This window comes from Podarcis liolepis (assembly GCF_965112155.1).
Source record: "Podarcis liolepis genome assembly, chromosome: W".
Taxonomy (NCBI): Eukaryota; Metazoa; Chordata; class Lepidosauria; order Squamata; family Lacertidae; genus Podarcis; species Podarcis liolepis.
The window spans coordinates 11,179,921-12,333,353 of NC_139568.1; the positions used below are offsets into that span (position 1 = coordinate 11,179,921).

General features: G+C 45.3%; 3 protein-coding genes, 2 long non-coding RNA genes and 1 pseudogene across 9 annotated transcripts in view; 4 read left to right on the forward strand and 2 right to left on the reverse strand.

Moving 5' to 3' along the window:
- The first annotated feature begins 48,072 nt into the window (after positions 1 to 48,072).
- Positions 48,073 to 75,629, forward strand: LOC310697690 (cullin-4B). The gene is made up of 8 exons (XM_083484386.1): positions 48,073 to 48,242; positions 63,154 to 63,239; positions 63,782 to 63,889; positions 66,126 to 66,239; positions 67,073 to 67,178; positions 67,252 to 67,424; positions 72,985 to 73,137; positions 74,984 to 75,629. Exons 1-8 carry the CDS (start codon positions 48,221 to 48,223, stop codon positions 75,077 to 75,079), a joined length of 858 nt encoding a protein of 285 aa, XP_083340512.1. The 5' UTR covers positions 48,073 to 48,220; the 3' UTR covers positions 75,080 to 75,629.
- A 281,700-nt stretch (positions 75,630 to 357,329) lies between these two features.
- LOC310697730 lies at positions 357,330 to 792,156 on the forward strand. The gene is made up of 3 exons (XR_014521171.1): positions 357,330 to 357,704; positions 655,096 to 655,207; positions 791,372 to 792,156. It is a non-coding gene; the product is annotated as an uncharacterized lncRNA (long non-coding RNA).
- LOC310697669 (fragile X messenger ribonucleoprotein 1-like) lies at positions 683,053 to 895,326 on the reverse strand. 3 transcript variants are annotated; one of them, XM_083484348.1, is made up of 16 exons: positions 895,075 to 895,326; positions 894,949 to 895,029; positions 833,878 to 833,930; positions 806,040 to 806,133; positions 804,607 to 804,678; positions 789,326 to 789,474; positions 768,629 to 768,722; positions 768,418 to 768,534; positions 767,349 to 767,519; positions 762,101 to 762,179; positions 760,819 to 760,928; positions 740,284 to 740,370; positions 732,305 to 732,500; positions 687,572 to 687,751; positions 686,869 to 686,948; positions 683,378 to 685,465 (listed from the first exon to the last, which is right to left on the reverse strand). In XM_083484348.1, exons 2-16 carry the CDS (start codon positions 894,997 to 894,999, stop codon positions 685,304 to 685,306), a joined length of 1,695 nt encoding a protein of 564 aa, XP_083340474.1. In that variant the 5' UTR covers positions 895,000 to 895,029; positions 895,075 to 895,326; the 3' UTR covers positions 683,378 to 685,303. The 3 variants fall into 3 exon arrangements, with proteins under 3 accessions (XP_083340473.1, XP_083340474.1, XP_083340475.1); XM_083484347.1 differs by having other exon boundaries at positions 683,053 to 685,465; positions 894,949 to 895,326; XM_083484349.1 differs by having other exon boundaries at positions 687,572 to 687,715; positions 894,949 to 895,326.
- LOC310697709 (rab-3A-interacting protein-like) lies at positions 778,678 to 788,733 on the reverse strand (annotated as a pseudogene). The gene is made up of 2 exons: positions 787,861 to 788,733; positions 778,678 to 779,458 (listed from the first exon to the last, which is right to left on the reverse strand). The product of its transcript is annotated as a rab-3A-interacting protein-like (transcript).
- Positions 895,327 to 931,849: 36,523 nt separating the features above from the next.
- LOC310697761 lies at positions 931,850 to 1,067,185 on the forward strand. The gene is made up of 2 exons (XR_014521203.1): positions 931,850 to 932,164; positions 1,066,852 to 1,067,185. It is a non-coding gene; the product is annotated as an uncharacterized lncRNA (long non-coding RNA).
- A 68,236-nt stretch (positions 1,067,186 to 1,135,421) lies between these two features.
- Positions 1,135,422 to 1,153,433, forward strand: part of LOC310697700 (high mobility group protein B3) — a 21,697-nt gene continuing 3,685 nt past the window's right edge. Inside the window, exons 1-5 of one of the 2 annotated variants that reach the window (XM_083484403.1) lie at positions 1,135,422 to 1,135,534; positions 1,139,697 to 1,139,855; positions 1,145,521 to 1,145,660; positions 1,147,111 to 1,147,285; positions 1,151,321 to 1,152,460. In XM_083484403.1, coding sequence (XP_083340529.1) covers positions 1,139,706 to 1,139,855; positions 1,145,521 to 1,145,660; positions 1,147,111 to 1,147,285; positions 1,151,321 to 1,151,467 — 612 coding nt within the window. In that variant the 5' untranslated portion in view covers positions 1,135,422 to 1,135,534; positions 1,139,697 to 1,139,705 and the 3' untranslated portion in view covers positions 1,151,468 to 1,152,460. Of the gene's footprint in view, positions 1,135,535 to 1,139,696; positions 1,139,856 to 1,145,520; positions 1,145,661 to 1,147,110; positions 1,147,286 to 1,151,320; positions 1,152,461 to 1,153,433 lie in introns of those variants that run through there. The other variant, XM_083484404.1, reaches the window with a different exon arrangement.

The window sequence follows — 1,153,433 nt, forward strand, 5'->3', positions numbered from 1 at the left end:
CGCACATTGATTCTTTTGGGGGAGTATGTTACGGAAAAGGAGCAATGCAGCAGCGAGCTGCAGCTGGCTGGAAAGCAAAACAGGATGTGAATGTTTGGGACTGTACCATGAGAACAAAGGGGCAGTCTATTCACTGTGCTGAGCACCGAATGTTAGCTCAGAGTGTCATTTGACCTGTACAGGAAGTACAGGAGGTGGGGTTTGTCTTTCTACTGTTGGTGTTTGGAGAGAGCAGACGCGTTTCTCTGTAATGCTGCAAAGACAGAAATAAAGGCATGTAAATACATTTCTGTCTATCTCTTTCCTCTCCCTGGGGGAGGCAGGGAACAGGGAAGAGTGGTGTTTTCTCCTCACGCTTGAGGAGGATCGCCGATAGTGACCTAGCCTTTATCCTGCCGGGAATGCAGACAGGGAGGTCAACAAGGAGATCAAGCCGGGTGCCTGGAGAGTGGCCAGTTCCTCTGATAAGGCTTGAGATCCGACAATTAACACCTTTACATTTTAGTCGCACCGCAACCTGTGTGCAACGCGCCTTTCGCAAAGTCCCTGTCTCAGGACAACCACTTAGCTCCTTTGTTAATATTAAGCAACAACATTCAGAGCCCTACCATCAATTTATAGATAGATTGAAAGAATCAGTCACTAGGCAGATTGATGACACTACAGCTCAAAATGAATTGATGAAAAAATTGGCTTTCGAAAATGCAAGTACTGACTGCAAAAAGGCTTTGCAGTCGATCATACATCGCCCTAAATATGACCTGGCCGATATGATTCAAGCCCGTGTACATGTTGGAAGCCAGAGTCATGCGATGCCCTTGTTTGCCGGTGCCATCCAGGCTGGCAACAAGCCCACTGGGAACTGCTTCAACTGCAAGTGCCCAGGTCATTTTGCTAAACAATGCAGAGCCCCTGGTGGGGGTGCAAACAGGAATGGTGATGCCAATAAGGCTAAGCCTTCCAAGAAATGCCCGAAGTGTGATAAAGGCTATCATTGGGCAAATCAGTGCAGGAGTTCGGGAAACTCCTTAGGGGCCCCACTCCCAGGCCAGGACAAATAGGGAGCCCTCCGCCGTTAGTCTCCACTATTAAAACCATCTCAAAGGATACACGCTCTGATTTTACCATCGACTTAATCAATCAAGAAACCAAAGACACTGTTTTACCTGGTGAAATTGTGCTTATGCCCACCCAATTGGCGGTCCCACTACCTCCTAAAGTCGCAGATTTAATTTTACCCCAATTTTCTACTGCAGAAGAAGGAATCCAGGTTATTCCAGGAGTTCTGGATCCTGACTATGTGGACACAATAATGGTTCAACTTTGGAGCCACATGCCCATGCAGTTAAAGAAGGGTGAGTCCTGGGCGCATTTGGTGGTGCTCCCTTCTCACCCTACTGTTTCTATTATTGATAGTAATTTGCACGAGCTCTCTCCTTTTTCTCCACAGCTGTTAGCTGTAATCCAGCGGATTGGTCATCAGAAACTTCTCCGTAAGTACAAGATAAATGGCAAGGTTCTGGAAGGCTTGATTGACACAGGCGCGGACAATTCTGTAATTTCCAGTAGTTGCTGGGACCCCACGTGGCCCCTTGAGTCTGCCTCTGCAGTTTGGGGTGTAGGTGGACCTCAAACTTCTTCCAAAAGCGTACAGTGGCTGCCTGTTTCTCTGCCTGATAGCTCTGAAACCGTTGCATATATCCAGCCCTGTGTGTTAAAAATCCATCTCAATCTGTGGGGCAGAGACTTACTACAACAATTACAAGCTACCATTCAATTAAATGAGTAAGCTTGCACTCCCCCTCAACTGGAAGTCAACCACTCCGGTATGGGTAGAACAATGGCCCATAACGGGGGGAAAGCTACTTGCTTTAGTGCTCATTTTCAGCGTTTTGTTTTTGCCTCTTTCTGCTTCTGCTCTTAATAGCGGTAACTCCACACCAACAAATGTGTGGGAATCTTTTGCAAAGACCCTCAATCTTTCTTCCTTTTGCCTAACCCAGCAGGTATCAGTAGGTGAAATCCTTGGCTCCTGCCTTATCCCTGTTTGCCATGACCCTTTTGACATACAAAATGATACCTGGTTTTTCTCATCCCTACCCCAAAATGATTCTCTCCGCACCCTTGGTTATTCCGGTTACCACAACTGGGGTAACCAAATGCGCCAACGCCCACCTTTGGCCATTGATTTGTTGACCCCATACGTGGCTTCTTTTAATGTCACCTGTGCCCGTATGGTCAATTGCACAAAATCCAACTGTGTGAAAATGGGCAAGGATAATTTCCACTGCTCTAATTATGTAAATATTTCTTATGTATATAAATAGAAAGAACTACCTGCTGGCTGGTTCTGGACGTGTCCTGGCTATACATTTAATTACATTCCAGCAAACATCAGCCATGGCACACCCTGCTGCTTAAGCCGTTTGTCCATCGTATTACCCAAAAAGCATCATTTGACCCGCTCTCAATATCGCCGCTCTTTTGCATTGACTAACGATTGTGATGATTCAATTTCTCTTCCCAGTAGGTCTGAATATATCTCTTTAGCTGTTTCTCTCCTAGGAGTCCCTGGATTGGCTGTACGCAATAGTAGGAACATTAACTCTTTAGCTTGTTCTGCAGCAAAAGCCCTGAATTTTACTTCTCAAGCGCTTCATCTTCTAAATAAAGAGCAGAGTGAACTCCAGCATGGTCTTCTGCAGAACCACGCTGCTATCGATTATCTATTGATGCTTCATCATTACAGCCGTGAACAAGTGGACGACATGTGTTGTTTTAATATTTCTGATAATTCCAAAGCCATCCAAAAGCAAATCTCTCATTTGCAAAATCTTACACACCACATTAAACAGGACGTTGGACTTTCTGGCCTGTGGGACTCATTCACCCAGTGGCTCACTGGCTGGTTGCCAAACCTGAATTGGCTTCGTAATCTCTTTCAATATGCCATTATTATAATATGTATATTGATTTTGCTATGTTGCTTCCTCCAATGCATTCCTGGACTCATAAGTCTTTTGTCTCGGCTTCTCTCTCCCCCTCAGCCACCCAATAAAATCATTGCTGCCTACTTTGCGAAATTGCAGCACCAGCAGTAAACATTAGGGGAGATGTGGCGAACTTATTTCGGGCATGCGCTGGCATACCACGTATCCCGAAGTATTTTTGTCTTATTCACCCACCTCGCAAATAAGAACACCTCGCAAATAAGAAAAGAAAGGGGGAGATGAAGGAAAGCATTGCTTTTGCACATGACCATGGCATGATGGGAAGCATTGCTTCTGCACATAACTGTGGTATGATGGGAAGTCTTGCTTCTAAGCTTTGTTCTGCTCATGCTGCTCAAACCGTGCTGATGCTAAGACATTCCCTCATCACCCTGGTACGTTCTGTTCACCTTGAGTTCACACCATATCAATCTGTACTTACCCCTCCTTGTACATTCCTTTTCGTACCACTCTGGTACGGGCAGTCCGAAACCATGCCTGTGTAAACTCCGCGTTCCTTTTCCCAGCCTTTAACCTGTCTATGATTAATGTCTTATATGCAATAATTAATGTCTTATATGCAACCCTTGCTTTGTACTTATGTTAACCAATCAGCAACAAGCACACACGTGGCAAACGCTGTATAATATCCAATAAAAGGGAGTCTCCGAGGCTTGCACGAGAGACGCCTCCCGTATGACACCTACCTACTCGTCTGTCGTTCATTTCAACCCAACAGGGTGCCATGACCTTCTAGATCTAAAATATCCCATTTTTTTAATAAATACCAATCTTTCAACCAGAGAAGACATGAGGCTTCGTAATATAGCTTCAAATCCGGTAACCCGTAGCTACCTCTTTCTACAGTATCTATTAATATCTTATGCTTTACTCTTGGTCTTTTACCCTTCCACAAAAATTTAGAAATTTCTTTTTGCCACTTGTTGATACTGCTGGTCTTTCCTGTAATTGGAATCGTTTGGAATAGAAAGAGTAGCTTCGGTAAAACTATCATTTTAATTACCGAAATACGGCCCAGGTATGATAAATTTAACCTTGTCCATGTCTCCAACTGTCTTTTGATATCTTTCAAAAAATTGGTATACTGTATTTTTCGCTCTATAACACGCACCCGACCATAACACGCACGTAGTTTTTAGAGGAGGAAAATCCGTAGGCATGCCACCCATAGGCATTCCCTCCATAACACGCACAGACATTTCCCTTTACTTTTTAGGAGGAAAAAAGTGAGTGTTATGGTGCAAAAAATACGGTAATTATCTTCATATAAGTTAATATTCTTTGGTGTTATCCATAATCCTAAATACTTGATTTTGGTTGTGTTTTTTTTTATAGAATTTTTATTGGTTTTTCACAGTTTTTATAAACACAAACATTACACAATAGAAACAAACAAACACATAAACAAACATGTATAATTTCAAATCCTTTTTTCTTAAACCTTACTTCACCGACTTCCCCATACCTCCCCTTTCTGCATCCCAATTTCCAAATTTGTTTCAGCAAATCCTGCCCCTTGATTTTATCAAATTTTCCCTTATTCTTTTCCTTTACTTAATCTTTTACAGCTGTAATCCCCTTTTTTCAAAAACCTCAACATTTTAACATTCATTAATTTTACAATGTTTCTTGAGATAAATTTTAAATTTCTCCCAGTCTTCATCCACCATCTCTTTCCCCTGGTCACGGATTCTGCCGGTCATTTCAGCCAGTCCCATGTAGTCTATCACCTTCATCTGCCATTCTTCCAGAGTGGGTAGATCTTGTGTCTTCCAATACTTTGCGATGAGTATTCTTGCTGCTGTTGTGGCATACATAAAAAAAGTTCTATCTTTCTTTGGCACCACTTGGCCGACAATGCCCAAGAGAAAGGCTTCTGGTTTCTTAGGGAAAGTACATTTAAGTACCTTTTTCATTTCATTATATATCATTTCCCAGAAAGCCTTAATCTTCGGGCACGTCCACCAAAGGTGGAAGAAAGTACCTTCAGATTCTTTACATTTCCAACATTTATTATTGGGCAAATGATAGATCTTTACAAGCTTGACTGGGGTCATGTACCACCTGTAAATCATTTTCATAATATTTTCTCTTAAGGCATTACATGCCGTAAACTTTATACCGGTGGTCCACAACTTTTCCCAGTCAGCAAACATGATGTTATGACCAATGTCTTGTGCCCACTTAATCATAGCTGATTTCACTGTTTCATCTTGCGTATTCCATTTCAGCAACAAGTTATACATTCTTGACAGATTCTTAGTATTGGGTTCTAACAGTTCTGTTTCTAATTTTGTTTTCTCCACCTGAAAGCCAATTTTCCTGTCCTGTTTGTAAACCTCCATTATTTGGTAATAATGGAGCCAGTCTCGTACTTTAAACTTCAACTTCTCATAACTCTGTAATTTCAGTTTATCCCCCTCTTGTTCCAAAATTTCCCAATATTTTGGCCATTTGGCCTCCATATTGATCTTTTTCACTGCCTTTGCCTCCATCGGCGACAGCCACCTTGGGGTTTTGTTTTCCAACAGGTCTTTATATCTAATCCAGACATTATATAATGCTTTCTGAACAATATGATTTTTAAAAGCTTTATGCGCTTTGACCTTGTCATACCATAAATATGCATGCCATCCGAATACATTGTTAAAACCTTCCAAATCCAAAATATCTGTATTCTCGAGGAGCAACCAATCTTTCATCCAGCAAAAAGCTGCTGATTCATAGTAAAGTTTAAAGTCCGGCAGGGCAAATCCCCCTCTTTCCTTTGCATCCGTTAAAATTTTAAATTTTATTCTGGTTTTTTTGCCCTGCCAGACAAATTTCGAAATGTCTTTCTGCCACCTCTTGAAACAGTCCATCTTGTCAACAATTTGCAATGCTTGAAATAAAAATAACATTCTAGGCAATACATTCATCTTAATAACAGCAATTCCGCCTAACAAGGAAAGCTTCAAGTTTGACCATATTTCTAGATCTTTTTTAACTTCTGTCCAGCATTTCTCATAATTATCTTTAAATAAATTCACATTCTTGGATGTCATATTAATCCCCAAGTATTTCACCTTCTTAACCACGGTCAACCCTGTTTCATTTTGGAACCTCTCCCTTTCGATAGCTGTTAAGTTTTTCTCCAATACCTTAGTTTTTTGTTTATTCAACTTGAATCCTGCAACTTGACCAAATTCTTGAATTAATTCTAAAACCCTTTTCGTACTAGTGTCTGGCTCTTGTAACGTAAGTACCAAATCATCTGCAAAAGCCCTCAGTTTGTACTGTTTAGCTCCGACCTGTACCCCTTTAACCAGCTGGTCCCTTCTAATCATATTTAGCAAAACCTCCAGGACTGATATGAAAAGTAATGGGGAAATTGGGCACCCCTGTCGTGTCCCTTTTTCTATTTTAAATTCTTCCGTTATCACATTATTTACAATTAATTTAGCCTTTTGTTCTGAATATATTGCACCCATACCGTTCCCAAATCCTTGTCCTACCCCCATCCCATGTAGATTCTTCTTCATAAAACTCCAAAAAATATTGTCAAAGGCTTTCTCCGCATCCACGAATATCAGTACTGCTTCTAGTAGTTCCAAAATGTCTATTATATTCCTCACATTATCTGACAAATGCCTTCCTGGGAGAAAGCCTGCTTGGTCCTTATGAATCTCTGCCATCAGTACTTTTTTCAATCTTTTTGCCAAAAGATCTGCAAAAATTTTATAATCCACATTAAGTAATGACATAGGGCGGTAGTTCTTAAGCTGAGTCTTTTCAGTCTCTGTTTTCGGTATAAGCTTCTTTCTACGATTCTGGTGCCTTTTTCCCCTCCAAAATTTCATTACAGACTTCCTTCAGAGGTTGTAACAGCCACTCCTTTAAAGCTTTATAATATCTGGCAAGAATTCTTATCGCAAAATACTGGAAGACACAAGATTTACCCACACTGGAAGAGTGGCAGACGCAATTGATGGACTATATGGAACTGGCTGAAATGACTGGCAGAATCCGAGATTTGGGAGAAGAAACAATGGAGGAGGATTGGAAAAAATTTAAGGATTATTTACAAAAATTTTATAAGTTATATGAATGTTAAGAATTTGCATGATTTGGAAAATCTAGCTTCAGCAATAAGATTTGATGGTACGGGAAATTAACTTATATTAATGAAAGGACTAATGTTTAAAACAACACTACATTTGTTTTTAGAGTAAAAGTAAATTGATAATGAGTATTTTAAACCTAAAATATAATTATCTGAAAGAACAAAAGAATGCACGAAACAAGGTTATAATTTGCTGATATTTTTTATTGTAAAGAACGCATGGTGAGGGAGACGTGGGGAAGTCCGGTTGGTTATGGGAAAATGCTTTGGAAGGATGATTCTCTTTTTCTTTCTTCTTTTTCTTTTCTGTTATTTCTTTATATATCTGACTTAGTATCTGTATCTGGAAAAAAATGCAATAAAAACATTATAAAAAAAAATAAAGCTTTATAATATCTGGAAGTCAACCCATCTGGTCCTGGAGATTTGCCCAGTTGCATGTTTTGAATGGCATCTTCTATCTCTTGTTCAGTTATTTTCTGATTTAGATCTATTTTCCTTTGATGAGAGATTTTTTGTAATCCATATTTCTTGAGAAACTCATCTATATCCCCTTCATTCTGCGGCCCTTGTGAGTATAATTTTTTGAAATAACTCTGGAAGCAGTTTCTAATCTCATTTGGCTTATAAATGTTCTTTCCTTCAACCTCTAGGCTTGTAACCGTGTTTAATTTTTTGTCTTTTCTTCAATTGCCAAGCCAGAAGTTTACCACATTTGTCTGCAGATTCAAATGTCCTTTGTCTCATTTGTTTAATCTTCCATTCTATTTCTTGATTCATCAATTCCATATATTGTGTCTGGTATAACTTAATTTCTCTCAAAATCTCTTGGGACTTTGGTTTAGATCTTAATTTCTTTTCTCCTTCTTTTATCTTTTCCAAAATCTTGTCCTTTTTTTCATTTTGACTTCTCTTCTTTACTGTATTTTGTTGTATCAAAAATCCTCGCATAACAGCCTTACTTGCGTCCCAGATTACTCTTTTTTCAACCTCTGTTTTTAAATTTATTTCAAAATAGTCTCTCAAGGTTTTTGGGGCCTTTTTGTAAACTTCTTCATCTCTAAATAAGGTGTCATTCATCCTCCATCTGAAGGAGCCAGCTGTTGTTAACTTCATCTCCATCTTTACAGCATTATGGTCGGAGCAGGTTTTTGGGCAGATTTCCACTTTCTTTATCTTTGGGGCCATCCCACTAGTAACCCATATTTGGTCGATTCTGGTCCACGTCTCATAGCTCTCTCGAGAGGGTTCTTTGTTCTCCAAATGTCAATCAAGTCCATATTTTCAGTCATTTCAAAGAAAGTCTTTGGTAGTCTCCCATCTTTAGAGATTACCTGTCTTTGTGCTTTATCCATATTTGTAGATACTACTCCGTTCATGTCCCCCATCAGAATTAAATTGTAATCCAAATGTTCCAGTAGGATCTCATGCAGCTTCTTAAAAAATTCAGATTTCCCCTCATTTGGTGCATAAATTCCCACGATCAGAAATTTTTCTCCTTGAGCTTGAATTTCGATTGCCAGAAATCTTCCTTGTTCATCCTTAAACATCAGTTTTGGTAGCAATTTTTCCTTTGCATAAATCACAACTCCTCTTGTTAATAAGTAATTTTCTATTTAACCTTGTCACATGCGTTTCTTGTAAACAAATCAAGTCCAAATGTTCTTTTTTCAATATATGAAACACATTTCTCCTCTTTCAGGGAAGGTTGAGACCATTGCAGTTCCAGCTTAGAAGTTGCAGAGCCATCTTACAGTTATTTACTTGTCCCTCCTGCCGCTCCGAGTAGTTGTTCGTCAGTAATCGGTAGTTTCAGTCCGAATCATAGAGGACTTCCGGTCAGCGCCAGCGATTAATGGCGGATTCCCCTCCGAGGTCCGGAGGGAGTCTGCTCCGCGAGTTCGGGTCTGACCGCTACGGCGAAGCGGAGACCCTTAAAAGTCACAGGCGCGGAAGCCTGTGAACAAGGAGACTCGGCGGGCACCTTTGCCCCCCCTTGAAATCGCGAAGGAGCCTTTTTAAAGGCTCCGAAATGGCAGCGAGGTGAGGAGCGGTGCTGAGAGTCGTCATTCAAGCCCGTGGAGCGAAGCCGCGTCGCCATTGCAGAGAGATCAAAGCAAAGAGAGTGCAAAGCGTAACCTAAGAGGATTACTTTGAAAATTAGCAAACCTGACATTGAATTTGAAATCCCCCCCTCATGCATGCAGGAGCAGAGGGGGAGGAAGATTTATTTGATATACCTGCATGAAAAAGGAACTTTTTTGGAAATACAATTTGCTGTCTTAAAACCCTGGGAACGGACTGCCTTGACAGGGAAGCCAATCAGAGGACTGTCACTTTGTTTAAACTGAAACTTAACTCAACTTAACTTAACTTTGTGAAAGTTACAGAGTTACTGGATTATAAGACTTGGGGGGAATTGTTACAACAGGAAAGTTGGAATTACTTTAAAGAGACATTTTGTTGCAAGAACTCTGGAGATTTCCCCCTCTAGAGGATTTGGTTGAAATAGCTGCAAATGAGACTGTAGAAATTAAGCCATTGGAAATTTCCACTGGAAAACAACTTACAAGTGTGGGAACGACCTTGGCTGGTGTGAGAGTGTTATGGCATATGGAACTAGATCGGGTAAACAACAGAGGACTGACGCCTCACACCGAAGAAGGGCCTCGGTTTCTGGTACAGTAACAGCTGTAGCTGAACAGACAAAACCAAAAGCTATGTCTACTGATCCTGTAACGCAAGCTCTTTGTAAGATAAATGAATCTTTGGAACATTTGACAAAACAATTGGCGGAATCTAGGAAACAATTGACTGAAGTTGCAGCAAAGCTTGATTTGAATACGAAAAGTATAAATGACCTAGTTGAGAAGGTGAATTCTAACACACAGTCTATTGGGAAGTTGTTAGAAGAATCGGCTACAACTCGAAAGATTGCTGAAGAAGCTAAAGAGATTGCTGTTACAACTCAGGAAAATATACCACCAGTTCATAAGAAATTGGAAGAACATGAGCTTGCTTTTGCTCGAAATGCAAAGGAAAGAGAGGAATTTGAGAATAAGAGCAGTGCCTGAAAGTGAGAAAGATAGCTTGGCGGACTTTCTTACAAAAGAATTTTTGGACTTTTGGCAACAGGAGCTGGGGAAAGAAGAATTTAAAATAGAGGCTGCTTTCAGATTGGGTAGAAGACAGAACAAGAAGAAACCAAGGGATTGTCTGATAACTTTAAGATCAAAAGAAGAAAGAGATAAAATATTGAACCTGCATTATCAAAGGACGCTGGAAATTGAAAATTCTTTTGTGGAAATTTTCAAGGACATACCCAAGTACATCTTAGACGTCAGAGCCCACTACAGAGATCTGGTTGACCTACTGAAAAAGAACAGAATACTTTTCAGGTGGGAATTTCCTCAAGGCCTATCTTTCAAGTATAAGGAAAGGAAAATAAAAATCAAATCTGTGAATGACAAGGAGCTATTTCTATGAGATAACGAAGAAGACCTTCTTAAAGAAGTGGTTGGAGTGGAACCTAGACCATCAGCAGAAGTGATACCGGACATTGCCAACCTAAATACTTGATTTTGGGGTAGATTTTAATGTGTATTATTTGTTCTAATTCTGCTTTTTCATCTGGCGACATATTTTTAACTAATAGTTTTGTCTTGTTTAAATTCATTTTGAACCCCGCAACTTTACCGTAGCCATATATTATTTCCAACGCCTTTCTTAAACTCTGTTTTGGTTGCTCCGTAGTTAGAATTAAATCGTCAGCAAATGCCCTCATTTTGTAAAGACTCTCCTCCCTGAAAGAGAGGGGAGTGGTTGTGGGCGGGAGCCCGAACACCGCTCCAACACCGCGTTGCCTCCTGCCTCCAGCTCACCTGGCTGGCGCTCACGCCCCCCCCCCGGTGGCTGCCCAACCAGGTGCCATGGGGGGCGTGTCCAGCAGCCTTTATGCTGCAGTGCCTGCCTTTCCCCGGCCTCATTTCTCTTTGTCGTCCTGTGCGAGTCAGGAGGATCCTCACCTCCGTGTTCCTGCAGCGAGAAGCGGCCACGTGGAGCTAACTTTGAAGAAGACTTCTGAGAAAGGGAAGTCTTGCCCTCAAATCCTCCTTCATTACTTCTGTGATTACTTCTTCCTTTCTCCTTGTCTTTAATTCCTCTTTCCTCCCCACCATTATTTCCCCCCTTACTTTTCACAGAATACCCCCCCTAGTTTCATCGTTGATCCCAAAGCCTTTTCGCTGTTTAGGGGGTCTTCCAGTGTGTGTTCCCAGCACAGCTGCGTTTTGAGAGTGCTTATTTTAATTTTATTTTACGCTGCTAATTCTACCCTACTTACTGCGTATTGGTTTGATTTATTTAATTGGAGTGTCTGAGCGGTTGGTGTCAGAACGATTGCTGAACGTTTGACCTTAAATCTGCTGGAGGGTGCTATGTATTTGTGTGCGGGTATATTTGCCCACGTGGTTTGTGCCTCCGGAAATTTTCCCTTCACGTTTGTCTCGTTAAACTACTCCTTAAACGGCTGATTGAAAATCGGCTTTCACATTGTTCGGGGGGTGCCGGCAATGGGATTGTGTTTAATTCATGGGGGGAGTGAATTTATACCCATATTACAGCCCTGTTCAATACTCTTTTGACTGAGGGTTGGTCACGGTGAGGGAGAGTGCCCTGATTGTTTCATTTATTTGGCTACGCGTGTTGCTGCATCCTTTTATTTTGGTGTCTTGGCTTTTGCCGGGGGTGGACTGGCTAAACGTTACTTTGTGGGACACAATTTTCTTTTGCCTCGCGATTTATTGTTGCACACGTGCGTTAGCACCACGTGTTTCTGCTGCCACTGCCGTCTCTGAATAAAAGAGTATTGGGAGCGCTGTTGATAAGCTGCTTGCTGCTACTGCTTATCCGCAAGCAGCCACAGAGGCATTTGCGTGGCTATTCCCTCCCCCCCACAGGTGGAATAAATAAAGACAACGGACACAGAATCTTTAGGTTAATGGGCGTAAATGGCCACAACTTTATTGATTACAGGTAAGAAGGGTATTGGCATTAGGCATTGGCCCCTAACCGACTATCCGGTCTAACCGGGAAGGGTTAAACACCAACAGGGCGAGCCACCCGAGATGCGTATCCCTAGGCGCTCCCCGAGGGGTTACCGCTCGGGGGCGCGCTTTAGGCCCTAGCCTCCGTAGGTTTCGGACGAGGCGTCGCCCCTCGGAGTCCTTTAACGAACTACCCTTCAAGCATTGGGGGAGGTGATGGTGTTCCTCCCCCCCAACCTCATCTGCATAACAATACCCCGGCCAATGCCTACCGCCAAAACCAAGGGAGTTGTGACGATTTGCTACGAGGTAGGCGAAAAAACCAAGTGGCTCCGAAAACCAGCCAATTCGCCAAATGGAAAAACTCCTACCAGGCCCCTTGCGGCGACCAGCCGAAGCCCATAGCAATGTCAGTGGCAAAAAACTAAAGGGCGGGTGGGTGGGAAACCGCGTCAGCTGCAAGTGAGAAAAGGGGCGAGCCGAGGGCTGCCCTGACCTTAAGTGGCCTCTGGGAGGCCCGCCCCTGCCACCAGCCGATTGGCTGGCGCTGCGATGGATGCAAATTAGGGAATCCCCTGTTGTTCCCGCGAGGCTGGCGCCAGCCTCGCGGGAGTGAGAGTGGGCGGGGTCGTGAGCCCACAACCCCCCCTCCTCCTGACGTTCGGAATGGGCATTGTGAACGGCGGTTGTGATCAGTTCTATTCGGAACATCTGGAGGCTAGGGGACATTTATTGGGGGCTTTCCTCGTGCTTATTTGCTGGAAATGCCATCGCTGTTACCCCATATAAAGTAAAACTGTTCTCGCCTGGTGCTTCTTTATTTCTTGGGTTTTAATCCTTCCCTGTGCTTGGAAATCCCTCCCCCCTCCCCCCCCTGCTTGGTTTAAATGTGGGCATTTATCTCTGTGTCTGCCTGATGATTCATTCTGTTATTGCCATAGAAATGACCATCACTGCTGCCCCTTAAAAAGAAAAGCCTTTGTAGCCCGGTGACTCATCGTGTTCCCATAGTAACGCCATTGTTGTTGCTGGCCGGTAATGAACTTTACTTCATTATTTAGCTGCTGATCATTTTATTTATGTATTGTGCCGCTGGGGCACCATAGCTCTTGGGTCTTAGGCTTGGTACATTGCTACTGATACAGGGATATCTTCATTAAAGATTGTTTAGCATGTGCTGATCTTATATTTGATTTAACTGCACAGTGATAATACAATTGTCTTAAATATTTAGATGTGTCTATCCACCTGACCCATTTGTTTGGTGTCAAATAAATAAATTTATAGACATATACAAACGGAACAGTCAAGTGATGAATAATTATTTCATATCATCGTCAGTTAGCAATGTCAGTGGCAAAAAACTAAAGGGCGGGTGGGTGGGAAACCGCGTCAGCTGCAAGTGAGAAAAGGGGCGAGCTGAGGGCTGCCCTGACCTTAAGTGGCCTCTGGGAGGCCCGCCCCTGCCACCAGCCGATTGGCTGGCGCTGCGATGGATGCAAATTAGGGAATCCCCTGTTGTTCCCGCGAGGCTGGCGCCAGCCTCGCGGGAGTGAGAGTGGGCGGGGTCGTGAGCCCGCAACCCCCCCTCCTCCTGACGTTCGGAATGGGCGCGCTTTAGGCCCTAGCCTCCGTAGGTTTCGGACGAGGCGTCGCCCCTCGGAGTCCTTTAACGAACTACCCTTCAAGCATTGGGGGAGGTGATGGCGTTCCTCCCCCCCAACCTCATCTGCATAACAATACCCCGGCCAATGCCTACCGCCACCGAGCCGCAAGCCGGCTCGCCGCCAATACCCTCAGACCTGCAACCAATCCCTAACGCCTTGAAAGATATCTGCCAACCAAATATCATTACCCGCATCAGATAGATGCACGCCATCCCAGCGATAAAGCATTTCCTTGTCAAACCGTATGCATGGGTGCTGAATGACCCGACCGCCCAATGCGGCCACTCTACGTGCCACCGTGCGTTCCACAATCCTTCTCGCTTTATTCACCGCCACAGGTTTCTCTGCATCCCGCCAACATCGCCTTTCCAGTAAAGATGACCAAATGATTGTAATGTTTTCATGGGATGCCCTCAACAATTCCAAGTCGTTAATAATGTTCCACATCAAGTTTACCCCTTTCCTATAAGCCAGGTCGTTCTCGCCCAGCTGAATGACCAAGGCATTGGGTGGGCCCTCGGCAGCGATTTTTCTGGATACCACTGGGAAAAATTCTTCCCAGCGCATACCCCTCCTAGTGATCCATGATAATTTGACCCTGCTGGGTAGCTGTAGCTCTTTAACCCAGCCCCTTTGTCTGGCGCGCCGCTCTGCCCAATACACGATGCTGTGGCCGAGGATCCACAGCCGAACCACACCAGTACCTGAAAAGAGAGAATCGGAGAACTGGATCAGGAAGAGTGCCCCAGGGGAAAGCTGAGGGGAATTTAAAAGGGCTATCGTATATAACCCTGGAATGCGTTGGATTTCCAGCGCCCCATGTCCATAATTCTTTCAGCCGGTAAGCCCATGTGGGCGGCGGTGGTCGCCGCCCCGATGCGAAAGGAGTGTGCGGCGTACTCCTCTTGGGGAAGCCCGATGGCGGCAATAGCCTTGCGCATAACCCTCGTGAACTGCTGCTTTGAGAAGGAGGAACCATCAGAATGCAAGAAAAAGGGGCCACTGGATTCTGGTCTCACACACAGGTATTTTCTAGCATCCTTTACAGGGCAAGGGCCCGCCTTTTGAGTCGCCTGGAGGCGAACCAAGGCTCCCCTGCCAAGCTGATCAGTCTTCGAACTACGGATTTTTAGCATTACATGCGCACTGCCCACAGTCACGTCCTCAAGCAATAGCCCCCTAGAGGCTGCGCGGTCCTCACAGACCACTTCGCCTATGCGTAGAGCGCCAAAAAATGCGAAAGAAAATGCCGCTGAAAATAATCTCGCTTCATATCTTGACCAACACAGGTCCCTCAACTTCCTACGGATTTGGGTGAGTATATCTAACGTTATTGGCCTTCTCCTGTCCCGGCCGTGAGGCCTGGACCTGCGCCAGCCCTCAAGCATCTTACGCACCACGAAATGCGAACAGGGATCCACAGAAAAAAGAGTTTTGGAAAAGAAGGATATAGCCGCTGAATGAATATTGAGGGTTTTGGGGGCCCGGCCAAGATCTCTAAGGTGGACCAAATACTCTATGACTTCAGACTTGGATGGTGGCCTGCCTGGCTTGGACCGTCCCTTTTTGATGCGGAAGGATGTGAAGTCTAGCCATGCCTTGTTATACGATCTCAGGGTAGAAGGCGCTAGCGCGGACAATACTCCCTTTATTGCTTCTCGTTGCCAATATTCCAGAGGTGCTCCGGGAATGGTTGCGGCTGCTGCTGCGCATCCGGCGCCAATGAGCGAAAGCGTTCCATCTGGAAGCGAGATAGAGCATCCGCGATGTTATTATCAATACCAGGGACAAACTTGGCTGAAGCGTGAAGGTTCAACCGCAGGCAGGAAAGGACAAAGTACCTTAAAAGGGACGCTACTCTGGGTGAGCGTGACGATTGTTTATTCAAAACTGACACAACCGCTAGATTGTCCATCCAGAAACAGACCCTATGGTTTTTGAACTGGTCTTCCCATAAGTGAATTGCAACTACGATGGGAAAGAATTCTAAGAATGTCAAGTCGCGTAGTATAGGTTTACCTTGCCAGGAGGGGGGCCAGTGCTGGGCACACCACTGGCCCCTGAAGTAGACCCCAAAACCAAGGGACCCGGCCGCATCCGAATGTACTTGGAAATCGGACTGCAGCGCCAAGCTATCCTGCCACAGCGATATGCCGTTGAACCCATCCAGGAATTGCAACCAAATGAGGAGGTCCGCCTTTACTGCCTTAGAAAGGCGTACCCTATGATGGGGTGACCGTAAGCCCATGGACAGCTTTGCCAGGCGGCCGCAGAAAGGACGCCCGGGGGAAATCACGTGGCAGGCGAAGTTGAGGTGCCCCAGGAGGGATTGAATTTGTCTCAAGGTGACCTTCTTTAGGGGCAGCATTTGGCCGATAAGCTCTCTTAAGGCAACCAATTTTTCAGCCGGTAAGCGCGAGGTTTGGGCTACGGTGTCGAGTTCAATGCCCAGGTAGGTCATAGTAGTGACCGGACCCTCGGTCTTCTCGCTTGCCAGAGGGACCCCCAGTTCCCCAGCTAAGGATTCAAAGGCCAGGAGGAGGGACCTACATTCCCCTGTGTCACTTGCCACCAAAATAAAATCATCCAGATAATGACCCACCCCTAGAGAGCCAGTTCTAAACTTTAGGTCCCATTCCAAGAACGTGCTGAAGGTCTCGAACGCAGCACAAGCAATAGAACAACCCATGGGCATAGCTTTGTCAATGAAGTATGCTCCCTGGAATTTGAAACCCAACCAGCGATGGTCTTCCGGATGAACCGGGAGTAAGCGAAATGCTGACTCGATGTCGCATTTTGCCAAAAAGGCGCCCCTGCCAAAGCTCCGCACCAACCGCACAGCTTGGTCGAATGAAGAGTACTTTACCGTGCACATCTCTTGGGGAATGGCGTCATTAACCGAAGTTCCTTTGGGATAGGACAGGTTGTGTATCATTCTAAATTCACCGGGGGCCTTCTTTGGGACAATACCCAGCGGGGAGATATGAAGCCCCTCAATAGGCGGAGTTGCGAATGGACCGGCTACCCTGCCAGCTGTAATTTCCTTCTGTATCTTTTTAAGTGCGATGTCGGGCCTTTCTAACACCGATTTCTGATTGGGGGGCAACTGGAATTGGGTGTAAAAGCAATCGGAATTCTAAAACCTTCAGAAAACCCTTCTTCAAGCAGGTGAGCTGCGCGTCTATTTGGATAGAACTTCAAGAGTGCTCTCAAGGGCTCCAATTTTATCGGAGAGCACGCGAGGCCTAGGGAGATGTTAGTACCGAGCCCCAGCTGGCCCTTGGGCGGGGGCTGCAGGTCCGGCGGAGCCACCCCTGTTTCCCCGGGAGAGGTGACCCCTGCCCCCCCGAAAGGGCTGCTGCCTCCCTTTGAAGCAGTTGACTGCAGAGTGGCTGCCTAGGCACCTCTCGCATTCGTGCAGGTACTTACAGGTAACGCGCTGACAGGTACCCTTGTTGAAGTCCCAGCACTGTCTACGGCGTTGGGTCTCAACCTTACCAGCTTTTGGCTGCTGAGCGGTTTTCTTCTCGATATTGGGCCCCACATGTTCAAACCAGCAGTTGTTGTCCTTTTGGTCCCAGCGCGTTGAAGACAGCAGCGAGGCATTCCTCCGAAAGTCTTCATCATACGCCAAAGCGGCCTCATCACCTGCCTGCTCCCGCGCCCTCCTGACGTGAGCCAGGTAGGACACGAGGTGCGCGCCCCTCTTAGGATAACAACTTGACACCACAGCCATAAACACCTGATAGCCATTAAGCCAATTCTCAAAAGATTGCTCTACCCGGGGTACCCTGTACCTCCTTTTCCCATAGTACTTAATTTTCTCCCCTTTTCCCTTTACCTGGGCTGGTGGCAGCAAGGAAAACATATCAACGTAATTGCCATTCAATATCTTGTTCCTCTTCCTCTTAGAGAGGTGGTTCCCCAGAATAAAGTCAGTGGCAGCGTTGGTTGAGACTTTAACGTCTGGGACCAGAGCCCCATCCTTCCAATCAAGTGTGCCATTAAATGCCTTCCTGTGAGAGTTGGCCCTTCGTTCATGCACCCACTGGGGAGCTCCAACTTCCTCCCCCTCCCCCCAATATGTCTCCATTGGGGCGTCACTATCCCCATCTGATGAAGAGGTACCTGTTTCCTCCTCGGAGTCCGAAGTGTCCCTCTTCTTGCTTTTCTTCGACCGATGCTTCTTCTTCGCCTTCCGCTTTCCGCCCCGTGGTGCGTCGTCACAGGGGGCCGGGTCGCAGGCAGCGGCCACCTGCTGAGGGGGCAGCTCCTCCTCGGAAGATGACTCCTCCGAGGTGCTTGGTTGTCTAGGGTTATCCTGGAAAACACTGGGAACGTCAATGACCTCCTGGCGCGGGGCCGATGTAGAGGCCACCGCTGGCCTGGCCTTTTGTGCGCTCGACCTAGGTTTTTTAGCTGGTGCCTTGCCTTTTAGTGGACCTGACTTAGATTTTTGAGTTTTGGCAGCTTGTAAGCGCGTACGTGGCCTGCTGGGGGCCTGCTCAACCACGTTAGCTGCACTAGTGGAAGGACCATCCTGACCCTGCTGGCTGGGGGGGGTGTCTGGTATGCAATCTTGTGTCAACTCGACGATGTTAGGGGAGGGTGTGATAGGTGCTCTGCACTGCGCGTAGAATGCTTGCAGCGCGGAAAAGAGCTGAGCCACGACCTGCGGGTTACCTGGGCCTGTTGGCATTAAGGCATTGCCAAGCTGAGGTTGTTGGGGGTTGCTGTTGTTCTCCATGTCCAAGCCGAAAGCAGCGCCTCGGGGAGGGGCGAAGCCAATCAAGTGTCTGTTTATTTATATTTTATCTATATATATATTTATTTTATGTGATATTTTTTTGGATTTATTTATTTACCTATTTATTTATTTATTTCCTATTTATTTATATTTATTTATTTATTTATTTATTTCTATATGTGTGATTAGTTATTATATATATTTAAGTGAGTGGGACTATATCACTATCAATCTAGCCTGCTATAGCTGGCTGGAGACCTGCGAAAACACGGCCAGGTTAAGCTGCCAGGAAACAATAGCTCTAATTACCGGTCGTTAGCCTAAATCTTCCTGCTGGCTGGCAAGATAATAGGGTTTCTATGGTAACCAACGAGCTAACCAGCAGCAATAGGAAACCTACAGAGCTACAACACACGCGTTCCTATGGCAACGCTAGATGAGCCTCCAGGCAGAGCAGGCCTGGAAAAGCAAGGAAAACAGCGGTGTTTGCGGTCAATGGGGCCAGCTGGTTCCTGCCGCCCCAGTAGGATAAACTATATTTATCTATTAGCACCAAATATCATTGACTAACAAGTCGAGAATAGCCTTGTAAACCACCAATAGCCCAATGGATCAATTAAGATATAAACTCAATTCAGTTCTATAATCAGCAACGTTCTATAACCAGCAACCGGCCCCAGCTGTCCAAACAGTATCCCTTATAGCACCAGCTGTTTAATCCGCAAAGGCTCAATCAGCAACGGTGAAACGGGAAAGGCAGCGACAAGCAAAGCACCAAGGTATAGGTAATAAGGGCAGCGTTAAGTATTTGCCCCACTTAAAATGGCCGCTGCACTAACAAGCCCACACTTAAAATGGCCGCCACCACGTGGTCCCACAAAATGGCGGCCGGCCGGGTCGTTGCCAAGGCAACGTAATGCGATTGCAATGTCGGCACAGCAGCCGAGAGCTCAAGCGGTGGGGGGTTCTATGAAGCACAGCCGTGAGGAGGCGACGTATACACAGCAGCGGGAAGTTAAAGCCAGCACAGCAGAAAGGCAGTAAGGTAAGCAGCACTTAAACATAAACGCAAAGCAAACACCACAGCCGCGAGAGGAAATCGGGGCAAAGGATCGCTCCGGCGCCTAACGCTCCTGCGCGCGCCACCCCCCCAGTGCTTTCTCTGCCGCCCCCCCTTCCCGCGGAGGTAACCTTGCGTGAGCGCTGTAGCAGCTCACGATCGCAGCTTCTCCCCTGAACGGCTTCCTGCGGCGCGCGATCGACTCCGCTTCTCCCCGTCGCCTTCAGCAGCGCGCGGCTGGTACCGGTCAAACTGCAGGCTCTGCCGGACACAGGATCCCCGCGCGGTGAATGCTCTCGTCCCCCGAAGGGGGATGGGCCGCTCAGCGAGGTGAAGAAGGACAGCCGGCTTCAGGGAGGGTGGACGGCTAGGGTAGATAGATGTGCGCTCCCTCGTCTTCTTGCAGCGGAAACCAGAAGCCAGCGGAAACCAGAAACCAGGCGGTAGAAGGCTGACGCTCGAAAAAGTAGCAGCCGAAACAGCAGAAAATTAAAGGCAGCAGCAAAGAAAGCAACGGCGACGAGGGGGAGATCCCAAACCGCGTCAGCTGCAAGTGAGAAAAGGGGCGAGCCGAGGGCTGCCCTGACCTTAAGTGGCCTCTGGGAGGCCCGCCCCTGCCACCAGCCGATTGGCTGGCGCTGCGATGGATGCAAATTAGGGAATCCCCTGTTGTTCCCGCGAGGCTGGCGCCAGCCTCGCGGGAGTGAGAGTGGGCGGGGTCGTGAGCCCGCAACCCCCCCTCCTCCTGACGTTCGGAATGGGCATTGTGAACGGCGGTTGTGATCAGTTCTATTCGGAACATCTGGAGGCTAGGGGACATTTATTGGGGGCTTTCCTCGTGCTTATTTGCTGGAAATGCCATCGCTGTTACCCCATATAAGTAAAACTGTTCTCGCCTGGTGCTTCTTTATTTCTTGGGTTTTAATCCTTCCCTGTGCTTGGAAATCCCTCCCCCTCCCCCCCCCGCTTGGTTTAAATGTGGGCATTTATCTCTGTGTCTGCCTGATGATTCATTCTGTTATTGCCATAGAAATGACCATCACTGCTGCCCCTTAAAAAGAAAAGCCTTTGTAGCCCGGTGACTCATCGTGTTCCCATAGTAACGCCATTGTTGTTGCTGGCTGGTAATGAACTTTACTTCATTATTTAGCTGCTGATCATTTTATTTATGTATTGTGCCGCTGGGGCACCATAGCTCTTGGGTCTTAGGCTTGGTACATTGCTACTGATACAGGGATATCTTCATTAAAGATTGTTTAGCATGTGCTGATCTTATATTTGATTTAACTGCACAGTGATAATACAATTGTCTTAAATATTTAGATGTGTCTATCCACCTGACCCATTTGTTTGGTGTCAAATAAATAAATTTATAGACATATACAAACGGAACAGTCAAGTGATGAATAATTATTTCATATCATCGTCAGTTACGGTAGACAATTGATAGTATCAGTACTTAATTCTACTGACAGTGGTAATTGAACAAATAATACTGGATTATATTTTAATAAATAACAATAATAATAAATAATAATAACAATAAATAGATAAATAAATAATAGATAAATAATAATAGAATAACAATAATAATAGTACTAATAATAATAATAAATAAAACATTAATATAAAATATAATATATATATATGTGAGAATAAAAAATAAAAAAAATTATATATATATATAATAAAATAAAAAATAAATAAATAAAGAGAATAAGTGGAATGGCATCTCATACCAAGATTAAATTGATTAAATAAATAAATAAATAAATAAATCTAAAGATAAATATATAAACAGACAAATAAAATTAATAAAAATAAAAATAAAATTTATAATAAAGAATTGACATATATTGCGGAACCCTCAGTTGCTTAGATCATGGTGACAATAATGCCAAGGTTGCAGGTTTGATCCCTGTATGGAACAACTGCATACTCCTGCATTGCAAGGGGTTGGACTAAATGACCCTTGGGGTCCCACACAATTCTAGAGAGCCTGGATAGCTCAACTGGTCAAGCATAGTGCTGATAATGCCTAGGTTCCTGGTTTGATCCCTGTATGGGACCCCTGCATATTGAATGAGATATTATAATATGAAGTAGGAAGCAATATATATATATATATATATATATATATATATATATATATATATATATATATGCAGGTTTTGGTGTCTTCGGGTGTCTTCCCGTGTAAGAGTTGGGGTGTCTAGGCGACGTTTCGACGAGGTCTCACTCGTCATCTTCAGGCTGGTGCTTTCGGCTTCTTGTTACTGGAACAGAGCAGGATCTCAGTGTTTGAGTTCCTATAAATACTGTTGAGGGGGTGTGGTGTATAGCCTCCAACGTTCTGGGCAGAGAGGAAGTTCCCAGGTTAGTGTGCCTTTTCTTCTTTTGTTCCTTAATTACTTGAGGGATATCTTGAGTGATTTCTTGAGTGATATTCTGAGTACCACTTAGGAGGGTCATTAAGTGTGGATTAGTTGCTAAAGCTTTCGTGTCTTGACCTCTTGAGCTTGTGAAGAGTTTTTCTGAGAAGATGGCTGTACTGCACTTAGTTGTGCTCTGGCTTGGCTTCGTGTATAGGGGCGAGCTGTGGTTTTGTGCCCTGTGCCAGCCAGATCTGTGTAGGGATTGCAGGGGGGTGCAGCATCCGGAGGTGCCACTATGGTTTGGCTACTGGATGGTGTCTGTAATTTATCAATTGATAAATTACAGACACCATCCAGTAGCCAAACCATAGTGGCACCTCCGGATGCTGCACCCCCCTGCAATCCCTACACAGATCTGGCTGGCACAGGGCACAAAACCACAGCTCGCCCCTATACACGAAGCCAAGCCAGAGCACAACTAAGTGCAGTACAGCCATCTTCTCAGAAAAACTCTTCACAAGCTCAAGAGGTCAAGACACGAAAGCTTTAGCAACTAATCCACACTTAATGACCCTCCTAAGTGGTACTCAGAATATCACTCAAGAAATCACTCAAGATATCCCTCAAGTAATTAAGGAACAAAAGAAGAAAAGGCACACTAACCTGGGAACTTCCTCTCTGCCCAGAACGTTGGAGGCTATACACCACACCCCCTCAACAGTATTTATAGGAACTCAAACACTGAGATCCTGCTCTGTTCCAGTAACAAGAAGCCGAAAGCACCAGCCTGAAGATGACGAGTGAGACCTCGTCGAAACGTCGCCTAGACACCCCAACTCTTACACGGGAAGACACCCGAAGACACCAAAACCTGCATTCCTGTACCCGTGAAAATCTACGAAAGCATATATATATATATATATATATATATATATAAATAACACACACACACCACACATACTAATTGGATAAACTATTGAACATTTAACCAAATACTTGGAGAAATCGTTATTTATTATAAGTAAATCAATCGTTAATTAGTACATTCGTTTCAGAATCTATAACATGTGCTTGTACAACCGCTTGTAAACAGTAGCACGTGTTTTGCGGCAGTAACTTTAGTGTGTTATCCATGGCTCCTAAGAGGAAGTGCTCTGTTGCGGAAGCAGCTCACACCTCAGGCTGCATGGGTGCCACATGGACGGGATAATAACACCAAACCTATTTCACACTACCTAAATGCCTTTAGATCGTTCATTGATGATTATGAGCAGCATTTTTTCGAGCAATCCCTAACCCCATGCCCTCCGCTGCTACCCCTGATATGATACTAGATTCCCAGGTGGTTCCGGAGAGCCTGCCTTTCACCCAGGTTGATGACCTCCCAGGCACCTCTGCCGCCCTCTTCAACGTTTCTCTGTTTTCAGGCGCAGGCCCAAGCTCTCTGGCAGTAACTGCGGCAGTGAAAACTAGGCCTCTGGCCCTCAGAATCTGCATTGGGTCGCCTGTGCGGAGGCCGCCAGCCTGTGTCAATAACCCTGTTGCGTCCAGTTCTTCCGGTTCTTTGCAGAACATGCAGCCCAGCAGCTGGTGGGGGAGCTTCAGACAGCTGAGGGGGGACAAACCGTCAGGTAAAAGACGCACCAAGAAGAAGCACGTGTGTAAGAAGAGCAAGTAAAAAACGGGCGACATGGATGAAGAGTCAGAACAGCCGGTGCGCTTTCTGGGTGGCCGCCACCAGTAGCTATGATAAAGTCCGAAGGAAGGCTTCCAGGATCCCTCTAGCATGCTGGGATCAAATTGAAAATGGCACCTGGTCTGTGGCGGTCGTCCCGTATGTTGAGATGAAGCCATTAGATTCTTATCGCACGGGTAAGCCGGACCTGAGAAGGGAGCCAAAGCGCAAGGTCAAGGTATGTTGGGAATTCAATAAGGGGTCATGCCAAAGGCAGTCTTGTAGGTATCTGCACGAGTGCGAGAGGTGTGCAGGGGTACTCCCAGCCGTAGCATGTTGCAGAAGGAAGCAGCCCTTTCGGGAAGGCGGGGTTCCAGTGCCAGAGAAGCCCCCGCAGCAGGGAACAGACGACAGGGACCCTCCGGGTCTAGCATTTTCCCTGATCCAGCTCCCCCCTCTCTGCATTCTTTGATTTAATTCTTCGAACGGGCACTAAGACTTATCTGGAATTTTGGTTACAAGGCACTCTTGGCAAAATGTGACATAGAGTCAGCCTTCTGTCTATTGCCAGTTCATCCCAATGACTCTCATTTGCTGGGATTCAAATTTCAAGGGGAATATTACATTGTCAAGGCTATGCCAATGGTTGTTCTGCAGCCGGCTCAGCCTTTGAGACATTTAGCACTTGTTGGTACTGGGCCTTGCGCTACAGACAGTGGCGTAGCATGGGGGGTGCAGGGGGGGCTGGCCGCACCGGGCACAACATCTGGGGGTTAGGGTTAGGGGGCGCAAATCCACGGGTTAGGGGGTGCAAATCCACGGGTTAGGGGGTGCAAATTACTTGCCTTGCCCCGGGTGCTGACAACCCACGCTACGCCACTGGCTACAGAACCAACTCACCTGGGGTGACACATTACCTCGGTGAGTTTCTACTCGTTGGGAAGCCCAATACTGGCGAATGTGCCTCCCTTCTGGAGGCCTTTTCAGCTTTGGCCCAGGAGCTGGGAGTTCCCCTCACAGCACTTAAGGCGGACCCTCAACGCATCTTACTTGCCCAGAGCTTGACACAGCAGCTCAATCCGCCCTCCTGCCAGTGGGGAAAATAGTTGCCCTTAAGGAAACAATTCGTCAAACCCTTCCCGAAATAATAATAATAATAATAATAATAATAATAATAATAATAATAATAATAATAATAATAATATAATAAAGTCGCTCTTAGACAGGTCCAGTCCTTGCTAGATCATTTCAACTTCGCATGTAGAGTGTTTCACCAGGCCGCCCATGTCGCTCCCGCTTAGCCAGGTTGTCAGCGGGCCTCAAGCATCCACACCATAGAGTAAGACTTCTCAAGTCGGTCAAGGCGGATTTTGAGATGGGGATCAGATGTCTGGAACACTACAACGGAGTCTCCCTATGGCTGGAAATCCTTAATTTGGCCTCTGATTTCCGGGCCCACTCCAATGCGCCTTCTGTGCCTGTCTAGCCAGGCTATCAGTTGGTCTTAGACACCCGCACCACAGGGTCTGCCTCCCCAGGTCGGTCAAGGCAGATCTGGAGGTGTGGACGACTTTTCTGGAGATCTACAATGGGGTATCTCTATGGCAGGATGTCTTGAATCTGTCATCAGACTCCCAGGTTCCAGGTCCAATCGGACGCGGCTGGGTCCTTAGGCTTTGGCTTGTACTTCAAGGGGCGCTGGTGTGCACTACGATGGCCGACGGCATGGCAAGGTCTGGCCATCACGTGGGATCTCACCTTTCTTGAGTTCTTTCCAATAGTGGTGGCCATTCACATCTGGACGGAAGATTTTCGGGATCACCGTGTGTGCTTCAGGACCGACAACCTGGCGGTTGTGAACATTCTAGCCAGGCAGTCATCTCGGTCTGAGAGGATCTCCCCCTTCTGCGGGCATACCTCGCTTCCGGTTGCTTGCACCTGGAGCGCGACTGTTGCCCGAACCCTTTCCGGAGCACCTGTGGAACGTGGGAGATGCAAAGTGATACAGGGAGTATTGGCATCCGTGGCACCCTCCACCCTCAGGTCCTACAAGAAGGCCTGGTGCGATTTCCTTGGTTTCAGGTCTGGGTTATCTGGGCTCTCACTTGACGTACCTCCTACCACTGACGATGTCTTGCAGTACCTTTCCCATCTCGATGATCTGGGACGTGCTCCTAAAACCTTAAAGATTCACGTAGCCGCCATCAGCTTCTTTTCAAAAGCTACATTTGCTCATGACCCGGGTAGCGACTTCTTGATCCGTAGAGCCATTGAGGGTTGGGGCAGGTTACAACCTCACAGGGCCGAGGGCCGTAAGCCGATTTCTTACGGGTTGTTATCACAGATACGCATAAAACTCAGGTCAATTTGCTGGTCCAGATTCGAAGCACGTCTCTTTTCCGCATCATACGCTATCGCCTTTTTCGCGCTCTTAGAGTTGGTGAGGTGGTGTTTGAAGTTAGTGCACGAGGTTCAACACGGGGCCTCCTGTGCAAGGACGTGCAGTTGTCCGATTCTAACGTGACAGTGCATATACGTCAGTCCAAGACTGATCAGGCTGGTAAGGGTGTCCTAGTTAAGCTCACGGCGTCGGCACAGCAGGGCCCATGCCCGGTAGAGGACACTAGGCGGTACCTCTACCTCAGACCGCCCGGCCCGGGTCCGTTTCTGGTCCATGAAGATGGGTCACCCTTGTTGAGGCACCAATCCACCAGAGTACTTCGCAAGGCTATTGAGGCTTGTGGTCTATCCTCCCAGGAGTACGCTGCGCACTCATTTAGGATTGGCGCCGCAACCACGGCCACGCACCTGGGGCTACCGGCGGACAGGATCAAAGAAATGGGCCGGTGGAAATCCAATGCTTATAAGTCTAATATGCGACCTGCAGCTTTACCCTACTTATCTGCCTTTTCTTTTCTGTCTTTTACCCCCAGCTATGCTCAGGAGAAGCGTGTGGATTTGCGGCCACAGTATAGTTCATTGGGCCCGCGTACGAGCGGTGAGCTGCGGCCTTGCACACAATCTTGGCCTTCCACATGGTGTTCGAGTTTCCCGGTTTTCGAGAAGAGGCATGCGTTGGGAGGAGCTTATGCCATTGCTGTGGGAGAAAGTAGCCAAGTTCGGCCCTCCCGACATCCTTGTAATTCATTTGGGGGAGAATGACCTCGCTAACAGAAGGAGTGTGGACTTGTTGTGGAGCATAAAAAGAGACTTGTATGCATTTGCAGCCTTGTGTCCCAGAACAGCGGTGTTCTGGTCCTCCCTCTTGAAACGAACTGTTTGGCGCGGTGCGCAAAGCTGTATGGCCATTGAAAGAACCAGGAAACTCGTAAATCGGGCGGTAGCCCGTTGGGTGCGCTTTATGTATGGCCGAGTCATTTATCATGACCGTATCCGGATCGGCGACCAAGCTTTATACCGGAATGACGGCGTCCACTTATCGGATCTGGGGAACGACATTTGGTTAGCTAGTGTCAGCAAAAGCATCTGGGATTGGTTGCAGCTTTGAAGGTATTGGCGGCGAGCCTTTAGCTCGGGTGGCGGTTAGGCATTGGAATAATGTGTTGTGGTGTGTCGAAGTGCTAGGTGTGGCCATCGCCTATGCCTTCAATTTCTAGGGGTATTCCGTTAAAGGAATCTGGCGGTCGTGTATTCCGTCCGAAGCCTGCTTGGCGGGAGGCCATGGCACGACCTGCAGTGACATCAGGGGTGAGCCTATAGTTGGATTAGCATCAACAGGTGATGAACCCCTGGTGAATAAACCCACTTGTTTCGCGATCCAATGCCTAAGCCAATACCTTTCCATTGCTGTAATCAATAAAGTTGTGGCCTTTTCTAGCCCATTAACCTTATATCACGTGTCCCTGTGTCTTCATTTTACTTCGCGGGGGTCGGGTCCTCGAACCACAAAGACTCTCCTCCCTGAAAGAGAGGGGAGTGGTTGTGGGCGGGAGCCCAAACACCGCTCCTAGCAGGGGGCGTTGCCCCCTGCCTCCAGCTCACCTGGCTGGCGCTCATGCCCCCCCCCCGGTGGCCGCCCAACCAGGAGCCATGGGTGGGGCCTGTCCAGCAGCCTTTATGCTGCAGTGCCTGCGTTTCCCCGGCCTCATTTCTCTTTGTCGTCCTGTGCGAGTCACCCACCCTCCACTCCCTTTGAGTTAGGGCTTAGGTCATTGGCCTTGCTATGGACCTTAGGTTGGTCGCCCCGGTTGCCCGGGGGGCCTGGTAGGAGTTTTTCCATTTGGCATTAGGCTTTTTGGTTTTTTCGTCTACCTCGTAGCAATCGTCACAACTTTCTGGTGGTATTGGTGGGTAGGTTAGGCATTGGAATAATGTGTTGTGGTGTGTCGAAGTGCTAGGTGTGGCCATCGCCTATGCCTTCAATTTATAGGGGTATTCCGTTAAAGGAATCTGGCAGTCGTGTATTCCGTCCGAAGCCTGCTTGGCGGGAGGCCATGGCACTGTTAGTATCTCAGCTTCAGTCAGAGGTACCTGGCCTCCCCCGAGGCAATTAAGCTGGATACTTGATGACCTCTCCGCTGCGTCTCCCGGCAGGCTAGGTCATAACTCCGGTGATTCTCCTCATCAATCAGACGTGGAGAACACACCCTCCGCTACTCTGCTTCTCTCTCCCTCCCTGCATTCCCCCAGGGAGGAGAAATGAGGCAGACAGGAGTCCTTTTTACACGTTTATTCCTGTCACTCAACAGTACATAGAAATGTGACTGCACCCTTGAGACTCCATCAGAAGAGTCACAACTCCTCCCCTGTACTTCCAGCACAGGTCAGATGACACACTGAGCTAACATCCGGTGCTCAGTACAGAGAATAGGCTCCACCTTTTCTCCAACAATACATCTGCAAACCACAACATCCTGTTTTGCATTCCAGCTATCTGGAGCTGGCTTTTGCCTTGGTGCTTTTTCCCAACATCCTCCCCCAAAAGCAACAATTGGCAAAACATGATCCAGAGAAGAGAACAAACAGTTGTTATACATATAACAGTCCCCTGTTGTTTCAGTTCCACCCTTGGAACTCCCCACCACTGGTTTCACCAGTGTACCTCTCTGGTTGTCTGGCTTCCAAGTAATGAGTGCTTCTGCATTACCTTGGTTAGCTACTCTCTGTTGTGTCTTTGTCTCTGACTTAGACACTGCTTTAACCTGCTTTGAGATGTTAACAATAGCAACACATGCAACAGCTATGTTAGCAAACTCTTTTGAGTACCTCTTTGGTGGTACACCCTTTGTAACTCTCTCAGACCTGCGTATGAGGTGCTGATCCTCTGTGCTCACTGGTTCAACCTCTGGACTTTGTTGAGAACCAGTAGCATTCAGTGGTTCTTCCTTCACCTGTGAAGGTCTATCCATTGTGTGAGATTTCCTCTCAATGACTGTTACAACTGAACTCTCTGAGCTATCAGTGTCATCGTCATCACCACTGTAATCTGTGACATCAGAAAAATCATCATCATCATCATCATTGTCACCTGTGGGAAATGTCTATACTACCCGCTCTTGTTCAGGAGCACTCTCTAGAAACTTTGTGAGAATCACCTGACCAGATTCAGACAAAATTATTCTGTACAGACCCTTTTCATATCCCACAAAAATGCCTCTGGCATTCTTTACACCACCTGGAGCTTCTGTTCTCACATGAGACCCGAAAACCTTAAAGTAGGCAACAGAAGGTTTTCTATTGAACAGCTTCTCAAAAGGAGAACATCCTAACTCTGTTGAGACTTTTCTCAACCACACATGAAGATAGGACGCTAGCGATTCGGCCCAATATTCATGTGACAAATGTGAACTCAGCAATTGCGCATTCATCCCCTTTTGCAATTCTTTGTTCACCCTGACACAGACCCCCCTGTTCCACGCTTCTGTCGAAACAGCAATTTTGTGGTCTATCCCTTTTCCATCCAGGAACTTCTGAAACTTCTGTAACAGAAAAACTTGCTTCTCATCTGTGAAAAGACAATCAATGTTAGCATCATGCATATTATTAACCTTGTCACAAAACTCCTGAAACTTTTCTAAAGTTTCTTGCGGTTTCTCCATCAAATAAACCCAAGAATAATTAGTGAAACAATCCACACACAAAAGGTAATACTTTGCACCGCCCCTAGATGGTTCTAGAGGACCAATCACATCAGCATACACCCGCTGAAATGCTCTGTCGACCTTCGGCACCTTCCGGGCGCTCTTGGTCACACCTGCAAGAGAGATTTCGTTAGAATCAGAAGAATTACATTTCATGTAATCACTTTGATCAAAAGTCAACAAATACAGTCCATCTTTCTCTTTGGCAGTAAGAAACAGTTCTCCATCTTTGTATATCTTGCAGCTTTTAGCATCATAGGTCAGTTTCAGTCCTTTCTTTGCAATCTGCGACACACTCAGCAGATTAAATTTCAGTTCTGGAACCAGGTAAACATCACTTATAGTCAAGTTCAGACTCTCAAGATACACAGTTCCAATTCCAGTCGCTTCCAACTCTTGACCGTTGGCCTGTTTCACAGCGAAGCTTTGCTTCTTCAACGTCGAAAACAGTCCTCGGTGCGGGCATAAATGTTTTGTACATCCCGTGTCGATTATAAAGGCGTTCCCAACATCTGGCGTGGTTCCTTTCGCCATCATAGCCTTTGCAGGTTTCACCTGGTACTTGGTACGGCTTTTGCCTGACGCCTCAGGCTTCGTAGAGCTGCTCTTTGCTCCTTTTGACTGGCGTGGCTTCTTACAGTTTCGCTGTAGATGCCCAGTCTGTCCACAATTGTGGCATCGGACAGCACTCAATGCTACTCCATGCTCTCCAGTAGCATCACCAGTGGGAAGATGTGAACTCTGTTCTTCCCTCCCCCTGTCCTTTACTTCCAGTGCAGCAAGTCTGTCGTGTTCGTTCAGGACGACGGCACACACTCTTTCCGCGATTAACTGCGCGGCAGGTAGGGAACCAAGCTGACTGGCAACAACCTTGTAGGTGCGATTAAGGCTGTTTATCATCATGAAGCAAAACACTTCCTCCTGAAGACGGAAATTGCGTTCCACCATCTGTTGACGCAGAAACTTCATCTCTGTCAGGTGCGCTTGAACATCTCCATTAGGCGCAAGTCTCAGATTGGTCAACTTCTCAAAATACAGCAATGCTGAAGAACCAGCATCTCTCTGATGCGTTGTACGCAGCGTGTCCCAAACCTCTTTCGCGTGTTCTAAATTCTGGATATGCACCAACTGCTCATCTGAGACACACAGAATTATAGCAGTCCTGGCCCTCACGTTCCGTGATTCCCAACCTCTGGTTGGTGCTGCAGGGATGGGGTTTTCAATTACATCAATAAGCCTCTGATTCTGCAGCAGGGCCTTCATCTTTACAGACCAAGATGAATAATTGTCATTATTTAAGGGAGGTGGGTAAGGCAAACCTCCTGCTTTCTTGGCATCCATCTTGAAGCCAAGCCTCCAGCTCACTCTGTCAAACAAGCTGTAAAATCCAACAGTTGTTTTTTCCTTCTCACTCAGGCAGGCAAACTGCAGGTTGTTTATGCTTTTAGCACCTGGCAGCTTGACGCTGGCTGTTATGGAAAGTCCCTTCCAAGAGCTCTTAAACGTGTAGCCAAAACAATCTATGGCTTTGTTTCGCTTTCCCAGGCTCACACTCACAGTCCAGCCCCTTTTGCCAGTAACTTTCCAACTTTCCGTTACTTAGCAACAGTGCATTCAGGACTTCTTATCTTAACCACAGGAATTTGTGGAATGCAGGCTTCAGCCTTTGAGCTGCAGGCCTCTCCTCCCGGAGCTTTTGTTTTCGTTGAAACGCAGCTCCGTGAACCAGTGAATTAATCAAACTGCGTTCACACTTTTAGCCCGAAATGCAGCATACCTTGAACTTTGTTGCTCTGGAAAACACCTCTTCTTTCCACCAGCTGTCTGTTGAGCCTCTGGCTTCTTTCAGACGCCTCTCTTCCTCCTTGGAGCAGAGGAGGACAATCCATCAGCCTCTCATGCAGATGTCGATGGATCGCAACCATCCGAAGGCTGCCATATGTTAGTATCTCAGCTTCAGTCAGAGGTACCTGGCCTCCCCCGAGGCAATTAAGCTGGATACTTGATGACCTCTCCGCTGCGTCTCCCGGCAGGCTAGGTCATAACTCCGGCGATTCTCCTCATCAATCAGACGTGGAGAACACACCCTCCGCTACTCTGCTTCTCTCTCCCTCCCTGCATTCCCCCAGGGAGGAGAAATGAGGCAGACAGGAGTCCTTTTTACACGTTTATTCCTGTCACTCAACAGTACATAGAAATGTGACTGCACCCTTGAGACTCCATCAGAAGAGTCACAACTCCTCCCCTGTACTTCCAGCACAGGTCAGATGACACACTGAGCTAACATCCGGTGCTCAGTACAGAGAATAGGCTCCACCTTTTCTCCAACAATACATCTGCAAACCACAACATCCTGTTTTGCATTCCAGCTATCTGGAGCTGGCTTTTGCCTTGGTGCTTTTTCCCAACAGGCACGACCCGCGGTGACATCAGGGGTGAGCCTATAGTTGGATTAGCATCAACAGGTGATGAACCCCTGGTGAATAAACCCACTTGTTTCGCGATCCAATGCCTATGCCAATACCTTTCCATTGCTGTAATCAATAAAGTTGTGGCCTTTTCTAGCCCATTAACCTTATATCACGTGTCCCTGTGTCTTCATTTTACTTCGCGGAGGTTGGGTCCTCGAACCACAACTTCTATTTCCCAGCATAATCCCTTTTATTTCTTTTTCTTCCCTAATTTGTTTACATAAAACTTCCAATGTTAATATGAAAATTAAGGGGGATAGGGGGCGACCTTGTCTGACCCCTTTACTGATTTCACACTCCTGTGATAAATTTCCATTGATTATGATTTTAGCTTTTTGTTTTGATTATATTGCTTCAATCCCTTTTATATACTGTATACCAAAATCCATATGGCGTAATAGACCTTTCATAAATTTCCAGGATACCCTGTCGAAAGCTTTTTCTGCATCTATAGCCATTAAGACTGCCTTCTTTTCTATTCTTAAGTCTAAATACGCTAATAAGTTGATAATGTTTCTAGTGTTGCTATAAATGTGCCTCCCGGGCAAAAAGCCAGCTTGGTCATTGTGTATCATCATCTGGAAGCCTTTTTTTGATCTTTCGGCAAAAATATTTGTATATAATTTATAATCGTTATTTAGAAGTGCGATAGGCCTATAGTTGTTAATAAGTAGATTGTCCGTTCCCTGTTTTGGAATTAATGCAATAAGGCTGTCTTTCCAAGAATCCGGCATGCTTCCATCTTTTAAGATGTTGTTCATGATACTTCTTAATGGGTCAGACAGTAAGTCCTCCATTTTTCTATAATATATTGCTGGTAGGCCGTCTGGCCCTGGTGGCTTGCCTATCTTTGCTTCCTTAATTGCTCTTTGCATTTCGTACGATGTAATAGGGGCATTCAACGGTTCTTTTTGTTCTTTAGTAAGTTTCGGAAGACAGTTCTGTTCTAAATGTTCTTTAACTTCTTCCGTTGTTTCATTTCCTTCCTTATAGATTTCTCTAAAGAATTCAAGAAATCGTTTCTCTATTTCTTTAGGGTTGTTTATTATTTTGCCTTTGCATTTAACTCTATTTATAAGCCTTTCTGCCTCTCTCTTGTTTAATTGCCATGCTAATAACCAGGCTCAGGTTCTGTTTCAGGCTGTGTCTCTGTTTCAGGCTCTGGCGCTGTATCAAACACTGTTGCAGACTCAGGCTGTGGCACTATGGCTGTAGCTGTGGCTCTGGTTCTGTTTCAGGCTCTGGCACTGTATCAAGCACTGTTTCAGGCTCAGGCTCAGGCTCAGGCTTCTGCTCTTTATTAGGCTTTGTGTCAGTCTTTGGCTCTAGCACTTATTCTAGCTCTATTTCAGGCTTGGCCTGTGTCTCAGCCTTTGTCTCTGTTTCACGCTGTTTCTCTATTTCAGGCTCCGACGCTGTTTCAAGCCCTGTACAGTGGTGCCCCGCAAGACGAATGCCTCGCAAGACGGAAAACCCGCTAGAGGAAAGGGTTTTCCGTTTTGGAGGTGCTTCGCAAAACAAATTTCCTATGGGCTTGCTTCGCAAGACGAAAATGTCTTGCGAGTTCCTGCGGGGTTTTTTCCCTCCCCCCTTTTCCCCAAGCCGCTAAGCGGCTTATCAGCTAATCCGCTAAGCCGCTTATCAGCTGATCCGCTAAGCTGTTTATCAGCTGATCCGCTAAGCCCGCTAAGCCGCTAATAGCGCTAATCTGCTAAGCCGCTAATGGGCTTGCTTCGCAAGACGAAAAAACCGCAAGACAAAGAGACTCGCGGAACGGATTCTTTTCGTCTTGCGAGGCACCACTGTATCTGCCTCTGCCTCTGTTTCAGGCTCTGGCACTCTATCAAGCACTGTTTCTGGCTCTGGCTCTCTTTCAGGCTCTGGTTCTGAATTAGGGTTTTGTTCTGGCTCTAGCTGTGCCTCTGGATCTGGCTGTGTCTCTGCTTCAGGTTCCTATGCTGTATCAAGCACTGTATCAGGCTCTGCCTCTCCCTCTGCCCCTGGCTACCTTTAAGCGTCAGGCTCAGTTTCAGACAGTGTCTCTGTTTCAGGATCCAGCACTCTATCAAGCACTATTTCAGACTCAGGCTGTGGATCTCGGCTGTGGCTGTGGATCTCGGCTGTAGTTGTGGATCTCGGCTGTGGCTCTAGGCTCCGTCTGTGGCTCTGTCTCTCTTTGAGGGTCTGGTTCTGAATGAAGATCTGGTTCTGACTCTGATTCAGGGTCTCATGATGGCTCTTCCTCTGCCTCTGACCCAGCTATGTTTCAGGGTCTGGCTCTCTTTCAGGCTCTGGTTCTGAATTAGGGTTTTGTTCTGGCTCTGGCTGTGTCTCTGGCTCTGGCTCCAGCTCCAGCTCCGGCACTGTATCAAGTACTGCTGCAGACTCAGGCTGTGGCTCTAGGCTGTGGCTGCAGCTATGTTTTGCGCTCCGGCCCTGTATCAAGCCCCATTTCTGGCTCTAGCTCTGGCTCTGGCTGTGTCTCTGGCTCTGGCTTTCTTTCAGCTCTGGCTCTGAATGAGGCTCTGGCTCTGGCTCTGATTCATGGTCTCACTCAGACTCTGATTCAGGGTCTCGCTCTGGCTCTGGCACTCGATCAAGGACTGCTTCAGACTCAGACTCAGGCTGTGGCTGTGGCTCTGCCTCTGTTTCAGGCTCAGGCTCTGTTTGAGGCTGTGTCTCTGTTTCAGGCTCCGGCACTGTATCAAGTACTATTGCAGACTCAGGCTGTGGCTCGTGGCTGTGGCTGTTGCTCTGGTTCGGGCTGTGGCTCTTTTTCAGGCTCTGGTTCTGAATGAGGGCTTGGTTATGGCACTGATTCAGGGTCTCGCTCTGGCTCTGGCTGTGTCTCTGTTGCACCTCAAACGGTGGTTTGTTGTTGTTGTTGTTGTTGTTGTTATTTTCTTTCTGGGGTGGGACAAATGTTTAGTTGGGGCGGGGATTATTTTAAGTTTAGCATAATTGTTTCTTGCTTTGTTTTTCTTTTACTATTTTTTTAGGTTATTGTATAGTTTGTATTTTGCTTTTTAAGGGGAAAGGGTCAGGGCTGCCTGGGAGGGGGCCTCAGCCAACAGAATGGCTGGGGCAGGTTCCCTACGGGGGGATGTATTGGAACACCCAATCTCTGTTATCGCGGGTGGGAGGAGCAGCTGCGCTAAGACCAGACCACGTCTTTACCGAAGATCTGGTTCTGACTCTGATTCTGATTCTCTGATTCTGGCTTGTTGTGTGTAGTGAAGGGTTAACCTTCTGTGCCTCAAGCCTTAGAGGATGCGCTTACAAGGGAAGTAAGCCAGGACGTGATGAAAGCAGCTTGGAATGCTGTGAGCTGAGTGGGAACTGAAAGCAGTTCAGCCGAAATTTTTATTTAAAGATGAGCAAGGAAGAATTTTGGCAATTGAAATACAAACACAGGGAGAAAAATTCTTGATATTAGGAATTTATGCACCAAATGAGGGGAAATCGGAATTTTACAAGAAGCTGCATGAGATAATGCTGGACTATCTGGACTATACTAACATCATAATGATGGGAGACATGAATGGGGTGGTCTCTACCTACATGGATAAGTCACAAAATCAAAATTTAACTAAAGACGGCAGACTACCTAAAACTTTTTTTGAACTAACTGACAGTATGGATCTGATCGACATCTGGAGGACAAAGAACCCCCTGGGTAAAGAAGGAACATTCTTTTCTGAGGCCCACCTGTCATGGATAAGAATCGACCAAATATGGACAACTAGAGGGCTGGCACCCAAGACTAGAAAAGTGGCAATCTGCCCAAAAACTTGCTCCGACCATAACGCCTTGAAAATGGAATTGAGACTTACTCCAATCGGTTCCTTCAGATGGAAAATGAATGACACCCTACTGAGAGACCAGGAGATTGTGAGGAAGGCCCAAAAAGCTTTAAAAGATTACTTTGAAATTAACTGGAACACCTCGGTGGAAAAGAGAACAATCTGGGACGCAAGTAAAGCAGTAATGAGAGGGTTTCTGATACAACAGAATACGACCAAGAAAAAACTCTGGAATGGAAAAAAGGACAAGATATTGGAGAAGATAAAAGATGGAGAGAAAAAATTGAGACTAAAACCAAAATCCAAAGAGGTTTTAAGAGAAATTAAATTCCATCAAACACAATATGCGAAATTGATAAATCAAGAAGTGGAATGGAAAATTAAACAAATGAAACAAAGATCATTTGAATCGGCGAACAAATGTGGAAAACTGCTAGCATGGCAGTTGAAAAAGAGACAAAAATTGAACTTTGTTACCAATCTGGAGGTCGAAGGGAGAAATATTCAGAAACCAGAAGAAATTAGAAAGTGTTTCCAGAGATACTTCAAAAAACTTTATACGCAAGGGCCTCAGGAACCGACTGAGATAGACCAATTTATAAAAGTCAACGGATTGCCAAAACTATCTCAGGAGAAGAGAACAATCTTGAATTGTAGAATAACACAACAGGAAATTGAGGGTGCCATTCAGAACATGCAACTAGGTAAATCTCCAGGCCCAGATGGACTTACCTCCAAGTACTATAAGACATTAAAAGACTATTTGATACAACCACTAATGGAGGTTTGTAACCAGATTTTGGAGGGGAGGAGGGCACCGGAAACGTGGAAAGAAGCTTTCATCACATTGATACCCAAACTGGAAACTGAAAAGACCCAACTTAAGAACTACCGTCCCATCTCACTCCTAAACGTGGATTACAAAATTTTTGCAGATATTTTGGCAAGTAGACTGAAAAAAGTTTTAAATGAAGTAATTCATAAGGACTAGGCAGGCTTTCTCCCAGGTAGACATTTGTCTGATAACACCAGGAACATTATTGATATTTTGGAGCTCTTGCAAACTAACATTAATACTAAAGCAGTGTTAATCTTTATTGATGCGGAGAAGGCCTTTGACAACATTTCTTGGAAGTTCATGAAGAAAAATTTGGAAGGGATGGGAGTGGGACGGGGGTTTGAAAATGGCATAGAAGCAATATACTCAGAGCAAAAAGCTAAATTGATAGTGAATAATGTGGTGACAGAAGAGTTTAAAATTGAAAAAGGAACACGACAGGGGTGCCCTCTTTCCCCTCTTTTATTTATCTCAGTCCTGGAGGTGCTTTTGAATATGATTAGGGAGGACCAGTTGGTGCAAGGAATACAGGTCGGAGTGAAACAATATAAACTGAAAGCTTTTGCAGATGACTTGGTTTTAACATTACAGGAGCCAGAACCCAGTACAAAAAGGGTTTTAGAACTGATTCATGACTTTGGTCGGGTGGCGGGATTCAAGTTGAATAAACAAAAAACTAAAGTTTTGGGTAAAAACTTGACACCTTTAGAAACAGACGGGTTTCGGAAGGAAACAGAATTAAACGTGGTTAAAAAAGTGAAATACCTAGGGGTTAATTTGTCCTCCAAAAACTTGAACTTATTTAAAGATAATTATGAAAAATGTTGGTCAGAAGTTAAAAAGGATTTAGAAATTTGGTCAAGATTAAAACTTTCCTTGTTGGGCCAAATTGCAGCTATAAAGATGAATGTATTGCCAAAGATGTTGTTTTTGTTTCAAACCCTACAGATTGTGGACAGAGTGGAATGTTTTGGTAAATGGCAGAAGGATATTTCTAAGTTTGTATGGCAGGGCAAAAAGCCCCGAATAAAATTTAAAATACTAACTGATGCAAAAGAAAGAGGGGGGTTTGCCCTGCCAGACTTAAGGCTATACTATGAAGCTGCAGCCTTCTGCTGGATGAAGGATTGGTTACTTTTAGAGAACACTGATGTCCTAGATCTGGAAGGGTTTAATAATTCTTTAGGATGGCATGCATATTTGTGGTACGACAAGGTAAAAACTCATAAAATGTTCAAAAACCATATTGTCAGAAAAGCAATATTTATGGTCTGGACAAAATACAAAGACTTATTAGAAGGTAAGACCCCGAGGTGGTTATCACCAGCGGAGGCCAAGGCTCGAAAAAAACCCAATATGGAGGCTGGCTGGCCGAAATATGGGGAAATAATAGAAAAAAATGGAGACAATTGGAGGTTGCAGAGCTATGAAAAACTAAAGAACAAGGTGCAGGATTGGTTTCATTATGCTCAAATTCAAGAGGTTTTTAAGTTGGACAAGAAAACAGGTTTCCAGGTGGAAAAATCGAAATTAGAGACAGAACTGTTAGAACCAAAGACTAAGGTACTTTCGAGAATGTATAACTTGCTGCTTAAATGGAACACTCAGGATGAGACAGTCAAATCAGCCATGATAAAATGGGCTCAGGACATTGGGTACAACATTATGTTTGAAGACTGGGAAAGGTTATTGTGATGGGATGATGAGCTGCTTGTGCGTAAAAGCGTAGTCCCTCAGAGTCTGTGCAAGTTCACAAACCTCTGTCTGTGACGGAGCCCCTCAGACATGGCTCCTCTAGTCACTTGCAGATTCCGACAGTGGTTGTTTTCGGAATCGTTTCCAGCATAAAAGTTCCTTAACGGAAACACGTCTTCTGGACTCACGGCGTGACAGTTTCCGGCGAGGCGTGGGTCTCCCTATGGGAACTTCAGATACCTCCCCACTGTTCTCGCTGGAAGTGTCTCTGAGCCCTCCTGCCTGCTCGCATTCCCTCAGAGATCCACTCCTCCCCCTGCTGGTTCCTGCTTCAGCTGTTGAGTCTCTCCCAGCCTCCCTGAGCCCCTCCACCACCTGTTCCTCCGATGGCAGTTCCCTGACATCCACCTCCCCTCCAGGGCCCCCCTCACCCCCTCCCGTTCCCTCTCCTCTGGGAGGTGAGGAGGTAAAACCCCGAAAAGAATCTTCTTCATCTTCAGACGTCTCGAACAATTCCCTCCATTGATCGCCGTCCCGGCTCGCTGAATCCTCCTCCTCCTCGGCATCTGTGAACCCCTCCAACTCCTCTTCTTCGTCGGTGGTGGCAAAGTATTCCCTCCGGAACCTCGCTACCGGTTGAGGCTTGCGTGGGAACCTCTGATGAAAAGCTTCTATTAAAACCTCGTCATTGACATCCTCTGCCCTGACCCAGGTGTTTTCCGACTCCGGTTCCCCTTCCCACATTACCAAATACTCTACTTGATCTCCCTTCCACCTGGAATCGAGGATCTCCGCTACATGGTAGCTTTGTTCCCTTTCCTCCATTGCTGGTCCCCGAGTGACCCTCCCTTCTCTGTCCCCTTTATACAGTGACAGCAATGACCTGTGGAAAACTGGGTGCAGCTTCATGTGGTTCGGTAACCGGAGTCTGAAAGCCACTGGATTGACCTGTTGTGTGATTTCAAATGGGCCCAATCTTTTGGGTCTTAACTTCTTACAACCCCCTTTGAAGGGTAACCCTTGGGTTGACAGCCACACTTGGTCCCCCACCCTAATGGTTTCACCTTCTCTCCTGTGTTTGTCTGCCTGCCTCTTATATTCCTCCTTGGCCCTGTCTAAGTTAAGTTGGAGCTGGCGATGGATCGCTTCCATTTCTTCTACGAACTGTTCGGCAGCTGGAACGCTCCATCTCTCCCCTTCCCCCCCTGGGAAAGCCCTGGGATGGCACCCGTAATTAGCCAAAAAGGGGCTCATCCCCGTGGACACGTTCTCCGCATTGTTGTAGGCAAATTCCGCCAATGCCAACTTCTCCACCCAATCATTCTCTCTGTCATTGACATAACACCTCAAATATTGCTGGAGGATGCCATTGGCTCTTTCCGCCTGCCCATTGGTTTCAGGATGCCGGGCAGTCGAGAAATTAACCTCTACATGCAGTAAGCTCATGAGCTTCCTCCAGAACCTGGAAGTAAATTGTTTCCCTCGGTCAGAAACCACCCTCAAGGGGGCGCCATGCAACCTAAACACATTTTCTACAAACAATTTAGCTGTTTCTTCTGCCGTAACAGCATGTGAGCAGGCTATAAAGTGTGCCATTTTGGTTAACAGGTCTACCACAACCATGATGGCTGTTTTCCCTCTGGACCTTGGCAGATCAGTCATGAAATCTATGGCCACTGCTTCCCTTGGTCTTTCTGGTGTGGGTAGCGGTTCTAATAACCCTGCCGGCGCCCGCCTTTCCCCTTTGGCTCGCTGGCATTGGTCACAACTCCTCACATACTCCCGCACGTCTTCCCTGACCTTGGGCCACCAAAATTCCCTGGTAACCAGCCACATGGTTCTGTGTTGCCCAAAATGCCCCGCTGTGGGGCTATCGTGCAGCTGCTTGAGTACCTTCCCCCTCAACTCTCCTTCAGGTATATATAACGCTCCCTTGTAGTACAACGCCCCGTTTCTCTCCTCAAAACCTCCTGGTTTATCTCCCTCCCTCCTGAGTCCCCTGAGTTTGTCCTGGGCGTATTCATCATTCTCCGTTCCCTCTACCAGTTCTCTTTGCCCCACCAATGCCGCCCCACACACCCAGCGGTCCTCTGGAATGACATGTCTCTCTTCGGGTGCTCCCTCCCCCTCCAAATATTCAGGTTTGCGTGAGAGAGCGTCCGCCCTAACGTTCTCTGGGCCTGGCACGTAACAAATCTCAAAGTTAAATCTGGAGAACTCCTGGGCCCATCTCAACTGCCGTTGGTTGAGCACTCGTGCCGTTCTCCAATACTCTAGGTTCTTGTGGTCAGTGCACACTTGCACCTTATGTTGTGCGCCAATTAGCAGGTGCCTCCATCTCCGAAAAGCCTCATGAATAGCAAGAAGTTCTCGGTCGTACACCGTGTAGTTCCTCTCGGATTTGTTCAGCTTTCGCGAAAAAAAGGCACACGGTCTCCACTCTGACTCCTCCTTCCCTGGCTGCAGAAGAAGCACCGCCCCTATGGCTCTGTCTGATGCGTCTGTTTCGACTCTCATCTTTTTTTGTAAATCCACATGCAGAAGTTGTTCTTCAGAGGCGAAGGCCCTTTTTAGCTCCTCAAAAGCTCGCTCCGCCTCCTCAGTCCAAACAAATTTCTTCTTACTGCTGAGACAGTCCGTTATGGGCGCCGTCAGGTGGGCAAAGTTTCGGATGAACTTACGGTAAAAGTTCCCAAACCCTAGGAACCTCTGCACATCCTTCTTTGTTTTGGGTGTTTTCCATTCCAGCACGGCCTGGACCTTGCCGGGATCCATGGCCAATCCCTTGTCTGACAGGCGGTACCCCAGGAACTCCACCTCCTTGGTATGAAACTGACACTTCTCCAGTTTCACCCACAGCCGGTTGGCTAGCAGCCTGCGCAACACTTCTCTGACATCTCTCACATGCTGCTCCTCATTCTCAGAATACACCAACACGTCATCCAGGAAGGCCACACAATTCTTGTAAAGCAAAGGCCCTAGTACGTGGTTCATCAGCGATTGAAAGCACGCCGAGCCTACTTGTAATCCAAATGGCATAACGAGATATTCAAATGCCCCCAAAGGGGTGAACATGGTGGTTTTCCATTCATCCCCTTTCCTTATACGTATCAGATTGTACGCCCCCCTCAGGTCCAGCTTGGTAAAAATCTTTCCCTTCCGCACCCTGTTCAAAATGTCATCTATTCTAGGCATGGGAAAGGCCAATGGTTCTGACACTGCGTTTAAGGCCCGAAAGTCACACACAAGTCTCGGCTTGTCCGTGTTTTTTTTATCCACAAAAAACACTGGACTACCTCCCACCGCTCTTGACTCTCTGATGAAACCCCTCTTCAGGTTCTTGTCAATGAACTCTCTTAGCTCCTGCATTTCTCTGTCTGACATGGCATACAATTTGCCTGCGGGGAGCTGCGCCCCAGGCAGTAAATTGATTTGACAATCAAAGGGTCTATGCGGGGGTAGTTGGTCAGCTTCCCTTTCGCTGAACACGTCGCTGAGATCTGCGTATTGTCGTGGTACCTTCACCTTCTCCGTTACTTCTGTCCCTGCTAGGGTAGCTTGGGCTCCTGCTGAACCCTTTCCCTCCTTGCAGTGTTCTAAGCAATGTGCGGAACCAAAGGAAACCACTCTCTGATGCCAGCCCACCAGTGGATCACGTAACGCCAGCCAGCTCATCCCCAAAATAATGGGAGCCCCTCCCAAGGTGGCCACATTAAACGCTATCAGTTCTGTGTGCCTTGCCACCTTCATTATCATTGGGACGGTCTGCAAGCTGACTTCCCCTCCCAACAGCTCCCTGCCATCGATCGTGGTCACCTGCAGGGGGTTGCTTAAAGGGATCGTCTGTATCTGGTGTTCAGCTGCAAACTCTTTGCTCATGAAATTGCAGGAGCTGCCTGAGTCCAACAGCGCCTTAATCTTCAGAGGGTATCCGTTTTGCAACTCTAGTGACACTTCTATCACTAGGGCAGGTTTGGGAGGTTCTGGCGTGGGCACTTTCACTGCTCTTTGGCCTGGCTGCTGTGCCCCGACGGTGGCAGCCAGGCGTTGGCTTTTACTTGCTCCGATATCTCCTCCACTCCTCCCTCAACAGCTCCCACCATCCCTTGCCATTCCTTCCTCTGGGGGCAGACTCTGGCAAAGTGACCTGGCTGTTGGCAGAGATAGCATTTCCGGGCGCCTTTTCCCTCCTTCCTACCCCCTTCACTGGGCTTTGAAACTGCGCACGCGCGCGCTGTTCCGATTTCCATTGGCTCTGCCGGCGGGAAAGCTGGCTCAGGAATGTCTGGAATGAGGAACTCCTTCCAACGTTCCCCCTTACCTTCCCGCCTCTCCAAGGCTCTCGCCTTTTGGCACGCTCCTATGGTCAGCGCAGATTTGGTCAGCTGATCCATAGAAACCGCCCTGGGACTCCGGGAAAGTTCGTCTTTCACAGCCGAAGAAAGACCTTCTTCAAAAAGCATTTGAATGGGTTCCGCCGATAAATCCCACCCCAATCTGTGAACCAGCATGGTAAACTCAGTCCAGTACTCACGGACAGATCGGCTCCCCTGCTTGCAAGCCATTAACTGTCTGCGCACCACTCCCTGCTCAATATCGCTGGAAAACATGAGATCCATTGCACGAAAGAACTTCATTGTGTCCTTTAGGACGTCATTATGCGTTGCCATCAGGGGTCGCACCCAGTCCCTCGCCCCCTTTTCAAGGTGCCCAATCACGTAAGCCACTCGCGATTCCTCGTCAGGGAATTCATCAAACTGCACATTGAGGGCATATTGCATCTCTGTTCTAAAGGCATGGTAGTCCTTGGGGTCCCCCCCGAACTTCTGCACCAATCCTGGTACCTTTCTGGTGAACTGGGTGGCTTTCCCCTTCTTGTCTGCATCCTGAGCCCTTCTCTCCTCAAGCCTCGCCGTCTGCAGCACCAGTTGGATCTCCAACGCCCGGTACCTTTCTTCCAGGCTTGGCCCTGCTCCAACTCCTGCTTCTCCGGTTCCGGCTGGGTCACTCATGATGCTTTCTCCTGCACAAACAGCTTACAGAGACTGTCGGAATGCTGTGATGGGATGATGAGCTGCTTGTGCGTAAAAGCGTAGTCCCTCAGAGTCTGTGCAAGTTCACAAACCTCTGTCTGTGACGGAGCCCCTCAGACATGGCTCCTCTAGTCACTTGCAGATTCCGACAGTGGTTGTTTTCGGAATCGTTTCCAGCATAAAAGTTCCTTAACGGAAACATGTCTTCTGGACTCACGGCGTGACAGTTTCCGGCGAGGCGTGGGTCTCCCTATGGGAACTTCAGATACCTCCCCACTGTTCTCGCTGGAAGTGTCTCTGAGCCCTCCCGCCTGCTCGCATTCCCTCAGAGATCCACTCCTCCCCCTGCTGGTTCCTGCTTCATCTGTTGAGTCTCTCCCAGCCTCCCTGAGCCCCTCCACCACCTGTTCCTCCGATGGCAGTTCCCTGACAGTTATGGACCACTGGTATGAAATTCACGGCATGTAATGCCTTGAAAGAGAATGTTATGAAAATGATATACAGGTGGTACATGACTCCAGTCAAGCTTGCTAAGATATACCATTTGTCTGATAATAAATGTTGGAAATGTAAGGAGGCTGAAGGGACATTCTTTCACCTCTGGTGGACCTGTCCAAAAGTGAAGGCCTTCTGGGAAATGATTTATAATGAGCTAAAAAAGGTGTTTAAGTACACCTTTCCCAAGAAACCAGAGGCCTTCCTCCTGGGCATAGTCGGCCAGAAGGTGTTAAAGAAGGACAGAACTTTCTTTATGTATGCAACGACAGCAGCAAGAATACTCATCGCAAAATACTGGAAGACACAAGATTTACCCACACTGGAAGAGTGGCAGACACAATTGATGGACTATATGGAATTGGCTGAAATGACTGGCAGAATCCGAGATTTGGGAGAAGAAACAATGGAGGAGGACTGGAAAAAATTTAAGGCCTATTTACAAAAATATTATAAGTTATATGAATGTTAAGAATTTGCATGATTTGGAAAATCTAGCTTCAGCAATAAGATTTGATGCTATGGGAATTTAGGTTATACTAATGAAAGGACTAATGTTTAAAATAACACTACATTTGTTTTTAGAGTAAACTGATAATAAGTATTTTAAACTTAAAATATAATTATTTGAGAGAACAAAAGAACGCATGAAACAAGGTTATAATTTGCTGATATTTTTATTGTAAAGAACGCATGGTGAGGGAGACGTGGGGAAGTCCGGTTGGTTATGGAAAAACGTTTTGGAAAGATGAGTCTTTTTTTCTTTCTTTTTTTCTTTTCTGTTATTCCTTTGTATATCTGACCTGTATCTGGAAAAATGCAATAATAAAAAAAATATTATATAAAAAAAATGAAAGCAGTTCAGCCGCTGCACTGAGAGAGAAGGACACAGGGAAAATGCAGCTTGAATCTGATGGTCTTTATGAATTGTAAACACACTATATTTGAGCAAATAAAGGGATAGTAGGACAGAAGAAACGTGTGGGACTTGTTTACTGCTCTCTCGACACACCCCACTGTGTACTTCTGCTAATTGCTTTACGATCTACAGAGGCTCCCAGGGGAAGCGTGGCTGGGCGCCGAACAATAAAGCAATAAATCTACCGAACATGGCTCTCTATCAAGGGCTGTTTCAGACTCAGGCTGTGGCTGTGGCTGTTGCTCTGGTTCTGGTTCTGGCTCTTTCTCAGGCTCTGGTTCTGAATGAGGGTTTGGTTCTGGCACTGATTCAGGGTCTCGCTCTGGCTCTGGCACTCTATCAAGGACTGTTTCAGACTCAGGTTGTGGCTGTGGCTCTGGCCCTGTTTCCATTCTTAAAATGGAATGTACACAAAACAATAATCCTTTCTATATACATTTTCCAATACACTCTGAAAGTATAATAAATCCTTAATTGTTGTCCACCTCCTTTTAGTTCCTTTATCACTCGAATGCTAGCACGGAGTCAAAACTATTATTGTATTTTTGAACATATCCTGTATAACCATCCCAATTTTCTGCAAATTTTTGTTTTGAGATTCCTCTGAGTTTGCTGGTCAATTGAGCCGTCTCCACCAATTCCTGTAATTTGATTTGCCAATCTGTTATTTTTGGAGCCTCGTGATCTTTCCATCCCTTGGCCACAAGTATACGAGCTGCTGCAGTTGCATACAAGAATACCTCTCTTAGATTTTTTGGGATCTCTTTATCTAAAATACTTCATAGAAATGCCTCCGTTTTTTTCGTAAAAGTTATCCCCATCATCTTTTTTAATTCATCGTATACCCCCCCAAAAAAAATCTTAATCTTTTCACACGTCCACCACATGTGGCTCATGTCACCGTTATTTCCTCCACATCTCCAACAAGCATTCGCCAAATTTTTATACATTCTTGATCATCTGGAAGGAATGAGGTACCACCTATGAGCCATTTTCATCATGTTCTCATAATATAGCTGGCTGTAAATTTCTAATTTACATTCCATCAGTTTTCCCCATCTTTTAGCATAATTGGACGGCCCACATCTTGGGCCCACTTTATCATTGAAGCCTTAACCTCCTCATCCATTACTTCGCAGTCTAAAAGAAGTCTATACATTTTTGCGATTATTTTGGTTTTACTATTCAGTAGTTCTCTTTCAGATCTTGAAGGCTCCTTTTCAAAACCTATCTGCTTATCCTGTCTGAACACTTCATTCACCTGGAAGTAATCTAGCCAACTAGAAAAGTGATCTTTTATTTTATCATAACTTATCAATATTAGTTGACCCTCCTCCTCCCCCCTTAATATTGTGTTATACGTTATCCAGTTCTCTTTGATGTTGTTGCTTTTTTTAACAGCGATTGCTTCTAGTGGAGAGTTCCATCTTGGGGTTTTCTGTTCCAAATATCTTTTGTATTTTCCCCATACCTTATATATAGCATTTCTTATTATATGATTTGAAAAACTCCTATGCGTCTTTATTTTCCCATAATTAAGATAGCCATGCCACCCAAAACGGGTGTCATGACCTTCTAGATCTAAAATATCCCATTTTTTTAATAAATACCAATCTTTCAACCAGAGAAGACATGAGGCTTCGTAATATAGCTTCAAATCCGTTAACCCGTAGCCACTTCTTTCTACAGTATCTATTAATATCTTATGCTTTACTCTTGGTGTTTTACCCTTCCACAAAAATTTAGAAATTTCTTTTTGCCACTTGTTGATACTGCTGGTCTTTCCTGTAATTGGAATCGTTTGGAATAGAAAGAGTAGCTTCGGTAAAACTATCATTTTAATTACCGAAATACGGCCCAGGAATGATAAATTTAACGTTGTCCATGTCTCCAACTGTCTTTTGATATCTTTCCAACAATTGGTATAATTATCTTCATATAAGTTAATATTCTTTGGTGTTATCCATAATCCTAAATACTTGATTTTGGGGTAGATTTTAATGTGTATTATTTGTTCTAATTCCGCTTTTTCATCTAGGAGTCTTGGTTGACCACAAACTTGACATGAGCCAACAGTGTGACGCGGCAGCTAAAAAAGCCAATGCAATTCTGGGCTGCATCAATAGGAGTATAGCATCTAGATCAAGGGAAGTAATAGTGCCACTGTATTCTGCTCTGGTCAGACCTCACCTGGAGTACTGTGTCCAGTTCTGGGCACCACAATTCAAGAAGGACACTGACAAACTGGAACGTGTCCAGAGGAGGGCAACCAAAATGGTCAAAGGCCTGGAAACGATGCCTTATGAGGAACGGCTAAGGGAGGTGGGCATGTTTAGCCTGGAGAAGAGGAGGTTAAGGGGTGATATGATAGCCATGTTCAAATATATAAAAAGATGTCACATAGAGGAGGGAGAAAGGTTGTTTTCTGCTGCTCCAGAGAAGCGGACACGGAGCAATGGATTCAAACTACAAGAAAGAAGATTCCACCTAAACATTAGGAAGAACTTCCTGACAGTAAGAGCTGTTCGACAGTGGAATTTGCTGCCAAGGAGTGTGGTGGAGTCTCCTACTTTGGAGGTGTTTAAGCAGAGGCTTGACAACCATATGTCAGGAGTGCTCTGATGGTGTTTCCTGCTTGGCAGGGGGTTGGACTCGATGGCCCTTGTGGTCTCTTCCAACTCTATGATTCTATGATTCTATTCTATGAAATGGTTACTGGGCTGGTTTTACATTTGGTTGAACATGCATAACCTTGGGGCAGAGTAAGAAAGACTTTGCAAGAGGTCAGAAGGAAGACTTTAGAATTTGCTGTCTTATTAAAGATTGACGTGAACTTCTGCTTCAATATTGCCCTTGACCAGCAGAAAATAAAAACTAGATTTCTCGCTTAGCAGCAGGTAATACTAAATAATCCACAAGCTGTCCACTGGTTGTTTGGTATCTTGACATCTGAAAACCTTCTCACCTGTTGCCACAGGCTATTCTCCTCCAAAAATAATGTATTCCCTTAACTTCTGTTCAAGGCATAGATTTAAAGAGAGACAGTTGTAATGTAGACTTCAAACTGAGCTTTAAATAAACTTGTCTTCTACAGGAAAGGATGTTTTTGAGCCATTTTACAAAAAAGATCTAGCAAAGCGGTTATTGGTAGGCAAAAGTGCATCAGTAGATGCTGAAAAATCTATGCTTTCCAAGGTCAAACATGGTAAGTTGCTTGGTTTAGTCCTCTGTAATTTTTTTTATGTTCACTGTCATAGCAGCTCCCCAACCTGTGTTTGTAAAGGATAAGACACTTGAATATTATTTACATATTATGATGTGCATACTTTATGCTATTTACATTAAAAGTTATTTGCAGCATGGGCGGAGCTACCGTCGCTGTGGCCCCAGGTGCACTTTTTTAGAGGCACATTTTTGGAGGGACACCTGCTGCATCCTCACGCCAGCCTTGTGCTGCGCTGCAAGGGCAGTTGCTTCTTGTTTGGCTGCTGGTGAGCCCACCCAGTGCAGGGCTGGGGTCTTGAAGGAAATGAGAGGGGGACAATGGAGGAGGATGGAGGGGCTGCCTGGGCCAGAGGAAGGCCACTGCATGGTGGTGTGTGGGTAGCAAATGGATGACGAAGAAGAGGCACGGAGGGAAGAGAAGGAAGAGTGGCTGCTGCTGCAGAGGCTGCCACAGCTTCCCTGTGCTTGCAAAGGAGCTGTTGGAGCAGAGGGGAGGCAGGCAGCCTGGGTTGGCAGCAGCATAGAGGAAGCAGGGAAAAGGAGCTTCTGCAATCTGTGCAGCCCACACTTTGTCCGTTCCCATAGTCTTTCCTGACCCCGTCTCAGTCTGCTGGTTGCTTTGGCAATGCAGTGTGTGTGTAGGGAGAGAGAATCGTTGAAGGGCTCTTGGTTCCTTCCAATTCTACAAATCTACAAAACTCCAGGTCCTTCTCTTCTTCCTCTCACCTGCCACTGCCACCATCACCCATTTATTATCAAGGAAAAGGAATAGCCAGCTCTCCCACAAAACGGGCTCGCAAGTTCCTCAGTAGTTTCTCCATTATCTAGAAATCCTCACCCACCCTCCACATACTTATCTCCATTTCTAATGTAAAATAAAGAGTTAAAAGATCACAGTGTTGAGGTGGGGAGGGAGCTTCCTGGCTTTTTATTTCAAGGCTTTGAGGCTTTTCAGTCAGTTCAGTCCTTTACTGACGGATCCAAAGCATTAAGGCAGTTTCCTATATACACTAAGGGAGGCGGGTGGTGCTGTGGGTTAAACCACAGAGCCTAGGACTTGCCGATCAGAAGGTTGGCAGTTCGAATCCCCGCAGCGGGGTGAGCTCCTGTTGCTCGGTCCCTGCTCCTGCCAACCTAGCAGTTCAAAAGCACGTCCAAGTGCAAGTAGATAAATAGGTACTGCTCTGGCGGGAAGGTAAACGGCGTTTCATGTGCTGCTCCGGTTCGCCAGAAGCGGCTTAGTCATGCTGGCCACATGACCCGGAAGCTGTACGCCGCTCCCTCGGCCAATAAAGCAAGATGAGCGCCGCAACCCCAGAGTCGGCCATGACTGGACCTAATGGTCAGGGGTCCCCTTTACCTTTTTACTATATACACTATATACATAAAGTACAGGCTTCAAATGCAAAGAAGTACAACTCACAGCATACATACAGCACAGAGTTCAGTATCAATCTGGCAGAGCTTCCTTGCACCAAAGCAAACAGGCAGTGTACAGCCCCCTCTCAATATACTCAAGAATGACCACACCCTTGGCCTGTTGTCAGGTCACAGTGACTTTCAAACACTAATCATAAGACTTGCAGGTGCAAGATAAGGGAAGCACATGCACCAGAGTTTACTTAACAGCAATTAAAGGAACCTCAACAGTATGGAAGGGTTGCAGGGTTTTTTTTGGGTGTTTTCTTAAAATGCTTTTTACTAAATTTTCCTTTGTTAATTATTTACATATTCCAATCCATAATTTAACATATACTGTATACATAAGTAAACCAAACAATATCCATACAGTGGTGCCTCGCAAGACGAAATTAATCCGTTCCGTGAGTCTCTTCGTCTTGCAGTTTTTTCGTCTTGCGAAGCACGGCTATTAGCAGCTTAGCGGCTATTAGTGGCTATTAACGGCCTAGCGGCTATTAACGGCTTAGGGGCTTAGGGGCTTTAAGAAAAAGGAAACAAACTCGCAAGACGTTTCGTCTTGCGAAGCAAGCCCATAGGGAAATTCGTCTTGCGGAACGACTCAAAAAACGAAAAACTCTTTCGTCTAGCCAGTTTTTCGTCTTGCGAGGCATTCGTCTTGCGGGGCACCACTGTATTTATTCACCCGTGACTACCCACCACCTCACTGCAGCTTTTTCTATCTTATTTTTCCTTTCAATTGTGTTGTTTACCTTTATTGTCTTTTTAATACATAATAAATAACTTGTTTATCTGCATTTTGACTTTGTGAAATTTATTTGAAACACATCAAGGGTTTGATTTGAGAACAATGTTATGCCAAATATTTTTTTACACTTTCCCACTCTTTTTTAAGTTTTTGGTTTGGTTGTTGTCTAATTTCCACAGCCAATTTCAGATACACAGCTTGTTTTGCCAATCTCCCTTTGTTGGTAACGTTTTTTGTGTTTTTTCTAATGTATTGCTTGCTGTCTATTTTATGTTCTCTCCAACATCAACACCACTCCTCTAGCCTAATATATCAAAATGTGCAGAAACTCAAGATGTTTCTTTCTTTAGAAATCAGAGTGGGTTTCCAATACATCCATATTGTAGAAAGTGTTTTAAAAATGATAGCTTTGCATATGAAGGATTGTTACTGTATTTCCTAAGAAGAAGATAGAATTATAGAATTGTAGTTTTGGAAGGCATCCAAAGGTCCTGTAGTCCAACCCCCTGCAAGAAAGAATCCATTGCCTAGGCATGGCACCTTAAAAATGTACTACCAGAAAAAAGTGTCTGTGTTGCAGAGTTTTGTGTCCCCTTCCGTCATGTGGACTCTTCCACCTGTGTTGACTTTGCAATTCTGGCCTATCAGAAAGAACTGAAGGGATGATGATGATGATAAATAATAATAATAATAATAATAATAATAATAATAATAATAATAATAATAATAATAATAATAATAATAATAATAATAATAAAATTAATAATAAATTAATAATAAATTAATAATAAGTTTATTATTTATACCCCAACCATCTGGCTGGGTTTCCCCTGCCACTGTGGGCAGCTCCCAACCGAATATTAAAAACACATTACAGCATTAAACATTAAAAACTTCCCTAAACAGGGTTGCCTTCAGATGTATTTTAAAAGTAAAATAGTTGCTTATTTCCTTGACATTTGATGAGAGGGTGTTCCACAGGGCAGGCGCCACTATCAAGAAGGCCCTCTGCCTGGTTCCCTGAAGCTTTGCTTCTTGCAGTGAGGGAACCGCCAGAAGGCCCTCGGCGCTGGACCTCAGTGTCCGGGCAGAACGATGGGGGTGGAGATGCTCCTTCAGGTATACAGGACGGAGGCCGTTTAGGGCTTTAAAGGTCAGCATCAACACTTTGAATTGTGCTCAGAAACATACTGGGAGCCAATGCAGGTCTCTCAGGAATGGTGTTATATGGTCCCGGCGGCCACACCCAGTCACCAGTCTAGCTGCTGCATTCTGGATTAATTGCACTTTCTGGGTCACCTTCAAAGGTAGCCCCACGTAGAGCGCATTGCAGTGTCAGGTTTGATGTCTCTCTCACACATGACGCAACCTCTGACAGTTAATTATTTCAGATTTATTGGTCAATTAAAATAACTCCCGGTCGGAGCTCCATTAATCATTCCTTGCCTGTTGAGTCAGTTGCTGGATTTGGCTTCCTTTTCTGGCCAACACAGGAAAGCCTCCACTTCCTCCTTTTCCCTGACATGCGCCTTTCTACTAAATGACTCAATCTACGGGTTCTTGCAGTCTCTACCCCCTCGATCTCTTCCTCCCCCTCTGTTGTGTCCTGTTCTTTCTGCTCTGTTCTATTAATAGAGCTGCCAGGCTGCATTCCTGGGAGAGATAAGCTTCCCTTACTCTCTGTGTGTGAAGAAAGCAGATTCCTACTGCTCTCTGATTCTTCTCCCTCTGACTCTTCTCTGCCTGTCAGAATAGCCGCTTCTCTGATATCACCCCCTCCTCTAAGCCCCCCTTCCTCCTCCTCTGCTTCATTGCCTGCCATGGAGGGCTCTCTTGATGCAGGTTCCCACCATTCTTCACTCTCCTCAGCTTCTTCCTCACTGGGTTCGGCCTCCTCCCTGCACCCTCTGTGTTTGGGTTTGTGGGGGTACCTACGGTGGAACTGCCTCTGCAAGTCAGGGGCATGCAAATCCTGGCTTCGTACCCAGGAATTTTCAGCAGCATAACCTTTCCATGACTGGAGGTGGAGGTGCCTGCTTAAGTTTCTGGTACTGGTGTGCAGGAACAAATGGTGACAGGAGAGTCCTATGGAATACAGGGTGTATCTTCATTGAGGCAGGCAATTTAAGTTTGAACGATACAGGATTTACCTGCTCTACCACTTGAAATGGCCGCAGCCTTCTTGGCTCTAGCTTCCTCCACCTCCCCTTAGTTGGCAAGTCTTTAGCTAACATCCACACCTTATCCCCCACTTCGATCTCCTCCCCCTGCTGCCTATGTTCATCAGCATTATTCTTGTACACGGCCTTAGCCGCGTCTAGTTTCTCCCTCAGCAGTTCCTGTAGAGCCTGCATTTCCTCCATGAACTGTTCCGCTGCTGGCACCGACAAGTTGCTTCATGGCTCTGGAAATGCTCTTGGGTGTCTTCCATGGTTTGCCATAAATAGAGTCTGCTGGGTAGACGTATTTACTGTGTTACTGTACTTGAACTCTGCCAGTCTCAACTTGTCTACCCAGTCTTCTTGCTGATATTTCACAAAGCAACGAAGGTATTGTTGCAACGTAGCGCTGGTTCTCTCTGACTCGCCATTGGTTTGTGGGTGCCTAGCCGAGGTCAAGCACACCTCTACGTCCAAAAGCTGCATTAACTTCCTCCAAAACTGCGAGGTAAATTGTGCCCCCTTTTCCAAAATCACTCTCAACGGCAACCCGTGCAGCTTAAACACATGTTTTGCAAACATCTGCGCTGTTTCTTGGGCCGATAGCAGCTTCTGGCACAGCATGAAGTGCGCCATTTTAGTAAACAAGTCTACCACCACCCATATTACTGTCTGTTTCCTTGAGGCTGGTAAGTCTGTAATGAAGTCCATCCCATGGTGAGGCCTGAATCCCGATTGGAAGGGATCCAAATGGTCTGAATCCTCCAGGCATGCTTGGAGTTGTTCAGCAACCACCCACTTAGTCACCTTGCCCAAGAATGGAAGATTTGAGACTGAGCGATCGTTGGCCATATTGGCCGGCCCTAAAGATGCTTTTTTAAGAAGCGGTTTAATGACCACCTCTTTGAGTGGGTCTCGCAGAGGGAAGCATTCACCACCCCGCAGAGCCCATCGCACAGCCCTTCCCGGCTTACTTTTATGAGCCAGGATGGGCAAGGATCAAGAAGACAGGTGGTTGGTTTCAGTCTTCCAAGCAGCCTGTCCACATCCTCGGAGGTAACAGATTGGAACTGATCCCATATAATATGACTAGACAGGATTCCAGCACTCTCCCACCTCGGCCCTGCTTCCACGGTGGAGTCTACCTCCTTCCGAATCTGAGCGACTTTATCTGCAAAAAACTTTGCAAAAGCATTGCAGGAGATCCTGGGTTCCCTACCTGGCCCGATGACGAAGGTGGTTCCATTAGACTGTGAACCACCTGAAAGAGTCCCCTGCTGCTGTTTTCTGCAGATTCAATAGAGGCGATGAAGAAAGTCTTCTTCGTCGTCGCCATTGCCACTTGGTAGGCTCAACATTGAGCTCTAACCTGTGTCCGGTCCGATTCAGAATGAGTTTTCCGCCACCGGTGCTCTAGCCCTCTCAATGATTGTTTCATTGCCCTCAGCTCCGGGGGAAATAACAGGGCTCTCTGGGCTCCATGCAATTGGAGAGGGCGCTTCGGAGCCAGACAGTCAAAAGCCCTGGTTAACTCTGCATTCCAGCGGGTCACCAGGGAATCAGCTGAAAGGCCATCAACACGGGATAAAACATCCCCTCCTAGTTAGCTTACACTCTTACAGAGACTAAATGCACTGAATGAGTGCATTCAAGTCCTACCTGTGTAGACATTCCCAATTAGAGACTTAATATAGGTGTGAGGGACCCCTGAAACTAACGCCTCCCTGCTTACTTCCCCCTCTTTTGCGAGGGGCTTCAGCTGCCTCATTGTCCAGGCAGCAGCTCCATTCAATGGCCACAAGGTGCCTCTGGGGTGGGGTGGGACAAGGTGGGAAGGAAGGAGGGAAGTAGCAGGGCAGCCGCCAATGCCAATGTGGCCTCCACCCCAGCTGCCCAGTCCACCAGGACACTTTACCTGCCCTGGGTGCCAGCAACCCATGGTATGCCCCTGTTTGAATCCCAGGCTTAGGCTGGTAAACTATCCACTGTTTTGAGTTTTACCTCCTCAAACTTCGCCTTTCAGAATACCATGGTTCTGTAATGGCACTTTTAGATTTCCTAGGTTGTACTGACATAAAGACAATAAATTTGTGTGGCAGTTAGCAAACTTATTGTCACATGAGCTTTCATAGGCTACAACTTACTTCACTGGATGCATGAAGTGGCTTAGAAATATATCTGTATTTACTTCATCTAAAGCAGTGTTTCCCAAAGTGGTCAATACCTCCCCTGGGGGGCACTGGAACGATTCAGGATGGGCGGTAGTAGCCTCAGGTGCAATTGGGGTGTGTGGAATAAAAATAAGGGGGCAGTGGAAGCATAAGGAAAGAAGAGAAGAAAAAAAATGGAAAAACCATTTGTACATGTTTCCTTTGTTGTGTAATGACGCTTACCGCCAGGTCAGGCGCTGTTGTGGGACAGTGTCAACTCCTCCCCTGTACAATACTATAGCATTTCCTGTTGGGAAACTGTGTACATGCAGCTACTCACACAGAGTCAATTAAGGTTTGGCAGACAGCCAGAAGGCAATCTGAAGGAGTAAGTCTGCCTGGTAATAACAGAGACATGGAGACCGCTCCCTGATTGGTCAAGCTCTCTCAAGGGAGTGATAATTAATGGCCTACTAACTGTTAGTTCAGAGTTTGGAGTTGAGTGGTTCAGTGTGTCAGTGAGTGTAGGAGTTGTCAGTCGTGTCAGAGAGAGCTAGCATAAGATCCGTGTTCTGTTCCTGTAAATAGTCCACTGTATATAATAAACACCTAAATACAAATTCCTGGTTCCTGCTTCGTCTATCCTGTCTGCAGCCAAGTTGCCAATTGCTTCTGTGGATTCTGCGTGTACTCTGCTAGGTCTGGCTAAGGTCCTGCAACTAGTCAGAAAGTTGTGAAACACCAAATAGGTTTTGCCAATATTTCCTTCATCATATTTAGTGGAATGTGGGTTCAGTGCGGTCACAAATCTGTTAACTGAAAACAGAACCTGCCCCCAAATAGCTAATTGTGGTGATTTAAGAATCCTGCTGACAAAAATAGAGCCAAACGTTAATACAGTGGTGCCCCGCAAGACGAATGCCTCGCAAGACGGAAAACCCGCTAGACGAAAGGGTTTTCCGTTTTTGAGCTGCTTCGCAAGACGATTTTCCCTATGGGCTTGCTTTGCAAGACGAAAACGTCTTGCGAGTGTTCCGATTTTTTTCCGCTTCCCCCCCCTTTTTCTAAGCCGCTAAGCCGCTAATAGCCTTTTAGCCGCTAATCCGCTAAGCCTTTAATAGCCGCTAAGCCTTTAATAGCCGCTAAACCGCTAAATCCCCTTCATGGATCACTGCCTTGCCGTGGCGAAGGGGCTTGAAGAACTCAGAGAAGCTATGAACTACGCCGAGCAGGGCACCCAAGATGAACAGGTCATAGTGGAGAGTTTTGACCAAACGTGATCCACCTGGAGTAGGAACTGGCAAGCCACTCCAGTATCCCTGCCAAGAAAACTCCATGGACAAAGACAACAGGCATATAAAAGTTATGACGCTGGAAGATGAGCCCCTCAGGTCGGAAGGTGTCCAACATGCTACTGGGGAAGAGCGGAGGACAAGTACAAGTAGATCCAGAGCTGATGAAGCGGCTGGGCCAAAGCCGAAAGGACGCTCAGTTGTGGATATGCATGGAAGCGAAAGGAAAGTCCAATGCTGTAAAGAAAAATATTGCATAGGAACCTGGAATGTAAGAACCATGAACCTGGGTAAGTTGGATGTGGTCAAAAATGAGATGGCAAGAATAAATATTGACATCCTGGGCATCAGTGAGCTAAAATGGACGGGAATGGGCGAATTCAGTTCGGATGACTATCATATCTACTACTGTGGGCAAGAAACCCGTAAGAGAAATGGAGTGGCCCTCATAGTCAACAAAAGAGTGGCGAAAGCTGTACTGGGATGCAGTCTCAAAATGATAGAATGATAATGATAATAATAATAATAATAATAATAATAATAATAATAATAATAATAATAATTAATAATTTATTATTTATACCCCGCCCATCTGGCTGGGCCTCCCCAGCCACTCTGGGCGGCTTCCATAAAAACCAAAAATACAATAAAATATCACACGTTAAAAACTTCCCTGAACAGGGCTGCCTTAAGATGTCTCCTGAATGTCAGGTAGTTGTTTATCGCTTTGACATCTGCTGGAAGGGCGTTCCACAGGGCGGGCGCCACTACCGAGAAGGCCCTCTGCCTGGTTCCCTGTAGCTTTGCTTCTCGCAATGAGGGAACCGCCAGAAGGCCCTCGGCACTGGACCTCAGTGTCCGGGCAGAATGATGGGGGTGGAGACGCTCCTTCAGGTATACTGGACCGAGGCCGTTTAGGGCTTTAAAGGTCAGCACCAACACTTTGAATTGTGCTCGGAAACGTACTGGGAGCCAATGCAGGTCTTTCAAGACCGGTGTTATATGGTCTCGGCGGCCGCTCCCAGTCACCAGTCTAGCTGCCGCATTCTGGATTAGTTGTAGTTTCCGAGTCACCTTCAAAGGTAGCCCCACGTAGAGTGCATTGCAGTACTCCAAGCGGGAGATAACCAGAGCATGCACCACTCTGGCGAGACAGTCCGCAGGCAGATAGGGTCTCAGCCTACGTACCAGATGGAGCTGGTAAACAGCTGCCCTGGACACAGATTTGACCTGTGCCTCCATGGACAGCTGTGAGTCCAAAATGACTCCCAGGCTGCGCACCTGGTCCTTCAGGGGCACAGTTACCCCATTCAGGACCAGGGAATCCTCCACACCTGCCCGCCTCCTGTCCCCCAAAAACAGTACTTCTGTCTTGTCAGGATTCAACCTCAATCTGTTAACCGCCATCCATCCTCCAACCGCCTCCAGACACTCACACAGGACCTTCACCGCCTTCACTGGTTCTGATTTAAAAGAGAGGTAGAGCTGGGTATCATCCGCATACTGATGAACACCCAGCCCAAACCTCCTGATGATCTCTCCCAGCGGCCGCATGTAAATGTTGAAAAGCATGGGGGAGAGGACAGAACCCTGAGGCACCCCACAAGTGAGAGCCCAGGGGTCTGAACACTCATCCCCCCCCACCACTTTCTGGACACGGCCCAGGAGGAAGGAGCGGAACCACTGTATAACAGTGCCCCCAGCTCCCAGCCCCTCAAGACGGTCCAGAAGGATGCTATGGTCGATGGTATCAAACGCCGCTGAGAGATCCAGCAGAACTAGGAAACAGCTCTCACCTTTGTCCCTAGCCCGCCGGAGATCATCAACCAGTGCGACCAAGGCAGTTTCAGTCCCATGATGAGGCCTGAATCCCGACTGGAAGGGATCCAAATGGTCTGCTTCTTCCAGGCGTGCCTGGAGTTGTTCGGCAACCGCTCGCTCAATCACCTTGCCCAGGAATGGAAGATTTGAGACTGGGCGATAGTTGGCCATCGTGGCCGCATCCAAAGATGTTTTTTTAAGAAGCGGTTTAATAACCGCCTCTTTCAGCGGGTCTGGGAAGGCTCCCTCACGGAGGGAAGCATTCACCACCCCACGAAGCCCATTGCCCAGTCCTTCCCGGCTAGCTTTTATAAGCCAGGATGGTCAAGGATCCAGGAGACAGGTGGTTGGTTTCACTCGTCCAAGCAGCCTGTCCACATCCTCGGAGGTAACAGATTGGAATTGATCCCACTCAACTTGACTAGACAGAACTCTAGCACTCTCCCGCCCCGGCCCTGCTCCCACGGTGGAGTCTACTGCTTCCCGAATCTGAGCGATTTTATCTGCAAAAAACTTTGCAAAATCATTGCAGGAGAACATGTGGCCCCGATGTTGCAGGTGGTTCCGCTAAATTGTGAACCACCTGAAAAAGTCTCCTGCTGCTGTTTTCTGCAGATGCAATAGAGGCGGTGAAGAAATTCTTCTTCGCCGTCGCTATCGCCACTTGGTAGGCTCGACGTTGAGCTCTAACCTGTGATCTCGATACGAATCCAAGGCAGACCTTTTAACATCACAGTAATCCAAGTTTATGCACCAACTACTGGTGCTGAAGAAACTGAAATTGACCAATTCTATGAAGACTTACAAGACCTTATAGAAGTGACACCAAAGAAGGATGTTCTGCTCATTATAGGGGATTGGAATGCTAAAGTAGGGAATCAAGAGATAAAAGGAACAACTGGCAAGTTTGGCCTTGGAGATCAAAACGAAGCAGGGCAAAGGCTAATAGAGTTCTGTCAAGAGAACAAGCTGGTCATCACAAACACGCTTTTCCAACAACACAAGAGACGACTCTACACATGGACATCCCCAGATGGGCAACATCGAAATCAGATTGATTATATTCTCTGCAGCCAAAGATGGAGAAGCTCTATACAGTCAGCAAAAAGAAGACCTGGAGCTGACTGTGGCTCAGATCATCAGCTCCTTATTCAAGCTTAAACTGAAGAAAGTAGGAAAAACCACTGGACAGGTAAGATACAATCTAAACCAAATCCCTTATGAATACACAGTGGAAGTGAGGAACAGGTTTAAGGATTTAGATTTGCTGGACAGAGTGCCTGAAGAACTATGGATGGAGGCTCGCAACATTATACAGGAGGCAGCAACTAAAACCATCCCAATGAAAAAGAAATGCAAGAAAGCAAAGTGGCTGTCCAACGAGGCCTTACAAATAGCAGGGGAGAGAAGGCAAGCAAAATGCGAGGGAGATAGAGAAAGATACAGGAAATTGAATGCAGATTTCCAAAGAATAGCAAGGAGAGACAAGAAGGCCTTCTTAAATGAGCAATGCAAAGAAATAGAGGAAAGCAACAGAATGGGAAGAACCAGAGATCTGTTCAAGAAAATCGGAAATATGAAAGGAACATTTCGTACAAAGATTACCATAATAAAGGACAAAAGTGGTAAAGATCTAACTGAAGCAGAAGACATCAAGAAGAGGTGGCAAGAATACACAGAGGAATTATACCAGAAAGATATGGATGTCTCGTACACCCCAGGTAGTGTGGTTGCTGACCTTGAGCCATACATCCTGGAGAGTGAAGTCAAATGGGCCTTAGAAAGCACTGCAAATAACAAGGCCAGTGGAAGTGATGGTATTCCAGCTGAACTATTTAAAATTTTAAAAGATGATGCTGTTAAGGTGCTACACTCAATATGCCAGCAAGTTTGGAAAACTCAGCAGTGGCCAGAGGATTGGAGAAGATCAGTATTCATCCCAATCCCAAAGAAAGCCAGTGCCAAAGAATGCTCCAACTACCGCACAATTTCACTCATTTCACATGCTAGCAAGGTTATGCTTAAAATTCTACAAGGAAGGCTCAAGCAGTATGTGGACCGAGAATTCCCAGATGTGCAAGCTGGATTTAGAAGAGGCAGAGGAACCAGAGACCAAATTGCAAACATGTGCTGGATTATGGAGAAAGCTAGAGAGTTCCAGAAAGACATCTACTTCTGCTTCATTGACTATGCAAAAGCCTTTGACTGTGTTGACCACAGCAAACTATGGCAAGTTCTTAAAGAAATGGGAGTGCCTGATCACCTCATCTGTCTCCTGCGAAATCTCTATGTGGGACAAGAAGCTACAGTTAGAACTGGATATGGAACAACTGATTGGTTCCAAATTGGGAAAGGAGTACGGCAAGGCTGTATATTGTCTCCCTGCTTATTTAACTTATATGCAGAATTCATCATGCGAAAGGCTGGGCTGGAGGAATCCCAAGCCGGAATTAAGATTGCCGGAAGAAATATCAACAACCTCAGATATGCAGATGACACAACCTTGATGGCAGAAAGTGAAGAGGAATTAAAGAACCTTTTAATGAGGGTAAAAGAGGAGAGTGCAAAATATGGTCTGAAGCTCAACATCAAAAAAACAAAGATCATGGCCACTGGTCCCATCACCTCCTGGCAAATAGATGGGGAAGAAATGGAGGCAGTGAGAGATTTTACTTTCTTGGCCTCCATGATCAGTGCAGATGGTGACAGCAGTCACGAAATTAAAAGACGCCTGCTCCTTGGGAGAAAGGCGATGGCAAACCTAGACAGCATCTTAAAAAGCAGAGACATCACCTTGCCAACAAAGGTCCGTATAGTAAAAGCCATGGTTTTCTCAGTAGTGATGTATGGAAGTGAGAGCTGGACCATAAAGAAGGCTGATCGCCGAAGAATTGATGCTTTTGAATTATGGTGCTGGAGGAGACTCTTGAGAGTCCCAAGAAGATCAAACCTCTCCATTCTGAAGGAAATCAGCCCTGAGCGCTCACTGGAAGGACAGATCGTAAAGCTGAGGCTCCAATACTTTGGCCACCTCATGAAAAGAGAAGACTCCCTGGAAAAGACCCTGATGTTGGGAAAGATGGAGGGCACAAGGAGAAGGGGACGACAGAGAATGAGATGGTTGGATGGTGTTCTCGAAGCTACAAACGTGAGTCTGACCAAACTGCGGGAGGCAGTGGAGGACAGAAGTGCCTGGCGTGCTCTGGTCCATGGGGTCACGAAGAGTCGGACACGACTAAACGACTAAACAACAACAACAACAAAACCGCTAATAGCGCTAATCTGCTAAGCCGCTAATAGGGTTGCTTCGCAAGACGAAAAAACCGCTAGACGAAGAGACTCGCGGAACGGATTAATTTTGTCTTGCAAGGCACCACTGTAAATTGATAGCAGCACACCAGGTTCATATGGCAGCCGAGAGGCCCAAAGTGCCATGAGTGCCAAGAAAAACAAACATGGAGTCCAGCACGCTTCCCCCTGCGCAGCTTGCAGACTGTTCGTGCCAATCCAAAAGTCCTCTGCCTCCCTGGCTGTTAGCAGAGCAATCGCAGCAGATAGAAACAATTGCAGCATGTGGGTAATAAATTCAGAACAGACACAAGGCATTCCTTATCTTCTTAGCCTTTTAATCAAGTAGAATAACATCATAAATCAGCCTGGCGAAAGCTCGCCCATTTTCTCCCTCTCGCATAGCGTCCCAGAGGCAAACTGAAACACTCGGAGTCAAACCCCTCCCGTAAGTGTTTGTCCACGCCTCAGGAAAGAGACGTCACACAGAACTCTTTAACCCTGTGAGTTCTGAAACCAATAACAGTTCATTCTTCTCATTAGAATTTTTTTTGATATTATTTATAATTTTTATTTTAAAATTATCCTTCTTTACTAGGTTGTAGGATGTAGGTAGAAATATAGATACATAAAAGAATGCAAATTTGTCACTGCATCTTTCTTTTTGTTCGCTTAAAGAAGGCAGATTTTCAGGTGGGCGCTGAATAATTTTTTTCTTGAAAATGGGGCAGTAGGCCAAATAAGTTTGGGAACCTCTGATCTAAAGTAAGCAATAAACTGCAAGTGCCTTAACACAATAAACTGCAAGTGCCATAGCAAAATCAGTGTGTGAATATTTTAATGCAGTGCAGGCCACTTTTTAAACATGCATAGCTTGCATGTAGCTACTTTTTTAGGTGTTGAACTGGATAGATAGCAATTTAAGAATTTGGCCCACATTCTTTTTAAAAGAGTCTTCAGTATAAATGAAGAGCAACTGGTTTGCCAAGGTGCTGCCACCAGTTGCATAGGAAGGGGGGGTGGGCCACCCCGGGTGTCATCACTGAGGGGGTGACAAAAATGGCAAAAGTATGTGTTTTTAAAATAAAAAAATTGGGGGGGCCTCACAACACTTTTTTGAAAAAAATTATTTAAAATAAGTTTAATAACTTCGTCTGACAATTAATTAACCTCAACAAGTCAACATAATACGTATTGAAACTTTTTAGTTTAGTCAACAAATGCAATGAAACGCGGCTGAACTTGATGTTGTATAGTGGAGAGCATATGGATGAGGAAGGGGAGTGGGTGTTTCTTTCTACCGATTCACCGCAGTCTGTCTCTACAGTTTATACTTGAGCGAGACGTAAACAACCAGTAACTCATCATCACCCAACCCGCAACCAATCCTATCCACTGCCATGCTGGTCAGTCACCCCATGTCATTCTGTTGAGTTAGTTGTGCATCATTACTGAAGCTTATAAGTGCCGTGCTGAATTTATTTTTGTTACATTTTTTAGTTCCTTGATTCATTGTGATCATCATACGTTAAGCCAAATCTGCAAAATTAAGTAAACAATTTCATTCATAAGAAATTCCCATTGCGAAAAAAAGTTTTTAAGTGCTTATGTTCACAGTGTTAAGTAAATAAACCAGAAAATAACACTTGCGACTGTATCTTATTTTTCCTTCTTTTAATAATTTTAATGGGGGGGGGGGATGACAAGAAATTTTTCACACCGGGTACCATCTGACCTTGCTACGCCACTGGCTACCACAGAGTTTGCCTTCCAGCAGCAGCATCACTGCTGCTTTACCAGGACAGGGCAGCAAGGGCACACCAACAGAACCAATTTGCAACAGCTGCCCACCAAGCCAGCCACTCCTGAGCAGAATTGCAATACTGTTGTAATCTTTACCTTTATCTGAAACAGGAAATACCTCTCTGCTATCTGGTTATTGATGCACTTTAAATCTTTTGTTGACAATGACAAAATATCTAACTGCAATTTCAATACAACTATCATTTTATAGAATGTGGAGCTGCTTTCACAAGCAAACTTGAAGGAATGTTTAAAGACATGGAGCTTTCTAAAGACATCATGATACAGTTTAAGCAGGTATGGGTACAAAACCTGGCATCAATATTTCTTTCTGGGTGTATTTTGGCTTCTGGGTTATCCTTTAATTGGATTAAGTTTTGGGTATTTTGGCAAAATAAATTAAGCATGTGCAGTTACATCTGAAAAAGACATTGCAAATATTCCATTTTCCTTCTTCCTCACAACAGGGCTAGCTACCCCTCATGTTAGTTCCAAAAATGTGCTTAGCTTTCTGTATGCCAAATTGGTAATGCTCTTATAGCTCTTTGTTATTGGGTGGAATGGTGGAGCACTAGATAAGGAAATCTGGCTGGAGAAACCTGGGTTTGAATTTCCCCAAACTCAGAAACTCACAGGGTGACCTTGGCCCAGTTTCCATCTCTCAGCTAATCTAAGGGTGGTTGTAAGGATTAAAGGTGGGGATTTGATTTATGCTACCCTAAGCTCCTTGGAGGGAGGACAGAATCCAAATACTGATTTAATGTGAGGTGTGCAGTTAACAGTGCCTTTAACTTGTTGTAGTTTCATATGGTTATTCTGTCACTTTGATTCTGCTGTAGTATATGCAAAATCAGAATGTACCTGGTAACATTGAACTCACAGTGAATATATTGACTATGGGCTATTGGCCAACCTACGTGCCTATGGAGGTCCACCTGTCATCAGAGGTAAGATAGCTGGACAACACATCCAAAATGGAATAACTTTTTATTACTCTTGTTTGATACTGATGACCAGAGGTTTTCAACCTTTTTGAGTCCATGGCTCCCTTAACCATTAGAGGTTACCATCCACACACTTTTAGGTAAAACCTCTTTAAACTGTTTAGCAGAGCAATCTTAATCTTCCCAGAAGCAGTGGACAATAACAGAAGTTGTTTTAAAGATGACTCACAAACTCTGTGGAAACATTACGGTAGCAAATATATTTTCGACTGTTAAAATAAACTGCAATTAACAGCACACTTTCAAACAAATGCTCTCTTATCTCCCACACGCCGTAAATTACAGGAACAGTCCTTCAGCAGATTTTACAGGCAGGTGCTGTGGTCTAAAGCACTGAGCCTAGGGCTTGCCGATCAGAAGGTCGGTGGTTCGAATCCCCACGATGGGGTGAGCTCCTGTTGCTCGGTCCCTGCTCCTGCCAACCTAGCAGTTCGAAAGCACGTCCAAGTGCAAGTAGATAAATAGGTACCGCTCCGGCGGGAAGGTAAACGGCGTTTCTGTGCGCTGCTCCGGTTCACCAGAAGCGGCTTAGTCATGCTGGCCACATGACCCGGAAGCTGTACGCCGGCTCCCTCGGCCAATAAAGCAAGATGAGCGCTGCAATCCCAGAGTCATCCGCGATGGGACCTAACAGTCAGGGGTCCCTTTACCTTTACCTTTACTCTTCTGTCAGACATCTGCCATCAGGCATCTGCAAAAACGAAGCGGTGTGGTTTTCTTCATATTGGCACTTCCAGCTGATGCTAATTAAGCTCAGAGTGCCACTCCCATATATAAAGGAAACCTGGAACATTTTAGAAACTGTCTACTTGTTTCTGCCAGAATGATTCCCTAACACTGCATACTTCCTGCGGCACCCCTGTGGGGCTCAAGAGCCGAGTTATGTCGCCCCTTGCCTGCAGAGCAAACAACCTCTCACTCTTTTCCCAACACCCTCCCTTGTGGAGTGTTCACTCAGCCTCCTCTCCTCTCCCTTCTTCTTGGGAGTCGTCTGGGCAACCACTGCTTCTGCCCCTGGTCTTTGAGCCCCCCCCCCCAAAGAGAGGTGCTTCCTCACACTGCCACAGGGGCTTGGGAAGAGGATGCTCCCAGCCTTAGTAGCCCAACAGAGACTGGCCAAAGATGAACTTGAGGACAGCACCTTACCTTGGGTGGCAGCAGTGGATGCTGCTGGGCCTGCATGGTGGAAAGGCTCCCCTTCAGCACTGGGCACTCCGCTCCCTGGTAGGCCTTGCACACAGCAAGTACAAGAAAGGCTAGCACGGTGCCTGCCTACCTGCCCGGCCTCACACTTGTCTGTCCATTCCCAACAGCAGGGCCTGGTGGACTGGCTGGCTGGGCTCCCTCACCCACTTGCTTGTTTATTCCAAGGTTGCCTCAGCTTCTGGCAACCAACATCCCCTGGTCAGCCCCAGAGGCACCAGTTGCTTGTAGCCAGGGCTACTGCAACAAACAACTGTGCAAGCATTTCGGAGGCAAAGACACGAGAGGTCATCAGAGGAGACAGGGGAAGAAAGAGGGAGAGAGGCCAGTGTTGCCCGTTACACGAACCCTTGACCATCATTTAAGGCACCCCAGGGTGCCACGGCACGCTGGTTGAAAACCACTGCTATATACTACTGATTAAAATTAAAACTTCTTTATCTAATAATTGGAAAACTTAGGCAAATTGCCAAGAAACCTCTGGCATCAGCCTTTGGGTTTGATATTTGGGGAGAATTACTTAAGTTAAATAGTTTAAGTAAGTAATTTGTGGGCCTCTCCCTTTGTAGTTGCAACACTATAGAAAAAGATTAAAACGTATTGTACTTTTTAAAAAAATGGTTAAAAAACAATTTGGGATAAAGGTGACTTTTTAAAATAAAGTCAGGTTGCTCACTGTGACAAGACGGTTTGATCATCTCACACCAATCCTGGCCTGACTGCACTGGCTTCCAAATAGCTTCCGGACCCAATTCAAAGTGCTGATTTTGACCTATAAAGCCTTTAATGGCTCAGCATAGATAAGACTGTACTAGTTGATTATTTTTACTTGCCATACGTCAGGAAACTTCCTGACATGTCCTGGTTTTCAGGTGTAAAAATGGCACATGGGGAAATTTTGCCGAACAAAATTCAGCAAACCTTTTTTGAAATATGGCAACCCTGTACTTGAAGCTCATATCTCTCTTCTCTTTAGATGATAAAACTGCAGGAGATATACAAGACATTTTATCTAGGAAAGCACAGTGGCAGGAAACTACAGTGGCAATCAGCATTAGGACACTGCGTACTCAAAGCAGAATTTAAAGAGGTACTGTTTGCTTTCTGGTATACTGTTAATCACTTGTTGAAGCCATTTAGTAGATGTGGAATGTAGCAGGGATTTTTAAGTGGTCATTCCCATTTTAAAATATTGGTCTCTAGGTTTTGTTCAGCTTTTGTGAATTGTTCTTACTTTATTTCATTTCATTTGATTTTGTTTCTTCATCAGTTCTGCCACCAACATCCTGTGCTATCATTTGCATGAAACATCCATCCTTTCATGAAACTTCCATCCTTTCATGAACCATCCACCCCAAGAACAATACTTTCCATGTTCCATCAAAATTATCCAATTTCAGGTGTAAATAGGGGCCCATTTGTATTGGCTTACATAAATATATTTGCAAAAAATATTCCTTTTTGCTGGGTGACCATGGACTTGTATTTACATCCAAGTTGTATAAGGCTTTAAAAACAGCACTTTGAATTGGTCTTGGAAATAGGGAAACACCAGAAAGATCTGTTTATCACTTTGCAAACAGATTGGCTAGAGAATCAGGGAAACTGTCCTAACAAGGGTTTGCTCAATGTAGATTTAACATTGGTTAAATTCATGGCCAATGCTAAACTGTGGTTGAAGTGTTTCAGATATAGTTCTTAACTGTAGTTTAAAAAGGCAAACATGATTAAACATAGCACTCTGCTATAAAGATAACACAGCTATCATATGGATATTATTTCCTTTTATATGGAATGAATGTTAAATAACTGCAAAGTGTAGGACCTCCCTGTGCATGGATCTAGAACTATTGTTAAACAAATTATTTACATTTTATAAGTAAATGCAGAAGTGTTTTTATCACCTTTTTTTGTTCCTGACAGGGCAAAAAAGAGCTACAGGTCTCATTGTTCCAGACTTTAGTGCTGCTTATGTTTAACGAAGGTGAAGAATTCAGTTTAGAGGAGATAAAACAAGCTACTGGAATAGGTCCGTATTGGATGTTCCTTGTGGCTTCTGAGTGCTAGTGGCTAAAAAACTAAACTATCTCTTTCTGTTTTAGAGGATGGAGACCTTCGACGAACCCTCCAGTCATTAGCCTGCGGCAAGGCCAGAGTGCTAACAAAAAGCCCCAGAGGCAAAGATGTGGAAGATGGTGACAAATTTATTTGCAATGATGACTTCAGACATAAGCTATTCAGGATAAAAATCAATCAGATCCAGATGAAAGAAACGGTCTCTGGTTCTTTTTCCCCTTCAGATTACTGTCGTATATTTTCTGAGTGCCTGGGCAGTGCTCTGAATCACCCAGAAGCAATTCAGTGGCAATTATTTTGGCTCCAGTTTTCAATTTATACTGCTTGAGTCATCCTGAGCCATTTTATATGCCAGGGGCATGGGTTACAAAAACCTCTCTTCCTGAGATTGGGACATCAAGACACTTGTACTTGTCTCATTATAAGAAACGTGAGCTGTTTTATACATTAAATTAGATTTTTATTTCCCTAGCTTTTGGTTAAGTATCTATTTACATTGCATGCTTAGTGGTTCAGGTTTTTATGGCTAGGAGTTGCATGCTGGGTGACTTGTTAGCTGTAGCTTATTGTTGTCAATCAATCAATCAATCTTTATTACAGTCCAGAGACCCAACAAATCATTACAAAGCAATACACAATTCAGACAGCCTACCTCCAGGTTAAACAAGCATTTTGTTCAGACTTAAAGTTAGGGATCATTGGTTCTTGCAACCACCGATAAAAACTTTGCCACTGCTAATGTTCTAGCGTATGTCCGGTCTTCCAATAGGAACCTGACATAGTGAGCCTCTGATTTTCCCGGGAAAGGTACCAGCAAGGGTAATATCAATTCAGCCCTGGATTGCTTGTATTTCGCACAGTGCAGCAAAATATGTTTTATAGAACTGATGTCTTGGGCACACGAGCAAAGTCTGTCCTGGTAGGGAACTCCTCTCAACCTGCCATCCAACACTGCAGAAGGAAAAACGTATACTGGGCTGAGACCGTTTAGGGCTTTAAAGGTCAGCATCAGCACTTTGAATTGTGCTCGGAAATGTACTGGGATCCAATGCAGGTCTCTCAGGAACGGTGTTATATGGTCCCGGCGACCACACCCAGTCACCAGTCTAGCTGCCGCATTCTGGATTAATTGCAGTTTTCGAGTCACCTTCAAAGGTAGCCCCACGTAGAGTGCATTGTAGTAGTCCAAGTGGGAGATAACCAGAGCATGCACCACTCTGGCGAGACAGTCTGTGGGCAGGTAGGGTCTCAGCCTGCATACCAGATGGAGCTGGTAGACAATTGCCCTGGACACAGAATTGACCTGCACCTCCATGGACAGCTGTGAGTCCAAAATGACTCCCAGGCTGTGTACCTGGTATTTCAGGGGCACAGTCACCCCATTCAGGACCAGGGAGTCCCCCACACCCACCCGCCCCCTGTCCCCCCAAAACAGTACTTCTTTCTTTTCAGGATTCATCCTCAATCTGTTAGCCGCTATCCATCCTCCAACCGCCTCCAGGCACTCACACAGAACCTTCACCGCCTTCACTGGTTCTGATTTGAAAGAGAGGTAGAGCTGGGTATCATCTGTGTACTGATGAACACCCAGCCCAAACCCCCTGATGATCTCTCCCCGCAGCTTCATATAGATATTAAAAAGCATGGGGGAGAGGATGGAACCCTGAGGCACCCCACAAGTGAGAGCCCAGGGGTCTGATCACTCATCCCGCAACACCACTTTCTGGACACGGCCCAGGAGAAAGGAGCAGAACCACTGCTCCCAGCCCCTCTAGATGGTCCAGAAGGATGTTATGGTCGATGGTATCAAAGGCTGTTGAGAGATCCAGCAGAACTAGGAAACAGCTTTCAACTTTGTCCCTAGCCCACAGGAGATCCTCAACCAGAGTGACCCAGGCAGCTTCAGTCCCATGATGAGGCCTGAATCTCGACTGGAAGGGATCCAAATGGTCCGCTTCTTCCAGGCGTGCCTGGAGTTGTTTAGCGACCACCCGCTCAATCACCTTGCCCAAGAATGGAAGATTTGAGACTAGGCAATAGTTGGCCATATTGGCCGGGCCTAAAGATATTTTTTTAAGAAGTGGTTTAATGGCCACCTCTTTCAGCGGGTCTGGGAAGGCTCCCTCGCAGAGGGAAGCATTCACCACCCCGCAGAGCCCATCGCCCAGCCCTTCCTGGCTTGCTTTTATGAGCCAGGATGGGCAAGGATCAAGAAGACAGGTGGTTGGTTTCAGTCGTCCAAGCAGCCTGTCCACATCCTTGGAGGTAACAGATTGGAATTGTTCCCATATAATATGACTAGACAGGACTCCAGCACTCTCCCACCTCGGCCCTGCTTCCATGGTGGAGTCTGCCTCCTTCCGAATCTGAGCGACTTTATCTGCAAAAAACTTTGCAAAAGCATTGCAGGAGATCCTGGGTTCCCTACCTGGCCCGATGACGAAGGTGGTTTCATTAGACTGTGAACCACCTGAAAGAGTCTCCTGCTGCTGTTTTCTGCAGATTCAATAGAGGAGGTGAAGAAGGTCCTATTCGCCGTCACCATCACCACTTGGTAGGCTCAGTGTTGAGCTCTAACCTGTGTCCGGTCTGATTCAGAATGAGTTTTCCGCCACCGGTACTCTAGCCGTCTGAATGATTGTTTTATCACCCTCAGCTCTGTGGGAAACAACAGGGCTGTCCGGGCTCCATGCAATCGGAGAGGGCGCTTCGGAACCAGACAGTCAATAGCCCTGGTTAACTCTGCATTCCAGCAGGTCACTAGGAAATCAGCTGAAAGGCCATCAACATGGGATAAAACATCCCCTACCACTGTCTGGAAGCTATTTGGATCCATTAAGTGGCGGGGGCGGAACATCCGAATAGGTTCCACCTCCCTGCAGAGGGGAAGAGTCTCTGAGATGTCCAGTTGCACCAGGAAGTGATCTGACCTTACACATTGTAAAATGTGTAGCCTTTCCATTGACCCCAAAATGACTTTCTTTTATGGAAATCTTTTTTAATCTTGCTTTTAAATGAAATTTCTTTTCAAGACAGCTTACAATTAAACAGTACAGCATTAAAAAGGTATAATGGTCATAAAACTGTAAAACGCTCAATGTAATGGTAAGTCACCAAGTTGGATGGCTTTAAAAGGGGATTAGAAAATTTATGGAGGCTAAGGTTGCCAGTGGCTACTGTCAATGGCATGAGAACTATGTACTACTTCCAGTAGCATAGGCAGTATGCCTCTGAATACCAGTAGAGGGCTCTGAATGGTAGAGGGCTGTTGTGCTCATGTCCTGCTTTGGGCTTCCCGTCTGACAATGAACTGGAAGAACCACTGTTCACCATTGGTCACTTTTCTCCTAAGAAAGAGGAGATGAGTCCAGAAGACTTGCGTCTAGTACGCAGATCTGAGAGAGCCACAAAGGGCAGACCTCCAAAGAGATTTGCTGATGAGTTTGCTAAGACAGCAACTGCTGTTCTTAGTAGCTCAGAGAAGGTGTGGGAACCTTCAAGCTTCAAAGAGGTTCAGGAGTTAGCCTCGAAAGATGCTGGACCTTGGCTTAATGCCATGAAAGCTGAAGTTGATTCCTTGAACAGGAACCAAACTTGGGAACTGGTACCGGTAGTCCCAGGGATGAGACTGGTTGGCAGCAAATGGGTCTTCAAGGCCAAGACAGACCAGAATGGCAAGGTTGTCAGACACAAAGCCAGATTGGTTGCCAGAGGTTTTTCACAGGTACCAGGACAGGATTACCACGAGACCCACCGTCAAATATGAGAGCATTCGGCTGATGCTCAAGATCGCTGCGAAGGAGAAACTGCATGTTTCCCACCATGACATTAATACAGCTTTTTTGTACGGGGTTTTGGGGGAGGAGCTGTACATGCTTCCACCTGACGGGATGCAGATACAGAAAGGAATGGTCTGTAAACTGCGGAAATCCTTATATGGTCTCAAGCAGAGTGCCAGGTGTTGGAACATGAAACTCACTGAGACGTTGCTTTCTCTAGGTTTTCACCAGGGCAAGGCTGATCCGTGTGTGTTTGTCAAGGAGGAGGGGCAAAACAAACTGTATTGTTTATGTTTTGTTGATGATCTTCTGATGTTTTGGAAGAATCAGGCTTTCTACCAAAGCACCCTAGCTCAGCTGAAGGAGCACTTTGACATGAAGGATCTTGGTGAGGTATCCAACTATCTTTCTCTGCAGGTGGAGAAGGACCAAGCAGGTAATTTTCTGGTACACCAAACACAGAAAATTGCTGATGTGTTAACCAGGTTGAATTTGGTTGATGCAAACCCAACAGACACACCGATGGTGACAGGTTACCAGGTTGACAGTACTGCTGAAGTGTTTTCTGACACTTCGCTGTACAGATGCATTCTAGGCAAGTTGAATTTCATTGCTAGATGCTCAAGACCTGACATAGCTGTAAGTTGTAACCTGCTTAGCAGACATGCCAACAATCCTACTGTTCAGGATTGGAAAGCTCTGAAGCGCATAGCCCGCTATTTGAAAGGGACTATGCACTACAGGCTGAGGTTCATCAGTCAGAAGACTGGAGGTCTTGAAATCTTTGCAGATGCAAGTTTTGGAAGTGACACCACGGATGGTACAAGCACTTCTGGAGTATGCTACATGTACAACCACTGCCTGTTTGACTGGTTGTGCAAGAAGCAAACGACAGTGAGCCTAAGTTCCTGTGAGGCAGAACTCAATGCTCTGTCATTTTCACTCATGGATTGTGAATGGTTGGTGCAACTGTTTAAGGACATCAGAGTGTCTGTGAAATGTCCTGTACAAGTGTATCAAGACAATAGATCGTGTTTGGCTTTGCTGAACTCGGAGAGTTGCAAGCAAAGGACCAAGTACTTGCAGATTAAGCTACATCGTGCAAGAGAGTGTATTCAGAAAGGACTCATTCAGGTGTCCTACATGCCAGCAAATGAAATTCCTGCTGATCTGTTGTCTAAGGTTGTTAACAGAGAACAACTTAAGGTTTACGTACAGAGGTTGCAATTGGGTTGAACCAAAGGTACTACAGGTTACACGGAAAGGGGGAGGATGTTAGGATATTTCCGTTCCACCTTAAAAGGGAGCAGGATGTTTGTGTCACAGCCTGCGTATTTCCTGTTCACAGGATGTTTATGTTTGCTATTGCTTTCGTTTCTCTCTCTGTCTGAGACACTGACGCAGGCAGTCATGTCTTTCTTTGTTCTGATCAACGCTGAATAAAGCTTGTAAATAATGCTCTCCTGCGTTCAACTTTTGGCTGTGCATTATCTGCTGACAGAGTGTGCATGAGCCCTAGATGTTGGGCTATTTTCTAGAAACTCATGTCGCTAATCGATGATACTGCGTGCCTACGGGAGATCGATGGATCGTCCGGCAGACGGCTTGGGGCCATGATGGACTTTATCTCCCTGGCAGTATCCCAACAGTTTTAAGGGGAGGGCCTTACTTATCAGAAGTAGTACCCCAAGAACACCAATATCATTTCATCCACTCAACCCAAATTAACTACACTACATGGACATAGCCACAGGGGGGGCATCTCCCCCCAGATCAAGTAAAACAATATAAATACTTAGCTAACTGACCAATCACGTCAGTTCAGCCCCCCCAACAGAAGTCCTGCCCACCCCCAACAAAAATCCTGTCCATGCCCACACTACACTACTGATTGAAATTAATCCATTCACTTGAGGGATGGCAAAGACAGGCTTTTTCAATTTCTGATATACTTTCTTTTCCAAATTCCTGCTCCTGCAGGTAGAAGAACAAGCAAGCACTACAGAGAGGGTATTTCAGGATCGGCAATACCAAATTGATACCGCAGTTGTGAGAATCATGAAAATGCGCAAGACTTTGAGCCACAATCCTCTTGTGTCTGAAGTATACAACCTACTGAAATTCCCAGTAAAGGTGTGGTATGGATGTTCTTCCTTTACTTGTTGGCAGTAATTTATTCCTACGATACTTTTATTGTGACAGTACTTTCAAGTGAAAAAATGTTTTGTTTTTGAGAATGTCCGATGAGGCAACTTCAAAAGATTTAGTCAGCCAATGATAAAGAATTCCAGTACAGAATAAATTAGGATGGCTGTCATTTTAAGCACTCAAAACATGTACCTGTATGCTGTGTGTTGTCAGAATTTGCCCTCCAGGATAGGAATACTTTGTGGACATAGTGGAGTGCATATCCAAAGAAGCTACTTGTGATGTAAATAGAATGGAGTTGTGAATCTTAGGAATCATAGAATTGGGAGGTACCCTGAGGATCATCTAGTCCAACCCTCTGCAATGCAGAAATATGCAACTGCCTCATAGGGGAATTGAACCTGCAACTGTAGCACCCTGCTTGTGGTTAACGCTTAGCTGGAATGAAATATTCAACGCAGCAATAGAGAATTTAAAATAATTATTTATTTGTCAGACAAATAAATGAGAGGCACAGTGGTATATGGTTACCAAGCTCTGGCCTGGCTCCTGCCATTATGGCCAGCCCTTATATTCCCTTAATCCAGCCCCCTTTGCTCCTCCTTGGGCTGCCTCTGTCCAATCAGCCTGGTTGGATTTCCTATTGGCTGATTGCTATAACCAATCACAATAGATACACCCATTTCCTTCTATCCTTATATGGAAGACAAACAGCTATATATTGTTACATCTATAAATGACAAATAAGTAGTAATATATCTTACATGTGTCTCAACAAGGAATCTTAATTACCAGCTCACCTCTTGCCCTCCCTGCCCTATTGCCTTCTAAAACAAATGGTTAATCTTAAATTTTTATCTTAAACATATGTCAAGGATCTTGAGTTTCACATCAACATTGAAAGATATCCTTCATTTGAAGGTTTCTAAACAAATGTCTGACAGCTAATATATCAGGACAGCATTTGATGGCGTCTTCTTGTCTGGCAAGAGGCTGGACTGGTGGCTGACTTAATTCCAGGATAAATACAACTCTTCTAGCATTTGTTAAATCCTTTGCATAATTACATTTAAGCCAACATATTTAATACACAACACAGATAGCCTCTTAAAAGGAATAAGGCCTTTTTAAAGTAGAGAGAGAAAGAAAGAAAAGGACTCAGTTTAAAACAGTTTCAGAAGAAGCCTCCTCCCCTTCAGCAAGCTGCTTTTCCCATTATCTGTTTAAGGAAGAAACAGCTTTAAAAAGACTTCCCAGCTAGATGCTTTAAAAAGACTTCCCAGCTAGATGCTTTTTTCTCCCATTTGCCTCTGGCCTTAGAAAATACAGCTCAAGGTTTAAGAGAGGCCCATGGTATCATTTTACTATTTGCCCATTCCTAATTATATTTATCTCTGCCTTTGTTATCTTCTGTAACATGTAGGGTCAATGTCCTGCTTTTAGTCTGTAATTTCAGCTTTTACGACTTTGAGAATTGCTTTCTGCTATCAATCAAAAAGGGGCCCCTTGTCTTAGGAGAATGGCCAAGGTTTTCTCTGCCTGGCATTGAAACATTTGAAAATCTTTTAGGCTCTCTCTAATATACAAGTCCTGATCAAACATTAATAAAATGCAGGCTTATGCCTGATGCCTCACAACTTTGGTGTTATCAGCACCACACTCTAAACAACTGAATGATCCCCTTAACCCCTTTCTGTTTACAAACCGTGACACCCACTTGAAGGAATTGGGTTGAGCCTGATATCAAGTAAAAGCTGAATGATCATTATATACATATTTTAATGCAAAAATATTCAAAAATCATTACTGACTTCCTGAATTGCTTTCACAGCCCACTGACCTTAAGAAGAGAATAGAGTCGCTAATTGACAGGGACTACATGGAAAGAGACAAGGAGAATCCAAACCAGTACAACTATATTGCATAAATACACAATGTGTCTTTTTCTTTCTTTTCTGCACACTTGATGTTCTACTTGGTCTGTTGATCCCATTAAACCTTTTCTATTACCAGTAATGGAAATGAAAGCAACGTAACCGGGGAAGGAGGGTACATAGTAGAGTGGACTTTCTCAGTGGATTTAACATGCCCATTTTTAGAATAGAAATTACATTTTAAGAATAATGCTGCTGAACTCTTTGCATGATGTTTGGTATGATATGCAGAAAACTGTAAGGAAGTATCTGGTCTTTGTGATACCATTGGGCACTTGGTTTAAAGCAGCCCTTCTTAAGTATATGATGATTGTCCCTTTTCCATCTTGAAACAATGTAAGGGTAAAATATAAACTTTTTCCTTTTCTTAAAGTGGTCTTTAAAAATGCATAAACTGCATGCACATTTAACTGCTGTATAAAAATGTTGGATGTGTTTTCACACATTAGTTTGAATAATAAACATCAGCTTCATGCTCATCTGAGAGATATATAATTTTCAGTTTTTACAAATCCAATATTATAATAAACATATTTTGACTTCCCCCCTTTTGCGGTTTCTTCCCCCCCCCCCTAGTTTATAACACTGCATTTTCTTCATTAATCCGAAAAATGGCACCGAGGTAAGGCACGCCTACCGGGGCTCCTCGGATTTCTTTTAATCTTCTTTTAATCCTTTCTATATTTTATCTTAACTGACCCAGTCAGCCTTTGAAGCATTTTATAATTGCTGCAACTATATGCCATGGCAACCTTCTGAGAGATTTGGCCCTGCTCCAGATTGCTGCAGACTGCTCCTTGTTTCTCTCTTATCAGCGGGCCGGCCTCGGCCACTAAAAGAGAAGAGAATGCCATTATCTTAATTGGAGAGAGGGCTTAAGAGGAAGACGCCGTGTGGTGTTTAAATCCTGAATAAGTTATCGTTTGTGCCCAGGCTGCTGTCATAGAGGGCTGAGAGAGGCCAGTGGAGCCAGGACACTTGGCACCCTACCCCCTAGACATTTTGAGGCTGTCACATTTCAATACTTCCTCTTGTGAGAAGCTGCAAACTGGGTCCAAGATGCCCACGGAAGACTGAGGTTGTAAGTGGATTTTACCGCAGTGGAGAGGAAAACTTCACTATTAGTATCCATCCAAGGAGCTTACATCCACGGTGCCATCTTCCAGTGGTCTTAACTATCTTATTTGTGTGTTAAATGTTATGTTAACTTAAGAATCGTATAATCCTCGGCCTGAGGAAGTATGGGTCAGAACAAATGCTTGAGAGACTTTGACGAGCCCCTATCATCCCCTAAACCAAAACTATCAAGGTTGGTGCCACACCGGAATAGAAGAGGGAGTGACAATGCCGAGCATTGCCTTGCGGTGGAAACTCAAAATCGCTTCCTACCTCTAATTGATTTAGAAGACACTTCAACTCTGACGACTCAAAATTTTTCAAAAGTAAAGCTGGTAAAGGAGAATATGAAAGAAAAACTCTCATCACAGGATGATGGTTTAACATCTAATAGGGGGGGAGTTCCCCAGTTGTGAGCAGTTACACTTAGTAATTAAGACCCTTCACTGTATCTTTAAAAGGCTGGATGAGGTATCTTCACAATTATCCAATATCCTGCTGAAAGTCGAAAAACTTGAATCAACAACACAATCTTCAGTTTGTGAGGTCAAAAACTTATTGCCTCACCCCAATTCAGATAAAAGAAAGGAGACTAAAATTAAATATATCTTAAATTCCCAATTGAATAATCAGATATTAACTCTGCAACCCAAGAAAAGTTGCCTTTCTGTCAGGTCGGAAATAGGAAGATGGTCATCACTAGAAGGGGCTAAAGACTGTTTAAGCAAACTTTTAAAAATTAAGAAACACCAGATTGACCTATATGCGGTGATGCCCCTGTTCCGACAGACCACCTTCTTGAAGGTGATACTTGCGTTTCACTCTGAAAAGATACCATCTATTATTGCCAGGCGGAAAACGCTTTTGTCCATGGCTGATATTGTAGCAACAAGGGTTTTTGCAGATAGCAAGATCAAACCCCTTCTAAATAGGTGCCCGGGCGGTGAGGACATTAGGACAAGTGACTCTGCTTTACTTCAAAATACTGCCAGACCCTCCTGCGATGATTCTGCAGTGTATCATTTCTGACCAGTTTCGATACCCTCTCAAACAGCCATACATGAGGACGGAAACCTGCAGACTGCCCTTGATGAAAGGGAACTTATTGATTCGTTCAGAGCCCTCCCTCCGAAAGAACAGTCGGTGATGATGCAAAGATTTGACACGCTTAAATCTCAGCTTTTGCAAGTCCAACACAGAGAGGAAGATACTAACGATGCTTCAAACAATCCCACTTGGGCTCACCGGACAGAAGTGGTAGACCCTCTTCAGCTCAGCCCCACTTTGAAAACAAAAACCATCTTGCAAGACTCAAATCTTCAAGTTGTTAATGCCCCCAGTGCTATTCCACGAGACGACCAGCCTATGCCATCCTCTCTTAACCTTCATCCATATCCATCGACCAACACACCTAAGGATGAAACTCTGATTTCCCTGCCTGACTCAAATCCCTCTTTAACTTACTCATCTATGCCAGAGCTAGAATCTTCTCCAGTTTTGACCAGTTATAGAAGTGGTTCACAAGTGATGCCCCCGAGAGAGTCTTCCGTAATTACCGCCCCCGATGTCCCCTCAACTGTGAATGTTACACTTCAGGACCCGTCATCGGAAACGATTGAAGACCCGATGGGACGCATCAAAAAAATCATCCTAATGCCTGATGATAAATTTGCTAGAGGGTTTCCTCTGACGGACTCAACTTCTCCCTCTCTGGGTATTTCTCTGTCAAGTTGTACAAAGAATTTCGAAATGAAGAGACTTCCTGTTCAGGGATCTACTTCTAGTAGATCAACCTCGGTGTTCCAACAGTCGAACCAAATTGTTAAAAATTTTAATTCGGAGGGCTCCTCTCAGTTACCATCTTCCCAATGTAAAATAACTGATTTTTTTGTTACATCTTCTGTCTCTTCCAGAGAATCTGTCCCTCCTTCGCTTTGACTGCTAAAAGAACAACACAGAAGTACCCAGTTAGCAGTCCTAAGTTGGAATATTGCTGGCTGGAAAAGCAAAAGATTAGATCCTGAATTTTTGTCCTATATAAACTCTTTTCAGATAATTCTTTTGCAAGAAACATGGGAAGAAGATAAAATAGATATAAATGGCTTCGAACTGATATCACTTCCAGCTAGTCCCTCCCAAAAAGGTGGCCGGTCCAGAGGTGGTCTTGCAATCGCCATATCGCTTAAAATGAGCGCTAAACTCTCGCTAGTTCAGACTTTCCCTCCTTTTGCCTTTACAGGTCTGATTTCAAGCGAAAAATTCTCCCTATTAATCACCAATGTTTATCTTCCTCCAGGTGGTCTTGTATCGGACCTCCACTATAGATGGGATTCGCTGGAAGATCATTTATTGGCATGTTATGCTATGTACCCTAATATACCATCGATAATGGGTGGTGACTTTAATGCACGTACAGCCGCCAATTGGGATGGGATAATTATGGCCAAGTGGTGGGTACCTCCCCCGTATCCAAAATCTGATTTAATCTCCTTTATATCAAGAAGATCTAAGGACACCAGAGTGAATGAGGCGGGAGTCCTTCTCTATCAATTGGCCATTCGTATGAATTTGAACATTTTGAATGGCAATTGCCCTCCGGACGTGCCAGGAGAATTCACTCATTTGGGCATAACATCAAATAGTGTCCTAGACTACCTTCTAGTTTCAGAAGACCTATTCTCAAACTTCCCTTTTTTTAAAGTAGACAATGTGCAATCCAGTGACCACCTACCTCTAGCGGCCAAGCTAATGCTTGACTGGCACCCAGTTAGCGGGGCTCAACATAGTCCTTTCGGAGTTTGGGAGCTAAGATGGCGCCGAGCGGGCCGGCCTCAGCTGCTAAAAGAGAAGTGAACGCCATTATCCTAATTGGAGAAAGGACTTAAGAGGAAGACGCCGTGTGGTGTTTAAATGTTATGTTTTTAAGAATCGTTTTTAAGAATCGTATAATCCTTGGCCTGAGAAAAGTATGGGTCAGAACAAACGCTTGAGAGACTTTGACGAGCCCCTATCATCCCCTAAACCAAAACTATCAAGGTTGGTGCCACACCGGATTAGAAGAGGGAGTGACAATGCCGAGTATTGCGTTGGGGTGGAAACCCAAAATCGCTTCCTTACTCTAAGTGATTTAGAAGCCACTCCAACTCTGACGACTCAAAATTTTTCAAAAGTAAAGCCTGTAAAGGAGAATATGGAAAAACTCTCATCACAGGATGATGGTTTAACATCTGATATGGGGGAGTTCCCCAGTTGTGTGCAGTTACACTTAGTTATTAAGACCCTTCACTGTATCTTTAAAAGGCTGGATGAGGTATCTTCACAATTATCTAATATCCTGCTGAAAGTCGAAAAACTTGAATCAACAACACAATCTTCAGTTTGTGAGGTCAAAAACTTATTGCCTAATTCAGATAAAAGAAAGGAGACTAAAATTAAATATATCTTAAATTCCCAACTGAATAATCAGATATTAACTCTGCAACCCAAGAAAAGTTGCCTTTCGGTCAGGTCGTGAATAGGAAGATGGTCATCGCTAGATGGGGCTAAAGACTGTTTAAGCAAACCCTTAAAAATTAAGAAACACCAGATTGACTTATATGCGGTGATGCCCCTTTTCCGACAGACCAACTTCTTGAAGGTGATACTCGCGTTCCACTCTGAAAAGATACCATCTATTATTGCTAGGTGGAAAACGCTTTTGTCCATGGCCGATATCGTAGCAACGAGGGTTTTTTCAGATAGCAAGATCATACCCCTTCTAAATAGGTGCCCTGGCGATGAGGACATTAGGACAAGAGACTCCGCCTTACTTCAAAATACTGTCAGGCCCCACTGTGATGATTCTGCAGCATACTATTCTCGACCAATCTCAATATCCTCTCAAACAGCCATATATGAGGACGGAAACCTACAGACTGCCCTTGATGAAAGGGAACTTATTGATTCGTTCAGAGCCCTCCCTCTGAAAGAACAGTCGGCGATGATGCTGAGATTTGATACGCTTAAATCTCAGCTTTTGAAAGTCCAACACAGAGGGGAAGATACTAACGATGCTTCAAATAACCCCACTGGGGCTCATCGGACAGAAGTGGTCATAGAATCATAGAATCATAGAATCATAGAATCATAGAATCATAGAATCATAGAATCATAGAATCATAGAGTTGGAAGAGACCACAAGGGCCATCAAGTCCAACCCCCTGCCAAGCAGGAAACACCATCAGAGCACTCCTGACATATGGTTGTCAAGCCTCTGCTTAAAGACCTCCAAAGTAGGAGACTCCACCACACTCCTTGGCAGCAAATTCCACTGTCGAACAGCTCTTACTGTCAGGAAGTTCTTCCTAATGTTTAGGTGGAATCTTCTTTCTTGTAGTTTGGATCCATTGCTCCGTGTCCGCTTCTCTGGAGCAGCAGAAAACAACCTTTCTCCCTCCTCTATGTGACATCCTTTTATATATTTGAACATGGCTATCATATCACCCCTTAACCTCCTCTTCTCCAGGCTAAACATGCCCAGCTCCCTTAGCCGTTCCTCATAAGGCATCGTTTCCAGGCCTTTGACCATTTTGGTTGCCCTCCTCTGGACACGTTCCAGTTTGTCAGTGTCCTTCTTGAATTGTGGTGCCCAGAACTGGACACAGTACTCCAGGTGAGGTCTGACCAGAGCAGAATACAGTGGCATTATTACTTCCCTTGATCTAGATGCTATACTCCTATTGATGAGGCCCAGAATTGCATTGACTTTTTTAGCTGCCGCATCACACTGTTGGCTCATGTCAAGTTTGTGGTCAACCAAGACTCCTAGATCCTTTTCACATGTACTGCTCTCAAGCTAGGTGTCACCCATCTTGTATTTGTGCCTCTCATTTTTTTTGCCCAAGTGCAATACTTTACATTTCTCCCTGTTAAAATTCATCTTGTTTGTTTTGGCCCAGTTTTCTAATCTGTCAAGGTCGTTTTGAAGTGTGATCCTGTCCTCTGGGGTGTTAGCCACCCCTCCCAGTTTGGTGTCATCTGCAAATTTGATCAGGATGCCCTTGAGTCCATCATCCAAGTCGTTGATAAAGATGTTGAATAAGACTGGGCCCAAGACAGAACCCTGTGGCACCCCACTAGTCACTCTTCTCCAGGATGAAGAGGAACCATTGATGAGCACCCTTTGGGTTCGGTCAGTCAGCCAGTTACAAATCCACTGAGTGGTAGCATAGTCAAGACCGCATTTTACCAGCTTCTTTACAAGAATATCATGGGGCACCTTGGCAAATGCCTTACTGAAATCAAGGTAGGCTATATCCACTGAGTTCCCTTCATCTACCAGGCTTGTAATTCTGTCAAAAAACGAGATCAGGTTAGTCTGACATGACTTATTTTTCAGAAATCCATGCTGACTATTGGTGATCACAGCATTCCTTTCTAGGTGCTCACAGACTGTTTTCTTAATGATCTGCTCCAGAATCTTCCCTGGTATTGATGTCAGACTGACTGGGCGGTAATTATTTGGGTCCTCTCTTTTCCCCTTTTTGAAAATAGGGACAACATTTGCCCTCCTCCAGTCTGCCGGGACTTCGCCTGTTCTCCAGGAATTCTCAAAGATGACTGCCAGTGGTTCTGAGATCACATCTGCCAGTTCTTTTAATACTCTTGGATGCAGTTCATCTGGCCCTGGAGACTTGAATACATCTAAACTAGCCAAGTATTCTTGTACTATCTCCTTAGTTATTCTGGGCTGTGTTTCCTTTGCTGAATCATTTGCTCCAAATTCTTCAGGTTGGGCATTGTTTTCTTTATCGGAGAAGACTGAGGCAAAGAAGGCATTGAGGAGTTCAGCCCTTTCTGTGTCCCCTGTTTGCATTTCACCATCTTCTCCTCTGAGTGACCCCACTGTTTCTTTGTTCTTCCTTTTGCTACGAACATACCCATAAAAGCCTTTTTTGTTGCTTTTAACCTCTCTAGCAAGCCTGAGTTCATTCTGTGCTTTAGCTTTTCTGACTTTGTGTCTACACGTGCTGGCTATTTGTTTGAATTCCTCTTTGGTGGTTTCCCCCCTTTTCCATTTTTTGTACACATCCTTTTTAAATCTTAACTCAGTTAAAAGTTCTTTAGATAGCCACCCTGGCTTCTTTAGGCACCTTCCATGTTTCCGTCTCATTGGTATTGCCTGACGTTGTGCTTTTACTATCTCCCGCTTAACAAACTCCCAGCCATCATGAACTCCCTTTCCTTTTAGTATTACTGTCCATGGGATCTCACCCAGCACTTCCCTAAGTTTTATGAAGTCGGCTTTCTTAAAGTCAAGAAATTGAGTCCTAGTATGCTTGGCTGCTCCTTTCCGCTGTATAGTAAACTTCAGAAGAGCATGATCACTCGCGCCTAATGATCCTTCCACTTCTACCCCACTAACCAGGTCATCAACATTGGTTAGGACCAGATCTAAAATGGCTGTTCCTCTTGTTGCTTCTCCCACTTTCTGGACAATGAAGTTGTCTGCAAGGCCAGTGAGGAATCTGTTTGACCTTATGCTCTTGGCTGAGTTTGACATCCAACAAATATCCGGGTAATTGAAGTCCCCCATTACTACTATCTCCCTTCCTTTTGCATGCTTGGCCATCTGGTCGATCTTCTTCAGCTCAGCCCCACTTTGAAAACAAAAACCATCCTGCAAGACTCAAATCTTCAAGTTGTTTCTGCCCCCAGTGCTACTCCACGGGACAACCAGGCCCTGCCTTCCTCACTTAACCTTCATCTACATCCTTCGACTAACACACCTAAGGACGAAACTCTGATTTCCTTGCTTGACTCAAATCCCTCTTTAACTCACTCATCTATGCCAGAGCTAGAATCTTCTCCAGTTTCGACCAGATATAGAAGTAGTCCACAAGTGATGCCCCCGAGAGAGTCTTCTGCAATTACCGCCCCCGTGATGTCCCCTCATCTACCTTCTCTAAAGGAAAATGTGAATGTTATACCTCGGGACCCGTCGTCGGAAACGATTGAAGACCCTATGGGACGCATCAATAAAATCATCCTAATGCCTGATGATAAATCTGCTAGTGGGTTTCCCCCGACGGACTTAATTTCTCCCTCTCTGGGTATTTCTCTGTCAAGTTGTACAAAGAATTTCGAAATGAAGAGATTTCCTGTTCAGGGATCTACTTCTAGTAGATCAACCTCGGTGTTCCAACAGTCAAACCAAATTGTTAAAAATTTTAATTTGGAGGGTTCGCCACAGTTACCATCTTCCCAATGTAAAATAACTGACTTTTTTGTTACATCTACTGTCTCTTCCAGAGAGTCTGCCCCTCCTTCGCTTTGACTGTTAAAAGAACAACACAGAAGTACCCAGTTAGCAGTCCTAAGTTGGAATATTGCGGGCTGGAAAAGGAAAAGATTAGATCCCGAATTTCTGTCCTATATAAACTCTTTTCAGATAATCCTTTTGCAAGAAACATGGGAAGAAGATAAAATAGATATAAATGGCTTTGAACTGATATCACTTCCAGCTAGTCCCTCCCAAAAAGGTGGCTGGTCCAGAGGTGGTCTTGCAATCGCCATATCGCTTAAAATGAGCGCTAAACTCTCGCTAGTTCAGACTTTCCCTCCTTTTGCCTTTACAGGTCTGATTTCAAGCGAAAAATTCTCCCTATTAATCACCAATGTTTATCTTCCTCCAGGTGGTCTTATATCGGACCTCCATTATAGATGGGATTCTCTGGAAGATCATTTATTGGCATGCTATGTTATATACCCTAATATCCCATCGATAATGGGTGGTGACTTTAATGCACGTACAGCCGCCAATTGGGAGGGGATAATCAAGGCCAAGTGGTGGGTGCCTCCCCCCTATCCAAAATCTGATTTAATCTCTTTTACATCAAGAAGATCTAAGGACATCAGAGTGAATGAGGCGGGAGTCCTTCTTTATCAATTGGCCATTCGTATGAATTTGAATATTTTGAATGGCAATTGTCCACCGGACGTGCCAGGAGAATTCACTCATTTGGGCACAACATCAAATAGTGTCCTAGACTACCTTCTAGTTTCAGAAGACCTATTCTCAAACTGCTTTTATTTCAAAGTAAACAATGTGCAATCCAGTGACCACCTACCTCTAGCGGCCAAGCTAACGCTTGACTGGCACCCAGTTAGCGGCTCACACCCAATCCATGTAGGTTTAAATGCCGCAGCACAAGTAAGAAGCATTAAATGGTCTATGAAACAGGCCCAAAAATACGCAGAATTCTTCCAGAGGAATATCTCCGATCCCCTTAGTGTTTCAGTGGAGGAGTTGTCTGAACCAAATAGGATATTGGAGTGGTTCTCCCACCTCTCTGTAGATTTAACTAGCTTCTTTACGATACTGACTCACCTGGTTAACCGAGATCAACCCGGGTTCGGTGCTCCTTGGTATGACTCCAAATGTAAGCAAGCTAGACTCTCTCTCTGTTGTATCTACAACAGATATAAATCTTCTGGAGCTGTAACTCTTCCCCCAGAGTACTTGCAGGCCAAAATTGCTTACAAACAGGCACAGAAGTCAGCCAAGCACGAGTGGCAGCTAAGACGTTGGCAAGCGCTGATTGCTGCCTCTAAGCTTCGCAGCTCTCACGGTTTTTGGAATTTAATCAACAAAAGATCAAGGAAATACCCATTGACGGTTATACCAGCCCCGACATGGGAACAATTTTTAAGAAAATATTTCTCCCAGACAGCTATCCCTAACATTCATTCTGATACTCTTTCATGTCACTTGCCCATATGGCCAGATACGGACCCGGAGGAAATAGTAGATTTAATTGCCAAACTGAAAACTGATAAAGCACCAGGGCCCGATCTGATCCCAGCGGAAGCTATTAAACAACACCCAGCATGGTGGGCCAAAATTCTTGCAAAAGTTTTTGATGCAATTAATGCCACGGGCCAGATACCAAGATCATGGAAGGAGTCCATCATAATTCCTATATATAAAAAAGGACCACCAGAGGACCCAGGAAACTATCGTAATATCAGTTTATTATCAATCATTGGAAAAATCTATACTCGCTTCCTGCTAACCAGACTAACCCAATGGGCCGAAGATTCCAATCTGATAGGCCATGAACAGGTCGGGTTTAGACCAAATCGTGCTTCTATTGACCATGCACTAATTTTATATCATTTGGCGCGAAAGTATTCTTTCCCCACTCATGGTCTTCTATGTGCCGCTTTTATAGATCTGAAGGCGGCTTTTGACAGTATCTCTAGAGAGCTGCTATGGGAAAAATTGGCAAAGTGGGGCATAGAGAAAACGCTGTTGTGGCTTATGATCAAATTACATGAAGGGACGGCCGCTAGGGTGAGGTTAACACCCGAGGGCGATCTCACAAACTCTGTACCAATAAATAAGGGGGTACGACAAGGGTGTATCCTTGCTCCCTATCTCTTTAATCTTTATATTAGTGACATGAGAACTCCCCTAGTTGAGGCCCAAACCACCATTCATGCACCCAGACTTGCAGACTATCGCTGCCCCTTATTATTGTACGCTGACGATGCGGTGATCCTCTCATATTCAAGAATCGGTTTGAGGAGGGCTTTTAAGATCTTCGCGTTATATTGCCAATCAAAATTACTTACCATTAACCATTCCAAATCTAAAGTTCTAATTTTTCCAGGAGTCGTAAAATGTATAGATGGGAACTCGAGGGGAAGCCAATTGAACAAGTCTACAAATTTCAATATCTAGAAATTTACTTCCAGCATAATATGGGATGGCAAGCGCATATCACATACTTACAAAATAAGGACAAAGCCCTTATCTACGTTCTATTACGCTTTTTCTTTACAGAGGGGGCTATGCATGTCCCATCTGCCTTAAATGTTTATAGTGCAAAAGTGGTTGCAACTATGGCCTATGCTGTCCCTCTATGGGGCGCTTTTGTAAACCTCATGCCTCTGGTGACATTGCAAAAAAAAATTCTCAGACGCCTTTTGAAACTACCCTCCTGTGTAAGCAACTCTGCTAGTCGTTTAGAACTTAAGACCCCCTCCTTAGAGATCCTGATGTGGAGACATGCCTTTAATTACTGGCTGTCTCTCTGGCATAAATTGCCCAATTACCATCTTATTCAGTGCCTTTGGAGAGATGAATTCACCAGCCCATGGGCAACAAAAATCCATTCCAAACTGTTGACTTATGGAATCTCTCCTTCCGATATACTAAACTTAGATCTAATTACAGCAAAAAAAGTAATCAAACAAAGATTGGAGGAGGTTGACTTGCAACAAAATCTTACTACAGGTGGTGGTACATGTTCCCCGATAAACCAGGGCATTACATTTATGTCCCAGATACCTCGATATCTGTCTACCTTATCGGTTGCGTCGCATAGATTCGCTTTTGTTAGAGCCAGATTTAATGTGTTCCGTTCAAATGTGCTGAACAATAGATTTTCTAACGGTAAAACCTCTGTTTTATGCGCATGTGACAACAAATCAATAGAATCCCTTCATCATATCTTGTTTAATTGTCCTTTATATATTGTTCCCCGATCAAGGATTCTGAGTTCAATCATTTTGGAAACTGTTGCTAAACCACCTGATTTACATCTAGCCTATCTACTCCAGGATATTGACTCTTATATAACATTACAGGTTGCAAGATTCCTGAATTCTGTTCTTTCATATAAAAGACTTCATGGAATGCTGCATGACTATTAAAATCTAGTAAATTCTATCCACCATCTTTATATTCAAGGCCTCAATATGGTACATCTAGAGACTGTATGTAATGTGAAGGAGATTATGCATTGAAATATTTTAGTTGATATTTTAAAATGTAAAATGCTATTTTATTTACTGTTTGGTTTTACCTGGTGGGCTTATAGCCGAATAAAGTATTATCTATCTTCATTAATCCAATTATTAATTACTCCTTGGTTTCCTTTTAAGTTTCAGTTTAACTGTTTGGTTTAAGTTAATCCTGCTAATGAACTTTTTTTAATTTAATTTTCAAAAGTATAAACATACCACAAAAAAACATTTCAAAATCTAAATATCGAGATTACTCTGAATCTCCTGACTTCCCCCCATCCCTTCCCTGGGTCCTAATGTTAATATTTACAACTGCATATCAATACTTATCCAAGTTTTTATCCTTGTAAATTATCCATAGTTTCCATTACTTCAAAAGTGTGGTTATATAATAATAATAATAATAATAATTTATTATTTATACCCCACACATAGAATCCTGCTAATGTTTTTAGCTGCTTGAAGTGGTCTGATGCATAACTTATAAATTTTTCCCATTCTTTTTTAAAGTTCTTGTCGTCTTGACTTCTGAGTTTCCCAGTTAATTTTGCCATTGTTGCATAGTCCATCAACTTGGTTTGCCATTCTTCTCTGGTCGGGGTTGTCTCTTTCTTCCATCTCTGGACTAGTAGCATCTGTGCGGCTGTTGTCACGTACACAAACCTTTGGAATCTCGGTACCTATAATTCTTAATAAGAAAGCGTCTGGTTTTTTTTAACAAAAGTTATTTTAAACATGTTTTAATTTGATTATATAGTGGACGCTCGGGGTGCGAACGTGATCCGTGCAGGGGGCACGTTTGTAACCCGCAGTGTTCGCAACCCGCAGAGCCGCGTCTGTGCACGCATGGGTCGTGATTTGGTGTTTCTGCGCGAGCGCCAAAACATGGAAGTAACCAGTTCCAGTACTTCTGGGTTCGGTGAGGTGCGCAACCCGAAAACAAACAACCTGAAGCGTCTGTAACCCAATGTATGACTGTATATCTTCTCCCAGAAAATTTTAATTACTTTACACATCCACCACATATGATAAAAAGTACTAGGAGTCAAAATACCACCGGTACATCATTTTCATATAATTTTCTTTCAGCGTACAACTTGCCATAAATTTCAAATCTGTTTTCCATAACCTTTCCCAATCTGCAATCTGAATGTTATGCCCCAAATCCTTTGCCCAGTGTATCATTACAGATTTAACCTGTTTGTCTTTTGTATGCCATTCCAGGAGCAAATTATACATTTTCGACAATAATTTTATATTATTTTCTAAAACATCTTTTTGTAATCTTGATAACTCATAACTAAAAACTTTCTTTTTATCTGTCTTAAAAATATCATTTAATTGATGATACTGTAACGGGTCTGTTACCAGTTCCCTTATCTCTTTAAAGTCTTTTAATTTTACCTGATTTTCTACTTTGATTAACAGCTCTCTATATGTCGGCCAATTAGCACTGATGTTCAATTTTTTCAAAGATATTGCTTCTAACAGGGAGAGTCACCATGGTGTTTTTTGTTCTAATAAGTCTTTATACTTCTCCCATACCCTAAAATTTGATTTTCTTCTTTATGATTCTGAAATCCTTTGTGTACTTGTGTACTTTTGCTTTTTCATACCGTAAATATGCATGCCATCCAAATCTATTATCATGTCCTTCTAGATCTAAAATATCTCCATTTTTCAATATTATCCATTCCCGGATCCAGCAAATGCAGAATGCCTCATAATATAATTTCAAATCTGGCAAGGTGAAATCCCCACTCTCGTTAGCATCTGATAATAGTTTATATTTTATCCTTTCATTCTTCCCCTGCCAGATGAATCTAGAAATATCTTTTTGCCATTCTTTAAAACATTCAGTACCGACTATCACCAGGATTGACATTCTTGGCAATAACATTCTTGGCAAAACAGGGTTTCTAATACCAAAATAAATAATAATGGTGACAGGGGGCAACCCTGCCTTTTCCCCTTTGTTATTTTACATTTTCCCGTAATCCCATTACAGTGGTACCTCGGGTTACGTACGCTTCAGGTTACATACGCTTCAGGTTACAGACTCCACTAACCCAGAAATAGTGCTTCAGGTTAAGAGCTTTGCTTCAGGATAAGAACAGAAATCATGCTCTGGCGGCGCGGCAGCAGCAGGAGGCCCCATTAGCTAAAGTGGTGCTTCAGGTTAAGAACAGTTTCAGGTTAAGAACGGACCTCCGGAACGAATTAAGTACTTAACCCGAGATACCACTGTATTCACAATCAGCATGGCCTACCTGAATAAATTGCCTCAATGCCTCTACCAGAATATCAGAAACATTCCATTACTGACAAGCGGAGAAGAGTCAGACACAGCAGAAGAAGAGAGAGAATTTCTAAGGGAGGGGGGAGAAGCAGTTAGCAGCAGTATTTGACCCCTGTACACAGAGAGCAAAACAGGGAGGCACAGCTTGCAGGAATGCAGCTTGCAAGCTCTGATAATGACACAACAGACATAGAGGAAGAGATAGTGTAGCACCCTGCTTGTGGTTAACGCTTAGCTGGAATGAAATATTCAACGCAGCAATAGAGAAATTAAAATAATTATTTATTTGTCAGACAAATAAATGAGAGGCACAGTGGTATATGGTTACCAAGCTCTGGCCTGGCCTCCTGCCATTATGGCCAGCCCTTATATTCCCTTAATCCAGCCCCCTTTGCTCCTCCTGTGGCTGCCTCTGTCCAATCAGCCTGGTTGGATTTCCTATTGGCTGATTGCTATAACCAATCCTAAAAGATACACCCATATCCTCCTGTCCTTATATGGAACACAAAGAGCTATATATTGTTACATCTATAAATGACAAATAAGTAGTAATATATCTTACATGTGTCTCAACAAGGAATCTTAATTACCAGCTCACCTCTTGCCCTCCTTGCCCTATTGCCTTCTAAAACAAATGGTTAATCTTAAATTTTTATCTTAAACATATGTCAAGGATCTTGAGTTTCACATCAACATTGAAAGATCTCCTTCATTTGAAGGTTTCTAAACAAATGTCTGACAACTTATATATCAGGACAGCTTAGATGGCGTCTTCCTGTCTGGCAGGGGGCTGGTGGCTGACTTAATTACAACTCTTACAACTATATGAAATAAGAATCCAGCATTTGTTAAATCCTTTGCATAATTACATTTAAGCCAGCATATTTCATACATTATCATAGATAGCTTTTTAGAAGGATAAACTTCCTAAAAGTAACAAGGAAGGAACAGTTTACAGCCTCAAAATAAAATAGGAAAAAAGCCTCTTCCCCTGTTTACACTCCCCCCCCTTCTCCAGCCAGTTGCTTTTCCCATTAGATCTTCCCAACATTTATTGCCCTTAAACTCTCTCAGTTTAAGAAAGAAACAGCTTTAAAAAGACTTCCCAAAAATGCTTTCTTTCTGGCAGCTAGATGCTTCTCCATTTGGTCTTTAACCTTAGAAAGAAGATCTAGCTCATTTTACTGGTATTATTTTACTATTTACTCATTCCTAATTATATTTATCTCTGCCTTTGTTATCTTCTGTAACATGTAGGGTCAGTGTCCGTTCTCAGCCTGTAATTTCAGCTTTTACGACTTTGAGGATTGTTTTCTGCTATCAATCAAGGGGCCCCCTTGTCTAGGAGGAAAACATTGCCAGTGTTTTCTTAAGCAGCTGGTCTGCCTGGCATGAAACTTTTGAAAATCTAAGCCCTCTTTAATATACAAGCCCTGATCAAACATTAATAAAATGCAGGCTTATGCCTGATGCCTCAATAGGGGGAGTAGAATTGCCTGGGACTTCAAATCAAAAATCAAAAATGTTTATTCGGCTTTACGCCCATCATAAAGCACAACACACAAAACAAATCAAATAAAACAGCGGTCTGGTACAAGCCACAAGTATTATAACACAATTCACAGCTCACAAGGACAAATATTGGTAATTCAAAAGAAAAATTTAAGATTAAGATTAAAAATTTAGACACTACACTAAAATCAATATCTGATGTCATTATCGAAAATTCTTATAACTATCAATAATCAGCTAACATTCCATTCCGTCTCTTGTATGAGAGGACGGCTGTTAGGAATTTAGCAACCTGTAGGGTAATATATGGCTCCACATCTTGAAGAACCCAGGCAAGCTGTAGGTCTACTGGTTTGTCAGCCATAGGCTGGATTATGGAGTTTAGTATACTAGCACGAGCTGAACTGTACATAGGGCAGATAAACATAACATGATGTAGAGATTCACATGTTTTCATTTTACAAGCACACATTGAAGGGACTTGGCCCTTAGTGAATCTATGTCTCAGCACGTTTGTTGGAAAAACATTGAACCTAGCTCTAATGAAGGAATATCGGTGAGATGCGGCCATAAGCGATGTTAAGTAGGACGGAGCACGGTAGATAGGGGTTATGCCAAGATTTAAGAAGAAGAAGAAGAAGAAGAGTTTGGATTTGATATCCCGCCTTTCACTCCCCTTCAGGAGTCTCAAAGCGGCTAACATTCTCCTTTCCCTTCCTCCCCCACAACAAACACTCTGTGAGGTGAGTGGGGCTGAGAGACTTCAGAGAAGTGTGACTGGCCCAAGGTCACCCAGCAGCTGCATGTGGAGGAGTGGAGACTCGAACCCGGTTCCCCAGATTACAAGACTACCGCTCTTAACCACTACACCACACTGGCTCCACCACAGCAGGCTCCACCACCAGCTAAGAAATTTTGGTATAGCTCCGCATCATCCAGCCTTTGATTTATACACCTTTTTGCCACGTTTAGATCCAGTTTGAGCAATTCAGTGGGCGAGATCTCATAGGACAGCAATTTGGCATGGATTTTTCCTGACCACAAATTTGTGAAGTCATCTCGCCACATGCATTGAATGAGATAGTGGTTCGGGAGTTTATGCCATAGGGATATCCAATAAATCAAAACTCTCCTCCATAAAACTAACTCCACTGAGGGGATCTTCATTTCTAAGCGAATAGCCGCATTACTTACGCATGTTGGTAGTTTTAAAAGTCGGCGTAAGAATTGGCTTTGAAGCGACTCTAAAGGTGAGAGGTTTGCAAAGGCAGCCCATAAAGGTGCAGCATAGGCCATTGTGGCCATCACTTTGATGCTATACACTTTCAAGGCCGCAGGGATGAATAAGGCCCCCTCAGAGTAGAAAAAACGGAGGAGGGAGTGTGATAGGGCTTTTGTCTTGTTTTGAAGATATTCAACGTGCGCTTTCCACCCTAAATTATATCGAAAATAAATTCCTGAATATTTAAATTTATGTACTTGTTCGATTTTCGTGCCCTCCAATTTCCATGAATATAATTTTCGACTCCTTGAAAATATCAGTACTTTGGACTTGGTGTGGTTGATAGACAGATGATTAGAATGGCAATATGACGCAAAAATCTTTAGTGCCCTCCTTAAACCCACTCTGGAGTAAGAGAGTAGTACCGCATCATCTGTGTAGAGAAGTAAAGGACAACGATAATCTGCTATACGGGGGGTGTGGATAAATTTTTGTGAGTCGATTAATGGGTTCCTCATATCACTGATAAATAAGTTGAAAAGAAGTGGCGCTAAAATACAACCCTGGCGTACACCCTTATTTACTGGCACTGGGTTAGTTAGGTCTCCAGCAGGGGATATTCTTACCCTGGGCACGGACCCGGCATGAAGTTGGGAGATAAGCCACAGGAGCCTTCTATCTATTCCCCAGCAGGCAAGTTTATCCCATAGTAATTGCCTCGGAATACTATCAAACGCAGCTTTCAAATCTATGAAAGCTGCGCAAAGTTGGCCCCATCGAGGTGTCGAGTATTTCCGGGCTAAGTGATAAAGAATAATTGCCTGGTCTGTTGTGGATCGGTTTAATCTAAATCCAGCTTGCTCATGCCCAATCAGGTCAGCCTCAACTGACCACTTCATCAACCTTGCCAGCAAAAAATGGGCATATATTTGTGGTGAAATACGATATTGGGGCCCCGCTAATTGATTTATTGGTCCTCAATTAGCTATTTATGGCAGCCCGGTCCGGCGCGCTTCCCTCAGCTGCGCCACTCAGCTCCGTCGTCCGGTAGCTCCAGTCACACCTTAGCAGAGATAAACACAGCGGTGATAAACTGTCACGTCCTTTTCCTAGCTTCCAGACAAACACACACAGAGTCCAGGTTTGTCCTTTTCAGCTCTTTATTCCGACATTCCCCCAGGGATTTCCTGGGCTCCTCTCCGCCATTACAGGCTACGTCTTTCTCCCTCAACGACCAGAGGGGAACAGACAGAAACTCTTCCCAAACTCCTCCCAGCTTGCTAGGCTGACGTCAGAATGCTGAGGCACCATGGGAACAACTTAACCAGTTAAGTTCCAACTCCAACACCCCCTCTTGCATCACATTCTGACAAGACCCTCTGAGTTCAACACCTTCCCCTTTGCCTTGTGCCCCTTCCCGGCATCTTTCCCAGGCACCTGTTGAACCCCTTCAACACTCCCAGAATCACACTGTGCGACACTTTTCCACGCACCCGTGACCTGAAACCCCTCTGACCCACTTGGGCCAGCAGTTGTGTCTTCTCCGTCAGACGTTTCCCCCTCTGACTTGACAACTCGTCCGTGAGCTTTCTCCATTACGCTTACCGGAGATGAAGCCTCACACCTGGACATTCCTTTCACGACCCTTGGAGATGCCCAAACCTGCCCTGACCCCTGACCCTGGACCTGGTCCCTATCACCGGGTTCTGAACCCTGATTCTGGACTCGGTCCCCGTCACCGGGATCAGCCTCTGCTTCCCTTTCCTCCTCTTGAGGAGACTTTGCACCCGTCACCTGGTGACGTATTTCCTTTTCCTTGAAAACCTTCTCCAGAGCAGACCCAGTAAACTGTGACCCTTGGTCGCTCTTGAACCCTAGCACCCTGGTGGAGAACCTTAGTTCCACCTCCGCAACCCAATCTTGGATCAGTTGCGCCACCTCCCCCTGTGATTTGAGAGAGAAACTCCAGCCAACCTGGCTGTGGTCACCTGTCAGCGACAGCACATACCTGGCCCCACCCAGACTCTCAGACCTCTTTGGTCCTGACAGATCTGTGTGAACAAGCTCAAAGCTTCCTTGGCTACCCTCCCAAACCCGGGAGAACCAAGTACCTTTGCACCTTTGCATGCCCTGCACCCTTGGGACCTCCCACATTTCCGGAGCTTATACCCTTTTGTGCACCTGTGCAACTTTTGCACATCTTTGGGAACCTTAGCACACTGCGCCTGTGCTTTTTCAGCATTCCCACCACCCTCCAGAGGTGGCTCCAGAACAAAGACGTTGTTCTCCCTCTGCATGTTGACCAGTTGTCTCCCTCCTCTGAAAATGGAACAGGTGTCATTTTCAAAACGAGCATTGTATCCCTGCTTCATTAGAGCTGATACAGATAAAAGACAACACTTCAGTCCCGGCACAACGTAGACCTCTAGCTCCTCCTGTGAAGGAGAGAAAAACACGTTAGCCACAGCCCTGCAGTTCTGCATTTCGCCAGCAGATGTCTCTGGAATCAAATTGCAATTAGCAGCAGAGTCGATAACGAAACTCAGCTCCTCTGTCCTTGTCCCACGGCTGTTTTCAGCCAACGCCAGACTAGCCGTGATCTGATAAGTCTCCTGGCACCTGGCACGTCCACCAGCCTCAGTCCCATGCCTGGTTGTTTTTCCAGGCTGGTTGCCATGGTAACCCGACTGGTTCCCATGAAAGTTCAGCAGTTTGACTTTGGCAACATCCTGTCTTGCCTCTCTGCTCCGGTGGGGGCAATCTCGCCGCAGATGTCCCGGTGCTTTACACACGTAGCAAAGACGAACTCCAGTGGAAAAACACTGCTCCGGGGCTCCTCCCAGCTGGCCTCCTTCTCCTTCTTCCGGAAAAACACTCCTTGCCAGCTCCGCCCCCTCTGAACCTCCACTTCATTCCAGCACGTACAGTGGAAAACTTTAAACGTGCCTTTGGAAACCTTCCGCCCCCCCCCGACCTGCTCAGCAGCACTCCTTGTGGCTAAAGCATCAGGGACAGGGGCTCCAGCCATCTTTAGGCTTTTGTATTCCTTCTCCAGGGCTCTGGCCTCCTGCTGAAGCTTCACAGCAAATGCAGCACATTTCCAAGTGCCAATAGTCCCTTTGCCCCCCCTCTGGGGCCCACAGCCTTTCCCAGCTGTGCACCGGCTCTCACGTAGGTGATCAGCGCCATCTTGCCTTTCTGTTCTGAAGCAGCCATCTCCCGGCCCTTGCTTTCCGCCTCCAGCCTCACAAACACCCTGGAGCGCTGAACGGCCTCTGGCTTCCTGGCACCCAGAACAGTAGACTTCAGATCAGCAGCCAGGTTGCCCAACTTCTTAAAGTGAGCCTCCCACAGTCCTCCAAGACCTGGCAGCCTGCCATCCTCTTCCGTTCTCCCAAGGGGCCCCAAGCTGTACTCACAAGATCACCAGCTCATCCAGCACCCGTCCGGAGAAACGATTCCCTGCTGCTCTCAGCTCCTTGGCTCCACAGCAGTCCTCTGCGTTTTTTCAGCCAGCCGCTTTTTTAGCTCCGCAGCTCTCCTTGCCTCTTAACACCAGGCAAAAACCAACCACCATCTTCTGCCGAACTTCAAACGCATTCCGGCAGCCTCTTGTGACAGTTTTACAAGCGATGATGATCCATAACCTGTGGAATTGATTTACATGCCTCTGTCCCCGCTAATTGATTTGCGACTCCAATTAGCGATTTATGGCAGCCCGGTCCGGCGCGCTTCCCTCAGCTGCGCCACTCAGCTCCGTCGTCCGGTAGCTCCAGTCACACCTTAGCAGAGATAAACACAGCGGTGATAAACTGTCACGTCCTTTTCCTAGCTTCCAGACAAACACACACAGAGTCCAGGTTTGTCCTTTTCAGCTCTTTATTCCGACATTCCCCCAGGGATTTCCTGGGCTCCTCTCCGCCATTACAGGCTACGTCTTTCTCCCTCAACGACCAGAGGGGAACAGACAGAAACTCTTCCCAAACTCCTCCCAGCTTGCTAGGCTGACGTCAGAATGCTGAGGCACCATGGGAACAACTTAACCAGTTAAGTTCCAACTCCAACAATATTTTCCCAATGAACGATAGCAGACTGATATTCCGGTAATTCCCTGGGTCACCAGGAGGGCCTTTTTTGTAGATTGGAATTATAATGGTCTCCTTCCACGTTCCTGGTATTAAGCCCGTGGCATTTATTGCGTCGAACGTTTTAGCTAAAATCCCTGCCCACCATGCAGAATGTAGCTTTATAGCCTCAACAGGGACCAAATCTGGCCCAGGGGCCTTACCAGTTTTCAGCTCAGCTATCAATTCTAGGATTTCAGCAGGGTTGGTATTGGGCCAGACGGGAAGGGGATTAGAAGGTCTCCAGTGAGTGGCCGGAGCTTCTGCCACTGAGAAATATTTTCTCAGGAACTGCTCCCATGTAGGGGCCGGGATCACCGATAAGGGGTATTTCGTGTTTCTTCCCTTTATTAAGGACCAAAATTTCCGGGAGTTATGAGATTTTGAGGCAGAAATTATAGTCTGCCAGCGATTTAAATGCCATTCCCGTTTGGCCGATTTCTGGGCCTGTTTGTATGCTTTTTTAGCCAGGGAATAAGATGGAGGTAAGTCCAGAGCGCCGGAAAGTTTATAGTCATTATATATTGTATGTAGATGGAGTCTGGCTAGTTTACAAGCAGAGTTGAACCAAGGGGCGCCAAATTTAAAATAATCGTTTTTAACTCCATAGGTTGGAGAAGTAAAAAAGCGAGTTAAAACTTCTATCAGGCAAGAAAAAAAATTCATACAGGTAATAGGATCACGCGGGACTATTCCTACGTCCGGCTGATCACCAGGAAACTTTTCTCGGATAAAATCCGTATATCTATGGGCGAGGGCAGGGGACCATCTAATCCCCTTTGTTTTAGTGGACGGCTCCACAATCACTGGGATTGGGTGGGAGCGCTCCAGCAGCTGCCAGTCAATACATAACTTGGTTGTCAGGGGAAGATGGTCACTGAATTGGGCATTATCAATTTTAAAAGAGGTGACATTCAAAAATAGATCCCGGGAAACCAATACATAGTCAAGAACACTGTTTGATTTTAACCCCAGGTGGGTGAACTCTCTGTTGGTTTCTGCTTTCTTCACTGTGCAGCGAAGTGCTTGTCACGGGACAATGTTTTTCATTCCACAGTCAGAGTACTGTTGGGTTTTCCCACGGGAATGAGAGAATGGGAATGGGAAAACAGGTTGAAGCAGTGTCTAAGTCAGAGACAAAGACACAACAGAGAGCTGCTAGCCAAGGTAATGCAGATGCACTCATTCCTTGGAAGCCAGACAACCAGAGAGGTACACTGGGGAAACCAGTGGTGGGGAGTTCCAAGGGTGGAACTGAAACAACAGGGGACTGTTATATGTATAACAACTGTTTGTTCTCTTCTCTGGATCATGTTTTGCACATTGATGCTTTTGGGGGAGGTTGTCAGGAAAAAGCAGCAATGCAAAAGCCAGCTGCAGGTGGCTGGAATGCAAAACAGGATGTTGATGTCTGCAACTGTACTAGTGGAGAAAGGGGGCAGTCCATTCTCTGTACTGAGCACCGGATGTTAGCTCAGAGTGTCATCTGACCTGTACTGGAAGTACAAGGGCGGAGTAGTGACTCTACTGCTGGAGTCTGGAGGGTACAGACACGTTTTCTCTGTACTGCTGAATGACAGGAATAAAAGACATGTAAATAGGACTCCTGTCTGTCTCATTTCCCCTCCCTGGGGGAATGCAGGGAGGGAGAGAAGCAGAGAAGCAGAGGGTGTGTTCTTCTCACGTCTGACGAGGAGAATCGCCAATTTATGACCTTGCCTGCCGGGGGACGCAGACGGAAAGGTCAACAAGTATCTCACTCGGTTTGCCCGGGGGAGGCCAGTTACCTCTGACTGCGAGCTGAGATACTGACACCAGGAATGAAACTGCTTGGAAGCAAATGGGTTTTCAAAGCGAAGACAGATCACAATGGCAAGAGAGTCAGACACAAAGCCAGATTAGTAGCCAGAGGTTTTGCACAGGTACCAGGTGAAGACTATCACGAGACCTACTCACCCACCATGAGGTATGAGAGCATTAGGCTTATGCTCAAGCTAGCTGCAGAGGAGAATCTACACGTTAGTCACCACGATGTGAATACAGCATTTTTGTACGGATCTCTAGGTGAATCACTTTATATGCTTCCACCTGATGGCGTACAGGTAAAACAGGGATTTGTTTGTGCTCTAAAGAAGTCCCTTTATGGTCTCAAACAAAGTGCACGGTGTTGGCACACAAAACTCACTGAGACATTGTTTTCTCTAGGTTTTAAGCAAGGGAAAGCTGATCCATGTGTCTTTGTCAAAGAGGAGGGGCAAAAGAAGCTGTATTGTTTGTTTTATGTTGATGATATTTTATTCTTTTGAAAAGATGTCACAATGTACAATAACGCCCTAGCTCAACTGAAAGAGCACTTTGACATGAAATATCTTGGTGAGGTAAACAACTACCTATCTCTGGAAATAGAGAGAGATCAAAATGGTAACATTCTAGTACACCAGTCACGGAAAATTGCTGATGTGTTAAGCAAACTGAACCTGATGGATGCTAACCCTGTAGACACACCGATGACAACAGGTTATCAGGTAGATGACACTGAAGAAGCATTTTCTGACACTACACTGTACAGAAGTGTGCTAGGCAAGCTAAACTTCATTGCCAGATGTTTAAGACCTGACATTGCTGTTAGCTGTAATTTGCTAAGCAGACAAGTTAACAATCCCACTGTTAAGGATTGGAAAGCTCTAAAATGCATAGCACGCTATTTGAAAGGCACTATGCATTACAGACTGAGATTTAACAATCAGAAGTCTGGTGGTCTTGAGATTTTTGCAGATGCAAGTTTTGGAAGTGACACTACAGACAGGAAAAGTACGTCTGGAGTTTGCTACATGTACAATCAGGGTCTATTTGATTGGTCATGCAAGAAGCAAACAACAATTAGCTTAAGTACTTGTGAAGCTGAACTGAATGCACTGTCTTATTCACTTAAGGATTGTGAATGGTTGTTACAATTGTGCAAAGACATGAAAATTCCTGTCAAATGTCCAATCCAGGTTTACCAGGACAACAAAGCATGTTTGGCTTTGCTGAATTCGGAAGGTTGTAAGCAAAGCACGAAGCACTTGCAATTGAAGGTGCAACATACTAGGGAACATATTCAGAAGGGACTCGTAACGGTGTCCTATATGCCAGGTAATGAAATTCCTGCTGATGTATTGTCCAAGATTGTATCAAGAGATCAACACTGTACCTATGTACAGAAATTGGGTTTGTACTGATATTGTACGAACACGCTGCCCAGTGATGTTCACAGAAAGGGGGAGGATGTTGGTTTCTGCTTTCTTCACTGTGCAGCAAAGTGCTTGTCACGGGACAATGTTTTTCATTCCACAGTCAGAGTACTGTTGGGTTTTCCCACGGGAATGGGAGACTGGATGTGACGTACACTGGTTTCCTGTTTTTCACTCTTCTCTTGGTGTTCTTTGTTCCGAGGAGAAGGAGGTTGCTTCTCTGCTCCCGCAGAGGCAAGATGCATGTTTGTAATCTCTCAACATTGAAATGAAAATAAAGCAAAGTTAAGCATGTGGCACGTACTGCTCATCCTTCCGCTGTGTACAGGACTCTGCAACAACAACACTCTCCTGGTATATCTGGAGGACACCTGCCATTTAATATAATTAAATTAAGGCGTAAAGTCATCTGATAAAGCATCACTCCCGCCTTATTGACTTTTACATCCTTTGATATTCTAGTGGGGATATATACTAGATCGTAGGTTTGAGCGCCGGGGTCGACCCACCATTTAGACTATATAAGAGCCTCCCAATTTGAGGCTATCCGAGCATTAAAATCGCCTCCGGTAATGGAGGGGACATTAGGATATTTAAGATAGCAAGAAAGTAAAAAATCCTCTAGGGATTCCCATCTAGAAGTAAGATCAGCTGCTAACCCTCCCGGGGGGAAATAGACATTTGTAACCAACAAAGAGAAGTTTCCACCAGAGATCAGTCCGGTAATAGCATAAGGCGGAAATGCATGCACTAGTGAAAGTTTAGCCCGAAGTTTAAGGGAGATACCAATTGTTAAGGCCACCTTTAGGGCGGCCACCATTCCTTGACGGGCTAGCAGGCAGACATATAAACTCAAAGCCATTTAACTCAATTTCCTCCTCCACCCAAGTTTCTTGTAATAGTATGATAAGAAAGGAATTAATATATTATTGGAATTCTGGATCTGATTTTTTACTTTTCCATCCTGCAATGTTCCAACTTAATATTGAAGGCTGGGGTTTCCTCGTTCCTCCAATTGACTGTCATTCGGAAGGTTGGCTCAACTTTAATACGGGAAGAGGGGAGCCAATAAAGAAATCAGTTATCTTCCTCTGATGAAAAACCTCTCGTAAAAGCTGAGTGGGAGGATTTACAAGGTTGTCTGACTGTTGAACTTGGCCACTCGATCTACTAGGAGTAGGACCTTGAGCAGGGGCGGCCCCCTTTTCCAAAAGAGTTTGGTGGGCCACCCGGTATGGTCCATCTATCTCGTCAGAAGTTTGGTCTCTCTGTAGCCTGCTACTGGTCTTTTGGGCTACTTGATTTATGTGGCCTGTTGGATCTTCAATCAGTTCCGTCACTGGTCTTGCTGTTGAATCCATAATACTCCGCAAAGAGGGATAAGGCTGAGTGAGTGGGCTATTTGGGAAGGATGGCAAAGGCACCTCTTCTCTTGATTGGTCAGTGCTATAAGGTGGTTCCAGGTCTGGCATCGATGAATGTGTAGAAGGGGATTTTTCCTGTTGTGTGCTGTTTTCTTCTGGTATGTTTATCAAGGGACGGTCGTGTAAATCTATTAAGAGCACGGAGGGTTGTTCTGGTTGGAGGGAAGGACTGGTAGTTGCTTCTTGGGGTTGTATCATATCCTCCATTACCGACATACATTTAGCATTAGATATTGCGAGATCCATATGAACTGGTTCTTCTAGGATGTCATGATCGCTGTACATGGGTATTCTGGTGCTGAGCTTCCTGATAAGTTGGGTTTTAAGCGATTCGAGCCTATTAATAATTTCTTTTTGTTCCACCGCTGGTAAGTCTGCAAAGGAGGCAATGAGTTCGATCTCTTCTGGTGGGGTCAGGCCACTTTCCGGATGGTCATTGTTCTTTGCTAGGGGAGTGGAGGCCACATAACTCATCTCCTGGGGTAGAACACCCACTCCGGTGTCCACTGGTGGATCGGGTTTAGCAGATTTTAAGCCCTCTTTGGTTATTGCCTCCAACAGTAGGGGTTTAGGCGTAGGGTCTATAAAGGCTCTCGTTGGTGCTATCCCACAGCGAAACAAAAATGCTTTCCTTCGTAATATGATAGTGGGAATTTTTGCGGATTGGAACGCAAGCAGGACTCTCTGGGATTTATGATGATAGACAAGGGGGAGGACTGCACAGAGGTCAATTTGTGTTGCCTCCGTATTTAAAAGCCCCATTAGGAGTTCCTTGGCACCGCCCAGAGTTCTCCATCTTGGGTCCCCATTTTGTATAGTTAGGCACACTTTCCTTGGTGTTAAAATCAAGGATTGATGACCTAATCGAAGGTTAAGGTTGTATTTAAATTTGTCAGTACGTTTGTTATTTAAGGACAAACTCCTTGTCCCCTTCCTCTCTTCAAGAGACTTAACACCGGCTGACGCTGGAGAAGTAGTAACTAGCTTTTGTTGGAGGCTGTGCAGTTGGGACGAAAGATCATCTAGTCTTTTGAATATACAGTGCAAGGTTTTGATTATTAAATGGGACTGTTCAAATGTCATATGATTGGCCGTGCCAAGGACCAGTTCCTCCTTCTGAGGAGAGACTACACTCTTACTGTTGCCCACATCGCTTGTTATTTGAGGTATTATTCGCTCTTCGTCTTTAAGTGCTGACACGCAATCAATCAGAGGGTTAAAACGGTTCTGAGTTTCTACTGTGTAGGAACAATCCAGGCAGAATTAACAACATGCCACCAAGACCAGGCGCCCATTTCCAAACATACTCAAACTGAACTGAGTGATGGCCATTTTCAGGCCCATTTCCAAGATATAAATACAGACCTTTCCAACATAAAAAATTACTTGACAATAACAAATGGGTTATTGCTGACCCTTGTGGAAAATTTTATTCCCCAACCAAAAGAGACAACAGCAACTGATGCACCCCAAGTGCGTAAACCAGATGAACTTGTGCATAACCCTGATGAACTAGTGAAGATGAGACAAGCAGTAACAACCAAGAAATTGCAAAAAAATAGATCAAAAGCACGGGGAAAGAAAACTAAGAACATTAAAACAACAAGGAAAATAAAGATAAGCCGACATAAACAATGGCAGAAATTATTTAATCTACTCCCATTGGACTCAAATAAATCTTCTGCACGAGATAAAAAAGAGAAAGGCAGGAAGGGGAAAAAGAAGCCATCGCCAAAGCTAATGGCTAAGGTGGCATCTCTGAACCAGAGTTTAGAACTAAATGGGAGGACGGAAGCAACGTCCCAGAGCTCTGGTACCAGTTCACTCAGTGAGCCAGATTCTGGGGGAGAAGTGGTCCCTAACAATGATGGCAGCAAACCGCTTAGCAAATCGGGAAATGGGGACGATGCAATGCCCCATCGCGATGACAGCACTATACAAGATGGGCACACCTTTACTCAGGCAAGATGTTGGAACCTGATTTTAAATCCCCAAAAATTGGTATTTACAAACTTCCCAAAATCAAAGGGCTTCCTTACAGGGAAAGATCGAAAAATGAGCTCCTTGAACATTCTGAATGATATATTGCCAGGAGCAGTAAAGCCATATGACATTATTTCTGTAGATTACTTGCATCATGGTGGTTGTTCAATGAGAGCAATGATCACATTCAGAGACCAGAACCTGGCCAAGTTTATCTACAGATCAAGATATATATTCTTAAAGGCCCAGATAAAAATTCTCAGATTTTTTGAAAACAAGGCACCACTGAATCCCCTTCTGGAAGCCAAGCACGCAAACCCTAGTAAGGAGAAACAACCTCCCAAAACCCGGCCTGGTCTCCAGAATTGAGAGCTTCAAAAACTAAAAAGGAAAGATGCCCACCTGCAAGACCTGCAACTCCAAGAGAATGAAGATGAGGATCTTTTCTCCGTGGAAGAAAATACCTTAATTAGGCAATTTTGCCATTTTCCATCTCCAATACAAACTGAAATATTAGAAAGATTGGATGCGCTGAGAGTTAAGCTGGCTGGGAGAGATATAAATAAGGAAATCAATGTGGACGCCCACAAAAAGGACCAGACTTCCTATAATTTGAACTCTATACAAGAACAAAACCCAGCGGCCTGTCGGCCATGCTACCTTCAGACGATGGCTGAGATCAACCTACCCCCAATTAAGGAAGCCCAGCACACTGAAGAGAACACTACACCACCTCCAATAAGGAGAACCATCCCGAAGGTGAACTCACCAGGCTCTTGGGACAAGCTGAGGTACCTAGACGAGGCAGAACTAGGCCACAATCAGGTACCGGAAAAATACCTACGGAAAGAGATAACACACTTCAAAGGCCCGGTGACTACTAATGTCAGTATTCAACAGTTAACAGCCGAAACTATAGAACACTTGGCTAGTTTGCCATGTATGAAGAAGAAGAAGAAGAGTTTGGATTTGATATCCCGCCTTTCACTCCCTTTAAGGAGTCTCAAAGCGGCTAACATTCTCCTTTCCCTTCCTCCCCCACAACAAACACTCTGTGAGGTGAGTGGGGCTGAGAGACTTCAAAGAAGTGTGACTGGCCCAAGGTCACCCAGCAGCTGCATGTGGAGGAGCAGAGACGCGAACCCGGTTCCCCAGATTACGAGACTACTGCTCTTAACCACTACACCACACTGGCTCTCTGGAGAGTAATGGGCCGGCTCATAAAAAAGTAATCCCTAAAAGCACCTTGGGAAATAACTGACAAAGATCAGACCAGAGACAAACACCAGCCGGCTCCCTATCTCCCTATCTCCGCGGAAATCCGACATCATTAGATATGAACAGACTCAATCCTCACTCACAAATCAAGCAAAATCAGCTCTTTCCTTGAAAGACGCACCCAACCCATCCCAGAACCTTAAAATTGTCTCCTGGAATGTTAACGGCTGGGCAACAAAGCAAATGGATCCTGAAGCAATGAATTTCATCTCTTCTTTCGACATTGTGTGCCTCCAAGAGACCTGGTCCCAACAAAGTATCGCTCTCCTTTAGCTCCTGTGCTCGTAAACTAACCAACAGGGGTCGCCCCCAAGTTGGCCTCGCCTGTCTTATTTCAACCAGCCTATCTCTCACTACTTGCGAGGAAATTAAATCTTCCCCTTACTTTCTCACTATAAAGATCCATCTCCCAAAGACCAAAAGCCCATGGTTGATAACTACAGTATATCTGCCCCCAGTAACTAACGATTTCGACCGCAATGAAAGGTGGTCTGAACTTTCGTCTTGGCTCCATGATCTTCAAACAACTAACCCAGGACTTCCTCAAATCCTCTTAGGCGACTTTAATGCAAGAATAGGTCCCAATGACGATGATATAGTATCCCCCGCAGCACTCCTGGACAACCCCCTGCAGCCCCCTTGGGGAAACAGATGCTCTCTTGATCCTATAACAAACGCGTCGGGGAGACTGATGGCCCAATTGGCCATGGAAAACGATCTCTGCATAGCGAATGGTAACATTACTCCCCTGTCCTCGCAGCAATTAATGTGTATCACTTCCCGGGGAACTAGTGTTGTCGACTACATTTTATTGACGCCGGAGCTATTTTCAATTTCTACAAAAATGGAAGTGGCTGAATATTTTGGTGGTGACCACCTTCCATTGACTCTATTGTTAAACCTAATAGAGCCACTTTCAGTCCCCTCAAACTATAGAACCATGGCACAAAGCCACCCTGTATACAAAACAAAGAAATGGACAAGCCTCAGCTCCTCTCTTGCCCTGGACATACAAAAATCAATTGATATGTCTGCAGCTCTCTCTGATCCAATCCTGCCTGCTGATCAATACCGGAAATTACTTGATGCTTTCTCAGCAACTTACATAACCACCACCTCACCTACTCACCAACGCCTTTTCTCTGAATCGCCTTGGTTTGACAAGGAATGTAAAGCCCTAAGAAGGCAAATTAGGAAAATGGTCAGAATCATCAAATTTTCCAACGACCCCCAAACCCGTGCAAAGCTCATAGAGATTAAAAGGACATACAGAAACATGATTCATTGCAAGAAGCAGCAGCACATCTTTAAAGCTTGGTCCACTCTTCTTTCGGCTGTAGAGAGGCATGACTCCCGCTCCTTCTGGCGCTTAGTTAGACCTTCGGCACCATTCAATCCAGCTACCCAGATTTCCCCTGATGAATGGATTGCCTATTATTTAACCAGTTTCGCTTCTCCAAATCATCTTACAGATCTCCTTCAGTCCCCGTCGGACCTCGGTTTCTGTTCTCTTAGTCCCACTTCCTCAATAAACTTTACCTCAACTCGCATTTTCAACATCATAATGTCAATGCGAAGAAATAAGGCCCCCAGCCCAGACATGGTCCCGTTGGACCTTTTCCTTTCTTTTTTTTTCAATATATATTTATTAAGGTTTTTCAATATAAAAAAAACATATTCAGTGAAATAACATTAATTATTTAACATCTTTTCATCATCACTTTGGACTCCCTCACACCTCCCTCACACACTTGCATCGTTATAAGATTATTTCCAAGCAAATTATCATTTTGTTCATAGTCTTTAGATTCAAATCATTAAAATATGGTTAAACTTAAGTCTAGTTTAGTGATAGACAGTTATTTCTGTTCTGGCATCCCTATCAACATTCAGCCAAATTACAATATTTTTGTAAATAAATCTTAAATTTCTTCCAGTCTTCTTCAACTCTCTCTTCTCCCAGATCTCGGATTCTGCCGGTCATCTCAGCTAGTTGCATATAGTCCATCAGCTGCATCTGCCATTCTTCCAGGGTGGGTAGCTCTTGAGTCTTCCAATTCTTAGTGATCAATATCCTTGCTGCCGTTGTTGCATACATAAAAAATGTTCTGTCCTTCTTTAACACATTCTGGCCAACAATGCCCAAGAGGAAGGCCTCTGGTTTTTTGGTAAAGGTATACTTAAACACCTTTTTTAATTCGTTATATATCATCTCCCAGAAGGCCTTCACTCTAGGGCAAGTCCACCAGAGGTGAAAGAATGTTCCTTCATTTTCCTTACATTTCCAACATTTATTATCAGACGAATGGTATATCTTAGCCAATTTAACTGGGGTCATGTACCACCTGTATATCATTTTCATTACATTTTCCTTCAGAGCATTACATGCAGTGAAGTTCAGCCCAGTGGTCCACAACCTTTCCCAATCTTCAAACATAATATTATGCCCAACATCCTGTGCCCACTTTATCATTGCCGATTTGACCATTTCATCTTGTGTGTTCCATTTCAGCAGCAAATTATACATTTTTGAAAGTACTTTAGTCTTAGGTTCTAACAGTTCTGTTTCCAACTTCGACTTCTCCACCTGGAATCCTAACCTTTTATCATTCTTAAATACTTCTTTAATCTGAGCATAGTGTAGCCAGTCTCGCACTTTGTCTTTTATTTTCTCTAAACTCTGCAATTTCCAATTTTCTCCATCTCTTTCTAATATCTCCCAATACTTTGGCCAATTGGCCTCCATATTGGCTCTTTTTGGGGCCTTGGCCTCCAAGGGTGACAGCCACCTCGGAGTTTTGTTCTCCAATAAGTCTTTGTATCTTGTCCAGACATTAAATAATGCTTTCCTGACAATATGGTTCTTAAAGGCCTTATTGATCTTAACCTTATCATACCATAAATATGCATGCCATCCAAAAGCATTGTTAAAACCTTCCAGATCCAATACATCCGTGTCCTCAAGAAGTAGCCAGTCTTTTAGCCAGCAGAAAGCTGCGGCTTCATAGTACAATTTTAGGTCTGGCAGGGCAAAGCCCCCTCTTTCTTTCGCATCCGTTAGTATCTTGAACTTAATTCTGGGCTTTTTGCCCTGCCAGACAAATTTAGAAATATCTTTCTGCCACTTCCGGAAGCACTCCGTCTTGTCTACAATCTGCAAAGTCTGAAACAAAAATAACATTTTTGGCAATACATTCATCTTGATGGCAGCTATTCGGCCTAACAATGAAAGTTTTAATTTTGACCAACTGTCCAAATCTCTCTTAATTTCCAACCAGCATTTCTCATAATTATCTTTGAATAGACTCAAGTTTTTTGCTGTTATGTTTACCCCTAGGTATTTCACTTTCTTAACCACAGTTAATTCTGTCTCTCTCTGAAACCGTCCCGACTCAGTATCTGTCAGGTTTTTTCCCAAGACCTTAGTTTTTTGTTTATTTAGTTTGAATCCCGCCACTCGACCAAAAACCTGAATCAGTTGTAGTACTCTTTTCGTACTAGATTCTGGCTCCTGTAGTGTCAAAACTAGGTCATCTGCAAACGCTTTGAGTTTGTATTGTTTCCCTCCAACCTGGATCCCTTCCACCAGCCCGTCCCCTCTAATCATATTCAAGAGCACTTCCAGAACCGAAATAAATAGTAGCGGGGAAATCGGGCAGCCTTGTCGTGTACCTTTTTCAATTTTAAACTCTTCTGTAACCACATTGTTAACTATCAATTTGGCCTTTTGTTCTGAGTATATTGCGTCAATCCCATTCTCGAACCCCGAACCCACTCCCATTTCCTTTAAATTCCCCTTCATAAATTTCCAGGATATGTTGTCAAAGGCCTTCTCCGCATCTATGAAAATTAAAACTGCTTTAGTATTTATGTCTGTTTGCAAAAGTTCCAATATGTCTATAATGTTCCTTGTATTAGCAGACATATGTCTGCCTGGGAGAAAGCCTGCCTGGTCTTTGTGAATTACTTCACTTAAAACTTTCTTGAATCTACTTGCCAAAACATCTGCAAATATTTTGTAATCCACATTTAAAAGGGAGATGGGACGGTAGTTCTTAAGTTGTGTCTTTTCAATTTCCGACTTTGGTATCAACGTAATAAAGGCTTCCTTCCACGATTCCGGCGCCTTCTTCCCCTCCATAATTTCGTTGCTGACCTCCATCAGTGGTTGTATCAGGTAGTCTTTCAGTGTCTTGTAATACTTGGAGGTCAGCCCATCTGGCCCTGGCGATTTGCCCTGTTTCATGTTCTGGATGGCCTGCTCAATCTCTTGTTGTGTTATTTTGCCATTCAGAATTGTTCTGTTTTCTTCTGACAGCTTTGTTAGTCCATTTTTCTCCAAAAATCGTTTCATCTCTATTTCGTCTTGTGGCCCTTGAGTATATAATTTTTTGAAATATTTCTGAAAACTCTTTCTAATCTCTCCGGGGTTCTGGATACTTCTTCCTTCAATCTCTAAACTTGTTATTGTATTTAATTTTTGTCTCCTCTTCAACTGCCAAGCTAGCAGTTTTCCACATTTATTAGCCGATTCAAAAGTTTTTTGTTTCATCATTTTAATCTTCCATTCTATTTCCTGATTTATCAGTTTAGAATATTGCGCTTGATGAAGTTTAATTTCTCGCAGAATCGGCTGGGACTTCGGATTAGATCTTAGCTTCTTCTCTAACTCTTTAATTCTTTCCAGAATTTTGTCCTTCCTTTCATTTTGTTTCCTTTTCTTTATAGTATTCTGTTGTATCAAGAACCCCCTCATCACGGCCTTACTTGCGTCCCAGATAATTCTTTTTTCCACCGTAGTGTTCATGTTAGTCTCAAAATAGTCCTTTAAGGTTTTTTGGGCCTTCTTAGCAATCTCTTGATCTCTAAACAGGCCATCATTCATCTTCCATCTGAAGGAACCGGTTGGGATCAATGTCATGTCCATTCTCAGTGCGTTATGGTCGGAGCATGTCTTTGGGCAGATTTCCACCTTTCTGATCTTGGGTGCCAGACCTCTAGTTATCCATATTTGGTCGATTCTTGTCCAGGTCAGTTGGGCTTCAGAGAAGAATGTTGGACCTTTTCCTGACTGATCCTCTTTGGTGGAGCGAACACCTGACTCCTGTATTCACCGCTATCTCCTCTGCCCTAGACATCCCCGACTCCTGGAGAGAAGCTATAATAGTTCCGATCTTCAAAGGCGGCCAGCCAAACATCCCAAGGAACTATCGCCCCATCAGTTTATTATCCATCCCGGGGAAAATATTTGCCGCTGTGTTACTGGAGGAACTTCTCTCATGGGTCCAGGAGAGGAACATTCTACCGCTAGAACAGATCGGTTTCCGAAAGTCAGCGTCAACCATGGACCACTGTCTAACTCTCTATCACCTTGCCAGTAAATACACTGCTCCAAGGCAAGGCCACCTATTTGCCGCTTTCATGGATCTGGAGGCCGCCTTTGATTCCATTCCTAGGCAGAGATTATGGTCCAAACTTGCCCACCTGGGAATTGATCCGCACCTACTCTCCCTAATTATTTCCCTTTATTCAAACACCACAGCTCGCGTCCGAAGTGGTCCCAACGGCTCCCTCACTACTCCATTTCCAACGGCCAAGGGCGTCCGACAAGGTTGTCTCTTGGCCCCTTTACTATTTAATCTTTATCTTCATGAGGCAATTTTCACTCTGAAGCTAGCATCTAAGTATCCTCCTCATTTAGCAGGCCACCCCGTTGCCTCCCTTTTCTATGCTGATGATGCCGTCATCTTATCCAGAACAGCTGCGGACCTAGCAAATGCGGTTAATGCATTTATCGCCTATTGTAAGGCGGAAGCTCTCAATATTAATTATAAAAAATCGAAAGTCCTCCACTTCACTCGTTCCCGCAAACTCAAGTTGGAGCCGCTTAAGATCACAGGTGGCTATTTAGAAAAGGTAAAAGCCTTTAAATATCTAGGCCTAATATTCACTTATAATCTCTCCTGGTCCACCCATCTACAATCTGCCTTTCTCGTTGCAACCACGACCTCTAACGCCATTGTCCGATTTTACCACCAGAAGGGCGGCAAACACCTTCCAGCAGCAATTCAAATATTTAATGCCAAAGTTGTCCCTAAATTATTATATGGATGCAAAGTATGGACTACAGCAATATCAGGTAACTTGGATCGCCCACTTCATATGTTTCTGAGATCTCTTTCCGGCATCCCGAGATGTGTCTCAGGTGCAGCCTTACGACTCGAGTTCGCCCAGCCCTCAATTGTTAAACGAGCATGGAGTCGAGCCATTTCCTACAGCCTCCACCTATTAGCATCGGATGCCCGAATTAGAGGTGGTTTTTCCAATCTGATCCTAAGAAATATTCATAACTCCCCTTGGAAAACTAAAATTAACCTCAAATTCCGCTCTCTTCTCAATCTGAATTGTAAAACTGTTCTTAACTTAGAGTGTATCAGCCCGGCGGCCCTACCTCTAATTAAAAAGAAACTACAGCAACTTGACTTCTCTAACACAGCTTCCTATGCAAGAGGACCGTGTTCAGGCCTAGCCCTAGCTATTCCACCCCCTGAAGGGATCCCTCTATACTGCTTCACAATTTCTTCGGAGGCTAAGCGAAGGGCCTTTACCTGTGCCCGTCTCAACTGTTTTCCTACAGCAGTTCTCTCGGGTCGTTATTCCAGAGTTCCCATCGCAAATAGAACATGCACCTGTAATGACACGTCCCTGGAGACTATGGAACATGTAATGCTCTTCTGTCCCAACTGGACAGATGAAAGATCTCGGTTTTTAACTCCCCTTGTGAATAAGTTCCATCTCCCAATCCAGCCTTGGATAGTGTCCCTCTTTTTGCAGGATTCTGATTGTTGGATTACCGAGATGACAGCTAACTTCCTGCTTAGTGTGATGAAGAGGAAAGCGGCACTAACTTCTTCCTTAACACCACAGCTGTAGTCGACACGCCGCACAATCGAACGAAATTCCAAGTAGCCTTATTGTACAAGGACAATCGAGTTAGGACAAATCTGAGGAGCTGAAGGACCCTTTAATGGTCCTCCTCCAGCCTCAGCAGTTTTTTCTTTTCTTTCTCTAAGTAATCACCCAGGACGATATTTACCTTTACCTCCCCACCCCCATTTTATGCTGTTATTTTAATGTATATCATGCTATGGCCACATGGCTAATGCAATAAATATAGTTATTATTATAGAACAATCCAGTAGATTACTCCCTTCCTTAAAGTGACATGGTTCCACCTTTGTTTGCTTTGATCTCGGAAAGGGAACGGGGACTGTCTCCTCAGAATCTCTAAGACGTTTCCCATATCCCATAATTCAGATATCGAGTAGAGGGGGGATAGTATTTTAACGTCAACTCAGGAGATAAATATTTCCTTCAAGCCTGCCAGCACTTGCAGTGGGGGTATATTTCACTGTCTGTTCATATGAAAGTCGGCATCTTCACCTTCACCCTCACAGTCCGGCAATTTAGTTCTACAAGGAGACTACCGGTAAGCAACACAGACCATTCCTTTGAAGTCCTACTCCCACCAGGACTAAGACTAATATAAAAATTCTCCTTCGGAGCTTATCGCAGGGCCCACCGTGGGTCGGTCTCAGATAAAAGGGAAACTCCCAAAGGCCTCACCAGTAGTGTGGGTTTGACTTTCTTCCCCTGTACGGCCAGCGCTCTGTTCGGAGGTAGATAGTGGCTTCCCTCAACCCACTGCTCTGCTCCGCCATACTCCAGTAAAACAATAAAACAATAAAAACAATAAAACAATAAACTAAAAGCAAAGGGAAGCGAGGAGGTGATAAAACAGCTGATAAGACGTTAAAACTGAGAGTTACAAAACCAGGAAGTGGCTAAAAACTACTTTAAAAACTACTTAAAAGCTTAACTAAAAGCAGAGGAGTCTGACTAGGCTGCTGTGTCCGTCGCCATCTTGGAGGACACACTGCCTGGGACTTGTAGATTAACTAGGCTAGCAGAAAAGCGAGGGCCTGGGAGAAAGAGAAGGTGGGGACTTTCCTGTTGGGGACGGAAGAGGAGGAGCTCAGTTTCAGAAACTGGATCATCAAGCAAGGAAAGTTTTATCTGAGCTCCGACCAGGGCATTTGTAATTGACCAATAAATCTGAAATAATTATCTGCCGTGTGTGGGAGAGACACCAAACCTGACACAAAAGCCTCCCCAGAATCCATCATTTCTATCATCTTCTTCATGAAGGCCCATGAACTATTATCAAAGGCCTTTTCTTCATTTATAAACATTAAAACCGCTTGCTTCTCATTCATGACCTCCAGGTATTCTATGATATCAATTATAATTCTTATATTATCCTTCATCTAGCGTCCTAGTGGGAAACCAGCATGATTGTGATTAAATATTTCTACCAAAACGCTTTTCAATCGATTGGCCAATATATTAGCAAATAATTTGCAATGATTATTAAATAAAGAAATTGGCCTACAATTTTTTACTAAAAGTAGATCTGCATCTTGCTTTGGGATCCGTGTGATAAAGGCCTCTTTCCCATTCTCTGGTATTTTACTTACATTTAAAATCTCATTCATTACGTCTTTCAATGGTTGTACCAGTAATTTCTGCAATTTTTTATAATATTTTGCTGACAAACTGTCGGGCCCTGGCGTTTTACCTGTCTTAGCTTGCTTAATTGCATTTAGCACCTCAGATCTCGTTATTGCATTTAGTAAAACCAATTTTTATTTTGTAATTTGTGGTAATTTTGTTCTAAATATTCTTCAATTTCCTCTTTCTTTTCAGGACCGGCTTGGTATAGAGCCGTGTAATATCTTACAAGTTGTTTTATATCTTATCTTTCAGACTGTCAGTTACCTTCCCCTCTATATTTAATTTGTTTATTAAATTTATGCCCTGTTTTTTCCTAAATTGCCATGCCAGTAATTTACCTGGCTTATTAGCATATTAAAAAAAAATCTGTTTCATCCTTTTTATTTTCCACTCTACTTCCTGGTTAATTATCATTGAATATTGTGTTTGTAACATTTTTATTGCCTGTTTTGTTGATTCTTTTCCAGTTTTTTTAATTAATTCTTTCTCATTTTTAATCCTCCAATACCTCTATTTTCTTCTCTAACTTTTTTCTGATAAGCATTTTGTTGAATAAAGAAACCTCTCATTACCGCCTGTCAGGGAACTGACATCAGAGCAGAGGGGAGAGGCGAGGCTCCCAGATTCTGCAGGAGAGGGAACGAGTAAGGGAAGAGAGAGAACGTCATCTGGGGAAGGAAGTCCAGGTGACACCAGGAAGAAGGGAGAGGCAGAGAGCATCTCGGAGGTGAGGCTCCGAGACTCTTCCAGTGAAGTCAGTGAGGAGGGTGGAGGACCACCACTCGGCACGCCCACTCTGCGCAGTAGGCTTCCGCGCAGAGAGGCGAGGCGAAGGTTGTCTGTTAAGGAATTCTTATGCTGGAGGAAATTTAGGAGACGCCCATTCACGGATGCTGCTAGCGACTGAGCAGCAGCGCCAAGGGCTGCACAGTCAGGGAAAGACACAAGCACCCCTAAGCAGTTTGGAACAGCTGGAGGTTTACACACAAGCAACCCCAATTCCCTTGACAGCAATCCGTGAGTCCTTTACGTTGCTTGTGTGCAAGAGGACCGGGGTACAGTCATGAGTCAAACCGGAGGAGCCGGCGCAGGAGAGGGGGCCAAAGGCGGACAGAGTCTGGAGGAGAGAAACCGAGACTTGGAGCAGCAACTGGCTCTACTAGCGGCGCGGCTGGATGAAAGGAGGACACATGATGCCCAGGGGAAGATTACCCCCATCGCAAGAAAGGTACCGGGACTTGTGCAGAAGTTTGGGGGCAACCCCAGAGATTATAACGCTTTTAAGACAGAAGTGCAGTATGTGCTGGATCTGCAGTACGATGACTTTGCCGACGATGGGGGAAGAGTCGCTTTCGTGGTGGGGCACCTGGAGGGGCGGGCCAGAGATTGGGTTCGACCCTTAATGGCAGCGGAGAATGCGGCTTTGAAGGACCTGAGAAAGTTTTTTAGCGCGATGGATCACATGTTCTCGAGCGATGTTGAACAGAGTGTGACTCGCAAAGAACTGATGGGGTACAAACAAGGAAACCAGTCAGTAAGAGAGTACTGGTCGAGATTTGCTATGCTGATCCATAAACTTGGGTGGGATCTGAGTTCTGAACCAGTACAAATGTTATTTGAGGAGGGCTTATCCTCTTGGGTGAGAAACAAACTTTCCCGCTCACCCCGCCTGGAATCGATGGACCAGCTGACCAAGTTGGCGCTCGCTGTAGGAGTCCGACAAGAGACGCGCGCTCTGGAAAGGCGGGAAGAGAGAGCAGAGCGTTGGCATGACAACCGCATTCCAGACATGCCAGCATCTACTGTGCCACCCGAGGAGCCAATGGAGATTGGAGGAGCGCGCGCGGGTTTTCAAACTCCAGCGAGGTGCGTAAGAAGGAGGGGGAAACCAGTAAGAGGTGTTTCCTATGCCAGCAGCCGGGACATTTTGCCAGAGCATGCCCTCAGAAGAAGGCGTGGCAAGGAATGGTGGGGGCAGTGGGGAGTGAGGAGGAAAAGAAAGAGGCGCCGGGAAACAGCAGTGCTTGGCTGCAGGAAGGCGGGCACAGCAGCCAGGCGAGCAACCAGTAGAAGTGCCCAAACCAGACCCTCCCCGAGCAGCCATCGCCATAGAGGTGGTGCTAGAACTCCCAAACGGACACCCCATCAAATTGAAGGCGCTGCTGGATTCAGGCAGCTCTTGCAACTTCTTTAGCAAGGATTTTGCACTAGAACACCCGCTACAGGTGGTGCCTCTAGAACATCCCCTGCAAGTAACCACTATTGATGGGAGAGAACTCTTGGGAGGGGAAGTGACCCACCAGACCCCGCCCATGAAAATGACAGTTTTCAGACACACTGAGACAATTGCCTTTCACGTAGCCACCTTAGCAGGACCACCTATCATACTGGGAATGAGTTGGCTGGCGCTGCACAACCCAGTAGTAGGGTGGCACCAGCGGACAGTCACCTTTGGGTCAGCTCACTGCGTAGAGCACTGCCACGAAGGGGAAACCCCGAGGATGGCAGTAGCCAGGGTGGCAGGGATGGCGGTGGGAGAAAAGGTGAGAGTACCACCTCAGTATGCAGACCTGGAAGAAGTCTTCAGCGAGAGAGAGGTGGATAGACTACCCCCTCACCAGCCCTTTGACTGTCAGATCAACCTACTCCCAGGGGCTCAGTTACCAGTGGGTAAGCTGTACGCCATGTCAGACAGGGAGATGCAGGAGTTGCGGAAGTTCATTGACAAGAATCTGAAGAGGGGCTTTATACGTGAATCAAAGGCGGTGGGGGGCAGTCCAGTGTTCTTTGTGGACAAAAGAGACTCCTAAGAATGTGAATTTGTACAAGGATAACTACGAAAAATGTTGGTCAGAAATTAAAAAAGATCTAGAAATATGGTCAAAGTTGAAATTGTCAATGTTAGGCCGAATTGCAGTGATTAAAATGAATGTATTGCCTAGAATGTTATTTCTGTTTCAGACCTTGCAGATTCTTGACAAGATGGAATGTTTTAAGAGGTGGCACAAAGATATCTCGAAATTTGTCTGGCAGGGCAAAAAGCCCAGAATTAAATTTAAGATACTGACAGATGCTAAACAAAGAGGGGGTTTTGCCCTGCCGGACTTAAAACTGTACTATGAGGCAGCAGCTTTTTGCTGGCTGAAAGAATGGATGCTCCTCGAGAACACGGACATCTTGGATCTGGAAGGTTTCAATAATGCTTTTGGTTGGCATGCATATCTTTGGTATGATAAAGTCAACAGTGCCTTTAAAAATCACATTGTCAGAAAAGCATTGATTAATGTTTGGATAAGATACAGAGATCTATTGGAAAATAAAACCCCTAGATGGGTGTCACCAGTGGAGGCCAAAGCAGTGAAGAAACTCAATATGGAGGTCGGATGGCCGAAGTATTGGGAAATTTTAGAACAGGATGGAGATAGGTTCAAACTACAAAGTCAGGAGAAATTGAAACACAAAGTAGAAAATTGGTTCCAATATCGCCAAATAATGGAATTTTTTAAACAGGACAGGAAAATCGGTTTCCAAGTGGAAAAATCAAAATTAGAAACCGAACTGCTAGAACCCAATACTAAGAATTTATCTAGAATGTATAACTTGTTGTTGAAGTGGAATACACAGGATGAAACAGTCAAATCGGTTATGATTAAGTGGGCACAGGATGTTGGACATAACATTATGTCAGCTGACTGGGAATGGTTATGGAACCATTAAATTTACGGCATGTAATGCCTTAAAGGAAAACATCATGAAAATGGCTTATAGGTGGTACATGACCCCAGTCAAGCTGGCAAAAATTTATCATTTGCCCGACAACAAATGTTGGAAGTGTAAGGAGACTGAAGGTACCTTCTACCACCTTTGGTGGACATGCCCGAAGATTAAGGCCTTCTGGGAAATGATCTATAATGAAATGAAAAAGGTACTTAAATGTACCTTCTCTAAAAAGCCAGAGGCCTTTCTTTTGGGCATTGTCGGCCAATTGGTGACAAAGAAGGATAGAGCTTTTTTCATGTACGCTACAACAGCAGCAAGAATACTCATCGCAAAGTATTGGAAGACACAAGACTTACCCACTCTGGAAGAATGGCAGATGAAAGTGATGGACTATATGACATTGGCCGAGATGACAGGCAGAATCCGTGACCAACGAAAAGAGACGGTGGAAGAAGAATGGAGAAAATTCAAAAGTTACCTTAAGGACTACTACAAACTTAATGAATGCTAAAATGTTGTGGTTTCCAGAAACAAAGGGGTACAGGGATATAAGGTTAGAATATAAAAGAGGACTAAGATGACAGAGATTTGAAAGCAACAATTGGGAGTTGCTAGTTGAAGTATGGACATTGGGATGCAGAGAGGGGGGGTATGGGGAAGTCCAAGAAAAGAGGTTTATATGAAAATATGTTTGAAACTATACGTGTATGTTTGTCATTTTTAGTGTTTGTTTGTCTTCTTAAAATTTTGTAAAACCAATAAAAATTTTATAAAAAAAAAAACAAAAAACAAAAGAGACTCCAAAGAACCCCGCTTAGTCGTAGATTACAGGTCCGTCAACCGGGTGTCGGAACCAGTGACCTTCCCAATGCCCAGGATTGATGACATTTTGGCCAGGGTAAGGAAAGGGAAGGTTTTTACCAAGTTGGACCTTCGAGGGGCGTACAATTTGATAAGGATGAGGGAGGGGGATGAATGGAAAACCACGATGTTCACCCCTCTGGGGGCCTTTGAGTATCTCGTTATGCCCTTCGGATTACAATCGGGATCCAGCACATTTCAAGCATTCATGCACCGCGTGCTGGGGTCCCTGCTGTACAAGAATTGTGTGGCCTTCCTGGACGACGTGCTTATCTACTCAGAGAACGAGGAGCAGCATGTGAAAGATGTCAGGGAAGTGCTGAAAAGGCTGCAGGAGCATCAGCTGTGGGTCAAACTGGAGAAATGCCAATTCCATGCCCGAGAGGTGGAGTTCCTGGGCTACAGGTTGTCAGACAAAGGTCTGGCAATGGACCCAGGCAAGGTGCAGGCCGTGCAGAGGTTCTTGGGGTTTGCAAATTTCTACAGGAAGTTCATCAAGAACTTCGCCCATCTAACGGCACCCATAACGGATTGTCTCAGCAGTAAGATGAAGTTCGAATGGACGGAAGAGGCCCAGCGTTCCTTTGAAAAGCTTAAGAGGGCTTTCGCGTCGGAAGAGCAGCTCCTACATGTGGATCTGCGGAAGCCGATGAGGCTAGAGACGGACGCGTCAGACAGAGCTGTAGGAGGCATATTGCTCCAGCAGGGAAATGGGGAACAGTGGAAGCCGTGTGCCTTCTTTTCCAGGAAGCTGAACAAGTCAGAGCAAAACTATACAGTGTGCGATCGGGAACTGCTGGCAATTCACAAGGCCTTTCGACGATGGAGACATTTTCTCATAGGCGCACAGCACAAAGTCCAGGTGTGTACTGACCACAAGAACCTGGAATATTGGAGAACGGCGAGAGTACTGAACCAACGACAGGTGCGGTGGGCTCAGGAGTTTTCCAAGTTTAATTTTGAGATTAGGTACGTGCCTGGGAAGGAAAATGTCAGAGCAGACGCCCTCTCCCGCAAGCCCGAATACGAGGAAGGGGAGGGAGGGCCAGAAGCGCGTTATGTCATACCCGAGGACAAATGGGTGTGGGGGGGAGTGTTCGTAGGGAGGCAAGAGCTGGCCGATTTGACGAGGGATGATCAGTATGCACAAACCAAGATCAGGGAAATTGGTATTACTGGGGAAACTCGGGGGGGGGTTGAAGTAAAGGACGGGGCATTGTACTATAAGGGTGCATTGTACATACCTGAGGGGGACTTGAGGAGCAGAATACTCAAACAACTGCATGACAACCCCACGGCAGGACATTTTGGCCAACATAAGACAATGCTACTGGTCACCAGGCAGTTTTGGTGGCCACGGGTGAGGGAAGATGTTAAGGAGTATGTACGCGGGTGCCAGTGCTGCCAGAGAGCGAAGGGGGAGAGGACAGCACCTGAGGGGTTACTGGAGCCCTTACCGACACCAGAGAGGCCATGGGAGGTGGTATCAATTGATTTTATGACGGATTTACCCAAAGCCAGGGGGAAAACGGCAGTAATGGTGGTAGTTGACTTGATGACCAAAATGTGCCATTTTATTGCGTGCTCGCATGCGGTGACTGCAGAAGAAACAGCAAAGCTGTTTGTAGAGCATGTTTTCAGGTTGCATGGCGCCCCCTTGAGGATTTTATCCGACAGAGGCCGGCAATTCACGTCCAGATTCTGGAGGAAGCTTATGAGTCTGCTGGACGTCGAGGTTAGTTTCTCAACGGCCAGACATCCAGAAACCAACGGACAAGCAGAGAGAGCTAACAGCATACTTCAACAATATCTACGCTGCTACGTCAACGAGAGGGAGAATGATTGGGTGGACAAATTAGCGCTGGCTGAGTTTGCATACAATAACGCAGAACATGTGTCCACAAGGATGAGTCCGTTTATGGCGAATTACGGGTGTCACCCCAGGGCTTTCCCCGGGGAAGGGGAGGGAAGTTGGAGTGTTCCCGCAGCTGAAAAATTTATGGAAGAGATGGAGGCTTTACACCAACAGCTTAAGTTAAACCTGGAAAGGGCCAAGGAAGAGTACAAGAGGCAGGCAGACAAGCACCGCAGAGAGGGAGAAACCATAAGAGTGGGGGACCAGGTGTGGTTGTCTACCAAAGGAGGGTGCAAGAAGCTACGGCCAAAGAGACTGGGACCGTTCAAAGTAGCCCAGCAAGTTAATACGGTGGCCTTTAGGCTCAAATTGCCATCTCACATGAAACTGCACCCCGTGATCCACAGGTCCTTACTCTCACCATTCAGGGAGGGGAGGGAATTTCTGGGTCAGCAAAGTGAAACACCCTTGCATCCACAGATGGAGGAAAGGGAACTCAGTGGCCATGCAGCTGAAATTCTCGATTCCAGGTGGAGAGGGGGGCGAGTGGAATATTTGGTGGCATGGGAGGGGGAGCCAGAAGAGGAAAACGCATGGGTCCCAGCAGAAGAGATTAGGGATGAGTATCTGCAGGAGGAGTTTCATAGCAGGTATCCGAGAAAGCCCAAACCACCAGAGAGGTTCTGGGGGGAGCAATTTGGCACCACCGATGAAGAGGAAGAGTTTGCGGGTTTTCCCGCCTCCGAAGAGGAGGAAGGGGAATTGTCCGAAGAAGAATCCGACTGGGGAGATTGGGGAGAGAGAAGAGACAGCAGCAAATGGAGAGGGGTGTTTGAATCATCAGATGGAGGGGAGAGTTCCTTGCGGGGGTTTCCTGCATCACCGTCCGAGGAAAGGACGGGGGGGTGGAGGGCCCTGGGAGGGAGGTGGATGTCAGGGAACTGACATCAGAGCAGAGGGGAGAGGCGAGACTCCCAGATTCTGCAGGAGAGGGAACGAGTAAGGGAAGAGAGAGAACGTCATCTGGGGAAGGAAGTCCAGGTGACACCAGGAAGAAGGGAGAGGCAGAGAGCATCTCGGAGGTGAGGCTCCGAGACTCTTCCAGTGAAGTCAGTGAGGAGGGTGGAGGACCACCACTCGGCACGCCCACTCTGCGCAGAAGGCTTCCGCGAAGAGAGGCGAGGCGAATGTTGTCCGTTAAGGAATTCTTATGCTGGAGGAAATTTAGGAGACGCCCACTCACGGATGCTGCTAGCGACTGAGCAGCAGCGCCAAGGGCTGCACAGTCAGGGAAAGACACAACCACCCCTAAGCAGTTTGGAACAGCTGGAGGTTTACACACAAGCAACCCCAATTCCCTTGACACCGCCTTACTGGCATCCCAAATTGTCCTCTTATCATTTTCTTGATTTAAATTTAATTCAAAATAATCTTTCAGGGCTTTTTCGGCTTTTTGTGTAATATTCTGGTTATCTAATAATTATTCATTTGATCTCCATTTAAATGGGGTATTTTTCTCTCCTTTTACTTCAAGGATTATTGAATTGTGGCCCAAAAGCGTTCTTGTTTGTATCTCTACTTTTTTTAGCCAATATTGATAATTCTTTAGAGATCAAAACCAAGTCGATTCTTCCACTAGATCGGTGTACTTCTGAGGGAAAAAAAGGTGTATTTCCTGTCTAGTGGGTGTTTAAATCTCCATATATCTACTAAATTTAAATTCTCCACCATTTTGAAAAATGTTACAAGTAGTCTCCCTTCCTTTGAATCAGTTTTCCTTATTGTTCTATCCATCTCTAGAGAGACTACCCCGTTTGTATCTCCCATTAGTATAATCTTCTGATCCATATATTCCAACAGATTGTTTTCTAACATTTTATAAAATTCCATTTTTTTCTTATTCGGTGCATATATTTCAACTAAAACTATTTTCTCACCTTGTGTCCTTATTTGTACTGCAATCATTCTTCCCTTGTCATACTTAAATAATTGTTTCGGGTCTAGTGTGGGTTTACTATATAGTACAACTCCTCTTTTCTTTGTAGTATCTGATGTTATAAATTCCAATCCATTTGTTTATCAAGACTTCTATGTCTTTTAGCAACATGTGTCTCTTGTAAACAAATTATATCTAAATTTTGTTTCTGTAATACGTGTTATATTTTATTTCTTTTTGCTTTGCTATTTAAACCATTTACATTCCAAGTTAATATTTTTAGGTCCGCCATTCTGTCTATTTTAAAATTTTATATACCTACTTAATTATGAGTCTTGGTTCTCTTTCACTTCTTCCTGTTTATCAGTAATATCCTCAGGAGTTTCTTCTCCCTCTCCCTCTCCTTCTGTCACAGGCTTCCCATCTCCTAGTTCTTTTTTATAGTTTCTCCAAAACTTTTGTGCCTCATTTGTATCTCTGCATCTTTGTGTCAGAAAAGAATGTGGCTGCTTGCGGAGATAACAGCCCGGGACTCCAGCCTGTCTTTTACAGGATTTATTGAGTGCAAAACTATGTACAGTGCAGAGGTTTCAAAAGCATGTCTGCCTCAATCGCTAGCAGAATCCGGAAGTGGTCCACGCTGGTTTCTCCCCCCCCCAGCAGAAAAACCCCGGAAGCCCCCCTTCTTTTCTTTCCTTACGTGGAAAACTAAGCGACGGAAACTGCTCCTTTCTCTCTTTGGTAGCAGCCTTTGGGTTCCTCCCTCTCTCATCTTCCATGTCTCCTGAAAGCTTCTCCTCCCCTGATTCTGACGAGGTACAGCTGCTCAGCAGAGGGGGAGGCTCTCTGTACATTCCTGTCTCTCCCCCCTCCCCTGCAAACCAATCCCTGACATCTTTGTTTCTTACTTTTATAGGTAAATGAGATTCCTTCTGGGAATTCCCATCTGTATGGTATTTGGTTCTCAGAGCGTCTGTCTGGAATTTTTAATTAGCTCGTTTTTTAAGAAGGCGTGTTGGAATCTCCTTTAGAGTAATGTTTTTTCCTCCTGTCTGTAGCCTGCTTTGATAATTCATTTGTATTATTCTGTCTTTAACTGGACGTGAATTAAAAATTACCAGTCAGTCTTCTGGTAACTTTTTTGTCTTTGCAAAACTTGAAAATTCTATCAATCAAATTTTTGATCAATTCTTGCGGTACTTCTAACCAGTCATACAACTCCTTAATAATCTTCCTCTGGTTTCTCTGGGATTCCTTGAAAACGGAGAATCATTTCTTTCTGTCTCATTTCTAAAACCACTATCATGTCGCAGGTTGCTTCCTGGGAGTCTTTAGCCACCACCACCATCTCCTCTCTTAATTTTTCCTGGTCCCTTTTCAAGTCCCTCCCCATAGTCTGTACCTTCTTTGTTTTTTTCTTCTTGTCCCTGTGTTTTAGTTTTGAGATCCTGTACTGATAGTCCCAGTTCTGTGGTTCTTTAATTTGTCCTGTCAAGTCTAAAACCAATTTTGCATTCTGATCCATTTGGGATGCCAGTGTTTTGGCATTCTCCCTTATTTCCTTAGTTAAATCCTTCCTTAATTCTGAAATCAGTTCTGCAATCTCAGACTTAGGATCTAATTCCTGAGTTGAGGCCCTTCTCCCCTGCACTGTAGCTGGAGTCGAGGTTGCCCCCCCCCGCCATCTCACATCAAATATTTTATCACCCACTACGAGAAATAAAGGGAGAGAGTCAGAGAAAAAACAAAATATCAAATTTTCTATTGCCACTAAATATCTCTCTCTTCCCCCTCTCTTTCTCAAAACCAAAAGGAAAGAACACAGTCAAATACTGCATAAAAATCAATGTAGTCTTGCCAGCCAGTGTTATCAATTCCTCCAGAGACACAGACAGGAGGATCACGCCCATGGTCTTTGAATCAGCAGCAGACCATTCTGCCGTCACTGGAGCAGGTGCATCATCTGTGACCGTGTGCCACACTGCAGCCCTCCTCAGCAAAGCCTGGCAATAGACAGCCCAGGTCTGATAATTCCCCTTATTTAACTGGGGACATTGGGTGCTCCCCAATGCATCCTGCAAAGGATCCATTTTCCTGCTCTTTCTTTCAGCCAGGAAAATAGTCAATTACAGTCTGTTATCTGGCAGCTCGTAAATCAGGAGTGCCTGACTTTCTCGGTGTGGACTTCCGGTGGAGCGCGATCTCGTCGCAAGAGGGGATTTTTCCGTGAGGGAAATCCCGAGCTACTTCAGGGGGAAAAGGGGGTGCTAAAGGGCGTGGAGGCCCCCCAAAATACCTCTGGTGGGTGTCCAGAAGGTCAGGATCCCGGCAGGATCAGAAGCAGCTCGCCCGGCCGTCAGGTAGCTTCCGAAAGAAGCGAAGAGAACGGCGGAGCAGAGCAGCAGGTCGAGGGAAGCCATTATCTACTCCCGAGTAGCGAAGCCCCGGTCTTGCAGAGAAAGCGCCTCGCTCTCAAAATAAAAGAAACCCGGGAATAAACTGAAATTGGCGATTAACTAAAGAATAAAAGAAACCCGGAGGAAAAACAAGAATACTGCGGAGTTCAGCTATTATCCGGAATCAGCATGGACGCAAAGTGATTTGCAGAGCGGAGAAAGGGAAAGTGAGTTGCCCTAGCGCTATTGTTTGTTTCCCTGAAGGACTCTTATTTTGAAAGTATCTGCGAAAAGAGGATACTCAATATTAAGAACAGGTTAGAACTAAAACAGGGAACAGAAAGTATCGCTTTGAAAACTCGAAGCACTCAATGAACTGAGGGGGGGAAAGAGAAGAAGGAACTGTTCTCAACTTTTACCTCGAAAGAGCAAAGGATAGTGAAACGGAAGAGAAGGTTCCGACGCCATTAAAGAATCTGAAGCGTAGTAATTAACAACGCATTTCGGTGGCTTGGGTTGAATTAACTTATTTTTATTTTTTGTTTGCCAGCCCTGCTTATGTCATTATTGGAATTGGAATATAGCAATATTTAAAAAGACACTAAAATACTGACTCATTTTTTCAAGTCCCTTTTCTTTACTTCCGAATTACACCTTAACAATGGAGGACACCTAGTGGACAGAGTATAACATTGCAATTTGTTTTTTTCCCTTCTTCTTCCAATTACACGGATTTCTTCCAATTTCACGGACTTTTATCAAAGGGTGCCCTTAGACTTTAAGACAGACAGACGTTGGTCGTTATAATATAGTCCCTCTCCCCCTTTTTGAGCTGGATAATATATATTCCCTTTCTTTTCTGATTACTTTCTTCCTTTTTGATTGGGACTAAAGTGCTAATATTTGAAGTTAGGAACTTGAAGGGACTACAAAATTGAAATTCAACTGAAAATTGATAATTAAAGCCAAAAAGAAGAATAAGATTGGGTAACTAAGTGGATTAGCCTGAGTGGAGGCAAGAAGAGGAACAGGACCAGACTCTGCTTGGTTGCTGGAATATTCTTGGGGTTACATTGGTATTATTTGGGGATTGTGTAAAATTTGGTAAACTTACTTGGCATTTGGGCTGAGGGATCACAAATTAGAATTTAGAAATTGAGACATAAAAATATTTTGAAACGTAATAGAGGGTTTTGGGTAAATAAGATATAATGTCGAATCCAACAAAGAGGATGGAGGGCGGGGGGGGGGACACCAACAGAAAGAAAAGGATCCAAGCAAGAAATAGACTTTAAAGCAGATATATTAAGAATGTTTGCGGAAATTAAACAAAGTGAAAAAAATTTAGAAGTAAAATTAGAACAAGTAGATAATAAGATTGGAAAAATGGATTAAAAAATGGACGAAACAGTCAATGAACTGAAAGGGCAAATAAAGGAAGTATTTAGAAGAACACAATCCGTGGAAGAGGGATTGAAAAAGACAAGATTAGAAATGAAAGATGTGAAACGTGAAGAAGATAGGATAAAAGTGGAGATGATGGAATTGAGTAAAGCGCAAGAAGAAATGAAGGACGTAATAGCTATGAATGAACTAAGACAGAGGGAAGTTAATTTGAGACTTAGAGCGGTCCCAGAATCACAAGGTGAAAACATTAAAGAGAAATTGATAACAGAATTAGCTCAATGGATGGAATTACCAGTAGAAGAAATGGCAAGATCGGTACAATCTGCATTCAGATTACGTGTAAGAACAACTAGAGTTAAAAAATGTGTAGGAGACTGCTTGGTCACATTTAAGGAAAGGGAAATGAGAAATATGATTCTGCAAAAAAATAGAGAAAAAAGATTGAGCATTAATGGGAACTACATAATAATCTTTAAAGACGTACCAATTAGATTACTGAAACGTAGAGAGCCATATAAAGCACTGGTGCAGACGCTGAAGAAAAACAACATAGAATTTAAATGGGAATTCCCGGAAGGTATTTCATTTACTTACAGAAGCAAGAGGCATAGACTGATAAGCCTAGAAGAAACTGGAAAATTCCTGAGAAAATATAAAGAACTGAGATCAGAAAAAGAAGAAGATAAAGGAGAACAGGCAGTAGGAGGCGCAGACTCAGAGGAAGAAACAGAAAATACATCAGGACAAGAAGAGGAACAGGAGGAAGAAGAAACAGCTAAATTATAGAAGGGGATACAAATTTATTTAAATTTAAAACATCATGGCGTTAAAAATTTGGAACTGGAACATTAATGGGATGAATGAGGGGAAAAAAGGAATAAAATTCAACAAATCTTAAAATAAGAAAGCCTGGACATTATTTGCCTACAAGAGACACACGTAGCAAGAAGACACAAAAGAATATTGATTAATAAAAGATTAGGAAACGAGTTTATATCCTCAGATAAAGATAAAAAAGAGGAGTGGTCATCTATGTTAAAAAACAAATTGAAGCTCAACAAATTTTTAAAGATGAAGAAGGAAGGATAATAGCGGTTCAAATCAAATGGCAGGGAGAAAATCTAATTATAGTCGGGATCTATGCACCAAACGGTAATAAGTCTGAGTTTTACAAAACTTTGGAAGAAAAATTATCTGAATATGTAGATCAGAAAATTATAATACTGAGAGACATGAACGGGGTGGTGTCATTGGAAATGGACAGACTCAGAGATGGAAGAAGCAAGGAAGGGAAGTTACCTAGAACTTTTTTTTCATTGGTTAAAAATTGCAATTTGATAGATATATGGAGACTGAGACATCCACTGGAAAAACAGTTCACTTACCACTCTGAGCCTAACCAGTCAATGTCCAGAATAGATCAGATTTGGATTTCGAATGAATTAACACCAAGAACTCTTCGGGTAGAAATCCAAGCCAAAATGATCTCTGATCACAATCCAATAAAAATGGAACTAAAAGGTTTGGAAGATAGAATTTTCAGGTGGAGAATGAAAGACTACCTTTTAGAAGACCAAGAAATTCTTGAAAAAGCTCAAAAAAGGTTGACGGAATATTTTATGGATAATTTGAATAAAGGTACAAAAATAAAAGTGGTGTGGGATGCAAGCAAGGCAGTGATGAGAGGCTTCTTCATCCAGCAGAATGCCATTAAAAATAAGGGTAGAGAAAAAGGGGGAAAAGATATCTTGAAGCAGATAATGGATAATGAGCAAAAATTAGTTTAAAAACCTAATAATAGGAGAATAAAAGAAAACATTAAAGTTTTGCAATCCCAGTTTGCTATGCTAATAAACAGAGAAGTGGAATGGAACATTAAAAAATTAAGACAAAGAAGTTTCGAATTTGCAAACAGATTAGGAAAATTGCTGGCATGGCAGATCAAAAAAAGAAAGGAACAAAACACAATAAATAAAATTGTGGTGGATGGAGAAGAGATAACTAACCCCAAGGAAATAAGGAAAGGTTTCTTGGATTATTACAGAGGATTATATAAAAACAGAGAGAAAAACAACTTGAGGAAAATAGAAAGATTTCTGAAAGAAAAAAAGGTGCAGACGATTCCGACAGATAAAAAAGAGCAACTGAATACCCCAATAGAGATAGAAGAAATAACAGAAGTAATAAAAGAATTAAAAAGGGGGAAAGCCCCAGGTCCAGATGGATTCACCGCTAACTACTACAAAGAAATGAAATTCGCATTGATGACACCATTGAAAGAAGTAATGAATAACATTTTAAAAGAAAGAGAAATACCAGAAACATGGAAAGATGCATTTATTACATTAATTCCGAAACAGGACTCAGATTTATTGCAAGTTAAAAATTACAGACCAATCTCACTGTTAAATATAGATTATAAAATTTTTGCAGGAATTTTGGCGAAAAGAATGAAAAACATACTGTTAGAAAGCATTCACGGGGATCAAGCGGGCTTCTTACCTGGCAGGCAAATGAAAGATAATATAAGAAACATAATAAATATAGTAGAATATTTGTCTGCCAGGAGTGAGAAGCAAGCTATATTGATGTTCGTGGATGCAGAGAAGGCATTCGACAATATAATTTGGGATTTTATGTTAAAGTATCTGGAATATATGGAGGTCGGTACAGAATTCTTTAACGGAGTAAAGGCAATTTACACAGAACAGAAGGCAAAATTGATTATAAACAATGTGGTATCAGAAGAAATAAAGATAGCAAAAGGAACAAGACAGGGATGCCCACTTTCTCCATTGTTGTTTATAACGGTGTTGGAAGTCCTCCTGAACTCAATAAGACAAAATAAGAAGATAAAAGGGATAACAATTGGCCAAAATGAATACAAAGTTAAAGCGTTCGCAGACGATTTGGTAATAACAATAGAAAACCCGAAGAACTCAATAAAAGAGGTATTGGAAGAATTCGAACAATTTGGTAAAGTGGCAGGCTTTAAATTAAATAAGAAAAAGACTAAAATAATGGTGAAGAATATAGACTTAAGTGTAATTGAAGAAGTGCAACAACAAATAGAGATAGAGGCGGTCAAAAAGGTGAAATATCTAGGAATATGGATAACCCCCAAAAATATAGATTTATTCAAGAATAACTATGAGCCGGTATGGAAAGGAATAAGAAAGGACCTCGAGGTGTGGGGAAAGTTGAAACTGTCATTTTGGGGTAGGATATCTACAATTAAGATGAATGTGCTCCCAAAAATGTTGTTTTTGTTTCAGACTATCCCTGTAATTAAAGGAATTAAGATATTCAAAGAACGGCAAAGAGAAATCTCAAAATATATCTGGCAGGGCAAAAGGCCGAGAATCCAGTTCAAGCTCTTAACAGATGCAAAAGAAAGAGGAGGTTTTGCCCTGCCAGATTTGAAACTATATTATGAGGCTTCGTGCCTATGCTGGTTGAAAGCATGGATAAAATTGGAAAAGAAGGAACTGTTAGACTTGGAGGGATTCGACAACAGGTTTGGGTGGCATGCGTATTTATGGCATGAGAAGAAGAAAATTCATAAGGGTTTCGAAAGCCACATCTTTAGAGGTCCCCTGATTGAGGTGTGGGAAAGGAACAGATATCTATTAGAACCTAAAGTTCCACACTGGCTATCCCCACTAGAAGTTATGAGCGTTAAGAAGATCAATATGAGAGGCAACTGGATTACTTACGATCAATTGTTATTCAAAGAAGGGGGGAAATGGAAAATGAAACCGTACGATCAGGTTAAAGAAAATGTGTTTGATTGGCTACATTACTTTCAAATAAATGAAATGTTCAGGAAAGATATCAAAGACAGAGGATATGCTGATAAGGACTCCAAATTCCAGATTGAAATAATAAATAACGACTATAAAACTTTATCCAAAATGTACAATTTGCTGCTAGAGTGGAACTTAATAGAGGAGGAAGTAAAGTCGGTCATGATACATTGGGCCAGGGACATTGGGCATAATATATATTTGGAAGAGTGGGAAAAACTTTGGAAAAAAACCCTAAAATTTACAGCTTGTATGACGCTGAAGGAGAATATAATGAAGATGTTTTACCGATGGTATATAACCCCTGCAAAATTGGCAAAAATGTATAAAACTTGTAATAAATGCTGGAAATGCAGGGAAAAAGAGGGGTCCTTCTACCACATGTGGTGGGAATGCAAAAAGGTAAAAGGCTTTTGGGAAAGTGTATATAATGAAATGAAGAAAATTTTAAGGTATACATTTGAAAAAAAACCCGAGGCTTTCCTGTTAGGAATATTAGGAAGGGAGATAAAGAGTAACGATTGTAAATTGTTTCAATATGCAACGACTGCAGCAAGAGTCCTCCTGGCCCAAAACTGGAAACAACAGAAAATACCGACAGTTGAGGAATGGAGAATGAAATTGCTAGATTACGCGGAGTTGGATAGATTGACGGGGAAAATTAGATACTTAAGAGACCAAAGGTTCATTGAGGACTGGGGGAAATTTGTGGAACATCTGGAAAACATAAGTGAAGGACAGATAACGCTAGTGGGATTTAAAAGAGCACTGTGAAAAATGTAGGAATATTGTCTAAAGAGAAATGGAAGTAAGGAGTCAAATAATGCCAATATAAAGTATGAAATGCGTAATTTAAAAAATGACTACGGATGATTTGTGGAGAAGCTGAAGGAAGTCCTAAAGAAAGTAATTTGTGATAATAAGATGTAGAATTTTATTTTTATTTTGTTTTGGTGTAAACTAATAAAAATTATGTTTGAAAAAAAAAAGGAGTGCCTGCCTTTCTCGGCTTTAATTGCCTGGCATGGACTTCAAAGCCTCCCTGCCGTCACGGACAAAGTACGATCCACATTACCTCTTTCCTTCCTGGAATGCTGCAGCAGCCAACAGCAGTCTTACTCTGGTGTAAAGCCTTGTTGTCGGCCTCCGGGGGTCAAAAGGCCAGCGGGCTAGCCCCCAGTTGGATCGTCTCCTTCTCAGCCGTGCCGCTGCGAAGATCCATCAACCTCTGGCTCCAACAAATCAGTGACTCAAGCCTCCCAGACTTGAGCACACTATACTCAGAAATGTGAACTGCGCAACAGAAGAGGCTGAGGCTTGTGGATACCTACTAAAAACTACGGACTTATTAATCATAAATCAAGACAAAGAAACATGTTGTCTCTCCTTCCCGTCTTCTCGGAGAGTCAAAACAAAAGCAATACAGTGGAAGCTCCCCTTATGCCAGCAAACTGTGTTGGAATGTAAACAGACATATGACACGTAACAATCCCATGTCTGCAACTAAAGGTGGAATGGAATCTCCCAACAGGGTGGCCTCTCCTATAGGGAGGCAATGAGCAAAATGGAGGTATATAGCAACAGCTCCACTGTACTTACCAGCTCCAACTCCCCTTTCCAGATGCCCCACTTCCCGCTTCCTCTTGTGCCACTTCCTCCTCCTGTGGCATCTCCTTGGCTCCTTCTGCCACTGCTGGCTACCTCACACAGCAAGTTGCCCTCCTTGTTGCCACCCCCTTTCTCCCTGCTGTGTTGCTTCCCCATTACCTGTCCCCTGGGAGAGACCTGCACCCCTGACAACTGCAGTGTGCCTGTCTGCCCCCGGGCTGGTCCTGCCGTTCTTGTGGATTCTTGGGTTTCAGCCTTGTGTTTTCCTGCTCCAAGAAACTTTCTCTGTGGCATCTCTCAGAAGGCTATCATCCATGGCTGCCTTCTCTTCCATCTCTTTGGCCAGGTCAGGCTGGCCTCTCCTTGGCACTGCACTATGTGCTTCCATCCACCCTGCAGTCTGCTTTCCCTTGGGCTGTGGATGGCTGGTGGAGGAGCCAAGCAGGGCCTGTTCTTGTGTCCTTGGCTCCTATTCCAGTGTATCTGCCTCTCTGCTGCAGTTCCCGCACTGGCTGGATGAGGCTCAGACCCAACTCCAGGATATGCTCCTTTCCTTTAACACTCAAGTGTTTCTTTCAGAGGAGGACCTCCCACCCTCATAGTGTGTCCTTCAGGCATTGCAAATGCTCCTCCAAGCCAGCTCCTTGCAGCTTGATCACCTACTGCCTCTGTTCTCTGCAGGTAGGTGCTCCATCTTCAGCCACTGAAGGCCACGATCCAATCTCTCTGCAGAATAATAAACCTGCACTCTCTTGGGGGATGAACTCTCTGGCTTCTGAACTTCTCACCCCTCCTTCGTCTTCTCTCTGCCTCCTCCATACTGTCCTCCATGGCTTCTTTGGTGTCCTCCTGCTCCTCTTCACTGCTGCTGCTCAGGCTCAGGACCTGTGCAGGTTTGGCAGCTGTTCAGTCATTCCTCCGTGTCTTTCCCCTCTGATCTTGCTCTCCCCTCCTCACAGCTGACAGCTGCATTGCTTCAACTTCGCCTCCTCCACATTCAGACTCATGGCTCTGCATTTCCATCCTTCACTTCTGGGAAAGCACAAACTAAGGAGAAGCAGCTCTGCTGTGCCCAGGCCTTTTCCCTCTTCCACAAGCTCTGGAATGCTGGGCGAAAACACGAAGCTGACTTCTCTTCCACCACACACAGCTCCAGCCTCAGCCTGGTCACACCCCACCTTCTTCTGGTCAGCAGCATTGTCTGTCAGTGCCCAGGGCATGCACACGTGAGTACATGTGTGCCAGGTAGGGCAGGGTGCAGAGGGTGAACAAAACCTGCTGCACCAGTCCAGCCCTTACTGCTGATGCCGCTGGGCAGGCGTGGGTCATGGAGTGTTCACAGGGCTGTGCTGTGCCACTTGTCCATCCAGACAGCGGGGAGCCCGGCCTCCCGACACTGCCCTTGGTGGGTGCATCCTCCCAACACTGGCCCGATGGCCATTCAGTGAGGGGCAAGACCAGGTCAGGTGCTGGGGCCCAGAAACCCCCAGTGGCAGGCAGGACAGGATGGGGATCCCTGTGGAGAGGGGGTCTATTTTGCACCCCCTGAAAATTATGTGCCCTGGGCTACAGCCCCGCCCCACACTTTTCTGCTGCTCCAGAGGGGTAGGGCCCAAATCAATGGATTCAAATTACAAGGAAGGAGATTCCTCCTAAACTTTAGGAAGAACTTCCTGGTGTTTAAAGCTGTTGGATAGTGGAACAGACTGCCTTAGAAAGTGGTGGACTCCTTCGTTGGAGATTTTTAAACAGCCATTGGATGGCCATCTGCTAGGGATTCTTTAGCTGTGATTCCTGCATTGCAGCAGGTTGGACTAGATGACCCTTGGCGTCCTTTCTTCTGCTATAGTTCTGTTGCTCTAAGTTCTGAAAGGTAACAAAATTATGTTTTCAAAACATTGCAACCTCTCACTGACTGGGGAGTTACTTTCCCCCCACCCCCTTTACACCTGTAAACTGAACAACATTAATTTTGCTGTTGTTTTTCTTAAATCCTCAACACTGCATTGTGTGTTACACTGTGTTGCAAGATCGCTTTTTCTTTTTCTTCTTTTAAAAAAAGATGTTATTAAGACTTTTCATAATATATTACAATAAAAGAACAACCTAATCTAAACAAAAACAAAGAATCAAGAAAGAAAAGGGGGAAAGAATATAAAGTCATTCTTCACAGGTAGATCTTAGCTTCAATCAATCAATCAATCAATCAATCATAACAGAGAAAGGTGAACCCTCCCAGCCCTCACCTGGGAGCTTTTCTTTCTTCTCCTATTCTCCCGCCTTCCTTTCCCTGCCTCTCATGCAGGGTCCTTCACCAGCTAATCCTCACCTTCATCTGCATGTTAACCACCCCTTAACCCTGAGTCGGGCACCACACACAATACAAAAAAATTGAGGGGGGGGGGGAGCAAAAGAGAAAGTGAAAGAAATAATAGAGATGAGAGAGAAGAGAAAAAAAGAATCAAATAAAGCAAAAATGGAGATGTACTAACAAAAATTCCAAAAGAGGGACTCTGATTTTTCATCTGCCGGTCATGTACTAGAGGAATATATACTTACAGTAGCTACTCAAACCTTCAGCTCCCTCCACAGATTTTCGATTGGATTAAGGTCTGGAGACTGGCTAGGCCACTCCAGGACCTTAATGTGCTTCTTCTTGAGCCACTCCTTTGTTGCCTTGGCCGTGTGTTTTGGGTCATTGTCATGATGGAATACCCATCCTCGACCCATTTTCAATGCCCTGGCTGAGGGAAGGAGGTGCTCATCCAAGATTTGATGATACATGGTCCTGTCCATCGTCCCTTTGATGCGGTGAACGTGTCCTGTCCCCTTAGCAGAAAAACACCCCAAAGCATAATATGCCCCCCCTCCATGTTTGACGGTGGGGATGGTGTTCTTGGGGTCGTAGGCAGCATTCCTCCTCCTCCAAACACGGCAATTTGAGTTGATGCCAAAGAGCTCAATTTTGGTCTCATCTGACCACAACACTTTCACCCAGTTTCCCTCTGGGTCATTTAGATGTGCATTGGCAAACTGCAGACGGGCCTGTACATGTGCTGTCTTGAGCAAGGGGACCTTGCGGGCTCTGCAAGATCTCAGTCCTTCACGGCATAGTGTGTTACCAACTGTTTTCATGGTGTCTATGGTCCCAGCTGCCTTAAGATCATTGACAAGTTCCCCCCGTGTAGTTCTGGGCTGCTTCATCACCGTTCTCATGATCATTGCAACTCCACGGGATGAGATCTTTCATGGAGCCCCAGACTGAGGGAGGTTGGCAGTTATTTTGTGTTTCTTCCATTTGCAAATTATTGCACCAACTGTTGTCACCTTCTCACCAAGCTGCTTGGCAATAGTCTTGTAGCCCAGTCCAGCCTTGTGCAGGTCTACAATCTTGTCCTCGACATCCTTGGACAGCTCTTTGGTCTTGATCATGGTGTCTCACAGTCATTCATTTCCTTCTCTCACAGAAAGTCCAAGATAGATTCCCTTGTTATTTTTATTATTAATGTTAACCATTTTTTTCTTTTTATTTTACTTATATTGATTCCCACCATCACTCCATATTGAATAGTATTTTTTTCTGTCTGTGTCCATATTAAACTCTCTCCACTATGATCACATATTTAGACCAATATTCCATTTTTGTTTCTCATTATCTATCCACTTGTTCAGATCCAGTCCCATCTATTTAGTTCTATTTCTTATTGTATTATTCCATTTTAATTTCTCATTACATATCTCCTAATTAATTTCCAGTTCTGTATACCCAATTCCATATCCTGTTGCTTTTACAATGTTATCCCAATCTCCTCTTTAGGCCCTTCCACTTTCATTTTTTTCAATATTTTTCCAGAGGCAATACCATAGCTTTAATATAAACATACTTTAGATTCACTCCAGATTGTAAGCAGAGTCTTTTCTCTCTGCTAAGGCTAAAAAAAGGTCAGGACTGAAATCCCGAAGCTTTTTAGAACAACCACCACCACCACCACCACCAACAACAACAACATTTGTACCACGCCCATCTGACTGGGTTGTCCCAGCCACTCTAGGGGGCTTCCAACATATATAAAAACATAATAAAATATTACACATTAAAAGGCTTCCCTAAACAGGGCTGCCTTCAGATGTCTTCTAAAGGATATATAGTTACTAATTTCCTTGACATCTGATGGGGGGGCATTTCACAGGGTGGGTCCCACTACCGATAATGTCCTCTACCTGATTCTCTGTAGCGTCAATTCTCTCAGTGAGGGAACTGCCAGAAGGCCCTCAGAGCTGGATCTCAGTGTGTGGGCTGAATGATGCGGGTAGAGACGCTCCTTCAGGTATACAAGGCTGAGGCCGTTTAGGGCTTTAAAAGTCAGCATCGATACTTAGAATTGTGCCTGGAAGCATACTATGTTAGGATATTTCCGTTCCACCTTAAAAGGGAGCAGGCTTTGTAAGTTACAGAGTCTGCGCATGTTCTATTCACAGGATGTTTATGCTTGCTGTTCCTTTCGATTTCAGCCAGTCGGTCAGAGACACTGACTCAGAACGGTCATGTTTTCCTTTGTTCTGTTCAATGCTAAATAAAGTCTGTAGAATATGCTCTTCTGCGGTGCAAGCTTTCTGGCTGTGTTTTTCTGCTGATAAAGAATGTGCACGAGCCCCGGAATGCAGCCTGTCTATTTCTGAGGCTTCGTGTCGCTAACTGCTGGATCTGCCTGTCTACGGGAGGCCGATGGATCGTCCGGCAGCCGGCTTGGGGGCTCAGATGGACGTTATCTCCCTGGCAGTATCCCAACATACTAGGAGCCAATGTAAGTCTTTCAGGACCGGTGTTATATGGTCCCAGTGGCTGCTCTCCGTCACCAGTCTAGCTGCTGCATTCTGAATAAGTTGTAGTTTCTGAGTCACCTTCAAAGGTAGCTCCATGTAGAGCGCATTGCAGTAGTCCAAGTGGGAGATAACCAGAGCATGTACCACTCTGGTGAACCAGTGTGCAAGCAGATGGAGCTGGTAGACAACTGCCCTGGACACAGAATTGACCTGTGCCTCCATGGATAGCTGTGAGTCCAAAATTACTCCCAGGCTGCACACCTGGTCCTTCAGGGGCACAGTTACCCTATTCAGGACCAGGGAGTCCCCCACACCTGCCTGTCCCCTCTAAACAGTACAGTGGTACCTTGGGTTAAGTACTTAATTTGTTCCAGAGGTCCGTACTTAACCTGAAACTGTTCTTAACCTGACGCATCACTTTAGCTAATGGGGCCTCCTGCTACTGCCGCGCCGCTGGAGCCTGATTTCTGTTCTTATCCTGAAGCAAAGTTCTTAACCTGAAGCACTATTTCTGGCTTAGTGGAGTGTGTAACCTGAAGCGTATGTAACCCGAGGTACCACTGTACTTCTGTCTTTTCAAATGGTTTTCAGCTCCCAATATCAGTATGTTCAAATCCATACAGGACCAGAGAGTCCCCCACACCTGCCCACCAGTGGCGTGCAGTCATTGGACTAGGGGGACTAGGCTAGTCCCCTAAATCAGTGCTTTTCAACTATGGGGTGCCTTGAATGATAGTCAGGGGTGCCGCAGGCAACACTGTCCTCTGTCCCTCTTTTTTTCCCTTCCTCCTCTGATGCCCTCTCGTGTCTCTGCCTCTGAAATATACTCAGAGTCGAGAGTGGATTTCATGCTCTTTATTCAGCTCATAGTGGTGAGGAGGAATGAAAGTCCCCTCAAAGTATCTGCTTTATATACATCATTTACACAATGGGCTGCATGTGATTGGCTAATTCCGGAATTCTCCTGTAGGCCAATCAGGTTGTGGATTCACTTCCATCTGGAGCTGGATTGGGTGGCTTCTGCAGACCAATCATACTGCTGCATTGTTCTAAGACCAATCAGACTGCTGCATTCTGAATCCTATTGTTCTGGGACCAATCAGACTGCTGCATTTTGGATCCTATTCAACTCAGTACATAACACCCCTCCCCTCTAAGTTCCAGTCCTGCCCGGGAGGTCGCATTCATAGTCATCAAGGTATGCCGGCGGCCTACGTGTGCGTTGCGGCCTGGGGTGTTCCCTGGTCCGGGGTTCAGGTTCTGGCTTGTGTTCCAAGGATGCTGGCTGTGATGGGGCCATTTGGTCTGGCGCAACTGGCTCGCTCAGTCGTGGTTCTGGTTCTGGTGTCCTTTCGGCCTCGCGGGTCCTCTCTGTATTTACTGATTCTACCTCTCCTGCTGGCCCCTCCTGTTCTACGGGCCTCACTGCCCCACTGTTCCCTTGGGACTCCTCTGACCTGTCCTCCTCCTGGTTTTCTCCCAGGAATCGTCGCCGTATCTGGTCGCAGTGGCGGCGCCAGCATTGCCCCCCATCCGTTAGCACCTCATACGACACGGGGCCAGTGACCCTGGTGACTGTGGTGGGTACCCATGCTGGGCCTGCCCCAAAATTCTTTGCGTACACTGGGTCCTGTGCCACGAACGTCCGGGGGTTCCTGCCTTCCCCCACCACTACCTCATCCTGAGCTCTATCGGGGTGAAGGCGGTCCAATCTGATTGCAAGGCACCGGCCCATTAGTAGTTCAGTGGGGCTCCGGCCAGTCGTTGAGCTGGGGGTGCTGTGCTGTGCTGTGCTTGGCCATTGGTGGCAGGGTGGAATGGCACCGAGCGGATGTGGCGGATGGCGTTCTGCGCTGTAAAGGGTTTGGGAATTCTCCTGATGTAAATGCGGTTCCGTTGTCTGAGACGAGAGTGTCAGGGAGCCCGTGGGTTGCAAACAGCCTGCGTAGTACCCGGATGGCTGCAGACGTGGAAGTGGACAGTACCAGTGTGACTTCCAGCCATTTGGTGTAGGAGTCCACCACTATGAAGAATGTTTTCCCCTGAAAGGGACCAGCGAAGTCCACATGCAGGCGTGACCATGGTGCTCGGGCGGACTCCCAGGACTGGACTGGGGCCCTTGGGGGATCTGGGCGGTGTTTGACCCAGGCCTCTATCTCTCCGTCGATCCCCGGCCACCACACATAACTCCTGGCAAGGGCCTTCATTCTCACTACCCCTGGGTGTTTCTCGTGTAGGGCTGTGAGGACCCTTTTGCGGAGGGGCTGGGGAACAACGACCCTGCTTCCCCATAACAGGCACCCCTTGTGGGCCGACAGTTCATGTTTGCGGGTTGTGTAGCCGGCGAATTCTGGCCCGGGGCTGCTGCTGGGCCATCCCCTCCACACCCAGTCCAGGACCCGGGAGATGACCCTATCTTTCTTGGAATGGTGTGCAACTTCTTGTGCCTGAATGGGGCGGTCAGGAAGCAGCTCTAGGCTCATAACCTCTTGCATGGGTGCTGAGTCGGGGCCTGTTTCCGGTAGTGGTAGCCTGCTGAGGGTGTCCGCGTGGCCCATCGCCTTCCCAGGGCGGTGAATCAGTGCATACTGGTAGCTGGCAAGGAAAATTGACCACCTGAGGACGCGAGGAGACAGCACTTGGGGGGTCTGCTTTTCGGGGGCAAACAACCCAAGCAACGGCTTGTGGTCAGTCACCACAGTAAAGGGCCGTCCGTACAAGAAATCATGGATTATTTTTACTCCCTTCACGATTGCCAGACCCTCCTTGTCGATTTGCGAGTAGTTCCGCTCGGTTGCGTCAAGTGTCTGGGAAAAGTATGCCATCGGTACCTCTCTTCCATCCGGGAGTTGGTGTCCCAGGACATCACCAATGCCATAGAGCGAGGCATCGCATGCTAGCACCACCGGCAGCCTCTCGTCGAAGTGTGCCAAGACCTTGAGACAAGCAAGTCCTTGACTGCCTAGAATGCGGCCTCCTGGCGCTGGCCCCACACCCAAGGGGCCCGCTTGTCCAGGAGTCTGTGTAGGGGCTCCGCTACTGCCGCCTTGTGGGGAAGGAATGGTAAAAGTTCAATAGTCCCAAGAAGGCCTGAAGTTCAGTCTTGCTCTTGGGTGCTGGGGCATTACAAATGGCCCGTACCGTGTCCCCAGTCAGGTGGACCCCTTCTGCGTCCACCATAAATCCCAGAAAGTCCACCTGAGGCACTCCTAATAAACATTTTTCCCGCTTCACCTTGAGACCCGCCATTTGGAAACAGTGCAGAACGGTGCGGAGGCGGTCCTCAAACTCCTCTGGTGTGGGCCCAGCAATCAGCACATCATCGAAGAAGGGGGTGACGCCAGGAATCCCTTTAAGGAGAGAGTCCATTAGATTCTGAACTATGCCTGGTGCCACGCTGACACTGAATTGCAGCTGCTTTACCCTGAATGCTCCACTGTGCGTCACAATCGTCTGTGCCTCTGCTGTGGCCTCATCTACCGGCAGCTGTTGATATGCTTGGGCCAAGTCCAGCTTGCCAAAAAAAATTGACCCAGCCAGGGTGGGGAGGACATGACTGACCACTGGCAATGGGTATGCGTGGGCCGTGAGGGTCTTGTTTATGGTACATTTGTAGTCTGCGCAGATGCGGACCGAACCATTAGGCTTGACGGGTGTGACGATCGGGGTTTCCCAGGGGGCATTAGGCACAGGTTCCAGCACTCCTTGCTCCACAAGCTGGTCCAATTCCTCATCTATACGGGGTTTCAGGGTGAATGGGACCCGGCGGGCTTTGACCCTGACAGGTCATACTGCGGGGTCAAGCTGTAGAGCAATGGGGGCCCCGTATATTTTCCCAATTTCCCATCGAAAACCCCCGGGAATTCCTTGCATATGGCGTCCACGTCCACTTGTAAGCTAGTGCGGTTCACCCCGGTGACGGCTCGCCCCAGTGGTCCAAACCATGCCAATCCCAGTAAGCTAATGTAGGGGCCCTTGACCACAAGCAAGTCCAGTTGCCGCGTCCGCCCTCAATATTGCACCCTGAAGGTCCCCACCCCCATTGTGGGGACCTTACGTTTCTGGAAGTCCCGGAGGGTGAATGGGGCCGGCCTGAGTTTGGGACCCCCACTAGGGCACAGTTTCCTTAAGGTCCTTGCCGAGATTATGGCTAGAGTTGAACCCGTGTCAAGCTCCATGCGGCACAGGGCCCCCTCTATCTGTACCTCTACATAAATTTTCTCTGCGTTGGGGTGGGGCAACTGGTATACCTGACAGTCCATGAGCTCCGTCGAGTTGCCTTGGTGCGTTGGGCCCCGGGACCTGGGGCTCTTGGATCGGTCCTCTGATGCCTGGTGTCGGGTGGGCCGAGCCCGACACACCCGGGCGATGTGTCCCAATTTTCTGCACTGCCTGCACTCTGCGTTGCGAAAACGGCAGGTCCTCCTCTCGTGACTCTCCCCGCAGCTTGTGCAGTTTCCTCCTTCTTGTCGAGGCAGCTGTGGTCTGTGCGCTGCTTGAGTGTGCTGCTGTACTCTGTGCACCTCCTCCCTGTCAGATCCTGAGTCGTCGGTGAGGTCTTCGTGGTGGACCCTCAGTTGGGACGGCAGGCTCGGCCGTGCCTCTTGCGTCGACCTCTCAGCAGCTTCTGTTGCCAGGGCCTCCTCCAGAGCGACCTGGAACGTTAGGTCCTTCTTAGCGTAAAGGCGTCGTTGCAGCTTCTCATCCTTCAGGCCACCGACGAGGCGGTCACGAAGCATGTTCTCCAACTCTGAGAAGTTGCAGAACTGGGCGGCTTGGCGGAGAGAGGTCACAAACCCAGTTATGGTTTCCCCAGGGACTTGCTGCTTTGCGTAGAAGGCATTTTGACGAGCCACCGCTGAGGGCTGCAGCGAAAAGTGCCCCTTCAGTTGTTCCATTATTGTTTTGTATGGAACAGTAGTGACATCTTCAGGCGCAAGGAGAGCCTGGGCGATTTCAAATGTCTCCTGTCCACAGAAGCTGAAGAATATCGCCCTCTTCTTGGCGTCTTCTTCGTCGGTGACCCCTTTGGCTTCTAGGAGGAAGGTGAAACGGGAGGCGTACGCTTCCTAGTCTCCAGATGCTGGGTTGAACGGTGAGAAGCTGCTGTCAGTTGCCATTCTGAGTTCCTTGGGTCCCGGAGCTGAAGCCTGGATACACGGTGCGAGGCAGTCAGCTCAGCGGGATCCCACCTTCGTCGCCAGTGAAATATACTCAGAGTCAAGAGTGGATTTCATGCTCTTTATTCAGCTCATAGCGGTGAGGAGGAATGAAAGTTCCCCCACAATATCTGCTTTATATTCATTATTTACACAATGGGCTGCACGTGATTGGCTAATTCCGGAATTCTCCTGTAGGCCAATCAGGTTGTGGATTCACTTCCATCTGGAGCTGGATTGGGTGGCTCCTGCAGACTGCTGCATTGTTCTAAGACCAATCAGACTGCTGCATTCTGAATCCTATTGTTCTGGGACCAATCAGACTGCTGCATTTTGGATCCTATTGTTCTAGGACCAATCAGACTGCTGCATTTTGGATCCTATTGTTCTAGGACCAATCAGACTGCTGCATTTTGGATCCTATTCAACTCAGTACATAACAGCCTCCAAAAGGCTTCTACAGCTGTTTGTTGCTGCAGCCCTGGCTACAAGCTCCCAAGGTGAATGGTGCTTCTGGGGCTCACCAGGGGGTGCTGGTTGCCAGGCGCTGAGGTGGCCTTTGAGTAAGCAAGCAAGCAGGCTAGGGAGCCCAGCCAGCCAGTTCACCAGCCCTTACTGTTGGGAGTGGACAAACAAGTGGGAGGCCAGGCAGGCATGCTGGCCTTTCTTGTGTCAGCTGTGTTGCAGCTGAGTGCCTGGTGAAGAAGGGGAGCCTTTCTGCCATGCAGGCCTGGTAGTGCCAGCTGCTGCCACTGCTGCCTCCCAAGATAAGGTGCTGGCCTCATGTTCACCTTTGGCTAGTCTCCATCAGGCCGCTAAGTCTGAAGGCATCCTTTTCCCAGGCCCCTTGGAGTGTGGCATGAGGAAGCACCTCTCTTTGGGGCAGGGGGGGCAGCTCAGAGACCAGGGGTGATAGCAGCAGCTTTCCAGAGGACTTACAAGGAGAGGGGGGAAAGCCACAAGGGAGGATGTTCAAAAAAGGGTGAGAGGCTGCCAGCTGTGCAGGTAAGGTGTGACATAACTGGGCTCCTGAGCCCCACAAGAGTGCCACGGAAAGAATGCAGTTGGTCAAGGCAGCCGTGGACTCAAAAAGGTTGAAAACCTTGGCCCTAAATGTTCCCTTGGCACCTCCTTCCCAAAGCCCAGGAAACTTCTATCTGGCTTAGGGAAGAAGATGTGATGCTCTGATGTGTCCAAGAGCCCTCCCACCACTTTCCCAAAGCCCACTTAGCTTTAGGAAGGAGGCAGCAGGGCTCTAGCATCCTGTCAGAGGCTTGGTGCAGCCTTCCCAAAGCTTGGGAAGATTTTGCTTGACTTAGGGAAGGAGGTGCCGATGCTCACGGGCATGACATCAGCCCCCCGCCCCCATTGCCCTTGCAAGTTGGTGTCTCTCGCCCTAACTGTTCCCCTACGAAAAATTTCACTGCATGCCACTGCTCTCCACCCCCTGTCCCCCAGAAACAATACTTCTGTTGTTTTTTTATAATAATATTTATTACTTTTCCAACAATTTAAACACTACAAAACAAAAAAGAACAATACAATACAATACAAAAACACTACATAAACTAACAAAACAAAACAAAAAACCACATCAAACAACATCAAATCAATATCAAACAGTTTCAATATCTTATCTTTCATTCACTTATTTCAACGACCTCCTCACACCTCCCTTCTTGTATTCCACTTCTATTAATTGTTTCAGCAATTCCTTTCCATCTTCCTCTGTTTTCTATCCTATAATTATCTTAACACATTCTATCCTTATTTTCCCCTTTAATACTCTATTAATCTATTTATACTTAATTCCTTATAACATTTCTACTAAAGCCATATAACTTCATTCCAACATTTTTCTAACATTCATTAATTTTACAGTATTTCTGTAAATAGTCTCTAAACTTTTTCCAGTCTTCTTCCACTGACTCTTCTCCCTGGTCTCGGATTCTGCCAGTCATTTCCGCCAGTTCCATATAGTCCATCAACTTCATCTGCCATTCTTCCCGGGTGGGTAAATCTTGTGTCTTCCAATACTTCTGTATGCTGCTGTTGTTGCATACATAAAAAAAATTCTGTCCTTCTTTGGCACCATTTGGCCCACCATGCCCAGGAGAAAGGCCTCTGGTTTCTTCAGGAAAGTATATTTAAATATCTTTTTCATTTTGTTATAAATCATCTCCCAGAATGTCTTAATCCTTGGGCATGTCCACCAAAGGTGAAAGAATGTGCCTTCAGTCTCGTTACATTTCCAACATTTATTGTCGGGCAAATGATAAATTTTTGCTAGCTTGACTGGTGTCATGTACCACCTATAAATCATTTTCATTAAATTTTCTCTTGGGGCATTACATGCCGTAAATTTCATACCTGTGGTCCATAACTGTTCCCAGTCAGCCATCATTATGTTATGTCCAACATCTTGTGCCCATTTAATCATAGCTGATTTCACCATTTCATCCTGAGTGTTCCATTTCAACAGCAGGTTATACATTCTTGACAAATTCTTGATTTTTGGATCTAGCAATTCTGTTTCCAATTTTGATTTTTCCACCTGGAAACCAACTTTTTTGTCCAATTTGTATGCCTCCATTATTTGGTAATAATGGAGCCAATCTCGCACTTTGTTTTTCAATTTTTCAAAGCTCTGCAATTTTATTCTGTCTCCATCTTGCTCCAGAATTTCCCAATATTTCGGCCATTTGGCCTCCATATTGAGTTTTTTCTGTGCCTTCGCTTCCATTGGTGACAACCATCTTGGGGTTTTCTTTTCTAACAAATCCTTATATCTTATCCAAACATTAAACAATGCTTTTCTAACAATATGATTTTTAAACGCTTTATGTGCTTTTACCTTATCGTACCACAAATATGCATGCCAGCCAAATGCATTGTTGAAACCTTCTAAATCCAACACGTCAGTGTTTTCAAGAAGAAACCATTCTTTCAGCCAGCAAAAAGCAGCTGATTCATAATAAAGTTTAAGGTCTGGCAGGGCAAATCTACCTCTTTCTTTAGCATCAGTTAATATCTTAAATTTTATTTGAGGCTTCTTGCCCTGCCAAACAAATCTGGAAATATCTTTCTGCCACTTCTTGAAACAATCCATCTTATCCAAAATTTGCAATGTTTGAAACAAAAACAACATCCTTGGCAACACATTCATTTTTATCACAGCAATTCGGCCTAGCAATGATAACTTCAAATTTGTCCATATTTCTAAGTCCTTTTTCACTTCAGTCCAACATTTTTCATAATTATCCTTAAATAAATTCACATTTTTGGCGGTCATATTAACCCCTAAATATTTCACTTTCTTAACCAATGTTAGTTCTGTCTCCTCCTGAAACTTTTCTCTCTCATTCACAGTTAAGTTTTTCTCTAAAACCTTAGTTTTAATCTTGTTCAACTTAAAACCTGCTACCTGTCCGAATTCTTGAATCAGTTCCAATACCCAGAAACAATACTTCTGTCTTGTCAGGATTCAACCTCAATCCATCCTCCAACTGCCTCCAGACACTCACACAGGACATTCACCACCTTCACTGGTTGTGATTTAGACAAGAGGTAGAGCTGGGTATAATCCAAATACTGGTGCCCAGCCCAAGCCCCCGATGATCTCTACCAGCGGCTTCATATAGATGCTGAAAAGCATGGGGGAGAGGACAGAGCCCTGAGGTACCCCACAAGTGAGCACTTTCTTTCAGTTCCATCAACACCATATCCAGATATGTCTCAAAATCACTGTTTGTAATATTATCTTCTACTTCCATTTCCACGTGGTCATCTGATTCCTTCAGTTTGGTTATTTCTTGATCCAGTCCTGCCAACTTTTCATTAATTTGTTCTGACGCCTCTGCATATTCACCATTTCCATTTTTTTTTTATACCTCATAATATTCTTTCTCCTCTGGCTCACTTTTCTCATCAGATGGGCAGGGTACAAATAAACAAATTATTATTATTATTATTATTATTATTATTATTATTATTATTATTATCTTCATCCTCATCAAACATTGACCTGAACATTTTTAGCTGTTCAGCAAACATCTGTTGTACAATTCCAATTATCACTAGTAGATCCATACTGGATAGTTTCAATGTGCCGAATATTATTGGCTACCCAGTTCACCTTAATGTTCCTCCTTAAAAGAAAGACAGTCAGCTGCAGCTGGTATCTCAGGCCAAATTCATTCTCATAGTTAATAATAGTTACTCCACTTTCAATTATCTGTTTAGTGGCAGGAAACAAACATAAAAACGGTACCAGGATTTTTATTGTAGGTTTTTAATATTTCATGCTCACCATAATTCAAGTTTTCTGTTATACTTTAGACACTGTAACACTTAAATTTCCTTTCTGGCTTTTTGGTGAAAGATGTTGGTATGCCCAGGTTTCTAATGAGAGAGGAATTTCTCTCATTAGAATCTCATCATCCCAGAGATATTTTAATAGGTTTAAAAATAGAGAGGGTGCAACCCTTTTACCAGGCTATTACATGGCAGTCAGGCATAATGGTATTTTCCTCTGCCTGCCACCTTGTTGTAAACTCACGTCCAGCTGCAAGGTTCAGACAGCAGAACAATAGCTTTTATCAAGCTTCATGAGCATAATCCCAGATCGCTCTTATCTCCAGAGCAAGTAATATAGCCAGGCTATATTATTAATCACGATATCAACCGGAACTAGCAGAAAGATCTTCAGGTCACCATTCCTCTCAGGTTTCTTCCCCTTTCAAGATATCTGCTCCACTTCCCAGTGGGGGAGGAATTGCGATGGATCTTTTGGCCACCCACTCCGATCCGGGGGCGGCATCCTGCGTCACCCTGAGGTCCCAGCAGCATCATAGTTCCGGCCAGCCAATCCGCTGGCTGGGACCAATTTAAACTTAGCTGCGATCCAGGGAACTTCCTTCTGGCTCAGTTTCACAATCTGCTCACATCTCATCCCTTCTCTCCATTGTTGGACTCCTTAAAGCGACTTGAGGCACCACGTGTTCCAGAGACCTTTGGGCTTTAGTTCCTCCGCTTTCAATTACATCTGCTCAGGGTTCACATTCGTATTGCCTTCCTGCGGGGGTCTCCTCAGCTGGGGTGTGGGGGGGGGGCAGGGGTGTTTGTCGCTCACCCTCCTGTGGTTTCGCTGGGTTCCGATAAATCGGGGAGTGTGTTTTTGAGCGTGCTGTGATTGGCGCTCGCATTGCTTGCCTTGTGCAGGGGTCTGTTTTATTGTGGGAGTGTACTGTAGTGTTGTGTCACTTCTGCTTCTGGGAAACTACATTTATTGTTCTGATTTTATCGATCCTTCCCGCTCCCCTGACCCCCACCTTTCCCTCTCCCCGTGGCTGTATTTCGCTGACTTTACTTTGCCGCTTTAATTTGTTGCTACCCAGGGGAATGCTCAGCATGCGAGACGCAGCTGCTCCAACCCAGTGTTACAGCTGGCTCGCGTGCTGGTGAGAAAAGCAATTGGCCGCTCTGCAGCTGTTTGACTGCTCAGAGGAGGCGGAGCTCAAAGGGGATTTCCCGTTTAAATATCAGGTTGTTTGTGTGGAATCACGTATGCGTGTGCCCTGTGCCCTGTGCCTAGTTCAGCGGGTGGGTGGGTGGGTGCGTGCCGAACAGAGCAACACGTTTCCTTTGCAGGCGTTCAGCGCCAGCTTTGCAGGGGGAGGCTTACTAAAAAATAAAAAATAAAAAATGTTCAGCTCCTTCCTGCTTGCTTATTGAGCGCTCCCAGCTCCCTTTGTTTAAGGATGCCCAAAGGCAGGGCACTCTTAGTGAGGGGTTACCCTTCATGGATCACTGCCTTGCCGTGGCGAAGGGGCTTGAATAACTCAGAGAAGCTATGAGCTATGCCGTGCAGGGCCACCCAAGATGGACAGGTCATAGTGGAGAGTTTTGACCAAATGTGATCCACCTGGAGCAGGAACCGGAAAGCCACTCCAGTATCCCTGCCAAGAAAACTCCATGGACGAAGACAACAGGCATATAAAAGTTATGGCGCTGGAAGATGAGCCCCTCAGGTCGGAAGGCGTCCAACATGCTACTGAGGAAGAGCGGAGGACAAGTACAAGTAGATTCAGAGCTGATGAAGCGGCTGGGCCAAAGCCGAAAGGACGCTCAGTTGCGGATATGCCTGGAATGCTCTAAAGAAAAATATTGCATAGGAACCTGGAATGTAAGAACCATGAACCTTGGGAAGTTGGAAGTGGTCAAAAATGAGATGGCAAGAATAAATATTGACATCCTGGGCATCAGTGAACTAAAATGGACAGGAATGGGCGGATTCATTTCGGATGACCATCACATCTACTACTGTGGGCAAGAATCCCGTAAAAGAAATGGAGTGGCCCTCATCGTCAACAAAAGAGTGGCAAAAGCTGTACTGGGATGCAATCTCAAAAATGATAGAATGATCTCGATACGAATCCAAGGCAGACCTTTTAACATCACAGTAATCCAAGTTTATGCACCAACCACTGGTGCTGAAATTGACCAATTCTATGAAGACTTACAACACCTTATAGAAGTGACACCAAAGAAGGATGTTCTTCTCATTATAGGGGATTGGAATGCTAAAGTAGGGAGTCAAGAGATAAAAGGAAGAACTGGCAAGTTTGGCCTTGGAGATCAAAACGAAGCAGGGCAAAGGCTAATAGAGTTCTGCCAAGAGAACAAGCTGGTCATCACAAACACTCTTTTCCAACAACACAAGAGACGACTCTACACATGGACATCACCAGATGGGCAGCATCGAAATGAGATTGATTATATTCTCTGCAGCCAAAGATGGAGAAGCTCTATACAGTCAGCAAAAACAAGACCTGGAGCTGACTGTGGCTCAGATCATCAGCTTCTTATAGCAAAATTCAAGCTTAAACTGAAGAAAGTAGGAAAAAGCACTGGGCCGGTAAGATACAATCTAAGTCAAATCCCTTATGAATACACAGTGGAAGTGAGGAACAGGTTTAAGGATTTAGATTTGGTGGACAGAGTGCCTGAAGAACTATGGATGGAGGCAGCAACTAAAACCATCCCAATGAAAAGGAAATGCAAGAAAGCAAAGTGGCTGTCCAACGAGGCCTTACAAATAGCAGGTGAGAGAAGGCAAGCAAAATGCGAGCGAGATAGTGAAATTGAATGCAGATTTCCAAAAAATAGCAAGGAGAGACAAGAAGGCCTTCTTAAACGAGCAATGCAAAGAAATAGAGGGAAACAATAGAATGGGACAGAGTGCCTGAAGAACTATGGTTGGAGACTCGTAACACTGTACAGGAGGCAGCAACGAAAATCATCCCAATGAAAAGGAAATGCAAGAAAGCAAAGTGGCTGTCCAATGAGGCCTTACAAATAGCGGGGGAGAGAAGGCAAGCAAAATGCGAGGGAGATAGTGAAAGATACAGGAAATTGAATGCAGATTTCCAAAGAATAGCAAGGAGAGACAAGAAGGCCTTCTTAAACGAGCAATGCAAACAAATAGAGGAAAACAACAGAATGGGAAGAACCAGAGATCTGTTCAAGAAAATTGGAGATATGAAAGGAACATTTCGTACAAAGATTACCATAATAAAGGACAAAAGTGGCAAGGACCTAACAGAAGCAGAAGACATCAAGAAGAGGTGGCAAGAATACACAGAGGAATTATACCAGAAAGATATGGATGTCTCGTACACCCCAGGTAGTGTGGCTGCTGACCTTGAGCCAGACATCCTGGAGAGTGAAGTCAAATGGGCCTTAGAAAGCACTGCAAATAACAAGGCCAGTGGAAGTGATGGTATTCCAGCTGAACTATTTAAAATTTTAAAAGATGATGCTGTTAAGGTGCTACACTCAATATGCCAGCAAATTTGGAAAACTCAGCAGTGGCCAGAAGATTGGAGAAGATCAGTCTACATCCCAATCCCAAAGAAGGGCAGTGCCAAAGAATGCTCCAACTACCGCACAATTGCACTCATTTCACACGCTAGCAAGGTTATGCTTAAAATTCTACAAGGAAGGCTCAAGCAGTATGTGGATCGAGAACTCCCAGAAGTGCAAGCTGGATTTAGAAGAGGCAGAGGAACCAGAGACCAAATTTCAAACATGCGCTGGATTATGGAGAAAGCTAGAGAGTTCCAGAAAGACATCTACTTCTGCTTCATTGACTATGCAAAAGCCTTTGACTGTGTCGACCACAGCAAACTATGGCAAGTTCTTAAAGAAATGGGAGTGCCTGATCACCTCATCTGTCTCCTGAGAAATCTCTATGTGGGACAAGAAGCTACAGTTAGAACTGGATATGGAACAACTGATTGGTTCAAAATTGGGAAAGGAGTACGACAAGGCTGTATTTTGTCTCCCAGCTTATTTAATTTATATGCAGAATACATCATGCGAAAGGCTGGGCTGGATGAATCCCAAGCTGGAATTAAGATTGCCGGAAGAAATATCAACAACCTCAGATATGCAGATGACACAACATTGATGGCAGAAAGTGAGGAGGAATTAAAGAACCTTTTAATGAGGGTGAAAGAGGAGAGCGCAAAATATGGTCTGAAGCTCAACATCAAAAAAACGAAGATCATGGCCACTGGGCCCATCACCTCCTGGCAAGTAGAAGGGGAAGAAATGGAGGCAGTGAGAGATTTTACTTTCTTGGGCTCCTTGATCACTGCAGATGGTGACAGCAGCCACGAAATTAAAAGACGCCTGCTTCTTGGGAGAAGGGCAATGACAGGCCTAGACAGCATCTTGAGAAGTAGAGACGTCACCTTGCCAACAAAGGTCCGTATAGTTAAAGCCATGGTTTTCCCAGTAGTGATGCATGGAAGTGAGAGCTGGACCATAAAGAAGGCTGATCGCCGAAGAATTGATGCTTTTGAATTATGGTGCTGGAGAAGACTCTTGAGAGTCCCATGGACTGCAAGAAGATCAAACGCATCCATTCTCAAGGAAATCAGCCCTGAGTGCTCACTGGAAGGACAGATCGTGAAGCTGAGGCTCCAGTACTTTGGCCACCTCATGAGAAGAGAAGACTCCCTGGAGAAGACACTGATGCTGGGAAAGATGGAGGGCACAAGGAGAAGGGGGCGACAGAGGACGAGATGGTTGGATAGTGTTTTCGAGGTTACCAGCATGAGTTTGAGCAAACTGCGGGAGGTAGTGGAGGACAGAGGTGCCTGGCGTGCTCTGGTCCATGGGGTCACGAAGAGTCGGACACGACTAAACGACTAAACAACAACAACAACAAGTGTGGTTGCTGACCTTGAGCCACACATCCTGGAGAGTGAAGTCAAATGGGCCTTAGAAAGCACTGCAAATAACAAGGCCAGTGGAAGTGATGATATTCCAGCTGAACTATTTAAAATTTTAAAAGATGATGCTGTTAAGGTGCTACACTCAATATGCCAGCAAATTTGGAAAACTCAGCAGTGGCCAGAGGACTGGAGAAGATCAGTCTACATCCCAATCCCAAAGAAGGGAAGTGCCAAAGAATGCTCCAACTACCGCACAATTGCACTCATTTCACACACTAGCAAGGTTATGCTTAAAATTCTACAAGGCAGGCTTAAGCAGTATGTGGACCGAGAACTCCCAGAAGTGCAAGCTGGATTTAGAAGAGGCAGAGGAACCAGAGACCAAATTGCAAACATGCGCTGGATTATGGAGAAAGCTAGAGAGTTCCAGAAAGACATCTACTTCTGCTTCATTGACTATGCAAAAGCCTTTGACTGTGTCGACCACAGCAAACTATGGCAAGTTCTTAAAGAAATGGGAGTGCCTGATCACCTCATTTGTCTCCTGAGAAATCTCTATGTGGGACAAGAAGCTACAGTTAGAACTGGATATGGAACAACTGATTGGTTCAAAATTGGGAAAGGAGTACGACAAGGCTGTATATTGTCCCCCTGCTTATTTAACTTATATGCAAAATTCATCATGCGAAAGGCTGGGCTGGATGAATCCCAAACCAGAATTAAGATTGCCGGAAGAAATATCAACAACCTCAGGTATGCAGATGACACAACCTTGATGGCAGAAAGTTGAGGAGGAATTAAAGAACCTTTTAATGAGGGTGAAAGAGGAGAGTGCAAAATATGGTCTGAAGCTCAACATAAAAAAACCCCCGAAGATCATGGCCACTGGTCCCATCACCTCCTGGCAAATAGAAGGGGAAGAAATGGAGGCAGTGAGAGATTTTACTCTCTTGGGCTCCATGATCACTGCAGATGGTGACAGCAGTCACGAAATTAAAAGACGCCTGCTCCTTGGGAGAAAGGCGATGGCAAACCTAGACAGCATCTTAAAAAGCAGAGACATCACCTTACCAACAAAGGTCCGTATAATTAAAGCCATGGTTTTCCCAGTAGTGATGTATGGAAGTGAGAGCTGGACCATAAAGAAGGCTGATCGCCAAAGAATTGATGCTTTTGAATTATGGTGCTGGAGGAGACTCTAGAGACTGGACTGCAAGAAGATCAAACGTATCCATTCTTAAGGAAATCAGCCCTGAGTGCTCACTGGAAGGACAGATCCTGAAGCTGAGGCTCCAATACTTTGGCCACCTCATGAGAAGAGAAGACTCCCTGGAAAAGACCCTGATGCTGGGAAAGATGGAGGGCACAAGGAGAAGGGGACGACAGAGGACGAGATGGTGGGACAGTGTTCTCGAAGCTACAAACATGAGTCTGACCAAACTGTGGGAGGCAGTGGAAGACAGGAGTACCTGGCGTGCTCTGGTCCATGGGGTCACGAAGAGTCGGACACGACTAAACGACTAAACAACAACAACAACACCCTTTATCACTCCCACTCAACCAAGCAGCAGGGCTTCGTGGGGTGCGGTTTGGATGCCATTTGCTTGCTTTTACAATTGCACACTCACTAGCTCGGGTCCGCTGCTTTAGTTTGTTGTTGTTAGGTGCTGGGTCCGAGGGGGCCGCCATCTTAGCTGCGACCACTCGATCACCAGTCGCCATCTTAATTTGGTCACACTATTCACCATGGCCACCATAGTGGGACCACATGGGCAGAAACATCCATTGTTATTGCTCTAGTGCCCTGCTCTGTTTATTAACAACGCAAGAACTAGGCAAACAAATAATACGTTATATCTTTACTTGGAGTTTATTTATTGACCCAGCTCCCATCTGTGGTTTAATTCATTGCACAGACTCTGCTGTCTCAGTTTATTGCAGTATTAATACCACTTTGATTTTATACTTTCACTGCTTTTTAGTTTATAACAGCTGCTATTGCTTTGTGTTTATAGCCTAGGTCTTGCCGTGTGCTCTTCCTGGCTAGTTTAATTTAATTTGCTGCCTTTTAACAGCATTTGGAGCAATTAATTTCTGCTAATCACTAACAGCCTGGGAGTTGCTATTTGCCCTGCCTGGCTTATTTATTCATCTGCTGTTAACTAGTTTCCTTATTTTGCTCTTTCACTGGAAGGTTTATCTGCTGGTTGGTTGCTCCTGAGAATTTATTAAGTTTATTAAGAGTTCATTTCTTTAATGCAACATTTAATTCTATTTACTCAGTAATTTTATTGGTTAATTTGGTTAAGTTTGCAGTTGCTTTTGAAATTCATTCGGGGTATTTGGCAGCTTAATAATATTGGGATATAGTGCCTTTCAATTGATATTGCTTATTTAAAGTTTAAACTCCTTGTCAATCATAGAATCATAGAATCATAGAGTTGGAAGAGACCACAAGGGCCATCGAGTCCAACCCCCTGCCAAGCAGGAAACACCATCAGAGCACTCCTGACATATGGTTGTCAAGCCTCTGCTTAAAGACCTCCAAAGAAGGAGACTCCACCACACTCCTTGGCAGCAAATTCCACTGTCGAACAGCTCTTACAATACATATTAGCTCAGAGTTGCTCACTAATCTGTGGGGGCAGACGTGGTTGCCTTTATATTTCAATTGCTGGCAGTGTATACAATACTGAACTAGGCTTGCCAGTGCAGGTGGTGCTGAGCTAATCAAAGCGAAAAGGTTTTCTTTGGCTACTCTTGAACTGTGGTTTTTAGTTGTTGTCTCATGGTGCCCAGAAGGAAGCAGGCAACAGCAACCCCCGGCACTGGGTCAAAACGTGTACCTGCGACCAGGTCCCAGTCACAGTCTGCCCATTTGGGTAGAGGTTCTTCTTCACTTGCAGGACAGGCGGTAGGGCAATTAGGGTTTGCATTGGTGGGTATGGCCAAAGACCTGCAGGCAGTGCCTCAGTTTTTTGCAGAATTTGATACTTTGATGTATCAGTTTAGGCCTCAGGCTACGAGCCAAGCTGTCGACTTACAGCCTACCCCTGATTTTATACCGGGCACCATAACCAGTGCCTCCAGTTTGTCTCAGACCTGCGATGAATCTGAGGACCTGCCTAGTACATCCCCAGCTTTATTTAGTGACTCACAGCTTTCTGGTTGGTTATCCCAGCCTAGGTCAGTGGCAACAAAAACCCAGGGTAATCCGCCCTCTACCGCGTTGCAGCAGCGTTGCACTATAGATACTTCCAATGCCCAGCTGGTGGTGGCAGCGCAGACACGGCATCCGCGTGCCGGGATCACCTGATCCACTCGTAAGGTTGCTTCTCCCCCTCCTTCCCAGTCGTCCTCTAGTTGGCAACTCCCTTTAACTTCCTCTAGTCTAGCACAGGCTGATGCTGTGTCACAGGTCCTGGGCTCATACACATCGGGGGGGGGAATGAGCTCCCACTTCCAGACGCCGCCAAGGCCCCCAGAAAATGACCACATAAGAAGCATTCCAGCAAGAAGAGCAAGAGGTCCAGGGATGACGACTCGGATACGGATACGGATTCAGGTACTTCTTTCAGCTCCGACTCTGATAGTGATGAATCACAAGATTTTCCACTGGGGTCAAGGGGAGGGAGTTCCTGGTTTACCATTATGGGTCTGGAATATGAGACCTAATTCGCAACGCAAAAAGTTTGGGGGGATTTTGGAATACAAGGATGGGGCCCTGGTGGAGGATGTTAAGATGTCCACTAACACACCCAGGGACATTATCCTTGGTAACCACCTTTTATCAAAAACCATGGCAAAAATATTGACTGGCCAATACGTTGACATTTTAAAATTAGTCCCACCTGACCAGTTTCAGGGTAAAGCTGAAAAGAAGCGCGGTTATGGGAAGCGTAAATCTAAGACATCCAGAGTTGACAGGACTTTTGGAAAGTGGATAGATGGCTTTCAAAGTGTTTTTGTGCATAGTGGAGGCGGCCTATCCAAAGCGAGCCTTGCACCTAATTGTCTACCCGTCACATGTGCGGATGGCCTATGCTATGGCGGGTGAGGCAGCTGCAATAACATATGATGAGACTTTCTGCAGGAATGCTGCATTGTTACCTAGTGCACGCTGGGATTGAGTGGACCAGCATATTTGGCTCATGGTTGTGGCGCCTCATATTGAAAAGAAACCACTGGAAACTAGTAAATTAGGCAAATCAGATGCCAGAAGGGACCCCGCCACATAGTATGTTGGGAGTTCAATAAAGGCCTCTGCCAGAGGCAGAATTGTAGGTACTCTCATGAGTGTGACAGATGCCTAGGTAGCCACCCGGCAGTGTTCTTCAAAGGTAAGCAGTCCTTTCAGGGGGGCAGGGGGTATCACCAGCAGAATGCATGGGGTGCGCCCCTTGCACCCACAGGTGCCTGTAGGCAGTAATCCCTTACCCTCGCATTTTCACCCATCAGGCAGCCGGCACTTAAGACCCCTTTTGGACATTTACCCAAATAAGGAAGCAGCTTATAACCTTTGTGATGGGTTTCTCCCTGGGATTTCGGATCCTGGTGCCCTTAAGGCATCAATTTCTCAATTTCCCCCACTTAAAAAGTTACTCTCAGGCAAATTCAATCCTTGCTGGGACATTTTGAACTTTGCTTCTTGTGTAGTGGCCCCCGGACGCCCTTTCTGCTCACGTCTGGCTAGGCTATCTGCGGGGCTTCAATCACAGGGTGTGCCTCCCCAAGTCAGTAAGATGGGACCTTCAGGTTTGGCTACTGTTTTTGGGAAAATACAATGGGATATCCCTTTGGCAGGACGCTTTAAGGCTATCCACAGATTTTCAGGTTCATTCGGACACAGCAGGATCCCTGGGCTTTGGTGTATTCTTCAAAGGCCGCTGGTGCGCCTAGGTGTGATGGCCTGGGAATCTGATTCAGAAGCTGAATCTGAGGAGTCCCAGCCTGCACAGGAGTCCCCGCCTCCAGGGCCGGCTGAGCTGGGGCAGGGGCTTGAATCTGAAGGGCCTGCACCTGTGCCGGATCCTCAGGAGCAGACACCAGATGCATCCACTCTGGCACCGGAGGTGATTGAGGACCCATTGCCTGCAGGTGCGCCTCTCCCAGCCCTGTCAGGGGAAGGTGAAGCTGCTCCTGGGTCCAGTAACCCTCCAGCCTCTCCTGAGCTGCAGAGGCTCAGGGCAGAGAGGCGGAGGGAACTGGGTTCTCTCAGGAGGAGTGCTCACCTTAAGGCCAGGAGAGGCGGGTCACCTGTGGGCCGGGACCACCCCTGGCCTCAGAGGAGATAAAGGCCAGTCAGCCCAGTCCCAGGTTGCGGGAGCAACATCATTGGAAACCTGTTTCTGCCAGCACCCAGACCTGTTCTTCCGGAGTTCCCGACCATGCCTGGCTTCTTGCTTTGGACCCCGCTTTGCCCTTGGTGGACAGTCTCCAGACCCTCAACCCAGGACCGGACTCTGACCACGCCTCTCAGTAACCCCCCCCCCCCGGGTCCAGCACACTAGCAATGGCTCGCCAGCTGGCGTGGTAAGTCCATTACCTGTGATTTAATGTTCTTGGAATTTTTCCCATATTAGTAGTAGTTCACCTATGGACTGAGGAATTCAGAGGTCACCGTGCCTACTTTTAGACCGATATCCAGTCCGTAGTCAATGCCCTGGCTAGGCAGTCGTCACGTTCTGAAAGGGTTTCGTGTTTGCTTTGCTTATTCGTCTTGTGGTGCCTGCAGTTTAACATCCCAGAGCATCTATGGAGCCTTGGAAATGAGACGTGATGCAGGGAGTATTGGCTTCAGTTGCAGCCTCTTCGCTCAGGTCCTACAAGAACATATTGAGTGCCTGGAGGCGGTTGGAGGATGGATGGCGGCTAATGGATTGAAGTTGAATCCTGACAAGACAGAAGTACTGTTTTTGGGGGACAAGGGGCGGGCTGGTGTGGAGGACTCCCTGGTCCTGAATAGGGTAACTGTGCCCCTGAAGGACCAGGTGCGCAGCCTGGGAGTCATTTTGGACTCACAGCTGTCCATGGAGGCGCAGGTCAATTCTGTATCCAGGACAGCTGTCTACCAACTCCACCTGGTACGCAGGGTGAGACCCTACCTGCCCGTGGACTGTCTCGCCAGAGTGGTGCATGCTCTGGTTATCTCCCGCTTGGACTACTGCAATGCGCTCTACGTGGGGCTACCTTTGAAGGTGACTCAGAAACTACAACTAATCCAGAATGCGGCAGCTAGACTGGTGACTGGGGGCGGCCGCCGAGACCACATAACACCGGTCTTGAAAGACCTACATTGGCTCCCAGTACGTTTCCGAGCACAATTCAAAGTGCTGGTGTTGACCTTTAAAGCCCTAAACGGCCTCGGCCCAGTATACCTGAAGGAGTGTCTCCACCCCCATCGTTCTGCCCGGACGCTGAGGTCCAGCGCCGAGGGCCTTCTGGCGGTTCCCTCATTGCGAGAAGCAAAGCTACAGGGAACCAGGCAGAGGGCCTTCTCGGTAGTGGCGCCCGCCCTGTGGAACGCCCTCCCATCAGATGTCAAAGCGATAAATAACTACCTGACATTTAGAAGACATCTTAAGGCAGCCCTATTCAGGGAAGTTTTTAATCTGTGATATTTTACTGTATTTTGGTTTCTATGGAAGCCGCCCAGAGTGGCTGGGGAGACCCAGCCGGATGGGCGGGGTACAAATAATAAATTATTATTATTATTATTATTGTGCGCAATCATTCTTTTAGGATTGGAGCCGCCATAATGGCAGCCCACTGGGGTTTGCCAGCAGACAGGATAAAGGACATGGGGCAGTGGCGGTCTGATGCTTTCAAGGGCTATATCCGTGACAGCTTGTAATCTGAGGCATGCCAATTCTAATCCGTCACTGTCATTTCTTACTTTCCAGAGGCAAAGAGCATTAAGATTTGGATTGTGGGATACATCATTGGGCTTGTGTGATTGCAGCTGGCAGTGGCCTGGGGTGCCAGCTGGGTTTGCCTGAGCACATCAGAGTTCCCTGGATAACGAGGCATGGAATGCGTTGGGATGAGATGCTGCCGATTGTGAAGGCCAGGGCTGCTGCACAGGACCCTCCTAACTCCTTGGTTTTGCAGCTGGGAGAAAACGATTTACCTTGTTGGAAAGGCGTGGACTTGCTTTTGAACACCAGAAGGGACTTAGACGAATTTGCATTGGAGTTCCCAAAAGTGACTGTTATTTGGTCTCTACTCTTGGAGAGATGCGTTTGATGTGACAGTTCTTGCCTATTGGTTGGTGACCCTTGCAGGACTCCCTGCAGGGGGGGGGGCAGGAGTCAGATATAGTCGGATCAATTCCAATGCCTAAGCCAATACTGCTAACATCCAGCTACATGCTGACCTGCTCACCTAGAACCGGGGTGATGGTGGTAGTGTAATATTTGCAGCAAAACAGATCCATTTTAAGCACAGGAGCCTGCAATTTACAGGACAGTGAGTAATAATTGCTAGGTCAAGTGAGATTTGGGATCTTTTGAGGAGAATTAATCACAGGAGTGTTTTTTAAAAGGTATTTGTGTACCAGTTGTTGATTATCTTTCCCCCCTGCCGCTCCTATATATCATGGTTCTAAAACATGATTCCCTGAATTAACATTGTTTAATGAAAACAGTATTGTGTATGAAGAAGTTTGGAGGAAAAGTTCAAAATGGGGACAGGATGGAAATGAAAATGAAATGTTATTGGTGTGTCTGGTACATACAATGAAATGAGGCTTATGATTTAAATGCTTTTTGGAGGGAGGGGGAGAGAGAATTGTTCACTTTTTAAAGGTGAATTTCAACTAAAGCAAACCAAATATTTGGGGTAAGATGTTTTTTGAAACTACATTAAAATCCATGGACATCTCATATTTTGAAATAGGTCAACAATTGGGATTGTTCCATTCAGCTGTCACATGTTTACAAAAAACATTTTCTAAAAGCAGTCTATAATATGAACCAAGAACAACATTAGCAGAGCCTGCTTATGCTAGCATGGCAGGAAACAAGCTATACCCATCATTTCTAATATTTCCCCAATGAGCATTATGAAATCACTTTCCCTTTTTGCTTGTGACTGATGTTGAGCTATGACAAAAACTACTTTCCAGACATATCATCCAGCAACTTTGTTTTGCTGGGATCATGTGCCTGCTTTTTGAGCCATAAATGTATTTATGATAGATATATGAATACATTTTCTTGTAGTGGGCTCAGACTGTGACCACACAGCTTGTTTTGCAATAAACTTTTAAAACTTTCCTCTGTTGCATGCAATTTATTACAACCTTGTTTATTTTTTTAAAAAATATTATTATTATTTCATTTCTATACTGCTTTAAATTTTTTAGAAAAACCTCAAAGCGGTTTACAGCATATTAAACATCAATAAAACAATGCAGAATCAAACATTTCTGAAGAAAGTCAAATATAAAGTACACAGTCAAAGCAACGCAATTAAGATGACACCAAAATGCCATCTCAAAGATTTCAAAATAAAACATTACAAAGGAGGTCAACCACAGAATACATATTTAACACAAAATTAGCAAAAAACAAAAACTAAATCTTAAACATTTCAAAAGAAAACATTGATAAGTGAAGTCAAATATAAAATGCACATTTAAAACAGCATAATTAACAAGAAAATAAAATATTATAAGCATGACACAACTGTTTGGCAGGCAAAAAAAGATGGGGCAAAAGAATCCAATAATTAGGATTTGTTGTCAGGCATAGGGATGTCCCTCTGGTCTCCCCAGGGGCCTCTTTAGTAGAGCTGGTGAGTCTGGGCCCCGCACCCTAGGCCAGGTGGAAACGGCCTTGCAGGGAGCTGCCTTCATGACTCACAGCTGTGCGATGTGATATATGCTGAAAAATATTTTAGTTTTGGGGATTTTTTTAAAAAAACCTTTATACCCAACAGGATGAATTTATTTTTTCTTGCCTGGTTTAAATAAATTTAAGGAAAACACTGACCATTTTGTTTCAAAGCTAATGGCAAATGTATTCCAAAGATTGTTCTGTTCTCTAGCTTACATGATGGTGCCAACGTACATATAGTTAACTTTTTAAAAATAGCAAATTATAAGTTTACTTTAGCTGTAGTTTTACTTTCTTGTTCTCTTTTAGATGCTCATTTTTCTGTGTTTGCATGTATATATGTGTGTCCTGGTCTCTTAACTTCTCTAAGGCTTTCTCTTTAAAACAAAATGTTATTAATGGGAGATCTTAATGGTGTGGTCATCCCAGATTTGGATAGATCTATAAGAAAAAGAGATACAAATGAGGGTAAACTACCCAGGTCATTTTTTGACCTGGTGGATACCACGGGACTAATAGAGATATGGAGACTTAAAAACCCCACAATGAAACAACCCACCTTTTTCTCGAGTCCAAATCAAAGCTGGGGAAGATTAGACTACATCTGGAAATCAAAAGAATTAGTCCCGAGGTCATTTAAACCAGAAATCCCGCCACGGACTTTATCTGACCATAATCCGGTGTATTTGGAGGTGAGAGGAAAAGACCCTTCATCATTTAGATGGAGAATGAATGAAAGCCTCTTTAATCATCAGAAGATAATAGATAAAGCGAAAGAAACAATTACAGAATATTTTAACTGGAACCTAAATAAAGAAACACCCATAGAAATACAGTGGTGCCCCGCAAGACGAATGCCTCGCAAGACGGAAAACTCACTAGACGAAAGAGTTTTCCGTTTTGGAGTTGCTTCGCAAAACGAATTTCCTATGGGCTTGCTTCGCAAGACGACAATGTCTTGCGAGTTCCTGCTGGTTTTTTTCCCTTCCCCCCTTTTTCTAAGCTGCTAAGCCGCTTATCAGCTGATCCGATCAGCAGATAAGCCGCTAAAAGCCGCTAAAAGCTGCTAAAAGCTGCTAAAAGCCGCTAATAGCGCTAATAGGGCTAATCCGCTAATCCGTCAATGGGCTAGCTTCGCAAGATAAAAAACCGCTAGATGAAGAGAATCACAGAACGGATTCTTTTCGTCTTGCGAGGCACCACTGTAGTATGGGATGCAAGCAAAGCCGTTATGAGAGGCTTTTTGATTCAAAAAAACAGTCATCAAAGAAGGGGGAGAGAAAATAAAAAAGAGGAAATCTTAGCGCACCTCGTGGAGAATGAGAGATTGATAACAATTAAACCAAAAGATGAAAAAATAAAACAAAATATAAAGATGTTGCAAACTCAGTTTTCCACGGTGGTGAATCAGGAAGTAGAGTGGAGAATTAAAATGATGAGACAAAATAATAATAATAATAACAACAACAACAACAACAACAACAACAACAACAACAACAACAACAACAACAAATGTTATTTATATCCCGCCCTCCCCAGCCGAAGCCGGGCTCAGGGCGGCTAACAACAATAAAACAGTACAAAAGTACAACACAAACAACACTCTAAAATCATTCATTATAAAATTAAAAGAAGTTCGAGTCTGCTAACAAAATAGGAAAATATCTGGCATGGCAATTAAATAAGAGAGGGAGAAATGATAATAGAAGATCCCAAAGAGATAAGAAGGGCTTTCCAGAATTACTATAAAGAGTTATACAAGAAAGAGAAAGAAGACGATCATAGAATAGAGGACTATTTACAAAAACATCAATTACAACAAATTACAAAAGAAGAAAGAGAACAACTGAACCAGTTAATCACAGAAGAAGAAGTCGGAAAGGCAATAAAGAAGATGAAGATTGGGAAATCTCCAGGTACAGAGGGAATATCGGCTAAATATTATAAAATATTATGTGATCAAATAACACCAGTATTATGTGTGGTTATGAATAATATCTTGAAAAAGGGCGAAATCCCAAATACGTGGAAAGAAGCCTATATAACCCTAATCCCAAAAAAAGATACTGATGGCCTAGAGGTTAGAAATTACAGGCCCATTTCATTACTGAATAATGACTATAAATTATTTGCAGATATTTTGGCAGAAAGACTGAAAAGGCTTCTAAACAAAGTAATCCATAAAGATCAAGCTGGTTTTTTACCGGGGAGACAGCTGAAAGATAATGTGAGAATGGTAGTAGATATTATCGAATATTTAGAAAACAGAATTGATAAACAAGCAGTGTTGAATTTCATTGACGTGGAGAAAGCATTTGATAATGTCTCCTGGCGATTTATGAAAAAGAACTTAAAAATAATGGGGATAGGAGAGGAATTTATGAAGGGTGTAGAAGCCATATATCACAATCAAACAGCCAAACTCATTATAAATAATAATGTTTTGGAGACTTTTGATATCTCAAAAGGGACGAGACAGGGGTTTCCTCTATCCCCCCTGTTGTTTATAACTGTACTAGAGGTACTCAACAAGACCATGAGAGAAAATCCAGAAATTAAAGGGATTAAGTTTGGACATAAAGAATTTAAAATAAAAGCGTTTGCGGATGATATAGTATTAACTTTGGAAGATCCAAAGAAAAGCTTAAAAGAGGCACTACAAAAAAAGAGAAGAATTTGGCAAAGTAGCGGGGTTTAAACTTAATAAGAACAAGACTAAAATGTTAGTGAAGAACATAAGCAAAGAAGAAACAGAAGAACTGCAACAAGAGACAGGAATCACAGTGGCTAAGAAAGTCAAATATATGGGAATATGGTTGACAGCAAAAAATATAAATCTATATAAAGATAACTATGAGACCCCATGGAGAGAAATTAAGAAAGACTTAGATATTTGGAATAGACTGAGACTCTCTTTTTTAGGGAGAATATCAGTGATTAAAATGAATGTTTTACCTAGAATGATATTGTCAGGGAACTGACATCGGAGCTAGAGGCGGAAGAAGGCTCTCAAATGATGCTGGAGAAGGGCCCAGCAGGGAGAGAGGCAGCTCCGCAGATGGGGAAGCAAATCAGCGCAACACCAGGGATATAGAGGGGCTGATGGGGGAATCGGTGAGAGGGCTCCAGGACTCTTCACCGGACACCAGTGGGGAGAGCACGGGTCCTCCGCTACCCACGCCCACCCTGCGCAGAAGACTTCCGCGCAGAGAGAGTAGGAGGAGACTGGGTGTCAAACAACTTTTATGTTGGAAAAGATTTAAGAAACTCCCACTGACGGATTCTGCTAGCGACTGAGGCAGCCACGAAGTGAAGGGCTGCCCAGACTGAAAGGTTTAGCAAGGCAACAAAGCCTGGAGAGGCGGCAACTTATGCACGAGCAACCCATACACATTACAGCAATCCGTCAGTCCCTGACGTCGCTCGTGCACAGCGACAGGCAGGCAGCATCATGAGCAAAACCGGAGAAGCTGGCGCCACGGAGGGAGCAGCTGGAGGGCAAAATCTGGTGGAGAGGAACCGAGATTTGGAACAGCATGTGGCTCTGCTGACGGCGCGACTGGACAAAAGGCGGTCTCAGGATGCTCAGGTCAGACCCACCCGCGTAGCAAGGAAGGTACCGGGACTGGTACACAAGTTTGGAGGGAAAAACCCCAGGACTACAGTGCGTTCCGAACAGAAATAGAGTACGCTTTGGAACTGCAACAGAATGATTTTGCGGACGATGGGGAGAGGGTTGCCTATATTGTTGGACATCTGCAGGATGGGGCCAGAGATTGGATCAGGCCCCTAATGGCAACGCAGAATGCCGCCTTGAAAGACCTGAGGAAATTCTTCCAGGCGATGGATGCGATGTATTCCAGTGATGTACAGCAAAGTGTGACTCGGCGGGAACTGATGGGTTGCAAACAGGGGAACCAGTCAGTTAGAGACTACTGGTCACGCTTTGCCATGTTAGTCCACCGGCTCGGGTGGGATTTGGACTCGGAACCTATCCAAATGCTGTTCGAGGAGGGGTTGTCCCCAACACTGAAGGACGAGCTTTCCCGCGCACCCTGCCCGCAGTCGATGGATCAGCTGACCAAGACTGTGCTTGCGATTGGTGTAAGGCAGGAAGCGCGGGCTCCGGAGAAGCGGGAAGGGAGAGAGCAACGTTACCATGACTACCGCATTCCTGAAATACCAAGGCAGCCTTCCCCGCCGGTGGAGCCCATGGAAATAGATGGGGCGCGCGCGGGGGAGATTTCAAACTCCAGTGAAGGTTGCAAGAGAGAGGGAAAGGATGGGAAAACCACCAAGAAGTGTTTTCTCTGCCAGCGGCCAGGACATTTTGCCAGGGTCTGCCTGCAAAGAAAGGCCTGGCAAGGGATGGTGGGAGCTGCAGGGGGTGAGGAGGAGATGGTAAAGGAGCAGGGAAACGCCAAAGCTTGGCTGCCACTCAGTGGGCACAGCAGCCAGGCCAGCAACCAGTAGAAGTGCCCAAACCAGACCCCCCCCCAGGGCGGCTATAGCCATAGAAGTGGTGCTAGAACTCCCAAATGGGCACCCAGTCAAGGTGAAAGGGCTGTTGGATTCAGGCAGTTCCTGCAATTTCTTCAGCAAGGACTTTGCACTAGAGCACCAGCTCCACCTGCTGCCCCTGGATTTCCCCTTGCAAGTAACCACCATTGATGGCAGGGAGCTTCTGGGAGGGGAAGTAACGCACCAGACCCCACCAATGAGAATGAGGGTTTCCAGGCACACGGAGACTATCACCTTTCACATAGCCTCACTGGCAGGGCCCCCAATAATATTAGGGATGAGCTGGCTAGTACATGATCCAGTGGTGGCATGGCATCAGAGAACGGTCACCTTTGGGTCCGCTTACTGCTTGGAACACTGTCTAGGGGGAGAAACCCCAAGGATGACCGTGGCCAGGGTGGCTGGGATAGCTGTGGAGCCGAAAGGGGAGGTGCCACCACAATATGCTGATCTGCAGGAGGTCTTCAGCGAGAAGGAGGCAGATAGACTACCCCCACATAGGCCCTTTGACTGCCAAATCAACTTGCTCCCTGGGGCGCAGCTACCGGTGGGTAAACTGTATGCCATGTCGGACAGGGAGATGAAGGAGTTACGGGAGTTTATTGACAAGAACCTGAAGAGGGGGTTCATAAGAGAATCAAAGGCGGTGGGGGGCAGTCCGGTGTTCTTTGTGGACAAAAAAAGGGACTAACCAGCCCAGATTGGTCGTAGATTTTAGGGCGTTAAATTTGGTATCAGAACCCGTGACCTTCCCAATGCCCAGGATTGACGACATTTTAACACGGGTGAGGCAGGGGAAGATTTTTACCAAGCTGGACCTCAGGGGAGCCTACAATTTGATTAGGATGAGGGAGGGGGACGAATGGAAGACCACAATGTTCACCCCCCTGGGGGCCTTTGAGTACTTAGTTATGCCATTTGGATTACAGTCAGGCTCCGCCTGTTTTCAAGCTTTCATGCACCACGTGTTGGGGTCCCTGCTATACAAGAACTGCGTAGCCTTCTTGGACAACATCTTAATCTATTCGGACAATGAGAAGCAACATGTCAGAGACGTCAGGGAAGTGCTGAAGAGACTGCAGAAGCACCAGTTGTGGGTCAAGCTGGAGAAATGTCAGTTTCACGCCAGAGAAGTCAAGTTTTTGGGGTACAAGTTGTCAGACAAAGGCTTAGCGATGGACCCAAGCAAGGTGCAGGCAGTGCTGGAGTGGAAGGCTCCCAAAACCCGGAAGGACGTGCAGAGGTTCCTAGGGTTCAGCAACTTCTACAGGAAGTTCATCAAGAACTTCGCCCACTTGACAGCACCCATCACAGACTGTCTCAATAGCAAAAGGAAGTTCGCCTGGACAGAGGAGGCCCAACAATCCTTTGAAAAACTGAAGAAGGCGTTCGCATCAGAAGAGCAGCTCCTGCACGTGGATCTGGAGAAACCCATGAGGCTAGAGACCGACGCGTCCGACAGAGCCATTGGGGCGGTTATTTTGCAGCCAGGGAGGAGCAAGCAAGAATGGAGACCGTGTGCCTTCTTCTCAAGAAAGCTGAACAAGTCGGAGCAAAACTATACGGTGTATGACCGCGAACTGCTTGCGATCTATGCGGCGTTTCGGCGATGGCGACATCTACTAATGGGGCGCAGCACAAGATCCAGGTTTGTACAGATCACAAGAACTTGGAATACTGGAGGACCGCACGAGTGCTCAACCAGAGACAGATTCGATGGGCACAGGAGTTCTCCAAGTTTTCCTTCGAAATCCGATACGTGCCAGGAGAGGAAAACGTGAGAGCAGATGCTCTCTCCCGGAAACCGGAGTACTTGGAAGGAGAGGAGCCACCGGAGATACGACACGTGATCCCCGAGGACCGATGGGTGTGTGGGGGAACCTTGGTGGGGCAACGAGAACTGGCTGGACTTACTAGAAATGACGTGTTCGCACAAACTAAAATCCGGGAACTCCGAGACGGAAGAGAAACCCAAGGAGGGTTTGAGGAGAAGGAAGGGGTGCTGTACTATAAGGGGGCGCTGTATGTACCGGGGGAGACCCTACGGGGGAAGGTACTCAAACAACTCCACGACAACCCCACCGCGGGAGACTTTGGACAGCACAAAACCATGATGCTCGTCACCAGGCAGTTCTGGTGGCCCAGGGTGAGGGAGGATGTACGGGAATATGTACGGGGTTGCGACCGCTGCCACAGGGCAAAGGGGGAGCGGACCGCCCCAGCAGGATTACTGGAACCCTTACCCACGCCGGGGAAACCTTGGGAGGTGGTATCCATTGATTTTATGACCGATTTGCCCAAGTCCCGGGGGAAGACAGCGGTCATGGTAGTGGTCGATCTACTAACAAAAATGTGCCATTTTATAGCTTGCTCACATGCGGTCACGGCAGAGGAAACAGCCAGGTTGTTTGTAGATCACATCTTCCGGTTGCATGGGGCTCCCTCGAGGGTCATCTCCGACCGCGGGAAACAATTTACTTCCCATTTCTGGAGGAAGCTCATGAGCTTGCTGCAGGTCGAAGTGGGCTTCTCAACGGCGAAACACCCGGAAACCAACGGGCAAGCAGAAAGAGCGAACAGTATTCTCCAGCAATACCTACGCTGCTACGTCAGCGAGAGGCAGAACGATTGGGTAGAAAGACTAGCGCTGGCTGAATTTGTGTACAATAACGCTGAACATGTGTCAACGGGAATGAGCCCGTTCATGGCCAATTATGGGTGTCACCCCAGGCCCTTCCCGGGGAGTGGGGAGGAAGGTTGGAGTGTACCGGCAGCAGAGCAGTTTGTGGAAGAAATGGAAGCCCTGCACCAGCAACTTAAGATGAACTTGGAGCGGGCCAAGGAAATTTACAAGAGGCAGGCAGACAAGCGCCGTAGGGAAGGGGAGACCATACGGGTGGGAGATCGGGTGTGGTTGTCAACCCAAGGGTTACCTTTTAAGGGGGGTGCAAGAAGTTGCAACCCAGGAGGCTGGGACCGTTTGAGGTAACACAGCAGGTGAACCCCGTGGCATTCAAGCTCAAATTGCCAGACAGCATGAAGATACACCATAGGTCCCTACTCTCGCTGTACAGGGAAGGAAGGGGATTCCCGGGGCGAGAGGGAGAAGTCACCACACACCCGCAGGTAGAAGAGAGGGAGCACCACAACTTGGCCACGGAAATACTTGATTCAAGGTGGCGAGGGCGCCAGGTGGAGTACTTGGTGGCTTGGGAGGGAGAACCCGGGTCGGAAAACACGTGGGTTCCCGCGGAGGCAATCACTGACAGGCATCTGGTGGAGGAATTCCACCGCCTGTTCCCAGACAAACCCAAACCACTAGCGAGTTTCTGGGAGGAGCAATTTGGAACCACAGACGATGAAGAGGATTTTGTGGGGTTTTCTGTCTCCGAAGGGGAGGGAAACTGATACTATACCTACAATCATGGAATGGCAGACTAAAATGATGAATTACGCAGAATTGGCTAGATTGTCGGGAAAAATACGGGACCAAGATGAAAAGAAGTTTGCTGAAAATTGGAGTAAATATTTGGTATGTGTAAGAGAAAATTGTAAAACTTTAAAGACACTGGCAGGGTTGGAGTAACTCTAACAGCATAAGACAAAATAGTATTAGATAGAATATGCGATGTTATAACTATATGATACTTACCGAAGAGACGGAGGGAAGTCCGAAGCTCGGCAGAGCTTAAGGCTTAGGTGGATGGATAAATGTATAATGAGTGCATGTATTCTATGTGTATGTGTAATAATAAAAATCAATAAAAACTGAATTTAAAATCATCATCATCATCATCATCATCATCATCATCATCTACTTTTTGGAGGGGAAAACCACAGTTTGATTTTGGTTTGGAGGGAATGGGTCAACCATAGTTTACCATTTTGGAAGTATAGTAGGCTTGCAACTTGCACACATTTAACTTGCACAATTACAGCTTTACAAGCTTCGTGGCCGGCCAGCACATAATCACACAAATGCACACACAAGGTGGAGAAGCTTTTGCTGTGCTGGGTTTTCCTGGTACAGAAAGAGCTTTTAAGCTCTCTGCCTTGTTTACTGGGCTTTGGGAAGGCCTTAAGAGATCTTGCAGGGCTGCCTGAAATCCTGCAAAGGCCCGCAGAGCCCATGTGAGACCTTCCCAGAACCTGGTAAACAAGGCAGAGTCAAGGCCCACTTGGTGTTCCAGAAAGGTAGGGGTGGTCACATAGGGGCTATTCTGGGGTAGTTTTTTTTAATATAAATGATTTTTATTGGTTTTACATATAATCACATTACATAACATCGTACCCTCTTATTTTATCTCTTTGGCTCAACTGAGCCTAACGACTTCCCTCCCCATCTGATAGTTTACAAAATTAAACTTTACATCTTTACATTTCACTTCATTTCCTATCCTTGTTATAGCATTGCCTAAAATATTATATTACTCAACCTGAATAGGTAGCAATTTCATCTTACAAATCTTCAGATAACCCTGCTAATGATGTTAATTGCTTACAGTTGTCTTTCAAATATAATATAAATTTGTTCCAGTCCTTTGGGAATGCTTGGTCTCACTGGTTCCAGATTCTTTCCATCAGTTTCGCCAGTTCTGCAAAGTCCATCATTTTCATCTGCCACTCTTCTTTTGTTGGTAACTCCTGTTGTTTCCATCTTTGGGCTAACAACATTATTGCCGCAGTTGTTGCATATGAGAACAATTTTTTTATCTTGTCTCGGTATCTCTCTACCCACTATACCCAATAAGAAAGCTTCTGTTTTTTTTAACAAAAGTGTTTTTAAACATTTTCTTTAACTCATTATATATCATTTTCCAGAAAGCTTTTACCTGTTTGCATGTCCACCACATATGGTAAAAGGTATCTTCCTTTTCCTTACATTTCCAACATTCATTTTTTGTTCTATACATTTTGGCCAGTTTAACTGGTGTTAAATACCACCTGTACATCATTTTCATAACATTTTCTTTAAGCGTACTGCATGCTATAAAATTAATACCTTCATTCCATAACCTCTCCCAATCTTCTACCTGTATATTATGTGCAATATCTTTAGCCCAATGTATCATTACCGATTTTACCTCCTTATCTTTAGTATGCCATTTCTGTTCTGGGGTAGTTCTGGCTATACTCAATTTCAGCTTTACGTGCAGTCCTTGGAACCTAACTCCCACGCACGTTACGAATCACCTGTAATTTCAAACTGTGCTTTGTTGCAAAAGGAACTGGAAGCACCACTCAAGTTCCAGACTTGCTCATGCCATGCCAAACTATGACTTGTTACATGTAACTCAAGCCTTTGTCTCTTTCCTAAAGCTTGTATAGCCTTGTAAAGTTGTCCTCTATTCTTGGTTGCTGGATGCAAGGAGGCCCGTGCCATAAAGTGTTGTAATGCTACTGTGATTGTGTGACTGGGAGAAGCAGTGTGCTCAGCTGTGCTGATCACTTTGATGCTGTCTTCAGGCTGTAAAATGAGACTGTAGGTAAACAAAGTTGCTTCTTTTTTTTAAAAAAAAAAGATACAGATGATTTCTGCCCAGGGTCAAAGGGCCAATCAAATACATAGCCTTTTCAGCTAACATTTCCAGCCATTATAATCTGTAATTCTAAAATAGCAAAAGAGACATAGTGTCAATTCCCTATGTCCGTTGGAACACCACTGGGGCTGGCTTCCATATCTCTTTGGAAACATCAACTGCAGACAGAAATCAATGAATGTGGGTAAAGCAAATCACCTGGATACTTGTCCCAGAATTGTTGGCACCTATTATTTATTTTGGCATAACATACAGATAAGACTGTACTGTGATGTTCCCAAAGTTGCACAGCTGCCTGTGCCAAGTTTATTTCCTAGAAGAAACCTGACACTGTTGTCTCCCACCTGCCTGAAATCAACCCACCCAACAGCTACTGGCCCAGCAAGAATATTTGTTAAGTTACAGTAGGGGTGGGGGTGTAACCTCAGATCTGGGGGCCAAACGTGACCCTCCAGGCCCCTCTTTGGCCCTTGGCACTATCCCCTGCTCACACACCTTACTTCAGCCTTACTTCACATTCTCCTTGACTGATTTTTGCCTGGCTGGAATAAGTCTTTAAACTCTGGCTTGCTGAACTGAGGATAAAGAGGTGTGTGTCTGTGTGTAGGAAGTATTCTTACATCCAGAGGTATTTTTTATATTAACTGCTCTGCCCCTTATTGCTTCTGGCACCACCTACCACTGGCATGTGGCCCCCAGAAGGCAATGCATCCCTCAGACTGAAAAACGTTCTGCACCCGACGACTAGGTGCTTGCTTTGTTCTGTTTAAAACTCTATTGTGTGAGAGAACAGAGGATGATTGCAGCCACCCCAACTTTCAGTACATACATGGAGGGGAAATGAGCAGAACCCCCAGCAACAGTCCTTTGTGACACAGATTGACTTTGAGTACTGGGGACACAGAGCTGAGCAAAGGCCAGCAGTCTGGTAATTACCCTGAAATTCTGGTCTTCCCTCCTAAGAGGATGAAGTGTCAGGCTTCAGGGAATCGGCTTCCTCCCCCTGTAGCAGTAAATAAGATCAAACGAAAGGAACATCTTACCAGTTAGGCTCTTTAATAATCACAGTGAGAGACAAGAGAACACGTCTCCCTAGGAATGGCGGTGCTCCCAATTAAGGCTCACTCCCCCCTCTGTCCCTATTAATCTACGTCACTCCTACGTCTTGTAAGCTGAGCTTATACGCTCTGCGCTTTCTGTTCTGACACTTTCTGAGCTATTCCTGACGTTGGGGAGAGCGGTGGAAGAATGCTGTCCAATGACTGTGAATCTGTTAACCCTCTCTCTTCCAGTGTTTCTTCTCCTAGCTGTTCCTCATCCAGTATTTCCCAGCTTCTGCCTTCTGAACTATGCGCCTCTGCAAAACACTGTTCCAAATCTGTACTGTCCTCCTGCTCCTGGGAAGATTCAGGATCAGGGGGAGGGGTGGCTTCCACCATTCCTCCTCAGTGCAGCCCTCCTCAGCACGGTCCCTTGACATGAAGTCAACTTGAACGCTGCAGTTCTGAATGACACTTTCATTAACACCTGATTAATTGCAGCATAGTCATGCATCATGCATTCTAGAAGGAATACAGTTATGGCAAGCAGACAGCTAGCTAGCCATTGCTTGCTTGCAAGTTATCTGGTCCAGTTACAGATCTAGCACCATCTTGCATGAAATGAACACAAATTCGAGGAAGGGGAATTTCCAACACAGAATTATACTACATCGTCAACCAGGTGTGCCACATAATCCCATATATTCTAGAAGACGAGACAAAACAACGGATACACTTGGAGATAGACACAATTGAAAACATGCCCAGCACAGCATGCCCATTCCTCCAAAACAAACAAAGGAAAATCTAAACAGGTTCACACAGTCCATGCTCAAAGCATGGAAGGAAAAAGTAGGAAAACTGTCTCCAACCCCATCCTAACTAACTCCCCTAGCTTATCACCCACTATTCCACCACGCAGCACAAAGCTTCCACATAAAAACTTGGCAAGCCAAAGGCCTATACCACCTAACTAACAAACACATATTGACACAAGAAATACAAGACAAACTAGGGGACACCAAAATATCCTGGCTAACTACAAACCTTCTTAAACAATCCAGCAGTAAAATCAGCAGCCACTAGGCCCTTGATCTTTTTTAAAATAATGCTTTATTAGTTTTCAATTACAATCCAATAATAGCCTCATTATAACAATACCAAATTATACAAAAATTACGAATGCCAATCACTGAAATGCCAAATTATATGTGGCTTCCGGTTTTTCTGCCTTCCGTTGCGGGTGTGCTCTGCGGGTTCTCCGCGCTCAGCAGCTGTTAGAGGAAATTTTAGGGGGCTCTGCAGAGGCTCTGTGACCCCCAAAAAGGCTCTGGGGGTGACCCAGAACCGACACTGTCCGGCAGTGTCAGAAAAGGGAACCCTCTGAAGCTTGCGTCCCATCTAGGAGGCGAGTCAATGGAGAGTACCCAGACGCGAGGAGACGAGCAATCCTCAACAGCAAGCCTCAAAACCCCAAACGGTAAGAACGGCGGCACAATTTCCAATCTCCTCAATCCCCTTAACTAAGGACAAAGCTAATAAGGAGAGATTAAGGAGAAGCGGGTCTGTGAGGTCTACATATATAAAGCGATCTGCCTAGTATTTTAAACAGACCCTGGAGGATCAGCGCATAAAGAGTAAAGATTGGGAGACTTTATTTTAAATACATCGGAAATCCTTCTTATTATACTTAAATGACAGTGCAGAAATCTCCAGCAAGTACCAGTAAGAAAAGGAGAATAGTTTTCATGCTTCACTCTGCAGCGGTGTTAGGCCAGTGAAAGAAGCTGAATTAAATTTTAAACCGTCAGTGCTGCTAGCGGAGGGAAAGGGAAAGGTACAGGAAAACAAAGGAAGAAAGAGAAGGCAACACTTTTAATTTTGAACTTTGGTTAAACATTAACCTATAAGGACGGCAAATATGATGTAGCGTGGTTTAGGAGAAAGGGCTGGACTAATTGAAGACTCAGGAAGAGAAGAAAAGCAGTGCAAGGAGGGACGGAACCAGACTAAAAAGGAGAAGGACTATAAAGTTAAAGACAGACAGCTCTCCACATAGACTTCAGAAAACAGAGACAGCGACACCAAGTGGTGAACAGCAGAAAATCATCTAATTTCATTGAACTTTAACTTTGCCTGAACAATTGTGTATTGCAAGAGACTGTGAGTGTAAAAAGGATGGTTCTCTTTGGTACATATTGATAAGGAATTGGTGGATATTAATAAGGGGGAAATTGTGCCATGCTTTAATTGAATTTAGAATAAAATATAGAGGTGAAGAAAAGGGAAGGATTTTTTTTTCAGATTAATAAAAATTAGAAGGGTATAACAAATACAACAAAAATCTTATAAAAAGAAATCTGAAACATAACAAATAGAATTTTTTTTCCTTAGGGAGAGGTAATTGAAATTGAAAAGAACTGGTACATACAAAATTTGGAAATACTCTTCAGATTAATAGATTTATCCAGCAATCCAGGGGAATGTTGTTGTTGTTTAGTTGTTTAGTCATGTCCGACTCTTCGTGACCCCATGGACCAGAGCACGCCAGGCACTCCTGTCTTCTACTGCCTCCCGCAGTTTGGTCAGGCTCATGTTTGTAGCTTCGAGAACACTGTCCAACCATCTCGTCCTCTGTCGTCCCCTTCTCCTTGTGCCCTCCATCTTTCCCAACATCAGGGTCTTTTCCAGGGAGTCTTCTCTTTTCATGAGGTGGCCAAAATATTGGAGCCTCAACTTCACGATCTGTCCTTCCAGTGAGCACTCAGGGCTGATTTCCTTAAGAATGGAGAGGTTTGATCTTCTTGCAGTCCATGGGACTCTCAAGAGTCTCCTCCAGCACCATAATTCAAAAGTATCAATTCTTTGGCGATCAGCCTTCTTGATGGTCCAGCTCTCACTTCCATACATCACTACTGGGAAAACCATGGCTTTAACTATTCCAGGGGAATAGTTGATGGGAAAGAGGGAGTTGATTTGGTAGCTCTGCAATTTCATGTGCTAATTGATGTTTTGTGCAAATAAATTGGTGGGAAAGAGGAAGCTGGTTCTGTAATCTTGTAATTTCATGTGTCAATTGACATCTGGTGTAAAAAATCTCATTTAAAGAAAAAATAGATAACTAAAGAATTAAATTTAACAGGGGACTTCCGGGGAGGCGCCTCAGGCAATGGCGGAATTCCTCTGATCGGGAGGAATTTGCCCCATGGGAACTGGGTCTGGCCGCCACGGCAAAGGCGGAGACCTGCAAAAATCACAGGCGGGAGAAGCCTGTGAGCGTGGGATTCGGCGGGCACCTTTTGCGCCTCCCCTACTCGCAGGAAAACCCAGTTTCGGGGTTCCGGAGCGACGTGGGGTGAGCGGCGCGGTGCTTTGAATCGTCTGCTTCTTCCACGGAGCGAAGCCGCATAGCTGTTGTCGGAGAGCGCTGACTTTCTCCTGTGGACAATTTGGCTTCAAAGTAATTACCCGTGAGTAGAGCTGAAGCGGGAGAATTGGATTTTGAAACATTTAATTTGGTATCGAAACGGGGAAGTTCAACACAGGAAGTCCTCCTTTCCCTTTTGTAAATAGATTGAAGCAATAAGGCTGCAAGCTGAAGTCTTGGAAAGCCTTTTGTAAAAGACTAAATTTCCATCGGTAAAGAACATTAAACCCCCCCTTGGAGGCAGGAGAAGAGGGGGGGGAGTTGTGGACTGAGTGTGCCTGCAGGAGAGAGCGAAGAGAGTTAAAACACCGCCGCTCTGACCCTGGGAACAGGCTGCTAGCAGGACTGATGTCTTGTGGAATGTTCATTGACAGTGTTTAGAACGTTCATTGACAGCTAGCATAAGAGTAATACATTGTTTCTACTGTCTCCGGCTGCCTTTAAGAAAAAGAAGTAAAAGTAACTGAGAACTGAAACTAACTTTGGATTGTTTGAACTGTGTTTAAAAGAGGATATCACTGACTAATATAAATAGAAACTGTTTCCCCCTAGTGGAAGCCTTTGAAACTGGTGGCTTTATAAGAGCTGGGCTAGGGGAATTTCCAGCTGCAAGATAAAAAACTGTGAGACTCTGGGACTGACCTTGAATCTTTTAAGAGTTATGGCAAATGGAAAGGAAAAAACAGACCAGTCAACTGCTGAAAAAACATTAAGGTCTGGGAGGACTTGGCAGCAACCCAGGAGAGGCTCAACATCAGGCCAAGAGGAATGTTGACAGAAGAGGTCTTAGCGGTTGCATTAAATAAGATAAATGATTCACTGGAACAGCTTAACAAGAAAACAGACGCGATAAATGCGAAAGTGGATGCTGCAACTATTAAAATCGACTTAAATACAGAAAGTATAAATAATATGGGACAAAAGGTGAATACCAATACAGAAACCATCCAGAAATTGATACAGGAATCTACTTTGATACAGCAAACTGCGGAGGAAGCCAGGGAGAAAGCCGTTGCTGCTGAATTTAAAGTAACATAACTGGAGAGAGAGAGAGTCCCAGCCCTACAGAGGCAACTTGATGAACATAAGTTGACGCTTGCTATGATTGAACTTAGAGAAAAACAGACGAATCTGAGGATCAGAGCCCTACCTGAATTGGAGAAGGAAAGCTTGACAGACTTTCTCACACAGGAATTTGCTGACTTCTGGGACTTGAAAAAGAAGTAAAAGTAACTGAGAACTGAAACTAACTTTGGATTGTTTGAACTGTGTTTAAAAGAGGATATCACTGACTAATATAAATAGAAACTGTTTCCCCCTAGTGGAAGCCTTTGAAACTGGTGGCTTTATAAGAGCTGGGCTAGGGGAATTTCCAGCTGCAAGATAAAAAACTGTGAGACTCTGGGACTGACCTTGAATCTTTTAAGTGTTATGGCAAATGGAAAGGAAAAAACAGACCAGTCAACTGCTGAAAAAACATTAAGATCTGGGAAGACATGGCAGCAAACTAGGAGAGGCTCAACACAAGGCCTTCCTGCTTCTTCTGCTGCTGCTTCTGTACCAGTACACTCAAAATCAAGAGGAATGTTGACAGAAGAGGCCTTAGCGGTTGCATTAAGTAAGATAAATGATTCATTGGAACAGCTTAATAAGAAAGCAGATGCGACAAATGTGAAAGTGGATGCGACGAATGCGAAAGTGGATGCTGCAACTATTAAAATCGACTTAAATACAGAAAGTATAAATAATCTGGGACAAAAGGTGAACACTAATATAGAAACTATCCAGAAACTGATACAGGAATCTACTTTGATACGACAGACTGCGGAGGAAGCCAGGGAGAAAGCTACTGCTGCTGAATATAAAGTAACACAACTGGAGCGAGAGAGAGTCCCAGCCTTACAGAGGCAACTTGATGAACATAAGTTGACGCTTGCTATGATTGAACTTAAAGAAAAACAGACGAATCTGAGGATTAGAGCCCTACCCGAATTGGAGAAGGAAAGCTTGACAGATTTCTTACACAGGAATTTGCTGCCTTTTGGGATTTGGACTTGGGTCAAGAAGAGTTTAGAATTGTGAGGGCCTTCAGACTTGGAAGAGGAGGGGGAAAAGAGAAGACTAGAATAAGAGATTGCTTGATCACCCTTCGAACTAAAGAAGAGAGAGATAGAATCTTGGGCTGGCACTACCAGAAGAGCTTAGAAGTACATCAATCAAGAGTGGAAATTTTTAAAGACGTCCCGAAACATCTTTTGGATCTTAGGCCAAATTATGGAGATATTGTTGCCCTGCTGAGAAGGAACAAAATCATCTTTAGGTGGGAGTTTCCCCAAGGTCTATCCTTCAGTTTCAAAGGAAGGAAATAAAAATAAGATCAGTAGAAGATAAAGTAAAGTTTTTGTATAAATACGAAGAAGATCTGCAGAAGGAACTTGGAAAAGAACCAAGAGCATTGGATAGAAGATCACCAGATAGAGGACCAGAGCAAAGAGCTTCGGATAGAAGATCACCAAATAGGGGAATATTGGATATATCAGCACTATCTTTTGGACTGGATCTGTTGGTATTAAAGGGTTAAGAAGCTCTAATCAAGACGCTCTAGTCACTGAGCAGCTGGAGGTCGTTAAGCTTCCAGGAATGTGAGTTTGTATAAATAGTCAACTCACTCATGTGTTTGCCCCTCCTTCCCCCCCTTCCCTTTTCTTTTGGGGCGTGTTTGCTGATATGTGTGATTCTTCACCAGGGTTTTTTGTTTTGTGTAAATAAACCTTTTATTTGAGTTCCAAACCGCTTGCTCCAAGATTCCTTTATTGAAAAGATGCTGACTCTCCAGCCCTTCTTGAGCCGCTGTGCGAAATGCTCTGCTGTAATGGGACATTGTGGCATCGGAAGCGCACTAGACATATGATTAGCATTAAACTAATTAAAGTTTAATGGGACAGGTTATGGTTGTTTGTACGTCAAGAAGGAGATAAGGAGTGCAGTTAAGAGTGATTTATGCAAGGACTGGAGCGAAGACAGAAGCGGTTGCCGACAACGAAAGCCTTCAAAGCAGCTTGAGTCCTGCAACGTGCCTAGGAAAAGTTTTAAAGAGGCACTGCGCAGTTTGTACTCGCTGGAAGACGTCTTATTCCTCGAGGAGCCACCTCAGCAGCTGGGAGACGGTCTACAGGTCTGTGAGTATCATTCCTAAGCCCCAGGGAGGATGGCAGAGTCCCAGGAAAGTTTTACTGTCCCCTTTACGCGACTCAATGGGAAAAATTGGCAAGATTGGAAGGCTAGAGTAAGGGTTTGGTTGCAAGCAAAAGAGTTGTGGAGTTGTACTGAAGCACCGCCTTTACAGGCAGCTGCAGACACGTCTGCAGAAGACAAAGCAGCAGCAGCAGCTTCACAGAAACGCGACAGGAAAGCCCAAGGTCTACTAGTTTTGGCAGTGGGACCAGAGCAAATGCCTTATGTTTCTGAGTTAAAGAACACGCATGAGGTCTGGACGGTTCTGCAGCGGTTAAATTCCAGAAACACTGCGGGGGCCAAGATCCATGCTACAAGATGTTTGTTTGATTTACGTCTCCAACTGGGAGCGTGTGTGAAAGAACATATTGCCAAAATGGTGTCTGCCTTTAATCAACTAAGACAGCTGGGCATTCCTTTCTCTATGGAGCAGCAGTCATACATTTTGTTGTCTTCTCTTGATAAAAGCTATGAGACTCTAGCTTTAACTTTGGAAGCTATGCCTTCATCTGAATTAACCCTTGAATACATTTCTTCTCGACTTGCTGATGAACAGGATAAAAGGCAAAGAGAAAGAGGTTTGTCTTCAAAGGGGAGTTATGCTGTGCCTAAGAGTGGGGATGCTGAGTTTGAGAACACAGTAAATGCTTTTGCAGCTAGACACTGTTTTCGCTGTGGTTCCTCTTCCCATTTAATCAGGAATTGTACACGTGAACCTGGTCAAGACAGCACCAAGGCCGTTACCCCTAGTTACCAGACAAGGAGTTCCAGGGGACGTCGAAGAAGAGGAGGAGGTCGTGGCTACTCCCACAGCACACAGCACATGGCTTCAGCAATGGCGTTGATGCAAGGGCGTGGCCAAGGCAGCAATCTACGCTGGTTGATCGACAGTGGTGCATCTCATCACCTGGTGGCGCCATCTAGTGTCCGTTTGCAGAATTGCAGACATTTGCAAACCCTTAAAGTTGTGACAATGGCAGATTCAACTAAACGTTCCTTAGAGACCGTAGGCACAGTGTTTTTGAAGTGTTTGCAAACAGAAATTGATGCCTACGTGCTAAAGGGAATGAAGGGGTGTATTTTGTCTGTGTCAGAACTTGATAGAAATGGATTTAAAACTGTGTTTGAAAATGGGGTTTGCACTATTTCAAAGAATAACGTATCTCTTTTGCAGGTGGAATGCAGAGATGGGTTATACTATTTTGAGACAAGTCCAGATGAAGTTGAACAGGTTCATGCTGGTTGTGTGAACTCGCCTACCCATAATTCTTGTGTTCATTTATGGCATCGCCGTTTGGGACATATTAATTTTCAGTATGTTAAAAGACAACCTGAATTATCAGAAGGGTGCAAATTGAAAAAGTGTACTAAGTATTTGGATTGTACTGCATGCAAAAGGGTGAAGGTTCATAGATGCAGCTATCCCAGTTGAAACAGGAAATCTGACAAAGTATTCCAACTTGTGCATATGGACCTATGTGGCCCAATGCCTGTTGCTAGCATGGGAGGTTCGAGGTATGCACTGTGTCTCTCAGATGACAAAACAAAGGTTACATGGTTTTTTCCTCTCAAAACAAAAGCAGATACTGCAGAAACAGTTAAAAATTGGGTTCATGCAGTAGAACTTGAATTCGGTACTAGAGTTCTTGCTTTTCAGACAGACAGAGGGTCAGAATTTACTGGGTCTGTGTTGCAGAATTTCTTTAAGAAAAAGGGAATTAAGCATCGTCTGTCTACACCTTATTCCCCCCAAGAAGGAGGCGTGGCCGAACGCAAAAACAGGGTTCTGCAAGAGTTGGCAAACTCTATGTTGTTTGATGCTAAACTTCCTCAAAGTTACTGGGCGGAAGCCTGGCAGACGGCTACTCATGTTCTGAACCGAGTATATAATTCGGTAATTGATACTACGCCATATTTTGCATTATATGGGAAGAAGCCCAAAGTTAATTACTTTCAGGTGTTTGGATCTCAAGCCTATGTACTTATCCCAAAAGCGTTAAGGAAAAAGGGAAGTCCAAGGGCTAGGAAACTCATCTTTTGTGGGTACGAACCACATGCCAAATCTTGGAGGTTCATGAACCCAGATGGGGATACTACAAGAGTGGTCCTCAGTAGGAGCGCTGAATTTTGTGAGCAATCCGGATGGACTCACTTACATGCTAACCCTGACATTTTGAGAGATGATTTAGGCATTTATGCTGAGAAAGAAAGTCCAGAGGGTGATGAGCCAGAAGGGGACGGTGCACATGGTTCAGATGCAGATTCTGACCAGGCACAAGGTTCTTCTCCTAAGGTAGAAAAGCCAGAATCTAGGAGTGTTCCAACATCGCCAGTCAGTAGGCCTAGCAGACAGCAAAAGCGAAGCAGGTCGCCTGCAACACCAAGCCCAAGGGAGGTATTTAAACAGAGGTCTTTATCCCTAGAGGCACGTCCAGACATAAAGTCTGCGACAGATTCTGACAGCCAACGGTCCGAGGGGGCAGAAGAGGAGCAATTGCGCAGGTCAAAACGTGCCACAAAGGGCAAGCCGCCAGAGCGGTTTAAGGTGACAAGTGTATACGTAAATATGGCACAGTGTGAGCCAGATAGCTATATGGAAGTACAACAGCTTCCAAGCTCAGAAGCCGCAAAGTGGCAGGAAGCAATGGAAAAAGAGATGGCTTCAATGAAGTCTCTCGGTGTGTTTACAAGTACAGAGCTTCCAAAAGGGCAACAAGCTGTAGGTTGTCGATGGGTATATCGTTTAAAGCCCACAACTACTGAGGAGTTGCAATATAAAGCCCGACTAGTTGCAAAAGGGTTTTCGCAGCGCAAAGGAGTTCACTATTCTCAAATCTATGCCCCTACTTCAAGATCGGAGTCATTAAGAATGCTTTTAGCCTCTTCAGCTAAGAAGGGAAATAAGCTGTTTCATTTTGATGTCAATGTGGCTTATTTAAATGCAGACTTACAGGAGGAAGTCTATATGACGCCACCACCAGGTTTTGAAGGAGACAAGCCAAACCAGGTCTGGCGCCTACACAAATCCATTTATGGGTTGAAACAGTCCGCCCGTAATTGGAATTCCTGCTTAAACGATGCTCTAGAGAGCATGGGGTTCAGAAAGAGCACAGCAGATGCGTGTCTTTATCTAAAAGGCTCGGGATGTGAACAAGAAGCAGTCTTGATATTTGTTGACGATTTATTATACAGTGGAAAGGATGATAAACTTGCACAACAATTTGCCACAAAGCTTGGAGAAAGGTTTCAGATAAAATCACTAGGCAATGTATCTGTTTATCTAGGAGTTAAAATTCAGCAAGATGAAGATGGGAACTATTGGCTCAGCCAAGAAGCTAAGATCCAGCAGTTGCTGGAAAGGTTTAAAATGGACAACTGTGCTGGTTTTAAAACCCCAATGGAGTTAAGTTACACAAAGGATGCTCAAACTGAGCAACAGGCAGAGTTCTGTAATCCCGGGATTTACCAGTCAGCGATAGGCAGTCTACTCCACATTGCACAGTGGACTCGGCCCGATATAACATATGCTGTCAACATGCTGTGTAGACAAGCTGAAAAACCATCAATGCATGCTTGGCAAGGAGTAAAAAGAGTTTTAAGGTATCTCCAAACTACCAAAAGGTTTCGCTTAAAACTATCAGCAGAGGGCAGCACACAACTTGAATGTTGGGCCGACAGCAGTTGGGCAGATGCTGGACCAGATAGAAAATCAGTGTCAGGAATGGCAATAAAATTTGGAAATGCACTAATTGGTTGGAGATCAAGAAGACAATCACTTATAGCTTTAAGTTCAACTGAATCTGAGTTCAATGCATTATCAGATGTATGTAGAGAACTGGAATTTTATAAGCAACTGGTACAAGAATTGTTTGGAGAATGTTCCCTACCTATCAGAGTGTGGGAAGACAATCAACCTTGTATTAAACTAGCTAAATCAGGTCAATTCAAGGCACACACAAAACATTTGGATATCCGTTATCAAAATGTATGCCAAAGTGTAAAACAAGGTTTAATTGAACTAAAGTATTGTCCAAGCCAAGAAAATCTCGCAGACGGTTTTACAAAAGCTTTGAGTCCGCAATCTCATAAATGTTTCTGTTCAGGTTTAAATTTGAATTAAGGTTGGTACAGCTCAGTGTTATGAGCGAGAGGGGGTGTTGGTATTAAAGGGTTAAGAAGCTCTAATCAAGACGCTCTAGTCACTGAGCAGCTGGAGGTCGTTAAGCTTCCAGGAATGTGAGTTTGTATAAATAGTCAACTCACTCATGTGTTTGCCCCTCCTTCCCCCCCTTCCCTTTTCTTTTTTTTTTATAATAATTTTTATTACATTTTTCCAATTACAAATAGAACAGAAAAAAGAAAGAACATAAAAAATAGAAAAGAAGAGAAAACAGAAAATCTAGACCATTTCAACAACTTCTTTCAAATTTCTATCGGACTTCCCCACATCTCCCGCCCAATGCATTCTTAACAATAAAAGTTATCAGCAAGTTATACCCTTGTTTCATGTGTTTCTTTGTACTTTCAATTGCAATTTAAGTTTAAATCCCTTATTATCCAATTACTCTAGAAATATAGCATATTATTGTTTTTACACATTTAAACTTTGGTTCTTTCATGAATATTATCCAATTTCTTATATATTCCACTCTCATTGCTGGGGCTAACCTTCCAAATCATACGGCATCTCAAAGTTCATATAACTTATAATACTTTTGCAAATAGTCCTTAAATTTTTTCCAGTCCTCTTCCATTGCTTCTTCTCCCAGATCTCGGATCCTGGCAGTCATCTCAGCTAGTTCCATGTAGTTCATCAGTTGCGTCTGCCAATCCTCCAGTGTGGGCAAATCTTGAGTCTTCCAATACTTAGCGATGAGAATCCTTGCTGCTGTGGTGGCATACATGAAAAAAGTTCTATCCTTCTTTAACACCTTCTGGCCGACAATGCCCAGGAGGAATGCCTCCGGTTTCTTAGGAAAGGTGTATTTAAACACCTTTTTTAACTCATTATAAATCATTTCCCAGAAGGCCTTCACTCTTGGGCAGGTCCACCAGAGATGAAAGAATGTCCCTTCAGCCTCCTTACATTTCCAACATTTATTATCGGACAAATGGTAAATCTTAGCAAGCTTGACTGGGGTCATGTACCACCTGTATACCATTTTCATAATGTTTTCTTTCAAGGCATTACATGCCGTAAACTTCATACCGGTGGTCCATAACCTTTCCCAGTCCTCGGACATGATGTTATAACCAATGTCCTGAGCCCATTTTATCATGGCTGATTTAACTGTCTCATCCTGAGTGTTCCATTTAAGCAGCAAGTTATACATTCTCGATAATAGCTTGGTCTTTGGTTCTAACAATTCTGTCTCAAGTTTCGATTTTTCCACCTGGAATCCTGTTTTTTTATCTAGCTTAAAAACCTCATTAATTTGGGCATAATGAATCCAATCTTGCACTTTACCCTTTAATTTTTCAAAGCTCTGCAACCTCCAGTTGTCTCCAATGTTTTCTATTATTTCCCAATATTTCGGCCAACCGGCCTCCATATTAGGTTTTTTCCGAGCCTTGGCCTCTATTGGTGATATCCACCTCGGGGTTTTACTTTCTAATAAGTCTTTGTATTTTTTCCAGACCATAAATATTGCTTTTCTGACAATATGGTTTTTAAACATTCCGTGTGTTTTTGCCTTGTCATACCACAAATACGCATGCCAACCTAGCGAATTGTTGAAGCCTTCCAGATCCAGGACATCAGTGTTTTCTAACAAAATCCAATCTTTCATCCAGCAGAAGGCCGCAGCTTCATAGTATAACCTTAAGTCTGGCAGGGCAAACCCCCCTCTCTCCTTTGCATCAGTTAGTATTTTAAACTTTATTCGGGGCTTTTTGCCCTGCCAGACAAATTTAGAAATGTCCTTCTGCCACTTTCCAAAACATTCCACTCTGTCCACAATCTGCAAGGCTTGGAACAAAAACAACATTTTTGGCAAAACGTTCATTTTTATAGCCGCAATTCGGCCTAACAAGGATAATTTCAGTCTTGACCAAATTTCTAAATCTTTTTTAACTTCTAACCAACATTTCTCATAATTATCTTTAAATAAATTCAAATTCTTGGAAGAGAGATTGACCCCCAGGTATTTCACTTTTTTAACGATGTTTAGTTCTGTTTCCTTCTGAAACCCCTCTGTTTCAGTGGTTGTCAAATTTTTCCCTAACACCTTAGTTTTTTGTTTGTTCAACTTGAAACCCGCCACCCGACCAAATTTCTGGATCAATTCCAAAACTCTTTTTGTACTAGATTCTGGCTCCTGTAATGTTAAAACCAAGTCATCTGCAAATGCTTTCAGTTTATATTGTTTCACTCCGACCCGTATTCCTTGTACCTGCCGATCCTTTCTTATCATGTTCAGCAAAACCTCCAGGACTGAAATAAACAATAAAGGGGACAGGGGGCACCCCTGACGTGTTCCTTTTTCAATCTGAAGTTCCTCTGTCACCACATTGTTCACTATCAACTTAGCTTTTTGTTCGGAATAGATTGCTTCTATTCCGTTCTCAAACCCCCTTCCCACTCCCATCCCTTCCAAGTTTTTCTTCATAAATTTCCAAGAAATATTGTCAAAGGCCTTCTCCGCATCAATAAAAATTAACACTGCTTTAGTGTTAATATTTGTTTGTAAAAGTTCCAGAATATCGATAATATTCCTAGTGTTATCAAACAAATGTCTACCTGGGAGAAAGCCTGCTTGGTCCTTATGAATTACTTCATTTAATATTTTTTTAAATCTGTTTGCCAAAATATCTGCAAAGATTTTGTAATCCACGTTTAGGAGTGAGATGGGACGGTAGTTCTTAAGTTGAGTCTTTTCAGTTTCCACTTTAGGTATCAGTGTGATGAATGCTTCTTTCCACGTTTCTGGTGCCCTCCCTCCCCCCATAATCTGGTTACAAACCTCCATTAATGGTTGTGTCAAATAGTCCTTTAACATCCTGTAGTACTTGGAGGTAAGTCCATCAGGCCCTGGAGATTTGCCTAGCTGCATGTTCTGGATGGCAACCTCGATTTCCTGTTGTGTTATTTTGCAATTCAAGATTGATCTCTTCTCTTGAGATAGTTCTGGTAGGCCGTTGTCTTTCAAGAATTGTTCTATCTCAGTCACTTCCTCAGGCCCTTGGGTGTACAATTTTTTAAAGTATTTCTGGAAACACTTTCTAATTTCTCCCGGTTTCTGAATATTTTTTCCTTCAACTTCTAAATTGGTAACATAGTTTAATTTTTGTCTCTTTTTCAACTGCCAAGCTAGGAGTTTCCCACATTTATTCGCAGATTCAAAAGATCTTTGTTTCATTTGTTTGATTTTCCATTCCACTTCTTGGTTGATCAGTTTCATATATTGTGACTGGTGAAATTTAATTTCTCTTAAAGTCTCTTTTGATTTTGGATTCAATCTTAATTTTTTCTCTCCATCTCTTATCTTCTCTAATATCTTGTCCTTTTTCCCATTCCAAAATTTTTTCTTGATCGTGTTTTGTTGTATCAGAAACCCTCTCATAACAGCTTTACTTGCGTCCCAGATTATTCTTTTTTCCACCGAGGTGTTGAGGTTAATTTCAAAGTAGTCCTTTAAAGTTTTTTGGGCCTTCTTTACAATCTCTTGATCCCTTAGCAGGTTGTCATTCATTTTCCATCTGAAGGAATCGGCAGTAGTAAATCTCATTTCCATTTTCAGAGCGTTATGGTCGGAGCATGTCTTTGGGCAGATTTCTACTCTTGTAGTCTTAGGTGCCAGCCCTCTAGTTGTCCAAATTTGGTCGATTCTTGTCCATGACAGGTGGGCCTCAGAAAAGAAAGTTCCTTCTTTACCTAAGGGGTTTCTCGTCCTCCATAGATCAATCAAGTCCATATTGTCAGTTAGTTCGAAAAAAGTTTTTGGTAGTCTTCCATCTTTAGTCAGGTTCTGGTTCTGTGACTTATCCATATAAGTAGAGACCACCCCATTCATGTCTCCCATCATGATGATGTTAGAATAGTCCAGATAGTCCAGTAATGTCTCATGAAGCTTCTTGTAAAATTCTGATTTCCCTCATTTGGTGCGTAAATTCCTAATATCAAAACTTTTTCTCCTTGGATTTGTATTTCAATTCTTCCTTGTTCATCTTTAAACAAAAATTTTGGTGATAGATTCTCTTTTGCATAGATCACCACTCCTCTCTTTTTAACTCTGTCTGATGAGATAAATTCTTGGCCTAATCTTTTGTTTATTAACACTTTCCTGTGGAGCCTGGTCACGTGAGTTTCTTGCAGCGTATTTTTCGCTCTATAAGACGCACCAGACCACAAGACGCACCTAGTTTTTAAAGGAGGAAAACAAGAAAAAAAATATTCTGAATCTCAGAAGCCAGAACCGCAAGAGGGATCGCTGCGCAGTGAAAGCAGCAATCCCTCTTGCTGTTCTGGCTTCTGGGATAGCTGCGCAGCCTGAATTCGCTCCATAAGACGCACACACATTTCCCCTTACTTTTTATGAAGGAAAAAGTGAGTCTTATAGAGCAAAAAATACGGTATATCCAAATGTTCCTTCTTCAAAATGTGAAAAATCCTTTTGCGTTTTTCCGGGGAATTTGCGCCATTAATATTCCAGCTATACAGCTGTAGAGACATCCTGTATCAATCTGTTGTTACTCTTTATGGGGCGTCTTCTTTCTTGTCTAAATCCGAGGGTGCTGGCTCTTTCCCAGACTCAGGTGGAGGCCAAGGAACTGCTGCTCCCTTCTGCAGGTCTTCTCCGTGGTCGTGTAAAAACTTCTGGCTGTCCTCTTTCGTTTTGATTTTAATCTTCTTTCCTGTGTAGTTAAATGATAGGCCTTGTGGAAACTCCCACCTGTAAGGTATTCCGTTGCTTCTCAGAAGTCCAGCTAGATCAGTATAGTTAGATCTGAGATCCAGTAGTTGTTTAGGAATATCCTTGTAGATTTGTGCTCTTCTGTCCTGGATCTCAAGTGCTTTATTGAAATGTAGGTCAAGTAGTTTGTCTCTCTCCTGCTTGGTCCTTAAGATGATCAAACAATCTCTGGGCCTGTCCTTCCTGGCAACTCTTCCCAATCTGAATGCAGTTGTTATTTTAAAATCTGTATCTTCTTTTATACCCCAGAATTTAGAGAATTCTGCTGTCAAAAAGCCGGTCAGATCCTCTTTCTCAATCTCTGGGATAGAGCGTAATCTTAAATTATTTTCCCTGTTTCTCAGTTCCACCATAGACAAGTAGGCTTGCTGGTCAGTGATGTGTTTGTGTAGCGGCCTTACCTCTCCTTTCAATTCATCCACTTTCTGAATAGCTTGACTTGCTTTTTCATTTGCAGCCTCGGCCAATTTTCGATTTTCAGATGTAACGTCTTTTAAATTCCCAATTTCTTGTGAATGCTTAGCCACCTGTTCAGATAGTTTAGTAATTGAAGATGTGGCTAAGTCAATTTTTGCTGTTTGGTCATCAACCTTCTTATTCAAGATTGCAAATTGTTGTAGCATTTCATCTAGAAGGGTGCCAGATCCCCCTGCTGCCATATCCTCAGTCGTTGGCTGGTCAACTTCCTTAGATGGAGCTGCTGTTAAAGATGCAGCTCCCTGTAGAACAGCAGGGACCGAAGATCTGCGAGACTGGGAGATCAAAGTTGTTTGTACAAGCTGGCCTTTCCCTGCTTTCGACGCAGCTCTTGTTTTTGGAGGGCCACTCATTCCCCACCTGTCTTTGGATTCAAGGTCAAACTGTCAAATGTTCCATGGGAAAGACAGGCCTCAAAGTAGATAACCAAGCCACAGAGAGTCAAAACAAAGTTAGTTCTCAGGAGTTTGTAAGTCCCAAAGTCCACTAGAGGGAGTATTGTTGCAGTTCAGGAAAGAAGGAATAAAGTTTTAGCCGCCATTAAAGTTCCTGCAGCTGAATAGGTTAACAATAGTCTTTAAAAAACTTTTTCCCACTGGCAGAGCTCTTTCAATGTTACCGCAATAATGTATCTGAGAGTGCAAGATAAAGTTGCTTAGTTGTATCTTTCCAATAATGCCTTTATGTATCCATTTCAACTTTACAAAAGTATCTGCAAAGCAACCCTTTTCCCCCTGCCAGCCAAACTTTTTTAAAAGTTTTTAGAGTCCACAAAAGGAGAGGATCTCCAAATTAAATCAACACCATGTCCAGAATAACAAAGAAAACTTGCCTTTCTCTTCAGTTGCTAGCTCCACCAGACGCATGAAACATCCCGTTTTAAAGTCTCTTTCTGTTGCTTCCAGCTTGTCTAATCCCTTGCCTTTGATCACTAAGCACTACCGGGAGACGGACTTCCTTTTTCTCGTCTCCCGCTTTCAGCCAAATTTCCAATTTACAGTTCCAGATTAATACTCTTCTTACTCACGAGTAGATGATTTAGGGTCCAATGCTTAAGGAAGAAAGGTCGGCGCTCATCAGCAACAGCCGCGCGGCTTCGCTCCCGCAGAAAGAGCGATGTACTCTCAGCACCGCTTCCCCTCCGCGCTTCCGGAGCCCCTTACGGGGTCCCTTCTTCGTTTTGGGGGTCGCTCCAGGTGCCCGCCGAGTCCCACGGCCACGAGCTCGCTCTGCTCGTGGTTTATCTTAGTGGATCGTCGCTGTGCCGTAGCGAACGATCCTTTCCTGCGGAGCCCCTCTTCAGAGACTGAAGAGGACCGCCATTACTCGTTTCGCGCCGCCTCCGGAAGTCTGCCCCCCTTCCCTTTTCTTTTGGGGCGTGTTTGCTGATATGTGTGATTCTTCACCAGGGTTTTTTGTTTTGTGTAAATAAACCTTTTATTTGAGTTCCAAACCGCTTGCTCCAAGATTCCTTTATTGAAAAGATGCTGACTCTCCAGCCCTTCTTGAGCCGCTGTGCGAAATGCTCTGCTGTAATGGGACATTGTGGCATCGGAAGCGCACTGGACATATGATTAGCATTAAACTAATTAAAGTTTAATGGGACAGGATCTTCCAGTGAACGTGTCACCACCACCACCAACAGAAGAAGAGCAAGCATTGGGTGCAGTTGGAGGAATATCAACATAATTACATGATGGCGTTGCAGATTTCAAGCTGGAATGTGAATGGACTGAACTCTCCTGAAAAAAGGCAGAGAGTCTTTCATTTATTGAAAAAAGAACATTTGGACTTGATTTGTTTACAAGAAACACATGTGATAAGGCTACACAGGAAAATATTGAGTAATAAAAGACTGGGCCAAGAATTTATCTCATCAGACAAAGTTAAAAAAAAGAGGAGTGGTCCTTTGTGCAAAGGAGAGCCTATCACCAAAATTCATATTCAAAGATGACCAAGGAAGATTTGTTGCAATTGAAATTCAATCAGAAGGAGAGAAATTTCTGATCGTAGGTATTTATGCACCAAATGAAGGAAAATCGGAGTTTTTTAAGAAGCTGCATGAGACTCTCATGGACTATATGGACTACAATATGATCTTGATGGGAGACATGAATGGAGTGGTGTCTACAAACATGGACAAAGCACAGAGACAGGTAGTCACTAAAGATGGCAGACTACCAAAAACCTTTTTTGACATGACTGAAAATATGGATTTAGTTGACATTTGGAGAATGAAGAACCCTCTGGGAAGAGAGGGAACGTTCTTCTCTGAGGCTAAAATGACATGGACAAGAATTGACCAAATCTGGGTAACCAGGGGATTGGTTCCGAAGATCAGCAAAGTGGAGATTTGCCCTAAAACTTGTTCTGATCATAATGCTGTGAAGATGGAAATGAAATTGACGCCAATTGGTTCCTTTAGATGGAGGATGAACGATACTTTGTTTAGGAATGAAGAGGTGACCAAGGCCCAAAAAACTCTAAGAGACTATTTTGAGATAAACATGAATATTACAGTGGAAAAAAGATAGGTAGCCGTGTTGGTCTGCCATAGTCAAAATAAAAAAATTCCTTCCAGTAGCACCTTAAAGACCAACTAAGTTAGTTGGTCTTTAAGGTGCTACTGGAAGGAATTTTTTTATTTTGACAGTGGAAAAAAGAGTAATTTGGGACGCAAGTAAGGCAGTTATGAGAGGATTCCTAATACAACAGAATGCAATTAAGAAGAGAACTCAGAATGAAAAAAAGAATAAAATCCTGGGGAAAATAAAGGAAGCTGAGAAGAAACTGAGAGCAAAACCAAAGTCACAGGAGATCCTGAAAGAGATAATGTTATACCAAGTACAATATATGAAGCTGATGAATCAGGAAATAGAATGGAAGATTAAACAGATGAGGCAAAAGACATTTGAATCGGCAAATAAGTGTGGAAAATTGTTGGCCTGGCAAATGAAAAAAAGACAAAAACTCAATACTATTACGAATCTGGAAGTGGAAGGAAAGAATATACAGAACCCAGTGGAGATCAGGAAGTGTTTTCAGAGGTATTTTAAACAACTTTATACACAGGAGAAGCAGAAAGAAATAGACATTGATCGATTTTTGAAAATAAATGGACTACATAAAATCTCTCAGGAAAAACAGCTAATGTTGAACCACAAAATAACGGATCAGGAGGTGGAAGGGGCCATTCAGAACATGCAATTAGGTAAATCTCCAGGACCAGATGGTTTGACCTCAAGATATTACAGATCTTTGAAAGAATGGTTAATACAACCATTGAAGGAAGTCTGTAATGAAATATTGGAAGGGAGAAAGGCACCAGAGTCGTGGAAGGAAGCTTACATTACACTTATACCGAAAACAGAGACTGAAAAGACACAGCTCAAGAACTACCGCCCCATATCGTTGCTTGATGTGGATTACAAAATTTTTGTAGATATTTTGACTAAAAGATTAAAAAAGGTGTTAGTAGAAGAAATTCATAAAGACCAAGCGGGCTTTCTCCCGGGCAGACATTTGTCTGACAATATGAGGAATATAATTAATATTCTAGAAAAACTACAAGTGAATATCAATACTAAGGCAGTTTTGATATCTGTGGATGCAGAGAAAGCCTTTGACAACATCTCTTGGAGTTTTATGAAGAAGAATCTACAGGGGATGGGGTAGGTCAAGGTTTCGAAAATGGTATAGGTGCAATTTATTCAGAACAAAAGGCAAAATTAATTGTGAACAATGTAGTGACAGAAGAGTTTAAGATTGAGAAAGGGACACGACAAGGTTGCCCAATCTCTCCATTGCTCTTTATATCGGTCCTTGAGGTGTTGTTAAATATGATTAGAAAGGACAAAGAGGTTAAAGGTATACAGGTGGGAGCTAAACAGTACAAACTGAAAGCATTTGCTGATGACTTAGTATTGACTTCACAGGAGCCAGAATCTAGTACTAAAAGGGTATTGGAACTGATCCAAGAATTTGGACAGGTAGCAGGTTTTAAGTTGAACAAGATGAAAACTAAGGTCTTAGAGAAAAACTTAACTGTGAATGAGAGAGAGAAGTTTCAGGAGGAGACAGGACTAACATTGATTAAGAAAGTGAAATACTTAGGGGTTAACATGACTGCCAAAAATGTGAATTTATTTAAGGATAATTATGAAAAATGTTGGATGGAAGTGAAAAAGGATTTAGAAATATGGACAAATTTGAAGTTATCATTGTTAGGTCGAATTACTGTGATAAAAATGAATGTATTGCCAAGGATGTTGTTTTTATTCCAAACATTGCAAATTTTGGATAAGATGGATTGTTTCAAGAAGTGGCAGAAAGATATTTCTAGATTTGTTTGGCAGGGCAAGAAGCCTAGAATAAAATTTAAGATATTAACTGATGCTAAAGAAAGAGGTGGATTTGCCCTGCCAGACCTTAAACTTTATTATGAATCAGCTGCTTTTTGCTGGCTGAGAGAATGGCTGCTTCTTGAAAACACTGACGTGTTGGATTTAGAAGGTTTCAACAATGCATTTGGCTGGCATGCATATTTGTGGTACGATAAGGTAAAAGCACATAAAGCGTTTAAAAATCATATTGTTAGAAAAGCATTGTTTAATGTGTGGATAAGATATAAGGATTTGTTAGAAAAGAAAACCCCAAGATGGTTGTCACCAATGGAAGCGAAGGCACAGAAAAAACTCAATATGGAGGCCAAATGGCCGAAATATTGGGAAATTTTGGAACAAGATGGAGACAGAATAAAATTGCAGAGCTTTGAAAAATTGAAAAACAGAGTGCGAGATTGGCTCCATTATTACCAAATAATGGAGGCATACAATTTGGACAAAAAAGTTGGTTTCCAGGTGGAAAAATCAAAATTGGAAACAGAATTATTAGATCCAAAAATCAAGAATTTGTCAAGAATGTATAACTTGCTGTTGAAATGGAATACTCAGGATGAAATGGTGAAATCAGCTATGATTAAATGGGCACAAGATGTTGGACATAACATAATGATGGCTGACTGGGAACAGTTATGGACCACAAGTATGAAATTCACAGCATGTAATGCCCTAAGAGAAAATTTAATGAAAATGATTTATAGGTGGTACATGACACCAGTCAAGCTTGCAAAAATCTACCATTTGCCCGATAATAAATGTTGGAAATGTAATGAGACTGAAGGTACATTCTTTCACCTTTGGTGGACATGCCCAAGGATTAAGACATTCTGTGAGATGATTTATAACGAAATGAAAAAGGTATTCAAATATACCTTCCTGAAGAAACCAGAGGCCTTTCTCCTGGGCATGGTCGGCCAATTGGTGCCAAAGAAGGATAGAACTTTTTTTATGTATGCAACAACAGCAGCAAGAATACTCATCGCGAAGTATTGGAAGACACAAGATTTACCCACCCAGGAAGAATGGCAGATGAAGTTGATGGACTATATGGAACTGGCGGAAATGACTGGCAGAATCTGAGACCAGGGAGAAGAGTCGGTGGAAGAAGACTGGAAAAAGTTTAAAGACTATTTACAGAAATACTGCAAAATTAATGAATGTTAGAAGAATGTTGAAATGAAGTTATATGGCTTTAGTAGAAATGTTATAAGGAATTAAGTATAAATAGATTAATAGAGTATTAAAGGGAAAAAATAAGGCTAGAATGTTAAGATAATTTTAGGATAGGAAAACAGAGGAAGATGGAAAGGAATTGCTGAAATAATTAACAGAAGTGGAATACAAAAAGGGAGGTGTGAGGAGGTCGTTGAAATAAGTGAATGAAAGATAAGATATTGAAATTATTTGATGTGTTTTAAATTGCTTTTGTTTTGTTTTGTTAGTTTAATGTGTTAGTGTTTTTTGTTAGTGTTAGTGTTATGTAGTGTTTTTGCATTGTATTGTCTATTCTTTTTTTGTTTTTTGTAGTGTTTAAATTGTTGGAAAAGCAATAAATATTATTTTTTTTAAAAAAAGAATTAAATTTAACAATCCTATAAGATACAAAAGAAAAGGATCTAATGTCATCAAACAGAAAACACAATATAGGTCCGGGACTTCCGGTTTAGGTCGCGGACGGCGAGGAAGCGCGGAAAGCCATGCAAAGGGCTTTCTGAACAACACGGAGGCTTGGGGGTGCCGCAAGGGCACTGCGCCCCCCAAAAATCCCAGGGGGGAGACCCCTAGGGGATAGGCTTCCCGGCAGCGTGGGAGCGGCTTTCCGTCTTTTGGGTTTTTTTTTTCTTTTTTGGAAGGAAGCCCAGGATGGGGCCGCGAGCGCAAAATGGGAGAGCACCGAGTCCGTGCTGCGATGCCTCTAGCTTCTGCTGAGAAGGGTGACGAACCTCCACTGGATAAAAATGGACTTCCCAACGTATGGGGATCTAAGACAGTCCTGAAAACTGGAATTTAAGTTGGGTGAGTCCTGGATGTTTTAAGATTTGTGTGAGGAATCTACCCGGTGGTGAGCAGAAAATGGCGCAGGTCACGGTATCACAGGCAGTTTGAGAAGGAAGTAAATACACGCCGACCGGGCTGAGCGAATACGGAACGTTGTGGCAATTTTTTGCCAGGCTAGACTAACTTTCAGATATAAAGTATAGAAGATGCCTGTTTGAGGAGGACTTTTGTTTGAACCTGCTTCTTGCTCTCCTTGCTGAGTACATTGTTTCCCTGTGCGGTGGATACAGTAACAAATATCAATTGAGACCAGCGGCTGGGGAAATCTTGACTGAGAGCAGTGCTGAGAGGAAATAATATAAAGGGACAGAGGGGAGACTCCATTACAGAAGTCTGTGAATCTGAAACACGGTGAAGTCAGATATGACAGAGAACGCTATATAAAGCCACGTTAAGGGGCTTGTAACCGTCCATAGCCCCCTTTGTCCTGACCACCCCCCCCTTCTCTCTGGTAGTATTGGTTCCTCCCTTTTTTCCCCTGCTTCTCTTTTCCCTCTTTTCCCTCTGCTCTTCTCCTTTTTTTCTTTTCCTCTTTCTTCTATTTTTTCCTCCCTCTAACAACCCAATAGCTGCAATTATTACGCCCAGCCTTGTAACTTTGGAGGTTGAAATTTTTTTAATGCCGAACCACTGGTGTTGAACCTTGGATGACGAAATAGGATTTGGGAAGTAAGGCTGAAAAAGAGACTCTCTTCCTGGACGGAAGGAGAAATTGGCTCTTAATGCAACAGAATCAATTACATCTGCAAAGCAGAATTGACTTTCACTCCAACAGACTTAATTAACTTACTCACCCCTCATACTGGACTACCTCATTACAATTTTTTGCATCCTTCTTTTACGAACGTCATTTAATAAGGACTGCGTCTTTTCTTCCTATGTGGGATTAGGCCAGCAAGTGGCTGAAGTCTTGAGGGCCAAAGCGAATTGGTCAGAGTAATACACGAAACAACTTGGAAGTACATTCTGGAACCCTCCTTACGTACTTTTTAAAGACGGTTTTGGTCCAGGAAACCGCTAAATATGGATGTGGAAACTTTCTAAGGTTAAATGTGGGAGACGATATTTACACTATTCTGATATATAGCGACGGGAGTTAATTTTGACTTAGGCTCGGTGGTACTCTCCCATTGCTTATACAGTTATCCCTGCTCAGTGTGGTCTAGTATAGCCGAGTGAAGATAAGCAGATTGTAAGCCCTTAACGGGAGAGATTTAGCGGTGCATATACAGCGTGAAAGTAGAAATAAAATGTCAGGGAAAAATGGAAAAAAGGGGGGAGGGACCCCAGCTGAAAGGAAGACATCCAGACAAGAGGAAAGTAAGGATTTAGATTTTTTGTGGTTAAAAATTAAGGAGGAGTTTAAACAAAATGAAATTCATATGGAGAGCAAACTAGAAGAAATGCAGGAGATGATTGATAGATAGAAGGAGCAGTAGGGGAACTTTCTACCAAAATTCAAGAATTATCTGTCAAGTCAAAAGCATTTGAAGAGACTAATAAAAGAATTCAAAAAGAGATGAGAACAGAAAAAAGAGACAGAAAAAATAAAAGAAGAGATGAGAGAGGTGAATAAAATACAGGAGCAAATGTGGGACAATATTGCGATGATAGAAATGCGACAGAGACAACTACACCTAAAATTCAGAGGAATAGAAGAAGAAACGAAAGAAAATATAAAGGAAAAAATGATTAAGGAGTTAACAAAATGGTTAGAGCTGAAGGAGGAAGAAGTAGCATTTATGATAGAAAACGCCTTTAGAATAAGGGTGAGAGCAAATCAAAATAGGACAAAAAGACCTCTTGGGGACTGTCTGGTGGTTTTTAACTCAATTGAGATGAAGAACCTAATATTAAAAACGAGTTACCATAAAAAATTAATAATAGACGGTAGACCAATAATTGTGCTCAAAGAAATACCAGTTAGACTCTTACGTAAAAGGGAAGGATACAGACAAATTGTAGGTGTTTTGAGAAGAAATGGTATACAATATAGATGGGAATTTCCCGAAGGGATTGCTTTCTTCTTTAAAGAAAAGAGATTTAAGTTGACAGACCCGCAAGAGGTGGAAAAATTCCTGAGGAGGTATGAGAAGGAGCTTGGCAAGGTTGAGGACAGACTAAGAGATAGAGAGGGGGGTAAGGACGAGAGGAGAGGAGGTGGGGAGGGGAGAGGGACGCGGGAAGGAAGGGGGTGGAGGGTGAAGAAGCAGAGGAGGAAGAAGGGGCAGTGGGAGAGGAGGAGGCAGAGGAGGAAGAATATATAAGGAATTGAAAGTCTACAATACAAGTTTGAAGTTTAATTAGAATAAACAGAATTTAGTTTTAGAAATGTCGTTAAATTTTTTGTCATGGAATGTAAATGGTCTAAATGAAAAGTCAAAAAGGAATAAAATAGAGAAAGTTTTGAAGAATAAAAACTTGGATGTGATTTGCTGTCAAGAGACACATGTAGCCAAAAAACATAAACACATATTGATTAATAAAAAGTTGGGAGTTGAGTTTATTAACTCAGATATTAATAAAAAAAGAGGGTTGGTGATATACGTTAAAGAAAAATGGGAACCTGTGCAAATATGTAAAGATGAGGAAGGAAGAATCTTAGGTGTCCAAATTAATTACCAAGGGGAAAAGCTCAATGTAGTAACTGTTTATGCCCCCAATACAAACAAAGCAGATTTTTTTAAAAAAATTGGAACAAACACTACTAGAATTAGAAAATTACAAATTAATTCTATTAGGGGATCTGACTGGAGTCCCAGTACCGGAATTAGATAGAAGTGAAAAAATGAGGAAAGCGAACCAAGGGAAATTTCCAAAATCCTTTAATGACCTTCGAGAAAACCTAGACTTGATTGATATTTGGAGGCACAAAAACCCAATAGAGAAACAATTCACACATTTCTCAGAACCGCATCAAAGTTGGGGTAGAATTGACCAGATTTGGGTCTCAAGGGAACTTTCGTTAAGAACAAGGAAATGTGAAATGGAACCCAGAACATTTTCTGATCACAACCCAATCGTTCTGGAACTAAAAAGTGAACCATTAGGTTCATATAGGTGGAGAATGAACGAATATTTACTTGAAAACGATGAGATTATTGAGAAGGCAAAAAATACCCTGAAATAATATTTTGATTTAAACTGGAATAAAGAAACCAAAATTGATATCGTGTGGGATGCAAGTAAGGCAGTGCTTAGAGGCTTCTTGATCCAACAGAACAAATACAGAAAGAATTTAAGAGAATCAAAGAAGGAAGAAATAGTTAAACAACTAAAAGATTGTGAGAAAAAATTAATAATAAACCCTGGGGATGAAAAGACTAAACAAATTTCTAAATTGCTGCAAACACAATACTCCACATTAATAAATCAAGAAATAGAATGGTGTATAAAGTCAATGAAACAAAAGTATTTTGAATCCGCAAACAAAACGGGGCTTGGCAATTAAGAAAAAGGAAAAAACAAAATGTGATCAATAAAATTAAATCGGAAGAGCAAATAATAGAAGACCCCAATGAAATAATGAGAAAGTTTCTCCAATTTTATGAAACTTTGTATAAAAGAAAGGAGGATGAAGACATAGTAGAGATAGAGAGATATATGGAAAGAAATGGGGGTGAACAACTTACTGAAGAAGAAAAAATATACTTAAATAATTTAATAACTGTGGAAGAGGTTAAGGAAGCAATCAAGAAAATGAAGCCAGGGAAAGCACCAGGCCCAGATGGTCTGTCTCAAAAATATTATAAAGTCTTGGAGGAATATTTGGCCCCGGTTCTACGGGATGTAATCAATAATATTTTACAAGGAGGGAGGATACCAGACTCGTGGAGAGAAGCACACATCACGTTAATACCCAAATCAGACTCAGATAAACTTGATATAAGAAACTATAGGCCGATATCACTGCTTAATCATGATTACAAGATTTTCGCCGAAATAATGGCAAATAGACTAAAGAAATACTTGACAAAAGCTATCCATAAAGATCAAGCCGGATTCCTGCCTAGTAGGCAGTTAAAGGATAATGTAAGACACATAGTGGATATCATTGAATATTTGGATCTTAAAAACGACATTCCCACGGCTCTAATTTTTATAGATGCCGAAAAGGCTTTTGACAATGTATCCTGGAGCTTCATGTTAAAATGTATGGCGAGGGTAGGGATAGAGGGGCCCTTCTTGGAAGGCATAAAGGCGATTTACTCAGGCCAAAAGGCTAAATTAATTATTAATAATAACTTAACTAATCCGTTTACGATTTCAAAGGGTACAAGACAGGGGTGCCCCCTGTCCCCTCTCCTATTTATCATGGTTTTGGAAGTTATTATGAATAAAATAAGGGAAACACCAGAAATTAGAGGAATTAAAATTGGAGCAAAGGAATACAAATCAAAGGCATATGCCGATGATCTGGTAATATCACTAGAAGAACCAACAACAGGCATTGATAAAGTTTTAGAGCTACTTGAAGAGTTTGGAAAGCTGTCCAGATTTAAGCTAAACAAAGTTAAAACAAAGATATTAACAAAAAATTTGGCTGAAGATGCAAGAAATCAGTTAGAGCGGCAAACAGGGATTAAGGTAGTGAAAAAGGTGAAATATTTGGGTATTTGGATATCTACCAAAAACATAAATTTAGTAGAAGATAACTATAATAGAACCTGGAGAGAGATTAAAAAAGATTTAGACGGCTGGAGCAGATTAAAACTCTCATGGGCGGGAAGAATGGCTACTATTAAAATGAGCATTCTTCCAAGATTGATATTTCTATTTCAAAACATCCCAGTGATCAGGGGTACAACAATGTTCAAGGAATGGCAGAGGACCCTGTCTAGATTTATCTGGCAGGGGAAAAGAGCAAGAATTAAAATTAAACTGCTTACAGACCAAAGGGAAAGAGGAGGGTTCGCTGTCCCGAACCTAAAATTGTATTATGAGGCCTCGTGCCTGTGTTGGATTAAGGACTGGATAACCCTGGAAAATACGGATTTGTTGGATTTAGAGGGATTTAATGTTAGATTTGGTTGGCATGCGTATCTATGGCATGATAAAGAAAAGGTACACAAGGGATTTTCCAACCATGTTATTAGAGGAGCGCTGCTGGAAGTATGGAACAGAAATAAGAGACTTATAGAAAGGGGCACCCCCTGGTGGTTATCACCGATTAACATCTTAGCAATCAAAAAACTAAACATGGAAAGCCAAAGATGGACTTATGAAGACCTCTTGGTTAAATCAGATAAAGGATGGAAAATGAGACCATATGAAGATTTAAAGGATAAATTAATGGGGTGGCTTCAGTACCATCAAATTAATGCTCTCTGGAATGAACATAAAAAGTAGGGATGAACGGGAAAAAATCCAAATATCAGGCAGAAATATTAGAAGGAAATACTAAACTTTTATCCAAAATGTATAATCAATTATTAGAGTGGGATACCAAAGATAAAGAGGTGAAAGAGGTTATGATTAAATGGGCCATAGATTTGGGATACAACTTGGATTACAATAGGTGGGAGAAACTTTGGAATAAAGATATGAAATTTACAGCCTGTGTTGGACTTCGAGAGAATATGGAAAAGATGATGTACCGTTGGTACATCACTCCAGTGAAATTGGGAAAGATGTATAGGACCGGGGACAAAACTTGCTGGAAATGCAAAAAAAAGGAGGGTGATTTCCACCATATGTGGTGGACGTGTGAAGAAGTGAAAAGGTTCTGGGGCCTCATCTATGACGAATTAAAAAAGATCTTGAAATATACCTTCCCTAAAAAACCTGAAGCCTTCCTTCTAGGAATGGTTGGAGAGGAGATTAAGAAAGAAGATCAAACCATGTTTCAATACACAATGGTAGCAGCCAGGATATTGCTAGCGCAAAATTGGAAAACATCTAACATCCCAACTATTAGAGAATGGCAAATTAAGTTATTTGAGTATATAGAGTTAGCAAAAATGACTCAGAAGATCAGGTATCAGAAAAATACAAAATTTATTAATGATTGGAACAAATTTATTTCATACATGGAAACAAATTTAGGAAATATTAAAATCACAGTAGGTGTAATATAAAACCTGCGATATAGAGATAATGGTGGTAAAAGGATACTGCAGAAGATAACATTGGGATATAACTCAAACCGTGGTGGAGGGAAGTCAGATTAACAATACAGTATGAACAATTGTTCTTGTATGTGGTTTATTTGTGTTTATGTATTCTGCTCTTTTTCTTTTTCCTTTTTGGAATGCTTGTGGTTTGTTTTTTTTTAATGTATTTTATGCTGGAAATAAAATAAAAAGAATTAGGAGGGGGGGGAGAAAAAAAAGAAAACACAATATAGGTCCAACTTATAACCAGCAAGGTAAAAGGAATTCTGGACTTGAACAAGAAATGGGTTTGAGAGATCTTAAATTAAGCTTGAAGAATGATATAGGAGAAATGAAGAAAGAATTTAATGATCACAACGCATTGAAGGAAGCAACATAACAAAATTAAGATGCATATAATGACAAGGGCACATTGAAAGAGATTACGAAGCCAAGTAAGATTAGGTAGCCAAGCAGTGAGCCACTGGGTGAAAGAATCCCAGAGGCCAGAAAAACCAGCGTCTTGTTTAATGTGGTGTGTAAGGTTTTGCAAATGAGAGATCTGCTTTTGGATGGCTTTGGAATTATCAGTAATATTAAAACAACACATGTTGTCAACTTGTTCACATCCATAATGATGAATCATCAATAGATAATCAATAGCACAATTTTGTAAAAGTCCATTATGTAGTCCACTCTGTTCTTTATTCAAAAGGTGAAGAGCTTCCGAAGTAAAATTCAGGGCTTTTTCTGCAGAATAAGCTAAAGAATTAATGTTCATACGATTCCGTACAGCCAATCCAGGGACTCCTAAGAGAGAAACAACTAAAGAGATATATTCAGACCTACTGAGAAAAGAGACAAAAGCATCACAATCATTAGTCAATTTTTCAGAGCGGCGATATCGAGAGCAGGATAAATTATGCTTCTTGGGTAAATGATGGACAAACGGCTTAAACAGCAAGGTGTGCCATGGCTGATGTTTGCTGGAATGTAATTAAACGTATAGCCAGGGCACGACCAGAAGAGTTCCAGTTGAGGGGAAGTGCAAGCTTACTCATTAAATTGAATGGTAGCTTGTAATTGTTGCAGTAAATCTCTTCCCCACAGGTTGAGGTGGATTTTCAGCACACAGGGCTGGATGTATGCAATGGTTTCAGAACTATCAGGCAGAGAAACAGGCAGCCACTGTACGCTTTTAGAAGAATTTTGGGGGCCACCCACGCCCCAGACTGCAGAGGCAGACTCAAGGGGCCACGTGGGGTCCCAGCAATCACTGGAAATTACAGAAATGTCTGCGCCCGTGTCAATCAAGCCTTCCAGAACTTTTCCATTGATCTTGTACTTACGAAGAAGTTTCTGATGACCAATCCGCTGGATTACAGCTAATAGCTGTGGAGAAAGAGGAGAGAGCTCGTGCAAATTACTATCAATAATAGAAGCAGTAGGATTAGAAGGGAGCACCACCAAATGTGCCCAAGACTCACCCTTTTTTAACTGCATGGGCATATGGCTCCAAAATTGAACCATTATTGTGCCTACATAGTCAGGATCCAGAACACCAGGAATAACCTGGATCCCTTCTTTCGCCGCAGAAAATTTGGGTAAAATTAAACCTGCGACTTTAGGAGGTAGTGGGCCTGCCAATTGGGTGGTCATAAGCACAATTTCACCAGGTAAAACAGTGTCTTTGGTTTTTTGATTAATTAAGTCGATGGTAAAATCAGAGCGTGTATCCTTTGAGATGGTTTTAATAGTGGAGACTAACGGCGGAGGGCTCCCTATTTGTCCTGGCCCGGGAGTGGGGCCCCTAAGGAGTTTCCCGAACTCCTGCACTGATTTGCCCAATGATAGCCTTTACCGCACTTTGGGCATTTCTTGGAAGGCTTAGCCTTATTGGCATCACCATTCCTGTTTGCACCTCTGCCAGGGGCTCTGCATTGTTTAGCAAAATGACCTGGGCGATTGCAGTTGAAGCAGTTGCTATTCCCTCCAGCATTCCTGTCACATAAGTGGATTTTAAACCGGAATCCACAATGGCCCTTCTTAATTCTCGCATTACAGAATAAGAAAGGGTTTCGTATAGCACCTGTTGTTGCGCTGTGCCTGGGTTAGTGTAGGAAATAGGGAAAGCTGATGGGGTTGAGCTGGAGACAGGGAAAGCTGATGGCATTTCACCAGCCCACGCAGATTCTTCCTCTAAGGAAAGGAGACCTTTCTGCCTAGCTTGAGAAAGTGCAGCACGGACAGCTCCTGTGAAACATGCAGGAGCTGAAGCAGGCGAGGGAGGGGTGGAAGGAGGGAGGGAAGAAAGAGGGGGGGGAGTGGATGTTGGCTGAGACACAGCTCCTGGAGATGCAGACACAGGCAAAGGAGACGTAGGAGGGAGGGAAGGGGGAATGGATTGGGTGGAAGCAGGGGAAGGAGGGAGGGATTGGCAGGATTGTGCAGGAGGCAAAAGCTTGGGGTAATGAGGGGGATTGTCTGCAATAGTTAGAAGTGCAGGAGCCGTGGGAGACGCCTGAGAGGCCAGGGGCCCTAAGTTTGCCACGGCATCAGCACATTTCTGCCAAGTAAGCAGACAATGAATAGGAGCCCTGGGTTCTGCAAAAAAAGTTTTTCCAATCTTTTGCCAAGCCTCTACCCCCAAGGAGCCCGCCTCAGGGTACCAGGGACATTGAAATGCAATCTCACATAACAATCTTTCAATTTCCTTTAAAGAAACATGAGCACCTGCACCTCTTTGTCTGACTAAATGAAGCAGTTCAGTAGCATGCACTTTCTGGGACTTTGTAAGCTCCCCCCCCCCATACTCACGGTGTAGCCAGCTAAGACTTCTCCAGTCGAGTGAAGTATGAGGCTGCGTGAAGGGATCTGGCACGTCGGGGTCACCAGATGTAGGAATGAAAAATCATGGGAGACGAGAGAGGCAGGTGTAACATGAGGCGTCTGTCTGGGCGGACCCTGAGAGCCTCTTTTATTGAATATTACAAGCATTGCCACAGGTGGGCCTGTGGCTGATTGGTTGATACATACACAAAGAAACTTGTGATTGGTTAACATAAGTACTAAGGCGGGAATTACATGTGAGAGGTGGGATTTACATATGATCATTTATTACTGATACATTAAAGGCTGAGAATCGGAGCTATAACTAGACAGGCATGAAGCCTCCTAATTAAATTGTAACTAGAGATTAATATGGCACAAACAATTACTAATGATTGATCATAACATGAAACAATATAACAATCAAGTTCTGTAGATGTGGTCAGCTAGGCATGGAGAGCAGGTCATGTTGTTTTCCATGCGCTTAGGATGACTGAACAAGGAAAAGAATGTCCTGGTGTTTGGAACAGTTTTGTACAGTTTGTGCAGAAGCAGATTGTAAGCGAGACTTTCCCAGAATGCGAGAGAAAAGAGGAGCAAGGCTTCCCCATAATGGAGCAGTTTTGTGCAGAAGGAGAACTAACAGTTATATGCAGAAAGAAGACTTCCCTTTAGAAAATGAATAATAAAGTGAAAGGAATAGATGACAAATTAGATAAGATGGGGAAAATAGATGATAATACAAAATCAATTATAGAACTGAAAGGACAAGCAAAGGAATTCTCAGAGGAAAAGAAAGAGTTAACAAAAACGGTTCAGGAACTTAAAATAAAAATGCAACATTTAGAATAATTCTCTAAGAAATCCTCTAAAGATTTAAGGGAAAGCAAGAGAGAATGGGACAAGGTCAAAAAGGAAAATGATGACTCAAGTTACTCAGGAAGCAACCTGAGATGCACTATCTATTCTTCAAATGCAAATTAAAGAAAGAACTCTCAGGCTACGTGGTGTCCCAGAGAATCTGGAAGAGAATGTACAAAACACTATTATAAGAGAACTAGCCAATTGGTTAGAAATAAAAGAAAATGAAATTGCAGATAATACGGAAAATCTATTCAGAGTAAATTCCAGGAAAGCAAAGATGAATAAATGGCCATGGGACTGTCTAATTACGTTTACATCAAATAAATTAAGGAACAGGATACTATTGCACGGAAGGAAAAAAACTGTTTAAAATTGGGAGAGAGAAAATTATAATTTTGAAGGAGATCCTTCCTTGTTTGCTTAAAAAGAGAGAAAAATACCAATTCCTGACAAGAGCCCTAAAAATGAAGTCAATATTTTTTAAATGGGAATTTCCAGAAGGAATTTCCTTTAATTTAAAAGGGAAAAGAAGAAGACTGGAAATGGTGGAAGACGTGGAAAATTTTATAGAACATACAAAAATGAATTAGGGGGTGATAGATATTTAAAAGAAAGAGTCCAGCCAACAAAATCCAAAAAACACAAACTCAGAACACAGTTCAGAGAGTGAGTAAACACCTAACAAAAAGTTACATACCTAACTGCCAAGTATAAAAAATGTAAATTAATTTTGTGATACAATATATATTAACGAATAAAGATGAACTTAATTTTTTTGTCATGGAATTTTAATGGATTAAATGATAAGAAAAAAAGAAAATAGAGCATATATTGATTAAACAAAAGATTGATGTCATTTGTTTGCAGGAGACTCGTGTTACAAAAGAACACAAAATAGTATTATTATTAATAATAATAATAATAAATAATTTACTATTTGTACCCCGCCCATCTGGCTGGGTTTTCCCAGCCACTCTGGGCGGCTTCAAAACAAAGACCAAAAATACACTGAACTGTCACACATTAAAAATTTCACTGAACAGGGCTGCCTTCAGATGTCTTCTGTATGTCAGGTAGTTGTTTATCTCTTTGACATGTGATGGGAGGGCGTTCCACAGGGCAGGCACCACTACTGAGCAGGCCCTCTGCCTGGTTCCCTGTAGCTATGCTTCTCGCAATGAGGGAACCGCCAGAAGGCCCTCGGCGCTGAACCTCAGCGTCCGGGCAGAATGTTGGGGGTGGAGACACTCCTTCAGGTATAATAATAATAATAATAATAATAATAATAATAATAATAATAATAAATTTTATTTATATCCCGCCCTCCCCAGCCGAAGCCGGGCTCAGGGCGGCTAACAACACTAAAATAGTGCAACATTATAAAACATCATAAGAATTAATTAAAATCAAAATTGATGGCAACCATAAACTAAAGTATTGTAAAGATTGCCAAAGGAGGGAGTCAGGCTGTGCCCTAACCAAAGGCCTGGTGGAACAGCTCTGTCTTGCAGGCCCTGCGGAAAGATGTCAAGTCCTGCAGGGCCCTTGTCTCTTGTGACAGAGCGTTCCACCAGGTTGGAGCCGCAGCTGAAAAAGCCCTGGCTCTAGTTGAGGCCAGCCTAACCTCTCTGTGGCCTGGGACCTTCAAGATGTTTTTATTTGAGGACCGTAAGTTCCTCTGTGGGGCATACCAGGAGAGGCGGTCCCGTAGATACGAGGGTCCTAGGCCGTGTAGGGCTTTGAAGGTTAAAACCAGCACCTTAAACCTGATCCTGTACTCCACCGGGAGCCAGTGCAGCTGGTATAGCACCGGATGAATGTGATCCCGCAGCGAAGACCCCGTAAGGAGTCTTGCTGCGGCATTCTGCACCCGCTGGAGTTTCTGGGTCAGTCTCAAGGGCAGCCCCACGTAGAGCGAGTTACAATAATCCAGTCTGGAGGTGACCGTCGCGTGGATCACAGTGGCTAGGTCAGGGCGAGAGAGGTAAGGAGCCAACTGCTTAGCTTGGCGGAGATGAAAAAATGCCGCCTTTGTTATAGCTGCAATCTGCGCCTCCATGGAGAGGGAGGTATCGAAGATTACACCCAAACTCTTAACGGACGGTGCTGGCACTAATTGCACCCCCGCAAGAGATGGGAGTTGCCCCCTCAATCCCATATCGTCCCGTCCCAGCCAGAGGACCTCTGTCTTCGAAGGATTTAACTTCAACCGGCTCCCACGTAACCATCCAGCCACAGCTTCCAAACATCTGGTCAGTGTGTCTGGGGCCGAGTCAGGATGGCCATCCATCAACAGATAGAGTTGGGTGTCATCAGCATACTGATGGCAGCCCAGCCCAAAACTCCGGACAAGCTGGGCGAGGGGGCGCATAAAGATGTTAAAAAGCATCGGGGAGAGAATCGCACCCTGAGGCACTCCACACACCAAGGAGTGGCGGGATGACAGTTCCCCCCCAAGCGCCACCCTCTGTCCCCGACCAGAGAGAAACGAGCGCAGCCATTGAAGGACTGTGCCCTGGATCCCCACGTCGGCGAGGCGGTGGTCCAGAAGTTCATGATCAACCATGTCGAAAGCTGCTGACAGATCTAGAAGAATCAGCAGCCCCGACCCGCCTCGATCCAGCTGTCTACGAAGATCATCTGTTAGGGCGACCAGAGCCGTCTCGGTCCCATGACCAGCGCGGAAGCCGGACTGGAATGGATCCAGAGCCGATGTTTCATCCAGAAACCTACCAAGCTGTTCAGCAACCGCTCTCTCAATCACCTTACCCAGGAATGGAAGATTCGAAACTGGGCGGTAATTGGATAGATCTAAGGGATCTAATGATGTTTTCTTTAAGAGCGGACGCACCACTGCCTCCTTCAGTTCCCCTGGAAATGTCCCGGTGCCAAGGGACAAATTGATGATATCCCCCAGGGGGGCCCGCACCTCGTCTGGACACGCTCTAATCAGCCAAGACGGGCACGGGTCGAGAGGACAAGTGGTGGGCTTACCAGCTCGGAGGAGTCTGTCCACATCGGCTGGGGATATCCGGTCAAAGTGGTCCAATACTGGACCCGAGGACAGTCGAGGGGCCTCCAGTTCCTTTATTGTATCCAAATTGGCAGGGAGGTCATGGCGGAGCGACAGGACCTTCTCCGCAAAAAAGCTCGCAAATGCCTCACAGCTGTGTGTCGAATTGTTATTTAAATTTGGCTGTCCTTCGAGGGACGTTAAAGACCGAATTATACTAAATAATTGTGCCGGGCGAGAGCTAGCAGATGCAATGGAGGCCGAGAAGTAGGACTTCTTAGCGGCCTTCACTGCCATCTCGTAGGTTTTCATAAAAACCCTATAAGATGTTCTTGAGGCTCCGTCACGGGCACCCCGCCATACTCGCTCTAGCCGTCTGAGGTCCCGCTTCATTTTCCGGAGCTCCTCAGTAAACCAGGGAGCCCGGTTTCTGCGGGGTCGCAGAGGGCGCTTAGGTGCGATCTCATTGGTGGCTGCCAGGAGCTGGGTATTCCAGCCCTCAACAAGCTCAGTCAATGAGTCGCCAGGGGGAGAAAGGTCCCGCAAGGCTTGACGGAATCTATCAGGGTCCATCAGCCTCCGCGGGCGAGCCCAAATCGGCTCACCACCTAAGCAGGGTGGGGGTGGAACGTCAATCCTGGCTTTCAGAGCGTAGTGATCAGACCATGGCACCTTCATCGAAGGAAACATGATCACATCTATACCGACGCCAAAGATCAGATCCAGCGTGTGGCCTGCTTGATGTGTGGCGCCCGAAACAAACTGGGAGAGCCCTAGTGTCGCCATGGAAGACACCAGGTCCAGAGCCTGTGAGGAGGGAGTGGCATCGGCATGGATGTTGAAGTCCCCCAATACCAATAGGTTAGGGAACTCCAAGGCCCAGCCGGCCACCGCCTCCAGCAGGCCTGACAGGGTGGCTGCTGGTGCGCTAGGTGGCCGGTACACCAGCCAGACAGCCAAGCTCACCTCGGAGCCCCACACTAGGCCAACACATTCAATGCCGGGGATCGATGGCGGTGGTAGAGCCCTGAAAGAACAATCTTCCCGGATTAATAGTGCCACCCCTCCCCCCCGGCCCACAGTCCGTGACTGGTGGAGGACGGAAAAACCCGGGGGCGCCATCTCTCGTAAGGTAACAGTATCCCCTTCGCGCACCCAGGTCTCTGTCACACAAGCCAGGTCGACCCCCTGCGAGATGATGAAATCTCGCAGGGTGGCGGTTTTGTTGCCTATAGACCTGGCATTGCACAACACCAGTGACGGAGGTGAGTAATCCTTGCTCACCCTACCCTCGTCTCTCGGGATGGGGCGCAGATTGGAAGGGGTACGAGCATATCCGTATCTCGATGCCCTTCGCCTATGACATCTGCCCCCACCGCCATACCTCCCTCGCCCCTCCACAGTAGGAATCCCAAGCCTCATACTCGCCTCCATTTACAAAATATAAAAGCAAACAAACAAACAAAGAAACAATTACCCCAAAACAAAACCAATCCCCACCCCACTCAACAACCATCCCAACCCAAAATAAAACAAAACAAAATAAAAATACATGGATAAAAAACCACCGTTTCTGGTGATACAACAAAGTAATAAGTAAAAACACCTTTAAAACACTTAAAAAAAATACTTTAAAAAATATAAAACGTTTAAACATTTGCTGCTGCAGCAGCAGTGTCCTTAGAGTTGTGGCGGTGGTGAGTATGGGGGCCGCCCCCAGGCCCAAGGTGGAGAATGGGCTTGCAGGGGGAGCGGTCCTCCCCAAGACTCACTGGCAGAAGAACAGCAGCGATGTCCCGAGGCCTCCTTGGAGCCTTGTGTGCTGAGGTGGAGAATGGGGCCCGCCCCCAGGCCCAAGGTGGAGAATGGGCTTGCAGGGGGAGCGGTCCTCCCCAAGACTCACTGGCAGAAGAACAGCAGCGATGTCCCGAGGCCTCCTTGGAGCCTTATATGCTGAGGTGGAGAATGGGGCCCGCCCCCAGGCCCAAGGTGGAGAATGGGCTTGCAGGGGGAGCGGTCCTCCCCAAGACTCACCGGCAAAGCGGCAGCAGCGATGTCCCGAGGCCTCCTTGGAGCCTTATATGCTGAGGTGGAGTATGGGGCCCGCCCCCAGGCCCAAGGTGGAGAATGGGCTTGCAGGGGGAGCGGTCCTCCCCAAGACTCACTGGCGGAAGAACAGCAGCGATGTCCCGAGGCCTCCTTGGAGCCTTATATGCTGAGGTGGAGTATGGGGCCCGCCCCCAGGCCCAAGGTGGAGAATGGGCTTGCAGGGGGAGCGGTCCTCCCCAAGACTCACTGGCAGAAGAACAGCAGCGATGTCCCGAGGCCTCCTTGGAGCCTTATATGCTGAGGTGGAGTATGGGGGCCGCCCCCAGGCCCAAGGTGGATAATGGGCTTGCAGGGGGAGCGGTCCTCCCCAAGACTCACTGGCAGAAGAACAGCAGCGATGTCCCGAGGCCTCCTTGGAGCCTTATATGCTGAGGTGGAGAATGGGGCCCGCCCCCAGGCCCAAGGTGGAGAATGGGCTTGCAGGGGGAGCGGTCCTCCCCAAGACTCACTGGCAGAAGAACAGCAGCGATGTCCCGAGGCCTCCTTGGAGCCTTATATGCTGAGGTGGAGTATGGGGCCCGCGCCCAGGCCCAAGATGGAAAGTGGGCTTGCAGGGGGAGCAGTCCTCCCCAAGACTCACCGGCAAAGCGGCAGCAGCGATGTCCCGAGGCCTCCTTGGAGCCTTATATGCTGAGGTGGAGTATGGGGCCCGCCCCCAGGCCCAAGGTGGAGAATGGGCTTGCAGGGGGAGCAGTCCTCCCCAAGACTCACCGGCAAAGCGGCAGCAGCCCGAAACATATACTGGACTGAGGCCATTTAGGGCTTTAAAGGTCAACACCAACACTTTGAATTGTGCTCGGAAACGTACTGGGAGCCAATGTAGGTCTTTCAAGACCGGTGTTATGTGGTCTCGGCGGCCGCCCTCAGTCACCAGTCTAGCTGCCGCATTCTGGATTATTTGCAGTTTCCGGGTCACCTTCAAAGGTAGCCCCACGTAGAGCGCATTGCAGTAGTCCAAGCGGGAGATAACTAGAGCATGCACCACTCTGGCGAGACAGTCCGCGGGCAGGTAGGGTGTCAGTCAGCGTACCAGGTGGAGCTGATAAACAGCTGCCCTGGATACAGAATTGACCTGCGCCTCCATGGACAGCTGTGAGTCCAAAATGACTCCCAGGCTGCACACCTGGTCCTTCAGGGGCACAGATACCCCATTCAGGATCAGGGAGTCCTCCACACAAGCCCGCCTCCTGTCCCCCAAGAATAGTACTTCTGTCTTGTCAGGATTCAACCTCAATCCATTAGCCGCCATCCATCCTCCAACTGCCTACAGGCACTCACACAGGACGTTCACTGCCTTCACTGGTTCTGATTTGAAAGAGAGGTAGAGCTGGGTATCATTTGCATATTGATGGACACCCAGTCCAAACCCCCTGATGATCTCTCCCAGCAGCTTCATGTAGATGTTAAAAAGCATGGGGGAGAGGACGGAACCCTGAGGCACCCCACAAGTGAGGGCCCAGGGGTCTGAACACTCATTCCCCCACACACACTTTCTGAACACAGCCCAGGAGGAAGGAGCGGAACCACTGCATAACAGTGCCCCCAGCTCCCAGCCCCTCTAGACGGTCCAGAAGGATGTTATGGTCAATTGTATCAAAGGCCGCTGAGAGATTCAGCAGAACTAGGAAGCAGCTCTCACCTTTGTCCCTAGCCCGCCGGAGATCAACAACCAGCGCGACCAAGGCAGTTTCAGTCCCATGATGAGGCCTGAATCCTGACTGGAAGGGATCCAAATGGTCCGCATCCTCGAGGTGTGCCTGGAGTTGTACAGCAACCACCCGCTCAATCATCTTGCCGAAGAGTGGAAGATTTAAGACTGGGTGATGGCCATACTGGCCGGGTCTAAACATGTTTTTTTTAGAAGCAGTTTAATGACCGCCTCTTTCAGAGGATCAGGGAATGCTCCCTCACAGAGGGACGCATTCACCCCCCCTTCAGAGCTCATCACCCAGCCCATCCTGGCTTGCTTTTATTAGCCAGGATGGGCAAGGTTCAAGAAGACAGGTGGTTGGTTTCACGCGTCCAAGGAGCCTGTCCACATCCTCAGGGGTAACGGATTGAAATTGATTCCATGCAACTTGACCAGACAGGGCTCTAGCACTCTCCTGCCCCAGCCCTGCTCCCATGGTGGTGTCTACCTCCTTCCGAATCTGAGTGACTTTATCTGCAAAAAACTTTGCAAAAACATAGCAGGAGATCTTGGGGTCTTTACAAGGCCCTGGTGGTAAAGGTGGTTCCATTAAATTGCGAACCACCTGAAAGAGTCTCCTGCTACTATTTTCTGCAGATGCAATAGAGGCGGTGAAGAAAGTCTTCCCTGTCGCTATCGTCACTTGCTAGGTTCGACATTGAGCTCTAACCCATTTCCAGTCAGCTTCAGAATGAGTTTTCTGCCACCGATGCTCTAGCCGTCTCAGCGATTGTTTCCTCGCCCTCAGCTCCGAAGAAAACCACGGGGCTGTCGGAGAGGGCGCTTTGGAGCCAGACATTCGATAGCCCTGGTTAACTCTGCATTCCAGTGGGCCACCAGGGAATCAGCTGAAAGGCCACCAACATGGGATAAAGCATCCCCTACCACTCTCTGGAAACCATTTGGATCCATTAAGTGGCGGGGGCAGACCATGCAAATTGGTCTGACCTCCCTGCAGAGGGGAAGGGTCGTGGAGAAGTCCAGTTGCACCAGGAAGTGATCTGACCATGGCACTTTTGTTTCGCTTTTACTTAGTGTCAGATCACCCACGACACTTGAGGTGAACACCAGGTCTAAGGCATGTCCGTGACTATGAGTTGGGTCAAACTTATTCAGGGACAGCCCCATGGAGGCCATGCTTTCCACGAAGTCCCGAGCGGCCCCTTGTAAGGTCGTGTCGGCATGGATGTTAAAATCCCCTAGGACAACCAAACTAGGTGTCTCCAGGAAAACATCCGCCACGACCTGAAGCAGCTCGGGCAGGGAATCCTTGGCACAGCGGGGAAGTTGGTACACCAAAAGGAATCCTGTACTGCCCCTATTGCCCAACTTCCAGAACATGCACTCAAAGAACTGGGTCTTCCCAGTAGGATGCTTGATGCAAGCTAGTGACTTCCTAAAAATCACTGCATCCCCCCCTCCCCGCCCACATGGCCTGGGTTGCTGTGCACAAGAGAAACCTGGTGGGCAAGCAGCGGCAAGGACAGGCCCATCTGCTTCCTCCAACCAGGTCTCTGTCACACATGCCAGGTCAAATCCTCCATCCACAATCAGGTCGTGGATGGCAGTGGTTTTATTCATAATTGACCTGGCATTACACAGCAACACCTTCAGGTCATGTGGGTTTCCCCTGTTGATTCCAGTATCCATCCGGTCAAGGCCAGACCCAGAGACAGGGATAGTCTTCAAACAACGACTAAGCCTGCCTCCTCGGTAATGACATGGTCTGGTCTTAGAGTAACTCCTCCTCCTGCCCATGATCACAGAGATTGGATGTCCCAGTGCTCCCCCCCCCCCCGTGGAACTTGCCCCAGTCATTGTGTTGGCTGGGGCCCACTCCCAGGCAGCCCTGATCCCGCCCCTTAAAAACAAAACGCAAACTATACAGTAACCAATAAAACAACAAAAAACAAAAACAGATTATACTAAAATTATTCCCCAACCAGATATCCATCCCACCCCCAACAAAGAAAAAATAAAGAAAAGAAATTAAAATGCCACCGACTGCTTAAGGACATTTTAAAACACATTAGCCACTTGGAGCCCTGAGTGCTCATTGGAAGGACAGATCCTGAAGCTGAGACTCCAATACTTTGGCCACCTCATGAGAAGAGAAGACTCCCTGGAAAAGACCCTGATGTTGGGAAAAATGGAGGGCACAAGGAGAAGGGGACGACAGAGGACTAGATGGTTGGATAGTGTTCTTGAAGCTACAAGCATGAGTTTGACTAAACTGTGGGAGGCAGTGGAAGACAGAAGTGCCTGGCATGCTCTGGTCCAGGGGGTCACGAAGAGTCGGACAAGACTAAACGACTAAACAACAACAACAAGCCACTTGGAACAGGGAAGCAATAGCAGAGCAACCCCGCACTTCCCCAAACGTTTGTTCCAAATGAGTTCAGCCCCACTCTCTAGGCACTGCCACAGGAGTCCTATTGTAGCTGGGAGAGTGAGGGCCTGGGCCCTACCCCCTGGGCCAGCTGGAAAAGGCCTTGGAAGGGAGCAGGCCCTGCAGTCCTCACCACAGCCAATGGTCCAAGGTCTCACTGCAGCAGGAGTCCTTTTGTAGCCGGGATTGTGAGGGCCTGGGCCAGCTGGAAAAGGCCTTGGAAGGGAGCAGGCCCTGAAGTCCTCATCACAGCCGATGATCTAATTAACCCCAAATTAGGAAAAGAATTTATCGCTGCACATAACATTAAAAAAGGGGAGTAGTGATTTATGCAAGACCTGCTCTAGAACCAGAGTTGTTATTTTCAGACCCTAAAGGAAGAATAGTGATGTTAAAAATTAAAAGTCAAGGAGAAAATATAATAGTAGGGATATATGCACCAAATTGGGGAGGGGGGGGGAATCAGCATTTTACAAGAATTTAGAAAAGTTGCTGGAACATGTAAAAGATAAAATAATACTGCTTGGATACTTTAATGGAGTAACTGATGTTAGTTTCTGTTTCTCACTGTGCAGCTGCTTGCAGTCACAGGACTGTGTTTACATTCCAGGGATTCCAGGCTATTGGAGTCTCACAGGAAAGGGAGACGGGATGTGACGTTACTGGTTTCCTGTTTCCTTTGTTCCTTTGTTTTCTTTGCTCAGTTGCTCTCTGCTCTCATAGAGAGAAGATGTATATTTCTTTGCTCTCTGCATAGCTTAGTAATAAAGCATGGTGTGTAGCTCATACCTATCTCATTCTTCCGCTGTGTTGTTTTGATGCTCTGCTGGGAGGGCTTGGAGGAAGATGAGCCTTATCAGCTCAGACGAACGGAGCTGGCAATAACTGATACACAGGTAGACAGAGCTGAAGGAAATAAAGGACAAGGAAAATTACCACCTACATTTGCCCAGATGACAGAAATTTTAGATCTAAAGGATTCTTGGAGATATAAACATAGATTAGAGAGAGAGTACACATATTTTTCTGAACCAAATAAAACAGCTAGTAGGAAAGATGCCATCTGGGTCTTGTTAGACTTGCTTAGAAAGACTGAAGAATCACAAAACAATCTACCAAAAACAATTTCGGATCACAACCCAATTTTGTTAAAGTTATGACCAGACTGGAAAACAGGAATACATAGATGGAAATTAAATGAATCCTTAATGAAAGATGAAAAAATAATAGAGGGAGCTAAAAATACATTAAAAGAATACTTTGAATTGAATAACAAACAGGTTAATGATGTTAGAACACTTTGGGATGCTGGTAAAGCAGTGATTAGGGGATACTTTATAAAACAAGGTGTAAAAATAAGAAAGGAAAGTGAAAAGGAAAAAATGGAATTATTGGAAGAAATAAGGAAAAAGGAAAAAGAGCTAATTAAACAACCAAATAATGATAAAATTAAAAAAGTAATTAAACTATCACAGACAGAATATACGTCGAAAATAAAGCAAGAAACAGAATGGAATGTGGAAATGAGGAAACAGAACAATTTTGAGTTTGCCAATAAACCGTGCAGATTTCTGGCGTGGCAAATTAGAAATAGGCAAAATGAAATAGAAATAAACAGAATAAAAATAGGAGAGAAAATTAAAGATGATCCAAAAGTAATAATACAAAAATTTAAAAATATTATGAAAACCTATATAAAAAGAACATAGATTTAGAAGAAGTAGAAAACTATTTATGTCAACAGAAAATCCCAGAGATACATCTGACAAAGTTAAGAAAAGAGGAGTGGTAATCTATGCAAAGGACAAATTATCCCCGAAACTGAAGTTTAAAGATGAACAAGGAAGATATTTGGCAATTGAAATTCAAGTTCAAGGAGAAAATTTTTTGATATTAGGAATTTACGCACCAAATGAAGGGAAGTCGGAATTCTTTAAGAACTTGCATGAGATCTTACTGGATTATTTGGATTACAATTTAATTTTGATGGGAGACATGAATGGAGTAGTATCTACGAATATGGACAAGGCACAAAGACAGGTGGTCTCTAAAGATGGAAGACTACCAAAGACCTTTTTTGAAATGACTGAGAATATGGACCTGATTGACATTTGGAGAACAAAGAACCCTCTCGAGAGAGAGGGAACTTTCTTTTCTGAAGCTATGATGACATGGACTAGAATTGACCAAATATGGGTTACTAGTGGGATGGCTCCAAAGATAAAGAAAGTGGAAATCTGCCCAAAAACCTGCTCCGACCACAATGCTGTAAAGATGGAGATGAAGTTAACAACAGCTGGCTCCTTCAGATGGAGGATGAATGACACTTTATTCAAAGATGAAGAGGTTTACAAAAAGGCCCAAAAAACTCTGAGAGACTATTTTGAAATAAATTTAAAAACAGATGTTGAAAAAAGAGTAATCTGGGACGCAAGTAAGGCCGTTATGCGAGGATTTCTAATACAACAAAATACAATAAAGAAGAGAAGCCAAAATGAGAAAAAGGACAAGATTTTGGAAAAGATAAAAGAAGGAGGGAAAAAAATAAGATCTAAACCAAAGTCCCAAGAGATTTTGAGAGAAATTAAGTTATATCAGACGCAATATATGGAATTGATGAACCAAGAAATAGAATGGAAGATTAAACAAATGAGACAAAGGACATTTGAATCAGCAGATAAATGTGGTAAACTTCTGGCTTGGCAATTGAAGAAAAGACAGAAATTAAATACAGTTACAAGCCTAGAGGTTGAAGGAAAGAACATTTATAAGCCAAATGAAATTAGAAACTGCTTCCAGAGTTATTTTAAAAAATTATACTCACAAGGGCCGCAGAATGAAGGGGACATAGATGAGTTTCTTAAGAAATATGGACTACAAAAAATGTCACATCAAAGTAAAATAGATTTGAGTCAGAAAATAACTGAACAAGAGATAGAAGGTGCCATTCAAAATATACAACTGGGCAAATCTCCAGGACCAGATGGGTTGACTTCCAGATACTACAAAGTTTTGAAGGAGTGGCTGTTACAACCTTTGAAGGAAGTCTGCAATGAAATTTTAGAGGGGAAAAGGGCACCAGAATCGTGGAAAGAAGCTTATATTACACTCATCCCGAAAACAGAGACTGAAAAGACTCAGCTTAAGATCTACCGCCCTATATCATTACTCAATGTGGATTACAAAATTTTTGCAGACATTTTGGTAAAAAGATTGAAAAAAGTATTGGTGGAAGAGATTCACAAGGACCAAGCAGGCTTTCTCCCAAGAAGACATTTGTCAGATAATGTGAGGAATATAATAGACATTTTGGAATTATTAGAAGTGAACATAAACACCAAAGCAGTATTGATATTTGTGGATGCGGAGAAAGCCTTTGACAATATCTCTTGGAGTTTTATGAAGAAGAATCTACATGGGATGGGGGTAGGCCAAGAATTTGAGAATGGTATGGGTGCAATATATTCAGAACAAAAGGCTAAATTAATTGTAAATAATGTGATAACGGAAGAATTTAAAATAGAAAAAGGGACACGACAGGGGTGCCCAATTTCCCCATTACTTTTTATATCAGTCCTGGAGGTTTTGCTAAATATGATTAGGTTAAAGGGGTACAGGTCGGAGCTAAACAGTACAAATTGAGGGCATTTGCAGATGACCTGGTACTTACTTTACAAGAGCCAGACACTAGTACGAAAAGGGTTTTAGAATTAATTCAAGAATTTGGTCAAGTTGCAGGATTTAAGTTGAACAAACAAAAAACCAAGGTATTGGAGAAAAACTTAACAGTTACTGAAAGGGAGAGGTTCCAGAATGAAACAGGATTAACTGTGGTTAAGAAGGTGAAATACTTGGGGATTAATATGACATCAAAAATTGTGAATTTATTTAAAGACAATTATGAGAAATGTTGGACAGAGGTAAAAAAAGATCTAGAAATATGGTCAAATTTGAAGCTTTCCTTGTTAGGCCGAATAGCTGTTATTAAGATGAATGTATTGCCGAGAATGTTGTTCCTATTCCAAACATTGCAAATTGTGGACAAGATGGATTGCTTCAAGAGGTGGCAGAAAGATGTTTCGAAGTTTGTCTGGCAGGGCAAAAAACCCAGAATAAAATTTAAAATTTTAACTGATGCAAAGGAAAGAGGGGGGTTTGCCTTGCCGGACTTAAAACTGTACTATGAATCAGCAGCTTTCTGCTGGATGAAAGACTTCTTGAGAATACTGATATCTTGGATTTGGAAGGTTTTAATAATGTATTCGGATGGCATGCATATTGTCAGGGGTTCAGGAGCAGAGGCGAGGGCAAGGGAGGAAACAGAGAGCGAGGGGGAGGAGTCCGAAGAAAAGATGAGTGATGACGACGACCCGAGATCTCCGAGTCTTTCCAGTGAATCAGAAGATTCACAGAAAGGAGCGCCAGTGGCCAGAGCAAGGGGGGAGCCTAGGGGGACACCCCAGGAAGAAGGGTCCAGAGGGGGTTCAGAGGGCAGCAGTTGGAAATCGGGGCCAGCATCCCCAACAGAGCGCAGTGGAGAGGAAGGGCGCCAGGTATCGAGCTCCGGCAGCTCGCCGCAGGGGGGAGGGCATGAGTCAGGAGTGGCCACACCTCCATCGGGGAGCGAAGAAACGGTCAAGCGGAAAGTGGAAGGTTGGGCGCGCGCGCCAAGTTCAAATGCACAGGAAGGCGGCGCAGTAAGCAGCCCGGAAAGGGAGCCAGGTCCTAAAGCCCGACGCAAGGAGACAGAAGGGTCCGGGGGGTCAGCGTCAGAAGAGTCCAGGAAGGAAGAGACCACGGGGGGCAGAGGGACCCAGAGAAGAACGGTCAGGCGGAAAAGGTGGAGTAAGGCTATGGTATTAAGTTGGTGTACAGGGGGCGGGGACTCAGACGGAGCTTCGCCGGTCTAGCTTATAAGACGTAGAGCTGCACGCGGCAGCTTGGAAATGGAAACTGTAACTCAATAAAGACTTTTATAAAGTGAACGCTGGCTAGCGTGATCCTCTGTGAGCTAGGATCTGGGAGCAGCTCTGACAGTAAGCTCCGTCTCAAAAGTTTTTGGCACCTAAAGCCTCGCGGAGAGGAGAGAAGGCTGGTGCCTACTCGCGAGCTCACGAACGGCAGACAAGATGACGGCCGAACAGCAGATAGCGGATCTCAGAGAAGCAGTGACACAACTGAATGCCGAGATACTTGCATCCAGGAAGAGAGAGGAGGAAGCAGCTGCCGCCTACAGGGATCTCCAGATCAGGTTGGAAATGCTTACGAAGCAAGGGCAACTGACACCCAAACCGGAGGGGATTGGGTTGGGGAGACGAGCAGGCGGTCTAGTCTCTCACTTCGATGGGAATTTACAACAGTACCCCAACTTTAGAGCAGATGTAAAGTGTGCCCTGCAACTGCTGGACAAGGACTTTAGAGATGAGCAAGAGAAGGTGGGGTTTATCATGTCCCATTTGCATGGAGATGCTAAAGCATGGCTGCGCAATTTGTGGAGAGATAAGGATCCGGCGCTCCAAAATGCGGATGCCTTCATTAAAGCGATGGATGGGTGCTTTTTATCAAGCATAGACGTGGATCTTGCCCGGAAGGAGATACATGGACTGAAGCAGGGGAGGGCCAGTGTAAGGCAGTATCATGCCCGCTTTTTTGCATTGGTCAGTGCCCTGGAATGGGACAGAGATTCGGCTCCAGTCAGAGACCTGTTTTGGGAAGGCTTGAGCGGCGCGGTTAAAGACGAAATTGCGAGGGGGGAGAGACCCCGGAGCACGCAGGAGATCGTTCAGAGGGCGCTGGCGGTTGGGGTGCGTCTGGAAGAACGTCCATGGAGCAGGGACGAAGGGCGTGGAGGGCGCGAACCAGCCAGAGGCTACTCCTTCGTTCCCAGAGAAGCAGCGCGTGCGCAATCCACGCCTCCGCCAGGAGGAGGAGCGGAACCTATGGAGGTTGGAGGTGCAAGGGCTCAGTCAGTAAACAGAGCCCTAGCACCGGGAGCAGTGAAAGCGAAGCCTCCTAGAGGGAACCGGAAGTGCCACATCTGCGACAGTCCCCAGCACATGGCGAAAGAGTGTCCCCAGAGGCTCCACAAGCACACTGCAGCCTCAGCAATGGTAACTGCAGCTACTCAGCAAGGAGAACCACAGCAGGGAAACGACGGAGTCTGGCTGGAGACAGAGGCACTGGGACCCAGCCAGACGAGTCAGTGAAGCAGTCCCCAGAGATTTTGCAGCCCACAGACCCCCTCCCGCCCAAACCAGTAGTGCGGCTCACCGCATCGCTCCAGCTACCCAATGGACTCACCATGGACGTGCCAATCACCATTGACTCAGGAAGCAATGCGGACTTTATAGGGCAAGACTTTGTCGACCGGCACGCTATACAGTTGCTGCCTGCCACACTGCCCCTGCAGGTCGTCACGGTGGATGGCAGGGAGCTGCTCGGGGGGCAGGTGATGAAGCAAACGCCACCAATGGTGATGCGACTTGGAAATCACAGGGAAGTCATCAGCTTTAATGTCACTCAACTATCGGACACGCCTATTGTATTGGGCATGAGTTGGCTGGACAAGCACAGCCCGACGCTGGCTTGGTACCAGAGGCAGCTGACCTTCGGCTCTTCCTATTGTGCTGAACACTGCATCCTGCCCCGGCAGGAAGGAGAGGAAGAGGAGTCACAGCTGCAGCTGGGGACGCTGCAGGCAGTTCCCCACAAGTACGCAGAATTTTTGGAGGTTTTCTGCGAGAAGGAGGCGGACAAGCTACCCCCCCACAGACCATACGACTGCAAGATTGACCTCCTGCCAGGGGCGGCGTTGCCAAAAGGGAAGCTGTATTCCATGTCTGAGGACGAACTACAGGAACTCAAAGAGTTCATAGATCACAATTTGGAGCGCGGTTTCATCCAAGAGTCCAAGGCAGTGGGGGGCAGTCCTGTATTCTTTGTCAAGAAGAAAGACACGCCCCAAAAAAGGCTCGTAGTGGACTATCGGACCTTAAACGCTTTGACCAAGCCATCGGATTTCCCCATGCCCAGGATCGACGACCTCCTCGCGACGGTGCGCAAAGGACGCGTCTTCACCAAGTTGGACCTGCGAGGGGCGTACAACCTCATTCGCATGCGGGAAGGCGATGAGTGGAAGACAGCCATGTTCACGCCCCTGGGCACCTACGAATACAGAGTTATGCCTTTTGGATTGCAAAATGGCTCCCACTGTTTTCAAGCTTTCATGCATCACGTGTTGGCGGGGCTCCTCTACAAGAAGTGTGTCTGTTTCCTGGATGACATACTGATCTTTTCTGAATCGCAGCAGGATCACGACAGAGACGTCAAGGAAGTGCTGAGCAGACTGCAGCAGCATAGGCTCTACGCCAAGCTGGAAAAGTGCCAGTTCGACGTGTCGGAGGTGGATTTCCTGGGCTACAGGTTGTCAGACAAGGGGCTCGCCATGGACAGCGCCAAGGTTCGCGCGGTGTTGGATTGGAAAAGCCCGCGCAACCGGAAGGAGGTCCAGCGGCTTGTCGGCTTTGCGAACTTCTATCGCAAGTTTATCAAGGGGTTTGCGATGCAGACGGCGGCCATCACAGACACGCTCAGCTCCAAGAAGAAGAAGTTCATCTGGACGGAGCAGGCGGAGCAGTCCTTTCAGGCACTCAAGCGTCTCTTCGCGTCGGAGGAGCAGCTACTACACGTCAACCCCAGCAGACCGATGAGGGTGGAGACGGACGCTTCGGACAGAGCCGTGGGAGCAGTTCTGTTGCAGCAAGACCCGCAGGGGGCTTGGAGACCGGGAGCGTTCTACTCCAGGAAGCTCACCAAGTCGGAACAGAACTACACCATCTGGGACAGGGAGTTGTTGGCCATTCATGCAGCATTCAAGGCGTGGAGGCACTTCCTGATCGGAGCCAAGCACACAGTGCAGGTCTGCACGGACCACAAGAATCTGGAGCACTGGCGCACGGCGCGGTTCCTGAACCAGAGGCAGATACGTTGGGCAGAGTTCTTTGCGGACTTCGACTTCCGTATAGAGTATGTCCCGGGGGACACCAACGTCATGGCGGACGCCCTATCCCGTAAACCGCAATACCTCGAGGAGGCGACGCCAGCGGCGGCCATGCACATCTTCGCACCGACAGCGTGGGCGTGCGCTTCGGCGAATGTTGACCTGGAGGCGGTACGGCGTGCGTTGCAGGACAACTCCTTCGCGCGAGCAAAAATGGCAGAGGTGCACAAGGGCACGGCGGCGACCGGCGAGTTCCAGGTTCGCGATGGATTACTCATCCGTAAAGGGGCCATCTACGTGCCGGGAGACGATCTTCGCGCCAAGGTACTGCAGCAGTTGCACGACGCGCCCACTGCCGGGCACTTTGGCACGGAGAAGACGATGGAATTAGTCGCCAGAGACTTCTGGTGGCCCAGAATGAGAGGGGAAGTCGCGGACTACGTGGCGAGGTGCGACACCTGCCAGAGGGCCAAACCAGTACACAGACCGCCGGCGGGACTGCTGGAACCGCTGCAAACCCCGTTCGAACCATGGGAGAGAGTGGCCCTGGACTTTGTCACGGATCTGCCCAGCTCGAGGGGCAAGACAGCAGTGCTAGTGGTGGTGGACTTGTTCTCCAAGATGGCACATTTCATTCCGTGTGCGAAGGTGGCCACGGCGGAACAAACCGCCAAACTGTTCATAGATCACGTGTTCAAGGTTCACGGTCTTCTGCGGTCTATACTGTCTGACCGGGGGCGGCAGTTCATCTCGAACTTCTGGCAGAAGCTGATGGGCTTCCTGAACGTCAAGATCAACCTGGCGTCGGCTAGACACCCGCAGACCAACGGGCAAGCGGAGCGGGTCAATGCCATCATGCAGCAGTACCTGAGATGTTATGCGAATCAACAGCCTGCAACGTGGGTGGATTACCTGCCCCTCGCCGAGTTCGCCTACAACAACACGAAGCACGTGTCCACGGGGGTGACGCCGTTCTTCGCCAACAACGGAAGGCACCCCAGAACCTTCCCGGGACTGGAAAGAATGGGGGAGGGGGAGCCGCAGACAGCGGACGCGTTCGCGTCGGAGTTGCAGGAGGTCCACGATCAGCTCCGGCGGCACCTGGAGCTGGCTAAGCACGCATACAAGGTGCAAGCGGACAAACACAGGAGGGTTGGCGAAGAGATCCAAGTGGGAGACTGGGTCTGGTTGGCAGCCCACGCAGTGCCGGCCAGGTCGTTAGCGAAAAAGAAGCTAGGGCATAAACAACTAGGGCCCTACCAAGTCGAAGCGCAGGTCAACCCGGTGGCCTTCAGGCTGACGCTTCCGGAGGGATCCAGGATGCATCTGGTGTTCCACAGATCGGTGCTCACTCCCTACAAGACACCTCACAGATTTCAGGAACCAGGAACGGCACCGAGTCCGCTCCGAGAGGGAACCGAGCAAGGGGGAGTGCCACAGGAGGAGCCCATCAACGAGGTCACAGAGATTTTGGACTCTAGATGGGGGGAAGAGGGAGTAGAATACCTTCTCGCCAGGGAGGGCACCCCGGCCAGTGCCAATTGCTGGGTGCAAGGTTACGCTTTGGAAGACCCTCTGCTCAAGGACGAATTTCATGCCCTCTTCCCACACAGGCCCATGCCAGCAGACTTTTTCGACGACTGGCTTTTCACACCGACGCTTTCAGCCAGCACGTTCCACGGGTTTGACTTGGACGTGGAACATTCACTGGACACACACTCCCCGGAAGAATCACCCTCGGGATCGGCCTCAGATGCCTCGTATTGGTGGGACGATAGACCAGAGGAACAGTGGCGCAGGAAGTGGCTGGAGGTTCCAGGTCGAGCGACGGACCCGGGAGCGACTGAGGCGGAGACGGACGTGGACATGTACGGGGAGGATCTTGGGTTCGAGCACGGAGGCACAGAGATGGAAGCGGAGGTGACCGTCGTCGACGAGCGCAGGGAGGAAGAACCGGAAGTCTTCAGTTGGAGGCCCGCCACGGGAAGCGAACTGTATCCGGCATTCGCCCCCATGACACTGCAGCACCCAGCACCCGCACCTGAAGGAGGGGAGGGGGGTAGGGGGGGCTTCGAGGGGGGGATGGATGTCAGGGGTTCAGGAGCAGAGGCGAGGGCAAGGGAGGAAACAGAGAGCGAGGGGGAGGAATCCGAAGAAAAGATGAGTGATGACGACGACCCGAGATCTCCGAGTCTTTCCAGTGAATCAGAAGATTCACAGAAAGGAGCGCCAGTGGCCAGAGCAAGGGGGGAGCCTAGGGGGACACCCCAGGAAGAAGGGTCCAGAGGGGGTTCAGAGGGCAGCAGTTGGAAATCGGGGCCAGCATCCCCAACAGAGCGCAGTGGAGAGGAAGGGCGCCAGGTATCGAGCTCCGGCAGCTCGCTGCAGGGGGGGGGCATGAGTCAGGAGTGGCCACACCTCCATCGGGGAGCGAAGAAACGGTCAAGCGGAAAGTGGAAGGTTGGGCGCGCGCGCCAAGTTCAAATGCACAGGAAGGCGGCGCAGTAAGCAGCCCGGAAAGGGAGCCAGGTCCTAAAGCCCGACGCAAGGAGACAGAAGGGTCCGGGGGGTCAGCGTCAGAAGAGTCCAGGAAGGAAGAGACCACGGGGGGCAGAGGGACCCAGAGAAGAACGGTCAGGCGGAAAAGGTGGAGTAAGGCTAAGGTATTAAGTTGGTGTACAGGGGGCGGGGACTCAGACGGAGCTTCGCCGGTCTAGCTTATAATAATAATAATAATAATAATAATAAATTTTATTTATATCCCGCCCTCCCCAGCCGAAGCCGGGCTCAGGGCGGCTAACAACACTAAAATAGTGCAACATTATAAAAACATCATAAGAATTAATTAAAATCAGAATTGATGGCAACCATGAACTAAGTACTGTAAAGATTGCCAAAGGAGGGAGTCAGGCTGTGCCCTAACCAAAGGCCTGGTGGAACAGCTCTGTCTTGCAGGCCCTGCGGAAAGATGTCAAGTCCTGCAGGGCCCTTGTCTCTTGTGACAGAGCGTTCCACCAGGTTGGAGCCGCAGCCGAAAAAGCCCTGGCTCTAGTTGAGGCCAACCTAACCTCTCTGAGGCCTGGGACCTTCAAGATGTTTTTATTTGAGGACCGTAAGTTCCTCTGTGGGGCATACCAGGAGAGGCGGTCCCGTAGATACGAGGGTCCTAGGCCGTATAGGGCTTTGAAGGTTAAAACCAGCACCTTAAACCTGATCCTGTACTCCACCGGGAGCCAGTGCAGCTGGTATAGCACCGGATGAATGTGATCTCGCAGCGAGGACCCCGTAAGGAGTCTCGCTGCGGCATTCTGCACCCGCTGGAGTTTCTGGGTCAGTCTCAAGGGCAGCCCCACGTAGAGCGAGTTACAATAATCCAGTCTGGAGGTGACCGTCGCGTGGATCACAGTGGCTAGGTCAGGGCGAGAGAGGTAAGGGGCCAACTGCTTAGCTTGGCGGAGATGAAAAAATGCCGCCTTTGTTATAGCTGTAATCTGCGCCTCCATAGAAAGGGAGGTATCGAAGATTACACCCAAACTCTTGACGGATGGTGCTGGCACTAATTGCACCCCCGCAAGAGATGGGAGTTGCCCCCTCAATCCCATATCGCCCCGTCCCAGCCAGAGGACCTCTGTCTTCGAAGGATTTAACTTCAACCGGCTCCCACGTAACCATCCAGCCACAGCTTCCAAGCATCTGATCAGTGTGTCTGGGGCCGAGTCAGGATGGCCATCCATCAACAGATAGAGTTGGGTGTCATCAGCATACTGATGGCAGCCCAGCCCAAAACTCCGGACAAGCTGGGCGAGGGGGCGCATAAAGATGTTAAAAAGCATCGGGGAGAGAATCGCACCCTGAGGCACTCCACACACCAAGGAGTGGCGGGATGACAGTTCCCCCCCAAGCGCCACCCTCTGTCCCCGACCAGAGAGAAACGAGCGCAGCCATTGAAGGACTGTGCCCTGGATCCCCACGTCGGCGAGGCGGTGGTCCAGAAGTTCGTGATCGACCATGTCGAAAGCTGCTGACAGATCTAGAAGAATCAGCAGCCCCGACCCACCTCGATCCAGCTGTCTACGAAGATCATCTGTTAGGGCGACCAGAGCCGTCTCGGTCCCATGACCAGCGCGGAAGCCGGACTGGAATGGATCCAGAGCCGATGTTTCATCCAGAAACCTACCAAGCTGTTCAGCAACCGCTCTCTCAATCACCTTACCCAGGAATGGAAGATTCGAAACTGGGCGGTAATTGGATAGATCTAAGGGATCTAATGATGTTTTCTTTAAGAGCGGACGCACCACTGCCTCCTTCAATTCCCCTGGGAATGTCCCGGTGCCAAGGGACAAATTGATGATATCCCCCAGGGGGGCCCGCACCTCGTCTGGACATGCTCTAATCAGCCAAGACGGGCACGGGTCGAGAGGACAAGTGGTGGGCTTTCCAGCTCGGAGGAGTCTGTCCACATCGGCTGGGGATATCCGGTCAAAGTGGTCCAGTACTGGACCCGAGGACAGTCGAGGGGCCTCCAGTTCCTTTATTGTATCCAAATTGGCAGGGAGGTCATGGCGGAGCGACAGGACCTTCTCCGCAAAAAAGCTCGCAAATGCCTCACAGCTGTGTGTCGAATTGTTATTTAAATTTGGCTGTCCTTCGAGGGACGTTAAAGACCGAATTATACTAAATAATTGTGCCGGGCGAGAGCTAGCGGATGCAATGGAGGCCGAGAAGTAGGACTTCTTAGCGGCCTTCACTGCCATCTCGTAGGTTTTCATAAAAACCCTATAAGATGTTCTTGAGGCTCCGTCACGGGCACCCCGCCATACTCGCTCTAGCCGTCTGAGGTCCCGCTTCATTTTCCGGAGCTCCTCAGTAAACCAGGGAGCCCGGTTTCTGCGGGGTCGCAGAGGGCGCTTAGGTGCGATCTCATTGATGGCTGCCAGGAGCTGGGTATTCCAGCCCTCAACAAGCTCAGTCAATGAGTCGCCAGGGGGAGCAAGGTCCCGCAAGGCTTGGCGGAATCTATCAGGGTCCATCAGCCTCCGCGGGCGAGCCCAAATCGGCTCACCACCTAAGCAGGGTGGGGGTGGAACATCAATCCTGGCTTTCAGAGCGTAGTGATCAGACCATGGCACCTTCATCGAAGGAGACATGATCACATCTATACCAACGCCAAAGATCAGATCCAGCGTGTGGCCTGCTTGATGTGTGGGGCCCGAAACAAACTGGGAGAGCCCTAGTGTCGCCATGGAAGACACCAGGTCCAGAGCCTGTGAGGAGGGAGTGGCATCAGCATGGATGTTGAAGTCCCCCAGTACCAATAGGTTAGGGAACTCCAAGGCCCAGCCGGCCACCGCCTCCAACAGGCCTGACAGGGTGGCTGCTGGTGCGCTAGGTGGCCGGTACACCAGCCAGACAGCCAAGCTCACCTCGGAGCCCCACACTAGGCCAACACATTCAATGCCGGGGATCGATGGCGGTGGTAGAGCCCTGAAAGAACAATCTTCCCGGATTAATAATGCCACCCCTCCCCCCCGGCCCACAGTCCGTGACTGGTGGAGGACGGAGAAACCCGGGGGCGCCATCTCTCGTAAGGTAACAGTTACCCCTTCGCGCACCCAGGTCTCCGTCACACAAGCCAGGTCGACCCCCTGCGAGATGATGAAATCTCGCAGGGTGGCGGTTTTATTGCCTATAGACCTGGCATTGCACAACACCAGTGACGGAGGTGAGTAATCCTTTCTCACCCTACCCTCGTCTCTCGGGATGGGGCGCAGATTGGAAGGGGTACGAGCATATCCGTATCTCGATCCCCTTCGCCTATGCCATCTGCCCCCACCGCCATACCTCCCTCGCCCCTCCACAGTAGGAATCCCAAGCCTCATACTCGCCTCCATTTACAGAATATAAAAGCAAACAAAAAATACACCGAAACAAAACCAATCCCCACCCCACTCAACAAACCATCCCACCCCAACCCAAAATAAAACAAAAGAAAATAAAAATACATGGATAAAAAACCACCGTTTCTGGTGGTACAACAAAATAAAAAGTAAAACCCCTTTAAAACATTTTAAAATATATAACACGCTTAAACATTTGCTGCCACAGCAGCAGTGTCCTTAGAGTTGTGGCGGTGGTGAGTATGGGGGCCGCCCCCAGGCCCAAGGTGGGGGGTGGGCTTGCAGGGGGAGCGGTCCTCCCCAAGACTCACTGGCAGAACAACAGCAGCGATGTCCCGAGGCCTCCTTGGAGCCTTATATGCTGAGGTGGAGTATGGGGCCCGCTCCCAGGCCCAAGGTGGAGAATGGGCTTGCAGGGGGAGCAGTCCTCCCCAAGACTCACCGGCAAAGCGGCAGCAGCGATGTCCCGAGGCCTCCTTGGAGCCTTATATGCTGAGGTGGAGTATGGGGCCCGCCCCCAGGCCCAAGGTGGAGAATGGGCTTGCAGGTGGGGTGGTCCTCCCCAAGACTCACTGGCAAAGCGGCAGCAGCGATGTCCCGAGGCCTCCTTGGAGCCTTATATGCTGAGGTGGAGTCTGGGGCCCGCCCCCAGGCCCAAGGTGGAGAGTGGGCTTGCAGGTGGGGTGGTCCTCCCCAAGACTCACTGGCAAAGCGGCAGCAGCGATGTCCCGAGGCCTCCTTGGAGCCTTATATGCTGAGGTGGAGTCTGGGGCCCGCCCCCAGGCCCAAGGTGGAGAATGGGCTTGCAGGTGGGGTGGTCCTCCCCAAGACTCACTGGCAAAGCGGCAGCAGCGATGTCCCGAGGCCTCCTTGGAGCCTTATATGCTGAGGTGGAGTCTGGGGCCCGCCCCCAGGCCCAAGGTGGAGAGTGGGCTTGCAGGTGGGGTGGTCCTCCCCAAGACTCACTGGCAAAGCGGCAGCAGCGATGTCCCGAGGCCTCCTTGGAGCCTTATATGCTGAGGTGGAGTCTGGGGCCCGCCCCCAGGCCCAAGGTGGAGAGTGGGCTTGCAGGTGGGGTGGTCCTCCCCAAGACTCACTGGCAAAGCGGCAGCAGCGATGTCCCGAGGCCTCCTTGGAGCCTTATATGCTGAGGTGGAGTCTGGGGCCCGCCCCCAGGCCCAAGGTGGAGAGTGGGCTTGCAGGTGGGGTGGTCCTCCCCAAGACTCACTGGCAAAGCGGCGTAGAGCTGCATGCGGCAGCTTGGAAATGGAAACTGTAACTCAATAAAGACTTTTATAAAGTGAACGCTGGCTAGCGTGATCCTCTGTGAGCTAGGATCTGGGAGCAGCTCTGACACATATATATGGTATGACAAGGTTAAAGCTCATAAAGCTTTTAAAAACCATATTGTTTGGAAAGCACTATATAATGTTTGGATTAGATATAAAGACTTGTTGGAAAATAAAACCCCAAGGTGGTTGTCGCCAATGGAGGCTAAAGCTGTGAAAAAGATCAATATGGAGGCCAAATGGCCAAAATATTGGGAAATTTTGGAACAGGAGGGAGATAAACTGAAATTACAGAGTTATGAGAAATTGAAGATCAAGGTACGAGATTGGCTCCATTATTACCAAATAATGGAGGTTTATAAACAGGATAGGAAAATTGGCTTCCAGGTAGAGAAATCAAAATTAGAAACAGAACTGTTAGAACCCAATACTAAGAATTTGTCAAGAATGTATAACTTGTTGCTGAAATGGAATACGCAAGATGAAACAGTTAAATCAGCTATGATTAAGTGGGCACAAGACATTGGTCATAACATCATGTTTGCTGACTGGAAACAGTTGTGGACCACCGGCATAAAATTTACGGCATGTAATGCCTTAAGAGAGAATATTATGAAAATTATTTACAGGTGGTACATGACCCCAGTCAAGCTTGCAAAGATCTACCATTTGCCCGATAATAAATGTTGGAAATGCAAAGAAACTGAAGGTACTTTTTTTCACCTTTGGTGGACGTGCCTGAAGATTAAGGCCTTCTGGGAAATGATATATAATGAAATGAAAAATGTACTTAAATGTACTTTCCCTAAGAAACCAGGGGCCTTCCTCTTGGGCATTGTCGGCCAATTGGTGCCAAAGAAGGACAGAACATTCTTTATGTATGCTACAACAGCAGCAAGAATACTCATAGCAAAGTATTGGAAGACACAGGATCTACCCACCTTGGAAGAGTGGCAGATGAAGGTGATCGATTACATGGGACTGGCTGAAATGACTGGCAGAATCCGAGACCAGGGGAAAGAGACGGCGGAAGAAGATTGGAAGAAATTTAAAATCTATCTTAAGAAACATTGTAAAATTAATGAATGTTAAAATGTTGTGGTTATATAAAGTAAGGGATTACAGCTGGTAAAAATTAAGTAAAAGAAAAGAAAAGGAAAAATTGGATAAAATTAAGGGGAAGGATTTGCTGAAATAAATTTGGGTATTGGAATGCAGGAAGGGGAGGTATGGGGAAGTCGATGAAGTAAGTTTAAGGAAAAAAAGGAGTTGAAATTATATGTGTTTGTTTGTTTTTGTATGTATTTATGTGTAATGTGTTTTGTGTGTACTGTATGTGTTTTTATAATTTGTGAAAATTTAATAAATAATAAAAAAAGAAAATCCCAGAGATAAGTAAAGAAAAAATACAAATGTTAGACTCCCCGATATCAGCACTAGAAATTAGAAATGCAATCAAGAAAATTAAAATAGGGAAAACACCTGACCCAGACAACCTTCCAGCAGAATTTTACAAAAAAATGGAGGAAATCCTAATATTTCCACTAACTGAAGTAATGAATAATATTCTCAATGAAGGAAACATCCCAGACTCATTGAAGGAAGCTTACGTAACATTAATACCCAAGCAGGGAGGTGATCCGGAGTCAATATCTAATTATAGGCCAATATCACTTTATATTGATTATAAACTTTTTGCCAATATATTGGCAAATAGACTTAAAGAAGCCATCAAAGAAATTATACACCCAAACCAGTCCGGGTTTCTCCCTGGAAGACAAATCTCGGTGAATTCCAGAAATATTGTTGACATATTAGAATATCTAGAAGCCAAAAATGATTAAAAAGCAGCTTTATTATTACTTGATGCAGAAAAGGCATTCGAAAATGTCTCGTGGTATTATATGAAAAAACAGTTAGAGGTAATGGGTCTAGGAACAAAATTTAGAAAAGGAATAGAGGCAATATATGAACAACAGAAAGCAAGACTAGTAATAAATGGCAATCTAACAGACAATATCCTGATCACTAAAGGGACTAGACAGGGGTGCCCTTTGTCACCCCTGTTATTTATATTAGCCTAGGAACCGCTGTTACAAAACATTAGAAAAGACGAAAGTATAAAAGGAATAAGAATTGGGAAGAAATCTTACAAAATTAGAGCATTTGCTGATGATATAATCATAACACAGGACCCAAATCAAAGTGTTCCAGTCGCTATTGATCTAATTATAAAATATGGGAAATTAATGCACCTGAAGATAAACCACCAAAAAACAAAATTATTGACTAAAAATCTAACACAGGAAGAGAAAATTGAATTACAAGAAAGAAGAGGTCTGGAAATTAAAAACAAGGTTAAATACCTGGGGATTTGGATTTCAACTAAAAATATAAATCTTTATGAAGATAATTATATCAAAACATGGAAAAACATAAAAAAAGAATATGGAAAATTGGACCAGACTCCATCTCTCCCTTTTGGGAAGAATCTTGGTAGTAAAAATGAACATTGTGCCCAAAATGATTTTTTTGTTTCAAACAATACCAATTTTGGGAGGAATGAAATGTTTTAAGGAATGGAAAAAGGAACTAGCCAGATGTGTTTGGAACGGAAATAAACCTAGAATTAGACATCAGGTGCTGATAGATAAAAGGGAGAGAGGAGGATTTGGACTACCAGATTTGGAATTGTACCATGCAGCAGCGGAATTGGTATGGCTAAAAAAAATGGATCACACTAAAAAATACGGATGTGTTCGACTTTGAGGGCCATGATAACTGGTTTGGGTGGCACACCTATCTAATATATGAGAAAGTGAAGGTCCACAAGGGCTTTTTGAGTCATGTGATAAGGAAATCACTTTATAAGATATGGAGTAAATATAAAGGAATACTGGAGCCAAAGATACCCTTGTGGACATCTCCAGCAGAAGCCATAGCAGTCAAAAGGAGAAATATGAGAGGAGAGTGGCCCACATATCGAATGTTACTAGAAATAGATAAAGCTAAGCCAACCTTAAAAAAATATGATGAAATCAAATGCCATCTGTTGGATTGGATACAATATTTCCAGTTAAATAAAAAATTGGGTGCAGATAAGAAAGAAGGTCTTGCAAAAGAAACTTCCAATTTTGAAAGAGAACTAATTTATAATAAAGGAAAGTACATTTCAAGAATGTATTATTATCTTTTAGAATGGGAAGTAAAAGAAGAACAAGTTAAAACCTCAGTGGTGAGGTGGGCACAAGACTTTGGATATAATATCTATATGGAACAGTGGGAAAGATTGTGGCGGGTAGATATTAAATTTACAGCTTGTTATAACCTTAGGCAGAACACCATGAAGATGCTATATAGATGGCACCATATCCCGTTAAAACTTACTAAAATGTATAAAGGCAGGTCACTAACATGTTGGAGATGTAAGAAGGAGATAGGGTCATACTATCACATGTGGTGGACTTGTGTAATTATATGTGAATTTTGGAATAATATCTACAACGAATTTAAGAAATTATTTAAATTTACCGTCAAAAAAAGACCAGAGATTTTCTGGAAGGGTTTAATAATCTGGAAGGGTTTAATAATGCTTTTGGTTGGCATGCATATTTGTGGTACGACAAGGTAAAGGTTCACAAAATGTTTAAAAACCATATTGTCAGAAAAGCAATATTTATTGTCTGGACAAAATATAAAGACTTACTAGAAAATAAGACCCCGAGATGGTTATCACCAATGGAGGCCAAGGCCCGAAAAAAACCCAATATGGAGGCCGGTTGGCTGAAATATTGGGAAATAATAGAAAAAATTGGAGACAATTGGAGGCTGCAGAGTTTAGAAAAATTAAAGAATAAGGTGCGAGATTGGTTACATTATGCTCAAATCCAAGAGGTTTTCAAGTTGGATAAAAAAATAGGATTCCAGGTGGAAAAATCGAAATTAGAGACAGAACTGCTTGAACCAAAGACTAAGGTACTTTCAAGAATGTACAACTTGCTGCTTAAATGGAACACTCAGGATGAGACAGTCAAATCAGCCATGATAAAATGGGCTCAGGATATTGGGTATAACATCATGTTTGAGGACTGGGAAAGGTTATGGACCACCGGAATGAAATTCACGGCATGTAATGCCCTGAAGGAAAACATTATGAAAATGATGTATAGGTGGTACATGACCCCAGTCAAGCTGGCAAAAATATATCACCTGTCTGATAATAAATGTTGGAAATGTAAGGAAGCTGAAGGGACATTCTTTCACCTCTGGTGGACTTGTCCAAGAGTGAGGGCCTTCTGGGAAATGATCTATAACGAGTTAAAAAAGGTATTTAAATATACCTTTGTTAAGAAACCGGAGGCCTTCCTCTTGGGCATTGTCGGCCAGAGAGTGTTAAAGAAGGACAGAACCTTTTTTATGTATGCGACTACAGCAGCAAGAATACTCATCGCAAAATATTGGAAGACACAAGATTTGCCCACACTGGAAGAATGGCAGACGCAATTGATGGACTACATGGAACTGGCTGAAATGACTGGCAGAATCCGAGATCTGGGAGAAGAAACAACGGAAGAGGACTGGAAAAATTTAAGGACTATTTACAAAAACAATATAAGTTGTATGAATGTTAAAAATTTACACGATTCGGAAACTATAGCTTCAGCAATTAAAGTTGGGAAATAGGAAATTATATTTTAAGTAAGAAAAGGTTAAAATCTAAGGTAATACTATGTTTAACTTTGGATATAAGTAATTGATGAAAAGTATGTCGAACTTAGAGGTATAGTATTTGAAAAGTACAAAATAAGGTACGAAACAAGGTAATAATTTGCTGATAATTTTATTATAAAGAATGCAGGGTAAGGGAGATGTGAGGAAGTCCAGTTAGTTATTTAAAAAAATGTGTTGAATGGTTGGTTTTTCTTTTCTATTCTTTTCTTCTTTTTCTTGTTTCTTTACTTCTTTCTTCAGTATATGTTCCTAATTTTGTATTTGAAAACTGAATAAAATATTTATAAAAAAAAAAAGACCAGAGATTTTCTTATTAGGAATATTACCAATAGAAATATTAAAAAAGACCACTGTTTATGTATGCAATTACGGCAGCAAGAATACTTGTAGCAAGAACCTGGAAAAGTGAAACAACACCAACAATAACAGATTGGCAGACACTTATGATAGAGTATTTCCAACTAGCAAAGCTGACGGGAAAAGTCAGGGGAGCCTTAAACCAGAAAACATATGGAGAATAGAAAATATTTAAGGAATATATAAGATTATATTGTAAAAATGATACCATCTTAGCAGAACTTGTATGATACTTGTAAACAAAAATAAATGAAACAAATACTTTAGTGGAATGTATGAAAAAGGATACAAAGTAAAACTGCAATAAAACCATGACAAGAGAAAAAGTGTAATGAGAACGATTGGAAGTTTCATACAGAAAATTTTATTTGATAGACATGATGTTATATAAATTTTTGGTTCTACCCCCCTTCTTTTCTTTCTTTTTGTCTTTTTAATTTTTTTCTTGTTTTTATGTCTTGATGTTCTATTCTTTTTGTATTTAACTTTTCTATGCTTACCTTCGTTATACGTTTGTATGTTTGTATTTTAAACCAATAAAGATTTGCTTAAAAAACCCAACAAAACCAAATTATATAATTTAGAAAAGGTGGCCCCCCCGTGTGCTAGAATTGATGGTTTGATGATTTTCCTTATTTCTGCATTCCAAAATCTTATTAATTTCAATTACATTCCAGTCATAGTAATAATCCCTTATACAACAACTGCAATATTAATAACTTGTATTTGTGTTGACACATTAAATGATTTATAAAACTACAAGAGAGGCACTCAGACTATATCCTTGTTCTTTGTGTGTGTGGCAATTATTCTGTCCGTCATGTTTCTTCCTGTTCTTGTAAGATGTTATGTCTTTCTTTACCCCGGTTGTTGCTGTTATCCATCATGCCTTGGATGGAACTGATATCCCATTTTTGTTTCAGAAATTTCTCCGTTGCTCCATCCCATGCTTCGTTGTTTGGCAACTTTAACAATAGCTGCAAAAGTCACTCTGTCCCAATAAATAAGCTGTTGTCACCATTTTCCCTCTCAGCCTGGGAAGAAGAGCAGTCTGTCAAATGACTCAGTAATGAACCTTATGAGTTCCATGGCAAGTTCAGAGACTCCTTTCATCCTTCCATCCAACTGAAGATAAATGAGCAATTATACTTCCAATTAAATTAAATTCAAAGTCCCCTGTAAATAATAAAGGATGGGGGAGAGTCAGCTCTAAGTTTCCATCGTAAACCCTTTGCAAAATAGCTTTCCCTCCCCTTTTCCTCTTTTTTACACACACAGTTCTGTTTAATGTTATATTCCATATCTATAATCCAATTTCTTCTGCCCTCCCTTGTACAAATTTAATTTGAACTAACATTCAAAGGAAGGTTGCCGAGTCATAAATGTAGAGACGAAAACTTTAAATAAAGAAACCGTAGGCTCCCCTCCCCCCCACACCATCTTTTGCACTGAATTAAGTCTTATATCAAATTCAAACCTTAAAGTCCTTGCAGTTGGTTTTGTTCCACAGTTTGTGACCTCATCTCTTCTAGCACGTGCCTGTACTTTAGTCCAATTAAATGCTAATTAACAGGAGAACCTCTGCTTCTAAATAGGAGGGTTTTCGGCAGGCGAAGTACTTTTGCACTCAGCGCCTCCCTGCCTCCTGCAATTCATGCCGGAGTGAGAGCCAGGTACCAAGACGAATTGCAAGTGAAGCCTGTTCCCTCCTGTCCGGGGGGGGGGGGGGTTGCAAGGTTAATTACCCTCAATCATTCTTGTTTTTCCTTTGCCAACGATCTCCCGCTGTTGTGGGGTCTGCCTACATTAAGGCAGAGCAGAACCAGAAGCCACCACTTGGCCTTTGATCACCTTCAAAAACCACCTCCTGACAGCAAAGGGACACAGCAAGGGGATGGTATCCACAATATACAAAATATTGCTCCAAAATCCCACAAACCCCCTCAACACAATCAAAAAACAATGGGAGTACGACATAGGCTATGAAATAAACCCTACACAGATGTCAGGGACTGAGCAGATGAGGAGGAGTGGTGGAGACCAGCACCCCAAAAAGCTTCCAGTCAGACTAAAGACCCAACAGTTAGGAGGTAGAGAATAAATGGCAATTTGTTAGACAATACAGAAATATTAGAAAGAACTAAAAAACATCTAAGTACATACTTTGAATTAAACCTAAATAAAGGTACAGACATAAATGTAGTCTGGGATGCAAGCAAAGCAGTTATGCGAGGATTCTTCCTGCAACAGAATTGTATCCAAAAGAGGGAAAGGGAAAAGAATAAAGTGGAAATATTAAATAAAATAAAAGATATAGAAAAGCAGTTGGTTAGGAAACCAGAGGACCCAAAACTAAAACAAGCAAGTAAATTGCTGCAAATGAAACTATCTATGATTATAAATCAGGAGGTGGAATGGAAAATTAAACTACTAAAACAGCAAAATTATGAATCAGCAAACAAAACTGGAAAATGGTTAGCTTGGCAACTAAAGAAAAAACAAGGACAGAAGATCATAAATACAATAAAAGACAATAATGAAATAATAGATAATACGAAAGAAATAAGGAAAGTTTTCCTTAAATTTTACAAAGAACTGTATAAAGCACCCAAAGAAAACGAGGAGAAGATAAGAACTTATATAGGAAAACATAAACTAAGGGCAATTTCCCAAGAAAGAAGAGAACAACTAGAAAAACCAATATCAGAAGAAGAGATTATAGATGCAATTACGCAAGGAAAGAATGGGAAGGCCCTAGGGCTGGATGGCATACCAATTAAATATTATAAGAAATTAAGTCAACAATTAGTCTCCACACTAAAGGAAGTAATGAATAATATAATGGAAAAAGTGCAGATGGGAAGAAGCATTTATTTTCCTAATACCAAAACAAGGAACTGATTTTACAAACGTAAAAAACTTTAGACCGATATCATTGCTTAACAACGACTATAAACTGTTCACAAACATACTAGTGCAGAGATTAAAAAACATTATGACTTTACATATACACTCAGACCAGGCAGGCTTTTTACCAGGACGGCAGTTAAAAGACAATATACGAAACATAGTAAATATAATTGAATATTTAGAAACAAAAATAAATAAGCAGGCTGCACTAATCTTCATAGACACGGAAAAGGCATTTGATAACTTGTTTTGGTTTTTTATGAAACACAATTTAGAAATGATGGGTCTGGGAACAACATTTTTAAGAAGTATAGAGGCAATTTATAAAGATCAGAATGCCAAACTTATAATAAACAATGGAGTAACAGAGAACTTCCATATTACAAACGGCACAAGACAGGGCTGCCCATTGTCACCCCTATTATTTATATCAATACTGGAAGTATTACTTCAAAATGTAAGAGAAACAGGGAAAATTACAGGAATAAAATGTGGAGAAAAGGAATACAAGGTTAAAGCTTTCGCTGATGACATAGTCCTGACATTACAAGAACCTCAAACATCTATAGTAGAAGCATGAAAAGTAATAGAAGAATTTGGAGGGATGGCAGGATTTAAAATTAATAAAAGTAAAACAAAAGTGATGGTAAAAAAACATGAATGAGGAACAATTAGACCAATTACAAAGCAAAACAGAAATAACAACAGTAAAGAAAAGAAAATATCTGGGTGTTTGGCTTTCCCCGAAAAATACAAACCTATTTAAGGATAATGTCAGGGGTACAGGGACAGAGGCACAGGGAAGGCAGGAAATGGAGAGCGATGGAGAGGAATCCCAGGATAGCAAGGAAGAGGATAGCAATGACGCAGGGGATTCCATGAGTCTCTCCAGCGAATCAGAGGATTCCCAGAAGGGGGCGTCTGTGGTAAGGGCAAGGGGAGCCCCAGGGGGAAAGTGTCAGGAGCGGGGGGCCAGCGGGGGACCCCAAAGCGGCAGCCGGGAATCAGGGCCAGCCTCCCCACCAGAGCGCAGCGAAGGAGGGGGAGGTTCCAGTGTGTCAGAGGGAGCAGCTCCGGCGACAGAGAAAGGGGAGGGATCAGAGCAAGCCGTTCTCCCGGAAGGGGAGGAGGGCAGTGAGGGGAGTAGCATAACTGTCAAAAGGAAGGTCAGAGGTTGGGCGCGCGCGCCAAGTTCAAATGAGGAGGCGCGCGGAAGAACAGGGAGCCCGGAGGAGGAGCCAGGTCCCAAAGCCCACAGAAGGGGGGAGGAGCAGTCTGGAGATTCCGCTTCAGGAGAATCCAGGAGGGGAGGAACCCCGGCGGGCAGAAAGACCCTGCGGAAAAGGAAAGAGAGAAAAAGGTGGAGCAGCGTTAGCTTATTAAACTGGTGTAGAGGAGGGACCGATTCAGAGGGGACTTCTAACGTCTAAGGCTAAAAGACGTGGGGCTGCGCGCCACGGTTGTGGAACCAATAATGAACTGCAATAAACATCCTTGTATATAAGAAGAACTTGGCGTTGGTCTTTTGTGAGCTGAGACCTGAGGCAGCCCTGACAGTAAGTCCCCTCCAAAAAAAACGCAAAATTTTTTTTTGCGAAGCTCACGAAGTTTGGCGGCCATGAATATGGAGGAGCAGATAACAGCCCTGCGCAACGCAGTCTCCGAGCTTTCCACTGCGGTAGTGGTCTCCCAGAAGAAGGGGGAAGAGGCGGAAAAGCGATGCCAGGATCTGCAAGCCAGGTGGGATCATGCATGCCAAGTGGGGTTCCCGGGATCCAGATCTGCAGGAGTAGGACTGGGCCGAAGGGGGGGCAATTTGGTAGCCCACTTCGATGGGAACCTGAAGCAGTACCCCAGTTTTCGAGCAGACGTCGTATATGCGTTGCATTTGCTTCGCGAGGACTTTAAAGATGAGGAGGAAAAAGTGGGTTTCATTGTGTCCCACTTGCATGGGGAAGCGAGGGCTTGGCTGCGCAATCTGTGGCGCGAAGATTGCCCTGCTCGAAGGGACTCCGATGAATTTATCAAAGCCATGGACGCTTGCTTCCAATCTACAGTGGATGTGGATGTAGCACGCAAAGAGATGCATGGTTTACGGCAAGGCAAGGCTACAGTACGTCAGTACCATGCTTGCTTTTTCGCCTTGCTGAATGTGCTGAGGTGGGAGAAAGACTCCCTGGCAATCAGAGACTTGTTTTGGGAGGGGTTGTCTGGCTCTGTAAAGGATGACTTGGCTAGGGGGGACAGACCTCAAACCCTAGCAGAAGTGGTGCAGAGGGCGCTCACCATTGGAGTGCGCCACGAAGAACGCCCTTGGCGCAATGAGGAGGGTCGCCAGATTCACGCACCGTCTAGAGCGCCTCCTTTCCTTCCCAGGGATCTAGGACGTACGCGTCCCTCCCCTCAGCTGCAGGCAGGGGAGGAACCAATGGAACTTGGTGCTGCAAAGGCTCAGACAGCTACCGGAGCCCCAGCGTCTGGAGCAGTCAAGACGAAGCCTCCTAGAGGGAACAGGAAGTGTTACATCTGTGACAGTGCGATGCACATGGCCAAAGAGTGTCCCCAGAGGCTCCAAAAGCACACTGCAGCCTTAGCAACAGTAACTGCAGCAGCACAACATGAAGAGCAGTTTCAGGGAAACGACAATGCCTGGCTGGAAGCAGAAATGCTGGGGCACAGCCAGGCGAGTCAGTAGGGCAGTCCCCAGTGCTTTTGCAGCCTACAGACCCCCTGCCACCCAAGCCAGTGGTGCAGCTCACTGCAACTCTCCAGCTACCTAATGGACGCACCCTGGAAGTCCCCATTACAATTGACAGTGGGAGCAACGCAGACTTCGTGGGGGTGCAGTTCATCAAGCAGCATCGCATAGAGCTTCTACCAGCCACGCTGCCCTTAAACGTCGTCACAGTGGATGGCAGGAAGCTGCTGGGTGGGCAGGTGGTACAACAAACGCCACCCATGGTGATGCAGATTGGCAATCACCGAGAAGTCATCAGTTTTAACGTCACCCGCCTGTCGGACACGCCTATAGTGTTAGGCATGAGTTGGCTGGATAGGCACAACCCGGCCATGGCGTGGTACCAGCGGCAGCTCACCTTTTGCTCGTCCTACTGCGCGCAGCATTGCATCCAGACCGGTCAGGAGGAGGAGGGCCAAGGGGAGGGGCAGCAGCTGCGTCTCAGCATGGCGCAAGCAGTACCCCTCAAGTACAAGGGGTTTTTGGAAGTCTTCTGCGAAAAGGAGGCTGACCAGTTGCCACCCCACCGGCCCTACGATTGCGCAATTGACCTCTTGCCAGGGACAACGCTACCGACTGCGAAGCTGTATTCCATGTCCGAGGATGAGATGCAGGAGCTCAGGGAGTTCATAGATCACAACCTGCAGCGGGGATTCATCCGGGAATCAAAGGCTGTAGGGGGCAGTCCTGTGTTTTTCGTGAAGAAGAAGGACACGCCCCAAAAAAGGCTGATCGTAGACTTTAGGTTCATAAATTCGAAGACAAAGCCCGCGGCCTTTCCCATGCCCAAGATTGACGACCTGCTCGCGACGGTGAGGAAGGGGAAGATCTTCACCAAGTTGGATCTCCGAGGAGCATACAATCTCATACGCATGCGAGAGGGTGATGAGTGGAAGACGGCCATGTTCACGCCCCTGGGCACCTATGAATACAGAGTTATGCCGTTTGGTCTCCAAAATGGCTCCCACTATTTCCAAGCTTTTATGCACCACGTGCTAGCGGGACTCCTCTACAAGAAGTGCGTATGCTTCCTCGACGACATTCTGATCTTCTCGGAATCGCAGGAGGCTCACGAGAGTGACGTTAAGGAGGTCCTGCAGAGGCTACGGGAGCACAGGCTTTACGCCAAGCTGGAGAAGTGCCAATTCGACGTGACGGAGGTGGATTTTCTGGGCTATAGGCTGTCCGACAAGGGACCGCGCGGTGTTGGACTGGAAGAGCCCGCGAAATCGGAAGGAGGTCCAGAGGTTCGTCGGCTTCGCCAACTTTTACCGCAAGTTCATCAGGGGTTTCGCCAAGGAGACGGCAGCTATCACGGACACTCTCAGTTCCAAGAAGAAGAAGTTCACCTGGACAGACCAGGCGGAGCAGTCCTTCAGGAGACTTAAGAGTCTCTTCGCGTCCGAAGAACAGCTGCTACACGTGAATCCCGGCAGGCCCATGAGGGTTGAGACTGATGCATCTGACAGAGCGGTGGGGGCCGTCCTCTTACAGGAAGACCCGCAGGGAAACTGGAGGCCCTGCGCTTTCTACTCCCGGAAGCTAAGCAAGTCGGAACAGAACTACACCATCTGGGACAGGGAGTTGCTGGCCATCCACGCAGCTTTCAAGGCGTGGAGGCACTTCCTCATCGGAGCCAAGCACACCGTGCAGGTCCGCACGGACCACAAGAACCTAGAGTACTGGCGCACGGCGAAGCTACAGAGCCAGAGGCACATACGCTGGGCAGAGTTCTTTGCGGACTTCGATTTCAGGATAGAGTACATCCCAGGCGACAACAATGTCATAGCAGATGCGCTCTCCAGGAAACCGCAGTATCTTGAGGAAGCGGCACCTGTGGCAGCCAAGCACATTTTTGCACCGCAGGCGTGGGCGTGCGCTTCAGCCGCCGTGGACCTGGAGGTGGTGCGTCGCGCGCTGCAGACGGATCCGTTCACACAGTCCAAGATGGAAGAGGTGCGGAGAGGCACAGCGAAGGCCGACGAGTTCCAGATACGCGACGGCCTGCTAACCCGTAAAGGCGCTCTCTACGTTCCGGGAGACGATCTCCGCGCGAAGGTTCTGCAGCAGTTGCATGACGCACCCAGCGCTGGCCACTTCGGCAAGGAAAAGACGGCGGAATTAGTGGCCAGAGACTTTTGGTGGCCCCAGATGCGAGGGGAGGTCGCGGATTACGTCGCCAGGTGTGACACCTGCCAAAGGTCCAAGCCAGTGCACCAGAAGCCAGCGGGACTGCTGGAACTGTTGGAGACGCCTCTACAACCGTGGGAGAGGGTAGCGCTGGACTTTGTTACTGATCTGCCCAGTTCGCGAGGCAAGACGGCGGTGCTTGTGGTTGTAGACCTGTTCACCAAGATGGCGCATTTCATTCCTTGCGCGAAGGTGGCGACAGCGGAGCAGACCGCCAAGCTGTTCATAGACCACGTGTTCAGAGTGCACGGCTTGCCGCGATCCATCCTGTCCGACCGCGGTCGCCAGTTCGTTTCCAGTTTCTGGCAGAAGCTCCTGGGTATCCTGAACGTCAAGATCAACTTAGCGTCGGCGAGACACCCGCAGACCAACGGCCAAGTGGAGAGGGTCAACGCCATCATGCAGCAGTACCTGCGATGTTACGCCAATCAACAGCCTGCGACTTGGGTGGACTACTTGCCAATGGCCGAGTTTGCCTACAACAACACGAAGCACGCGTCCACGGGGGTGACGCCGTTCTTCGCCAACAATGGGCAGCATCCCAGAACCTTTCCGGGAGTGGAGACGACGGTGCAGGGAGAGACGCAGGGAGCTGAGCATTTGGCGGCAGAATTGCAGGAGGTCCACGAGGAGCTCCGACGGCACTTAGAGCTAGCTAAACATGCCTACAAAGTGCAGGCAGACAGGCACTGGAGGGCAGGAGAAGACATACAGGTGGGGGACTGGGTATGGTTAGCAGCCCAGGCGATGCCTGCTAAGTCATTAGCTAAGAAGAAGCTAGGCCACAAGCAGCTGGGGCCATACCAAGTTGAGGCCAAGATCAACCCCTTAGCTTATCGGTTGACCCTCCCAGAAGGTTCCCGAATGCACCCGGTCTTTCATAGGTCGGTGCTTACGCCCTACAAAGCTCCACACAGGTTTCAGGAGCCAGGGACGGCACCGGACCCACGCAGGGAGTCCCCGGGGGGGGGGGAAGTCACCGAAGGCCGAGACACTCAATGAGGTCACGGAAATTCTGGACTCGAGATGGGGGGAGGAGGGAGTAGAATACCTCCTCGCCAGAGAGGGTACCCCGGCCAGTGCCAATAGTTGGGTGCCGGACTATGCTCTGGAGGAACCCCTTCTTAAGGACGAGTTCCATGCACTCTTCCCACACAGGCCCATGCCAGCGGAATTTTTCGACGACTGGCTTTTTACGCCCACACTTTCAGGCAGCACCTTCCGGGGGTTCTCCTCAGCAGAGGAGACCACGCCAGAATCGAGTCCTCCAAGGGGATCGTGCTCGGGGGTGGACACGGATCGCTCTTACTGGTGGGACGACCAACCAGAGGAGGAGTGGCGCAGGAGATTGCTGAGAGGGCCCTGGCAAACAGCATCGTCCGAAGAAACGGGGAGGGGAGGACATGGACGTGTTGGGAGAGGACCTTGGCTTCGAGCACAAATACAATGAACTGGAAGCAGAGGAGATTGACGTCGACGAACTGTATCCAAGATCTACCCCGGCAACTGAGGAGCTTCCAGAACCTGCACCCGAGCAGCGGGAGGGGGGAAGGGGGGGCTTCGAGGGGGGGATGGATGTCAGGGGTACAGGGACAGAGGCACAGGGAAGGCAGGAAATGGAGAGCGATGGAGAGGAATCCCAGGATAGCAAGGAAGAGGATAGCAATGACGCAGGGGATTCCATGAGTCTCTCCAGCGAATCAGAGGATTCCCAGAAGGGGGCGTCTGTGGTAAGGGCAAGGGGAGCCCCAGGGGGAAAGTGTCAGGAGCGGGGGGCCAGCGGGGGACCCCAAAGCGGCAGCCGGGAATCAGGGCCAGCCTCCCCACCAGAGCGCAGCGAAGGAGGGGGAGGTTCCAGTGTGTCAGAGGGAGCAGCTCCGGCGACAGAGAAAGGGGAGGGATCAGAGCAAGCCGTTCTCCCGGAAGGGGAGGAGGGCAGTGAGGGGAGTAGCATAACTGTCAAAAGGAAGGTCAGAGGTTGGGCGCGCGCGCCAAGTTCAAATGAGGAGGCGCGCGGAAGAACAGGGAGCCCGGAGGAGGAGCCAGGTCCCAAAGCCCACAGGAGGGGGGAGGAGCAGTCTGGAGATTCCGCTTCAGGAGAATCCAGGAGGGGAGGAACCCCGGCGGGCAGAAAGACCCTGCGGAAAAGGAAAGAGAGAAAAAGGTGGAGCAGCGTTAGCTTATTAAACTGGTGTAGGGGAGGGACCGATTCAGAGGGGACTTCTAACGTCTAAGGCTAAGAGACGCGGGGCTGCGCGCCACGGTTGTGGAACCAATAATGAACTGCAATAAACATCCTTGTATATAAGAAGAACTTGGCGTTGGTCTTTTGTGAGCTGAGACCTGAGGCAGCCCTGACAGATAATTATAAAACAACATGGAAAGAAGTAAAAACAAAATTGGAAATATGGGACAGACTGAAGCTATCCTTCTGTGGAAGGATAGCAGCTATTAAGATGAGTGTCCTACCGAAGATGCTTTTTTTATTTCAAACTATTCCAATTATAACAGGACAAGGCCAATTCAATGAGTGGCAAAAAGTGATTTCTAGGTTTGTATGGCAGGGGGGAAAGCCTAGAATAAAATAAAACTTTTAACGGATAAGTTTCATTACCGGACCTCAAAATATATTATGAAGCTGCATGTATATCATGGTTAAAAGAATGGTTCAGCTTGGAAAATACGGACATATTAGATCTGGAGGGGTTCGGAAACAGATACGGGTGGCATGCATACCTTTAGTATGACAAGGTCAGAGTACATCGGGACTTTTTTAATCACATCATAAAAAGACCACTATCTGAAGTCTGGATAAGATATAAAGAGTGCTTTGAAAGGAAGACACCATGGTGGCTGTCACCCCAAGAGGCATTTTAATTGAAAGGACTAAATATGAAAGGAAAATGGTTGACCTATAGAGACATGTTATTGGAAGAGAATAATGTAATTAAGATCAAACCTTATGAGGAATTAAAAGATAAATTATCAAGTTGGATGGAATACCATCAAATGAATGACATCTTCTCAAAAGATAAGAAAGCAAGAGGGTATGAACAAACAAAATCAATACTAGAAACTGCAGTACTACAAAATAACAAAAAAACACTGTCTAAGGTCTATGAGTATTTACTAGAATGGCAGACAAAAGATGAAGAAATCAAAAGTGTCATGATTAAGTGGGCAATAGATGTATTGTCTCCCTGCTTATTTAACTTATATGCAGAATTCATCATGTGAAAGGCTGGCCTGGATGAATCCCTATTCATCCCAATTAAGATTCATCCCAATTAAGATTCATCCCAATTAAGATTGCCAGAAGAAATGTCAACAACCTCAGATATGCAGATGACACAACATTGATGGCAGAAAGTGAGGAGGAATTAAAGAACCTTTTAATGAGGGTGAAAGAGGAGAGTGCAAAATATGGTTTGAAGCTCAACATCAAAAAAACGAAGATCATGGCCACTGATCCCATCACCTCCTGGCAAATAGAAGGGGAAGAAATGGAGGCAATGAGAGATTTTACTTTCTTGGGCCCCATGATCACTGCAAATGGTGACAGCAGCCACGAAATTAAAAGACGCCTGCTTCTTGGGAGAAAAGCAATGACAAACCTAGACAGCATCTTTAAAAGTAGAGACGTCACCTTGCCAACAAAGGTCCGTATAGTAAAAGCTATGGTTTTCCCAGTAGTGATGTATGGAAGTGAGAGCTGGACCATAAAGAAGGCTGATCGCCGAAGAATTGATGCTTTTGAATTATGGTGCTGGAGGAGACTCTTGAGAGTCCCATGGACTGCAAGAAGATAAAACCTATCCATGCTTAAGGAAATCAGCCCTGAGTGCTCACTGGAAGGACAGATCCTGAAGCTGAGGCTCCAATACTTTGGCCACCTCATGAGAAGAGAAGACTCCCTAGAAAAGACCCTGATGTTGGGAAAGATGAAGGGCACAAGGAGAAGAGGACGACAGAGGACGAGATGGTTGGACAGTGTTCTCGAAGCTACCAGCATGAATTTGACCAAACTGCGGGAGGCAGTGGAAGACAGGAGTGCCTGGCGTGCTCTGGTCCATGGGGTCACGAAGAGTCAGACACGACTAAACGACTAAACAACAACAACAGATGTAGGCCACAACAATGAGTATGAAAAGTGGATAAAATTATGGAACACCGGCCTAAAATTTACAGCTTGTACATTGTTAAAAGAAAATCTGTTAAAAATGATATACAGATGGTACCTCACGCCAATTAAATTGTCAAGGATGTATGAAACAGGAAATAAGAACTGTTGGAAGTGTGGGGTGAAAGAAGGCAGTTTCTTCCGCATGTGGTGGACATGTGACATAGTGAAAACATATTGGAAAAAAATATATAACAAATTAAAGAAGATTTTTAGGTATACGTTTTTGAAAAAACCAGAGTCATTCCTGTTGGGAATGGTGGGAGAGGATATTGACAAGAATGACCAGAAACTGTCCAGAATGACCAGAAACAACAACAGCAGCGAGGTTATTGCTGACTCAGGTGTGAAAACAGCAAAAATTGCCTACAATAGAAGAGTGGCAGTACAAGGTTATGGAGTATGCAGAAATAGCCAAACTAACAGCAAAAATTCGACATCAGGGTGACGAAACATATCAAAAAGAATGGGGAAAATTTATGTTATATTTACAGACGATGATGTGAAATAGGGAAACCAGTAGAACTAAAATAAACCTTATAACGAGAAAACACAAGAAATTTATTGAATAATAATATCAAAATGAATTAAAAATGTATATTAGGACTATTGTTGTGTCTGCATCGCCCTAGAGAGCCAGTGCACCAACTGGACTCTTGCACCTCAACCCTGACTGGGCTGGGCGAGCTGGGTAGCACCGCCAGAGACCTCCTTCCCGCAGGAAACGGTCACAGTGCTGTGGACTCACAGCTTAGAGCTGAGAGCACCGGATTCACTGTCTCAACAATTCAGTCGTTGCGCAGCAGAGTTTTGCAGAGTCTTGCAGAGTATAAACCACTCGGAGAGCAGCTCTGTAAAATATCTTCCTTTTATTCTATAACTACAACTATGGTACAAAACTATATACAGAGCTAAGTATTCTGAGCATAAAGCAATGCTATACTGAGAGTCTGCAGCTGCTCTTAGCAGCAATCTAATCTCTAGGATCTCCAACACTCTCACTCTCTCCGATACACTGACTGACTGACTCTCTCTCACACACACAGATATGTTGCTGGGCAGAATAAGTTAATAGGCAGGACACGCCTCCTCTTCTCTGTGGAGTCAGCAGAAATCATGAGGAGATGGTCAGGAGATTCTTGGGTATGGGAGGGGTGAAATCTCCTCATCCTCCCCCATTTCATCCGACCATTTCAAGAATCTTTAACATAACTGCAACTTACACACACACTCCAAAAGTTGTTCTCTGCTTACAACCTTGGTTAACACATTTGCAGGTATCTCTCTTCCAGCATATAACACTTTTACAATACCATTGAATAAGCAGCTTCTAGAAAAATCTTCACACACGTTTCTTCCTTTTAGATACAAATTGACATTTCTAATTAGGCAGATTTGAACAAACCATTTTTAGAACTCAAATACACGCTTTCCTTCAAATATCAGGTAAGGAAATAAATAAAGCGTTTTGTGCTACTACTCTCAGCATACTTCATGCTTGGTTTGAAAACCCCACCAGAGTTGCTCGTGACCGCAGTCTTTGCAAACTCTTCAGAAAACCTCTTCGGTGGTACACCTTTGGTTGTTCTCTCGGATCTGCGCAAAACTCTCTGATCCTCTTGTTCTGGTGCTTCCTCCTCTTTAGGAGAATGGGGAGCTAAAGTATATGAAGCTGCTAAGTCTGAGTCAGCGTCAGACTCACCTGAGGCTTTTGGGCTCTGATAATCTGTGCCACCATCTGGAACTACATTGGCATCAGAATTATCACCACCAATAACACTTGCCTCCCTCTTAACTTTCTTTGCCCCTTTTGCACCATCATCACAAATGGGATGACACTGAAAAACACCAACTCTGTCCCATTGTGGATTGTCATCAATACTCCTGGTCAGCCTTATGGTTTTCGTGTCTGTGATCAGAACACGATAAGACCCTTTCTCATATCCTAGGAAAATGCCATGTTCTCCACGCTTGCTCAGTTTGTCACCTTGCGAGGTGTGCACCCAAACCTGCGAACCAAAAATTTTAAAATGCTTTACACATGGCTTTCTTCTGTGAAGCATCTCATATGGGGTGCAATTTATACTAGACTGGTACCTCCTGTTATACACGTGACAGAAAAACGAAAGAGCTTCAGCCCAAAAGGGATTGGGCAGCCCTGAATCATGTAACAGTGTTCTGATTCCTTGCTGCAGGGTTTGGTTTACTCTCTCACATAAACCATTCTGCCAGGGTGATCTGGGCGTGGCGGTCCTATGCTCAATGCCCTGTTCAAAAAGAAAACTCTCAAACTCTTCTGAACAAAACTCTCCACCCCTGTCTGTGAAAAAACAACGTACATTCTCACTATGTACATTTCTGAGCCATTTACAAAACTGACGAAACTTGGTAAAGGCTTCAGACTTTTTCTGCAGCACATAGACCCAAACATATTTTGAATAGGAGTCTATCAGAACCATAAAAAACCTTGAATTGCCTCTAGAGAGCGCTAGAGGCCCCACTAAGTCTGCATGAATGACTTCATATGGTTTCTTGGCCTCTCTCCCAGACTCTGTACCTTTGGGAGCTTGCCTTGCCTTACTCTCAGCACAAGAAACACATTTCATGTGGTAGGGACATTCTTTCAACCTCATACCCTGAACCATATCAGGCATTTTTGCCACAGCCTGGAAACCCAAATGACCATAAATGCGATGGTAATAATGAATACATTGGTCATGCAACTTCTCATTCTTATCAACAGACAAATTGCAACACTCTTTCTCAGTTGCTTCTGCAGTGCCTGTACCTGAAACAAAAGGCAATTGGTACAATCCATTTACACATTTTGCATACAGAATGAGCTTGCCATCTCTAAGAATTTCACAGCGAGATTTAGCAAACACCACCTTAAACCCTTGACGATCAAGCTGGGAAACACTCAACAAATTGTCCTGAATATCAGGTGCATACAGGACATTCTTAATAGTTGCATTCAGGCTCTTTAAGAACACAGTTCCCTGAGCCATACTTGTGAGAACTGTCCCATCTGCTTGATGAATTTCTTTCTCTTGCTTCTCAAGCTGAACAAAGAGATTCTTATCTTTGGCCATGTGGTTTGAACAGCCAGAGTCGACCACGAAGAAACTCCGCCCACGTTGACTGGAACAGCGAGAGATCAAGGCCTTTGAAGTAGCAGGTGCTTGGGGATTTATTCCTCCTCCCCCTCTGCCTCTGAAGTTTCCCTTCTTCTTTGAAGACTTCTTGCACTGGAAACTCAAATGGCCTTGTGCTCCACACGAAAAGCACCGCTTCAATTTCAAAGCTTTAACAGCAGCAGTTTCACTTTCACTTTCCCCTGCTGAAGACTCAGGCACATTTTCAAGCACATTTTTAACAGCACAGTTTTCCCGGCTTTCTTTAACAGCCTGTCTGCGATCCCACTCATTCAGAAGCACGCTAGAGACATAATCTTCTGTTAGCCGGTCAGAAGGCATCGTGGAAATCTGGGCAGCCACTCCATCATAAGATTCATCCAGGCTATTGATCATTAGCATTGCAAACACAGCCTCTGAAATAGCCAGGTCTCGCTGAACAAGGTCCTGTCTGAGACGCTTTAATTGAGATAGATGGCTAGGCAAATCACCACCTTTCTCCAACTGCAGCCTGCACAGCTTCTTAAAGAAAATCACACTGGAACCAGCATTTTGTCTCAGATGCATATCTCTCTTTTTTTTTTTTTTATAAATTTTTTATTGCGTTCCTTTCCATATCTTCAAACAATTCAAACGCCACAAATACATTAAATACAAGAAACAATTTTTCTTTTCTTTTACATCAAAAACAAATTAAAAACCAAACCACCAAAAAAGAAAAAATATATAAACATTTGGACTTCCCCACACCCTCCGGAACTGCATTCTTTATAGTTTAGTAATGTCAGCAATTTGTTACCTTGTTTCATACCTTATTGTACCTTTCAATTTGTTATGTATCCAAATTCAATATATTGTATCTTAATTTCAATACTTTTAAAATAAACGTAACATGTTCAATTCAAATTGTCTCCTTTTCTTTTTTATCACTTATTTTACCATTTACTTAATCATATTTGCCAAAGCATAGTATTTCCCAATCATGCACTAACTTAAGATTCATACAGCTTATGATGTTTTTGCAAATAGTCTTTAAATTTTCTCCAGTCTCCCTCGATTGTTTCTTCATCCAAATCTCGGATTCTGCCAGTCAGCTCAGCTAATTCCATGTAGTCCATCAACTGCGTCTGCCAATCCTCCAGCGTGGGTAAATCTTGTGTCTTCCAGCTCTTTGCGATGAGTATTCTTGCTGCTGTAGTTGCATACATAAACAAAGTTCTATCCTTCTTTGACATTTTCTGGTCCACCATACCCAGCAGGAAGGCCTCAGGTTTCTTAGAAAAGGTATACCTAAATACCTTTTTTAATTCATTATGTATCATTTCCCAGAAGGCCTTCACTTTTGGGCAGGTCCACCAGAGGTGGAAAAATGTCCCTTCTGCCTCCTTACATTTCCAACATTTGTTGTCAGACAGGTGATATATTTTAGCTAGCTTGACTGGGGTCATGTACCACCGGTATACCATTTTCATAATGTTTTCCTTCAAGGCCGTACATGCCGTGAATTTCATTCCGGTGTTCCATAACCTTTCCCAGTCTTCAGACATTATGTTGTGTCCAACATCCTGTGCCCATTTTATCATGGCAGATTTAACTACCTCATCCTGTGTATTCCATTTAAGCAGCAAGTTATACATTCTCGATAAAGTCTTAGTCTTTGGTTCTAACAATTCTGTCTCTAGTTTCGATTTTTCCACCTGGAAACCCACCTTTTTATCCATTTTAAAAACCTCTTGAATTTGAGCATAATGTAACCAATCTCGCACCTTATTTTTTAATTTGTCCTGGCTCTGCAGCTTCCAATTGTCTCCAATATTTTCTATTAATTCCCAATATTTCGGCCAATAGGCCTCCATATTGGGTCTTTTTCGGGCCTTGGCCTCCACCGGTGATAACCACCTCGGTGTTTTGCACTCTAATAAGTCTTTATACTTCATCCAGACTGCAAAAATTGCTTTTCTGACAATGTGGTTTTTGAACAATTTATGAACCTTAGCCTTGTCATACCATAGATATGCATGCCAACCAAAAGCATTATCAAAACCTTCCAGATCTAGGACATCAGTATTTTCCAGCAAAAACCAGTCTTTCAACCAGCAGAAGGCTGCAGCTTCATAGTACAACCTTAAGTCCGGCAGGGCAAACCCCCCTCTTTCTTTTGAGTCAGTTAGTATTTTGAACTTTATTCGGGGCTTTTTGCCCTGCCAGACAAACCTAGATATATCCTTCTGCCACTTTCCGAAACATTCCACTCTGTCCACGATCTGCAGGGTTTGAAACAAAAACAACATTTTCGGCAATACATTCATTTTTATAGCCGCAATTCTTCCCAACAAGGACAGTTTCAATCTTGACCAAATTTCTAAATCTTTTTTAACTTCCAGCCAGCATTTCTCATAATTATCTTTAAATAAATTCAAATTTCTGGAAGACAAATTAATCCCTAGATATTTCACTTTTTTAACCACATTTAATTCTGTTTCTCTCTGAAATCCCTCTGTTTCTGTAGGTGTCAAATTCTTAGTCAGAACCTTAGTTTTTTGTTTATTCAGTTTAAACCCCGCCACTCGACCAAACTCAGATATAAGTTCAAGAACTCTTTTTGTACTGGGTTCTGGCTCCTGCAGTGTCAAAACTAAGTCATCTGCAAAAACTTTCAGTTTGTATTGTTTCACTCCGACCTCTATCCCTTGTACCCTCCGGTCCTCCCTTATCATGTTCAATAGCACCTCCAGGACTGAAATGAATAAAAGAGGGGATAGAGGGCACCCCTGTCGTGTCCCTTTTTCAATTTTGAATTCCTCCGACACCACATTATTCACTATTAGTTTAGCTTTCTGCTCAGAATAAATTGCTTGTATTCCATTTTCAAACCCCCGTCCCACTCCCATCCCTTCCAAGTTTTTCTTCATAAACAACCAAGATATGTTGTCAAATGCTTTCTCCGCATCAATAAAAATTAACACCGCCCTTGTGTTCCTGTTAGTTTGCAAAAGCTCCAAGATATCAATGATGTTCCTAGTATTCTCGTATAAATGTCTACCAGGGAGAAAGCCAGCTTGGTCTTTATGAATTACTTCATTTAAGACCTTTTTAAGTCTGCTTGCCAGAATGTCAGCAAATATTTTGTAATCCACATTTAAGAGTGAGATGGGACGGTAGTTCTTAAGTTGGTTCTTTTCCGTTTCCACTTTCGGAATCAATGTGATGAAGGCTTCTTTCCACGACTCCGGTGTCCTCTTCCCCTCCATAATCTGGTTACAAACCTCTAACAGAGGTTGTATCAAATAGTCCTTCAGAGCCTTATAGTATTTGGAGGTAAGTCCATCCGGGCCTGGAGATTTGCCTAGTTGCATATTCTGAATGGCACCTTCGATTTCCTGTGAAGTTATTGTTGAGTTCAAGATTGATCTTTTATCTTGAGTTATCTTTAATAGTCCGTTTGTCTTTAAAAATTGGTCTATCTCAGGTTCTTTCTGAGGCCCTTGTGCATAGAGTTCTTTAAAGTATCTGTGGAAGCACTTCCTAATTTCTTCTGGTTTCTGCACCATTTTTCCCTCAATCTCTAGATTTGTAACTGTGTTTAGTTTCTGTCTTTTCTTTAACTGCCAAGCAAGCAGTTTTCCACACTCATTTGCTGATTCAAATGATCTTTGTTTCATCTGTTTGATTTTCCATTCAATCTCTTGATTTATCAATTTAGAATATTGTGCTTGATGGAATTTAATTTCTCTCAGCACCTCCTTTGACTTTGGTTTGGTTCTCAATTTTTTCTCTCCTTGATGTATCTTCTCCAATATTTTATCCTTCTTTCCATTCCAGAGCTTTTTCTTAATTGTATTTTGTTGAATCAGAAACCCTCTCATAACGGCTTTACTTGCGTCCCAGATCGTTCTTTTTTCTACTGTAGTATTCAAATTTATCTCAAAATAGTCCTTTAACGTTTTTTGGGCCTTTTTCACAATCTCTTGATCTCTTAGTAAGGCGTCATTCATTCTCCATCTGAAGGAACCGGGTTGATTTAGTCTAAGTTCTACTTTCAAGGCGTTGTGGTCGGAGCATGTTCTTGGGCAGATTTCCACCTTTCTGGTCTTAGGTGCCAGCCCTCTAGACATCCAGATTTGGTCGATCCGTGTCCAAGACAGGTGGACCTCAGAGAGGAAAGTTCCTTCTTTACCTAGGGGGTTCTTTGTCCTCCATATGTCGATCAGGTCCAGATTCTCAATCAGTTCAAAAAAAGTTTTAGGCAGTCTGCCGTCTGATGTTAAGTTTTGACTTTGAGACTTGTCCATATGTGTAGACACCACTCCATTCATGTCACCCATCACTATGATGTTGTTGTAGTCCATGTAGTCCAGCATAATCTCATGCAGCTTCTTGAAAAATTCTGATTTCCCATCGTTTGGCGCATATATTCCTACAATCAAAAATTTCTCTCCTTGTGTCTGGATTTCAATCGCCAAAATTCTTCCTTGTTCATCTTTGAATACAAATTTTGGTGCCAGGCTCTCCTTGGCATAAATCACCACGCCTCTTTTCTTGACCTTGTCTGATGAGATAAATTCTTGGCCTAGTCTTTTGTTGACTAGAACCTTCCTGTGGAGCCTGGTCACATGAGTTTCTTGTAAGCAAATAATGTCCAATTGTTCTTTCTTGAGTATGTGAAATATTTTCCTTCTTTTTTCCGGGGAATTTCCGCCATTTATATTCCAACTAAATAGCTGCAGAGACATCCTGTACTATTTTGTTGCACCTAGAGTGGTGTTTCTTCCTTGTCCTGTAGTTCCGAGGGTATTGGGCCTTGTCTACCTCCAGGCGGTAACTCAGGTTGTGGTAGAGGCCAATGGGCTGCTGCTTCTTTTTGAAGGTCTTCTCCGTGCTCGTGCAGGAACTTTTGTGAATCCTCTGGTGTTCTTATTTTTACCTTCTTCTGCTTGTAGGTAAAAGATATTCCTTGCGGGAACTCCCACCTATAGCGAATTGTGTTAAGCCTCAACAGTCTTGCCAGTTCTGAATAGGTGGTTCTCAGGTCCAATAACTGTTTTGGTATATCTCTGTAAATTTGCGCCCTTTTATCCTGAATCTCCAATGGATTTGCAAAATGTAGGCCTAATATTTTGTCTCTCTCTTCCCTTGATCTCAAAATTATCAAACAGTCTCTGGATCTGTCCTTCCTTACCAATCTTCCCAGTCGAAAGGCTGAAACAATTTTAAAGTCGCTTCCTTCCTTTATATTCCAGAATTTTGAGAATTCTGTTGTCAAAAATCCAATCAAATCTTGTTGCTCAATTTCTGGAATTGCTCTTAATCTGAGATTGTTCTGGCGATCTTTCAGTTCCACCATGGAAAGGTAGGCTTGTTGTTCACCAATTTGTTTTTGCAAAGGCCTGACTTCACCTTTAACTTCCTCAACCTCTTTTTTAGCTGCCGTGGCAATTTGGATAGCTTCCCCAGCTAAGTTACGATTCTCTGCTGTAGCACCTTGCAATTTTTCAATTGCTTGTGTGTGCTGGGAAACCTGATCAGTCAATTTCTGGATTGAGGATGTAGCTTGATCAATTTTTAGTGATTGATTGTCAACCTTTTGATTTAAAGCTGCCAATTGCTCCAGGATCTGTTTCAATACTCCCTCAGATCCTCCTGCTGCCATATCCTCCGCTGCCGGATTTTGGGGCCTATCGACTTCTGCCTTTGTTGCACCCAGCACAGCTGGGACCGAAGATCTACGTCCCTGAGTCAGAGTTGTTTGTACGAGCTGTGTCTGTTTTTTTTCCTTTTCCTTCTCTTTTGCTTCCTTAGCTTTAGCTGCTCTTGTTTTTCCTGAGCCACTCATCAGTCAATGTTCAAGGTCAAATTTTTATTGTCCCATGGGAAAGACAGGTCCAATTTAAAAACAATCCTATAAGAGAGACTAAACATGCAAAGCTGTTCCCAGGCCTTTATGTTCCCAAAGTCCTCTAGGGGGAGTATCACAAAAAGTTCAGAAAGAAGAAGGCAACTTTTCCGCCATTAAAGTCCCTGTTGTGTTAGAAACACACAATAGTCCCAGAAAAGATAACGAAAAAAGAGTCCTGCAGAGTACTTTTAACTTTTAACAAAGTTTCAGAGAGGTGCCTGCCAATTGTATCCACTCCAACTTGTTTAAGCTCAAAAGTATCACTTTCATAAAAATTTGTAACAGTTCCGCAGTTAAGACAATTTCCCCTCCGGCAGCCCGACAATTTAGAAATTAACTTTCAAGGTCCCTTAACCGGGGGAGATCTCTCCAAATTTCTTTTAAAAGTTTACTCACAAGTAGATCTATCTTCCCTTTTCCGCAATCACTTCTGACAGTGCATGAAAGACTCTCTTTAGAACTTCCCTTTTCAACTGCTTTCCGCTTGACAGATCCTTTGCTTTGATCTTGTAAGCAGTACCGGAAGGCTGACTTCCTTTTTATCGTCTCCCGGTTTCAGCCAATTTAAAAGCAATTTAGTCCCCAAGCTTAATGTCCTTACTCACGGGGTTGTTGTCTCAGTCAAATCCTTTAAGGAAGAAAGGTCGGCGCTCATCTGTGACAGCCGCGCGGCTTCGCTTCCGCAGAAAGAGCGATGAACTCACAGCACCGCTACCCCTCCTTCACTCCGGAGCCCCTTACGGGGTCCCTTCCGCGATTTCAGGGTCGCTCCAGGTGCCCGCCGAGCCCCACGGCCACGGGCTCACTCTACCCGTGGTTCTTCTTAATGGGTCGCCGCTGTGCCGTAGCGAAACGACCCTTTCCTGCGGAGCCCCTCTTCAGAGATCGAAGAGGACCGCCATCACTGTTTCGCGCCGCCTCCGGAAGTCTCAGATGCATATCTCTCAACTTATGCCAAACAGCTTGTGCAGTCTCTTGACCATCTAAGTTCACCAGCAAGTGGTCTGAAACACTCAAAACAATAGTCCCTCGGGCTTTCATATCTGCAGCATGCCACTCAGCCCAATCATCATCATCCTTATCTGGAGGGTCATCTTCTATCGTGTGAAATAGCTTTTCCCTCTGTAAAAGCGCTTTCATCTTTACTTGCCAAACTCCATAGTTTTCAGGCGTAAGGAGGGGAAAGGACAGAGCCATCTGGCCAGAATGTGCACAGGCCATGTCTGCTATTACTTAGAGCAAGACACTTCCCTCGTGCAACACAGATAAAGCCTTGACTCCTTCAGCCACTCTCTCTCCCACTCAGAGCGCAATTAACAGGCAAACAGGGATGCTATCTTCTTCCTTTGGCAGTCAGCAACATACCTCCATAAATCAAGCAGCAGCAACAGCAACAGCGGCAGCTTGAACACTCTGCTCCAAAACAGCTCTGCTTCTGGGCACCGCAAATCAGTCCAGCATGCAGCGTCCGTTCCACCGTCCAGCAATCAGCAACAGAAACCTCTGGCGACTGGGACGACTGGGACGCCTGGGATGACTGGAACAACGCCAGGTCAGACGACTGGAACAACGACTGGGCCCATAACCGATGTCAGCATCGCCCTAGAGAGCCAGTGCACCAACTGGACTCTTGCACCTCAACCCCGACTGGGCTGGGCGAGCTGGGTAGCACCGCCAGAGACCTCCTTCCCGCAGGAAACGGTCACAGTGCTGTGGACTCACAGCTTAGAGCTGAGAGCACCGGATTCACTGTCTCAACAATTCAGTCGTTGCGCAGCAGAGTTTTGCAGAGTCTTGCAGAGTATAAACCACTCGGAGAGCAGCTCTGTAAAATATCTTCCTTTTATTCTATAACTACAACTATGGTACAAAACTATATACAGAGCTAAGTATTCTGAGCATAAAGCAATGCTATACTGAGAGTCTGCAGCTGCTCTTAGCAGCAATCTAATCTCTAGGATCTCCAACACTCTCACTCTCTCCGATACACTGACTGACTGACTCTCTCTCACACACACAGATATGTTGCTGGGCAGAATAAGTTAATAGGCAGGACACGCCTCCTCTTCTCTGTGGAGTCAGCAGAAATCATGAGGAGATGGTCAGGAGATTCTTGGGTATGGGAGGGGTGAAATCTCCTCATGTTGAACAATATTTGTAAATGAATATAGACAGACAACAAGAATTGTATATATAGAAAGATTTATTTGTTTACAGACACTTTATGGAAAAAATTGAAGAAGAACAATTATATATAAAATGGACAAAGACAATGCAAAAAGTTAAAGATGACATAAAAAAGCCGGAAGGAGGAAGGAGGGAAGTCAGCTCGGGAGAGCAAGAACAAATGTGAAACATAATGTATGTGTATGTATAGTATGTAACTAAAAATTCAATAAAGATCATCCGGAAAAAAACAACAAAAAGCTTCCAGTCAGGGGGCAGGTGCAGAGAATATGGACCCAGGTTCATGGTGGTGGGAGACAGGACACACCCAAGAAAAAGAAAAGAGCTGGGAAATTATGGATAGTGAAGAACAGGAGCGAGCTGGTAGGTGCACTAGCCATGAACAGAGACAGAAGTCAGATGTGTTAGAAACAATACAGCAGCCAATTAACACTATGTCTCCCAAGAGTAGACAGCAGGAGGGGTCTGAGAGCTAGGAAGTTAGCTGCCGGGGGGGGGGAGCAGGCACTCTGGGTAACAGCTCAAGCTTGAGGGAGTACATTGCATGGTCTCTGTGTATTTCTGTTTGATACTAATAAAAGTGCTGAAAGGTGTTGTGGTTCTGGACTGTCAGGAGTTAACACTCCAGGAGCGTTCTTATCAACTGGGTGCACTGCCCACATGATCTGTGCTTTTTTCCTTTGATCTGTGCTCTGTGGGGGCTGAGCTCTCTCTGGAGAGCAGTCTGTCTGAGAATGTGAGCAAGGTCGTTTCGTTTTTGTTAAGAGGCAGAAAGCTGCGAACATGCAGCTAGATTCTGTTTTCTGTTTTGAATGCTACTAAATAAAGAGTTTTAGACTAGAAGCACTGGTGTCGAGCTGAGTTCTTTGTCAATCAATCCTTTATTAGGCATAGCAAACCACACATTATAAAACAAGCACCGTATACAGATTGTGGAAAATACGAATTCGGCATAGCAATTTGCATAAATAATACAGTCTAACACTACCACATCACCGACCAATCAAGAACCACTAAATCTCTCTATAATGCCCCAGTCTTTCCACATGGACAGCACTCAAAAATGTAGCCACTATCAAAGTAATTTGATCATTCCTGTCCGATGGCAGGTCCTGAACCGTTGGCGGCATAGAACCGAGCCTGTTAGGTTGTAAGGCCTCTAACAATTGTCTTCTGGCATAAATGCCAAACTCACAAGAAAAGAAAATATGCTCCAAAGTATCAGGTGTTAGGATATTTCCGTTCCACCTTAAAAGGGAGCAGGCTTTGTGAGTCACAGAGTCTGCGTATTTCCTGTTCACAGGATGCTTATGTTTTCTATTGCTTTCATTTTTCTCTCTCGGTGCCTGAACGCTGAAGCAGGCGGTCATGTTTTTTCTCTGTTCTGACTAACGCAGAATAAACTTATAAATAATGCTCTCCTGCGTGCATCTTTCGCTGTGCATTATCTGCTGATAAGAGCGTGCATCAGCCCTGGAATGTGGCAAGCTATTTCTGGAGCTCGTGTCGCTAATTGCTGATACTGCGTGTCTATGGGAGATCGATGCACGTCTGGAGGCGACGTGGGGCCATGATGGACTTTGTCTCCCTGGCAGTATCCCAACAACAGGTTTTGGGCCCAGATTCACGGCACTTACAGGAGAGTAAGACTGCGAGAGAGGTATGTGGGGGGAAAGCGAAAGTGAGGCTTTTCGTTGCCGCGGCAAGAGACTTTGATGTCCGGCTGGCTTAATTGGCCTTGGAGCTGTGCCAGAGGCTTCGTGATTAATGAGCTGCCGAGATAATAAGTCTCTGAAGTGTATAAGACTCATGGCTCAAGTGAAGAGCTGGAATGGAGTTTTTCCAAGCTTCTGAAGCTGCTGAGTGCTGTGTGGTGTGAGAGTTTACTACGACAGTTTGGAGTGTGGCATACTGTGTGTGAGGCCCCTCCAGTTCCTCTGACAGATAGATGGAAGGCCCAACATTCAAGGGCCATAGACTTAATAGTCTTATCCGTCTCTCTGGAGGAAATTAAAACGCTAGCTGGCAATGCTACAGCACGTCATAGAATCATAGAATCATAGAATCATAGAATCATAGAATCATAGAATCATAGAATCATAGAATCATAGAATCATAGAATCATAGAGTTGGAAGAGACCACAAGGGCCATCGAGTCCAACCCCCTGCCAAGCAGGAAACACCATCAGAGCACTCCTGACATATGGTTGTCAAGCCTCTGCTTAAAGACCTCCAAAGTAGGAGACTCCACCACACTCCTTGGCAGCAAATTCCACTGTCGAACAGCTCTTACTGTCAGGAAATTCTTCCTAATGTTTAGGTGGAATCTTCTTTCTTGTAGTTTGGCTCCATTGCTCCGTGTCCGCTTCTCTGGAGCAGCAGAAAACAACCTTTCTCCCTCCTCTATGTGACATCCTTTTATATATTTGAACATGGCTATCATATCACCCCTTAACCTCCTCTTCTCCAGGCTAAACATGCCCAGCTCCCTTAGCCGTTCCTCATAAGGCATCGTTTCCAGGCCTTTGACCATTTTGGTTGCCCTCCTCTGGACACGTTCCAGTTTGTCAGTGTCCTTCTTGAATTGTGGTGCCCAGAACTGGACACAGTACTCCAGGTGAGGTCTGACCAGAGCAGAATACAGTGGCACTATTACTTCCCTTGATCTAGATGCTATACTCCTATTGATGAGGCCCAGAATTGCATTGGCTTTTTTAGCTGCCGCGTCACACTGTTGGCTCATGTCAAGTTTGTGGTCAACCAAGACTCCTAGATCCTTTTCACATGTACTGCTCTCAAGCCAGGTGTCACCCATCTTGTATTTGTGCCTCTCATTTTTTTTGCCCAAGTGCAATACTTTACATTTCTCCCTGTTAAAATTCATCTTGTTTGTTTTGGCCCAGTTTTCTAATCTGTCAAGGTCGTTTTGAAGTGTGATCCTGTCCTCTGGGGTGTTAGCCACCCCTCCCAGTTTGGTGTCATCTGCAAATTTGATCAGGATGCCCTTGAGTCCATCATCTAAGTCGTTGATAAAGATGTTGAATAAGACTGGGCCCAAGACAGAACCCTGTGGCACCCCACTAGTCACTCTTCTCCAGGATGAAGAGGAACCATTGATGAGCACCCTTTGGGTTCGGTCAGTCAGCCAGTTACAAATCCACTGAGTGGTAGCATAGTCAAGACCGCATTTTACCAGCTTCTTTACAAGAATATCATGGGGCACCTTGTCAAATGCCTTACTGAAATCAAGGTAGGCTATATCCACTGAGTTCCCTTCATCTACCAGGCTTGTAATTCTGTCAAAAAACGAGATCAGGTTAGTCTGACATGACTTATTTTTCAGAAATCCATGCTGACTATTGGTGATCACAGCATTCCTTTCTAGGTGCTCACAGACTGTTTTCTTAATGATCTGCTCCAGAATCTTCCCTGGTATTGATGTCAGACTGACTGGGCGGTAATTATTTGGGTCCTCTCTTTTCCCCTTTTTGAAAATAGGGACAACATTTGCCCTCCTCCAGTCTGCCGGGACTTCGCCTGTTCTCCAGGAATTCTCAAAGATGACTGCCAGTGGTTCTGAGAGCACATCTGCCAGTTCTTTTAATACTCTTGGATGCAGTTCATCTGGCCCTGGAGACTTGAATACATCTAAACTAGCCAAGTATTCTTGTACTATCTCCTTAGTTATTCTGGGCTGTGTTTCCTTTGCTGAATCATTTGCTCCAAATTCTTCAGGTCGGGCATTGTTTTCTTTATCGGAGAAGACTGAGGCAAAGAAGGCATTGAGGAGTTCAGCCCTTTCTGTGTCCCCTGTTTGCATTTCACCATCTTCTCCTCTGAGTGACCCCACTGTTTCTTTGTTCTTCCTTTTGCTACGAACATACCCATAAAAGCCTTTTTTGTTGCTTTTAACTTCTCTAGCAAGCCTGAGTTCATTCTGTGCTTTAGCTTTTCTGACTTTGTGTCTACACGTGCTGGCTATTTGTTTGAATTCCTCTTTGGTGGTTTCCCCCCTTTTCCATTTTTTGTACACATCCTTTTTTAATCTTAACTCAGTTAAAAGTTCTTTAGATAGCCACCCTGGCTTCTTTAGGCACCTTCCATGTTTCCGTCTCATTGGTATTGCCTGACGTTGTGCTTTTACTATCTCCCTCTTAACAAACTCCCAGCCATCATGAACTCCCTTTCCTTTTAGTATTACTGTCCATGGGATCTCACCCAGCACTTCCCTAAGTTTTATGAAGTCAGCTTTCTTAAAGTCAAGAAATTGAGTCCTAGTATGCTTGGCTGCTCCTTTCCGCTGTATAGTAAACTTCAGAAGAGCATGATCACTCGCGCCTAATGATCCTTCCACTTCTACCCCACTAACCAGGTCATCAACATTGGTTAGGACCAGATCTAAAATGGCTGTTCCTCTTGTTGCTTCTCCCACTTTCTGGACAATGAAGTTGTCTGCAAGGCCAGTGAGGAATCTGTTTGACCTTATGCTCTTGGCTGAGTTTGACATCCAACAAATATCCGGGTAATTGAAGTCCCCCATTACTACTATCTCCCTTCCTTTTGCATGCTTGGCCATCTGTTCCAGGAAGGCATCATCTATGTCCTCCGTTTGGCTTGGGGATCTATAGTAAACTCCCACTATGAGGTCTCTGTTATTCTTCTCTCCCTTAATTTTGACCCAAATGCTCTCACTTTGGCTTTGAGGTTCTAAATCTTGGATCTCTTCACAGGTATACACATCCCTGACATATAACGCCACTCCTCCTCCTTTCTTGTCTGGTCTGTTTCTCCGAAATAGATTGTATCCCCCCATTATTACATTCCAATCGTGGGACTTATCCCACCAGGTTTCAGTGATGCCTATTATGTCATATTTAGTTTGCTGTACCAAGAGCTCAAGCTCATCTTGTTTATTTCCCATGCTTTGCGCATTAGTGTACAGACATTGAAGTCCATTAATCATTCCCCCATGTCTCTTATTTAAGGATTTTTTCCTCCCACCACTAGGTCTGCGTGCTGTTTGCTCCATTTGGTCTATGACATTTGGATGATCATCTTCATCAATTGATAGACTCCTACCTTCAGGAGCACTGTCTCCCTCCCCCTCATTAGTCAGTTTAAAGCCCTCCTGATGAGGTTTCTGAGATTTTTGGCAAAAACATTTCTCCCAACCGTTGTGAGGTGCAGCCCATCGCTTGCCAGAAGTCCATCTTCAAGAAACTGCAGTCCGTGATCTAAGAATCCAAACCGTTCCTGTTTACACCATTTGCGAAGCCAGCTGTTCACTTCCACTATTTTTCCCTCTCTCCCTGGGCCACGTCGTTCAACTGGGAGGACAGACGAGATGACAATTTGTGCATTTAATTGCTTCAATTTCCTGCCGAGAGCCTCGTAGTCTCTTTTGATCTTCTGGAGGCTATTGCTTGCAGTGTCATTGGTTCCCACATGAACCAAAAGGAAGGGGTATTTGTCAGTGGGTTTTATGATTCCTTGCAGTCGTTCAGTTACATCTTGGATCTTAGCCCCGGGGAGACAGCACACTTCCCGAGACATCTTGTCAGGCCCACAGATCACTGCTTCTGTTCCCCTCAGTAGGGAATCCCCTATCACCACTACACGCCTCCTCTTGGGTTTGGTCGGGGTTCTTCGGTGAGCTGTCCGTTCCAAGGTCGCCTGCACATTCCCTGAGGACTGACTTTGCTGCTCGTCTTCATATACCTGATCGACTGTAATGAGGGAGAGATCCTCAAATGGAGTCTGCTCTTCGTCTTCCATGCTAGGGGAGAGGACCTCAAAGCGATTGTGTATTTCTAAACAATCAGAGTGAACCCTGGGCCTCCTACTTCTTTGAGTCACGTTTCTCCATATATCTGGCTCCTGTGTTGGTGAACTAGCCTCCTTCTCAGGGGAGTCCCCTGTCTCCTCCTTGGTGGGGACGGTGTGCTCTGTTGCTTCCAAGAAGAGCTCCAGCTCTCTAATTCTTTGGAGCGTAGCTACACGTTCCTCCAGTTGCTGGACTTTGTCTTTTAAAAGGGCAATCAACATGCAATTGCTGCAGGTAAAGCTGCCTGCAACCTTTGGCAAGATGGCAAACATTGCGCAGGAATCGCAGGCGACTGCAGCTGTTCCCTCCCCTTCCATCTTGAGATCGTGTCGTTGGGGGTGGCTACAGAGGTCCTCCATCATAAAAAGCTTGAAGACAGGACAAATAACTTCCCCCACAAAAAAAACACCTAGGTCTCCCCCAACAAACGTTTGAGACTAGCTCCCCTAAATCTAAAAGATGGGTATAACTGCGCGCGCCGCTAGGCGTGCGCCGCTGCCCTGCAAACTCTGATAAGCTCCTCCCACAGCTAATCCCCTGCCTCAACAGAAACCCTGCCCCCTCTGACCTTTACACAGGGAAAACAGCTAATCAGCCACAAAGAAACACACACACACAAGAAAACCCTTTTTGCTCCTTCTTCAACTGCTGCCCTGCAAACTCTGGTAAGCTCCTCCCACAGCTAATCCCCTGCCTCAACAGAAACCCTGCCCCCTCTGACCTTTACACAGGGAAAACAGCTAATCAGCCACAAAGAAACACACACACACAAGAAAACCCTTTTTGCTCCTTCTTCAACTGCTGCCCTGCAAACTCTGATAAGCTCCTCCCACAGCTAATCCCCTGCCTCAACAGAAACCCTGCCCCCTCTGACCTTTACACAGGGAAAACAGCTAATCAGCCACAAAGAAACACACACACACACAAGAAAACCCTTTTTGCTCCTTCTTCAACTGCTGCCCTGCAAACGTCAGATGTGGAATACTTTGAAAGTAGCTCATCTGCCTGTCATCCCAGCCCAGAGTTTGACTGCATCGGAGGTCCTGGCTGTTTCCCAGAATGAGAGTGTGTGCAGGGATGCTGAGGGCACCGGTTGCGAGCAGCAGGGGGAGCTGACTGTGATGTCATCCCAGACAGCATTCCAGCCTCTAGGGGGAGCCAAGGAGTCGGCAGCTGAGAGCTCTGTTTCTCATGGGAGCCAAGGTCATCCTCACAGATACCGGAAGGCCAGAAGTAAACAGAGACAGATGCCAGCAGATGGCCAGAAGCAGAGGGAGGGTGAAGAGCCCACGCCAATGGAAAACATGGCTTTGTTTGCTGGCACAGCTTCACCAAAGGCTAAAGGCAAGTCTGATGGCCAGGAGCAGGGGGGCAAGCAGCAAAAGCCCACGCCGGTGAAAAACAAAGTTTTGCTTGCTGCAAAAGCTGCTCCAAAGGCCAAGGCCAGATTTATTGTGGATTCTGGATGCACCCGCCATTTGACAAAAGACCAACATCTCTTTATCTCCTTCATACCTCAAGATGGTGAGATCCACCTGGCTGATGGAAAGACGTTGCGAATTGCAGGAGAAGGGACTGTGAAACTGGCAAGTCTGCACACTATCATCAAAGATGTACTTTATGTTGCAGGTGCTGCAGACAATTTGCTCAGTGTCCCACAGCTGACTGGGCGTGGCTTTGAGATTTCCTTCAAGAGGAGCGTCTGTGTCATCAGAAAAGGCAAAGAGGACATTTTGCATGCAAAGTTTACGGATGGCTTGTTCTGTATAACTTATGATGACAATAGTGCTGTTGCTGTGTCTAATGTTGATTCTTGTTTTGTTGCACAAACTAACAAAGTTCTTCATGCAGGATGCATTCATGATGCACACAGAAGGTTTTGTCACTTGTCTTGGCAGGCACTGGCCAAGATGCCAGAGTTGGTTGAGGGTTTGAACATCAAACCCTGTAAGTTTCACATGAAATGTGTATCTTGTGCAGAGAACAAGGTGAAGGTTGCTCCAAAAGGCAAAGAGTCTAGCAGGCAGGCTTCCAAACCCCACCAGCTAGTCCACGCAGACCTGGTTGGTCCACTTGCGACCTCCTTGGGTGGAGCAAGGTACTTCATGGTTCTAATTGATTCTTTTTCCAGGTACATTCATGTGTTTATGCTCGAGCAGAAATCGCAAGCATTTCCTAGGTTCAAGGCATTCTGTGCTTGGTTGGAGAATGTTCACGGTAAACGTATCGGCTGTCTCTTTACTGATCAGGGCGGGGAGTTCACTTCTCAGCAGTTTGAAGCTTTCCTGACTGAGAAGGGAATCCAGCATGACTTGTCAACGCCTAGATCGCCATGGATGAATGGGCTTGAGGAGCGAGCTAATCAAATGTTGCTGCAAGGACTGAAACCTTGTTGCATGATGCCAATCTCCCTGATAAGTTTTGGGGGGGAGGCTCTGTCGACTTTTGTTTACACTTTTAACCGCAGACTGTCATCACCTATTGGTTGTACTCCCTATGAGAAGATGTTTGGTAAGAAACCTCACGTCAAGCACATGAGAATCTGTGGTTCTGACATGTGGGTACACACCCCACAAAGCAACAAGCTTGGGAAGCGTGGGGCACATGGTTTGTTCATGGGGTACGAAAAAGGTGCATACAGGGTATGGATGACTGACTCTAAGTCCATTAAGTTCACAAAGAGTGTTGAGTACAATCCTAAGCGGGGGGAAAATGTGGGAATTTTCCAGTTACCCAGAGGAAGAGGAAGGTGATGTGAAAGATGCTGAGGAAGCTGAGGAAGCTGAGGATGATGATGATGATGATGATCAGAGTTCGGATTCCAGCTCAGTGATGATGTCAGCAACAGTGATGACACAGCAGACTACAAGAGCACAAAGGCCTCAGTCAGATCATCTGATGTGTCTGACAATGAACTGGAAGAACCACTGTTCACCATTGGTCACTTTTCTCCTAAGAAAGAGGAGATGAGTCCAGAAGACTTGCGTCTAGTATGCAGATCTGAAAGAGCCACAAAGGGCAGACCTCCAAAGAGATTTCCTGATGAGTTTGCTAAGACGGCAACTGCTGTTCTTAGTAGCTCAGAGAAGGTGTGGGAACCTTCAAGCTTCAAAGAGGTTCAGGAGTTAACCTCTAAAGATGCTGAGCCTTGGCTTAATGCCATGAAGGCTGAAGTTGATTCCTTGAATAGGAACCAAACTTGGGAACTGGTACTGGTAGTTCCAGGGATGAGACTGGTTGGCAGCAAATGGGTCTTCAAGGCCAAGACAGACCAGAATGGCAAGGTTGTCAGACACAAAGCCAGATTGGTTGCCAGAGGTTTTTCACAAGTACCAGGACAGGATTACCACGAGACCTACTCACCCACAGTCAAATATGAGAGCATTCGGCTGATGCTCAAGATCGCTGCAGAGGAGAAACTGCATGTTTCCCATCATGACATTCTTGGTATTTGATTGATCCGACGTGACTCCCGCTAATTGATTTAAGGTCCTCAATTAGCAATTTATGGCCGCCCGGCACACTTCCGCTCGGAGCTCTCCGTCACGCCTCAGCAGAGTTTCCCGCAGCGGTGTAAACTGTCACGCAGCTCGGCTCAGCTTCCAGACAAACACACACAGCACAGGTTTGTCTATTTACAGCTGTTTATTCCAACAAATCTCAGGAAAAACCGGGACTGCTTGCAGCCATTACAAAGCTGCTCTTTTTCCCTCACAGCATAGAGTGAGACTGACTAACTCCTCCCAAGCTCCTCCCAAGCTTCCAAAACTGACGTCAGAATGGTGTGGCATCATGGGAACAACTTAACCCGTTAAGTTCCAACCCCAACAGACATTAATACAGCTTTTTTGTACGGGGTTTTGGGGAAGGAGCTGTTTATGCTTCCACCTGATGGAATGAAGATACAGAAGGGAATGGTCTGTAAACTGCGGAAATCCTTATATGGTCTCAAGCAGAGTACCAGGTGTTGGAACACAAAACTCACTGAGACATAGCTTTCTCTAGGTTTTCACCAGGGCAAGGCTGATCCGTGTGTGTTTGTCAAGGAGGAGGGGCAAAACAAACTGTATTGTTTATGTTTTGTTGATGATCTTCTGATGTTTTGGAAGAATCAGGCTTTCTACCAAAGCACCCTAGCTCAGCTGAAGGAGCACTTTGACATGAAGGATCTTGGTGAGGTATCCAACTATCTTTCTCTGCAGGTGGAGAGGGACCAAGCAGGTAATTTTCTGGTACACCAAACACAGAAAATTGCTGATGTATTAACCAGGTTGAATTTGGTTGATGCAAACCCAGCAGATACACCGATGGTGACAGGTTACCAGGTTGATAGTACTGCTGAAGCGTTTTCTGACACTATGCTGTACAGATGCATTCTAGGCAAGTTGAATTTCATTGCTAGATGTTCAAGACCTGACATAGCTGTAAGTACTAACCTGCTTAGCAGACATGCTAACAATCCTACTGTTCAGGATTGGAAAGCTCTGAAGCGCATAGCCCGCTATTTGAAAGGGACTTTGCACTACAGGCTGAGGTTCACCAGTCAGAAGACTGGAGGTCTTGAAATCTTTGCAGATGCTAGTTTTGGAAGTGACACCATGGATGGTACAAGCACTTCTGGAGTATGCTACATGTACAACCACTGCCTGTTTGACTGGTTGTGCAAGAAGCAGACGACAGTAAGCCTAAGTTCCTGTGAAGCAGAACTCAATGCCCTGTCATTTTCACTCATGGAATGTGAATGGTTGATGCAACTGTTTAAGGACATCAGTGTTTCTGTGAAATGTCCTATACAAGTGTATCAAGACAATAGATCCTGTTTGGCTTTGCTGAACTCAGAGAGCTGCAAGCAAAGAACCAAGTACTTGCAGATTAAGCTACATCGTGCAAGAGAGTGTATTCAGAAAGGACTCATTCAGGTGTCCTACATGGCAGGAAATGAAATTCCTGCTGATCTGTTGTCTAAGGTTGTTAACAGAGAACAACTTAAGGTTTACGTACAAAGGTTGCAATTGGGTTGAACCACAGGTACTACAGGTTACACGGAAAGGGGGAGGGTGTTAGGATATTTTCGTTCCACCTTAAAAGGGAGCAGGCTTTGTGAGTCAGAGTCTGCGTATTTCCTGTTCACAGGATGTTTATGTTTTCTATTGCTTTCGTTTTTCTCTCTCGGTGCCTGAACGCTGAAGCAGGCGGTCATGTTTTTTCTCTGTTCTGACTAACGCAGAATAAACTTATAAATAATGCTCTCCCGAGTGCATCTTTCGCTGTGCATTATCTGCTGATAAGAGCGTGCATCAGCTCTGGAATGTGGCAAGCTATTTCTGGAGCTCGTGTCACTAATTGCTGATACTGCGTGTCTACGGGAGATTGATGGACGTCCGGAGGCGACGTGGGGCCATGATGGACTTTGTCTCCCTGGCAGTATCCCAACATCAGGTTCCTGCCTACCACATTTGCAGAGGCGCTCTGCTTCTGGGAGAGCTAAATGTGAGGAGAAGCTGAGCTTACAGGGTTAAACAGCTCAGAGTGTGCGTCCTGCCTATTGTGGGGCGGAGAGACTCTCACTTCCGAGAGTCTCAGTTCTTTGTTCTGTCTGCTTTCGCTTTTGTCCGGGACAGACACGTTTGTGCGATGGTCCGTGCGTTGCTGGATAATGGCTAGATTCTGCTGTAAATAATTCTGCTGTGTGACTCTGCTTTGCTCAGAGCTTTGGAATGCGTGCTGCACAGCAGAAGCCTGCCGGACCTTTTCTCTTTGAGCAATAAATCTTCAGACTAAATATCTTCCTCTTAATATCATCGAGGGAAACATATTAAATCTGGCTAGCATAAACAGCCTGCACAGTTCATGATTCTTCAGATTTGTCATGTAACCCTTTTGAAAATCTCTACACAAAGGGAGATTTAAATAGATAGGAGAGCAAGTGCTGTGCTTTGCAACCTCGAGAGTGGAGAGAACACTTTTTCCTGTAAAATTCTTCCTGATAATTTCCCAAGTATCTTTGGGGTCAGAATTTTCAAAGTCAACTAGATGAAGCCCTATTGAGTTCAATTTTCTCCTACAAATCAATGATAAATTGTAAATTACATTATCACTTAAGAGATCGTAAAGGAGAGAGTTAGGAAATAGGACTCTATAATGCAGGGAGATCCAATATTTCAAGGTTCTCAACCATACTCTTACTGATAAAGGAAGTATTCCCAACTCACAACATATTGATTCATATTTAACAGAATTTGCAAGTCCTAATAATGACCTCAGAAGGGATGCATGAAATTTATCCAACCTCTTAAGGTCACCTGAAATCCACACTGGGGTGCCATATAAACGTTGGGCACAAAGTGTCATATCAATCACTTGCAATGCAGCTGGAATACTGTATATCTATTTCCTACAGGAGAAAAAAATGATTTAATATGGTGAGCTGTCACTTTGGCCTTAACTATTGCAGCACAGATATGTGTGTTCCAATTCATGTTATTTTTAAATACAATTCCCAGATAATTTAAATGCTTAACTTCTTGTATTAGATGTCCATTGATTATCCAATTTTTGGGGTTCCCTCTCTTTGAAAATTGCATAATTTTTGTCTTATCATAGTTAATTTTGAGGTTATTAAGAGAGCAAAAGTTTGAGAAGCTCTTAAATAATTTTTTTAAACCCAAAGAGGAAAGTGAGATAATTACCACATCATCTGCATAAAGTAATAAAAAACTGGGATATTATTTAAATAAGGAATATGAGTGGTTACATTTTGAAGAGATAATGAAAGGTCAGATAAAAAGAGATTAAATAGAGTAGGGGCCAAGATACAGCCTTGCCTAACTCCTCGGTTATTCAGAATTGGGCCTACAAGTCTACCATCTTTTGAAACTTTAACATATGTTTGGTTATTGGAGTGTAAACTTTGAATCAATGTAAGCAGGTATGGGTCAATACTGAGGTGTTCTAATTTGGTCCACAGTTTATGTCAGGGAAGTGGGAATGGCTAGAGAGCCGAGGGGGAGAGACAAGCAATTATAGAGAGCCGAAAGAGCTTATGCCCGGAACTAGCTACTCACAGAACTGAGGAAGTAGGAGGCGTGCATTGCGGCGATGGGCCTGCTGTGGGAGGAGGAGTAAAAGATCGTCATTCGAGGCATCTGACTGAGATAGGCATGGATGTGCCTTTTGAACTCTTGTAACCGTTTTGAACTTTTGGCAATATATCTTCAGGACAGAAATGGCTGTGTGCCTGGAGCGTTATCTCTGCTAGTTTTGGCAGCATCCATTGCTGCTGAAGGCTAGTGAAAAGAGGAAATAGCCCAAGAATGGAGAAAGAGATTTCTGAACTGAGGAAGAGAAATGCCGGACTGGAAGCCCGCACTTCGGACCTGCAGTCCCGTCTGGAGGAAGCCAGAGCTGCTCAGAAGGGAGCCACAGGTGGGCTACTGGCAGGGGGCAAAGCTGTGTGGGTGGAAAGGTTTAATGGCAAGCCTGGATTTTAAGACTGAGATGAGATATTTTTGGGAGCTGCAAGCAGCTCAGTTTGCTGACGATGCTCAGAAAGTTGCTCACATAATTAGTCACCTGTCGGGGGGGCTAAAAGTTGGGTCCGGCCGTTAATAGCCTCTAGTGATGAAGCGCTTCAAAGTCTGCCCAAGTTTTGGCAAGCGATGGACTTTATCTACGCAGATCAAAGTTTAATTGACAAGACGCAGGAGGAGCTTTTGGCTTTGAAACAAGGCAAACCCACGGTGCATAGTTACTGGTCAGAATTCGCCGTGCTTGTGCATAAACTGGGATGGGATTTAGAATCAGAGCCTGTGCAAGCTTTGTTTAAGGCTGGATTGAACGCTGAAGTCAAGGATGAGCTTGCTAGGGCCCCCCCCCCCAAGGATATGGATGGGTTAACGAAGGCTGCGCTTGCGGTGGGGCTGAGGCAGGAAGCCAGACTGTGGGAAAGGAAGCAGGGCAAGGAGCGGAGTTTCCATGGAAACCACATTCCTGAAATGCCGGCAGCTGCCTCAGAAGGTCAACAAGAGCACTATTGAGTTATTCCACGATTTAGGTACATGGCCTAAATGATTAATAGCGTTAAAGAGCGTTAAAGAGTGGGAGAAGATTAGTGGCCCACCATTCCACATTTAATCTCAGCAGATCTATTGAGATGCCATCCATACCAGGGGATTTTCCTTGCTTAAACGAAAGAATTATCTTTTTCATCTCCTCAACAGTGATTTGAAATTGTGTGTGTCAGGGAGAGGCAAACGGGGAAAGAGCTGAGGGGAGAAACCAGCACTTACAGAGAGCCGAAAGAGATAATTAGTAGTCTGTCGTCTGACAGCGAAGAGGAGGCAGCGAGGGGGGAGGATGAGCCCGGAACTAGTCATTCTGTAAACAGAGGAAATCAGAGGCGTGGTTTCCACAGACTTGCATGTTGGGCAAAAAAAAGTAAAAAGAAAACAGATGCAGTATCTTTCCCGACCGGGTCAGACATGATTTGAAGCACTGGAGATGTTCTTTTGAACTTTGTAAATAAATCAAAGAGATTGTAACTGGCAGCGAGCCTGGAGTTTTTATCTATGCCGGCTTGGCAGCACACACCTCTTACAGCATGCCGCATCTCTAATTTGCTGCTGGAAAGCTGGTGGAATAAGGAATAAGCCTCAGAATGGAGAAGGAGGTCTTGGAGCTGAGAAAGCGAAATGTCGCTCTGGAACAGAGATCGTCCGACTTGCAGGCCCGTCTGGAAGAAGCCAGGGCTGCTCAGAAAAGACCCACAGGTGGGCTATCGGCAGATGGGGGCCAGTAAGTGTGGGTGGAACGGTTCCATGGCGACCCGGAAAGTTACTTGGATTTCAAAACCGAGATGCGATATTTTTTAGAGCTTGAATCAGCCAAGTTTGAGAATGATGCCCAGAAAATTGCTCACATAATTAGACACCTGGCAGGAGGGGCCGTTAATAGCCAGAAATTAAGGATGAGCTTGCAAGGGGGGCCCGCCCTAAAAATATGGATGAATTGACGAAGGCTGCTCTTGCGGTGGGTTTGAGACAGGAAGCCAGATGGTGGGAAAGGAAGCAAGGCAGAGAGCGGAGTTTCCATGGTGACCGCATTCTTGAGATGCCTGCAGCTGCCTCAGAACGTCAACAAGAGCAGGAGCCCATGGAGATAGGCACAGCCCAGGCGCGGGCGAGTTTGAAAGCCCAACGGTCAGGCGGGAAGGAGAAAAAAGATTGGCAAGCGGCAAAAATATGTTTTGTGTGTCAGAAAACTGGGCACTTTGCCAGAGTGTGTCCAGAGCGTCGTAACTGGCAGGGAATGGTGGGGGCCACCCAACAGGCAGAGGCAGAGGAGCCCCAGCCTTCGGGAAACGAAGAAGCCTGGCTGGTGGTGGACCGGGGCAACAGCCAGGCGGGAGCAACACAGAAAGTCCTCGACTTGGGCACCCCAAAGCAAGCATAGTGTTGAAGGTGGTCCTAGAGCTCCCAAATGGCCATGCGGTGGAGGAGTTGGCGCTCGCTGATTCTGGGGCCTCAGTGTCCTTTTTTAGCAAGGAGTTTGCAGCGCAGCACCAACTGAACCTGAGGCCTTTGGATTTTCCTCTAAAAGTCACTACAATTGATGGGAGAGAACTGTTGGGAGGTGAAGTGACCCATCGAACGCCTACAATGAGGATGCGGGTGTCTACCCACTCCAAGGTCATCGCCTTTCACGTGGCCACACTGGCGGGTCCGCCTATCATACTGGGCATGAGCTGGTTGGCCTTACACGATCCGGTGGTTTCCTGGCATCAACGGTCCCTGACGTTCGGTTTGATGCACTGCATGGAGAACTGCCTGGGTCTAGAGCAACCTCGACAAATGGAGGCCAGGATGGCAGCAGCATGCAAAGCAGGGATGACCGAAATGCCTTCATATTACAGGGACCTACAGGAGGTGTGCAGCGAGAAGGAGGCTGACATGTTGCCGCCGCATCGACCATATGATTGTCAGATCAACCTGATCCTGGGGGCCACACTGCCGGTTGGAAAGATCTACTCCATGTCGGAGGGAGAGATCAAGGACCTGAGGGACTTTATTGAGAAAAATCTAAAAAGGGGATTCATCAGGGAATCCAAGGTGGCAGGGGGGAGCCCTGTGTTCTTCGTGGACAAGAAATCGACTAACGAGAAGAGACTTGTGGTGGATTTCAGAATCCTGAACAGCCTGACGGAACCCGTGGCCTTCCCATTGCCGAGGATTGACAATGTTCTGGCCAGGGTGCGGAAGGGGAAAATTTTCACCAAGTTGGACCTCCGGGGGGCGTACAACCTCATCAGAGTGCAAGAGGGCGATGAGTGGAAAACCACCATGTTCACCCCGCTGGGGGCGTTTGAGTATCTCGTCATGCCTTTCGGTTTGCAGTGCGGAAGCCCCTGTTTCCAAGCCTTCATGCATCACGTGCTAGGGCCTTTGCTGTACTGGAACTGCATTTGTTTCTTGGACGACGTGCTAGTGTACTCGGACAACGAGAAACAGCACGTAAAGGACGTACGTCAGGTCCTGAGCAAACTTAAGGAGCATCGGCTGTGGGTGAAGTTGGAGAAGTGTCAGTTCCACGCGAAAGAGGTCGAGTTCCTGGGTTACAGGCTGTTGGACCAGGGTTTGGCCATGGATCCGGAGAACGTGAAGGCGGTGGTGGAATGGGAGAGCCCTAAGACCAGGAAAGATTTTTAGGATTTCCTGGGCTTCAGCAATTTCTACAGGAAGTTCGTCAAGGGTTTTGCGAAACTGACGGCACCCATAATGGACTGTCTTAGTGCTAAGAAGAAGTTTAGTTGGACGGAGGCGGCCCAAGAAGGGTTTGAGAAACTTAAGAGGGTCTTCGCATCAGAGGAGCAACTGCTCCACGTCGACCCCGATCAACCACTGCGAGTTGAGACGGATGCTTCTGATCGGGCGATAGGGGCGGTGTTGCTGCAGCCAGATCAAAAGGGGGAGTGGCAGCCGTGTGCTTTTTTTTCGCGGAAACTGAATAAATCGGAGCAAAACTACACTATCTACGATAAGGAATTGCTTGCGATCGTCGCTGCATTCAAACAATGGTGCCATTTCCTGATTGGAGCGAGGCACCAAATTTTGGTGTGCACCGACCACAAAAATTTAGAGTACTGGCGTACGGCACGGATGTTGTGCCAGAGACAGATAAGATGGGCGGAGTTCTTTGCCAACTTTAACTTTAAGATCCAATATGTGCCAGGAGAGCAGAATGCGAGGGCGGATGCACTATCACGGAAACCGGAGTATCTGGCGGAAGAAGGGCCTCCGGTTCCTAGACTGATGTTCCCCGAGAGCAAATGGATGTGTGGGGGGACGTTGGTCAAGGACGATGAACTGATGCAACTGCTCAGAGACGATGACTTTGTGAGACAAAAGATGGGGGAGTTAAGGGAAAAGGGAGGTGCCGAGGGTGGTTTCGAAGTGAAAGGGGGGCTCCTGTGCTATCGGGGGGCCTTGTATGTTCCAGGCGAAAACCTTAGGGGCAGAGTTCTCAAGCAACTCCACGACAGCTGCACGGCAGGGCATTTTGGGCAACACAAGACTATGCTACTGGTCACCCGGGAATTTTGGTGGCCAAGGGTGAGAGAGGATGTAAGGGAATATGTGCGAGGGTGTGACACATGCCAGAGGGCCAAAGGGGACAGGGCGGCACCAGCAGGTTTGCTGGAACCTTTGCCCACACCAGGAAAGCCATGGGAGGTTGTGGCGGTTGATTATATTACTGACCTGCCTAAGTCTAAGGGTAAGACCGCTATCATGGTGGTGGTTGATCTTCTAACCAAAATGTGCCATTTCGCGGCCTGTTCGCATGCCGTGATGGCCGAAGAAACAGCCAAGTTGTTTGTAGAGCATGTGTTTAGGTTGCATGGGATACCTGCCCGGGTGGTTTCGGATAGGGGGACTCAATTCACCTCACGTTTTTGGCACAAGCTCATGGGTTTGTTGCAGGTGGAGGTGAGGCACTCTGAGACCAATGGGCAAGCGGAGAGAGCGAATGCTGTTTTGCAACAGTATTTGCGGTGTTACGTCAGTCAAAAGCAGAACGATTGGGTAGACAAACTAGCCCTGGCAGAGTTTGCTTACAATAACGTGGAGAATGTATCCACAGGGATGACTCCGTTCTTTGCCAATCACGGGCGTCACCAAGGGCATTCCTGGGGAGGGGCGAGGAGTCGTGGAGTGTGCCTGCAGCAGAACAGTTTGTGGAGGAGATGGAGGCGATCCACAGGCAGCTTCAGTTGAATTTGGAAAGGGCTAAGGAGGTCTACAAGAGGGAGGCCGACAAGCATCGGTGGCCGGGGGAGGTCATCCGGGTTGGGGACAAGGTGTGGTTGTCCACGCAAGGGTTGCCTTGGAGAGGGGCCTGCAAGAAGCTCAAGCCCAGGAGGGTGGGGCCTTTTGAGGTAATCCAACAAATCAATCCGGTGGCATTTAAGTTAAGGTTACCGGAGAGCATGAGGATCCATCCGGTGTTTCACAGGTCACTGCTGTCCCCCTACAGGGAAGGGGGAAGGAGGCAGGGTAGTGGGGAGGGGGAACGCCCACCACCCGAAATGGAGGAAAGGGAGCAGTGCAACAAGATGATGGAAATACTGGATTCTCGCTGGAATGGGGAACGGTTGGATTATCTGGTGGTGTGAGAAGGGGCCCCGAGTTCAGAGAATACCTGGGTCCCGGGAAGCTGTATCACTGACGAGGGCCTAGTGGAGGAGTTCCATAATTTCTTCCCTGACAAACCCAAACCTCGGGGTAGGTTTCTTCAACAGGTGTTCGGGACAACGGACGATGAAGAGGAGTTCGAGGGATTCCTACCATCTGACGAGAAGGAAGAAGAAGAAGGCGTCTATTGGGGAACACGAGGAACTGCGGGTTTGAGGGAGGTTTTCGAAGATACGGATGAGGAAGAGGGTAGTTTTCCAGGTTTCTCTCCCGCCACCCCGGAGAAGGGAGAAATGGGGACGGTCGAGTCTCCCGAGCGGGAGGGGGCCTTTGAGGAGGGGGTGGATGTCAGGGAAGTGGAAACGGCTAGAGAGCCGAGGGGGGAGACAATCAATTATAGAGAGCCGAAAGAGCTTATCAGCAGCCTCTCATCTGACGCAGAGGAGGAAATAGGGAGGGGGGAATCAGTGCCCAGAACTAGCTACTCACAGAACAGAGGAAGTAGGAGGCGTGCATTGCGGCGATGGGCCTGCTGGGGGAGGAGGAGTAAAAGATCGTTATTCGAGGCATCTGACTGAGATAGGCATGGACGTGCCTTTTGAACTCTTGTAACCGTTTTGAACTTTTGGCAATCAATCTTCAGGACAGAAATGGCTGTGTGTGTGGAGTGTTATCTCTGCTAGTTTTGGCAGCATTAACTCCTCACGGTTGATTACGATTGACTGAATCAAAGGCACTTTTTAAATCTACAAATGCCACAAAGAGCCTTTGTTTGTTTCACAAGCCATATTTGTCCACAAGATGACTTAACACTAGACACTGGTCAAGAGTTGAGGAACCTGCCTTGAAACCAGCTTGTTCCTTACCAGGTAGACCTTTTGTAAGCATCCATTTTTCCAGTTTAATAAGGTGGAATTTGGCATAGATTTTACTTATGCATGGTTGCTGGGAGGTTTTTGCCTCTGCACATGAGTCTGAGAATGTTCTGAACAGTTCCCATTGAGTTCATGAAACAGTGTAATTTGACCTGTTCTTAATGCATTGCTGACCACATCTACGGAACATGATTGTTGTGTTCTATCATGTTATGATCAATCATTAGTAATTGTTTTAGTCATGTTATATTAATCATTAGTTATAATTTAATTAGGAGGTTTCATGCCTGTCTAGTTCTGTGCTCCCTTTCCCAGCCTTTAAACTATTGGTGATTAATGCCTATATGTAACCCTTGCTTTGTACTTGTGTTAACCAATCAGCAACAAGTTGCTTTGTGTTTGTATCAACAAATCAGCAACGAACGCACCTGTGGCAATGTTTGTAATATTCAATAAAAGAGAGTTCTCGGGGCTTGCTCCAGAGACGCCTCTCACATGACACCTGCTACTCGTCTGTCGTGATTTCATTCCAACACATGGTAACAAACTAATAGGCCTGTAATTCTCTTGGCAATTCCTATCACCTTTTAAAAAAATCGGTACCACTATTGAGTTATTCCACGATTTAGGTACATGGCCTAAATGATTAATGGATGTCAGGGAACTGACATCAGAGACACGGGAGAAGGAGAGGGTCTCTGATTCTGCAGGAGAAGGTCCTAGCGCTAGGGGGAGACTCAGCTGGGAAAGAGGGGAAGAGAATGAGTGTAACACCAGGGATCCAGGAGAGCAACGGGACAGGGAGGTGCAGGGGCTCCGGGACTCTTCATTGGAAGTTAGTGAGGAGAGCCCAAGCACCCCGCTGCCCACGCCCACCCTGCGCAGGAGACTCCCGCGCAGTGAGAGGCGGAGACGCTTAGGCGTCAAACAACTCTTATGTTGGCAGCGCTTTAAGAAACGCCCACAGACAGATTCTACGAGTGACTAAGGGCAGCCACGCTGAGATGGGCTGTGCAGTCCGGAGGGTTTAACCAGGCAATCTGATGCTCAAACGGGGCAGGATTACGCACAAGTAACTCCCAACCACTACAGCAATCTGTCTGTCACTGAAAGTTGCTCGTGCGCAACAAGCAGAAGGGAGCATCATGAGTAAGACCGGAGAAGTCGGAGCCACGAGAGGGGCGGCTGGAGGCCAATCGCTGGAGGAGAGAAACCGCGAGTTGGAAGAGCACATAGCCATCCTGACGGCGAGGCTGGACGAACGACGGTCACTGGATGCTCAGGGGAAACCCACCCCCATAGCGAGGAAGGTACCGGGACTGGTGCACAAGTTTGGGGGAAAGCCCCAAGAGTATGGGGCGTTTAGAACAGAAATAGAATATGCCTTGAAGCTGCAGCAAAACGATTTTGAAAATGATGCAGCCAAAGTTGCTTATATTGTGGGGCACTTGCAGGACGGGGCGAGAGAGTGGATTCGACCGCTTATGGCGACGCAGAATGACGCCATGGAGAATCTATCAAAATTCTTTTAGGCGATGGACACTATGTTCAGTAGCGATGTGCAACAGAGTGTGACCAAACGGGAACTGCTGAGCTGTAAGCAGGGAGAAGGGTCAGTTAGAGACTATTGGTCACGTTTTGCCATGATCGTGCATCACCTGGGGTGGCAGCTGGACTCGGAACCCATACAAATGCTATTTGAGGAGGGGTTGTCGCCAACGGTCAAAGACGAGCTTTCGCGCGCACCCCGCCCACGGTCTATGGATCAGCTGACCAAGGCAGCCCTTGCGATTGGCGTAAGACAGGAAGCGCGGGCTCAAGAGAGGCGGGAAGGGAGAGAGCAGCGTTGTCATGACTACCGCATTCCTAGAATACCTAGGCAGCCTTCCCCGCCGGCGGTGCCAATGGAAATAGGCGGTGCGCGCGCCCAGGAAGTTTCAAACTCCAGCGAGAGTCGCAAAAAGGAGGGAAAGGATGTAAAAACGACCAAGAAATGTTTCCTTTGCCAACAGCCAGGACATTTTGCCAGAGTCTGCCCACAAAGAAAGGCCTGGCAAGGGATGGTGGGGGCCGTGGGGGGCGAGGAGGAGGAACCCAAGACTCCGGAGCAGGGAAACGGAAACGCTTGGCTGCCAATCAGCGGGCACAGCAGCCGAGCCAACAACCAATGAATGTGCCCAAACCAGATTCTCCAAGAGCAGCAATTGCCATTGAGGTGGTGCTTGAACTCCCAAATGGGCACCCAGTGAAGGTTCAGGGTATGCTGGACTCAGGAAGCTCATGCAACTTTTTTAGCAGGGACTTTGCCTTAGAGCATCAGCTTCACCTGCTACCTTTGGATGCACCTCTGCAAGTCACCACCATTGATGGGAGGGAACTGATTGGGGGGGAAGTTACCCACCAGACCCCACCAATGCGAATGAGAGTGTCTAGGCACTCAGAGACAATCGCCTTCCACGTTGCCTCATTAGCGGGTCCCCCAATAATATTAGGGATGAGCTGGCTAGCGCAACATGATCCGGTGGTGGCGTGGCATCAGAGGACCGTCAGCTTTGGGTCTGACTACTGCCTGCAGCACTGCCTAGGTGTGGAAACGCCAAGGATGAGCGTAGCCAGAGTGGCAAGCACTGCGGTGGAGGGTAAAGGGAAGGTGCCACCACAATATGCTGATCTGAAGGAGGTTTTTAGTGAAAAGGAGGCAGATAGACTGCCACCCCACAGGCCATTCGATTGCCAGATCAATTTGCTCCCTGGGGCGCAGCTGCCGGTGGGTAAGTTGTATGCCATGTCAGACAGGGAGATGAAGGAGTTACGGGACTTTATCGACAAGAACCTAAAGAGAGGGTTTATAAGAACCCCCTTCGTTTGGACCCCCTTCGTTTGGTTTAAATCCGGTTCCACCTCCAGACATAGACAACAAGGGAGACACCCCTATTGGCTGACAAATTGATTCAGGATGTCTCTGCAGCTTCTTAGTTGGAACATTCATGGCGCAAATTCCCCAGAGAAAAGAAAAAGGATCTTCCATATATTGAGGAAAGAACAATTGGACATTATTTGCCTGCAAGAAACACATGTGACTAGGCTCCATAGGAAAGTGCTAATCAACAAAAGATTAGGCCAAGAATTTATTTCATCTGACAAGGTTAAGAAAAGAGGAGTAGTGATTTATGCAAAGGAGAACCTAGCACCGAAGTTTGTGTTTAAAGATGAACAAGGGAGAATTTTGGCGATTGAAATACAACTACAAGGAGAAAAAATTTTGATAGTAGGAATATATGCACCAAATGAGGGGAAATCGGAATTTTACAAAAAGCTGCATGAGATAATGCTGGATCATATTGACTATACTAACATCATTTTGATGGGAGATATGAATGGGGTGGTCTCCACCCACATGGACAAGTCACAAAACCAAAACCTGACTAAAGATGGCAGACTACCTAAGACTTTCTTCGAACTAACAGACAATATGGACTTGATTGACATTTGGAGGACAAAAAACCCACTAGGTAAAGAAGGAACATTCTTTTCTGAGGCCCACCTATCATGGACAAGAATCGACCAAATCTGGATAACTAGAGGACTGGCACCTAAGACTAAAAAAATAGAGATCTGCCCCAAAATCTGCTCCGACCATAACGCTTTGAAAATGGATTTGAGACTTACACCGGCTGGATCCTTCAGATGGAGAATGAATGACACCTTGTTTAGAGATCAGGAGATTGTGAAGAAGGCCCAAAAAACGTTGAAGGATTATTTTGAAATAAACTTGAACACTTCGGTGGAAAAGAAAACAATCTGGGACGCAAGTAAAGCAGTTATGAGGGGGTTTCTGATACAACAGAATACGATTAAGAAAAAACTCTGGAATGGTAAAAAGGACAAGATACTAGAGAAGATAAGAGATGGAGAGAAAAAGTTGAGACTTAATCCAAAATCAAAAGAAGTTTTAAGAGAAATTAAATTCCATCAAGCACAATATGCGAAATTGATAAATCAAGAGGTTGAATGGAAAATTAAACAAATGAAACAAAGATCATTTGAATCGGCAAATAAATGTGGGAAGCTGCTGGCATGGCAGCTGAAAAAGAGACAAAAATTGAACTTTGTTACCAATCTGGAGGTTGAAGGAGAATGTATTCAGAAACCAGAAGAAATTAGAAAGTGTTTCCAGAGATACTTTAAAAAACTGTTTACTCAAGGACCTCAAGCAGAGATGGAGATAAACCAATTTATAAAGAGAAATGGACTGCAAAAATTATCTCAAGATAAACAAACAACCCTGAATTACCGAATAACACAGCAGGAAATTGAAAGTGCCATTCAGAACATGCAATTGGGCAAATCCCCAGGCCCAGATGGACTTACCTCCAAGTATTATAAGACATTAAAGGACTATTTGATTCAGCCCCTAATGGAGGTGTGCAATCAAATTATGGAGGGGAAGGGGCACCAGAATCGTGGAAAGAAGCCTTCATCACTTTGATATCAAAATTGGAATCTGAAAAGACTCATCTCAAGAACTACCGTCCCATCTCACTCCTAAACGTGGATTACAAAATTTTTGCTGATATTCTGGCAAGTAGATTTAAAAAAGTTTTAAATGAAGTAATTCATAAAGATCAAGCAGGCTTTCTCCCTGGCAGGCATTTGTCTGACAACACTAGGAATATTATTGATGTTTTGGAGTTATTGCAGACAAATATGAATACGAAAGCAGTTTTAATTTTTATAGATGCAGAGAAGGCCTTCGACAACATATCTTGGAAATTTATGAAGAAAAATTTGGAAGGGATGGGAGTGGGAAGGGCGTTTCAAAATAGTATAGAAGCAATCTATTCAGAGCAAAAGGCCAAATTGATAGTGAACAATGTGGTGACAGAGGAGTTCAAAATCGAAAAAGGGACACGACAGGGGTGCCCCCTATCACCTCTGCTATTTATCTCTGTCCTGGAGGTGTTGCTTAATTTGATTAGGAAGGATCAGCTGGTGGAAGGAATACAGGTCGGAGGAAAACAGTACAAACTGAAAGCTTTTGCAGATGACTTGGTTTTAACACTACAGGAGCCAGAACCTAGTACAAAAAGGGCTCTAGAATTGATCTATGAGTTTGGTCGGGTGGCGGGATTTAAGTTGAACAAACAAAAAACTAAGGTTTTGGCAAAAAATTTGACACTTTCAGAAATAGATGGGTTCCAGAAAGAAACGGAGTTGAATGTGGTTAAAAAAGTGAAGTACCTGGGGGTCAATCTGACTGGAAAAAACTTGAATTTATTCAAAGATAATTATGAAAAATGTTGGTCAGAAATCAAAAAGGATCTAGAAGTTTGGTCAAGACTAAAACTTTCCTTGTTGGGAAGAATCGCAGCTGTAAAGATGAATGTATTGCCAAAGATGTTGTTTTTGTTTCAAACCCTGCAGATCGTGGACAGAGTGGAATGTTTTGGAAAGTGGCAGAAGGATATTGTGAAGTTTGTCTGGCAGGGCAAAAAGCCCCGGATAAAACTTAAAATACTAACAGATGCAAAAGAAAGAGGGGGATTTGCCCTGCCGGACCTAAGGTTATACTATGAAGCTGCATCCTTCTGCTGGATGAAGGATTGGTTCTTACTAGAAAACACTGATGTCCTAGATCTGGAAGGGTTTAACAATGCTTTTGGGTGGCATGCTTATTTGTGGTACGACAAGGTAAAGGTGCACAAATTGTTCAAAAGCCATATTGTCAGAAAAGCTTTATTTAATGTCTGGATGAAATATAAAGACTTACTTGAAAATAAGACCCCGAGGTGGTTATCACCAATGGAGGCTAAGGCCCCAAAAAGACTTAATATGGAGGGTGGCTGGGCAAAATACTGTGAGATAATAGAAAGAGTTGGAGACAATTGGAGGTTGCAGAGCTTAGAAAAATTAAAACACAAGGTGCGAGACTGGCTACACTATGCCCAAATTCAAGAGATTTTTAAAAAGGACAAAAAAATTGGTTTCCAGGTGGAAAAATCGAAATTAGAGACAGAATTACTTGAACCTAAGACGAAAGTGCTTTCAAGAATGTATAACTTGCTGCTTAAATGGAACACTCAAGATGAGATAGTTAAATCAGCTATGATAAAATGGGCCCAAGACATTGGGTACAACATTATGTTTGAAGACTGGGAAAGGTTATGGACCACCGGTATGAAATTCACGGCATGTAGTGCCTTGAAAGAAAACATTATGAAAATGATATACAGGTGGTACATGACCCCAGTCAAACTTGCAAAGATATACCATCTGTCTGATAATAAATGTTGGAAATGTAAGGAGGCTGAAGGAACATTCTTTCACCTCTGGTGGACATGCCCGAAGGTGAAGGCCTTTTGGGAAATGATTTATAATGAGTTGAAAAAGGTATTCAAGTATACCTTTCACAAGAAACCAGAGGCCTTCCTCCTGGGCATTGTGGGCCAGAGAGTGTCAAAGAAGGACAGAACTTTCTTTTTGTATGCAACTACAGCAGCAAGAATTCTCATAGCCAAATACTGGAAGGCACAGGAGCTACCCACGCTGGAAGAGTGGCATACGCAACTGATGGACTACATGGAATTGGCCGAAATGACTGGCAGAATCCGAGACCTGGGAGAAGAGGCAGTGGAAGAGGACTGGAAAAAATTTAAGGACTATTTACAAAAACACTATAAGTTATATGAATGTTGAGAATTTGCTAAGTTTTGGGAAAAACAAGCTTCAGTGATCAGATTTGAAAATGGTGGAAACTAAGTTATGATCGTGAAAAGTCCAAATTTTAGAGTAATGTTCCCTTTTTGGGATTGATGATAGGAAAAAGTGAGCTAACAACATATACCCTAAATTTAAAATATAATTAGATGAAAGTACAAAAACGCATGAAACAAGGTATCAATTTGCTGTTATTTTTCTTTTATTGTAAAGAATGCAGGGTGTGGAGGATGTGGGGAAGTCCAGTGGATCATGAAAAATTGTTTGAAAATGTTAATTTTCTTTCTTCTAATTTCTTTTTTCTCTTCTGTAAAGTCGCTTTTGCTGAGTCACTGACGATGTATTTGACCTTGGAAAAAAGCAATAAAAAATATTATACAAAAAAAAATAAATATAAGAGAGTCAAAGGCAGTGGGGGGCAGTCCAGTATTTTTTGTGGACAAAAAGGACACTGATAAACCGAGGCTGGTCGTGGACTTCCTTTTTTTTATATATATAAATTTTTTATTGGTTTTACAACTTTTTTTAAACAATACAAACAAATAAAAAGACAAACAAACATGTATAATTTCATAACCTTTTTTCCATAACCCTCTTTTCTCGGACTCCCCCATACCTCCCCTTTCTGCATCCCAATTTGCAAAGTTATTTCAGCAGCTTCTAAGCAATTTTATCAAGTATGTGTCCTTTTAGTCCTTTCTTTAACTTAACCTTATGTCACTGTATCCCTTTTTCTCTCAACACCTCGGCATTTTAGCATTCATCAATTTTATAATAGTTCTTAAGATAAATTTTAAATTTCTTCCCATCCTCTTCCGTCGTCTCTTTCCCCTGGTCACGGATTCTGCCAGTCAACTCAGCCAGTGTCATATAGTCCATCACTTTCATCTGCCATTCTTCCAAAGTGGGTAGATCTTGTGTCTTCCAATACTTTGCGATGAGTATTCTTGCTGCGGTCGTAGCATACATAAAGAAAGTTCTATCTTTCTTTAACACCAATTGGCCGACAATGCCCAGGAGAAAGGCCTCTGGTTTCTTAGGAAATGTACATTTAAGTACTTTTTTCATTTCATTGTATATCATCTCCCAGAAGGCCTTAATCTTTGGGCACGTCCACCAAAGGTGATAGAAAGTACCTTCAGATTCTTTACATTTCCAACACTTATTGTCAGGCAAATGGTAAATCTTTGCTAGCTTAACTGGGGTTGTGTACCACCTATAAATCATTTTCATAATATTTTCCTTTAAGGCATTACATGCCGTAAATTTTATCCCGGTGTTCCACAACCATTCCCAGTCAGCAAACATAATGTTATGACCAATGTCCTGTGCCCACTTAATCATAGCCGATTTAACTGTTTCATCTTGTGTATTCCATTTCAGCAGCAAATTATACATTCTTGACAAATTCTTGGTATTGGGTTCTAACAGTTCAGTTTCTAATTTTGATTTCTCCACCTGAAAGCCAATTTTCCTATCTTGTTTGAACACCTCCATTATTTGATAATAATGGAGCCAATCTCGTACTTTAGGTTTCAATCTCTCATGGCTCTGTAACTTCAATTTATCTCCATCTTGTTCCAAGATTTCCCAATTGTCAGGGGTTCAGGAGCAGAGACGCAGAGAAGGGAGGAGACAGAGAGCGAGGGGGAGGAATACGAAGGAAGGATGAGCGGGGATGACGACCCGAGATCACCGAGCCTGTCTAGCGAGTCCGAGGATTCCCAGAAGGGAGCGCCAGCAGCCAGAGCAAGGGGGGAGAGCAGGGGGACACCCCAGGAAGAAGGGTCCAGAGAGGGATCAGAAAGCAGCAGTTGGAGATCGGGACCCACGTGCCCAGCCGGGAGCAGCGGGGAGAAAGGGGACCAGATATCGGGTTCCGGAGACTTTCAGAAAGAGGGAGGGCATGAGTCAGGAGTAGTCACGCCCACCTCGGGGAGCGATGAAACGATCAAGAGGAAAGTGGAGAGTTGGGCGCGCGCGCCAAGTTCAAATGTAGCGGAAGCTGGCGCAGTCAGCAGCCCAGAGAGTGAGCCGGGTCCCAAAGCCCGCCGCAAGGAGGCGGAAGGGTCAGGGGGGTCCGCGTCTGAAGAGAGTAGGAAGGGAGAGACCCAGGGGGGCAGAAGGACCCAGAGACGGAAGGAAAGGCGCAGGAGGTGGAGCAAGGCTAGGGTATTAAGCTGGTGCGCTAGAGGCGGAGACTCAGACGGGTCTTCGTCGTTCTGACCTAGAAGAAGTAGGGCTGCACATTGCAGTTTGGAAATGGAACCTGTAATCCAATAAAGACTCTTTGAAACTGAACGCTGGCTGACTTGGTCCTATGTGAGCTGGGACTGGCCGGCAGCCCTGACAGTAAGACCCGTCTCTAAAGCTTCTGACACCTGATACCTCGCAGCGGAGACAGAAGCAGCTGGAGGAGGGGATCGGTGTTTGGGAGCAAGCTCACGACGGTTGGCAGAGATGACGGAAGCAGAGAAAGTTTCAGCGCTGCAACAGGCAGTTACCCAATTGAATGCGGAGGTACTGGCATCCAAGAAAAGGGAGGAGGATGCGGCAGCCGCCTACCGAGATCTCCACGCCAGGTTTGAAGCATGGGTTAAGCACGGGCAGCCAGGACCCAGACCGGAGGGGGTTGGGTTGGCACGGAGAGCAGGAGGGCTTGTGGCTCACTTCGATGGGAATTTACAACAGTACCCCAATTTTCGAGCAGATGTAATGTGCGCACTGCAACTGCTGGCAAAAGACTTTAGAGATGAGGAAGAGAAAGTGGGGTTTATACTATCCCATTTGCATGGGGATGCTAAAGCGTGGCTACGCAATTTGTGGAGGGATAAAGATCCGGCGCTTCAGAGTGCAGATGCCTTTATCAAAGCAATGGATGCGTGTTTTTTGTCTACCATTGATGTGGATCTTGCCCGACGGGAGATTCATGGACTGAAACAAGGGAGGGCGAGCGTCCGGCAGTACCACGCCCGCTTTTTTGCGCTGGTCAGTGCATTGGAATGGGACCGGGATTCGCCCCCAGTCAGGGACCTGTTCTGGGAGGGTCTAAGCTCTGCTGTGAAGGATGAAATTGCGAGGGGGGAGAGGCCCCGAAGCACGCAGGAAGTGGTCCAAAGGGCGCTGACTGTGGGGGTGAGGCTGGAAGAACGTCCATGGTGCAGAGATGAAGGACGTGGAGGGCGCGAAGCAGCGAGAAGTTTCTCTTTCGTTCCAAGGGAAGCAGCGCGTGCGCAATCCACACCTCCGCCAGGAGGGGGGGTGGAACCGATGGAGGTGGGAGGCGCCAGGGCTCAGTCAGCTACCAGAGCCTCTGCACCGACGGCAGTCAAGACTAAAACTCCTAGAGGGACCAGGAAGTGTTACATATGCGACAGCCCTCAACACTTGGCGAAAGAGTGTCCCCAGAGGAGCTCCAAGCACACTGCAGCCTCCGCAACGGTGAAAGCGGCCACGCAATGCAGCGAAGCCCAGCAGGGAAACGACGATGTCTGGCTGGAGACAGAGGCACTGGGGCCCAGCCAGACGCATCAGTGAAGCAGTCCCCAGCGATATTGCAACCCACGGACCCCCTCCCACCCAAACCAGTAGTGCAGCTCACAGCGTCTCTCCAGCTACCCAATGGCGTCACTATCGAAGTGCCGCTTTCTGTGGATTCTGGAAGCAACGCAGACTTTATAGCACAGGATTTTGTGGAGCAGCACGCTATAAAGCTACTGCCTGCCACTCTGCCCCTGCAAGTCGTCACAGTAGATGGCAGAGAGTTGCTAGGGGGGCAGGTGGTGAAGCAGACGCCACCAATGGTGATGCAACTTGGTAACCACAGGGAAGTCATCAGTTTTAATGTCACCCGACTGTCGGACACGCCCATTGTGTTGGGCATGAGTTGGCTGGACAGGCACAGTCCAACGCTGGCTTGGTACCAGAGACAGCTGATCTTCGGCTCCTCTTACTGCGCAGAACACTGCATCCTGCCCAGACAGGAGGGGGAGGAGGAGGACTCACAACTGCAGTTGGGAACGTTGCAAGCAGTCCCCCACAAATACGCGGACTTTCTGGAGGTCTTCTGCGAGAAAGAGGCAGACAAGCTACCACCGCACAGGCAATATGACTGCAAGATTGACCTCCTGCCAGGGGCGACGCTGCCGAAGGGGAAGCTATATTCCATGTCTGAGGACGAACTACAGGAACTCAAACAGTTCATAGATCACAATTTGCAGCGCGGTTTCATCCGGGAGTCCAGCGCAGTAGGGGGCAGTCCTGTTTTCTTCGTGAAGAAGAAGGACACGCCCCAGAAAAGATTGGTCGTGGATTACCGCCTCTTAAACAGGATGACCAAGCCCTCCGATTTCCCCATGCCCAGGATTGACGACCTGCTGGCGACGGTGCGCAAGGGAAGCGTGTTCACCAAGTTGGACCTGCGAGGAGCGTACAATCTCATCCGCATGAGGGAGGGCGATGAGTGGAAGACAGCCATGTTCACGCCTCTGGGCACCTACGAATACAGAGTGATGCCGTTTGGTTTGCAAAACGGTTCTCACTGTTTTCAAGCTTTCATGCATCACGTGTTGGCGGGACTCCTCTACAAGAAGTGCGTCTGCTTTCTGGATGACATCCTGATATTCTCCGACTCGCAGCAAGCACACGACCAGGACGTTCGGGAGGTGCTGAAGAGGCTGCAGCAGCATAGACTGTACGCCAAACTGGAGAAGTGCCAGTTCGACACGACGGAGGTGGATTTCTTGGGTTACAAGCTGTCGGACAAGGGGCTAGCCATGGACAGCGCCAAGGTTCGTGCGGTGTTGGATTGGAAGAGCCCGCGCAACCGGAAAGAGGTCCAGAGGTTTGTCGGATTCTCCAATTTCTATCGCAAGTTTATCAAGGGGTTCGCGATGCAGACGGCAGCTATTACGGACACGCTAAGCTCCAAGAAAAAGAAATTCATCTGGACGGAGCAGGCGGAGCGGTCCTTTCAGACACTCAAGCGTCTCTTCGCGTCGGAAGAGCAACTGCTGCATATCGACCCCAGCAGACCGCTGCGGGTAGAGACAGACGCGTCCGATAGAGCAGTGGGAGCGGTCCTGCTGCAGAGGGACCCACAGGGGGTCTGGAGGCCGGGGGCGTTCTACTCCAGAAAGCTCAGCAAGTCGGAGCAGAACTACACCATCTGGGATAGGGAGTTGCTTGCCATTCATGCAGCTTTCAAGGCGTGGAGGCACTTCCTGATCGGCGCCAAGCACACGGTGCAGGTCTGCACGGACCACAAGAATCTGGAGCACTGGCGCACGGCTCGGTTCCTGAACCAGAGGCAGATACGTTGGGCGGAGTTCTTTGCTGACTTCGATTTCCGAATTGAGTACGTCCCGGGCGACACCAACATCATGGCGGATGCACTGTCCCGAAAACCGCAATACCTCGAAGAGGCGACGCCAGCGGCAGCCATGCACATCTTCGCGCCAACAGCGTGGGCATGCGCTTCAGCCACAGTAGACCTGGATGCGGTGCGACGGGCGTTGCAGGACGACTCATTCGCGCAGGCGAAGATGGCAGAGGTGCACAAGGGCACGGCGAAGGGCGACGAGTTCCAGATACGAGACGGCTTGCTCTTACGTAAAGGGGCCATCTACGTGCCGGGAGACGATCTTCGCGCCAAGGTACTGCAGCAGTTGCACGACGCGCCCACTGCCGGGCACTTTGGCACGGAGAAGACGATGGAATTAGTCGCCAGAGACTTCTGGTGGCCCAGAATGAGAGGGGAAGTCGCGGACTACGTGGCGAGGTGCGACACCTGCCAGAGGGCCAAACCAGTACACAGACCGCCGGCGGGACTGCTGGAACCGCTGCAAACGCCGTTTGAACCATGGGAGAGAGTGGCCCTGGACTTTGTCACGGATCTACCCAGCTCGAGAGGCAAGACAGCTGTACTAGTGGTGGTGGACTTGTTCACCAAGATGGCACATTTCATACCGTGTGCGAAGGTGGCCACGGCAGAACAAACAGCCAAACTGTTCATAGATCACGTGTTCAAAGTGCACGGGCTGCCGCGGTCTATACTGTCCGACCGCGGACGCCAGTTCATCTCGAATTTCTGGCAAAAGCTGATGGGCTTCCTGAACGTCAAGATCAACCTGACATCAGCAAGACACCCGCAGACCAACGGGCAAGCGGAGAGGGTCAATGCCATCATGCAGCAGTACCTGAGATGCTATGCCAATCAACAGCCTGCGACGTGGGTGGATTACCTGCCGCTCGCCGAATTCGCCTACAACAACACGAAACACGTATCCACAGGGGTGACGCCGTTCTTCGCCAACAATGGGAGGAATCCCAGAACCTTCCCGGGACTGGACAGAGTGGGGGAAGGGGAACCGCAGACGGCGGACGCTTTCGCATCTGAGTTGCAAGAGGTCCACGATCAACTCAGACGGCAGCTGGAGCTAGCGAAGCACGCATACAAAGTACAAGCTGACAAGCACAGGCGAGTGGGCGAGGAGATCCGAGTGGGAGACTGGGTCTGGTTGGCAGCCCACGCGGTGCCGACCCGATCGTTAGCCAAGAGGAAGCTGGGGCACAAGCAACTCGGTCCATACCGAGTCGAAGCGCAGATCAACCCGGTGGCTTTCCGGCTGGTGCTACCGGAGGGTTCCAGGATGCATCCGGTGTTCCACAGGTCGGTGCTCACTCCCTACAGGGCACCGCACAGGTTCCAGGAACCAGGAACGGCACCGAGTCAGTCTCCGGAGCGGACGGAGGCGGGAAGATTGCCACAGCAGGACCCCATCAACGAAGTCACGGAGATTTTGGACTCCAGATGGGGGGAAGACGGAGTAGAATATCTCCTTGCAAGGGAGGGCACCCGGGCCAGTGCTAATAGCTGGGTGCCGGACTACGCCTTGGAGGAACCCCTGCTCAAGGACGAGTTTCATGCCCTTTTCCCACACAGACCTATGCCAGCGGGCTTCTTCGACGACTGGTTGTTCACGCCCACGCTTTCCTCCAGCACGTTCCATGGCTTCGACTCGGAAGGGGAACCCGCACCGCGCACACGTTCCCCAGAGGGGTCACCGGAGGGTTCGGCGTCCGACAACTCGTATTGGTGGGACGATCGGCCAGAGGAGCAGTGGCGCCGGAAGTGGCAGGAGATACCAGGTCCAGCGACAGACGCAGAGACTGACATGGACGTTTGTGGGGAGGATCTTGGTTTCGAGCACGGCGGCACCGAAATGGAGGCGGAGGAGATCACCGTTGACGAAAGCGGGGAGGAAGACTCGGAGGTCTTCAGTTGGCGGCCAGCAACGGGGAGCGAACTGTATCCGACATTCACTCCCGTGATGACGGAGCACCCACCAACCACCCTTGAGAGCGGGGAGGGGGGAAGGGGGGGCTTCGAGGGGGGGATGGATGTCAGGGGTTCAGGAGCAGAGACGCAGAGAAGGGAGGAGACAGAGAGCGAGGGGGAGGAATACGAAGGAAGGATGAGCGGGGATGACGACCCGAGATCACCGAGCCTGTCTAGCGAGTCCGAGGATTCCCAGAAGGGAGCGCCAGCAGCCAGAGCAAGGGGGGAGAGCAGGGGGACACCCCAGGAAGAAGGGTCCAGAGAGGGATCAGAAAGCAGCAGTTGGAGATCGGGACCCACGTGCCCAGCCGGGAGCAGCGGGGAGAAAGGGGACCAGATATCGGGTTCCGGAGACTTTCAGAAAGAGGGAGGGCATGAGTCAGGAGTAGTCACGCCCACCTCGGGGAGCGATGAAACGATCAAGAGGAAAGTGGAGAGTTGGGCGCGCGCGCCAAGTTCAAATGTAGCGGAAGCTGGCGCAGTCAGCAGCCCAGAGAGTGAGCCGGGTCCCAAAGCCCGCCGCAAGGAGGCGGAAGGGTCAGGGGGGTCCGCGTCTGAAGAGAGTAGGAAGGGAGAGACCCAGGGGGGCAGAAGGACCCAGAGACGGAAGGAAAGGCGCAGGAGGTGGAGCAAGGCTAGGGTATTAAGCTGGTGCGCTAGAGGCGGAGACTCAGACGGGTCTTCGTCGTTCTGACCTAGAAGAAGTAGGGCTGCACATTGCAGTTTGGAAATGGAACCTGTAATCCAATAAAGACTCTTTGAAACTGAACGCTGGCTGACTTGGTCCTATGTGAGCTGGGACTGGGCGGCAGCCCTGACACCAATACTTTGGCCATTCAGCCTCCATATTGAGCTTTTTCAATGCTTTAGCCTCCAAGGGTGACAACCATCTAGGGGTTTTGTTTTCCAGCAAATCTTTATATCTTATCCAAACATTATATAATGCTTTTCTGACAATATGATTTTTGAATGCCCTATGCACTTTGATTTTATCATACCATAGATATGCATGCCAGCCAAATGTATTATTGAAACCTTCTAAATCCAAGATATCTGTATTCTCGAGGAGCATCCAGTCTTTCAGCCAGCAAAACGCTGCTGCTTCTTAGTACAATTTTAAGTCCGGCAGGGCAAATCCCCCTCTTTCTTTTGCATCTGTCAGTATTTTAAATTTTATTCTGGGCTTTTTGCCCTGCCAGACAAATTTCTAAATGTCTTTCTGCCACCTCTTGAAACAGTCCATCTTGTCAAGAATCTGCAAAGTTTGAAACAAAAATAACATTCTAGGCAATACATTCATCTTGATAACTGCAATTCGGCCTAACATTGACAATTTCAAATTTGACCATATTTCTAGATCTTTTTTGATTTCTGACCAACATTTTTCATAATTGTCTTTATACAAGTTCAAATTTTTAGATGTCAAATGAACCCCTAGGTATTTCACCTTCTTAACCACTGTCAAACCTGTCTCTTCCTGGAATTTCTCCCTCTCCGTGACTGTTAAATTTTTTTCTAAGACTTTAGTCTTTTGTTTGTTCAATTTGAATCCGGCTACCTGGCCAAATTGTTGAATTATCTCCAACACCCTTTTCGTACTAGTGTCTGGCTCTTGTAAGGTCAAAACTAAGTCATCTGCAAAGGCCCTTAACTTGTAATGTTTAGCTCCGACCTGTACACCTTTCACCTGCTGGTCATCTCTAATCATATTTAGCAACACCTCCAGAACAGAAATAAAAAGCAATGGGGAAATTGGGCACCCCTGTCGTGTCCCTTTTTCTATCTTAAATTCTTCAGTTATCACATTATTTACAATCAACTTAGCTTTTTGTTCAGAGTATATCGCACCCATACCATTCTCAAATCCTTGGCCTACCCCCATCCCATGAAGATTCTTTTTCATAAAACTCCAAGAAATATTGTCAAAGGCTTTCTCCGCATCCACAAAAAGCAACACTGCTTTGGTGTTTATGTTCACCTCTAGCAATTCCAAAATGTCTATTATATTCCTCACGTTATCTGATAAATGCCTTTTTGGGAGAAAGCCTGCTTGGTCCTTGTTAATCTTCTCCATCAATACTCTTTTCAATCTTTTTGCCAAAATGTCTGCAAAAAATTTGTAATCCACATTAAGTAGTGATATTGGGCGGTAGTTCTTAAGTTGAGTCTTTTCAGTCTCTGTCTTTGATATGAGTGTAATATAAGCTTCTTTCCACGATTCTGGCGCCCTTTTCCCCTCTAAAATCTCGTTACAGACTTCCTTTAACGGTTGAACCAACCACTCCTTCAAAGCTTTATAGTATCTGGAAGTCAGTCCATCTGGTCCTGGAGATTTGCCCAGTTGCATGTTCTGAATGGCACCCTCTATCTCTTGTTCTGTTATTCTCTGATTTAGATCCACCTTACTTTGATGAGAGATTTTTTGTAATCCATATTTTTTAAGGAATTCATCTATGTCCTCTTCATTCTGTGATCCTTGTGAATATAGCTTTTTAAAGTAACTCAGGAAGCAGTTTCTAATCTCGTTGGGTTTGGATATATTCTTTCCATCCACTTCTAGATTTGTAACTGTATTTAGTTTCTGTCTTTTCTTCAATTGCCAAGCCAGAAGTTTACCACATTTATCTGCAGATTCAAATGTCTTTTGTCTCATTTGCTTTATCTTCCACTCAATCTCTTGGTTCATCAATTCCATATATTGTGTTTGATATAACTTAATCTCTCTCAAAATCTCCTGAGACTTTGGTTTTGATCTTAATTTTTTCTCTCCTTCTTTTATCTTTTCCAAGATCTTTTCCTTCTTCTCATTTTGCTTTCTCTTTTTTATTGAATTTTGTTGAATTAGAAATCCTCGCATCACAGCTTTACTTGCGTCCCAGATCACTCTTTTTTCTACATCAGCCTTTAAGTTTATTTCAAAATAGTCCTTTAAAGTTTTTTGAGCTTTTCTGTGGATCTCCTCATCTCGAAACAAGGTGTCATTCATCCTCCATCTAAATTGACCAGTTGTTGTAAATTTCATCTCCATCTTCACGGCGTTATGGTCGGAGCAAGTCTTTGGGCAGATTTCTATTTTCTTAATCCTCGGAGCCATCCCACTAGTAATCCAGATTTGGTTGATTCTGGTCCAGGTCATCATTGCTTGCGAGAAAAAAGTTCCCTCTCTCTCAAGAGGGTTCCTTATTCTCCAAATGTCTATTAAGTCCATATTTTCAGTCATTTCAAAGAAGGTCCTCGGAAGTCTCCCTTCCTTGGAGATTGTCAGTCTTTGTGCCTTGTCCATATTTGTAGAAACCACGCCATTCATATCTCCCATAATTACTACATTATAGTCCAAATAGTCCATCAGAGTTTCATGCAGCTTTTTGAAGAATTCCGCCTTCCCTTCATTTGGTGCGTAAATTCCAACTATTAACAATTTTTCTCCTTGTACTTGTATTTCAAGTGCCAGGTATCTTCCTTGTTCATCTTTGAACATCATTTTTGGGGCCAATTTCTCTTTTGCATAAATCACCACTCCTCTTTTCTTAACCTTGTCCGATGAAATGAATTCTTGTCCTAGTCTTTTATTTATAAGTAATTTTGGTCGTGGACTTCCGGGGGGTAAATTTGGTGTCAGAACCTGTGACTTTCCCTATGCCCAGAATTGACAACATTCTGACGAGAGTGAGGAAGGGAAAGATTTTCACCAAGCTAGACCTTAGGGGGGCTTACAACTTAATCCGAATGAGAGAGGGAGATGAGTGGAAGACCACCATGTTCACACCCCTGGGGGCCTTTGAATATCTCGTTATGCCTTTCGGATTACAGTCAGGCTCCGCCTGTTTTCAAGCGTTCATGCACCACGTGTTGGGGTCTCTGCTTTACAAGAACTGTGTAGCATTCCTGGACGACGTCTTGATATATTCAGAAAATGAGGAGCAACATGTGAGAGATGTCAGGGAAGTGCTACAACGCTTGCAGAAACACCAGTTGTGGGTCAAGCTAGAGCAATGTCAGTTTCATGCCCGAGAGGTGGAGTTCCTGGGGTACAAGTTATCTGACAAAGGCTTAGCGATGGACCCAAGCAAGGTGCAAGCAGTATTGGAGTGGAAAACCCCAAAGACACGAAAGGATGTGCAGAGGTTCCTAGGTTTTGGCAATTTCTACAGGAAGTTCATCAAGAACTTTGCACACTTGACGGCCCCAATCACGGACTGTCTCAGTAGTAAAAGAAAGTTTGTGTGGACGGAGGAAGCCCAGCAATCCTTTGAAAGATTGAAGAAGGCGTTCGCGTTGGAAGAACAATTACTACATGTGGATTTGGAGAAACCATTGAGGTTGGAGACGGACGCGTCAGACAGAGCCATCGGGGCGGTTCTGTTGCAGCCAGGACTGAACAAGCAAGAATGGAAACCGTGCGCCTTTTTCTCGCGGAAGCTGAGCAAGTCGGAACAAAACTACACCGTGTACGACCGACAACTGCTAGCAATTTACGCCGCCTTTCGTCGGTGGCGCCATTTGCTGATAGGGGCGCAGCACAAGATCCAGGTCTGCACACATCACAAGAACTTGGAATATTGGCGGACAGCACGGGTGCTCAACCAGAGACAGATTCGCTGGGCGCAGGAGTTTTCCAAGTTTTCCTTCAAAATCCAGTATGTGCCAGGCGAGCAAAACGTGAGAGCAGACGCGCTCTCGCGGAAACCAGAGTACTTCGAAGGAGAGGGGCCGCCGGAGACCCAACACGTCATACCTGAGGACCGATGGGTGTGTGGGGGTACTCTAGTGGGCACGAGAGAACTGGCAGGACTCACAAGGGACGATGAATTCGCACAAACAAAAATCAGGGAACTCCAAGAGGGGAGGGGAGCACCAGAGGGGTTCGAAGAGAAGGAAGGGGTGTTGTACTACAGGGGGGCAATGTACGTACCGGGGGAGGCTCTAAGAAGAAGGGTACTCAAGCAACTACATGACACCCCCACAGCGGGGCACTTTGGGCAACACAAAACCATGATGCTGGTGACTCGACAATTTTGGTGGCCACGGGTGAGGGAAGATGTACGCTGTCAGAGCTGCTTCCAGATCCTAGCTCACAGAGGATCACGCTAGCCAGCGGTCACTTGTAAAAGTCTTTTATTGAGTTACAGTTTCCATTCTCAAGCTGCTGCGCGCAGCTCTACGTCTTAAGGGTTAGACCGGCGAAGCTCCGTCTGAGTCTCCGCCCCCTGTACACCAACTTAATACCCTAGCCTTACTCCACCTTTTCCGCCTGACTGTTCTTCTCTGGGTCCCTCTGCCCCCCGAGGTCTCTTCCTTCCGGGATTCTTCTGACGCTGACCCCCCTGACCCTCCTGTCTCCTTGCGCCGGGCTTTAGGACCTGGCTCCCTTTCCGGGCTGCTTACTGCGCCACCTTCCTGTGCATTTGAACTTGGCGCGCGTGCCCAACCTTCCACTTTCCGTCTGACCGTTTCTTCGCTCCCCGATGGAGGTGTGGCCACTCCTGACTCGTGCCCTCCCTCCTGCTGTGAGCTGCCAGCGCTTGATACCTGGCGCCCTTCCTCTCCCCTGCTCTCTGTTGGTGACGCTGGTCCCGATTTCCAACTGCTCCCCTCTGAGCCCCCTCTGGCCCTTTCTTCCTGGGGTGTCCCCCTAGGCTCCCCCCTCGCCCTGGCCACAGGTGCTCCTTTCTGTGAATCTTCTGATTCACTGGAAAGACTCGGAGATCTCGGGTCGTCGTCATCACTCATCTTTTCTTCTGCCTCCTCCCCCTCGCTCTCTGTTTCCTCCCTTGCCCTTGCCTCTGCTCCTGAACCCCTGACATACGCGAATATGTAAGAGGGTGTGACCGCTGCCAGAGGGCCAAAGGGGAACGCACTGTACCAGCAGGTTTGCTGGAACCCTTACCCACACCCAACAAACCCTGGGAGGTGGTGTCAATTGATTTCATGACGGATTTGCCCAAATCGAGGGGGAAAACAGCAGTGATGGTAGTAGTCGACTTGCTAACCAAAATGTGCCATTTCATCGCCTGCTCACATGCGGTGACGGCGGAAGAAACGGGACGGTTGTTTGTAGAACACATTTTCAGGCTGCATGGCGCCCCCTTGAGGGTTCTGTCAGACCGCGGAAAACAATTTACTTCCCGGTTCTGAAGGAAGCTCATGAGCCTACTGCAAGTCGAGGTCAGCTTATCGACCGCGAGACACCCAGAAACCAATGGGCAAGCGGAAAGGGCAAACAGCGTACTCCAGCAATACTTACGCTGCTACGTGAGCGAGAGGCAGAATGATTGGGTAGAGAAACTAGCATTAGCAGAATTTGCATACAATAACGCTGAACATGTATCCACAGGAATGAGTCCATTTTTGGCCAATTATGGGTGTCATCCCAGGGCATTCCCGGGTAATGAGGAACAGAGCTGGAGTGTGCCCGCAGCTGAGCAGTTTGTGAAAGAAATGGAAGCGTTACATCAACAGCTCAAGATGAACCTAGAAAGGGCCAAAGCCAATTACAAGAAGCAAGCGGATAAACACCGAAGGGAAGGGGAAACCATAAGGGTGGGGGATCGCGTGTGGTTGTCCACTCAAGGGTTACCCTTTAAGGGAGGGTGCAAGAAGTTGCAGCCCAGACGACTGGGGCCATTTGAAGTCATACAACAGATAAACCCCGTGGCGTTCAAGCTCAGGTTGCCCGACAACATGAAAATACATCCCGTGTTCCACAGGTCCTTACTCTCACCACACAGAGAGGGGCGGGAATTCGAGGGGCGGGAGGTAGAAGTCACGCCACCACCACAGGTAGAAGAAAGGGAACACCAAAGTTCGGCCGCAGAGATAGTTGATTCAAGGTGGCGAGGTCGGCAAGTGGAGTACTTGGTGGCGTGGGAAGGAGAGCCCTGGTCGGAAAACACGTGGGTGCCCGCAGAGGCAGTTGTCGATGAGCATATGGTGGAAGTGTTCCACCGACGGTTCCCAGATAAGCCCCAACCCTTAGAGCGATTCTGGGAGGAACAATTCGGTACCACAGAGGAGGAAGAGAGTTTCGAAGGGTTTTCAGAATCCGAAGAAGAATCGGATTGGGAGGGTCATTCCTTGGGTGGGAACCTTAGCAGGTGGGAAGAGGTTTTCGCACCCACAGATGAGGAGGACAGCTCATTCCGGGGTTTTCTTGGCTCACCGACCAGAGCAGAGGCTACAATAGAGCCCACAGGTAGGAGGGGGAGTGAAGGGGGCCCTGGGAGGGAGGTGGATGTCAGGGAACTGACATCAGAGACACGGGAGAAGGAGAGGGTCTCTAATTCTGCAGGAGAAGGTCCTAGCGCTAGGGGGAGACTCAGCTGGGAAAGAGGGGAAGAGAATGAGTGTAACACCAGGGATCCAGGAGAGCAACGGGACAGGGAGGTGCAGGGGCTCCAGGACTCTTCGTTGGAAGTTAGTGAGGAGAGCCCAAGCACCCCGCTGCCCACGCCCACCCTGCGCAGGAGACTCCCGCGCAGTGAGAGGCGGAGACGCTTAGGCGTCAAACAACTCTTATGTTGGCAGCGCTTTAAGAAACGCCCACAGACAGATTCTACGAGTGACTAAGGGCAGCCACGCTGAGATGGGCTGTGCAGTCTGGAGGGTTTAACCAGGCAATCCGATGCTCAAACGGGGCAGGATTACGCACGAGTAACTCCCAACCACTACAATAGCGTTAAAGAGCGTTAAAGAGTGGGAGAAGATTAGTGGCCCACCATTCCACATTTAATCTCAGCAGATCTATTGAGATGCCATCCATACCAGGGGATTTTCCTTGCTTAAACGAAAGAATTATCTTTTTCATCTCCTCAACAGTGATTTGAAATTGTGTGTGTCAGGGAGAGGCAAACGGGGAAAGAGCTGAGGGGAGAAACCAGCACTTACAGAGAGCCGAAAGAGATAATTAGTAGTCTGTCGTCTGACAGCGAAGAGGAGGCAGCGAGGGGGGAGGATGAGCCCGGAACTAGTCATTCTGTAAACAGAGGAAATCAGAGGCGTGGTTTCCACAGACTTGCATGTTGGGCAAAAAAAAGTAAAAAGAAAACAGACGCAGTATCTTTCCTGACCGGGTCAGACATGATTTGAAGCACTGGAGATGTTCTTTTGAACTTTGTAAATAAATCAAAGAGATTGTAACTGGCAGCGAGCCCGAAGTTTTTATCTATGCCGGCTTGGCAGCACACACCTCTTACAGCATGCCGCATCTCTAATTTGCTGCTGGAAAGCTGGTGGAATAAGGAATAAGCCTCAGAATGGAGAAGGAGGTCTTGGAGCTGAGAAAGCGAAATGTCGCTCTGGAACAGAGATCGTCCGACTTGCAGGCCCGTCTGGAAGAAGCCAGGGCTGCTCAGAAAAGACCCACAGGTGGGCTATCGGCAGATGGGGGCCAGTAAGTGTGGGTGGAACGGTTCCATGGCGACCCGGAAAGTTACTTGGATTTCAAAACCGAGATGCGATATTTTTTAGAGCTTGAATCAGCCAAGTTTGAGAATGATGCCCAGAAAATTGCTCACATAATTAGACACCTGGCAGGAGGGGCTGTTAATAGCCTCGAATAATGAAGCCCTCAGAAATGAGGCCAAGTTTTGGCAAGCTATGGACTTTATCTATGCAGATCAAAGTTTAATTGACAAGACGCAGGAGGAGCTTTTGGCGTTGAAACAAGGCAAATCCACGATACGCAGTTACTGATCAGAATTTGCTATGCTCGTGCAGAAACTGGGTTGGGATTTAGAGGCAGATCCTGTACAAGCTTTGTTTAAAAATGGACTTAATCCAGAAATTAAGGATGAGCTTGCAAGGGGGGCCCGCCCTAAAAATATGGATGAATTGACGAAGGCTGCTCTTGCGGTGGGTTTGAGACAGGAAGCCAGATGGTGGGAAAGGAAGCAAGGCAGAGAGCGGAGTTTCCATGGTGACCGCATTCTTGAGATGCCTGCAGCTGCCTCAGAACGTCAACAAGAGCAGGAGCCCATGGAGATAGGCACAGCCCAGGCGCGGGCGAGTTTGAAAGCCCAACGGTCAGGCGGGAAGGAGAAAAAAGATTGGCAAGCGGCAAAAATATGTTTTGTGTGTCAGAAAACTGGGCACTTTGCCAGAGTGTGTCCAGAGCGTCGTAACTGGCAGGGAATGGTGGGGGCCACCCAACAGGCAGAGGCAGAGGAGCCCCAGCCTTCGGGAAACGAAGAAGCCTGGCTGGTGGTGGACCGGGGCAACAGCCAGGCGGGAGCAACACAGAAAGTCCTCGACTTGGGCACCCCAAAGCAAGCATAGTGTTGAAGGTGGTCCTAGAGCTCCCAAATGGCCATGCGGTGGAGGAGTTGGCGCTCGCTGATTCTGGGGCCTCAGTGTCCTTTTTTAGCAAGGAGTTTGCAGCGCAGCACCAACTGAACCTGAGGCCTTTGGATTTTCCTCTGCAAGTGACCACAATTGATGGAAGAGAACTGCTGGGAGGTGAAGTGACGCATCGAACGCCTCCAATGTGAATGCGGGTGTCTACCCACTCTGAGGTCATCGCCTTTCACGTGGCCACACTGGCGGGTCCGCCTATCATATTGGGCATGAGCTGGTTGGCTTTGCACGATCTGGTGGTTTCCTGGCACCAATGGTCCCTGACGTTCGGTTTGATGCACTGCATGGAGAACTGCCTGGCTCAAGGGCAACCTCAACAAAGTGAGGGCAGGAGAGCAGCAGCATGCAGAGCGGGGACGAGCGAGATCCCGTCGTGTTACAGGGATCTACAGGAGGTGTTCAGCGAGAAAGAGGCCGACACTTTGCCGCCGCATCGACCCTATGATTGTCAGATCAACCTGGGGCCACGTTGCCGGTGGGGAAGACCTATTCAATGTCGGAGGGAGAGCTCAAGGACCTAAAGGAATTTATTGAGAAAAATCTAAGGAGGGGGTTCATCAGGGAGTCCAAGGCGGCAGGGGAGAACCCCATGTTCTTCATGGACAAGAAATCGACTAAAGAAAGGAGGCTTGTAGTGGACTTTAGAACCCTGAACAGCCTGATGGAACCGGTGGCTTTCCCAATGCCTAGGATCGATGATGTTCTGGCCCGGGTGCGAAAAGGGAAGATTTTCACCAAACTGGACCTTCGGGGGGCATACAACCTCATCCGAGTGCGAGAGGGTGATGAGTGGAAGACCACCATGTTCACCCCGCTGGGGGCGTTTGAGTATCTCGTCATGCCTTTCAGTTTGCAGTGCGGAAGTCCCTGTTTCCAAGCCTTCATGCAGCACGTACTAGGGCCTTTGCTACCGGAACTGCGTTTGTTTTTTGGACGACTTGCTAGTGTACTCTGAAGACGAGAAACAGCACGTGAAGGACGTATGTCAGGTCCTGAGCAAACTTAAGGAGCATCACTTGTGGGTTAAGCTGGAGAAGTGTCAGTTCCACGCGAAAGAAATCGAATTCCTGGGGTACCGGCTGTCAGACAAGGGTTTGGCCATGGATCCGGAGAAGGTGAAGGCGGTGGTGGAATGGGAGAGCCCCAAGACCAGGAAAGATGTTCAGCATTTCCTGGGTTTCAGCAATTTCTACAGGAAATTCATCAAGGGTTTCGCGAAACTGACGGCGCCCATAACGGACTGTCTCAGTGCCAAGAAAAAGTTTCGATGGACGCAGGCGGCCCAAGAAGGGTTTGAGAAGCTTAAGAGGGTCTTCGCTTCAGAGGGGCAACTGATCCACGTCAACCCCGCTCAACCACTGCGTGTGGAGACAGATGCGTCTGATCGGGCGATAGGGGCGGTGCTGCTACAGCCAGATCAAAAAGGGGAGTGGCGGCCGTGTGCTTTTTTTCGCGGAAACTGAATAAATCGGAGCAAAACTACACCATCTATGACAAAGAATTGCTTGCGATCGTCGCTGCGTTCAAACAATGGCGGCACTTCCTGATTGGGGCGAAGCACCAAATTCTGGTGTGCATGGACCACAAAAATTTGGAGTACTGGCGTACGGCACGGGTGTTGTACCAGAGACAGATAAGATGGGTGGAGTTCTTTGCCAACTTTAACTTTAAGATCCAATATGTGCCAGGAGAGCAGAATGCGAGGGCTGATGCGCTGTCACGGAAACTGGAGTATATGGCGGGAGAAGGGCCTCCGGTGGCCTGACTGATGTTCCCCGAGAGCAAATGGATGTGTGGGGGGACGTTGGTCAAGGACAACGAACTAATGCAACTGCTCAGAGACGATGACTTTGCCAGATGAAAGATGGGGGAGTTAAGAGAGAAAGGGGGTGCTAAGGGGGGTTTCGAAATGAAAGGGGGGCTCCTGTACCGTCGGGGGGCCTTGTATGTTCCAGGTGAAAACATTAGGGGCAGAATTCTCAAGCAACTCCACGACAGCTGCACGGCAGGGCATTTTGGACAACATAAGACCATGTTACTGGTCACCCGGGAATTTTGGTGGCCCAGAGTGCGAGAGGATGTAAGGGAATATGTGCGAGGGTGTGACACTTGCCAGAGGGCCAAAGGGGGAGAGGGCGACCCCAGCGGGTTTGCTGGAACCGTTGCCCACACCAGGAAAGCCATGGGAGGTGGTGGGGGTGGATTTGATCACTGATCTGCCCAGATGTAAGGGTAAGACCGCTATCATGGTGGTGGTGGATCTTCTAACCAAAATGTGCCATTTCGTGGCCTGTTCGCATGCCGTGACGGCCGAAGAAATAGCCAAGTTGTTTGTAGAGCATGTGTTTAGGTTGCATGGGATACCTGCCTGGGTGGTTTCGGACAGGGGGACTCAATTCACCTCACATTTTTGGCACAAACTCATGGGCTTGCTGCAGGTGGAGGTGAGTTTCCCTACGGCGAGGCATCCCGAGACCAATGGGCAAGCGGAGAGAGCGAATGCTGTTTTGCAACAGTATTTGCGGTGTTATGTGAGTCAAAAGCAGAATGATTGGGTAGACAAACTAGCCCTGGCAGAGTTTGCTTACAATAACACGGAGCATGTATCCACAGGGATGACTCCGTTCTTTGCCAATCACGGGCGTCACCCAAGGGCTTTCCTGGGGAGGGGGGAGGAGTCGTGGAGTGTTCCTTCAACAGAACAGTTTGTGGAGGAGATGGAGGCGATCCACAGGCAGCTGCAGTTGAATTTGGAAAGGGCTAAGGAGGTATACAAGAAGGAGGCCAACAAACATCGACGACCAGGGGAGGTCATCCGGGTTGGGGACAAGGTGTGGTTGTCCACGCAAGGGTTGCCTTGGAGAGGGGGCTGCAAGAAGCTCAAGCCCAGGAAGGTGGGGCCTTTTGAAGTTATACAGCAAATCAATCCGGTGGCGTTTAAGCTGAGGTTGCCAGAGAGCATGAGGATCCATCCGGTGTTTCACAGGTCACTGCTGTCCCCCTACAGGGAGGGGGGAAGGAGGCAGGGTAGTGGGGAGGGGAAAGACCCACCACCAGAAATGGAGGAAAGGGAGCAGTGTAACGAGGTGACGGAAATACTGGATTCTCGCTGGAATGGTGGACTTTTGGAATATTTGGTGGCGTGGGAAGGGGCCCCGAGTTCAGAGAATACCTGGGTCCTGGAAGGCAGTATCACCGACAAGGGCCTAGTGGAGGAGTTCCACGGTTTCTTCCCTGACAAACCCAAACCCCGGGGTAGGTTTTTTCAACAGGTGTTTGGGACAACGGACGATGAAGAGGAATTCGAGGGTTTCCGACCATCGGACGAGGAGGAAGAAGAAGATGAAGGCATTTATTGGGGAACACCAGGAACTGCGGGTTTCAAGGAGGTGTTCGAAGATACGGATGAGGAGGAGGGTAGTTTTCCTGGCTTCTCCCCCACCACCCCAGAGGAGAGAGAGATGGAGACAGTCGAGTCTCCCGAACGGGAGGGGGCCTTTGAGGAGGGGGTGTTAGGGAAGTGCAAACGGCTAGAGAGCCAAGGGGGGAGACTAGCATTTATAGAGAGCTGAAAGAGCTAATTAGCAGTTTCTCATCTGACTCGGAAGAAGAGACAGGGAGGGGGGATTCAAATCCCGGAACTAGCTATTCACTGAACAGAGGAAGTAAGAGGCGGGTCTTTCGACGATTGGCCTGCTGGGGGAGGAGGAGTAAGAAAAAGCCATTTGAGGCATCTGAGTGAGACAGACACGGACATGCCTTTGAAGCTCTTGGAACCGTTTGAACTTTGTAAATAAATCTTAAACACAGAAACTGGCTGCGAGCCTGGAGTTTTATCTATGCTAGCTTTGGCAGCACCAACCCCTTACATCATGTCCTTCCAATTCCAATGCTTCCTGCTTCTCCAGCTTCATCCAGTCTCTGATCCATACCAGACAAGCAGCTTCATATTATAATTTTAAGTCTGGGAGGGCAAACCCGCCTCTGTCCTTTGTATCTGTCATTATTTTGTATTTTATTCTTGGCCTTTTGCCCCCCCCCCCAATAAATATAGAAATCTCCTTCTGCCATTTTTTGAAGCATTCATCTTTCGAAATTACTTGAATTGACTGGAATAGAAATAACATTTTTGGTAGCACATTCATTTTGATCGCTGCTATTTTCCCTAACAGTGAGAGATTCATTCTGCTCCATATATCTAAATTTCTTTTAAACTCAAGCCAGATTTTTTCATAATTGTTTTTATATAAATTTATATTCCTTGATGTTAACCAAATCCCTAGATACGTAACCTTTTTGTGGACTTCTATCTCAGTGTTTTGCTCTAATTCTTTTTTCCCCCTCTTTTAAATTTTTAACTAATAATTTAGTTTTGTTCCTATTTAATTTAAATCCTGCCACTTCCCCAAATTCTTGAATCTTTTCTATTACTTTAGGGAGTGAAGTTTTTGGGTCTTCCACTGTTATCACTAAGTCATCAGCATATGCTTTTAATTTAAACTCACTTTTCCCTGTTTTAACACCTATAATCTCTTTATCTGCTCTTATATTTTTGGCAAGCACTTCCAGCACCAGGATGAACAGCAATGGTGATAATGGACATCCTTGCCTAATTCCTTTTTGGATCTTATATTCGTCTGTTATTACCTGGTTTATATTTAACTTTGCTTTTTGCTCTGAATAGATTGCCCTTTAAGAATTTAGGCCTACATTTAATTTCATCTAGTAATTTTGTCATGAATTTCCAAGAGACGTTGTCAAAAGCTTTTTCAGCATCTATGAACATCATTGCCGCTTTCTTTTAATTTTTAACCTCCAAGTATTCTATTATGTTCAAGATGTTCCTTATATTCTCCTTCATTTGTCTACCTGGAAGAAATCCTGCCTGATCTTGATGTATATACTCGTTCAGTATATTTTTAAATCTATTAGCTAATATATTTGCAAACAATTTGTAATCATTGTTTAGCAAAGAGATAGGCCTGTAATTTTTAATTTGCAGCAAATCTGTATCTTGTTTTGGAATTACTGTAATGTAGGTCTCTTTTCATGTTTCTGGAATCTCACCTGTATTCAGTAATTCATTCATGGCATCTTTCAGTGGGTTAATTAATTGTTCATTTAATTTTTTGTAGTATTTAGCCGTGAGTCCATCCGGACCTGGTGACTTGCCATTCTTAGAACTTTTTATTGCCTCTAACAGTTCTTGGCCTGTTATCCGGGTGTTAAGAGTCATCCTTTGTTCATCTCTTATATATGGCATATTACTACTTCTGATATACTCTTCTATTTTAAAGGTCCCCCCCCTTTTCTGTATAGATCTGAAAAATATTTTACAAATCCTACTCTTATTTCTTTCGACTTATCTGTGATCTTTCCATTTAAATTAATTTTGTTATTGGAGTTCCTTTGTTCATTTTGTTTAAACTGCCAAGCTAATATTTTTCCTGGTTTATTTGCATGCTCAAAATATTTTTGTTTCACTCTTTTTATTTTCCAACTGATTTCCTCATTAACTATCATTGAGTATTGAGATTGTAAAGTTTTAATTGCCTGTTTTACTGTCTCTTTGTTTGCTTTGTTTGACAGCTGTTTCTCCTTTTCTGTAATTTCTGCTAATATCTCTTTTTTCTTTTTCTCTCTCAATTTTCTTTTATATGAGTTTTGTTGTATAAAGAGTCCTCTCATAACTGCCTTACTTGCATCCCAGACCGTCTGTAATTTTGTCTGTCCTTGACTGTTTATTTCAAAATAATCAGTCAGGGCCTTTTTTATTTCCCCCCCAAATTTTTGATCATCTAGTAAGTCATCATTCAGTCTCCATCTGAAAGAAATTTGACTTTCCTTTTGTAATTCCATAATCAAGGAATTATGATCTGAAAAGGTTCTGGGATTAATTTCAAATTTTTGACTCTTGTCTCCAATTCTTTGGAAATCCATAAAGAATCTATTCTCAAGCTGCTGTCATGTACATGACTATATTAAGTGAACTCTTTTTCGAACAGATGTTTTGTTCTCCATATATCTATCATATTTAAATTTTGAGCCATGTCAAAAAAGGTCTTTGGTAACTTACCTTCTTTTTTCTCTTTTTTCCTGGCAGATCTATCTTTAGCTAACGAAGGAACTCCATTTAAGTCTCCCATTAAGATCATTTTTTGCTCTGCAAATTCGAGTAGTTCTGTTTCTAGTTTTTTAAAAAAGGTTGCTTTCTTATCATTGGGTGCATAAATGCCAACCAAAATCACTTTCTCTCCCTGAATTTTAATTTGTATTATTAAGATTCTACCTTTCTCATCCTTTTGAATCAGTTTGGGTTCAAGTGCAGGATTAATGTAGAAAACTACTTCTCTCTTTTTTGTTTTGTCTGATGAGATGAAGTCCATACCTAATTTTTTATTAATTAGGACCTTCTTATGCTTTTTTGCAATGTGTGTTTCTTGAAGACAAATTATATCTAACTTTTGTTTGGCTATTACATGTCCAATCCGATTGCGTTTAGCTTTACAGTTCAAACCATTCACGTTCCAACTCAGTTTTAAGATTGACCATTGTCAGAGTCAGTTACAATATCTGGTTTGGTTTTTTTATCTTGCACCTTCCAGTGATAGGCACTCCAAAGTGGCTCTTTGTTCTGCTACTGGGTCTCCTCTATCCTGTTTTGGGTCTAAGTCTCTTCTGTGTTTTTCGAATAACTCTCTCACTTGAAATTCTGATGTTAATCTGTATCTCTTTTTCATAAATGTCAAGGATAAACCTTCTGGGAATTCCCATTTGTATTTGATGTCTGCTCTCCTAAGTGCTGTTGTTAAGATCCTGTATCTGGTCCTTCTGAGCCTCAATTTCAGTGGAATTTCCCTAAAAATGTCCACTTTCTGTCCGGCAACCATGAGATTGTCTTCAAAACTCTTTTGAAGGATTGCATCCTTCATTTTTTTTATACTAATGTTAATAAGACATCTCCTGGCTGCCCTTTCCCTTTACCTTGGTGTGTCCGAATTCTAAAACAGCTCTCTGAAAGTCCCTCCAACCAATCTTCCCTTTCCCCCATCCACTCCGAGATTGTCCGTAAAATGTATGTTTCCAGAATGGCCTGTGTGTCAGATTCTGGCAGTCCCCTTATGCGTAGTGTCCTGTATCTTTCCCTTAGTTGCAGAAGGGGGATCTGGTCCTCCAGTTCTTCCTGTTTCCCTTGAACCCCTTCCACAATTCCCTTCATCCCTTTTTGTTCCTCTCTCAATTATCCTACCTCGTCTCTGACTTTTTGCAGTTTGTCCACCTTGGTTTCCAGTTTATTAACCCTGTCTCCCAACATCCCAAATTGCTCTTTCAAAACTCTGTTTGAGTTTTCACTATCCTTGCATACTTGTTCAATCAGTGTTTGATTGGATTGAGTAAATTCCTGCATTGACTGAACCATTTCTTTCCTGAATTCAGAAAGTTGCAGTGCCAGAAGGTCCGTCTGCTCTTTCTCCCCTTTATCTCCCATCTCTGCTTGCCCACTAGCCCTTCTACCGTCCGGCGCAGCTGCAGCTGCTCTCCTCCTTGTTGTTATTGCACCCTCCTTGCCCACCATCTCTTATCAGTTGGTTTCCAGTATTATTTGAGATGTTCAAGGTCACACTGCCAGTCCAGTTCTCTCCAACCGTGAGACATTCCCCCCTCCCAGAGTCCTTACAGTTTCACTTTCCCTCTTGTCTGCCTCCTCCCTCCAGACAACAACAAATCATACAATCATATAACAAAAGGAAGGCACAAACCAAAAGAAGAAGAAAATAGAAAGTGACAGGGGACATAAAATATACAATTAAAAGGGTTTAAAATAAAAAAGGCAGAAGAAGGTAAAAGATAATCTAAAAATCCAGAATGCAGACGAAGGGAAAAATTAAATCAGTTCAGCTTTAAATTTATGTCTTTAAGAAGCTAAAATGTTCTTTAATTTGTACTTATCTGCTTGTAATTGTAATTAATTTTTACAATACAAAATTATAAAAGAAACATCCACATTATCACCAATACAATCTTTTTGGACTTCCATCAACTCCTCTGATAACCCTCCGTCTTAATCACTTCTTATGCATTCCCTATTTGATATTGCCTTACGTTAATAACATCTACTACCGGTACCTCTTTTTCGTTTTTACAATATTTCTTACTATTAATTCTTCACAGAGCTTCCTGCAAACCTACAAACGTTGTCTGATCATCGCATATACTTTTCATATAATCTGTAAATTTACTCCAGTCCTCAGTGAACTTCTGGTCCCGCCGGTTTCGAATCCTTCCTGTTAGTTTATCAAGTTCTGCGTAGTCCATTAATTTCATTCTCCACTCTTCCATTGTCGGTAAATCTTCTTGTTTCCATTTTTGGGCCAATAATATTCTTGCTGCTTTTACTGCATATAAAAACAACCTACATTCTTTCTTGTTAATTTCATTCCCATTATTCCTAAAATAAATGCCTCTGGCTTCTTTATAAATGTATATTTCAACATTTTTTTCATCTCATTATATATCATCTCCCAGAAGCATTTTACCTTTTTACACTCCCACCACATATGGTAAAAAGTTCCCTCTTTTTCCTTACATTTCCAACACTTATTACTTACTTTATACATTTTTGCTAATTTTACTGGTGTAATATACCATCTATATACCATTTTCATCACATTTTCTTTTAACGCAGTTCAAGCAGTAAATCTTAATCCTTCATTCCACAATTTTATCCAATCATTTAATTGTATATTATACCCAAAATCTTTGGCCCAATGAATCATAACCAATTTAACCTCCTCATCTTTTGTATACCATTCAAGCAGCAATTTATACATTTTAGACAAAATTTTTAAGTCATTATTCAAAATTTCTTGTTGAAACTTCGATTCTTTTTCAGCAAAACCTTTTTCTCTAACATCTTTTTTAAACATTTCATTGACTTGAAAATAATGCAGCCAATCATTAACATGCTCTTTTACTTCATCATATGATTTCAATTTCCATTTACCCTCTTCTTTAATTATTAAGTTCCCATATGTTATCCACCTCCCACTCATATTGATTTTCTTCACACTCATCACCTCTAACGGAGACAACCAATGTGGTGTTTTTTGTTCCAATAGGTTTTTATACCTATCCCAGACTTCTATAAGAGTTCTTCGAAAGATGTGGTTTTCAAATCCTTTATGAACTTTTTTTTATCATACCATAAATATGCATGCCAACCGAATCCGTTATCAAATCCTTCCAAATCCAACAATTCTGTATTTTCTAATTTCATCCATTCTTTCAACCAACAGAGGCATAATATAATTTCAAGTCCGGCAAGGCGAAGCCTCCTCTTTCTGTAGCATCTGTTAATAACTTAAATTGTATTCTCGGCTTCTTACCCTACCAGATATACCTTGAAATTATCCTTTGCCATTCTTTAATTATCGCTGCCCCTTTGATTATCGGAATTGTCTGAAACAAAAATAACATCTTCGGTAACACACTCATCTTTATCGTTGAGATTCTTCCCCAAAATGATAACTTCAACCTCCCCCACACCTCTAGATCTCTTGATTTTATTCCATATTGGTGTATAATTATTTTGGAATAAATCAATATTTTTGGAAGTTAACCAAATTCCTAAATATTTAACTTTCTTAACCACTTCTATACCTGTTTGTTGCTGCATTCTTTCAATCAATTCCTGTTCCATATTCTTAGCAATTATCTTGGTTTTTTTCTTATTCAATTTAAAACCTGCAACTTGACCGAACTGTTCTATTTCTTCCAATACCTCTTTAACACTTGTTCGGGGTTCTTCAACTGTTATAACCAAGTCATCGACAAAAGCCTTAACCTTATATTCATTTTGACCAACTGTCACCCCCTTTATCAACTCACTATTTCTTATTGATCTTAAAAAGACTTCCAGTAGCGATATGAATAAAAGTGGTGAGAGAGGACACCCTTGTCTTGTGCCTTTAGTAATTATGATATTTTCTGTTGTTACATTATTAACTATCAATTTTGCTCTTTGTTCAGTATATATGGCTTTTATACCATTAAGAAAGTTTTGTCCCATGCCCATAAATTCTAAATTTTTCAACATAAATTCCTAAGATAAATTATCAAAGGCCTTTTCTGCATCAACAAAAATTAACATTGCTTGTTTATCATTCCTGGCTGTCAGATATTCCATTATATTAATTATATTTCTTATGTTATCTTTCATCTGCCTGCCAGGAAGAAAACCTGCTTGGTCCTTATGTACAATTTCTTTTAATAATTTCTTCATCCTATTAGCTAATATAAGGTAAAGGTACCCCTGCCCGTACGGGCCAGTCGTGTCCGACTCTGGGGTTGCGCGCCCATCTCGCTTAAGAGGCCGGGGGCCAGCACTGTCCGGAGACACTTCCGGGTCACGTGGCCAGCGTGACGAAGCTGCTCTGGCGAGCCTGCACCAGCGCAGCACACGGAAACGTCGTTTACCTTCCCGCTATACAGCGGTACCTATTTATCTACTTGCACTTAAGGGTGCTTTCGAACTGCTAGGTGGGCAGGAGCTGGGACCGAACGACGGGAGCTCACCCTGCCGCGGGGATTCGAACCGCCGACCATACGATCGGCAGGTCCTAGGCTCTGAGGTTTTACCCACAGCACCACCCGCGTCCCTCGATTAGCTAATATACTATTATTAGCTAATATACTTGCAAATAATTTATAATCATTATTTAATAACGAAATCAGCCTATAATTTTTGACTTGAGTTAAATCAGAATCTTGTTTTGGGATAAAAGTGATATAGGTTTCTTTCCAAGTTTCTGGTATTTCTCCCTTCTTTAAGATATTATTCATAACTTCCTTCAACGGCACAAGTAGGATGTGTTTCATTTCTTTATAATATCTTGCAGTAAATCCATCCGGTCCTGGTGTCTTCCCGCTTTTCAATTCTTTTATTGCATTTTTAATTTCTTCAATCTCAATTAATTCGTTCAGCCTGTTTAATTTATCCGTCGGGATTTTCTGCACCTCTTTTTTCTTTAAAAAATCCTCTATTTTCTTAATATTACTCTTCTCCTTTCTTTTATACAGATGTCTATAAAAATTCACAAACCCTTTTCAGATTCCTTTTGGATTGTCTATTTCCTTATCTTCTACTATGATTTTGTTTAATTGTGTTCTGTTCTTTCCTTTTCTTAATGTGCCAAGCCAGCCATTTCCCTGATTTATTTGCAAACTCAAAGTTTTTCTGTTTCATTCTTTTGATATTCCATTCTACTTCTTTATTTATTTGTTGGGATACTGCCAGGGAGACAAAGTCCATCATGGCCCCACGTCGCCTCCGGACGTCCATCGATCTCCCGTAGACACGCAGTATAAGCAATTAGCGACACGAGCTCTAGAAATAGCTTGCCACATTCCAGGGCTGATGCACGCTCTTATCAGCAGATAATGCACAGCGTAAGATGCACGCAGGAGAGCATTTTTCATAAGTTTATTCTGCGTTAGTCAGAACAGAGAAAAACATGACTGCCTTCTTCAGTGTTGAGGCACCGAGAGAGAAAACGAAAGCAACAGAAAACATAAACATCCTGTGAACAGGAAATACGCAGACTCTGTGACTCAGAAAGCCTGCTCCCTTTTAAGGTGGAACGGAAATATCCTAACATCATTATCATCGCAAATTGAGTTTGTAGCATTTTGATATTTTGTTTTATTTTCAAATTATTAGGTCTATTAATCAGATTCTTCTCATTTTCCATTATCTGTTTCAGAATTTCTTTTTTCCCTTTTCCCCCTAAATTTGTTTTTAATCGCATTCTGTTCAATAAAGAAACCTCTCATCACAGCTTTGCTAGCATCCCAAAGTATACTTGCTTTTGTATCTTTGTTAACATTGTTTACAAAGTAGTCTGTTTAGTTCTTTTGAGCTTTTTCAATTATTTCCTGATCATCAAAAAGTTTTTCGGTTATTCTCCATCGAAAAGATTTTTCTTCAAATCCTTTTAATATACACTTTATTGCATTATGATCCAAAAGGACCTTTGGTTGTATTTCAGTCTTTAAGATTCTTGATGTTAACTCATTGGAAATCCATATCTGATCAATTCTTGACATTGACTGATTTGCTTCTGAGTGGAAAGTAAATTGTTTTTCTAACGGGTGTCTTAATCTCCAAATATCTATCAAATTACAGTTCTCGCACATAAAGAAAAAAGTCTTTGGTAGTTTTCCTTCTTTTGTCTTCCCCGTTGTTCTTAGTCTATCCATTTCCATTGATACCACTCCATTCATATCTCCAATTATTATAATCTTCTGATCCATAAAATCAAATAATTTTTCCTCCAAATCTTTATAGAAGTCTGTTTTGTTACCGTTTGGTGCATATACCCCGACTATTATCAATTTTTCGCCTTGCCAATTGACCTGAACTGCAAGAATTCTACCGTTATCATCTTTGAAAATCTGCTGTGCTTCCAATTTATTTTTTATATACAATACCACCCCTCTCTTCTTGCTTCTGTCAGATGAGATAAATTCGTTTCCTAGTTTTTTGTTAATTAATATTTTTCTGTGTCTTCTTGCCACATGTGTTTCTTGTAAACAAATAATATCTAAATTCTTTTTCTTTAAATATTGTTCAATTTTATTACTTTTTTAAATCATTCATCCCATTAGTATTCCACGTCCACAATGCTTGTAATTGTCTCAAACTGTATTGGCTTACAATAGTTCCAAAGTTTATGTCTGCATATTATTTCCTGGTTGTAATTCCATGGCAAGTTGTCTTATTATTTAATTCAGTAAAGTGCTGTTGTTTGAATCAACAGGTCCTTCTTGGCAGGCTCTTTCAGTTGCTTGGGGTGTAGAAATTAATATGGAAGCTGTTCAAGGCTCTTTCCCACTTTCTGGGTTTTCCCCTGATGTGCTAAGAGTTCCCTGCTGGCTTCCTTTATTTCCTTTCTTTCCCCCTTCCCTTTTCAGCTCCGCCAATTTTAAAGGTCTGCTCCAATTCCTCCAGCTGTCAATAGATTTTTACTCTGTAATCCAACAGATAACTTGATGCAGTTACTGTATGTATCCTTTTGAATGTAACCATTCAGCTAGGCAGAGTAAAATGCATCCATTCTCCATTGCTGTAGTCAGTCTCTATATCCCTTTCACAAAAACGTTCCTTTGCAGAGTTCACCCAATGAAATCGGAAGCTGACTTCCTGTTTTGCTTCCGGTTCGCCAAATCAGTTTTTTTAGCCTTAATTTCAATTTTAAATGTTTTATTTGGCCTTTACCTCTAATCCACTGCTTCTGGTGATGGATCGTAACTTCAGCAGCTGGCTGCGTTGGTGCCGAGAGCGAACTCAAACCTTTTCCCTTTCTCGTGCACACAGCCGTGGCCGGGAGACATTCGGGGGGGGGGGCAATTTTTTTCTGCTCTGCTGGAGCCCTCAGGTCCCCACTCTCCTGTGGAGTTTTTTTGGGGGGTGTGCTGAGCTCTAGCGCTGCCCTCAAAGCCTTTCTGCCAGCTCTGTGTGGTGGACGACACTTAGCACACCGCCATTCTCCTCCGCAGCAGACTGGAAGTTCCCATCCGTCACATCCTGTCCACCTCCCTCTGACTCTTCCTGCTCCTCTCCGGCATTCTCTGGCAGTCCCATGACATTAACTGAAGAGTGTGAGATAAATAAAGGACCATCTTAGCGATGGAAGTGCTAAATAAGAAAATTAGAAAGGGGAAAAAAACATTAAGGGAATAACACTCGTAAATAAAACATGCAAACTATGGCCATTCGCGGATGATCTCATTATAACAATGGAAAATCCTAAAGAAAGTATCAACAAATTTTTAGAAATCATTAACAACTATGGGAGGTTGGCGGGGTTTAAACTAAATAGTAAAAAGACCAAACTTATGGCTAAGAACCTCACGGTTCAAGAGAAAGAAGAAGCTGAGAGGACAACACAATTGAGGTTCTGCCAAAAAATGAAATATCTCGGAATATGGCTAACATCGAAAACATTAATCTTTATCAAGACAATTATATTAATACATGGTCTGAAGTAAAAAGGATATGCAGTTTTGGAGTAGACTAAATTTATCTTTTTGGGGACATGTATCGGCTATAAAAATGAATATCTTGCCAAAGCTACTATTTCTGTTTCAAACCATTCCAATTATTGGGGGCACAGGCTGTATAACAAAATGGTAGAAGGAAATCTCTAAGTTTATTTGGCAGGGGTGCAGACCGAGGATAAAACATACTCTACTTATTGATATCAAGGGGGGGGGGGATTCGGCCTTCCTGATTTAAATTATATTATGAAGCCGCATGCCTCTCTTGGATAAAAGTTTGGTGTCAACTTAAGAATACAGATGTACTGGATTTCGAGGGGCATGATCTCCGTTTCGGTTGGCATGTCTATTTAAATCACGACAAGTCAAAAGTACATAAGAGCTTTACCAACCATATAATAATAAATTCGTTGTTTAAAGTATGGGCAAAATATAAAGTCCTGTTGGAACCAAAAACCCCACGTTGGATTTCTCCCTTAGAGGCTAAGGCAATTTTTTAAAAAATATGAAAGGAAGTTGGCTGACTTATAATTTGTTACTAATACAAGATGGTAATCAAATAAAATTAAAGAGATATGAAGAAATAAAAGATCAATTATCAGGATGACTAGAATACCACCAGCTCTTTGAGACATTTAAGCAGGATTAAAAAAATAGATTTAACAACGAGCCCTCAAAATTAGAAAAAGAATTGTTAAATAACAATACCAAAATTATTTCCAGAATGTACTGACTCCTCCTTGACTGGGAAGTCAAGGAGGAGGAGGTGAAAGCGGTCATGATTAAATGGGCACAAGACATCAGACGCACCATTATGATGAGTGAATGGGAAACTCTTTGGGAAACTAACATGAATTTTTCTTATCTTCTTATCTACCTGTTCATCCTGCTCCTCCGGAATTGATCTTAATCTTAACGTTTTCTCTCTTCTGTGCATCTCGATCATAGATATTGCGTCTAAGACTGCCTCATGAGTCTCTTTCATTTCTACATTTTCTTTCTTTATTTTATCTGTTTCTCCTTTCCACTCTCTATTCTCTTTCTGTACTTTTCTCACCCCCTCCTCCAAGTTAATTGTTCTGCCCTTCAGTTCTTGTATGATTTTTGACATCTCCATATTTTTTACAACTAACTCATTCATTTTTCCTGTTAACTCTGTCACCATCTTTGCATTTTTGTCAATTTTCATTCCCACCCTATCCAGTTTTTGGTCCGTAGTCCTAGCATTTTCATTCATCTCTTTCTTCATTTCTAAGATGTCTCTTTTCAATCCCAAAATTAATTGTTTCATATCCATATTTATATCTGAATCAACATGTGCTGGTCCCGGGGGGGGGGTTACCGTGCAGCGAGGTCTGAGTCCGGTCCTGGGTTGAGGGTCTGAAGGCTGTCTGTCAAGGGCGAAGTGGGGTCCAAGGCAAGATGCCGAGCGTGGTCAGGAACTCCGGAAGAGCAGGTCAGGGTGCTGGCAGGAACAGGTTTTCAGCGATGTTGCTCCCGCAACCTGGGACTGGGCTGACTGGCCTTTATCTCCTCTGGGGCCTAGGGCGGTCCCGGCCCACAGGTGACTCACCTCTCCTGGCCTTAGGCGAGCACTCCTCCTGAGAGAAACCAGTTCCCTCCACCTCTCTGCCCTGAGCCTCTGCAGCTCAGGAGAGGCTGGAGGGTTACTGGACCCAGAGGCAACCTCACCTTCCCCTGACAGGGCTGGGAGAGGAGCACCTGCAGGCAACGGGTCCTCAATCACCTCCGGAGCCAGAGTGGATTCATCTGGTGTCTGCTCCTGAGGATCTGGCACAGGTGCGGGCCCTTCAGATTCAAGCCCCTGCCCTGGCTCAGCCGGCCCTGGAGGCGGGGACTCCTGTGCAGGCTGGGAATCTTCAGGTTCAGCCTCTGAATCAGATTCCCAAGCCATCACACAACAGTTGAGTTTCTTCTGCTAGGATTGGTAACAGAACTTGATGTCACTGTATTTGCAGATTTCTTATTTATATTGGACATATCAAACCCAGTTTTTTAAGTTCAGGGATTGTTTTAGGAAGTTAAATTGATAAAGCAATTATATGGTTCAGTTTCACTTCTTACTATCCTAGTGGTAATCTGGCAATCACACCCCTAATCAAATTACCTTGTACCCTTAGATATCTAAGGCGTGTTTAAGATTTTAACCACTGAAAAGGTTTAATAGTTAAGAAAATAGTTTCAGAATTAGCAAAGTGGCTTGAAATAGAAGATCAAGAGATGGCACATAATATAGAGAGAATCTTTAGAGTCAGATCCAGCATAGCTAGAACAAATAATTGGCTGGGGGACTGCATTGTAACTTTTGTAAATATGGAAATGAGAGATAAAATTCTCTGAACTTGTAGTAAGAAAAAACTTAGAATCCAGGAGACAGATATTATTATACATAAAATCATTCCATCCAGGCTTCTAAGAAAAAGATATAAGTACAAACCATTAGTAGAGGCCCTAAGAGGAAAAGCAATTGTACACAGGTGGGAATTTCCAGAGGGGATTTCCTTTTTTTTCCCCAAAGGAAAAAGAAGATTTACTTCATGGGAAGTAGCAGATAAATTCTGGAGAAGGCATAGAGAGGAATTGGGAGGTAAAAAACAGCTGGGTGGAGGAGTGGAGGATAAAGGAAAACAATCAGAAGAGGAGGAAGGCTAGGAAGCGGGGTTAAGGAAAACATAAAGGTTCAAAACTATATCAAGAACAATTTATACTGACTGAGAGCAGTTGTATTTTTACAGTTAATTTCAATTTGTTGATCATTAAACTCATAAAGTGAATTATGGATTTAAAAATAATAACTTGGAATGTGAATGGCTTGAATGAGAAAACAAAAAGAAACAGGGTGAAACATATTCTTAAAAAACAAAAACTTGATTTGATATCTCTACAAGAAACTCACGTCGCGCAACAACATATAAGAATGCTATCCAATAAAAAGTTAGGAATGGACTTTGTATCTTCAAATAAAATAAAAAAAAGAAAAGTTGTAATTTATGCTAAATCCTATTTGGAACCAAAATTGATCTTCAAAGATTCACAAGGAAGAGTTGTAGTGATAGAAATAAATTTACAAGGAGAAAGGATAATAGTTATTGGCATTTATGCTCCTAATGAGAAGAAGAGTGAGTTTTATCAATCCTTAGAAGGGAAATTATTGGAGCATGTGGGAGAAAAGATTATATTACTAGGGGATCAGAATGGAATGGTAGCCCCAGATCTGGACAGAGCTAAAAAGACCCCAAAAAGAAAACAAATGAAATTACCAAAAACCTTCTTTCAGTTAACAGAAATGTTGCATATAGATGATGCTTGGAGAACTCAAAACCCATTTAAAAAAGAATGCACATACTTTTCATATCCTAATAACACAGCCGGAAGAATAGACGCAATTTGGATATCAAAAGATTTAATCCCGAAAATATTTAAGACTGAAATCCAACCTAAAACATTATCTGATGATAATGCAGTATTTGTCTAGCTGAAGAGGGAAAAGGAAAAAGTATTTAGATGGAGGTTAAATGAGAGGCTATTAAAAGATGAAAAAACATTAGACAAAGCCAAAAAGACTTTAAAAGAATTTTTCGATTTCAATTTAAATAAGGAGACTGACTTAAAGATCGTTTGGGATGCCAGCAAAGCTGTCCTTAGAGGATTTTTTATACAGCAAAACTCAATCCAAAGAAAACAGAAAGAAAAGAAGCGAGAAGTGGTAGAAGAGATCAGGAAAAATGAAATCGAATTATATAAGAGACCAGATAATGCGGAAATAAAGAGAAATATTAAAATACTACAATCACAATATTCTATGATAATAAATGAAGAAATGGAATGGAAATTAAGATTAATGAAACAGAGAAATTTTGGGGGACTTCCTGTTTCCGGCGGTGGAAAATGGCTGATCCCACAAGATCGGGCCTCAGCCGTTCCAATAATTCAGGGCTGATATGTGGGTAATTAGCCCTGGCAGCCTCCCCAGGGCAGGGGAGGACTGTCTCAACGACCCGCGGTCTGCCCCAGATTGCCGATGTGGCAGACGGCAGGGGCACTGGGTCACGGAGCTAGGGACGGCTGACACTCCTGCGATGCCGCCCCATAGCCGGACGTATCTGTTTGGGAAAATATAAAGATTTGGAAAACAAACAGACACGCTCTGAATTGAAGAAGCTGGAAAAAACCTGCAGTATGTACAGTCTCTGGTGCAAAAGATCGTACTTCAAAGAGATCCTCATCATGACGTTTGGAATGTGGAGGGGCTTGGTATGTAAAAAAACATTCTTTTATCCTTAACATCAACAATCCGTAATGCATGCCAAGCCTCATTAAGAACTTAAATTGCTCTTCAAAAAGTGAGTTCAGATGGACTTTCATATATAATTGGGATCTACTCGCAGCCACTTCTCCTCTAAGACCGGAAATGTCTGTTAAAGACGAAAACAAAGGACAAAGGACAAAATGGCTCCTACCCACCACGTCGTTACTGAATATCTGAGATACTTCCCTGATTAAGAGAAACAGGAGCTAACGGATGGTTGGTTATAAAGACTGGAAACAATATTACAAATTGTATATTACATATACAACTGTTTGCAAAATTTTTTTTTTTTTTATTACGAGCGAGAGAGAGAGGGCTAAATGGATGTCTGGCAGCCCCCCTCTAGGGCCCGGAGGGGGGACTGGGAGGATTCCAAAGGCCAGTTGCTAACTGTCTGATATATGGCTACATTGCAAACAGTCTGTTTAAGATAAATCAACAAGGAGGTTACAGAAGGAAATTTCTCTCTGTTTCTTGGATAATACCTGGACGGGAAAGATTAATGATCTGGGAGCTGCCAAAATAACAGCTCTCAAAGAGCTGGACAGAACTTTGAAATTGGGTGCAATTAAATGAAGCGGTGCGATGAAAAAACAGCTGAAGGAGTACAATCTACCTGAACTCCTGAACTCGCCCATTACAGCGTTTGAAATCCAAAGGGCCATTAAGAAATCTAAGTCTGGAATGACACCAGGGTCGGATGGCCTCCCAGCCATTTATTATAAAAAATTAGAGGATGTTCTCTCTGAACCTCTCAAAAATATTATGAATAACATTCTGAAAGAGGGCAAGATGCCTGAGTCATGGAAAGAAAGTTTTATTACGCTAATTCCGAAACAGGGAACAGATCAGCAAGCAATAACTAATTTTAGACCCATATCGCTCCTGAATAATGATTATAAATTATCCGCATATATTTTAGCTGAAAGAATAAAAAAAATCCTCCAGAATATTATCCATAGTGATCAAGCAGGCTTTCTCCCAGGTAGACAGATTCAGAGTAATACAAGAAATATTATAAATCTGCTGGAATACCTGGATTTAAGAATAGATAAACCAGCCGTTTTAATGGCAGTGGAAGCGGAGAAAGCCTTTGGCAACATATCCTGGAAGTTTATGAAGGGTATGTTGCAACAGATGGAATTTGGAGATCAATATTGTAAAGGTATTAAAGTGATATATACAAAACAAAAAGCTAAAATTATAATAAATGGGAATATAACTCAGGAATGCGAAATTAACAAGGGGACGAGACAGGGCTGTCCGCTCTCTCCGTTAATATTTATCTTAACAATGGAAACTCTAAATAAACAAATCAGAGAGGAAAAAAATATTAAAGGGATAAAGCTGGGGAGTAGTAGTTATAAACTGAGGGCGTTTGCGGATGATCTTATTATAACAACTGAGGATCCGAAAGAGAGTCTTACAAAAGTGCTGGAAATCATTCAAGAATATGGAAAGGTTTCTGGATTTAAATTGAATATTAATAAAACCAAATTATATATTTTTTTGAAAATAATATTTATTACTTTTCCAATTTAAACACTACAAAAAAGACAAACAATACAATACAATACAATACAAAAACACTACATAACACTAACACATTAAACTAACAAAACCAAACAAAAACAGTTTAAAACACATCAAACAATTTCAATATCTTATCTTTCATTCACATATTTCAACGACCTCCTCACACCTCCCCTTTTGTATTCCACTTCTGTTAATTGTTTCAGCAATTCCTTTCCATCTTCCTCTGTTTTCTATCCTATAATTATCTTAACACATTCTAACCTTATTTTTCCATTAATATTCTAATAATCTATTTATACATAATTCCTTATAACATTTCTACTAAAGCCACATAACTTCATTCCAACATTCTTCTAACATTCATTAATTTTACAATATTTCTGTAAATAGTCTTTAAACGTTTTCCAGTCTTCTTCCACCGACTCTTCTCCCTGGTCTCGGATTCTGCCAGTCATTTCCGCCAGTTCCATATAGTCCATCAACTTCATCTGCCATTCTGAAACTTCCGGAGGCGGCGCGAAACGGTAATGGCGGTCCTCTTTAGTGTCTGAAGAGGGGCTCCGCAGAAAAGGATCGTTCGCTACGGCACGGCGACGATCCATCAAGAAAAACCACGAGCAGAGTGAGCTCGTGGCCGTGGGACTCGGCGGGCACCTGGAGCGACCCCCGAAACGAAGAAGGGACCCCGTAAGGGGTTCCGGAAGCGCGGAGGGGAAGCGGTGCTGAGAGTTCATCGCTCTTTCTGCGGGAGCGAAGCCGCGCGGCTGCTGCCGATGAGCGCCGACCTTTCTTCCTTAACCATTGGATTCTAAACCATCTACTCGCGAGTAAGTGTTACTCTATTTTGGATTTACAAATTCAGAAATTCGGCTGAAAGCGGGAGACGAAAAAGAGGAAGTCCGTCTTCCGGCAAGGCTTACAGATCAAAGGCAAAGGAACTGACAGGCTGGAAGCAGCGGAAAAGGATTTTAAAAGTGGAAGCATTATGCGTCTGACAGAACTGGGGTTTGAAATGAAAGGCAAGTTTTCTTTTTAATCTACTCTACAGTGTTGAAGTAATTTGGGAACCTTCTCCTTTGGTGGACTTTAAAGTTTAAAACCCAGCCTCGGGATGGCGGGGGAAAAGAATGCCTTTTGCGGATACAATCTATAAAACTGAAATAGATACATAGAGGCAATTTTGGACTACATAACTAAGTAACTGTATCCTGCGCCTTGGGAGGTGACATTTGTGGCAACTTTGGAAGGGCTCTGCCAGTGGAAAAAAGTTTTAAGGACTATTGTTAAACTATTTAGCTGCAGGAACTTTAATGGCGACCAAAACTTTTTTCCTTCTCTCCTGAACTTTAACTGTACTCCCTCTAACTGTACTCCCTCTAGTGGAGACTGGGATTTACAATTTCCTGGGAACTAACTTTGTTTTGTCTCTCTGCTGTTGTTATCTACACTGAGGTCTGTCCTTCCCATGGAACATTTGACAGCTTGACCTTGACTCAGAGACAGGTGGGGAATGAGTGGCCAACCGAAAACAAGATCTGCAAAAGCGAAAGCAATGAAAGGCCAGCTTGTGCAAACAACTTTGACCTCTCAGTCACGTAGATCATCAGTTCCTGCTGTACTGAAGGGAATTGAACCTCCAACAGCAGCTGAATTGAAGGGAACTGAACCTTCAACAACAGCTGAACTAAAGGAAGCTGAACAACCAGCAACAGAGGATATGGCTGCAGGTGGATCTGATGCACTTCTGAAGGAAATGCTACAACAATTTGCAATTTTAAATAAGAAGGTTGACGACCAAACAGCAAAAATTGACTTAGCCACATCCTCCATCACAAAGCTATCTGAACAAGTTGCACAGCACTCACAAGCAATTAGGAATCTAAAAGACGTTACTTCTGAGAACCGGAAACTGGCCGAAGCTGCGAACGAAAAAGCTGACCAAGCAATTCAAAAAGTGGATGAACTGAAAGGAGAGGTAAGGCCACTACATAAGCACATTGGCGACCAGCAGGCCTACCTGTCCATGGTGGAACTGAGAAACCGGGAAAATAATTTGAGATTACGCTCTATCCCAGAGGTTGAAAAAGAAGATTTGACTGGTTTCTTGACAGCAGAATTTTCCAAATTCTGGGGTATAAAGGAAGACGAAGACTTTAAAATAACAACGGCATTTAGATTGGGAAGTGTCGCCAGGAAGGACAGACCCAGAGACTGCCTGATTATCCTAAGGACCAAACAGGAGAGAGACAAAATACTTGACCTTCATTTTAATAAAGCACTTGAGATCCAGGACAGAAGAGCGGAAATTTATAAGGATATACCAAAACAATTACTGGATCTCAGAGCCATCTATACTGACCTAGCAAGACTTTTGAGAGGTAACGGGATACCTTATAGGTGGGAGTTTCCACAAGGCCTATCATTTAAATACAAAGGAAAGAAGGTTAGAATTAAGACAAAAGAGGACAACCAGAAGTTCCTGCACGACCACGGAGAGGATCTCCAGAAGGGAACAGCAGTACCTTGGCCTCTGCCACAGCCTGGATTGGAACCAACACCATCTCCCTCGGACCTGGACAAAAAGGAGGACACCCCATAAAGAGCAACAACAGATTGATACAGGATGTCTCTGCAGCTGTACAGTTGGAACATTAATGGCGCAAACTCCCCGGAAAAACGAAAAAGGATTTTTCATATTTTGAAAAAGGAAAATTTGGATATAATTTGCTTGCAAGAAACGCACGTGACTAGGCTCCACAGGAAAGTACTAATTAACAAAAGACTAGGCCAAGAATTTATTTCATCAGACAAAGTAAAAAAGAGAGGCCTGGTGATCTACGTAAAGGAAAACCTAGCACCGAAATTTTTGTTTAAAGATGAGCAAGGGAGAATCTTGGCAATTGAAATACAATCTCAAGGAGAAAAAGTTTTGATATTAGGAATTTATGCACCAAATGAGGGGAAAGCAGAATTTTACAAGAAGCTACATGAGACACTACTGGACTATCTGGACTATTCGAACATCATTATGATGGGAGATATGAATGGGGTGGTCTCTACTTTGATGGATAAGTCACAAAGCCAAAATTTAACCAAGGACGGCAGACTACCGAAAACTTTTTTTGAACTGACAGACAATATGGATTTGATTGACATTTGGCGGACAAGGAACCCCCTAGGTAGAGAGGGAACTTTCTTTTCTGAGGCCCACTCGTCATGGACGAGAATCGACCAAATTTGGACAACTAGAGGGCTGGCACCGAAGACTATAAGAGTGGAAATCTGCCCAAAGACTTGCTCCGACCATAACGCCCTGAAAATGGAATTGAGACTTACTCCAGCCGGCTCCTTCAGATGGAAAATGAATGACACCCTCTTTAGAGATCAAGAGATTGTAAAGAAGGCCCAAAAAACTTTAAAGGACTACTTTGAAATCAACTTGAATACTTCAGTGGAAAAAAGAACAATCTGGGACGCCAGTAAAGCTGTAATGAGGGGGTTTCTGATACAACAAAACACAATTAAGAAAAAACTCTGGAATGGGAAAAAGGATAAAATATTAGAGAAGATAAGAGATGGAGAGAAAAGATTGAGATCTAAACCAAAATCCAAAGAGATCTTGCGAGAAATTAAATACCACCAGGCACAATATTTGAAATTGATAAATCAAGAAGTGGAATGGAAAATTAAACAAATGAGACAAAGATCCTTTGAGTCAGCAAATAAATGTGGGAAACTGCTGGCATGGCAGTTGAAAAAAAGACAGAAACTTAACTACGTTACCAATCTAGAGGTGGAAGGGAAAAATATTCAGAAACCAGGTGAAATCAGAAAGTGTTTCCAGAAATACTTCAAAAAGTTGTACACACAAGGGCCCGAGGAAGTGTCTGAGATGGAACGATTTTTGAAACTCAACGGCTTACCAGAACTATCTCAGGAGAAGAGATCAATCTTGAACTGTAAAATGACACAACAGGAAATTGAGGATGCCATTCAGAATATGCAGCTGGGCAAATCTCCAGGCCCAGATGGGCTTACCTCCAAGTACTATAAGACACTAAAAGACTACTTGACTCTACCACTAATGGAGGTTTGCAATCAGATTATGGGGGGAGGAAGGGCACCGGAAACGTGGAAAGAAGCTTTCATCACATTGATACCCAAAGTGGAAACTGAAAAGACTCAACTTAGGAACTACCGTCCCATCTCACTCCTGAATGTGGATTACAAAATATTTGCAGACATTTTGGCAAGTAGATTGAAAAAGGTTTTAAATGAAGTAATTCATAAGGACCAAGCAGGCTTTCTTCCTGGTAGGCATTTGTTTGACAATACTAGGAATATTATCGATATCCTGGAACTTTTACAAACAAATATTAACACTAAAGCAGTGTTAATTTTTATTGATGCTGAGAAGGCCTTTGACAACATTTCTTGGAAATTTATGAAGAAAAACTTGGAAGGGATGGGAGTGGGACGAGGGTTTGAAAATGGCATAGAAGCAATTTATTCAGAACAAAAAGCTAAGTTGATAGTGAACAATGTGGTGACAGAGGAGTTCCACATTGAAAAAGGAACACGACAGGGGTGCCCCCTATCCCCCCTATTATTTATATCAGTCCTGGAGGTTTTGCTGAACATGATTAGGAGGGACCAGCAAATACAGGGGATCACGGTCGGAGTGAAACAATATAAACTGAAAGCATTTGCAGATGACTTAGTAATAACATTACAGGAGCCAGAATCTAGTACAAAAAGAGTTCTGGAACTGATACAAGAATTTGGTCGGATGGCAGGATTTAAGTTGAACAAACAAAAAACTAAAGTTTTGGGGAAAAACTTGACGCCCTTAGAAATAGAGGGGTTTCAGAAGGAAACAGAGTTAACTGTGGTTAAGAAAGTGAAATACCTGGGGGTAAACTTGACGCCTAAAAATTTGAATTTGTTTAAGGACAATTATGAGAAATGCTGGTCAGAAGTTAAGAAAGACTTGGAAACTTGGTCGAGACTGAAGCTTTCCTTGCTGGGCCGAATTGCTGCTGTTAAGATGAATGTTTTGCCAAAAATGTTGTTTTTATTTCAAGCCTTGCAGGTCGTGGACAGAATGGAATGTTTTGGAAAGTGGCAGAGGGATATCTCAAAGTTTGTCTGGCAGGGCAAAAAGCCCCGAATAAAGTTTAAAATACTAACTGATGCAAAAGAAAGAGGGGGGTTTGCCCTGCCAGACTTAAGGTTATACTACGAGGCGGCAGCCTTCTGCTGGTTGAAAGATTGGATTTTATTAGAGAATACAGATGTCCTAGACCTGGAAGGTTTTAACAATTCGCTAGGATGGCATGCGTATTTGTGGTACGGCAAGGCAAAAACACATGGAATGTTCAAAAACCATATTGTCAGGAAAGCAATTTTTATGGTCTGGATGAAATACAAAGACTTACTTGAAAGTAAGACTCCGAGGTGGCTATCACCAGTGGAGGCTAAGGCGTGGAAAAAACCCAATATGGAGGCCGGCTGGCCGAAATATTGGGAACTAATAGAAAAAATTGGTGACAATTGGAGGTTGCGGAGCTTTGAAAATTTAAAGGATAAGGTGCAAGATTGGTTTCACTATGCCCAAATTAACGAGGTTGTTAAGTTGGACAAAAAAACAGGATTCCAGGTGGAAAAATCAAAACTTGAGACAGAGTTGTTAGAACCAAAGACCAAGGTATTATCGAGAATGTATAACTTGCTGCTTAAATGGAATACACAGGATGAGACAGTTAAATCAGCCATGATAAAGTGGGCTCAAGACATTGGTTACAATATCATGTTTGAAGACTGGGAAAGGTTATGGACCACCGGTATGAAATTTACGGCATGTAATGCCTTGAAAGAAAACATTATGAAAATGATATACAGGTGGTACATGACCCCGGTCAAGCTTGCTAAGATATACCATTTGTCTGATAACAAATGTTGGAAGTGCAAGGAGGCTGAAGGAACATTCTTTCACCTTTGGTGGACTTGCCCAAGAGTGAAGGCCTTCTGGGAAATGATCTACAACGAGTTAAAAAAGGTGTTTAAGTACACCTTTCCTAAAAAACCGGAGGCCTTCCTCTTGGGTATTGTCAGCCAAAAGGTGTTAAAGGAGGATAGAACGTTTTTTATGTATGCTACCACTGCAGCAAGAATCTTGATTGCCAAATATTGGAAGATTCAAGATTTGCCCACGCTGGAAGAGTGGCAAACGCAACTGATTGACTACATGGAGTTGGCCGAAATGACTGCCAGAATCCGAGACCTGGGAGAAGTAGCAATGGAGGAGGACTGGAAAAAATTTAAGAACTATTTGCAAAAATTTTATAAGTTATATGAACTATAAAATGACGCATAATTTGAAATGCTAGCCCCAGCAATGAGAGTGCAATATCTATGAAATTGGATAACATTATTGAAAGAATCAAAGTTTAAATGTTAAAAATGATAATATGCTTTGTTTTCAGAGTAAATGGACAATAAGGGATTTAAATTTAAACTGCAATTGAAAGTACAAAAGAATCACATGAAACAAGGTTATAATTTGCTGATAAATTTATTGTTAAGAATGCATTGTGCGGGAGATGTGGGGAAGTTCGATAGAAAGTTGAAATAAGCTGTTGAAAGGTCATGATTCTTTTTATCTTCTTTTTGTTTTTTTTCTTCTTTTTTTCTTCTTTCGTCTGTCTATGTTTGAAAAAATGCAATAAAAACTATTAAAAAAAAAAAATTCATCTGCCATTCTTCCCGGGTGGGTAAATCTTGTGTCTTCCAATACTTCTGTATGCTGCTGTTGTTGCATACATTAAAAAAAAGGCCTCTGGTTTCTTCAGGAAGGTATATTTGAATACCTTTTTCATTTCATTATAAATCATCTCACAGAATGTCTTAATCCTTGGGCATGTCCACCAAAGGTGAAAGAATGTACCTTCAGTCTCATTACATTTCCAACATTTATTGTCGGGCAAATGGTAAATTTTTTCAAGCTTGACTGGTGTCATGTACCACCTATAAATCATTTTCATTAAATTTTCTCTTAGGGCATTACATGCCATGAATTTCATACCTGTGGTCCATAACTGTTCCCAGTCAGCCATCATTATGTTATGTCCAACATCTTATGCCCATTTAATCATAGTTGATTTCACCATTTCATCCTGAGTGTTCCATTTCAACAGCAAGTTATACATTCTTGACAAATTCTTGATTTTTGGGTCTAACAATTCTGTTTCCAATTTTGATTTTTCCACCTGGAAGCCCACTTTTTTGTCCAAATTGTATGCCTCCATTATTTGGTAATAATGGAGCCAATCTCGCACTTTGTTTTTCAATTTTTCAAAACTCTGCAATTTTAATCTGTCTCCATCTTGTTCCAGAATTTCCCAATATTTCGGCCATTTGGCCACCATATTGAGTTTTTTCTGTGCCTTCGCTTCCATTGGTGACAACCATCTTGGGGTTTTCTTTTCTAACAAATCCTTATATCTTATCCAAACATTAAACAATGCTTTTCTAACAATATGATTTTTAAACGCTTTATGTGCTTTTACCTTATCGTACCACAGATATGCATGCCAGCCAAATGCATTATTGAAGCCTTCTAGATCCAACACTTCAGTGTTTTCAAGAAGCAGCCATTCTCTCAGCCAGCAAAAAGCAGCTGATTCATAATAAAGTTTAAGGTCTGGCAGGGCAAATCCACCTCTTTCTTTGGCATCAGTTAATATCTTAAATTTTATTCGAGGCTTCTTGCCCTGCCAAACAAATCTAGAAATATCTTTCTGCCACTTCTTGAAACAATCCATCTTATCCAAAATTTACAATGTTTGAAACAAAAACAACATCCTTGGCAACACATTCATTTTTATCACAGCAATTCAGCCTAACAATGATAACTTCAAATTTGTCCATACTTCTAAATCCTTTTTCACTTCAATCCAACATTTTTCATAATTATTCTTAAATAAATTCACCTTTTTGGCAGTCATGTTAACCCCTAAATATTTCACTTTCTTAACCAATGTTTGTCCTGTCTCGACATTCCAGCTCGAATCCTCCAACTGCACAAAGTGCTTACTCTTCTTCTGTTGGTGGTGGTGGTGGCACGTTCACTGGGAGAACCAATCCAAAGGATAATGCTGATATATCCAATATTCCCCTGTTTGGTGATCTTCTATCCGATGCTCTTTGATCTAGTCCTCTATCAGGTGATCTTCTATCCGATGCTCTTGGCTCTTTTCCAAGTCCCTTCTGCAGATCTTCTTCGTATTTATACAAAAACTTTACTTTATCTTCTACTGATCTTATTTTTATTTTCCTTCCTTTGAAACTGAAAGATAGACCTTGGGGAAACTCCCACCTAAAGATGATTTTATTCCTTCTCAGCAGGGCAACAATATCTCCATAGTTAGGCCTAAGATCCAAAAGATATTTCGGGACGTCTTAAAAAATTTCCACTCTTGACTGTTGTACTTCTAGGTTCTTCTGGTAGTGCCAACCCAAGATTCTATCTCTCTCTTCTTTAGTTCGAAGGGTGGTCAAGCAGTCTCTTATTCTATTCTTCTCTTTTTTCCCTCCTCTTCCAAGTCTGAAGGCCCTCACAATTCTAAACTCTTCTTGACCCAAGTCCAAGTCCCAGAAGTCAGCAAATTCCTGTGTGAGAAAGTCTGTCAAGCTTTCCTTCTCCAATTCAGGTAGGGCTCTGATCCTCAGATTCGTCTGTTTTTCTCTAAGTTCAATCATAGCAAGCGTCAACTTATGTTCATCAAGTTGCCTCTGTAGGGCTGGGACTCTCTCTCTCTCCAGTTATGTTACTTTAAATTCAGCAGCAACGGCTTTCTCCCTGGCTTCCTCCGCAGTTTGCTGTATCAAAGTAGATTCCTGTATCAATTTCTGGATGGTTTCTGTATTGGTATTCACCTTTTGTCCCATATTATTTATACTTTCTGTATTTAAGTCGATTTTAATAGTTGCAGCATCCACTTTCGCATTTATCGCGTCTGTTTTCTTGTTAAGCTGTTCCAGTGAATCATTTATCTTATTTAATGCAACCGCTAAGACCTCTTCTGTCAACATTCCTCTTGGCCTGATGTTGAGCCTCTCCTGGGTTGCTGCCAAGTCCTCCCAGACCTTAATGTTTTTTCAGCAGTTGACTGGTCTGTTTTTTCCTTTCCATTTGCCATAACTCTTAAAAGATTCAAGGTCAGTCCCAGAGTCTCACAGTTTTTTATCTTGCAGCTGGAAATTCCCCTAGCCCAGCTCTTATAAAGCCACCAGTTTCAAAGGCTTCCACTAGGGGGAAACAGTTTCTATTTATATTAGTCAGTGATATCCTCTTTTAAACACAGTTCAAACAATCCAAAGTTAGTTTCAGTTTTCAGTTACTTTTACTCCTTTTTAAAAGCAGCCGGAGACCGTAGAAACAATGTATTTCTCTTATTTAGCTAGCTGTTACTGAACGTTCTAAACACTGTCAATGAACATTCCAAAAGACAGTCCTGCTAGCAGCCCGTTTCCAGGGTCAGAGCGGCGGTATTTTAACTCTCTTCGCTCTCTCCTACAGGCATACTCAGTCCACAACTCCCCCCCCCTTCTCCTGCCTCCAAGGGGGTATTTAATGTTCCTTGCTGATGGAAATTTAGTCTTTTACAAAAGGCTTTCCAAGACTTCAGCTTGCAGCCTCATTGCTTCAGTCTATTTACAAAAGGGGAAGGCGGACTTCCTGTATTGAACCTCCCCGTTTTGATACCAAATTAAACGTTTAAAAATCCAATTCTCCCACTTCAGCTCTACTCACGGATAATTACTTTGAAGTCAAATTGTCCACAGGAAAAAGTCAGCGCTCTCCGGCAACAGCTATGCGGCTTCGCCCCGTGGAAGAAGCAGACAATTCGAAGCACCGCGCCACTCACCCCACGTCGCTCCGGACCCCTGAAACCGGGTTTCCCCGAGAGTAGGGGAGGCGCAAAAGGTGCCCGCCGAATCCCACGCTCACAGGCTTCTCCCGCCTGTGATTTTTTACGGATCTCCGCCTAATAAAACCAAATTATTAGCAAAAAATCTATCGCCAATAGAAAAGGAGGAAATTGAGAAATTAACAGAATTAAAAATACCGTATTTTTTGCTCTATAAGACTCACTTTTTCCCTCCTAAAAAGTAAGGGGAAATGTGTGTGTGTCTTATGGAGCGAATGCAGGCTGCGCAGCTATCCCAGAAGCCAGAACAGTGAGAGGGATCGCTGCTTTCGCTGCGCAGTGATCCCTCTTGCTGTTCTGGCTTCTGGGATTCAGAATATTTTTTTCTTGTTTTCCTCCTCCAAAAACTAGGTGCGTCTGATGGTCTGGTGCGTCTTATAGAGCGAAAAATACAGTATATTCAAAAATCAAATATTTGGGAATTTGGCTGACATCTAAAAATATTAATCTTTATGAAGAGAATTATGTTAAGTGCTGGGCAGGAATTAAAAGAGACATGGAGAGGTGGAGTAGGTTAAAAATATCATTTTGGGGCCATATATCGGCGGTTAAATTAAACATTTTGCCAAAGATGCTTTTCTTGTTTCAGACTATTCCGGTTATTGGGAAAACTGGTTGCATTGACTGCTGCCAGAAAGAAATATCTAAATTCATTTGGTCAGTGAGAAGACCAAGAATAAAACATAAGGTCTTAATAGATACTAATGAAAGGGGAGGGTTTGGCCTCCCCAATTTAAAATTATACTATGAGGCTACCTGCTTTTCATGGATGAGGGACTGGTTCCTTCTTAGTAATACAGATGTACTAGATATAGAAGGGCATGACATCCGTTACTGGTGGCATGCGTGCTTAAATTATGATAAGTATAGAGTACATAAGAGCTTTACAAACTACATAGTAAGAAATGCCCTGTTTAGAGTTTGGGGAAAATATAGAAGACTCTTAGAACCAAAGACCCCAAGATGGATTTAGCCAGTTGAAGCAAACGCGGTAAAAAAGAAGAACATGAAAGGAGAATGGATAACATATAATGCTTTATTGTTAGAAGAGGATGGCCAAATTAAATTTAGAAAATATGAGGAGATAAAAGACCAGCTTTCTGGTTGGTTGGAATACCATCAAATATACGAAATATTTAAACAAGATAAAAAGATTGGATTTGATAATCAGACCTCTAAACTCGAAACAGAATTAATAAATAATAAAATCAGTGTAATTACGAGAATATATTGACTCCTCCTGGAATGGGAAGTTAAGGAGGAGGAGGTTAAGGCAATAATGATTAGATGGGCACAGGACATTGGACGTCCAATAATGATGGCCGAATGGGAAGAGCTTTGGAGAACAAATATGAAATTTACGGCATGTTATAACATCAAAGAAAATATGTTAAAGATGCAGCACAGATGGTATCTCACCCCCTCAAGACTATCGAAGATGTATACAATTTTAGCAAATACTTATTGGAGGTGTGGTGGGAGTAATGGCGACATGTATCATATGTGGTGGACATGTAGGAAGATCAAAGTGTTCTGGGGCTTAATTTACGAGGAGTTGAAAATTTTTTTGGAATAACTTTTTTTACAAAGACCAGAGGCATTTCTGTTAAGCATTGTTGGCAGGGACATCCCGAAGGCCTTTAGGGAGGTATTCTTATATGCAACGGCCGCAGCTCAGACTTTGGTGGCAAAAGGGTGGAAGGAAAAAGAAGTCCTGACAATAATGGACTGGCATTACAAGCTACAAGAATTTGCTGAAATGGCGCAGTTAACAAATACCCTAAGAGGCAATTCAAAACAAAAAATTATGAAAAAGTGGGATAGATATAAAACATATGTTTAAAAATACAGTAAAGGTTTGCTATCTATGCTAGCATTTGATTGATGTTGGAGTGAGATTGAGTTGAGAAATAAGACTAAGAGCACATGTTGATATAGGAATATATTAGATAATATGTAAAGAAATATACAATAAGAAGAGTACATTCATTTGTAAAAAAGGAATATACAACAGGAAAGACAGGAAGTCTAGTGTGTTGGTATGTATATGATTTTGGGGGGAAATTGTTTTTGTTTTTTCTCTTTGTTCTTTCTTTTTTTTCTTTTTCTTTCTAGGTATATAAAATTTGTATATAATTTTTGTATTTGAAAATTTGGCAGCGTTTGAATGACCCTTGTGTAAATTAAATACTACTAAGCAAGGGAAAATGGTACAATATGTTATAAGAAAGTACTAGAAACTATAGTAAGAGTAAGGTATGAAGTATAAGTACATTCAATGTCGTAAATGTAACTTACATCGGGAAATGACAGGAAGTCTGTTTTCATATAATTTAGTTTATTGGATTTTTTACTTTGGTTTATTTTTGTTTCGTTAGAAATTATAAGAAAAGAGCATGTACAAATACAAGTTTAAAGCAATATTTAAAGGTATAATTATTTAAGGCTGTACATGTACCTAAGATTGTGTATGGATGTAAATTAATAATAATAAAAAAGAAGACGAAGTTTCCTGCTACTAATATGTTTAAAGGGCTTCTTGTTGTTGGCTGTAATGTTTTTAGCAATGTGCTCCTCAAATTCTTTTTTCGCATCCCTTACCATATGCTCACTTTTTTTTGCCAAAAAATTGTGTTCCTTATTGTTCTCTTTATTTGGAGAAAACTTCAAGTTCTGAAGGAAGCCTTATTTCCTGTAATAGCTTCTTTGACTCTGCCCCAAATCTTCCTGACACAGTGCATGTGGTAGGCGTTGAGGCATCACTTGCATAAAGCAGCGTGCTCAACATGCAAGCCTGGTAGACCATATTGATTTTGGTTAGGACTTCCGGAGGCGGCGCGAAACGGCAATGGCGGCCCCCTTTGCGCTGTGAAGGGGAAGCTCTGCAGAAACGGGTCGTCCGCTACGGCGAAGCGGATACCCACATCGGAAAACCACAGGCAGAGTGAGCCTGTGGCCGTGGGACTCGGCGGGCACCAGAAGCGCCCCCCGAAACGAAGAAGGAACCCCGTAAGGGGCTCCGGAACGTGGAAGGGCTGGCGCGGTGCTGTGAGTCGATCACTCTTTCTGCGGAAGTGAAGCCGCTTAGCTGCTGCCGATGAGCGCCGACCTTTTTTCATGGAACATTTGATCTGAAACTACTAACCCGTGAGTAAGAGGGACTGAAGATTTTGGGGACTAAATTGATTTAAAATTCGGCGAAAACGGGAGATGAAACCAGGAAGTCCGTCTCCCGGCTATGCTTAAAGACTCAAAGCAAAAGACTTTGACAAGCTGGAAACCTTTGAAGTGGCATTAGAAGTTCTTTATACGTGCAACATTTGAGCTGCTTTAAAGAGACTAAGAGAGGTAAATTTGTTTTTCTCTTCACTTTTGGGCTTGGCTTTTCCTCTCCCTTGTGGATTTACAAATGTTTGAGAAGCCCAAATACTCAGGCTGCCAGGTTAAATAGAACTGTCAAATTGCGGACTTTGTTCAGCTATTGGAATTGTTACATTGGAGCGCTACTGGACTGGATATAATTGAGATACTGTTTCTCGCACCTTTTAGAGACTTTGTTTCACTTTAAGGACTAGCTCTGTTTGCTAAAAGAGAGCTGAAGGTCTTTTTTAAAGCTGTTTGGATATTAATGGAAGAACAATCTTATTCTTTCCTTTGAGACACTTTCACACTCCCCCTAGAGGATCTTGGATTTACAGCTGTCTGGGACTTGCTTTTTGTTTCTATTCTCTCCTGCCTTGTTGTTTACTCTCTGGACTTGTGGATTCCCATGGGAACACACACGGCTTGACCTTGATATGTAGACAGGAGTGGAATGAGTGGCTTTGGGAAAACAAGATCGGCTAAAGCGAAAGCTAAACAATTAACGCAAACAACTTTGACTTCACAGATACGCAGATCATCTGTCCCTACTGTTTTAGGGTCACAAGAGGAAGAAACTGAGCAGATCTCGCTAGAAGGCATGGCTGCAGGAGGATCCGCTGCAGTATTAGAACAAATTCTGGGAAAATTGGAAAGCTTAGATAAAAAGGCTGATGAGCATTCGGCCAAAATTGATCAAGCCACAGCCAGTGTTAATAAATTGACTGAACAAGTTGCTCAGCATGCACAAGCAATTGGGAACCTTCAGGAAGCTACCGCAGAAAATCGTAAACTAGCTGTGGAAGCCAATCAAAAAGCTGAAGCACTACAGGTAGAAGTAAAGCCACTGCATAAGCAGATTGGTGAACAGCAGGCCTATTTGTCTATGATTGAACTACGAAATAGGGAAAATAATCTTAGACTGAGGGCGATTCCAGAACTTGAACAAGGGGACTTAATTGACTATTTGACAAAAGAATTTTCAAAGTTCTGGTCTATTGAGGAAGATAAGGACTTTAAAATTGTAAGTGCCTTCAGACTGGGAAAAGTGTTAAGGAAAGATAGATCCAGAGATTGCTTGATTATTTTGAGATCCAAGCAAGAAAGAGATAAAATATTAAGTCTTCATTTTGAAAAGTCACTCGTAATTCAAGGCAGCAGAGCAGAAATTTACAAAGACATCCCGAAACAACTTTTGGATCTTCGATCTACGTATACAGAACTAACAAGACTATTGAGGAGCAATTCAATTCCTTTCAGGTGGGAATTCCCTCAAGAATTATCCTTCAATTTCAAAGGGAAGACAGTTAAAATCAAAACAGCTGAGGATCAAGAAAAGTTTGTGAACGACCACGGAGAAGACCTTCAGAAAGGGATCGCAGGACCTGGGTCTTGGCCACCGCCACCGCCTATACCTACACCTTTGGGACCAGAGGACCAAAAGAAAGAGACGCCACTACCAAAGGAATAACAGATTTGTCCAGGATGTCTCTGCAGCTCCTCAGTTGGAACATCAATGGTGGAAATTCCCCGGAAAAAAGGAGAAGAATATTTCATGTATTGAAAAAAGAACAATTGGACATTATTTGCTTGCAGGAAATGCATGTGACTAGGCTCCACAGAAAAGTGTTAATCAATAAAAGATTAGGCCAAGAATTTATTTCATCGGACAGAGTTAAGAAAAGAGGAGTGGTGATTTATGCAAAGGAGAGCCTATCACCAAAATTTCTATTTAAAGATGAGCAAGGAAGAATTTTGGCAATTGAGATACAAACTCAAGGTGAAAAGTTTCTGATACTAGGAATCTATGCACCGAACGAGGGGAAATCAGAATTTTACAAGAAGCTGCATGAGACAATGCTGGACTATCTGGACTATAGCAACATCATTATGATGGGAGATATGAATGGGGTGGTCTCTACAAACATGGATAAGTCACAAAATCAAAACCTGACAAAAGACGGCAGACTACCTAAAACTTTTTTTGAGCTAACTGACAATATGGACTTGATTGATATTTGGAGGACAAAGAACCCCCTAGGAAAAGAAGGAACATTCTTTTCTGAAGCCCATCTGACATGGACAAGAATCGACCAAATATGGATAACTAGAGGACTGGCACCTAAGATTAGAAAAGTGGAAATCTGCCCAAAAACCTGCTCCGACCATAATGCCATGAAAATGGGAATGAGACTAATCCCAACCGGCTCCTTCAGATGGAAGATGAATGACACCTTGTTAAGAGATCAGGAGATTATCAAGAAGGCCCAAAAGACTTTAAGAGACTATTTTGAAATAAATTTGAACACTACAGTGGAAAAAAAGAGTAATCTGGGACGCAAGCAAAGCTGTTATGAGGGGGTTTCTGATACAACAGAATACGATAAAGAAAAGACTACAGAATGAGAAAAAGGATAAGATCTTGGAGAAAATAAGAGATGGTGAGAAAAAGTTAAGATTGAAACCAAAATCACAGGAGATCCTGAGAGAAATTAAATTCCACCAAGCACAATATGCTAAATTGATAAACCAAGAAGTTGAGTGGAAAATTAAGTTAATGAAACAAAGGACATTCGAATCAGCAAATAAATGTGGGAAACTGCTTGCATGGCAGTTGAAAAAGAGACAAAAACTGAATACGGTTACAAACTTAGAGATTGAAGGGAGAAACATTCAGAACCCCGAGGAAATTAGAAAGTGTTTCCAGAGATACTTCAAACAACTTTATACGCAAGGGCCGCAAAAAGAGATTGAGATAGACCAATTTTTAAAAATAAATGGATTACCAAAATTATCTCAGGAAAAGAGAACAACCCTGAACTATAAAATAACACAACAAGAAATTGAAGGTGCCATTCAGAATATGCAACTTGGCAAATCTCCAGGGCCAGATGGACTTACCTCCAAGTATTATAAGATATTGAAAGATTATCTGACACAACCATTAATGGAGGTTTGTAATGAGATTTTGGAGGGGAAGAAGGCACCGGAATCGTGGAAAGAAGCTTTCATCACATTGATACCTAAATTGGAAACTGAAAAGACTCAACTTAAGAACTACCGTCCCATCTCACTCCTGAATGTGGATTACAAAATATTTGCAGACATTCTGGCAAGTAGATTTTAAAAAGTGTTAAATGAAGTAATTCATAAAGACCAGGCAGGTTTTCTCCCAGGCAGACACTTGTTTGATAACACTAGGAATATCATTGACATTTTGGAACTTTTGCAAACGAACATTAATACAAAAGCAGTGTTAATTTTTATAGATGCGGAGAAGGCCTTTGACAACATCTCATGGAAGTTTATGAAGAAAAACCTTGAAGGGATGGGAGTGGGACGGGGGTTTGAAAATGGGATAGAGGCAATCTATTCAGAGCAAAAAGCTAAATTGATAGTTAACAATGTGGTGACAGAAGAGTTTAAAATTGAAAAAGGAACACGACAAGGCTGCCCTATATCCCCTCTGTTATTTATCTCGGTCCTGGAGGTGCTTTTGAATATGATCAGAGGGGACCGGTTGGTCGAATGGATTCAGTACAAACTTAAAGTTTTTGCAGATGACCTGGTTCTAACACTACAGGAGCCAGAATCTAGTACGAAAAGAGTTTTAGAATTGATTCATGAGTTTGGTCGGGTGGCGGGATTTAAATTAAACAACAAAAAACCAAGGTTTTGGGGAAAAAATTGACACCTTTGGAATCAGAAAGGTTTCAGAAAGAGACAGATTTAAATGTGGTTAAAAAGGTGAAATACCTAGGGGTCAATTTGACTGCCAAAAATTTGAATTTATTTAAAGATAATTACGAAAAATGTTGGTCAGAAATTAAAAAGGACTTAGAAACTTGGTCAAGATTGAAGCTTTCCTTGTTGGGTCAAATTGCTGCTATAAAGATGAATGTGTTGCCAAAAATGTTGTTTTTGTTTCAAACCCTACAGATTGTGGACAGAGTGGAATGTTTTGGAAAGTGGCAGAAAGATATTTCTAAGTTTGTCTGGCAGGGCAAAAAGCCCAGAATTAAATTTAAAATACTAACTGATGCAAAGGAAAGAGGGGGGTTTGCCCTGCCGGACTTAATGTTATATTATGAAGCTGCAGCTTTCTGCTGGATGAAAGATTGGTTACTTCTAGAGAACACTGATGTCCTGGATCTGGAAGGGTTCAATAATGCTTTTGGATGGCATGCTTATTTGTGGTACGACAAGGTAAAGGTTCACAAAGCGTTCAAGAATCATATTGTCAGGAAAGCAATATTTAATGTCTGGACAAAATACAAAGACTTATTAGAAAACAAGACCCCAAGGTGGTTATCACCAATGGAAGCTAAGGCTCGGAAAAGACTCAGTATGGAGGCCGTATGGCCGAAATATTGGGAAATAATAGAAAAGGTTGGAGATACCTGGAGGTTGCAGAGTTTGGAGAAATTAAAGGACAAGGTGCGAGATTGGTTACATTACGCCCAGATTAAGGAGGTCTTTAATTTGGACAAAAAGATAGGATTCCAGGTGGAAAAATCGAAATTAGAAACAGAATTGTTAGAATCAAAGATTAAGGTACTTTCAAGAATGTATAACCTGCTGTTAAAATGGAATACTTAGGATGAAACAGTTAAATCAGCCATGATAAAATGGGTTCAGGACATTGGGTACAACATTATGTTTGCCGACTGGGAACGGTTATGGACCACCGGTGTGAAGTTCACGGCATGTAATGCCTTGAAAGAAAATATTATGAAAATGATATACAGGTGGTACATGACCCCAGTCAAGCTTGCAAAAATATATCATCTGCATGATAATAAATGTTGGAAATGTAAGGAGACTGAAGGGACATTCTTTCACCTCTGGTGGACTTGTCCAAGAGTGAAGGCCTTCTGGGAAATGATTTATAATGAGTTAAAAAAGGTATTTAAGTATACCTTTCCCAAGAAACCAGAGGCCTTTCTCCTGGGCATTGTCGGCCAGAAAGTGTTAAAGAAGGATAGAACTTTTTTTATGTATGCAACAACAGCAGCAAGAATACTTATCGCAAAATATTGGAAGACACAAGATTTGCCCACACTGGAAGAATGGCAGACGCAACTGATAGACTATATGGAGTTGGCCGAAATGACTGGCAGAATCCGAGACTTGGGAGAAGAGACAATGGAAGAGGACTGGAAAAAATTTAAGGACTATTTACAAAAACAGTACAAACTGTATGAATGTTAAGAAACTGCATGATCGAAAAGAGCATGGTACCAGCAACTTAGCTGAAAGATATATGAGACTAAGTGATGTTTAAGAAAAGGATGAAATCTGAAGTAATATTATGTTTGAATTAAACTGATAAGTATTGGACAAAAATTATTTGAAGTTTGAGACATAATATTTGAGAAATATAAATTAAGAACTGAAACAAGGTAATAAATTGCTGTTTAAAACTTTATTATTGAGAATGCAGGGAAGGGAGATGTGAGGAAGCCCAGTTAGGTATGAAAAAATATGTTATGAATAGTCATGATGTTTTTTATTTTAGATTTATGTTCTTGTTTATGTATATTTTTCTGTATCTGTTATCTTTTGGTGAAGGGATTATATATGTTTGGTGATTTTTCTTTGTTTGAAATTTGCAATAAAAAATATTTATATAAAAAAAAAACATATTGATTTTGGTTATTAGCATCACATTCTCCCATACCCTTTTGGAGAGGTGAGGTGAGCCATTGCTGTAGCTGTCTTGCCAATACAGCTACGGCAATGAAGAGGTTTCTGGTTATGGTGGAACCCAAGTAGACAAAATCATTTACCACCTCAAGCATGTGGCTACCAATGCTGATGTGTTGAGTGTTGGTAACATCCTGACTCAGGATGTGGGTCTTCGCCAAGCTGATAGTAAGCCCAAACTCCATGTAGACTTTGGCAAAATGGTTGATAAGTCTCTGTAGAGCAGGCATAGGCAAACTCGGCCCTCCAGATGTTTTGTGACTACAATTCCCATCATCCCTGACCACTGGTCCTGTTAGCTAGGGATGATGGGAGTTGTAGTCACAAAACATCTGGAGGGCCGAGTTTGCCTATGCCTGCTGTAGAGCTTTCTTGGAGTGTACTGTCAAGGCTGCATCATCGGCAAACGACATCTCTCAGATAAGGACCCACCGCACTTTTGTCTTGGCATGGAGACATGCTAGGTTGAATATACCCCCATTGCTCCTTGCTTTGACGCTGTCACTGAAGCAATTCAGTGGAGCCTGTTTGACAGAATCTGGTGTATCTGAATAAGTGTGCATGCACACAAAAGCTCATACCAATAACAAATTTAGTTGGTCTCTAAGGTGCTACTGGAAGGATTTTTTATTATGTTGTGACAGAATCCAAGTTCAGGTATGGCTATTCTGGCAGTGTTGATTTGATGCTATACTATCTGCTTTGTGCCATGGGTCCTCATGGGCTGGAGAAGGATTTTGCTCACCACCAGGGAATGATCTGTATCGCAATCAGCACTGCGGTAGCTCTATGTGACATGAACACAGTTCAGTGCCGATTGCCTGGTGACAATCAAGTCCAGCTGGTGACAGTGGCCTGACCTTGACTGTCTCCAGGACACTCACTGTTTTGCCTTGGAAGAGAAGAATGTGTTCATGATGTAGAGGCTTTGATATGAACACAGCCCAAGCAGCCTTTGTCTGTTCTCCTTCATGCTGCCAATAACAAAGTGGCCTATGCAGTTGTCCCATGTATGATTATTGACCCCAACTCTGGCATTGAAATCTCCCAGCAAGAATAAGTGTTCTTAGGGTGGGACCCTCCTGATAGCCTGGTCTACTTCCTTGTAGTACTGGTCCTTGGTCTCTATGTCAGAACACATAGTGGGAGTGTAGACACACAAGATGTTAACTGGACCAGAGGTGGAGGGAAATCAAGTGTTCTGAGCCCTCGGTTGCCAGAAGGAATTTAGAAGCCTACTGCTATGCCTTGTAGAAGTCAGTAGATGTTAGTAGAAGGTGCAAGTACTGCCATATATGGACATAACTACCCCTTTGCTTCCTCTTTGCTTGAAAAGTGTATAAATACTGCTATTTGAAATAATTGTTGTGTGTCACTCCCTCACTTAGGATTGGGTCAACACCACACTGCCATGCTTTTAGTAAAGACATCCTGTTTGACTGACAAAGACTCTCCTCCCTGAAAGAGAGGGGAGGGGTTGTGGTCGGGAGCCCGAGCTCCGCCTAGCAGGGGGCGTGGCCCCCTGCCTGCAGCTCACCTGGCTGGCGCTCACGCCCCCTCGGTGGGCCACCCAACCAGGTGCCACTGAGGGGGCGTGTTCAGCAGCTTTTGCTGCAGCGACAGCCTTTCCCCGGCCTCATTCTTCGTCGTCGCCTCTTCGGAAGTCACCCACCCTCCACTCCCTTTTAGTTAGGGCTCAGGTTTTTGGCCTTGCTATGGACCTTAGGTTGGTCGCCCCGGTTGCCTGGGGGGCCTGATAGGAGTTTTTCCACTTGGCACTAGGCTATTTGGTTTTTTCGCCTACCTCGTAGCAATCGTCACAACTTTTGCGGTATTGGTGGGTAGGTTAGGCATTGGAATAATTGTGTTGTGGTGTGTCGAAGTGCTAGGTTTGGCCATTGCCTATGCCTTCAATGTTTTAGGGGTATTCCGTTAAAGGAATCTGGGGGTCGTGTATCCGTCCGATGCCTGCTTGGCGGGAGGCCTTGGCACGACCCTCGGTGACAACAGGGGTGAGCCTAGAGTCGGATTAGCATCGACAGGCTCCACCTACTGGTGAATAACCCATCGTCCAATGCCTAAGCCAATACCTTTTCCATTGCTGTAACCAATAAAGTTGTGGCCTTTTCTTGCCCATTAACCATATATCTCGTGTCCTTGTGTCTTTATTTCACCACACGGGGGTCGGGTCCTTGAACCACAATTGGCATCTGGATTCTGCTGGCCACTCAAGGCAGCTCAGGGTATTACGCTTGAACTCCAATATTTCCCCAACACATGACTGGAACACATATGTAGCCAGTCTAAGTGAGGGTAGTTGAAGTCACCCATCACTGCAATGTCTCCTCTTTTAGATGCTTATTTGATTTCATTCTTCATCTCAAAATCTCCCTGAGCATTTTGACCAGAGGGATGATAGCATGTCCCCAGTACTAAATTACTCTTGGGGCCCTGTATCATCACTCACAATAATTCTGTGAGGGAGTCTACCCTTTTGGGGATTTATACTTTGCTGGACTCAGTGCTGTATTTGATATACACCACCTCTGGCATTTTCTTCTCTGTCCTTCCTATAGTGTTTATATCCAGAGATAAGTGTCGCACTGGTTCTCTCTGTATATATAAAATCATTTTCCCATTTTCCCATTGCATCTATACAACTCTTATCTTAATCTTACATAGACTTCCCGACTTACTTTCCATTGACATCCTACTTCAAAACCTTGGTTTGCTACAACTCCTTTCGTTTTCTCTTTTCTCCCTTTATTGTTTCCCCTTTCTTTTCCTTTGTCTTGTCTACTGTTGCCCATAAGCTTACCCTACTTGCCAGTTAACCTTGATGCCACTCTTTTTAAAAGTATTCTTCAAAAAGCAGCCACTCACCTCTTGTTTTCTTTTCCTCATAATTTCTTAATTTGGTCATCAAGTTCACTAACTCAACAAACTCTATTAACTTCTGCAACCATTGTTCTTTTATCGGAACAATCCTTTCTTTCCATTTTTTTTGCATCAGTTATCCTTGCGGCCACAGTTGCATATAGAAATAGGTTCCTTGTTTCCTTAGGTATATCTTCCCCTAATATTGCCAGCAAGAAGGCTTCTGGTCTTTTAGGGAAGGTGAATTTAAACATCTTTTTGAGTTCCTTATATATCATTTCTCAACTTATTTTTGCATACTTACAGTGCCACCACATATGATATAGAAAGCCCTCTTTTTCTAAACATTTCTAGTACATTTTGGTGAGTTTACTTGGCATCAGATACCATCAATACACTATCTTAAAGATGTTAACTTGAACTGCATAGCAGGTCGGAAATTTTATCATTCCATTCCATAATTTTACCCACGCCCAAAGTTCAATGTTATATCCAGTGTATCACCAGCTATTTCACTAACTCTTTAGTTGCCCATTCAAGTAGAGTTCTATATACAGTGGTGCCTTGCAAGACGAAATTAATTCGTTCCGCGAGTTTTTTCGTCTAGCGAATTTTTCGTCTTGCGAAGCACGGTGTCGGAAAAGTTTTGGAAAAGCTTCAAAAATCACCAAAAACCTCAAAAAAGGCTACCACACCGCGTTCTATGAGTTGCTCCTCGAAGTCAAGTCGCAACTGTATTAACGGTGTTAAGAAAAAGGAAACAAACTTGCAAGACGTTTTCGTCTTGCGAAGCAAGCCCATAGGGGAATTCGTCTTGCGAAGCAGCTCAAAAACCGCAAAACCCTTTCGTCTAGCGTGTTTTTCGTCTTGCGAGGCATTCGTCTTGCGGGGCACCACTGTACTTTCAATATTATTATTTTCTTATTTCCCAATATTATTTTTTGGAATTCCGATCCACCTTCTACAAATCCCTTTTTCTTTATGTCTTCTAAAGATCTCATTATTTGGAAGTACTGGAACCAGTCTGTGATTAGTCCTATCACTTTTTAAAAGTCTTGCAGAGTTAACCTTAATTTAAAGAAGGTCTTTATATGTTCCCCAGTTTGCCTCCATATTCTTTTTTTTTTTTTACTGCAACTGCCTCCATTGGAGATATCCAACATGGGGTCTTCCTTTCTAACAATTCTCTGTGTTTTGCCCAAACATTATACACACTCCACCTGATCACTTGGTTAAGAAAAACCCTTATGTACTTTGGTTTTGTCATAATACAAGTAACTGTGCCACCCAAACCTTAGGTCAAATCCCTCCAGATCCAGAGTTCCCGCATCCTTTAATTCCACCCACTCCTTCATCCACACTAAGCATGCAACCTCATAGTACAATCTCAAATCAGGAAATGAGACCCCCCTCTATTCCTCTCATCTATTAGTATTTTGTACTTAATCCTTGGCTTTTTGCCTTGCCATATAAAGTTTGTTAAGTCCTTTTTCCATTGTTTAAAACAATTAGTTAATCACCAGCAATGATTGAAATAATAAAAAAAGATTTTTTGATATTATAGATTCAGGTAGGTAGCCATGTTGGTGTGATGCAGTTGAAACAAACAAATAAATAAATAAATGTCCAGTAGCATCTTAGAGATCAACTAAGTTTGTTCTGGGTATAATCTTTCGTGTGCATGCATGAAACAGAAGTCACCAGACCCTTATATATAGTGGGAGGGTGGGGTGAGTTTTTTCTCAGAAGGGTAGTATAGGAGATGGGTAATTGACTCAATGGGTATGGTAAACCTGTTGACTGTTAACAACTGCAATTAGCCCTACAGGAAAAAGCAAGGGATAGTGCAGATGACCAAAAATAACTTTAGCAGATGTAATGAGACAAGAATCCAATATCTCTATTCAGACCAGGTCTCTCCATGGTTTTCAGTTTAGTAATAAGTTGTAATTCAGCAACTTTTCTTTCAAGTCTATTTTTGAAATTCTTTTGTAATAAGACAGCTGCTTTGAGATCCTGTATTGAATGTCCTGGGAGACTGAAATGTTCTCCTACTGGCTTCTCTGACTTGTGATTCCTGATGTCAGATTTATGTCCATTTATCCTTTGGCGTAGGGTTTGGCCTGTTTGTCCAATATAGAGAGCTGAAGGGCACTGCTGGCATTTGATAGCATACACAATGTTAGAAGATGAGCAATTAAATAGTCCTGAGATGGTATGTTTGATGTTGCTGGGGCCAGTAATGGTGTTGTCCGAGTGTATGTGGCAGCCCTATAGTATTGTACAGGGGAGGAGTTGACACTGTCCCACAACAGCGCCTGACCTGGCGGTAAGCGTCATTACACAACAAAGGAAACATGTACAAATGGTTTTTCCATTTTTTTTCTTCTCTTCTTTCCTTATGCTTCCACTGCCCCCTTATTTTTATTCCACACACCCCAATTGCACCTGAGGCTACTACCGCCCATCCTGAATCGTTCCAGTGCCCCCCAGGGGAGGTATTGACCACTTTGGGAAACACTGCTTTAGATGAAGTAAATACAGATATATTTCTAAGCCACTTCATGCATCCAGTGAAGTAAGTTGTAGCCTATGAAAGCTCATGTGACAATAAGTTTGCTAACTGCCACACAAATTTATTGTCTTTATGTCAGTACAACCTAGGAAATCTAAAAGTGCCATTACAGAACCATGGTATTCTGAAAGGCGAAGTTTGAGGAGGTAAAACTCAAAACAGTGGATAGTTTACCAGCCTAAGCCTGGGATTCAAACAGGGGCATACCATGGGTTGCTGGCACCCAGGGCAGGTAAAGTGTCCTGGTGGACTGGGCAGCTGGGGTGGAGGCCACATTGGCATTGGCGGCTGCCCTGCTACTTCCCTCCTTCCTTCCCACCTTGTCCCACCCCACCCCAGAGGCACCTTGTGGCCATTGAATGGAGCTGCTGCCTGGACAATGAGGCAGCTGAAGCCCCTCGCAAAAGAGGGGGAAGTAAGCAGGGAGGCGTTAGTTTCAGGGGTCCCTCACACCTATATTAAGTCTCTAATTGGGAATGTCTACACAGGTAGGACTTGAATGCACTCATTCAGTGCATTCAGTCTCTGTAAGAGTGTAAGCTAACTAGGAGGGGATGTTTTATCCCGTGTTGATGGCCTTTCAGCTGATTCCCTGGTGACCCGCTGGAATGCAGAGTTAACCAGGGCTTTTGACTGTCTGGCTCCGAAGCGCCCTCTCCAATTGCATGGAGCCCAGAGAGCCCTGTTATTTCCCCCGGAGCTGAGGGCAATGAAACAATCATTGAGAGGGCTAGAGCACCGGTGGCGGAAAACTCATTCTGAATCGGACCGGACACAGGTTAGAGCTCAATGTTGAGCCTACCAAGTGGCAATGGCGACGACGAAGAAGACTTTCTTCATCGCCTCTATTGAATCTGCAGAAAACAGCAGCAGGGGACTCTTTCAGGTGGTTCACAGTCTAATGGAACCACCTTCGTCATCGGGCCAGGTAGGGAACCCAGGATCTCCTGCAATGCTTTTGCAAAGTTTTTTGCAGATAAAGTCGCTCAGATTCGGAAGGAGGTAGACTCCACCGTGGAAGCAGGGCCGAGGTGGGAGAGTGCTGGAATCCTGTCTAGTCATATTATATGGGATCAGTTCCAATCTGTTACCTCCGAGGATGTGGACAGGCTGCTTGGAAGACTGAAACCAACCACCTGTCTTCTTGATCCTTGCCCATCCTGGCTCATAAAAGTAAGCCGGGAAGGGCTGTGCGATGGGCTCTGCGGGGTGGTGAATGCTTCCCTCTGCGAGACCCACTCAAAGAGGTGGTCATTAAACCGCTTCTTAAAAAAGCATCTTTAGGGCCGGCCAATATGGCCAACGATCGCTCAGTCTCAAATCTTCCATTCTTGGGCAAGGTGACTAAGTGGGTGGTTGCTGAACAACTCCAAGCATGCCTGGAGGATTCAGACCATTTGGATCCCTTCCAATCGGGATTCAGGCCTCACCATGGGATGGACTTCATTACAGACTTACCAGCCTCAAGGAAACAGACAGTAATATGGGTGGTGGTAGACTTGTTTACTAAAATGGCGCACTTCATGCTGTGCCAGAAGCTGCTATCGGCCCAAGAAACAGCGCAGATGTTTGCAAAACATGTGTTTAAGCTGCACGGGTTGCCGTTGAGAGTGATTTTGGAAAAGGGGGCACAATTTACCTCGCAGTTTTGGAGGAAGTTAATGCAGCTTTTGGACGTAGAGGTGTGCTTGACCTCGGCTAGGCACCCACAAACCAATGGCGAGTCAGAGAGAACCAGCGCTACGTTGCAACAATACCTTCGTTGCTTTGTGAAATATCAGCAAGAAGACTGGGTAGACAAGTTGAGACTGGCAGAGTTCAAGTACAGTAACACAGTAAATACGTCTACCCAGCAGACTCTATTTATGGCAAACCATGGAAGACACCCAAGAGCATTTCCAGAGCCATGAAGCAACTTGTCGGTGCCAGCAGCGGAACAGTTCATGGAGGAAATGCAGGCTCTACAGGAACTGCTGAGGGAGAAACTAGACGCGGCTAAGGCCGTGTACAAGAATAATGCTGATGAACATAGGCAGCAGGGGGAGGAGATCGAAGTGGGGGATAAGGTGTGGATGTTAGCTAAAGACTTGCCAACTAAGGGGAGGTGGAGGAAGCTAGAGCCAAGAAGGCTGCGGCCATTTCAAGTGGTAGAGCAGGTAAATCCTGTATCGTTCAAACTTAAATTGCCTGCCTCAATGAAGATACACCCTGTATTCCATAGGACTCTCCTGTCACCATTTGTTCCTGCACACCAGTACCAGAAACTTAAGCAGGCACCTCCACCTCCAGTCATGGAAAGGTTATGCTGCTGAAAATTCCTGGGTACGAAGCCAGGATTTGCATGCCCCTGACTTGCAGAGGCAGTTCCACCGTAGGTACCCCCACAAACCCAAACACAGAGGGTGCAGGGAGGAGGCCGAACCCAGTGAGGAAGAAGCTGAGGAGAGTGAAGAATGGTGGGAACCTGCATCAAGAGAGCCCTCCATGGCAGGCAATGAAGCAGAGGAGGAGGAAGGGGGGCTTAGAGGAGGGGGTGATATCAGAGAAGCGGCTATTCTGACAGGCAGAGAAGAGTCAGAGGGAGAAGAATCAGAGAGCAGTAGGAATCTGCTTTCTTCACACACAGAGAGTAAGGGAAGCTTATCTCTCCCAGGAATGCAGCCTGGCAGCTCTATTAATAGAACAGAGCAGAAAGAACAGGACACAACAGAGGGGGAGGAAGAGATCGAGGGGGTAGAGACTGCAAGAACCCGTAGATTGAGTTGTTTAGTGGAAAGGCGCATGTCAGGGAAAAGGAGGAAGTGGAGGCTTTCCTGTGTTGGCCAGAAAAGGAAGCCAAATCCAGCAACTGACTCAACAGGCAAGGAATGATTAATGGAGCTCCGACCGGGAGTTATTTTAATTGACCAATAAATCTGAAATAATTAACTGTCAGAGGTTGCGTCATGTGTGAGAGAGACATCAAACCTGACACTGCAATGCGCTCTACGTGGGGCTACCTTTGAAGGTGACCCAGAAAGTGCAATTAATCCAGAATGCAGCAGCTAGACTGGTGACTGGGTGTGGCCGCCGGGACCATATAACACCATTCCTGAGAGACCTGCATTGGCTCCCAGTATGTTTCTGAGCACAATTCAAAGTGTTGATGCTGACCTTTAAAGCCCTAAACGGCCTCCGTCCTGTATACCTGAAGGAGCGTCTCCACCCCCATCGCTCTGCCCGGACACTGAGGTCCAGCGCCGAGGGCCTTCTGGCAGTTCCCTCACTGCAAGAAGCAAAGCTACAGGGAACCAGGCAGAGGGCCTTCTTGGTAGTGGTGCCTGCCCTGTGGAACACCCTCTCATCAAATGTCAAGGAAATAAGCTACTAGTTTACTTTTAAAATACATCTGAAGGCAACCCTGTTTAGGGAAGTTTTTAATGTTTAATGCTGTAATGTGTTTTTAATATTCGGTTGGGAGCTGCCCACAGTGGCAGGGGAAACCCAGCCAGATGGTTGGGGTATAAATAATAAACTTATTATTAATTTATTATTAATTTATTATTAATTTATTATTAATTTATTATTATTATTATTATTATTATTATTATTATTATTATTATTATTATTATTATTATTATTATTTATCATCATCATCATCCCTTCAGTTCTTTCTGATAGGCCAGAATTGCAAAGTCAACACAGGTGGAAGAGTCCACATGACGGAAGGGGACACAAAACTCTGCAACACAGACACTTTTTTCTGGTAGTACATTTTTAAGGTGCCATGCCTAGGCAATGGATTCTTTCTTGCAGGGGGTTGGACTACAGGACCTTTGGATGCCTTCCAAAACTACAATTCTATAATTCTATCTTCTTCTTAGGAAATACAGTAACAATCCTTCATATGCAAAGCTATCATTTTTAAAACACTTTCTACAATATGGATGTATTGGAAACCCACTCTGATTTCTAAAGAAAGAAACATCTTGAGTTTCTGCACATTTTGATATATTAGGCTAGAGGAGTGGTGTTGATGTTGGAGAGAACATAAAATAGACAGCAAGCAATACATTAGAAAAAACACAAAAAACGTTACCAACAAAGGGAGATTGGCAAAACAAGCTGTGTATCTGAAATTGGCTGTGGAAATTAGACAACAACCAAACCAAAAACTTAAAAAAGAGTGGGAAAGTGTAAAAAAATATTTGGCATAACATTGTTCTCAAATCAAACCCTTGATGTGTTTCAAATAAATTTCACAAAGTCAAAATGCAGATAAACAAGTTATTTATTATGTATTAAAAAGACAATATAGGTAAACAACACAATTGAAAGGAAAAATAAGATAGAAAAAGCTGCAGTGAGGTGGTGGGTAGTCACGGGTGAATAAATACAGTGGTGCCCCGCAAGACGAATGCCTCGCAAGACGAAAAACTGGCTAGACGAAAGAGTTTTTCGTTTTTTGAGTCGTTCCGCAAGACGAATTTCCCTATGGGCTTGCTTCGCAAGACGAAACGTCTTGCGAGTTTGTTTCCTTTTTCTTAAAGCCCCTAAGCCCCTAAGCCGTTAATAGCCACTAGGCCGTTAATAGCCACTAAGCCACTAATAGCCGCTAAGCCGCTAATAGCCGTGCTTCGCAAGACGAAAAAACCGCAAGACGAAGAGACTCACGGAACGGATTAATTTCGTCTTGCGAGGCACCACTGTATGGATATTGTTTGGTTTACTTATGTATACAGTATATGTTAAATTATGGATTGGAATATGTAAATAATTAACAAAGGAAAATTTAGTAAAAAGCATTTTAAGAAAACACCCAAAAAAAAAAACTGCAACCCTTCCATACTGTTGAGGTTCCTTTAATTGCTGTTAAGTAAACTCTAGTGCATGTGCTTCCCTTATCTTGCACCTGCAGGTCTTACGATTAGTGTTTGAAAGTCACTGTGACCTGACAACAGGCCAAGGGTGTGGTCATTCTTGAGTATATTGAGAGGGGGCTGTACACTGCCTGTTTGCTTTGGTGCAAGGAAGCTCTGCCAGATTGATACTGAACTCTGTGCTGTATGTATGCTGTGAGTTGTACTTCTTTGCATTTGAAGCCTGCACTTTATGTATATAGTGTATATAGTAAAAAGGTAAAGGGGACCCCTGACCATTAGGTCCAGTCATGGCCGACTCTGGGGTTGCGGCGCTCATCTTGCTTTATTGGCCGAGGGAGCGGCGTACAGCTTCCGGGTCATGTGGCCAGCATGACTAAGCCGCTTCTGGCGAACCGGAGCAGCACATGAAACGCCGTTTACCTTCCCGCCAGAGCAGTACCTATTTATCTACTTGCACTTGGACGTGCTTTTGAACTGCTAGGTTGGCAGGAGCAGGGACCGAGCAACAGGAGCTCACCCCGCTGCGGGGATTCGAACTGCCAACCTTCTGATCGGCAAGTCCTAGGCTCTGTGGTTTAACCCACAGCACCACCCGCCTCCCTTAGTGTATATAGGAAACTGCCTTAATGCTTTGGATCCGTCAGTAAAGGACTGAACTGACTGAAAAGCCTCAAAGCCTTGAAATAAAAAGCCAGGAAGCTCCCTCCCCACCTCAACACTGTGATCTTTTAACTCTTTATTTTACATTAGAAATGGAGATAAGTATGTGGAGGGTGGGTGAGGATTTCTAGATAATGGAGAAACTACTGAGGAACTTGCGAGCCCGTTTTGTGGGAGAGCTGGCTATTCCTTTTCCTTGATAATAAATGGGTGATGGTGGCAGTGGCAGGTGAGAGGAAGAAGAGAAGGACCTGGAGTTTTGTAGATTTGTAGAATTGGAAGGAACCAAGAGCCCTTCAACGATTCTCTCTCCCTACACACACACTGCATTGCCAAAGCAACCAGCAGACTGAGACGGGGTCAGGAAAGACTATGGGAACGGACAAAGTGTGGGCTGCACAGATTGCAGAAGCTCCTTTTCCCTGCTTCCTCTATGCTGCTGCCAACCCAGGCTGCCTGCCTCCCCTCTGCTCCAACAGCTCCTTTGCAAGCACAGGGAAGCTGTGGCAGCCTCTGCAGCAGCAGCCACTCTTCCTTCTCTTCCCTCCGTGCCTCTTCTTCGTCATCCATTTGCTACCCACACACCACCATGCAGTGGCCTTCCTCTGGCCCAGGCAGCCCCTCCATCCTCCTCCATTGTCCCCCTCTCATTTCCTTCAAGACCCCAGCCCTGCACTGGGTGGGCTCACCAGCAGCCAAACAAGAAGCAACTGCCCTTGCAGCGCAGCACAAGGCTGGCGTGAGGATGCAGCAGGTGTCCCTCCAAAAATGTGCCTCTAAAAAAGTGCACCTGGGGCCACAGCGACGGTAGCTCCGCCCATGCTGCAAATAACTTTTAATGTAAATAGCATAAAGTATGCACATCATAATATGTAAATAATATTCAAGTGTCTTATCCTTTACAAACACAGGTTGGGGAGCTGCTATGACAGTGAACATAAAAAAAATTACAGAGGACTAAACCAAGCAACTTACCATGTTTGACCTTGGAAAGCATAGATTTTTCAGCATCTACTGATGCACTTTTGCCTACCAATAACCGCTTTGCTAGATCTTTTTTGTAAAATGGCTCAAAAACATCCTTTCCTGTAGAAGACAAGTTTATTTAAAGCTCAGTTTGAAGTCTACATTACAACTGTCTCTCTTTAAATCTATGCCTTGAACAGAAGTTAAGGGAATACATTATTTTTGGAGGAGAATAGCCTGTGGCAACAGGTGAGAAGGTTTTCAGATGTCAAGATACCAAACAACCAGTGGACAGCTTGTGGATTATTTAGTATTACCTGCTGCTAAGTGAGAAATCTAGTTTTTATTTTCTGCTGGTCAAGGGCAATATTGAAGCAGAAGTTCACGTCGATCTTTAATAAGACAGCAAATTCTAAAGTCTTCCTTCTGACCTCTTGCAAAGTCTTTCTTACTCTGCCCCAAGGTTATGCATGTTCAACCAAATGTAAAACCAGCCCAGTAACCATTTCATAGAATAGAATCATAGAATCATAGAGTTGGAAGAGACCACAAGGGCCATCGAGTCCAACCCCCTGCCAAGCAGGAAACACCATCAGAGCACTCCTGACATATGGTTGTCAAGCCTCTGCTTAAAGACCTCCAAAGTAGGAGACTCCACCACACTCCTTGGCAGCAAATTCCACTGTCGAACAGCTCTTACTGTCAGGAAGTTCTTCCTAATGTTTAGGTGGAATCTTCTTTCTTGTAGTTTGAATCCATTGCTCCGTGTCCGCTTCTCTGGAGCAGCAGAAAACAACCTTTCTCCCTCCTCTATGTGACATCTTTTTATATATTTGAACATGGCTATCATATCACCCCTTAACCTCCTCTTCTCCAGGCTAAACATGCCCAGCTCCCTTAGCCGTTCCTCATAAGGCATCGTTTCCAGGCCTTTGACCATTTTGGTTGCCCTCCTCTGGACACGTTCCAGTTTGTCAGTGTCCTTCTTGATCTGTGGTGCCCAGAACTGGACACAGTACTTAAATTATGGATCAGCAACTTGTGATTCCTGGATTCCATTTTAGCTCCCTAAGGCAGAGGTTTGCAACCTTTTTGAGTCCATGGCTCCCTTGAACAACTGCATTCTTTCTGCAACTCCCCTGTGAGGAAATGTGCTCTGAGCCTCAGAAGCCCAGTTATGTCACCTCTTGCCTGCAGAGCCAGCAGCCCCTCATCTCTTTTCGAACATGCTCCCTTATGGAGTGTTCCCTCAGCCTCCTCTCCTCTCCCTCTCCTTGGGAGTCCTACAGCAGCCATCGCAGCCACCAAAGAGCTGTCTTCTCATGCCACCCCACAAGGGCCTGGGAAGAGGATGCCCCCAGCTTTAGCAGCCTGACAGTGACTGGCAAAAGGTGAATGTGAGGCCACCATTTTATTCAACTAGGGAAGCAGTGGGTGCCACCAGGCCTGCATGGTGGAAAGGCTCCCCTTTGGAACAGGGCACTCAGCTCCCAGGCAGGCATTGCACACAGCAAGCACAAGAAAGGCCAGCATAGCGCCTGCCTGGCTGGCCTCCCACTTGTCCGTCCGTTCCCAACAGCAAGGGCTGGTGGACTTACTGGCTGTGGTCTGAGTTCACCTCAGCTCCTAGCAACCAGCACTCCCTGGCCAGCCCCAGAGGCACCATTCGCCTGGAGAGCTTGTAGCCTGTTGGTTTCTATTTCCCTCACTGAGCAGCAACTGCAGTCACAAGACATTGTTTTGCATTCCACAGTCCAAGTTACTGTTGGATTCCCACGGGAATGGGAGACTGGATGTGACGTTCACTGGTTTCCTGTTTTTCAGTGTTCTCTCGGTTTCTTTGTTAGAGAGACGGTTGCTTCTCTGCTCTCACAGAGGCAAGATGCATGTTTGTATTCTCTCAGCATAGAGTATAAATAAAGTTAAGAATGTGGCACATACTGCTTATCCTGCTGCTGTGTGGACTACTCTGCTTGGGCTCAAGATAAGACGAGCCTGTATCAGCTTCAGATGGGCCGAAGCTGGTCAAAATCTCACATTTTTGGTTATGGGCCCAGAAAAACGGAATCGGGCTGAAGAATGGCTGCTGGCAGAGGAACAGAGGAACAGAGGATCGGAATGCCGGCAGAGGCAGAGAGACGGATCGGGTCTTATCTGCTCTGCGTGTCAAGAAGATTGATGACAGGTATGTGCTCATTGCTCCGGGCAGCCTGCCAGCTCCTAATTAATGGCTTTATGGCTGGACTTTGAACTTTTAAAGCCGTTTGCCACGGCACAGGCTCCAAGGCTTGGGAGGCTTGAAAACCGAAAGTACTTTTACAAGTGCTTTTGGTAGCAGCTGTACACAGACGCAGCTTGATTAATGACGCAGAAGGCTAATGCCAGAGTCATGGCGGCTCTTCGGGATGCTTTCGGGATTCCAAAGCTCAATAAGAAGAATTATGCGGAGTGGGTACTGTACGCAGAGGCTCTTCTGCGTAAAGAATGTCTGTTTAATGTTATTACAGACACCCCCCCCAGCTCCAATAACAGATGAATGGGCAGCTAAGGATTCCAAAGCAAGGGGAACTCTTACATTGATAGTCTCCCCAGAAGAGCTCTGTCTGTTGCGTGATAAGACCTCAGCCAGAGAGATTTGGGACACTTTGAGAGATGCTCATTTGAGAACACAGGCGGGTGCTTCTTTGTTCTACTATGCCAAGCTGCATGATATGGCACTTGCTGAAGGTGCAGATGTGCGTACGCATCTGATGGAGATGCAGAATCTGAGACATGAGCTGCAACAGAGAGTACTCACCTTTCCAGAGGCTGTGTATTCCTTCATGATACTACATTCTTTGGGTCCAAGTTGGGAGCCCGTTGCCACTCAGATTGCTGTTCAGCCAACTGCTCAGATCACAGTAGCACATGTTACTGCCGTGATTCTGAATGAAGCAGACAGGCGAGGTGCTAGCTGCATAGGTAAGGGGGAGTCTTCACAGACGTCATCCCAGAATGCAGTGGAACCACCTGATGGTGCCAAAGCTTTGAAGGCAGTGAAATGCTACTCGTGTGGACGTCTAGGCCATATGAAGAGGGAATGCAGATTTCCCAGGGCCAAGACAGAGCAACGCAGTGAAGGCTCATCGCGTGGAAAAGGCAAAGGCAAAGGCAAAGGTCCAGTGTCCAGGACAACGCAGCACAAGGCAATGGTCTCACGCTTCACTCCAAAGGTTGCAAAGGTCCAGAAGACATCGAGATCTTTCTTCGTGGTGGATTCGGCCGCAACGCACCACTTATGCAATGACAAGCGACTGTTCGTGTCTTTTACACCGCAGGAAGGTGCGATTCACCAGGCGGATGACCACACAATCCCCAGTCAAGGCTACGGAACTGTTGTTCTTCACAGTTTGGACTTATCGATACAAGATGTTCTCTACGTTCCAGATGCTTCACACAATCTACTCAGTGTTGCACAGCTGAATGAACGGAAAATTGACGTTTCATTCAAGAACAAGAAGTGCACCATCACAAAGAAAAACGATTATGTATTGCATGCTGAATATGTTGATCGTTTGTTTGTTTTGTATTTTGATGATGATGTGCAGGATGAAACTTGTTCCATTGCAGGTTCTAACAAAAGTTTGCATGCAGGATGTATTCACGATTTTCACAGGAAATTTGGTCATTTGCATTTTGAGGCAGTATCTAAAATGCCTGCCTTGGTTGAAGGTATGACTATTAAACCTTGCAGGTACCACATGAAGTGTAAGGCATGCGCAGCAAACAAGGTGAAAATGGCTGCGAAAGGTAAGGTGTCTAGTAGGCAAGCTACAGAACCATACCAGGTTGTTCATGCTGATTTGGTTGGTCCACTGTCACCCTCTTTGGGTGGAAACAGGTACTTCATGGTTCTCATTGATGCATTTTCCAGGTATATTTATGTGTACAATCTCGAGCAGAAATCAGAGGCATTTCCAAGGTTCAAGGAATTCTGTGCTTGGTTGGAAAATGTGCATGATAAGAAGATAAAGACTCTTTTCACTGATCGCGGGGGGGGGGGATTCACTTCTCAGCAGTTTGAAGCTTTTCTGACTGAGAAAGGAATTCAGCATGATTTGTCTAGTCCTCGTTCGCCATGGCAGAACGGACTTTGTGAGAGGGCAAATCAGACATTGCTTCAAGGGTTAAAAACCTTGCTGCATGATGCCAATCTTCCAGAGCTATTGGGCCGAATCTCTCTCGTGTTTTGTTTACAGTTATAATCGCAGGTTATCTTCAGCGATTGGTTGTACCCCCTATGAGAAGATGTTTGGCAAGAAGCCTTACATCAAACACATGAGAATTTTTGGTTCTGACATGTGGGTTCACACACCACAAAGCTCCAAGTTAGGCAAGCGTGGATTGCATGGTATCTTTCTAGGTTATCAGAAAGGTTCTTACAGAATAATGATGACTGACTCTAAGACAATTAGGCTCACAAGAAGTGTTGAGTACAATGCCAAGTGGGGGGAGAATGTGGGAATTTTCCAATGTTATCCTGATGACAGTGATGAGACTGAGGATAGGCCACAGCAACAGCAGCAGCAACAGCCACAGCTGCCGCAACCACCCACACCCACTGATGAAGGTCCTGATCCTGAGTCAGAGACTGAATCAGATGATTCAGAGGATTTCAAGAGTGCGAAAGCCTCTATGCGACCCTCTGAAGGCTCTGATCAAGAATTGGAGGAACCTTTGTTCACAATAGGTCACTTTTCTCCTAAGAAGGAAGAGGAGAGTGTTGAAGACTTAAGGCTAATTCGCAGGTCTCAGAAAGCCACAAAAGGCAGACCTCCAAAGAGATTTGCTGATGAATTTGCTAAGACAGCAGTAGCAGCTGTTAAAAGCTCCAAGAAGGTATTTGAACCTTCAAGTTTCCAAGAAATCCAGGATTTGGATTCAAAGGATGCTGAGCCATGGTTAACTGCCATGAAGGCTGAGCTTGATTCCTTAGAGAGGAACAAAACATGGGAGCTAGTTCCAGTAGTTCCAGGAATCAAACTACTTGGAAGCAAATGGGTCTTCAAAGCAAAGACTGACCAGAATGGCAAGATAGTCAGACACAAAGCCAGATTGGTAGCCAGAGGTTTTTCACAGGTACCAGGTGAAGACTATCACGAGACCTACTCACCCACCGTGAGGTATGAGAGCATTAGGCTTATGCTCAAGCTTGCTGCAGAAGAGAATCTTCACGTTAGTCACCACGATGTGAATACAGCGTTTTTGTACGGATCTCTAGGTGAATCTCTTTATATGCTTCCACCTGATGGCGTACAGGTAAAACAGGGATTTGTTTGTTCTCTGAAGAAGTCCCTATATGGTCTCAAGCAAAGTGCACGGTGCTGGCACTCTAAACTCACCGAAGTGTTGTTTTCTCTAGGTTTTCAGCAAGGGAAAGCTGACCCATGTGTATTTGTCAAAGAGGAAGGGCAAAAGAAGCTGTATTGCTTGTTTTATGTTGGTGATATTCTGTTCTTTTGGAAAGATGTCACAATGTACAATAACGCCCTAGCTCAACTGAAATAGCACTTTGACATGAAAGATCTTGGTGAGGTAAACAACTACCTATTTCTGGAAATAGAGAGAGATCAGGATGGTAACATTCTAGTACACCAGTCACGGAAAATTGCTGATGTGTTAAGCAAACTAAACCTGATGGATGCTAACCCTGTAGACACACCGATGACAACAGGTTATCAGGTAGATGACACTGAAGAAGCATTTTCTGACACTACACTGTACAGAAGTGTGCTAGGCAAACTAAACTTCATTGCCAGATGTTCAAGACCTGACATTGCTGTTAGCTGTAATTTGCTAAGCAGACAAGTCAACAATCCTACTGTTAAGGATTGGAAAGCTCTGAAACGCATAGCACGCTATTTGAAAGGCACTATGCATTACAGACTGAGATTTAACAATCAGAAGTCTGGTGGTCTTGAGATATTTGCAGATGCAAGTTTTGATGGTGACACTACAGACAGGAAAAGTACGTCTGGAGTTTGCTACATGTACAATCAGGGTCTATTTGATTGGTCATGCAAGAAGCAAACAACAATTAGCTTAAGTACTTGTGAAGCTGAACTGAATGCACTGTCTTATTCACTTAAAGATTGTGAATGGTTGTTACAATTGTGCAAAGACATGAAAATTCCTGTCAAATGTCCAATCCAGGTTTATCAAGACAACAAAGCATGTTTGGCTTTGCTGAATTCTGAAGGTTGTAAGCAAAGCACAAAGCACTTACAATTGAAACTGCAACATACTAGGGAATGTGTTCAGAAGGGACTCGTGACGGTGTCCTATATGCCAGGTAATGAAATTCCTGCTGATGTATTGTCCAAGATTGTATCAAGGGATCAACACTGTACCTATGTGCAGAAGTTGGGTTTGTACTGATATTATACGAACATGCTGCCCAGTGATGTTCACAGAAAGGGGGAGGATGTTGGTTTCTATTTCTCTCACTGAGCAGCAACTGCAGTCACAAGACATTGTTTTGCATTCCACAGTCCAAGTTACTGTTGGATTTCCATGGGAATGGGAGACTGGATGTGACGTTCACTGGTTTCCTGTTTTTCAGTGTTCTCTCGGTTTCTTTGTTAGAGAGACGGTTGCTTCTCTGCTCTCACAGAGGCAAGATGCATGTTTGTATTCTCTCAGCATAGAGTATAAATAAAGTTAAGAATGTGGCACATACTGCTTATCCTTCTGCTGTCTGGACTACTCTGCTTGGGCTCAAGATAAGACGAGCCTGTATCAGCTTCAGATGGGCCGAAGCTGGTCAAAATCTCACATAGCCAAAGCCACTGCATCAAACAGCCGTGCAATCCTTTGGGAGGCAGAGGCATGAGAGGGCATCAGAGGAGGGAGGGGAGGAAAGAGGGATGGAGGTCACTGTTGCCCGTGGCACACCTGATCATCATTCAAGGCACCCCAGGTTGTCACAACACACTGGTTGAAAACCACTGCCCTAAGGGGAACCATTGAGCATCAACCATTCCCAAACCAACTCAGATGTATGGGCTTCCTAGCAGCTTACTTTGAGAAATGGAAGGGTGAATGGGAGTGGAGTGTTTGACTCCAAATCCTTATTATTTCCCCAAAGTAGCTCTACAATAAAAGTAGCTGCTGTCCATGCATTCCACCTCATCCCCACCAACTCTTTAACAAGTCAAATAGCTTACAGATTCATAAAACACCTATGTGTATACAGTCATCCCTGTGAGTTAAGGGCAAGGAACCAATGTTATGTGACCTTGAGTAGTTAACTAGGGCTTAACCCTCATTTCTGCAGATCTAACCCAAAATAAAAGCCATTCTACTAGCTAAGAAACTGGGAGAATAGCAGTTAAACTTTGGATTCATTCAGCCTTATTGAGCCAATTTTTGCTGATATGTGCAGGTGTCTAGTGCAAATAGGAAGTCCAGCTCTTACCATAGATGAACCTAAATATAATCATAATTTTATCCAACATCTTTTCAAGCTCTTCATCAGTAGCCTCTTTGTTTCCTGCACGAAGCTTTGAATCCACATACTTAGCTGAAGGAAAAACAAAAACAAAAAGTGATCAGATTTGAACTTGCATGCTTAAACAAAGTCTTAGTCTTACTCTAGACAAGTCTAGTGCTCTGCAAACTCTACTGGCCCATTGCCAGGTCTAACAGACAAGTGCCATGCAGACAACAGACTTGCCGTTCCCAAATGTCACATCATTGTGAAAAACAAAACAGAACTTAATTCTCTGACCATTCGAAAGCACCATAATCTTCAGCCTCCTTCCTTGCTTGTAAGTATACCCTGTTGGGATGCAGCCAAGGAATCAGAGGCAATTGGCAAGCCCCCAGCTGGCCCCAGCCCACCGGTCGAACTCCACTCCTTGGATCAGCAAGAAACTGCAACCCGAGCTTCAGAAGCTTTCAGAAGCTGAGCATGCAAGCCAGCAGAGTAAAACACTTCACAACAGAAGGGAAGGGAGAGGCATATGTGAGCATATTTACAGTTTTATTCAGCATACACCAGGACAAAGGAAAACATGTCTTCTCCCCTTCGTGTCCAAAGCAAGGCAGGAAAACAATAGCCATATACAAACGGAAGTTCCCAGCAAACTGTGCTGGAGTGTAAACAAGCATGTGACACACAACAGTCATGCCTTTTAAGGTGGAATGGAATATTCTAACATACCCAACTATTAAATAACAGGTCTGATTGGAGGTTGAACCCTGCACTCCATCTCAAATTCAGCTAAGGGGCTGCAAAGCTCCATCAGAGGAACTGGACTGATTTGTTAAACTTTGAAATATAGCCTTGTACAAGATATCTGTTAGTTATAATAAAGTTAACTGACAGTTCGGTTCTTTAGTTTATTGTTTTACCCAGAGTCCAAGGCAAACTTGTAGCAATAGTATTTAACAAAATACAGAGCATACATCCATAATATAAGCCAACATCCATGATGTAAGAGAGATACCAGAGATACCCAAAAGCAAAAATCTAACTTAATTTCAGTTTAAACATCTGAATCACCAAAACAACTTATAGCAATTTTATCTATTTCATTTTTCCTGATTATTATTATTTTGCAGCCAGTGCATAGAGTCTGCATTACAAAGCTATTATTATCACTCAAAAGAAACTGAACCATTTCTGGGACTTCCTGAGAGGAATCAAGTAGGTTGGTCGCAGCTTTTGGAGCTCCCCCAAAGCTGTAATTAAGCGGTGACTAATTACAACAAAGGGACACGGGTGGCGCTGTGGGTAAAACCTCAGCGCCTAGAACTTGTCGATCGTCAGGTCGGCGGTTCAAATCCCCGCGGCGGGGTGCGCTCCCGTTGCTCGGTCCCAGTGCCTGCCAACCTAGCAGTTCGAAAGCACCCCCAGGTGCAAGTAGATAAATAGGGACCGCTTACTAGCGGGAAGGTAAACGCCGTTTCCGTGTGCTGCGCTGGCTCGCCAGATGCAGCTTGTCACGCTGGCCACGTGACCTGGAAGTGTCTTCGGACAGCGCTGGCCCCCGGCCTCTTAAGCGAGATGGGCGCGCAACCCCAGAGTCGGACACGACTGGCCCGTACGGGCAGGGGTACCTTTACCTTTACCTTAATTACAACAAAGTTACAGAGATAACAGGAATAAACTCCTAGGTACTCCAGATGGATTGCTCACTGAAGAGGGATAAAGAAATCCCATCAGAAGGGTGAGTGAACCAGAAGTTCAGGTCAGGTGAGTTTGCTGGCCAATCAAGCACAGTAATGCCATGGGCATTGAACCAGTTTTCGGTACTTTTGGCAGTGTGGGAAGGTGCCAAGTCCTACTGGAAAATGAAGTCAGCATCCCCATAAAGCTCGTCTGCGGAAGGAAGCATGAAGTACTCCAAAATCTCCTGGTAGACGGCTGCGTTGACCCTGGACGTAATGAAGCACAGTGGACCAACACCAGCTGATGACATGGCTCCCCAAATCTCTTTTCTGATGAGAGCAGCTTTTGCATCTCATTTGGAAACCAAGGACCCAGAGTCTGGAGGAAGAATGGGGAGGCACACAATGCCAGATGCTTGAAGTCCAGTGTGAAGTTTCCACAGTCTGTGTTGATTTGGGGACCTGAACCCCACAGAGAATCTATGGGGCATTGCCAAGAGAAGGATGAGAGACATGAGACCGAACAATGCAATACAATGCAATACAATACAAAATGAGAAGCAGAGGACTTCCAGTCAGCGCCAGCGATTAATGGCGGATTTCCCTCTGAGCTCCGGAGGGAGTCTGCTCCGCGGGTTCGTGTCCTGCCGCTACGTCGAAGCGGGGACCCCTAAAAATCACAGGTGGTGAAGCCTGTGAACGAGGAGACTCGGCGGGCACCTTTTGCACCCCCCCAAACTGTGAAGGAGCCTTTTTAAAGGCTTCAGAACAGCAGCGGGTGAGCGGCGCGGTGCTGAGAGTTGTTTACCCAGTCCGTGGAGTGAAGCCGCATCACCATTATCGGAGAGCGCTGATTTCTTCCTGAGAATTGGATTTAAAAGCAACTACCCGTGAGTAGGACTAAAGGATTAATTGGAGCTAAATTTTTGAATAATTTTGGTACCGAAACGGGAAAGGTATAAAGAGGAAGTCTGCCTTTCCGCTCTGTAGATAGATCAAAGCAAAGAGACTGCTAAGCTGTAACCTTTGGAGAAGTTTATTTGGAAAAGAGCAAATCCACCGTTTAAAAAGCAGCCCTCCTCCCGTTTGCAGGAGCGGTGGGGGAGGAAACTGTACTTTTTATACCTGCATGAAAAGGAGAGAATAAAAATACATCCACTGTCTTAAACCCTGGGGACGGACTGCCTTGATAGGGAAGCCGACTTGCGGACTGTCAGCACGTTAAGGTAAAGATTCTGGAAGTGACTTTTGAGCTAATTCTGTGAAAAGATACAGTGTCCCTGGACTGTTTTTGGATTGTTTTGTGCTTTAAAGTAACTCTGGAGGTAATTGAAACTGTGGCTTTTTAGGAGATATGGGGGATTTTTAAAGAATACATTTGTTTCAAACTTGTAAAGTGAAGCTGGAAACTTCTCCCCCTAGAGGAGACTTTGTTGCAATAATAACAATTAAGCCACTAGCAGCTGAGCCACTGGAAATTTCCTATTCAAAACAAAACCACAGGTGTGAGACTGACCTTGGCTTGGCATGAGAGTGTTATGGCAGATGGTAAAGGGAAAGTAGAACTGGTACAGGAAAAAAGTCTTAGATCCGGCAGACAATATAAGACTGATATTTCACAACAAAGAAGGGCTTCAACATCCGGAGGTTCAGAAGCAGCTGCTGCCTCGCAAACAAAATTAAAAACTATGTCATCTGAAGACGCACTGGCAAAGGCACTTGGTAAAATTAATGAATCTTTGGAATATTTAACGAAACAAGGGGCAGAGACAAGTAAACAAGTTGCAGAAACTAACAAGCAAGTAGCTGAGGTCTCAGCGAAAATTGATTTAAATACTACAAGCATAAATGAGCTCGGAAAGAAGGTGAATTCTAATACACAGACTATTGAAAAACTTTTAGAGGAATCGGCTACAACTCGAAAGATTGCAGAGGAGGCTAAGGAAATCGTAATTGCTACCCAGGAGAAGATACCACCGGTCTTTAAGAAATTGGAGGACCATGATTTGACACTGTCCATGATTGATTTGCAAAGAAAAGAGAGAAACTTAAGAATCAGAGCAGTACCTGAAAGTGAGAAGGATAATTTGGTGGACTTTCTTACAAAAGAATTTTCGGACTTTTGGCAACAGGGCCTGGAGAAGGATGAATTCAAGATAGTGAGTGCTTTTAGACTTGGCACAAGACAAAGAAGGAACAAGGCAAGAGACTGTTTGATAACTTTAAGATCAAACGAAGAAAGAGACAAAATTCTGAATTTGCACTACCAAAAAACACTGGAAATTGAAGACTCTCAGGTGGAGATCTTCAAGGATATACCGAAACACATTTTGGATGTAAGAACCTACTACAGAGATCTGGTTGTTTTACTGAAAAGAAATAACATATTCTTCAGGTGGGAATTCCCCCAAGGCCTATCCTTTAAAATTAAGGAAGGAAAATAAGAATAAGGTCAGTGAGTGATAAAGACAAGTTTTTGAGAGACCACGAAGAGGATCTTCAGAAAGAGGCAGAATCTGGAGAGGAGCCAATCTCATCAGGAAAAGGAATATTGGACATAGCAAACTTATCATTTGGACTGCAACTACCGACAGAAGAAGAACAACTACTTGGAGCAGTAGGAGGGAAGAGTAAATAACTTCATCATGGCTCTGCAACTTCTAAGCTGGAATTGTAATGGTCTTAATATACCCCGGAAGAGAAAAAGTGTTTTTCATATATTAAAGAAAGAACAATTGGACTTGATTTGTTTACAAGAGACACATGTGATGAGGTCACATAGGAAAATACTTATTAATAAAAGATTGGGACAAGAATTCATCTCATCTGACAGAGTTAAAAAAAGAGGAGTGGTGATATATGCAAAGGAAAGGCTGTTGCCGAAATTAATTTTTAAAGATGATCAAGGAAGACTCTTGGCAATTGAAATTCAAGTTCAAGGAGAGAAATTTTTGATTGTAGGAATTTATGCACCAAATGAGGGGAAATCTGAATTTTTTAAGAAGTTGCATGAGATTTTGCTGGATTATCTGGACTATAACCTAATTTTGATGGTAGATATGAATGGAGTAGTATCTACAAATATGGACAAAGCACAAAGACAGGTAGTTACTAAAGATGGAAGACTACCAAAAACTTTTTTTGAAATGACTGACAATATGGATTTGGTCGATATTTGGAGAACAAAAAACCCACTTGAGAGAGAGGGAACTTTCTTTTCTGAAGCCAAAATGACATGGACTAGAATTGACCAAATATGGGTTACTAGAGGAATGGCACCAAAGATAAAAAAAAGTTGAAATCTGCACAAAAACCTGCTCCGACCATAACGCCGTAAAGATGGAGATGAAGCAAACAACAGCTGGCTCCTTCAGATGGAGGATGAATGACACCTTATTTAGAGATGAAGAAGTGTACAAAAAGGCCCAAAAAACTTTGAGAGACTATTTTGAAATAGTCATAGACGTAATAGTCTTGTCCGTCTCTCTGGAGGAAATTGCAACACTGGCTGGCAGCACGACAGCTCATCAGATGTGGAATGCTTTGAAAGTAGCCCATCTGCCAGTCATCCCAGCCCAGAGTTTGACTGCGTCGGAGGTCCTGGCTGTTTCCCAGATCGAGAGTGATTGCAGGGATGCCGAGGGCACCAGTTGCAAGCTGCAGGGGGAGCTGACTGTGATGTCATCCCAGGCAGCATTCCAGCCTCCAGGGGGAGCCAAGGAGTCGGCAGCTGAGAGCTCTCTTTCCCATGAGAACCAAGGTCATCTTCGCAGAGGCCAGTGTGAAGGGTTTCAGAACTTACAGGGTTAAGAGTTCTGAGTGACGTCTCACATCTTGAGGCGTGGCTGCAATACACATACGGGAGAGGCTTCCTCCATGTGGTTTATTCTCGTACGCTCTGCAAGAGGAAAGATGTGCGAACTGTCGCCGGGTGAAATTTACGATGTTATGCTACACGATTAAAGGCTGGAGAAGATAAGAGAACGGCTTGTGTGTGTTCTGATTTATTACCCACACACTGCAATCGCTTCTGACCGCTGTGTTCGCTCTGCTAAACCGGCCAAAGAGGCAGGAGGACGTTTCCATGATCGGCACAGGCAGCAGAGGTGCGTAGCGAAAGTGTGCCGGGCTCCATTTTGGCCCTCTTGGCCGCCATAGGTTATGGGCAATTAGCCAAAGCTTTGAAGCTGTTGCAGGAGAGACGTCCCGTGTGTGGGGGAAGCCAGCTGTGAAGACGCTGGAGCCAGCTGGAGCTTTGCTTTCTTTGAGGCTGAAAGGAGCTCGCTGGGAGGAGAAGCTGATCTGACGGGAGCCGGAAGGAGCTACTGCTGTTGTTCGTGAGTACGCTCAGCCCCAGGGGAGGAGATGGCAGACAGTCATGAATCATATTCCGTCCCCTTCGAAAAATTAAACGGACAAAACTGGCAAGAATGGAGCCGGAAGCTGAAGGCCTGACTGGTAGCCAAGGGGCTGTGGGAGGCGACCCAGGGGCCCCCTCTACAGGCTGCAGCAGGCGCATCGGCGGCAGATGTAGCAGCTGCTCATGCTTCGCAAAAGCGCAACCAGAAAGCCCTGGGAGCTATAGTGCTCAGTTTGGAGGGTTCACAGCTGCCTTTGGTCGAGGGTCTTGACACTGCTCAGGAAGCTTATGAGGCTCTAGAGAGAGTGCACCACAGGACCACGGCTGGTGCAAAGATCCACACCACTAGACGCTTGTTTGAGATGAAGTTGCGTCCAGGTGGCAACATCAGACAGCATGTTACTGAGATGCTCTCTGTTTTCAATGAGTTGAGGCTGTTGCAAGTCAACTTTTCAGAGGAGCTGAAGGTTTATATTTTGCTCAGCTCTTTGGACAAAAGTTATGACAATTTGTGTCTAACTTTGGAGTCGATGAGTCCCGCAGATCTTACTCTGCAGTATGTGACAGGACGGTTGGCTGACGAACAGGAACGCCGTGTCAGAGAGGGCAGAGCTGGCACAGGGAGCCCGTCCGGTTGCGGGGGGGGGGGGGCAAGCCAGCTGAAAGCTCTGTTCAGGCTTTTTCCACTCGTCAGTGTTATGTCTGTGGTTCCAACAGCCATTTCAAAAGATCCTGTCCACAGAGGAGCAGAGAGGCCGGGCAGGATGTATCCAAGGTCGTTTCCCATGGGAACCAGTCCAGGAGAGGAGGCCAGCGTGGGAACGCGAAGGAAGGACGTGACTCAGAGAGGGGAGACTGTTCTTATCATCTTACTGCTTCCATGGCAACCCTAAAGAACAACTCCAGCAAGGACACAGTGGTGCGCTGGATAGTCGATTCGGGAGCCAGCCATCACCTGATTAGAGAGACACCTGCTGTCGAGATGCGGAACTGCAGGGCTGTTTCAGCTGGGAAAACTGTTGTGTTTGCTGATGGGTCACAAAGGCCATTGTCTAACGTGGCAAATGTTTATGTTTCCTTTTTACAGGCGGAGCTGGAAGTCTACGTTGTGCCAGAGATGTATTGTTGTCTGTTATCTGTACCTGCTCTTGTAAAGGAAGGGTACAAGGTTTGCTTTGAAAATGATGTCTGTTCCATTTCCAGAGGGGGGAAACAGCTTGTCAACGTGGAATGCAAGAACAATCTCTTTGTTCTGGAGACACCTCTGGAGGGTGGGGGGAATGCCGAAAGAGCACAGGCACAGTGTGCTAGTGTTCCCAGTCATGATTCTTGTGTTCACTTGTGGCACAAGAGAATGTCGCACAGCAGTTTGGAAGATGTTCAGAAGTTGCCCAGCTGCACTAAGGGTTGCAAACTCAAAGCATGTGGGAAATCCCTAGAGTGCAGGGCATGCAGAAAGGTAAAGGTACAAAGGTGCAGTTATCCCAGGGTGGAGAGGGTAACCACAAAACCTTTTGAGCTTGTACACACAGACCTGTTTGGACCCATGGAGTGTCCAAGTCTGGGTGGGGCCAGGTTTGTGCTGACGCTGACAGATGATTTTAGTCAGAACGGTTGGTCTTTCTCGCTGAAGACGCAGGGCGAGGCGGCGCAACTGATTAAAGATTGGGTTGCGGAGGTGGAACTGAGGTTCTCCACCAAGGTGCAAGGGTTCAAGAGCGACCGTGGGTCAATGTTTACTGGGTCTGATCTGAAGGAGTTTTTCAAGCAAAAGGGAATACGTCACCAGGTGACGGGTGCTAAGTCTCCTCAGGAGAGAGGCGTGGCAGAGCACAGGAGTAAAACACTGGCTGAAGCTGTCAGGGTTCTACTGTGTGACTCTGGGTTGCCTCAGAGCTTTTGGAGTGAAGCTTGGAAAACTGCCAGCTTTACTTTTAACAGGTCCTATAACCAAGTTATAGGTGACACACCGTTTTTTCTGTTGCACCGGAAAAAGCCACAGGTGCATTTTTTCCGTGTGTTTGGTTCCAAGGCTTGGGTGCCTATACCAACGGCTCAACGGAAGGAAGGTGGTCCGAGGTACCAAAAAATGATCTTTTGTGGGTATGAACCTGCGACAAATGGGTGGAAGTTTGCATACCCAGGGGGTGATCAGACCAAGCTTCTGATCAGTAAGCATGCTGAGTTCTGTGAGCGGGATGGTTGGTCAAGACTCAATGATGGTCCTGACGTTCTCTCAGAGTGTCTGTCTGATTCTGAGGGGGAAGGAGAGGCAGAGGCTGAGCCTGTTGCTGAGGACCAGGTCTCTGATCAGGGTCAGGAACAGGGTTGGGTGTCTCCACAGGCTGTTAAGAGAGAACCCAAGAGTGAGCCTTCGTCTCCTGTTAGCAAAGTCCAGAAGGCCCGAAGACGCAGCAAGTCAGAGGGGGAGTCTTCTGATGTAGGGGACACGCTTGCTGACCCCAGTGGGTCAGGAGGAGCACCTGAGTTTGTGCTCAGACGGTCAACACGCACCACAAAGGGGGTTCCACCTGAGAGGTTTGAGGTCACCAGTGCGTGGGTTGGTTTCGCACAGTGCGATTCTGGGAGTGTTGAAGGGGTTCAACAGTTGCCTGGGACGGATGCCAGAGGGAGGCAAAAGGCAATGGGAGGTGAGTTGAACTCAAAGAGGTGTAAATAGGTGTTCACAGTTTCCCTCAAGATGCAAGACGAGAGGGTGTGTGAAGGGTTTCAGAACTTACAGGGTTAAGAGTTCTGAGTGACGTCTCACATCTTGAGGCGTGGCTGCAATACACATATGGGAGAGGCTTCCTCCATGTGGTTTATTCTCGTACGCTCTGCAAGAGGAAAGATGTGCGAACTGTCGCCGGGTGAAATTTACGATGTTATGCTACACGATTAAAGGCTGGAGAAGATAAGAGAACGGCTTGTGTGTGTTCTGATTTATTACCCACACACTGCAATCGCTTCTGACTGCTGTGTTCGCTCTGCTAAACCGGCCAAAGAGGCAGAAGGACGTTTCCGTGATCGGCACAGGCAGCAGAGGTGCGTAGCGAAAGTGTGCCGGGCTCCATTTTGGCCCTCTTGGCCGCCATAGCCAGAAGGCCAGAAGTAAACAAAGACAGAAGCCTGCAGATGGCCCGAAGCAAAAGGGGGGTGGAAAGCCCACACCAGGGAAAAACAAGGCTTTGTTTGCTGGCACTGCTTCTCCAAAAGCCGAAGGCACGTTTGATGGGCAGGAGCAGAGGGGCAAGCAGCAGCCCAAGCCGGTGGAAGACAAGGTTTTGCTTGCTGGAAAAGCTGCTCCAAAGGCCAAAGCCAAATTTGTTGTAGATTCTGGAGCATCAAGGCACATTGCCAACGACCAGCATCTCTTTATCTCCTTCACACCTCAAGATGGAGAGATCCACCAGGCTGATGGAAAGATGTTGCGAATCGCAGGAGTCAGGACTGTGAGACTGGCATGTCTGCACACAACCATCAGAGACGTACTTTATGGTCCAGATTCTGCAGACAATTTGCTCAGTGTCCCACACCTGACTGGGCGTGGCTTTGAGATTTCCTTCAAGAGGAGCGTCTGTGTCATCAGGAAAGGCAAAGAGGACATTTTGCATGCAAAGTTTATAGATGGTTTGTTCTGTATAACTTATGATGACAATGGTGCTGCTGTGTCTAATGTTGATTCTTGTTGTGTTGCACAAACTAACAAAGTTCTTCATGCAGGATGTATTCACAAGGCGCACCAAAGATTTGGTCACATGTCTTGGCAGGCACTGGCCAAGATGCCTGAGTTGGTTCAGGGTTTGAACATCAAGCCCTGTAAGTTTCACATGAAATGTGTATCTTGTGCAGAGAACAAGGTGAAGGTTGCTCCAAAAGGCAAGGAGTCTAGCAGGCAGGGTTCCAAACCCTACCAGCTAGTCCACGCAGACCTGGTTGGTCCACTTGCGCCCTCTTTGGGTGGAGCAAGGTACTTCATGTTTCTAATTGATTCTTTTTCCAGGTACATTCATGTGTTTATGCTGCAGCAGAAATCAGAAGTGTTTCCTAGGTTCAAGGCATTCTGTGCTTGGTTGGAGAATGCTCACAGTAAACGTATCGGTTGTTTGTTTACTGATCGAGGCGGGGAATTCACTTCTCAGCAGTTTGAAGCTTTCCTGACTGAGAAGGGAATCCAGCATGACCTCTCAACGCCTAGATCTCCATGGCAGAATGGACTTGCTGAGCGAGCAAACCAGACTTTGCTCCAAGGCCTAAAAACCTTGTTGCATGATGCCACTCTCCCTGAGAAGTTTTGGGGGGAGGCTTTGAACATATTTATTTATTCCTTTAACAGGAGACTGTCATCACCTATTGGTTGTACTCCCTATGAGAAGATGTTTGGTAAGAAGGACTTCCGGTTGAGCGCGAACTCGTCGCAAGCGGGGATTTTTCCAAGTGGAGAATCCCGGGTTTTTCGGAGGAAATTTGGGGTGCCACAGGGCGCAGTGGCCCCCAGGAGTAGTATCTGGAGGGTGTCCAGGTACTCTGGTTCCCGCTGAAGCCGAAACGCAGACCACCCGGCCGCCAGGTAACTCCCGGTGGAGCGAAGAGTGCGTCGGGGGGGGGAGAAGCGGGCTGAAGGGAAGCCATAGCTACCTCCGGAAAACGAAGCCCCAAGCTTGCAGGGTAAGCGCTTAATTCTCAATCGCAAGAAATTCGGACCCAAAAGTGATTTAAAAAGACTGATTTTAACATTTGGAAGGATTTGGATACAAAAGGAATAAATACGGAGGTCAGCTGTCATCTGCAATCAGCTTAGACGCATTAACAAAAGCAAAGCGGAGAAAGTGAAAGGGAGTTGCCACTAGCAGCTTTTGTTTCTTTTCCCCTTCTAACTTGTAAAGAAATAACTTTTTAAGAAGAAGATATAGTAACGCAAAGCGCAACAAAGTTAAAAGGGGGGGCAGAGGGATAAATATTGGAATTTGAAGGTCCTCTTTGTAACTGTGAGAGAAAGGAAAAAGGGAAAACGTTCCCAGTTTCATTTTTTAAAAAACAACAACTGTGCAACGGAACAGGAGCTTCTGACTCCATTGTTTCTTTTTATAGACAGATGGAGGTAATTGTGGAAGAGAAAGCATATTCCTTTTCTACATTTTGGACACTTTTGCCCACTTTTTGGAGGGTTAATAAATGGAAGAATTCTTTTTATTTTCTGCTGGACATTATTATTATCTGGAATCTAAATTTACAAGTAAAATTTGAAACTTTTAGTTCTTCTGGTGTTCTTGCCTCTGGTGGTCAGAAGAGAAATTACAACTTGTTTTTTTTTCTCTGTTCCTTTTGTTTTTGGCTTGTTCCTGCAGTGGTGATAGGTGTTTTTTTCCCCTCTCTCTTCCTGGACTTCCTTTACTCAATTTCAAATTTTTAACTCCTCTAAAGTAGTCATTTGGATGTTTCTCATCAGGATGTATTGGATGTATATGGATATAAGTTTGATTCAATTTTGAAAAGGACTATTTTATTTTACGCTGGGAGATAAAGATTAGAAGATTATTTTTCAACTTCCAATTTTTTAATTTTAAATAATTATAAAACTAAATTGGATTATAAAATAAATTGGATTAAAAGTGGAATATAAAAGCCAAATTGGATTACAAATTGAATTACAGCTGGATCATAAAGATTCGGAAAGGATTAGCCTAATTGGTGGCAGAAGATTTTTATTATTGGTGCATATTGGAATACAATTGGATTATAATTGGACTATAACAGGTTTCCATAAGGAGTAGCCTAATTGGTGGCAAGAAGAATATCTATATTTGGGCCTTTGTTTTAAAACTCTGCTGTAAGCGTAAGGATCGGATTGGTCTGAAGATAATTGAACTATAAGTGGAGATCGGGAATTGGAACATACAAAGAACTGAACTAAAAATCCAACACTATACATTCTTTTTTGGCATAAATTATTGAGTTTGAATTGAAGGGTATAAGATTAATAGATATTATCAATTGGATAAGAGTTAATAGAGATTTGTGTTATGGGAAGTGGAGGTGGGATTTTGTTATCTCAGATTTAATTTGGAACTGTTTATAAGAGGTATATAAGCATATTTGAGGAAATGTCTCACCAATCGAAGAAAGGAGGTGAGGGAGGAACACCAGCAGACAGAAGGGGGTCGAAGCAAGAATCAGACTTTAAAGGAGAAATATTAAAAATGTTTGCGGAAATAAGGCAAAGTGAAAAGAACTTAGAAGAGAAATTAGATACGAGACTTGGTAAAATGGACATAAAAATTGATGAGACAGTAAAGGAACTGGAAGGGCAAATTAAAGAGGTGTCTAAAAGAACACAATCCCTGGAGGAAGGGATGAAGAAGACAAGAATTGAAATGAAGGAAGTGAAGCGTGAGGAAGAGAAAATCAAAGTGGGGCTATTGGAAATTAATAAGTCACAGGAGGAGATATGGGACGCTATTGCCATGAATGAACTAAGGCAGAGGGAAGTGAACCTTAGGCTGAGAGCCGTATCTGAAGTTCAAGGAGAGAATATTAGCGAGAAACTAATAACGGAGATAGCACAGTGGTTGGAGATACAAACTGAAGAAGTGGCAAGAACAGTACAGAATGCATTCAGGATGAGAGTAAGAACAACTAAATCAAGAAAAGTTCCAGGAGACTGTTTAATCACCTTTAAAGACAGAGAAATGAGAAATATGATACTCCAAAAAAACAGAAAAAAGATTAAACATCGGCGGGAATTATATAATTATTTTTAAAGACATCCCAATCAGATTATTGAAACGAAGAGACCCATATAAACCATTGGTACAAATTCTTAAGAAGAATAAGATTGAATTCATATGAGAATTCCCGGAGGGGATTTCCTTTTCTTACAAAAGCAAGAAACACAGACTTACAAGCCCAGAGGAAACAGGTAAATTTCAGAGAAGATACAAGGAATTAACAGCAGAGGAGGAGGAAGAAAAAGGAGCAGTAGGAGGTGCGAGCGCCACTGGGGGGACGCATATGGAAGAGAACGAGGAAGAAAAAGAGGAAGGGACGGAGGGGGAACAAGAAGAAGAAGAAGTGGACAGATTATAAAAAAATAATTTTAATTAATTTTAATTTGGAAATCAATATGGCGATGAAATTATGGAATTGGAATATTAATGGGATGAACGACAGAAAAAAACGGAATAAAAGTGAACAATATTTAAAAAGGAAAAATTTGGACATTATTTGTTTACAGGAGACACACATGGCAAGAAGACATAGAAAATTTTTGATTAACAAGAGATTAGGAAATGAATTTATATCTTCTGACAAAGGGAAAAAAAGAGGAGTTATTTTATATATAAGAAATAAAATTGAAGCCCAGCAAATTTTTAAGGATGAAGAAGGAAGAATCATTGCTGTCCAGGTCAATTGGCAAGGCGAAAAACTAATAATAGTCGGGATCTGTGCACCTAATGGAAATAAGACTGATTTCTACAAAAACCTAGAAGAAAGACTGTTTGAATATATGGATCAAAAGATTATAGTGATGGCAGACTTGAATGGGATAGTTTCAATGGAGATGGACAGATTAAGAGCTAGAGAAGCCAGTAAAGAAGGAAAACTACCTAAGACTTTTTTTTACGATGACAAAGAATTGTAACTTAATTGGTATTTGGAGACTTAGACATCCATTAGAGAAACAGTTTACATTCTACTCAGAACCAAATCAGTCAATGTCAAGAATAGATCAAATTTGGGTCTCTAACAAGCTAACTCCAAGAATCCTACAAATCAAAATTCAACCAAGAGTAATTTCGGATCATAGTCCTATAAAAATGGAGATTAAAGGCTATGAAGAAAGAACATTTAGATGGAGAATTAATGACTACCTCTAAGACGATCAAAAAATTGTACAAGAGGCACAAAAGAAGTTGACAATACTTTGTGGACAATTGTAATAAAGGTATAAAGATGAGCACAGTTTGGGATGCAAGCAAGGCGGTAATGAGAGGTTTCTTCATTCAACAGAACGCAATTAAAAATAAGCACAGAGAGAAAGGAAAGAAAGAAATTTTAAAACAGATAATGGACAATGAACAAAAACTAATTAAGAAACCAAATAATTCAAAAATAAAACAAAGTATCAAAGCTTTGCAAACACAATTTGCAATGATAATAAACAAAGAGGTGGAATGGAATATCAAAAGGTTAAGACAAAGAAATTTTGAATTCACCAACAAGTCAGGAAAATGGCTTGTGTGGCAAATTAAGAGAAGGAAGGAACAAAATACAATCAATAAAATTATTGTGGATGGAGAAGAGATAGAAAACCCGAAAGGTATCAGAAAAGGTTTCTTGGACTTTTATAGACACTTGTACAGAAATAAAGAGAAGAACAATAGATATCTAAAAGGGAAAAAGGTGCAAAAGATCCCGACAGAAAAGAAAGACAGACTGAATGCCCCAATTGAGAACGAGGAAATATTAGAGGTTATAAAAGAATTTTAAAAAGGGAAAGCCCCAGGACCAGATGGATTTACGTCAAGTTATTATAAAGAACTGAGGCACACCCTGACGGTACCGTTAAAAGAAGTGATGAATAATATTTTGAAGGAAAAAGACATACCTGAGACTTGGAAAGAAGCATTTATTACACTCATCCCGAAACAAGACTCCGATTTAACACAAGTTAAGAACTACAGGCCGATTTCATTCTGCTGAAGGGCTTTCGCCATAGGGCCATGATTCATTCAGAAGGGCCATCAAAGATGGATATGTGCAGTGAACCCAGCTGTAACACTCCCTTGGAGAGGAAAACGTCAGAACAAAAAGGCCAAACACAAAAAGAACGCCAGCCCAATCTAGATAATTCAAAGATAGGACACTCCATTATGCCTTTGGCAGATCCAGAATTTCACCACTCTTTACCCCGGCTGGAATCTGATCAGCCAATGCCAAGTGACGCTCCTCCCAAGGGAAATGTGACACACAGAAAGCCAGAGACAGATTTAATTATCTTTGACGAAGACCCCCCAATGGTCCCAGCAATTCAGATAACACCGTCGATGCCGGGAAATCGGGAAAATGCTGCAACTCAACCCAGAGAACAACAACACCGTGCATATCCTAAGAACTGTTGCATCACTACCAAACCAGTGGGAGAGCTGATAACAATTTCCCCACCACAATGAAGCCAAGCCAGTTATGGAACGAGCAGCCTTAACATTATCTCATGGAACATAGCGGGTTGGGCCAACAAACTATGGGACGAGCCATTTCGTGAATGTATAACGTGTTTTGACATAATAATGCTGCAGGGAACCTGGGCAACTGACAACATAGTTCTCAACAGTTACCATGCCTATGAAATCAAGACCTCTAAACCACTTGGAAGGGGACGACGGGGGGGGGGGGGGCTAGTAACTCTGGTTTCCACTAAATTGGCGTCACAGGTTACTGAGTGCTCAGTTTTCAAGCAGCTGGCGCTGGGGATCACTTTGCATCTGGAGTTCAAGAGTATCATTCTTGTTTCAGCTTATATCCCACCATATACAGTGCAAACACAGATTGAGAGCACATGGCGTAAATTCAATAGTTTCCTTTATTCCCTACAAATTAAGTACCCCAGACCACCATTTTACCTAATGGGAGATATGAATGCCAGAATAGGCTCAAATGATGATAGCCTGGAAATAAAATTCCCAATATTAAGAGATCTAAAGGAAAATAGTGCCGTCTTTCTAAACCCAACCCCTCGTAGACATTCGAAAGACTGCCAAATCAACTATGCTGGCTTCTGCCTGGCTTTTTTACAAATAAGTCTTGACCTTATCATTGTTAATGGGGCATTCCCCGGGGGCAGAGAAGGCGAGTACACATTCATAAATACAAATGGAGCCAGCATAATAGACTACTGTCTCACCAACAGGGAGGCCTTTGAATCAATTAAAAAATTCAACATAGATAATAGGACTGAAAGCGATCACCTACCTGTAATCGTCTCCACTACTGGCCAAAATTCAATTCAGCGCTCTTACATAGAACATGAGGATATAGATAAAGCAAATGATCCAGCATTGCATAGAAAAAAATGGACACCTGAGATAGCAATTGCAGTGGAGAATAGATTGAATTCACAAACTGCAATTAAGTTAAGATCAATTATAATAAACAATTTATCAATAGATTCCTCCCTGACGGCTTACCAAAATCTCATTGAGTCCTTGCAGGATGTGGTCTCTGTCAACATAAATTCAGCCGGCAAGCCACACACTGCTAAAGGGCGCGGTTGGTTTGACCAAGAGTGCCGCACAAAGAAGGAAGCCTTAAGGAATGCTTATTTGGCCTATAGAAACGCTAGACTAAATTACTTACCTCCATCTTTTTTCAAAATCAAAAAAGAGTATAAAGCCCTTTTGGCTTAAAAGAAAAGGCAGTCCGAACAAAATTCCTGGTCCCTGCTATAGAATGCCTCACTAAACAATGAAACTAAACTCTTTTGGCAACTGGTCTCCGACTCAATGAAAAATAGCTCTTCAGCCCCCAGCTGTGTCATTCCAGTTCAGGTTTGGGAGAACCACTTCAGAAATATATTTATGGAAAATCCAAACGTCCCTTCCAGCTTCCAGGATGATGACAGGGCAGAATTGTCACTGCTCCCTCATTGGAGGCCTGTTACTGTGGAGGAAGTCTATACATTAATTGGGAACCTGAAGAGCGGAAATGCTCCGGGGAAAGACTTTATCCCAGCAGAGTTGATTACATCAAACCAGCACTGGTGGGCTCTGCTTCTGGCAGCACTTCTTTTTTTTTAAAAAAATATTTTTTATTAACAGGCCAATCAAATCACATTAATTCCAAATCACATTAGTTCCAAATTATACAGCCAAATTTTTAAAATTTTGTTGGGGGTACCCATAATTCGAGCTCCGAAAGGGATCCAAACATCACTCTTGCTGCTGCTTTAATTACACAGTTCTGTCCAGTTCTGTCCAGATAGTCTCTTTGTTATTTTCCTCATCTTCTTGTTGTTATCATATATTCATTTCTTTGTGATCTCTGATAATCTTCACAAGCGGGTTGAAAACAAACATATCCTGTGTGGATTTTACACTCTCCAAGAGCCATATCACATAAAGAACAGACGCCATTTCCACACCTCCATAAAGAACATTCCCACAGTCTGTCCGTTGATTTCCACAGGCTTGCCAATCTGTATCTCAGGGGGCCCTGCCAGGTCAAATTCACATTCCGATGACCATGGTCCTCCTTCCCATCGTCCTCCTGTGGGCAGGCCTGTCTTAACGAATCTCCATTTGTAACTGCGTCACAATGCTTTCTTTCCATTCCTGATGATTCCCACCAGTCCTCTCTTTGATCAGTAATTCATTTCCACACAGTTATTAATCTCCTGCATGTGATTAGTAATTTGCAACGATTCTTTCTCTCTGGGGGGGAGGGTTATTGGGTACTCACATAAGACAAAAAAAGAAAAGTTTTTTCCTCCCCCCCCCTTTCCATTTTGCTCCGACATACCGATCTTTTAATGATGAGTCTTCACTTAATTTATTGTCCAGCCCGTCGCTCCGCATCACAGAGATCCCATTAATCAGCAGTCTTTACTCCCGATCTTCGCTTGAAGTATGTGCATTTTGCTTCTTTTTCCAATTACCGTACTTTTCTCTCTATAACACGCAGATTTTTTCTCTTAAAAAGTAAGGGGAAACGTCTGTGCGTGTTATTGAGCGAAAGTGTGGTCCCTGGAGCCAACCCTCCCGAGCGCAGGGGAAAAATCAGGCAAAAATCCAATTGCGCGCGTCAGGGAGAAGGGAGCTCCGTGAGAGAGGAAGCTGTTGCTTTCCTGCATTCTGCCTCAGGGTCTTACTGCCCACCCTCTTCTGTTTCGGTTGCTGTTTGCTCAAACGCAACAAAGAGCAGGCAAATCCCCTCCCCTCCAGGCAAGCAGAGGGGAAAGGAAAGGATCTCAGTGCTCCGGTGCTGCTGCGTCCAGGGAAGCATTTTAGGGACTCGCAAGCAGCCGGAAAACATGCAGGTGGGAGAGAGATAGAGAGAGAGGCCTGGCTTGGGTGGGTGTGTGGGGGAAAACTTTTGCCTTCCTTTCCTCCCTCCCGTTAAACCCCTCTCCTGCATTCTTAGCCAGCTGCTTCTCTGCACACCCCTCTCGTGCTGCTTGTCCCTTCTGTGTTTTTCCTTCCCTCCCCACTTAAAACGTGGTTACAAAGCACAGATCCACATGGATCCTCAGGATCTTTGCATTGGGTCACCCCAAATTCACCATCAGATTACATAGCATGTCCATGGCTACAGCCTGCACCAAAAAAATCACGCACCCACTGTTGCCTGGGGCCACAATGGTGCAAAAACGTGGTTACAAAGCACAGATCCACAGGGATTCTCAGGATTTTTGCATTGGGCTACCCAAAACTCACCATCAGATCACATGTCTGTGGCCACAGCATGAGGCACAAAAATGATACATCCACTGTTTCATTCAGAATTTTTTCCCCTTGTTTTCCTCCTCTAAAAACTATGTGTGTGGTATGGTCAGGTGCGTGTTATAGAGCGAAAAATACGGTATATATTTCGAGCTGATGCAAACCAGTGCGCGATTAGAGACAGCGTCCAGGAGAAGCCGACCCCACCCGAGGGCTTCGTGCCTAGTACCCTCACCCCCTTCTTTCAAATCCAGGAGTGAATTATGGGCACAGCAGGCAAGGCAGTGCCCCCCATTCCCTTGGGGGGCAAGGGAGGCTGCATACTCCCATATCAGCCTCTTAATTACCTCGTGTGGGTCGGAGAGATGTTATTGTCGGCCATCTTCCAATGCGCCCCCTGGTGGCCCCCCTTCTGGCAGCACTTTTTACGGTAGTAAATAACTTGGGTAAAGTACCATATAGCTGGAAACATGCTATAGTAGTCCCAATCTTTAAGAGAGGCCACCCAAATGTAACCTCCAATTATAGGCCAATTAGCCTGCTTTCAATAATTGGGAAGCTGTATGCCCGATTCCTTAGTAGCAAACTGACAACTTTTCTAAATGAACATAATATACTATCTGAAGCCCAGGCAGCCTTTCGTGAGAACCATTCAACATCAGACCACTGTCTAATGCTGTCCTTCTTAGCTGAGAAGTATACCAGGCCTCTACAGGGTAAACTCTTCATGGCCTTCATGGAACTGAAATCAGCGTTTGATTCCATCCCCAGATCCCAGCTATGGTCCAAATTAAATCTGATTTTGCAAGACAAACGACTCCTCTTTCTTATAAAAGCACTGTACAATGGAACCAAACTGCAAGACTGATGCGGTCGGCAGGGACAGTTATCGAACAGTATCAAGATGACTAGGGTGGTGAGACAGGGATGCATTTTGGCCCCCACACTGTTTTGCCTATTCTTAAATGACCTAAAAGGGAGCTTAATGGACCCAGATGGACACCTTCCAAAAATAGGAATGAGAAGGACCCCATTATTGTTATATGCGGATGACGCGGCCATCATCTCACATTCCAGACCGGTTTGAAATATCTACGATCTCTGCTGCAGGTACCCAACTGTGTCCCCAACTCCATAGTTCTGTTAGAAGCTGGTGAATGCCCAATTTCAACTAAAGCATGGTGGGCTGCCCTAAAACATTGGCTCAGGATTTCAGTGTTTGAGCTAGGGAAGGGTTTGTACCAACACCTGACCAATGAGGAGTTTGTCAGCAAATGGCAGAAAACCATGGCTAGAAAAGCCACCTCTATCGGTCTGTCACCCCTCCAACTGTATTACCTGGGTTATGAAGGCACCCTAAAGACGTTAAAGCAAAGATTATGGGGTAATGCACACAGTGACTTGCGATCTCGATCACACGCAGTCTGTAGTCTGCTGGCAGTAGGAGTACAATATGGGCATGTCTTTAAGTTAACATCTTACATTAAAAACCTGACAGTCCCAAATTATCGAAGGCTTTTCACCAAAGTCAGACTAAACGTCTTTCCTTCTGCAGTGTTGGATGGCAGGTTGAGAGGAGTTCCCTACCAGGACAGACTTTGCTCGTGTGCTCAAGACATCGATTCCATAAAACATATTTTGCTGCACTGTGCAAAATGTGAGCAAGCCAGGGCTGAACTGATATTACCCTTGCTGGTACCTTTCCCGGGAAAATCAGAGGCTCGCTATGTCAGGTTCCTATTGGAAGACCGGACATACGCTAGAACACTAGCAGTGGCAAAGTTTTTATCAGTGGTTGCAAGAACCAATGATCCCTATCTTTTGAACAAAATGCTTGTTTAACCTGAAGGTAGGCTATATGAATTGTGCATTGCTTTGTAACGATTTGTTGGGTCTCTGGACCGTAATAAAGATTGATTGATTGATTGATTGATTGATTGATTGATATTAAGAACAAAAAGCTAAATTAATTGTAAATCAGGTGATAACAGATGATTGTAAGATACAAAAAGGAACTAGACAAGGTTGTCCGCTATCACCGCTTTTGTTCATTCTGGTCCTGGAAGTACTTGCCAGAAATATAAGATAAAAACTGGGGGAAGTGTGTACAAACTGAAAGCATATGCTGATGATTTAGTGATTACAGTGGAAGATCCAAAAAATTCTCTCCCTAGAGTTATAGAAAAAAATCAAAAAATTGGGGAAGTGGCAGGATTTAAATTAAATAGAAATAAAACTAAGTTGTTAGTAGAAAATCTGAAGGAAGAAGAGAAAAAGGAGTTGCAGCAAAGTATTGAGATAGAAGTCCATAAAAAAGTAAAATATTTAGGGATATGGTTAACTGTAAAAAATATAAATATTTACAAAGATAATTATGAAAAAGTGTGGCTTGAGATAAAAAGAAATTTGGAAATATGGAGTAGAATGAACCTCTCCCTACTAGGAAAAATAGCAGAGGTAAAAATGAATGTTCTGCCAAAAATGCTCTTTCTCTTCCAGACAGTCCCAGTAATGGTGAAAGATGATTGCCTCAAAAGATGGCAGAAGGAAATTTCCAAGTTTATGGGGGGTGGGGGAGGCCAAGGATAAAGCATAAGATATTTACAGACACAAAAGAAAGAGGTGGTTTTGCTCTCCCAGCTGCATGTTTGGTATGGATCAGGGACTGGATTAAACTGGAAAAGGAAGAAGCATTGGATTTAGAAGGCCACGATAACAGATTTGGATGGCATGCATATTTATGGTATGGGAAACGAAAAGTACATAAAGGATTCTACAAACATATAATTAGGAAATCATTAATGAGGGTTTGAGAGAGATACAAAGATTTAATAGAATAAAAGACACCTTGGTGGCTTTCAGCAACTGAAGCTCAAACCACTTGGGAAAAATGGGAAGTGGCTTACATACAGTGATTTATTAAAAGATCAAGAAGGAAAATGGAAATTAAAAGAATACGAGGAAATAAAAGATCATTTTCAGAGTTGGTTACATTAGGGGCAACTACATGAGCTATACAAAGAAGACAACAAGAAAGAATTTAGTTATACCACTTCTAGTGAAGTTGCTGAAGGGTACATATAGTCCCGTTAGAATGGGAAACAGAGATGAGGAGGTAAAATCGATCATGATCAAATGGGCACAAGATATAGGACATAACATACAATTTGAGGATTGGGAAGACTGGAAAACAGATTTAAAATTTACAGACTGTTCTCTTTTGAAAGAAAACTATATGAAAATGATGTATAGATGGTATATAACACCAGTACAGATAGCAAAAATGTATAAAACTGGTCAAACATATGTTGGAAATGTAAAGAAAAGGAGGGGACGTTATCATATGTGGTGGGAATATAGAGAAATTTAAAATTTTTGGGAAATGATATATAATGAATTGAAGAAAATGTTTAAAATGACATTTGTAAAAAAAACCAGAAGCATTTTTGTTAGGGATTGTAGGACAAGACCTGCCAAGGAAAACAAAGAATTTATTTATGTATGCTACAACAGCGGCAAGAGTCTTGATAGCACAAGGGTGGAAGAATGAGGAAACCCCGACAAAAGAACAGTGGCAAGAGAAATTGAAGAACTACAGTATGCAGAACTGGCTAAGTTGACATACAAACTGCAAGATAAGGACAACTGTGACTTTAAAGAAGAATGGGAACTTTTTACAAATTACTTAAAAAGACAACAGAATGAATTGGACTCCTTGGCACGTTTTGAATAAACATACACAAATTTATTACTGTTAACACAGTAGACAGATAATATAAGGACTTAAACAATTTTACAGTATGCGGACAACAATATGTGGTGAGAAATCAGAGAGAGGAGCTGAGGGAAGTCTCGGGGGAGGGGGAGGGTTTGATGGGGAGGTGGAGGGAAAGGGGGGAAATAACGAATATGACATGTTTTGATATTCTGTTATGTTGAATTGTTAATTCATATTGAAATAAAATAAAACCACCATGATACTGTAGACCACGTCTTAGTCTGTAGTAGGCAGCACCACAAAAATCACGCATCCACATTTTTGTGGCGCTGCAATGGCGCAAAAACATGGTTAATAATAATAATAATAATAATAATAATAATAATAATAATAATTTATTATTTGTACCGCACCCATCTGGCTGGATTTCCCCAGCCACTCTGGGCAGCTTCCAACAAAGACTCTCCTCCTGCAAGAGAGGGGAGTGGTTGTGGTTGGGAGCCGGACTCCAACCAGGTGCCTGCGAGGGGGCGTGTTTAGCAGCCCAAATTGCTGCAGCACCAGCCTTCCGGCCTCACTTTTCGTCGTCCCGTCGCGAGTCATCAGCTAGGCGTTTATTGATTTATTACTCTTCTAGTGTGGGTTTAATTTACCCTGCCATCCCTTCCATTGGTACCACTTAAATCGGGAGCCCCCTGTAAAATTTTAAAGGCTGCCGGGGCTTGGAATAGACTGTGCGCTTAAACCTCACCCTCTTGCAGGGCTTGGGGTGGACAATTCAGGGTTTCTGATCAGGGAACCATTCCTCAGCACTGCATGTTTATACGTTTAGAACCTTTGAAGGTGTGCCTTTGCCTGGTTCTTGTCATTGGCTTCACTTGCCAGTACAGGCTCCCTAAAGAAAACCACTTTTAAACAACAACAACAAAAAAGGTTTCGGCTTATAGTACCTTACTGAAAAGTCCAGGTTAAATAAATACAAGCGGTGCAGTTAAGTGACGTATAGCTTGTTCATTTTGTCAGCAGTTACGCGGAGCAATTGATAATAGTAATTCCTACTCATAGCTATAAATCCATTGGCTATTAATTGAGATACTATCGATTAATAATTAATTCATCAACAGTGCTCCGAACTTTATTGATGCACAATAATTGTATACTAACATTTAATTACAGTCAAGTTATTAATTGATTGGTGATATTAATACTAATTAAGAAATAACAACAACAATAATAAAATAAAATAATAAAATAAAATAAATTTGAAAAATAAACAAATAATAATTAATAATAATAATAAATAATTATAATTATAAATAAAAATAAAAATAAAATAATAATAATAATTAATATTAAAAATATAAATATATAAATAAATGAAAATTAAATTTAAAATAAAATAATTAGTGACGAAATAAATAGTAGGCGCATTTTACTAGTGCACAGAGCAGCTTATGGCGCCCAAGAGGAAGCGCACGGGTGCAGTACCAGCACACACTGCAGCTGTCAACCGTCGTAATAATAAACCCAAACCCATTTCGCAGTTCCTCAATGCCTTCAGATCATTCATTGTTGACTATGAACAGCGCTTTCTCTTAGCTATTCTTTAGTTCTATTTGCCTTGCGTTTCTTACTTCCTTGTTTCGCAAACCAGTGGCCAGCCTTTAAACTACCCAGGTGCAGGCCCAAGCCCTCAGACAGGAACGGCGGCTGTGCAAACTAGGTCTCAGGCTTGCTCGCCGACTTTCAGAACCGCACCAGGGTGCCTGCGTGGAGGCTGCCGGCCCGTATCAATAACCCGGTTGCTTCCAGTTCTTCTAGTTCTTTGCAGAATAAGCAGCCCAGGGTCCAGCTTCCAGAATCAGGCACCTCATCAGCTGGTGATGATGAGTCAGAATGGCTTACGCCCTTTCTGGGGAGGCCGCCGCTATTAGCATCTGGCAGTTAGCCCGTATGTCGAGAAGAAGCCATCAGAGGTGTATCACACTGGAAAGCTGGGCCTTAGAAAGGATTTAAAACGTAAGGTGTGCTGGTAATTCAATAAAGGGCAATGCCAAAGGCAGTCTTGTAAGTACCCGCACGAGTGTGAGAGATGTGCAGGGGCTCACCCAGCCACAGCGTGTTACAAAGGGAAGCAGCACTTTTGGGGAGGTCGGGGCTTCCACCACTCTAGTTCCAGATGAGCCCCCGCAGCAGGGAACCATCGATAAAGTCCTTCTGGGTCTAGCATTTTCTCCAATTCAGCTTTCTCCTCTCCTCAACCTCTTGTCTATCCATCCGGACGGAAGTGCAGCATCCTATCTTTGGAAGGGTTTCTCAGAGGGTTTCAGAATCCCAGTAGTTGGCTCCTTAACCGCGAAGGACTCTCCTAATCAGAAGTCAGTAAGGGAAAAGACGCTCGCCTCACCCAACAGGTAGCTAGCCCCACCCCTGGGTGCACACTATGTGTGCCACTCCGGGTGCCAGAGCAGCTAGCTCCGCCTCTGGAGTCACACTATGGCATACAGCTAATTGGGATGAACCCAACAGGGCTGCCACTTAGCCCCTGCTTGGTCTCCAGGACAGAGGCACCCCTTCCCAGACCCACCCCCCTTTTGAGATTATTAGGCAACCAAATGTATCATTCCATAACACCTCATACAGGAATTATTTTTTCCTGGGGAACCTGCCTTTTTCTCCCAGATCAACTACAAGAGCAAGACCACAGCTTTAACAAAATGACAGCCCAAACAGGAAGACACATGGGAGCAATGGTACTGCTTTGAAGTGTTCCAGATCCATTTCCTGTTCTCCCAATGAGCAGGGCAGCTGTGGGCAAAATTGCAAAGAAGTACAATAATGATTTAGTCCTTAGTCCTAGAAGCTAGTAAGCCTTTAAGCCCAACAGTCAAAATCGCATAATTTCAATGCTTTAACTATATTAGGGAACATGTATAGTTAGTAAACAAATTGCTAGTTTGGTGAGAAATAACACTTCACTGAAGTGGATAACGCTTTGGCCAAGAGCTCACCTTTGCCAATCTTCTAGGACATGTTGCATATGTAGCAGTTCTTTCTAGCTAGAGTGAAACTGAAACCTGACATTTACAGTACCAGATAGAAGTGTTCTGGAATGTCCTGGCTGTGTCTGGAATGTCCTGGCTGTGTCTGTAGTACAACAGTTTTGGAAATCTGTAGGAGAGCATCCCACCAATCTCTTGTCATACTAACAATCGTGTTATCAACTAACAATCAAAAGTGCTAAAATTTTAGCTACATTGGCAACAGGATGTTGGCTAGAAGCAACTGGTTTTCTGAAGCTAAAACTTACAATTTTGTTCTAGTAGTTAATTGATCACAAAATAGAACTATTTGTTTATTCCTTATGAGTTTTACACATGATGAAAACGTATACTCAAGCAGATATTTTTTATAATCACTGTACTATACTATGATACAGTGCATAATGAACATCCACATTCAGTTAGTCTGTGTGCCAGCCCCCTTCAGATTCCCCCTTCCTCCCCTGCTGGCCCCTCCTGCTCTACGGGCCTCACTGCCCCACTGTTCCCTTGGGACTCCTCTGACCTATCCTCCTCCTGATTTTCTTCCGGGAATCGTCGCTGTAGCTAGTCGCAGTGGCGGGGCCAGCATTACCCCCCCTCCGTTAGCACCTCATACGACATGGGGCCAGTGACCCTGGTGACTGTGGCGGGTACCCATGCCGGGCCTGCCCCAAAATTCTTTGAGTACACTGGGTCCTGGGCCATGAAGGTCCGGGGGTTCCTGCCTTCCCCCACCACTACCTTATCCTGAGCTCTGTTAGGGTGAAGGCAGTCCAGTCAGATTGTGAGGCGCTGGCCCATTTGTAGTTCAGTGGGGCTCCGGGCCAGTTGTTGAGCTGGGGGTGCTGTGCTGTGCTAGAAGGAATGTGGCAAGGCGGTACTCCCAATCCCCTTGCGTCATGTGGCGGAGGGTGTCCTTGGTGGTCCGCACCATGCGCTCTGCTTGGCCATCGGTGGCAGTATGGAATGGCACCGAGCAGATGTGGCGGATGGCGTTCTGCGCTGTGAAGGTCTAGAATTCTCCTGACGTGAATGCAATTCCGTTGTCTGAAACGAGAGTGTCAGGGATCCCGTGAGTTGCAAACAGCCTGCGTAGTACCCAGATGGCTGTGGATATAGAAGTGGACGGTACCAGTGCGACTTCCAGCCATTTGGTGTAGGAGTCCACCACTATGAAGAATGTTTTCCCCTGAAAGGGGTCAGCGAAGTCCCCGTGCAGACGTAACCATGGTGCTCGGGGGGACTCCCAGAACTGGATTGGGGCCCTTGGGGGATCTGGGCGGGATTCTTGGCAGGCCTGGCAGTTTTTGACCCAGGCCTCTATCTCTCCGTCGATCCCCGGCCACCACACATAACTCCTGGCAAGGGCCTTCATTCTCACTACCCCTGGGTTTGTCTCACGTAGGGCTGTGAGGACCCTTTTGTGGAGGGGCTGGGGAACGATGACCCTGCTTCCCCATAAAAGACACCCCTTGTGTGCCAACAGTTCATGTTTACAGGTTGTGTAGCCTGCGAATTCTGGCCCGGGGCTGTTGCTGAGCCATCCCCTCCACACCCAGTCCAGGACCCGGGAGATGACCCTATCTTTCTTGGAATGGTGTGCAACTTATTGTGCCTGAATGGGGCGGTCAGGAAGCAGCTCCAGGCTCATAACCTCTTGCGTGGGCGCTGGGTCGGGGCCTGTTTCCGGTAGTGGTAGCCTGCTGAGAGCATCCGCGTAGCCCATCGCCTTCCCAGGGCGGTGAATCAGTGCATACTGGTAGCTGGCAAGGAAAACTGACCACCTGAGGACGCGAGGAGACAGCACTTGAGGGGTCTGCTTTTCGGGGGCAAACAAGCCAAGCAACGGTAAAGGGTGACAAGAAATCATGGATTTTTTTTACTCCCTTCACGATTGCCAGACCCTCCTTGTCGATTTGCGAGTAGTTCCACTCGGTTGCGTCGAGTGTCTGGGAAAAATATGCCACCAGCACCTCTCTTCCATCTAGGAGTCCCAGGACAGCGCTGATGCCATAGTGCGAGGCGTCGCATGCTGGCACCACCGGCGGCCTCTCGGCGAAGTGTGCCAAGACCGAGTTTGAGACAAGCAAGTCCTTGACTACCTGGAATGCGGCCTCCTGGCGCTGCCCCCACACCCAAGGGGCCCGCTTGTCCAGGAGTCTGTGTAGGGGCTCCGCTACCGCCACCTTGTGGGGAAGGAAGGCACGGTAAAAGTTCAATAGTCCCAAGAAGGCCTGAAGTTCAGTCTTGCTCTTGGTCGCTGGGGCATCGCAGATGGCCTGTACCTTGTCCTCAGTTGGGTGGACCCCTTCTGCATCCACCATAAATCCCAGAAAGTCCACCTGAGGCACTCCTAGTAGACACTTTTCCCACTTCACCTTGAGACCCGCCGTCTGGAAACGGTGCTGAACTGTGCGGAGGCGGTCCTCAAACTCCTCTGGCGTGGGCCCGGCAATCTACACATCATCGAAGAAGGGGGTGACACCAGAAATCCCTTTAAGGAGAGAGTCCATTAGATTCTGGAATATGCCTGGTGCCATGTTGACACTGAATTGCAGCCGCTTTACCTTGAATGCTCCTCTGTGAGTCGCAATCGTTTGTGCCTCTGCTGTGGCCTCATCCAGTGGCAGCTGTTGATATGCTTGGGCCAAGTACAGCTTGCCAAAAATTTTTTGACCCAGCCAGGGTGGCGAGGACATGGCTGACCACTGGCACTGGGTATGCGTGGGCCGTAAGGGCCCTGTTTATGGTACATTTGTAGTCTGCGCAGATGCGGACCGAACCATTAGGCTTGACGGGTGTGACGATCGGGGTTTCCCAGGGGGCATTAGGTACAGGCTGTCGGGAATCAAGCCCATATCAGGAGAAACTGGCAACTCTCCCAGGCACCCGGCTTGATCTCCTGTTGACCTCCCTGTCTGCATTCCCCAGCAAGATCCAGGCTAGGTCGCAATAGGCGATCCTTCTCAGCGTGAGAAGAACACAACCCCTCTTTCCTGCCTGTCAGTATCTCAGCTCGCAGTCAGAGGTAACTGGCCTCCCCCGGGCAAACCGAGTGAGATACTTGTTGACCTTCCGTCTGCGTCTCCCGGCAGGCAAGGTCGTAAATCGGCGATTCTCCTCGTCAGACGTGAGAAGAACACACCCTCTGCTACTCTCTGCTTCTCTCCCTCCCTGCATTCCCCCCAGGGAGGGGAAATGAGACAGACAGGAGTCTATTTACATGTCTTTTATTCCTGTCATTCAGCAGTACATAGAAACGTGACTGCACCCTCCAGACTCCAGCAGAAGAGACACAACTCCGCCCCTGTACTTCCAGCACAGGTCAGATGACACTCTGAGCTAACATCCAGTGCTCAGTGCAGAGAATAGACTCCCCCTTTTTCCCAACAGTACAGTTCCACACATCAACATCCTGTTTTGCTTTCCAGCCACCTGCAGCTGGCTTTTGCATTGCTGCTTTTATCCAACACTGCCCCCCCCGGCAGGGGAAAGAGATAGACAGAAACGTATTTTCATGCCTTTATTTCTGTCTTTGCAGCATTACAAAAAAACATGACTGCTCTCTTCAAACTCCAGCAGTCGAGAGACAAAAACTTCCTGTACTTCCTGTACAGCTCATATTACACTCTGAGCTAATTCCGGTGCTTCGCACTGTGAATTGACTGTCCCTCTGCGTAGTGGTTGGGAGTTACTCGTGCGTAATCCTGCCCCGTTTGAGCATCGGATTGCCTGGTTAAACCCTCCGGACTGCACAGCCCATCTCAGCGTGGCTGCCCTTAGTCACTCGTAGAATCTGTCTGTGGGTGTTTCTTAAAGCGCTGCCAACATAAGAGTTGTTTGACGCCTAATCGTCTCCGCCTCTCACTGCGCGGGACTCTCCTGCGCAGGGTGGGCGTGGGCAGCGGGGTGCTTGGGCTCTCCTCACTAACTTCCAACGAAGAGTCCTGGAGCCCCTGCAACTCCCTGTCCCGTTGCTCTCCTGGATCCCTGGTGTTACACTCATTCTCTTCCCCTCTTTCCCAGCTGAGTCCCCCCTAGCGCTAGGACCTTCTCCTGCAGAATCAGAGACCCTCTCCTTCTCCCGTGTCTCTGATGTCAGTTCCCTGACACTCTGTTTCCCACGGACAGTCCCAACATCATGTGATGTTTTCAAGCTAGCAGCTCGCAGCTGCATTGCTTCTATATCGTAACATACTCCCCCATATGAATCAATGTGCGCTGCGAGCAAAGCTTGTCCCAGAGAAGAAAACAAATAGTTGTTATACATATACCATTCCCCTGTTGTTTCAGTTCCACCTTTGGAACTGCCCGCCACTGGTTTCCCCAGTGTACCTCTCTGGTTGTCTGACTTCCAAGGAATGAGTGCATCTGCATTACCTTGGCTAGGGAATGTCGTGTTACGCTTAGCAACTCCCTGTTGTGTCTTTGTCTCTGACTTAGACACAGCTTCAACCTGTCTTGAGTTGTCAACAATAGTAACACATGCAACAGCTGAGTTAGTAAACTCTTTTGAATACCTCTTGGGTGGTACACCCTTTGTAACTGTCTCGGACCTGCGTATGAGGTGTTGATCCTCTCTGCTCACTGGTTCAGTCTCAGGACTCTTTGGAGAACCAGTTCCAATAGTAAACAGTGGTTCATCCTTCACCTGTGAAGGTCTAGCCATTGTGTGAGATTTCCTCTCAATGACTGTGTCAACTGAGCTCTTTGAGCTATCACTGTCACTCTCAGTACCACTGTACATAGTAAAATCATCAACATCATCTGAATTGTACTCAGTGGGAAATGTGTGAACAATTACTCTCTCCTGTTCAGGAGCACTCTCTAGAAATTTTGTGAGAATCACCTGACCAGATTCAGACAAAATTACTCTGTAGAGACCCTTTTCTTAACCCATAAAAATGCCTCTAGCATTTCACATGAGACCCAAAAACCTTAAAATGGGCAACAGAAGGTTTTCTATGAAATAGCTTTTCAAAAGGAGAACATCCCAAACCTTTTGAAACCTTTCTCATCCAAGTGTAACAAAAACACAATAACGATTCAGCCCAATACTCATGTGGCAAATGTGAACTCAGCAATTGCGCCTTCATCCCATTTTGCAATTCTTTGTTCACTTGCACACAGACACTTTTGTTCCATGCTCCTGCAGAAACAGCAGTCTTGTGCCTTATGCTTTGCTTATCCAGGAAATCATGAAAATCCTGTAAAAGAAAAACTGGCTTTTCATCTGTGAAAAGACAATCAATATTAGCATCATGAACATTTTTAACCTTGTCACAAAACTCTTTAAACCTTTCTAAGGCTTCTTGTGGTTTCTGCAATATGTATATCCACACATAATGAGAGAAATAATCCACACACACAAGATAATATCTTGCACTGCCTCTAGATGGTGCTAGAGGACCAATCACATCAGCATACACTCGCTGAAATGCACTGTTAACCTTGGTCGCCTTCTTGATGTCCTTCGTCACGCCTGCAAGAGAAATCATGTTAGACTCAGATACATTACAATTTATGCAATCACTTTGATCAAAAGTCAACAAATACAGTCCATCTTTCTCTCTGGCAGAAAGATACAGCTCTCCATCTTTGAAGATTTTGCAGCTTTCTCTATCATAGGACAAAATCAGTCCTTTCTTTGTGATCTGCGAAACACTCAGCAGATTGAACTTTAAATCAGGAACCAAATACACATTGTTAATAGTCAAGTTCAGACTCTCAAGATACACGGTTCCAAACCCGATCGCTTCAAGCTCCTGGCCATTGGCCTGTTTCACAATGAAGCTTTGCTTCTTAAACGTTGAAAACAGTCCTCGGCACGACGTCATGTGTTGCGTGCAACCTGTGTCAAGAACAAAAGCGTTCTCCGTTGAAAATTCGGCTTTTGTTGACAGCAATGCTTTTGCAGGTTTCATCTGGGACTTGGTACGACTTTTGCCTGACGCCTCAGGCTTTGCAGAGCTCCCCTTAGCTCCTTTCTGTTGACGTGGCTTCTTACAATTCCGCTGAAGATGCCCAGTCTGTCCACAATTGAAACAACGGACAACGTTCAAAGCAACAGCCTGTTCTTCACTAGCAATAGCAGTGGGGGTGTCAGAACTCCGAGCTTCTCTCCCCCTGTCTTTGACATCTATAGCAGCAAGTCTGTCTCTCTCATAGAGAACCACTGAACAAATTCTCTCCACCGTAAGATCTCGGGCAGGTAGAGAACCCAGCTGACTTGCAACGGTTTTATAAGTCCGATTAAGGCTGTTAATAATCATGAAGCAGAATATCTCTTCCTGTAAAGGAAAATTGCGTCGCGCCATCTGCTGGCGTAAGAATTTCATCTCTGTCAGATGTGCTTGCACATCTCCATCAGGCGCTAGCCTTAGATTGGTTAGCTTTTCAAAATGCAGCAATGCTGAAGAACCAGCATCTCTTTGATGTATTCTACACAGTGTTTCCCAAATCTCACGTGCATGTTCCAAATCCTGAATATGCACGAGTTGATCATCTGAGATACACAGAATTATGGCCGTCCTGGCTCTCACATTCTGTGAATTCCAACCTGGTGTTGGTGCAGCAGGGATGGGGTTATCAATCACCCCAAAAATCCTCTGATTCTGAAGCAGGGCTTTCATCTTTACAGACCATGAGGAATAATTATCATTAGTCAGTGGAGGTGGGTAAAGTAAGCCTCCCCCCTTCTTGGTATCCATTTTGAATCCAAGCCTCAGGTCTCACTCTCGAGCCTGTAAATTCCAAGAGTCTATTGGGTTGTTTACTGCCTTGCAGCTGGCAGCTAAACACAGGCGGCTCCGGGAAGTCCCTCCAAGAGCAGTGAGATAACAGACAAAACAAACGCTGAAATTTTACCAGTGTTTTTCCAGCCTCTTACAGTCCCAGCCTCTCTTCCGTTGGCTAGTAAATTTCCACTTCCTTTTCAAGCTAACTATCTCTGAAGTAGCTGAAAAGACTGACGTCTTGTTGCTTAGCAACTGGACTTGGCTGACTGGCAATAGCAAAGCTTATCAAGCCTAAGGAATCTTAAGAATGTGGCTCTCTCACAGTGCTGTTTTGGTTTTTTAAATAAATATTTATTAGGAATTTTCCATTTTAAAAAGCCAAAAGAAAAAACAAAAAGAACAATTAAAAACACAAACAATTTACAATCCTTATTTTCTATAACATCTTTCCCTGACTTCCCCACACCTCCCCTTCTTATATTCCCATTCGAATTGTAAATTCAACAAGTTCTTATCCCCAGTTTTTAACCTTTTTATATTTAATTCATTTAAAAAAAACAATTTTACCTTATAAACCTCAAAATTTATACCTCAGTACTCATTCTTAAATCCTTTTTTCTAAAGTCGACCCAAATTCCTTTCCACGAATTCCCCATTTTTCATACTGGTATCAAAAACAGAGTAAAAGAAAAAGACAGATTATATTTATACACCCTTTGGATCCCCAAACCCCACCCCGTCCCCTTTCCCGGTTTCAATCCCCAACAAATGTCCATCAGTCTTAGTCTGCTATCAGCCTGGAGATCTCACATCCGAGGCCCTTAATTGTCTCTCAGTTCCTCTCTGCCGGATTTTTTGATAGTCCTTAATAATAAACACCAAATCTCGGAGATGCTCTAATCCAATGGGAACAATGCTTCCTCCAGCCAGACCACCATACTTAAAAGTGGAGCCCAAATCTTGTTTCTTACTCCTTTCAATTCCAAATGTCCCCAAACTCCAGCTTTCACCTTGATCAAATTTATAATCCTTGGATCTTCAGATCTCCACATATAGAGATCTTTCCATTCTTCAGTCTCCAGTTTGGACCAAGTTTTCATCATCCAATTCTCAGAGGGAATCCGCCATTAGTCGATCGCGCTAACCCGGAAGTCCCTCGCAGTGCTGTTTTTTTATCCAAAAAGCAGACACTCAGTGAACCGAAGAATGCTTCAATTCGCATTCACTCTCACAGCCATAAAATCACCATACCTTGAAGGAAGTCGAGAGACAAAAACTTCCTGTACTTCCTGTACAATACAGCTCATATTACACTCTGAGCTAATTCCGGTGCTTCGCACTGTGAATTGACTGTCCCTCTGTTTCCCACGGACAGTCCCAACATCATGTGATGTTTTCAAGCTAGCAGCTCGCAGCTGCATTGCTTCTATATTGTAACACAGGCTCCAGCACTCCTTGCTCCACGAGCTGGTTCAATTCCTCGCCTATGCGGGGTTTCAATGCGAACGGGACCCGGCGGGCCTTGATCCTGACAGGTCGTACTGCGGGGTCAAGCTGTAGGGCAATGGGGGGGGGGCTTATACTGTCCCAATTTCCCATCAAAAACCCCTGGAAATTCCTTGCATATGGCATCCACTGTTCGGATACTGCCAGGGACACGGAGGCATCAGGCAGGCCTCCAAGTCTCCTCCAGACCATCACCAGTCTCCCGTGGAACAGCATCAGTCAATTAGTGACACGAGCGTCAGAGACATTCCAAGACTCGTGCACACCCTTTTCAGCAGTCTCCACAACGGAAGATTCAGATAGGAGAGCGTATTTACAGCTTTATTAAGTGTAGATCAGAACAAAGGAAAAACATGACTACTTGCCTCCGTGTCCAGGAAAACAGCCGGAACATAAGCTATATACAAAACGGAAGTTCCCAGCGAGACAGTGCTGGGAGTAAACAGGCATGTGATACACAACAATCATACCTGACCATTTAAGGTGCAACGGAAATATCCTAACATCCTCCCCCTTTCCATGTAACCTGTAGTACCTGTGGTTCAACCCAATTGCAACCTCTGTGCATAAACCTCAAGTTGTTCTCTGTTAACAACCTTAGACAACAGATCAGCAGGAATTTCATTTCCTGGCATGTAGGACACCGGTCTTAGAAGAGAAGTGGCTGCGAGTAGATCCCAATTATATATGAAAGTCCATCTGAACTCACTTTTTGAAGAGCAATTTACGTTCTTAATGAGGCTTGGCATGCATTACGGATTGTTGATGTTAAGGATAAAAGAATGTTTTTTTACATACCAAGCCCCTCCACATTCCAAACGTCATGATGAGGATCTCTTTGAAGTTTGATCTTTTGCACCAGAGACTGTACATACTGCAGGTTTTTTCCAGCTTCTTCAATTCAGAGCGTGTCTGTTTGTTTTCCAAATCTTTATATTTTCCCAAACAGATGCGTCCGGCTATGGGGTGGCGTCGCAGGAGTGTCAGCCGTCCCTAGCTCCGTGACCCAGTGCCCCTGCCATCTGCCACATCGGCAATCTGGGGCAGACCGTGGGTCGCTGAGACAGTCCTCCCTGCCCTGGGGAGGCTGCCAGGGCTAATTACCCCCATATCAGCCCTGAATTATCGGAACGGCTGAGGTCCGATTGTGTGGGATCAGCCATTTTCCACCACCGGAAACAGGAAGTCCTCTGGCCTCCAGTCTTCCGACTGGTGAACCTCAGCCTGTAGTGCAAAGTCCCCTTCAAATAGCAGGCTATGCGCTTCAGAGCTTTCCAATCCTGAACAGTAGGATTGTTAGCATGTCTGCTAAGCAGGTTAGTGCTTACAGCTATGTCAGGTCTTGAACATCTAGCAATGAAATTCAGCTTGCCTAGAATGCATCAGTACAGTGTGGCGTCAGAAAATGCTTCAGCAGTACCATCTACCTGGTAACTTGTCACCATTGGTGTGTCTGCTGGGTTTGCATCAACCAAATTCAACCTGGTTAATACATCAGCAATTTTCTGTGTTTGGTGTACCAGAAAATTACCTGCTTGGTCCGTCTCCACCTGCAGAGAAAGATAGTTGGATACCTCACCAAGATCCTTCATGTCAAAGTGCTCCTTCAGCTGAGCTAGGGTGCTTTGGTACAAAGCCTGATTCTTCCAAAACCTCAGAAGATCATCAACAAAACATAAACAATACAGTTTGTTTTGCCCCTCCTCCTTGACAAACACACATGGATCAGCTTTGCCTTGGTGAAAACCTGGAGAAAGCAATGTCTCAGTGAGTTTCGTGTTCCAACACCTGGCACTCTGCTTGAGACCATATAAGTGTCAGTATATGAGAACATAGCAGCTGCCGACAGCCAGCTTGTTTACATCACATGATGCGGCTATCTGTGGGAAGGAATTTCCCAGGAAGTTCACAGGCTGGAAAAGGCTCTGTGAAGAGTGTAATTTGAAACCTTCCGTTTGCGTTTGTACAGGAAGTTTGTCAGACTTGCTAGAAGAACTGAACTGAAAGGACGTGTTTTTCTCTAGTGCTGTAGACAGAAATAAAAGAATGTAAATAGACGCTTCTGTCTGTCTCCTTTTCCCTGCTAGGGAAGAAGCAGGAGGAGGGGGTGTGCATTTACCCACGCTTGGGAAAATGTCACCTATCAAAATCTCCCTGGTCTGTCTGGATGTCAGCAAGAGGAGGTTACCAGTATGCAAGCTCCGAGGACAGTGAGAGGGGCCAGCCTCTGTGGAGGGGGGCTTGCAAACCAACAATAAGGACTTCAGTAATTTACAGACCATTCCCTTCTGTATCTGCTCTCCATCAGGTGGAAGCATATACAGCTCCTCCCCCAAAACCCTGTACAAAAAACTGTGTTCACATCGTGATGAGAAACATGCAGTTTCTCCTTTGCAGCAATCTTGAGCATTAGCCTAAATGCTCTCATACTTGACGGTGGGTGAGTAGGTCTCGTGGTAATCCTGTCCTGGTACCTGTGAAAAACCTCTGGCGACCAATCTGGCTTTGTGCCTGACAACCTTGCCAGTCTGGTCTGTCTTGGCCTTGAAGACCCATTTGCTGCCAACCAGTCTCATTCCTGGGACTACTGGGACTAGCTCCCAAGTTTGGTTCCTATCCAAGGAATCAACTTCAGCCTTCATGGCATTAAGCCATGGCTCAGCATCTTTGGAGGTTAACTCCTGAACCTGTTTGAAGCTTGAAGGTTCCCACACCTTCTCTGAGCTACTAAGAACAGCAGTTGCTGTCTTAGCAAACTCATCAGCAAATCTCTTTGGACGTTTGCCTTTTGTGTGAGATTTTGATCAGCTCAGTCTGATTCAAATAGCGAGCTATGCATTTCAGGGCTTTCCAATCCTTAACAGTAGGATTGTTGACTTGTCTGCTTAGCAAATTACAGCTAACAGCAATGTCTGGTCTTGAACATCTGGCAATGAAGTTTAGTTTGCCTAGTACACTTCTGTACAGTGTAGTGTCAGAAAATGCTTCTTCAGTGTCATCTACCTGATAACCTGTTGTCATCGGTGTGTCTACAGGGTTAGCATCCATCAGGTTTAGTTTGCTTAACACATCAGCAATTTTCTGTGACTGGTGTACTAAAATATTACCATGTTGGTCCCTCTCTATTTCCAGAGATAGGTAGTGGGATACCTCACCAAGATCTTTCATGTCAAAGTACTCTTTCAGTTGAGCTAGGGCGTTATTGTACATTGTGACATCCTTCCAAAAGAACAAAATATTATCAACATAAAACAAACAATACAGCTTCTTTTGCCCCTCCTCTTTGACAAATACACATGGATCAGCTTTCCGTTGCTGAAAACCTAGAGAAAACTATACTTCAGTGAGTTTAGTGTGCCAACACCGTGCACTTTGTTTGACACCATATAGGGATTTCTTCAGAGAACAAACAAATCCCTGTTTTACCTGTACGCCATCAGGTGGAAGCATATAAAGAGATTCACCTAGAGATCCGTACAAAAATGCTGTATTAATATCGTGGTGAGAAACGTGCAGATTCTCCTCTGCAGCAAGCTTGAGCATAAGCCTGATGCTCTCATACCTTACTGTGGGTGAGTAGGTCTCGTGATAGTCTTCTCCTGGTACCTGTGAAAAACCTCTGGCTACCAATCTGGCTTTGTGTCTGACTATCTTGCCATTTTGATCTGTCTTCGCTTTGAAGACCCATTTGCTTCCAAGCAGTTTCACTCCTGGAACTACTGGAACTAGCTCCCATGTTTTGTTCCTCTCTAAGGAATCAAGCTCAGCTTTCATGGCATTTAACCATGGCTCAGCCTCCTTTGAACCCAAAGCCTGGATTTCTTGGAAACTTGAAGGTTAAAATATCTTCTTGGAGCTTTTAACAGCTGCTACTGCTGTTCTAGCAAATTCATCTGAAAATCTCTTTGGAGGTCTGCCTTTAGTGGCTCTTTGTGACCTGCAAATTAGCCGTAAGTCTTCAACACTCTCCTCTTCCTCCTTAGGAGAATAGTGGCCTATAGTGAACAATGGTTCCTCCAATTCTTGATCAGAGCCTTCAGAGGGTCGCATAGAGGCTTTCACACTCTTGAAATCCTCTGAATCATCTGAATCAGTCTCAGACTCAGGATCAGGACCTTCATCAGTGGGTGTGGGTTGTTGCGGCAGCTGTGGCTGTTGCTGCTGCTGTTGCCTACCCTCAGTCTCATCACTGTCATCAGGATAACATTGGAAAATTCCCACATTCTCCCCCCACTTGGCATTGTATTCAACACTTCTTGTGAGCCTAATTGTCTTAGAGTCAGTCATCATTATTCTGTAAGAACCTTTCTGATAACCTAGAAAGATACCATGCAAACCACACTTGCCTAACTTGGAGCTTTGTGGTGTGTGAACCCACATGTCAGAACCAAAAATTCTCATGTGTTTGATGTATGGCTTCTTGCCAAACATCTTTTCATAGGGGGTACAACCAATCGCTGAAGATAACCTGCGATTATAACTGTAAACAAAACAAGTCAAAGATTCGGCCCAATAACTCTCTGGAAGATTGGCATCATGCAGCAAGGTTTTTAACCCTTGAAGCAATGTCTGATTTGCTCTCTCACAAAGTCCATTCTGCCATGGCGAGCGAGTACTTGACAAATCGTGCTGAATTCCTTTCTCAGTCAGAAAAGCTTCAAACTGCTGAAAAGTGAATTCCCCCCCCCCGCGATCAGTGAAAAGAGTTTTTATCTTCTTACCATGCACATTTTCCAACCAAGCACAGAATTCCTTGAACCTCTGAAATGCCTCTGATTTCTGCTTGAGATTGTACACATAAATATACCTGGAAAATGCATCAATGAGAACCATGAAGTACCTGTTGTCACCCAAAGAGGGCGATAGTGGACCAACTAAATCAGCATGCACTACCTGGTATGGTTCTGTAGCTTGCCTACTAGACACCTTACCTTTCGCAGCCATTTTCACCTTGTTTGCTGCGCATGCCTTGCACTTCATGTGGTACCTGCAGGGTTTAATAGTCATACCTTCAACCAAGGCAGGCATTTTTGACACTGCCTCAAAATGTAAATGACCAAATTTCCTGTGAAAATCATGAATACATCCTGCATGCAAAACCTTGTTAGAACCTGCAATGCAACAAGTTTCATCCTGCACAACATCATCAAAATACAATACAAACAAAGGATCAACATATTCGGCATGCAATACATAATAGTTTTTCTTTGTGATGGTGCACTTCTTGTTCTTGAAGGAAACGACAATGTTCCGTTCATTCAGCTGCGCAACGCTGAGTAGATTGTGTGCAGCATCTGGAACGTAGAGAACATTGTGTATCGACAAGTCCAAATTGTGAAGAACAACAGTCCCGTAGCCTTGACTGGAGATCGTGTGCTCATCCGCCTGGTAAATTGCACCTTCCTGCGGTGTAAAAGACACGAACAGTCGCTTGTCGTTGCATAAATGGCGGGTCGCTCCTGAATCAACAACGAAGAACGATCTAGACGTCTTCTGAACCTTTGCAACCTTTGGAGTGAAGTGTGAGACCATTGCCTTGTGCTGCGTTGTCCTGGACACCGGACCTTTACCTTTGCCTTTGCCTTTTCCACACGTTGAGCTTTCACTGCGCTGCTCTGTTGTCTTGGCCCTGGGATGTTTGCATTCCCTCTTCATATGGCCTAGACGTCCACACGAGTAGCATTTCACTGCCTTCAAAGCTTTGGCACCATCTGGTGGTTCCACTGCATTCTGGGATGACGTCTGTTCAAACATATAAAAGGATGTCACATAGAGGAGGGAGAAAGGTTGTTTTTTGCTGCTCCAGACAAGCGTACACGGAGCAATGGATCCAAACTACAAGAAAGATGATTCCACCTAAACATTAGGAAGAACTTCCTGACAGTAAGAGCTGTTCGACAGTGGAATTTGCTGCCAAGGAGTGTGGTGGAGTCTCCTTCTTTGGAGGTCTTTAAGCAGAGGCTTGACAACCATATGTCAGGAGTGCTCTGATGGTGTTTCCTGCTTGGCAGGGGGTTGGACTCGATGGCCCTTGTGGTCTCTTCCAACTCTATGATTCTATGATTCTATGATTCTATGATTCTAAGACTCCCCCTTACTGATGCAGCTAGCACCTCGGCGGTCAGCTTCATTCTGAATCACAGCAGTAACATGTTCTACCGTGAGCTGAGCAGTTGGCAGAACAGCAATCTGAGTGGCAACGGACTCCCAACTTGAACCCAAAGAATGTAGTATCATGAAGGAATACACAGCCTCTGGAAAGGTGAGTCCTCTCTAATGCAGCTCATGTCTCAGATTCTGCATCTCCATCAGATGAGCACGCACATCTGCACCTTCAGCAAGTGCCATATCATGCAGCTTGGCATAGTAGAACAAAGAAGCACCAGCCTCTGTTCTCAAATGAGCATCTCTTAAAGTGTCCCAAATCTCTCTGGCTGAGGTCTTATCACGCAATAGGCATAACTCTTCTGGGGATACTAGCAATGTAAGAGTTCCCCTTGCTTTGGAAGCCTTAGCTGCCCATTCATCTGTCATGCGCGCTAGGGGGGGTGTCTGTAATAACATTAAACAGACCCTCTTTTGTAGCAGTGCTTCTGCATACAATACCCATTCCGCGTAATTCTTTTTATCGAGCTTTGGAATCCCAAAAGCATCCCAAAGGGCCGCCATGACTCTGGCATTAGCCTTCTGCGTCATTAATCAAGCTGCGTCTGTGTTTACTGCAGCTTCATTCCGAAAGCACTTCCGTTTCAAGCCTCTGCTGAGCCAAAAAACTGCTTTGGCTTTAAAAGTTCAAAGTCCAGCCTTAAAGCCATTAATTAGGAAATGGCAGGCTGCCCGGAACAAGAGCACATACCTCTCATCAATCTTCTTGACACGCAGAGCAGATAACGTCCGATCCGTCCCTCTGCCGGCATTCCGATTCCGTTTTTCTGGGCCCATAACCAAAAATGTGAGATTTTGATCAGCTCTGGCCCATCTGGAGCTGATATAGCAGAGTGTAGTTCGCACACGAAAGGATGAGGAGATATTGTGCTACATGCTAATGTTTATTTACAAGCTATGCTGAGAGCATACAAACATCCATCTTCCCTCTGTGAGAGAAGAGAAGCAACTCCTTTCGACACAAAGAAACCGAGAGAACACTGAAAAACAGGAAACCAGTGTACGTCACATCCAGTCTCGCATTCCCGTGGGAACCCAACAGTAACTCTGACTATGGAATGTAAACATTTGTCTTGTGACAAGCATTTTGCTGCTCAGTGAGGGAAATAGAAACCAACATTTTGTGGCCCTTTCAGATCTGCGTACTAGACACAAGTCTTCTTTACTCATCTCCTCCTTCTTAGGAGAAAAGTGGCCAATGGTGAACAGTGGTTCTTCCAGTTCAGTGTCAGACGCATCAGATGGTCTGACTGAGGCCTTTGCGCTCTTGTAGTCTGCTGTGTCATCACTGTCTCTGACAACAGCAGCAGCGCTGCCCACTGAGCTGGAATCCGAACTCTGATCATCCTCAGCTTCCTCTTCTACCTCATCATCCTCTGCTTCTTCCACATCATCTTCATCCTCCTCTGAGTGACTCTGGAAAATTCCCACATTCCCCCCCCCCCCACTTAGGATTGTACTCAACACTCTTTGTGAACCTTGCCTAGAATGCATCTGTACAGTGTGGTGTCCGAAAATGCTTCAGCAGTACTATCTACCTGGTAACCTGTCACCATTGGTGTGTCTGCTGGATTTGCATCAACCAAATTCAACCTGGTTAATACATCAGCTATTTTCTGTGTTTGGTGTACCAGAAAATTACCTGATTGGATTTAGAGTCAGTCATGAATACCCTGTATGCACCTTTTTCGTACCCCATGAACAAACCATGTGCCCCACGCTTCCCAAGCTTGCTGCTCTGTGGGGTGTGTACCCACATGTCAGAACCAAAGATTCTCATGTGCTTGACGTGAGGTTTCTTACCATTTTCTCATAGGGAGTACAACCAATAGGTGATGACAGTCTCCTGTTATAGGAATAAAGGAAGCATGATAAAGCTTCACCCTAATATTTTTCAGGGAGACTGGCATCATGCAACAAGGTTTTAAGGCCTTGAAGCAAAGTCTGGTTTGCTCGCTCACAAAGTCCATTCTCCCATGGAGATCTAGGACTTGAGAGGCCATGCTGGATTCCCTTCTCAGTCAGGAAAGCCTCAAACTGCTAAGAAGTGAATTCACCACCTCGATCAGTAAACAAACAGCCAATGTGTTTGTTGTGAGCATTCTCCAACCAAGCACAGAATGCCTTGAACCTAGGAAACGCTTCTGACTTCTGATGAAGCATAAACACATGAATGTACCTGGAAAAAGAATCAATTAGAACCATGAAGTACCTTGCTCCACCCAAAGAGGGCGCAAGTGGACCAACCAGGTCTGCGTGCACTAGCTGATAGGGTTTGGAAGCCTGTCTGCTAGACACCTTGCCTTTCGGAGCAACCTTCACCTTGTTCTCTGCACAAGATACACATTTCATGTGAAACTTACAGGGCTTGATGTTCAAACCCTAAACCAACCCAGGCATCTTGGCAAGTGCCTGCCAAGACATGTGACCAAATTTTTGGTGCGCCTCGTGAATACTGCCTGCATGAAGAACTTAGTTTGTGCAGCACAAGATTCAACATTAGACACATCAACAGCATTGTCATCATAAATTATCAAGAACAAGCCATCTATAAACTTCACATGCAAAATGTCCTTTTTGCCCTTCCTGATGACACAGACGCTCTTCTTGAAGGAAATCTCAAAGCCTCGCCCAGTCAGCTGTGGGACGCTGAGCAAATTGTCTCCAGAATCTGGAACATAAAGTACTTTGCTGATGGTTGTGTGCAGACTTGCCAGTTTCACTGTCCCGACTCCTGCAATTCTCAACGTCTTTCCATCAGCCTGTTGGATCTCTCCATCTTGAGGCATGAAGGAGATGAACAGGTGCCGATTTGCACAGATGTGCCTCGTAGCTCCAGAATCCACAATAAATCAATGAATCCCAAGATGGCGACTGAGACAGCAGCCTAGTTAGAGCTCCTGCCTATTGTTAAGCTTTTAAGTAGTTTTTAGTCACTTCCTAATTCTAATTTTATATTTTTAACGTTTTACTGGCTGCCTCATCACCTCGCCTTGTTTTTAGTTTATTGTTTTATTGTTTTACTGCTCAACCTGAGAAAAGACGCCGAGAAACAAGGAGCAGCTGAAACTGAAGGAAACCTGGGCGCAGGGGAGGAACAACAAAGCTTGCCAGGAGGATTTCTGTACAAGAAGGAAGATTAATAGCTGAAGAAAACCTGCTGTGAACTCTTACTGTAGCCAAGTGAGTATAACTCCCTAAAGGAAAAGAACGTGAATAGAGTGAAATCCTTGGGAGGAAAGAAAAACTGCTTACCTGATAAGGGCCTGGGGAGGCCTTGGAACCTCTCCCTTTTACCCAAAACTGACTTGCGGAGAGCCCTGCGACGGAGCTAATGATCCTAGTTTAGTTTAATTAAGTTTTTAACTCAAAGTTTTAAGGTACTGAGACCCTGAAAGAAGATATATTTATGTATATTTTAAAATCCTTTTTAAGCATCTTGATTATTACCGGGGGAGTACCAGAGCCTCTGCGGTAATCACTTTGCAGCAATTGAAGAAGTAAACTCACCCCTGCCTCTCCACCACGTTGTCTTTCTTCTCTTTTGCAAATACCTCCTGTCTATTATCTCAGTCAACGCACTGTAGCGTGTTTATTACAACAATAAAGGAATAATTTACAAATTTACAACTTTAAGGAAACAATGGTGACGACCAGGAGCGGCTGCAAAACCTCAGGCTTCTCTCTGAAGGCTGTAAGACCCACCTTTAAAAGAGCCACTCTAAAGAAAGCACAAACAAAAATAACTCGCTTTTACATGAACAGAGCAAAATGTGGGACAAATGAGGAAACGACTGAAATCAATGAGAATAAGAACAAGAAGGGAAGAGAAATCCTACTCTTTCCTACCAATCTCTCTTACAGCCATAATGAAGGACTGGTTATGCAAAGAAAGGAGTGTACTAAAAGCAGCAATAAAAGCCTAAATATATTGGAAGCAACACAAAATATCCTCGATACAGCCGATGAAGCATCCCCGAAATTGAAAGCCAAACCCCAAGCTCCCCCCGAACCATCGCTAGACCAAAAAATGGAGGAACTAATGTTAAAACAAATTTCGGAATTGGCCTCGGGAAATATTAAACCTTCGAAAGACTCTTATCCTCATTCCCACGAGCCAAATGATGAGGGTCTCTCAATCATCAAGTGGCTAGTGCTTCTTACTGAGGACATTGAATCCATAAAGTCCTACTTGGACATTTGCACAAAAATTCTTACCATCATGGCTGACTCCTATAAAACTCTCTGGAGAAAACCCGTCGGAATACCTGCAGAATCGGAAAATAATCATGGCCTCGCCTCCACCCTCTGCAGAAGTGGCCCATTAAGGAAGGGTAAGAAAGCCCGCAGAGCTAATGCTTGTAAAAGGAGATCCAGAGTTGTTAAAAATGTTAAAAAAGTAAAAACATAAAAAATCTTAAGACAGTGCATTATAAAAAAATGGTTTTTAAAAAGCTTTTTAACCTACTCGAGCGCATATCAGCCTCTGGGACTAGAGGGAACCTGGTGAAGTCTTTAGTTAAGAAGACAGTTAAACAGGATTTGCCCCCAAACGTCTGTGCTGATAAAGCCCTGGATTGTCTAAAACCTTTAGCGCTTGCTCCACCACCAAGCTCTAAGCAAGATTTATTACCCCAAGATCCATGGTCCTACGTTTTAACCATAGACAACTCCAAATCCAATAAGGAGAGCATTCCAACAAATAAGAACTGGAAGCTGGTGTTGCTTCAAAACAAGCCTGTTTTTTCAAGCTATCCTAAGCCTCCAGGACTTTTATCTCAAGAGGATCGCAAAGTCCATCTACTGAACTTCCTTAAAGCATACATGCCAGGTATTTTGAGTAATTCCTCGGAGTTGAACCAAGTGGAATATCTATATTTTGATGGCTTGCTTGCCAGGGCGGTGGTTACATTCCATGATCGGAGATTGGCAAAACTGATATATAAACATAGAGAACACCTAAAGACAAGTGGTGTAAAAATATCAAGGTTCTTTAAAAATGAGACCTCCCCTATCCCACTACTCCCCAGTTCTGCAACCTCGACTGCAGCACGTCATCAAAAGGCTGAATGTCACACTTTAATTGATTTAAAATCCACTGAGGACTCGCCTAATCACCTTCCAGAGTTACTCACTAATGACCTTCAAAGACCAGACTCTCCCGGGACTTTATATGAGGCGAGCCAAGGTAACGGGCTCGAAAGCTTTGAAAATAACTTAGTTCACTCCTACTGCGCTCTCCCCCAAGAAACCCAGAACAAAATACTTCATAGACTGAATAACCTTCGTTCTTGTCTGATAAATCTGACGAAGGACCAACCGGGACCACACAACCAAAACATATCTGATTATGTCCCAGATCAGGCTTCACGCTTCTATCGTCACGAGCTGGATTTATGGGTCGAGAAACCCTCCGTTACCCCAGGCCAATTGGTTGCAGCGGAGATGACTCCATTCTCTCAGAGCTTGGAGCCGAAACGCCCCTCCTATAACCCAGCTCGCATGCAATCCATCCCAGAAACAAACCTGGTCACTACATTAGCATGGGATAAAATGAGAGAATTAAATGAGACTGAATTGGGCTCCCCAAATAAAGTGCCCAGCATGGGTGCGCCAGGTTGCAACCTGAGCATTCCACACTCCACAAATGTGAGCATACTGAATACATCTTTAAACATCATTGAATTAGCATCTGAACTATCTGAACCCGCTGAAAGGGCTAATAGTAAGAACCAGAGAACTTTGGTGTGACATCCGGAATGCGCCACGCATACCTCACGAGCACCCTTAAATCAAAGATCTCTCCAAACTCTTTCTATTATGTCCTGGAATGTAGCTGGACTCTCAAGTAAATTAGCTGACTCTGATTTTATAAATTTTCTTGAGTCTTATGATATAATACTTTTGCAGGAAACCTGGTCTCTTAAACCTCTAAATATTCCTAATTTTATTACTTATAATTTACCCGCTACTAAAATGTCAACAAAAGGCCGCCCGAAAGCCGGTTTGATCTGTGGTATTAAACAGTCTTCTAATTTTAAAATTAATTATATCAGAAATATTGGACAGTATGCACAATTATTATCATTTTCCATTGGTTACAGGGAAATTCTTCTTTTAAATATATATTTTCCTCCCATAGAGGTGGAAATTGGACCAGATTATGGTTGGAACATAGTCTCTGAAGAGTTGTATTTAATACGCAGTAAATCTCCAAATATCCCCCTGATTATAATGGGAGACACCAATGCTCGAATTGGATCAGATAATACAGCTCTCTATAAACGATATATCTCAAATCTAGCTGAAGATGCCCCACTTCCATTGAGAATAGGGAGGAATTCAAAGGATATCATTATTAATAAAGCGGGAGGAAAACTTTTACAATTGGTTTTAGAATTTAATCTCTCATTTTTGAATGGCTCAATGTGGCCGGATATTCCAGGAAATTTTACCTTCAGTTCCAAAAGGGGTAGGAGCGTAATCGACTATTCTCTAGTTTCCGTTGAAATGTTAAATGAAGTTGCCTCTTTTACAGTTGTCCCTTGCTCAGAGAGTGACCACTTCCCAATAGTTTTAAAGATGCACAGGAATCCTAGAAATTATGATATTTGTCCTATGATTGGTATTGATAAGACTATTTATGCCAAAAGAATTTATATAAGTGATAAAAATAGGGAGGATCTATTAGCAGTATTTGAAATTAACCCAGCTATTCCTGAATCTGTGGCTAACCAAAATTTGATGCCCGTGGAGGACAATGATTGTTATTATAAGACTATCCAGGAATTATTTTCTTCTTTTTTAAACCCTCAGTTCAGCAACAAACCTTTAAATAAGTATAACTGGTTTGATAAAGACTGTATTAACTATAAGAAAGAACTTAGAACTTGTCTAAAAGAAGCCTATATTACCAACTCCCAAGGTCTCTGGAAGACTTATTTTGAAATGAAAAATGCTTTTAAGAACATGCTCCTGGAAAAAAAATCTGAGTTCGCACTAGCCAAATGGTCTAAAATTGTTACTGCATTAGAAATTAAAGATACCAAAACTTTTTGGTCACTTCTCTCATTAAAAGATATCACCGATCTCCCTAATATAAGCGATGAGGCTTGGATTTCACATTTTACTGCTGTTTTTTATGATTACCAAGTTTGTAAAAAGGAAAATTTTAAATTTTCTCTGGCAAAAACCACACAATTTCAAATTACTGTTGAGGAGATGAAAAAGATAATTATTTCATTTAAGCAAGGGAAATCACCTGGTATGGATGGCATCCCAATAGACCTGTTGAGATTAGACGTAGAATGGTGGGCCATAAAACTTGTGCCGCTTTTTAATTCTATCTATCAATCAGCCCTTGTACCTAAGTCGTGGAACAACTCAATAGTGGTACCGATCTTTAAAAAAGGTGATAGGAATTGCCAAGAGAATTACAGGCCTATAAGTTTGTTACCATGCATAAGTAAAATCTATGCCAAATCTCTGCTTATTAAATTGGAAGAATGGATGCTGACAAAAGGTCTACCTGGTAAAGAGCAGGCTGGTTTTAAGGCAGGCTCGTCAACTCTTGACCAGTGTCTAGTGTTAAGTCATCTTGTGGATAAATATGTCATGAGAAATAAATGAAAACTCTTTGTGGCATTTGTGGATTTAAAAAGTGCCTTTGATTCGGTTGACCGCAACAAACTATGGACTAAACTAGAACACCTTGGTATCGACCCATATCTACTTACACTGATTCAAAGTTTACATTCAAATAACCAAATATATGTTAAAGTATCAAAAGATGGTAGACTTGCAGGTCCTATTCTGAATAATCGAGGAGTTAGGCAAGGCTGTATCTTGGCCCCTACCCTATTTAATCTATTTTTGTCTGACCTACCATTATTTCTTCAAAACGCAACCACTCATACACCTTATTTAAACAATAGCCCACTCTTTTTATTACTCTATGCAGATGATGCTGTAATTATTTCACTCTCTGTTTTGGGTTTAAAAAAATTATTTAAGAGTTTCTCAAACTACTGCTCTCTCAATAATCTTAAAATTAATTATGATAAGACAAAGATTATGCAATTCGGAAAGAGAGGGAACCCAAAAGGCTATTTAATTAATGGACATTTAATACAGGAAGTTAAGCACTTCAATTATCTGGGAATCACATTCAAAAATAATATGAATTGGAATACACATAGATGTGCTGCAATAGTTAAGGCCAAATTGACAGCCCACCATATCAAATCCTGTTTTTTTTCTCCAGTAGGAAACAGATTTATTCCAGCTGTATTGCAAGTGATTGACATGAAAATTTGTGCCCAACTTCTATACTGCACACCAGTGTGGATTTTAGGTGACCTCAAGAGGTTGGATAAATTTCACGCATCCCTTCTGAGGTCATTATTAGGACTTGCAAACTCTGTAAAATATGAAACAATATGTTGTGAGCTGGGAATATTGCCTTTATCAGTAAGAGCATGGCTGAGGACCTTGAAATATTGGATCTTCCTCCATTATAGAGCCCTATCCCCTAATTCTCTACTTTAAGATCTTTTAAGTGATAGTGTAATCTACAATCTATCATTGATCTGTAGGAGAAAACTGGATTCGATAGGGCTCACTCTAACTGACTTCGAAATCTCTGATCCCAAAGAAACATGGGAAATTATCAGGAAGACTCTCACAGAAAAAAGTGTTCTCGCCATGCTTGAGGTTGCAAAGCACAGCACCTGCTCTCCTATCCACTTAAATCTCCCTTTGTGTAGAGATTTCCAAAAGGGATACATGACAAATCTGAAGAAACATGAATCGCGTAGGCTGTTTATGTTGGCCAGATTTAACATGTTTCCCTCAGTGGTAGTGAGAGGAAGATACTTAGCTATCCCAGAATCAGAGCGTCTCTGTAAATGCAGAAAACAGGAACCCGATACTCTAGAGCATATATTCTTTTCCTGTGATTTTGGCAGTCATGCCAGAAAACAATTATTTGAGGCCCTAAAATTGAATAAACAGATTTTTACACAACCAACTGTTCAGGACCTGCTGGCAGACAGCGATGACCAAATTACTTTAATAGCGGCTGTCAGGGGTTCAGGAGCAGAGGCACAGGAAAGGGAGGAAACAGAGAGCGAGGGGGAGGAATCCGAAGGTAATATGAGCGACGACAGCGGACCGAGGTCTCCGAGTCTTTCCAGTGAGTCGGAAGATTCTCAGAAAGGGGCACCAGTGGTCAGAGCAAGGGGGGCGCCTAGGGGGACACCCCAGGAAGAAGGGACCAGAGGGGACTCAGAGAGCAGCAGTTGGAAATCGGGACCAGCGTCCCCACCAGAGCGCAGTAGGGGGGAGGAGTCCCAGGTATCGGGATCTGGCGGCTCTCCGCAAGAGGGAGGACAGGAGTTAGGATTGGCCACACCTCCATCGGGGAGCGAGGAAACGGTCAAGAGGAAGGTTGAAGGCTGCGCGCGCGCGCCAAGTTCAAATGCACAGGAAGGCGGCACAGTAAGCAGCCCGGATAGAGAGCCAGGTCCTAAAGCCCGCCGCAGAGAGGGAGAAGAGTCAGGGGGGTCAGCGTCAGAAGAGTCCAGGAAGGAAGAGACCACGGGGGGTAGAGGGACCCAGAGGAGAAAGGAAAGAAGGAAGAGGTGGAGCAAGGCGAGAGTATTAAGTTGGTGTACAGGAGGCGGAGACTCAGACGGAGCTTCGCCGGTCTAGCTTCTAAGACGTAGAGCTGCGCGCTGCGGCTTTGAAATGGAAACTGTAACTCAATAAAGACTTTTGTACAGTACTGCCGGCTAGCGTGGTCCTCTGTGAGCTGGGACCTGGAAGCGGCTCTGACAGTAAGCTCCGTCTCCTTTTTGCACCAAAAGCCTCGCAGCGTGAGTGGACGCAGCGAGGGGTGAAGATTGGTGCTTCGAGAGCTCACGAAAATCGGACGAAATGACTACTGAACAGCAGATAACAGCCCTGCAAAATGCAGTGTCACATCTAAACACCGAAATACTCGCATCCAGGAAGAGGGAGGAGGAAGCGGCTGCCGCCTACAAGGATCTCCAAGTCAGGTTGGAAGTGCTTACGAAGCAGGGGCAACCGGGACCCAAATCGGAGGGAATTGGGCTGGGGAGAAGAGGTGGCAGCCTTGTATCTCATTTCGATGGTAATTTACAGCAGTACCCCAACTTCAGGGCAGATGTGCAGTTTGCGCTGCAACTGCTGGATAAAGACTTTAGAGATGAGCAAGAGAAGGTGGGGTTTATTTTATCCCATCTGCATGGAGACGCCAAAGCGTGGCTGCGCAATCTATGGAGGGATAAGGATCCGGCGCTCAGAAGTGCGGATGCCTTCATTAAAGCGATGGATTCGTGTTTTCTATCAAATATAGACGTTGATATCGCCCGGAAGGAGATACATGGGCTGAAGCAAGGGAGAGCCAGTGTGAGGCAGTATCATTCCCGCTTTTTTGCACTGGTCAGTGCCCTGGAATGGGACAAAGATTCAGCCCCGGTCAGAGACCTGTTCTGGGAAGGATTGAACAGTGCTGTAAAAGACGAAATTGCGAGGGGGGAGAGGCCCCGGAGCACTCAGGAGATCGTTCAGAGGGCGCTGACGATTGGAGTGCGGCTGGAAGAACGTCCATGGAGCAGGGACGAAGGGCGTGGAGGGCGCGAGTTGGCGAGAACGCCTTCCTTCTTTCCCAGGGAGGCAGCGCGTGCGCAATCCACGCCTCCGCCAGGAGGAGGAGGGGAACCTATGGAGGTTGGAAGTGCCACGGCTCAGTCAGCAACCAGAGCCATAGCACCAGGAGCAGTCAAGGCGAAGCCTCCTAGAGGGAATAGGAAGTGCTACCTCTGCGACAGTCCTCTACACATGGCGAAAGAGTGTCCCCAGAGGCTCCACAAGCACACTGCAGCCTCAGCGACGGTAACTGAAGCAACTCAGCAGAGAGAACCGCTGCAGGGAAACGACGGAGTCTGGCTGGAAACAGAGGCACTGGGGCCCAGCCAGACGAGTCAGTGAAGCAGTCCCCAGAGATTTTGCAGCCCACAGACCCCCTCCCGCCCAAACCGGTTGTGCAGCTCACCGCATCGCTCCAGCTACCCAATGGACTTACAATAGAAGTGCCGATTACTGTTGACTCTGGCAGCAATGCGGACTTCATAGGGCAGGATTTCGTCCAGCAGCACAAGTTAACGCTACTGCCAGCCACGCTGCCCCTGAAGGTTGTCACGGTGGATGGCAGGGAATTGCTAGGGGGGCAAGTGGTGCAGCAAACGCCACCGATGGTGATGCAGATCGGAAATCACAGGGAAGTCATCAGCTTTAATGTCACCAAACTGTCGGACACGCCTGTTGTATTGGGCATGAGTTGGCTGGACAGGCACAGTCCAACGTTGGCTTGGTACCAGCGACAACTAACTTTCGGCTCCTCTTACTGTGCAGAACACTGCATCCTGCCTAGACTGGAGGGGGAAGAAGAGGACACACAGCTGCAATTGGGCACGCTGCAAGCAGTGCCCCACAAGTACGCAGAATTTTTGGAGGTTTTCTGCGAGAAGGAGGCGGACAAGCTACCTCCACACAGGCCCTATGACTGCAAGATTGACCTTCTGCCAGGGGCGACGCTACCGACAGGGCACTTGTATTCCATGTCTGAGGATGAACTACAGGAACTCAGGGAGTTCATAGATCATAATTTGAAGCACGGGTTCATCCGGGAATCCCAGGCAGTGGGGGGCAGTCCCGTATTTTTTGTGAAGAAGCGGGACACGCCCCAAAAGAGGCTGGTGGTGGACTATCGCGTTTTGAACGCTAAAACCAAGCCCACGGCTTTCCCATACCCAGGATCGACGACCTCCTCGCGACGGTGCGCAAAGGACGCGTCTTCACCAAGCTGGACCTGCGAGGGGCGTACAATCTGATCCGCATACGGGAAGGAGACGAGTGGAAGACGGCCATGTTCACGCCCCTGGGCACCTACGAATACAGAGTTATGCCCTTTGGATTACAAAATGGTTCCCACTGTTTTCAAGCTTTCATGCATCACGTGCTGGCGGGGCTCCTCTACAAGAAGTGTGTCTGCTTCCTGGACGACATCCTGATATTTTCAGAATCGCAGGAGGTTCACGACAGAGACGTCAAGGAGGTTCTGCGAAGGCTACAGGAGCATAGACTGTATGCCAAGCTGGAGAAGTGCCAGTTCGACGTGACGGAGGTGGATTTCCTGGGCTACAAATTGTTGGACAAGGGGCTCGCCATGGACAGCGCCAAGGTTCGCGCAGTGTTGGACTGGAAGAGCCCGCGCAACCGGAAGGAGGTCCAGCGGTTTATCGGCTTTGCCAACTTCTATCGGAAGTTCATCAAGGGATTCGCGATGCAGACGGCGGCCATTACCGACACGCTCAGCTCCAAGAAGAAAAAGTTCATCTGGATGGAGGAGGCGGAGCGGTCCTTTCAGAAACTCAAACGTCTCTTCTCGTCTGAAGAGCAGCTACTGCATGTGAATCCTGGCAAACCGATGAGGGTGGAGACAGACGCCTCAGACAGGGCCGTGGGAGCCGTCCTGTTGCAACAAGACCCGCATGGGGATTGGAGACCGTGCGCCTTCTACTCCAGGAAGCTCAGCAAGTCGGAGCAGAACTACACCATCTGGGACAGGGAGTTGCTGGCCATTCATGCAGCATTCAAGGCGTGGCGGCACTTCCTGATCGGAGCCAAACAGACAGTGCAGGTCCGCACGGACCATAAGAATCTAGAGTACTGGCGCACGGCGAGGTTCCTGAACCAGAGGCATTTACGTTGGGCGGAGTTCTTCGCGGACTTCAACTTCCGGATAGAGTACGTCCCAGGTGACACCAACATCATGGCAGATGCACTGTCCAGGAAGCCGCAATACCTCAAGGAGGCAACGCCAGTGGCGGCCAAGCACATTTTCGCACCAGAAGCGTGGGCGTGCGCTTCGGCAACCGTCGACCTGGATGCTGTACGTCGCGCGCTGCAGGACGACTCTTTCGCACGAGCGAAGATGGAGGAGGTGCACAGGGGCCAAGCAAAGGGCGACGAGTTTCAGATACGCGAAGGGCTGCTCATGCGCAAAGGGGCCCTCTACGTGCCGGGAGACGAACTCCGCGCGAAGGTACTGCAGCAGTTGCACGACGCACCCACCGCTGGGCACTTTGGCACAGAGAAGACAATAGAATTAGTCACCAGGGATTTCTGGTGGCCCAAGATGCGGGGGGAAGTCGCGGATTACGTAGCGAGGTGCGACACCTGCCAGAGGGCTAAACCAGTGCACAAACCGCCGGCGGGCCTGCTGGAACCGCTGCAAACTCCGCTCGAACCGTGGGAGAGAGTAGCCCTGGACTTTGTCACGGATCTGCCCAGCTCGAGGGGCAAGACAGCAGTGCTAGTGGTGGTGGACTTGTTAACCAAAATGGCACATTTCATTCCGTGTGCGAAGGTGGCCACGGCGGAACAGACCGCCAAACTGTTCATAGATCACGTGTTCAAGGTTCACGGTCTGCCACGGTCTATACTGTCCGACAGGGGGCGACAGTTCATCTCGAACTTCTGGCAGAAGCTGATGGGCATCCTGAACGTCAAGATCAACCTAGCGTCGGCGAGACACCCGCAGACCAACGGCCAAGTAGAGCGGGTCAATGCCATCATGCAGCAGTACCTGAGATGTTACGCAAATCAGCAGCCTGCTACGTGGGTGGACTACCTGCCTCTCGCCGAGTTCGCCTACAACAACACGAAGCACGTGTCAACGGGGGTGACGCCGTTCTTCACCAACAATGGGAGGCATCCCAGAACCTTCCCGGGATTAGAGAGGGTGGGGGAAGGGGAGCCACAGGCACCGGACGCACTTGCGTCGGAGTTGCAGGAGGTCCACGAACAGCTTCGAAGGCAGTTAGAGCTAGCTAAGCACGCATGCAAACTGCAGGCAGACAGACACAGGAGGGTTGGGGAAGACATACAGGTGGGAGACTGGGTTTGGTTGGCAGCCCAGGCAGTGCCGGCCAGGTCGTTAGCGAAAAAGAAGCTCGGCCATAAGCAGCTAGGGCCCTACCAAGTCGAGGCACAGGTCAACCCAGTGGCTTTCAGGCTGACACTTCCGGAGGGGTCCAGGATGCATCCGGTTTTCCATAGGTCAGTGCTCACTCCCTACAAGGCACCGCACAGATTTCAGGAGCCCGGGACGGCACCAAGCCCGCTCAGGGAAAGGACAGAGCAGAGGGGGTCACCAGAGGGGGGGCCTCTCAACGAGGTCACAGAGATTTTAGACTCGAGGTGGGGGGAAGACGGAGTAGAATACCTTCTTGCCAGAGAAGGCACCCCAGTCAGTGCCAACAGCTGGGTGCCGGGTTACGCCTTGGACGAACCGCTGCTAAAAGACGAGTTTCATGCCCTCTTTCCACACAGGCCCATGCCAGCCGAGTTTTTTGACGACTGGCTTTTCACACCCACACTTTCAGACAGCACGTTCCAGGGGTTCGACTCGGATGAGGACCCGACACTGAACGCACGTTCCCAGGAGGGGTCACCCTCGGGTTCTGCCTCAGAACCCTCGTATTGGTGGGATGATCGACCAGAGGAGCAGTGGCGCAGGAAGTGGCTGGAGGGTCCAGGACGAGCAACGTCCCCGGAAGGAACCGAGGGAGAGACGGACATGGACGTGTTCGGGGAGGACCTTGGGTTCGAGCATGGCGGCACAGAGATGGAAGCAGAGGAGATCGACGTCGACGAGTGCAAGGAGGAAGAGCCGGAGTTCTCCAGTTGGATGTACGCCGCGGGGGATGAACTGTATCCGGCACTCACCCCCATATCACCGGAGCACCCAGCACCCAGGCCTGAAAGAGGGGAGGGGGAAGGGGGGCTTCGAGGGGGGGATGGATGTCAGGGGTTCAGGAGCAGAGGCACAGGAAAGGGAGGAAACAGAGAGCGAGGGGGAGGAATCCGAAGGTAATATGAGCGACGACAGCGGACCGAGGTCTCCGAGTCTTTCCAGTGAGTCGGAAGATTCTCAGAAAGGGGCACCAGTGGTCAGAGCAAGGGGGGCGCCTAGGGGGACACCCCAGGAAGAAGGGACCAGAGGGGACTCAGAGAGCAGCAGTTGGAAATCGGGACCAGCGTCCCCACCAGAGCGCAGTAGGGGGGAGGAGTCCCAGGTATCGGGATCTGGCGGCTCTCCGCAAGAGGGAGGACAGGAGTTAGGATTGGCCACACCTCCATCGGGGAGCGAGGAAACGGTCAAGAGGAAGGTTGAAGGCTGCGCGCGCGCGCCAAGTTCAAATGCACAGGAAGGCGGCACAGTAAGCAGCCCGGATAGAGAGCCAGGTCCTAAAGCCCGCCGCAAAGAGGGAGAAGAGTCGGGGGGGTCAGCGTCAGAAGAGTCCAGGAAGGAAGAGACCACCGGGGGTAGAGGGACCCAGAGGAGAAAGGAAAGAAGGAAGAGGTGGAGTAAGGCGAGAGTATTAAGTTGGTGTACAGGAGGCGGAGACTCAGACGGAGCTTCGCCGGTCTAGCTTCTAAGACGTAGAGCTGCGCGCTGCGGCTTTGAAATGGAAACTGTAACTCAATAAAGACTTTTGTACAGTACTGCCGGCTAGCGTGGTCCTCTGTGAGCTGGGACCTGGAAGCGGCTCTGACAGCGGCTGAATTTTTAAATGCTGTCTGTCAGAGCTGCTTCCAGATCCTAACTCACAGAGGATCACGCTAGCCAGCGGCCACTTGTATAAGTCTTTTATTGAGTTACAGTTTCCATTCTCAAGCTGCTGCGCGCAACTCTACGTCTTAAGGGTTAGACCGGCGAAGCTCCGTCTGAGTCTCCGCCCCCTGTGCACCAGCTTACTAACCTAGCCTTACTCCACCTTTTCCGCCTGACCATTCTTCTCTGGGTCCCTCTGCCCCCCGGGGTCTCTTCCTTCCGGGATTCTTCTGACGCTGACCCCCCGGACCCTCCTGTCTCCTTGCGCCGGGCTTTAGGACCTGGCTCCCTTTCCGGGCTACTTACTGCGCCACCTTCCTGTGCATTTGAACTTGGCACGCGCGCCCAACCTTCCACTTTCCACTTAACCGTTTCTTCGCTCCCCGATGGAGGTGTGGCCACTCCTGACTCGTGCCCTCCCTCCTGTTGTGAGCTGCCAGCGCTTGATACCTGGCGCCCTTCCTCTCCCCTGCTCTCTGTCGGTGACGCTGGTCCCGATTTCCAACTGCTCCCCTCTGAGTCCCCTCTGGCCCTTTCTTCCTGGGGTGTCCCCCTAGGCTCCCCCCTTGCCCTGGCCACTGGTGCTCCTTCCTGTGAATCTTCTGATTCACTGGAAAGACTCGGAGATCTTGGGTCGTCGTCATCACTCATCTTTTCTTCTGCCTCCTCCCCCTCGCTCTCTGTTTCCTCCCTTGCCCTTGCCTCTGCTCCTGAACCCCTGACACTGTCCATGAAGAGAGAATGGGCCATGATAAAGAGACTTAGTGGTTTTTAATGGTAGGTGATGTTGCTGTGTTGTATTATATTATCTATGTACATCGACTTATTTCCTGGAGTCAAGAATAGGTCTGGGATAAATTGTGTTCGCTGAGCCCGTATTTTATACAGTCTGTATATGATGTCTTTCTGTTAATGTGTGGTGTGCTATGCCTAATAAAGGATTTTGAATTGAATTGAATAAATCTGCCTTTGGCCTTTGGCCTTTGTAGAAGCAGTGCCAGCAAACAAAGCCTTGTTTTCCACTGGCTTGGGCTGCTGCTTGCCCCCCTGCTCCTGGCCATCTGCAGGCTTTTGTCTCTGTTTACCTTTCGCCTTCCGGCCTCTGCGAAGATGACCATGATTCTCACAGGAAACAGAGCTCTCAGCTGCCGACTCCTTGGCTCCCCCTGGAGGCTGGAATGCTGTCTGGGATGACGTCACAGTCAGCTCCCCCTGCAGCTTGCAAACCGGTGCCCTTGGCATCCCTGCAACCTCTCGCAATCTGGGAAACAGCCAGGACCTCCAACGCAGTCAAACTCTGTGCTGGAAACGCTGCCAGATGGGCTACTTTCAAAGCATTCCACATCTGACTTGATGTCGTGTTGCCAGCCAGTGTTACAATTTCCTCCAGAGAGACGGACAAGACGATCACGTCTATGGCCCTTGAATCATCGGCCCTCCATCTATCTGTCAGAGGAACTGGAGGGGCTTCAGACACAGTGTGCCACACTCCAAACTGTCTCAACTGGCCCTCACAGTACCTTGCCCAGGTCTGATAGTTGTGGCCATTTAGCTTTGGGCACGGAACCCCATCTGAGGCTTGTAAAAGCTCCATTTCAGCTCTTTACTTCAGCCGTGAGCCTTATTCTCTTCAAAAGCTCCTTATCTTTCGCAGGTCATAAATTATGAGGCCTGCTTGTTTCTCTCTGCCAGCCTAATTACTTAGCTCGGACATCAAAGACTCTGCCGCGGCACAGAAAAGCCTCCCTTTTCCGCACATACCTCTCGCAGTCTTCAGCAGTCTTACTCTCCTGTAAGTGCCGTGAATCTGGGCCCGAAACCTGTTGTTGGGATACTGCCAGGGAGACGGAGGCATCAGGCAGGCCTCCAAGTCGCCTCCAGATGATCACCAGTCTCCCCAGGAACAGCATCAGTCAATTAGTGACACGAGCGTCAGAGACATTCCAAGATTTGTGCACACCCTTTTCAGCAGTCTCCACAACGGAAGATTCAGACAGGAAAGCATAGTTACAGCTTTATTCAATGTAGATCAGAACAAAGGAGAAACATGACTGCTTGCCTCCGTGTCCAGGAAAACAGCCGGAACATAAGCTATATACAAAACGGAAGTTCCCAGCAAGACAGTGCTGGGAGTAAACAGGCATGTGATACACAACAATCATGCCTGACCATTTAAGGTGGAACGGAAATATCCTAACATCTATGTCCACTTGTAAGCTAGTGCGGTTCACCCCGGTGACGGCTAGCCCCAGTGGTCCAAACCATGCCAATCCCAGTAAGCTAACGTAGGGGCCCTTGACCACAAGCAAGTCCAGTTGCCGCGTCCGCCCTTGATATTGCACCCTGAAGGTTCCCACCCCCATTGTTGGGACCTTACGTTTCTGGAAGTCCCAGAGGGTGAATGGAGCCGGCCTGAGTTTGGGACCCCCACTAGGGCACAGTTTCCTTAAGGTCCTTGCCGAGATTATGGCTAGAGTTGAACCCGTGTCAAGCTCCATGCGGCACAGGGCCCCCTCTATCTGTACCTCTACATAAATTTTCTCTGCATTGGGGTGGGGCAACTGGTATACCTGACAGTCCATGAGCTCCGTCGAGTTGCCTTGGTGCATTGGGCCCCGGGACCTGGCAACGGAAGCTGCTGAGAGGTTACCAAAAGGTCCTGGTATCTAGCCCACACATTGTAGAGTGCCTTCCTAATTATATGATTCTTGAAACCACTATGGGCCTTTATTTTGTCATACCAAAGATATGCATGCCAACCAAACCTATTGTCCAATCCCTCTAAATCCAAAATATCTTCATTTTCTAGATTAATCCATTCTTTAATCCAGCAGAAGGCCGCAGCCTCAAAATATATCTTTAAATCAGGCAGGGAAAAAGCCCCTCTTTCTTTTGTATCCGTGAGTAATTTATATTTGATTCTCGGTTTTTTCCCCTGCCAGATAAATTTGGACAGGGCCTTCTGCCAGTCTTTGAAACATTTGACATTATCAATAATAGCTAAGTTTGAAACAAAAACAGCATTTTCGGGAATACATTCATCTTAACCACCGATATTCGACCCATAAGTGAAAATTTTAAATTTGACCAGATCTCTAAATCTCTTTTTATTTCATTCCATACTTTCTCATAATTATCTTTATACAAATTCAAATTCTTCGCAGTTAGATTCACACCGAGATATTTAACCTTCTTTGTAAATGCTAGGCCTGTTTTTTCTATAAGGGTTTTTCTTTCACCTTTATCTAAAATTTTATCTAATACTTTGGTTTTGCTCTTATTTAATTTAAATTAAATTTAGAATTAAATTAAATTAAATTTAGAATTATTAGTTTTTATTGTAAATTAATCAATGCCCCAGGTTCCCTACTAGCCAGGCAAGCCTTTTTAACTTGTTCTCATAGCAACAAATGGTCCAAGGCCATGGAGACTATTACAGCACGCTACTCCCTCCCAGATCTCGACACGCTGTCATCTTGGGATCAACATAAAATCTGGGCCTGGATTCTTACAAGAGACGAGGCCATGGACCGGGCACAGTCCTCCACAGCCCGCCTCTCCATGTGGCTCCCTAAAGTGAAAGTGGTAAGATCACTTGCCAACTACTTGATAGAACTGACGGAGCCCAATTTGAGAAGAGCGTTTACTATGGCCCGTTTCCATTCTATACCCACGGCCCTCATCCAGGGGATTTACTCTAAGACCCCTATTACTCAGTGTCTATGTCCATGCACAATGAATGAAGTAGAGGACTTCATACATTTCTTTTTCTACTGCCCTATTTATGAGCCAATAAGATCTAAGCTCCTCCTCTTGATCCCGCCCACCATTATGTCCAAGGAAGACTGTTTGAAATCGCTTCTTGTGGACGCAAATCCCCAAATTTCACATGGGGTGGCAATCTTCATAGTGCAGGCTCTGAAACTCAGGGCTACTCTGACAAGGTAGTGTGTCCTAGACCTGGACCTGTTTTAATTCTTTTTATTACTTTTTTTTTTTAACTCAATGTGCCGAGCTTACTTTGGGGCCATTTTATGCTTTATATATATCCGCATATTAGATTTTTGGCGCTGGCAACTAAATCTTTGCATTATTGTCTTAGGGTAATTTAAATGTCATTACGCCAGCAATATCGCCTTGAATTTTGCTTGGTTGCTTGTCTCTAGCATTTTTGTATTGTCTTATTTTGCTATGGCTGTATGCTAATGCAATAAAGGTTTGATGATGAATTTAAAACCAGCCAGCTGCCCATACTCCTGAATCATGTCCAGTGCTTTCACTGCACTGGTCTCTGGATCCTGTAAAGTTAAAACCAAATCATCAGCAAAGGCTTTTAATTTATATTGCTTAGTACCCACTACAATGCCCTTTGCTTTCTCTTCTTTCCTCAGACTATTCAGCAATACCTCCAGGACCAAAATAAATAACAGAGGGGAAAGTGGGCACCCTTGCCTGGTTCCCTTTTCAATTTTAATTTCTTCCGATACAACATTATTAACAATAATTTTAGCTTTTTGTTCAGAATAGATCGCTTTAATACTGTTTAAAAATTGTTGACCAACCTCAATACTTTCCAATTTTTTCCCCATAAAAAGCCAAGAAATATTATCAAAGGCTTTCTCTGCATCAACAAACAATGCTTTAATATTCCTTTTAGCCTCTAATCTTTCCGGAATATCCACGATGTTTCTGATATTATCTTTCATATATCTTCCAGGCAGAAAACCTGCCTGGTCTTTATGTATATATTCTGTTAGAACTTTTTTCAATCTATTAGCCAAGATATTTGCAAATATTTAATAATCCACATTAAGTAATGAGATTGGTCTATAATTTTTTACATCTGATCTATCTTGCTCAGATTTCGGTATCAGAGTTATATATGCGTCTCTCCAGGTTTCAGGTGTCCTCTCCCCTCTCAATATCTTATTACAAACCTCTGCCAAAGGTTGAATTAACCAGTCTTTGAAAGTTTTATAATATTTGGCAGATAATCCATCCGGTCCTGGGGCCTTGCCCAATTGCATCTGGTTTATTGCTGTCTCAACCTCCTGTCTTGTAATCATGTCATTGAGTAGTGATCTTTTATCTCCGGGAATTTTCTGCAGTTCATTTGTCCTAAGAAATTGCTCAATTTTATCTTTATTTTCTTTACCTTATTTATACAGCTGTTTAAAATATTTCTGAAAGCATTTTCTAATATCCCCAGGGTTTTCCACAGATTTCCCCTCTGTTACAATATTTGTGATCGTATTTTGTTTCTGTCTTTTTTAATTGCCAAGCCAACAATCCACATTTGTTTGCAGATTCAAAGTTTCTCTGTTTCATTAATTTTGTTTTCCATTCTATTTCTTGATTTATAATTTGAGAAAATTGAGTCTGCAAAGTTTTAATGTCTTTTGGTATCTGTTGGTTTTTCAGCTTTGATCTTGAATTCTTTTCTTTCTCTTTGATTTGAGATAGGATTGTTTCCTTTTTTCCTTTTGTAACTTTTTCTTTATAGCATTCTGTTGTATGAGGAATCCTCTCATAACAGCTTTACTAGCATCCCAAATGACTCTTGTTTCTACCTCTGTATTTATGTTTAATTCAAAATAATCTTTTAGAGTCTTTTGGGCCTTTCCCACCACCTGCTCATTCCTCAACAACCCATCATTCATCCTCCATCTGAAGGAACCCTGCAGATACAATTTCATTTCCAATAACACTGCATTATGATCAGAGCATGTTCTAGGACATATTTGAATTTTTGTTGCCCTTGGAGCTAAATCCCTGGTGATCCATAGGTAATCGATTCTTGAAAATGTTTGGAACGAATTAGAGAAAAAAGTATAATCTTTCTATATAGGATTTCGTAGTCTCCATATATCTGACAGATCGTATTTGTCTACAATATCAAAAAACAATTTTGGGAGTCTGCCTGCATTTTGAACTTTTTGTTCTTGTGATTTATCCATGAGTGTAGAGACTACTCCATTCAAAGCTCCCATTAATATTATTTTGTAATCCAAGTATTCATTGAGCTTTAAATCCAAGTTTCTAAAAAATTCCACTTTTCCATCATTTGGTGCATAAATTCCCAATAAAAGATATTTATCGCCTTGTGCTGTAATTTCCACAGCAATGTATATCCCTTCCTCATCCTTAAACAACTTGGGGTTCCATTTTTCTTTAACACAGAAAACCACTCCTCTTTTTTTTACCTTATCTGATGAAATAAAGCCTTGTCCAAGTTTTTTATTCTGTAAAATTTTTGTGTGCAATCTAGTAACATGTGTTTCTTGTAAGCAAATTATACCCAAATTATGTCTCACCAAGATATGAAAAACTTGGCCTCTTTTTTTTTGGAGAATTTAAACCATTAACATTCCAGGAGTAAATTTTTAAAGACATCTTAATTTTTTAGGGGCCTTCAGCCCCGGCACCCAAAGGAGGAGAACTTTCTAAGCCAAGTTCTTTTGCGTTTTTCTCTAGAAATCTCTCTTTCTCTCCCACAGTTCTGATTTTTTGTTTCCTCCCTTGAAATTTGAAGGAGAGACCCTCTGGGAATTCCCACCTGAAGAAAATATTTTTCTTCCTTAGGGCAGTTGCCAAATCTGTGTAGTTATTTCTCAAGGATAGAAAATGTCTTGGGACTTCATTAAACAAAATCACAGCTTTTCCATCCATCTTTAAACTTTTTTATAAGGGTGTCCTAATATAGTATCTGTTCTTTTGTTTTGAAAGTCACCATACAGTCATGTGTGATTTTAGAGTCCTTTTTAGGGCCAAATCTGTATGCTTTATCAATCCACAAGTTTAATTCTTCTTTTGAAATCTCCCAGTAAGTTGAAAATTCTTCAATAAGCCAACCCCTCAGGTTGTCCTGCTCCTTCTGGACTACCCCTTTCAATCTCAAATGGGTCTCCCTCTCCTTCATTTGAAGAAACGCAATTGAATTTTGCACTTCCTGCTGTACTGTTTCTAAGTCCCGGACCCTTACAGTTTCCAGTTGTGTAATTCTTGCCTCATGTGTAGTTATATCTGATTTCACTGTCTTCAGGTCCTGCTTCAGTTCAACAAAGTCATTCCTCAAATTTGAATAGTTTTTTGGTTCCCTCTTCTGTTTTATTTTATTTTTTTAAATGATATTTATTGAAGCAAAAAACATTTTAAAATTACACAGAAAAAAAACAAAATTACAAAAAAGAAAAAAAACCCAGAAGCATAAGAAGAAAAATAAAAAATAAAACCATCACTTTCAAATTCTCCAATTTCCGTTACCTTCTTTCCATGACCTCCTCCTCCTCCCATCTCTTGTATCTTGATTAATAATTGTCACAGCAAATCCTTTCCATAATTCATAATATTTTATCATTACGTTACCTTACTCTATTATCATCTTGTCTTATAAAAACGACCTTAGAGCTTAAAACTTAAATCATTTTTACCAACTTCTCATAACCATTACCTTTTTGCCAAATTCTTTAAACATTTTTACAAGAGCCAAGTAATTTCATTTCAACATTTTCCCAACATTCATAAAACATTTCTAGTAATAATAATATAAAAAATACAATAAAATAAAAGCAATCCAATCTTCTTCCAGCGTCCCCTCCCCCCGGTCCGGGGATTGTCAGTCTTTTTTTTTGTCCCATTAATCTGGCACATTAATCTTCATATTTTCCTTTCACTATTTTCTGTCATTTAATTGTCTTAATTTATTTTAACCTTATCTTACCATTAAAACCCTAAAACTTATATATACTTAACTCCTTATAATATTTCTACTAAAGCCGTATAATTTCATTCTAACAATTTTTCTAACCCTCATTAATTTAACAATATTTCTCTAAATAAATTTTTAAAACTTTTTCCCAATCTTCTTCCACCATCTCTTCTCCCTGGACTCGGATTCTGTCAGTCCTTTCTATCAATTCCATATGGTCCATCAACCTGGTGATCTTCTATCCGAGGCTCTTAACTCTTTTCCATGTCCCTTCTGCAGGTCTTCTTCATATCTATACATGTGCTTCACTTTGTCTTCTGCTGATCTTGTTCTTAGTTTCCTTCCTTTGGCAGTGAGGAGTAGATCTCGGGAAAACTCCAACCTAACAATGTCATTGTTCCTTCTCGACAGGTCAGCCCATTCTCCATAGTCAGAACTAAAGTCCAAACGATGTTTCAGAGCGTGTTTCAAAGTCCCTCCAAAGCTAAAGGCCCCCACAACTCCAATCTCCCCCTGACTCAAATCCAGGTCCCAAACCTGCATAAGGGGATCTATCCAACTTTCCTTCTCCAATCCAAGCGGGACTCCATCCCTCCAAATCTGGCTTTCTCTGGATTTAATCATAAAGGGCAACAGCTTATGTTCATCAAATTGCCTCTGTAAGGCCGAGGCTCTATCCACTTGAATTACTTGAGGTTCAACAACTTTCTCCTTCTTCTTCTCCACAGCTTGCAATGTCAAAACAGGTTCCTGAATCAAATCCTGAGTTATTTCTGTATAGGTATTCACTTTTAGTCCCAACTCAGTCATTTTTTGTCCCATATTGTCAATTTTAGTAATCATCACATCCGTCTTCTTATGAAGCTGTTCCAATAAAGCACTTGTCTTGCAAAATGCAATCACTAGAGCTTCTTCTGTCAACATTCTTGTCCAAGGTCAATCTCTGTTTCTCACGGTCTTTAATCTCTACAGCTGGAAAATTCCCCAGCTCCACTCCTGCAACAGTTTCAAAAACTCCCTCTAGAGGAAACAATTTCAATTTGTATCCGTCCTTTTAAACACAGATCCAGCAAAAAGTTAGATCAATTTTCAGTTACATTTGCTCCTTTTCAAGTGCAAAAGGAAACAATGGAAACAATATATTTCTCTTATTTAGCTATCTGTCAACATACGTTATTCACAGTCAAATGAACTTTCCCAAAAAGTCGATCTTACTGACAGCCCGTTCCCAGGTTCAAGACGGTGGTAATTTATCTTCCTTCACTCTCTCTCCTGCAGGCTTAGGCAGTCTAAAATTTCCCCCCTCTTCTCCTACTTCCAAGGGGGGGTTTAGTAGTTTTAACTGATGGAGATTTAATCCTTTACAAAAGGCTTTCCAGACTTTAGTTTGCAACGTCTTTGCTTCAGTCTATTTACAAAAGGGGAAGGCGGACTTCCTGTTTGAAACCTTCCTGTGTCAATGCCAAATTACGATGTTTAAAGATCCAATTTTCCGTTCTACTCACGGGTAGTTGTTTAAAATCCAATTGTCCACAGGAAAAAGTCAGTGCTCTCCAGAAACAGCAATGCGGCTTCACTCCGTGAAAGAAGCAATCGATTCAAAGCACCGCGCCACTCACCCCATGTCGCTCCGGAACCCCGGAACCGGGTTTCCCCGCGAGTAGGGGAGGCGCAAAAGGTGCCAGCCGAATCCCACGTCCACAGGCTTCTCCCGCCTGTGGTTTTTAATGGGTCTCCGCCTCACCGTGGCGGTCCAGACCTTGATTTCCATGGAGCGGATTCATCCCGATCAGAGGAAATCCGCCATTGCCGGAGGCGCTAACCCGGAAGTCCCGGCTGTGCAGATTTTTTAAGATGTTGCTTTGGAAGCAGCTGCCACCAACAGTATAGTTATTTGCAGTGTGTCTGAAGGTAAGATGTGGTCTCAATTTTCTTGCTGGATTCACCTCCTGCAGCAGCCCTTCTGTGGCAGCCATTTTGTGGTTGCACCCACCACACTGTGTCAGAATTCCAAAGGTGCCCACAGGTTCAGAAAGGTTGGAGACCCCTGTTCTAGATGTTCTACTCTTGGCTCACCAAGTCTTGGAAAACCGGTGTGGTGTAGTGCTTGAAGTGCTGGATTAAAATTTAAGAGACCCAGGTTTGAATCCCCATTCCTCCATGGAAGCTCACTAGCTGACCTTAGGCCAGTCGTGCACTATCAGCCTAATCTACTTTGCAGGGATGTTGTGAGCATAAAATAGAGGACAGGAGAATGATGTTAGCTCTTTGCTTACATTGGGGAGAAAGATTGTACGCAGATGAAGTGAATAAACAAAGTTAGTTGTGGGTACTGGAGAAAACTGATCCAGAAGGAGAATCCACCCACATGTCCTCCCATTTACATGTAGAATGTGGGGTGTGGCCGGGCCTTTTCTCTCGTCAAACTGGAGAACATACAATTGAGGACTGAACTATTGCTGCACTGCATGGTGATTGGATCTCCTCAGTGGCAGAGCTTCATGCTCCAGCACCAGGGGCGGAGAGCAGGCGGGGGCGTAGCTGGCATGCGTCCCGGGGTCATGGCACGCCACCCACAGGGGTGAAATGCGTATCCTGGGGGCGTGGCACCCAGTGTGGGGGGGCAACCGCGATGGAACCCCACCGGGATCGTGGTGCCGGGGGCGGTGTGCTCCCCCCACCCCTCTCTTCCTCCACCAGTGGATCTCCTCTTATGACTATGGAAAGTGAAACTAATGGAAAGTGAAACTAAGAAATAGTGAACTATCTATCTATCTATCTATCTATCTATCTATCTATCTATCTAAAAGATTTTCCACCGTGATAACACAAACCACAAAGCAAAATGATACACCAAAACAGAAAAGGAAAAAGAAAAAAGAAGAAAGAGGGAGGGAAAAAAGGGGGGAACAATAAACAAATAGACAATAATAACAAACTTAATTCTTCACAAATCCAACTTTTATATATATATATATATATATATATATATATATATATATATATATATATATACATTTTTATTAAAGTTTCACAAATTTTTAAACAAACACAAAAACACAAACAAACACAACACAAATAACAAGTATAGTTTTGGATCCTTATTTTCTTAACATCTTTCCCTGACTTCCCCACACCTCCCCTTCTTGTATTCCAATTCCAATAGTTAGCTCAGCAAGTTCTTGTCCCCAACTTTACCTTATTATTATTATACTTAATTCATCTTAATTAACCAATTTTAACTTATAGACCTCAATTTAAACAACAATACTCATTCTTTACACCCTTTTCTAAGGTCGACCCAAATTCCCTTCCACAAATTTCCCAATTTTTATATTAATTACAAAACAAAATAACAGAGAGACAACATATAATTATACACCCTTTGGATTCCAAAAACTCTCACCCCCCCTTTCCCGGTTTCGATCCCCAAAAAATGTCCATCAGTCTATCAACTATCAGCCTGGAGATCTCACGTCCGAGGCCCTCAATTCTCTCTCAGTCCCTCTCTGCCGGTTTTTTTGGTAGTCCTTTATATTAGACATCAAGTCTCGGAGAAGCTCTGTCCCAATAGGGTCTATGTTTCTTCCAACCAGACCTCCATGTTCAAAAGTGGAGCCCAAATCTTGTTTCTTGTTCCTTTTAAGCCCAAATGTCCCAAATGTCCCAAAAGCTCCAACTTTCGCCTTGATCAGAATTGTAATCCATAGGTCTTCAGATCTCCCCATAGGGAGATCCCTCCATTCTTCATTCTCCGATTCAAACCAAATTCTCATCATCCAGGTCTTGTTTTTCTTAGTATCCATCTTAGTAGGCCTCTGGCTCTCCTTTGTCGTCTGCGGCATTTCAGCTCCTCCTTCCCACTCCTCTGAAACAGCACTTATCTCTTCTTGTTCAGCTGCATAGGTTTCTTGAGTCAAGTCCTTGACAAATTCAGCAAGTTTGTTTACTTTTAAATTCAAAGTTGTAGCATTTGTAGCCAAAGCTTCACTCTGACCTTGTAACTTTCCCAAGAGAAAAAACATTCTGTCCAGCTCAGCCTGTATTTTTCCACCTGCAGCCATTGTAATGACTCAGAACCCCCTCTAGAGGGGTTCTGGTTACTTAATATTCCTTCCAACTCCAATCCAACAGTCAAGTTAATTTGTTTCTATTCTTCTTTGTTTTCAACAGTTTAAAATCAAATTGTAACAAAAATAACCAGCAAAGATAACAGAAGCCAAATTTTCTTTTTTTCTTTCTTTCCAACTTTGACAGCTAATTTGACAGCTGTCAAACTCTTTATGTCTCCTCAACAGGCTCTCTCGCGGATCGCTCCCAGGTCCCGGGGGGTTGCACTTCAGCTCTTAAAATCGACTCTTATCCTCCAGCAAAATTACTTATACTGCCAAGTCATGAAATTAGTAGCTTTTCTCCAATAAAGAGAAGAATGTTCTCTCGACCTTAGTTATCTACTTCTTGCTTTAATTTATCTACAGGACGGGGAGACGGACTTCCTTTTAGCACCACCCCCGATCGTGCCTAATTCAGAAAAAAAAATTCAGTTCCAATTTCCGTACTACTCACGGGTTGTTACTTTTAAAGTCCAAATGTTCAAAGAAAGAAGTCAGTGCTCTCCAGCCATGGCATGCGGCTTCACTCCGTAGGAGAAGCGGTCTACTCTCAGCACCACGCCTCTCCCCGTCCCCCGCTCCGCAGCCTTTAAAAAGGTTCCTTCGTGGGTCGGGGGCGCAAATGGTGCCCGCCGAGTCACCAAGTCCACAGGCTGCAGCGCCTGTGGTTTCTGAGGGTCCCCGCGTCGCCGCGGCGGCAAGACCAGTCTTCTACGGAGCCGATTCCCTCCGGAGCTCGGAGGGAATCCGCCATTAGCCGATGGCACTGACCACAAATCCAAGTCCTCACAAATCCAACCTTTTAAACATCTTGGTTGACTTCCTCAAATCCCTCCCTTCTGAGTTTCCTTGTAATTAAAAGTAACAGCTTTCCAATATCATTATTAAACTAAAACAATTTCCAATTATAATCCATTTTATTCACTTTTCTTACCATTCTGAATCCCATTTATTATATTATAACTTAATTTAATCCTAGGCCTATTTTTTTCTTTCAAGTAATTTCTAATTTTTTATAGTACAATATTTATTCAAATAGTCCTTGAATTTCCTCCAGTCCTCTTGAAACTCCTCTTCTTTCTGGTCGCGGATTCTTCCAGTCAGGTCAGCTAGCTCCGAAAAGTCCATCATCTTCATCTGCCAATCTTCCACAGTTGGTAGTTCTTGTGTTTTCCAATTTTTAGCAAGTAATATTCGAGTGGCCGTTGTGGCATACAAAAATAATTTAACATCTTTCTTGGGCAATTCCAAACCTATTATTCCAAGAAGAAAGGCCTCTGGTTTCTTAATAAATGTATATTTCAACAATTTTTTTCAGTTTGTTATAAATCTTCTCCCAGAAGTCTTTCACCTTGGGACAAGTCCACCACATATGGAAAAAAGTACCTTCTTTTTCTTTACGTTTCCAGCAAAGGTTATCACTATTGTGATAAATCTTTGCTAGTTTTACAGGGGTCAAGTACCATCTATACATCATCTTCATAATGTTTTCCTTTAACATCGTACATGCAGTGAACTTAACCCCTTTCCTCCATAGCCTCTCCCAATCCACCATCATTATGTTATGTCCCACATCCCTTGCCCAGTCAATCATAACCGATTTAACTTGTTCATCCTTTGTATGCCACTCCAACAGCAAACTGTACATTTTAGACATATTCTTATCATTAGTATCTAACAACTCCGTTTCCAGTTTGTTTTTTTCTGCTGCAAAACCATTTCTCTTATCCATCTTATATAATTCGTTAATTTGATAATATTGCAACCAATTCACTTTATCTTTAATTTGTTCAAATGGTTTTAATTTAAAACCTTCCTGATCCTCTAACAACAAATCTGAATACCTCAATTATTTGTTTTCCATATTTAACTTTTTTTGGGCCTGTGTTTCCGTTGGTGAAATCCATTTTGGTGTTTTTCTTACTAAGAGATCTTTGTATCTAGTCCAAACATTGTATAACACCTTTCTAATTACATGATTCTTAAAACCACTGTGGGCCTTTATCTTGTCATACCATAGATATGCATGCCATCCAAATCGATTATCCAGTCCCTCCAAATCTAACACATCATCGTTCTCTAATTGAATCCAATCCTTGATCCAGCAGAAGGCAGCAGCTTCAAAGTATATCTTCAAATCTGGTAGGGGAAAGCCCCCTCTTTCTTTTATATCTGTAAGTAATTTATATTTAATTCTAGGTTTTTTCCCCTGCCAGATAAATCTAGACAATGCCTTCTGCCATTCTCTAAAACATTTAACATTATCAATGATTGGTAAAACTTGAAATAAAAACAACACCTTCGGCAATACATTCATCTTAACCACCAATATTCGGCCCATCAATGAAAGTTTTAGGTTTGACCATATCTCAAGATCTCTCTTAATTTCATTCCATAATTTTTCATAGTTATCTTTATAAAGATTCAAATTCTTTACCGATAAGTTCACACCCAAATATTTAACTTTTTTCACAGAAACAAGGCCTGTCCTTTCAAAAAGGGTTTTTCTTTCCTCATTATCTAACTTTTTTTACTAAAACTTTGGTTTTGCTCTTGTTTAATTTAAATCCTGCTACCTGCCCAAACTCTTGAATCAGCTCCAGTACTTTTACTGCACTGGTTTCTGGATCTTGTAAAGTTAAAACCAAGTCATCAGCAAAGGCTTTTAATTTATATTGCTTGGATCCTACTACAATGCCTTTAACCTCCTCCTCTTTCCTCAACATGTTTAGCAAAACCTCCAGAACAGAAATAAATAGCAGAGGGGAAAGCAGGCACCCTTGCCTGGTTCCTTTCTCAATTCTGATTTCCTCTGAGACCACATTATTAACTATGATTTTTGCTTTTTGTTCAAAATAGATCGCATTGATACCATTTAAAAATTGCTGGCCAACCTCAATTCCTTCTAGGTTTTTCATCATAAATAACCAAGAAACATTATCAAAGGCCTTTTCAGCATCAATAAACATTAACATTGCTTTACAATTTCTTTTCGCTTCCAACCTTTCTATTATATCAATTCTATTTCTAATGTTATCTTTCATATGTCTCCCAGGCAGAAATCCTGCCTGGTCCTTGTGTATATAATCTGATAGAACCTTTTTTAGTCTATTGGCCAAAATGTTTGCAAAGATTTTATAATCCACATTAAGTAATGAGATTGGTCTATAATTTTTTACATCAGATCTAGCTTGATCTGTTTTTGGGATCAGAGTAATAAATGCATCTTTCCAGGTTTCGGGAGCTTTGTCCCCTCTTAGAATCTTATTACACACATCTGCCAACGGTTGAATTAGCCAATCTGAAGGAATGGGTTTCCAAAAACCAAAAACTGACTGTGCAGGCAGTTTTAAACTGCACCCTATTTTTCCTTAGCTAAAATGCATAAACTCAAGCCGTTGAGTAAATCCATAAGAAGAACAAAGCTCTCTCCCTTATCAGTCCGTGGCGGCAATGAGTGACCTTGCCAAGTTCCAGTACAGCAGGAATGATGTGTGTGTGCCTTATCTCATGTGCTGACCACAAAGACGCGTAGACCCACGTCTGGGAATAACGCCAGAGTGTGTTCTCGGAAATGGTGACCTCTGCCTCCCAGATAAGAGTAGGAAGAGGAAGATCCTTTTATGGTCAGAAGTACAGGAAGGAAGATCCTTTTATGGTTGAGAGTACCAGAGCAGGAACATATGTGATGTCAACCTGCGTACGTAGGCCGACGTGGTTGGGCTCCTAGGGGAGGAGGGAGAGGGTGCCTGGAGGATATATAAACTGCATGAAACCTGTCATTTCTTTGGACTTGCTGAGGACTAATCACGCAAGTGCCTTCTGCTATCCGGAGAGCAGAATAAACTCTTTCTTTGAACCAACCTCGGTGTCATTTTGACTTCCTTCCTCCTGTCCCGGAGCAACGCAGACCCAATCGGTGAACTCCAATAAGGCTGCAAATCTTTCAATATTTTATAATATTTTGCAGAAAGACCATCTGGTACCGGGGCTTTGCCTAACTGTCATCTCAACCTCCTGTCTTGTAATTATGCCATTTATCCTCTGGAATTTTCTGCATTTCATTTGCCTCAAGAAATTGCTCAATTTTATCCTTATCTTCTTTACCTTTTTTTATACAGCTGTTTAAAGTATTTCCGGAAACATTTTCTTACATCTGCAGGGTTTTGCATAGATTTTCCATCAGATACAATATTTGTAATAGTACTTTGCTTCTGTCTCTTTTTTAATTGCCAGGCCAACAATTTCCCACATTTATTCGCAGATTCAAAATTTCTCTGTTTCATCATTTTAATTTTCCATTCTATTTCCTGGTTAATAATTTGAGAAAATTGAATCTGCAGTGCTTTAATTTCTTTTGGAATCTGTTGACTCTTTTGGCATTAATCTTAAACTCTTCTCTTTGTGTTTTATTTGAGACAGAATTTTCTCTTTTTTCTCATTCTGTATCTTTTTCTTTATCGAGTTCTGTTGTATGAGGAAACCTCTCATTACTGCCTTACTTGCATCCCAAATGACTCTTGTTTCTACCTCTGTGTTCATATTTAGTTCAAAATAGTCTTTTAGCGTCTTTTGGGCCTTACTAATCATCTGTTCATTCCTCAACAACTCATCAATCATCCTCCATCTAAAGGAACCCTGCAGGTATAATTTCATCTCCAATACCACTGCATTATGATCTGAGCAAGTCTTAGGGCAAATTTCTGTTTTAGTAACCTTAGGAACCAAATCTCTAGATATCCATAAATAATCGGTTCTCAAGAAAGATTGATTTGAATTTGAGAAAAAAGTGAAGTCTCTCTCCATTGGATTTTGTAGCCTCCATATGTCCGACAAATCGTATTTATCAGTCATATCAAAAAAAATCTTTGGTAGTCTGCCGGAACTTGGATTTTTCTGTCCCTGTGTTTTATCCATTAATGTTGATGCTACTCCATTCAGGTCTCCCATTAAAATAAATTTGTAATCCATATAATCCATGAGTTTTAAGTCCAGATTCTTAAAGAATTCCACTTTGCCATCATTTGGTGCATAAATTCCCAGCAAAAGAAATTTATCGCCTTGTGCCGTAATTTCAACTGCAATGTACCTCCCTTCCTTATCTTTAAACAACAATTTGGGGTTCCATTTTTCTTTAACATAAAAAACCACGCCTCTTTTTTCACTTTGTCGGATGAAATAAATTCCTGCCCAAGTTTCTTATTTTGGAGAATTTTCCTGTGAAGTCTTATAACATGTGTTTCTTGTAAACATATTATATCCAAATTCTGTCTGGCCAATACATGATAAACTTGATTTCTTTTAAAACATGAATTTAGACCATTTACATTCCAGGAGTAAATTTTCAAAGACATCCTGATTTGTTAGGGGCCCACTGCCCCTGCCCCCAGGGAAGGAGAACTTTCCAGTCCAAGCTCTTTTGTGTTTTTCTCCAGAAATCTTTCTTTCTCTCTGACAGTTCTTATTCTTTGTTTCCTTCCTTGAAATTTAAAAGATAGTCCTTCCGGGAACTCCCACCTGAAGAAAATGTTCTTTCTTCTTAGGGCACTGGCCAAATCCGTATAATTATTTCTCAGGGCCAAAAAGTGTGTCGGAATGTCTTTAAACAGAATTATTCCCTTCTCATCTATCTTTAAACTTTTTTTATAATGGTGGCCTAAAATAATATCTCTCTGCTCTTTAGTTTTAAAAATCACCATACAGTCATGTGTAATCTTAGTATCTTTTTAAGGTCCAAATCTGTAGGTCTTGTCAATCAAGGAATTTAATTCTTCTTTTGAGAGGCCCCAGTACACTGCAAATTCTTCAATTAACCAATCCTTCAAATTATCCCGCTCTTTCTGGGGTATGCCCCTCAATCTCAGATTACATTCCCTCTGTTTTAGTTGCAGAGACGCAATTGAATTTTGAGATTCTCGCTGAATTGTCTCTAAATCAGCAATTCTCACAGTTTCCAAATGCGCCAGTCTTGACTCATGTGCTGATACATCTGAGTTAACTTGCGTCAAATCTTGTCTTATCTTAATTGAGCAAAGTCACTTTTTAATTCCTGTATAGACTTTTGATTTCCTCTTACTTCTGTTTTAATTTCCTGAAGCAATTGCAACACAGACTCCTCAAAAGTTGGTGAGTTAGAGTCCCTCCTTGCTTTGGTTTTTGTTTTCTCTGTCTTTTCTCCTTTCTCTCCCCCATCCATAACTTGTAATTCTTTTGTTCAAGGTCAGTCTCAAACACAAGGGGGAGATAAGGAAGCAGACAGTTTCTCTTCTCAAACCTCTCCACCGGTCTTAATATAAAAGTCAACAGTCTCTCTAACTTGTAATCTTTTTTTTTTTACTCCTTTCTTAATTCCCCAGAAGTTAATAACACAGTTACAATTTACAATTTATATCTGGGGGTAGGGGTACTGTTTAAAAGAGAAAGGGAAAAGGAAAACCTTTGAGTTTAGGCAGCTGCAGTTACTTTTTTCCCCCCAAGTAGGAAAACGAAAGTTGAAAGTGTCCTTTTCTTTACGACGTCACAATGGAGTCTAGTCTCCCTGACTGAGTAGGGAGGTCCAAATTTTTAATTTATTACTCACTCTTTTCCAATCAAAGTTGCTTGGAGAAATTGGCCGCTCACGATTGCTGGACTTGGAGCTTCATGCGATGAAGGAAGCGAGTCTATTCCCAAGTCTCCAACCCCACTCACTCTCGGAGCCCTTATCAAGAGCTTACCGGGGAGTGAGGGAGTCATTCCAGGCACCCGCAGGAACACCAAGTCCTCGGGATGCTCAATCTGAGGTTTTTAAGGGGTACCGCGTCACTCTAGTGGTTTCCCCAACCTTCAAAGCACCGGTGCTCTTTCAAGCGAAAGAGCTCACCCTTCCAGCAGAACAGGCAGCCAATCTGGAAGTCAATAGTGAACTGTTTCTTTAAGGGGGTTGAGATTTTGGTGGAGCTCAGTTCAGGTTGCCTGACTTGGAAAATCTAAACTGGAGGTGCAGAACTGGTGAGAGAGATATTCCCTGTATATTTTATGCAACAAGCTTTCACAATTCTGTAGACGGGAGGAATCTTCACAATGGTCTTATACTGTAGGATAACCACTCCTTTTACAGTGGAAGAAGCCCTTCAAATTCTAACTCATCCTGATTTCAGAAGATTGTAAATGATACGCCATGCAAGCCTCTTGGTGGTGATGCCTTCCTGTATTCATTCAAAGGGTCTCCTCAGGAAAAAAACGATTGGCGCTGTGATCAATATTATTGGATCAACTGTGGTGTCCAACTATGGCCAAAAACGATCCAGAGTTGAGAAAAGGTTACCATAAAATCAAAACTGGTTCAAGTACAGGCAACTTCACAAGGTACTGTGCTGGTCCCGGGGGGAGGTTACCGTGAGGCGTGGTCAGAGTCCGGTCCTGGGTCAAGGGTCTGGAGACTGTCCACCAAGGGCAAAGTGGGGTCCAAAGCAAGGAGCCGGGCATGGTCGGGAACTCTGGAAGAGCAGGTCTGGGTGCTGGCAGAAACAGGTTTCCAATGACGTTGCTCCCACAACCTGGGACTGTGCTGACTGGCCTTTATTTCCTCTGAGGCCAGGGGTGGTCCCGGCCCACAGGTGACCCGCCTCTCCTGGCCTTAAGACGAGCACTCCTCCTGAGAGAACCCAGTTCCCTCCACCTCTCTGCCCTGAGCCTCTGCAGCTCAGGAGAGGCTGGAGGGTTACTGGACCCAGGGGGAGACTCACCTTCCCCTGACAGGGCTGGGAGAGGCACACCTGTAGGCAATGGGTCCTCAATCACCTCCAGAGCCAGAGTGGGTTCATCTGGTGTCTGCTCCTGAGGATCCGGCGCAGGTGCAGGCGCTCCAGATTCAAGGCCCTGCCCCGGCTCAGCCGGCCCTGGAGGCGGGGACTCCTGTGCAGGCTGGGATTCTTCCAGTTCAGCCTCTGAATCAGATTCCCAGGCCATCACAGGTACAGTTATACACTGTTAGAGCCTTCTTGTGAAATGGTTCTGTTACACTGTATTGGAGATGAGAAGGAATTCCATGCACTTCCTCATGGTAACAGAAAGAGAAATTTGCTAAGACCACATGTACGGACAATGCCTTCAGTAATAGGAAAGATTTCTGATACAAGTGCTTAGCCTTCAAAAATCTATCAAGACCTTTGTAATGACCCTGTAACTGACTCAGCTCATATGCCTGTAGCTCAGCCATGAAACCTGGAGCAGGTAAGAAACATACTTAAGCTTGAAAGACAATGTACACGAATCAGCCATGATGATTTGTACGGTATTTTTGAATTTACAGAACTCCATGATATCTCTCTGTGTCCTAAAGTGATTGTTGTTATGGGCCTACAGGATAGATCATCTAAAGTAATATCACTAAAACCAGATTTACCTATGCTTTTTTAATATGACACAACTTTTCAACTTGGAGACTTCTACCTATCTACTTTATTATTTCAAAATGTGCTTTTCACTGAATCACCACTGATTCCTGTAATATTCATGATACATGACAGCAGGCGAGAGGACAATCACAGGAGATTTTTGGAAAACCTTTCAAAGCACTGTTCTTTGCTCAATTCAGATAAAGTTGTCATAGTGTCTGACAGAGAAAAAGGAATTGAAAAGGCTTTTGATCATGTTTTGCTCAAGAGCCACAGAGTGGTATGCTGGAATCACATCCGCAGAGACATCGTGTTTTGGTTGAAAAAACATGGGGCCAGTTCAGAAGATACCAAGATATACTTTGCTGACTTTTTTGATCTTCTGAGGTCAAATTCTGAGCAAGACTACACATTCAAATTAAAGAAACTCAGTAGAAGGTGGAGCAAAACGTTCTTGGACTACTTTAATGAAGACCTGCACCAAGCAATAATAACTCATGCTGGGGCCTGGATTCTAAAGAGACTGAACATATATAATGAAAAAAGTGGAATCACCACAAATGTCTCTGAGAGTTTTCATGCAGCTCTAAAAAGACTTTAACAATGGAAAGAAAAGATGATGGAAACAATGGTGTTATCCTTATATGCAATGCAAAAAATTTACTGGAGAGAAACTTTGTGTGGACTATGTAACACTGGAAACCTTCATTTGCGGCCTCAGTTTATCAGACACTCAAGATCACCAGAACATACAGTCTTTCCTCATATAGCTTGTGATCCATTACAAATCATGGATCTTGTACAAAGGGGAGAACTTCCGCGGCCTAAGAAAGATGAAAGCTATGAGAAGGCACCATGAGTTTGTCAAATGGCACTAGAGGACTTTACAGTACTGAACAATTTAATAGCTGTTTGTCCACAGCTTGGTGTATTTGTCGTAAGGGGTAGTAAGGAATAGCATTATGTTTTCCACCTTTTTCCCCAAAGAGAGCTGCTCTTGCCCATCATCCAGGAATTGTTATCATATTATAGCTGCCAAAAAATCTATCGGCGTGTCACCAGAACCAGGGAAGCCTCGCCGGCTGCAGCTCACACAGTTGAAGCGAAATAAAAGACAGAAGAGTGAATTGGGAAGAAAGTTCCCCAGACTGCAGGAAAAGAGAACTGTAGCTCCAACATCTGTTTCAGTGCAGGCTGCTGAGGAGTTGGACTCCTTAAAAACAGATCACTGACTGACTATGAGACAACTGGAAAGCACTCAACCTCAGACGACCTCCACTCCAAAAAGTGGGAAAGAGGATTTGACAGTGACCAATACTGATTCTTTTGATAGCAGCCCCATATTCTCAACACAAAGTGAGAAGTGTTTGGGCAAATCACTGATTTGTACATCAGTTCCCCCATGGCACAACTGTACCTTCCCCATACTCAGTCTACAAACCATGGGACTTGAGGATTCAATTGCCAACATCTGTGTGTATGCCTATGATATAGACCAGTGTTTCCCAACCTTTTTTGGGCAAAGGCACACTTGTTTGATGAAAAAAATCTCGAGGCACACCACCATTACAGCCCCGTGACGTCAGCGCGCAGCGTCGCGCCGGGAGGGACGCACGAAAGTGTAAGTTTCAATTATTTTCCCTCCCCTCCTGTGTAAAGGGGAATGCACTCTGCTAAGTAAAGGCATTTGCCACAGCAGCGTCAACGTCACAGCACCCACCGGCACCCAAGAGAGAAGGGGTCTCAGCAGCCCTTTTGCCAGGAAGAGGAGCAAGAACGAGAGGAGGAGGAGGAAGAGGAAGAGAGTCCCCCCAAAAAAAACATTCTCCTTTTGATCTTCCTTATTTGCAATTCCTCATTGCAAAACAGCGGTTGATATACAGCTGATTTTTTTGTTATTACAGTCCCCACCCCCTCACCTAGAAAAACACCACCTGTCAATTTTATTATTATTATTATTATTATTATTATTATTATTATTATTATTATTATCATTATTATTATTATTATTATTATTATTATTATTATTATTATTATTCCCCGCCACTCTGGGAGGCTGAAGCCCTTTAAGGCTTCCTTCTGTCCACTCTCTGTGAATTACCTGCCCGGAGCGGGTTTCGGGGGGGGGCGCTGCTGCCGGTGTCCTCCCCGTCGACACCGGCAGCATTTAACAACTTTAAAGATGTGCCCCCCCCCCTGTAATTTCCATAACAGTTGGAAGGTCAAAAATATAACCTCCTATGACAACTCCTGCAACCCATGAGCTTTCAGACAAAGATCATGCATGGACAAATGTAAAGATCTTTGGAAAGTATTGATCGAAACCACAGTAACAAACGAATCAATGTATCTTCAAGGGAAAGAATAAGTAGATCCATTTGCATATATAGCTCTGTAGGCTTAATTATATTCCATTGCTATTTTGTTATTGCTCTTTTCCTCTGCTTCTATTTATTTTTAATGCATGTAACCTTTTTATTCCCCCCCCCCCGCCAATTTAACTCCTTGTAATACTCTCAATAAAATATAAAGAAACAAGAAAGGAGATTCCCACAAAACATTAGGAAGGCCTTTCTGGTGGTGAGAGCAGTCAGACAGGGGAAGGGGCTTTTAGGGAGAGGTCGGGGGGGGGGGGCATCTGCCAGGGATGCTTTAGCTGTGAGTCCTGAATTGCTGGGGGTTGGACTGGATGACCTTTGGGTTCCTTCCACCTCTATGATTCCATGACCTTTAAGGGAAGTCACCTCCATCTTCCTCTCAGAGCAGATGCCCACAAGCCCTGGGCGGGAAGAGCCAGAGAGAGAGAGAGAGAGAGAGAGAGAGAGAGAGAGAGAGAGAGAGAGAGAGGAGGAGATTCCTAAGAACCGGCAGCTCAGCTCTCGCCTCCCTCCAGGAACCAGAAAAGCCAGTTTAGGGCTCAGATCTTTCCCACAGGCCTTTCTGAGTTCTTCTCCGGGGACACCCCAGGATGGCCAGAGCATCACAAGAACCGCACCAGACATTCACCAGACCCCAAATCTTTCCCCCTTCCTGGCCTGAGAGGCTGCAAATTCTACCTGCCTTCCCCCCTCCAATTGATCAACACACAGAGATGCAGGTGGCCAGGGACCCACCTGTGCACACCTGAGCCTGCAAGGGGCAGCCAAGCCCCCTTCACCGCCTGCCCCCCCCCCGCCAGCCCCCTCTCCCCTCCTCCCTAGGCGGCAGCTCCGCCATGACCACAAACGGCGGCGGCAGCAGCAGCCGCGCGCAGCCCGGGCTCCCCTCGCCAGCCGCGGGAGCCAAGGCGCGCGACGAGGGAGCCAAGGCGCGTGATAATTTTCTAAAATTATGTCAGCGGTGCCCGGCAGAGCAGCCCTCTCGGCCATGGCAGCCCGGCTCTCCCAGCTCCCGGGGGCCGCCCTCCTCCCTCGCGCACCCGCAGCGTTCCCGCCCGGAGAGGCGGCGGCAGCAGCAGCCGCGCGCGGCCCGGGCTCCCCTCGCCGGCCGCGGGAGCCAAGGTGCGCGACGAGGGAGAGCCGCGAGGCGGGCGCTGTGGACGGAAGCGCTGCCCGCCGAGCTCGCAGGCAGCCAGGCAGGCAGACGGCGAGAGCCCCGCGCTGGGCGGCCTCTCCTCGCCGCCGCCGCCCCGCCTCTCGCCGCCCGATTCGCCCGCCTCCCTCCCACGGAGGTAGGCTGGTGTGCCGTGGGAGGGAGGCGGGCGAGTCGGGCGGCGAGCACACGCGGGGCGGCAGGCGAGCTCCCTCCCACATCCCATCGCCGCTCGCTTCGGCCGGCCTACTGGGCTGTCGCAGGCGGAAGGCCTGCGCATGCGCGAGGTTTTCGCGCCTTCCTCCAGTAGGCCGGCCGAAGCGAGCGGCGATGGGATGTGGGAGGGAGCTCGCTCGCCGCCCCGCGTGTGCTCGCCGCCGCCGCCCCGCCTCTCACCGCCCGACTCGCCCGCCTCCACGGAACACAAGGCAAAGTTCCACGGCACACTAGTGTGCCGCGGAACACCGGTTGGGAAACACTGATATAGACACACTGAAAGGATCAAATGGGATAAATGACCACATTTCTTGCCTCCAGGGTGATCGTGGCCAAAGAGCTAGGTCAAGATGGAACAATTTTCCCACTTAGTTGCCAGTTCATGCAGATGTGTCAAAGATTGTCAGTGCAAACCATGAAGTACTGTTTGAGATTTGGAGTGCTAAAGAAAGATGTTTTGATTATTCCAGTAAATGATACGGAAGTCCACTAGATACTGATAGTAATCATTTTTAAAAGGAAGACCATTCTCTACCTAGATTCCAAACATGGATTGAACCACTCTGTGATTGATGCAATAACATCCTTCTTAGCATGTCTGCATGAGATGGATTCAAAATGTCCTTATAGTTTTGCAGGCTGGTCATTTTTTTGCACCAACTGATATACCCAGGCAAGGTAATTTCAGTGACTGAGGTCCTTTCACGTGTACCATTGCACATCTGATTGCTTCTGCTGGCGAATTACAGTTCACACAAAAGGATGTGACTGCCATTAGACCCTGGATTGCAAAATAAATAATACAGTATAGTGGGAAAACCTATCTTGAAGGACAAAACAAATATATTCCACTGCAAATTGCTGCTGTTTTGTTGTTTTTAAAATTTATTTAATCATTTTTTCAATACAAACAACCACAAAAGACACATACAACAAAAACCATAACACTAATAACACAATTTGACAATTCAGATTTGAATACACTGATATACCTATGACTACACCTTTTAAACAATATTTTCCCACCTCTCTCTCCTCCCCCTACTTCCCACCAGTATCCGCCTTATCGCTTAAATATTTCTTCCATATTTCTTCATATTTATCCATTCTTAATTTGCGTCGACATGCAATTCGTTCGTATGTAGCTAATCTGTCCATATTATCAATCCATGTGCTCAATGGAATCTTTTTGTGGCTCTTCCAATTCATCAAAACAAGTTTTTTTTGCTTCTAATATAGCACGGTACATCCATATTTTTTTTACCCCTTGTAATCTCCCACATTTCCGGAATATAATTTAGAATTAAATTCAATTCCCCTGAATAAGAATTTATTTTTATTACTCTTGCTATAAATATCCTCACCTTGCACCAAAATCATCTTATCATTGGGCAGTTAATCATCATATGTACTAAGTTTGCATTTTTACTCCCTCATCTCCAGCAGTTGTCTAAACTTGTTATTTTCTTCTGGTATAGTTTTGCTGGAGTCCAGTGGACTCTGAATATTATTTTCTGTTGAATAAGTCTTAGTCTTAGATCCATAGAGGCTATTTCTGTTGATTTTATACTTGACTCCCATATATCATTTGTTATCTGTACCCCTAACTCTTCACTCCATTTTTGTCTGTCATATTCTAAATCATATTTCTTCCTGTTAAGTAGGGTTGGATATAGCGCAAGTGTAGAGTTTTTTGTTTTTGTTGCAGAGATTAAATCTTGTAGCAGCATGGGTGTTCCCGATGCTGCTATAGCGTGAGGGCCAAACTGCCTTTCCAACATATGTTTCAATTGGATGTATTGCCATTGTGTTTCACTGGTTAATCCATACTTTACTTGCAAAGTCTTATATTCCACAGATTTGTAATTTTCATCAATTAATTGATTCAATGTCAAAATACCTTTTTCCATCCAATTTTGCCAAATTATTACTTGATTTCCAATTTTTAATTTTGGGTTGGCCCATATTGTTAATTTCTCATGTTGAAATTAGGGGTCATCCTTATCATTTTTATTTATATTCATCCAATTTTTATAGGTGCTTTAATAGTCTCCAGGATAATAGGATATTTCATAAAATTGGAGCCGAGTTTAGTCCACCCTACAAGAGGGTCAAAGAAACTATATTCGAGAGTAGCCCAATTGGGATTCCTGCTAGATCTCCAATCGTTAGTCTTACTCAACAGGTAGGCCTGGTGATATAGTTCCAGATTTGGGAGACCAAAGCCACCTTCCTTAGTTAGAAGTTGCATTTTATGTAATGATATTTTTGGTGGCTTTGTACCCCAGAGGCACACTCTCAGTCAGTTTTATTGCACATAGCCAAAGGCTGCCGTAATGCACACATAATTATTTGACAATTAAAAGAAAATATACTGAATTGATAAAAAAAGACTTAAAACATTTATATTATTAAAACATTACGTACACTAAACAAAGCTATAAAAATACCCCAATGTACAAATAAAAACATTAAACAGTAAAATTCATAAGCTAAAATCATCACATGGTCACTAATGTTAAAAACAATATCAATTAATACAGTGTGCAATTTATACTCAGAGTGTGGTGACAAAGATAGAGCATAGCCTGAGGTAGATAGATAGGATCAAATAAATTCTTCACCTTTACAGTTAATGGCTACCTTGGCTATATAATTTGCTCTAATATTCCTAGCAGCAGCTGCAAAAAGTGCTACCCGTCAGGTCACATACTTATCTGTGTCTGCAAGGAGATATAAAATCATGTCAAGGGGTTTCTGGCCAGGGGACCCTGTCATTATAGGTACCAAAAATCTTTTCCTTGCATCATTATATAACGGACAGTGCAAGATATAATGCATAAGGTCCTCATCTGGTTGCCCAAGGCACAAATGGGCTGGGCTACTCGTTAGAAGCATCTGTCCAAGGAAAGGATTGGGTGACATATTTTACAGTAATATATGGCCCCTGTCCTGACCCACCCGCACAAGTTTACTATACTCAGTTATCAGAACTGCCAGAATGGCCAGACGTCACGCCCAATCAGATTAAGAGGCTAATCGCAAGCCAACTAGCTAATAAAGCTCCAGGAGAAGACATGATCCCAATGGAGATCTATAAGATAAGACCTGATTTCTGGTCTCCCATTTTTGCAAAATTGTTTTCATACATTAACAGCTCAGGTCGCATACCTGAAGGGTGGAAGTTGAGTATAATTGGCCCAATATATAAAAAGGGTGATAAGAAAAACCCTGCCAATTATAGACCCATTAGTTTGTTAGATGTAGCCTCCAAACTATATGCCAGGCTCCTTCTTGGGAGGCTAGAAGAATGGGCAGATACAAATAAGGTGATATCTGAAGTCCAGGCAGGTTTCGAAAGAGGGAAATCCACAATGGACCAGTGCTTTGTGCTGAACTTTCTGCTATGTAAATACATCCATAATTTGAAGCAAAAATTATATGTTGCTTTTACCGATCTAAAGTCAGCTTTTGATACGGTCCCAAGACACGCACTGTGGCAAAAATTGGAAAAGACAAATATAGACCTCCGTCTATTATTTCTCATCAAAACATTATATACTGACACATCAATACAAGTAAAGGTGTATCTGGCTGGCCATCTCACCACTAGAATTAAGACCATTACTGGAGTCAAACAGGAATGCATTTTGGCACCTTTCCTGTTCAATTTTTATATTAATGACATGGTTAAAGAACTGGAGGGCCTACAGTTTGCCCCTGTCACAATCCTCGACCAAAAACTCTCAGTTTTAATGTATGCTGATGACCTAGTACTTGTATCTAGAACCCAGGTGGGCCTGAGACGGCTGCTTGCACAATTAAGTTCATATTGCACGAGGAATGCTTTACCTATAAACTATGATAAGACGCAGGTCATTGTATTTGGGAAGCGTTCTAAAAAGCATGTTTGGCACCTGGATGAACACATCATAAACCAAGTAAATACGTTTAAATATCTGGGATTTATTTATTCAGAAACGGCATCTTGGAATACACAGCTATCCAATATTAAATTGCAAGCCTTTAAATCAGCAAAAGCCATTCTGAAATTCGCTGCCTGTAAAGGTGGAAATTTTAATGAACTGACTTTTGCACAGAGGCACAATCTAAATCGTTGATTTATTTTTTGGAAGTAAGATTTGGGAATATGTATTGGTAATCCTCTAAGAATGTATTATGCGCCCCCAAAAAAGCGAAAGCCCAGGGGGGGAACCTCTGGGGGAAGGTTTCCCAGCAGCGCGGGAGCGGCGTTTCACCTCCGTGGGTCCTCCCCCCTTTGCGGAGAGGAGAGACAGGGCGGAGCCGCAGGCGCATAATTGGGAGAACGCCGTCTCCGAGCTACGATGCCTCAAGCTTCCACCGAGAAAGGCGACGAACCACCACAAGTTTAAAAACGGAATCCCCATCATGACTGGACTTGGAGTAATACCAAAGATAAGGATTATAGATGGGTGAGTCCGGGTAGCAATTGTTTTTATGTATGGTCCCCACCCGACGGAGAGCGAAAATGGTGCAGGTTCAGGAAATCGCGGCTAGTAAGAAAGCGGAATAGCCCATAACGGCCGAACTGTGTATGCTCAGAAGGAGGAGGGGGTTTTGGGGTTTTTTTGCTTTTCTTTCTACTAGACTAAACGAACTAATTGAACTTTCATTTATAGAAAGTTTAAAGACTGTTTGCCTGAGTTATGTGTACTTCTGTTAGGATTTTGGCGCGGACCTACGATCGGATTTATATTTGGACTTTCATTTTGGAGTACTGCCTAAGTTTTCGGTGATCCCTTATTGGCAATCTAACAAGCTCATATAGGAGGAAAGGTTATTGGAAAAAACTCTAAGAGGACAGGAGGAGCATAGAGAGAGGAAGAGATAAAAGTTACCATGATTGCCCCCTGAAGATATTCACTGCTGAGAGCTTGCAACGATCTTTGACTAAGGACTGTTTCTTCCCTTGCCAAGGACATATGAGACCTCTTGAACCTATGTAAGAATGCTAAGTGAACGGTGTGACCGACGGTAAAGACAGATAATTATATGTATCAGACGTACCAACGCACACTATTCTTTAGCGACTTAGATTGATTGTTATTTCTGGTTACTTGGACATTTTTGTATACTTCCCCACCCAGCTGGTCTTCATTCCCCCCCCTTCGTCCCTCCCCCCCAGCTAAATTAGCAGTAGATCTGGTTCTCTTATAGTTACAGCTGTTTACCTGCCTCCTCTATCCGTCTCCCTTACTTAATTTGTAAAGTTTATATAACCAATCTACGTGCCCCCCCTACTCCTGTCCCCCCCTGTTCACCCCCTGAATAACCTCTTGATATTTGGGTATCTTTGCAATACGACGTTCTGCTAAGTTTCCAATTGTGGTACATGAGTAGGAATAGGGATGGGATAATATGATAACGACTCTCCTGCTGGCCTGAAAAGAGGTGGAAGAGGTTACAATATAAATATAATTTGAATTTTCTTTCCAGGATAGTGGTTGGAATAGAAGCGGCCAACCGTAGTAGTTTCCTTTTTTTGACTGCACCCCTTTGGTGCAATTAAACAGACTATCGGGGAAAGCTACATAGAGTGGAATAAGGAGATTGTGAGCCCTTAAAGGGAGAGAGTTAGCCCCGAAGAGCCTAACGAACAACTAGGACTAAAATGCAGGGGAAGAACGGGAAAAGGGGAGGGGGAACCCCAGGTGAAAGGAAAGTTTCTAGGCAAGAAGAAATTAAAGACTTGGATTTTTTGTGGTTAAAAATCAAGGAGGAACTTAAGCAGAACGAAAATCATATAGAAAATAAACTAGAGGAAATGCAAGAGAGGATAGATAAAAGAATAGAGGGAGCTATGGGAGAGCTTGGGAAGAAAGTTCAAGAGTTAACGGTTAAGGCAAAGACATTTGAGGAAACTAACAAAAGAATTCAAAAAGATATGAGAGAACAGAAAAGGGAGACAGAGAAAATGAAGGAGGAGATGCGAGAGCTGAATAAATCACAGGAACAGATTTGGGACAATATAGCGATGACTGAAATGCGACAAAGACAAATGCACCTAAAATTTAGAGGCATAGAAGAAGAAACGAGAGAGAACATTAAAGAAAAAATAACTATGGAATTAGCAAATTGGTTAGAAGTAAAAGAAGAGGAGGTCGCATACACGATAGAAAACGCCTTCAGGATTAAAATGAGGACATACCAGAACAAACCTAAGAAACCCATCGGGGACTGTTTAGTAATGTTTAACTCAATAGGAATGAGGAATTTGATACTTAAAACGAGCTATCATAAAAAACTAATAATAGGCGGTAGACCAATAATTGTCCTGAAAAAGATCCCGGTCAGATTACTACGCAAGAGGGAAGGATATAGACATATAATAGGTGTCTTGAGAAGGAACAATATTCAATTTAGATGGGAATTCCCTGAGGGAATTGCTTTCTTTTTCAAAGATAAGAGATTTAAACTGACTAGTTCACTAGAGGTAGAAAAGTTCCTGAGAAGATATGAGAAGGAGCTTAGTAGAAAGGATGACGGAGTAACAGACAGAAAGGATGCTGGGGGGGGGGAGGTGAGGGAGGGGGGAGGGTGAAGCTGAGAAGAGGGGAGGGGGAGGGAGAAGGAGAGGAGGAAGAGGGGGAAGGTGTAGCGGAAGAGGAGGAAACAGAGGAAGAGGGAGAAACAAGGAATTGAAAACCAGATATAAACGCGACGTTTTATCCCAATAATGTCTTTAACTTTTTTAACATGGAATGTTAATGGTCTAAATAAGAAATCAAAAAGAAATAAAATAGAGAAAGTTTTGAGAAATAAAAAATGTGACGTGGTTTGCTGCCAAGAGACCCATGTGGCCAAAAAACACAAACATATATTGATTAATAAAAAGCTGGGAATGGAGTTTATCAATTCAGAGGTGAATAAAGAGAGGGTTGGTCATTTATGCCAAAGAGAAACTGGAACCCAAAATAATATGTAAAGATGAGGAGGGGAGAATTTTAGGGATCCAAATTACCCACCAAGGGGAAAGATTTAATGTAGTATCAGTCTATGCCCCTAATACAAACAAAACCGAGTTCTTTAAAAAACTAGAACAAATATTATTAGAATTAGAAAACTACAAATTAATCTTACTAGGTGACCTGAATGGAGTCCCTGAACCCGAAATAGATAGAAGTGAAAAAAGAAGGAAAGGGAAGCAGGGGAAACTCCCCAAAACCTTTGATGATCTTCAAGAAAATTTAGACCTAATTGACATCTGGAGACACAAAAACCCAACAGGAAAACAGTTCACACATTTCTCCGGAGTACACCAGAGCTGGGGTAGAATAGACCAGATCTGGGTCTCCAGAGATCTTTCGTTAAGAGCGGGGAGATGCATAATAGAGCCCAGAACATTATCGGACCACAGCTCAATCCTTTTGGAAATAAAATGTATGCCATCAGGCACATACAGATGGAGAATGAACGATTATTTACTGGAACAGGACGAGATTATCGGTAGGGCAAAGAACATCTTGAAAGAGTACTTTGATCACAACCTGCACAAAGGAACTAAAATTAATGTGGTTTGGGATGCCAGTAAAGCAGTCCTTAGAGGTTTCCTGATTCAACAGAACAAATACAGGAAAAATTTGAAAGAGGCAAAGAAGGAAGAACTAGTCAAACAATTAAAAGAAGTAGAGGATAAATTAACAATAAATCCTGGGGACGAGAGGCTTAAACAAATTTGTAAATTACTACAAACTCAATATTCATCACTGCTGAACCAGGAAATAGAGTGGGGAATAAAAACGATGAAACAAAGGTACTATGAATCAGCAAATAAAACCGGTAAGCTGCTAGCATGGCAACTGAGGAAGAAAAAAAAACAAAAGGCGATTAACAAAATTAAATTCGAAGACCAAATAATAGAGGACCCCAGTGAGATCAAGGGAAAGTTCCTTCAATATTACGAAAGCCTGTACAAAAAGAAAGAGGATGAGGATACAGGTGAGATAGGAAGGTATTTGGAAAGGAACGAAGGGGTACAGCTGTCAGATGAAGAAAAGATATTCCTAAATGAACCGGTAACTGTAGATGAGGTCAGGGATGCAATCAAGAAAATGAAACCTGGGAAGGCCCCTGGCCCAGATGGCCTTTCTCAAAAATATTACAAAACTCTAGAGGAACATTTGATTCCGGTACTCTGTAATGTAATCAATAACATCCTCCAAGGAGGGGAAATACCCGATTCGTGGAGAGAGGCATATATCACATTAATACCCAAAGCAGATTCAGATACACTTAATATAAAAAACTACAGACCAATATCCTTGCTTAACAATGATTATAAGATCTTTGCAGGAATAATGGCGAATAGATTAAAGAAATACCTTAATAGAGCGATCCATAAAGACCAAGCCGGATTCCTGCCCGGTAGACAAACAAAGGATAATGTAAGACATGTAGTTAATATAATCGAATATCTGGATCTTAAGATTGATATCCCTGCCGCCTTAATCTTTATAGATGCCGAAAAGGCTTTTGATAATGTATCCTGGCAATTTCTCATTAAATGTATGGAAAGGGTAGGAATAAGAGGGCCATTCCTAGAAGGTATCAGAGCGATCTACTCAAACCAAAGAGCGAAACTTATCATCAACAGTAATTTAACAGACTCATTCACGATTACAAAAGGTACAAGACAGGGATGCCCATTATCACCCCTGTTATTCATTATGGTCCTGGAAGTCATATTAAATAAGATTAGAGGAACACCAGAAATAAGAGGGATTAAGGTAGGCAAAAAAGAATATAAAGTAAAGGCTTATGCCGACGATCTAGTAATATCAATAGAAGAACCTCTAGAAAGGATAAATACAGTTATGGGCTTAATGGAGGAATTTGGGAGGCTATCGGGGTTTAGATTAAACAAAACAAAAACAAAAATGTTGGTAAAGAACTTGGACGAACAATCAAAAAATAAAATCGAGGCGGAATCCGGGATAAAGATATCAAAAAAGGTTAAGTATTTGGGTATCTGGGTCTCAACTAAAAATATAAATTTGGTGGAGGATAATTACAGCAGAATTTGGAGAGAATGTAAAAGAGATCTAGATAGTTGGAGCAGATTACACCTCTCATGGGAGGGGAGAATGGCTGCCATTAAGATGAACATTCTCCCAAAAATGATATTCTTATTTCAAAACATCCCAGTAATCAGGGGCACGACAATGTTTAAGGACTGGCAGAGGACCCTCTCCAGATTCATCTGGCAGGGCAAAAGGGCCAGAATTAAATACAAGTTGCTTACTGACAGAAGAGATAGAGGTGGGTTTGCGGTCCCGAATTTACAACTATATTATGAGGCCTCGTGTCTATGCTGGGTCAAGGAATGGATAGTTTTGGACAACACCGACCTGTTGGATTTAGAGGGTTTCAATGCTAGGTTTGGGTGGCATGCTTACCTGTGGCATGATAAGGGGAGAGTGCACAAAGGTTTTTCTAATCACATTATAAGAGGGGCGTTGTTAGAGGTGTGGAACAGATGTAAGAACTTGGTAGAAAAAGAAACCCCATTGTGGCTGTCACCCATCGATATTCTAGCAATCAAAAAATTAAATATGGAAGGTAAAAGGTGGACATACGCCGACCTTTTGAAAAGATCTGAGAGAGGATGGGAAATTAGACCCTACGATGAGTTAAAAGACAAACTATTGGGGTGGATACATTTCCACCAAATTAACTCTTTATGGAACGAACATAAAAAAGTAGGTATGAGTAAGAACAAGTCCAAATTCCAGTTAGAAATAATAGAAGGGAAGTCTAAACTCTTAACCAAAATGTATAACCAACTATTAGATTGGGATACTAAGGATGAGGAAGTCAAAGAGGTTATGATCAAGTGGGCTATAGATTTAGGACACCCCCTAGACTATGAAAAATGGAAAAAACTATGGAATAAGGATATGAAATTTTCAGCATGTGTCGGTCTCCGAGAAAATATGGAAAAGATGATGTACCGCTGGTACATCACCCCAACAAAATTAGCTAAAATGTATAAAACCGGAGATAAGACCTGCTGGAAATGCAAAAAGAAAGAGGGAGATTTCCTCCATATGTGGTGGTCCTGCGACGAAGTAAAGAAGTTCTGGGGCGCCGTTTATGATGAATTAAAAAAGATCCTAAAGTATACCTTCCCAAAAAAACCTGAGGCGTTCCTTCTGGGAATGGTGGGGAACGAGATCAATAAGGACGACCAAACCCTATTCCAGTATGCGACAGTAGCCGCTAGGATACTGTTAGCGCAGAATTGGAAAAAACCCAGCACTCCAACAATCAAGGACTGGCAAACCAAGTTAATTGAATATATTGATTTGGCAATAATGACTCAGAAGATAAGGCAACAGAAAAATACTAAATTTATTAACGACTGGAATAAATTTTTTTCATACATGGAGATGATATCAGGAAATATCAAAATCACAGTAGGTATAATATAAAAACCGTGAGGTAGAGTATGCGGATTAACAAAAGATACTGCTGTACATATTGTTGAGATAAAGGTCACGTCGTGGTGGTGGGAAGTCAAATAATACAAAAGATTGTATATTGATTTTTGTATTTTCTTATTTTTCTTTGTTTTGTTTTTGTTAACAAGGTATATGTGTTTTTAGATGTTGGATTACAATAAAAAAATTTTAACGGAAAAAAAAAAGAATGTATAAAAGCTTTGGAACAACATTCATTTTGAGGACATTAAACTTTCCCCAAAGGGAGAGGTTTAGAGGTCCCCGCCTTTCAATATCAAAAGAAATCTCATTTATAATTTGATTCAAATTTAATTTTACAATTTGGTCTATATCTGATGAAATCATTATACCCAAGTATTTAATAAAGTCTTTGCACATCTGAAATTGATGCTTTCTATACAATGTAGCCCTTGTCCCAATTGGTAAAATCTCTGGTTTTATCCAATTTATAGAATATCCCGATATTCTGCCAAAGGTTTTTATTTTCTCCATAGTTTTTGGAATTGTATCTTCTGGTTTTGTAATAAATAAAAGGATATCATCCGCAGATAATACAATTTTGCAATTATCTTTGTTGTGCTTTACACCCTTGATATGCTCATCCTGAATTATTGCTCTTGTTAATGGTTCCAGGCAGAGATTAAATAATAACGGAGAAAGAGGACATCCTTGTCTCATTCCTTGATTTAAACTAATCAAATTTGAAATTCTTCCATTTGTAACAATCCATTTTACAAAACATTTTAATCCAATTACAGTATTCTATAGGGAAACCAAATTTACGTAACACAAACCCTATGGATTCTTTATATATTCTGTCAAAAGCCTTTTCTGCATCTAATGACAATATCATAAACGCCTCTTCATCTTTGTTTAAATTTATCAAATCTATTGTTAATCTGGTGTTATCTGTAGCTTGTCTTGTTTTTATAAAACCTGTTTGATTGTGATTCGAGGACCCGATCCCCACTTGGGGAATAAAGACACGCGGACACAGAATGTAAGGTTAATGGGTAAGGTAAAGGCCACAACTTTATTGATTATAGCATGTGAGAAGGTATTGGCTTAGGCATTGGACCACGGAACATTAGACTCCACCCACTCGTAGAGGGGTGAGTCTGAGGAGGGGTTAACCACCAGTAGGGGAAGCCTGTTGATGCTAATCCAACTATAGGCTCTCTTCCTGATGTCACCAAGGGTCGTGCCATGGCCCCCCGCCACACAGGCATCGGACAGGATCCACGACCGCCGGATTCCTTTAGCGGAATACCCAAAATGGCCGGGGAAGGCGATGGCCACACCTTGCCCCCCGAAACACCAACAACACATTCCAATGCCTAACCGCCACCTGAGCCAAGAGGCTCGCCGCCAATACCCTCACAGCTGCAACCAATCCCTAAGACTATTGGATATGTTAGACAGCCATATGTCGTTTCCCCGATTTGAAAGATGAACGCCATCATCCTGGAATAGGGTCTGGTCGCCAATCTGGATATCATCATGAGATATAACTAGGCCATTCATAAAACGCACTTTGCGCGCTACCGCACGATTCAAGAGTTTCCTGGATTTCTCGATGGCCATAATGTTATGCGCACCGCGCCAAACCTTTCTCTTCAAGAGAGAGGACCAGAACAGGGTTGTTCTGGGAAATAAGGCAGCCAACTCATCCAAGACCTTACTCATGTACCACAACAAGTCCACACTGTTAGGGTGTGAAACCTAAGACGCTGGCAAGTTAGCAATGTCATGTAACTTTAAGTAGTCAAGCTCGTTAAGTTGTTAAGTTGCTCAGTATATAAAGAGTGTTTGTTTTCTCTGCGTGGTGTGTGGGGCGTGAAGCAAAAATGTCCGAAAGCTCCGGAGGTGTTTCTGTTATCTTTCTGCAATAAACCTGTCTTTGGAAAGACAGGCTTCCCTGTGTCGTTATTTCTTTGCTGCTGAGACTTTGAAGCTTGTACTGCAACAAGAATCTCTGCACTGGACTTAATTAATGCTCTGCAAAGAGAGCCGTTGCTGATGGCGCAGCGGAAGCGTTTACTGGACCAGTACACAAACTCTCTTAGGTTATGGCTCCTTCTACGTTTCTACAGCTGTATTGTGTGCAGAGAAAGTGAAAGCAGCTTTCGGATGAGAGAAGACCGGCTTGGTCGTAAATCCAGCTCTTAAAGGAGGCTGGAGGCATCTGAAAAGTGAGTAAAACAAATCCCAAGGGGAAAGAGAAGAAAGGGCACACAGAGGGAGTAGCAGCAGACCCCAAGAATGGCAGTGGAAAATTTCCAGGTTCCCTTTACAAAGTTGAACTCTGCTAATTACATGCAGTGGTCTAAGAGGGCTCAAGTCTGGTTGGAAGCCAAAGAAGTGTGGGCTGACTATGTCCAGAGGCGAAAGCCGTTTGTGGCTGTTGCAGCAGATGCCACAGCAGAGCAACAGGCTGCTGCACATGCTCAGAACAGGGAACATGATAAAATGGACACTAAAGCTAGATGCATGTTGATGGTATCGATAGACGATTCCCAGTTACCTCATGTGGAAAATTTAAGGTCTGCATGTGAAATTTGGGAAGCTCTTAGGCTAATTCACCATAGAGCCACGCCCGGAGAGAAGGTGAACATTATACGTGCTTTGTATGAGTTGAAATTGAAGCCACGGGATAGTGTGGTTGAACACACGTCACAGATGACTGAGCATTTCAACCGACTGTCATCTTTAGGTGTGAATTTTCCTGAAAATATTAAAGTTTATACTCTGCTTAGCAGCCTGCATGCAGGGTTTGAAAACTTAGTACTAACTTTACAAGTTTTGCCAGAGGACCAGCTGAATATGAATTATGTGACTGGTAGATTGTGTGAACAAGAATATCAACATCATCGAAAACGTATTGATAATTCAAATACCCCAAGGGTTGGATGTTCAGATAATTCCCAGCGTGGGGAAACTAGCAGGCAGAGCTATAAGGAAGCCTCACAAGTGTCTGCCATGGCCAGCAAGTCATGTTTTCGATGTGGCAGCAGGTTTCATTTGATAGCAAAGTGTCCAGAAAAGCAACAGGAATTTCAACAGTCCAAGGCCAGTTTCCGGAGTTACAGGGGAAGACGACGTGAGAACTACAAGAATCAACGATCCAGAGGGGGAGCAGGTGCTGATAAGGGACTATCTGCAATGGCAGCACAACAGAGTCCTAAAAGGAGCCAACAAACTTTGAAGTGGATAATTGACAGTGGAGCAAGTCACAGTTTAGTTCCAGCGACATCTAGTGGCCGCTTGATGAACTGCAAGACATTGTCAGTTGCAAAAACCGTGACTATAGCAGACAATAGTAAACGAGAAATGAACCTTAAAGGCACAATTTATGTTAACTGTTTGCAAACTAACCTTCCTGTTTTTGTTCTTCCAGGAATGAAGAATGGACTTTTGAGTGTGTCATGCCTGGTAAAAAGTGGTTTTAAGGTTGAGTTTGAAAATGATGTGTGCACCATTTCGAAACAGGGAAAGGAGCTAGTTAAAATTCCCTGTGAGGATGGGCTTTTTGTTTTGGATGAAGAGCAGTTAGCAGCAGGTAGATGTTCAACAGGTGAAGCACAAGCTAAGTGTGTAAATAAGGCTCCTCATACAGGTTGTGCACATCTACTACACAGAAGGTTAGCTCATATATGCTTTAAGTATGTAAGCAAGATGCCAGATTTAGCTGAGGAGTGTAACATTAAACCCTGTCCAAATTTTCTGGATTGTTGTGCTTGTAAACATGCTAAGGTTAAGACATGTAACTATCCTAGATCTGATAGAGTAAGCAAGAAACCCTTTGAACTTGTGCACACAGACGTGTGTGGCCCTATGCCAGTCAAATCGCTTGGAGGTGCGAGATTTATGCAAATTTTGGTGGATGACTTTTCAAGGGCTAGTTGGGTTTTCTTTCTGAAAGAAAAGTCACAAGCAGCTTCCATCCTGATGGATTGGATTGAAGAAGTCGAATGTAAATTTGACACCAGGGTACGTAAAATACAATCAGATCGTGGTGGGGAATATGTGAACCACACGCTGGAGACGTGGTTAAAAAGGAAAGGTATAGTTCATAGGCTTACCAATCCCTATTCACCACAGGAGAATAAAGTTGCCGAAAGAAAATTTCGAACATTACAGGAAGCCATTGCTGCTTTGCTGTTTGATTCTGGACTTCCACAGCGTTTTTGGGCTGAGGCTGCACTGTATGCGAATTATATTTTTAACAGAGTGTACAATAGCACAGTAGGCAACACTCCTTACTTCATGCTATTTGGAAAAAACCCAAAAATTGATCATCTAAGAGTTTTTGGATGTCGTGCTTATGTGCTGGTGCCTAAGGCACAACGTAGGAAAGGCGATCCTAGGTCTAAAGAAATGTTTTTCTGTGGTTATCAAGCAAACACAAAAGGTTGGAGATTTGTGAATGTAGAAGGCAATCAAACGAAAATCACAATCAGCAGAAGTGCGGAATTTTGTGAACAAGATGGTTGGAATAAAATTCATGGAAATCCTGACATACTATTTGATGTGGTGAACAGTGACAATGAAACTCAGGCCCCAGGGCAGGTGTTAGTTCCAGAACAGACTGAGGAATTTGAGTCTGAGGACGAGGGTGAGAAATCGTCTAGTTCACCCAAGTCTGTAAAGTCAGAATCTTCTAGCTCTAAAAGTTCACCTGTACAGCAAGAGAGACGTGTACAGTCAGAATCAACTACTAGTGACAAACTACTAGTGACAAACAGGTGACGACTAGTGATTCTGGGTCAGAGGGGGAAACTGAAGGAACATCGCAGGAACTGTTAAGGCGTTCTAAGCGTACCAACAAAGGTAAACCTCCTGAAAGGTACCAAGCTATTAGTGTTTGGGCTGGTTTGGCAAATTGCGAACCTGAAAGTTTTGAGGAGGTTGAGCAATTACCCCAGGAGGAGGCCAGTAGGTGGCGTGAGGCCATGCAAAAGGAGTTGAATTCTATGAAAGAACTGGGTGTGTTTTCCATCACCAAACTGCCAGAAGGTACCAAGGCAGTAAGTTGTAGGTGGGTGTACAGGATAAAGACAACAGCGATGGGGAAACCAGAGTACAAAGCAAGACTTGTAGCTCGAGGTTTTACGAGGTATTCCGAAGTCTATGCACCCACTTCAAGGAGTGAAACCCTACGGGCACTATTAGCAGTTGCTGCTCAGAAAGGGTTCAAAGTGAATCAATTTGATGTCTCTACAGCTTATCTTCATTCAGACTTGGCTGAAGAGCTCTATATGGAGCTACCGCCAGGATTGAAAGTTGGTAAATCAAATCAGGTATGGAAACTACATAAATCTATTTATGGACTCAAGCAATCTGCTCATAATTGGAATGAGTGTTTGAATGACGTTTTGGTAGGCATTGGTTTTAGCAGGAGCAAGGCTGACAATTGCTTATATTTCAGAAGTTCAGGAGATGCTCAAGAATCTTTGCTTGTTTATGTAGATGACCTGATTTATACTTCAAAGACACAAGAACAAGTAAAAAAACTAGCCAAAGAGTTAAATAAACACTTCAAAGTTAAGAATCTTGGTGATGTGAAGGTCTATCTTGGTGTTCAGATAGATAGGACCAAAAATGGCAGTTTTCTACTGAATCAAAAAGGCAAGATATTGCAAATATTGAAAAAGTTTAACATGACGGAGTGTGCAGGTGTTAGAACACCAATGGAAATGGGTTTTGTAAAAGACAATGAGTTCAAGGATAGTGCTGAATTCAAGCGTGCTGAAATCTTTCAGTCAGCACTGGGAAGCTTACTTCATCTTTTGCAATGGAGTAGACCAGATATTGCTTACGCTGTTAACTTACTCAGCAGAGAAGCTTCGAAACATAGTGTAAATGCATGGAAAGGAATTCAAAGAGTGTTGAGATATTTACAATACACCAAAGATTTTTGCCTTGAATTATCTTCGGAAGGACAAGCACAGATTACTTGTTGGGCAGATAGTGATTGGGCAAATTTAAAGGATAGAAAATCAGTGTCTGGCTGTGTAATAAAATTTGGTAACTCTCTGATTGTGTGGAGATCCAAGAAACAGAACCTGATTACTTTGTCATCAACAGAAGCTGAGTTCTGTGCCTTATCTGAGTTATGTAGAGATCTAGAATTTTACAAATGCTTGGCACAAGAGATGTATGGAAAGGCCATCACTCCAATCACTGTATGGGGTGATAATCAACCGTGTCTTAAGTTAGCACAAAATGGGCAGTTTAAAGGTCATACAAAACATTTGGATATCCGCTTTCAAAATGTTTGTCAAACGGTAAAAGCAGGAATTGTTAAATTAAATTACTGTCCCAGTCATGAAAATCAAGCTGATGGTTTTACAAAACCGCTTGGGTTTCAGCAGCATGAAAACTTTTGTGAAGAAATGGGTCTGAAGTAATTTTGTTTTTTGTATTGCCAGCGAGAGGGGGTGTTAGGGTGTGAAACCTAAGACGCTGGCAAGTTAGCAATGTCATGTGACTTTAAGTAGTCAAGCTCGTTAAGTTGTTAAGTTGCTCAGTATATAAAGAGTGTTTGTTTTCTCTGCGTGGTGTGTGGGGCGTGAAGCAAAAATGTCCGAAAGCTCCGGAGGTGTTTCTGTTATCTTTCTGCAATAAACCTGTCTTTGGAAAGACGGGCTTCCCTGTGTCGTTATTTCTTTGCTGCTGAGACTTTGAAGCTTGTACTGCAACAAGAATCTCTGCACTAGACTTAATTAATGCTCTGCAAAGAGAGCCGTTGCTGATGGCGCAGCGGAAGCGTTTACTGGACAAGTATACAAACTCTCTTCCTGCTAGCTGGGTTGTTCTCACCCAGCTGAATGATTAGAATGTTAGGGGGGGCCAACAGCGCAGCTTTTGCCTTCAGCACTGGCATGAGTTCTTGCCAGCGCATGCCCCTTCTTGACAACCAGGAAACTCGCACCCACGATGGTAGCCCCAGATTAGGCATGAAGCCGGAACTTGCTGCCTAAAGGCGGGCCCAATGCACAATACTGTGGCCGCAAATCCACACTGGACTACCGAAGACAGCTAAGAATAAAGAAAGAAAAGACAGGTAAGCGGAGCGTTCTCAGAATACTTTTATAGGCATTAGATTTCCAGCGGCCCATCTCCTTGATCCTGTCTGCCAGAAGGCCCATGTGTGTGGCCATTGTGGCCACACCAATCCTAAATGAATGTGCCGTGTAGTCTTTGGAAGGGAAACCACAGGCATCTATCGCTTTGCGAAGTACCCTGGTGAACTGGTGCCTCATCAATCGGGATCCATCCTCATGAATAAAGAGCGGGCCAAGGCCGGGAGGTCTGAGGTAATGGTATCGCCTGGTGTCCTTTACTGGGCATGGGCCCCTCTGGCCGGAGGCCGTGAGTTGGACTATGGTGCCCTTACCGCCCTGGTCCGTCTTAGACTGACGCACCTGCACCATCACACCTGAACTGGACACGTGCACTTCCTCCAGGAGGAGGCCGCGCATTTTCCCACTTGAGGTAGCTTATGCTACCACCTCACCGACCCTAAAGGCACCAAAGAAGGCTATAGCGTATGCTGCAGAGAACAGCTGGGCCTCAAACTTGGACCAGCAAATTGACCTAAGTTTCATATGTTAGGGGAAAGGGACGATACTTTGGACCTGAAACCCGTTAAGTCGCACCATACTTTCTTATAAGACCTGAGGGTAGAGGGTGCAACAGACGCAAATACTCCCTTGATCTCCAAAGTTCCATAGGTGATCTGGAAAGGGTTCTGGCAGCAGCTGAGCCCAAGGTGCTAACGGCACAAATGATCGAAGTAGGCGAGACCACTCTCGGAACGTGATGACTGCTAGCTAGCCAGTACGTTAACCACCACCTGGTTATCAGTTCTGAAGCACCTGGCGATTCCAGAACTCCTCGGTCCATATGTGAACAGCCACAACTATGAGAAAAAACTCCAGAAAAGTGAGATTCCGCATGATGGCTTCTCCTTGCCACTCCGCTGGCCATTGTTGCGCGCGCCAACATTCCTTAAAGAACAGACCAAAGGCCAGGGACCCTGCCGCATTGGGGTGGACCTGGAAATCAGAGGCCAAATTTAGGATTTCCTGCGATAGGGAGACTCCGTTGCAGTGTTCCAGAAATCTGATCCACAGCTCAAGGTCTGCCTTGACCAACTTGGGGAGCAAAGTGGGCAGCCCAGTGAAACTACTCTACACGCGAAGTTGAAATGATCTAGCAAGGACTGGACCTGTCTAAGAGTGACCTATCTATTTATTTATTTATTTATTTATTTATTTATTTTAGGGGAAGGGTTTGACGAATTGTTTCCTTAAGGGCAATTATTTTCTCCTCTAGCAGGCGGGCGGATTGAGCTGCTGTGTCAAGCTCTATACCCAGGTAAGTAAGGCGCGTTGTGGGTCCGTCTTATCTGCCTCGAGGGGAACTCCCAGCTCCCGGGCCAAAGCTGAAAAGGCCTCCAGAAGGGAGGCACATTCACCAGTATTGGGCTTCCCAACGAGTAGAAAGTCACCGAGGTAACGCGTCACCCCAGGTGAGTTGGTTCTGTAGCGCAAGGCCCAGTCCCAAAAGGTGCTAAATGTCTCAAAGGCCGAGCAGGCTACAGATCAACCCATCAGCATAGCCTTGCCAATGTAATATTTTCCTGGAAATTTGAGTCCCAGCACATGGAGGTCATTGGGATGAACCGGCAATAGACGGAAGGCTGACTCTATGTCACAATTTGCCAAGAGTGCCCCATGACCAAAATTCTGGATAAGTCTTATTGCTTGATCGAAGGTGGCATATTTTACTGAGCACAATTCCGGTGGAATGGCATCGTATACTGGGCCACCCTTAGGGTAAGAAAGGTTGTGGATTAATCTGAACTCACCATGGGTCTTTTTGGGTACAATACCAAGGGGCGAGATGTGCAGGTTTGGGATAGGGGGGTGTACGAATGGACCAGCCACCCTCCCTGCGGCCACTTCCTTAGCTATTTTCTTTTCTGCAACCTCAAGCCTTTCCCTTACTGACCTCTGGTTAGGGGAATCCTTTGCAATTAAAGAGTCGGTTACTGGTATTCTGAAACCCTCTGAAAAAACCCTTCCAAAGAAAGGATGCTGCACTTTCGTCTGGATAGCTAGACAAAAGGTTGCGGAGAGGAGGGAGCTGGATCAGTGAAAATGCTAGACCCGGAGGGTCCCTATTGTCTGTTCCCTGCTGCGGGGGCTCCTCTGGAACTAGAATGATGGAACCCCTGACCTCCCTGAAAGGGCTGCTTCTCTTTGTAACATGCTGCGGCTGGGTGTACCCCTGCACACCTCTCACACTCGTGCGGATACTTACAAGACTGCCCTTCGCATGACCCCTTATTGAATTCCCAACACACCTTGCGCTTTGGCTCGCCTCTTAGGTCCGGCTTACCCATGCAATAAGAATCTAATGGCTTCTTCTCAACATACGGGATGACCGCCACCTCAGCTGTCTGAAGCTCCCCCTCCAGCTGCTGTTCCTCCTCACCGGCTGACGAGGTGCCCAATTCTGGAAGCTGGACCCTGGGCTGCTTATTCTGTGAAGGACTGAAAGAACTGGACACAACAGGGTTATTGACACAGGCCGGCGGCCTCTGCGCAGGCAACCCAATGCTGTTCTGAGGACCAGATGATGCCAAGTGAGCCCGAGACCTAGTATGCACTGCCGCCGCTACTGCCTGAGAGCTTGGGCCTGTGCCTGAGAACTGAGCATCGTTGAAGAGGGCGGCAGAGGTGCCTGGGGGGTCATCAACCTGGGTGAGAGGTGGGCTCTCCGGAACCCCCTGGGTATCTGGCATCATATCAGGGGTAGCAGCGGAGGGCATGGGGTTAAAAATGCTGCTCATAATCATCAATGAACGATCTAAAGGCATTTAGGATGTGTGAAATAGGTTTGGGGTTATTATCCCGTCCATGTGGCACCCGCGATCTAAAGGCATTTAGGATGTGTGAAATAGGTTTGGGGTTATTATCCCGTCCATGTGGGACCCGTGATGAATTACGGCTATTTGCACCCATGCAGCCTGAAGTGTGAGCTGATTCCGCCGCAGAGTGCTTCCTCTTAGGTGCCATGGATAATGCGCTAAAGCAACTTCCACAAATGTGTGCTACTGTTTACAAGCGTTTGTACTGGCACGTGTTATTGATTCTGAAACGAATGTGCTAAATAATGATTGATTTACTTATAATAAATAACGATTCTTCCAAGTATTCAATTAAATGTTTAATTGTTTATCCACTTAGAATGTGTGCGCGTGTTATTCATATATATATATATATATATATATATATATATATATATATATATATATACATATATATTATTTTTATTTATTTATTTTATTTTTATTTATTTATTAATAATTATTATTTTTAAAGATGCTTCCTACTTCATATTATAATATCTCATTCAATCCCCTGCAATGCAGGACTATCAAACCAGCAACCTTGGCCTTATCAGCACCATGCTCTAACCAGTTGAGCTATCCAGGCTCTCTAGAATTGTGTGGGACCCTGAGGGTCATTTAGTCCAACTCCTTGCAAGGCAGGAATATGCAGCTGTACCATACAGGGATCGAACCTGCAACCTTGGCGTTATTGTCACCAAGCTCTAACCAACTGAGGGTTCCTAAATATATGTAAATTATTTATGATTATTTATTTTTTTAAAAAAATTATCTATTTATATGTTTATCTTAGATTTATTTAATTAAATAATTTAATCTTGGTATGTGATGCCATTCCACTTATTCTCTTTATTATTATTATTAAATATATTTATTTATTTTTATTTATTTTTATTATATTATTATTATTTCCATTTATTTTATTATTCTTATTATTTCTATTATTATGTATCTATTTATTTATTATTATTTGTTGTTATTATTATTCTTATTTATTCTTATTATTTATTAAAATCTATTCCAGTATTATTTGTTCAATCAATTACCACTGTAAGTAGAATTGTCGATACTATCAATTATCTACCGTAACTTATGATGATATGAAAAAATTATTCGTCACTTGACTGTTCCGTTTGTATTTGTCTATAAATTTATTTATTTGCCACCAAGCAAATGGATCAGGCGGATAGACACAGCTAAATATTTAAACCTGCCTCCTGAGGAACAACTCACAAGTATATAGCGATGTAACAATAGGAACAGCAGAGCAATGCAACCCCCACACTGCAATCAAATGGAATCAAAGAAAATCGTTTTCAGGGAAATGTCCTTTAACTAACACTTTGCAAAACAAAAGGTAATGCTGGAGCCCCAGTGGAAGGAGAATGCTGCCAAAGACAATGTATCCTTGATCGGCCATCCGCCAGGTACTTGAATTCACAATGCACCACGAACTGCCTGTTGTTAAGCGACAATGTATCCTGCCTGGAAGCCGGGACAATTGTGAAGGCATTTCTTAAGCCAGGCAGCAGAATGAATCAGACGAAAAGAAGGAAATAAAACTTTTTAAAGGGCGGAGGCTAGATCACAAGCGAAATGAAAATAAATAAATAAAGGGGGTACACGAAGGGGAAACTTAAAGGAGGGTCCTTATGAATTGCGCAGAGCAGAACAGGCAAGGAGAAGGGGAAACAAAATAATAGCGCAATAGGGAGCCGCAGATCTGACTAAATTAACTGATGCCTCAATCGAACCCGAGAATTATACAGAGAAGCGACCACACGCACAATCGCAGCTGACCAGTTACCATGTTGCTTAGCTAAGCAAGAATGTAAAACGAGACTAGCCAAAATCGGCTGGAGGAGGGGGGGTAGTGGGCTTTCAGCTAAATGATCAAGTATGAAGGCGGAAGGAAACTAAACAGTAGATAAGGTGACTGCTGCCCCAGGTGCCTCAGTAAATGAAACACTGCACAACTAAACCCCTAGGTGGCTGCCTGGCAAGTCCTGCTACCCGGGTAAAGCAGCTTAGGAAAAAGGTAAACGGCGGATCTACACGGATCCTCGTGAATTCATATGATTTTTTCATTCAAATTAAATAAAACCACCATGATCTTGTAGACCATGTCTTACTCTGTAGAAAGCATCAAAAAAATCACGCATCCACTGTTTCGGGGGGGGGGGGCGCAGGGGCGCAAAAACATGGTTAAAAAACACGGATCCTCATGGATCCTCATGATTTTTCCACTAGATCAGCCCAAAGTCACCATCAGATCAAACATCATGGCCATGGGCACAGCATCCACCACAAAAATCACGGATCCACGGCTTCCTGGCGAAACCGTGGCCCAAAAACGTGGTTTTCAAGAACGGATCTTCATGGATCCACACGCTTTCTGCATCGGGCCAACCCAAACTCACCGTCAAATCACATATCATAGTAAGGGGCACAGCCTACACCACAAAAAACTCGGATCCACACCTGCCTGGCCACGCCCTGGCCCAAAAACGTGGTTCCGAAGCACGGATCCTCATGAATCCTCATGATTTTTGCACTAGATCAGCCCAAAGTCACCATCAGATCAAACATCATGGCCATGGGCACAGCATCCACCACAAAAATCACAGATCCACGACTTCCTGGCGAAACCGTGGCCCAAAAACTTGGTTCCGAACCACAGATCCTCATGGATCCTCACGCTTTTTGCATCGGGCCACCCCAAACTCACCATCAAATCACACATCATGTCCAGGGGCACAGCCTGCACCACAAAAATCACGGATCCACGGCTTCCTGACCATACCGTGGCCCAAAAACGTGGTTTTGAAGCACGGATCCTCATGGATCCTCACGCTTTTTGCACTAGATCAGCCCAAACTCACCGTCAAATCACACATCATGGCCAGGGGCACAGCTTACACCACAAAAAACTCAGATCCACGGCTTCCTGGCCACTCCAAGGCCCAAAAACGTGGTTTTGAAGCACGGATCCTCATGGATCCTCACGCTTTTTGCATTGGGCCACCCCAAACTCACCGTCAAATCACACATCATGTCCAGGGGCACAGCCTGCACCACAAAAAACTCGGATCCACGGCTTCCTGGCCACTCCATGGCCCAAAAACGTGGTTTAAAGCACGGATCCTCATGGATCCTCACTCTTTTTGCATTGGGCCAACCCAAACTCACTGTCAAATCACACATCATGTCCAGGGGGCACAGCCTGCACCACAAAAAACTCGGATCCACGGGTTCCTGGCCACCCCATGGCCCCAAAACGTGGTTCTGAAGCACGGATCCTCATTGATTCTCACGCTTTTTGCACTAGATCAGCCCAAACTCACCATCAAATCACACATCATGGCCAGGGGCACAGCTTACACCACAAAAATCACGGATCCATGGCTTCCTGGCGACACCGTAGCCCAAAAATGTAGTTTTGAAGCACAGATCCTCATGGATCCTCACACTTTTTGCACTGGGCCACCCCTAAATCACTGTCAAATCACACTTCATGCCATGGGACACAGCTTGCACCACAAAAAACTCGGATCCACGGGTTCCTGGCCATACCGTGGCCCAAAAACGTGGTTTCAAAGCATGGATCCTTATGGATCCTCACGCATTTTCCATTGGCCAACCTAAACTCACCGTCAAATCACACATCATGGCCATGGGCACAGCCTGCACCACAAAAAACACGGATCCACAGCTTCCTGGCCACTCCATGGCTCAAAAACGTGGTTTTGAAGCACGGATCCTCATGGATCATCACACTTTTTGCATTGGGGAACCCCAAATTCACCCTTTAGTCAAATATCTTGTACATAACCACAGATCTGACCACAAACATCATGGATCTACTGCCAGATGCTACCCTGGATATATTGGCCAATTTTTAGGTGGGTGTGCTGGGATGGAGGAAACTGAGTCGGCTGAATCTCAATCCATTAAAGATGGGCGTCCAATGGCTGGGCCAGAATAATTTCAGTTTGGTTTGCCAGCTCCCAGCTCTTAATGGGGCGCAATAGTCACCTGTAGCCGCTATCAGGAGTCCCGGTGTGATCCTGGATGCTTCTGTCTCTATGGAGGCATTGGTCACAAATGTAGCCAAACTGGAATTTTTGAATCTATGTCAGGTTAGGAGATCGGTACCGTACCTGTCCCTTTCCAACCTAGCCATGGTGATCCATGCAGTAGTCACCTGCAGACTAGACTACTTTAACTTGCTGTACACCTGAGCCGGGGAGTGCAGGGTATAAATGTGATAGAGAGAGAGAGAGTGAGAGAGATAGATATGCAGGGCTACCCTTGAGACTGCTCCAGAAACTCCAAATGGTCTAAAATGCAGATGCATGAGTTCTTACTTGGACTTTGTGGAGAGCCCACATTCAGTTGGTTGTTCATCAGCTGGATTGGCTCCAGGTGGAGTATCGAATCAGGTTCAATGTTTTGGTGCTAATCTTTAAAGCCCTAAACAGTCTGTGACCTTTCTTATCTGTGGGAATTATCTTCCAATACACCCCCCCATGAGTGTGACGCTCATCTAACAGCAACCTACTGGTGGTCCCTGGCCCAAAACATATCCAGCTTTCCTCAACCTGAGCCAGAGCCTTTTTGGTGGAACGCTTTGTCTAATGAGAACCAGGGCTCAGTGCAATCTATCTCAGTTCTCTCACTTGTCATGGTGAGTGGGCTTGCACATTCCTATGACCCTTGTGAGTGAAGCCATTGGGAATCTCGTACTCCCAGCAGGGTCACCCAAGGTGGTAAGGTCAAAGAAAATTAAATATGCTCAGAGTCCTGTAGTGATTTCATGCTCTTTATTGCAGCTTGTAAAACAGTGATTGAATTTCCCCCCAAACCTCAGGCTTTTATATACATTATTTACACAATGAGTCCCGTCTGACTAGCTGATTCTTCTTCCCTCCTGGAGCCTGATTGGTCTTTTCCTGCAAGCCAATCAGTTCTTGCATTCTAGGATCCTACTTGCTTATTGTTCTAGGATCCAAGCTTAGTACATAACAGGGAAGGAGTTAGACAAAGAATGATCCAAGAAGTCCTCAACGGCAGAACAGGCGGGTGATAACAAGCAGTGTGTTACAACGGCTCTGAAGGCGGATGAAGGCTGCAGCAGATAGGATCCACCAGTTTGTCGTGACTACTCATGCCATCAGAACAGAGCCCTACTGCGAAGACTGTGCGTTGGTCAGCGTGCACTAATCCAGTGTTTCCCAACCTTTTTTGGGCAAAGGCACACTTGTTTGATGAAAAAAATCTCGAGGCACACCACCATTACAGCCCCGTGACGTCAGCGCGCAGCGTCATGCCGGGAGGGACGCACGAAAGTGTAAGTTTCAATTTTTTCCCTCCCCTCCTGTGTAAAGGGGAATGCACTCTGCTAAGTAAAGGCACTTGCCACAGCAGCGTCAACGTCACAGCACCCACCGGCACCCAAGAGAGAAGGGGTCTCAGCAGCCCTTTTGCCAGGAAGAGGAGCAAGAACGAGAGGAGGAGGAGGAAGAGGAAGAGGAAGAGAGTGCCCCCCAAAAAACATTCTCCTTTTGATCTTCCTTATTTGCAATTCCTCATTGCAAAACAGCGGTTGATATACAGCTGATTTTTTTGTTATTACAGTCCCCACCCCCTCACCTAGAAAAACACCACCTGTCAATTTATTATTATTATTATTATTATTATTATTATTATTATTATTATTATTATTATCATCATCATCATCATTATTATTATTCCCCGCCACTCTGGGAGGCTGAAGCCCTTTAAGGCTTCCTTCTGTCCACTCTCTGTGAATTACCTGCCTGGAGCGGGTTTTGGGGTGGGCGCTGCTGCCGGTGTCCTCCCCGTCAAGTCTCGCCTTGCCCGGCGCGTGGCGGCCGCCCTTTCCCACACTCTGCTGGCTGCGCTGCCAAGCCCCACGGCTCGGCCTGTCAGCGTTACCGGGCTCAGCGGGCGGTAATTCCCGAAGAAAGCCGGCGGCGCTTGAAGAGCTGGCAAGCCCCCATTTGCATGTCTGTTTTCCGCAGCCCTTGGAGAGGATTAAGTTCCCTCCTTCCTGCCGGGGAACCTCCAAGCTTTGGGGGTGGGGGGGGGAGGAGGCAGCAAAGCGAGGCAGGAAGGAGAGCGCGGCTTGGCTCCTCGCCGCTGCCACCCCGCCTCTCGCCGCCGGACTCGCCCGCCTCCCTCCAGGCAACATCTCGCGGCACACCAGGCAACATCTCGCGGCACACTAGTGTGCCACGGAACAGTGGTTGGGAAACACTGCACTAATCTACACACATAAAACAAATTCACGCACAGGCGTCTTCCAAAAACCAAACCCAACCTCCCCAAATCCTCCCCCCATGGCCATCACTAAATGGCTACTGTGGCAGGAATGTGAAGCCCCTAGTCATGAACCGACACATGGGCGGTCAGTCGTTCTGACTCAAGGAATGAGGCCGTTGAGCAGCTCAGCAGCTGTATCCATGACTGAGCAGCCCTTTTTAGGATCCACTATGCTCACCCCGAAAAGGGGAAGGGGCTGGAAACGGTGCCCTAGGCCTAAACATAGTATGCCTCCCTTTTTCCCTGACTGGATTACCACGCCCAGGTGGAATCTTTTTTCCCATAGTTTAAATCCATTATTCTGCATCCTAGTCTCTAGAACAGCAGAAAACAAGCTTGCTCCCTCTTCAACATGACATCCCTTCAAATATTTAAACATGGCTATCATGTCACTCCTTAATCTTCTCTTCTCTAGATTAAACAAATCCAGCTCCCTAAGTCTCTCCTCATAGGGCTTGAATTCCAGACCTTTTACATTTTGGTCACCCTCCTCTGGACATGCTCCAACTTGACAATATCCTTCTTCAACTGGACACAGTATTTCAGGTGTGGTCTGACCAACCAACCAGAATAGTGTGGTAGCATTCCTTCACTTGATCTAGACCAGTGTTTCCCAACCGGTGTTCCGCGGCACACTAGTGTGCCGCCGGACGTTGCCTAGTGTGCCGTGGGAGGGAGGCGGGCAAGTCGGGCTAATCCTCCGACGAGCTCCACCTCCAGACCCATTGCTCAAATCCTTTAACCCAGGAGGGTGGGGGGGGGGGAGAAAGAGAAAAAAGAAAGGGTGGAAAAAAAGAAGGGAAGAGAAAATATTTTTTTAAAAAAAGGAAAGAGAGGGAAAAAAGCGAGGGATGGAGGAAGGGGAATAAACAGAAGGGGAGGACAATGAAGAGGGGCGGGGCTTGGCAGGCAGCAGATAACTGGGGAGGGGGGTGCGGCTGGCGGCGGCTCAAGGCAGGAAGGGAGGAGCTGCCTCGCGGAGAGTCTTGGGCTGCAGAGATTTCCCGTTCAGGAGCGCGGGAGGCCACGCCGTGGATGGGAATCTCCTCCTCCTCCTCCAGGAGAGAGGGTGGTCCGCCCCACCGAGTCGGGCCTGCTCAAGCGTGGGAGCCTATAGTTAGAGCTCAGCTCCTTTTCTTGCCTTCCCCGCCCCCCCACGGAGCACATTTTCCTCGCCCCCCCCAACCCCCGCATGTAGAATAGAAGCCCTCCAGCCTCCACGGTGCACAAACTCTCCCCTCTGCAACGAAGCGCTTTGTTGCATATCTTTGGTGAGGTTTTTAGGCAGTCTTGGTGCACCTTAAATCAGCGCTAATTGCGCCTGGACGCAGTATTTACTTCCGAGTAGGCCCCCTTCTCTCCCCCCCCCGGTAGCACCTAACGTTGCTATTCGTATCATCAGGTTTGTTTGTTGATAATTTAATTGTTTTAAAAGCATCATGCTAAAGAGCTCTCTCCCACCCCCAGACCCTTGGGCAAAACAGAAACACACACATACACAAACACAGAGATTGAGCCCTGCAGGTTTTATGAAATGAATGGATTCTGAATGCCTGTTTCAGTGGCTTGTCCGCCTTAGGCTGCTGGGCCAGACACCTGTTACACGGTGCAGTCCGTAAGCTGTGAGCGCTGCTACCTGCCACCGAGACCACGTAACGACAGTCTTGAAAGACCTACATTGGCTCCCAGTACCTTTCCGAGCACAATTCAAAGTGTTGGTGCTGACCTTTAAAGCCCTAAGCGGTTTCGGTCCAGTATACCTGAAGTAGCGTCTCCGCCACCATCGTTCAGCCCAGACACTGAGATCCAGTGCCAAGGGCCTTCTGGCAATTCCCTCACTGTGAAAAGTGAGGTTACAGGGAACCAGGCAGAGGGCCTTCTCGGTAGTGGCGCCCGCCCTGTGGAATGCCCTCCCATCAGACATCAAAGAGATAACCATTACCTTCTATGCTGTTACTATTTTTTTATTTTTTTTTACATAAGTAAAAAGTGACCTTTCCCCATCTGGCATGGTGGTGTGCCTCGAGATTTTTTTCATGAAACAAGTGTGCCTTTGCCCAAAAAAGGTTGGGAAACACTGATCTAGACACTATACTCCTATTGATGCAGCCCAGAATTGCATTGGCATTCTTAGCTGCCACATCACACTGTTGACTCATATTCAGCTTGTGGTCGACTAAGACTCCCAGATCCCTTTCACAGGTACTGTTGTCAAACCAAGTGTCCCCCACCTGTGCATTTCATTTTTTCTATCCAGGTGCAGTACCTTACATTTCTCCCTATTGAACTCCATATTGTTGGTTTTGGCCCAGCTCTCTAGGCTATTCAGGTCATTTTGAATTCTGACCCTGTCCTCTGGTGTATTAGCAACCCCTCCCAGTTTGCAGTCATTTGCAAATTTGATTAGCACACCCTCTATTCCATCATCCAAATCATTTATAAAAATATTGAATAGCACCAGGCCCAGGACAGAACCTTGTGGAACCCCAGTAGTCATTTTTTTCCAGGATGAAGGTGAGCCACTGATGAGCACTCTTTGGGTTCAGCCCATCAACCAATTACAAATCCACCTAACAGTAGCTTTGTCTAGCCCACATTTTACTAGTTGTTTTGCAATAATATCATGGGGGACCTTTTCAAAGGCCTTACTGAAGTCAAGGTAAGCTGGTACAAGGGAAAGCAGGATTGTAATTACCGTAAAAATTACTGATTACTTTGGATCAGCAGTCTCAACCTAACCCGCTATGTGGGGAGTGCCACGTGTTCCTTTGGAAGGCAAGTGGAATACAGTGTGATATACTGACAGCTGTTTTAAAAGATGTAACTGTAACTTAAAATCCAGTATCAGGAAAAAAAAACAAAAATAGATGGTCCCTGTGTGGATAGTCATGTTTGCATGATGGGGCCACCTCCAGTGACCATGTGGCCTGATATAAGAGGGTTCTAAAATCAGTCCTGAAAGTAGACTGATTGAGAATGACACACGCATAGCTTTTGCTCTGCCATTAACAAGGTGAGCTGAAGCAAATTCTTGCCTCCCTTTGGGCTTAGCAATATTTCCTACAGCATTCTTGTTGAAGGGCATTGGAGAGTTAGGTGAGGGTCACTTTTCTGTTTTTCCATCAAGCCCCCAGACAAGAATGCTACAGCATCAGCCCCAAACACTCAGTCTCATAACAAAAAATACTCAACGGAATTAGGGCTGAGGGTAGGGGAAGTACAATTATGATCTTTCCAGTCCTCTAGAAGCTGACCCTTTTGGTCAATTTGGTCATGGAGCCAAATATCTGTTTCCAAGTTTAAAGAGTCTAAACAAGTAAAGAACAAGCTTGCCCTTTGCATGCAAAAGCCCTGAAATTCAGCCCATTGGGCAATGATAGGCTGGGAGGAGGGAGGTAAGGACTAGCACCTTCTCTGCCCTCCACCTCCAACAGCTACACCTGAAAGTTTCATGATGGGGTTCGATTTGAGAAGCTGAATGTTTATAAAGGCACTTAGCCAATTTCTGCCACGGAAATTCTGAACAGAAACACTCTGCAGGTTCAGCCCCCAAAAGAAACTGCTCTATGGTCTCTGTGTTGGGAAATGGGAACAGATCTTGCTCATCACCAACCTGCCCTCCACAAATCAGTATCACTATGAGGCTGAACTGAACAGCTTGCTCCAGAGTTTTAAGAGATACGTTTCTGTGGTGTGGTAGTTAAGAGCGGTGGACTCTAATCTGGTGAGCTGGGTTCGCTTCCCCGCTCCTCCACATGCAGCTGCTGGGTGACCTTGGGCCAGTCACACTTCTCTCTGAACTCTCTCAGCCCCACCTACCTCACAAGGTGTCTGTTGTGGGGGTGGAAGGGAAAGGAGATTTTTAGCCACTTTGAGACTCCTTCAAGTAGAGAAAAGCAGGATATAAAAACTAACTCCATAAATAAGAATTCTATGGAAAAGGACCATCCCTGCCATGATGATGAAAATTATATGTTTGGATTTTGCTGTATTATACCAACCTGTGGAATATGACAGTTCGCAGTTTCAAAATCTATTTGGCCACAGTGGATTGACAGTCTGGACACACAAAAACCTCTGGAAGATCTTTTGAATCAATGCCTATGCGAAAGCAGTGGTACCAGTCCTTGCAGTTTCCTTCACAGTAAGCCATAGTTAGGTCACCACTGGGCCTCCTGCACCCTTCCTTCAAGAAACATAGTGACCAGCAGCCTTCAAACAAGGATATCTGAGCAATAGGTTAGTGTATCCTTCCATCCCTCTGGGCATGATCGAGACACAGTAATGTAACTCTCGTTCAAGATTTGTCTCTTCTTGGGAGGAACAGCATCAATTTCCACTTGAAAATATTTGTCTTCTCCTTCAAAATAGGTTTTCCCACAGTACTGTATTATTTTTTCTGCAATCCAGGGTCTAATGGCAGCCATATCCTTTTGTATGAACTGTAATTGGGCAGCAGAAGCAATCAGATGGGCAATGGTACATGTGAAAGGACCGTAGTCACTGGAATTACGGTACCTTGCCTGGGTATATCAGTTGGTGCAAAAAATGATCAGCCGCAAAACTATAGGGATATTTTGAATCCATCTCATACAGACATGCTAGGAAGGATGTTATTGCATCAATCACAGAGTGGTTCAATCCATGTTTGGAATCTAGATAGAGCATGGTCTTCCTTTTAAAAATGATTACTATCAGTTTCCAGTGGACTTCTCTGTCATTTACTGGAATAATCAAAACATCTTTCTTTAGCACTCCAAATCTCAAACAGTTCTTCAGAGCTTGCACTGGCAATCTTTGACATATCTGCATGAAGTGGCAAGTACGGTAAGTGGGAAAATTGTTCCATTGTGACCTAGCTCTTTGGCCATGATCACCCTGGAGGCAAGAAAGGCATCTATTATGCGATCATTTATCCAGTTTGATCCTTTCAGTGTGTTTATGTCATAGTCATACACACAGATGTTGCCAACTGAACCAAAGTCCCATGGTTTGTAGACTGAGTGTGGGGAAGGTACAGTTGTGCCATGGGGGAACTGATGTACAAATCAGTGATTTGTCCAAACGCTTCTCACTTTGTGTTGAGAATATGGGGCTGATATCAAAATAATCAATATTGGTCACTGTCAAATCCTCTTTCCCACCTTTTGGAGTGGAGGTCATCTGAGGCTGAGTGCTTTCCAGGTGTCTCATAGTCAGTTGGTGATCTTAAGGAGTCAAACCCCTCAGCAGCCTGCACTGAATCAGATGCTGGAGCTACTGTTATCTTTTCCTGCAGTCTGGGGAACTTTCTTCCCGATCTACTCTTCTGTCTTTTATTTCACTTCAACTGTGTGAGCTGCAACTGGCAAGGCTTCCCTGGTTCTGGTGGCATGCCGATAGATTTTGTGGCAGCTATAATATGGTAACAAGTCCTGGATGATGTCCTGTACGGACTGTGCATGCATGGCTGCCCGTATGGTCACCAGGAGAGCGGCTGCCCATACAGCCTGTACGGCCGCCGTGAGAGGAGCTGCCTGTACGGACGCTACGCGAGCAGCAGCCTGTACAGTCGCCGCGAGAGCAGCTGCCCGTATGGCCCATACGGTCACTGCGAGAGGGGCTGCCTGTACAGTTGCCGCAAGAGTGGCAGCCAGTACAGCGACCTTACTGTCACCCTCCCCCCAGCATGGCACCCCTGGGCACCACCACGCTGCCCCTTCATATGCCCCTGTAGTCAATCAAATGTACTATGAAAAATCTGAAGTCATGCTGGGCACAATTCACCACTAATCCTGTTCTTTTTCTAAAAGCACGTGGTGGACTCCAGGAAAGCTGTCAGCAGGCAACATGATTCCCATGGCCACCACGTTGGAAACCCCCTATTTCAAAGTTTGCACTGACAAAATCTGCTCTCAAAAAAACTTGCAGTTAAACCTCCATTTATAATTACTACCCCTGCAAAGCAACCAACTTTTGTCCCAAAACCATTTGTAGCTGAATTGACGCAAGACAGGTGATTGTTTTTCATGGTTACTTTGGTGGTCTCCATCTAGTTGGTTTGATAATTTACATTCACAGGTAAGATCATCACAATCTCTGCCTTGGACATTCTTGAGGTTTAGCAGTGTCAAAAATTTCCAGGTGCAGTTCTTCACAGTGGAAGCTATGAATATGAATGTCATTTTATTTCAATGTTCTTGCTAATGCAGAACCATTTCAGATAGCGTTTGTATTTCGGTCATTCCATGGACATTGGTGTGATCTTACAATATAATTTGGTGGAGTCCATTTAACAATCATGCCGATCCATGAGGATTAAAGTATTTAATATAGTGTTTGTTCCTTGGCTGTGCTCTGTGGTTTTTGTGGTTCGTTCTGTGGTCATATACATCATGTGTGATTTGATAGTGATTTCAGGGTGACCAAACATAAAAAAACCTAAGGATCCATGGGGATCTGTGCTTCATGAGAATCTTTTTACAGCATGGCAGTGCCCCAAAGTGATCTGGCCATGAGCAGCATAGGTGGTTGGGTAATGAATATGGGGCGACCCAGAAAACTGTGGAGCCGTAAATTTTAAAAATATATATATATTCAATTTTATAAGGATAAGGAAGTACAGAAAGGGAAATGGGGGAGGGGATAGATAGATAGATAGATAGATAGATAGATAGATAGATAGATAGATTAGAATTTTAAAAGACCTATAAAGATTATCAAATCCTACAAAGTACTACTACTACTACTACTACTACTACTACAAATATATTTGTACCCTGCCCATCTGGCTGGGTTTCCCCAGCCACTCTGGGTGGCTTCCCAAAAAATGAAATAAAAATACATTAAAAAGTCACACATTAAAAACGTCCCTAAACAGGGCTGTCGTCAGATGTCTTCTAAATGTCAGGTAGTTGTTTATCTCTTTGACATCTAATGGGAGGACATTCCACAGGGCGGGCGCCACAACCAAGAAGGCCCTCTGCCTGGTTCCTTGCCACTTTGCTTCTCACAGTGAGGGAACCACCAGAAGGCCCTTGGTGCTGGACATCAGTGTCTGGGCAGAATGATGGGCGTGGAGATGCTCCTTCAGGTATACTGCATCGAGGCCGTTTAGGGCTTTAAAGGTCAGCACCAACACTTTGAATTGTGCTCAGAAATGTACTGGGAGCCAATGTAAGTCTTTCAGGACATGTGTTATATGGTCTTGGTGGCCACTCCCAGTCACCAGACTAGCTGCTGCGTTCTGGATTAGTTGTAGTTTCTGGGTCACCTTCAAAGGTAGCCCCACGTAGAGGACATTGCAGTAGTCCAAGCGGAAGATAACAAGAGCATGCACCACTCTAGTGAGGCAGTCTCCGGGCAGGTAGGGTCTCAGCCTGCGTACCAGATGGAGCTGGTAGACAGCTGCCCTGGATACAGAATTGACCTGTGCGTCCATGGACAGCTGTGAGTCCAAAATGACTCCCAGGCTGCGCACCTGGTCCTTCAGGGGCACAGTTACCCCATTCTGGACCAGGGAGTCCTTCACACCAGCCCACCCCCTGTCCCCCAATAACAGAACTTCATTATTGTCAGGATTCAACCTCGATCCACTAGCTGCCATCCATCCTCCAACCGCCTCCAAGCACTCACACAGGACCTTCACCACCTTCACTGGTTCTGAGTTGAAAGAGAGGTAGAGCTGGGTATCATCCGCATATTGATGGACACCAAGCCCAAACCCCCTGATGATCTCTCCCAGCAGCTTCCTGTAGATGTTAAAAAGCATGGAGGGGAGGACGGAACCCCTAGGCACCCCACAAGTAAGTCTGAACACTCATCCCCCACCACAACTTTCTGGACACAGCCCAGGAGGAAGGAGCAGAACCACTGTATAACAGTGCCCTCAGCTCCCAGCTCCTCTAGACGGTCCAGAAGGATGTTATGATCGATTGTCGCGACCAAGGCAGTTTCAGTCCCATGAGGAGACCTGAATCCCAATTGGAAGGGATCCAAATGGTCTGCATCCTCCAGGCGTGCCTGGAGTTGTTCAGCAACCACCCGCTCAATCACCTTGCCCAAGAATGGAAGATTTGAGGCTGGGCGATAGTTGGCCATACTGGCCGGGTCTGAAGATGTTTTTTTAAGAAGCAGTTTAATGACCGCCTCTTTCAGCTGCTCTGGGAATGCCCCCTCACAGAGGGAAGCATTCACCACCCCGCAGAGCCCATTGCCCAGCCCTTCCCGGCTTGCTTTTATTAGCCAGGATGGGCAAGGATCAAGGAGACAGGTGGTTGGTTTCACGCATCCAAGCAGCCTGTCCACATTCTCGGGGGTAACGGATTGAAATTGATTCCATGCAACTTGACCAGACAGGGCTCTAGCACTCTCTCGCCCCGACCCTGCTCCCATGGTGGTGTCTACTTCCTTCTGAATATGAGCAACTTTATCTGCATAAAAATTTGAAAAATCGTTGCAGGAGGTCTTGGGGTCTTTACAAGGCCCCGGTGGTAAAGGTGGTTCCGTTAAATTGCAAACCACCTGAAAGAGTCTCCTGCTACTATTTTCTGTAGATGCTATAGAGGCGGTGAAGAAAGTCTTCTTCGCCGTTGCTATCGCCACTTGGTAGGCTCGACATTGAGCTCTAACCTGTGTCCGGTCCAATTCAGAATGAGTTTTCTGCCACTGGCACTCTAGCCGTCTCAGCGATTGTTTCCTCACCGGCAGCTCCAAAGAAAACCTTGGGGCTGGCAGGGCTCCATGCAGTCGGAGAGGGCGCTTCGGAGCCAGACAGTCGATAGCCCTGGTCAACTCCACATTCCAGCGGGCCACCAGGGAATCAGCTGAAAGGCCATCAACATGGGATAAAGCATGCCCTACCACTCTCTGGAAACCATTTGGATTCATTAAGTGGCGGGGGCGGACCATCCGCATTGGTCCCACCTCCCTGCAGAGGAGAAGGGTCATGGAGAAGTCCAGTTGCACCAGGAAGTGATCTGACCATGGCACTTCTTTTGTTTCACTTTTACCTAGTGTCATATCACCCATGTCACTATTGGTGAACACTAGGTCTAAGGCATGTCCGTGACTATGAGTTGGGCCAAACTTATTCAGGGACAGCCCCATGGAGGCCATGCTTTCCACGAAGTCCCAAGCAGCCCCTTGTAAGGTCATGTTGGCATGGATGTTAAAATCCCCTAGGACAACCAAACTAGGTATCTCCAGGAGAACATCCGCGATGACCTGAAGCAGCTCGGGCAGGGAATCCTTGGTGCAGCGGGGAGGTCAGTACACCAAAAGGAATCCTGTACTGCCCCTATTGCCCAGCTTCCAGAACATGCACTCAGAGAACTGGGTCTTTCATATGCGCAGAAGCGCCAAATTGCACCAGTGCCTGTGCAGACGTGGCGCTTCAGGATGCGAATGCTGTGGGTTGCGGACGTGCCTCAGTCACGGGTTATGTCTGCAACCCGAGGTTCCACTGTACCAATTTTGTTTTAGGGCTTAATTTGCAGTAAATTTTATTCCTTTATTCATAATTGTTCTCACTGTTCTACTGTGAACTGCTCTTAAAATTTTTGCATCCATTTTGTCATATAAGGTGTTGCTTGTTCGGGCTTGGTGTCATATTTCAGTAATAGTTTATAAATTTTACCCAGAAGGTAGAACTCTGTTATGATGGACTCAGATTCTATCTTTTCACTGATTTAAATGTTTGCCATACAGTCTTTCTTGAATCTGGATATTAGTTGACAGTATGTAAGCAGTTTCATATTTTTTCTCCTCTTTAATACTTTGGCATGTATTTGATCTGTTCTTGAAGATGAACCATATCTTGGTACAATATATACCGTATTTTTCACTCTATAGGACGCACCGGACCATAGGACGCACCGAACCATAGGAGGGGGAGAACAAGGAGAAAAAAATTCTCCCCCTCTCCGCTCAGCGTCCCTTCAGCGAAGCGGGATGAGAAACGGAGCCCCTTCCATTTCTCCTCCAGCTTCACTGAAGGGGCGCTGCGCAGAGAGGAAACATTGTGCAGTGCCTCTCCAGCGAAGCAAAGCCTGGAGAGCAAGAGGGATCGGTGTGCACCGACCCCTCTCGTTCTCCAGGCTTCAGGCGGCCTACCAGAAGCCTTCGGAGATCAGCAGGAACTTGCGCTGTGCTCCAAAGGCTTCAGGCGGCTATCCCTGAAGCCTGGACAGCGAGAGGGGTCGGTGCGCACTGACCCCTCTCGCTCTCCAGGCTTCAGCGAAAGCAACGCGTAGCCTCTGGAGCGTGGAGGGAGCGCTCCCTCTGCGCTTCGGAGGCTTCGTGTTGCTATCGCTGAAGCCAAGGAACCTGCATTCGCTCCATAGGACGCACACACATTTCCCCTTAATTTTTGAAGGGTAAAAAGTGTGTCCTATAGAGCGAAAAATACGGTAGTCATATATTCTCCTATCGGCTCTAATAATAATATTGCAGTGGTGACATTAACAGTGCAGGTAAGGGGATTTTTGTGATTTTTGTAGTGCAACTCATGATTTGTGAGTTGTGCCCGTGGCTATGATATGTGATTTGATGGTGAGTTTGGGGAGCCCCAATGCGAAAAGAGTGAGGATCCTTGAGGATCCGTGCTTCAAAACTACCTTTTTGGGCCATGGCGTTGCCAGGAAGCCGTGGATCCATAATTTTTATGGTGCAGGCTCTGCTCCTGGCTATGACGTGTGATTTGACAGTGAGTTTGGTTTGGCCCAATTCAAAAAGCGTGAGGATCCATGAGGATCCATGCTTCAAAACCACGTTTTGGGGCCATGGAGTGGCCAGGAAGCCGTGGATCCGAGTTTTTTGTGGTGCAGGCTGTGCCCCTGGGAATGATGTGTGATTTGACGGTGAGGTTGGGGTCGCCCAATGCAAAAAGCGTGAGGATCCAAGAGGATCCGTGCTTCAAAACCACGTTTTGGGGCCATGGAGTGACCAGGAAGCCATGGATCCGAGTTTTTTTGTGGTGCAGGCTGTGCCCCTGGGAATGATGTGTGATTTGACGGTGAGTTTGGGGTCGCCCAATGCAAAAAGCGTGAGGATCCATGAGGATCCGTGCTTCAAAACAACGTTTTTGGGCCTTGGAGTGGCCAGGAAGCCGTGGATCCGAGTTTTTGTGGTGCGGGCTGTGCCTCTGGACATGATGTGTGATTTGACGGTGAGTTTGGGGTGGCCCGATGCAAAAAGCGTGAGGATCCATGAGGATCTGTGGTTCGGAACCAAGTTTTTGGGCCACGGTTTCGCCAGGAAGTTGTGGATCTGTGATTTTTGTGGTGGATGCTGTGCCCATGGCCATGATGTTTGTTTTGATGGTGACTTTGGGCTGATCTAGTGCAAAAATCATGAGGATTCATGAGGATCCGTGCTTCGGAACCACGTTTTTGGGCCAGGGCGTGGCCAGGCAGGTGTGGATCCGAGTTTTTTGTGGTGCAGGCTGTGCCCCTTACTATGATATGTGATTTGACGGTGAGTTTGGGTTGGCCCGATGCAGAAAGCGTGTGGATCCATGAAGATCCGTTCTTGAAAACCACGTTTTTGGGCCACGGTTTCGCCAGGAAGCCGTAGATCCGTGATTTTTATGGTGGATGCTGTGCCCATGGCCATGATGTTTGATCTGATGGTGACTTTGGGTTGATCTAGTGCAAAAATCATGAGGATTCATGAGGATCCATGCTTCGGAACCACGTTTTTGGGCCAGGGCGTGGCCAGGCAGGCGTGGATCTGAGTTTTTTGTGGTGTAGGCTGTGCACCTGGCTATGATGTGTGATTTGACGGTGAGTTTGGGTTGGTCCAATGCAAAAAGTGTGAGGATCCATGAGGATCTGTTCCCTGAAAACAACGTTTTTGGGCCATGGTATGGCCAGGAAGCCATGGATCCGTGATTTCTGTGATGGATGTTGTGCCCCTGGACATGATGTGTAATTTGAAAGTGAGTTTGGGCTGATCTAGTGCAAAAATCATGAGGATTCATGAGGATCCGTGTTTTTGCGCCATTGCGGCACCACGAAACAGTGGATGCATGATTTTTTTGGTTCCTCCTACAGACTAAGATGTGGTCTACAGTAGCATGGTGTTTTTATTTTGTTTCAATATAAAAATCATATTGTCAGAGCTGCTCCCAGATCCTAGCTCACAGAGGATCACGCTAGCCAGCGATCATTAAGTAAAAGTCTTTATTGAGTTACAGTTTCCATTCTCAAGCTGCTGCGTGCAACTCTACATCTTATGCGTTAGATCGGCGAAGCTCCGTCTGAGTCTCCGCCCCTTGTACACCAACTTAATATCCTAGCCCTGCTCCACCTTTTCCGCCTGACTGTTCTCCTCTGGGTCCCTCTGCCCCCCGGGGTCTCTTCCTTCCGGGATTCTTCTGACGCCGACCCCCCGGACCCTCCTGTCTCCTTGCGCCGGGCTTTAGGACCTGGCTCCCTTTCCGGGCTGCCTACTGCGTCACTTTCCTGTGTATTTGAACTTGGCGCGCGCGCCCAACCTTCCACTTTCCGTCTGACCGTTTCTTCGCTCCCCGATGGAAGTGTGGTCACTCCTGACTCGTGCCCTCCCCCCTGTTGTGAGCTGCCAGCACTTGATCCCTGGCGCCCTTCCTCTTCCCTGCTCTCTGGCGGTGACGCTGGTCCCGATTTCCAACTGCTCCCCTCTGAGTCCCCTCTGGCTCTATCTTCCTGGGGTGTCCCCCTAGGCTCCCCCCTTGCCCTGGCCACTGGTGCTCCTTTCTGTGAATCTTCTGATTCACTGGAAAGACTCGGAGATCTCGGGTCGTCGTCATCACTCATCTTTTCTTCTGCCTCCTCCCCCTCGCTCTCTGTTTCCTCCCTTGCCCTTGCCTCTGCTCCTGAACCCCTGACATCCATCCCCCCCTCGAAGCCCCCTCTTCCCCCCTCCCCTCCTTCCGGTGCGGGAGCTGGGTGCTGCCGTGTCAGGGGGACGAATGTCGGATACAGTTCGCTTCCCGTGGCGGGCCTCCATCTGAAGTCTTCCGGTTCTTCCTCCCTGCTCTCGTCGACGACGGTCACCTGCGCTTCCATCTCTGTGCCGCCGTGCTCGAAACCCGGGTCGTCCCCGAAAACGTCCATGTCCGTCTCTCCCTCGCTTCCTTCTGGAGACGTTGCTCGTCCTGGACCCTCCAGCCACTTTCTGCGGAACTGCTCCTCTGGTCGATCATCCCACCAATACGAGGGTTCTGAAGCAGATCCCGAGGGTGACCCCTCCGGGGAACGGGCGTCTCGTGTCGGTTCCTCGTCCGAGTCGAACCCCCGGAACGTGCTGGCTGAAAGCGTGGGCGTGAAAAGCCAGTCGTCGAAAAAGCCTGCTGGCATTGGCCTATGTGGGAAGAGGGCATGAAACTCTTCTTTGAGCAGAGGTTCGTCTAAAGCGTAGCCCGGCACCCAGCTGTTGGCACTGGCCGGGGTGCCCTCCTTGGCGAGAAGGTATTCTACCCCCTCTTCCCCCCATCTGGAGTCCAAAATCTCCGTGACTTCGTTGATGCGCTCCTCCTGTGCCACTCCCGCTTGCCCGGTTCTCTCTCGGAGCGGACTCGGTGCCGTTCCTGGTTCCTGAAACCTGTGAGGTGCCTTGTAGGGAGTGAGCACCGATCTGTGGAACACCGGATGCATCCTGGAACCCTCCGGAAGCGCCAGCCTGAAAGCCACCGGGTTGACCTGCTCTTCGACTTGGTAGGGCCCCAGTTGTTTATGCCCTAGTTTCTTTTTCGCCAACGACCTGGCCGGCACTGCGTGGGCTGCTAACCAGACCCAGTCTCCCACATGGATCTCTTCGCCAATCCTTCTGTGTTTGTCCGCTTGTACCTTGTATGCGTGTTTAGCCAGCTCCAGGTGCCGCCGCAGCTGATCGTGGACCTCCTGCAACTCCGACGCGAACGCATCTGCTGTCTGCGGCTCCCCCTCCCCCATTCTTTTCAGTCCCGGGAAGGTTCTGGGGTGCCTCCCGTTGTTGGCGAACAATGGCGTGACCCCCGTGGACACGTGCTTCGTGTTGTTGTAGGCGAACTCGGCGAGAGGCAGGTAATCCACCCACGTCGAAGGCTGTTGATTCGCATAACATCTCAGGTACTGCTGCATGATGGCATTGACCCGCTCCGCTTGCCCGTTGGTCTGCGGGTGTCTAGCCGACGCCAGGTTGATCTTGACGTTCAGGAAGCCCATCAGCTTCTGCCAGAAGTTCGAGATGAACTGTCGCCCTCGGTCGGACAGAATAGACCGCGGCAGACCGTGAACCTTGAACACGTGGTCTATGAACAGTTTGGCGGTTTGTTCCGCCGTGGCCACCTTCGCACACGGAATGAAATGTGCCATCTTGGAGAACAAGTCCACCACCACCAGCACAGCCGTCTTGCCCCTCGAGCTGGGCAGATCCATGACAAAGTCCAGGGCCACTCTCTCCCATGGTTCGAACGGAGTTTGCAGCGGTTCCAGCAGTCCGGCCGGCGGTCTGTGCACTGGTTTGGCCCTCTGGCAGGTGTCACACCTCGCCACGTAGTCCGCGACTTCCCCTCTCATTCCGGGCCACCAGAAGTCTCTGGCGACTAATTCCACCGTCTTCTCCTTGCCAAAGTGCCCGGCAGTGGGCGCGTCGTGCAGCTGCTGCAGTACCTTGGCGCGAAGTTCGTCTCCCGGCACGTAGATGGCCCCTTTACGGATGAGCAATCCATCTCGCAGCTGGAACTCGTCGGTCGCTGCCGTGCCCCTGTGCACCTCTGCCATCTTTGCTTGCGCGAAGGAGTCATCCTGCAACGCTCGTCGCACCGCCTCCAGGTCAACTGTTGCCGCAGCGCACGCCCACACTGTCGGTGCGAAGATGTGCATGGCGGCCGCTGGCGTTGCCTCCTCCAGATACTGTGGCTTACGGGAGAGAGCATCCGCCATGATGTTGGTGTCCCCCGGGACATACTCTATTCGGAAGTCGAAGTTCGCAAAGAACTCAGCCCAACGTATCTGCCTCTGGTTCAGGAACTGTGCCGTGCGCCAGTGCTCCAGATTCTTGTGGTCCGTGCAGACCTGCACCGTGTGCTTGGAAGTGCCTCCACGCTTTGAATGCTGCATGAATGGCCAGCAACTCCCTGTCCCAGATGGTGTAGTTCTGTTCGGACTTGCTGAGCTTCCTGGAGTAAAACGCTCCCGGCCTCCAAACCCCCTGCGGGTCTTTCTGCAGCAGGACTGCTCCCACAGCTCTGTCCGAAGCGTCTGTCTCCACCCTCATCGGCCTGCTGGGGTTGACATGAAGCAGCTGCTCTTCCGACGCAAAGAGACGCTTGAGTGCCTGAAAGGACTGCTCCGCCTGCTCTGTCCAGATGAACTTCTTTTTCTTGGAGCTGAGCGTGTCCGTGATGGCCGCTGTCTGCATAGCAAAGCCTTTGATAAACTTGCGATAGAAGTTCGCGAAGCCGACAAACCGTTGGACCTCCTTCCGGTTGCGTGGGCTTTTCCAATCCAACACTGCTCGAACCTTGGCGCTGTCCATGGCGAGCCCCTTGTCAGACAACTTGTAGCCCAGGAAATCCACCTCCGTCACGTCGAATTGGCACTTCGCCAGCTTGGCGTAAAGCCTATGCTGCTGCAGCCTGCTCAGCACTTCCTTGACATGTCTGTCATGCTCCTGCTGCGATTCCGAAAAGATCAGGATGTCATCCAAGAAACAGACGCACGTCTTGTAGAGGAGCCCCGCCAACACGTGATGCATGAAAGCTTGAAAAACGTGGGAGCCATTTTGCAATCCAAAAGGCATAACTCTATATTCGTAGGTGCCCAGGGGCGTGAACATGGCTGTCTTCCACCCATCTCCTTCCCGCATGCGAATGAGGTTGTACGCCCCTCGCAGGTCCAACTTGGTGAACACGCTGCCCTTCCGTACCTTTGCGAGGAGGTCGTCGATTCGGGGCATGGGGAAGTCCGATGGCTTGGTCACACTGTTCAAGGTGCGATAGTCCACTACAAGTCTTTTTTGGGGCGTGTCCCGCTTCTTAACAAAGAATACAGGACTGCCCCCCGCTGCCTTGGACTCTCGTATGAAACCGCGCTCCAAATTAGGATCTATGAACTCTTTGAGTTCCTGCAGTTCGTCCTCAGACATGGAATACAGCTTCCCTTTGGGCAGCGCCGCCCCCGGCAGCAGGTCAATTTTGCAGTCATATGGTCTGTGGGGGGGTAGCCTGTCTGCCTCCTTCTCGCAGAAAACCTCCAAAAATTCTGCGTACTTGTGGGGAACCGCTTGCAGCGTGCCTAGCTGCAACCGTGACTCCTCTTCCTCTCCTTCCTGCCGGGGCACGATGCAGTGTTCAGCACAAAAGGAAGAGCCGAAGGTCAGCTGCCTCTGGTACCAAGCCAGCGTCGGGCTGTGCTTGTCCAGCCAACTCATACCCAATACAATGGGCGTGTCCGATAGTTGAGTGACGTTGAAGCTGATGACTTCCCTGTGATTCCCAAGTCGCATCACCATTGGTGGCGTCTGCTTCACCACTTGCCCCCCTAGCAGCTCCCTGCCATCCACCGTGACAACCTGCAGGGGCAGCGTGGCAGGCAGCAACTGTATAGCATGCCGGTCGACAAAGTCCTGCCCTATAAAGTCCGCATTGCTTCCTGAGTCAATGGTGATTGGCACATCCATGGTGATTCCATTGGGCAGCTGGAGCGATGCGGTGAGCCTTGTTGGGTTTGGAACTTAACAGGTTAAGTTGTTCCCATGATGCCACACCATTCTGACGTCAGTTTTCGAAGCTGGGAGGAGTTTGGGAGGAGTTTGTTATTCTCACTCTATGTTGTGAGGGGAAAGGAGCAGCTTTGTAATGGCTGCAAGCAGTCCTGGTTTTTCCGGAGATTTGTTGGAATAAACAACTGTAAATAGACAAACCTGTGCTCTGTGTGTTTGTCTGGAAGCTAAGCCAAGCTACGTGACAGTTTTTCACCGCTGTGTTAAACTCTGCTGAGGCGTGACTGAGAGCTGCGGAGCGGAAGTGTGCCGGGCGGCCATAAATCGCTAATTGAGGATCGCAAATCAATTAGCGGGGGTCACGGCAGACCAACAAAGTCCAAGAAGCCTCACTACTGGTTTGGGCGGGAGGGGGTCCATGGGCTGTAAAATCTCTGGGGACTGCTTCACTGACACGTCTGGCTGGGCCCCAGTGCCTCTTTCTCCAGCCAGACTCCGTCGTTTCCCTGCTGTGGTTCTCCTTGCTGCGTTGCTGCAGTTACCATTGCTGAGGCTGCAGTGTGCTTGTGGAGCCTCTGGGGACACTCTTTCGCCATATGCTGTGGATCATCGCAGATGTAACACTTCCTGTTCCCTCTAGGAGGCTTCGCTTTCACTGCTGCCGGTGCTAGGGCTCTGGCTGCTGACTGAGCCCTTGCACCTCCAACCTCCATAGGTTCCGCTCCTCCTCCTGGCGGAGGCGTGGATTGCGCACGCGCTGCTTCTCTGGGAAGGAAGGAGTAGCCCCTGGCTGGTTCGCCCCCTCCACGCCCTTCGTCCCTGCTCCACGGACGTTCTTCCAGCCGCACCCCCACCGCCAGCGCCCTCTGAACGATCTCCTGCGTGGTCCGGGGTCTCTCCCCCCTCGCAATTTCATCTTTAACCGCGCTGTGCAATCCCTCCCAAAACAGGTCTCTTACTGGAGCCGAATCTCTGTCCCATTCCAGGGCACTGACCAAAGCGAAAAAGCGGGCATGGTACTGCCTTACGCTGGCCCTCCCTTGCTTCAGTCCATGTATCTGCTTCCGAGCAAGATCCACGTCTATGTTTGATAAAAAGCACCCATCCATCGCTTTAATAAAGGCATCCGCATTTTGGAGCGCCGGATCCTTATCTCTCCACAAATTGCGCAGCCATGCTTTAGCATCTCCATGCAAATGGGACATGATGAATCCCACCTTCTCTTGCTCATCTCTAAAGTCTTTGTTCAGCAGTTGCAGTGCACACATTACATCTGCTCTAAAGTTGGGGTACTGTTGCAAATTCCCATCGAAGTGAGAGACCAGACCGCCTGTTCGTCTCCCCAACCCAATCCCCTCCGGTTTGGGTGTCAGTTGCCCTTGCTTCGTAAGCACTTCCAACCTGACTTGGAGATCCCTGTAGGCGGCAGCTGCGTCCTCCTCTCTCTTCCTGGATGCAAGAGCCTCGGTATTCAGTCGTGTCACTGCTTCTCTGAGTTCCGCTATCTACTGTTCGGCCGTCATGTTGTCTGCCGTTCGTGAGCTCGCTAGTAGGCACCCGCTTTCTCTCCTCTCCGTGAGGCCGTAGATGCCCACAATTTATGAGACGGAGCTTACTGTCAGAGCTGCTCCCAGATCCTAGCTCACAGAGGATCACGCTAGCCAGCGTTCACTTTATAAAAGTCTTTATTGAGTTACAGTTTCCATTCTCAAGCTGCTGCGTGCAACTCTACGTCTTATGCGTTAGATCGGCGAAGCTCCGTCTGAGTCTCCGCCCCTTGTACACCAACTTAATATCCTAGCCCTGCTCCACCTTTTCCGCCTGACTGTTCTCCTCTGGGTCCCTCTGCCCCCCGGGGTCTCTTCCTTCCGGGATTCTTCTGACGCCGACCCCCCGGACCCTCCTGTCTCCTTGCGCCGGGCTTTAGGACCTGGCTCCCTTTCCGGGCTGCCTACTGCGTCACTTTCCTGTGCATTTGAACTTGGCGCGCGCGCCCAACCTTCCACTTTCCGTCTGACCGTTTCTTCGCTCCCCGATGGAGGTGTGGCCACTCCTGACTCGTGCCCTCCCCCCTGTTGTGAGCTGCCAGCACTTGATCCCTGGCGCCCTTCCTCTTCCCTGCTCTCTGGCGGTGACGCTGGTCCCGATTTCCAACTGCTCCCCTCTGAGTCCCCTCTGGCTCTATCTTCCTGGGGTGTCCCCCTAGGCTCCCCCCTTGCCCTGGCCACTGGTGCTCCTTTCTGTGAATCTTCTGATTCACTGGAAAGACTCGGAGATCTCGGGTCGTCGTCATCACTCATCTTTTCTTCTGCCTCCTCCCCCTCGCTCTCTGTTTCCTCCCTTGCCCTTGCCTCTGCTCCTGAACCCCTGACACATATGAATTCATGAGGATCCGTGCCTCGGATCCATGTTTTTATGGTGCTGCAGTGTTGGATCCACGTTTTTTATAGTCCAGTTTGTAGGCGTGCCTTCTAGGTGTGATTTGACACTGCATTTGTTGGAATTATTTTTTAAAAAGTGGAGGATCCATGAGGATCCGTGTAGATCCGCCTTTTATGCAGACCCGCAGCTTATACTTTTGTCCCGCACTAGGAGAGGAGGAGGAAGCAAAGGTGATTTTTTCTATCACATGCTCCAAACCTTTGCACGTAGCCTGCTTTTTTTTTTAATCGCTGCTGCTTATTTTAAGAATATGCAAAGTCTATGACATCACACTCACTCTGTCCCTGCAAAGATTTAGCTAGCTGCAAAACTAAAGTCTGACACTGTTCCCCTGATAAGATCAAGCTAGCAGCAATGCACTGGCCCCCTGAATAAGAGAGAAGCCAACCATTATTACAGGAGCAGTGCCCCCCCACCAAAGCAATAGGAAATAACGCTAGAATGGGGGGGGGGGGGTTTAAAGCTAAAGGAAAAGCCTCAAAGGTCCCTCTAGAAGAAGGCAGGGGTTCAGGGCTTCCAAAGCCTAGTGGCAGCCCCAGGAGGAAAAAATGGGGCTTTTGGAGGCGTTTTTTTACTGCTCCAGTGTTTTTACTGCCCTGGTGCTTCCAATTTTTTAAAAGGCAAATTGCGGGAGAAGATGCAGCAGTCAGTCACTCTCTCACTCTCTCCAAGCACCCACGATAGCTAACAAACACACAGGCAACCACACACTCACAAAGCACACACACTAGCAACACAAAGTTGCTCTGCACACACAATCAAGCGATCAGAGTGGCCAAACCTCGTGGCAAGTATTTCCCTGGCTTCTGCTGAATGCAACGAAGACGACCCTGTTGACTCGAAGAAAATGTGTGTGCAATGGTGGGGATGGCTGCCGCGGCTGCATTTGAGCAGCAAGCCACGCCCCAGCCGAGCTTCCCTATTGGGTGCCCAAACGGGGAGGGGCATGGCACACCAGCCCTGGAGTTGAAGCAGGGGGCAGAGCGCCCCCTGCATGACGCAGGAATCGTCTCCCGATCACAACCCCTTCCCTCCCTGGGAGGAGGAAAGGCTTTATTAGGTATCAGGTCTTGAATAACTTTTTGTAATTTTACGGCCAATATTGCATTCAAAATCTTTGCATCAACATTCATTAATGATATTGGTCTATAATTTGCACATTTAGTAGGGTCTTTGTTAGGTTTTGGTATAATTATTATTAAAGCTTCATTGAATGTTGTAGCAGATATACCTTTATGAGCTATTTCCTCATAGACTTCTAAAAGTCTGGGGACTAGTCAATTTTTGAATATTTTATACCATTCTATAGGAAAACCGTCTGGTCCAGGTGATTTCCCATTCCCCATTGTTTCTATTACAGTCTCAATATCTGACATATTTAGGGGTGCTGATAGCATATCTTTTTGATCTTCTTCAATAGTTGGTATTTTAATATATTGAAAGAAGTTCTCCACCTCCTCTGATTTATTTTCTGGCCCTTCATATAATTTTTGTAGAATTTTAAAAATTCATTATTGATATCTACTGATGGGGTTGCTGCGATGTTATTTTCATTTCTTATTAAGGGTATTATTTGGTTCACTTTCTTTTGTTTTAGATGATTAGCTAGAATTTTTGTCAGTCTTTTTCCCTGTTCCCAATATACAACAACAAATGTTTATTCGGCTTTACGCCCATCATGAAGCACAACACAACAAAACAAATCAAATAAAACAGCGGACTCATACAAACCACAAGTAGTATAAAACAGTTCACAACTCACAAGGACAGATATTAGCCATTCATAAAAAGTTTAAGATTAAGATTAAGATTAAAAAATTTTGGCACTACACTAAAAACAATATCTGATGTCATTATAGAAAAATCTTATGACTATCAATAATCAGCTAACATTCCGTTCCGTCTCTTGTACGAGAGGACGGCTGTTAGGAATTTAGCAACCTGTAGGGTAATATAAGGATCCACATCTTGAAGTACCCAGGCAAGCTGTAGGTCTACTGGTTTGTCAGCCATAGGCTGGATTATGGGGTTTAGTATACTAGCACGGGCTGAACTGTACAAAGGGCAGATAAACATAACATGATGTAGAGATTCAGATGTTTCCATTTCACAAGCACACATTGAAGAGACTTGGCCCTTAGTGAATCTATGTCTCAGCACGTTTGTTGGAAAAACATTGAACCTAGCTCTAATGAAGGCATAACGGTGAGACGCGGTCATAAGCGATGTTAAGTAAGACGGAGCACGGTAGATAGGGGTTATGCCGAAATTTAACGGCGAGCAGGCTCCACCACCAGCTACGAAATTTTGGTAAAGCTCCGCATCATCCAGCCTTTGATTTATGCACCTTTTTGCCACATTTAGATCCAGTTTGAGCAATTCAGTGGGTGAGATTTCATAGGACAGCAATTTGGCATGGATTTTTCCTGACCACAAATTTGTGAAGTCATCCCGCCACATGCATTGAATTAGATAGTGGTTCGGGAGTTTATGCCATAGGGATATCCAATAGATCAAAACTCTCCTCCATATGACTAACTCCACTGAGGGGATCTTCATTTCTAAGCGAATGGCCGCATTACTTACGCATGTTGGTAATTTTAAAAGTCGGCGTAAGAATTGGCTTTGAAGTGTCTCTAAAGGTGAAAGGTTTGCAAAGGCAGCCCATAAAGGAGCAGCATAGGCCATTGTGGCCATCACTTTGATGCTATACACTTTCAAGGCCGCAGGGATGAATAAGGCCCCCTCAGAGTAGAAAAAGCGGAGGAGGGAGTGTGATAGGGCTTTTGTCTTATTTTGAAGATATTCAATGTGCGCTTTCCACCCTAAATTATATTGAAAATAAATTCCTAAGTATTTAAATTTATGTACTTGTTCGATTTTCGTGCCCTCCAGCTTCCATGAATAAAGTTTTCGACTCCTTGAAAATATCAGTACTTTAGACTTGATGTGGTTGATAGACAGATGATTAGAATGGCAATATGTCGCGAAAATCTTTAATGCCCTCCTTAAACCCACTCTAGAGTAAGAGAGTAGTACCGCATCATCTGCGTAAAGAAGTAAAGGGCAACGGTAATCAGCTATGCGAGGGGTGTGGATAAATTTTTGTGCGATGGCTAATGGGTTCCTCATATCACTGATAAATAAGTTTAAAAGAAGCGGCGCTAAAATACAACCCTGGCGTACACCCTTATTTACTGGCACTGGGTTAGTCAGGTCTCCAGCAGGGGATAGTCTCACCCTGGCCACGGACCCGGCATGAAGTTGGGAGATAAGCCACAGGAGCCTTCTATCTATTCCCCAACAGGCAAGTTTATCCCATAGCAATTTCCTCGGAATACTATCAAACGCAGCTTTCAAATCTATGAAAGCTGCGCAAAGTTGGCCCCGTCGAGGTGTCGAGTATTTCCGGGCTAAGTGATAAAGTATAATTGCCTGGTCTGTTGTGGATCGGTTTGATCTAAATCCAGCTTGCTCATGTCCAATCAGGTCAGCCTCAACTGACCACTTCATCAACCTTGTCAGCAAAAAACGGGCATATATTTTCCCAATGGACGATAGCAGACTGATATTCCGATAATTCCCTGGGTCACCGGGAGGGCCTTTTTTGTAGATAGGAATTATAATGGCCTCCTTCCACGTTCCTGGTATTAAGCCCGTGGCATTTATTGCATCAAACGTTTTAGCTAAAATCCCTGCCCACCATGCAGAATGAAGCTTTATGGCCTCAACTGGGACCAAATCTGGCCTTACCAGTTTTCAGCTCAGCTATCAATTCTAGGATTTCAGCAGGGTCGGTATTGGGCCAGACGGGAAGGGGATTAGAAGGTCTCCAATGAGTGGCCGGAGCTTCTGCCACTGAGAAATATTTTCTCAGGAACTGCTCCCATGTAGGGGCCGGGATCACCGTTAAGGGATACTTCGTGTTTCTTCCCTTTATTAAGGACCAAAATTTCCGGGAGTTATGAGATTTCGAGGCAGAAATTATAGTCTGCCAACGATTTGTATGCCATTCCCGTTTGGCCGATTTCTGGGCCTGTTTGTATGCTTTTTTAGCCAGGGAATAAGATGGAGGTAAAGCCGGAGCGCCGGAAAGTTTATAATCATTGTATATTGTATGAAGATGGAGTCTGGCTAGTTTGCAAGCAGAGTTGAACCAAGGGGCGCCAAATTTAAAATAGTCTTTTTTAACTCCATAGGTAGGAGAAGTAAAGAAGCGAGTTAAAACTTCTATCAGGCAAGAAAAAGAGTTCAAACAGGTAATAGGATCATGTGGGACTATTCCTACGTCTGGCTGATCACCAGAAAACTTTTCTCCGATAAAATCCATATATCTATGAGCGAGGGCAGGGGACCATCTAGTCCCCTTTACTTTAGTGGACGACTCCACAGTCACTGGGATTGGGTGGAAGCGGTCGAGCAACTGCCAGTCAACACGTAACTTGGTTGTCAGGGGAAGATGGTCACTAAATTGGGGATTATCAATTTTAAAGGAGGTGACATTCAAAAATAGATCCCGGGAAACCAAAACATAATCGAGAACACTGTTGGATTTTAACCCCAGGTGGGTGAACTCTCCTGGTATGTCTGGAGGACACCTGCCATTTAATATTATTAAATTGAGGCGTAGAGTCATCTGATAAAGCATCACTCCCGCCTTGTTGACTTTTACATCCTTTGATATTCTAGTGGGGGTGTATGCTAGATCGTCAGTTTGAGCGCCAGGGTCAGTCCACCACTTAGACTTTTTAAGAGCCTCCCAATTTGAGGCTATCCGAGCGTTAAAATCTCCTCCAGTAATGGAGGGGACATTGGGATATTTAAGATAGCAAGAAAGTAAAAAATCCTCTAGGGATTCCCATCTAGAAATAAGATCTGCTGCTAACCCCCCCGGAGGGAAATAGACATTTGTAACCAATAAAGAGAAGTTACCACCAGAGATCAGTCCGGTAATAGCATAAGGCGGAAATGCATGCACTAGCGAAAGTTTAGCCCGAAGTTTAAGAGAGATACCAATTGTAAGGCCACCTTTAGGGCGGCCACCATTCGTTGACGGGCTAGCAGGCAGACATATAAACTCAAAGCCATTTAACTCAATTTCCTCCTCCACCCAAGTTTCTTGTAATAGTATAATAAGAAAGGAATTAATATATTTTTGGAATTCTGGATCTAATTTTTTACTTTTCCATCCAGCAATGTTCCAACTTAATATTGAAGGCTGGGGTTTCCCCGTACCTCCAATTGACTGTCATTCGGAAAATTGGCTCAACTTTAATACGGGAAGAGGGGAGCCAATAAAGAAATCAGTTATCTTCCTCTGATGAAAAACCTCTCGTAAAGGCTGAGTGGGATTTACAAGGTCACCTGACTGTTGAGCTTGGCTACTCGATCTACTAGGAGTAGGACCTTGAACAGGGGCGGACCCCTTTTCCAAAAGAGTTTGGTGGGCCACCCGGGGTGGACCAGCTATCTCGTCAGAAGTTTGGTCTCTCTGTAGCCTGCTACTGGTCTTTTGAGCTACATGATTTATGTGGCCTGTTGGGTCTTCAATCAGTTCCGTCACGGATCTTGCTGTTGAATCCATAATACTCCGCAAGGAGGGATGAGGCTGGGCGGGAGGACTATTTGGGGAGGTTGGCAAAGGCACCTCTTCTCTTGATTGGTCAGTGCTATAAGAAGGTTCCAGGTCTGGCATCGATGAATGTGTAGAAGGGGATTTTTCCTGTTGTGTGCTGCTTTCTTCAGGTATGCTTTTCGATGGACGGTCATGCAAATCTATTAAGAGCACAGAGGATTGTTCTGCTTGGAGGGGAGGACTGGTTGTTGCTTCTTGGGGTTGTATCTTATCCTCCATTGCCGACATGCATTTAGCATTAGATATTGAGAGATCCATATGATCTGGTTCTTCTAGAGAGGCATATTCGCTGTACGTGCGTATTCTGGTGCTGAGCTTCCTAGTAAGTTGGGTTTTAAGCGATTCCAGTCTTTTAATAATTTCTTTTTGTTCCACCACTGGTAAATCTGCGAAGGAGGCAATGAGTTCGATCTCTTCTGGTGGTGTCAGGCCACTTCCCGGATGGTCATTGTTCTTTGCTAGGGGAGTGGAGACCACATGGCTCTTCTCCTGGGGTAGACCACCCACTCCGGTGCCCACTGGTGGATCGGGTTTAGCAGATTTTGAGCCCTCTTTGGTTGTTGCCTCCAACAGTAGGGGTTTAGGCTTAGGGTCTATAAAGGCTCTTGTTGGTACTATCCCACAGCGAAACAAAAATGCTTTCTTTCGTAGTATGATAGTGGGAATTTTTGTGGATTGGAACGCAAGCAGGACTCTCTGGGATTTATGATGATGGACAAGGGGGAGGACTGCACAGAGGTCAATTTGTGTTGCCTCCATATTTAAAAGCATCTTTAGGAGATCCTTGGCACCACACAGAGTTCTCCATCTTGGGTCCCCATTTTGTATAGTTAGGCTCACTTTCCTTGGTGTTAAGATCAAGGATTGATGACCTAATTGAAGGTTAAGGCTGTATTTAAATTTGTTGGTACGTTTGTTATTTAAGGACAAACTCCTCATCCCCTTTCTCTCTTCAAGGGACTTAACACCGGCTGATGCTGGGGAAGTAGTAACTAGCTTTTGTTGGAGGCTGTGCAGCTGGGACGAAAGATCATCTAGTCTTTTGAATATACAGTGCAAGGTTTTGATTATTAAATGGGACTGTTCAAATGTCATATGATTGGTCGTGCCAAGGACCAGTTCCTCCTTCTGAGGAGAGACTGCACTCTTACTGTTGGCCACATCGCTTGTTGTTTGTGGAATTATTCGCTCTTCATCTTTAAGTGCAGGCGCGCAATCAATCAGTGGGTTGAAACGGTTCTGCGTTTCTACCATGTAGGAACAATCCAGTAGATTACTCCCTTCTTTAAAGTGACATGGTTCAACCCTTGTTTGCTTTGATCTCGGAAAGGGAACTGGGACTGTCTCCTCGGAGTCTCTAAGACGTTTCCCATATCCCATATTTCAGATATCGAGAAGAGGGGGGATAGTATTTCAACGTCAACCCAGGTGATAAATATTTCTTTCTAGCCTACCAGCACTTGCAGTGGGGGGATATTTCACTACCTGTTCATATGAACATCGGCGTCTTCACCTACACCCTCACAGGCCGGCAATTTAGGTCTTTTTAGGTCTACAAGGAGACTACCGGTAAGCAGCACAGACCATTCCTTTGAAGTCCTGCTCCCACAGGACTAAAACTAATATAAGATTCTCCTTCAAAACTTATCGCAGGGCCCACCGCGGGTCGGTCTCGGATGAAAGGGAAACTCCCAAAGGCCTCACCTTGAACAGGGGAGTTTCTCTTCGTGTAGCTTAAAGATTTTCCTCCAGCATCTAGGTCACCAGCTCAAGCACACATTACCACCACCACCACCGCGAGTTCGTTCTATTTTAGTCCAAGTTTTTAGCCAGGAATCAAAGCAGGCAATCAATCACAGGAGCCGCTCCTTTAGGCATTTGTTGATGGGGGAGGCCAGCCTGGTCAGTAGCACATCAAACAAGCCAGTAAAACAATAAAAACGTTAACTAGGAAAAACAGGGGCAATGGTGAAGTGCTAAGGCAGCCAATAAATAATTAAAACTGTAAAACTATAAAATTAGAGTCCAAGAAAGCTAAAAAACCGACTAAAAATCTTAATTGAAGGCAGGTGAACCTGACTATGTTGCTATCTCCGTCGCCATCTTGCCTGTTCCCAATATATTTGTCTTAGACTAAGTAGGCTGAACTCAATTTTTTGAGCTAGTATATTATTCAGTTCTAATGTTGGTTGTTGTATTCTTTCATATGTAACCGTAGATGGGTTATTTGCCATATCACCCCATAGTGTTTTTAAAGAATTTTTTAGATTATTTTCTTTTAATCTTTGCGGCTTGGCTTTGTTGGCAGAAAAGGATATTATCTTCCCTCTGATGTAAGCTTTATATCCTTCCCATTCCATCAGTCTTGACATTGAAGATTTGGAGTTATTTTTAAAATATATTTGTGTTTCTTGGGTTATATATTGAATGAAGTTTTTTTTCATTTAATAATGCTATATTAAGATACTATCTCCTCATACTTTCCTGGGTTTTAGATAAATTATATTCCAGTATTACTGCTGAGTGATCAGCTATAATGGGAATATCAATGTCACATCGGCTAGTAAAGGGATGTAATGATGCTGATGTTAGAAAAAAAGTCAATTCTAGGCTGGGTTTTATGAATTCCTGCAAAATATGTATATGATTTTTCCTTGTTGTTGTTGTTGTTGTTGTTGTTTAGTCGTGTCCGACTCTTCATGACCCCATGGACCAGAGCACTCCAGGCATTTTTCCTTAGGGTGGTGCAATTTCCATGAATCCACTAAATTCCACTGTATCATATAGTTATTAATTGTATCTCTAACCTTTGTCCTTTTTTTCCTCGGTACTCGGGTGGTATCTATCTGTGGATCTAAAATTTCATTAAAGTCTCCACCCATTATCAAGTGCTGATAGGATAGAAAGCGTAATCTCTTAAAGCAATTGTGAATAAACTAATGGTCATCAGTGTTTGAGGCATAGACATTTACTATTGCTATTTCTGTCCCTTCTGTTTTAATTACAATTATTAAGTATCGACCATCTTCCTCTCTTATTATATCTTGTATTTCATAACGCCAGCCTTTCCTAAATAAAATTATGACTCCCCTAGCATTTTTGTCTAAGTTTGTTGAAATAACTTCTTTTACCCATTGACATTTCAAAGTTTGAGCCCCTTGTTCTGTCAAATGTGTTTCCTGTAATAGACCTATATCAGCCTTTAATGACTGGAGATATTTGAGTGTTAGGATTTGTTTTTTCTTTTCCTTTAACCCCTTGACATTCATACTTATAATTCTCATTATGGCTTTAATCTGTAAGTTTTATTGTCCTCTATTTTATCTTTAGCAAAATTGTTTGGAAGGCCTAATATAAACCAAATATACTAAAAATTATTAGCGCTCCAATCTGAGTCATATATTAATCGTGCTTATATTTAACATATGGATTACAAAATATATGAATAATTAACATTCTTACATATCTAAATATATATATGGCAGACTCTACCCGTTATGTCTATATACACACTGAAATTAACTTTAAGTATTTCCAATCAAATAATTATTATTTGAAAATATTCAAAGAAGGAAGTAGAGAGAAAGGTGGAAAGTAGTTCTATCAACAGTAAACAGGATTTTGAAAGGGTAGGCTCAAATATATACCAATAGCCAACAATTAATAATATAATATCAGCACTAACAGTAAGAAATGAAAAAGAAAACTACTTAATACACTCAACAATAACACAAAAGTAAATAACAAAAAGGAACAAACAAAAAAAAAGAAGAAGGGGGGAAACCTGTTGGGATACTGCCAGGGAGACAAAGTCCATCATGGCCCCACATCGCCTCCGGACGTCCATCGATCTCCCGTAGACACGCAGTATCAGCAATTAGTGACACGAGCTCCAGAAATAGCTTGCCACATTCCAGAGCTGATGCACGCTCTTATCAGCAGATAATGCACAGCGAAAGATGCACGCAGGAGAGCATTTTTCATAAGTTTATTCTGCGTTAGTCAGAACAGAGAAAAACATGACTGCCTACTTCAGTGTTTCAGGCACCGAGAGAGAGAAACTAAAGCAATAGAAAACATAAACATCCTGTGAACAGGAAATACGCAGACTCTGACTCACAAAGCCTGCTCCCTTTTAAGGTGGAACGAAAATATCCTAACACCCTCCCCCTTTCCGTGTAACCTGTAGTACCTGTGGTTCAACCCAATTGCAACCTTTGTACGTAAACCTTAAGTTGTTCTCTGTTAACAACCTTAGACAACAGATCAGCAGGAATTTCATTTCCTGCCATGTAGGACACCTGAATGAGTCCTTTCTGAATACACTCTCTTGCACGATGTAGCTTAATCTTCAAGTACTTGGTTCTTTGCTTGCAACTCTCTGAGTTCAGCAAAGCCAAACAGGATCTATTGTCTTGATACACTTGTACAGGACATTTCACAGAAACTCCGATGTCCTTAAACAGTTGCATCAACCATTCACAGTCCATGAGTGAAAATGACAGAGCATTGAGTTCTGCTTCACAGGAACTTAGGCTAACCGTTGTCTGCTTCTTGCACAACAGACAGTTGGTTGTACATGTAACATACTCCAGAAGTGCTTGTACCATCTGTGGTGTCACTTCCAAAACTTGCATCTGCAAAGATTTCAAGACCTCCAGTCTTCTGACTGGTGAACCTCAGCCTGTAGTGCAAAGTCCCTTTCAAATAGCGGGCTATGCGCTTCAGATCTTTCCAATCCTGAACAGTAGGATTGTTAGCATGTCTGCTAAGCAGGTTAGTGCTTACAGCTATGTCAGGTCTTGAGCATCTAGCAATGAAATTCAACTTGCCTAGAATGCATCTGTACAGCGTTGTGTCAGAAAACGCTTCAGCAGTACTATCTACCTGGTAGCCTGTCACTATCGGTGTGTCTGCTGGGTTTGCATCAACCAAATTCAACCTGGTTAATACATCAGCAATTTTCTGTGTCTGGTGCACCAGAAAATTACCTGCTTGGTCCCTCTCCACCTGCAGAGAAAGATAGTTGGATACCTCACCAAGATCCTTCATGTCAAAGTGCTCCTTCAGCTGAGCTAGGGTGCTTTGGTACAAAGCCTGATTCTTCCAAAACCTCAGAAGATCATCAACAAAACATAAACAATACAGTTTGTTTTGCCCCTCCTCCTTGACAAACACACATGGATCAGCTTTGCCTTGGTGAAAACCTGGAGAAAGCAATGTCTCAGTGAGTTTCGTGTTCCAACACCTGGCACTCTGCTTGAGACCATATAAGGATTTCCGCAGTTTACAGACCATTCCCTTCTGTATCTGCATCCCGTCAGGTGGAAGCATGTACAGCTCCTCCCCCAAAATCCCGTACAAAAAAACTGTATTAATGTCATGATGGGAAACATGCAGTTTCTCCTCCGCAGCGATCTTGAGCATCAGCTGAATGCTCTCATATTTGATGGTGGGTGAGTAGGTCTCGTGGTAATCCTGTCCTGGTACCTGTGAAAAACCTCTGGCAACCAATCTGGCTTTGTGTCTGACTACCTTGCCATTCTGGTCTGTCTTGGCCTTGAAGACCCATTTGCTGCCAACCAGTCTCATCCCTGGGACTACCGGTACCAGCTCCCAAGTTTGGTTCCTATTCAAGGAATCAACTTCAGCCTTCATGGCATTAAGCCAAGGCTCAGCATCTTTAGAGGTTAACTCCTGAACCTCTTTGAAGCTTGAAGGTTCCCACACCTTCTCTGAGCTACTAAGAACAGCAGTTGCCGTCTTAGCAAACTCATCAGCAAATCTCTTTGGAGGTTTGCCCTTCGTGGCTCTCTCAGATCTGCGTACTAGACGCAAGTCTTCTGGACTCATCTCCTCCTTCTTAGGAGAAAAGTGACCAATGGTGAACAGTGGTTCTTCCAGTTCATTGTCAGACGCATCAGATGGTCTGACTGAGGCCTTTGCGCTCTTGTAGTCTGCTGTGTCATCACTGTCACTGACATCAGCAGCAGTGCCGCCCACTGAGCTGGAATGCGAACTCTGATCATCATCCTCATCATCCTCAGCTTCCTCAGCATCATCTGCTTTTTTCACATCACCTTCATCTTCCTCTGGAAAATTCCCACATTTCCCCCCCACTTAGGATTGTACTCAACACTCCTTGTGAACTTAATGGACTTAGAGTCAGTCATCCATACCCTGTATGCACCTTTTTCGTACCCCATGAACAAACCATGTGCCCCACGCTTCCCAAGCTTGTTGCTCTGTGGGGTGTGTACCCACATGTCAGAACCAAAGATTCTCATGTGCTTGACGTGAGGTTTCTTACCAAACATCTTCTCATAGGGAGTGCAACCAATAGGTGATGACAATCTGCGATTAAAAGTGTAAACAAAATTTGACAGAGCCTCCCCCCAAAACTTATCAGGGAGATTGGCATCATGCAACAAGGTTTTCATTCCTTGCAGCAACGTTTGATTTGCTCGCTCCGCAAGCCCATTCATCCATGGCGATCTAGGCGTTGACAAGTTATGCTGGATTCCCTTCCTAGTCAGGAAAGCTTCAAACTGCTGAGAAGTGAACTCCCGCCCCGATCAGTAAAGAGACAGCCAATACATTTACCGTGAACATTCTCCAACCAAGCACAGAATGCCTTGAACCTAGGAAATGCTTGTGATTTCTGCTCGAGCATAAACACATGAATGTAGCTGGAAAAAGAATCAATTAGAACCATGAAGTACCTTGCTCCACCCAAAGAGGGCGCAAGTGGACCAACCAGGTCTGCGTGGACTAGCTGGTAGGGTTTGGAAGCCTGTCTGCTAGACACCTTGCCTTTCGGAGCAACCTTCACCTTGTTCTCTGCACAAGATACACATTTCATGTGAAACTTACAGGGTTTGATGTTCAAACCCTCAACCATCTCTGGCATCTTGGCCAGCGCCTGCCAAGAGAGGTGACAAAATCTTCTGTGTGCATCATGAATGCATCCTGCATGAAGAACTTTGTTAGTTTGTGCAACACAAGAATCAACATTAGACATAGCAACAGCTTTGTCATCATAAGTTATACAGAACAAACCATCTATAAACTTTGCATGCAAAATGTCCTCTTTGCCTTTTCTGATGACACAGACGCTCCTCTTGAATGAAATCTCAAAGCCACGCCCAGTCAGCTGTGGGACACTGAGCAAATTGTCTGCAGCACCTGGAACATAAAGTATATCTTTGATGGTAGTGTGCAGACTTGCCAGTTTCACAGTCCCTTCTCCTGCAATTTGCAACGTCTTTCCATCAGCCAGGTGGATCTCTCCATCTTGAGGCTTGAAGGAGATAAAAAGATGCTTATCTTTTGCGAGATGGCGGGTGCATCCTGAATCCACAATAAATCTGGCCTTGGCCTTTGGAGCAGCTTTTGCAGCAAGCAAAACCTTGTTTTTCACCGGCGTGGGCTTTTGCTGCTTGCCCCCCTGCTCCTGGCCATCAGACTTGCCTTTAGCCTTTGGTGAAGCTGTGCCAGCAAACAAAGCCTTGTTTTTCCCTGGCTTGGGCTTTCCACCCCCCCCCTGCCTCTGGCCATCTGCTGACTTCTTCCTTTGTTTATTTCCAGTCTTTGGACAAAACTTCTGAGTGTGACCTTGGGTCCCACAGTTCCAGCACTTCACAGCTGCCAACGCTTTGGCTCCCCCTGGAGGCTGGAATGCTGTCCCACATTGCTCCCCCTGGAGCGCACAAGCCGTCTCAGCTGCATTCCTTCTATCGTATTCGTTTTGCAAGGTCGCCAAGACCTTTGTAGCAGTGAGGTCTTGTGCAGGTAGAGTCACCAGCTGACTTGCCACGGCATGGTAGCTTTCATCCAGGGAGTCCAGAATGAGAATTGCAAACAGTGACTCAGGCATATTGAAACCTCTCTGAGTCAATTCCTGTCTGAGATGCTGCAAATGTAAAACGTGGGCTCTCAGGTCTTCCCCTGGCTCCAAACGCTTCCTGTGCAGCCTCTTGTCGGAGATGACAGGCTCTAAGCCCCTCCCACATCTCACGGGCACTGGCCTTGCCAGCCAGGGTGATTAACTCTTCAGGAGCTACTGAGAGCAAAATTATCCCCATGGCTCTTGAATCCTGTGCCCTCCAATCATCTGTCACAGGGGCTGGGGGGTTCTCAGAAATAGTATTCCACACACCAAGCTTCCTCATCTGGCCCTCACAGTACCTTGCCCAGGTCTGATAATTGTGGCCATTTAGCTTTGGTGGACACGGAGCAGCTTCTGAGGATTGTAAAAGATCCATCTCAGCTATTCACTTGAGCCGTGAGCCCTTTATGCCTTCAAAGACTTCTTATCTCGGCAGCTCATTAATCACGAAGCCTCTGGCGCAGCTCCCAGACCAATTAAGCCAGCCGGACATCAAAGACTCTTGCCGCGGCAAACAGAAAAGCCTTATTTTCTTTCACTTTTCCCACATACCTCAACGCAGTCTGTCGCAGTCTTACTCTCCTGTAAGTGCCATGAATCTGGGCCCATAACCTGTTGTTGTGATACTGCCAGGAAGACAAAGTCCATCATGGCCCCACATCGCCTCCGGACGTCCATCGATCTCCCGTAGACACGCAGTATCAGCAATTAGTGACACGAGCTCCAGAAATAGCTTGCCACATTCCAGGGCTGGTGCACGCTCTTATCAACAGATAATGCACAGCGAAAGATGCACGCAGGAGAGCATTTTTCATAAGTTTATTCTGCGTTAGTCAGAACAGAGAAAAACATGACTGCCTGCTTCAGTGTTTCAGGCACCAAGAGAGAGAAACGAAAGCAATAGAAAACATAAACATCCTGTGAACAGGAAATACGCAGACTCTGACTCACAAAGCCTGCTCCCTTTTAAGGTGGAACGGAAATATCCTAACAAAACCAAATGCAGGACTTCTGCTCTGTAGGAGACGCAAACATTCACCGCTTTGGGCTCCTAGGTTCACATATATATAATAGTCAGGAGCTTCTTTTTGTTTTGTTTTTTTATTTTTATTGATACAGCAAGAAAAAAGAAAAAACACAAATACTAAATTACACACAGGAATAACCATAGACACATAATTTTATTTTTCCCCCAATTTTTTTTATTGATTTTCACAAAATTAAAAACACACTAACAAATAAACAGACAAACATAAATCATAGCTTTATTGAAACTAATCTTCTTAACATTGTTAAGTGACTTCCTTGTATCCCCTAGCTGTATCCCCCTAGTTGAATTTCAATGCGTATCATATTAACGGTTTGAAGGAATGGGTTTCTGTGCAGTAAGTTAAGTTTAAAACTGACTCAACCCCCCCTTTCTTCTTTCCCCAAGAGAGCACTCTATAATGCGTAAAACTTGAGCTGTTGAGCAAAAAGCATAACAAGGACACAGCTGCATAAACAAGCTCTCTCCTTTATCAGTCACGGCAAGGGATGACCCTGGCTCTCTAGGGGAACAGAGAAAACACGTCAGTACCTTATCTTATGTGCTGACCACAAAAGACACACAGACCGATGTCTGGGAAAAATGGCAGAAGTGTGTTCCCGGAGATGTTGACCTCTTCCTCCCAGATAAGAGTAGGAAGGAAGATCCTTTTATGGTTGAGAATACCAGAGCAGGAACATATGTGATATCAACCTGTGTACATAGCCTGACGTGGTTGGGTTCCTAGGGGAGGAGGGAGAGGGTGCCTGGAGGATATATATACTGCATGAAACTTCTCATTTCTTTGGAATTGCTGTGGACTTGATCACGCAAGTGCCTTCTGCTATCCAGAGAGCAGAATAAACTCTTTCTTTGAACCAACCTCGGTGTCATTTGACTTCCTTCCTCCTGTCCCGGAGCAACGCAGACCCAATCGGTGAACTCAAATAAGGCTACAGGTTTTCCAAATCAAGGTTCTTATAACCTTAACTTAATCATTTAACATCACTCTTTCTTCCCAATTCAGCATTAAACATAATAATTCATCACATTACTAATTTAAATCCTAAGCCTAACTAGTAATTGCAAGCTTTTTCCAATTAATTTAACTTAGCGTATTTAACTAAATAGTCATTAAATTTCGTCCATTCTTCCTGATCCTCCTCATTCTGGTTGCGGACTCTTCCGGTCAGGCCGGCTAGCTCCGAAAAGTCCATCATCTTCATCTGCCAGTCTTTCACAGTTGGTAGTTCTTGCGTTTTCCACTTCTTAGCTAGTAAGATTCGAGCAGCAGTTGTGGCATACAAAAATAATTTATAAAGAAGTTCATTCTTTCTCTTTACATTTCCAACATAGGTTCTCAGAATTATGATAAATCTTTGCTAGTTTAACAGGAGTCAAATACCATCTATACATCATTTTCATCATATTTTCCTTTAACATTGTACATGCAGTGAACTTGACCCCTCTCTTCCGCAATCTTTCCCAATCCTCAAACATTATGTTATGTCCTACATCTCTTGCCCAATCTATCATCACTGATTTAACATGTTCATCCTTTGTATGCCACTCCGAAAGTAACTTATACATTTTAGACAGATTTTTAACTTTAGTGTCCACCAACTCTGTCTCCAACTTAGATTTTTCAGAGGCAAAACCATTTTTCTTATCTAATTTGTACACTTCATTAATCTGGTGATAATGTAACCAATTTAACTTATCTTTAACTTGATCAAATGGTTTTAGCTTGTAGAGTTTGGTGGTTAAAGAGTTAACCTCCTTTGTGTTCTGCCCTGGGAGGAGGAGCGTCCAACTGACGCTACACTGTTTCGTCACAGTTCTTTGTTCTGTGAGGGTTAGTTTCACTTCTGCTCCGACTGCGAAAGGAGTCAGACAAGATGGATTTGAGTTCTGATGGAATGAAATGCTTCACACTGTAAATAAAGCTTTAGAATAGAGAATGCTGTCTGGACTTGCTTTATAACTCCTCTTTCTCACACGGAAGAAGCTGCGGATCTGCTATCTGACTTTTCCCCGGGGCCGTGCTTAGCAGAGTTCACAGAAGGAGCGTGACTGGACAGAAAAAGCAATAAACAAACAGATTATGGAAACTGACGCTAATTGTGTGAGAAGGGAGTTCAAAGCCTGCAGCTAGCTTGATCTCCTGCCAGGAGCTTCACAGGCAGTTCTGAGGCCGCTGGCGAAGCATGGAGCCAAGTCTTCGGAGCCCGGTTGGCAAGGCAAGAAAGTGAATACCTTTTAGACCGGGGGGGGGGGGAGAGATGGCTGAGACCCAAGGAAATTTTCCTTACTTTAAGAGACTAAATGGACAAAATTGGTTTGAGTGGTCTTTTCAGATGGAGTACCTGTTGCTGGGGGAACAGCTGTGGCAATTTGTGCTACCCCCACAGCCTCAAGCTGGGAAAGCTAAGGCAAAGATGACTGCGGTCCAAAATGAGATGGAGCAGCGTGTGATGAGAATTCTTGAAGCAGGCATTGAGGCTTGTCTTTTGCCAGTCCTGGAGTGTGTCAAAGAGCCAAGGGCCGCTAGGGAATCCCTCCCGAAAGCTTGTGAAGCTGGAGTGGGAGGCAAGGGTGGAGAAATGGCTGAAGTGACACCAGAAGGAGCAAAGTCGTGCTCTGAGAGGGCAGTGCATCCAGTGAGCCTTGTGAGCCAAGATGGCGCTGGCCAGAGCCTTGTGAGCTCATTGGAGGCTGAGAGGAGCCTTGTGCCCCCAGAGGGGGGTGAAGGGACTGTTGCTGCTACTGTTGCGTCTGTTCCTGTTTTTGTGCCTGAAAGCTGTTTGGATGCTGCAACACGTCTGTGTGAGGAGCCAGGAGAGAGGCTAAGAGCTGAGAGGACAGCAGTGGCAAGCTGTTCCTCATGCTGTTTTTCTGGAAGCACTGCAGCCAGCAGAAGGGGTGCAGGCAGAAGTTCTGCTCCCAGCAGTGGGGGGGGGGGCAGTCAGCAGTGAAAGCTCCAAGAAGCCGTTGTCTCCAAAAGTAACCAAGTGCTGTTTACGCCGAGAGCCGGAGTCTAGCTGTGGGAAGCTTTGTGCTGCTAGCGTTCCCAAGGTCGCACAGCTAGGAAATCTGCTGATAATGGGCGGTTATCAGGCTGAGCAGTGTGAGAACACCGGCAAAGGTCCTGTCACTATGACGACTGGGAGAGCTGCAACTACGATAGCTGTGAAGGCCGTTGGCAAGTCCCCCAGCCGGGGGGGGGAGTGTTGCTGTGGCAACTGCCGGACGTCTGCAGAGGCCCCAGCCAAGGGGACAGCCGGGGGAAAGCGTTGCCATGGCAGTTCTTCAGGAATGTCAACAACCAGCAACCCTCACTGTCGTCATCGACTCAGGAGCCACAAACACTTTGGTTCCCTCTCCTGATTTTTTGAGGAACTGCAGGAAAGTGAAAACTGCTCGATATGTTAGGTTAGCTGATGGAACTAGAAGACAGCTCACACAGTCTGGGACACTTTATTGTTCCTTTCTTAAACATGAAGTCCAAGCTTATGTTGTGCCTGAGTTAGCAAATTGTCTGCTAAGTGTGTCTGATCTAATTGCTGCCAATTTCTGTGTGTCTTTTGCAGGTACCAAATGTGTTTTTTCCAGGAATGGTGAAGAGCTTTACGCAGTGCAATCCAAAGGCAATTTGTTTGTTGTAGAGATGCCACTTGCTACAGAGGATGCCACTGAAGATGCAAGGGTGCAATGTGTGAATGTAGCGCCACATAGAGGGTGTGATCATCTCTGGCATCGCAGATTTGCTCATTTGGGTTGGGGTTATGTTAAGAAAGCCCCGGAACTGACAGAAGGCTGTCAATTTAAGGCTTGTGACAAATTCTTGGATTGTAGAGCTTGCAAGCAGTCTAAGATTGTCACATGCTCTTATCCCAAGTCAGAGAGGAAATCCACTGAACCCTTTGAGTTAGTGCATGTAGATTTGTGTGGACCAATGTCAGTTGAGTCGTTGGGAGGTTCGAAATTTGCTCTCCTCCTCATTGATGATTTTTCAAGATCTGCTTGGGTTTTTTGTTTGCGTACCAAGGGGGAGGCTGCTGGGTTGATCAAGGATTGGATCACTGCAGTTGAGGTAACCTTCTCCACCAAGGTGAGGAACTTTCAGAGTGATCGTGGGGCGGAGTTTACTGGGTCTGCTTTGCAGAATTTCTTCAGAGAGAAGGAGATTAACCACAGGTTGACCACGCCTCATAGTCCACAGCAGAATGGAATCGCAGAGAGATGGAATAGGACTATTCAAGAGGCGGTGTCATCAATTCTTTTTGATGCAGGGCTACCCCAGCGCTATTGGGCGGAAGCCTGGAAATTTGCAGTGTTCACGCAGAACAGAGTGTACAATTCAAGTGTAGGGAACACTCCCTATTTCCTGCTGCATGGTAAGAAACGCAAGGTGCATTACCTACGTGTGTTTGGTTGTGAGGCCTGGGTTCTTATTCCAAAGGCTCTACGCAGGAAGGGTGAGCCAAGATCCAAGAAAATGATCTTTGTAGGGTATGAGCCTGGCTCAAAGGCCTGGCGTTTCGCGTACCCAAGTGGGAACCAGTCTAGGCTGGTGATTAGCAATAGTGCTGAGTTCTGTGAACAAACTGGTTGGTCATGTCTTCATGGGAATCCAGACGTGCTTTCGCAGCAGTTCTATGACTCAGACGGTGAGGAGGAAGAGGAACTTGTTGCTGAGGACCAAGGTCCAAAGCAACAGGGTCCACCACAGGGACAGAGTCCAAGGCAGGGACAGCTCAGGATCCCTCAGAGGGGGGAACCTAGAACACCTCCTCCAATAGCTGTTAAGTCTGAACCAAAGAGTGAGCCTTCCTCACCTGCTGGACTGGCTGTGAGGCCCAAAAGGTGCAGCAGGTCAGAGGGGGAAGACACTGACATTGAGGATGATTTAGCTGGACCCAGTGGGTCAGAAGGAGCACCAGGGTTCACGCTGAGGAGGTCAGCAAGGTCAACCAAGGGAAAGCCACCTGATAGGTTTGAAGCTACTGGTGTGTGGGTTGACGTGGCTAGGTGTGAACCTGAATCCTTCGAGGATGTTCAGAATTTGCCTCAGGAAGAAGCCAGCAAATGGCATGAGGCAATGCAAAGAGAGATGAGATCCATGGAAGATCTTGGTGTGTTATCACTCACAGAGTTGCCACCGGGCAAACAAGTTGTGAGTTGCAGATGGGTTTACCGCCTTAAACCCACAGAAGCTGGAGAACCACAATATAAAGCATGGCTTGTTGCCAGAGGTTTCACCCAGAGGAAAGGGATTCACTTCACGGAAGTGTATTCGCCTACCTCTAGGAGTGAAACGCTACGAATGCTTCTAGTCGTTGCTGCACAAAGAGGTTGGAAAGTAAACCACTTTGACGTGGATGTTGCCTACCTGAACTCAGATCTCCAGGAGGAGCTGTACATGCTTCCTCCTCCAGGGTTTGAGATCATGAGGAAAGGCATTGTGTGGCGGTTGCACAAATCCATCTATGGGTTGCGTCAATCTGCCAGAAACTGGAATATGTGCCTGAATGAAGATTTGGAAGAGCTAGGTTTTAGAAGAAGTGTTGCTGATAGTTGCCTTTACCTGAAAGGGTCTGGTGTGACACAGGAATTTGTGCAAGTCTACGTGGATGACCTGTTATATTTCGCAGCGACAGGTAAACAGGTAGAGAAGTTTGCTAGGGAGCTTGGTAAACGGTTCAAGCTCAAGCAGCTTGGAGCTGTTAAGACTTATCTGGGCGTGGATGTATTTAGGGCACAAGATGGAAGTTTCTTGCTCAGCCAGAGAGGCAAAATTGAGCAACTGCTTAAGAAATTCAGGATGAGCGATTGTGCAGGTGTCAGAAGCCCCATGGAGACTAATTATGTAAAGGATAGTCAGCAAGTAGAATGCGCTGTGTTCGAAAATGTTGAAGTCTTTCAGTCAGTTCTAGGAAGTTTGCTGTATTTGTCCCAGTGGAGCAGACCAGATATAGCGTTTGCTATCAATCTGGTCAGCAGGGAGGCTTCAAATCCTAGTGTGTAAGCCTGGAATGGCATCAAGAGAGTTCTGCGTTATCTACAGGAAACCAAAGACTTTTGTCTTAAGTCATATGTCATCATATGTCATCATCAATCTTTACGGTCCAGAGATTTGTCTTAAGTTGTCAGCTCAGGGTGAAGTCAAGCTGACCTGTTGGGTGGACTCGGACTGGGCTAATCTTCAGGATCGCAAGTCCGTGTCCGGCCTAGTAGTGAAGTTTGGAAACTCAGTAGTTGGGTGGAGGTCCAGGAAGCAGAGCCTCATTGCGCTCTCATCCACTGAAGCGGAGTTCAGTGCTCTTTCTGAAGTGTGCAGAGACTTAGAGTTCTATGCCTGTTTGGTCCAGGAACTCTGTGGAGAGAATTGTTTGCCCATAGTTGTCCACGAAGACAATCAACTGTGGCTCAGGTTGGCCGAGATGAGGCAATTCAAGGCAAAGACCAAACACCTGGATATTCGCTTTCAGAATGTGTGTCAGAGTGTTCAGGAGAGGTTAGTTGCGCTGAAGTACTGTCCCTCTGCCAAGAACCTCTCTGATGGGTTCACGAAACCGCTTACCTTCCAGAGGCATGGGGAGTTCTGTGAAGGTCTGGGTTTGGGATGAGCTTTGATGCTTGTTTCCCTCCCAGTGCAGAACAAGAGGGGGTGTAGAGTTTGGTGGTTAAAGAGTTAACCTCCTTTGTGTTCTGCCCTGGGAGGAGGAGCATTCAACTGACGCTACACTGTTTCATCACAGTTCTTTGTTCTGTGAGGGTTAGTTTCACTTCTGCTCCGACTGCGAAAGGAGTCAGACAAGATGGATTTGAGTTCTGATGGAATGAAATGCTTCACACTGTAAATAAAGCTTTAGAATAGAGAATGCTGTCTGGACTTGCTTTATAACTCCTCTTTCTCACACGGAAGAAGCTGCGGATCTGCTATCTGACTTTTCCCCGGGGCCGTGCTTAGCAGAGTGCACAGAAGGAGCGTGACTGGACGGAAGAAGCAATAAATCAAACGAACATAGCTTATAACCTTCTTTAGTCTCCAATAACAAATCTGAATATCTCAACCATTTGGTATCCATATTTAACTTTTTCTGGATCTTCGCCTCCATCTGTGAAAGCCATCTGGACGTCTTCCTTTCTAAAAGATCTTTATATTTTTTCCAAACATTGTACAACAATTTCCTAATTACATCATTTTTAAATGCATGATGGGCCTTTACCTTATCATACCATAAATATGCATGCCATCCAAAAACATTGTCGAATCCCTCCAAATCTAATACATCAGTATCTTCTAGTTGTATCCACTTTTTAATCCAGCAAAGCTCTGCTGTTTCAAAATAGATTTTCAAATCTAGCAGGGAAAACCCCCCACTTTCTTTAGAATCCTTAAGTACCGTATTTTTCGCTCTATAGGACACACTTTCCCCCCTCCAAAAATGAAGGGGAAATGTGTGTGCGTCCTATGGAGTGAATGCAGGGGGGAGGCAGGCAGGAAAAGCCCCCAAAAGCCGGACACAAGCTCCGTGCGACTCTTGCGGGCTTTTCCTCAGGAGGGAGAAGGGACTGACGCAGCCAGTCAGTCCCTTTTCCCTCCTCGTAGAAAAGCTCACAGGAGCCACGTGCTCCTTAAAGGGTGCGCGGCTCCTGTGGGCTTTTGCGGGAGGTGGGGGTATTGCCATAGCCGCGCGCAGCCTCTCCCTGCCGGAGAGGTTGTGCAGGGCTAAAGAAGCCATAGCCCCGCTCAGCCTCTCTCGACTGGAGAGGTTGCGCGCGGCTATGGCAGAAGCCTCTTTAGCCGCGCAACCTCTCCAGCCGGGAGAGGGTGCGCGGGGCTAAAGAAGCCATAGTCAAGTAGGAGAGGGAGGGGGGAGTCCCCTTCACCTTGGCTCTTTATCCACATTTATTGCTTGTAAATAGGATATCGCATTATCATTATTTTGAAAGCGATGCAGTTCATCATTTATCTTTAGGCAGAAAGTAGCCGGGAATATTGTGAAATGCTGTATTTTTAATTCCCTTGCTAGCTTACGAGCAGGGGCAAATAGTCATCTTTTTTCTGCCACCATTGGAGCATAGTCTGGGAAAATAGAAATTTTATTTCCCCTCCATTCAAGGGGTTTAGCATTTGATTTTCACCGGAAATTTTTAAGGATATCATCTCGCACCCTTGTGCGCGAAAATTGAATTTATGTTATAAATGTTTCCCCTCTTGCTTTCTTGGTTTTCAGTGAGAAATTTTAAACATCATTTATCTCCGTCCTTAAATCCAGTTGTTGTAGCTCCAACAGTTCACAGTATATTCAATTGCCTGAATTCCTTCAGATAGATGGTTTTTAAAACCTATAAGTTTAAGGTTGTTCCTTCTAAGTTCAGATTCCAATTGGAGTAAGCGTTTGTTGGTCTGGTTCTGAGCTGCAAATGAAACTTTCTCCAAGACATTAACACACTGTTCAATTGTATCCATACGAGATGATAAGACTTGTAAATCAATTCTCACTTGTGAAGTGTCCTGTTTAATCGCTGAAATTTCTGTCTTAAGCACCCCCATGTCTTCTTTAAGAGACCTTAATAGATGAATCATCTCCTGTGTCTCCGACATTTTTATTTGGTTTTCCTGCTCCAGTTCCAATGCTCTGTTATCAAAGCTTTTCTTTCTTTCTGTGGATTTTGGGGGAGTTAGAACTGATGCATCTCGCTTCATTTGTTATTTGCCATGGTCTTCTAGCCCTCCGCAAGCCCTCAGCGTCTTTTTGAAATAAAGTTGTTCTTAAGTTCCCTCCACAACCTTCCTCCAGTCCATAAATCATTAAATATGTTTTAATCACCTTTAATTTATGCTTCTCCTTGCATTCTTGCTGCGGAGCTTCTCAGCGTGTCTGCTCACGCCTCCATCTCAAAAGCAGAAGTGTTGTGAAAAATTGCTGCTGTTCCTCCCAAGAAGGGACAAATATTGAAAGAGTCACATTACTGTGTCTAGATCATGCCCAGAGGGATGGAAGGATACACTAGCCTATCGCTCAGATATTTTACCTTCCTTGTTTGAAGGCTGCTGGTCACTATGTTTTTTGAAGGAAAGGTGCATGAGGCCCAGTGGTGACCTATCTATGGTTTACTGTGAAAGAAACTGCAAGGACTGGTACCACTGCTTTTGCATAGGCATTATTCAAAAGATCTTCCACAGGTTTTCGTGTGTCCAGATTGTCAATCCACTGTGGCCAAATAGATTTTGAAACTGCAGACTGTCATATTCCACAGGTTGGTATAATACAGCAAAATCCAAACACATAGTTCTCATCATCATGGCAAGGATGGTCCTTTTCCATAGAATTCTTATTCATGGAGTTGGTTTTTATATCCTGCTTTTCTCTACCTTTAAGGAGTCTCAAAGTGGCTAAAAATCTCCTTTCCCTTACACCCACACAACAGACACCTTGCGAGGTAGGTCGGGCTGAGAGAGTTCAGAGAGAAGTGTGACTGGCCCAAGGTCACCCAGCAGACTGTATGTGGAGGAGTGGGGAAACGAATCCGGATCACCAGATTAGAGTCCACCGCTCTTAACCACTACACCACAGAAACATATCTCTTAAAACTCTGGAGCAAGCTGTTCAGTTCAGCCTCATAGTGATACTGATTTGCAGAGGGAAGGTTGGTGATGAGCAAGATCTGTTCCCATTTCCAACACAGAGACCATAGAGCAGTTTCTTTGAGGGGCTGAACCTGTAGAGTGTCTCTGTTCAGAATTTCTGTGACAGAAATTGGCCAAGTGCCTTTATAAACATTCAGCTTCTCAAATAGAACCCCATCATGAAACTTTCAGGTGTAGCTGTTGGAGGTGGAGGGCAGACAAGGTGCTAGTCCTTACCTCCCTCCTCCCAGCCTCATTATCAGTTGCCCAATGAGTGAATTGCAGGGCTTTCGTATGTAAAGGACAAGCTTGTTCTTTACTTGTTTAGGCTCTTTAAACTTGGGAACAGATATTTGGCTCCATGACCAAAATGACCAAAAGGGTCAGCTTCTAGAGGACTGGAAAGATGATGGTCGTACTTCCCCTACCTTCAGCCCTAACTCTGTTGAGTATTTTTTGTCATGAGGCTGAGCATTTGGGTCTGGTGCTGTAGCATTCTTGTCTGGGGGCTTGGTGAAAAAACAGAAAAGTGACCCTCACCTAACTCTCCAATGCCCTTCAACAAGAATGCTGTAGGAAATATTGCTAAGCCCAAAGGGAGGCAAGCATTTGCTTCAGCTCACCCTGTTAATGGAAGAGCAAAAGCTATGTGTGTGTCATTCTCAACCAGTCTGCCTTCAGGACTGATTTTAGAACCCTCTTACACCAGGTCACATGGTCACTGGAGGTGGCCCCATCATGCAGACTTGACTATCCACACAGGGACCATCTTTTTTCTTTTATTCTGATACTGGATTTTAAGTTACAGTAACATCTTTTAAAACAGCTGTCAGTATATCACACTGTATTCCACCTGCCTTCCAAAGGAACACATGATTCTCCCCATGTAGCGGGTTAGGTTGAGACTGCTGATCCAAAGTGATCAGTAATTTTTACAGTAATTACAATCCTGCTTTCCCTTGTACCAGCTTACCTTGACTTCAGTAAGGCCTTTGAAAAGGTCCCCCATGATATTCTTGCAAAAAAGCTAGTAAAATGTGGGCTAGACGAAGCTACTGTTAGGTGGATTTGTAATTGGTTGACGGACTGAACCCAAAGAGTGCTCATCAGTGGTTCATATTCATCCTGGAAAGAAAGGACTAGTGGGGTTCCACAAGGATCTGTCCTGGGCCCGGTGCTATTCAATATTTTTATAAATGATATTGGATGAGGTGAAGCGGGAGGAGGAGTTTTACCCTTATGCTATTCATATAATCAGTTATCAATATATTCACATATGCTCACACATAACCAGAGTTTTACAGTGATTTTATAATCCATTTGAATCATAAAAGCTTTTTGCCTAGCCTAACAGCAAAACTGCTTGAAACCGCAAGTTTTCAGAGATGAACCTTGCCCCAGTCCCTTTTTGAGTCTCTAGAAAAGGGAAGCTATAAATCAGAAGATGCTGGTACATCTCTCCCCCTCTTGTCCAGACTAATTCTGTACATGAAACAGGAAGGACTGACCACAATGTCCTTACATGCACAGATGCTGCAGGGGAGTTACCGTAGGAGTTCCTCCTAGCTTAAGTTTCTATTCTCATTTCAATCAAAGTGGGGAAAAGGTCAGACTGTTTGTGCAGACAAAAGAAAGCAGAAGTTGGGAGTAGTACTCTGCACACGGTCAGGAGCCTGGCTGAATGCGCTTATTGGTTATTTTTGCTGGCGTTCGTGATTGTCTCATGATCTGTGATGCTGCACTCAGGTATTTAACCCCAGAACTTCGATGCTCTGGGTCCCAGTCTTTTGGAAAGGATTCCAACTGGGTCCATTATTGCTCAGCAATAAAACTTCACCTTCTTTTTCTCCAATTGCTGTGTCTGTCAATCCTTTGTCTCCTTTTAAGTTGGTACCATTGCCAAACATTTGCAACATAAATTGGTGCCGTGACTCGGATGTAGGCCAGTAGGGTACCTTTTACCCAAAAAGCCTTGCCCAGTCGGGTGGTGTGACCACGTCGTTGGACTGCCCGCTCATCTCCAGGCACCATCAGACAATTTCCGAGGAGAGAATCAGCCTTCCAGCGTGCTCAAGTGCCCCACCCGAAGTAGCAACGTACCGTGGGGAGAAAATTGAACGTGAGCCAGGAAAAGTGCACAGGATGAAATCACTCACGGTGAGTAGATAACGAGTGGCTGATCACCCACAGCCACTCACTAGTATACCCCAAATAGAAAGGAAAAGGTCCTTTGGGGGGGAAGCTGGGTGAGGTAGGAAAAGGAGTAAGGGTTGGTAAGGGGTTTTGGAAAAAGAAAAACCAGCTGTGGTGTTGTGATATTGGAGTGTTGTGTGTTTGAATGAGAAGCGTGTCCCGGGACGGTTATTTGAGGAAGCGTGTGTTGTGCTTTCCCCCCCTCTCTTTCTATTTTTGAAGTTTGCCTGGTTGAAAGCATTTCGCAAAGGGGTCTGATGGGGGGGGGGGAAATGTTCAAAAACCAGAAACATAGAAACTCCATTAGTGTGATGGCCTGGGAGTTTGATTCAGAGGCTGAACCCCCTGTCAGGGGAAGGTGAGCCTCCCCCTGGGTCCAGTAACCCTCCAGCCTCTCCTGAGCTGCAGAGGCTCAGGGCAGAGAGGCGGAGGGAACTGGGTTCTCTCAGGAGGAGTGCTCACCTTAAGGCCAGGAGAGGCGGGTCACCTGTGGGCTGGGACCGCCCCTGGCCTCAGAGAAGATAAAGGCCAGTCAGCCCGGTCCCAGGTTGCGGGAGCAACGTCGTTGGAAACCTGTTTCTGCCAGCACCCAGACCTGTTCTTCCGGAGTTCCTGACCACGCCCGGCTTCCTGCTTTGGACCCTGCTTCGCCCTTGTTGGACAGTCTCCAGACCCTCGACCCAGGACCGGACTCTGACCATGCCTCTCGGTAACACACACCCCCGGGTCCAGCACAGTTAGATTGCATGCTAGCAAATTTCAAAAAAGTTTTTTCAGAAGATGGGGGGGGGGGCAAACTAACTCCAGAGGCTTTGAAGATGCATTGTCAGCTAGATTGGCCGAGACAGGTCTCAAGGTGGCCTCCGGATGGCAGCTTTGATGTGGAACTATGCCGGCTGGTCTGGAATTCCGTAACGAAGGAACCAGACTCTTTTGGCCATCAATTTCCCTATATTAATAAATGGTGCAGCGTTTGCATGAAAAATCCATTTTGGCGGCATGGTGTGAGTACGAACTGTTGTTGTTGTTTAGTTGTTTAGTCGTGTCCGACTCTCCGTGACCCCATGGACCAGAGCACGCCAGGCACTCCTGTCTTCCACTGCCTCCCGCAGTTTGGTCAGACCCATTTTTTTTAGCTTCGAGAACACTGTCCAACCATCTCGTCCTCTGTCGTCCCCTTCTCCTTGTGCCCTCAATCTTTCCCAACATCAGGGTCTTTTCCAGGGAGTCCTCTCTTCTCATGAGGTGGCCAAAGTATTGGAACCTCAGCTTCACTATCTGTCCTTCCAGTGAGCACTCAGGGCTGATTTCCTTAAGAATGGATGCGTTTGATCTTCTTGCAGTCCATGGGACTCTCAAGAGTCTCCTCCAGCACCAGAATTCAAAAGCATCAATTCTTCGGGGATCAGCATTCTTTATGGTCCAGCTCTCACTTCCATACATCACTACCAGGAAAACCATGGCTTTAACTATACGGACCTTTGTTGGCAAGGTGATGTATCTGCTTTTTAAGACGCTGTCTAGGTTTGCCATCGCCTTTCTCCCAAGGAGAAGGCATCTTTTAATTTCGTGACTGCTGTCACCATCTGCAGTGATCATGGAGCCCAAGAAAGTAAAATCTCTCACTGCCTCCATTTCTTCCCCTTCTATTTGCCAGGAGGTGATGGGCCCAGTGGCCATGATCTTTGTTTTTTTGATGTTAAGCTTCAGACCATATTTTGCGCTCTCCTCTTTCACCCTCATTAAAAGGTTCTTTAATTCCTCCTCACTTTCTGCCATCAAGGTTGTGTCATCTGCATATCTGAGGTTGTTGATATTTCTTCCGGCGATCTTAATTGCGGCTTGGGATTCATCCAGCCCAGCCTTTTGCATGATGAATTCTGCATATACCATATTTTTCGCTCGATAACACGCACCTGACCATAACACGCACATAGTTTTTAGAGGAGGAAAACAAGGGGAGGAAATTCTGAATGAAACAGTGGATGTATCATTTTTGTGCTTCATGCTGTGGCCACAGACATGTGATTTGACGGTGAGTTTGGGGTAGCCCAATGCAAAAATCCTGAGAATCCATGTGGATCTGTGCTTTGTAACCACGTTTTTGTACCATTGCAGCCCCAGGCAACAGTGGGTGCGTGATTTTTTTGGTGCAGGCTGTAGCCATGGATATGCTATGTGATCTGATGTTGAATTTGGGGTGACCCTATGCAAAGATCCTGAGGATCCATGTGGATCCATGCTTTGTAACCACGTTTTTGTACCATTGCAGCCCCAGGCAACAGTGGGTGCGTGATTTTTTTGAAGCAGGCTGTAGCCATGGATATGCTATGTGATCTGATGTTGAATTTGGGGTGACCCTATGCAAAGATCCTGAGGATCCATGTGGATCCATGCTTTGTAACCACGTTTTTGTACCATTGCAGCCCCAGGCAACAGTGGGTGCGTGATTTTTTTGGTGCAGGCTGTAGCCATGGATATGCTATGTGATCTGATGGTGAATTTGGGGTGACCCTATGCAAAGATCCTGAGGATCCATGTGGATCCATGCTTTGTAACCACGTTTTAAGTGGGGAGGGAAGGAAAAACATAGAAGGGACAAGGAGCACCGAGAGGGGTGTGCGGAGAAGCAGCTGGCTAAGAATGCAGGAGAGGGGTTTTACCTGAGGGAGGAAAGGAAGGCAAAAGTTCCCCCAGCCACCCACCCAAGCCAGCCAGCCAGCCAGCTAGCTCTCCCCCCCCCCCTGCATGTTGCCTGCGAATCCCTAGACGCAGCAGCACCGGAGCACGGAGAGGAGTTACGGTAGAAGGACGCTCTGCTTTCCCCTCTGCTTGCCTGGAGGGGAGGGGTTTTCTCTGCTCTTTGTTCCGTTTGAGGAAACACAGTAACGAAACAGAAGAGGGTGGGCAGTAAGACCCTGAGGCAGAATGCAGGAAAGCAACAGCTTTCTCTCTGTGTGGCTGCCTGCAATCAGTTTACCACACCGAGAATGAAGATAAACTGGTAAAATAAGGGGGCTGGGTTAAAGCTAAAGGGAAAACCTCAAAGATCCCTCAAGAACAAGGCAGGGGTTCAGGGCTCCCAAAGCTGCAGCCTTAGAAGGGAAAAATGGGGCTTTCGGAGGTGGTTTTTACTGCCCCGCTGCTTCCAATTTTTTAAAAGGCAAATTGCAGGAGAAGATGCAGCAGTCAGTCACTCTCTCACTCCCTCCAAGCACCCACGCTAGCGAACAAACACACAGGCAACCACACACTCACAAAGCACACACACTAGCAAACACACAGTCGCGCTGCAGAGTGGCCAAACCTCCTAGCAAGCACTTCCCTGGCTTCTGCTGACCACAACTGTCAGGGGTTCAGGAGCAGAGGCGAGGGCAAGGGAGGAAACAGAGAGCGAGGGGGAGGAGTCCGAAGAAAAGATGAGTGACGACGACGACCCGAGATCTCCGAGCCTGTCCAGTGAATCAGAAGATTCACAGAAAGGAGCGCCAGTGGCCAGAGCAAGGGGGGAGCTTAGGGGGACACCCCAGGAAGAAGGGTCCAGAGAGGGTTCAGAGGGCAGCAGTTGGAAATGGGGGCCAGCGTCACCAACAGAGCGCAGTGGGGAGGAAAGGCGCCAGGTATCGAGCTCTGGCAGCTCGCAGCAGGAGGGAGGGCATGAGTCAGGAGTGGCCACACCTCCATCGGAGAGCGAAGAAACGGTCAAGCGGAAAGTGGAAGGTTGGGCGCGCGCGCCAAGTTCAAATGCACCGGAAGGCGGCGCAGTGAGCAGCCCGGAAAGGGAGCCAGGTCCTAAAGCCCGGCGCAAGGAGACAGGAGGGTCCGGGGGGTCAGCGTCAGAAGAGTCCAGGAAGGAAGAGACCATGGGGGGCAGAGGGACCCAGAGGAGAACGGTCAGGCGGAAAAGGTGGAGTAAGGCTAGGGTATTAAGTTGGTGTACAAGGGGCGGAGACTCAGACGGAGCTTGGCCGGTCTAGCTTATAAGACGTAGAGCTGCACGCAGCAGCTTGGAAATGGAAACTGTAACTCAATAAAGACTTTTATAAAGTGAACGCTGGCTAGCGTGATCCTCTGGGAGCTAGGATCTGGGAGCAGCTCTGACAACAACGGAGACGACCCTCGAAGAAAATGTGTGATGCACTCGGGCCAGTCGGCTCCAGGGACCACACATTCGCTCAATAACACGCATAGACATTTCCCCTTACTTTTTAGGAGAAAAAATCTGCGTGTTATAGAGGGAAAAATACGGTAAGTTAAATAAGCAGGGAGACAATATACAGCCTTGCCGTACTCCTTTCCCAATTTTGAACCAATCAGTTGTTCCATATCCAGTTCTAACTGTAGCTTCTTGTCCCACATAGAGATTTCTCAGGAGACAGATGAGGTGATCAGGAACTCCCATTTCTTTAAGAACTTGTCATAGTTTGCTGTGGTCGACACAGTCAAAGGCTTTTGCATAGTCAATGAAGCAGAAGTAGATGTCTTTCTGGAACTCTCTAGCTTTCTCCATAATCCAGCGCATGTTTGCAATTTGGTCTCTGGTTCCTCTGCCCCTTCGAAATCCATCTTGCACTTCTGGGTGTTCTCGGTCCACATACTGCTTAAGCCTGCCTTGTAGAATTTTAAGCATAACCTTGCTAGCGTGTGAAATGAGTGCAATTGTGCGGTAGTTGGAGCATTCTTTGGCACTGCCCTTCTTTGGGATTGGGATGTAGACTGATCTTCTCCAATCCTCTGGCCACTGCTGAGTTTTCCAAATTTGCTAGCATATTGAGTGTAGCACCTTAACAGCATCATCGTTTAAAATTTTAAATAGTTCAGCTGGAATATCATCACTACCACTGGCCTTGTTATTAGCAGTGCTTTCTAAGGCCCTTTCTAAGTACGAAGTAGAGGTCAAGAGAAGGATGTATTTCTTCTGGAGTCGCCACTGGGGAGAAAGGGGACTATAAATGAAGTGAGGGCCTCACAGACCTACACAGCAGCCAGTTTGGGCTGAGGTAAGCCCACTGAGGTGCTGGCACAATTCTACTGGAGTTTTGCTCCCTCCCTGCATGTATAGCTAAGAAAAACCTTTGTCTCACCTCCCCACACATTTTTTGATTGCCAGCACACCAACATCTTTACAGGTAGACGCGTGGGAAGGGGGGCAGATTCAATTAGCCCTCCCCCAAAGGATCATATTTTCTTTAGTGAACTCCGCTCTGATGCTACAGTGGCTGTCTCATGTCAATGTTTGTGTCCATTTTAGCCACCCAACTGTGGATGGTTTTGGGGAAACACCTGCATCATCTTGTGATCTAAGCATGATGCAGTTGTCTTTTTCCAGTCCTTGATATGATGTTTTGGGGAAGAGTGCAGTCTAAGTGAAGTATCTGTTGGTCCTGCTGTGTATCTTAGTGCAATAATAGCAGCCTGAAGAGTTTGGACTTGATACACTGCCTGTCACTCACTTTAAGGAGTCTCAAAGCAGATCACAATCTCCTTTCCCTTCCTCCCCCACAACAAACACCCTGTGAGGTGGGTGGAGCTAAGAGACTTCAGAGAGAACTGTGACTAGCCCAAGGTCACCCAGCAGCTGCATGTGGAGGAGCGGGGAAGCGAACCTGGCTCACCAGATTCCTGCTTGGCAGGGGGTTGGACTCGATGGCCCTTGTGGTCTCTTCCAAAGACTCTCCTCCCTGGAAGAGAGGGGAGTGGTTGTGGGCGGGAGACCGAGCTCCGCCCCTGGTAGGGGGCATTAGCCCCCTCCCCTCCTACCTGGCTGGCGCCCACGCCCACCGGAGGTGGCCAACCAGGTGCCTCCGGGGGGCGTGTGTAGCAGCTTAATGCTCTGGTGCCAGCTCCGCCTCCTTCTCATTCGTCGTTGTCCCTCAGCCAGTCAGCTAGGAGTCATCTCAGTTATCACAGGGAAGAGCCACAAGGTTTGGAGTTGGGGGGGGGGTCTGTGTGTGTGGAGGCTGCCTGGTTCCTGGCTTGCCTTTTAACTTTAGGAGGAGGCTTGTGTGCGCTCATTGCTTTACTGCTTTTAAAAACCCAGGCATCCAAGTTTGCCTTGCTGTGTCCTCTTTTCCGTGTAAAAACCTACATTTAACCTTCTGTTTCCCCCCACTCTTGGTGCTTGATTTGTTTGTGCAGTCTGAGTGCGAATTACCTTTCTTAAGCTGCAGCTTGTTCCCTTGCCCAGCACGTGCCCCCAGCGAGGTCCGAGTGTGAGTGTGGCTCCGTCTTTCTTTCTTCCTCGTATCCTCGCTTTCCTTCCCCTGCCTCTGCCTTGGTGGCAGTGCGTTTTTATTTAATTTTTGCCCAGGGTGATTGTACGTTTTCCCCTCTATTGCCCTTGCCTGTCCAATTGCATGGCTGGTCTGGGTGACTGAGTGGGTTTGCCTTACATTTTAATTTGTTGGCCAGGGTGCTGGTGCATTTTCCCCCTCCATTGTCCTTGAGAGCCTGGATAGCTCAGTTGGTTAGAGCAGTGTTTCCCAACCACTGTTCCGCGGCACACTAGTGTGCCGCGAGATGTTGCCTGGTGTGCCGCGGGAAAAATTAAAAAATTCGAAAGATTTTTTTTTTAAAAAGTCAAATTTTCGATTGGGGCGCCGTCACTAGATGACCCCTGGGGTTCCCTCCCTCCCTCCCGCTCTGCGCCTCCCTCCTCCTCCTCCGGGGAGGCCCTTCCTGGCTCTCGGCCAAGGCTTGGCGGCTGCCACTCACTCACTCGCTCGCCCACCCGTCCCTCCATCCCTGCACCCGGCCTCTCCCCCTCCGTCCCCGGCGCGGGGGCTGCCGGGATCCGTAGTCCCCTCGCCCTTGGGCTCTGCGCCCGCGCGGGGTGCGCAAACTACGTTTCCCAGTGTGGCCTGGCGGGCCGGGCGTTTTGTTTGAAGCGCTCTTCTCCCGGCCATGGAATGAGCGCAGCGGCGGCGGCCGGGCGGGCAGGGGCTCTTCCGCGCATACCCCGCGCAGCCTGCCTGCACCCCCGCGGAGATCGGGCGGCAGATGGAGCCCGGGGATCCCCGTGGAGGCAGAGCGGCGGAGGCGGAGGCTGCCCCCCAGGTAGGGCTGCGTCGGGGGGGGGGGTTATTTTTGCAATGCTGCATCTGCGCCGGAGGGGACGCATCGGACCGCGGGGAGACCCCTTGGCGGGCGTGCAAGGCAAGGCATGCGTGCAGGCGTTGCATGGAGTGCAGTGCAATGCAATGGCAACGCGGCGCCCTGCATGCATGCATGCAACTTCCACCGGCGCTCCGGACTTGGCAGGTGAGGGGGGTCCCCAGTGGGCGGCAGAGAGAGCCGGGAGGGCGAAGGGGAGCCGGGGGGGAGCAGCGCTGCTCCCCGAGCCGAGCCCGGGGGGAAACTTCGGTGTCGTTGCGCCGGGTGTTGGAAGCGGAGGCTGGCGGGGGCCCCTCACCTGCAAAACCTGGTCGCCTCTCATATATTTCGTGCATTGCATTCATCGCCCGCTTTCTCCTCCAAGGAGCTCCCGGGGGCGCGCGTGGTTCTCCCCGTGTTATCCTCGCAACAACAGCCCTGCGAGGTGGGTCAGGCGAGTGGCCCAAGGGAGCACCCAGGGATTGTCCTGGCCAGGTGGGGTGATTTGAACCCTGCTCTCTGCCCGGTCTTCGTCCTCATTTAGCCCCCACATGTGCATGACTGTGCATGACTGAGGTTTTCCCCCCTCGTCTTGGCTATGGTGTGAGTCTGTGCTGTTAATTAATGGGGTTCTGCCTTCGGAGAAGATGAGCCAGCCCTCAAGGAGGTGATTATGTAATTTGCTAGCAATTCATGTCCCTCCCGGCGTGACGCTGCGCGCTGACGTCACGGGGCTGTAATGGTGGTGTGCCTCGAGATTTTTTTCATGAAGCAAGTGTGCCTTTGCCCAAAAAAGGTTGGGAAACACTGGGTTAGAGCATGGCGCTGATAATGCCAAGGTTGCAAGTTTGATCCCTGTATGGGACAGCTGAATATTTCTGCATTGCTTGGGTTGGACTAGATGAACCTCAGGGTTCCTTTTCCTGTTCCTCTCTAATTTTAAGTCGTGTGTGTGTGCTTGCAGTGTGTGTTTGTGCCTGCCGTTTATTGCGCCTGTCGTTTATTGATTTATTACTCTTCCAGTGTGGGTTTAATTTACCCTGCCATCCCTTCCATTGGTACCACTTAAATCGGGAGCCCCCTGTAAAATTTTAAAGGCTGCCGGGGCTTGGAATAGACTGTGCACTTAAACCTCACCCCTCTTGGTTTCTCTAAGCCACCCTCCCCCCATCGCTTGATGTTTAGGGGAAGAAATAAGGCAGGGCTTGGGGTGGACAATTCAGGGTTTCTGATCAGGGAACCATTCCTCAGCACTCCACGTTTATACGTTTAAAACCTTTGAAGGTGTGCCTTTGCCTGGTTCTTGTCATTGGCTTCACTTGCCAGTACAGGCTCCCTAAGGAAAACCACTTTTACACAACAACAACAACAAAGATTTCGGCTTATAGTACCTTACTGAAAAGTCCAGGTTAACCCACGGTTTATATTTCCACTTCATTTTGGCTCACTGTAAAGGACAGCTATTTTCCTTTCCTTCAAAAACTTTTCCTTGCCCGACATGCTCATTTTACTCCCCCCCTCCTCCCTCCCAACTCCCCCCCCCACGCTTTCCTTCTCCTCCCCCCACCCATCCTCCCTCCCTCCCCCCACCCTTTCAGGAGATACATCTGACTTTGGAGTTCCCTTTGCTTCTTGCCTGAGTCATCACAGTTGCCAGACAGGTTTTTCAACTCTCTGAGTGGCTGGCAGTTTGTGACGCATTGTCTTTAAGCACCTGGCAGTTCAGCAGCTCTAGTTGCATTGTCAGTTTAACTAACCAGCAGTTTGACCAATTGCAGTCTTTTGTCTGTTTAAGCATCCTTATTTCAATCAACTGGTATTGAGCCGACCTTGTGGGCAGAGATTTACTTTTCTTTGTTTGGCAAAATTTCCTTTGTTTGGAAGAAATTTCCCCAGCAGTGAGATATTCCCCTTAAGAGCAACCTCACCCCTCCTTTTCTGAGGGCAGCTGGGTGGGCCTGGAATCCTATTGAATTCCTTTTCTCTTAATTTGGCTGCAGCTTCTGAGCATCTCCATGTAAGCAGTTATTTTCAGTTCTGTTTGATTACTTGGCAATGCTTTGTGCCTAGATTTGCCTATCATTTAAAAGGGGCAACTTTTATTGTAGGCAATTATCTTCTAATTCTGTCTGACTGCAGTTGGGGTTGCTCTGTGTATGGGATTGTTCCTTGGAGCCAGGTGCTAATATGTAGCTGAGCGCTGCTGATTGAACCCTTGCTGGGTTGTGATTTAATAAATATAAATAAATACAAGCGGTGCAGTTAAGTGACGTATAGCTTGTTCATTTTGTCAGCAGTTACGCAGAGCAATTGATAATAGTAATTCCTACTCATAGCTATAAATCCATTGGCTATTAATTGAGATACTATCGATTAATAATTAATCCCTCAACAGTGTTCCGAACTTTATTGATGCACAATAATTGTATACTAGCATTTAATTACAGTCAAGTTATTAATTGATTGGTGATATTAATACTAATTAAAAAATAACAACAATAATAAAATAAAATAATAAAATAAAATAAATTTGAAATATAAATAAATAATAATTAATAATAATATTAATAAATTAATAATATAATTATAAATAATAAAAATAAAAAGTAAAAAATAAAATAATAATAATAATAATTAGTATTAAAAATATAGATAAATAAATAAATAAAAAATAAATTATAATAGTAATAATTAAAAATAATAATTAGTGACAAAATAAATAGTAGGCGCATTTTGCTAGTGCACAGAGCAGCTCATGGCGCCCAAGTGGAAGCGCATGGGTGCAGTACCAGCACACACTGCAGCTGTCAACCGTCGTAATAATAAACCCAAACCCATTTCGCAGTTCCTCAATGCCTTCAGATCATTCATTGTTGACTATGAACAGCGCTTTCTCTTAGCTATTCTTTAGTTCTATTTGCCTTGCGTTTCTTACTTCCTTGTTTCGCAAACCAGTGGCCAGCCTTTAAACTACCCAGGTGCAGGCCCAAGCCCTCAGACAGGAACGGCGGCTGTGCAAACTAGGTCTCAGGCTTGCACGCCGACTTTCAGAACCGCACCAGGGCGCCTGCGTGGAGGCTGCCGGCCCGTATCAATAACCCGGTTGCTTCCAGTTCTTCTAGTTCTTTGCAGAATAAGCAGCCCAGGGTCCAGCTTCCAGAATCAGGCACCTCATCAGCCGGTGATGATGAGTCAGAATGGCTTACGCCCTTTCTGGGGAGGCCGCCGCTATTAGCATCTGGCAGTTAGCCCGTATGTCGAGAAGAAGCCATCAGAGGTGTATCGCACTGGAAAGCTGGGCCTTAGAAAGGATTTAAAACGTAAGGTGTGCTGGTAATTCAATAAAGGGCAATGCCAAAGGCAGTCTTGTAAGTACCCACACGAGTGTGAGAGATGTGCGGGGGCTCACCCAGCCCCAGCGTGTTACAAAGGGAAGCGGCCCTTTTGGGGAGGTCAGGGCTTCCACTCTAGTTCCAGACGAGCCCCCACAGCAGGGGACCATCGATAAAGTCCTTCTGGGTCTAGCATTTTCTCCAATTCAGCTTTCTCCTCTCCTCAACCTCTTGTCTATCCATCCGGACGGAAGTGCAGCATCCTATCTTTGGAAGGGTTTCTCAGAGGGTTTCAGAATCCCAGTAGTGGCTCCTTAACCGCGAAGGACTCTCCTAATCAGAAGTCAGTAAGGGAAAGGGCGCTCGCCTCACCCAACGGGTAGCTAGCCCACCCCTGGGTGCACACTATGTGTGCCACTCCGGGTGCCAGAGCAGCTAGCTCCGCCTCTGGAGTCACACTATGGCATACAGCTAATTGGGATGAACCCAACAGGGCCGCCACTTAGCCCCTGCTTGGTCTCCGGACAGAGGCACCCCGTCCCAGACCCACCCCCCTTTTGAGATTATTAGGCAACCAAATGTATCATCCATAACACCTCATACAGGAATTATTTATTTATTTATTTTTCCTGGGGAACCTGCCTTTTTCTCCCAGATCAACTACAAGAGCAAGACCACAGCTTTAACAAAATGACAGCCCAAACAGGAAGACACATGGGAGCAATGGTACTGCTTTGAAGTGTTCCAGATCCATTTCCTGTTCTCCCAATGAGCAGGGCAGCTGTGGGCAAAATTGCAAAGAAGTACAATAATGATTTAGTCCTTAGTCCTAGAAGCTAGTAAGCCTTTAAGCCCAACAGTCGAAATTGCATAATTTCAATGCTTTAACTATATTAGGGAACATGTATAGTTAGTAAACAAATTGCTAGTTTGGTGAGAAATAACACTTCACTGAAGTGGATAACGCTTTAGCCAAGAGCTCACCTTTGGCAATCTTCTAGAACATGTTGCATATGTAGCAGTTCTTTCTAGCTAGAGTGAAACTCAAACCTGACATTTACAGTACCAGATAGAAGTGTGCTGGAATGTCCTGGCTGTGTCTGGAATGTCCTGGCTGTGTCTGTAGTACAACAGTTTTGGAAATCTGTAGGAGAGCATCCCACCAATCTCTTGTCATACTAACAATCGTGTTATCAGCTAACAATCAAAAGTTCTAAAATTTTAGCTACATTGGCAACAGGATGTTGGCTAGAAGCAACTGGTTTTCTGAAGCTAAAACTTACAATTTTGTTCTAGGAGTTACTTGATCACGATATAGAACTATTTGTTTATTCCTTATGAGTTTTACACATGATGAAAACGTATACTCAAGCAGATATTTTTATAATCACTGTACTATACTATGATACAGTGCATAATGAACATCCACATTCAGCTAGTCTGTGTGCCAGCCCCCTTCAGATTCAGCACAGAGAGCACCAAGTGACTCAGAAACAAATCAGAAGTTTAAAAGTCATGATACAAAATGAGTCTTGGCTCCTATGTGCATACCTAACCTTAAAAATAAAATAAAATAACAAAAACAAACAAACAAACAAACCGCACCACAGGGTAAGACTCCCAAAATCGGTTAAGACAGACCTTGAGATCTGGATCACGTTTCTGGAACGCTACAATGGAGTCTCCTTATGGCAGGAAATCCTCAACCTGTCCTCAGATTTCCAGGTTCACTGATGCCACTGGGTCCTTGGGCTTCAGTTTATTCTTTAGGGGACGCTGGTGTGCTCAACAATGGCCAGCAGAGGAGCAAGGCGAGGCTATTACGTGGGATCTCACTTTTCTGGAGTTTTTCCCCCCTTAGTTGTGGCTGTTCACATTTGGACTGAGGAGTTCCAGAATCGCCGGGTGTGCTTCAGAACTGATAACCAGGCAGTGGTCAACATACTGGCTAAACAGTCATCGCGTTCCGAGAGGGTGTCGTGCCTACTCCAATCATTCGTCCTCCAGTGCCTCGCTTCCGAGCATTAGCTCCCAGGGCTCAGCCACTGCCAGAACCCGTTCCGGAGCACCTGTGGAACCTTGGAGACGTGAAGTGATTAAGGGAGTATTAGCATCTGTCGCACCCTCTACGCTTAGATCATATAAGAAGGTCTGGTGTGATTTCATGGGGTTCAGGTCCAAAGTATCCTCCCTTTCCACCAATGTTACACCCTCCACAGAAAACGTTCTGCAATAGTATTAGCATCTGTCGCACCCTCTACGCTTAGATCATATAAGAAGGTCTGGTGTGATTTCATGGGGTTCAGGTCCAAAGTATCCTCCCTTTCCACCAATGTTACACCCTCCACAGAAAACGTTCTGCAATACTTAACACACCTTCATGGCCTAGGTTGAGCCTCGAAAACTTTGAGGATACACATAGCCGCTATCACATTCTTTAGTAGACCCATGTTTTTCCACAGCCACCTTTGTTGAGACACCAATTCACAAGGGCACTCCGCAAAGCTATTGATGTCAGTGGTTTATCTTCCCAGGATTATGCGGCACACTCATTCAGGATTGGCGCCGCCACAACAGCTGCACGCTTGGGCCTGCCAGCGGATAAGATTAAGGAAATGGGCCGGTGGAAATCCGACGCTTATAAAGGTTACACTCGTTAGAATGCGCTCTGCTCCTTTACCTCTACTTACCCATATTTTTCTTTCCTTTATTCTCAGCCGTTCTCATAAGCGTCTGGATTTGTGGCCATGGTATAATCCATTCGGCCCACGTACGGTCAGTTAGCTGTGGCCTCACCCCTAACCTTGGATTGCCACCTGGAGTGCGAGTTTCCTGGTTTTCGAGACGAGGCATTGCTTATGCCATTGCTGAGTGCGAGTTTCCTGGTTTCGAGACGAGGCATTGCTTATGCCATTGCTGAGTGCGAGTTTCCTGGTTTTCGAGACGAGGCATTGCTTATGCCATTGATGAGAGGGAGAGTTGCCGCATTTGGCCCTCCTGACATCCTTATCCTCCAATTAGGGGGAAATGACCTGGTAGCAGAAGAAGAGACTTGGATGAGATTGCTGCCTTGTGTCCCGGAACAACGGTGTTCTGGTCCTCCTCCCTGAAGAGAATTGTGTGGCACTCTGTTCCCGGGGGCACCGTGTGGATTTGCGGCCACGGTATTGTTCATTGGGCCCGTGTTTGGGCGGTCAGCAGCGGCCTTACCCATCATCTTGGTTTGCCTCCTGGGATACGAGTTGCCTGGTTGTCACGACGCGGCATGTGGTGGGAAGAGCTTATGCCATTGCTGATTGACAGAGTTGCCATGTTTGGCCCTCCTGACATCCTTATCATTCACTTGGGAGAGAATGACCTGGCCAATAGGAGAAGCGGGGATTTGTTGTGGTGCATAAAAAGAGACTTGGAGTCGATTGCGGCCTTGTGCCCTGGAACAATGGTGTTCTGGTCCTCCTTCCTTAAAAGAATTGTCTGGCGCGGTGCGCAGAACTGTATGGCCATTGAAAAAACCAGGAAATTCCTGAACCGGGCGGTAGCCCGTTGGGTGCGCTTTATGTTTTTTTTTAATAATAATTTTTATTAATTTTCCGAACATATAATAAAACAAATAACAAAACAAAACCATACAGAACATACAAACAAATAAACATGTATAATTTCTTAAGCTTATTTTCATACACCTTCTTTCCCGGACTTCCCCATACCTCCCTTTTTCTGCATCCTTATGTTAACCCTTTCTCAGCAACCCTTCGTTCAGTTAATTCGCTCATTTTCGTTTTGCATTCTTTAAAGTTATGATTTACAGCTGCAATTCTCTATTTCTTATAACCATAACATCTCAGCCATCATCAATTTTACAACAGTCTTTAAGATATTTTTTGAATTTCTTCCAATCTTCTTCCACCGTCTCTCTCCCCTGGTCACGGATTCTGCCGGTCATCTCTGCCATTCCCATATACTCGATCACCTTCGCTTGCCATTCTTCCAGAGTAGGTAGCTGCTGCGTCTTCCAATACTTTGCCAGAAGAATTCTTGCCGCTGTGGTAGCATACATAAAAAATGTTTTGTCCTTCCTTGACACCAATTGGCCTACCATGCCCAGGAGGAAGGCCTCTGGCTTTTTCAAAAATGTCCATTTAAGGACCTTTTTAATTTCATTATAGATCATTTCCCAGTAGGCCTTTACCTTCGGGCAGGTCCACCAAAGGTGATAGAAGGTACCTTCAGTCTCATTACATTTCCAACATTTGTTACTGGGCAGATGATAAATTTTTGCAAGTTTGACTGGGGTCATGTACCACCTATAGATCATTTTCATTATATTCTCTCTTAATGCATTACAAGCTGTAAACTTAATACCTGTATTCCATAACTGTTCCCAGTCATCAAACATTATGCCATGACCTATGTCTTGTGCCCATTTGATCATGGCTGATTTTACTGTTTGATCTTGTGTATTCCACTTCAGCAGCAAATTGTACATTCTCGACAAGTTCTTAGTATTGGGTTCTAGCAGTTCTATTTCTAATTTCGACCTCTCCATCTGAAAACCTATTTTCCTGTCCTGTTTAAATACCTCGTTTATCTGATGGTAGTGCAACCAGTCTCGTACCTTAGACTTTAATTTGTCAAAACTCTGCAATTTAACTCTTTCACCATCTTGTTCTAAAATTTCACAATATTTTGGCCAATTGGACTCCATATTTAGTTTTTTTATCTCTTTAGCCTCCATTGGTGATAACCACCTAGGGGTTTTACTTTCCAGCAAATCTTTATATCTTATCCAAACATTATACAGTGCTTTCCTCACAATATGGTTTTTAAAGCCTTTATGCAATTTTACCTTGTCATACCATATATATGCATGCCAACCAAATCTATTGTCATACCCTTCCAGATCCAAAATGTCTGTATTCTCAAGAAGTAGCCATTGTTTCAGCCAGCAAAAAGCTGCCGATTCATAATAAAGTCTCAAGTCTGGCAGGGCAAAACCCCCTCTGTCTTTTGCATCAGTTAAAATCTTAAAGTTTATTCTGGGCTTTTTGCCCTGCCAGACAAATTTTGATATGTCTTTTTGCCACCTCTTGAAACAGTCCATCTTATCCAAGATCTGGAGTGTCTGGAATAAAAACAACATTCTAGGCAATACATTCATCTTGATGACAGCAATTCGGCCTAACAAGGAAAGTCTCAACCTTGACCATATTTCTAGATCTTTCTTCACCTCTGTCCAACATTTATCATAATTGTCTTTAAATAAGTTTACATTTTTAGAAGTCAAGTTCACACCCAGATATTTCACCTTTTTTGTTGTTGTTAAACCTGTTTCCCTCTGAAACTTGTCTTTTTCTGCCATTGTTAGATTTTTCTCTAACACTTTGGTTTTTTGCATGTTCAGTTTAAATCCTGCTACTTGACCAAATTTGTCAATTAGTTCTAAAACTCTTTTAGTACTGGTCTCTGGCTGTTGCAAATTCAATACCAAATCATCTGCAAATGCCCTTAATTTATAGTCTTTTGCTCCGAGCTGAACACCTTTAACCAATTGGTCCCCTCTAATCATGTTCAACAAGACCTCCAGGACTGTTATGAAAAGTAAGGGTGATATTGGGCATCCCTGTCGTGTACCTTTTTCTATAGGAATCTCTTCCGTTACCACATTGTTAACGATCAACTTTGCTTTTTGCTTTGTATATAGCACCTATACCGTTTTCAAATCTTTGGCCTACCCCCATCCCTTGAAGATTCTTCTTCATAAAGGTCCAACAAATGTTATCGAAGGCTTTCTCCGCATCCACAAAAATTATCACTGCTTTTCTATTAATCTTTACTTCCAACAACTCTAAAATGTCTATAATGTTCCTTACATTGTCTGACATATGTCTCCCTGGGAGAAAGCCTGTTTGGTCCTTATGAATCTCCTGCACCAAAACTCTCTTCAGTCTTTTTGCTAAAATGTCTGCAAAAATTTTGTAATCCACATTGAGTAATGATATAGGGCGGTAGTTTTTGACCTGATTCTTTTCAGTCTCTGTTTTCGGTATAAGTGAAATAAAAGCTTCTTTCCACGATTCGGGTGCCTTTTTCCCTTCCAAAATTTCATTACAAACTTCCTTCAGTGGTTGTATTATCCATTCCTTCAGTGCCTTGTAATATCTAGCAGTCAAACCATCTGGGCTTGGAGATTTTCCCAGTTTCATCTTCTGAATGGCGTCCTCTATTTCTTGTCCTGTTATTTTCTCATTCAAAATCCTTTTACTTTGATCTGAAATCTTTGGTAATCCGTGCTTTTTAATAAATTCTTCTATTTCGTGCTCATTAACCGGCCCTTGTGCATATAGTTTCCTAAAGAAACTTTGGAAACAGTTATTTATCTCATTTGGTTTGTGGATAATTTTTCCTTCCATTTCCAAACTTGTCACAGTATTCAGTTTTTGTCTCTTTTTCAGTTGCCATGACAGGAGTTTCCCACATTTGTCTGCCGATTCAAATGTTCTTTGTCTCATTTGCTTTATCTTCCATTCTATCTCTTGATTCATCAGTTCCATATATTGTGTCTGATAATACTTTATTTCTCTCAAAATCTCATGAGACTTTGGTTTGGACCTCAATTTCTTTTCGGCTTCTTTTATCTTTTCCAAAAGTTTTTCTTTTCTCTCATTCTGTTTTTTCCTCTTTATGGAGTTTTGTTGTATTAGGAAACCTCGCATCACGGCCTTGCTAGCGTCCCAAATTGTTCTTTTTTCCACATCAGTTCTCAAATTTATTTCAAAATAGTCTTTCAGTGCTTTTTGGGCCTTTTTGTAAATCTCTTCATCTCTAAATAGGGCGTCATTCATCCTCCATCTGAAGGTTCCAGTTGTTGTTAGTTTCATCTCTATCTTCACTGCGTTATGGTCAGAGCAAGTCTTTGGGCAGATTTCTGCTTTTTTTATCTTCGGTACCATAGAACTAGTTACCCAAATTTGGTCAATCCTTGTCCAGGTCATCTTTGCTTCAGAAAAGAAAGTTCCCTCCCTCTCCAGAGGGTTCTTTACTCTCCATATGTCCATCAAGTCCAGTGTTTCAGTCATTTCAAAGAAGGTCTTTGGAAGTCTCCCATCGTTGGAGATTATCTGTCTCTGTGCCTTATCCATGTTAGTGGAGACAACACCATTCATGTCTCCCATCATTATAATTTTAAAGTCCAAATAGTCCATTAAAGTCTCATGCAACTTCTTGAAGAATTCCGCCTTCCCCTCATTTGGTGCATATATTCCCAATATCATAATTTTTTCCCCTTGAACTTGTATTTCTATTGCCAGGTATCTTCCTTGTTCATCTTTAAAGATCATTTTAGGAGCCAATTTCTCTTTTGCATAAATCACAACACCTCTTTTTTTAACTTTATCTGATGAGATGAATTCTTGTCCAAGCCTCTTGTTTATAAGTAGTTTCCTATGTGTCCTGGTCACATGCGTTTCTTGTAGGCAAATTAAGTCCAATTGCTCTCTTTTCAAAATATGAAAGACTTGGCGCCTCTTCCTGGGGAGGTTAAGACCATTACAATTCCAACTAAGAAGTTGCAGAGACATTTTGGTACTATGTACCTACTCCTCCAACTGCTCCAAGTTTTTGTTCCTCCTCCGATGGTAGTAAAAGTCCAAATGAGAGATTTGCAATATCTGTCGGTTCTTTCTCTACTGTTGTGTGTCTACTGTTCCTTTCTGTAGATCCTCCTGGTTTCTTTCCAAAAACAATTCTTTGTCTTGAACTGTTTTTATTTTGATCTTCCTTCCTGTGTAGTTAAAAGACAATCCTTGTGGGAACTCCCACCTGAAAGGTATGCTGTTCTTCTTCAGAAGGTAAACCAAATCTTTGTAGTAGGCCCTCGCCTCCAAAATGTATTTAGGGATGTCTTTGAAGATCTGAACTTGACAGTTCTGGATTACAAGAGCCTTTTGGTAATGTAGATTTAGTATTTTGTCTCTTTCTTCTTTAGATCTCAATGTAATCAAGCAATCCCTAGGCTTCTTGCCTTGCCTTCTGCCCAACCGGAAGGCCGTTGTTATTTCAAATTCTTCCTCCTGAAATTCGTCCTGCCAAAATTCCAGAATATTTTCTGTGAGGAATTCTGCAAGACTGTCTTTCTCCTCCTCTGGAACTGATCTTAATTTAAGATTTTTCTCCTTTCTCTGAAGTTCCCACAAAGACAGGGTTGCATCATGTTCATTCACCTTTTTTGTGATTGGTGCAAGCTCCCTCTTAGTTTCTTCTGCTGTGTCTTTTGCACTTTGAGCAATCTTTCTTGTTTCTGAATTTTCTTGAATAAGCTTATTTATAGAGTCTGTATTAGAGGCTACGCTTGCCGTGTTCAAGTCCAATCTTGTTGTCAGGTCATTCAATTTTTTTGTATTCTCCGCTGACTGCTTTGTTAGTGCTTCCAAAGACTGGTTTATTTTGAGCAATGCCTGTGTCATTGACTCCATAGATGCAGTTGGTGCTTTTTCCTGTCCAGCTGGTATTGTGCCTTGCATAGAGCCCCTTTTCTTTTGAGTTTGCTGGGTTTGTTTTGCTTTGGATCTAGTTGTTATCTCATCTGGTTGGCTACTCATGTCCTCAAGGTCAATTCTCACAGGAAAGGCTTAGAAGTGGAAAGTTCCACTCTTTCCCTCTCACAGTAACAAATTTTCTTTAAGTCCTCTAGAGGGAGCATTTAATTGTATCCAGTTTAGAAAGTCAGAGACACATAAAGTAAGGAACAAAGAATCCAAAAACAGAGTCCAAAAGTCCACAGTCAAAACACTTTTTACAGTTTCAATATCCTCAAATGTTCACAAAATAACTCCATTAAAGTCTTATAACTTTGTTTCAGTCAAAACCCCAACTTTGTATCCAGTTTAAGTTGACAGTTCAGTTGCCCGGTGCTTACTCCGGCAGCCCGACTCAGGGTTTTGACAGTGGAAGATCTCTTCCCTCCGCTCCTTCAAGCAGGTTTATACGTTTCACTTTTACTCCCCCCCTTCTCCTGCTTACTGGGGGGAAGTTTAAATCCGATGTCTGGTTTTAAACAGCTTAGAAGTTAACCTTCATTTAAATGCAGCTTTGTTCTTTCGTTGCTTTATTTACATGCAGTCCGGGGAGGCAGACTTCCTTACTTTTTGCCTTTCCCGTTTTCAGCCAAATTTCAAAATTCCACTTTAAACGTCCCGTTCCGTCTGTCAATCTTACTCACGGGTTTTGCAGTCCAAATTCAATTTCAGGAAGGAATCGGCGCTCTCTGTTCAATGGCGACGCGGCTTCACTCCGCAGGCTGGGTGACGACTCTCAGCACCGCGCTCACACCCGATGCCGCTCCGTAGCCTTTAAAAAGGCTCTTTCACAGTACCGGGGGGCGCAAAAGGTGCCCGCCGAGTCTCCTTGCTTACAGGCTTCAGCGCCTGTAATTTTAGGGGTCCCCCGCTCGCCGTAGCGGGTCAGACCCGAACTTGCGGAGCAGTCCTCCCTCCGAGCTCGAGGCAAGGACCGCCATTAAACACTGGCGCCGACCGGAAGTCTGGGTGCGCTTTATGAATGGCCAAGTCATTTATCATGACCGTATTCGGATCGGCGACCAAGCCATGTACCGGAATGACGGAGTTCATCTAACGGACATTGGGAATGATATTTGGTTGGACAGTGTCATTAGCAGCATTAGGGATTGGTTGCAGCTGTGAGGGTATTGGCGGCGAGCCCCTTTGCGGCTCGGGTGCCGGTTAGGCATTGGATTCATGTGTTGTGCTGTGTCAAGGGCTAGGTGTGGCCATCGCCTATGCTATCTTCCGTGGGTTATTCCGTTAAAGGAATCTGGCGGTCGTGTATTCCGTCCGATGCCTGCTTGGCGGGAGGCCATGGCACGACCCTCGGTGACATCAGGGGGTGAGCCTATAGTTGGATGAGCATCAACAGGCTCCACCTACTGTTGAATAAACCCACCACCTATAGTCATCCAATGCCTAAGCCATTGGATGACTTTTTCACTGCTGTAATCAATAAAGTTGTGGCCTTTTCTTGCCCATTAACCTTATATCACGTGTCCTTGTGTATTTATTTCACATAGCGGGGTCAGGCCCTCGATCCACAACTCTATGATTCTATGATTCACTCATAACCACCACACCACACCTGAAGTGCCTTTTCCAGTTGTCAATAATGCCTGTTGTTATTATTTATGAAACATTAGTGTTATGATGGCAACCAAAGCCTGAAATATCTTCCAAAAAGATAAGACAAATGTTTAGGAAAAGTTGTTATGAAAGGAGGAATGAAGAATGTAAGTTCAGCATATAATTCTCTGCATGGTGCTTTCAGGTCTCCATGTGATGAGCATGTGGACAGACCGAGGAGAAGGCTGCATGAGGCTAATAGTTAATTGCAGGATGATCTCTGCAAAAGAAAGTTGTGCATATTTGATCTTTGTGACTGTTAAGTAAATGTTTAAATCATGGGTAGGTAAACTAAGGTCCGGGGGCTGGATCTGGCCCAATCACCTTCTAAATCCGGCCTGCAGATGGTCCGGGAATCAGTGTGTTTTTACATGAGTAGAATGTGTGCTTTTATTTAAAATGCATCTCTGGGTTATTTGTGGGGCATAGGAATCCGTTCTTTTCCCCCCCTCCAAAATATAGTCCGGCCCCCCACAAGGTCTGAGGGACAGGGGACCGGCCCCCTGCTGAAAAAGTTTGCTGACCCCTGGTTTAAATTATAGCTTTGTAATATCCAACCCAAGCTCTGATTGTCTCACTTCTCCCTTCACCTGTGTGTATCCTGCTAGTTCTATCCATTTCGCCTTTCTCTTGACACAAATGTATATAAAATTATACAGGAAAATGTTAAATGATCAGCTTTAATGCAGTGTCTCTGTCTCTACCTTTCTGTGCAATTGCTCAAAAATGTCACTAAGAAAGCTCTATATATTGGAGTAGTCTCTTTTATTGGAATAATTTCCCAAAGTTAATTCCCAGTGGGCCAGAATTTTTGTCCCAAAAATATTTTATTTATTTTTATCCTGTGGCCATCACTAAATATTCATGCAGTTAACTCCACAGTTTAATCTCTCATGGAGTAAAGTGGCACTTCCTTTCGCTGGGTGCCCCTGAGGCCAGTATTATGGGAGAGGGACGAAACGTTCTCTCTATCCACTTTATCTTTAATTTTTAAGCCTCTATCATGTCTGCTCCCCACTTAGTCACCTTTTATAGATTGAACATTTCCAAACTCTTCAGCCTTTTCTCAAAGGAAAAGCACTGTTACCCCTTAATCGTTTGGTTGCCCAATTCTAGATGTAAGAGCAATCTGGTTGCCACATCTATCACCCTGTTGATCACCAGGGTTGATTTGGCTGGTCAGACTGGCAAGGAATGTGTCTGCCGTCTCCATCACTGTGCCACACACTCCATGGAAGAGAATGACCATCCTATTGGTGTTTCACAACTTTCTGACCTTAGCCAGACCTAGCAGAGTATACTCAGAGTTCACGAAAGCAATTAGCAGCTGGCTGCAGACAGGATGGACGAAGCAGAAACCAGGAACTTGTAGTTAAAGGTGTTTATTATATACAGTGGACTATTTACAGGAACAGAACAGAACACAGATCTTTGAACTAGCTCTCTCTTACACGACTCACAACTCTCAACCTCCAACTCCTACACTCAACTCCTGAACTCTGAACTAACACATTCCAGTTAGTAGGCCATTCATCTTTATTCCCGTGAGAGAGCTTGACCAATCATGGAGCTGTCTCCATGCCTTTGTATCACCAGGCAGATTACACTCCTTTACATTGCTTGGTTGTCGGCCAAACCCTAATTGACTCTGTGTGAAGCTGCACGTATTCAGATTCCCAACACATCCCACACAGAGCGAGAACACTGCACTTTCCCCAGCTATGCCATATTTGTCTAGAGATATGGCACCCAAAACTGTACACAGTATTCCAAATGGGACCACACTATAGAACTGTACAGGGACATTACAATACTGACCATTTCATTTTCAGTTCCTTTTTCAATAGTCTCCAGCATGGAATTTGGTTTGCCAACATAGCCACTATACTGCTCAGCAATAATTCCAGAACATACATGAATAAATAAAATAATAGTGGTTCTGGTCCTTATGGGGCCCAACTGCTCACTTTCTTTCACTGAGAGAACTGTCCATTTGTTCCAACTTCCTGTAGCTTGACCAATTTGTAACCCCTAGTGGGTCCAATCTTTGGTCCCATGGCTGGTAAGATTACTCAGTAGTCTGGTGAGGTTTCTAATCAAAAACCCCTTTGGAAGTCCAAGCATATCGACTTCCGGGTTGGCGCCATCGGCTAATGGCTGATTTCCTCTGACTAAGAGGAATTTGCTCCGTGGAAATCGGGTCTGGCCACCACGGTGAAGGCGGAGACCCTTCAGAAATCACAGGCGGGTGAAGCCTGTGAACGTGGGATTCGGCGGGCACCCTCAGCGCCTCCCCTACTCGCAGGGAAACCCGTTCGTGGGATCCGTAGCGAAGTGGGGTGAGCAGCGCGGTGCTGTGAATCGACTGCTCTTTCCACAGAGTGAAGCCCCAGAGCCGTTGCCGGAGAGCGCTGACTTTTTCCTGTGAACAATTGGACTTAAAAAGACACTACCCATGAGTAGAACAATTGGATTTCAAAGATATCATTTAAGAGTAATTATATTGGAACTTTTTAAAGGAAGAAATTTGCAATTTGGAACTGTAGTGGGGAGGCATAAACAGGAAGTCTGCCTTCTGCTTTTGTAGACAGAACAAAGCAAAGAGGCTGCAAGCTAGAGTCTTGGAGAGCCGACTGGAAAGGATTAAAATCCCAATTTCTAAATTAGAAAACTCCCCCCCCCCTGGAAGCAGGAGAAGGGGGGGGGAGAAGTTTTGGACTTTTTATACCTGCGAGAGAGAGGGAAGGAAATTAAAACTCCACTGCTCAGACCCTGGGAACGGGCTGCAAATAGACAATAAGGCTGCCGTATTTGGAATGCGCTCTGTTAGCTGTCAAAAGAGAGATACATTCTGCTTAACTGTTTCTAACTGCCCTTCTGACTCTTAAGGGGGAGAAAAAGTAACGGAAAATTGAAACTAAATTTCTTTTTTGAGCTACGTTTCAAAAGGAGTTATTTTGGATAATTATAAGCACAGATTGCAACTGTTTCCCCCTAGAGGCAGTAGTGGAAACTGTTGTAAGAGCCAGGCCAGGGGAATTTTCCATTAGAAAGATAAAACTATCTGACTGTGGGATTGACCTTGGACTTTTTGAGTGTTATGGCAAATGGGAAAGAGAAAGTAGATGTATCAACAACGAGATCTGGGAAGCCTTGGCAGCGAAGAGCGTCAGCATCTGGTCCTTCTGTACCATCTGCAGCTGTGCCAACTCAATCTAAACAAAGAGGAATGTCATCAGAAGAGCTTTAGCGGTGGTGCTGGGTAAAATAAATGAATCTTTGGAAAAACTCAGCAGGAAAGTAGATGAGACAAACATAAAAGTTGATGCATCTAATGCGAAGGTGGATGCCGCAAATGCCAAAATTGACATTAATACAGAAAGTATAAATAGTCTGGGACAAAAGGTGAATATTAATATAGAAGCAATACAGAAATTGATACAGGAGTCTGCCTCGACCCGTCAAATTGCAGAGGAAGCAAAGGGAAAAGTGGAAGTTGTGGAAGCCAAAGTAACACAACTGGAAACAAAGAGAGTTCCAGATATTCAGAGACAGGTTGAGGATCACAGGCTGATTCTTTCTATGGTTGAGCTTAAGGAAAAACAGACGAACTTGAGGATTAGAGGTGTACCTGAATAGGAGAAAAATACTTTGATAGAATTTCTTACGCAGGAATTTGCAGAGTTTTGGAAGTTGGACTTGGAACAAGAAGGAGTGAAAATCGTGAGTGCCTTCAGGCTTGGAAGAGGAGGGAAGAAGAATAGAGTAAGAGACTGTTTGATTACCCTCCGATCCAAAGAGGAGAGAGATAAAATTTTGGGCTGGCATTTCCAGAAGCCTTTGGGAATATTGCAGTCAAGAGTGGAAATATTTAAAGATATCCCGAAATATCTTTTGGACCTTAGGGCCAATTATGGAGATTTGGTTGCTCTGCTGAGAAGGAACAGTATCATCTTTAGGTGGGAATTTCCTCAAGGCCTATCCTTCAGTTTTAAAGGAAGAAAAATAAAAATAAGATCAGTTGAAGATAAAGACAAATTTTTGAGTACCCATGAAGAGGATCTACAGAAGGGACTTGGAAAAGAACCAGGAGTACCGGACAGAAGATCACCAGACAGAGTACTAGACTTCCCAGCTCCAGCACCACCGTCAGAACAAGAAGAAGCACTGGGCGCAGTTGGAGGTGACTTAAAGTAATTACATTATGGCACTGCAAATATTAAGCTGGAATATTAATGGGATGAATTCCCCCGAGAAGAGACGAAGTCTTTCATGTATTAAAAAAGGAACAATTGGACTTGATTTGCTTACAAGAAACACATGTGATAAGGCTACATAGGAAATTACTGGTAAATAAAAGATTGGGACAAGAATTTATTTCATCAGACAAAGTTAAAAAAAGAGGAGTAGTACTTTATGCAAAGGAGAGCCTATCACCGAAATTTCTTTTTAAAGATGATCAAGGAAGATTTGTAGCAATTGAAATCCAATCGCAAGGAGAGAAGTTTTTGATATTAGGTATTTATGCACCAAACGAGGGGAAATCGGAATTCTTTAAGAAGCTACATGAGACTCTGATGGACTATATGGATTATAATATGATCTTGATGGGGGATATGAATGGTGTAGTGTCTACAAATATGGATAAAGCACAGAGACAGGTAGTTACTGTGAAGAGAATCAGAACTTACAGGGTTAACAGTTCTGAGTGACGTCTCACATCATGAGGCGTGGTTATGTTTCACATACGGGAGTGTTCTCTGTGTGTGATCTCTTTTTCGGTTTTGACCGAGAGGCGAAAGATGTGCGCTCTGTCGCCGTGATGTTGTAGGCTGAATTTATGATGTTTTTCTACACGATTAAAGACTGTTGGTGATAAGCAAGAAAGCCTGCGTGCAGTCTGATTTATTACACACACATTGCAACAGTTTTCTACCGCTGCGAAGACTCTGCTACACGAAGCTGACGGTGAGCTGCCCACGGGAGTCCTGAGAGGCGCAGGGAAGCGTGCCGGACTCCATCCAACAGCCACAGGTTATGGGAGGTCAGCCAAGCTTTTGAAACTGTTGCCAGGTCGTGCAGGTGTGTGTGGAAGCCGGCTGGAGTCCTGCCTAACGTTTGAGGCAGCGGAGCTCGCTGGGAGGATCAGATCTCCGAGGACTGGGTGCCAGGAGGAGCTGCTGTTACGTGAGTACGCTCAGCCCCGGGGGAGAGGAGGAGATGGCAGACAGCCATGAATCATACACCGTCCCGTTTGAAAAATTAAATGGAAGAAACTGGGATGAGTGGAGCAGGAAGCTGAAGGCCTGGCTGGTAGCCAAGGGGCTGTGGGAGGCGACCCAAGGGCCTCCACAGCAAGCAGCAGTCGGTGCAGCGGCAGCAGACGTCGCAGCTGCTCATGCCTCGCAAAGGCACAACCAGAAAGCCCTGGGAGCTATAGTGCTCAGTTTGGAGGGCTCACAGCTACCTTTGGTGGAAGGGCTTGAGACTGCTCATGAGGCCTACCAAGCACTAGAATGAGTGCACCACAGGACCACAGCTGGGGCAAAGATCTACACCACTAGACGCTTGTTTGAGATGAAGCTGCGTCCAGGTGACAGCATCAGACAGCATGTAACTGAGATGCTCTCTGTTTTCAACCAGCTGAGGCTGTTGCAAGTTAACTTTTCTGAGGAACTGAAAGTTTATATTTTGCTCAGCTCTTTGGACAAAAGTTATGACAATTTGTGTCTAACTTTGGAGTCGATGAATCCTGCAGACCTTACTCTGCAGTATGTGACTGGACGCTTGTGTGACGAACAGGAATGCCGTGTCAGAGAGGGCCGAGCTGGCACAGAGAGCCCTGCCGGTAGAAGAGGGGGGGCTAGAACAACAGAAGACACGGTTCAGGCTTTTTCCATTCGTCGATGTTTTGTCTGTGGGTCTGTCAATCATCTACGTCATTCCTGTCCGCAGAGGGCCAGAGAGGCCAGGCAGGATGTCTCCAAGGTCGTTTCCCATGGCAGGGAGCCAGGTGTCCATGGCAGCCAGTCCAGAAGAGGAGGCCAGCGTGGGAAAGCGAAGGGAGGACGTGACTCAGAGAGTGAAGACGGTTCTTATCACCTAGCTGCTTCCATGGCAACGCTACGGGACAACTCCAGTGAGGGCAGAGTGATGCGCTGGGTGATCGACTCTGGAGCCAGCCATCACCTGATAACAACGCCACCTGGTGTCGAGATGCGGAACTGCAGAGCTGTTTCAGCTGGGAAAACTGTTGTCTTTGCTGATGGGTCACAGAGGCCATTGTCTAACGTGGCAAATCTTTTTGTTTCTTTCTTACAGGCGGAGCTGGAAGTCTACGTTGTGCCAGAGATGCATTGTTGTCTTTTATCTGTACCTGCTCTTGTAAAGGAGGGTTATAAGGTTTGCTTTGAAAATGATGTCTGTTCCATTTCCAGGGGTGGGAGACAACTGGTCAGTGTTGCAAGTCAGAACAACCTCTTTGTTCTGGAGACACCTCTGGAGGGTAAGGGGGACGCTGAGACAGCACAAGCGGAGTGTGCTAGTGTTCCCAGTCATGATTCTTGTGTTCACTTGTGGCACAGGAGAATGTCGCACAGCAGTTTGGAAGATGTCCAGAAGTTGCCCCAATGCACGAAAGGTTGCAAACTGAAAGCATGTGGTAGATCCCTAGCTTGTAAGGCATGCAGAAGGGCAAAGGTACAAAGGTGCAGTTATCCCAGAATAGAGAGGGTAACCACAAAACCTTTTGAGCTTGTGCACACAGACCTTTGTGGGCCCATGCCAAGTCCGAGTCTGGGCGGGGCCAGGTTTGTGCTGATGCTGACAGATGATTTTAGCCGGAATGGCTGGTCTTTCTCGCTGAGGACGAAAAGCGAGGCAGCGCAACTGATTAAAAGCTGGGCTGCAGAGGTGGAACTACAGTTCTCAACCAAGGTTGAGGGGTTCAAAAGCGACCGAGGTGCAGAGTTTACTGGGTCTGCTCTGCAGAGGTTTTTCAGCCAGAAGGGAATACGTCACAAGGTGACGGGTGCTACTTCTCCTCAGGAGAAGGGCGTGGCGGAGCACAGGAGTAGAGCTCTGGCTCAAGCTACGGAGGTTCTACTGTGTGACTCCGGGTTGCCTCAGAGCTTTTGGAGTGAAGCTTGGAGGGCTGTCAACTTTACGATGAATAGGTCCTATAACTCGGTTATAGGTGACACACCGTTTTTCCTGTTGCACCGGAAAAAGCCGCAGGTGCATTTCTTCCGTGTGTTTGGTAGCGAAGCCTGGGTGCGTGTGCCAAAGGCTCAACGGAAGGAAGGTGATCCAAAGTTCCAGAAAATGATCTTCTGTGGATATGAGCCTGCGACGAAGGGGTGGAGGTTTGCATATCCAGAAGGTGATCAGACCAAGCTTCTGATCAGCAAGCATGCTGAGTTCTGTGAGCAGAATGGTTGGTCAAGACTCATTGAGGGTCCTGACGTTCTCTCAGAATGTCTGTCTGATTCTGAGGAGGAGGGAGAGCCAGAGGCTGAACCTGTTGCTGAGGACCAGGTCTCTGAACAGGGTCAAGAACAGGGTTGGGTTTCTCCACGGGTTGTTAAAAGAGAGCCCAAGAGTGAGCCTTCGTCTCCTGTTAGCAAAGTCCAGAAGGCCCGAAGACGCAGTAAGACAGAGGGGGAGTCTTCTGATGTAGAAGACACACTTGCTGGCCCCAGTGGGTCAGGAGGAGCACCTGAGACTGTGCTCAGACGATCCGCACGCACAGCAAAGGGGGTGCCACCTAAGAGGTTTCAAGTCACTAGCGCGTGGGTAGGTTTCGCGCAGTGCGAACCTGGGAGTTTTGAGGAGGTTCAACAGTTGCCTGAGACAGATGCCAGAAGGGGGCAAGAGGCAATGGGAAGGGAGTTGAACTCAAAGAGGTCTGTAGATGTGTGTTCACAGTTTCCCTCAGGATGCGAGACGAGAGGGGGTGTGAAGAGAATCAGAACTTACAGGGTTAACAGTTCTGAGTGACGTCTCACATCATGAGGCGTGGTTATGTTTCACATACGGGAGTGTTCTCTGTGTGTGATCTCTTTTTCGGTTTTGACCGAGAGGCGAAAGATGTGCGCTCTGTCGCCGGGATGTTGTAGGCTGAATTTATGATGTTTTTCTACACAATTAAAGACTGTTGGAGATAAGCAAGAAAGCCTGCGTGCAGTCTGATTTATTACACACACATTGCAACAGTTTTCTACCGCTGCGAAGACTCTGCTACACGAAGCTGACGGTGAGCTGCCCACGGGAGTCCCGAGAGGCGTAGGGAAGCATGCCGGACTCCATCCAACAGCCACAGTTACTAAGGATGGCAGATTGCCAAAGACTTCCTTTGATATGACTGACAATATGGACTTAGTTGACATTTGGAGAATTAAAAACCCTTTGGGAAGAGAGGGAACCTTCTTCTCCGAGGCCAAAATGACATGGACAAGAATTGACCAAATTTGGGTAACTAGAGGACTGGCTCCAAAAACTAGAAAGGTGGAAATATGCCCGAAAACCTGCTCCGACCATAATGCTGTAAAGATGGAATTGAAACTAACACCAGCTGGTTCCTTCAGATGGAGGATGAATGACATATTGTTTAGGAACGAAGAAGTGACTAAGAAGGCCCAAAAAACTCTGAGAGACTATTTTGAGATAAATATGAATACCACTGTAGAAAAAAGAGTAATTTGGGACGCAAGCAAAGCGGTTATGAGAGGGTTTCTGATACAACAGAATGCGATTCAAAAGAGTCCAAAATGAGAAAAAAGATAAAATATTGGAGAAAATAAAGGAAGGAGAGAAGAAACTGAGAGTGAAACCAAAGTCGCAGGAGATTTTGAAAGAGATAAAGTTATACCAAGTACAATATATGAAAATGATGAACCAGGAAATAGAATGGAAAATTAAACAGATGAGACAAAAGACATTTGAATCGGCAAACAAATGTGGAAAACTGCTGGCTTGGCAAATGAAAAAAGACAAAAACATAACACCATCACAAATTTGGAAGTAGAAGGGAAAAATATACAGAATCCAGTGGAGATTAGAAAATGTTCTCAGAGGTATTTTAAACGACTATATACACAGGAAACTCAGAAACAAATGGACATTGATTGTTTTTTGAAAACAAATGGATTACAAAAAATCTCTCAAGAAAATAAGCTAATGTTGAACTATAAAATAATGGAGCAAGAGATAGAAGGGGCCATCCAGAATATGCAATTGGGTAAATCTCCAGGTCCGGATGGACTAACTTCAAGATACTATAGATCCCTGAAAGAATGGATAATGCAGCCATTAAAAGAAGTTTGTAATGGAATATTGGAAGGAAAAAAGGCGCCAGAGTCGTGGAAGGAAGCTTACATTACACTTATACCGAAAGTAGAGTCTGAGAAGACACAGCTTAAGAACTACCGCCCCATATCTTTGCTTAATGTGGATTACAAATTTTTTGCAGATATTTTGGCTAAAAGATTAAAAAAGGTACTAGTAGAAGAAATCCATAAAGACCAAGCCGGTTTTCTCCCGGGCAGACACTTGTCTGACAACACGAGGAATATAATTAACATTATAGAAAAGTTACAAGTGAATATAAATACTAAAGCAGTTTTGATTTTTGTGGACGCGGAGAAAGCCTTTGACAATATTCCTTGGAGTTTTATGAAGAAAAATCTACAGGGGATGGGGGTTGGTCAAGGTTTTGAAAATGGTATAGGTGCAATTTATTCAGAACAAAAGGCTAAATTAATTGTGAACAATGTAGTGACGGAAGAATTTAAGATAGAGAAAGGAACACGACAAGGTTGCCCAATCTCTCCATTGCTTTTTATATCGGTCCTGGAAGTTCTTTTAAACATGATTAGGAGGGACCAAACAGTTAAAGGTATAAAAGTTGGAGCTAAACAGTACAAACTGAAAGCATTTGCTGATGATCTGGTATTGACATTACAGGAGCCAGAATCTAATACCAAAAGAGTACTGGAACTGATCCAGGAATTTGGACAAGTAGCGGGATTTAAGTTGAATAAGATGAAAACTAAAGTTTTAGAGAAAAATTTAACAGTGACGGAGAGAGAAAGGTTTCAGAAGGAGACAGGATTAACATTGGTTAAGAAAGTGAAATACCTAGGGGTTAACATGACTGCTAAGAATGTGAATCTGTTTAAGGATAACTATGAAAAATGTTGGACGGAAGTGAAAAAGGATCTAGAAATATGGTCAAATCTGAAGTTATCATTGCTAGGCTGAATTGCTGTGATAAAGATGAATGTATTGCCAAGGATGTTGGCTTTGTTTCAAACATTGCAAATATTGGATAAAATGGAGTGTTTCAAGAAGTGGCAGAGAGATATCTCTAGATTTGTCTGGCAGGGCAAGAAACCTCGAATAAAATTTAAGATATTAACTGATGCTAAGGAAAGAGGTGGATTTGCCCTGCCAAACTTAAAACTTTATTATGAATCAGCCGCTTTTTGCTGACTGAGAGAATGGATGCTTCTTGAGAACACTGATGTGTTGGACTTAGAAGGCTTTAATAATGTCTTTGGGTGGCATGCATATCTGTGGTATGATAAGGTCAAAGCACATAAAGCGTTTAAAAACCATATTGCCAGAAAAGCACTGTTTAATGTTTGGATAAGATATAAGGATTTGCTTGAGAATAAAACCCCAAGGTGGTTGTCACCAATGGAAGCGAAGGCTCAGAAAAAGCTCAATATGGAGGCTAAATGGCCGAAATATTGGGAAATTTTGGAACAAGAGGGAGACAGATTAAAACTGCAGAGTTTTGAAAAATTAAAAAATAGAGTGCGAGATTGGCTTCATTATTATCAGATAATGGAGGCATATAATTTGGATTAAAAAAATGGCTTCCAGGTGGAAAAATCAAAATTGAAAACAGAACTGTTAGATTCCAAAACTAAGAATTTGTCAAGAATGTATAATTTGCTGTTGAAATGGAGTACTCAGGATGAAATGGTAAAATCTGTTATGATTAAACGGGCACAAGATGTTGGACATAACATTATGATGGCTGACTGGGAACAGTTATGGACCACAGGTATGAAGTTCACGGCATGTAATGCCTTAAGAGAGAATATAATGAAAATGATATACAGGTGGTACATGACACCAGTCAAGCTTGCAAAAAATTATCACTTGCCCGATAATAAATGCTGGAAATGTAAAGAGATGGAAGGTACATTATTTCACCTTTGGTGGACATGCCCAAGGATTAAGGCTTTCTGGGAGATGATCTACAACAAAATGGAAAAGGTATTTAAATATACCTTTCTGAAGAAACCAGCGGCCTTTCTCCTGGGCATGGTCGGCCAATTGGTGCCAAAGAAGGACAGAACTTTCTTTATGTACGCCACAACAGCAGCAAGAATACTTATTGCAAAGTATTGGAAGACACAAGATCTACCCACTCTGGAAGAATGGCAGATGAAGGTGATAGACTATATGGAACTGGCGGAAATGACTGGCAGAATCCGAGACCAGGGAGAAGAGTCGGTGGAGGAAGATTGGAAGAAATGTAAAGACTATTTACAGAAACATTGTAAAATTAATGAATGTTAGAATGATGTTGGAATGAATCTAGGTGATTTTAGCAAAAATGTATCAAAGTTAAGAAAAATAGACTGTTAATTGGTGAAAAGAGGGAAAGTAAACTTATATCAAGATCAAGATAAATTTTCAGGATAAAAATTTTGAAGAGAGGGAAAGGATTTGCTGAAATGGATAACTGACTTAGAATACAAAAAAGGGAGGTGTGAGGAGGTCAGGGAAACAAGCAAATGAAAGATAAGCTATGGGAAGGTTCGATATTTTTTTGGTGTTTTTTTTTGTTTGTTTTTAATTGTCTCTATTTTTTATTTTTTATTGTGATGTGTTGGTTTTGTTATTGTTCAATTTGGTGTTTTTTCTTTTGTCTTTTTGTAAACTTAAAACTTTAATAAATACTTTAAAAAAAATGGAAGTCCAAGCATATCATGTCTAACAGCTCACCCTCATACAGGTGCTTGTAACGCTTCTCCAGGAACTCCAAAATGTTGGCAAGCAGGACTTCCTTTTGCAGGGAAGCCATGGAATGCACATGATATTTCAAACAGTGGCTCATTACACACTCACCCTTGCAGCAGGTGAGTGCGTGTTTTTTAAAAAATAGTTTCTTCCTCCCTTCCAATCCAGGTGTGGTCAATAGACCACTCATGAGAATGGAGGTTTCCTGGATTATTTGCTTCATCAGCCTTGGGATGGAAGTAGGTTGAAGTTTTGGCCTGTTTTTTTCTTTGGGGGAGTTGTTACAGGTTGTAAAGGTGAAATCCCCAGTTCTTTGCAACATTGTCTTGTAAGTACCATCTTTGTACTCAGAAATAAATGGGGCTATTTTATCCAACCCACAGCTTTATGGGCTTTTCAAGGGAGGTGGTTCAAAGTTGATTTAAGTAGCTTTAAAAGGGAGGGGAGGTTTAAAAGTCCACCTGACAGCTCCCAGAGTCTTTTACTGATAAAAGCTGGCAGATATTTTCATAGGTTGAGCCTTTTTATCAGGGTCATTTGATCATTAGAGCTCCTACTCACGCAGCAGAGACTCAGTTGAAACTTGACCCGGCGCCATCTTCCCCGGAAGTATATACACTAGCCAAAGAGGGACCTGAAGCAAGTTTGGAACAGGAGCTATTCCTAGAAAACCCAGAAGCCATGTTAAACGAGCCTCCCCTCCCTATCAGGAGAAAATTTAAGGTGCTCTTCCCCGACTGAGCCAACTGAGACAGATAAATGGCCAAACAGCTTAAGGTTACAGTACCCGGACAACCTTATCTTCTACTTGTCAGGGATATTCGAAGAGTTACTCAAAACTCATTTCACACAGATAAGCAAAGAACTTGAGCCAATTAAAAACTTCCTTTCGGAAAGCTTGAACCTGCTTACCACCCTAACTGAATTGATTAAGAACCATGAGGTCGCTTTCCCTCACATGACATCTGGGAATAGGACTAATGGAGGTGAAACCAAGCCGGGACTTGATTACAAAAAAACCAACAGAAACAATTCAGTGCAGGAGGGAGGGTCCCTTGCTCCCAAGAAACCGACCTTAAAGAGAAAATGCTCAACACAAAAAATGAAGAAGACCAAAAACATCAAATTGAGAGGCCTAAAGGGAACGCCGACCTGCCAGACTAAAAAAATGAATTTCCACTTCCGGAGGTGGCGCGAAACAGGCAATGGCGGTCCTCTTTAGTCTCTGAAGAGGGGCTCCGCAGGAAAGGATCGTTCGCTACGGCACAGCGACGATCCACTAAGAAAAACCACGGGCAGAGTGAGCTCGTGGCCGTGGGACTCGGCGGGCACCTGGAGCGACCCCCAAAACGAAGAAGGGACCCCGTAAGGGGTTCCGGAAGCGCGGAGGGGAAGCGGTGCTGTGAGTTCATCGCTCTTTCTGCGGGAGCGAAGCCGCGCGGCTGCTGCTGATGAGCGCCGACCTTTCTTCCTTAAACATTGGACTCTAAATCATCTACTCGTGAGTAAGAATTACTCTACTTTGGAATTACAAATTTTAAATTTGGCTGAAAGCGGGAGACGAAAAAAAGGAAGTCCGTCTTCCGGCAAGGCTTAAAGATCAAAGGCAAAGGAACTGACAAGCTGGAAGCAGTAGAAAGGGATTACAAAACTGGGAATATCATGCGTCTGGTAGAACTGGTGGTTGGAACGAAAGGCAAGTTTTCTTTTTTCTTCACGTTATTGTGTTGACGTAAACTGGGAACCTTCTCCCTTTGTGGACTTTAAAGATTTTAAAACCCAGCCTCGGGATGGCAGGGGAAAAGAGTGCTTTTTGCGGATACAATTTATAAAGCTGAAACAGATACAGTTACTTGATTGTATCTTCCAGTAGTGCCTCTATGTATCTTGCACCTTTGGATGTGACTTTTGTGGTAACTTTGAAAGGGCTCTGCAAGTGGAAAAAGTTTTAAGGATTATTGTTAAACTATCCAGCTGCAGGAATTTTAATGGCGACTAAAACTTTCTTCCTTCTTTCATGAACTGCAATAATACTCCCTCTAGTGGAGGTTGGGATTTACAAATTCCTGGGAACTAACTTTGTTTTGACTCTCTGCTGGTGTTATCTACATTGAGGACTGTTCTTCTCATGGAACATTTGACAATTTGACCTTGACTCATAGACAGGTGTGGAATGAGTGGCCCTCCGAAAACAAGATCTGCAAAAGCGAAAGCTGGGAAAGGCCAACTTGTGCAAACAACTTTGACCTCTCAGTCACGCAGATGATCAGTCCCTGCTGTATTAAAGGGAATTGAACCTCCAACAACAGCTGAATTAAAGGGAATTGAACCTCCAACAACAGCTGAACCAAAGGAAGCTGAACAGCCAACAACAGAGGATATGGCTGTAGGGGGATCTGATACACTTCTAAAGGAAATGTTACAACAATTTGCAATCTTAAATAAGAAGGTTGATGACCAAACAGCAAAAATTGACCTAGCCACATCCTCTATTACAAAACTATCTGAACAAGTGGCACAGCATTCACAAGCAATTGGGAATTTTAAAGACGCCACTTCTGAGAACCGGAAACTGGCTGAAGCTGCGAATGAAAAAGCCGATCAAGCAATTCAAAAAGTGGATGAATTGAAAGGAGAGGTAAGGCCACTATACAAGCACATTGGCGACCAGCAGGCCTACCTGTCTATGGTGGAATTGAGAAATCGAGAAAATAATTTGAGATTACGCTCTATCCCAGAGCTTGAGAAAGAAGATTTGACCGGTTATTTGACAGCAGAATTTTCCAAATTCTGGGGTATAAAGGAAGACGAAGACTTTAAAATAACAACTGCATTTAGATTGGGAAGAGTTGCTAAGAAGGACAGACCCAGAGACTGTCTGATCATCCTAAGGACTAAACAGGAGAGAGACAAAATACTTGACCTTCATTTTAACAAATCACTTGAGATCCAGGACAGAAAAGCGGAAATCTATAAGGATATACCAAAACAATTATTGGATCTCAGATCTATCTATACTGACCTAGCAAGACTTTTGAGAAGTAACGGGATACCCTACAGGTGGGAGTTTCCACAAGGTCTATCATTTAACTACAAAGGAAAGAAGGTTAGAATCAAAACAAAAGAGGACAATCAGAAGTTCCTGCACGACCACGGAGAGGATCTCCAGAAGGGAACAGCAGTCCCTTGGCCTCCGCCACAGCCTGGATTTGAACCAACACCATCTCCCTCGCACCTGGACAAAAAAGAGGACACCCCATAAAGAGTAACAACAGATTGATACAGGATGTCTCTGCAGCTGTATAGTTGGAACATTAATGGGGCAAATTCCCCGGAAAAACGAAAAAGGATTTTCCATATTTTGAAAAAGGAACATCTGGATATAATTTGTTTGCAGGAAACACATGTGAGTAAGCTCCATAGGAAAGTGTTAATCAACAAAAGACTAGGCCAAGAATTTATCTCATCAGACAGAGTTAAAAAGAGAGGTGTGGTGATCTATGCAAAGGAGAACCTATCACCGAAATTTTTGTTTAAAGATGAACAAGGAAGAATTCTGGCAATTGAAATACAAACTCAAGGAGAAAAAATCTTGATATTAGGAATCTACGCACCAAATGAGGGGAAATCAGAATTCTACAAGAAGCTACATGAGACATTACTGGACTATCTGGACTACTCTAACATCATTATGATGGGAGATATGAATGGGGTGGTCTCTACTTACATGGATAAGTCACAGAACCAGAATTTAACTAAGGTTGGCAGACTACCAAAAACTTTTTTTGAATTAACTGACAATATGGACTTGATTGATATATGGAGGACGAGAAACCCCTTAGGTAAAGAAGGAACTTTTTTCTCTGAGGCCCACCTGTCATGGACAAGAATCGACCAAATTTGGACAACTAGAGGGCTGGCACCTAAGACTACAAGAGTGGAAATCTGCCCAAAGACCTACTCCGACCACAACGCCTTGAAAATGGAAGTGAGACTCACTCCAGCCGGTTCCTTCAGATGGAAAATGAATGACAACCTGTTAAGAGATCAAGAGATTGTAAAGAAGGCCCAAAAAGCTTTAAAGGACTATTTCGAAATCAATTTGAACACTTCAGTGGAAAAAAGAATAATCTGGGACGCAAGTAAAGCTGTAATGAGAGGGTTTCTGATACAACAGAATACGATCAAGAAAAAACTCTGGAATGGAAGAAAGGATAAGATACTAGAGAAGATAAGAGATGGAGAGAAAAAGTTAAGATTGAATCCTAAATCAAAAGAGATTTTAAGAGAAATTAAATTCCACCAGTCACAATATACGAAATTGATTAACCAAGAAGTGGAATGGAAAATTAAACAAATGAAACAAAGATCTTTTGAATCTGCGAATAAATGTGGAAAACTGCTGGCTTGGCAGTTGAAAAAGAGACAAAAACTAAATTATGTTACCAATCTGGAAGTTGAGGGCAAAAACATTCAGAAACCGGGAGAAATTAGAAAGTGTTTCCAGAAATACTTTAAAAAATTGTATACCCAAGGGCCTGAGGAAGTGACTGAGATAGATCAATTTTTGAAAGACAATGGCTTACCAGAACTGTCTCAAGAGAAGAGATCAATCCTGAATCATAAAATAACACAACAGGAAATTGAGGATGCCATTCAGAACATGCAGCTAGGCAAATCTCCGGGACCTGATGGACTTACCTCCAAGTATTACAGGACACTAAAAGACTATGTGATACAACCATTAATGGAGGTTTGCAACCAGATTATGGGGGGAGGGAGGGCACCAGAAACATGGAAAGAAGCATTCATCACACTGATACCTAAAGTGGAAACTGAAAAGACTCAACTTAAGAACTACCGTCCCATCTCACTCCTAAACGTGGATTACAAAATATTTGCAGACATTTTGGCAAATAGATTTAAAAAGGTTTTAAATGATGTAATTCACAAGGACCAAGCAGGCTTTCTCCCAGGCAGACATTTGTTTGATAATACCAGGAATATTATTGACATTTTGGAACTTTTGCAAACAAATATTAATACCAAAGCAGTGTTGATATTTGTTGATGCAGAGAAGGCCTTTGATAATATTTCTTGGAAGTTTATGAAGAAAAATTTGGAAGGGATGGGAGTGGGACGGGGGTTTGAAAATGGAATAGAAGCAATCTACTCAGAACAAAAAGCTAAGCTGATAGTGAACAATGTGGTGACAGAGGAGTTGCATATTGAAAAAGGAACATGGCAGGGGTGCCCCCTATCTCCCTTATTGTTTATTTCAGTCCTGGAGGTGTTGCTGAATATGATTAGAAAGGACCGGCAGGTACAGGGAATAAGGGTCGGAGCGAAACAATATAAATTGAAAGCTTTTGCAGATGATTTGGTTCTAACATTACAGGAGCCAGAGTCTAGTACAAAAAGAGTTTTAGAATTGATTCAATAATTTGGTCGGGTGGCGGGATTTAAGTTGAATAAACAAAAAACTAAGGTACTAGGAAAGAACTTGACATCTCCTGAAATAGATGGGTTTCAGAAGGAAACAGACTTAAATGTTGTTAAAAAAGTGAAATACCTGGGGGTTAACTGAGACAGATAAATGGCCAAACAGCTTAAGGTTACAGTACCCGGACAACCTTATCTTCTACTTGTCAGGGATATTCGAAGAGTTACTCAAAACTCATTTCACACAGATAAGCAAAGAACTTGAGCCAATTAAAAACTTCCTTTCGGAAAGCTTGAACCTGCTTACCACCCTAACTGAATTGATTAAGAACCATGACGATGAATGTTTCCAGCTAAAAAGAAAACTGCGTCAAACATTTAAAAATAATCGCGCTAAACTAGAGCCCTCTTATCTTGATGAAAAAAGAAAATATCATTACATTCTGGCCGAAAAGAAACAGAAATATGCAACCCAAAAATGGCTACAACTATTTGACTCAATTCAGAGTAAAAACAACAAAGCATTCTGGAACCTAGTGTACGGAGGACTGAAAGCCGAAAATCAACTAGCCCAACCACCAATTGCAGAATCCAAATGGTCCCAATACTTTACATCTGTATTTAACAATCTACACAGTGAACTTAAAGGAAATGAGACCGCTATAAATAAAATCAATAAACTCCAGGAGTGGCCAAGGGTAGAAGAAGTGGAAATTAGAGAGATAGTTAAAAATTTCAAATCGGGGAAATCGCCTGGGCCAGACGGTCTACCAATAGAATTATTTAAGACCTATATAGATTGGTGGGCAGAACCCCTAGCTCAATTGTTTACTCTCATAGACAAAGATGGGATCATACCGGAGATATGGTTAAGATCAATAATTATCCCAATCTTTAAAAATGGCGACCCAAAAGAACCAAAGAATTACAGACCGATAAGCTTACTATCAGTGATAGGGAAAATCTACGCTAAGCACCTCCTATCTAAACTCCTTATATGGATGAAAAATTTAAATTTACCAGGGAAAGAACAAATAGGTTTCTCTAAAGGTTGCTCTACATTAGACCACTGCCTTATACTTATGCATTTGGTTGAAAAATATAGATCTCAAAGGCAATCTAAGATATATGCTGCTTTTGTAGATTTTCGTGGTGCATTCGACTCAATTGACCGCCCAAAGCTGTGGAGGAAACTCGCAGAACTAAAAATTGATCAGCGCTTATTGATTCTAATACAAAATCTATACTCTTCCAATGTCTGTCAAGTCAAACTTAACACCATAGGTCATCTTTCATCAGACATCCCAATCTCGAAAGGGGTAAAACAAGGATGTATTCTTGCCCCCTTTTTATTTAACTTATTCTTATCAGACTTGCCAGATCACCTTCAAAAAATAGAATCACATGCCCCTAAACTTAATCAGAAACCAGTTCCTCTCTTATTATACGCAGACGATGCAGTCCTACTATCATTAACGAGCTTGGGTCTGAAACGTCTTATATCTTCTCTGACCCTTTACTGCGAATGTAACAAACTCTCTATAAATTACGAGAAGACAAAAATTTTGGTCTTCTCAAATGGTTGGAAACTAGAGAAATGGAAAATAAGAGGGCAAGAAATCCAACAAGTAAAAATCTATAGGTATCTGGGAATCTTATTCCAGAGCAATCTAGGGTGGGCAAGTCATCGCACAAATGCCATAAAACAGGCAAAGTGCACCTCATCAGCAGTTGCCCGTTTTTATTATCAGAAAGGTAATCAATTTATTCCTGCGGCCAGTCAGATTTTTCAAACAAAAGTGCAAGCCCAGATATTCTATGGAATCCCGCTATGGATTCAAGCACATAACAGTGATTTAAATAAGATTCACTCCAGCTTTCTGAGACGTATTCTTGGACTCCCAGCTGCGATCAAATATGAAACAATGTGTGCAGAAATAGGCATACACACAATGGAATACTGGGCCTGGTCCACCTCAATAAAGTATTGGTTACGCTGCCATTTTCGCTGCTCTCCATCAAGCCTGCTCGCTGATCTGCTCAAAGACTCCTATAAATCAAGATGGTATCAGTACCTCGAAAAAAAGATTGAATCTTTAGGCATCGAGCTGGAGCCCCTGTATAATTCTAGTGAGCAATACATTTTCCATAATATCCTAGCTAGACTAAAGGATGTGGAGAGACAAAATATTATGGCAGCTGTAAACAAAATTTGCTCCCCCATATTCTATGATTTAAATATCTTAGATAGCAGAGTCAATTACGTCACTAAATTAATAATCCCAGCCCAACGTAGGGCTTTTATGCTGGCCCGGTTGAATGTCTTTCCCTCAGCATTTGTCAGGGGAAGATATCAAAACATCCCTAGAAACAAGAGATTCTGCAGATGCTCTATGAATGTCCCGGACACTGTAGAGCATATTCTCTTTCATTGCCCATTGTACAGTACGCTCCGTCAACGCGTGCTGTCCCCTCTTTTGGGTGGTCTGGAACCCCAGCAAGGTGAATGTGCGGGATTCTGCCTATCCGACGTTGACCAAAGGGTAACGGCGGGGGTAGCCGAGTTTTTGGCTGCAGTCCTCCAAGGAGCAGGTTAACAAGGAAAACCACTGATTTTATATGTATATATATATATATGATTGTAGCCAACTGCTGCCTTTTTATATATATTTCAAGGCTTTTACATGTTATTTTCCTTCTTACGGTTTTTATTTGCATAATGCCTAATAAAGGTTTGATTTCAAGATTAAGAACCATGAGGTCGCTTTCCCTCACATGACATCTGGGAATAGGACTAATGGAGGTGAAACCAAGCCGGGACTTGATTACAAAAAAACCAACAGAAACAATTCAGTGCAGGAGGGAGGGTCCCTTGCTCCCAAGAAACCGACCTTAAAGAGAAAATGCTCAACACAAAAAATGAAGAAGACCAAAAACATCAAATTGAGAGGCCTAAAGGGAACGCCGACCTGCCAGACTAAAAAAATGAATTTCCAGAAGCTCTTTAAGCTGCTGGAGAATATAACAACAAAGAACTCTGCTCCTACAACCCAAAAGAAAATCACAAACTCATGCACGCCAATAAAGCACTCTGAGGAAAAGCCCCACGCCCCAGCAGATCACACACCACCCTCTAGTGGGGAAATAGGAAAACCAAAGGAAATTCCAGCTCCCGTGCAATCAACCCTTCTCTTGACATCGCAAAGAAATCCCGTGTACCCTAATGTCAGGGAACTGGGGGCTGAGAAGAGGGAAACTCTGGGGAAATATAGAGAGCAGCCTCCGATAATGAGCAGCTGCACCTCGTCAGAGAGGGAGGATGACGAGGGGCTGTCAGGAAGTAATGAATCAGGGAGGGAGAAGCAACTTCCGGGGCTTTGCTCTTTGCGTAAAGGAGGAAGGAAAAGGTTAGGCTTCCGGAAGTTGTTATGCTGTAGAGGACAAAAGGAGGGGCCAGCCTCGGCAACTGTCACCGACTGAGAAGGACATGCATTTAAGAGCTCCGGATTGTAAATAGTATAATGGACTTAATAAATCTTGTAAAGCTGGCTGGAGTCCCGGGCTGCTATCTCTTCTAGCACCCACCAATCATCCTGACACCTAACATAACAAGAAACGATCAAGATAAAACAACACAGGCTTGTTGGAAGCTAATGTTAAATAATCACAAACTTGCCTTCACAATACTTCCCACAAATAGAGGACACCCATCATATGCTCAAAGAAAAGTAAATATTCCCCAAAAAAATCGGAATAGTCACCAGGGGCCTCGTGACAGCAGAAAATTTCATCAAGGTAAAATTCCTCCCTCATGATACGGCCCAAAATAGGGCTATAGTGACTTTTAAGGACGGGCTCTCAACTAAACAGACCCTTTCAAATAAAGACAGTTTCCTGAGGGCTGGCTTGCTCGTGCACCATTTCTTTGAAAACATTGAAGATCCTTTACCACTTCTAGGAGCACATAGGCCAGTCAGACCAAAAACCAAAACCAGCACTGCAGAATCCAACAGAGCCGGAAACGGTAAGCCACTCTACCCAGAGGCTGGCAATCTTAAACAATCTGGCAGGCTGTACAAAACCCCACCCTCACCAAATAAGCTAGAAAAGGATTTCTCCTCAAAGGATGAACAACTTCTAACAACCTACCTCGAGCAGATCCTACTTTCCCAGGATGCACTAATTGAAAGACTATCGACCATAAGGAAGTCCCTTCCACCTCTAGCCCCGCCTCCTCCCATGGAATTTAATTACATCAATTGCAAATCAAAGCCTTTAACCAACGAGGAATGGACAACTTGTCGATATCTGTCTCCAGAAGAAACGGGCTCTCCTACATCCCCTCCAATAGCCCAATCCAAATCGCAACAAGTCAAACTAGTGGTGCCAGCACCGGGAATCGGCTCAATCTTCATGGATTGCCTGGGAATCCTAGAAGCTATTCATGCAGAGGAATGAAATAAGATCTTAGCAGGTGACTGCCTGGATGGACAAATTAATAACCCCAAATTAGTCTTCCCCTCAAAAGGCTCCCCCATTCCTCCGCATCGTGGCTCAATCAAGCCAAACTCAAAGGACCTGAGGAATCAGCGGCAGAAAACAGCTATGAGAGCCTGGAATCTAAAAACCCAATAATCAACTGCTGCCCTAAACACCATCTCCTGGAATGTTGCCAGCTGGTCCAGATGCCTCTCCCACTCTACAGACATTCCCTTCTACCGTCAAAACTTTAATATCATTGCTCTCCAGGAGACGTGGGCGGCTGAAAACCCATCATTGGAAGGATATGCAGTGAGAGCGGTTGCAGGCAGAGGACCAGGGAGGCTCAAGGGGGGTTATGCATCCTAATCTCACTCTGCCTAAACGCCACCTGTAAAGAACTGTCCCCCCTAGACCACCTAGCAATGGCCCTACTCATATCCTGGGGGAAACTGCAGTTTACTAATTATCAATGCTTATATCCCCCCCCCCACAAGCAAAAAAACCAATATTGAGGGCATCTGGAATAGACTGGACTCTTATGTCAGGCTACTGCTAACAGACTATCTGGGAGCAAAGGTCCTGCTGGTGGGCGACCTAAACGCAAGGTTAGGTCCTGATGACCCCAGTTTAGAAACCAAATACAGGCAAAAATCGGGTACCCTGACGACTTTGGCCCGGAGGCTTTACAACTACCAAGGCAGACAAAGGATCAACATTCAAATTTTGCTGGAGCCTGCCTCCTCAAATTCTCTAGGCAGCTAAGCCTTCATATCCTAAATGGTTGCACCAGGGGTGACATTCCCGAGGAATATACATTCATGTTTGGGGTAAGATCCAGCACAATTGATTATATGTTGGCGGACAGCGAATTGCTAAGACAAGTAGTGAATTTAAAAGTGCTCCCATTCATAGAGGGGGACCATTTCCCTTTGCACCTCCAGGTGTCTCTGTTAAACGAGTCACCCTTCCTGAGAACAGTATACCCTGCAGAGATCACCGCATTAAAGACCTAATACTCCACCAAAAGAATGCCTATACCAGAAAATGTTGGCTATAATTAATTAGTGCGGCAAAAGCAAAAGATCAGATACTATTCTGGAAACTGGTAACTTCTGGCACCCATAAAGCTATTTCCCCCTTAACCTCACAAATTCCCCCTAGTCTGTGGGTCTCAGAAAAAGGGAGATGAGCCAAAGCAGGAAAGCTCATCTATTGTACACTTCCGTCAAGCTCACAGCAGATCATTATTCTTATCAATTATCTCTATCTGCATTCCAAAGGAATCCCTCATCTTGGTATCAGGGAGCATTTCTCTTGCGGTATCATTCTAAACATAGCCAGATCTTTCTTGTTGAGCCCTTGTCCCCTAAATAATTATTTAAACATTCCCATTCTTCTTTCACCAATTTTTTAGGTTTATCTCTTATTGCATCTGTCAGCTTTGCGAGCTCCAAGTACTCGCCCAATTTGACTACCCATTCCTCTTTAGTGGGTGTATTTTTATCTTTCCAGTGTTTTGCCACTATAACCCTTGCTGCTGACGTTGCATACATAAATAACCTAGTTTTGTTTTTGGGAATATTATCTGAAACCATTCCTAGTAAAAATTCTTCCGGTTTCTTGCTAAATGTAGTTTTTATCAATCTCTTTATCTCTTCATAAATCATGTTCCAAAATCTTTGTATCTCTAGACAGGATGTGATGGCCTGGGAATCCGATTCACAGGGTGAACCGGAGGAATCCCAGCCTGCACAGGAGTCTCCACCTCCAGGGCCGGCTGAACTGGGGCAGGGCCTTGATTCTGAGGCACCTGCACCTGTGCTGGATCCTCAGGAGCAGGCACCAGGTGACTCCACTCTGCTTCCGGAGGTGGTTGAGGACTCAGTGCCTACAGGTGAGTCTCCCCCTGGGCCCAGTAACCCTTCAGCCTCTCCTGAACTGCAGAGGCTCAGGGCAGAGAGGCGAAGGGAACTGGTTTCTCCCAGGAGGAGTGCTCGCCTTAAGGCCAGGAGAGGCGGGTCTCCTGGGGGCCGGGACCGCCCCTGGCCTCAGAGAAGATAAAGGCCAGTCAGCCCGGTCCCAGGTTGCGGGAGCAACATCGTTGTTGAGTACCTGTTCCTGCCCGGACCCAGACCTGACCCTCCAGTGTTCCTGTCCCCACCCAGCTTCCTGCTTCGGACCTCGCCCTGCTCCTTGTGAACTGTTTCCAGGCTAGTGACCCAGGACCGGTCTTTGACTACGCCAACGGTAACCTTCCCCCCGGGACCAGCACACAGGACCACCACATATGGTAGTATGTTCCTATCTGTTCCTTACACCGCCAGCACTTGTTATTGTTTGATTTATTTATTTTTGCAAGTTTTACAGGTGTCAGGAACCACCTATAGTACATTTTCATAAGATTTTCCCTTACAAGGAAACAAGCCGTGAATTTTATATTTTTAGTCCATAATTCATTCCAAATATAGGGTTTGATCGTATGTCCCAGGTCCCTCTCCCATTTTACTGTAATTTCTTTGATATCTTCCTCCTTTCCTTGCCAATTCAAAAGTAGTTTGTACATTTTTGAGAGTGTCTTTTGATTATTATATAAAATATCCTTCTCCAGATAGGATATTTTTTTGTCAAATCCTTTGGTTCTTTTATCCTTTTCAAGGGCGGCTTTTAGTTGATAATACTCCAGCCAGATTATTCCCTTCTGTTTCAATTTGCTTAGGTCCTTTATTTTCGGATCACTACTTGTTTCCTCTACTAAATCCTTATATGTTAGCCAATCGCTGTTCATATTTATCCTGTGAACTGACATAGATTCCATTGGTGACAGCCACCATGGTGTTTTGGTTACTACTGATTTTTTACTCCTCTCCCATACTTCATATAATGCCCTTCTCACAATATGATTTTAAAATTCTTTGTGGGATTTAACCTTGTCATGGCCTATGTAGCCATGCCACCCGTACACAATATCCCATCCCTCCAGATCTAGGACTTCCGTGTTTTTAATTAATATCCAGTCCTTAATCCATGTCCAGCACGCTGCCTCAAAGTACAGTTTAAGGTCAGGGACCGCGAAGCCTCCTTTTTCCTTCAACTCTGTTAGTAGCTTAAATTTTATGTGTGGTTTTTCCCCTTGCCAAATAAACTTGGCAAGGTCTTTCTGCCATTCCTTAAAACACTTTACGCCTCTAATTATAGGTATTGTTTGGAACATAAAAATCATCTTTGGCAATACCATCATTTTAACTGTGGCTATTCTCCCCTACAGGGACAAATTCAGTTTTCCCCAAGTCTCTAATTCTTTTTTTATTTCCTTCCACTTCTTCTCATAATTGTCCTTATATAAGTTTATATTCTTATTGGTGATCCAAACCCCCAAATAATTTACCTTATTAGCTACATTTAAACCTGTTTTATTCTCCAGTTCCTCTTGTTCCGACTTACGTAAATTTTTCTTTAATAATTTGGATTTTCCTTTATTCAGTTTGAAGCCAGAGACCTTCGCAAATTCTTCCAGTTGTGCAAGCGTTTTTTGGATACTTTCCACTGGGTTTTCAGTGGTTATGATTACATCATCTGCAAAGGCTTTAATTTTGTAGTATTGAGTTCCTAGGTTAATTCCTCTTATGTTTTTATCCTTTCTTATTGCTATTAAAAGTGGTTCCAAGGTGGCAATAAAAAGAAGTGGGGAGAGAGGGCACCCCTGTCTTGTCCCCCTTTTGATGATGAACTCTTCGGTGACCTCGTTATTTATTAGCAATTTTGCTTTTTGGTTATCATATATCGCCCTAATTCCATTATTTTCTCCCCTATGTCCAGACCTTTGAAAGTTTCCAATAGGAAATTCCATGATACTCTATCAAAAGCTTTTTCTGCATCAACCAATAACATGGCCATCTTTTTACTTGGTTTCATTTCCACATACTCCAACAGGTCAATTATTATTCTTGTATTGTCTTTTAATATGTCTATCTGGTAAGAAGCCCGCCTGGTCTCTGCTGATTATTTTGTTTAGAGTCTTTTTTAATCTATTGGCCATCACCCCAGCATAAATTTTATAGTCTGTATTCAACAGGGAGATTGGTCTATAATTTTTCATGTCTGTCAACTCCACTCCCTGTTTCGGGATTAGAGTGATCAGTGCTTCTTTCCATGATTGTGGTATATCTTTCCCTCCCAGTATATTATTCATTATTCTTTGTAATATAGGGAGGATTACTTCACCCAGGTTTTTATATTACATTAATGTGATTCCGTCAAGACCTGGCGATTTGCCACTCTTCATTTTTTTTATTACTTGTGCTATTTCATCTCTTTCTATATTGGAGTTTAGGGCCTCAACTACTTCTTTTTCAGTGCTTGGTAATTTATTTTGTCGTAAATACTCTTCCATTTTATTAACCTCTAATTGTTCTTGTTTATACAAATCTTTATAAAAGTTTAAGAATTTTACTTTTATTTTTACTGGGTCTGTTATTTCCTCCCCTTGGTCCAAAATTTTATTTATAACTTTTTTTGTTTGCTTTTCCTTTATCATCCCTGCTAACAGCTTACCGGGCTTATTGGTGGACTCAAAATACCTTTGTTTTGCCCATTTAATTTTATTTTCTACTTCCTTATTTAATATACTAGAGATAGGGGATTGCAATATCTTTATTTTTTGTAATATTTCATGACTTTTTGGATTTTTGATCAACTCTTTTTCATTAATTCGTGTCAGAGAACTGCCATCAGAGCCAAGAGTGGAGGTAAGGCTCCCCGACCATGCAGGAGAAGGGACCAGTAGAGGGAGAGAGAACACTCCCTTTGGGGAAGGTTATCAGCGTGACACCGGGGAGGAAGGGGATCAGGGAAGGACTTCGGAGAGAGGGCTCCAAGACTCTTCCACAGAGACCAGCGGGGAGAGTCCAGGACCTCCGCTGGCTACGCCTAATCTGTGCAGAAAGCTTCCGCGCAGGGAGGCTAGGTGGAGACTGGGCGTCAAGGAATTTTTATGTTGGAAGAAATTCAGGAAACGCCCACTGACGGATTCTGCCAGCGACTGACACAGCCATGGAGAAAGGGCTGTCCAGCCAGGGAAAGGTTGAGCCAGGCAACGTTGCCTAGAACTTCAGCATCCTTTACGCACGAGCAACCCCAATTCCCATTACAATTCGTATCTGTTTAGCTAGCTCTTGGATATTATTGTCTTTTATCTTCTTCAGCCTAGCCATTTGTTGTATTCCAAGACCCCTCATGAACGCTTTACTTGCGTCCCAAACTACATTTATATCTGTATTTTGTTTCCCATTTATCTCAAAATTCCGCTAACTTGATTTTTGCTTGCATTACCCATTGGTCATCTCTCCATATCTTCCAATCTTTGTACAAGGACGCTGAACCTCCACTACGGAATTATAATATAGAACAACTGACTAAATGGCCACCTGTTTCAGTAACTGAAGTGAAATCATATATAAACCAACTGAAAACGGCCAAAGCTCCAGGCTCAGAAGGCATTACGCCAGAAATGATAAAAGCACAGGCAGATTGGTGGGCACCTTTCTTAGCCACCCTCTTCACCTACATAGATGACACTGGCCGCATCCCAAGAGAATGGGGAACAGCCATAATAGTTCCAATCTATAAAAAGGGCAACAGAGGGGACCCAGCGAATTATAGGCCGATTAGCCTATTAAGTGTGATCAGTAAACTCTACGCAAAGCACCTCCTTAATAAGTTTACAGAATGGCTAGAGAATGAAGATATCCTGGTAATAGAACAAGCGGGCTTCAGACCTGGAAGGTCCACGACAGATCACTGCCTAACGCTACAACATCTCATTGACAAATACAAATCAGGAGGGCAGGCCTCACTATACGCTGCCTTCGTTGACTTAAAAGCAGCCTTTGCTACAGTCTCCAGAACCAGACTCTGGGACAGACTACAGGGTACCAATATAGATAGAAAGCTCCTGCTCTTAATTCAAGCACTGCACGCAAACACGGCTCTTAGAGTCAGGTGCAGCCGCCTAGGACATCTAACGGACCCTATTCAAACCTTCAAAGGAGTCAGGCAAGGGTGCCTATTGGCCCCTCTACTATTTAATTTCTATCTAAATAACTTAGTATCTGCACTCAATGACTCAGAACTCCACCCGCCGAAGCTTGCAAATCAGCATATTTCGGTCCTGCTATATGCCGATGATGTGGTAATTCTATCTAGAACCCCCATTGGACTCAAAAGAGCACTAAGAAAGCTCACAGCATACTGTGAATCTGAATGTCTCAAAATCAACTATCAAAAGACCAAGATACTCGCGTTTGGGAAAAAACCAAAGCTTAGAAGCTGGGAACACCAAGGCCATAAATTAGAACAAGTCACAAACTACAAGTATCTAGGAATGGTGGTACAGGCCTCAGGAACCAACAAACTACACATAAACTCGACTTCCGGGTTAGCACCATCGGTAATGGCGGAATTCCTCTGAATAAGATGAACCCGCTCCGTGGAAATCGGGTCTGGTCGCCGCGGCGAAGGCAGAGACCCTTCAAAAATCACAGGCGGGTGAAGCCTGTGAACGTGGGATTTGGCGGGCAGCATCAGCGCCTTCCCTACTCGCGGGGAAACCTGTTTTCGGGGATCCGGAGTGAAGTGGGGTGAGCGGTGTGGTGCTTTGAATTGACTTCTACTTCCACGGAGTGAAGCCGCACAGCCGTTGCCGGAGAGCGCTGACTTTTTCCTGTGGACAATTGGATCTAAAAGTAACTACCCGTGAATAAAGCGAAGAATCGGAGTTTTAAAAGTTGAATTTGGCAACGAACGGGGGGAGGCTTAAAACAGGAAGTCCGCCTTCCTCCTTTGTAAATAGTCGGAAGCAAACAGGCTTAAGCTAAAGCCTTGGAAGTCTATCTTAAACGTTCAAATTTCCAGCATTAAAAATAGCGAACCCCCCCCTTGGAAGCAGGAGAAGGGGGGGAGTTTTGGACAATATTTGCCTGCAAAAAGAGAGGGAAAGAAGCTAAATTTCCATCGCTCAGAACCTGGGAACGGGCTGCCATTAAGACTGTTGTACTTTGGAGTGTTGCATAGACTGTGAATAGACCGTTCATTGACAGCTAGTGAAACAAGAGTGATACATTGTCTCAATTATCCTCTTCTGACTACAAAAAGGACTAAAAGGAGTAAAAGCAACTGAGTAATAGTAACTGAGACTTGACACTAAATATATTGGTGCAACTGTGTTTTTAAAAAGTGACATTTTGGACTAACACAATATAATTAGTTACTATTTCCCTCTAGAGGAGGGTTTTGAAATTGCTACAAGGGTTGGAATTTTCCAATTCTAAAGATAAGACTCTGGGACTGTGGAATTGACCTTGAAGGGCTTAAGTGTTATGGCAGATGGAAAAGAAAAAATAGATCCGTCAATCCAAGACAAAACAACAAGGTCTGGCAGCGAAGAGCTTCTACATCTGGCCCTCCTGCCCCATCTGCGGCTGTATTAATGCACTCTAAATCAAAAGGAATGATATCAGAAGAGGCCTTGGCACTTGCATTAAGCAAGATAAATGAATCATTGGAACAAATGAATAAAAAATTAGATCAGAATACACAAAGTATAAATCAGAATACACAAAGTATTCTGGATAAGATACAAAGACCTGTTAGAAAATAAAACCCCGAGATGGCTGTCACCAATGGAAGCAAAGACTCAGAAAAAACTCAATATGGAGGCCAAATGGCCGAAGTATTGGGAAATTCTGGAGCAAGAGGGAGATAGACTAAAACTGCAGAGCTTTGAAAAATTAAAAAACAGAGTGCGAGACTGGCTCCATTATTATCAAATAATGGAGGCATATAATTTGGACAAAAAATTAGCTTCCAGGTGGAAAAATCAAAATTGGAAACAGAATTGTTAGACCCCAAATTTAAGAATTTGTCAAGAATGTATAACTTGCTGTTGAAATGGAATACTCAGGATGAAACGGTGAAATCTGCTATGATCAAATGGGCACAAGATGTTGGACATAACATTATGATGGCTGACTGGGAACAGTTATGGACCACAGGTATGAAGTTTACGGCATGTAATGCCTTAAGAGAGAATATTATGAAAATGATCTATAGGTGGTACATAACACCAGTCAAGCTTGCAAAAATCTACCATTTGCCTGATAACAAATGTTGGAAATGTAAGGAGACTGAAGGTACATTCTTTCACCTTTGGTGGACATGCCCAAGGATTAAGAACTTCTGGGAGATGATTTATAATGAAATGAAAAAGGTATTTAAATATACCTTTCTGAAGAAACCAGAGGCCTTTCTCCTGGGCATGGTCGGCCAATTGGTGCCAAAGAAGGATAGAACTTTTTTTATGTATGCAACAACAGCAGCAAGAATACTCATCGCAAAGCACTGGAAGTCACAAGATTTACCCACCCGGGAAGAATGGCAGATGAAGCTGATGGACTACATGGAATTGGCGGAAATGACTGGCAGAATCCAAGACCAGGGAGAAGTTGGTGGAAGAAGATTGGAAAAAATTCAAAGTATATTTACAGAAATATTGTAAAATTAATGAATGTTAGAAGGATGCTGGAATGAAGTTACATGGTTTTAGCAGAAATGTTATAAAGAACTAAGTAAAAATAGATTGTTAATGGGCCAAAGTGTAAAATTTAAGGTCAGATTGTGTTAAGATAAATTATAGAACAAAAATTGAGAAAGATGGAAAGGATTTGCTGAAATAGCTGATTGAAGAAGAATACAAAAAAGGGAGGTGTGATGAGGTTGATGATACAAGTAAATGAAAGGTAGAGATACAGAGATATTGGATGTGTTTTTTGAATGTTTTTGCTTTTCTTGTTGTTTTCTTGTATTGTTTTTTTCTTTTCTCTTTCTTTTTGATGTATTGTGAACTTTTTGCTGTTTTTTTTTCTTTTTTCTGTAACTATTAAACTTTTAATAAATATCTTTAAAAAACAAACAAACTACACATAAACTCCATCGGGAGTTCAGCGGAAAAAAACACAAATTGTATTCTTAAATTCTTCAGAGCACAAGGGGACTTGTTTGTCCCCGCAGCTCTAAAATTATACAAGGCCAAAACTTTGGCACAACTCCTGTATCGTTCCTTTTTGGGTCCGCCTTCCTCTGCTTTCTCCCCCCTTGAGAGAGTTCAATCTAGACTTCTTAGAGCTCTCCTCCAAGTCCCCAGATGTGTCTCAAACGCATGGGTGAGATTGGAAACTGGGATGATGAGAGTGGAGGCTAGCATTTGCTTAACATCAATTTACAAATGGCTGACATTGAATCTGCTCCCCCGAGGGATAGCCCCACTGATCCTCTGTGACCAATTCCAGTCAGGCTGGCAGACTGCAGTTCTGAACACCCTCCAGAAACTGGTTTTTGCCCCTCAAGCCCTTCTAAGTCTGGGCTTGGGCCAGGCAAAAGCCATGGTCAGGCAAAGAATATTAGATATCGAAAGACAACAGGGACTGTGCAAGGTGCCCCGACTATAAAATTGGAGAAATCGAGAGATATATAGCCGCACCGGCAGCATATCTCTTCTTTCTCGTATCTAGAAATGCAAGAAGGGTCTTTACACTCGCCAGAAGCGCGGCTCTTCCCTCACCGGTCCTGGATGGAGCCTTTAGAAAAGTCCCCTATGCCCAGAGACTTTGCACCTGTCCATTGGGAGAGATAGGAAGCCCAGAACACTTGTTCTTTAAATGTCCCTTTTACGAAGAGGCGCGCAGTAAGTTCATTGATCCCCTACTGGTGAGGCTCGCCGACCTCCCGCAAAAGCAAAAATTTGACCTTTTGCTGTTAGGCAAAGATCAGAAGAAGACCTGAATGGTCACCAGATTCTGTGTACAAATCTGTAGGCGCAGACCATCGCCCAACTCAAAATAGTCCAGCATGAAAATCCCCAAACTCAGTTCCATGGGTGGCTCTGAGTCAACTCCCTGGGATAGTTTATTGTTGCACATTGTTTCTAAATTTATTGTTATACATTGTTTTAATTGTCTGTTTTAACCATATTTGCACATCAGTTTCTAATGCTGTGAGTGTCATCTATTTCAGAGGCTTCTACTCTGCAGCCTCTTATAGTTGTTTATTCAAACCCTGCCAGTGAGTCCAATTCTTTATGTTGTTTCTTCATATATGTTGTAAATGGTTCCCATTCTCTTTTAAAGTCTTTGTTATCTTTTTCATGCAATTTATCTGTTAATTTTGCCAGTTCTGCATATTCCATAAGTTTCCCTTGCCATTGTTCTTTCGTTGGCATTTCTTCTGTATTCCAAGCTTGTGTTAATAAATTTTTTGCCGCTGTTGTTGCATACATAATTTCCAATTTTCTTTTTTAAAATCTTGATCTAAAATTCCTAGGAGGAATGCTTCTGGTTTCTTAATAAAAGTCTTTTAAAACATTTTTTTCCAATTCATTATATATCATTTCCCAATAATTTCTAACCCTTTTGCATTCCCACCACATATGATAAAATGTACCGTCTTTTTCTTTACATTTCCAACAGATTTTAGATCCCTTTTATACATTTTTGCCACTTTCTCTGGCATAATATACCATCTATACGTCATTTTCATATAATTCTCTTTCAATAAGATACAATCTGTAAATTTTAAATTCACCTTCCACATCTTTTCCCAATCTTCCAGTTGTGTATTACGACCTAAATCCTGAGCCCACTTTATTTGTGCTGACTTTACCATTTCATCCAGCGTTTCCCCATATAACAAGAGATTATACATTTTTTAAAGTAATTTTGTATCACTCTCAATTACCTCTTTGAAAGTTTGACACTGTGTAGCTGAAACCTTTCTTATTGTCTTCCTTAAACTGTTCATTCAATTGTCTGTGATGTAACCAACTTTGCAATGTAATCTTTAGCTCCTCATATTCTTTCAGCTTTAACCCCTTTTCAGCCTCTATTAATCTGTACATCAGGCAATTTTTTCTCTTACTAAGAGGTTTTAATGCTAATGCTTCCACCAGCAAGAGCCACCATGGAGTTTTTGTTTCTAAAAAAACTTTGTTTATTCCACACTTTTATGAGTGTTTTTCATATTATATGATTATGATTTGTGATTTTTTTCTTTCCCATACCATAAATATGAATGCCGACCAAATCTATTATCATGTTGTTCCAATTCTAATATTTCCTCTCTTTCTAATTTAATCTAGTCCTGAATCCACGTGATGCAAGCTGCTTCCTGCATCATGCAGGGGGCGCTCCGCCCCCTGCTTCAACTCCAGGGCTGGCGTGCCACGCCCCTCCCCGGTTGGGCACCCAATAGGGAAGCTCGGCGGGGGTGTGGCTTGCTGCTCGAACGCAGCCGCGCCAGCCATCCCCACCACTGCACACACATTTTCTTCGAGTCACCCACCCTCCACTCCCTTTAGATTAGCTGTTCCTGAGACTTTGTTATGGACCTCTGGTTGGTCACCCTGTTTAACCAGGGGGCCTGGTAGGAGTTTTTTTTCCAATTGGCTAAATTAGCCCGGCCTCTTGGTTTTTTTTGCCTACCTTGTAGCAACCATCACAACTTTTGTGGTATTTGGCGGTTAGGCATTGGAATGTGTTGTTGGTGTTTCGGGGGGCAAGGTGTGGCCATCGCCTTCCCCGACAATTTTGGGTATTCCGCTAAAGGAATCCGGTGGTCGTGGATCCTGTCCGATGCCCGTGTGGCGGGGGGCCATGGCACGACCCTCGGTGACATCAGGAAGAGAGCCTATAGTTGGATTAGCATCAACAGGTTCCCCTACTGGTGGTTAACCCCTCCTCAGACTCACTCCTCTACGAGTGGGTGGAGTCTAATGTTCTGTGGTCCAATGCCTAAGCCAATACCTTCTCACATGCTGTAATCAATAAAGTTGTGGCCTTTACCTTACCCATTAACCTTACATTCTGTGTCCACGTGTCTTTATTCCCCAAGCGGGGATCGGGTCCTCGAATCACAATACAATTTTAGGTCTGAAAGAGAGAAGCCTCCTCTATCTTTAGCATCTATAAGTATTTTGTATTTTATTCTAGGCTTTTTCCCATTTGAGACAAACTTAGTAATATATCTTCCCCAGTTTTTGAAGCAGACAAAGTTACTTATCGGTAGTGACTGAAATAAAAATAACATCTTTGGTAGTGCATTCATCTTTATTGCTGCTATCCTTCCCATCAGAGAAAGATTCATTCTGTTCCAAATTTCCAAATCTTTCTTAATCTCATTCCCAACTTTCTCATAATTATCCTTATATAAATTTAAATTTTTGTTGGTAAACCAAATTCCTAAATATTTGACTTTTTTGTAAATTTCTATTTTTGTGATCTCCTACAATTCTTTTTTCTCTGATTCCTTCATGTTTTTGTTAATATTTTTGTCCTGCTACTCACCCAAACTCTTGTATTTGCAAGTGCATGCAAATGCAAGGATTGTTGATGGAAGGGGATCTCTTCTGATTAAGTATATCTCGTGGCCTGTGGGAATGGGAATTATCAGATGTTTTTGAGGCATACGAATGCAAGTATGCCATCAGTTCTAAGGGCAAAACGAGACTGTGAAATACAAGATTGCCACAGGAACTTGCAGCAGGGCAGCAATTGTGACCTCCTTGTGGGAAAAGTGCCACAGGGGCCAAATTTGGATTGGTACCACAGTGAAAGGGGAGAATGGGCTTCAACCTTCTCCCTGGCCCTTATTTAAAAACAATAATTATAATAATTCTTATTATTTATTAGATTTTTAAGCTGCTCTAGTCACCAAAGCGGGCTCAGAGCAGTGTACATAAGAAATTCAATAAAACAGATAGACCAAAAGACAATTCGACTCCAATAACTGAGGCACCCTTATTACCAGCTACTAGCCCAGCAAGGGTAAGGATAAAAGGGGAAGAGGGAAAGGACCAACAGGAAGAGGGAAAGAGTGAGAAGAAAATAAAAAGGTAAAGGTAAAGGTAAAAAGGTAAAAGTAAAACCGTTGCTGCCCTCAACCATAGTGTAGCCTTTCAGACTTTTCCCATTGGTTGGGTGTGTGTTGCTCCCGGGCGGGAGGAAGGAGTCAATAGACACCGAGGGTTGGTTCAGAGAAAGAGTTTATTTCTGCTTTCCGGATAGCAGAAAGGCACTGTGTGATCAGTCACAGCGAGCACACTTAAGGAGCAGTTACATTCAGCTTATATCCTGATATATACTCAGAGTCGCAAAGTAATTTCATGCTCTTTATTCAGCTCATAGTGGTGAGGAGGAATGAATGAATGTCCCCTCAAAGTATCTGCTTTATATACATTATTTACACAATGGGCTACACATGATTGGCTAATTCTGGAATTCTACTGTAAGCCAATCAGGTTGTGGATTCACTTATATCTGGAGCATGATTGGGTGGTTCCTGCCAACCAATCATACTGCTGCATTGTTCTAGGACCAATCAGACTGCTGCATTCTGAATCCTATTGTTCTAGGACCAATCAGACTGCTTCAGTTTGGATCCTATTCAACTCAGTACATAACATATCCCCTTCAGGTCCCCTTTCCCCCCACCCCAGGAATCCAGCCTCATGAGTTTGTACACGTAAGCTTACACCCTGAACAGAAATTCCTGTTTCTGTACTCTTATCTTGGGGTAAGAAGGTCACCCAACTATAGGAGTACTCCTGGCGCCATCCCCGGGTGCGGGGGCTGACAGGCCTGTCTTGCAAGGTCTATGTGTCAGCGTGGTCAGGATATTTACAGCCTATAAGATAAGATAAGTCCAGGTTTGGGTAACTTGTCCCTGGTGAAACAACTCGGTCTTACGAGCTCTACAGAACTGAGATAGATTGTGCTGAGCCCTGGTCTCATTAGACAAAGCGTTCCAAAGGCTCTGGCTCTGGTTGGGGACAACTGGATATGTTTTGGGCCAGGGACCACCAGTGGGTTGCTGTTAGTTGAGAGTTGCGCTCTTTGGGGGGGTGTATTGGGAGATAATTCCAACAGATAATAAAGGTCACATACTGTTTAGGGCTTTAAAGGTTAGCCCCAAAACTTTGAGCCTGATTCGATACTTGTCAGCTTTTTTCCGGAGCTGACAGAGGCTAGGAATGAGGGCAGACAAAGAAAGATAATAACACTGGAATGTGGGAAGGAGGACAGAGAGCAGGCAGCAGATGGCTACAGTAACCTGATCCCTGAGCATAGTGGACAAGGAAAGGGGGGCCAGAGCAGAGATATACAGACTAGCAGTTTGAGCTCAGAAACAGAGGGAGGGAGGCCAGGAATAGCCAGCCCAAAAACTCGAAGGCGCAAAAGGGTCAGTGAGAGGGAATTCACAGACTTTTGGCAACAGGACCTGGGGAAAGATGAATTCAAAATAGTGAGTGCATTCAGACTCGGCAAAAGACAAGGAAGGAACAGAGCAAGAGACTGATCACTTTAAGAACAAAAGAAGAAAGAGATAAAATTTTGAATCTGCACTACCAAAGAACCTTGGAAATTGAAGACTCATTTGTTGAGTTCTTTAAGGACATACCTAAACACATTTTGGATATAAGGGCTTACTATAAAGATCTTGTTGGCCTACTTAGAAGAAATAAAATACTTTTCAGGTGGGAATTTCCCCAAGGTCTATCATTTAAATACAAAGGAAGGAAAATAAGAATAAGGACAGTGAATGATAAAGACAAGTTTTTGAACGACCACGAGGAGGACTTACAGAAGGAAGTGGAAGCAGGAGAGGAGCCGACTGCATCAGGAAAAGGAATTCTAGACATAGCAAATCTATCATTTGGACTCCCTGGCCCAGGGAAAGACACACTACCGACAGAAGAACAACAACAACTTGGTGCAGTTGGAGGGAAAGCTAAGTAACCTACCATGGCTCTGCAACTTTTAAGTTGGAATTGTAATGGACTGAACTCCCCTCGGAAGAGAAAATCTATTTTTCATGTATTAAGGAAAGAACAATTGGACTTGATTTGTTTACAAGAAACACATGTAATGAGGTCACACAGGAAAATGCTGATTAATAAGAGATTGGGACAAGAATTTATTTCGTTGGACAAAGTCAAAAAGAGAGGTGTGGTGATATATGCAAAGGAGAAATTGCTACCGAAATTTATCTTTAAAGATGAACAAGGAAGATATTTGGCAATTGAAATTCAACTGCAAGGAGAGAAATTTTTGATTGTAGGAGTATACGCGCCGAATGAGGGGAAATCTGATTTTTTTAAGAAGTTGCATGAGATCTTGTTGGACTATATGGACTATAATGTTATTCTGATGGGCGACATGAACGGAGTAGTATCTACAAACATGGACAAGGCACAAAAACAGGTAGTCACCAAAGATGGTAGACTACCTAAAACTTTCTTTGAACTAACTGACAATATGGACTTGATTGATATTTGGAGGACCAAGAACCCTTTGGGGAGAGAGGGAACCTTTTTCTCTGAAGCTAAGATGACTTGGACTAGAATTGACCAAATTTGGATTACTAGAGGAATGGCACCTAAAATAAAGAAAGTGGAAATCTGCCCAAAAACTTACTCGGACCACAATGCTGTAAAGATGGAGATGAACCAGATAACAACCGGCTCTTTTAGATGGAGGATGAATGACACCCTTTTTAGAGATGAAGAAATATATAAGAAGGCCCAAAAAACTTTGAAAGATTATTTTGAAATAAATATGGCTACCAACGTTGAAAAAAGAGTAATCTGGGATGCAAGTAAAGCTGTGATGAGAGGGTTCTTGATACAACAGAATGCATTAAAGAAGAGAAGTCAAAGTGAGAAAAAAGATATAATTTTGGAGAAAATAAAAGAAGGGGAGAAAAAACTGAGAGCAAAGCCAAAGTCACAGGAGATCTTGAGAGAAATAAAACTATACCAAGTACAGTATATGGAATTAATGGATCAAGAAATAGAATGGAAAATTAAACAAATGAGACAGAAGACTTTTGAATCTGCGAATAAATGGGGGAAATTACTGGCTTGGCAATTGAAAAAGAGACAAAAATTAAATACCATCACAAATCTGGACGTAGATGGGAAAGAGGTACATAACCCAAATGAAATTAGAAATTGTTTCCAGAAGGACTTTAAGCAATTGTATGCACAAGGGCCACAGAATGAAATGGACATTGACCGTTTTTTGGAAACAAATGGACTACAAAAAATTTCACAAGAAAGTAAGCTAATGTTGAACTGTAAAATATCTGATCAGGAGATAGAAGGGGCCATTCAAAACATGCAATTGGGCAAATATCCAGGGCCGGATGGTTTGACTTCCAGATACTATAGATCTTTGAAGGATTGGTTAATACAACCTTTGAAGGAAGTCTGCAACGAAATTTTGGAGGGGAAAGGGGCACCAGAAACGTGGAAAGAGGCTTATATTACACTCATACCGAAAATAGAGACTGAAAAGACTCAACTTAAGAACTACCGTCCCATAGCCTTATTAAATGTGGATTACAAAAATTTTGCTGATATTTTGGCTAAGAGGCTGAAAAAAGTATTGATTGAAGACATTCATAAGGACCAAGCGGGCTTTCTCCCGGGAAGACATTTATCTGATAATCAGAGGAATGTAATTGACATTTTGGAAAAGCTAGAAGTGAATATAAACACTAAAGCAGTTTTGATATTTGTGGATGCGGAGAAAGCCTTTGATAATATATCTTGGAGCTTTATGAAAAAGAATCTACAGGGTATGGGGGTAGGCCAAGGTTTTGAAAATGGTATAGGTGCAATATATTCTGAACAAAAGGCTAAACTAATTGTAAATAATGTGGTTACGGAACAATTTAAGATAGAAAAAGGGACACGACAGGGGTGCCCAATTTCCCCATTACTTTTTATATCGGTCCTGGAGGTTTTGCTGAATATGATTAGATGAGACCGGTTGGTTAAAGGTATACAGGTCGGAGCTAAGCAGTATAAATTGAGAGCATTTGCAGACGATTTGGTTTTGACGTTACAGGAGCCAGAATCTAGTACTAAAAGAGTATTAGAATTAATTCAAGAGTTTGGTCAGGTGGCAGGATTCAAATTGAACAAACTAAAAACTAAGGTTTTGGAGAAAAAATTAACATCGATAGAGAGAAGTTTCAGAATGAAACAGGTTTGACTTTGGTTAAGAAAGTGAAATACTTGGGGATTAACATGACAGCTAAAAATGGAAATTTGTTCAAGGATAACTATGAAAAATGTTGGACGGAAGTTAAAAAAGATTTAGAAATTTGGTCAAATTTGAAGCTTTCCTTGTTAGGCCGAATTGCTGTTATAAAGATGAATGTATTGCCAATAATGTTATTTTTGTTTCAATCATTGCAAATTTTGGACAAAATAGACTGTTTCAAGAAGTGGCAGAGAGACATTTCTAGATTTGTCTGGCAGGGCAAGAAGCCCAGAATAAAATTTAAAATATTAACTGATGCAAAGGACAGGGGTGGATTTGCCCTGCCAGACCTTAAACTCTATTATGAATCAGCGGCATTTTGCTGGCTGAAAGAATGGCTGCTTCTTGAGAACACAGATATTTTGGATTTAGAAGGTTTTAATAACGTTTTTGGGTGGCATGCATATTTGTGGTACGACAAGGTTAAAGCTCATACAGCATTCAAAAATCATATTGTTAGAAGAGCATTGTTTAATGTCTGGATAAGATATAAGGATTTATTGGAAAATAAAACCCCAAGGTGGCTGTCACCGATGGAAGCAAAAGCCCAGAAAAAGCTCAATATGGAGGTCAAATGGCCAAAATATTGGGAAATCTTGGAACAAGAAGGAGATAAATTGAAACTGCAGAGTTTTGAGAAACTGAAAAACAAAGTGAGAGATTGGCTCCATTATTACCAGATAATGGAGGCTTACAACCAGGATAAAAGAATTGGTTTCCAGGTGGAAAAATCTAAATTGGAAACAGAACTGTTAGAACCTAAAGCTAAGATTTTGTCAAAAATGTATAACTTGCTGTTGAAATGGAATACTCAGGATGAAACGGTTATATCGGTCATGATTAAATGGGCACAAGATGTTGGTCATAATATTATGTTTGCTGACTGGGAACAGTTGTGGACCACCGGAATGAAATTTACGGCATGTAATGCCTTGAGAGAAAATATTATGAAAATGATATATAGGTGGTACATGACCCCAGTCAAGCTTGCAAAAATCTATCATTTGCCCGATAATAAATGTTGGAAATGTAAAGAAACTGAAGGTACATTCTTTCACCTTTGGTGGACGTGCCCAAGGATTAAGGCTTTCTGGGAGATGATATATAATGAACTGAAAAAGGTATTTAAATATACCTTCCTCAAGAAACCAGAGGCCTTTCTCCTGGGCATAGTCGGCCAATTGGTGCCAAAGAAGGATAGAACTTTTTTCATGTACGCTACAACAGCAGCAAGAATACTCATCGCAAAGTATTGGAAGACACAAGATCTACCCACTTTGGAAGAATGGCAGATGAAGCTGATTGACTGTATGGGACTTGCAGAAATGACTGGCAGAATCCGGGACCAGGGAGAAGAGTCGGCAGAAGAAGATTGGAAAAAATTTAAGGACTATTTACAAAAATATTGTAAAATTAAGGAATGTTGAATGATGCTGGATTGAAATTAAGTGGTTTCAAGCTGTAACTATGATAAAACGACTTTCTTTTTGTAAGCAAGAATTTAAAACTACAATAATTTAAGATGTTGAGATAAGGATTTGCTGTATAAACAATTCAAACTGGGTATACAAAAAGGGGAGGTATGAGGAGGTCGGGGAAATAAGTCACAAGAAAATAAGTTGTGAAATTTAAGTGTTTTTAATATTTTTATGTTTGTTTTTTCTTTTGTTTGTATAAAATTGGAAACTTTAATAAATATCTTTAAAAAAAAAAAACCCAAAAGGGTCAGTGAGAGGAGGGGAAAAGAGCAAAAGCGAAAGGGCTTTCCCCCCCATTGGCGGAAGAGGAAGGGATGGAGTTTAGACTCGACAACTGCAAACTTGGAGTCAGACATGGAGTGATAGAGCTCCGGAGTGATTTATGTGTTTGAGCAATAAACCTGAGAGAATTACGACCGGTGTCTCGCTTCTGTGGGAAAGCCAAGCCATTACAATACTCCACCTGGAGTCAATCCAGCAGATGGACTGCCAACTGAATGTTGGCTCTCCACAAAGTCCCAGTAAGAACTCATGTGTGGAGGTAATGCTCCGCTTTGCGAAGGCAAACCTTGCACCAGACATGCAACAGTATGTCAAGGAGCATTGTGCCTGCTTTCCCTGACCTTTTGCCTTCCTGGCTAGAAAACAGGGTTTTCCACCTGACCGTTTGTCCTCTCACAAATTGTTTGCTAGACATAATGCTTGGCTGGAGCATGACCCGGGACACAGATGTAATCAAGTATCGGGGAAAACATTTTAGGGAAACACCTGCTGATACGTGTATTTGCTAATGCTGGAAATGTGCTTAGATGGAAATACGTCATGTTCAGGGTGGTTTCACTGTTGGTATTAAAGGGTTAAGAAGCTCTAATAAGGATGCTCTAATCACTGAGCAGCTGGAGGTCGTTAGGCTTCCAGGAATGTGAGTTTGTATAAATAGTCAGCTCACTCGTGTGTTCCTCCCTTTTTCCCCCCCTTCCCCTTTCTTTTGGGGCGTGTTTGCTGAAATGTGTGGTTCTTCACCAGGGTTTTTTGTTTTTGTGTAAATAAACCTTTTATTTGAGTTCCAAACCGCTTGCTCCAAGATTCCTTTATTGAAAAGATGCTGACTCTCCAACCCTTCTTGAGCCGCTGTGCGAATTGCTCTGCTGTAATGGGACACTGTCGCATCGGAAGCGCACTGGACATCTGATTAGCATTAAACTAATTAAAGTTTAATGGGACATTCACTACTGTTTCCAACTGCTGACTTCTGCTAATAAAAGGAGCCTCTACAGAGCTAGCCGGCAACTTGTTTGGAGCACGCTTGCTGGCGTGCTTCTGCACAGCTCACCGGCATCCAACCTCCTGTCATCCCCGTTATTCCTACACTCATGCACCTGCATTTTAGACCTTTTGGAGTTTTTGGAGCAGTCTGTCAGGAGTGCGTGCAGGAGCCGGGCCCTATGACTGGTAGGGCCTCTCAGGACTGGGGCCTTCCTGCGTTTGGCCTAGAAGGGCAAGGCGTGGTCGCACAGGTGAGGCCTGACAGAAGACTCGTAGCACCTGATGGCAAGGGCCGGGAGGGGTATATAAAACCAGCATTTAGCCTTGGCTTTTTGCCACAGCAACATGGTAGCCACCTAGCTGTGCTTTGGCTTCCTTACTCCTGGTATCCTGATTCTTGGACCCTAGGCTTCCTGACTCCTGGTTTCCTGACCCTCAGACTCTTGGCTTCCTGACTCTTGGTTTCCTGATTCGTGGAGTCTTGGCTCCCTGACCCCTGGACTGCTGATTCCTGACCTCTACCCCAGTCCTGACGTACCAAGCTGGGACTCCGACTGCCTGTAACCCAGACCGTGACAGTTTGCTGTGGCCAATCTATGTCCCGGCTGGGGTGCAAGATGGACGGTGCCCGGTCCACAGATCTCACCATGGTGCTGCAGAAGCTTCACACAGAGGTAGCTATACTCCAGGTGGAGGTTGAAGAGCTTTAAGCAGTCCCGGCTGTGGCCCTGGCTCGACGTGCCCCCGTCGTCCCATTGCCGGAAAGGTTCAGGGAGAGCGTGGGGCTCTTCAGGGTTTTGTAAACCAGTGCTGGCTGATGTTTGCCACCTGCACAGCACTTTCCCACTCCACAGAGCTGGGTGTGCTCGCAGGTACCAAAGCAGATACAGACTTTATCATCACCCTGGAGGGCATGTTCAGGGAGCCAAACTGCGCCCAGACTGCTGAGTTGGCCCTGCAGAACCTCCGGCAGGGCGCTTTGCTTGGTTACTGAGCATGCCGCAGAATTCCATCGGTGGGCTGCAGACACCCTGTGGAATGAAGCTTCCCATTGGTTCCACTTCCGCCAAGGACTTCATCCACACCTCAAGGACGAATTGGCACAAGTGACCCCCCCCCCAGCAGCCCTGACAGACTTTATCACACTTTGTATTAACATTGATGCGCGCCTGTCCGAGAGGGATTCCGAGCACCGCTCGAGGGGGCCCCCAGAGCCCAAGGCGGAGGTGGGGCTTGAGGAGGCGCGCATGCAAGTAGGTGTGGCCCACCGCTCTCTCTCCAGCCAAGAGGAGAGCCAGAGGCGGGCCCTTGGCCTGTGCTTGTACTGCAGAGAGGGAGGCCATTTTGCGGCAGGGTGCCCAGCAAAGAGGTTCATGCCGGGAAACAATAAGCCCTGGCTGTGCTAGAATCATAGAATCATAGAGTTGGAAGAGACCACAAGGGCCATCGAGTCCAACCCCCTGCCAAGCAGGAAAGGGGCTAGGAGGGGCTCAGCCAGGGTCCAGTCGCTGCGCACCCCATTTCCTGCTCCTTATCCGCATTCTCCTTCCCCAGGGGGGCATGCTGGTCCTGGAGGCAATGATTGACTCTGGAGCCTCTGGTGTCTTCATGGACATCAGTTTCACCAAGAAGTACCAGGTACCATCTGTGGTAAAAGCAGCACCTGTTCCAGTGGTGGGCCTGGACGGGACCCCCCCCTCACATTGGGACCCATTACCCATTAAACCTGCTCACTGGCCATGTTGGTGGCACCCCGGCACCAGGAACTGCTAACATTTGAGCTGGCCCAGACCCCACATTTTCCAGTGGGAGCCTCTAGTTGGTCTGGCACGACCCCACCATTTCCTGGGCACAATGGATGCTGTCTTTCCCATCATCTTTCTGCCACGATGTCTGTGCCCAGCCCCCCATGTTGCCTCCATTGCAGCAGGAACCTGCGCAGCGCCACCGACCGGCCCCAGTTCTTCCACTTTGTATGGGACTGCCCCAGACGGGGCAGGACCACCGAAGGCCAGCCTAATACCAGAGCACTACCGGGATTTGGCGAACGTATTTGAGAAGGGGCTGAGGTGTTGCCTGTGCTGGTTATAGGGTTAACCTAGTAGTAATTCCACAGGTTATGGGTCATGGAAGATTCCAGCCTACGTTTTGTGCTGAGTGTGAGAAGGGAACAAAGCAAAGTCCAGCTCTGAGATCTTGCCTGAAGCTGAGGCAGTCATGATTTCGCTGGTGAAAGCGGAGCTTGCTGCAGGAAGCATCTTTGAAGCACCGGCCAGCAGAAAGCGTGAGTAAGCTTATAGCCCCAGGAAGATGGCTCAGGCTCAAGAGGCTTTCACCGTGCCTTTTGAAAGGCTGACTGGCCCCAATTGGGAGGAGTGGTCCATAAGGATGAAGTACTGGCTGTTGGGACAACAGCTCTGGCAATGCATGCAAACCCCATCGCCCCAGGCTGCTGAGAGTGCTACTGAGGCAGACATGGCAGCTGCTCTGGAAAGGGATCAGAGTGTGCTGAGCATGCTAAGGCTGAGTGTGGACGCTTTGATGTTGCCTCATCTTGAGGGTATCAAGAAGGCCCTGGTCGCTTGGCAGGCACTGGAGAGGGCGTGCAAAGCCACAGGGGAGCCAAGGACTGAGAGGGGGCCAAAGGCCTGGTGGAGGCTGAAGGCCACATTCCTGGAAGCTGTTTCTACGCTTCGACACATCCATGGGATGGACAGGAAAGGAGGCATAGAGCTGAGAGGAAAGCAGACGCAGGCTGTTCCTCTGGAGGCTGTGCACCCAGGAGTGGGGGTGCAGGGAGAAGCAATGAGAGCTCTGTAAAAGCCTTTGTTTCCAAACACTGTTTTTGCTGTGGGTCCATGTCACATCTCGTGAGAGATTGTCCTGCAGAGGCTCAGGAACCCAAGGTCAGCTGGAAAGGAATGCAGATTAGAGACAGTTCCCAGGCGCAGAGGCATGGGAAGGTTGCCAAAGGCTCCATGTGAGGGGAAAACAAGGAGAAAACATCGTTGTATCATCTAGCTGCTTTGATGGCAGTAGTGAAATCATCCAAACAGGAAGCCAGCCTCTCCTTTATTGTTGACACAGGTGCGACGCACACTCTAGTGCCATCTGCTGGGCTTCTTCGGAAGTGCAAGACTGTGCAAAGTAAGAGATTTGCATTGCTGGCAGATGGAAGCAGACGCCCACTGACTCAGTCAGGGACTCTGTACTGTTCATTCCTGGACCATGAGGTTCAGGCTTTTGTGGTTCCAGAAATTATCAACTGTCTTTTATCTGTATCTGCTTTGGTAGCTGACAGTTACCGTGTCTGTTTTGAAAGTAACATGTGTTCTTTTTCCAGGGATGGGAAACACCTGTTCAGTGTTGAATGCAAGAATAGGCTGTTTGTGGTTGAGATGCCTATTGCAGTTGATGACCCCCTGAGGTAACACAGGTGCAGTGCGCAAATGTCCCGCCTCATGATGGGTGTGCCCACTTATGGCATCGCAGACTGGCGCATTCGTGTTGGAATTATGTCAAGAAGGCCCCAGAGTGTACAGAGGGGTGTAAATTAAAGGGATGTGATAAGTTTTTAGATTGCAGAGCCTGTAAGCAATCCAAGGTAAAAACATGCTCATATCCCAGATCTAGCAGAGAGACAAGCAAGCCCTTTGAGCTAGTCCATGCAGATTTGTGTGGCCCGATGTCAGTAGCCAGTCTGGGTGGGTCCAAATACGTTTTGCTTTTTGGTGGATGATTTTTCGAATAACTCTTGGTTTTTTCAATTAAACGCAAAGGGGAAGCTGCTGCATTGATTAAAGACTGGATTACAGCGGTAGAATTGAAATAGTCTACAAAATTGATTAGCTTTCAGAGCGATAGAGGGGCGGAGTTTACTGGGTCTGCGCTGCAGAATTTCTTCCGCCAGAAGGGAATCAGTCACAGGTTGACAGCACCACACAGTCCAGAACAAAATGGTGTTGCTGAACGTAAGAACAGAACACTGCAGGAGGCTGTGGCTGCCATGCTGTTTGACGCAGGACTCCCACAATGCTTTTGGAGTGAAGCTTGGAAGGCTGCTGCGTTCACGCAGAATCGCGTGTTTAATTCTGCTGTAGGGGACACGCCCTATTTTCTGCTGCACGGTAAGAAACCCAAGGCGCATTTCTTACGCGTTTTTGGCTGTGAGGCTTGGGTCCTCATCCCAAAGGCCAAACGCAGAAAGGGTGGCCCCAAGGTCCAGGAAAATGATCTTTGTAGGGTATCAACCAGGCACCAAGGGGTGGCAGTTTGCATATCCTGATGGCAACCAGTCCCGGCTGCTAGTGAGCAGCAGTGCTGAGTTTTGTGAGCAAAGTGGGTGGACACGCATACATGGTAACCCAGATGTTCTTTCAGAACAGTTTCTTGACTCAGATGAGGAGGTGGAGGTGGGAACTGATCCTGTTGCTGAGGAACAGAGTCCAGAGCAACAGAGCCCAAAGCAGGAGTGGCCCAGAACCCCTCCAAAGGCTACTGTCAAGTCTGAGCCAAAGAGTGAGCCATCCTCACCCACAGGTCCAGCTGTAAGGTTCAAAAGATGCAGCAGGTCAGAGGGTGAGTTCTCTGACACTGGGGATAGTCTGGTTGGCCCTAGTGGGTCAGAAGGGCGTACCAGAGCTCACGCTGAGGAGTTTAACCCGAACCACGAAGGGTAAACCACCTGACAGGTTTGAGGCCACAAGTGTGTGGGTTGGTGTGGCTCAGTGTGAACCTGAAACCTTTGAGGATTTTTAGAAACTGCCTCAGGAAGAAGCCAGCAAATGGCATGAGGCGATGCAGAAGGAGATGAGCTCAATCGAGTCTCTAGGTGTGTTCTCCCTCACAACATTGCCAGCTGGCAAACAGGCTGTGAGCGGCAGGTGGGTTTATCGCCTTAAACCCACAGAATCTGGAGAACCACAGTACAAGGCTAGGCTAGTTGCCAGAGGGTTCACACAGCGGAAGGGGCTGCATTACACTGAGGTGTATGCTCCTACTTCCAGAAGTGAAACTCTGCGTATGCTCTTAGCTGTTGCTGCACAAAGAGGTTGGAAGGTGAACCACTTTGATGTTGGGATACTGCCAGGGAGACAAAGGCCATCATGCCCCCACGCCGTCTCCGGACGATCCATCGATCTCCCGTAAAAACGCAGTATCAGTCAATTAGCGACACAAGCCTCAGAAACAGTATTCCACATTCCAAGGACTGGTGCATGCCCTTTGCAGAGTTCGCACAACGAAAGATGCACTCAGGAGAGCATTATTTACAACTTTATTCAACGTTGGTCAGACCAAAGGAAAAAACATGACTGACTGCCTGCGTGTCTCGGCACAGAGAGAAGACAACAGCTATATACAAAAACAGAAACTTCCTGTGAGCAGGAAATACGTAGGCTGTGACTCACAACAGCCTGTCCCCTTTTTAAGGTGGAACGGAAATATCCTAACAGATATCGCCTACTTGAACTCAGACCTCCAGGAGGAGTTGTACATGCTTCCTCCTCCAGGGTTTGAGGCCAAGGGGATAGGCATCGTTTGGAGGTTGCATAAATCGATTTATGATTTATGGTCAATCTGCCAGAAATTGGAACATGTGTCTGAATAAAGCCTTAGAGCAGTTAGGTTTCAAGAGAAGTGTTGCTGATAGCTGCCTGTACCTTAAAGGGTCAGGAGAGACACAGGAAGCGGTACTGGTTTTTGTGGATGATCTACTGTACATGGCCCAGACAGGTAAACATGTAGAGAAGTTTGCCAAAGAGAGGGGGTGCCACTAGGGGCGCATTGGAAGATGGCCAACAATAACATCTCTCCGACCCACATGAGGTAATTAAGAGGCTGTGATGGGAGTAAGCAGCCTCCCGCCCCCCCCCAAGTGAGTCGAGGGGACTGCCCTTGCCTGCTGTGCCCTATACCACCCCCGAACTCGAGGGGGTGGGGGCACTAGGCAGAAAGCCCTTGTGTGGACCTCGACTCTCCTGGACGCTGTCTCTGATTCGCGCCTCTAGCTGCAGCAACTTCAAAAGAAACAATTAGGAGGAAGCTAATGCACATATTTCAAGGAAGAATGGGGAGTAAAGACTGCTAATTGAAGAGATCTCTGAGAAAGAAGACGGGTCGGATAAACAGGAATATATCATGAGAAGACACACCAAGGCTCGGTATGTCGGCAACGGGACTGGATGGGGGGGACTTTTCTTTCTTTTCTCTATGTGATTAACCAAGAATCCCCCCCCCACAAGTCAGAAATGCCGCTTAAATGACCTAAACTGATGATTTAAGACTGTGTGGAGATAACTTTCTAACCAAAAGCATGTTTTAAGGAGATCATGGAAAGTATAAGAGCTTTGGGATGACGCAGTAAAAAACAGCGTCACCATTTTGGCAAGTTCTGTCGAAAGACTTGTGTCTGGGAGGAGGAATGGATCTGCTTTCATATTGCGGGTGAGCCTCTTCAGAGCACTAAAAGAAGGCGACAGATTTGCGAAGATTAATGATGGAAAGAATGCTTTTATTTATGGAAGTGATGATATATGGAAACTAAAGGGAAGTTCTCTCTCTGCACATAACTGTCGCATTATGGGAAAGTATTGCTTCTTTTCTCTTGCATTCTGGGAAGTCTTGCTTCTAAGCTTTGTTTTGCTCATGCTGCACAAACTGTGCTGATGCTAAGACATTCCATCATCACCCTGGTACGTTCTGTTCACCTTGAGTTCACACCATATCAATCTGTACTTACCGCTCCTTGTACATTCCTTTTTCGTACCACTCTGGTACGGGCAGTCCGAACCCATGCCTGTGTAAACTCCGCGTTCCTTTTCCCAACCTTTAACCTGTCTATGACTAATGTCTTATATGCAATAATTAATGTCTTGTATGCAACCCTTGTTTTGAACTTATGTTAACCAATCAGCAACAAGCACACGTGGCAAATGCAGTAATATTCAATAAAAGGGAGTCTCCGAGGCTTGCTCGAGAGACGCCTCCCATATGACACCTATCTGCTCGTCTGTCGTTCATTTTCAACCCAACAGGAAACCATCTCGATATGGTGATTGGATGAACGGAAAAAATCACACAGGATTATAACTGGTGTTTACTTGCTTAAGGAGATTATCAGAAGAGATCACAAAGAAAAAAAGAAAAATATATGAATAAGATGAGACGTGGGAACAGCAAGATAGGACTGGACAGAAATATTAACACTATTTGGACAGATTTGTGGATATTAATGCAGCAGTAAGAAGATGATTGGAATCCCCTTCGGAACTTGAAATATGGGTACCCCCAACAAAAAAAATTAAAATTCGGCTTTGTAATTCGGAATTTATGTGATGTGATTTGATTTGATTGATCGGTTAATAAAAATTATTTTTTTAAAAAAAGAGAGAAGTTTGCCAAAGAGCTTGGTAAATGGTTCAAGCTCAAACACCTGGGAGCAGTCAGGGACATACTTGGGCATGGAGGTAGCTCGAACTGAAGATGGAAGCTTTCTGCTCAGTCAGAAGGGTAAGACTGAGCAACTGCTTGAGAAGCTCCGAATGTCTGAGTGTGCAGGAGTTAGGACACCCATGGAGACTAGCAACGTGAAAGACAGTCAGCGAGTATAACGTGCTGCGTTCGAAAATACTGAGCTCTTTCAGTCAGCTCTGGGTAGCCTATTATATCTGTCCCAGTGGAGCAGACCTGACATAGCGTTTGCCATCAATCTGCTCAGCCGGGAAGCTTCAAGCCCAAGTGTGCAAGCCTGGAATGGTATCAAACGGGTGCTGCGTTACCTACAAGATACCAAAGACTTCTGCCTTAAGCTGTCAGCCAAGGGCGACGTCAAGCTGACGTGCTGGGTGGACAGCGATTGGGCGAATCTGGCGGATAGGAAGTCCGTGTCCAGTATGGTGGTGAAATTCGGGAACTCTTTGGTTGGGTGGAGGTCCCGGAAGCAAAGTCTCATAGCGCTCTCATCTACTGAGGCTGAGCTCAGTGCGCTTTCTGAGATTTGAAGGAAATTGGAATTCTATGTGTGCTTGGTTCAAGAGATCTGCGGAAAGAGTTGTTCGCCTGTCACTGTTTTGGAAGACAATCAACCCTGTCTGAAGCTGGCAGAATCTGGGCAGTTTAAGGCCAGGACTAAGCACCTAGACATCAGTTTCCAGAATGTGTGCCAGAGCGTTCGGGCCGGATTAGTTGAATTGAAATACTGTCCCAGTGCCCGGAACCTTGCTGATGGTTTTACAAAACCGTTAACCTTTCAGTGTCATGGGGACTTCTGTGAAGGTCTGTGTTTGGGGTAAGTGGTGGTGCTTATTTCCCCCAGATGCAGGGCAAGAGGGGGTGTGGTGGTTATAGGGTTAACCTTCTGTATGTCCTACATCTGGGGAGGAGCTTCCTATGTAAACAGAAGCTGAAGTTTCTTTGTCTTTGTGAGACACTTTCGCTTTTGACCAGGAGAGAGACACACGCCATGTGTCCGAACTCCGATGGAGTTGTTTGTTGTTTTACCTGCTGATGGTAAATAAAGGCTGTTTAGTTAGAAAGAGACAGTGTGCGGATTTTTCCTTTCCCTCACACATCAAGCACTCGATGCTCGCTCTGCTGCTGCCTGGAAGATTTATGTGCAGAGGAAACGTGCCGGACCCAGGCAGTAATTCCACATTGTCACCCCATCGGACTTACGATTGCCTTATTGACTTGCATCTGGGAGCATAGATTCCCTTCGGCCACATTTATGCCGTCGGCTCCTGAGCTAGGGGCCCTTCGAGAGTACCTAGACAACAACCTTGCCAGGGGGCTCATTCACCCCTCCACGTCCCCTGCTGGGGCCTCCATTTCTTCGTTAAAAAGGACGGCGGGCTATGTCCATGTATCGACTACCGAAAGCTGAACCAGGTTACCATCAAGAATCGCTACCCCTTGCCGTTAATTCCTGAATTGAGAGGCTGCAGGGTGTGAAGGTTTTTACCAAGTTGGATCTACGTGAGGCATGAAACCTGGTTCGGATCCAGGAGGGGGACGAATGGAAAACAGCGTTCCGAACCCAGTATGGCTATTTCAAGTACCGAGTACCCTTTGGACTGCGCAATGCGCCGGCCACGTTCCAGCACTTCGTAAATGATGTTTTTCATGACTTACTGGACCGGTTCGTGGTTACATACTTGGATGACATATTGATATTTTCAATGCCCCCAGAGGAGCATCGCCAGCATGTCCGTCTGGTCCTGCAGCGTCCTAGGCAGCACCGGCTGTATGCCAAGCTGGAAAAGTGTGCGTTCCACCAGAAGCGCATGGAGTTCCTGGGTTACATCATCTCCCCTGCAGGCCTCCAGATGGACCCCCGAAAGATGCAGGTGGTGCTGGACTGGAGCCCCCCACCAGGGATGTAAAGGGGGTGCAACGGTTCACCGAGTTTGCCAACTGCTACCGCTGCTTCATCCAGGGGTTTTCGCATGTGGTTGCCCCCATCTGCGCCCTGATCCAGAAGGATGCTGTGTTCCAGTGGACGCCAGCTGCACAAGAGGCCTTCAAGCTCCTGAAGGAGGCTTTTATCTCTGCCCCCATCCTGGCCCATCCGGACTCACAACTCTCCTTTATACTCAAGGCAGATGCCTCGGACCGAGTGATAGGGGCCGTGCTGTCTCAAAGGCAGGGGCCACAGCAGTTGCTTCACCCCTGCGCTTTCTTCTCCCATCAGCGTACTTCTGCTTAGCGGAATTATGATATTTGGGACCGTGAACTCCTTGCCATTAAAGTGGCGTTCGAGGAATGGCATCACTTGCTGGAAGGGGCCCAGCACCCAGTTCAGGTTCTCACAGTTCATCGGAACCTCGAACATTTCCAATCCATGAAATGCCTCAAGCCACGCCAAGCACGCTGGGCCCTGTTCTTCACACACTTTAACTTCCAGGTCACCTAGCATCCCGGTGCCCAGAACGGGAAGGCTGACGCTCTCTCCCAGAGGGATTCGGGCTCAGAAGGTGACGGTTCAGAGCCAGCGCCCATGTTGACCCCGACCAATTTCCTTCAGGGAACCTGGGAGCAGGACTTTCAGGTGCAGGTTTGCCTAGCCATGCGCCAGGATCCGTTTTCCAAGGACTGGTTAGATACCGTCTCTGGACCGGAGGGTGCACCGCTTGATGTCTGGGATGGGTGTGTGTACCATTGCGGCCGGCTCTATATTCCAGAGGGGCCGCTCCGGACCCAGGTCCTTGAGAAGTGCCACGACGTGCAAACCACCAGACATGGGTACGCGAAAACACTGCAGCTACTGTCCTGGGCCTTCTGGTGGCCAGGGGTTCGGTCAGACATTAAGAAATACGTGCGGTCCTGTGAGAATTGTGCTCGGACCAAGGTGCCATGACAGAGACCTCTGGGACTCCTCCAGCCATTACCCACCCCCCACAGACCATGGTCAACACTTTCTATGGACTTAATCGTGGACCTGCCGGTGTCCAAGGGACAGTCAGTCATTGCGTGGTGAGTTCCCACCCCCACCAGTGGAAATCACAATTATTAAGGTTAATGGGCTAAATAAGGCCACAACTTTATTGGTTACAGGTGATGATTGGTATTGGCTTAGGCATTGGTCCTAACAGACTATATCTGATTTCAGCCCGTCCGCTTGAAGTCCGGGAAGGGTTAACCACCAGTAGGGGGAGTCCTGCTGATGCACATCAATTAGGAACTCCCCCGGGGTCACTGCTTGGGGGCGTGCCTTAGGCCCTCACCTCCCCAGGCTTTGGACAGGGCCACACACCCCGGAATCCTTTATCAGACTATCCTTCAATATGCGGGGCAGGTGATGGTGCTACCTCCCCTCTTCCATCTACAAATCAAAGCAATGCCTAACTGCCACTCGAGCAAAAAGCTTGCTGCCAATACTCTCAAACCTGCAACCAATCCCTAATCCTGGAAGTTTTATCTGTTGGGATTGACTATGTGCTATTCTGTGCAGCTTCACACAGAGTCAATTAAGAGTTGGCCAACAGCCAAGGATGACTGAGCAGAGAGGAGTTATCTGCCTGGAGATTTGGGACCCTGGAAACAGCTTTAACATTGGTTGAGGTCTCACGCAGGCATAATGACTTATGACCTTACTGACTAGAATGTGTTTGTTGGTCAGTGTGGTGTTCTGAGAGTTGTTTGGAGTTTAAGAGAGAGCTAGTTAAGATCCATATCTGTTCATGTGCATAGTTACTTGTAGAGTCTGCTGTAAATAATAAACATCTAAGTAACCAAGTTACTAGTAGCAGCGTTTTGTTTCTGCTTCATCCATCCTGCCTGCAACTGATTGCTTTCTGGAACTCTGCGTATGCTCTGCTAAGGTCCTGCAACAGGTCAAAGTTGCAAAACACCAATAATATCAGCCAACCACACACATTTCCTGCGTCGGAAAGATGCATGCCATCCTCTCGGTAGAGGGCCACTTTGCTGAACTGGATGTTGGGGTGGTCAATGACCCGACCCCCCAGTGCTGCCACTCTACGCACCACCAAACGTTCCTAAAGCTTCCTGGCTTTGTTTATCTTAATAGGGCACCGACAGTCCCTCCATACACGCCTCTCCAGCAGTGATGACCAAATTATGGTTAAATTTGGGAATGAGGCAAACAGTTCATTGAGGTCGCTGTAGATGTTCCACATCAAGTCCACGCCTTTTCGATAGGCCAAGTCATTTTCTCCCAGCTGAATGACCAGGGCATTGGGCGGACCTTCCAAAGTGGCTCTGGCTTTCACTGCAGACAAAAATTCCGCCCAGCGTATCCCCCTCCGTGAGATCCAGGAAACTTTTTCGGTGGCAGATCCAGCCTGCACCCCAGGCCACAGTTGACGACACAGTTTCTAGCCCAGTGTACAATTCTGTGGCCTAGGATCCAAATGCACGCCACAATGTCTCCTGAAAGCAAAAGAAGGTAACAAGGCCAGGTCAGGTATACTGTGAACAGTCACAAGGTCTTACGAATATTATCCCTTAAATGCATCAGACTTCCACCGCCCCAAGTCCTTTATCTTTTCTGCTGAAAGTCCCAAATGCACTGCCATGGTGGCGGCCCCAATCCGAAAGGAGTGAGCTGCGAATTCAGCTGGGGGGAGACCACAGGCAGCAATCGCCCTTCGCATAACGCACGTGAACTGATGCCATGCAAGGCAGGAGCCATCCAAATGTATGAGGAATGGGCCTGAGATGGTTGGTCTCAAGTACATGAAACGCCTAGTGTCCTTTACTGGGCATGGCCCCTTGTGACTAGTTGCTTGGAGCCAAATAAGGGGCCCCTTTCCCGGCTGATCAGTTTTGGAACATCAGACGTGCAGGACTAAATTGGATCTGGACATGGTCAGATCTCTCAATAAAATTCCCCGGGCAGTGGAATCTGGTTGGCCCTCAACAAACCACTTCGCCAACGTGCAGAGCGCCAAAGAAGGTGATGGAGTATGCAGCCGAAAATAATCGGGCCTCGTACTTGGACCAACAGATACTTCTTAGCTTTTTATGGATTTGGCATAGAATGTCATAAGTTATGTGCCTTCTACCATCACTGCTGGGAAGCTGTAGCCTGCGCCAGCCCTCCAGTGCCCTTTGCACTAAGAAGTCTGCACAATGGTTTATTGAGTAAACAGCCTTACAGAAGGAGATTGCAGCAGACTGGATGTTAAGAGTCTTTGCTGCGCGACCCAGCTCCCTTAAATGTACCAAGTATTGCAGAACTTCCACCTTGGTAGGGGAGGTGTCAAGCCTAGCATTTTTAAATTTGCCTTGAAACTCCATAAAGTCCAACCAAGCCTTCTTATAAGATCTAAGCGTGAACGGGGCTACTGATGCCAATACTCCCTTCAGGACATCTCGTTCCCAAGGCTCCAAAGGTGCTCTGGGAATGGCTGTGGCAATTGCTGCGCCTCTGGTGCTAATGAGCGGAAGCGATCCATCTGAAAACGAGATAGAGCATCCGTGATGTCATTGTTAACCCCAGGTATAAATTTGGCAGAAAAATAGATGTTTAATTCTAAGCACAAAAGGACAAAGGACCGGAGCAAGTTTGCCACCCTAGGAGAGAGCGATGATTGCTTTGACAGGACACTGACAACCGCTTGTTTGTCGGTCCAGAAGCATACCTGGTGATTCCTGAACTCATCAGCCCACAAGTGCACCGCAACTACGATAGGAAAAAAATCTAAGAAGGTGAGGTCATGCGTGATAGGTTTTCCCTGCCAGCTGGTGGGCCACCGCTGAGCACACCTGAAGTGAAGGCCCAAGACAGGAGTTGATCATCATGTGAGCTGCGCACAGGTGGTCTGAAGTGAGCTGCTGCCATTCCTGTGGAGCCTCCTTTTATTGAGACAAATATGCAAGCCAGGCAGATACATTTTTGGGCTGTGACCTTTACACATCTTCCGTCCCGAGATCGTGGGACGGAAGCTATTTTGGCACCTGTTCCACATCGTCATTTTCCCCTTGCACAGTGTATGACGAAGGAGACAAAAGGTCTCAGAGACAAAGGTTACAGACAGGACACTGCTGACTGCTGAGACCGCAAAAGGTCAGACATAGGTGGAACGATGTACAGACAGCTGTGGCTTGTCTGGGGGGGGGGGTTGCCCTGCACCCCAAGGTCACGCGTGCAGGCAGACTGTGGCTGCCTGCTGGTGGAGAGTGTGCTCCCTCCAGACCTCACTGTCCACTCCGCGATATCCCTACACACACCAGCGCCCCCTAAAGTAGACACCAAACCCCAGGGTACCAGCAGCGTCAGACTGTACCTGAAAAGTCTAAACACAGCATCAAATTGTCCTGCCACAAAGAAATGCCATTGTACTTATCCAGGAACTTTAACCAAACCTCCAGGTCTGACTTGACCGCTTTGGAGAAGCGCACTCTGTGTTGAGGAGCACGCAGTCCCACTGACAGCTTAGCCAATCACCCACAAAAGGGCTTCTTTTCCCCCTTGCCCGCTACCTTGGCCGGTGGCAGCAGAGAGAAGATGTCTACATAATCCCCATTCAGTATTTTAGTCCCTTTCCTTTGGGAAAGGTGATTACCCAAGATGACATCAGTGGATACGTTAGTGGACGTTTTTACATCCTCCACCAATGCTCTCCCCTTCCACTCCAGTGACCCGTTAAACGTTTTAAGGTGAGAGTTTGCCCTACTCTCATGCACCCAAAGGAGGCGTCCCTAAATGTCCCCCCCAAAACCCCATAACCATCCAAGGGGGCATCACTATCAGAATCTGAAAAAGTACCTGAATCATCCTCAGCATCTGACGGCTTACTTCTCTTGCTCTTCTTAGCCAAATGCTTCTTCTTAGATTTCTTCTTTCTCCCTTGCCCTTCATTGGTGACTGGATGCTGTTCAGCAGCTGCAGATGCTTCCTGTTGCCCCTGCACCTCCTCTTCCGATGATGTTTCAGAGTCACCTTCCGTGGGTGTAGACTGAGGTTGTGAATCCTGTAGAATACTGGGAAAGTCTGGGGTATACTGAGAAGCAGAAAGGTTAGAATTGGCAGAACGAGCCCAGCCCCCTGAGGAACTGGGATTGGCAGTGCGAGAAGACGAAGACTGTGATCGCATGTGGGGGTGCATAGATGGATTGTTACCAGACCGTGAAACATTGAATAAGGAGGCTGAAGTGCAAGGGAGCTCCTCGTTGCTAGGAGCAGTGTCAGGTATGCAATCAGGAGTACTCACTATTTGGGAAGAGGACCCAATGACCATTGGCCTAAACTATTGATAAAAGGTTTCAAAAGCAGAGAAAAACTACAATAAGGCCTGTGGGTTGCTGGGCATAGCAGGCCCCCCTGATCCGTCTTGAACACAGGACCCACTTGTATTGGGGCGTTTTGGGGGAGGAACAGAAGATGCTGCCTCTTGGGTTCTCTTGGAAGCCATTATACCGCCCTACAACAGACACCCCTAAATGCCAAACTTCTATTAAAGCGAATTGGTCAAGCAGGCTAGGCACTGTCTAACACCCGCAAACCTGTGTTTTATTTATTTATTTAAGCCTTTATACTGAACTAAATAAATTGCCAGCAGTAATCCCCACTAGTCAAATAGATTTGCTTATGTAGCTGAGAAAGTATTTACTTATTTATACGCATGTCAAACTAGGCGTAACTGGGCTCCCTTACCAACCGAAAGACGGTGTGAGAGACTAAGCAAATCCAATGGTACCCCCAGGGGTTACACAGACTGTATAACGAGACCAAATATACTTTGAAGTGGACAGATAGAACAATCAGTCCGAATAAGACCATGTGGGTCTACGAAAATAACCCCACAATGGCCCCAACAATCTTGAAATTAAGGCTCAATTATGCGTTGTGTTGTAAATAAAAATATGCCCTTTTCCCTTATGGGGTATCCAAGAGCCCATATAGAGTCCTTACATAGGTTCCCTATTGGTAGGAGAAAATAACAGAGGCCAACCAAAGAATATTGAGAAGCAAAGCAGCTAGTAAGCTTGATCTTTATTGATCTGTTGCAACAGGGTACTCCCCTCACATGCAGGAGAGGAAGAGGACCCAGAACAATGGCCTGCAAGGCCTTATAAAGACTTTTGAAATTCCCATTCTCTAGATCAAGACCACCCCCAGAAACATTATGCATACATCACAGAAGGGGTGTAACCTAAGACCACCCCTCAGATACATCCCACCTACATCACAGAAATTTAAATGTTGTTTTTCTCTTGTCCTTGTTTATCTCCTGTCTAGCAGGTTACTTGATTGGATTTTCTGGGGAGCCTGGCTATTCTTTTGTAGTGGTAAAATACTTATTTCCTGGGCCAGGTCACAGGCTCACACCTTATTCAAACACAGATTAAGACAGGATTTGTGAAGGAAGAGACAATGGGGAGGCTTTTCCATTTTTAACCTTGCAGAGAAAGGATTTGGTCAGTTTAGGAATCAAAATGGTTCCAGGTTGGTTTTCCTGTGCTGATCTATGTATGTGCAGTTATGAACATTACTATATATCTAAGACCATAAAATTCCTATCACAGTTGCAATACAAATCAACCTTAAGGATAAGTGGTGGCCCAAGGGGCTAAACAATTACAAGTAAAATTGATTATATTCCAAAAGCAGGTAAGTAAAACTGACTATATTCCAAAGCAGATCCAACGTCACAATCTCAGAACTACACAATTAGGTAACTGTAGCTTAAAGACCAGCATTAAAATTATGATAAAGGAAGGCCTAGGTGACCTTCACCCGTACCTATAATTAGTTGTTGTAATTAAATTCTTAAAGGGTAGTAAGCAGTAATAAGTCCTTTTTTAATTAAACTGGTGTAATAAATTGCCTATAGATAAGATTAATTTGTCTATAAATTGCAAATTAAATTAAATGATTGTGATATGATTAATTGCAAATAAATTGTGCTGCTAATAAAATACTGATTGCATTGGAGAAATTAATTCCTTTAACTTTTTTAAGGACAATGAGAATGAGGAGCCAAATGAATATCAAATAGAGAACAATGCGATTGAACTGTGGTAGAGTTGGGAGTCGCTGCTTCCCAAGGTCACCCATGTTCACAAGCAAACTCACTGGAGAGACAAAAGCCACAGACCTAATAGCTTCCCTAAGGACAAAGCCAGAGGTCAAAGGTTCACTAAACCAGTGTTTCCCAAACTTTTTTGGGCAACGGCACACCTGTTTACTGAAAAAAAATCTCACGGCACACCACCATTAAAGCCCCGCCCCATGACGTCAGCGCGCAGCGTCACGCCGGGAGGGTGTAACTTTCAATTTTTTTCCCTCCCCCTTGCCGGGGAACCTCCAAGTGGGGTGTGAAGCGAGCGTACCTCAAGACCGAAACGCCTAATTCCTAGGGGGAAAGCATAACTGGGCGTTAACCGATCGCAAACCCTGTCCTAGCCCATTAACATAGGAAATTAACATATAATCCGTTCCTTCCCCCTCTCGTCTGCCGAGTTGGTCCCTGCCCCTCTCGCGAGACTCGCCGCCGGGTCCGCTCTCGCGCACATAGCCCGGCGAGAGGGCGCCTTGCCTGTGCGCGCGCCTGCGCGCGCGCCAGCGCGCTCTGTACCCCCTCCCTCCCCCTTTTCGGCCCAGCGCGCCGCCTTGCCTGTTCGTGCGCCGTGCGTGTGAGGCGAGCGGGAAGGCCGCGTAGCCCCCCATGCAGGAGACCCAGGAGAGCCCGGCGGCCGCCGAGACCCCCGCCGCTCTGCCCGCCCAGGACGAGGGGCCCGGAGGAGGAGGAGAGCCCGGCGGCGGTAGCGGAGGAGAAAGAGGCGGCGGCGGCAGCAGCAGCGGCGACTCGGAGGCCGAGCTGCCGGACGGGCCTTCCGCGGAGGAGCCTGAGGGGAAGAAGGAGCCGGAGCCCGAAAAAAGCGGTGGCGAGGAGAAGGAGGAGGCGGAGGAGAAGCCGCGAAGCAGCAGCGGCGAGGAGAAGGAGGAGGCGGAGGAGAAGCCGCGAAGCAGCAGCGGCGAGGAAGAGGAGGCCGCTGGTGAGCGTCGGGAGCAGCCGCAACCGTCTTCGCCTCCGGCCGCTGGGCCGCCTTCGCCGCCTCAGGAGCCGCCCGAGGTTGCCGCTGTAGCCGCCGCGGCACACCAGGCAACATCTCCCGGCACACAACTGTGCCGCGGAACACCGGTTGGGAAACACTGCACTAAACAATGCTCCCTCCTGACCACGTGGTTCGTGGAAGGCAAAAATAAACAATCAGTGGCACCGAAGAGAAGCAGGAAGGGGGGGGGGATCGGGAAGAATCTCAGGGGGCAAAATCTCAACAACAGGCTGGAGCCGTGTACAGGAAAAACTCAATCCCCACAATGCCCCCCTTAAGAGCACTGTAGCAAACGCTCCCTCCTGGCCACATGGTTTCTTAAAAACAACATATACTGAAGCAGCTCCACACCAACACTCCCAGAAACAGGAATAAACGGTAAGGGGTTGGTGAACGGGAAACGAAAATAATGCCTACAAACGTGTGTTAGGAAAACGCAGTAAAGCTCTACATGCAGCGCTGCTGCTCCCCAGCGCGGATAACCTTTTTTAGGCAAAGACCCCGGGATTTTGGGCTACCTAGTGCCTCTCCAAATTCCTGAGTTATCTCCTCACAAGACCCTAGCAGCGATTCAAACCTTAAGCAAGTGCTGCAGCAGCTCGCTGTCTGTTCAGTATCCGGAAGCACTGGCTCCGAGCCACAAAGGGTCCTTGTGGCAGGCAGGCAAAGGAAGAGCTCCTGATGACGAATCAGCTATTTCCGACCAGCGCTGTGCTCCCCGAACGTCTCCAGTTGATGGGACCGACTCGTGTGGCTACGGGCAGGCTTTTCTAAAAGGAGAGGTGTTCCCGTGCTCACAGCCACCACAAAAAAGCAGCTGGAGATCAGTCATGTCTGGAGCTGGCTGCAGAACAGGAGGCACTGGAACCGCTGCAGAAAGAACCCCCCCCCCAAGTGATTACAGTTCAATACGTGACTTCAGCTCAGAAAGATCTTGATCCAAAGCGAGGAAATGCAAAAAGCAGGCACAGCTGGCAGGCAGCAAAGAGGGAGTTCCCGGGCTGCGTCCTGCCTTAAATAGGGCAGGCCACACCTCCTGAGCCAGCCGATTGGCTGGCCAGGGGATGACGTGGCCAGGAATCCCCCGATCGTGCAGGGGCTGGTTCCAGCTGCCGCATGCATGTCGGGGCTGTGACGCCAGAAACCCCACCTCCTCTGTAGGGAGGAAGTGGCTTTCTGGTGGTGGTGGATTCACTTACCAGGATGGCACACTTTAACCCGGTCTGAAGCCTCCCCACAGCGCAACCAACGGCCCGTCTGTTTCTTGAACGTGTCTTCTGGCTACATGGGCTCCCAGACACGGTAATTTCAGACAAGGGCTCCCAGTTCACATCCCGGTTCTGGGTGGCCTTTCTCAAGGGACTGGGTATCGAAAGGCGACTCTCCTCCGCGTATCCCCCACAAACAGATGGCCAGAAGGAGAGGATTACTCAAGTTTTGGAACAATATCTCTGCTGCTTCCTGAACTATTATCAGGATGACTGGTCAGACCTGCTGCCATTGGCCGAGTTTGCCTACAATGCCTTCCATGCCTCCATGGGACAGAGCCCTTTTTATGCCAACCTCGGGTACCACCTGCATCACCACCCCTGCACACCGGCGGCGTCTCTCATGCCTTCCACCAATGATTGGGTCTCCCACATTCAGGAGACACAAGCCGACCTGGTACAGCACCTAGAGAGCCAAGGCTAATTATAAGGGGCCCACGTTCCGGTCTGGCTGTCCTTGGAGCACCACCGTACCAGACATCCCTCGGCTAAGCTGGACTACAAGTACCAGGAACCTTTCCCCATCCTGCAGCAGATCAATCTGGTCGCCTACAAGTTGGAGCTTCCCCCCCCTCTTAAGATCCACCCAGTGTTTCACGTATCCCAGCTCAAGCCTTGCCATGCGGACTATTTTCTGGGTTGCTTTGCCCCACCACTGCCATGGGTCCAGGTTGACAGCCATGAGGAGTTCCAGGTCACCCAGGTCCTGGACTCGAAACGGCTCCATGGCAAACTCCACTATCTAATTGACTGGGTGGGCTATGGGCCTGAGGAAAGATCATGGGAACCAACCGACCTTGTGCATGCGCCTGCTAAGGTTTGGGCCTTTCACCGGAGGTTCCCAGAGAACCCTGAGCCTTGACCGGGGGTGGAACCCTGTTTTCCTATGGGGGGAGTACTGTCAGGATTGCGTGCAGGAGCCAGGCCCTCTGACTGGTAGGGTTTCGTAGGACTGGGGCCTTCCTGAGTTTGGCCTGGAAGGGCAAGGCGCGGTCGCACAGGTGAGGCCTGACAGAAGACTCATAGCACCTGGTGGCAAGGGCCGAGAGGGGTATATAAGACCAGCATTTCCCCCGGCTCTTTGCCATAGCAACACACTAGCCACCTAGCTGTGCTTCAGCTTCCTGACTCTTGGTATCCTGACTCTTGGACCCTAGGCTCCCTGACCCCTGGACTGCAGATTCCTGACCTCTACCCCGGTCCTGACGTACCAAGCCAGGACTCCGACTGCCTGTAACCCAGACCGTGACAGTCTCAAGGGTAGCCCTGCATATTTATTTATTATTTGCATTTATACCCCACCCTCCCCAGCTCAGACGTAGAGCAATTTAAAGTAGTCTAGTCTGCAGGTGACCGCTGCATGGATCACCATGGCTAGGTTGGAAAGGGACAGGTACGGTACCAACTGCCTAACCTGGCATAGATTTAAAAATGCCAGTTTGGCTACATTTGTGACCGGTGCCTCCATAGAGACAGAAGCGTCCAGGATCTCACCCAGACTCCTGATGGCGGGTACAGGAGACTATTGCGCAGCATCAAGAGCTAGGAGCTGGCAAACTGAACCAAAATCATTCCGGCCCAGCCATTGGACCCCCATCTTTAATGGATTGAGATTCAGCCGACTGTTTCCTCCATCCCAGCACACCCACCTAAAAATTGGCCAATATATCCAGGGCAGCATCTAGCCAGGGCCAGAAAGCAGTAGATCCATGATTTTTGGGGTCAGATCTGTGGCTATGTACAAGATATTTGAATAAAGGGTGAATTTAGGGTGACCCAATGCAAGAACCCTGAGGATCCATGAGGATCCGTGCTTCGAAACCACGTTTTTGGGCCATGGTGTTGCCAGGAAGCCGTGTGTGCTGGCCCCGGGGGTAAGGTACCGTGAATGTAGCAGAGTCCACACGAAGCGGGGCGAGGTCCGATGCAGAGAGACGGGCGGGGAACAGGAACGCTGGAACAGAAGGCTGAGCAGGTAACAGGAACACCGGATGGTCGGGAACAGGAGGCCGAGCAGGAAACAGGAGTACTGGATAGTCAGGAACATGAAGCCGAGCAGGGATCAGGAGTACCGGTTAGTCAGGAACAGGAGGCCGAGCAAGGATCAGGATCACAGGAAGGTCCGAAGCCAACAACGACGTTGCTCCCGCAACCTGGGACCGGGATGAGTGGGCTTTTATCCTCTTCTAAGGTCAGGGGCGGCCCCGACCCCCAGGAGCCCCGCCTACCTTGGCCTTAAGGCGAGCACTCCTCCTGGGGGCAACTAGTTCCCTTCGCCTCTCTGCCCTAAGCCTCTGCAGATCAGGAGAGGCCGAAGGGTTACTGGGCCCTGGAGGAGGCTCACCTGTGGCCACTGAGTCATCAGGCTCCTCTGGGGCCAGGAGGACTTCACCTGGGGCCAGCTCCTGCTGCACTGCCACAGGTGCAAGCTCTTCAGCCTCTAGGCCTTGCCCCAGTTCAGCCGGCCCTGGGGGCGGGGACTCCTGTGCAGGCTGGGATTCCTCTGTTTCATCCTCCGAATCGGAATCCCAGGCCATCACACCATCCCCCCTCCCAGGCCCCCCCCTCAACCGAGGGTCCGGACCTGGCTTGCCGGGGTACGTCGCATGGAACTCTCGGAGGCAGGCAGGTGCGTGGACGTTGGCCGCTGGTTCCCAGGAACGGTCCTCCGGTCCGTACCCCTTCCAGTCAATGAGATACTGTAGCTTTCCCCTGCGGTATCGGGAGTCCAGGATGCGTTCCACCTCGTACTCAAGCTCTCCCCGAACCAACACTGGCTGCGGTTGGGGACGGTTCGGGTGGAACTCGTCGGGTGGGGCCACAGGACTCAAAAGGGACCTGTGGAAGACCGGGTGAACCTTCAGGGTTGCGGGTAACCGGAGACGGAATGCCACAGGAGAGACTTGGTCCACGATAGGGAACGGGCCGGTGAAGCGGGCGTCCAACTTCCGCGAAGGTCGAGAGGGGTGGAGATGGCGAGTAGAGAGCCAAACCAGGTCACCGACGCGAAGTTCCGGCCCCACCTGGCGGTGGCGGTCGGCCTGGGCTTTGTACGCTTCCTTGGCCTGGTGCAGTTGCTCCACCAAAAGCTGTTGCTGGGACTGGAGCTCTTGAAGCCACTCCGTCACTGCCGGGACCACGGATGCCGGCAGCACCTCTGGAAACAGCCGTGGATGATAACCATAGCTGGCCTGGAACGGGGTCTGCTGGGTGGACGCATTCACCGCGTTGTTATAGGCGAACTCCGCCAATGCCAGGTGGTCGACCCAGTCATCCTGCTGGTAGCTGCAGTAACACCGGAGGTACTGCTCTAGCACAGCGTTCGCCCGTTCCGTCTGGCCATCGGTCTGTGGGTGGTAGGCTGACGAGAGGCAGACCTCTGTCCCGAGGGTCTGGTGTAATGTTCGCCAGAACCGGGATGTGAACTGAACGCCCCGGTCGGACACCACGCGCTCAGGTAGTCCATGCAGGCGGAAGACATGCTGAAGGTACAGCTGCGCAGTTTCCTTGGCTGTGGGTACAGATGGACAGGGAGCGCAGTGTACCATCTTGGTGAAATGGTCGGAGAAAACCAGAAGGCAGGTACAGCCACGAGACGAGGGTAATTCCACTATAAAGTCCAACGAAACCGTGTGCCAAGGGCGCGGTGGAACTGGCAATGGCTGAAGTAGGCCGGGGGGTCGCCCGGTAGGACCCTTGGCGCGACGGCAGACATCACAACCAGCAACGTAGCGAGCCACGTCAGCCTTCAGGCGGGGCCACCAAAACTCCCGACTGACCAAATGGGTGGTCCGATACCGTCCAAAGTGCCCTGCTGCTGGGGCATCATGGGCCATCCGGAGAACCTCCAGCCGTAGTGGCCCTGGCGGGACGTACAGACGACCGTGGTGCAGCAGCAGGCCCTGATGCAGGACCAGCCCCGGATATTGTGGACTGGACCCTTCAGCCAGCTCCCGGAGACGATCCTGGGCCCAAGCGTCGACCCGCTGCTGTTCCCGCACCCGAACCTGCAGTGGCTGCGCCTCCTGGGTGGCCAGGAATGCAGCCGGAGGTAGAATCGTGGTGGGTTCTGCTTGCTGTACCGTGTCTGCGTTGTCTTCAGGTTTCCGGGACAGAGCATCCGCCTTCTGATTCTGAGAGCTAGGGATGTAGCGGATCCGAAACTGGAACCGGGAAAAGAACAACGCCCACCGGATCTGTCTTTGGTTCAGCTTGCGGGTGGTCTGGAGGTACTCCAGGTTCCGGTGGTCGGTTCTCACCTCCACCGGATGTCGTGCCCCCTCAAGATGGTGGCGCCAGACCTCGAAGGCTACCTTGATAGCCAGTAGTTCCCGCTCCCACACAGTATAGTTACGCTCCGCTGGGAGGAGCTGGCGGGAATAGAAGGCGCAGGGTAAAAGTGGCGCTTCCGGTCCGTGCTGCTGAGACAAGACGGCACCGAGAGCCGTACTGGAGGCGTCAGTCTCTACCACAAAGGGTCGAGAAGGATCCGGATGCTGCAAGATTGGCGCTCTCTGGAAACAGGCCTTCAACCCTTGAAACGCCTCCTCCGCCTCCTTGTCCCAGGAAAACGGCGTCTTGGGGCGCAGTAGTCGGGTCAACGGGGTGGTGCGGTGAGCATAGTCCGCAATGAAGGTTCGGTAATAGTTGGCGAACCCCAGGAAACGCTGTAGGTCCTTGCGGTTCCGAGGTGCCGCCCATTCTCGAACCGCTGCCACCTTCCCAGGATCCATCTGCACCCCACCTGGTGAGAGTCGGTGACCCAGGAAGTCCACTGACCGCTGATGAAACTCGCACTTGCTGAGCTTTGCATACAGACGATGCTCGCGCAAGCGCTGCAGCACGGTCCGGACATGGCCTTCGTGGCACGCCGGGTCACGGGAGTAAACCAGAATGTCATCCAAGTACACCACCACATACTTGTCTAGCAAGTCCTGGAACACGTGGTTGATGTACCGTTGGAACACAGCAGGCGCGTTGCACAAACCAAAGGGCATAACCAGGTATTCGAACTGTCCATACCGGGTCCCAAATGCGGTCTTCCACTCATCCCCGGCGCGGATCCGAATCAAATTGTAGGCACCCCGGAGGTCTAGCTTGGTGAACACCTGCGCCCCTTGCACCCGCTCCAGTAACTCCGAAATAAGGGGCAAAGGGTACCGGTCCGGGATGGTGATTTTGTTCAGGGCCCGGTAATCATGGCAAAGGCGGAGCTCCCCACATTTCTTTTTAACGAAGAGCACTGGCGCAGCAGTGGGCGAGGTAGAAGGCCTAATGAACCCACGCTCCAGGTTCTTGCGCAAGAAGTCCTGTAAAGCCTCGCGCTCTGGCTCGGTTAACGAGTATAAGCGACTCACCGGTAGAGGCGCTCCGGGCTGGAGGTCTATGCCACAGTCAAAGGACCGATGCGGCGGTAGCTGGTCTGCCCCCCGTTCCTCAAACACGTCGTGATAGTCCCGGTATTCAGCGGGGAGCGTTGCAGCAACCTCCTCAGTGGGCGCAGCTGCTAGCATCTCAGTCTCAGCCGGAGAACTGGGGTCTGGGAAGTGTACAGTCCGTTTGACCCAGTCAATCCGCACATTGTGAGCCTCCAGCCAGTCCATCCCAAGCACCAGGGGGAACCGGGGCATGGAGGCAATATCCAGAGTTCGCATCTCACGGTGCTGCTGGAGGCACAGGACCAGGGGCTGGGTCTCCTGAGTGACGGCACCCGAACGCAGGGGCCGTCCGTCGATTGCCTCCACCTGCACCGGTTCTGGCTTGTTCCGCAGTGGCACCCGATGCTGGGCAGCAAAAGCAGCGTCCATATAAGAGCGGGTTGCGCCCGAATCCACCAGCGCATGGGTAAGAATCCATGGCCCTCCTGGAGGGTATAGATGTACCGGAACCATAAGGTGTTGTAATTCAATTGGTGCGGCCCCATTCTGTGCTGTTTGGGACCCCCGGTAGCCAGGGCCATCAGCTACTGGGGTTTGGTGGTTTCCCTGCGGCTGGTGTTTCTCAGGACAGGACCTTGCATAGTGTCCGCTTCCGCCACAATAGAGACAAAGATTCCCCTCCCGACGCCGCGACTTCTCTGCGGGGGAGAGGCGTGGCCGCACTGCCCCAAGCTGCATAGGTTCCTCCAATGACTTAGCTGGGCCCGTGGGGCTGCTGGTCGACACTGGGGCCAAGAACTGGAGGTGCCGGCGGTCCCGAGCCTGACGCCGGTCCTCTAGCCGATCGTCAATCTGTAGACTCCATTGGATAAGGGTGTCTAGCGTGGTGGGGCGTTCCATCGTGGCCAGCTGGTCCAGTATCTCATCTGAAAGCCCCTCGAGATACTGGTCCCGGAGAGCCGAGTCGTTCCAGGTCAAGTCCTGTGCCAGCAGCCGGAATTCTGTGGTGTATGCGGCCACCGTGGACTTGCCCTGTCTCAACCGCCGAATCGCCCGGTTGGCTTGACTCCCTTTCTGGGGGTTGCCGAACGCGGCCTCCAAACGATTGCAAAACCCCGTATAGTCTGCCAGCAAGGGGGAGTCTTGCCTGAGTAGCGGCAACGCCCACTTGGCCGCCTGGTCCTTTAACAAACTAATCAAAAAGTGCACCTTGGTGCGGTCGTCAGGAAAGTTCCGGGCTCGCCCCTGAATATATAGCTTGGCCTGGGCCAGGAACATAGGAAAGCTGGCCGGGGTTCCATCAAATTTCTCAGGCAAAGCCACTGGGTACTTGCCAGGAGTCGGGGCGTCGGCCCCAGGAGCCGGTAGGGCTTCTAAGCGTTGCTGAAGTGCCACGACCGCGTCACTGAGCTGCTGCACGGTGTGAGTTAAGGCCTGGTTCTCCTGGGCCAAAGTCACCAGTGCAGCCGCCTGGTCCTCCATGGCCCCTGGCTCTTCCCGAACGCACCCCTACGAAGGGGGAGTGCGGGTGTGGCGGGAGCAAACTGTGCTGGCCCCGGGGGTAAGGTACCGTGAATGTAGCAGAGTCCACACGAAGCGGGGCGAGGTCCGATGCAGAGAGACGGGCGGGGAACAGGAACGCTGGAACAGAAGGCTGAGCAGGTAACAGGAACACCGGATGGTCGGGAACAGGAGGCCGAGCAGGAAACAGGAGTACTGGATAGTCAGGAACATGAAGCCGAGCAGGGATCAGGAGTACCGGTTAGTCAGGAACAGGAGGCCGAGCAAGGATCAGGATCACAGGAAGGTCCGAAGCCAACAACGACGTTGCTCCCGCAACCTGGGACCGGGATGAGTGGGCTTTTATCCTCTTCAAAGGTCAGGGGCGGCCCCGACCCCCAGGAGCCCCGCCTACCTTGGCCTTAAGGCGAGCACTCCTCCTGGGGGCAACTAGTTCCCTTCGCCTCTCTGCCCTAAGCCTCTGCAGATCAGGAGAGGCCGAAGGGTTACTGGGCCCTGGAGGAGGCTCACCTGTGGCCACTGAGTCATCAGGCTCCTCTGGGGCCAGGAGGACTTCACCTGGGGCCAGCTCCTGCTGCACTGCCACAGGTGCAAGCTCTTCAGCCTCTAGGCCTTGCCCCAGTTCAGCCGGCCCTGGGGGCGGGGACTCCTGTGCAGGCTGGGATTCCTCTGTTTCATCCTCCGAATCGGAATCCCAGGCCATCACACCATCCCCCCTCCCAGGCCCCCCCCTCAACCGAGGGTCCGGACCTGGCTTGCCGGGGTACGTCGCATGGAACTCTCGGAGGCAGGCAGGTGCGTGGACGTTGGCCGCTGGTTCCCAGGAACGGTCCTCCGGTCCGTACCCCTTCCAGTCAATGAGATACTGTAGCTTTCCCCTGCGGTATCGGGAGTCCAGGATGCGTTCCACCTCGTACTCAAGCTCTCCCCGAACCAACACTGGCTGCGGTTGGGGACGGTTCGGGTGGAACTCGTCGGGTGGGGCCACAGGACTCAAAAGGGACCTGTGGAAGACCGGGTGAACCTTCAGGGTTGCGGGTAACCGGAGACGGAATGCCACAGGAGAGACTTGGTCCACGATAGGGAACGGGCCGGTGAAGCGGGCGTCCAACTTCCGCGAAGGTCGAGAGGGGTGGAGATGGCGAGTAGAGAGCCAAACCAGGTCACCGACGCGAAGTTCCGGCCCCACCTGGCGGTGGCGGTCGGCCTGGGCTTTGTACGCTTCCTTGGCCTGGTGCAGTTGCTCCACCAAAAGCTGTTGCTGGGACTGGAGCTCTTGAAGCCACTCCGTCACTGCCGGGACCACGGATGCCGGCAGCACCTCTGGAAACAGCCGTGGATGATAACCATAGCTGGCCTGGAACGGGGTCTGCTGGGTGGACGCATTCACCGCGTTGTTATAGGCGAACTCCGCCAATGCCAGGTGGTCGACCCAGTCATCCTGCTGGTAGCTGCAGTAACACCGGAGGTACTGCTCTAGCACAGCGTTCGCCCGTTCCGTCTGGCCATCGGTCTGTGGGTGGTAGGCTGACGAGAGGCAGACCTCTGTCCCGAGGGTCTGGTGTAATGTTCGCCAGAACCGGGATGTGAACTGAACGCCCCGGTCGGACACCACGCGCTCAGGTAGTCCATGCAGGCGGAAGACATGCTGAAGGTACAGCTGCGCAGTTTCCTTGGCTGTGGGTACAGATGGACAGGGAGCGCAGTGTACCATCTTGGTGAAATGGTCGGAGAAAACCAGAAGGCAGGTACAGCCACGAGACGAGGGTAATTCCACTATAAAGTCCAACGAAACCGTGTGCCAAGGGCGCGGTGGAACTGGCAATGGCTGAAGTAGGCCGGGGGGTCGCCCGGTAGGACCCTTGGCGCGACGGCAGACATCACAACCAGCAACGTAGCGAGCCACGTCAGCCTTCAGGCGGGGCCACCAAAACTCCCGACTGACCAAATGGGTGGTCCGATACCGTCCAAAGTGCCCTGCTGCTGGGGCATCATGGGCCATCCGGAGAACCTCCAGCCGTAGTGGCCCTGGCGGGACGTACAGACGACCGTGGTGCAGCAGCAGGCCCTGATGCAGGACCAGCCCCGGATATTGTGGACTGGACCCTTCAGCCAGCTCCCGGAGACGATCCTGGGCCCAAGCGTCGACCCGCTGCTGTTCCCGCACCCGAACCTGCAGTGGCTGCGCCTCCTGGGTGGCCAGGAATGCAGCCGGAGGTAGAATCGTGGTGGGTTCTGCTTGCTGTACCGTGTCTGCGTTGTCTTCAGGTTTCCGGGACAGAGCATCCGCCTTCTGATTCTGAGAGCTAGGGATGTAGCGGATCCGAAACTGGAACCGGGAAAAGAACAACGCCCACCGGATCTGTCTTTGGTTCAGCTTGCGGGTGGTCTGGAGGTACTCCAGGTTCCGGTGGTCGGTTCTCACCTCCACCGGATGTCGTGCCCCCTCAAGATGGTGGCGCCAGACCTCGAAGGCTACCTTGATAGCCAGTAGTTCCCGCTCCCACACAGTATAGTTACGCTCCGCTGGGAGGAGCTGGCGGGAATAGAAGGCGCAGGGTAAAAGTGGCGCTTCCGGTCCGTGCTGCTGAGACAAGACGGCACCGAGAGCCGTACTGGAGGCGTCAGTCTCTACCACAAAGGGTCGAGAAGGATCCGGATGCTGCAAGATTGGCGCTCTCTGGAAACAGGCCTTCAACCCTTGAAACGCCTCCTCCGCCTCCTTGTCCCAGGAAAACGGCGTCTTGGGGCGCAGTAGTCGGGTCAACGGGGTGGTGCGGTGAGCATAGTCCGCAATGAAGGTTCGGTAATAGTTGGCGAACCCCAGGAAACGCTGTAGGTCCTTGCGGTTCCGAGGTGCCGCCCATTCTCGAACCGCTGCCACCTTCCCAGGATCCATCTGCACCCCACCTGGTGAGAGTCGGTGACCCAGGAAGTCCACTGACCGCTGATGAAACTCGCACTTGCTGAGCTTTGCATACAGACGATGCTCGCGCAAGCGCTGCAGCACGGTCCGGACATGGCCTTCGTGGCACGCCGGGTCACGGGAGTAAACCAGAATGTCATCCAAGTACACCACCACATACTTGTCTAGCAAGTCCTGGAACACGTGGTTGATGTACCGTTGGAACACAGCAGGCGCGTTGCACAAACCAAAGGGCATAACCAGGTATTCGAACTGTCCATACCGGGTCCCAAATGCGGTCTTCCACTCATCCCCGGCGCGGATCCGAATCAAATTGTAGGCACCCCGGAGGTCTAGCTTGGTGAACACCTGCGCCCCTTGCACCCGCTCCAGTAACTCCGAAATAAGGGGCAAAGGGTACCGGTCCGGGATGGTGATTTTGTTCAGGGCCCGGTAATCATGGCAAAGGCGGAGCTCCCCACATTTCTTTTTAACGAAGAGCACTGGCGCAGCAGTGGGCGAGGTAGAAGGCCTAATGAACCCACGCTCCAGGTTCTTGCGCAAGAAGTCCTGTAAAGCCTCGCGCTCTGGCTCGGTTAACGAGTATAAGCGACTCACCGGTAGAGGCGCTCCGGGCTGGAGGTCTATGCCACAGTCAAAGGACCGATGCGGCGGTAGCTGGTCTGCCCCCCGTTCCTCAAACACGTCGTGATAGTCCCGGTATTCAGCGGGGAGCGTTGCAGCAACCTCCTCAGTGGGCGCAGCTGCTAGCATCTCAGTCTCAGCCGGAGAACTGGGGTCTGGGAAGTGTACAGTCCGTTTGACCCAGTCAATCCGCACATTGTGAGCCTCCAGCCAGTCCATCCCAAGCACCAGGGGGAACCGGGGCATGGAGGCAATATCCAGAGTTCGCATCTCACGGTGCTGCTGGAGGCACAGGACCAGGGGCTGGGTCTCCTGAGTGACGGCACCCGAACGCAGGGGCCGTCCGTCGATTGCCTCCACCTGCACCGGTTCTGGCTTGTTCCGCAGTGGCACCCGATGCTGGGCAGCAAAAGCAGCGTCCATATAAGAGCGGGTTGCGCCCGAATCCACCAGCGCATGGGTAAGAATCCATGGCCCTCCTGGAGGGTATAGATGTACCGGAACCATAAGGTGTTGTAATTCAATTGGTGCGGCCCCATTCTGTGCTGTTTGGGACCCCCGGTAGCCAGGGCCATCAGCTACTGGGGTTTGGTGGTTTCCCTGCGGCTGGTGTTTCTCAGGACAGGACCTTGCATAGTGTCCGCTTCCGCCACAATAGAGACAAAGATTCCCCTCCCGACGCCGCGACTTCTCTGCGGGGGAGAGGCGTGGCCGCACTGCCCCAAGCTGCATAGGTTCCTCCAATGACTTAGCTGGGCCCGTGGGGCTGCTGGTCGACACTGGGGCCAAGAACTGGAGGTGCCGGCGGTCCCGAGCCTGACGCCGGTCCTCTAGCCGATCGTCAATCTGTAGACTCCATTGGATAAGGGTGTCTAGCGTGGTGGGGCGTTCCATCGTGGCCAGCTGGTCCAGTATCTCATCTGAAAGCCCCTCGAGATACTGGTCCCGGAGAGCCGAGTCGTTCCAGGTCAAGTCCTGTGCCAGCAGCCGGAATTCTGTGGTGTATGCGGCCACCGTGGACTTGCCCTGTCTCAACCGCCGAATCGCCCGGTTGGCTTGACTCCCTTTCTGGGGGTTGCCGAACGCGGCCTCCAAACGATTGCAAAACCCCGTATAGTCTGCCAGCAAGGGGGAGTCTTGCCTGAGTAGCGGCAACGCCCACTTGGCCGCCTGGTCCTTTAACAAACTAATCAAAAAGTGCACCTTGGTGCGGTCGTCAGGAAAGTTCCGGGCTCGCCCCTGAATATATAGCTTGGCCTGGGCCAGGAACATAGGAAAGCTGGCCGGGGTTCCATCAAATTTCTCAGGCAAAGCCACTGGGTACTTGCCAGGAGTCGGGGCGTCGGCCCCAGGAGCCGGTAGGGCTTCTAAGCGTTGCTGAAGTGCCACGACCGCGTCACTGAGCTGCTGCACGGTGTGAGTTAAGGCCTGGTTCTCCTGGGCCAAAGTCACCAGTGCAGCCGCCTGGTCCTCCATGGCCCCTGGCTCTTCCCGAACGCACCCCTACGAAGGGGGAGTGCGGGTGTGGCGGGAGCAAACTGTGCTGGCCCCGGGGGTAAGGTACCGTGAATGTAGCAGAGTCCACACGAAGCGGGGCGAGGTCCGATGCAGAGAGACGGGCGGGGAACAGGAACGCTGGAACAGAAGGCTGAGCAGGTAACAGGAACACCGGATGGTCGGGAACAGGAGGCCGAGCAGGAAACAGGAGTACTGGATAGTCAGGAACATGAAGCCGAGCAGGGATCAGGAGTACCGGTTAGTCAGGAACAGGAGGCCGAGCAAGGATCAGGATCACAGGAAGGTCCGAAGCCAACAACGACGTTGCTCCCGCAACCTGGGACCGGGATGAGTGGGCTTTTATCCTCTTCAAAGGTCAGGGGCGGCCCCGACCCCCAGGAGCCCCGCCTACCTTGGCCTTAAGGCGAGCACTCCTCCTGGGGGCAACTAGTTCCCTTCGCCTCTCTGCCCTAAGCCTCTGCAGATCAGGAGAGGCCGAAGGGTTACTGGGCCCTGGAGGAGGCTCACCTGTGGCCACTGAGTCATCAGGCTCCTCTGGGGCCAGGAGGACTTCACCTGGGGCCAGCTCCTGCTGCACTGCCACAGGTGCAAGCTCTTCAGCCTCTAGGCCTTGCCCCAGTTCAGCCGGCCCTGGGGGCGGGGACTCCTGTGCAGGCTGGGATTCCTCTGTTTCATCCTCCGAATCGGAATCCCAGGCCATCACACCGTGGATCTGTGTTTTTTGTGGTGAAGGCTGTGCCCATGGCCATGTGTGATTTGACGGTGAGTTAGGGGTGCCCCAGGATGTGGGTGGCTCTGTGGTTTAAACCACAGAGCCCAGGGCTTGCCGATCAGGTGGTTGGCAGTTCGAATCCTCGCGACGGGGTGAGCTCCTGTTGTTCGGTCCCAGCTCCTGCCCACCTAGCAGTTCAAAAGCACGTCAAGTGCAAGTAGATACAGAAATAGGTACCGCTCCAGAGGGAAGGTAAATGGCGTTTCCGTGCGCTGCTCTGGTTCGCCAGAAGCAGCTTAGTCATGCTGGACACATGACCCGGAAGCTGTCTGCGGACCAACGATAGCTCCCTTGGCCAGTGTGGTGTAGTGGATAAGAGCGGTAGACTTGTAATCTGGGGAACTGGCTCCCAGAGAGCCAGTGTGGTGTAGCTGCTGGGTGACCTTGGGCTAGTCACACTTCTTTAAAGTCTCTCAGCCCCACTCACCGCACAGAGTGTTTGTTGTGGGGGAGAAGAAGAAGAAGAAGAGTTTGGATTTGATATCCCGCCTTTCACTCCCCTTCAGGAGTCTCAAAGCGGCTAACATTCTCCTTTCCCTTCCTCCCCCACAACAAACACTCTGTGAGGTGAGTGGGGCTGAGAGACTTCACAGAAGTGTGACTGGCCCAAGGTCACCCAGCAGCTGCATGTGGAGGAGCGGAGACGCGAACCCGGTTACCCAGATTACGTGACTACCGCTCTTAACCACTACACCACACTGGCCCCCCCAAGCGCCACCCTCTGTCCCCGATCAGAGAGAAACGAGCGCAGCCATTGAAGGGCTGTGCCCTGGATCCCCACGTCGGCAAGGCGGTGGTCCAGGAGTTCATGATCGACCATGTCAAAGGCTGCTGACAGATCTAGAAGAATCAGCAGCCCCGACCCGCCTCGATCCAGCTGCCTGCGGAGATCATCCAGAAACCTACCAAGCTGTTCAGCAACCGCTCTCTCAATCACCTTACCCAGGAATGGAAGATTCGAGACTGAGCGGTAATTGGATAGATCTAAGGGATCTAATGATGTTTTCTTTAAGAGCGGACGCACCACCGCCTCCTTCAGTTCCCCTGGGAATATCCTGGTGCCAAGGGACAAATTGATGATATCCCCCAGGGGGGCCCGCACCTCGTCTGGACACGCTCTAATCAGCCATGACGGGCACGGGTCAAGAGGACAGGTGGTGGGCTTTCCAGCTTGGAGGAATCTGTCCACATCGGCTGGAGATATCCGGTCAAAGTGGTCCAATACTGGACCCGAGGACAGTCGAGGGGCCTCCAGTTCCTTTATTGTATCCAAATTGGCAGGGAGGTCATGGCGGAGCAACAGGACCTTCTCCGCAAAAAAGCTCGCAAATGCCTCACAGCTGTGTGTCAGATTGTTATTTAAATTTGGCTGTCCTTCAAGGGACGTTAAAGACCGAATTATACTAAATAATTGCACCGGGCGAGAGCTAACGGATGCAATGGAGGCCGAGAAGTAAGACTTCTTAGCGGCCTTCACTGCCATCTCATAGGTTTTCATAAAAACCCTATAAGATGTTCTTGAGGCTCCGTCACGGGCACCCCGCCATACTCGCTCTAGCCGTCTGAGGTCCCGCTTCATTTTCCGAAGCTCGTCGGTAAACCAGGGAGCCCGGTTTCTGCGGGGTCGCAGAGGGCGCTTAGGTGCAATCTCATCGATGGCTGCCAGGAGCTGGGTATTCCAGCCCTCAACAAGCTCAGTTAATGAGTCGCCAGGGGGAGCAAGGTCCCACAAGGCTTGACGGAATCTATCAGGGTCCATCAGCCTCTGCGAGCGAGCCCAAATCGGCTCGCCACCTAAGCAGCGTGGGGGTGGAATGACCGCTCCCCACTTAAAACGGGGGGCAACCTTTGCGTGGACGCGTGCAGCCCCTAGATCTGGAGCGGCCCCAACAGCATAGGCTTGGCTTTGCCTTCCCTCAGGTGGGATACCTGGAGGTCTCCGCCTACCTCAGTCAGTTGTCCAATCCCACCTGGGGGAAGCGTTGCCAAGGAGACCAGGCCAGGTAGGGGAGGGATTACCTGCCCACACAATAGAGGGAGGATCTTACCTGGGAATCCTCACTTGGCTCCAGAGCTTCTCCCACCCTACCCACCCTCAGTTAATGTCTTATTTTGCAGGTTAACTTTTCTTCACAGGTATGCGGGCGCTGCTACGTTAAGGTCGCTGTTAAAGGGCCGGAAAGGAATTTCCCTGCATTGGCAGGTTTCGCCTTTCCCGTAGCAAAACGTCACAACTTTGGCGGTATCAGGCCTTGGGCGGAATCCTTTTGTCCATCTTCCTCTTGCGGCGGCGATACCAGGGTTCCCCGTTAAAGGGGTTTTCTGAAGGGAGGCTTTGGCCGTACACCGAAAGGTCGTCATTGCCCTCTCCTGCGGCGGCGGCGTTACGGGGGCGGCCATCTCTGCTTGAACATATGTTCTCCAGAGCCGGCCCATCCCCCCCCCACACACACTGGATAACCCTGATGCTCCCTAGGTCCCCGGCTGGGGACCGGGGAGGGAGAACGCCCAATGCCTGAGCCAAGGTCTACCCACATTTGAAATTTAATAAAGTTGTGGCCAATTTAATCCCATAGCACGTTGTCTTGAGTCGTTATTCCACATGACGGGGGGACCGTGCAGGATCTGGGGACTCCACCTGTCCACGCAAAGTCAATCCTGGCTTTCAGAGCGTAGTGATCAGACCATGGCACCTTCATCAAAGGAAACATGATCACATCTATACCGGCGCCAAATATCAAATCCAGCGTGTGGCCTGCTTGATGTGTGGGGCCCGAAACAAACTGGGAGAGCCCTAGTGTCGCCATGGAAGACACCAGGTCCAGAGCCTGTGAGGAGGGAGTGGCATCAGCGTGGAAGTTGAAGTCTCCCAATACCAATAGGTTAGGGAACTCCAAGGCCCAGCCGGCCACCGCCTCCAGCAGGCCTGACAGGTTGGCTGCTGGTGCGCTAGGTGGCCGGTACACCAGCCAGACAGCCAAGCTCTCCTCGGAGCCCCACACTAGGCCAACACATTCAATGCCGGGGATCGATGGCGATGGTAGAGCCCTGAAAGAACAATCTTCCCGGATTAATACTGCCACCCCTTCCCCCCGGCCCACAGTCCGTGACTGGTGGAGGACGGAGAAACCCGGGGGCGCCATCTCTCGTAAGGTAACAGTTACCCCTTCGCGCACCCAGGTCTCCGTCACACAAGCCAGGTCGACCCCCTGCGAGGTAAAGAAATCTCGCAGAGTAGCGGTTTTGTTGCCTATAGACCTGGCATTGCACAACACCAGTGAAGGAGGTGAGTAATCCTTGCTCACCCTACCCTCGTCCCTCAGGATGGGGCGCAGATTGGAAGGGGTACGAGCATATCCGTATCTCGATCCCCTTCGCCTGTAACATCTTCCCCTTAAAAGTTAAGCTTTTAAGTAGTTTTTAAAGTTGTTTTTAGCCACTTCCTGGTTTGAAACTCTCAGTTTTAACATCTCATCAGCTGTTTTATCACCTCCTCGCTTCCCTTTGCTTTTAGTTTATTGTTTTATTGTTTTTATTGTTTTATTGTTTTACTGGAGTACGGCGGAGCAGAGCAGTGGGTTGAGGGAAGCCACTATCTACCTCCGAACAGAGCGCTGGCCGAACAGAGGAAGAAAGTCAAACCGATGAGTCAGCAGCTTGCAAACAACACTTCTCCATTCAGGCAAGCAGGAGATGTGATCACTGTTCTTCAAGGACTCCAGCCAGCCAAAAACAACTGAGAGAGCAGACTAGTGTGGTCAGAGAGAAACCTTTTGCTGGAGACAAATGCTTGGTTTCGGACAAATGACTGAGAATTGTAAGTAAGCAACGAGCTTTACCTTACTTTCCTCTTCGCTCTCCACTCCCCTGCTTCCTACAATACTCTCCAAGGTGCATTAAGATACTTCCAATTATTGTGAATATTTCTCCTAATCTCCACTATGGGCCATGGCAAGCGGCCAAGGGACCTGGATGAGGCAATGCCTCCCCCGAGGCCCAAACAGTCCAAGATTGATGCTTTCCTTCTTAACTGTAGCAGAAATAACGAGGAAGTTAGCTACACAGTTGAAACTCACAATCGTTTTAATCCTTTAATTGACCTCGCAGCCGACATAGAAGTGGAGGGGGTGAACTCGAAGGCAACGAATAACGCCAATGTTAATGATAATGACAAAGAAGTGAGAGTCACCTCGAAGGGGGAGTCCAAGCTGGCCCTGGGCGATGGCATGGGACTCGAACATTTCCAATTAATAACCAGGACCCTGCGCTGCAACTTTAAGAGCATAAACGGGATCTCCATGCAGGTGGATAATCTCCACCAAAAGCTTGAGGCCCATTTGCTAGAGCTGCAGCACAACCACACCCTGCCTCTGAGGGATTTAAAGGGACAGAGGTGTACCTCCCCTATTAGACATGAAAGGGGTACTGGTGGTCACCTCTTAAAAACTCAATTGGACTCTCAATCTCTGATTTTACAACCAAACAAAATATGTCTAACTATACGCAGTAGTGACCCAAGGTCCCCAAGGTGGAATAATCTGAGAGATGTCAAAGATCATCTAAGGCAACTCCTTCAGATTTGGCCTCGGCTAATAGACCTCAGTTCAGTGAAACTTTTAAACTACCACCATCGGCTCCAAAAAGTACTGCTCTCCTTCCAGTCACCAAAAATTCCCTCCATACTGGTTAGGCGTAAATCGTTTTTGGCCACCTGGGGCATCTTCCCAAAGAGAGTCTTTAATGACACCAGGATTAAACCTCTTCTCCGTAGCATCGTACAAAAAGGTATCCGCTCGCCAGACAGGCGCGACGTAGTCTTGAAACTCAAGCTGCTCACCCGGGATCCTCACCCTCCCTCTCAGCCCAAGCTTCCTGGTTTATCTACTCCAGCAACAGAGAAGCATGACCAAAGCGGGCTCAGTTATCTGGCTGCCTCTGAGGAGAGGGACCTTATCTCATCTTATGGCGAGTTGCCATTAGTAGAACAGCAGGAAGTTATAAACAGGCTCGATACACTCAAGCAGCAACTTACACGTGTACTTCAAGAGAAAATCATCTCAAAACCTGGTCATAGCAACCTATTAAACCAAAGGAACACAGTCATGAAGGGGCTAACACCCCAGAAACCCCTGCCAAACACTGGGACTCCAATAACGGATGATATGGCAGTCCGCCTGGCGGAAGCTCCTCATACACCGCCGCAACGCAGACCCCCTTCACCTCTACTAATAGATCTGCAATCAACTACTTCGTCCTCCGCCTTAAAGAGCAATGCGCCAAATACCCCTCATCCTGGTAATCTGTCAATGTCCTATTCTTCTATGCCTGACCTGGACTCCTCATTCAGTGCGGTCCAGGCAGATGACTGTATATCCTCGTCCTTTGCCAGTCAACCTCTTTTGGTAGAACCTCATTTATCCGCAACCTCTTCAAGCCAATATATAAACGTTAAGGAAGCCACTGCGCAAAGAGACAGCTCAGGTTTTATTGAAGACCCTGCTGGCCACATCAATCAAATCACCACCCCTTCGATACCTTCGGCAGTATCACGCCTGGCGCTGTCTCAGACCCCTGGCAATGTCTTTCCCACCAGCAACCAGAGTAACTGACTAGCACACAGTCCCTCCTCAAACTGCTTCAATGTGCTATCCTGGAATGTGGCGGGATGGACGTCCAAACAGGATGGCGGGGATATGAAAGAGTTTTTAGCGAAATTCCAGATCATGGGTATACAAGAGACCTGGTGCTTAGACTCTTCATCCCCCCCCCATCCCTATTGGGCTATGACGCCTTTGCGATTCCTGCGACCAAAACACATTTGTATGGGCGCCCTAGTGGAGGCCTGGTAACATTTGTTTCGCAGGAGCTTCAACTTAATACCTCTCCTCTCTTTTGGTTAGAGAGTAATTACAGTCAAACTCTGCACATTACTAACAGCTCGGCTGGGGACTTCATATGTGTAAACTTGTACAATCCATCTACCTACTCATCTTCTCATTCAAATCAGTTTTGGGAGGATTTAAGATTTATCCTTGATAAATCTGTGGCTGAATTTCCAAAGTCAGAGATTCTTATAATGGGGGACTTTAATGCCAGAATCGGAGCAGATATAAGCTCATTTACCAATAAGTCACAATTATTCATAGAAGAGGAGTGGTTTCCTACGTGGAATTCACACGACAAGATCATTAATAGGGCTGGCATCATACTGCTGGAGCTTACCATAAACTGTGGGCTGCACAGCTTGCATGGCACACCCAAAGACTGGTCCGGGGGATACTATACTTTTCTAGGATCTAGAGGGGCAAGCGTTATAGATTACATCTGGTCCTCCTCGGCATTTAATGATAAGGCATATTGTTTCAATGTGTTCAACAGAACCGAAAGTGACCATCTGCCAATCGCCATCTCCTTCCACCACTCACAGCGGGGGCTTCCCAGCTCACCCCACCTCCAGGATTCACTGATCTTAGCCCCCGGACGTAAGAAGTGGGATATCTATTTGGAGCAAGAAATAAAAGTCCTTCTAAATTCCCCTGAGATCCTAGCCCTGAAAGCTCAGCTGTTAACAATGAATGTGAACCATTTCTCAAGTTTCCAGCAAATTCTAGCCTACTTGCTCCCTTCACTTACGAAACCTTCCCGTGCGATTCTAACCTGGAAGAGTCAAACTTGGTTCGACCAAGAATGCAAACAGTGCAGAAGTAGGCTTAGATTTCTTCAGTCTGATATGAAATCAGGCAGCACCCAGAGCAAAATCAGGGAGTTAGCTCAATTTCGTTCATACTACAAGAAGCTGCTCCAACATAAGAAATTGCTCTTTGCGAAAGAATGCTGGACGGCACTGTCAGTGGCCATTAAAACCCGTGACGACAAGAAATTCTGGAATTTAATTAATGCAGGTTTAAGACCTCCCTCGTTCATCGTTAATAACATCACAGCAGCCAGTTGGCACTCTCACTTTGCTCAGCTGTATTCCGCCCCAGATTCCGACGTAAACGTAGTCTCCACTCTCCCAGCATCTGCCTTGCCCACATGGGAGCCAGTCTCCCCAGAGAGATGTATACAACTAATTAGCATGCTATCAGGGGATAAATCCCTGGGGGAGGATATGATACCTCCTGAGGTATTCTTATTGAACCAGATGTGGTGGGCCCCTATTTTAGCATCTCTCTTTACCACTATTAATGCTACTCTTAAGATTCCACCTAACTGGAAACAGAGCATAGTCATCCCAATACATAAAAAGGGGGACCCACAAGATCCGCGTAACTATCGACCTATCAGCCTGCTGGACATATCATACAAGGTTTACTCTCGATTCTTGCTAGAGAAATTAATCAAGTGGGCAGAAGAAACAAAGCTATTCCACCCGGAACAGGCTGGCTTTCGTAAAGGTCACAGCACATCTGGCTACAGATAGGTAGCTGTGTTGGTCTGCCATAGTCAAAACAAAAAAATTCCTTCCAGTAGCACCTTAAAGACCAACTAAGTTAGTTCTTGGTATGAGCTTTCGTGTGCAAGCACACTTCTTCAGATACACTGAAACAGAAGGATCTGGCAACTTCTGTTTCAGTGTATCTGAAGAAGTGTGCTTGCACACGAAAGCTCATACCAAGAACTAACTTAGTTGGTCTTTAAGGTGCTACTGGGAGGAATTTTTTTGTTTTGAGCACATCTGGCCAATGTCTTGTTCTATTTACCCTGATTGATAAATACCTAAACAGGTTCAACTGCAAACTACACGCGGCTTTTGTGGACCTGACCTCCGCTTTTGACTCCATTCCCAGAGATAGGCTATGGCAGAAGCTTAGTTACACCAACATAGATAAGAGACTCCTCCTCCTTCTTATGGAAATTCATAATGACATATCTGCCAGAGTAAAATTCGGCCCTCTGGGAGCTCTTTCTGATCCTTTCCCTCTGAATAAAGGGGTCAAACAGGGCTGCCTCTTGGCCCCTTTTCTATTCAATTTCTATATCAACGACATCGTTACAACTATGAAGGCCCTAAATCAATCTGCCCCCTCCTTACAACAGCTCAAGATCCCCATATTACTCTATGCGGACGACATGGTGATATTGTCATTAACCAAGCAGGGCTTAAACAACATGCTCAGAGGGCTCATGACATATTGTGATACCAACTCCCTCAAAATCAATTTCGCCAAAACCAAAATTCTTACTTTTGGTACGAAAACTCGGAAGTCATTCTGGAATTTTGAGGGTCACTATATTGAACATTGTTCAGCATTCAAGTATTTGGGAATCACTTTTCAGCATGGGCTTAGCTGGTCAGTTCACCTAAATATGACCATCCTGGCTGCCCATAGAACCATCAAAGCCTTGGAGAAATTCTTCTATGCAGAAGGCGGCCAGTTGGTTCCACCAATCAGAAAAGCATTTATCAGTAAAGCCCTCCCGATGTTATTGTATGAGGTTGAAATTTGGGGGTGGAATTTAAAAACACTACAACGGCTGGAGATTCTGCAAAACTCTTTTGCACGAAAGATACTGGGTCTCCCCAAGGGCTCGGTTGCTGCACAGTTAAGAACAGAACTGGGCCTTCCCTCCATTGTTGCGAGAGCCCACATTAGAATTATTAGTTTTTTTTGTAAATTAACCAATGCCCCAGGTTCCCTACTAGCCAGGCAAGCCTTTTTAACTTGTTCTCACAGCAACAAATGGTCCAAGGCCATGGAGACTATTACTGCACGCTACTCCCTCCCAGATCTCGACACGCTGTCATCTTGGGACCAACATAAAATCCGGGCCTGGATTCTTACAAGAGACGAGGCCATGGACCGGGCACAGTCCACCACAGCCCGCCTTTCCATGTGGCTCCCTAAAGTGAAAGTGATAAGATCACTTGCCAACTACTTGATAGAACTGACGGAGCCCAATTTGAGAAGAGCGTTTACTATGGCCCGTTTCCATTCTATACCTACGGCCTTCCTCCAGGGGATTTACTCTAAGACCCCTATTACTCAGCGTTTATGTCCATGCTCAATGAATGAAGTAGAGGACTTCATACATTTCTTTTTCTACTGCCCTATTTATGAGCCAATAAGATCTAAGCTCCTCCTCTTGATCCCATCCACCATTACGTCTAAGGAAGACTGTTTGAAATCGCTTCTTGTGGACGCAAATCCCCAAATTTCACGTGGGGTGGCAATCTTCATAGTGCAGGCTCTGAAACTCAGGGCTACTCTGACAAGGTAGTGTGTCCTAGACCTGGACCTGTTTTAATTCTTTTTATTACACTTTTTTTTTTAACTCAATGTGCCGAGCTTATTTTGGGGCCATTTTATGTTTTATATCTATCCGCATATTAGATTTTTGGCGCTGGCAACTAAATCTTTGCATTATTGTCTTAGGGTAACTTAAATGTCATTACGCCAGCAATATCGCCTTGAATTTTGCTTGGTTGCTTGTCTCTAGCATTTTTGTATTGTCTTATTTTGCTATGGCTGTATGCTAATGCAATAAAGGTTTGTTGTTCTATTTTATTTTATTTTATTTTATTTTTTATTTTTAGGAATTGGCATAGAATGTCATAAGTTATGGGCCTTCTACCATCACTGCTAGGAGGCTGCAGCCTGCGCCAGCCCTACAGTGCCCTTCACACTAAGAAGTCCGCACCAGGGTCTATGGATTAAACAACCTTACAGAAAAAGGAGATTGCCGCCTACTGGATGTTTAAGAGTCTTTGCTGCATGACCCAGCACCCTCCAATGTACCAAGTATTGCAGAACTTCAGCCTTGGTAGAAGGTGTGTCAAGCCTAGCATTTTTTAATTTGCCTTGAGGTGTGTCAAGCCTAGCATTTTTTAATTTGCCTTGAAACTCCATAAAGTCCAACCAAGCCTTTTTATAAGATCTAAGTGTGGACGGGGCTCCTGAAGCATCATCAACCTTTTATTCGACCGTCAGTCAGAAAAAAGTACATTTGTCAATACACAGTTAAAACATCCAAGAAGATTTTAGAGCTTAGCCAACACTAAAATGGGCTAAACAGATAGCCCCATATCAATACAGTCAATTATAGTCTTGCGGCGCTTAAAAGCTAAAAAAAGAAATTTGGCCACCAAGGAAGGTATAGCTCTAGCGACATTATTCAGCAAGTGTAAAACCTGGTTTTCTCCGGGTAGGGAGCTAAATTGACATAGAAGTGGGTCTATAAAATTTTGTCTAAGCTCTGCATAAGAAGGGCAAGTCAAGGGAATGTGTTCAGTGGACTCAACCATACCCATGGCACAATGACAGGTTCTCTGGGCGTATGGTACTCCCCTGTACCTTCCCCACAATATTGCAGAGTCAAGGACATTTAATCTAGCCGCTGTAAGAAGTCTGCGGTATTCCACATAGTGGATTTCTGCAAGGTAGGGGGCTGGTATGGTCCGATATATCTGGTCCCCTAGGAACATCCCTGGTTTTACCTGGGCTATGTCCTCTTGTCTGGCAATGTCACTCAGTCTCCGGGAGATCACAGCTCTAGCTTGATTGTACGTCATAGACTCAAAGTAAAGATGAGACAATCCACAGGATTGAACCTCGTTAGTGACCTCCCTTTCCCACGATGATTGGAAATCATCCCTCAATATCAAGGGGGCAATACCCACTGGTTTAAAACAAAGCTTGAGCCATAGCCAGAGCTTCGTCTTCAAGGCCACATACCGTAGAGCTTGCCAGCCGACCTCTAATCTCATAACCGCACCCGCTACCGAGGGGGGAATCCTAAGGATGGCTCTAAGGAATTGCGTTTGGATAGAATCCAGTTTCAAAAAGTCTCTACGGGAGCCTAAAGAGATGCCCACCAAAAGAAGGGGGAGGGCTTTCATTTGAAAGAGTCTCAAAGCTATCTTCACTGATTGAGCCTGATTCTTAGCATACAGAGATCTAATCTGGATGGCTGCTTTAGATGCATTAGTTGTTATATAGTCTCTATGGGCCAGAAAAGACCTATTTGGCCGTATTACTTGTCCCAGATATTTAAAGCAGTTAACCTGTTCTAGGGGGATCCCATTCATCGACCATCGATGGAGTCTCGGTCAGGCAGAGAAGACCATGATCTTGGTCTTAGCATAGTTGGGTTGGAGCTCATGCTGATCACAGTATTCATGTAGAGCTTGCAACATTCTCCTCAGTCCAATAGGGGATCTAGCAAGAAGTGCGGCGTCATCTGCATACAGAAGAACATTCAGAGATCGGCCTGCTAATTTGGGGGGTGTGGAAAGCATCATTGGCCATGTGAGTCACCAGTGAGTTAATGTAAAAGTTAAACAATGCTGGGGCCAATAAACAACCCTGTCTTACCCCTCTAGTGGTGGTAACGGGGTTGGAGACTAGGCCTTTATTGTCTAGCCTGATTCTCAGAAAGGTGTTTGTATGGAGGCTGATAATCAGATGAAGGAGACGACGATCGATCTTTGTTGCAGCCAGTTTTGTCCATAGCTGCTTTCTAGAGATTCGATCAAATGCCTGCTTAAGGTCAATAAAAGCCACATGAAGAACCTTTGGGGCTTTGCCGGCATACTTTTCCGCCAGGTGATTCAAGGTTAATATTTGGTCTGTGGTAGATCTTCCAGGGCGAAAACCCGCCTGTTCATCGGCAATGATATTGTTGTCCTCCATCCATTTCGATAGTTTGTTTAGCAGGTACCCCGAGTAAATCTTCCCAATGACATTTAGCAAGCTGATTGGCCTAAAGTTGCTCGGCTCTGTACGTGGGCCTTTCTTATGTATTAATACAATCAACGCAGAGCTCCAGCTTGAGGGAAACTTTGCTGTTTTGTTTATATGCGTGTAAAGTGCTGCTAAAAGTGGGATCCACCAATCTTTATTTGCTTTGATGGCATCAATGGATATAAGGTCATCACCGGGGGCCTTGCCTGCTTTAAATCGATCTATGAGAATTTCAACTTCAGGGCATGTAACTGGGTTCCAATCGGGCAGTGCTTCCGGCTCCACCGTATCTCTGCAGGCATCATGGGCTGCATACAGATCGGCGAAGTATCTTTCCCAAGTGTCCGCTGAGATGTGGGGTTCTATTCTTGCAAGCGGCCTACCCAGGTATCTGGAAATTGACTGCCAAAAAGTGGCTGGATTTCTATTCTCTGCAGCTATCAAAAGGTTGTTCCAATTGTTTCTTTCTGCCTCGAGCTTCTTTTCCTTTAGTAGGGCTTTATAACTTCTCCTGAGGGTGATAAGACGGTTACTTGGCATGGGGTCATTTGATGCTCTGTATGCCAACCATTCATTATACAGATGATTCTTGAAAAAATCCTTAAATAAGAGACACGGGGAAATGATTAATGGACTTCAATGTCTGTACACTAATGCACAAAGCATGGGAAATAAACAAGATGAGCTTGAGCTCTTGGTACAGCAAACTAAATATGACATAATAGGCATCACTGAAACCTGGTGGGATGAGTCCCACGATTGGAATGTAATAATGGGGGGATACAATCTATTTCAGAGAAACAGACCAGACAAGAAAGGAGGAGGAGTGGCGTTATATGTCAGGGATGTGTATACCTGTGAAGAGATCCAAGATTTAGAACCTCAAAGCCAAAGTGAGAGCATTTGGGTCAAAATTAAGGGAGAGAAGAATAACAGAGACCTCATTGTGGGAGTTTACTATAGATCCCCAAGCCAAACGGAGGACATAGATGATGCCTTCCTGGAACAGATGGCCAAGCATGCAAAAGGAAGGGAGATAGTAGTAATGGGGGACTTCAATTACCCGGATATTTGTTGGACGTCAAACTCAGCCAAGAGCATAAGGTCAAACAGATTCCTCACTGGCCTTGCAGACAACTTCATTGTCCAGAAAGTGGGAGAAGCAACAAGAGGAACAGCCATTTTAGATCTGGTCCTAACCAATGTTGATGACCTGGTTAGTGGGGTAGATGTGGAAGGAGCATTAGGCTCGAGTGATCATGCTCTTCTGAAGTTTACTATACAGCGGAAAGGAGCAGCCAAGCATACTAGGACTCAATTTCTTGACTTTAAGAAAGCCGACTTCATAAAACTTAGGGAAGTGCTGGGTGAGATCCCATGGACAGCAATACTAAAAGGAAAGGGAGTTCATGATGGCTGGGAGTTTGTTAAGAGGGAGATAGTAAAAGCACAACGTCAGGCAATACCAATGAGACGGAAACATGGAAGGTGCCTAAAGAAGCCAGGGTGGCTATCTAAAGAACTTTTAACTGAATTAAGATTAAAAAAGGATGTGTACAAAAAATGGAAAAGGGGGGAAACCACCAAAGAGGAATTCAAACAAATAGCCAGCACGTGTAGACACAAAGTCAGAAAAGCTAAAGCACAGAATGAACTCAGGCTTGCTAGAGAGGTTAAAAGCAACAAAAAAGGCTTTTATGGGTATGTTCGTAGCAAAAGGAAGAACAAAGAAACAGTTGGGTCACTCAGAGGAGAAGATGGTGAAATGCAAACAGGGGACACAGAAAGGGCTGAACTCCTCAATTCCTTCTTTGCCTCAGTCTTCTCCGATAAAGAAAACAATGCCCGACCTGAAGAATCTGGAGCAAATGATTCAGCAAAGGAAACACAGCCCAGAATAACTAAGGAGATAGTACAAGAATATTTGGCTAGTTTAGATGTATTCAAGTCTCCAGGGCCAGATGAACTGCATCCAAGAGTATTAAAAGAACTGGCAGATGTGATCTCAGAACCACTGGCAGTCATCTTTGAGAATTCCTGGAGAACAGGCGAAGTCCCGGCAGACTGGAGGAGGGCAAATGTTGTCCCTATTTTCAAAAAGGGGAAAAGAGAGGACCCAAATAATTACCGCCCAGTCAGTCTGACATCAATAGCAGGGAAGATTCTGGAGCAGATCATTAAGCAAACAGTCTGTGAGCACCTAGAAAGGAATGCTGTGATCACCAATAGTCAGCATGGATTTCTGAAAAATAAGTCATGTCAGACTAACCTGATCTCGTTTTTTGACAGAATTACAAGCCTGGTAGATGAAGGGAACGCAGTGGATGTAGCCTACCTTGATTTCAGCAAGGCATTTGACAAAGTGCCCCATGATATTCTTGTAAAGAAGCTGGTAAAATGCGGTCTTGACTATGCTACCACTCAGTGGATTTGTAACTGGCTGACTGACCGAACCCAAAGGGTGCTCATCAATGGTTCCTCTTTATCCTGGAGAAGAGTGACTAGTGGGGTGCCACAGGGTTCTGTCTTGGGCCCGGTCTTATTCAACATCTTTATCAACGACTTGGATGATGGACTCAAGGGCATCCTGATCAAATTTGCAGATGACACCAAACTGGGAGGGGTGGCTAACACCCCAGAGGACAGGATCACACTTCAAAACGACCTTGACAGATTAGAGAACTGGGCCAAAACAAACAAGATGAATTTTAACAGGGAGAAATGTAAAGTATTGCACTTGGGCAAAAAAAATGAGAGGCACAAATACAAGATGGGTGACACCTGGCTTGAGAGCAGTACATGTGAAAAGGATCTAGGAGTCTTGGTTGACCACAAACTTGACATGAGCCAACAGTGTGACGCGGCAGCTAAAAAAGCCAATGCAATTCTGGGCTGCATCTATAGGAGTATAGCATCTAGATCAAGGGAAGTAATAGTGCCACTGTATTCTGCTCTGGTCAGACCACACCTGGAGTACTGTGTCCAGTTCTGGGCACCACAATTCAAGAAGGACACTGACAAACTGGAACGTGTCCAGAGGAGGGCAACTAAAATGGTCAAAGGCCTGGAAACGATGCCTTATGAGGAACGGCTAAGGGAGCTAGGCATGTTTAGCCTGGAGAAGAGGAGGTTAAGGGGTGATATGATAGCCATGTTCAAATATATAAAAGGATGTCACATAGAGGAGGGAGAAAGGTTGTTTTCTGCTGCTCCAGAGAAGCAGACACGGAGCAATGGATCCAAACTACAAGAAAGAAGATTCCACCTAAACATTAGGAAGAACTTCCTGACAGTAAGAGCTGTTCGACAGTGGAATTTGCTTCCAAGGAGTGTGGTGGAGTCTCCTACTTTGGAGGTCTTTAAGCAGAGGCTTGACAACCATATGTCAGGAGTGCTCTGATGGTGTTTCCTGCTTGGCAGGGGGTTGGACTCGATGGCCCTTGTGGTCTCTTCCAACTCTATGATTCTATGATTCTAAGTTTTTGCATTCCTCATTGTCAGAGCTGCTTCCAGATCCTAGCTCACAGAGGATCACGCTAGCCAGCGATCATTTAGTAAAAGTCTTTATTGAGTTACAGTTTCCATTCTCAAGCTGCTGCGTGCAACTCTACGTCTTATGGGTTAGACCGGCGAAGCTCCGTCTGAGTCTCCGCCCCTTGTACACCAACTTAATATCCTAGCCTTACTCCACCTTTTCCGCCTGACTGTTCTTCTCTGGGTCCCTCTGCCCCCCGGGGTCTCTTCCTTCCGGGATTCTTCTGACGCCGACCCCCCGGACCCTCCTGTCTCCTTGCGCCGGGCTTTAGGACCTGGCTCCCTTTCCGGGCTGCTTACTGCGCCACCTTCCTGTGCATTTGAACTTGGCGCGCGCGCCCAACCTTCCACTTTCCGTCTGACCGTTTCTTCGCTCCCCGATGGAGGTGTGGCCACTCCTGACTCGTGCCCTCCCTCCTGTTGTGAGCTGCCAGCGCTTGATACCTGACGCCCTTCCTCTTCCCTGCTCTCTGTTGGTGACGCTGGTCCCGATTTCCAACTGCTCCCCTCTGAGCCCCCTCTGGCCCTTTCTTCCTGGGGTGTCCCCCTAGGCTCCCCCCTTGCCCTGGCCACTGGTGCTCCTTTCTGTGAATCTTCTGATTCACTGGAAAGACTCGGAGATCTCGGGTCGTCGTCATCACTCATCTTTTCTTCTGCCTCCTCCCCCTCGCTCTCTGTTTCCTCCCTTGCCCTTGCCTCTGCTCCTGAACCCCTGACATCCATCCCCCCCTCGAAGCCCCCTCTTCCCCCCTCCCCTCCTTCCGGTGCGGGAGCTGGGTGCTGCCGTGTCAGGGGGACGAATGTCGGATACAGTTCGCTTCCCGTGGCAGGCCTCCATCTGAAGTCTTCCGGTTCTTCCTCCCTGCTCTCGTCGACGACGGTCACCTCCACTTCCATCTCTGTGCCGCCGTGCTCGAAACCCGGGTCGTCCCCGAATACGTCCATGTCCGTCTCTCCCTCGCTTCCTTCTGGGGACGTTGCTCGTCCTGGACCCTCCAGCCACTTTCTGCGCCACTGCTCCTCTGGTCTATCGTCCCACCAATACGAGGGTTCTGAGGCAGATCCCGAGGGTGACCCCTCCGGGGAACGGGCGTCTCGTGTCGGTTCCTCGTCCGAGTCGAACCCCCGGAACATGCTGGCTGAAAGCGTGGGCGTGAAAAGCCAGTCGTCGAAAAAGTCTGCTGGCATGGGCCTATGTGGGAAGAGGGCATGAAACTCTTCTTTGAGCAGAGGTTCGTCTAAAGCGTAGCCCGGCACCCAGCTGTTGGCACTGGCCGGGGTGCCCTCCTTGGCGAGAAGGTATTCTACCCCCTCTTCCCCCCATCTGGAGTCCAAAATCTCTGTGACTTCGTTGATGTGCTCCTCCTGTGCCACTCCCCCTTGCTCGGTTCTCTCTCGGAGCGGACTCGGTGCCGTTCCTGGTTCCTGAAACCTGTGAGGTGCCTTGTAGGGAGTGAGCACCGATCTGTGGAACACCGGATGCATCCTGGAGCCCTCCGGAAGCGCCAGCCTGAAAGCCACCGGGTTGACCTGCTCTTCGACTTGGTAGGGCCCCAGTTGTTTATGCCCTAGTTTCTTCTTCGCCAACGACCTGGCCGGCACTGCGTGGGCTGCTAACCAGACCCAGTCTCCCACATGGATCTCTTCGCCAACCCTTCTGTGTTTGTCCGCTTGTACCTTGTATGCGTGTTTAGCCAGCTCCAGGTGCCGCCGCAGCTGATCGTGGACTTCCTGCAACTCCGACGCGAACGCATCTGCTGTCTGCGGCTCCCCCTCCCCCATTCTTTCCAGTCCCGGGAAGGTTCTGGGGTGCCTCCCGTGGTTGGCGAAGAACGGCGTGACCCCCGTGGACACGTGCTTCGTGTTGTTGTAGGCGAACTCGGCGAGAGGCAGGTAATCCATCCATGTCGCAGGCTGTTGATTCGCATAACATCTCAGGTACTGCTGCATGATGGCATTGACCCGCTCCGCTTGCCCGTTGGTCTGCGGGTGTCTAGCCGACGCCAGGTTGATCTTGACGTTCAGGAAGCCCATCAGCTTCTGCCAGAAGTTCGAGATGAACTGTCGCCCTCGGTCGGACAGAATAGACCGCGGCAGACCGTGAACCTTGAACACGTGATCTATGAACAGTTTGGCGGTTTGTTCCGCCGTGGCCACCTTCGCACACGGAATGAAATGTGCCATCTTGGAGAACAAGTCCACCACCACTAGCACAGCCGTCTTGCCCCTCGAGCTGGGCAGATCCGTGACAAAGTCCAGGGCCACTCTCTCCCATGGTTCGAACGGAGTTTGCAGCGGTTCCAGCAGTCCGGCCGGCGGTCTGTGCACTGGTTTGGCCCTCTGGCAGGTGTCGCACCTCGCCACGTAGTCCGCGACTTCCCCTCTCATTCCGGGCCACCAGAAGTCTCTGGCGACTAATTCCACCGTCTTCTCCTTGCCAAAGTGCCCGGCAGTGGGCGCGTCGTGCAGCTGCTGCAGTACCTTGGCGCGAAGTTCGTCTCCCGGCACGTAGATGGCCCCTTTACGGATGAGCAATCCATCTCGCAGCTGGAACTCGTCGGTCGCTGCCGTGCCCCTGTGCACCTCTGCCATCTTTGCTTGCGCGAAGGAGTCATCCTGCAATGCTCGTCGCACCGCATCCAGGTCAACTGTTGCCGCAGCACACGCCCACACTGTCGGTGCGAAGATGTGCATGGCGGCCGCTGGCGTCGCCTCCTCCAGATACTGTGGCTTACGGGATAGGGCATCCGCCATGATGTTGGTGTCCCCCGGGACATACTCTATTCGGAAGTCGAAGTTCGCAAAGAACTCAGCCCAACGTATCTGCCTCTGGTTCAGGAACTGTGCCGTGCGCCAGTGCTCCAGATTCTTGTGGTCCGTGCAGACCTGCACCGTGTGCTTGGCGCCGATCAGGAAGTGCCTCCACGCTTTGAATGCTGCATGAATGGCCAGCAACTCCCTGTCCCAGATGGTGTAGTTCTGTTCAGACTTGCTGAGCTTCCTGGAGTAAAACGCTCCCAGCCTCCAAGCCCCCTGCGGGTCTTTCTGCAGCAGGACTGCTCCCACGGCTCTGTCCGAAGCGTCTGTCTCCACCCTCATCGGCCTGCTGGGGTTGACATGAAGCAGCTGCTCTTCCGACGCGAAGAGACGCTTGAGTGCCTGAAAGGACTGCTCCGCCTGCTCTGTCCAGATGAACTTCTTTTTCTTGGAGCTGAGCGTGTCCGTGATGGCCGCTGTCTGCATAGCAAAGCCCTTGATAAACTTGCGATAGAAGTTCGCAAAGCCGACAAACCGTTGGACCTCCTTCCGGTTGCGTGGGCTTTTCCAATCCAACACTGCTCGAACCTTGGCGCTGTCCATGGCGAGCCCCTTGTCAGACAACTTGTAGCCCAGGAAATCCACCTCCGTCACGTCGAACTGGCACTTCTCCAGCTTGGCGTAAAGCCTATGCTGCTGTAGCCTGCTCAGCACTTCCTTGACGTGTCTGTCATGCTCCTGCTGCGATTCCGAAAAGATCAGGATGTCATCCAAGAAGCAGACGCACGTCTTGTAGAGGAGCCCCGCTAACACGTGATGCATGAAAGCTTGAAAACAGTGGGAGCCATTTTGCAGTCCAAAAGGCATAACACTATATTCGTAGGTGCCCAGGGGCGTGAACATGGCTGTCTTCCACTCATCTCCTTCCCGCATGTGAATGAGGTTGTACGCCCCTCGCAGGTCCAACTTGGTGAACACGCGGCCCTTGCGTACCTTTGCGAGGAGGTCGTCGATTCGGGGCATGGGGAAGTCCGATGGCTTGGTCACACTGTTCAAGGTGCGATAGTCCACTACAAGCCTTTTTTGGGGCGTGTCCTTCTTCTTAACAAAGAATACAGGACTGCCCCCCGCTGCCTTGGACTCTCGGATGAAACCGCACTCCAAATTATGATCTATGAACTCTTTGCGTTCCTGCAGTTCGTCCTCAGACATGGAATACAGCTTCCCTTTGGGCAGCGTCGCCCCTGGCAGCAGGTCAATTTTGCAGTCATATGGTCTGTGGGGGGGTAGCCTGTCCGCCTCCTTCTCGCAGAAAACCTCCAAAAATTCTGCGTACTTGTGGGGAACCGCTTGCAGCGTGCCTAGCTGCAGCTGTGACTCCTCTTCCTCTCCTTCCTGCCGGGGCAGGATGCAGTGTTCAGCACAAAAGGAAGAGCCGAAGGTCAGCTGCCTCTGGTACCAAGCCAGTGTCGGGCTGTGCTTGTCCAGCCAACTCATGCCCAATACAATGGGCGTGTCCGATAGTTGAGTGACGTTGAAGCTGATGACTTCCCTGTGATTCCCAAGTCGCATCACCATTGGTGGCGTCTGCTTCACCACTTGCCCCCCTAGCAGCTCCCTGCCATCCACTGTGACAACCTGCAGGGGCAGCGTGGCAGGCAGCAACTGTATAGCGTGCCGGTCGACAAAGTCTTGCCCTATAAAGTCCGCATTGCTTCCTGAGTCAATGGTGATTGGCACGTCCATGGTGATTCCATTGGGCAGCTGGAGCGATGCGGTGAGCCTCACTACTGGTTTGGGCGGGAGGGGGTCCATGGGCTGTAAAATCTCTGGGGACTGCTTCACTGACACGTCTGGCTGGGCCCCAGTGCCTCTTTCTCCAGCCAGACTCCGTCGTTTCCCTGCTGTGGTTCTCCTTGCTGCGTTGCTGCAGTTACCATTGCTGAGGCTGCAGTGTGCTTGTGGAGCCACTGGGGACACTCTTTCGCCATATGCTGTGGATCATTGCAGATGTAACACTTCCTGTTCCCTCTAGGAGGCTTCGCTTTCACTGCTCCCGGTGCTAGGGCTCTGGCTGCTGACTGAGCCCTTGCACCTCCAACCTCCATAGGTTCCGCTCCTCCTCCTGGCGGAGGCGTGGATTGCGCACGCGCTGCTTCTCTGGGAAGGAAGGAGTAGCCCCTGGCTTGTTCGCGCCCTCCACGCCCTTCGTCCCTGCTCCACGGACGTTCTTCCAGCCGCACTCCCACCGCCAGCGCCCTCTGAACGATCTCCTGCGTGGTCCGGGGTCTCTCCCCCCTCGCAATTTCATCTTTAACCGCGCTGTTCAATCCTTCCCAAAACAGGTCTCTTACTGGAGCCGAATCTCTGTCCCATTCCAGGGCACTGACCAAAGCGAAAAAGCGGGCATGGTACTGCCTTACGCTGGCCCTCCCTTGCTTCAGTCCATGTACCTCCTTCCGAGCAAGATCCACGTCTATGCTTGATAAAAAGCACCCATCCATCGCTTTAATAAAGGCATCCGCATTTTGGAGCGCCGGATCCTTATCTCTCCACAAATTGCGCAGCCATGCTTTAGCATCTCCATGCAAATGGGACATGATGAATCCCACCTTCTCTTGCTCATCTCTAAAGTCTTTGTTCAGCAGTTGCAGTGCACACATTACATCTGCTCTAAAGTTGGGGTACTGTTGCAAATTCCCATCGAAGTGAGAGACCAGACCGCCTGTTCGTCTCCCCAACCCAATCCCCTCCGGTTTGGGTGTCAGTTCCCCTTGCTTCGTAAGCATTTCCAACCTGACCTGGAGATCCCTGTAGGCGGCAGCTGCGTCCTCCTCTCTCTTCCTGGATGCAAGAGCCTCGGCATTCAGTCGTGTCACTGCTTCTCTGAGTTCCGCTATCTGCTGTTCGGCCGTCATGTTGTCTGCCGTTCGTGAGCTCGCTAGTAGGCACCCGCTTTCTCTCCTCTCCGCGAGGCCGTAGATGCCCACAATTTGAGACGGAGCTTACTGTCAGAGCTGCTTCCAGATCCTAGCTCACAGAGGATCACGCTAGCCAGCGATCATTTAGTAAAAGTCTTTATTGAGTTACAGTTTCCATTCTCAAGCTGCTGCGTGCAACTCTACGTCTTATGGGTTAGACCGGCGAAGCTCCGTCTGAGTCTCCGCCCCTTGTACACCAACTTAATATCCTAGCCTTACTCCACCTTTTCCGCCTGACTGTTCTTCTCTGGGTCCCTCTGCCCCCCCGGGGTCTCTTCCTTCCGGGATTCTTCTGACGCCGACCCCCCGGACCCTCCTGTCTCCTTGCGCCGGGCTTTAGGACCTGGCTCCCTTTCCGGGCTGCTTACTGCGCCACCTTCCTGTGCATTTGAACTTGGCGCGCGCGCCCAACCTTCCACTTTCCGTCTGACCATTTCTTCGCTCCCCGATGGAGGTGTGGCCACTCCTGACTCGTGCCCTCCCTCCTGTTGTGAGCTGCCAGCGCTTGATACCTGACGCCCTTCCTCTCCCCTGCTCTCTGTTGGTGACGCTGGTCCCGATTTCCAACTGCTCCCCTCTGAGCCCCCTCTGGCCCTTTCTTCCTGGGGTGTCCCCCTAGGCTCCCCCCTTGCCCTGGCCACTGGTGCTCCTTTCTGTGAATCTTCTGATTCACTGGAAAGACTCGGAGATCTCGGGTCGTCGTCATCACTCATCTTTTCTTCTGCCTCCTCCCCCTCGCTCTCTGTTTCCTCCCTTGCCCTTGCCTCTGCTCCTGAACCCCTGACACTCATCGAACCATTTTTTGTGGAAAAACTGTTTACCATGCTTTGTGGGGGACCGAGATAGTGTTGGTTTTAGAAGTTCTACTATATCGTCATATATTGGTAGAGGCTCATCCACCTGCATAAGGGAAGCCCTTTTTATTTGGAGCTGATCAGACCAGAGAAGTTCGTTCAACTGCTGGGCCGAATTGGAGGTCCATTTAAGGGCTGTAGGTCTTATCTCCAGATGATCATTTGATAGGTGCACAAAGGAGTGCCTATCAAGTTCGTCAGCCAGAGTCAAGGAAATTTCTAGAGGGAAGTGATCACTCTCCAATCTTGAAGCCACCTTAAAGCTGAATATTTTGGGGGTAAGGTCAGGAGATATCCATACAAAATCAATAGTGGATGCACGTGAACCTGACCAATAGGTGAATTCGGCAGGGTAGTCCGAGCTGACTGCCCCATTTAGCAGAAGGAAATTGAGGGCCAGCAAGGTTTGCCTGCATTTGAAACCTGCGTAGGTGTCTATGTTATCTTTGAATTTCCTTGGTAAAAGATCTGTAGTCACAAGAGGTGAAGAAGGGTACTTGCTAAATTTAGAGAATAAGATTTGGTCAGTATGTGACAGGCGTCCATTAAAATCTCCCGCCAACAGAAAAGTGGCTTCGGGGTATTTATCAAAAAGTGTTTCCAATGTCACTTGGATTTCCTGCCATCTCAGATCAACCAAATTTCTCTTATAAATTGGACATAAGTAGATATTGATCACTACTATCGTTTCCTCTGCTGTTTGCAACTTTATAATCAGCATGAGTGACGACTGGATGTCAATTTTTTCGGCCTGAAAATTTATGGCTAAGGAAACAAAAGTAGCCAAGCCTCCTTGCGGTCTACCATGTGATAACGAGTTCTGCGTGGCATTCAGGTAAAAGCCCTTGTATCCTGTTAGATAGAAGTCCTCACAGGCCCATGACTCTTGGAATAGAAGGATGTGGCTGCCATTTATATAGGCAACAAATGATGGATCTGTCAGTTTGGATTTAATACCAGCCACATTCCATGATAGTAGTGTAAGAGGCCGCTTTGTGTTTCCCTCAAGTCATGATTTCTCTTGCGTGGTTAATCCTGGAGAATCCAAATGGGGGTGCACTATGTGTGGAGGGGCAGTAGGGTGAAAAAAGGCAGTGATTTTTGATTGTTTGCATTTCAGGTTCAAGTTGTCACATGTCACAGGAGCAGCCAGTGGCTGGGGCGAATTTATAGATCGCTGTAAGAGAAAATCTTGATACGAGGGGGTGTTACTAGCTGACAAGTCCATAGACTCGTCGTTTGCCGTATGCTCTGTAGTTGCAGGAGTCGTGCCTTGAGGATCAAGGCTTGTTGATGGAAAAGCACTATGTAAGACAGAAGAAAGACATCCTTTTCGGTTAGCTTCCAGTAGCATGTTTAGCCTTGCCACTGCCTCAGTGTTTGTCCAAAGGGCTACTGGATCTCCCAGTGTCTCTTGCATCGTCATGGTATCAGCACAAGGAATGCAGCCATTTTGAGGATTGGAGATCGTTATCGCTGCAGGGGGGTCCACATGGGCTTCTGTCTGGCAATCTTTAGGAGCATCTATAATGGCCGAAGCTGGACCCGTCAAAGCTCTACCCCTTAAGGCAGTCCCTTCTTGCCGGTGGGATGGTCGGTTAGTAAATCGTGGGGAGGGGTTCATAGGAAGGGTCCGTTGCTAGGAATTCCGATCATAATCCTCAATCCTCCTTGTAGGCCGGCTAACCAAATTTGCTGAGTTTCGGATTTTCCCAATAGTGCCCCTACAGTTGTTAAAGAAGCATCTTTGTGGGAAGATTCCAAACCAGTTGAGACGATTTTGAAGTTTGCTCAAAAGTGCAGGAAGCCTGGGAGAGTCGAACTTGAGCAACAAGCGCTTAAATTTTGGAGTCTCTGGCAGCCATTCTAATGATAGGAGACCACCCTGGGCCAAGTAGGACCTGGTCAACCTTCGCAATGAGATCACAGCAGCTTTACAATTTCTCCAGGCATAGTAGGGGAAGCAGGAGTGAGCGATGTTCAAGCATATATTGTTAGGGGTGAGTTGGAGGTTTACTAGCTGCTGCCCCCTACTTAGGCTCTGTGCCTCATGATTATCAGGTCCCTGATGATTTAATGGCGGATTCAAAATCGAGACAGGGGTTTTGATGAAGGCATTTAGTTTTTCCTCTAACATATTGATGGAAGCTGATAGCACCTTTATTTTGTCAGCCAAGTGCAGGCAAAATTTCTGCAAAGTCCTCAGCTCCACTGATTGTACTATATCACAAAGATTTACGATGAGGGTCAGGGTAGGGAGAGAGGCCATCTGTGCTGGAGGTTACCGTATTTTTCGCACCATTGGACGCACTTTTTTCCTCCTAAAAAGGAAGGGAAAATGTCTGTGCGTCTTATGGAGCGAATGTGTGGTCCCTGGAGCCAAATCGCTGCTGTCCTACGCTGCTGGGGTGCTCTTCGGGGATGGGGGGAGGAGCCACGGTGCTCTGCCAGCTGCCTCCGCTTTCCCCTGAAGCCCCGGGAACGTTTGCAAGCAGCAGGAAGGCTGTGCGCTCCTGGGCTGCTCTTCGGGGATGGGGGGAGGAGCCACGGTGCTCTGCCTACAGCCTTTGCTTTCCCCTGAAGCCCCGGCAAGGTTTGCAAGCAGAGGGAAGGCTGTGTGTTCCTGGGCTGCTCTTTGGGGGGGGGGAGCCACACCTCTCTGCCTACAGCCTTTACTTTCCCCTGAAAACCCGGTAAGGTTTGCAAGCAGAGGGAAGGCTGTGTGTTCCTGGGCTGCTCTTTGGGGGGGGGGAGCAGCCACACCTCTCTGCCTACAGCCTTTACTTTCCCCTGAAAACCCGGCAAGGTTTGCAAGCAGAGGGAAGGCTGTGTGTTCCTGGGCTGCTCTTTGGGGGGGGGGGAGGAGCCACACCTCTCTGCCTACAGCCTTTAATTTCCCCTGAAAACCCGGTAAGGTTTGCAAGCAGAGGGAAGGCTGTGTGTTCCTGGGCTGCTCTTTGGGGGTGGGGGGGGGAGCCAGACTGCTCTGCCTATAGCTTTTGCTTTCCCCTGAAGCCCCGACAAGGTTTGCAAGCAGAGGGAAGGCTGTGTGTTCCTGGGCTGCTTGTGGGGGGGGGGGAGCAGCAGCAAATTGCTGTCTCTCAGTGCCTCCTAATTCAACTGCAAAGGATTGCCTAACTGGATTCTGAGCTCCATTTGAAGTTTAAAAATATTAAGTTTGGGGATTTCTTCAAGTAGCAGTTTTGCAGAAATAGTCATAAATGCATGCAAAGCATCTCCACAAACCAGTAATAGTGAGCTCAGCTAAAACTGAGCAGGCATCTGGCTCAGGAACAGATTAAACTGCACAACTATAACCGGACATCCTGTGTGTTTGTGTGTGGACCATGTTCCTCGCAGCTAATCTTTCTTGCTGAAAAGAGGCACTGATATTCCACTCCAAATCTATAATTCATTAAAAAAATTCTTACAAATACAGTCCACCTATACCAAACCAAAAACATTGTGTTCTCTTGTTATTGAATGGAAGCTATTTATTTGCCCTCTTTTCCTCCTCAGTTCTTTGCTGAGTCACCCCATTTTGAATCTTCCTTTCAAAACAACCATGCCTGTTTTGAGAAAACTTCAGAGATTTAGGAACTGGAGCACAATCATTTGATCTCTTTGTTGTTCCTCCATACTCCAAGCACTTCTCATTTGCACAGCCCTGGTTTCTCTCCCTGACTATTAATATTCTTGATTAATAACAGTAAAATGCTCAAATTTTAATTTTTGTGACTGCTGCCAATACTGACTTCCCAGTGATAATGAAAACAGCTACATTATAATGGAATGTCTGTCCTTTTTCCAATCTCTTCATACCGTGGCTTGCTTTAAAGCAGCAAAGTGGACAGGAGCCACCCACTTTGCTGTTTTAAATAGTTTAGTACAACATTTGAGTCAGATTTTTTTTTCTTATTTTCCTGCTCTAAAAACTTGGTGCGTCTTTTGGTCAGGTGCGTCCTATGGAGCGAAAAATACGGTATATCCAACAGTGATTTGTCTCCTGGCAAGGGAGTATTTGAAGTCGTTGCAGGGTCACATGGACAGTCTACCTGCTTGGAAGTGTTTAAAAGGTTGTTTGGAGTCATTGCAGGATCATGTAGGCAATCTAACTGCTTGGAAGTAACAGGTGAAGGAGGCACAAGGTTGCAGAAAAACTCCTCCAATGATGAGATAGAAGGCTCTAAGATCTTAGGTGGTGAATCCAGCCCAGTAGGCTTCGAAACCTTAGACATAGGTTCTGAGGCATTAAAGGAACAGTCTTCCACAGAAGAGGTACAGCCACGTTTTAGGCTCGTCATGCTAAACCCCTTGAGCGGCTCGGTTATCTAAGAGTCCTTCAAAGGCCAGGCAAGAGCTGGTGGAAGGCCAGGGAAGCGCGGCCGGTGGCTGCCCAAGTTACAGCTTATCAGGTTGTTAGAGAAGCTCATTAAGGAGATTTATGGCGCTGACTTTGCAAGCTTCCACCGGGTGAGTTCCTGGCGTTATCATCAAAACATTATCGTGCCAACTTCCAGAGAAAAATAGGAGCGGAGTAACTTACAGCATGAACTGGAAAGGGGAGCTCCGACAAGCGTGTCTTACTTCGTCGCCATCTTGGCCCCTCGGGCTCCTGAAGCTAATACTCCCTTCAGGACATCACGTTTCCAAGGCTCCAAAGGCGCTCCAGGAATGGCTGTGGCAATTGCTGCGCCTGAGCATCCGCGATGTCATTGTTAACCCAAGGTGTAAATTTGACAGAGAAATAGATGTTTTATTCTAAGCACTAATGGACAAAGGTCCGGGGCAGATTTGCCACTCTAGGAGAGTGCAATGATTGCTTTGACAGGACACTGACAACCGTTTGATTGTCGGTCCAGAAGCATACCTGGTGATTCCTGAACTCGTCAGCCCGCAAGTGCACTGCAAATACGATAGGAAAAGTTCTAAGAAGGTGAGGTCACGCGTGATAGTTTTTCCTTGCCAGCTGGTAGACCAATGCTGAGCACGCCAGTGCCCCCCCAAAGTAGACACCAAACCCCAGGGAACCAGCAGCGTCAGACTGTACCTGAAAGTCTAAACACAGCATCAAATTGTCCTGCCACAAAAAAATGCCATTGTACTTATCCAGGAACTTTAACCAAACCTCCAGGTCTGACTTGACCGCTTTAGAGAAGCACACTCTGTGTTGAGGAGCACGCAGTCCCACTGGCAGCTTAGCCAATTGCCCACAAAAGGGACAACCAGGGGACACTACCCAGCATGCAAAGTTGAGGTGACTGAAGAGTGAATTGACTCTGGCCAAGGGTGACCTTCTTGAGAGGAAGAAGTTGCAGAATTAATTTCTTAAGTGCTGCTAGCCTCTCCCTTGGTAGGCGGGGTGTCTGTGCAATTGTGTCCAATTCAATACCCAAAATAGGTTATGGTCAAAACTGGACCCTCTGTTTTGTCTGGCACCAAAGGTACCCCAAGCTCCTCAACCAGGGAGGTGAAAGCCTCTAAAAGAGAAGCGCAATCAGGGCTATTACTAATGATGGGGGGGGAGTTATTGAGGTAATGGTGTTACGATATAGAAGCAATGTGGCAGCGAGCTGCTGGCTTGAAAGCAAAACATAAATGGGAATGTTGGGGCTGTTCCGTGGGAAACAAAGGGACAGTCTATTCACAGTGCGAAGCACCGGAAGTAGCTCAGAGTGTAATATGAGCTGTACAGGAAGTACAGGAGGAGTTCGTCTCTCTGCTGTTGGAGTTTGAAGAGAGCAGACGTGTTTTCTGTAACGCTGCAAAAGACAGAAATAAAGACATGTAAATACGTTTCTGTCTATCTCTTTCCCCTGCCTGGGCGGGGGGGGCAGGAAAGAGTGGTGTGTCCTTCTCACGTTGGGGAGGATCGCCGATCGCGACCTTGCCTGGATCCTGCCGGGAAATGCAGACAGGGAGGTCAACCGGAGATTCAAGCCGGGTGCCTGGAGAGTGGCCAGTTTCTTCTGATAACAGCTTGAATCCCGACAAATGGGTCACCCCTTCAGAACCAGTTCTAAAGGGAAGGGCCCAGTCCAAAATTGTACTAAATGACTCAAAGGCTGCACAAGCTACTGAGCACCCTATCAGCATTGATTTGTCTATGGAATAAGCCCCCTCAAATCTAAAACCTAGCCATAGAAAGTCCTCAGGGTGAATTGGCAGGAGACGTAAAGCCGACTCAATGTCGCATGTTGGTACTAAAGGGTTAAGAGGTAACAAGAAGAAGAAGAAGAGAAGAGTTTGGATTTGATATCCCGCCTTTCACTCCCCTTCAGGAGTCTCAAAGCGGCTAACAATCTCCTTTCCCTTCCTCCCCCACAACAAACACTCTGTGAGGTGAGTGGGGCTGAGAGACTTCAAAGAAGTGTGACTAGCCCAAGGTCACCCAGCAGCTGCATGTGGAGGAGCGGAGACGCGAACCGGTTCCCCAGATTACGAGTCTACCGCTCTTAACCACTACACCACACTGGCTCTCAAGTCGCTCTAATCACTGAGCAGCTGGAAGTCATTAAGCATCCAGGAATGTGAGTTAGTTTGTATAAATAGTCAGTTCACCCATTTTCTCTCTCTCCCCCCCCCCCCTGACCTGACTCGCAGACTCAGTTTGTGGCCATGGGCGTGTTTGCTGATATGAGTTAAGTTTAGAGTAAAGTTTTCTTTATGCCGGAGATAAAAGCATGTGTGCTTTATCGCCAGGGTTTTTCTTTTGTAAATAAAGTTTTTTTCTGAGTTCCAAAGTGCTTGCTCCAGGATTCTTCATTGAAAGGTACTGACTCTCCTGCCTTCTTCAACCGCTGCACGAAATTCTCTGCTGAGATAAGATTTATGGCGTTGGAAGCGCACTGGACGGTTACTTAACATTAAACTAATTAAAGTTTAATGGACAGGTTATGGCTGTTTGTACGTCAAGAAGGAGATAAGGAGTGCAGTTCAGAGTGATTTATGAAAGGACTGGAGCGAAGACAGAAGCGGTTGCCGACAACGAAAGCCTTCAAAGCAGCTTGAGTCCTGCAACGTGCCTAGAAAAAGTTTTAAACAGGCACTGCACAGTTTGTACTCGCTGGAAGACATCTTATTCCTCAAGGAGCCACCTCAGCAGCTGGGAGACGGTCTACAGGTGTGTGAGTATCGTTCCTAAGCCCCAGGGAGGATGGCAGAGTCCCAGGAAAGTTTTGCTGTCCCGTTTACGCGACTCAATGGGAAAAATTGGCAAGATTGGAAGGCTAGAGTAAGGGTTTGGTTGCAAGCAAAAGAGTTGTGGAGTTGTACTGAAGCACCGCCTTTACAGGCAGCTGCAGACGCGTCTGCAGAAGACAAAGCAGCAGCAGCAGCAGCTTCACAGAAACGCGACAGGAAAGCCCAAGGTCTACTAGTTTTGGCAGTGGGACCAGAGCAAATGCCTTATGTTTCTGAGTTAAAGATCACACATGAGGTCTGGACGGTTCTGCTGCGGCTAAATTCCACAAACACTGCGGGGGCCAAGATCCATGCTACAAGATTTTTGTTTGATTTACATCTCCAACCGGGAGCGTGTGTGAAAGAACATATTGCCAAAATGGTGTCTGCCTTTAATCAACTAAGACAGCTGGGCATTCCTTTCTCTTTGGAGCAGCAGTCATACATATTGTTGTCTTCTCTTGATAAAAGCTATGAGACTCTAGCTTTAACTTTGGAAGCTATGCCTTCAGCTGAATTAACCCTTGAATACATTTCTTCTCGGCTTGCAGATGAACAGGATAAAAGGCAAAGAGAAAGAGGTTTGTCTTCAAAGAGGAGTTGTGCTGTGCCTAAGAGTGGGGGTGCTGAGTTTGAGAACACAGTAAATGCTTTTGCAGCTAGACACTGTTTTCGCTGTGGTTCCTCTTCCCATTTAATCAGGAACTGCACACGTGAACCTGGTCAAGACAGCACCAAGGCCGTTACCCCTAGTTACCAGACAAGGAGTTCCAGGGGACGTCGAAGAAGAGGAGGAGGTCGTAGCTACTCCCACAGCACATGGCTTCAGCAATGGCGTTGATGCAAGGGCGTGGCCAAGGCAGCAATCTATGCTGGTTGATCGACAGTGGTGCATCTCACCACCTGGTGGCGCCATCTAGTGTCCGTTTGCAGAATTGCAGGCATTTGCAAACCCTTAAAGTTGTGACAATGGCAGATTCAACTAAACGTTCCTTAGAGACCGTAGGCACAGTGTTCTTGAATTGTTTGCATACAGAAATTGATGCCTATGTGCTAAAGGGAATGAATGTTAGGATATTTCCGTTCCACCTTAAAGGGAGCAGGCTTTGGGAGTCACAGAGTCTGCGCATGTCCTGTTCACAGGATGTTTATGTTCTGCTGATATTCCTTTCGTTTTCTCAGATGGTCAGAGACGCTGACTGAGAATGGACGTGTTTTCTTTTGTTCTGTTCATGTTCTAAATAAAGTCTGTAAATATGCTTTTCTGCTCTTCTGCGGTGCAAGCTTTTGACTGTGCTTTCTGCTGAAAGAGGGTGCACCAGCCTAGGAATGTGGCTAGGAATTTCCAAAGGCTTTGTGCCCCTAACTGTTGGATCTGCGTGACTACGGGAGGCCGATGGACGTCCAGAACTCCGGCTTGGGGGCTCAGATGGACGTTATCTCCCTGGCAGTTTCCCAACAACAAGGTTATGGGCCCAGATTCAAAGCACCTACAGGAGAGTAAAGCTGCAACAGACTGCGTTTAAGAGGTACGGTGGGAAAAGCGAAAGAAATGAGGGAGGCTTTTGGCTTTTCTGTTTACCTCGCAAGGAGTCTTTGATCTCCGGCAGATTAATTGGCCTGGGAGCCGAGCCAGAAAGGCTTCGTGATTAATGGCTGCCAAGATAAGGAGTCTCTCAAGTTAAAAAATAGACTCACGGCTAAAGCAAAAGCTGGAATGGAGTTTTTCCAAGCTTATGGAAATGCTGAATGCCCTAAGTTGGATGGGCAGAATTATGAAACCTGGGCAAAATGGTGTGAATCTTTGCTGCGTCAGTTTGGGGTGTGGCATACCGTGAGTGAAGCCCCCCCAGTTCCTCTGACAGAGAAATGGAAATCAGCTGATTCGAAAGCGATAGACGTAATAGTCTTATCCATATCTCTTGAGGAAATTAAGACGCTGGCTGGCAACACCACTGCACGTGGAATGTGGAATGCTTTAAAAAAAGCTCACAAGCCAATAATCCCAGCCCAGAGTTTGACTGCATCGGAGGTCCTAGCTGTTTCCCAGAATGCGAGTGAATGCAGGGATGCTGAGGGCACCGGTTGCAAGCTGCAGGGGGAGCTGACCGTCACGTCATCCCAGGCAGCATTCCAGCCTCCAGGGGGAGCCAAGGAGTCGGCAGCTGAGAGCTCTGTTTCTCGTGAGAACCAAGGTCATCGCCTTTGCAGAGGCCGGAAAGGCAAAGGTAAACAGAGCCAGACGCAGGCGTCTGCAGATGGCCAGGAGCAGAGGGAGGGTGAAGCGTTGTTTGCTGGCACAGCTTCACCAAAGGCTAAAGGCACGTCTGCTGACCAGAAGCAGGGGGGTGAGCTGCAAAAGCCCACGCCAGTGGAAAGCAAGGTTTTGCTTGCTGGCACAGCTTCACCAAAGGCTAAAGGCACGTCTGATGGCCAGGAGCAGCAGGGGGGCAAGCTGCAAAAGCCCACACCACTGCAAAACAAGGGTTTGCTTGCTGTAAAGACTGCTCCAACAGCCAAAGGCAGCTTTGTTGTTGATTCAGGCTGTACGCGCCACATCTCGAAGGATCGGCATCTCTTTATCTCCTTCAAGCCTCAGGAAGGTGAGATCCACCTGGCTGATGGAAGGACGTTGCAAATTGCAGGAGAAGGGACTGTGAAACTTGCAAGTTTGCACACAACCATCAGCGGTGTACTGTATGTTCCAGGAGCTGCGAGCAACTTGTTGAGCGTCCCACAGCTTACTGGGCGTGGTTTTCAGATTTCCTTCAAGAGGAGCGTCTGTGTCATCAGTAAAGGCAAAGAGGACTATTTGCATGCAAAGTTTATGGATGGTTTGTTCCATATAACTTATGAGGACACTGCTGTTGTGTCAAATGCTGATTCCTGTTGTGTTGCACAAACTAACAAAGTTCTTCATGCAGGTTGCATTCATGATGCGCATCGAAGGTTTTGTCACCTCTCTTGGAAGGCATTGGCCAAGATGCCAGAGGTGGTTGAGGGTTTGAACATCAAACCCTGTAAATTTCACATGAAATGTGTATCTTGTGCAGAGAACAAGGTGAAGGTTGCTCCAAAAGGCAAGGAGTCTAGCAGGCAGGCTTCCAAGCCCTACCAGCTAGTGCATGCGGACCTGGTTGGGCCACTAGCGCCCTCTTTAGGAGGAGCAAGGTACTTCATGATTCTGATTGATTCTTTTTCCAGGTACATTCATGTGTATTTGCTCGAACAGAAATCGCAAGCGTTTCCGAAGTTTAAGGAATTCTGTGCTTGGTTGGAGAATGTGCACAGTAAACGTATTTCTTGTTTGTTTACTGATCGGGGCGGGGAGTTTACTTCTCAGCAGTTTGAAGCTTTCCTGACTGAGAAGGGAATCCAGCATGACATGTCAACGCCCAGATCGCCATGGATGAATGGTCTTGCGGAGAGAGCAAATCAAACATTGCTGCAAGGAATCAAAACCTTGTTGCATGATGCCAATCTCCCTGATAAGTTTTGGGGGGAGGCTCTGGGGAATTTGGTTTACTCCTATAATCGCAGATTGTCATCACCCATTGGCTGTACCCCCTATGAGAAGATGTTTGGCAAGAAACCCAACACCAAACACATGAAAATATTTGGTTCGGACATGTGGGTACGCACACAACAAACCAACAAGCTTGGGAAGCGTGGGGCACATGGTTTGTTCATGGGGTACGAAAAAGGTGCATACAGGGTATGGATGACTGACTCTAAGTCCATTAAGTTCACAAGGAGTGTTGAGTACAATCCCAAGTGGGGGGGAAATGTGGGAATTTTCCAGAGTTACCCAGAGGAGGATGAAGGTGATGTCAAGCCAGCAGCTAAAGATGAGAAAGCTGCTGCTGATGAGGATGATGATGAGGATGATGATGATGATGATCAGAGTTCGGATTCCAGTTCAGTGGGCGGCGCTGCTGCTGCTGCTGGTGTCAGTGACAGTGACAACACAGCAGACTACCAGAGCGCAAAAGCCTCAGTCAGACCATCTGATGCGTCTGACAATGAACTGGAAGAACCACTGTTCACCATTGGTCATTTTTCTCCTAAGAAAGAGGAGATGAGTCCAGAAGACTTGCGTCTAGTACGCAGATCTGAAAGGGCGACCAAAGGCAGACCTCCAAAGAGGTATGCTGATGAGTTTGCTAAGACAGCAACTGCTGTTATTAGTAGATCAGAGAAGGTATGGGAACCTTCAAGCTTCAAAGAGGTTCAGGAGTTAACCTCTAAAGATGCTGAGCCTTGGCTTAATGCCATGAAGGCTGAAGTTGATTCCTTGAACAGGAACCAAACTTGGGAACTGGTACCGGTAGTCCCAGGAATGAGACTGGTTGGCAGCAAATGGGTCTTCAAGGCCAAGACAGACCAGAATGGCAAGGTAGTCAGACACAAAGCCAGATTGGTTGCCAGAGGTTTTTCACAGGTACCAGGACAGGATTACCACGAGACCTACTCTCCCACAGTCAAATATGAGAGCATTCGGCTGATGCTCAAGGTCGCTGCGGAGGAGAAACTGAATGTTTCCCATCATGACATTAATACAGCTTTTTTGTACGGGATTTTGAACGAGGAGCTGTTCATGCTTCCACCTGATGGGATGGAGATACAGAAGGGAATGGTCTGTAAACTGCGGAAATCCTTATATGGTCTCAAGCAGAGTGCCAGGTGTTGGAACACAAAACTCACTGAGACGTTGCTTTCTTTAGGTTTTCACCAGGGCAAAGCTGATCCATGTGTGTTTGTCAAGGAGGAGGGGCAAAACAAACTGTATTGTTTATGTTTTGTTGATGATCTTCTGATGTTTTGGAAGAATCAGGCTTTTTACCAAAGCACCCTAGCTCAGCTGAAGGAGCACTTTGACATGAAGGATCTTGGTGAGGTATCCAACTATCTTTCTCTGCAGGTGGAGAAGGACCAAGCAGGTAATTTTCTGGTACACCAAACACAGAAAATTGCTGATGTATTAACCAGGTTGAATTTGGTTGATGCAAACCCAGCAGACACACCGATGGTGACAGGTTACCAGGTAGACAGTACTGCTGAAGCGTTTTCTGACACAACGCTATACAGATGCATTCTAGGCAAACTGAATTTCATTGCCAGATGTTCAAGACCTGACATAGCAGTAAGCTGTAATCTGCTTAGCAGACATGCCAACAATCCTACGATTCAGGATTGGAAAGCTCTGAAGCGCATAGCCCGCTATTTGAAAGGGACTATGCACTACAGGCTAAGGTTCACCAGTCAGAAGACTGGAGGTCTTGAAATCTTTGCAGATGCAAGTTTTGGAAGTGACACCACGGATGGAACAAGCACTTCTGGAGTATGCTACATGTACAACCACTGCCTGTTTGACTGGTTGTGCAGGAAGCAGACAACAGTGAGCCTAAGTGTGAAGCAGAACTCAATGCTCTGTCATTTTCACTCATGGATTGTGAATGGTTGATGCAACTGTTTAAGGACATCAGGGTGTCTGTGAAATGTCCTATACAAGTGTATCAAGACAATAGATCGTGTTTGGCTTTGTTGAACTCCGAGAGTTGCAAGCAGAGAACAAAGTACTTGCAGATTAAGCTACATCGTGCAAGGGAGTGTATTCAGAAAGGACTTATTCAGGTGTCCTACATACCAGGAAATGAAATTCCTGCTGATCTGTTGTCGAAGGTTGTTAACAGAGAACAACTTAAGGTTTATGTACAAAAGTTGCAATTGGGTGAACCACAGGTACAACAGGTTACATGGAAAGGGGGAGGATGTTAGGATATTTCCGTTCCATCTTAAAGGGAGCAGGCTTTGGGAGTCACAGAGTCTGCGCATGTCCTGTTCACAGGATGTTTATGTTCTGCTGATATTCCTTTCGTTTTCTCAGATGGTCAGAGACGCTGACTGAGAATGGACGTGTTTTCTTTTGTTCTGTTCATGTTCTAAATAAAGTCTGTAAATATGCTTTTCTGCTCTTCTGCGGTGCAAGCTTTTGACTGTGCTTTCTGCTGAAAGAGGGTGCACCAGCCTAGGAATGTGGCTAGGAATTTCCAAAGGCTTTGTGCCCCTAACTGTTGGATCTGCGTGACTACGGGAGGCCGATGGACGTCCAGAACTCCGGCTTGGGGGCTCAGATGGACGTTATCTCCCTGGCAGTTTCCCAACAATGAAGGGGTGTATTTTGTCTGTCAGAACTTGATAGAGATGGGTTTAAAACTGTGTTTGAAAATGGGGTTTGCACTATTTCAAAGAATAACGTATCTCTTTTGCAGGTGGAATGCAGAAATGGGTTATATTATTTTGAGACAAGTCCAGATGAAGTTGAACAGGTTCATGCTGGTTGTGTGAACTCGCCTACCCATAATTCTTGTGTTCATTTATGGCACCGCCGTTTGGGACATATTAATTTTCAGTATGTTAAAAGGCAACCTGAATTATCAGAAGGGTGCAAAATGAACAAATGTACTAAGCATTTGGATTGTACTGCATGCAAAAGGGCGAAGGTTCATAGATGCAGCTATCCCAGTTCAGATAGGACATCTGACAAAGTATTCCAACTTGTGCATATGGACCTATGTGGCCCAATGCCTGTTGCTAGCATGGGAGGTTCGAGGTATGCACTGTGTCTCTCGGATGACAAAACAAAAGTCACATGGTTTTTTCCTCTCAAAACAAAAGCAGATACTGCAGAAACAGTTAAAAATTGGGTTCATGCAGTAGAACTTGAATTCGGTACTAGAGTACTTGCTTTTCAGACAGACAGATGGTCAGAATTTACCGGGTCTGTGTTGCAGAATTTCTTTAAGAAAAAGGGAATTAAGCATCGTCTGTCTACACCTTATTCCCCCCAAGAAGGAGGCGTGGCCGAATGCAAAAACAGGGTTCTGCAAGAGTTGGCAAACTCTATGTTGTTTGATTCTAAACTCCCTCAAAGTTACTGGGCGGAAGCCTGGCAGACGGCTACTCATATTCTGAACTGAGTATATAATTCGGTAATTGATACTACGCCATATTTTGCTTTATACGGGAAGAAGCCCAAAGTTAATTACTTTCGGGTGTTTGGATCTCAAGCCTATGTACTTATCCCAAAAGCGTTAAGGAAAAAGGGAAGTCCAAGGGCTAGGAAACTCATCTTTGGTGGGTACGAACCACACGCCAAATCTTGGAGGTTCATGAACCCAGATGGGGATACTACAAGAGTGGTCATCAGTAGGAGCGCTGAATTTTGTGAGCAATCCGGATGGACTCACTTACATGCTAACTGTGCTGGTCCCGGGGGGAAGGTTACTGTTACCGTAGTCCAAGTTCAGTCCTAAGTCACTAGCCTGGAGATAGTCCACAAAGTGCGAGGTGAGGTCCGAAACAGGGAGCCGGGCGGGGACAGGAACACTCGAAGATCAGAAGCAGGAAGCCGGGCGGGGAACAGGAACACTGGAGGAACAGGACTGGATGCTGGCCGAAACAGCTCTTCAATGACGACGTTGCTCCCGCAACCTGGGACCGGGCTGACTGCCCTTTATCTTCTCTAAGGCCAGGGGCGGCCCCGGCCCCCAGGAGCCCCGCCTCTCCTGGCCTTAAGGCGAGCACTCCTCCTGGGAGAAACCAGTTCCCTTCGCCTCTCCGCCCTAAGCCTCTGCAGTTCAGGAGAGGCTGAAGGGTTACTGGGCCCCGGGGAAGGCTCACCTGTAGACACTGAGTCCTCAAGCACCTCTGGGGCCAGAATGGTTTCACCTGGTGCCTGCTCCTGAGGATCTGGCACAGGTGCAGGCTCCTCAGAATCTAGGCCTTGCCCCAGTTCAGCCGGCCCTGGAGGCGGGGACTCCTGTGCCGACTGGGATTTCTCCGGTTCACTCTCAGAATCGGAATCCCAGGCCATCACACTAACCCTGACATTTTGAGAGATGATTTAGGCATTTATGCTGAGAATGAAAGTCCAGAGGGTGGTGAGCCAGAAGGGGATGGTGCACATGGTTCAGATGCAGATTCTGACCAGGCACAAGGTTCTTCTCCTAAGGTAGAAAAGCCAGAATCTAGGAGTGTTCCAACATCGCCAGTCAGTAGGCCTAGCAGACAGCAAAAGCGAAGCAGGTCGCCTGCAACACCAAGCCCAAGGGAGGTATCTAAACGTAGGTCTTTATCCCTAGGGCGCATCCAGATATAAAGCCTGAGACAGATTCTGACAGCCAACGGTCCGAGGGGGCACAAGAGGAACAATTGCGCAGATCAAAACGTGCCACAAAGGGCAAACCACCAGAGCGGTTTAAGGTGACAAGTGTATACGTAAATATGGCACAGTGTGAGCCAGATAGCTATATAGAGGTACAACAGCTTCCAAGCTCAGAAGCCGTAAAGTGGCAGGAAGCAATGGAAAAAGAGATGGCTTCAATGAAGTCTCTCGGTGTGTTTACAAGTACAGAGCTTCCGAAAGGGCAACAAGCTGTAGGTTGTCGATGGGTATATCGTTTAAAGCCCACAACTACTGAGGAGTTGCATTATAAAGCCCGACTAGTTGCAAAAGGATTTTCGCATCGCAAAGGTGTTCACTATTCTCAAATCTATGCCCCTACTTCGAGATCGGAGTCATTAAGAATGCTTTTAGCCTCTTCAGCTAAGAAGGGAAATAAGCTGTTTCATTTTGATGTCAATGTGGCTTATTTAAATGCAGACTTACAGGAGGAAGTCTATATGACACCACCACCAGGTTTTGTGGAGACAAGCCAAACCAGGTCTGGCGCCTACACAAATCCATTTATGGGTTGAAACAGTCCGCCCGTAATTGGAATTCCTGCTTAAACGATGCTCTAGAGAGCATGGGGTTCAGAAAGAGCGCAGCAGATGCGTGTCTTTATCTAAAAGGCTCGGGATGTGAACAAGAAGCTGTTTTGATATTTGTTGACAATTTATTATACAGTGGAAAGGACGATAAACTTGCACAACAATTTGCCACAAAGCTTGGAGAAAAGTTTCAGATAAAATCACTAGGCACTGTATCTGCTTATCTAGGAGTTAAAATTCAGCAAGATGAAAATGGGAACTATTGGCTCAGCCAAGAAGCTAAGATCCAGCAGTTGCTGGAAAGGTTTAAATGGACGACTGTGCTGGTGTTAAAACCCCAATGGAGTTAAGTTACACAAAGGATGCTCAAGCTGAGCAACAGGCAGAGTTCAGTAATCCCGGGGTTTACCAGTCAGCGATAGGCAGTCTACTCCACATTGCACAGTGGACTCGGCCCGATATAACATATGCTGTCAACATGCTGTGTAGACAAGCTGAAAAACCATCAATGCATGCTTGGCAAGGAGTAAAAAGAGTTTTTAGGTATCTCCAAACTACCAAAAGGTTTCGCTTAAAACTATCAGCAGAGGGCAGCACACAACTTGAATGTTGGGCCGACAGCAGTTGGGCAGATGCTGGACCAGATAGAAAATCAGTGTCAGGAATAGCGATAAAATTTGGAAATGCACTAATTGGTTGGAGATCAAGAAAGCAATCACTTATAGCTTTAAGTTCAACTGAATCTGAGTTCAATGCATTATCAGATGTATGTAGAGAACTGGAATTTTATAAGCAACTGGTACAAGAATTGTTTGGAGAATGTTCCCTACCTATCAGAGTGTGGGAAGACAATCAACCTTGTATTAAACTAGCTAAATCAGGTCAATTCAAGGCACTCACAAAACACTTGGATATCCGTTATCAAAATGTATGCCAAAGTGTAAAACAAGGTTAAATTGAACTAAAGTATTGTCCAAGCAAAGAAAATCTCGCAGATGGTTTTACAAAAGCTTTGAGTCCGCAATCTCATAAATATTTCTGTTCAGGTTTAAATTTGAATTAAGGTTGGTACAGCTCAGTGTTACGAGTGAGAGGGGGTGTTGGTACTAAAGGGTTAAGAGGTAACAAGTCGCTCTAATCACTGAGCAGCTGGAAGTCATTAAGCATCCAGGAATGTGAGTTAGTTTGTATAAATAGTCAGTTCACCCGTGTGTTTTCTCTCTCCCCCCCCCCCCTTGACCTGACTCGCAGACTCAGTTTGTGGCCATGGGCGTGTTTGCTGATATGAGTTAAGTTTAGAGTAAAGTTTTCTTTATGCCGGAGATAAAAGCATGTGTGCTTTATCGCCAGGGTTTTTCTTTTGTAAATAAAGTTTTTTTTCTGAGTTCCAAAGTGCTTGCTCCAGGATTCTTCATTGAAAGGTACTGACTCTCCTGCCTTCTTCAACCGCTGCACGAAATTCTCTGCTGAGATAAGATTTATGGCGTTGGAAGCGCACTGGACGGTTACTTAACATTAAACTAATTAAAGTTTAATGGACATCGCACTTAGCCAAGAGTACCCCTGTTGAACCTGCGAATAAGCTTTATAGCCTGATCAAAGGAGGCATACTTCACAGAACAAGGCTTCTGTGGTATTGCATCATCGACTGAGCCACCTCTAGGGTAGGATAGGTTGTGGATCATAGGATACTCTCCTGGAGTCTTTGGGGGGACAATGCCTAAAGGTGAAATGTGTAAACCCGCTATAGGTGGCTCCCTGAAGGGGCCGGCCACCCTCCCAGCCAGAATTTCTTTAATTTCTTTTTTGCAATAGCTGGCATTTCCCTAACTGATTCTTTGGTTTGGGGGGGGGGTCCCCTGAGTTAGGGGGGAATGAAACAAGGATCTTGATGCCAGAAGAAAAACTCTTCCCCAGGGTACTTTGCTGCCTCTTTTTTAGGGTATTTATCGAGAAGGGTTCTAAGAGGTGAGAGCTTAACAGAAGAGAACACCAAAGCCAAGCGCCAGATGTCAGCATCACCCTTGAGCCAGTGCCACCTACTGGACTCATACACTTCAGCCCCGACTGGGCTAGGCGAGCTGGGTAGCACTTCCAGAGACCACCTTCTGCACAGGAACAGGTCAAAGTGCTGTGGACTCACAGCTTAGAGTTGTGAGCACCGGATTCACTCCAGCAAGAAGACGGATTAGACCTATCAACGTAAATACAGCCAACATGGCGCCGAGGTAAGACGCGCTTACCGGTGCTCTTCAGACTTCTTTTAATCTTCTTTTAATCTTTTATACTTTTATTTCAACTGACTCAGTCAGTTTTTGAAGTATTTTATAATTGCTGCAGCCGCATACTATGGAAACTCTCTGAGAGATTTGGCCCTGCTCCAGTCTGCTGCAAGCTGCTCTTTGTTTCTCTCGTATCAGCGGGCCGGCTTTAGCTGCTAAAGGAGTTGAGAACGCCATTATCTTAATTGCGTGTCAAGTGTTATGTTATTTTAAGAATCGTATAATCCCTGGCCTGAGGAAAGCATGGGTCAGAAAAAACGCTTGAGAGACTTTGACGAGCCCCTATCATCCCCTAAACCAAAACTATCAAGGTTGGTGCCACACCGGAATGGAGGAGGGAGTGACCATGCCGAGCAATGCTTTGCAGTGGAAACCCAAAATCGCTTCCTACCTCTAATTGATTTAGAAGCTACTCCAATTCCGATGACTCAAAATGTTTCAAATGTAAAGCCTGTAAAGGAGAATACGAAAGAAAAACTCTCATCGCAGGAAGATGGTTTGGCATCTGTTATGGGGGAGTTCCCCAGTTGTGAGCAGTTACACTTAGTAATTAAGACCCTTCACTGTATTTTTAAAAGGCTGGCCGAGGTATCTTCACAATTATCCAATATCCTGCTGAAAATCGAAAAACTTGAATCAACAACACAATCTTCAGTTTGTGAGGTCAAAAACTTATTGCCTCACCCCAATTCAGATAATATAAAGGAGACTAAAATTAAATATATCTTAAATTCCCAATTGAACAATCAGATATTAACTCTGCAACCCAAGAAAAGTTGCCTTTCTGTCAGGTCGGAAATAGGAAGATGGTCAACGCTAGAAGGAGCTAAAGATTGTTTAAGCAAACTTTTAAAAATTAAGAAACATCAGATTGACCTATATGCTGTGATGCCCCTTCCCCAGCAGACCAACTTCTTGAAGGTGATACTTGCGTTCCACTCTGAAAAGATACCATCTATTATTGTTAGGAGGAAAACGCTTTTGTCCATGGCCGACATTGTAGAAACGAGGGTTTTTACAGACAGCAAGATCAAACCCCTTCTAAATAGGTGCCCTGGCAGTGAGGACATTAGGACAAGAGACTCTGCCTTACTTCAAAATACTGCCAGGCCCAACCGCGATGACTCTGCAGCGTGCCATCCTCGACCAAACTCGATACCCTCTCAAACAGCTATATATGAGGACGATAATCTGCAGACTGCCCTCGACGAAAGGGAACTTATTGATTCGTTTAGAGCCCTCCCTCCGAAAGAACAGTCGGTGTTGATGCAAAGATTTGACACGCTTAAATCTCAGCTTTTGCAAGTCCAACATAGAGGGGAAGATACTAACGATGTCTCAAATAATCCCACTTGGGCTCACCGGACAGAAGTGGTTGACCTTCTTCAGCTCAGCCCCACTCTGAATTCAAAAACCATCCGACAAGACTCAAATCTTCAAGTTGTTTCTGCACCGTGCGCTACATCACGAGACGACCAGGCTCTGCCATCCTCACTGAACCTTCATCTATATTCATCGACCAACATACCTAAGGACGAAATTCTGATTTCCCTGCTTGACTCAAATCCCTCTTTAACTCACTCATCTATGCCAGAGCTAGAATCTTCTCCAGTTTTGACCAGATATAGAAGTAGTCCACAAGTGATGCCCCTGAGAGAGTCTTCCGCAATTTCCACCCCCGTGATTGTGGAGTTTGGAACTGACAGGGTTAAAACTCACTGGTGTCCTGTATCTGGATCTGGGAGGAGCTGGGAGGAGCTCCATGCAGAGAAGTGCGTCACAGGATGTTGTTCTGACGCTCTTCAGATCTGTCTCTGCAACGGACAGAGAAGCAGCTCAACTTAGAGGCTGCTGTGAGAGTGCTTTTGGAAAGCACAAAGATGCCGGAATGCTCCGATGGTGTCTGATGGAATTTATTGCTCTGTAAATAAAGCTACTAGAGATAAGGACAGACTGTCTCTGGACTGATTTATCCCTTTTTCTCACACGGAAGCAGGACCGCTGCTACTCTGCATTTCTTTGGCCAGGTCAGGGTGAGAGCAGAGCCTACGCCGAGGAAGCGCTGCCTGGACCCAAAGATTTATTTCCCCACAAGTGATGCCCCTGAGAGAGTCTTCCGCTATTTCCACCCCCATGATGCCCCCTCAATTACCTCCTTCAAAGGAAACTGCGAATGTTACACCTCGGGACCCGCCGTCGGAAACGATTGAAGACCCGATGGGACGCATCAATAAAATCATCCGAATGTCGGATGATAAATCTGCGAGAGGGTTTACCCTGACGGACTCAATTTCCCCCTACCTGGGTATTTCTCTGTCAAGTTGTACCAAGAATTTTGAAATGAAGAGACTTCCTGTTCAGAGATCTACTTTCAGTGGATCATCCATGGTGTGCCAACAGTCGAACCAAATTGTTAAAAACTTTAATTTGGAGGGCGCCTCACAGTTACCATCTTCCCAAAGTAAAATAACTGACTTTTTTGTTACATCTTCTGTCTTTAACAGAGAGTCTGCCCCCCCCTCCGTTTTGACTGTTAAAAGAACAACACAGAAGTCCCCAGCTAGCAGTCCTAAGTTGGAACATTGCTGGCTGGAAAAGGAAAAGATTAGATCCCGAATTTCTGTCCTATATAAACTCTTTCCAGATAATCCTTTTGCAAGAAACATGGGAAGAAGATAAAATAGATATAAATGGCTTTGAACTGATATCACTTCCAGCTATCCCCTCCCTGAAAGGTGGCCGGTCCAGAGGTGGTCTTGCAATCGCCATATCGCTTAAAATGAGAGCTAAACTTTCGCTAGTTCATACCTTTCCTCCTTTTGCTGGTCTGATTTCAAGTGAAAAATTCTCACTATTAATCACCAATGTTTATCTCCCTCCAGGTGGTCTGATATCAGACCTTCATTATAGATGGGATTCTCTGGAAGATCATTTATTGGCATGCTATGTTATGTACCCTAATATTCCATCGATAATGGGTGGTGACTTTAATGCATGTACAGCCGCCAACTGGAATGGGATAATTAAGGCCAAGTGGTGGGTATCTCCCCCCTACCCAAAATCTGATTTAATCTCTTTCACATCAAGAAGATCTAAGGACAACAGAGTGAATGAGGCGGGAGTCCTTCTTTATCAATTGGCCATTCGTATGAATTTGAACATTCTAAATGGCAACTGCCCTCCGGACGTGCCAGGTGAATTCACTCATTTGGGCACAACATCAAATAGTGTCCTAGACTACCTTCTAGTTTCAGAAGACCTATTTTCAAACTTCTTTTATCTCAAAGTAGATAATGTACAATCCAGTGATCACCTACCTCTAGCGGCCAAGCTAGCGCTTGACTGGCACCCGGTTAGCGGTACACACTCAATTCATGTAGGTTTAAATGCCACAGCACAAGTAAGAGGCATTAAATGGTCTATGAAACAGGCCCAAAAATATGCAGAATTCTTCCAGAGGAATAGCTCCGAATCCCTTATTGTTTCATTGGCGGAGCTGTCTGAACCAAATAGGATACTGGAGTGGTTCTTCCACTTCTCTGCAGATCTAACTAGCTTCTTTACGATGCCGGCTCACCTGGCTAACCGAGATCAACCCAGGTTCGGTGCACCTTGGTTTGATGCCAAATGTAAGCAAGCTAGACTCTCTCTTTGTTGTATCTACAACAGATATAAATCCGCTAGAGCTGAAACTCTCCCCCCAGAGTACTTGCAGGCCAAAATTGCTTACAAACAGGCACAGAAGTCAGCCAAGCACGAGTGGCAGCTAAGACATTGGCAAGCGCTGATTGCTGCCTCTTCCCCTACTCATGGTCTTCTATGTGCCGCTTTTATAGACCTGAAGGCGGCTTTTGACAGTATCTCTAGAGAGCTGTTATGGGAAAAACTGGCAAAGTGGGGCATAGAAAAAAGGCTGTTGTGGCTTATGATTAAATTACATGAAGGGACTGCCGCTAGGGTGAGGTTAACACCTGAGGGCGATCTCACAAACTCAGTTCCAATAAATAAGGGGGTACGACAAGGGTGTATCCTTGCCCCCTATCTTTTTAACCTTTATATTAGTGACATGAGGACGCCCCTAGCTGAGGCCCAAACCTCCATTCATGCACCCAGGCTTGCAGACTATCGCTGCCCCTTATTATTGTACGCTGACGATGCGGTGATCCTCTCTTATTCTCGAATCGGTTTGAGGAGGGCCCTTAAGATTTTTGCATTATATTGCCAAACAAATTTACTTACTATTAACCATTCCAAATCTAAAGTTCTATTTTTTTCCAGGAGTCGTAAACTGTATAGATGGGAACTTGAGGGGAAGCTAATTGAACAAGTTAACAAATTTCAATATCTAGGAATTTACTTCCAGTATAATATGGGATGGAAAGCGCATATCACATATTTACAAAACAAGGTCAAAGCCCTTATCTACGCTCTACTACGCTTCTTCTTTACTGAGGGGGCTATGCATGTTCCATCTGCCTTAAAAGTTTATAGTGCAAAAGTGGTTGCAACTATGGCCTATGCGGTCCCTTTATGGGGCGCCTTTGTAAACCTCTTGCCTCTGGTGACATTGCAAAATCTTTTTCTAAGACGCCTTTTGAAACTACCCTCCTGTGTAAGCAACTCTGCCATTCGCTTAGAACTTAAGACCCCCTCCCTTGAGATTCTGATGTGGAGACATGCCTTTAATTACTGGCTGTCCCTTTGGCATAAATTGCCAAACTACCATCTTATTCAGTGCCTTTGGAGAGATGAATTCACCAGCCCATGAGCAACAAAAATCCATTCCAAACTGTTGTCTTATGGAATCTCTCCTTCCGATATACTTAATTTAGATCTAATTACAGCTAAAAAGGTCATCAAACAAAGACTGGAGGAGGTAGATTTGCAACAAAATCTTACCACAGGTGGAGGTACATGTTCCCCGATATATCAGGGCATTACATCTATGTCCCAGATACCTCGATATCTGTCTACTTTATCGGCTGTGTCGCATAGATTCGCTTTTGTTAGAGCCAGATTTAATGTGTTCCCCTCAAATGTGCTGAGCAATAGATTTACTAACGGTAAAATCTCTGTTTTATGCGCATGTGACAACAAATCGATAGAATCCCTTTGACATATCTTGTTTAATTGCCCCTTATACAATGTTCCCCGATCAAGGATCCTGAGTTCAATCATTCTGGAAATTGCTACTAAACCAACTGAATTACATCTAGCTTATCTACTCCAGGACATTGACTCTTATAGAACATTACAGGTTGCTAGATTCCTGATTTCAGTTCTGTCATATAAAAGACTTCATGGAATGCTGCATGACTATTAAAAATTCAGTAAACTCTATGCACCATCTTTATCTTCAAGGCCATAACACGGTACATCTAGAGATTATGCGCTGAAATATTTTAGTTGATATTTTAGATTGTAAAATGCTATTGATTTTATCTATTGATTTTTATCTATTGATTTGTTTTACCTTGTGGGCTTATAGCCGAATAAAGTATTATCTATCTATCTATCTCCAACAAGAAGACAGTCGTCGCACAGCAGAGTACAGCAGAGTATAGCAGAGCATAAACGACTCGGAGAGCAGCTCTGTAGAATATCTTCTTTTATTCTATCTACAACTATAATACAGAACTATGTACAGAGCTAAATGAGGTCTAAACGAAAATGCTGAACTGCACTGAGTGTCTGCAGCTGCTCTTAGCAGCAACCTTATCTATACACACAATCTCTCTCTAACACTCAGTCTCTCTCTCTCTCTCTCTCTGATGTGAGGCTGGAGCGGAATAGAGAGCAAAAACTGCCCCCTCCTCTCTGGAGAATCAGCAGAGAACATCAGCAGATTCTTGGATATGGGAGGGGTGAAATCTCCTCATCAAATTCATACCAGTTTGCGGCTGCTCTTTGGGTGGGTCTGTGAGCATTTCAAGACCCCTGGTGGAAATGCCCCCTGCTGCCCGGAAAGGGCTGTTTACCTTTAAAACATGAAGACGCCGGGTGGTTACCTAGGCACTTCTCACATTCATGCACATACTTACAATTTTGGCCCTGGCACACACCCCTGTTGTACTCCCAGCAAACCTCATGGTGAGGGACTCGCTTAGCTTCAAATTTTCCAACTTAGAGGGATCTGGCTGCTTCTTTTCCACATAGGGACCCATGTGCTCCATCCAGTAGTTCTGGTCGCTCAGGTCCCAGCAGGTGGTGGGCAGCAGGAAAGCTTTTCTGAATCATCCTTGGCATCAGAAGGCTTACTTCTCTTGCTCTTTTTGGTCGAATGCTACTTCTTAGACTTCTTTCTCCCTTGTCCATCATTGGTGACCGGGTGCTGTTCTGCAGCCGCTGACACTTTCTGTTGCCTCTGCACCTCCTCTTCCTATGATGTTTCGGAGTCACCTTCCGTGGGTGTAGACTGAGGTTGTGAATCCTGTAGAATACTGGGAAAGTCTGGGGTAGACTGAGAGGCAGAAAGGTTATAATTGGAAGCATGAGCCCTACCACCTGAGGATCTGGCATTGGAAGCCCGGGGACACGTAGACTGTAACCATGTCTGAGGATGCATAAATGGATTGCTACCTGAATGTGGAACCCTAAATAAGGAGGCCAAAGTGCAAGGGATCTCCTCATTGCTGGACGGTAGTACTCACTATTTGGGAAGAGGACACAGTGACCATGGGCCTGAATTGTTGGTAAAAGGTTTCAAAAGCAGAGAAAAAGCTGACTAGGCCTGTGGGTTGCAGGGCACAGGAGGCTCCCCTGACCTGTCTTGAACACAGGACCCACTTATATTGGGGAGTTCTTGGGGAGGAACAGAAGATTGTGCCTGATGGGTTCTCTTGGAAGCTATTATATCGCCCACAACTTTAACCCTTGTACTCTAAACTTTAATTGTGCAAATTGGTCAAGCAGGCCAGGAACTGTTTAGAACCGCCAGCCTGTGTCTTTTGCTTTTAACTTAAGCCTTTATTACAAGAGGACACTTTAGCCCAGCCGGCCTAGTTCAGTAATGATTAAACCGACCACACTTAGAAAGAAATCAGATTCAAACCACTAGTCCCTAATGGCAAATGAAACTTGGATCAATTTGTTTATTGTTTATCTATTTTAAAAGGGTCATCTAGTCCAGCCCCCTGAAAGGCAGGAATCTTTTGCCCAATATGGGGCTCGAACCCACAACTCTGAGATTAAGAGCCTCATGCTCTACTGATTGAGCTATCCCAGCTGCTTCGAGTTTATAAACAACTCAGTATTGAACAGAGTTGTATTACCTTTCCCCCCAAAAAAGGACGTGAAAGATACTAAAACAAACACCGGCCTTTATAAACAAATAACTCCAAATCACTTACCATGAATTAACGTATTCAAGTAAACTGTGCTAGGCGTAAAGGCAATAAAATTGCAATGAAATAATTAAATTATTATTATTATTACTATTACTATTATTAATTTTGTTTTATTTTATTATATATATATATATGTTTATATATTATTTTTTTATGCTGTGCAGTCAGCTGCATTCAGTTCAATAGACTTGCCCCTAATGACTGTGCCCAATTTAGGAACTAATTTGTAGAAAACAAGCTAATTAAAATGACCGTGCCAACATCAATTAATGAATGTATTAGATTAGCTTTGGTTAGTGACTGCTTTGAATTGCAATGAAATAATGCACCAAGTAAACACTTGTGCCGTGCTCAGCTGGACCCAGACCAGTGTAACTTCAGTGCCATAAAGCCAAAAAGTGCAGCAAAGTCGTGAAGACTCAAGCAGACAAAGTTACTAGTTCAAATATAAAATCCCCCCCCCCCACTGGTCACAAGGTTCCTATAAAGGGGCAAGCTGCCTTTTAACAATATACCCGAAAACTTAAATAAGCTGTATGAGAAGTCAGTTGGCTACTATGGAATTATAGATGTATGAGCAGCCACTCGGTTTCCTTTAAGCAACAATGCTGAAGCACTATATAAATCTTGCCACAAAGTAACAAAGCTTAACAACCCGAACAACCAGCAGGGCTAAATAACTAGCGTGCCTCACTTAAAATGGCCGCCATTGCTGGATCACGTGTCAGAAACAAAATGGCAACAACCCGGCAGCTGTAACCTGGGCAACAGTCAACAACTGGCCCCACAATAACAGGTGGTTCCTTTAAGCGCTCAAAGCTGTAGGGGCAGCCACGTGGTTTCTGTAACAACACAAGCTGTACTTTTTAGTGAAATGTAAGCTAAACGGAGGCAAAAAAGCTGCAGGGCAAGCAAACCCCTCAACAGCCAATAGCACCAAGCGAAATTGCACTTGCTAAACGCCGGAAATAAGGCAAGAAAACAGAACAAAAACAAAACTAAAATCCCAACAGCGAGTAAGCAGTCCCAGCTAGCAACAAAGAACCACCCCCACCCCCGCAAGGCAAAAGCACAAAAAGGTGATATCTCAATATACAGAATCTCCGGTGACTAAATCACTAAGGATAGCTTTGCACCCCCCCCCCCACATAAAGCTCCGTTCCTCCGATTCACTTCCCCCAAGCTAGCAAAACACACACACACAGTACCAAACGTTCTTCCTTGAGCTCCTTGCAGAAAAGGCAGTCAGCAGCCGAGGGCAGGCAACGGGTCACCAGAAAAAGCTCCACAAAGCTGAATAAATTCCTCTGAAGGGGGCAGACGGCAGCAGGCATGGCAAGTTCCTGAGCGCAGGGAACTTGCCCTGAAACACACAGAGCTCCCTGTAAAAACAGCAGGTGCGAAAGAGGTGCTGGAAGGAAAGCACCCACACACGCACCCACACCCACGCATAGTGATTTTAGCTCAATTACAGCTCCGTTGTTAATCTGCAGCAGCTGGAATGGAAGCGCAAAGGGGAAACCTCCAGAAGGAGAAAAGCCCCAAAGTGGTTTCAGCTCCAAAACCAGAGATAACAACTCCTGAAAATCAAGCAGCCTAGAAATCAAGCAACACCAGCAGCAAATGCGCAACGCATGATAAGATCTCCGACAAACAGGAACAGCTGATATGCGGGAAACAAACGCAGCTGAGCGGCCAAAGAGGGAGATTCCCGGCCGCGCTTGCCTTAAATGACGCGGCCGAGGATTTCCCAGATCGCGCAGGGCTGCGAGGCAGCCTCCGTGCGCATGTTGGGGCATGATGCCCGCAACACCACCTCCTCCCAAGGTCGGAAGTGGCTTTCTGAGGTATTTGAAGCATACTGCTGGAAGTGTTTTAAAGTTAAGTTCAGCAGGTGATGAGACGCTTACATGCTACTCAGACAGTGACTGGGCAGATTTACCTGATCGTAAATCAATTACTGGATTAGTGTTTTTGCTTGGTGGGTCACTGATTGGATGGAAGTCTAGAAAACAAAGTATAGTCAGTGTGTCATCCACTGAAGCTGAGTTTGCAACGTTGAGTGAGCTCTGCAATGAGCTGGTGTATTACAAGCAGTTGCTGAGAGATTTGGGCATACAATGCAATTCTCCAATTCAGGTGTACATTGACAATCAAGCTTGTATAACGCTCAGTAAAACTGAACAGTTCAAATCCAGATCTAAACATGTGGCCGTAAAATACCAAAATGTGTTATATAATGTGTTATATAATATATAAGGCGGCCCTATTCAGGGAAGCTTTTAATGTATGATATTTTAGTGTTTTTTGGTTTCTGTGGAAGCCGCCCAGAGTGGCTGGGGAAACCCAGCCAGATGGGCGGGGTACAAATAATAAATTATTATTATTATTATTATTATTATTATTATTATTATTATTATTATTATTATTATTATAATGTACAGAGAAATGTCATTGCATGTGAATATGTTCAGAGTGCTGAAAATGTTGCTGACATATTTATGAAACCATTGTCGTTTGTAAAGAACAAGCAAATGTGTGAAAGCTTGGGTTTGCAGAACAAAGTTGGGTAAAATACTCTGTATGTGCTCAGAAGTTAATTGCACTGTGTGTGAGCTGTGAGGGGGTGTTGGGAAACTGTGTACGTGCAGCTACTCACACAGAGGCAATTAAGGTTTGGCAGGCAGCCAGAAGGCAATCTGAAGGAGTGAGTCTGCCTGGTGATAGATAACAGAGGCATGGAGACAGTTCCCTGGTTGGTCAAGCTCTCTCAAGGGAGTAATAATTAATGGCCTACTAACTGGAATGTGTTAGTTCAGTGTTCAGTATTTCAGTGTTCAGTGAGTGTAGGAGTTGTGAGTCATGTCAGAGAGAGCTAGCTAAAGATCTGTGTTCTGTTCCTGTAAATAGTCCACTGTATATAATAAACACCTAACTACAAGTTCCTGGTTCCTGCTTTGTCTATCCTGTCTGCAGCCAAGTCACCAATTGCTTCCGTGGATTCTACGTTTACTCTGCTAGGTCTGGCTAAGGTCTTGCAACTAGTCAGAAAGTTGTGAAACACCAATAGGCTTTACCAATAGAACAGTCACAACTATTTGATCTGGTTCCAAAGAGCAGAGGCCACTCTGCAGAAGGAATCTCTCTGGGAGGTGATTAATGATCCTCCTCAGAATCCGACTGCTGCACAGCAAGAGAGACCAGAAGGCCAGAGCCACCATTATCTTGGGGTTTGATGATATCATCATCATTAAACCTTTTATTGGCATCACATACAAACACCCAAACATCCAAAACAAATTAATACAGAATTACCACTTCCCCAGTGGAACAAAACATTTGCTAAAAGAAAGGAGGCAGAGCAGTCTATCGTCACATCTCTAGGTCTCCAGGGAGATCAGACGTCTGCAGTGTATTTCAACCACAAAAAAACAAATAGAGATATTTAGCCACTAACTTGGTGAGCTCCTGATCATTCCCCAGGAATAGAAAATGTATGACCTCCAACTCTGGTTTCCATTTGGGGATGCAGAATTGATCTAGAAATTGCTGATGGAGATCAGCATATAGTTTACAATTAAGAACCATATGTAAAAGGGTTTCCACCAGGTGGTTTTCACATGGGCAAGTTCTTTCTCCTTCCACCCTGCCTGAGAACCTTCCCCAAAGGAGGTTTGATGGATTTGAATTAAACCTGGCCAGCGAAAATGCTCTTCTTTCTTGAGGGTTAAACAGAAATTCAAGGTAATTGTAGTTAGTTTCAAGTGCCCAAGAAAGTTGAAAATAAAGAGAACATGTTTTCTCTGCTGCTACTGTTAGTTCCTAGCGCTCAATATCCCACAACCTAGTTTTTATTATAGCCTTGGCAGATGGTAGGGACATTGATCGCAAAAGTTCCACTGAAGCCCGAGTCGCTGTACCTTCTTGTTAAACTGTTGTAGCCCTGGGGAAAGAAAGAGGTCTAACAAAACTTCGCTGAGGAGAGGATCTTTATCTGATGTAAGGCAGATGTTTAACCAGCTTAGAAGAAATCTCACCCAGGCGACAGTCTCTACCTTGTGTTGACCTCCCTCTAGACACAAGGCTACATAGGGTACACAGCGTGGGACAGTAAAAATCCTGAAGAGGAAAGTTGCCTGCACTCGTTCTACCAACTGGGTAAACCCTGGCAGCCAGACTGGGATACCATAGAGCAACTGAGCTATAATTTTGGCGTTGAAGACCTTAAGGACAGAAGAGATATGCAAATTACCTTGTTATGAAAAAACACATTATGGCCTGCATAAACATCTTACTGGCATTCACCGCCATTGCACGGTGTGTGGACCAGAGAAGCCTATGGGGGTTCAAAGATGGCGACGGCTTAGCAAGCAGGCTTCAGAGCTCCGCAGATAACAGGACTGTAATTAGCTTTGATTGCCACCCAGGGAAGTAATTTTACCTTTTTTTTTTTTTTTTTTTGCTTCTCTACTTTTAAACTTACCAACCTACTGAGATTCTAACAGCACCTTCTTGTCTATGCTATGGGAAACATCTTGGGCAAGTTCTGTGAAGCATCCTGGGCAGGCCGCCAGCTGTTAACTATTAACCGCCAACTCCCTTCTATACTTTGTTCCTGAAACTCCTGGCAGTCTCCACACGGAGAAGCTCTTAAATTGAACAAACAGCACTATTTTTTCTCTTTTTCGGTTGGGGAAACCTCTCCTTGTTTACTCCACACGGTGACGCTATGCCTGCTAGTAAACGCTACAGGGACCCAGAGGATGTAGCTCTCTCACCGGTTTCCAAACAATCTAAAATAGAGGACTTTTTAAAAACAAATCTGCTTTTATAGTTCTGACAAAAAACCGGTTTTCTCCCCTTGAAGATGATTGTGAGTGTGGGGAGAGTATTCAAGGTGAGAGTGTGGAACTGGATCCAGCAATGGGGCAAGTTGCTCCTGTGCCGCTAAGAGAGGAAGGAATAATAAGCAGGGAGAGCACCCAATTAACTCTAATTGCAAGAACGATTGAGCATATTTTCCAACAAATTAGAGGTATTGCCTCTCAAATAACCCAATTATCCAAAGAGGTCTACAGTTTATCAGTTAATAACAAGCAGGCATTAACAGAACACCATAGTACCAAAGTGAATTGGCGACAACAAGAGCAGACCCCTAAGCTTGACATAAACGTGCAGAGGCTCTTAAAACAAACTCTTCTTATTTAATCTTCCAACCAAAAAAGATCTGCATGACAATTTGTGGAAGGCCAGATCAAACTCCTAACTGGAAAGGTGCCCAGCGTTCCAAACGACATTTATCAGACTTACTTGGCATTGGACTTACAGAGATCGACTTAGTTGGGACTGAACCCTTGAATACCACAAACCAAATCCAAAAAAATATGTTTCCTCTACTAGACTGCCCTCCCTGAGGCTGAAATTCAGATTGTCAAGCAGAGTTTTTCCAACCTGGGTATTTTGCAATCCTATTGTTGCACCCTTATGTAAGATGAGGACTGATGCTTCAGAGGGGCCCACAAAACCAAAGCCTGGATCCCCAATGGAAGTAATGACATCACAAAAAAAACTTGACAGGAGGGGAGGAAACAGACATGCCTGAGTTGAATTCGCAGGATCATGCCCAACATCAAAATAACCAGGTGAGCCAAAAGGAACAGCCAATTCCTCTAGACAATCATCTTCAGGAATCTGAGCACTCTGTAAATCCTTTGGAAGAGGATTTTCTCAGCTCCTTTAGGAATCTCCCTCAGGAAGAGCAACAAACAGTCATCAAGAGGCTTGATCTTATGAGCCAGACATTGAAAGAGATTAAAGAATTGGAGGTAGAGACTGACAATAGACCCAATGGCCACAACAGAATGATAACTACAGGTGAAACTCGAAAAATTAGAATATCGTGGAAAAGTTCATTTATTTCAGTAATTCAACTTAAAAGGTGAAACTAATATATGAGATAGACTCATGACATGCAAAGCGAGATATGTCAAGCCTTTATTTGTTATAATTGTGACGATTATGGGGTACAGCTGATACAAACCCCAAATAAACAATCTCAGAAAATAAGAATATTGTGAAAAGGTGCAGTAGCTATTCAATCCATAACACCTGCAATGGGTTCAGTAGGAAGCACAATCATGGGGAAGGCTGCTGACCTGACAGTTGTGCAGAAATCCATCATTGAGACCCTCCATAAGGAGGGAAAGCCTCAAACGGTAATTGCAGAAGTTGGATGTTCCCAAAGTGCTGTATTGAAGCACATTAATGGAAAGTTATGCAGAAGGGGAAAGTGTGGAAGAAAAAGGTGCACAAGCAGCAGGGATGACCACAGCCTGGAGAGGATTGTCAGGAAAAGACCATTCAAACGTGTTGGGGACTTTCACAAGGAGTGGACTGAGGCTGGAGTTAGTGCATCAAGAGCTACCACACACAGACGGATCCTGGAGATGGGCTTCAATTGTCGTATTCCTCTTGTCAAGCCGCTCCTGAACAAGAAACGACGTCAGAAGCATCTTGCCTGGGCTAAAGGGAAAAAAAGAACTGGTCTGTTGCTCAGTGGTTCCAAGTCCTCATTTCTGATGAGAGCAACTTTTGCATCTCATTTGGAAACCAAGGACCCAGAGTCTGGAGGAAGAATGGGGAGGCACACAATGCCAGATGCTTGAAGTCCAGTGTGAAGTGAAGATTTGGGGATCCATGTCATCAGCTGGTGTTGGTCCACTGTGCTTCATTAAGTCCAGGGTCAACGCAGCCGTCTACCAGGAGATTTTGAAGAACTTCATGCTTCCTTCTGCAGACGAGCTTTATGGGGATGCTGACTTCATTTTCCAGCAGGAATTGGCACCTGCCCATACTGCCAAAAGTACCAAAACCTGGTTCAGTGCCCATGGGATTACTGTGCTTGATTGGCCAGCAAACTCGCCTGACCTGAACCCCATAGAGAATCTATGGGGCATTGCCAAGAGAAAGATGAGAGACATGAGACCGAGCAATGCAGAAGAGCTGAAGGCTGCTATTGAAGCATCCTGGTCTTCCATAACACCTCAGCAGTGCCACAGGCTGATCGCATCCATGCCACGCCGCATTGAGGCAGTAATTGATGCAAAAGGGGCCCAAACCAAGTACTGAGTACATATGCATGCTTCTACTTCTCAGAGGTCCAATATTGCTCTATTTGCAGTCCTTGTTTTGCTGATTTGATTTAATATTCTAATTTTCTGAGATTGTTAATTTGGGGTTTTCATCAGCTGTGTGCCATAATATCACAATTATAACAAAGAAAGGCTTGACATATCTTGCTTTGCATGTCATGAGTCTATCTCATATATTAGTTTCATCTTTTAAGTTGAATTACTGAAATAAATGAACTTTTCCATGATATTCTAATTTTCTGAGTTTCACCTGTATAGAACCACCGGAGTACTGGACAAAGATGAGATACTTAGATGAGGAGGTGTCAGGAAATACACCTAAGGAATCCCCGCTGGTGAGTAATTTGCAAAGAAAAGGCCAAGTGATTACAAATGTGAGTACTTTATGTACGATGACTGAAATAATCGAACATCTGGATCATTCCACCAGCATTAGCAATACTCTGTTGCCTCAAAAACTGGTAAACTCCAAGAGTACATTGGCCAGCAATTGACTAAGAGTAAATCACTGTAAAACAATTAAACTTCTCTCATGGAATGTAACAGGGTGGACAAACAAGATCCAAGACAGTGATTTCTGTTCCTATCTACAAACACATGATATCATCTTTCTTCAAGAAACTTGGGCAAAAGAGGGCACTATGGTTGAATTACAGGGTTTTACAAGTTACACTCAACCAGCTCTTAAAACTGTAAAGTATGGAAGGCCTAGTGGGGGGCTGGCGGTGCTGGTGTCAACCTCTCTTAATGTATCAATTCAACAATGTCCCTTGTTGACCACCCCTAATTTTTAGTGTTGTCCCTTTCTGATAGTCTCCTGAGAAATACTTATTGCATCTGCGTGTACATACCTCCAGTAAAGTCTTGTGGGGAACTGAGATCATATTGGGAAAAACTTGACCAATTACTTGAAAGTATAGACTTTCTGTCACCCAACCCTCGGCTTGTCTTGGGAGGTGACTTCAATGCCCGGATCGACCTTGTTTCCCCACAAAATACAATATTATCTGGACTAAACTTGGAGGAGGACAAACCTGAAATCTGTCAGAGGGCAGCAATGGACACCACCTCTAACTGCGCTGGGAAATATCTTTATGAACTTATAATTAAGCATAACCTTTTGTTATGCAATGGGCACGGTCAAGGGGATCAAGAGGGTTATTTTACTTTTATCTCCCCCAGAGGATTTACTAGCACCATAGATTATATCCTAACATCTAATAATGTGCCAATTAACCGAGATACCTTCAGGATAATTCCCAGAGCTGAAAGTGACCACTTTCCGCTTGAGTTATCTCTGACATTATTCGTTTCTCCTGCCTTTCCTAAATTATTGGATGAAACGGAATATTTGATACTTGGAAATAGAAGGTTAAAATGGAATTCACAGGTCCAAGAAAAAATGATTCAGATCCTGGTTTCCCATGAATTTGCTTTATTAAAGGGGGAAATGATGTTAGAAACAGAAAACATAATTGGACTTTATGAGAACATAATCAACTGAATGCGCCCACTGATGACCACAACTAGTGTGATAAAAAACAAAAAGTTTAAAAGACAGACTTGGTTTGATAAGGAATGTCAGAATAGCAAAAAATGCCTAGCTAGGGAACTTAGAAATTTGAAGTTAAAACAGGATAAGCACAATCTTGCTCTACAAGCTGAGGTAGCCCAATTACGATACAATTATAAATTATTACTTAAAAGCAAAAAAAACACAAAACCCAACAAATATATTATGAACAACAGTGGAAAGCATTGGGAGATGCAGCACTTCAAAAGGACGCACGGAAATTTTGGCATCTGGTTGCCCAAGGCACAAATGGGCTGGGCTACTCGTTAGAAGCATCTGTCCAAGGAAAGGATTGGGTGATATATTTTACAGGAATATATGGCCCCTGTCCTGACTCACCCGCACAAGTTTACTATACTCAGTTATTAGAACTGCCAGAATGGCCAGACATCTCGCCCAATCAGATTAAGAGGCTAATTGTACGCCAACTAGCCAATAAAGCTTCAGGAGAAGACATGATCCCAATGGAGATCTATAAGATAAGACCTGATTTCTGGTCACCCATTTTTGCAAAACTGTTTTCATACATTAACAGTTCAGGTCGCATACCGGAAGGGTGGAAGCTGAGTATAATTGCCCCAATATATAAAAAGGGTGATAAGAAAAACCCTGCCAATTATAGACCCATTAGTTTGTTAGATGTAGCCTCCAAACTATATGCCAGGCTCCTTCTTGGGAGACTGGAAGAATGGGCAGATACAAATAAGGTGATATCTGAAGTGCAGGCAGGTTTCCAAAGACGGAAATCCACATTGGACCAGTGCTTTGTGATGAACTTGTAAATACATCCATAATTTGAAGCAAAAATTATATGTCGCTTTTATCAATCTAAAGTCAGCTTTCGATACGGTCCCAAGACATACATTGTGGCAAAAATTGGAAAAGACAAATATAGACCTCCGCCTATTATCTCTCATCAAAACATTATATACTGACACATCAATACAAGTAAAGGTGGATCTGGCTGGCCATCTCACCACTAGAATTAAGACCATTACTGGAGTCAAACAGGGATGCATTTTGGCGCCTTTCCTGTTTAATTTTTATATTAATGACATGGTTAAAGAACTGGAGGGCCTGCAGTTTGCCCCTGTCACAATTCTCGACCAAAAACTCTCAGTTTTAATGTATGCTGATGACCTAGTACTTGTATCTAGAACCCAGGTGGGCCTGAGACGGCTGCTTGCGAAATTAAATTCATATTGCACAAGGAATGCTTTATCTATAAACTACGATAAGACGCAGATCATTGTATTTGGGAAGCGCCCTAAAAAGCATGTTTGACACCTGGATGAACACATCATAAACCAAGTAAATACGTTTAAATATCTGGGATTGATATAATAATAATAATAATAATAATAATAATAATAATAATAATAATAATAATAATTTATTATTTATACCCTGCCCATCTGGCTGGGCTTCCCCAGCCACTCTGTTTTTTTAAAAAAATAATATTTATTACTTTTTCAACATTTTAAACACTACACAAAAAAAGAACAATAAAAAAGAACAATACAATACACAAACACTACATAACACTAACACATTAAACTGGCAAAACAAAACAAAAACAATTTAAAACACATCAAACAATTTCAATATCTTATCTTTCATTCACTTATTTCGACGACCTCCTCACACCTCCCTTTTTGTATTCCACTTCTGTTACAGTGGTACCCCGCAAGACGAACGCCTCGCAAGACGGAAAACCCGGTAGACGAAAGGGTTTTCCGTTTTGGAGGCGCTTCGCAAAACGAATTTCCCTATGGGCTTGCTTCGCAAGACGACAGCCCATAGGGAAATCTCAGGGACAGCGGGGAAGCGCAGCTCCTCCAAAGCCGGGCGGCGGGGCGGGAACACCTCCCGCCGCCGCCCGGCTTTGGAACGGTGCTCCGAAGCCGGGCGGCGGGGAGGGAACACCTTCTGAAGGCGGGCGGGGGGCGAAAGTCTTTGCTCCCCCCTGCCTGCCTGTCCCGGAGGGCTTTTGAAGGCAGGCGGGGGGGAGCAAAGACTTTCGCCCCCCGCCCGCATTCAGAAGAGGTCCAGGACCTCTTCTGAAGGCTGGCGGGGGGCGAAAGTCTTTGTCCCCCCTGCCTGCCTTCCCAGGGGCTTTTAAATCGCTGTCCCGGGGCGATTTTAAAATGGCGCCCGTCAGCATTTTAAGATCGCCCGGACAGCGGAGAAGTCCTCCGCTGTCCTGGGGTTTTTTAAAATGCTGGGGGTGGGAAGAAAAGCCCTTGTCCGTCCCCCGGACCTGGTCTGAAGGCGGTTTCCCTAGGAACGCATTAATTGATTTTCAATGCATTCCTATGGGAAACCGTGCATCGCAAGACGAAAAACTCGCAAGACGAAGAGACTTACGGAACGAATTAATTTCGTCTTGCGAGGCACCACTGTAATTGTTTCAGCAATTCCTTTCCATCTTCCTCTGTTTTCTATCCTATAATTATCTTAACACATTCTAACCTTATTTTTTCCTTTAATATTCTATTAATCTATTTATACTTAATTCCTTATAACATTTCTACTAAAGCCATATAACTTCATTCCAACATTCTTCTAACATTCATTAATTTTACAGTATTTCTATAAATAATCTTTAAACTTTTTCCAGTCTTCTTCCACCGACTCTTCTCCCTGGTCTCGGATTTCTGCCAGTCATTTCCGCCAGTTCCATATAGTCCATCAACTTCACCTGCCATTCTTCCTGGGTGGGTAAATCTTGTGTCTTCCAATACTTCGCGATGAGTATTCTTGCTGCTGTTGTTGCATACGTAAAAAAAAGTTCTATCCTTCTTTAACACCAATTGGCCAACCATGCCCAGGAGAAAGGCCTCTGGTTTCTTCAAAAGGGTATATTTAAATACCTTTTTCATTTCATTATATATCATCTCCCAGAGTGTCTTAATCCTTGGGCATGTCCACCAAAGGTGAACTCTAATCCTCAGATTCATCTCTTTTTCTTTAAGTTCAATCATAGCAAGCGTCAACTTATGTTCATCAAATTGCCTCTGTAGGGCTGGGACTCTCTCTCTCTCCAGTTGTGTTACTTTACATTCAGCAGCAACGGCTTTCTCCCTGGCTTCCTCCGCAGTTTGCCGTATCAAAGTAGATTCCTGTATCAATTTCTGGGTGGTTTCTGTATTGGTATTATTTATACTTTCTGTATTTAAGTCGATTTTAGTAGTTGGAACATCCACTTTCAAATTTATCGCATCTATTTTCTTGTTAAGCTGTTCCAATGAATCATTTATCTTATATAATGCAGCCACTAAGGCCTCTTCTGTCGACATTCCTCTTGGTTTTGAGTGTACTGGTGCAAAGGCAGCAGCAGAAGAAGCAGGGGGGCCTGATGTTAAACCTCTCCTGGGTTGTTGCCAAGTCCTCCCAGACCTTAATGTTTTGTCAGCAGTTGACTGGTCTGTTTTTCCCTTTCCATTTGCCATAGCACTTAAAAGATTCAAGGTCAGTCCCAGAGTCTCACAGTTTTTTATCTTGCAGCTGGAAATTCCCCTAGCCCAGCTCTTGTAAAGCAACCAGTTTCAAAGGCTTCCACTAGGGGGAAACAGTTTCTATTTGTAATAGTCAATATTGTCCTCTTTTAAACACAATTCAAACAATCCAAAGTTAGTTTCAATTTTCAGTTACTTTTACTCCTTTTTAAAATCGGCCGGAGACAGTAGAAACAATGTATTTCTCTTATTTAGCTAGCTGTTACTGAACGTTCTAAATGCTGTCAATGAACATTCCAAAAGACGCCAGTCCTGCTAGCAGCCCGTTTCCAGGGTCAGAGCGGCGGTATTTTAGCTCTCTTTGTTCTCTCCTGCAGGCATACTCAGTCCGCAACTCCCCCCCCCCTTCTTCTGCCTTCAAGGGGGGGTTTAATGTTCTTTGCCAATGGAAATTTAGTCTTTTACAAAAGGCTTTCCAAGACTCCAGCTTGCAGCCTCATTGCCTCAGTCTATTTACAAAAGGGGAAGGCGGACTTCCTGTACTGAACCTCCCCATTACGATACCAAATTAAACGTTTAAAAATCCAATTCTCCTGCTTCAGCTCTACTCACGGGTAATTACTTTAAAGTCAAATTGTCCACAGAAAAAGGTCAGCACTCTCCGACAACAGCTATGCGGCTTCGCTCCGTGGGAGAAGCAGACGATTCGAAGCACCGCGCTGCTCACCCCACGTCGCTCCGGACCCCCGAAACCGGGTTTCCCCGTGAGTGGGGGAGGCACAAAAGGTGCCTGCCGAATCCCACACTCACAGGCTTCTCCCGCCTGTGATTTTTTGCGGGTCTCTGCCTTCGCCGTGGCGGCCAGACCCAGATTCCCACAGGGCAAATTCCTCCTGATCAGAGGAATTCCGCCATTGCCGGAGGCACCTCCCCGGAAGTCCTCTCTTCCCCAGCCACTCTGGGTGGCTTCCAAAAAAAATTGAAATACTGTGATACATCAAACATTAAAAGCTTCCCTAAACATTTATTCAGAAACAGCATCTTGGAATACACAGCTATCCAATATTAAATTGCAAGCCTTTAAATCAGCAAAAGCTATTTTGAAATTTGCTGCCTGTAAAGGTGGAAATTTGGTCAACCCAGCTCTATCTGTGTATAAAGCAAAAACAATGGCCCAGATTTTATGTGGTGCAGAGGTTTGGGGTACTTCAAAGGTCTCTGGTTTGGAACCCCCACAGAATTATTTTTTAAGAGTTCTTTTAGGTTTACCCAAAGACGTGCAATCTGCCATGGTCAGGTTGGAAACTCGCATGTTGAGCATAGAGAGCCAAATAGATAAAAGAATCCTCTGTTACTGGTTTAGAGTTCAACAGATGGACAACACTAGGCTACCCAAAAAATGCCTGATTGAGCTCTCGAATGGATTACCCCTTAAAAACTGGGTACATCACGCTGCCCAACTGATGGGCAAATATGACCTCTCAGTGACTGAGATTAAAGAACTTCCCTTATATTCTCAGAAAAATATTTTTAAATGAACCATAAAGGCAGTGGCAACTAAAAACGATCTAAACTCTATGTACACATCTACATGCGCCCCATTATATTTTAAACTTAAGAGAGGCCAATGAACATACATCTTATTTTAATGAATTGACTTTTGCACAACTTTGGAAAGCTTTTACAGAGTTACGATTAAATACAATAAACTCTGCTTATAGAGATGGGAGACACAGAGGCATACCAAAAAACGAACGTGTTTGCATTAGGGGATGTCCTGAAGTAGAGGACCTTATGCATTATATCTTGCGCTGTCCCTTATAGAGAAATTTTTTTAGCGCCTATAATGACAAGGCCAGAATCCCTCTGACATGATTTTATATCTCCTCGCAGACACAGATAAGTATGTGACCTGGCGTGTAGCACTCTTTGCAACTGCCGCTAGGAAAATTAGAGCAAATTATATAGCCACCAACTGTAAAGGAGATGAATTTATTTGACCCTATCTACATCAGGCTATTCTCTATCTTTGTCACCAAACTCCGAGTATAATTGCACACTGTATTAACTGACATTGTTTTTTGATATATTAGTGGCCATGTGATGATTTTGGCTTATGGATTTTATTGTTTAATGTCTTGATTTGCATATTGGGGTACTTTTATAGCTCTGTTTAGAGTACGTAATGTTTTGATAATATAAATGTTTTAAGTCTTTTGTATCAATCCAATATATTTTCTTTTAATTCTTGCATGATTCTGTGTACATTGCGGCAGCCTTTGGCTATGTGAAATAAAACTGACTGACAGAGAAGCCTATGATGGAATTTAATTCCCAGATAGTTGAATTTGAATACCTGCTGGATGGGTTTTCCACCAAATACCCAGCTATAGCTCTTGCGTGAATTCCCAAAAACCATTATTTTGCTTTTATCAAAGTTCATGCACAATTTCATTCTGGACAGATAGCCAATACAGGAATTTAACAATTGCTTTAAACCAATTATTGTCCGTGAAAGCAAAATCATATCATCTGCATATAGGAGGATAGGAATGCTTAATGCATTGAGTTTTGGGCTGTGGGCATCCACCTGTTTTAGTGAAGACGCAAGGTTGTTAAGAAAAAGGTTAAAAAGAGAGGGAGCGAGTACACAGCCCTACTTTACTCCTCGGTTTATGATGACAGGATTTGTCATTTCATTCCCTGGTGTTGTTCTTATACAGCAGGTGTTCTTTGTATAAAGCTTTTTGATCAAGTAAAGTAATCTGGGTTCTAGGCCCATTGTCTCCAATTTGGTCCATAATAGCTCCCTGTCAACAGTGTCAAAAGCAGCCTTAATATCTAGGAAGGCCACATAGAGACGTTCTTTGTGGAGCCGCATGTACTTAGTGGCTAAATGGGATAACACCATGCAATTGCGTAAAGTGGATTTCCCTGGCCTAAACCCTGCCTGCTCTGGACCTATGATGTTATTCTCATCAAGCCAAGTAGTTAGTTTATTTAACAGATGTTTGGCGTACAATTTCCTGATGTTTGACAATAGACTTATTGGCTGATAGCTGGACAGCAGCTTTTTGTCACCCTTTTTAAAGATTGGAATAATTATAGATTGCTGCCATGAGTTAGGCATAATACCAGATCTATCTATCATAGTGAACAGTTCCACTAGTATCGGAGCTCACCCCTCTGACTTGGCTTTGATTAATTCAGATGGAATGGCATCAGGGTCGGCAGCCTTTCCTAGTTTCATCTGGTCGATTAAACTTATAACTTCAGTAATGGAGACATCCATGAGAGTAAAGGTGGCATGATCCTGACTATCAGGTGGGATACAGTCATTGAAGAAAACTGCCTTGAAATGCTCTACCCATAATAAAGATGGAACCAATTTCAGCGAATCATCCTGTGTCTGTGGGGAGTCTGCTACAGCCTTCCAAAAATTCTTATGATCTCTCATTAGGATGGCTGAGATTAACGTATCCCAACATGCCTGGTTATATCTTATCTGGCTGAGCTGGATAGTTTCCTTGAGTTGTCGGGATCTGGAGAAGTAAATATCAGGCAATCGGGAGCTGCCCATCTCTCTGAACTCTCTATAGATTCTCCTAAACTTGGTTTTAATTGCTATGGTTTCTTTGTCAGTCCAGTCACCAATCCCCCTCTACTTAGGTGGCCTATATGAGTGCAAGTGGGACAGTTCAGTTATTAAAATGTCAATAAATTCCTCAAACCGAGTGACTCCAACAACAGGGGAAAGAGATTGATGATATGCAGCTGCCACATGTGAGAGGACAGGCATCCGCAAAGGGTGTGTGGGATGTTTTAAGGAGACTCCACATCCATGAAACAGCCAGGTCCAAGCTCTCGATAAGGAAATATCTTTAGAAGGCCATGCTCAGACTGGGGGAGAGCATGTAGGAGCACCTTCATGGCCTGAACTTGAAGTTCATGGCACTCCAGGAGTGCGGAGTTGTTTTATGAAAGGAAGAAAAGGTCTGCATTGTTCTAAGCTCTCTGCCCGATAGCTGGGACAATTTGGTGTTAACTCTGGAGGCAATGCCTGCTACTGATTTGACAGCGGACTACGTCAGCGGGAAGAAGCGGGAGCGCAGGCAGACAGCATCCTTGGGTGTTTCGGAGGGCAGTCGACCTGGGAGGAGTGCAGGCGGCATTCCTGAGCAGCAGCGTTCCCGGGAGCCAGCCAGAGAGGAGACAGCGTTTGCCGTTCATTGATGCTTCAAGTGTGGATTCCCCGGGCATCTGCAAAAGTTCTGTCCAGAGGGGGCTGGTATAGGAGCCCAGAAACAGCAGAAGCGCAACAAGAAGCAGCAAAAGGCGCATTTTGCTGCAGCTGTGGTCAAGTGTGCAGACGAGGTGCAACCAAACACTTGGACCATAGACTCTGCTAGCACCAAGCACCTGGTCAATTCTGAGACGGTTTTTGCCAAGAAAACATCAGCGTCACGGAAGCAGATAGTGCTCGCTGATGGCAGAAAGACTGGAGTGCAATCAGTGTGATCCGTGTACGTTTCCTGTTTACACACACAACTGGACAATGTGATGTGTGTTCCTTCTCTTGAGAGTAACCTAATGTCTGTTTCTTGTCTGGTTGAATCTGGTTTTAGTGTGGTGTTCAGAAACACATGTTGTTTAATCCAGAAAGAAGGGAAAACATTAGGGAGGGCTCTACTTGAGAATGGCCTGTACTTATTGAGGGATGGTGTGCAGGAAGTTGCTTTAAGTAGTGGTGATGTGCAGCCTGAGTGTAAAAATGTGGCATTCCACAATTTCTGTTTACATCAATGGCACTGTTGCCTAGGCCACTCAAACTGGAGAAGTGTGGCCAAGATGGCTGATTTGAGTGATGGTTTTAAGCTAAAAGGCTGCAGCAAGTATCTTGATTGCAATGTCTGTAAGCAGGTCAAAAGTCACCGTGGTTCCTACCCATGAAGTGACCGAGTGAAAAACCCTTGCAGTTAGTGCATGCAGACATTTGCGACCCGTTTAATCCCAGCAGAGGCAATTCACATTATGTGTTGACAATACGGATGATGCCACACATTTTTGCTGGGTGTATTTGATGAAACACAAAAGTGAGTCTTTTACCATGTTCAAAGAATGGGCTGCGTATGTGGAAAAACAGTTCCCATGTTACGATATGAGAGCAACGCAGCTGCAAACTGGCAGCTTGGTGAAAACATCACATGATGTGACTAGCTGTGGGAAAGAATATTCCTGGAAGTTCACAGGCTTCTCAAAGCTTTGTGAAGTGTGTAATATGAGACCTTCCGTTTGCGCATGTGAAGGAAGTTTGACTTACTTGCTTGCTGAACACTGAACTGTTCGGTCATGTTTACTGTAGTGCTGCAAAGTCAGAAATAAAGAGATGTAAATAGACTTTCTGACTATCTCCTTTCCCTGCTAGGGATGCAAGGAGGGAGGGGGTGTGCATTTTCCACGCTGGGAAATGTCGCCTATCAAAATCTCCCTGGTCTGTCCGGGATGTCAGCCAGAGGAAGATTACCGGTAAACAAGCTCCGAGAGCAGGGAGAGGGGTCAGCCTCTCCGGAGGGGGCTTGTTTTCCAACATCCCATACAAAGAGCGGAATTTGCAGTCAGATGGGGGGTGGGATTTCTTTCTGGTGATTTCCAGGCTTGGCTTAGAAAGCGTGGGATAGGCCACAGGAAAACACCCCCACAGCCCCAAAGAAAACGGGGTGGCAGGGCGTAAGCATAGATCTCTGCAGGAGATGATGGATGCAATGCTTGCAGATTCAGGCTTGTCCAGGAGTTTTTGGGGTGAGGCTATTTTGTGTGCCAACTACGTGCAAAATAGATTGTTCCATGCCACTGTTGGGCAAGAAGCCAAAAGTAGACCATATGCGAACGTTTGGTGTTAAAGCATGGATCCATGTGCCCAGGGCTCAAGGCACAAAAGGGGACCCTAAAGCGTAGAAGTTCATATTTATTGGGTATCAATCTTTCAGTAAGGGGTGGAGGTTCGCAACTGGGCAAAATGGAATGCTCATGTCGCGCAATGCAAATTTTTGTGAACAGGATGGATAGGAACGATTACATGCAAACTCTGAGGTCTGGTCACGTAACAAGAAGAGTCCTACGGCATCTCCAAAGGATGAGCCCAGCTCTTTTTTGTATATTGGGGGATGGGGGTGGGATGGATGTTTGGTTGGGCTTGGGAATTTGTTTGATTTTGATGGATTTGTAATTTTTACAGTTTATTATTCGTATTGTTTTATTGTATTGTTTTCTGGGGTTTTTTTGTTTTTTGTTTTAAGGTCTTATTTTGTTCTTAAGGGGAGGGGTCAGGGCTGCCGGGGAGTGGGTCCCAGCCAACAAAATGGCTGGGGCATGTTCCACAAAGGGGGATGCGCTGGGACAACCGATCTCAGTGATCACGGGTAGGAGGAGGAGTTACACTAAGACCAGACCATGTCATTACAGAGGAGGCAGGTTTAGTCGTTGTCTGAGGACTATCCCTGCCTCCGGGTCTGGTCCTGACCGGACGGATACTAGAATCAGCAAGGGATATCCACATGACCTGAAGGTGCTGCTGTGCAATGCCAGGTCAATGATTCATAAGACCACTGCCATCCATGACTTGATCATGGATGGAGGACTTGACCTGGCATGTGTAACAGAGACTTGGTTGGATGAAGCAGATGGGCCTGTCCTTGCCACTGCTTGTCCACCAGGTTTCTCTTACGCACAGCAACCCAGGTCTTGTGGGCGGGGAGGGGGGGTTGCAGTGATTTTTAGGAAGTCATTAGTTTGCACCAGGCATCCTATTGGGAAGACCCAGTTCTCTGAGTGCATGTTCTGGAAGTTGGGCAATAGGGGCAGTACAGGATTCCTTTTGGTGTACCGACCTCCCCACTGTAGCAAGAATTCCCTGCCCGAGCTGCTTCAGATCGTGGATGTTCTCCTGGAGACACCTAGTTTGGTTGTCCTAGGAGATTTTAATATCCATGCTGACACGACCTTACAAGGGGCCGCTCGGGACTTCGTGGAAAGCATGGCCTCCATGGGGCTGTCCCTGAATAAGTCTGGCCCAACCCGGACATGCCTTGGACCTGGTGTTTACCTCTATGGATGTTGGTGATCTGACACTAAGTAAAAGCGAAACGAAAGAAGTGCCATGGTCAGACCACTTCCTGGTGCAACTTGACTTCTCCGCGACCCTTCCCCTCTGCAGGGAGGTGGGACCAATTCGGATGGTCCGCCCCCGCCACTTAATGGATCCAAATGGTTTCCAGAGAGTGGTAGGGGATGCTTTATCCCATGTTGATGGCCTTTCAGCTGATTCCCTGGTGGCCCGCTGGAATGTGGAGTTAACCAGGGCTATTGACTGTTTGGCTCCGAAGCGCCCTGTGATGGCCTGGGAATCCGATTCAGAGGCTGAACCGGAGGAATCCCAGCCTGCACAGGAGTCCCCGCCTCCAGGGCCGGCTGAACTGGGGCAGGGCCTTGATTCTGAAGCGCCTGCACCTGTGCCGGATCCTCAGGAGCAGGCACCAGGTGACTCCACTCTGGCTCCGGAGGTGGTTGAGGACTCAGTGCCTACAGGTGAGTCTCCACCTGGGTCCAGTAACCCTTCAGCCTTTCCTGAACTGCAGAGGCTCAGGGCAGAGAGGCGAAGGGAACTGGTTTCTCCCAGGAGGAGTGCTCGCCTTAAGGCCAGGAGAGGTGGGTCTCCTGGGGGCCGGGGCCGCCCCTGGCCTCAGAAAAGATAAAGGCCAGTCAGCCCGGTTTCAGGTTGCGGGAGCAACGTCGTTGAGTACCTGCTCTTGCCCGGACCCAGACCTGACCTTCCAGTGTTCCTGTCCCCGCCCAGCTTCCTGCTTCGGACCTCGCCTCGCTCCTTGTGAACTGTTTCCAGACCAGTGACCCAGGACCAGACTTTGACTACGCCAACGGTAACCTTCCCCCTGGGACCAGCACATGCCCTCTCCGATTGCATGGAGCCCGGACAGCCCCGTGGTTTTCCACGGATCTGAGGGCAATGAAACAATCGTTGAGACGGCTAGAGCGCCGGTGGCGGATAACTCATTCTGAAGCTGACCGGACACGGGTTAGAGCTCAATGTCGAGCCTACCAAGTGGCGGTAGCGACGGCGAAGAAGAATTTCTTCACCGCCTCTATTGCATCTGCAGAAAACAGCAGCAGGAGACTTTTTCAGGTGGTTCACAATTTAGCGGAACCACCTGCTACATCGGGGCCCAGTATGGGCCACATGATCTCCTGCAATGATTTTGCAAAGTTTTTTGCAGATAAAGTCGCTCAGATTCGGGAAGAGGTAGACGCCACCGTGGGAGCAGGGCCGGGGCGGGAGAGTGCTAGAGTCCTGTGTAGTCAAATTGCGTGGGATCAATTCCAATCTGTTACCTCCGAGGATGTGGACAGGCTGCTTGGACGAGTGAAACCAACCACCTGTCTCCTTGATCCTTGCCCATCTTGGCTTATAAAAGCTAGCCGGGAAGGGCTGGGCGATGGGCTTCGTGGGGTGGTGAATGCTTCCCTCCGTGAGGGAGCCTTCCCAGACCCGCTGAAAGAGGCAGTTATTAAACCGCTTCTTAAAAAACCATCTTTAAATGCGGCCACAATGGCCAACTATCGCCCAGTCTCAAATCTTCCATTCTTGGGCAAAGTGATTGAGTGAGTGGTTGCTGAACAACTCCAGGCACGCCTGGAAGAAGCGGACCATTTGGATCCCTTCCAGTCGGGATTCAGGCCTCATCACGGGACTGAAACTGCCTTGGTCGCACTGGTTGATGATCTCCGGCGGGCTAGGGACAAAGGTGAGAGCTGTTTCCTAGTTCTGCTGGATCTCTCAGTGGCGTTTGATACCATCGACCATAACATCCTTCTGGACCGTCTTGAGGGGCTGGGAGCGGGCGCACTGTCATACAGTGGTTCCGCTCCTTCCTCCTGCGCCGTGTTCAGAAAGTGGTGGTGGGGGATGAGTGTTCAGACCCCTGGGCTCTCACTTGTGGGGTGCCTCAGGGTTCTGTCCTCTCCCCCATGCTTTTCAACATCTACATGCAGCCGCTGGGAGAGATCATCAGGGGGTTTGGGCTGGGTGTTCATCAGTATGCGGATGATACCCAGCTCTACCTCTCTTTCAAATCAGAACCAGTGAAGGCGGTAAAAGTCCTGTGTGAGTGTCTGGAGGCGGTTGGAGGATGGATGGCGGCTAACAGATTGAGATTGAATCCTGACAAGACAGAAGTACTGTTTTGGGGGCACAGGAGGCCGGCAGGTGTGGAGGATTCCCTGGTCCTGAAGGACCAGGTGTGCAGCCTGGGAGTCATTCTGGACTCACAGCTGTCCATGGAGGCACAGGTCAAATCCGTGTCCAGGGCAGCTGTGTACCAGCTCCATCTGGTACGCAGGCTGAGACCCTATCTACCTGCGGACTGTCTCGCCAGAGTGGTGCATGCTCTGGTTATCTCCCGCTTGGACTACTGCAATGTGCTCTACGTGGGGCTACCTTTGAAGGTGACCCGGAAACTACAACTAATCCAGAATGCGGCAGCTAGACTGGTGACTGGGAGCGGCCGCCGAGACCATATAACACCGGTCTTGAAAGACCTACATTGGCTCCCAATACGTTTCCGAGCACAATTCAAAGTGTTGGTGCTGACATTTAAAGCCCTAAATGGCCTCGGTCCAGTATATCTGAAGGAGCGTCTCCACCCCCATCATTCTACCCGGACACTGAGGTCCAGCACCGAGGGCCTTCTGGCGGTTCCCTCACTGCGAGAAGCCATGTTACAGGGAACCAGGCAGAGGGCCTTCTCGGTAGTGGCGCCCTCCCTGTGGAACGCCCTCCCACCAGATGTCAAAGAGAACAACAACTACCAGAAGACATCTGAAGGCAGCCCTGTTTAGGGAAGCTTTTAATGTTTGATGTATCACAGTATTTTAATATTCTTTTGGAAGCCGCCCAGAGTGGCTGGGGAAGCCCAGCCAGATGGGCGGGGTATAAATAATAAATTATTATTATTATTATTATTATTATTATTATTATTATTATTATCCTGGAGGGGAGCCAGGCTCTGACGGGGGTGATGAGGGGGAGGCCAGACCTTCACTCAGGAGGTCAAAAAGAAGCAACGAAGTGCTACCTGACCGATACAACGCTGATTTAACTCATGTGTATAAGGTAATTTGTGAACCCCAAAGCTACCAAGAAATGATATAGTTGCCACGAGAAACAGCTTTGCTCTGGGAAGGGGCAATGAAAGAAGAGATGCAAACTCTTCGGGAGCACAAGGTGTTCACATCCACTTCACTGCCCAAAGGTGAGAAGGCAGTGGGGTGTAGATGGGTATTCAAGTTAAAGCCTCTTGCTTCAGGCGGAGTTAAACACAAGGCACACCTGGTAGCAAAGGGTTTTCCCCAGAGGCCAGGTCTTGATTTTGACGAGGTATTTGCGCCTACTGCATGGAGTGACAGCATACACTTGCTCTTCACCATTACAGTGAAACACACGTACAAAGTCAATCATTTTGATATCCAAACTGCATATTTGAACGCAGATCTGAAGGAAGAGTTGTATATGTCGGAAGCACCAGGTTTTGAGACAGGCTCAGACAAAGTGTATTGGCTACACAAAGCTCTGTATGGCCTATGCCAATCTGCCTGCAATTGGAACAAATGTCTGGACGAAACTCTGGTATCTTTAGGGTTTAAACGCAGCATAGCTGACAACTGCATGTATGTGCGTGGGGCAGGAGACAAGCAGGAATTCTGTTTAGCTTTTGTTGATGATATTTAGCACATGGCCAAAGGGGACAATCAAATCAAAAGTTTTTCCACACAACTGGGCCAGAGGTTCAAGGTTCGAGATTTGGGTTGTGTACAAACCTATTTGGGCGTGGATGTGCGCAGGGCCGACGATGGCAGTTTTCTGCTGAGCCAGAAAACTAAGTTTGTGCAGCTGCTGGCAGGGTATGGCATGCAAAGGCGCAAGGCGCAAGGGGCTAGAAACAGAAGAAAGCCCAGTATTTGAGCACCCAGATCTGTACCAGTCAGCCATTGGCAGTTTGATATACATATCTCAATGGAGCAGACTGGACATCTGCTACACAGTTGGAATTTTGAGTAGGCTAGTGGCCAAACCCACTGTTTTGGCTTGGAAGGCCGTTAAAAGAGTTCTGAGATATCTAAAACAAACAGCTGATTTTTCCTTAAAATTGTCCTCAGCAGGCCAAGAAGTGCTGACATGTTACTTGGACAGTGATTGGGCTAATTTATCTGATAAAAAAATCAATAACCGGTTTGGTAATTATGTTTGGAGGATCCCTAGTGGGCTGGAAGTCCAGGAAGCAGGGCATTGTGAGTGTTTTTTCCACAGAAGCAGAATACGCTGCTCTAAGTGAGCTTTGCAGAGAACTGGTTTTCTATAGTTATTGATTGATTTGGGCATAAAATGTGAACTTCCCATTCAGGTGTTTATGGATAATCAAGCATGTATTACGTTGAGCAAAACTGACCAATTTAGGGGGAGGACAAAACACGTTGCGATCAAATATCAAAATGTAAAATGCAATGTCCAAAGGAATGTAATAATGCGTATATATTGTGAAAGTGCCCAGAACATAGCTGATGCTATGACCAAGCTTCTAACGTTTTTGAGGTGTAAAATGTTAGCTGAAAGCATGGGTTTAGACAACAAAATCTAATAACACACTCTGTATATGCTCAGGGACTAGCAGCTGTTCTGAGCAGGCTGTGAGGGGGTGTGAGATATACTTGGCAGTCTGCCCAGAGACAGTAGTCTGCCTAGAGACAGCCTGATTGGATGGTCAACAGTAGGTGTAAGTTAAGGATTGGTTTAGATCAGCCAATCAGTGTCATGCTGTAACAGAGCAGCTATATGTAGATATGCCTGCATTCTGTGATAGTGATGCTGTGGCTGCGGTGGTGGTTTGATGGTGGTGTGACGGTGTGTAATTATGTGTTTATTACTGCTTATAACAATAAACACAAGTTCAAGCATTCATACCATTTCCCTTCATTGTCCGGAAGACAACGTCCAGACTTCAATCGGCTTCCAACGACATTGTGCACTCTGCAAAGCTCACCGCAGAAGAAGCATGTGGGCGCGAGATTTATTAGCACACTTCATTTGCAATAAATCTCTCACAGTATATTGCCTGCCTTTCACCAGAAGGTCCGGCAATGCAAAAGACATTAAAAATAGTTTATAACAAATTAATTCACAACTAGAGTGGGTCCTTACACACACACACACACACACACACACACACACACACACACACACAGTGTGTGTGTGTGTGTGTGTGCGCGTGCGTGCGCGCGCGTGTGCATATGTAGTATGCAAGGAAAAATAGATATAAAAGGAAATATTTTTGGATGCCAAGATCCAAGTTTTAGGCAAGTACTCTTTGGTGAGAGAACCCCAGCAGAGATTTGAAATAATAAAATATGCAGCAAAGTAAAGCGTGGAAATACAAGCTGTTAGACCTTTAAAAATATGCCCTTGTGAATTCCTTCCAAAGTTTCCCTCTTCTGCAAGCACAGAAAAAGATGTTTGGTAAGTTAAAAATGGTTTACTTAATGGTTTACTTAAACTCTCCAAAGGTCAGATTAATATGCTTTTCCATACAACATTCAGAAAATGTTGCACAGGCAGTAAAACGTGGCTTAGTCAGAGGTCAGAGTTGTAGCTACATGGGGGGGGCTAGCCAGTTTTTTTTGCCCCGGGTGAAGCCTCCAGAGGGGTGCCTTTGACGCTCCCAGCCTCTCTCTGTGTGTATGCAAATGTGCGGGGAGTGTGTGTGTGCCAAACTGTGTTTTTGACCCAGGTGAAATAAAGTCTAGTTTTGCTTGTGGCTTGTAACACTGTTGAGCATCTCTGAAAGATGGAAGAAGGAACAAAGACTTACCTCTGTAAGAACAAAGACTTCCGATCTGTGAGCATTTAGAAAAGGGTGCTGTGATTACTAAGAACCAGCATGGGTTTCTGAAAAACAAGTCATGCCAGACCAATCTCATTTCTTTTTTTGATGGAATTACAAACTTGGTGGATGAGGGGAGTGCTGTGGACACAGTGTATCTTGACTTGAGTAAGGCTTTTGGCAAAGTCCCCCATGATACTGTCATACGTTGGAAGTTGAACGGAATCCATTCCCGAAGTCCATTCGACTTCCAAAATGTTCAAAAACCAAAGGTCCTGCAGCCAATCGGAAGCCATGGAAGCCCTGTCAGACATTCGGTTTCCAACGGGAACACTCACTTCCAGGTTTGCGGCATTTGGGAGCCGAAATGTCTGAGTACCAAGACGTTTGGGATCCAAGGTACGACTGTATTCTTGGCCAGGAAGCTGGTAAAAGGTGGGCTGAATGAGGTAACTGTTCGGTGAATTTCTAGCTGGTTGACTGACCGAACCCAAAGAGTGCTCATAAATGGTTCCTCATTGTCCTGGGGAAGAGTGACAAGTGGGGTGCCTCAGGGTTCTGTCCTAGGCCCATTGTTGCTCAACATCTTTATAAACAACTTGGATGAAGGAATTGAGGGGATGCTCATCAAATTTGCAGATGACACCAAACTGGGAAAGGTAGCTTAATGCCACAGAGGGCAGATTCAGAATTCAAAATGACCTTAACAGGTTGGAGAACTGGGCGCAAGAAAACAAAATGAATTTCAATAGGGACAAATGTAAGGTTCTGCACATAGGCAGGAAGAACCAGATGCACAAACATAGGATGGAAGACACCTGGCTTACTAGCAGTACATGCGAAAAGGATCTAGGGGTCTTGGTGGACCACAAGCTTAACGTGAGTCAACAGTGTGATGCAGCAGTAAAAAATATAATGCTCTTCTAGGCTGCCTCAACAGAAGTCAGAACGTGTGCAGAGGAGGGCAACTAAGATGATCAAGGGTCTAGAAGCCAAGCCTTATGAGGAATGGTTGTAGGAGCCGGGTATGTTTAGCCTGGAAAAGAGGAGAAAGAGGAGCTATGATAGCCATCTTCAAATATCTCAAGGGCTGTCATAAGGAAAATGAAGCAAGCTTGTTTTCTCCTGCTCTGGAGGATAGGACTCAAACCACAATGGCTTCAAATTACAAGAAAGGAGATTCTGACTAAACCTCAGGAAAAACATTCTGACAGTCAGAGATGTTCGACAGTGGAATAGTCTCCCCTAGGGAGGTTGTGGACTCTCGTCCTTGGAGGTTTTTAAGCAGAAGTTGGATGGCCATCTGTCATGGATGCTTCAGCTGAGATTCCGGCATTGCAGGGGGTTGGACTAGATGATCCTTGGAGTCCCTTCCAACTCTACAATTCTATGATTCTATGACTTGATTGTCTAGTTCCTCCCAATGTCAGCTAAGCTTGGCTGGACAGCTTACTGTATGGCCTTAACCCCTCCATGCATTAATTAGACTTAAGCACATTGGTTATATGAAACTGGTTATCCCACAAGTTGTAGCCCAGGAAAATCTGGAGGGCCAAAGGTTCCTCACACCTGAACTAGTAGTCAGTCTAAACAATCCCATGAAATCCTTTATTGGACCAACAGTAAGAACAGAGTTTCCCCCTAAAAACGCCCTAGTAATTTTTGGTTAAAGCCAATGGGAAAGACAGGTCCTGTCCTTAATTAACTTCCAGCATATACAGAAGTATTTTACTTGAAGCTTGATTTCAGAGTTTTAACTCAGTTTTATTTTTTCTACTGTAACTTTGCAAACCACTTAAGACTATTGTAGTTAAGTAGCATATAGTTTAAATAATAAATTATGTGGTAGAAAATGTAAAAACTGAATCATTTTGTGGAAGACATTTACTGGGCATCTAAATATGAGTATTTCAAGGTCACGCTCCCACATTAGGTGAGTGGTGTTCAGGTATTTTACTAGCATAGTAAACAACCTTGTTTAAGGAAATAAGTCAACATTTTCTCTTCATTCTTCCTGTCTTTTATACAACAATAATGTGAGAAATAATCATTTTGATATTGTATTTCAAGTTATTGAGGCTATCTTATACTGCATTCGAATTTTGTGGTAATTCACAAATATTTTTCAGTCTTCAAAAAACCCTTAATTTTTTTCAAAATAATTGTAATTCATTAAGACAATATATGAAGTTACTAGTAAGGAAGTGAACCCAAACATCAGACATTTGCTACACTTTAAACCTTTGTAATGCCACTCCCAACATCCGGAGGGGGGGGGTTGCGGGCTCACACCCCATTCACACCCTCACGGGGCTGGCTGCAGCCCCGTGGGACCTAGGGAATCCCGGGATCATTAGTATTCATCATTCACCGCGCCAGCCAATCGGCTGGCGGCGGTGGCGGGACTTGTAAGGGGCATTTAAGGTTGGGGCAGCCCATGCTCGCCCCTTTCTTTTCTTTCAGCAGCTGCAGTTTTGGTCTCCGTTTTACGAGCTGGTTATTTTATATTTTGCGGCCGCGTGTTCTTTTCTTCAGCTTTAGGATTCTTTCCTTCGCAGCGTTCCAAAACCATTTGATCTTCGCGCTCCCCTCGGTGCGCCTGCCGTTCCAGCCGCGGGATCCTTTGTGTGCTGCCTCCCTCTCAGCTAGTTTTTTCTTTGCGTCTCTTTTATTCCGGACGGGCAAAGGTATCAGGGACCTACTCCGGCTCCAGCACTGCCATCCCTGAGGAGCCGCAGCGGACCTTCGGCTTCAGAGCGGACACCGCGTTTCTTCGCCTCTTTGCCTAGGCCCCGCTTGGGATCCGGAGGCCACGGTCGTGAGCTGCGGCAGTGCTCACGGGAGGTTTCCTGCATCGGTGGGGTGGGGTGCTCACCCAGAGCTAAATTGTGGGGGGTTCGCAGGCGCAGGGGACCGGGGGTTGGTGCTTAAGTTGACACCGGCGCGCGTCTGGGAGCGGGCGGCAGAACGTTCTTATTGTTTCCAGGATTAAAGAAGGATAATTGCGGAGTTTTTTGGTGGGGGTTAAGACGACGCCGGTGGCTTTTTGCGGATACAGCGCAGCAGTTTCCCGCTTTAAGAGAAGCGCCAAGGAACCATTGTCATTTGCTAAGAGTCAGGTCTCTGGCTGGGCTCCCGTTTCCCTAACTTTTACAGCTAAATTCGGCACAATCTCAGTCGGCAGGTAATTTAATTGAGGCGTGCGCGGTTGCCCAGGTAACAGGAAGAGGCGGGCGCCATTTTGTGTGGACCACGTGGTCCCGGGAGTAGCCATTTTGGGTGCAAGCTACCGGCAGCTGTCTGCAAGCTACCGGCAGCTGCCTGGCAGCTATAAAGGAGCTACTGTATCATTGCGGGCAAGGGCTCTCTTTTTCTCTTGAAAAGATTACTTTCCGGAACAGTTGCTTGCAGTTTCCAGCATTTCTGATCTGTTTAGGTGGATTAATTCTTTCAAGTGAGGCCAGCATCTCTGACCGTATCATTTATCTTTAATTTGCTGTGCTGCCGTGATTCATTTAATCCTTTTTTGTGTGCTGCCTTATACATTAATATTTCATTGCTCTGCCTGCTTTAATAATTCATTCAAGATTGCCGCAGGAAGGGCTGTCTTTGTGTTTTAAATAACTCATTGGTTTTGCTTAAAAGTCTTTGAATAATTCATTAGTAGTTCTTAGTCGAATTTCTTGAGTGAAAGACACTGCTTGGTTTTAAGTGGCTTGCTTTGCAACTGCATTACTTTACCCTAAGCTGCCGGTTATTTTCATTCCAGTCTACTTTAGAGGAGACTGCTTTGCAGATAAATATTTGATTCATTTACTTTAGTTCGCTGCTGGATATAAATAATTAAATCTGATTATCGTGTCAAACAATTCATTTTCTGGCCAAGCAACTGAGATATTTACTTGGTAACTCTTGGCACAATTTAAACGGAAAATTTTATTACCAGGTTGGTGAGGCCTTGCGCTTCAGCTGCAGTGCTATTCTTTGAGTCCTTTTGATTGGGATACATATCAACCTTAACAACTGCTTAATAATCGCAGCAGTAGCTTTAAGTGAATTTAAAATAAATATTTAAGTAAATATAGATATATAAATAAATAAATAGTAAATAAATAAATAATAAATAAAATAATAAAATAATAAAATAAAATTTTTATAATAATTAGAATAATAAAAAGAAATATAGATATAGATATATAAATAAATAAATAATATAAATAATAATAACTAAATAGGCAGTTATACATACATACATAAGTGAGTGGCTGTTCAAAAAGCACCGACTCCATGGCAAACAGGGTCAATCCCCAGTCATCCCAGACGGGTGGTGCGCTAGTACCCGTCGCACCCTGTAACCCGCAAGCCTTAGCTCAATTCTTTCCGGCGATTCAAACATTTTACGCGCAATGCAGGCCTCCTGTGGTCCCTGCTTCCGCCATAGTGGAGGTTTCACAAGATTGCATCCCCGACACCCGCCTCAGCCAACAGGGCCAGGCTGGCCCCTCTTCAGCTGTGACTAGCACATCACATCAAGGCATGGGGCTTCCCAGTCGCCCCCAAACACGTTTACAAACCGAACGGGCACAGAAGGCCAAGTCTAGTGCGCAGAAGGCCAAGGCCAGTGCACAGAAATCCAAGGCTGGCTCACGGAAGTCTAAACAACCTAGTGCCGCCCCATCTAATACAACCCGGGAGGTAATTGGCATCCCTAGTGTTTTCCAGGATCCTCCAGCTCACCACAGTCCGTTGGAGGGGTCATCTTCAGATGAGGAGTTACCCCCGCAGCAGGCAGTGTCAACTCCCAATGACCCAGCCCCACAAGACAGCAGCACCCGCGGAGGGAAGCGGAAAGCCAAGAAGCAGCACGTGTCTAAGAAGAGCAGGAGGGACAACTTCGATTCAGAGGGTGAGACAGGTACCTCTTCTTCTGAGGATGATAGTGATGCTCCCATGGAAATGTACTGGGGGGAGGGCGAAGAGACTGGTGTTCCCTTGTGGATTCATGAGAGGAGGGCCAATTCTCACCGGAAAACCTTTAACGGTACTCTTGAATGGAAAGATGGGACGTTAGTGGAAGATGTTTAAGTTTCAACGCACTTGTCTACTGATTTTATCTTGGGTAATCACCTTTCTAAGAGAAAAAGGGATAAGATATTGAACGGGGATTTCATAGGTATGTTCACGTTGCTACCGCCGGCACAAATAAAGGGAAAAGGGGAGAAAAAGCGGCATTTTGGTAAGAAAAGATATAGATCCCCTCGGGCGGCGTGTACATTCGAGAACTGGCTCAACGGCTACCAGGTATTCATGGGGATAGTGTTAGGATGTTATCCAAAACGTGGGTTGCACCTTGCATCTTATCTGGCGCACGTGAGAAGGGCTCAGGAATTAGCGGGAGATGAGGCTGCCATCTCGTACGACGAGGATTTTCGTAGGAATGCCTCGCTGTTGTCCTCCACGCGCTGGGATCAGAGGGACAATAACTACTGGATGGAGCACGTGGGGCCTTACATCGAAAAGAAAACACACGACCAAGCAAAATCTGGTAAGGTGGACACAAAATGGCGTAAGCACTGCTGGGATTTCAATAAAGGGGCCTGCCAGCGCACCTCTTGTAAGTACTTGCACGAATGAGATAAGTGTTTAGGTAGCCACCCGGCTATCAACTGCTACAAGAGCAAGCAGCAGCCCTTTCGGGGGAGCAGGGGTCACCTCCACCAGGGAAACCAGGGTGCCCCCTCAGGTGTGTCAGGACCCGTCCACGGGGCAGCAGGAAATCGCTACTAATTTGTCTCTCGACCTAGCTCACTCCCCGATTAAGCTCCAACCCCTAAGAACGCTGTTAAATCTATATCCTAATAGGTAAGCCGCCCTTCTCCTATGGGATGGGTTTTCCCAAGGGTTCAGAATTCCAGTTGCTTTCACCCCCAATTCCAGTTGCCCCCCCCCCCAATCAGAAGTCAGTTTTGGAGAGACCAGACATAGCGATGAAAAAGATTCAGAAGGAAATTTTGGCCGGTAGGGTGGATGGTCCATTTGCAGAACCTCCCATTGATCAGCTGCATATTTCACCGCTCGGCATTGTCCCCAAAAAGGCCCCTGGGGAATTCAGGATGATACATAACCTTTCTTACCCAAAGGGGGCTTCAGTTAACGATGCTATTCCCCAGGAGCTGTGCACGGTGAAATATGCATCCTTTGATCAAGCTGTAAAACTGGTTCAGGGTTTCAGCAGGGGTGCTTTTCTGGCCAAATGCGACATCGAATCCGCATTTCGCCTCCTCCCGGTCCACCCTGAAGACTATCGTTGGTTAGGCTTTAAATTCCAGGGAGCTTATTTCATTGATAAAGCAATGCCAATGGGGTGTTCAATTGACTGCGCTGCTTTCGAGACTTTCAGCACCTTCCTGGAATGGGCACTGAAATTTAAATCTGGTTCTGAAGGGATGGGGCATTACTTGGATGATTTTATTTTGGTAGCAAGTAATGCTAATGACTGTACGGCCTTGCTGCAGGCCTTCGTGTCCATGGCGGAAGAGCTGGGGGTCCCTTTAGCGAATGAAAAGACTGAGGGACCAGTCACTACGATGACTTACCTGGGCATTGAGCTCGACACTATTGCCCAAACATCTCGCCTTCCTGCCGAGAAACTGGTCGCCCTTAAGGAGCTCATTTCACAGCTATTACCCTTAAAAAAGGTTACCCTCAAGCAAATTCAATCACTCTTGGGCCACCTTAACTTCGCGTGCCGAGTGGTTTCACCCGGTCGCCCCTTCTGTGGACGGCTGGCAAAGTTGTCAGCAGGTTTACGGTCGCCACATCATAGGGTGCGCCTCTCGAAGGCAGTAAAGTCGGATCTCCAGGTCTGGCTGCAATTCTTAGATGGCTATAACGGAATTTCACTTTGGCAAGATAGCATGGCCCTTCAATCCGACTTCCAGGTCCATTCAGACGCAGCAGGTTCTCTGGGGTTTGGTGTCTACTTCAGAGGTCAGTGGTGCACACAGCGATGGCCCTCGTCATGGCAGGGCAAACCCATACTACGCAACTTAACATTCTTAGAATTCTTCCCTATCGTAGTCGCAATTCATCTATGGGCCGAGCAATTTAAAGACCGCAGGGTCTGCTTTTGGACAGACAACCAGGCAGTGGTGTCTGTCTTAAATAAGCAATCTTCCCGTTCGCCTAGAGTAGCGTCGCTTTTACAGTATTTTGTCCTATCTTGCCTTCGGCTAAACTTATATGCCTCTGCCAAATTCGTACCAGGTATTGATAACAACATTGCGGATGCTCTGTCTCGTTTCCAGACGGATCGCTTTCGCTTATTGGCGCCGGATGCGCAGCAGCTGCCGCAGCCGTTTCCAGAGCACCTCTGGAGTATTAGCAACGAGAAGCGATAAAGGGAGTATGTCATCAGTCGCACCCTCAACACTAAGATCCTATAACAAGGCGTGGTTAGATTTCACATCATTTCGCCAGAAGAAAGGGCTTTTAAAACCAGGCAGGCCCCCGACTAAGTCGGAGGTTATAGAATACCTTGTGCGCCTTCGCGACCTAGGGCGGGCCCCCCAAACCCTAAATATTTATTCCACAGCAATATCGTTCTTCTCCAAAGCTCTGTTCTCAGTCGACCCCTGTGCACACTTCGTGGTGCGGAAGATGCTGGAGGGCTGGCGTAGGTCTCGGCCTCCTAGCTCTGACAGCAGAAGACCCATAACTTACGACATACTCATGCAAATACGTAAGAAGCTCAGGGTCATTTGTTGGTCCAGGTATGAGGCCAGGTTATTTTCCACAGCCTTTTCATTCGCATTCTTTGGCGCCTTGCGCATAGGCGAGGTGGTCTGTGAGGACCAACCAGTTAAAAATAACGGGGCTCCTCTTGGAGGACGTGACTTTGTTTAGCTCCGAAGTAATCCTAAAAATTCGCAGTTCAAAGACTGATCAGCTTGGTAGAGGGGCCCTAATCCGCCTACAGGCTACTCAGAAGGCCGGCCCTTGCCCAGTAAAGGATGCAAGAAAGTTCCTGTGTTTAAGACCTAAAGCCTGTGGCCCTTTCTTCATACACGCAGATGGCTCTCGCCTGTCAAAGCATCAGTTTACGAGGGTTATGCGCAAGGCAATCGCTGCCATTGGGCTCCCATCTGAGGAGTACGCCGCACATTCCTTCCGCATCGGGGCTGCGACCACCACCGTGCACATGGGTTTACCGGCGGAGAGGATAATGGACATGGGGCGGTGGAAGTCGAACGCTTACAGGGGATACATCCGGAAGGCATGCTAACATTCCTTCCTCCATCGGCCTCACTGACCTGGTTCTCTTGCTCTCTTTTATTTTCAGGTGTCGGGACGGTGCGTCTGTGGATCATCGGCCACAGCATTGTCCACTGGGCAAGAGTGTGTGCGGTTGCCAGGGGCTGGTGCGAGTTGCAGCTTCCAAACAATGTTGAAGTTTCCTGGATCACGCGTCGTGGAATGCGCTGGGAAGAATTCTTCCCAGCAGTTATAAAAAGAATTGCTGTTGAAGGCCCACCAGAGGCGGTGGTCATCCAACTGGGCAAGAACGACCTAGCTTACAGAAAGGGGGTGGACTTAATGTGGCATATTCTTAATGATCTGGGGGAGTTGCGGGCCTCCTATCCGAACCTAACGATTATCTGGTCATCTCTGCTTGAGAGGCGCGTGTGGAGGGATTCCAAAAACCCGGTGGCTGTAAATAGAGCCAGGAGGATCCTGGACCGCTCGGTGGCGCATAGAGTGGCCGCGATGGGTGGGTGGGTCATTGAGCAGCCAGGCATCCATTTTAGCGAGGAGGCCCTCTACCGCGGGGATGGCGTGCACCTTTCCGATGCTGGTAATGATATTTGGCTTGCTGACATTTTCCAGGGGATCAGGGATTGGTTACAGGTTTGAGGGTATTGGCAGCGAGCCTGGCTTGTGTGGCGGTTAGGCATTGGCAGGGGTATTATTATGCAAATGAGATGGGGGGAGGAACGCCATCACCTCCCCCAAATGTTGAAGGGTAGTTTGTTAAAGGACTCCGGGGGGCATCGCCTCATCCGAAACCTATGGAGGCTAGGGCCTAAAGCGCGCTCCCGAGCGATAACCCCTCGGGGAGCGCCTAGGGATGTGCATCTCGGGGGCTCCCCCTGTTGGTGCTTAACCCTTCCCGGTTATACCGGTTAGTCTGATAGGGCCAATGCCTAAAGCCAATACCGCTCTTACCTGTAATCAATAAAGTTGTGGCCATTTTTCGCCCATTAACCTAAATTCTGGTCCTGTGTCTTTATTTATTCCATTCAGTGGGAGGGGGCGGGAATAGCCACGCAACACACAATTTTCAAAATGAGTCTTTCAATTTGGTTTACATTTTTTTAAAAAAAATTATGAGTACTTAAAAACAGTGGATTTTTTACTTTGAAAGGGATTCACATTTAAAGAGCAAAAATGTCATTTGAAAATTTGATTAACCTATTACAGTTTTAGTAAGTCAAATCTAGTTAGCAACTTACAAAAGCCAACCTTGAATGTAAAATTAGTGCATATAATAGCTAAAGATGTACAATTTAACCAGTAACGACACATTTTCAGGCAAATTCTTTAAACTGAAAATGTTTCAGCTTTCACACATCTGGAGTAAACAGTATTTCCAATTTAACACAAAAATAAAATAGTTTCAAAGTTGATTTTGAAAGTAATCACTTATAAAGACTGCATCAACATCCATTAGTAGAGGAGGACCAAACTTTATTGAAACAGCTTGCATATAAAATATATTGCACTATAAAGCAAACAAATGTCAACAGAAAATATAATTTGTTGTAGTGAATATGTACAGATAATAATGCCCAAGAGCAATGACATAACTAGGTCATTCTTCCTTGGTTCATTACAGTATTTTAAACCAAACACCTTATAGATATGTGGAAGGTACCAAATTCAGTTTTCAAATACTATACATTCCCTCAAAAATAAATAACTAGAAATCAACGTTTAATGTTTGGCAATATTTAAGACATTTTTAAAATAGTTGTTAAGTTGTATGCAGGTTGCACCATTTTTAAATACTTGTTTGTATGCAAGGAAAAATTTTAAAAGCAGAGAAACAATAATGCACAACACAGAGACAGTAGCAAGGTTTGTACAAATCTGTACATAATCAGCAACACGCCTACTGCAGTAATTTTAATAAAGATAGAATAGCTTAAAATGAAGATCCATTCCCCCCCCAAAAAAAGAAGGTCCTGTTATACTGCTTTTTTGCAAGTAAACATCATTTAAGATCAGAAACAGAAAGCATCTCCCAACCCCCTATTATGGGCAACTAAACTTAATGCCAGTTTCAGTCACATGTTTTGAATCTACTTGTATACAAGACCTTGTAAGACTGTTCTGTTTCCAAGGCTGTTAAGCTATGCTATCCCTGAATTTTCCCAAGTTTCACATACAGCAATAAACTTCCTCTATAGTCTGAGATAGATTCCAAATTTCAACTATACCAAAAACTGTAGGGGAACTGAAAAGAAAGCTATTCTTTAAATGGGTCCTCTGGCCAAACAGCAGACACACACTACTAGATTATGAACAAGCTGCAATTCGTTTCCTCGGTAAATATGAATTAGAATCATAGAAATGGAGAGTTGGAAGGGATCCTGAGGATCATCTAGTCCAACCCCCTGCAGTCCCAGAATATGAAGTCATCCCATATGGAGATCAAACCTTGGTGTTATCAGCACCACACTCAAACCCACTGAGCTATCCAGAAATTGTTTTTGTTTGTCACAAATGGGAATGTCTTTAAAAAACTTATCCTGTCTTGTCTAAAAAGAAAACAAAAACGAAACATACAATTTCAGTAACATAAACTGCCAGTATCTTCAGTGCAAAATAAATTTCTTATTCTTATAAACTGCCTTACTTGATGTTTATGCAAGGAAAACATTATTGAAAGCCTGCATTCTTCTATTAAAGTACTAATTGTTGGAGAAATTTTGCTACATATATTGTACATTTAGTGTTTCCAACTCATCTTCCCTGATTTCTGCATCCAAATACAGTACTCCTACCTGGCAAGATATAAAAAAGGCACAGTTCATAGAACTTTTTGCTATGAAAATGACAATTTAGTTATATTACATGTATATTGAGGTTCACTGAAATATTGACAAAGTGAATCAAAATGTGAACTGACACAAGACATAAAACATAACTTTTTAATGTTTAAAATTAGGAACTTTTAATGGATTGAAAACAGAAGCCCAATTTGATTACCACAAACACTATTTATTCTGAAATTTGAAATTTAGCAGTGATTAACTAGATGCGTTAAAATGGTACAGCTGAACAGAAATACTATTGCAGAGTTCAGTATTTTTAAAACAAGCAAAAGGATTCTTTCATCATTTGAAATGCAATATGTAATTGAAAGCATTTTTTCAGAAGTTCAAGGTATTTTTTAATGCAAGTATAACATTTTATTTTGGGGGAACTGTATGCTGATGTTTAAAAAGGCAAAAAGATTTTTTTAATATTCATTTCATGCCTGTGCCATCCTGCTTACTATTTGTCTTTGGCCTACTAAGTTTCTCTAACGTGGAATAAGTTTTACTCAAACAGTGTAGGAAATATGACTACTCCAATTATCAATTTTACGGTACTCCATTCACCAACAGTTGCTGACCATCCCCACTGTCTGACTTCTCTTTCTTCTGGTTACGATCTTTACCTGTGCGCAACCGGCTACCTTCACTGGACGTATTCTGTGCTGTTTTAGTGTGGACACTCCTTTCACTATTGCAGTCAATTTTAATCTGAAACAAATATGGTTATATAAAGCATAATCATTTGATAATTTAAAAAGGGACACGTATGAAGAGCTGTTGGAGGGCATTTCTTAGAAAAAAAGTTATTCCCCTGCCTTCTGCAAATGAAATATACAGTCAAACCTTGTTCCGCGTCCGCCTCTGCTTGCATCCGATTCTGCGAACGTCTGCGGCAAACCTGGAAGTACTGGAATGGGTTACTTCCAGGTTTGCTGCTCACACATAAGTGCTAAATCGTGCTATGCGCAGAAGCGCTAAATCGCGCTATGCACAGAAGCACTAAATCGCACCACATGTGTGCAGACGCAGCGCTTCGACGTGCATCATTTTCGGGTTGTGGCGGGGCCTCCGGAATGGAGCCTTGCCGTAACCCAAGGTTCCACTGTATTCTAGAAGTGTACAGTTAAGAAGAATCCAAGTGAAGTACTTTTAACAGTGTTAAGGTATGAAGGCTTGTATAAAGATCAGCATTTTCTGCAACATTTAATTCAACATTATATATCCTAGCTATTAGTTATTTTGCAGAATTCATTTTCTAGACAAATCCAACAAAACTTACCTTTCAAACAAGATGCAAGCTTATTTTTTACATGTAAGCATTTAGTAGTAAAACTTGAACAGTGTTTGTTTCTTTTGAAATAAGATTAATTAAATGCATTTCAGAGTTTTTATGATGTCAGCTGGTCTAAAGTATTACTCTCCTTAACCCTTTGGAAATGATGCATCTTAAAAACTGAAGTACAGTCAAACCTCGTTCTGCGTCCGCCTCCACTTGCGTCCGCTTCAGCGAACCTCCACGGCAAACCCAGAAGTACCAGAACAGGTTACTTCCGCGTTCGCCACTCGCACATGCGCAGAAGCGCTAAATTGCGCTGCACGCGCACAGACGCGGCACTTCGACTTGTGCCATTTTTGGGTTGTGGCAGGCCCTCCGGAACGGATCCCCGTCGTAACCCGAGGTTCCACTGTAAAATAATTTGGGGTGGTATCCAATGGTGTCTGTTCACTGATGGAAAGTAGTCACCAATAGAAGGGAGGCAGGCTGCAATTTTAGGTGATTCCCACCATTCCTGGCTCCAGCTCAAGATGTCCCCTTTACCCATGTACATTTAGGGGTAACAGGGGACTGAAGAGGAAATTGCCAAAAAAATGTTCCACGCTGTCCATTCTGCTGATTGATTTATTCAGTCAGTGGACAAAGACCACTGGTTAACATACTATGCTGTTAATGAAGCAACTTTCAATGGCTGGTTTAAACACAGTAGCTGGGGGGGGGGGTGTCAAACTCTTGTGCAGACAAGGATGAGTATGCATGACTTCATCACTCCATGACTGCCAAGAGCAACTCCATGAATGCAGATGCTGATAGTACAGAGAGCATTTTCTTTTACCTGAAGTGACCCATCCATTGTTCTCCCTTTAGTATCTCTTGAATTATGTTGACGGTTATCTGTCCGTGACTGTTCATTTCCTGCACATCAAAATTGGATTTTAGAAAGGTCTTCCATGTTATTGCTTTGTTTTTTGTATATTTCCTTTTAAAACAATAAACTGCACTGAGTACACTGGTAGAAAACTTATATACAAATGCAGATAATGGAATTTCTTACATTTCTAGTCAAAAACCAATGTTGACACATTAGGACAGACAAAAATCACAGAAAAGTTTAGGAAAAGGGGTGGGAGGCACACCCACCTAGGCTATGGTCCTATAGCAAACCTGGCTTGATAAATCCTAGGCTGTGCAATTTTCAGGATATATATTGTGTAGGAAGCAACCAGGTTGGATTTAGTGGCTTCCTTGTGAGCGGACAACTCTCGCTACTGCTTTGTCTTTCTTCTCTGTATTCTCCTGCTTCTGGAAATGCCAGTTGCTACTTTGGCTCTATCATTCCTCAGTTCGCATGAAGTATAGTTCTGGTGTGATTTGGTTTTGCTCTTATTCAGTTTAAAGAGTTTCTTTCTTACATTTTTTTTTTTTTTTTTTTTTTTGCAAATCTATAGACTTCATTCTTTCATTTCAGACATATACCTGCTGCACAGGGCTTGAGTAAGAGTCCTAATAGCTCATCAGCACCATCATCATATACTCACCTTTGAAACATCCCCAACCTCTTCCTCCTTGACCACGTGCACCTCCACCACGCCTTCGCCCATTTCCTCTGCGAAGGTAGCTGTCGCGCTCTTCTTCTGCTGGAGCTAATGACCAGTCACTAAGCTCATCTCTGTGATCAGACTCTGTTTCAGAAGCATTGGATGCTTCAGAGTTAGCTCCTAACAAGAGTTTAAATAAACCAAGACATACCATAGTCTACTTTCATGATATTTTAGTGAAAAAAACCAACTAAAAAACCACCAGTTAAAACTAGTCTCTCTCTAAGGAAAGAATTTATGATTGCTGCTGTAGTATTTTGCAGTGAGGACAATGTAAAAGTTCTAGTCTGGATTAATTTAACCAGTTTATCCATTTCAGAAAAGGGATCTCAGCTCTATTCACTAGTGTCAAAAATTGGAATGAATTAATTCTATGAGGGGTTTTTTTTATAAAAAAACCACAACTGTTTTGAGATAGGTGCAGTAAAGGTCCTGATTACATGTTACATGCATGGTGGCTGTTCCACACAATGACAACATAAAGAATGTGCACTGGACCTACTGTGAAGGTTCATTTTCTGCAAGGAATGGTGGGCTCCTCAGATGAGTTGTCCTTCCAACTCACTCTACTAGGTAGGAATATGCAAATTAGAGCTGTTCTTACCTTGCAGTGGGAGGGTGACCTCTCCAGTTGAAGGTATCCATGCTCAAGTAAAGAACCTACACACAAACCTTTAAAAATGAGTGTTCCAAACTGAAGGCACTCTCAGAAACATCACTTTGCAGCATACAGCAGAGATCAAATGGTCAAAAAGTAACTGTCTCAAAGAACAGAATAGAGAAAACTCCCCAAATGAACCACCTATACCCGGTTAGAGAGAGAACAACCAAGAAAAGAAAACAAGGGTGGGAGGAAGCCCTCAGCACAGATCAAACTCAAATCTTCTAGGGCAAGTAGGATCCCCTCCATTCCCTGCATAAAATGAACCTTCATGGTAGGTCCAATGTCACACTTTCTTCCAGAGAAGAGGGGATCCTTGGATGACAAAGATTACCTGATGATGGTGGCAGCTGAGGGGGGGTGGGGTGGGCCTGCCTCCTTACTGGGAAACTACCTATTGTAATACCCTCCTGCCGAAGGATGGTTTGGCAGAATTGTAAACATCCAGCTTACAATGTTTAACAAGGGTTGAAGCTGTCAACCAAGCCATGACAGCAGCAGAATAGCAGACCCAGACATTTCGTAACATTTGGTGATGCATCCAACAAAACAGAAGAGCTGACGATACCTTCTTCCCCATTGTTTGAGGCTGAAAATAAACAAACAGAGTCAGATGACAGGAAGGACTCTGTTCTCTTTAGGTAAATCCCTATGGAGATCCAGCGAATGCCATTCACGCTCAGAAGGAAGGATGGAAGGAAGGCAGAATAATGTCCTGATTTCTGTGGATTTCCTCCAAGAAATCTATCCCAGCAGCAGAATGCCAGGTCAGATAGACCCTACATGAGCTGCTATGTATGAAACTACAGAAAGCCATCTTGGAAGACAACACTACAGAAATTAACATTTTGAGACAGCGACAGCCTTTCATCTGTCAGACTGTTACATAAAGAATGACCAGCTGCAGGTGCACAGCTGAGCTTTGCAATGGCAGATCCTCCTGGACTGGAAGAATCCACAGGTTTCGCACAGAAAGAATGATTAGACCCCCAAACTGTGGTCTCCCCAGTCCTAATGGGGCCACAAAGACCACTTAAGCCTACAGTTGCTGAATCTCCTGGATCACAAGAGGAATCAGAGTAAAAAGAGGGAAAGCTAATAGCGAGCCCCAAAGCCACGATACAATACAAAATCTATTCGCTGCAGAGACATGGAAAGCACAAGATGAATGACAAAAACTGTGCAATGACTAGGTGTGGGGCGAGGTCTTCCACTGGCCAACTGAATGAGGAGCAGTGGGAGGTTCACATAGGCCCTTACCAACGGCTGCCCTGAACATCCAACCAACTACACCCAAAGGTAAATGGTCCAGAAGTCTAGGTTGTTGTCCCCTAGTTGAGATGAGCATGCCAACTCAGACTGGCATCAGTAGACAGGATCAATCTCTGCATCTCCAGAGTTATTACCTTCAATAACTGGGGAATAATTCCTGCCACTGTAGCTCCCTCTTCACTGGATCTGGAATAGTTACCTGAATTCTCATCAACCAGGGGAAGAAATATTGGAATGGAAGCAGAAGCTGCTGAAGGGACTGAGGGAGAAAACCACCACCAGAGCAAGTCATGGCATGACACCATCATGTCCTGTAGCTAGGCCCAGAACGTGAGATGAACATAAGCTGATGATATCACCTGAGGTACCAGCTTGAATTCTCCAACCAGAGGAGAAAGAACGTGCCTAATGGGCAGTGTCAATCTCGGTAACAATACTCAAAAATGTTTTGACATCTGTGAAAAAAGCTTCCCCTGTAACATGAAGCTTTTCACACCTTTGTGCCCTGGGTAGAACTTGTCTCAACCTAAGAGCCTGTGCAGTGCCTGCCATCATGTCAGGCTGCCAGAATAGGCTTGATGCTGTAAATCAGAAGTCGGCACGAGACTTGTAGGCAATTAACTTTTATTGCTTCACACCCAGAGAGCCAGGACACAAGTCTCTCTCAGCAGTCTTCCACTGTGACTCAGCTCTACTTAATCAATTTGCTCTTTTTTCTACCCTCTGTTCTTGAGCTGAGAAAGGGGAAAAGAACCAGGAAGAGGACTGTCTTGCCAAGCAGGAGACACAGCCTCTGCACTCTCCCTATCAGAGTCTGTGCCTACATTGAGCCTCTCCCCTTCACCCCCACTCTCTGGCTCTAATGTTTCCCTGCTGGTTTCACCTATGGATGGTTCCTCCCTGTCCCACCAGTCTGAACCAGGTTCAAAATCTCCTTCCAGTGTCACCCTCAGGCATCTCCTGTGCAACTGGCTGCCACCACTCTTCCTCATCCACCCAGTCCCTGACACATCACCCCCCTTGAACTGTAGTTCAAAGGGACATAATGGACTACAGGGAGACTCAAAGATTTCTCTTTCCTCTTAAGTAATAAAGAAAAAAAATTATTATATTTGATTCTATTAGATACCTTTTCATAACTTTCCACACAGACTATCTGTCAAAGAAAAGAATACAGTGGTACCTCGGGTTACAGGTGCTTCAGGTTACAAACACTTTGGGTTACAGACTCCGCTAACCTGGAAGTAGAGCCTCGGATTAAGAACTTTGCTTCAGGATGAGAGCAGAGATCGCGCAGCAGTGGGAGGCCCCCATTAGCTAAAGTGGTACCTCAGGTTAAGAATAGTTTCAGGTTAAGAACGGACCTTCGGAACAAATTAAGTTCTTAACCTGAGGTACCACTGTAAAGAAAAAAATATCTTGTATTTAAAGCATATATATAATTCAATAGCGAAGTGTCAAGATATATGGAGAGTAGTGTCTGAACTTGTGCAGGGCTTAGCCTAATCACACATACTGAACAGTAGAAACTAAGTTCTACTTCTGGGTCGGCGCGAATGGCGGACGGACAGTGGGTTTGACAGCTCTGTCAAGCCCAGCATTGCAGAGGTCCATGGGGGAAGCGTCGAGGTAACGCGTGTTGAAAATTCCATTCCTCCCGTGCTGCAGATGTGTGGGATTGTTACATGTCACATGTCTGTTTACAGAGACAGATTGAAATCCCGGAATCTCTGTTCTGTTTTCTGCTCCTGGATTCGTTAGACAGTTCGTTTGATAGCATAGCTTCACAGCTGGTTGTCTTACCCACTGCCGATCTGACAGCGCAACATGTATGTGCGGTTCTCCAAAATGAGGATGATCGCCAAAAAGCTGCAGGTTGTGTTCAGGGGAAGTTGACTGCCTTGTCACCCCAACCAATGATGCAGTCACTAGATGGCGCCAAAGCTCTGAAAGCAGTGAGGTGTTTCTCTTGCGGCAGAATGGGGCACATGCAGAGGGATTGCAGACAACGCCCAAAGGCCAAAGAGGAAACTGGCAAAGGCTGTAAAGGCTCAAAGAGCAAGAGCAAGAGCTCTGGCAAGCCTAAACCTGCGTAACACAAGGCTTTGGTCACACACTGTTCCAGTCCAACAGTCTAGGAAGCTTTCATCATAGATTTTGGGGTGACACGCCATCTTTGCAGAGACCAACATTTGTTTGTCACGTTTGTGCCACAGAAGGGAACTGTGCACCAGGCAGACGGTCAGTCGCATTCGGAAGGCATCGGAACTGTCTTGCATCCAAGTTGGTGGACCACGATTCACAACGTGCTTTTTGTTCCAGATTTGGCGGACAATTTACTGAGCGTCTCTCAGCTGACAGTGCAAGACTTTACTGTTAAGTTCAGTAAACAGAAATGCACCATCAGGAACAACGGAAAGGACATTTTATATGCTGACTGTGTTAATGGCTTGTTCTTGTTGTCTTATTCTTATGATGATGCTGTTGGTGTTGATATGCAAAATAGTGAGACATATCATGCTGTGTCTACTAACAAAATTTTACATGCAGGTTGTATCCACGACCACCACAGAAGACTGGGTCATCTGATGCCTGATCTGGTCCAGGGGGTGTCTATTAAACCCTGCAAATTTCACATGAAATGTAAATCATGTGCAGAACACAAGGTCAGAGTTGCTCCAAAGGGTAAGGTATCTGGCAGGGAAGCCAAGGAGTCCTACCAGATTGTGCACGCAGACCTTGTTGGTCCACTAAAGCCATCATTAGGCAAGGCAGAATTTTTCATGGTACTGATAGATCAGTTTTCCAGATATATTCATATTTTCATGCTTAAGCAGAAGTCAGAAGCATTTCCTAGATTCCAGGAATTCTGTGCTTGGCTGCAGAATGTTCACAAAAGACAGGTGGGTTGTCTTTTCACTGACCGGGGCAGGGAGTTCTGTTCTCAGCCATTTGAGGCTTTTCTAGCTGAGAAGGGAATCCAGCATGATGTTGCCAATCCCAGAGCACCATGGCAGAATGGTCTCTGTGAAAGGGCAAATCAGACTCCCCTACAGGGCATGATACAAATTTGCCTGATTCATATTGGGCTGAATCTCTGAACTGTTTCACATATGTGTATAACAGAATTTCTTCACCAATAGGATGCACTCCCTATGGGAAGCTGTTTGGTAAGAAACCATTTGTCAAGCTCCTGAGAATTTTTGGTTCTGACATGTGGGTTCACACTCCTCAGAGCAGCAAGCTCAGCAAACGTGGTTTGCATGGTATTTTTATGGGATACGAGAAAGGTGCATACAGAGTGCTAATGTCTGACATGAAGATGGTAAGATTCACCAGAAGTGTTCAGTACAATGCAAAGTGGGGAGACAATGCGGGACTCTTCCAAAGTCACCCTGATGCTGATGAGGGTGAAGAATCTGATGATGACACAGGTTCAATTGCCAGTTCAGGGGGAGGTGGTAGTGCTGCTGCTGACAGTGACAGTGAATCTGACACGGCAGACTACAAAAGTGTGAAAGCCTCTCTCAGACCGTCTGAAGGGTCTGACACTGAATTGGAGGAACCACTGTTCACCATAGGCCACCATTCTCTTAAAGAGGAGAAGCCTAGCATGGAAGACTTGCATATAGTATGCAACAAAGGGTAAACAACCCAAAAGGTATGCTGAGGAGTTTGCTAAAACAGCCAAAGCAGATACAGCTGTTGTTAGTAACTCAGAGAAGGTTTGGGAACCTTCAAGCTTCCAAGAGGTCCAGAGTTTAACCTCAGAGGATGCTGAGCCATGGTTAAATGCCATGAAGGCTGAACTTGATTCCTTAAGAGAGGAACAAAACATGGGAACTAGTTCCATTGGTACCAGGGATGAAGCTGGTTGATAGCAAATGGGTCTTTAAGGCCAAGACAGACCAGAATGGCACAAAGCCAGATTGGTCACCCGAGGCTTTTCACAGGTACCAGGTCAAGACTATCGTGAGACCTACTCACCCACCGTCAAGTATGAGAACATTGGGCTTATGCTCAAAATTGCTGCAGAGAAGAAACTAAACGTTTTGCATCACAATGTGAACACAGCATTTTTGTACAGAGACCTGGATGAATTAATTTATATACTTCCACCTGATGGAATACGGGTAAAGGAGGGATTGGTTTGTGCTCTTAAGAAATCCCTGTATGGCCTCACACAGAGTGCCCGGTGTTGGAACTCTAAACTAACAGAAACATTGTTTTCTCTAGGTTTTCACCAAGGCAAAGCAGATCCATGTGTGTTTGTCAAAGAGGAGGGGCAAAACAAACTGTATTGTGTATGTTTTGTTGATGATCTTCTTTTCTTTTGGAAAATCAGGCCTTATACAATGGCACCCTAGCTCAACTGAAGTAGCATTTTGACATGAAGGATATTGGTGAGGTAACCAACTATCTCTCTCTGGAGTTGGATAGAAACCAGGGAGCTGATATCATGGTACACCAATCACAGAAAATTGCTGATGTATTAACCAAACTGAACTTGGTTGATGCAAACCCTGTGGATACACCAATGGTGACAGGTTTTCAGTTAGATGATACTGATGAAGCATTTTCTGATGTTACACTGTACAGATGTGTTCTAGGTAAGCTAAATTTTATTGCCAAGTGTTCAAGACCTGATTTTGCTGTCAGCACCAATTTGCTGAGCAGACACGCCAACAATCCTACGGTTAAGGACTGGAAAGCACTGAAGCGCATAGCATGCTACCTGAAGGGTACCATGCACTACAGACTGAAATTCACTAATCAGAAGTCTGGAGGTCTTGTGACATCACAGATGGCAAAAGCACTTCCGGGGTATGCTACATGTACAACCAATATCTGTTTGACTGGTCGTGCAAGAAGGAGACAACAGTGAGCTTAAGTTCTTGTGAAGCTGAACTGTCATATTCACTTTTGGATTGTGAATGGTTGTTGCAACTGTTTGAGGACATGAGGGTTAATGTAAGATGTCCTATACAGGTTTACCAAGACAACAGGTTGTGTCTGTCTTTGCTAACTTCTGAGGGATGTAAGCAAAGAACCAAGTACTTGCAGATAAAATTACATTGTGCAAGAGAGTGTATCCAGAAAGGACTCATTCAGGTGTCCTACATGCCAGGAAAGGAAATTCCTGCAGATCTGTTGTCAAAAGTTGTTGACACGGAACAACTTCAGGTTTATGTACAGCAGTTGCAGTTAGGCTGAAATACTGAAGCGGGTTACATGAAATGGGGGAGGATGTTGAGAATTCCATTCCTCCCGTGCTGCAGATGTGTGGGATTGTTACATGTCACATGTCTGTTTACATTCCAGCACTGATTATTGGAATCTTGTGAGTGGAAAGGGAGATATGCTGTTTCCGCTCTGCATAGCTATTGCTTTTGCAGTTCTTTCTCCGAGGAAGACAGAGAGAGAAGCCATGTTTTTCTTTGTTCTGTTCTGTTTGATTTAATTTGCAATAAATTAGGCTTAGAATGTTACTCCTTAAGGCTAAGCTTCTGTTTGAACTCTGCTAGTCGTGTGCTCATGTCCTTGGATATGGGTCACATCAGCATGAAGGGAGACCAGAGAATCCCGGGTGACGCTACACTGGGGGGGAGGCACCAGCCTCGGCGTTATCACCCAAAAAGCCTCAAAGGAAAGTTTGAGGTGTCTAGCGGTCCTGCGGATCGCATCGGCAGCTCGGGCTCCGGTCTCTGCCTCTGCTCTGAAAGGAGGGGGGGGGGGAGCTGAGGAAAAGCCGGCGATTTAGGCACCAGTGCGGCTCTGCAAAGTCTCTGAACCAGCCATCAACACCTACCATTCCAATTCAAGCTGATTAGCAAGGTGAGAAGGAAATTAATTGTTAATTACTAATTCGGCAAAACAGGATAAAAAGGAAGTCCACTCCCATTTCTGGGTATTTAAACTGCATGAAAAACTTTACAAGTGAAAAAGTTGCAGACTAGCCTTGAAAGTTAAAACAGCTAATGGCTGACAAGGACAAAGGATTTTACAAAGCTCTTTAAATACCAATCTGGATACTTTACAGACCTTTAAAATGTTTGTTAACTTGAACTTGAACAATAGACCTGAACTTGAAAGTGCATTTGAACTTGACACAGACTCTGTAATATATTAATATTGAACTTGGAGACAGAAGGGATTAAGAAAGAGACACTTCCATTATTTTGGAAGGGTGTTAATACCCTCTTGAAGAAATTGGAGATCCTGGGGTCAACACCGTGTCAACTTTTAATAAGCAAGACTGGATTACACATTAAATTCTGTCAAAACTTCTTTCAATTATTTTGGAACTACAATTATATGGGAACACTGATCTATATTTCTACTGGATATTGAACTATCTATGAAGGGAACTGAATCACCTGCTCCTCTTTTTATTTTATTTTATTTTAAAGCTTTTAAACCAAGTGGATTTGAAAGAACCTACGGTTTGGGCTATTTTACTTTTCTTTCTCCATATATACTGCGTAAAAAACGGTTATGTACTGTCAATTACTCAGCTATCACTCTTTTTGATACAACATAAGTACTACTAAGTACTAATACCTATATTGCATTAAGCTTTTCCAACTTATACCCTTACATTTTAGATTAAGATAAAGTACAAGTGTATGAATGTTTTATAGTATGAACTGAAGTGAAACAGAGTATGTTTTAGGCTCTGTAAAGTGATATTGACAAGGCCTGATAAGGCCAAGCAGCATGGCACTTGGTGGGGAAGCTATGCTGTGTTTGTCTAGCTGTAAAAACAAGTCAGCCAAGGCTGGGAAATGGCTGCTGTAAAGTAAAAGAGCAGATACGGCAATGAAAAAAGTACCAACGCCAACACCAGGCAGAAAACCCTCCATCCAGGAAGACACAAGATCTGAACTGGAAGATCTTTTTGCAGAATTTAAAAGGGAGATTAGTAGTGATTTTTAAAAGACTGTAAATTCATTAGCTACACACACTGAAAAAAAATCCAAAACAATGTTAAAAATTAAGGGACAAATGAAGGAATAAAATGCTAGAACCACCAAGGTAGAAACAGGATTAAAAGGGATGGAGGAGAAAACCAAACATACACAGGAGGAGGTGAAAGGGGTGAAAAGGGAACAGGAAAAACTGAAGGTAGAGGTACAAGGAGTCTATGTAACTCATGAAATAATGTGGGATGCTATGGCTGTAGCAGAAATGAAGCAGAAGGAACTGGTGGTCTGCCTAAGAAATGTGCCAGAAGAAGGTGAGCAGGACTTAAAATAATACTTGAGGCTTTAGCAACATGGCTGGAACTGGATAAATAAATCCTGGACAACTCTGTGGACAAGATCTATAGAATTAAATCTAAAATGCTGCGGATGAGGAAAATGCCAGGAGACTGCCTGGTATTTTTGAATTCAGAAGCTATTAAAGATAGAATGTTCCAGACCAACAACAACAATAATATTTTTTATTTATATCCCGCCCTCCTTGGCCAAGGCCGGGCTCAGGGTGGCTAACACCAAATATATAATACATTCAAAACACAAAATCAAACAACTGATTAAAATACAGCTCAAAATCACAGTGAAATCAAAATAAAATTAAGTGGACAACCCACAAATCACAGCCATGAAGGTAAGAATATTAAATATTCGTCAGGCCCGGTCACCTGTGCTGGTCCCATATGGGCTGATAGAAAGGGCCAAGGGGGCCACTTACATACAGGGTTTCATGGAAAGAAGGGGGTCAGACTGGGCCTGGACCAAAGGCCTGGCAGAACAGCTCCTTCTTGCAGGCCCTGCGGAAAGATGTCAAATCTCACAGGGCCCTGGTCTCTTGTGAGAGAGTGTTCCACCAGGCCAGTGCCAGGGCTAAAAAGGCCCTGGTCCTGGTCGAGGCCAGTCTAACCTCCTTGAGACCCGGGACCTCTAAAGTCTTGTTATTTGCAGGCCATAAGGTCCTCTGTGGGGCATACCAGGAGAGGCAGTCCCGTAGGTACGAGGGTCCTAGGCCGTATAGGGCTTTAAAGGTTAAAACCAGCACTTTAAACCTGACCCTGTACTCCACCGAGAGCCAGTGCAGCTGGTATAGCACTGGATGAATGTGGTCCAGCAGCGAGGACCTCGTAAGGAGCCTCAGCGCGACATTCTGCACCCGCTGGAGTTTCTGGGTGAGCTTCAAGGGCAGCCCCGCGTAGAGCGAATTACAATAATTGAGCCTGGAGGTGACCATCGCATGGAACATTGTGGCAAGATCAGGGCAAGAAAGGTAAGGGACCAACTGCTTAGCACGGCGGACGTGGAAAAATGCCGCCTTTGCTACAGTTGCAACCTGCGCCTCCATAGAAAGGGAGGCGTCGAAGGTTACACCCAAACTCCTAACAGAGGGCGCTGGTACTAATTGAGCCCCCACAAGGGATGGGAGTTAGGCCCCCCAACCCCATGTCATCCCGACCCAGCCAGAGGACCTCTGTCTTCGAAGGATTTAACTTCAGTCGGCTCCCACGTAGCCATCCAGCCACAGCTTCCAAGCATCTGGTCAGTGTGTCTAGGGCTGAGTCAGGATGGCCGTCCATCAACAGATACAGTTGGGTGTCATCAGCATACTGATGACAACCCAGCCTGAAATTCTGGACAAGCTGGGCAAGGGGGCGCATAAAGATGTTTAAAATCATCGGGGAGAGGATTGCGCCCTGCGGCACTCCACACACCAAAGGGTGTCGTGATGACAACTCCTCCCCTAGCAGCACCCTCTGTCCCCGACCTGAGATAAAAGAGTGCAGCCATTGTAGGGCTGTGCCCTGAAACCCCACGTCAGCAAGGCGGTGGTCCAAATGTTCATGGAGGACCATGTCAAAGGCTGTTGACAGATCTGAAAGAATTAGCAGTCCCGACCCACCTCAATCCAGCTGCCTACGAAGATTGTCTGTTAGGGTGACCAGAGCCGCCTTGGTCCCATAACCAGGGCGAAAGCCAGACTGAAATGTGTCCAAAGCCAATGTTTCATCCAGAAACCTATCAAGCTGTTCAGCAACCGCTCTCTCAATTACCTTGCCTAGGTATGAAAGGTTTGAAACCAGGTGGTATTTGCATAGCTCTTAAAGATGTTTTCTTTAAGAGCGGACACACCACTGCCTCCTTCAACTCCCCTGGGACAAACTGATGATATCACCCAGGGGGATCTGCACCTCGTCTGGACATGCTCTAATCAGCCAAGACGGGTACAGTCAAGGAGGCAGGTGGCGGGCCTTCCAGCTCAGAGGAGTCTGTCCACATCGGCTGGGAGTATCTGATTGAAGTGGTCCAATATTGGACCCAAGAACAGTTCTGTTATTGTATCCAAATTGGCAGGGAGGTCACAGCAGAGAAGCAAGACTTTTTCCGCAAAAAAGCTCGCAAATGCCTCATAGCTATGTGTCAGATTAGTATTTAAATTTTGTTGTTCCTCTGGGGACATTAAGGACCTAATTATTCTAAAAAGTTGTGCCGGGCGAGAGCTAGTGGATGCAATGGAAGCTGAGAAGTAAGTCTTCTTAGCAGCTTTAACTGCCATCTCATAGGCTTTCATAAGTATCTTTTAAGATGTTCTTGAGGCTCCGTCACGAGCACGCTGCCATACTCGCTCTAGACGTCTGAGGTCCAGCTTCGGAGCTCGTCGGTAAACCAAGGGGCTCGGTTTCGACGGGGTCGAAGGGGCGTCTAGGTGCGATCTCACTGATGGTCGCCAAGAGTCGGTTATTCCAGCTCTCGACAAGCTCATCTAATGAGCCGTCAGGGGGAGCAAGGTCCCGCAAAGCCTGACGGAATCCATCAGCCTCCGCGGGCAAACCCAAATAGGCTCGCCACCCAAGCCGGGGGGGGGGGGTCAATCCTGGCTTTCAGAGCGTAGTGATCAGACCACGGCACCTCCACAGGGGAGGCCATGATCATATCTATACCTGTGCCGAAGATCAAATCCAGCGTGTGGCCTGCTTGGTGTGTGGAGCCCGAAACAAACTGGGAGAGTCCTAATGTCGCCATGGAAGACACCAGGTCCAGAGCCCGTGAGGAGGGGGTGCCATCAGCATGGACGTTGAAGTCCCCTCAAACCAATAGGTTAGGGAACTCCAAGACCCAGCCTGCCACCACCTCAAGCAGTCATTTAAAAAATAATAATAATAATTTTTTCAATACAAACAACAACCGCAAAAGACACATACAACAAAAACCATAACACTAATAACACAATTTGACAATTCAGATTTGAATACTCATATACCTTTTTAACATTTTCCCACCTTTCTCTCCTCCCCCTACTTCCCACCACTATCTGCCTTATCGCTTAAATATTCCTTCCAGATTTCTTCATATTTATCCTTTCTTAATTTGCGACAACATGCAATTCATTCGTATGTAGCTAATCTGTACAAATTATCAATCCATGTGCTCAATGCAATCTTTTTGCGGCTCTTCCAATTCATCAAAACAAGTTTTTTTGCTTCTAATATAGCACGGTACTGTGGAGTTTGGAACTGACAGGGTTAAAACTCCGTGGTGTCCTGTATCTGGGAGGAGCATGACGCAGGGAAGTGTGTCAGAGTGAGTCTGTGTCAGTGTTCAGAAGTGCTTTCGGTTCTGACTGAGACGCAGCTCAGAAGGCTGTGTGTGTGCTTTGAGCACAGAGATGCCGGAATGTTCTGATGGATTTATTGCTTTGTAAATAAACACTTCTAGAGATAAGAACCGAACTGTCTTTAGACTTGATTTATCCCTCATCTCACACAGATGCAGGACCGCTGCTACTCTGCTCTTCCTGCCAGGTCAGCTCCCGAACAGAGTTGCGCAGGGGAAGCCTGACTGGACGCAGGATTAATTTCCCCAAAGGTTATGGAGGTTCCGTGTTTCCTGACATGTGTGAGGAGGGAGGAAGACTGCCAGCTTTGAGCTCCTGCCAGGAAGGGCAGTGGGAGAGGCTGCTGGAGAGCGGAGCCAAGAGCCAAGAGGAAACGGCTGCTTCGGAGGTCCAGCTAGCTGGCAATCGCGTGAGTACGCTTAAAGCCCCGGGGGGAGGAAGATGGCTGCTGCTCAGCAAGGCCATGAGAGCTTCAACATCCCCTTCGAAAGACTGAATGGGGCCAACTGGGAGGATTGGAGTAAGCGCATGTATTATTGGCTGGAGGGAAAGCAGCTATGGGAATGCACGCAAGCCGATCCGTTTCAGGCCGGGCCCAATGCAGCAGCTGCAGATGTGGAGAGGGCTTCAACGGCAGCAAAGAAAGACAAGAAGGCCATGTCCCATGTGGTGATGGCGATAGAAGCGTCGCAGCTCCCTCATATTGATGGCTTACGTACCTGTCATCAGATTTGGTCCGCTCTGACTAGAATACATCAGAGGACCACAACTGGGGCAAAGATCCATGTGATACGTTCTCTGTTTGAGAAGAGGCTGTCCCCAGGGGAACCAATAAGGGATCACATTGCTCAGATGCTGACTATCTTCAGTAAGCTGCGTCAGCTCAATGTGCCCTTCCCAGACGAACTTAAGGCTTATACGCTTTTAAGCTCTTTGGACAGGAGTTATGAGAACTTGGTTCTAACGATGGAAACAATGCCGCCGCAAGATCTTACGATCGAATATATTAGCGGACGCTTGATTGACGAAGAATCAAAGCGCCAGAAGGCTGTGAAAGAGGGCACAGGCTGCACCCCAAGAAAGAGCGGGGGGCAGCAGCCAGGAGTGGCGAGGACTGTGTAAGAGCTTTTGTTTCCAAGAGATGCTATCGGTGTGGCAGCAACACACATCTGGTCCGCAATTGTCCGCTAGAGGCGCAGGATGGCGGCAAGGACACTGGCCGGCATGGAATGTCAACAAAGCAGATAAGCAGTGGTTCCAGGGCTGGTTCCCAGCAGAGACGTGGGAAAGCAGCAGGCCAGAAGAGAGACAAAAACAAGGCGTCTTATCATCTCACAGCTGCGATGGTGTCTCTGGGAAGCTGCGAAAGCCTTAGTCGAGGGGAGGCTGTGGCCATGGCAACCGGTGGGGGTGCGAGCAACGCCATGGCATCTTTGGAAAACAGCCAGAGAGACATTTTATCTCTTATAATCGATTCGGGAGCTTCTCATTGCCTCGTGAATTCCAGAGGGCTCCTGAGGAACTGCAAGACAGTTAAAACTGGACGCTACGTCACATTAGCAGATGGATCTCAGAGACCACTGACTGAAACTGGGTTTTTATACTGTTCTTTTATAGATTCTGAGGTGCAAGCCTATTTGGTTCCAGAGCTTGCACATTCTCTTTTAAGTGTATCAGAACTTATGGCTGCTGGTTTTGATGTTCTGTTCTCTAACGATCTGTGTTCCTTCTACAGGGATGGGAAGAAGATCTACAGTGTTGAGAGGAAAGACAGGCTCTTTCTGGTGGAGATGCCTATTGAAAATGGGGCTGTTGGTAAAATGGGGCTGGTGGAAAATGGGGCTAGTGGAGGCCCAAAAAACTATAAAAGACTACTTCGAAATAAATTTGCAGACTACGGTGGAAAAGAGAGGAATCTGGGACGCAAGTAAAGCTGTAATGAGAGGTTTTTTGATCCAACAAAATGCCATAATGAGAAGACTTCAAGAGGAGAGAAAAGGAAAGATTTTAGAAAAAATTAAAGAAGGAGAGAAGAGACTAAGATCTAAACCAAAGTCACAGGAGATTTTGCGAGAAATTAAATCATACCAAGCACAATATTCAAAATTGGTCAATCAGGACATAGAATGGAAAATTAAACAGATGAGACAAAAAACATTTGAGTCGGCTAATAAGTGTGGAAAATTGTTAGCTTGTCAGCTGAAGAGAAGACAAAAACTAAATACTGTGACTAACCTTGAAGTAAATGGGAGGAATATACAAAACCCAAAGGAAATTAAAGACTGTTTCCAGAGATACTTCAAACAATTGTATGCACAAGGGCCACAGAATGAGGCAAAGATTGAGAAATTTTTAGAAATAAATGGATTACAAAAAATATCTCAAGAGAACAAATTAATTTTGAATGAGAGAATTTCTGAACAAGAGGTTGAAGGCGCCATAAAAAAATTACAGCTAGGCAAGTCTCCAGGCCCAGATGGACTATCCTCCAAGTATTACAAAATCTTGAAAGATTTTTTAATTCAACCATTAACGGAGGTTTGTAATGAAATTATGGAGGGGAAGAGAGCGCCGGAATCGTGGAAAGAGGCATTTATCACACTAATACCGAAAAATGAGACTGAAAAGACGCAATTGAAGAACTACCGCCCCATATCCCTACTTAATGTGGATTACAAAATTTTTGCTGATATTTTGGCTAAAAGATTGAAAAAAGTCTTAAATGGGATGATACATAAAGACCAAGCAGGCTTTCTTCCAAGCAGATATATGTCAAATAATACAAGAAACTTGATCGATATTTTGGAAAAATTGCAAGCGGATATAAACACAAAAGCTGTTTTGATATTTATTGATGCGGAGAAAGCCTTTGATAATATCTCTTGGAGCTTTATGAGGAAAAATCTACAAGGGATGGGGGTGGGAGAAAGGTTTGGAAATGGTATAGGTGCGATCTATTCAGAACAAAAGGCAAAATTAATAGTGAACAATGCAGTTACAGAAGAAGTCAGGATAGAGAAAGGGACACGACAAGGCTGCCCAATTTCCCCGCTGCTTTTTATTTCTGTCTTGGAGGTCTTGCTGAATATGATTAGAAGGGACCAGCAGATCCAGGGTATACGGGTCGGAGCTAAGCAATATAAACTTAAAGCGTATGCAGATGACCTAGTACTAACACTAAAGGAGCCAATCCCTAGTACTAATAGAGCGTTGAAAATAATAGAAGAATTTGGTCAGGTGGCAGGTTTTAAATTGAACAAATTAAAAACAAAGGTGTTGGAGAAGAACATGACACCAATTGAGAAGGAAGAGTTTCAGAGGGAAACAGGTTTATTACTGGTTAAAAAAGTGAAGTACCTTGGGGTGAACATGACCTCAAAAAATGTTAACTTATTTAAAGACAACTATGAGAAGTGTTGGTCAGAAGTGAAAAAAGATCTTGAAATCTGGACCAATTTGAAGCTTTCCTTGTTAGGGAGAATTGCGGTTATTAAAATGAATGTATTGCCAAGAATGTTATTTCTGTTTCAGACGTTACAAATTATAGACAAGATGGATTGTTTCAAGAGGTGGCAAAAAGAAATTTCCAGATTTGTCTGGCAGGGCAAAAAGCCCAGAATAAAATTCAAAATTCTTACTGATACTAAGAGCAGAGGGGGGTTTGCCCTGCCAGACTTTAAGTTATACTATGAAGCAGCAGCTTTTTGCTGGATGAAGGAATGGCTACTTCTTGAGAACACCGACATATTGGATTTAGAGGGATTCGACAATGCTTTTGGGTGGCATGCATATCTGTGGTATGACAAGGTTAAAGTTCATAAAGGTTTCAGAAACCATATTGTTAGAAAAGCACTATTTAATGTCTGGATGAGATACAAAGACTTGCTGGAAAGTAAGACCCCCAGGTGGCTGTCGCCAATGGAGGCCAAAGCCTTGAAAAAGTTAAATATGGAATCTAAATGGCCAAGATACTCGGAGATCTTGGAACAAGAAGGTGACAGGTTGAAATTGCAGAGTTATGAGAAACTTAAAGATAAGGTGCAGGACTGGTTATATTATTTTCAAATAAGAGAGGCCTATAACTCGGACAAAAAAAATGGTTTCCAGGTGGAAAAATCAAAGTTAGAAACAGAATTGTTAGAACCCAATGCTAAGATACTGTCGAGAATGTACGATTTGTTGTTGAAATGGAATACGGAGGAGGAAACGGTTAAATCCGCTATGATAAAATGGGCACAAGACATTGGTCATAATATTATGTCTGCTGACTGGGAACGGTTGTGGACCACCGGTATGAAATTTACGGCGTGTAATGCCTTAAGAGAAAATATCATGAAAATGGCTTACAGGTGGTACATGACACCAGTCAAGCTTGCAAAAATCTATCATTTGCCTGATAATAAATGTTGGAAATGTAAAGAAACTGAAGGAACATTCTTTCACCTTTGGTGGACGTGCCCAAGGATTAAGGCGTTCTGGGAAATGATCTATAATGAACTGAAAAAGGTATTTAAGTATACTTTTTTGAAGAAACCAGAGGCCTTTCTCCTGGGCATAGTCGGCCAATTGGTGCCAAAGAAGGATAGAACTTTTTTCATGTATGCTACAGCAGCAGCAAGAATACTTATTGCAAAGCATTGGAAGACGCAAGATCTACCCACCTTGGAAGAGTGGCAGACACAAGTGATAGACTATATGGAACTGGCAGAGATGACCGGCAGAATCCGAGATCAAGGAGAGGAGCAGATGGAAGAGGACTGGAAGAAGTTTAAAGTCTATCTACAAAAATATTGTAAAATTTATGAATGTTGAAGGCTCTGAAAATGAAATGAAGGGGTTCTAGCGGCTAAGATAAATAAGATTGAAAAGGGAGGGATAAAGGTTTAAAACGAATAATGAACGATCTTGCTGATCAAACTTTTCAAAGTAGAATACAAGAAGGGAAGGCGGGTGGAAGTAAAGAGAATAAGGTTTTGAAAGTTATTAATATAAAAAAGTGTTCTTTTTATGCTCTTTTATCTTTGTATTTTTTTTGTTTGTTTTTTGTTTTTTGTTGTTGTTGTCGTTGCTGTTGTTCTTATTGCTTATTTGTTTGGATTTCTGTTTATTTTTGTTGATGTTAAATTTTTGAAAAATTCTAATAAAATATTATTATAAAAAAAAAAGAAAATGGGGCTAGTGGAAAGTCCATTAAAGATGCCCAAGTGCAGTGTGCAAATGTCCCACCACACCATGATTGTTTACATCTCTGGCACAGACGCCATGGGCGTGCAGCGTGGTCGTATCTACGAAAAGCCGCAGAGAACACAATTGGTTGTAGGTTCAAGGCATGTGACAGATACCTAGATTGTCAAGCCTGTAAGCAATCAAAGGTCACAACATGCACATACCCCAGGTCAGAGAGGAGAACCAGTAAACCCTTTGAACTTGTGCATGCAGATTTGTCAGGACCCATGCCAACACCTTCTTTAGCTGGGTCTAAATGGATTCTGGTTCTGATTGATGATTTTTCGAAACACACCTGGCTGTTTACACTTAGACAGAAGTCAGAGGCGGCTGCACTGATCAGGGATTGGATCACAGCGGTAGAGCTGCGTTTCTCTACCAGGGTGATTTCCTTTCAATCTGATCGCGGGGGGGAGTTCACAGGTTCTGCGTTGCAATCGTTTTTCAGGCAGAAAGGTATCACTCATCATTTGACTGCCCCCTATTCTCCGCAACAGAACGGGGTTGCAGAGAGAACGCTTCGGACCCTACAGGAATCAGCGAACGCTATGTTGGCAGACTCGGGTTTGCCACAGCGCTTTTGGGCTGAGAGTTATAAGACAGCATGCTTTGTTCAGAACAGGGTGTTCAATTCAAGTGTGGGAGACACACCGTACTTTCTGCTTCATGGGAAGAAACCAAAAACGGACTTTCTGCGAGTGTTTGGCTGTGAGGCTTGGGTCCTCATTCCAAAGGCCATGCGCAGAAAGGGTGAGCAAGATCTAGGAAGATGATCTTTGTAGGCTATGAGCCGAGTTCAAAGGCGTGGCGTTTCGCATACCCTACTGGCAACCAGTCTAAGCTGCTTATTAGCGGCAGTGCTGAGTTTTGCGAGCAGAGTGGGTGGAAACGTCTACACGGGAACCCGGATGTTCTGTTAGACTCAGATGAGGAAGAGGAGGAGAACGAGGCTGAACCTGTTGCTGAGGTGCACAGTCCACAGCCACAGAGCCCAGAGCCAGGATCTCCAAGGGAGAGGCTCCGGATCTCTCCAAAAGGGAGTCCCAAGACCCCTCCACAGGTCTCGGTCAAGTCTGAGCCAAGGAGTGAGCCATCCACGCCAGCAGACCCAGCTGTGCGGCCAAAAAGGCGCAGCAGGTCAGAGGGGGAAGTTTCTGACACAGGAGATGGTAGGGTTGATCCAGGTGAATCAGGCGCAGTTCCAGAGTTCACGCTGAGGAGGTCAGCAAGATCAACCAAGGGTAAGCCTCCTGAAAGGTATGAAGCCACTAGTATCTGGGTAGGTGTGGCTAGATGTGAGCCTGAATCCTTTGAGGATGTTCAGAAGTTGCCTCAGGAAGAAGCTAGCAAATGGCGTAAGGCGATGCAGAAGGAGATGAACTCAATGGAGTCTCTTGGTGTGTTCTCACTCACACAGCTGCCTGCTGGAAAGCAAGCTGTGAGTTGCAGGTGGGTTTACCGACTTAAACCCACAGAAGCTGGAGAACCACAGTATAAAGCAAGATTAGTGGCCCGAGGATTCACACAGAGGAAGGGTGTCCACTTCACAGAGGTCTATTCGCCGACCTCAAGAGCAGAGACTTTGAGAACGCTTTTGGCGATAGCAGCACAGAGAGGTTGGAAGGTGAACAATTTTGATGTAGATGTCGCCTACCTGAACTCAGATCTCCAGGAGGAGTTGTACATGTTTCCTTCTCCAGGGTTTGAAGGCGTCGTGTGGCGGTTGCACAAATCCATCTATGGATTACGCCAATCTGCCAGGAATTGGAATATGTGCCTACATGAAGCCTTGGAAGAGCTAGGTTTCAGGAGAAGTGTTGCAGACAGTTGCCTGTACCTGAAGGGGTCAGGAGAGACACAGCAAGTGATCCTTGTGTTCGTTGATGATATCTTGATCATGGCACAGACAAGTAAACAGGTGGAAAAGTTTGCTAAGGAGCTTGGAAAACGGTTCAAGTTAAAGCAGCTTGGAGATGTCAAATCGTATTTAGGCTTAGAGATCACAAGAGCAAGTGATGGAAGCTTTTTGCTTCGCCAGAAAGGTAAGATTGTACAGTTGCTTGAGAAGTTCAGGATGTCTGACTGTGCAGGTGCCAGGTCACCCATGGAGACTGGTTACGTGAAGGAGTGTCAGCAAGTAGAACGCGCTGTGTTCGAAAATACTGAACTCTTTCAGTCAGCTCTGGGTAGTCTGTTGTATCTGTCACAGTGGAGCAGACCAGACATTGTGTTTGCTGTCAATCTGCTCAGTAGAGAGGCTTCAAGTCCTAGTGTGCAGGCCTGGAATGGTATTAAACGGGTGCTACGTTACCTGCAAGATACCAAAGATTTTTGCCTCAAGATGTCAGCTGAGGGCGGTGTCAAGCTGACCGCCTGGGTGGATTCGGATTGGGCTAACCTTGAGGACCGCAAATCAGTGTCAGGCCTAGTGGTGAAGTTTGGGGACTCAGTAGTTGGGTGGAGGTCCCGGAAGCAAAGTCTCATAGCGCTTTCATCTACTGAAGCTGAGTTCGGTGCGCTATCAGAGGTTTGCAGAGAGTTGGAGTTCTATGTGTGTTTGGTCGAGGAAATCTGTGGAGAGAATTGTCTGCCCGTTGTGGTGCATGAAGACAATCAACCGTGCCTCAAATTGGCTGAGACAGGGCAATTCAAGGCGAGGACCAAACATTTGGACATACGTTTCCAGAATGTATGTCAGAGCGTTCATGAGGGGCTAGTTGCTCTGAAATACTGTCCCTCAACCAAGAACCTCGCTGATGGTTTCACAAAACCATTAACCTTCCAGAAGCACGAGGAGTTCTGTGAGGGTCTGTGTATGGGGAAAGCATTGTTGGCTATTGTCCCCAGATGCAGGACAAGAGGGGGTGTGGAGTTTGGAACTGACAGGGTTAAAACTCCGTGGTGTCCTGTATCTGGGAGGAGCATGACGCAGGGAAGTGCGTCAGAGTGAGTCTGTGTCAGTGTTCAGAAGTGCTTTCGGTTCTGACTGAGACACAGCTCAGAAGGCTGTGTGTGTGCTTTGAGCACAGAGATGCCGGAATGTTCTGATGGATTTATTGCTTTGTAAATAAACGCTTCTAGAGATAAGAACCGAACTGTCTTTGGACTTGATTTATCCCTCATCTCACACGGATGCAGGACCGCTGCTACTCTGCTCTTCCTGCCAGGTCAGCTCCCGAACAGAGTTGCGCAGGGGAAGCCTGACTGGACGCAGGATTAATTTCCCCATTTTTTTTTTTTGGCCCCTTGTAATCTCCCACGTTTCCGGAATATAATTTAGAATTAAATTCAATTTCACTAATTAACAATTTCTCTTTATTACTCTTGCTATAAATATCCTCACCTCGCACCAAAATGATCTTATCATTCGGCAGTTAATCATCATATGTACTAAGTTCGCATTTTTACTCCCACCTCTCCAGCAGTTGTCTAAACTTGTTATTTTCTTCTGGTATAGTTTTGCTGGAGTCCAGTGGACTCTGAATATTATTTTCTGTTGAATAAGTCTTAGTCTTAGATCCATAGAGGCTATTTCTGTTGATTTTATACTTGACATTTGTTATCTGTACCCCTAACTCTTCACTCCATTTTTGTCTATCATATTCTAAATCATATTTCTTCCTGTTGAGTAGGGTTGGGTATAGCGCAAGTGTAGAGTTTTTTGTTTTTGTTGCAGAGATTAAATCTTGTAGCAGCATGGGTGTTCCCGATGCTGCTATAGCGTGAGGGCCAAACTGCCTTTCCAACATATGTTTCAATTGGATGTATTGCCATTGTGTTTCACTGGTTACCGTATTTTTCGCTCCATAGGACGCTCCTGACCAAAAGACGCACCAAGTTTTTAGAGCAGGAAAACAAGAAAAAAAATCTGACTCAAATTTTGTACTAAACTATTTAAAACAGCAAAGTGTGTGGCTCCTGTCCACTTTGCTGCTTTAAAGCGAGCCATGGTATATAATGATGAGAATGGAAAAAGGACACATTCCATTATAATGTAGCTGTTTTCATTATCACTGGGAAGTCAGTATTGGCAGCAGTCACAAAAACTAAAATTTGAGCATTTTACTGTTATTAATCAAGAATATTAATAGTCAGGGAGAGAAACCAGGGCTGTGCAAATGAGAAGTGCTTGGAGTATGGAGGAACAGCAAAAAGATAATGATGATGATGATGATGATGATGATGATAATAATAATAATAATAATAATAATAATAATAATAATTTATTTATTATTTATACCCCACCCATCTTGCTGGGCCTCCCCAGCCACTCTGGGCGGCTTCCAAAAGAATATTAAAATACTGTGAAGCTAAAGATCAAATGATTGTGCTCCAGTTCCTAAATCTCTGAAGTTTTCTCAAAACAGGCATGGTTGTTTTGAAAGGAAGATTCAAAGTGGAGTGACGGTGCAAAGAACAGAGGAGGAAAAGAGGGCAGATAAATAGCTTCCATTCAATACCAAGAGAACACAATGTTTTTGGTTTAGTATAGGTGGACTGTACTTGTAAGAATTTGTATAATGAATTATAGAGTTGGAGTGGAATATCAGAGCCTCTTTTCAGCAGTAAAGATTAGCTACTAGGAACATGGTCCACACACACACAGGATGTCTGGTTATAGCTGTGCAGTTTAAACTGTTCCTGAGCCAGATACCTGCTCAGTTTTAGCTGAAATTACTATTACTGGTTTGTGGAGATGCTTTGCATGCATTTATGACTATTTCCCCAAAACTGCTACTTGAAGAAATCCCCAAACTTACTATTTTTAAACTTCAAATGGAGCTCAGAATCCAGTTAGGCAATCCTTTGCAGTTGAATTAGGAGGCACTGAGAGACAGCAATTTGCTGCTCCCCACCCCCACCCTCCACCCCAGGAGCACACAGCCTTCCCTCTGCTTGCAAACCTTGCAAACCTTGTCCGGACTTCAGGGAAAAGCAAAGGCTATAGGCAGAGCAGTGTAGCTCCCCACCCCCCACCCCCCAAAAGCACCCCAGCAGCACACAATCTTCCCTCTGCTTGCAAACCTTGTCGGAACTTCAGGGGAAAGCAAAGGCTGTAGGCAGAGCAGTGTGGCTCCTCCCCCCACCCCCAAAAAGCACCCCAGCAGCACACAGCCTTCCCTCTGCTTGCAAACCTTGCAAACCTTGTCGGGACTTCAGGGGAAAGCAAAGGCTGCCGGCAGAGCCGCGTGGCTCCTCCCCCCAGCCCCAAAGAGCAGCCCAGGAGCACAGGACAACAGCGATTTGGCTCCAGGGAACACACATTCGCTCCATAAGACGCACAGACTTTTTCCCTTACTTTTTAGGAGGGAAAAAGTGCGTCCTATGGAGCGAAAAATACGGTAATCCATACTTTACTTGCGAAGTCTTATATTCCACAAATTTGTAATTTTCATCAATTAATTGATTCAATGTCAAAATACCTTTTTCCATCCAATTTTGCCAAATTATTACTTGATTTCCAATTTTTAATTTTGGGTTGGCCCATATTGTTAATTTCTCATGCTGATAGGGATCATCCTTATTATTTTTATTTATATTCATCCAAATTTTTATAGGTGCTTTAATAGTCTCCAGGATAATAGGATAGTTCATAAAATTGGAGCCGTTTAGTCCACCCTACAAGAGATTCAAAGAAACTATATTCCAGAGTAGCCCAATTGAGATCCCTGCTAGCTCTCCAATCACTAGTCTTACTCAGAAGGTAGGCCTGGTGATATAGTTCCAGATTTGGGAGACCAAAGTCACCTTCCTTAGTTGGAAGTTGCATTTTATGTAGTGATATTTTTGTACCCCACAGGCACGATCTACATAGCTGATTTATTTTTTGGAAGTAACATTTGGGAATATGTATTGGTAATCCCCTAAGGGTGTATAAAAGCTTTGGAACCACATTCATTTTGAGTACATTAACCTTTCCCCAAAGGGAGAGGTTTAGAGGTCCCCACCTTTCAATATCAAAAGAAATCTCATTTATAATTTGATTCAAATTTAATTTTACAATTTGGTCTATATCATTATACCCAAGTATTTAATAAAGTCTTTGCACATCTGAAATTGATGGTTTCTATACAATGTAGCCCTTGGCCCAATTGGTAAAATCTCTGATTTTGTCCAATTTATAGAATATCCCGATATTCTGCCAAAGGTTTTTATTTTCTCCATAGTTTTTGGAATTGTATCTTCTGGTTTTGAAATAAATAAAAGGCTATCATCTGCAAATAATACAATTTTGTAATTATCTTTGTTGTGTTTTACACCCTTGATATGCTCATCCTGAATTATTGCTCTTGTTAATGGTTCCAGGCAGAGATTAAATAATAACAGAGAAAGAGGACATCCTTGTCTCATTCCTTGATTTAAACTAATCAAATTCGAAATACTTCCATTTGTAACAATCCGTGACGTTGGGTTTTTACAAAACATTTTAATCCAATTACAGTATTCTATAAGAAACCAAATTTACGTAACACAAACCCTACGCATTCTTTATATATTCTGTCAAAAGCCTTTTTTGCATCTAATGACAATATCATAAACACCTGTTCATCTTTGTTTAAATTTATCAAATCTATTGTTAATCTGATGTTATCTGTAGCTTGTCTTGTTTTTATAAAACCTGTTTGAGTAAAGTTTTGAACAACTTTCTGTAATTTTGCCGCCAAATTCATTATTGATATCTACTGATGAGGTTGCTGCGATGTTATTTTCATTTCTTATTAAGGGTATTATTTGGTTCGCTTTCTTTTGTTTTAGATGATTAGCTAGAATTTTTGTCAGTCTTTCTCCCTGTTCCCAATATATTTGTCTTAGACTTAGGAGGCTGAACTCAATTTTTTGAGCTAGTATATTATTCAGTTCTAATGTTGGTTGTTGTATTCTTTCATATGTAATCTTAGATGGGTTATTTGCCATATCACCCCATAGTGTTTTTCAAGAAATTTTTAGATTATTTTCTTTTAATTTTTGCAGCTTGGCTTTGTTGGCAGAGAAGGGTTTTTTCTTCCCTCTGATGTAAGCTTTATATCCTTCCCATTCCATCAGTCTTGATGTTGAAGATTTGGAGTTATTTTTAAAATATATTTGTGTTTCTTGGGTTATATATTGAATCAAGTTTTTTTCATTTAATAATGCTATATTAAGATACCGTCTCCTCATACCTTCCTGGGTTTTAGATAAATTATATTCCACCTGCGATACATTGACGATATTTTTATCATCTGGACACATGGTCAACAGACCCTGGACACCTTTCACCAGAAATTTAATGATTTTCACCCCACAATCAACCTTACAATGAATCAATCTATGCAAGAAATACATTTTTTGGACACTACTATAAAAATACAGGATGGGCGCATAGACACCACCTTATACCGCAAACCAACTGACCGACAAACATATCTACATGCCTCCAGCTACCATCCCAAACATACCAAACAGTCCATTGTATACAGCCAGGCACTACGTTACAGCCGCATCTGTTCCAACTCTACAGACAGAGATTCTCACCTAAGAGATCTACAGCAAACCTTCTCAGAACTAAAATACCCAGCAGATGAAGTTAGACAACAGATCAACAGAGCCAGACTGATACCCAGAGAGAACTTGCTGCAAGACAGACCCAAAAAAGAAAATAACAGAACACCTCTAGTCATCACATACAGCTCCCAAGTTAAAACAGTACAACGCATCATCAGAGATCTACAACCTCTCCTGGACAATGACAGTTCTCTTTCTCAAGCTCTGGGAGGAAGACCTTTCATTGCCTACAGACAGCCACCCAATCTTAAACAACTCCTAACCCACAATAATACCACAACCAGACTTAACACAGACACTGGCACCAGAGCCTGCAATAAACCCAGATGCCAACTTTGCTGCCACATACACCCGGACAACACCATTACTGGCCCCAACAACATCACACATACCATCTCGGGACTATTTAACTGCTCATCGTCTAACATTGTGTATGCCATCAAATGCCAACAGTGTCCTTCAGCTCTCTATATTGGACAAACAGGCCAAACCTTACGCCAAAGAATAAACGGACATAAATCTGACATCAAGAATCACAAAACAGAGAAACCAGTAGGAGAACACTTCAATCTCCCAGGACATTCTATACAAGATCTCAAAGTAGCTGTTTTACTACAAAGGAATTTCAGAAACAGACTGGAAAGAGAAGCTGCTGAATTACAACTCATTACCAAACTTAAAACAATGGAAAAACCTGGGCTGAACAAAGACATTGGATTCTTATCTCACTATACATGACTATACCATTTCTCACCTTCTCACCCTTTGCCTTTTCCTGTAAGACCTATTACAGTCGTTAAGAGTCGTCAACAGGCTCTCCCAGCTATCTGCCTATCTCCCATTCCCACCACCCTTCTGAGTAACACCCCTCCCCACCTTCTCACTATATAGAAGGATCTGGCAACTTCTGTTTCAGTGTATCTGAAGAAGTGTGCATGCACACGAAAGCTCATACCAAGAACTAACTTAGTTGGTCTTTAAGGTGCTACTGGAAGGAATTTTTTTATATTCCAGTATTACTGCTGAGTGATCAGCTATAATGGGAATATCAATGTCACATCGACTAGTAAAGGGATGTAATGATGCTGATGTTAGAAAAAAGTCAATTCTAGGCTGGGTTTTATAAATTTCTGCAAAATATGTATATGATTTTTCCTTAGGATGATGTAGTCTCCATGAATCCACTAAATTCCATTGTATCATATACCGTATTTTTCGCACCGTAGGACGCAGTTTTTCCGTCTTAAAAACTAAGGGGAAAAGTCTGTGTGTCCTATGGAGCGAATGCAGGGGAGAAGGCAAGCAGGAAAAGCCCCCAAGAGCCACACACAAGCTTCGCGCGGCTCTTGCGGGCTTTTCCCCAGGAAGGAGAAGGGACTGACGCGGCCAGACAGTCCCTTCTCCCTCCTCTAGAAAAGCCTTGCACAATCTCTCCAGTCGTGGGAGGCTGCGCAAGGCTAAAGAGGAAGCCCGGGCAGTGAGCACGATCCATCCCGCTTGCTGCCCGGGCTTCCTCGTTTCCCTAGCACGCCTCTCCAGCCGCAGGAGGCTGCACAAGGCTAAAGAAGCCAACTTTTAAAAAATCTCTCTATCTCTACCTCTTTTTCTTTTTTCGTCCTTTCTCCACCCCCTTATTTTCCTCTGGATCAGTGTTTTTATCTAGATCAATGTTTTAGTTTGGAGGGGGGGAATATTATAAAAAAGGAAACTTTGCAGCTTTTATTTTAGTATACAATAAAAACAACACACAAGAGAAGGAACTAGCATAGAAGAAGAAGAGAAAAGGGAAAGAGGGAGGATACAAAGCCATTTACCAGAGGTAGATCTTAACCCTTGCCTCACCTGGGAGCTTCTCTGGACAGGAATTCCCTCGGCTTAAGTGGGGTGAGGGAAGAGTGGCAGGTAGGGGGGTACCTACCTAGACAGTGAAGCCACATGTCTCTCCAATGAAAATTGGGAGTGAGCATTGTGTGAAGTGGCTGTGGATCTCTTGACGCAGAAGTGTAGGACTGTATAGAGTTGGGAGGGCCATCCGAGGGTCATCTAGCCCAGCCCCCTCACAATGTAGGAATCACAGCTAAAGAACGCCAGGCAGATGGTCCCCCAACCACTGCTTAAAAGCCTCCAGTGGTGGAGACCCCCAACAACTTCTGAGGTCACATAATTGCAGGGTTGGAAGGGAACCCCAGGAGTCATCTAGTCCAGCCCCGGTGGACAGCGGGCACGATCCATCCCGTTGTGCAAGGCTAAAGATGCTGCTCAAGGCTAAAGAGGAAGCGTGCAGCCTGTCTGTTGCTCTTTGGGGCTGGGGGGGAATAATATTTTTTCTATTGCTATTTCTGTCCCTTCTGTTTTAATTACAATTATTAAGCATAGACCATCTTCCTCTCTTATTATATCTTGTATTTCATAAGGCCAGCCTTTCCTAAATAAAATTGTGACTCCCCTGGCATTTTCGTCTAAGTTTGTTGAAAGAACTACTTTTACCCATTGACTTTTCAAAGTTTGAGCCCCTTGTTCTGTCAAATGTGTTTCCTGTAATAGACCTATATCAGCCTTTAATGACTGGAGGTATTTGAGTGTTAGGATTTGTTTTTCCTTTTCCTTTAACCCCTTGACATTCATACTTATAATTCTCATTATGGCTTTAATCTGTAAGCTTTCCTGTCCTCTATTTTATCTTCAGCAAAATTGTTTGGAAGGCCTAATATAAACCAAATATACTAAAAATTATTAGTGCTCCAACCTGAGTCATATATTAACCGTGCTTATATTTAACATATGGATTACTAAATATATGAATAATTATCATTCTTACATATCTAAGTATATATAAGGCAAACTCTACCCGTTACGTTTATATGAACACTGAAATTAACTTTAAGTATTCTCAATCAAATAATTATTATTTGAAAATTTTCAAAGAAGGAAGTAGAGAGAAAGGTGGAAAGTAGTTCTATCAACAGTAAAAAGGATTCTGAAAGGGTAGGCTCAAATATATACCAACAGCCAACAATTATTAATATAATATCAGCACTAACAGTAAGAAAAGAAAAAGAAAACTACTTAATACACTCAACAATAAAAAAGATAAAGAACAAAAAAGAACAAAAAAAGGGGAAAAAACCAAATGCACGACTTCCGCTCTGTAGGAAACGCAAACATTCACCCCTTTGAGCTCCTAGGTTCACATATATATAATAGTCAGGAGCTTTTAACTTGGCACATGAAGGAGCACTTTATATACATAAGAAAACAACAGATATTACTTAGTTTGATACTTATTAAATGACAAATCAATATCTCCACGGACTTTCAGCTTTTATAGTGATATTTATTGTACCACCACCATTATTAAATTGCTAATATATCTGGAGTTTCATAGCTCTATACCAAGGAAACTTTGTTCAGGGGGTGAATCAACATGAGTCAGTGGTTCTACATGCAGGAAAGTCAAGTTGAAAGAGAGCTTCAAAATGGAGGGTGGCTGCCCCGCCCTGTTCCAAGTCAAGTAAGAGAGGAGGGGGGAAAGCCCCCTTACACTTCACCTTGGCTCTTTATTCACATTTATTGCTTGTAAATAGGATATCACATTGTCATGATTTTGAAAGCGGCGCAGTTTGTTTATCTTTAGGCAGAAAGTAGCAGGGAATATTGTGAACTGCTGTATTTTTAATTCCCTTTCTAGCTTACGAGCAGGGGCAAATAGTCGTCTCTTTTCTGCCACCACTGGAGCATAGTCTGGGAAAATAGAAATTTTATTTCCCCTCCATTCAAGGGGTTTAGCATTTCATTTTCACCGGAAATTTTTAAGGATATCATCTCACACCCTTAGCGCAAAAATTGAATTATGTTATAAATGTTTCCCCTCTTGCTTTCTTGGTTTTCAATGGGAAACTTTTAACACCATTTATCTCCATCCTTAAATCCAGTTGTTGTAGCTCCAACAGTTCCGTTAAACAGTTCACAGTATATTCAATTGCCTGAATTCCTTCAGATAGATGGTTTTTAAAACCTATAAGTTTAAGGTTGTTCCTTCTAAGTTCAGATTCCAATTGGAGTAAGCATTTGTCGGTCTGGTTCTGAGCTGCAAATGAAATTTTCTCCAAGACATTAACGTGCTGTTCAATTGTATCCATACGCGATGTTAAGACTTGTAAATCAATTCTCATTTGTGAAGTGTACTGTTTAATTGCTGAAATTTCTGTCTTAAGCGCCCCTATGTCTTCTTTAAGAGACCTTAATAGATGAATCATCTCCTGCGTCTCCGACATTTTTATTTGGTTTTCCTGCTCCAGTTCCAATGCTCTGTTAGAACTGATGCATCTCGCTTCATTTGTTTTGAGACCGTATTATTATTTGACTTGGACTTCTAGCCCTCCGCAAGCCCGCAGCATCTTTTTGAAATTTGATACTCCCCAGCTGGTAAAGTGCTGATAAGCTCGGATAAAGTTTTCCTTAAGTTCCCTCCAAAACCTTCCCCCAGTCCATGAATCATTAAATAGGTTTTAATCAACTTTAATTTATGCTTCTCCTTGCACTCTTGCCACGCAGCTTCTCAGCATGTCTGCTCACGCCTCCATCTCAAAAGCGGAAGTCACCACCTCAAGCAGTCATGATAGGGTGCCTGCCAGTGTGCTAGGTGGACAGTACACCAGCCAGACAGCCAAGCTCTCCTCGTTGCCCCACACCAGGCCAGCATATTCAATGCCAGAGATCGATGGCGCTGGCAGAGCCCTGAAAAAACCATCTTCCCGGATTAATGCCACCCCTCCCCCCCCAGACCCCCAGTCCGTGATTGGTGAAGGACGGAGAAACCAAGGGGCGCCAACTCATGCAAGGCGATTGTTTTGCCTTTGCGAACCCAGTTCTCCATCACACAAGCCAGGTCAGCCCCCTGCGAGGTAAAAAAGTCTTGCAGGGTGGCGGTTTTATTGCCTATAGACCTGACATTGCACAGCACCAATGACGGAGGAAGGTAATCTCTGCTCACCCTACCTATGTCCCTCGGGATGGGGCGCAGATTGCAAGGGGTTCGAGCATCTTTATATCTCAAACCCCTTTGCCTATAATATCTGCTCCCACCACCATACCTCCCTCCCCCCTTGATGGTGGTGATCCCAAGCCCCATGCTGGCCTCCCTTGTAAAGGAATGATATCCATTTAATGCAGCCTTTCTCAACCTGTGGGTCCCCATATGTTGTTGAACTACAACTCCCATCACCCCTAGCTAGCAAGGCCAGAGCTCAGGGATGATGGGAGTTGTAGTCCAACAACATCTGGGGACCCACAGGTTGAGAACCACTGATTTAATGGTATATCATCCCTGGTCCTGGTCTCCTGAATCAAAAGGGTGTGGTGTTGAGATAAAAAGTCAGTGAAACAAGTATCCCGGATAGATGCAGCCCATCCAGCTACATTCCAAATTTGGAGAGTGGCTTTATGCTGTCTGTTGGCTGTCAGTCCCTCTTTCCCTCATGGGGTGGTTGGGGGGCTGTTAGTTCTTTCTGTCCCTTTGGAAGTATTAGAGGGGCATGTGCTGCAAAGTGAGGATCGTTGGCTAGCAAAGAGCCAGCTTCCTGATCAGGGACCTCATTTGTCCTGTTTTGCCAGAGGTGCAGTGGGGAGAGATTATAAGAGATTGCAAATTGAAGGCCAAAACATAATTTTGTTTAAGGAAATTCTTTCCCCCCTTTGTAAAAAACAAATGAATTATAAAGTATTAACTGATGCTTTAAGAAGGAATGACATATGGTATAGATGGGAGTTCCCAGAAGGATTCACATTTACATATAAGGAGAAAAAACATAGAATTAGAAATCCAATTGAAACTGGTAATTTTTGGGAGAAAATACAGTAAGGAATTGGGAGGAAGGGAAACACTGCCAGAAGGAGCAGTAGGAGGACAGAAAACAGACGTAACAGATAATAGTACAGAAGAAGAGGAAGGGAGTAAAAAGAAAAGAAAAAAGGTACGGTAAACGGGAAAAGACAAGACTTTAAAACTAACAATGGCAGATTTGAGGATATTAAGCTGGAATGTAAATAATAATAATAATAATAATAATAATAATAATAATAATAATAATAATAATAATAATAATAAATTTTATTTATATCCCACCCTCCCCAGCCGAAGCCGGGCTCAGGGCGGCTAACAACAATAAAACAGTATAAAAGTATAACATAAACAACACTCTAAAATCATTCATTGTAAAATTAATTAATTCAGGCCACTGGCAACCATTGGGCCAGAGCTCCGCGAAGATTGCCGAGGGAGGGAGTCAGGCTGTGCCCTGGCCAAAGGCCTGGTGGAAAAGCTCTGTCTTGCAGGCCCTGCGGAAAGATGTCAAGTCCCGCAGGGCCCTGGTCTCTTGTGACAGAGTGTTCCACCAGATCGGAGCCACAGCCGAAAAAGCCCTGGCTCTAGTTGAGGCCAGCCTAACTTCTCTGTGGCCTGGGACCTTCAAGATGTTTTTATTTGAAGACCGTAGGTTTCTCTGTGGGGCATACCAGGAGAGGCGGTCCCGTAGGTACGAGGGTCCTAGGCCGTATAGGGCTTTAAAGGTTAAAACCAGCACCTTAAATCTGATCCTGTACTCCACCGGGAGCCAGTGCAGCTGGTGTAGCACCGGGTGAATGTGATCTCGCAGCGAAGACCTCGTAAGGAGTCTCGCTGCAGCATTCTGCACCCGCTGGAGTTTCTGGGTCAGTCTCAAGGGCAGCCCCACGTAGAGCGATGTCAGGGGTTCAGAGACAGAGGCACAGGTGAGGGAGGAGACGGAGAGCGACGAGGAAGAATCCCAGGACAGTGAGGAAGAGGATCCTCAGGAGGGGGCGCCCCTATTCAGGACAAGGGGGGTCACAGGGGGGACCTGCCAGGAGCAGGGAAGCAGCAGGGAAACCCCGAGCGGGAGTGGAAGATCGGGGCCGGCTTCCCAGCAGGAACGAAGGGAAGAGAGGGGAGTTCCCAGTGTGACACACGGAGCGGAGCAGGAAAGAGACAGGGGAAGGAGATCGGGGCAGGACGTCCTGCCGGAAGAGGCGGAGAGTAGTACAGGGAGTAGTGTAAGTGTCAAAAGGAAGGTCAGGGGTAGCGAACGCGTGCCAAGTTCAAATGTGGAGGCGCGCGGAAATGGAGAAAGCCCGGAGGAGGAGCCTAGCCCCAAAGCACGAAGGAGGGGGGAACAGGCATCTGAGGAATCCGCTTCAGGAGAGAGCAGGAGGGAAGGAACCCAGGGGGGCAGAAAGACCCTGCGGAAAAGGAAAGACAGGAAGAGGTGGTCTAGCACAAGCCTCTTAAGTTGGTGTAGAGGAGGAACCGACTCAGAGGGGACTTCAAATGTCTGACGTTAGAGACGCGGGGCTGCGCGCCTCGGTTGTGGAATCAATAATGAACTGCAATAAACATCCTTGTATATAAGAAGAGCTTGGCGTTGGTCTTTTGTGAGCTGAGACCTGAGGCAGCCCCTGACAGTAAGTCCCCTCCAAAACTACGCAAAATTTTTTTTTGCAAAGCCATGAGTATGGAGCAGCAGATAGCTGAGCTACGCAACGCAGTCTCCCGGCTTACCACTGAGGTAGTGGTCTCCCAGAAGAAGGGGGAAGAGGCGGAAAAGCGGTGCCAAGATCTGCAAGCCAGGTGGGATCATGCATGCCAAGTGGGGTTCCCGGGGACCAAAGCTGCTGGAGTAGCACTGGGCAGAAGAGGGGGCAACTTGGTAGCCCACTTCGATGGGAACCTGCAGCAATACCCCAGTTTTAAAGCAAACGTAGGATATGCGTTGCATTTGCTTCGCGACGACTTTAAAGATGAGGAAGAGAAAGTGGGTTTCATTGTGTCCCACTTGCATGGGGAAGCGAGGGCTTGGCTGCGCAATCTGTGGCGCGAGGATTGCCCTGCTCGAAGGGACTCTGATGAATTTATCAAATGCATGGACGCTTGCTTCCAGTCTAGCGTGGATGTGGATGTAGCACGCCAGCAGATCCATGGTTTAAGGCAAGGCAAGGCTTCAGTACGTCAGTACCATGCTCGCTTTTTCGCCTTGCTGAATGTGCTGCAATGGGAGAAGGATTCTCTGGCTGTCAGAGACTTATTTTGGGAGGGGCTATCTGGCCCTGTGAAGGACGAGCTGGCTAGGGGGGACAGACCTAAAACCCTGGCAGACGTGGTGCAGCGAGCGCTTGCCATTGGAGTGCGCCAGGAAGAACGCCCTTGGCGCAATGAGGGGGGTAGCCAGCTTCACGCACCGTCTAGAGTGCCTCCTTTGTTTCCCAGAGATCCAGGACGTCAGCGTCTCTCCCCTCAGCTGCAGCCAGGGGAGGAGCCTATGGAACTGGGGAGTGCTAAGGCTCAGTCAGTGGCCGGAGCCCCAGCGTCCGGTACAGTCAAGAAGAAGCCTCCTAGAGGGAACAGGAAGTGTTACATCTGTGACTGTGCAACGCACATGGCGAAAGAGTGTCCCCAGAGGCTCCGGCAGCACACTGCAGCCTTGGCAACAGTAACTGCAGCAGCACAGCATGAAGAGCAATTTCAGGGAAACGAGAATGCCTGGCTGGAATCAGCAATGTTGGGGCACAGCCAGGCGAGTCAGTAGAGCAGTCCCCAGCGCTTTTGCAGCCTACAGACCCCCTGCCACCCAAACCTGTAGTGCAGCTCACTGCAACCCTCCAGCTACCTAATGGACGCACCCTGGAGGTCCCCATCACAATTGACAGTGGGAGCAACGCAGACTTCGTGGGGGTGCAGTTCGTCAAGCAGCATCGCATAGAGCTTCTGCCAGCCACGCTGCCATTGAACGTCGTCACAGTGGATGGCAGGAAGCTGCTGGGGGGGCAAGTGGTACAACAGACGCCGCCCATGGTGATGCAGATTGGCAATCACCGAGAAGTCATCAGTTTCAACGTCACCCGCCTGTCAGACACGCCTATAGTGTTAGGCATGAGTTGGCTGGATAGGCACAGCCCGACCATGGCGTGGTACCAGCGGCAGCTCACCTTCGGCTCGTCCTATTGCGCGCAGCATTGCATCCAAACCGGTCAGGAGGAGGAGGGCCCAGAGGAGGGGCAGCAGCTACGTCTCAGCATGGCGCAAGCAGTACCCCTCAAGTACAAGGGGTTTTTGGAGGTTTTCTGCGAAAAGGAGGCTGACCAGTTGCCACCTCACCGGCCCTACAATTGCGCTATTGACCTCTTGCCAGGGACAACGCTGCCGCCTGTGAAGCTGTATTCCATGTCCGAGGAGGAGCTGCAGGAGCTCAGGGAGTTCATAGATCACAACCTGCAGCGGGGATTCATCCGAGAATCGAAGGCTGTAGGGGGCAGTCCTGTGTTTTTTGTGAAGAAGAAGGACACGCCCCAAAAGAGGCTGATCGTAGACTTCAGATTCATAAACTCGAAGACAAAGCCCGCGGCCTTTCCCATGCCCAAGATTGACGACCTGCTCGCGACGGTGCGGAAAGGGAAGATATTCACCAAGTTGGATCTCCGCGGAGCTTACAATCTCATACGCGTGCGAGAGGGTGATGAGTGGAAGACGGCCATGTTCACGCCGTTGGGCACCTACGAATACAGAGTTATGCCGTTTGGTCTCCAAAATGGCTCCCACTTTTTCCAAGCTTTTATGCATCACGTGCTAGCGGGACTCCTCTACAAGAAGTGCGTATGTTTCCTCGACGACATTCTGATCTTCTCAGAATCGCCGGAGGCTCACGAGAGCGACGTGAAGGAGGTCCTGCAGAGGCTACGGGAGCACAGGCTCTACGCCAAGCTGGAGAAGTGCCAATTCGACGTGACGGAGGTGGATTTTCTGGGCTATAGGCTGTCCGACAGGGGACTAGCCATGGACAGCGCCAAGGTCCGCGCAGTGTTGGACTGGAAGAGCCCGCGAAATCGGAAAGAGGTCCAGAGGTTCGTCGGCTTCGCCAACTTTTACCGCAAGTTCATCAGGGGTTTCGCCAAGGAGACGGCAGCTATCACGGACACTCTCAGCTCCAAGAAGAAGAAGTTCACCTGGACGGACCAAGCGGAGCAGTCCTTCAGGAGACTTAAGAGTCTCTTCGCGTCCGAAGAACAGCTGCTACACGTGAATCCTGGCAGGCCCATGAGGGTTGAGACTGACGCATCTGACAGAGCGGTGGGGGCCGTCCTCTTACAGGAAGACCCGCAGGGAAACTGGAGGCCCTGTGCTTTCTACTCCCGGAAGCTCAGCAAGTCGGAGCAGAACTACACCATTTGGGACAGGGAGTTGCTGGCCATCCACGCAGCTTTCAAGGCGTGGAGGCACTTTCTCATCGGAGCCAAGCACACCGTGCAGGTCCGCACGGACCACAAGAACCTAGAGTACTGGCGCACGGCGAAGCTACAGAGCCAGAGGCACATACGCTGGGCGGAGTTCTTTGCAGATTTCGATTTCAGGATAGAGTACATCCCAGGCGACAACAATGTCATAGCAGATGCGCTCTCCAGGAAACCGCAGTATCTCGAGGCAGCGACACCGGTGGCAGCCAAGCACATTTTTGCACCGCAGGCGTGGGCGTGCGCTTCAGCCGCCGTGGACCTGGAGGCGGTGCGTCGCGCGTTGCAGGCGGATCCGTTCGCACAGTCCAAGATGGAAGAGGTGCGGAGGGGCACAGCGAAGGACGACGAGTTCCAGATACGCGACGGCCTGCTGACCCGTAAAGGTGCTCTCTACGTTCCGGGAGACGATCTCCGCGCGAAGGTTCTGCAGCAGTTGCACGACGCACCCAGCGCTGGCCACTTCGGCAAGGAAAAGACGACGGAATTAGTGGCCAGAGACTTTTGGTGGCCCCAGATGCGAGGGGAGGTCGCGGAGTACGTCGCCAGGTGTGACACGTGCCAAAGGTCCAAGCCAGTGCACCAGAAGCCAGCGGGACTGCTGGAACCGCTGGAAACGCCACTGCAACCGTGGGAGAGGGTGGCGCTGGACTTTGTCACTGATCTGCCCAGTTCGCGAGGCAAGACGGCGGTGCTTGTGGTTGTAGACCTGTTCACCAAGATGGCGCATTTCATTCCTTGCGCGAAGGTGGCGACAGCGGAGCAGACAGCCAAACTGTTCATCGACCACGTGTTCAAGGTGCATGGGTTGCCACGGTCCATTCTGTCCGACAGGGGGCGCCAGTTTGTGTCCAGCTTCTGGCAGAAGCTCCTAGGGATTCTGCACGTCAAAATCAACCTGTCGTCGGCGAGACATCCGCAGACCAACGGCCAAGCAGAGAGGGTCAACGCGATCCTGCAGCAGTACCTGAGATGTTACGCCAATCAGCGACCCGCGGCTTGGGTGGATTACCTGCCGATGGCTGAGTTTGCCTACAACAACACGAAGCACGCGTCGACGGGGGTGACGCCGTTCTTCGCTAACAATGGAAGGCATCCCAGAACCTTCCCGGGGCTCGTAACGACGGAGGAGGGGGCGCCACAGGAAGCCGATCATTTCGCAGCAGAATTGCAAGAGGTGCACGACGAGCTACGGAGACATTTAGAGCTAGCTAAACAAGCCTATAAGGTGCAGGCGGACAAACACAGGAGGGAGGGGGAAGACATCCAGGTGGGAGACTGGGTATGGTTAGCGGCCCAAGCGGTGCCGGCCAAGTCGTTAGCTAAAAAGAAGCTAGGACACAGGCAACTAGGGCCGTACCAAGTTGAGGCCAGGATCAATCCCGTAGCGTTTCGATTGGCCCTCCCCGAGGGTTCCAGAATGCACCCGGTCTTTCATAGGTCGGTGCTCACCCCCTACAAGGCCCCACACAGATTTCAGGAGGCAGGGACGGCACCAGAACCAAGCAGGGAGTCGCCCAAGAGGGGGAGGTCACCTAAGGACGAACCAGTCAACGAGGTCACAGAGATTCTGGACTCGAGATGGGGGGAAGAGGGAGTAGAATATTTTCTCGCCAGGGAGGGCGCCCCGGCCAGCACCAACAGTTGGGTGCCGGACTACGCTTTGGACGAACCCCTCCTCAAGGACGAGTTCCATGCCCTTTTCCCACACAGGCCCATGCCAGCACAGTTTTTCGACGATTGGCTTTTTACGCCCACACTTTCCGCCAGCACCTTCCAAGGGTTCTCCTCCGCAGAGGAGACGACGCCAGAGTCGAGCCCTCCAAGGGGATCGTGTTCGGGGGTGGACACCGACCCTTCTTACTGGTGGGACGACCAACCAGAAGAGGACTGGCGCATGAGGTGGCGGGTGGGTCCTTGGCAAGCAGACCCCACCCAGGCAACAGGGGGAGGGGAGGACGTGAACATGTTGGGAGAGGACAATGGGTTCGAGTACACAAACAATGAACTGGAAGCAGAGGAGATCGACGTCGACGACCTGTGTCCGGCAGCGACCTCCGCAACGACGGAGCCCCCGGAACCTGCGCCCGAGCAGCGGGAGGGGGGAAGGGGGGGCTTCGAGGGGGGATGGATGTCAGGGGTTCAGAGACAGAGGCACAGGTGAGGGAGGAGACGGAGAGCGACGAGGAAGAATCCCAGGACAGTGAGGAAGAGGATCCTCAGGAGGGGGCGCCCCTAGTCAGGACAAGGGGGGTCACAGGGGGGACCTGCCAGGAGCAGGGAAGCAGCAGGGAAACCCCGAGCGGGAGTGGAAGATCGGGGCCGGCTTCCCAGCAGGAACGAAGGGAAGAGAGGGGAGTTCCCAGTGTGACACACGGAGCGGAGCAGGAAAGAGACAGGGGAAGGAGATCGGGGCAGGACGTCCTGCCGGAAGAGGCGGAGAGTAGTACAGGGAGTAGTGTAAGTGTCAAAAGGAAGGTCAGGGGTAGCGAACGCGTGCCAAGTTCAAATGTGGAGGCGCGCGGAAATGGAGAAAGCCCGGAGGAGGAGCCTAGCCCCAAAGCACGAAGGAGGGGGGAACAGGCATCTGAGGAATCCGCTTCAGGAGAGAGCAGGAGGGAAGGAACCCAGGGGGGCAGAAAGACCCTGCGGAAAAGGAAAGACAGGAAGAGGTGGTCTAGCACAAGCCTCTTAAGTTGGTGTAGAGGAGGAACCGACTCAGAGGGGACTTCAAATGTCTGACGTTAGAGACGCGGGGCTGCGCGCCTCGGTTGTGGAATCAATAATGAACTGCAATAAACATCCTTGTATATAAGAAGAGCTTGGCGTTGGTCTTTTGTGAGCTGAGACCTGAGGCAGCCCCTGACAAGCGAGTTACAATAATCCAATCTGGAGGTGACCGTCGCGTGGATCACAGTGGCTAGGTCAGGGCGAGAGAGGTAAGGAGCCAACTGCTTAGCTTGGCGGAGATGGAAAAATGCCGCCTTTGTTATAGCTGCAATCTGCGCCTCCATGGAAAGGGAGGCGTCGAAGATTACACCCAAACTCTTAACAGACGGTGCTGGCACTAATTGCGCCCCCGCAAGAGATGGGAGTTGCCCCCCCATCCCATATCGCCCCGTCCTAGCCACAGGACCTCTGTCTTTGAAGGATTTAGCTTCAACCGGCTCCCACGTAACCATCCAGCCACAGCTTCCAAACATCTGGTCAGTGTGTCTGGGGCCAAGTCAGGATGGCCATCCATCAACAGATAGAGTTGGGTGTCATCGGCATACTGATGGCAACCCAGCCCAAAACTCCGAACAAGCTGGGAGAGGGGGCGCATAAAGATGTTGAAAAGCATCGGGGACTGTATCACACCCTGAGGTACTCCACACACCAAGGAGTGGCGCGATGACAATTCCCCCCCAAGCGCCACTCTCTGTCCCCGAGAGAATGGATTGAACAATAAAATAAAAAGGAATAAAACTGAACATGTAATATTAAAACAAAATTTAGACATAGTTTGCCAGAAACACGTGGCAAAAAACCATAGGAAAATATTGATAAATAAAAAGATGGGAATGGAATTTATAACTTCAGACAAAACAAAAAAGAGAAGAGTTGTGTTTTATATTATGTCAAAATTACAGCCATAATTTTTATTTAAATATGAAGAAGGAAGGGTGATAGCTGTGAAATTATACCACAAGGTGAAAAGATAATCATAGTTAGAATATATGTGCCAAATTAAATCAGATTTTTTTAAAAAACTTCGGAACTAACCTATTGGAATATGCATATCAAAAATGATAGTAATGGGAGATTTGTGGACTGGTCTCTCTGGATATGGATAGAACAATAAGGAAAACTCAGACAAAAGAGGGGAAATTGCCATTAACTTTTTTTAATATGGTAGAAAATTTAAATCTGATTGATATTTGGAGATTTAAGCATCAGTTAGAGAATACACTTTCTATTCAGAAGTACGTCAGTCTAGTGAATCAACTTGGCATGGGTCTCAAAAGAAATAACTTTAATGGCAAAAAGGTCGAAAGACAAGCAAGAATTCTCTTGGATCATAATTCAATAATTTTAGAAATAAAAAGAGAAAGGAATACACCATTTATATGGAGACTAAATGAAGACTTGCTAGATAACCAAGAAATAGTGGAAAAGACAAAAAGCAACATTAAAAGATTATTTTGAATTAAATTGCAATAAAGGCACAAATATGAGAATAGTGTGGGGTGCTAGTAAAGCAGTAATTAGAGGTTTCTTTATAAACCAAAATGCATATCAAAGGAAGATTAGGAAACAGAGGAAAAAGGAATTTTTTAAATGAATTAATTAAAAAGGAAAACGAGTTAGTAAGTAAACCTAAGAAAGAAACAACAAAACAAGCAATTAAAATTTTACAAACTTAATATTCATTGATAATAAATCAGGAAGTAGAATGGAAAATAAAGAGAATGAGACAAAGAACTTTTGAACAGGCTAATAAGCCAGGAAAGCTCTTAGCCTGGCAATTGAATAAAAGGAAAGCGAATAATTTAATAAATAAAATAAAAGTGAAAGATAAAATAATTGATGATCTGAGAGATATTAGAAGGCAATTTACCAAATACTTCTCAGACCTATACTGAGCTGAACCAGAAGATAAAATAGAAATTGAAAGATATATAAGACAAAATAAATTGCCAAAAAAATTAAATGCACCAATTGATATAACAGAAGTTTCAAGTGCTATAAAACAAGCAAAGATAGGAAAAACACCAGGCCCAGATGGACTAACAGCAAAATATTATTAAAAAATTATTTAATTCAACCATTACAAAATGTAATTAATGAAACATTAAAAGTAGGGGAAATACCAAAGACTTGGAAAAAGGCTTTTATCACTCTAATTCCAAAACAAGAGACAGATAAAATGGAACTTAAAAATTATAGACCAATCTCATTATTAAACAGTGATTACAAATTGTATTCAAATTTATTAGCTAATAGAATGAAAAATATATTGTTAGAAACAATACATCAAGATCAAACAGGATTTCTATCAGGAAGACATATGAAAGAAAATATAAGAAATGTAATAGATATTATTGAATATTTGGAAGTAAGAAATGAAAAACAGGCAGCAATGATGTGCTAGGAAGCTAGCCTTCAGCTCGACAACACAGGGAGCGTAGTTAAGTAGAGAGGATGATTATTGACCAAGTACACAGATAACGCTGGACGGCATTAACCCAGCTGCTGCCCTCATGAATTATGATGACTCTTCTGCCGAGTTCCTCCCCTTCCACCAACTTAAATGGACCTTCTGACACTTACGTTTCTGCTTCCGCCTCCTATCACACACCCTTCCCCCAACGATGTCTCCGTGGGCTCATTGGATCCCCTCCAACTTCTTCCTGAGAAGACAGTCAATCTTCTCTTCCTCACCTTTTCCCTCCCCTTGAGGGACCTGGTGGAGATCTGGCTCGTTTGAGATAGTTCCCTTGGCAACCTGCATTCCTAAACCCTATCTCTTCCTGCCTACATCTTCCACTGAAAGCTGGCTGGGCTGGTTCATTCATGACATGATGTTTGTAGATGTGGAAAAAGCATTTGATAACATTTCCTGGACCTTTATGTTAAAGGTCTTTGAAGAAATGAATTTTGGAGAAACATACAAAAGAGGAATAGAAGCCATATATTCAGAGCAACAAGTGAGACTAATAATAATGTAATAGCAGAAGAATGTAAAATTACAAAATGAACAAGACAGAGATGTCCTTTGTCCCCTTTATTGTTTATTTTAGTCCTAGAGGTGCTGGTGAGAGATATAAGAGCAGATAATGACATTAAAGGAATAACGGTAGGAAATAAGTCATACAAATTAAAGGCATTTGCAGATGATTTAGTGATCATGATATAAGACCCGATTAGTTCATTAATAAAAGTATTAAAAAAAATATAAAAATATGGACAACAGGCTTAAAATTACATAAAAATAAAACAAAGCTCCTAGTAAAAAATATGCCAGAACAAGATAAAAAAAGAGGTACAGCAGGTGACAGAAATATATATATATATATATATATATATATATATATATATATATATATAGTGAAATATTTGGGAATATGGTTAACAGCAAAAAATATAGACATATTTAAAGACAATTATGAAAAAATATGGAAAGAAATAAAAAGAAAATTTGAAATTTGGGGGAGAATGAATCTATCTTTATTGGGAAGGATAGCGGCGATTAAGATGAATGTATTGCCAAAAATGTTATTTTTATTTCAATCAATCGCGGTGATAAGTAATATGAATTGCTTTAAGGATTGGCAGAGAGACATTTCAAGATTTATCTGGAGAAGCAAGAAGCCAAGAATAAAATATAAGTTATTAACAGATCTTAAAGAAAGAGGAGGCTTCTCGCTATCAGATATAAAACTATACAATGAAGCCTCTTGTTTGTGCTGGATACGGGATTGGATAACATTGAATAATGTAGATTTACTAGATTAAGAAGGACATGACAATAGATTTGTATGGCATGCATATCTGTGGTATCAGAAGGCCAAGGTACATAGAAGCTTCCAGAATCATATAATAAGAAAGGTGATCTTTAAAGTTCAGGAAAAATATAAAGATCTACTAGAACAGGGATGTCCAACAGGTCAATCACGATCTACTGGTAGATCCCCGCAAGGTTTTGGTAGATTGCAGTCAATCTCTGGCTCCCTTTCCTTAGCGTCGGTAAAACTGACTCCTGCCCCACCCCCTCACCCCTCCCTCCATTGTTGTTTTATCTCTGGAAGGGAAGACGGAGCTTTATCTGTGTTGCTGTTTTCATCCACAGCGATCTTTTTGTGAGTGAAAAATTTAAAAATGATAAAAAGAAAGGATTTGCATATGGAATCTCAAAATTTCAGAGAGAAATAATAGAAAGTGATTATAAATTATTATCAAAAATGTATAATATATTGTTGGAATGGGAGACAAAGGATGAAGAGGTCAAATGTGTAATGATAAAACAGCCATAATATACAGATGACAGACTGGGAAAGATTATGGAGAAATGATATAAAATTCACGGCATGTACGGGACTTAAGGAGAACTATTTGAAAATGATGTATAGATGGTATTTAACACAGGCTAAACTATCAAAAATGTACAAAACAAAAGATAATAAGTGTTGGAAGTGTAAAAAGGTAGAAGGTACATTTTACCATATGTGGTAGCAATGTAAAGTCATAAAAAGCTTTTGGGAAATGATTTATAATGAATTGAAAAAAATGTTTAAAATAACCTTTGGTAAAAAACCGGAAGCGTTTTTAATAGGTATAATTGGAACAGATATACTGAAAGAATATAAAAGTTTATTTAGGTATGCAACAACAGCCGCACGGACATTGATAGCCCAACAATGAAAAGAAGAAGGAGTCCCAACTAAAGAAGATTGGCAACATAAATTAATGGAATATGCTGAAACGGCCAAATTAACTGGAAGACTAAGAAATCAAGAGGACGGCAAATATTTAAAAAAAATGGGAAAATGTTTGTTGCATATTTACAAAAGCATTGTAAAGAAGTTAACACAACAGCAGAGTTTTAAAAAACACTTGTAATATTAAGGACAATGTTTGAAACTGGAAATATTTAAAAGGTAAGAAAACTCTGGACATGTATAACATAAAATAACACAAAAGAACTGGGGGAGGGAATGGAGGGAAGTCAAGGGATCAGAGGAATCCCAAAATATGAATTTAATATGGTATGAAAACGTCTTATTTTCTATTTTTCTTTTAATCACGGTTTTAATAATTATAAAATAATTATTATAATTATTTATTAATGAACTAATCGGGTCTTATATCATGATCACTAAATCATCTGCAAATGCCTTTAATAATTGTAAAATAATTATTAAAAAAGAAACTATGTTTTACTAATGGTGCTTCCACCAGGAGTTTCTTAAGCAAATGCAAAAGAATGCATAGAATGCATAAAAGAAAGGCAACTATGCCCTGTCAATGACTAAGGCTGAAGCCTCATGAAACCCCAAAGAAGAGAAACCTAAAGATCCCTGAACCTTGTACCACCACATGTCAAATCCATTGGTAGAACTCCAGATGAAGTGTGACTCCATCAATGATCAAGCGGGAGAACACAAAGTTCCCCACTGCCCTCCATAGTCATATTTTCTCTGTTGACTGCTGGTTCCAAGGACTTAAGAGTATCCTGGTTGGCGGTCCCTGCCACCTCCACCAGCAAGCACGATCATGTTCTGGCTAACTGGGCATTTCTCTCTATCTCCCTCTCTGTTCTCTACTCAGTTTTTCTTCAAAAATTTTTTCTAAGTAAAGATCTTCTCAGAATAAGATGACAGAAAGGAGCTCTGTCACCTGAACCTGCAAGGCAGGAAGGAAACTGGAGAAGTAGCCCTCCCACTGTGAGGTAAGAACAGCTCTAATTTGCATATTCCTGCCCAGTGGAGTGACCAGGAGGAACAACCCATCCAAGGATCCCCTCCTCCCTGCAGGAAAATGGCTTGTTAAGACTACTTCAAGTGGCTTTCATCTGGTAAGCATGTGTAGACAGAACTATGTTCATAACAATTTGTAGGTATTGACCAATACATTTCACCTGACAATATCACAATTTTAGGTTAAGATAAAAGCTAGTTTTGGTGTGTTTGTAGTTGGTTACACAGCAACAAATGAGAATTCTGCCAACCAAGTATGGATAATGGAAGAGGTAATCTCTTTTCAAGTAATCCCACTCTTCTTACTGGATGAGAAACTAGTGTATTTGAACTTGAAACATTACTTTCAACTCAAAAGGAATACTGTATGTTAGTAACGCTACCATGATTATAACTTTACAGAAGTTTAGTCTGTATCGTATTTCACTGACTTGGTGGATAACTAAATTAACCTGGCAACTAACAGAGTAGGTATCACAGTTATTATTTACAAAATACACATTTGTTTAAATCTCTGCAGCTCATTCACATTTTTAGACATGCTTAACCTCATTTACTGTTTGCTTTACAAGAATTCCAGAAATTAGCAAATCAGAGTTGAGAGAAGTTGGAACATTCCAAGTGACCTACCAGAAGCATAACCTGGTCCACGCCTCCCATGTCCTCTGTTTCTGTAGGGTTGGCTACCTTTTCCAAGACCTGGGCCATCATCAATCATGTATCCCTTTTCTTTGTCTGTGCGGTTTTGTGGTGGTCTAGAAGTGGCCCCAATCTGTCGAAGCTGTTCATCTATTTGCAGTCTCTCCAAACGTAGTTGATCCACTTCCTATACACAGAGAAATGAGTTACAGGAAGTTGTTGCCATTTTGACCAATCTCATTAAATGACTTAGTAAGGTAGGTATCTTTTTATATATGATTTTATTATGACTTTTCATAATACATTACAATAAAATACAAAATCTGAACAAAAAGAGAAAGAAAAAGAATAATGCACAGTCCAGCACTTCCGGTCTGCTACGTGAAGGAACCTGCAGCTCGGTGAGTTCGCTCCAGGTGAAATTGAGCTGTCACAGGTGTGGGAGGGGGGAAGCATGGGCTCCATGAGTCCCCCGAAACCCTGGAGTGTAATCGGGGCTCTACACAACCCAGCGGACCCCAACAGGGCAGGAGAGCTCTGGAAGGAATCGTGAGAAGGTTGAAAGGTGATGCAGGGGAACCACATTCCCTCTGGGGCAGAAAGTCTCAAAGCAGACTAAGCAGCAGCAGAATCCCTTTCAAAAACAACCCTGCTCAAAGGGAAAGGGGGAAAACTGGGGATAAAAGAGTGGTGGAACTAGAGGAAAATTTAGAAGGAGACTTATCTGAACTGTTAACAAGCTACATGGAGAGCAGCTGCTCATGAGTAACTGGAGTAACTTAAAATCTACTTGCCAATCCGGTGGACGGAGTGGGGGGGGGAAAGCCTACAAATTGCAAATTTTAAAATTGGGGTGAGGGGGAAATGACCTGTAAAACTAGACAAGGTGGAGGAAAGATTGGAAAACTGAAATATTGTGGGGGGAATAGAACTATGTGCCTGTGTGAGTGTGAGCAGACAACAAAAGAGTGCAAGTGCAAGTTGCAAACCCCCCATTAAAAAGGGGGGAGTCCTCATCTTTAACCCCCATCCAGAAAAAACACACTCGCTATTTTGAAGTGCTTTTTGGACAAAGGACAGAGGATAGTAATCCTGAAAGAGATTCCCACCAGACTGTTAAATAAGAGGTAGAATTATAAACTTTTGACGGAAGCATTAAAAATGAATGCAATCCCATATAGGTGGTAATTTCCAGAAGGACTGATTTTCACTTATAAAGTAAAACAGTATAGAATTACAGAATTTGTTAAGGCAGAAGAATTCTTGAGAAGATATAGGAAGGCCTTGGGAGAGGCAGATGATGAACCAGAATGGGAATAGGCAGGAAATAGAAATAAGAAATGAATTAAAACTTCTAATGAAATGTAAATGGTTTAAATGTGAAGTCAAAAATAAATAAAATTGCAAACTACTTATTAAAGCAGAAGTTAGATGTAATATGTTTACAAAGTAGACGTTCTGACAAGTGGAGAAGAGGCAGACAAGACAGAAGAAGGAGGGGAATTACTAAGAGAGTGGGGAGAAGCAGTTAGCAACAGGAATTTGACCTTTAGACACAGAAAGACAGGGAGACGCAGAGCACAGACAATCCACTGGCAAGCTCTGAGGATGACACAGAAGGAGAATTAGGAAGGGTAGAATCACCCCAAACTCGTAGGCTCACGAGAATGGCTGAGAAGCGCGGGACTGGGAAAAAGCGGAAGTGGGGTTTTTCGTGTTGAGGGAAAGGAAAGAGGAGGAGTTTAGTCCCGGCAACTCAATCATCCAGTGAGGGCTGAAATAGCTAAGCTCCAACCAGGCTTGTTTATGGACTAATGAATCTGAAGTAATTTACTGCCGAGTCATGTCGTGTGTGGGAGAAACACTGAGTCTAAAAAGGAAGATAAAGATAAAGGGACCCCTGACCATTAGGTCCAGTCATGGCCGACTCTGGGGTTGCGGCGCTCATCTCACTTTATTGGCCGAGGGAGCCAGCATACAACTTCCGGGTCATGTGGCTAGTATGACTAAGCCGCTTCTGGCGAACCAGAGCAGCGCATGGAAACGCCGTTTACCTTCCCGCCGGAGCGGTACCTATTTATCTACTTGCACTTCGATGTGCTTTCAAACTGCTAGGTTGGCAGGAGCAGGGACTGAGCAACGGGAGCTCACCCCGTCGCGAGGATCTGAACCGCCGACCTTCTGATCGGCAAGTGCTAGGCTCTGTGGTTTAACCCACAGTGCCACCTGCGTCCCTTCCAAAAAGGTAGACTACTAATAAATAAAGCATTAGAAAATGAGTTCATTGCCTTGGAAAATGTTAAAAAGCAAGGGGTGGCGATATACGTCAATCCCAAATTGGAACCCAAATTTATAACGAAGGATGGCGAAGGAACAATATTGGTGTTAGAGATAACAGTGGATGGGGAGAAAATCCTCTTAGTGGGAATTTATGCACCAAATGAAAGCAAACTGGACTTCTATTTAAAAAAATAGAAGAGAAACTGTTTAAGATATACAACGGCAAACTAATCATAATGGGAGACATCAATGGGATGATTTCACCAGAACAAGATAAAACGGGCAAGCAAGGCCTAACTAAAGAGGGGAAATTGCTAAAGATCTTCTTTGAAATGATCCAATTACCGTATTTTTCGCCCCATAAGACGCACCGGCCCATAAGACGCACCTAGATTTTAGGGGGGGAAATAAAGGGAAAAAATTTTATTCCCCCCCCAGGTGCGCTGCGCTACACCAGGAGCTTGGGGCGTGCTGAGGTCAGCGCGCCCCAAGCTTCTGCATGCCGGCAAGCAGTCCGCTGCTGCCCCAAGCCTTGCGCACCCGGCGGGACCTCCTGCCGGGTGTGGGAGGCTTGGGGCGGCAGCGGACTGCTTGCCGGCATACAGAAGCTTGGGGCGCGCTGAGCTCAGCACGCCCCAAGCTTCTAGGTGCGCGCAAGCAGTCCGCTGCCGCCCCAAGCCTTGCGCACCCGGCGGGACCTCCTGCCGGGTGCGGGAGGCTTGGGGCGGCAGCGGACTGCTTGCCGGCATGCAGAAGCTTGGGGCGCGCTGAGCTCAGCACGCCCCAAGCTTCTAGGTGCGCGCAAGCAGTCCGCTGCCGCCCCAAGCCTTGCGCACCCGGCGGGACCTCCTGCCGGGTGCGCGAGGCTTGCAGACACTCGCACGAAGCAGGGGGAGCCCTCCAGAGGGCTCCCCGTGCTTCGGGCGACAGGCTGCCGCCCCAAGCCTCGCGCACCAGGTGGGACCTCCTGCCGGGCGCGCGAGGCTTGCAGGCATTCGCCCCATAAGACGCACCCCGATTTCCCCTTCATTTTTGGAGGGGAAAAAGTGCGTCTTATGGGGCGAAAAATACGGTAATGGACTTAATAGATGGGTGGAGATATAAGAACCCTACAAAGCATGATGTTACAGATCAAAAAGGTAAAGGTACCCCAGCCCATACGGGCCAGTCGTGTCCGACGCTAGGGTTGTGCGCCCATCTCACTTAAGAGGCCGGGGGCCAGCGCTGTCCGGAGACACTTCTGGGTCACGTGGCCAGCGTGACGAAGCTGCTCTGGCGAGCCAGCACCAGCGCAGCACACGGAAACGCAAGTTTACCTTCCCGCTATAAAGCGGTACCTATTTATCTACTTGCACTTAAGGGTGCTTTCGAACTGCTAGGTGGGCAGGAGCTGGGACCGAAAGATGGGAGCTCACCCCGCCGCGGGGATTTGAACCACCGACCATACGATTGGCAAGCCCACAGTTTTACCCACAGCGCCACCCGCGTCCCTGCGATGTTACAGATTATTCTCATCCAAAAAAGGTCCATACAGGAAAAGATATTATTTGGCTGTCTAAAGAACTTATAATTAGAATTTAAAAATACAGAAAATCTTCCAAGAACCCTATCTGACCATAATCCAATTAAAATGACATTAAAAGGTGAAGGGGAGACACTGTATAGGTGGAAATTAAATGAGAACCTTCTAAGGAAGGAAGAAGTAATTCGGAAAGAATCTGAAATACTAAAAGAGTATTTTGAGCTCAATTTAAATAATGAAATTAACAAAGGAACAGTATAGGACATTAGTAAAGCGGTAGTAAGGGGGTTCTTTATCCAACAGAATGTATATTATAGGAAGAAAAGAGAGGAAGAGAAACAAAAATAAATGAAAGAAATGTTAACTCAAGAAAAGAAATTGATGGACAAACCAGGAAATATCACTATTACTTGGCAACTGAAAGTCATCCAGGCACAATTTGCCATGATAATGCGAAATGAAGATGAGCAAAATATTGAAGCGCTGAAACATAAGCAATTTGAATCGGCAAACAGACCTGGGAAACGTCTAGCATGGCAACTCAAAAGGGGGAGGAAACCAAACACTATAAATAAGATTACAATAGAAGATAGAATAATATTTAATCCAAAGGACATAAGAAATGAATTCCAAAAATATTACACCAAACTGTATAGAAAGGTAGAAGAAAACAAGGAGGCAATATATAGTATCTCAATAAATGTAATCTCCCAAGCGAATGAACCAATTCCAATGGCAGACATAGACATCACAATTAAACAAGCGAAAATAGGCAAATCACCTGGTCCCGATGGTCTTACACCTATGTATTACAAAACATTTCAAGAAGCTATTATATCCCCATTGAAGGATGTGATGAATGGAATTCTACAAGGGGAAGAAGGCATACACCACCAGAAAAACTTTAGGCCAATCTCCCTATTAAATAATTATTATAAACTCTATGCAGCAATCTTGGCTAAAAGGCTAAGAGAAATATTGAAGACATTCATCCATGAAGACCAAACAGGCTTTTTTACCTGCCAGACAAATAAGGAATAATGTAAGAAATGCAATAAAAATAATTAAATTTATGGGGAAAAGAAATGATAAAGAAGCCACACTGCTCTTCCAAGGTGTGGAAAAGGCATTTCATAACATCTCCTGGATGTTTAGAAAAATGATACTAGAAATTATGGAATTTAGGGAAAATTTTGTAAATGGAATTAAAGCAATCTATCAAAAACAAGGGGCAAACATAAACATCAATGGCGGTGTAACAGGAGAACGTAGTATACAAAAAGGTACAAGGCAGGGATGCCCGTTATCACCGCTGCTATTCATTTTAGTCCTAGAAGTTCTTGCTAGAAGAATTAGAGAAAATAATGAAATTATAGGGATTTGAGTGGGCCAAAGGAACTATAAACTAAAAGCGTTTGCGGACGATGTAGTTTTGACATTAGAAAACCCTCTGAAAAGCATCCCGAAGACAACTGAAATTATAACACTGTTTGGAAACCTTGCTGGATTCTATATTAATAAAGAAAAAACAATGGTGATCATCAAAAACATGGAAAAGAAGGCAAAAGAGAATTGGGGGGGGGACACACATCAGGAATCGAAGAGAAGAAAGTAAAATATCTACGAGTCTGGCTTGCATCTAACAATTTAAGCCTTATTCAAGATAACTCTAAAAGAATATGGACAGAAATAAGGAAGAATATGAAAAAATGGAACCACATGAATTTATCTAAGATGGGAAGAATATTGGCAATTAAGATGAACATATTACCAAAAATGATTTTTTTATTTCAATCATTGCCGGTGATCAGTAACACTCATTGTTTTAAACAATGGAAAAAGGACTTAACAAACTTTATATGGTAAGGCAAAAAGCCAAGGATTAAATACAAACCTAGACAACATCTTAAAAAGCAGAGACATCACCTTGCCAACAAAGGTCCGTATAGTTAAAGCTATGGTTTTCTCAGTAGTGATGTATGGAAGTGAGAGCTGGACCATAAAGAAGGCTGATCGCTGAAGAATTGATGCTTTTGAATTTTGGTGCAAGAAGATCAAACCTATCAAGTCTTAAGGAAATCAGCCCTGAGTGCTCACTGGAAGGACAGATCCTGAAGCTGAGGCTCCAATACTTTGGCCACCTCATAAGAAGAGGAGACTCCCTGGAAAAGAGCCTGGTGCTGGGAAAGATTGAGGGCACAAGGAGAAGGGGACGACAGAGGATGAGATGGTTGGACAGTGTTCTCGAAGTTACCAACATGAGTTTGACCAAACTGTGGGAGGCAGTGGAAGACAGGAGTGCCTGGCGCGCTCTGGTCCATGGGGTCACGAAGAGTCGGACACGGCTAAACAACTAAACAACAACAAAATACAAAATACTAATAGATGAGCGGAATAGAGGGGGTTTCTCACTTCCTGATTTGTGATTGTACTATGAGGCTGCATGGTTAGTCTGGATGAAGGAGTGGGTGGAATTAAAGGACACAGGAACTCTGGATCTGGAGCAATTTAACCTAAGGTTTGGATGGCACAATTATTTGTATTATGAGAAGACCAAAGTAAATAAGGGTTTTTTAACTGTGTGATCAGGAGGAGTGTGTATAATGCTTGGGCAAAACACAGAGAAATGTTAGAAAGGAAGATCTCACATTGGATATCTCCAACGGAGGTGGTTGCAGTAAAAAAAAAGTTGAACATGGAGGTAAACTGGGGAACATATAAAGACTTTAAAAAAGAGAAATGATGGGTCTAGTCACAGACTGGTTCCAATACTTCCAAAGAAACGAGATCTGTAAAAGAGATAAAGAAAAAGGATTTATAGAAAGTGGATCGGAATTTGATAAAATTAATATTGGGGAAATAACAAAAACAAAAAAAATGAAAGTATACAGTTGTACTTTGACTCCCGAATACCTTGGGAGTCAAACATTCTGGCTCCCGAACGATCGAAAACGGAAAGTGAGTGTTCTGATTTTCTAATGTTCTTTTGGAAGCCGAACATCCGATGGGGCTTCTGCAGCCAATCAGAAGCCACACTTTGGTTTCTGAACGTTTTGGAAGTCGAATGGACTTCCAGAATGGATTCTGTTCGACTTCCGAGGTACGACTGTATAGAACTCTACTTGAATGGGAAACAGAAGATGAATTTGTGAAAGAGGCAAGGATACACTGGGCACCAGATATCAGATATAACATTGAACTTTCAGCATGGGAAAAAATATGGAACAGAATGATAAAATTTTCAGCCTGCTATGCAGAGAACATCTTTAAGATGGTGTATTGATGATATCTGATGCCCATAAGAGAGGATCCAATGTATGTTGGAAAAGTTTAGAAAAAGAGGGTTCTCTATATCATATGTGGTGGCAATGTAAGTATGCAACAAAAATTGGGAAATGATAGGAACTCAAAAAGATGTTTAAATTCACCTTCGCTAAAAGACCAGAAGCCTTCTTGCTGGCAATAATTGGGGAAGATATGCCTAAGGAATTATGGAACCTATTTCTATATGCAACCTCGGCCACAAGGATAACTTATGCAAAAAATTGGAAAGAAATGATTGTTCTGACAAAGGAACAATGGTTGCAGAAGTTAATAAAATTTCTCAAGTTAGCAAACTTGACGGCCAAAATAAGAAATTATGAGGAAAAGAAAACAAGAGGCGAGTGGGAGCGGCATCAAGTTTAATTGGGAAGTAGGATAAGTGTATGAGCAACGGTAGACAAGACAAAGGAAAATAAGAGGGAAACGACAAGAGGCGAAAAGAAAAAATGTAAGGAGTTGTAGCAAACCAAGGATACCAATGGAAGATAAGTTGGGAAGTCTATGTAAGAATAAGGTAAGAGTTGTATAGATGTAATGTGTAAATTGGAAAATCAATAAACAAACAAACAAAAAAGGAAAGTCCTCTCTCACAGGTAGATCTTAACCCTGGGCCCAAAAGTAAGCTAGGCATCTTGAAGAGGTTTGACTTCTTCTAAAACCAGTTTGAGAAAAATATGATAATCACTCAGCATTCAGTTAAGAGTTAAAGAAAAAAAAACCAGAACAATTTAACCACGGAATTTGAATTCACTTATAAACTCTGAAAAACCACTTTAAAGCTTTGCTTTAAAGCCAGTTTTTCCACTTTCCCAAAAGGCAACATAGTATGATGCCCTTTCCTCACCTTTAAATAGTTGAGGTGATAATCCAAAAGAACTGTGGCATTCATTATGCTGTCCTTGGTTCCCACGAAGACAAAAGGAACCATTCCCTAGAAATAAAGTTTTGAATCAGAGGTCTTCAGGTGATGCAACTAATGCCACTACATAATGTGTAACTTGATTCCATGCAAATTGCAATTTCATTAGTAAAACAATTCAGAGTAACAATACTAGGAGGGCTTTTTTTTCAGCAGGAAAAACCTCTTTCGGCTGGAACTCACCAGAATTGAGCACCGGCACCTCTTGGGTGCGTTCCAGCACCCCTGTAGTGTTGTGGTGCCATTCCCTGGCACTGAGCTTGGGGCTGCGCAACAGAGAAGGCCAGCGCCGTAAGATGACAGTTTGGGGGTTTTTTGCCATGGCAGTGGGGCAAGTGGGCGAAGGTCCTCCCCTAAAGAAAGGTCAACAAGTTCTGGCGCCTCTTTTTCTGGAAAAAAGCCCTGATTACTAGTAAGCACTATGAATACTCAAACTTTCCAGATGGCAGCCAAGACCTGTGTATGTTATAATATTAAGTAGTATAAAATATTTAACAAGCAAATAAGAAAGTAACACTATCCAAGTGGTTTACATAGAAACTAAGAGTTTTTTCCAACTAAGTTCCGCCCAGAGCAGATCCACTGAAATTAACGGACCATTTCAGTGGGTTCACTTGGAGTATTCAATACAATTATATAAAAATACAACATTTATTCAATAAAATTTCCTGATAAAAACAGCTGAATACATCCTTATTTAGACAAGCCTATCCAGAGGTTTAGAAAGTTTGTATGAGTTTTAATTTGTTTTAGTCTACTCTGTTGTGGTTTTAACGTTATCTATGTTTTAAATTATGGTTGTAAATATTTTAGTGATAATTTTTGTAAACCACTTGGAGCTTTTTTCTACAATCAAGTGGTATATAAATTTTATGGAATAAATAAAACAAAATATATCACAAATAAATCCAAGGAGTACAAAAGAAAAAATATTAAGACTCAAGAGTTGAGGAAGGTGTGGGTCAACGAAGTTTTAAAAAGTTGATTAAAGGTCAGTACTGTCTCTACCGCATGAATTACCTAGGGAGGGGATAACAGAAGGTGGGTGCTATCACCGAAAAGGACCACTTCCACATTGTCAGCAAGTATCAATTTGTTGGTTGTGAACTGACCAGTGGGGTCTCTTCAAAAGATCTTAAACTTGAGCTTGATTTGTACCATGGAAGGTGGTCTGCTAGATATCCTAGTCCCAGGTTGTTTACTGCTTTCAATGTCAACAAAAAAACTTTTAATTTCGCTCACAAGCTAACAAGCAACAGCTGCTGATCTCAACTCTGCTTTAATGCCTATAAAGCTAGGTGTCCCACGAACCCCTTTGCAGCTGCAGCTTCTGAATTAGGCAGAAAAGTACCCCACATGAGGCACATTCAATGAGTCAAATCATGTTATCATTCTACAGACCATCATAGACCAAGAGCTAGACCAGATTTATTTACCCTAGAAATGCCAAAAGCGCTGTGGTGGTGTTGTTTTTTGGAAAGCCTACTACCTATACAAACAAAATATGGCAGTCTTAGTAAATATCAGTGGTGGGGGTATGAAATATGATGTCATCAATATGGCCGCCATGTCATTTTCACTTCGAAGCATTGAAACGGCTGTAACTTATCAATGGTCTGTCGCAGAGGCTTTATTTTAAAAAAAATCAAGTTAATTTAATAATAACAAAAGCTTGTTATGTCAATATTTTACATAACATCTAAGCTTTCTGTTTTTTTAGTTTCGAACTCCAGAAATGAGTATTTTACCCCACACGTCACTCAGTGTAACTAAAAAATGAGCATAAAGCAGATGAGTAAAATGTATTTATTTACTGAAACACTTAGACTATTATATTTGACTATTATAAATCACAGACTATAATGATTAATGAATCTGAAATCAAATAATGAATATTTTAATGAGTATTATAAATGAATTTTTCACAATCTGCAAAATAATTGTGTGCGTGTGTATAAATTTTATTTTTCTCATAACAAAATCCAATATCAATAACATTCATTTTCCAGTGCCCCCCCCCCATTGACTTCCCTCAACTTCCATTTCTGGTTTGTTACATAAAATGTTACATTCAGCTGTTTATATATAATATTATTTTGTCAATATGTTAAGTCTTCTTGTTCTTTGTAATTAAAGTTGTATACATTCATTTAAATCCTGCCATTGAGTCCATTTTTGTTGTTGTTTCTGTAAGTATGTTGTAAAAGGTTCCCATTCTTTTCCAAAGTCACTCTTGTCCTTTTCTTGCAATTTGTCCATTTACTTTGCTAACTCTGTGTAGTTCATCCATTTTTCTTGCCATTGTTCTTTTGATGATCTTTCTCCAGTCTTCCAATTTTGCGCTATTAAAATTCTTGCTGCTGTTGTAGCATACATGAATAATGTCTGTTTCTCTTTCGGAATATCTTTTCCTAGAATGCCTAGCAAAAAATGTTTTGTTTTTTTTTAACAAACGTTACTTTAAACATTATTTTCAATTTTAAAGCATTTCCCAAAATTTCTTTATAATCTTACAATCCCACCACATATGATAAAATGTACCTTCCCCTTCTTTACATCTCCAACAGTTCTTTTGTTCTGTTTTATACATTTTTGTCAATTTTTTTGATGTGACATACCACCTGTACATCATCTTCATATAGTTCTCTTTAAGCAATATACAAACCGTAAATTTAAAATTCATTTTCCAAAGCCTTATCCAATCTTCAAATTGTATGTTATGACCTACAGTGGTACCTCGGGTTAAGTACTTAATTCGTTCCGGAGGTCTGTTCTTAACCTGAAACTGTTCTTAACCTGAAGCCTCCCACTGCTGCCGTGCTGCAGGAGCACAATTTCTGTTCTTATCCTGAAGCAAAGTTCGTAACCTGAAGCACTATTTCTGGGTTAGCGGAGTGTGTAACCTGAAGCGTATGTAACCGATTTACCGATTTAACCTCCTCATCTTTAGTTTCCCATTCCAAAAGTATACTATACGTCTTCTTCAGTAATTTAGTATTATCATCTATAATATCCCTTTGGATTTAATTTAATTTAAATTAAAACTGTTTGAACAAATTAAGGATAATGTGAATTGGCTTCAATATTATTTAAGATTGATAAGAGATTATTTAAGATTGAATTATTTAAGATTGATAAGAGAAATGGTTTTGCAACAGAAAAAAACAAATTGGAAACGGAGTTGTTAGACACTAATGTTAAGAATATGTCTAAAATGTATAATTTGTTATTGGAGTGGCACATAAAAGATGAACAAGTTAAATCGGTTATGATTGATTGGGCACAAGATGTGGGACACAATATAATGATGGAAGATTGGGAGAGGCTTTGGAAGAAAGGGGTTAAGTTTACTGCATGTACGATGTTAAAGGAAAATATTATGAAAATGATGTATAGGTGGTACTTGACCCCGGTTAAATTAGCTAAGATTTATCATAACTGTGATAATTTACGCTGGAAATGTAAAGCAAAAGAAGGTACTTTTTATCACATGTGGTGGACCTGTCCCAAGGTAAAAGACTCCTGGGAAAAGATTTATAATGAATTTTAAAAAATATGATGAAATATACATTTGTAAAGAAACCGGAGGCCTTTCTCCTTGGAATATTAGGTTCTGAACTGCCCAAGAAAGATGTAAAGGTATTTTTGTACGCCAAAGCTGCTGCACAAATTTTAATAGCCAAAAAATGGAAAACACAAGAACTACCAACTGTGGAAGAATGGCAGATGAAGATGGAAGAAATTTAAAGATTATTTGAGCAAATATTGTAATATTAAAGATTAGTAGTTTCTGTATCAAGAGATTCTGATAACTCTTTTCTAATTCTTTGAGATTTTTAACTAACAATTTAGTTTTACTTTTATTTAATTTAAAACCTGCCACCTGTCCAAACTTTTGGATTTTTTCTATTACTCTAGGGAAAGAATTCTTTGGATCTTCAACCATAACAACCAAATCGTCCGCGAAGGCTTTCAATTTATGTTCACTTTTCTTTATTCTTATTCCTACTACTTCTTTGTCTGCTTTGATATTCCTTGCCAAGACCTCCAGGACCAGAATGAACAAAAGCGGTGATAACGGACATTTGCCTAGTTCCTTTCTGTATTTTACATTGGTTTGTTATCACCTGATTAATAGTTAATTTTGCATTCTGTTCTGAATATATGGCTTGTATTCCCTTATTAAATTTTGCTCCAAATTCCATTTCTTCAAGAACTCTTTTCATGAAGTCCCAATAAACATTATCAAATGCTTTTTCTGCATCTATAAACATCAGAGCTGCTTGCTTTTCATTTCATACTTCCAAGTATTCAATTATGTTAAAAACATTTCTAATATTATCTTTTATTTGTCTACCTGGAAAAAATCCTGCTTGATCTTGATGTATATATTCTTCCCAAGTTTTTTTTTAGCAAGAATATATGCAAACAGTTTGTAATCATTATTTAATAATGAGATAGGCCTATAATTTTTTACTAATGTTATATCTGAATCTTGTTTTGGTATTAATGTTATATAGGCTTCTTTCCATGTTTCCAGGACTTCCCCTGTTTTTAAAACCTCATTCATTATATCCTTTAGGGGAATCACAAGCTGTTCATTTATTTTTTTATAATATTTTGCTGATATTCCATCTGGTCCTGGAGATTTACCTGTCTTTGCTTGATTTATTGCTTCAAATATTTTCTGCAATGTAATTTCGGCATTTAATATTAGCATTTCTACTTTTATTTTGGGGAGATTACTACTTTTTATATATTCTTCCATCAGGGTCTTTTCAGTTCCTTTTTTGTAAAGGTCTATAAAATACTTAGTAAAGGCTTCCCTTATTTCCCTTGGTTTATCAGTGATCTTGCCATTATGTTTTATCTTATTTATGTAGTTTTTTGGCTCGCTTTCCCTCATTTGCCATGCCAATAATTTCCCTGGCTTGTTGGCATGTTCAAAATACTTTGGTTTCATCCTTTTAATTCTTTCAAGTTATTTCGTCATTGATCACCATTGAATATTGAATTCGTAACCATTTAAGTGCCTGTTTAATTATCTCCTTATTAGGTTTTTCTAGTAATTCTTCATTCAATCTCCATCTAAAAGTGGATTGATTTTCTTTCTGGATTTCCATTATTATAGGATTATGATCCGACAGTGTTCTAGGATCTTTTAAAAAAAAAACATTTTTATTGATTTTCCAATAAAAACAGCCAATCAACATATCCGAATCATAATCCAATTAAAAATAATAAACTAAAATTTAAAAAACAGCCAATTATAGTCCAAATTGTAATTATTAATTTTTCCAGGCTCCCCATAGTCTGGACCTCTGAAGCATATCTCCAAATCTTCGTTCCTGCCTCTTCTCATTGTTTTCATATTTTCTGCCTTCTGATCTTAATGCTTTAAAGTTCTCCGTCCCTGGCTCTAAGATTCTCAGTCATGTCAGAAATCATATATCCTTTTGTCCGTCGAATATAGCTTTATTTGTGTATATATATTTTTTCAACTGTCTATTTTCCAGCGCAGCTTTCCCTGACTCCATTCCAATTTTCCAATCCGGGCTGTTGTCCAAGTCTATTGTCTGAAGTTTAATGATGAAGCAACTCCCAAGTTGTTAAATCATTCCAATCCGGGCTGTTGTCCAAGCTTTTTGTTTGAGATTTAATAACATAGTTGCGTCCACACTGTTATTACTGTAAATTGTTGAGCATACTGTTTGCAATAATGCAATGTAAATGAGCTGTATTCCACAGATATAAGTCATTTGGCGATCAATCAGCCTCTCGGAGACCACACAATCCCCCCTCCGGGCCCTAGAGGGGGTGGGGGCTGCTAGACATCCATTCAGCCTTCTCTCTCGCTCATAATGAAAAACTTCTGCAAACAGCTGCACTATACAGTATATTATCTCCAGGCATTACAAAGTCAGCCAGCAAATATTTCCTGCTTCTCTCGAAAAGGAAGAGATTCTCATTTTTCCATGCTGCGTCATATTAACAAACACTATCTTCTTTCTTCTTTTATCTTTATCAAGTCTTTCAAGTCTAAGTAAAGCTGCAGAGTTAAATAATTATAAATAGAAGTCTATCTGTACTCTCTTTTTTTTAAAAAAAAGTTTCTTAATGAGGCTTAGAATTGAAAACCAACTGTAGATGTTAAGAAGAGAAAAAAGACATACCAAACACCTCCGTAATCCACACGCCATGATGAGAACCTCTTTGAAGTCCGAGCTTAAACACCAGGAACTGTACAGTTCTGGAGGTTTTCCCTTAGTCTTCTTCAGTCCAGGCTAGTCTGTTTATCATCCAAATCCAATCATTTTATCAAGCAAATATTTCCGGCTATGAGAATGGCATCGGAGAGTGCCAGCCGTGTCGTGCTCTGGGACCCAGTGTCCTGCCACTTGCACCTTGATGCAAGCTGACAATCTCGGACAATCTGTGGGTCTGTGAGACAATCCTCCCCCACCCTGGGGAGTATGCCAGGGCTAATTACCCCCATATCAGCCCTGAATTACCGGCATGGCTGAGATCCGACTGTATGGGAGTCAGCCATTTCCCACAGCCGGAAATAGGAAACCCTGACAATGTTCTGGGATCTATTTCAATTTGTTTGAACTTTTAGTTCTAATTCTTTTGAAATCCAAACTGCGTCCAGTCGGGCACTACAGTGGTACCTCGGGTTAAGTACTTAATTCATTCCGGAGGTCTGTTCTTAACCTGAAAATGTTCTTAACCTGAAGCACCACTTTAGCTAATGGGGCTTCCCGCTGCCGCTGCGCCGCCACCGCACAATTTCTGTTCTCATCCTGAAGCAAAGTTCTTTACCCGAGGTACTATTTCTGGGTTAGCAGAGTCTGTAACCTGAAGCGTATGTAACCTGAGGTACCACTGTACTACATGAGAGAAGAAAGTGAACTGTTAGTCAAACAAATGTTTTACTCTCCAGATATCTATTAGCTTCAATGTCTCTGTCATGTCAAAAAAAGTTTTGGGTAGCCTACCTTCTTTGGTATCTTTTTTCCTAATTGTTCTATCCATCTCTAATGATGGTACCCCATTTAAAGGTAAAGGTACCCCTGACCGTTAGGTCCAGTCGTGGATGACTCTGGGATTGCGGCCCTCATCTCACTCTATAGGCCAAGGAGCTGGCGTTTGGCCGCAGCTTCCGGGTCATGTGGCCAGCATAACTAAGCCGCTTCTGGTGAACCAGAGCAGCGCACGGAAACCCCATTTAAGTCTCCCATTATCTTCTCATCTGCAAACTCCAGAAGATCTGTTTCCAATTTTTGAAAGAACTTTGATCTATTTTCATTTGGTGTGTATATTCCTACCAATAATATCTTTTCTCCTTGGACTATAATTTGTACCACTAGAATTCTCCTTTTGTCGTCTTTTTGGATTAGTTTGGGTTCAAGTGCAGGCTTAATATAAACTATTACACCACGTCTTTTAGCATTATTATTTTAGCATTTTATTAACCAAACTCTTTAATGGTTTTTTGCTACGTGTGTTTCCTGAAGACGAATTATATCTACGATTTGTTTATGAACTACATGTTCAATCCTGTTTCTTTTTGCTTCCTTATTCAGTCCATTCACATTTCAGCTCAGTTCTTTAAGATTTGCCATTATCATTTTTGCTTAAAAAACCGGTTTCTCCGCCTACTGCTCCCTCCAGATGTTTCAAGGCCTCCCTTTGCTGATCAAGGGGGCTTTTCGAATCTCTTGTCCCATCTCTGAACTCAGGGTCCCTGCCATGTTTTTCCATAAATTCATGGACCTGACTCTCCGTCACCAGCCTGTATCTTTTCTTTCTGTAGGTAAAGGAAATTCCTTCTGGAAATTCCCATTTGTATTTTATATCACTTTTTCTAAGGACTGTTGTCAGGATCTTGTACCTCTGTCTCCTAATTCTTAATTTAAAGGGGATTTCCGGAAATATGTCAACCTTTTTACCCTCAACCTGCAGACCTTCGTAATATTTTTTGAAGGATTGCATCCTCCACTCTTTTTGTAACAAAGGTTACTAAGACGTCTGCAGGCTGTCTTCTTTCTCGACGCTCTTGTCCTAAACACATCCAATCTGCCAAGATCTTGCTCAAGTACATGGCAAGGCTTTGCTCTTTTTAATTTTCTGGTAATCAAACCTTGTTAGCGTTCTGCTTTAATTGTAGAAGCAGCAACTGTTCTTTCAGTTCATTCTGTCTGTTAGAGAGGCCCCCCATGGCCCCTTGTTCTGTTTTAATGTCCTCCACCTGGCCCGCTGACTTTTCCAATTTCTCAATTTCGACTTCTAAAGAATTCACATTTTCATCTAAGTTGTCAAATTTCTGTGAGAGCACATCAGTATTTTTCTCAGTGTCAGCTTTTACTTCCCTAGTTAATTTCTCCATTGACTGATCCATTCCCCTTTTAAATTCTGCAAAATGTAAAGCCATTAAGTTCTGAAAAGTCAGATTTAGCCATTTTTTCCTGTATCCTCCTGAGCAGAGACCCTTCTCTTGTCTCCAGATTTCTGTCTTGTTGCCACAGTTGATTTCTGTTTACTTTTTCCCATAATTTTTCTGTTGTTTAGCCGTGTCCGACTCTTCGTGACCCCATGGTCCAGAGCACGCCAGGCACTTCTGTCTTCCACTGCCTCCCGCAGTTTGGTCAAACTCATGCTGGTAGCTTCGAGAACACTATCCAACCATCTCGTCCTCTGTCGTCCCTTTCTCCTTGTGCCCTCCATCTTTCCCAACATCAGGGTCTTTTCCAGGGAGTCTTCTCTTCTCATGAGGTGGCCAAAGTATTGGAGCCTCAGCTTCATGATTTGTCCTTTCAGTGAGCACTCAGGGCTGATTTCCTTCAGAATGGATAGGTTTGATCTTCTTGCAGTCCATGGGACTCTCAAGAGTCTCCTCCAGCACCATAATTCAAAAGCATCAAGTCTTCAGTGATCAGCCTTCTTTATGGTCCAGCTCTCACTTCCATACATCACTACTAGGAAAACCATAGCTTTTACTATACGGACCTTTGTTGGCAAAGTGATGTCTCTGCATTTTAAGATGCTGTTTTTCTCCCAAGAAGCAGGCATCTTTTAATTTCGTGGCTGCTGTCACCATCTGCAGTGATCATGGAGCCCAAGAAAGTAAAATCTCTCACTGCCTCCATTTCTTCCTCTTCTATTTGCCAGGAGGTGATGGGACCAGTGGCCATGATCTTCGTTTTTTTTGATGTTGAGCTTCAGACCATATTTTGCACTCTCCTCTTTCACCCTCAATAAAAGGTTCTTTAATTCCTCCTCACTTTCTGCCATCAAGGTTGTGTCATCTGCATATCTGAGGTTGTTTATATTTCTTCCGGCGATCTTAATTCCGGCTAGGGATTCATCCAGCCCAGCCTTTCGCATGATGAATTCTGCATGTAAGTAAAATAAGCAGGGAGACAATATACAGCCTTGTCGTACTCCTTTCCCAATTTTGAACCAATCAGTTGTTCCATATCCAGTTCTAACTGTAGCTTCTTGTCCCACATAGAGATTTCTCAGGAGACAGATGAGGTGATCAGGCACTGCCATTTCTTTAAGAACTTGCCATAGTTTGCTGTGGTCGACACAGTCAAAGGCTTTTGCATAGTCAATGAAGCAAAAGTAGATGTCTTTCTGGAACTCTCTAGCTTTCTCCATAATCCAACGCATGTTTGCAATTTGGTCTCTGGTTCCTCTGCCTCTTCTAAATCCAGCTTGCGCTTCTGGGAGTTCTCGTTCCACATACTGCTTGAGCCTTCCTTGTAGAATTTTAAGCATAACCTTGCTAGCGTGTGAAATGAGTGCAATTGTGCGGCAGTTGGAGCATTCTTTGGCACTGCCCTTCTTTGGGATTGGGATGTAGACTGATCTTCTCCAATCCTCTGGCCACTGCTGAATTTTCCAAACTTGCTGGCAGGACTGCCTGGGAGTGGGCCTCAGCCAATAGAATGGCTGGGGCAGGTTCCACAGGAGGGAATGTATTGGGACACCCGATCTCGGTGATCACGGGCCGGAGGAGGAGTTACGCTAAGACAAGACCATGTCATTACCGAGGAGGCAGGTTTAGTCGTTGTTTGAGGACTATCCCTGCCTCCAGGTCTGGTCCTGACCGGAAGGATACTGGAATCAGCAAGGGAAACCCACATGACCTGAAAGTGTTGCTGTGCAATGCCAGGTCAATGATGAATAAAACCACTGCCATCCACAACCTGATTGCGGATGGGGGTTTGACCTGGCATGTGTGACAGAGACCTGGTTGGATGAGGCAGATGGGCCTGTCCTTGCCGCTGCTTGCCCACCAGGTTTCTCTTACGCACAGCAACCCAGGTCATGTGGGCGGGGAGGGTGGGTTGCAGTGATTTTTAGGAAGTCATTAGTCTGCACAAGGCGTCCTATTGGGAAGACCCAGTTCTCTGAGTGCATGTTCTGGAAGTTGGGCAATAGGGGCAGTACAGGATTCCTATTGGTGTACCGACCTCCCCGCTGCACCAAGGATTCCCTGTCCGAGCTGCTTCAGGTCATGGCGGATATGCTCCTGGAGACACCTAGCTTGGTTGTCCTGGGGGATTTTAACATCCATGCCGAAACGACCTTACAAGGGGTCGCTTGGGACTTCGTGGAAAGCATGGCCTCCATGGGGCTGTCCCTGAATAGGTTTGGCCCAACGCATAGCCACGGACATGCCTTAGACTTGGTGTTTACCTCTACGGATGTTGGTGATCTGACATTAACTAAAAGTGAAACAAAAGAAGTGCCATGGTCAGATCACTTCCTGGTGCAACTGGACTTCTCCGCAACCCTTCCCCTCTGCAGGGAGGTGGGACCGATTCAGATGGTCCGCCCCCGCCACTAAATGGATCCAAATGGTTTCCAGAGAGTGGTAGGGGGTTTTATCCCAAGTTGATGGCCTTTCAACTGATTCCCTGGTGGCCCGCTGGAATGCGGAGTTAACCAGGGCTATTGACTGTCTGGCTCCGAAGCGCCCTCTCCGATTGCATGGAGCCCGGACAGCCCCGTGGTTTTCCCCGGAGCTGAGGGTGATGAAACAATCGTTGAGACGGCTAGAGCGCCAGTGGCGGAAAACTCATTCTGAATCAGACCGGACACGGGCTAGAGATCAACGTCGAGCCTACCAAGTGGCAATGGCGACGGCGAATAGGGCCTTCTTCACCGCCTCCATTGCATCTGCAGAAAACAGCAGCAGGAGACTTTTTCAGGTGGTTCGCAATCTATCGGAACCACCTGCACCATCGGGGCCTGGTAGGGACCCCAAGATCTCCTGCAATGCTTTTGCAAAGTTTTTTGCAGATAAAGTCGCTCAGATTCAGAAGGAGGTAGACTCCACCGTGGGAGCAGGGCCAGGGTGGGAGAGTGCTAGAGTTCTGTCTAGTCCTGTTACATGGGATCAATTCCAATCTGTTACCACCGAGGATGTGGACAGGCTGCTTGGACAAGTGAAACCGACCACCTGTCTCCTTGATCCTTGTCCATCCTGGCTGATAAAAGCTAGCCGGGAAGGGCTGGGCGATGGGCTCTGCAGGGTGGTGAATGCTTCCCTCTGTGAGGGAGCCTTCCCAGACCCGCTGAAAGAGGCAGTCATTAAACTGCTTCTTAAAAAAAAAACATCTTTAGACCCAGCCAATTTGGCCAACTATCGCCCAGTCTCAGATTTACCATTCTTGGGCAAGGTGATTGAGCGGGTGGTTGCCAAACAACTCCAAGCACGCCTGGAGGATGCGGACCATTTGGATCCCTTCCAATCGGGATTCAGGCCTCACCATGGGACTGAAACTGCCTTGGTCGCACTGGTTGATGATCTCCGGCAGGCTAGGGACAAAGGTGAGAGCTGTTTCCTAGTTCTGCTGGATCTCTCAGCGGCCTTTGACACCATCGACCATAACATCCTTCTGGACCGTCTAGAGGGGCTGGGAGCTGGGGGCACTGTTATACGGTGGTTCCGCTCCTTTCTCCTGGGCCGTGTCCAGAAAGTGGTGGGGGGGGATGAGTGTTCAGACCCCTGGGCTCTCACTTGTGGGGTGCCTCAGGGTTCCGTCCTCTCCCCCATGCTTTTTAATATCTATATGAAGCCGCTGGGAGAGATCATCAGGGGGTTTGGGCTGGGTGTTCATCTGTATGCAGATGACACCCAGCTCTACCTCTCCTTTAAATCAGAACCAGTGAAGGCGGTGAAGATCCTGTGTGAGTGCCTGGAGGCTGTTGGAGGATGGATGGCGGCTAACAGATTGAGGTTGAATCCTGACAAGACAGAGGTACTGTTTTTGGGGGACAGGGGGCGTGCGGGTGTGGGGGATTCCCTGGTCCTGAATGGGGTAACTGTGCCCCTGAAGGACCAGGTGCGCAGCCTGGGAGTCATTTTGGACTCACAGCTGTCCATGGAGGCACAGGTTAATTCTGTTTCCAGGGCAGCTGTCTACCAGCTCCACCTGGTACGCAGGCTAAGACCCTACCTGCCCGCGGATTGTCTTGCCAGAGTGGTGCATGCTCTAGTTATCTCCCGCTTGGACTACTGCAACGCGCTCTACATGGGGCTACCTTTGAAGGTGACCCGGAAACTGCAATTAATCCAGAATGCGGCAGCTAGACTGGTGACTTGGAGTGGCCGCCCGGACCACATAACACCGGTTATGAGAGATCTGCATTGGCTCCCAGTACGTTTCCGAGCACAGTTCAAAGTGTTGGTGCTGACCTTTAAAGCCCTAAACGGCCTCAGTCCTGTATACCTGAAGGAGCGTCTCCACCCCCATCGTTCAGCCCGGACACTGAGATCCAGCGCCGAGGGCCTTCTGGCGGTTCCCTCATTGCGAGAAGTGAGGCTACAGGGAACTGGAGTCTCTGGATGCTTGTCAGAGTACAGCTTAAAGTTGTAAAAGATGCTCTAATGGCTATATAAAGGCTCTTCCGCAATTTAGCGGACCCACCTGCTACATTGGGGCCCAGTACGGGCCGAATGATCTCCTGCAATGATTTTGCAAAGTTTTTTTGCAGATAAAGCTGCTCAGATTCGGGAAGAGGTAGACTCCACTGTGGGAGCAGGGCCGGGGTGGGAGAGTGCTAGAGTCCTGTCTAGTCAAGTTGCGTGGGATCAATTCCAATCTGTTCCCTCCGAGGATGTGGACAGGCTGCTTGGATGAGTGAAACCAACCACCTGTCTCCTTGATCCTTGCCCATCCTGCCTTATAAAAGCTAGCCGGGAAGGGCTGGGCGATGGGCTCTGCGGGGTGGTGAAAGCTTCCCTCTGCGAGGGAGCCTTCCCAGACCCACTGAAAGAGGCGGTTATCAAACCGCTTCTTAAAAAAACATCTTTAGATGACGCCAATATGGCCAACTATCGCCCAGTCTCAAATCTTCCATTCTTGGGCAAGGTGATTGAGAGAGTGGTTACTGAACAACTCCAGGCACGCCTGGAAGTAGCTGACCATTTGGATCCCTTCCAGTTGGGATTCATGCCTCATCATGGGACTGAAACTGCCTTGGTCGCACTGGTCAATGATCTCCAGCGGGCTAGGGACAAAGGTGAGAGCTGTTTCCTAGTTCTGCTGGATCGCTCAGCGGCTTTTGACACCATTGACCATAACATCCTTCTGGACCACCTAGACGGGCTGGGAGTCCAGAATGACTGACCAGGTGCGCAGCCTGGGAGTCATTCTGGACTCACAGCTGTCCATGGAGGTGCAGGTCAATTCTGTGTCCAGGGCAGCTGTTTATCAGCTCCATCTGGTATGCAGGCTGAGACCCTACCTGCCCGCAGACTGTCTCGCCAGAGTGGTGCATGCTCTAGTTATCTCTTGCTTGGACTACTGCAATGCGCTCTACGTGGGACTACCTTTGAAGGTGACCCGGAAACTACAACTAATCCAGAAGGCGGCAGCTAGACTGGTGACTGGGAGCAGCCACCGAGACCAGGTGGAAGGTGAAAGCAGGCCCCATGGTCAGGGAGCTATCAGGACATCCCATGCCTCCGCCTGAGTGTCCTGAAACCTTGAAAATAATGGGGCAACTGTCAATTCACTTTGGTCGCAAACAGGTCTACTTGGAGAGGATCCCAAAGGGTTTGAAACCATTGGAAATCAGTCTGCCCAACATCCATTTCCCTGTGTCCATCCGTTTGCAGCTTAACCAATCTGCCTGGGCATTTTAGTCTCCGGCAGTGTGCTCTGCTATCAGGGAGAGGTGGTGACCTTGTATGGGAAACTTATTCTGGAAGATTATTGTGATTTTGAGATTAGTGATCTGACATGGTCAACTCTTCCTGGCTCTGGTTATCTATGTTTTATTACTTTCTCTAGCCCTTGTAAAAAAGTATTTGATGTGTGGTCTGTTGGCGAATGGCACTGGTCAGTAAAAGCCTTTGATGTATGGCCTGGCTTTTTGTCTTTGATGTAGAGAGGCTCGTAGCTGAGCTTGTACTGGCCATAACAGGGCACAGCATCTATAAAATATCTAGCTTTTGAGCATGGCAGTCAGAAGTTCGTGCAAAGGCTGTTGGCTGTGGAGCTGTGCATCGATGGCTACCTGGGGGCCACTTTGCCACTTCTTCAGGGCTTCTCAGTGGCAGATTGAAGTCCTGCTTGGTAATGTATATTTTACTTGCTGTTTAGAATAAAATCTGTAATCTTCCCACCCACTTGCATTTGTATTGCTTCTGAATCTAATTTTAAAAGAATCATCTTGCATTTGGCCAGACAGACGTTTGGCCCAGTTGAACAGGAGTGTCACTTCTTTCTAGAGGGACCAGATTTCATGTCACCTTGATGAACGGTGTGCGACCTGACAGTGGAGCTGTCCGTCCAAATCAAAACATGTTTGAGATGGAATTGTTGAGCAAAGTGCATGAGCGCCATTCTGGCTGCATGCAACTGGCTGCATGAGTGAGGTGTTTCTGATTTTGTCCACAGGCCTTGAATAAACTGGTTCTGACAGTGAGCTCCCCAAACTTGGAGACTCGTGTTTGTGGTGATTAGCGTTCTGATTGGGTCCTTGAAGGGGGTGCTCCTCAGAAGATTTTCTGTGCGGGTCCGCCAACACATGAAGAACTTGAGATGAGGTGATAGACACCTGTAGCAATTGTGGGTAATGGCCCACTGATGAGGGAGTAGAGTCCACTGCAGGGTGCAGGCATGGTGTTTTGCCGAGGGTGCAATCTGCGAAGCTGACACGCAGAGGCTGAAGACCGATGCTAGATGTTTCGATGAGATTAAAGGAGATGCTGCTGCTTTGATCTTGGCTATCCCTCTTTGGAGAGACACTTCCCCCTTCACTGTAACCAAGAGGGCCCTGAGATGGAGGATTCTTTTGAGAAGGCGTTAGACAGCTTTTTTCTCTGTTGATTAGGAAGCCATGGTCTTGCAAGGTGCAGAGGGTGAGTTGTAGATGGGCAAGCACTTCATGAAAGGTTGGCACTTTGACTAGGAGATAGAGAATTGGGTGCCATTTCTTCTGTGCTTTTCTGGGAACAACGAAGAATATGGAGTAGAGACCACAAAAACACTGGTGTGAAGGAGCTGGAACTATAGCTCCCATGGAAAGATGATGATGAATTGAAGACCAAACAGCTTGAAGACGAAGTTTGTTTTTTGGTAGTACGGAAGGGACGAAATGATCGGGAGGAACCGAAATGAAGTCTATTAGGTAACCTTCTGAAATAATTTTCAGAACCCAGTGGTCAGAGACAGACTTTTGCCAGGCAGGAAAAAGCTGGAAAGATGACAAACACATGGGACGTCATTGGGTTCGTTATTTGGTTGTCTTTGCATTTGAGGAAGTCTGGAACTGCTGGAACCCTTGCCTCCCTTGAAAACGATGACGAAAGGGCTGGGTTCGGAATGCAAAGTCCCTTTGTCTCTTCTGGGTTCGAAAGGGGCGAAAGGACTGAGATTGAGAAGCATTTGGTGAGAAACGATGGGCTGGTTGCTTGTCATCTCTCTGAGTTAGCAAAACTTTCCTTTTATCCTTTGATTCAATAAGGACATATTTCAATGCCCCTTCCTCAAAAAGGTGACCGCCGGAAAAGGGAACGGTAGAAAGGTTCACCTTAAACGCTGCGTCCACATTCCAACTCTTTAGCCACAAGGTGCATCTAGCCATTATCTGGGATGTCACTGCTCTAGCTGAAAATTGAATGGAATCCATAGAGGCATCAGTCATAAAGGCCCAAGCCTTTAGCTTAGTCAGAATTTGGCATTGATGGGCTGCATCTTGGGGATGAGATTACAGTAAGTCCTCAAGCCACACAATGCATGCTTGGGCACGTGATGAAGCAACACAGGAAGCTCTTAAGGAAAAGGCAACTGTTTCATGAATTTTACATGGAGCAAACTCCAGCCTCCTGTCAGTCACGTACCAGAGTCAGGCATCTCCCTCCCAGGGGACCAGATGTTAAATCTTTCATCTCGTCATCTGGTCCCCCGGGAGGGAGATGCCTGACTCTGGCAGGGGTCTTAATATGTGCAATGAACTCAGGATCCAAATCATATAACTTGTCAGCCAGGGCAGTATTCTTTCTAGAATGCATAGGTGCATCGAGCTCAGACTTAACAACCGCCTTCAATACTGAGGGCACCAACATAAAGTTAGCTGAGGTTAGCTGTACTATTAATTAGTACAGACACCTCACTCTCTGGTTTTGAGGCTGACATTTTGTCAGACTGAGTTGATCATTCTAATGCATGCATTATCTTACGTTTCAGGATGGGGGCACTAGACTCTTGGAATATTCTTATATAAAGGGATTCGTCTTGAACAGAACCATCATTCTAATCATCATCAACTTTTGCTTCTAGCAAAGAGGATGGAGAGGAAGGAATAGGAAACTCATCCTCAGCCTCTTTTCCCATAGAGTTGAAGGGGTTAGGAGAAGAGATCCTAAGATCCAACTACAACAGAATGGGTTGCTTCCTTTGACTTAGGCTGCTTCTTTGGAGGCAAGTTTAAATGCAATTCAGAGGACAGTGAGGCAATAAGGGCTTCCTTCTTTTTAAAAAAAAAACCAATAATTTTTATTAAGTTTTCCATTTAACAATCCAATCATATCACATTAGTTAATCCGAATTATACCAATACATATCATAAAATCCAAATATTTTGCCAAATTTTTAAATTTTTTGTTGGGGGTACCCATGCTTCGAGTTCAGTAAGGGCCCAATAACCTCATATTTCTGCTGCTCTGATGTTCACAAGTCCCATCTTCCAATCTTCTTGTTGTTGTCTTTTTTCTTCTTAATAACCTCTGAGTTGTTTCCACAGGCGAGTTGAAGCAAGCATTATTATGTTTCTGTGTGGACTTTCATGTTGATCCAAAAGTCCTATTCGAGCGGCAGGCGCCATTTCAACAGTTCCGATGAAATAAAGTCTAAGCGTCTGCTCATTAATTTTCCCAGACCAGTTGCTCCATAAATCAGCCTTTCCAGGGGAGTTTTTGCCAAATCAGACGTATAATCCAAACAAGATAGCAGAACAGTGGCTCGCCTCCCCCTTTGACTGTAAATCTCGCAACAAAGTCTGTCTCATAATGGCGGATCCCGATTAGTAACTACGTCACCCAAAAGCCTTTCGTTTCCTTTCCAGATCTTCCGCAAAACAAAGCCTTTAGTTAATATTTTTATTTCCACACAGTTTATATTCCAATCTCACTTGCTATCAATCATGTGACGGCTCTTCTAGGGGAGGGGTTGTTAGGTAAATCATATTAAAAAAGAAAAAGGTTTCCCCCCCTTTCCGTTCCGTTTCAACATACCAACATAGCTGTGATTCTTTGATGTAGTCCTCTGTTCAATCCATCCCATCACTCTTGACTTCTCAGTGGTAGATTTATTTAGCAGTTAGAATACCCTTTCCTTCGCTCGAAACATGTGCATTTACTTTTCTCCAATTATTTTATCTTAAGCAATGCAAATAGGGTCGCACTCAGAAGTAGCGTCCAGGAGATCCAGAAACTCACTCGAGGGCTTTCCGTCCAGTGCCCCCACCCCCTCTTTCTTTCAAACTCGGGGGTGATTTATTGGCAACTGCAGACGAGGCAGCATCTTCCCATCCCCTGGGAAGAATTCAGGAGGCTAATTTACTCCCATCATCAGCCTCTTAATTACCTCGTGTGAGCCGGAGAGATGGTATTGTTGGCCATCTTCCAAGGCGCCCCTAGCGGCCCCCCCATATAAGGGCTTCCTTCAACTGCTCAATTAATGGGGCTGGAAAGGTTTGAGAAATGGGGGATGGAGCACCGTGAGTGACTGGAGAGGGATCAAGACACTCTTGTTCCTGTTCCTCAGAAAAACCTAAGAATTCTGGCTCAGAATCAGATAAAGCGTCAATCTGTGCCTCACCAGCAGGTGTCGGTATAGTCTTAGTATTCAACTGAATGGAAGCACTTTAGAGGCTGTATTGTGAGCCTGGGACTGATGTAAAATTATGGAAGAAAGACGCTTCCTTGGAAGGCCTGGGGGAGCAGTCTTAGCACGTCCCCTGGCCTTAGAGGACACTAAGTGCTTCAGTTTTTGCTTTGCTTTTTTGTAGGTGGGCTGCTTAAGCCACAAGTGTCCTCCATGGCAGCCATTAAAACAGCAAAGACAGACACACAAATACACAAATACACAAACAGCCTCTGATTTTCACCAAATAAACACTCAACTCAGTTTGCCATGTTGGAATCCATGATTTCCAGGCAGCTGAGTTCCTTATATAAGCATGACCTATAACACTGGTGTGTGTTGGAGAGTGTTAGTGTGGCGTGGTTAGTGCTGAGGAGTTGCTGAGAGTTAAGAAGTCGTGTTGTAAATAGTAACTTGTGAATAGCTTGTATGTTTGCTGCTGTAAATAATAAAACAAGAACCAAGTTACTAGGTCAGCAGTTTTTGTTCCTACTAGTCGTGCAGCTGGGCAATCTCAAGAGTTGCTCAACAATCGCTGCGGTACTCTGCTAAGCTGTGCAACAGGCGAAAGCACTTCGAAGGTTCAGACAGTTCCAAAAGTTTTAACATGCCACTCCGTGGGCCAGGAGAAAAGAAAGGCAAAAGCCTTATGTCAAACCACACACTCTGTTTGCCATACTCAGGCAGGGATGGAATAGGAATGATGGTCTAAAAACAGCGAACCGGGAGGAGGTGGCCAAGTCATTTTTAATTCAGGGCAGGAGAATGCAAATGCCACACCACGAGCCACATAAGTAACACACACACCAAAACAAAACAAATAAATACAGCTGTAACCCCAGAAAAATGGCGGTGGCCACTAGGATCTCACTGAAAAGGATCTCCCTGTAGAGGGCCACTGCACCTGAAGGCAGGAATGGACATTGGCACTGTGGCAATGACACCGGCTCTGGAAAATTTATTAAGTAAACAACTAAGGAATAAAAGAAGGGTGGTAAATAAGCAGAACAACCAAACGTAAAGAGTAAGGGAAAGGGTTTTTTTGTGGGGGGAAACACGTGTGGACAAAGAAAGAACTGTAAAACATAAATAACGATAAAGGAAATCTAAAGAAAAAAAGGGGGTTCAGAGAAATTATCACTACACAAGTACTTTTACTTGAACTGTGAATTTCCTTTTAATTGAAACACAAGGCAACCATGAGATTCTGGATTGCACCCATGCTACCAATGTAAATGGTGAGCCATATTCAATTCAGTGAAGTCTGAACCTACTTGTGATACACTTAGCTAACCCCTGCCACCCTACCCAAACTACAACCAGATGACTGAGCTCCTGGTGCTTGTCAAACAAGCTTCACACAAGCAGTCATGGTGGGTTACACGTTGTGTAGGACTGATCCAAAAATAGGCCCATAAGTGCTCAGTTATACATGTAGTTGATAGTACAGTGGTACCTCGGGTTACATACGCTTCGGGTTACATACGCTTCAGGTTACAGACTCCGCTAACCCAGAAATATTACCTCGGGTTAAGAACTTTGCTTGAGGATGAGAACAGAAATCATGCAGCGGCGGCACAGCAGCAGCAGGAGGCCCCATTAGCTAAAGTGGTACCTCAGGTTAAGAACAGTTTCAGGTTAAGAACAGACCTCCAGAACGAATTAAGTTCTTAACCCAAGGTACCACTGTACCAAATAAATTCAGTAGCCATGGAATCACAGAATTGTAAAGTTGGAAGAGACCCTGAGGGTCATCTAGTCCAACCCCCTGCAAGGCAGGAATCTCAACTAGATCATAAATGAAAGATGGCCTTCCAACCTCTGCTTTAAAACCACCTTTTAAAGGAGTCCATTCCACTGTCAAACAGCTCTTAACTTCCAAAAGTTCTTTCAAATGTTTAGTCAAAATCTCTTTTCTTGTAACTTGTATGCATGTAATTGGCCAGCGTTACACTAAAACTCATGACAAGTACTTAGAACCAATAAGTAGAGGTTTTATAACAGAAATGCACAGTGCTTCCTTGTTGAATCTAAAACAGCATATAAACCAAGTCCTGTTTATTTCACATACCTCTTCTTCTGGAAGATTTTTATCATTCTCAGCCTCAATTCTGACTCTTACAACACCTGATTTATCCACGATCTCTTGAATGAGTTTTCCGTTTTTCCCTATAACTTTTCCTATTAAGACATACAGAACATCTAGAATTTAGGGGTTTGATCAGGTTAGTAAAAGTACCAGCACAGAACATCTTTCATCAACCATTTGAAAGTTTCAGCCATGTGTTGATGCAGTAGCTTTGCACACCCTTCCAGGGGGCTTGTAAGTGAATTTGGTTGAGGGCACTTAGAAGCTTGCCTGTGATTCATAATCACACACACACACACACACACACACACACACACACACACACACAGCGCTTCACTAATCATCATACTTATGCTTCTTTACAGCAATGTCTATTCGTCTTAATTCAAATCAGGCAATATATTTAAGATCATGATTTACATCAAGAAAAAAGGACCATTTTAATAACAGTAATTTCAATCACATATCCCTGAACAAGCAAGCATGCTACTCAGTTACTATAGCTGGAGTCTTTATACAACCTAGGAGCACTACCTAAAACTTCTGGTTAAATACAAGAGGCAGATCTCTGTTTGACTCTGTACAAGAAGGTAATTAAGAATACATCTTTCCATAACAGTAACTGATGGCCTCAAATTTTTAATGTGCTTTTATTATATATAGGTATGCTGAAAACTGCTTGGCTTTCAGGATATAGCAGTGTAAGAATATTTTAATAAATTAATTACATAACTGGAGACAAACTGCAATACATGTTAACACTTACTTCAATTAAACAAAGGCAAGTCTTCCAGATTTTAATGTGCACAACATTGGATAAGCAAGGATTTATTCAGTGGACAATATAGAATCTCTCAATAAGATGTAAAGTAAATATTATGCTCTTTAGTTAGCAAAGTCAAGTATTTATATTTCAAGAATTGAACACACTGCAGAGCTTTGGTAGCAGAAGAACATAAAATGTATTACTTCCTATGTCATTCATAATGTCTAACCCAGAAGCCAAGTGAATTCCCTCACAGTTTTTATATTAAAAGGCATATTTTAACGTAAATCTGTTTGATAAATGGTCACCATTTGGTTCTAAGATGATAAGCATGGACTTTAAATAGTTCACATTGTTAGGATTTTATCTGAAACCTTAACACATGTATCACAACTGAAACTTAAATAATAAAATAGTCATGCTTTCAAAAGGTCTCTGATTGTTCTAAGAAAACAAATCACTGATTTGACTTTGAAATCACAGCCCAAATTGACATACCTACTAGGTTTCTGGGGACTTGGATGATATCTTCAGCAAATTCAAGATAACTTCTTGCCTTCTTCACTGCATCTTGATCCTATAGGACAGAGATTTTCAACCTTTTTGAGTCCACGGGTCCCTTGACAAACTACATTCTTTCTGCGGCACCCCTATGGGGCTCAGGAGCCCACTTATGTCAACCCTTGCCTGCACAGCTGGCAGCCTCTCACCCTTTTTTGAACACCCTCCCTTGTGGAGTGTTCCCTCAGCCTCCTTCCCTCTTCCCTCTCCCCTCTCCTTGCGAGTCCTCCAGGCAGCTGCTGCTGCCGCCCCTGGTCTCTGAGTTGCCCCCACTCCAGAGAGAGGTGCCTCCTCACACTGCCTCATAGGGGCCTGGGACTTGTCTATCCATTTCCAACAGCAAGGAATGACGGACTGGCTGGCTGGCTGAGCTCCTTCTCCCTCTTGCTTGCTTACTTAGAGGCCACTTCAGCTCCTGGCAACCAGCACCCCCTGGCCAGCCCCAGAGACACTATTCACCTGCTGAACTTGTAGCCAGGGCTGCTGCAACAAACAGCTGTGCAAGCCTTTGGGAGGCAGAGACATGAGAGGTCATCAGAGGAGGGAGGGAAGGAAAGAAGGGCAGAGGCCAATATTGCCCATGGCACCCCTGACCATCATTCAAGGCACCTCAGGGTGCCTTGGTCACTGGTTGCAAACCACTGGTATAGGAAATACAATTAAAATGATAGAAAATTTTAACCTATATGATACTTGGAAAACGAAGCATCCCAATGAGAAGGATATTACACATTTCTCTGAAGCTAAAATATTGGGGGGGGGGGGAAGGATAGACACAATTTGGATTTCGAAAGGGTTGACTCTTAATTTGGAAAAGGCAGAAATCCTGAGCAGAACAATCTCAGACCATAATCCGGTAATAATTCATATGAAAACTAAAAAACAAACAAGGGGAAGATGGAGGCTGAATGATGAGATATGGAGAGATGAACAATTAGTGGCAAGAGCGAAAGAAATAAACGAAAAACAAAATGCAGACATGAATGTAATTTGGGATGCAAGTAAAGCTTACATGAGGGGCTTTGGGATACAACAAATGTCTAGGATAAAAAATAAAAAAGACAAAAATATTCAAGAAATAACCAGACAGATAAGAAATAATGAAAAAGAATTGATTAAAAACCTCCAAAACGGGAAAATAATTCAAAATATAAAGATACTACAATCTCATATATTTAATTTATTAAATAAGGAGGTGGAAAATAAAATTAAATGGATGAGACAAAGGTATTTCGAATCAGCTAATAAGCCCAGCAAGATGCTGCCCTGGTTGACAAAGGAAAAACATACAAAAAGAATTATAAATAAAATCTCAGACCAAGGTGAAGAAATAACTGACCCCGAAAAAATTAAAGCAAAAATTTTATAAAAAAAATTGATTGAATTGGAACAAAAAGACAATAACAAAATAAAGGAATATTTGTTAAAAAAAACCAATTACCAGTAATTGAAAAAGAAGAATATGATTATTTAAATTTTAGTATAGAAGCAGAGGAAATTGCACAAGTTATAAGGAAAATGAAGATTGGCAAATCACCAGGCCCAAATGGGATTACAATAAATTACTACAAAAAATTAGAGGAGGTAATTCTCCCAAAATTGAAAAGGGTTATGAACAATATATTTGAGGAAAGAAAAATTCCATGTTCATGGAAGGAGGCCTTAATAACGTTTATACCTAAGCAGGGATCAGACTTGGAAAATATCAAAAATTATAGGCCAATATCACTATTAAATACAGATTATAAAATATTTACTGGAGTACTAGCAAATAGATTAAAACTTTTTTTGAATAGAATAATTAATAGTGATCAGGCTGGATTTTTGCTGGGCAGACACATAAAAAAAAATACAAGGGTAATAATAATTGACCTCTTGGAATATGTAGAAATGAAACCTAGCAAAATGGTAACTTTTTGCTGCAACTGGTGGATGCAGAAAAGGCCTTCAATAGGGTTTCTTGGGACTTCCTAGTGAAAACTATCAAATGAATGGGTATTGGAAATAAAATAACAAATGGAATTAAGGCTATCTATGCCAATCAGAAAGCAAAATTGATTATAAATAACAAGATTACTGAAGAATTTAATATTGAAAGAGGGACAAGACAAGGTTGCCCCCTCTCCCCACTCCTATTTATCACCATCTTAGAGACACTTTTAGTAGCAATAAGGAAGGACCCAAAGATTACAAGTATAAATTTAGGAACTCGGTACAACAAAGTCAAAGCCTTTGCTGATGACGTGATTATTACTACTGAAAACCCTATGGAAAGTATACAAGAAACCCTTTTAAAAAAGGAAAAATATGGGGAAGTCTCAGGGTTTAAATTAACAGAGATAAATCCAAGCTTTTAATGAAAAACGTATGTAAGGAAGAACTGAGGCATCTCATCAAGGCTTTTATTTTAAAATGAGCTTAAAAGATATATTTGCAGATGCTTGTGTGTTTCATGCCAGGCATAAAGCAGCTGGCTGGGTGCTTTGGCAGTTGTTTAGCTTCCTAAACAGGGCCCCTCTGATTTATAGCAGTACCTCAAAGTTGTAAAAGGAAATTACAGGCTGGGAGCAAAGGTTACAGTGACCCTACATATTACAGAATACAATCAAGCTGCAAAAACACTAATTAAGAGTTGGTAAATAGTGAAATTTATTGTTTAACAGAAAATACCATGTGCCTCCCATCAGACTCGAGCCACATCTTCCTAAGGTTAAAGGGCAAGAGCTAATGGGAACAGCAGATGGCTTGAAAGGGGGTTGTAAACCGAAGAGGCTTCTCTCTGAAGCTGTTTTGAAGCTGTTTTTACTAAGTTCCTTTTTACTTTGAAAAGGCCTTTTCTTCTAAAAATCTATATATGTTATGTATGAAATATATTGGCTTAAATGTAAGTATGCAAAGGATTTAGAAAGTAAGAAACGTTAGATTCTTATGTTAGATTCTTATTTCATTGATGGTGTGTGAGAAGGTGAATCTCTGTTTAAGATAAAAATTTAAAACCATGAGCCATCTGTTTTAGCCATCTGTTTTGGAGTGAATAGGGCAATAGGGCAAAGATGATCTGATAATTAAGGTGCCTTGTCGAGGCAAATGTAAGATATATGGCTACTTGTCTGCCATTTATGGATAGAAGGAAATATAGCTCTTTGTCTCCCATAAAAGGTAATAGGAAATGGGTGTATCTTTTATTATTGGTTCTAGCAAACAGCCAATAGGAATTTCAACCAGGCTGATTGGACAGAGGCAGCCAAAGGAGGAGCAAGGGGGCTGGGATGAGGAAATATAAGTGCTGGCCATCAGGGCTGGAGTGGGCAGAGCTTTGGTAACCATATACCACTGTGTCTCTCATTTATTTGTCTGACAAATAAATTATTATTTTAATTTCTCTATTGCTGCGTTGAATATTCCAGCTAAGCGTTAACCACAAGCAGGGTGCTACAGAACAAGATGAATTAGAAAAAGCAACGGGACTTAAAATAACTAGCAAAGCAAATTACCAGGGGGTCTGGATTAATAATAAGAACATAAATCTGTATAAAGATAGTTATGCGGGGGGGGGGGTGGAAAGAAATAAAAAAAGAACTAGAGACTAGGGGAAAACTAAATCTGTCCCTGTGGGGAAGAATATTGTATTTATCATCAAAATGATGGTTCTCCCCAAGATGCTTTTCCTATTCCAAACACTACCCATAATCAGTGAGATAAAATGTTTTAAGGACAGGCAAAAAGACCTTGCTAAATTTATTTGGCAAGGAAAAAAACCATGCATAAAGTTCAAATTGTTAACAGAGGTTAAGGAGAGAGGGGGATTTGCAGTCCCAGATCTCAGATTATATTTTGAAGCGGCATGCTGTGTCATGTGACAAAGACACATGAGAGCAGAAGCAGCAAAGCAGGCTGGGAAGTGCTGGGACTGCACAATCATTTGGGCCTACTAAAGTTATTCAGGCCTAACTGCTAACTGTTGAGTCACTCTGACATGTGAATTGGCAGCCAGTTTCACTTTGTGCTCTCTGTAAGATGTCAGTGAGAGTCCGTCTGCTTCAGTTGTAAGCAGAGTCAGTATATAATCTCAGCCAAACAGCATTGTATAATGTCTGGGAGAGAAATAAACCTTTAATGGTTACAAGAACACCTTGGTAGCTCTCACCCATTGAATTGATAGCAGCCCATAGGAAGAATATGAGCAATGATTGGCCAATTTATAGGGATTTGGTAGAGGAAATAAGTAATTACCCAAAAATTAAAGAACCTTGAAGAAATAAAAAAGATGGGATTAACTTGATTAGAGTATTGTAAATTAAAAGCGGTCTTTGAAAAAGATAAAAGATGGAAGGGTTTTGATAATGAAATATTGAACCTGGAGAAAGAAATCCTATATAATAATCAAAACACTTTATCCAAAATGTGTAAGTTACTGTTAAATTGGCAGTTAAAAGATGAAGAAATCAAAGACGTTATGATAAAATGGGAACAAGATCTAGGCCACACAATTGAATTGCATAAATGGAAAGAACTATGGACAAAGAATATAAAATTTACAGCTTGTTACTTAATAAGAGAAAATCTCATGAAAATGCAATACAGGTGGCATTGGACCCCTGGAAAGCTGGCAAAAATTAATAAAACTCATTAGAAGTGTTGGAGGTGCAAAAATCAAGTAGGAACCTTTTACCATATGTGGTGGGCGTGCCCAGAGATGCGAAAGTTCTGGGACACAACCTATGAGGAGATGAAGAAGTTATTAAAAATTACATTCAACAAAAAACCAGAAGAATTTCTTTTGGGAATTTTGACAAACAATATCCCTAAAGTGAAAACAAGACTATTTCTTTATGCAACGTCAGCAGCATGGAAGCAGCATGGAAGCAAGATCATATACCCACCAAAGAAGAATGGTTGTGCAAACTGTGCGAGTACTTGGAACTCACAAAGCTGACAGATATAAGAAGATATAAATCTAACATCTAAGATATAAATTCTTCCTTTCTGGTGTTTCTGCTTTTACTCCTTTCTTTTTTGCTCTCTCTACTTAAGTTTTTGTATTTTCCTTTTTTGTTTAAGTTTGTGCATTTTGATTTATGTATATGTGCAATACTGTGTGTGTGTGTGTGTGTGTGTGTGTGTATGGCTGTTAAAGGGTTGCAGTGTCCTAGAATCAGTTTCACAAAAAACAGATGCACCTCACCTCCCCATAAATATGGAATGTACAAGTGTCTTCATCAAGATCTATAGCTGTCACACCCGGTACTTTTCTGGCTTGCTGAATATTAGCACCATGAGTGCCAATGGCCAGACCCATTAGATCTTCACATACAATGAACTGCTCATGAAATCGTGAAGCAAGCTGCCTTGAACTCTGTAGAAAGATGCATTCTTGGTTAGAACTGAAATTCACTCACTGAGAACCCCTTAAAAAGTACCAAATAAAATCACTTAAAGTAGCAAAGCAGTTATGTGCATGTAATCGGCTAGCATTTTAGGGTATTCACCATTTCAAATGTTAAGTTGCGTTCAAATTACCGTATTTTTCGCCCTATAGGACACACTTTTTCCCCTCCAAAAATGAAGGGGAAATGTATGTGCGTCCTATGGGGCGAATGCAGGCTTCAGGAAGCTATCCGCAAGCCTTGCGAGCCCACGGGAGTTCCTGCCAGGCTTGCAAGGCTTGCGGGCAGCAGGCTACGGGCAGATGTCCGCAAGCCTTGCGAGCCCGGCGGGAGTTCCCGCTGGGCTCGCAAGGCTTGCGGATAGCAGCCTGTTCTGGGGGCTGGGGTCAGGGGAAACTCGGGCTTCCCCCACCCCAGCCCCGCGGCTGGGGGGGGGGGGAATATTTATTTATTTATTTATTTATTTCCCCCCCCCAAAAAACTAGGTGCGCCCTATAGGGCGAAAAATACGGTATATGGACTCAATGGTTATTCTTGGACAAGTGAGCCAACTTCAATTTCCAGTAGGTTAAATGGAAACTACAGTAACCTATCTCAAGGGCTATTGCTAGCACTGAATTAAATATGAAAGCATTATCTACCTCTTTGGGACAGAGTGGGCTAATAAGCTAAAATGAATAATATGCCTGAACTGTTTTCAGCATCATTCTCTCAGTATTTTTACTATGGATCATTTCTTTGTTAAATTCTTATTTTTCCATTTCTACATAGAACCCACCAAAAAAGAGACTCTACAGAGATGACTAGTACAACAAATACATTAGTGGAGTTTTATAATAGTTTTTCAGATACAAACTGATACAGTACCTCTAACTGTTTGCTTGCTTCTTCATTTCTCATTATCAGTGATAACTTGGTGCGAAGACTTCGAAAGTGAATATCAATGAGCATATTTGCACGTTTCATTGTTACCTCATTGATAGACTAAAGAATGGGTGGGGGGAGAGAATAGATCTCTGATCACTATCACATTCAATGTAAGACAGTTTGAGTACATCTCAACAGCAGAAATACTTACCAAAATTATAAGTTGATGGGCTTCAGAATCATATGTTACTGAGAACGCCCCAACTGCCTTCTTGAAGTCCTTGTGCGTAGATTCCTTAGCACACCTAAAACACAAAGTACTTAAAAAATTCAGAACTGTTTATTTAATGAAACCATATTGTTGTAAAGCAGTCATAGAACTGCAATGAAAACAAGTATTATCTAGTATGCAATGCACCACAGGGCGAGGAAAGAGAAGAGCTCTGGTGTACTTTTCAACAATGAAATGCCATAGTCTAGCAAAAAAAGCTCAAAGTCATGTCTGCAATGTGACATCTTTAAAAGTGACCAACACTGAAATAATTCACAAGCCTTCACCATTAGGTATGACTTATACTTAAATATTTCTCTTTGGATTTAACTAGTTAGGTTAAACTAGTCCATGTATGCATAGGCAATTAAATAGTGGCAAACACAATTTGACATATTAACTGTTCATATTCATGAATATACAGTATTGCCATAAATAAAATATTTTAATTAAATGTCATGTTGCTGTCCACAATGTCTGTCAGGACTTGCAGGAACTAGCTCAGTTGCAACATATTTTTAAACAAATTTGCATTATATCAAGTGTCTGCTACTGGTAAAATAACGAAGAAGAATTTATTATGGCCACAGACTAGCATAAGGTAAGAGCATCTACATACATAAATAAAGCATGCTAAATAGGCAATAGGGCAACTGTAGAAGTAGGGGATAGACATACTCATTCTCTTAATTACGATAGACCAGCATAAGATAAAAACACATAAAAGCACATAAATCATGTGGCACATACCATCCTCCGGCGTATAGCCGCACAATATCTGGCAACTGTGTATGTTATATCCGGGTTTATATCTTGGAGCAGTAAGGAGATATAGAATTGCCCTGTGTGTCCTGGAAATTTGTGTATTATTGGCAGAATAAACCTGGCATGTATATTAGTATAATACTGGCAATGGAAAAAAACCCATGTTCAGTTGTTTCTATGTGCCCAGAGCCACAGGGGCACTTTCTCTCCTCATAAGGTGTCTTCTTAAAACAATATTCCTGGATGGCTGAAGGGAGAGCCTGGCAAAGAGACAGAGTGAAAGCTCTTTGCTGTTTTGGTATTTCAAGATTGGTTAAATATGCCATTGGAGAGGTGAGGTACCTACTGGTTTCACTGATAATAAAATTTGGGGACCTGGCTAGATCTGACTGATGTTCTGTATCAACCACACACTGTTTAATGGTTTCTTTGGCCTGTTCATAGCCCATGCCAAGTAAAAGCTGCAGGCTAAGACTTAGAGTTCTCTTCCATGTTGTTGGAAAGTCATCCTTTATAATTAGGGGGACAAGGCCATATGGGGTATAAATGGTTGGGGAAACCCAGTCAGAAGGGCAGGAAGGAAAGAAGGAAAGAAGGAAAGAAGGAAAGAAGGAAGGAAGGAAAGAAAGAAAGAAAGAAAGAAAGAAAGAAAGAAAGAAAGAAAGAAAGAAAGAAAGAAAGAAAGAAAGAAAGAGAAAGAAAGAAATTGTACCCCGCATTCCCCGGCCGGAGCCAGGCTAAGGGTGGCTAACATCATAAAACTAACACAGTATACAAAGAACATAAAACAGGCAACCAATTAATTAAAATACATCTTAAAATTAGTTCAGAGCAAATTAAAATCTGGGCAGATGGCAGTCCACAGGTAAAATTGAGAGTGGTTAATATTCTCCAGGACCAAATGTTACCACTGGTTTTATAAAGGACCTGTGAGCAGGCTAGGACCTCTTTAATGCTTGTTCTTCTACAGAAAGAAAAGAACCAGACTGAACCCTAATCAAAGGCCTGGCGGAACAGCTCTGTCTTGCAGGCCCTGCGTAAAGATGTCAAATCCCGCAAGGCCCTGGTCTCTTGTGAGAGAGCATTCCACCAGGCCGGGGCCACGGCCGAAAAGGCCCTGGCTCTGGTCGAGGTCAGTCTAATCTCCCTGGGGCCTGGGATCTTCAGAGTGTTATTATTTGCAGACCTTAAGGGAGCAACTGGACTTCTCCGCGACCTTTCCCCTCTGCAGGGAGGTGGGACCGATTCAGATGGTCCGCCCCCGCCATTTAATGGATCCAAATGGTTTCCAGAGAGTGGAAGGGGATGCTTTATCCCATGTTGATGGCCTTTCAGCTGATTCCTTGGTGGCCCATTCGAATGTGGAGCTAACCAGGGATATTGACTGTTTGGCTCCGAAGCGCCCTCTCTGATTGCATGGTGCCTGGACAGCCCCATGGTTTTCCATGGATCTGAGGGCAATGAAACAATCGCTGAGACGGCTAGAGCGCCGGTGGCCGATAACTCATTCTAAAGCTGATCGGACACGGGTTAGAGCTCAGTGTTGAGCCTACCAAGTGGCGGTAGTGATGGCGAAGAAGACTTTTTTCACTGCCTCTATTGCATCTGCAGAAAACAGCAGCAGGAGACTCTTTCAGGTGGTTCGCAATTTAGCGGAACCACCTGCTACATTGGGGCCCAGTACGGGCCACATGATCTCCTGCAATGATTTTGCAAAGTTTTTTGCAGATAAAGTCGCTCAGATTCAGAAAGAGGTAGACTCCACTGTGGGAGCAGGGCTGGGGCTGTAGAGTGCTAGAGTCCTCTTTATTAAAGTTGTGTGGGATCAATTCCAATCTGTTACCTCCGAAGATGTAGTCAGGCTGCTCTGACGAGTGAAACCAACCACCTGTTTTCTTGATCCTTGCCCATCCTGGCTTATAAAAACTAGCTGGGAAGGGCTGGGCAATGGGCTTTGCGGGGTTTTAAACGCTTCTCTCTGTGAGGGAGCCTTCCCAGACCCGCTCAAAGAGGCTGTCATTAAACCGTTTCTTAAAAAAAATCTTTAGATGCGGCCAATATGGCCAACTATCGCCCAGTCTCAAATCTTCCATTCTTGGGCAAGGTGATTGAGAGAGTGGTTACTGAACAACTCCAGGCACGCCATTTGGATCCCTTCCAGTTGGGATTCATGCCTCATCATGGGACTGAAACTGCCTTGGTCACACTGGTCAATGATCTCCGGCGGGCTAGGGACAAAGGTGAGAGCTGTTTCCTAGTTCTGTTGGATCTTTCAGCAGCTTTTGACACCATCGACCATAATATCCTTCTGCACCGTCTAGACGGGCTGGGGGCACTGTTATACAGTGGTTCCGCTCCTTCCTCCTGGGCCGTTTTCAGAAAGTGGTGGTGGGGGATGAGTGTTCAGATCCCTGGGCTCTCATTTGTGGGGTGCCTCAGGGTTCTGTCCTCTCCCACATGCTTTTCAACATCTACATGCAGCCACTGGGAGAGATCATCAGGGGGTTTGGGCTGGGTGTTCATCAGTATGCGGATGATACCCAGCTCTACCTCTCTTTCAAATCAGAACCAGTGAAGGCGGTGATGGTCCTGTGTGAGTGCCTGGAGGCGGTAGGAGGATGGATGGCGGCTAACAGATTGAGGTTGAATCCTGACAAAACAGAAGTACTGTTTTTGGGGGACAGGGGGCGGGCAGGTGTGGGGGACTCCCTGGTCCTGAATGGGGTAACTGTACCCCTGAAGGACCAGGTGCGCAGCCTGGGAGTCATTTTGGACTCACAGCTGTCCATGGAGGCACAGGTTAATTCTGTGTCCAGGGCAGCTGTTTATCAGCTCCATCTGGTACGAAGGCTGAGACCCTACCTGCCCGCAGACTGTCTCGCCAGAGTGGTGCATGCTCTAGTTATCTCTCGCTTGGACTACTACAATGCACTCTACATGGGGCTACCTTTGAAGGTGACCCAGAAACTACAACTAATCCATAATGTGGCAGCTAGACTGGTGACTGAGGGCGGCCGCCGAGACCACATGACACCTGTCTTGAAATACCTACATTCGCTCCCAGTATGTTTCCGAGCACAATTCAAAGTGTTGGTGCTGACCTTTAAAGCCCTAAACGGCCTCGGTTTGGTATACCTGAAGGAGCGTTTCCACCCCCATCGTTCTGCCTGGACACTGAGGTCCAGTGCCGAGGGCTTTCTGGCGGTTCCCTCCCTGCAAGAAGCCAAGTTACAGGGAACCAGGCAGAGGGCCTTCTCGGTAGTGGCACCCACCCTGTGGAACGCCCTCCCACCAGATGTCAAAGAGAAAAACAACTACCAGACTTTTAGAAGACATCTGAAGGCAGCCCTCTTTAGGGAAGCTTTTAATGTTTAATAGATTATTGTATTTTAATATTCTATTGGAAGCCGCCCTGAGTGGCTGGGGAAACCCAGCCAGTTTTATTATTATTAAAACCAGCACCTTAAACCTGATCCTGTACTCCACCAGGAGCTAGTGCAGCTGGTATAGCACCGGATGAATGTGCTCCCGCGGCAAGGCCCCCGTTAGGAGTCTCGCCGCAGCATTTTGCACCCGCTGGAGTTTCTGGGTCAGTTTCAAGGGCAGCCCCACGTAGAGCAAGTTACAATTATCAAGCCTGGAGGTGACTGTCGCATGGATCACAGTGGCAAGGTCAGGGCGAGAGAGATAAGGGACCAATTGCTTAGCTTGGCGGAGATGAAAAATGCCGCCTTTGTTGTAGCTGTAACCTGCACCTCCATAGAAAGGGAGGTGTTGAAGATTAAACCCAAACTCTTGACGGAAGGCGCTGGCACTAATTGCGCCCCCGCAAGGGATGGGAGTTAGGTCCCCAACTGCATATCGTCCTGACCTCTGTCTTCAAAGGATTTAACTTCATCCGGCTCCCCCGTAGCCATCCAGCCACGGCTTCCAAACATCTGATCAGTGTGTCTGGGGCCAAGTCAGGGTGGCCGTCCATCAACAGATAGGGTTAGGCGTTATCAGCATACTGGTGGCAACCCAAGCAAAGCTCCGGAAAAGCTGGGCAAGGGGGTGCATAAAGATGTTAAAAAGCATTGGGGAGAGAACTGCACCCTGTGGTACTCCATACACCAAGGAGTAGCGTGACGACAGCTTCCTGCCCCCCCCAGCGCCACCCTCTGTCCCCGACCAGAAAGGAACGAGCACAGCCATTGAAGGACTGTGCCGCAAATCCCCATGTTGGTGAGGCTGCGTTCCAGAAGTTCGTGATCAACTATGTCAAAGGTTGCTGACAGATCTTAAGAGAATCAACAGCCCCGACCTGGCTCGGTCCAACTGCCTATGGAGATAATTATATTTTTATAATTATTATTATCATTATTGGTAAAAAGATAGCCAGAAGTTAAGTATGGCCATCCACACCCTCTGCTCTGTTTTAAGACATAAGGTAGCATTTGAGAAATACTCTGGCACTTTAAAAGTTGATTTTAGGAACTTAGATTGTACTACTCCCAATAATGTGAGATTAGTGAAGGAGCCTAGTTGGGCACCATATAAAAACCGTGCAACCAACTTGGCTTTAAACAGTTTTAAGGCTGCAGGTCTATAATGTCCACCTTTGGTCCTAAAGTATTTAAGTATGGCAGTTGAGCTTCTCTGTGCATTCTCAGCTGAATAATCAACATGGGCTTTTCTGTTTCCGGAAGAATCTTGTGGCCATCAATATACCATGAGAGAAGTTTAGGCCTTTGGGCAGGTGTCATGATTTTAGTTTTCTGACAGTTAAGTTCTTATTTGCCCTCCTTACAATATACTGCAAATACTTTCATATCTCTTCTAAGGCCTATAGGTGTTCTTTAAAGAATTGCTGTATGATCTGCATACAGCAGGACTGCGATATGCTTCCTTGCCAATTTTGGGGATGGAAGTTCACATTCTTCTTCTTTGTCGATCACTCGTAGCCGAGTAATAATGTCTTCCATAGACACAGTTTTAACAATGAGTCCGTAAGTGATTGTGGAGGCCAATTATGGATCCACACATCCTTCCACAGTGGGGACATTGGTTTCCGGGCGGGAGTTGATCACGGTGTGGATTTGCCAAGCGTGCCTTCCTCTTAGCACGTTTCTCCCTTGCGTCCTGAGTTCAAAAGTCTTCAAAGGCCATGACACCTTTGGTAAAGGCTGTTCTCCAATTGGAGTGCTCGCAGGCCAGTGTTTCCCAGTTGTCAGTGTTTATACTACATTTCTTAAGATTTGCCTTGAGAAGGTCTTTAAACCTCTTTTGTTGACCACCAGCATTACGCTTTCCATTTTTAAGTTCGGAATAGACTAGTTGCTTTGGAAGACGATCATCAGGCATCCGTACAACATGACCAGTCCAACAAAGTTGATGTTGAAGAATCATTGCTTCAACACTGGTGATCTTTGCTTCTTCCAGTACACTGATATTAGTTCCCCTGTCTTCCAAAGTGATGTGTAAAATTTTTCGGAGACACCGTTGATGGAATCTTTGGAGGAGTTGGAGATGGCATTTATAAGTGGTCCATGTTTCACAAGTATATAGTAAGGTTGGTAGTACAATAGCTTTGTAAACAAGCATTTTGGTTTTCCTGCGAATGTCCTGGTCCTCAAACACTCTGCACTTCAATTGGGAGAAAGTCACACTCACAGAGCTCAGGCGATGCTGGATTTCGGCATCAATGTTGGCCCTTGTGGAAAGGTAACTGCCTAGGTAGGAGAAGTGGTTGACATTTTCCAAAGTTACACCACTGAGTTGGATTTGTGGTGCGGCAGAAGGGTTATTTTGTACTTGTTGGTGCAGCACTTTGGCTTTTTGGATGTTGAGTGATAGGCCAAGCTTTTCGTAAGATTCTGCAAAGATATTTAGGATGGTTTGGAGGTCATCCTCTGAGTGTGCGCACACTACGTTGTCATCAGCATACTGAAGCTCTATGACAGAAGTTACGGTAACCTAGTCTTTGCTTTCAGCCTACTCAGATTGAAGAGCTTTCCATCTGTTCGATATATGATTTCTACTCTGGTGGGGCATTTCCCTTCGACAAAGTGTAGGATCATGGCAATGAAAATAATGAATAGAGTTTGGGCAATAACACAAGCCTGTTTAACACCAGATCCCACTGTGAATGGTTCACTTTGAAAGCCATAGTTATCTGCGATTGTTGCTGTCATGTTATCATGGAGGAGCCAAATGATGTTTACAAATTTATCTGGGCAGTCAATTTTCAGAAGGACAATCCACAGTCCACAGGGCATTACAATTTACAATGTCAAAAGCGTTAGTCAGGTCAATAAACACCATATACAGGGGTTGGTTTTGCTCTCTGCATTTTTCTTGAAGCTGTTGAGCTGTGAAAATCATGTCCACTGTCCCCCTAGAAGGCTGAAAACCATTTTGGGATTCAGGAAGGGTCACCTCGGATATTGTTGAGACAAGGTTTGCTAAGATCCTTGCAAGAATTTTGCCGGCCGCAGCTAACAGAGAGATGCCTCAATAGTTTCCACAATCAGTTCTGTCACCATTTTTAAAGAGATTGATAATTTTGGCATCCCTAAAGTCTGCTGGGATCTCTTCTCTTTCCCAATTTTTTTCGATGAGCTTGTGAAGTTGTTGTTTAAGTTCAATTCCGCCCACTTCGAAGATTTCAGCAGGTATCCCATCAGGTTCACTGGCTTTGTTGTTTTTCATTTGGTTAATAGCTGTACACAACTCTCCCAGATTTGGAGATACTGCAAGCTCATCTCTAACTTGTTTTTGCGGAATTTGTAAGAGGACCTCAGCAGCTACGGGGGAGTTACGGTTGAGGAGATGTTGGTAATGTTCTTTCCAGCGCAGTGCAATAGCTTCTTTATCTATTAGAAGTGTGATACTGTCTGCTGAGTGTAGGGGGCATATGCCATTATTTATTGCCCCATAGGCGGTCTTTGTGGCTTTAAAGAAACTCTGTGAATCATGAGTGTCGGCTAAGTGCTGGATCTCTTGAGCTTTTTTTATCCACCAGGTGTTTTTTAGTTCTCTGGTTCTTCTTTGAACCTCAGCCTTAGCGTTGGCATAGGTTGTTTTCTTCGTGGCACAGTTTCTATCTCTTTGCCAGATCTGAAAGGCCTTCCTTTTCTTGTCAGTCATGCGTTCAATCTCACTGTCATTCTCATCAAACCAGTCCTGGTGTTTCTTGGTTTGGTATCCAATAGTTTGTTCACAGTCTGCAATAATGGATGTTTTTAGCTTGGTCCAGTGTTCCTCGATGTTATCAGGGAATTCTGAAAGCAGATGGTCCTTAAGAGTCATTTGGAAGCAATGCCGCTTAATGGGATCTTGAAGGGCTTGAGTGTTCATTTTGCGCCTTGGTTTCCTTCCTTGAAGCCTGCGTTGAGGTATAGTCTTGATAGCCATCATGGAGTGTATTAGTCGGTGATTTGTCCAGCAGTCGGCGGCGCTCATCATAGCTCTGGAAAGGAGCACATCACGTTGATCTTCAGCATGGACAATAACATAGTCTTAGAGGTGCCAATGGTTTGACCGAGGATGCTTCCATGAAGTTTAAAATTTATTTTTCTGTCGAAAGAGTGTGTTGGTAATAACAAGGTTGTGCACTGCACATATCGTCAAAAGTAAGATTCCGTTCTGGTTGCTGTTGCCAATTCCTTCTTTCCCAATAGTCCCAGGCCACAGATTGAAATCTTGCCCAACTCTTGCATTAAAATCACCCAGCAGGATAATTTTATCTTCCTTAGCTCTGATAGGACGGTATATAGCTGAGAGTAAAATTTTTCTTTAATGTGTTCGTCGGCATCCAGTGATGGTGCATAAGTGCTTATAATAGTAGCCTGTTGGTTTTTGGTGAGCTTTATTCAAAAGGTTGAGAGTTGCTCATTAATGCCGGTAGGGACTTCTGACAGGAGCTTCACAAGGTCGTTTCTGATAGAGAAGCCTACCCCATGTATTCAATGTTCTTGTTCAGATAGACCTTTCCAGAAGAAAGTGTAGCCTCCTTTTTCTTCCTTCACTTGTCCCTTGCCTTCTCTTTGAATCTCTTGAAGCGCTGCAATATTGATGTTAAAACGTTGCAGCTCTCTTGCAATGATGGCAGTTCTGCATTCAGGATGCTCACTGTCTGTGTTATCTGACAAAGTCCATATATTCCATGTTCCAAAGTTCAATTGTCTTTTACGACCGCTAGGTGGTGACCCCACTGGGTGCGGTAATCCAGTCAGGGGAAAGGGGAGGCAGACTATGTTTAGGGCACCTTTTCTAGCCCCTCCCCGTTTTTGGGATGAGTAGAGTGGATCCTAAAAAGGGCTGCTCAGTCATGGATACAGCTGCCGAGCTGCTCAACTGCCTCGTTCCTTGAGTCAGAACGACTGTGCTGGTTCATGACTAGGGGCTTCCAGATTTCACAATCCTCCCCCCGTTACCATTTGCCGATCGCCATGGGACTTTTGGGGCTTGGGTTGGGTTTTTGGAAGACGCCTGTGCGTGAATTTGTTTTATGTGTGTAGATCAGTGCACACTGACCAACACATAGTCTTCACAGTAGGGCTCTGTTCCGATGGCATGAAGTAGTCACAACAAACCGGTAGATTCCTATCTGCTGCAGCCTTCATCCGTCTTCATAGCTGTTGTAACATACCGCTTGTTATCATCCGCCTGTTCTGCCGCTGAGGACTTCTTGGATCATTCTTTGTCTAGCTCCTTCCCTTTGACCTTAACGCCTTGGGTGACCCTGCTGGGAGTACGAGATTCCCGACGCCTTTGCTCACAAGGGTCATAGGAACATGCAAGCCCATTCACCGCGACAAGGTGACGATCCAGCAACTGGGAAGTTCACATTATGCAGATAAGGTTCCATATCATTAATAATAGAAGTTAAATAAGAGTGGAGCCAGTATGCACCCTTATTTGACACTTTTCTCAGTTCCAATAGCATTGGAGAGATGGCCCTGGAAGTTACGTTGCACTTTTAGCCACATCCCTTCATGTGTATTAAATATAGCAAGTGCCTGTCAAGTGTAGAGGCCTCTGATTTTTCCAATAATTTAGCTCTGGATATGGTGTCAAAGGCTGCTTTTTTTTTTCTTTTAGTTAACTTTTATTAAGTTGAAATCCTACATTATAAACTCTCCAGAACACACAAATGAACATAATATCTGAACAGCATCAAACCTGCATTTCTCAACTGCTAAAGTTACAATCACTATAGTACACCTGAAAATCCTCTTGCCTTCCTTTCAAACGAAACAATAATGTCCATCCTAAAATAAAATAATCTTGCTGAACTCCAAAAGTATGTAGGGCAATTTGCACAGAAGGAGAAGCCTTGGACCCTTTTCAAAATAAATATCAATGTCGTGACAAGGATTTTGAACCACTCTGAAGATATGTACATTTATGGAAGCGCATGCAAGCACCAGAAATGTAGCAGTTACAGCTCTTCCTTGTAATATCCAAGTTTTGCCAGTGACATCTCTTTCCTCAGCTGAATAACCTCCCAAAACTTCTGATTCACATCTTGCTGCTTCACAAGCCCCTGCTGTATATATCAAATGTACGTGAAGAAGTTACATACAGAAGTAATCCTATATCTACAGAAAGAAGAAATATAGTAATAGTTGCTTGAGTCCCCCAACTTGATTCTATGCTTGCATGTTTTACTTTGTCCACTGAGAGCACATTTCTTTGGTCCTCCACATTCAACTGCAGAAGCTTTCACAAATCAAACAGGTTGCAAGCCAACTGGTTCAATACCTAAGGTATTGTTTTCCACAGCTTCCAAGACGGCAGATGCCAGCTCACTTTTTGAGAAGGTCAAAAACGGAAAGATATCTTCCTTATAGATTTTATCCAGGAAAGGCCATGCCATAGTGGGATCATCCTTCCAGGATCTGAATTCGTTATACAAAGCTAAGTCAGCCTCTTTGCAGTCTTTCACAATTGGCTGCATCATGGCGACATCCTGGTTGCTGACCCCCATCGCGCTGCTCATACTTTTGTTCCTTGCATGGCCTTTTTTGTTTTTAAAATATTTTTTATTACATTTTTCAGATACAAACTCAAAAATATACACAAAATACAAGAAATACAAAAAAGAAACAAGAAAAAAGAAAAAAGAAGAAAGAAAAAAAACCAACTTTCCAAAGCTTTTTCATACAACCAAGTGGATTTCCCCACATCCTCCTCACCCTGCGTTCTTTACAATAAAAATATCAGCAAATTATTACCTTGTTTCATGTCTTATTTTGTACCTTTCAGATATTATGTTTTTAAATTTAAAATACTTTTTATCAATTACTTGTACCTTAGATTAAACATAATATTACTTTAAGTTTCAACCTTTTCTTACTTATAACTTAGTTTCCTGTTTCACCAAATCTAATTGCGGATGCTAAAATTTCCAAATCGTGCAATTTCTTAACATTCATACAACTTATAGTGCTTTTGTAAATAGTCCTTAAATTTTTTCCAGTCCTCTTCCATTGTTTCTTCTCCCAAATCTCGGATTCTGCCAGTCATTTCAGCCAGTTCCATATAGTCCATCAATTGCGTCTGCCACTCTTCCAGTGTGGGCAAATCTTGTGTCTTCCAATATTTTGCGATGAGTATTCTTGCTGCTGTAGTTGCATACATAAAAAAAGTTCTATCCTTCTTTAGCACTTTCTGGCCGACAATGCCCAGGAGGAAGGCCTCTGGTTTCTTGGGAAAGGTATACTTAAATACCTTTTTTAACTCATTGTAGATCATTTCCCAGAAGGCCTTCACTTTTGGACAAGTCCACCAGAGGTGAAAGAATGTCCCTTCAGCCTCCTTACATTTCCAACATTTATTATCAGACAGGTGATATATCTTTGCAAGCTTGACTGGGGTCATGTACCACCTATACAGTGGTACCCCGCAAGACGAATGCCTCGCTAAACGAAAAACCCGCAAGACGAAAGGGTTTTCCGACTTTTAGAGGCTTCGCAAGACGAATTTCCCTATGGGCTTGCTTCGCAAGACGAAAGCCCATAGGGAAATCTCCTGGGACAGCGGGGAAGCGCAGCGCACCTTCTCCTCTGTTCCCAGACCTGTCCTGAAGGCTTGTGGTGGGAGGTCCGGGAACAGAGGAGAAGGCGGCAGCACTTCTCCTCTGTTCCCGGGGCTTGCGGTGGGAGGAGGGTTTTTCCTCCCCACCGCCAACATTCAGAACAGCATTCTGAATGTTGGCGGTGGGGAGGAAAGCCCTCCTCCCACCGCAAGCCTTCAGGACAGGTCCGGGAACAGAGGGGAAGGCACGCAGTGCTTCTCCTCTGTTCCCGGACCTGTTTTTAAGACTTGCGGTGGGAGGAAGGTTTTCCTCCCCACCGCCAACATTCAGAAGGCTGTTCTGAAGGCTGGCGGTGGGAAGAAAAGCCCTTCTCCCCCGCCAGCCTTCAGAAGAGTTCCCGGAGGGCTGCCTAGGCTGCAGATAGCAGCATGCTGCCCCGCCCAAGGGGCGCTCTTAAGCAGAGCGCCCCTCGCGCGGGGCAGACATTCACAGCTTGGGGAGCCCTGCGGGACTTCCCCGCAGGGCTCTGCAAGCTGCGGATAGCAGCCTGCTGCCCCTCGCGTGGGGCAGACATTCGCAGCTTGGGGAGCCCTGCAGGACTTCCCCGCAGGGCTCTCCCAGCTGCGGATAGCAGCCTGCTGCCCCGCACGAGGGGCGCTCTTTAGCAGAGCGCCCCTCGCGCGGGGCAGACATTCACAGCTTGGGGAGCCCTGCAGGACTTCCCCGCAGGGCTCTCCAAGCTGCGAATGTCTGCCCCGCTTGAAGGGCGCTCTGCTTAACAGCAGGGCACCCCAAGCTGCAGATGTCTGCCTCGCACCGGGCAGCAGGCTGCTATCCGCAGCCTAGGCAGCCCTCCGGGAACTCTTCTGAAGGCTGGCGGCGGGAGAAGGGCTTTTCTTCCCACCGCCAGCCTTCAGAAGGCTGCCCAGGAAGACTCCCTGAGTGAGTGCTTGAGGGCCCTGCTCTTGCCACTTACCATCTGGCCTGGGGCGGGGCCTGGGCCTCATAAGGACTGTGTGCTGCTTGCGGCCTGCTGCCCAGGAAGACTCCCTGAGTGAGTGCTTGTGGGCCCTGCTCTTGCCACTTACCATCTGGCTTGGGGCGGGGCCTGGGGCCTCATAAGGACTGCGTACTGCTTGCTGCCTGCTGCCCAGGAAGACTCCCTGAGTGAGTGCTTGTGGGCCCTGCTCTTGCCACTTACCATCTGGCCTGGGGCGGGGCCTGGGGCCTCATAAGGACTGTGTGCTGCTTGCGGCCTGCTGCCCAGGAAGACTCCCTGAGTGAGTGCTTGTGGGCCCTGCTCTTGCCACTTACCATCTGGCTTGGGGCGGGGCCTGGGGCCTCATAAGGACTGCGTATTGCTTGCTGCCTGCTGCCCAGGAAGACTCCCTGAGTGAGTGCTTGTGGGCCCTGCTCTTGCCACTTACCATCTGGCCTGGGGCGGGGCCTGGGGCCTCATAAGGACTGTGTGCTGCTTGCGGCCTGCTGCCCAGGAAGACTCCCTGAGTGAGTGCCTGAGGACCCTGCTCCTCCCTGCCACTTACCACCTGGCCCAGGGCGGGGCCTGACAGGCCTCACTAGGACAGTTGTTACTGCCGGAGAGGCACAGAGTGTTTTTAAAAAAAAATTTCTGGATTTTTTGTATGTGGGGGGTGGGAGTGATGTTTGGTTGGGCTTGGGGAATTATTTTTTTATTTTGATGTTTTTGTAATTTTTATATTTTTTGTTTGTATTGTTTTATTGGTTTTGTTTGTTTGTTTAAGGTGTTATTTTGTTTTTAGGGGGAGGGGTCAGGGCTGCCGGGGAGTGGGCCCCAGCCCACAAAATGGCTGGGGCATGTTCCACGGGGGGGATGCACTGGGACAACCGATCTCAGTGATCACGGGTAGGAGGAGGAGTTACGCTAAGACCAGACCATGTCATTACAGAGGAGGCAGGTTTAGTCGTTGTCTGAGGACTATCCCTGCCTCCGGGTCTGGTCCTGTCCGGACGGATACTAGAATCAGCAAGGGATACCCACATGGCCTGAAGGTGCTGCTGTGCAATGCCAGGTCAATGATTCAGAAGACCACTGCCATCCATGACTTGATCATGGATGGAGGATTTGACCTGGCTTGTGTAACAGAGACTTGGTTGGATGAAGCAGATGGGCCTGTTCTTGCCGCTGCTTGTCCACCAGGTTTCTCTTACGCACAGCAACCCAGGTCATGTGGGCGGGGAGGGGGGGTTGCAGTGATTTTTAGGAAGTCATTAGTTTGCACCAGGCGCCCTATTGGGAAGACCCAGTTTTCTGAGTGCATGTTCTGGAAGTTGGGCAATAGGGGCAGTACAGGATTCCTTTTGGTGTACCGACCTCCCCGCTGCGCCAAGGATTCCCTGCCCGAGCTGCTTCAGGTCGTGGCGGATGTTCTCCTGGAGACACCTAGTTTGGTCGTCCTAGGGGATTTTAACATCCATGCCGACACGACCTTACAAGGGGCCGCTCGGGACTTCGTGGAAAGCATGGCCTCCATGGGGCTGTCCCTGAATAAGTCTGGCCCAACCCATAGCCGTGGACATGCCTTGGACCTGGTGTTTACCTCTATGGATGTTGGTGATCTGACACTAAGTAAAAGCGAAATGAAAGAAGTGCCATGGTCAGATCACTTCCTGGTGCAACTGGACTTCTCTGCGACCCATCCCCTCTGCAGGGAGGTGGGACCAATTCGGATGGTCCGCCCCCGCCACTTAATGGATCCAAATGGTTTCCAGAGAGTGGTAGGGGATGCTTTATCCCATGTTGATGGCCTTTCAGCTGATTCCCTGGTGGCCCGCTGGAATGTGGAGTTAACCAGGGCTATTGACTGCTTGGCTCCGAAGCGCCCTCTCCGATTGCATGGAGCCCGGACAGCCCCGTGGTATTCCACGGATCTGAGGGCAATGAAACAATCGTTGAGATGGCTAGAGCGCCGGTGGCGGATAACTCATTCCGAATCTGACCGGACACAGGTTAGAGCTCAACGTCGAGCCTACCAAGTGGCGATAGCGACGGCGAAGAAGAATTTCTTCACCGCCTCTATTGCATCTGCAGAAAACAGCAGCAGGAGACTTTTTCAGGTGGTTCACAATTTAGCGGAACCACCTGCAACATCGGGACCCAGTATGGGCCACATGTTCTCCTGCAATGATTTTGCAAAGTTTTTTGCAGATAAAATCGCTCAGATTCGGGAAGAAGTAGACTCCACCGTGGGAGCAGGGCCGGGGCGGGAGAGTGCAAGAGTTCTGTCTGGTCAAGTTGAGTGGGATCAATTCCAATCTGTTACCTCCGAGGATGTGGACAGGCTGCTTGGACGAGTGAAACCAACCACCTGTCCCCTGGATCCTTGCCCATCCTGGCTAATAAAAGCAAGCCGGGAAGGGCTGGGCGATGGGCTTCGTGGGGTGGTGAATGCTTCCCTCCGTGAGGGAGCCTTCCCAGACCCGCTGAAAGAGGCGGTTATTAAACCGCTTCTTAAAAAACCATCTTTAGATGCGGCCACGATGGCCAACTATCGCCCAGTCTCAAATCTTCCATTCCTGGGCAAGGTGATTGAGCGAGCGGTTGCCGAACAACTCCAGGCACGCCTGGAAGAAGCGGACCATTTGGATCCCTTCCAGTCGGGATTCAGGCCTCATCATGGGACTGAAACTGCCTTGGTCGCACTGGTTGATGATCTCCGGCGGGCTAGGGACAAAGGTGAGAGCTGTTTCCTAGTTCTGCTGGATCTCTCAGCGGCGTTCGATACCATCGACCATAGCATCCTTCTGGACCGTCTTGAGGGGCTGGGAGCTGGGGGCACTGTTATACAGTGGTTCCGCTCCTTCCTCCTGGGCCGTGTTCAGAAAGTGGTGGTGGGGGATGAGTGTTCAGACCCCTGGGCTCTCACTTGTGGGGTGCCTCAGGGTTCTGTCCTCTCCCCCATGCTTTTCAACATCTACATGCGGCCGCTGGGAGAGATCATCAGGAGGTTTGGGCTGGGTGTTCATCAGTATGCGGATGATACCCAGCTCTACCTCTCTTTTAAATCAGAACCAGTGAAGGCGGTGAAGGTCCTGTGTGAGTGTCTGGAGGCGGTTGGAGGATGGATGGCGGCTAACAGATTGAGGTTGAATCCTGACAAGACAGAAGTACTGTTCTTGGGGGACAGAAGGCGGGCAGGTGTGGAGGATTCCCTGGTCCTGAATGGGGTAACTGTGCCCCTGAAGGACCAGGTGCGCAGCCTGGGAGTCATTTTGGACTCACAGCTGTCCATGGAGGCACAGGTCAAATCTGTGTCCAGGGCAGCTGTTTACCAGCTCCATCTGGTACGTAGGCTGAGACCCTATCTGCCTGCGGACTGTCTCGCCAGAGTGGTGCATGCTCTGGTTATCTCCCGCTTGGACTACTGCAATGCACTCTACGTGGGGCTACCTTTGAAGGTGACTCGGAAACTACAACTAATCCAGAATGCGGCAGCTAGACTGGTGACTGGGAGCGGCCGCCGAGACCATATAACACCGGTCTTGAAAGACCTGCATTGGCTCCCAGTACGTTTCCGAGCACAATTCAAAGTGTTGGTGCTGACCTTTAAAGCCCTAAACGGCCTCGGTCCAGTATACCTGAAGGAGCGTCTCCACCCCCATCATTGTGCCCGGACGCTGAGGTCCAGCGCCGAGGGCCTTCTGGCGGTTCCCTCATTGCGAGAAGCAAAGCCACAGGGAACCAGGCAGAGGGCCTTCTCGGTAGTGGCGCCCGCCCTGTGGAACACCCTTCCAGCAGATGTCAAGGCGATAAACAACTACCTGACATTCAGGAGACATCTTAAGGCAGCCCTGTTCAGGGAAGTTTTTAACGTGTGATATTTTATTGTATTTTTGGTTTTTATGGAAGCCGCCCACAGTGGCTGGGGAGGCCCAGCCAGATGGGCGGGGTATAAATAATAAATTATTATTATTATTATTATTATTATTATTATTATTATTATTATTATTATTATTATTCTGAAGGCTGGCGGTGGGGAGAAAAGTCCTTCTTCCCCCGCCAGCCTTCAGAAGAGGTCTGGGGACAGACTGTCCCTGGACCTGGTCTGAAGGCGGTCTCCATAGGAACGCATTAATTGATTTTCAATGCATTCCTATGGGAAACCGTGCTTCGCAAGACGAAAAACTCGCAAGAAGAAAAAACTTGCGGAACGAATTAATTTCGTCTTGCGAGGCACCACTGTATATCATTTTCATAATATTTTCCTTCAGGGCATTACATGCCGTAAATTTCATTCCGGTGGTCCATAACCTTTCCCAGTCCTCAAACATAATGTTATACCCAATATCCTGGGCCCATTTTATCATGGCTGATTTGACTGTCTCGTCTTGAGTGTTCCATTTAAGCAGCAAGTTATACATTCTCGAAAGTACCTTAGTCTTTGGTTCAAGCAATTCTGTCTCTAGTTTCGATTTTTCCACCTGGAACCCTACTTTTTTGTCCAATTTAAAAACCTCTTGAATTTGAGCGTAATGTAACCAATCTCGCACCTTATTCTTTAATTTCTCCAAGCTCTGCAGCCTCCAATTATCTCCAATTTTTTCTATTATTTCCCAATATTTCGGCCAGCCGGCTTCCATATTGGGGGTTTTTCGGGCCTTAGCCTCTATTGGTGATAACCATCTCGGGGTCTTGTTTTCTAGTAAGTCTTTGTATTTTGTCCAGACAATAAATATTGCTTTTATGACAATATGGTTTTTGAACATTTTGTGAGTCTTTACCTTGTCGTACCACAAATATGCATGCCATCCTAAAGAATTATTAAACCCTTCCAGATCTAGGACATCAGTGTTCTCTAAAAGTAACCAATCCTTCATCCAGCAGAAAGCTGCAGCTTCATAATATAACCTTAAGTCCGGCAGGGCAAATCCCCCTCTTTCTTTTGCATCAGTTAGTATTTTAAATTTTATCCTGGGCTTTTTGCCCTGCCAGACAAACTTAGAGATATCTTTCTGCCACTTTCCAAAACATTCCACTCTGTCCACGATCTGTAGGGTTTGAAACAAAAACAACATCTTTGGCAATACATTCATTTTTATAGCTGCAATTCGACCCAACAAGGAAAGTTTCAATCTTGACCAAATTTCTAAGTCCTTTTTAACTTCTGACCAACATTTTTCATAATTATCTTTAAATAAATTCAAATTTTTAGCGGACAAATTAACCCCTAGGTATTTCACTTTTTTAACCACATTTAACTCTGTCTCTTTCTGAAACCCATCTGTTTCTAAAGGTGTCAAGTTTTTTCCCAGAACCTTAGTTTTTTGCTTATTCAACTTAAATCCCGCCACCCGACCAAACTCATGAATCAGTTCTAAAACTCTTTTTGTACTAGATTCTGGCTCCTGTAATGTTAAAACCAAGTCATCTGCAAAAGCTTTCAGTTTGTATTGTTTCACTCCGACCTGTATTCCTTGCACCAACCGGTCCTCCCTAATCATGTTCAAAAGCACCTCCAGGACTGAAATAAATAAAAGAGGGGATAGGAGGCACCCCTGTCGTGTTCCTTTTTCAATTTTAAACTCTTCTGTCACCACATTGTTCACTATCAATTTAGCTTTTTGCTCTGAATAAATTGCTTCTATTCCATTTTCAAACCCCTGTCCCACTCCCATCCCTTCCAAATTTTTCTTCATAAACTTCCAAGAAATGTTGTCAAAGGCCTTTTCCGCATCAATAAAGATTAACACTGCTTTCGTATTAATATTAGTTTGCAAAAGTTCCAAAATGTCAATAATATTCCTGGTGTTATCAAACAAATGTCTACCTGGGAGAAAGCCTGCCTGGTCCTTATGAATTACTTCATTTAACACTTTTTTAAATCTACTTGCCAAAATATCTGCAAAAATTTTGTAATCCACATTTAGGAGTGAGATGGGACGGTAGTTCTTAAGTTGAGTCTTTTCAGTTTCCAGTTTGGGTATCAATGTGATGAAAGTTTCTTTCCACGTTTCCGGTGCCTTCTTCCCCTCCATAATCTGGTTGCAAACCTCCATTAGTGGTTGTATCAAGTAGTCTTTTAATGTCTTATAGTACTTGGAGGTAAGTCCATCTGGGCCTGGAGATTTGCCTAGTTGCATATTCTGAATGGCACCCTCAATTTCCTGTTGTGTTATTTTACAGTTCAGGATTGTTCTCTTTTCCTGGACTAATTTTGATAATCCATTAATTTTTAAGAATTGGTCTATCTCAGTCTCTTCCTGTGGCCCCTGCGTGTAAAGTTTTTTGAAATATCTCTGGAAGCACTTTCTAATTTCTTCTGGTTTCTGAATGTTTCTCCCTTCGATCTCTAGATTAGTAACGGTGTTCAATTTTTGTCTCTTTTTCAACTGCCCCTTGCATGGCCTTTTTTGAAGGGTGTCTTTCCGCTAGATTGAAGCTCTTTTGTGGGCGACGCCAGCGGAGTGGACAGCACTAACGTTTTCAGGGCTGCTACTTTGGCCTGAAGTACATCAATTTTTCCATGTGCTTCTTTCAGTTGTTTTTCAGCTGTCGCCTGCTTTATGTTTGCTTCCCTCACCATTTTGTGTGCTTCCTCAAAGAGGCTGGCAGTAAGTTATTCCAATTACTGCCCGAGTTGGGCGCACACTTTAGAAAGCCTCTTGCATTCTTCATCTTTCAGTTTCAGCTCCCTCTGAGCTTTAGCAAGCTCCTCTTTTAATCTTTCATAGCCCTTTTCTTTGACTTCCAAAACCGATGGGCTCTGTAGGTGAGACAGACTGTGCTCAGTCCCAAAACATCATCACTTCCTTCAGTGGAGTCTGTTATGGTTGCTCCCGACAAAAATTCTCTCTCGGCATTGCTGCTTGCCTTTCTGGAATTATCATATTTGGACGACACACCTTGGAGTCCTGAGGTAGAACAAGGAATGGTTTCTGTAACATTGATGCTGATACCTGATGCTTCTGCACAACTGAGTTGCCTAGGAGATGAATAGATGGGTTGTGTAGGAAGATCAAAGACGTTCAGGGCACTCAGCTGAATTGGCGTGGAGCACACAGCTGAGGCATGAAGCCGGTAGATGACCGTGGGTGAGGTAGTTTGTTCACAATCACTGGATTCATACACTCCTAGAAGATCTGGAGTGGTAGGTGAGGCTAGATTCACTTCGTGAAAACCTTCCAGGGTGTCGTTGGCCATAATAAAAGATTCATCATATGAAGTCCTGCCAAGCCGAGCGAGACGCTTCCCTGCTAAAGGCGGCGGCGGCTCCCTGCGCTGCTCGTCAAAGGCTGCTTTAAAGTCAATAAAGACAGCATAAAGGGAAACTATGCTACGAGAAAAGTATTTCTCGATTAGATGTTGGAGTACTAAACATTGGTGAATGGTAGAACAGCCTTCCCTAAATCTAGCTTGTTCCTCTGCAAGTATGTTTTCTTGTTCCAGCCAGCCCTGAAATTTCCATTTCATACAATTTACTAATTATGCTGAGGCGGCATCTTTCTTCCTTTCTTTATATATTGGGACAATGATTGAAAGTCCCCAGTCTTTGGGGATGTGTATTAATGCAGGTGAATAGTGAAGCCAGAATAGGGGTCCAAAACTCCAAGGTGTTTTTGATGGCCTCAGCAGGAATTAAATCTTCTCCTGGGGCTTTCCCCTGTTTTAGTTGGGCTATAAGGTTCTCAATCTCTGTTCTTGACACAGGAGCCCACTTTGGAAGGTTTTCTGTTTTGGATATTTTGGCAACTTCCACCATTGGTATCCCCCCAACAACAACAACAACTATAATGGGATGAAAACGTTTCGAATGGTATTACAAACTTAAGAAAGTTGATTAAAATTATTTATAAAAGACCTCTATACTCACATTTGCCTTAAATCTTCTGGCACATCAAGTTTGATCTTATGAAATGTATCCTTTGTTGTAGGTTTGTTGGGATTTGCAGATCTTAGGCGCTCAATTGTGACAATTTCATTGTAGGTAGCATCACAGGCTGCATATTCTATTACATAAAACTAATTAAAAAGGACAAAACTGTCTCAGACATTGTTAAACTGAGAAGTGATGTATGCTACAAGTGTACTCTGAAGGGGGTCTGTATTTTACTTTTGGGATAAACTATTTTATTTTGCTTCAGTATGTAAACTTACAGTTGCAATCAAAATTATTCAACCCCCATTGCAAATCAGGTTTACTATCAAAATTTACAGACTTTCAGCTGTTTGCAATGAGCAAATCAAACAAAAGCAATTGAAATAGCTCAACACAACAGATACTTCAAGTGGTTTCCCCCAATTCAGTTTAAATTGCAACTTAAACTGTGTAGAGGTAACGCTCCGCTTTGCGAAGGCAAACCTCGCACCAGACATGCAACAGTATGTCAAGGAGCGTTGCACCTGCTTTCCCTGACCTTTTGCCTTCTTGGCTAGAAAACAGGGTTTTTCCTCTGAAATTGTGTCCTCTCACAATTTGTTTGTTAGACATATCGCTTGGCTGAAGCATGACTGGGGACGCAGACGTAATCAAGTATTGGGGGGAAACTTTGAGGGAAACACCTGTTGACATGTGTATTTGCTAATGCTGGAAATGTGCTTAGATAGAAATATGTTAAGTTCAGGGTGGTTTCACTACTGTTTCCGATTGTTGACTTCTGCTAATAAAAGGAGCCTCAGCAGAGCTAGTCGGCAGCTTGTTTGGAGCATGCTTGCCAGCGTGCATCTGCACAGCTCACCTGCATCCAACCTCCTGCCATCTCTGTTTTTCCTACAATACTGGTTTCTCCAGTCTTAACCCCCTGAACAGAATGTTGATCACTTTTCCTACCTGGGCAGTTATCTTTCCATAAGGGCAGGCATTGATGCCAAAATCCAGCACTATCTTAGCTCTGTGAGTGCACCTTTCTCCGGGACATTCGCAGGGAAACCAAAATGCTTGTTTACAAAGCTACTGTACTACCAACCCTTGTGAAACGTGGACCACTTATAAACACCATCTCCAACTCCTCGAAAGATTCCATCAACAGTATCTCAAAAAAAAATTATATCTCACTTGTGAAGACAGGTGAACTAATGACAGTGTATTGGAAGAAGCAAAGATCACCAGTGTCAAAGCAATGATTCTTCAACATCAACTTCGTTGGATGGGTCATGTGGTTCAGATGCCTGATTATCGTCTTCCAAAGCAACTACTCTATTCCCAACTTAAGAATGGAAAGCGAAATACAGGCTGACAACAAGAGAGGATTAAATATGCTCTCAATGCATATCTATAAAAAAAAAACGCTGTATACAGGTGAAACTAATATATGAGATAGACTCATGACATGCAAAGCAAGTTACGTCAAGCCTTTATTTGTTATAATTGTGATATTATGGCGTACAGCTGATAAAAACCCCAAATTAACAATCTCAGAAAATTAGAATATTGTGAAAAGGTGAAGTAGCTATTCAATCCATAACACCTGCAATGGGTTCAGTAGGAAGCACAATCATGGGGAAGGCTGCTGACCTGACAGTTGTGCAGAAAGCTATCATTGAAACCCTCCATAAGGAGGTAAAGCCTCAAAGTGTAATTGCAGAAGAAGTTGGATGTTCCCAAAGTGCTGTATCGAAGAAGATTAATGGAAAGTTATGCGGAAGGGGAAAATGTGGAAGAAAAAGGTGCACACGCAGCAGGGATGACCACAGCCTGAAGAGGATTGTCAGGAAAAGACCATTCAAACGTGTTGGGGATTTTCACAAGGAGTGGACTGAGGCTGGAGTTAGTGCATCAAGAGCTACCACACACAGACGGATCCTGGAGATGGGCTTCAAATGTCATGTTCCTCTTGTCAAGCCACTCCTGAACAAGAAACAACGTCAGAAGCATCTTGCCTGGGCTAAAGAAAAAAAAAAGAACTGGTCTGTTGCTCAGTGGTCCCAAGTCCTCTTTTCTGATGAGAGCAGCTTTTGCATCTCATTTGGAAACCAAGGACCCAGAGTCTGGAGGAAGAATGGGGAGGCACACAATGCCAGATGCTTGAAGTCCAGTGTGAAGTTTCCAATGCCAGATGCTTGAAGTCCAGTGTGAAGTGTTGATTTGGGGAGCCATGCCATCAGCTGGTGTTGGTCCACTGTGCTTCATTAAATCCAGGGTCAACGCAGCCGTCTACCAGGAGATTTTGGAGCACTTCATGCTTCCTTCTGCAGACGAGCTTTATGGGGATGCTGACTTCATTTTCCAGCAGGAATTGGCACCTGCCCACACTGCCAAAAGTACCAAAACCTGGTTCAGTGCCCATGGGATTACTGTGCTTGATTTGCCAGCAAACTCGCCTGACCTGAACCCCATAGAGAATCTATGGGGCATTGCCAAGAGAAAGATGAGAGACATGAGACCGAACAATGCAGAAGAGCTGAAGGCTGCTACTGAAGCATCCTGGTCTTCCATAACACCTCAGCAGTGCCACAGGCTGATCGCATCCATGCCATGCCGCATTGAGGCAGTAATTGATGCAAAAGGGGCCCAAACCAAGTACTGAGTACATATGCATGTTTCTACTTCTCAGAGGTCCAATATTGCTCTATTTGCAATCCTTGTTTTGCTGATTTCATTTAATATTCTAATTTTCTGAGATTGTTAGTTTGGGGTTTTCATCAGCTGTACGCCATAATATCACAATTATAACAAATAAAGGCTTGACATATCTCGCTTTGCATGTCATGAGTCTATCTCATATATTAGTTTCACCTTTTAAGTTGAATTACTGAAATAAATTGCTGAAGAATTGATGCTTTTGAATTATGGTGCTGGAGGAGACTCTTGAGAGTCCCATGGACTGCAAGAAGATCAAACCTATCCATTCTTAAGGAAATCAGCCCTGAGTGCTCACTGGAAGGACAGATCATGAAGCTGAGGCTCCAGTACTTTGGCCACCTCATGAGAAGAGAAGATTCCCTGGAAAAGACCCTGATGTTGGGAAAGATGGAGGGCACAAGGAGAAGGGGACGACAGAGGACGAGATGGTTGGATAGTGTCTTCGAAGCTACCAGCATGAGTTTGACCAAACTGCAGGAGGCAGTGGAAGACAGGAGTGCCTGGCGTGCTCTGGTCCATGGGGTCACGTAGAGTCGGACACGACTAAACGACTAAACAACAACTGAAAAAATGAACTTTTCCATGGTATTCTCATTTTCACCTGTTTCACCTGTAAGCACGGAAAATTGGGAAACACTGGCCTGCATGCACTCCAATTGGAGAACAGCCTTTACCAAAGGTGTCATGGCCTTTGAAGACTTTTGAACTCAGGATGCAAGGGAGAAACGTGCTCAGAGGAAGGCACTTTTGGCAAATCCTCACCATGATCAACTCCTGCCCAGAAACCTATGCTACCACTGTGGAAGGACATGCGGGTCCAGAATTGGCCTCCACAGTCACTTACAGACATGCCATGTCCATGGAAGACAATCTTACTTGGCCACAAGTGATCGCCAAAGAAGATTATACCCAGCTCTACCTCTCTTTCAAATCAGAACCAGTGAAGGCGGTGAAGGTCCTGTGTGAGTGCCTGGAGGCGGTTGGAGGATGGATGGTGGCTAATGGATTGAAGTTGAATCCTGACAAGACAGAAGTACTGTTCTTGGGGGACAGGGGGCGGGCTGGTGTGGAGGACTCCCTGGTCCTGAATGGGGTAACTGTGCCCCTGAAGGACCAGGTGCGTAGCCTGGGAGTCATTTTGGACTCACAGCTGTCCATGGAGGCGCAGGTCAATTCTGTATCCAGGGCAGCTGTCTACCAACTCCACCTGGTACGCAGGCTGAAACCCTACCTGCCCGCGGACTGTCTCGCCAGAGTGGTGCATGCTCTAGTTATCTCCCGCTTGGACTACTGCAATGCGCTCTTTGTGGGGCTACCTTTGAAGGTGACTCGGAAACTACAACTAATCCAGAATGCGGCAGCTAGACTGGTGACTGGGGGCGGCCGCCGAGACCACATAACACCGGTCTTGAAAGGCCTACATTGGCTCCCAGTACGTTTCCGAGCACAATTCAAAGTGCTGGTGTTGACCTTTAAAGCCCTAAACGGCCTCGGCCCAGTATACCTGAAGGAGCGTCTCCACCCCCATCGTTCTGCCCGGACGCTGAGGTCCAGCACCGAGGGCCTTCTGGCGGTTCCCTCATTGCGAGAAGCAAAGCTACAGGGAACCAGGCAGAGGGCCTTTTCGGTAGTGGCGCCCGCCCTGTGGAACGCCCTCCCATCAGATGTCAAAACGATAAACAACTACCTGACATTCAGAAGACATCTTAAGGCAGCCCTTAAGGGAAGTTTTTAATGTATTATATTTTAGTGTTTTTTTTGGTTTCTATGGAAGCCGCCCAGAGTGGCTGGGGAAACCCAGCCAGATGGGCGGGGTACAAATAAATTATTATTATTATTATTATTATTATTATTATTATTATTATTATTATTATTATTATTTAACCCCCTGAATAGAATCCCTCAGAACATCACAAATACAACAGGTGTTGTCTCAAGCACACCTGATGCAACTAATCAAGGGCTTCATTAGTTGTACCAGGTGTGCTTGAGCTGGAACACATGAAATACCTGAGCTGGCTCTGGGGTTTGCTGAGTGTTACATTTGGCTGCATGTTAGAAATATAGTTAAGTCAAGAGAATGGTCCAAAAAGGTAAGAGAAGAGAAGAGATCACTGTCCTTCACAAAAAAGGAGGATACAAAAAGATAGCGAAGGCACTGAATGTTCCTAGAGACACCGCTGGAGGCATAGTTTGCAAGCTCAAAGTTAAAGGAACAGTGGTTACACCTGGAAAGGGCAGAAAAAGGAAGCTATCTGCAGCAGCAACCAGACTTCTGGGAAGGCAGGCTGGGAAAAACCCTCAGTGACTGCATAAGAGCTGCAGCAAGACTTGGTGGCAGTGAGCACAGTAAGGCACGTACTAAACACAGAAGGTTTCCTTGCTAGAACTCCAATACTACTGACCCAAAAGCACAAGAAAAGTTGGCTCCAGTATGCTCAAAAACATATAAATAAACCACATAAGTTTTGGATTCTGTTTTGTGGAGCGATGAAACAAACTTGGAACTTTTTGGCCCCATGGATCAGCGTTATGTCTGGAGGAAGAAGAATGAAGCATATGCTGAAGAGAACACTCTGCCTACAGTGAAGAATGGTGGTGGCTCAGTGATGCTCTGGAGCTCTTTTGCATCCTCTGGCACTGGAAACATGCAGCGTGTGGAAGGCAGGATGGATTCATTGAAATATCAGGAAATCCTAGGAGGAAACATCATGGCATCTGTGAGGAAGCTGAAGCTTGGGTGTCATTGGACCTTCCAACAGGACGATGATCCCAAGCATACAGTGGTACCTCGCAAGACGAATGCCTCGCAAGACGAAAAACGCGCAAGACGAAAGAGTTTTCCGGTTTTTGAGTCGTTCCGCAAGACGAATTTCCCTATGGGCTTGCTTCGCAAGACGAAACGTCTTGCGAGTTCTTGCGAGTTTGTTTCCTTTTTCTTAAAGCCGCTAAGCCGTTAATAGCCGCTAAGCCGCTAATAGCCGTTAATAGCCGTTAATAGCCGCTAAGCCGCTAATAGCCGTGCTTCGCAAGACGAAAAACCGCAAGACGAAGAGACTCGCGGAACGGATTAATTTCGTCTTGCGAGGCACCACTGTACCTCAAATTCCACCAAGGCAGAAGTCCTTGAAGGTTCTACAGTGGCCATCAGTGTCACCTGACTTGAACCCCATAGAAAATCTCTGGTGGGATTTGAAGAAGGTGGTTGCAGCACGCAAACCCAAGAATATTACTGAACTGGGGGCCGCTGTCTGGCTATGCATCTCGTTTGAAGTAGGTCATAGCAGCAAAATGCTGCACTACTAAGTACTAAAGATGCTTGCTATGAAGGGGTTGAAGGGGTTGGAGAAGCCAGTATAAGTTGGAATTTCAGCTGAATTTGGGAAAACTTGTGAGGAGAATCAGAACTTACAGGGTTAAACAGTTCTGAGTGACGTCTCACATTCTGAGGCGTGGCTATGTTATGTTTCACATACGGGAGTGTTTCTCTGTGTGTGAGTTCTCGTTCGGTTTTGACCGAGAGGCGAGAGGATGTCTGCTCTTTCGCCGGGCTAATTTATGATGTTTTTCTACGCGATTAAAGACTGTTGGAGATAAGCAAGAAGCCTGCGTACAGTCTGATTTATTACCCACACACGGCAACAGTTTCTCCCGCTGCGGAACTCTGCTGAGACTAAGCTAAGAGAGTGCTGAAGAGAGCTAGGCACAGGAGCGCAGTGGTGCAGCAGAAATGTGCCGGACGCCATCATAATCCCACAGGTTATGGAAGTCAGCCAAGCTTTGGAAGCTGTTGCCACGTCGTGCCTGTGTGTGGGAGAAGCCAGCTAGAGCCCTGCCGAACGTTTAAGGCAGTGAGGCTTGCTGGGGAGGATCTCATCTTCAGGACCGGGTGCCAGGAGGAGCTGCTGTTATGTGAGTAGGCTCAGCCCTGGGGGAGAAGATGGCAGACGGCCAGGAATCATACTCCGTCCCTTTCGGAAAATTAAATGGCAAAAATTGGGAGGAGTGGAGCAGGAAGCTGAAGGCCTGGCTGGTAGCCAAGGGTCTGTGGGGGGCAGTCCAAGAGCTCCCACAGCAAGCTGCAGCCAGTGCAGCAGCAGCAGATATAGCAGCTGCACATGCCTCACAGAGGCGAAACCAGAAAGCCCTGGGAGCTACAGTGCTCAGTTTGGAGGGCTCACAGCTGCCTTTGGTAGAGGGGCTGGAGACTGCTCATGAGGCCTACCAGGCACTAGAGAGAGTGCACCACAGGACCACAGCTGGGGCAAAAATCCACACCACTAGACGCTTGTTTGAGATGAAGCTGCGTCCAGGTGACAGCATCAGACAGCATGTGACTGAGATGCTCTCTGTTTTCAACCAGCTGAGACTGTTGCAAGTTAACTTTTCTGAGGAACTGAAAGTTTATATTTTGCTCAGCTCCTTGGACAAAAGTTATGACATTTTGTGTCTAACTTTGGAATCAATGAATCCTGCAGATCTTACGCTCCAGTATGTGACTGGACGCTTGTGTGACGAACAGGAACGTCGTGTCAGAGAGGGCCGAGCTGGCACAGAGAGTCCTGCCGGTTGCAGGAGAGGGGGGGCCAGGCCAGCAGAAGACACAGTTCAGGCTTTTTCCATTCGTCGTTGTTTTGTCTGTGGGTCGGTTGACCATCTGCGTCGTTCCTGCCCGCGGAGAGCCAGAGAGGCCAGGCAGGATGTCTCCAAGGTCGCTTCCCATGGCAGTCAGCCAGGTTTCCATGGCAGCCAGTCCAGGAGAGGAGGCCAGCGTGGGAATGCGAAGGGAGGACGTGACACAGGAAGTGAGGACGGTTCTTATCACCTAGCTGCCTCCATGGCAACGCTGCAGGACAACTCCAGTGAGGGCAGAATGCTGCGTTGGGTCATCGACTCAGGAGCCAGCCATCACCTGATGCCAGCGCCACCTAGTGGCGAAATGCGGAACTGCAGGGCTGTTTCAACTGGGAAAACAGTTGTTTTTGCTGATGGGTCACAGAGACATTTTACTACTGTGGGAAATGTGTTTGTTTCTTTTTTACAGGCAGAGCTGGAGGTCTACGTTGTGCCAGAAATGCATTGTTGTCTTTTATCTGTACCTGCTCTTGTAAAGGAGGGTTATAAGGTTTGCTTTGAAAATGATGTCTGTTCCATTTCCAGGGGTGGGAGACAACTGGTCAGTGTTGCATGTCAGAACAACCTCTTTGTTCTGGAGACACCTCTGGAGGGTAAGGGGGACGCCGAGACAGCACAGGCGAAGTGTGCTAATGTTCCCACTCATGATTCGTGTGTTGACTTGTGGCACAGGAAAATGTCGCATGGCTGTTGGGAAGATATCCGGAAGTTGCCCCAATGCACTGAAGGTTGCAAAATGAAAGCATGTGGTAAATCCCTAGATTGTAGGGCATGCAGAAGGGCAAAGGTAAAAAGGTGCAGTTATCCCAGAACGGAGAGGGTAACCACAAAGCCTTTTGAGCTTGTGCACACAGACCTTTGTGGTCCCATGCCAAGGCCGAGTCTGGGCGGGGCCAGGTATGTGCTGACGCTGACAGATGATTTTAGCCAGAATGGCTGGTTCTTCTCGCTGAAACAGCGAAGCGAGGCAGCGCAACTGATCAAAGACTGGGTTGCGGCGGTGGAACTACAGTTTTCCACCAAGGTGCAGGGCTTCCAGAGTGACCGAGGTGCAGAGTTTACTGGGTCTGCTCTGCAGAGTTTTTTCCGCCAGAAGGGGATACGTCACAGGTTGACGGTTGCTACTTCTCCTCAGGAGAGGGGCGTAGCGGAGCACAGGAGTAGGACACTGGCTGAAGCTGCTGACGTTCTACTGTTTGACTCCGGTTTGCCTCAGGGTTTTTTGGGGGAGGCTTGGAGGACGGCCAACTTCACGATGAACAGGTCCTATAGCTCTGTTATAGGTGACACACTGTATTTCTTGTTGCACCGGAAAAAAACGCAGGTGCATTTCTTCCGTGTGTTTGGTTGCGAAGCCTGGGTGCTTGTGCCAAAGGCTCAACAAAAGGAAGGTGACCCGAGGTTCCAGAAAATGATCTTCTGTGGATATGAGCCTGCGACAAAGGGGTGGAGGTTTGCATATCCAGAAGGTGATCAGTCCAAACTTCTAATCAGCAAACATGCTGAGTTCTGTGAGCAGAATGGTTGGTCAAGGCTCCATGAATCCTGACGTTCTCTCAGAATGTCTGTCTGATTCTGAGGAGGAGGGAGAGGCAGAAGCTGAACCTGTTGATGAGGACCAAGTCTCTGAACAGGGTCAAGAACAGGGTTGGGCATCTCCACAGGTTGTTAAAAGAGAGCCCAAGAGTGAGCCTTCGTCTCCCGTTAGCAAAGTGCAGAAGGCCTGAAGACGCAGTAAGTCAGAGGGGGGGTCTTCTGGTGTAGGAGACACACTTGCTGGCCCCAATGGGTCAGAAGGAGCACCTGAGACTGTGCTCAGACGTTCCGCATGCACAACAAAGGGGGTGCCACCTGAGAGGTTTCAGGTCACCAGCGCATGGGTTGGATTCGCACAGTGCGAACCTGGAAGTTTTAAGGAGGTTCAACAGTTGCCTGAGACAGAAGCCAGAAAGGGGCAAGAGGCAATGGGAAGGGAGTTGAACTCAAAGAGGTCTGTAGATGTGTGTTCGCAGTTCCCCTCAGGATGCGAGACGAGAGTGGGTGTGAGGAGAATCAGAACTTACAGGGTTAAACAGTTCTGAGTGACGTCTCACATTCTGAGGCGTGGCTATGTTTCACATACGGGAGTGTTTCTCTGTGTGTGAGTTCTTGTTCGGTTTTGACCGAGAGGCGAGAGGATGTCTGCTCTTTCGCCGGGCTAATTTATGATGTTTTTCTACGCGATTAAAGACTGTTGGAGATAAGCAAGAAGCCTGCATACAGACTGATTTATTACCCACACACGGCAACAGTTTCTCCCGCTGCGGAACTCTGCTGAGACTAAGCTAAGAGAGTGCTGAAGAGAGCTAGGCACAGGAGCACAGTGGCGCAGCAGAAATGTGCCGGGCGCCATAATGAATGATTTTATTGCATTAGCCGTGTGGCCATAGCATGATATACATTGAAATAACAACATAAAATGGGGGTGGGGAGGTAAAAGTAGATATCGTCCAGGGCGGTTACTTAAAGAAAGAAAAAAAGAAAAAGAAAAAAAACTGCTGAGGCTAGAGGAGGACCGTTAAAGGGTCCTTCAGCTCCTCAGATTTGTCCTAACTCGATTGTCCTTGTACAATACGGCTACTTGGAACTTCGTTCGATTGTGCGGCGTGTCGACTGCAGCTGTGGTGTTAAGGAAGAAGTTAGTGCCGCTTTCCTCTTCATCACACTAAGCAGGAAGTTAGCTGTCATCTCGGTAATCCAACAATCAGAATCCTGCAAAAAGAGGGACACTATCCAAGGCTGGATTGGGAGATGAAGCTTATTCACGAGGGGAGTTAAAAACCGAGATCTTTCATCTGTCCGGTTTGCTGCCTTCATTGTTAGGGACCACTTCACCCCCAGAATCTGGCTCACTGAGTGAACTGTTACCAGAGCTCTGGGACGTTGCTTCCGTCCTCCCATTTAGTTCTAAACTCTGGTTCAGAGATGCCACCTTAGCCATTAGCTTTGGCGATGGCTTCTTTTTCCCCTTCCTGCCTTTCTCTTTTTTATCTCGTGCAGCAGATTTATTTGAGTCCAATGGGAGTAGATTAAATAATTTCTGCCATTGTTTATGTTGGCTTATCTTTATTTTCCTTGTTGTTTTAATGTTCTTAGTTTTCTTTCCCCGGGCTTTTGATCTATTTTTTTGCAATTTCTTGGTTGTTACTGCTTGTCTCATCTTCACTAGTTCATCAGAGTTATGCACAAGTTCATCTGGTTTACGCACTTGGGGTGCAACAGTTGCTGTTGATGCCATCATAATCCCACAAAACTACTTGAAGCATCCATTGTGTTGAGCTACCGTATTTACTTGAGTCTGATGTGCACCTTTTTTTGCCAAATCACGCTGCAAAAAAAAAATGGTGCACATTAGATTAGATGGAGGGCAGGCTCCTTTACCACCACTTGCTCTGCCCTAGTTCTGCATCTTGCTGTTTGTCCTCAAGGGTAAGAGACAGACCGTTCTGTTATTCGATGGCTATCTGGGCTGCCGCTCCCCCCAAAAAATAAAATATAAAAATCCAACCCTGCTTTGAATCCCAAGTCCACACCATCACCACCCACTGTCTCCATGCTTCTGTACCCAACGCCCCTCGACGCAGACTTTGGTCTCTGTCGAACGTTAATGCGCTTTCCCACCAATAAGATCTTAAATGCAGAAGTTTGGGGTGATCCTAGCAGCTATACATGCACAGCCCATGTTTACTTAGAATTACAGAACCATAGAACTGTAGAGTTGGAAGGGACCCCAAGAGAAAGGTGTCAAGTAAGGCTGCATACTGGCCCCACTCTTATTTAATTTTTACATTAATTCCATGGTGGGCCATCTTCACAACATAAATTTTCACTCCCCAAAGCTTGCTGGAAGACGCATTTCTGTTCTGTTCTATGCAGCAATACTTTCAAGAACACCTATTGGCCTCAAAAGAGCACTGAGAGCACTAACGCAGTATTGCAAGGAGAACCAGCTAGAACTCAACTATCAGAAAACTAAGATCATGGCATTTGCCAAAAGGCCTATGGACCGTTAGATGACCACAAGATTGAGCAGGTCTCTTGTTTCGAATACATGGCGGTAGTTTTTCACTCTACCGGCAATAGGAAAGCCCATGGAGAACATGTTGCTGAAACTGCACAGAGAAGCTAATCTGTAATCCTTAAATTTCTTAAAACAAGAGGTGGCCACTATATACCTGCAGCACTCAACTTATTTGAAGCCTAGCCAATAGTACAACTTCTCTATGGTGCCCAGCTGGGCCCCTTTCTCCAAGTTTGCACCCCTAGAACTTGTACAATCCAAATTTCTAAGATCAGCCCTTCAAGTCCCAAAATGAGTCCTAATGCCACCCTGAGACTAGAAACATGTTTAGCCTGGAGAAAGGAGGTTAATATGGTGGCCAAGAGGGCCAAACATGGAGTCCGGCACTCTTCCATTGCGCAGGTTGCTAACTGTCCGTGCCGATCCAAACGTCCTTCCTCCTCTTTGGCCGGTAGCAGAGCGATCACAGCGGTTAGAAGCAATTGCAGTGTGTGGGTAATAATTCAGAACAAACACAAGGCGTTCCTTATCTTCTTAGCCTTTAATCATGTAGTATAACAGCATAAATCAGACCCGGCGAAACCTCGCACATTCTTCCTCTCGCATAGCTTACGAGACACAGACAGACTGAAACACTCAGAGCAAAACACTCCCGTAAGAGTCTGTGACCACGCCTCAGGAATGTGAGACGTCACTCAGAACTCTTTAACCCTGTGAGTTCTGAAACCCTTAACAGTTAAGGGGTGATATGATAGCCATGTTCAAATATATAAAAGGATGTCACATAGAGGAGGGAGAAAGGTTGTTTTCTGCTGCTCCAGAGAAGCGGACACGGAGCAATGGATCCAAACTACAAGAAAGAAGATTCCACCTAAACATTAGGAAGAACTTCCTGACAGTAAGAGCTGTTCGACAGTGGAATTTGCTGCCAAGGAGTGTGGTGGAGTCTCCTTCTTTGGAGGTCTTTAAGCAGAGGCTTGACAACCATATGTCAGGAGTGCTCTGATGGCGTTTCCTGCTTGGCAGGGGGTTGGACTCGATGGCCCTTGTGGTCTCTTCCAACTCTATGATTCTATGAAACAGGTTTCATAAAAGTGGAGGCTAGAGTGTGGGTGACGATACTCAACTACTGGCTCAGACTTTCTTTATTTCCCCTTGGCCTTGCCCCACTAACTATGAATGATGATTTTCAATCCACATGGAAACAGGCTGTGGCAAGAAAGATCTCAACCCTAGGCTTCTCTCCAGGACCTCTACTCAGCATGGAATACGAACAGGCCAAAGCTCTCATAAAACAGTGTGTTGCAGACACTGAACGCCAATTGGATCTAGCCAGGACCCCAAATTTTATTGCCAATGGATCCTCCAGGTATTCTGCCTCCCCTATGGCATATCTAGCTAAACTCGAAATCCCTAAAAACCGGAGGTCCTTTACTTTGGCTCGATGTCATGCCCTCCCCTCGGCTGTCCTTGAAGGCCGATAAAGGTAGATTGCTTACCTGGAGAGACAATGCCCCTGTGATTCTGGACAAATAGAAACAACAGAGCATGTGCTTCTCCAGTATCTTTATTACAGAGACATTCGTACTAGCCTCATCTTACCATTACTGCATAAGTACCCAGGGCGCACAGGAAAATTCTATACCTCCCTGCTGCTTCCAGATACCAACCCTGCTACAAAATACAACGTTGCCAGATTCTGCACAGCAGTGCTCAAAAATTCGTCAGATGATGACCTGTGCCACAAACTAGATATAATGACCACTCGTATTAGAGTGCTCTGTAGACTGATAGCTATATTCTTATATACTAACTTTTTACTGGGGCTGAAACTGCCTTGGTCGTGCTGGTCGATGATCTCTGGCAGGCTAGGGATAAAGGTGAGAGCTGTTTCCTAGTTCTGCTGGATCTCTCAGCGGCCTTTGATACCATCAACCATAGCATCCTTCTGGACCGTCTAGAGGGGCTGGGAGCTGGGGGCACTGTTATACAGTGGTTCCACTCCTTTCTCCTGGGCCGTGTCCAGAAAGTGGTGTTAGGGGATGAGTGTTCAGACCCCTGGGCTCTCACTTGTGAATCAGAACCAGTGAAGGGGGTGGCTGTCTTGTGTGAGTGCCTGGAGGCGGTTGGTGGATGGGTGGTGGCTAACAGATTGAGGTTGAATCCTGAAAAGACAGAAGTACTGTTTTTGGGGGGACAGGGGGCGGGCGGGTGTGGAGGACTCCCTGGTCCTGAATGGGGTAACTGTGCCCCTGAAGGACCAGGTGCACAGCCTGGGAGTCATTTTGGACTCACAGCTGTCCATGGCGGCGCAGGTCAATTCTGTGTCCAGGGCAGCTGTCTACCAGATCCATCTGGTACACAGGCTGAGACCCTACCTGCCTGCAGACTGTCTTGTCAGAGTGGTGCATGCTCTAGTTATCTCTCGCTTGTACTGCAATGCGCTCTACATGGGGCTACCTTGGAAGGTGACTTGGAAACTGCAATTAATCCAGAATGTAGCTGTCAGACTGGTGACTGGGAGTGGCTGCCGGGACCATATAACACCGGTCCTAAGAGACCTGCATTGGCTCCCGGTACGTTTCCGAGAAAAGTGTTGGTGCTGACCTTTAAAGCCCTAAATGGCCTCGGTTCTGTATACCTGAAGGAGCGTCTCCACCCCAATTGTTCAGCCCAGACACTGAGATCCAACGCCGCGGGCCTTCTGGCGGTTCCTTCACTGCAAGAAGTGAGGTTACAGGGAACCAGGCAGAGGGCCTTTTCGGTAGTGGCGCCTGCCCTGTGGAACGCCCTCCCATCAGATGTCAAGGAAATAAGCAACTATCCTACTTTTAAAAGACATCTGAAGGCAGCCCTGTTTAGGGAAGTTTTTAATGTTTAATGCTGTATTGTGTTTTTACTATTCAATTGGGAGCCACCAGCCAGATGGGTGGGGTATAAATTATTATTATTATTATTATTATTATTATTATTATTATTATTATTATTATTATTATTTATTATTACACCCTTTCACTCTTGTCTAACGTTCTTAACCCTTCCAGCCTTTCTCAACCTTGGGTCCCCAGATGATGTTGAACTACAACTCCCATCGTCTCTAGCTAGCAAGGCCAGAGCTCAGGGATGATGGGAGTTGTAGTCCAACAACATCTGGGGACCCAAGGTTGAGAAACACTAACTCTCTTAGCCTGTTTTGGATTCTTATAGACTTTTATATACACTTTCTGTTTTAACTCCTTTTAGGGGTTTTTTAACTTTTTAAGGATTTTAAATTATTGTACCCCTCCCTCCTTTTGTTGGTCTACAACCATAATAAAGATCTGTTGTTGGCTGCCTTCGCCCACTCCTCTGCCCACTCCTCTCCATGCATCCATCAGATTTGCAGGTGGAGGGTCAGGGGTTTGCTTCCTGGTTCTCTTTGCTACCCCACTCCTTCCCTTTTGCACCAGGAAAAGCCTCTTATTAATTTTTTTTACTTGTTGGGGAAGCTGTTTGGAGCAGGAAAAAAGATGCAGCCTCTCTGTTCTTGAAACAAGCACTGACTCATTGTTGTAAAGAGTGCACTTTTGTTGATGTGCTTAGCATTCAACAGCAAATACTTTTTTTGGTTACAGGGTTCTGAAAATTGAGGTGCGCATTAGATTTGATGGTAGATTAGACTCAAGTAAATATGGTATTTCAATTGCTTTTGTTTGATCTGCTCATTGCAAACAGCTGAAAGTCTGTAAATTTTGATAATAATTTCCATTGCAACTGTAGATTCTAGTAACAATGTCCAATAAATAAGCAGTACTTGAAAAGAGACCCACAATAACTTAAAATCCGAAGCTAAACATAACATGTCAATACCAGAATATTAAAATAAATATATTCCTACCTCACCCTTTATCATTCTCACTTTAGCCAGCCACCAGCAACATGGCTCCTTTTCATTAGCCCTGGAATAAACCTAAACAAAATCTTAGTGTAGAACATCATACCATTATGAAATAAAGACAGTTATCTAATGGAAAGACAGTACACAATAATAATAATGTCCCCACTATATTGGCAATTAGGAGCTAAAATATATATATTTGTATTATTTATAGGCCCCTAAGCTACCAGTGAGTCCCAGTACCACAACCATTCTGATATATTAAATGTGCAAGGTCTTTCCATACTCCTAAAGCTACTGATATTTTTACTGAACTTTTCTAGCTGTGTATTTCAATAACCTTGCTTCCTGTAGAACAGCTTGCATGTTTTACAACTGCCCTGAACCCTCCAGAAATATTTTGCTTGTTACATTTGAACATGACTGCTACAGAGTACTATCGTACAGCCCAGACACTGAAGTCCTCCTCCAAGGGTCTTCTGGCCGTTCCCTCACTGCAAGAAGTGAAGTTACAAAAAAACCAGGCAGAGGAACTTCTCGGCAGTGGTGCCCTCCCTGTGGAATGCCCTCCTATCAGATGTCAAGGAGAAAAAAAACTACACTACTTTTAGAAGACATCTGAAGGCAGCCCTGTATCGGGAAGTTTTTAATGTTTCACGTTTTACTATGTTTTTATACGTATTGTAAGCCACCCAGAGTGGCTGGGGAAACCCAGGCAGATAGGCAGGGTATAAATAATAAAATTATTGTTGTTGATGCTGTTGTTGCATAAGGAGCATAGATATCAATACTACACAATACAAAGTATGGGGCACCTTTCAATTGCGTGTTCTATCCTGCTTTAATTGCTGCTGAACCTCAACACAACAGTGCATGTTAAGCAGAAGACATCCTGCACCTCACCACATTTCATAAAAATTAATAATGAATGCCACGCCTCCCCGCGGTGGCAGAGGGTCCTGCCGTACCTCCCTGCAGTGGCGGAGGGTGCGCCACACTTACACGCAGCAGCCAAGGGCCTTGACGAGGCTCCCTGTGGCGATGGAGGGCCTTAAAATGTAATGAAGTAGTAGATTTAATAAAAATATTAAATAAACTTCCATTTAATATATTTAATATATTTTCAACTAATTTAAGAGTAGTTTAAGTGATTTACTAGTCAAGTTGCATCTGCTTCCCGACTCAGAGGTCTAAGTTGAATCTATGCATGCATAAGCCTCACTGAGTTCAACTAAACTTACTTCTACTTTCCTGGGAGTAAGTCTCATTGACTTCAGTAGGGCTTGTTTGTGAGTAGATACACATTTGCTTGTACTGCTTACCAAAAAACACCCTCCCCATCAATCTCACATAGTGCCCAACCTCCCATTTCAGCATAAGGCAGCCAACTAAATCTTCTCCCTTCCATTCCCTCCCCAGAAGGGACTTCTTACCTCAACTTCATCACTTTCATTTATATCTTTATTGTGCCCCGCAGGTGGAGGAAACCTAACATCATGGAATGGAATCTGTCTCTCTGGCTGCCAGCTGAAATACAAAATAAACACCTAAGATATTATTTTTATTCATCTATTTATTACATTTATATACCACCTTTATCTTCCAAGGATCTCAAGGTGGTGTACATGGTTCTCCTCCTCCCACTTCATCCTCACAACAACCCTGCGAGGTAGGTTAGGCTAAGAGTGGTGACTGCCCCAAGGTCACCCAGTAAGCTTCATGGCTGGGTGAGGATTCAAACCCTGCTCTCCGAGGTCCAACACTCTAACCACTCTAGTGTTGGAAACTCGAGATATGTAAGCTGTTTGCCAAATGGCCCCTTAAATGTAGGTTACGGGTGCCACAACGGAATGTCTAGTCAGCATTTTTCTTCTTTCGCAAGATTACAAAGCAAAAAATAAATTGTGCATATTGTCAACATTAATAAATTGTACAATTCAGTCACACATTTTACCAATTACAGCAATCTTATTTTTGGAAACACATGAACTAATAGACATTTCACATCAGCGACACATTTTTAATAGCTATTGCTAATTGAACACCACAAGGAAATGGGGCTCAGCCTCAGCAATAGAGGCCAGCCATAAACATTTATAAACACTGGTGTATATATATATGTTTGTGTGTGTGTGTGTGTGAGAGAGAGAGAGAGAGAGAAAGAACGCGTGCCCGCGCACACACACATATATATATTCTTAACCCAATAGGTTACCTTGCAGCTTCAACAAGTACTGCAGTCAAAGTTAAATATGTCTTATCTTGGAAGAATGGGCCTAACAGCACAATCCTAACCATTTCTACACAGAAATAAATCCTACTTAATTCAAAAGGGCTTACTCCCAAGCAAATTGGATTGGGATTGCAACCTAATTCATTATTTTTGAGTGGTACCTCTCCAGCACCATGCTTATGAACACTCCATTCCCAAGATAATTGTTTTTTTGCAGGACCGCCTATACAGCTGAGCCTTCAAAATCCTGCTACATGAAAGATTCTGGGTACCTGAGATGCCACATTTACCGTGGCAAACTATGTAAATGGTAACGCATTTTGCAGAACTTACTTTTAATATCCAGAATCTGAGAATCTCTTAAAACATTAAAAGATTAATGAAAGCACAACCCTTCCTCTCTCACTTGATGGCTGCGATGTCCACTCAAGAGTGTTTTCTTGTGTAAATACAACTAATGGGGCTCCAGTATTAGGGATTAATCACAATAAAACAAGATGTTAGACTTACACTAGTGTGGCATAAACAAAACAAACATTTGTTGGCTACAGGTGCATACAGCAGTCTGACAAAAGTGAGCTTAAATGTGTTAAGTCTTAAAAATGCCATAATATTCCTTTAGGAGAAAGGGTGGTATATGAATTTTGCAATACAATACAATACAAGGCTATCCCTCTGGAATTTGTTGATCATGTCAAGTCCATTTAGAAGAAAGAAAAACAAACAGAAATTGGTTTAAAAAACTACTATCACTAGACAACTAGATATCTCTCAAAATCATAGCTGTCAACGTTTCCCCTTTTTTTAAAGAGAAATTCCCTTATTCCAAATAGGATTCTTCGCAAGAAAAGGGAAAAGTTGACAGCTATGTTCAGAATGCCCATTTTGAATGTGGGTTTTTCAGTCAGCTTGGCAGCTGTAACAGAAAGGTATGTAACATGTTCTAATTAACTTTTTGAGTATAGGATTGCCCTCTTTTTCCTGGTGACCACCTATGGCTGCAGCATATGCACATCAGACAGAAATTCAACAGGTGATGCTTCTTCTATCACTGTATGTCTGAAATGGGGAGGTTCCAGTAGTTTGACTTCTGAATTCTGCCTATCATCAAACTGCCAAAGGTACAGTAACTCAGTCATTAAAAAGTTGGAATTCTGAGTCTCTTGGCATATCTGGCAGGGGTGTCATAAGGATTAAAAGAATACATACCTGCAGCAACTGAACACTTGAGCACAATGCAAATACTTATTACTGTTACTATCTTTAATTTTAAATTGTTTAAATTGCTGTTTTAATTCTTAACTGCTGTACTGTTCAAGTATGCTTACTTTACTGTATTTTTTAATACTTGGATGCTTATTTTAATGTTTCAATTAAATTGTTTTATTGCACATTTTTATTTACAAGTTTTTGTATTATTTTGTAGTTGGTTTTAGTCTTACCTTGGATCTCGAATGCCTTGTGACTTGAACGTTTTGGCTCCCGAACATCACTAACCCGGAAGTGTGTTCCAGTTTGCGAATGTTCTTTGGAACCCAAACGTTCGACACGGCTTCCATGGCTTCCGATTGAGTGCAGGAAACTCCTGCAGTCAATAGGAAGCTGTGCCTTGGTTTTTGAACGTTTTTGGAAGTCGAACGGATTCCGTTCAACAACCAAGGTACGACTGTATACTTGCAAGCTGCTTAGAAGTCGGCTTCAGCAATCAAGCAGCATATAAATTCATTAATAAAAATTCTGCGGATTATGATTACTATGATGCTGAACTTGAAATTTGAGAGAGAGAGAGAGAGAGAGAGAGAGAGAGAGAGAGAGAGAAAGTGAAACAAATGTGCAACTACTGTGCAATGGAGTTGGGAAAGTAGATTATTTGGAGTAGAAATATAATTCTAGGAGCAGTTCCTCCTAAATAATGGGGGTTGGGGGAAGAGAGGAGGTCCCAAACCTCTCCAAAGCAGTCTTCGAGTGCCTCATTACATAAACAAGAAAGGAAAGCTCACAAACGGAATGAAGCAAACTTGGAAAAATAGGAGTTAAAACAACAACAAAGCAACCCCGTCTCAACTCTTCCTTGATTCCCTTCCCACATCAACCATACTTGCCAGCATCTCTCTCCCTACCAACTCCCAAAACAAAGCTCATTTTGCTTAAAAACAAACCCGTGCACACCTTCTCTTCTGAAATAAGGGATGGCAGTGTTTTAAGAAAATTGTCTAGTTCCCTTATGGGGTTTCCAGAGGCCCGTTGAGCCCCTTCTAAGGTCTCTATCAGTCAGAGAGAACGGAGGCCAACCAGAAACAAAAACTGGTGCAATTGGGTCCCCACTCACCACATGCAGGAGGGAGGAGAACCCCAAACAAAAGGAAACCAGAAATTCTATTCAGGTAGGTAGTTGTGTTGGTCTGACGCAGTTGAAATAAATGAAATAAATAAATAATTGTCCAGTAGCACCTTAGAGACCAACTAAGTTTGTTCTAGGTATAAGCTTAGAAAAAACTTAGTTGGTCTCTAAGGTGCTACTGGCCAATTAAAAAAAAATTCAAAACCAGAAATGTTTTAATATCTGATCCACAGGCGAATCTCTACATGGTCCGCCCAACAAGAGCGTCAATCATACATCAGAAACACATCATTAGAAAGGAGGTACATCGGATAGAGTTACAGGTAAGTTCACAGGTTACAGGTAAGTCATTAACACCTCCTTGGGTGTCTGGGTGTTTTATTAGTATTTATACAACTGTTAATACAGGGAGACAAAAGGAGAAGCAGGCATGGATGGTTTCTTGTCTGTCGCCTCAAACACCTTCCTGCTGGTCTTTGCCTTGTTTACAACCTAATATCCATTAAGAAACATGCTAGCAAACACTTGTTATTGTCCTTCACAGGAAATCTGCAGGAGACACCTACTTTGGAGATGTAAGGAAGGTGTTACGATATGGAAGCAATGCAGTTGCAAACTGCTAGCTTGAAAACATCACATGATGGGAATGTTGGGACTGTCTGTGGGAAACAGTGGGACAGTCAGTTCACAGAGCGATGCACCAAAATTTGCTCAGAGTGAAATTTGAGAACTTCCTCTTGTGTATGTACAGGAAGTACAGGAAGCCTTTGTCACTTGATTGCTGGAGTTTGAAGAGAGCAGACATGTTTTCTGTAATGCTGAAGAATCAGAAATAAAGCCATGTAAAAAGACGTTTCTGACCTATCTCTTTTCCCTGCCAGGGGAGCAGGAAAGAGTGGGTGTGCTCTTCCCACGCTGGGGAGGTCGCCTATAGAGACCTAGCCTGTGTTTGCTGGGGAATGCAGCCAGGGAGGTCACCGGAGATCAAGCCGGGTGCCTGGGAGAGTTGCCAGCTTCTCCCGATAAAGGCTTGATTACCAACAGAAGGAACATCCAGGAGGGTTGGGACTTGGGTTTCAGGGTCAACAGTGTACAGGATTTAAATATTACATCATTCCTTGTCCAAGTAATAAAATTTATGGTCTCTGTAAAATGGCTTTCTATGACTTATTACTCCAAGTAAGTTAATGTGAGAGGTTGAACATACAATGTTTCAAGGAAAGACACAATTTGGCAGTTATTATGAATGAGTCATTCTTCAGTGAATGAAATGAGGTAGGTTAAAATTATGACTTGGTGAAACTCACTGTAGACGCAGTAGAAGGCGCTGTGTAGCTGCTAGACTTTTATAGTAGTTTTTATAGTAGATTGGGAAATGTATCTGTTTTTGTTTTTCTTTCAATGTCAAATGTAGTTTTATACATAAGTATCAATTATTATACGGTGCATAAGAATCAATTATTACACTGGGGAACAATTTTTTACTTATTGAATGTTGTCTAGATTTCTACAACTGATTTAGGGTATTTTTGCACTGCTGAATCAGGAAATGGCATCCGTTTCTCTCCATCAGGTCAGGTTTACTGTAAACTGAATGGTGGGCATTGATAAAGGTAAGTACACGTAAATTGCATGTTGCTTCACCATTTTTCATACTTCAGGGCTTGAACTTCCGTTTCTTGGAACTCCTGGAATGCTCAGCGGCAGGGAGGTCTCTCTTCAGAGTCCAACAGTAGTCAGCCATCATGACTGCGTCCCAGCGACCCTGATACCTGGTCTCCATCTCTTTCATGTCCTGATGGAATCTCTCCCCCTGCTCGTCACTCATTGAACCCAGGTTCTCAGGAAACTGGTTCAGATGTGAAAATAGGTAATGCATCTTGACGCTCATGTTGCAGCCCAGGTTTCTGAAAGCAGTCAGCATGTTGTTGACAAGTTCTGCGTAGTTTCTGGCCTTATTGTTGCCAAGAAAGTTCTTCACTACCAGAACAAACACCTTCCACGCTTCCAGTTCCACTTCGTTCATTGAGTTTCCCAACTCTGGATCTCTGATGAGCTGACGGATCTGAGGACCGTCAAAGATGCCAGCTTTCAACTTCTCCATGGTCAATCCTGAAAAAGCCTGGCACAAGTAAGTGAAGCAGTCACCATCCTTATCCAGAGCCTTGGTGAACTGCTTGATTAAGCCGAGCTTGATGTGCAGCGGTGGGAAGAGTATTCTGTCTCTGTCCACCAGAGGGTCGTTGATGGCGTTCCTTTTTTTGCAAGGCACCAATTCCTCCCGCACAGGCCAATCCTTCTTTGTGTAATGCTGAGCACGGTCCCTACTATCCCACATGCACAGAAAACATGGATACTTGGTGAAGCCATACTATTGTCCCAACAAAAAGTTCACCATCTTCAGGTCAACACAAATAAACTACTTATGCTGATCATAACCAATTTTCTCCAGCACATACTTCACCGCTTCATAGTTCTCCTTCAGTGTATTCGAGTGAGCCAGGGGTATAGAGGCAAACTGGTTGCCGTTGTATAGCAACATTTCAGTGATCGCTTGCTGCTGTCAATGAACAGTCTCCAATCTTTGGGTTCGTACTGTGGCACTCCAAGCTTGAGCAGAAGCTGTGCAATATCTGCACAGTACACCAAGTCCTTCTCTTCCGAGAAAAAACGGAGGTACTCTTGATGCCTGTTGCGGAAGAAGCTGATGCGAGCACTGTCAGAGAGGAGGTTTTTTTCCTTCAATCTGGATGCCAACAGTTTGGCAGAGTCCTTTGACAAGCTGAGGTCGCGAACTAGATCATTCAACTCCTTTTGGGAAAATGGATGTGGAGCATCATCTTCAAGAACCACTTCTTCTTCTTCTTCATGTCCTTCAACACTGGAGGCATCTTCGTCACTAATGTCAGGAAGTTCTCCGAAAATAGGCACTGGAATTTCATCACAATGAGCTACAGGACGACGTGCTGATTGAAGATCAGGATACTTGAGGCTGCTCCGGTTCTTTCTGTTGATCCCAGCCGCACCAATTTATGGAAGATTTCGAGGTTTTATGACTTCAAACTGATTCCTTTTCGACATAATCACCCAGAACTATCAGACCTGAATACTTCTTGTCATTAAAATAATCATTTCCAATCAAAATAATTCTTCGACATGGCATTTTACCCCCACCAACTTCTTCTAAAATGCTCCACACAAGCGTACATGTGAACAAAAACATAAAAAAGACATGTGGCCATAGCTCAAAAACTTGACCTGATTGAGCAAAACCAATGTGATTTTTGGATTCAGCGCATCAGATTCGTCCTAAATCAACTGAAAAAACGCAGACAACAAATTTGTTGTTGACCAGTGTTATACATCCTTCCTTTACACACGGCTCCTCCTTGCACCTCCCTCCATCTCCAGCAGCACCCCCTTATCCGATTTTGTCTCCCCGTGGCCGCTGCTCAGGGTTGCATTGCTGTGGAGACTGGCAGCGGCTGCAGCTACTGCTGCGGCAGCGGCTGCTACTGCAGCATCTGAGGTTGCAGAGAAAGGTCCTGTGATTGACCAGAAATAACCCCAGGCTCGCGGTCGACGTGTTATACATGCCATGAGATAGTTTATGTTTTACTAGTCTGATAAGAGCTGTGATGTTTGTGGTATGGCTTGCTTGTTGGTTCCCCCCCCCCCAAAAAAAAACACAACAACAACCAAACAACAACAACAACAACCCTGAAACAGAGGAATAACTTCTAGACATGTTTTCTCTAGTTGCATTATGCCTAATGTAAACACAATGTTTTAATGGTTCATGTATGAATGTGGGCCTCTAAAGTTAACACCAATGACTAATTTGAGTTGTGTAACTCCAATTTAAAATGCCTCAAGCTTTTTACCTAACAACCCCCTCCCCCAAGAAGAACCGCCACATGATTGATAGCAAGTGAGATGGGAAAATAAACTGTATGGAGACAAAATTATTAACCAAAGGCTTTGTTTTGCGGAAGATCTGGAAAGGAAACGAAAGGCTTTTGGTGTGACGCAGTTCTAATTGGGAACCGCCATTATGAGACAGACTTTGTTGCGAGATTTACAGTCAAAGGGGGAGGCGAGCCACTGTTCTGTTATCATGTTTGGGCTGTACGTCTGATTTGGCAAAAACTCCCCTGGAAAGGCTGATTTATGGAGCAACTGGTCTGGGAAAGTTAATGAGCAGACGCTTAGACTGTATTTTATGGGAACTGTCGAAATGACGCCTACTGTTTGAACAGGACTTTTGGATCAGCGTGAAAACCCACACAGGACAATAATAATGTTTGCTTCAACTCGCTTGCGGAGATAACTCAGAGGTTATTTATTAAGAAGAAAAACGATAACAACAAGAAGACTGGAAGATGGGATTTGTAAAGGATAACAACAAAGAGATGGAAGATGGGACTTGTGAACATCAAAGCAGCAGAAATATGAGATGATTGGACCCTTTCTGAACTTGAAGCATGGGTACCCCCAACAAAAATTTAAAATTCGGCTAAATATTTGGAGTTTATTATGTATTGGTATAATTTGGAATTAATGTGATATGATTGGTTTGTTAATTGGAAATTTAATTTTAAAAAATTATAATTATTTTTTTAAAAATGCCTCAAGCTTTATGAATTCACCACCTACAATCCCCACCTTCAAGGTATACGAGTAATAGTCATAGCCCAATAGCTTCTTGAACGAACTCCAATGGGGAGGGGCACAACTTTGGGTCATTCCAAATCATCCCAACTTTTTTTACCTCATGTCATCCAGTTTTCTTAATATTTTGTACATGTGTGTTCATATGTGTGTACATGTTTTTAGTTTTTGTTTTTTTATTGCGGCCAAAGCCAGTGACACTAAACACCACAAGATCAGACAACAAGAAATCAGCAACAACCTCAGAAAAGAAAAAAGGTTACACAAGGGAACTTCGCAGTGTGCCATTCAACAGAAGAGATTTACGCTTCCTAATTACTAAAGTGCAAAATTTAGCCACCTCATATGATATTGAGCTTGAGGAATCTTCCAGGAGGTATTTTCGAAGAATTTCAGGGGAGGATTCCAAATAATATTGAAGGGGTATAAATTTTGATAGAAGCGGTAAAATAAGTTGAACTCGTTCTTCACTATAAAATTCGCAAAATAGAAGAATGTGTGTGACAGATTCTACCTTATTAGACATACAAGAGCAGAGACGCGCATGCATTGGAACCCGCGTGAATTTGCCGTACAGCACTGCTGAGGGCATTGTCTCAAAGCGGGCTCTAGAGAAAGCCCATCTATAGGCTTCGTTAGTGATGTTAGTTAAGTAAGGGGCAGCTGCAAAATTAGGCCAAGCTTTTAAACATCTATACGTCTCCGGGAGTAGGGCGCCTTCTTGTTGTAATTCGATATCATAAAGTCTCCGAGTGATAATAGCTTTTGCCTTGTTCAGAGTTCCAATAAAAAGATTTTCAGGGTTCAGGCCAATTTGCTTGATCTAGTTAGTTATTTGCATAAGTCAAGGAGGATAGGGAACTGCGGCCAGGAAGCAAGGTAATAGACCCTTAGGATTGTAATGGATTTTCAGCCAGAGGGATATTGCTTGTTTAAAGGGAAGTCTTCTTTCTACACATAACTGTTAGTCTCTTTCTGCATAAAACTGCTCCATTTTGGGGAAGTTTTGCTCCTCTTTTTTCTTGCTTTTTAAGAAGTCTTGCTCATAGGTTTTTCCCTGCCTTTGCACACACTGTTACGAACCTGCTCTTCACGCCTAGCTGACCACATCCACAGAACTTGATTGTTACATTGTCTCATGCTATGATCAATCATTAAGTAACAGACATCCCAAGCTCATGGAAAACAAACTGTACTTGCTCTCCATGCCTAGCTGACCATATCTACAGAACCTGATTGTTATATTGTTTGTGCCAATTAATCCCTAGTTACAATTCAATTAGGAGGCTTCATGCCTGTCTAGTTCTGGCTCCGATTCTCAGCCTTCTCTCCATCAATGATAAATGATCACATGTAATCCCCACCTTTCAGATGTAATTCCCGCCTTAGTACTTATGTTAACCAATTACAAGTTTCTGTGTGTATGTATCAACCAATCAACCACAGGCCCACCTGGGGCAATGCTTGCAATATTCAATAAAATAGGCTCTCAGGGCCCGCCCTGACAGACGCCTAGCTACACCTGCCTCTCTCGTCTCCCATGATTTTTCATTGCTACATCTGGTGACCCACGACGTGCCAGATCCCTTGACGCAGCCTCATACTTCACTCGACTGGAGAAGTCTTAGCCGGCTACACCGTGAGTATGGGGGGGGAGCTTACAAAGTCCCAGAAAGTGCATGCTACTGAACTGCTTCATTTAGTCAGACAGAGAGGTGCAGGTGCTCATGTTTCTTTAAAGGAAATTGAACGTTTGTTATGTGAGATTGCATTCCAATGCCCCTGGTACCCTGAGGCAGGCTCCTTGGGGGTAGAGACCTGGCAAAAGATTGGAAAAACTTTTTTTGCAGAGCCCAGGGCTCCTATTCATTGTCTGCTAACTTGGCAGAAATGCGCAGTTGCCGTGGCAAACTTAGGGCCCCTGGCCTCTCAGGCGTCTCCCACGGCTCCTGCACTTCTAACTATTGCAGACAATCCCCCTCCTTACCCCAAGCTTTTGCCTCCTGCACAATCCTGCCAATCCCTCCCTCCTTTGCCTGCTTCCAACCCATCCACCCCCCCTTCCCCCCCTCCTGCATCTGCTCATACAGGAGCTGTCCCTCAGCCCACAACCACCACCCCCATCCCCCCTTCCCTCCCTCCTGTGTTTCCTTTGCATGCACCTGCTTCTTCAGAAGCTGTTTCTCAGCCCACATCCACTCCCCCCCCTCTTCCTTCCCCCTCTCTTTCTTCCCTCCCTCCTTCCACCCCTCCCTTGCCTGCCTCAGCTCCTGCCTGTTTCACAGGAGCTGTTCGTGTTGCACTTTCTCAAGCCAGGCAAAAAGGTCTCCTTTCCTTAGAGGAAGAATCTGAGTGGGCTGGTGAAATGCCATCAGCTTTCCCAATCTCCAGCTCAACCCCATCAGCTTTCCCTGTCTCCAGCTCAACCCCATCAGCTTTCCCTGTCTCCAGCTCAACCCCATCTGCTTTCCCCATTTCTTATGCAAACCCAGGCACAGCACAACAACAGGTGCTATATGAAACCCTTCCTTATTCTGTAATGCGAGAATTAAGAAGGGCCATTGTGGATTCCAGTTTAAAATCCACTTATTTGACAGGAATGCTGGAGGGAATAGCAACTGCTTCAACTGCAATCGCCCAGGTCATTTTGCTAAACAATGCAGAGCCCCTGGCGGGGGTCCAAACAGGAATGGTGATGCCAATAAGGCTAAGCCTTCCAAGAAATGCCCAAAGTGCGGTAAAGGCTATCATTGGGCAAATCAGTGCAGGAGTTCGGGAAACTCCTTAGGGGCCCCACTCCCGGGCCAGGACAAATAGGGAGCCCCCCCCCCCCGCCGTTAGTCTCCACTATTAAAACCATCTCAAAGGATACACGCTCTGAATTTACCATCGACTTAATTAATCAAAAAACCAAAGACACTGTGTTACCTGGTGAAATTGTGCTTATGACCACCCAATTACCTCCTAAAGTCGCAGGCTTAATTTTACCCAAATTTTCTGCGGCCAAAGAAGGAATCCAGGTTATTCCAGGTGTTCTGGATCCTTTATCCCACTCTTGATATCGCCGCTCTGTGAAATTGACTAACGATTGTGATGCTTTTGTCTCCTTTCTCAGTAGGTCTGAATATATCTCTTTAGTTGTTTCTCTCTTAGGAGTCCCTGGACTGGCTGTACCGAATCATACGAACATTAATTCTTTAGCTTGTTCTGCAGAAAAAGCCCTGAATTTTACTTCACAAGCTTCTCACCTTTTGAATAAATAACAGAGTGAATTTCACTATGGAAGAAAAAGCCCTGAATTTTACTTCACAAGCTTCTCACCTTTTGAATAAAGAACAGAGTGAATTTCACTATGGACTTTTACAAAATCGTTCTGCTATCACTATTTGCTGATGCTTCATCATTATGGATGTGAATCATTATGGATTGCAAAATCTTACACACCACATTAAACAAGACGTTGGTTTTCCTGGCCTCTGGGGTTCTTTCACCCAGTGGCTTACTGCTTGGCTACCTAATCTTACTTGGCTTCGTAATCTCTTTCAATATGCCCTTGTCATTATATGCATCTTAATTTTGTTATGTCGCTTCCTTCAATGCGTTCCTGGCCTCATAAGTCTTTTCTCTCGGCTTCTCTCTCCCCCTCAACCACCTAATAAACTTCTCGCCGCCTACTTTGCGAAATGGCAACACCAACAGTAAACCTAAGGTGAGATGTGGACGGGCTTATTTTGGGCATGCGTTGGCAAACCACGTATCCCGAAGTATTCTTGTCCCATCGATCCTGGACGGACTTATTTTGGGCATGCGTTGGCAAACCACGTATCCCGAAATATTTTTGTCCCATCGACCCTGGCGAACTTATTTTGGGCATTTGTTGGCACACCACTAATCCTGAAATATTTTTGCCTTATCTACCCAGAATGCCTCGCAAACAAGAAAAGAAAGGGGGATGTGATGGGATGATGAGCTGCTTGTGCGTAAAATGCAAGTCCCTCAGAGTTTGATCAGGTTTTCAAACCTCTGCCTGTGACGGAGCCCCTCCGGCATGGCTGCGTCAATCGCTAGTAGAATCCGAAAGTGGTTGTTTTCGGAAACGTTTCCAACATAAGAGCTCTTTCACGGAAACACGTCTTCTGGACTCTCTGCGTGACAGTTTCCGGCGAGGAGTGGGTGTCCCTATAGGAGGTCCTGAAACCTCTCCACTGTTTTCGCTGGAAACGTCTCTGAGCCATCCCTCCGACTCACTTTCCCTGGAAGTTCCTGCTCGCCCCCTACTGGTTCCCTCTTCAGCTGCTACGTCTCTTTCAACCTCAGGGAGCCTTTGCACCTCCTGTCCTTCCGATGGCAGTTCCCTGACATCCACCTCCCCTCCAGGGCCCCCTTCACCCCCTCCCGTCTCCTCCCCTCCGGGCTGGGAGGAAGTAAAACCCCTGAAAGAACCTTCATCATCGTCCGAAGTTTCGAACACTTCCCTCCACCTGCTACTGTCCCTCGTCTCTCGATACTCCTCGTCATCGGAGTCTATTCCCTCTTCCAAATCCGACTCCGCGAATCCTTCCATTTCCTGTTCCTCGTCGGTGGTGCCAAAGTACTCCCTCCTAAACCTTTCTACCGGCTGTGGTTTCCTAGGGAATCTTCGGTGGAACGTTTCTGTTAAAACCTCGTCATTGACCTCCCCTGCAGTCACCCAGGTGTTTTCCGACTCCGGTTCCCCTTCCCACGCCACCAAATACTCTACCTGATTTCCCTTCCACCTGGAATCGAGAATTTCCGCTACATGGTTGCTGCGTTCCCTTTCTTCCAAGGCTGGTTCCCTGGCGTGCTCCCCTGCACGCCCCCCCCTGTATGGTGACAGTAACGACCTGTGGAACACTGGGTGCAATTTCATGTGGTTGGGTAACCGGAGTTTGAAAGCCACTGGGTTGACCTGCTGAATGACCTCGAAGGGTCCCAATCTTTTGGGCCTCAATTTCTTACAGCCCCCTTTGAACGGCAACCCTTGGGTTGACAGCCACACCTGATCGCCCACCCTTATGGTTTCACCTTCCCTCCTGTTCTTGTCTGCCTGCTTCTTATATTGTGCCTTGGCCCTTTCTAAGTTGAGCTGGAGCTGCAGATGGATCGCTTCCATCTCTTCTACAAAATGCTCGGCCGCTGGGACGCTCCATCTCTCCCCTCCCTCCCCTGGAAAAGCCCTGGGGTGACACCCGTAATTAGCCAAAAAGGGGCTCATCCCTGTGGACACATTCTCCGCATTATTGTAGGCAAATTCTGCCAGCGCCAACTTTTCGGCCCAATCGTTCTCTCTGTCATTGACATAACACCTCAGATATTGTTGGAGTATGCCATTTGCTCTTTCCGCCTGCCCGTTGGTTTCTGGGTGCCGGGCAGTCGAAAAATTGACTTCCACATGCAGCAAGCTCATGAGCTTCCTCCAGAACCTGGAAGTAAATTGTTTGCCGCGGTCTGAGATCACCCTCAAGGGGGCGCCGTGCAACCTAAAGATGTGTTCTACAAACAACTTCGCTGTTTCTTCCGCTGTGACTGCATGTGAGCATGCCACAAAGTGGCACATCTTAGTTAACAGGTCTACTACTACCATGATGGCTGTTTTCCCCTTGGATTTCGGCAGATCCGTCATAAAATCTATTGATACCGCTTCCCAAGGCCGTTCTGGTGTGGGTAATGGTTCTAATAACCCTGCCGGTGCCCTTCTTTCCCCTTTGGCTCGCTGACATTGGTCACACCCTCTTACATACTCCTTTACATCTTCCCTCACCTTGGGCCACCAAAATTCCCGGGTCACCAACCACATGGTCTTGTGTTGCCCAAAATGTCCCGCCGTGGGGCTATCGTGCAACTGCTTGAGTATTCTTCCCCTCAATTCACCTTCGGGTATATACAGTGCCCCTTTGTAATACAATGCCCCATTTCTTTCCTCAAAACCTCCGGGGCTCTCGCCCTCCCCCCTGAGACCTCTGAGCTTATCCTGGGCATATTCATCATTTTCCGTTTCCTGTACCAGTTCACGTTGCCCCACCATCACCGCCCCACACACCCAGCGGTCCTCAGGGATGACATGTCTCTCTTCGATTGCCCCCTCCCCCTCCAAATACTCTGGTTTGCGTGAGAGGGCATCCGCCCTGACGTTTTCTGGGCCTGGCACATAACAAATTTCAAAGTGGAATTTGGAAAATTCCTGGGCCCATCTGACTTGTCGTTGGTTGAGTACTCGAGCTGTTCTCCAATACTCTAAATTCTTGTGGTCGGTGCACACTTGCACCTTGTGTTGTGCCCCAATCAATAAATGTCTCCACCTCCGGAACGCTTCGTGGATGGCGAGTAGTTCCCTGTCATACACCGTGTAGTTCCTCTCGGATTTATTCAGCTTCCTCGAGAAGAAGGCACAAGGTCTCCACTCCAACGTACTCCTCCCGGGTTGAAGAAGTACTGCTCCGATAGCCCGGTCGGACGCATCGGTTTCCACTCTCATGGGTTTTCGTAAGTCCACATGCAGAAGTTGTTCTTCCGAGGCGAAAGCCCTTTTTAGTTCTTCAAATGCTCGCTCCGCCTCCGCCGTCCAAACAAATTTCTTCTTGCTGCTGAGGCAGTCGGTGATGGGCGCCGTCAAATGTGCAAAGTTCTTGATGAACTTCCTATAAAAGTTACCAAACCCCAGGAATCTTTGCACATCCTTCTTGGTCTTCGGTGTCTTCCATTCCAGTACCGCTTGGACCTTGCCTGGGTCCATGGCCAATCCCTTGTCTGACAAGCGGTACCCCAGGAATTCCACCTCCTTGGTATGAAACTGGCACTTCTCCAGTTTCACCCACAGCTGGTTGGCTTGCAGCTTGCCCAACACTTCTCGAACGTCCTTCACGTGCTGCTCCTCATCCTCCGAATACACCAACACGTCGTCTAAAAAGGCCACACAATTCTTGTAGAGCAAAGGTCCCAGGACGTGGTTCATAAAAGCTTGAAAGCACGCCGAGCCTGCTTGTAGACCGAAGGGCATAACGAGGTATTCAAAGGCCCCCAAAGGGGTGAACATGGTGGTCTTCCATTCATCCCCCTTCCTTATGCGTATCAGATTGTACGCCCCCCGCAGGTCCAGCTTTGTAAAAATTTTCCCCTTCCTCACCCGGGTCAAAAGGTCAACAATTCGGGGCATCGGAAAAGCCAGGGGTTCCGACACGGCATTGAGGGCCCTAAAGTCCACAACCAATCTCGGCTTATCGGTGTTTTTTTTGTCCACAAAAAACACTGGGCTGCCCCCCACCGCTCGTGACTCTCTGATGAAACCTCGCTTCAGGTTCTTGTCAATGAACTCCCTCAACTCCTGCATCTCCCTGTCAGACATGGCGTACAGCTTGCCCACTGGAAGTTGAGCCCCAGGGAGTAGGTTGATTTGACAGTCAAAGGGTCTATGCGGTGGCAGCTTGTCTGCTTCCCTTTCGCTGAATACGTAGTTCCCTGTCATACACCGTGTAGTTCCTCTCGGATTTATTCAGCTTCCTCGAGAAGAAGGCACAAGGTCTCCACTCCAACGTACTCCTCCCGGGTTGAAGAAGTACTGCTCCGATAGCCCGGTCGGACGCATCGGTTTCCACTCTCATGGGTTTTCGTAAGTCCACATGCAGAAGTTGTTCTTCCGAGGCGAAAGCCCTTTTTAGTTCTTCAAATGCTCGCTCCGCCTCCGCCGTCCAAACAAATTTCTTCTTGCTGCTGAGGCAGTCGGTGATGGGCGCCGTCAAATGTGCAAAGTTCTTGATGAACTTCCTATAAAAGTTACCAAACCCCAGGAATCTTTGCACATCCTTCTTGGTCTTCGGTGTCTTCCATTCCAGTACCGCTTGGACCTTGCCTGGGTCCATGGCCAATCCCTTGTCTGACAAGCGGTACCCCAGGAATTCCACCTCCTTGGTATGAAACTGGCACTTCTCCAGTTTCACCCACAGCTGGTTGGCTTGCAGCTTGCCCAACACTTCTCGAACGTCCTTCACGTGCTGCTCCTCATCCTCCGAATACACCAACACGTCGTCTAAAAAGGCCACACAATTCTTGTAGAGCAAAGGTCCCAGGACGTGGTTCATAAAAGCTTGAAAGCACGCCGAGCCTGCTTGTAGACCGAAGGGCATAACGAGGTATTCAAAGGCCCCCAAAGGGGTGAACATGGTGGTCTTCCATTCATCCCCCTTCCTTATGCGTATCAGATTGTACGCCCCCCGCAGGTCCAGCTTTGTAAAAATTTTCCCCTTCCTCACCCGGGTCAAAAGGTCATCAATTCGGGGCATCGGAAAAGCCAGGGGTTCCGACACGGCATTGAGGGCCCTAAAGTCCACAACCAATCTCGGCTTATCGGTGTTTTTTTTGTCCACAAAAAACACTGGGCTGCCCCCCACCGCTCGTGACTCTCTGATGAAACCTCGCTTCAGGTTCTTGTCAATGAACTCCCTCAACTCCTGCATCTCCCTGTCAGACATGGCGTACAGCTTGCCCACTGGAAGTTGAGCCCCAGGGAGTAGGTTGATTTGACAGTCAAAGGGTCTATGCGGTGGCAGCTTGTCTGCTTCCCTTTCGCTGAATACGTTGCTCAGATCTGCGTATTGTGGGGGCACTTTCCCTTTATCCATTACTTCCATCCCGGCTAGGGTGACGCCAGCTCCTCCCGGAACCTTCCCCTGCTTGCAGTGTTCTAGGCAATACGCTGACCCAAATGAGACCACCCTCTGATGCCAGCCCACTAGCGGGTCATGTAGCGCCAGCCAGCTCATCCCCAAAATGATGGGCGCTCCTCCCAAGGTGGCCACATTAAATGCTATTGGTTCAGTGTGCCTTGCCACCCTCATTATCATTGGGACAGTCTGTTGGCTAACTTCTCCTCCCAACAGCTCTCTGCCGTCAATCGTGGTCACCTGCAAGGGGTTACTTAAAGGGATGGTCTGTATCTGGTGCTCAGCTGCAAACTCCTTACTCATAAAATTACAGGAGCTGCCTGAATCCAAAAGCGCCTTGACCTGTAGTGGGTGTCCATTTTGCAGCTCTAGTGACACTTCTATCACTAAAGCAGGTCTGGGTGGTTCTGGCGTGGGTACTTTCACTGCTCTTTGGCCTGGCTGCTGTGCCCCAACGGTGGCAGCCAGGCGTTGGCTTTTACTTGCTCCTTGCTTTCTTCCTCCCTCTCCCCAACAGCTCCTGCCATCCCTTGCCATTCCTTTCTTTGTGGGCAGACTCTGGCAAAGTGCCCTGGCTGTTGGCAGAGATAACATTTCTTGGCGCTCTTTCCCTCCTTCTTCCGCCCTTCACTGGGATTTGAAACTGCGCGCGCCCGCGCTGTTCCAACTTCCATCGGCTCTGCCGGCGGGAAAGGTGGCTCTGGAATGTCTGGAATGCGCAGTTCCCTCCAACGTTCTCCTTTCCCTTCCCGCCTTTCCAAAGCCCTCGCTTCCTGGCGCGCTCCTATGGCCAGCGCTGACTTGGTCAGCTGATCCATAGACTCGGCCCTTGGCCCCCGGGACAATTCATCTTTAACGGCCGAAGAAAGCCCCTCTTCGAAAAGCATCTGGATGGGTTCCGCCGATAGGTCCCACCCCAATTTGTGAATCAACATAGTAAACTCAGTCCAGTACTCACGGACAGATCGGCTCCCCTGTTTGCAAGCCATTAACTGCCTTCGCACCACTCCCTGCTCAATGTCGCTGGAAAACATCAGGTCCATGGCACGAAAAAACTTCCTCGTGTCCTTTAGGATCTCATTATTCACTGCCATCAGGGGTCGAACCCAATCCTTCGCCCCCCCTTCGAGATGGCCAATTACAAAAGCCACTCGCGATTCCTCGTCGGGGAAGTCATCATACTGCAGGTTGAGAGCGTATTGCATCTCAGTTCTAAAGGCATGATAGTTTCTGGGATCCCCCCCGAATTTCTGCACCAATCCTGGCACCTTTCTGGCGATCGAGGTGGTTTTCTCCTTTCCCTTTTCTGCATCCTAAGCCCTCCTCTCCTCAAGCCTCGCCGTTTGCATGGCAAGCTGGATCTCCAACGCCCTGTACCTTTCTTCCAGGCTTGGACCTCCTCCAGCTGCTCCTGCTCCTCCGGTTCCGGCTGGGTCGCTCATGATGCCGCTGCTTGCACAAGCTGGCTTTCAGGGACTTTCGGATTGCTGTGATGGGATGATGAGCTGCTTGTGCGTAAAATGCAAGTCCCTCAGAGTTTGATCAGGTTTTCAAACCTCTGCCTGTGACGGAGCCCCTCCGGCATGGCTGCGTCAATCGCTAGTAGAATCCGAAAGTGGTTGTTTTCGGAAACGTTTCCAACATAAGAGCTCTTTCACGGAAACACGTCTTCTGGACTCTCTGCGTGACAGTTTCCGGCGAGGAGTGGGTGTCCCTATAGGAGGTCCTGAAACCTCTCCACTGTTTTCGCTGGAAACGTCTCTGAGCCATCCCTCCGACTCACTTTCCCTGGAAGTTCCTGCTCGCCCCCTACTGGTTCCCTCTTCAGCTGCTACGTCTCTTTCAACCTCAGGGAGCCTTTGCACCTCCTGTCCTTCCGATGGCAGTTCCCTGACAGGGGAGATAAAGGGAAGTCTTCTTTCTACACATAACTGTTAGTCTCTTTCTGCATAAAACTGCTCCATTTTGGGGAAGTTTTGCTCCTCTTTTTTCTTGCTTTTTAAGAAGTCTTGCTCATAGGTTTTTCCCTGCCTTTGCACACACTGTTACGAACCTGCTCTTCACGCCTAGCTGACCACATCCACAGAACTTGATTGTTACATTGTCTCATGCTATGATCAATCATTAAGTAACAGACATCCCAAGCTCATGGAAAACAAACTGTACTTGCTCTCCATGCCTAGCTGACCATATCTACAGAACCTGATTGTTATATTGTTTGTGCCAATTAATCCCTAGTTACAATTCAATTAGGAGGCTTCATGCCTGTCTAGTTCTGGCTCCGATTCTCAGCCTTCTCTCCATCAATGATAAATGATCACATGTAATCCCCACCTTTCAGATGTAATTCCCGCCTTAGTACTTATGTTAACCAATTACAAGTTTCTGTGTGTATGTATCAACCAATCAACCACAGGCCCACCTGGGGCAATGCTTGCAATATTCAATAAAATAGGCTCTCAGGGCCCGCCCTGACAGACGCCTAGCTACACCTGCCTCTCTCGTCTCCCATGATTTTTCATTCCTACACTTGTTCCCAGACTTTTAATTCCACTCTGGGCAGTCCTGCCTCTTGCCTTAAGACTGCATTAGGTGTACACTTAGGGGTAGCAAATAATGATCTTAAGAATTTAGATTGTACTGTTTCAAGGGTCTTAAGGTTGGCAGAGGGGCTAATTTGAGAGCCATATAGAAGTTGGGCTAAAGATTTTGCCTGAAAGACTGTTAGGGCCATCGGGAGGAAGCCAGCTCCTTTCCTTCTGAATAATCTAAGGATAGCATTTGCACTTCTTTCTGCTGATATAGCTGATGTGGTCAAGTGTGTTGACAATTTGGCATTATAAGAGAAAGTAATGCCTAAGTATTGGAAGGTCTTAGTCTGTTCAATGGCGTTTCCCTTTACGCTCCAATTATCTTTCCTGAAGGAGCGGTTAAAATGTACAATTTTGGTTTTGGCAAAGTTAATTGTTAACAGTTCAGTGTTACATTGGTCACTAAACTTTCCTAAGGCACGTTTCAGACCCACTTTGGTTTGAGAGAGAAGAACAGCGTCATCCGCATACATTAAAACTGGTACTTTTCTGCCGTTAGAGAACACAGGGGGGTGGGTTTCAATTTCACGGCAGCATGTGACCAGGGAGTTAACATAGATGTTAAATAGGAATGGGGCTAATAGGCATCCTTGTCTAACTCCTCTTTGGACTGGGATTTCTCTAGAGAGTCTGCCGTTCTGTGCAAGTCTTATCTGGAGGGTATTGTTCTCATGAAGCTTAATCATCAGAAGTAATAACCTTCTGTTAATACCCATAATGGCCAATTTGGCCCAGAGCCTACTCCTGGATACAGAATCAAATCCACAGAATTAGGTCCACAAAGGCCGCATATAATGACTTTTTCCAATGTTTCGCATACTTATAGACAAAGTAATCTAACACTAAGCAGTGATCAATGGTGGAACGTCCGGATGTAAACCCTGCTTGTTCAATTTCTAGCAAGTTATTATGATCTAACCATTCACATAATTTTAGGCATAGATGTTTTGTATAAAGTTTACAGATCACATTCAGGAGACTAATTGGTCTATAATTAGATGGATCAGAGGGGTTGCCCTTTTTAAATATGGGAACAATTATAGCTAGTCCCAAATCTTTAGGGATTTCAGTTGTCTTATCTATATATGAAAATAGATTTGCAAGGACCGGGGCCCACCAGTTTATTTGCGCTTTCAGAAGTTCAGCGACAATGAAATCACTTCCTGGGGCTTTGCCAGATTTCATTTGTAGAATTAGCGAAGTGATTTCAGTTTCAGATGTTGGGGGCCATGGTGTATCATTATCTAAGGGGATGTTAAGCGGCGCAGAAGGACGATGTTCCCTAAACAGCACTTTATAGTGCTCTTCCCATGAATTTGCAGGGATTATTGTGCCCTCATTAGGAGCTTTGGTTTGACTGGAGATAATTTTCCAGAAGTTGGAATTGTCTTTTTCTATTGACGCTTTTATGAGGGCCTGCCAGATGAGAGAGTCTGCGGTTCTTTTTTTGGTTTTTAATAACTCTTTGTAGTTCTTTTTTTTAAGTTGTAACTCTAATTTAGTGATAGGGTTAGGATTTTGCTGGAACACCTTAAAGCATTCCCTGAGTATAAGTTTTGCCTGAGTGCATTCATGGTCAAACCATTTTTTGTTGGTAGGGGAGTCATTTTGGTTAGATCTTCTTGGTCTTGACAATAACGGTTAGAGTTTTCGGATTAATGTGTTATAATGGTCAATTGGGGAGGTCTCTTCAGTGTCGTTGGAAGTCAGATCAGCCCAGAGGAGTTGACCTTCCATTGATTGTGTCCAAATACCAAAATTGTTATTAACATAAGGGGACCATTTAATTCTGGACCTGCCTATTTGTTGTAAAGCACTAGGATCAGGAGTCTGCGGGGCAAGCCCACATCTAGAGGGTTCCCAAAATTCAGTCCTTTTAAGATTTAGGGGTAAATGGTCACTTTCGGTTCTTATATCTACAGTAAATTCAATATAATCATCGAAGAGTTCTTGGGAGACAAGGATGTAGTCAATAACAGAATGCCTTAAGCCTGACCAGTAAGTAAATTGGCCAGGGCAGTCTCCCGAGGAGAGGCCGTTTAAAATAACAAGGTTTAATCTAAGTGCCATTAAAAAAAGACATGTACCAGCAAAATTGGTAACTGGGTCAAGTGAGTGACGCCTGAATAGGGGCCAATGTTCATCATTAGCATTTAGGGGACCCATTCCACTTTCCTTGATTAACTGTTCGTCTGAGTGGCCTAGCCTTGCATTAAAATCCCCACCAATAATTAAGGAGGCAGAGGGAAACTTATTTGAGACAAGGAGAATGCAGTCTTCCAGTTCGTTCCAGATGTTTTTAAGATCAGTTTGTTTCATAAGTGGGTGAATATAAACATTGATGCATATGATCTTAAAATGGGTGGAGAATATTTTAACGGCCAAAATCCATTTTTTATCGATTTTCAATTGGATAGGGGAGGCTCCTAGAGCTGTCGATACGAAGGTGCTCAAACCTCCCACCGGTCTTCCGCCTTTTGGGCCGATTGAGGCAGGGGAATGGAAAGCAAAGTAATTGTGTAGTTCAAAAGGATTTTGCATCTAGGTTTCTTGGAGCAGGATGATCTTGAACTGTGATACGTAGGTTAAAACGTCTTTGTCCCTTGTTTTCGATTGCCATCCAGCAACGTTCCAGGATAGTAGTAGGAGTGAGAGTCATTTTGTCTCTTCAATAGCATCGAGGGCTTTCCCGGGGTCGTGGAAGATGCAACCATTGGATGGTTGAGTCTCCGGTAATGTGATTAGGGGCACCACAGAGATTTCGGTGTGGATTTCAGTTGGGCGGAGTAGGGGTGTGTGTTCTGCCGTGACCTGAGGAGATTCATGACCCATTTTTCGCTCCAAGTTAGGTGGAATATTTGCCTCTTTTGTGGGCGCTAGATCTTCAAAGTTGTGGAGATAGAGTAATAACTCATCTAGTCTGTCCGTTATCTCTGTTTGTTCGGCTTTTGGCAGATTGGGAGACAAGTAATTCCTGCTCCATCGAATTCTCAAGATGAGTAGCCTTTGATAGGAGGGGCATGGGGGTCTCTGTCCAACTAATTAAGTCTGAGGGTGGAGAGGTAGAGCTCGTAGTAGATGGAATGCCCTCATTTTTAATTGCTTTCCTTTTAACTGGAGAGTAGGGAATAAGAGGGCAAATCTTAGTGTTGATAAAAACTCTTGTAATAAAAATTCCATAATTAGTCAGGTAGCTTCGTAGGGACATCATATAAGTTGGAAGCTTTTTAGAATCAAAGGTGAGCAGTATCCTCTGCATGTGTGGCTTGCTGTAAATGTGGACAGTGGATTTCAGATCGATGGAAAGAGGATCTACGCCCAAAAGCTCAGCTAGATGCCTTCTTGCGACATGTGTAGACGACCAGTTAACAATCTGACCTTTGAAGGGGAGGATAATTAAACAAAGTCTAGTGGCTTGTAACGAAAGATTATAGGAAGATATGGTGTGTAAATCTTCCATAGATTGTTCGTTTTCAGATTTGCAGCCAGTGTGCGGGGTTGAGCGCAATAGGGCAGGTACTCTGGGTGTTGGTTCGGCCCTATCCTCCGGTGAAACGTCTACAGGGCTGACATTTACTTTTGGGGATACAAAGGATATAATCTTCTCTAAGGAGCCTTTGATGTCTCTTATGTATTTAAAGATACAGTCCACGGTTTTAGCCACTAGGTCTAACGTGGTAGAGTGTTCAAGTAGTAATTCAGAGAGATGGTTTGCTTGTTCTCCGATGCAATCTTCCGCCTGAATGGGCATAGTTGGAACTTTTTTGGGACCTTTTGGTCTTGTGATGGTGTTGTTTAAGGAGTTAATGGGTTGTTTAGTGGGTGGTTCCTTCGGTGTAATTTCCTTATCTATTATCTCTGCTAATGGCGAGAAGCTGTTCGAGGTTGGAATATTAAAAGGGTCCTTTGTTTTTCCATAGAAGAATTCGCTGATTTTGGTTTGCTTGGTAAGGGGCAAACATGCCATTTCCTCTAAGTCCTCAGATTCTCTGCAGCGTTTACCAACCCCCCTCCTCGCATCAGCAGGGCTGTCGAATTGCTGAGTCATCTCTCCCTTTGCCTCGCTCTTTTATCTTCCCTAAGTTTTTCAAAGAGTCGAGGGAGTATTTTCCTTGAAAGTATCCTATTCAAGGAGGAGTAGTGTGCCAAAGGTTATTGGCATAACACTAAATTATGCTCCGTCTGTGCCTCCAGACTTGTGGTGGGAACAGCCCATGAATCTTCCTGTAAGCTCTTCGCAATGTGAAAAGATAGTCAATGCGGCTTTAAAGCTCCAAGAAGAGTCAGGAAAGCGAAACGTGGGATAGAATGGGGTGAGGTGCTTAAATTTATCTGAGCTCAATATTCATTAAAATAGTCTTTAAAAGGAATAAGAGAAAATAAAAAGATAAAATCAACGGGCTCACATTAGTAGAGTGCTGTCCGCCATCATACCGGAAGAGGAAGAACTTCCGGTGTACATGTTTTGAATGATCAAAACTAAGTTAAGGTTTTTGTGTTGACCAGCAAGGCCAAAACTGTCATTTGGGGGGTGGGGATTTCAAACCCTCATAACTCACAAACGGGATGAGATAAAAAATTAAAATTTTAGATGTAGACTTAGCTTTGACCATTCAACAACTGTACAAAATAAAATAATAATAATAATAATAATAATAATAATAATTTATATCGCGCCCTCCCCAGCCGAAGCCGGGCTCAGGGCGGCTAACAACAATAAAACAGTACAAAAGTACAGCACAAACAACACTCTAAAATCATTCATTATAAAATAAATTCAAATCAAGCCACTGGCAACCATTGGGCCAGAGCTCCGTGAAGATTCCCGAGGGAGGGAGTCAGGCTGTGCCCTGGCCAAAGGCCTGGTGGAACAGCTCTGTCTTGCAGGCCCTGCGGAAAGATGTCAAGTCCCGCAGGGCCCTAGTCTCTTGTGACAGAGCATTCCACCAGATTGGAGCCACAGCCGAAAAAGCCCTGGCTCTAGTTGAGGCCAGCCTAACTTCTCTGTGGCCTGGGACCTTCAAGATGTTTTTATTTGAAGACCATAAGTTTCTCTGTGGGGCATACCAGGAGAGGCGGTCCCGTAGGTACGAGGGTCCTAGGCCATATAGGGCTTTAAAGGTTAAAACCAGCACCTTAAACCTGATCCTGTACTCCACCGGGAGCCAGTGCAGCTGGTATAGCACCGGGTGAATGTGATCTCGCAGCGAAGACACCGTAAGGAGTCTCGCTGCAGCATTCTGTACCCGCTGCAGTTTCTGGGTCAGTCTCAAGGGCAGCCCCACGTAGAGCGAGTTACAATAATCCAGTCTGGAGGTGACCGATCACAGTGGCTAGGTCAGGGCGAGAGAGGTAAGGAGCCAACTGCTTAGCTTGGCGGAGATGGAAAAATGCCGCCTTTGTTATAGCTGCAATCTGTGCCTCCATGGAAAGGGAGGTGTCGAAGATTACACCCAAACTCTTAACGGACGGTGCTGGCACTAATTGCGCCCCCGCAAGAGATGGGATTTGCCCCCCCAATCCCATATCGTCCCGTCCCAGCCACAGGACCTCTGTCTTCGAAGGATTTAGCTTCAACCGGCTCCCACGTAACCATCCAGCCACAGCTTCCAAACATCTGGTCAGTGTGTCTGGGGCCGAGTCAGGATGCCCATCCATCAACAGATAGAGTTGGGTGACATCGGCATACTGATGGCAACCCAACCCAAAACTCCGGACAAGCTGGGCGAGGGGGCGCATAAAGATGTTGAAAAGCATCGGGGAGAGTATCGCACCCTGAGGTACTCCACACACCAAGGAGTGGCGCGATGACAATTCCCCCCCCAAGCGCCACCCTCTGTCCCCAACCAGAGAGAAACGAGCGCAGCCATTGAAGGACTGTGCCCCAGATCCCCACGTCGGCAAGGCGGTGGTCCAGGAGTTCATGATCGACCATGTCGAAAGCTGCTGACAGATCTAGAAGAATCAGCAGCCCCGACCCGCCTCGATCCAGCTGTGTACGAAGTTCATCTGTTAGGGCAACCAGAGCCGTCTCGGTCCCATGACCAGCGTGGAAGCCGGACTGGAATGGATCCAGAGCCGATGTTTCATCCAGAAACCCACCAAGCTGTTCAGCAACCGCTCTCTCAATCACCTTACCCAGGAACGGAAGATTTGAAACCGGGCGGTAATTGGATAGATCTAAGGGATCTAATGATGCTTTCTTTAAGAGCGGGCGCACCACTGCCTCCTTCAGTTTCCCTGGGAAAGTCCCCGTGCCAAGGGAGAAATTGATGATATCCCCCAGGAGGGCCTGCACCTCGTCTGGACACGCTCTAATCAGCCAAGACGGGCACGGGTCGAGAGGACAGGTGGTGGGCTTTCCAGCTCGGAGGAGTCTGTCCACATCGGCTGGGGATATCCGGTCGAAGTGGTCCAATACTGGACCCGAGGACAGTCGAGGGGCCTCCAGTTCCTTTATTGTATCCAAATGGCAGGGAGGTCATGGCGGAGCAACAAGACCTTCTCCGCAAAAAAGCTCGCAAATGCCTCACAGCTGTGTGTCAAATTGTTATTTAAATTTGGCTGTCCCTCAAGGGACGTTAAAGACCTAATTATACTAAATAATTGCGCCGGGCGAGAGCTAGCGGATGCAATGGAGGCCGAGAAGACAGACTTCTTAGCAGCCTTCACCGCCATCTCATAGGTTTTCATAAAAGCCCTATAAGATGTTCTTGTGGCTCCGTCACGGGCACCCCGCCATACTCACTCTAGCCATCTGAGGTCCCGCTTCATTTTCCGGAGCTCCTCGGTAAACCAGGGAGCCCGGTTTCTGCGGGGTCGCAGAGGGCGCTTAGGTGCGATCTCATCGATGGCTGCCAGGAGCTGGATATTCCAGCCCTCAACAAGCTCAGTCAGTGAGTCGCCAGGGGGAGCAAGGTCCCGCAAGGCTTGGCGGAATCTATCAGGGTCCATCAGCCTCTGCGGGCGAGCCCAAATAGGCTCGCCACGTAAGCAGGATGGGGGTGGAAAATCAATCCCGGCTTTCAGAGCGTAGTGATCAGACCATGGCACCTTCATCGAAGGAGACATGATCACATCTATACCTACGCCAAAGATCAAATCCAGCGCATGGCCTGCTTGATGTGTGGGGCCCGAAACAAACTGGGAGAGCCCTAGTTTCGCCATGGAAGACACCAGGTCCAGAGCCTGTGAGGAGGGAGTGGCATCAGCATGGATGTTGAAGTCCCCCAAAACCAATAGGTTAGGGAACTCCAAGGCCCAGCCGGCCACCGCCTCCAGTAGGCTTGACAGGGTGGCTGCTGGTGCGCTAGGTGGCCAGTACACCAGCCAGACAGCCAAGCTCTCCTCGGAGCCCCACACTAGGCCAACACATTCAATGCCGGGGATCGATGGCGATGGTAGAGCCCTGAAAGGACAATCTTCCCAGATTAATAATGCCACCCCTCCCCCTCGGCCCACAGTCCGCGACTGGTGGAGGACGGAGAAACCCGGGGGTGCCATCTCTCGTAAAGTAACTGTTTCCCCTTTGCGCACCCAGGTCTCCGTCACACAAGCCACGTCGACCCCCTGCGAGGTAAAGAAATCTCGCAGGGTGGCGGTTTTGTTGCCTATAGACCTGGCATTGCACATCACCAGTGATGGAGGTGAGTAATCCTTGCTCACCCTACCCTCGTCCCTCGGGATGAGGCGCAGATTGGAAGGGGTATGAGTATATCCATATCTCGATCCCCTTCGCCTATAACATCTGCCCCCACCGCCATACCTCCCTCGCCCCTCCACGGTAGCAATCCCAAGCCTCATAGTAGCCTCCATTGATGGCAATTAATGTTATTCTTTCGCAGCCTAAAACAATAAAACCTTAAAACAATAAAAACAAAAACAACCCAAAAAACAATAAAACAATACAAATAAAAACTGCAAAAATTACAAATTCATCAAATTCTAACAAATTCCCAAGCCCACCCAAACATCCATCCCACCCCCATATATTAAAAATCTAAAGGAAAAGGAAAATTTAAAAACATGTTAAAAATAACTCTGCACCCCTCTGGGTCCTCCTGGGCAGCAGCAGCATCAGTGGCAACAACCGTCCTTGTGAGGCCCCACCCTGGGCCAGATAGTAAGTGGCAGGAGCAGTCCTTGTGAGGCTTCAGGCCCCGCCCTGGGCCAGATGGTAATTGGCAAGAGCAGGCACTCACACAGGGAAGTCCTCCTGGGCAGCAGAGCAGTCCTTGTGAGGCCTGTCAGGCCCCGCCCCAGGCCAGATGGTAAGTGGCAAGAGCAGGGCCCTCAGACACACAGGGGAGTCCTCCTGGGCAGCAGAGCAGTCCTTGTGAGGCTTGAGGCCCCGCCCCGGGCCCTCAGACACTCACAGAAAACTGGGTGACATGAGCTAAAAAAATTGGATCACTTGATATGGAATGACCCTTTATACGAACACCTGAAGTGCTATTTTAAGCTAACACAAATTATTATTTAAAAATCAAAACATGTTTCAATGAAACATTCTTGACACAAAGTGCTAAACATAAAAATAAATAGGTTTCAGAACATTATTCATTATTAATCATAGCAATGGCATGCAATCACCTCCATAAGCATCTGTAAGCTACACGAGAAACATCCAAATCAAGCTCTAAGTATTAGCTTATTTAAGTTTATAGACTACCCCAATACTACTGCATTAGCAGATTATATACAATTCACAATTACATCATTTACAACTATACTAGTCAGTAGCAGGACCATACGTACTTATTTTCAAATGAAACAGTTATTGAATCTTCATGTACATCCTTCACAAAAGCCTGCAAAAGAGAATTTACAACAAATATTAATATTAACATGTTAATTACAAATATTAATGCTACAATATGGAAGCTCAGAACACTTGTTCTAAATGTAACTAACTGGCAAAATATAGTAGGTTATTGAATACGCTAAGAATTTATGCACACCATAAGCATGTTACATGCATGGGAGGTAACAGTGAAAATGCAGAAGGCTACTAAAAGATAGACATGAAATCCATATTATGACTAATACGTTACAGCAAAAATGTTGATTTAAAGTTATCATTATTGTGGAATTACCATCCAGTCACCCCAGAACATCTTTACTACACTTCATTTTCTGGGCATTTGAATATCACCATACAGCATTTCTAGTTAGAACATAGTGAATAGGTGTCAGGCCTGAGGAATTCCCCCGCTCCTCTCCAGATGGTTTCAAGGAGCCAGGAGGAAACAAGATAGCTTTAATTATGATTTATTCAGTCTCTATGATAACAGACAATTCATGTTTTGCCACCATGACGTTGCTCACTCTGACTCCTCCTTCCCTCTTTCCCAGCAACACCTGCTCCTACGGAGTCTTCCCTTTGACAAATTCCTCTGCACACGCTGCTCTTGTATCCTTAAAGACCTTCACATTTGAGGGGAAGGCAGATCATCTATGCTGTCTAACAAAGTGTCCACAGTCTGCCCCATTTCTGTTCCTGCTTCTGTTAAATCCTCATAAATAAGCTGTTCGCCAGCCTCTGCCTGATTATCTTGCTCATAGCTTGGCTGTAAATCAACAATCTCTCCCTCTTCCCTGTCAACAGCAGAAGGAGGAGGCAATCTCACCCACTCCTCAGCCTCTGCATTCCAGTTCCTGACAATAGGTAATTTGTGCAATAGCATTACTAGATTACACCCATAGAGGGCAAATGTAACTATTGAACTGTAATTTAGAAACTTTTCACAAGTCCTCCCACACAGAAAAAGCAACCCTCTGTAATGGCTCTAAAACAGAAAACCTTTAAGAACTACTGAATGTTTCCATTGTAAAAACACTTGATGGGCACACAATTACATGCCTAATATTAATTAAGTAATTGTGGAATAAATGAATAAAAATAAATTTTATTCTTAAGGAAGGAATAGTAAAAATGACCATGCCTGCCTTAAGACACCAAGGTTCTGTGAACAAAGAGGTTCACAAACAGCCCAAAGGAGGGGGCCCTTCACAGAACTGTTTATCTGCACACAAGAATGTTTTACAACCTGAGTTTAATTGCTGGAGACACTTAAAATGAGACACAGCAGATGTTGGGAGTTAGATGAATCAAAGGATTCACCCTAAACTCCTTTCCTTGTTAGAGGGTGCAATTAAGACTAAGAAACAGGGTGTTATCTATGAAACAATGTGTTAAAGGCCCATGCTGACCCTGAGAGTGATGTATAGTTTAGAGATGACTTGAGATAACAAGGAGAAATAGCAAATGATAGTTTAAGAACTAGTACGCATTCTCAAGCGCTTCATTAATATTATAGAACACACCACTGTTTGAGAATCTGCTAATTTGAATGGACATGGGATGTATGTTATTGGTGGGGGTACAGAATAGAGGGACATATGATGTAGGGAGATTGTTAAGCCTCTAAACTGCAATTTCTTAACCAATAGGAACTGTAGGAGGAATATTCGAACGGTTTTAGGTTACAAATTATGTGTGATGCAAGCGGGAATTCATACTCCTTCTTTACAGCATGAGTTGAGGGGTCACCTGTGCAGTACTGTTACGACAATAAATCTGGTTATGCCTGATTGTGGTGTAGAATCCTTTTTTACACATAGTAAATTGATGCCCTCTGGGTAAAGATCCTTGGGACATAATTTGTCTAACAATAACCTAAACTCAAATAAACTCATTTGAGGGACTTCCAGTGAGGCATCATGGCGGACGCCACAGCAGCGAGCAACTCCTGAAGCCAGCCAGAACCAATTGGGCTACCTGGCTGGCTCCCAGACTGCTGGGACTGCTGCTGCCACCGCCACAACCGACAGGGCACCGGGGGCGCCTGGCACGCCAACTGAGGGAGCTGCCAACCCCTCCCCCCAGGCCGAGCCAGGAACAAAAGCGAGGACACCCAGCCACTCAGCCGACTGCCCAGCAATGATCCAGGACCAAGAAGATCCCGAAGCCGGCGCAGGGGAGAAGAGGAGAGAGAAATAGTGGGGGGGGGGGGAAGACACTTGTTGCTGCTATCGCCAACGCCGCCGCTAAGAAGGGAAAGGAGGAGAGGTAGGAGAGCGCACCGTGGAGGGCAAGGGAAGCCGTGAAAAGACACGCAGCTGTTTCTTTCCCCCTTTTAAACATTTTTTTCCGTATATATATACACACACACACACACACATATATATGAATGATAGAGTTACTATCATTAACTCTATCCTCTATTTTTAATATATAAATCTTTTTCCTCCTTTCATATATTTTTAACCCTTTTTTCTTCCCCCCTTCCCTAAGTCTACAGCCCTTTCACTAAATTACTATTACTACCATTTTTAAAATACATCCATTTATTACTTAAAAACACATTTTCTATCCCCCCCCCCCAAAAAAAATAGGGTGGGACATTTTTGTTGCTGTTGTCCTCTTTCCTTCCCAATATTTTTTTTAACTTTATTTTTACCAGACAATCTGCCACTCTCTAACTTACTTTCCCTATTTTCTGTATTTTGTTTTATTTTTGTCAGATGCTGGTGTGGTTGCTCGAGAGTAACCAGGCAAGACTCTGACCTGTCTTTTACAGGCTTTATTCTTGGTGCAAACTATTTACAGTGAAGAGCATCGTAAGTTCATGGCTGGCTCAGTTGCTAGTAGAATCTGGGAGTGGTCGGTCTTTGTACCTCCCCCAACATAAAAGTCACGTCACCCCCAGCCTTTTCCGCCCCTCCCTACACCGAAGCCTACTTTTTTACTGTTGGCATTTGATATACACATAGGCGCCGACTCCATGGGGCCTGAGGGGGCCCGAGCCCCCTCAAAAATTCGTTTGGGGGGCTCTGCCCCCCAATAATCTCGGGCGCCCCTCCAGCAGAGCGCCACCGCCGCCCCTCCCCCAGCCCAAAATGCACAGGGTCGGGCTGCATGCCTCCTGCCCTCCCTCCCGAGCAAAAGCTCCACCCAATTTCCTTTGGAGCTGATTAATAGGCGCAGCACGCTCTCCCCTATTCGCTCACGAGGAGGCGGCGCCACTTTATCTGCATATTCATGAGCTTATTTATTATTCATGAGCTTTCGCGGGCTCCCCCAATGTTTTTTATAAGTCGGCGCCCCTGGATATACAGATACTACTGCCAGGCATCACAACCTCAACAGCTTCAGATCCCTCATCTCCTCCCCCCCTTCTTTGATTTAGTCTGCTTTTCTAGTCCCTCTTACCCTCCAAACCCTAAAATCTACATACACGTACCTCCCCACACAGTTTCATTAGCAATCCTCCCTCCCCAGTGGTCTTTTACCTCATACTATAACCATAGGCGCCGACTCCATGGGGCTTGAGGGGGCTTGAGCCCCCTCAAAAAAATTTTTGGGGGGCTCAGCCCCCCCAATAATCTCGGGCGGGCGCCCTTCCAGCAGAGCGCCGCCGCCGTCCCCCGCCTCCTCCCCACCTGCTCCTTCGCCAGCCAGCCAGCCGCGCGCCCTAATCGCCAAGGCACTGCCGGAAATCCCGCGAGAACAGGGGAATCCCGACTGGCCACACCTCCCAGCCAGCCAATCGGCTGGCTGGGGGGCGTGGCTTACCCTATTTAGGGCCGGAGCCACTTTATTTGCATATTCATGAGCTTATTTATTATTCATGAGCTTTCCCGGGCCCCCCCAATATTTTTTCTAAGTCCGCGTCCCTGACTATAACTAGAACCACCACTGCAACCAAGTATTTTCATCTTTCTTTGTCTCTCCCCCACCTGTCTTTCTTTCTTTCTTTCTTTCTTTCTTTCTTTCTTTCTTTCTTTCTTTCTTTCTTTCTTTCTTTCTTTCTTTTTCTTCTCCTTCCCTCCTTTTCTCTCTCCCCTTTTTACTTTACTCTAACTTCCATCCCTCCCCTCCCCTGCTTCTCCCCCTTTCCTCCCCTCCTTTTTCACCTTCAGCCTCTACATTGCTTTGTTGGGTTCTGTTCCTGAACACACCCTTGCCAACCTTAAATTCTTAATTCTTTACCACAAACCCCTAACCCCTCCCTCCACCCTCAACTGGACCCCAATACTCCTTTCGTGAGTATCCGTGCACAGACATGTACACACAGGTGCATCCATGAATAACCCCCCCCAAACACACACCCTCCCTCTGGCCCCACCCCATCAGTCTCTCATACCCCTGCCTACCAACCCCTTTACGTCAACTGTCTGTCTGTTGGCTTACTTGTCTGCTTGACTGCCCCCACCACCCCAGCAACACTGTTGAGGAGACTGCAAGAAGCCCTTAAAGCACAGCCCAGACGGGACACTAATGACCACCTAATCCAGACGCTCTGTAAAAGCCACCAGTCAACAATGCTTTGTTCAGCTCAACAGCTCAGCGACACCCAGGAACCACCACCACAACTCTTAGCCACAACACGCCCTGCTCCAAGAGGACACCAAGCAGATCTGAAACCAAAAACACCAGCGAGACTGTAATGACACCAACCAGGGAGATGGCAAACAGCATGAGAACACAACACCTCCCCCCAAGATGACAACGACCCAGCAACAAAACGAGAACTGAAGGAAGTGAAAATGAGACTAAGAGAACTACTGAAAGCGTTCAGTGACATGACCTCCAAAATGTAAACTCTAGAAAACAAGAACCAAATACAAGAAAGAATAATGGAGAAGTACCGAAAGGAGAACACACGTATGAATAATAAATTGGCTGAAATGGAAAGCCACCTGGAAATAATAGAAACGGAAAATGCAGCCATGAATATCAAACAGGCAGACCTTGAAGACCGTAGTAGACACTGCAACTTCCGCTTCCGCAACTTTCCTGAAAAAGTGGAGGAGAAAAGCCCAGCAGATCTAATTGTACGCTGGCTGAAAAATACAATCCCAAATTTGACACTCGAGGTAGACGACCTGGAGAGGGCTCACAGAGCCCTAAAACCTATGCCGAAACCCAACGCCCCCCCCCCGCGAGACATCATTGTATGCTTCACACGCTACAAAATGAAAGAAGAGGTATGGAACAACTTCAGAAACTCAACAAGCCTTCAATACGGAGACAACCCCATATTGGCCTTACACCCTAAATTGGAGGAAAAACCTACGCCCATGCACCCAGTGTCTCCAACAAGCAGGCATCAATTCCTGATGCGACTTCCCCTTCCGCCTCATAGTAACAACCAACACAACACAACACATGGCTACCAACATACCTGAAGCCCTGCAACTACTGAAGAACCTCGAACTCAACCCTCCACTGGAATGGCAACTGACAAACTCACCAAGTGAGTCACGACCACCACGATGAAACAACACCAAACAACTGGACGACAGTAAAGAGGAAAAAGAAGCAACAGAAGTGACACAACAATGCAAACCAACACAGCCAACCACCACCACACACAAAAGCATCCCGCCGAACATACAGCACAAGACAACAGACCAAGATCAACCAAACCAACACATCACAGATGGACAACCCTACAACAACAACAACCACAGCTGAATGAAGCACCCAGAAAACACCTCAAACTGAAGGACTGGTGATTCCCCCCCTTTCCTTCCTCCCCCCCTCCCCCAGGCCATAAATATAGCCAACACCATCAACACCCCCCCAGCCCTGCACCTCCACAGAGATCCTCACCCCAACACCAGTCCAGACGACTTCAAACCACATTCCCCACCACACAACAACCCAAAACCCACACTTTCAGCACCCCCTACTCCATGCTAAGGAAAAATAACTTCTCCAACCTCAATAAAACAACCCACAAACAGGCTAAAATCTGACACCCAATCAGCACAATGGTGGCACCAGAGCATACCAACACCCACATCCCCACCCCAGCATACCAATCATGTTGCTAATAACATTGGCAACACTGCTTATGAACCCTATACCCAACATTGGCATCACAAAGACACTTAACACTGTCTCACTGACCACCCCCTATTGCAAACGACAGGGAGGATGTGTTGGGATACTGCCAGGGAGTCAGAGGCATCAGGCAGCCTCATCAGGCAGGCCTCCATCGTCGTCTCTGGACGAACTCAACTCCCATCGGAACAGCATCAGTCAATTAGCGACATGGGCCTCAGACACATTCCAGGACTCGTGCACGCCCTTTTCGCAGAGTTTCCACAACGGAAGATTCACCCAGGAGAGCGTATTTACAGCTTTATTCAGCATTGGTCAGAACAAAGGAAAAACATGACTGCCTGCCTTTGGGTCGAGGAAACAGACAGAAACAAAAGCTATATACAAAACGGAAACTCCCTGTGAGCAGGAAGTACGCAGGCTTGTGACACACAACAGCCTGCTCCCTTTTAAGGTGGAACGGAAATATCCTAACAGGATGGCCTGCCCCTAAACAAGGCCATCCACACCAGCTGAGTCCTAGGACTAACCGGCTAAACGCCAGATGGCCCAAAATACCCCTTACACACACCTATATGACTACATATAGGATACTCTCTATAATCTATCCCCCACTCTTTAACCCAAATCTGATCCTAATCCCACTAGTCCTCCACCCACCACACTCTAGGTCAGCACAACCCCATTGGTTCGTTAAACAACACAAAGTGAGAGACGCAGGACAACCCAGATGGGTTGGCAAGGAATCATCCTACATAATAAATAAGCAAGATGGCTAGCCTAAAAGCAATTACATTAAATGTGAGGCGGCTGGGAGGGCTTCCGGGTCAGCGCCATCGTTAATGGCGGATTCCCTCTGAGTCTCGGAGGGATCAGCTCCGCGGGATCGGGTCTTACCGCTGCGGCAAAGCGGGGGCCCTTTAAAAATCACAGGCGGGGGAAGCCTGTGAACGTGGGGACTTGGCGGGCACCATTTGCGCCCCCCCAAGTTGTGAAGGGACCCTTTTTAAGGGCTCCGGAGCGGGACGAGGTGAGCGGCGCGGTGCTGAGAGTCGACTGCTTCTTCCGCGGAGTGAAGCCGCACAGCCGTTATCGGAGAGCGCTGACTTTTTCCTGGGACAATTGGACTTTGAAAGCAACTACCCGTGAGTAGGATTAAATTGGATTTAAAAGGAGAAAAAATAAGTTAATTCGACACCGAAGCGGGAAGGTATAAACAGGAAGTCTGCCTTCCTTTGTTGTAAATAGATCAAAGCAAAGAGACTGTAAGCGGAAACTTGGAAAGGCGTTTGGGAAAAGACTTAAATCTTAACATCTGGAAAGCGGTCTCCCCTCCGGACTGCAGGAGAGGAGGGGGGAAGGATTGAACTGTATTTATCTGCAAAAAAGAGGGGGAAAGGAAGTTAAAATCCACTGCCTAAAACCTGGGAATGGACTGCCCCTAGATAAGGAATGCCGCTTAGTGGAAAGCCTACCGGTGAATCGGGGGACTTATAAGGACCATTTTCGCTTTTAAAAGTTGCAAGCTTTGGCTGTTACTGTGTCCCCCTAGAGGAGGTTTGACATTGCTACAATAACAACTGGGTTAGAGGAAAATTCCATTTCAAAACAAACTTTCAACTGTGGGAGCGACCTTGAATTCTCATGAGAGTGTTACGGCAGATGGGAGAGGAAAGATAGAGCTGGCGCAGGAAAAAACTGCTAGGTCTGGCAGACCCTATCGGACAGATACTGTGCAGCAGCGAAGGGCTTCAACATCTGGAGCACCTGGAACATCAGGGGCTGCTCCGCCACAGGTCAAACCAAAAGTTATGTCGTCTGAAGATGTTTTGGCACATGCACTTGGAAAAATTAATGAATCTTTGGAAAATTTAGCTAAGCAGGTAGCTGAGACAAATAAACAAGTAGCTGAAGCATCAGTTAAAATTGACCTGAATACTACAAGTATTAATAATTTGGGACAGAAGGTGAATACCAATACAGAGTCTATTGAAAAACTATTACAGGAATCTGCTTCGACTTGAAAAATAGCTGAAGAAGCAAAAGATATTGCAACTGCTACTCAAGAGAAGATACCACCGGTATATAAGCAATTGGAGGATCATGGTTTGACATTGTCTATGATTGAATTGAAAGAGAAACAAAGAAATTTAAGAATCAGGGCTGTACCAGAACGTGAGAAAGACGATTTGGCTGACTTTCTTACACAGGAATTTACAGATTTTTGGCAGGATTTGGGGAAGGAAGAATTTAAGATAGTGAATGCATTTAGACTTGGAAGAGGACAAAAGAAGAACAAGGTGAGGGACTGTTTGATCACTCTTCGATCAAAAGAGGAGAGATAAAATTTTGAATTTGCACTATCAAAAGACTTTGGAAATTTACAACTCAAGCGTGGAGATATTTATTTATTTTTTATAAGATATTTATTAAAGTTTTCAATATATTACAAAAAGAAAAACAAACAAAGTAGAGTCAAAAGGGAATACAAAGAGTAAAAACAATTAACAGAGTAAAAAGAAAAAGAAAAAACAAACCCCTTCCCACCGTGTAAAAAAGAAGAAAAAAAAGAAAAAAAATTCAATAAAAAGCAAACAAAAAAGTGACAAAAATACAAAAAACCCTAACTTTTAAAAACATTTAAAAACAAATTCATTGTTTTCAGACCCTTAACTGTCATAGTCTTCTTTCTTAGACTTCCTCCTCCTCCCTTCCTTTGTATCCTAGTTATTAATTATCCCAGCAAATCCTTTCCATTCCATGTTTCATAAAATTCTGTCATTACATTACCCTAGACTATTTTGATCTTATCTTTCTATAATGGAATAAACCTTAAAATTTAAAACTTAAGTCTTAACCTTACCAGCTTCTTATAATCATAATATTCTTTCATAATTCTTTAAGCATCTTTGCTAAAGCCAGGTAATTTCTTCCAACATTTTTTCTATCATTCATCAACTTTATAAAACATTCTAGTAATAAGAAAGAAAAAAGAAAGGTACAAACAAATCCATTTTTTTCCAACGTCCCTTCCTCCTGGTTCTGGGTTTTGTCAGTCCTTATTCTCATCAGACTAGCCCATTAACCTGGTAACCTTATGTCCGAGGCCCTCAAGTCACTTCCATGGCCCTTCCGCGGCTCTTCTTCATATTTGTAGCTGTAATTTCCCTTATCTCCTGCTCGTGGTAACTCCAGCTTGACAATGTCTCTTGCTCGTGGTAGCTCCAACTTGACAATGTTTTTAACCCTTCTCGACAGATCAGACGCTTTTCCGTATTTGTCGCTGCATTCCATCCAAAATTGAGAGCCCCCGTAGTCCCAAACATTTCGCAGCCCATTACCATTTATAAAAAGTCCAGACATCCCAACATAGGGGGGTCAATCCAGCCCCCCATTTCCAAACCACACCAAGCTTTTCCTTTCCAGATCTGGCTTTTTCCAAATTCATTTGTCCAATCCAAAGAATCATACTCCTATTGGGTCTGTTCTGTCAAAACACACTCCTGATTTAATGCCACAACCTCCTGTTCTGTCAAAACACACTCCTGGTTTAAATCCTGAGTGGGCTCCACATGTTTTCCCACTGTCTGGTCAAAATGTTCCACTGCCTGTTGAAGATTTCTAGTCGAAGTCACCATCCAGTTCACCTTTTCATGTAATTCTTCCAGTAGAGCATTTGTTTTGTAAAAAGCACACAACAAGGTTTCTGAATGCATTGTCCTATAAGGTCACGTACTTGTTCCCACGGTTATTCTGTAACAGCTGTCGGTTCCCTGGAGTTAGTTACAATTTCACAAGCTTCCCCTAGGGGGAAGACTTATGTTTATTCTTGCCACAGAATTTCCTTTTTTGAGATACTTTGTCCATATATATTCCTTTAAAATGCGAAAGGGAGCAGTAGAATCGCAAAATTTCTCTTCTTTTAACTATCTGTCAAAAAGCAGTTGTCTTTGGTCAATGAACTTCTACGTCAGTCCTGACACCCCGCTCCAGGGTCAGGACGGAGGAAAATTACTTCCCTTTAAAATTACTTCAAACAGTCCAAAAAAAGGTTCACAATTTAAAATGTTGAAATCCAATCTTTTAAAGATGATTTTCTAAGCTCTAGTTTAACTTGCCTTTGCTTTGTTCTGTTTACAAAAGAACGGAAGGGTGACTTCCTGTTTAGCCCTTTCCATTCCGTACCAAATTCAAGTTAAATTTTTCAAACTCTAGGTACTCACAGGTGCTTATTTTAGAGTCCAAATTGTCCCAGGAAAAAGGCAGCGCTCTCCGGCAACAGCTATGCGGCTTCGCTCCACGGAAATAGCGATTCACTCACAGCACCGTGCCGCTTCCCCCTCCTCACTTCAGAGCCCGTTAGTGGGTTCTTTAGCGGGTGGGGGGCGCTAGAGGTGCCCGCCGAGTCCCACGGTCACAGGCTTCATCCGCCTGTGATTTTAAAAGGGTCCCCGCTTTGCCGTAGCGGAGAAGACCCTGTTTACCGCGGAGCCAGTCCCTCCAGTTCAGAGGGAGTCCGCCACTGCCGGTGGCGCCACCCCGGAAGTCTTAAGCGTGGAGATATTTAAGGACATTCCAAAACATCTTCTGGATTTAAGGCTTAACTACGGAGACCTAGTTGCCCTGCTGAGAAGAAACAGAATTATCTTTAGGTGGGAATTTCCTCAAGGCCTATCCTTTAAATACAAAGGAAGAAAGATAAAAATAAGATCAGTCAACGATAAAGACAGGTTTCTGAAAGATCACGAAGAAGATCTACAGAAAGAAGTGGAATCCGGAGAAGAGCCAAAAGCACTGGAGAAAGGAATACTAGACATAGCAAACTTATCCTTTGGATTGCACAGTCCAGAGAAAGAGACATCACCGACAAAACAAGAACACACACTTGGTGCAATTGGAGGTAAAGTGAAATAACCCCATCATGGCCCTGCAACTGTTAAGCTGGAATTGTAATGGTCTTAATTCTCCCCGGAAGAGAAAAAGTGTTTTTCATTTATTAAAAAAGGAACAATTGGATTTGATTTGTCTACAAGAAACACATGTAATAAGGTTACACAGGAAATTACTGATTAATAAGAGATTGGGACAGGAGTTTATCTCATCTGACAAAGTTTAAAAAAGAGTAGTGATATATGCAAAGGAGAGATTATCACCGAAATTAATTTTTAAAGATGAACAAGGAAGATTTTTGGCAATTGAAATTCAAGTGCAAGGAGAGAAATTTTTGATTGTAGGAATTTATGCACCGAATGAGGGGAAATCTGAATTCTTTAAAAAGTTGCATGAGGCATTATTGGACTATTTGGATTATAATCTGATTTTGATGGGGGACATGAATGGAGTAGTATCTACAAACATGGACAAGGCACAAAGACAGGTTCCAAGGATGGTAGACTACCGAAAACGTTTTTTGAGATGACAGACAATATGGACTTAGTGGACATTTGGAGAGTAAAGAACCCCCTGGGAAGAGAGGGAACCTTCTTTTCTGAAGCCAAGATGACATGGACTAGAATTGACCAAATATGGGTGACTAGAGGAATGGCACCAAAGATAAAGAAAGTGGAAATCTGCCCAAAAACTTGCTCCGACCATAACGCTGTAAGGATGGAGATGAAACAAATATCAACTGGCTCCTTCAGATGGAGGATGAATGACACCTTATTCAGAGATGAAGAAGTTTATAAAAAGGCCCAAAAAACTCTGAGAGACTATTTTGAAATAAATATGAACACCAATGTAGAAAAAAGAGTAATCTGGGACGCAAGCAAAGAGCCAGTGTGGTGTAGTGGTTAAGAGCGGTAGACTTGTAATCTGGGGAACCGGGTTCGCTTCTCCGCTCCTCCACATGCAGCTGCTGGGTGACCTTGGGCCAGTCATACTTCTCTGAAGTCTCTCAGCCCCACTCACCTCACAGAGTGTTTGTTGTGGGGGAGGAAGGGAAAGGAGAATGTTAGCCGCTTTGAGACTCCTTCGGGTAGTGATAAAGCGGGATATCAAATCCAAACTCTTCTTGTTATGAGAGGGTTTCTGATACAACAGAACGCAATATAAAGAAGAGAAGCCAAAATGAGAAGACAAAATTTTGGGGAAAATAAAAGAAAGTGAGAAGAAATTGAGAGCAAAACCAAAGTCGCAGGAGATTTTGAGAGAAATAAAGTTATATCAAGTACAATATATGGAAATGATAAATCAGGAAATAGAATGGAAAATTAAACAAATGAGACAAAAAACGTTTGAATCAGCTAATAAATGTGGGAAATTGCTGGCCTGGCAAATGAAAAAAAAGACAAAAACTAAATACCATCACAAATCTAGAAGTGGAAGGAAAGAACATACACAACCCAACTGAGATTAGAAACTGTTTCCAGAGGTACTTTAAACAATTATACACACAAAGGCCACAGAAAGAAATGGACATAGACCGATTTCTGAAGACAAATGGATTACAAAAAAATTATCAAGAAAGTAAATTAATGTTGAATTATAAAATAACTGAACAGGAAGTAGAAGGTGCCATTCAAAACATGCAATTGGGCAAATCTCCAGGACCGGATGGGCTGACTTCTAGATACTATAGATCCTTGAAAGAGTGGTTAATACAGCCTTTAAAGGAAGTCTGCAATGAAATACTGGAAGGGAAAAGGGCACCAGAGTCGTGGAAAGAGGCGTACATTACACTTATACCGAAAACAGAGACTGAAAAGACTCAGCTTAAGAACTACCGCCCCATATCACTACTTAATGTGGATTACAAAATCTTTGCAGACATTTTGGCCAAGAGATTGAAAAAAGTGTTGATGGAAGAGATTCATAAAGACCAAGCGGGCTTTCTCCTGGGAAGACATTTGTCTGACAATTTGAGGAATATAATTGATATTTTGGAAAAACTAGAAGTGAACATAAATACTAAAGCAGTCCTGATATTTGTGGACGCGGAGAAAGCTTTTGACAACATCTCTTGGAGCTTTATGAAGAAGAACCTACAGGGGATGTGGGTAGGCCAAGGTTTTGAAAATGGTATAGGTGCAATATACTCTGAACAAAAGGCTAAATTAATTGTAAATAATGTGGTGACAGAAGAATTTAAGATAGAAAAAGGGACACGACAGGGGTGCCCAATTTCCCCATTGCTTTTTATATTGGTCCTGGAAGTCCTGCTGAATATGATTAGAAGGGACCGGTTAGTTAAAGGTATACAGGTCGGAGCCAAACAGTACAAACTGAGAGCATTTGCAGATGATTTAGTATTGACATTACAGGAGCCAGAATCTAGTACTAAAGGGGTTTTAGAACTAATTCAGAAATTTGGTCAAGTGGCAGGATTTAAACTGAATAAGTTAAAAACTAAGGTTTTAGAGAAAAACTTAACACCGATTGAAAGAGAGAGGTTTCAGAATGAGACAGGTTTGACTGTGGTTAAGAAAGTGAAATACCTGGGGATTAATATGACAGCTAAAAATGGGAACTTATTTAAAGATAATTATGAAAAATGTTGGACGGATGTGAAAAAAGGCTTAGAAATTTGGTCAAATTTGAAGCTTTCACTGCTGGGTCGTATTGCTGTGATAAAAATAAATGTATTGCCTAGAATGCTGTTTTTGTTTCAAACATTGCAAATTGTGGACAAGATGGACTGTTTCAAGAAGTGGCAGAGAGATATTTCTAGATTTGTCTGGCAGGGCAAGAAGCCCAGAATAAAATTTAAGATATTAACTGATGCAAAGGAAAGGGGTGGATTTGCCCTGCCAGACTTTAAACTTTATTATGAATCATCAGCTTTTTGCTGGTTGAAAGAATGGCTACTTCTTGAAAACACAGACATTTTGGACTTAGAAGGTTTTAACAATGTATTTGGATGGCATGCATATCTATGGTATGATAAGGTTAAAGCACATAAAGCATTCAAGAATCATATTGTCAGGAAAACATTGTTTAATGTCTGGATAAGATATAAGGATTTATTGGAAAATAAAACCCCAAGGTGGTTGTCATCGATGGAAGCAAAAGCACAGAAAAAGCTCAATATGGAGGCCAAGTGGCCGAAATATTGGGAAATTTTGGAACAAGAAGGAGACAAATTGAAATTGCAGAGTTTTGAGAAATTAAAAAACAAAGTGAGAGATTGGCTTCATTATTATCAGATAATGGAGGCATACAATTTGGATAAGAAAATTGGCTTCCAGGTGGAAAAATCAAAACTAGAAACAGAACTGTTAGAACACAAAACTAAGAATTTGTCAAGAATGTATAACTTGCTGTTGAAATGGAATACTCAGGATGAAACGGTGAAATCTGCTATGATCAAATGGGCACAAGATGTTGGACATAATATTATGTTTGCTGACTGGGAACAGTTATGGACCACAGGTATGAAGTTTACGGCATGTAATGCCCTAAGAGAGAATATTATGAAAATGATATACAGGTGGTACATGACCCCAGTCAAGCTTGCAAAAATCTATCATTTGCCCAATAACAAATGTTGGAAATGTAAAGAAACTGAAGGTACATTCTTTCACCTTTGGTGGACGTGCCCAAGGATTAAGGCTTTCTGGGAAATGATATATAATGAACTGAAAAAGGTATTTAAATATGCCTTCTTGAAGAAACCAGAGGCCTTTCTCCTAGGTATAGTCGGCCAATTGGTGCCAAAGAAGGACAGAACTTTCTTTATGTATGCCACAACAGCAGCAAGAATACTCATTGCAAAGTATTGGAAGACACAAGATTTACCCACTTTGGAAGAATGGCAGATGAAGCTGATGGACTATATGGAACTAGCAGAAATGACTGGCAGAATCCGAGACCAGGGAGAAGAGTCGGTGGAAGAAGATTGGAAGAAATTTAAAGATTACCTACAGAAATATTGTAAAATTAATGAATGTTAGAATGATGTTGGATAGAAATTAAGTGGTTTTCAGCTGTAATGCTTTAAGGGAATATGAAAAAGGGTTATAAATACGTAAAAATTTAATGCTATTATTTTTAAGATCAAGATTAAGATACTTAAAGAGGGTAAAGATTTGCTGATCCAACAGATGGAAGTGGTATACAAAAAAGGGAGGTATGAGGAGGTCCGGGAAACAAGCTAAAGGAAAATAAGTAATGGAAAATCTGTGTGATTTTTTAACTACTTTTATTTTGTATTTTTGTTATTTTATTTTGTTTATTTTTTTTTTGTTGTTATACTTTAAAAAATCTTAATAAATATCTTACCAAAAAAAAAAAAAAAAGTGAGGTGGCTGGGAAACCCCATCAAAAGAAAATGTACCACCTCATACATAAACACCATGAAACCACACATCATCTTCCTACAAGAAATACACAACCCACCCAAGGGGAGCAAACTCCTGAGTGACCCCCGCTTCAGTCAACAATGGGTTGCACCTGGCTCAGGAAAGGCCCGCAGAGAAGCCATAATACTCAGTAGAGACCTGAACTTCAAAGCCACGGCAGTCCTAAAGGACAAAAGAGGCAGATTCATTTTTGCTAAAGAGACACTAGATGGCAAAACTAAACTGACAATCGGCTCCATATATGCCCCAAACTCAAAACAACTAGAATTCACCCAAAAAACATTAAACAAGTTCCTCGCCTTCTCCGAAGAGGAAGCAATCCTAGCAGGGGACCTCAATCTAAATATGAAAGGTATATCCCTGAAAGACATCCACCCTACAACCCCATGGGCAACCTTCCTCCGACAGAAACCCCCAACAACAAGGGACTCCTACAAGTTACTAAAAATGCTAAAAAAAACAGGGGTCTCTACGACATTTGGGGTGAGCAAAACCCAGGAGACACCAGCCATACATTCCAATCCAGACGCCATGGTACAGTGTCCAGACTGGACAGCATTCTGCTCACACAGGATCTGATCTCCTTAGTGGAATCAACAAACATACCGGTAGGTAACATAAAAATCACAGATCACGCCCCAGTAGAAGTCACCGTTAAAATAGGACAGGGAACACAAACCACCCAATCATGGCCCTTCAGTCGAGTCCTAACTACAAACAAACAAATTAGAGATAGTCTCACAAAAACTCTCCAAAACTACTTCAAGGAAAATTATGTAGACAATATAACAACCCCCCTCCTATGGGATGCAATGCAAGCAGTCACCAGAGGAGCTTGCATAAAAGAGAAAGCATTCCTTAATAAACAAACCTCCTCAAAAATTAGCGAACTAGAACAAGACATCACAGCCCTCTCATCACGCTACAAACAGCATCTAAAAAACTCCTCAAACTTATAGAACAAAAAAGGAGAGAACTAGACTCCCTAGAAATCAACAAAACAATGATCAGTATTCTATACTCTATACAACGTTTCTATGAATATGGAGGGAAAAACTCCAGACTACTAGCAAATAGATGTAGGAAAAAAGCACTCAAAACAAGAATACACTGCATCACCAAAAAAGATGGCGACATAACATTCTCCCCCAAAGAAATAACCTCAGAATTTGCAGAATTCTACTCCAACCTATACATCTCCCATAGCCCACCTGAGAAGGAAATCAGAACATTTCTAACAGGACTGACCATGCCTACTGTGTCAGGGGACTGCTGTCGGAACAGGGGAGGGAGGCAATGCCGTTGGGATACAGGGAGCCACAGAAACTTCTGAGAAGCAGTTCCTCGTCCAGTGGTGGGGAAAGCCACACCTCCAGTGGAGAAGAGAGGGAAGGGGCCAGCCAAGCGAGGGAAGGGCTTGAAGATGCTGCTGAGAGCCCAAGTGCCTCACCTAGCCCAGCTGGCTAGGAGGCACACACGCCACTTCCGTCGCCCAGTTTGCGCAGAGGGGTGAAACGCAAGGAGGGGAGGCGGAGGTTTGGGGTGTCTAAGTTCTTATGTGGGGGGGGGGGCCTGGAAGAGGCCACTCCCGGATTCTGCAAGTGACTAAGACGGACATGAACCTTGTGTATCTGCACTGTAAATAGTTTGCACAATAAAACCTGTAAAAGACAGGTCAGAGTCCTGCCTGGTTACTCACAAGCAACCACCACCCAGCATCTGACACCTACCTTAACTGATGAGGAACAGGAATTCATGGACAGTCCTATCACCCCAGAGGAAATAGATACGGTCCTCAAAAACCTGAAACCACACAAAGCCCCAGGCCCAGACAGCTTCACAGCAGAATTAATAATAACAATAAATATTTTTTTATTTATAACCCGCCCTCCCCAGCCAAAGCAGGGCTCAGAGCGGCTAACAACAATAAAAGTAACACATTTAAATTCTATAGGAAATTCAAAGAACCCCTGATGCCCTACATGACCTGCCTATTCAATGACATCATAAAAGGGGGGTCATCCCCAAAACCTGGACCCACTCCAAAATAGTCTCCATCCCAAAACCACTGAAAGACAGCCTCAAAGTAGAATCATACCGCCCAATCTCATTAATAAACCAAGGCTACAAGATATTCACATCAATCTTGGCCAACCGCCTAAAAATCTTCCTACACAAGTTAATAGCCCCAGACCAGACTGGCTTTGTCCCTGGCTGCAATACAGTGGTGCCCCGCAAGACAAATGCCTCACAAGACGAAAAACCCGCTAGACGAAAGGGTTTTCCGTTTTTCGATGCGCTTCGCAAGACGAATTTCCCTATGGGCTTGCTTCGCAAGACGAAAACGTCTTGCGAGTCTTGCGATTTTTTTCGCTCCCCCCCTTTTTCTAAGTCGCTAAGCCGCTAATAGCCTTTTAGCCGCTAAGCCGCTAAGCCTTTAATAGCCGCTAAACCGCTAATAGCGCTAATCCGCTAAGCCGCTAATAGGGTTGCTTCGCAAGACGAAAAAACCGCTAGACGAAGAGACTTGCGGAACGGATTATTTTCGTCTTGCAAGGCACCACTGTATAACAGATCCCATCAGGAAACTACTGAACCTGATTGAACACAGCAAGGCAACTAAACTCCCATTGACAATTATGTCCCTAGACATCCTCAAAGCTTTTGACTGCTTGGAGTGGAAATACATATTAGCAGTACTAACTAACATGAAATTTGGCCCCACTTCCTACAAATCCTCAAACAAATATACTCCCAAGCCTCAGCAAAATGCAGAACTAACAATATGGACTCTAATACTATAGCAATCCAAAGAGGCACAAAACAAGGATGCCCACTGTCTCCCTTGTTATTTATTCTAGCTCTGGAACCCTTAGCAATCCGAATCTGAGCAGCCACAGACATCAAGGGAGTGGAAATAAGGGGCAGAACCTATAAATTAGGGCTTTTTGCAGATGACCTAATGGTCACAACACCAGATCCCATAAGCACAGCAACCTCCCTAATCAGAGAACTCAACACATTTGCAATGGTGTCGGGCCTACAGGTAAATTTTGCAAAGTCAGAAGCGATGTGCTTCAACACCCCTTCTCACACCCAAAAAGAACTCACTAATGTCACCAAAATAAAACTTTGCCACACTAAGTTCAGATACCTAGGGGTACAAATAACCAGAAACCTCAATAAATTGTACCTCCACAACTACAACTCCCTGTGGCGACAAATTAACAAAGACCTAAAGAGATGGAACAACATGAATTTCACTCTCTCAGACAAAAAAGCCATGATCAAAATGATCACCCTCCCAAAACTAACCTACCTATTCCAAACCCTCCCAATCTGTATTCCCCCAACCGAACTCCGCAGATGGCAGAGAAAACTACACTCTTATCTTCTCACATAAAAAACCAAGAATAAGCCCCAAATACCTGCACCTCCCCACCTCAGAAGAAGGATGGGGACTCCCCAACATATAAGCATATACATTGCCAACCAAATACGCCATATAACCCCATATATACTAGAAGATGAGACAAAAGAATGGATACACCTACAGAGGGACACAATTGAAAATACCCGCACCACAGCATACCCACTCCTCCCAAACAAACTAAGGAAAATTCCCACATTTAACAGGTACACACAGACCATGCTCAAAGCATGGAAAACAAAAATAGGCAAACTATCCCCAACCCCATCCCCACTAATTCCCCTGGCGTACCACACATTATTCCACCATGTAGCATAAAACCTCTAGATAAAACCCTGGCAAACCAAAGGCTTATATTGCATAATAGACTTCTAGAAAAATAACAAACCTTTGTCAACACAAGAAATACAGGACAAACTAGAAGACACCCAAATGCCCTCTGTTAGCACAACACCAATTACATGCCCTCTTAAACAATCCAGCAGTAAAATCAGCAGCAACTAGACCCCTGACAACCTTCGAAAACCTCCTCTTAACAACAAAAGGACACGGTAGAGGGATGGTATCCGCAATATACAAAATACTACTCCAAAATCCCACAAACCCCCTAGATGCAATCAAAAAACAATGGGAGGATGACATAGGCTATGAGATTAACCCCACTCAATGGACCAGAATGTGGTCTAAACACCCCTTTAAATCCATATCAACGAAAAGAACTTACTCTGAAACTCACCTACAGGTGGTACCTAAAACCAAGAAAACTAGCGCTAATACGCCCAGGAACCTCACCAAAATGCTGGAGAGGGTGCACCTCCACATGCACATACCTCCACATGTGGTGGGAGTGCCCCAAAATCCAACTATTCTGGACAACAGCCATACAAGAAATATGTAAAATAACTAAGCAAGTATTAGAAATCACCCCAGAATTGGGCTTCTTGTTTCCGGCGGTGACAAATGGCTGACTCCCATATGAATTGATCCCAGCCATGCTGGTAATTCAGGGCTGATATGGGGGTAATTAGCCCTGGCAGACTCCCCAGGGTGGGGGAGGACTGTCTCACAGACCCACAGATTGTCCGAGATTGTCAGCTTGCATCAAGGTGCAAGCGGCAGAACGCTGGGTTGCAAAGCACGGCACGGCCGGCAGTCTCCGAAGTCACTCTCATAAGCTGGAAATATCTGTTTGATAAAATAATTGGATTTGGAGAATAAACAGACATAGTCTGGACCAAAGAAGACTAAGAAAAAACCTGCAGAGCAGAACTGTACAGTCCCTGGTGTTTAAGCTCGGACTTCAAAAGAGATTCTCATCATGGCGTTTGGATTACAGAGGTGTTTGGTATGTCCTTTTTCTCTTCTTAATATCTACAATTGTTTTTCTATGCCAAGCCTCATCAAGAAACCTTAAAAAAAAAAAGAGTACAGATGGACTTCTATTTATAATTAAGTATTCAATTGCGAAGCTTTACTCAGACTTGAAAGACTTGATAAACATAAAAGAAGAAACAAGATAGATATGGTGCAGCACGGAAAAATGAGAATTCCTCCCTTTTTCAAGGGAAGTAGGAAATACTTGCTGGCTGACTTGAGATAACAATTTGGGATAACATATAGTGCATCTGTTTGCATAAGTTTTTCATTATGAGCAAGAGAGAAGGCTGAATGGATGTCTAGCAACCCCCCTTCTAGGGCCCGGAGGAGTGGATTGTGTGGTCTCCAGGAAGGCTAATCAATCTCCAAATGACTTATATCTGTGGAATACAGTTCATTTACATTGCAATATTGCAAACAGTATGCTCAACAATCTATAGTAACAATTTAACAACGTGGAAGGTACTGCGTCATTAAATCTCAAAAGAAAGGCTTGGACAACAGCCCGGATTGGAATGATTTAACAACTTGGGAGTTGCTGCGTCGTTAAACTTCAAACGATAAACTTGGACAACAGCCCGGATTGGAAGATTGGAATGAAGTCAGGGAAAGCCACACTGGTAAATAGATAGTTGAATATATATATATATATATATATATATACACACACACACACACACACACACACACACACAGCTGTATTCGATAGATGAAAGGATATATGAATTTTTTACATGATTGAGAATTGCATAAACAGGGACGGAAAACTTTAAAGCGTTAAGATCAGAATGTGGAAAATATGAAAACAACGAGAAGAGGCAGGAACGAAGATATTTGAGATATTCTTCAGAGATCCAGACTATGGGGACCCCTGAAAAATTAATAATTAACAATTTGGACTGTAATTTCATCTATTTTATTTTAGTTTATTGTTTTTAATTGGATTATGATGTGGATATGTTGATTGGATGTTTTTATTGGAAAATCAATAAAAATGATTAAAAAAAGAAAGAAATCACCCCAGAATTGGCCCTACTAAACATCTTCCAAGACAATGATGCCCTTTTACACCACAAAGAACTCATAACCCACCTACTTTCAGCAGCCAAAAACACCATAGACACTGGAGAGACCTGTCAGGAGTAAGCATGGACCAATGGTACCAAATATTATGGGAAACAGCCTTACTAGAAAAATTAACCAATAAATTGAAACTGACACAAGGACAAACAGAAGAAGACACCTTCACCCCGGTATGGCTCCCCTTTATCACATACACAGCCCAACAAGACAATGACAAAAATCCACCAACAGCATACTAATCAATATGGCAAACCTGATCCAAAACACCCACCTACCCCACTCACACATGAAAACAAAGATCACCACAGCCAATCACAAACAAACAACCACACCCTACGCCAACCCCAACCTCTCTCACCACCAAAGGAACACAAGTGAATAGCAGAGAACCTGCACAAGCGATTCTGACACAAAACCCGACATATATTAAGTAAAATTGAAACATCGCCACCCGACCCCAGCCCCACTCACCTTTTCCCCCCCTCCACCTTTTCCCCCCTTTTCTTCCTAATGTCTCAACAAATGAAACTGATCTGTTAAAAATGTTACTTGGAGAAAGAGAGAAAGAAAGAGAGAGAGAGAGAGAGAGAGAGAGAGAGAGAGATTGCACATACTTTTGTAAACCAAGAAAATCTTTCATAAAAATACATATATATACATATATATATATATACCGTATTTTTCGCCATATAAGGCGCACCAGCCCATAGGGCGCACCTAGTTGTTGTTTTTTGGGGGGGAATAAAGGGGGGGGATTTTCCCCAGGCGCGGGGCTGGGGCGGGGGAAGCCCGAGCTTCCCCCGACCACAGCCCCCAGAACAGGCTGCTATCCGCAAGCCTTGGGAGCCCGGCGGGAACTCCCGTGGGCTCCCCAGGCTTGCAGATATCTGCCCGAAGCCCGGGGCACGCTGCTCAGTGCACCCCAGGCTTCGGGATGCAGGCTGCTATCCACAAGCCTGGGGAGCCCAGCGGGAAGTCGCGCCGGGCTCCTAAGGCTTGCGGAGAGCTGCCCGAAGCCCGGGGTGCGCTCCACTGCGCTCCCCGGGTTTCGGGCTGCTGTCCGCAAGCCTTGGGAGCCCGGCGGGAACTCCCGCGGGCTCCCAAGGCTTGCGGATAGCTTCCTGAAGCCTGGAGAGCGAGAGGGATCGGTGCGCACCGATCCCTCTCCCTCTCCAGGCTTCAGCGAAAGCCTGCATTCGCCCCATAGGACGCACACACATTTCCCCTTCATTTTTGGAGGGGGAAAAGTGTGTCCTATAGGCCGAAAAATATGGTATACAAACACACACACACACACACACACACACACACACACACACACACACATAAACACACTCACTTGAGCAATGATCAAATTACTAGAAAAATGATTTCTGATGGAACTGTTGCCCAATACAATTTACTGACAAGTATTAGAGTGACTGTCATATTGGGAGCCAAGGAAGACAATGTGTCTTTTACTTATCTTTTCCTAGTCATAACTTTCATTTTTACATGTTTTTATGACATCACCACTCTTTTCTGTTCAAGCACCTTGAACTTCAAATTGGCTTCACCAAGCCCTTTCAATAAGTATAGCTTACTTGAGAATGGAAACCAAATGGGGTTATTCAGAATTCTGGAGTATGGGGTCATTAATATGCTCATGACACACAACTCTACTTCTCCTTTACAACTTCAGTGGATGTGCTGGACCACTGTCTTGCCTCAGTAATGGACTGGATGGGGGGCCAACAAACTGAAGCTCAAATCCAGTTAAGACTGAGGCACGGTTAGTGGGCAGTTCCCTAGACCAGATGGATGTGAGGTTGCCTGCTCTTGATGGGGTTACATGCCCTGACAGATGGCCATCCAACCTCTGCTTAAAAACTTCCAAGGAAGGAGAGTTCACAACCTCCCAAGGGAGTCTGTTCCACTGTCAAACAGATCTTACTGTCAGAAAGCTCTTCCTGATGTTTAATCAGAATCTCCTTTTTGTAACTTGAAGCTGTTGGTTTGAGTCCTGCCCTCCAGAACAGGAGTAAGCAAGCTTGCTCCATCTTCCATGTGATAATCCTTTAGATATTTGAAGAAACCTATCTTATCTCCTCTCACTCTCTTCTTTTCCAGGTTAAACATACCCAACTCCCTCAACCATTCCAAATAAGGCTTTTTTCCAGACCCTTGATCATATTGATTGCCCTCCTCTGCACATGTTCCTGCTTGTCAACATCCTTCTTAAATTGTGGAGCCCAGAACTGGATACAGTATTCCAGGTGTGGTCTGACCAAGGCAGAATAGAGTGATACTATTACTTCCCTTGATCTGGACACTATACTTCTGTTGATGCAGCTTAGAATAGCATTAGCTTATTTTGCTGCTGCATCACACTGACTCATGTTAAGCTTGTTGTCTACCAAGACCCGTAGATCCTTTTCACATACGTCTGGTGCTAGGGCTCAATAGAAAAGTGAGCAAGCCACATAGGCTTATTCCCCTCGCTGAACTAGCAGCTGCTGATCTTAGATAACGTTACATTTGTAAGCTGGAATCCTGTGGTTAGAACTTTCCTGTTATTGAAAGTACAACGGTCTGAAGGAAGGGGGTTGAAGCAGTGAGCAACCACAGCACCTGTTTAGACTGGTTTTATGGGAACCAGGTGCCCTGAAATCCAGCTGGAGACTAATCACAAAGGTTTATGTTTGCTTGCACCAATAATGTCAAAATAGCATAAGCTTAGCTTACATAATAGGGGATAGCAAAAATTAGAGAAACAAATAGATATAAGGGACTGCCAGTCAGAGATGGCCAACTCTTAGCTTCTGCTAATCATATATATTTTCCACCAATCAGAAGACTGTGGAGGGTGGGACATGGGTATAGCACACAGTTGCAAATGAAATTATTTAACCTCTATTGCAAATGTTTATTATCAAAATTTACAGACTTTCAGCAAATCAAACAGAAGAAATTGAAATAGTTGCAATTTCAGCTGAATTTGGGGGAAACCACTTGAAGCATCCATTGAGTTGAGCTATTTCAGTTGCTTTTGTTTGATAATAAACCTGATTTGCAATCGGGGTTGAAAAATTTCAATTGTAACTAAGTGCAAAATAGTATATAACGTGCCTTGAAACTTGTGATTTTTGCTCAATCTTTGAGAAAGCATTTCACTGAGCCTCATTGCTGCAGCTTTGAATAAATGATTCCTTTCCACCCATTGTCTCTTTATTGACTACAGGGAGACAGTGTTGTAAGGAGCTCCCCCCAATAACACCCCAACTTATCTTTGTGCAGTTGGTTCTTCCTGCCCAAGTGCAGAACCTGACATTAGTCTCTATTGAATTTCATTCTGTTAGTTTCTCTGCAGCCAAAGATGGAGAAGCTCTATACAGTCAGCAAAAACAAGACCTGGAGCTGACTGTGGCTCAGATCATCAACTTCTTATAGCAAAAGTCAAGCTTAAACTGAAGAAAGTAGGGAAAACCACTGGGCCAGTAAGATACAATCTAAATCAAATCCCTTATGAATACACAGTAGAAGTGAGGAACAGGTTTAAGGATTTAGATTTGGTGGACAGAGTGCTTGACGATCTATGGATGGAGGCTCATAACATTATACAGGAGGCAGCAACGAAAACCATCCCAATGAAAAGGAAATGCAAGAAAGCAAAGTGGCTGTCCAACGAGGCCTTACAAACAGCGGGAGAGAAAAGGCAAGCAAACTGCGAGGGAGATAGTGAAAGATACAGGAAATTGAATGCAGATTTCCGAAAAATAGCAAGGAGACACAAGCGGGCCTTCTTAAACGAGCAATGCCTTGAGCCAGACATCCTGGAGAGTGAAGTCAAATGACCCTTAGAAAGCACTGCAAATAACAAGGCCAGTGGAAGTGATGGTATTCCCGCTGAACTATTTAAAATTTTATTATTTTTTTTATAAGATATTTATTGCAATTTTTTTAAAAAACACCAAACATATAAGTAACCATCACCATATGACATACAAGGATATAAAATAAAATTAGAGAAAAGATAGAAAAGAAAAAAAGATACAGATTAAAGTAAATGTTGTTCACAAATCATAGTTTCATAATCTTCAGACTTCCTCACATCTCCCTTCCCTGCGTTCTCAATCTTATCGTTACATGCAGCAATTTATTGCCTTACTTCCATTCTTGTTATATAAATCTCCAATATTATGTTCCAACTTATACTTAGTTTTGTCATAAAATAAACTACTTAACTCAAACATAACATAGTGTTACTTCAAATTACGTCCTTTTCACTTATTTTCATATGTCTTACAATAAGATTACTGCTGCCATGTTTCTTTCAGTCGTGCATTCTCCTAGCATTCATACAACTTGTAATGTTTTTGTAGATAGTCCTTAAATTTTTTCCAGTCCTCTTCCACCATCTCTTCTCCCAGGTCTCGAATTCTGCCGGTCATTTCAGCCAACTCCATGTATTCTATCAGATGCATCTGCCATTCTTCCAGTGTGGGTAAATCTTGGGTCTTCCAATACTTTGCGATGAGTATTCTTGCTGCTGTTGTTGCATACATAAAAAAAGTTTTATCTTTCTTTAACACCCCTTGGCCTACAATGCCCAGAAGGAAGGCCTCTGGTTTCTTAAGGAAGGTATACTTAAATACCTTTTTTAACTCATTGTAAATCATTTCCCAGAAGGCCTTGATCCTTGGGCACGTCCACCAGAGGTGAAAGAATGTTCCTTCAGTTTCCTTACATTTCCAACATTTATTGTCAGGCAAATGATATATTTTTGCCAGCTTGACTGGGGTCATGTACCACCTATATATCATTTTCATAATATTTTCTTTCAAGGCATTACATGCCGTGAACCTCACACCGGTGGTCCATAACTTTTCCCAGTCAGCAAACATAATGTTATACCCAATGTCCTGTGCCCATTTTATCATAGCTGATTTGACAGTTTCATCCTGCGTATTCCATTTCAACAGCAAGTTATACATTTTTGAGAGTACCTTAGTTTTTGATTCTAACAGTTCAGTTTCTAATTTCGATTTTTCCACCTGGAAACCTATTTTCTTGTCTAGCTTAAAGACCTCTCTAATCTGAGCGTAGTGTAACCAATTTTGCACTTTCTCCTTTAATTTCTCAAAACTCTGCAATCTCCAAGTGACTCCTTCCTTCTCTAGTATTTCCCAATATTTCGGCCAATTGGCCTCCATGTTGAGTCTTTTCGGGGCCTTGGCTTCCATAGGTGACAGCCACCTTGGGGTCTTATTTTCTAATAAATCTTTGTATTTTACCCAGACATTAAACACGGCCTTCCTGACAATATGGCTCTTGAAAGCCTTATGAATTTTTACCTTGTCGTACCACAAGTATGCATGCCATCCAAAGGCATTATTAAACCCTTCCAGATCCAGGACATCAGTGTTCTCTAGAAGTAACCAATCTTTCATCCAGCAGAAAGCCGCAGCTTCGTAGTATAACCTTAAGTCCGGCAGGGCAAACCCCCCTCTTTCCTTTGCATCAGTTAAGATTTTAAATTTTATTCGGAGCTTTTTGCCCTGCCAGACAAATTTGGAAATATCTCTCTGCCACTTTGTAAAACATTCCACTCTGTCCACAATCTGTAGGGTCTGAAACAAAAACAGCATTCTTGGCAATACATTCATCTTTATCGCAGCAATTCGGCCCAACAAGGAAAGTTTTAATCTTGACCAACTTTCTAAGTCCTTTTTAATTTCTGTCCAACACTTTTCATAGTTGTCCTTAAATAAATTCAAATTTTTAGCAGTCATATTAACCCCTAGGTATTTTACCTTCTTAACAACTGTTAAGTCTGTCTCTTTCTGAAACCTTTCTGCTTCCACAGTTGTCAATTTTTTTTCCAAAACCTTTGTCTTTTGCTTGTTTAATTTAAAACCTGCCACCCGACCAAACTCATGAATCAATTCTAAAGCTCTTTTCGTACTAGATTCTGGCTCCTGCAATGTCAAAACCAGATCATCTCCAAAAGCTTTCAATTTGTACTGTTTGTCTCCGACCTGAATCCCTTCAACCAACCGGTCCCCTCTAATCATATTCAGAAGTACCTCCAGGACCGAAATAAATAACAAAGGGGATATAGGGCAACCTTGTCGTGTTCCTTTCTCTATCTTGAACTCTTCTGTCACCACATTGTTAACTATCAATTTAGCTTTTTGTTCTGAATAGATTGCCTCTATACCATTTTCAAACCCCCGTCCCACTCCCATCCCTTCAAGATTTTTCTTCATAAACTTCCAAGAAATGTTATCGAAGGCCTTCTCCGCATCTATAAAGATCAACACAGCTTTTGTATTAATGTTTGTTTGTAAAAGTTCCAAAATGTCAATAATATTTCTAGTGTTGTCAAACAAATGTCTACCTGGGAGAAAACCGGCCTGGTCCTTGTGAATTACTTATTTTAAAACTTTTTTAAGTCTACCTGCCAAAATATCAGCAAAAAATTTGTAATCCACATTCAGGAGAGAGATGGGACGGTAGTTCTTAAGTTGTGTCTTTTCAGTTTCTGACTTAGGTATCAATGTGATGAAAGCTTCTTTCCACGATTCCGGTGTCCTCTTCCCCTCCATAATCTCATTGCAAACCTCCATTAACGGCTGTATCAAATAATCTTTCAGTATCTTATAATATTTGGAGGTAAGCCCATCTGGCCCTGGAGATTTGCCCAATTGCATATTCTAAATGGCACCTTCGATCTCTTGTTGTGTTATTTTGTAGTTCAAGATTGTCCTGTTCTCTTGAGACAATTTTGGTAGTCCATTCCTTCCCAAAAATTGGTCTATCTCTGTCTCATCTTGCGGCCCTTGAGTGTAAAGTTGCTTAAAGTATCTCTGGAAACACTTTCTGATCTCCACAGGATTCTGGATGTTTCTCCCTTCCATCTCTAGATTAGTCACTGTATTTAGTTTTTGTCTCTTTTTCAACTGCCATGCTAGCAGTTTCCCACATTTATTTGCCGATTCAAATGATCTTTGTTTCATTAACTTGATTTTCCACTCCACTTCCTGATTTAGCAATTTGGAATATTGTGCTTGAAAAAGTTTAATTTCTCTCAGAATCTCCTGTGACTTCGGTTTCAATCTTAACTTTTTCTCACAATCCTTAATTTTCTCCAAAATCTTATCCTTTTTCTCGTTCTGTGCTCTTTTCTTTATGGTGTTCTGTTGTATCAGAAACCCCCTCATAACAGCTTTGCTTGCGTCCCAGATTACTCTTTTTTCCACAGTGGTGTTCAAGTTTATTTCAAAATAGTCCTTTAGGGTTTTCTGGGCCTTTTTGATGATCTCTTGATCTCTGAACAGGTTGTCATTCATCCTCCATCTAAAGGAGCCGGCTGTAGTTAGTCTCATATCCATCTTTACTGCGTTGTGGTCGGAGCAAGTCTTTGGGCAGATTTCCACTTTTCTAATCTTAGGTGCCAGACCTCTAGTTATCCAGATTTGGTCGATTCTTGTCCACGACAGTTGGGCTTCAGAAAAGAAAGTTCCTTCTCTACCTAGTGGGTTTTTTGTTCTCCAAATGTCAATCAAGTCCATATTGTCAGTCAATTCAAAGAAAGTTTTAGGTAGTCTGCCATCTTTTGAAATGTTTTGACTTTGTGATTTATCCATATTTGTAGACACCACCCCATTCATATCTCCCATCATAATGATGTTGCTATAGTCCAGATAATCCAGCATCATCTCATGCAGCTTCTTAAAAAATTCCGATTTCCCTTCGTTAGGTGCGTAGATTCCCAGTATCAAAAACTTTTCACCTTGAGTTTGTATTTCAATTGCCAAAATTCTTCCTTGCTCATCTTTAAAAAGGAATTTTGGTGATAGGCTCTCCTTTGCATAAATCACCACTCCTCTTTTTTTAACTCTGTCCGATGAAATAAATTCTTGGCCTAATCTTTTGTTAATTAACACCTTTCTATGGAGCCTGGTCACGTGTGTTTCTTGAAAGCAAATAATGTCCAATTGTTCTTTCTTTAATATATTTAATACCCTTCTCCTTTTTTCCGGAGAATTTACGCCGTTAATATTCCAACTAAGAAGTTGCAGAGACATCCTGGAAAAATCTGTTATTCGGTAGGTAGGGGCTTTTCCTTCTGGTCGTCAGATCCCAAAGGTGTAGATCCAGGCGGTGGTGGTGGCCAGGCCTCGGGCCCCGTAGTCCCTTTCAGAAGGTCTTCTCCGTAGTCGTGCAAAAATTTATCTTTATCTTCCGGTGTGTTGATTTTCACTTTCTTCCCTCTGAATGTAAAGGATAATCCTTGAGGAAATTCCCACCTAAAGAGAATTGAGTTGCTTCTCAGCAATTTTGTTAGTTCTGTATAGGTGGTTCTAAGATCCAAAAGTTGTTTAGGGATATCTTTGTAGATTTCGACTCTCTTGTCCTGAATTTCAAGTGACTTTCCGTAGTGTAAGCCTAGTATTCTTTCCCTTTCCTCCTTAGATCTGAAAGTAATCAAGCAGTCTCTGGGTCTGTCTTTCTTTAGTACTCTTCCAAGTCTAAAGGCACTAACAATTTTAAAGTCTTTATCTTTCTCCAAATTCCAGAACTTAGAAAATTCTTTAGTCAAAAAGTCCATCAAGTTCCCCTGCTCAAGTTCTGCAATTGATCTAAGCCTCAGATTGTTCTCCCTAGAGCGTAGTTCAACCATAGACAGGTAGGCCTGATGTTCACCCACCTGTTTTTGCAAAGGTGTGACCTCCTTTTTCACTGCATCCACTTTCTGGTTGGCCTCCTCAGCCAACTTACGATTCTCTGTGGTTGCTTCAAAAAGCTTACCAATTGATTGTGCGTGCAGGTTAGATTGTTCAGTCAGTTTATTTAGGCTGGCAGTATTTTGGTCAATCTTAGCCGATTGTGCATCCACTTTTTTGTCTAAAGATTCCAGTTTCTCAAATATTTTTTCTAATACTGATTCATTTCCTCCAGATGCCATGCCTTCTAGTGGAGTCAATTCAGTTTCTATTTCTTGTGTTCCCAAGACCGTGGGAATTGATGATCGACGCAGCTGGGAAGTCAATGTTGTTTGAGAAAGTTGTGGAAGTTGAGAAAGTTGTTTTGCTTTCGCTTTAGCAGCTCTTGTTTTCCCAGTGCCACTCATTCCAGTCCTGTCTGTGTGCCAAGGTCAAGTTGTTTATCTTCCCATGGGAAACCACCAGCCCAGAGAGTAAACAAAAAGTTAAGGCAGAAAAGGGAAAAGCACCAGTCCCAAGCAATTATAATCCAGTCCAGTAGAGGGAGTTGAAACAAAGGAAAGTTTCCAAAAAAAAACTTATTCCCAAACTTAAAAAGTTTCCCTAGAATCAAACAAAGTCCCACCAGTTCTATGTTAAAAAAAAAAGAAAACCTTCAAATCTTCTTTTAAGAGCAGAGAAAGTCCTTGTTTAAACACTGTTTCAGGAAAAGTGCCAGAAAACACTGTATCCAAATAACTAGTCCAAGAGCTCAGATGTAGCAATTCAGTGAAACATAGTAAAGTCCGCAAACTGACAGCTTCAATATTCAGGCAGTCAAGTACCTGGGTTCCCTTGTAAAATTTGTAAATCCACAGGGAGAGGAAAAAACCAGTATCCAAAGTCCAGGAAAAAAAAGAAAAAGAAAAAAGAGGGTAAATCCCTTAGATCCACGCGACAGTTCAGCTCATGCACCAAGTTAAAAGAAAGTTTAAACTTCTCTCAAAGGCTTCAGAAAAAGAGTCATTGCTTTAAAACTTCAGCAAAATAGGGAGACGGACTTCCTGGTTACATCTCCCGCTTTATCCAAATTTCAAAAGATTAATTTAGGTTATTTTAGTCCCCTTTACTCACGGGTTGCTGTTTCAAATCCAATGGTCCAGGAAAAAAGGTCAGCGCTCTTCGGCAGCAGCTGTGCGGCTTCGCTCACACGGAAAGAGAGATCGACTCACAGCACCGCGCTCACGTCCACGTTCCGAGGCCCCTTACGGGGTCCCTTCTGCGTTTCGGGGGGCGCTTTTGGTGCCCGCCGAGTCCCACGGCCACAGGCTCACTCTGCCTGTGGTTTTCCGATGTGGGTCTCCGCTTCGCCGTAGCGGACAACCCGTTTCCGCGGAGCTTCCCCTTCAGCAACTGAAGAGGACCGCCATTACCGAACGCGCCGCCTCCGGAAGTCCGAACTATTTAAAATTTTAAAAGATGATGCTGTTAAGGTGCTACACTCAATATGCAGTGCCAAAGAATGCTCCAACTACCACACAATTGCGCTCATTTCAAACACTAGCAAGGTTATCCTTAAAATTCTACAAGGCAGGCTTAAGCAGTATGTGGACCGAGAACTCCCAGAAGTGCAAGATGGATTTCGAAGGGGCAGAGGAACCAGAGACCAAATTGCAAGCATGCACTGAATTATGGAGAAAGCTAGAGAGTTCCAGAAAAACAGCTACTTCTGCTTCATTGACTATGCAAAAGCCTTTGACTGTGTCGACCACAGCAAACTATGGCAAGTTCTTAAAGAAATGGGAGTGCCTGATCACCTCATCTGTCTCCTGAGAAATCTCTATGGGGGACTAGAAGCTACAGTTAGAACTGGATATGGAACAACTGATTGGTTCAAAATTGGGAAAAGAGTACGACAAGGCTGTATATTGTCTCCCTGTTTATTTAACTTATATGCAGAATTCATCATGCAAAAAGCTGGGTTGGATGAATCCCAAACTGGAATTAAGATTGCCAGAAAAAATAACCACCTCAGATATGCAGATGACACAACCTTGATGGCAGAAAGTGAGGAGAAATTAAAGAACCTTTTAATGAGGGTGAAAGAGGAGAGCGCAAAATATGGTCTGAAGCTCAACATCAAAAAAGCTAAGATCATAGCCACTGGTCCCATCACCTCCTGGCAAATAGAAGAGGAAGAAATGGAGGCAGTGAGAGATTTTACTTTCTTGGGCTCCATGATCACTGCAGATGGTGACAGTAGTCATGAAATTAAAAGTTGACTGCTTCTTGGGAGAAAAGCAATGACAAACAGCATCTTAAAATGCAGAGATATCACCTTGCCAACAAAGGTCCGTATAGTTAAAGCTATGGTTTTCCCAGTAGTGATGTATGGAAGTGAGAGCTGGACCATAAAGAAGGCTGATCGCCGAAGAATTGATGCTTTTGAATTATGGTGCTGGAGGAGACTCTTGAGAGTCCCATGGACTGCAAGAAGATCAAACCTATCCATCCTTAAGGAAATCAGCCCTGAGTGCTCACTGGAAGGATGGATCCTGAAGCTGAGGCTGCAATACATTGGCAACATCATGAGAAGAGAAGACTCCCTGGAAAAGACCCTGATGCTGGGAAAGATGGAGGGCACAAGGAGAAGGGGACGACAGAGGATGAGAATGGTTGGACAGTGTTCTCGAAGCTACGAACATGACTTTGACCAAGCTGTGGGAGGCAGTCGAAGACAGGAGCGCCTGGTGTGCTCTCGTCCATGGGGTCACAAAGAGTCGGAAACGATTAAACAAGTAGTTTGGACCCAGTTCTCTCATCTGTTAAGGTCATCTGGAATCCTGATTCTGTCTTCTGTGGCATTAGCTACACCTCCCAGTTTGGTGTCTGCTAACTGGATGAGCATCCTCTCAACTCCTTCGTAAAAGCCGTTTATAAAGACATTGAATAATAATAATAATAATAATAATAATTTATTATTTATACCCCGCCCATCTGGCTGAGTTTTCTCAGCCACTCTGGGCGGCTTCCAATCAAGTGTTAAAAACAATACAGCATTAAATATTAAAAACTTCCCTAAACAGGGCTGCCTTCAGATGTCTTTTAAAGAGAAGATAGCTGCTTATCTCTTTCACATCTGAAGGGAGGACATTCCACAGAGCGGGCACCACCACCGAGAAGGCCCTCTGCCTGGTTCCCTGTAACTTTGCTTCTCGCAGGGAGGGAACCGCCAGAAGGCCCTCGGCGCTGGACCTCAGCATTCAGGAAGAACGATGGGGGTGGAAACGCTCCTTCAGGTATACTGGGCCAAGGCCATTTAGGGTTTTAAAGGTCAGCACCAACACTTTGAATTGTGCTCGGAAACATACTGGGAGCCAATGTAGGTCTTTCAAGACAGGTGTTATGTGGTCTCAGCGGCCGCCCCCAGTCACCAGTCTAGTTGCCGCATTCTGGATTAGTTGTAGTTTCCAGGTCACCATCAAAGGTAGCCCCACGTAGAGCGCATTGCAGTAGTCCAAGCGAGAGATAACTAGAGCATGCAACACACTGGCGAGACAGTCTGCGGGCAGGTAGGGTCTCAGCCTGCGTACCAGGTGGAGCTGGTAGACAGCTGCCCTGGATACAGAATTGACCTGTGCCTCCATGGACAGCTGTGAGTCCAAAATGACTCCCAGGCTGCACACCTGGTCCTTCAGGGGCACAGTTACCCCATTCAGGACCAGGGAGTCTTCCACACCAGCCTGCCCCCTGTCCCCCAAGAACAGTACTTCTGTCTTGACAGGATTCAACCTCACTCTATTAGCCGCCATCCATCGTCCAACCACCTCCAGGCACTCGCACAGGACCTTCACCGCCTTCACTGGTTCTGATTTGAAAGAGAGGTAAAGCTGCATATCATCTGCATACTGATGGACACCTAGTCCAAACTCCCTGATGATCTCTCCCAGCGGTTTCATGTAGATGTTAAGCATGGGGGAGAGGACAGAACCCTGAGGCACCCTACAAGTGAGGGCCAGGGGTCTGAACACTCATCCCCCCACACCACTTTCTGAACAGTGTATAACAGTGCCCCCAGCTCCCAGCCCCCCTAGACGACCCAGAAGGATGTTATGGTTGATTGTATCAAAGGCCGCTGAGAGATCCAGCAGAACTAGAAAATATTGGGATTTCAGCTCCGTTCGTCCAAGCTGATACGGCTCATCTTCCTCCGAGCCCTCCCAGCAGAGCATTAAAACAACACCACAGCGGAAGGATGAGATAGGTATGAACTACATTTTTATGCTTTATTACTAAACTACGCAGAGAGCAAAGAAATATACATCCTCTCTCTATGAGAACAGAGAGCAACTGAAGAAAGCAAGCAAAGGAACAAAGGAAACAGGAAACTACTAACGTCACATCCCATCTCCCTTTCCTGTGAGACTCCAATAGTCTGGAAGCCCTGGAATGTAAACACAGTCCTGTGACTGCAAGCAGCTGCACAGTGAGGAAACAGAAACTAACAGGAAACAGCTCTCACCTTTGTCCCTAGCCCACCGTAGCTCATCAACCAGTGCGACCAAGGCAGTTTCAGTCCCATGATGAGGCCTGAATCCCGATTGGAAGGGATCCAAATGGTCCGCAACCTCCAGGCATGTCTGGAGTTGTTTAGCAACCACCCGCTCAATCACCTTGCCCAAGAATGGAAGATTTGAGACTGGGCGATAGTTAGCCATACTGGCCGGGTCTAAAGATTTTTTTTTAAGAAGTGGTTTAATGACCGCCTCTTTCAGAGGCTCTGGGAAGCATTCACCACCCCGCAGAGCCCATCGCCCAGCCCTTTCCGGCTTGCTTTTATTAGCCAGGATGGGCAAGGATCAAGGAGACAGGTGGTTGGTTTGATGCGTCCAAGGAGCCTGTCCACATCCTCAGGGGTAACGGATTGAAATTGATTCCATGCAACTTGACCAGACAGGGCTCTAGCACTCTCCTGCCCCAGCCCTGGTCCCATTGTGGTGTCTACCTCCTTCCAAATATGAGCAACTTTATCTGCAAAAAACTTTGCAAAACTTTGCAAAATCATTGCAGGAGATCTTGGGGTCTTTACAAGGCCCTGGTGGTAAAGGTGGCTCCATTAAATTGCGAACCACCTGAAAGAGTCTCCTGCTGCTGTTTTCTGCAGATGCAATAGAGGCGGTGAAGAAAGTCTTCTTTGCCGTCACTATCGCCACTTGGTAGGCTCGACCTTAAGCTCTAACCCGTGTCCGGTCAGCTTCAAAATAAGTTATCCGCCACTGACGCTCTAGCTGTCTCAGCAATTGTTTCCTCGCCCTCAGCTCCGAAGAAAACCATGGGGCTGTCCGGGCTCCATGCAATCGGAGAGGGCGTTTTGGAGCCAGACAGTCGATAGCCCTGGCATTCCAGCGGGCCACCAGGGAATCAGCTGAAAGGCCATCAACATGGGATAAAGCATCCCCTACCACCCTCTGGAAACCATCTGGATCCATTAAGTGGCCGGGGCGGACCATCCGAATTGGTCCCACCTCCCTGCAGAGAGGAAGGGTCGTGGAGAAGTCCAGTTGCACCAGGAAGTGATCTGACCACGGAACTTCTTAAGTTTCGCTTTTACTTAGTGTCAGGGAACTGACATCAGAGGCACGGGAGAAGGAGAGGGTCTCTGATTCTGCAGGAGAAGGTCCCAGCGCTAGGGGGAGACTCAGCTGGGAAGAAGGGGAAGGGAATAAGTGTAACACCAGGGATCCAGGAGAGCAACGGGACAGGGAGGTGCAGGGGCTCCAGGACTCTTCGTTGGAAGTTAGTGAGGAGAGCCCAAGCACCCCGCTGCCCACGCCCACCCTGCGCAGGAGACTCCCGCGCAGTGATAGGCGGAGACGCTTGGGCGTCAAACAGCTCTTATGTTGGCAGCGCTTTAAGAAACGCCCACAGACAGATTCTACGAATGACTAAGGGCAGCCACGCTAAGATGGGCTGTGCAGTCCAGAGGGTTTAACCAGGCAATCTAATGCTCAAACGGGGCAGGATTACGCACGAGTAACTCCCAACCAATACAGCAATCTGTCTGTCACTGAAAGTTGCTCGTGCGCAATAAGCAGAAGGGGGCATCATGAGTAAGACCGGAGAAGTCGGAGCCACGAAAGGGGCAGCTGGAGGCCAATCGCTGGAGGAAAGAAACCGCGACTTGGAAGAGCACATAGCCATCCCGACGGCGAGGCTGGACGAACGACGGTCTCTGGATGCTCAGGGGAAACCCACCCCCATAGCGAGGAAGGTACCGGGACTGGTGCATAAGTTTGGGGGAAAGCCTCAAGAGCATGGGGCGTTTAGAACAGAAATAGAATATGCCTTGAAGCTGCAGCAAAACGATTTTGAAAATGACGCAGCGAGAGTTGCTTATATTGTGGGGCACTTGCAGGACGGGGCTAGAGAGTGGATTCGACCGCTTATGGCGACGCAGAATGACGCCATGGAGGATCTACAGAAATTCTTCCAGGCAATGGACGCAATGTTCAGTAGCGATGTGCAACAGAGTGTAACCAAACGGGAACTGCTGAGCTGTAAGCAGGGAGAAGGGTCAGTTAGAGACTATTGGTCACGTTTTGCAATGATCGTTCACCGCCTGGGGTGACAGCTGGACTCGGAACCCGTACAAATGCTATTTGAGGAGGGGTTGTCACCAACGGTCAAAGATGAGCTTTCGCGCGCACCCCGCCCAGTCTATGGATCAGCTGACCAAAGCAGCCCTTGCGATTGGCGTAAGACAGGAAGCACGGGCTCAAGAGAGGCGGGAAGGGAGAGAGCAGCGTTGTCATGACTACCGCATTCCTAGAATACCTAGGCAGCCTTCCCCGCCGGCACGGCCAATGGAAATAGGCGGTGCGCGCGCCCAGGAGGTTTCAAACTCCAGCGAGAGTCGCAAAAAGGAGGGAAAGGATGTAAAAACAACCAAGAAATGTTTCCTTTGCCAATGGCCAGGACATTTTGCCAGAGTCTGCCCACAAAGAAAGGCCTGGCAAGGAATGGTGGGGGCCGTGGGGGGCGAGGAGGAGGAACCCCAGACCCCGGAGCAGGGAAACGGAAACGCTTGGCTGCCAATCAGCGGGCACAGCAGCCGAGCCAACAACCAATGAATGTGCCCAAACCAGATTCTCCAAGAGCCGCCATTGCCATTGAGGTGGTGCTTGAACTCCCAAATGGGCACCCAGTGAAGGTTCAGGGTATGCTGGACTCAGGAAGCTCATGCAACTTTTTTAGCAGGGACTTTGCCTTAGAGCATCAGCTTCACCTGCTACCTTTGGATGCACCTCTGCAAGTCACCACCATTGATGGGAGGGAACTGATTGGGGGGGAAGTTACCCACCAGACCCCACCGATGAGAATGAGAGTGTCTAGGCACTCAGAGACAATCGCCTTCCACGTTGCCTCATTAGCGGGTCCCCCAATAATATTAGGGATGAGCTGGCTAGCGCAACATGATCCGGTGGTGGCGTGGCATCAGAGGACCATCATCTTTGGGTCTGACTACTGCCTGCAGCACTGCCTAGGCGAGGAAACGCCAAGGATGAGTGTAGCCAGAGTGGCAAGCACTGCAGTGGAGGGTAAAGGGAAGGTGCCACCACAATATGCTGATCTGAAGGAGGTTTTTAGTGAAAAGGAGGCAGATAGACTGCCGCCCCACAGGCCATTCGATTGCCAGATCAATTTGCTCCCTGGGGCGCAGCTGCCTGTGGGTAAGCTGTATGCCATGTCAGACAGGGAGATGAAGGAGTTACGGGACTTTATCGACAAGAACCTAAAGAGAGGGTTTATAAGAGAGTCAAAGGCAGTGGGGGGTAGTCCAGTATTCTTTGTGGACAAAAAGGACACTGATAAACCGAGGCTTGTAGTGGACTTCAGGGCGGTAAATTTGGTGTCAGAACCTGTGACTTTCCCTATGCCCAGAATTGACGACATTCTGACGAGAATGAGGAAGGGAAAGATTTTCACCAAGCTAGACCTTAGGGGGGCTTACAACTTAATCCGGATGAGAGAGGGAGATGAATGGAAGACCACCATGTTCACACCCCTGGGGGCCTTTGAATATCTCGTTATGCCTTTCGGATTACAGTCAGGCTCCGCCTGTTTTCAAGCGTTCATGCACCACGTGTTGGGGTCTCTGCTGTACAAGAACTGTGTAGCATTCCTGGACGACGTCTTGATATATTCAGAAAATGAGCAACACGTGAGAGATGTCAGGGAAGTGCTACAATGCTTGCAGAAACACCAGTTGTGGGTCAAGCTAGAGAAATGTCAGTTTCATGCCCGAGAGGTGGAGTTCCTGGGGTACAAGTTATCTGACAAAGGCTTAGCGATGGTCCCAAGCAAGGTGCAAGCAGTATTGGAGTGGAAAACCCCAAAGACACGAAAGGATGTGCAGAGGTTCCTAGGTTTTGGCAATTTCTACAGGAAGTTCATCAAGAACTTTGCACACTTGACAGCCCCAATCACGGACTGTCTCAGTAGTAAAAGAAAGTTTGTGTGGACGGAGGAAGCCCAGCAATCCTTTGAAAGATTGAAGAAGGCGTTCGCGTCGGAAGAACAATTACTACATGTGGATTTGGAGAATCCACTGCGGTTGGAGACTGACGCGTCTGACAGAGCCATAGGGGCGGTTCTGTTGCAGCCAGGACTGAACAAGCAAGAATGGAAACCGTGTGCCTCTTTCTCGAGGAAGCTGAGCAAGTCGGAACAAAACTACACCGTGTACGACCGAGAACTGCTAGCAATTTACGCCGCCTTTCGTCGGTGGCGCCATTTGCTGATAGGGGCGCAGCGCAAGATCCAGGTCTGTACAGATCACAAGAACTTGGAATATTGGCGGACAGCACGAGTGCTCAACCAGAGACAGATTCGATGGGCGCAGGAGTTTTCAAAGTTTTCCTTCGAAATCCAGTATGTGCCAGGAGAGCAAAACGTGAGAGCAGACGCTCTCTCGCGGAAACCAGAGTACTTCGAAGGAGAGGGGCCGCCGGAGACCCGACACGTCATACCTGAGGACCGATGAGTGTGTGGGGGAACTCTAGTGGGCACGAGAGAACTGGCAGGACTCACAAGGGACGATGAATTCGCCCGAACAAAAATCAGGGAACTCCAAGAGGGGAGGGGAGCACCAGAGAGTTTCAAAGAGAAAGAAGGGGTGTTGTACTACAGGGGCGCGATGTACGTACCGGGGGAGGCTCTAAGAAGAAGGGTACTCAAACAACTACATGACACCCCCACAGCGGGGCACTTTGGGCAACACAAAACCATGATGCTGGTGACCCGACAATTTTGGTGGCCACGGGCGAGGGAAGATGTACGCGAATATGTAAGAGGGTGTGACAGCTGCCAGAGGGCCAAAGGGGAACGCATGGTACCAGCGGGTTTGCTGGAACCCTTACCCACACCAAACAAACCCTGGGAGGTGGTGTCAATTGATTTCATGACGGATTTGCCCAAATCGAGGGGAAAAACAGCAGTGATGGTAGTAGTCGACTTGCTAACCAAAATGTGCCATTTCATCGCCTGTTCACATGCGGTGACGGCGGAAGAAACGGCACGGTTGTTTGTAGAACACATTTTCAGGCTGTATGGCGCCCCCTTGAGGGTTCTCTCAGACCGCGGAAAACAATTTACTTCCCGGTTCTGGAGGAAGCTCATGAGCCTACTGCAAGTCGAGGTCAGCTTCTCGACAGCGAGACACCCAGAAACCAATGGGCAAGCGGAAAGGGCAAACAGCGTACTCCAGCAATACTTACGCTGCTACGTAAGCGAGAGGCAGAATGATTGGGTAGAGAAACTAGCGTTAGCAGAATTTGCGTACAATAACGCTAACATGTGTCCACAGGAATGAGTCCATTTTTGGCCAATTATGGGTGTCATCCCAGGGCATTCCCGGGTAATGAGGAACAGAGCTGGAGTGTGCCCACAGCTGAACAGTTTGTGGAAGAAATGGAAGCGTTACATCAACAGCTCAAGATGAACCTAGAAAGGGCCAAGGCCAATTACAAGAAGCAAGCAGATAAACACCAAAGGGAAGGGGAAACCATAAGGGTGGGGGATCGCGTGTGGCTGTCCACTCAAGGGTTACCCTTTAAGGGAGGGTGCAAGAAGTTGCATCCCAGACGACTGGGGCCATTTGAAGTTATACAACAGATAAACCCCATGGCGTTCAAGCTCAGGTTGCCCGACAACATGAAAATACATCCCGTGTTCCACAGGTCCTTACTCTCACCACACAGAGAGGGGCGGGAATTCGAGGGGCGGGAGGTAGAAGTCATGCCACAACCACAGGTAGAAGAAAGGGAACACCAAAGTTCGGCCGCAGAGATAGTTGATTCAAGGTGGCGAGGTCGGAAAGTGGAGTACTTGGTGGCGTGGGAAGGAGAGCCCTGGTCGGAAAACACGTGGGTGCCAGCAGAGGCAGTTGGCGACAAGCATATGGTGGAAGTGTTCCACCGACGGTTCCCAGATAAGCCCCAGCCCTTAGAGAGATTCTGGGAGGAACAATTCGGTACCACAGAGGAGGAAGAGTTTCGAAGGGTTTTCAGAATCCGAAGAAGAATCGGATTGGGAGGGTCATTCCATGGGTGGGAACCTTAGCAGGTAGGAAGAGGTTTTCGCACCCACAGATGAGGAGGACAGCTCATTCCGGGGTTTCCTTGGCTCACCGACCAGAGAAGAGGCTACAATAGAGCCCACAGGTCGGAGGGGGAGTGAAGGGGGCCCTGGGAGGGAGGTGGATGTCAGGGAACTGACATCAGAGGCACGGGAAAAGGAGAGGGTCTCTGATTCTGCAGGAGAAGGTCCCAGCGCTAGGGGGAGACTCAGCTGGGAAGAAGGGGAAGGGAATAAGTGTAACACCAGGGATCCAGGAGAGCAACGGGACAGGGAGGTGCAGGGGCTCCAGGACTCTTCGTTGGAAGTTAGTGAGGAGAGCCCAAGCACCCCGCTGCCCACGCCCACCCTGCGCAGGAGACTCCCGCGCAGTGATAGGCGGAGACGCTTGGGCGTCAAGCTGCTCTTATGTTGGCAGCGCTTTAAGAAACGCCCACAGACAGATTCTACGAGTGACTAAGGGCAGCCACACTAAGATGGGCTGTGCAGTCCGGAGGGTTTAACCAGGCAATCTAATGCTCAAATGGGGCAGGATTACGCACGAGTAACTCCCAACCACTACACTTAGTGTCAGATCACCAACATCCATAGAGGTAAACACCAGGTCCAACGCATGTCCGCGGCTATGAGTTGTGGCCAGACTTATTCAGGGACAGCCCCATGGAGGCCATGCTTTCCACGAAGTCCCGAGCAGCCCCTTGTAAGGTCGTGTCGGCATGGATGTTAAAATCTCCTAGGACAACCAAACTACGTCTCCAGGAGAACATCCGCCACGACCTGAAGCAGCTTGGGCAGGGAATCCTTGGTGCAGCGGGGAAGTTGGTACACCAAAAGGAATCCTGTACTGCCCCTATTGCCCAGCCTCCAGAACATGCACTCAGAAAACTGGGTCTTCCCAGTAGGACGTCTGATGCAAGCTAGTGACTTCCTAAAAATCACTGCAACCCCCCCTCCCCGCCCACATGACCTGGGTTGCTGTGCACAAGAGAAACCTGGTGGACAAGCAGCAGCTAAGACAGGCCCATCTGCTTCATCCAACCAAGTCTCTGTCAAGTCATGGATGGCAGTGGTCTTATGAATCATTGACCTAGCATTACACAGCAACACCTTCAGGTCATGTGGGTTTCCCTTGTTGATTCCAGTATCCATCCGGTCAAGACCAGACCATGTAGCTCTCCTGACGGCGCGGCTGGACGAAAGACGCACTCAGGATGCACAGGTCAGACCCACCCCCATCGCAAGGAAGGTACCGGGACTGGTACACAAGTTTGGGGGGAAACCCCAGGACTACAATGCGTTCCGAAAGGAAATAGAGTACGCTTTGGAACTGCAGCATGATAACTTTGCTGACGATGGGCAGAGGGTAGCCTACATTGTGGGGCATCTGGAGGATGGGGCACGGGAATGGATCATGCCCCTTATGGCGACGCAAAATCATGCCTTGAGGGACCTTAAGAAATTCTTCCAGGCAATGGATGCGATGTATTCCAGTGAAGTGCAGCAAAGTGTGACTCGGCAAGAACTGATGGGGTGCAAGCAGGGGAGCCAGTCAGTTAGAGACTACTGGTCGCGCTTTGCAATGTTGATCCACCGGCTCGGGTGGGATCTGGACTCTGAACCTATTCAAATGTTGTTTGAGGAGGGGTTGTCCCCAACGGTGAAGGACGAGCTGACCAAGGCTGTGCTTGCGATTGGAGTGCGGCAAGAAGCGCAGGCTCAGGAGAAACGCGAAGTGAGAGGAGAACGTTGCCATGACTACCGCATTCCTGAAATACCGAGACAGCTTTCCCAGGCGGCTGAGCCAATGGAAATAGATGGCGCGCGCACGCGCGAGGTTTCAAGCTCTAGTGAAGGTCGCAAGAGGGGAAGGATTGGAAAACCACCAAGAAGTGTTTTCTCTGCCAACGGCCAGGACATTTTTCCAAGGTCTGCCCTCAAAGAAAGGCCTGGCAAGGGATGGTGGGGGCTGCTGGCTGTGAGAAGGGGGAGGAAGGGCAGGCGCAGGGAAACGACAACGCCTGGCTGCCAACCAGCGGGGCCAGCAGCCGGGCCAGCAACCAATAGAAGTGCCCCAGCCTGACACCCCCCCCCCGGGCAGCTATAGCCATAGAAGTGGTGCTAGAGCTCCCGAACGGGTACCCAGTCAAGGTTGAGGGGCTGCTGGATTCGGGAAGCTCCTGCAATTTCTTCAGCAGGGATTTCGCTCTGGAGCACCAACTACACCTGCTGCCCCTGGATTTTCCCTTGCAAGTGACCACCATCGATGGCAGGGAACTTCTGGGAGGGGAAGTGACACACCAGACCCCGCCAATGCGAATGAGGGTTTCCAGGCACACGGAGACCATTGCCTTTCACGTGACCACACTGGCAGGGCCCCCAATAATACTGGGGATGAGCTGGCTGGCACTGCATGATCCAGTAGTGTCATGGCATCAGTGGTCAGTCACCTTTGGGTCAGCTTACTGCTTGGAACACTGTCTGGGGGGGGAACCCCAAGAATGACAGTGGCCAGGGTGGCTGGGCTGGCGGTGGAAACAAAAGGGGAGGTGCCACCACAATATGCTGACCTGAAGGAAGTCTTCAGTGAGAAGGAGGCGGATAGACTACCCCCCCATAGGCCCTTTGACTGCCAAGTCAACTTACTACCAGGGGCTCAGCTGCCGGTGGGTAAGCTGTATGCCATGTCTGACCGGGAGATGCAGGAGTTGCGGCAGTTTATTGACAAGAACCTGAAGAGGGGGTTCATAAGGGAATCAAAGGCGGTGGGGGGCAGTCCGGTGTTCTTTGTGGACAAAAAAGAGACAAATCAGCCTAGATTAGTCGTAGATTACCGGGCGTTAAACCTGGTATCAGAACCCGTGACCTTCCCAATGCCCAGGATTGACGACATTTTAACACGGGTGAGGCAGGGGAAATTTTTTACCAAGCTGGACCTCGGGGGAGCATACAATTTGATTAGAATAAGGGGGGGGGACGAATGGAAAACCACCATGTTCACCCCCCTGGGGGCTTTTGAGTACTTAGTCATGCCATTTGGATTACAATCGGGCTCCGCCTGCTTTCAAGCATTCATGCACCACGTGTTGGGGCCCCTGCTGTACAAGAACTGCGTAGCCTTTTTGGACGACGTCTTAATCTATTCGGACAATGAGAAGCAACATGTCAAAGACGTCAGGGAAGTGAAGAGACTGCAGAAGCACCAGTTGTGGGTCAAGTTGGGAAAATGCCAATTTCACGCCAGAGAGATCGAGTTTCTGGGGTACAAGTTGTCAAACAAGGGCCTAGCTATGGACCCAAGCAAGGCACAGGCAGTGCTGGAGTGGAAGGCCCCCAAAACCCGGAAGGGTGTGCAGAGGTTCCTAGGGTTCAGCAAATTCTACAGGAAGTTCATCAAGAACTTCGCCCACTTGACAGCACCCATCACGGATTGTCTCAGTAGCAAAAAGAAGTTCGCCTGGACAGAAAGTGCCCAGCAATCCTTTGAAAGACTGAAGAAGGCGTTCGCTTCGGAGGAGCAGCTCCTGCATGTTGATCTTGAGAAGCCCATGAGGCTGGAGACCGATGTGTCCGACTGAGCCATTGGGGCGGTACTTTTGCAGCCTGGGGCCAAGCAGGGCTGGAGGCCGTGTGCTTTTTTCTCGAGGAAGCTGAGCAAGTCGGAGCAAAACTATACGGTGTATGACCGCGGACTGCTTGCGATCTATGCGGCGTTTCGCCGATGGAGACATCTGTTAATAGGGGCGCAGCACAAGATCCAGGTTTGTACTGATCACAAGAACTTGGAATACTGGAGGACCGTGCGAGTACTCAACCAGAGACAGATTCGGTGGGCACAGGAGTTCTCCAAGTTTTCCTTCGAGATCCGATTACGTGCCGGGAGAGGAAAACGTAAGGGCAGATGCTCTCTCCCGGAAGCCGGAGTACATGGAAGGGGAGGGACTGCCAGAGATCCGACACGTGATCCCCGAGGACCGATGGGTGGGGGGGGGAGCGTTGGTTGGGAAACGAGAACTGGCCGGGCATACTAGAAACGACGTGTTCGCTCAAACTAAAATCAGGGAACTCCGAGAAGGAAGGGAAAACCATGGAGGGTTTGAGGAAAAGGAAGGGCTGCTGTACTATAAGGGGGCGCTGTATGTACCGGGGGAGACCTTGAGGGGGAAAGTACTCAAACAACTCCATGGCAACCCAACAGCTGGGCACTTTGGACAGCACAAAACCATGCTGCTCGTCACCAGGCAGTTCTGGTGGCCAAGGGTGAGGGAAGATGTACGGGAATATGTACGAGGGTGCGACCGCTGCCAAAGGGCAAAGGGGGAGGGCTGCCCCCGCAGGGTTACTGGAACCCTTACCCACGCCGGGAAGACCCTGGGAGGTGGTGTCCATTGATTTTATGACAGATTTGCCCAAGTCAAGGGGGAAGACAGCAGTCATGGTAGTAGTCGATCTCCTGACGAAGATGTGCCATTTCATAGCTTGCTCACATGCGGTGACGGCAGAGGAGACAGCCAGGTTGTTTGTGGATCACATCTTCAGGCTGCATGGGGCTCCCTCGAGGGTCATCTCAGATCGCGGGAAACAATTTACTTCCCGGTTCTGGGGGAAGCTCATGAGCTTGCTGCAGATCGAGGTGGGCTTCTCGACGGCGCGCCACCCGGAAACCAACGGGCAAGCAGAAAGAGCGAACAGTATACTCCAGCAATACCTACGCTGCTACGTCAGCGAGAGACAGAACGATTGGGTAGAGAAACTAGCGCTGGCTGAATTTGCGTACAATAACGCTGAACATGTGTCCACGGGAATGAGCCCGTTCATGGCCAATTATGGGTGTCACCCCAGGGCCTTCCCGGGGAGGGGGGGAGGAAGGATGAAGTGTACCTGCGGCAGAGCAGTTTGTGGAAGAAATGGAGGCCTTGCACCAGCAACTTAAGATGAACTTGGAGCGGGCCAAGGAAGTTTACAAGAGGCAGGCAGACAAGCACCGTCGGGAGGGGGAGGCCGTACGGGTGGGAGACCGAGTGTGGTTGTCAACCCAAGGGTTACCCCTAAAGGGAGGGTGCAAGAAGTTGCAACCAAGGCGGCTGGGACCTTTTGAGGTAACACAGCAAGTGAACCCTGTGGCATTCAAGCTCAAGTTGCCTGACAGCATGAAGATACATCCGGTGTTCCATAGGTCCTTACTCTCACCGTACATGGAGGGGCGGGAATTTCCGGGGCGGGAGGGAGGAGTCACCACCCACCCGCGGGTAGAGGAGAGGGAACACCACAACGAAGCCACAGAAATACTCGATTCAAGGTGGCGAGGGCGGCAGGTGGAGTACTTGGTAGCTTGGGAAGGAGAACCCGGGTCAGAAAACACGTGGGTCCCCGCTGAGGCGATCAATGACGGGTATCTAGTGGAAGAATTCCACAGCCTGTTCCCAGATAAACCAAAACCACTAGCGAGATTCTGGGAGGAAGAATTTGGAACCACAGACGACAAAGAGGACTTTGTGGGTTTTCCTGCCTCTAAAGAGGAGGGAGGGGAGGTGTCAGAGGGAGAAGAATCAGACTGGGAGGCCCACCCCACGGCAAGAGTTCGGAGCGGGTGGGAAGCGGGTTTTGAATCCTCAGAGGATGGTGACAGCTCCTTCAGGGGATTCCCCGCATCGCCGGCCGAGGAAAGGGATGAGGTTGGATCAGAAGGTCGGACCGGGGGTGGAGGGGGTCCTGGGGGGGAGATGGATGTCAGGGAACTGCCATCGGAGCTAGAGGCGGAGGGAAGGCTCCAGAGGGATGCCGGAGAGGGTCCCAGTAGGGAGAGGGGCAGGCCATTTGCTGGGGAAGGAAATCAGTGTAACACCAGTGGAGAAGGGGGGCAGATGGGGGAATTCGAGAGGAGGCTCCAAGACTCCTCACCGGAGACCAGCGGAGTGAGTACGGGTCCTCCGCTGCCCACACCCTCCCTGCGCAGAAGGCTTCCGCGCAGGGAGACTAGGCGTCAAAGAATTTTTGTGCTGGAAGAAGTTCAAGAAACGCCCACTGACGGATTCTGCCAGCGACTGAGACAGTCACGATGCTAGAGGCTGTTCAGTCAGAAAGGGTTCAACCAGGTAACCTAGCCAGGAGTGGCAGCAACTTACGCACGAGCAACCCCTAAACCCATTACAATCTCCCACAAAAATGGGAAATGCTAAAAGGCTGCTTAGAAAATACTTTTAACTTCTGCTCACAACTCAAACATTCATCTGCTTTAGAATATGACTTGGCAACTATGCAAAGAGTTCATTTGCACTTTTACTCTGAATTGACTGTCTAGTATAAAGGTAAAGGTAAAGGGACCCCCTGACCGTTAAGTCCAGTTGCGGATGCCTCTGGGGTTGTGGCACTCATCTCGCTTTACTGGCCGAGGGAGCAGATGTTTGTCTGCAGAGTTTTTCCACAGTTTTATCTAATATTCTGGCCATATTCTTCTCCTTTTAAAATATCAGTCATGATAAGCTAAGAAAAATGTGGATGGAATCCTGGTGGCTTTTTTTAGTGTTGAGAGGTCCTTGAGACTAGGATGCTCCAACATGTGAGGGGTAGCTTTGGATAAAGAGGGTTATGGAAACCATTTGAGATAAGAGCTCCATGTGATTCTGTTAAACTTGTAGCTTTGCTGGTGATCTGGATAGTATGATCTGTAAGTAAGCTGCTTTGTTTGGAGCTTGGCAATGAAACTGAGGCATTTTTTTATTAAATATGAATAAAGAGACAGATATGAATGTGGTTTGGGTTGAAGAAATCGGTAATGAGAAACATTCATACAACAGAATGCTTTTCAACAGAAACTTACAAGAAACAAAGAAGCAAAAGATATTGAAGAGTATTACTTTACATGAAAAAATATTGATCAATAAACCGGGAGATTTAAGAACGATGAACACTATTAAAATGCTCCAAACCCAACTTTTAATGATGGTTATTCAAGAAATGGAACAGAAATTAAAATACCTTAAGCAGAAACATTTTGAATTTGCAAACAAACCAGGAAGATTACTGCCTTGGAAGTCAAAAAAGGAAAAGAAGGAAAATGTTATAAACAAAATAAACACGTATGGTAAAGTAACATATTATGAAAAGGCAGTGAGAATGGATTTTTTAAAGATTTTATTCTAACATATATACAAGAGGGAGAAGACAAAGAAAAGATAGAGCAATATCTGAGAAGCAGAAACCTGCCAAAAATGTCAAAACAACAAGTGGATATATTAAATGCCCCAATTTTAACAGAAATAGAGAATGCAATAAGTCAAGCTAAGATTAATAAAGCACCTGGGCCAGATTGTTTAACTGCTGTCTATTATAAAATGTTCAAAGACCAGCTAGTCTTTGTGTGTATTGATGAACAATATCCTAATTAAGGGTAGGATCCCAGATTCCTGGAAGAATGCAAATATTGTGTTGATTCCTAAACAAGATCAAGACTTAACACAAGTTAAGAACTATAGGCCCATTTCTTTGCTTAATTGAGATTATAATGTATTTGCTGAAATAATGGCAAAAAGACTTTATACATGGGCTTTGGGGAAAGTTATATGAGAGGGGTTAGGGCAATCTATACAAAGCAATTTGCCAGCTTTATAGGAAATGGTAATTTATCAGAAAAGTTTACTATATCAAAAAGGAACAAGGCAAGGATGCCCATTGTAAGAGAAAACAAAGAAAATGGAGGTCTTCAAATAGGGCATCAGAAATATCAACTAAGGACCTTTGCGGACAACCTACGTTTTATTTGAAGATAACCCTTTTAAAAATATGAGAACAGTATTTAGTGAGATTTAACAGTTTGGAGACCTAGCAGGTTTTTATATACCGTATTTTTCGCCCTATAGGACGCACTTTTCCCCCTCCAAAAATGAAGGGGAAATGTGTGTGCGTCCTATGGGGCGAATGCAGGCTTTCGCTGAAGCTTGGAGAGCGAGAGGGGTCGGTGAGCACCAACCCCTTCTCACTCTCCAGGCTTCAGGAAGCTATCAGCAAGCCTGGGGAGCCCGCGGGAGTTCCCGCAGAGCTCCCTAGGCTGCGGATAGCAGCCTGCTGCCCAGAGCGCAGGGCGCGCTGAAGCCGCAGCTGGGGGGGGGGGATAATTTTTTTCTTCTTTATTTCCCCCCCAAAAAACTAGGTGCATCCTATAGGGCGAAAAATACGGTAAATAAGGGTAAGACAAAGATGATGGTAAAAAATATGAATCAACAGGAGAAAGACGTTGCAAGAGAAGATGGGTATCAAGGTGGAGAAAAAGGTGAAATATTTGGGTGCATGGCTAACAAATAATGAAATGTTATATCAGAATAATAATGTTAATGTCTGGAATGGAGTGAAACATGATTTACTGAGATGGGGAAGGATGAAACTTTCGCTGTTGGGAAGGATTTCAGCCATAAAGATTACCTAAGATGTTTTTTTATTTCAAACCATGCCAATAATTAGTAATGTCAGCTGCTTCAGACAATGGCAAAAAGTTATCTAGATTTATCTTGCAGAGGAGGAAACCAAGGATTAAATTTAAAATATTAATGGATCTTAAGGAAAGAGGTAGATTCTCACTGCAAGATCTTAAATTATATTATGGAGCAGTTTGTCTGATCTGAAGGATTGTTGTTATTTAAAAATATTATATTGTTGGATTTGAAAGGGTAAGGAAGACTGTCTGGTTGGCATGCTTATTTTTTTTGGTATGATAAGACAAAGATTCACAAAGTGTTTTTGGATCATTGTGTACGAATAAGTCTTTTGAGAGTCGGGGCCAGGTGCAGGGTTAATTCTGAAGGCTGATTCGAATATGTTAATTGCTGCATTACAAGAAACAATGCCACATAACTTTTTCTCAAAATAGGGTTGGAATTGGGGGGGGGGGTCCTGAGGGGTCATTTCATCATATGTGGTGGTCTTGTAGCAAGGCTATGGGTTTCTGGGAAATGATATACTATGAATTGAAAAAGATGTATAAAATGACCTTTCCCAAAAAAACCCAAAGCCTTTATTATTGGGGATAATAGAGACAGAGATTCCAAAAAAAACCCTGACCAACCTTTTATGTATGCAACAACTGCAGCTAGAATTTTATATGCACAGAAATGGAAAGATAAAGAGACTCCAGAGACTTCCGGGTTAGCGCCATCGGCTAATGGCGGATTCCCTCCGAGCTCCGGAGGGAATTGGCTCCGCAGGATTTGGGTCTTGCCGCTGCGGTGACGCGGGGATCCTTAAAAATCACAGGCGGTGAAGCCTGTGAACCTGGTGACTAGGCGGGCACCATTTGCGCCCCCCTCCCGACCCGTGAAGGAGCCTTCGGAACGGGAGACGGGGTGAGCGGAATGCTTTGAGTCGACTGCTTCTCCTACGGAGTGAAGCCGCATGCCATGGTCGGAGAGCGCTGACTTCTTCTTGTGAACAATTGGATTTTAAAGCAGCAACCCGTGAGTAGTACGGAAACTGGATTTCTAAAGGAATTTTATTTTTTTAATTAGGTACGATCGGGGAAGGCGTAAACAGGAAGTCCGTCCCCCCGTCCTATAAATAATCTAAAGCAAGGACTAACTAACTAAGGTCGAGAGGATTTTTTCCTTCTTATTGGGCAAAAGATATTAATTTCACGATTTGGCAGTTTAAGTAATTTTTACTGGAGGATAAGAGCTAATTTTTGGAGCTGAAGTGTCACCCCCCCCCCCAGACCCGGGAGTGATCCGCGAGAAAGCCTGTTGGAGAGATATCGAAGAGCTTGACAGCTGTCAAATTAGCTGTCAAGACGGAAAAAACGAACTTTGTTTTCTATTGTCTCTGCTGGTTATATTTGTTACAATTTGGTTATACTTTGTTGAAAATGAGGAAGAACCGATACAAACTAACTTGATTTTTGGATTTGAACTGGAAGGAATACTAAGTAACCAAAATCCCTCTAGAGGGGGTTTTGGGACATTACAAGAATGGCCGAAGGAGGGAAAACTCAAGCTAAATTGGACAGAAATTTTCTTTCTCTTGGGAAACTTACAAGGCCAAATTGATGTTTTGGCTACTAACGTTGCAACCCTGGACTTAACAGTAAACAAGTGCATTGAATTTGATAAGGATTTGATCCGGGAAGTTCATGCAGCTGGACAAGAGGAGAAAGTTGAGAACTTTGAGAGTGTGGAGAAAGAGACACATGTTGTTTTTGAGGAAAGGGAAGGAGGAGATGTGGTGATGCAGATGACAAAGGAGAGCCAGAGTCCTGACATGATGGTTACAAAGGAAAACAAGAATTGGATGATGAAAATCTGGTCCAAATTGGAGACTGAAGAATGGAGAGATCTCTATATGTGGAGATCTGAAGACCTAAGGATTACAAATTTGATTAAGGTGAAAGCTGGAGCTTTGGGGGCACTTGGACTTGAAAGGAGCAAGAAACAAGATTTGGGCTCCACTTTTAAGTATAGTGGTCTGGCTGGAGGAAACATTGTCCCCATCGGGTTAGAGCATATCCGAGATCTGGTGTTTAATATTAAGGACTCAAAAAAACCGGCAGAGAGGAACTGAGAGACAATTAAGGGCCTCGGACGTGAGATCTCCAGGCTGATAGCAGATTAAGACTGATGAACATTTGTTGGGGATTGAAACCGGGAAAGGGGATGGGGTGGGGTTTGGGGATCCAAAGGGTGTATAATTATAATTTGTCTTTTTCTTTTTATTCTGTTTTGTTATCAGTATGAAAAGTGGGGAATTCGTGGAAGGGAATTTGGGTCGACTTTAGAAAAAAGGATTTAAGAATGAGTACTGAGGTATAAATTTTGAGGCTTATAAGGTAAAATTTGTTTTTTTAAATGAATTAAGTATAAAAAGGTTAAAAATTGAGGATAAGAACTTGTTGAATTTACAATTTGAATTGGAATATAAGAAGGGGAGGTGCGGGGAAGTCAGGGAAATATGTTATAGAAAATAAGGATTGTAAACTGTATATGTTTTTAATTTTTCTTTTTGTTTTTTCTTTTTGGCTTTTTAAAATGGAAAATTCTTAATAAATATTTATTTAAAAAAAAGATAGAGAGACTCCAAATAAGGAAGAATGGCTTATAAAACTGACTGATAAAGTAAGAGGACAAAATAATATCTTCATAGATGAATGGAGGCCATTGGTGGGTTAACGATTGTGCTATTCTTATATGAAGTCACATGCAAGATTTGAGATATGAGCAATGGAAGAGTGTAGAGAATGGACTTTGGGCGCTTCGAAAATATAGATGTGTGTTAATGCAGCTACTACTTGGGTCATTCCATATCAAGTGGTCCAATTTTTTTACCTCATGTCAAATTTCTTAATATTCTGAACACTTGTTGAATGATCAAAACGAAGTTTAAATTTAAAATTTTATTTTTTTATCTCATCCCATTTGTGAGTGAATTTCAAAAAATTGACAATTTTGACCTTGCCAGTCTACACAAAACCTTAAAAGCTCAGCCCAGAATTGAGATATGTCAAAAAGAAAAACACCAATCTCTTCAGAACTTCATGGACTTTAATATGATATGTCACATGGTGGGCTTACTTTAAATTTTAAAGTTAAGTCACATAACTTAAAATTTAAAAAAGTGATTTAAATATCATATGATTAAATTTTCCCCCAAAATGTATTGATTTTTTAACATTTCTAAGAGCTACCTGCAAAATTTTGGGATCCCAATGAGATCACAGTTTTTATAAATATTTTGTACATACATGTCTGCCTTGGTTCTGTTTAGGATAAGTGGCTCTTCCTGGAGTAAAATATTGCAGAATAAACAAGACTTCAAACTATAATATCAGTTACTTCAGGCATTTTAGTTTTGAAATATTTCAATTTTGGGCTGAGCCAAAATTGTCAATTTTTTGAAATTTCAAACCCTCACAACTCAAATGGGATGAGATAAAAAATTAAAAATTTAGATTTAAACTTAGTTTTGATCATTCAACAAGTGTACAAAATATTAAGAAAATTGGATGACGAGCAGCAAAGTCAGTCCTCAGGGAATGTGCAGGCGACCTTGGAACGGACAGCTCACAGAAGAACCCCGACCAAACCTAAGAGGAGGCGTGTAGTGGTGATAGGGGATTCCCTACTGAGGGGAACAGAAGTAGTGATCTGTGGGCCTGACAAGATGTCTCGGGAAGTGTGCTGTCTCCCCGGGGCTAAGATCCAAGATGTAACTGAACGACTGCAAGGAATCATAAAACCCACTGACAAATACCCCTTCCTCTTGGTTCATGTGGGAACCAATGACACTGCAAGCAATAGCCTCCAGAAGATCAAAAGAGACTATGAGGCTCTCGGCAGGAAATTGAAGCAACTAAATGCACAAATTGTCATCTCATCTGTCCTCCCAGTTGAACGACGTGGCCCAGGGAGAGAGGGAAAAATAGTGGAAGTGAACAGCTGGCTTCGCAAATGGTGTAAACAGGAACAGTTTGGATTCTTAGATCACGGACTGCAGTTTCTTGAAGATGGACTTCTGGCAAGCGATGGGCTGCACCTCACAACGGTTGGGAGGAATGTTTTTGCCAAAAATCTCAGAAACCTCATCAGGAGGGCTTTAAACTGACTAATGTGGGGGAGGGAGACAGTGCTCCTGAAGGTAGGAGTTTATCAATTGATGCAGATGATCATCCAAATGTCATAGACCAAATGGAGCAAACAGCACGCAGACCTAGTGGTGGGAGGAAAAAATCCTTAAATAAGAGACACGGGGGAATGATTAATGGACTTCAATGTCTGTACACTAATGCGCAAAGCATGGGAAATAAACAAGATGAGCTTGAGCACTTGGTACAGCAAACTAAATATGACATAATAGGCATCACTGAAACCTGGTGGGATAAGTCCCACGGATGGAATGTAATAATGGAGGGATACAATCTATTTCAGAGAAACAGACCAGACAAGAAAGGAGGAGGAGTGGCGTTATATGTCAGGGATGTGTATACCTGTGAAGAGATCCAAGATTTAGAACCTCAAAGCCAAAGTGAGAGCATTTGGGTCAAAATTAAGGGAGAGAAGAATAACAAAGACCTCATTGTGGGAGTTTACTATAGATCCCCAAGCCAAACAGAGGACATAGATGATGCCTTCCTGGAACAGATGGCCAAGCATGCAAAAGGAAGGGAGATAGTAGTAATGGGGGACTTCAATTACTCGGATATTTGTTGGATGTCAAACTCAGCCAAGAGCATAAGGTCAAACAGATTCCTCACTGGCCTTGCAGACAACTTCATTCTCCAGAAAGTGGGGGAAGCAACAAGAGGAACAGCCATTTTAGATCTGGTCCTAACCAATGTTGATGACCTGGTTAGTGGGGTAGAAGTGGAAGGATCATTAGGCGCGAGTGATCATGCTCTTCTGAAGTTTACTATACAGCGGAAAGGAGCAGCCAAGCATACTAGGACTCAATTTCTTGACTTTAAGAAAGCCAACTTCATAAAACTTAGGGAAGTGCTGGGTGAGATCCCAGGGACAGTAATACTAAAAGGAAAGGGAGTTCATGATGGCTGGGAGTTTGTTAAGAGGGAGATAGTAAAAGCACAACGTCAGGCAATACCAATGAGACGGAAACATGGAAGGTGCCTAAAGAAGCCAGGGTGGCTATCTAAAGAACTTTTAACTGAGTTAAGATTAAAAAAGGATGTGTACAAAAAATGGAAAAGGGGGGAAACCACCAAAGAGGAATTCAAACAAATAGCCAGCACGTGTAGACACAAAGTCAGAAAAGCTAAAGCACAGAATGAACTCAGGCTTGCTAGAGAGGTTAAAAGCAACAAAAACGGCTTTTATGGGTATGTTCGTAGCAAAAGGAAGAACAAAGAAACAGTGGGGTCACTCAGAGGAGAAGATGGGGAAATGCAAACAGGGGACACAGAAAGGGCTGAACTCCTCAATGCCTTCTTTGCCTCAGTCTTCTCCGATAAAGAAAACAATGCCCGACCTGAAGAATTTGGAGCAAATGATTCAGCAAAGGAAACACAGCCCAGAATAACTAAGGAGATAGTACAAGAATACTTGGCTAGTTTAGATGTATTCAAGTCTCCAGGGCCAGATGAACTGCATCCAAGAGTATTAAAAGAACTGGCAGATGTGATCTCAGAACCACTGGCAGTCATCTTTGAGAATTCCTGGAGAACAGGCGAAGTCCCGGCAGACTGGAGGAGGGCAAATGTTGTCCCTATTTTCAAAAAGGGGAAAAGAGAGGACCCAAATAATTACCGCCCAGTCAGTCTGACATCAATACCAGGGAAGATTCTGGAGCAGATCATTAAGCAAACAGTCTATGAGCACCTAGAAAGGAATGCTGTGATCACCAATAGTCAGCATGGATTTCTGAAAAATAAGTCATGTCAGACTAACCTGATCTCGTTTTTTGACAGAATTACAAGCCTGGTAGATGAAGGGAACGCAGTGGATGTAGCCTACCTTGATTTCAGCAAGGCGCCCCATGATATTCATGTAAAGAAGCTGGTAAAATACGGTCTTGACTATGCTACCACTCAGCGGATTTGTAACTGGCTGACTGACCGAACCCAAAGGGTGCTCATCAATGGTTCCTCTTCATCCTGGAGAAGAGTGACTAGTGGGGTGCCACAGGGTTCTGTCTTGGGCCCGGTCTTATTCAACATCTTTATCAATGACTTGGATGATGGACTCAAGGGCATCCTGATCAAATTTGCAGATGACACCAAACTGGGAGGGGTGGCTAACACCCCAGAGGACAGGATCACACTTCAAAACGACCTTGACAGATTAGAGAACTGGGCAAAAACAAACAAGATGAATTTTAACAGGGAGAAATGTAAAGTATTGCACTGGGGCAAAAAAAATGAGAGGCACAAATACAAGATGGGTGACACCTGGCTTGAGAGCAGTACATGTGAAAAGGATCTAGGAGTCTTGGTTGACCACAAACTTGACATGAGCCAACAGTGTGACGCGGCAGCTAAAAAAGCCAATGCAATTCTGGGCTGCATCAATAGGAGTATAGCATCTAGATCAAGGGAAGTAATAGTGCCACTGTATTCTGCTCTGGTCAGACCTCACCTGGAGTACTGTGTCCAGTTCTGGGCACCACAGTTCAAGAAGGACACTGACAAACTGGAACGTGTCCAGAGGAGGGCAACCAAAATGGTCAAAGGCCTGGAAACGATGCCTTATTGTTAAGGGCTAAGGGAGCTGGGCATGTTTAGCCTGGAGAAGAGGAGGTTAAGGGGTGATATGATAGCCATGTTCAAATATATAAAAGGATGTCACATAGAGGAGGGAGAAAGGTTGTTTTCTGCTGCTCCAGAGAAACGGACACGGAGCAATGGATCCAAACTACAAGAAAGAAGATTCCACCTAAACATTAGGAAGAACTTCCTGACAGTAAGAGCTGTTCGACAGTGGAATTTGCTGCCAAGGAGTGTGGTGGAGTCTCCTACTTTGGAGGTCTTTAAGCAGAGGCTTGACAACCATATGTCAGGAGTGCTCTGATGGTGTTTCCTGCTTGGCAGGGGGTTGGACTCGATGGCCCTTGTGGTCTCTTCCAACTCTGATTCTATGATTCCCAAGCCGGCGGTGCATAAGATGGGCTGCACCCCTTGCACCCAACTTGTACCTAAAACTCTGCACAAGCCTGCACCAGAGAAGAGTGGAGCTGGAAGGGACCCCTGAGGGTCATCAAGCCAACCCCCTGGGGCAATGCAGGAATCTCAAGTAGACTATCCCTGACCGATGGCCCCCCGTCTTCTGTTTTTCCTCTCAGCCAGGACCCACAACAATGGAGACTGGAGGTGGGGAGAAAGATAAATTTTGACTAGGGAAAGGCAATGGGGCCGATTTGTCAGGCGCACACAGGCACAGCTTGAAGACTTTACGCAGAGAGGAACCCCACACGGGAGACAGAGATACACAAGCACACAGAAGTCAATAACCCAAGAGTGGCTTCTAAGTGGGGGGTTGGCTGAGGACAGGGTGGGGCGGAAACATGTGGAGCTTTGCAGAGGGGAGGCAGAAAGCGTTTGTCAGAGCGAAACTCACTTTCCCTGTTTAGAAACCGGCCAAGATCCCTTCTGCATTCGACAGTGGAATTTGCTGCCAAGGAGTGTGGTGGAGTCTCCTTCTTTGGAAGTCTTTAAGCAGAGGCTTGACAACCATATGTCAGGAGTGCTCTGATGGTGTTTCCTGCTTGGCAGGGGGTTGGACTCGATGGCCCTTGTGGTCTCTTCCAACTCTATGATTCTATGATTCTATGACATGAGGTAAAAAAGTTGGATCACTTGATATGGAATGACCCTGAAATTGTGTTATTGTACATATTTATTACATGCTGTGTGTGTGTGTGTGTGTGTGATTCCACGCCAAATCACCTGATTTTAATTCTTGACCGTGCTCTCACAACTCAGATTTTCTTCTATTTTTTTATGTGTAGAGATACCTGTGAGATAATCTCAAATTAATTTTGCTAAAAAAAATTGGTCCAAAATTGGACACAGGATAATTTTCTTTAAAAATTGATTTTTGCGCTTTGACCATATCATTGCAAAAGTGTTTTACACAATAAAATTAAAAAGAGCTCTAGGACATATTTTGTTTTTTATAAAACTTAATTTTTAAAATACCATATTTGACGCACTTTTTTCCTCCTAAAAAGTAAGGGGAAATGTCTGTGCGTTTTATGGAGTGAATGTGTGGTTGATCGCTGGCTCCCTTTCTGGCCCTGCCCCCTTGCCCAGGCCTCCATTGTTGAATGTTGTGCAGATGGAGGCTGTTTGTTTCCCCAGCTGCATGTGACTGGCTGATCTGTCTGGAAACTGTAGAAACAGCTCCCTTTCCTTTCCTAAAGAAGCTGCAGAACCCATAAAACAGATTTTTTCCCCCCTTTGCAAAGTAAGCTCAACAACTGTGAGCTGATCCCCCCAAAAACGGGACCTTCCCCCTTTCCTCCTCTAAAAACTTATGCGTCTTATGGTCAGGTGTGCCTTATGGAGCGAAAAATACGGTATATCAGATGACATTGTAACATAAGAGAGTACAATTTAACTATTCTCACGAATGTGTTTCAGGCTCAAAGAGACCTTAAACCTGTACAAAATAACAATCTTTTTTTGTAAAAAAATTGCTTCAAAATCAATTTATTTTTTAACCACAAAAAACACTCTCCTCATTTTTAAAACATAACAAGCACATGGTTAGCCCATTCTACAACAAAAGTATGATGCACAGTCAGTGACCCTTTTCTGTGGCACTTAATACCATTTTTATACCTTATTTTGAAAGAGACCACAATTAGCTTTATTTTGATACCAATATAAGCCCAATTGGTTGAAAAATAAGTGAAACAGGAGGTTTTTTCTAAACTGACGCAGAAATTGCATTAGCTTAAATTGTGCGGAAATCGAAATTTTAATAAATTCTCCTGTGCCCAAATCTTAAAAATAATCTGAGGTTATCTCATAGATTTTCTTCAAAAAATGTTTATGTGTAGATACCAGAGTCGTGAGAGCACATGGCACCAAGGGACTTGGCGTGGAATGACCCATATATATGTATGTATGTATGTATGTATGTATGTATGTAATTGATTTTATGCCTGACAGCTGCTTAGATGCCAGCTTTGACAATTAAGAAGCATATAAATTCATTAAGACTACTGAAAGAAATTAGAGAGAGAAAGTGAAACAAATGTGCAACTTTAGATTATTTGGAGAGGTGCTGTGAGAAGAGGCAGGGGCAGTAGAAATAGTTCTATGAGCAGTTCCTCCTAAATAACAGGGTTAGGGGAAGAGACGATGTCTCAAATCTCTCTAAAGCAACCGTCCAGTGCCTCATTACATAAGAAAGGAACTTTCCAGCCTCCCCCCCCCCCCCCCGCAAAGCAAAGCTCATTCTGATTAAATAACAAACCCATACACACCCCTTCTCTTCTTTTGGCTCTTCTCTTCTGAAACAAGAGGGTGGTGGAAAAGTGTGGGGAGAGGGAGAGATGATCGCCTGGAGGAGAAAGAAGTAGTGGAGGAATTCCAATCCAACCCCCATTTCCAAAAACTGCTTTATTACTGTAAAAGAGGAGCAAAAGACTGCTGGATTAAGCAGAAGCTGGTCTTGAGGGGAGGACCGCTTGGCCTATCACTCAGTATCCAAAAAACCAAAGTGCTGCACCAACAAGCACAAAACAACCCCTCCGCAGTGCCACAAATCCAACTTAATGGTGTAACGTTGGAAAAGGTTGATCACTTCTCCTACCTGGGCAGTTATCTTTCCAAAGGGGCCGACATTCATGCTGAAATCCAGCGGTGCCTGAACTCTGCAAGTGCAGCTTTCTCCCGATTGAAGTGCAGAGTGTTTGAGGACTGGGACATTCGCAAGGGAACCAAAATACTTGTATACAAAGCTATTGTACTGTACGCTTGTGAAACATGGATCACTTATAATTGCCATCTCCAACTCCTCGAACAATTCCATCAACAGTGTCTCCAAAAAATTTTACACATCACTTTGGAAGACAGGCGAACTTACGCCAGTGTACTAGAAGAAGCAAAGATCACCGGTATCGATGCAATGATTATTCAACATCAACTTTGTTGGACTGGTCATATTGAAAAGGAGGTGAAAAGGAGAAACAAGCTAAGAGGAAGGCATGTCTGGCAAACCCTCACTGTGATAAACTCCCACCTGGAAACCTTATGTCCCCACTGTGGAAGGACATGTGCATCCAGAATTGGCCTCCACAGTCACTTACTCATGGAAGAGAATCTTACTCTGCTACAAGTGACTGCCAAAGAAAGGAAGAAACACTTTCATCAACCTAAGCCTCCCCATCTCAATTTGGTTAACAGGTGCTCAATTCAGACACAAGTACTCGTACACTGAAAAATTCACATGAATATATGCATATAACACACAACCACAAATCAACAGTGAAAGGGCTCTATATATGTATGAGAATTATATACAGATGAAATGGGTTTATATATGCTTTCACTCCTCATCCTCCCCCCCCCCCCCGGTTGCTACCTGTCCCTTATAATAAGGGATTGTCCCTTATTTCAAGGAAAAATGCTGTGTCCCTTATTTCTGCCTTGCTTTCTTCTTCTCCCTCCTTTTCTGCTGAGGTGAGCACTGAACTCAGCTTCTCCCTCCCTCCCATCTCTACCAGCATAGTTGCCTCCCTCCTGCCTGTCTGCATTCTCTGTCTCCCTTTCCTTTCCTTTCCTTTCCCTACCCCTCCCTGTTACACTAAATCCAGTCGAGTGAATGGAGTGGTTTGGGTGGGGGGAGAGGAGAGGAGAGGCTGGCCAGCACTAAAGCTGGCAGATTTTTTTCCTGCTGACCAGGGAAATGAAGGATACTAGGCTGCTGTACAAAGAGGGACAGTGGATATTGCAAACCCATTTTTAGGTACCAAAGAAAACCCCTCTCCCCAAAAACCCATGACCATTTAAAGAGCTTTAAATGTGTACTGCAGATGAGGACTCAAACTCCCTTGCAAGAAACCGTAACAGTCCTAAATTCACTTTCAGCTTGACTCTTTGAAAATAGAAATAAGTCCCAATTATTTCAGTTGAATTTACTTTCAAGTAAGTATGCAGAGGAGTGAAGCCTTAAACAGTGGTTGTTTTTATTTATACAATATTTGCATCAATTTAAATAAAGGACAGGTCCAAAAATGAAGCACACATGTAACCCTAGTGGTTAAATGAACTTGTTTAATTATGATGAATGCATGTGAATGTATAAGGCATTAGCTACATGGAAAGGGAAGTTGGAGACAAAGCTCCGTGAGGAAAAGAAACAGAATTTGTTGCACCGGGTTTCTACATTTACCATTCTTCTGACAAGCAGAAATTCAGCAGGTGGGGAGGGTATGAGTCATTGAAATTAATGTGCCTTGCTTAACGTAGATCTGTAAATTTCATTGGGTCTCCTCTATGAGTATGACCCGCTCTGGAAACAACCCATTGTAATCGATTACTTTACCTTGTGCAGAAATTACTTAAAAGCAATTTTTAGTCCCCCAATTCCTCCCTCCCATCATGTCCCATATTTTGCCTAACCTGTCCCTTATTTTGCCAGACCAAAGGTGGCAACTCTACTCCAACCCCCTGCCACCGATTACTCCACAGTCTGAGGTAGTAATGTTTCTGAATACCAGTTGCTGGAAACCTCAAGAAGGGGTGTTCGCTCCGCTCTAGGGGGCCAGGCTTCTCAGAAGTCGATCCAAGGGGGGCAGGAGATTACGAGTGTGACAGAGGCAGCCGCAGTTCCCTCTTGCACCTCGCGAACCTCTTCTTTGCCTACCCCCCAATGTTCTCCTCAGGCTTAAACGTGTGTGTGAAAAGGGGCGGGGCGGTTTTCCAGTCTGGCCCAGCGGCGTTCTAGGCCCTCGGGGCACAAAGAGAGTGAAGTGGAGGAGTCAACAGTTCACTCCTCGATTCGCGCCAGGAAAACGACCTCATTTCATTACCTTGTAAAAGGCCTGGTTGGAGCCGCGCACCTCCACCACCAGCTCTTCCATGGCGGCAGCGGCGGCAGGACAGGAGGGAGTTGTGGAAAAGCAGGAGGTGAAAAGAGGCCTACGGCCCAGACGGCCTGTCGTCCGGCTTCCTCCTTTCTTGTGGCCTCCTTCCGTCTACCTCACTGGCGCGTGCAGGAGGCGGCGGCGGCAATTCAGGCCGAGAGGCGGCTTCCCCTTCGCCACCTCCTAACAGCTCGTCGTTGTCACTGCCCTTAATGAAATTGAAATTGTCACCCCGCAGCGTCGAAGGCTGTGGCGGCAACGGCTGCTGAGCAGGGAAGTGGGGGACGAGCAGTGCCACAAGCCGCCCGCTTCGAACGTAAACATTAAAAAAACCTGGCGCCGTCACGTGATACAGCGGGGTTCCGGAGATGTGACGTGGGGCGGGAGGGGTAAGAAAAGGAGAGGAGTCGGAGTCACACGATTACTCCGGCGCACTTACGTGAGCGCGCTCTTTCGAGCGTTCTCTGGTGCTCAAGAAAGAGCATTACCGAACGCTGAAACCCTAAGTGACCAACGGCGTCGATGAGCTGTCGCCCACCCCTGTCTACTCTTTCACTTGCTCTCGCCCGCCCACAGTCACTCAATGGAACGGCCTCTCGCTGCTTTCAACAACTCAAATCCTTCTCTCCGTTAAGAGTGATGCTACATCTGTCCAATGAAACATTTGGGAGTGGAAGCTCTGAAAGATGCTACTGACGGGGCGCGATGTGCAGTTTCCTGGGTTTAAGAAACGATTCGGAGGTTAGTAGCATGCTGAGCGGGGAAGTGTTAAATCATTTTTTGTTGAGTGAGGTTTTTGATATGGGGTAAAAAGAAGGGAATTATTTTTATTAGTGAAGAAAAGTGGAGTATAGAGCATTCAAATACATACACGTAATTAAAAATATGTGTGATTTTTTTTCAAGTCGGACATTCCTGTTGTATTTATTTATCTTCAATGCTGCTTCACATCTTAACAAATCTCTTAGAGTTCACTTACCCTTCCAAAAAAATTGGTACTGGGTAAAAGTTGGATCCAGATGATTTTAAACGGATCCTCATGAATTCATGATTTTTTCATTCAAATGAAATAAAACCACCATGATACTGTAGACGTCTTAGTTTATAGGCAGCATCACAAAAATCATGCATCCACTGTTTGGTGGGGCCGCAATGGCACAAAAACATGGCTGCAAAGCACAGATCCTCATGATTCCTGCACTAGATCAGCCCAAAGTCACCATCGGATCACACATCATGGCCATGGGCACAGCCTACACCACAAAAATCACAGATCCACGGCTTCCTGGTGACACCGTGGCCCAAAAACATGGTTCCAAACCATGGATCCTCAGGGCTTTTGCATTGGGGCACCCCTAACTCTCCATCAAATGACACATCATGGTCATGGGCACAGCCTGCACCACAAAAATCACGGATCCACAGCTTCCTGGCAACACCATGGCCCAAAAACGTGGTTTCGAAGCATGGATTCTCGTGGATCCTCAGGCTTTTTGCATTGGGGCACCCCTGAAAGGTAAAGGTACCCCCTGACCGTTAGGTCCAGTCGTGGACAACTCTGGGGTTACGCGATCATCACTCTATAGAAGAAGAACAGGAAGAGGAATTTGGATTTGATATCCTGCTTTATCACTACCCGAAGGAGTCTCAAAGTGGCTAGCAATCTCCTTTCCCTTCCTCCCCAAGCGTCATCGCGTCACTCCTTGGTGTGTGGAGTGCCTCAGGGTGCGATTCTCTCCCCAATGCTTTTTAACATCTTTATGCGCCCCCTCGCCCAGCTTGTCCGGAGTTTTGGGCTGGGTTGCCATCAGTATGCTGATGACACCCAACTCTATCTGTTGATGGATGGCCATCCTGACTCGGCCCCAGACACACTGACCAGATGTCTGGAAGCTGTGGCTGGATGGTTACGTGGGAGCCGGTTGAAGTTAAATCCTTCGAAGACAGAGGTCCTCTGGCTGGGGCGGGACGATATGGGATCAAGGGGGCAACTCCCATCTCTTGCGGGGGTGCAATTAGTGCCAGCACCGTCCGTTAAGAGTTTCGGTGTAATCTTCGATACCTCCCTCTCTATGGAGGCGCAGATTACAGCTATAACAAAGGCGGCATTTTTCCATCTCCGCCAAGCTAAGCAGTTGGCCCCTTATCTCTCTCGCCCTGACCTAGCCACTGGGATCCATGCGACGGTCACCTCCAGACTGGATTATTGTAACTCGCTGTACGTGGGGCTGCCCTTGAGACTGACCCAGAAACTCCAGCGGGTGCAGAATGCCGCGGCGAGACTCCTTATGGGGTCTTCGCTGCGAGATCACATTCATCCGGTACTATACCAGCTGCACTGGCTCCCAGTGGAGTACAGGATCAGGTTTAAGGTGCTGGTTTTAACCTTTAAAGCCCTATACGGCCTAGGACCCTCGTACCTACGGGACCGCCTCTCCTGGTATGCCCCACAGAGAAACCTACGGTCTGCAAATAATAACATCCTCAAGGTCCCAGGCCGCAGAGAGGTTAGGCTGGCCTCAACTAGAGCCAGGGCCTTCTCGGCTGCGGCTCCAACCTGGTGGAATGCTCTGTCACAAGAGACTAGGGCCCTGCGGGACCTGACATCTTTCCGCAGGGCCTGCAAGACAGAGTTGTTCCGCCAGGCCTTTGGTCAGGGCGCAGCCTGACTCCCTCCTCTGGCAACCTGCACAGAATTTTGCTTAATCGGTTGCCATCAATTTGATTTTAACTAATTTTTATAATGAAATATTTTTAGAATGTGTGATTATTTGATTGTTTATTTGATTGTTGTTAGCCGCCCTGAGCCTGGCTCAGCTGGGGAGGGCGGGATATAAATAAAATTTATTATTATTATTATTATTATTATTATTATTATTATTATTATTTATTATTAACTAAAAGCAGAGGAGTCTGACTAGGCTGCTGTGTCTGTCACCATCTTGGCTCCTCCTAAAATAAAATAAAATAAAATAAAATAAAGTATCTGTTGGTCCGAGTACAAGGCCCGGTTATTTTCAGCTGCATACTCCATTGCCTTCTTTGGAGCTGTGCGCATTGGCGAAGTGGTTTGTAAGGGCCATCCAGATTCCGCTGCCCGGGGAAGTTTGAGAGACCTGACCTTGTTCAGATCCAGTTTAGTCCTGCGTGTCCAATGTTCCAAAACTGATCAGCAGGGAAAGGGGGTCCTTATTCGGCTCCAAGCAACTAGTCACAAAGGGCCATGCCCAGTAAAGGTCACTAAACATTTCATGTACGTGAGACCAACCGTCTCAGGTCCATTCCTCATACATTTGGATGGCTCCCGCCTTGCACGGCATCAGTTCACGCGTGTTATGCGAAGGGCGGTTGCTTCCTGTGGTTTACCCTCAGCTGAATTCACGGCTAACTCCTTTAGGATTGGGGCCGCCACCACAGCAGTGCATTTGGGACTCTCAGCTGGAAGGATGAAGGACTTGGGGGCAGTGGAAGTCTGATGCATTTAAGGGATATATTCGTAAGACCTTGTGATTGTTCACGGTATACCTGACCTGGCTTTTTTACCTTCTTTTGATTTCAGGTGACGTTGTGGTGCACATTTGGATTATAGGCCCATCATTGTCCACTGGGCTAGAAACCGTGCCGTTAACTGTGACCTAGGGTGCAGGTTGGATCTTCCACTAAAATAATAATAATAATAAAAATTAAAATTTTGGATCTCACAGAGAGGGAATCACTGGACGGAATTTATGCCTGCAGTGAAAGCCAGAGCCACTTTGGAGGGTCCCCTCATACTCTGGTTATTCAGCTGGGAGAAAATGACTTTGCCTATCGGAAAGGCGTGGACTTGATGTGGAACATTTACAATTATTTCAATGAACTGATTGCTTCATTGCCAGAGTCACCGCTGCCGGAGAGGTATGTATGGAGGGACTGTCGGTGCCCTATTGCGATAAACAAAGCCAGGAAGCTTTTGGAATATTCGGTGGCGCGTAGAGTGGCAGCTCTGGTGGGTTGGGTCATTGACCACCCCAACATCCAGTTCAGCAAAGTGGCCCTCTACCGAGAGGGTGGCATACATCTTTCCGATGCGGGAAACGATGTGTGGTTGACGGATATGATGGCTGGGATTAGGGATTGGTTGCAGGTTTGAGGGTATTGGCATCGAGCTTTGCTCGGGTGGCGGTTAGGCATTGGTATGGGTATTGTTATGTAGATGTATGGGGGGGGAGGAGCGCCATCACCTCCCCCAAATATTGAAGGGTAGTCCGGTAAAGGAAGCCTATGGAGGTCAGGGCCTAAGGCGCGCCACCGAGCGGTGACCCTGGGGGAGTCCCTAGTTGACGTGCATCAGCAGGGCTGTCCCTACTGGTGTTAACCCTTCCTGGTCTTCAAGCAATCAGGCTGAAGCCGGATAGTTGATAGGACCAATGCCTAAGCCAATACCGCTCATCACCTGTAACCAATAAAGTTGTGGCCTAATTTTAACCCATTAACCTAAATTACTGTGTCCTGTGTCTTTATTTCTACTGGTGGGAGGCGGGATCTCGTCACGCAACATGTTTTACTGCTTTCCAGGCACTCACAGTGGGTTTAGACACTTGCCTGCTCAAAATCCCTACTGCGTAGCTAATATCAGGCCTGCTCCACTGTGATATATACAGCAAACTCCCAATAGCTGATTGATACAAATCAGGTTGCTCAAACTCAGAGCTTTCATCAGCTTGCAAAGCCTTAACAAAACCTAAATCCATGGGAGTAGTTGCCCCTTTGCAATCCTGCATTCCGTAAGTTGTTAGCTGTTGTTTGATTTTCTTTTCCTGGCTAAGCAACAAGCTGCCATCTTCTGCCCAGCACACGTCCAGAGCAAGATAACTTTTCGCAACACCAAGGTCTTTCACTTTGAACTTTTTGGATAACTGTGTGGAAAACGCTTTGATCTGTTTATCTGTCTTAGAGAAAAATAACAAATCATCAACCAAGACCAGACAAAACTCTTGTTTATCCTTATCACCATGCACATACAGACAACTGTCTGCAACGCTGTGTTGGAAACCTAAAGAAACTAGAGCCACATCTAAACACTTGTTCCAATTTCTTGCAGATTGTCGTAAACCATACAGTGACTTGTGAAGTTTGTACACGTTGCCTGACCCAGACTCAAAACCAGGGGATTCTGCTAAATAGAGTTTCTCACTCAAACTAGCATGTAAATAAGCTGTCTGGATGTCAAAGTGGTTTACTTTTAACTTGCGTTTCCCTGCAATTGCCAGCAGCAGATGCAAACTCTCACTTCTAGCTGTGGGAGCAAACACTTCGTCAAAATCAAGCCCCGGTCTTTGGGAGAAACCCTGAGCCACTAAACGTGCCTTGTATTTAAAATCCCCAGTGGCTAACAGCTTGAGCTTGTAAACCCACCTGGCACCCCACTATTTTAGGTCCTTCCGGTGGTGGTGTGGGTGTAAACACTTCATACTCAACTAGAGAATCCATTTCCTCTTGCATAGCACTTTTCCAGAGCAAAACCTGGTCCTCTGGTAACGCCAGCATCTCTTTGTAGCTTTGAGGTTCAGCAGCTACATGAAAAACATTAGCAGTACCAGGCTTAAAACGATCTGGGGGTACTCCTTTATTCTCCCTCTGAGACCTTCTGGGATTGAAACTGTCTTCGCTTTCACTGTCATCCCCCTCAGATTCTCGCCCCCCTTGAGGAGAGTGGAATTCCTCCTTTGGCAAAAACTGACTGCCATTCTCATTAGTCTCAACAGAAGAATCCTCTTCTTTGTCTGTGTCTGGTTTTCTTTTAGCTCTCAAAGATTCCCCCGTTGATATTTGAAACCAAACCTCAGAATTGGCATGCAGCTTCTCCCAGCCGCTATGCTCACAGAACGTAGCATTTCTTGAAACAACCAGCCCATTTTTACCAACAGCCAACCTGTAACCTTTGCCCAAATCTTGGTAACCTACAAAAATAAGCTGTTGCGCTTTGGGATCACCCTTTTCCCTCTGCGCTCGAGGCACATAAACCCATACTTTTACACCAAAAGTACGCAAATGATCAACTTTGGGCTTTTTGTTGAACAATTTGAAATAGGGCATTGTTCCAACTGATCTATGAAAAATGTGATTCTGTACATAACACGCAGAAAGAAACGCTTTGGCCCAATAAGCTTTTGATAGACCAGCATCCTCAAGCATTGAGTGCATCATCTCCTGAAGACTCCTATTCTTTCTCTCACATAATCCGTTTTCTTCTGGACTATAGGGGTTCGTTTTTCTATGACCTATGCCCTTTGTCTGTAACCAGGACTGAAAAGGTCCAGACATAAACTTGCCTCCTCGATCAGACTGCACCTTGGCCACCTTGAAAGAAAATTGCTTTTCAACATAGTTCACCCAGCTTTTGAACTTGGTAAACACTTCACCTTTGTGCTTCATGGGGTAGACCCAACAAAACCTTGTGGCATCGTCAATGATCGTTAGCACATAACGTGAATTACCCCTGCTGAGTGCGAAAGGACCCACCACGTCAGCATGCACAAGCTGAAATGATCTTTTGCTCACCCTTTCACTTCTGGGATAAGACCCACGGTGGCTTTTAACTTTTTTACACACATTACAATCAAGGAATTTGTCACAACCCTGTAACACACACCCATCACTCAATTGTGGCATTTTGGTTACACTCTGCCAATGGGCATGACCTAATCTCCTGTGCCATAGATGCAAACATTTTTTATGAAAACCTTCATTTTTACATACAGGTTGTGTGTCATTGCTAGCTAGTACAGACTCTTGAACACAGTTTTTTAACACAAACAACTCATTTTCTGCCAGAGCCCTCCCCAATGTCTCTCCGCCTTTCTGGATCTCACAGTAACTGTCCCGAAACAGCACTACAAACCCAGCTTTCAGTAGACCGGAAATGGACATCAGATTGCTCCTCAGCGAAGGAACACACAAAACGTTGTCCAGGTGCGTGCGTAGACAGGAGACAAACACAGAGCCACCCGACTCCATGTCAGATTTTGTCAGCAATGAGTTGTGAGTGCTAGCGAAGATAAGAGTCCGGGCAGCCAGCCATATTTACAAGTTTTATTACGCCTTTGAAGCTATGTACAAAGCAAGTTCAAAAGTTCGACACTTTCATGGCGGGTCAGTTGTCCTGACTGTTTTTCCTTTCGTTTTCGGCCAGCAGAACCATTTCCAGAGCCCGGCCCCCCTCCTTCCTCTCTGACGAGAGGTACTTGGCCCCGGAAGTGCATCCTCCCTCTCAGATTCATTACCTCCTGACAGCCCTTCGTCATCTCCCTCGTCCGAAGACGAGCAGCTGCTAATTAAAGGAACTTTCTCCTGATAAGTTCCCATTCTCTCCCCCCTCTCTGGCTCCAGTTCCCTGACAGATTTCCTCCCGTCAGCCAACGCCACCTGGCTCCGTGGTGTAGCAACCTTCTTGGCAAAAAACGCCTCTGAAACAACAATATGTCGGGAACTCCCTGAATCGATGATCCAGGTGTTTCGCCGCTCATCAGAACACTCGACCACGGCCGTCACAAGTTGTGCCGTCTGCTTCTTCTTTCCAAACTTCTTCTGCTGCTTGTGCTGCTTTGGACCCTCAGATACGGCCTCCTCCGGACACTGTTTTCTCAGATGCCGAGTAGAACCGCACCAGTAACAACGCCGAACAGCAAACACAGCCTCTTCGCCAGCCGTAGCTCGGGTACGTTGTTTAGGCTGTTTCTCTTCAGAAATGCTGCCTGCATTCCTCACAAGCCGATTGCTTGACAAAGCACTTGAAGCCGACAACTCCTTGCCGTCACGCCTCTGCCATTCCTCCAGCAGCCTGCCAGTGACATAATCCAGAGTCAGATCTTCTTCACACATAGCTTCCAGCGTGAGAACGAGATTGTCCCAGCAGTCAGGGAGAGAACTTAGGATAATGCAGACCTTTTCCTCCTCAGGAAAATTACAGCCTCTCTCTTGAAGTGCCACAAACCTCAGCTGCAAATCGTGGAGATGGTTCTGCATTGTGACTCCTGGTTTTAGCTCAGACTTGTGCAGAGCCTTCCGGATAGACAGCTTCGAATTAGCCGTCTCCCAAATGTGGAGATTTCTCAGCACCAACCACACTTCTCATGCAGAATTGAGCCTACGCACATGTGGCAGCTGCAAATCATCCAGTCCCAGGATTAACGTGACTTTTGCTCTTTGGTCTCTATCTCTATCTTCAGCATCAGGCTTCAAAAGTGGTTTGTCCACTGACTCCCAGAGAAACTCTCTGCAATGTAGCCTGCATGCGCTGAGACCGTAGCAAATAGTTGTGGTTGTTGAGCCGTTCAAATGGCATCGCAAATGGAAAAGCCATCGCTTCTGAGCAGTGTTCCACAACACACAGGAACCAGCAGCCCACAGCTTACAACTCCAGAGAGCAATCTGCAACATCCAGCTTCCAAACACTCCAGCTGGTGTCTGTCCTTAGCAGCTCCAAACGTCCAAACACCCAGGAGACGCAGGTCTTGCTGGGTCAGCTTCTGGCGTCGACACATACACATGACACAGCTACCTCTGATCACCTCCGGCCAGTCTTTGCCAACTTCTACGCTAGGAATCTGGGAGACTGTTGACCCAGGCATCCACTGCTTCAGAACTTGCTGCAACCAGTCTGCGCCAATCTGTGGTCCATAACCTATTGGTAAAACCTATTGGTGTTTTGCACCTTTCTGACTAGTTGCAGGACCTTAGCCAGACCTAGCAGAGTAAACGCAGAATCCACGGAAGCAATTGGCGACTTGGCTGCAGACAGGATAGATGAAGCAAGAACCAGGAACTTGTAGTTAGGTGTTTATTATATACAGCGGACTATTTACAGGAACAGAACACAGATCTTTAGCTAGCTCTCTCTGACACGACTCACAACTCCTACACTCACTGACACACTGAACACTGAAATACTGAACACTGAACTAACACATTCCAGTTAGTAGGCCATTAATTATTACTCCCTTGAGAGAGCTTGACCAGTCAGGGAGCTGTCTCCATGCCTCTGTTATCACCAGGCAAACTTACTCCTTCAGATTGCCTTCTGGCTGCCTGCCAAACCTTAATTGCCTCCGTGTGAGTAGCTGCACGTACAGTTTCCCAACATGTTCAGCCTCTCAAACAGCAAAGATAGGGAATGGGCCATCTTCCAACCTGTGTTTCCCCCCCTGAACCAGGGACCCGGCTGCTACTCACTGCTCCTGACAGACAGCTGTTGCCAGCCTCCGCCTTACTCCGCAGCTTCTTGGCAGCTTCTCCAGGAAAAACACCGGGAACGACATTCACCCTTCAGCCAGTCACTTCGTCTAGTCAGACGTTCAGAAACTCCGAGCACGCCGGCCAGCTTTTGATGTCAACCTTCTGACTCTCTACTGCTGATCAATCACCGGCTGGACAACCCCATAACCTGTGAGAGATTTATTGCAAAGTGTGCTAATAAAGCTTGTGCCCACACGCTTCCTCTGTGGTGAGCTTTGCAGAGTATGCAAAGTCGTTAATAATAATGACCATCATTGGTGGGCACAAACAAGACAGGATGGGCAGGGTTAAGAAAGCATGTAATAAACAGCACAGCTACAAGTGTCTTTGCCCACATCTTCAGGCATCAGTAACAAACTGACCCTACAAAATCAGATAGGATAATGTAAATGTCACCTCAACAGATACCAAAAGCTGCACTCAAGTCCTTATGGAGCAGAAAATTTTGTCCTTAAAGTGCCTTGCAGATTTTTCACAACAGGCCTCTGATGTCTCCAATATGTGACTAATAAGGGTAGATGATTACCACCTCCATTGCAAAGTAGCTTTCCTTAGTGGTATGTGGGCTTCCAAGTAGTTTTTTTTCTCCACAGTCACCACCACACAGCAGGCATGATTATGTGCTCTTGTGTGAGTCTCCTTCATAATAAGACTTACACAACTTGTACTGTTTAATTGCCTGGAACTCCACAGTAAACTAGCTGGCTGCCCAACTTCCACAGTGCCAAAGAGGGCATTGGGGGGCAGTTGTATATATAATTAGCTACTGGAAAATCTCAGAGCATTCAGGGATCCATCAGATTTCATACATTTCTGGGAGTGCACCATTTTAGTTGGTCCCTGATCCTTGCATGATTGCAGCAGTTACCCTCCCAACAGTCTAATCTGATTTTGTGGTGCACCAAATAACTGAGTGAGCAAAGCTGGGTCAGATTGACTCTGCTCAGCTCACCCACTTGGGTCTTGGTAATATGAACCAAATCAACTCCTTCACATACATAGGCCTGAGGGCCTGAGGGGGCCCGAGCCCCCTCAAAAATTCGTTTGGGGGGGCTCTGCCCCCCCAATAATTTAAGAAAATTATTAGTTATATTATGCTTTGTAAAATCACAAAATTATGTTGGTATTTTTTATTTTCCTTGTTTGACAATAGTTACCTTTTAAAATACATTCAGTAATGAGTTAAATCCTGCTGCAGAGGAGGGTCAAAGGACCAAGAGCCGGCGAAAGAGGAACTGCCGCCCATTGAGCCATGTGACCGCTGTGTTTGGCTCCGCCCCTAATGTTATGACATCACACACACAATGCTGCCCCCCCCATTGCCTTCACAAGCTGGCGCCTCTGTTCACATACAAAGCATGAGTGAATTAGATTTTATTGTGAACTGGCCTGGCATTCACCAACTGCACTGCCAGGGCAGGACACAGTGCATGACTTACTTAGATTCATTCATTTTGATAGGTCTACTCTGTGTAGAACTTATTTGGCTACAACCCTGTAATTTTTAATAGAAATACACCACTGTGGGAAAGACTGTAGCCAGGTGATCTTCAATGCCTGCTCAGTCTGCGGCCCAGATGCTGTCACTGTTGATAGCAACTTCAAGGCCCCTCCTGCTCTCTCTTAGGGTTCTTTGTCTTTCAGCTGGGCTTGAACTGGAGAGTGCTTCAAATAGAGGGCTGTTCTCTAAAATGGAACACATGGCCACTATAAACAGAAGCAGCAGTCTGGAACAACTCTTCATTGTATGTGTATTTAAATTGGTCATGGAACTGAAATCTTAGGTTTCTGCTTCTTTTTTAATTATGTTTTTATTGATTTTCCAGTATGGTTCCAATAGCAGCCTCATTATAAAAATACAAATTTTATCCAATTAATACAATTATTAATGTCAGTTATTAAAATATCAAATTATACAATTTAATCAAACTGGCCTCCCCGCATGCTAAATTTGATGACTTCATCTACATTTTTTCTGCATTCCAAAATCTTAATAATTTTCATTCCATTCCGTTCAGATATATATAATAATCCCTTATATAACAGCTACAATCTTGTGATTTCATTTGTGCTGGTATATTAGGTAATTTATAAAGTTTCAAGTGAGGAACTCTAACTGTAATCCTTATTCTTTCCTGCATGTGACAGTTTCCCCCCATTATGTTTTCCTATCCATATACGGTGGTACCTCGCGTTAAGAACTTAATTCGTTCCGGAGGTCCGTTCTTAACCTGAAACTGTTCTTAACCTGAGGTACCACTTTAGCTAATGGGGCCTCCCACTGCCGCTGCGCCACCGCCGCACGATTTCTGTTCTCATCCTGAAGCAAAGTTCTTAACCCGAGGTACTATTTCTGGGTTAGCGGAGTCTGTAACCTCAAGCTTCTGTAATCCAAGGTACCACTGTACGGTGTTATATCCTTCATTCCTACAACTGTTGATGGTTCCTGTCATGCCTTGGGAGAAGCAGTTATCTCACAGTTTCCAAAAGTCACTGCATCACTTTGTCCGTGATTTGGCTTTCAGTGAACAAGTCGTCTTCGCCATTTTTCCAGCCTAGGAAGAACAGTCTGAATCCAGACTGCAGATGGTTAATCCAAAAGCTTCTATTTCCCCAACTGGTCATTTATGGCCAAATTGTCCTAACTGAAACACATTCCTTTATGGCTAACGGAGGTTAGGGAGGACTTTGCTCCATATTTTCAAAGCGTAGCATTCCCCCCTTCCCTCGCAGTCCCTTTCTCTCTCACACACAGTTCTAGTTCTGTTAAATTACATATTTATATTTCAATTTCTTCCATCCTCACTTGTACATATCAAATGTTCCCATATCAAATGTAGAGAAAAACTTTAAGCAAACCGTGAGCTCCCCTCCCCCCATCGTCTCTTTCACCGAATGAAATCCCCTCTCAATCCAAACCTTTTAAATCCTTGTAGCTGGGTTGTTTTCACAGTTTCTTATCTCATCATCTCTAGCACACACCTATAGTTTACTCCAATTTACCAGACTGGCCTTCAGTATCAATAACTGAGATCAATAACCTTATTTCACAGTTAAAAAATAATAAAGCACCAAGCATAGACAATTTGCCCCTAGAACTGTTGAAATCTACCATTGACTGGTGGGCCTCCCTGCTGGTGGTAATATTCTCATTTATCTATTCATCCGGGTTATTTCCTGAAGTCTGGACCACAGTGGTAGTCATCCCTTTATTCAAAAAGGGCCTTACATCCAATCTGGCTAGTTATAGACCAATTAGTTTGCTGCCTGTAATTAGCAAATTATATGCAAAGCATCTTTACAATAAACTAGTTGATTGGATAACTGATAAACCTATTCTTGCCGAAGACCAAGCAGGATTTAGACAAGGCAGACCCAGTATAGACCATTGCTTTGTACTAGCCCATTGTATAAATAAGTATGTTAAGAAACCAGGTGGTGTGCTATACGCAGCTGTAATGATCTCAGGCGGGCAAGCAAGCTCCGATAAGAATTAATGAGTCTCTGACAGTTTTATGGTATGTTTATTTACAATTAACACCCAGAGAGCGGCTCCAAGCCTGCCGCTCTTAGCTACGAATTGGTCACTCTGAGTCTCTGCCCCTTTCGCAGCACAAAGGGTGCCAAAGTCCAGTCGGTCCTCTCTTGTAATTCCGTTGCATTTTAACCCTTTCACCTCTTCTGGTTTGGGGAGAAGGTGGGTGGACTCCCCTCCCCCCCCCCCGCTCTCAAATGAAGAGCCCTCTAAATGCTTCCTCCCTCCTGGTTGCATAGCAAGCCCCTCAATGCCATCTATTTCCTCCCCCTGTCAGACTGAGGGTTACAACTCTGATGAGGTATGGTGGGAACCTCCTCCTCTTCCTGCTCCTGACCAGGATCCTGAAGCTGCCCAGGAACAGTGGTGCAGTATAAATGTAGAGACTTGGTTTGCAGAGGGACATAGTTCAGAATACAATAGCTGGGCCGAGCTGAGTGGGGAACAGTTAGGAGAAGCAGAACAGGAAGAGAGAGAGATAGCTGACTCCCCTTCACTGGAAAGTGTCCAACCTCTCTCTCCAAAGGCAAGGAGAGCTGATAAAGTTGCTATGCAGAAGGCTTGGTGGTTGCAAGATCAGGTGGCAAGAAGGGGAACTGATGGGGATGGCTCAGGGGGAAGGATGAGGAAAACCTAATGGGAGCACCGTCACTCCTATAATGCTGCTTTGTTCTTTGTCTGTGATCATTAAATACTTTTAAACTGGTAAGGGACTAATTGCTTTGCTCTGCTGATGCATGGCCAAAGGGGGGATGGAAGCCATTTCCCCGGTGCCTGACACACACCCCACCTGCAAGCTTTCCGAGTCTCCTGCTCTGAGTCTGGGAACTCCTGATGAAAGGGGGCTGAACTTACCCACTCTCGCTCTGTCTGTGACTGCATTCCCTCATCTCCAGAGTCAGACTCTGGTTCCCTCTGTAATGGCATTCCTTCATCCTCAGAGTCAGACTCTTCCTAGGCGATTCAGCTACATCCCTGACAGCAGCTTTCTTTTATCTGAAAGCTGCATTTGATTCAATCTCTCGAGTAAGACTGTGGGATAAATTGAACTCTTCAAGTCTAGATAAACTATTTTTGTTCTTGATTAAATGTCTACAGTGGTACCTCGGGTTACATATGCTTCAGGTTACATACACTTCAGGTTACACACTCTGCTAACCTAGAAATAGTGCTTCAGGTTAAGAACCTTACACAAATATTTATTACGGCCATAGGCCCATACAGATAAAAACAAGACATAAATAACAGCTTGTGCACGTGGGAAAAAACAGCCGCTAAGACACCACTGTAACAATAAAATACTATAAGATGGAATGACATACTGCGCCTTAATTAGCTTGTAGTGCTCCTTGGCAACGCTTTTGGGTAAGGACAGCGACCAGAAACCTAGCCACTTTCAGGGTCGTATGGGTATCCTTATCCTGCAAGATTTGGGCAAGGTGGAATTTTGGTGGGGTACCCTCTAGTTTCTGCATGATTGATCCCAACAAATTTGCCCGTGGCACGTTGAACAAGGGGCAAGTGAACATAATGTGCTGAAGCGACTCCGGCGTCTCCTTGTCACATTCGCACATGGCGGAGGCTTGGCCCTTTGAGAATCTATGTCTCAGGACATTGGAGGGAAAAACGTTAAACCTCGCTTTAGTAAAGGCCAGCCTATGGGCAACAGTCGAAAGGGAGGAGAGGTATGATGGAACGCAGTAAGTTAAAGTAATACCAATGTTCTGGGGCGAACAAACACCTCCCCCCAGCGTATAATTTCGCTGTAAATCGATGTCATCCAGTCTTTGGCGGATCAGTCTTTGAGCAGTGATTTGATCTAGTTTTAGGGAATCTAAGGGAGAGATTCCATAACTCAGGAGTTTGGCATGAATTCTACTAGTCCAAAGACTGGAGAATTCATCTCGCCATAAGCATTGGACAAGGTAATGGTCTGGTAATCTATGCCACAATGATAACCAATAATTGAAGACTTGCTTCCACAGGCAAGTTTCTAAGGATGCGATCTTCAATTCTAGTCGCATGGCTGCGTTACTTACGCACAGGGGGAGCATTAGGATCCGACGTAGGAATTGGTTTTGCAGAGTCTCAAGAGGAGCAAGATCTGTCACCACGGCCCAGAGCGGGGCAGCATAAGCAAGCATGGTAACCACTTTTGCCTTGAACACCTTTAGGGCCGAGGGAACATGCAAAGCTCCATCCGAAAAGAAAAATCGGAGGAGCGCATATGACAGAGTTTTGGCCTTATTAAGTAGGTGTTGAATTTGTGCTTTCCACCCCAAATTGTATTGAAAAATAACTCCTAGGTATTGAAATTTTAGGACTTGCTCTATTTTTGCTCCACCAAGCTTCCATTCATATAATCTCCGACTTCTGGCGAAAATCAGAATCTTAGATTTAACATGGTTGATGGTTAATTGGTTGAGTTGACAATACGTGGCAAAGATCTTCAGAGCTCTGGTTAGTCCAACACGTGTATAAGATAGAATTACCGCATCGTCCGCATATAAAAGGAGTGGACAGCGGTAATCCGCTAGTCTAGGCGCGTGTGTACTTGGAGATGAGTTGACTAGGGGTGCTCGCATGTCGCTGATGAATAGGTTGAATAGGCAGGGAGCCAATATACATCCTTGGCGCACTCCCTTGTTTATTGGTATCGAATTTGTGAGGTCGCCCGCAGGAGTAAGTCTCACTCTGGCAAGGGTACCTTCATGGAGCTGACTTATAAGCCATAAGAGTCTTCTATCAATGCCCTGTTTCGCAAGTTTCTCCCAAAGAATATTTCTAGGAACGCTGTCAAAGGCTGCCTTTAGATCTAAGAAGGCAGCACAAAGGTAGCCTCGGGGAGGGGAGGAGTACTTCCGTGCCAGATGGTAAAGAACTATCGCATGATCAGTTGTAGAACGTTTAATTCTGAACCCTGCTTGTTCGTGGCCAATCTGGTTAGTCTCATCTACCCATCGCGATAGTTTAGTCAGCAAAAAGCTGGCATAAATTTTCCCTATGATCGAGAGGAGGCTGATGTTACGGTAGTTTTCCGGCTCCATTGGAGAACCTTTTTTATGAATTGGTACTGTAATGGCCTCCTTCCATATTTTGGGGATGAGACCAGAAGCGTTGATTGCGTCGAAGGTTTTGGCCAAGATGCCAGCCCACCATTTTGGGTGTAGTTTGATGGCTTCAGCAGGGATCAGGTCGGGCCCTGGGGCTTTGCCCGGTTTCAGCTGGGCTATTAGCTTGGCTATTTCGTCAGGATCGGTGGGAGGCCAAATAGGTAGGTGGGAAAACAGATGCATCAGATGGTCGGAGGGAGCATCTGTCTGTGAGAAACATTTCTTCAGGAACAATTCCCATGTCGGTGCTGGGATGACTGCCCTTGGGTATTTCCTCACCCTTCTATTAATCAAAGACCAGAATTCCCTGGATCTATGTGATTTTGAAGCAGTAATCAAGGCCTGCCAGCGATTATGTTGCCATTCACGTTTGGCAGTTTTCTGCGTGCGTTTGTAAACTTGCTTGGCTTGTGCATAACTAGCTGGCAGAGTAGATGCATCGGAGGTCTTATATACATTATATATAGCACGGAGGCGCTGTCTTGCTTGTTTGCACTGAGAATTATACCAGGGGGCACCGTAAGTACACTCGTTTCGATTTAATATTTTGGGTGGTAACCTGAAGAAGGACGTAAGATCAGTCGTATGATGGTGGAAGCGTTTCAACACTATGCTATGCTCATCTGAGGCAGAGCCTATGTTGGAATGGGGCCCGAGGATTTCTTTTTGAAAGAATTCCTGATACCTTTGAGCCTGGGTTTCCGACCATTTGATTCCTCTTACTTGGAGAGATTCGTTGGTTACCATCTGGGTTGCATGTCTATGGGCCTCCGACTGCCAGTTCAGGGAAAGCTTGGCTACCAGGGGAAGATGATCACTAGATTGTACATTCTCGATCTTAAAGGTGGAAATACACTTAAGTAGATCACTGGAGACCAACAGGTAATCGAGGACGCTGTTTGATTTGACGCTCAGGTGAGTGAAATCCCCTGGAATATCAGGGAGGCATGTGCCATTTAGGGGGACCAGATTTAAACGGATGGCCATTTGATAGAGGAGTACTCCAGCCTCATTTACTCGTTGGTCTTTAGAAGTTCTCCTCATGATATGTTCCAGATCATAATTATCAAGGTTTGGGGTAACCCACCATTTGGCTTTGGTCAGCGAGTCCCAATTTGCTGCTGTGCGGGCATTAAAATCGCCACCTATTAACACCTATTAACTTAACATAGCATGAGAGCAAATGCTCTTCTAGCGAGCCCCATTTAGAGCCCAGTTCGGAGGAAGAACCCCCAGGTGGCAAGTAAACATTTGTAACTAGAAGTGAGATCTTTTCCCCTGCAATCAGCCCGGTAAGGGCGTAAGGAGGCAAGGCCTGTACTAGAGTAAATTTAGAATGTAGGTTGAGGGAGATGCCTATTATTAGGCCCCCTTTAGGGTGGCCTCCTTTCTGAGAGGGGCAGGCAGGGAGTTCTAGAAGCTCAAAGCCATTTAGGGCAATTTTCTCTACTTCCCACGATTCTTGGAACAAGATGATATGAAACAGGTTAATATACTCCAAGAATTCTGGGTCAAGTTTTTTCCCCCTCCAGCCCGCAATGTTCCAGCTGAGGACTGATAGGGGGGAGTTCCTGTTGTGACCAATTCGCTTGTCATTTCGGGGAGAAATGTGAGTCCTTTGGAGGCAAGGCAGACCCCACAAAAAAGTCAGTTATTTTACTTTGCATGGCAGGCACCTGCTGAAGGTACCTAGTCTTGAAGTTGGTAGTGAGGTATTCTGACTGGGGCGACAGAACGGGTCTCCCGCTGGCTAACCCAAGGGCGGACACTTCAGTGGGAAACTCCACTGGATTTGCTGAGACTGCCCCACCGCGAGGTCTAAAGGTCGCCGATGAAACCATTTGGTTTATATGTCCGGCCGGGTCTTCAATCAAATCCGGGCCATTTTTTGATGTAGGTGGAACACTCCCCTGACCTGGTGCTGGCGAAGGTACAGGGGATGCTCGGCGTACTGGTACCGTTTGTATGTCGGGTCTATGCCGCTCAGGGGAGTATGAAGACTCCAGTTCCGGCATTGATGGATTAGATGGTAGGGAATTGTTTTGGTGGAAGGAACTCTGAGTTACACTCCTCAGCGGGGGACTCTTGGAGGGCGAGTCAAAATTTATCAAGAGTTGGGATGAGAGGCCAACTTGTGAGGCAAGACCTGGGTCTGCCAAGCGTCGGTGGGTTTTGCCCACAAGAGGGGGAGGCATGGGTTTAGGAGCTGGACTAAGGTAAGGAAGACTTCCTGCTTCCTTAAAACACAACTCCGAAAAGCTGGCAGGGATATCCTGAAAAGTGGGCAGGGCTTTTCCATTCTTCTGGACATGTATGAGCTGATGATTAAGTACTTCTAGTCTATCAATTATTTCTTGTTGTTCTCTCGGTGGAAGGTCGCCAAAGGTGGCTAAAAGCTCTCTTTCCTCCGGCGGGGTCAGAGAATTACTTGCGCCAGTGGGTTTCTTTAAAGCTTGTGGGGGCGTAGGGTAAGTCCAGTTTCGGTACGGATGGATATCCTCCGAGAGAGGAGGCTCAATGTCCCGAGGTACTCCCGACCTCTCCAACAGAGTCTGCTCCGTGCCGTGACCGGCAAGTAGAAGGGGGTGGATCATGCTATCCATAAAAACTCTTGTTGGGATGATATCATACCTAACCAAGAGTGATTTCTGCCTGATGATAGCTGAAGGGGTCCTTGGAGAGTAAAACGCAAGCATCACTTTCTGTTGCCTGAGGTGTTGGTTCAAAGGTAATACTGCAATAAGATCGCATTGTGAGATTTCTATGTTTAGGAGATTGCTTAGATGCTTTTTAACCCCACTCAGAGTAAGCCACCTTGGTGAACCTGCCCCGATGTTTAGGCAGATTTTCTTAGGTTGCAGGGACAACGCTTGATGTTTCAGTGCAGGATTTGGTTTATATTTAGGGATCACACTTCTTTTTTTGGTTGGAGGTAAAGACCTCTGGCACTTCAAGTCCCCCGTATCTACAGTTGGTTTAAACTCTGACCAGAGGTTATCAATTTTCTGTTCGAGGTTACATAGCTGGGAGGATAGCACATCAATCTTCTTGAATATGCAATTAAGGGTTCTGACCACAAGATGGAGATGTTCATGTTGTTCTTGTCTTGCGCAGTCCTCAGCTCCAGCGTCCTGCACCACCCTCAATGGGACACTCCCTCTTCCTCCAAGCTTGCCGTCCGCGGTTTTAGTCTGAGGTAAAAATAATTCCTCTGGTGTTGACGTTGTTTCTGGAGACGTTAGAGGGAAGAAACGGTTCTGAGTTTTTACCCTATAGCAGTGTTCAGTAGGGTCACTCCGTTTGCCAGACACGGGGGGGTCGGTTTTTAATTGTTTGGCTCTTGGGGAGGGCAGAGCCTCGTCACAATCCCTTAGGCGTTTGCCTTGGCTCATCATTATGAGTCTTTTAAAATAGCAATGCTTAAAAGGTAATAAAAGGTGGTAGAAATAGAAATACAGCTGGATGTGAGCTGGCGGAAAACCAGTAAGTCGAAGGCTGCTTCCAAGGCTGCCGGAGAATACAATTATCTGCTCATTAAAGCTGATTTACGATGCAGGCTTTACAGTTATCAGCAATGTGAACTCCTGGCATGGGTTCCAGCACCCTGGTACAATCTTCAGCAAGAACTTGAAAGGCTGGGTGCCACAACACAGATTTTAGGGAGGATTCGAAATGAACTCCGGCAAATGCGTCTTACCTCGTCGCCATCTTGAAGCAGCTTTTTCCTCAGGTTAAGAACTTTGCTTCAGGATAAGAACAGAAATCGGGCTCTGGCGGCGCAGCGGCAGCAGGAGGCCCCATTAGCTAAAGTGGTGCTTCAGGTTAAGAACGGACCTCCGGAACGAATTAAGTACTTAACCCGAGGTACCACTGTATATGCTTACCCGCCGGCAGCTTGGCTGCTGGCACCAAATTGATCTGACAATCATATGGTCGGAGGGGTGGTAGCTTGTTAGCCTCCTGCTCGCTGAAGACGTCCTCAAAATCCGCCGCATATTGCTGCGGAATCCTCTTCCTCTCCCCCAGACTCGCCCTGGTGACCTCTTTCATGGTTCCTCCTCCCCCAGTGTTCCACACAGTGTGCCAACCCAAAGGTGAGGGACTGCTGGTGCCATGACACCACTGGGTCGTGGAGAGCCAACCAACTCATTCCCAGAATAATGGGAGGTCCTGCCAAGGTGGCCACATGAAAAGCAATGTTTTCGGCGTGTCTGGAGACTCTCATTCTCATGGGGGGGGGGGGTTTGGTGAGTGACTCCCCCCCCCCAGCAACTCTCTCCCATCAATGGTGGTGACTTGCAAGGGAAAATCTAGTGGTAGCAGGTGCAACTGATGCTCCAAGGCAAAGTCTCTGCTGAAAAAAATTGGCACTCACTCCTGAATCGATTAACGCCTGCACTTCCATTGGGTGGCCATTAGGGAGCTCCGGCACCACCTTGACTGCTATGCCCGCCTTGGGGGGGCACAGTTGGGGCCCTTCTACTGGTTGCCCGCCTGACTGCTGCCCCTGTTTACCTGCAGCCAGACATTTTCGTTTCCCTGCTCCTTATGCTTCCCTCCTTCCTCCTCCTTACCTGCCACCCCCACCATTCCTTGCCAGCCTTTACACTGCAGACAAGCCTTGGCAAAAGGAAGCAAGAGGAAGCACTTTTTGGCTGACTTCCAATCCCTTCCCTCCTTTTTCCTTGGGACCTCAGCATTTGAAATTTCCCGCATGCGGGCTCCATCGATTTCCATTGGCTCTGCCAGTGGCAGCCTGTGTGAAGTTCCCGTTGGTGTTTCAGGAATGCGGTTGCCATGATACAGTGGAATTTGGTGGATTCATGGAGATTGCACCACCCTAAGGAAAAATTATATACATATTATGCAGGAATTCGTAATACCCAGCATAAAATTGACTTTTTCCTAACATCAGCATCATTACATACATTTACTAGCCGATGTGACATTGATAGTCCCATTATAGCTGATCACTCAGCAATAATACTGGAATATAATTTATCTAAAACCCAGGAAGGCATGAGGAGATGGTATCTTAATATATCATTATTAAATGAAAAAAACTTTATTCAATATATAACCCAAGAAACACAAATGTATTTTACAAATAACTCCAAATCTTCAACGTCAAGACTGATGGAATGGGAGGGATATAAAGCTTACATCAGAGGGAAGATAATATCCTTTTCTGCCAACAAAGCCAAGCTGCAAAGATTAAAAGAAAGTAATCTAAAAACTTCTTTAAAAACACTGTGGGGTGATATGGCAAATAACCCATCTAAGATTACATATGAAAGAATACAACAACTAACATTAGAACTGAATATTATACTAGCTCAAAAAATTGAGTTCAGCCTACTAAGTCTAAGACAAATATATTGGGAACAGGGAGAAAGACTGACAAAAATTCTAGCTAATCATCTAAAACAAAAGAAAGTGAACCAAATAATACCCTTAATAAGAAATGAAAATAACATCGCAGCAACCTCATCAGTAGATATCAATGATGATTTTTTTTAATTCTACAAAAAATTATATGAAGGGCCAGAAAATATATCAGAGGATGAGATGGGAAACTTCAAGATATTAAAATACCAACTATTGAAGAAGATCAAAAAGATATGCTATCAGCACCCCTAAATATATTAAATATTGAGAATGTAATAGAAACAATAGGGAATGGGAAATCACCTGCACCAGACTGTTTTCCTATAGAATGGTATAAAATATTCAAAAATCGACTAGTCACCAGACTTCTAGAAGTCTATGAGGAAATACCGTATTTTTCGCTCTATAACACGCACCAGACCATAACACGCACGTAGTTTTTAAGAGGAGGAAAACAAGAAAAAAAATATTCTAAATGAAACAGTGGATGTATGATTTTTGTGGTTCATGCTGTGGCCACAGACACGTGATCTGACAGTGAGTTTGGAGTAGCCCAATGCAAAAATCCTGAGGATCCATGTGGATCCATGCTTTGTAACCACGTTTTTGCACCATTGCAGCCCCAGGCAACAGTGGGTGCGTGATTTTTTTGGTACAGACTGTAGCCATGGACATGTAATGTGATCTGATGGTGAATTTGGGGTGACCCAATGCAAAAATCCTGAGGATCCATGCGGATCCATGCTTTGTCACCACGTTTTAAATGGGGAGGGAAGGAAAAACACAGAAGGGACAAGGAGCACAAGAGGGGTGTGCAGAGAAGCAGCTGGCTAAGAATGCAGGGGAGGGGTTTAACGGGGTGGGGGGGAGGAAAGGAAAGCAAAATTTCCCCCCCTCCACCCAAGCCAGCCCTCTCTCTCTCTCTCCCACCTGCATGTTTTTCGGCTGCCTGCGAGTCCCTAGAGCACGGAGAGGAGGAGGTGGTGGGCTGGAGCCTGCACGCAGTGTGACTAGGAAAGAATTAGAAGGAAGGACTCGATCCTTTCCTTAACCCTCTGCTTGCCAGGAGTGCAGGGGATTCCCTGCTCTTTGTTGAGTTTGAGCAAACGCAGCAACAGAAGCGGGTGGGCAGTAAGACCCTGAGGCAGAATGCAGGAAAGCAGCAGCTTCCGCCTTCCCTCCGCCCGCCCGCCCGATCTTATTTTTGCCTGATTTTTGCCTATTTTTGCCCCTGCGCTCCGGCGAGTCAGCTCCAGGGACCACACATTCGCTCAATAACACGCACAGACATTTCCCCTTACTTTTTAGGAGAAAAAATCTGCGTGTTATAGAGCGAAATTTACGGTAGCTCATAAAGGTATATCTGCTACAACATTCAATGAAGCGTTAATAATAATTATACCAAAACCTAACAAAGACCCTACTAAATGTGCAAATTATAGACCAATATCATCAATGAGGTGAAACTCGAAAAATTTGAATATTGTGGAAAAGTTCATTTATTTCAGTAATTCAACTTAAAAGGTGAAACTAATATATGAGATAGACTCATGACATGCAAAGTGAGATATGTCAAGCGTTTATTTGTTACAATTGTGATGTTTATGGTGTACAGCTGATGAAAACCCCAAATTAACAATCTCAGAAAATTAGAATATTAAATGAAATCAGCAAAACAAGGACTGCAAATAGAGCAATATTGGACCTCTGAGAAGTAGAAGCATGCACATGTACTCAGTACTTGGTTTGGGCCCCTTTTGCATCAATTACTGCCTCAATGCGGCGTGGCATGGATGCGATCAGCTTGTGGCACTGCTGAGGTGTTATGGAAGACCAGGAAGCTTCAATAGCAGCCTTCAGCTCTTCTACATTGTTCGGTCTCATGTCTCTCATCCTTCTCTTGGCAATGCTATGGGGTTCAGGTCAGGTGGGTTTGCTGGCCAATCAAGCACAGTAATCCCATGGGCATTGAACCAGGTTTTGGTACTTTTGGCACTGTGGGCAGGTGACAAAATCCTGCTGGAAAATGAAATCAGCATCCCCATAAAGCTCGTCTGCAGAAGGAAGCATGAAGTGCTGCAAAATCTCTTGGTAGATGGCTGTGTTGACCCTGGACTTAATGAAGCACAGTGGACCAACACCAGCTGATGACATGGCTCCCCAAATCAACACAGACTGTGGAAACTTCACATTGGACTTCAAGCATCTGGCATTGTGTGCCTCCCCATTCTTCCTCCAGACTCTGGGTCCTTCATTTCCAAGTGAGATGCAAAAGCTGCTCTCATCAGAAAAGAGATTTGGGGAGCCATGTCATCAGGTGGTGTTGGTCCTAACAAAGACCCTACTAAATGTGCAAATTATAGACCAATATCATCAATGAATGTTGATGCAAAGATTTTGAATGCAATATTGGCGGCAAAATTACAAAAAGTTATTCAAGACTTGATACCTAATAATCAAAAGGGTTTTATAAAAACAAGACAAGCTACAGATAACATCAGATTAACAATAGATTTGATAAATTTAAATGCAGATGAAGAGGAGTTTATGATATTGTCATTAGATGCAGAAAAGGCTTTTGACAGAATATATAAAGAATTCACAGGGTTTGTGTTACGTAAATTTGGTTTCCCTATAGAATACTCTAATTGGATTAAAATGATTTATAAAAACCCAACGTTCCAGATTGTTACAAACGGAAGAATTTTGAATTTGATTAGTTTAAATCGAGGAACGAGACAAGGATGTAAAACACAACAAAGATAATTACAAAATTGTATTATTTGCGGATGATATCCTTTTATTTATTACAAAACCAGAAGAAACAATTCCCAAAATTATGGAGAAAATAAAAACCTTTGGCAGAATATCAGGATATTCTATAAATTGGACAAAATCAGAGATTTTACCAATTGGGCCAAGGGCTACATTGTATAAAGGTAAAGGTAAAGGACCATTAGGTCCAGTTGTGACTGACTCTGGGGTTGCAGCGCTCATCTCACTTTATTGGCCGAGGGAGCTGGCATACAGCATCCAGGCCATGAGGCCAGCATAACTAAGCTGCTTCTGGCAAACCAGAGCAGCGCACGGAAACGCTGTTTACCTTACCGCCAGAGCGGTACCTATTTATCTACTTGCACTTTGACGTGCTTTCAAACTATAGGAACCATCAATTTCGGATGTGCAAAGACTTTATTTAATACTTGGGTATAATGATTTCATCAGATATAGACCAAATTGGAAAATTAAATTTGAATCAAATTATTAATGAGATTTCTTTGGATATTGAAAGGTGGGGACCTCTAAACCTTTCCCTTTGGGGAAAGGTTAATGTCCTCAAAATGAATGTTGTTCCAAAGCTTTTATACATTCTTAGAGGATTACCAATACATATTCCCAAATTTTACTTCCAAAAAATAAATCAACTATTTAGATTGTGCCTGTGGGGTACAAAGCCACCAAAAATATCACTACATAAAATGCAACTTCCAACTAAGGAAGGTGGCTTTGGCCTCCCAAATCTGGAACTATATCACCAAGCCTACCTGCTGAGTAAGACTAGTGATTGGAGAGCTAGCAGGAATCCCAATTGGGCTAGTCTCGAATACAGTTTCTTTGAACCTCTTGTAGGGTGGACTAAACTCGGCTCCAGTTTTATGAAACACCCTATTATCCTGGAGACTATTAAAGCACCTATAAAAATTTGGATGAATATAAATAAAAATAATAAAGATGACCCCTTTCAGCATGAGAAATTAACAATATGGGCCAACCCAAAATAAAAAATTGGAAATCAAGTAATAATTTGGCAAAATTGGATGAAAAAAGGTATTTTGACATTGAATCAATTAACTGATGAAAATTACAAATTTGTGGAACATAAGACTTTGCAAGTAAAGTGTGGATTAACCATTGAAACACAATGGCAATACACCCAATTGAAACATATGTGTGAGGAGAACCTGAGCTTACAGGGTTAAACAGCTCAGAGTGTACGTCCTGCCTACTGTGGGGTGGGGAGACTCTGCGTCACTTCCGAGAGTCTCAGTCCTTTGTTCTATTCTGCTTTTGCTTTTAAGAGGAGCAGACGTGTTTTTTCACGATGCTGCGCGCTGTGTTAGATAACGGTTAGTTCTGCTGTGATAAACTGCTTTTAGTTATTAGTATCTCTGTGTGAGACTCTGTTAATGCACACGGAAGACAGCAGCTTTCTCTGGACGCTGCTAAACACTGCTATTTTGTTCAGAGCATCGGAATGCGGACTTTGGAATGCAGAGGCCTGGCGCAGCAAAAGCGGGCTGGACGCCAGCCTTATCTGAGCAATAAATCTTCAGATTTATTGGAAAGGCAGTTTGGTCCTGACGCTATAGCAGCATCAGAAACACCCTTGCTGCTACAAGATTTAATTTCTGCAACAAAAACAAAGAACTCTACACTTGCACTATATAAAACCCTACTCAACAGAAATAAATATGATTTAGAATATGATAGACAAAAATGGAGTGAAGAGTTAGGGGTACAGATAACAAATGATATATGGGAGTCAAGTATAAAATCAACAGAAATAGCTTCTATGGATTTAAGACTAAGACTTATTCAGCAGAAAATAATATTCAGAGTCCACTGGACTCCAGCAAAACTTTACCAGAATAAAATAACAAATGCAGACAACTGCTGGAGATGTGGAAGTAAAAATGCGAACTTAGTACATATGATGATTAACTGCCCGATGAGAACATCATTTTGGTGCGAGGTGAGGATATATATAGCAAGAGTAAAGACTCTCCTCCCTGAAAGAGAGGGGAGTGGTTGTGGGCGGGAGCCCGAGCACCGCCCAGCAGGGGGCGTGGCCCCCTGCCTCCAGCTCACCTGGCTGGCGCTCACGCCCCCCCGGTGGCCACCCAACCAGGTGCCGCGGAGGGGGCATGTTCAGCAGCCTTTTGCAGCACCGTCAGCCTCTCCCTGGCCTCATTCCTCGTCGTCGTCCCCTCGCGAGTCACCCACCCTCCACTCCCTTTTGGTTAGGGCTTAGGTCATTGGCCTTGCTATGGACCTTAGGTTGGTCGCCCTGGTTGCCTGGGGGGCCTGGTAGGAGTTTTTCCATTTGGCATTAGGCTTTTTGGTTTTTTCGCCTACCTCGTAGCAATCGTCACAACTTTTGTGGTATTGGTGGGTAGGTTAGGCATTGGAATAATGTGGTGTGGTGTGTCGAAGTGCTAGGTGTGGCCATCGCCTATGCCTTCAATTTTTAGGGGTATTCCGTTAAAGGAATCTGGGGGTCGTGTATTCCGTCCGATGCCTGCTTGGCGGGAGGCCATGGCATGACCCTCGGTGACAGCAGGGGTGAGCCTATAGTTGGATTAGCATCAACAGGCTCCACCTACTGGTGAATAAACCCACTTGTTTCGATCCAATGCCTAAGCCAATACCTTTTCATTGCTGTAATCAATAAAGTTGTGGCCTTTTCTAGCCCATCAACCTTATATCACGTGCCCTTGTGTCTTCATTTCACTTCGCGGGGGTTGGGCCCTCGAACCACAATAAAGAGTTTGTGACAAGGGAGTAAATCAGTCACTGATTCACTGGTCAACAACAAATTTGTTGTCTGCGTTTTTTCAGTTGATTTAGGACAAATCTGATGCGCTGAATCCAAAAATCACATTGGTTTTGCTCAATCAGGTCAAGTTTTTGAGCTATGGCCACATGTCGTTCTTTACGTTTTTGTTCACATGTACGCTTGTGTGGAGCATTTTAGAAGAAGTTGGTGGGGGTAAAATGCCATGTCGAATAATTGTTTTGATTGGAAATGATTATTTTAATGACAAGAAGTATTCAGGTCCGATAGTTCTGGGTGATTATGTTGAAAAGGGATCAGTTTGAAGTCATAAAACCTCGAAATCTTCCATAAATTGGTGCGGCTGGGATCAACAGAAAGAACCGGAGCAGCCTCAAGTATCCTGATCTGCAATCAGCACGTCATCCTGTAGCTCATTGTGATGAAATTCCAGTGCCTATCTTCGGAGAACTTCCTGACATTAGTGACGAAGATGCCTCCAGTGTTGAAGGACATGAAAAAGAAGAAGTGGTTCTTGAAGATGATGCTCCACATCCATTTTCCCAAAAGGAGTTGAATGATCTAGTTCACGACCTCAGCTTGTCAAAGGACTCTGCCAAACTGTTGGCATCCAGATTGAAGGAAAAAAACCTCCTCTCTGACAGTGCTCGCATCAGCTTCTTCCGCAACAGGCATCAAGAGTACCTCCGTTTTTTCTCGGAAGAGAAGGACTTGGTGTACTGTGCAGATATTGCACAGCTTCTGCTCAAGCTTGGAGTGCCACAGTACGAACCCAAAGATTGGAGACTGTTCATTGACAGCAGCAAGAGATCACTGAAATGTGTTCTGCTACACAATGGCAACCAGTTTGCCTCTATACCCCTGGCTCACTCGACTACACTGAAGGAGAACTATGAAGCGGTGAAGTATGTGCTGGAGAAAATTGGTTATGATCAGCATAAGTGGTTTATTTGTGTTGACCTGAAGATGGTGAACTTTTTGTTGGGACAACAGTCTGGCTTCACCAAGTACCCATGTTTTCTGTGCATGTGGGATAGTAGGGACCGTGCTCAGCATTACACAAAGAAGGACTGTCCTGTGCGGGAGGAATTGGTGCCTTGCAAAGAAAGGAACGTCATCAACGACCCTCTGGTGGACAGAGACAGAATACTCTTCTCACCGCTGCACATCAAGCTCGGCTTAATCAAGCAGTTCACCAAGGCTCTGGACAAGGATGGTGACTGCTTCACTTACTTGTGCCAGGCTTTTCCAGGATTGACCATGGAGAAGTTGAAAGCTGGCATCTTTGACGGTCCTCAGATCCGTCAGCTCATCAGAGATCCAGAGTTCAGAAACTCAATGAACGAAGTGGAACTGGAAGCGTGGAAGGCATATGTTCTGGTAGTGAAGAACTTTCTTGGCAACAATAAGGCCAGAAACTACGCAGAACTTGTCAACAACATGCTGACTGCTTTCAGAAACCTGGGCTGCAACATGAGCGTCAAGATGCACTACCTCTTTTCACATATGGACCGGTTTCCTGAGAACCTGGGTTCAATGAGTGACGAGCAGGGAGAGAGATTCCATCAGGACATGAAAGAGATGGAGACCAGGTATCAGGGTCGCTGGGATGCAGTCATGATGGCTGACTACTGTTGGACTCTGAAGAGAAACCTCCCTGCCGCTGAGCATTCCAGGAGTTCCAAGAAATGGAAGTTCAAGCCCTGAAGTATGAAAAATGGTGAAGCAACATGCAATTTATGTGTACTTACCTTTATCAATGCCCAACATTCAGTTTACAGTAATCAATGTTTCTATCAGGTAATCAATATATGTTGTTGGAAAAACATTTTTTTTCTCTTAAAAACATATTTAGGATGATATGTGTTGACAAAAATCAGCTGATAATGCCACAAAAATGTAATGGATTTTGTCACAAGATCTGATTTTTTTCAAATCAACATAACACAAAAGCCTGACCTGATGGAGAGAAATGGATTCCATTTCCTGATTCAGCAGTGCAAAAATACCCTAAATCAGTTGTAGAAATCTAGACAACATTCAAAAAGTAAAAAATTGTTGCCCAGTGAATGCTCATACCGAATAACAATCATAGTATAAGTACTCTATAGAAGCAATGTCGTTTGGCTTTACTACACCTGGCAGCATATCATTTAAGATGTTCAGAAGATGCTTTATGTGATCTATCCATCATAGAAAGGCCTTCGGTTTTGGGTACCGTATTTTTCGCTCTATTGGATGCAGTTTTTCCCCTCCAAAAATTGAGGGGAAATGTGTGTGCGTCCTATGGAGCAAATGCAGGCTTGTGCCATAGCCGCGCGCAACCCCTCCGGCAGGGAGAGGCTGCACGGGGCTATGGCTTATTTAGCCCTGCGCAGCATCTCCCGGCAAGGAGAGGCTGCATGGCCTAAAGGGGAAGCAAAAACAGTGAGCGGGATCCATCCCGCTCGCTGCCTTGCCTTCTTCCATAGCTGCGCGCAACCCCTCCGGCAAGGAGAGGCTGCACGGGCCTATGGATTCTTTAGCCTCACGCAGCCTCTCCCAGGAGGTAGAGGCTGCACGGGGCTAAAGGGGAAGCCAAAACAGCGAGCGGGATCCATCCCGCTCGCTGCCTTGGCTTGTTTCATAGCTGCGCGCAACCCCTCTGGCAGGGAGAGGTTGTGTGCAGCCTGTACGCTGCTCTTTGGGGCTGGGGGGGAAATATTTTTTTTCTTGATTTCCCCCCCCCCCTAAAAACTGGGTGCGCCCTATGGTCCGGTGCACCCTATGGTGCAAAAAATACGGTAGTTGACAAAAACAAGTTTTTGAGGTATCAATATCAAATTCCATTCTTTTCCCTGGACCGAAGTTTGCCGGGCAACTGAGTTATCCTGTAATATGTCACAATCAATGTTATGGGTCATATCTTCTCTAATATCCGTACTTCCAGATGTTTTCCTTCCAGGGTTCAGAGGTGTTGCTTCTGTCACTTCATTTGTTTCGATACCCTGCTTTGGGGTTACTTCCTCAGATGTTGACTGGATCTCTGTTGTGTTTGATCCCACTTTACTTTCCTCTTTGTTGTCCTGTGGGGCAAGTTTGTTTGGGCCGGTTGTGGATGTCGTTGGAATCAATTTATACAGTTTCTGCCATTGGTTTTTTTTTTTTTTTGAATGTGATGGATTATATTCGATTTCCTTGATGTTTTAATGTTTTTGCTCTTCTTGCTTGCTTTGGCTTTTTGGCTATGTAGTCTCTTACTGATTACTAGCTGCTTCGTATTAGCTGGTTCAGAGGGGGCTGATCAATGAATCAGTAACATTAGGCTCTGTACCTTTTTATTGAAGTGTGCAAGTTTCCACTAACGTCAGGAGTAGCCCATTTGTTATTGTTAAGAATTTTTTCATAATGGACAGGTGGTCCTATCAAATGGAGCTGGTCCTGAAGATAACCGTCTCTCTCCTCCGCTTGGATGCATATGGAAGTGACCTGCTGGCTTTGGGAGTTTTTTTCTGACTCAGAAGGCAGCCTCTGGGAAATTATGTCAGTTGTATTTGTCTTGCTGGATTCCTCAGCCACGGCCAGTTCTTGAGCCAGGATTATTAAGTGATTTGTATTCTCTGGTTCTTGTAGGGGCCCTTTAAGGCGAGTTGGCTGATCCAAAACAGTGGGAGGAGGAGGAGGAAGGGCCCCATACAATGTCCACTCGCTTGGCACTCTCCTGCTCTCCTCACACTGGGGGAAATATTGTGTGATTTTACTTTGTCTCCCACGAAATCCCCGGGAGCTGACCAGCAAGGCTGGCACAATTCCCAGGTCTTTGCAATTCTTCCTAGCAAGTACCATAATGTACCACAATGTTTACTGTTGTTTGCTTCCTGCAAAACCAATCAAATAGACCCTGATTGTACATGTAGCAAACTCCAGACATGCTTTTCCTGTCTGTAGTGTCACTTCCAAAACTCGCATCAGCAAATATCTCAAGACCGCTAGACTTCTGATTGTTAAATCTCAGTCTGTAATGCATAGTGCCTTTCAAATAGCGTGCTATGCGTTTCAGAGCTTTCTAATCCTTAACTGTAGGATTGTTGACATGTCTGCTTAGCAAATTAGTGCTATCTGCGATGTCAGGTCTTGAACATCTGGCAATGAAGTTTAGTTTGCCTAGCACACTTCTGTACAGTGTAGTGTCAGCAAATGCTTCTTCAGTATCATCTGCCTGATAACCTGTTGTCATTGGTGTGTCTACAGGGTTAGCATCCATTAGGTTTAGTTTGGCTAGCACATCAGCAATTTTCTGTGACTGGTGTACTAAAATATTACCATCTTGGTCTCTCCCTATTTCTAGAGATAGGTAGTTGGTGACCTCACCAAGATCTTTCATGTCAAAGTGCTCTTTCAGTTGAGCTAGGGCGCTATTGTACATCTTGACATCTTTCCAAAATAAAAGAATATCAGCAACATAAAACAAGCAATACATCTTCTTTTGCCCTTCCTCTTTGACAAATACAAATGGATCAGCTTTACCTTGCTGAAAACCTAGAGAAAACAGACTTCCGGTCAGCGCCAGCGACGAATGGCAGATTCCCTCCGAGCTCCGGAGGGAATCGGCTCTGCGGGGACTGGGTCTGACCGCTGCGGCGAAGCGGGGACCCGAAGAAATCTCAGGCGGTGAAGCCTGAGAACCCGGAGACTCGGCGGGCTCCATTTGCGCCCCCCCGCTGCAAAGGAGCCTTTTTAAAGGCTCCGGAACGGAACGGGGGTGTGTGGCGCAGAGCTGAGAGTCGTCTACCGCCTCCGCGGAGTGAAGCCGCAAGCCATAGCCGGAGAGCGCTGATTCCTTTCTGGACAATTGGAAACTAAAGCAACTACCCGTGAGTAGGATTAAGCAACTAATTGGAAGGAAAAAAATTAGTAAATTTGGCACGAAAACGGCAAAGGTACAAACAGGAAGTCTGCCTTTTCCGACTTGTAAATAGACTAAAGCAAAGAGACTGCAAAGCTGTAACTTGGAAGGACAATTTTTAAAGCTTAAATCCAGCACCAAAAATAAAAGAGACTCCCCTCCTGTTGGCAGGAGTGGAGGGGAGAAAACTGAACATTAATTTACCTGCATGAAAAGAGGGAGCAAAGATATATCTGCCGCCTTGGAAATCTGGGAACGGACTGCTTTTGACAGAGAAAGTCAGTCAGTGGGAAGAACTGTTTGCATGTCAAGGGCAAAGAATATTGATACTTTGAGAAAGATACACTGTTTATAGATCTGCCTTTGACTATAAAGTAACTTTTTAAAGACATTGGAATTGTGGCTTCTGAGGGATATTGGAATCTTTAAGAACTATACTTGTTTTTAACAGTTGCATAGTGAAGCTGGGAGAGTGTCCCCCTAGAGGAGACTATGTTACAATAACTATCTTGCCATTAAATTACTAAGCTCTGGAAAAGTACTGTGCAAAACAATCTTACTGAGTGTGTGACTGACCTTGGGCCTGTTATGGCAGATGGGAAAGGAAAGATAGAGCTGGCGAGTGTCGTACAGGATAAAACTACCAGGTCCGGTAGACAATACAAGACTGATACTGCATCTCAGAGAAGGGCTTCAACGTCCGGGGCAGCTGGCATAGTAGGAGCTGCTGCTTCGCAAGTAAAACCAAAAGCTATGTCATCTGAAGAGCTATTGGCTCAGGCACTTAGCAAAATTTTCTTTGGAAAAACTAGCCAAACAGGTTACAGAGACAAATAAACAAGTAGCTGAGGCCTCATCAAAAATTGATTTGAACACTACAAGTATTAATGAACTGGGGAACAAGGTGAACTCCAATACACAGTCCATTGAAAAATTATTAGAGGAATCGGCCTCAACTCGACAGATTGCTGAGGAAGCTAAGGAAATTGCAATTTTCTGTAATGAAATTTTGGAGGGGAAAAAGGCACCAGAATCGTGGAAAGAAGCGTATATTACACTCATACCGAAAACAGAGACTGAAAAGACTCAGCTTAAGAACTACCGCCCTATATCATTACTTAATGTGGATTACAAAATTTTTGCAGACATTTTGGCAAAAAGACTGAAAAAAGTATTGGTGGAAGAGATTCATAAGGACCAAGCAGGCTTTCTCCCAAGAAGACATTTGTCAGACAATGTGAGGAACATAATAGACATTTTGGAACTATTAGAGGTGAATATAAACACTAAAGCAGTTCTGATATTTGTGGATGCGGAGAAAGCCTTTGACAATATTTCTTAGAGTTTTATGAAGAAGAATCTACATGGGATGGGGGTAGGGCAAGAATTTGAGAATGGTATGGGTGCAATATATTCTGAACAGAAGGCCAAGTTAATTGTAAATAATGTGGTAACGGAAGAATTTAAAATAGAAAAAGGGACACCACAGGGGTGCCCAATTTCCCCATTACTTTTTATATCAGTCCTGGAGGTTTTGCTAAACATGATTAGAAGTGACCAGCTGGTTAAAGGGGTACAGGTCGGAGCCAAACAGTGTAAGTTAAGGGCCTTCGCAGATGACTTGGTACTTACTTTACAAGAGCCAGACACTAGTACGAAAAGGGTTTTAGCGTTAATTCAAGAATTTGGTCAAGTTGCCGGATTTAAACTGAATAAACAAAAAACTAAAGTTTTGGAGAAAAACTTAACAACCATGGAAAGGGAGAGGTTTCAGAATGAAACAGGTTTGACAGTGGTTAAGAAGGTGAAATATTTAGGGGTCAATATGACATCTAAGAATGTGAATTTGTTTAAAGATAATTATGAGAAATGTTGGTCAGAAGTTAAAAAGGATTTAGAAATATGGTCAAATTTGAAGCTTTCCTTGTTAGGCCGTATTGCAGTTATTAAGATGAATGTATTGCCTAGAATGTTATTTTTGTTTCAAGCATTGCAAATTCCTGACAAGATGGACTGTTTCAAGAGGTGGCAGAAGGACATTTCGAAATTTGTCTGGCAGGGCAAAAAACCCAGGATAAAATTTAAGATTTTAACGGATGCAAAGGAAAGAGGGGGATTTGCCCTGCCGGACTTAAAACTGTACTATGAATCAGCAGCCTTTTGCTGGATGAAAGAGTGGTTGCTCCTCGAGAACACAGATATCTTGGACTTGGAAGGTTTTAATAATGTATTTGGATGGCATGCATATCTATGGTATGATAAGGTCAAAGCACACAAAGCTTTTAAAAATCACATCGTTAGGAAAGCATTATACAATGTCTGGATCAGATATAAAGATTTGTTGGAAAATAAAACCCCAAGGTGGTTGTCGCCAATGGAGGCTAAAGCGGTGAAAAAAACTTAATATGGAGGCTAAATGGCCAAGATATTGGGAAATTTTGGAACAAGAGGGTAGGGTGATAAATTGAAATTACAGAGTTATGAGAAATTGAAGGCTAAAGTACGAGACTGGCTCCACTATTATCAAATAATGGAGGATTATAAACAAGACAGGAAAATTGGCTTCCAGGTGGAGAAATCAAAATTAGAAACAGAACTGCTAGAACCCAATGCTAAGAATTTGTCAAGAATGTATAACTTGTTGCTGAAATGGAATACACAAGATGAAACAGTTAAATCAGCTATGATTAAGTGGGCACAGGATATTGGTCATAACATTATGTTTGCTGACTGGGAACAGTTGTGGACCACCGGTTTAAAATTTACGGCATGTAATGCCTTAAAAGAAAATATTATGAAAATGATCTATAGGTGGTACATGACCCCAGTCAAGCTAGCAAAAATCTACCATTTGCCTGACAATAAGTGTTGGAAATGTAAAGAAATTGAAGGTACTTTTTATCACCTTTGGTGGACGTGCCCGAAGATTAAGGTTTTCTGGGAAATGATATATAATGAAATGAAATTACTTCAATTACCCGGATATTTGTTGGACGTCAAACTCAGCCAAGAGCATAAGGTCAAAAAGATTCCTCACTGGCCTTGCAGACAACTTCATTGTCCAGAAAGTGGGAGAAGCAACAAGAGGAACAGCCGTTTTAGATCTGGTCCTAACCAATGTTGATGACTTGGTTAGTGGGGTAGATGTGGAAGGATCATTAAGGCGCGAGTGATCATGCTCTTCTGAAGTTTACTATACAGCGGAAAGGAGCAGCCAAGCATACTAGGACTCAATTTCTTGACTTTAAGAAAGCCGACTTCATAAAACTTAGGGAAGTGCTGGGTGAGATCCCATGGACAGCAATACTAAAAGGAAAGGGAGTTCATGATGGCTGGGAGTTTGTTAAGAGGGAGATAGTAAAAGCACAACGTCAGGCAATACCATTGAGACGGAAACATGGAAGGTGCCTAAAGAAGCCAGGGTGGCTATCTAAAGAACTTTTAACTGAATTAAGATTAAAAAAGGATGTGTACAAAAAATGGAAAAGGGGGGAAACCACCAAAGAGGAATTCATACAAATAGCCAGCACGTGTAGACACAAAGTCAGAAGAGCTAAAGCACAGAATGAACTCAGGCTTGCTAGAGAGGTTAAAAGCAACAAAAAAGGCTTTTATGGGTATGTTCGTAGCAAAAGGAAGAACAAAGAAACAGTGGGGTCACTCAGAGGAGAAGATGGTGAAATGCAAACAGGGGACACAGAAAGGGCTGAACTCCTCAATGCCTTCTTTGCCTCAGTCTTCTCCGATAAAGAAAACAATGCCCGACCTGAAGAATTTGGAGCAAATGATTCAGCAAAGGAAACACAGCCCAGAATAACTAAGGAGATAGTACAAGAATATTTGACTAGTTTAGATGTATTCAAGTCTCCAGGGCCAGATGAACTGCATCCAAGAGTATTAAAAGAACTGGCAGATGTGATCTCAGAACCACTGGCAGTCATCTTTGAGAATTCCTGGAGAACAGGCGAAGTCCCGGCAGACTGGAGGAGGGCAAATGTCCCTATTTTCAAAAAGGGGAAAAGAGAGGACCCAAATAATTACCGCCCAGTCAGTCTGACATCAATACCAGGGAAGATTCTGGAGCAGATCATTAAGCAAACAGTCTGTGAGCACCTAGAAAGGAATGCTGTGATCACCAATAGTCAGCATGGATTTCTGAAAAATAAGTCATGTCAGACTAACCTGATCTCGTTTTTTGACAGAATTACAAGCCTGGTAGATGAAGGGAACGCAGTGGATGTAGCCTACCTTGATTTCAGCAAGGCATTTGACATGGTGCCCCATGATATTCTTGTAAAGAAGCTGGTAAAATGCGGTCTTGACTATGCTACCATTCAGTGGGTTTGTAACTGGCTGACTGACCGAACCCAAAGGGTGCTCATCAATGGTTCCTCTTCATCCTGGAGAAGAGTGACTAGTGGGGTGCCACAGGGTTCTGTCTTGGGCCCGGTCTTATTCAACATCTTTATCAACGACTTGGATGATGGACTCAAGGGCATCCTGATCAAATTTGCAGATGACACCAAACTGGGAGGGGTGGCTAACACCCCAGAGGACAGGATCACACTTCAAAACGACCTTGACAGATTAGAGAACTGGGCAAAAACAAACAAGATGAATTTTAACAGGGAGAAATGTAAAGTATTACACTTGGGCAAAAAAAATGAGAGGCACAAATACAAGATGGGTGACACCTGGCTTGAGAGCAGTACATGTGAAAAGGATCTAGGAGTCTTGGTTGACCACAAACTTGACATGAGCCAACAGTGTGACGCGGCAGCTAAAAAAGCCAATGCAATTCTGGGCTGCATCAATAGGAGTATAGCATCTAGATCAAGGGAAGTAATAGTGCCACTGTATTCTGCTCTGGTCAGACCACACCTGGAGTACTGTGTCCAGTTCTGGGCACCACAATTCAAGAAGGACACTGACAAACTGGAACGTGTCCAGAGGAGGGCAACCAAAATGGTCAAAGGCCTGGAAACGATGCCTTATGAGGAACGGCTAAGGGAGCTGGGCATGTTTAGCCTGGAGAAGAGGAGGTTAAGGGGTGATATGATAGCCATGTTCAAATATATAAAAGGATGTCACATAGAGGAGGGAGAAAGGTTGTTTTCTGCTGCTCCAGAGAAGCGGACACGGAGCAATGGATCCAAACTACAAGAAAGAAGATTCCACCTAAACATTAGGAAGAACTTCCTGACAGTAAGAGCTGTTCGACAGTGGAATTTGCTGCCAAGGAGTGTGGTGGAGTCTCCTACTTTGGAGGTCTTTAAGCAGAGGCTTGACAACCATATGTCAGGAGTGCTCTGATGGTGTTTCCTGCTTGGCAGGGGGTTGGACTCGATGGCCCTTGTGGTCTCTTCCAACTCTATGATTCTATGAAAAAGGTACTTAAATGTACTTTCCCTAAGAAACCAGAGGCCTTTCTCTTGGGTATTGTCAGCCAATTGGTGCCAAAGAAAGACAGAACTTTTTTAAATTTTTTTATGTACGCTACCACAGCAGCAAGAGTACTCATCGCAAAGCATTGGAAGACTCAAGATCTACCCACCCTGGAAGAATGGCAGATGAAGGTGATAGACTATATGGGACTGGCTGAAATGACCGGTAGAATCCGCGACCAGGGGAAAGAGACGGCGGAGGAAGATTGGAAGAAATTTAAAATTTATCTTAATAAATATTGTAAAATTAATGAATGCTAAAATGTTGAGGTTTTAGAAAAAAAGGGGATTACAGCTGTAAAAGATTAAGTAAAAGAATAGAATAAGGTGAAAATTTGATAAAACCAAGGATTAGGATTTGCTGAAACAAATTTGGAAATTGGGATGTAGAAGGGGGAAGTATGGGGAAGTCGGTGAAGTAAGGTTTAAGAAAAAAGGGTATGAAACTATACATGTTTGTTTGTATGCTTGTTTGTTTGTGTTGTGTATTGTTTGTGTTTATAAAAACTGTGAAAAACCAATAAAAAATTCTATATATAAAAAAAGAAATTGCAACCGCTGTTCAAGAGAAGATTCCACCGGTATATAAGAAATTAGAGGATCACAACTTGACACTGTCTATGATTGAACTACAAAGAAAGGAGAGAAATTTAAGGATCAGAGTGGTACCTGAAAGTGAGAAAGACAACCTGATAGACTTCCTTACAAAGGAATTCACAGACTTTTGGCAACAGGACCTGGGGAAAGATGAATTCAAGATAGTGAGTGCATTCAGACTCGGCAAAAGGCAAGGAAGGAACAGAGCAAGAGACTGTTTGATCATCTTAAGAACAAAAGAAGAAAGAGATAAAATCTTGAATCTGAACTACCAAAGAACCTTGGAAATTGAAGACTCATTTGTTGAGTTCTTTAAGGATATACCTAAACACATTTTGGATATAAGGGCTTATTATAAAGATCTTGTTGGCCTACTTAGAAGAAATAAAATACTTTTCAGGTGGGAATTTCCCCAAGGTCTATCTTTTAAATACAAAGGAAGGAAAATAAGAATAAGGACAGTGAATGATAAAGACAAGTTTTTGAACGACCACGAGGAGGACTTACAGAAGGAAGTGGAAGCAGGAGAGGAGATGACTGCATCAGGAAAAGGAATTCTAGACATAGCAAATCTATCATTTGGACTTCCTGGCCCAGGGAAAGACACACCACCGACAGAAGAAGAACAACAACTTGGTGCAGTTGGAGGGAAAGCTAAGTAACCTACCATGGCTCTGCAACTTTTAAGCTGGAATTGTAATGGACTGAATTCCCCTCGGAAGAGAAAATCTGTTTTTCATGTATTAAGGAAAGAACAATTGGACTTGATTTGTTTACAAGAAACACATGTAATGAGGCTACACAGGAAAATGCTTATTAATAAGAGATTGGGACAAGAATTTATTTCGTCTGACAAAGTTAAAAAGAGAGGTGTGGTGATATATGCAAAGGAGAAATTGCTACCGAAATTTATCTTTAAAGACGAACAATGAAGATATTTGGCAATTGAAATTCAACTGCAAGGAGAGAAAGTTTTGATTGTAGGAGTATACGCGCCGAACGAGGGGAAATCTGAATTCTTTAAGAAGTTGCATGAGATCTTGTTGGACTATATGGACTATAATGTTATTCTGATGGGCGACATGAATGGAGTAGTATCTACAAATATGGATAAGGCACAAAAACAGGTAATCACCAAAGATGGTAGACTACCTAAAACCTTCTTTGAACTAACTGACAATATGGACTTGATTGACATTTGGAGAACCAAGAACCCTCTGGGGAGAGAGGGAACTTTTTTCTCTGAAGCTAAGATGACTTGGACTAGAATTGACCAAATTTGGATTACTAGAGGAATGGCACCAAAAATAAAGAAAGTGGAAATCTGCCCCAAAACTTGCTCTGACCATAATGCTGTAAAGATGGAGATGAACCAGATAACAACCGGCTCTTTCAGATGGAGGATGAATGCCACCCTTTTTAGAGATGAAGAAATCTACAAGAAGGCCCAAAAAACTTTGAAAAGTTGAAAAAAGAGTAATCTGGGATGCAAGTAAAGCTGTGATGAGAGGGTTTTTGATACAACAGAACACATTAAAGAAGAGAAGTCAAAATGAGAAAAAAGATACAATTTTGGAGAAAATAAAAGAAGGGGAGAAAAAACTGAGAGTAAAGCCAAAGTCACAGGAGATTTTGAGAGAAATAAAATTATACCAAGTACAGTATATGGAATTAATGAATCAAGAAATGGAATGGAAAATTAAACAAATGAGACAGAAGACTTTTGAATCTGCGAATAAATGTGGGAAACTACTGGCTTGGCAATTGAAAAAGAGACAAAAATTAAATACCATTACAAATCTGGACGTAGATGGGAAAGAGGTACACAACCCAACTGAAATTAGAAATTGCTTCCAGAAGTATTTTAAGCAATTGTATGCACAAGGGCCACAGAATGAAATGGACATTGACCGTTTCTTGGAAACAAATGGATTACAAAAAATTTCACAAGAAAGTAAGTTAATGTTGAACTGTAAAATATCTGACCAGGAGATAGAAGGGGCCATTCAAAACATGCAATTGGGCAAATCTCCAGAGCCGGATGGCTTGACTTCCAGATACTACAGATCTTTGAAGGACTGGCTAATACAACCTTTGAAGGAAGTCTGTAACGAAATCATGGAGGGGAAAAGGGCACCAGAAACGTGGAAAGAGGCTTATATTACACTTATACCGAAAACAGAGACTGAAAATAATAATAAATAATAATAATAATAATAATAATAATAATAATAATAATAATAATAATAATAATAATAATTTATTATTTCTACCCCGCCCATCTGGCTGGGCCTCCCCAGCCACTCTGGGCGGCTTCCATAAAAACCAAAAATACAATAAAATATCACACGTTAAAAACTTCCCTGAACAGGGCTGCCTTAAGATGTCTCCTGAATGTCAGGTAGTTTTTTATCGCTTTGACATCTGCTGGAAGGGCGTTCCACAGGGCGGGCGCCACTACCGAGAAGGCCCTCTGCCTGGTTCCCTGTAGCTTTGCGTCTCGCAATGAGGGAACCGCCAGAAGGCCCTCGGCGCTGGACCTCAGCGTCCGGGCAGAATGATGGGGGTGGAGACGCTCCTTCAGGTATACTGGACCGAGGCCGTTTAGGGCTTTAAAGGTCAGCACCAACACTTTGAATTGTGCTCGGAAACGTACTGGGAGCCAATGCAGGTCTTTCAAGACCGGTGTTATATGGTCTCGGCGGCCGCTCCCAGTCACCAGTCTAGCTGCCGCATTCTGGATTAGTTGTAGTTTCCGAGTCACCTTCAAAGGTAGCCCCACGTAGAGTGCATTGCAGTAGTCCAAGCGGGAGATAACCAGAGCATGCACCACTCTGGCGAGACAGTCCGCAGGCAGATAGGGTCTCAGCCTACGTACCAGATGGAGCTGGTAAACAGCTGCCCTGGACACAGATTTGACCTGTGCCTCCATGGACAGCTGTGAGTCCAAAATGACTCCCAGGCTGCGCACCTGGTCCTTCAGGGGCACAGTTACCCCATTCAGGACCAGGGAATCCTCCACACCTGCCCGCCTCCTGTCCCCCAAAAACAGTACTTCTGTCTTGTCAGGATTCAGCCTCAATCTGTTAGCCGCCATCCATCCTCCAACCGCCTCCAGACACTCACACAGGACCTTCACCGCCTTCACTGGTTCTGATTTAAAAGAGAGGTAGAGCTGGGTATCATCCGCATACTGATGAACACCCAGCCCAAACCTCCTGATGATCTCTCCCAGCGGCCGCATGTAAATGTTGAAAAGCATGGGGGAGAGGACAGAACCCTGAGGCACCCCACAAGTGAGAGCCCAGGGGTCTGAACACTCATCCCCCACCACCACTTTCTGAACACGGCCCAGGAGGAAGGAGCGGAACCACTGTATAACAGTGCCCCCAGCTCCCAGCCCCTCAAGACGGTCCAGAAGGATGCTATGGTCGATGGTATCAAACGCCGCTGAGAGATCCAGCAGAACTAGGAAACAGCTCTCACCTTTGTCCCTAGCCCGCCGGAGATCATCAACCAGTGCGACCAAGGCAGTTTCAGTCCCATGATGAGGCCTGAATCCCGACTGGAAGGGATCCAAATGGTCCGCTTCTTCCAGGCGTGCCTGGAGTTGTTCGGCAACCGCTCGCTCAATCACCTTGCCCAGGAATGGAAGATTTGAGACTGGGCGATAGTTGGCCATCGTGGCCGCATCTAAAGATGGTTTTTTAAGAAGCGGTTTAATAACCGCCTCTTTCAGCGGGTCTGGGAAGGCTCCCTCACGGAGGGAAGCATTCACCACCCCACGAAGCCCATTGCCCAGTCCTTCCCGGCTAGCTTTTATAAGCCAGGATGGGCAAGGATCCAGGAGACAGGTGGTTGGTTTCACTCGTCCAAGCAGCCTGTCCACATCCTCGGAGGTAACAGATTGGAATTGATCCCACTCAACTTGACCAGACAGAACTCTAGCACTCTCCCGCCCTGGCCCTGCTCCCACGGTGGAGTCTACTTCTTCCCGAATCTGAGCGATTTTATCTGCAAAAAACTTTGCAAAATCATTGCAGGAGAACATGTGGCCCGTACTGGGCCCCGATGTTGCAGGTGGTTCCGCTAAATTGTGAACCACCTGAAAAAGTCTCCTGCTGCTTTTTTCTGCAGATGCAATAGAGGCGGTGAAGAAAGTCTTCTTCGCCGTCGATATCGCCACTTGGTAGGCTCGACGTTGAGCTCTAACCTGTGTCCGGTCAGATTCGGAATGAGTTATCCGCCACCGGCGCTCTAGCCGTCTCAACGATTGTTTCATTGCCTCCATGCAATCGGAGAGGGCGCTTCGGAGCCAAACAGTCAATAGCCCTGGTTAACTCCACATTCCAGCGGGCCACCAGGGAATCAGCTGAAAGGCCATCAACATGGGATAAAGCATCCCCTACCACTCTCTGGAAACCATTTGGATCCATTAAGTGGCGGGGGCGGACCATCCGAATTGGTCCCACCTCCCTGCAGAGGGGATGGGTCGCAGAGAAGTCCAGTTGCACCAGGAAGTGATCTGACCATGGCACTTCTTTCGTTTCGCTTTTACTTAGTGTCAGATCACCAACATCCATAGAGGTAAACACCAGGTCCAAGGCATGTCCACGGCTATGGGTTGGGCCAGACTTATTCAGGGACAGCCCCATGGAGGCCATGCTTTCCACGAAGTCCCGAGTGGCCCCTTGTAAGGTCGTGTCGGCATGGATGTTAAAATCCCCTAGGACGACCAAGCTAGGTGTCTCCAGGAGAACATCCGCCACGACCTGAAGCAGCTCGGGCAGGGAATCCTTGGTGCAGCGGGGAGGTCGGTACACCAAAAGGAATCCTGTACTGCCCCTATTGCCCAACTTCCAGAACATGCACTCAGAAAACTGGGTCTTCCCAATAGGACGCCTGGTGCAAACTAATGACTTCCTAAAAATCACTGCAACCCCCCCTCCCCGCCCACATGACCTGGGTTGCTGTGCGTAAGAGAAACCTGGTGGACAAGCAGCGGCAAGGACAGGCCCATCTGCTTCATCCAACCAAGTCTCTGTTACACATGCCAGATCAAATCCTCCATCCATGATCAAGTCATGGATGGCAGTGGTCTTATGAATCATTGACCTGGCATTGCACAGCAGCACCTTCAGGTCATGTGGGTATCCCTTGCTGATTCTAGTATCCATCCGGTCAGGACCAGACCCGGAGGCAGGGATAGTCCTCAGACAACGGCTAAACCTGCCTCCTCTGTAATGACATGGTCTGGTCTTAGCGTAACTCCTCCTCCTACCCGTGATCACTGAGATCGGTTGTCCCAGTGCATCCCCCCCTGTGGAACATGCCCCAGCCATTTTATGGGCTGGGGCCCACGCCCCGGCAACCCTGAACCCTCCCCCTAAAAACAAAATAACACCTTAAACAAACAAACAAAACCAATAAAACAATACAAACAAAAAATGTAAAAATTACAAAAACATCAAAATAAAAAATATATATAATTCCCCAAGCCCAACCAAACATCCATCCCCCCCCCACCCCCCACATACAAAAAATCCAAAGAAAATTTCTAAAAACATTTTAAAAACACTCTGTGCCTCTCCGGCAGCAACAACTGTCCTAGTGAGGCCTGTCAGCCCCCGCCCTGGGCCAGGTGGTAAGTGGCAGGGAGGAGCAGGGCCCTCAGGCACTCACTCAGGGAGTCTTCCTGGGCAGCAGGCCGCAAGCAGCACACAGTCCTTATGAGGCTTCAGGCCCCTCCCCAGGCCAGATGGTAAGTGGCAAGAGCAGGGCCCTCAAGCACTCACTCAGGGGAGTCCTCCTGGGCAGCAGGCCGCAAGCAGCACACAGTCCTTATGAGGCTTCAGGCCCCGCCCCAGGCCAGATGGTAAGTGGCAAGAGCAGGGCCCTCAAGCACTCACTCAGGGAGTCTTCCTGGGCAGCAGGCCGCAAGCAGCACACAGTCCTTATGAGGCCCCAGGCCCCGCCCCAGGCCAGATGGTAAGTGGCAAGAGCAGGGCCCTCAAGCACTCACTCAGGGAGTCTTCCTGGGCAGCCAGTTGAGAAAAGACTCAACTTAAGAGCTACCGTCCCATATCCTTATTAAATGTGGATTATAAAATTTTTGCTGATATTTTGGCAAAGAGACTGAAAAGAGTACTGACTGAAGAGATTCATAAGGACCAAGCGGGCTTTCTCCCGGGAAGACATTTATCTGATAATCAGAGGAATGTAATTGACATTTTGGAAAAGCTAGAAGTGAATATAAACACTAAAGCAGTTTTGATATTTGTGGATGCGGAGAAAGCCTTTGATAATATATCTTGGAGTTTTATGAAAAAGAACTTACAGGGTATGGAGGTAGGCCAAGCTTTTGAAAATGGTATAGGTGCAATATATTCGGAACAAAAGGCTAAATTAATTGTAAATAATGTGGTTACGGAACAATTTAAGATAGAAAAAGGGACACGTCAGGGGTGCCCAATTTCCCCATTACTTTTTATATCGGTCCTGGAGGTTCTGCTGAATATGATTAGAAGAGACTGGTTGGTTAAAGGTATACAGGTCGGAGCTAAACAGTATAAATTGAGAGCATTTGCAGATGATCTGGTTTTGACGTTACAGGAGCCAGAATCTAGTAAAGAGTATTAGAATTAATTCAAGAGTTTGGTCAGATGGCAGGATTTAAATTGAATAAACTAAAGACTAAGGTTTTGGAGAAAAATTTAACATCGATGGAAAGAGAGAAGTTTCAGAATGAAACAGGTTTGACTGTGGTTAAGAAAGTGAAATACTTGGGGATTAACATGACAGCTAAAAATGGAAATCTGTTTAAAGATAACTATGAAAAATGTTGGACGGAAGTTAAGAAAGATTTAGAAATTTGGTCAAATTTGAAGCTTTCCTTGTTAGGCAGAATTGCTGTTATAAAGATGAATGTATTGCCAATAATGTTATTTTTGTTTCAATCATTGCAAATCTTGGACAAAGTAGACTGTTTCAAGAAGTGGCAGAGAGACATTTCTAGATTTGTCTCGTAGGGCAAGAAGCCCAGAATAAAATTTAAAATATTAACTGATGCAAAGGACAGAGGTGGATTTGCCCTGCCAGACCTTAAACTCTATTATGAATCAGCGGCATTTTGCTGGCTGAAAGAATGGCTGCTTCTTGAGAACACAGATATTTTGGATTTAGAAGGTTTTAATAACGTTTTTGGGTGGCATGCATATTTGTGGTATGACAAGGTTAAAGCTCATAAAGCATTTAAAAATCATATTGTTAGAAGAGCATTGTTTAATGTCTGGATAAGATATAAAGATTTATTGGAAAATAAAACCCCAAGGTGGCTGTCACCGATGGAAGCAAAGGCCCAGAAAAAGCTCAATATGGAGGTCAAATGGCCAAAATATTGGGAAATTTTGGAACAAGAAGGAGATAAATTGAAACTGCAGAGTTTTGAGAAATTAAAAAATAAAGTGAGAGATTGGCTCCATTATTACCAGATAATGGAGGCTTACAACCAGGATAAAATAATTGGTTTCCAGGTGGAAAAATCTAAATTGGAAAGAGAACTGTTAGAACCCAAAGCTAAGATTTTGTCAAAAATGTATAACTTGCTGTTGAAATGGAATACTCAGGATGAAACGGTTAAATCGGTCATGATTAAATGGGCACAAGATGTTGGACATAATATTATGTTTGCTGACTGGGAACAGTTGTGGACCACCGGAATGAAATTTACGGCATGTAATGCCTTGAGAGAAAATATTATGAAAATGATATATAGGTGGTACATGACCCCAGTCAAGCTTGCAAAAATCTATCATTTGCCCGATAACAAATTTTGGAAATGTAAAGAAACTGAAGGTACATTCTTTCACCTTTGGTGGACGTGCCCAAGGATTAAGGCTTTCTGGGAGATGATCTACAACGAAATGGAAAAGGTATTTATTTATTTTTTTAATACATTTTTATTACTTTTTCAGGTAAGAATATACAGTCAATATAAAGAAATAACAGTAAGAAAAAAAGAAGAAAAAGAAAGAAAAGAAAAGAGAAAGAAAAAAAAAGAAAAAAAACATCTTTCCACAATATTTTCTCATAACCAACTGGACTTCCCCACGTCTCCCTCACCCTGCATTCTTTACAATAAAGATATCTGCAAATTGTTTCCTTGTTTCTTGCATTCCTTTGTACTTTCAAATAGTTATGTTTTGTGTTTAAAATACTTATTGTCTAATTACATTACCTTAAAACAAATATAATATTACTTTAAACATTTGTCTTTTCATAATTATAACATAATTTCTCATATACCAGATCTTAATGCTGAAGCTAAATTTTCCAAGTCATGCAAACTCTTAACATTCATATAGCTTATAATGTTTTTGTAAATAATCTTTAAATTTTTTCCAGTCCTCTTCCATTGTTTCTTCTCCCAAATCTCGGATTCTGCCGGTCATTTCAGCCAATTCCATATAGTCCATCAACTGCGTCTGCCACTCTTCCAGTGTGGGCAAATCTTGTGTCTTCCAGTATTTTGCGATGAGTATTCTTGCTGCTGTTGTTGCATACATAAAAAAGGTTCTATCCTTCTTTAACACCTTCTGGCCGACAATGCCCAGAAGAAAGGCCTCTGGTTTCTTGGGAAAGGTGTACTTAAACACCTTTTTTAACTCATTATAAATCATTTCCCAGAAGACCTTCACTTTTGGGCAAGTCCACCAGAGGTGAAAGAATGTCCCTTCAGCCTCCTTACATTTCCAACATTTATTATCAGACAGATGATATATCTTAGCAAGCTTGACTGGGGTCATGTACCACCTGTATATCATTTTCATAATATTCTCTTTCAAGGCATTACATGCCGTGAATTTCATACCAGTGGTCCATAACCTTTCCCAGTCTTCAAACATAATGTTGTACCCAATGTCCTGAGCCCATTTTATCATTGCTGATTTGACTGTCTCATCCTGAGTGTTCCATTTAAGCAGCAAGTTATACATTCTCGAAAGTACCTTAGTTTTTGGTTCTAACAATTCTGTCTCTAATTTCGATTTCTCCACCTGGAAACCTGTTTTTTTGTCCAACTTAAAAACCTCTTTTATTTGAGCATAATGGAACCAATCTTGCACCCTAGTCTTTAATTTTTCATAACTCTGCAATCTCCAAGTTTCTCCAATTTTTTCTATGATTTCCTCATATTTCAGCCAGCCAACCTCCATATTGGGTTTTTTCCAGGCTTTAGCCTCTGCTGGTGATAGCCACCTCGGAGTCTTAGCTTCTAATAAGTCTTTATATTTTGTCCAGACCATAAATATTGCTTTTCTGACAATATGGTTTTTGAACATTTTATGAACCTTTGCCTTGTCGTACCACAAATATGCATGCCAACCAAAAGCGTTGTCAAACCCTTCCAGATCTAGGACATCAGTGTTATCAAGTAGTAACCAATCCTTCATCCAGCAGAAGGCCGCAGCTTCGTAGTATAGTCTCAGGTCTGGCAGGGCAAATCCCCCTCTTTCTTTTGAGTCAGTTAGTATTTTAAACTTTATCCGGGGCTTTTTGCCCTGCCAAACAAACTTGGATATGTCCTTCTGCCACTTACCAAAACATTCCACTCTGTCCACAATCTGTAGGGCCTGAAACAAAAATAGCATTTTCGGCAGTACATTCATCTTTATAGCTGCAATTCGACCCAACAAGGAAAGTTTCAATCTTGACCAAGTTTCCAAATCTTTTTTGATTTCTGACCAACATTTTTCGTAATTGTCTTTAAATAAATTCAAATTTTTAGCAGACAAATGAACCCCAAGGTATTTCACTTTTTTTACCACACTTAGTTCTGTCTCTTTCTGAAACCCATCTATTTCTGGAGATGTCAAGTTTTTCCCCAAAACCTTGGTTTTTTGCTTGTTCAACTTAAAACCTGCTACCCGACCAAACTCATAAATCAGTTCTAAAACTCTTCTTGTACTAGATTCTGGCTCCTGTAATGTTAAAACCAAGTCATCTGCAAAAGCTTTCAGTTTATATTGTTTCACTCCGACCTGTATACCTTGTACCAACCGGTCCTCCCTAATCCTGTTCAAAAGTACCTCCAGGACTGAAATAAATAAAAGAGGCGATAGGGGGCACCCCTGTCGTGTACCTTTTTCAATTTTAAACTCTTCTGTCACCACATTGTTCACTATCAATTTGGCTTTTTGCTCTGAATAAATTGCTTCTATACCATTTTCGAACCCCCGTCCCACTCCCATCCCTTCCAAATTTTTCTTCATAAACTGCCAAGAAATGTTGTCAAAGGCCTTCTCCGCATCAATGAAAATTAACACTGCTTTAGTGTTAATATTCGTTTGCAAAAGTTCCAAAATGTCAATAATGTTCCTAGTATTATCAAACAAATGTCTACCTGGGAGAAAGCCTGCCTGGTCCTTGTGAATTACTTCATTTAACACTTTTTTAAGTCTACTTGCCAAAATATCTGCAAAGATTTTGTAATCCACATTTAGGAGTGAGATGGGACGGTAGTTCTTAAGTTGAGTCTTTTCAGTTTCCAGTTTAGGTATCAATGTGATGAAAGCTTCTTTCCACGTTTCTGGTGCCTTCCTTCCCTCCATAATCTGGTTGCAAACCTCCAATAATGGTTGTGTCAAATAATCTTTTAATGTCTTATAGTACTTGGAGGTAAGTCCATCTGGGCCTGGGGATTTGCCAAGTTGCATATTCTGAATGGCACCCTCAATTTCCTGTTGTGTTATTCTGTAGTTCAAAATTGTTGTCTTCTCCTGGGATAGTTTTGGTAGTCCATTAACTTTTAAAAATTGGTCTATCTCAATCACTTCCTGAGGCCCTTGCGTATAAAGTGTTTTGAAATATCTCTGGAAACACTTTCTAATTTCATCTGGTTTCTGAATGCTTCTCCCTTCAACCTCTAGATTGGTAACAAAGTTCAATTTTTGTCTTTTTTTCAACTGCCATGCTAGCAGTTTCCCACACTTATTCGCTGATTCAAATGATCTTTGTTTCATTTGTTTAATTTTCCATTCCACTTCTTGATTTATCAATTTCGCATACTGTGCTTGATGAAACTTAATTTCTCTTAAGATCTCTTTAGATTTTGGTTTTAGTCTCAAATATTTCTCGCCGTCTCTTATCTTCTCTAATATCTTATCCTTTTTCCCATTCCAGAGTTTTTTCTTGATCGTGTTCTGTTGTATCAGAAACCCTCTCATTACTGCCTTGCTTGCGTCCCAGATTGTTCTCTTTTCCACCGAAGTATTCAGGTTAATTTCAAAGTAGTCTTTTAAGGTTTTTTGGGCCTTCTTTACAATCTCCTGGTCTCTTAGTAGGGCGTCATTCATCTTCCATCTGAAGGAACAGGTTGGAGTAAGTCTCAGTTCCACTTTCAAAGCGTTATGGTCGGAGCAGGTTTTTGGGCAGATTTCCACTTTTCTAGCCTTAGGAGCCAGCCCTCTAGTTGTCCATATTTGGTCGATTCGTGTCCATGACTGGTGGGCCTCAGAAAAGAATGTTTACCTAAGGGGTTCTTTGTCCTCCAAATGTCAATCAAATCCATACTGTCAGTTAGTTCAAAGAAAGTCTTGGGTAGTCTGCCATCCTTGGTTAAATTTTGGTTCTGTGACTTATCCATATAGGTAGAGACTGTTGGTTTCTGCTCTCTTCACTGTGCAGCGAAGTGCTTGTCACAAGACAATGTTTACATTCCACAGTCAGAGCACTGTTGGGTTTTCCCACGGGAATGGGAGACTGGATGTGACGTACACTGGTTTCCTGTTTTTCACTGTTCTCTCGGTGTTCTTTGTTCCGAGGAGAAGGACGGTTGCTTCTCTGCTCCCGCAGAGGCAAGATGCATGTTTGTAATTTCTCAACATTGAACTGAAAATAAAGCAAAGTTATGCATGTGGCACGTACTGCTCATCATTCCGCTGAGTACAGGACTCTGCAATTACAACATTTTTGGTTCCGGGCCCAGAAAGACGCAATCAAACTGAAGAATGGAGACTCCAGAAGCCGAGTCGGAATGCCGGCAGAGGAACAGAGAAACGGATCGGCGTTATCTGCTCTGCGCGTCGAGTTTGATTGATGAGAGGTATGTGCTCATGCTCTGGGCAGCCTGCCAGCTTCTAGTTTATGGCTTTATGGCTGGACTTTGAACTTTTAAAGCCGTTTTGCCGGGGTACAGGCAAAGGCTCTAAGGCACAAGCTCACAGGCTTGGAGGCTGGGAAAGCGAAAGTACTTTTTACAAGTGCTTTTGGAAGCAGCTGTACACAGACGCAGCTTGTTTAAAGCAGCAATGATGGCTAATGCAAAGCTGGCTGATGCTTTTGGGATTCCTAAGCTCAATAAGAAAAACTACACGGACTGGGTACTCTATGCAGAGGCAATTCTGCGGAAAGAAGGTCTGTTTAATGTTATTACAGACAACCCCCCAGCTCCAATTACAGATCAATGGGCAGCTAAGGATTCCAAAGCAAGGGGGACACTTACATTGATAGTATCCCCAGAAGAGCTCTGTCTGTTGCGTGGTAAGACCACAGCCAGAGAAATTTGGGACACTTTAAGAAAGGACTCACCTTTCCAGAGGCTGTGTATTCCTTCATGATACTACATTCTTTGGGTCCAAGTTGGGAGTCCGTTGCCACTCAGATTGCTGTTCAGCCAACTGCTCAGCTCACAGTAGCCTATGTTACTGCCGTGATTCAGAATGAAGCAGATCGCCGGGGTGCTAGCTGCATGGGTAAGGGGGAGTCTTCACAGACGTCATCCCAGAGTGCAGTGGAACCACCAGAGGGCGCCAAAGCTTTGAAGGCAGTGAAATGCTACTCGTGTGGACGTCTAGGCCATATGAAGAGGGAATGCAGATATCCCAGGGCCAAGACAGAGCAGCGCAGCGGAAGCTCATCGCGTGGAAAAGGCCAAAGCAAAGGCAAAGGTCCGGTCTCCAGGACAACGCAGCACAAGGCAATGGTCTCACGTTTCACTCCAAAGGTCGCAAAGGTCCAGAAGACGTCTAGATCTTTCTTCGTTGTTGATTCAGCAGCTACCCACCACATGTGCAACGATAAGCGACTGTTCGTGTCTTTTACACCGCAGGAAGGTGCGATTCACCAGGCGGATGACCACACGATCCCCAGTCAAGGCTACGGAACTGTTGTTCTTCACAGTTTGGACTTATCGATACAGGATGTACTTTACGTTCCAGATGCCACACACAATCTACTCAGTGTTATGCAGCTGAATGAACGAAACATTGACGTTTCCTTCAAGAACAAGAAATGCACCATCACAAAGAAAGACGATTATGTATTGCATGCTGAAAATGTTGATCGTTTGTTTGTTTTGTATTATGAGGATGTTGTGCAGAATGAAACTTGTTGCATTGCAGGTTCTAACAAAAGTTTGCATGCAGGATGTATTCACGATTTTCACAGGAAATTTGGTCATTTGCATTTTGAGGCAGTATCTAAAATGCCTGCCTTGGTTGAAGGTATGACTATTAAACCCTGCAGGTACCACATGAAGTGCAAGGCATGCGCAGCAAACAAGGTGAAAATGGCTGCAAAAGGTAAGGTGTCTAGTAGGCAAGCTACAGAACCATACCAGATTGTTCATGCTGATTTAGTTGGTCCACTATCGCCCTCTTTGGGTGGAAATAGGTACTTCATGGTTCTCATTGACGCATTTTCCAGGTATATTTATGTGTACAATCTCATGCAGAAATCAGAGGCTTTTCAAAGGTTTAAGGAATTCTGTGCATGGTTGGAAAATGTGCATGGTAAGAAGATAAAGACTCTTTTCACTGATCGCGGGGAAGAATTCACTTCTCAGCAGTTTGAAGCTTTTCTGACTGAGAAAGGAATTCAACACGATTTGTCCAGTCCTCGCTCGCCATGGCAGAATGGACTTTGCGAAAGGGCAAATCAGACATTGCTTCAAGGGTTAAAAACCTTGCTGCATGATGCCAATCTTCCAGAGAGTTATTGGGCCGAATCTCTCTCGTGTTTTGTTTACAGTTACAATCGCAGGTTATCTTCAGCGATTGGTTGTACCCCCTATGAGAAGATGTTTGGCAAGAAACCGTACATCAAACACATGACACTTTTTGGTTCTGACATGTGGGTTCACACACCACAAAGCTCCAAGTTAAGCAAGCGTGGATTGCATGGTATCTTTCTAGGTTATCAGAAAGGTTCTTACAGAATAATGATGACTGACTCTAAGACAATTAAGCTCACAAGAAGTGTTGAGTACAATGCCAAGTGGGGGGAGAATGTGGGAATTTTCCAATGTTATCCTGATGACAGTGAAGAGACTGAGGATAAGCAACAGCAAAAGCTGCCGCAACAACCCACACCCACTGATGAAGGTTCTGATTCTGAGTCTGAAACTGAATCGGATAATTCAGAGGATTTCAAGAGTGCGAAAGCCTCTATGCGACCCTCTGAAAGCTCTGATCAAGAATTGGAAGAACCATTGTTCACAATAGGCCACTTTTCTCCTAAGAAGGAAGAGGAAAGTGTTGAGGACTTAAGGCTGATTCGCAGGTCACAAAGAGCCACAAAAGGCAGACCTCCAAAGAGATTTGCTGATGAATTTGCTAAGACAGCAGTAGCAGCTGTTAAAAGCTCCAAGAAGGTATTTGAACCTTCAAGTTTCCAAGAAATCCAGGATTTGGATTCTAAGGAAGCTGAGCCATGGTTAAATGCCATGAAGGCTGAGCTTGATTCCTTAGAAAGGAACAAAACATGGGAGCTAGTTCCAGTAGTTCCAGGAATGAAACTGCTTGGAAGCAAATGGGTCTTCAAAGCGAAGACAGATCAAAATGGCAAGATAGTCAGACACAAAGCCAGATTGGTAGCCAGAGGTTTTGCACAGGTACCAGGTGAAGACTATCACGAGACCTACTCACCCACCGTGAGGTATGAGAGCATTAGGCTTATGCTCAAGCTAGCTGCAGAGGAGAATCTACACGTTAGTCACCACGATGTGAATACAGCATTTTTGTACGGATCTCTAGGTGAATCACTTTACATGCTTCCACCTGATGGCGTACAGGTAAAACAAGGATTTGTTTGTGCTCTAAAGAAGTCCCTTTATGGTCTCAAACAAAGTGCACGGTGTTGGCACACTAAACTCACTGAAGCATTGTTTTCTCTAGGTTTTCAACAAGGGAAAGCTGATCCATGTGTATTTGTCAAAGAGGAGGGGCAAAAGAAGCTGTATTGTTTGTTTTATGTTGATATTTTATTCTTTTGGAAAGATGTCACAATGTACAATAACGCCCTAGCTCAACTGAAAGAGCACTTTGACATGAAAGATCTTGGTGAGGTAAACAACTACTTATCTCTGGAAATAGAAAGAGATCAAAGTGGTAACATACTAGTACACCAGTCACGGAAAATTGCTGATGTGTTAAGCAAACTGAACCTGATGGATGCTAACCCTGTAGACACACCAATGACAACAGGTTATCAGGTAGATGACACTGAAGAAGCATTTTCTGACACTACACTGTACAGAAGTGTGCTAGGCAAGCTAAACTTCATTGCCAGATGTTCAAGACCTGACATTGCTGTTAGCTGTAATTTGCTAAGCAGACAAGTTAACAATCCTACTGTTAAGGATTGGAAAGCTCTGAAACACATAGCACGCTATTTGAAAGGCACTATGCATTACAGACTGAGATTTAACAATCAGAAGTCTGGTGGTCTTGAGATTTTTGCAGATGCAAGTTTTGGAAGTGACACTACAGACAGGAAAAGTACGTCTGGAGTTTGCTACATGTACAATCGGGGCCTATTTGATTGGTCATGCAAGAAGCAAACAACAATTAGCTTAAGTACTTGTGAAGCTGAACTAAATGCACTGTCTTATTCACTTAAGGATTGTGAATGGTTGTTACAATTGTGCAAAGACATGAAAATTCCTGTCAAATGTCCAATCCAGGTTTACCAGGACAACAAAGCATGTTTGGCTTTGCTGAATTTGGAAGGTTGTAAGCAAAGCACGAAGCACTTGCAATTGAAGGTGCAACATGCTAGGGAACATATTCAGAAGGGACTCGTAACGGTGTCCTATATGCCAGGTAATGAAATTCCTGCTGATGTATTGTCCAAGATTGTATCAAGGGATCAACACTGTACCTATGTACAGAAGTTGGGTTTGTACTGATATTGTACGAACACGCTGCCCAGTGATGTTCACAGAAAGGGGGAGGATGTTGGTTTCTGCTCTCTTCACTGTGCAGCGAAGTGCTTGTCACAAGACAATGTTTACATTCCACAGTCAGAGCACTGTTGGGTTTTCCCACGGGAATGGGAGACTGGATGTGATGTACACTGGTTTCCTGTTTTTCACTGTTCTCTCGGTGTTCTTTGTTCCGAGGAGAAGGACGGTTGCTTCTCTGCTCCTGCAGAGGCAAGATGCATGTTTGTAATTTCTCAACATTGAACTGAAAATAAAGCAAAGTTATGCATGTGGCACGTACTGCTCATCATTCCGCTGAGTACAGGACTCTGCAATTACAACAGAGACCACCCCATTCATATCTCCCATCATAATGATGTTGGTATAATCCAGATAGTCCAGCATTGTCTCATGCAGCTTCCTATAAAATTCCGATTTCCCCTCGTTTGGTGCATAGATTCCAACTATTAAAAATTTTTCTCCTTGTGTTTGTATCTCAATTGCCAAAATTCTTCCTTGTTCATCTTTAAATAAAAATTTCGGTGACAGGTTCTCCTTTGCATAGATCACTACGCCTCTTTTCTTAACTTTGTCTGATGAGATAAATTCTTGGCCTAGTCTTTTGTCTATTAAAACTTTCCTGTGGAGCCTAATCACATGTGTTTCCTGCAAACAAATAATATCCAATTGTTCTTTTTTCAATATATGAAAGATCCTTCTTCTTTTTTCCGGGGAATTCCCGCCATTTATGTTCCAGCTAAGGAGCTGCAGAGACATCCTGGTTTAATCTATAGGTCTTATAGGGGTGTGTCTTCCTTTTCGTCCGGAGTTGGCACAGGTGTTGATTCAGGCTGGGGTGGTGGCCAAGCCCCTAGTATTCCCTTCTGAAGGTCCTCTCCGTGGTCGCGTAGAAACTTTTGTTGGTCCTCTGCTGTTCTAATGTTAACCTTCTTTCCTTTAAGGTTAAAAGATAGTCCTTGGGGGAACTCCCACCTATAGGGAATTGAGTTGATTCTCAGTAGTCTTGCTAGGTCTGTGTATGTAGCTCTTAAATCCAAAAGTTGTTTCGGAATGTCTCTGTAGATTTCTGCCTTCTTGTCCTGGATCACCAGTGGTTTTTTGAAGTGTAGGCCTAGGATTTTGTCTCTTTCTTGCCTGGATCTCAAAATGATCAGACAATCTCTAAATCTGTCTTTCCTCACCAGTCTTCCCAATCTAAAAGCGGTAACAATTTTAAAGTCCTTGTCTTCTTCTATACCCCAGAACTTTGATAGTTCTGATGTCAGATAACCAATCAAGTCTTCTTGTTCAAGTTCTGGAATTGATCTCAATCTAAGATTATTTTCCCTATTTTTCAATTCCACCATAGACAGATAGGCCTGCTGTTCATTGATTTGCCTGCATAGTGGCCTTACTTCCTTTTGTACTTCCTCAGCCTTCTTGTTCGAAATGGAAAAGGTATTTAAATATACCTTCTTGAAGAAACCAGAGGCCTTTCTCCTGGGCATGGTCGGCCAATTGGTGCTAAAGAAGGATAGAACTTTTTTTTATGTACGCTACAACAGCAGCAAGAATACTTATTGCAAAGTATTGGAAGACACAAGACCTACCCACTTTGGAAGAATGGCAGATGAAGCTGATTGACTGTATGGGGCTGGCAGAAATGACTGGCAGAATCCGTGACCAGGGAGAAGAGTCGGCAGAAGAAGATTGGAAAAAATTTAAGGACTATCTACAAAAATATTGCAAAATTAAGGAATCTTGAATGATGTTGGATTGAACTTAAGGGGTTTCAAGCTGTAATTATGATAAAATGACCTTTTTTTGTAAGTAAGAATTTAAAGCTACAACAATTTAAGATGTTGAGATATGGATTTGCTGTATAAATAACTCAAACTGGGTATACAAGAAGTAGAGGTATGAGGAGGTCGGGGAAATAAGTTACAAGAAAATAAGTTGTGAAATTCATGTGTTTTTAATATTTTTATGTTTGTTTTTTCTTTTTCTTTGTTAAAAATTGGAAACTTTAAGAAATATCTTTTTTTAAAAAAAGAAAACCTAGAGAAAACAATACTTCAGTGAGTTTAGAGTGCCAGCATCGTGCACTTTGCTTGAGACAATATAGGGACTTCTTCAGAGAACAAACAAATCCCTGTTTTACCTGTACAGCATCAGGTGGAAGCATATAAAGTGATTCACCTAAGGTTCCGTACAAAAATGCTGTATTCACATCGTGATGAGAAACATGTAGATTCTCTTCTGCAGCAAGTTTGAGCATAAGCCTAATGCTCTCATATCTCACGGTGGGTGAGTAGGTCTCATGATAGTCTTCTCCTGGTACCTGTGAAAAACCTCTGGCTACCAATCTGGCTTTGTGTCTGACTATCTTGCCATTTTGATCTGTCTTTGCTTTGAATACCCATTTGCTGCTAACCAGCCTCATTCCTGGGACTACTGGAACTAGCTCCCATGTTTTGTTCCTCTCTAAGGAATCAAGCTCAGCCTTCATGGCGGTTAACCATGGCTCAGCATCCTTTGAATCCAAAGCCTGGATCTCTTGGGAACTTGAAGGTTCAAATACCTTCTTTGAGCTATTGACAGCAGTTACAGCTTTTGCTGCTTTAGCAAATTCATCAACAAATCTATTTGGAGGTCTACCTTTTGTGGCTCTTTCAGACCTGCGAATCAAGCGTAAGTCTTCAACACTCTCCTCTTCTTAGGAGAAAAGTGGCCTATAGTGAACAGTGGTTCCTCCAATTCTCGATCAGAGCCTTCAGAGGGTCGCATAGAGGCTGTAGCACTCTTGAAATTCTCTGAATCATCTGATTCAGTCTCAGATTCAGAATCAGAACCTTCATCAGTGGGTGTGGGGTCTCTTCACTGTCATCAGAATAACATTGGAAAATTCCCACATTCTCCCCCCACTTGGCATTGTACTCAACACTTCTAGTGAGCCTAATTGTCTTAGAGTCAATCATCATTACACTGTAAGAACCTTTCTGATACCCTAGAAAGATACCATGCAAACCATGTTTGCCTAAGTTGAAGCTTTGTGGTGTGTGAACCCACATGTTAGAACCAAAAAATCTCATGTGCTTGATGTATGGTTTCTTGCCAAACATCTTTTCACAGGGGGTACAACCAATCGGTGATGATAATCTCCGATTATAAGTGTAAACAAAACAGCTGAGCGATTCTGCCCAATAACTCTCTGGAAGATTGGCATCATGCAGCAAGGTTTTCAAGCCTTGAAGCAATGTATGGCTTGCCCTCTCACAAAGTCCATTCATCCAAGGAGACTGTGGACTTGACAAATCATGTTGAATTCCTTTCTCAGTCAGAAAAGCTTCAAACTGCTGAGAAGTGAATTCTCCCCCTTGATCTGTAAACAAACATTTCACCTGTTTACCATGCACATTTTCCAACCAAGCACAGAATTCCTTGAACCTAGGAAACGCTTCTGATTTCTGCTTGAGATTGAACACATAAATATACCTGGAAAATGAATAAATGAGGACCATGAAGTACCTGGCTCCACCCAAAGAGGGTGATAGTGGACCAACGAGATCAGCATGCACTACCTGGTATGGTTCTGTGGCTTGTCTACTAGACACCTTACCTTTTGCAGCCATTTTGACCTTGTTCACTGCACATGCCTTACACTTCATGTGGTACCTGCAGGGTTTAATAGTCATACCTTCAACTAAGACAGGCATTTTGGAAACTGCCTCGAAGTTCAAATGACCAAATTTCCAGTGAAAATCTTGAATACACCCTGCATGCAAAACCTTGTTAGTATCTGCAATACAACAAGTTTCATCCTGCACAACATCAACATCCTGCAAAACATCATCATAATGCAACACAAACAAACGATCAACATAATCAGCATGCAATACAAAGTCATCTTTCTTGCTGATGGTGCACTTCCTCTTCTTGAAGGAAACGTCTATGTCCTGTTCAGTCAGCTGCGAGACACTCAATAGGTTGTGTGCAGCATCTGGAACAAAAAGAACGTTGCGTATCGATGCATCCAAGCTGTGAAGAACAACCGTTCGATAGCCTTGACTCGAGATTGTGTAGTCATCCGCCTGGTGAATTGCACCTTCCTGCGAAGTAAAGGACACGAACAGATGCTTGTCTCGGCAAACGTGCCTGGTGGCTCCCGATGGTCCCAGCAATTCAGATAACACCGTCTGATGGGAAGTTTTGCTTCTGCACATGACTCTGGCAAACCGCTCTAAGCTGAAGCATTCCTTCCTCACCCACCCTAGAATGTTTAGTTCACATTGAGTTCATGAAACATCGTACCCTGACCTGTTCTTAATGCATGGCTGACCACATCTACGGAATGCGATAGTTATGCTCTTTTAAGTTTTGCTATATCACTCACTAGTAATAGTTTAATAAGGAGGTTTTCATACCTGTCCAATTCTGTGTTCCCTTTCCCAACCTTTAATCTATTGATGATTAATGCCTATATGCAACCCTTGCATTGTATTTGTGTTAACCAATCAGCAACAAGCACATATGTGGCAATGCTGTAATATTCAATAAAAGGGACTCCCCGAGACATGCTCGAGAGATGCCTCCCATATGACACTTGTCATTCGTCTGTTGTTTATTTCAACCCAACATCTGGTGACCCCGACGTGCCAGATCCCTGTACTTCACTCGACTGGAAAAGTCTCAGCGCGCTACCTCGTGAGTATGTGGGGGGAACTGACAAAGTTCCAACAGGAGCATGCCAGGGAGCTGCTTCATCTCGTTAGACAGCGGGTGGCGGGTGCTCATATTTCTTTGAAAGAAATTGAACAATTGTTATGTGAGATTGCTTGCCAGTGCCCCTGGTACCCAGAGTCCGGCTCTCTGGGATCAGAAGCTTGGCAAAAGATCGGAAAAACCCTCTTCACAGAACCGAGGGCTCCAATTCATTGTCTGCTCACTTGGCAGAAATGTGCAGATGCCGTTGCTAGATTAGGACCACAGGCATCTCCATCGACCCCTGCTCTTTTAGCCGAAGCAGACAATCCCCCACCTTACCCAAAGCTTCTGCCTCCATCGCAACCTTGCCAACCCCTCCCTACGCCTCAGCCCACATCCACCCCCCCATCCCTCCTTCGCCTGCCTCAGCCCCTGCGTGCTCTCCCACAGGAGCTGTGCGCGCCGCGCTTTCTCAAGCTAGGCAGCAAGGGCTCCTCTCCTTAGCGGAAGAGGCTGGATGGGCTGGGGAAATGCCATCTGCTTTCCCTATCTCCTATGCGAACCCCGGCACTGCACAACAGCAGGTTATGTATGAGGCGCTTCCTTATTCTGTTCTGAGAGAATTAAGGAAAGCCATTACTGATTCTGGTCTCAAATCTTCTTATGTGCTAGGGATGCTGGAGGGGATCGCAAATGGTTACACAATGCTACCTCAAGATTGGAAGGATTTGATGCGCATGCTTTTATCTCCTGCTCAGTATGTGGTTTTTGAAAGTGAATTTAAGCATAGCGCAGCAGCCCTGGCTGATCCACAGCATTCAGCCACCCAACTCTTTGGCGCTGGTCTGTATGATAATATACCAGCCCAGGCGCAATTGACACCTTTACATTTCAGTCGCACCGCGACCTGTGTACAACGCGCCTTTCGGAAAGTCCCTGTCTCAGGGCAACCACTGAGTTCCTTCGTTAATATTAAGCAGCAACATTTGGAGCCTTACCATCAATTTATAGATAGATTGAAAGAATCAATCACCAGGCAGATTGATGACCCTACAGCTCAAAATGAATTGATGAAAAAATTGTCCTTTGAAAATGCAAACACCAATTGCAAGAAGGCTTTGCAGTCAATCATACATCGCCCCAAATATGACCTGGCCGATATGATTCAAACCTGTGCAGATGTTGGCAGCCAAAGCCACGCAATGTTTTTGCTTGCCGGTGCCATCCAGGCTGGCAATAAGCCCACGGGCAATTGCTTCAATTGCAAACACCCAGGTCATTTTGCTAAACAATGCAGAGCCCCTGGCGGGGGAGCAAACAGGAATGGTGATGCTAATAAGGCTAAACCTTCCAAAAAATGCCCCAAATGAGGAAAAGGCTATCATTGGGCAAATCAGTGCAGGAGTTCGGGAAACTCCATAGGGTCCCAGCTCTCGGGCCAGGACAAATAGAGAGCCCTCCGCCGTTAGTTTCCACTGTTGAAAAATTTTCTAAGGATACACCCTCTGATTTCACCATTGATTTAATCAATCAGGAAACCAAAGGCGCTGTTTTACCTTGTGAAATTGTGCTCATGCCCACCCAATTGGCGGGCCCACTACCACCTAAGGTCGCAGGCTTAATTTTACCCAAATTCTCTGTGGCCAAAGAAGGAATCCTGGTTATTCCAGGAGTCCTAGATCCTGACTATGTGGGCACAATCATGGTTCAACTTTGGAGCCATATGCCCATGCAGTTAAAAAAGGGTGAGTCTTGGGCGCATTTGGTAGTGCTCCCTTCTCATCCTACTGCTTCTATTTTGGATAGTAATTTGCACCAGCTCTCTCCCCTCTCTCCACAGCTGTTAGCTGTAATCCAGAGGATTGGTGAACAGAAACTTCTTCGTAAGTATAAAATCAATGGCAAAGTTCTGGAAGGCTTGATTGACACGGGCGCAGACATTTCTGTCATATCCAGTAATTGCTGGGACCCCACGTGGCCCCTTGAGTCTGCCTCTGCAGTTTGGGGTGTGGGTGGACCTCAAACCTCTTTCAAAAGCGTACAGTGGTTGCCTGTTTCTCTGCCTGATAGCTCTGAAACCATTGCATACATCCAGCCCTGTGTGCTGAAAATCCACCTCAATCTGTGGGGCAGAGACCTACTACAACAATTACAAGCTACCATTCAATTTAATGAGTAAGCTTGCACTCCCCCTCAACTGGAAATCCACCACCCCTGTATGGGTAGAACAATGGCCCATAACGGGGGAAAAGCTACTTGCTTTAAAACAATTGGTGAATGAACAATTATTGGCAGACCATATTGAGTTCTTTGTTAGCCCCTATAATACCCCCATCTTCGTCATAAAAAAGAGAAGTGGGAAATGGAGATTTCTCCAGGATTTAAGGAAGATTAATGACATCCTTGAACCCATGGGGCCCTTGCAGTGTGGTCTGCCTAATCCGAATGTGATCCCCCATTCTTACCAATTGGCTATCATAGATTTGCAAGATTGCTTCTTCTCCATCCCCTTACAGGAGAAGGATCGTAAATTCTTTGCTTTCACTATTCCTGTGTTAAATAACAGCCAGCCCACGGAACAGTATCAATGGAAAGTCCTACCGCAAGGAATGCTGAATTCCCCTACCATGTGCCAATATTATGTGAATCGAGCCCTCCAGCCTTTCCATCTTCAGTATCCACACCTCTTAGGCTATTATTACATGGATGATATCTTGATTATTGGCTCCCACCTTCCCCCTCAATGGAAACATGATATGGTAGCCTGTTTGTCAATTTATGGTTTGTAAATTGCTCCCGAAAAGGTGCAGGAATCTTCTCCTTTTCATTACCTGGGACACAAAATGATAGCTAGCTATTCCATTCCCATAGTCCCTGAGCTTCATGTTCCGAAAACAATGAAATATGTCCAGCTACAACAATTGCTGGGCAATATCAATTGGATAAGACCATATTTTAAAATCCCTCTTGAAGTTTTACGGCCGATTTTTTCAGCCTTAAAAGGCCATCCATCTCCCGGTGAGCAAATTACCTTGACCTCCTCTCAACAGAAAATCGTTGCCCAGTTAAAGGAAATTATGCGTCTCCACTGGGTTGACCGAGCAATTCTTAATGTTTTGCCAGATGTAGTCATAATGACAGATTCTGTCCAACCTTTATTCAGTCAGGCCCATCAAAAGTTCATATTATTGAATGGTTGTATTTACATCATACACCAAAAAACACGGTGACTCCTTTAGTGGATCTCCTTGCTCAGCTCATCGGGTCGCCGTCGATGCAAAAGTCTCTTTGGTATTGATTGCCGCCAAATTATTGTGCCCATGCCCCTGGAGCAATGGGAGACTGTTCTTTCCACTAGCATGGATTTGCAGTGCGCTTTAGCCGATTTTGTCGGCTTAGTGGACTGCCATGTCCCCGCCGACCCTCACCTGCAAATGGGTAGACAATTTTCCCTATTTTTCTCTTCCATATTGTCTACTCCTAAGTAATTCTGAATCTCTCCCAAATACTTCAGTTTGTATTTGTTACCTAGGCTGTTTATAAACCAAGACACTTGCTTTTGTGCAGTTGTTATTAGACAGATATCGTCAACATACAAAAGTAAATAACAAACACTTCCTTGCACCATTGCTGAATATAAACAGGAATCAGCCAGGCTTTGTTTGAATCCCATCTTTTTCAAAGTTGTGTCTATGCATTCATGCCATAGATGTGCACTTTGGTGTAAACCGTATAGTGCCCTTTGCAGCTTTAACACCATGCTGTCTTTTTCCAGCTCATAACCTGGTATTTGCTGTAAATACACCTCAGCGTCAATAGGAGCATTTAAATATGCTGAGGCAACATCAAAATGATTAACTTTTAACCCTCTCAGACTTGCCATTGCTAAAACTGATTTTACTGTTTCAGCCTTTGCTGTTGGGGCAAACACTTCATCATAATGTATCATTTTCCTTTGTGTAAAGCCCCTTGCAACCAACCTGGCTTTCCTCTGACAACTACCATCAGCCAGCTTTTTCACTTTAAAAACCCACTTACAGCTTGTGGGCTTTTTACCTTCAGGCAATTCTGTAGGTACAAACACATTGTTGTTTAGCAGAGAGTTATACTCTGCCTGCATTGCCTTTAACCACACCTCTTTCTCTAGAGTAGGTAACTCTTGCACTTCTTCAAAGTTTTCTGGCTCAGTTACACAAACCTGGTTTATGGTGGCTGGGAACCCATAACGGTCTGGAGGTTGACCTTTATTACTTCTTGCAGACCTCCTTGGTTCATTAATCTCACCCCCTGGGCTACCTTCAGGACTGCTTTTGGGGTGGATTGATTCTGGAGATTTACCTCCTCCTGTCCCTGTTGCACTTTCTTTTCCCCCCTGCTCCATGCTAGCAGCTGGAGGAAAACGCTCAACCTTTACCTCCTCCCTTTCAGTTTCTCTGGGAGAGCTGCCAATTCTTAGCTTTGTTTCAGCTGCCTTAACAGGTAGGATATTTCTGTTCCACCTTAAAAGGGAGCAGGCTTTGTGAGTCACAGAGTCTGCGCATGTCCTATTCACAGGATGTTTATGTTTGCTGTTCCTTTCGATTTCTCAGTCGGTCGAAGACACTGACTCAGAACAGTCATGTTTTCCTTTGTTCTGTTCAACGCTAAATAAAGTCTGTAAATATGCTCTTCTGCGGTGCAAGCTTTCTGGCTGTGTTTTCTGCTGATAAAGAGTGTGCACGAGCCAAGAATGTGGCAGTCTATTTCTGAGGCTTCGTGTCGCTAATTGCTGGATCTGCGTGACTACGGGAGATCGATGGACGTCCAGCAGCCGGCTTGGGGCCATGATGGACTATATCTCCCTGGCAGTATTCCCAACACACTCGGCAGTAAAACTTTTTCTGGCAGCAGGTTTGCATGTATCTTGGGCCAATTTCTTTGCTCATTAAAGCTGGCTGATCGACTATAACTCAAAAGTTACCTTTTGTAACTTTTCTTTTACAAAAGGTTTGAGAAGCTCCACTGTCCAGAACCCACAGCTCTTCATTTTCTTGACCATCTGCAGACACCCAAGCGGTGGTCTCTCTCTGCTGTCTCTTGTGCTTCTGCTATTTTTGTTGTTTTCTCGGGCAGTCCCGAAGCAGATGTCCACTGGACTTGCAGCAAAAACACCTTTTTGCTTTGTTGACCACCGTCTGGTCTGCAGCAGCTCCTCCTGGCTGTTTCTCCGGCTCCCGACACCTCTGGTCTTCCCAGCTGTTGTTCCCTCTGGGATGCTCCAACAGCTGGGCTGAGGTCATCTTTCGCTCTGCACGCCTGTCCTTCTCTGCATACAACCGTCCGGTAACGTATTCCAGAGTCAGCTTATCAGTCTCTACCGACTTGAGGGAGTTGACCAGCATATCATAGCTGTCATCAAGGGAACTCAGGACTATAAAGACTTTGTCCTCTTCCCCCACAGGCCTCCCTCTTAAGGCTAGCTCCTGGAAACAGCCTGTTAGGAATTTTAGGTGGTTCACCAGGGAGTCCCCCGGTTTCTTCTGACACCGGTACAGTCTCCTGGTCAATGTTATCAGTGAGCCAGCTGTCTCTCGCACATGGACAGCCTTGAGAGCATTCCACGCCTCACTTGCCGTCACCTTATCAGCTACGTAGACTAGCTGGCTGTCGTCCACTCCAAGAATGATCGTAGCCAAAGCTTTCTCATCCTTTTCTAGCTGGGCCTCTGCTAGTGCCAGCTTTTCATCGTCGTCCTCATCCTCCTCAGGGGGCTGCGGTGGAGTTTCCACCACCTTCCACAGGCCCTCATGCTTGAGGAAGTGTTGCATGCGGACCGACCAGATGCTGTAGTTCGTGGCCGTCAGCTTCTCCAGCAACACGCCAGTTCTGGACTGCTCCATCCCTGCAGCTCACCTCCAGCACCCACGGCTAGATAACTGCCACCTGTACTCTTGCGCAGTGGAAGCGTGCTGGGCCCATAACCCTGTCGCGAATTCCTCACGGTGCTTTTAGGGAACGCTCAGAGTCCCAGGTTTCTTTTCAGTGCAGTCTTTTTAATGTGAGCTATATACAAGTATTTACAAAAACAGTCCATACAGAGTACCTGCTCCTTAAGGCAAACAAATACTCTCCACCACAGCACCACAACACCAAAGCACAACCACCACCACCACAACCACAATTACTGTTGAACAGGCTTTCCTTTTAAAACAGGTGATAGCCAATCACATTCCTGCTGAGTCACTCTGACCCAGCACTTCACAGAGTATTGCATCAGCCTGTTGAAGCCTGCAGACTTACTCATCTTCCTGCGAATCCCAACAGGGACGAGCCATTTCGTGAATATATAATGGGTTTTGACATAATAATGCTGCAGGAAACTTGGGCAACTGACAACATAGTTCTTGACAGTTACCATGCCTACGAAATCAAGGCCTCTAAACCACTCGGAAGGGGACGACCGAGGGGGGCCCTAGTAACTCTGGTTTCCACTCAATTGGCGTCACAGGTTACTGGGTGCTCAGTTTTCGAGCAGCTGGCGCTGTGGATCACTTTGCATCTGGAATCCAAGAGTATCATTCTTGTTTCAGCTTATATCCCACCATATACAGTGCAAACACAGATCGAGAGCACATGGCGTAAATTTCATAGTTTCCTTTATTCCCTACAATTTAAGCACCCCGGATCGCCATTTTACCTAATGGGAGATATGAATGCCACAATAGGCTCAAATGATGATAGCCTGGAAATAAAATTCCCAATATTAAGAGATCTTAAGGAAAATAGTGCCCTCTTTCTAAACCCTCCCCCTCGTAAACATTTGAAAGATTGTCAAATCAACTATGCTGGCTTTTGCCTGGCTTTTTTACAAATAAGTCTTGACCTTATCATTGCTAATGGGGCGCTCCCCGGGGACAGAGAAGGCGAGTACACATTCATAAATACAAATGGAGCCAGCACAGTAGACTACTGTCTGACTAACAGGGAGGCCTTCGAATCAATTAAAAAATTCACCATAGATAATAGGACTGAAAGCGACCACCTACCTCTAATCATCTCCACTACTGGCCAAAATTCAATTCAGCGCTCTTATATAGAACATGAGGATATAGATAAAGCAAATGATCCAGCATTGCATAGAAAAAAATGGACACCTGAGATAGCAATTGCAGTTGAGAATAGATTGAATTCACAAACTGCAATTAAGTTAAGATCAATTATAATAAATAATTTATCAATAGATTCCTCCCTGACGGCTTACGAAAATCTCATTGAGTCCTTGCAGGATGTGGTCTCTGTCAACATAAACTCAGCCGGCAAGCCACACACTGCTAAAGGGCGCTGCTGGTTTGACCAAGAGTGCCACACAAAGATGGAAGCCTTAAGGAACGCTTATTTGGCCTATAGAAACGCTGGACTAAATTACTTACCTCCATCTTATTTCAAAATCAAAAAAGAGTATAAAGCCCTTTTGGCCTCAAAAAAAGGGCAGTCCGAACAAAATTCCTGGTCCCTGCTATTGAATGCCTCACTAAACAATGAAACTAAACTCTTTTGGCAACTGGTCTCCGACTCAATGAAAAATAGTTCTTCAGCCCCCAGCTGTGTCATTCCAGCTCAGGTTTGGGAGAACCACTTCAGAAATATATTTATGGAAACTCCAAAACTCCCTTCCAGCTTCCAGTATGATGACAGGGTAGAATTGTCACTGCTCCCTAATTGGAGGCTGGTTACTATGGAGGAAGTCCATACATTAATTGGGAATCTGAAGAGTGGAAAGGCTCCGGGGAAAGACTTCATCCCAGCGGAGTTGATTACATCAAACCAGCACTGGTGGGCTCCGCTTCTGGCAGTACTTTTTACGGTAGTAAATAACTTGAGTAAGGTACCATATAGCTGGAAACATGCTATAGTAGTCCCAATCTTTAAGAGAGGCCACCCAAATGTACCTTCCAATTATAGGCCAATTAGCCTGCTCTCAATAATTGGGAAGCTATATGCCCGTTTCCTAAGTAGCAAACTGACAACTTTTCTAAATGAACATAATATACTATCTGAAGCCCAGGCAGCTTTTCGTGAGAACAATTCAACAACAGACCACTGTCTAATGCTGTTCTTCCTAGCCAAGAAGTACACCAGGCCTCTACAGGGTAAACTCTTTGTGGCCTTCATGGATCTGAAATCAGCATTTGACTCCATCCCCAGATCCCAGCTATGGTCCAAATTAAATCTGATTTTGCAGGACAAACGACTTTCTTATAAAACGGCTTTCTTATAAAAGCCCTGTACAATGGAACCAAACTGCAGGTCCGATGTGGTCGACAGGGACAGCTATCGAACAGCATTGAGATGACTAGGGGGGTGAGACAGGGTTGCATTTTGGCCCCCCCATTGTTTTCTCTATTCTTAAATGACCTAGAACAGTGTTTCCCAACCTTTTTTGGGCAAAGGCACACTTGTTTCATGAAAAAAATCTCGAGGCACACCACCATTACAGCCCCGTGACGTCAGCACGCAGCGTCACGCCGGGAGGGACACGAATTGCTAGCAAATTACATAATCACCTCCTTGAGGGCTGGCTCATCTTCTCCGAAGGCAGAACCCCATTAATTAACAGCACAGACTCACACCATAGCCAAGATGAGGGGGGAAAACCTCAGTCATGCACAGTCATGCACATGTGGGGGCTAAATGAGGACGAAGACCGGGCAGAGAGCAGGGTTCAAATCACCCCACCTGGCCAGGACAATCCCTGGGTGCTCCCTTGGGCCACTCGCCTGACCCACCTCGCAGGGCTGTTGTTGCGAGGATAACACGGGGAGAACCACGCGCGCCCCCGGGAGCTCCTTGGAGGAGAAAGTGGGCGATGAATGCAATGCACGAAATATATGAGAGGCGACCAGGTTTTGCAGGTGAGGGGCCCCCGCCAGCCTCCGCTTCCAACACCCGGCGCAACGACGCCGAAGTTTCCCCCCCGGGCTCGGCTCGGGGAGCAGCGCTGCTCCCCCCCGGCTCCCCTTCGCCCTCCCGGCTCTCTCTGCCGCCCACTGGGGACCCCCCTCACCTGCCAAGTCCGGAGCGCCGGTGGAAGTTGCATGCATGCATGCAGGGCGCCGCGTTGCCATTGCATTGCACTGCACTCCATGCAACGCCTGCACGCATGCATTGCCTTGCACGCCCGCCAAGGGGTCTCCCCACGGTCCGATGCGTCCCCTCCGGCGCGGATGCAGCATTGCAAAAATAAAACCCCCCCGACGCAGCCCTACCTGGGAGGCAGCCTCCGCCTCCGCCGCTCCGCCTCCGCGGGGATCCCCGGGCTCCATCCTGCTGCCCGATCTCCGCGGGGGCGCAGGCAGGCTGTGCGGGGTCTGCGCTCATTCCATGGCCGGGAGAAGAGCGCTTCAAACAAAACGCCCGGCCCGCCAGGCCACGCTGGGAAACGTAGTTCGCGCACCCCGCGTGGGCGCGGAGCCCAAGGGCGAGGGGACTACGGATCCCGGCAGCCCCCGCGCCGGGGATGGAGGGGGAGAGGCCGGGTGCAGGGATGGAGGGACGGGTGGGCGAGCGAGTGAGTGAGTGAGTGGCAGCCGCCAAGCCTTGGCCGAGAGCCAGGAAGGGCCTCCCCGGAGGAGGAGGAGGGAGGCGCAGAGCGGGAGGGAGGGAGGGAACCCCAGGGGTCATCTAGTGACGGCGCCCCAATCGAAAATGTGACTTTTTTAAAAAAAAATCTTTTGAATTTTTTAATTTTTCCCGCGGCACACCAGGCAACATCTCGCGGCACACTAGTGTGCCGCGGAACAGTGGTTGGGAAACACTGACCTAGAAGAGAACTTAATGGATCCAGATGGACACATTCCAAAAATAGGAATGAGAAGTGTGGGAATGTTCAGGGATGCAGGAGAGGATATATTGACTGATTATATCCTTATCCAACTTGTGTTAACAAGTTCCCAAAATATCAGCAGAGTAAAACATTCCCCTTTTATTTAAGTTTGCAACGGTAGCGTGTGCTCAGGCTTGCTTAAGCCTCTATAATAATCAATCTGGTAATTTCCCCTTTATTCCCTCTTAAAATAGACGACACGACACAGTCCTTTACAAAAGTATAAAAAGAGTTTACTCACATTCTGTTCACAATCAGATCCCAGAAGGCAGACTTAAACTTAGTGAAGTAATATACATTTGCAATCTATCTTATAAGAAGATAGTCCCTTTCTCCTCTCTTGCCTGGGAGCCAAGAGGGCATCTTTCACTTAGCAGATGTTGCTTCTTCGAAGGAAGAGAAGAGAGAGAGTGAGAGAGATGGCTGCCCCTGCCCTGTGCTTTTATCATTTACCTGCACAGGTGAGGCCACACCCACCTCTAGTCACATGCGGAGGAAGTCTGTCCCAGGAAGTTTACCTGCTGGCTGGACAAACATCCCTCCCCATGTCTAAACATGTACACTCTAGGAATGTTGTAATTGACTGCTCTTGTCTTTTACATCCCACAAGAAGGACCCCCTTGCTGTTATATGCTGATGATGCGGTCATCATCTCACGTTCCAGACTGGGTTTGAATTATCTGCTGAGGAAATTCTCTGATTACTGTTCTGGAAATGGTTTATCCATTAATTATGAAAAATCTAAAATTTTAGTTTTCAAAAGAAGCTGCTCCCGTTCTAAATGGGTTCTGGATGGCCATAACCTTGAACAGATAAAATACTTCAGTTATTTAGGGCTCACATTCCAACATACAGGATCTTGGAAGCACCACTGGCAAACCTCCCTTCAAAAGGCGGAGATTACAAAGCTACCCATACTCAGATTCTTTTTCACAAAGGGCGGCAAATATGTTCCAGCAGCCTTAAGGGTTTTCAAAGCAAAACCCGTTTCCCAACTCCTGTAAGCAGCAAATGTCTGGCATAATGGGGACCTGCCAAAGCTAGATGGCTTTCAGGGAAAATTTCTACGATCTCTGCTGCAGGTACCCAACTGCGTACTTTTGTTAGAAGCTGGTGAATGCCCAATTTCAACTAAAGCATGGTGGGCTGCCCTAAAACATTGGCTCAGAATTTCAGTGTTTAATCTAGGGAAGGGTTTGTACCAACACTTGACCAATGAGGAATTTGTCGGCAAATGGCAGAAAACCATGGCTAAAAAAGCCACCTCTATTGGTCTGTCTCCCCCCCCCCCCAACTGTATTACCTGGGTTATGAAGGCACCCAAAAGATGTTAAAGCAAAGATTATGGGATAATGCACACAGTGACTTGTGATCTCGATCACACGCAGTCTGTAGTCCGCTGGCAGTAGGAGTACAATATGGGTATGTCTTTAAGTTAACATCTTACATTAAAAACCTGACAATACCAAACTATTGAAGGCGTTTCACCAAAGCCAGACTAAATGTCTTTCCTTCTGCAGTGTTGGATGGCAGGTTGAGAGGAGCTCCCTACCAGGACAGACTTTGCTCGTGTGCGCAAGACATCGATTCCATAAAACATATTTTGTTGCATTGTGCAAAATATGAGCAAGCCAGGGCTGAACTGATACTACCCTTGCTGGTACCTTTCCCGGGAAAATCAGAGGCTCACTATGTCAGGTTCCTACTGGAAGACCGGACAAATGCTAGAACATTAGCAGTGGCAAAGTTTTTATCGGTGGTTGCAAGAACAAATTATCCCTAACTTTAAGTCTGAACAAAATGCTTGTTTAACCTGGAGGTAGGCTGTATGAATTGTGTATTACTTTGTAATGATTTGTTGGGTCTCTGGACCGTAATAAAGATTGATGATGACATTTCACCTCAGATATCTGAAGAAGTGTGCTTGCACACGAAAGCTCATACCAAGAACTAACTTAGTTGGTCTTTAAGGTGCTACTAGAAGGAATTTTTTTGTTTTGACTATGGCAGACCAACACGGCTACCTATCTGTGACATTTCACCTGTTTATCATGCACATTTTTCAACCAGGCACAGAATTCCTTGAACCTAGGAAACGCTTCTGATTTCTGCTTGAGATTGAACACATGAATATACCTGGAATATGAATCAATGAGTACCATAAAGTATTTGGCTCCACCCAAAGAGGGTGTTAGTGGACCAACAAGATCAGCATGCACTACCTGGTATGGTTCTGTAGCCTGTCTACTAGATACCTTACCTTTTGCAGCCATTTTAACCTTGTTTGCTGTGCATGCCTTATGGGAGTTGGAACTTAAGAGGTTAAGTTGTTCCCATGATGCCTCAGCATTCTGACGTCAGTTTTAGAAGCTGGGAGGAGCTTTCCTGTCTGTTCCTCTCCGATCGTTGAGAGAGAGAGGGAGTTGCCATGTCTGCGAGAAGTCCTGGAAATATCTGAGAAAATGATGCAATAAAAGAGCTGTAAATGGACATTACTGTGCTCTGTGTGTTTGTGGGAAACTAAGTGACAAGTTGCTGCTGTGTTTTACTCTGCTGGGCGTGACGGAGAAGAAGGAGCAGAATCGCGCAGAGGAAGTGTGCCGGACCTGCCGAAGCTGCCATAAAGAGCTAATTGCCGATAATATATCAATTAGCACGTCACGGACTAATCAAAACACCTACAGGTTATGGACCATAAATTACCGCTTGTAAACCTGTCACTAGAGGCTGCTGGAATGCTTTGAAGTTGCGTTCGGATGGCAGTGGAGTTAGCGAAAGCGGAGGTCTGTATTTGAGGCAAGCAGCTAGCTGAAAGATGCAAAGGTTTGCCTGTGCTGTGGAGCCAAGAGCTGAGAACAGCGGAAATCGTTTCTCCATGCAGCAGGAGCCGGAAGAGCTGGTGTTTCTGTGAGTACAGCTTGGGGCCCCTGGGGAGAACAGGAGACCATGGCAGATGGCCAGGAGGTGTTTCAAGCTCCGTTTGAACAGCTTGAAGAACTCACCACCCAGTCGTGGGAAATCTGGGTCAGAAGGGTGAGAGCCTGGTTTTGGGCAACTGGCTTGTGGGACGTAAGCAAGAAAGAGCCGTCCACAAGGGAAGCGGCTGCTGCTGAAAGTGCAGGGCTGGTGGACAGAGATGCAGAGAAGCTGCAATCTGTTTCTCTGGAGGAGAAGATGCAGAGAGAGAAAGCTGAGAGAGCTGAGATCTGCATGTTGAGAGCAGGTGTGCATGCTAATTTGCAACATCACCTGGGAAGCGTTGAATCTGCGTGTGAGGCCTGGAGAGTGCTGAAACGTCTGTGTGAAGACTCAGCAGGAGGCCAAGGGCAGATCAAAGCTGAAAGCCTAGAGATGGCTGGAGCCCCTGTTCCTGATGATTTAGCCTCAAGGAGTGCTAGTGAGCAAGTCGGGGGGGCGGAAAGTTCCAAAGGCAAGTTTGAAAAGTTTTCCACTGTGCCTGCTGGAGTGGATTTCAGAGGGGGCGGATCTGGCAAAGGGTGCTTTTCCGGAAGAAGGAGGGCCAGGCCAGCTGGGAGGAGCCCCAGGCAGTGTTTTTCCACTGAAGTTCGTCGTTGCTGCATTTGCAAGTCAGCTGACCACGTGCGTCGAAATTGCCCCCACCGGAGCAGAGAGGCAAGGCAGGATGTTTTCAAGGACAACTCTCATGGGAATCAGTCGGGTTTCCATGGCAACAAGTCTGGGAAAACAGCCAGGCGTGGGACTGAGGCTAGTGGACGTGCCAGGTGCCAGGAAGAGACGTATGAGATCACGGCGAGTCTGGCGTTGTTTGAAAACAACTGTGAGAAAGGCTCAAAGTTTCGTTTCGTTATAGACTCTGCAGCTAATCGCAACTTGATTCCAGAGACCCCTGCTGTCGAGGGGTGGAATTGCAAGGCAATTCCTGCCGGGAAATCTGTACTGTTTGCAAATGGACAGAAAGGAAATTTGACTAACGTTGTAAATCTGCATTTTCGTATTTTACAGGAAACGCTGGAGTGTTGTACCGTTCCTGGGATGAACCATTGTCTTTTATCTGTGCCTTATCTACTGAAAATGGGATTTACGGTTTGTTTTCAGGGTGATGTGTGCACAATCTCCAAAGGAGGGAGGATGCTTGCCAAGGTTAAAAAGGGGCAGAATGATCTTTTCATTCTTGAAACGTCTCTGGAGGGTGAGGGGAAGGTTGAGAAAGCACAAGCACTGCGTGCTACAATTCCCAATCATGATGCATGTGTACACGCTTGGCATGCTAGGACAGCTCATGGCTCTGTAGAAGAACTACAGACGCTACCCGAGGTCGCTAACGGTTGCCAAATTGTAGAATGTGGATGTGCGATGGATTGTGAAGCATGCAGACATGCAAAGGTAAAAGGGTGCAGTTACCCAAAGGTGGATAGGGTAACCGAAAAACCTTTTGAGCTAGTTCACATAGATCTGTTTGGTCCTGTAAAAGAACCAAGTCTGGGAGGGTCAAGGTTTCTGCTCTCGATGCAGGATAATTTTACGCAGAATTCCTGGACCCATGGTCTCAAATCCAGGGATGATGCAGCACAGCTGATCAAAAGGTGGATTGAGGAGGTGGAACAAAGGTTTGCCACCAAAGTGCAAGCTGTCACAAGTGACAGAGGTGCTCAATTTACAGGTTCTGCTTTGCAGAGGTTCTTTCACAAGAAAGGGATACGTCACACAGTGACTTCACCCAATCAGAGGGGGGAGGCAGAGCTCCGATGTGAGGCTCTGGTCCAGACTGCAAAGGTGTTGCTGAAGGAGTCTGGGTTGCCACCAAAGTTTTGGCTGGAGGCAATCAGGTATGTGAGCTTCACCTGGAATCGGACCTACAATTCAGTGGTAGGTGACACACCGTTTGGGCTGTTGCATGGCAGGAAACCCCAGATTCATTTTTTGCGCAAGTTTGGGTCGGAAGCATCTGTGCCAGTGACTAAAGTTTTGCAGGGGCCAGATGGATCCAAGTTCCGGAAAATGATCTTCTGTGGGTATGAGCCAGCAGCGCATGCATGGAGGTTTGCGTTCCCATCAGGTGATCAGAGTAAACTGCTGATCAGCAAACACGCTGAGTTCTATGAGCAGGATGAAAAGTCACAAGCTGCTGTCAAGCGTGATGTTCTCTCAGAGTGTCTCTCTGATTCAGAACAGGAAGGTTCTGAGGGGGAGGAAGAAGCGGCTGAGTCTGCTGATGACGATCAGGTCACTGATCAAGGTCTGGAGCAGGGTGGGGCATCTCCACAAGTTGTTAAAAGAGAGGTTAAGAGTGAGCCCAGTTCTCCTGTGAGTGTAATGGAGAGGAGTCGAAAACGCTTTAAGTCAGAGGGGGAATCCCATGATGCTGAGGACACAGTTCCTGGTGGCAGTGAGTCAGAGGTAACATCTGAGTTTGTGCCCAGGCGATCCAGTCGCACAACGAAGGGTGTTCCACCGGAAAGATACCAAGCCACGGGTGCGTTGGTAAGTTTCGCACAGTGTGAACCTGAGAGTTACGTGGATGTTCCACAGGTATTGTCAGAATGTGTGGCAGAGGGGGTATGGGAGTTGGAACTTAAGAGGTTAAGTTGTTCCCATGATGCCTCAGCATTCTGACGTCAGTTTTAGAAGCTGGGAGGAGCTTTCCTGTCTGTTCCTCTCCGATCGTTGAGAGAGAGAGGGAGTTGCCATGTCTGCGAGAAGTCCTGGAAATATCTGAGAAAATGATGCAATAAAAGAGCTGTAAATGGACATTACTGTGCTCTGTGTGTTTGTGGGAAACTAAGTGACAAGTTGCTGCTGTGTTTTACTCTGCTGGGCGTGACGGAGAAGAAGGAGCAGAATCGCGCAGAGGAAGTGTGCCGGACCTGCCGAAGCTGCCATAAAGAGCTAATTGCCGATAATATATCAATTAGCACGTCACGGACTAATCAAAACACCTACATGCCTTACACTTCATGTGGTACCCGCAGGGTTTAATAGTCATACCTTCAACTAAGGCAGGCATTTTGGAAACTGCCTCGAAGTTTAAGTGACCAAGTTTTCTGTGATAATCATGAATACACCCTGCATGCAAAACCTTGTTAGTATCTGCAATACAACAAGTTTCATCCGGCACAATATCAACAGAATCATCATAAGGCAATACAAACAAACGATCAACATAATCAGCATGCAATACATAGTCATCTTCTTTGGTGATGGTGCACTTCCTCTTCTTGAAGGAAATGTCTATGTCCTGTTCAGTCAGTTGCGAGACGTTCAGTAGGTTGTGTGCAGAACTGGAACAAAAAGAACATTACATATTGATGCATCAAAGCTGTGAAGCACAACCGTTCCATAGCCTTGACTGGAGATCGTGTGGTCATCCGCTTGGTGAATCGCACCTTCCTGCGGAGTAAAGGACACGAACAGGTGTTTGTCTTTGCAGACGTGCCGAGTGGCTCCCAAGTCGACGATGAAGAAAGATCTAGACGTCTTCTGGACCTTTGAAGTGTAGTGTGAGACCATAGCTTTGTGTTGCATTGTCCTGGACTTCTGACGTTTGCCTTTTCCATGTGTTGAGCTTTCGCTGCACTGCTCTGTTGCCTTGAGATGTTTATAATCCCTTTTCACGTGGCCTAGACGTCCACACGAGTAGCATTTCACTGCCTTCAAAGCTTTGGCACCATCTAGTGGTTGCACTCCATTCTGGGATGACGTCTGTGAGGACTCCCCCTTAGTGATGCAGCTAGCACTACGCCAATCTGCTTCATTCAATATCACAGCGGTAACATGCGCTACCGTCAGCTGATCAGTAGGCAAAACAGCAAGCTGGCTGGCAATCGCTTCCCAACTTGAACCCAAAGAATGTAGAATCATGAAGGAATACACAGCCTCTGGAAAGGTGATTCCACGCTGTTGCAACTCATGCCTGAGTTTCTGCATTTCCATGAGGTGAGCACGTACCTCTGCTCCATCAGCAAGTGCCATATCATGCAACTTGGCATAAAAGAACAAAGAAGCTCCCGCCTCCGTTCTTAAATGTGACTCTCTAAGACTGTCCTACATCTGTTTGGCCGACGCAAAGGACATAGCTCTTCAGGGGACACAATAAGCGTCAGAGTTCCCCTTGCTTTGGAATCCTTAGCTTCCCAATCTGGGGTCATTGGAGCTGGGGGGGGGGCATCTGTTATCACATTAAACAGACCCTCTTTTTGTAGCAGGGCTTCTGCATACTGCACCCATTCCTGGTAATTCCCCTTTTTGAGCTTCAGCACCCCCATCGCGTTTTGAAGAGCTTCCATCACTTTTGGATTAGCCATCTGTATCATTAAAGCAGACTGAGTCTTGTTTACAAGCAGCTGCTATTCAAAATCACACTGCATGAGGCTTTTGCTTCTCCTGCCACAGCTGATCAATGCTTTTGGCTAGAAGTTCAAAGTCTACCCTTACTGGCAATTACCATATTTTTCGCTCTATAGGACGCACTTTTCCCCTGCAAAAATTAAGGGGAAATGTGTGTGCATCCTATGGAGCGAATGCAGGTTCCTTGGCTTCAGCGATAGCAACGCGAAGCCTCCAAAGCGCAGAGGGAACACTCCCTCCACACTCTGGAGGCTACGTGTTGCTTTCGCTGAAGCCTGGAGAGTGAGAGGGGACGGTGCGCACCGACCCCTCTCGCTCTACAGGCTTCAGGGATAGCCGCCTGAAGCCTTTGGAGCGCAGCAGGAACTCGCGCTGCGCTCTGAAGGCTTTGAGTTCCTTTCGCTGAAGCCAGGAGAACAAGACTCTCCCAGCTTCAGCAGAGAGGGAGAGCTGCACAGCACCCCTTCAGCGAAGCGGGAGGAGAAATGGAAGGGGCTCCGTTTCTCCTGCCGCTTCGCTGAAGGGGCGCTGAGCAGAAAGGGGGAGATTTTTTTTTCTTGTTCTCCCCCTCTAAAACAAGGTGCGTCCTATGGTCGGGTGCGTCCTATAGAGCGAAAAATATGGTAAGTAGGGACTGGCAGGCTTCCCAGGGCAATGAGCACATACCTCTCATCAATCTTCTTGACATGCAGAGAAGATAAGCTGCATTCCGCATTACTTTTTATTTCGGTCCTGGAGGCTCTGTTAAATATGATTAGAAGGGACCGTTTGATTAAAGGCATAATGGTCGGAGCTAAACAATACAAACTGAAAGCCTTTGCAGATGACCTAGTACTGACATTACAGGAGCCAGAATCTAGTACTAAAAGAGTATTAGAACTGATTCATGAATTTGGTCATGTGGCAGGATTTAAGTTGAATAAGTTAAAAACTAAAGTCCTTGAGAAAAATTTAACAATGATTGAGAAAGAGAGGTTTCAGATTGAGACAGGTTTAACAGTGGTTAAGAAGGTCAAATACTTGGGGATTAACATGACAGCTAAAAATGGGAACTTGTTTAAAGACAATTATGAAAAATGTTGGACGGAGGTTAAAAAGGATTTAGAAATATGGTCAAATCTGAAGCTTTCCTTGTTGGGCCGAATTGCTGTTATAAAGATGAATGTATTGCCAAGAATGTTATTTTTGTTCCAATCATTACAAATTTTAGACAAGATGGATTGTTTCAAGAAGTGGCAGAGAGACATCTCTAGATTTGTCTGGCAGGGCAAGAAGCCCAGAATAAAATTTAAAATATTAACTGATGCAAAAGAAAGAGGGGGGTTTGCCCTGCCAGACCTTAAACTCTACTATGAATCAGCAGCTTTCTGCTGGTTGAAAGATTGGCTACTTCTTGAGAACACTGACATTTTGGATCTAGGAGGTTTTAATAACGTTTTTGGGTGGCATGCATACTTGTGGTACGGCAAGGTTAAAGCCCATAAAGCATTTAAAAACCATATTGTCAGGAGAGCACTGTTTAATGTTTGGACAAGGTATAAGGAATTACTTGAAAATAAAACCCCAAGGTGGTTGTCACCAATGGAGGCGAAGGCTCAGAAAAGGCCCAATATGGAGGCCAAATGGCCAAAATATTGGGAGATTTTGGAGCAAGAAGGAGACAAATTGAAATTGCAGAGTTTTGAGAAACTACAAGATAGAGTGCGAGATTGGTTTCATTATTACCAAATAAGAGAAGTATACAATTTGGACAAAAAAATTGGCTTCCAGGTGGAAAAATCAAAGTTGGAAACAGAACTGTTAGAACCCAAAACTAAGATTTTGTCAAAGATGTATAACTTGCTGTTGAAATGGAATACACAGGATGAAGCGGTGAAATCTGCTATGATTAAATGGGCACAAGACGTTGGACATAATATTATGTTTGCTGACTGGGAACAGTTGTGGACCACAGGTATGAAATTTACGGCATGTAATGCCCTAAGAGAGAATATTATGAAAATGATTTACAGGTGGTACATGACACCAGTCAAGCTTGTAAAAATCTACCATTTGCCCGATAATAAATGTTGGAAATGTAAAGAAACTGAAGGTACATTCTTTCACCTTTGGTGGACGTGCCCAAGGATAAAGGCTTTCTGGGAGATGATATATAATGAAATGAAAAGGGTATTTAAATATACCTTCTTGAAGAAACCAGAGGCCTTTCTCCTGGGCATGATCGGCCAATTGGTGCCAAAGAAGGATAGAACTTTCTTTATGTATGCTACAACAGCAGCAAGAATACTCATCGCAAAGTATTGGAAGACACAAGATCTACCCACCCTGGAAGAATGGCAGATGAAGGTGATAGAGTACATGGAATTGGCAGAAATGACTGGCAGAATCCGAGATCAGGGAGAAGAGGCGGTGGAAGAAGAATGGAAAAAAATTAAAGACTACTTGCGGAAATACTGTAAAATTAATGAATGTTAAAGGGATGTTGGATTGAAAACAAGCGGTATTGGTAAAAAGATTAATAAGAATATGTAAATATGGATTGATAATGGTGGAAAATATATATTTATAATAGGTTAAGATGCTGAGTAAGTATAAATGACAGAGGGTAAGGACTTGCTGAATTAAATATCTGAACTGGAATACAAAAAGGGAGGTGTGAGGAGGTCAGGAAACTAGTAAATGAAGTATAAGATATGAAATTATTGATTCTTTTTCTTTTCTTTTTTCTGCATGTTAACTGTTTTCTATTTTGTATTTTTCATGTGTTTTGTTTTTGTATTTTTGTATTTTTGTAATTCTTTTTTTATTTTATTAGGGTTATTCTTTGTCCTTATTTTTTAAGTTTAAACTTTGAAACTTTCTAATGTTTGTAAAACTTCAATAAATATTACTTTAAAAAAAAAAAAGATTAAAAAGATAAGCTGCATTCCGTTCTGGTGCTCATGACCAAAAATGTCGGAACTCTGTTCGACCGAGCTGCTCCTCCGGTCGAGTCCTCCAGAATCTCCTCCGACGGTGATTAACGACCTAAGCCTTTGATGAGGCTCCAGGCACATTCCCATTACACAGGGTATACAAACAGCAGCAGAAGGACAAGAAATATGAGCTACATCGCTACATTTTATTTCTAACTACGCAGGACAATAAGAATATACATCTGCTCTCTGTGAAAGCAGAGAACCAACTGGAACAAAGGAACAGGAAACCAGTAACATCAACATCTATCTCCCGTCTCCTGTGAGACTTCCAACAGTCTGGAATGTAAACAGAGTCTTGTGACTCCAAGCACTGCACAGTGGCATAACAGAAACCTAACAGTAATTAGCCCTGGCAGCCTCCCCAGGGCAGGGGAGGACTATCTCAAAGACCCGCGGTTTGTCCGAAATTGCCGGCGTTCATTAAGATGCACCCAGCAGGACACTGGGTCAATGAGCACAACAACGGTCGGCACTCTCCGATGCCACTCCCATCTAGCCGGTCACATCTGTTTGGGATAATATCTATATTTTGAAAACAAACAGATGCAGTCTGATTCGGAAAAGCAGAAGGAAAAAAAAAACCTGCAGAAAAGACAGTCTCTGGCATATGAGCTCAGACTTCAAAGAGATCTTCATCACGGTGTGTAGAATGTGGAGCCGATTGGTATGCTCCCCCCCCCTTTAAGATCAACAATTGGTTTTTCATGCCAACCCTCATTAGGAACTTAAATTGCTTTTTAAAAAATGAGTGCAGATGGACTTTTATTTATAATTGGGACCCATGTGCAGCTCTTTTTAATACTTGAAAGGAGAACAAAGGATAAGATGGCGCTTACTTACTACGCAGTTTTAGAAAATTCGTAACTAGTCTCCGATTAAGCTAAACAGGAATTAATTGCCAGCTGACAACGATTTGAGATAACATTTTGGACAACATATAATGCAGCTGTTTCTGAATGATTTTTTTTTTCATTTTGAGCAAGAGAAAAGGCTAAATTGATGTCTAGCGCCCCCCCCCCAGGGCTCGGGGGGGTGAGTGGTTTCCAGGAAGGCTGATCGATCGCCAAATGATTGATATATACATATACAACAAAAGGAACAGACTGCTTAAGAACAATTCAACACTTGATAACAGCTGGACAGGAAAGAATGATTTGGGAGCTGCCAAGATATCAAATTCAAAGAACTGGACAAAAGCCTGGACTGGATGGGGTCAGCTGAAGCGGCGTGAGGGGGGAAAAAAAGCAGTGGAAGGGAACATAATATAAACAAGTCTGCACTCAGAGGTGGAAAGATTATTTGTGTTTTTTGACGTGTTGAAGATCGCAGAGCCAGAGGCAGAGAAGTTTGGAGAGATAAAATCGGAAATATGGAAACATCGTGAGAGGCAGGACTAAGAATTTGGAGTTGCTTTGAGGTTCAGGCCGCGGGAAGCCGTAAAACAAGAATTAAATTTGCAAGACAATTGGATTTTTTTTAACTTTAGTTTTTTTTTTAATTGGATCATGATTTGAATGTTAATTGGATGTTTTTATTGGAAAATTAATAAATACTCTAACAACAACAACAAAAGAGCTCTAGCCCTGCACCTACCTCACGGCGGCCATCCTCCCCTAATGAAATTGAACTTCTCGTTTGTTCTTTGCTTCTCATTTTCTCTACCCAATCCTTTATTTTAAGTATTCTCTTCTCTTTCGCTTCTTTTTCAATTTCCTTTTTTAAATTTACTGGGGAGTCTTCTGTCATCACCACTAGAGTTAGTGGGGAGTTTGCTGGTATCAATTTTCCTTTATATTTCACCCATATCTCAATGATATTTCTTAATAAGGGATTTTCAATATTCTGCCACCATTGCCTATTTGGTCTGATAAAAAATATATTCACTAACTTCTCCCTCATGTCCTGTGAACCACTCTCTAACCATTCTAACTCTCCTTGTTCTGTTATTCCATCTATGATATATTTTAACTGATTTGCTATATGTCAGGCATGGAGAGTCCTCCATTCCCTTCAGTATCTTCACAGATAAGAATTAATGAGCAGTTGATAGATTTATAGTCCTTTTATTACAGCATCATGTTGCAAGCACAAATACACAACTCTCTGTAAGGAGAACAGTTGCTTAGTCTAATCATCCTTCCAGCTTCCGCAGCATTTTGGGCATCAACAGGAAGTTCCTCCCTCCCTCTGACTCCTTTGTTCTCTGATATGTCCGGATCTCTGAGTCTGAGGGGGTCCTCCATGCTCTCAAGTGATGTCTCAGCTAGGTGCCCCTTCCCTTCTGTTTCTGTCATCATTATCTCGTAACTGGGTAACTCCCCCCTAATCTGTTCAGCTTCTGCCTCTCTCTCTGCTTCTGAACACGCTGTCGGCAAGGGGTGGGGAGTGAATCGTCTATCAGAGAGAAGCTGGTCTGCCATAGAATGCATTCCCCAGTCCTCGTCTTCAGTCCATTCCTTGACACACTATAGAATATAACTATATTGGGGACACCCAGTCCACCTGTTTTCTGGGGTTTATACCATCTTCTTTTATTAATTCTATGGTTCTTATCCCCATTACAAAATTTATTGATCATACTTTGCCAACCTTTTAGCTTTGTCTCCAATATCTTAATTGGTAACTTTCTAAATAAAAAAAGTTATTCTAGACAAGATTTTCATTTTATTTATCACTATTCTTCCGAACCATGAAAGCTTAAATTTATATTCCTCCAGTTTTTCCTTAATTTCCCTCTTTAATTTGTTAAAATTCTCTTTTTCTAAATTTTCTAAATTACTTGTTATGTTTATTCCCAAGTACTTTATTACATTTCTTAATGTTATATCTATTTTTATTTCCTTCAAAAAAATTGCCTTTCATCTTCATCATAGTTAAATATCATCATCTCTAATTTGCACCAATTAATTTGTTATTTTTGTTATTTCTCCAGTTTTTTTCAAATGTGCCTCTGTTACCTGCAGATTTTCCAGCAGATTTTCAATTGTTAGCAAGGTGTCATCTGCAAATAAGCTTATTTTCTCTTTTCCTTTATTGCTTATTCCTTTTATATTTCCATCTTCTCTAATTACATTGGCCAGAGTTTCAAAGACCAATACAAATAAAATTGGGGATAGGGGGCATCCTTGTCTTGTGCCCCAGGCTAGTGTTATTTGTTCTGTTATATTCACTACGACATATGCCTTGTTCCTCAGATATAATTGATTTATTAATCCCTTAAATCGGTCTCCAAATCCTAAACTTTCTATAATCATTTTTAACGCTGGCCATTCTACACAATCAAATGCCTTAAAAATATACAATGCTACCATACCAGCTTTCAATTTATTTCTTCTTATTATATCTATTTTGTTCAACACTCTTCCTACTAAACTAGACATCTGTCGGGACTTTGCTGCAGCCATCAAGAAGAAGCGTGGAATAACTTCTCAGGGAATTCTGAGCAATGCGGGGTTTTTTGGAGGTTCTGCAAGGACTCTGTGGACCTCAGAACTTCAAGGGGATTACCTTGAGGGACGGGGCACCCAGTGGCGCCCAGATGGGCTCTCCTGCTTTTCGGGTTTAATTTAAAATCTGAAGACAGGATAGAGTGGCGGGCATGAAAGGGAAAGCACCACTAACTCTGCGTTGTGTAGTCTCAGGCTTCAGATGAAAGCGGCAAGCTTCCAGGAAAAAGAACAAATTTTAAAATAAAAACCTACAGGATAATTACATCCTTGGAAATATTGGAAAGAAAGCAAGGAAATTCGGATAGCTGAGGGGCGTAAAAAGGGAGTCCATCCTGGCAGCGGTGAGAAAATGGCGCAGAGAACAAAGTCACAAGAATGAAGACGGAAGTGAAAGTTCCTGCTGAGTAAGTGCAAAAGTGAAAGTCCTCAGAAACATTGTACTGAGGCAAAGTTATCGTATAACAATTTAGCTGGGAGAGGAGTTAATAAAAAGAAATTTGTATTTCTATCTTGGCGAGACTCCTGAAATTTGGTGGAAGGAAGAATAACGTGCTGAGCTCTAGCCCAGGGAACGACAACTTAGTAATGAACAGAAAGAGATAAAGGACAGAGTTTTAAATGGCTTTAAGGATTATTGAAGAGGGAGAGGTGGAGACCCCGAAAAGTCCTATTTACACTCCTTCAATCTTGTCTGCTATTATTTACCTATGAATCTACTCTTCAAGATTGCGTCTGAGGGTCTTTGACTGTGTCTGCAACCCCCTCACTATCGGGACTTGCTGGCAGTTAGAGACTGAATTTCGGGTAAAGTAGGGGGAACATCCCCCCCCCCCGGAAGAGGAAATAGTTTTGCATTTAAACTCCCTTTGTGGACTTAAACTCTCTTTGTGGATTAAAAGAGTTCTCTTTGACTTCTTTGTGGAAATATGGATTTATAGAGACTCCACTGATGGATTAAGCTGACAAGTGGCAGAAGAACAGAAGAGAACACATTCTGCAGGACTAACCATTGAACTTAAATATCAATTTCTGTCTTTCATTGTTTGAACTATATTTTATGGGATTGGAACTGGAGTCTTTTGAAGTTGGTTGTGAAGAGGGAGAAAGTGTAAAGTACAGTGGGGGAAGGGAGATACTCCAGAAGACACCTAGAGGCAAACATTTAAATTACAAGCGTTGCTTAATTTGTTCTTTCTCTTTCCTCCACTGCCCCTTCTGAGTGTATGGTTCCCCTGGTGGACAAAGTATTTTATTGCAACATATAAATTTCTCTTTTCCCCTCTGTCGCTCCTTTTGTTTGTTTGTTTATTTTTGAAAAGTTTTTATTCAAATTCAAAATCCTTTATTAGGCATAACACACCACACATTAACACACAAACATCATATACAGACTGTATAAAATACGGGCTCAGCGAACACAATATATCCTAGTCCTATTCTTAGCTCCAAGAAATAAATCGATGTACAAAGATAATATAATACAACACAGCAACATCACCTACCATTAAAACCACTAAGTCTCTTTATCATGGCCCATTCTTTCTTCATGGACAGCACTTAAAAATTCAGCCGCTATTAAAGTAATTTGATCATCGCTGTCCGCCAGCAGGTCCTGAACAGTTGGTTGTGTAAAAATCTGTCTATTAAATTTTAGGGCCTCAAATAATTGTTTTCTGGCATAACTGCCAAAATCACAGGAAAAGAATATATGCTCTAGAGTATCGGGTTCCTGTTTTATGCATTTGCAGAGATGCTCTAATTCTGGGATAGCTAAGTATCTTCCTCTCACTACCATCGAGGGAAACATGTTGAATCTGGCCAACATAAACAGCCTACACGATTCATGTTTCTTCAGATTTGTCATGTATCCCTTTTGGAAATCTCTACACAAAGGGAGATTTAAGTGGATAGGAGAGCAGGTGCTGTGCTTTGCAACCTCAAGCATGGCGAGAACACTTTTTTCTGTGAGAGTCTTTCTGATAATTTCCCATGTATCTTTGGGATCAGAGCTTTCAAAGTCAGTTAGAGTGAGCCCTAACGAATCCAGTTTTCTCTTACAAATCAATGATAGATTGTAGATTGCACTATCACTCAAAAGATCGTAAAGTAGAGAATTAGGGGGTAGGGCTCTGTAATGGAGGAAAATCCAATGTTTCAAGGTCCTCAACCATGCTCTTACTGATAAAGGCAATATTCCCAGCTCACAACATATTGTTTCATATTTTACAGAGTTTGCAAGTCCTAGTAATGACCTCAGAAGGGATGCGTGAAATTTATCCAACCTCTTGAGTGTGGCGTTTGGAACTGACAGGGTTAAAACTCCGTGGTGTCCTGTATCTGGGAGGAGCATGATGCAGGGAAGTGCGTCACAGGTCTTGTCTGTGAGAAGTGCTTTCACTTCTGACTGAGACAGAGAGCAACAAGCAGCTTGGCACAGAAGCTGCGTATGTGTGCTTTTGGGCACAGAGAAAAATGCCAGAATGCTCTGATGGTGTGAGACTGATTTATGGCTTGTAAATAAACGCTTCTAGAGATAAGAACAGATCTGTCTTTGGACTTGATTTATCCCTCATCTCACACGGAGCAGGACCGCTGCTGCTCTGCTCCCTGCCTGGGTCAGCTTCAAGCTTCCGAGCCGAGCTGCGCAGGGGAAGCGCTGGCTGGACGGCAGGGTCAATTTTCCCAAGAGGTTATGGATGGTCCGTGTTTCCTGACACGTGTGAGAAGGGAGGAAGGCTGCCAGCTGTGAGTTGCTTTGAGCTCCTGCCAGGAAGGGCAGTGGGAGACGCTGGTGGAATGCTGGAGATCGGAGCCAAGAGCCAAGGGAGACGGCTGCTGCTTCGGAGGTCCAGATTGCTGGCAACTTGTGAGTACGTTGAAGCCCCGGGGGGAGGAAGATGAGTGCTGCTCAGGCACAGCAAGGCCATGAGAGCTACCCCGGTGAAAGGCTGCATGGGGCCAATTGGGAGGCCTGGAGTACACGCATGTACTACTGGCTGGCAGAAAGGAAGCTTTGGGACTGCACCCAGGCTGATCCAGTCTTTGCCCAGCCCAGTGAGAGGTCTGCAGAAGCTTGTGAAGCAGACGTGGCTGCTCTGGAGAGAGAGCAAAGGGTGCTAGCCATTTTAAGGGCCAGCGTTGATACTTGGCTGTTGCCAAAGCTCCAAGGGAGGAAGCCCTGGGTCGCGTGGCAGGCACTGAAGATGGCATGTCAAGCCTCAGTGGGAGCCACACCAGAGGGGGCTGAGAGTTGCCCAGAGAGAGCCCTGTGTCCAGAGGGGGCTGGAGCTGTTTTGGGAAGCTGTGTCCATGCTTCGACGCGTCTGTGTGATGGTGCTGGAGAGCGGCTGAGAGCTGGGAAGAGGAACGCAGTTGCAGGCTGTTCCTTAGGCAGCAGAGCACCCAAGAGAGGGGGTGCAGGCCAGGCAGGCCGATCCAAGAGCTCTGCGAAAGCCAAAGTCTCCAAGAGTTGTTTATGCTCTGTGGCGTCGTCCAACAGCACTGGGAAGCATCCGCTAGAAGCCCAGGCTGCCAAGGACACCAGCTGGCGTGGAATGTCAACAAAACAGGTTCCCAGGGCCAGTTCTCAGCAGAGGCGTGGGAAAGCAGCAGGCCAGGAGGAAGACAAGGCGTCTTATCACCTCACAGCTGGGTTGGTATCCCTGGGAAGCTGCGAAAGTCCCAGTCGAGGGGAGGCTGCAACCATGGCAACCAAGGACATTGACTTTTGCAGAGGCCCCAGCGGGGGTGCGACCAACGCCATGGCATCTTTGGAAAACAGCCAAAGAGACACTTTTTCTTTTGTTGTCGACAGTGGAGCTTCGCATTGTTTAGTGACTTCTAGAGAGCTCCTGAGGAACTGCAAGACAGTTAAAACTGCACGCTCTGTTATTTTAGCAGATGGATCGAAAAGACCGCTGACTGAATCTGGGTCTTTGTTTTGCTCTTTTCTAGGTTGTGAAGTGCAAGCTTTTGTGGTCCCAGAACTTGCCCATTCTCTTTTAACTGTGCCAGTTCTTACGACTGTTGGAATTGATGTTTTGTTCTCTAACAATTTGTGCTCTTTCTACAGGGATGGGAAGAAGATCTACAGTGTTGAGAGGAAAGACAGGCTCTTTCTGGTGGAGCTGCCCATTGAAAATGGGGCTGGTGGGAAAATGGGGCTGGTGGAAAATGGGGCTAGTGGAGAGTCCATTGAAGATGCCCAAGTGCAGTGTGCTAATGTCCCACCACACCATGATTGTTTACATCTCTGGCACAGATGCTTAGGGCAGGTAGCGTGGTCGTATGTACGAAAAGCCGCAGAGAACACAATTGGTTGTAGGTTCAAGGCATGTGACAGATACCTAGATTGTCAAGCCTGTAAACAATCAAAGGTCACAACATGCACATACCCCAGGTCAGAGAGGAGGACCAGTAAACCTTTTGAACTTGTGCATGCAGATTTGTCAGGTCCCATGCCAACACCTTCTTTAGCTGGGTCTAAATGGATTCTGATTCTGATTGATGATTTTTCGAAACACTCCTGGTTGTTTACGCTTAGATGCAAGTCAGAGGCAGCTGCACTGATCAGAGATTGGATCACAGCGGTAGAGCTGCGTTTCTCTACCAGGGTGGTTTCCTTTCAATCTGATCGCGGGGGGGAGTTCACAGGTTCTGCGCTGCAATCGTTTTTCAGGCAGAAAGGTATCACTCATCGATTGTCGGCCCCCTATTCTCCGCAACAGAACGGGGTGGCGGAGAGGAAGTTTCGGACCTTACAGGAATCAGCGAATGCTATGTTGGCAGACTCGGGTTTGCCACAGCGCTTTTGGGCTGAAAGTTATAAGACAGCATGTTTTGTGCAAAACAGGGTGTTCAATTCAAGTGTAGGTGACACACCATACTTTCTGCTTCATGGAAAGAAACCAAAGGTGGATTTTCTGCACGTTTTTGGTTCTGAGGCTTGGGTTCTCATTCCAAAGGTCATGCGCAGAAAGGGTGAGCCAAGGTCTAGGAAGATGATCTTTGTAGGCTATGAGCCGAGTTCAAAGGCGTGGCGTTTCGCATACCCTACTGGCAACCAGTCTAAGCTGCTTATTAGCGGCAGTGCTGAGTTTTGCGAGCAGAGTGGGTGGAAACGTCTTCATGGGAACCCGGATGTTCTGTTAGACTCAGGTGATGAGGAGGTGGAGGACGAGGCTGAACCTGTTGCTGAGGCACAGAGTCCAGAGCAGGGATCTCCAAGGCAGAGGTTCCCAACCTCTCCAAAAGGGAGTCCCAAGACCCCTCCACAGGTCTCTGTCAAGTCTGAGCCGAGGAGTGAGCCATCCTCACCAGCAGAACCAGCTGTACGCCCGAAATGGCGCAGCAGGTCAGAGGGGGAGGTTTCTGACACAGGAGATGGTAGGGTTGATCCAAGTGAATCAGGCGCAGGTCCAGAGTTCACGCTGAGGAGGTCAGCAAGGTCAACCAAGGGTAAGCCTCCTGAAAGGTATGAAGCCACTAGTGTCTGGGTTGGTGTGGCTAGATGTGAGCCTGAATCCTTTGAGGATGTTCAGAAGTTGCCTCAGGAAGAAGCTAGCAAATGGCGTGAGGCGATGCAGAAGGAGATGAACTCAATGAAGTCTCTTGGAGTGTTCTCACTCACTCAGCTACTGGCTAACCAGCGAGCTGTTAGTTGCAGGTGGGTTTACCGCTTAAAACCCACAGAAGCTGGAGAACCACAGTACAAAGCGAGATTAGTGGCACGTGGATTCACACAGAAAAAGGGTGTCCACTTCACAGAGGTCTATTCGCCAACCTCGAGAGCAGAGACTTTGAGAATGCTTTTGGCGATAGCAGCACAGAGAGGTTGGAAGGTGAATCATTTTGATGTAGATGTCGCCTACCTGAATTCAGATCTCCAGGAGGAGTTGTACATGCTTCCTCCTCCAGGGTTTGAAGTCAGTGAGCAAGGCATCGTGTGGCAGTTGCACAAATCCATCTATGGATTACGCCAATCTGCCAGGAATTGGAATATGTGCCTACATGAAGCCTTAGAAGAGCTAGGTTTTAAGAGGTCTGTTGCAGACAGTTGCCTGTACCTGAAGGGGTCAGGTGAGACACAGCAAGTGGTGCAGGTGTTTGTTGATGATTTATTAATGATGGCACAGACTAGTGAACAGGTGAAGAAGTTTGCTAGGGAGCTTGGAAAGCGGTTCAAGCTGAAGCAGCTTGGGGATGTCAAATCCTACTTAGGCGTCCAAATAGCAAAGACTGAGGATGGTAGCTTTTTGCTTTGCCAGAAAGGTAAGATTGAACAGTTGCTTGAGAAGTTCAGGATGTCTGATTGTGCAGGTGCCAGGTCACCCATGGAGGCTGGATACGTGAAAGAATGTCAGCAAGCAGAACGTGTTGTGTTCGAAAATACTGAAGTGTTTCAGTCAGCCCTAGGGAGTTTGTTGTACTTGTCCCAGTGGAGCAGACCTGACATTGCGTTTGCTGTCAATCTGCTCAGCAGGGAAGCATCAAACCCTAGTGTGCAAGCCTGGAATGGCATCAAGAGAGTTCTGAGGTATTTGCAGGAAACCAAAGACTTTTGTCTTAGATTGCCAGCTCAAGGAGAAGTGAAGCTGACTTGCTTTGTGGACTCGGATTGGGCTAACTCTGAAGACCGCAAATCAGTGTCAGGCCTAGTGGTGAAGTTTGGGGACTCAGTAGTGGGGTGGAGGTCCCGGAAGCAAAGTCTCATAGCGCTTTCATCTACTGAAGCGGAGTTCAGTGCGCTATCAGATGCTTGCAGAGAGCTGGAGTTCTATGTGTGTTTGGTCAAGGAAATCTGTGGAGAGGAGGCTTCCGGTGTATGGCGATCTCAACGCAAGCAGGGATCTTACCGTGCGGGAGACCCCGAGCTATTCTGAAGGATAGGGGGAATTCCAGGGCGCGGAGACCCCCCAAAATACTTCTGGAGGGTGTTCAGAAGGTCCGGTTCCCGGCGTGACCAGAAAGCGACCAACCCGGCCGTCAGGTAGCTTTGGAAGAAGTGAAGAGAGCGGCGGAGCGGTCTAGCAGGTCGAGGGAAGCCATTATCCACCTTCAGGTAGCGAAGCCCTGAGCTTGCTGAGAGAGCGATATGCTCTCAAATTAAAGGACTCCGAACTCAAAATATTTAAATCTTGCGGCAATAACAACAAGGAAGTCTCGGAGCAACAAAGAGAAGTAAACTGAGTTCAGCTGAAAGCCGAAATCAACTCTGACGCAACGCGACACCAGTGCGGGGGAAAGTGAAAGTGAGTCGCCTTAGTGGATACGCTGTTTTCCCCTCATATATCTTCCCTTAAAAAAAAGTAAAAAGTAACTCTTTAAGCAGGAATGGAGGGAAGAGAAGGGGGGCCAGAGACAAAGTATCGGAATTCAGCATTCCTGGTGAAACGGAGGGGGAGAAGAGGAGGAGGGGCGCTTCTCTATCTTTGTGTCTGAAACGTAAGAAATACTAAAACCGGAAGAGAAGGCTCCGTCGCCATTAGGAACCTTTGAGCGTAGTGACTGAGAAAAGTAAAAAAGAGGACAATTACATACATTTATGTTGGGACTTCTGCGCATATTATCTCTTTCTTCTGTTTGTTTTGCTGGGACTGGCAATTTGGGACCTTTGATTTGTATGAGAGACTAAAAACCTCCGGAGAAACAAGACACTGCTATATTTCTGGAAACAACGCCATCTCACAGAGACTTAGTGACCTCTAGTGGCAGGATGGAGACTGTTTGACTTCTGATCGCTCCCTGCTTCCCCTGCTCCTTTTCCTTTTTCCTTTGCCCTCTCCTATCTTTTCTTTCTCTTTATCTCCTTTCTATTAATCCCCCCCGTATGCCTATCCAGTAACATGGAGTAGCCTGATTGGAGGCGAGAAGAACCCCCGGCAGTGGAGTACCCCGAGTGGAGAAAAGAAGAACTTACAACAAGAACTTTATATTGACTTTCTGAAAACATATATATGTAAGGGGTTGGTAACTTTGACCAGTAATAATAATAAGAAGGGCAGTGGGTAAGAAAAAAACTGAAAGTTGGCATAAGGAAATGATGAATGGGGATACATAAAGGAAAGTATTAGAAAATAATTCCGGTGGGAAAGGCATTGTATGGGCGCGGGGGAAACATAAGAGTTTAAGATGTCACATACAGGGAAGAAAGGAGCGAATGGGGGGACCCCTGGCGATAGGAGGGGATCTAAACAAGAGACAGACTTTAAGACAGATAAACCCCCAAAAAGCGATACAGTAGCAGTAGAATAATTCCGAGTGTCCAGAGTATATTCTTCCCTACCCCCGGAGTTTTCTTATAATCCACTTAACATAACGTCTCACAGGAATCTTAATAAAAGTCCTCTTAACAGAAATCTCCTTTTGTCTTTTTTTTTATAGTTTGCTCTTTGTAGTTCTGTGTCTCCGTTGCCGTGACGACTGAGTTTTTTCTAATACCGCACTTCTCTGCCCTCCCTCGGTTGTTTCCCTTTCCCCTCTGCAGTCGGGGAGGGTCTAGTTTCTAAGTGAGTCAATGGTGGAGGGACGGACAATGTAGCCACTAGCGGCAACTTACTTTCTCCTTCGGCTCTGCAAACCCCACTGCGTCTTTTCCCGCTGAAGACAAGCTGACGCTGAACTCGGCTGTTTCTCTTTCTTCTCAGATACTTCCTTGCGCTCTCCCCTCTACAGTTTCCAACACTCCTTCTCCGTATCTGAGTTTCTTTGTATCGAGAGCAAGGCGCTTAGCCTGCAGGCTCGAGGCTTCGCTGATTCGCCGCTGTAATGGCTGCCCAATTTGCCGTCGCTCGTTCCGTCGCTCTCTTCGCCTTTATACAAAGGTTACCTTACGACGAGACGAGAGACACCTTCGCGCTGCTGGGCACCAAGACCTCTGGATACCCTCCAGAGGGTTAGCGGGAGTTTTGTCGCCCTCAAAAACTCCCAATTCGGCCGAAAAGCTAGAGCTCTCTCCGGAGAGACAAACCCTCGCCTGCAACCGGATCCGCGCCCCACCGGAAACTTTGAATTCGCTAATAAATCAGGAAAATGGCTTGCATGGCAAGTCAAAAAGAGAAAGGAACAAAACACAATTAACAAAATACAAATAAATGGAGAAGAGATAACTGAACCAAAAGGGATTAGAAGAGGATTTGTGGAGTTTTACGAGCAACTATACAGGAATAAGGATAGAAATAACAACAGGAAAATAGAAAGATATTTAAAAGAGAAAACGGTGAGGAAGATTTCGACAGAGCAAAGAGAAAGGTTAAATGCCCCCATTTCCAGAGAAGAGGTAGAGGAAGTGATAAAGGAACTGAAAAGAGGGAAAGCTCCGGGCCCAGATGGGTTCACTGCGAGCTACTATAAAGAAATGAAAGATATATTGACGGCTCCGTTAGTTGAGGTGATGAATAATACCCTAAAGGAAAAAGAGATCCCAAATACCTGGAAGGAGGCATTTATCACAATAATTCCAAAACAAGATGCAGACCCAACTCAAGTAAAAAATTATAGACCCATTTCCTTATTAAATACAGATTATAAGATCTTTGCGGGAATCCTAGCAAAAAGGTTTAAAAAGATATTAGTGAAGATAATCCATGAGGACCAAGCGGGTTTTCTACCGGGAAGGCAAATAAAAAACAACACAAGAGGCATAATTAATATAATAGAATATTTATCGGACAGATTTGATAAGCCAGCTAGCCTGATCTTTATTGACGCGGAGAAAGCCTTCGATAATGTTACTTGGGACTTCATGCTGAGAAATTTGGAAATTATGGAAGTGGGTCAAGAATTCTGGAATGGGATAAAGGCAATATACACAGAACAGAAGGCGAAGCTGATAATAAATAACGTCATAACAGAAGATATAAAAATATCTAAAGGGACAAGACAGGGCTGTCCGCTTTCGCCGCTGCTCTTTATAGTTGTTTTGGAGGTTCTACTAAACGCAATAAGGCAAAACAAACAAATTAAGGGAATATCATTAGGTTCAAACGAATATAAAGTCAAAGCATATGCTGATGACGTGGTATTAACGGTGGAAGATCCTATAGATAGTATAAAGGGAATTCTGGAGGAGATGGAGGAATTCGGGAAGTTAGCAGGATTCAAACTGAACAAGAGTAAGACAAAGATGATCGTTAAAAACCTGGATCAAGATAAGATAGAATTATTACAGGAACAAACAGAAATTGAAGTAGTTAAAAAGGTTAAATATCTAGGACTTTGGCTTACCAATAAGAACATTGACTTATACCAAAATAACTACATTCCGGTGTGGAATGAAATTAAGAAAAATCTGGAGGTTTGGGCAAGGATGAAATTATCATTCTGGGGTAGAATATCCATGGTCAAAATGATGGTGCTCCCCAAAATGCTTTTTCTATTCCAAACGATTCCGATAATAAAAGGCACAAAAAACTTTAAAGAATGGCAAAGGGTGATTTCTAGATTTGTCTGGGAAGGAAAGAAGCCCAGAATTAAGTTTAAGATATTAACAGATATTACTGAAAGAGGGGGCTTCGCCCTACCAGACATGAGACTGTACTACGAGGCGGCATGCCTTTGTTGGATTAAAGAGTGGATAAAGTTGGAGGATACAGAGTTATTGGATCTAGAAGGTTATAAGAACAAATTTGGATGGCATGCCTACTTGTGGAGAGATAAGATAAAAGTGCATAAGGGATTTTGCAGCCACATCTTTAAGGGACCTTTGATAGAAGTTTGGAATAGATACAAGAACATATTAGAACCAAAAACCCCACACTGGCTATCACCAGTGGAGCTGATAAGTGTAAAGAAAGTCAATATGGGGAAAAATGGGGTAGGTATGAAGAAATGGTATTGAAGGAAGGAGGGAAGTGGAAAGTTAAATCATACGACCAGGTAAAAAGATATACATACGACTGGCTGAGTTACTATCAGATAAATGAAATATTTAAAAAAAGAAGTGAAAGAGAGGGGCTACGATGAAAAGGCATCGAAATTTCAGAGAGAGATAATAAACTGTGATCGGAAAAATCTGTCAAGTATGTATAAAATATTGTTAGAATGGAACATGAAAGATGAGAAAGTTAAAACGGTGATGACTCAGTGGGCAAAGGACCTTGGTTATGATATTCAATTGGAGAATTGGGAAAAATTGTGGAGAGTGAATATAAAATTTACAGCATGTGTATTGCTAAGGGAAAATATGTTAAAAATGTTATATAGGTGGTATATAACACCCGTTAAACTAGCCAAGATGTATAAAACAGACAACAAATGTTGGAAATGCAGACAAAAAGAAGGGACGTTCTATCACCAATGGTGGGAATGTGGGAAGGTTAAAAGCTTCTGGGACGAAGTTTATAATGAAATCAAAAAGATATTAAGCTACACATTTGTAAAGAAACCCGAAGCTTTTCTATTAGGTATGGTGGGGAAAGACATCAAAAGAAAGGATTGTAAAATCTTCCAGTATGCGGTAACAGCAGCCAGAATCGTGGTGGCGCAGAAGTGGAAGCAGGAAGAAGGCCCAACGATTACAGAGTGGAGATTAAAATTGACGGAATATGCGGAGTTAGACAAATTAACAGGGAAAATTAGATATATGAAGGATCAAAAATTTATAGATGACTGGGGAAAATTTGCGGACTATCTGGAGAACAAATGTTTAGTAAACACAATGCTAGTTGGATTTAAAGAGGCACTGTAAAACACTAAGAAGTATTGCTTATTCAAAACAATGTTTGAAAGATGGTATTAATGGCAGTATGAAAGACTGGAATGCGCTATAAAGAAATAAATACGAATGAATGTCAAGGACGTTGAAGGAAGTCCAAAAGTATGAGATGTATGAAACACGGATTTAATGTATATATATGGAAATATCAATAAAACTTTTTAAAATGCAAAAAAAAAAAAAATTTACTTGTACAGCATAACCTGTGAAGTTAAAGTGTCCAGAGCTGGGATAGTAAGAAAAGGCAGGGAGCGCTGGCTCAAGCCTTTATTATTTGCAGCAATTTAATTGAAGCTTTAAAGTGCTGCTGCTAGTGCTTTACTCATAGCGTGCTCAGCTGATTTAATTTCAGGGCTTGGTGGCTGAAAAATTTAAAGCATTATCCCTCAGCGCCTGGCTCATAGAATCCATATACCTTTTTTAGTCAGAAAAGCGTTTGGTCTCATAGATATATCTTGTTGCGGTTTGAGTGAGACTGGCGCAGTAGGAACCCCAGCGAAATTGGGTGCTTAGAACTGTTGTTGGGTAGTGTGGACAGTACTGAACTAAGAGCATCACTAGTGCTGTAACTGACCCCTAGTATTGTTGTTGGGTAGTGTAGACAATACTGAGCTAGGAACACCATTAGAGCCGGTGCTGTTTTAAGGTTGGTGTGGTAAATACTGAGCTATAGCATACCGCTAGAGTATTAACTGATTTGAGTGGCAGCGCAATTAATTGCTGTGGTGACATGGCTAACAGGGGTAGCCCACAGGCATGCTTTACCAATGGAAGTGGGCCTGATGCGCAGGGCGGGTCGCAAACTCCTGTCATGCCTTGCAACCCCCAGGCCTTTGCCCAATTCTTTTCCGCTTCTGAAACATTCTATCTACAATGCAGGCCAGGGGTCACAGGGACTTTGGCGACAATGGTTGGTACTCATAATTGCATTCCAGACACTCTACCTAGCAATCAGGAGCGCCCAGGTGCATCACCTTCCTGTTTAAGTGTTGAGCACCCTGGCAGCAGCACGGGTAGTCTTCACACTCACACTCACAAAAGGCTCAGGGGAAATCAACAGGCCCCCTCTCACAATAGTGGTGGGTCCGGAACACAGGGAGGGCCGCAAATCCTGGCTAAGCCATGCAACTCTCAGGATTTTCTGTTGTGATCATAACATCATCTGCAAAGACTCTTAAGTTATATCTTTTTTCACCAACTACTATTCCCCTTATTTGGTAGTCCTGCCTTATTTTCTTTAATAGAACCTCTAATACTATTATAAACAACATTGGGGATAGGGGGCAGCCTTGTCTTGTACCTTTAAAGATATTGATTTCTTCTCCAAACTCTCCATTAATAATATTTTTTGCTTTCTGTTGGTTAAATATTGCATTTATACCTTTTTGGAATTTTTCACCTAGACACAATTCTTTTAATAGTTTTTTCATAAATTCCCATGAGACTTTATCGAAAGCCTTCTCCGCATCAATTGAAATCAAGGCTGCTTGTTTATCTCTTCTTACTTGTAGATATTCAATTATGTCTATTATATTTCTAATATTATCCTTTATTTGTCTTCCTTCCACAAATCCAGCCTGATTTTTATGTACTATTTTTCCTATTATTTTTTTCAACCTGTTAGCCAATAATCCTGCATAAATTTTATAATCCAAATTTAACAACGAAATAGGTCTATAATTTGAGACAGATTCCAGGTCCGTACCTTGTTTTGGCAGGAGCGTTATATACGCTTGAGTCCAAGAGTCTGGAATATTCCCCTTCTCTACCGCTTCCTCTATTACTTATTTTAGTGGGTCAATTAATTCATTTAACATTTCTTTATAGTATTCTGCTGGTATGCCGTCTGGACCTGGAGATTTCCCTATTTTTAATTTTTGAATTGATTCCTTAATTTTTACGGTTGATATTGGTTCATTTAATACAGTGGTGCCCCGCAAGACGAATGCCTCGCAAGATGGAAAACCCGTTAGACGAAAGGGTTTTCCGTTTTTGAGCTGCTTCGCAAGACGAATTTCCCTATGGGCTTGCTTCGCAAGACGAGAACGTCTTGTGAGTGTTCCGATTTTTTCCCGCTTCCCCCCCTTTTTCTAAGCCGCTAAGCCGCTAATAGCCTTTTAGCCACTAAGCCGCTAAGCCTTTAATAGCCGCTAATCCGCTAAACCGCTAATAGCGCTAATCCGCTAAGCCGCTAATAGGGTTGCTTCGCAAGACGAAAAAACCGCTAGACGAAGAGACTCGCGGAACGGATTATTTTCGTCTTGCGAGGCACCACTGTAATTTATGGTCTTCTTCTGCTATCTCTATTAATTTTTATATTTCCAAAATTTGATTTGTTGTTCCACCTCCTGTTCTATAATTTTATTGTATTCTACTTTCAGTAATTTAATTTCTTGATTTAATCTCTCTTTATTTTTGTTTGCATAGGCCAATTTTTCCTTCCTTTTAATTTCTTCTAAAAGCTCCCTTTTCTTTTTTTTTCTTTATTCTTATATGCTATTGAGTTTTGTTGTATGAAATATCCCCTAACAACTGCCTTCCCAGCATCCCACACTATTTTTACATCTGTCCCTTTCCTCCGATTGTTTTCAAACTATTCCTTCATCAATTTTCTGGCTCCTTGTATTACTTTTTGGTTTTTTAATAGGAAAACATTCATTTTCCACCTTTTTCCCCTTTCTCCTCTTTTCCTTTAAGAGTTAATGATACTGGATTGTGATCAGTGAGTGTTTTTGGTAATATTTTGGCATTCTCTGCTTTAATTGTCATATCCTTAGTAATCCATATACTGTCGATTCTGAGAAGATTTATTGCTCAGATAAGCCTGGCATCTGGCCTGCTCTCGCTGCCAGGCCTCTGCATTCAAAAGTCCGCATTCCGATGCTCTGAGCAAAATAGCAGAGTTCGCAGCAGTCAGAGAAAGCTACTGTCTTCCGTGCTTCTTCAGTGTGCTTAAACAGAGTCCCACACAGGGTTCTAATAACTAAAAGCAGCTTTATTTACAGCAGAACTAACCATTATCTAACACAGCGCACAGCATTGTGAAAAACACGTCCGTTCTTCTCAAAAGCGAAAGCAGAGAGAGCGGGCCGGACGCCAGGCTTATCTGAGCAATAAATCTTCTCAGATTCGACTATATGAATTTTTTGGTTCTGAGAAATATGTGAACTCCTTTTTGACATTTATATCTCCATATATCCACTAAATCAAAAATCCTTACCACAAAGCTTTTTGGCAGCTTCCCTTCATTTCCCCCTCTCTTTTTCTGCGATCTGTCCAATTCTGGTTCCATTACTCCATTTAAATCCCCTAACACAATAATTATCATATCTATATATTCCATTAATAATGATCTTACTTTAACATAGAATTCTGATTTTCTTTTATTTGATCCATAGAGACTCTCCTCCCTGAAAGAGAGGGGAGGGGTTGTGGTCGGGAGCCCGAGCACCGCTCAGCAGGGGGCGTGGCCCCCTGCCTCCAGCTCACCTGGCTGGCGCTCACGCCCCCCCGGTGGCCACCCAACCAGGTGCCACGGAGGGGGCGTGTTCAGCAGCCTTTTGCTGCAGCGCCAGCCTTTCCCTGGCCTCATTCCTCGTCGTCGCCCCGTCGCGAGTCAGGATAGTCGTCCCGTCCATCTGCTCGGCTACGACAACCACGTGGATCAGCTTTGAAGAGGACCCCACTAGCAGAGAAGTTTCCCCCTTCTTTTCTGTTTGTCTGCTGCTGTCCTCTCTATTATTGTTTCAGTTGCCTGGGATAGGTTTTGTTACAGCCTGTTGCGTTGCGTGAGCCTCACTTTCTTTGGTGTTCTTTTCTGCTACGTTCCTGCCTGCCCCCGGCTGCTCCGCACCTAAACAAGGCGTTTGAAGCAGCCTAATTGTAAACACCACTGTCTGTCTCTATATACGTTCTACTTTCCCTGCTTCTAATTTTCCCTTCTCCCTGCCTCCAATCCAGCGCCGGTGCTAGCAATTGATCTCCTAACGCTCCTCCGACTTTAAATCGGACACTCTGAGTGTGTGTGTGTGTGTGGTGTGTGTGTGTCTGCAGCACCGCTATGCTGCTTAGGGGAGGAATCTGGGGGGCCTTCTTGTGTGTTTCCTAAACTTTCCCTAAACTAAGTTGGGCTTAGTGTAAACTGCCCACTTTGTTGTGTGTGTCTCTGGCAATTAGTCCCTTTCCCAGTTTCTTTTAAATTGCTCCTTAAGTGGCGCGTTCCTGCATTGGTGTTACATTGTGATTTTGTGTTAGTGGGGGGGGGGCGAATCCGAGACCTCTGTAATAGATACAAATTACCGTATTTTTTGCTCCATAAGACGCACTTTTCCCCTCCTAAAAAGTAAGGGGAAATGTGTGTGCGTCTTATGGAGCAAATGCAGGCTCCATGGCTTCAGTGAAAACAACGTGAAGCTTCTGGAGCACAGTAGGAGCGTTCCAGAGGCTTCGTGTTGCTTTAGCTGAAGGCAGGAGAGCAAGAGGGGTCAGTGCGCACCGACCCCTCTTGCTCTCCTGGCTTCGCTTCGCTGGAGAGGCGCTGCACAGCTTTCCCTCTCTGCGCAGCGCCCCTTCAGCAAAGTGGGAGGAGAAATGGAAGGGGCTCCGTTTCTCCTGCCACTTCGCTGAAGCGGCGCTGCACAGAGAGGGAGAGAATATTTTTTTTCTTGTTCTCCCCCTCTAAAACTGGGTGCGTCTTATGGTCATGTGCGTCCTATAGAGCGAAAAATACGGTAACTGGCCCTGGCTGTGCAGATCGTTGATCTGTTTGTCCTTAAGACGGTCGCTGTGTGTGTTCTGCTGGAATCTGTGTGTTTGCTTTGAGTGTTGGCTGGCAAGAGGGTCGATTTTAACTCATCCTCCTCTGCTGGTCTATTGGTGTTCTTGAACACGTGGTCAGGGCGTTTTGGGGGGCAACGTTTCACCTTTCTGCCTTAACAAACTTTATGCTGCGCTCCCCCCATCTCCCACGACTCCACAATTTCAGGGGGCGGCTGCTCTTTCCAAGCCTCCTTGCAGTCTATGGTTATTGTCCCCATTTTCCTTCTTCATTGCTTTAGCTTTACTCCTTCCCTGTGCTCCGAGCACCCCCCCTACCTCCCCCAACCGCTTGGTTTTAAAGTGGGTATTTTATTTCCGTGTCTGCCTGGTGTTTCACTCGGTTAGTTTTAATCCTTCCCAGTGCTCCGAGCTCCCTCCCTCCACCTCCCTCCTCCCCTTGGTGATTCATTCTGAAGCTTTTGTTTCCAGCTGGCTCTTTGTGTTGCCATAGAAACGTCTTTGTGTGCCTGCTATTCAGGGCTAACGAGCGTTAATTAAAATAAAAAAAATTCCTTCCAATAGCACCTTAAAGACCAACTAAGTTAGTTCTTGGTATGAGCTTTCGTGTGCATGCACACTTCTTCAGATACGTTAATTAGGGGGCGTTAATTAGCGTTAATTAGGGGGCATTGTCTCCAGAGGCAGATTTTAAGCTGCTTCTTCTGCCAGTTTATCTTTGTCCTTAGCAGCTAAAGGATTGCTGAGCTACTGTTTTCTGTTGTATAGTAAAGTGATATCCTGGTTTTCAAGAGCCTGGATAGCTCTACTGGCTAGAGCATAGTGCTGATAATGCCAAGGTTGCTGGTTTGATTCCTGTATGAGACAGCCACATATTCCAGCATTGCAGGGGATTGAATGAGATGTTACTTAATTTAATTAGAAGTTTAAGCTCATGTTTCCCTAAAGTTTACTATTTTTAGTGGGAGTGGCTTCACTGTATAGGAGAGCAGCCTCTCTTGTTTGGCTGCTGCTCACTTTACTTCATTGTTTAGCTGCTGCTCATTTTATTTAAGCATTGTGCCTCTAGGGCGCCATAGCTCCTGGGTGACTGAGACTTGGAACATTGCTACTGATACTGGGGTATTTTTCATTGAGTATTGTTCTACAACTGTTCATCTTAGAAAGGCAGTATATACTTGATTTAACTGCACAGTGATAATACAGTTGTCTTAATTTTGCAGTGCTTGAAAGCAGATTGTACTGATAGCACATATAAGCAGCAACAGTTGTAGTCTATAGTGTTGCACCACCGATAATTTGCTAATTTTGGGACAAAATATCAACAGTAATAGTTAATTGATTTACAGTAACAGCAATCAGTCCTCATTTGTCTCAGGTCAATTTGGAATTTATTTGATTGAATTTATTTGATTTCTTTGTAAGCAATACAGACAAATTAGTCATATAACAATTATTCAACTAATATAATAACAACAAATTTTATATTAATTTAAGTACATATATATATATATATATATATTCTTAGAATCTAATATTAATAAATAACAAAATTAAAAATTCATAATATAGATATATTGAAATTAAGTTTAATAGTAAAATAAATAATTAAATAAATAAACAATAAAATAAAAATAAAAATAAATAAATAAATAATCAAAAACTAATTTTATTTATTTATTTTAAAAAAATAAAATAAAAATAAATAGATAAATAAATAAAAATACACAGCTGTTACTCCCGTATTAGTTGAAGCGCACCTCATGGCTCCTAAGAGAAAGTGCGCGTCTGAAGCGGCACGCAACACATCAGGGAGCACATCCTGGGGACAACAGGGCAGGAGTAATAATCAAAAGCCCATCTCTCACTTTCTCAACGCATTCAGGTCCTTCATTGATGATTATGAATAACGCTTCCCTGTCGAAAACCCCAGCCCCCCTTCATCCCCCGACGTCATTCCCGATACGCAGGTGGTACCGGAAAGCCCGCATTCTTCCGGATGGGAGGAACTGCCTGGCACTTCAGCAGCCCTCTTTAGTGATTCCCAATTGGCTAGGGCGGGCCCGAATCGTAGGCCAGAACCAGTCCGGACTAGGTCCCAATCACAGTCTGCGGCATCTGCCTCTCAGGGTCGGGGGGGAAAGGCAACAGCTAAGTCCACCCGTGCTAACAATCCTGTTGCTTCTAGCTCTTCTATCCGCTCGCAGGGTAAGCAGCCCAGGGTACAGTTGCCCGAATCAGCTTCGTCATCCGCTGCAGAGGACGAGCAGCATGAATCGGAGGATGCCCCCAGCGCAGTGTGGCGGAAGAGAAGCCTTCGGGGAAGAGGCGCGAGAAGAAGAAGCACACTTGCAAGAAAAGCAAGTCAAGGAGGAATGACACGGACGACGAGACAGGTACTTCTTCTTCCGAGTACGATAGCAACGCGTCTCTGGGTTCCTACTGGGGAAAAGGAGAGGAGGTGTCTGGGCTCCCGGACTGAGCACTCTCAAGGAGGGCCAATGGCCACAGGAAAAAGTTTGGAGGAACCCAGGAGTGGAAGGATGGGGCTCTGGTTAAGGACTCAACCACATCCACCTACTCAACTTCAGATGTTATCCCAGGTGATCATCTATCCCCTAAATTAAGTGCAAAAATCTTAAATGGAGAGTTTGTCGATATGTTCAAGTTAGTTCCCCTCGCAGAGGAGTTAGGTAGGGGCGAAAAGAGGCCTTCCCATGGGAAGAGAAAGAGCAAGTACCCTTCCGTGCCCAGGACATTTGAAAACTGGCTGGATGGTTTTCAGGCCTTTATGGGGACGATTGTAGAGGCTTATCCAAAACGAGCGGTTCACCTCGTTGCTTACCTTTCGCATATCCGTACGGCTTGCGCCCTCTCAGGGGAAGCAGCTTCCTACCTCCAGGAAGGATTTTCCAGCGGCTTTCAAATCCCTATAGCAGGTTCTTTGATAGCAAAAGATTCCCCCAATCAAAAGTCAGTTAGAGAGAGACCGGAAGTCGCTGAGGGGAAGATAGCCAAAGAGGTTAGCACAGGCAGGGTAGCAGGCCCGTTTGACAGCCCCCCCACCCCAAACTTGCACATATCACCGTTAGGCATCGTGCTCAAGAAGACCCCTGGGGAATTTAGGCTCATCCACAATCTCTCTTATCCGAAAGGCGGCTCGGTTAACGACGCCATCCCACCAGAGTTATGCACGGTTAAATATGCCTCCTTCGACCAGGCAGTTAAGCTAATCCGTAGTTTTGGTCGCGGGGCGCTGTTGGCAAAGTGTGATATCGAATCGGCCTTTCGCCTTTTGCCAGTCCATCCTAGTGACTTTCGGTTGCTGGGTTTCAAATTTCAAGGGAAATACTATGTTGACAGAGCCATGCCAATGGGCTGCGCAGTGGCCTGTTCGGCATTCGAAGCTTTCAGCACGTTTTTGGATTGGGCCCTGCGTTTTAGGACCAATTCCATTGGGGTCACGCATTACCTGGATGATTTTCTTTTCGTGGGTAAGTTCAACATGGGGGAATGCGCCTCCTTGCTTGAGGCCTTCTCAGCTCTGGCCCAGGACCTGGGTGTTCCTCTCGCAGCTGAGAAAACTGAGGGACCGGCCATGCGCCTAACTTACCTGGGCATCGAGCTGGATACAGTAGCCCAGTCATCCTGCCTACCTGCGGAAAAGATTGAAGCCCTTAAGGAATTAATTCAAGACACTCTTAGGCTTAGGAAGATTACCCTTAGGCAAATTCAATCTTTATTAGGCCATTTTAACTTCGCTTGCAGGGTGGTGTCCCCCGGACGCCCCTTCTGTGCCCGCCTTGCCAGATTGTCAGTTGGTCTTAGACACCCGCTCCACAGGGTCCGCCTCCCCAGGTCGGTCAAGGCAGATCTGGAGGTGTGGGCGACTTTTTTGGAAAACTACAATGGGGTATCTCTATGGCAGGATGTCTTGAATTTGTCATCAGACTTCCAGGTCCAATCGGACGCGGCTGGGTCCTTAGGCTTTGGCTTGTACTTCAAGGGGCACTGGGGCGCACAACGATGGCCGACGGCATGGCAAGGTCAGGCCATCACGCGGGATCTCACCTTTCTTGAGTTCTTTCCTATAGTGGTGGCCGTTCACATCTGGACGGAAGAGTTTCGAGATCACCGCGTGTGCTTCAGAACCGACAGCCTGGCGGTGGTGAACATTCTAGCCAGGCAGTCAGCTCGGTCTGAGAGGGTCTCCTCCCTTCTGCGGGCATTCGTCCTCCGCTGCCTTGAGTACAATATACCGTAAATTTCGCTCCAAAACACGCACTTTTTTGCTCCGAGAAAGTAAGGGAAAATGCCTGTGCGTGTTAAGGAGCGAATGCACGGATCAGAGCCATGGCTGCCGTCAGTCAGGCAAAGCGGGAGCCACTTACACGCTCTACGAGGCTCTCACTTTGCTTTCTTTAAAGCGACCTGGAGCCAGGAAGGAGGGAGGGAAGGAGAGCCATAGCAGCAAAGCCGGCAGCAGCCGCTTACAGGGGAGGGAGAGACGCTAGCAAAGGTCTTCGCGCTCTCTAAACAGAGCAATGAGGCTGCAGAGAGACGGCAGGAAAGATAAAATTTAAGCAACCAGCAGCAAAATAAAACCAACCTCGAGCTCTGAGCCAGCGCAGTGAAAACCAGGAAGTAAAAAAAAAGGCTGGGGAGGGAATGAGGGAGAGGGGAAAACATCGCAAATCCCCGCGTCTCAGCTGATCGGCTGGGATGGAGCAGCTTGTTTTCAGGCAGGATAGATTTGAGCATTGTCTGGGTCCTAGTGCCCCTACCGCTTTTTTTGTGCTCCATTCTATTGCTGCTGGTGGCTGCTTATCACTCAGGCTGCAAGGAGGAGCGCTTTTACACAGCTAATGGCGAATCCAAGTCCTCCTCACTTGCTCAAATCTATTCCGCCTCAAAACAAGGAGCGGAAGGAAAAGGCTGCAAACTGTTAAATGGAAAAAAAACCCAGGCACAGGGCAAATACCTTAAGTATACCTTTAAAGCAACAGTGCTCTTTCCCTCCCTCCTCCCCGTGGAAAAGCTCCTTGTCCCTTGAGTTCTTTTCCTTCCCTCCCCACTTAAAACATGGTTACAAAGCACGGATCCACATGGATCCTCAGGATTTTTGCATTGGGCTACCCCAAACTCACTGTCAGATCACATGTCTGTGGCCACAGCATGAACCATAAAAATCATACATCCACTGTTTCATTTAGAATATTTTTTCCTCATTTTCCTCCTCTAAAAACTACATGCGTGTTATGGTCAGATGCGTGTTATAGAGCGAAAAATACGGTAATATTTTCAGCCAAATTCGTACCCAGAGCCAATAATGATATAGCCGATGCCTTGTCTCGATTCCAGATACCTCGCTTCCGGTCGCTTGCACCTGGAGCACAACTGTTGCCCGAACCCTTTCCGGAGTACCTGTGGAATGTTGGAGACGCAAAGTGATACAGGGAGTATTAGCGTCCGTGGCACCTTCCACTCTCAGGTCCTACAAGAAGGCCTGGTGTGATTTCCTTGGTTTCAGGTCTGGGTTATCTGGGCTCTCACATAACGTACCTCCTACCACTGACGATGTCTTGCAGTACCTTTCCCATCTCGATGATCTGGGACGTGCTCCTAAAACCTTAAAGATTCACGTAGCTGCCATCAGCTTCTTTTCAAAAGCTATATTTGCTCATGACCCGTGTAGCGACTTCTTGATCCGTAGAGCCATTGAGGGTTGGGGCAGGTTACAACCCCCCAGGGCCGAGGGCCGTAAGCTGATTTCTTACGGGCTGTTATCTCAGATACGCATAAAACTCAGGTCAATTTGCTGGTCCAGGTTTGAGGCACGTCTCTTTTCCGCAGCATACACTATCGCCTTTTTTGGTGCGCTCAGAGTTGGTGAGGTGGTGTGTGAAGTTAGTGCACGAGGTTCAACACGCGGCCTCCTGTGCGAGGACGTGCAGTTGTCCAAAACTTCCATGACAGTGCGTATACGTCAGTCCAAGACTGATCAGGCTGGTAAGGGTGTCCTAGTTAAGCTCACGGCGTCGGCACAGCAGGGCCCATGTCCGGTAAAGGACACTAAGCGGTATCTCTACCTCAGACCGCCCGGCCCGGGTCCGTTTCTGGTCCACGAAGATGGGTCACCTTTGTTGAGGTACCAATTCACCAGAGTACTTCGCAAGGCTATTGAGGCTTGTGGTCTATCCTCCCAGGAGTATGCTGCTCACTCATTTAGGATTGGTGCCGCAACCACGGCTGCGCACTTGGGGTTACCGGCGGACAGGATCAAAGAAATGGGCCGGTGGAAATCCAATGCTTATAAGTCTTATATTCGCTAGCACGCGACCTGCTGCTTGACCCTACTTACCTGCCTTTTCTTTTCTATCTTTACCCCCAGCTATGCTCAGAAGAAGCGTGTGGATTTGCGGCCACAGTATAGTTCATTGGGCCCGCGTACGTGCGGTGAGCTGCGGCCTGGCACCCAATCTTGGCCTTCCACATGGTGTTCGAGTTTCCTGGTTTTCGAGAAGAGGCATGCGTTGGGAGGACCTTATGCCATTGGTGTGGGAGAAAGTAGCCAAGTTCGGCCCTCCCGACATCCTTGTGATTCAGTTGGGGGAGCATGACCTCACCAACAGAAGGAGTGTGGACTTGTTGTGGAGCATAAAAAGAGACTTGAATGCATTGGCAGCCTTGTGTCCCAGAATGACGGTGTTCTGGTCCTCCTTCCTGAAAAGAACTGTTTGGTGCGGTGCGCAAAGCTGTTTGGCCATTGAAAGAACCAGGAAACTCGTAAATCGGGCGGTAGCCCGTTGGGTGCGCTTTATGTATGGCCAAGTCATTTATCATGACCGTATCCGGATTGGCGACCAAGCTTTATACCGGAATGACGGTGTCCACCTATCGGATCTGGGGAACGACATTTGGTTAGCTAGTGTCATCAAAGGCATCTGGGATTGGTTGCAGCTTTGAGGGTATTGGCGGCGAGCCTTTGGCTCGGGTGGCGGTTAGGCATTGGAATAATGTGTTGTGGTGTGTCAAAGTGCTAGGTGTGGCCATCGCCTATGCCTTCAATTTATAGGGGTATTCCGTTAAAGGAATCTGGGGGTCGTGTATTCCGTCCGATGCCTGCTTGGCGGGAGGCCATGGCACGACCCTCGGTGACAGCAGGGGTGAGCCTATAGTTGGATTAGCATCAACAGGCTCCACCTACTGGTGAATAACCCACTTGTTTCGATCCAATGCCTAAGCCAATACCTTTTCATTGCTGTAATCAATAAAGTTGTGGCCTTTTCTAGCCCATCAACCTTATATCACGTGTCCTTGTGTCTTCATTTCACTTTGCGGGGGTCGGGTCCTCGAACCACAAATTCCCGCTATCACAACTGGATCCCCCTCTAGTGATATTATTACAATCCTCCCCTCTTTATCTTCATATAACAATTCTGGTTTGTATTTGCTTTTAACATACATTACATACATTACATACATTACAACCCCCCTCTTTTTTCTTACATCAGATGCGATGAATTCTTCCCCTAACTTTGGTTTTACCAATAATCTTTTATGCTTAGTATTGATATGGGTTTCTTGTAAACAAGCAAGGCCCCACTTCTGCCTCTCTAGGATACGTTCTATTTTCTGCCTTTTCCTCCTATTGTTTAAACCATTTACGTTCCAAGATAACAATTTAAATTTCATTCTTTATTAGTTAAAAAATTATAAAGTTAGTAGAAAGAGTTTAAGTTATCTGTGATGGTAAAGGAGAAGAGTTTTGTAATAGTTATTGTTCAAGTTCAAGTTTTATTGCGGTCAAAGCCAGTGACACTAAACACCACAAGATCAGACAACAAGAAATCAGCAACAACCTCAGAAAAGAAAAAAGGTTACACAAGGGAACTTCGCAGTGTGCCATTCAACAGAAGAGATTTACGCTTCCTAATTACTAAAGTGCAAAATTTAGCCACCTCATATGATATTGAGCTTGAGGAATCTTCCAGGAGGTATTTTCGAAGAATTTCAGGGGAGGATTCCAAATAATATTGAAGGGGTATAAATTTTGATAGAAGCGGTAAAATAAGTTGAACTCGTTCTTCACTATAAAATTCGCAAAATAGAAGAATGTGTGTGACAGATTCTACCTTATTAGACATACAAGGGCAGAGACGTGCATGCATTGGAACCTGCATGAATTTGCCGTACAGCACTGCTGAGGGCATTGTCTCAAAGCGGGCTCTAGAGAAAGCCCATCTATAGGCTTCGTTAGTGATGTTAGTTAAGTAAGGGGCAGCTGCAAAATTAGGCCAAGCTTTTAAACATCTATATGTCTCCGGGAGTAGGGCGCCTTCTTGTTGTAATTTGATATCATAAAGTCTCCGAGTGATAATAGCTTTTGCCTTGTTCAGAGTTCCAATAAAAAGATTTTCAGGGTTTAGGCCAATTTGTTTGATCTAGTTAGTTATTTGCATAAGTCAAGGAGGATAGGGAACTGCGGCCAGGAAGCAAGGTAATAGACCCTTAGGATTGTAATGGATTTTCAGCCAGAGGGATATTGCTTGTTCCCAGACTTTTAATTCCACTCTGGGCAGTCCTGCCTCTTGCCTTAAGACTGCATTAGGTGTACACTTAGGGGTAGCAAATAATGATCTTAAGAATTTAGATTGTACTGTTTCAAGGGTCTTAAGGTTGGCAGAGGGGCTAATTTGAGAGCCATATAGAAGTTGGGCTAAAGATTTTGCCTGAAAGACTGTTAGGGCCATCGGGAGGAAGCCAGCTCCTTTCCTTCTGAATAATCTAAGGATAGCATTTGCACTTCTTTCTGCTGATATAGCTGATGTGGTCAAGTGTGTTGACAATTTGGCATTATAAGAGAAAGTAATGCCTAAGTATTGGAAGGTCTTAGTCTGTTCAATGGCGTTTCCCTTTACGCTCCAATTATCTTTCCTGAAGGAGCGGTTAAAATGTACAATTTTGGTTTTGGCAAAGTTAATTGTTAACAGTTCAGTGTTACATTGGTCACTAAACTTTCCTAAGGCACGTTTCAGACCCACTTTGGTTTGAGAGAGAAGAACAGCGTCATCTGCATACATTAAAACTGGTACTTTTCTGCCGTTAGAGAACACAGGGGGGTGGGTTTCAATTTCATGGCAGCATGTGACCAGGGAGTTAACATAGATGTTAAATAGGAATGGGGCTAATAGGCATCCTTGTCTAACTCCTCTTTGGACTGGGATTTCTCTGGAGAGTCTGCCGTCCTGTGCAAGTCTTATCTGGAGGGTATTGTTCTCATGAAGCTTAATCATCAGAAGTAATAACCTTCTGTTAATACCCATAATGGCCAATTTGGCCCAGAGCCTACTCCTGGATACAGAATCAAATCCACAGAATTAGGTCCACAAAGGCCGCATATAATGACTTTTTCCAATGTTTCGCATACTTATAGACAAAGTAATCTAACACTAAGCAGTGATCAATGGTGGAACGTCCGGATGTAAACCCTGCTTGTTCAATTTCTAGCAAGTTATTATGATCTAACCATTCACATAATTTTAGGCATAGATGTTTTGTATAAAGTTTACAGATCACATTCAGGAGACTAATTGGTCTATAATTAGATGGATCAGAGGGGTTGCCCTTTTTAAATATGGGAACAATTATAGCTAGTCCCAAATCTTTAGGGATTTCAGTTGTCTTATCTATATATGAAAATAGATTTGCAAGGACCGGGGCCCACCAGTTTATTTGTGCTTTCAGAAGTTCAGCGACAATGAAATCACTTCCTGAGGCTTTGCCAGATTTCATTTGTAGAATTAGCGAAGTGATTTCAGTTTCAGATGTTGGGGGCCATGGTGTATCATTATCTAAGGGGATGTTAAGCGGCGCAGAAGGACGATGTTCCCTAAACAGCACTTTATAGTGCTCTTCCCATGAATTTGCAGGGTGCTCTTCCCATGAATTTGCAAGGATTATTGTGCCCTCATTAGGAGCTTTGGTTTGACTGGAGATAATTTTCCAGAAGTTGGAATTGTCTTTTTCTATTGACGCTTTTATGAGGGCCTGCCAGATGAGAGAGTCTGCGGTTCTTTTTTTGGTTTTTAATAACTCTTTGTAGTTCTTTTTTTTAAGTTGTAACTCTAATTTAGTGATAGGGTTAGGATTTTGCTGGAAGACCTTAAAGCATTCCCTGAGTATAAGTTTTGCCTGAGTGCATTCGTGGTCAAACCATTTTTTGTTGGTAGGGGAGTCATTTTGGTTAGATCTTCTGGGTCTTGACAATAATGGTTGGAGCTTTCGGATTAATGTGTTATAATGGTCAATTGGGGAGGTCTCTTCAGTGTCGTTGGAAGTCAGATCAGCCCAGAGGAGTTGACCTTCCATTGATTGTGTCCAAATACCAAAATTGTTATTAACATAAGGGGACCATTTAATTCTGGATCTGCCTATTTGTTGTAAAGCACTAGGATCAGGAGTCTGCGGGGCAAGCCCACATCTAGAGGGTTCCCAAAATTCAGTCCTTTTAAGATTTAGGGGTAAATGGTCACTTTCGGTTCTTATATCTACAGTAAATTCAATATATTCATCGAAGAGTTCTTGGGAGACAAGGATGTAGTCAATAACAGAATGCCTTAAGCCTGACCAGTAAGTAAATTGGCCAGGGCAGTTTAAAATAACAAGGTTTAATCTAAGTGCCATTAAAAAAAGACATGTACCAGCAAAATTGGTAACTGGGTCAAGTGAGTGACGCCTGAATAGGGGCCAATGTTCACCATTAGCATTTAGGGGACCCATTCCACTTTCCTTGATTAACTGTTCGTCTGAGTGGCCTAGCCTTGCATTAAAATCCCCACCAATAATTAAGGAGGCAGAGGGAAACTTATTTGAGACAAGGAGAATGCAGTCTTCCAGTTCGTTCCAGATGTTTTTAAGATCAGTTTGTTTCATAAGTGGGTGAATATAAACATTGATGCATATGATCTTAAAATGGGTGGAGAATATTTTAACGGCCAAAATCCATTTTTTATCGATTTTCAATTGGATAGGGGAGGCTCCTATATCTGTCGATACGAAGGTGCTCAAACCTCCCGCCGGTCTTCCGCCTTTTGGTCCGATTGAGGCAGGGGAATGGAAAGCAAAGTAATTGTGTAGTTCAAAAGGATTTTGCGTCCAGGTTTCTTGGAGCAGGATGATCTTGAACTGTGATACGTAGATTAAAACGTCTTTGTCCCTTGTTTTCGATTGCCATCCAGCAACGTTCCAGGATAGTAGTAGGGGTGAGAGTCATTTTGTCTCTTCAATAGCATCTAGGGCTTTCCCGGGGTCATGGAAGATGCAACCATTGGATGGTTGAGTCTCCGGTAATGTGATTAGGGGTGCCACAGAGATTTCGGCGTGGATTTCAGTTGGGCAGAGTAGGGGTGTGTGTTCTGCCGTGACCTGAGGAGATTCATGACCCATTTTTCGCTCCAAGTTAGGTGGAATATTTGCCTCTTTTGTGGGCGCTAGATCTTCAAAGTTGCAGACATAGAGTAATAACTCATCTAGTCTGTCCGTTATCTCTGTTTGTTCGGCTTTTGGCAGATGGGAGAAGGAGACAAGTAATTCCTGCTCCATCGAATTCTCAAGATGAGTAGCCTTTGATAGGAGGGGCATGGGGGTCTCTGTCCAACTAATTAAGTCTGAGGGTGGAGGGGTAGAGCTCGTAGTAGATGGAATGCCCTCATTTTTAATTGCTTTCCTTTTAACTGGAGAGTAGGGAATAAGAGGGCAAATCTTAGTGTTGATAAAAACTCTTGTAATAAAAATTCCATAATTAGTCAGGTAGCTTCGTAGGGACATCATATAAGTTGGAAGCTTTTTAGAATCAAAGGTGAGCAGTATCCTCTGCATGTGTGGCTTGCTGTAAATGTGGACAGTGGATTTCAGATCGATGGAAAGAGGATCTACGCCCAAAAGCTCAGCTAGATGCCTTCTTGCGACATGTGTAGACGACCAGTTAACAATCTGACCTTTGAAGGGGAGGATAATTAAACAAAGTCTAGTGGCTTGTAACGAAAGATTATAGGAAGATATGGTGTGTAAATCTTCCATAGATTGTTCGTTTTCAGATTTGCAGCCAGTGTGCGGGGTTGAGCGCAATAGGGCAGGTACTCTGGGTGTTGGTTCGGCCCTATCCTCCGGTGAAACGTCTACAGGGCTGACATTTACTTTTGGGGATACAAAGGATATAATCTTCTCTAAGGAGCCTTTGATGTCTCTTATGTATTTAAAGATACAGTCCACGGTTTTAGCCACTAGGTCTAACGTGGTAGAGTGTTCAAGCAGTAATTCAGAGAGATGGTTTGCTTGTTCTCCGATGCAATCTTCCGCCTGAATGGGCATAGTTGGAACTTTTTTGGGACCTTTTGGTCTTGTGATGGTGTTGTTTAAGGAGTTAATGGGTTGTTTAGTGGGTGGTTCCTTCGGTGTAATTTCCTTATCTATTATCTCTGCTAATGGCGAGTAGCTGTTCGAGGTTGGAATATTAAAAGGGTCCTTTGTTTTTCCATAGAAGAATTCGCTGATTTTGGTTTGCTTGGTAAGGGGCAAACATGCCATTTCCTCTAAGTCCTCAGATTCTCTGCAGCGTTTACCAACCCCCCTCCTCGCATCAGCAGGGCTGTCGAATTGCTGAGTCATCTCTCCCTTTGCCTCGCTCTTTTATCTTCCCTAAGTTTTTCAAAGAGTCGAGGGAGTATTTTCCTTGAAAGTATCCTATTCAAGGAGGAGTAGTGTGCCAAAGGTTATTGGCATAACACTAAATTATGCTCCGTCTGTGCCTCCAGACTTGTGGTGGGAACAGCCCATGAATCTTCCTGTAAGCTCTTCGCAATGTGATAAGATAGTCAATGCGGCTTTAAAGCTCCAAGAAGAGTCAGGAAAGCGAAACGTGGGATAGAATGGGGTGAGGTGCTTAAATTTATCTGAGCTCAATATTCATTAAAATAGTCTTTAAAAGGAGTAAGAGAAAATAAAAAGATAAAATCAACGGGCTCACATTAGTAGAGTGCTGTCCGCCATCATACCGGAAGAGGAAGTCCCCATAGTTATTGGTCTGATTATTTACCACTGGCGAAGTTCTTTATCCTTCCACCCTTTGCTGAGCTCTTTCTTCTTCTTCCTCCTCATCCGATAGCTCTCCCCTTTTTTCCTTCCTCATTTCTTTTTTTTAAAAAATGAATTTTATTAGTATTTTCCACACAACAACACGAAAGATATCAAAAGATAACAATACACAACACACAAAAATCAACATTCGAAAACTAAAAAAGACAACAAAAAACCAAAAAACCCCAAATCCATATCTTACAAGTTAATATTATAAACACTAAAACAACAACAACAACAACAAAACATTGACTTCCACCAATCCCACAGCACCTCCTTCATCTCTCATTCTGTCTCCCTGTTTTCTTTATCCTCTCTATCCTAACATCTAGATATAAATCTTTCTTTCATATCCTTTCACTTCACAAGTTCCGTCCAGCGAAACTTCTTAGCACTAAGACAGTCCATTATGGGCGCTGTCAGTTTCGCGAAGCCTTTGATGAATTTCCTGTAGAAAATGCTGAAGCCCAGGAAACGCTGAACATCCTTCCTGGTCTTAGGGCTCTCCCATTCCACCACCGCCTTCACCTTCTCCGGATCCATGGCCAAACCCTTGTCCGATAGCCTGTAACCCAGGAACTCGACCTCTTTCGCGTGGAACTGACACTTCTCCAGCTTCACCCACAGCCGATGTTCCTAAAGTTTGCTCAGGACCCGACATATGTCTTTTATGTGCTGTTCCTCGTTGTCTGAGTACACCAGCACGTTGTCCAAAAAGCAAACGCAGTTACGGTACAGCAATGGCCCTAGCATGTGATGCATGAAGGCCTGGAAACAGGGGCTTCCACACTGCAAGCCGAAAGGCATGACGAGATACTCAAACGCCCCCAGTGGGGTGAACATGGTGGTCTTCCACTCGTCCCCCTCTCTCACTCTGATGAGGTTGTACGCCCCCTGGAGGTCCAGCTTGGTGAAAATTTTCCTCTTCCGCACCCTGGCCAGAACGCCGTCGATTCGTGGCATTGGGAAGGCCACAGGTTCCATCAGGGAATTTAGGACCCTGTAATCCACGACCAATCTGCTCTCATTAGTCGATCTCTTATCCACGAAGAACATGGGGCTCCCACCTGCCGCCTTGGATTCCCAGATAAATCCCCTTTTTAGATTTTTCTCAATAAAGTCCGTCAGGTCCTTGATCTCTCCCTCCGACATGGAGTAGGTCTTTCCTACTGGCAGCGTGGCCCCCGGTATCAGATTGATCTGACAATCATATGGTCGATGTGGCTGCAACGTGTCAGCCTCCTTTTCGCTGAACACCTCCTGTAGGTCCCTATAACACGAAGGGATTTCGGTCGTCCCTGCTTTGCATGCTGCTGCCATCCTGGCCTCCGTTTGCCGAGGTTGTTCTAGGCCCAGGCAGTTCTCCATGCAGTGTGTCGAACCGAACGTTAGGGACCTTTGATGCCAGGAAACCACCGAATCATGCAAGGCCAACCAGCTCATGCCCAGTATGATAGGCGGACCCGCCAACGTGGCCACGTGAAAGGCGATGACCTCAGAATGGGTAGACACCCGCATCCTCATGGGAGGCGTTCGATGGGTCACTTCACCTCCCAATAGTTCTCTCCCATCAATTGTGGTGACTTGCAACGGAAAATCCAAAGGCCTCAGGTTCAGTTGGTGCTGCACTGCAAACTCCTTGCTACAAAAAGACGCAGACGCTCCTGAATCCACTAAGGCCAATTCCTCCACCGTCTGGCCATTTGGGAGCTCTAGGACCAACCTTCAACACTATGCTTGCTTTGGGGTGTCCAAGCCGGGGACTTTTGCTGTCGCTTCCGCCTGGCTGTTGCCCCGGTTCACCACCAGCCACGCCTCCTTGCTTCCTGTTCTAAAGATTTATTGCTTTTCTGTCCAGCTACGCTCCCGCCTGCCAGCTCTGCTGCCAGCGTCTGCAGCTTCTGTTTTCCAGCGTAGCTCCGGGAGAAAGCAAACAAAGCAGAATGCACAGCGGAATGTGAGAAGGACAGTAAATCAGTCCAGACATTTCTTCTAATCTAGAAGCTTTTTATTTACATGCCAAACAGTCAAAAACTCCACCAGAGAATTCGGACATCTTTCTCGGCTGAGAGCCGCAATCCAACTAACAAACGAAAGCACTCTTTCACAGCATAATAGCTGACGTAACGTCCTGGCTTACTTCCTCTGTAAGCCCGTCCCCTCAAGCACGAGACACAGAAAGTTAACCCTTCACTACACCCAACATTTCCCAAGATCCGGGGTGCCTCTGCCTCTGCCTGTTGGGTGGCCCCAACCATTCCCTGCCAGTTACGACGCTCCGGACACACTCTGGCAAAGTGCCCCGTTTTCTGACAGAAAAAACATCTCTTGGCAGCTTGCCAGTCCTTTTTCTCCTTGCCACCCGGCCGTTGAGTTTTCAAACTTTCCCGTGTGCGGGCAGAGTCTATTTCCATGGGCTCTGGCAGTTGTTGACCTTCTGAGGGAGCTGCCGGCATTTCAGGAATGCGGTTACCATGGAAACCCCTTTCCTTGCCCTGTTTCCTTTCCCTCTGTCTGGCTTCCTGCCTCAAACCCACCGCAAGCGCAGCCTTGGTTAACCCATCCATATCCTTGGGACCGGGGGGGGGGGCCCTAGCAAGTTCATCCTTAACTTCAGCGTTCAGTCCAGCCTTAAACAACGCTTGCACAGGCTCTGACTCCAAGTCCCATCCCAGTTTGTGTACACGCATGGCAAATTCTGACCAGTAATCACGCACCGTGGATTTGCCTTGCTTCAAAGCCAAAAGCTCCTCCTGCGTCTTGTCAATTAAACTTTCATCTGAGTAGATAAAGTCAATCGCTTGCCAAAACTTGGGCAGACTTCGAAGCGCTTCATTATTAGAGGCAATTAACAGCCTGACCCAGCTTTTAGCCCCGCCCGACAGGTGGCTAATTATGTGAGCAACTTTCTGAGCATCGTTGGCAAACTGAGCCCCTTGCAGCTCCAAAAAATATCGCATCTCCGTCTTAAAATCCAGATAAGCCTCTGGAGAGCCATTAATTTTTTCCACCCATGCAGACCTGCCCCCTGCCAGTAGCCCACCTGTGGCTCCTTGCTGCGCAGCCCTGGCTTCCTGAAGACGGGATTGCAAGTCCGAAGCGCGAGCCTCAAGTCCGGCATTTCTTTTCCTCAGCTCAGAAATCTCTTTCTCCATTCTTGGGCTATTTGCTTTCTTTCACTAGCTTTCAGCAGCAATTGAGTCAGGACATGCTGTGAGGAGTTGTTGCTGCCAAACTAGTAGAGATAACGCTCCAGACACACAGCCATTTCTGTCTTGTTGATTTATTACTAAAAGTTCAAAGCAGTTACAAGAGTTCAAACAAACGCGTCCATGCTTAACTCAGTCAGATGTCTCGACTGAATATTTGTGACGTCTTTTCCCCCAGCATGCCCATCGGTGCAGGGCACATCTCTTATTTCCTTTGTTCTGTGAGTAGCTAGTTCCGGGGACTGGTTGCCCGCTCCCTATTTCCTTCTCGTCTGAGTCGGATGACAGACTGCTAATGAGCTCTTTCGGCTCTCGGTAATTGCTTCTCTCCCCCCCCCCCCCTCGTCTCTCTAGCTGTCTCCCTTTCCCTGACAATTATATTCAATTGGGTGGCCCAGATCTTGTTCCCATTTTTTAATAGCGTCTCCTTTTTCCTCCTTTTCTACTTTCCCATTTTGTAACAGTTTATATATTTTTGAGAGAGTCTGTTGGTTGTTATATAAAATTTCTTTTTCCCATACCGAGATTTTTTTATCAAACCCCTTAAGTTTACTATCCTTCTCAAATATTGTTTTTAATTGAAAATATTCTAACCAATTCACCCCCTCTCTTTTAATTCTTCAAATTTCTTTACTGTTGGGCAATCTTTTATCTCTTCTACGAGTTCCCTGTATGTTAGCCAGCTATCTTTCATAGTGCTTCTGTGAAAGGCTGATGACTCTATAGGTGATAGCCACCAGGGAGTTTTGGCTGTTACTATTGTTTTATTTCTTTCCCAGACTTCGAATAGGGCCTTTCTCACCAAATGATTAGTGAATCCTCTATGTGCTTTTATTTTATTGTGACCCAGATAGCCATGCCACCCGAAAACTTTGTCCCAGCCCTCCAGGTCTACGTTTTCAGTGTCTGTCAGTAACATCCAATCTTTCAGCCATGTCATGCATGCAGCCTCAAAACACAGCTTGAGTTTTGGGACTGCGAACCCGCCCCTTTCTCTAGGCTCCATCAGTACTTTGAACCTTACTCTTGGCTTCTTACCTTGCCAGATAAAATTAGAAAGATCCCTTTGCCAACCTTTAAAACATTTTGTCCCGATAATTATTGGGATCGTCTGGAAAAGGAAGAGCATTTTTGGTAGAATTGACATTTTTATCAAGGATATCCTTCCCCATAAGGATAAGTTCAATTTATTCCATTTATTTAGATGTCCTTTTATTTCCTTCCACTTCTTCACATAGTTATCCTTGTACAAATTGGTATTTCTTACTTCGCTTTTCCCTCCTCCTAATTCTCCTCGATACTTCCTCCAAAACATATCTGCTTCCTCAAATGTCTCAATTCGTCTTCTTTTTCCTTTGAAATTGAAGGAAATCCCCACTGGATATTCCCATCTGAAGGATATTGATTTGGCCTTTAGTGCTTTTGGAATTGCTGTCTCTTTTTTATCAACCTGGGTGGGACTTCCCGTAAAATTATTATTTCTTTTCCATCTATGGTTAACTTGTTATTACTCTTTGCTTGGAGGATCTTATCTTTCATCCAATTCAATGTGAATATGATGATGCAGTCTGCCGGCCATTTGTTCATTTTTGTTTTTCTTGAGTTCACTCTGAAGATTTTCTCTGTCTGTTCTATTATGTCTTTTTCCTGTAAATGTAGCCACTTTGCTAAAGTTTCAATCATCTTCTTCCAAATATCCTCCCTCTCCTCTTCTGGAATATTTCTGAATCTCAAGGTCTTCTCTTTAATCTGCATCTGTATCATTGCTAGCGCATCCCTAGTAGCTTCCTGGATTGCTTTTTGTTGCTCCATCTCCTTTTTCGATTTGTCCATTTCTTTTCTTTGTTCCCTTTGTTCTTTGCTAATTTTCTTTAACTTCTCTTCCATTTGTTGATTTGTATTCTTTATTTCTTGTACTTTCTTGTCTGTCTCCTTCATTTCTTCTAAGACTTCTGTTAATTTTTTATTTCTTCATTTTCTTTTCCATTTTTTCCATTGTGTTTTCTAATTTTTCTAATTTCCCGTCAATTGTATTGATTTTTTCCTCCAACTCTCTTCTCATTCCTCCAATGTCCAACTTCAAACTTATGATAAGCTCCCTCAAATCCATTTCTTCAAAGCCCAAGTTTCTTCTTAATTGTTGCTGTTGACTTCCAGTTCCAGTCATCTGTTTTTTAATTGCCTGAGACATTTTGCATTCTCTTTTTCAACTACCAGATGTCCTTCTGTTGCTTCAATTTTCCTTTACTGCTGCTTTTCCTACTTTGTCCATTGGGTGTCACTGTGTTCTTATTTACTCAGCTTGCCAGCTTCTGTCCTCCTTTAAACCTCTCTTTCACTATTTTGTCTTCGCCACTTCCTCCTTCACGGTGATTACTCAGCGTCTTCAGACCCTCGTCGCCATCTTATCTGTTAAATTCCCCTCCTTTCCCCCATAGCGTTCCTTATTCCTTTGTCTTTGTCTTTCCTTCAAGGACCTTCAGTTTCAAAGCGGCTGCTTTACTCCACCCAGCTCCAACAACAGGTAGCTATGCACTTTGCAGTAAGTCCATTTCAGATATTGTGCTTTTCAAATAGTTTAATTGCAATCTGAGTGCTTTATTTACACTCTCTCTATATTTTTTCTGTTCTTCTGTCTTCCCTTTACTTTTGTGGTAGCATTATTTCCCCTCCGCTATTTTTACTCTTTATTTTGTTTTGAGTTTACTCAATCCGTGAGGGGTTTCCCCCCCTGAGTTCCCCTCCCCCCCTTTGAGGAGATTTCACCCCTCCCATATCCAATAATCTCCTGAGGAGTCTGCTGATTCTCCAGAGAGGAGGAGGCGTGTTCTGCTCTCTACTTATTCTGCTCCAGCACCACATCAAAGAGTCAGTCAGTCAGTGTGTCGGAGAGAGAGTGTGTTAGAGAGAGATTGTGTGTTTAGATAAGGTTGCTGCTAAGAGCAGCTGCAGACACTCAGTGCGGGTCAGCATTCATTTATGCTTAGACCTATTTAGCTCTGTATATAGTTGTATTATAGTTGTAGTTATAGAATAAAGAAGATATTCTACAGAGCTGCTCTCCGAGTTGTTTATATACTCTGCTATACTCTGCTGTACTCTGCTGTGCGACGACTGTCTTCTTGTGGAAGTGAATCCGGTGCTCACAACTCTAAGCTGTGAGTCCACAGCACTTTGACCTGTTCCTGTGCAGAAGGTGGTCTCTGGAAGTGCTACCCAGCTCGCCTATCCCAGTCGGGTTGAAGTGGATGAGTCCAGTTAGTGGCACTGGCTCAAGGGCGATGCTGACATCGGTTATGGGCCCAGTCGTCTGACCAGTCGTTGTTCCAGTCGTTCCAGTCATCCCAGTTGTCCCAGTCGCCAGAGGGTTCTGTTGCTGATTGCCGGACGGCGGAACGGAGGCTGTGTGCTGGACTGATTTGCGGTGCCCAGAAGCAGAGCTGTTTTGGAGCAGAGTGTTCAAGCTGCCGCTGTTGCTGTTGCTGCTGCTTGATTTATGGAGGTATGTTGCTGACTGCAAAAGAAAGAAGATAGCATCCCTGTTTGCCTGTTAATTGCGCTCTGAGTGGGAGAGAGTGGCTGAAGGAGTCAAGGCTTTATCTGTGTTGCACGAGGGAAGTGTCTTGCTCTAAGTAATAGCAGACATGGCCTGTGCACATTCTGGCCAGATGGCTCTGTCCTTTTCTCTCCTCACGCCTGAGACCTATGCAGTTTGGCAGGTCAAGATGAAAGCACTTTTACAGAGGGAAAAGCTATTTCACACGATAGAAGATGACCCTCCCGATAAGGATGATGATGAATGGCCTGAGTGGCATGCTGCAGACATGAGAGCCCAGGGGACAATTGTTTTGAGTGTTTCAGACCGCTTGTTGGTGAACTTAGAGGGTCAAGAGACTGCACGAGCTGTTTGGCATAAGCTAAGAGATATACATTTGCGGCAGAATGCTGGTTCCAGTGTGATTTTCTTCAAGAAGCTGTGCAGGCTGCAGTTGGAGAAAGGTGGTGGTTTGCCTAGCCATCTATCTCAGTTAAAGCGTCTCAGACAGGACCTTGTTCAGCGAGACCTGGCTATTTCAGAGGCTGTGTTTGCAATGCTGATGATAAATAGCCTAGACGATTCTTATGATGGAGTAGCTGCTCAGATTTCTACCATGCCTTCTGACCGGCTAACGGAAGATTATGTGTCTAGCGTGCTCCTGAATGAGTGGGATCGCACACAGGCTGTTAGAGAAAGCCGGGAAAATGGTGCTGTTAAAAATGTGCTTGAAAATGTGCCTAAGTCTCCAGCAGGGGAAAGTGAAAGTGAAACTGCTGCTGTTAAAGCACTAAAGTTGAGGCGGTGCTTTTCGTGTGGAGCACAAGGCCATTTGAGTTTCCAGTGCAAGAAAACGTCAAAGAAGAAGGGAAACTTCAGAGGCAGAGGGGGAGGAGGATGAAATCCCCAAGCACCTGCTACTTCAAAGGCTTTGATCTCTCGGCTTCCGGAGGCGGCGCCATCGGCAATGGCGGACTCCTTCTAGTTCGGAGGGAGAAGCTCCGCGGAAATCGGGTCTTGCTGCTACGGCGAAGCGGGGACCCTGTTGAAAACCACAGGCGGACGGAGCCTGTGACCGTGGGACTCGGCGGGCACCTAAAGCGCCCCCCCAACTTGCAAGGGAATCCCGCGAGGGGCTCCGGAGCAGAACGGGGGATGGCGCGGTGCTGAGAGTCGATCGCTACTTCCGTGGAGTGAAGCCGTGCAGCTGTTGCCGGAGAGTGCTGACCTTTTTTCCTGTGACAATTCGGCTGCTAAACAACAATCCGTGAGTAGGTCAAGATTTAAGACTGGAAACTAAAGGGAATATAAGGCAAAATTTGGCACTGAAGCGGAAAGGTGCAAACAGGAAGTCCACCTTCCGTTTTGTTTAAAGATCAAAGCAAAGACTGTTTAAGCTAAGACCGGGTGAGGTGTGTTAAAAAGACTCAAAATCCAAACGTCAAATTAAAGGAATTCCCTCCCTGAACTGGAGAGGGAGGGAAGAAGGGAAAGTACTTTCTGCTTACATAATAAATTTGAAAGGAGAAAGAAGAGAAAGACAAAAATAGGAGATATAAGACCAACACTCAATCCTTGAGAACGGACTGCCAATATTAAACAGAACTGTTGCATTGAGATTCGCACTTTTTATCTTGCTGACAGTTAACTCAGCAAGTGAGATACTTTGAGACCGTTGAAGCTGTTATTTATTTCGTTGAAGGGAGCTGTTGGAAAGTTGGCAAGACATTTTGTTGCATTATTATGGACTATTACTGTGTCCCCCTAGAGGCTTATTGAAACTGTTACAACTGGTTGGGGAATTTTCCATTTACAACTAGCCTGGGAAAGCTTCACTGCAAAATAAGTTTGACTGTGGGAGTGACCTTGACTTCTAGATAAAGTGTTATGGATGAAAAGACAACAAGATCTGGCAAGGTTAGACATCAACAGACTAGTGCAATACTGCAGCAACGCAGAGCATCTGCATCTGGTCCTCCAGTAACACAAGGGGAAGACCCAGTACAAGCTGGGGCGAAAGGGATGATATCAGAAGAGGGATTTACTTCAGTTCTAAGTAAGATTTATGAAACTTTGGACAAACTAAGTAAACAAGTTACAGAAGCAACAAATAAAATTGACCAAAATACTACAAGCATTAACAATTTGAGCCAGAAGGTGAATTCAAATACAGAATCAATTGAAAAACTGCTGCAAGAATCAGCATCAAATCAAAAGATAACTCAGGAAGCAAAAGAAAAAGCAGTGGCAGTGGAAGAAAAGATAACACCGATAAGTAAACAGCTTGGGGACCATCAGTCACAGCTTGGGGCCCACCAGGCACTTTTGTCTATGATTGAATTGAAGGAGAAGCAGACCAATTTGAGGGTCAGGGCGGTACCTGAACTTGAGAAAGACAATCTAAGTGACTTCTTGACACAGGAATTTGCAGACTTTTGGAAACTGGACGATAAGCAAGACTTCAAGATACTAAATGCTTTCAGACTTGGAAGAGGAGGGAGAAAGAACAGGGTGAGAGACTGTTTGATCACCCTTCGATCAAAAGAGGAGAGAGACAAAATATTGAGCCTGCATTACCAGAATACTTTGACAATACAAGAGTCAAGAGTGGAGATATTTAAGGATATTCCGAAACATCTTTTGGACCTTAGGTCCAACTATGGAGATCTGGTGACCCTGCTGAAAGGAAATAGAACCATTTTTAGGTGGGAATTCCCTGAAGGCCTATCTTTTACCTTTAAAGGTAAAAAGTTTAAAATAAGATCAGTGGAGGAGAAAGAAAAATTTCTGAGAGATCACGAAGAAGACCTGCAAAAAGGAGTGGAAGGAGAGCCAGGAGCCTTACGACCAGGAATACCAGGCAAAGCACTACCACCTTTGGGATTGGATAAATTACAGAAAGTGATACCACCGTCAGGACAAGAGGACTTATTGGGAGCAGTTGGAGGGAAAATAATTTAAATACATCATGTCTCTGCAACTATTAAGTTGGAACATTCACGGACTTAATTCCCCAGAGAAAAGGAAGAAAGTTTTTCATTTATTGAAAAAGGAACAACTGGACTGTCAGGGAACTGCCATCGGAAGGAAGGGAGGTGGAAGGGCTCATGTTGGGAAACTGCCAGGGAGATAACGTCCATCTGAGCCCCCAAGCCGGAGTTCTGGACGTCCATCGGCCTCCCGTAGCCACGCAGATCCAACAGTTAGGGGCACAAAGCCTTTGGAAATTCCTAGCCACATTCCTAGGCTGGTGCACCCTCTTTCAGCAGAAAGCACAGTCAAAAGCTTGCACCGCAGAAGAGCAGAAGAGCATATTTACAGACTTTATTTAGAACATGAACAGAACAAAAGAAAACACGTCCATTCTCAGTCAGCGTCTCTGACCATCTGAAATCGAAAGGAAACAACAGCAGAACATAAACATCCTGTGAATAGGACATGCGCAGACTCTGTAACTTACAAAAGCCTGCTCCCTTTTAAGGTGGAACGGAAATATCCTAACATCCTCCCCCTTTTCGTGTAACCTGTTGTACCTGTGGTTCACCCAATTGCAACCTTTGTACATAAACCTTATGTTGTTCTCTGTTAACAACCTTAGACAACAGATCAGCAGGAATTTCATTTCCTGGCATGTAGGACACCTGAATCAGTCCTTTCTGAATACACTCTATTGCACGATGTAGCTTAATCTGCAAGTACTTGGTTCTCTGCTTGCAACTCTCCGAGTTCAGCAAAGCCAAACATGATCTATTGTCTTGATACACTTGTATAGGACATTTCACAGAAACCCCGATGTCCTTAAACAGTTGCATCAACCATTCACAATCCATGAGTGAAAATGACAGAGCATTGAGTTCTGCTTCACAGGAACTTAGGCTCACTGTTGTCTGCTTCTTGCACAACCAGTCAAACAGGCAGTGGTTGTACATGTAGCACACACCAGAAGTGCTTGTACCATCCGTGGTGTCACTTCCAAAACTAGCATCTGCAAAGATTTCAAGACCTCCAGTCTTCTGACTGGTGAACCTCAGCCTGTAGTGCATAGTCCCTTTCAAATAGCGGGCTATGCGCTTCAGAGCTTTCCAATCCTGAACCGTAGGATTGTTGGCATGTCTGCTAAGCAGATTACAGCTTACAGCTATGTCAGGTCTTGAACATCTGGCAATGAAATTCAGCTTGCCTAGAATGCATCTGTATAGCGTTGTGTCAGAAAACGCTTCAGCAGTACTGTCTACCTGGTAACCTGTCACCATCGGTGTGTCTGCTGGGTTTGCATCAACCAAATTCAACCTGGTTAATACATCAGCAATTTTCTGTGTTTGGTGTACCAGAAAATTACCTGCTTGGTCCCTCTCCACCTGCAGAGAAAGATAGTTGGATACCTCACCAAGATCCTTCATGTCAAAGTGCTCCTTCAGTTGAGCTAGGGTGCTTTGGTAAAAAGCCTGATTCTTCCAAAACTTCAGAAGATCATCAACAAAACATAAACAATACAGTTTGTTTTGCCCCTCCTCCTTGACAAACACACAAGGATCAGCTTTGCCCTGGTGAAAACCTAGAGAAAGCAATGTCTCAGTGAGTTTTGTGTTCCAACACCTGGCACTCTGCTTAAGACCATATAAGGATTTCCGCAGTTTACAGACCATACCCTTCTGTATCTCCATCCCATCAGGTGGAAGCATGAACAGCTGTTCATTCAAAATCCCGTACAAAAAAGCTTTATTAATGTCATGGTGGGAAACATGCAGTTTCTCCTCTGCAGCAATCTTGAGCATCAGCCGAATGCTCTCATATTTGACTGTGGGTGAGTAGGTCTCGTGGTAATCCTGTCCTGGTACCTGTGAAAAACCTCTGGCAACCAATCTGGCTTTGTGTCTGACTACCTTGCCATTCTGGTCTGTCTTGGCCTTGAAGACCCATTTGCTGCCAACCAGTCTCATTCCTGGGACTACCGGTACCAATTCCCAAGTTTGGTTCCTGTTCAAGGAATCAACTTCAGCCTTCATGGCATTAAGCCAAGGCTCAGCATCTTTAGAGGTTAACTCCTGAACCTCTTTGAAGCTTGAAGGTTCCCATACCTTCTCTGAGCTACTAAGAACAGCAGTTGCTGTCTTAGCAAACTCATCAGCATACCTCTTTGGAGGTCTGCCCTTGGTCGCCCTTTCAGACCTACGTACTAGACGCAAGTCTTCTGGACTCATCTCCTCTTTCTTAGGAGAAAAATGACCAATGGTGAACAGTGGTTCTTCCAGTTCATTGTCAGACGCATCAGATGGTCTGACTGAGGCCTGTGCGCTCTTGTAGTCTGCTGTGTCATCACTGTCACTGACACCAGCAGCAGCGCCGCCCACTGAACTGGAATCCGAACTCTGATCATCATCATCATCATCATCATCATCCTCATCATCATCATCCTCATCCTCATCCTCATCAGCAGCAGCTTTCTCATCTTTAGCTGCTTGCTTGACATCACCTTCATCCTCCTCTGGGTAACTCTGGAAAATTCCCACATTTCCCCCCCACTTAGGATTGTACTCAACACTCCTTGTGAACTTAATGGACTTAGAGTCAGTCATCCATACCCTGTATGCACCTTTTTCGTACCCCATAAACAAACCATGTGCCCCACGCTTCCCAAGCTTGTTGGTTTGTTGTGTGCGTACCCACATGTCAGAACCAAAGATTTTCAAGTGTTTGGTGTTGGGTTTCTTGCCAAACATCTTCTCATAGGGGGTACAACCAATGGGTGATGACAATCTGCGATTAAAGGAATAAACCAAATTCCCCAGAGCCTCCCCCCAAAACTTATCAGGGAGATTGGCATCATGCAACAAGGTTTTGATTCCTTGCAGCAATGTTTGATTTGCTCTCTCCGCAAGCCCATTCATCCATGGCGATCTGGGCGTTGACATGTCATGCTGGATTCCCTTCTCAGTCAGGAAAGCTTCAAACTGCTGAGAAGTAAACTCCCCGCCCCGATCAGTAAACAAACACGAAATACGTTTACCGTGCACATTTTCCAACCAAGCACAGAATGCCTTAAACTTCGGAAACGCTTGCGATTTCTGTTCGAGCAAATACACATGAATGTACCTGGAAAAAGAATCAATCAGAATCATGAAGTACCTTGCTCCTCCTAAAGAGGGCGCTAGTGGCCCAACCAGGTCCGCATGCACTAGCTGGTAGGGTTTGGAAGCCTGCCTGCTGGACTCCTTGCCTTTTGGAGCAACCTTCACCTTGTTCTCTGCACAAGATACACATTTCATGTGAAATTTACAGGGTTTGATGTTCAAACCTTCAACCACCTCTGGCATCTTGGCTAGTGCCTTCCAAGAGAGGTGACAAAACCTTCGATGCGCATCGTGAATGCAACCTGCATGAAGAACTTTGTTAGTTTGTGCAACACAACAAGAATCAGCATTAGACACAACAACAGTGTCGTCATAAGTTATATGGAACAAACCATCCATAAACTTTGCATGCAAATAGTCCTCTTTGCCTTTACTGATGACACAGACGCTCCTCTTGAAGGAAATCTGAAAACCACGCCCAGTAAGCTGTGGGACACTCAACAAGTTGCTCGTCGCTCCTGGAACAAAAAGTACATTACTGATGGTTGTGTGCAAACTTGCAAGTTTCACAGTCCCTTCTCCTGCAATTTGCAACGTCCTTCCATCAGCCAGGTGGATCTCACCTTCCTGAGGCTTGAAGGAGATAAAGAGATGCTGATCCTTCGAGATGTGGCGCGTACAGCCTGAATCAACAACAAAGCTGCCTTTGGCTGTTGGAGCAGTCTTTACAGCAAGCAAACCCTTGTTTTGCAGTGGTGTGGGCTTTTGCAGCTTGCCCCCCTGCTGCTCCTGGCCATCAGACGTGCCTTTAGCCTTTGGTGAAGCAGTGCCAGCAAGCAAAACCTTGCTTTCCACTGGCGTGGGCTTTTGCAGCTTGCCCCCCTGCTTCTGGTCAGCAGACGTGCCTTTAGCCTTTGGTGAAGCTGTGCCAGCAAACAACGCTTCACCCTCCCTCTGCTCCTGGCCATCTGCAGACGCCTGCGTCTGGCTCTGTTTACCTTTGCCTTTCCGGCCTCTGCAAAGGCGATGACCTTGGTTCTCACGAGAAACAGAGCTCTCAGCTGCCGACTCCTTGGCTCCCCCTGGAGGCTGGAGTGCTGCCTGGGATGACGTGACGGTCAGCTCCCCCTGCAGCTTGCAACCGGTGCCCTCAGCATCCCTGCATTCACTCGCATTCTGGGAAACAGCTAGGACCTCCGATGCAGTCAAACTCTGGGCTGGGATTATTGACTTGTGAGCTTTTTTTAAAGCATTCCACATTCCACGTGCAGTGGTGTTGCCAGCCAGCGTCTTAATTTCCTCAAGAGATACGGATAAGACTATTACGTCTATCGCTTTCGAATCAGCTGATTTCCATTTCTCTGTCAGAGGAACTGGGGGGGCTTCACTCACGGTATGCCACACCCGAAACTGATGCAGCAAACTCTCACACCATTTTGCCCAGGTTTCATAATTCTGCCCATCCAACTTAGGGCATTCAGCATTTCCATAAGCTTGGAAAAACTCCATTCCAGCTTTTGGCATTAGCCGTGAGTCTTTTTTTAACTTGAGAGACTCCTTATCTTGGCAGCCATTAATCACGAAGCCTTTCTGGCTCGGCTCCCAGGCCAATTAATCTGCCGGAGATCAAAGACTCCTTGCGAGGTAAACAGAAAAGCCAAAAGCCTCCCTCATTTCTTTCGCTTTTCCCACCGTACCTCTTAAACGCAGTCTGTTGCAGCTTTACTCTCCTGTAGGTGCTTTGAATCTGGGCCCATAACCTTGTTGTTGGGAAACTGCCAGGGAGATAACGTCCATCTGAGCCCCCAAGCCGGAGTTCTGGACGTCCATCGGCCTCCCGTAGCCACGCAGATCCAACAGTTAGGGGCACAAAGCCTTTGGAAATTCCTAGCCACATTCCTAGGCTGGTGCACCCTCTTTCAGCAGAAAGCACAGTCAAAAGCTTGCACCGCAGAAGAGCAGAAGAGCATATTTACAGACTTTATTTAGAACATGAACAGAACAAAAGAAAACACGTCCATTCTCAGTCAGCGTCTCTGACCATCTGAAATCGAAAGGAAACAACAGCAGAACATAAACATCCTGTGAATAGGACATGCGCAGACTCTGTAACTTACAAAAGCCTGCTCCCTTTTAAGGTGGAACGGAAATATCCTAACAGGTGGGGAGAGACTCAGCAGCTGAAGAGGGAACCAGTAGGGGGAGAGGAGCTGAGCTGAGGGAAAGTGAGCAGGAGGGATGGCTCCGAGACACTTCCAGCGAGGGCAGTGGTGAGGTTTCAGGACCTCCCGTAGGGACACCCACTCCTCGCCGGAAACTGTCACGCAGAGAGTCCAGAAGACGTGTTTCCGTTAAGGAGCTTTTATGTTGGAAGCGATTCCGAAAGCAACCACTGTCGGAATCTGCCAGCGACTGAGGGAGCCATGTTTCAGGGGCTCCGTTACAGACAGAGGTTTGCAAACTTGATCAAACTCTGAGGGACTTGGATTTTACGCACAAGCAGCTCATCGTCCCATCACAGCATTCCGACATTCTCTGTGAGCAGTTTGTGCAGGAGAAGGCATCATGAGCAACCCAGCCAGAACCGGAGAAGCAGGAGCTGGAGCGGGTCCAAGCCTGGAAGAAAGGTACCGGGCGTTGGAGATCCAGCTAGCGCTGCAGACGGCGAGGCTCGAGGAGAGGAGGGCTCAAGATGCAGAGAAGGGGAAAACCGCCCCGCTCGCCAGAAAGTTGTCAGGATTGGTGCAGAAGTTTGGGGGGGAGCCCAAGGACTATCATGCCTTTAGGACAGAGATGCAATATGCCCTTAACCTGCAGTTTGATGACTTTCCCGACGAGGAATCGCGGGTGGCTTTTGTGATTGGGCATCTCGAAAAGGGGGCGAAAGACTGGGTGAGGCCCCTGATGGCAACAAACAATGACATCCTGAAGGACACGAGGAAGTTTTTTCGTGCCATGGATTTGATGTATTCCAGCGATATTGAGCAGGGAGTGGTACGCAGACAGTTAATGGCGTGCAAACAGGGGAGCCGATCTGTTCGTGAGTACTGGACTGAGTTTACCATGTTGATCCATAAATTGGGGTGGTATTTATCGGCGGAACCCATTCAAATGCTCTTTGAAGAAGGGCTTGCTTCGGCGGTAAAGGATGAACTTTCCCGGGCGCCCAGGGCGAAGTCTATGGACCAGCTGACCAAATCAGCACTGACCATAGGAGCGCGCCAAGAGGCGAGAGCCTTGGAGAGGCGGGAAGGGAAGGGGGAACGTTGGAGGGAGCTTCGCATTCCAGAGATTCCAGAGCCACCGTTCCCGCCGGGAGAGCCGATGGAAATTGGAACAGCGCGCGCGCGCACAATTTCAAAGCCCAGTGAAGAGCGGAAGAAGGAGGGGAAGGGTGCCAAGAAATGTTATCTCTGCCAACAGCCAGGTCATTTTGCCAGAGTCTGCCCCCAAAGAAAGGAATGGCAAGGAATGGCGGGAGCTGTTGGGGAGAGGGAGGAAAAGGTACCGGAGCAAGTAAAAGCCAACGCCTGGCTGCCACCGTCGGGGCACAGCAGCCAGGCCAAAGAGCAGTGAAAGTGCCCACGCCGGAACCTCCAAAACCCGCCCTAGTGATAGAGGTGTTCCTAGAGCTGCCTAACGGACACCCACTAAAGATAAAGGCGCTATTGGACTCAGGCAGCTCCTGCAATTTCATGAGTAAGGAGTTTGCTGCTGAGCACCAGATACAGACTATCCCTTTAAGTAACCCTTTGCAGGTGACCACGATCGATGGAAGGGAGCTGCTGGGAGGAGAAGTCAGCCAGCAGACCGTCCCAATGACAATGAGGGTAGCAAGACACACTGAGCTAATAGCGTTTAATGTGGCTACCTTGGGAGGAGCTCCCATTATTTTGGGGATGAGCTGGCTAGCGTTACATGATCCGCTAGTGGGCTGGCATCAGAGAGTGGTCTCCTTTGGGTCAGCGCATTGTTTAGAACACTGCAAGGAGCGGGATGCTCAAGGAGGGGCCAGAGCCACTCTAGCAGGAACAGAAGTAACGGAGAAGGGGAAGGTTCCCCAACAGTACGCCGACCTGAGCAACGTTTTCAGCGAGAGGGAGGCAGACAAACTACCCCCACACAGACCCTTTGACTGTCAAATCAATTTACTACCTGGGGCACAGCTCCCTGTAGGCAAGCTGTATGCCATGTCAGACAGAGAGATGTAGGAGCTAAGGGAGTTCATTGACAAGAACCTGAAGAGAGGGTTCATCAGAGAGTCCAGGGCGGTGGGGGGCAGCCCAGTGTTTTTTGTGGATAAAAAAAACACGGACAAACCCAGGCTTGTAGTGGACTTCAGGGCCTTGAATGCAGTGTCAGAACCAGTGACTTTCCCGATGCCCAGAATTGATGACATTTTTACAAGGGTCAGGCAGGGAAAGATTTTTACTAAACTGGACCTGAGGGGGGCGTACAACCTGATAAGAATAAGGAAGGGGGATGAATGGAAAACCACCATGTTCACCCCTTTGGGGACATTTGAATATTTAGTTATGCCCTTCGGCCTACAAGCAGGCTCCGCGTGCTTTCAATCGTTTATGAACCACGTCCTGGGGCCTTTGCTTTACAAGAATTGTGTGGCCTTCTTAGATGACGTGTTAGTATATTCAGAGACTGAGGAGCAGCATGTAAAAGACGTCAGGGAAGTGTTGGGCAGACTGCAAGCCAATCAGCTGTGGGTGAAACTAGAGAAGTGTCAGTTTCATGCCAAGGAGGTGGAATTCCTGGGGTACCGCTTGTCGGACAAGGGATTGGCTATGGATCCTGGCAAGGTCCAAGCGGTACTGGAATGGAAAACACCGAAAACAAGGAAGGATGTGCAAAGATTCCTTGGATTTGGAAACTTCTATCGGAAGTTCATCCGAAATTTTGCCCACTTGACGGCTCCCATTATGGACTGTCTGAGCAGTAAGAGGAAATTCGTTTGGACAGCGGAGGCGGAGCGAGCTTTTGAGGAACTGAAAAGGGCGTTTGCTTCGGAAGAACAGCTCTTGCATGTGGATTTACAAAAACCGATGCGAGTGGAGACGGACGCATCAGACCGGGCTGTGGGGGCGGTGCTTCTGCAGCCTGGGGGGAAGGAGAAGTCGGAGTGGAGACCGTGTGCCTTTTTTTCGCGAAAGCTGAACAAATCTGAGAGGAACTACACGGTGTATGATCGAGAACTACTAGCTATTCATGAAGCGTTCAGGAGATGGAGGCATTTATTAATTGGGGCACAACATAAGGTGCAAGTGTGCACGGACCACAAGAACTTAGAGTATTGGAGAACGGCACGAGTGCTCAACCAACGGCAAGTGAGATGGGCCCAGGAGTTCTCCAAATTCCACTTTGAAATTTGTTATGTGCCAAGTCCAGAAAATGTTAGGGCGGACGCTCTCTCACGCAAACCTGAATATTTGGAAGGGGAGGGGGCACCAGAAGAGAGACATGTCATCCCAGAGGACCGCTGGGTGTGTGGGGCGGCATTGGTGGGGCAAAGAGAACTGGTAGAGGAAACAGAGAATGATGAATATGCCCAGAATAAGCTCAGAGGTCTTAGGGGTGAGGGAGAGGAACCAGGGGGTTTCGAGGAAAGAAATGGAGCGTTGTATTACAAAGGGGCACTGTATATCCCCGAAGGAGACTTAAGGGGGAGGGTACTCAAGCAGTTGCACGACAGCCCCACGGCGGGGCATTTTGGACAACACAAAACCATGTGGTTAGTCACCAGGGAATTTTGGTGGCCTAAGGTGAGGGAAGATGTACGGGAATATGTAAGAGGGTGTGAGCAATGCCAGCGAGCCAAAGGGGAGAGGCGGGCGCCGGCAGGGCTATTAGAACCCTTACCAACCCCAGAACGACCTTGGGAGGCAGTGTCGATAGATTTTATGACTGATCTGCCAAAGTCCAAGGGGAAAACAGACATCATGGTGGTGGTAGACCTACTAACAAAGATGTGCCATTTTGTAGCCTGCTCGCATGCAGTCACGGCGGAAGAGACAGCGAAGTTATTTGTAGAACACATTTTTAGGTTGCACGGGGTGCCATTGAGGGTGGTCTCAGACAGGGGAAAACAATTTACTTCCAGGTTCTGGAGGAAGCTCATGAGCTTACTGCAGGTGGAGGTCAACTTTTCGACTGCCCGGCACCCTGAAACCAACGGGCAGGCGGAAAGAGCAAACGGTGTCCTCCAGCAATACCTGAGGTGTTATGTCAATGACAGAGAGAATGACTGGGTAGAGAAGTTGGCGCTGGCGGAATTTGCCTACAACAATGCAGAGAATGTGTCCACAGGGATGAGCCCCTTCTTGGCTAATTATGGGTGTCATCCCAGGGCATTCCCAGGGGGAGGAGGGGAGAGATGGAGCGTCCCGGCAGCCGAGCATTTTGTAGAAGAAATGGAAGCAATCCATCGTCAGCTCCAACTCAACTTAGAAAGGGCGAAGGAAGAATACAAGAGGCAGGCAGACAAGAACCGAAGGGAGGGTGAAACCATAAGGGTGGGAGATCGGGTGTGGCTGTCAACCCAAGGGTTGCCGTTCAAAGGAGGTTGCAAGAAATTAAGACCCAGGAGGTTGGGTCCATTTGAGGTCATTCAACAAGTCAACCCAGTGGCTTTCAGGCTCCGGTTACCCAACCACATGAAACTGCATCCAGTATTTCACAGGTCGTTACTGTCACCGTATGAGGGGGGACGGGAAGGGATGTCCACATGGGGACCGGTCATAGAAGAAAAGGAATGCAGCAGCCATGTGGCAGAAATCCTCGACGCCAGGTGGAAGGGGAATCAGGTGGAGTATTTGGTAGCGTGGGAAGGAGAACCGGAGTCAGAAAACACTTGGGTAATGGCAGAAGATATCAATGACGAGGTATTGATAGAAACGTTCCATCAAAGGTTCCCAAGGAAACCTCAGCCTGTGGAGAGGTTCCGGAGGGAATACTTTGGCACCACCGATGAAGAGGAAGAGTTGGAAGGATTTACGGATTCGGAAGGGGAAGGGGAGATGGACTCTGAGGAGGAGGAGTACTTCGAGACCCGGAACCGCAACAGGTGGAGAGAAGTGTTCGAGACATCGGAAGATGAAGGAAGTTCCTTCTGGGGTTTTGCCTCCTCACCGCCCATAGAGGAGGGGGCGGGAGGGGGTGAAGGGGGCCCTGGAGGGGAGGTGGATGTCAGGGAACTGCCATCGGAAGGAAGGGAGGTGGAAGGGCTCACACAGGTGGGGAGAGACTCAGCAGCTGAAGAGGGAACCAGTAGGGGGAGAGGAGCTGAGCTGAGGGAAAGTGAGCAGGAGGGATGGCTCCGAGACACTTCCAGCGAGGGCAGTGGGGAGGTTTCAGGACCTCCCGTAGGGACACCCACTCCTCGCCGGAAACTGTCACGCAGAGAGTCCAGAAGACGTGTTTCCGTTAAGGAGCTTTTATGTTGGAAGCGATTCCGAAAGCAACCACTGTCGGAATCTGCCAGCGACTGAGGGAGCCATGTTTCAGGGGCTCCGTTACAGACAGAGGTTTGCAAACTTGATCAAACTCTGAGGGACTTGGATTTTACGCACAAGCAGCTCATCGTCCCATCACATGGACTTAATTTGTTTGCAGGAAACACATGTGATAAGGCTACATAGGAAAATACTGATTAACAAGAGATTGGGCCAATAATTTATTTCATCAGACAAGGTTAAAAAGCGAGGAGTAGTCATTTATGCCAAAGAAAGCCTATCACCGGAATTTGTTTTTAAAGATGAGCAAGGAAGATTTATCGAAATTGAAATTCAAACACAAGGAGAAAAATTTTTGATAATTGGAGTATATGCACCGAATGAGGGGAAATCTGAATTTTATGAAAAGTTGCATGAGACTTTGTTGGACTATATGGACTACAACATCATTTTGATGGGAGACATGAATGGAGTGGTATCCACAAACATGGATAAGTCACAGAGACAGGTAGTTACTAAAGATGGTAGATTACCAAAAACTTTTTTTGAATTGACTGACAATATGAATTTGACTGAAATTTGGAGAATTAGAAATCCCTTGGCTAGAGAGGGAACCTTCTTTTCTGAAGCTCAAAAGACATGGACAAGAATTGACCAAATTTGGATAACTAGAGGACTGGCACCTAAGATTAGGAAGGTTGAGATCTGCCCTAAGACGTGCTCCGACCATAATGCCGTGAAAATGGAGATGAAATTAACACCAACTGGTTCCTTCAGATGGAGGATGAATGACACCTTGTTTAGAAATCAAGAGGTGATTAAGAAGGCCCAAAAAACTCTGAGAGACTATTTTGAGATAAATTTGAAAACTACTGTGGAAAAAAGAGTAATCTGGGACGCAAGCAAAGCACTTATGATGGGGTTTCTGATTCAACAGAACTCATTAAAGAAGAGAGCCCAAAATGAGAAAAAAATAAAAAAATTGGAAAAAAATAAAATAATCCAGTGGAAATTAGAAAATGCTTCCAGAGGTATTTTAAACAATTATATACACAAGGGCCCCAGAAAGAGTTTGATATAGACCAGTTCTTGAAAACAAACGGATTGCAAAAAATCTCTCAAGAAAATAAGATAATGTTGAATCATAAAATTACGGAACAAGACGTAGAAGGTGCCATTCAGAATATGCAATTGGGAAAATCTCCAGGGCCGGATGGCCTAACCTCAAAATACTATAGGACTTTGAAGGACTGGATAATTCAACCACTAAAGGAGGTTTGCAATGAAATTTTGGAGGGGGGAAAAGCGCCAGAGTCGTGGAAAGAAGCATTTATTACACTTATACCGAAAACTGAGTCTGAAAAGACACAACTTAAGAACTACCGACCCATATCCCTGCTAAATGTGGATTACAAAATATTTGCTGACATTTTGGCTAAAAGGCTAAAAAAAGTACTAGGGGAAGAGATACACAATGACCAAGCTGGCTTTCTCCCAGGCAGACATTTGTCTGACAATATGAGGAATATAATCAACATTTTGGAGAAGTTGCAAGAGGACATTAACACTAAAGCAGTTTTAATCTTTGTGGACGCTGAGAAAGCCTTTGATAATATTTCTTGGAGTTTTATGAAGAAAAATCTTCAGGGGATGGGGGTCGGTCAAGAGTTTGAAAATGGTATAAGTGCAATTTATTCAGAACAAAAGGCTAAACTAATAGTTAACAATGTGGTGACAGAGGAATTTAAGATAGAGAAAGGGACACGACAAGGCTGCCCAATTTCCCCATTACTTTTTATTTCGGTCCTGGAGGTTCTGCTAAATATGATTAGAAGGGACCATTTGATTAAAGGTATAATGGTCGGAGCTAAACAATACAAACTGAAAGCCTTTGCAGATGACTTAGTATTGACATTGCAGGAGCCAGAATCTAGTACTAAAAGAGTATTAGAACTGATTCAAGAGTTTGGTCATGTGGCAGGATTTAAGTTGAATAAGCTAAAAACTAAAGTCCTTGAGAAAAATTTAACGACGACTGAGAAAGAGAGATTTCAGAATGAGACAGGTTTAACAGTGGTTAAGAAGGTGAAATACTTGGGGATTAATATGACAGCTAAAAATGGGAACTTATTTAAAGACAATTATGAAAAATGTTCGTTGGAGGTTAAAAAGGATCTAGAAATATGGTCAAATCTGAAGCTTTCCTTGTTGAGTCGAATTGCTGTTATAAAGATGAATGTATTGCCAAGAATGTTGTTTTTGTTCCAATCATTACAAATTTTAGACAAGATGGACTGTTTCAAGAAGTGGCAGAGAGACATTTCTAGATTTGTCTGGCAGGGCAAGAAACAAGAATAAAATTTAAAATACTAACTGATGTAATAATAATAATAATAATAATAATAATAATAATAATAATAATAATTTATTATTTATACCCCGCCCATCTGGCTGAGTTTCCCCAGCCACTCTGGGCGGCTCCCAATCAGTGTTAAAAACAGTACAGCGTTACATATTAAAAACTTCCCTGAACAGGGCTGCCTTAAGATGTCTTCTGAATGTCAGGTAATTATTTATCTCTTTGACATCTGATGGGAGGGCGTTCCACAGGGCGGGCGCCACTACCGAGAAGGCCCTCTGTCTGGTTCCCTGTAGCCTCACTTCTCGCAATGAGGGAACCGCCAGAAGGCCCTCGGCACTGGATCTCAGTGTCCGGGCTGAACGATGGGGGTGGAGACGCTCCTTCAGGTATACAGGACCGAGGCCGTTTAGGGCTTTAAAGGTCAGCACCAACACTTTGAATCGTGCTCGGAAACGTACTGGGAGCCAATGCAGATCTCTCAGAACCGGTGTTATGTGGTCCCGGCAGCCACTCCCAGTCACCAGTCTAGCTGCCGCATTCTGGATTAATTGCAGTTTCCGGGTCACCTTCAAAGGTAGCCCCACGTAGAGCGCATTGCAGTAGTCCAAGTGTGAGATAGCTAGAGCATGCACCACTCTGGCGAGACAGTTCGTGGGCAGGTAGGGTCTTAGCCTGCGTACCAGGTGGAGCTGGTAGACAGCTGCCCTGGACACAGAGTTAACCTGTGCCTCCATGGACAGCTGTGAGTCCAAAATGACTCCCAGGCTGCACACCTGGTCCTTCAGGGGCACGGTTACCCCATTCAAGACCAGGGAATCCCCCACACCAACCCGCTCCCTGTCCCCCAAAAACAGTACTTCTGTCTTGTCAGGATTCAACCTCAATCTGTTAGCCGCCATCCATCCTCCAACCGCCTCCAGACACTCACACAGGACCTTCACTGCCTTCACTGGTTCTGATTTAAAGGAGAGGTAGAGCTGGGTGTCATCTGCATACTGATGAACACCCAGTCCAAACCCCCTGATGATCTCTCCCAGCGGCTTCATATAGATGTTAAAAAGCATGGGGGAGAGGACAGAACCCTGAGGCACCCCACAAGTGAGAGCCCATGTGGAATTTATTGATTAGGGCGTGACTTGCTAATTGGTTTACGATCCAACTTAGCTCTTTACAGCGGTCCGGCATGCTTCCCATCAGCTGCGCATTTTGCTCCGTTCAGTCACGCCTAGCAGAGTAAAACACAGCGGCAAAGCTGTCACGTAGCTTCCGACAAATACACAGAGCACCAGATTGTCCATTTACAGTTGTTTATTGCGCCATTTCTCAGAAAACTCCAGGACTTCTCGCAGCCATGACAAACTGCGTCCTTCTCCCTCAGAAACCGAGAGGAACAGAGAGAAAAACTCCTCCCAGCTTCCAAAGCTGACGTCAGAATGTTGAGGCATCATGGGAACTCTTAAGTTCCGTCTCCCACAGCCCAGGGGTCTGAACACTCATCCCCCACCACCACTTTCTGGACACGGCCCAGGAGGAAGGAGCGGAACCACTGTATGACAGTGCCCCCAGCTCCCAGCCCCTTTAGACGGTCCAGAAGGATGTTATGGTTGATGGTGTCAAAGGCCGCTGAGAGATCCAGCAGAACTAGGAAACAGCTCTCACCTTTGTCCCTAGCCCGCCAGAGATCATCAACCAGCGCAACCAAGGCAGTTTCAGTCCCATGGTGAGGCCTGAATCCCGATTGGAAGGGATCCAAATGGTCCGTTTCCTCCAGGCGTGCTTGGAGTTGTTCAGCAACCACCCGCTCAATCACCTTGCCCAAGAATGGCAGATTTGAGACTGGGCGATAGTTGGCCAAATTGGCCGGGTCTAAACATGTTTTTTTTAAGAAGCGGTTTAATGACCGCCTCTTTCAGCGGGTCTGGGAAGGCTCCCCCACGGAGGGAAGCATTCACCACCCCACGAAGCCCATCGCTCAGTCCTTCCCGGCTAGCTTTTATAAGCCAGGATGGGCAAGGATCAAGGAGACAAGTGGTTGGTTTCACTCGTCCAAGCAGCCTGTCCACATCCTCGGAGGTAACAGATTGGAATTGATCCCATGTAACAGGACCAGACAGAACTCTAGCACTCTCCCGCCCTGGCCCTGCTCCCACGGTGGAGTCTACCTCCTTCTGAATCTGAGCAATTTTATCTGCAAAAGAAAGAGGGGGATTTGCCCTGCCAGACCTTAAACTCTATTATGAATCAGCAGCTTTCTGCTGGTTGAAAGACTGGCTGCTTCTTGAGAACACAAACATTCTGGACTTAGAAGGTTTTAATAATGTTTTTGGGTGGCATGCATACTTGTGGTACAACAAGGTTAAAGCACATAAAGCGTTTAAAAACCATATTGTCAGGAAAGCATTGTTTAATGTCTGGACAAGATATAAAGACTTACTTGAAAACAAAACCCCAAGGTGGTTGTCACCGATGGAGGCGAAGGCTCAGAAAAAGCTCAATATGGAGGCCAAGTGGCCGAAATATTGGGAAATTTTGGAGCAGGAAGGAGACAAATTGAAATTGCAGTTTTGAGAAACTAAAAGATAAAGTGCGAGATTGGCTTCACTATTACCAAATAAGAGAGACCTTTAATCTAGATAAAAAAATTGGCTTCCAGGTGGAAAAATCAAAGTTGGAAACAGAACTATTAGATCCTAAAACAAAGATACTTTCAAGAATGTACAACTTGCTGTTGAAATGGAACACCCAGGATGAGACGGTTAAATCTGCTATGATTAAATGGGCACAAGATGTTGGACATAACATTATGTTTGCTGACTGGGAACAGTTGTGGACCACAGGTATAAAATTTACGGCATGTAATGCCCTAAGAGAGAATATTATGAAAATGATTTATAGGTGGTACATGACCCCAGTCAAGCTTGCAAAAATCTATCATTTGCCCGATAATAAATGTTGGAAATGTAAAGAGACTGAAGGTACATTCTTTCACCTTTGGTGGACGTGCCCAAAGATTAAGGCTTTCTGGGAAATGATCTATAATGAAATGAAAAAGGTATTTAAATATACCTTCCTGAAGAAACCAGAGGCCTTCCTCTTGGGCATAGTCGGCCAATTGGTGCCAAAGAAGGACAGAACTTTTTTTATGTATGCAACAACAGCAGCAAGAATATTGATTGCAAAGTATTGGAAGACACAAGATTTACCCACACTGGAAGAATGGCAGATGAATGGTGATGGACTACATGGAATTGGCAGAAATGACTGGCAGAATCCGAGATCAAGGAGAAGAGGTGGTGGAAGAAGACTGGAAGAAATTTAAAGACTACTTGCAGAAATACTGTAAAATTAATGAATGTTGAAGGGATGTTGAATTGAAAATAAGCGGTATTGGTAAAAAGATTAACAAGAATATGTAAATGCGGATTGGCAATGGCTGGAAATATATAGTTATAATAGGTTAAGATAATAAGTAAAGATAAATGATAGAGGGTAAGGATTTGCTGAACTAACTATGTGAACTGGAATACAGAAAAGGGGTGTGTGAGGAGGTCAGGAAATAAGTAAATGAAATATAAGACATGAAAATATTGATTATTTTTCTTTGTTTAACTTTCTTCTTTACTTTTTATGTATTTTGTCTTTGTATTTTTGTATTTTTTGTCTATTATTATTGTTATGTTTTTTTATTTTCTATCTTTAATTTTGTAACTTTCTATTGTCTGAAAAAGTTTAATAAGTATCATTTAAAAAACAAAAAAGGCTTTGATCTCTCGCTGCTCCAATCAACGTGGGTGGAGTTTCTTTGTGATCGACTCTGGCTGTTCAAACCACGTGGCCAAAGATAAGGATCTCTTTGTTCATCTTGAGAAACAAGAAAAAGCAATTCATCAAGCAGATGGGACTGTTCTCACGAGTTTGGCTCAGGGAACTGTGTTTTTAAAAAGCCTGAATGCAACAATTAAGAATGTCCTGTATGCGCCTGATATTCAGGACAATTTGTTGAGTGTTTCCCAGCTTGATCATCAAGGGTTTAAGGTGGTGTTTGCTAAATCTCACTGTGAAATTCGTCGAGATGGCAAGCTCATTCTATATGCAAAATGTGTAAATGGTCTGTATCAATTGCCTTTTGTTTCAGGTACAGGTACTGCAGAAGCAACTGAGAAAGAGTGTTGCAATTTGTCTGTTGATAAGAATGAGAAGTTGCATGACCAATGTATTCATTATTACCACCGTGTTTATGGTCATTTGAATTTCCAGGCTGTGGCAAAAATGCCTGATATGGTTCAGGATATGAAGTTGAAAGAATGTCCCTACCACATGAAATGTGTTTCTTGTGCTGAGAATAAGGCAAGGCAAGCTCCCAAAGGTACAGAGTCTGGGAGAGAGGCCAAGAAACCATACGAAGTCATTCATGCAGACTTAGTGGGGCCTATAGTGCTCTCTAGAGGCAATTCAAGGTTTTTCATGGTTTTGATAGATGCCTATTCTAGATATGTATGGGTCTATATGCTGCAGAAAAAGTCTGAAGCCTTTACCAAGTTTCGCCAGTTTTGTAAATGGCTCAGAAATGTACATAATGAGAACGTATGTTGTCTTTTCACTGACAGGGGAGGTGAGTTTTGTTCAGAGGAGTTTGAGGCTTTTCTTTCTGAACAGGGCATTGAGCATAGGACTGCCACGCCCAGATCACCCTGGCAGAATGGTTTATGTGAGAGAATAAACCAGACCCTGCAGCAAGGAATCAGAACACTGTTACATGATTCGGGGCTGCCCAATCCCTATTGGGCCGAAGCTCTTTCGTTTTTCTGTTACGTGTATAACAGGAGGTATCAGTCTGCTGTAAATTGCACCCCATACGAGATGCTTCACAAAAGAAAGCCATGTTGTAAAGCATTTTAAAATTTTTGGGTCGGAGGTTTGGGTGCACACCTTGCAGGGTGACAAACTGAGCAAGCATGGAGAACATGGTGTTTTCCTAGGATATGAGAAAGGGTCTTATCGTGTCCTGATCACAGACACGAAAACCATCAGGCTGACCAGGAGTATTGAGGACAATCCAAAATGGGACAGGATTGGTGTTTTTCAGTATCATCCCATTTGTGATGATGGTGCAAAAGGGGCAAAGACAGTTAAGAGGGAGGCGAATGCTGTTGCAGCTGATGATAATCCTGATGCCGATGTAGATTCAGGTGGTGGCACAGATTATCAGAGCCCAAAAGTCTCAGGAGAGTCTGACGCTGACTCAGACTTAGCAGCTTCGTATACTTTAGCTCCCCACTCTCCCAAAGAGGAGACACCAGAACAAGAGGATCAGAGAGTTTTGCGCAGATCCGAGAGAACAACCAAGGGTGTACCACCAAAAAGGTTTTCTGAAGAGTTCGCCAAGACTGCGGTCACATGCAACTCTGGTGCGGTTTTTAAACGAGGCATGAAGTGTGCTGAGAGTAATAGTACAAAACGCTTTATTTATTTCCTTACCTGACCTAAAGTGGTTCATGTATAATATGTTTAAAGGATCAGGATTGAAGGAGCAAGTGTGTTTGAGTACAAAAAGTGTTTTGTTTAAATCTGCCTAAATGAGCAATGTTAATTTGCATGTGAGAAAGAGAAACGTGTATGAAGATTTTTCTAGAAGCTGCTTATTCATTTGAGTATTCACAATGTGTATTTTGTGTGAACTACAGATTGAGGTTTATGTTTTAACTCTTTCCTAATAGACACACAGTGATTGTAGTAATTGTTTAATGATGTGTTAAAGTGTCTTAGATAAAGGGGGAGAGAGGTACCTGCAAATGTATTAACCAAAGTTGTAAGCAGAGAACAACTTTTGGAGTGTGTGTGTAAATTGCAGCTATGTTAAAGATTCTTGAAATGGTCGGATGAAATGTGGGAGGATGAGGAGATTTTACCCCTCCCATATCCAAGAATCTCCTGAGGAGTCTGCTGATTCTCCAGTGAGGAGGAGGCGTGTTCTGCTCTCTACTTATTCTGCTCCAGCACCACATCAAAGAGTCAGTCAGTCAGTGTGTCGGAGAGAGAGAGTGTTAGAGAGAGATTGTGTGTTTAGATAAGGTTGCTGCTAAGAGCAGCTGCAGACACTCAGTGCGGGTCAGCATTCATTTATGCTTAGACCTATTCAGCTCTGTATATAGTTGTATTATAGTTGTAGTTATAGAATAAAGAAGATATTCTACAGAGCTGCTCTCCGAGTTGTTTATATACTCTGCTATACTCTGCTGTACTCTGCTGTGCGACGACTGTCTTCTTGTGGATCTATCCCAGTCGGGCTGAAGTGGATGAGTCCAGTTAGTGGCACTGGCTCAAGGGCGATGCTGACATCTGGCCCTTGGCTTATTTCCTTTTAGGTTTTATTGCTGCTGCTACCACTTCACATTTATTTTAATATAGAAATAGAGATTTTACCATCTTGTCGCTGCTTCAGTGATGTGAGGCTTTTCACCGATCTGTTTGATGTTCTTCTCTGTGCCTGGATTCCCCCCACCTCAGCCTTTTTTTCTTTCAGTGAGGGGTGCCGGGACTCCAAAAAGACACTGCCGAAGTTCCTTTGGCTTGAGCTTCCTTCCAAGCCTTTTCAGGGGTCGTTTAGCCAAACGTTGCCCCTCACAGTACCGGTGTACTTGCTTACTGCGATCAGAGCTCACACTGTTGCAGCTGTGGTAAAAGCGGAAGTCCCCTCTGTCACTCCTTTTGTGACCACCCTGGTGGGTTAAGTACTTTATTGCAACACATAAGTTTAAAATGTCAGGGAAAATGGGGGGGGGAATTGGGGGGACAGGAGATTGTTCAAGCAGGAAGAAATTAAAGGTTTTATGGCTTAAAATAAAGGAAGAATTTAAACAGAATGAACAACATATGGAGAAAAAATTAGTGGAGGTACAAGAAACCCCGGACAAAAAAAAAGAAGGGGTTGTGGGGGAACTTTCAAACAAAATTAAGGACCTAACAGTTAGATCAAAGACAATGGAAGAATCTGTGAAAAGAATTCAGAAAGAAGTCAAGAGGAATAGAAAAGAGACAGATCGCATTAAGGAGGAGGTAGACATGAGTCTGACCAAACTGCGGGAGGCAATGGAAGACAGGAGTGCCTGGCGTGCTCTGGTTCATGAGGTCACGAAGAGTCGGACACGACTAAACAACTAAACAACAACATCAAGTAGATTTAAATAAGACTCAAGAGCAGGTCTGGGACAATATGGTTCTGTTGGAGATGTGTCAGAAGCAGATGAACTTGAAATTTAGATGAGTAGTGGAAGAGATAAATGAAAATATAAAAGTAAAAATGATTAAAGAATTGGCAAGATGGATGGACATGAAAGAAGAAGAAATTGAATACATAGTGGAGAATGTATTTAGAATAAAAGTAAGATCTTTAAAGGCTAAATAAAAAAAAACTACCTGGAGATTGTCTGATGATTTTTAATTCACTAGATATGAGAAATGCAATCTTTAGAATGAGTTACAATAAATTACTAATTGATGGAAAACCAAACATAATTTTTAAAGAGATCCCTACCAGATTCTTATGAAAAAGAGATAGATACAAACAATGAGTGAATTTACTGAAGAAAAATGGAATTCAACACAGGTGGGAATTTCCCGAAGGGATCTCTTTTTATTATAAAGATAAAAGGTTCAGACTAAGTGACGTTCAGGAGGTGAAGAGATTCTCAAGAAGATATGAGAAGGAACTAGGAAAGCTGGAAGGAAATCATGTTGGCCCCAGACCAGCTGGAATGGATCCTGACCTTGAGGAGGAAAGAAAGAAGAGGAAGGGAAAAAATAAGGAAGAGGAGGAAGAAAAAGAAGAAAGGGAAGAAGAGGAAGTAGAAGATGAAGAGGAAGTAGAAGACGAAGAGGAAGAAGAGGACACAGACGACAAAAACATTTGAATTTAAAACAAAGCTTGATAGTTTAAAAAAATGACTTTGAAATTGTTAACCTGGAATGTGAATGGACTTAATGACAGATCTAAAAGGAATAAAGTAGAGCGCGTTGGGCAATGAATTTATAACATCGGATGTGAATAAAAAAAGAGGAGTGGTAATGTATATAAAGGAGAAATTTGAACCTAAGCTGATATCTAAAGATGAGGAAAGGAGGGTGTTGGTGGTGCAAATAATGGTGCAAGGGGAGAGACTAATTGTGGTGGGAATTTATGCACCTAACAAAAATAAGGCCGAATTTTATAGAAAACTGGAGGAAAGATTGATAGAATTTACAGATCAGAAGATAATATCAATGGGGGATTGCAATGGTATAGTGATGCCTGAAATAGATAGATCATCAAAAAAGAAAGTGACTAAAGAGGGTAAACTGCCAAAGACCTTCTTTGACCTAATTGATCATTTTGATTTAGTGGATATTTGGAGGTTGAAACACCCAACTACAAAACAGTATACCTTCTTCTCTGAGCCTCACCAGAGCTCGGGAAGAACAGATTACGTGTGGGTCTCCAAAGAACTGGTACCAAGAGTAGTAAGAACTGAGATATCACCACGAACCTTATCAGACCACAACTCTGTATCCATGGAGTTGAGAGGAAAAGAAGAAAATTATTTTAGATGGATGATGAACAACAACGTGTTTGAAAACCAAACTGTAGTGGAAAAAGCAAACAAGGTATTAAGGGAATATCTCAAGTGGAATTTACATAAAGAAATGGGACTAGATATAGTTTGGGACACGAGCAAAACAGTCATGAGAGGTTTCCAGATACAGCAAAATAGTTTCCAGAAAAAAGAAAGAGAGAGGAAAAAAGAAGAAATCCTGACCCACCTCATGGTAAATGAGAAGAAATTAGCAATAAAACCAAAAGATGAACAAATAAAACAAACCAATAAAATATTACAAACTCAGTTCTCTATGCTGGTGAGTCAAGAAGTAGAATGGAAAATAAAATTTATGAGACAGAAATATTTTGAGTCAGCTAATAAAACCGGGAAACTACTCGCATGGCAATTAAGGAAATGTCAAAGCCAAAATATTATAAATAAAATAAAGATAGGAGAACACCAAACAGAAGATCCAAATGAAATTAGGAAAGCCTTTCAAGTCTTTTATAAACAACTCTATGGAAAAGAAGAAAAGAAAAGAAAAGAAAGACATAAAGAAAATAGAGAAATACTTGGAGGAGCACAAAGGGAAACAGATTCCAATAGAAAAGAGAGAACAACTAAACAACCTAATAACAACACAGGAAATCTAAAATGCAATAAAAAAAATAAATGAAACAAGGTAAAGCCCCAGGTCCTGATGCTCTCACCACAAAATATTATAAAACTCTTAGCGGACAGTTGACTCTGGTTCTCTGTGAAGTAATGAACAATATCTTACAAGGAGGAAAGATACTGAATACATGGAAAGAGGCATACATAACGTTAATTCCTAAGCAAGATGTTGATCGTTTGAATGTCAAGAACTTTTGACCAATATAATTTTTAAATAATGATTACAAGTTATTTGCTGAAGTCTTAGCAAATAGGCTTAAAATAATTTTAAATGAGGTTATTCACAAAGACCAAGCAGGTTTTTTACCTGGTTGACAATTAAAAGATAACATGAGACATATTGTAAACATAATAGAATATTTAGGTCAGAAATGACAAACCAGCAGTGTTGATGTTTATCGACGCGGAGAAAGCTTTTGATAATGTTTCTTGGCAATTTCTGATGAAAAGCATGGGAATGATGGGAATAGGAGGATCTTTCTTTTGGGATGCTGCTGGGGAGACGGGGGCATTTGGCAGGCCCCCAGCTGGCTCCAGCCCACCAGCTGGCAGCCGGGCAATCTCCAGTTCTCAGAACAGCATCAAAACTGCGACTCAAGCCTCAGAAACCTTTAGAGACAGAGCACGCAATCCAGCAGAGATAAGAACTCTTTGCAATGGAAGTAGTGGACAGAGGCATATGTAAGCATATTTACAGCATTTATTCAGCAGCAGGACAAAAGAAAAACATGTCTGCTTCCCTTCGTGTCCAAGCAAAAAGCAGCATAGCAAAAGCAATATACAACAGAAGTTCCCAGCAGACTGTGCTGGAAGTAAAGAGATATGTGACATACAACAACTCCACATATCTGTTCCTCTTAAGGCGGAACAGAACATCAATATCCTAACACTTTCCTGAGTGGAATAGAAGCAATTTAGTCAGAACAGAAAGCCAAGTTAATTGTGAATAATGCCCTGACGGAGTTCTTTGATATTACAAAGGGCACTAGGCAGGGGTGCCCCCTATCTCCATTACTGTTTATCATGGTACTGGAGGTATTAACTAATAACATAAAAGAGACATCAGAAATAAGAGGTATTGAATTAGGGGCAAAGGAATTCAAACTTAAAGCATTCGCTGATGACCTGGTATTAACTCTAGAAGAACCCCAATTAAGTGTCAAAAAAGCAATGGAGGAAATTGAAGAATTTGGTCGACTAGCAGGATTCAAATTGAATAAAACAAAGATGAAAATGGTGGTTAAAAATATGGGAAAGAGCGAGATAGGATTATTGGAACAAAAATGTGGAATCAAAGTGGTAAAGAAAGCAAAATATTTGGGAATCTGGATGACAGCAAAGAATATTAATTTGTTTAATGACAACTACCAATTGGTCTGGAAAGAAATTAAAAGGGACTTGGATATATGGAATAGATTAAAATTATCAATAAGTGGCAGAATGTCAGCGTTAAAATGAATGTATTACCAAAGATGTTATTTTTATTTCAAACAATTCCCATAATTAGAGGGTTAACACAATTCCGAGAGTGGCAAAAAGTTCTTTCACGATTCATTTGGCAGGGGGAAAAACCCAGGATAAAATTTAAATTATTGACTGATAAAAAAGAAAGAGGATTCTCGGTACCAGATTTAAAACTTTATTACAAAGCGTCTTGTTTATGTTGGATAAAAAATTGGATAATATTGGATAATACGGACCTGCTTGACCTAGAAGGATACAACAACAGATATGGCTGGCACTCTTACCTTTGGTATAACAAAGTGAAAGTACATAGAGGGTTCACAAATCATGTAATAAAGGGTGACTTATATGAGGTTTGGGATAGGAATAGGAACTTGTTGGAAAGAAATACACCATGGTGGATCTCTCCAATGGAAGGGCTGACAGTAAAAAAGTTGAATATGGAGAGGAGGTGGGCCACTTATGAAGAGATTCTAATGAAGACAGAGAAAGGATGGAAACTGAAATCTTACAATTGTATTGAGAATGCTTTTACAGGATGGTTACAATACCATCAAGTGAATGATATATTTAATTGTGATAAGAAAGTGGGTTTTAGTGAAAATAAATCAAGATTTCAAATTGAAATACTAGAGGGCAGGTCTAAACTTTTATCAAAAATGTATACTTTTTTACTGGAATGGAATACAAAAGATGAATCAACAAAGGAGGTGATGATAAAATGGGCTATAGATTTTGGGTATAATATTGAATATGAGGCTTGGGAGAAATTGTGGAATAAAGGTCTAAAATTTACGGCGTGTACTACTTTGAAGGAGAACGTAATGAAAATGATGTACTGCTGGTATTTAACACCTGTCAAGCTAGCAAAGATGTATAGAATGAGTAGCAAAGTATGTTGGAAATGCAAAGTGAAAGATGGGAGATTTTTTCCGCATGTGGTGGACATGTGAGAAAATGAAACAATTTTGGGACATGATTTATAATGAACTGAAAAAGTGGTTTACATATACCTTCCCAAAAAAACCAGACGCCTTTTTGCTAGGCTTGACAGGAGAAGAAATAAGAAAAGTAGACCAGAGATTATTCATGTATGCCACGACTGCCGCTAGAATTTTGGTAGCCCAAAAATGGAAGATACAGGAATTACCAACATTAGAGTGGCAGACAAAAATGGTAGAATATGCGGAATTAGCAAAACTGACCTACAGGATTTGTAACCAAGAGGAAACAAAGTTCAGAAGAGAGTGGAGTAAATTTGTGGAATATATAAGTAATAATTGTAGAAGTTTAAAGACTGTAGCAGGATTAAAATAAATCTTATGATGTGGATAGGATGTCATTAAGAAACGGCGGAAAGGAAAGTGTAAAATGAAAACCTGCTGAAGGGAAGGAGGGAAGTCAGCGCTCAGCAGAGCGATGAAAAATAAGTGGGTATAAGATCATGGAACTTTATTGTATTTGTTTTGTTTGTTTGATTTATGCTAAAGAAAAGCCAATAAAAATGCATTAAAAAAATAAACTAGACATCTGTCTTCCTGCTACAAAGCCACATTGATTTTTATTTATACATAAAATTATTCATCCTTTTTGTCATCATTGCGGTCAGGATTTTAGCATCTTGATTTATTAGGGAAATCGGTCTATACCATCCTGGGTCCATCAGATCTTTTCCTGATTTTGGAATTAAGATAATTATTGATTGTTCCCATGATGGAGGGATCCTCTCACCCTCTATTACTGAATTATATAAGACTTTTAATTTAGGAACCAATATATTTTTTAATACTTTATAATATTCCATTCCCAATCCATCTGCTCCTGGGGCTTTCCCCGCTTTTATCTGAAGGACCCCTCCCAAGGCCAGATATACGCCACGTCCTCCCGCGCCTCCTGCTGGCCCGCCTCTGCTCTAATCGCTTGCTCCACCTCCTACTTCTTGGAGACTCAGGTGCAGCCAATTCCTCTTCCTCTGGAGAGTCCTCTCTGCCGGGTGTGTTTCTAACACTTATCTTCCAGTGTGTCTTGATATATTCCTTCATCTTCCTCATAGAATTGTTACCGGCTAATTGAATTATTTACTTTTTTAAATGTACAGCTCTAGCCAGCAATTTGGAATTTTTATTACTGTGTTCAAAAAATTCTCTTTTCGGGAATATAAAATCTCTCTGCACTTTTTCCATATCTTTATTTTCTAACTCCTACCTTTTTGCCTGTAATTGTGCATAACTTCTTTTATCTTTATCGTTAATATATTGATTTTCCAGTGTCCTAAGTTCTTCCTCTAGCTTTTTCATCTCTTGCTGTTGTTGTTTTTTCAATTTACTGGATTCCCTAATACTAATTCCCCTCATCACTGCTTTCATTGTATCCCATGTTATTGTTTGAGTACTTTGCCCCTTCTCATTACTCTCCTGTATGTCTTACTGTTTGACTGTTATTGAAGATCCTCGTATCTAACCTCAATCTTCTGGCTTCCTTGTAATCTTTCTTTATTTTTAATACCATATTAACCAATACAAGGACGGTTACCTTTATTGTTCCAATTTCTGTATTTGTTATTTTAGATATTAAGTTCTTTGAAACAAAGATGTAATCGATCCTTCAGTAGGTCTTATGCATTGGTGAGAAGAACAAAAAATTATTCTCTCCTCCCTTCATCACTCTTCAAACGTGTTTCATATCTTTCCTTTTCATAATTGTAGCTAATCCTGTAATGTTATTACATCTTTCCTCTGGTGTAGGATTTGACTTATCCACTCATTTCTCTAGTACCATATTGAATTCTTCTGCCATAATCATATAGCCCTTTTTAATATCTTCCATTTCCTTAAACACTTTATCAAAAAATTCCACCTGATTTTCATTAGGAGCATAAATATTAATTATAGTGTATTCTTCCCCTGACATTGTCCCCTGAATTATAATGTATTTTCCCTCAGGATCTTTCTTCATTTTTTGGTCTCCTGCCGCCCCCGGTTCCACTTCTTGCTTCTCGTTTCCCACAGTAGGTCCATCCCCTGCTCCAGGGGGGTGTACCATTTTATTGCCTGTTGAAAATTCAGAGTTACTGGGTAGCCCCAGCTATAAGTATTTCTGGATTTTTTCAATATTGCAGTGCAGGGTTTCACGTTCCTTCTCCACTTCATAGTTTCCAGGTATAAGTCATCAAACACTTTAATTGGTACTGATTTGTACATCAGCTGGTTGGAGATCTGTCTTGTTGCTCTCATAAAAAAATATTTCTTCTCATAACTGGCAAATCTCATGACTATATCTCTAGGTGTCAGACCCCTTCTTCTATAAGTGACTCTGTGAATCCGCTCTGTGTCCACTCCTTCCCATTCAGCTTCAGGAACTATCTCTTTCAGCCACCTCATAATATTCTCACAAAGAGTTTTGGGCTTTTCACCTGATGCTTCCACAAAACCACACAGGTGGACGTTAACCCTGCACCCCTGGTCTTGGATATCAATCATTCTCAGCTCCCATTGCTCAAGTTTCTGTTTATGTTCCTTTATCTTTTCATCATTACTTTGCACTTTCTCTTGGATTTGATCCATCTTAGCTTCCATTTTATATATTCTTTGATCTCTGAAATTGCTTTGTCCATTTGAGTGGCAATGTCTGTCTTGAGGGGCTGGGAGCTGGGGGTACTGTCATACAGTGGTTCCGCTCCTTCCTCCTGGGCCGTGTTCAGAAAGTGGTGTGGGGGATGAGTGTTCAGACCCCTGGGCTCTCACTTGTGGGGTGCCTCAGGGTTCTGTCCTCTCTCCCATGCTTTTCAACATCTACATGCAGCCGCTGGGAGAGATCATCAGGGGGTTTGGGCTGGGTGTTCATCAGTATGTGGATGATACCCAGCTCTACCTCTCTTTCAAATCAGAACCAGTGAAGGCGGTGACGGTCCTGTGTGAGTGTCTGGAGGATGAGTGTCCTGTGTGAGTGTCCATCGGTTGGAGGATGGATGGCGGCAAACAGATTGAGATTGAATCCTGACAAGACAGAAGTACTGTTTCTGGGGGACAGGAGGCGGGCAGGTGTGGAGGATTCCCTGGTCCTGAATGGGGTAACTGTGCCCCTGAAGGACCAGGTGCGCAGCCTGGGAGTCATTTTGGACTCACAGCTGTACATGGAGGCACAGGTTAAATCCGTGTCCAGGGCAGCTGTGTACCAGCTCCATCTGGTACGTAGGCTGAGACCCTATCTGCCCGCGGACTGCCTCGCCAGAGTGGTGCATGCTCTGGTTATCTCCCGCTTGGACTACTGCAATGCGCTCTATGTGGGGCTACCTTTGAAGGTGACCCGGAAACTACAACTAATCCAGAATGCAGCAGCCAGACTGGTGACTGGGAGCGGCCGCCGAGACCATATAACACCGGTCTTGAAAGACCTACATTGGCTTCCAGTACGTTTCCGAGCACAATTCAAAGTGTTGGTGCTGACCTTTAAAGCCCTAAACGGCCTCGGTCCAGTATACCTGAAGGAGCGTCTCCACCTCCATCGTTCTACCCGGACACTGAGGTCCAGCACCAAGGGCCTTCTGGCGGTTCCCTCATTGCGAGAAGCCAAGTTACAGGGAACCAGGCAGAGGGCCTTCTCGGTAGTGGCGCCTTCCCTGTGGAACACCCTCCCACCAGATGTCAAAGAGAACAACAACTACCAGACTTTTAGAAGACATCTGAAGACAGCCCTGTTTCGGGAAGCTTTTAATGTTTGATGTATTATAGTATTTTAATATTCTTTTGGAAGCCGCCCAGAGTGGCTGGGGTGGCCCAGCCAGATGGGCAGGGTATAAATAATAAATTATTATTATTATTATTATTATTATTATTATTATTATTATTATTATTACATCAGTTATTATTATTATTATTACATCTGAGAATCTTGTTACCTTTCTGCATCATTTCTTGTATTTTATCCAAGATATCTACTGGTTCTTGAACTTCCTGTTTCCGGCGGTGGAAAATGGCTGATCCCACACAATTGGACCTCAGCCGTTCCGATAATTCAGGGCTGATATGGGGGTAATTAGCCCTGGCAGCCTCCCCAGGGCAGGGGAGGACTGTCTCAACGACCCGCGGTCTGCCCCAGATTGCCGATGTGGCAGACGGCAGGGTCACTGGGTCACGGAGCTAGGGACGGCTGACACTCCGGCGACGCCACCCCATAGCCGGACGCATCTGTTTGGGAAAATATAAAGATTTGGAAAAACAAACAGACACGCTCTGAATTGAAGAAGCTGGAAAAAACCTGCAGTATGTACAGTCTCTGGTGCAAAAGATCAAACTTCAAAGAGATCCTCATCATGACGTTTGGAATGTGGAGGGGCTTGGTATGTAAAAAAACATTCTTTTATCCTTAACATCAACAATCCGTAATGCATGCCAAGCCTCATTAAGAACTTAAATTGCTCTTCAAAAAGTGAGTTCAGATGGACTTTCATATATAATTGGGATCTACTCGCAGCCACTTCTCTTCTAAGACCGGAAATGCTTGTTAAAGACGAAAACAAAGGACAAAATGGCTCCTACCCACCACGTCGTTACTGAATATCTGAGATACTTCCCTGATTAAGAGAAACAGGAGCTAACGGATGGTTGGTTATAAAGACTGGAAACAATATTACATATTGTATATTACATATACAACTGTTTGCAAAAAGATGTTGTTTTTTTATTACGAGAGAGAGAGAGAGGGCTAAATGGATGTCTGGCAGCCCCCCTCTAGGGCCCGGAGGGGGGACTGGGAGGATTCCAAAGGCCAATTGCTAACTGTCTGATATATGGCTACATTGCAAATAGTCTGTTTAAGATAAATCAACAAGGAGGTTACAGAAGGAAATTTCTCTCTGTTTCTTTGATAATACCTGGACGGGAAAGATTAATGATCTGGGAGCTGCCAAAATAACAACTCTCAAAGAGCTGGACAGAACTTTGAAATTGGGTGCAATTAAATGAAGCGGTGTGATGAAAAAACAGCTGAAAGAGTACAATATACGGACAAATCTGCACTCCATAGAAAAGAAAAGTATCTGTTTTTTGACATGAGGATCGTAGAACCAGAGTCAAAATGTGGAAGGGAAATATCGGACATGGAATTATGAATAACATTGAGGATGATGAGAGGCAGGACTATGATGTTGAATGCACTTCGGAATTCAGACCGTGGGAAGTCAAAACAAAAATTATTACAATTTGGAAGACAATTGGACCTTTTTTATTTTAGTTTTTTATTTTTATTGGATTTGATTTGATATGTTAATTGGATGTTTTTATTGGAAAATTAATAAACGCTTTAAAAAAACCAAGATATCTACTGGTTCTTGATGCCCCTTTTCTTTAAATTCCACCCTCAACTCCTCCTCTCTCTCTGAGTTCCATTTCCATTTCCCCCCGCTTTTCTTATTTCCATCTCCACCTTGTCTTTTTGCCATAATTGCTTCTGTTGATTGAGCTCTGATTAGTCGCTGGACACTTCAATCTGATGGGTGCTCCCCCCGCCCCAGTTTATTTTGGTTTGCTTTGCCTCACAGGACTTATCTGTTGGCATCTAGCCTAGTCAATTGCGTCACCGAATCACTATTTACCATGTCTTAAAGCCACACTAATTTCCTTACAGTTTAATGCGAATATCTCTGGGCTTGACTTCAACCCGCTTCTGTTACCTTTGTAGTATTTATTGTTGTTTTTTCCCTTTCAAGCTCTTTTGCTTCAATTAAATCTAGTCTCCGGCCCAGTATCAGGCTTCAGGCCCGGAGACTGGAAGTAATAGCAATTCATTATATTCAGTTATTTACTCCAAAGATTCCAAATATTTTACTGTCCTGGATATTAATCCTTTCTTTTTTCCTACTGCTATTTAAATGTAAGAGGTCCAATCATTTATAATTGTCCATTTTTGTCTTCCCAAGCCCTTTCCTTTGAATTTTTTCCCAGCTGATAAGTTTGGCATCCGCCCCAGGGCTGGTGTCTAGCCCTAAATAAAGTAGTAGTGTTTAATATTTCACTACTCCAGATAACATTCCTCCTTGAAAAGTTTCTTAAGGACTGACCTGTATTATTTGCTTCATAATACTTGTTCTTCAGAATGAGAAATTCATCTCTTAAAATATGTTATGCGTGAGCTCTCATTTTCTGCTGCTTACTCCATGGCCAGCAGGGCCCCGCCCCCAGCAGAACATCTGCTTAAGCTCATTATAAACCACCTTCCACACAAACCGCATGCTAGCCTTAAAGGGGACTGTATCACCACATGCTGCTCAACCCCCAGAAAGACCGTCCTCCAACAATCTCTTTCCAGACCCCTCCCATGGGGAATGGCTTTTACAAAGCTTCAAGAGGACGACCCCGTGCTTCACTCCTGATACTGGAATGAATTTTCTGGAAGCTGGAGTTACTCCTAGCTGCCATGAACCCCACACAGCTATATCTTTCAGCTGGAGACACTGATAAGATATGTTTAGCTCACTACCATCTCTCACATTTACAGCTTCTGAGACACCAGAGAGACTAGAACAATTGTTCAAATCCTTGGAAACTAAAAAAAACCAACTATGATTAATTTTTATAGATATTTGTTATCAATAAATTAATTTGATATGGAGATTTTAAGAAATGAGTGGAATAAAGAATTGGAGGTTCCTATATTGCCTAGACAGGGAGGCGGGTGCTGTGGGTAAAACCTCAGTACCTAGGACTTGCTGATCGTAAGGTCGACGGTTCGAATCCCTGCGGCGGGGTGAGCTCCCGTCGTTCGGTCCCAGCTCCTGCCCACCTAGCAGTTCGAAAGCACCCCTAAGTGCAAGTAGATAAATAGGTACCGCTTTATTGCGGGAAGGTAAACGGCGTTTCCATGTGCGGCACTGGTGCTGGCTTGCCAGTTACAGCTTCGTCACGCTGGCCACGTGACCCGGAAGTGTCTTCGGACAGCGCCGGCTCCTGGCCTCTTGAGCGAGATGAGCGCGCAACCCTAGAGTCAGTCACGACTGACCCGTACGGGCAGGGGTACCTTTACCTTTATATTGCCTAGAGACAATGGGAAAGTGTTTTAGCTTCTATAGCAAAGGTGTCAATGGACCTTAAATTATGACTTATACAACATAAAATAATATTTAGAATTGATTGGACTCCACTACATTTGTATAGAAAAGGACCATCTATAGAGCAGCATGTTGTTGGAGATGTAGTAAGGATAATGCTTCTTTAAAGCACATGCTTTCCCTTTTTCCTACATTTATTACGTTTTGGGAGAAAGTAGTGGATTATATAACTATGACTGTGCAGGAAAAGTTAAATTTTCAGAGGAAAATACTTTTTTTTTTAACTACATACCTACTACATGGAATTTAACAACTAGACAACGTAAATTGATTATTTGTGCTCTTACTATGGCCAAAAGACTGGTATTGATGCACTGGTAAGATAAGCATGTATTCAGATGATAATAATGTTAGGTTTCTGGGGGAGGGGTGCTAGGGGCGCCTTGAAAGATGGCTGACAATACCATCTCTCCGGCTCACACAAGGTAATTAAGGGGCTGATGGTGGGAGTAAATCAGCCTCCCGGGGTCTCCCCAGGGGATGGGGAGACACAGCCTCGTCCGCGGTTGCCAATAAATCACCCCCGAGTTTGAAAGAAGGAGGGGGTGGGGGTGTTAGTTTCTGTTTCCTCACTGTGCAGCTGCTTGCAGTCACATGACTCTGTTTACATTCCACAGAGTCCAGATACTGTTGGAGTCTCACGGGAAAGGGAGACGGGATGTGATGTTACTAGTTTCCTGTTTCCTTTGTTCTGTTGTTTCCTTTGTTCAGTTGCTCTCTGCTCTGATAGAGAGAAGATGTCTATTTCTTTGCTCTCTGCATAGCTTAGTAATAAAGTATAGCAATGTAGCACCATACCTATCTCATCCTTCCGCTGCGGTGTTGTTTTAATGCTCTGCTGGGATGGCTTGAAGGAAAATGAGCCTTATCAGCTCGGACGACCGGAGCTGAGATCCCAATATTTTTGGTTATGGGCCCAGAAGAACGGAATCAAGATGACGGACGGCAGAGGAACGGAACACATCTTCTCTTCTCTGCGTGTCAAGAAGATTGATGAGAGGTATGTGCTCTTGCCCCGGGAAGGCTGCCAATCCCTAATTAATGACATTAAGGGGTGGACTTTGAACTCTTTGCCAAAGCACTTACCGGCAACGGCAGGAGGAAGGCCTTTAAAAGTGTGCTTTTGGAATGCAGCTGGTGGTAAAGAGATGCAGCTTGCTTTAAAGACACAAGATGGCCAGTCTAAGAGTATCATAGGCTCTTGAGAACGTTTTTGGAATTCCAAAGCTCAATAAAAATAATTATCAAAACTGGGCGCAGTATACAGAGGCTCTGCTAAGAAAAGAGGGTCTTTTTAATGTGATATCAGACGCCCCCCCAGCTCCTGTAACTGATGAATGGAAAGCGAAGGATTCGAAAGCAAGGGGAACTCTGACGTTTATTGTGTCCCTTGCAGAGCTATGTCTTTTGCGTGACAAGGCCTCAGCCAAAGAAATGTGGGATAGTTTGCAAGAGTCACATTTAAAAACAGAAGCGGGTGCTTCTTTGTTATTTTATGCCAAGTTGCATGATATGGCACTTGTTGAAGGAGCGGATGTACATGCTCACTTAATGGAAATGCAGAATCTAAGGCATGAGTTGCAACAGCGTGGAATCACCTTGCCAGAGGCTGTGTATTCCTTCATGATTCTACATTCTTTGGGTTCAGGTTGGGAAGCGATTGCCAGCCAGCTTGCTGTTTTGCCTACTGCTCAGCTAATGGTAGCGCATGTTACTGCTGTGGTGTTGAATGAAGCAGATTGGCGTAGTGCTAGCTGCATCACCAAGGGGGAGTCCTCACAGACGTCATCCCAGAATGCAGTGGAACCACTAGATGGCGCCAAAGCTTTGAAGGCAGTGAAATGCTACTTGTGTGGACATCTAGGCCACGTGAAAAAGGAATGCAAACATCCCAAGGCCAAGGCAACAGAGCAGCGCAGCGAAAGCTCAACGCGTGGAAAAGGCAAAGGCAAAGGTCCGAAGTCTAGGACAACACAGAACAAGGCAATGGTCTCACGCTTCACTCCAAAGGTCCAGAAGACGTCTAGATCGTTCTTCATCGTCGACTTGGGAGTGACCAGACACGTTTGTTGAGACAAACATCTGTTTGTGTCCTTTACTCCACAGGAAGGTGCGATTCACCAGGCGGATGACCACACGATCTCCAGTCAAGGCTATGGAACAGGTGTTCTTCACAGCCTGGATGCATCGATACACAACGTTCTTTTTGATCCAGATGCTGCACACAACCTGCTGAGTGTCTCGCAGCTGACTGAACAGGACATAGACGTTTCCTTCAAAAAGAGGAAGTGTACCATCACCAAGAAAGATGACTTTGTATTGCATGCTGATTATATTGATCGTTTGTTTGTATTGCATTATGATGATTCTGTTGATGTTGTGCAGGATGAAACTTGTTGTATTGCAGATACTAATAAGGTTTTGCATGCAGGATGTATTCATGATTATCACAGGAAATTTGGTCATTTACACTTCGAGGCAGTTTCCAAAATGCCTGCCTTAGTTGAAGGTATGACTATTAAACCCTGCAGGTACCACATGAAGTGTAAGGCATGCGCAGCGAACAAGGTTAGAATGGCTGCAAAAGGTAAGGTGTCTAGTAGACAAGCTACAGAACCATACCAGGTAGTGCATGCTGATCTCGTTGGTCCACTAACACCCTCTTTGGGTGGAGCCAGGTACTTCATGGTCCTCATTTATTCATTTTCCAGGTATATTCATGTGTTCAATCTCAAGCAGAAATCAGAAGTGTTTCCTAGGTTCAAGGAATTCTGTGCTTGGTTGGAAAATGTGCATGGTAAACAGGTGAAGTGTCTATTTACAGATCAAGGGGGAGAATTCACTTCTCAGCAGTTTGAAGCTTTTGTGACTGAGAAAGGAATTCAACATGATTTGTCAAGTCCACGGTCTCCTTGGATGAATGGACTTTGTGAAAGGGCAAGCCAAACAGTGCTTCAAGGCTTGAAAACCTTGCTGCATGATGCCAGTCTTCCAGAGAGTTATTGGGCAGAATCGCGCAGCTGTTTTGTTTACACTTATAATCGGAGATTATCATCACCGATTGGTTGTACCCCCTGTGAAAAGATGTTTGGCAAGAAACCATACATCAAGCACATGGGAATTTTTGGTTCTGACATGTGGGTTCACACACCACAAAGCTCCAAGTTAGGCAAGCGTGGTTTGCATGGTATCTTTCTAGGGTATCAGAAAGGTTCTTACAGAACATTGATGACTGACTCTAAGACAATTAGGCTCACTAGAAGTGTTGAGTACAATGCCAAGTGGGGGGAGAATGTGGGAATTTTCCAATGTTATCCTGATGACAGTGAAGAGTCTGAGGATAAACAGTAGCAAAACCCTACACCCACTGATGAAGGTTCTGATTCTGAATCTGAAACTGAATTGGATGATTCAGAGGATTTCAAGAGTGCTACAGCCTCTATGCGACCCTCTAAAGGTTCTGATCGAGAATTGGAGGAACCACTGTTCACTATAGGCCACTTTTCTCCTAAGAAAGAAGAGGAGAGCATTGAAGACTTACTTCTGATTCGCAGGTCTGAAAGAGCCACAAAAGGTAGACCTCCAAAGAGATTTGTTGATGAATTTGCTAAGACAGCAAAAGCTGTAACTGCTGTTAATCTCTCCAAGAAGGTATTTGAACCTTCAAGTTTCCAAGAGATCCAGGCTTTGGATTAAAAGGATGCCATGGTTAACTGCCATGAAGGCTGAGCTTGATTCCTTAGAGAGGAACAAAACATGGGAGCTAGTTCCAACAGTTCCAGGGATGAAACTGCTTGACAGCAAATGAGTCTTCAAAGCAAAGACAGATCAAAATGGCAAGATAGTCAGACACAAAGCCAGATTGGTAGCCAGAGGTTTTTCACAGGTACCAGGAGAAGACTATCATGAGACCTACTCACCCACCATGAGATATGAGAGCATTAGGCTTATGCTCAAACTTGCTGCAGAAGAGAATCTACATGTTTCTCATCACGATGTGAATACAGCATTTTTGTACGGAACCTTAGGTGAATCACTTTATATGCTTCCACCTGATGGCGTACAGGTAAAACAGTGATTTGTTTGTTCTCTGAAGAAGTCCCTATATGGTGTCAAGCAAAGTGCACGGTGCTGGCACTCTAAACTCACTGAAGTGTTGTTTTCTTTAGGTTTTCAGCAAGGTAAAGCTGATCCATGTGTATTTGTCAAAGAGGAAGGGCAAAAGAAGCTGTATTGCTTGTTTTATGTTGGTGATATTCTTTTCTTTTGGAAGGATGTCAAAATGTACAATAGCGCCCTAGCTCAACTGAAAGAGCACTTTGACATGAAAGATCTTGGTGATATATCCAACTACCTATCTCTGGTAATAGAGAGAGACCAATATGGTAATATTTTAGTACACCAGTCACAGAAAATTGCTCATGTGTTAAGCAAACTAAACCTGATGGATGCTAACCCTGTAAACACACCGATGACAACAGGTTATCAGGTAGATGACACTGAAGAAGCATTTTCTGACACTACACTGTACAGAAGTGTGCTAGGCAAACTAAACTTCATTGCCAGATGTTCAAGACCTGACATTGCAGATAGCACTAATTTGCTAAGCAGACATGTCAACAATCCTATGGTTAAGGATTGGAAAGCTCTGAAACGCATAGCACACTATTTGAAAGGCACTATGCATTACAGACTGAGATTTAACAATCAGAAGTCTAGCGGTCTTGAGATATTTGCTGATGCAAGTTTTGGCAGTGACACTACAGACAGGAAAAGCACGTCTGGAGTTTGCTACATGTACAATCGGGGTCTATTTGATTGGTTGTGCAAGAAGTAAACAACAGTTAGCTTAAGTACTTGTGAAGCTGAACTGAATGCACTGTCTTATTCCCTTGTGGATTGTGAATGGTTGTTACAGTTGTGTAAAGACATGAGAATTCCTGTCAACTGTCCAATCCAGGTTTATCAGGACAACAAAGCATGTTTGGCTTTGCTGACTTCTGAAGGTTGTAAGCAAAGCACGAAGCACTTGCAATTGAAGCTGCAACATGCTAGGGAATGTGTTCAGAAAGAACTCATAACAGTGTCCTACATGCCAGGTAATGAAATTCCTGCTGATTTATTGTCCAAGGTTGTTCCGAGGGATCAACACTGTACCTATGTACAGAAATTGGGTTTGTACTGAGATTGTACTAACACGCTGCCCAGTGGTGTTCACAGAAAGGGGGGGGATGTTAGTTTCTTTTCCCTCACTGTGCAGCTGCTTGCAGTCACAGGACTCTGTTTACATTCCACAGAGTTCAGATACTGTTGGAGTCTCACAGGAAAGGGAGACGGGATGTGATGTTACTGGTTTACTGTTTCCTTTGTTCTGTTGTTTCCTTTGTTCAGTTGCTCTCTGCTCTGATAGAGAGAAGATGTCTATTTCTTTGCTCTCTGCATAGCTTAGTAATAAAGTATAGCAATGTAGCACCATACCTATCTCATCCTTCCACTGTGGTGTTGTTTTAATGCTCTGCTGGGAGGACTCGAAGGAAAATGAGCCTTATCAGCTCGGACGACCGGAGCTGAGATCCCAATAGGGGGCACTGGACGGAAAGCCCTCGAGTCAGCTTTGGATCTCCCTGACGCTGCTTCTGAGTGCGACCTAGTTGCATTGCTTAAGATAAAATAATTGGATTTAAAAAGTAAATGCACATGTTTCGAGCGAAGGAGAGGGTGTTTTATCTGCTAATCAAATCTACCGCTGAGAAGTTAAGTGATAGGATGGATTGAATAGAAGACTACATCAAAGAATCACAGCTATGTTGGTATGTTGAAACGGAACGGGGGGGGACTTCTTTCTTTTTCAATATGTTTTACCTAACAACCCCTCCCCTAGAAGAACCATCACAATGATTTATAGGAAGTGAGACTGGAAAATAAACTGTGTGAAAACAAAGATTAATTAAAGACTTTGCTTTGTGGAAGATTTGGAAAGGAAACGAAAGGCTTTCTTGGTGATGCAGTCATAAATTGGGATCCGCCATTACGAGACAGACTTTGTTGCAAGATTTACAGTCAAAGGGGGAGGTGAGCCACTGTTCTGCTATCTTGTTTGGATTATATGTCTATTCGGAAATATCCCCCCTGGAAAGACTGATTTATGGAGCAACTGGTCTGGGAAAATTAATGAGCAGACGCTAGACTTTATTTAATCGGAACTGTCGAGATGGCGCCTGCCGCACGAATAAGACTTTTGGATCAACGTGTAAGCCCACACAGAAACATAATATTGCTTGCTTTATCTCGCTTGTGGAAACAACTCAGAGGTTATTAAGAAGAAAAATGATAGCAACAAGAAGAGTGGAAGATGGGACTTGTGAAATATTAAAGCAGCAGAAATATGAGCTGATTGGACCCTTTCTGAACTCGAAGCATGGGTACCCCCAACAAAAATTTAAAATTCGGCAAAATATTTGGATTTTTATGATATGTATTTGTCAGGGTTGCTTCCAGATCCTAGCTCACAGAGGATCACGCTAGCCAGCGATCATTAAATAAAAGTCTTTATTGAGTTACAGTTTCCATTCTCAAGCTGCTGCATGCAACTCTACGTCTTATGCTTAGATCGGCGAAGCTCCGTCTGAATCTCCGCCCCTTGTACACCAACTTAATATCCTAGCCCTGCTCCACCTTTTCCGCCTGACTGTTCTTCTCTGGGTCCCTCTGCCCCCCGGGGTCTCTTCCTTCCGGGATTCTTCTGACGCTGACCCCCTGGACCCTTCTGTCTCCTTGCGCCGGGCTTTAGGACCTGGCTCCCTTTCCGGGCTGCCTACTGCGCCACCTTCCTGCGCATTCGAACTTGGCGCGCGCGCCCAACCTTCCACCTTCCGTCTAACCGTCTCTTCGCTCCCCGATGGAGGTGTGGCCACTCCTGACTCGTGCCCTCCCTCCTGTTGTGAGCTGCCAGCGCTTGATCCCTGGCGCCCTTCCTCTTCCCTGCTCTCTGGCGGTGACGCTGGTCCCGATTTCCAACTGCTCCCCTCTGAGTCCCCTCTGGCTCTATCTTCCTGGGGTGTCCCCCTAGTCTCCCCCCTTGCCCTGGCCACTGGTGCTCCTTTCTGTGAATCTTCTGATTCACTGGAAAGACTCGGAGATCTCGGGTCGTCGTCATCACTCATCTTTTCTTCTGCCTCCTCCCCCTCGCTCTCTGTTTCCTCCCTTGCCCTCGCCTCTGCTCCTGAACCCCTGACATCCATCCCCCCCTCGAAGCCCCCTCTTCCCCCCTCCCCTCCTTCCGGTGCGGGAGCTGGGTGCTGCCGTGTCAAGGGGACGAATGTCGGGTACAGTTCGCTTCCCGTGGCGGGCCTCCATCTGAAGTCTTCCGGTTCTTCCTCCCTGCTCTCGTCGACGACGGTCACCTCCGCTTCCATCTCTGTGCCGCCGTGCTCGAAACCAGGGTCGTCCCCGAAAACGTCCATGTCCGTCTCTCCCTCGCTTCCTTCTGGAGACGTTGCTCGTCCTGGACCCTCCAGCCACTTTCTGCGCCGCTGCTCCTCTGGTCGATCATCCCACCAATACGAGGGTTCTGAAGCAGATCCCGAGGGTGACCCCTCCGGGGAACGGGCGTCTCGTGTCGGTTCCTCGTCCGAGTCGAACCCCCGGAACGTGCTGGCTGAAAGCGTGGGCGTGAAAAGCCAGTCGTCGAAAAAGTCTGCTGGCATTGGCCTATGTGGGAAGAGGGCATGAAACTCTTCTTTGAGCAGAGGTTCGTCTAAAGCGTAGCCCGGCACCCAGCTGTTGGCACTGGCCGGGGTGCCCTCCTTGGCGAGAAGGTATTCTACCCCCTCTTCCCCCCATCTGGAGTCCAAAATCTCCGTGACTTCGTTGATGCGCACCTCCTGTGCCACTCCCCCTTGCCCGGTTCTCTCTCAGAGCGGACTCGGCGCCGTTCCTGGTTCTTGAAACCTGTGAGGTGCCTTGTAGGGAGTGAGCACTGATCTGTGGAACACCGGATGCATCCTGGAGCCCTCCGGAAGCGCCAGCCTGAAAGCCACCGGGTTGACCTGCTCTTCGACTTGGTAGGGCCCCAGTTGTTTATGCCCTAGTTTCTTCTTCGCCAACGACCTGGCCGGCACTGCGTGGGCTGCTAACCAGACCCAGTCTCCCACATGGATCTCTTCGCCAACCCTTCTGTGTTTGTCCGCTTGTACCTTGTATGCGTGTTTAGCCAGCTCCAGGTGCCGCCGCAGCTGATCGTGGACCTCCTGCAACTCCGACGCGAACGCATCTGCTGTCTGCGGCTCCCCCTCCCCCAGTCTTTCCAGTCCCGGGAAGGTTCTGGGGTGCCTCCCGTTGTTGGCGAAGAACGGCGTGACCCCCGTGGACACGTGCTTCGTGTTGTTGTAGGCGAACTCGGCGAGAGGCAGGTAATCCACCCACGTCGCAGGCTGTTGATTCGCATAGCATCTCAGGTACTGCTGCATGATGGCATTGACCCGCTCCGCTTGCCCGTTGGTCTGCGGGTGTCTAGCCGACGCCAGGTTGATCTTGACGTTCAGGAAGCCCATCAGCTTCTGCCAGAAGTTCGAGATGAACTGTCGCCCTCGGTCGGACAGAATAGACCGCGGCAGACCGTGAACCTTGAACACGTGATCTATGAACAGTTTGGTGGTTTGTTCCGCCGTGGCCACCTTCGCACACGGAATGAAATGTGCCATCTTGGAGAACAAGTCCACCACCACCAGCACAGCCGTCTTGCCCCTCGAGCTGGGCAGATCCGTGACAAAGTCCAGGGCCACTCTCTCCCATGGTTCGCACGGAGTTTGCAGCGGTTCCAGCAGTCCGGCCGGCGGTCTGTGCACTGGTTTGGCCCTCTGGCAGGTGTCACACCTCGCCACGTAGTCCGCGACTTCCCCTCTCATTCCGGGCCACCAGAAGTCTCTGGCGACTAATTCCACCGTCTTCTCCTTGCCAAAGTGCCCGGCAGTGGGAGCGTCGTGCAGCTGCTGCAGTACCTTGGCGCGAAGTTCGTCTCCCGGCACGTAGATGGCCCCTTTACGGAGGAGCAATCCATCTCGCAGCTGGAACTCGTCGGTCGCTGCCGTGCCCCTGTGCACCTCTGCCATCTTTGCTTGCGCGAAGGAGTCATCCTGCAACGCTCGTCGCACCGCCTCCAGGTCAACTGTTGCCGCAGCGCACGCCCACACTGTCGGTGCGAAGATGTGCATGGCGGCCGCTGGCGTTGCCTCCTCCAGATACTGCGGCTTACGGGAGAGAGCATCCGCCATGATGTTGGTGTCCCCCGGGACATACTCTATTCGGAAGTCGAAGTTCGCAAAGAACTCAGCCCAACGTATTTGCCTCTGGTTCAGGAACTGTGCCGTGCGCCAGTGCTCCAGATTCTTGTGGTCTGTGCAGACCTGCACCGTGTGCTTGGCTCCGATCAGGAAGTGCCTCCATGCTTTGAATGCTGCATGAATGGCCAGCAACTCCCTGTCCCAGATGGTGTAGTTCTGTTCGGACTTGCTGAGCTTCCTGGAGTAAAACGCTCCCGGCCTCCAAACCCCCTGCGGGTCCTTCTGCAGCAGGACTGCTCCGACGGCTCTGTCCGAAGCGTCTGTCTCAACCCTCATCGGCCTGCTGGGGTTGACATGAAGCAGCTGTTCTTCCGACGCGAAGAGACGCTTGAGTGCCTGAAAGGACTGCTCCGCCTGCTCTGTCCAGATGAACTTCTTTTTCTTGGAGCTGAGCGTGTCCGTGATGGCCGCTGTCTGCATAGCAAAGCCTTTGATAAACTTGCGATAGAAGTTCGCGAAGCCGACAAACCGTTGGACCTCCTTCCGGTTGCGTGGGCTTTTCCAATCCAACACCGCTCGAACCTTGGCGCTGTCCATGGCGAGCCCCTTGTCAGACAACTTGTAGCCCAGGAAATCCACCTCCGTCACATCGAATTGGCACTTCTCCAGCTTGGCGTAAAGCCTATGTTGCTGTAGCCTGCTCAGCACTTCCCTGACGTGTCTGTCATGCTCCTGCTGCGATTCCGAAAAGATCAGGATGTCATCCAAGAAACAGACGCACGTCTTGTAGAGGAGCCCCGCCAACACGTGATGCATGAAAGCTTGAAAAACGTGGGAGCCATTTTGCAATCCAAAAGGCATAACTCTATATTCGTAGGTGCCCAGGGGCGTGAACATGGCTGTCTTCCACTCATCTCCTTCCCGCATGCGAATGAGGTTGTACGCCCCTCGCAGGTCCAACTTGGTGAACACGCTGCCCTTGCGTACCTTTGCGAGGAGGTCGTCGATTCGGGGCATGGGGAAGTCCGATGGCTTGGTCACACTGTTCAAAATGCGGTAGTCCACTACGAGTCTTTTTTGGGGCGTGTCCCGCTTCTTAACAAAGAATACCGGACTGCCCCCCGCTGCCTTGGACTCTCGGATGAAACCGCGCTCCAAATTATGATCTATGAACTCCTTGAGTTCCTGCAGTTCGTCCTCAGACATGGAATACAGCTTCCCTTTGGGCAGCGCCGCCCCCGGCAGCAGGTCAATTTTGCAGTCATATGGTCTGTGGGGGGGTAGCCTGTCTGCCTCCTTCTCGCAGAAAACCTCCAAAAATTCTGCGTACTTGTGGGGAACCGCTTGCAGCGTGCCTAGCTGCAGCTGTGACTCCTCTTCCTCTCCTTCCTGCCGGGCACGATGCAGTGTTCAGCGCAAAAGGAAGAGCCGAAGGTCAGCTGCCTCTGGTACCAAGCCAGCGCCGGGCTGTGCTTGTCCAGCCAACTCATGCCCAATACAATGGGTTTGTCCGATAGTTGAGTGACGTTGAAGCTGATGACTTCCCTGTGATTCCCAAGTCGCATCACCATTGGTGGCGTCTGCTTCACCACTTGCCCCCCTAGCAGCTCCCTGCCATCCACCGTGACAACCTGCAGGGGCAGCGTGGCAGGCAGCAACTGTATAGCGTGCCGGTCGACAAAGTCCTGCCCTATAAAGTCCGCATTGCTTCCTGAGTCAATGGTGATTGGCACGTCCATGGTGATTCCATTGGGCAGCTGGAGAGATGCGGTGAGCCTTACTACTGGTTTGGGCGGGAGGGGGTCCATGGGCTGTAAAATCTCTGGGGACTGCTTCACTGAGACGTCTGGCTGGGCCCCAGTGCCTCTTCCTCCAGCCAGACTGCGTCGTTTCCCTGCTGTGGTTCTGCTTGCTGCGTTGCTGCAGTTACCATTGCTGAGGCTGCAGTGTGCTTGTGGAGCCTCCGGGGACACTCTTTCGCCATATGCTGTGGATCATCACATATGTAACACTTCCTGTTCCCTCTAGGAGGCTTCGCTTTCACTGTTGCCGGTGCTAGGGCTCTGGCTGCTGACTGAGCCCTTGCACCTCCCACCTCCATAGGTTCCGCCCCTCCTCCGGGCGGAGGCGTGGATTGCGCACGCGCTGCTTCTCTGGGAAGGAAGGAGGAGCCCCTGGCTGGTTCGCGCCCTCCACGCCCTTCGTCCCTGCTCCACGGACGTTCTTCCAGCCGCACCCCCACCGCCAGCGCCCTCTGAACGATCTCCTGCGTGGTCCGGGGTCTCTCCCCCCTCGCAATTTCATCTTTAACCGAGCTGTGCAATCCCTCCCAAAACAGGTCTCTTACAGGGGCCGAATCTCTGTCCCATTCCAGGGCACTGACCAAAGCGAAAAAGCAGGCATGGTACTGCCTTACGCTGGCCCTCCCTTGCCTTAGTCCATGCACCTCCTTCCGGGCAAGATCCACGTCAATGCTTGATAAAAAGCACCCATCCATCGCTTTAATAAAGGCATCCGCATTTTGGAGCGCAGGATCCTTATCTCTCCACAAATTGCGCAGCCATGCTTTAGCGTCTCCATGCAAATGGGACATGATGAACCCCACCTTCTCTTCTTCATCTCTAAAGTCTTTGTTCAGCAGTTGCAGTGCACACATTACATCTGCTCTAAAGTTGGGGTACTGTTGTAAATTCCCATCGAAGTGAGCGACCAGACCGCCTGTGCGTCTCCCCAACCCAATCCCCTCTGGTTTGGGTGTCAGTTGCCCTTGCTTCGTAAACACTTCCAACCTGACCTGGAGATCCCTGTAGGCGGCAGCTGCGTCCTCCTCTCTCTTCCTGGATGCCAGAGCCTCGGCATTCAGTCGTGACACTGCTTCTCTGAGTTCTGCTATCTGCTGTTCGGCCGTCATATTGTCTGCTGTTCGTGAGCTCGCTAGTAGGCACCCGCTTTCTCTCCTCTCCGCGAGGCCGTGGATGCCCACAATTAAAGAGACGGAGCTTACTGTCAGGGTTGCTTCCAGATCCTAGCTCACAGAGGATCACGCTAGCCAGCGATCATTAAATAAAAGTCTTTATTGAGTTACAGTTTCCATTCTCAAGCTGCTGCGTGCAACTCTACGTCTTATGCTTAGATCGGCGAAGCTCCGTCTGAATCTCCGCCCCTTGTACACCAACTTAATATCCTAGCCCTGCTCCACCTTTTCCGCCTGACTGTTCTTCTCTGGGTCCCTCTGCCCCCCGGGGTCTCTTCCTTCCGGGATTCTTCTGACGCTGACCCCCCGGACCCTCCTGTCTCCTTGCGCCGGGCTTTAGGACCTGGCTCCCTTTCCGGGCTGCCTACTACGCCACCTTCCTGCGCATTCGAACTTGGCGCGTGCGCCCAACCTTCCACCTTCCGTCTAACCGTCTCCTCGCTCCCCGATGGAGGTGTGGCCACTCCTGACTCGTGCCCTCCCTCCTGTTGTGAGCTGCCAGCGCTTGATCCCTGGCGCCCTTCCTCTTCCCTGCTCTCTGGCGCTGACGCTGGTCCCGATTTCCAACTGCTCCCCTCTGAGTCCCCTCTGGCTCTATCTTCCTGGGGTGTCCCCCTAGTCTCCCCCCTTGCCCTGGCCACTGGTGCTCCTTTCTGTGAATCTTCTGATTCACTGGAAAGACTCGGAGATCTCGGGTCGTCGTCATCACTCATCTTTTCTTCTGCCTCCTCCCCCTCGCTCTCTGTTTCCTCCCTTGCCCTCGCCTCTGCTCCTGAACCCCTGACAGTATTGATATAATTCGGAGTAATTAATGTGATATGATTGGATTGTTAAATGGAAAATTAATAAAAATTATTTTTTAAAAAAATAATGTTAGGTTTCTGTTTTCTGCCACTGTGCAGTGCTTGGAGTCACAAGACTCTGTTTTGCATTCCAGACATTACAGACTGTTGGAAGTCTCACGGAAACGGATGTGATGTTACTGGTTTCCTGTTCCTTTGTGTTCCAGTTGCTCTCTGCTTTCACAGAGAGAGGATGTATATTTCTTTTCTGTCTGTGTAGTTAGAAATAAAACTGTTAGCAATGTAGCTCATATTTCTCATCCTTCTGCTGCTCAGGTCGTTAATCATCGTTCGGAGGAGATTCTGGAGACTTGACCGGAGAATGAGCTTTTTCAGCTTGGTTGTAGTGGAGGCTCCGACAAATAATACCTATATATTAAAGATGTATATACAGTTGCAATTGAAATCATTCAGCCCCCATTGCAAATCAGGTTCACATATATATATATATATATAAATTTATAGACTTTCAGCTGTTTGCAATGAGCAAATCAAACAAAAACAATTGCAAGTGCTACACAATGGATGCTTCAAGTGGTTTTGTCAAATTCAGCTGAAATTGTAACTTATACTGGCTTCTCCAGTCTCACTATTATTCAAACCCTTCATAGCAAGCATCTTTAGTACTTAGGAGAGCAGCCTTTTGCTGCTATGACCTGCTGCAAAAGAAATGCATAGCCAGACAGCAGCTTCCAACAGCATTCCTGAGGAATCTTGCCCCATTCCTCATGAACAATGGCCTCCAGTTCAGTAATATTCTTGAGTTTGCGTGCTGCAACTGCCTTCTTCAAATCTCACCAGAGATTTTCTGTGGGGTTCAAGCATAGCTGTCAACGTTTCCTTTAAGGGAAATTCCCTTATTCCAAATAGGATTCCTTGCAAGAAAAGGGAAAAGTTGACAGCTATGGGTTCAAGTCAGGTGACTGATGGCCACTGTAGAACCTTCCAGGACTTCTTCTGCAACCAAGCCTTGGTGGAATTTGATGTATGCTTGGGATCATTGTCCTGTTGGAAAGTCCAATGACACCCAAGCTTCAGCTTCCTCAAAGACGCCATGATGTTTCCTCCTAGAATTTCCTGTTACTTCAGTGAATCCATCCTGCCTTTCACACACTGCAGGTTTCCAGTGCCAGAGGATGCAGAACAGCCCCAGAGCATCACTGAGCCACCACCATGCTTCACTGTAGTGTTCTTTTCAGCATATGCTTCATTCTTCTTCCTCCAGACAAAGCTCTGATCCATGGAGCCAAAAAGTTCAAAGTTTGTTTCTTCACTCCACAGAACAGAATCCCAAAACTTCTGTGTTGTATTTGTGCTATTGTGAGGGATTCTATTCAGGGGGCTGAATAATAGTGAGACTGGAGAAGCCAGTATAAGTTGCAATTTCAGCTGAATTTGGGGAAACCACTTGAAGCATCCGTTGTGTGGAGCCATTTCCATTGCTTTTGATTGATTTGCTCATTGCAAATAGCTGAAATTTTGTAGATTTTGATAGTATAGTGTTGTATAGTATTGTAATTGTTAGCTCTTATAATGATATAGTATACCTTTTCTTTATTCTCCCCCCCATTCTATTTCTATTTTTTGTTGTTCAATTAAACTGTTCTAAAAAATAGAAATAAAAAAATAACTCATTTTTCACACGTGTCTTTTGGTCCACCTTCACTTTCTGTAGGAATAACCTCTGAGGGACATCCGGGGGAGGAACATGGTGGACTGAATGTCTTCTGTTGGCAGGCTGCCTACGAAGATAATTACGTGGTGATGGATGATAGCCAAGACATAATCTTTGCTATTGAATTCACTCTTGAGACAAGAGTGAACAGGGGATTAACATCTGATGCTCTGAAAAAGTTGTTTTCTATGTTGGGAGACTGAGAAGCTGTCAGCTCCTGGAAGCCCAGATGGGGGTTAGCAACTTGACAACAGAGGAATCAACATGCTGCCCAAAAGCCAAGTATGAGCCCTGAAGGGCATAAAGTCTGAAAAAGCCTCACTTTCTCTCATTATGTCTGAGATGGTTATTATTTTCAAATGAAAGATTTGCTTGTCTGCTGATTGAAATTTACATCTGATGTGTGAGCTACTTTATGATTTTAAGCATTTGATAACCCACTTTATCACTACCCGAAATAGTCTCAAAGCGGCTAACAATCTCCTTTCCCTCCCCCCCCCCAACAAACACTCAGTGAGGTGAGTGGGGCTGAGAGACTTCAAAGAAGTGTGACTAGCCCAAGGTCTGTTAGAGGGGGATTTTCCACTGGTGGCAGATGACAGAAGCTATGACACCACGACACCACAGAAGCTATGACACCAAATTAAATAAAGGTTTATTACAAAACAACAAACAGCAAAGCTTGTAGGTGTTTTTCCTGCAGGCAGAGTTCAAACTGCAGCTTTTCTCCTTTTGTAGTCATGGCCAGCTGTACCCACACATCAAGTTTATTAAATTTGTGAGGTCCATGCCTTTACACAAAATACCATAAAACATTATTAAAAGATAAACAATAAAATTATAAAAGTAAGCTAAAATTCATGGCATGCTGTCCCAGCAAGGAAACTACCCAATAAACCCCACCATTCAGGGAAGAAGATACAGCAACAGGTTAGGAGAGCAATGGGAGGGACCTCACCGTTTCATCCAGGAACCATACCCTAGTTTTCATAGCCTTCACCACAAAGACCGCTACCACGTGAGAAATCCGTGGATCAGCGTCCACCAGTAAAAACTTTACTTGGTCCTCAGAGTTGACTATTGATTTGGGAATAGTTTGTAACATCGCATCCCTGAAAGCCGAATAGATGGGACAATACAACATGTAATGTATGAGATCCTCTTTGGTTCTCATATAACAAGGACATATACGCTGCTCTGCTGGGATTTTTGCATATCTGCCTGACAGATAGGCCGTAGGAATGGTTTGAAAACGGGCCATAGTAAAGGCTCTCCGAAGAGTGGGATTGATGATATTCGCCAAATAATTGGCGCAGATTTTGACTGCTTTCAGTCGGGGAAACCAGTAGGAGGACCCTAGGATTTGTATTTTTGTGATATCTAACAAAGCGTCTCTCTCCAGGATCCATTTCCGGACTTTGTCCGGGCTCCACAGTTTAAGGATATTAAACTCCGGTAGGGTGTATCTAACCAGGATCTCAGATAAGTTTTGGCGCCAAGTGGTGTTCTTTTGAAAAGATACAAAGGCTTGTTTGGCCAATAAGGTGTTTGAAGTGTTTGCAAGGTTGATGTAAAATCGTAGGAATCTTAAGTGGGCCCTGGCAGATACAGAGGGTAAGCCAATCTCCACTCTCAAGAAAGCTGCTGGGGTTCCTTGAGGAAGGCCTAGAATCCTCTTGAGATAATAATTTTGCAAAATTTCAAGCCGTTCCAACAGCCTCTGGTTCCACCCCCAGAGTTCTATCCCATATAACATCTGGGGGATAGCTTTCCCAACAAAAGCTCTTAATGCCGGGATCACCAGTTGTCCCCCCCCCCACCCGGAATGGAAGAAACTAAGCAAAACACCAATTGTTCTTCATGTTAGAATGGTTACAGCCTTAAAGTGGGCTAGCCAACTAGATGTAGCCTGGAATGTAACACCCAGATATTTTAAAAAAGGACACTGTTCAATCACATGTTCATCTAAAGACCATCTAAAGATGTGGCGAGCTCTAGTGAACACCACAATTTTTGTTTTGTCATAGTTTATCTTTAGTGAGTTATGGGAACAGTAGGCTGCGATCCCCTCCAGCATGCTGCGTAAGCCTCTTCGGGTGAGTGCCATTAAAGCCATGTCATCGGCATATAGCAATATATTCAGGCGTTTACCTTCAAGGGCTGGAGCCGATGACTTGTACTTTGCCATGTACTGGACAATGTCGTTTATATAAAAGTTAAAAAGAAATGGGGCTAGCAGGCATCCCTGTTTGACGCCTTTCCCCAATGGCAGCGGGTCCGTAAGAGTTCCCGATGGCCTAGTTCTGTTTTTGACTGTAATGTCTGTGTGTAGCTCTCTGAGAATTTTTTTAAGTCGTCTATCAATGTCCGTTTCATATAATTTTTTCCATAATCTATCTCTACAGATTGAATCGAAGGCAGATGTCAAGTCAACGAAGGCCACAAAGAGTCTGCTCTTATACACTTTTGCATATTTAGCTACCAGGGTCTGTAGTACCATGCAGTGACCTATCGTATTGTGGCCCTTTCTAAATCCTGCCTATTCCTGGTTGAACAGGTTAGAATGGTCCGCCCAATCCATCAGCTTGTTTAATAAGTACCGGGTATAAAGTTTGTATGCGATGTCCAGAAGGCTTATAGGGCGGTAGTTTGCTGGATCTTGGATATCTCCCTTCTTGTAGATAGGGGCTACCACACTTAGTTTCCAGTTTGCTGGGATTTTACATGTGTTGTTTATTGCCGTAAAAAGTTTGGCCAAAAAGATGGCCCACCATTGGGCATTTGATTTAAAAACCTCAGGGGGGATCATATCCTCACCAGGAGCTTTGCCATTTTTTAAAGTTTTAATTAGCTGTAGGCACTCTGATTCCGTAACAGGATCCCAGCTAGCTAGATGCTCATTCTTCAGTGGGAGGAACGGACTCAAATTAGCAGTATTTGAAAGTGTGTATAGCTTGAAAAAGTGTTGATACCACACATAGGATGGAATACTGCTGTTTACAATTTTTCCTTTGGATGAGACTCCCTGTGCTACTATTGCCCAAAATTTTCTATCGTCTCGCGATTTAATCGCCTTATCAAGTGCCTCCCATTGTTCCTTCCTATATAGGGATTTCTTGAGTTTTAAGATGTTTTTATAGTAAGAGCGCCATCTGTGGAGATTTACCATAGATGACAAAGTCCTCTCCTGTACCCAATCTGCCTAGAGCTTACAGAAACTGTTCTTAAAGGTACAAACATCTTTACTGTTTCTGTGCAGAATGGTTCCCAACACCCCCTCTCATTCAAACAAACAGAAAGCAAAACAGTACTTTAAATATATACAAAACATATTTATACATCATGCACAACAATTCCTAATTTTGTCACTAGTTGTGCATGTTTCTCAAAAGTTAGTGCTTTCGTAAATATATCAACCACATTTTGCATACTCTCACAATATTTTAGTATTATCAGGTTTTGTTTAACATTTTCGATTACATTTTGATACTTAATTTCTAAATGTTTGGATTTATTTTTAAACTGCTCAGACCCAGCCAAAGTTATTACACCTTGATTGTCTTCCCATATTTGAACTGGATAATCACATTGTATATCTAAATCACTGAAGATTTGAACGTAAAATTTTATTTCATTACACAACTGCGATAAAGCACAGTATTCAGCCTCTGTTGAAGATGTGGCCATGATTCCTTGCTTTTTGGACTTCCAACCTATCAAGGAATCCCCAAATTGAAACACCATGCCAGAAATTGATTTTCTATCAGGCAGGTTGGCCCAATCGCTGTCAATGTAACACTGCAATTTTGTAGACCCTGAAGATGGTAATCTTAAACAATAATCAAGTGTATGCTTTAAATACCAGAAAATACGTTTTAAACACTTCCAGGCATTTTCTGTGGGATAGCTTACTAGTCTGCTCAGTATTCCAACTGCATAACTCAAATCTGGTCTGCTCCACAATGAAATGTGGAATAAACCTCCAACTATTGAATGGTACTGTCAGAGCTGCCCTAGGTCCCAGCTCACAAAGGACCAACGCCAATCCGTTGTTATATACAAAAGTCTTTATTGAAGTTCATTTTCGTTGTCACAGCCGCAGCGTGCAGCTCTACGTCTGAAACCCTAGACCGCTGAAGCTCCGTCTGAGTCTCCTCCCCCCAGACACCAGTCTAAGACTCTAGCCTTGCTCCACCTCTTCCTCTGCTCTTTCCTCCTCTGGGTCCGCCTGTCAGTTGGGGTTTCGCCCTTCCTAGACTCTTCTGACGCTGAGTCCCCTGAGTCTTCTCCCTGCCTCCGGCGGGCTTTAGGACCTGGTTCCCAATCCGGGCTTTCTGCTGTCCCGCGCGCCTGTACATTTCAACTTGGCGCGCGCGCCCAGCCGGCAACCTTCCTCCTGACCGTTACACTGCTCCTGTCACTGCTTCCCCCTTCGGGGAGGCTAGCTGAACCTGACTGTGATGGCCTGGGATTCCGATTCTGAGAGTGAACCGGAGGAATCCCAGCCGGCACAGGAGTCCCCGCCTCCAGGGCCGGCTGAACTGGGGCAAGGCCTAGATTCTGAGGAGCCTGCACCTGTGCCAGATCCTCAGGAGCAGGCACCAGGTGAAACCATTCTGGCCCCAGATGTGCTTGAGGACTCAGTGTCTACAGGTGAGCCTTCCCCGGGGCCCAGTAACCCTTCGGCCTCTCCTGAACTGCAGAGGCTTAGGGCAGAGAGGCGAAGGGAACTGGTTTCTCCCAGGAGGAGTGCTCGCCTTAAGGCCAGGAGAGGCGGGGCTCCTGGGGGCCGGGACCGCCCCTGGCCTTAGAGAAGATAAAGGGCAGTCAGCCCGGTCCCAGGTTGCGGGAGCAATGTCGTCATTGAAGAGCTGTTTCGGCCAGCATCCAGTCCTGTTCCTCCAGTGTTCCTGTTCCCCGCCCGGCTTCCTGCTTCTGATCTTCGAGTGTTCCTGTCCCCGCCCGGCTCCCTGTTTTGGACCTCACCTCGCACTTTGTGGACTATCTCCAGGCTAGTGATTTAGGACTGAACTTGGACTACGGTAACAGTAACCTTCCCCCCGGACCAGCACACTGACCTCCCCTCCATTCCCCCACTCTCCGATGGAGGCGTGGTCAGTCCCGACTCATCTTCTCTCCCTGCTGGAGGAGACGCTGCCCCTGACGCATGGGACCCTTCCCCCCCACTACGCTCTGGTGGGGAAGCTGGTCCTGATCTCCAGCTGCTGCTTTGGGAGTCCCCGCTGGCCCCCCTTGCCCTGACCATTGGCGCCTCCTTCTGGGAATCTTCTGATTCGCTGGAGAGGCTCATGGAATCTCTCGGGTCACTGCTATACCCCCCTACGCTGCTCTCCGATTCTTCCCCTTCGCTCTCCATTTCCTCTCTCCCCTGTGCCTCTGTTCCTGAGGCCCTGACATCCATCCCCCCTCGAAGCCCCCCTTCCCCCCTCCCCCCTTTCGGGTGCGGGTTCTGGGTGCTCCAGTGCTGTGGGGGTGAGTGCGGGATACAGTTCTTTCCCCCCGTCGTGCAACCGACCAGCTGGATCCGACCAGTCCGTAATGGGCTCGTCGACGTCGATTTCCTCTGCTTCCATCTCTCTGCATTCGTGCTCGAACCCAGGATCCTCCCCCAACACGTCCATGTCCTCCCCTCCCCCTGTTACTTCGGGTGATGCTGCGTGTAGGGGTCCACTTAGTAGTTCCCTTCTCCACCCCACCTCCGGTTGATTGTCCCACCAATAAGAGCGGTCTGTGCCAAACCCCGAGAGTGATCCCTCTGGGGAGCTTGTTTCTGGCGCCGTTTCCTCCGCTGATGAGAACCCCTGGAACGTGCTGGTTGAAAGTGTGGGTGTGAAAAGCCAGTCGTCGAAAAAATCTGCCGGCATAGGTTTGTGTGGGAAGAGTGCATGGAACTCGTCTTTGAGGTAGTGCTCCTCCAGGGCATAGTCCGGTACCCACCTGTTGGCGCTGGCCGGGGTACCTTCCCTGGCGAGGAGATATTCGACTCCCTCTTCCCCCCATCTCGAGTCCAAAATCTCTGTGACCTCGTTGAGTGGCGCCGCCCTCGGTGACTCCCCCCCCTGTTGGCGATTTTCTGAGTGGGTCTGGCGCGGTCCCTGGCGCCTGAAACCTGTGGGGTTCCTTGTAGGGTGTGAGCACCGACCTATGAAAGACCGGGTGCATTCTGGAGCCCTCCGGAAGTGTCAACCGGAAAGCCACTGGATTGATTTGTGCCTCGACTTGGTAAGGCCCTAGCTGCTTGTGTCCTAGCTTCTTCTTAGCTAACGATCTGGCCGGCACTGCCTGGGCCGCTAACCATACCCAGTCCCCCACCTGGATGTCTTCCCCTACTCTCCTGTGCCTGTCTGCCTGCACTTTGTAGGCGTGTTTCGCTAGTTCCAAGTGCCTTCGGAGTTGCTCGTGGACTTCCTGTAACTCTGCTGCCAAGTGCTCTGCTCCCCGTGGCTCCCCCTCCCCCTTCGTCTCAAACCCCGGGAAGGTTCTGGGATGCCGCCCATTGTTGGCGAAGAACGGTGTCACCCTTGTGGACCCGTGCTTTGTGTTGTTGTAGGCAAACTCGGCCAGTGGTAGGTAGTCCACCCAGGTCGAGGGCTGTTGATTCGCGTAGCATCGCAGGTACTGCTGCATGATGGCGTTGACCCTCTCCGCTTGTCCGTTGGTCTGCGGGTGTCGTGCCGACGCTAAGTTGATCTTGACGTTTAGGATGCCCAGCAGCTTCTGCCAGAAGCTCGAGATGAATTGGTGACCCTGGTCGGACAGGATGGACCGTGGCAAGCCGTGAACTTTGAACACGTGGTCTATGAACAGCTTGGTGGTCTGTTCCGCTGTGGCCACCTTCGTGCAAGGAATGAAGTGTGCCATCTTGGTGAACAGGTCTACGACCACGAGTACCGCTGTTTTGCCTTGCAAGCTGGGCAGATCTGTGACAAAGTCCAGGGCCACTTTCTCCCACGGTTTGAGCGGCGTCTGTAGCGGGTCCAGCAGTCCCGCCGGCTTCCTGTGCACGGGTTTGGCCCTTTGGCAAGTGTCACACCTGGCAACGTAATCCGCTTCTGGGGCCACCAAAAGTCTCTGGCTACTAGTTCCGCCGTCTTGTCCTTGCCGAAGTGCCCAGCGCTGGGCGAGTCGTGTAACTGCTGCAGGACTTTCGCGCGGAGGTCGTCTCCCGGCACGTAGAGAGCCCCTTTGCGGGTGAGCAGTCCGTCGCGTATCTGGAACTCGTCGTCCTTCGCTGTGCCCCTTCGCACCTCCTCCATCTTGGATTGTGCGAACGGATCCGTCTGCAGTGCGCGACGCACCACGTCCAGGTCCACGGTGGCTGAAGCACATGCCCACGCCTTCGGTGCGAAAATGTGTTTGGCCGCCACCGGTGCCGCTTCCTCGAGATACTGCGGTTTCCTGGAGAGTGCATCCGCCATGACGTTGTTGTCTCCCGGGATGTATTCTATCCTGAAGTCGAAATCCGCAAAGAACTCCGCCCAGTGGATGTGTCTTTGGTTCAGGAACCTTGCCGTGCGCCAGTACTCCAGGTTCTTATGGTCCGTGCGGACCTGCACAGTGTGTCTGGCTCCGATGAGGAAGTGCCGCCACGCCTTGAAGGCTGCATGAATGGCCAGCAACTCCCTGTCCCAGATGGTGTAGTTCTGTTCCGACTTGCTGAGTTTCCTGGAGTAGAATGCGCAGGGCCTCCAGTTCCCTTGCGGATCTTGCTGCAACAGGACCGCCCCCACCGCTCTGTCCGAGGCGTCCGTTTCGACCCTCATTGGTTTGCCGGGGTTTACGTGTAGCAGCTGTTCTTCGGACGCGAAGAGACGCTTGAGTCTCCGAAAAGACTGCTCCGCCTGATCCGTCCAGGTGAACTTCTTCTTGGAGCTGAGGGTGTCCGTGATTGCCGCCGTCTCCTTCGCGAACCCCTTGATGAACTTGCGATAAAAGTTGGCGAATCCGACGAACTTCTGCACCTCCTTCCGATTGCGCGGGCTCTTCCAGTCCAACACCGAGCGGACCTTGGTTCTGTCCATGGCGAGTCCCTTGTCGGACAGCTTGTAGCCCAGGAAATCCACCTCCGTCACGTCGAACTGGTACTTCTCCAGTTTGGCGTAAAGTCTATGCTCCCGCAGTCTCTGCAGGACCTCCTTGACGTCTCCCTCGTGAGCCTCCTGCGATTCCGAGAAGATCAGGATGTCGTCTAGGAAGCATATGCACTTCTTGTAGAGGAGGCCCGCCAACACGTGGTGCATGAAAGCTTGGAAACAGTGTGAGCCATTTTGGAGACCAAACGGCATAACTCGATATTCATAGGTGCCTAGAGGCGTAAACATGGCCGTCTTCCACTCATCGCCCTCCCGCATGCGTATAAGGTTGTACGCCCCACGTAGGTCCAACTTGGTGAAGATTCGCCCCCTCCTCACCGTTGCGAGCAGGTCGTCGATCTTGGGCATGGGGAATGCTGTGGGCTTTGTCCTGGAATTTATGAGCCTGTAATCAACTACCAACCTGCGTTGGGGCGTGTCTTTCTTCTTCACGAAAAACACGGGACTGCCCCCCACTGCTTTGGATTCCTGGATGAACCCCCGCTTCAAGTTGTGATCTATGAACTCCCTGAGTTCTTGCAGTTCGTCCTCAGACATGGAATACAGTTTTCCAGTCGGCAGTGTCGCCCCTGGCAGGAGGTCAATCGTGCAGTCGTAGGGCCGGTGGGGAGGCAGCTTGTCCGCTTCCTTCTCGCAGAAGACCTCCAAAAATGCCTTGTACTTGTTGGGTACCGCTTGCACCATGCCTAGGTGTAGCTGTGGTCCATCCTCTTGCCCCACCTCTTCCAGGCTGGTCCGGATGCAGTGTTCTGCGCAGTAGGAGGAGCAGAAGGTCAATTGCCGCTGGTACCACGCTAATGCCGGTCTGTGCCTATCCAGCCAACTCATGCCCAACACTATGGGCGTGTCCGACAGGTGGGTGACGTTAAAGCTGATGACTTCGCGGTGATTTCCAATTTGCATTACCATGGGCGGTGTTTGCTGTACCACCTGACCTCCCAGTAGCTCTCTGCCATCGACTGTGACGACGTTTAGGGGCATCGTGGCTGGTAGGAGCGCTATGCGATGCAGCTTGATGAAGTCCTCTCCTACAAAGTCTGCATTACTACCAGAGTCAATGGTAATAGGGACTTCCAGGGTGAGTCCATTGGGCAGCTGGAGAGATGCGGTGAGTTGCACCACTGGTTTGGGTGGGAGGGGGTCTGTGGGCTGCAAAATCTCTGGGGACTGCTTCACTGACTCGCCTGGCTGGGCCCCAGTGCTTCTGCCTCCAACCAGGCTTCGTCGTTTCCCTGCAGCTGTTCCCCCTGCTGAACTACTCCCCTTACTGTTGCTGAGGCTGCAGTGTGCCTCTGGATCCTCTGGGGACACTCTTTGGCCATGTGCTGTGCACTGTCGCAGATGTAACACTTCCTGCTCCCTCTAGGAGCCTTTGCCTTGACTGCTCCTGGTGTTTGGGCTCTGGTGGCTGTCGGAGCCCTGGCACCACCTATCTCCATCGGCTCTTCTCCCTCCCCCAGTGGAGGCATGGATTGTGCGCGTCCCGTCTCTCTGTGTAGGAAGGGAGTTGTTCTGGCTGGCGTGCGTGCCATACGTCCCTCATCCCTGCTCCACGGGCGTTCTTCCAGGCGCACCCCTATCGCCAGCGCCCTCTGGACGACTTCTGTGGTGCTGTTAGGTCTCTCCCCCCTCGCCAGTTCATCTTTCACGGCCCCATTTAGTCCTTCCCAGAACAGATCCCTCACAGCAGTGGAGTCCTTCTCCCAGCCCAACGCATTTACTAACGCAAAAAAGCGGGCGTGATATTGTCTCACCGTGGCTTTCCCTTGCTTCAGCCCATGCATCTCCCTCCTGGCCATATCCACATCCACCGTTGATAGAAAACAATCATCCATGGCCCTGATAAATGCTTTTGAGTCTTGGAGGGCTTGGCTACAAGCTCCCAGCTGAATGGTGCCTCTGGGGCTGGCCAGGGGGTGCTGGTTGCCAGGAGCTGAGGCGGCCTTGAAGTAAGCAAGCAAGTGGGTGAGGGAGCCCAGCCAGCCAGTCCACCAGCCCCTGCTGTTGGGAATGTATGGACAAGTGGGAGGCCAGGCAAGTACTGTTAGGATATTTCCGTTCCACCTTAAAAGGGAGCAGGCTTTGTGAGTCACAGAGTCTGCGCATTTCCTGTTCACAGGAAGTTTATGTTTTCTGTTGCTTTCGTTTCTCTCTCTCGGTGCCTGAAACACTGAAGCAGGCAGTCATGTTTTCTCTGTTCTGACCAACGCAGAATAAACTTATAATGCTCTCCTGCATGCATCTTTCGCTGTGCATTATCTGCTTATAAGAGCGTGCATCAGCTCTGGAATGTGGCAAGCTATTTCTGGAGCTCGTGTCGCTAATTGCTGATACTGCGTGTCTACGGGAGATCGATGGACGTCCGGAGGCGACGTGGGGCCATGATGGACTTTGTCTCCCTGGCAGTATCCCAACATCTGTCCCTCTTTCCTTCCCTCCCTCCCTCCCTCCTCTGATGCCCTGTCACGTCTCTGCTTCCTAAAGGCTTGCACAGCTGTTTGTTGCAGCGGCCCTGGCTACAAGCTCCCAGCTGAATGGTGCCTCTGGGGCTGGCCAGGGGGTGTTGGTTGCCAGGAGCTGAGTGGGTGAAGGAGCCCAGCCAGCCAGTCCACCAGCCCCTGCTGTTGGGAATGTATGGACAAGTGGGAGGCCAGGCAAGTACTGTAGGCAGGCACTGCGCTGGCCTTTCTTGCGCTTGCTGTGTGCAAGGCTTGCCTGAGACCCGAGTGCCCGGTACTGAAGAGCAGCCTTTCCACCATGCAGGCACGGCAGCTCCTGCTGCAGCCACTGCTGCCTCCCAAGGTAAGGTGCTGGCCTCACATTCACCTTTGGCCAGTCTCTGTTGCGCCACTAAACCTGAGGGCATCCTTTTCCCAGGCCTCTGTGAGGCGCTGTGAGGAGGCACCTCTCTTTGGGGCAGGGGGGTGTTGAATAGTTTGTTTAAATGTTAGGGTTCATTATTGTTTCACAGGGTGCATATCCTGGCCTAGTTTGGCTCTGTGGGTTAAACCTAGGACTTGCCAATCAGAAGGTCAGCAGTTCGAAACCCTGCGACGGGGTGAGCTCCCGTTGCTTGGTCCCTGCTCCTGCCAACCTAGCAGTTCGAAAGCACATCAAAGTGCAAGTAGGTACCGTATTTTTCGTCCCATAGGACTCTCCATCCCATAGGATGCACCTAGTTTTTTGGGGGGGAAATAAAGGAAAAATTTTTTTCCTTTATTTCCCCCCCAAAAGCAGGTCGGGGAAACCGAACCAGGTCGAGGAACAGCGGGATGGTGGCGCTGCGCCTCCCTGCTGTCCCCCGAGCTTGTGGGGCTGGCCGATGTCTGCCCGGCGCGAGGGGCGCTCTGCATCAGGGTGCCCCGCCCGCCGGGCGGCAGGCTGCTATCTGCAGCGTACGCAAGGGGTGACATAACTGGGCTCCTGAGCACCACAGGGGTGTCGCAGAAAGAATGTAGTTGGTTAAGGTGTACCCTTATTGGAGTTCACCGATTGGGTCTGCATTGCTCCGGGACAGGAGGAAGGAAGTCAAATGACGCCGAGGTTGATTCAAAGAAAGAGTTTATTCTGCTCTCCGGATAGCAGAAGGCACTTGCGTGATCAAGTCCACAGCAAGTCTAAAGAAATGAGAAGTTTCATGCAGTATATATATCCTCCAGACACCCTCTTCCCCTTCCCCAGCCACGTCAGCTTGTACACGCAGGTTGACATCACAGATGTTCCTGCTCTGGCACTCTTAACCATAAAAGGGATTTCCTTCCTGCATTCCTGACCATAAAAGGATATTCCTGTTCCTACTCCTATCTTGGAGCCAGAAGTCACCATCTCCAAGAACACGCTCTGACACTGTTCCCAGATTGGGTCTGTGCGTCAGGGTTGTGGTAAGATAAGACCTAGAGTGTCATCTCTGTTCCACTTTAGAGTGGACAAGGTCGGCCTTATCGTCACAGACTGATAAAGGAGAGAGCGTTGTTTATGCAGCTGTGTTCTTGTTATGCACTTTGCTCAACAGCTCAAGTTAAAGCATTTTTAGAAATGCTAAGAAGAAAGGGGGGGTGAGTCAGTTTTAAACTGACTGCACAGAAGAAACCCCATTCCTTCAAAGAGAATCGTGGACTCAAAAAGGTTGAAAACCTCTGACAGATAAGTTTCTGAGAATGAATGACCTAGTTCTACAGCAACCCCCAACATCCCCTCTCATTCTTATCAGAAACATATACACAAAGGACATACACAGAGTGCTTACATAGCATGGCTATCAACCCCCCCCCCCTTTTAGACTTTTTTGTGTTTCAAGAATGTAAGGGGTTTTGTCATAATATCAGCAACATTAAATTTGTTAATTTTAGCCAATCTCTCCGGTGTTAAATACCACCTATTGTGCATTTTCAGGAAGTTTTCTGTTATTAAATCACATGCTGTAAAATTAATATTTTTTGTCCACAGTTTTATCCACTCTTTATATTCAATTACATAACCTAAGTCCTGCTCCCATTGTTCAGGGAAGTTTTAAATATGTGACATTTTAGTGTATTTTTCATCTTTGTTGGAAGCCGCCCAGAGTGGCTGGGGAAACCCAGCCAGATGGGCGGGGTACAAATAATAAATTATTATTATTATTATTATTATTATTATTATTATTATTATTATTATTATTATTTATTTCCCTTTTCCTCATTTTCTATTTGAGCATTCTGTAACAGCTTGTACATTTTGGAGAGAGTCTTTTGATTGTTCTGTAAAACCTCCTTCTCTAAGGTTGATGCTTTATTATTATTATTTTTTAAAAAATATTAGGAATTTAAACAAAACTTATTATCTTAAAAATATCATCCTTAATTGCCCCCCATTTTTCTCCCTCCCCTCCCTCCCATCACCCCCCCGCCCCCCCCCCGACTTCCCTCGGTTCCAATCTCTGGTTTCTCAATAAATGCTGTTCTCTGCATTTTGCAAAATTGTATAAATCCTTAATTTATCGAACTGGTTATAATAAAAATAAAAAATTCCTTCCAGTAGCACCTTAAAGACCAACTAAGTTAGTTCTTGGTATGAGCTTTCGTGTGCATGCACACTTCTTCAGATACACAGAAGTGTGTTCTTCAGATACACAGAAGTGTGCATGCACACGAAAGCTCATACCAAGAACTAACTTAGCTGGTCTTTAAGGTGCTACTGGAAGGAATTTTTTTATTTTGACTATGGCAGACCAACACGGCTACCTATCTGTAACTGGTTATAATAAGTTTGAGTGTTTATTCAAAACCTGCCAAGGAGTCCAACTCACTTTGTTGCGTCTTTAAATACTTTGTAAAAGGTTCCCATTCATCTTTGAAGGCACAGTGATCCTTGTCCCATAGTTTATGTGTCAGTTTTGCCAATTCTGCATAGTCCATCAGTTTCTCTTGCCATGATTCTTTAGTCGGGGTTTCCTCAATCTTCCATCCTTGTGCTATTAAGACTCTCGCGGCCGTTGTCACGTACATGAAGATATTTTTCAACTTCTTTAGCAGGTCTTTTCCTACAATCCCTAACAGAAATGCTTCAGGTTTGTAAGCAAATGTTAAATGGAACATTTTCTTCAATTCATTGTATATCATTTCCCAATTTTTTAAAATTTCCTTACAATCCCACCACATATGTTAACATGTCCCCTCCTTTTCTTTACACTTCCAACAGATATTTGAGCTAGTTTTATAACTGCACTGGTGTCATATACCATCTATACATCATCTTCATATAATATTCTTTCAACAAAGAGCAATCTGTAAATTTTAAATCAATTTTCCATAACCCTTTTCCAATCTTCCATCATAATGTTATGACCTATATCTTCTGCCCATTTGATCATGACTGATTTTACCTCTTCATCTTTCATCTCCCATTCTAGCAGTATACTGCATGCAGCCTTCAATAGTTTCTGTGCTGGTCCCAGGGGTTAATCAAGAGGCAAGGTCCAAGTCCAGTCTGTGGTCGATGAAGCAATATGAAGGCAGTCCGTAAAAGTTGAAGCTGGGTGCAGGGCAGGGTTCAGGCAGGAACTGACAACCACCAGCATTGCTTTTGCAACTTGGGGCTGGGGCCAGCTGGCTTTTACATGCCCTGAGGCATAGGGCGGCCCTGATCCTCAGGTGACTTGCCTCTCCTGGCCTGGAGGCGGGCACTCCTCCTGCGGGAACTTAGTTTGCTTCGCCTCTCTGCCCTGAGCCTCTGCAGCTGAGGAGAGGCTGCAGGGTTACCGGACCCAGAGGCAACCCTAGCTTCCTCTGACGGGGCTGAGAGTGGAGCACCTGCAGGCAATGGGTCCTCCATCGCTTCAGGAGTCAGAGCAGACTCAGCTGGTGCCTGCACCTGAGGATCCAGCACAGGTGAGGACCCTTCAGGCTCATGCCTCAACCCCGGCTCAGCTGGTTCTGGAGGCGGGGGTTCCTGTCGAGGCTGGGATTCCTCAGGTTCAGCATCTGAATCTGAATCCCAGGCCATCACACCATCCCCCCTCCCAGGCCGCCCCCAACCAAGGGTCATGGAAATACCAGAGGCAGGCAGGCGCGTGGACGTTGGCCGCTGGTTCCCATGAACAATCCTCGGGCCCATACCCCTTCCAGTCGATGCGGTATTGGAGCTTCCCCCTGCGGTATTGTGAGTCGAGAATGCACTCCACCTCGTACTCGGGCTCCCCTCAAACCAAAACTGGCTGCGGCTGTGGTCCGTTCGGGTGGAACTCGTCGGGCGGGGCAACCGGCCTCAATAAGGACCGGTGGAATACTGGGTGAACCTTCAGGGTTGAGGGCAACCGGAGACGGAATGCCACAGGAGAGACCTGGTCCACAATAGGAAACGGGCCGGTGAAGCGGGCATCCAGCTTCCGCGAAGGCCGAGAGGGGTGAAGGTGGCGAGTGGAGAGCCATACCAGGTCGTGGACGCAGAGTTCCAGCCCCACCTGGCGGTGGCGGTCGGCCTGGGCCTTGTATGCCTCCTTGGCCTGGCGCAGTTGCGCCATCAATAGTTGTTGCTGAGACTAAAGCTCCTGGAGCCAATCCGCCATTGCGGGTGTGATGGTCTGGGAGTCTGATTCAGAGGCTGAACCAGAGGAATCCCAGCCTGCACAGGAGTCCCCGCCTCCAGGGCCGGCTAAGCCGGGGCAGAGCCTTGAATCTGAAGCGCCTGCACCTGTGCCGGATCCTCAGGAGCAGACACCAGATGAATCCACTCTGGCTCTGGAGGTGCTTGAGGACCCATTGCCTACAGGTGCGCCTCTCCCAGCCCTGTCAGGGGAAGGTGAGCCTCCCCCTGGGTCCAGTAACCCTCCAGCCTCTCCTGAGCTGCAGAGTCTCAGGGCAGAGAGGTGGAGGGAACTGGGTTCTCTCAGGAGGAGTGCTCGCCTTAAGGCCAGCAGAGGCGGGTCACCTGTGGGCCGGGACCGCCCCTGGCCTCAGAGAAGATAAAGGCCAGTCAGCCCGGTCCCAGGTTGCAGGAGCAACGTCGTTGGAAACCTGTTTCTGCCAGCACCTAGACCTGTTCTTCCGGAGTTCCTGACCACGGCCGGCTTCCTGCTTTGGACCCCGCTTCGCCCTTGGTGGACAGTCTCCAGACCCTTGACCCAGGACCGGACTCTGACCACGCCTCTCGGTACCCCCCCCCCGGGTCCAGCACAGCGGGGACTGCGGATGCCAACAGCACATCTGGGAACAAACGCGGATGGTAACCATAATTGGCCTGGAACGGGGTCTGCTAGGTGGAGGCGTTCACCGCGTTGTTGTAAGCGAACTCCGCCAATGCTAAGTGGTCGACCCAGTCGTCCTGCTGGAAGCTGCAGTAACACTGGAGGTACTGCTCCAGCACTGCGTTTGCCCGTTCCGTCTGGCCATCGATCTGCGGGTGGTGGGCCGAAGCTAGACAGACCTCTGTCCCGAGGGCCTGGTTCAAAACTTGCCAGAAGCGGGATGTGATCCGGACGCCCCGATCGGAAACCACTCGCTCGGGAAGGCCATGCAGGCGGAAGACGTGCTGAAGGTATAGCTGAGCAGTTTCCTTAGCCGTGGGTACGGATGGGCAGGGGGCACAGTGCACCATCTTAGTCTGAGAAAACCAGAAGACAAGTACAGTGATGAGATGGGGGTAAGTCCACCACAAAGTCCAGCAAGATCGTGTGCCAGGGACATGGTGGGACTGGCAATGGCTGATGTAGGCCGGGGGGGGGTCACCCGGTAGGGCCCTTGGCCCGCCGGCAGACGTCACAACCGGCAATGTAGCGTGCCACGTCAGCCTTCAGGCGAGGCCACCAAAACTCCTGGCTTACCAGATGGGTGGTCCGATACCGCCTGAAGTGCCCCGCTGCTGGGGCATCGTGGGACATCCGGAGAACCTCAGCCCACAGTGGTCCTGGCGGGATGTACAGACGACCATGGTGCAGCAGTAGGCCCTGGTGAAAGCCCAGCCTCGGATATTGAGGGCATGGCCCATCAGACAGTTCCCGAAGCCGTTCGAGCCCAAGCGTTGACCTGTTGCTGTTCCCGCACCAGAGCCCGCAGTGGATCAGTCTCCTGAATGGCCAGGAACACGGCCGGTGGTAAGATCGTTGTTGGTACTGCTTGCTGTACTGTGTCTGTGACCTCCTCAGGTTTCTGGGACAATGGCATCCACCTTTCGGTTTTGGGAGCTAGGGATGTAGCGGATCCGAAACTGGAACCGAGAGAAAAACAGCGCCCACCGGATCTGCCTTTGGTTCAACTTGCGGGTGGTCTGGAGGTACTCCAGGTTCCAGTGGTTGGTTCTCACTTCCACTGGGTGTCGTGCCCCCTCAAGATGATGGCGCCAGACCTCAAAGGCCACCTTGATGGCCAGTAGTTCCCACTCCCACACGGTATAGTTACGCGCTGCTGGAAGGAGCTGGCGGGAATAGTAGGTGCAGGGTAACAGTGGCGCATCAGGTCCGTGCTGCTGGGACAAGACGGCACCGAGAGCCGTGCTGGAAGCGTCGGTCTCCACCACAAAGGGTTGAGAGGGATCAGGATGCTGCAAAATCGGCACCCTTTGGAAACAGGCTTTCAACCCCTGAAACGCCACCTCTGCCTCCTTGTCCCAGGAGAACGGCATCTTGGGGCGCATCAGTCGGGTCAACGGGGTGGTGCGATGAGCATAGTCCACAATGAAGGACCCGGTAATAGTTGGCGAATCCCAGGAACTGCTGTAGCTCCTTGCGTTTCTGGGGTGCCAGCCACTCCCGAACTGCAGCCACCTTCCCGGGATCCATCTGCACCAGCAACTCCGTGATAAGGGATGGAATGGTAATCTTGTTCAGGGCCCGGTAATCATGGCAGGGGCAAAGCTCCCCACACTTCTTCTTATCGAAGAGTACTGGAGCAGCGGTGGGCGAGGTAGAGGGCCGAAGGAACCACTGAATCGCCCAATTGGCTTGACTCCCCTTCTGAGGGTTGCCGAACGCGGTCTCCAGGTGGTTGCAAAACCCCATATAGTCTGTCAGCAAGGGAGAGTCTTGCCAGAGCAGCGGCAATGCCCACTTGGCCGCCTGGTTCTTCAGCAAGCTGATCAAGAAGTGCACCTTAGTGCAGTCATTGGGGAAAATTTCGGGCTCGCCCCTGAATATGCAGCTTGGCCTGGGCGAGAAACATGGGAAAGCTGGCCAGGCCACTGGGTACTTGCCTGAAGCTGGGGCGTCGGCACCAGGAGCGTCCAAACGCTGCTGGAGCGCCGCAACCACATTGCTTAGCTGCTGAACGGTGTGGGTCAAAGCTTGGTTCTCAGGCCAATGCCACCAGTGCAGCCGCCTGGTCAGCCATGGCTTCTGGTTCCTCCTGAACGCACCCCAACAAAGGGGGAGCGCGGGTGTGGCGGGAGGAAACTGTGCTGGTCCCGGGGGTTATTCAAGAGGCAAGGTCCAAGTCCAGTCCATCGTCAATGAAGCAATATGAAGGCAGTCAGTAAAAGTACAAGCTGGGTGCAGGGCAGGGTTCAGGCAGGAACTGACAACCACCAACGTTGCTCCCGCAACTTGGGACTGGGGCCAGCTGGCTTTTATATGCCCTGAGGCATAGGGCGGCCCTGATCCTCAGGTGACTTGCCTCTCCTGGCCTGGAGGCGGGCACTCCTCCTGCGGGAACTTAGTTCGCTCCGCCTCTCTGCCCTGAGCCTCTGCAGCTGAGGAGAGGCTGCAGGGTTACCGGACCCAGAGGCAACCCCAGTTTCCTCTGACAGGGCTGAGAGTGGAGCACCTGCAGGCAATGGATCCTCCATCACCTCAGGAGCCAGAGCAGACTCAGCTGGTGCCTGCACCTGAGGATCCAGCACAGGTGAGGACCCTTCAGGCTCATGCCCCAACCCCGGCTCAGCTGGTTCTGGAGGCTGGGATTCCTCAGGTTCTGCATCTGAATCCGAATCCCAGGCCATCACAGTTTCACTTTTCCTTCGATCACTTCTATTTGAAACCTAGATCTTGTATAGCTGAATCCTTTTTTGCTATCTTCCTTATATGTTTCGTATAATTGTTGATAATGCAACCAACTCTGGAAGTGATCTTTAATCTCATCACAATCTCTTAATTTCCATTTTCCATCATGGTCCTTTGATAAATCAACATATGTAAGCCATTTTCCTTTCTTTCCAAGTGGTTTGAGCAGTAATGCTTCCTGTGGCGAAAGCCATCAAGGGGTCTTTTGTTCCAATAAATCTTTGTATTTCTCCCATACTCTCATTAATGATTTCCTAATTATGTGGTTATAAAAGCTTCTGTGAACCTTTCCTTTCCCATACCATAAATATGCATGTCAGCCAAATCTGTTATCATGTCCTTCAATTCTAATGTCTCTTGCTTATCCAACCTCATCCAGTCCCTGATCCATACCTGGCAGGCAGATTCATAATACAGTTTGAGGTCTGGGAGAGCACACCCGCCTCTGCCCTTTACTTCTGTAAGTATTTTGTGTTTTATCCTTGGCCTCCCCCCCCCCCGATAAATTTTGAGATCTCTTTTTGCCATTTTTTAAAACATTCATCTTTCAGGATGACTGGTATTGATTGAAAAAGAAACAGCATTTTGGCAGCACGTTCATCTTAATTGCTGCAATTTTGCCTAACAATGAAAGGTTCATTCTACTCCATATTTCTAAGTTTCTCTTTATCTCAAGCCAATTTTTTTTCGGAATTGTTTTTAAAGAGATTTAGATTTCTTGATGTTAGCCAAATCCCCAAGTACTTAACCTTTTTATGAACTTCAATCTCAATATTTTGTTCTAACTCAATTTTTTCCTCTTGCTTCAAATTTTTAACTAATAATTTAGTTTTATTCCTATTTAGCTTAAATCCTGCCACTTCCCCAAATTTCTGGATCTTCTCTATTACTTTGGGGAGTGAAGATTTAGGTTCTTCCACTGTTATCACTAAGCCATCTGCATATGCTTTTAACTTAAATTCACTTTCCCCAGTTTTCACCCTTATAATCTCTTTGTCTGCTCTTATATTTCTGGGCAAGTACTTCCAGTACCAGGATGAATAATAGTGGTGATAATGGGCATCTTTGTCTAATTCCTTTTTGAATCTTACAATCATTTGTTATCACCTGATTTATAATTAATTTTGCTTTTTGTTCTGAATAAATTGCTGCTATTCCTTTTAAGAATTTAGAACCACATCTGATTTGTTCTAACAACTTTGTGATGAATTTCCAAGGAACATTATCAAAGGCTTTTTCAGCATCTATAAACATCATTGCCACTTTCTTTTCATTTTTAGCCTCCAAGTATTCTATTATATTCAGAATATTTCTTATATTCTCCTTCATTTGTCTACCTGATAAAAACCCTGCTTGATCTTGATGTATGTTCTCATTTAATATCTTTTTTTTAGTCTATTGGCTAATATATTTGCAAACAATTTATAATCATTATTTAACAAGGAAATAGGCCTATAGTTTTTAATTTGCAGCAAATCTGCATCTTGTTTTGGAATTACTGTAATATAGGCCTCTTTCCATGTTTCTGGGATTTCACCTGTGTCCAATATTTCATTCATGACATCTTTCAATGGGTTCACTAATTGCTCATTTAATTTTTTTTAGTATTTTGCCATAAGGCCATCCGGGCCTGGTGACTTGCCATTTTTAGAGCTTTTTATTGCCTCTAGCAGGACTTGCACTGTTATCTGGGAATTAAGAATGTTCCTTTGCTCGTCTTTTATATGTGGCATATTACTAGTTCTGATGTACTCTTCTATCCTAAATGTTTTTTCCTTCCCTTGTCTTTACTGCTCTGATAAATATTTTACAAATGCTTCTCTTATTTCCTTCAACTTATCTGTGGTCTTTCCATTTATGCTAATTTTGTTTATGGAGTTCCTTCGTTCACTTTTTTTTTAACTGCCAGGCTAACAGTTTTCCGGTTTGTTTGCATGCTCAAATTATTTTTGTTTTAATTTTCCAGCTAATTTCCTCATTTATTATCATTAAGTATTGGGTTCGTAGAGTCTTAATTGCCTGTTTTACTGCCTCTTTATTTGCTTTGTTTGGCAGCTGTTTCTCCTTTTTCATAATTTCCTCTAGAATTTCTTTTTTCTTTTTCTCTCTCAATTTCCTTTTATATGAGTTTTGTTGTATAAAGAGTCCTCTCATTACTGCCTTACTTGCATCTCAGACCTTCTGTAATTTTGTTTGCCCTTCACTGTTTATTTCAAAATAATCCGTCAAGGTCTTTTTTGTTTTTTCTATAAATTTTTGGTCATCTAGTAAATAATTTAATCTCCATCTGAAAGGGATTTGGCTTTCTTTTTGTAATTCCATAGTCAAGGTATTATGATCTGAAAAGGTTCTGGGGTTAATTTCAATTTTTTTGACTCTTATTTCCAATTCTTTGGAAAGCCATACGGAATCTATTCCCGAGCTGCTATCATATACATGGCTGTAAAAAGTATACTCTTTATCAAACATATGTCTCATTCTCCATATATCTATCAAATTTAAATTTTGAGTCATGTCAAAAAAAGTTTTTTGGCAATTAACCTTCCTTGGTCTCTTTTTTCCTGGCTGATCTGTCTTTATCTAAAGATGGAACTCCATTTAAGTCTCCCATTAAAATAATCTTTTGATCTGCAAATTCAAGTAATTCTGTTTCTAATTTTTTTAAGAAAATTGTTTTTTTTTTTATCATTAGGTGCATAAATACCAACCAGTATCACTTTCTCTCCCTGGATTTTGACTTGTATAATTAAAATTCTACCTTTTTCATCCTTCTGAATCAATTTGGGTTCAAGTGCAGGATTAATACAAAAAATAACTCCTCTTTTTGTTTTATCTGATGAGATGAAGTCCATTCCTAATTTTTTATTGATTAAGACCCTTTTGTGCTTTTTTGCAATATGTGTCTCTTGGAGACAGATTATATCTAATTTCTGTTTTGCTGTTACATAGAATCATAGAATCATAGAATCATAGAGTTGGAAGAGACCACAAGGGCCATCGAGTCCAACCCACTGCCAAGCAGGAAACACCATCAGAGCACTCCTGACATATGGTTGTCAAGTCTCTGCTTAAAGACCTCCAAAGTAGGAGACTCCACCACACTCCTTGGCAGCAAATTCCACTGTCGAACAGCTCTTACTGTCAGGAAGTTCTTCCTAATGTTTAGGTGGAATCTTCTTTCTTGTAGTTTGGATCCATTGCTCCGTGTCCGCTTCTCTGGAGCAGCAGAAAACAACCTTTCTCCCTCCTCTATGTGACATCCTTTTATATATTTGAACATGGCTATCATATCACCCCTTAACCTCCTCTTCTCCAGGCTAAACATGCCCAGCTCCCTTAGCCGTTCCTCATAAGGCATCGTTTCCAGGGCTTTGACCATTTTGGTTGCCCTCCTCTGGACACGTTCCAGTTTGTCAGTGTCCTTCTTGAATTGTGGTGCCCAGAACTGGACACAGTACTCCAGGTGTGGTCTGACCAGAGCAGAATACAGTGGCACTATTACTTCCCTTGATCTAGATGCTATACTCCTATTGATGCAGCTGTGCTGGTCCCGGGGGTAAGGTACCTTGGGTGTAGCAGAGTCCACACGAAGAGGGGCAAGGTCCGAGGCAGAGAGCCGGGCGGGGAACAGGTACGCTGGAACAGGAGGCTGTGCAGGGAACAGGAACACCGGATGGTCGGGAACAGGAGGCCGAGCAGGGAACAGGAGTACCGGATAGTCAGGAACAGGAGGCCGAGCAGGGATCAGGAACACAGGAAGGTCCGAAGCCAACAACGACGTTGCTCCCGCAACCTGGGGCCGGGCTGACTGGGCTTTTATCCTCTTCTAAGGCCAGGGGCGGTCCCGGCCCCCAGGAGCCCCGCCTCCTCTGGCCTTAAGGCGAGCACTCCTCCTGGGGGCAACCAGTTCCCTTCGCCTCTCTGCCCTAAGCCTCTGCAGATCAGGAGAGGCCGAAGGGTTACTGGGCCCTGGAGGAGGCTCACCTGTGGCCACTGAGTCGTCAAGCCTCTCTGGGGCCAGAAGGGTTTCACCTGGGGCCAGCTCCTGATGCACTGCCACAGGTGCAGGTTCTTCAGCATCTAGGCCTTGCCCCAGTTCAGCCGGCCCTGGAGGCGGGGACTCTTGTGCAGGCTGGGATTCCTCTGTTTCATCCTCCGAATCGGAATCCCAGGCCATCACACCATCCCCCCTCCCAGGCCCCCCCCTCAACCGAGGGTCCGGACCCGGCTTGCCGGGGTACGTCGCATGGAACTCTCGGATGCAGGCAGGCGCGTGGACGTTGGCCGCTGGTTCCCAGGAACGGTCCTCCGGTCCGTACCCCTTCCAGTCAATGAGATACTGCAGCCTTCCCCTGCGGTATCGGGAGTCCAGGATGCGTTCCACCTCATACTCAGGCTCTCCCCGAACCAACACTGGCTGCGGTCGGGGACGGTTCGGGTGGAACTCGTCGGGTGGGGCCACCGGACTCAAAAGGGACCTGTGGAAGACCGGGTGAACCTTCAGGGTTGCGGGTAACCGGAGACGAAATGCCACAGGAGAGACTTGGTCTACGATAGGGAACGGGCCGGTGAAGCGGGCGTCCAACTTCCGCGAAGGTCGAGAGGGGTGGAGGTGGCGAGTGGAGAGCCAAACCAGGTCACCTGGCGGTGGCGGTCGGCCTGGGCTTTGTACGCTTCCTTGGCCTGGTGCAGTTGCTCCACCAAAAGCTGTTGCTGGGACTGGAGCTCTTGAAGCCACTCCGTCACCGCCGGGACCGCGGACGCCGGCAGCACCTCTGGAAACAGCCGTGGATGATAACCATAACTGGCCTGGAACGGGGTCTGCTGGGTGGACGCATTCACCGCGTTGTTATAGGCGAACTCTGCCAATGCCAGGTGGTCGACCCAGTCATCCTGCTGGTAGCTGCAGTAACACCGGAGGTACTGCTCCAGCACCGCGTTCGCCCGTTCCGTCTGGCCATCGGTCTGTGGGTGGTAGGCTGACGAGAGGCAGACCTCTGTCCCGAGGGTCTGGTGTAATGCTCGCCAGAACCGGGATGTGAACTGAACGCCCCGGTCGGACACCACACGCTCAGGTAGGCCATGCAAGCGGAAGACATGCTGAAGGTATAGCTGAGCAGTTTCCTTGGCTGTGGGTACAGATGGACAGGGAGCGCAGTGCACCATCTTGGTGAAATGGTCGGAGAAAACCAGAAGGCAGGTACAGCCACGAGACGAGGGTAAGTCTACTATAAAGTCCAATGAAACCGTGTGCCAAGGACGCGGTGGGACTGGCAATGGCTGAAGTAGGCCGGGGGGTCGCCCGGTAGGTCCCTTGGCGCGCCGGCAGACATCACAACCAGCAACGTAGCGAGCCACGTCAGCCTTCAGGCGGGGCCACCAAAACTCTCGACTGACCAGATGGGTGGTCCGATACCGTCCAAAGTGCCCCGCTGCTGGGGCATCATGGGCCATCCGGAGAACCTCCAGCCGTAGTGGCCCTGGCGGGATGTACAGACGACCGTGATGCAGCAGAAGGCCCTGATGCAGGACCAGTCCCGGATACTGTGGGCTGGACCCTTCAGCCAGCTCCCGGAGCCGATCCTGGGCCCAAGCGTCGACCCGCTGCTGTTCCCGCACCCGAACCTGCAGTGGCTGCGCCTCCTGGGTGGCCAGGAATGCAGCCGGAGGTAGGATCGTGGTGGGTTCTGCTTGCTGTACCGTGTCTGCGTTGTCTTCAGGTTTCCGGGACAGGGCATCCGCCTTCTGATTCTGAGAGCTAGGGATGTAGCGGATCCGGAACTGGAACCGGGAAAAGAACAACGCCCACCGGATCTGTCTTTGGTTCAGCTTGCGGGTGGTCTGGAGGTACTCCAGGTTCCGGTGGTCGGTTCTCACCTCCACCGGATGTCGTGCCCCCTCAAGATGGTGGCGCCAGACCTCAAAGGCTACCTTGATGGCCAGTAGTTCCCGCTCCCACACAGTATAGTTACGCTCCGCTGGTAGGAGCTGGCGGGAATAGAAGGCACAGGGTAAGAGTGGCGCTTCAGGCCCAATCTGTTGAGACAAGACAGCACCGAGAGCCGTACTGGAGGCGTCGGTCTCCACCACAAAAGGTCGAGAGGGGTCAGGATGTTGTAAGATTGGTGCCCTCTGGAAACAGGCCTTCATTTTTTTTTTTTATAAAATTTTTATTTGGTTTTCTGCTTTTATAAAGACAAAACATACACAAAGAAGACAAAAGACAAAAACATGTATAAAATCAGCATATCCCCGTTTCATGACCTTGTTCCTTGACTTCCCCCCACCTCCCCTCGTGCATCCCAGTTTCAAGATTATATCAGCAAGTTGGTGTTTCTCCTCTTAACAATCTTATTCATCTTATTACCTTTTTTATAATAAAAATTGATTTTCATAAGTTGGACTTAAGCTCTCTTCCATCGATTTTCATTTTATCTTAATTAAGAGTCATCTTAACCAAACCTAGAAGTCTTAAGAGTTTATAAGAGTCTCTTCTTCCCTCCCTCCCATCCCCGGTTTTTGTCCCTTCCCAATAAAAATCCAAATTCGAGATTCTCAGCCTGGGTTCCTCACGTCCGAGGCTTTCAAATCTCTTTCAGTCCCTCTTCGCCTGTCCTGTTGGTAGTCCTTTATGTCAGTCGTCAAATCTGGGAAAAGTTCTTTCACCATCAAAGTGTATCCTCTTCCCACAAGAAGATTCCAAAGTGACTGCTGAAGAATTTCCACAAAGTCTATCCCTTCAAAGTCTAAGTCCAAACGGAGGCCCCAATCATATTTCTTTATTTTAAATTCCTGTATTCCATTTTGTCTTGGGACCTCCTCCTTCTTCTTCTGTGTCTTTCGCAGACTTGTGGTAGATATGTTCCCAGCGTCTCCTTGCTTGTATTCCGCAGATGTCAACTTTTGGTTGTTGCTTCCCAGGATTACTTCTTCTTTTTCTTGTTGTTTAGTCTCTTCCAGCTCTGTAGATATTGTTTCCCAATCAGCTGTGGATTCTTTCTCATTAAGGTCCTCAATACAAAGAGCAGAGTTGCCTGTTCCCAAGGTCATAGTCTCAAGTTGTTTATTCATGGCCAAGCTCTGCTCTTGTAAGATTCCCACCAGTTGAAACATCCTTTCGATTTCCACTAGTAACTTTCCTTCCACAGCCATTGTATCCATTGTAGTTTCACAGAATTCCCCCTAGGGGGAATCTGGTTACTTATTTGCCTTTTCACCAACAATCCTTTAACTGATTATTGTTACTTTGTTTCCAACAGTTTTGTCTCAATTATAACTCGTCTTAGTCCAGAGGGATCTTAAATGACAATTTCTCACTTTAAACCGCCCGTTTGGCAGCTTTGACAGCTGTCAAACTCCGCAGCTCTTACGCAGGCAGAAAAGCAGGACGTTCCCGAGCCCGGGAGGTGGGGTTGTTTAAAACAAAAGGAAGGTTTCCAAAACTCCGCTCTCCAGCCCAAAATTTCCTTTAATTAAATCTTGGAAGTTAATGTCCTTTTTCACTCACCCCGCCAAGGGTAGGCTCTCCAGCTTAGCTCTTGTGTCGTTGCTTAGATCGTCTGCAAGGGGGGGGGGTGCGGACTTCCTTTTAGCACACCCCCCGGTCGTCTCTAATTCAGGGTAAAAATTTTTAAAGTCCCAATCCATCTTACTCACGGGTAGTTCTTTCAGTCCAGATTTTCAAGGAAGGAAGTCGGCGCTCTCTGGTTATGGCTCGCGGCTTCGCTCCACCGAGGTAGCGATCGACTCTCAGTGCCACGCCACCCCCGTATCCCCTCCGCAGCCTTTAAAAAGGCTCTTTGCGAATCAGGGGGGGCGCTTAAGGCACCCGCCGAGTCTTCAGTCCGCAGGCTTCCGCGCCTGCGGTTTTTAAGGGTCCCCGCGTCGCCGGCGCGGCAAAGACCCATCCTCAGTGGAGCCGATTCCCTCCGGAGCTCGGAGGAAATCCGCCATTTCCAGATCGCGTCAACCCGGAAGTCCCTCTGGAAACAGGCCTTCAACCCCTGAAACGCCTCCTCTGCCTCCTTGTCCCAGGAAAACGGCGTCTTTGGGCGCAGTAGCCGGGTCAACGGGGTGGTGCGATGAGCATAATCAGCGATGAAGGTCCGGTAGTAATTGGCGAACCCCAGGAAACGCTGTAGGTCCTTGCGGTTCCGGGGTGCCGCCCATTCTCGAACCGCTGTCACCTTCCCCGGGTCCATTTGCACCCCATCTGGAGAGAGCCGGTGACCAAGGAAGTCCACAGTCCGCTGATGGAACTCGCACTTGCTGAGCTTTGCGTACAAACGGTGCTCACGCAAGCGCTGCAGCACGGTCCGGACATGTCTCTCATGGTGAGCCGGGTCACGGGAGTAAATCAGTATGTCATCCAAATACACCACCACGTACTTGTCTAACAAGTCCTGAAACACGTGGTTGATGTAGCGTTGGAACACAGCAGGCGCGTTGCACAAACCGAAAGGCATAACCAAATATTCGAACTGCCCGTACCGGGTCCCAAACGCTGTCTTCCACTCATCCCCGGCTCGGATCCGAATCAAGTTGTAGGCCCCTCGGAGGTCCAGCTTGGTGAACACCTGTGCCCCTTGCACCCGCTCCAGCAGCTCCGAGATAAGGGGTAAGGGGTACCGGTCTGGGACGGTAATTTTGTTCAGGGCCCGGTAATCATGGCAAGGGCGGAGTTCCCCACATTTCTTCTTAACGAAAAGCACTGGTGCCGCGGTAGGCGAGGTGGAAGGCCTAATGAACCCACGCTCCAGGTTCTTGCGCAAGAAGTCCTGCAAAGCCTCGCGCTCTGGCTCTGTTAGGGAATATAAGCGACTCACTGGTAAAGGCGCTCCGGGTTGGAGGTCTATGCCGCAGTCAAAAGGCCGATGCGGCGGCAGCTGGTCTGCCCCCCGTTCCTCGAACACGTCCTGGTAGTCCTGGTACACGGCTGGGAGCGTGGGTGCTGCCTCCTCTGAGGGCGCGGCCGCCAGCGTTCCGGATTGAGCATGGGAACATGGGTCTGGGAAGTGCACGGTCCGTTTGACCCAGTCAATCTGAACGTTGTGGGCTTCCAGCCAGTCCATCCCGAGCACCAGGGGGAAGCGGGGCATAGAAGCAATGTCCAAAGTTCGCAACTCCCGGTGCTGCTGGAGACACAGGACCAGGGGCTGGGTCTCCTGAGTAACAGCACCTGAACGCAGAAGTCGTCCGTCAATCGCTTCCACCTGGATCGGTACTGGCTTGTTCCGAAGTGGCACCTGATGATGGGTGGCAAAAGCAGCGTCCATATAGGAGCGGGTTGCCCCTGAATCTACCAAAGCATGGGTGAGGATCCAGGGCCCCCCTGGAGGGTATAAACGTACTGAAACCATAAGATGTTGCAAGTCCATTGGTGCGGGCCCATTCTGTACGGTTTGGGACCCCCGGTAGCTAGGGCCATCAGCTACTGGGGTTGGCGGTTTCCCTGCGGCTGGCGTTTCTCAGGGCAGGACCAAGCGAAGTGTCCACTTCCGCCACAGTAAAGACAGAGATTTCCCTCCCGACGCCGCGCCTTCTCTGCGGGGGAAAGGCGTGGCCGCACTGCCCCGAGCTGCATAGGCTCCTCCGTTAAATCAGTTGTGACCGTGGGGCTGCCGGAAAAAGCTGGTGCCGTGAACTGGGAGTGTCGGCGACCCCGGGCCTGACGACGATCCTCCAACCGGTCGTCTATTTGTAGACTCTGTTGAATGAGAGTGTCCAGCGTGGTGGGGCATTCCATTGTGGCCAACTGGTCCAGTACCTCGTCCGAAAGCCCTTCGAGATACTGGTCCCGCAGTGCCGAGTCATTCCAGGTCAAGTCCTGTGCCAACAGCCGAAACTCCGTGGTATATGTGGCCACCGTGGACTTGTCCTGTTTCAAACGCCGAATCGCCCGGTTGGCTTGACTCTCTTTCTGGGGGTTGTCGAACGCGGCCTCCAAACGATTGCAAAACCCCGTATAGTCTGCCAGCAAGGGGGAGTCTTGCCTGAGTAGCGGCAACGCCCACTTGGCCGCCTGGTCCTTTAACAAACTAATCAAAAAGTGCACCTTGGTGCGGTCGTCAGGAAAGTTCCGGGCTCGCCCCTGAATATACAGCTTGGCCTGGGCCAGGAACATGGGAAAGCTGGCCGGGGCTCCATCAAATTTCTCAGGCAAAGCCACTGGGTACTTGCCCGGAGCCGGGGCGTCGGCCCCAGGAGCCGGTAGGGCTTCCAAGCGTTGCTGAAGTGCCACAACCGCGTCGCTGAGCTGCTGCATGGTGTGAGTCAAGGCCTGGTTCTCCTGGGCCAAAGCCACCAGTGCAGCCGCCTGTTCAGCCATGGCCTCTGGCTCTTCCCGAACGCACCCCTACGAAGGGGGAGTGCGGGTGTGGCGGGAGCAAACTGTGCTGGTCCCGGGGGTAAGGTACCTTGGGCGTAGCAGAGTCCACACGAAGAGGGGCAAGGTCCGAGGCAGAGAGCCGGGCGGGGAACAGGTACGCTGGAACAGGAGGCTGTGCAGGGAACAGGAACACCGGATGGTCGGGAACAGGAGGCCGAGCAGGGAACAGGAGTACCGGATAGTCAGGAACAGGAGGCCGAGCAGGGATCAGGAACACAGGAAGGTCCGAAGCCAACAACGACGTTGCTCCCGCAACCTGACTGGGCTTTTATCCTCTTCTAAGGCCAGGGGCGGTCCCGGCCCCCAGGAGCCCAGCCTCCTCTGGCCTTAAGGCGAGCACTCCTCCTGGGGGCAACCAGTTCCCTTCGCCTCTCTGCCCTAAGCCTCTGCAGATCAGGAGAGGCCGAAGGGTTACTGGGCCCTGGAGGAGGCTCACCTGTGGCCACTGAGTCGTCAAGCCTCTCTGGGGCCAGAAGGGTTTCACCTGGGGCCAGCTCCTGATGCACTGCCACAGGTGCAGGTTCTTCAGCATCTAGGCCTTGCCCCAGTTCAGCCGGCCCTGGAGGCGGGGACTCTTGTGCAGGCTGGGATTCCTCTGTTTCATCCTCCGAATCGGAATCCCAGGCCATCACAGCAGCCCAGAATTGCATTGGCTTTTTTAGCTGCCGCGTCACACTGTTGGCTCATGTCAAGTTTGTGGTCAACCAAGACTCCTAGATCCTTTTCACATGTACTGCTCTCAAGCCAGGTGTCACCCATCTTGTATTTGTGCCTCTCATTTTTTTTGCCCAAGTGCAATACTTTACATTTCTCCCTGTTAAAATTCATCTTGTTTGTTTTGGCCCAGTTCTCTAATATGTCAAGGTCGTTTTGAAGTGTGATCCTGTCCTCTGGGGTGTTAGCCACCCCTCCCAGTCTGGTGTCATCTGCAAATTTGATCAGGATGCCCTTGAGTCCATCATCCAAGTCGTTGATAAAGATGTTGAATAAGACCGGGCCCAAGACAGAACCCTGTGGCACCCCACTAGTCACTCTTCTCCAGGATGAAGAGGAACCATTGATGAGCACCCTTTGGGTTCGGTCAGTCAGCCAGTTACAAATCCACTGAGTGGTAGCATAGTCAAGACCGCATTTTACCAGCTTCTTTACAAGAATATCATGGGGCACCTTGTCAAATGCCTTGCTGAAATCAAGGTAGGCTACATCCACTGCGTTCCCTTCATCTACCAGGCTTGTAATTCTGTCAAAAAACGAGATCAGGTTAGTCTGACATGACTTATTTTTCAGAAATCCATGCTGACTATTGGTGATCACAGCATTCCTTTCTAGGTGCTCACAGACTGTTTGCTTAAGGATCTGCTCCAGAATCTTCCCTGGTATTGATGTCAGACTGACTGGGCGGTAATTATTTGGGTCCTCTCTTTTCCCCTTTTTGAAAATAGGGACAACATTTGCCCTCCTCCAGTCTGCCGGGACTTCGCCTGTTCTCCAGGAATTCTCAAAGATGACTGCCAGTGGTTCTGAGATCACATCTGACAGTTCTTTTAATACTCTTGGATGCAGTTCATCTGGCCCTGGAGACTTGAATACATCTAAACTAGCCAAGTATTCTTGTACTATCTCCTTAGTTATTCTGGGCTGTGTTTCCTTTGCTGAATCATTTGCTCCAAATTCTTCAGGTCGGGCATTGTTTTCTTTATCGGAGAAGACTGAGGCAAAGAACAGATAGGTAGCCGTGTTGGTCTGCCATAGTCAAAATAAAAAAAATCCTTCCAGTAGCACCTTAAAGACCAACTAAGTTAGTTCTTGGTATGAGCTTTCGTGTGCATGCACACTTCTTCAGATACACTGAAACAGAAGTTGCCAGATCCTTCTATATAGTGATATATAGAATATATAGTGATATATAGTCACTATATAGAAGGATCTGGCAACTTCTGTTTCAGTGTATCTGAAGTGTGCATGCACACGAAAGCTCATACCAAGAACTTAGTTGGTCTTTAAGGTGCTACTGGAAGGAATTTTTTTATTGAGGCAAAGAAGGCATTGAGGAGTTCAGCCCTTTCTGTGTCCCCTGTTTGCATTTCACCATCTTCTCCTCTGAGTGACCCCACTGTTTCTTTGTTCTTCCTTTTGCTACTGAGGCATCTGATGAAGATCTGCATTTTAAAATGAGCTTAAAAATATATTTGTAAATGTTTGTATCTCTCATTCTCTCATGCCAGGCATAAGGCAGCTGGGTGCTTTAGTAGATGTTTTCCTAAACAGGGCCCCTCTGAATTGTATTAGCATTAGCAGGAGACGAGTGCCTCAGGGTTGTAAATATTACAGGCTAGGAGCAAAAGGTCACACTGACCATACAAATTACAGAACATAATCAAGCTGCAAAGACACAATTAAGAAGTTTTATTGTTTAACAGAAGACTCAAGCCACATCTTCATAAGGTTAAAAAAGGGCAAAAGCTAATGAGAACAGCAGCTGCCTGGGAAAACCGAAGAGGCTTCTCTCTGAAGTTGATTCTGGAAACTACTGTTTTTATTAAATTCCTTCTCTTTGAAAAGGCCTTTTCCTTCTAGAAAATATATTGGCTTAAATGTAATTATGCAAGGGATTTAGAAAGTAAGAAATGTTAGAGTCTTATGTTAGATTCTTATTTCATTGATGGTGTGTGAGAAGGTGAACCCAAGATCTCTGTTTAAGATAAAATTAGAACAATTAGCCATCTGTTTTGCAGTGAATAGGGCAGCAGGGCCAAAGATAATCTAATAATTAAGGTGCCTGGTCGAGGTAAATGTAAGATATATGGCTACTTGTTTGCCATTTATAGATAGAAGGAAATATAGCTCTTTGTCTCCCATAAAAGGTAATAGGAAATGGCTGTATCTTTTATGATTGGTTCTAGCAAACAGCCAATAGGAATTTCAACCAGGCTGATTGGACAGAGACAGCCAAAGGAGGAGCAAGGGGACTGGACTGAGGGAATATAAGCACTGGCCATCAGGGCTGGAAGAGCAGAGCATTGGTAACCATATACCACTGTGTCTCTCATTTATTTGTCTGACAAATAAATTATTATTTTAATTTCTCTATTGCTGTGTTGAATATTTCATTCCAGCTAAGCGTTAACCACAAGCAGGGAGCTACACTACGAACATACCCATAAAAGCCTTTTTTGTTGCTTTTAACCTCTCTAGCAAGCCTGAGTTCATTCTGTGCTTTAGCTTTTCTGACTTTGTGTCTACACGTGCTGGCTATTTGTTTGAATTCCTCTTTGGTGGTTTCCCCCCTTTTCCATTTTTTGTACACATCCTTTTTTAATCTTAACTCAGTTAAAAGTTCTTTAGATAGCCACCCTGGCTTCTTTAAGCACCTTCCATGTTTCCATCTCATTGGTATTGCCTGACGTTGTGCTTTTACTATCTCCCTCTTAACAAACTCCCAGCCATCATGAACTCCCTTTCCTTTTAGTATTACTGTCCATGGGATCTCACCCAGCACTTCCCTAAGTTTTATGAAGTCGGCTTTCTTAAAGTCAAGAAATTGAGTCCTAGTATGCTTGGCTGCTCCTTTCCTCTGTATAGTAAACTTCAGAAGAGCATGATCACTCGCGCCTAATGATCCTTCCACTTCTACCCCACTAACCAGGTCATCAACATTGGTTAGGACCAGATCTAAAATGGCTGTTCCTCTTGTTGCTTCTCCCACTTTCTGGACAATGAAGTTGTCTGCAAGGCCAGTGAGGAATCTGTTTGACCTTATGCTCTTGGCTGAGTTTGACATCCAACAAATATCCGGGTAATTGACGTCCCCCATTACTACTATCTCCCTTCCTTTTGCATGCTTGGCCATCTGTTCCAGGAAGGCATCATCTATGTCCTCCGTTTGGCTTGGGGATCTACAGTAAACTCCCACAATGAGATCTATGTTATTCTTCTCTCCCTTAATTTTGACCCAAATGCTCTCACTTTGGCTTTGAGGTTCTAAATCTTGGATCTCTTCACAGGTATACACATCCCTGACATATAACGCCACTCCTCCTCCTTTCTTGTCTGGTCTGTTTCTCTGAAATAGATTGTATCCCTCCATTATTATGTCAGGGGTTCAGGAGCAGAGGCAAGGGCAAGGGAGGAAACAGAGAGCGAAGGGGAGGAGGCAGAAGAAAAGATGAGTGATGACGACGACCCGAGATCTCCGAGTCTTTCCAGTGAATCAAAAGATTCACAGAAAGGAGCACCAGTGGCCAGGGCAAGGGGGGAGTCTAGGGGGGCACCCCAGGAAGATAGAGCCAGAGGGGACTCAGAGGAGAGCAGTTGGAAATCGGGACCAGCGTCACCGCCAGAGAGCAGGGAAGAGGAAGGGAGCCAGGGGGCAAGCGCTGGCAGCTCACAACAGGAGGGAGGGCATGAGTCAGGAGTGGCCACACCTCCATCGGGGAGCGAGGAAACGGTCAAACGGAAAGTGGAAAGTTGGGCGCGCGCGCCAAGTTCAAATGCACAGGAAAGTGACGCAGGGGGCAGCCCTGAAAGAGAGCCAGGTCCTAAAGCCCGGCGCAAGGAGACAGGAGGGTCCGGGGGGTCGGCGTCAGAAGAATCCAGGAAGGAAGAGACCCCGGGGGGTAGAGGGACCCAGAGGAGGACAGTCAGGCGGAAAAGGTGGAGCCGGGCTAGGATATTAAGTTGGTGTACAAGGGGCGGAGACTCAGACGGAGCTTCGCCGATCTAGCCACTAGATGTAGAGTTGCACGCAGCAGCTTGAGAATGGAAACTGTAACTCAATAAAGACTTTTACTTAATGATCGCTGGCTAGCGTGATCCTCTGTGAGCTAGGATCTTTAAGCAGCTCTGACAGTAAGCTCCGTCTCTTGATTGTGGGCATCTACAGCCTCGAGGAGAGGAGAGAAGCAGGTGCCTACTAGCGAGCTCACGAACGGCAGCCGACATGACGGCTGAGCAGCAGATAGCGGAACTCAGAGAAGCAGTGTCACAACTGAATGCCGAGGCTCTCGCATCCAGGAAGAGAGAGGAGGAGGCAGCTGCCGCCTGCAGGGATCTCCAGGTCAGGTTAGACGTGCTTACAAAGCAAGGGCAACTGACACCCAGACAGGAGGGAATTGGGTTGGCGAGACGAACAGGCGGTCTGGTCTCTCACTTCGATGGGAACCTGCAACAGTATCCCAACTTTAGAGCAGACGTACTGTGCGCACTGCAACTGCTGAATAAAGACTTTAGAGATGAGCAAGAGAAAGTGGGATTCATCATGTCCCATTTGCATGGGGATGCTAAAGCATGGCTGCGCAATTTGTGGAGAGATAAGGATCCGGCGCTCCAAAATGCGGATGCCTTTATTAAAGCGATGGATGGGTGTTTTTTATCAAGCATTGACGTGGATCTTGCCCGGAAGGAGGTGCATGGACTAAGGCAAGGGAGGGCCAGCGTAAGGCAGTACCATGCCCGCTTTTTCGCTTTGGTCAGTGCCCTGGAATGGGACAGAGATTCGGCCCCTGTAAGAGACCTCTTTTGGGAGAGGTTGCACAGCTCGATTAAAGATGAAATCGCGAGGGGGGAGAGACCCCGGACCACGCAGGAGGTCGTTCAAAGGGCGCTGGCGGTGGGGGTGCGGCTGGAAGAACGTCCATGGAGCAGGGACGAAGGGCGCGAACCAGCCAGGGGCTCCTCTTTCCTTCCCAGAGAAGCAGCGCGTGCGCAATCCACGCCTCCGCCAGGAGGAGGGGCGGAACCTATGGAGGTTGGAAGTGCAAGGGCTCAGTCAGCAGCCAGAGCCCTAGCACCGGCAACAGTGAAAGCGAAGCCTCCTAGAGGGAACAGGAAGTGTTACATCTGCGAGGATCCAGGGCATATGGCGAAAGAGTGTCCCCGGAGGCTCCACAAGCACACTGCAGCCTCAGCAATGGTGACTGCAGCAACGCAGCAAGGAGAACCACAGCAGGGAAACGACGCAGTCTGGCTGGAGGAAGAGGCGCTGGGGCCCAGCCAGACGTGTTAGTGACGCAATCCCCAGAGATTTTACAGCCCGTGAACCCCCTCCCGCCCAAACCAGTAGTGAGGCTCACCGCATCGCTCCAGCTGCCCAATGGAATCACCATGGACGTGCCAATCACCATTGACTCAGGAAGCAATGCGGACTTTATAGGGCAGGACTTTGTCGACCGGCACGCTATACAGTTGCTGCCTGCCACGCTGCCCCTGCAGGTTGTCACGGTGGATGGCAGGGAGCTGCTCGGGGGGCAAGTGGTGAAGCAGACGCCACCAATGGTGATGCGACTTGGGAATCACAGAGAAATCATCAGCTTCAACGTCACTCAACTATCGGACACGCCCATTGTATTGGGCATGAGTTGGCTGGACAAGCACAGCCCAACGCTGGCTTGGTACCAGAGGCAACTGACTTTCGGCTCTTCCTTTTGTGCTGAACACTGCATCGTGCCCCGGCAGGAAGGAGAGGAAGAGGAGTCACAGCTGCTGCTAGGCACGCTGCAAGCGATTCCCCACAAGTACGCAGAATTTTTGGAAGTTTTCTGCGAGAAGGAGGCAGACAGGCTACCCCCTCACAGACCATATGACTGCAAGATTGACCTGCTGCCGGGGGCGGCGCTGCCTAAAGGGAAGCTGTATTCCATGTCAGAGGACGAACTGCAAGAACTCAAAGAGTTCATAGATCACAATTTGGAGCGCGGTTTCATCCGGGAGTCCAAGGCAGCGGGGGGCAGTCCTGTATTCTTTGTTAAGAAGCGGGACACGCCCCAAAAAAGACTTGTAGTGGACTATCGCATCTTAAACAGTGTGACCAAGCCATCGGACTTCCCCATGCCCCGAATCGACGACCTCCTAGCAAAGGTGCGGAAGGGCAGCGTGTTCACCAAGTTAGACCTGCGAGGGGCGTACAACCTCATTCGCATGCGGGAAGGAGATGAGTGGAAGACAGCCATGTTCACGCCACTGGGCACCTACGAATATAGAGTTATGCCTTTTGGATTGCAAAATGGCTCCCACGTTTTTCAAGCTTTCATGCATCACGTGTTGGCGGGACTTCTCTACAAGACGTGCGTCTGTTTCTTAGATGACATCCTGATCTTTTCGGAATCGCAGCAGGAGCATGACAGACACGTCAAGGAAGTGCTGAGCAGGCTAAGGCAGCATAGGCTCTACGCCAAGCTGGAGAAGTGCCAATTCGACGTGACTGAGGTGGATTTTCTGGGCTACAAGTTGTCTGACAAGGGGCTCGCCATGGACAGCGCCAAGGTTCGAGCGGTGTTGGATTGGAAAAGCCCACGCAACCGGAAGGAGGTCCAACGGTTTGTCGGCTTTGCGAACTTCTATCGCAAGTTTATCAAGGGCTTCGCTATGCAGACAGCGGCCATCACGGACACGCTTAGCTCCAAGAAGAAGAAGTTCATCTGGACAGAGCAGGCGGAGCAGTCCTTTCAGGCACTCAAGCGTCTCTTCGCGTCGGAAGAGCAGCTGCTGCATGTCGACCCCAGCAGGCCGATGAGGGTGGAGACAGACGCCTCGGACAGAGCCGTGGGGGCAGTCCGGCTGCAGAAAGACCCGCAGGGGGTTTGGCGGCCGGGAGCGTTTTACTCCAGGAAGCTCAGCAAGTCCGAGCAGAACTACACCATCTGGGACAGGGAGTTGCTGGCCATTCATGCAGCGTTCAAAGCGTGGAGGCACTTCCTGATCGGAGCCAAGCACACGGTGCAGGTTTGCACGGACCACAAGAATCTGGAGCACTGGCGCACAGCACAGTTCCTGAACCAGAGGCAGATACGTTGGGCTGAGTTCTTTGCGAACTTCGACTTCCGAATAGAGTATGTCCCGGGGGACACCAACATCATGGCGGACGCTCTCTCCCGTAAGCCGCAGTATCTGGAGGACGCAACGCCAGCGGCCGCCATGCACATCTTCGCACCAACAGTGTGGGCGTGCGCCGCGGCAACCGTGGACCTGGAGGCGGTGCGGCGAGCGTTGCAGGATGACTCCTTCGCGCAAGCAAAGATGGCAGAGGTGCAAAGGGGCAAGGCAGCGACCGACGGTTTCCAGCTGAGAGATGGATTGCTCCTCCGTAAAGGGGCCATCTACGTGCCGGGAGACGAACTTCGCGCCAAGGTGCTGCAGCAGCTGCACGACGCGCCCACTGCCGGGCACTTTGGCAAGGAGAAGACGGTGGAATTAGTAGCCAGGGATTTCTGGTGGCCCGGAATGAGAGGGGAGGTCGCGGACTACGTGGCGAGGTGTGACACCTGCCAGAGGGCCAAGCCAGTGCACAGACCGCCGGCCGGACTGTTGGAACCGCTGCAAACTCCGGTCGAACCATGGGAGAGGGTGGCCCTGGACTTTGTCACGGATCTGCCCAGCTCGAGGGGCAAGACGGCAGTGCTGGTGGTGGTGGATTTGTTTTCCAAGATGGCACATTTCATTCCGTGTGCTAAGGTGGCCACGGCGGAGCAAACCGCCAAACTGTTCATAGACCACGTGTTCAAGGTTCACGGTCTGCCGCGGTCTATTCTGTCCGACCGGGGGCGGCAGTTCATCTCGAATTTCTGGCAGAAGCTGATGGGCTTCCTGAACGTCAAGATCAACCTGGCGTCGGCGAGACACCCGCAGACCAACGGGCAAGCGGAGTGGGTCAATGCCATCATGCAGCAGTACCTGAGATGTTATGCGAATCAACAGCCTGCGACGTGGGTGGATTACCTGCCGCTCGCCGAGTTCGCCTACAACAACACGAAGCACGTGTCCACGGGGGTCACGCCGTTCTTCGCCAACAACGGGAGGCACCCCAGAACCTTCCCGGGACTGGAAAGACTGGGGGAGGGGGAGCCGCAGACGGCAGATGCGTTCGCGTCGGAGTTGCAGGAAGTCCACGATCAGCTGCGGCGCCACCTGGAGCTGGCCAAACACGCATACAAGGTACAAGCGGACAAACACAGAAGGGTTGGCGAAGAGATCCACGTGGGAGACTGGGTCTGGTTAGCAGCCCACGCAGTGCCGGCCAGGTCGTTGGCCAAGAAGAAACTAGGGCATAAGCAACTGGGGCCCTACCAATTCGAAGAGCGGGTCAACCCGGTAGCCTTCAGGCTGGCGCTTCCGGAGGGTTCCAGGATGCATCCGGTGTTCCACAGATCGGTGCTCACTCCCTACAAGGCACCGCACAGGTTTCAGGAACCCGGAACGGCACCGAGTCCGTTCAGAGACAGAACCGGGCACGCGGGAGTGGCACAGGAGGAGCGCATCAACGAAGTCACGGAGATTTTGGACTCCAGATGGGGGGAAGAGGGGGTAGAATACTTTCTCGCCAAGGAGGGCGACCTTGGACGAACCTCTGCTCAAAGACGAGTTTCATGCCCTCTTCCCACATAGACCAATGCCAGCAGACTTTTTCGACGACTGGCTTTTCACGCCCACGCTTTCGGCCAGCACGTTCCGGGGGTTCGACTCGGACGAGGACCCGACACGAGACGCCCGTTCCCCGGAGGGGTCACCCTCGGGATCTGCCTCAGAACCCTCGTATTGGTGGGACGATAGACCAGAGGAGCAGTGGCGCAGGAAGTGGCTGGAAGGTCCAGGACGAGCGACGCCGCCAGGAGGAAGTGAGGGAGAGACGGACATGGACGTTTTCGGGGACGACCCTGGTTTCGAGCACGGCGGCACAGAGATGGAAGCGGAGGTGACCGTCGTCGACGAGAGCAGGGAGGAAGACCCGGGAGACTTCAGATGGAGGCCCGCCACGGGAAGCGAACGATATCTGACGTTCGTCCCTTTGACACAGCAGAACCCAGCTCCCGCACCAGAAGGAGGGGAGGGGGGAATGGGGGGCTTCGAGGGGGGATGGATGTCAGGGGTTCAGGAGCAGAGGCAAGGGCAAGGGAGGAAACAGAGAGCGAAGGGGAGGAGGCAGAAGAAAAGATGAGTGATGACGACGACCCGAGATCTCCGAGTCTTTCCAGTGAATCAGAAGATTCACAGAAAGGAGCACCAGTGGCCAGGGCAAGGGGGGAGTCTAGGGGGGCACCCCAGGAAGATAGAGCCAGAGGGGACTCAGAGGAGAGCAGTTGGAAATCGGGACCAGCGTCACCGCCAGAGAGCAGGGAAGAGGAAGGGAGCCAGGGGGCAAGCGCTGGCAGCTCACAACAGGAGGGAGGGCATGAGTCAGGAGTGGCCACACCTCCATCGGGGAGCGAGGAAACGGTCAAACGGAAAGTGGAAAGTTGGGCGCGCGCGCCAAGTTCAAATGCACAGGAAAGTGACGCAGGGGGCAGCCCTGAAAGAGAGCCAGGTCCTAAAGCCCGGCGCAAGGAGACAGGAGGGTCCGGGGGGTCGGCGTCAGAAGAATCCAGGAAGGAAGAGACCCCGGGGGGTAGAGGGACCCAGAGGAGGACAGTCAGGCGGAAAAGGTGGAGCCGGGCTAGGATATTAAGTTGGTGCACAAGGGGCGGAGACTCAGACGGAGCTTCGCCGATCTAGCCACTAGATGTAGAGTTGCACGCAGCAGCTTGAGAATGGAAACTGTAACTCAATAAAGACTTTTACTTAATGATCGCTGGCTAGCGTGATCCTCTGTGAGCTAGGATCTTTAAGCAGCTCTGACACATTCCAATCATGGGACTTATCCCACCAGGTTTCAGTGATGCCTATTATGTCATATTTAGTTTGCTGTACCAAGAGCTCAAGCTCATTTTGTTTATTTCCCATGCTTTGCGCATTAGTGTACAGACATTGAAGTCCATTAATCATTCCCCCGTGTCTCTTATTTAAGGATTTTTTCCTCCCACCACTAGGTCTGCGTGCTGTTTGCTCCATTTGGTCTATGACATTTGGATGATCATCTTCATCAATTGATAGACTCCTACCTTCAGGAGCACTGTCTCCCTCCCCCACATTAGTCAGTTTAAAGCCCTCCTGATGAGGTTTCTGAGATTTTTGGCAAAAACATTCCTCCCAACCATTGTGAGGTGCAGCCCATCGCTTGCCAGAAGTCCATCTTCAAGAAACTGCAGTCCGTGATCTAAGAATCCAAACCGTTCCTGTTTACACCATTTGCAAAGCCAGCTGTTCACTTCCACTATTTTTCCCTCTCTCCCTGGGCCACGTTGTTCAACTGGGAGGACAGATGAGATGACAATTTGTGCATTTAGTTGCTTCAATTTCCTGCCCAGAGCCTCATAGTCTCTTTTGATCTTCTGGAGGCTATTGCTTGCAGTGTCATTGGTTCCCACCAATGAACCAAGAGGAAGGGGTATTTGTCAGTGGGTTTTATGATTCCTTGCAGTCGTTCAGTTACATCTTGGATCTTAGCCCCGGGGAGACAGCACACTTCCCGAGACATCTTGTCAGGCCCACAGATCACTGCTTCTGTTCCCCTCAGTAGGGAATCCCCTATCACCACTACACGCCTCCTCTTAGGTTTGGTCGGGGTTCTTCTGTGAGCTGTCCGTTCCAAGGTCGCCTGCACATTCCCTGAGGACTGACTTTGCTGCTCATCTTCATATACCTGATTGACTGTAATGAGGGAGAGATCCTCAAATGGAGTCTGTTCTTCGTCTTCCATGCTAGGGGAGAGGACTTCAAAGCGATTGTGTATTTCTAAACAATCAAAGCGAACCCTGGGCCTCCTACTTCTTTGAGTCACGTTTCTCCATATATCTGGCTCCTGTGTTGGTGAACTAGCCTCCTTCTCAGGGGTGTCCCCTGTCTCCTCCTTGGTGGAGACGGTGTTCTCTGTTGCTTCCAAGAAGAGCTCCAGCTCTCTAATTCTTTGGAGCGTAGCTACACGTTCCTCCAGTTGCTGGACTTTGTCTTTTAAGAGGGCAATCAACATACAATTGCTGCAGGTAAAGCTGCCTGCAACATTTGGCAAGATGGCAAACATTCCGCAGGAACCGCAGGCGACTGCAGCTGTTCCCTCACCCTCCATCTTGAAAATGTGTCATTGCGGGTTGCTACAGTGGTCCTCTATCTTAAAAAGCGTGAAGACAAAATTAAGGTTTTTGTATGTGGTTTATTTGTGCTTATGTATTTTGCTTTTTTTCTATCCTTTTTGGATTGTTTGTGGTTTTCTTTTTTTGGTGTATTTTATGCTAGAAATAAAATAAAAAGAATTTGGGAAAAAAAGCGTGAAGACAGGACAAATAACCCCCCCCCCAAAAAAAAACCCTAGGTCTCCCCCAACAAACGTTTGAGACTAGCTCCCCTAAATCTAAAAGATGGATCAAACTGCGCGCGCCTGGCGTTGCATGCCGCTGCCCTGCAAGCTCTGATAAGCTCCTCCCACAGCTAATCACCTGACTCAACAGAAACCCTGCCCCCTCTGACCTTTGCACAGGGAGAGCAGTTAATCAGCTAATCAGCCACAAACACACACACTCATTGAGTTCAACTCCTTTCCCATTGCCTCTTGCCACTTCCTGGCTTCTGTTTCAGGCAACTGTTGAACCTCCTCAAAACTCTCTGGTTCGCACTGCGCTAAACCAACCCACACGCTGGTGACCTCAAACCTCTCAGGTGGTACCCCCTTTGTAGTGCGTGTGGAACATCTGAGCACTGTCTCAGGTGCTCCCTCTGACCCACTGGGGCCAGCAAGTGTGTCCTTGTTATCAGAAGACTCCCCCTCTGACTTACTGCGTCTTCTGGCCTTCTGCACTTGACTAACAGGAGACGAAGGCTCACTTTTGGGCTCTCTTTTAACAACCTGTGGAGATGCCCCTCCCTGTTCTTGACCCTGGTCAGAGACCTGATCCTCATCAACAGGTTCAGCTTCTAACTCTCCCTCCTCAGCAGAATCAGACAGACTCTCTGAGAGAACGTCAGGATTCCCATGGATCCTTGACCACCCACTCTGTTCACAGAACTCAGCACTTCTGCTGACTAGAATCCTGGACTGATCGCCTTCTGGATAGGCAAACCTCCACCCTTTTGTCCCAGGCTCGTACCCACAAAAGATCATTTTCCGGGACCTCGGGTCACCTTTCTTGCGTTGAGCTTTTGGCACAAGCACCCAAGCTTCGCAACCAAACACACGGAAGAAATGTACTTTGGCTTCTTGGTTGGCCTTTGAGCTGATGCCAACAACTGGGCTCAACATCTGGTTCTGCCCTGACTGGGATTGGCAAACTGGAGCACTTCCAGAGACCTCTGAAGGCACTGAGTGCCCAAAGTTGAATGCCCACAATTATGAGACCTAGGCAAGTTGCTGTGAGAGCTTTCTGCGACAGTTTGGAGTGTGGCATACTGTGTGTGAAGCCCCTCCAGTTCCTCTGACAGATAGATGGAGGGCCCAAGATTCAAGGGCCATAGACGTAATAGTCTTATCCGTCTCTCTGGAGGAAATATCTACACTGGCTGGCAACACGACAGCACGTCAGATGTGGAATGCTTTGAAAGTAGCCCATCTGCCGGTCATCCCAGCCCAGAGTTTGACTGCATCGGAGGTCCTGGCTGTTTCCCAGAATGAGAGTGATTGCAGGGATGCCAAGAGCACCCCTTGCAAGCTGCAGGGGGAGCTGACTGTGATGTCATCCCAGGCAGCATTCCAGACTCCAGGGGGAGCCAAGGAGTCGGCAGCTGAGAGCTGTGTGTCCTGTGAGAACCAAGGTCATCCTCACAGATACCGGAAGGCCAGAAGTAAACAGAGACAGAACCCTGCAGATGGCCCGAAGCAGAAGGGGGGGTGGAAAGCCCACGCCGGTGGAAAACAAGGCTTTGTTAGCTGGCATTGCTTCACTGAAGGCCAAAGGCAAATTTGAAGGCCAGGAGCAGGGGGGTAAGCAGCAGCCCAAGCCAGTGGAAGACAAGGTTTTGCTTGCTGGAAAAGCTGCTCCAAAGGCCAAAGCCAGATTTGTTGTGGATTCTGGTGCATCAAGGCACACTGCCAACAACAAGCGTCTGTTTATCTCCTTCACGCCTCAAGATGGAGAGATCCACCAGGCTGATGGAAAGACGTTGCGAATCGCAGGAGAGGGGACTGTGAAACTGGCAAGTCTGCACACAACCATCAAAGATGTACTTTATGTTCCAGGTGCTGCAGACAATTTGCTCAGTGTCCCACAGCTGACTGGGCGTGGCTTTGAGATTTCCTTCAAGAGGAGCGTCTGTGTCATCAGGAAAGGCAAAAAGGACATTTTGCATGCAAAGTTTATGGGTGGCTTATTCTGTATAACTTATGATGGCAATGCTGTTGCTGTGTCTAATGTTGATTCTTGTTGTGTTGCACAAACTAACAAAGTTCTTCATGCAAGGCGCACAGAAGATTTGGACACATGTCTTGGCAGGCACTGGCCAAGATGCCTGAGTTGGTTATTATAATAATAATAATAATAATAATAATAATAATAATAATAATAATAATTTATTATTTATACCCCGCCCATCTGGCTGGGTTTCCCCAGCCACTCTGGGCGGCTTCCAAAAGAATATTAAAATACCATGATAAATCAAACATTAAAAGCTTCCCTAAACAGGGCTGCCTTCAGATGTCTTCTAAAAGTCTGGTAGTTGTTGTTCTCTTTGACATCTGGTGGGAGGGTGTTCCACAGGGAGGGCGCCACTACCGAGAAGGCCCTCTGCCTGGTTCCCTGTAACTTGGCTTCTCGCAGTGAGGGAACCGCCAGAAGGCCCTCGGTGCTGGACCTCAGTGTCCGGGTAGAACGATGGAGGTGGAGACGCTCCTTCAGGTATACTGGACCGAGGCCGTTTAGGGCTTTAAAGGTCAGCACCAACACTTTGAATTGTGCTCGGAAACGTACTGGGAGCCAATGTAGGTCTTTCAAGACCGGTGTTATATGGTCTCGGCAGCCGCTCACAGTCACCAGTCTGGGTGCCGCGTTCTGGATTAGTTGTAGTTTCCGGGTCACCTTCAAAGGTAGCCCCATGTAGAGCGCATTGCAGTAGTCCAAGCGGGAGATAACCAGAGCATGCACCACTCTGGCGAGGCAGTCTGCGGGCAGATAGGGTCTCAGCCTACGTACCAGATGGAGCTGATACACAGCTGGTTCAGGGTTTGAACATCAAGCCCTGTAAGTTTCACATGAAATGTGTATCATGTGCAGAGAACAAGGTGAAGGTTGCTCCAAAAGGCAAGGAGTCTAGCAGGCAGGCTTCCAAACCCTACCAGCTAGTCCACGCAGACCTGGTTGGTCCACTTGCGCCCTCTTTGGGTGGAGCAAGGTACTTCATGGTTCTAATTGATTCTTTTTCCAGGTACATTCATGTGTTTATGCTCGAGCAGAAATCGCAAGCGTTTCCTAGGTTCAAGGCATTCTGTGCTTGGTTGGAGAATGCTCACAGTAAACGTATCGGCTGTCTCTTTCCTGATCGGGGCGGGGAGTTCACTTCTCAGCAGTTTGAAGCTTTCCTGACTGAGAAGGGAATCCAGCATGACCTCTCAACGCCTAGATCGCCATGGATGAATGGACTTGCTGAGCGAGTAAACCAAACTTTGCTTCAAGGCCTAAAAACCTTGTTGCATGATGCCAATCTCCCTGAGAAGTTTTGGGGGGAGGCTTTGTCCACGTTCGTTTATTCCTATAACAGGAGACTGTCATCACCTATTGGTTGTACTCCCTATGAGAAGATGTTTGGTAAGAAACCTTATGTCAAGCACATGAGAATCTTTGGTTCTGACATGTGGGTAAACACCCCACAGAGCAACAAGCGTGGGAAGCGTGGGGCACATGGTTTGTTCATGGGGTACAAAAAAGGTTCATACAGGGTATGGATGACTGACTCTAAGTCCATTAAGTTCACAAAGAGTGTTGAGTACAATCCTAAGTGGGGGGGGAAATGTGGGAATTTTCCAGAGTTACCCGGAGGAAGATGAAGATGATGTGAAAAAAGCAGATAATGTTGAGGTAAAAGAGGAAGCTGAGGATGATGATGATGATCAGAGTTCGGATTCCAGCTCAGTGGGCAGCGCTGCTGCTGGTGTCAGCGACAGTGATGACTCAGCAGACTACAAGAGCGCAAAGGCCTCAGTCAGACCATCTGATGCGTCTGACAATGAACTGGAAGAACCACTGTTCACCATTGGTCACTTTTCTCCTAAGAAGGAGGAGATGAGTGAAGAAGACTTGCGTATAGTACACAGATCTGAAAGGGCCACCAAAGGCAAGCCTCCAAAGAGATTTGCTGATGAGTTTGCTAAGACGGCAACTGCTGTTCTTAGTAGCTGAGAGAAGGTGTGGGAACCTTCAAGCTTCAAAGAGGTTCAGGAGTTAACCGCTAAAGATGCTGAGCCTTGGCTTAATGCCATGAAGGCTGAAGTTGATTCCTTGAATAGGAACCAAACTTGGGAGCTGGTACCGGTAGTCCCAGGAATGAGACTGGTTGGCAGCAAATGGGTCTTCAAGGCCAAGACAGACCAGAATGGCAAGGTAGTCAGACACAAAGCCAGATTGGTTGCCAGAGGTTTTTCACAGGTACCAGGACAGGATTACCATGAGACCTACTCACCCACCGTCAAGTATGAGAGCATTCGGCTGATGCTCAAGATTGCTGCAGAGGAGAAACTGCATGTTTCCCATCATGACATTAATACAGCTCTTTTGTACGGGGTTTTGGGGGAGGAGCTGTTTATGCTTCCACCTGATGGAATGCAGATACAGAAGGGAATGGTCTGTAAACTGCGGAAATCCTTATATGGTCTCAAGCAGAGTGCCAGGTGTTGGAACACAAAACTCACTGAGACGTTGCTTTCTCTAGGTTTTCACCAGGGCAAAGCTGGTCCATGTGTGTTTGTCAAGGAGGAGGGGCAAAACAAACTGTATTGTTTATGTTTTGTTGATGATCTTCTGATGTTTTGGAAGAATCAGGCTTTTTACCAAAGCACCCTAGCTCAGCTGAAGGAGTACTTTGACATGAAGGATCTTGGTGAGGTATCCAACTATCTTTCTCTGCAGGTGGAGACGGACCAAGCAGGTAATTTTCTGGTACACCAAACACAGAAAATTGCTGATGTATTAACCAGGTTGAATTTGGTTGATGCAAACCCAGCAGACACACCGATGGTGACAGGTTACCAGGTAGATAGTACTGCTGAAGCGTTTTCTGACACTACGCTGTACAGATGCATTCTCGGCAAGCTGAATTTCATTGCTAGATGTTCAAGACCTGACATAGCTGTAAGCACTAACCTGCTTAGCAGACATGCCAACAATCCTACTGTTCAGGATTGGAAAGCTCTGAAGCGCATAGCCCGCTATTTGAAAGGGACTTTGCACTACAGGCTGAGGTTCACCAGTCAGAAGACTGGAGGTCTTGAAATCTTTGCAGATGCTAGTTTTGGAAGTGACACCACGGATGGTACAAGCACTTCTGGAGTATGCTACATGTACAACCACTGTCTGTTTGACTGGCTGTGCAGGAAGCAGACGACAGTAAGCCTAAGTTCCTGTGAAGCAGAACTCAATGCTCTGTCATTTTCACTCATGGATTGTGAATGGTTGATGCAACTGTTTAAGGACATCAGAGTTTCTGTGAAATGTCCTGTACAAGTGTATCAAGACAATAGATCGTGTTTGGCTTTGCTGAACTCAGAGAGCTGCAAGCAAAGAACCAAGTACTTGCAGATTAAGCTACATCGTGCTAGAGAGTGTATTCAGAAAGGACTCATTCAGGTGTCCTACATGCCAGGAAATGAAATTCCTGCTGATCTGTTGTCTAAGGTTGTTAACAGAGAACAACTTAAGGTTTATGTACAGAGGTTGCAATTGGGTTGAACCACAAGTACTACACGTTACACGGAAAGGGGGAGGATGTTAGGATATTTCCGTTCCACCTTAAGAAGGGAGCAGGTTGTTGTGTCACAGCCTGCGTATTTCCTGTTCACAGGATGTTTCTGTTTTGTCTATAGCTGTTGTTTTCTCTCTCCGTGCTGGAGACATCAAAGCAGGCAGTCATGTTTTCTTTGTTCTGGCCAACGCTGAATAAAGTTGTAAATAATGCTCTCCTGAGTGCATCTTTCGCTGTGCAAACTCTGCTGAAAGAACGTGCACCAGCCTTGGAATGTGGCATGTTATTTCTGAGGCTCGTGTCCCTGTATCTACGGGAGATCGATGGATCGTCCGGAGACGGCATGGGGACATGATGGCCTTTGTCTCCCTGGCAGTATCCAAACAGTCAGATGCCCCCTCTGACCCAGAAGTACTGGGTCCAGCTAGTGTGTCATTGTCATCAGAAGACTCCCCCTCTGATTTACTGCGTCTTCTAAACTTAACTGGACTGGCTTTGGGAGGTGTGGGTGCACTCCTAGGCTCTTGCTTCACAGCCTTTGGAGAGGCCCTTTCCTGCTCCTGGTCAGGGACCTGATCCTGAGCAGGTTCAGTTACTAACTCTCCCTCCTCAGCAGTCAACCAAACTCTCTGAGAGAACGTCAGGATTCCCATGGATGTGTGTCCACCCGTTTTGCTCACAGAACTCAGCACTCCTGCTGACTAGAACCCTTGACTGATTGCCCCCTGGATAGGCAAATCTCTACCCCTTTGTCCCTGGCTCATACCCACAAAAGATCATTTTCCGGGACCTGGGGCCACCCTTCCTGCATTGGGGCTTTGACACAAGAACCCACGCCTCACACCCAAACACACGGAAGAAATGTACATTTGGCTGCTTGGTTGGCCTTTGAGCTGATGCCAACAACTGGGCTCAACATCTGGTTCTGCCCTGACTGGGATTGGCGAACTGGAGCACTTCCAGAGACCTTCCACTTCTGGAAAGCAGGTCTAAGTGCACTGGACCCACAACTGTCTGTTGTGAGCACCAAACACAGCAGAGTATAAACAACATGGAAGAAAGCTGTGAAGCATAACTTCTTTATTTTCTAATAGCTACTGTAAATATTGCACCCTGAAGGTCCCCCTCATTGTGGGGACCTTACGTTTCTGGAAGTCCCGGAGGGTGAATGGGGCTGGCTTGAGTTTGGGACCCCCGTTAGGGCACAGCTCCCTTAAGGTCCATGCCAAGGTTATGGATAGAGTTGAACCCGTGTCAAACTCCATTCGGCACGGGGCCCCATCTATCTGTACCTCTATGTAAATTTTCTCTGTGTTGGAATGGGGCAACTGGTATACCTGGCAGTCCGTGATCTCCATCGAGTTGCCTTGGTGCGTTGGGCCCCGGGACCTGGGGCTCTTGGGTCAGTCATCTGATGCCTGGCATCGGGCGGGCCGAGCCTGACACACATGGGCGATGTGTCCCGATTTTCTGCACTGCCTGCACTCTGCATTGCGGAAACGGCAGGTCCTCCTCTCGTTGCTCTCCCCTCAGCTTGCGCAGTTCCCTCCTTCTGGCCCAGGCAGCTGTGGTGTGTGGGCTGCTTGAGTGTGCCGCTGCACTCAGTGCACCTCCTCCCTGTCGGATTCTGAGTCGTTGGTGAGGTCTTCGTGGTGGATCCTCGGTTGGGACGGCAGGCTCGGCTGTGCCTCTTGTGCCAACCTCTTGTGGGCTTCGGTTGCTAGGGCCTCCTCCAGTGACCGAAACGTTAGGTCCTTCTTGGCGAAGAGGTGTCGTTGCAGCTTCTCATCCCTCAGGCCACCGACGAGGCGGTCACGAAGCATGTTCTCCAGCTCTGAGAAGTTGCAGAGCCAGGTGGCTTGGCAGAGGGAGGTTACAAACCCGGTTATGGTTTCCCCGGGGGCTTGCCGCTTTGCGTAGAAGGCATTTCAGCAAGCTACCACTGAGGGCTGCAGCGAGAAGTGCCCCTTCAGCCTTTCCATTATTGTTTTGTAAGAAACAGTAGCGACGATTTCAGGCGCAAGGAGACCCTGGGCGATTTCAAACGTCTCCTCTTCGCAAACGCTGAAGAATGTCGCCCTCTTCTTGGCATCATTGGTGACCTCTTTAGTTTCTAGGAGGAAGTTGAAACAGGTGGCGTACCCTTCCCAGTCTCCTAATGCTGGGTTGAACGGCGAGAAGCTGCTGTCGGTTGCCATTCTGAGTTCCTTGGGTCCTGGAACTGAAGCCTGGATGCACGGTGCAATGCAGCGGTGCGGCAGGCGGCAGTACTGTGGTGCTGTGCATGGCAGTTACTTCAGCGGAATCCCACCTTCATCGCCAGTGAAATATACTCGGAGTCGAGTGTGAATTTCATGCTCTTTATTCAGCTCATAGTAGCAATGAATGAAACTTTCCCCAAAACGTCTAGCTGTTGTTGTTTAGTCGTTTAGTTGCGTCCGACTCTTCATGACCTCATGGACCAGAGCACGCCAGACACTCCTGTCTTCCACTGCCTCCCGCAGTTTGGTCAAACTCATTTTCGTAGCTTCGAGAACACTGTCCAACCATCTCGTCCTCTGTTGTCCCCTTCTCCTTGTGCCCTCAATTTTTCCCAACATCAGGGTCTTTTCCAGGGAGTCTTCTCTTCTCATGAGGTGGCCTCAGCTTCATGATCTGTCCTTCCAGTGAGCACTCAGGGCTGATTTCCTTCAGAATGGATAGGTTTGATCTTGCAGTCCATGGGACTCTCAGGAGTCTCCTCCAGCACCATAATTCAAAAGCATAAATTCTTCAGCGATCAGCCTTCCAGATGGTCCAGCTCTCACTTCTATACATCACTAATGGGAAAACCATGGCTTTAACTATACGGACCTTTGTTGGCAAGGTGATGTCTCTGCTTTTTAAGATGCTGTCTAGGTTTCTCATTGCTTTTCTCCCAAGAAGCAGGCGTCTTTTAATTTTGTGACTGCTGTCACCATCTGCAGTGATCATGGAGCCCAAGAAAGTAAAATCTCTCACTGCCTCCATTTCTTCCCCTTCTATTTGCCAGGGGGTGATGGGACCAGTGGCCATGATCTTTGTTTTTTTGATGTTGAGCTTCAGACCATATTTTGCGCTCTCCTCTTTCACCCTCATTAAAAGGTTCTTTAATTCCTCCTCACTTTCTGCCATCAAGGTTGTGTCATCTGCATATCTGAGGTTGTTGATATTTCTTCCGGCAATCTTAATTCCGGCTTGGGATTCATCCAGCCCAGCCTTTCGCATGATGAATTCTGCATATAAGTTAAATAAGCAGGAAGACAATGTGCAGCCTTGTAGTACTCCTTTCCCCATTTTTGAACCAATCAGTTGTTCCATATCCAGTTCTAACTGTAGCTTCTTGTCCCACAAAGAGATTTCTCAGGAGACAGATGAGGTGATCAGGCACTCCCATTTCTGTAAGAACTTGCCATAGTTTTCTGTGGTCAACACAGTCAAAGGCTTTTGCATAGTCAATGAACCAGAAGTAGATGTCTTTCTGGCACTCTCTATCTTTCTCTATAATCAGCTCGTGTGTGTGCTAGTGTGTGAAATGAGTGCAATTGTGTGGTAGTTGGAGCATTCTTTGGCACTGCCCTTCTTTGGGATTGGGATGTAGACTGATCTACTCCAATCCTCTGGCCACTGCTGAGTTTTCCAAATTTGCTGGCATATTGAGTGTAGCACCTCAACAGCATCATCTAAAACTAAAATTTTAAATAGTTCAGATGGAATGTCATCACTTCCACTGGCCTTGTTATTTGCAGTGCTTTCTAAGGCCCATTTGACTTCACTCTCCAGGATGTCTGGCTCAAGGTCAGCAACCACACTACCTGGGGTGTACGAGACATTCATATCTTTCTGGTATAATTCCTCTGTGTATTCCTGCCACCTCTTCTTGATGTCTTCTGCTTCTGTTAGGTCCTTACCACTATTGTCCTTTATTATGGTAATCTTTGTACGAAATGTTCCTTTCATATCTCCAATTTTCTTGAACAGATCTCTGGTTTTTTCCATTCTATTGTTTTCCTCTATTTATTTGCATTGCTCGTTTAAAAAGGCCTTCTTGTCTCTCTTTGCTATTTTTTGGAAATCTGCATTCAATTTCCTGTATCTTTCACCATCTCCCTCACATTTTGCTTGCCTTCTCTCCCTCGCTATTTGTAAGGCCTCGTTGGACAGCCACTTTGCTTTCTTGCATTTCCTTTTCATTGGGATGGTTTTTGTTGCTGCCTTCTGTTTAATGTTACGAGCCTCCATCCATAGTTCTTCAGGCACTTTGCCCACCAAATCTACCGTATTTTTCGCACCATAGGGTGCACCGGACCATAGGGCGCACCTAGTTTTTAGATGGGGAAATCAATAAAAAAATCCCCCCCCAGCCCCAAAGAGCAGCGTACAGGCTGCGCACAACCTCTCCCTGCCGGAGGGGTTGCGCGCGGCTATGGCACAAGCCAAGGCAGCCAGCGGGATGGATCCTGCTGACTTCCTCTTTAGCCCCGTGCAATCTCTCCCTGCCGGGAGAGGCTGCGTGGAGCTAAAGAAACCATAGCCCTGTGCAGCCTCTCCCTGCCGGAACAAGCCTGCATTCGCTCCATAGGACGCACACACATTTCCCCTCAATTTTTGGAGGGGAAAAACTGCGTCCAATGGAGCGAAAAATATGGTAAATCCTTAAACCTGTTCCTTACTTCCACAGTGTATTCATAAGGGATTTGATTTAGATTGTATCTTACCGGCCCAGTGGTTTTTCCTACTTTCTTCAGTATAAGCTTGAATTTTGCTATAAGAAGCTGATGATCTGAGCCACAGTCAGCTCCAGGTCTTGTTTTTGCTTCTCCATCTTTGGCTGCAGACAATATAACCAATCTGATTTCGATGCTGCCCATCTGGTGATGTCCATATGTAGAGTCGTCTCTTGTGTTGCTGGAAAAGAGTGTTTGTGATGACCAGCTTGTTCTCTTGGCAGAACTCTATTAGCCTTTGCCCTGCTTTGTTCCTTTTATCTCTTGACTCCCTACTTTAGCATTCCAATCCCCTATAATGAGAAAAACATCCTTATTTGTTGTCATTTCTAGAAGGTGTTGTAAGTCTTCATAGAATTGGTCAATTTCTTTTTCTTTTTCTTTAAATGATTTTTATTGAAATTTACAATCACCAATCAACCCCCATCACCCAACACCAAAACATCACATCTTGTTACATGTATCCTACTTTGTGTTTCATAGATCCATTAGCTTCTGTCCTTCCCTTCCACCAGTTTTCCTATTCCATTCTATAATTTACAGATTCTTTAATTATAAATTATACCATGACATGAGATTTATTTCAATCCTGCCAACATTTTCATATTTGTACAATTCTCACTTATATAAACCATAAATTTACTCCATTCTTTTTGGTACTTTGTCTCCTCCTGATTGTGAATTCTGTGTGTCAATTTAGCCATCTCAGCATACTCAACCAACTTTATCTGCCATTTTCTTATCGTCGGCATCTCCTGTTGCTTCCACTTTAGAGCTATCAGAACTCTGGCTGCAGTTGTTGCATATAAATATAATCTTTGATCTATCTTTTTGATCCCTTCTCCCACCAAACCTAGCAAAAATTATTCCGGCTTTTTGGGAAAACTGTACTTAAACATCTTTTTTAACTCGTTGTAAACCACATCCCAAAACTCTTTTATTTTATTGCAAGACCACCACATATGATAGAAATCACCATCTTTTTCCTTGCACTTCCAGCAGGTTTTACTACTTGTTCTATACATTTTTGCCAATTTGGTGGGAGTGAGATACCAACGATAAACCATCTTCATAACATTTTCTTTTAAGGCAGAACAAGCAGTGAATTTTATGCTCTCATTCCAGAGTTTGGCCCATACATCATATTCTATGTTATGTCCTAAATCAATAGCCCATTTTATCATAGCCTCTTTTATAAATTCATCTTTTGTGTTCCATTCTAGTAAGAGATTGTACATTTTTGATAATAGCTTGGATTTACTCTCTAAAATATCTATTTGAAATTTTGATTTTTTGTCCTCAAATCCTATTTTTTTATCCTCTTTAAAGACATCATTGACTTGATGGTATTGCAACCATCCTGTCAATTTTTCAGCAATACACTCATAGGGCTTTAATTTCCAACCTTTTTCGGACTTCATCAAAATTTCCTCATATGTGGCCCCTCTCCCTAGTATGTTCAGTTTTTTAACTGTTAATATATCAATTGGTGACAGCCACCACGGTGTTTTCCTTTCCAACAAATTCTTGTTTCTTTCCCAAACTTCAAATAAGGCACCTCTTATCACATGATTTGTAAACCCCTTATGCACTTTTGCCTTACCACACCAAAGATAAGAGTGCCATCCAAATCTATTGTTGAACCCCTCCAAAGCTAACAAGTCTAGGTTCTCCTGAATTATCCAATCCTTTGCCCAACATAAACATGCCGCTTCATAATAGAGTTTCAGATCAGGTACTGCAAACCCCCCTCTTTCCTTCTTATCTGTTAATATTTTAAATTTAATTCTTGGTCTTTTCCCTTGCCATATAAAACGCAAGAGGGTTTTTTGCCACTCTTTGAATTGTCTTAAACCTCTTATTATTGGAATTGTCTGGAACAAAAACAACATTTTCGGTAGTAAATTCATTTTAATCGCAGACATTCTTCCCGTCATTGATAGCTTTAATCTGTCCCATATTTCTAATTCTTTTTTAATCTCCTTCCAGACTGGTTGATAATTGTCATTAAAAAGATTTATATTCTTTGCCGACATCCAAATTCCCAGATACTTGACTTTTTTGACCACCTTGATTTCACTTTCTTGTTCCAACCTTTCTATCTCACTTTTCCCCTAGCATTTTCGCCTTTATCTTCAGTTTAAACCCAGCCAATTGCCCAAATTTTCCCATTTCTTCCAGTGCTATTTTAACACTTTCTTGAGGTTCTTCAAGGGTTATTACCAAATCATCCGCGTAGGCCTTAAGTTTGAACTCCTTGGCACCTATTTTGACCCCTTTTATCTCTGTTTTTCCTCTCAGGCAATTTAATAATACTTCCAATACTATAATAAACAACAATGGAGATAATGGGCACCCTTGTCTGGTGCCCTTTGTGATATCAAATGAGTCTGTTAAGATGTTGTTCACGATTAATTTCGCTTTCTGCTCTGAGTAAATTGGCTCAATTCCGTTTAAAAAGGTGCCGCAAATCCCCATCCTTTCTATACACTTCTTCATAAATGACCAGAATACATTATCAAATGCTTTTTCAGCATCAATGAACATCAGTACGGCTGGCTTATCATTTCTTACTTCTAGGTATTCCAGTGTATTGATAATATGTCTCACGTTATCTTTCAATTGCCTACCTGCCAAGAAACCTCTGATCTTTATGAATTAAAGCTTTTAGTATTATCTTCAGTCTGTTGGCCAAGATGTCCGTGAAAAGTTTATAATCATTGTTTAGCAATGATATCGGCCTAAAATTTTTAACACTCTGATGATCCATGTCTTGTTTGGTGATCAGCGTTATGTAGGCCTCCTTCCAGGAGTTTGGGATTTTTCCTTTCCCTTGTAAAATAGCATTCATTACTTCCCCCAGAACCGGTATTAGCTGCTCATCAAGTGATTTATAATACTTAGAGGTTAACCCATCCGGTCCTGGAGCTTTACCTTGTTTCATCTTTTTTATTGACTTTTGGATTTCTTGATTTGTTATTGCGGTGTTTAATTGTTCTCTTTCCTCTGAAGATATCTGTTTTCCTTTATGAGTTTCCAAATATCTTTCTATCCTTTTTATATCTTCTTTTTCTTTCCTATAGAGTTCCTTGTAATATCCTTGAAAGGCTCTTCTTATTTCTTTTGGGTCTTCAGTCAACTGTTCCCCTATCCTGATTTTATTGATTAAATTTTGACTTTGACGTTTTCTCAGCTGCCATGCCAATAACTTCCCAGTTTTGTTTGCTGATTCAAAAATTTTTTGTCTCATTAATTTTACTTTCCATTCCACTTCTTGATTAACCAACATAGGATACTGAATTTGTAGCATTTTAATAGTCTGTTTAATTTGTTCATCTTTTGGTTTTATTGTCATTTTTTTCTCGTTTTCCATGAGTTGAACCAGAATTTCCTCTTTTTTTCTTTTCCCTTGCTTTTTTTTAAGACTATTTTGCTGAATTAGGAAGCCTCTCATGACAGCCTTACTCGCGTCCCACACAATATCTAAGTCAGTTTCTTTATGTAAATTCCATTTAAAATACTCCTTTATTGTCTCTTTCGCTTTCTCTACTGTTTTTGAGTTCTCAAGTAAAGTGTCATTCATCCTCCATCTAAACGAGGATAGTTCTTTCCCTTTTAATTCCATGTAAATCGAATTATGATCCGATAGAGTTCGCGGGGTAATCTCTGGAAATCAATTCTTTAGAAACTCAGATATAATCTATTCGGCTCAAACTTTGATGCGGCTCCGGAAAAAAAGTGTACTGTTTTGTGGTTGGGTATTTCCACCTCCAAATATCTATTAGACCAAAATTCTCAACCAATTCAAAAAAAGTCTTGGGGAGCTTACCCTCATTTATATTTTTTCTTTTTGAAATTCTGTCCATTTCTGGCCTTACCACTCCATTACAACCCCCCATCAAAATCATCTTCTGATCCATAAACTCCATCAGTCTTTCCTCTAATCTTCCAAAAAAATCAGCTTTATTTCCATTAGGGGCATATATTCCCACAAGAATTATCTTCTCACCCTGTACTGTAATTTGCACCACAATCACTCTCCCCTCCTCATCTTTGGAAATCAATTTGGGATCTAACCTCTCCTTAATATATAGCACCACCCCTCTTTTTTAAAAAACATCAGAAGTTACAAACTCTTTTCCCAATCTTTTGTTAATCAAAATATGTCTATGTTTTTTTGCAACATGTGTTTCCTGTAAACAGATTACATCAACATTCTTTTTTAAAAAAACATGTTCAACTTTATTTCGTTTAGATTTTTCATTAAGTCCACGAATGTTCCAAGTAATCAATTTCAGCATCATCTCTTTCTCTTATTTGTTACAGATAGAGAAAGTTAAATTTGGGTGGTTTTGCTAGTGACCTGTTCGTCCTCCCGTTCTTCCTCTTCTTCTTCTTCTCCTCCTCCTCCTCCTTCAGCGTCCCCTTCTTCTCCCTCTCCTTCTTCTTCTCCCTCTCCTTCTTCTTCTTCTTTATTTCGTTCTTTCTTTTTCTTCTGTTTGTTTTTGTCTTTCCCATAGAGGTCTGCTCCAGTGGCTCTGGACCCGACAAGGTTTCCTTCTATCTTGCCTAATTCTTTCTCATATCTTCTGGAGAATTTCTTTACCTCTTGCAGATCTGTTAATCTGAATCTTTTATCCTTATAGCAAAAAGAGATTCCTTCAGGAAACTCCCATCTATGTTGGATTCCATTTCTCTTCAATAAAGTCACCAATTGTTTATATCCATCTCTTTTTCGTAGGAGTCTAATAGGAACCTCTTTAAAAATGATAATTGGTCTGCCATCAATTAATAACCTGTTGTTATAGCTCATCTTATTCAACATCTTTATCAACGACTTGGATGATGGACTCAAGGGCATCCTGATCAAATTTGCAGATGACACCAGACTGGGAGGGGTGGCTAACACCCCAGAGGACAGGATCACACTTCAAAACGACCCTGACAGATTAGAGAACTGGGCCAAAACAAACAAGATGAATTTTAACAGGGAGAAATGTAAAGTATTGCACATGGGCAAAAAAAATGAGAGGCACAAATACAAGATGGGTGACACCTGGCTTGAGAGCAGTACATGTGAAAAGGATCTAGGAGTCTTGGTTGACCACAAACTTGACATGAGCCAACAGTGTGACGCGGCAGCTAAAAAAGCCAATGCAATTCTGGGCTGCATCAATAGGAGTATAGCATCTAGATCAAGGGAAGTAATAGTGCCACTGTATTCTGCTCTGGTCAGACCACACCTGGAGTACTGTGTCCAGTTCTGGGCACCACAATTCAAGAAGGACACTGACAAACTGGAACGTGTCCAGAGGAGGGCAACCAAAATGGTCAAAGGCCTGGAAACGATGCCTTATGAGGAACGGCTAAGGGAGCTGGGCATGTTTAGCCTGGAGAAGAGGAGGTTAAGGGGTGATATGATAGCCATGTTCAAATATATAAAAGGATGTCACATAGAGGAGGGAGAAAGGTTGTTTTCTGCTGCTCCAGAGAAGCGGACACGGAGCAATGGATCCAAACTACAAGAAAGAAGATTCCACCTAAACATTAGGAAGAACTTCCTGACAGTAAGAGCTGTTCGACAGTGGAATTTGCTGCCAAGGAGTGTGGTGGAGTCTCCTACTTTGGAGGTCTTTAAGCAGAGACTTGACAACCATATGTCAGGAGTGCTCTGATGGTGTTTCCTGCTTGGCAGGGGGTTGGACTCGATGGCCCTTGTGGGACTCGGCGGGCACCTAAAGCGCCCCCCCAAACAGCAAGGGAATCCCGCGACGGGCTCCGGAGCGGAACGGGGGATGGCGCGGTGCTGAGAGTCGATCGCTACTTCCGTGGAGTGAAGCCGCGCAGCTGTTGCCGGAGAGCGCTGACCTTTTTTCCTGTGATAATTCGGCTACTAAACAACAATCCGTGGGTAGGTCAAGATTAAAGACTGGAAACTAAAGAAAAAATAAGGCTAAATTTGGCACTGAAACGGAAAGGTGTAAACAGGAAGTCCACCTTCCGTTCTGTATAAAGATCAAAGCAAAGACTGTTTAAGCTAAGACCGGGTGAGGTGTGTTTAAAAGACTCAAAATCCAAATGTCAAGCTAAAGGCATTCCCTCCCTGAACTGAAGGAGAGGGAGGGAAGTAGGGAAAAGTATTTTCTGCTTATTTAAAAATTGAAAGGAGAAAGAAGAGAATGGTAAAGATCACCACTCCAATCCTGAGAACGGACTGCCAAGATTAAATAGAACTGTTGTATTGTGAGTCACACTCTTTATGGACAATGTATCTTATAGTTAACTCAGCGAGATATTCTGGATGTGAAACTGTTACTTATTCTGCTGAAGGGGACTGAAGGGGGCTTTTGGCAAGACATTTTGTTGCATTATTATTGACTGCTACTCTGTCCCCCTAGAGGCTTATTGAAACTGTTACAGCTGGTTGGGGAATTTTCCATTTACAACTAGCCTGTGAAAGCTCCACTGCAAAACAAGTCTGTCTGTGGGAGTGACCTTGACTTGTAGATAAATTGCTATAGAAGAAAAGACAACAAGATCTGGCAAGGTTAGACACCAACAGACCAGTACAATAACGCAGCAACGTAGAGCATCTGTATCCGGCACTCCTGCACCACAAGGGGAAGGGATGATATCAGAAGAGGGATTCACTTCAGTTCTAAGTAAGATTTATGAAACTCTGGATAAATTAAGTAAACAAGTTACAGAAGCAACAAATAAAATTGACCAAAACACTACAAGTATTAACAATTTGAGCCAGAAGGTGAATTCGAATACAGAATCAATTGAAAAGCTGCTGCAGGAATCAGCATCAAATCAAAAGACAGCTCAGGAAGCAAAAGAAAACGCAGAGGCAGTAGAAGAAAAGATAATTCCGATAAGTAAACAGCTTGGGGACCATCAGTCGCAGCTTGGGGCCCACCAGGCACTTTTGTCTATGACTGAATTGAAGGAGAAGCAGACCAACTTAAGGGTCAGGGCGGTACCTGAACTCGAGAAAGATAATCTAAGTGACTTTTTGACACAGGAATTTGCAGGATTTTGGAAATTGGATGATAAGCAAGACTTTAAGATACTAAAGGCTTTCAGACTTGGAAGAGAAGGGAGAAGGAACAGGGTGAGAGACTGTTTGATCACCCTTCGATCAAAAGAGGAGAGAGACAAAATTTTGAACCTGCATTACCAGAATACCTTGATAATTCAGGACTCAAGAGTGGAGATATTTAAGGACATCCCGAAACAACTTTTGGACCTTAGGTCCAACTATACAGACCTGGTGACCTTGCTGAAAGGAAATAGAACCATATTTAGGTGGGAATTCCCTCAAGGCCTATCTTTTACCTTTAAAGGTAAAAAGTTTAAAATAAGATCAGTGGAGGAGAAAGAAAAATTTCTGAGAGACCACGAAGAAGACCTGCAAAAAGGAGTGGAAGGAGAGCCGGGAGCCTTACGACTAGGAATACTAGACAAAGTATTACCACCTTTGGGATTGGACAAACTACAGAAAGTGATACCACCGTCAGAACAAGAGGAGCTACTGGGAGCAGTTGGAGGGAAATAATTTAAATACATCATGTCTCTGCAACTATTAAGTTGGAATATTCATGGACTTAATTCCCCGGAGAAAAGGAAGAAAGTTTTTCATTTATTGAAAAAGGAGCAATTGGACCTGATTTGCCTGCAGGAAACACATGTGATAAGGCTACATAGGAAAATATTGATTAATAAGAGACTGGGTCAAGAATTTATTTCATCAGACAAGGTTAAAAAGCTAGGAGTAGTTATTTATGCAAAAGAGAGCCTATCACCGAAATTTATTTTTAAAGATGACCAAGGAAGATTTATTGCAATTGAAATTCAAACACAAGGAGAAATTTTTTTGATAATTGGAGTTTATGCACCGAATGAGGGGAAATCTGAATTTTATAAAAAGCTGCATGAGACTTTGTTGGACTATATGGGCTATAACATTATTTTGATGGGAGATATGAATGGAGTGGTATCCACAAACATGGACAAGTCGCAGAGACAGGTAGTTACTAAAGATGGTAGACTACCAAAAACCTTTTTTGAATTGACTGACAATATGGATTTGACTGACATTTGGAGAATTAGGAATCCCTTGGCAAGAGAGGGAACCTTCTTTTCTGAAGCCCAAAAGACATGGACAAGAATTGACCAAATCTGGATTACTAGAGGACTGGCACCGAAGATTAGGAAAGTTGAGATCTGCCCTAAAACGTGCTCCGACCATAACGCCGTGAAAATGGAGATGAAACTAACACCAACTGGTTCCTTCAGATGGAGGATGAATGACACCTTGTTTAGAGATCAAGAGGTGATTAAGAAGGCCCAAAAAACTCTGAGAGACTATTTTGAGATAAATTTGAAAACTAATGTGGAAAAAAGAGTAGTCTGGGATGCAAGTAAAGCAGTTATGAGGGGGTTCCTGATCCAACAGAATTAATTAAAGAAGAGAGCCCAAAATGAGAAAAAATAAAAAAATGGAAAAAATAAAAGAGGGCGAGAAGAAACTGAGAGTGAAACCCAATTCACAAGAGATTTTGAGAGAAATAAAGTTACATCAAGTGCAATATATGAAGATGATAAATCAGGAAATCGAATGGAAAATCAAACAAATGAAACAAAGGACTTTTGAATCGGCAAATAAATGTGGGAAATTGTTAGCTTGGCAGATGAAGAAAAGACAAAAACTCAACACTATTATCAACTTGGAAGTGGAAGGGAAAAACATTCAGAATCCAGCGGAAATTAGAAAATGCTTCCAGAGGTATTTTAAACAATTATATACACAAGGACCCCAGAAAGAGTTTGATATAGACCAGTTTTTGAAAACAAATGGATTGCAAAAAAAATCTCTCAAGAAAATAAGATAATGTTGAATCACAAAATTACGGAACAGGGCGTAGAAGGTGCCATTCAGAATATGCAGTTGGGAAAATCTCCAGGGCCGGATGGTTTAACCTCAAAATACTATAGAACTTTGAAAGACTGGATAATTCAACCACTAAAGGAGATCTGCAATGAAATTTTGGAGGGGGGAAAAGCGCCAGAGTCGTGGAAAGAAGCATTTATTACACTTATACCGAAAACTGAGTCTGAAAAGACAGAACTTAAGAACTACAGACCCATATCCCTGCTAAATGTGGATTACAAAATATTTGCTGATATTTTGGCTAAAAGGCTAAAAAAAGTATTAGGGGAAGAGATACACAAGGACCAAGCTGGCTTTCTCCCAGGTAGACACTTGTCTGACAATACAAGGAATATAATCAACATTTTGGAGAAGTTGCAAGAAGACATTAACACTAAAGCAGTTTTAATCTTTGTGGACGCCGAGAAAGCCTTTGATAATATTTCTTGGAGTTTTATGAAGAAAAATCTTCAGGGGATGGGGGTCGGTCAAGAGTTTGAAAATGGTATAAGTGCAATTTATTCAGAACAAAAAGCTAAATTAATAGTTAATAATGTGGTGACAGAGGAATTTAAGATAGAGAAAGGGACACGACAAGGCTGCCCAATTTCCCCATTACTTTTTATTTCGGTCCTGGAGGTTCTGTTAAATATGATTAGAAGGGACCATTTGATTAAAGGCATAATGGTCGGAGCTAAACAATACAAACTGAAAGCCTTTGCAGATGACCTAGTATTGACACTACAGGAGCCAGAATCTAGTACTAAAAGAGTATTAGAACTGATCCATGAATTTGGTCATGTGGCAGGATTTAAGTTGAATAAGTTAAAAACTAAAGTCCTTGAGAAAAATTTAACAATGATTGAGAAAGAGAGGTTTCAGAATGAGACAGGTTTATCAGTGGTTAAGAAGGTCAAATACTTGGGTATTAACATGACAGCTAAAAATGGGAACTTGTTTAAAGACAATTATGAAAAATGTTGGACGGAGGTTAAAAAGGATTTAGAAATATGGTCAAATCTGAAGCTTTCCTTGTTGGGTTGAATTGCTGTTATAAAGATGAATGTATTGCCAAGAATGTTATTTTTGTTCCAATCATTACAAATTTTAGATAAGATGGATTGTTTCAAGAAGTGGCAGAGAGACATCTCTAGATTTGTCTGGCAGGGCAAGAAGCCCAGAATAAAATTTAAAATATTAACTGATGCAAAAGAAAGAGGGGGGTTTGCCCTGCCAGACCTTAAACTCTACTATGAATCAGCAGCTTTCTGCTGGTTGAAAGATTGGCTGCTTCTTGAGAACACTGACATTTTGGATCTAGAAGGTTTTAATAACGTTTTTGGGTGGCATGCATACTTGTGGTACGGCAAGGTTAAAGCGCATAAAGCATTTAAAAACTATATTGTCAGGAGAGCACTGTTTAATGTTTGGACAAGGTACCGTATTTTTCGTCCGATAGGATGCTCCGTCCCGTAGGACGCACCTAGTTTTTTTGGGGGGGAAATAAAGGGGAAAAAAATTCCTTTATTTTCCCCCCAAAAGCAGTTCGGGGAAACCAAACCAGGTCGAGGAACAGCGGGATGGCAGCGCTGCGCCTCCCTGCTGTCCCCCGAGCTTGTGGGGCTGGCCCATGTCTGCCCGGCGCGAGGGGTGCTCTGCATCAGGGCGCCCCACCTGCCGGGCGGCAGGCTGCTATCTGCAGCGTGGGGAGCCCTGCGGGGAACTCCTGCAGGGCTCCAACATGCTGCGGATGTCTGCCCGGCACGAGGGGTGCTCTGTTTCAGGGTGCCATGCCCGCCGGGCGGCAGGCTGCTATCCGCAGCGTGGGGAGCCTTGCAGGGAACTCCTGCAAGGCTCCCCACGCTGCGGATGTCTGCCGGGTGCGGGGCGCCCCTCACACTGGGTGGCAGGCTGCTATCCGCAGCGTGGGGAGCTTTGCGGGGAACTCCTGCAAGGCTCCCCACGCTGCGGATGTCTGCCGGGCGCGGGGGGCGCTCTGTTTCAGGGTGCCCTGCCCGCCGGGCGGCAGGCTGCTATCCGCAGCGTGGGGAGCCCTGCGGGGAACTCCTGCAGGGCTCCAACACGCTGTGGATGTCTGCCGGGCACGGGGAGCGCTCTGCTTCAGAGCGCCCCTCGCGCTGGGCGGCAGGCTGCTATCCGCAGCGTGGGGAGCTTTGCGGGGAACTCCTGCAAGGCTCCCCACGCTGCGGATGTCTGCCGGGCGTGGGGGGCGCTCTGCTTCAGGGCGCCCCTCGTGCTGGGCAGCAGGCTGCTATCCGCAGCATGGGGAGCCTTGCGGGGAACTCCTGCAAGGGTCCCCACGCTGCGGATGTCTGCCGGGCATGGGGCGCCCCTCGCACTGGGCGGCAGGCTGCTATCCGAAGCGTGGGGAGCTTTGCGGGGAACTCCTGCAAGGCTCCCCACGCTGCGGATGTCTGCCGGGCGCGGGGGTGCTCTGTTTCAGGGTGCCCTGCCCGCCGGGCGGCAGGCTGCTATCCGCAACGTGGGGAGCCCTGCGGGGAACTCCTGCAGGGCTCCAACACGCTGCGGATGTCTGCCCGGCACGAGGGGTGCTCTGTTTCAGGGTGCCCTGCCCACCGGGCGGCAGGCTGCTATCCGCAGCGTGGGGAGCCCTGCGGGGAACTCCTGCAGGGCTCCAACACGCTGTGGATGTCTGCCGAGCACGGGGAGCGCTCTGCTTCAGGGCGCCCCTCGCGCTGGGCGGCAGGCTGCTATCCACAGCGTGGGGAGCCTTGCGGGGAACTCCTGCAAGTCTCCCCACGCTGCGGATGTCTGCCGGGCACGGGGCGCCCCTCGCACTGGGCGGCAGGTTGCTATCCACAGCGTGGGGAGCTTTGCGGGGAACTCCTGCAAGGCTCCCCATGCTGCGGATGTCTGCCGGGCGCGGGGGGCGCTCTGTTTCAGGGTGCCCTGCCCGCCGGGCGGCAGGCTGCTATCCGCAGCGTGGGGAGCCCTACGGGGAACTCCTGCAGGGCTCCAACACGCTGCGGATGTCTGCCGGGCACGGGGGGTGCTCTGCTTCAGTGCGCCCCTCACGCTGGGCAGCAGGCTGCTATCCGCAGCGTGGGGAGCCCTGCGGGGAACTCCTGCAGGGCTCCCTACGCTGTGGATGTCTTCCTGAAGCCTGGAGAGCGAGAGGGGTCGGTGCGCACCGACCCCTCTCGCTCTCCAAGCTTCAGCAAAAGCCTGCATTCACCCCATAGGACGCACCCAGATTTCCCATTCATTTTTGGAGTGGAAAAAGTGCGTCCTATAGGGCGAAAAATACGGTATAAGGAATTACTTGAAAATAAAACCCCAAGGTGGTTGTCACCAATGGAGGCAAAGGCTCAGAAAAGGCCCAATATGCAGGCCAAATGGCCAAAATATTGGGAGATTTTGGAGAAAGGAGACAAATTGAAATTGCAGAGTTTTGAGAAACTAAAAGACAGAGTGTGAGATTGGCTTCATTATTACCAAATAAGAGAGGCATACAATTTGGATAAAAAAATTGGCTTCCAGGTGGAAAAATCAAAGTTGGAAACAGAACTGTTAGAACCCAAAACTAAGATTTTGTCAAAGATGTATAACTTGCTGTTAAAATGGAATACTCAGGATGAAACGGTGAAATCTGCTATGATTAAATGGGCACAAGACGTTGGACATAATATTATGTTTGCTGACTGGGAACAGTTGTGGACCACAGGTATGAAATTTACGGCATGTAATGCCCTAAGAGAGAATATTATGAAAATGATTTACAGATGGTACATGACACCAGTCAAGCTTGCAAAAATCTATCATTTGCCCGATAATAAATGTTGGAAATGTAAAGAAACTGAAGGTACATTCTTTCACCTTTGGTGGACGTGCCCAAGGATAAAGGCTTTCTGGGAGACGATATATAATGAAATGAAAAGGGTATTTAAATATACCTTCTTGAAGAAACCAGAGGCCTTTCTCCTGGGCATGGTCAGCCAATTGGTGTCAAAGAAGGATAGAACTTTCTTTATGTACGCCACAACAGCAGCAAGAATACTCATCGCAAAGTATTGGAAGACACAAGATCTACCCACCCTGGAAGAATGGCAGATGAAGGTGATGGATTACATGGAATTGGCAGAAATGACTGGCAGAATCCGAGATCAGGGAGAAGAGGCGGTGGAAGAAGAATGGAAAAAATTTAAAGACTACTTGCAGAAATACTGCAAAATTAATGAATGTTAAAGGGATGTAGGATTGAAAACAAGCGGTATTGGTAAAAAGATTAATAAGAATATGTAAATATGGATTGATAATGGTGGAAAATATATATTTATAATAGGTTAAGATGCTGAGCAAGGACAAATGATAGAGGGTAAGGACTTGCTGAATTAAATATCTGAACTGGAATACAAAAAGGGAGGTGTGAGGAGGTCAGGAAACTAGTAAATGAAGTATAAGATGTGAAAATATTGATTTTTTTCTTTTTTTTCTTCTTGTTAACTGCTTTCTATTTTGCATTTTTCATGTGTTTTGTTTTTGTATCTTTGTAGTTCTTTTTTCTTTTATTAGGGTTATTCTTTGTTCTTATTTTTATGTTTAAATTTTGAAACTTTTTATTGTTTGTAAAATTTCAATAAATATTACTTTAAAAAAATAAAATAAAAATAAATTATTCCTTTATTTTTAGCCAAAGTATATCCAAATCCTTAATTTTGTCCTGTTTTGACTGTCTTCGGTCACCTGGGGTTCCTACAATTTTTCCCCCATTTTCCCCTGACATTTTTAAACAGATAACTCAATGTTATATACTTTCACCACTAGGGGGAGCAGTTACACCTGAGAGGTAGAAATTGTATTTATCACCAATTATAGTTTAAACAATGGCCCCTAGGGGTCCTTCTTTCCCTTCTCTTCCCAGTGACTTTTAGTTCTTGTCTTAACCACACATTTCAAAATTCACCCCTTTAAACATATATCAGCTATATATCAGATTTTTTTTTCAAGCTATATACCTTCACCACTATGGGGAGCAGTTACAACAGAGAGCTAGAAATTGTATTTGTCACCACTTATAGTTTAAACAATGGCCCCTAGGAGTCCTTCTTTCCCTTCTCTTCACAGTGATTTTTAGTTCTTGTCTAACCACACACTTCAAAATTCACTCCTTTAAACATATCTCAACTGTATATCAAATATTTTTCATACTGTATACTTTCACCACTAGGGGGAGTGGTTACACCAAAGAGCTAGAAATTGTATTTGTCACCAATTATAGTTTAAACAATAGCCCCTAAGAGTCCTTCTTTCCCTTCTCTTCACAGTGACTTATTGTTCTTATCTTAACCACACACTTCAAAATTCACCCCTTTAAACATATATCAACTGTATATCCAATATTTTTTTCAAACTGTATATCAAATATTCTTTCAAAGAAAAGGAAAAGGAGAAAAACAGGAAATGACACACATCAAAAATATATAGACATTGTCCCAAATAATATCACAATTTAAATGCCCCCTTCTACACTTTCATCATTTATCAACTCAGTCCTAAATGTTTATTCCAGCATGGATTGACCATCTGGTAATAACTCAGATACTGTTTCAATTTAAGGATCCTCTTCTGTCCTCTTCTTTTCTTCCACCTCTTGTGGGCTCAATCCAACATATGAGTCCAAATAAAAATCCATACAAGTCCCTATAAATCCATATAAATCCAAATATAACTGTAATCCAATCAGGGGGCCAGAATGTTAATTTTCTAGCCACTTGAAGGCTTAATCCTCACAAAGTGTTTAAATATAGGAAGATTTTCCCCAGTTAATATTTCTTTCTCCCTTCGTACTCCAATGGGGATATGAGAATAGTCACAATTTATTTTCAAGCCTCTTCTATATCCATTTAATCAAAGGGATGTGGAAAAACATAGGTATGGATGTTGCCAACTTCTCCCCCTTTGCATTATATAATGACTTATACAAAGTATCTAAATCTCTGGGCTGAGGATTAAAACGCTTTTTCTCCAGCCAAGTCACCAAGTTTTCACAAAAGAGGAGGAAAAACAAAGTTCCTTTTGAACTCTTATCTCTCTTCCAGCGTTGTAAAATGATACTTGATTCAGAACACTGCCTCTGAGGACTTTCAGTTTGCAATTACTCAGCAGGGAACTTTCACTTCCGTCTTGTTCTCATGTCTTTGTTCTCTGCGCCATCTTAACACTGTGGCCGGGACGGACTCCCTTCTTATGTCCCTCAGCTGACCAAAATCTTTGAACTCCTTCCAGTAGTCAGATTTCAAATATATCTTGTTTCTTGGAATTCAAGTTCCTCGTGGAAGTTTAGCACTTCTCATCAGAAGCCTGAGACTGCACAGCGTGAGTTAGGTGCTTCCCCTTTGTGCCTGCAGCTCTATCCCGTCCTCAGATTCTTACTAAAAACCCGAGAAGCAGGAGAGCAAGTTTTGGCACCGCTGGGTGCTCCGCCCCCCAAGGTATCCCCCTTGAGGTTTTGAGGTCTGTAGAGCCCTTACAAACCTCAAAAAAAAAAAAACCATGCTGCTCGGAATTACCAGAGCAGTCATTCCGCACTTCTCTTTGATGTCCGTGCTGAACTGGAAGTAACTTGGATTACTGTGATGTTAAAAGGTTTGCCTTGGATTCGTATCAAGATCATTCTATCATTTTTGAGATTGTACCCCAGTACAGCTTTCGCTACTCTTTTGTTGACTATGAGGGCCACTCCATTTCTTTTACGGGATTCTTGCCCACAGTAGTAGATATGATGGACAGCCGAACTAAATTCACCCATTCCTGTCCATTTTAGTTCACTGATGCCCAGGATGTCAATATTTATTCTTGACATCTCATTTTTGACCACATCCAACTTACCAAGGTTCATGGTTCTTACATTCCAGGTTCCTATGCAATATTTTTCTTTACAGCATTGGACTTTCCTTTCCCTTCCAGGCATATCCGCAACTGAGCGACCTTTCGGCTTTGGCCCAGCCGCTTCATCAGCTCTGAATCTACTTGTACTTGTCCTCCGCTCTTCCTCAGTAGCTTGTTGGACGCCTTCCGACCTGAGGGGCTCATTTTACAGCGTCATAACTTTTATATGCCTGTTGTCTTTGTCCATGGAGTTTTCTTGGCAGGGATACTGGAGTGGCTTGCCGGTTCCTGCTCCAGGTGGATCACGTTTGGTCAAAACTCTCCACTATGACCTGTCCATCTTGGGTGGCCCTGCACGGCATAGTTCATAGCTTCTCCGAGTTACTCAAGCCCCTTCGCCACGGCAAAGCAGTGATCCATGAAGGGGAAAACATCTAGCTATATATACATTATTTACACAGTGGGCCCCATGTGATTGGCTAATTCCAGGCTGCTCCTGTAGGCCAATCAGGTCACTGATTCACTTCCACCTAGAGTTGGATTGGGTGGCTCCTGCAGACCAATCAGACTGCTGCATTCTGGATCCTATTGTTCTAGGATTCAGCTCAGTACATAACAATATCCCAAGTGTGAAAGGAAACAGCAGATGTGCAAATTGGGTAGATGCCAATCCAGGTAAAACTGAATGACATGACTTATGTTCTTAAAGGTACTGTGGGCTGCTGGGGTAGTCAATCAACCATTGTGAATGCCATGGGGCACCAGGGGTGCCAACTTGAATAAAATATTGGGCGGGCCCAGGGAAGCCGAGGCCTGCATAATCAATCACATGACACAGTGCACACAAACCATTTGAATGGATATGTCCATCAATTTGGGGGGCCCCTGCCCCCTCAAATATTTTATGGGGGGGGGCTAAAGCCCCCTTGGCCCCTAGAAGTTGGCTCCTATGTGGGGCATGATGTGGCATATTGTCAGAGACATGCTGACCTGTGGTAGGAATAGGACAACCTAGGGAACAAGAAGTCATTATGCAGTAAAAACAAATCATTTGTCGTCTTCTGATTTACAGTGTATAGAAACATACAAGTTTGGTACTAAGCTTTTTGTATCTTTATGAAGCTAGAAAACAGAAATGCTTTGGCAACTGAGCCATGAAATATTGTCAATGGATGTTCCCATTAAACATGCTATCTGTGGGAATGTTCAGGGATGCAGGAGAGGATATATTGTATGATTATATCCTTATCCATCGTGTGTTAACAAGTTCCCCAATTTCAGCAGAGTAATACATTCCCCTTTATTTTAAGTTTGCAACGGCAGCATTTGCTCAGGCTCGCTAAAGCCTCTATAATAACTATTCTGGTAATTTCCCCTTATTCCCTCATAAAATAGAAGAGACGACACAGTCTTTCACAAAAGTATAAAAAGAGTTTACTCACATTCTGTTCACAATCAGATCCCAGAAGGCAGACTTAAGCTTAATGAAGTAACATACAGTGGTGCCCCGCAAGACGAATGCCTCGCAAGACGGAAAACTCGCTAGACGAAAGAGTTTTCCGTTTTGGAGGTGCTTCGCAAAACGAATTTCCTATGGGCTTGCTTCGCAAGACGACAATGTCTTGCGAGTTCCTGCTGGTTTTTTTTCCTTCCCCCCCTTTTTCTAAACTGCTAAGCCGCTTATCAGCTGATCCGATCAGCAGATAAGCCGCTAAAAGCCGCTAATAGCGCTAATCCGCTAATCCGTCAATGGGCTTGCTTCGCAAGACGAAAAAACCACTAGACGAAGAGAATCACAGAACGGATTTTTTTCGTCTTGCGAGGCACCACTGTACATTTGAAATCTATCTCATAAGAAGACAGTCCCTTTGTCCTCTCTTGGCTGGGAGCCAAGAGTGCATCTTTCACTCAGTAGATGTTGCTTCTTCGATGCATGTGGTGAGAGAGAGAGAGATGGCTGCCCTGCCCTGTGCTTTTGTCATTACTTGCACAGGTGAGGCCACACCCACCTCTAGTCACATGTAGAGGAAGTTTGTCCCAGCCCAGAGGGAAACAGGAAGTTTACCTGCTGGCTGGACAAACATCCCTCCCCATGTCTAAACATGTTCATTCTAGGAATGTTGTACCTGACTGCTCTTGTGTTTCACATCCCACACTATCTTCCCGGAGACTCAAGTTTATAGTCTGTTGTAATTTCTAAATGATGTCTCCACAGCTTTTTAAAATATGGAATCTGCAGACATAAAGCTTCCACATTTCCGAGTCTATTCTGTTTTCACTACTGCCTACACATTGTACTTCTTGAATACTTGTAGGTTCTAGTGATTCCAACTTTAACTGCTGAAAATACTTTTCTCAATAATTGAATAATTAAAAAATAATTAAAAAGTGTATGTGTGTATTGATATGTGCATCTGATGCTTGTATGTATGTCTACATTGATGTGTGTGTAAATGTTTGTTTCTTCTCAATATCTAAAAAAAAATTCTTTTCAGTTACATTAAAACTTCAGTACCATCACCATCTATATTTGCATTTTCAACTTCAATCCAACATTTTATCAATTACATTGCAGGGGGTTGGACTAGATGTCCCTTGGAGTCCCTTCTAACTCTACAGTTCTATGTTTCTATGAAAACACATTTAGAAAAAATGTAAGAGGAGAAGATGGGAGTTCGCATAGATGCCAAAAAACACCACCAAAAACCAATAGGTTTGGATGCAATTGGGGAGACCAGAAAGGCTGCATGATGAGTAGGTCACATTTTCTACTGCATCACACTGTTTATTCATGTTAAGCTTGTGGTCTAGTAAGACCCCTAGATCCTTTTCACATATACTACTGGCAAGCCAGGTGCAGGGTCGCAGTGGGAGGGGGGGTGCAGCTGGGGTGATTGCCCCAGGTGCGTGGGGGGAAGAGCTGCTCACACCACCCTCCCCGAGCCAACCCTGCGTGGCTTTGTGAAGCTGGCCTTGCAAAGCTGCTTGGTGAGGATGGCATGATAAGGACCCCCAAGGGCACATGACGGTGTAGCTCCAGCAGCTGGTGTCACTTTGGTTTCAAGGTCTGGCCTGGCACAGCAGGCTCCATTCACCCTCCGTGCCCCACCATGGAAACACTCCTTGCAAAGTGCCCTCCGACCCCACCCTTTGATCAAAACCTGGGATTGAAGGACTCATGGCTGTTGCATCCTTCTCATTCTGCCCTCCCAGAGCGCTCCAGGGGTGTCGGGCGTGGGCACCCGTGCCTGCCCCAGGCACCGTTGGAACATGCTCTGCCGCTGACCAGGTGTCCTCCATCTTATACATTATCTGTGCAGCTGATTTTTCCTGCCGAAGTGCAGAACCTTACATTTGTCCCTATTGAAATTCATTTTGCTAGTTTCTGCCCAGTTCTCCCAATTGGTTTAAGGTCATTTTGAATCCTGATTCTGTTTTCTGCGGCATTAGCTGCTCCTCCCTGTCATCTGCAAATTTTATGAGCATCCCCTCAATTCTTTCATCCAAATCGTTTATAAAGATGATGAAAAACAATGGGCCCTGTGCGACCCCACTTGTCACTTTTCCCCAGGATGACAAGGAACCATAAGTGAGCACTCTTTGGGTTCTGTCAGTCAGCCAGCTACAAATCCACCTAACAGTTACCTCATCCAATGCTTGCTGAGGTCACTTGGATGATGATGTTGTGCATTCTAGCACTCCGGTGTCCAGCCCTTTAGAGTACTGGAAGAGTTCCCTAGTAATTCCTTACTTGGACTCGTCATTGGAGCAACATTTCTCAGAAGAGCATTTGCCTGCTTTTTCACTTTTTCACTTATACCCTATTATCATGTTGGAGATGACAATTCAATACTTCAAGATGAAAGTCAAGCAGTTCTCAAGTTTTTATAAGTTGCAAGACTTTGACTCCAAAGCTGAACTATGGCACAGCATGTGGAAGGAGAAGAAACTCAGCAAAGAGCAGTTAAAAGAGCTGAACATAGCAGACCTAGTAAAAGAGGCAGAAATCTTTTAACCTACCACAAGAAAGGCTCTGCTCATCTCTCTTGCTCAGCCACGCATCACTTGTACCGTAGAACGGTCATTCAGTACCTTGAGGCATGGGCATATCCAAGTTGGGGGAGGGGAATATGCTCATGCCTCAAGTAAATAAATAAATCAAGTAAATAAACATACTTAACTAACTGACCAATCGTGTTGGGGAGGGGGTTCTGCCCATCCCCAACAGTGATCCTGCTACCCCCAACATGAATCCTGGCTATGCCCATGCCTTGCAGAGAGTAAATACCTGATTAAGGTTGAGATGACAGGGGAGCATCTCAATAGGCTATGCTTATTGTGTGTGCACAGAAAAACAGAATTGGAAAAAGGAGGAATTTGAGAAGGAAGTGCTGAAAAGGTTTTCAGCAAATCCAAGGAAACTTGTTTTAGTTTAGATTCTTTTAAAATAATATGAAAAAGGTGTGTTCTTTGTAGTTTTGTAAAATATATTTGTTAACCGCATGAAAGTGTTAATTTTTAAAATCTAATATCGTAGTTTTCAAATTACTGAAGATTTTGACAGATTTTTCTGAGCACTTGGGGTCAAAAGAAAGTAATTTAAAACATCTATTGTTGAGACATGTCATTCTGAATCTGCTAGACAGAGGCAGACAGAGGATGGTGACAGGTGGGTGTCCTGCTTACTGCAATCAAGATACAGATCCACAGTATCTCGGATCCACCAAGCTTGTGACTCCATAATCATCTCTCTCTCTCTCTCTCTCTCTCTCTCTCTCTCTCTCTCTCTCTCTCTCTCCCCAAAGTGGTTTGTGCGTTTGTGTGCCTTTTTTTGCTAGAGGGTGTTATTGTGAATGAATGACTTAACCACTTCTAACCAAATAGGCGTGGGGCTATGCTTAATATTCATAAGTCTTTAGGCCAGTGGCAGGGCGAGGAGGTTGTTTTAAACGGCAGAACCCTACAGCCAATCAGGCCGCTCTCGTAGGCTGCCAACGCGAGGCTGAGCCGCAGCTACTAGCGCTGAGTCCTCTGCGTGCGCCTTGCTCACTTTTCCTTGCTTATCGCCTAGGTTAAAGCGAACAATACAGGTAGGTTTCTGGAGCACTTTGCAACTGTTTTTGGGGCGGCTGCTCTGCTCGCCCTTTTAAATGCCCCCTTTAAAGAAAAACAGTTTTAATTGTTCTTTTTTTTTGGGGGGGGGGATCTTTTTGCTTAAAGAATTTCTCAGTTTTTAATTTTTGTCTGTATATATGTATTCCGATCAACTTTAACTTGGCTTTCCCAAACCTTCCTTTTAAGTAGGCGTCGGAAATCGAGACTTGTCCCGGATCCTGGTGTAAATGGAGCTAGGCTTATTTTTATATTTCTGATTAGGGGTGCGTGGGCGACGACGCCCAGATAGGCGCTTAAAAACACACACATACAGCCATTATTTAGGGGTGTCTCTTATTCTGCAGGGAAAATTAGTAAGTCCACACACATGGGAATATGGCTGGTACATTAACTTTCCCGCATGGGCGGGGGACCTCCCGCTTAACTGTCATGTCAGCCCCGTCTCCGCTTCTCCACGTGTGTTGCCTCTCACCTTGTCTCGCCTTCTTGGGGACAGCGGACTGTTCTGGTGCCTGGTGTTTATTCTGCGTTAGTAATGGCTGCCGCTTTAGAATCTGAAAAGGATAATCTCTGCGCATCCAGGACATAAACACCCCGCCTCTCTTCTCCCTCGCCTCCCTCTTTCTTCCCCACCATGTCTTCTCGCCTTCTGATCCGCCCCAAGCCTTTCGTTTCCTCAATATTTTTATTTACCCTCTACATAAATGTGTCCCTTGTGACCGCCGCTAAGCCCTGAACCGCCCTCGCCCTTTGCCATATGCTTGAGCTGAGGTCTTGTGTGCGTTAATATGGCTGGCGTTTTAGTGGTACGACTAAAGGAAGAAAAACGTAAAGGCAACAGAGAGGCGGCAAACAGGAGCGACGCGGGGGGGGGAAAATGGGGGGGTCAGAGACCCCACCCCTCCTTTCTATCAGTTCACGCCCGTGGTGGGGGCCGGATTCGGCTTTCTTGCAGTTTTCCTCCTTCGGCGCGGCTGAGCGTTAGCCAGGGTTTGTAAATGGCTTCATGACAGGCAGTCTTTGTTACAGACTATTGAGCTGAACAGGGAAATGGGGGTGGGAGGCTGCTTCAAAAGCTGCCCCCCCCCATTTCCCGGACCCCGCCTCATAGGAAAGAGGACAGCTTTTTCTACGGGGCTGGTTGGTTTTCGGGAGCCCGGGTGCTTCGGCTTCCTTTCCTGCAGTTTTCATCCGAGCAGACGGGTGCCGGTGGCTTTGTTAGGGATACCAGTCTCGGTGCCTTGTAGAGAAGCCATTTTAGCGTATGGAGCTGGCTGGCTATGGGCGAGGGGGGAACCCTTCTCTCCATATCCCTGCCTTAGCAAAGCATCAAAACTATATAGCAAGGGCAAGAACCCCACAGCTTGCCCCAGCTCCAGCCAACTTTGACCCTTATGGCCAAAGGCGAGCCGAAGGGCTTATTTGCGGGGCACTTTCTTTCATGAGTAAGCATTACACAAAATGGAAGATGAATTATTGGTGTCTTTAGTGACCCGTCAGTTCTCCCCCACCCCGCCTTTTCACTCAGCTTCTCAGAGTCACTCCAGCAAATATATAGCGACCCCGGGCATATCCCAGCTGTATTTGTGAAGGTAATAAAAGGGCTTTTAAAAAACAAATTGTTCCAATGTAGTAAGGTGAAAAAGAAGGAAGATCCCTGCCACGCACACCCCGTCACGCCTATTGAATCCTATTGAAATAGGATTATTGATTAGAAGAAAGGGAAATGTGAGGATTAGGTGTGATTTTTAAGAAATGTGGGTGTTGATCTTTTTTTCCTGGAGACGAAGAAATCAATAACAAAATTATTTTAAACTTTTAATGATATTTATTACCAATGTTCATTTAAAGACATTAAAAAAAACCATAATGAGCAAATTTCCCACCCCTGCTTTTAACCTCATAAATACATGCTTTTTCAGGAGATGAGGTGGGAAAGATGCTTTCATATCTGAAAAGTTAGCAGCTGTTCTGGGCATTAAAATTAATAAATAGTGACCACTCTGACATCAAAACTATAGATCCCTTGGTGGAGTAACATCAGTCTTATAAGTCATGCTTTTATTCAATAAACTCTTTGGTTTAAATATGTTTAATTTCAGAGACCTGGTTTTATAATGCTGAAGTAAAAGGTGTCCATATGAGATGCATGAGAGATACTCTGACATGAAATGCATTTTTTAAGTCTTGAAGAAGTAGGAGAGTTTTCCTATTGAAGGCTAGCCAAAGACTACAAGTCACAACTATGTGTATTAGTTAACCCTTTAATACTCTAGTACAGTTTTCAACCAATGTGCCGTGGCACTCTGGGGTGCCTTGAATTATAGTTTCCTTACCTCTGATGCCATCATGTGTCTCTGCCTCCCAAAGGCTTGCACGACTGTTTGTTGCAGCAGCCTACAAGGCGAATGGTGCCTCTGGTTGCCAGGAGCTGAGGTGGCCTCAGAGTAAGGAAGTAAGTGGGTGAGGAAGCCCAGCCAGCCAGTCCACCAGCCCTTGCTGCTGGAAATGGATGGACAAGTGGGAGACCGGGCAGGCAGGTGCCACACTGGCCTTTCTTTTGCTTGCTGTGTGCAATGCCTGCCTAGGAGCTGAGTGTCTGGTGTGGAAAGGGAGCCTTTTCACCATGCAGGCTTGGCGGTGCCCGCTGTTGCCACTGCTGCCTCCCAAGGTAAGGCACTGGCCTCATGTTCACCCTTGGCCAGTCTCTGCCGGGCCATCAAGGCTGGGAGCATCCTCTTCCCAGGCCCCTGTGGGGCATCATGAATAGGCACCTCTCTTTGGGTTGGGGGGGGAGGTGCTCAGAGACCGGGGAGATGGCAGCTGCTGCCTGGAGGACTTTCAAAGAGGGGAAAGAGAGGAGGCTGAGGGAGCACTCCACAAGGGAGGGTGATTGAAAGGGGGTGAGGGGCTGCCAGCTGTGCAGGAAAGGGGTAACATAACTGGGATTCTGAGGCCCAGAGTATGTTTCACCACAGGGGAGCAGCAGAAAGAATGTAGTTGGTCAAGGGAGCCTCGAACTCAAATAGGTTGAAAACCTCCCTCTAGTATTATGGGCTGGTTCAAACATGTGCTTGACATTGGAACATAGAAAACTGCTTTTTACTGAGTCAAACCCATTGGTCCATCTAGCTCAGTATAGTCTACACTGACTGGCACAGGCTCTTCAGGGTTTCAGAGAGGAAGTCTCTCCCCAGCCATACCTGGAGATGCCACTGGGGACTGACTCTGGGACCTTCTGCATATACAACAGATGCTCTAGCACTGAGCTACAGCCCTTGACCATCAAATGTAAGCAAATAAGCTCAGTCAAGTGAAAAACTATGCAATAATGCTGTGGACAGTGGCGGAGGAAGGGGGCGGGGGCGATCCACCCGGGTGCTGTCTCTGAGCGGGGGTGACAAAAAGGCACCCCACAGGGGGCTCGCACCCCTTCGGGCACGGTGGTGCTAGCCACCGCCATCGTGCCACCGCCGCCACGTGCGGAGTATCCTCCACTCGTGGCTGCACCCTCCACCGCCGTTCGTATAGCACTCGAGCAGCGCTGTTGGCAAACCGCCCAGTGGCGCATGCACGTGTGCCATACGTACCTTGCATGCACAGCAACGCTCGAGTGCTGTATGGATGGCAGCAGTATCTGCGCCGCTTACATACCACGCATATATGCGGCATATGGGCGGCTGCGGGATACCGCCAAACAATCCCTCCGCCGTCACTGCAGCCGCGAGCAGAGGATCCCGCCGGGGTACGTATGGCGCATGCACGTTACGTAGCGGCACACACATGCATGTTACATAGCGGCGCACGCTCATACGCAGTATGTACGGCGCACGCGCATGCGCTGGTGGGAGGTTTGTCACCCTGGGTGCTGGTTCTCCTTTCTTTGCCACTGGCTGTGGCAGTAGAGAACTTGCACAATGTCCATGTCAGCTCAAGAAAAAAACCCAACTTCCCAGTGGACAGAAATTATCTGGTTTTGGCTGATAAGATCTTAAGATGTATGCGAAAGTCAGTCTTACACTATGTCATTTTTAACCAACCGAAGGGTAGCCTGACTATAAGTTTGGTTGCCTAGTGTACACAGCATAAATTGCTTGTTGGAGTGGTAAGTGGTGATCTTTTAAAATACCTTTCCAGAGAGTAAAAATGGCTAAAGGTGACCCGAAAAAGCCAAAGGGGAAGATGTCTGCTTATGCCTTCTTTGTTCAGACCTGCCGTGAAGAACACAAGAAGAAGAATCCAGAAGTTCCTGTCAACTTTGCAGAGTTCTCAAAGAAGTGCTCAGAGAGGTGGAAGGTATTGTCTCCCAGACCCAATTCCTCACACTTGCTATAAAGACAATGGCCTAGTGAGAGAAAGCTATGTGTTCACTGCATGAACACACTTTCAACTTTAAAACAAAATCAACTGTCCTTAATTCTGTTCATTACTGTCCCCCTCTGCCATTTAAGCTTATTGCCATTATCTCAAATTACTGAATAGCCCAAGTCAAGGAGTTACAGAGCAATGAAGGAGTCTAAAACCCAGCTTGTGTCCCTTTTAGCATCTGAGAATTCACTGGGCATTGCCAGCACACTTTAAAGCATTTGTTGGAATCATAGGGACTACAAACTCTTGCTTTTTTTTTTTTTTTAAAAAAAAATGAAAGTTCTTAGGAAGATGAATTCTGCATCATCTACTTCAGGGAAGCCATGACCCTCTATGGACCTTGGCCATGCTGCTTGGAGCCGATGGGAGTTTGAGTCCAACAACCTCTGGAGGGACACAGGTTCCCCACACCTAAAGTAGAGGATGCAGGATCTCTGAGTAGCCAACATGGCAGCTGAAGATGATGGGAATTGGAGTCCTAAACATTTGGTGGGCATCATGTTGCCTACCCATGCTGCTTTGTCTAGAACAGCCGTATTTGCACAGGCAGGGTTCAAACAGAATACAGTGGTGCCTCGCAAGACGAAATTAATTCGTTCCATGAGTTTTTTCGTCTAGCGAATTTTTCGTCTTGCGAAGCACAAAATCCCATAGGAATGCATTGAAATTCAATTAATGTGTTCCTATGGTCAAAAAAAGTTCAAACAAAGCCAAATTTGGTACAACAAGAGATTATTAAGTGCTCTTTAAAGTCACACATACTGTAAAGAGCATTTCAAAAATTGAAGGAACAATAAATTAAGTTTCTAAACATGACAGAAAAACATTTAAAAATCAACAAAGTGTACAGTACATTTTCTAAGACTCTGGGGGACAACTCGAAGAAGGTTCCTCTTCCACTCTTTGCTTCTTGCTGAAGAACCCCCTCCTCAACTGTTCCCCCAGCCACCCACCACACAGAAATTCAAATCCAGATTTTTTTAAAAAAAACAGCAGAGTGGCCCAATGGTCACAGAAAATCATAAAAATGCAGGAAAAAACACACAAGCTTCCAGATTCTTGCAAACCCCTCCCCAACACCAAGTCCTTGAATTCCAAACACCCCAACCCAAAATCCAACCCCCCCCCCAAAAAAGTTTTAAAAGTTTAAAATAAGTTTTGGAAAAGCTTCAAAAATCACCAAAGTCTTCAAAAACCTCAAAAAAGGCTACCACACCACGTTCTATGAGTTGCTCCTCGAAGTCACGTCACAACTGTATTAACGGTGTTAAGAAAAAGGAAACAAACTTGCAAGACGTTTTCGTTTTTCGTCTTGCGAAGCAAGCCCATAGGGAAATTCATCTTGCGAAGCAGCTCAAAAAACGGAAAACCCTTTCGTCTAGCGAGTTTTCCGTCTTGCGAGGCATTCGTCTTGCGGGGCACCACTGTAGGCGCTTTTTGAGACTCATGGTTTCTCTCTGCTTCTTCCTTCTCCAGGCAGCTGACTCCCCCACCCCACTTTGCCACCCTCCCTTTTGTCAGAAGAGAAGGGGTGTGTATGGGTGTGTGTTTTTTAAAGCAAAATGAGCTTTGCTTTGGGAGTTGGAGGGAGAGAGAGGCTGGCAAGTTCCTTTCATGTTTAAGTAAGGCTGGAAGGCTGCTTTGGAGAGATTTGAGACATCATCTGTTCCCCCAACCCCATTATTTAGGAGGAACTGCTCATAGAACTATATTTCTACTCCCCCTTCCTCCTCTTCTCACAGTCCCTCTCCAAATAATCTAGTAGTTGCACATTTGTTTCATTTTCTCTCTCAAATTCAGTAATAATAGTAGTAATAATCTATATGCTGCTTAATTGTCAAAGTTGGCCTCTATGTAGCTTAGAAGTATAAAACCAATTACGAAATAATATATATGCATGTAATAAATGTGCACAATAAAATAATTTCATTGAAACATTAAAATAAGCATCCACGTATAAAAAATAGAGTAAAGCAATTACATTCAAACAATGCAACAGTTAAGAGTTAAAACAACAATTAAAAATTAAATATAGTAACAGTAATAAGTTTTTGCATTGTGTTCAAGTGTTCAGATACTACAAGTACCGTATTTTTCGCTCTATAACACGCACCTGACCATAACACGCACGTAGTTTTTAGAGGAGGAAAACAAGAAAAAAATATTCTAAACAAAACAGTGGATGTATGATTTTTGTGGTTCATGCTGTGGCCACAGACATTTGATCTGACGGTGAGTTTGGGGTAGCCCAATGCAAAAATCCTGAGGATCCATGTGGGTCCATGCTTTGTAACCACGTTTTTGCACCACTGCGGCCCCAGGCAACAGTGGGTGCGTGTTTTTTGTGCAGGCTGTAGCCATGGACATGCTATGTGATCTGATGGTGAATTTTGGGTGACCCAGTGCAAAAATCCTGAGGATCCATGTGGATCCGTGCTTTGTAACCACGTTTTAAGTGGGGAGGGAAGGAAAAGCACTCAAGGGACAAGGAGCACGCGTGGGGTGGGTGGAGAAGGATGCTGCTAATAATGCAGGAGAGGCTCCTCTCCGGCTTTGCTCCTTTAGAACAAGCAGGCTCTGCGTCTCTCCCTCCTCCCCAGCAAGGAAACCACGATAGTAACCACTCTGAGACAAATCAATAAAAAGTGTGACCAACACTCTCCCCCAACAAGCACAGTGAGGTCAAAACACACACACACACAGAGAGAGAGAGAGAGAACTGGCCCTAAAGTTGCAGGGCGCTGGAAGTCGCAGGGGCGCTGGGGGAGTGAATGGGAAGCAAGAGAAGGAGAAGATCCCTCACACACACACAGACACACACACAGAGTGTCAATTCTAAAGTCGCAGGGGCGCTGGGAGAGTGAATGGGAAGCAAGAGGAAAAGGAGCCCTCACACACACACAGACACACAGAGTGTGGATTCTAACATCGGAGGGAGAGTGAAGGGAAGCAAGAGGAGAAGGAGCCCTCACACACAGAGAGAGACACACAGAGTGTGGATTCCAACGTCGGAGGGAGAGTGAAGGGGAAGCAAGAGGAAAAGGAGCCCTCACACACACAGAGAGACACACAGAGTGTGGATTCTAACGTCGGAGGGAGAGTGAAGGGGAAGCAAGAGGAAAAGGAGCCCTCACACACACACAGAGTGTGGATTCTAACGTCGGAGGGAGAGTGAAGGGGAAGCAAGAGGAAAAGGAGCCCTCACACACACACAGACACACAGAGTGTGGATTCTAACGTCGGAGGGAGAGTGAAGGGGAAGCAAGAGGAAAAGGAGCCCTCACACACACACAGACACACAGAGTGTGGATTCTAACGTCGGAGGGAGAGTGAAGGGGAAGCAAGAGGAAAAGGAGCCCTCACACACACACAGACACACAGAGTGTGGATTCTAACGTCGGAGGGAGAGTGAAGGGGAAGCAAGAGGAAAAGGAGCCCTCACACACACACAGACACACAGAGTGTGGATTCTAACGTCGGAGGGAGAGTGAAGGGGAAGCAAGAGGAAAAGGAGCCCTCACACACACACAGACACACAGAGTGTGGATTCTAACGTCGGAGGGAGAGTGAAGGGGAAGCAAGAGGAAAAGGAGCCCACACAGACACACAGAGTGTGGATTCTAACGTCGGAGGGAGAGTGAAGGGGAAGCAAGAGGAAAAGGAGCCCTCACACACACACAGACACACAGAGTGTGGATTCTAACGTCGGAGGGAGAGTGAAGGGGAAGCAAGAGGAAAAGGAGCCCTCACACACACACAGACACACAGAGTGTGGATTCTAACGTCGGAGGGAGAGTGAAGGGGAAGCAAGAGGAAAAGGAGCCCTCACACACACACAGACACACAGAGTGTGGATTCTAACGTCGGAGGGAGAGTGAAGGGGAAGCAAGAGGAAAAGGAGCCCACACAGACACACAGAGTGTGGATTCTAACGTCGGAGGGAGAGTGAAGGGGAAGCAAGAGGAAAAGGAGCCCTCACACACACACAGACACACAGAGTGTGGATTCTAACGTCGGAGGGAGAGTGAAGGGGAAGCAAGAGGAAAAGGAGCCCTCACACACACACAGACACACAGAGTGTGGATTCTAACGTCGGAGGGAGAGTGAAGGGGAAGCAAGAGGAGAAGGAGCCCTCACAGACACACAGAGTGTCAATTCTAAAGTCGCAGGGGCGCTGGGAGAGTGAAGGGGAAGCAGCAGGAGGAGAACGATAGCTCAAGCACACACACACACAGCCCCTACAGTGGCTAATCCAAAATCGGACAGCAAAAAACTGCAGGCAGGGACAGAGAGCAGGGGTTGTTTTAAAGCAGCCAACTCCCGCTCTGCTTCTCTCCCTCCTTCCCGGCTCCGCTAGCTGACAGGAGCCGCTTACACCCGCTTTGCTGTTTCAAAGCGAGCCACGGACTGCTCACGACTGCAGCAGATTCCCCCGCCATCTGTAGGCATTCGCTCCATAACACGCACAGACATTTCCCCTTACTTTCTAGGAGGAAAAATCTGCGTGTTATGGAGCGAAATTTACGGTATGTATTCTTTTAATCCTTACAACATCTCTGTCAAGTATGCCTTGCCTTCCCTGCCCACCCCTTCCTTGGAGGTTTTTAAGCAGAGGTTGGATGACCATCTAGCATGGATGCTTTAGCTGATATTCCTGCATTGCAGGGGGTTGGACTAGATGACCTTTGGGTCCCTTCGAGCTCGTAAGTTTCTATGAGATTATGAGATTGCTGTTAGATCACTGGCTGCTGCCTTCCATGTGCTGCTTTGTCTCTCCTCCCCACCCAAAGCATGTTAGTTCAAATCTAGTGCAGTACTTTACATAACACATCACATATACACACAGAGAGAGACTGGTATTTGAACATATTAATTATTCAAATGACTTATGGTTTTTGCTGCTATTGCAGGAGTTGACCTATGTTTGTGGTTTCCAATAAAGAATTACTATTAAAGTGTGATATTAACAATGTATCACTGATATGAATTGTGAATCAGTTCATGTGTTTGAAAAAATAAATAGAAGGTGCTGCTGTATTGGGGGGGGGGGTGGCAACTAGCCATTCTGTTTTTGCGCCTGTAACCCATGTTCCAGGGGCCATTTGGCTCCTAGCTTTTCTATCTCAGTTTCTAACACTGTGTGCAGGTATAGCTATAGTCAAGAATATGCTCTTAAAATTTGCTTTTATCTTTATCTGGGAAGCTTGGGAGTAACATACAGAAGACGGAAGATACAAGCCACTGTATCTGGTCTTAATTTTGAGTCTGTTTCCCTTGGAACTAAAGCATGCAAGGGTGAACCAATGGCCTTACAGACTTGGGCTTTGGCAGGGAGTGCTTGGTTCTATTTCAGATGGTTGAGAGCAATTCAGCTGTATTTTTGGAACATAGGTCTGGTGTTGCCTACTTGGGCAGGCAGCATCTCCACAAGGTCTCTGGTAGAAGTCTGTCTCCTCAAAAAGAATTTTATTTGGGACCTTTTGCCTGCAAAGCATTTTTTCTACCTCTTAAGCTATGGTCCTTTCCTCCTGCCTTAGTTTGTGGCTTGTGTACTCTTTTTGGGAAGGTGCATGAGTAACTGTTTGCCTTTCAGACCATGTCAAACAAAGAGAAGGGTAAATTTGATGAAATGGCTAAAGCTGATAAAGTACGGTATGAGAGAGAAATGAAGGATTATGGACCAGCAAAGGGTGGTAAGAAGAAGAAGGATCCCAATGCCCCCAAACGGCCACCGTAAGTAACTTCCCTACATAATTGTGTACATAAACTTATTCACATATTTGTTAGGTGGAACATTGCAAGCCTGCATTTAAACAAAGTAAGTAAGAAAGAAGTAGATCTGACAGTGAGAAGTTGCCTTAAACCAAATCAGACTATTGCCCCATCTAGGTTAGTATTGTACTCTGACTGACAGTGGCTCTCCAGGTTTCAGGCAGGTGTCTTTCCCAGACCTACTTAGAGATGCTAAGAATTGAACCCGGGACCTTCTGCATGCTAAACAACTGAAGAAAGCACTTTTAAACAAACCTCTTCAGAGTCTCAGTCTGCTGCATTGGGTGAGAGTTAACCTATTAACAAACTGTTGGAAAGACTTGATTATTTTCAAGATAGCAGTACAACTGTTAATAAAAAAAGTTAATGCTTTTGAAGGCTACTAATACCTGATCACCTAAATCTTGGCACTGAGTAGTTGATTGAGAGTGGCACCATTTGCCACTTCTGTGAGTATCCTGGAGGTGGGAGAAAGAAGCTTGAAATTTGTCTTCACTTAATGACCCTGATCTCCTAATTCTGTTATTTATTTAATAGCACTCTGGCATGTTTGGTGTTTCACATAACATTAATGCTTACAACTGTCCTGGAAGATGAGCCAGAAGTTGAACTGAAAGTATCTTCATAAGACAGCTTGGAGGTGGGGGTGCTGATGCTGAGGGCTAGTGGCTTGCCAAGGTCCCCCAATGAGTTTTGAGTTGAATTTAAATTGGGGAATTACTAGCTCATGCCTAGGTTATATTTTGTAACTGGTTTCACATCAGTCAAACTGTTGTGGTTTTCTGCCACTCTATCCCCCACCGAGAGTCCTTGGATCTGTAACACTGGAAAAATTTGAATCCCTAGTGCTACCTTCACACTGAGCTCATTTGAATGCAATGTTAAAATGGTTTAGCTGGCAGCCTTCCCCAACTTGGTGCCAACCAAAGGTTGCTGGGCTGTAACTCCTATCAGCCCCACCCCGTGTGACTGGTAGTCAGGAATGATGGGAGTTGTAGTCCAGCAACATTTGGAGTGCACCAGGCTGGAGAAAGCTGTTTTAATACTATTTGTACAAGCCTCATTCTCATTAACTCCCCACTTCTCTGCTGGTATGGCATGCAAGGAGGAGATAGTTGAAATCTTGAAAGCTTTTGCTTCTAACAGCAGTGTCTTGTTATGTCTGAGCCCAGATAAACTGTGGTTTGGAGCTTCCAATGGTCTGGCGGCCACGCCAGGAGAGCATTCAAGTCCAAGACTTGTTCATGTAACACTAAACTGTAGTGTGGCATCTGAACCAAATAACTATTGTTTATTGGGGAGAGGAAGCTACTGTTTAAAAACTAGTTTGCTTGTAGTATAGGTAATAAACCCCTGGCCACCATGCCAGCTCTCAACTGCAGTTTGTCTTCTCCCTCCCATCCTTCACAAGGTCTGGATTCTTCCTGTTCTGTTCAGAATTCCGTCCCAATATCAAATCCACTAATCCTGGCATCTCCATTGGAGACGTGGCAAAGAAATTGGGTGAAATGTGGAACAACCTCAGTGATGGGGAGAAACAGCCTTACAACAACAAGGCTGCGAAACTGAAGGAGAAGTATGAGAAGGTAAGGCTCAGGTGGCTTCTGTCCATATGCTGCAAATTCTTGCTTACATTTGCTCCAAAAATGAAACATCAGTCTCATGACAGACACTTTACAGCAGACTTTTTTTAACCTGGTGCACTCTCCAGATCTTTTGTTGGACTACCAGTTCCCATCAGCACTAGCTAGCGCAGCTGGCTGATGGGAGTTGGGAGTTCTGACAGCATTTGGAGGGTGCACCAGGTTGGTGAAGCCTGCTTTAAATGTAAACTGTGCTAACACATGTGGTGTTCCCAAATCAGTGGAGTACTTCCCAGCTAAGAGGGCATTCCAAGCCTACTGATAGTTCCTTCATTGGAAACAAATTCCAGTAACATCGGTGAGTGCATGTTTATCAGGAAACTGTGCTTAACAATTTACTTAAAGGGATTTCAGCTGACTCCAAGGCCTTTTAACTATTAACACTGACAAGATATGGCATGTTTATCTTGCTGTCTTTATGTCACTGGAGGAAACCTTGGCATACCTTCCTTTTGCTAGATCGGAAGTGTATTATCCCACCTCATCCCAGAGTTTCAGAGCAGATAACTGAAACAAAATACTGTAACACACTCGGTACTGAAATATGTAAAGCTTTCCTGCCATTTCCAAACTTGTCCCTGTCTCAGAAGCCAGCCCAAGCAGGAATATTGTATTAATTTATGTGTTTTTATGTTGTAAAGATGCAACTTCTTTTTCTCTCTCCTCTGGCATCAGCCATTGCAAATTAGCAGTGATGGGCTCTGCTAAAAGGCATAAAAAGCTCATAATTTGAACTAAGAATGTAAGAAAAGCCCTGTTGGATCAGGCCCAATGTGCATCTAGTCCAGCATCCTGTGGTCCAACCAGATACAAATAAGAAGCCCACAAGCAGAACCTGAGCGCAACAGAACTCTCTCCACCTATGATTCCCAATAGCTGGTCTCCACTGCCTCCTGCAGTGGAAGTAGAACATAGCCACCATAGCTTGTAGACATACATAGGATTAGACAAAATCATGAAGGATAAGACTCTTTTAAATCCATCCATCTTGGCTGGTATCACTGCCTCTTGTGGAGTGAATTCCCTAGTTTAACTATGCAGTGTGAAGAAGTGCCTCCTTTTGTCTGTCCTGAAATACAAAGAAATTCTAGAGAGGTAGCTGGGCTGTATCCTATGGCATAATATTTTAATTTCAAAAAAATTATACTCCAGCAACAAAGGAGTTGCTCATAGCAGCTTACAAATATAAAAGCAAGCATACAGATTGCAGTGCTTCCACCTTTAAAATGCAAATTATCAAAACTAAAAATAGCAGTAAAAGATACAAGTACTAGCATTTGTTGTAAATCAATACATTTAAGCATCAGCACATAATCAAAAGTTTGTTTTTAAAAGGAATGTTTTCAATTGCTGGACAAACACAAATAAATGAGAAAGATAACCTTGCCTCTTGTGGCAGGGGATGCCTTACTTCAGAAGCCAATGGTGCATGCAAGAGATATGTAAAACCCAAACTTGGAGGATGGGCAGATTCACGTGAGAGAACCCTATGGGTAATAACACCATCTTGAATTGCACTTGGAAAGCCAATTCAGTGGGAGACTACTGAGCAGGGTACAAATAATTTGAAACCAGTTCTGCTGGTATAGATTGGGGGGATGGGGTGGAACTGATAATACAGAGTTCTGATCTCACAAACTAATCTCATTTCCCAAAAAAACTATAAAGGGCTTTTTAGGGACAAACCTTTAAAAGTAGCATACGTCCATGTATAGGAGGAATGATATAAGATTATTTAGGCACATCAGTTAGGTGTAAAATTACTACAGGAGAGGTGTTTGAAATCACACAAGTGTATAAACAAGCATAGGTTAATTGGAAGGGGCCACCTCTTGTGTGTACCTTGCCTGTCAAAGCAAGACCGCCAAAGCAGATCTCAGTGTATAGGCAAGGCCATATGGGTAAAGCGACGGTCTTAAAGTAACTCAGTTAGCACCAGCATGTTGAAGTGGGTTGGGAAACATACCAGGAACTAAGCTCCACAGGAAATTGTTTCTGTGGCACTTATGCTAAACTCAAGTTTGAAAGTTGGCGGTGCCTTCTGTAAGCAAAGGGGCAAAGGGTGAAGATGTTATGGGGTTGAGAGTTCCAGGACCCCTTTGCTCTTTTTCCTAGCTATTAGGGCTGGAGAGCATGCAACTTTCCTTAGCTTGTGTAAGCCTGTATGGTAGGAATGAGAAACCTGTGGCCACCCAGATTATTATTATTATTATTATTATTATTATTATTATTATTATTATTCTCATTTCTCATTTCTCATTTCTCATTTATTAATTTTTTATACCACCCTATACCTGCAGGTCTCAGGGTGGTTCACAGGATAAGATCACAATATAAAAACACACACACACATACACACAATTTGTGTGTATATGTATACACACACACACACATATAAACAAAAACAACCCAATAACACCACCCCCAAACACATTTTAAAAGGGCATTAGGTGTGAATCAGCCAAAGACCTAGTTAAAGAGGAACTTTTTTGCCTGCCGTATAATGAAGGCACCAAGCAAAACTCCCTGAGGAGAGCATTCCAGAGACGGGGAGCCACAGCAGAGAAGGCCCCGCTCTTGTGTTGCCACCCTCCGGACCTCTCGAGGAGGATGCCGCACTGAGTACCCAGGTGGGCACAGCTGGATGAGACCAACTCCACCCTGTTCACCCACCCAGGTTTCAGTGATACATGCCAGATCAGCCTCCTCATCCATAATCAAATCATGGATGAGGGAGATTTTATTCTGGGCTGACCTGGCATTCAACAGCAGCATTCTCAGACCTGAGGGCTGACTGATACGACAACCACAATTCCCCAGGTTGGAGGAGGGGCTGGCACACGGCACAGTCACTAGCTGCCTGTGCCATGTGCTCCTAACCTGGTCTACCCCTCCTCCCACACCATACCTCCCCCTACCCAGAACCACTGTACCTGGGCCTCCCCCTGCTCTCCCACGCTCCTCTCCTCTCCTCTCAGGCACATGTTTTGAAAATATAAGAAAAACAAAAACGGGGGGAAACCCAAATGGGAAAAAAATATCACGAACTGCCTGGGCCGCGTGCCCCTTACACGACATGCCTCTCTTCCCACACCATACCTCCCCCTACCCCTGAACCACTGTAATTGCCACCTTCCCCTGCTCCTCTCCTCCCAGGCACATCCCACAAAGAGCCCTTACAAAACTAGTTAAAAATCATTACAATTATTAAAACAATTACAAGCAGTTTACCAGTGTAAACAGTGTTCTCTGCTGGGCAACCCCAGTGCTTTGTAGTCTGTCAGGGTCCCACCCTAGGCCTGGTGGAAAGAGGCAGGTCCCATGGAACTTGCAGCAGATGTTGGATCCCAACTCCCATCAGCCCTAACTAGCACAGTCCATTTTCAGGGCTGATGGGGAGTTCTTAGTTCAACTACATCCAAGAGGGGCTACTCCTACTTTTTGGGGGGAACAGAGTTTTGGCTACTTTGGCACTGAATTTTTACTTTTAAATAGCACAGAATGAGTATGATATCACTTGCTTAATGCATGGAGCGTGAATGGGAGGGGGTTTCTCATGCTGTGCAGGTGGGTCTTCCCTCCTGTGTTGCATTATGTACAGCTCCATGGGAAGTGGAATTTTGCGGGGTGCAAGAGACTGGAGGCCCATTGTTCAAGTAACATCGCACCTACAGTTCTATGTATCTAAGTCATTGTTTTGCAAGTGTTAATAGTCGCAGTTTGCTAACAACCAGCACCAGTTTCGAACTGAGGAAGTGGCAATGTAATAAAATAACCCTCCTTACTGGCTTAAAAAATAATAATCAGTCTAATCCTGCGTATCTCCCCACCTCCCCCAAGGTGTTCAATAGTGATAAGTGAAATAGTGCCTTTAGCTTATTTCATGTGAAATAGGCTATTTTGAAAGCCCCCCCCCCCAACAAGGCAAATAGGTTGATAACACAAAGGCCAGTGAAACTCATCCTCTTGCTCTTGCAGGATGTCGCAGACTACAAGTCTAAAGGCAAGTTTGATGGTGCAAAGAGTGCAGTGGCCAAAGCGGCTGTTGCAGCTCGGAAAAAGGTAGAGGAGGAGGAGGATGACGAAGACGAGGAGGAGGAAGACGAGGAGGAGGAGGAGGAATGAGAAACTGTATAATACTTGTCTCCATGTGAATACCATAGAGTAGGGGAAACACCATTTGGAAAAGAGAAAATAAACAGGCACTTCTTATTTAAGAGGGTGTCTTATTTGCCCTTTTTATTAGGTTTAATAACATAATTTAGATTTTGACCACACCAGCGGTGGGAGCTTAAATTAAATAAAGTTGCTGTAGGAAAATCCAGGAAAGAAAAACTAAATATAACCAAACCATGGTTTATATTAAGTGTCCATAGGCACTCTGAAATTGTAACAAAGTTGTACATATTTCCAAGCATTTTTAAAACAAAAAGGTGGAAGCAAGACACTCTTGTGTTCTCCTCAACTCTGTGCACTTTTCCTGTTGGTGTAACAAAGCATTTATAAATGTTTCTCAAGCATCTTATTTTTTAATTTGTAAGGTGGTGTTTAACTATATGGTTATTGGTTAGAAAATCCTGGGTTATAAAACTGTACATATCTATAGTTTGTAAAAACTAGACAGATTCTTGTGGTTCATGCTTTCAGTGGTGATGCCTCAGAGGGGGATGGGCAGTAACTCCCTGAAGGTTGTAACACTCTTCCACAGAGGGACAGAGGGGTCGTATCTCAAAGCACACTCTGCAAAATTAGATCTATTTACAGTACAGTGGGCATCCATTTAGCCTAAAGTTTTATTTCTGTATATAGTGAAACTAGCATTCTGCTGCCATTCTTAGTTGCAGAAGGGGAGGGGGAATTTCAGCTGGCATGAGAAATTGTATGGATACTTTTCTTTCCTTTTTTAATTAAGTGGGGTAATTTTTAAATGGAAACTGAAGATCTCTTCGTTTTCAGCTTAAAATGTGAAGAGAGGGCACAGAAAATTGAAGTTCAAAAACACCCTGTATTTAAAAAGATAAACAAAAATTTTCAAAAAACGTTATGTTGGGGTTTTTTGTATGTTTAGAATGCTGAAATGTTTTTGAAGCAAAAATAAATAGTATTACATTTTTAAAACTTCTTGACAATATTCTAAATCTTTCTGCTTTTAACAAGGTTCCCTGCAGCAGCAAAAAAACAAACAAAAACAAAACAAAACAAAACAGAAAGTTCTTTCAGTGTCAGTCCAGCCAGTGAACCATTTAAAAACTTTAGTAAAGCTTTACTTTTCCACTTCCCCAAGAAAGGAGCATGATGGTCTAGGAAAGGACTACTTGAGTTAAAGATGTTGTGCAAGATTGAGTCTTACTCCTTTGAAACTGGGACACTTGTGACCTTAAATGTGTGTATACCACTGTTTGGAAAGATAGGTAACTAAGAAGGAGCAGGTGTTTCTTTTTAGCTGTGTTGGGTACCTTTATAGCCCAAATTCTATGCTTTGTAAATATTAAAATGTGCCTCTTTTTTGTCCTGTGTTGAAACTGCTTCAGACTTGTGTACTCCCACTCCTTGACCACCAGCAGTTCAGTTACTGGTAGGAAGAATATTACAGTTACAATCAAAATTATTCAACCCCCATTGCAAATCAGGTTTATTATCAAAAATTATAGACTTTCAGCTGTTTGCAATTGTTTTGCATCGTTTTGCAGTGCAAACCCCATGTTTTACAGCACGCCCCAAAAAGCACAGCAAGTAATACATCAAATTGGGGTTCCAGGATAATGATAATCATCCACCCAACCTGAAAAGAAAGTTGTTCTAAGTAAAGGGAAGCTACCAGAAACTTGGCAAAAAGCATTCATAACTCTTAATACCTAAACAAGGTCTAGACCCAAAGTCGGTACAAAATTATAGACGAATATCGCTCCTGAACAATGGTTACAAATTATTTGCAGACATTCTAGCAACCAGATTAAAAAGGGTATTAAAGGACATAATAAATGGAAGACCTAGTGGGGTTTTTTACCAGGCAGACAAATGAAGAACAATATAAGAATGAGAATTGATATTCTGGAATATTTGGAAATGAGAAGTGATAAGCAAGCAATAT

Bases quoted from the DNA above. Each gene is read 5' to 3' on its own strand.
- LOC310697669 (XM_083484347.1), bottom strand. From the start codon at position 894,999: ATGGAAGAGCTGGTGGTGGAGGTGCGCGGCTCCAACCAGGCCTTTTAC. The intron at 762,180-767,348 runs GTGAGGTGCATC...TCTGTCCTATAG, and splicing joins CATTCCATATTTATGGGGAG to GATCAAGATGCAGTGAAGAA. The intron at 732,501-740,283 runs GTGAGGAAAGGG...CTCTGTGTATAG, and splicing joins ATCACCTCAACTATTTAAAG to GAAGTGGATCAACTACGTTT.
- LOC310697690 (XM_083484386.1), top strand. From the start codon at position 48,221: ATGCTTTCCAAGGTCAAACATG. The intron at 48,243-63,153 runs GTAAGTTGCTTG...ATCATTTTATAG, and splicing joins GCTTTCCAAGGTCAAACATG to AATGTGGAGCTGCTTTCACA. The intron at 73,138-74,983 runs GTGTGGTATGGA...TTGCTTTCACAG, and splicing joins TACTGAAATTCCCAGTAAAG to CCCACTGACCTTAAGAAGAG.